The sequence below is a fragment of the Bubalus bubalis genome, chromosome 12 (genome assembly GCF_019923935.1).
Source record: "Bubalus bubalis isolate 160015118507 breed Murrah chromosome 12, NDDB_SH_1, whole genome shotgun sequence".
NCBI classification, from domain to species: Eukaryota; Metazoa; Chordata; class Mammalia; order Artiodactyla; family Bovidae; genus Bubalus; species Bubalus bubalis.
In genome coordinates, this window is record NC_059168.1 from 11399671 (window position 1) to 12553103 (window position 1153433).

General features: G+C 40.3%; 3 protein-coding genes, 1 long non-coding RNA gene, 1 other non-coding gene and 1 pseudogene across 11 annotated transcripts; 4 read left to right on the top strand and 2 right to left on the bottom strand.

The window, feature by feature from the left end:
- Nucleotides 1–64705: 64705 nt before the first annotated feature.
- EXOC6B (exocyst complex component 6B) lies at nt 64706–788039 on the top strand. 6 transcript variants are annotated; one of them, XM_045162200.1, is made up of 24 exons: nt 64845–64975; nt 104172–104315; nt 157195–157360; nt 169951–169998; nt 171663–171753; nt 171864–171909; nt 189362–189566; nt 374089–374181; nt 379735–379911; nt 407415–407483; nt 450166–450249; nt 453129–453175; nt 454498–454618; nt 469944–470015; nt 470692–470789; nt 472258–472363; nt 473412–473521; nt 483272–483383; nt 510038–510172; nt 529835–530014; nt 594864–595005; nt 625515–625588; nt 780412–780524; nt 784653–788039. In XM_045162200.1, the coding sequence occupies exons 3-24, from the start codon at nt 157229–157231 to the stop codon at nt 784777–784779; spliced, it is 2382 nt and encodes a 793-aa protein (XP_045018135.1). In that variant the 5' UTR covers nt 64845–64975; nt 104172–104315; nt 157195–157228; the 3' UTR covers nt 784780–788039. The 6 variants fall into 6 exon arrangements, with proteins under 6 accessions (XP_045018136.1, XP_045018133.1, XP_045018137.1 ...); XM_045162201.1 differs by lacking the exons at nt 64845–64975; nt 104172–104315 and adding an exon at nt 64706–64815; XM_045162198.1 differs by lacking the exon at nt 104172–104315 and having other exon boundaries at nt 64717–64975.
- LOC112578172 (ferritin light chain-like) lies at nt 249897–250304 on the bottom strand. Its single transcript, XM_025262263.2, has one exon. It carries the CDS (start codon nt 250302–250304, stop codon nt 249897–249899), a length of 408 nt encoding a protein of 135 aa, XP_025118048.2.
- On the bottom strand, nt 335557–337469 carry LOC102410895 (annotated as a pseudogene).
- A 28236-nt stretch (nt 788040–816275) lies between the features above and the next one.
- Nucleotides 816276–835681, top strand: LOC102416091 (cytochrome P450 26B1). Of its 2 annotated transcripts, XM_025260834.3 has the most exons (8): nt 816276–816344; nt 816796–816874; nt 817731–818355; nt 821816–822040; nt 830921–831196; nt 831466–831621; nt 832994–833278; nt 833634–835681. In XM_025260834.3, exons 3-8 carry the CDS (start codon nt 818152–818154, stop codon nt 834024–834026), a joined length of 1539 nt encoding a protein of 512 aa, XP_025116619.3. In that variant the 5' UTR covers nt 816276–816344; nt 816796–816874; nt 817731–818151; the 3' UTR covers nt 834027–835681. The 2 variants fall into 2 exon arrangements, with proteins under 2 accessions (XP_025116619.3, XP_045018139.1); XM_045162204.1 differs by lacking the exons at nt 816276–816344; nt 816796–816874 and having other exon boundaries at nt 817074–818355.
- A 124261-nt stretch (nt 835682–959942) lies between these two features.
- Nucleotides 959943–964611, top strand: LOC123328692. Its single transcript, XR_006639851.1, has 5 exons — nt 959943–960096; nt 960678–960792; nt 961093–961537; nt 961807–962394; nt 964062–964611. It is a non-coding gene; the product is annotated as an uncharacterized LOC123328692 (long non-coding RNA).
- A 179335-nt stretch (nt 964612–1143946) lies between these two features.
- On the top strand, nt 1143947–1144053 carry LOC112578298. The gene has a single exon (XR_003102590.1). It is a non-coding gene; the product is annotated as a U6 spliceosomal RNA (small nuclear RNA).
- Nucleotides 1144054–1153433: the final 9380 nt, after the last annotated feature.

The following is a 1153433-nucleotide window of genomic DNA, read 5'->3' on the forward strand; positions in this document are numbered from 1 at the left end:
CCAGGCAAGAATACTGGAGTGGGTTGCCATTTCCTTCTCTGGAGGATCTTCCTAACCCAGGGATCGAACCCAGGTCTCCTGCACTGCAGGCAGATTCTTTTACCGACTGAGCTACATGGGAAACCCAGTTTAAGTGATTACCTCCAGGTTAAGCCATCTTGCTTCTTGCTAGACACCTCTGCACGTGCCAGTGTAGGGACTGGGGTCCCTACTAATGTTATAGCCACGCGTTTGCAGATAGAGGAGTGCAGCTTATTACACCAGCGGGCCCAAGGCCGAGTCTCCTCTTAGCCAAGGACCCCGACCAGCATTTGTGAAAATCTTTTATACCCCATGTGTACGTTTCCGAACCCACCACCCCAATTTCCTTGAGACTTACATATAACAAAGGAAGGGTAAATATAATCACAATAACCCCATTATTCAAGTGTTATCAAGTGTTAGATGTTCAAACAGTTAATAAGCCTGCGGTTACACTCCGATAGATACAGAAGGAACTTACGACCTGTCCGGAGGGAGGGGTGATTAGAGTATGTTTTCTCGTAGGGGATGAGTAACCTGGATGTGATCTTCAAGGTTCCCCTGTCTGGAGGGGGTCTTATCCTTCTATTGTAGTTTCCATAGGCACTAAACACAGAGTTCAGAGTCCGTTGGAGAGGTGGCCGAGCATGATCAGCGTGAACAGGCCTAAGATGGGGTCCAGGCCCTATGAATTCCTTCTTCACTATAGGGGAAACTCGCCACCCCAGAACAACCTTTGGGGGAACAGAGTCTTCTCTGTACTGTGTTCACACAGATTCCCCTTGCCTCTCTGAGATTTCTCACTCCTTCTGTCCCTAAAGTTCTGCGTTTGCTGGGATCCTGCACCCACTCATGCCACACTCTTCCTCGTAGGAAATTCTATCCACTCCCACATTCAGGTTTTCAGAAATGAACAGGCCTGTGGTTCATAAAACCCACATTTCTGGCTTTTTTTCACAGAAAGGTCTCAACTTAAAAAAAATATTCACAACTTATTATAAGTTTTATTTTATTTGGTGGGAATTTTTAGGACTTCAAGCCAAGGATATAGCATTTCAAGAAACCCTGAAAGAACTCCAAGGAAGCAAGGAGAGGTACTAGGTTATATAGAAGTTTTTGCAACAAATGACAGGTCGTCTAAACATCAAAAGATTATTGTTAATTAAAGAAAACCAGATGACCCAAGTCAAGGAAGTTAGCACTTTTCTGTGTATGGGAAGCTGCAAAAGTCTGGGTTCACTGAAATAATTCCTTTGATACATGCCTTAGCTTTCAAGGGCCAGTATCCTGTTTTCACATCCCTAAGTTCCTCAGGGCTCGCCACAGGGAGTGGCTGCAGTCTGATGGCCACTAGATGGCAGGTATTCTTTCCTTAAACCCTACCCCTAACCCTGAGTTCCCTCAGGGCTCACCAGCTCACATCTGTGGTGGCTGCTGGTGACTATGACGTCCTTGTTTACTGATACGGCAGGAAGTATTCCATCTCTTAGAGGCAAAACGGGAAAGTTGGCAGATGGCCCCAGATCTCCTTAAAAAGCAGTCTCCTGAGAGTTTAGCAAGCATGGTAGGCAACCCTCATGGCTCAGCCCAGGTCCACACAGGGCTCTTCCCTGCCCCAGGGACAGACAGCAAAATCGCCTTTCAAGGCTCCTAGAAAAATGCACTTTGCTTCCTTGTTCTTTGGGCTGTCATTGTGAACATCAGAACAATTTGGAAGTTTTTCACTTTCCACTTAGGTGCCTTTACCACAGACTTTTTGTAAAATGTACACCCCAGACTGTAGTACATTACTGTGGACATTATTCTAAGAACAAATGAAACTGGAAAATTTAGTAGATTTATTTGTTTATATAGCATAGCATTATTTTGAAACATGTTAATGTAAAATAGGATAAAGAAAATAAGTATTTATGCTAAGTGATGTTGGGAGTCAAGATTACCAGGTTAGTTAAGGGAATAATCTCTAAATTGAATTTGAATTGGAAGCCAGAAAATGGTAGAATTTACTGCAATTACTTTCACATTTATACAATAACACCAAAAACCTTTTTCCCTTTTGATGTGTTCATTTTCCAATACCTGTTGCAACAGAGAAAAACAAACCTGACTCCATATTGAATCTATTCCTTTAGCTCTAACCTTTGTGCTCTGGTGCCTGTGCTTCTGTCATGCTGGCTCTGTACCTTTTGTAAAAAGTGTTGCCTATAGCCTGAAATTGGAGAAGGCAATGGCACCCCACTCCAGTACTCTTGCCTGGCAAATCCCATGGACGGAGGAGCCTGGTGGGCTGCAGTCCATGGGGTCACTAAGAGTCGGGCATGACTGAGCGACTTCACTTTCACTTTTCACTTTCCTGCATTGGAGAAGGAAATGGCAACCCATTCCGGTGTTCTTGCCTGGAGAATCCCAGGGATGGGGGAGCCTGGTGGGCTGTCGTCTCTAGGGTCCAACAGAGTCGGACATGACTGAAGTGACTTAGCAGCAGCAGCATAGCCTGAAATATGTGGGATTGCGCATTCTCTAGACTCTGACTTTTAAAAGCATAACACTTTTACTCATATAGAAACGAAAAGTTGCAGAACAGAGGATAACATTTGTCTTGTTGGAGGTTTATAGGAACATTTCGACCTTATCTACTGGAGACCTACAAGGACAAAGGATTCTAGCACCAGGAAGTTTGCAACTAGCCATACCTACCTTGCCCCTTTTAGTATAAAAGAAACCTGAATTCTATCTTGGTAAGATGATTCTGTGGAACACTCCTCCACCGTCTTCTCAGTCTGCTGGCTTTCTGAATAGTTACCGTCTCTTGCCCAACATCTCCTCTCTCAATTTACTGGCCTGTTGCACGGTGAGCAGCACAAGCTTGCACTCAGTAACACTATGATGCTCCTTTTTAAGAGTTCTCCCTGCAACAGTGGCAGAGATTAAAGCAGTGCTCAGATAAAGTCTGCACTTGTGTTTTGTTTGGCCAATAGGGCTTTTTTTTTTTTTTTAAATGTGAGGTGACATTTCTAAAGTGGAAGATTTTACATAGTATCAGAATTTCCAGCTTCTTTGGAGTAATGGGAATGCCTGGCAAGCTGGGTTCTGATTGAGGTGAGCCAACAGCACCTCTTGGAAAGAAGACTGTGCTCCAGTTTGCCAAGATTTTCATCACTCACAGGTGTAGGGAAACATTTCTTTCCCACTAATGGCACATAGCTGAATTCTTGGTTAGTGGTGATGGTCAAAACATTAAAAGCCAGGGCTTTGTGCTGGATTGTGGAGAAGTGGATCTCAGGATGAGATGAGGAGGCTTTTGAGGCTTTAACAAGGACAGGACTCTGTATACCTGTATATCATTTGAAGCTTCCCTGTTTTTCACTTATCTATTAAGAATGGAAGATACAGAGGTTAGATTTGATTGCTTCAGAGCTAAACTGTCTTGTACTGGGCCAAAGGCCTACTCTTTAAGTAAATTTTAATAGCTTCCCCCTGCTCTCCTGGCCTCAGAAAACAGGTTGGTGAAAGCACAGTCCCATCCATCCATTCATTCAGCATTTATTGAATTTCTACCATGTGTGAGGCTTTGAAGAAAGGAGGGAACAATAAAGGGATGGCCTAACCTCTTCTAAACTTAGCAGCTTCTAAGAGGAACTATTTGGAAATAGCACCCAAGGAGAGTATGGTTTGCTTGACTGGAAGAGAGCCTGGAAAAATTTTCTTTTCTGAGAAAAATTGTTATCTGCTGTACCTGTCCTCCCACCTGTCTTATTTCAAGTAATATTTCAGTAATTTATGAATAATATTTCATGGGCAACACAGCTCATAGAATTCATTTAATAGTAGCACTGTTGCTGCTGCTAAGTTGCTTCAGTTGTGTCCGACTCTTCGCAACCCCATGGACTGCAGCCCACCAGCCTCCTCCGTCCATGGGATTTGCCAGGCAAGAGTACTGGAGTGGGGTGCCATTGCCTTCTCCTAATAGTAGCACAGTGGTTTCCAAATTTGTTTACACACTGGAGTCACTGGGGAACTTCAGTACACTTATGCCTCTATCCCACAGGCCTCGGTTTGGGAATTTTTTATTCTATTTAAACTAAAGCAAACAAACCCAGTTCACCCATTTCTCCCACCTACACCCCCACCTCTTACTACCACCAATCTGTTCTCTGTACCTCTGTGCTTGGTTTTTGGGTTTTGTTTTTAGATTCCACATATAAGAGATCATATGGTGCTTGTCTGACTAATTTTGCTTAGTGTTAATATAATGTCCTCAAGGTCCATCCATGTGGTTGAAAATGCAAGATTTCACTCTTCTTTTTTTATGGCTGAATGATATTCCACTGTATATATATGCTGCTGTTACTGCTAAGTCGCTTCCGTCATGTCCGGCTCTGTGCGACCCCATAGACGGCAGCCCACCAGGCTCCTCCATCCCTGGGATTCTCCAGGCAAGAATACTGGAGTGGGTTGCTATTTCCTTCTCCAAGGCATGAAAGTTAAAAGTGAAAGTGCAGTCGCTCAGTCGAGTCCAACTCAGCCACCCCATGGACTGTAGCCGACCAGGCTCCTCCATCCATGGGAATTTCCAGGCAAGAGTACTGGAGTGGGCTGCCATTGCCTTCTCCATGTATATATATATATATATATATATATACCACAATTTTTGTATCCATTCATTCATCCTTTGACAGTTAGATTGTTTCCGTATCTTGACTATTGTAAATAATGCTGCAATGAACACAGTCAGTTCAGTTCAATCACTCAGTCGTGTCCAGCTTTTTGCAACCCCATGGGCTGTAGCATGCCAGGCTTCCCTGTCCATCACCAACTCCTGGAGCTTGCTCAAACTCATGTCCATCGAGTCAGTGATGCCATCCAATCATCTCATCCAATGAACGCAGGGGTGCATATATCTTTTCAAATTAGTGTTCTTGTTTCCTTTGGATAAATACCAAGAAGTAGAATTGCTGGATCATATAGGAGTTCTATTTTTATTTTTTTGAGATACCTTTATACTATTTTCTATAGTAGCCGCACCAATTTGCATTCCCACCAACAGTGTACACGGGTTCTCTTTTCTCCACATCATCACCAACACTTGTTTCTTATCTTTTTGATAGCAGCAGTTCTAACAGGTATGAAGTGATATCTCACTGTGGTTTTGAGTGGCATTTCCCTGATGATTAGTAATGTCAAGCATCTTTTCATGTGTCTGTTGCCCATCTGTGTGTCTTCTTTGGTAAAATGTCTATTCAGATCCTCTATCCATTTTTAATTGGATTGTTTGGCTTTCTGCTTCTGAATTGTATGATATTGTTTGTTTTAGTCCCTTATCAGATACATGATTTGCAGTTATTTTCTCTCGTGCAGTGGATTTCCCTTCTTGTTGTGTTGATAGTTTCCTTTACTGTGCAGAAGTTCTTTAGTTTGATACCCTCTCATTTGTTTATTTTTGCTTTTGTTGCTTTGGGTGTCAGATTCAAACAATCATTGCCAAGACCAATATATCAAGGAGCTAACAGCTTATGCTTTCTTCTAGGAATTTAATGGTTTCAGGTCGTATGTTCAAGTCTTTAATCCATGTTTAGCTCAGTTTTTGTGTATCATGTAAGATAGTGGCTCAATTTCATTCTTTTGCAAAAGGCTGTCCAACTTTCCCGGTACCAATTATTGAAGACACTGTCCTTTCCCTGCTTGATATTTTTGGCCCCTTTGTCATTTTTATTTTATTTTTATTTTGTCATAATTATTTAGCCAAATTTGTGGGCTTATTTCTGGACTCTATTCTGTTTCACTGATCTATGGGTCTGTTTTTAATTCCAATACCATACTGTTTCAGTTGCAAAGCTTTGTAATATATTTTGAAATCGGGGAGAATGATGACTCCAGCTTTATTTTTTCTCAAGAATTTTCTCTAGGAATTTTCATCTCGCTCCAGATGATTCTAATGTGCAAACGAGCTTGAGAATCACTGCAGTAGCAATTGGCAGTAACATTATTTTAAGGGTATAAACCCTGAAAGGAAAGTCATATGTTAAAATAGGTTTAAAAGCCTAAACCTGATAAAGGCATTTAAAGGAAAAATTAGTGAAATTTGAATAAGCTCTGTAGGTTAGTTACTGATATTGTATCATTTCCTGATTTTGACTCATTTCTCAGTCAACTGGAGTACCTTGAATTTGTTTTTTTCAGAGAAGATATATAAGTTGTTTCGTTTTTGAGCCCTTAAATATATAAAAGTATCTTCTGTTACATTCTCTTATGAACAAGACAAAGATATGACATAGAATTATTGACTCATTTTTTATTTGATATTCTGAAATGATATTCTATCACCTTTTAATATTCAGTGTTACCTGCTCCCCACCCCCCACATAAGCCTGGTGTTAATGTTTTTTATTTTGTAAGTAACTCATTCTATCCCTGACTGGGTTCATACAGGATTATTTATTTACAAACTTTGAGTCTACTTGGTATGTTTAGGTGTAGGTCTCATTTTTAATCATTTATTAATCTATTGCACAAAGATTTATTGGGCATCTACCATGTTTCCATGGTAGTTTAGTGGGCACTCTTGTTAGGAAGACAACTCTTTCATCAGTTTAGGAACATCTTTCTCTAACTTATCTCATTACAGTCTTTTCAAGTAGAATTCCCAATGTTTGGTTCATTTAATCTGACTTGTACTCCTTTCCCAATTTGAACCAGTCCATTGTTCCATGTCTGGTTCTGTTTACTTCCTGACCTGCATACAGGTTTCTCAGGAAGCAGGTCAGGTGGTCTGGTATTCCCATCTCTTGAAGAATTTTCTCAGTTTGTTGTGATCCACACAGTCAAAGGCTTTAGTATAGTCCATGAAGCAGAAGTAGATGTTTAACTGGAGTTCTCTTGCTTTTTCTATTATCCAATGGATGTTGGCAATTTGATCTCTGGTTCCTCTGCCTTTTCTAAATTTAGCTTGTATATCTGGAAGTTCTCAGTTCACATACTGTTAAAGCCTAGCTTGAAGGATTTTAAGCATTACCTTGGTAGCATGTGAGATGAATGCAATTGTGTGGTAGTTTGAACATTCTTTGGCATTGCCCTTCTTTGGGATTGGAATGAAAACTGCTATTTTCCAGTCCTGTGTCCACTGCTGAGTTTTCCACATTTGCTGGCATATTGAGTGCAGCACTTTCACAGCATCATCTTTTAGGATTTCAAATAGCTCAACTGGAATTCCATAACCTCCACTAGTTTTGTTTGTAGTAATGCTTCCTAAGGCCCACTTGACTTCACACTGCAGGATGTCTGGCTCTAGGCAAGTGACCACACCTTTGTGGATATCTGGGTCATTAAGACCTTTTTTGTACAGTTCTGTGTATTCTTGCTACCTATTCTTAATCTCTTTTGCTTCTGTTAGATCCTTACCATTTCTGTCCTCAAGATTGCCAGGAAAAATGTCAACAGCCTCAGATATGCAGATGATACCACCCTAATGGCAAAAATTGAAGACAAACTAAACAGCCTCTTGATGAATGTGAAAGAGGAGAGTGAAATAACTAGCTCAAAACTCAACATTCAAAAAACTAAGATCATGGCATCTGTTCCCATCACTTCATGACAGATAGATGGGGAAAAAATGGAAACAGTGACAGACCTTATTTCTTGGGCTCCAAAATCACTGCAGACAGTGCCTGCAGCCATGATATTAAAAGACACTTGCTCCTTGGAAGAAACAGGTTTCAAACCTAGACAGCATATTAGAGAAGAAACCTAGGTGATAAACCTAGACAGTGTATTACAAAGCAGAGACATCACTTTGCTGACAAGGTCCATATAGTCAAAGCATGGTTTTTCTAGTAGTCATGTAGGGATGTGAGAGCTGGACCATAAAGAAGGCTGAGCATTGATGCCTTTGAACTGTGGTGCTGGAGAAGATTCTTGAGAGTCCTTTGGACATCAAAGCAAGGAGATCAAAGCAAGGAGATCAAACCAGTCAATCCTAAAGGAAATCAATCCTGAATATTCTTTGGAAGGAATGATGCTAAAGCTGATGCTGGAAAAGATTGAAGGCAGGAGTAGAAGGCAACAACAGAAGATAAGATGGTTGGGTGGCCTCCTCAATGCAATGGACGTGAGTTTGAGCAAAACTCCAGGAGATAGTGGAGGACAGAGAAGCCTGGTGTGCTGCAGTCCATGGGATTGCAAAGAGTTGAACACTACTTAGTGATTGAACAACAACCATCATATTGATGTCTTTTATCACTTTTATGTGAACTAATTAAATATTTCTTAAATCAGCCTTTTAAACCACTGTAGCATCAGTCTGTAAGTCATTGCCTCCTTAAGTTTACCTTGTTGAATACGGGGCTTCAGACTGCTTTAAGGTATAAGGACAGAGCTCTGTGTAGCAGTCAAGCTCAGTGCTTTGCAGAATGGATTATTGTCACCTGCTCCGTGTACAGGAGGGTTATAAGTTATATGTGTGTGTGTGCACCTGTGTGCATGAATGTGTGTATGTCTAGAAGGTGGTCTCTAAGTCTGTTTTTGTTGTCCATGGAGAGAAGATGTTGATTGCTTTCAAAGGCATCTGGCCCAAGCACTCCATAATCCTTTGACTTAATAGCAAAACACACAGATATAATACATGTACAAGGAAGCATTCCGAACCTCTGAACAAAAAGTGGGTTAAGCACACACATTTAACCTTGCTTCCTCCTGAAACAACAACAATAAAGTTGTTATTGTTGCTTTTAATGATACAAACATACTTGGTTTGGGAGATCAGAAAGGAGGTAATTACAAAATTTTGGATGCTAGAAATAACATAGATAACTTAGGAAACTCAAAGACCCCAAATTATTGGTAGCAATGGGGAGAGCTGAGATCCAGCTTAAACTACTGGCAAAATTCTAAAAAGGATCAGAAGTTGGCAACACCAACTATCTCTAAATGAATGATAATGAGGAAGGCTATGATAGCAAGTGAGTAAAAGCCAGTGAGAATCTAAATCCCCTCCTTCGGTCTACACCTGTGGTTGATTAATCCTCTCTCACCTCAGATTATCTGTAGGCTGTTATGGACTAAATATTTACCTCTAAAATTCATATGTTGAAATCCTAGCCCCCAATTCACGGAGAAGGCAATGGCACCCCACTCCAGTACTCTTGCCTGGAAAATCCCATGGACGGAGGAGCCTGGTGGGCCGCAGTCCATGGGGTCGCTAAGAGTAGGACAAGACTCAGCGACTTCACTTTCACTTTTCACTTTCATGCATTGGAGAAGGAAATGGCAACCCACTCCACTGTTCTTGCCAAGAGAATCCCAGGGACAGGAGAGCCTCGTGGGCTGCTGTCTATGGGGTCGCACAGAGTTGGACATGACTGAAGTGACTTAGCAGCAGCAGCAGCAGCCCCTGATTCGAGGTGGGAAGGTAATTAGGTCACGGCAGTGGAGCCCTTATAAGAACGCGAGAGCTTGTCCTTGTTCTCTGCCCTGTGAGACACGATAAAAGAGGGCTGTTTGTAAACCCTCACTGGACATTGGATCTGCTGACACCCTGATCTCGGATTGCCCAGCCTCCTGAACTGTTTGTGGTTTAAGCCACCAGCCTATGGTAATTTGATATAGCAGCCTGAACTGTCAAAGACAAAGACTAAAGGTTTATTTTCCGGAAAGGGAGAAACATAAGATCTCTGGGCTAGAGAATACCAAGTACAGGTGAGGCCATGAACACCCTCATAAATGGAGACGAGGGAATGAGAAGGCAGGGTTAAGTGGACAAATAAGACTGAAGGCTGGGACACCACCCCCCGCCCCTGCCAGGCTTCTTCACCCACTGAGCCCTAAGAATCATGGCAGCAAGATCTTGAACCTTCACACTGCACATTAGAAGAATCTGACCATCCCAAGAGGAAAGACCTAACATCGGGAGTTAACCATCAAATGGTTTAATGAGATCACCTTATAATGAAGTCCAAAGTCAACAAGCTCCATTCACTTACTCAGGGCTTTCAAATAAATTTTTAGTTCCCTCACCTCAAATAGAAACTATCTTATGAATGAAACAAGAAGATACTATGTGAGAACAAAAAAGTTGCTAGAAATTTAAAATAGGATAGCAGAATAGTTATAAAAATTAATAGACTGGTTGCTGTTGCTGCTGCTAAGTCGCTTCAGTTGTGTCTGACTCTGTGAGACCCCATAGACGGAAGCCCACCAGGCTCCCCCGTCCTTGGGATTCTCCAGGCAAGAACACTGGACTGGGTTGCCATTTCCTTCTCCAATGCATGAAAGTGAAAAGTGAAAGTGAAGTCGCTCAATCATGTCCGACTCTTAGCGACCCCATGGACTGTAGCCTACTGGCTCCTCCATCCATGGGATTTTCCAGGCAAGAGTACTGGAGTGGGGTGCCATTGCCTTCTCCTAAAAGACTGGTAGGAAGATAAATTTGAGAACATTTTTCCAGACAGTAGAGCAAAAAATATAAGGCAAAAAGAAAGCTAGAATCCTAGTGGACCAACTCAGGAGATCCAAAATCTGGATGAGAGCAATTTATAAAGAGAGATAGAAAACAAGGAAAAATTAAAAAAAAGTAAATCGATAGTGAAACAATTCTAGAAAAATGTTCAGAATGAAAAGGCATGAATTTCTAACACAAAAAGGACACAAATTTTTACTGTGTACCCAGCACAAGGGATGAAAATTGCCTACACCAAGGCTTATCATTATAAATTTTGAACAATGGAGGTAAAAAAAAATCCTACTAATTTCTAGAGAGAGAGGTAAAAACAAAAAATAGATTATATAGAAACAAAAGATGGTAATTAGAATGTTGTTGGACTTCTGGACAGTCAAACCAGAAATTCTGTAGGAAAATTATTTCTAACCTTGAATTCTATATTCACAAAAACCATTAATTATGCATGAGGGTAGAATCATATGCTTTTCCAGGTACACGTGCCTGCTAAGTCTCTTCAGTCGTATCCCACTCTTTGCGACCCTATGGACCATAGCTCTCCAGGCTCTCTGTCCATGGGATTCTCCAGGCAAGGATACTGGAGTGAGTTGCCATGCCCACCTTTTTTCCAGGTATACAAATCTCAAAATATATCTCTTACATACTCTTGAATATATCAATAAATTAACTGAGGATTATGACACTAAAATAAGACAAACCAATGAAAAAAAGGATTAGGATATAGAAAAGAAGAGCTAAAACACAGGAGAGGAGCAATAGCATCCCATGATAATGGCTGGACTACTTGATGGCAGGTGCAAGTATTTCTCTCTGTCAAAGTAGGTGTGCTCCCCTGGGAAGGTCAATCACTCTGTCTTCCATAAGACTGTTCAGGGGTCCAAATCCTTCTGTCCTATTGGTTTGCCATCAACTAGGATGTTGTCCTTATCTATATGGTCCAGTCTAGCTCACCAACACACCATTTACATTCCAACTTTCAGGACGAAGAGGGCAAGCAGCTTCCACTCATATCCCATTAGCCAGAATTGACTACATGATATATATCCTGGGAAGGGTGGAAACCACGTGCTCCTGAGCTGGGTTATGGAAGTGGATTTTCCTTCCCTACAGCAACATTCCAACTTCATTGCTGTCATTAACAGATAGCTCCTGCCTTTCTTTAGTGGCTTGAGAAAAAAGGGAAAGAAATCAGAGCCAGTCCTCTTGCCCTCATACTTGTCATTACTCCTCAATACTCACCTTTTCTAGACCAATATCATATGATATAACTAATATATGGAATCTAAAAAAATGATATAAATGAGCTATTTACAAAACAGAAACAGACTCACAGACATAGGAAACAAACTTATGGTTACCAAATGGGAAGGGGGAGGATGGATAAATTAGGATTTGGGATTAACATATACACTACTATATAAAAACATATAGTGGACAAGTGCCTGCTATATAGCACAGTGAACTCTCTTCAATATTCTGTAATAACCTAAATGAGAAAAGAATCTGAAAAAGAACAGGTCTATGTATGCATATAACTAAATTGTTTTGCTGTAGACCTGAAACTAACACAACATTGTATTCCAATATAGAATTTAAAAAATTTTTTAACTTACTTTTTCTTTATTGCCTCCTTTGACCTAAGATTCCTCAATAGTTTGTCACCTGGTGACAGTTGCCTTATTTGTATTCTTTGGTTTCTTTCATTCATTTGTACATTCATTCAACAGCTATTTATTGAGTACCTATGAAATACCATGCTTCCAGGATACCATATCCACCCTACATTTAGGCACTGGGGAGACCTCAGTGTAAAAAATAGGTTGAAACTAACATTGTAAATCAACTTTATAGCAACTATACTTCAATTTTTTTAAAAAGGCAAAAATTCTTGTCTTCCCAAAACTTCCTGCAGGCTGGTAGGGAGAAACACACACATTACACGCACACACACACACACACACACACACACTCACACAAAGTAAAACCTGTAGTACGTTGGGGATGGTGATAAACTTCAAAGGAAAATAAAACAAAAATGGTGAATATGGAGTGCTAGGCTGGAGGGTGCTTGCAATTTAATTTAGAGTGGCCAGAGAATGCCACACTGAAAGCACAATACTTGAGAACTGTAGGAGGAGAGAGAGTGATCCATGAAGATAGCCAGAGAAGGAATATTTCAAGCATAAGTATTTCCAAACATAAGTGTTAAGGCTCTGAAGTGGGAGTGTTCTTGGCTTGTAGGAAGAACAGGAAAAAGTCAGGGTAGTTTTATTAATGTTAGAAAGGCAGAGGGAATTTGGAGCAGAGATCAGAGAAATCACGGAAGGCCAGATTTGTATAGGATCTTGTAGGCTTTTCCTCTTATTAAGAGAACTTTGGATAAGCATTTGAGGAATCTGAGCAGAAGGGACCTGCTTAGATTTAGGATCATTGTTGCTTCAGTTTTTAGAATAAACTATCTTCTAGGGAGAAGCAGGAAGACCATTTAGGATATTATTTCTGTAATACAGATGAATGACTGTGGAGTTTTGGGCCAGGGTGATAGCAGGAAGGTCATGAGAGGTGATCCATATGGGGATGTATCTTGAAGAAAAACCCAAAAGTATTTGCTGAGGAAGTAGATTTGGACATATGAAAAAGATAATAATCAATAGTGACCCTAAGGTTTGGGGCCTGAGCAACTGGGAGGATAAAAATTTGCCATTTCCTGGGATGGGGAAGACAGCAGAAGGAACAAGATTCTTCCAGGGGAAATCAAGAGCTTGGTTTTGCATCTAAGTCTAGATGTCTACTAGACATCCAAGAGGTAGAGATCAAGTAGTGGATAATGTTTGGAGTAAAGTAGAGAGGTCTGCATTGGTGATATAAATTTAAGAGTCTTTAGCAGAGAGTTATAAAGCCTTAAGGCAGATTGAGCTCACTTAGAGAGTAAGTATGGATGAACATGGATGGGCTTCCTAGGTGGCACTAGAAGTAAAGAACCTGCCTGCCAATGCAGGAGACATAAGAGACATGGGTTCTATCCCTGGGTCAGGAAGATCCCCTGGAGGAGGGCATGGCAACCCACTCCAGTATTCTTGCCTGGAGAATCCCATCGACAGAGGAGCCTGGCGGGCTACAGTCCATAGGGTCACAAAGAGTTGAACACAACTGAAGGGAATTGGCACATGCATATACTCTAGACCTACTGAGGGTAGAATTCAGCAGGCTAGTTCAACCGATGACTCTTTGACTCTCTAAGGCATTTTGAAGCATGGTATCTGCAATAGGGAACCCCTGCAATAGAGGTGACATCAACCATACCCACTCAGGAAAAAAGTAATAATAAAATTTTTTCATACAATAAAAAAACGAAAGCTTGTAAACTGTAGACAGTCATTTTTCATGTCTTTCTTGGTCAAATAAAATTAGTACCCTAAGTATATATACTCATGGACATCACCAGATGGTCAACACTGAAATCAGATTGATTATATTCTTTGCAGCCAAAGATGGAGAAGCTCTATACAGTCAGCAAAAACAAGACCAGGAGTTGACTGTGGCTCAGATCATGAGCTCCTTATTGCCAAATTCAGACTTAAATTGAAGAAAGTAGGGAAAGCCACTAGACCATTCAGGTATGACCTAAATCAAATCCTTTATGATTATACAGTGGAAGTGAGAAATAGATTTAAGGGCCTAGATCTGATAGATAGAGTGCCTGATGAACTATGGAATGAGGTTCATGACATTGTACAGGAGACAGGGATCAAGACCCTCCCCATGGAAAAGAAATGCAAAAAAGCAAAATGGCTGTTTGGGGAGGCCTTACAAATAGCTGTGAAAAGAAGAAAAGCGAAAAGCAAGGGAGAAAAGGAAAGATATACCCATTTGAATGCAGAGTTCCAAAGAACAGCAAGGAGAGATAAGAAAGCCTCCCTCAGCAATCAATGCAAAGAAATAGAGAAAACAACAGAATGGGGAAAGACTAGAGATCTCTTCAAGAAAATTAGCGATACCAAGGGAACATTTCATACAAAGATGGGCTCAATAAAGGACAGAAATGGTAGGGACCTAACAGAAGCAGAAGCTATTAAGAAGAGATGGCAAGAATATACAGAAGAACTGTACAAAAAAGATCTTCACGACCCAGATAATCACGATGGTGTGATCACTGACCTAGAGCCAGACGTCCTGGAATGTGAAGTCAAGTGGGCCTTAGAAAGCATCACTACGAACAAAGCTAGTGGAGGTGATGGAATTCCAGTGGAGCTATTTCAAATCCTGAAAGATGATTCTGTGAAAGATGATTCTGCACTCAATATGCCAGCTGCTGCTGCTGCAGCTGCTAAGTCGCTTCAGTCGTGTCCGACTCTGTGCGACCCCATAGACGGCAGCCCACCAGGCTCCCCCGTCCCTGGGATTCTCCAGGCAAGAACACTGGAGTGGGTTGCCATTTCCTTCTCCAATTCGTGAAAGTGAAAAGTGAAAGTTAAGTCGCTCAGTCGCAATATGCTAGCAAATGTGGAAAACTCAGCAGTAGCCACAGGACTGGAAAAAGTCAGTTTTCATTCCAATCCCAAAGAAAGGCAATCCCAAAGAATGCTCAAACTACTGCACAATTGCACTCATCTCACATGCTAGTAAAGTAATGCTCAAAATTCTCCAAGCCAGGCTTCAGCAATACATGAACCGTGAACTTCCAGATGTTCAAGCTGGTTTTAGAAAAGGCAGAGGAACCAGAGACCAAATTGCCAACATCCGCTGGATCATGGAAAAAGCAAGAGAGTTCCAGAAAAATATTTATTTCTGCTTTGGTGACTATGCCATAGTCTTTGACTGTAAACTGTGGAAAATTCTGAAAGAGATGGGAATACCAGACCATCTGACCTGCCTCTTGAGAAACTTGTATGCAGTCAGGAAGCAACAGTTAGAACTGGACATAGAACAACCGACTGGTTCCAAATAGGAAAAGGAGTACGTCAAGGCTGTATATTGTCACTGTGCTTATTTAACTTATATGCAGAGTACATCATGAGAAACGCTGGGTTGGAAGAAGCACAAGCTGGAATCAAGATTGCCAGCAGAAATATCAATAACCTCAGATATGCAGATGACACTACCCTTATGGCAGAAAGTGAAGAGGAACTAAAAAGCCTCTTGATGAAAGTGAAAGTGGACAGTGAAAAAGTTGGCTTAAAGCTCAACATTCAGAAAATGAAGATCGTGGCATCCGGTCCCATCACTTAATGGCAAATAGATGGGGAAACAGTGTCAGACTTTATTTTGGGGGGCTCCAAAATCCCTGCAGATGGTGGTTGCAGCCATGAAATTAAAAGATGCTTACTCCTTGGAAGAAAAGTTATGACCAACCTAGACAGCATATTAAAAAGCAGAGACGTTACTTGGCCAACAAAGGTCCATCTAGTCAAGGCTATGGTTTTTCCAGTGATCATGTATGGATGTGAGAGTTGGACTGTAAAGAAAACTGAGCACCGAAGAATTGATGCTTTTGAACTGTGGTGTTGGAGAAGACTCTTGAGAGTCCCTTGGACTGCAAGGAGATCCAACCAGTCCATCCTAAAGGAGATCAGTCCTGGGTGTTCATTGGAGGGACTGATGTTGAAGCTGAGACTCCAATACTTTGGCCACCTCATGCGAAGAGTTGACTCAGTGGAAAAGACCCTGATGCTGGGAGGGATTGGGGACAGGAGGAGAAGGGGATGACAGAGGATGAGATGGTTGGATGGCATCACCGACTTGATGGACATGAGTTTGAGTGAACTCCAGGAGTTGGTGATGGACAGGGAGGCCTGGTGTGCTGCGATTCATAGGGTCGCAAAGAGTCGGACACGATGAGCGACTGAACTGAACTGAACTGAAGTGAAGTATATCTATATCCCATGTATATTATATAATATGTCAGGACAACTAGATATCTTTCTGGGAAAGATAAATTTGGATCCATACCTCACACTATATACATCAATGCTATGCTATGCTATGCTAAGTCACTTCAGTCGTGTCCGACTCTGTGTGACCCCATAGACAGCAGCCCACCAGGCTCCCCCATCCCTGGGATTCTCCAGGCAAGAACACTGTAGTGGGTTGCCATTTCCTTCTCCAATACATTAATACAAACCCCAAATACAGCAAAAATTTACGTGGAAAAATAAAACTATTAAAGGAGTCGAAGAAATATGAGCAATTTCTTTGTAACATTGGAGTGAAAGAGGCCTTTCTGTGATTCAAAGTCCAAAAGCAAATAAGAGGAATTGCTATATTTACCACCGAAAAATCTGATGGCAAGAAACATAGTCAAAGTTGCTGCATGCTCAGTTGTCTCCAACTCTTTTGTGACCCCACGGATTGTAGTCATCCAGACTCCTCTGTCCATGGGATTTTTCATGCAAGAATCTTGGGGTGGGTTGCCATTTCCTCCTCTATGGGATCTTCCTGATCCAGAGATCCAACCCCTGTCTCCGGTGGCTCCTGGATTGGCAGGAGGATTCTTTACCACTGGGTCACCTAGAGTCAGTTACAAGGCAAAGAAATAGGAAATATTTGCAACTCAGAAAACTGACAAAGGGATAATCGCCTCAATATATAAAAAATTTCTTGTTATCAAGACACGAAAGAACACAATATGAAAATAGGCAAAGCATATAAACAGATAATTACCAGAAAAAAGAAATGTAAATGATTTTAAGCACATGAAAGATGCTCAATTTCACTTATAATGTGAGAACTGAAAACTAAAACAAAATTGACCCCCAAATTTGAATTTTAATAACATATTTTTGGCAAGGAACTCTTATGCACTGCTGATTGCAACCCTATGGAAGGCAATTTGAAAATATCTTTCAAAATTACAAATGTTTTTATTCTTTGACCAGTAATCTCACTTACAGAATTTTACCTCAGACTTCCTATGCATTAAATAACTTATGTTAAAGGTCTTGTATTGCTTATAACAACAAAAGGTTAGAGAAGATCTAAATGTTATAAACAGTGGCCTCGTTAGGTATGTTATGGCACCTCTACAAAGTGGAATAGTACACGTGTGTAAAAATGAATGGGACTCTATGTACTGATGTGAGAGGATCTCCAGACTATACTGACTGGAAAGGCAAAGTGAGGATCAGAAAAAAAGTGCATATTATGCTACCTTTTGTGCATTATAAGGGGAGAATAAAAATATACACTTAGATTTTCTTACACTCACGTATTAAATATTAGAAAGATCCCCAATAAATTATAAAATTAGTTAACTATCAAAGAAGAAGAGGAGACTGTGAATATACTCACAGTGTACCTTTTTGTATTATTTTGATTTTTTTAAGCCTTGTAAATATATTCTCTATTCAGAATTAAATTAAATGATTTCAAATGAAAACAAAATGTACTAAAAGAACAAAGAAAGATTATATCAGAATTGTAATCTTTGTAGACTTTCTTGGCATTTTAGCATTCATAACATGAAACAAAATAATCTTTAAGAATTTAATTTTTAGTTATTAAATTTTATTCAGCTTTGAGTCTTTCAAAAAGCTTTGATAACTATTTGGGAATTCTTCACAGCTTGTGAGAATGACTTACAAGGAGAACATCAACTTGGCCATCATAAAAGTTTGTAAGAAGGAAAACTCGAAAATCCTGTAAAGCAATATCTATGCTGAAATAAATCTGACCCAGATAGAACAAAGAATATAGACTATGAATAAAAGGAGAAAATTTCAGAGAAAAATGTGATATCCCACACCCATTCTTCCTTAACTAATTGAATTTCAAAACAACAGACTTTATAAAAACATTTCAAGAAAATAGGTCCTTCTTCTTTTGAGTCTATGCAAAAATTTAAACAGAAAGCTTGAAAAATATTGCTATAGACTACAAACTATTTTTAGTGCTAGAAGATGAAGGAGTTTTGATGTTTGATGAAGAAATAAAATCCTTCTATAAAATGTTACTAAAAACATTTCTTAGAATTAAAGTCTGTGGTGTGTAAAAATGTTAATGATATTATTAAATGTGCTACTTGTGTATCCTGTACATATTCAAAATGAAGAAACTTGAAAACATTTGAAAATGCAGAAATAACTAAAATTCTTTCAAAAATAAGAACTATGGATTTCTGGAAATAAACAGAGTAGACCTTTTCCATACTCTTCTCCAGACAAAGCAAAAATATGATACAGAAGATATTTGGAATTGCTGTTGGACCAAAAGAAAGCCTTGACATTTTCTTTGCAGATAACAACAGCAACACAGCAACAACTCATGGTAGCTTCAAGATAAAGCAGTTAATTTGCTGGACTAGCTGAAATAATCAACTCAGTTGTCTTGTGAAGGCAATATTCCTTTCTCTGTCTGAATTTAACAATAAACATGAGCAGGAAGGAAGGCTAGAATGACCCATGTGATAAAGGATTGGCATTGGAGGTATCAATATGAATTCATATTTAGATTAATATAGACACAGAAGAATAGACAAATAATAATAGATATGTGCTCACACACACACATATATACATATACACATACACACACACACACACACACACATATATATATATATATATATATACAATTTATAAGCTGTCTTTTGAGAGGGTCAGAAGCAAAGATTACCCCAGTGGCAGTGAGTATAGTAAGTGTCCAGATCTTGGCTTGTAAAACCATTCTCTGGTAAAAAGAACCAGGGCTCCTTGGAGGAATGGCTGATTTTAGAACTGGTACAAAAAATGGCTTGGAGCATGTAGTAGTGCCAGAAAGTAAAAAAGTGCTTAAAAAATAAAAGCATCCAAAATGACAGGGGTATGTGAAAGAGATATGGGAGGCAACTGCAAGTGCTCACAGTTGCCAAAATGGAACAAAGTAAGCAATAAAACCAAGTAGACTGGATTGTGACCCAAAGCATGAAATAGTTTCCCATGAATCTACATGCTATAAACAATTAAGTAATAAACAGAAGGAGTTGAATAGACAAACCTCTCATACAAAACAATTCCAAAGAATTCATGTAGATACTATCACCATAAGGAGTGCAGCATGACTCCCCATTTCTTAACTGTGGCTGTGCATAGTGAATTCCTTCAAATTGTATAGTATATAAGGGCCAGGGGTGAGGACATCACAGTGGAGAAATAATGATGTGATGAGAATGTCACTTTACCACTGAGATCTTCCTCCCCCAAACCCATAATCCCAGAATAATCATGAGAAATATATCAGTCAAACCCATATTGAAGGACATTCTACAAAATATTTGACCAAAACTCCTCAAAAATATCAAGACTATCAAGAACAAAGAAAGTCTGAGTAACTATCATTGTCAAAAGAACACTAAGGAGACATAGCAACTAAATGTAATATTTTATACTGGAAGAGATCTTGGAACAGAAAAAGAATATTAGGTAAAAACTAAAGAAATATGAATAAAGTGTTGACTTTTTAGTTAATAATAATGCATCAATATTGGTTCATTAGTTGTAAACAAATGTACCACACTAATCTAGAATATTAGTAGGGGTAAGCTACATCTAGATATATCATCAAAATATTTTTTGTCAATCTAAAATTACTCTTAAAAAAGAGCCACTCAAAAAATTTCTCTTCTTTTAAAAAATTATCAAACTTAGGTAGATATATTTAAAAATTATTTTATTATTCTTATCATTATTTTATTTATTTTTATTTTTTGGCTGTACCATGCAGCATGTAGAGTCTTAGTTTCTTGACCAGGGATTTAACCTGTGCCCCCTGCGTTGGAAGCACAGAGTCTCAACCATTAGACCACCAGGGGAGTCCTGATAGATGTTTTTAAGTCTATAATTTATTACTTCAAATGCATGCAAAATATTGGATGGATTAATGGAAGGATAGAGGGCTAACTAGATAGACAGGCATGTGATTAAATAAAAAAAGACAATAGTGAATTGTTAATAGTAAAATCTAGGTTGTTGACCAGTAATTCCATTTCTAGGTATTTACTCAAGAGAAATGAAAACATAAGTCTCTGTAATAACTTGCATACAAATATTCACAGTAGCATAATGCACAGTTGCCCCAAAGTGGAAACATTTTAAATGTCCATCAACTTGTGAATGGGTAAATAAATAAAATGTGGTATACATATAAACTGGAATATCACTAAGCAACAACACAGGTAAACTTTATGAAAGAAGCCAGACAAAAATAATTACTTATTATATGAAACTTCTAGAAAGAACAAAACAGACAAAAAGCAAACCAATGGTTACCTAAGACTGAGGGTAGAAGCAAGAATTAGCTCCAAATAGGCACAAGGGAACTTTTTGGAGTGATTGATATGTTCTAATCAAAACATCTATTTCTGCTTTATTGACTATGCCAAAGCCTTTGACTGTGTGCATCACAATAAACTGTGGAAAATTCTGGAAGAGATGGGAATACCAGATCATCTGACCTGCCTCTTGAGAAACCTATATGCAGCTCAGGAAGCAACATTTAGAACTGGACATGGAACTACAGACTGGTTCCAAATAGGAACAGGAGTATGTCAAGGCTGTATATTGTCACCCTGCTTATTTAACTTATATGCAGAGTACATCATGAGAAACTCTGGGCTGGAAGAAACACAAGCTGGAATCAAGATTGCTGGGAGAAATATCAATAACCTCAGACATGCAGATGACACCACCATTATGGCAGAAAGTGAAGAGGAACTCAAAAGCCCTTGATGAAAGTGAAAGTGGAGAGTGAAAAAGTTGGCTTAAAGCTCAACATTCAGAAAACGAAGATCATGGCATCTGGTCCCATCACTTCATGGGAAATAGATGGGGAAACAGTGGAAACAGTGTCAGGCTTTATTTTGGGGGGCTCCAAAATCACTGCAGATGGTGATTGCAGCCCTGAAATTAAAAGACGTTTACTCCTTGAAAGAAAAATTATGACCAACCTAGATAGCATATTCAAAAGCAGAGACATTACTTTGCCAAGAAAGGTCCATCTAGTCAAGGCTATGGTTTTTCCTGTGGTCATGTATGGATGTGAGAGTTGGACTGTGAAGACAGCTGAGCACCGAAGAATTGATGCTTTTGAACTGTGGTGTTGGAGAAGACTCCTGAGAGTCCCTTGGACTACAAGGAGATCCAACTAGTCCATTCTGAAGGAGATCAGCCCTAGGTGTTCTTTGGAGGGAATGATGCTAAAGCTGAAACTCCAGTACTTTGGCCACCTCATGTGAAGAGTTGACTCATTGGAAAAGACCCTGATGCTGGGAGGGTTGGGGGCAGGAGAAGGGGACGACAGAGGATGAGATGGCTGGATGGCATCACCGACTAGATGGACATAAGTTTGGGTGAACTCCAGGAGTTGGTGATGGGCAGGGAGGCCTGGTGTGCTGCAATTCATGGGGTCGCAAAGAGTTGGACACGACTGAGTGACTGAACTGAACTGAACACTGGATTGTGATGATATTTGCACAATTGTAAGAGTTCTCTAGTTTTAGTTCTTAAATTTAAGTTTTTGATCCATTTAGAATTGATTTTTTTGTATGGTGTGAGGTGATGGTCCAACTATGGTTTTTTTTTTTGCCTGTAGATATCCTGTTTTCAGGCTTCCCAGGTGGTGCTAGTGGTAAGGAACCAGCCTGCCAGTGCACACACAAGAGACACAGGTTCGATCCCTGAGTTGGGAAGATCCTCTTGAATGGGACATGGGAACCCACTCCAGAATTCTTGCCTGGAGAATCCCATGGACAGAGGAGCCTGGCAGGCTACGGTCCATAGCATTGCAAAGAGTAGGACATGACTGAAGGGATTTAGCACATGTGCACACATATCCTGTATTCACAAAAATACACTGTTGAGAAGACCTAGACCTGTCTCCCACTGAATGGACTTGGTACTCTTGTCAAAAATCAATTGACCATAGATACGAGAATTTGCTTCTGGGCTCTCAGCTCTATTCCACTGCTCTATATGTCTGTCCTTATGCCAGTGCCACACTGTATGACAACTATAGCTTTGTACATTAGGAAACTAGGAAAGTGTGAGTTCTTCAAGATTGCTTTGGCTCTTGAGGGTCTTTTGAAATTCCGTATGAGTTTTAGGATGGGCTTTTCCATTCCTGAAAAAAAGAACAAGAAATGCCATTGGAATTTTGAAAGGAATGACATTGAATCTGTATATCAGCTTTCCAATCTATGAACATGGGGTATTTTCCCATTTATTTAGGTTTTCTTTAATTTCTTTCAGCAACTATTTTGTAAGTCTAACCTGGGTAAGATAGTTCTTTGAGACACTAGTCCACCATCTTCCCAGTCTGCTGGTTTTCTAAATAAAGTTACTATTCTTCGCCCCAATACTTCTTCTCTTGATTTATTGGCCTGTGGTGTGGTAGTACAGCCTTGAACCTGGTAACCTTTTCTTGCCTAATTGCTCTAGCTAGAACTTCCAATGTAGAAAAGAAGTGGCAAAAATCAACATCTTTGGTGTTTTCCTGATGTTGTTCAGTTGCTACGTCATGTCCAGCTATTTGTGACCCCCACGAACTGCAGCATTCCAGGATTCCCTGTCCTTAACTGTCTCCTGGAGTTTGCTCAAACTCATGTCCATTGAATCAGTGATGCCATCCAACCATCTCATCCTCTGTGATTCCCTTCTCCTCCTGCCTTCAATCTTTTCCAACACCAGGGTCTTTTCCAATGAGTTGGCTCTTTGTATCAGGTGGCCAAAGTATTGGAACTTCAGCTTCAGCATCAGGCCTTTCAATCAATACTCAGGGTTGATTTCCTTTAGGATTGATTTGTTTTATCTCCTTGCAGTGCAAGGGACTCCCAAGAGTCTTCTCCAGCACCACAGTTTGAAAGCATCAGTTCTTCAAGGAAAATCTTTCAGTTTTTCACATTAGGTTTTTTTACATGGCCATTATCATGTTGAAGAATTTCCCTCTATTTCTATTCATTGAGTGTTTTTATCTTGAAAGAATATTGGATTTTGTCAAATAAATTTTATGTATCAGTTCAGATATTGATGGTCATTTCCCCCCTCATTCTATTATTGAGATATATAGAATTGATTAATTTTATATGTGAAACCAACCTTCCATTCTTGGGATAAATCCCACTTGGTAATGATTAAATTAATCCTTTTATATTCATAAAGGAATGTTGGTCTGTAGTTTTCTTGTAGTGTTGTTTGCTTTGTTCTTAGGGTAATAGTAAAGGAGATTTGAACAACGCAGTTACAAGTTTGACTTAAAAGATATATACTGTGAACCTGCATGTGTATATATGTGTGTTTGTGTGTATTTCTTTGTGAAGAGAGAGAGAGAATATTTTGTATCCACAACTAAACAACGTTAATCTTTTAATTACCCAAAGAACATAAACATAGAGATTTCTATAAATCCCTCAAAGTCTCTTACCACAATGTATTCACTTGAATTTCTAAAACCATCTTTCCAGATAATTCAGTTCAAAGTAGAAATAAAAATCTGTTCATTAAATAATAACAATGACAGCCCTACTTTGTATACTAGCAAGACCCTTCTCTGAGGAAAATTTACATTACTATGTAGCTTTTATTAGAGAGCAAAAAAGAAAAGAAATGAATGAAATGAGTTCATTGAGTTAAGGATCTTTGTTTGCAAACAACAGAAATCAACTTGGACAAAATAAAACAGAAAAAAATTTGGTTCAATTCAGCACTGAAAGAAAAAGCTAAAAAAACATAGGTCTATAAAGGGCAGAAATCACAGGTGGCTCTGGAGTTGTTTTCTGAACCAGGAAACAGAAAGCAATGAATCAGTACAGGATGAATCAATTACTAGATGAATCAGCTACAGCTGTTCCAAGTCTTATGATTTTGCTTAAGATTTAGTTGCCATGGAGAGAGCATAAAATTAGCCTAGGTCAGGTTTCATGTCTATTTCTTAATCTAGAAAAGTTCAGTGTGTCTTCATTGATGGTTTCACCAAGTAGTATCTAATGGGGACATTACTTCCTCAAGAAAAATTGGAATGGTGCTATCAGAGGAAGGGGCAATGAATATGGTATGACAAAACAGCAAATTGTCCATTATGCACCATTTGATGCTAGATTTTTGCTAGGATGTTCACTACAGCATTTATTTATAGTACCATAAAGTTACTTATCTTTATGGTAAAAAGCATTTATCTCACCATAAAGTTATGAGATCTCAATATTAACTGAACTGATAAATATAGAGTATTTAAGATCATCTATGATACAGCCATTATAACTATGTTTTGGACAAATATGTAAAGAATAGAAAAAACTTACTATGGATAAGTAGAATAAAATCTGCTTGTGAAAGTGAAAGTCACTCAGTCGTGTCCGACTCTTTGTGACTCCACGGACTATGCAGTCCATGGAATTCCCTAGGCCAGGATACTGGAGTGGGTAGCCTTTCCCTTCTCCAGGGGATCTTCCCAACCCAGGGATTGAACCCAGGTCTCCCACATTGCAGGCGGATTCTTTACCAGCTGAGCCACAAGGGAAGCCCAAAATCTGTTTAGAGTCTATGAATTAAATTTAGTTAAAGCATTTTATTTATGCATGTAACTAACTCCTGAGAAAAATATGAAATATGTGTGTGTGTATCCATAAACTAACATCTGAACCTGTAAAGATAACCTTATTTGGGAAAAAGGTCTTTGTAGATGTAACCATAATTAAATGAATGACCTTGAGATCATCTTAGATTTTCCTCATGACTTAGATCTAATGACCAGGGTCCTTAAAAGAGACAGAAGACAAGACACAGACACAAAGAAGACATGGCCCTGTGAAGACAGAGTTTAGAGTAATGCGACCACAGGCAAAAGAATTACTGGAGTCACCAGAAGCTGGAAGAAGCAAGAAACTCTTCTCTTCACTCTTGAAAGGAGTGCAGCCCTGCTATAGACAGAAAAAATACACTGGGATCTTACTCAGGACTGTAGCCCAGGACTGTAGCCTTTCAGATAGCCCTGAGGAATTGTTTCTAAGAGGGAAGGGAGGAACAGGATATTTAGGAGTTTTTACTTAAAAAGAATGTATTTGGATGTCGAAATATTACTGCTAATCACAAAAAAAAATCTTAAAGATTATAGTGCTTTTTATGCAAAAGAAGATGCAAGAGTCTGAGCATATTGAAATTATGCTTTTGATATGCATCTTAAGATGCATATCTTGATAGTTAACTATCAAGGACCAGTATTCTGGTTTTTTCTCCATCCTGGATTTCCCTCAGGGTGTCTGCAGTGGCTGATGACTGGATGACTGACAGCTTGACAGTGGACAACAGTCTCTGTTTACTAAAATGTCAGGCAATGTTTTATGTCCACAACACCTTGTCTTGGTCATAAATTCAACCAAAGATTGGGGAGCGTTTAATGACCAATTTGTCCCATGGTGCTAGAAAGACTCACTCCTAGATCAGCAGAGGAGTCTGTTCCTAATCCACTTAATGTGTTAATTTTTGGATTAGACCCTGTTAATAATCTAAAATTCTCTGGATTACTTGTTCTTCTAGTCTACTATGATCCAGGAAATGTTTTCCTTTATTGCTTCTTCCCATGGCTAAAGTTGCTTAATAATATTATAATTATTCTATGTAGAGTTATATATCTGATCAATTGTCTCAAGATATTTAGACATCATCAATTTTGTCAGAGGCTCAGTTACATACTGGGTAATGCAAGAAACAGCAACCTTAGAAAACAGACAAGATATAAGTAATACAACTAGCAATATTAATAAAGTCATATATAACACACAGAGAGATACAAGGCATGAATAATTGGAAAACAATGAAGGAACAAATTAAAACAAGGGTTAAATAGTTGTAATCTGGTTGCAATAAGCCATCAATTCCACAGGTGAACCAACTGGAGAAACCAAATTCCAGAGGGATCAGATATTGAGAAAAAAGAGAAATGCTTCATCTTTGTTTACAAATGTATGTTTTATCAACTGGTTGTAAGTCATGGTTAGCATAGGTGGAAATGTTTTTTGGAAAACAAACGTTTGTTGTTGTTGTTCAGTCACTTGGTCGTGTCTGACTCTTTGCTGCCCCATGGCCTGAAGCACTGCAGGCTTCCCTGTCCTTCACCATCTCCCAGAGTTTGCTCAAACTTATGTCCATTGAGTCAGTGATGCCATCCAACCATCTTATCCTCTGTCATCCCCTTCTCTTCCTGCCTTTAATCTTTCCTAGCATCAGGGTCTTTTAAACAAACCTTAAATACCAGTATATTTCAGAAACAAGTCATAAAATTATAAATCATCTCTATCAGTTCATTTAGTCCCATGTAGCTAATTTCTGTTGATCAGGGAAGTCATCAGACTTTCCATTAGAGTATTGTAATTTCTTACCCAGCTCAGTGCTGTGCTTAGTTGCTCTGTCATGTCTGACTCTTTGAGACCCCATGGACTAGACCACCAGGCACCTATGTCCATGGGGATTCTCCAGGCAAGAATACTGGAGTGGGCTGCCATTTCCTTCTCCAGGGCATCCTCCTGACCCAGGGATTGAACTGGGGTCTCCTGCATTGCAGACAGATTCTCTACCAACTGAGCTATGAGGGAAGCCCACCCAGTTCAGTGATATGATCTAAAAGTCAGAAACTTGTATTTGTCAAAAAGTCCTTTTTATGAATTTTCTTGAAAGTCTTCATTTTATGAAAGCATCAGAGTAAAACAACGACTGATTAAAAATGACAAAAGACTTAAAATGGCCCAGATAAAGATGTGATTACAAAGCAATTGACAAGAAACTTGCTTATTTCTATGACATAACTTTTTAAGTTGATAACTAGAATTATGAATATGTGTAATTAGTATTACACTAGGACATAACAGATTTTTTAGGAACTCCATGTAAATTTTGGGGTATTTACCCACACAGTATAACCTAAGATGATTTTATCACCACTTCTTTGACAATGTTTCCCATGTAATTTAACGTACCAAATAAGCCTAATTAGTTTAAAATCTCTCTTCAAGGTGTTTCAGAGCCCTTTGGAGCATCCCAAAGTTAGATAGAGAACTTTATTAATAAAGAACTATATTTACAATTTGGCTTGAAGAAATTTTTTAGAGATATCAAAGATTTTAAAACACTTGGTCAAGGGAATTCCCTAGTGGCCCAGTGGTTGGGACTCAGCGCTTTCAGTGTCCAGGGCTCAGGCTCAGTCCCTGGTCAGGAAACAGATCCACAAGCCATGTGGTACAGCCAAAACAAACAAACAGAAAAACCTTTGTCAAAAAAGATCATAGGTCTCTGTGAAACAACACTTGTTCATTTAACCAAAGTGGCAATAAAATAATTTAAAGGCAAATACAGGTCATTTAGAAGGCAAAGAAACGCATAATCTATTATCAAACAAAGAAAACGTTCGCTTAACAGAGAGAGAAAACCAAACTTCTGTCCTGCACAAGCTCACCCTCAATAACAAAATTTATTTACTTAATTAAATTAAATTCAGTTCCAACCTGACCATGCACAAAACTCTTTTCTCAGAGCTCCCTTTCTACAAACTTTCCACAACTTTCTATATCTATATCTAATCTATATCTTTATCTGTATCTATATTAGATATATCTACAAAACTTTTGTCTTTTCCAGCTTTAGGACAAAAATCACTTTTCCGCCATAACAAAATGCACTTACATTGCTCATATCTTCTTTTGTTGAAAATACACATCCTACTTTTTGTTTCATACTGAAATGTTTCCTTTATTATTGCAGTAGCTTTCATGGCATATATTACAATTCTAATCCTTTAAAAAACCTCACTATCTAATGAAAACTGAGAAGCAAGTAATGGTGAACTGCTTGCCAAACTAGCATTTCTTGATTGGAAAACTTAGAAACATTCATAACCTCTAGAAATATTGACCTTCTCAGAGCATAATTCTTTCCTCAATGTGGTACAAGCCATATGTCTAGCAAACCCAAACTTTTTTCCTCTCATGAGAAAAAAGTAGGTAAACTTAGACCTGTTTAGTAATTAATGTTCCAATATTTTATCCTAATTGAAATTATCTGGATATTCAGTGAATTCTCATCATTTAACTTAATATGGCAAAACTTTGTAATTTTAACTTACAAAAAATCTGGAGCAAGTATTTTGGTAGACATACTTACACCAGGCCTCCCTGTCATCACCAACTCCCGGAGTTTACACAAACTCATGTCCATCGAGTCAGTGATGCCATCCAGCCATCTCATCCTCTGTCGTCCCTTTCTCCTCCTGCCCCCAATCCCTCCCAGCATCAGGGTCTTTCCAATTAGTCAGCTCTTTGCATCAGGTGGCCCAAGTATTGGAGTTTCAGCTTCAGCATCAGTCCTTCCAATGAATACCCAGGACTGAACTCCTTTACGATGGACTGGTTGGATCTCCTTGCAGTCCAAGGGACTCTCAAGAGTCTTCTCCAACACCACAGTTCAAAAGCATCAATTCTTTGGTGCTCAGCTTTCTTCACAGTCCAACTCTCACATCTATACATGACCACTGGAAAAACCGTAGCCTTGACTAGACGGACCTTTGTTGGCAAACTAATGTCTCTGCTTTTCAATATGCTATCTAGGTTGGTCACAACTTTCTTGCCAAGGAGTAAGTGTCTTTTAATTTCATGGCTGCAATCACCATCTGCAGTGATTTTGGAGCCCCCCCAAATAAAGTCTGACACTATTCCCCCATCTATTTCCCATGAAGTGTTGGGACCGGATACCATGATCTTCGTTTTCTGAATGTTGAGCTTTAAGCCAACTTTTCCACTCTCCTCTTTCCTTTCATCAAGAGGTTTTTAAATTCCTTTTCACTTTCTGCCATAAGGGTGGTGTCATCTGCATATCTGAGGTTATTGATATTTCTCCTGGCAATCTTGATTCCAGCTTGTGCTTCTTCCAGCCCAGAGTTTCTCATGATGTACTCTGCATATAAGTCAAATAAGTGGGGTGACAATATACAGCCTTGACGTACTCCTTTTCCTATTTGGAACCAGTCTGTAGTTCCATGTCCAGTTCTAACTGTTGCTTCCTGACCTGCATACAGATTTCTCAAGAGGCAGGTCAGGTGGTCTGGTATTCCCATCTCTTCCAGAATTGTCCACAGTTTATTGTGATCCACACAGTCAAAGGCTTTAGCATAGTCAATAAAGCAGAAATAGATGTTTTTCTGGAACTCTTTTGCTTTTTCCATGATCCAGTGGATGTTGGCAATTTGATCTCTGGTTCCTCTGCCTTTTCTAAACCTAGCTTGAACATCTGGAAGTTCACGGTTCACGTATTGCTGAAGCCTGGCTTGGAGAATTTTGAGCATTACTTTACTAGCATGTGAGATGAGTGCAATTGTGCGGTAGTTTGAGCATTCTTTGGCATTGCCTTTCTTTGGGATTGGAATGAAAACTGACCTTTTCCAGTCCTGTGGCCACTGCTGAGTTTTCCACATTTGCTGGCATATTGAGTGCAGCACTTTCACAGCATCACCTTTCAGGATTTGGAATAGCTCCACTGGAATTCCATCACCTCCACTAGCTTTGTTCGTAGTGATGCTTTCTAAGGCCCACTTGACTTCACATTCCAGGATGTCTGCCTGTAGGTCAGTGATCACACCATTGTGATTATCTGGGTCGTGAAGATCTTTTTTGTACAGTTCTTCTGTGTATTCTTGCCACCTCTTCTTAATATCTTCTGCTTCTGGTAGGTCCATACCATTTCTGTCCTTTATCGAGCCCATCTTTGCATGAAATGTCCATTGGTATCTCTAATTTTCTTGAAGAGATCTCTAGTCTTTCCCATTCTGTTGTTTTCCTCTATTTCTTTGCACTGATCGCTGAGGAAGGCTTTCTTATCTCTCCTTGCTATTCTTTGGAACTCTACATTCTGATGCTTTTATCTTTCCTTTTCTCCTTTGCCTTTAGCTTCTCTTCTTTTCACAGCTATTTGTAAGGCCTCCTCAGACAGCCTTTTGCATTTCTTTTTCATGGGGATGGTCTTGATCCCTGTCTCAGCATTTAATTTCTAAGTGCTTATTTTTAAATCAGTTAAATAGAGCCCTTTTATCATTTAGTTTTGATAATACTATTCATATCATATGTATTATGTATACACAGACATATAAACAGATACAACTGGAGATCTCATAACTTCATCTTAAAACTTAGTTTTGAATCTAGTATTACAATATAAACCCACTAGTTTATAAATAACAGAATAAGTGAAATTTATTTGCTCAGATGACTAAAGTTTTACTATCTGTGGAAAAGACTTTTAAAATTTGTGTTGGTCTTGATACATCCTTAAAGGGGCAATGAATTAGCCTTTGGAACAAGGAGTGGCTTGAGTTTTAATGGCGTTTTCCCCTCAGTTCCAGGTTTCCATGGTTGAACCAATGAGGCTCGGTTTCAGGTCAGTCTGTGGCTGCATTTACATTTCTGATTTGGGGAGATTTGCAAGACAAAGATGGCTGCTTTTAATTTTATAAAAAACTCGTCTCCTGCCTAAATAACTTTAAAAGATTGATTTGCCTAACTATATTTTCTTTAATTTGCTTTTTTTTTAATAAAGTAAGAAGATTTCCAACTAAACTAAAAATCAAGAGTTCCATGTTCTACCCCATACATGGTTGGTGGGAATGTAAATTGGTGCATCCAGTGTGGAAAACAGTATGGAGGTTCTTCAAAAAACTAAAAATAGAACTACCATATTATCCAGCAATCCCACTCCTGGTTATATATCCCAACAAAAGTATAATTCAAAAAGATACATGTACCCCTATGTTCATAGCAGCACTATTCGCAATAGCCAAGACATGGAAATAACTTAAATACTCAACAGATGAATGGACAATGAAGATGTGGTACATATATACAATGAAATACTACTCAGACATAAAAAAGAATGCCATTTGTAGCAATATGGTTGGACCTAGAGATCATCATACTAAGTGATTTAAGTCAGAAAAAGAAAGACAAATACCATATGATATCGCCTGTATGTGGAATCTAACATATGACACAAATGAACTTATTTATGAAACAGAAACAATTCACAAATATAGAGAACAGACTTGTGCTTGTTGAGGGGTGAGGTGGGAAGGGAAGAAGTGGGAGTTCGGGATTAGCAGCTGCAAACTATTATACATAGAAGGCATAAACAACAGAGCACACTAGTACAGCACAGGAAAATATATTCAATATTCTGCAATAAACCATAATGGAAAAGAAATGAAAAAGTATGCAAATATGGGCATAACTAAATCACTTTGCTGTACTGCAGAAATTAGCACTTGAGTGTAAATCAACTATGCACGCATACTAAGTCACTTCAGTTGTGTCCGACCCTGTGACCTTGTGGACCATGGTCTGCCAGGCTCCTCTGTCCATGGGATTCTCCAGGCAAGAATCTTGGAGTGGATTGCCATGTCCCCCTTAAAGGGATTTTCCCAACCCAGGGATCAAATCCCTGTCTCTTGTGTCTCCTACCAGCACCACCTGGGAAGCCCCAAATCAACTATACTTCAATATGATAATTTTTTAAAAGAAGAGTTCTATGTCCTAGAACTTTAGCGTTCAATATATCATGCATTGAGAAATTTGCTCCCTTCATTAATCACAGCCTTGTTATGATGAAGGGGCTTAGCTTGTATAATTCAATGAAGCTATGAGCCACACCATGCAGGGCCACCCAAGACAGACAGGTCACAGTGAAGAGTTCTGATAAAACATTGCCCACTGGAGGAGGAAATGAAAACCCACTCCAGTATTCTTGCCTGGAGAGACTCATGGACAGTATGAAAAGGCAAAAAGATATGACACAGGTCGGAAGGTGTCCAATATGCAACTGGGGAAGAGCTGAATATGATTACTAATAGCTCCAGTAAGAATGAAGTGGCTGGACCAAAGCAGAAACAGTGCTAGGCTGTGGATGTGTCTGGCAGTGAAAGTAAAGTCTGATGCTGCAAAGAACAATATTGCATAGGAACCTGGGATGTTAGATCCATGAATCAAGGTATATTGAATGTGGACAAGCAGGAGATAGCAAGATTAAACATCAATATCCTAGGGATCAATGAAGTAAAATGGATAGGAATGGGTGAATTTAATTTAGATGACAATTATATCTGGGCAAGAATGCCTTTTAAGAAATGGAGTAGCCCTTGTCATCAACAAGAGTCTGAAATGCAGTACTTGGGTGTAATCTCAAAAACAACAGAATGATATCAGTTCATTTCCAAGGCAAACCATTCAGCATCACAGTAATCCAAGTCTATGCCCCAATCACTTTGCCAAAAAAGCTGAAGTTGAATGGTTCTATGAGGACTTACAAGACCTTCTAGAATTAACTCCAAAAAAATATGTACTTTCATCATAGGGGATTGGAATGCAAAAGTAGGAAGCTAAGAGATACATGAGGTAACAGGCAAGTTTGGCTTTGGAGTACAAAATGAAGTAAGGCAAAGGCTAACAGAGTTTTGTCATGAGACCATGCTGGTCATAGTAAACACTTTTTTTACAACTGAAGAGATGAATTTACACATGGACATCACCAGATGGTTAGTACTGAAATCAGATTGATTATATTGTTTGCAGCCAAAGATGGAGAAGCTCTATACAGTCAGCACAAACAAGACCAGGAGCTGACTGTGGCTCAGATCATGAACTCTTTATTGCAAAGTTCTGACTTAAATTGAAGAACACAGGGGAAACCATTAGGCCATTCAGATATGATCTATCAAATCCCTTATAATTTATACAGTGGTGATGACAGATTCAAGAGATGAGATCTGAGAGAGAGAGCGAGAGAGAGTGTCTGAAGAACTACGGACAGAGGTTTGTAACATTGTACAGAGGCAGAGTGACTAATACCATCCCAAAGATATGCAAGAAGGCAAAGTGGTTGTCAGAGGAGGCTTTACAAATGGCTGCGGAAAGAAGAAAAGCAAAAGGCAGAAGAGGAAGGGAAAGATACAGCAAACTGAATGCAGAGTTTCCGAGAATAGCAAGGTGATATAGGAAGGCCTTCCTAAATGAACAGTGCAAAGAAATAGAGGAAAACAATAGAATGGGAAAGACAACAGATCTCTTCAAGAAAATTGGAGATACAAAGGGAACATTTTCATGCAAGGATGGGCACCATAAAGGACAGAAGTGGTAAGACCTAATAGAACCAGAAGAAATGAAGAAGAGGTAGCAAGAATACACAGAAGAATTATACAAGAAAAGTCTTAATAACCAGGATAACCACAATGCTGTGGTCACTGTCCTAACGCCAGATATCCTGGATTGTGAAGTCAAGTGGGCCTTAGGAAGCATTACTACAAGCAAAGCTAGTGGAGGTGATAGAATTCCAGCTGTGCTATTTCAAATCCTAAAATATGATACTGTTAAACTGCTGCATTCAATATGTCAGCAAATTTGGAAAACCCAGCAGTGGCCACAGGACTGGAAAAGGTCAGTTTTCATTCCAGTTGCAAAGAAAGGCAATGCCAAAAAATGTTCAGACTACCATAGAATTGGGCTCATTTCACGTGCTAGCAAAGTAATGCTCAAAATCCTTCAGCTAGGTTTCAGCAGTATGTGAATCAAGAACTTCCAGATGTGAAGCTGGGTTTTGAAGAGACAGAGAAACCAGAGCTCAAACTGCAAACATTGGTTGGATCACACAGAAAGCAAGGGAATTCCAGAAAAAGATCTACTTCTGTTTCATTGAGTATGCTAAAACCTTTGTGTGGATCACAACAAACTGTGGAAAATTCTTAAAGAGATGGGAATACAAGATGACCTTACTTGCCTCCTGAGAAACCTGTATGCAGGTCAAGAAACAATGGTTAGAACTGGACATAGAACAGCTGACTGGTTCTGTCAGAAAAGGAGTACAACAAGGCTCTTGTCACCCTGTTTATTTAACTTATATGTAGGGTACATCATGAGAAATCCCGGGCTGGATGATTTACAAGCTGGAAAAACATCAACAACTTCATATATGTAGATGATACCACTTTAATGGCAGAATGTGAAGAGGAACAAAACAGCCTCTTGATGAGGATGAAAGAGGGAGTGAAAAGGCAGCTTAAAACTCAATATTAAAAAAAAACTAACATCATAGCATCTGGTCCCATCACTTCATGGCAAATGGGGAAAAAGTGGAAGCAGTGACAGATTTTATTTTCTTTGGCTCCAAAATCACTGCAGACGGTGACTGCAGCCATGAAATTAGAAGATGCTTGCTATGACAAAACTAGACAATGTATTAAAAAGCAGAGACATCACTTTGCTGACAAAGGTCTGTATAGTCAAAGCTATGTTTTTTTCCCACTAGACATGTATGAATGTGAGAGTTGGACCGTAAAGAAGGCTGAGCGCCCAAGAACTGATGCTTTCAAATTGTGGTGCTAGAGAAGACTCTTGAGAGTCCCTTGGACAACAAGGAGATCAAACCAGTCAATCATATAGGAAATCAACCCTGAATAATCATTGGAAGGACTGATGCTGAAGCTGAAGCTCAAATACTTTGGCCACCTGATGTAAAGAACAAACTCACTGGAAAAGACCTGATGCCGGGAAAGATTGATGGCAGATGAAGAAGGGGTCAACAGAGAATGAGATGTCTGGGTGGTATCGCCAAATCAGTGGAAATGAGTTTCAGCACACTCTGGAAATTAGTGGAGGACAGAAGAGCCTGGCATATTACATACGGTCCATGGAGTCGCAAAGAGTGGGACCTGACTTAGCAACTGAGTAACAACAATAAAAATTTGCACAAGGCATTATTCAACAAAGTTCCTCTTTCCAAGGGTACAAGTTAGATCCACAGGGGGAAAAAATCTCTCTTATTGTTTGTATTAGTCCCTGAATATTAGCTCCCAGTTTTAACATCATTACATGTGGACTGAGGTAACCCTACTGATTTTCTTTAGTACATTTAATAAATATTGTCTAAGAGGCAGTTCTATATGCTCTGTCTTATAATACAAGGCAGAGGAAGCATTCCTCAGTGAGACATAAAGTTTATTCCATAATATATTTAGGCAAAAGAGATGTAATCATCTTATATAAAGCCCATTTTAATAAACCAATTTTTACAAAATTTCATCTCAACTGTATTAGCTTTTATACCTATAACTTTAGTTTCTATTAGGATCCCATCAGTAAGCCTTAGCCTTACAAAACCCTCCAAAAGTCTTTTTTTTTAATCCCTTGGCCATTTTATCTATTTTTATAAAGGCTTTGGGGTCCCCAGTGAGAGGTAGAGCTGAGGGACTCAGGCCTTTTTGTTAATCTCTTAACTTGATTAATTGGTCAGGTATTTCACTGTAATTTCACAAGCAATTTCACAAACAATTTTTGGCAAGATATTTCACTGTAATTTTCTTCCAGCCTTTTAAACATATATAAGTATATTTTCAATATACATATATTGAACAGGGGTAAATAAAGTGGGACTTGTTTGGGGCCTTTTAATGTTGGGATCAATGAAGATCCTTTAAGCCCATCCAATCTCTGGTAGTATTGTATCAAAACCTTTTGTTTTAATTCCATTAGTATCCACTTTATGTTTTCCCATTTCTTAATAAACATCTGAAAATCTCTATCCTATTGGGATGAGTTCCTTTAAAATCTCCATCTTCATGGGAAGAAATCTCTATTTTCCCTCAGCTTCTTCTTATATCCTTGTTAATCAATCTAATTAACACTTAAAATATATATATTTTATTGAAATATAGTTGACTTAACAATGTTTCAGGTGCACAGCAAGGTGATTCAATTATAGATATATAGATATATTATTTTCAGATTATTTTCCATTATAAGGTATTAGAAGATGTTGACTGTAGTTCTCTGTGCTATACAGTAAACCTTTGTTGCTTGATGATTATCTATTTTTTTAAATTGGAAATCTAGCATTCTAGTCACACTAAGCTAAACAAGTGGAATCAAAATGTCGTAAATTCTTACAGTAGGCCAAATTTCATAAGTTTTCTAAAGTATATATATTATACATACTATATACATATACACATATGTATACAAAAGTTTTTCTACAATGCTTGATAAAGGCTTGAGAAAGAACATCAAAGGGAAAAAAAAAGGAAGAGCTGGAGAAATTGGAAAACAAGTGGAATGAAATGGGAGCACTGAATATGAAATAGAAAAGGTGTAACAAACTAGATGAAAGTAAAAGATCAGCATATAGTCCAGTTGTTTTTAAACACTGCTGCTCATTAGAAACACATCAGGAGCTTTGGAGAAAAGAAGCATTAATATTTTTTAAAAAGTTTCAAGATAATTTTGATATACATATGGATTTTAAAAAGTGATTACAGGTTTTTGTATTAAATGGCAGTTTTGGTGATATAAAATTCTATCATTTTCTATTGACCAATCATGATAAAATGGTGTTGAATGAGTAATAGTTACATAATCACAATAGTAAAAGATGTTTATTAATTTTCACAATCAATTGCCAGACAAAAATTAAAAGATAATCATATTTGCAAGGCATAATGGAAGCATAATTAACTTAACAATATAAAATAATTACATACAATTTGGGGGGTTAAGTAGAGTGATGTGGTAAGTGAAGGGCAAACATACACATGTTTTCATCTGCCCAGCAGTCTATGTCTTTTGGTCAGTGCATTTAATCCATTTACATTTAAGGTAATTATCAATATGTGTGATCCTATTGCCATTTTCTTATTTGTTTTGGGTTTATTTTCTATAGGTAAGTCTTTTCCTCCTCTTGTTTCCTGACTAGAGAGAAGTTCCTTTAGGATTTGTAAAGCTGGTTTGGTGGTACTGAATTCTTTTAACTTTTTCTTTGTCTGGAAATCTTTTGATTTCTCCATCAAATCTGAATGAGTCTTGTTGGGTAGAGTATTCTTGATTGTAGGTTCTTCCCTTTCATTACTTTAAATATATCACACCATTCCCTTCTGGCTTGTAGAGTTTCTTTTGAGAAATCAGCTGATAATCTTATGGGAGTTCCCTTGTATGTTATTTGTCTGATTGAAGGGCCTCAGCTTGAGCTGAGAATTGAAGGCTGATCACCTCTGCTTGGCAAAGAACTTGAATTCTGGTTCTGTTCTGGTCTAGTCTGGTTTCTGGTAGGGCCAAGTTCTGGTTCTCCCTTCCCTGGAGGCCCAGAGGAGAGCCCCGTAATGCCTGGGTGTCTGCAGGTGGCAGGAGACCTTATAGATGTCTATGAGGTCTCCTGCTTCCTTCCCCCTCTTCTTTCAACCTGGCCTCCTTCCCTCCCTTTGAAATATTTGAAGACCTGAGATATTTCTGTACTTGGATCTGAAGTTCTGTGTCTCTATAGGAGGTTTTCTGAGAGACTGCAATCTTGTATTTCAGGGATTGTCTGATTAGGATGGCTGGGCATGTGTATGTGTTCTATGTTGTGATTTCTGACGGCCATTTTGCTTTGTGTGGCTGCCATTTTGTTTAGACTTGCAGCCATTTTGGTAGAACTTGATTTTCCTTCCCTGTGCCTTGAGACCAGGGCTCTTGGGATCACTTATCTATGACCATGACTAATTCCTGAGACTGAGGGAAAAACAAGACTTGGATCTGAAGTTCTGTGACTCCATAGGAGGTTTTCTGAGAGATTATAATCTTGTATTTAAGGGAGTGTCTGATTAGGACAACTGAGTCTATATGTGTTTCATACTTTGTGTTCTGGGTTGTGGTTTGTGATGGTTAATTTGCTTTGTGTGGCTGCCATTTTGTTTAGACCTCAGTGAAAGTTGGTTTAGGTACAAAGCTTAAAAATTGGTTCGCAAACTGGTTCTTTTTGCATATACATTTAGTAAAAACAAGCTTGATCAAATGGCTTTTTAGAATTCTGACCCTGACTTCAGGGTCAAAATCAAGTAAAACTTGATTTTCTCTCTCTATGCCTTGAGACCAGGGCTCTCAGGAGCACTAATCTAGACCATCTTTAATTCCTGAGACTGAGGGAAAAATAAGAAGAAGCCTTTAAATTTTTATTTATCCCAATTGTTATTTACAAACTAGTGAATTTTATATTGTGATATCCAATTCATGACTAAGTTGTGATCTCGCATTTACCTGTCTGGGTATGTGTATGTCTTAGTATGTGTCTTTGTTTTTGGATAATATTGCTGAGATTAATTTATAAATAAGCTCTAATCTCATTGGGTTAAAGAAAATTAAGCACTTACAAAGCAAACAATTCTAAATACAAGAGAAATTATCCTAAATGAATTTCAGGATTCATGTAGGATTATCCTAAATGAATTTATCCTAAATGAGCTGTCAAATATTCAGTGTCAAATGAATACCTGGTAGTACAGACATGTCTCTAGAACCATCAGTAAATGTAATACTTCAGTTGTACCTAGGTTTGCTAGAGGTCAAATAAGACCATAGTCTACCTGTTACAAATTTGCCAACAAGAAAAGGAACTTGATGTGGAAAAAAATTAAGGGAGTGTTTTCAGTAAAAGAAGTTGTGAGAAATAAAGTAATGAAAGGAGTGAGTTATGCATGATCAGGATTTTCGAAGGCTGGATTTCATTTAGTTGGGTAAATGGATTTTGTTAGGAATGACACAACCATAGGAAAACTGGTTAGAACCAACTAGGTCCAAGACGGCCAACTTTCACTGGACTTTGAGCCTCTGTATATACACCCACATATCAGCAAGCTAAGTGACATGCTCACCTGCGTTGGCTGAATCTGACTGAGTGTCCTAAACCCTTTTAATTTTTTGGACAAAATTTCCTAAATCGAATTCTGTTGAAGTTCTTTTGACCTCTAGCTAACTTTGGGATGCTTAAAAGGGCCCTTGAAACATCCCAAAGAGAGCTATTAAGCTAACTGTGTTTATTTGGTTGGTTAAATTACATGGGAAGTATTATCAAATGAGTGATACATCCTCTCAGGTTATATTGTATGTTAAATATTACTAACATAGTTATTCTAGAGGTTATGTGGAATTCTTTAAAATCTGATATATCCTGGTAAAATATTATGAGTCATAATTCTTTGAAGGACTGTCTCCAACTGGATGGAGAGACCCTTGTCAGGGCCCCTGCACTGGACTGGCCTATGGAGAGGGTGGCTGACCTCAAAATTACCTTAAAATGACTCTTAAATAGAAAAGAAACTACACAAAGATGATATCAGAGAGAGACAGCTTGCCCAAAATCCTTGATGTGACTCTTATGATCATTTATAATGTTTTCTTGCCTTTTGGACTTGCATATAAATCAAGTGTATTTCTATCATAGGCATGATTTTCACTTTCATGCAATGGAGAAGGAAATGGCAACCCACTCCAGTGTTCTTGCCTGGAGAATCCCAGGGACGGGGGAGCCTGGTGGGCTGCTGTCTGTGGGGTCACACAGAGTCCGACACGACTGAAGCAACTTAGCAGCAGCAGCAGGTGGTGCTAGTGGTAAAGAATCTATCTGCAATGCAGGAGACATAAGAGATATGGGTTCGATTCCTGGGTCAGGAAGATCCCCTGGAGGAGAGCATGGCAACCCACTCCAGTATTCTTGCCTGGAGAATCCCATGGACAGAGGAGCCTGGCAGGCTACTGTCCTTGGAGTTGCAGAATTGCACATGACTGAGCAACTGAGAGCAGCAAGGCTCTAATTAGTTGGCCCGGAGGAAATTTACTTTAAAAGGAAAATTACAGTCATGTTCATGTCACTATTGATATTACTAGATGGGAATCACCTCACTCGGCCAATTAATAATATGGGCTCTGACCCTGACCATAAATATGAGTTTTTCTTCTGTTACTCAAGCTCAATCAAAGCAACAAGCTAAGTTTCAGGCAAGGAATAAAATCTCCCACAATTATGGGATGGATTTATGTAGATAACACCAGGCTATGGTAATTTAAGTTGAAAGTCTCTTCTATGTTGGGAACAATTAGATCATACTAAGGATAATCAGTCTAGTAATACCACCAAACTGGGCTATGTGCCTTATGGACAATGCTATTATATAATTTCTCTGAAAGATAATGATTGGTATGGAATAGTCATCCTGGGCTATTACTGGGCTGCACCTAATGGAAGTTCTTGGCTTGATTCTTACTTATGACTTTAATAATACTACTAGCTATGTTATTTGTGTTTCACCTGTTTCACTAAATTGCTGTTTCTTATATTACCAAATGTGTGACTGAGCCTCTGATAAAATAATACATAGGTCCATATGAGATAAATGTTGATAATGGTGTAACTCTAGATATGGGAAGAAGCAACAAGAGGGAATATTTTCCTGGACCAAGAGGCTAATATAGACAGGTGGTCCAGAGAATTTTGGATACTGTTTTATGGCCTGGTCCATAAAGTGGACATTGAGTGGCCTATCAGCAAGATCTCTGCCAGACCCGAGGATGAGCATTCTCAGCACCGTGGGACGAAATGATCATGAAATGCCCCCTCAAAATCATGGCCAAGTTTGTAACTATGAAGGGGACCTGCCAACAGGAAACAGGCACTTACCATTTACCTCTACAAAGATTAAATCATGGCCACTGCAACTGCTGACCTTCAACACCCGTGAGAGGAATTCAGGGCAGAGATCAGGAATGAAGCACAAAGTAAAAAGGCCATTTAATTCTTGAAAATATCTCCTAGAACGGCAAGACTCAGGCAGCGGATGTGTTAATTTCTTCCTTTCTTCCATCTACAGGAAGACAGGGTTTTCAACAAAGGCACTTTAGCTTAATAGTCAGGCAAGAGGGGCAGGATTATCTGAGGCAGGCCATTATGTATGAATATAATAACAAAAGCAGCAATAAAACAAGGGTTAAAGTCAAAGAAATGGATCTAGCATGGAAGAGTAAAAATGGACTCTTCTCTGTTACATTGGCTCCTGCCATCCCCATTTGTCTGCGAAGCCAGAATCGTATTTACAAGGAGGGGCTCTTTATACCTTTCCAGTGCCCACAGCACGTGTGGAGGGAAGGCAAGGAAACCCCCACAGTAATGCCCTAGCACTACTATATGATTTACAACACAGAGCAATTGGTGAGTGCTTTTTATTCTCTAAATGCCAAGGTGGGGAGTAAAATTTCTTTTTTTGTGGGGTATGGGGGCAGCCAGGCAGTAGGAACACAGGCCACCTTATTTTTAGAAACTGGGAAGTGGAAACATGTCTTCAGTATTCTAGGTGCCCAGTGCCCCAGATCACCCAACAAAAGAAAGTAAAGAAAGTGAAATCACTCAGTTGTCTTCTACTCTTTGTGACCCCATGGACTGTTCTCCAGGCCAGAATACTGGAGTGGCTAGCCTTTCCCTTCTCCAGGGGATCTTCCCAACCCAGGGGTCGATCCCAGGTCTCCTTCATTGCAGGCAGATTCTTTACCAACTGAGCTATCAGGGAAGCCCAAAGAAGGCGCCATCTAACCCAGTGGATTCTAGGAAGGGTGTAGCTCTCAGTGGTGTGACAGGCAGGCGGAGGATCACTTGCAGAATCAGCATCCACCAAGGAGGGGTTTAAGCCCAGCCTGTCACACCGCCACCAGGTGGCACCAAAGTGCAACCACACCTCATGCATTCGGATTTAGCGGCCTCAGACTGGACAGTTAGGAAAGCAGAATCAGATACTGAGGCAGGTCTCTTGAGAAAGGGTCTTTTCTGTCCTCTGCCCCCAATCCTCAGGGTTGAAACTTCCTTTAGGGGATATGAACCTCTCCCACAAGCCCCCAGTTAGGGCTGTGGGATCTCAAAGTGGATATTTTCTGGGGAGAAGAGGGAGGCAGCAAGTCCTGCATAAGTGAGTCCAGGAAGCCTGGCAAGGTACCAGGATCATCAAAGGACTAGAGGGCCTGAGAACGCAAAGGTTTCACAAAAGTGGGTGGGAGAAGACTAGCAGAATAGAAGTGACCTTGAGCCCTGGGCCAAGAAGTGCAGGTACTAAAACTATGAAGTGTGGGAAACAGTCCCACATAGTCCTGCGTAGTCTGTGGCAGGTGACAGGCTGGAAGGGGAAGTTGATTTCCATCTCAAGGGATGCCAAAGTTGGCTGGTGATGACCACAGGACATTCAGATGACTCTCCCTTAATGCTGCAAAGACTCCCCCTGACTTAGATGTAACCTCCTGTAAGAAGATGGGAAAGGGGAAATTATAATTCACTGGGAAAATCCTGAACAGGTAGAAATGGCTTAATTTATCTGGAAGTGACTAATATTCATGTCTGGTTGTGGGTTTTGCTTTTCTTGGCCATTAGGATTAAAAAAATAACTCAAAATAGAGGAAAAATTGTGTAACAGAAAAATAAAGCTACATTTTGTTTTACAAAACCTGAATCTTCAGCCTGTGAAATGTGTATCAGTTACAAATACTCATAAAAATTGAGTGCATATAAAAAACCTTAATACATTCCAAAAGCAGAAATTGTACAGATTACATTCTGTGGCCATGATATAACCAATAAACATGCCAATACAAAACAAGAAAACCCAGTCACTTGGAAATCATAAAAAGGGGAAAATTATCCTAAACAGCACTAGAGTCATAGAGAAATTAAGTTTACAATATAAGACTCTTTAGAGAAAGAATAAGTAAGAAAGCACAACATATTAAGCCTAAGGTATATGGGCAAAGCTGTGTTTTTGTAACATGCTAGATCTGTTTATTTGACTTGAATTATTCTAAGTTGTTGAATCCAGATACTCTCAGCATCCAATCCCAACACAGAAATACATTTTTCACGTGTCCTATCACCACTGATGAACCCATATTTTGGACCAAGGATTTTGATTAATTCTAACTGTGCATCTGAAATTAAAGGAACTACTCTGATTTCCTGGCCACCTATATCAATCATTTGTAACAACTGACACCATATACAAGGACTCAGTGTCAAACAATCATTGTCTCTGTTAACCCCTTAGCATACAAGCCTAAATAAAGTTTGTAAGACTCTAAAGATACTGGAGTTATCATTGTGCTACAAAAAGTATTATAAATATTTTTGTAATAAAAAGTATTTTAAAGTGATTTTCTCCTATGCTTTTAAAAGTGTTTTTTCTCCATTCTTACTGTATGTATATAAAAAATAATATGTATATCTACCTTGGTCTTTTTAAACCTAAAATCAGGACCCTAGCACTAGAGCATGTGACATCATGTTGTGGTCTGACAGCCATAAGGTGGCAGCAGAATCTGAAGCTTTTTCACTGACATGCAGTCCAGGCTTTCTTGCCTTGTCCAGGTACAGTAGCCCTCCTTGTCCTTTAATCCTTTGGTCTCTAGTCTGGTTTTAGAGCTTGCTTTTCATTGTCTTGCTGTGCTGCTTCTCACAAGTGAGCAAACACAGCACTTGTATAGTCACTGAGTCATGTCTGACTTTTTGGGACCCCATATACTGCAGCACGCTGGGCTTCCCTGTCCTTCACTATCTCCCCGAGTTCATTCAAACTCATGTCCATTGAGTCGGTGATGTCATCCAACCATCTCATCCTCTGTCATCTCCTCCTCCTCCTGCCTTCTTTCTTTCCCAGCATCAGGGTCTTTTCCAGTGAGTCAGCTCTTCACATCAGGTAGCCAAAGTACTGAAGCTTCAGCATCAGTCCTTTCAATGAATATTTAGGGTTGATTTCCTTTAGGATTGACTGGTTTGATCTTCTTGCAGTCCAAGAGACTCTCAGGAGTCTTCTCCAACACCACAATTCGAAGCATTGGTTCTTCGGCTCTCAGCCTTCTTTATGGTCCAACTCTCACAACTGTACATGACTACTGGAAAACTAAAGCTTTGGCTATATGGATCTTTGCCAGCAAAGTGATATCTCTGCTTTTTAATGTATTATCCAGGTTTGTCATAGCTTTTCTTCCAAGGAGCAAGTGCCTTTTAATTTTAAGGCTGCAGTCACTGTCTGCAGTGATTTTGGAGTCCAAGAAAATAAAGTCTGTCACTGTTTCCATTGTTTCCTCATCTATTTGCCATGTAGTGATGGGACTGGATGCCATGATCTTTGTTTTTTGAATGTTGATTTTCAAGTCACTTTTTTCACTCTCCTCTTTCACCTTTATCAAGAGTCTATTTAGTTGTCTTTACTTTCTGCCATTGCCAGGAAAAATATCCATAACCTCAGATATGCAGATGACAGCATCCTTATGGCAAAAAGCCAAGAACTAAAGAGCCTCTTGATGAAAGTGAAAGGGGAGAGTGAAAAAGTTGGCTTAAAACTCAACATTCAGAAAACTAAGATCATGGCATCCAGTCCCATCATTTCATGGCAAATAGATGGGAAAGCAATGGAAACAGTGACAGGCTTTATTTTTTTGGGCTCCAAAATCACTGCAGATGGTGACTGCAGCCATGAAATTAAAAGACGCTTTCTCCTTGAGAGAAAAGTTATGACCAACCTAGACAGCATATTAAAAGGTAGAGACATTACTTCACCAAAAAAGGTCCATCTAGTCAAAGCTATGGTTTTTCCAGTAGTCATTTATGGATGTGAAAGTTAGACTATAAAGAAAGCTGAGTGCTGAAGAATTTATGCTTTTGAACTGTGGTGTTGGAGAAGACTCTTGAGAATCCCTTGGACTGCAGGGAGATCCAACCTGTCAATCCTAAAGGAAATTAGTCCTGAATATTCATTGGAAGGACTGATGCTGAAGCTGAAACTCCAATACTTTGACCATCTGATGGGAAGAACTGACTCTTTGGAAAAGACCCTGATGCTGGGAAAGATTGAAGGCAGGAGGAGAAGGAGATGACAGAGGATGAGATGGTTGGATGGCATCACCGATGCGATGGACATGAGTTTGAGTAGGCTCCGGGAGTTGGTGATAGACAGGAAAGCCTGGCATGCTGCAATCCATGGGGTCTGAACTGAACTGAACTTTCTGCCATTAGGGTGGTATCATCTGTGTATTTGAGATTGTTGATATTTCTCCCAGCAATCTTGATTCTAGCTTGTGATTCATTAGGTTTGGCATCATGCATAATGTACTCTGCATATAAGTTAAATAAACAAGGTGACAATATACAGCCTTGTGGTGCTCCTTTCCCAATTTGGAACCAGTCCATTGTTCCATGTTTGGTTCTAACTGTTGCTTCTTGACCTGTATATAGGTTTCACAACCACTGTTTGGTGGTCTGGTATTCCCATCTCTTTAAGAATTTTCCACAGTTTTTGTGATCCACACAGTCAAAGATTTTAGCATAATCAATGACACAGAAGTAGATGTTTTTCTGGAATTCCTTTCCTTTCCCCATGATCCAAAGAATGTTGGCAATTTGATTTCTGGCTCGTCTGCCTTTTCTAAATGCAGCTTGTACATTTGGAAGGTCTTGGTTCACATGCTGTTGAAGCCTATCTTGAAGGATTTGGAGCATTATCCTGCTAGCATGTGAAATGACTGCAATTGTGTGGTAGTTTGAACATTCTTTGGCATTGCTCTTCTTTGTGATTTCAATAAAACTGACCTTTTCCAGTCCTGTGACCACTCCTGAGTTTTCCACATTTGCTGGCATATTGAATGCAGCACTTTAACATCTTTTAGGATTTTAAATAACTCAGCTGGAATTCTATCACCTCCACTAGCTTTGTTTGTAGTAATGCTTTCTAAGGCCCACTTGACTTCACATTCCAGGATGTCTGGCTTTAGATGAACGATCACACCATCATGGTTATCTGGGCCATTAAGATCTTTTTTGTACAGTTATTCTATGTAGTCTTGCCATTTCTTCTTAATCTCTTCAGCTTATGTTAGGTCCTTGCCATTTATGCCCTTTATTTTGACCATCTTTGCATGAAATGTTCCTTTGGTATCTCTAATTTTCTCTAAGAGATCTCTAGTCTTTCCCATTCTATTTTTCCCTCTATTAATTTGCATCGTTCACTTAAGAGGGCTTTCTGGTCTCTCCTTGCTCTTCTTTGGAACTCTGCATTTAGTTGAGTATATCTTTCCATATCTCCTTTGCCTTTCACTTATCTTATCTTCACAGCTATTTGTAAGGCCTTCTCAGACAACCATTTTGCCTTCTTGCATTTCTTTTTCTTTGGCATGGTTTTGGTTACCGCCTCCTGTACAATGTTATAAACCTCCATCCATAGTTCTTCAGGCATTCTGTCTATCAGATTTAATCCCTTGAATCTATTTGTCACTTCTGCTGTATAATCATAAGGTATTTGATTTAGGTCATACCTGAATGGCCTAGTAGTTTTCCCTAAGCCTCAATTTTGCAATAAGGAGCTCATGATCTGAGCCACAGTCAGCTCATGGTCTTGTTTTTGCTCACTGTACAGAGCTTCTCCATCTTTGGCTACAAAGAATTAATCAATCTGATTTCGGTATTGACCATCTGGTGATGTTCATCTATAGAGTCATCTCTTGGGTTGTTGGAAGAGGGTCTTTGCTATGACTAGTGTGCTCTCTTTGTAAACTCTGTTAGCCTTTGCCCTGTTTCATTGTGTACTTCAAGGCCAAACTTGCCTGTTATTCTGGGCATCTCCTGATTTCCTACTTTTGCATTCCAATCCCCTCTTATGAAAAGGACATCTTTCTTTGGTGTTAGTTCTAGAAGGTGTTGTAGGTCTTCATAGAACCACTCAACTTCATCTTCTTTGACATCAATAGTTGGGGCATAGACTTGGATTACTGTGGTGTTGAATGATTTGCCTTGGAAACAAGCCAAGATCATTCTGTGATGTTTGAGATTGCACCCAAATTCTGCATTTCAGACTCTTTTTTTGATGATGAGTGCTACTCCATTTCTTCTAAGGGATTCTTGCCCACTGCTGCTGCTGCTGCTAAGTCGCTTCAGTCGTGTCCAACTCTGTGAGACCCCATAGACGGCAGCCCACCAGGCTCCCCCGTCCCTGGGATTCTCCAGGCAAGAACACTGGAGTGGGTTGCCATTTCCTTCTCCAATGTAGGAAAGTGAAAAGTGAAAGTGAAGTCGCTCAGTCGTGTCTGACTCTTAGCAACCCCATGGACTGCAGCCCACCAGGCTCCTCTGTCCCTGGGATTTTCCAGGCAAGAGTACTGGAGTGGGGTGCCATTGCTTTCTCCATTCTTGCCCACAGTAGTAGATATGATGTTCATCTGAATTAAATTTTCCCCTTCCTGTCCTCGTTGGAGAGTTCTGACAAAACATGGTCCTCTGGAGAATGGAATGGCAAACGACTTAAGTATTCTTGCTTTGGGAACCTATTGAACAGTATGAAAAAACACAGTCCTGGCTTGCGTTACAATACCACTGTTGCTAACACAGAGTGACTTTCGTAACTTATATAAAACCACTATAATGAGTGTTGTTGAAGCTTAATTCTTTCATAATGTGTTTATTTTGATTTGTTAATACTATAAGTTTCCTAATTTACCACTTCATCGCTTTCTTCAAATTTTGGCAGCTGGTCTTAAGTGAAATCCATGGACTCCCTAGTATTAGCTAAATCTAGGATTGGGAGAAGGCAATGGCATCCCACTCCAGTACTCTTGCCTGGAAAACCCCATGGATGGAGGAGCCTAGTGGGCTGAAGTCTATGGGGTCGCACAGAGTCGGACATGACTGAGCGACTTCACTTTCACTTTTCACTTTCCTACATTGGAGAAGGAAATGGCAACCCACTCCAGTGTTCTTGCCTGGAGAATCCCAGGGATGGGGGAGCCTGGTGGGCTGCCGTCTATGGGGTCGCACAGAATCGGACACTACTGAAGCGACTTAGCAGTAGCAGTAGCAGGATTGGGAGAGCATCCCAAGGGTGAGAAGACTAAAATTCCTGGAAGCTGTCTTGGTGTTGCTGAGGTCTTTCCTCTGAGACTTGGCATGAGTTTTCAGTAGTTTGTGCCTTTTCCTTTTGTTGTATGTTTCATAGGCATGTTGTTGTTGTTGTCATTTAGTCATCAAGTTGTGTCTGACACTGTAGTGAGCTACCATTTCCTCCTCCAGGGGATCTTCCCAACCCAGGGATTGAACCCGTCTCCTGCTTGGCAGGTGGATTCTTTGCCTCTGAGCCACCAGGGAAACCCTTGTTATGGGGAAGTTAAAAGAAGCTATATTGAAGACCGCTAGCCAGAATATCCTTATAACACACAATGGGGCTGAACCTTTGACAGTCCTGTGGAACAACCAGATACTGAATTTGAAGGTTCCTGGAGCTGGCACCAGGGGCAATGGAATGCTCCCCCTCCTCCAGCCCTCCTGACTGTACTCACTTCTCACCATCTTCAGGAAGAAAATGAGGTCTGGCTAGATCAAATGTCTGTGGCTCTGGAAGAGCTACACTCTCAGGAGTGTAGCGCCAGGAGGAAAAAAAGCCAGAAGCGTTATCTAGATTTGTTTCTTTTAAAAAAAATCTGTGTAATTCCCTGGCTGTCCAGTGGTTAAGATTCCGTGTTCTCACAGCTGAGGGCCCAGATTCGATCCTTGGTCAGGAAACTAAAGTCCCACAAGCCATGAGGTATGGCCAATAAAACACAATATTTGTTGCTTTCCTGATGTTCAATTAGGGCAGAGGGTGAGTCTCCTTGTGGCCCCTTCTCACTCATGGTGCTCTTACTGACCAGGGCCCCTTTAGGTCTCTGCTCCTGACCACGATGCTTTCACAGCTGGGTGAAGCCAGCACCCTACAAAGGTTCTTACTGTTACTGCAACCATCCTCTCGTGACATCTCAGACAAGTATTTGGGAACTTATGCTCTGCAGTGTGGGCTTGACAGAAGGGGTGACCCCGCTTTGAAGAAGGAGGGTCCCCACTATGGCAGCCCCTTCTACCACCATAATCTCCCCATAGCCAATTGTCCCAGCCCCTGACAAGCCTCTAGGTTTTTTCCTCTCCGAATTTGTTTATATATATATATCCAGTACTCTTGCCTGGAAAATCCCATGGATGGAGGAGCCTGGTAGGCTGCAGTCCATGGGGTCGCACAGAGTCGGACACGACTGAGCGACTTCACTTTCACTTTTCACTTTCCTGCATTGGAGAAGGAAATGGCAACCCACTCCAGTGTTCTTGCCTGGAGAATCCCAGGGATGGGGGAGCCTGGTGGGCTGCCGTCTATGGGGTCACAGAGAGTCGGACACGACTGAAGCAACTTAGCAGCAGCAGCAGTAGGGTGCCATTGCAGCAGCATATATATAATTATTTTAAAAAACTTATTATTTCTGGCTGCACTGGGTTTTCATTGCTGCATGCAGGCTTTTTCTAGTTGTGGCAAGCAGGGCCTACTCTCTAGTTGTGGTATGTGGGCTTCTCTTGCTGCAGAGCGTGGGCTCCAGAGCATGTGTGGGCTTCAGTAATTGTGGCTCTCAGGCTTAGTTGCTGTGTAGCATATGGCATCTTCTGGGACCAGGGATCGAACCCATTTCCCCTGCATTGGCAGGTGCATTCTTAACCACTGGACCACCAGGGAAGTTCTTTCCTCTGAATTTGATGGTCAAGGCAAATGATCCCAAAACATTACATTCATTTAAAAGACCCCTTAGTTGGTCTAACAATGGCACCCCACTCCAGTACTCTTGCCTAGAAAATCGCATGGACGGAGGAGCCTGGTAGGCTGCAGTCCATGGGGTCGCTAGGAGTCAGACACGACTGAGCGACTTCACTTTCACTTTTCACTTTCATGCATTGGAGAAGGAAATGGCAACCCACTCCGATGATCTTGCCTGGAGAATCCCAGGGACGGGGGAGCCTGGTGGGCTGCCGTCTATGGGGTTGCACAGAGTCGGACACGACTGAAGTGACTTAGCGGAGTAGCAGAGTTGGTCTAAAGGATGAAAAGGAGTGAAGAGATAGGTGTTGCAGTGGAGGGAGGAACATCCCACCTTAAGGGGCCAATGTGAGGGACAGCTGAGGTGGCTGGCCCTTGGACAGTGAGGAGTGCCAGAGCAAGATAAGGCAAGGGATTGCTAGGGTTAAACATTTTGATCTTTATCATGATAGTGATGGAGAGCCATTCAATATTTTGAAACAGATTAAGTGATACAACCTGATTTGTGCTTTAAAAAATAATCTGCAAAATAATATGGAGCAAGTCAGAAGGATATAGCTATGGCCCAAGGGAGAGATGATGGTGATGGAGAGAAGACTTATTTAGAATCTGGGGGGAGAGGAATGAAAGATGTTCACAGCACAAAGGTAGGGTTGTTTTCCTGTGGCCATGTCTACCTTTCTCTATACATTCACACCTACATTCATACTTTCACTTCACTTTGGAGAGAAGGTTTTCTCTGTTAATCATCTCTGAGGGAGAACTCGGGGAACTGGGAGCTTTGGGTAAGGAGATAAACATACAGTAGGTGAGATGGGGAGGGTGAGATCCCAAGGTGTGGATCACTCTAGGTCAACAAAGCTGTTCAATTTCATCTAGCCAGACCCTCACTGAGAACCCTGGAGAAAAGCTATCCAGCTGCTTCCCTGTAGACCCAGAAGCTCCCTGGGTCCCAGTCTCTAGAGAAGTTGCACTAGAGTGCCATGGCTACAGTAGTCATGTGACAGATTACCTCCACCCCCATATCCCTAAGGACCTGGTGCACCACACTTGGAAGGAGTTTTGGGAGCAGGACCCCTGGGTTTTCACACAGGGCCTCTTAATTGTCTTGGTGACAGACACAGCTAAGGTGTGGTGTTTTCTGACTTTAGCCCTCCACAAGGGGCTGGTCTAGCCCAGCCAGAGGGAAGAGTTGATGGGGGCGACAGGCCAAAGGTCAGAAAAAACCTGGAGACCTTGGAGGAAGAAGCCAGGCACCAAGAGAGGGAGATTGGCCACTGGCCTCAAGGTAATAGAATCAAAAGCAAGAAAGTGCTCAAAAAAACAAGAGAATGAGAATGTATCAAGAGAACACAGGAGTTGATCTGAAGGAGCTCCCAATGGTCAAAGCTGGAACAATCTGAGCAATAAAATGAATATTTTATTATCCGAAAACATTAAATATATGTACATGCATTCATAGTCAGGAAAATATGTCTGAATAAATAATTAAATGGGGATGGGAGAGAAATCTTGTCTCCAAAAGTTCTTTTAACTTATGTCAATAGTCCCTCATCTAGAAATCGGAGCTTAGTTCCCTTTCCACACCTAAGGGTGGACTTGATACTGTCTGTATTCCAAAGAGAGTTTGGAAAAGGAAAAATAGTAACATTACTATTAGTGGAAGAGTCTGGAAAACACTGCCTTAACCATGTGATCAAAGTAAACATCACAGGTGATGTTGTGTGGGTTTGTTGTTGATTCACTCAGTCGTGTCTGATTCTTTGAGATCACATGGACTGAAGCGCACACCAGTCTTCCCTATCCTTCACTGTTTCCCGGAGCTTGCTCAAAGCCATGTCCATTGAGTCGGTGATGCCATCCAATCATCTTGTCCTCTGTTGTCCCCTTCTGCTCCTGCCTTCAATCTTTCCCAGCATCAGGGTCTTTCACAATGAGTCAGTTCTTCTCATCAGGTAGCCAAAGTATTGGAGCTTCAGCTTCAGCATCAGTCCTTCCAATGAATATTCAGGATTGATTTCCTGGTTTGATCTCCTTGCAGTCCAAGGGACTCTCAAGAGTTTTCTCCAACACCACAGTTCAAAAGCATCAATTCTTTGGTGCTCAGCCTTCTTTATGGTCCAACTCTCACATCCATACATGACTACTGGAAAAACCATAGCTTTGACTATATATATGGATCTTTGTTGGCAAAGCAATGTCTCTGCTTTTTAATATGTTATCTAGGTTTGTCATAGCTTTTTTCCAAGGAGTAAGCGTTTTTTAATTTCATGGCTATAGTCACCATCTGCAGTGATTTTGGAGCCCAAAAAAATAAAGTCTGTCACTGTTTCTGTCGATTCTCTATCTATTTGCCATGAAGTGATGGGACCAGATGCCATGATCTTCGTTTTTTGAGTGTTGAGTTTTAAGTCAGATTTTTCACTCTCCTCTTTCACCTTCATCAAGAGACTCTTTAGTTCTTCTTCACTTTCTGCCATAAGGATGGTGTCATCTGCATATCTGAGGTTATTAATATTTCTCGTGGCAATCTTGACTCCTGCTTGTGCTTCATCCAGCCTGGCATTTCACGTGATATATTCTGCATATAAGTTAAATAAGTAGGGAGAATATACAGCCTTGAAGTACTCCTTTCCCAATTTTGAACTAGTCGTTGTTTCATTTTGGGTTTATGTTCCCCATAATGTGATGCAAAGAGAAATGACTTCGTCTCTGTGGTGTTCTTTCCTGAAACTCACAACTCCAGTCTAGTTATGAGAGGAACATCAGCCAAACCTAAATTGAGTGGTATCCTGTGAGATAACTGACCAGTATTGGGCTTCCCCAATACTGCACTATTTTCACAATTTTTTCTGTAAATCTAAAATTATTCCAAGTTATCATTTTTGACTAATTCAGTGAAATTGCCTTCCTAGTTGTTGTTGTTGTTCAGTCACCCAGTCGGGTCCAACTGTTTGCGACCCCATGGACTGCAGCTCGCCAGGCCTCCCTGTCCCTCACTATCTACTGGAGTTAGCCCAAGTTCATGTTCATTGCATCAGTGATGCTGTCCAGCCATCTCATCAACTGACACCCTCTTCTCCTCAATCTTTCCCAGTATCAGGGACTTTTCCAGTGAGTTATCTATTTGCATCAGATGACCAAAATACTGGAGCTTCAGCTTTAGCATCAGTCCTTTCAGTGAATATTCAGGGTTGATCTCCCTTAAGATAGACTGGTTTGATCTTCTTGCTGTCCAAGGAACTTTTAGGAGTCTTCTCCAATGCCCACATCCGAATCCCTAGAATCTGTGAGTGTTATCTTATGTGACAAAAGGGACTTCGCAAATACTATTAAGGGTCTTAGATAGGAGGCTGTCCAGCATATCGCAGGTGGGCCCAGTGTGAAGTTGAGACTGAGCAGGGTTCTGTGTGGCCTTCCTGGGTACAAAAGACCCTCTGTGTTTCCCTTTCTTGTCTGTAGGAAACAGGCTTTAGTCTCCTGGGTCTTTCCTGAGTTCCAAAGGCTACTCCATTTCTTCTAATTGATTCTTGCCCATAGTAGTAGGTATAATGATCATCTGAATTAAATTCATCCTTTCTCATCCATTTTAATTACTGATTCCTAAGATATCTATGTTTAATCTTGTCATCTCCTGCTTGTCAATGTTAAATTTACCTTGATTCGTGGACCTAACATTCCAGGTTTCTATGCAATATTGTTCTTTTCAGCATCAGACTTTACTTTCACCACCAGACACACCCACAGTTGAGCAATGTTTTCACTTTGGCCCACTTGCTTCATTCTTGCTGGGGCTATTAATAATTGCCTGCCTCTCTCCCCCAGACATCTTATGACCTAGGGATTCATCATATCTTTTTGCCTTTTCATAGTGTCCATGGGGTTCTCTAGGCAAGAATACTGGAGTGGGTTGCCATTTCCTCCTCCTGTGGATCACATTTTTTCAGAACGCTTCACTATGACCCATCTGTCTTGGGTCCTCTAGTTTGTCTTTCATTTTTCTGATTATTTTTTTCTCCCATTCCAAGGGTACCTCTCTGCCTTAGGGCCATTTTCATGTCAAGACAGAAATGAAAGTAGTCAGAGGGAAGGCTAAGGTCCTTGATGGGTTGATGCTGGGATGCAGAAAGAGTAGTAGCAGTAGCAGCAGCAGCTCAGTCGTGTCCAATTCTGCGATCTCATGGCAAGAATTCTCCAGGCAAGAATACTGGAGTAGATTGCCAAGCCCTCCTCCAGGGGATCTTCCCTACCCAGAGATCAAACCTGAATCTCTCGCATTGCAGGCAGATTCTTTACTGTGTGAGCCACCAGGGAAGCCCTTAGAAAGAGAGAGCATACATCTGAAGGGATAAGACTGAAGTGGAGAGGGCAGAGGGGAGGGAAGAGTTCTGTAAGATTAAGACAGTAACTTAGGGGTTCCCAAACATGTGAGAACCCTGTCCCATTGAGTCATCCGGCAGAAGTGGTGAAATGGTAGAAAGCAAGAGCCACACAGTACCCCCAGGCTCCCTGGTTGCCGTCCCCACCATGCTTCCTAGGGGAAGGGTGGTTTGGAGGCTGTGGCGCTACTTCACACATCCCCCAGGGCTGGACCAATTAGCATCTTACTGCTGCTCCTGAAAGACCTCCTGGGCCTTGCTCAAGCCTGGACTGAACTGAATTTTTATTAACTGGATGGCTGAGGATTTGGAAGTAGATTTAATTTGACTGGAGGGAATTAAAGTAATGCACCATTTCTTGCATATCCAGTTTGTGAAGCAAAATTTATAGCTGCTTTGAGTGTGCTAGTCAACTTTCCTAAATAGATGAGACACTCTCTATATGCAGAGCTTACCTTTTATCATTCATTTGGTCAACAAAGATTTATTGGGAACCTCTATGTGGTAGGCACTGATCTAGGTACCAGGTATACATGAAATAATTCAGACACGGTCCTTGATCTCTTGGACTTACAGATTCATCAGGGAGAAAGAAAATAAACAAAAAAACCAAGCAAGTATATAAGTGTAAATTGGGATGAATGCTATGAAGGAAAAGAACCAGCTGTTCATCTTATAGCTGAGGACATAACACAGAAGCTGGCCCTGAAGCCAGCGCTATCAGGGAGGGGAACCTGAGGCATTAATGTAACCCATGCCTCAGCTCCTCTGCTGGAGCATCACCTCACCAAACTCCAAGTCCTTGGGTCTGATGTTGCTTTTTGTAACGGCCGCACTCGCCTGATGCGAAGACTCATTGGAAAAGACCCTGATGCTGGGGAAGATTGAGGGCAGGAGGAGAAGGGGGGGCAACAGAGGCTGAGATAGTTGGATGACATCATCAGATCAATGGACATGAGTTTGAGCAAATTCCGGGAGATAGTGAAGGACAGGGAAGCCTAGTGTGCTGCAGTCCATGGGGTCGCAAAGAGTCAGACACAATTGAGCAACTGAACACCACCACCACCTGCCAGATCTTTTCAATTTGAGTGTTTAATATTCAAATACCATAATCAAATCGTCAGTCACATTCTGTTTGCTAATCTGAGGAGTAACTACTGAATCTGACTCATCATGTGGGTCTCAGACATAAATTGCAAACCCTGAAGTTGTCAAGGTTTCGGTTTTTGAGGGACTGAGAAATGGCTGATGGTGCTGGAGGGAAGAACAGGATATAACAAAACTGGGTGCTAACTTTGGGGAAGGTGCGCCTGGCCATGGTTTAAGTTCAAATTTTGTGCTAACTGCAACGGGAGTCATGTGCGGATTTTAAGTTGACAAGTGTCCGTCTAATTTTTCTTTTAAACCATATCACATAGTGCTAGGTTTTAGGAGAAAGGACCATCTATTTGCTTTTGATTTTTTGATGATTCCTGGCCATACTGAATTAAACTAGGAGTTGGTAGATGCAGGGGGAAAATTACTTTATGGAGATGACTTCCTTATGGTTAGTAAAGACTGGTAAGTGAAAAAGTTCGGTGTTGGAGCCTTTTTAAGTTTCCCAGTCTGTGAGAGTCAGAACCTGGAAAAGCTAAGTTGTCCTCGTTTCCTCTTGCTCAGCTTCTCCCTTTTTCAGTCTGAAAAAAACCACTGAGGAACGTTTTTTTTTTGGATAATTCCCGATGTTTCCTTATTTATATTGGTGTGTCAGAGATTCCAGGCAGTGCATGTGTGTGTGTGTGTGTGTGTGTGTGTGCGCATGTATAGCAAAGTAATGAGTGAGGCTTATGATTTTAGGGGAAAGGCAAGTTTATGGTGAAAAACAAAAAGAAAAGGAAGGGACTTCTGGGCAAAGATTAGGACCTCCAAAATCACGGTTAGAAATTGTTTAGGCAGGGGCATGTAGGTCTGAGTTTCTGTGAAGCTCCATGGAACCAAGGGTGACGTCAGTGTGATGTGGCCTCTGGGGCCTGGCGGAGCGGGAGGCTGACATCACTGCCCAGGGGATCTAATGAGCTCAGACTCCAGGGAGGCCTCCTCACAGCCCCCAAAGATGCTGGAACAGCAAACATGACCCAAACGGACCCTGGGGACTGAGCTGCTTCCATTTGCTATTCAATTATTGTCCTTTCCTTCACAGCTCCACTAGCATAGAAGCTTACCTCAGCACTGGTGAGGGAGAAGGAAGGAGTGTTGATGCTCTGCTCCCAGTAAACTTTAGACCTGTGGGGAGACATATTTTTTCCCTTAAAAGAGAGCCATCAGCTGAGTCAGGCTCCTGCCTGCAAGGAGCTCATGGTATAGATGATGAGACAGAATGAAAACTAATTAAAGCAATAAAGGAAAGCGTATGAGCTCTGAGGTGGGGCCTGGCTTCAAACCTCAGTCTGTCAGTGACTAGCCCTCTGAGTCTGGGCAAGTTATTTAACCATACTGAACTTCAGTTTTTTCCTCAATAGAATGGAGACAACAACTTTTGTCTTACAGCAGGGTAACTGTGACAATGAAATGAGAGAAATAGAATTATGTTCCTGGAACCTAGCAGGTCTTAATAAGCAGAAGCTGATGTTATTGCTACTACTTGAGGTCACATCATGTGACAGGGACAATATCAAGTCATGTAATTAATGCAAGATAGAGGTGTTGATAAAGGATCTACTGTTCAACTGCCTATGTTAGGAAAGAAAGGGTTATCTTCACAGAAGAAGGTCACACAAAGCTGGATCTTGAAGTATAATTTCAGCAAGTGAGGAAGGAGGAGGAAAGGGAAGAGTATTTCATTCAGAAGGAACAGAATAGCATAAGCAAAACCCGAAAAAAGCAACCGGTAGTTCATTTCAGATCAGTTCAGCTCCACTCAAGCTACATGAACTAAGTGCTGTCTATTCTAAGCCATTAAAAAAAAGTTTTTTTTGGAGTATAGTTGACTTACAATGAGTCTGAGTGAATTCTGGGAGTTGGTGATGGACAGGGAGGCCTGGCGTGCTGCAATTCATGGGGTCGCAAAGAGTTGGACACGACTGAGCGACTGAACGGAACTGAATGTCAGGCAGGCCATCTTCACTGGAGTTTTCTACACTAGTCACTCCAAACTCACACTGTTGCTGGTAAAAACTCATGCGAGCTCTCTGGCTGCTGAGTGGGGGCTAGAAATAAAACCTGCTGACAGTAGCAGAAGCTCATTTAATCACTACTGTACATATTTAGTCTACATACCCATCTTCTTCCTGTGATGTATAAAAAGCTTTTTGCTTAGTTAGATGTTAAAATTGATGATTGAAGGGACCAGAGATCTTTAGAAATATGAAAGCCTTCATACTCTTCCTGCCCCTCCTACCTGTGTCGGAAATTGTTTAAGCATGAGTAATGAAACAAGGTGAGACAGCCAGAGATTGCCTAGAAACAGACAGGTTTAGCAACCTTCTCAGTTCCTGGTAAACCAAGACTTGTAACCCATTCTCCTCACTATTGCTTTGTTTATTTATAAAATGTGTTTTTAATTAATAATGACTATTCTTTATTAAAAAAAAGCAGTACATACACAAGGGAAAGAATTCCAAAACTGCATGCATAATAAAAAATATCTTCCTGCTACTTCATGCCCCTTCCTCCCAATATCTGTCCTGGTTGTCACTAATGTTTACAGTTTCTTGGATACCCTTTCAGAAATATTCTGTGAAGTATTTTATACATATATAAGCATATATATGAATTTTTTCTTTGTGACTTTTTATTGAGGTATAACTGACACACAGCGTTACATTAGTAATTTCAGGTATACAACATGATGATTCGATATTTATGTATGTTGTGAAATGATCACCACAAGTCTAGTTAGCATCTGTCACCGTACGTATTTATGGAATTTTTTTTCTTGTGGTGAGAACTTTTAAGACTTAGTCACTTAGCAATTTTCAACTGTGAAATAGAATAAAATTTTTGTTTTTGTCTTTTGTTTTTCATCAAATATTTGTTGTTCAGTTGCTAAGACGTGTCTGACTCTTTGCAAACCATGGACTGCAGCATGCCAGGCTCCTCTGTCCTCCACTATCTCCTGGAGTTTGCTCAAATTCAGGTCCATTGAGTTGGTGATGCTATCTAACCACTTATCCTCTGCTGTCCCCTTCTTTTTTGCCCTCAATCTTTCCTAGCATCAGGGTCTTTCCCAGTGAGCCTGTACTTTGCATCAAGTGGTCAAAGTATTTGAGCTTCAGCTTCAGCACCTTCCAATGAGTCTTCAGGTTTGATTTCCTTTAGGATTGACTGGTTTGATCTCCTTGTAGTCTAAGGGACTCTCAAGAGTCCTCTCCAGCACCACAATGTGAAAGCATCAGTTATTCAGTGTCCAGCCTTCTTTATGGATCAAATCTCACATCCATACATAACTACTGGAAAAACCATAGCTTTGACTATAAAGATCTTTGCCAGCAAAGTTACGTCTCTGCTTTTTATATGCTGTCTATGTTTGTCAGAGCTTTCCTTCCAAGAAGCAAGCATCTTTTAATTTCATGGCTGCAGTCATTGTCCGCAGTGATTGTGGAGACCAAGAAAATAAAATCTGTCACTGCTTTCACTCTTTCCCCTTCCATTTGCCATGAAGTGATGGGACCAGATGCCATGATCTTAGTTTTCTGAATGTTAAGTTTCAAGCCAGCTTTTTCACTTTCCTCTTTCACCTTCATCAAGAGGCTCTTTAGTTTGTCTTCATTTTCTCTATTTGGGTTGTATCATCTGCAATCTGAATCTAAGATTGTTAATATTTCTCCCTGCAATCTTGATTCCAGCTTGGGATTTACCCAGCCCAGCATTTTGCATGATGTACTTTGCATATAAGTTAAATAAGCAGGGTGACAATATACATCCTTGATGTACTCCTTTTCCAACTTTGAACCAGTCAGATGTTCCACGTCTGGTTCTAACTGTTGCTTCTTGACATGCATACGGGTTTCTCAGGATACAGGGAAGGTGTCTGGTATTCCTTTCTCTTTAAGAATTTTTCACAGTTTGTTGTAATCCACACACTCATTGAAACATTCTATCACCTTTTAACACAGATAAATAGAAACATAATATTTAATATAAATAGAATTACACTGAAGTTGAGGTAAAAAAACAAAAACATAACTTTCCTTGGAAAACTATAAATAAGTTGATAATTTCCCATCAGTTTTGCATTAGCCTTCTCTAACTACGTCAAGGTTTATGCTCTTTTAGTATTGTATTTTTTATGCTGATCACATGTGATGTAATTTCTTAGCCAGAAAGAATTCAAAGCAAAAATCAGATTTAGGGTCTCAACCTGTTCTAATTGGTTCTTCAGTTCAGTTCAACTCTTTGAGACCCCATGGACTGCAGCACGCCAGGCTTCTCTGTCCACCACCAACTCCTAGAGTTCACTCAAACTCATTTCCATAGCATTGGTGATGCCATCCAACCATCTCATCCTCTTGTCTCCTTCTCCTCTTGCCTTCAATCTTTCCCAGCATCAGGGTCTTTTCCAATGAGTCAGTTCTTCGCATCAGGTGGTCAAAGAATAGGAGTTTCTTCTTCAGTATGAGTCCTTCCAATGAATATTCAGGACTGATCTCCTTTAGGATGGACTGGTTGGATCTCCTTGCTGTCCAAGGGACTCTCAAAAGTCTTCTCCAACACCACAGTATAAAAATATAAATTCTTCGGTGCTCACTTTTCTTTATAATTCAACTCTCACATCCATACATAACTACTAGAAAAATCATAACTTTGACTAGACAGACCTTTGTTGGCAAAGTAATGTCTCTGCTTTTTAATATGCTGTCTAGGTTGGTCATAATTTTCCTTTCGAGGAGCAAGTGTCTTTTAATTTCATGGCTGCAGTCACCACCTGCAGTGATTTTGGAACTCCCCAAAATAAAGTCTGTCACTGTTTCCATTGCTTCCCCATCTATTTGGCATGAAGTGATGAGACCAGATGTCATGATCTTATTTTTTTTGAATATTAAGCCAACTTTTTCAGTCTCCTCTTTCATGTTCATCAAGAGGCTCTTTAGTTCTCTTTGCTTTCTGCCATAAGGGTGATGTCATCTGTATATCTGAGGTTATTGATATTTCTCCCAGAAATCTTGATTCCAGTTGTGCTTCATCTAGCCCAGTGTTTCTCATGATGTACTCTGCATATAAGTTAAATAAGCAGGGTGACAATATACAGGCTTGATGTACTCCTTTTCCTATTTGGAACCAGTGTGTTGTTCCATGTCCAGTTCTAACTGTTGCTTCCTGAACTGCATACAGATTTCTCAGGAGGCAGGTCAGGTGGTCTGGAATGAATTTGACCTTTTAAATATGATATAATTGTTTATGAAAAGTTGCTTTAATAAGTAATAATTAAAATTCTATTGCCTTTTTAAAACTTGAAATAACTTTTGTTTAAAAAAATACAGCAGTAAAGACCGACACATAAACTTTTCACAAAACATACTTAGTCTTTTTACACTGAAAATGTTTTGCACTGAAAACATATTTTGTATTGTCCAGGGACTTATAACGGCCAGTTTCTTTCTCATTTTCACCTTTGTTCCCAGTAAATGTTCTTTAGGTTCCATATTCTGACTGTAAACACCAAGTTCATATTTACTTTCTTCCTGTGGATGGACGGAACCATGTATGAGAATTTTATATCCAATTTGCAACAGTAAATCTTTTAAAGGGAAAATATCCTAATTGACTTGGGCTTCTCTGGTGGTGCTAGTGGTAAAGAATCTGCCTGCTAACCCAGGAGACACAAGAGACACTGGTTTGACCCTTGGGTTGGGAAGATCCCCTGAAACAGGAAATGGCAACCTGCTCCACTAGTCTTGCCTGGACAATTCCATGGACAGAGGAGCCTGGTGGACTACAGTCCATGGGGTTGCAAAGAGTCAGACAGGATTAAGCACACACAGCCAAAGGCTTTAGCATAGTCAATGAAGCAGAACTAGATGCTTTTATGGAACTCCCTTGTTTTCTCCATGATCCAGTGAATGTTGGCAATTAGATCTCTGGTTTCTCTGCCTTTTCTAAACCCAGGTTATATATCTGGAAGTTCTTGGTTCACATACTGCTGAAGCCTAGCTTGAAGGATTTTGAGCATAACCTTGCTCGCATGTGAAATGAATGCAATTATACTGTAGTTTAAGAGACACTGATGTATAGAACAGTCTTATGGACTCTGTGAGAGAGGGAGAGGGTGGGAAGATTTGGGAGAATGGCATTGAAACATGTAAAATATCATGTATGAAACGAGTTGCCAGTCCAGGTTCGATGCACGATACTGGATGCTTGGGGCTGGTGCACTGGGACGACCCAGAGGGATGGAATGGGAGGGAGGAGGGAGGGGGGTTCGGGATGGGGAACACATGTATACCTGTGGCGGATTCATTTTGATATTTGGAAAAACTAATACAGTTATGTAAAGTTTAAAAATAAAATAAAATTCAAATACAAAAAAAACCCAAAAAACAAAAAACAAACATCCTTTGACATTGCCCTTCTTTGGGATTGGAGAGAAAACTGACGTTTTCCAGTCCTGTGGCCACTGTTGAGTTTTCCAAAGTTGTTGATATATTGACTGCAGAATTTTAACAGTATCATCTTTTAGGATTTGAAATAGCTCAGCTGGAATTCCATTACCTTCACTAGCTTTGTTCATAGTAATGTTTTCCAGGTGGCTCAGTGGTAAAGGATCCACCTTTCAAGCAGGAGATGGAAGAGAATGTGGGCTCGATCCCTAGGTTGGGAAGATCTCCTGGAGAAGGAAATGAAATCCACTCCATAATTGCCTGGAAAATCCCATGGACAGAGAAGCCTGGCAGGCTCCAGGCAGTGGAGCTGCAGAAGAGGGGAATAAGACTTAATGACTAAACAAAAATAAATGCTTTTTAAGGCCAACTTGACTTCACACCACAGGATGTCTGGCTCTAGATGAGTGACCACACCATCAGGGTTATCTGTGTCATTAAGACCTTTCTTGTGTCAGTTCAGTTCGGTTCATTTCAGTCGCTCAGTCTTGTCCGACTCTTCGTGACCCCATGAATTGCAGCACTCCAGGCCTCCCTGTCCATCACCAACTCCTGGAGGTTACTCATACTCATGTGCATCGAGTTGGTGATGCCATCCAGCCATCTCATCCTCTGTCATCCCCTTCTCCTCCTGCCCTCAATCCCTCCCAGCATCAGGGTCTTTTCCAATGAGTCAACTCTTCGCATGAGGTGGCCAAAGTATTGGAGTTTCAGCTTTAGTATCAGTCCTTTCAGTGAACACCCAGGACTGATCTCCTTTAGGATGGACTGGTTGGATCTCCTTGCATTCCAAGGGACTCTCAAGAGTCTTCTCCAACACCACAGTTCAAAAGTATCAATTCTGTGGCGCTCAGCTTTCTTCACAGTCCAACTCTCACATCCATACATGACTACTGGAAAAACCATAGCCTTGACTAGATGGACCTTTATTGGCAAAGTAATGTCTCTGCTTTTTAATATGCTATCTAGGTTGGTCATAACTTTCCTTCCAAGGACTAAGCGTCTTTTAATTTCATGGCTGCAATCACCATCTGCAGTGATTTTGGAGCCCCCCAAAATAAAGCCTGACACTGTTTCCACTGTTTCCCCATCTATTTCCCATGAAGTGATGGGACCAGATGCCATGATCTTCGTTTTCTGAATGTTGAGCTTTAATCCAACTTGTTCACTCTCCACTTTCACTTTCATTAAGAGGCTCTTTAGTTCCTCTTCACTTTCTGCCATAAGGGTGATGTCATCTGCATATCTGAGGTTATTGATATTTCTCCCAGCAATCTTGATTCCAGCTTGTGCTTCTTCCAGCCCAGAGTTTCTCATGATGTACTCTGCATATAAGTTAAACAAGCAGGGTGACAATATACAGCCTTGACGTACTCCTTTTCCTATTTGGAACCAGTCTGTTGTTCCATGTCCAATTCTAACTGTTGCTTCCTGACCTGCATACAGGTTTCTCAATAGGCAGGTTAGGTGGTCTGGTATTCCCATCTCTTTCAGAATTTTCCACAGTTTATTATGATCCACACAGTCAAAGGCTTTGGCATAGTCAATAAAGCAGAAATAGAGATGTTTTTCTGGAACTCTCTTGCTTTTTCGATGATCCAGAGGATGTTGGCAATTTGACCTCTGGTTCCTCTGCCTTTTCTAAAACCAGCTTGAACATCAGGAAGTTCATGGTTCACGCATTGCTGAAGCCTGGCTTGGAGAATATTGAGCATTACTTTACTAGCATGTGAGTTGAGTGCAATTGTGCAGTAATTTGAGCATTCTTTGGCATTGCCCTTCTTTGGGCTTGGAATGAAAACTCACCTTTTCCAGTCCTGTGGCCACTGCTGAGTTTTCCACATTTGTTGGCATATTGAGTGCAGCACTTTCACAGCATCATCTTTCAGGATTTGAAATAGCTCAACTGGAATTCCATCATCTCCACTAGCTTTGTTCATAGTGATGCTTTCTAAGGCCCACTTGACTTCACATTCTTGTATAGTTCTGTGTATTTTTGCTACTTCTTCTTCATCTCTTCTGCTTTTGTTAGGTCCTTACGGTTTCTATCCTTTTCATGCTCATCCTTGCATGAAATGTTCCTTTGATATCGCCAATTTTCTTAAAGAGATCTCTAGTCTTTGATTTGTATGCTTTTGATGCAGGTGGTTGTTAGCCCAGTTGAGCCATTAGAATAAAGTACAAATTTCTGTTCCTGGTATTCCTTTTCCAAGATGCTTTTCTAGCACCATCTCTTGTTGCTAATTCCCTATACATCAGTGCAAATGAAGTTCTTCCTGGTTTTCTAGGTGCTTCTCACATCTTCCTATCACACCTTTTGAAATGTTCGGGCATAGTCTGTCAATGAATTCTTTACTGACAAAAGTGCTTGCCCTGTTTGATTCTCAGAACTTGCTTAGAGGTACATTACACCTTATCTGTTAGTTTTGGGATTTTTAGTTTTGGGCTTTTACCCTTTCATAACTTGTAAGATATCTGTTCAGGGAAACCTAGTTAATCCTTCCTTAATATTCGTGCCTAAAGAGGCTTTTGCACTTTGAGGCAAGGGTCTTCAACAAGAACTGCCTGACAATCGCCATTGCATATGAAGTTCTTAATTGTTCTTGCCTTACAGTAGAACTTTTTTTTCCCCTGAAAAACAAGTTTATTTATTTCGCTGCACCAGGTCATGGTTGCAGCACATGGGATCTAATTCCTTGACCAGGGAGTGAACCCGGGCACCCTGGCTTGGGAGTAGGGAATCTTAGCCACTGGATATAGTGGAGCTTTTAACACAAGTTTGTGGCTTCAATGAATAATATGTGAAATCAGGCTATTTTTCCCAGAGAACTACAAATCCCAGCGGGCATCGCGCGGAACGTCCGCGGACGTGGTGATGCTAGGGGGCGTGCCCAGTCTGAGGGAGGGGTCGTCCTGCGGGTGGCCGGAGGCTTAGGATCCTTGGGAGCCTGGAGTGAGAGAGAGAGATTGAGAGCGAAAGGTGAGCGGAGCTGAGGGAGGGGACGCGCTGCGGGGCTCCCCGAGTCTATGGAGCGGGTTAAGATGGCGGAGGCGGAGAGCCTGGAGACAGCGGCGGAGCACGAACGGATTCTTCGAGAGATCGAGAGCACCGACACGGCCTGCATCGGGCCCACGCTCAGGTACCCTGGGTACCGGGGCCACAGAGGGGTGGGCACGGGCGGGACCCGGGAGCAGGCTCCCTCGGGACTGTGCGCCTGGCCGGCCTCCTGCAGGGCGAGCGCCGGCCCCTCCCTTCGGAGAACCGGGCAAGCGACCTCCACCCTCGGCGAGGCAGGTCCCCCTCCGTAGCCCCGCAGACCCGACGTGGGGTTCCTTCCCGACCGTCGGCGCCGGCAGCCCCGTTACCCTGTAGGCTCCTTCTGCCTCCCTCAGGGCTGGGGCAGCCTTCGTTCTCCCTCCGAGGCTGGCCGGCGCGGGCAGCCGGAGCGCGCCCGACAGATGGTGGCTCTTAGCAGAGGGTCCCCCTGAGGACATCACCCTTCTGCCCCAGACGCAGGTCCTGCTCTTCAGGCAAAACAGAATTCACCCCACGGTCTGTTGCCCGGGGAGCAAACTCTTGCCTCTTTAAAAATCACAATCACTTCTCAGAAACGAGTTCCTGAAAATCCTAGGCCTGGAAGGAAGGAAGTTTCCTTCAGCTCGCGCGCCCCTCTCCTGGGAGCGGGTACTTGCCGAGCCCTGTCAGGAGGACGACCTCCCCAAAGGTCAGATTCCTGGTGCTCTTCGCCAAAAAGAAGTTATCTCCCTCCGTTCCCCGTGACCCTTACTTTGCCCACACACCCCCATTTCACTTGGAGACGTCAAACTAAGCCGCCACCCACTTCAACTTATTTAACAAACTTAGCTACAACTTACTGTGTACAGCGCAAGACATTTATTAAGAGATTTACAAGTATAACTTATTCAAACCGCAAAACAGCCCTATTAGGTAGGTACTGTTATTACCCTCATTTTACAGATGAAGCCCAAAGAGGTTAAGTGACTTGCCCAAGGTCACAGAGAAAAGTAGGGGAGTCGCGATTCCTGCTCAGGCATTCTGGATCCAGAGTATGCATTCTTAACCCCTCTTGTTCTGCGTCAGTTGGGGATCACCATCTATCCGTACTTTCTGCTAATTACTCAACCAAGCGCAAACTACCTTTCTTTTTCCCCTTAGTTTATTAGTGCCCTAGAACCAACGCATCGTCCTTCCTGTGGCACCTTCTGATCTCCATGCAGCCAACAGAGAGAATGATCTTACCCACCTTGTACAGTCTTGGGAAGCTATTCCTCCCTTCATAAAGATTATTACTCACTGCTTGTTTTTTTCATGGGGAGAAGTTGCCTCATGAAAGTCGTTGAAAGAGGGGGCAGGCTGCAGACTTGGCTTCTCATCTCCACCTCCAGAGCTTCCTTCTCCAGGGCACATGGTTCTCCCAGTGCCATCCCTGGACATGGGACATGACCATCCTTAGTAGTTTGCTTTTTGTCCCTGACTGCGCTATGATCATGACTGTCACGATCCTCTTTTTTCATGTTTTCTTGAACTCTTAAAGGTAAATGACCCTTATTTCATTATCTTTACTTTTATAAAAACTAAGACTACTTACTGGTATTCTATGTGCATTACTATTGGTTATTAATATTTGGTTTTTGTAAAACAAAATATTATTAGACTTACAGAGGATGCTGTTTGAGTATTTTACTAAGAAATTTGGCTGCTGAGCTATATAGCTGGCAGCCAAGCAAAGCTCCCGCTGGAATAGTTGGGATTACCAGAGTTTTTAGGAAGGATTTTTCATCAGAATACCATTAATATTGTCTTGAGTTGGTTGTTTTCAGTTGCTGTTGTTCTTGGTTTATATGATAAATGACTTAATTTAGTGTTATCAATTTAGTTTGTTGTGATTTATTATGTTAGCCCTCCACTGAATAATAATGCATATTTGTTCAGCTGAATTTTAGCCTGTAATTTTCCATTATATTGACTGAAGAATATATACATGTTGTTTAAAATGTTATCCATTTTCCCTAAAATTTGCTGCATTATCACTGAATTCATTGGAAAGTGGGGATTTTTTTGGGCTAAATGAAGTAGAGATCTTTTGTCCTAAGGGGACAGGGTAAGAAAAGTTTTGAGAACTGCTGCACTATCCTACTAGTTTAATTTTCTTTTGTTGACTCCCTTTTTTCCTTATCAGGGGCTTTTCATTTTTGGTGTTGTCCTGTCTTTGATGGATAACCCTAAATCTTAACTATCAGACCCAAGATTCAATCATGTGAACATCCTATAATACAAGTAATATCCACTGTCTTTGTCTTCAGTCTAGCTTGTTCCTGCCTGTATTCATAGGAGATGATCTCATCTTTCTTCCTTATCCCATGCAGAGGCAGCAGCATGCATAGACTTGGTGTTTCAGATCTCATGCTTTACCCTGGGTGCGTGTTCATAATCATTATCTCTTGGTTTTCCATCACAGTCAGTAAACAGGTATGATAAAGGCAATAGGCTCTTCTTCCTACCGTTACCCTCAACTGTAAATCTCAGCCTCTATCCCTCTTCATAGTCTTTCCTATTTCTTCTGTCTTTTGAGGCATTTTTAAGGCTCTTGGTTCTTACCTGTCCCTGAGACAGGTGTTCTAACTGAAGAGGAATTAAATAATAATAATTTGTGGTACCAAATTATTCTTCCAATTTTATCCCTTTTTGTTTGAGGAACCCCAATGGCTTGACTTTTTCATTATATAATTATCCTTATTTTAATCTTGAAACAGTACTTGCAATATTAGTTGATTACTGTTTATCATAAGGAGTGACTTTATTTATTTATTGTAATTCTAAAAGTCCCAAGCTTATCCATACATACAGAGGCTGTTGCCTAGAAGATTCTTTTGGGGAAGTGGCCATCTCTTCTCTGTCTTCATCTCAAAAATTATTTTGTTAGCTACAAGTCCTAATTTTGCAGATGAGGAAAGAAGCCCATTAGATGTAAGGGCATGTCTTGTTTTTAAAATAATATTGATTCTTGCTTTGTAGTGCTAATGCATTACAGAAATTGATCACAAGATATTGTGCTGCTAATACACTGCAAAAATTGATCACAGAATATTGGTCACAAATCACTCATGAACAATAGCTCTATATTCTCATTTTTCAAATCATATCTATGTATCACTAGTCTTCTTTCATATCAGTTATTCAAAATAAGTTGTTTCCTCACTTTGCTCTCTGGGTATTAGCAATTAAGATTCAGTCTTAAGTGTTATTTAAGATTTTAAAAGAGACTTTTAAATTTAGCAGTGAAGTACCTTGCCTTTAAAACAATAGCTTTATTGAGATATTCATATACTGTACAGTTCACCAATTGAAACTGTACAATTCAATGTTTTTTTTTTTAGCAAATTCACAGAATTGTGTAACAGTTACCACAATCTAATTTTAGAACATTTTCGTCAGCTCTGAAAGAAACCCCATACCCATTAGCAGTCACTCTTCATTCTGTCCCTTCCCCAGGCAGTCACTACTTTCTGTCTTCATGGGTTTGTGTATTTTGTTCACTTCGTATAAATGGAATCGTAGAACATTTTGAGAAACTGCCAAACTGTGTAACAAAATTTATGCACCATTTTTTAGTCCCACTCCAGTACTGTTGCCTGGAAGATCCCATGGACAGAGGAGCCTAGTGGGCTGCAGTCCATGGGGTCTCGAAGAGTTGGACACGACTGAGCGACTTCACTTTCACTTTTCACTTTCATGCATTGGAGAAGGAAATGGCAACCCACTCCAGCGCTATTGCCTGGAGAATCCCAGGGACGGGGGAGCCTGGTGGGCTGCCGTCTATGGGGTCACACAGAGTTGGACACGACTGAAGCAACTTAGCAGCAGCAGCAGCAGCAGCAGCAGCAATGTATAAGGGTTCTAGTTTCTCCATATCCTTGTCAGCACTTGTTGCTGTCTCTTTATTTTAGCCATCCCAGTGGATATGAAATTGCATCTCACTGTCATTTTGATTTGCATTTCTATAATGGTTAATCTTTTCATGTGCTTATTAGTTATTTGTTTATGTTATATGTTTTTTGTTTTGTGTATTATGTTTTTTGGAGCAGTGCCTTCAGTTCCTTTGCTCAGTTTTTAATTGGATTATTTTTATTGTTGAGTTATAAGTGTTCTTTATATATTCTGGATATATCTTCTACCAGGAATAGGATTTGAAAATACTTTTTTCCATTCTTTTGGGTGGTTTTTTCATTTTTCTTGATGGTATCACCTGCTGCACGAAAGTTTTAAATTTTGATATGAGGCCAGTGTATCTAGTTTTTATTTTTTTGCTTGTGCTTTTGGTGTTGTATCTACGAAACCTCTGCTTAACCCAAGATTATGAAGATTTGCTCCTAAGAGTTGTATTTTATTTCTACATCACGGTCTGTGATCCATTTTGAGTTAATTTTTGTCTATCATATAAGGAAGGGTGTCCAATTTCATTCTTTTGCATGTTGATGTGCAGTTTTTCCAGCATCATTTGTTGAGTGCCATTTTTTTCTTATCCAGGTATATTTCTGGTTGACTTATTTTGTCTTTTTATCATGAAATTTATGTTCTTTATTTGTAGCAGCAGTGTAACCTTCAAGACCTTGTCATTGTATTTATTGGACCTCCCTTGCTGTTTTCACCTGGGAAGAAGTTTGCTCTATTGTCTTCAGCTAACGATTTTCTCTTTTTAGCTTAGTTGCTGCCTTCCATTTCTAAGGGGTCGGTGTTGTAAGAATGATGTGATTGCTATATTTGATCCTGGTAAAGCACTTTACTGTAGGGACTGAACCTTGTCTTACCATATGGAGTGGTTTTGTGCTATACTGCTTAGTTTTAAGATTAACAAAGGGTATTAATGATAGAATCTTATCTATTTGATCTTTATCACTATTAAAACATTAAAAATTCTGTCAACATTATAAAAATTTTGGAAGCTGTATTAAGAATTACTTGTACTATTGTGACATAGCTGCTGTTGTTTTGGTGCATTTCCTTTTAGATGCTTGCTTTATTTATTCTGTTGTTAAAAAGTTGTATTTTTGGTATAGCAACAGTTTTCTCTCTTGCTTATTTGGTGGTGGAGGTGGTTTAGTTGCAAAGTTGTGACCTTCTCTTGTGACCCCATAGACTAACCCACCAGGCTCCTCTGTCCCTGTCCATGGCTCCTGCATTGCAGGCAGATTCTTCACTGCTGAGCCACCAGGGAAGCCCAAACTGTGTATAAAGCTGCCTCTTCCAGAAAACAAATATGGGGAATATTTTCAAAAGCTCTTTTGCTGAATGTCATTTGATAATTAAATATGGCGAACTGACCTCCCCACTTACCGCTTCTCTGCCTTTGGCCACATGGCTTTGTTTTCCATCCTTTGGCCTCCCATTACCTGCTACTGCTAAGTCACTTCAGTCATGTCCAACTCCGTGTGACCCCATAGACAGCAGCCCACCAGGCTCCCGCCCCTGGGATTCTCCAGGCAAGAACACTGGAGTGGGTTGCCGTTTCCTTCTCCAATGCATGAAAGTGAAAGGGAAGTCGCTCAGTCATGTCTGACTCTTTGTGACCCCATGGACTGCAGCCCACCAGGCTCCTCTGTCCATGGGATTTTCCAGGCAAGAGTACTGGAGTGGGGTGCCACTGCCTTCTTCACCATTGCCTAAGTTGTACAAAATCCAGATAATCCTTGGTTGATGACACTTTCTCATTATTGGTCCCTGTATGGACCTCTTTAAGCAGTTAATTATTTTTATAAGCAACTTACCACCTGAGTGGGCAATTTTTTTTTCATCTTTAAATGGGGATACCACCTACATTGCAGGAACAATGTTAAAAAAAAGGAGATAAAGCATTCTTCATGGTACCTGCTGCTGCTGCTAAGTCGCTTCAGTTGTGTCCAACTCTGTGTGACCCCATAGAAGGCAGCCCACCAGGCTCCCCCGTCTCTGGGATTCTCCAGGCAAGAATACTGGAGTGGGTTGCCATTTGTAACTCCGATAGTGTGAGTCATATTCTGCCTTTTACCCTTGAGTTTGTAATGAGGACTTAGGTGTTTCATTGTTGTTGTTTAGTTGCTAAGTCGGGTCTGACTCTTTGTGACTCCACAGACTGTAGCCCGCCAGGCTTCTCTGTCTGCAGAATTTCTCAGGCAAGAGTGGGTTGCCATTTCCTTCTCCAAGGGCTCTTCCCCACCCAGGGACTGAACCTGTGTCTCCTGCTTGTCAGGGGGATTCTTTACCACCAAGCCAGTGTTAATTACAAAACTTTGTGTTTGGAGTGATTCTTGACTTTGTTTTTTTACTTCTACTCATATATCTGAGGGGTAAAATATTCATCAATAATCAGACCCTGGAAGTGGTTATTTTGAGATAGATGGAGAACGGAGGAGGAGATAGGAAACAATTTTATAAAAGCAGTTTAGGTGACTCTGATATTCTCCCTCCTTGACATTCAATGAGGGGAAAGAAATGATCTCCTATTTCTGATTGTTTATTTTTTAGTAGTAACTACCCATTCATGAGAAATAGATGGGGATACAGTGGAAACAATGTCAGACTTTTATTTTTTTGGGCTCCAGAATCACTGCAGATGGTGATTGCAGCCATGAAATTAAAAGATGCTTACTCCTTGGCAGGAAAGTTATGACCAACCTAGATAGCATATTCAAAAGCAGAGACATTACTTTGCCAACTAAGGTCCATCTAGTCAAGGCTATGGTTTTTCCAGTGGTCATGTATGGATGTGAGAGTTGGACTGTGAAGAAAGCTGAGTGTGGAAGAATTGATGCTTTTGAACTGTGGTGTTGGAGAAGACTCTTGAGAGTCCCTTGGACTGCAAGGAGATCCAACCAGTCCATTCTAAAGAGATCAGCCCTGGGTGTTCATTGGAAGGACTGATGCTGAAGCTGAAACTCCAATACTTTGGCCACCTCATGCGAAGAGTTGACTCATTGGAAAAGACCCTGATGCTGGGAGGGATTGGGGGCAGGAGGAGAAGGGGACGACAGAGGTTGAGATAGCTGGATGGCATCACCGACTCGATGGACATGAGTTTGGGTAAACTCCGGGAGTTGGTGATGGACAGGGAGGCCTGGTGTGCTGCAATTCAAGGGGTCGCAAAGAGTCGGACACTACTGAGTGACTGAATTGAACTGAACCTTTTAAAAAAATTTTTTATATTTTAATTTATAACTGTAATGTAGTGACTTTTAAAAAGAAGAAACAGACAACAACAATCTTAATCCTACCACCCTGTCACAACTCTTATTTTTGTATATTTCTTTTAAACTTTTTCCATATTAATTTTATTATATTAGAAGAATAATGTCACGTTATATGTTGCTTTTTCAGGTAACGGTTTTATACATTGCTATATATCATTTTAGTGGCTTCATTCATGAATTAATTTATTTGTTTATTCAACAGATATTTATGAAACAACTTCTGTGTGCCAGGTATTCTTCTGGACTCTGGGGTATAATAGAGAACAAAATAGATATGTCCTTGCCCTTTTGGACCATGCATTCTACTAGAGCACTTACAGAATAAACAAACACATAGGCACATAAAATAATAGTGCTATTTAGTGGTTATGTTACATGTGATGGGGTATTGTTTCTGACTTAGGTGTTTAGAAAAAGTTGTTTGAAGTAGAGAGCCATATATCTCTTCCAGACAGCAGGCACAGTATGAAGACCCACAGGAGAAGCATAGTGGGAGGTGATGGCAGGAAATCAGTGAGGATCCAGATAGCATAGACTAAGAAAGAGACTGTTTTTATTTCTAAGTGTCATGTCAAAGTAGAGAAGAGCATTGAGCAGGGAAGTGACATGCACTAACTTAAGTTAAACAAAGAACATTCTGGCTGCTATATGGAGATTGGAGTAAGAGAAGAAACAGGAAAACCAGTCAAGAAAGTGAAAGAAAAGTGAAGGTCGCTCAGTCGTGTCCAACTCTTTGCGAACCCATGTACTGTCCGTGGAATTTTCTAGGCCAGAATACTGGAGTGGGTAGCCTTTCCGTTCTCCAGGGGATTTTCCCAACCCAGGAATTGAACTCAGATCTCTTGCATTGCAGGTGGATTCTTTACCAGCTGAGTCACAAGAGAAGCCCAAGAATATTGGAGTGGGTAGCCTATCCCTTCTTTAGGAGATCTTCCCGATGGGAAGAACTGGGAAGTCTCCTGCATTGGAATGGAACCGGGGTCTCCTGAATTGCAGGCAGATTCTTTACCATGTAAAGAATGACAGGCATCAGAGGCCAATTACTTTAGGTTATGCTTTCAATGAAGAGAAAAAGAAACTCTAAAATTATATATAATTCCAAAAAATAAAATCTTCTGATATGTCAAGGTTTTCAAGATTTTCAGCAGTTTTATACAGTGAAGCTATCAGGGAAGCTTTAACCAGTCAAGGGATATTTGGAATTATAAGAGATGGTTGTAGCATGCAGTAAGCTATTGGGGAGAAGGTGATGAGAAGTAGTTGGTTATAGAATATTATTTTGAAAACAGAGTCAAACTTTTGGGATTACTTATGGGGGTTAAAGAAAGAGAGGAACCAAGCATGATTCCAAGGCTCTTGGCCTAAGTAAATGGGTGAGTAATGGTGGTGCCATTTGTTGGAGTAGAGAATAAAGGGGAAGGAACTTTATTTTTCTTCATAGCACTTCTGCCTGACATATATTTTTGATTGTCTCCTCTATTGGAATTTGTATTCCAGGAGGGGAGGAATTTTATTCCTTTTGTTTGCTACTGTATCCTGGGAACCTAAGAGAGGGCCTGGCAAACAGTTGGTGCTCAATAAATATTTGTTTAATGAATAGAAGAATAAAATAATTGTACCATGAGCTGTTAATTATCTAGGGGATTAATTAACTGATTTGCAGATTAACTGTCTTTAAAAAAGTATGACTAGGCTTTTGAGCTGGAGAAGGAAATGGAAGCCCACTCCAGTACTCTTGCCTGGAAAATCCCATGGACAGAGGAGCGTAGTAGGCTACAGTCCATGGGGTTGCAAAGAGTCAGACACGACTGAATGACTTCACTTCACTTCAGGCTTTTGAGAAAAAATAAAACTGCTGAAAATCTTGAAAATCTTGACATATCAGAAGATTTTATTTTTTGGAATTACATATAATTTTAGAGTTTCTTTTTCTCTTCATTGAAAGCATAACCTAAAGTAATTGGCCTCTGATGCCTGTCATTCTTCAGTATTTTTGCAGTGTTGTTAAAATTTTTCAAATTTAAGTATAACACTTGAGTAAAATGTTATTTTCTAAGTTAAAATATTTATAGATTTGGGAAAAATGGGATAGAAATAAGTTTCAGTTACACTATGGAATTGTTGTTCAGTCACTAAGTTGAGTCTGACTCTTTGCAACCCCATGAACTGCAGCATGCCAGGCTTCCCTGTCCTTCACTATCTCCCTGGTTTGCTTGAACTCATGTTCATTGAGTCTGTGATGCCATCCAACCATCTTGTCCTCTGTTGCCCCGCTTCTCCTCTTGCTCTCAATTTTTTCCCAGCATCAGGGTCTTTTCCAGTGAGTCAGCTCTTCACATCAGGTGGCCAAAGTATTGGAGCTTCAGCTTCAGCATCAGTTCTTCCAATGAATATTCAGGGTTGATTTCCTTTAGGATTGACTGATTTGATCTCCTTGCAGTCCAAGGGACTCTCAAGAGTCTTCTCCAACACCACAGTTCAAAAGCATCAATTGTTCAGTGCTCGGCCTTCTTTATGGTCCAACTCTCACATCCATACATGACTACTGGTAAAACCATAGCTTTAACTATATGGACCTTTATCAGCAAAGTGATGTCTCTGCTTTTTAATACGTTGTCTAGGTTTGTCGTAACTTTTCCTCCAAGGAGCAAGTGTCTTTTAATTTCATGGCTGCAGTCAGCATATGTGTGATTTTGGAGCCCAAGAAAACGAAATCGGACACTGTTTCCACATTTTCTCCATTTATTTGCCATGAAGTGATGGGACCGGATGCCATGATCTTCAGTTTTTGAATGTTGAGTTTCAAGCCAGCTTTTTCACTCTTTCCTCTTTCACCTTCATCAGAGGCCCTTTAGTTTGTCTTTGCTTTCTGCCATTAAAGAGTATTACCTGCATATCTGAGGTTATTGGTATTTCTCCCTGCAATCTTGATTCCAGCTTGTGCTTCATCCAGCCTGGCATTTCACATGTTGTACTCTGTATATAAGTTAAATCAGCAGGGTGACAATATTCAGCTTTTACATACTCCTTTCCCGATTTGAAACTAGTCCATTTTTCCATTTCCAGTTCTAACTATTGCTTTTTGTCCTGTATTCAGATTTCTCTGGAGGCAGCTAATGTGTCTGGTATTCTCATCTCATTAAGAATATTCTATAGTTTGTTGTGATCCACACAGTCAAAGGGTTTAGCATAGTCAATGAAGCAGAAGTGTATGGTTTTTTGGAATTCCCTTGCTTTTTCTATGATTCAGCATATGTTGGCAATTTGATCTCTGGTTCCACTGCCTTTTCTAAATCCAGCTTGTACATCTGGAAGTTCTTGGTTCACGTACTGCAAAAGCCTAGCTTGAAGGATTTTGAGCATAATCTTACTGGCATGTGAAATGATTGCAATTGTATGGTAATTTGAACATACTTTGGCATTGCCTTTCTTTGGGATTGGAATGAAAACTGACCTTTTCCAGTCCTGTGGCCACTGCTGAGTTTTCCACATTTGCTGGCATGTTGAGTACAGCATTTTCACAGCATCATCTTTTAGGATTTGAAATACTCAACTGGAATTCCATCACTTCCACTAGCTTTGTTCATAGTGATGCTTCCTTAGGCCCACTTGACTTCACACTCCAGGATGTCTGGCTCTAGGTGAGTGCACCATTGTGGTTATCTGGGTCATTAAAAGCTTTCTGTACAGTATGAAGTAGGATAATGAATTTTTTTATAGTTTGATAATGTTAGCTTTTATTTTAATAACTTCATTGAATTGTCAGGCAAATTGGAAAAATGAACAAAGCCGTGTAGCTGGTAAGACAGTGTTGGTTTGGTTCTATCAGCAGTGGGCTCCAACTTTGATTTTATTTGAGCTAAACACAAATTTTCATTGCAGCTTTTCCAGTGGAAGGTTATTCTAGTGTGTTATCTGATCAATTAGATTCAAGCCATAGGAAAATTAGTAGTCACAGAGGGAAATTAAATGGGAGAGTAACATTTGGCAATCATTCCTATATTGAATTTGAAGAGTTTATTAGGTATCATCAGATCAAATATGTGATGCTGGTCAAACTCATGTGGAAGTTTTACCTAGTATAATTCTGCAAATAAAAAAACGAGTAGGTAAATTATTTCTGTGGGTTAGAAATATTTAAAAAGTGAAAATAAAAAGGTATGAACCATAAATCTAGTATGTTTCCTATTCTCTCTGTTTTATTAGTTTGTTGCTTATTCTTCCATTGTATTTTATTACAAATATAGGCATATATGATTTTATTTTCTCCTCCCCTTTTATATAATAAATAATATACTGTATATACAATTATGTAGCTTAGTGTCTTGTACTTTTTGTATTATTTCATCAATATATTTTGGAGATCTGTCCATATCAGTATGTAGAGATTTTCCTTATTCTTTTTTATAGCTGCATAGTGTGCCTGGAAAATCTCATAGGCGGAGGAGCCTGGTAGGTTGCAGTCCATGGGGTCGCTGAGGGTTGGACACGACTGAGCGACTTCACTTTCACTTTTCACTTTCCTGCATTGGAGAAGGAAATGGCAACCCACTCCAGTGTTCTTGCCTGGAGAATCCCAGGGACGGGGGCGCCTGGTGGGCTGCCGTCTATGGGGTCGCACAGAGTTGGACACGACTGAAGCAACTTAGCAGCAGCAACAGTGTGACTATATTATGGTTTATTCATCCAGTCCCCTATTTCTGTATATTTGGGTATTTCCAGTCTTCTGTTGGACAAAATGATGCAACTGTGAATAACCTTAAATATCTGTCATTTCTTATTGTACACATTGTACCGTATCTGTAGGATCTATTTTCAGAAGTGTGATTGCTAGATAAAATGATGAATGTATTAAATATTTCTGTTTTCATAGGTATTACTCTCAATAGAGGTTATATCATTTTGTTCTCCTTCTAGCGGCCTATGAGATTGCTTATTTCTCCATAGCTTTTTAAACAAAGTATGTGTGTTAGACTTGAGATTTTTCCAATGTGATATGTGAAAATGGTATTTCAGTGAAGTTTTTATTTGTGTTGTATTTCTTTCTATGAGTGAGGTTTTAATGTTTCTTCCTATATACAAAGGCTGTGTGTGTATGTGTGTGTTTTCTGTCTGTCCGTGTCCTTTGCTTATTTTTCTATAAGGTTGGCTTTTTTTCTTTTTGATTTGAGCACTAGTGAAGAGCCTTTGGACATGAGTTTGAGTAAACTCTGGGAGTCAGTGATGGACAGGGAGGCGTGGTGTGCTGTAGTCCATGGGGTCACAAAGAGTCGGACACAACTGAACAAACTGAACTGAACTGAAGAGCCTTTGATAGGTATACTTTGCTCAAATGCATTAGGAGTATACAAACGAAAATGGGTTGTGATTACTAAAACAAAGAAACTGTTGTTTTTTTGTGGAATGAAATTTTCAAACTTTCCTTTTTATTGTTTTAATTATAAAGGAACATGAATAAACAGACTGTTTAAAATTACAAAAATCTTATACCTGTAGGCTATGATAATTTGAAATCAGAAGGTTTTGGGGGAATGCAGTAACATTATTAGATAATGCTGCTTCATATACAAATGAAATTCTTAGCAAATCAGAGGATGTCAACATTTTAATAAATTCTTTACTTTAAAATGTTATGGTATATATTAAAATGTTTACATAATTTCCAGCATCTGCATAATTTGTATATGAATTAGTTGCAAAAAATTATTGAGAAGGACAGTTGTGTAGTGTGGACAATTATTTTGAAGGACAGTTATTTAGTATGGCCATTTATTTAGAAGGACAGTTATTTCGGAAGCAGTTTAGAATTTTAGATGACATTTATGATTTTGCTTTAGTTTGAAATATGATATGTGTAGTTTAAAATATGAATATAGTTTGGAATATGAATATTTTTATGTCATTGAGGAAAATAATATTTTTATTCTTTCCATCATTGGATTTGATAGCTTTTAGCATTTGCTAATGATGTTATAATTGATTGAATCACATATAGGGTTTCAGCTTCCTGCTGAAAATAGCCTGAAGAAATTAAATTGGTGAGTAGCTTCCCTATGAAATGTGTGAATCTAGGTTGAGATGCTGAGCATCTATGATATTTAATATTTGCTTGGAGGAAATACCAAAAATAATAAGGGGGGATGAGTTAGTAAAAACTGAGTTAAAAACAGAGCTGGTCTTAAACACTTGTGACCTGTTGTGACTAAGAACTTAGTTTTTAGAGATAACCTGCTAAGGCTATGAGAAAAAAGAGTAAAGCTTTTTTTTTCGTAGTGTTGTAGTACCTGCTGGAGTATGTAATAGAAAACAAAGAAGACAGTTTGCTGACTAACTGATGTTGCACGAACTTTGTTCGAATATTTGAAATAAGCAGAGGTCAGCTAAGAAATAGAAAATGATAATGAAATATTTTAATATTTTGGCTATTTTAAAAAGCAATTTGTGATATAAATTTGTAAGTTATATTTATGTTATATTTTACATTTATAGATATCCTAAGGATGTTAAATGTTTTCTTTCAAATTGCAGGTAACTTAGCATTAATATTTCCTTTACGTTTTGACTGATTTTTTGAAAGGTAATTAATTTTGTTTTAACTTTGTTTTGTGGTTATTCTCAGTCTCCGTCCCCTCTTATTCTGGTTGACAGATGACTGTTCTCCTCTTCCCTCTCTTTTTCTCTGATTTTCCCCTTGCCTTGTTGTAGAGAGGAATTAGATGGTTTCCAAAAATATATGTGATTTACAAAAATACACATAGTAGATACAGTCGATGGTGGTGAGCAAATTAAGGCAAGGGAAAGCAAAGGTAGGAAAGAATATGAAGTCAAGAGAGAGCTGTAAAAAGATTATGTTTGTTAAAGTAGCCATCGGTTTGGCTCTAGGGTTTCCAGCAGCTAGTGCAAAAATGAGATATGCTTCGTTGTTTGAGTTATGGTGTAAAATTAAAAAGTAGTTACTTTGGAGAAGCACAGCTATTCTTGGTTCTGAATAAGACCAGAGAGCTGTTTATACCATGTGTCCTTATAAAGAAGACCCTGTGTAATGTAGCTTTAATATCCGTATAGGAAATGCAGCAATATGTGACAGGCTGCTTCTTGCATTGTCCTCTAGTGAAAACATACGGCATAACCAAAGCACAATTTAGTAAAAGCAGTTCTGCAGGGAGTCAAGGGAATGAAGGTGTCTGCTTGTCTTGCCTTAATCAGGGCATAGATTTGACAGTACCTACAGTGAAACTTGTGCACTTACCTCCTTTTTTTGATTGTTGATCACTTTGAGAATCTTGGAATGCTATACACCCTTTCCTTAGTAAAATGCTTGTGACCAGTCTTCATAATTTCTAATCTAGAAGAGTGTATGCGTTGCATGTACATTAGTTAATTCTTCCTAAGTACTGCTTTTAGTAGTCAAGGTTTTTGACAATGACAATTATCAATGAGTTCAAGATTATATATATATATATATATATATATATATACTTGCCTTTCTTTCTGAGTGTATCACTTGCCTGTGTTCTTAGTTAAGTAAGACCCATGTGTGCTTTAAAAGTAAACCATCTGTGGATTGGAGTATTTTTATGAAAGTTGAAGAACCTGAATAAGCCACTTTATTCCTTCAAAAGAAATACAGTGAGAGAGAGTACTTAAGGATAGGGCCAAAGGTCTTTGGAAGTTATTTGGGTTGTGTTCTAGAATGACATAAATGCTGTTAAAGCCATAATAATTTTATTCCTAATAGTCTTAAATTTGGTGTTAAAAAAGACCAACCCACCTTGGCCATTTAAAAAATTGCCAGCAAATAAAGTAATCGTAGATATTTTGTCTTAAGTTGTGTAATTCAGAATATACTCTCGGGAAAAGGTATGTGCTATTAATTAATGGAGGCTATTTACCTACAATGTCTGGAACCTAACTTACTGTCAGTTCAGTTCAGTTGCTCAGTTGTGTCTGACTCTTTGGGACCCCATGGACTGTAGCAAGCCAGGCCTTCCTGTCCATCACCAACTCCTGGAGCTTACTCAAACTCATGTCCATAGAGTTGGTGATGCCATCCAACCATCTCATCCTCTGTTGTTCCCCTCTCCTCCTGCCTTCAATCTTTGCCAGCATCAGGGTCTTTTTCAGTGAGTCATTTCTTTGTATCAGGTGGCCGAAGTATTGGGAGTTTCAGTTTCAGCATCAGTCATTCCAATGAATATTCAGGACTGATTTCCTTTAGGATGGACTGGTTTGATCTCCTTGCAGCCCAAGGGACTCTCAAGAGTCTTCTCCAACATCACAGTTCAAGAGCATCAATTCTTCAGCCCTCAGCTTTCTTTATAGTCCAGCTCTCACATCCATACATGACTGCTGGAAAAACCATAGCTTTGACTAGATGGACCTTTGTTGGCAAAGTAATATCTCTGCTTTTTACTATGCTGTCTAGGTTGGTCATAACTTTTCTTCCAAGGAGCAAGCGTCTTTTAATTTCATGGCTGCAGTCACCATCTGCAGTGATTTTGGAGCCCTCCCAAAATAAAGTCTGTCACTGTTTCCATTGTTCCTCATCTGTTTGCCATGAAGTGATGGAACTGGATGCTATGATCTTAGTTTTCTGAATGTTGAGTTTTAAGCCAACTTTTTCACTCTCCTCTTTCACTTTCATCAAGAGGCTCTTTACTTCTTCTTTGCTTTCTGCCGTAAGGGTGGTGTCATCTGCATATCTGAGGTATTGATATTTCTCCTGGCAATCTTGATTCCAGCTTGTGCTTCATCCAGCCCAGCATTTTGCATAATGTGCTCTGTGTATAAGTTAAATAAGCAAGGTGACAGTATACAGCCTCGATGTACTCCTTTCCTGATTTGGAACCAGTCTGTTGTTCCATGTCCAGTTTTAACTGTTGCTTCTTGACCTGCATACAGATTTCTTAGGAGGCAGGTAAGGTAGTCTGGTATTCCCATCTCTTGAATTTTCCACAGTTTGTTGTGATCCACACAGTCAAAGGCTTTGGTGTAGAAGTAGATGTTTTTCAGGATCTCTCTTGCTTTTTTGATGATCCAGCAGGTGTTGTCAATTTGATCTCTGGTTCCTCTGCCTTTTTTAAATCCAGCTTGAACATCTGGAAGTTCACGGTTCATGTACTGTTGAACCTATTCTAGATTTATAATTAAAAAGCTGAGATGTATAAGTCTAAGAGCACAGTGATTGATAAAATAAATTTAACCATGTGATATCTATTTGCATAACTGTGGACTGTGACTTAGAACTTTGAAAAACATGTATTGCCCAATTAAACATCTAAGTAAGCAAGAGCTATCACAGTACATCCAGCTAGATTACCTTGATGTGATTTGTGATGATACATATGGACTAGGACTCTGTTAATACATGCCTCCCATTCAGTTTTTTTTTCTTTTTTTAAGATTTTTTTTTTTTGGATAGGCACCATTTCTAAAGTCTTTATTGAATTTGTTATAATGTTGCTTTTGTTGTTTATGTTCTGTTTTTTTGGTTGTGAGGCATGTGGGATCTTAGCTTCCCCACAAGGGAATGAGCCTGCACCCCTGGAATTGGAAAGTGAAATCTTAACCAGTGGACTCTTGAGTCCCCCATTCAGAGAGCTGATGATCATCTCATTGACATGTATCTTGCACTGTAATGAATTTACCTTCAGTTATACGGTAATTTGATAATCAGACTAGATAAAAGCAAAAGCAAAAACAATGACAGTAATAACAGACTTTTAAAAAGAGTAGTTCTATAATTTTTTGAGTTAAATTTAGATGTTTCCTGTGTGGCACCCGCTCCAGTACTCTTGCCTGGAAAATCCCATGGATGGAGGAGCCTGGCAGGCTGCAGTCCATGGGGTTGCTAAGAGTCTGACACAACTGAGCTTCACTTTCACGCATTGGAGAAGGCAGTGGCAACCCACTCCAGTGGTCTTGCCTGGAGAATCCCAGGGACGGGGGAGCCTGGTGGGCTGCCATCTATGGGGTTGCACAGAGTCAGACACGACTGAAGTGACTTAGCAGTGTTTAGGATGCTGGATAAATATTCTTTTGTGTATTAGGTAAGTGATAGGCCATTTGCCAAAAGTGATAATTTGGATTAAAATGAGACTCTTTTGCTGTAGTTGTTTTTGAATAAAAAGCTGTGGAGTAACACAGACTTTCAGTTTTGTTGTTTTTATGCACTTGGAACACGACCGGCTGGGATGAAGCTACATCTCTTGGCACTGTAGTTTTGTTTAGTGAAGCACTGACATCTTATTTCTTGTCCAAGCCTTTGCTCTTATTGTTCTCAGTATCTCTGTATTTTTTTTAATGTTTTTCTCCTTTGCATATTTTGGTTTTGTTTCTTTCCCTATATTTGTGCTTATTTTTTGTATCTCTCTTCTGCTTCCTGTAAACATCAAAGCAAGCAAGAATCATCACAATGCAACTAACTTTCACTTTCTGGGGAAGCTCTGGTGCCAATAAACAATAAAATTTTAAGGGTATTGATATGAAATGTGATCTTGCCAAGAAATATGAATGAATAAGGCCTTCCCTGGTGGCTCAGCAGTAAAGAATCTGCCTACAATGCAGGAGATGCTGGTTCCATCCCTGGGTGGGGAAGATCCCCTGGAGGAGGGCATGGCAACTACTCTAGTATTCTTGCCTGGAGAATCCCATGGTCTGAGGAGCCAAGTGGGCTACAGTCCATAGGGCCGCAAAGAGTTTGACATGATGGAAGCAGCTGAGCACACACGCACGGATGAACAAAAACAGCAGACATTGAGCTTGACTGAATCCATGTTATGAAACATTTTTGGTATGGAGTTTGATTTTTGAGAAAGACGTGTTTGTATAACACATTAAAAAAAAAAGGAAATAAGGGAGCTAGCCAAACATTTTTTTTTGATGAGATAAAAGAATTACTTGACATTTATAAGGGAGAAGTGTACAACAAAGATCTTTTGGCATTGGAGTAGCAAAAGAAAGAGGAAAATGGGATGAGAACAGCCCTGGAAATCTAAAGTAAAATAGGCTATTGGAAGCATTTTAAATGGTAAATGTGGATCTGACTCTATACATTTATTATTTGCATTTTTAAAAAATGTAACTTTTTGTTTTGAGATAACTGGGGATTCAGTTCTAAGAAATTATACAGAGATCCCCTGTACCTTCTACACACTTTCCTCCACTAGTAGCATCTTGAAAAACTGTAGCACAATATATCAGGAGCAAGATACTGGCGTTGTTACAGTCAGAGTACAGCACATTTCCACCATCACAAGCATCCCTATTTTCCTTTTGTCCCTATATGCTCTTTAATCCCTGACAGCCAGTAAACTGTTCTCTATTTCTATAATTCTGTCATCTCAAGAATGTTATATAAATGGAACCATACAGAATGTAACCTTTTGAAATTGGCTTTACTCACTCAGTATAATTTCCTGGAGATTTCATCCAAATTGATGTTTTATATCAAGTTTGTCCCTTTTTATTGCAGAATAGTATTCCATGGTATCGCTGTACCACAGTTGTATAATCATTTACCCATTTAAGGACGTCTGGCTTGTTTACAGTTTTTGGTTATTAAAATGAAACTGCTATAAATAAATCTGTAAAGGTTTTGCATTTTAGTTGAACATACATTTTCACTTCTTTGGGGTATATAACTGGTAGTGGAATTGCTGGGTCATACAGTAACTATGTTTAACCTTTTGAAGAACTACTAAACTTGTTTTCTAAAGTGGTGATAGTATTTTACATCCCTACCAGCAATGTAGGTGGGTTCCATTTTTCCAGATCCTTGCTAGCAATATGAGTGTAAAGCGTCTGTCTACAATGTGGGAGACCTGGGTTCGATCCCTGGGTCGGGAAGATTCTCTGGAGAAGGCAATGGCAACCCACTCCAGTATTCTTGCCTGGAAAATCCCATGGGCAGAGGAGCCTGGTGGGGCTGCAGTCCATGGGGTTGCTAAAAGTCAGACACGACTGAGCGACTTCACTTTCACTTTCACTTTCATACTGCATCGTGGTTTTAATTTGCATTTTTCTAACTGCTAATGATGCTGAATATCTTGTTATGTGCGTATTTGCCATATGTGTATATACTTTGTTGAATTGCCTCTTCATGTGTTTTGCCCAATTTCTAATTAGATTTTTTTTAATTGTTGAGTTTTGAAAACTATATATCCTAGATACTAGTCCTTTATTGTATGTGTGATTTATAGACATTTTCTACCACTCTGTGACTTATCTTTTCACCCTCTTAACAGAGTCTGTTGCAGAAGTTTTTTATTTTGATGAAGTTCAAGTTACCATTTCTTCTTCATATAGAACATATTTTTGGTGTCAATTCTGAGAGCTATTTGCCTAGCCTTAGATCTTGAGGATTTTCCTCTGTGTTATTTTTTAATCCTAAAAGTTTATAGTTTTACTAAAATGTAAAGCGTGTGGTTCACTTTGAGTTGATTTTTTTAATTTTGTAGTTTTTGTATAAGGAGTGACACTTCAAAATTTCTCTCTCTCTCCCTTCTCTCCTCTCCCCCCCCACCCACCATTGATATCCTGTTGTTCCACCTCCTTTTATTGAAAAGGCTCTTTTTCCTCCTAATGAACTACTTTTGTACCTTTGTCAAAAGCCACTTGTGTATTCTGGGGCCTCAGTTTTTCTGTTGATCTATATGTCTATCCCTCTGCCAGCATCATAGTCTTGGTTACCATAACTAAATAGAATAAGTCTTGATAATGGGTAGATTGATTCCTCCCACTTTAATCTTTTTTTAATCAAAATAGTTTTAGTTCATTTATTTCCTTTGCCTTTCCAAATAAATTTTAGAATAATTTTGTCTACATTTATGAAAGTAACATGCTGAGATTTTGATAGGAGTTGCATTAAACCTGTTATCAATTTGTGGAGAGTGGACATCTTTACTTCATGAGTCTTCCAGTCACAGACATGGTATGTCTTTCAATTTGTTTAGCTCTCTTTTCATCACCATTGTGTAATTTTTTGCAAACAAATTCAGCCTATATTTTGTTAGGTTTACACTTCAGTATTTCTTTTTAAAAAAGTGATTGTAAACGGTATTTTTAATTTTAGTGTCATTATGTTCATTGCTAACATGTAGAAATATAATTAATTTTTGGATGTTTACCTTGTATCTTTATAACTTTCTTTATTATTCTAGGACCTTTTTTGTAGATTCCTTGGAATTTTCTATGTGGATAATAATGTCATGTGCAATATGGACAGTTTTATTTTTTCTTTCTAATCTGTACCCTTTTTCTTTTAACTTTTTTTTCACTGTCTAGAACTATGCTGTCAGGACTGTCCAGGACTGGACAGGACTATGCTGAATGAGACCAGCGATTGTGGACATCTTTGTCTTGTTCCTAGTCTTAGAAAGGATCCAGTCTTTCCCCCAAGTATAGTGTTTAAGTTAATACGATTTTTTGCAAATACTCTTTATCATGTTGAGGAAGTTTCCTTATATTCCTGTTTGCTGAGAGTTTTTAATCTTGAAAAATTGTTGAATTTTGTCCAGTGCTTTTATTTCATTGGTTGATATGATCATATGGTTTTTCTTCTTTAGTCTTTTGGATTACATTGATTGATTTTGAATACTGAATGAACCTGCCTTCCTGAAATAAACCTAATTTAGTAATTGTATATATTCCTTTTTATATACCTACTTGTCCATTTTTTCTTAAGAATTTTTATGTTTATATTTATGGGGGATATTGATATGCAGTTTTATTTATTTTTTGTTGTCTTGATTTTGATGATAGGGTAGTTTCAGAAAAATTAGGAGGTGTTTCTTCTTTCGTCTGTTTTCAAGAAGAGGCTTTAGAATTAATTAATTCATAATTAGGTTAATTCTGGTTTAAGCATTTTGTAGAATTCTCCAATTAAACTATCTAGGCCTGGAGACTTATTTTTTGGGAGATCTTATATCAATATTACAAATTCTGGGCTTCCCTGGTAGCTCAGTGGTGAAAAATTCAGTGCAGGAGGTGTGTGTTTGATCCCACGGTCCAGAGAGGCTTTCCTGGTGCCTCAGACAGGAAATGGCAGCCCACTGCAGTATTCTTGCCTGGAAAACCCCATGGACAGAGGAGCCTGGCAAGCTACAATCCACGGGGCACAAAGAATCTGACATGGCTGAGCAGCTGATGCTTTCACTTTATGCAAGAGTGTTGAGAAGATCCTCTGGGAAGGAAATGGCAACCCACTCCAGTATTCTTGTCTTGAAAATCCCAAGGACAGCAGGGCTACAGTCCATGGGGTTGCAAAAAGAGTCAGATATGACTTAGTGACTAAACAACAAGTCGATGGACATGATTTTTTTCTTTTTTTTTTTTTTTTGATGGACATGACTTTGAACAAGCTCTGGGAGCTGGTGATGGACAGGGAGGCCTGGCGTGCTGCAGTCCATGGGGTCACAAAGAGTTGGACATGACTGAGCGACTGAACTGAACTGATTACTAATTGAGTTTCCTTCATAGTTGTAGGGCTAAATTACTGTTTTTTAGTGGGTAAATTGTGATAATTTGTGATTTTTGAAGACTTGGTTTATTTCATCTACATTATCAAATTTATGTCAAAAGAGTTTATAGTTCTCTTTTATTATCCCTTTGATGGCTACAGGGTATGTAGTGATATCTGTGGTTTTATTCCTTACCTTGATAACTTGTTAGATATCTGTTGATTTTGTTGGTGTCTTCAAAGAATCATTTTTCCATTGATTTCATTGTTTTCATTGATTTTCTGTTTTGGTTTTCTGTTTTCTTTTATTTATTTTATTTTTAAACTTTACATAATTGTATTAGTTTTGCCAAATATCAAAATGAATTGTATTGATTTCTGCTTGCATCTTTACTATTTCCTTCCTGCTGTTTGTCTTTTGTTTTTGCTCTGCAGGCTCTTGAGGTATATAGCAGCTTCAAATACAGGTTTGAGATTTTTCCTTTTTTCTAATGATATAAACTGTCTCTCGTGCTGTGTGCGCTCGGTTGTGTCTGACTCTTTGGGACCCATGGACTGTAGCCTGCCAGGTTCCTCTGTCTTTGGAATTTTACAGGCATGAATACTTGAGCGGGTTGCCATTTGCTTTTCCAGGATATCTTCCCAACCCAGGGATTGATCCTGCGTCTCTGGCATCTCCTGCATTGGCAGGCAGAGTCTTTACTGCTAGCACCACCTGGTAAGCCCATCTCTAGTGCTACCTATCTCTATATTTATAATACTATAAATTACCTCTGGTGCTATAAATAGCTCAGCTCTGCTTTACCTGTGGCCCACAAATTTTGATATGTTGTGTTTTCATTTAGTTTAGTGTATTTTTGATTTCCCTTTAGACTTCCTGTTTGACCCATGAATTATTTAGAAGTGTGTTGTTTAGTATCTAAGGATTTGAATATTTCCTGTTATCAATTTCTAGGTTGATTCTATTGTAGTTGGAGAAGATACTGTATTGATTTCAGGTCTTTTGAATTTGTTGAGGTTTGTGTTATGGACTATATGGTCTTTCTTGATATATATTCTACAAACTTTTGAAAAGAATGTGTATTTTGTTGAGTGTGTGTGCTCAGTTATGATCAACTTTTTGCCACCCTATGGACTGTATAGCAAGCCAGGCTCCTCTGTCCATGGAATTTTCCAGGCAAGAATACTGGAGCGGGTTGTTGTTCTGTCACTCAGGCATGCCCAGCTCTTTGTGACCCCATGGACTGCAGCACGCCAGGCTTCCCTGTCCTTTGCTGTCTTCTGGAGTTTGCTCGAACTCATGACCATTGAGTCAGTGATGCCATCCAACCATCTCTCCCTCTGTCATCCCCTTCTCCTCCTGCCTTCAGTCTTTCTCAGAATCAGGGTCTTTTCCCATGAGTTGGCTCTTCACATCAGGTGGCCAAAGTATTTGGAGCTTCAGCTTCAGCATCAGGCCTAAAAGATGATGCTGTTCAAGTGCTATACTCAGTAACTGGAGCAGGTAGCCATTTCCTACTCCAGGGGATCTTCCTTACCCAGGGATTGAACCCATGTCTCTTGCATCTTCTGCATTGGCTTCTTTACCACTGCACCACCTGGGAGGCCCATTCTGTTGGGCAGAGTATTTTATAAATGTTCATTAGATTTCTATTAATTTGTGTTTTTATATATCCATGCTCATATTCTATTTCTCTTAATTGTTGAGAGAGGGGTATTGAAGTCTCTTAATTATAATTGTGGAATTGTCTATTTCTCCTTTCAGACCTGTCCATTTTTGCTTCATATCTTTATCAACTCTTTTGTTTGGTACATATGAATTTAGAATTGTAATGTCTTCTTAATGGACTGAGAATTTCATTGTTTTTTCTCCTGGTAATTTTCTTTGCTGTGAAGTCAGCTTTATCTGATGATAATATTAAATATTAAATTATTAATTAATAGTAAATTAATACTTATTGAAATATTAAATATTAAATCTGATGATAATAGATTACCCATTTTCCTTTTTTACTGTTTACATGATATATAATTTTCCATTCTTTTATCTTTGACCTGCCTCACTGCATTTTAATTTGTGCTGATAGCATGTAGTTGCATTTTTTCACCTGCCCTTTCTGTCAGGTATAATTAGAACATTTACATTTAATGTAATTATTGATATGCTAAATCTTAATTCTGTTGTTTCATTGTTGTTTTCTGATTATCCTCTCTTTTGTTTTTCTGTTTTCTTTTTTATGCTTTTCTTTGAATTACTTGAACATTTTTAGAGAATTTCGTTTTGATTTATCTAATGTTTTTGAGCGTACACTTTTTGGTGGTTTCTCTAGTGTTCATGTTGTTTTTATTTAACTTCCTAACGTTTTACTAGTGTCATCATTTTCTACTTTGAGTGAAGTATGGAAACCTACCCCCCCACACACACCATGTCCCTTTATTTATCACATTTTTGCTTACTGTGTCCTTTCTGATACTCCAAGCTTTCCTTTTTTTTTTTTAAATCATTTCCTTTCTGTTTAGAGAACATCCTATAGCCATTCTTTTAGAGTAGGCAAGCTGGCAACAAATTCTCTTTACATGGGAATGGCTGAGTTTTCCTTCACGTGAGAAATGTTTTGATTTTTCCTTCATTCCTAGAGGATATTTCTCCTGGGTGTAGGATTCTGGTTGAAAAGTACTGTGCCACTTCTTTTTGGCCTCCATGGTTTCTGATGAGAAGTTTGTTGTCATTCAAGTAATTTTTCCCTTAGAGGAAAGATGTCATTTTTCCTCTGATTACTTTCAAGATTTTTTTTTCTGTCTTTAGTTTTCAGGAGTTTAATTTATAATGTGTCTTGGCGTGAATTTCTTTGGGTTTATCCTGTTTGGCATTTGCTGATCTTTTTGAATTGGTAGGTTTGCATCCCTTGCCAAACTTGGGAAGTTTTTAGCCATTATTTCTTCAAGAACTTTCTTGCCGCATCATTTTTCTACTCTCCTTCTGGGACTTTGGTAACATGGATGTTAGATTTTTGGTACAGTCCAACGGCCCCTGAGGCTCTGTTCGTTTTTTCAGTTTATTTTCTCATGTTGTTCTAATAACGTGATTTCTCCTGTTCTTTTATTTCACTGAGTCTTTTCCTCTGTCCCTTTCACTCTATTCTTGAGTGTAGCCACTAAGTTTTTAATTTCAGTTATTGTATTTTTCAGTTCTAAACTCTCAATTTGGTTATCATTTCCTGTATTTCTTTGTTGGGGTTCTCTTTCTGTTTCAGGCATGTACATAATTATTTGTTGAATCATGTTTATCATGGCCACTTTGTAATCTTCACCAGCTAATTCTTTTCTGTTGTCTCGGTTTTGGCACCTAATGATTGCCCTTTTCATTAGTTTGGCAACTTCCTGGTTTTGGTCTGAAGAATGATGTTTAATTGAAATCTGTACATTTTCGTATTGTGTTAAGCAGCTCTGGCTCTCATTTAAACTTGTTCTTTTAGCTGGCTTTCTTTGATACCACTTGGGTAGGAGAATGTGTGGGTCACTGTTTCAGTACTGCTAGGTAGGGTGCCCCTTGGTTTCTGCTGACATCTGAGAGCGGTTTCTCATCACTGCCGGAGATGGCAGTTCTGACCCTTGGTCTCTGCTGACACTGTGGTGTGGGAGAGGGGGTTGTAACCATTTGGTGGGGATGAAAGTTCCAGATCCCTTCTTGGCCTTCTCTGACGCCCTGACTGGGGTGTTGGGTGCTTTGTCATCACTGTGAGGGTAGATTTCTAGGTTTTCTTTCTGACTCTGGTGGTCTGGGTTATGGGTGGGTCACTTTCCCCTCCCTCCCTTCCCCCCAGCCCTGTGGTGTTTATCTTGAATAGAAGGGTGATTGTATAAATGTTTTCTGTCTTGACTGACTGCCTCTTTGGTCATCTTTTGACTAGAGAGAGCAAGCGTTTGTGGGGGCTTTTTAAAATTTGCACCTGGTTGTGTTTCTGGGTTGCCAGTCTCTTTAGTTCCAAGTCTGAGATATGAGGCAAAAAGAAAGCACAGGGGACTCATCATTGTGTCATGCTTTTTGTTTTGAGATCCAAGCCAGTTTGCTGCCTTCTTTCCGCCTTTCATATTTTCTTATTTTGTTTTACATGTAATGTCTAGAGTTTTAATTATACTAATTGGGAGAAATAGAAAATACTATGTCTGCTACATCTTTCCAGAAGTGGAAGTCTTATTATAAGCCTTTTGATTCTCAGTTTTTTTTTCTTTTTGTAAGTATGATGCATGCTTATTAGTAAAAATAAAATTAAGCAGTAGAGAGAGTATAAAGATGATACAAGTATATATCAGGCAGAAATCTATTTATGAGATATAACCATCATTAACTTTAGGTAAACTTTTTACTTAAGGTGAAAAGTTAGTTTCCATATTTTAGGCAAATTGAATTCCATTCAATTTTAGGCACTATTAATTAACTTCCCATTGTGGAAGAAAAGGGAAATTAGTGCTTTTTTTCCCCCCAGTGGCTTTATTGAAAATAGTTCATGTACTATACAATTTACTTATTTAAACTGTACTATAAAGTGGTTTTTAGTATATTCTAGGCTACATAATTTCTCCAGAAAAGAATCCCCTGATATCTTGTTAGGTGTTTGGCTGCTGGGATCTCCATGTATGGGGTACATGTGTATGGGTTTGACTGTTCTGTATTAACTATTTCAATTCATCTGTTTGTTTTCAGTGATTCCGTTATTCATGGCATTCTAAATCCTGACCTTCTCCATGGTTATGGTTGGTACCTAGACTCCCTTTTGGATTTCATTCCATTGGCAAACAGACTCTTTTTTGTACTAATCTGCTTCATCCTTATTGCCTTTTAGCAGCTTTTCTTCCAGAAAATGTTGCTATATCTTGTTAGCTGCAGGTTCTTTCCTAGTTCTTTTTGGAGTAATAGGCTTACCTTTTCCTTTGGTGGAGTCTTAGGAGGGAGGAAGATAAAATGTATGTTGTTGTTTCATTGAATTGAAACAGAAGTCTGAAAGCCAGAGTTAACTCACACTGCTCAAACTGTTACCCTCTAGGCTGACGCCAGTATACATTAAAGAGTGGATATTCACTAGGGTTTTAAAAATGAAGGAAAGCTCTAAAGATTTCTCATGGCTACTAACTGGCTGTCTTGCTCCCCATCCCTCATTTATCAAGGCTGTTTTCATGTGACGTGATGACCCTCTCCCATGTATGGAACTTTTTCACTATCTCCTAATTTTCTTTTCACATATTTTGCGTCTTTTTCTCCTCTTCCCTTGTTTTACACTGCTTGTCTTTTCTCATCCAGTGTACCTTGGTTTTCTCTGTCAAGATTATCCTATAGAAACCTTATTTATATATGTGTTCCAGTGTTTGCATTTCTTCTTTTTCTTTCATATTTTATAAAAAGTGTATTGGTTGAAGTGATTTTCCTTTAAACTTTATTGTTTTCTATTTTATGTAAAATTTTATGTCATATCTGTGATTGTGTGACAGCCCCTAGGCAATTCTTTAAAATTTTTCTTTTGTTAATCGAGTAACCTTTATGTTCCAGGTACTTTATTTTTAAACAGTAATGACTTTTAAATATTTAAAAATTTTATGTTTATTATAAAAAAGAAACAATTTAGAAGTATAAGTAAAATTCCCTCTCTTCCCCACTCTAAAGTTGTCTCTTCAAAGCATTATTAATTTGATGTGTAGTTTTCCAGACTTTTTTCTATGATTATATAAGCATGTGTATATACATTCTTGCATTCGTATGTACATACACAGTCTTATAGTTTTCTTTTTAGCTCGGAATTATCATTTACACTTTGTTACATATCTTTTTTTTCTATTTAGCAATATGTAAATATGTCAGGTATATTTATGAATTGAAACTTCTAATTCTACTTTTGTTCTTTTTAATGACTGCAGAATACTTTGTTGTAGAATTAAATATTCCTCTCTTGATGGACATTTAGATGGCCTCCTTTTTCTCCTTCCCCACATTGTTTTTACAAAAATTTTTGTTATCAATATCTTTTTATATATCAGTACTATAGAATAGATTCTCAAATCTATTTGAGAATAGATGTGGGATTGTTGAATACAAGCTTTGTAAATTTAAAACTTTGATAAGTACAGCCAGTTCTTGTCATATTCTTTTTTCTTTCCAAATGAATTTAATGTGGAAAATTTAAAGGGTACAAAATTGAAAAAAACAGTATAGTAAATTCCTGCGTACCCTTCTCACAGTCTTAACAGTTATGAACACACAGCACATCTTGTTTCTTCTAATTCTCTAACTGCCTACCCCTTCTCCCCATCCCCACCCCTTCTCCCCATCCCAACCTTTGCTAATTTTGAAGTAAGTCCTAGACATCATATCAATTCTTCCATAAACATTTCAGAAACACCTGTATTACTTCTGGAAAATTTTGGTTTGATTGATAAATATTTGCTTTGTATATAGACTCCTAGGAACTTATTTATTGAATGAATCAGGGACTGCCTGTAGTTGGTCTGAAATTATCCTTTCTGGCAATAATTAGGCAGCAAGGCCAGTTGTCTAAGGTCATACCTAAAACTGTATAATCAATATATAAGATGTAGCTTTTGTTTCCATTCTCTGCAGGTAGGCATGGGGAGGGTAGAATGAGGAAGAAAAGCATACATTCAGGTCAACCAAAAGAGTTTAAATCTTTAGGGTATAAGACTAAACAACAATAAAAGAAATCTTTGTTTATCTCACCGAGTTATCATCTGATCTTTCAGAAGAGTTTGCCTATAGTTCCCAGCTCCTGCACCAGATTTTAGGAATTGACTCTAAAGAGTTTGAGTTCATAATTTTTTTTACTGAGAATCTTAAGTAAGGAAGCCTAATGCAGTTGATATTCTTTGTTATGATTCATTGCATTCATTGAGGATGCTGGCATGTAATTATAATGGATTACTTAGTATGTACTAATGGATTATGTAGTAATGTACTACTTTTTTTTTTTGTAAACTGAGGATGAGCAAAAGGTTTTTTAAAATAATGACTCAATAAGAAAAATAAAATAAAAATAAAATGAAATAATGACTCAGGCCCTCCTCTCCAATCAGAAAAGACATTGATGTGGAGGAGGTAAATTGGCAAAGTGATTCTTAAATACTGCTGGAGTGAGGAAATCTTTCTAAGGCTTTGTTTAGTTTGAACTTTTAAATCAGTTGTACAGTATGGGGGCCTGTGATCAGTACTTTAAAGTGGCCTTATTTCAACACACAAAGTTCTGAGAGTTTATAAAGCTGGGAAAATAACCTCCCAAAGGTATACCAGACTTAAAATGTTATCATCTCCTTTGTCACATTTGGACAGCATGACCCAGAATTTGCCCTTGTTAACCAGACTTATTAAAAAAAGAATTTATAATAATTAATTCTTAAAATAATTCCCAGGTCTCATTTTCTTGTGGTTTTATTTCCTATGTTATTACATAAACTTGGTCAAGAGTTTTATTTTTTGCTCTCTCTCAGTCTTTGACAAAGTAGGAGGACAGATTCCACGTCACTTCCAATCAGGTTTCTTTTTTTTGTTTTGGCCGTGCTGTGCAGCCTGCAGGATCTTAGTTCCCTGACCAGGGATTGAACCTGTGCCTCCTTTCTTGGGTGCACAGAGTCTTAATCAGTGATCAAAGAAGCAGGGAGAAATTTCTTAAGATACTTGAAGTAGAGTTGTAAAAGTATATCACTGGATTACAAGTTGCTAGAAAGGCTTTGAAATTCCTTTAATCTTTCTGGTTCTCCTCAGTTTGCTAGTCTGCAAAGGCCAATCATACACGGAGATGGCTCCTTAAATAGCTCTTTTAAGTGTTAAATGAAGGAGAAATTGTCATCTGTCTGGTCCAAGAGTGACGAGGGGCTGCAGAATGCTACAAATTGCTTGTATACCTCAGCAGATTTATTTCTGGTATTACTATTTTGCACCATCCCAAGTTAGTAGGTTGTCAATAAAATGATTAGTTGCTAGTAATCAAACCACTTATTTCACCATGGCCTTGCGTACGTGTGTGCTCAGTTGTGCCCAACTCCTTGTGACCCCATGGACTGTAGCCTGCCAGGGTTCCTTTGTCCATGGGATTTTCCCGGCAAGAATACTGGTGTGGGTTGCCATGCCCTCCTCCAGGGTATCTGTCTGCCTGTATTGCAGGCACATTCTTTACCACTGAACCACCAGGGAAGCCCCTCTTCATGGCCTTAGGATGGGCTGTATCAGACCTTTGTCTATTGTGGTGTTTTTGTTTTAGAGATACAACAGATAAAATAGGAAAGCAGATCTATTAAAAAATAGATAAAAATTAAATTGACTCAGAGTCAAATGAAGGATATTAATCTGCAGCAAAATTCTTAAACTAATTTTGCTTTCCTATGTACTAGATCCATAGTCAAAGCAGCATCATCCTGTTTGCTGGAAAAGCCAAGAGTCAGAGGACAACCTGCTGGTCTTTATGTGCTTGAGGCTGCAAGCACAGAGCTATATAGTTTTATCACTAGTTACTTGGAAAGATGAGGTTATAGGTTATGTATGTAGCAGGGAGACTCCTGTCAGTCTAATGTCTTGTCAGCTTTATGATCAGACCTTTTAAAGATTTCTGATTTACTGGGAGGTTCATGTATGGTCTGCTGCTCTAAGTCACTTCAGTCGTATCCGACTCTGTGTGACCCCATAGATGGCAGCCCACCAGGCTCCCCCATCCCTGGGATTCTCCAGGCAAGAACACTGGAGTGGGTTGCCATTTCCTTCTCCAATGCATGAAAGTGAAAAGTGAAAGTGAAGTCGCTCAGTCGTGTCTGACTCTTAGCGACCCCATGGACTGCAGCCTTCCAGGCTCCTCCATCCATGGGATTTTCCAGGCAAGAGTGCTGGAGTGGGGTGCCATTGCCTTCTCTGATGTATGGTCTAAATTAGGTTAATTCTTAAGTGTGTTTGCTTTGTACGTTTGTGCAGGTTGTATAGTGCATAGCTGGGCCATATCAATGATGATGCCATTCATAGCATATGTAATGTAGGTTTGTACATTGATTAGGACAGTTTTCCAGCAGATGGCAGGCAAGTATCTTGAAGAGGAGAAAGATACCATATGGGCAAATGTTTTTTTTTTTTGAGTGTATAAAAATTTCTTGCAAAACTGTAAATGAGAACTTTTTTTTAAGTTGTATTCATAGATGGAGTAATTTTAAGTGCATTGTTCATGTAGTTAACGCCTCTTTCCTGTATTTATTATGTCTCTCACATTTTCCTTATTTTAATACTATGTATTTTTTTCCACCTCTTCCCCTGGACCCCTGGAGAAATGAACTCAAGTAAATGTGCTATGAAAAACTTTTGGACTTATTTTTGGCATATTTATTTTGTTCATAATTAAGCAACTCTGAGCTTTAACATGGATGCTCTTGACATTTTGAGATGACTTAATGCTTGGATCCTGTTAATAGTTCCATTGTATGTTGTATAAACTGCACATCTTTGCCAGAGGTTTGTTCTGTCAGTATGTGATCAGCTGGGATTCTGTTTGTTACTATCTAGAGTTTTCAGAAGGTTGCCCTGGGTAGCACCAGGCTTTTGATAGGATTCACCATCTGAGCTGTTGTTTGTAATGTTAGGCTTGGCAGTTTTGTTATTTGTTCTCTTTGCATCAAGATTAGTCACAGGTCAGGTGGGATTGCTTCTTCATTAATGATATTTTGAATATTTTTGAGGCCTTTATCCCCTACATTTATCAGAAAGAAGGCTCTCTTAGTGGAGATGTCACCTACATTTGTTTGGATTTATGTGGCGCCAACAATACCAAGAGGCGTTTAAATTGGTCTTTCAGCTCACCAGATTGTGAGTTCATCTTAAACAGTGGTCCTCAAACTGGAGAATGGATCAGAATCAACTGGATACAGGTTGTGGGCTCCACCCTCAGATTTTCTAGTTCAGCAGGTCTGGAGTAGAGCCTAAGATTTGTATTTCTAGCTAGTTTTTGGTGATGCTGATCAGCTGCTGGTCACTTTGAGACCATTGCTCTTAAGATAAAATTATCTTATTCTTCTCTAAATTAACAATACTTAGCATCTGTCATGAAAAGAAATAGGTTCATGTCTTTGATAAGATGATCCAAATCTTAGAATTCTTTGTTTTATAGATGAAAAGGGATTTTTTTCCTCTGCGATTTTAAAAATTATATATATATAGTAAAAAAATCAAACTAAGAGGAAAAGTTTAAAGATAAAAGTGAAAAATACTTAAAATCCCATTATCAATACCCAAGCTAATTTTGGTATACTTCATTCCAGATGTTTTTCAATCCATTTACATACATTTATGATCTTACTTAAAACAATTCAGTTTATACCTGACATTTTGTAACCTATTTCTAAAATTCAAAAATATTCATTGACTCAGAAGTACATCAGATTGGTATTCCATTATATAGATTACACAATTTATTTAATCAATAATAATGATAAACATTTAGATTGTTTCAATTTTCTAGCAATTATAAGTTCTTATATTACATCTTTGTACATATGTCTAATCATCTTATGAATTACAAGAAATGGTATTGCTGGATCAAAGGAAATATACATTTAAAATTTTTATAAATATTGTCAAATTGCCCTCGAGTTAAGGTAGTGAATTAACACTTCCAACAAGCTTTCACAGATTTTTCCTGGGAAGTGAAATGGTTTTAAAGATATTAACTTCCTTTATTCTAAGTTCCAATCTTTGTATGGTAGAAAATGTTTTTTCTAAGATAAGTGTTAGTCGCTCAGTCGTGTCTGACTCTTTGCAACCCCATGGACTGTAGCCTGCCAGGCTCCCCTGTCTATGGGATTCTCCAGGCAAGAATACTGGAGTGGGTTGCCATTCCCTTCTCCAGGGGATCTTCCCAACCCAGGGATCAAACCTGGGTCTCCTACATTGCGGCAGATTCCTTACCGTCTGAGCCACCAGAGAAATAGACTTTCTAAAATGAACAGTGTCTATTCTTGGAGCAAATAAATATTCTAATAGTTCTGGGATTGAGAGTCTTTAGTTCTCTATCCCTTCAAATTTCATCATAGTTCTGATTAGATTATTTAATCTTGGTGAGCGTCAAAACACTGTCCCAGACGTTACCTTTATATTCATGATACTGAAAGGACCTTCTGGGATGACAGATGCATTATTTGTCCTTCATTCAAGTTTTGTTGAAAGTTTCTGAGAAGGACCTTTATTGCAGGGTAGGAACAGTCAACATGGTGTTTTTGGAATTCATCTGGTGACCAGTTAAACAGCTAAAAATATCCTGAAACTTTAGGGTGTAAAAGGAAACCTTTAAAATAAAAGTCAAACCATCTTTATAGTGATGTAATTTTTTTTTGCTAAGTTGTCTATATTTTGACCATGTATTCCTGTCAGTAAACAATGAGCACACTTACCCTCTTTAAAGTATATTTATTTATAAATTATGTGCAAGTACTAAAATATTATATATTTTATAAAACATACATTGGAAAATAGAAATTTAAATGGATGAGATTAAGAGATTGATAGTAAGAATGTAAATGTTTTCTTTCTGTACTTCAGTAGAAACTATTGCTCTGTTCAGGCTTTGTTTCTTAAGCATCATTTTCTACAGAGAATAAGGGGGCTTCCTGATTTGAGGCATCTGTATGAGCTTAATTTTTATATCTATCACAGTCCTACGAAGCCCAAGTACCTATTTTGCTAGTTTGTTCCTGAACCTGATGATGCACTTTATGTTTCTTTAGCAACTTCTGGAAAACTTAAGTTACTTGTAATCCAACTCAAGTTACTCATAATCTCCACCACAGTGGAGAATGAGAAGAAGAGGATTTTATTTGATCCTTTAGGTAGATGGAAAAATTCTTTTTAAAATCATTTATAGAGCATATATTACTGTGACTTTAGATCCAGTTCTATTCAGAATCATAGAATTTATAAAAATTATTGTAGGGACTTCCCTGGTGGTCCAGTGATTAAGACTGCCTTCCAGTGCAGGGTTCATGGGTTCAGTGCCTAGTCGGACAGCTTACAATCCCACACACCTGGGAACCAAAAAATAAATCAGGAGCAATATTATAACAGATTCAATAAAGACTTGAAAATGGTCCACACCAAAAAAATCTTTAAAAAAAGTACTGTAGAAATCATCTCATCTCATTTTTCTTTATTATCTAGGTTTTAGTGTGGTAGTTTAGAATCCAGTCCTAGACCCTGGGGTTAGCCTACTTGGGCCCCATTTCAGGCTCTGTTCCTTATTTACTGTGTGATCTTGGGTGAGTCACTTTACCTTTTTGTGTCTTATTTTCCTCATCTGTAAAATGGGGCTGTAAGAGCATTCATCTTATGAGGGCTATTGTGAGAAACAATGTCTCTCTTGTAGTCAGAGCTTCTACTAAATGTTGGCTATTATTACTACTATTCACTCATTGTTATTAATTTCAAAGAAATATGAAATGGAGTATTTAAATTAAAATTAAAACTGAAAAATTTCACTTGTAAGTCTCCTATCAGCTATTTTGGTATTTTATGACAAAATGAAATATCTTTCTGGAGTTCTACTGCTTGGGTTTGAACTCTGGTTTTATTACTTACTAGCTATGCCGCCTTGGTCAAATCAACTTATATTTGCCTCTGGTTTCTCATCATTTAAATGAGTGATAATAATAGTGCCTATCCTGTAAAGTTATTGTAAGAATTAAATGAATGTGTAGGGGTTAGGAGAATGCTTGGATATAATGAGTGGTTATTTTATCCTTTACAGATAGTTAAAAATATATTTGTAAAGTTTAATTTTTAAAGTGGCGGTGGCGGTTTAGTCGCTAAGTCATGTCTGACTCTTGCAACTCCATGGACTCTAGCCTGAGACTCCTCTGTCTATGAGATTTCCCAGGGAAGAATACTGGAGTGGGTTGTCAGTTCCTTCTCCATGGTATTTTCTGACCCAGGGATTGAGCATGGGTCATAGGAGGGCATGGCAACCCACTCCAATATTCTTTCCTGGGAAATCCATGGACAGAGGAGCCTGGGGGGCTACAGTCCACAAGGTCTCAGAGTTGGACACGACTAAAGTGACTTAGCACTTAGCTCTCCTGCATTGCAGGTAGATTTTTTACCTTTATGACCGACTGACTCATCAGGGCAGCCCTTTATTTTGTTTTAATTTTTAATGTCTCTGATGCTGGTTCAGTCCCTGGGTTGGGAAGATCCTCTCGAGGAGGGCATAGCGACCCACTCCAGTATTCTTGCCTGGAGTAGTGACTGAGCACACACGTGCGAAGGTATTCTTGGTTACCACAGGAAAGAGTTGTTTTTATGTCATTCTCCTATTTAAAAACTTGGTTAAATTATTGCTAACAAAAGAGATTTTTTGGGGGGGGGGGCAGAACCTGAATATGATGAAAGGTATAGTTCCTTTCCCAGTAATAACAACCACGTAGAAATTTTGTAATAGTTTTGGAATGGCCTTTTAGAGGGCTAGCCTGACTTTGAAGACCTTTTCAGTCTAGCCGTAAGCTAGCTGTCCTTTTGTTCTGACCCTGTTTCCTAACCCAATTACTCTGTTTTTTTTTTTTTTTTTTAGTTATTGCTTCTCAAACCTGGCTGTACCTCAGAAATGTACATAAAATTATGTATCCATAATTAACTCCTTCCCTTTCCAGGCAAGGTTGAGAACCACTGATACAGACACATTGGATTGTTATATTCCTGGAGAATTTAATCTCTTCCTTTTCTTTTACTCACCTCCTCTAGATAAATTCCTAGTATTTTTTCAAGGTCTGAGTGAGATGGTACTTATTCTGTTATATTTCCCTGACTCAATTCCTATTAGAACTTTTCTGTTATTTCTTTACACTTAGATTTCACACTTTTTATTATTTCTGTTATAACAGTTAACTCATTATGTTTAGTTGTTCACATTTGTATTCTGAGCAGGTTATGAATTCCTTGTTTCTAGCACCTGCTACACTCACTGAGTCATGTTAGGTCAGTTCAGTTCAGTTCAGTCGCTCAGTCGTGTCCGACTCTTTGTGACCCCACGGACTGCAGCATGCCAGGCTTCCCTGTCCATCACCAACTCCTGGAGCTTACTCAAACTCATGTCCCTTGAGTCGGTGATGCCATCCAACCATCTCATCCTCTGTCGTCCCCTTCTCCTCCTGCCTTCAATCTTTATTAGCATCAGGGTTTTTTCCACTGAGTCGTTTCTTCACGTCAGGTTGCCAAAGTGTTGGAGTTTCACCTTCAGCATCTGATGCTGAAACTGATGCTGAAACTGAAAGCTGAAACAATATTCAGGATCGATTTCTTGTAGGATGGACTGGTTTGATCTCCTTGCAGTCCAAGGGACTCTCAAGAGTCTTCTCCAGCACCACATTTCAAAAGCATAAATTCTTCGGTGCTCAGCTTTCTTTATAGTCCAACTCTCACATCCATACATGAGTACTGGAAAACCATAGCTTTGACTAGATGGACCTTTGTTGGCAAAATAATGTCTCTACTTTTTAACTATGCTCTCTAGGTTTGTCGTAGCTTTTATTCCAAGGAGTATGCGTCTTTTGATTTCATGGCTGCAGTCACCATCTGCAGTGATTTTGGAGCCCCCCAAAATAAACTCTGTCACTGTTTCCATTGTTTCTCCATCTGTTTGCCATGAAGTGGTGGGACTGGATGCCACATGATCTTAGTTTTCTGAATGTTGAGTTTTAAGCCAACTTTTTCACTCTTTTCTTTCACTTTTATCAAGAGGCTCTTTAGTTCTTCTTCACTTTCTGCCATAAGGGTGGTGTCATCCGCATATCTGAGGTTATTGCTGTTTCTCCTGGAAATCTTGATTCTAGCTTGTGCTTCATCCAACCCAGCATTTCGCATGATATACTCTGCATGTAAGTGAAATAAGCAGGGTGACAATATACAACCTTGATGTACTCCTTTCTCGATTTGGAACCAGTCAGTTGTTCTATGTCCAGTTCTAACTGTTGCTTCTTGATCGACATACACATTTCTCAGGAGGCATGTCAGGTGGTCTGGTATTCTCATCTCTTGAAGAATTTTCCACAGTTTGTGGTGATCCACACAGTGAAAGGTTTTGGCATAGTGAATAAAGCAGAAGTAGAGGTTTTTCTGGAACTCTCTTGCTTTTTCGATGATCCAGTGGGTGTTGGCAATTTGACCTCTGGTTCTTCTGCCTTTTCTAAATCCAGCTTGAACATCTGGATGTTCACGGTTCACGTACTGTTGAAGCCTAGCTTGGAGAATTTTGAGCATTACTTTGCTAGCATGTGAGATGAGTGCAATTGTGCAGTAGTTTGTTCTTTGGCATTGCCTTTCTTTGGGATTGGAATGAAACTGAAATTGACCTTTTCCAGTCCTGTGGCCACTGCTGAGTTTCCCACATTTATGGCATATTGGATGCAGCACTTTCACAACATCATCTTTTAGGACTGAAGTTCCATCACCTCCACTAGCTTTGTTCGTTGTGATGTTTCCTAAGGCCCACTTGACTTCGCATTCCAGAGTGTCTGGCTCTAGGTAAATGATCACATGTTAGGTACTCAGTGTTTATTTTGATCATTTGTCAAGTAAACTCACTGAACTCATTCATCTGCTTATGTTTAGACCGTAGCATTTCAGCACCTTCTCTAAGAAGTGAGTAAAGGAAAGATATGTATAAAGTGGTAGGAACTGATTAAAGTGTTTTTGATTATTAGTGTACTTTATATGAGTGAACTTTCTTTTTCTGTTTGTAGCTCTACATCTCATCCAAGTATCTGGGTGATGTTCACCAAATTTCAAGGTACCTTTAGGATTGTTTGACATTGTTTTGGGGGAGCTCTGTAGGGAGGATTACCCCAAAACTACACAGTTATCCTTGCAGAGCAGCTGATAGGGAGTTAGGTTAAGAGTCCCATGTGGCTGCCAGTTTGGAGAGTCATGCCATACATAGTTAAGCTGCCATAGATGGAGAAACAGTAGTTTCAAATGTTGGCTCCAAATCAAAGGTCAAATGATGGGTAATATGTGTGTTTTATCAGAATTGAGCTGCTCCTAACAAGGGCAGCTCTATATTGCATGAAACAGAATTTCTCTGTTTATATAATTATTAACGAGTATACTGAGCAATATGGCAGTGGTTAGTGCGAAGGCAATTAGTTGTTGATAAATCAGTATTCATCTCTCATCCCTAATACCACGGAGCACTTCGCTTTTAAAATGAGGTTTAGAGCAGTTCTTGCTGGCACACCATGGCTCCACTGGAGAGACTGAGGCTCAATTTAGTTTTCTCAGCATTCTTTCTCTTTCATTTTATTAATGTGTCTTACATACTGTCTACCAGCTCTTTGCCCATATCGTATTTGTTGTTCTAGGTACATATTATTCCAGTATCTTGTTTTCTAATATACCTTTTTATTTCTAGTGCATCTTAACCTTCCCAGGGGCAAAAGGGGCTCATCTCCCAGTTGAAGTATTCCCCTTTATTAGTTTTTTCCTGACGCTGTACCTAATGATTTCTTTTTACATCTCATTGACCTGTTTGTAAGGGTTGTCCTTTCAACCATTTTCCACCTCAGAGCCAAACCTACTCTTCAAGGCCCACTTGAGGTGTCTTTCATCTCTTTTCTCCTAACTCCTTCAGGTAGTTAAAGTAGTTCATTTTCTTTGCTTCAAAACAACACTGTTCATATCTCTGTTATGGAATTTATAACATTATTCTTGCCTGTCAATTCCTTCTTTCCCCTCAAGACTGGATATTTTACCCTTCTGTGAATATTTGGGATGGGTGAGGCATAAGCCTTTATCTGTGTTACAAATGCAGCCTGTTCTTAGGCAGATCAGTTTTAGAAAGTAGTATATACAGGAGTTATGGGTCTGAGTTGAATTCTTGAGAAACCATATGCCTATTTACTGTTTGGAAACTCTGTGTATGTTCTTTGTGTACCCTTTGTGTAGATATGTGTCTGTTTGAAGATCACTTCCCTAAAGAAAATCTTTAGCTTATACATCAGATTACATGTCAAGGAAATGGTCACATCACCAATGTACGTAATAGTTAAAACATGGAAATGATTCAGATGTACAAAAACAATAGGATGGATGAATATTATATGTTCAGATTGTAGAACAGTATATAATAATGAAAATGGACGACTCATAGGTAAGGTAGAACCACATGGATTCAGCTCATTATTTATGTAATACTGAAAGAAACAGGGCACAATAGAATGTCTTGTATTCAGTTTGTGTAGTATTCCAGAATGAGCAAAGCTAACCAATCTTGTTTATAGGTGCATATGTATATGGTAAGATATAGAAGAGAACAAGAAAATGATTATCACAAACTCGGGGTAGTGGTTACCTCTGGGGAAGGAAAGTGAGATAGTGATTAGGGAGTGATTCTTGGTAGGGCAAAAGTAAGATTATAAGTGACCCAGTGAGTTTGGGCATATTATCTAACCTTTTAACCTCAGTTTCTTTAATTGGAATAATGTAACTACTTTATGAAGATTGTAAGGATTAAGAGAGATAACCTATATAAAGCAGTTAGCTTAGTGTCTGGCTAATAGTTAAAACTAAATGAATGATAATATTTTCCTTATTATATTGTTTCTCTCACCATGACTTGAAGTAAATGCTATAGACTTTTGGTACGGAGGATAAAGTTCAAAAAAAGTGGATGAAATTGAAATAAGAAGAAAATCTAGAAATAATGAAAAGGACAAGGAAACTACATTTAGGAACTACTGAACTACTGTGTCATATGTCTTGCTAGGTGAGTACATTATTTAATCTTCAAAATAACCCTGAGGCCAGATTCAGTTATATTATAATAGCCAGAGTTAACCCGTATCTTGTGGCTTAGGTGTCACTATTACCATTTCATGTCAGATTGGTTAGGTAACTTTCCCAGGGTTCTACAAACAATAAGTAATAGAGCTGGAATGTTAAGCAAGAAATTTCCCCACTGTGCTGTTTTAATGATTAAGTTTAACTTGTAAGTTGCCAGAAGATAGTCTACATTCGTTGTACCTGTAAATGCTCACAGAATTATTTAATGAAGTTTATCCTGAGAGATTTCTCTTGAAGAACATTAGAGTATATTCATTTCCGGAGAGGGACTCCATTTTTCTATGGCTGTGCAACAGAGTCTGGTTAAACTACTGTAGTTTATTCTGGACTTCCAGGATTAATTCTGATTTAATAGGATCAATTCTGGAATGCTGAAGCTGAGTTTTGAAGAAATTATTTGGAATCTAAATTTCAGTGAATTCAACATTAGAAGGCAGAAACTTACAGGGTTGGTTGCTAAAGAATATCTCATGTTGAATTATTGTGCTCACTGTTTTGGCGTTTACTGCAGTGAAGCCAAGTGTGATAGTGTGATATATATACTCCAAGGATTAAAAAGATGACTTAATCAAGAATTGCTTATCTACTAGGGATATATCCTTTGGTTATTGACTCCTTCCCAGTTGTGTTTGCTCTCTTCATTATTATTTCCTAATAAGCATTTATATAGCCCTTAGTTTTAAATTTATTTTTAATTGGCCTATTTTCAGTTCAGAAAGCATGGTTAGTGTTGCTCTCAGTTTAAGTAGATAAAGTTAAGTGGCTTCCAAAAACCACCCAGAGAGATTGTAGTGATATCAAGATGTATATCCCCAGCTCCAGATTGCTTTTAGTGCCAGTAGTAATCATCTCATCTAATTTTCTAGACTCTTGTTTTCTACTGAGAAGTTTTGAGTTAAAATGGGCCACTTTTTTTTGATTGGAGGATAATTGCTTTACAGTGTCGTGTTGGTTTCTGCCATGCAACAGTGTGAATCAGTCCCAAGTGTACACATGTCCTCTCTCGAGACTTCATAAAATGGACCACTTTTATCTTGTCTCCTACATTACTTAAGAAAGGAGCTATGAACAGTTTGTTCCCTCTTTAGCTTAAAAATTTTTGGAGAACAGAGGAAGCTGAAAGCATAGCTTTGTGTCCCAGAAACTATCCGAGAGACCTTTTAATAAGGTGGGACTTCTCTGTGTCCCAGAAACTATTTGAGAGAAATTTTAATAAGCTAATTATTGAACTTTTTAAAAAAATCCGTTTTCGCATTATTTTTGTTTCCTGTTGAAGAGCATATTGTGGATTAGGTCCCCCCTGAAGTTGTGGCATTGATGGCTACTAAATACACAGTTCTTTTCTTACTTCTTTTTAATTGAAAAAAAAAATCTCTCTTTTGCTACTTAGGTTATAGAAACTCACTGCTTCTATGTAACTGCTTTTTCTTAGGCTTATTTAATTTAACTTAGTATTTTCATTCTTGGATTTAAAAATTAAAAAAGTTAATAAAGGTTTGTAGTGTTTTATTAGGAGAAGGCAATGGCACCCCACTCCAGTACTCTTGCCTGGAAAATCCCATGGATGGAGGAGCCTGGTAGGCTGCAGTCCATGGGGTCGCAAATAGTCGGACATGACTGAGCGGCTTCACTTTCACTTTTCACTTTCATGCATATTGGAGAAGGAAATGGCAACCCACTCCAGTGTTCTTGCCTGGAGAATCCCAGGGACGGGGGAGCCTGGTGGGCTGCCGTGTACGGGGTCGCACAGAGTTGGACACGACTGAAGTGACTTACCAGCAACAGCCGCAGCAGCAGTGCTTTATTGGAGTTTTTGTGGTAGAAGCTGGGAATACACTCAATAGACCAATCCATTTCAGCTGACTGTGTTAGAGAGTAAGGGGATTTTTATGGCTGCCAGGTGGAAATTCCTTTTCCTAGTTAGCCTTGTGCTATTCCTCTGAGTGTGGCCTTCTTAAGGGGGTCTATGAACATTTAGGTAGATTGGTATAAGACAACAACATTTATAAAAATAGAAATCAGAAAGATTTTTGCTTTCTATTAGATGGCATAGTTTTCCTCCCCAACTTCAGGGACTGTTAGTGTATGAGTGTGTTAAGTTCTGCCACTCTGCCCTTTGCTGCCCTTTTTTTAAGCAAAAGACCAACCATGTAGATTTAGTAATTAATTATTAGCATTTGCCATATTAACTCTACACAGTTTCCTCTTTGAGCATCAAATTGGCTTTTTATTATATAGTTGAGAGAAAGTTCAGGTTGGTATCCACTAGGTAGTTAGTAGTTCTGATTTTCACATTCTTCCTGAAATGTAGAACATTTTGACTTCTGAATCAGAAAATAGAGCAATTTTCTTTCTGATGTTAATCATGACATAAACATTAAACATATAATCACACCCACAGTTTAGGAACTTGGGAGGCACAGCTAAAATGAGGAAGTTGGAGATGGATATCATTAATTTACCTTCAGCTCAGAAGATACTGAGTTGTCAAGAACCCTAGTGTCTCCAAGCTGTGCCTCAGCAAGTTAAGCAGGCACACCCATCTTAGTCTCTCCAGACTTTTTCATTGTATACTCCTTGGAGGTTGGGATAAAGTAGGGCGAGGAAGGTTAGAAACTAGCATTTATTGATTGGTGCAAGATGTATTATGTATCTTAAGTCATTTAATAATAACAGCAATGTTCTTATAGATATTAGTATCCCCATTTTATAACTGAGGAGACTGAGGTTCAGATAAGTTAAATAATTTGCCCGAAGTCACATACTCATAGTAAGTAGAGGAGAAGTATTTTTGAATTAAAAAAACAACTATGTTGTTTTTAGGTCACTGTGATGACAGTATAATCAGGTACATTTGAATTAGAGATCTCAGATGAAAAATGGTTCATTTAGCATCTTGTGGGGTTTCCCAGGTGGCTCAGTGGTAAAGAAAATGCCTACCAACGCAGGACGCACTGCAGACTTGGATTTGATCCCTGGGTTGGAAAGATCCCCTGGAGAAGAAAATGACAACCCACTCCGGTATTCTTGCCTGGATAATCCCATGGACAGAGGAGCCTGGCGGGCTACAGTCCATGGGGCCGCAAAGAGTTGGACACGACTGAGCACACATGCATGAGCATCTTGTAGTTGGGTAAATTGTTTGTCTCACATGATTGGCAGTCTGGGTGGGATTTGTTATTACTGCTTCGTAGAAGGTAGTTGACAAAGGTCTTAGTTCTTTTGGGATTTGATAGTGCTAAGTGAAGAACTTGTTGACATGTTTTGTGCGTTTCCTCACCCTGATAAAGAAATGGTGGAAAATTACAAGTTAAACTAGTCTTAAATACAGCTGAATTCCATCACATCAGCATTCTCAGAGGAGATGGCGCCAAACATGGCACCACACCCAGAATCAGCCAGGCACACCCAATTAGAGAGTCTAAATCAAGAATTTAGTGGAGAGGTTGTGACTCATCCCAGGATCTTGGAGAAAAAAGCTGACATTAAGCTCTCAGGAGGAAACTCAGGAAAAGAATGGGATTCTTGCTCATTTGCTGGTGGTAGCATTAGTAATATGGGACAGTCTTGATACTACTGAAGGATATATGTTAAGAATCTGCAGCTTCAGAACACTGCTAAATGTTGATGCAGGGTAGTTTCCTGGGCTCATGCACGGGCTAAATGACTAGCCTTCACGCTTATGTTAATACCGACTCATGTCAATCTGGTTGGTGATGCCATCCAACCATCTCATCCTCTGTTGGCCCCTTCTCCTCCTGCCTTCAGTCTTTCCCAGCATCACGGTCTTTTCCAATGCGTCAGTTCTTTGCATCAGGTGGCCAAAGTATTGGAGTTTCAGCTTCAGCTCCCGTCCTTCCAATGAATATTCAGGACTGATTTCCTTTAAGATCAACTGGTTTGATCTCCTTGCAGTCCAAGGGACTCTCAAGAATCTTCTCCAACACCACAGTTCAAAAGCATCAATTCTTCCACATTATCCACCCCAAATTTCTCTTTCTTTTCCCAGTCACATGTTATGATTACATGCCCTTGGTCCTTGGAAGTTAGATGTGGCCATGTGAGTTGCTTTGACCTGTGATGTGTGAGCTGAAGTCATCTTAGTCTCTGCCACAGTGACCTGCAGCTCTCTGATAAGGCTGTGGGCCAAATATGGTCTGTTGTCTGTATTTTTAAATAAAGTTTTATTGGAACATAGCCATACTTATTTGTTTATGTATTATCTGTGGCCACTTTTTCACTACAATAGCAAAGTTAAATAGTTGTTATAGAGACCATATGTCCTATAAAGCTGAATATATTTACTATATGGCCATTTACAGAAAAGTTTTGTTGACAGCTTCTCTGGATGTTGGCTCCTTCTTAGAATGAGGATTTTGTAGAGCAGAGACTCCTGCTGACCCACAGTGGAGATATGCATATGCCATCAACAAGAAAAAATCTTTATTCTTTTAAGTCACTGACATTTGGGAGTTGTTTGTTACTGTGGTGTAATCCAGCCTATCTGACAGTTGGGCTGTTTATAGGAAAAATGTTTCAGTGGTTCAGAGAGGAGGAACCCTTATGGATAGTAGCAATGTGGAACAAAGATGGATAGCAGTGTTATGGTAATGTTGTAAAACTGTGAGACTGTTAAGCTCAACTGTTTAGATTTTGTTTAGAATCCTCAGTATGGAATCAAGACTTATGATTTTTTTCAATGGACAGAAGAATAGTATGGTGGGAACTTTATGGTAAAAAGCTTAATCTGTGAATAGTTATCAAAAGGTTGGGAGCCTTTGTTGAATCAGGAATTTGATCTCTGTAAAACGAATGTTCCTGCAAACTGGACTGACAGTGGTTTAAATGGAGTTTTTTTTCTTTTTAATTTAACAATTTGCAGTGACGTAGTTTCTTGTCCTGTTTAATGCTTAATAGCAACCTCAGATTTTCTGAAATTTGAGCTGTTACACAAGTGAGGAAGCCTCACTGTAAAGAGAATTGTGATAATTTAGGGCAAGTTTTTTAAAAAAAAATTTCTTCCTTTTTTCTTTCATTTCCTCTTTTTTAGATAAAGCAAAACATCAAATACTGCCATCAACTCAGTGAACTTGGTGTCACTACCTAACTTGGTGTCAGGTAGCCAAAGGTAGTTTAAATGGAAAAACAGTCACTTTAGAGTTAGATCTTACTGCATCTCCTGTAACTTCATCTGCTATATATCTGCTGAAGGAAACCTTTGTCAGTTTGCCATGTTACATGAACACAGCTCAAGGTTGATGAGTCTAGCTAATGGTTTGTCGATTTGGTTTTTCTCAAAGAACCAGCTTTTAGTTTTATTGGTCTTTTCTATTGTCTTCTTCATTTCTTTTTCATTTATTTCTGCTGTGATCATTTGATTTATTTCCTTCTACTGTGGGTTTTTTTTGTTGTTGTTGTTTGTTCTTTTTCTAGTTTCTTTAGGTGTAAGGTTAGGTTGTTTATCTGTCTCTTGTTTCTTGAGGTAGGCTTGTATTGTATAAAACTTCCCTCTGCATTGCTTTTGCTGCATTCCATAGGTTTTGAGTTGTATTTTCATTGTCATTTGTTTCTATGCATATTTTGATTTCCTTTTTGATTTTTTTCAATGATCTGTTGGTTATTCAGAAGCATGTTGTTTAGTCTCCATGTATTTGTTTTTCATAGTTCTTTTTTTTTTTTTTTCGTGTAGTTGGTGTCTAATCTAGGTTAGAGATTATGCGTTGTGGTCAGAGAAGATGCTTGAAATGATTTCACTTTCTAAAGATTTACCAAGGTGTGATTTGTGGCCCAAGATATGATCTATCCTAGAAAATGTTCCATGTGCACTTGAGAAAAAAGTGAAGTCTATTAGTCGTTGGATAAAGTGTGCTGTAGATATCAATTAGGTCCAACAGGTCCAATGTATTATTTAAAACCTGTGTTTCCTTAATAATTTTCTGTCCAGATGATCTGTCTGTTGGTATGAGTGGGATATTAAAGTCCCCCACTATTACTCTGTTACTGTCCAGTTCAGTCACTCAGTTGTGTCTGACTCTTTTTGACCCCATGGACTGCAACACGCCAGGTTTTCCTGTCCATTACCAACTCACAGGCTTGCTGAAACTCATGTCCATGGAGTTGGTGATGCCATCTAACCATTTCATCCTCTGTTGTCCCCTTCTCCTCCTGTCTTCAATCTTTCCCAGCATCAGGGTCTTTCCAATGAGTCAGTTCTTTGCATCAGGGGGCCAAAGTGTTCGAGTTTCAGCTTCAGCATCTGTCATTCCAATGAGTATTCAGGATTGATTTCCTTTAGGATTGACTGGTTTGATATCCTTGCAGCCCAAGGGACTCTCAAGAGTCTTCTCCAACACCACAGTTCAAAAGCATCAATTCTTTGGCACTCAGCTTTCTTTATAGTCCAAGTCTCATATCCATACATGACTACTGGAAAAACCACAGCTTTGACCATATGGACCTTTGTTGGCAAAGTAATGTCTCTGGTTTTTAATATGCTGTCTAGGTTGGTCATAGCTTTTCTTCCAAGGAGCAAGTGTCTTTTAATTTCATGGCTGCAGTCACCATCTGCAGTGATTTTGAAGCCCCCAAAATAAAGCCTGTCACTGTTTCCATTGTTGCCCATCTATTTGCCATGAAATGGTGGGACTGGATGCCATGATCTTAGTTTTCTGAATGTTTAATTTTAAGCCAACTTTTTCACTCTCCTCTTTCACTAAAGAGGCTCTTTATTTCCTCTTTACTTTCTGCCATAAGGGTGGTGTCATCTGCATATCTGAGGTTATTGCTATTTCTCCTGGCAATCTTGATTCCAGCTTGTGCTTCATCCAGCCCAGCATTTCACATGATGTACTTGGCATATAAGTTAAATAAGCAGGGTGACAATATACAGCCTTGATTACTCCTTTCCCGATTTAGAACCAGTCTGTTGTTCCATGTCCAGTTCTGTCGCTTCTTGACCTGCATACAGATTTCTCAGGAGAAGGTCAGGTAGTCTGGTATTCCCATCTCTTTAAGAATTTTCCACATGATCATGATGGATATTTGGGTGTTGTTCATAATCTGCTTTAGTTCAAGGAGTCAGTCATGCCACATGCTGGACCAGGTAGAGCGATAAGCAACAGGGCTGGTCTGGGGAGGAACAAGTGAGAGGGTAACAGATAGGAAGGCTAGGGGCCCCCAAACAGAGGACATAGGCTGCAAGTGTCAGATTTATCTCTCTCTTAAGCAGCAGGAGGAAGCAAACTACAAGTGTCAGATCTTTTTTCCCTTTCATATACAAAATTAAAAGGAGATTTCTTTTAAAATTCTGTGCTGCCATGACGACACTTGGTTCCACCTGAGCTTAACTTTTCTCAAACCTTGAGCTAACCAATGCATTTTTCTTACATAAATATTTTTTAAGCTATGTTAATGAACTATGTATTTACCCTAGACTCTGTCTTTCTTCAAGTCAATTCCACCTAAGACTCAGAACTGATAATGGCTCAACAAACCAATATGTTTTACTGATACAATTGTTCTTCAATGTATTTTAATAAGACTATGTATTTGCTTGGAAACCTGCCCTTCTTCAAGATTCATGTCAATTGTTTTATGGCCTGTGATGACTCACCTTGTGCCAATGTTATCTCAAAATGCATGTTGTGGGTGAGGGGCCTGGTGCCACTCTCTGAGTTTTGAGACATTTCCTTTCTCTAACTAGCAGCCTGCTAGTAGGTATATAGCAGGGCCCCACCCATCAGAAAAAGACCCAGTTTCCCCCACCGTCAATTTCTCCCATCAGGAAGCTTCTATAAGACTCTTATCCTTCTCCATCAGAGGGCAAACAGAATGAAAACCACAATCACAGAAAACTGATCACATGGACTACAGCCTTGTCTAACTCAATGAAACTATGAGTCATGCTGTGTAGGACCACCCAAGACAGATGGGTCATAGTGGAGAGTTCTGACAATAAGTGGTCCACTGGAGAAGGGAATGGCAAACCACTTCAGTATTCCTGCCTTGAGGACCCCATGAACAGTATGAAAAGGCAAAAAGATAGGACACAGAAAGATGAACTCCCCAGGTCAGGAGGTGCCCAATATACTACTAGAGATCAGTGGAGAAATAACTCCAGAAAGAATGAAGAGATGGAGCCAAAACAAAAACAACACCCAGTTGTGGATGTGACTGATGATGAAAGTACAGTGTGATGTTGTAAAGAACAATATTGCATAGGAACCTGGAATGTTAGATCCATGAATCAAGGTTAAGTTGGAAGTGGTCAAACAGGAGATGGCAGGAATGAATATTGACATTTTAGGAATCAGTGAACTAAAATGGACTGGAATGGGCGAATTTAACTCAGATGACCATTATATCTACTACTGTGGGCAAGAATCCCTTAGAAGAAATGGAGTAGCCCTCATGGTCAACCAAAGAGTCCGAAATGCAGTACTTGGATGCAGTCTCAAGAAACAGAATGATCTCTGTTCATTCCCAAGGCAAACCATTCAATATCACATTAATCCATGTCTATGCCCTGACCAGTAATGCTGAAGAAGCTGAAGTTGAACAGTTCTAGGAAGACCTACAAGACTCTATAGAACTAAAACCCAAAAGAGATGTTCTTTTCATTATAGGGGACTGAAATGCAAAAGTAGGAAGTCAAGAGATACCTGGAGTAACAGGCAAATTTGGCCTTGAAGTACATAATGAAGCAGGGCAAAGGCTAACAGAGTTTTACCAAGAGAATGCACTGGTCATAGCAAACACCCTCTTCCAACAACACAAGAGAAGACTCTATACATGAACATCACCAGATGTCCGAACACTGAAATCAGACTGATTATATTCTTTGCAGCCAAAGATGGAGAAGCTCTATACAGTAATCAGAAACAAGACCGGGAACTGACTGTGGCTCAGATCATGAGCTCGTTATTGGCAAATTCAGACTTAAATCGAAGAAAGTAGGGAAAACCACTAGACCATTTAATTATGACCTAAATCAAATCCCTTATGATTATACAGTGGAAGTGACAAATAAATTCAAGGAATTAGATCTGATAGAGTGCCTGAAGAACTAGGGATGGAGGTTCGTGACATTGTACAGGAGGCAGTGATCAAGACCATCCCCAAGAAAAAGAAATGCAAAAAGGTAAAATGGCTCTGAGGAGGCCTTACAAATAGCTGAGAAAAGAAGAGAAGCTAAAAGCAAAGGAGAAAGGAAAGCTATACCCATTTGAATGCAGAGTTCCAAAGAATAGCAAGGAGAGAAAAGAAAGCCTTCCTCAGTGATCAATGCAAAGAAATAGAGGAAAACAATAGAATGGGAAAAACTAGAGATCTCTTCAAGAAAATAAGAAATACTAAGGGAGCATTTCATGCAAAGATGGGTACAATAAAGGACAGAAATGGTATGATCTAACAGAAGCAGAGGATATTAAGAAGAGGTGGCAATAGACAGAAGAACTATACAAAAAAGATCTTCATGATCCAGATAACCACGATGGTGTGATCACTCCCTAAGAGCCAGACATCCTGGCACGTGAAATCAAGTTGGCCTTAGGAAGCATCACTACGAACAAAGCTAGTGGAGGTGATGGAATTCCAGTTGAGCTATTTCAAATCCTAAAAGATGATGCTGTGAAAGTGCTGCACTCATTATGACAGCAAATGTGGAAAACTCAGCAGTGGCCACAGGACTGGAAAGGTCAGTTTTCATTCCAATCCCAAAGAAGTAAGTAAGTAAGTGAAGTCACTCAGTCGTGTCTGACTCTTTGTGACCCCATGGACTGTAGCCTACCAGGCTTCTCCATCCATGGGATTCTCCAGGCAGGAATACTGGAGTGGGTTACCATTTCCTTTTCCAGGGGATCTTCCCAACCTAGGGATCGAACCCGGGTCTCCCGCATTGGAGGCAGACACTTTAACCTCTGAGCCACCAGGGAAGATAATCCCAAAGAAAGGCAATACCAAAGAATGAGCAAAGAATGTTCAAACTACTGCACAATTGCACTCATCTCACATGCTAGCAAAGTAATGCTCAAAATTCTCCAAGTCAGGCTTCAACATTATATGAACCATGAACATCCAGATGTTCAAGCTGGATTTAGAAAAGGCAGAGGAGCCAGAGATCAAATTGCCAACATCCATTGGATCATCAAAAAAGCAAGAGAGTTCCAGAAAAACATTTACTTCTGCTTTATTGACTACACCAAAGCCTTTGTCTGTGTGGATCACAGCAAACTGTGTTACTGTCCATTTTCCCTTTAGTAGCTTTTGGCATTTGCCTTATGTATTGAGGTGCTCCTATTTTGGGTGCATATATGTTTATAATTGTTATATCTTCTTGGATTAATCCCTTGATCATTATGTAATGTTCTTCTTTGTCTCTTGTAATGGTCTTTATTTCAAAGTCTATTTTATCTGATATGAGTATTGCTACTTCAGCTTTCTTTTGATTTACATTCACATGGAATATCTTTTTCTAGCCTCTCACTTTCAGTATATATGTGTCCCTAGGTCTGAGTTGGGTTTCTTGTAGACAACACATATGGGGGTCTTGTTTTTGTATCCATTTAGCCATTATGTATCCTTTGGTTGGAGCATTTAGCCCATTTACATTTAAGGTAATTATTGGTATATGATCTTGTTATCATTTACTCTGTTGTTTTGGGTTTGCTTTTGTAGGCCTGTTCTTTTTGTGTTTCCTGTCGAGAGAAGATCCTTTAGTGTTTGTTGAAGAGCTGGTCTGGTGGTGCTGAATTCTCTTAATTTTGCTTATCTGTAAAGCAAGTTTGATTTCTCCTTTGAATCTAAATGAGATCCTTACTGGATAGTAATCTTGGTTGTAGGTTTTCCCCTTTCATCACTTTAAGTATGTCTTGCCATTCCCTTCTGACCTGTAGAGTTTCTGTTGAAAGATCAGCTGTTAGCTTTATGGGGGATCCCCTCACATGTTATTTGTTGCTTTTCCTTTGTTGCTTTTAATATTTGTTCTTTGTGTTTCATTTTTGTTAATTTAATTAATTTTGTTAATTTCTTTAATATGTATCTTGGTATGTTTCTCCTCCGGTTTATCCTGTATGAGGCTCTCTGGGCTTCCTGGACTTAGGTGGCTATTTCCTTTCCCATTTTAGGGCAGCTTTCAACTATAATATCCTCAAATATTTTCTAATGGCTTTTCTTTTTGCCTTCTTCTTCTGGGACCCCTATGATTTGAATGTTGTTATGCTTAATGTTGTCCCATTTTATTGTTCAGTTGCTCAGTCATGTCTGACTCTTTGCGACCCCATGGACTGCTGCACACTGGGATTCCCTGTCCTTCACCATGAGGTGAGCTCTGTTGTCCATTAGCTCTCCTCATTACTTTTTATTCTTTTTTTTTTATTATGTTCTGTTTTAGTTATTTCAACCATTATATCTTCCAGCTCTCATCCATTCTTCTGCCTCAGATACTCTACTGTTAGTTCCTTCCAGTGTATTTTTAATCTCAGTTATTGCATTGTTCATTGTTTATTGTTTATTCTTTAATTCTTCAAGGTCTTTGTTAAATATTTCTTGCATCTTCTCAATTCATGCCTCTAGTCTATTTATTTGTGCCTCCAATTTATTTTCAAGGTTTTGGATCATATTTGCTATCATTACTCTGAAATCTTTTTCAGGTAGATTGTTTCCTCTTCATTTGTTTGGTCTTGTGGGTTTTTATTAAGGTGTTAATCATTCCTTTTCTCTTGGGTCTAATATTTTAATAATATATTTCACACAGACCATTTCTTTAAAAGAAATTAATAATATAGAAATTCTTTTTTACATATTTATTGATTATGAAAATAATACATACTTAAATTGCTTGGGATTCTGATTGCATGCGATAGAAACCATGTGAATTAACTTTAGCAAAACAGTTCAGTTTATTAGCTTCCTTTTAGTAGGCATCTGAAGACACAGGGTGAAGCTGGTGTTACGTAAGACTGCAACAAGGGACCCTTGTGTTTTTTTACTGACAATGTGTTTTACATTTTTAGGAAATGTCTTCAATGTAGTTGAAAAATACATGTACAAAAATGTACATTTAGAAATTATATATATATATATACATACATGGGCTTCTCTGGTGGCTCAGATGGTAAAGAATCCGCCTGCAGTGTTGGAGACCTGGGTTCAATCCCTGGGTTGGGAAGATCCCCTGGAGGAGGGCATGGCAATCCATTCTAGTATTTTTGCTATGGATGGAGGAGCCTGGTGGGCTACAGTCCATAGGGTCGCAAAGAGTCGGACACGACTGGGCAACTAAGCACAGCACAACATGTACTGTGTGTGTTATGTACATATATATGTACAATATATGTACATAACATATATTCATAATGTTATGTTTATTTTGTCATGGGACCACAAGTTGTAATCTGTACATTTCATGTATGTATATTATATATTCTTTTTTTTTTTAATGGGTGGATAGAGAAATAACTGAGTGTGGGATTCTGTATCAACCCTTATCATGGCTCTGTGACTTGGCAAATAATTTGTCTTATCTGTGAGTCTTTGTATGTAAAAATGAAGATAATAGTATTCTCTATCATGGGGTGGCTTTGAGGTTAACAAGATAATAAAGAGTGTTTAGAAGCATCCTTTATAAGTAGTGAACATGGGCTAAATGTTAGTTATTATAAATGCTGTAATGTTTATATTACACTTTTGTTGTTGTTCAGTCACTAAGTCATGACTGATTCTTTCTGACCCCATGGACTTCAGCATGCCAGGCTTCCCTGTCCTTCACTATCTTCCAGAGTTTGCTCAAATTCATGTTCATTGAGTGAGTGATGCTATTTTATCCTCTTCTCCTTTTGCTTTCAGTCTTTCCCAGCATCAGGTTCTTTTCTGATGAGTTGGCTCTTCACATCACCTATCCAAAGTATTGGAGCTTCAGCTTCAGCATCAGCCCTTCCAGTGAGTATTCAGGACTGATTTCCTTTAGGATTGATTGGTTTGATCTCCTTGTGGTCCAAGGGACTCAAGAGTCTTCTCCAGCACCACAACTTGAAAGCTTCAATTCTTCTGCATCCGGTCTTCTTTATGGACCGACTCTCACATCTGTACATGACTACTGGAAATACCTTAGCTTTGACTATATAGACTTTTGTCTGCAAAGTGATATCTTTGCTTTTTAATATGCTGTCTAGGTTTGTCATAACTTTTCCATGGGTTGGAAAACTCAACAGTGGCCATAGGACTAGAAAGGATCAGTTTTCATTCCAATCTCAAGGAAAGACAATGCTAAACAATGTTCACATTACCATACAGTTGCACTCATTCCATGCACTAGCAAGGTTATGCTGAAAATCCTTCAAGCTAGCCTTCAGCAGTATGTGAACTGAGAACTTGCAGATGTACAAGCTGGGTTTAGAAAAGGCAGAGAAACTAGAGATTAAATTGCTAACATTCATTGGATCATGAAGAAAGCAAGGGAATTCCAGAAAAACATCTACTTTTGCTTTACTGACTTCACTAAAGCCCAAGCAAAGAGAAACTAAAGAACCTCTTGATGTAAGTGAAAGAGGAGAGTGGAAAACCTGGCTTAAAACTCAACATTCAAAAAACAGTCATGGATCCAGTCCCATCACTTCATGGCAAATAGATGGGGAAACAATGGAAAAACAGTGACAGACTTAATTTTCTTGGACTCTAAAATCACTGCAGATGGTGACCGCAGCCATGAAATTAAAAGACGTTTGCTCATTAGAAGAAAAGCTGTGACCTACCTAGACAGCATATTAAAAAGCAGAGACATTATTTTGCCAACAAAGGTCCCTCTAGTCAAAGCTATGGTTTTTCCAGTAGTCATGTATGGATGTGAGAGTTGGACTAAAAAGAAATCTGAGTGCCAAAGAATTGATGCTTTTGAACTGTGGTATTGGAGAAGACTCTTGAGATCACTTGGACTGCAAGGAGATCAAACCAGTCCATCCTAAAGGAAACCAATTCTGAATATTCATTGGAAAAACTGATGCTGAAACTGAAGCTCCAGTACTCTGGGCACCGGATGCGAAGAGTTGACTCATTGGAAAAGACCCTGATGCTGGGAAAGATTGAAGGTAGGAGAAGAAGGGAATGACAGAAGATGAGATCGTTGGATGACATCACCAACTTGATGGACATGAGTTTGAACAAGCTCCGGGAGTTGGACAGGGAAGCCTGACGTTGTGCAACCTATGGGGTCGCAAAGAGTCAGACGTGGCTGAGTGGCTGAACTGAACTTGACTGTATGGATCACAACAAACTGGAAAATTCTTAAAGAATTGGGAGTGCCAGACCACCTTACCTGTCTCCTAAGAAACCTGTATGTGGGTCCAGAAGCAACAGTTAGAACTTTACATGTAACAACTGACTGGTTCCAAATTGGGAAAGGAGTACGGCAAGGCTGTATATTGTCCACCCTGCTTATTTAACTGTTATGCAGAGTACATCATGTGAAATGCTAGGGTGGATGAATTCCACCTGGAATTGAGATTGCTGGGCAAAATATCAACAATCTCAGGTATACGGATGATATCACTCTAATGGCAGAAAGTGAGGAGGAACTAAGGAGCCTTTTGATGAAGGTGAAAGAGGAGAGTAAAAAAGCTGGCTTGAACCTCACTATTCAGGAAACTAAGATCATGACATCCAGCCCCATTATTTCATGGCAAATAGTAATTTGCCATGAAAATTACATCCATACGTCATGTATGGATGTGAGAGTTGTTCCGTAAAGAAGTCTGGGTGCTGAAGAATTGGTGCTTTTGAATTGTGGTGCTCAAGAAAACTATTGTGTCCCTTGGAGTGCAAGGAGATCAAACCAGTCATTTCTAAAGGAAATAAACCCCGGATATTCATTGGAAGGACTGATGCTGAACCTGAAGCTCGAATACTTTGGATAGGTAATGTGAAGAGCCAACTCATCAGAAAAGAACCTGATGCTGGGAAAGATTGAAAGCTAAAGAAGAAAGGGGCGACAGGGGATGAGATGGTTAGATAGCATCACTGACTCAATGGACATGAATTTGAACAAACTCTGGGAGATAGTGTTGTACAAAGGAGCCTGGCACGCTGCAGTGCATGGGGTCTCAAAAAGTGGGACACAGCATACAACTGAATAACAACAATGCGATTGCCTGGTGGCTCAGTGGTAAAGAATTTGCCTGCTAAGCAGGACACCCAGGTTCAATCCCTGGGTTGGAAAGAGGCGCTGGAGGAGGAAATCGCAACCCACTCCAGTATTCTTGCCTATAGAATTCCATGATCAGAGGAGCCTGGTGGGCTATAGTTCATGGGATTGCAAAAGAGTCTGATACTACTGAGCAAGTCAACAACAACGATGGATAGATACATATGGATTTTGTACTGTGCTTTTTTCACTGTTCTGTTTGTTTTCTGTGTTATATTTTTGAACTTTTTTTTTTAATTTAATTTAATTTATATATATTTTTTAATTTTATTTTTAAACTTTACAATATTGTATTGGTTTTGCCAAATATCGCAATGAATCCGCCACAGGTATACATGTGTTCCCCATCCTGAACCCTCCTCCCTCCTCTCTCCCCATACCATCCATCTGGGTCGTCCCAGTACACCAGCCCCAAGCATCCAGTATTGTGCCTCGAACCTGGACTGGCGACTCATTCCATATATGATATTATACATATTTCAATGCCATTCTCCCAAATCATGCTACCCTTTCCCTCTCCCACAGAGTCCAAAAGACTGTTCTATACATCAGTGTCTCTTTTGCTGTCTCGTATACTGGGTTATTGTTACTATCTTTCTAAATTCGATATAATGCGTTAGTATACTGTATTGGTGTTTTTCTTTCTGGCTTACTTCACTCTGTATAATAGGGTCCAGTTTCATCCACCTCATTAGAACTGATTCAAATGTATTCTTTTTAATGGCTGAGTAATACTCCATTGTGTATATGTGCCACAGCTTTCTTATCCATTCATCTGTTGATGGACATCTAGGTTGCTTCCATGTCCTGGCTATTATAAACAGTGCTGCGATGAACATTGGGGTACACGTGTCTCTTTCCCTTCTGGTTTCCTCAGTGTGTATGCCCAGCAGTGGGATTGCTGGATCATAAGGCAGTTCTATTTCCAGTTTTCTAAGGAATCTCCACACTGTTCTCCAGAGTGGCTGTACTAGTTTGCATTCCCACCAACAGTGTAAGAGGGTTCCCTTTTCTCCACACCCTCTCCAGCATTTATTGCTTGTAGACTTTTGGATTGCAGCCATTCTGACTGGCGTGAAATGGTACCTCATAGTGGTTTTGATTTGCATTTCTCTGATAATGAGTGATGTTGAGCATCTTTTCATGTGTTTGTTAGCCATCTGTATGTCTTCTTTGGAGAAATGTCTATTTAGTTCTTTGGCCCATTTTTTGATCGGGTCATTTATTTTTCTGGAATTGAGCTGCAGGAGTTGCTTGTATATTTTTGAGATTAGTTGTTTGTCAGTTGCTTCATTTGCTATTATTTTCTCCCATTCTGAAGGCTGTCTTTTCACCTTGCTAATAGTTTCCTTTGTTGTGCAGAAGCTTTTAAGGTTAATTAGGTCCCATTTGTTTATTTTTGCTTTTATTCCCAATATTCTGGGAGGTGGGTCATAGAGGATCCTGCTGTGATGTATGTCAGAGAGTGTTTTGCCTATGTTCTCCTCTAGGAGTTTTATAGTTTCTGGTCTTACGTTTAGATCTTTAATCCATTTTGAGTTTATTTTTGTGTATGGTGTTAGAAAGCATCCTAGTTTCACTCTTTTACAAATGGTTGGCCAGTTTTCCCAGCACTACTTGTTAAAGAGATTGTCTTTTCTCCATTGTATATTCTTGCCTCCTTTGTCAAAGATAAGGTGTCCATATGTGTGTGGATTTATCTCTGGGCTTTCTATATTGTTCCATTGATTTATATTTCTGTCTTTGTGCCAGTACCATACTGTCTTGATGACTGTGGCTTGTAGTAGAGCCTGAAGTCAGGTAGGTTGATTCCTCCAGTTCCATTCTTCTTTCTCAAGATAGCTTTGGCTATTGGCGGTTTTTTGTATTTCTATACAAATTGTGAAATTATTTGTTCTAGCTCTGTGAAGAATACCATTGGTAGCTTGATAGGGATTGCATTGAATCTGTAAATTGCTTTGGGTAGTATACTCATTTTCACTATATTGATTCTTCCAATCCATGAACATGGTATATTTCTCCATCTGTTAGTGTCCTCTTTGATTTCTTTCACCAGTGTTTTATAGTTTTCTATATATAGGTCTTTAGTTTCTTTAGGTAGATATATTCCTAAGTATTTTATTCTTTCCGTTGCAATGGTGAATGGAATTGTTTCCTTAATTTCTCTTTCTGTTTTCTCATTATTAGTGTATAGGAATGCAAGGGATTTCTGTGTGTTGATTTTATATCCTGCAATTTTACTATAATCATTGATTAGTTCTAGTAATTTTCTGGTGGAGTCTTTAGGGTTTTCTATGTAGAGGATCATGTCATCTGCAAACAGTGAGAGTTTTACTTCTTCTTTTCCAATTTGGATTCCTTTTATTTCTTTTTCTGCTCTGATTGCTGTGGCCAAAACTTCCAAAACTATGTTGAATAGTAATGGTGAAAGTGGGCACCCTTGTCTTGTTCCTGACTTTAGAGGAAATGCTTTCAATTTTTCACCATTGAGGATAATGTTTGCTGTGGGTTTGTCATATAGCTTTTATTATGTTGAGGTATGTTCCTTCTATTCCTGCTTTCTGGAGAGTTTTTTTTTTTTATCATAAATGGATGTTGACTTTTGTCAAAGGCTTTCTCTGCATCTATTGAGATAATCATATGGTTTTTATTTTTCAATTTGTTAATGTGGTATATTACATTGATTGGTTTGCGGATATTGAAGAATCCTTGCATCCCTGGGATAAAGCCCACTTGGTCATGGTGTATGATCTTTTTAATGTGTTTTTAGATTCTGTTTGCTAAAATTTTGTTAAAGATTTTTGCATCTATGTTCATCAGTGATATTGGCTTGTAGTTTTCTTTTTTTGTGGGATCTGTGTCAGGTTTTGGTATTAGGGTGATGGTGGCCTCATAGAATGAGTATTTTTGAACTTTTAACACCTTTTGGAAAACTCATAAGCCTAAACGAGAGAGTATTTGGAGTTCCTTGGTGATCTTAACTTTCCTCTGAAACATGGCATTTTGGGAAAAACTACTTGAGCATGCTAGCCTTTAACCCAGAGGTGTGATGTTTTCAGAAGGAATGGGAGAAGACTAACACCAAATCTTAGTCATGATTTATGGTTGTTGCTTTAATGTGTCAGTTAGCAAGATTAGTATATCCCTTTTGTGAACTGAAAAGATGATTTTTTGATTTAAAGAGTCGAAAGATCAGCCAGGGACTCTTTACCAGCGATTAAAATGACAGTTTTTCGTTAGTAGTATAAACCATATTGTGATTACATTTTAAGTTTCTGTTTATTTTTGTGTTCTGCAGGATAACCAATTTGTTATTTGCACTACTTATGTGGGATTTATTGTTGCTGCCCGTTTGATATTTTCAGATATGTTCTGTTACCCTCCTAAAGATTGCTAGTACTTTTTTAATGGGATTGAATAGTGATATAATGAATGTGATTTTTTGAATTGTAATGAATTATGTCAACATTTGGGAGACCTGCAAAACTTAGAGAAAGAGTATTCTTCAAATGATCAATGTCTGATGTTACATAATCATACATGGGTAAAAGTTTCATTTGGGGTTTAAGATCAATGAATTTTAATCTAAAACTCATCAAGTTTTGAGGTTGTATCATAAATTTGCATATATATATAATATATAAAGTTTCCTGAAAGGCCTTTAAAAATACTTTGTCCTTTTTCCAACTACATTTGTGCAAGGCTGGATTTTCTCTATATACTGTAACCAAAACATGACATTTATTAGATTTAATGTAGAAGTGGTACCGAGTCCAGATGTCTTCTGTTAAACCAGACATTAAAGATATTTGCACAAATGCAGCACATACTCTTCCAACTATTTTTCAGAATATAAAAATATTGTTTTTCCTAAAATGTATTTTTTTTCTTTTTTTTGAAATTTTATTTTATTTTTAAATTTTACATAATTGTATTAGTTTTGCCAAATATCAAAATGTATTTTTTAACATGTAAATATTGTTGGTTGTTAATATTAAATGAATTAATTAGTATTTTCTAATTTTTAGTTTTAATTTCTAATACAGTAAGTATTAATGTATATAAAATTAATGTAAACAGAAATTATTTAGGGTTATTAAGAATTTTTAATAGTCTAAAGGCTCTTGTGTTTAAAATGTGGAGAACTGCTAATTTGGATGAAAGGAAACAGAAACAGAAGATACATGGCAACTGAATGTAATACATGGTCCTGGATTGAATACTCTCCAGGAGGAAATGAAACCACTCTAAAGACCATTATTGGAGGACTTGCCTGGTGATCCAGTGGTTAGAAATCTGCCTTCTAATGCAGGGGATGTGAGTTCAATTCTTGTTTGGGGAACTAAGATCCCACATGCCATGTGGCAACTAAGTGTGCGTGTGTGTTGCACGCCACAAGTAGAGAGAAGCCCATGTACCTGAAGTAATTATTGATGTAGCCAAAAAAAAAAAAAAGTGGGACCAACAGATGGAAATGGTCCCCTGATTAAAAAACAACAAAAAAGATTATTATTGGGACAGTTAACAGGATTGGACTATGGACTATGAATTAATTATAATTTTATCAATGTAAATTTCTTGAATTTGATAATTGTGTTGTAGTTAGGTATGAGAGGAAACAGTAGTCTTAAGAGTTTAATACATGCAACATATTCTCAAATGGTTTAGAAAAATAAATGTACAAATATACAGGTACATATACCGATGTACATATATGTACATATGTGTAGAAAGAGAAAATGATAAATGAGGCAAAAATGTTACAAATTGGTGAATTCTGTATATGGCTAAATAAGAGTTCTCTATTATTTGTACAATTTGAAAGTATTTCAAAATAGAAATTAAAAACTTATGAAGTAATGTAATGAATCTCTTAGAAGCAGATTTTACAGATTAACTGGTGAGAGTTTTATTGTGCTTGTGAATGACTGAGATTTTGAGCAGTTTATCAGTTCAGTTCAGTCGCTCAGTGGTGTCCAACTGTTTGCGACCCCATGGACTGCAGCACGCCAGGCTTCTCTGTCCATCACCAGCTCCCCGAGCTTGCTCAAGCTCATGTCCACTGAGTCAGTGATGCCATCCAATCATCTCATCCTCTGTCGTCCCCTCTCCTCCTGCCTTCAATCTTCCAGCATCAGGATCTTTTCCAGTGAGTCAGTTCTTCACATCAGGCAGCCAAAGTATTGGAGCTTCAGCTTCAGCGTCAGTCCTTCCAATGAATATTCAGGACTGATTTCCTTCAGGATTAACTGGTTTGATCTTGCTGAACAGTTGATAACTGGCTATGGCACCCCACTCCAGTACTCTTGCCTGGAAAATCCCATGGACGGAGGAGCCTGGTGGGCTGCAATCCATGGGGTTGCTAAGAGTCAGACACAACTTCACTTTCACTTTTATGCATTGGAGAAGGAAATGGCAACCCACTCCAGTGTTCTTGCTTGGAGAATCCCAGGGATGGGGGAGCCTGGTGGGCTGCCATCTATGGGGTTGCATAGAGTCGGACACAACTGAAGCGACTTAGCAGCAGCAGCAGCATAAACTCCTTTGGGGTTGTCACGGCTTTTCAGAGGCCACTCCTTGTGTTCTGCTGCCCCCTAGTGACATTTATGTTCATCAGCATTTTATTGTGCAAGTACAGTAAGTTGGGAATTTATAATAAATCACTGTAGTTATCATTTAAAAGAACTTTAGTAATTTTAATTAAGCAAAGTAACTTTTAAGGGGAGGTTGGGGAAGATACTACTGTGAGGCTGAATCTCATGATCTTTTTTTTTTTCTAATATTTTAAAAATTATATTTTTGTTTTTACAGTTCCTTTCTATTGTATCCTTAATCCCTCCTCTCTCCCACCTCTCTTTTTTGAAGATAGTATTGGTTCCTCATCTGACAGAGATATCTCTAGGATATAGTGAAGGACAGGGAAGCCTGGTGTGCTGCAGTCCATTGGGTCGCAAAGAGTCAGATGCGACTTAGCGATTGAATAGCAACATCTGACAGATATAGTAAAACTTCCTGTGTTTTCTTTTCTGTGACCACAGATATTAGTCAATAATATTATCTTAGTGTTTTACTTTATAGCCTTAAAATGTTTAGAATTCTGCTAGCCCGTAATCTCTCATTTGCAATTTGAAAGTACCAAAGATTTTGAAATCATTTGTTATTAAAAGCTATCTGAATTTATTTGGTGAGAAAACTTAATGTGAGTTGATATGAGATAGTCTTTCTTTATATTTACCACTTGTGTGAATATTCCTGCATTTTGCTGCAGAGTTACTGATGTGATTGATTAGGGAATGTTTCTTAAGACTTCACTGGGGATGTTATATATAAAGCACGCACTATAATTATTTTTTAAAATCTGCAAAAATCTGAATTATGGAACATTTCTGCTCCAAGGATTTTAGATTAGGGATTGTAGACTTGTATCTGATTTGCTTAGCTTTGACTCCCAGTCACTATGTATTAAGCATCACCAGTTTATACTACTTTCTTTTTTCTCTTTTTTTAATTAGTTGTATAATTTTTACATGCTATTTAAAAATTTTTATTGGAGTGTAGTTGACTTACAGTGTTGTGTTATCACATACTATTTTTATATACCATATTTTGTCACTCTTAATCTGATCTTTTTGTCTTAGGGTTGCAGTTAAATATGTTCCCTCATTACTTCCAGTCTTTTTTGTTGAAGTTTCTCGTGTCATTTAGTTTGGTTGGAGTTTCTTCTCTACCAGTTCAGAATGATTCAAACAATAATTTTTGGATTATTAGATTTTCAGAATGACTGCTCTGTAGACTGTATATTCAGAGGACAGTTTCATTGATCTTAAAAATTTGACTCATATGTTGTTTCCCTGAGTATTGACTTCTGGTGTTCAGTGTTGTCCAGTGGCTGCTGGGTTTTGTTTACTTGATTACTGACTGTTTATTTTTTCATTTGATGTCTTTTGGTTCTTCTTTTTCTAATCTACTTCTTATATGAAGTACTTTTCTGAGTACTTCATATTAAGTGTTATATGAAGTACTATTCTGAGTACTCCATATAAGTAGAGTTGTGCAGTATTTGTCTTTTTCGCTTAGGATAATGTCTTCAGGTTTCACTCATGTGGTAGTATGTGTTAGAATTTCCTTCTTTTTAAGGCTGAATAATATTCCATTGTATGTGTACCACATTTTGTTTACCCATTCGTCTGTTGATGAGCACTTGAGTTGCTTCCTGCTTTTGACTCTGGTGAATAATGCTGCTATGAACATAGATGTTTAAATATCTCTTTGAGTCCTGGCTTTCACTTTTTTGGAGTATGTACCCAGAAGTAGAATTGCTGGATTATATAGTAAATTATTTTTAATTTTTTGAGGGACCGCTAAAATGTTTTCTGTAGTAGATGTACCATTTTACATTGCCCGCTTTAACTTTCAAGGGACTTTTTTTTTTAAACTGAGTTTTAGGATTTTAAGCTGGCAGTTTATTTTTTGTTTTCAGCACTTTACTGTATCGTTCAGTTGTTGTTTGACATGTATTTCCTGTTAAACAGTTAGCTCTTAATGTTGTTCCTTTTATATTTTTTACCATGTTTTTGGTTTTCTGCAGTTTTACTATGAGGTATTGAGGTATAGTTTTCTTTGTGTTTATCCTGTTGGGGTTTGTAGAGCTTGAAACTGTGGACTGATGTCTTTCATTAGTTTTGGGAAACAGTTGACTATGATGTTTTCAATATTACTACCACCCCATTATAGAAAGAGTAGACCTCTTTCTGCAGAGTCACAAATTCAAAACTATTTCTTAGTAACCACTAAGATATTATTTACTTTTTTTACTCACATTTCTGTTGGAGAATATAGTGAAGTATCCAAGAGGCTATATGATATGTGAGGACTATCATTGTTTTAATGGGTAATGTAATATATGCTTGTATGTAGTTATATTTAAATTCTTATTCAACTTTAATTTTTAATGTGATAAATGTCAATAAAAATAACCACATATACAAAACTTTTTGGGAACCTTCATATTTTTTAAGAACTTGAAAATATCCTTAAGCCAAATAGTTTGAGAACCGCTGGGATACACATTTTAACTCTATCTCATATATTTCGTATAGTCTTACATATTTTATGGACTTCCCAGGTGGTGCAAGCGGTAAAGAATCCACCTTGAATCTCCATCTGGAGATTCAGGAGATGCATCCCAGGGTTGGGAAGAACCTTGGAGTAGGAAATGGCAACCCATTCCCATTTTTCTCGCCTGGAAAACTCTATAGGCAGAGGAGCCTGGTGGGCTACAGTCCATACGGTCACAAAGAGTTGACACGAATGAGCACACACATGTGTATGTGTTGCATTTTACATATTTTTATTTTCTTCTTTATGCCTTAATCTGAATATTTTCTATTAATTTATCTTCACTAATCTTCTCTTGCTGAAAAACCATTCTATTGGAACTCTTAATTTTAAAAATTACAGTTTTCGTTTCTGATTTTTCTCAGTTTTTAAATAACATAGATTTCAATGCTCTGGTGAATTTTCCATCTTTTCATCTGTTTTGTTCATCTTTTTCTTATCATATTACTCATAGACATTTTAAGTCCTTTTCTCATAATTTCCAATATCTAGATCATCTGGTTCTTGATTTTCAGTTTTATGGTCTTCGTTGGCATGCCTGGTAATTTTGGACTGAATGGGAATTAAAAAAGTCATGGAGGTTCTGAATAGCCTTCTCTTGCTTAAGGTTAAACTGTCTTCCCCTTACCGCTTTCTAAGGTGGATAGAATGGCTGCCAAGGTCCAGCCCCGGCTGATCCAGGGTATTTGAAGAAGAGACGGCTAGGCGACCTATTCAAATGTTAATTAGAGATAATAAAGAGTAATAGAATGAGGATAGCTCAGTAGGAAAATTCAGTGGAGAAAAGAAGCTGAGTGGCTTGGTTTACGCGGAAAATCAATATAACCCGTGACACCAGGTTAGCTCTGACCACGGAGGCCGCAGGCGCCCTCTCGAATAGCGGAAGGTGCCCCACCTTAGACACCTTCTCAAGTGGGTCTTAGAAGCCCAGGCAAATAAATGGTCGCAGAGGATATCCGCGCTCCAGATGGACACTCAGCTGGAAGTTAAAGGGAAGAATGACATGGGGAGACCAAGCGTTGGTGAGCAAGGCCCATAGCTTTATTTTCAACAGGGGCTTTTATACCCTAAGTTACACATAGAGGATAATAGGGGATGCAAAATCAGCAGTCTTTGATGCTTATCAAAAACCAGGGTTTCTTTCCTGCAAATTTATCGTATACAAATGGTTTAGGTGATTTACATCATCTTCTGGCCAGAGGCCTATTAACATTTTATGACTCTTGACAAGCACTTATCAACAAAGACTTATTTTCTCTAAGAGTAATTATTTTAAGGTTTGGCGCCATCTTCCGAAGATAAGATTATGTTCCTATAGGGTGGATGTGTAATGGGTTTACAAAGGAAAGAATTTACTACCTTAAGGGTCTAAAGTTACTAACACCAAGGCCACTACTTATTTTTTCTACATACCAACTATATTAATTAATGCACATTCAAGGATACAATTCAGGGGATGTGAAAACTTGGCAACAAACATTGGCTCATCAATGAAATCTTTTACTAGTTTTATTCTGACAGTTTCTAATTCTCTGAGAGGCTCTAAGCTATTTGAATATCTTAAGCTTCCCGTGCCTCTGGAGGCTGGGAGACTGTAAACAATCGTATGCATAGCTGTAGGTGTCCGGGTAAACTTGTCAGGCGAGTTAGAGAGCCATCTGAGGGGTTTGGATTTAAACACTCCTAATTGCCCAGGAACTTTATTAATTGGAGCTGTAAGTTAACTCTTTGACAGAGAGAGCGAGATGGTGGTGGGGGACAGCCCCCAGTAAAGTCAGAGGTGAGAGCACAAAGCAATAAAGTAGGCAGACTCTGGTTATTGGGGGGTAGATGCTCGAGAATATCCGGGGGCACTCCCGAGGCTCGATCCCGCCTTTGCGTATGCCGAGCCCCCTTCCTCATGACCTTTGTCACGAGTGGAATGTCTCTCGCCGGCTCCCGGCAAATGGCAGTGATCTCAATCCAGTCAGGGACAGAACTGTGGCTATCTCTGGTTCAGGACTGCCTTTTGATATAAGTAAGTGTAAGTGAAGTCGCTCAGTCGTGTCCGACTCTTTGCGACCCCATGGACTGTAGCCTACGAGGCTCCTCTGTCCATGGGATTTTCCAGGCAATAGTACTGGAGTGGATTGCCATTTCCTTCTGCAGTGGATCTTCCCGACCCAGGGGTTGAACCTGGGTCTCCCGCATTGTAGACAGACGCTTTACCATCTGAGCCACCAGTCTTTCACATATTCTAAAGAACCTTGAAGTGATGATTAAGTTCCCTTTCCTCAGATGGCGTGAGGTTGAACATTTTTTCTTGTGTTTATTAGCCATCTGTATGTCTTCTTTGGAGAAATGTCTGTTTGGAACTTCACCTCTTAAGTCTCTAATTTATGTCCCTTCAGTGCCACAAAACTGTCATAAGCTAATTTCTCTACCTCTTCTACTTGATTCCTTTAATGGAAACAGCCTCTTGTTTGCAGATTTGGCAAATATCTTGGGAAAAAGTGAATAAAGAATGTTGGTACACCCCTTCCCATTCTTCCCCTGGTCTCCAGCATTTTGTTCCCTTAATTTCTGATTGTCTAGCAGCTCTGTAAGTCAGCCAAGAAAGAACATCACAAATATGGTATGCAGAAAGCCTGAACAGGTGTTAGTTCAGATTGGAGCAGGGGAAATGGGGTCATCAAGACAGAGTTTTCCAGAAAAGGGGGGGGGGGGTTCCAGTATGAAAGGGATGGTAATCTTAGTATACAACCTGGCTTAACAATAAAGAATATTTATATAAACTAATACAAATATTGTTTATTGCCTTTCAAAGACAAAGTATTGGTAAACCATAAAAGCTGCTTTTGATTCTGGTACAGAATATCTATGTTATCAACTCAGTGTATAATTCATTTCATCAATTGGAAGAAGGTGAGGAAAAGAAACCAAAAGAAAGTAATGGAGAGCTAATGCCTCACTTTGCACAGGTAGGGGGTTGAGATAATCTATAGATAATAATGTAAGAATTAAAAGCTTAAGTACATTATTAAGAAATAAAAGCACAATATTAAGCATAGTATATTAATTACAAAAATCTTTAGAAAAACTAACAGTGGTATATGTATATTGAGGAGGGGAGTGTTATGATATGATGAGGTAAATCTGCTCTGATTACAACAGGAAGTAGTCAGTATCTAAGCTGATAAAGGAGCTTCCCGGGTGGCTCAGTGATAAAAGACTCCACCTACCAATGCAGGAGGCTGCAGGAGTCGTGGGTGTGATCCCTGCATTGGGAAGACCTACTGGAGGAGGAAATGGCAACCCACTCCAATATTCTTGCCTGGAAAAGTCCATGGACAGAGGAACCTGGTGGGCTATAGTCCGTGGGGTCACAGAATCAGACATGACTGAGTGACTGAGCACAAACTGATACAAAGAAAGTAGTCTTATCATATTTTTTTTACAGATATGGGTTTACCTCCATAAAATTAAAATCAGAAATTTTAAAAAGCTCAAAGTAATTTCCTCTGGAATATTAGAATGGAAGTCCAAGAAGCCTAAAGATCCTTAAGCAGGATAAACACAGCAACAAAACTATACCAAGACACCATCAAAAGAATCACAATAGCTCAAAAGATGAGAAGAGGAAAATGAAAGTATACTCAGTTAATTACAAAGAAGAAGAGGGAATTATTTATATTAATATAATTACCTATTTGACTAGGTTTAAATTTATTATCTTGCTATTATTCATTGTCCCATCTGTCCCCCTTTTTTCTCTTTTTTTACTCTCCTTAACTAACTTAGATTAACTGAATACATTTTAGGATTCCAATTTTCTCCAGTATTGTCTTATTCAGTATACCTTTTTATTTTATTTATATGTTTTCATTATTCCTTTAGGGTTTATAATATGCATTTTTACTATTTGCTACTGCCTGAATGTTTTGTATCTCTTTAAAATTCATATGTTGTTATCTTAACCTCCCCTTCAATGTGATGATATTAGGAGGGGAGGTGTTTGGGAGTTAATTAATTCATGAGGAAGTGGTGAGAATGAAATTCTCTTGAATGGGATTTGTACCCTTGTAAGAACAGACATGAAAGCTCTCTCTGTTCTCTGTGCAATGTGAGGATACAGTGAGAAGATGGTTGTCTGGTAGACCAGGAACCTGGCTCTCATCAAACATTGGATTTACCAGCACCTTGATCTTAGGTCTCAGTCTCCTAAATTGTGAGAAGTAATCTTTTATTAAGCCATTCAGTCTATGTAATTTGTTATAGTAGCCTGAACTGATTTAGACAACAATCTACTTTCACATGATATCATGGCAGTTCATGTATAACACAAACTTGTAATAGTATACTTTCATTTCCACCATTGGCCTTTGAGTTATAGTTAACATGTAATTTACTTCTACATATCTTACAAATTCCACAATTCATTGCTATAATTTTTGGTTTAAAACCTTCATTTATCTTTTAGGGACTTCTCTGGTCATCCAGTGGCTAAGACTCTGCTTTCCCAATGCAGGGGGCCTCCATTTGATCCCTGGCTAGAGAACTAGGGAGTTCACATGCCACAGCTAAAAGTTTCCATGCCTCAACTAAAAAGATCCCACATGCTGCAATTAAAATCCAGTGTGGCCAAATAAATAAAAGACAAAACCATTCAGTTATCTTTTAAGTAAGTTTAAAAAGTTATAAAAATCTGTATATTTATTGTTACTGTGAGCTTTATTCCTTTGTATGGACCCATATTTTGATGTGATTTTGTTTTCTTTTCACCCGAAGAACTAAACTTTAATGTTTCTTGTAGTGCAGGCATATTGGTTGGAGAAGGCAATGGCACCCCACTCCAGTACTCCTGCCTGGAAAATCCCATGGATGGAGGAGCCTGGTAGGCTGCAGTCCATGGGGTCGCTGAGAGTTGGGCACGACTGAGCGACTTCACTTTCACTTTTCACTTTCCTGCATTGGAGAAGGAAATGGCAACCCACTCCAGTGTTCTTGCCTGGAGAATCCCAGGGATGGGGGAGCCTGGTGGGCTGCCGTCTATGGGGTCGCACAGAGTCGGACACGACTGAAGTGACTTAGCAGCAGCAGCAGCAGGCACATTGGTAACAACATCTCTAAGATTTTGTCTGAAAAAATCTTTATTTTTCCTTAGATTTTGGAGAATATGTTTGCTGGATATAGAATTCTAGGTCTGTAGTTTTTCCTTCAACACTTTAAGGATATCTTTCCATTGTCTTCTTGCTTGCATAATTTGGATGACAAATCTGCAGTCTTTTTTCTGTTCCTTTCTTTGTGTTTTTTTTTTTTCCCCCCTCCTCTGTATCCTTTAAGCTATTTTTTCTTCTCCTTTTTGTTTTTTAAACTGATTTTCACCAACTCCAAGAAACCCTTTTCTGATTAATCCAGTTCCACACCAAACATTATGTTGCTATAATGCTGTACAGATTTAGGTATATAGCCTTAAGAGTACAGATTTAAACATTATATTAATTTCTGTACAGATTTATAGTTTATAATTACCTTCAATTGTATTTCCTTGTGCTTTTCTTTACTAATTAAAGTATGTGCTTCCTCAAAGAATATGTGCTTCTTGTCTCCTTTTTAGTAAATTCTCAATAAATGCTTATTAAATGAGCCTATGATGTAAAATGTCTAAACCACCTGGTAGAGCCAGTTTCTATTTAACTTGCTGTGGTCATTTCATTTTATTATTTTCCTATTTTATTTCTTTGTAGTCAAATTTCTCCTTCCTTTTAAAGTTTATTTCTTCTAGTTTAGTATATCATGAACATTATTAAAAAATTGCTCCCATTTCCCTCATTAAGTAAACAATCAAGTTACTCCTTAGATTGGACAACCAGAGTATTATAGTGATATTCCATAGTTTTTGGAGGGTGACCTAAACATAATCCTATGGAGAAATAGTTTACTGGTAAGCAGCATTTGTTTTTTCAGTGATTTTTGAGGCCATATTAGATTGTCATTTTGTTGACTGCAGAATTGATCTCTGTAGGGTATCTGATTCTTCAAAGAAGTTATATGATCTAGACCAGATTGATTGATAATATATAATTGATAATAGATGAGTAATGAAAATATGCACTAGATCTCAGGTAGATATCTAATGAATTATATAACAAACTTTAATCATAGGATCATTTCTGAAAGAAAGGCAGTTTACTTTTTCCATAGTTGCCCATTGTACATCTCTTAAATTGAACTAATAATGTGACATTAATGACCTCTCTTCAGAAAAATTTCTCTAAACATATTAAATTAGTCCATCTCCAATCTTTATGTAAGTTTCCTTGTTAGTCATTCTGTTAAACTTTATTTTGTATTGGAACCATTTTCCCATGTAAGTCCATATAGATCAAGGTAGTTTCAGATTTTCTTTTAATCTTTCAGGGTATTAAAAAGAACATCATTTTAGTATCATTTATGTAGTTGAACAGCATATTTTATTTCTTGGTCTAGATATAAAGTAAATGTATTCACTAGAGCAGGTACTAAGATGACTCCATGTAGAGATAGTTAATGACTGAAGTAAAATCTTAATCAAAGACCATGACTAGCATATAAACCAACCCTCTCTTGAACATAAAGTATATAGCAAGGCTGACTGTGATATGCCAGGGCAGTGTTTGGGGATTATGATCCAGATCATTGGTTCTGGATGCTAACATTTGAGAATGATTTCTTGATGGAGCATTTGTGACCTTGGAATTATGAGTTGTCTTAGAATTTCTTTTCAAGGGAAGGAAGCATATGAATGGGAGGGTAAGCAAATATTTTGTTAATAATTTGCTATAAAGATGGTTTATTACAGTTTAATATTAAACAGCTCCGGAGGCCTAAAATTTATCTTGCTTGGTTCTAACTGGTGTTTCTTTCTGACACATGTTGTGAATCAACTGTCCTTCCAACTTGAAAGAGCAGAGAGCTTGCTGACGCAACTCTTTTGTTCTGGGGAATTATTTCCACTGTGCCTTCAAAAGCAAGGGACATTAAAAGCTTTGACTCATAGCAAGTTCTCTCCAAGTTGGTCACAGTTGGAGGGTTGAATGCGGGCTAAAGGAAATGGGTTGATGATTTCTTCTATATCCTGGACTTAAAAAAAAAATTGAACATTTACTTTTTTGAGCTCTCTATTTAACCTTATGTGATTAACAATCCTTTCTGCCCTCTTAAAATGGAATCAGAAATGTCACATGTTGGTGTTTTCCAGAGTTCTCCTTTCTTAGATCCTAGAGTTGCTTGGGTTTCTGCCCTTCCCCATAGTTGAATTACTTTTGTGAAAATATTCATATACCTACTTAACTAAGCAAAACATGAAAAGAGAAGATTCAATGACAAAATCGTGTCTCAAAAGATCTCAGACAAGAAAAAGGATAATGATTATAACAGGTAATAAGTAGTAGATTCAGAATATCAACTGAATGACTATAGCAATATGTTAAAACAAAGATTTTATGTGACTTTAAGCTCAGTGTACATCATGATATACCTGCCAGAAACACTCAAGCATTATTTTTAGGCTGTTTTAATAGAGGCTGAGTAACAAGTTAAAGGCACTGAGTTTTATTTTCCTAGTTTGACTATGTTTGATTTGAAAATTGTATTTGAAGTGTGCTTTCTGTGTGTCATGTACTGTTTTGAATGTTTTACTTATGCCATTTAATCTTTACATAACAACTGTATGAAGTGGTTGCTATTTTTATCTGCGTTTTATAGATGTGGAAACTGAAATAAAGGGAAGTTTAATAACTTTCCCAAGGTCACACAATTAATAACCAAGACTTGACTTCAGGAAGTTTGGCTTTGAAGCCTGTGCTCTTGACTGCTGCACTATAAATGCTGTCTGTATTGTTGCCTTTTAAGAATGTTGACTTCTAGAATGTGTCCAGAGGGTGAAAGTCTGAATTGAAAGGCCTTATGTAGAATAGTTGATTCATTTGGATTCTTGAGTTTGGAGAAGGGAAGGGAGTGACCAAGGACTCATTTTTGGTGGTCCTTAGAGTGTAAAAATAAGATAAATGATGAAAATACAGGAAGGCAAATTTTATTTTTTACAGGAACTTTGCAATAGCTATTGAAATGAGATTGGTTACCTTGTAATGAGCTTCCCTTGACTAGAGATGATCCTCTGGAGGACAGTATGGCAACCTACTCCACTGTTCTTGCCTGGAGAATCCCATGGACAGAGGAGCGTGGTGGGCTATTGTCCATAGGGTTGCAGAGAGTTGGACATGACTGAAACAACTTAGCACACATGCATACATGTGATAGAGACATTTAGAAAAAACTGAACTTTTGTCTGTGAATTAAGGCCAGTCATTTCTGAGGTTCTTTTTTTCTGTACATTTCTATGTATCTCTATTAAATAGGGATCTTTCAAATGGGCTAGTGTACGCTGTCCTTAAGCAAATGCTTCTATTAAAAAAAGGCACAATATTGATTCCTGATGGAAACATGGTGTGAGAGCCTGGATATGTTCTCATTTATTTTTGTCTAAAACATGAAGGTTTGTTGCAGATAGTTTTATGATGTTGGTAGGAAGTTCTTTGCGCATCTGTTAGTGGTATAAGAAACAACAGAAAATGGCCTACTTTTCCAGTTCACAGATCAAGTTACTTAAACTGAGTAATAGATCAGAGGTTCCATCATAGTAACCGTTGAGGCTCCCTTCTTCCCCACCATATAAAGGATTATGAAAGAAGGTTAATTGGTGGGGTTCATAGTTGTGATGGAAGGGCTCTGGGAAACTGCTATGTCAATTTGCAAATTAAAAATTTCAGGGTATCAAGTATATCGATTTAAGTGTATTTTGAGGTGATGATCAATAATGAGATGGTTAGAATATAGAAGAGACTAAATTTTAGCAATTCTGGAATTCTGTGGTGGTCCAGTGATTAGGACTCCATGCTCCATTGCAGGGGGCATGGATTCTATCCTTGGTTGGGAAACTAAGATTCCACAAGCTGAGCAGTACAGGCAAAAAAAAGAAAAAAAAAAAAAAAAATCAATCCGAGGTGATTGCTTCTTGGGTTTGTAGGGATAGATTGTGGGAAGAAATTCTTGTTCTTTTTTTTTTACATAATATTTTGAAATAACTGTTAAAAACGAGGCCCCCAGTTACTCTGAAGTGTTTGTCCTTGTTTGTTTTTTATTTCAATTAATATTTTATTGAGCATCTGCTATCAGATCAGATCAGTCGCTCAGTCGTGTCCAACTCTTTGCGACCCCATGAATCGCAGCACGCCAGGCCTCCCTGTCCATCACCAACTCCCGGAGTTCACTGAGACTCACATCCATCGAGTCAGTGATGCCATCCAGCCATCTCATCCTCTGTCGTCCCCTTCTCCTCCACCCCCAATCCCTCCCAGGATCAGAGTCTTTTCCAGTGAGTCAACTCTTCGCATGAGGTGGCCCAAGTACTGGAGTTTCAGCTTTAGCATCAGTCCTTCCAAAGAAATCCCAGGGCTGATCTCCTTCAGAATGGACTGGTTGGATCTCCTTGCAGTCCAAGGGACTCGCAAGAGTCTTCTCCAACACCACAGTTCAAAAGCATCAATTCTTCGGCGCTCAGCCTTCTTCACAGTTCAACTCTCACATCCATACATGACCACAGGAAAAACCATAGGCCTTGACTAGACGAACCTTTGTTGGCAAAGTAATGTCTCCATTTTTGAATACACTATCTAGGTTGGTCATAACTTTCCTTCCAAGGAGCAAGCGTCTTTTAATTTCATGGCTGCAGTCACCATCTGTAGTGATTTTGGAGCCCAGAAAAATAAAGTCTGACACTGTTTCCCCATCTATTTCCCATGAAGTGATGGGACCGGATGCCATGATCTTCGTTTTCTGAATGTTGAGCTTTAAGCCAACTTTTTCACTCCACTTTCACTTTCATCAAGAGGCTTTTGAGTTCCTCTTCACTTTCTGCCATAAGGGTGGTGTCATCTGCATATCTGAGGTTATTGGTATTTCTCCCGGCAATCTTGATTCCAGCTTGTGTTTCTTCCAGTCCAGCGTTTCTCATGATGTACTCTGCATATAAGTTAAATAAACAGGGTGACAATATACAGCCTTGATGAACTCCTTTTCCTATTTGGAACCCGTCTGTTGTTCCATGTCCAGTTCTAACTGTTGCTTCCTGACCTGCATACAAATTTCTCAAGAGGCAGATCAGGTGGTCTGGTATTCCCATCTCTTTCAGAATTTTCCACAGTTGATTGTGATCCACACAGTCAAAGGCTTTGGCGTGGCCAATAAAGTAGAAATAGATGTTTTTCTGGAACTCTCTTGCTTTTTCCATGATCCAGCGGATGTTGGCAATTTGATCTCTGGTTCCTCTGCCTTTTCTAAAACCAGCTTGAACATCAGAAAGTTCACGGTTCACATATTGCTGAAGCCTGGCTTGGAGAATTTTGAGCATTACTTTACTAGCGTGTGAGATGAGTGCAATTGTGCGGTAGTTTGAGCATTCTTTGGCATTGCCTTTCTTTGGGATTGGAATGAAAACTGACCTTTTCCAGTCCTGTGGCCACTGCTGAGTTTTCCAAATTTGCTGGCATATTGAGGGCAGCACTTTCACAGCATCATCTTTCAGGATTTGGAATTGTTCAACTGGAATTCCATCACCTCCACTAGCTTTGTTCATAGTGATGCCTTCTAAGGCCCACTTGACTTCACATTCCAGGATGTCTGGCTCTAGGTCAGTGATCACACCATTGTGATTATCTGGGTCGTGAAGATCTTTTTTGTACAGTTCTTCTGTGTATTCTTGCCATCTCTTCTTAATATCTTCTGCTTCTGTTAGGTCCATACCATTTCTGTCCTTTATTGAGCTCATCTTTGCATGAAATGTTCCTTTGGTATTTCTGATTTTCTTGAAAAGATCCCTAGTCTTTCCCATTCTGTTGTTTTCCTCTATTTCTTTGCATTGATGGCTGAAGAAGGCTTTCTTATCTCTTCTTGCTATTCTTTGGAACTCTGCATTCAGATGTTTATATCTTTCCTTTTCTCCTTTGCTTTTTGCTTCTCTTCTTTTCACAGCTATTTGTAAGGCCTCCCCAGACAGCCATTTTGCTTTTTTGCATTTCTTTTCTATGGGAATGGTCTTGATCCCTGTCCCCTGTACAATGTCATGAACCTCATTCCATAGTTCATCAGGCACTCTATCTATCAGATCTAGGCCCTTAAATCTATTTCTCACTTCCACTGTATAATCGTAAGGGATTTGATTTAGGTCATACCTGAATGATCTAGTGGTTTTCCCTACTTTCTTCAATTTAAGTCTGAATTTGGCAATAAGGAGTTCATGGTCTGAGCCACAGTCAGCTCCTGGTCTTGTTTTTGCTGACTGTATAGAGCTTCTCCATCTGATTTCGGTGTTGACCATCTGGTGATGTCCATGTATAGAGTCTTCTCTTGTGTTGTTGGAGGAGGGTGTTTGTTATGACCAGTGCATTTTCTTGGCAAAACTCTATTAGTCTTTGCCCTGCTTCATTCCCTATTCCAAGGCCAAATTTGCCTGTCACTCCAGGTGTTTCTTGACTTCCTACTTTAGCATTCCAGTCCCCTATAATGAAAAGGACATCTTTTTTGGGTGTTAGTTCTAAAAGGTCTTGTAGGTCTTCATAGAACCGTTCAACTTCAGCTTCTTCAGCGTTACTGGTTGGGGCATAGACTTGGATTACTGTGGTATTGAATGGTTTGCCTTGGAAACGAACAGAGATCATTCTGTCATTTTTGAGATTGCATCCAAGTACTGCATTTCAGACTCTTTTGTTGACCATGATGGCCACTCCATTTCTTCTGGGGGATTCCTGCCTGCAGTAGTAGATATAGTGGTCATCTGAGTTAAATTCACCCATTCCAGTCCATTTCAGTTTGCTGATTCCTAGAATGTCAACATTCACTCTTGCCATCTCTTGTTTGACCACTTCCAATTTGCCTTGATTCACGGACCTGACATTCCAGGTTCCTATGCAATATTGCTCTTTATAGCATCGGACCTTGCTTCTATCACCAGTCACATCCACAGCTGGGTATTCTTTTTGCTTTGGCTCCATCCCTTCATTCTTTCTGGAGTTATTTCTCCACTGATCTCCAGTAGCATATTGGGTACTTACTGACCTGGGGAGTTTCTCTTTCAGTATCCTATCATTTTGCCTTTTCATACTGTTCATGGGGTTCTCAAGGCAAGAATACTGAAGTGGTTTGCCATTCCCTTCTCCAGTGGACCACATTCTGTCAGATCTCTCCACCATGACCCGCCCGTTTTGGGTTGCCCCATGGGCATGGCTTAGTTTCATTGAGTTAGACAAGGCTGTGGTCCTAGTGTGATTAGATTGACTAGTTTTCTGTGAGTATGGTTTCAGTGTGTTTGCCCTCTGATGCCCTCTTGCAACACCTACCATCTACTTGGGTTTCTCTTATCTTGGGCGTGGGGTATCTCTTCACGGCTGCTCCAGCAAAGCGCAGCCATTGCTCCTTATCTTGGACCAGGGGTATCTCCTCACCGCCGCCCTTCCAGGTACTATTGTAGACTTCTAAAAATACACCTCCTTTTTTCAATTATGTAAAAGCAATTATTGTAAAAGTAATGCATGGAGACTTCTCTAGTGGTTCAGTGGTTAAGAATCTGTCTGACAGTGCAGGGGACACAAATTCAATCCCTGGTCCAGGAACTAAGATTCCATATACCCTGGGGCAACTAATCCCGTGAGTCACGACTACTGAAGCCTGTGCGCCTAGAGCCTGTGCTCTGCAACAAGAGAAGTCACTATGCTAAGAAGCCTGCACACCACAACCCAAGTGTAGTTCCTGCTCACTGCAACCGGAGAAGGCCCGTATGGCATCCAAGACCCAGCACAGCCAAAAAAAATTTTTAAAAGCAATACATGTTTTAGAAAATAAAAAATGTAGAAAAGTAGAAAGAAGAAAGTCACATTTGCCTTATTCAGACACTGCCATTTGTATTATTTTGGTGATTTTCTCTTCTCCCCTTTCCATCTTGTCCTCATCTTCCTGTGTCCCCTTTTCCTTTTCTTCCTTCTCATCCTTTTTCTTTTATCTTTTTCTTGATATAGTTGTAGCAGCCTGGGAAAGGGTAAATATTTTTGTTTCCTGGCAATGTCAGAAAGATTGCTTCATGTGTGAAATGATGATAATAACAGTGGGATTATTTTTTTTAAAAGATTTATTTATTTACTTTTGTAACATATAATAATATATGTTACTATAATTTTGAGCTGGATTTATCATTTAATGTTCTGGGTGATATTGGTGTAATAAGATTTCCTAGACTCAATTGCTGGGTGGTTGAATGACTGGCTTCTAGTTTTCTTTATGAGTTGGTACTGTAAGTGACTTTTTTCACTCACATTCTTGAGCCATCATTACAAACTTAGACATATACCTCAGACTTTTTTCACAACCACAATTAGGCATAAATCAATTTAGCTGTTCCATAAGATGTATGGTAGGATTTCTCTTCATACTACTATGATAACCATTTAATCAGACACTTTATCCAGGTCAAAATAGAGTAGTGAAAAATTGCTAAATAGCAGGACGTTTAGTATTGCTCTGTTCAGCTTTCTGTGATTGTACATTATAGTGTCTGTTCTGGGTATGAGACTGATGTTTATCATTATGATACAGAATTCTTGACTACTTTTATGTTCTACCAGATACAAATCTTTAACAGACTCTATCCTCCCCTCCTCCTTCAAAAAAGAAAGACTTTCCCAGCAGATTTTTCTCTCCTTTGAGAGTTAGCTTTGTAATTTGGAGCATATAACCATGATGTTTGGGAGCTATCTAACTATTTCCACTGTTGCAATCTGGTTGTCCATGGTTTAATCATCAGTAGTTAAGAAAGCAAGCAAAAAAAAAAAAGTGGCTCCAGGCTGCAGATTACCGTAAAAAATTTCCACTTGGAAGCAATTGTTTTCTAAAAGCCCTTAGGGACTGCTGTTACCCTCCGCCTCTACTGGCAACTAGGTCTAGAAACACCGGTTCCCTTCAGAGCCAGGTTTTGTTGCAATTTAATCATCTTCCTTCTCCTAGCTTCCAGAGAAAGTTTGAGGAAAGCTAGGGAAATAAATTCAGAGAAGGCGATGGCACCCCACTCCAGTACTTTTGCCTAGAAAATCCCATGGACGGAGGAGCCTGGTGGGCTGCAGTGCATGGGGTTGCGAAGAGTCGGACATGACAGAGCGACTTCACTTTGGCTTTTCACTTTCATGCATTGGAGAAGGAAATGGCAACCCACTCCAGTGTTCTTGCCTGGAGAATCCCAGGGAGGGGGAGCCTGGTGGGCTGCCGTCTGTGGGGTCGCACAGAGTTGGACACGACTGAAGCGACTTACAGCAGCAGCAGCAGGGAAATAAATTATTCCCAGACACTTCTCTTCTATGGTAGATTTTCTTGAACCTTCTAAGTTCCTTCTTTTCTTCCTCTAACTCCTCCTTTTTCTGTTAAGCATTTTAGCTGAAGTATAAATTATTTGCACTGCTAGAACTTGAATTTACTTTTGAAGCAAGAATGTTTATTATTAACTCTAGTGCTTGTCTTTGGAGAAGGTCTAAATATTCAAACATTTTGGGGCATTGCTTTAGGCCCTTTGTCACTTTATAATGTTTTCTCTGTGGGAGGTGGGCATTGTTCCAGGTATAAACCCTCAAGCAACTTGTGGTCCTGTAGGAGAGATAGACATGTAAATAAATCATTACTGTGTAGACTGCATTACCATGTAGACTGCTCAATATAGTGCCTGTTCAAAAATATGAACAAATAAACATTTCAAAACAAAAGCATATCAACTCAGCTTTCCATTGGTGAATGTCATTAGAGGTGGTGCCCATTAATTTCTAGGATAATACTATGCATTTGTTCAAGAAGAAAACAAGATGATAGTACTTCTGGTGAAACTTACCTCAAGCCACACATGGGTTAATAGGATCAAGGACGGTTCACATTGTACAGTGTCAAAATGAGGTGGTAAATGAGGATACTGTGGCTATGAAGGAGCCACTTATATCACTTCCTATCAAGGGTAGGTCTGGGTGTTTCAACAGATATTGTTTCCTCATTTTTAAAATTGAATTTTAAATATATTTCTTAAAAGTAGGCTATTACATGCTATAAAAAGCTTTTAATGTAGTTGAAGTTGGCTTCTTTTTGGGAAAGTAACAGAAAAGTAACCTTCAGTATGAATCTTCAAAGAATGGACTCATAATCCTGTTTGGTGTAAATGTCTTGAGAGTGTACAAGTTTAAATTCTTTCTGGTTTTATAAACAGTTTCTTAGGTTCTGCCTAGTTTGTAAGGAGGGGAGTTTCTATATCGGGTTAGAGTAGTTGTAGTAGGAAAGGAGGTTTTAGAGAGTGTTATGAGCTGAATCTTGAAGGACAAGGGGGAATTTGCCACCTAAAGTGATAGTAAGAAGATTGTGGGCAGAGGGATTATATAGTACACTCAAGGAACTTTAAGCAGAGTTGTAGAGTGGTATGGGGAGTACTCAGAGGTAAATCTGTACATGGAGGTGTCTCATATTCTATGCTAGGGAATTTGGATTTGATCCTGAGGCAGAACTTAATCCTAAATTGTGGTGTGTGTTTTATGATCATAGTTCATTTAAAGGTTACTGCAAAAGAAGTATTAAACATGGATTTTTAGGGAAAGATGAAGAGGGAGGTGAAAACAGTTGCTCAGAAAAGAAATAATGACATGAGGCAAGGCGGTGGCAGGGGAGGATAGGGAGGAAGAGAAGCATAGAAAAGCTATTATGGAATTAAATTAGGAGGCCTTAGGGATTGATTAGTTAGAGGCAGGTGCAAGGTGGAGTGAAGTGTCAAGATTAATTTATGTATTTCTAGTTTGGGTAACTGGTTGGCTGGTGTTTGTTTCAGTTGAGATGGTAAATATAGGAGGGACGTGTAGGTTTGGGAAGAAAAGCTAATGGTTTAGCTTTTGAGATGCACAGTTTGAGATGTATTTGAGGATGAATACTGGTTGAATATTCAGGTTTGTGGGATTTGACAGATATTCCTTGTTACGGATTTGGAAACCCAAGATGTTTAATTAACAGTGAAAGCTAAAGTATTGATAGATATCTCTTAGGGAGTTTGAAGAATGAGAAGAGGTGAAGTCTGAGCAGATATTGAGGGCCAGAAGGAAGAAGAATTATTGAAGACTGAGAAGGGGACTATAATAGAAACTCTGGGAGAAGATATTTCAGAAAGAAGAGTTGGTTAGCAGTGGCACATACAAAGAAGGAATCAAGCAAATGATGAATGGAAGAATGAATATTTGATTTGACAGTTAGTAGGCTTTTAGTGACCTTAGTTAGCAAGAATAGGTTCTTTGTGGTGATGTGGTAAGAAACAGGTATGCTGGGTTGAAGAGCAAATCTAACTTGAGGAAATGGAGGCAATGAATATGGACTGCTCTTTAAAGAATCTTAACTGTGAAAGGAGAAAACAGGAAAGAGAAAGGATACCAGATTAAAGTTACTGGAAAAGAGATTTTAATAATAGTACTTCTTAAAAAAAAAAAGAGCCCAGTTGTTTTATTAAGAGGTGGCATGTTTTGTTAAGAAAAAGAAGTCAGTAGAGCTAAAACATGAAAACTATAGACATTTAAAGATGTTTTGATGGGGTACAGGAGAAAGGAGATTTTTAGAACATAGTATTAAAGTAAGGTAGATCATCTATTTTGTTGAAATCAGTTCAGTTGAGTCACTCAGTTGTGTCTAACTCTTTGAGACCCCATGGACTGCAGCACGCCAGGCTTCCCTGTCCATCACCAACTCCTAGAACTCAAACTCAAACTCCTGTCCATCAAATAGGTGATGCCGTCTCATCATCTCGTCCTCTGTTGTCCCCTTCTCCTCCTGCCTTCAATCCTTCCCAGTATCAGGGTCTTTTCCAATGAGTATCAGTTCTTTGCATCAGGTGGCCAAAGTATTGGAGCTTCAGCTTCAGCATCAGTCCTTCCAATGAATATTCAGGACTGATTTCCTTTAGGATGGACTGGTTTGATCTCCTTGCAGTCCAGGGGACTCTCAAGAGTCTTCTCCAACACCACAGTTCAAAAGCATCAGTTCTCCAGCGCTCAGCTTTCTTTATGGTGCAACTCTCACATCCATACACGACTACTGGAAAAACCATAGCTTTGTCTGGATGGACCTTTGTTGGCAAAGTAATGTCTCTGCTTTTTAATAGCTTTTCTTCCAAGGAGCAAGTGTCTTTTAATTTCATGGCTGCAGTCACCATCTGCCCTGATTTTGGAGCCCAAGAAAATAATCTGTCATTTTTTCCATGGTTTCCCCATCTATTTGCCATGAAATGATAGGACCAGATGACATGATTTTCGTTTTTTGAATGTTGAGTTTTAAGCCAGCTTTTTCACTCTCTTCTTTCAATTAATTGTGATAGGAATGTACAAATGTTAGGGTATATGGAGACAGAGATAGACTTGAAGATTAAGAAGATTCATGCCTAATATGCCTGAATTTTCTTTATGAAATAGATGGCAAAGTCATTTGTTGGGAGAGTAAATTGTGAAAGTGGAAGAATGAGTTGATAAAAGACATACCAAATGTTTGAATGGTGCTCACAGTTTATCTAATTGTATAATTAGCTCCATCAGTGTGAGGTTCTATATATTACTGTAGTTGAGTCCTGAAGAGAATGACAGCCAGTTCTAAATGTTGATTGATAAAGCTCAACAGAGAGGAGTGCCCTTCCTCTGTTGGAAGACTTATTTTGGTGAGGTTTATAGGTTTGTCTTTTTTATTTCTAGAATAATAACTTCTTTGTATCTTTTATCAATATTGGGAAATCTTCAGCTGTTGCTCTGGATATTAATATTACCTGTTTGTTATTTCTTACTAGAGCTCCCATTAAACCCATCCTATTCTCTATGTTCTTAAGCTCTCTTTAATGTTTTCTGCTATAGGTTGAGTGTTTTGTGTCTCCCATCAAAATTCGTATGTTGAAATTCTAACTCTAAAGTGATGGTATTAAGAGATTTAATGTAGTACCTTTAGGGGTGATTATGTCAAGAAAGTGGAGGCTTCATGGACAGGATTAGTTTTTTGAGCCATTATAAAGAGGCCCCAGAGAGCTTGCTTGCCCTTTCAGCTCTGTGAGGATACAAGTTGGCTGCCCAGAAGAGAGAGCCCTTACCTGACCATGCTAACACCCTGATCTCAGACTTCTACCCTCCAGCACTGTGAGAGAGGAATTTATTTGTTGTTTATAAGTTACCCAGTCTGTGATATTTTGTATAGCCACCCAACAGACTAAGACATTTTACATTTTTTGTCTTTGTGCTACATTTTGTGTAGGTTTTACGTATACTTCCTAGTCAAATATTATCCCTTCCCACTTATTAAATTTTAAAATATCAGTAATTATTATAACTTTTATTCCAAAAGTTCTATCTTTTTCAGTATGTCTGTTTTTGTTTTTGTAGTTCCCTCATATTTATTTAAATGTATTACATGTTTAATTTTAACTTATACATATTTATTTTCAAGTCTTTGCAAGTCTAATTCTGTTATTTTTGTTGATTCTTATTTATCATGCTTTGTTTCTTTGTGTGTTTCATTGTTTTTGATACTTGAGTTCAGCTCAAAGGAATGTTATTTGTGACACTAATTAGAACTATGACTTAAGATGTATTCCTCTAGAGAAGTTTTTCCTTTTCTTCAGTCAGTTTTCTGGGGATACTGACCACCAGACTGGGACGACTTTTAAAATAAATTCTCAGTTTGATATATCTTAGACCACACAGGTAATGGTATGAACATAGGCCCTCCCTTTGGGTGAGAAGGGCCAGCTTGTGGCTTCAAATTATCCCAGGAGTCCATCCCCCACTTCCCTAGCCAAAGCAAGTAAGTTTCCTTTCAACCTTCTGTTATGGGGAAGAATTTTTCTACATCTTTAACTAAGGGAGTAGCTGTTGGGTATCTTGGCTTTATTCATTTGGAGGCCTCTTACTGGACTCTCTGTCTCTTATGGGCCCTAGGTTTTGTCTCTTTTTCTCTAGATAGCTATAAAATAGAAGCATTAGGTTATAAGGGATTGGTGGAATCTGGATTCCTCTTCCAGTTTTGTTTTAGCCTCTGGAAATCTTTTCTTTTTTTGCTTAGTCATGCACTAGAAAAGATTTAGAAACTTAATCCAGCAGTTTTAGAAGTTTGATAGTAGGGACGTTTTTCATGGTATATTCAGTCTTGTGTATTGTTTATGGAGTTTTATCCTGTTTTGCCTACTTAGTCTCCATCATTTTTTAGGATGGAAACTATTCTGATACCTTTTATCCATCTTCCTTTCAGGGTCTTCACTGCTTAATGAGTCTTAAATTGTGCTCAGTTTTGGCCATGGTGTACAAAATTGAACCAGGAATTGAATGTTATTTTGCCAAGTCAGGTTCTTTTCTCAGAAAATCAGAAAAATGTGGTGTGTGTGTGTGTGTGTGTGTGTGTAAGACTACACTCATACATATAGCATACACACTATGTAATATACCTATATGTGTATATGATGTATACCTATGTAAGTATAATAAATATTTACAAATGACATACACATTTACAAATGATGTCAGATTTATTAATGTGGGCCTAACAAAATTCACGGAGAAGGCAATGGCATCCCACTCCAGTACTCTTGCCTGGAAAATCCCATGGACGGAGGGGCCTGGTGGGCTGCAGTCCATGGGGTCGCTAGGAGTCGGACACGACTGAGCGACTTCACTTTATTTTTTCGCTTTCATGCATTGGAGAAGGAAATGGCAACCCACTCCAGTGTTCTTGCCTGGAGAATCCCAGGGACTGGGGAGCCTGGTGGGCTGCCGTCTATGGGGTCGCACAGAGTCGGACACGACTGAAGCGACTTAGCAGCAGCAGCAGCAGCAACAGAATTCAACCAACCCGTTTTCCCAGAATCAGTAAATCATGGAATTTTTCAAATTTTCAAAGTTTTCTGGGAAACTTGGTTGGTTGAATTTTGTTGGGCCCACATTAAATCTACATGCATAAGGAGACCAGAACTATTCACTGAAATGTTTCTAATACCCACCCTTCATTGGTTTGCTTTTCTGTATGAATACCTTTATGGTCCTTGTTATTGAAACCATAATTATAATTTTAAGTGTGGAGAAGCTGAATCATTTCTTCAATTAATAGGCAGTCTTTTAAAATATTTTCAGAGCTCTTCAGAATAATTACTTAAATACTTAAATCTTTTGTAAAGGATCTTGAAGAGTTTTACTAATATACCCTAAATCCAGACGATTATGGTAGTGGTAGACAGTAAGTGAGTCAGTAGTTTTATTTAGTTCCAACTTTGCATGTTTAAGTGTTAAATTTGACACTTTGAATTCCAGGCAATGAAACTGGAGCTTATCTACTGATGTTAATTATAACCCTGTATTTACCAACTGTATCACCACTCTACTTTCAGCAGTTTTCCAGTTTAGATTCAGTCTGTATAACCAGGCCATAGTTGGAGTATTTGTTTTATTTGACAGCAGTATCTAAAATCTAACTTTTAGCTGCCAGATTTTATGACTACCACTGAAAACTACAATGGGATAAATCTTATTACACTTAATACAAATTGATACAGAGGTCAAGATGAAGGCACTAACATATCCTGTAGTGCCTTTATGTCTTCAGTTACTTGTGCTGATTACTTGTTCTAACAGTGTGACATTATCTTGGTAGTAGTTAGAGCATTCTTCGTATCTTTACTTTGGAGTTTCCTTGCTTTCGTATCAAGGCTGTATATTGTCACCCTGCTTGTTTAACTTATGTGCAGAGTATATTATGTGAAATGCTGGGCTGGATGAAGCACAAACTGGAATCAAGATTGCAGGGAGAAATATCAATAACCTCAGATATACAGATGACACCACCCTTATGGCAGAAGGTGAAGAAGAACTAAAGAGCCTCTTGATGTAAGTGAAAGAGAGTGAAAAAGTTGGTTTAAAACTCAACATTCAGAAAATCAAGATCATGGCATCTGTTCCCATCACTTCATGGCAAATAGATGGGGAAACAATGGAAACAGTGACAGACTTTATTTTCTTGGACTCCAAAATCACTGCAGATGGTGACTGCAGCCATGAAATTAAAAGATGCTTGCTCCTTGGAAGAGAAGATATGACCAACCTAGACAGCATATTAAAAAGCAGAGACATTACTTTGCCAACAAAGATCCATCCAGACAAAGCTATGGTTTTTCCAGTAGTCGTGTATGGATGTGAGAGTTGGACCATAAAGAAAGCTGAGTGCTGAAGAACTGATGCTTTTGAACTGTGGTGTTGGAGAAGACTCTTGAGAGTCCCCTGGACTGCAGGGAGATCAAACCAGTCAATCCTAAAGGAAATATTCATTGGAAGGACTGATGCTGAAGCTGAAGCTCCAGTACTTTGGCCACCTGATGTGAAGAACTAACTCACTGGAAAAGACCCTGATGCTGGGAGGGATTGGGGGCAGGAGGAGAAGGGGACAACAGAGGACAAGATGGTTGGATGACATCACCCACTCGATGGACACGAGTTTGAACAAGCTTGGGGAGTTGGCGATAGACAGGGAAGCCTGGCGTGCTGCAGTCCTGGAGTTGTAAAGAGTTGGACATGACAGGAACTGAACTGAATTGCTTTCATTAGTTTATTTCCTAACAGTCTGTTGTTGATTTGACTGATGTTTTGTGACAAGGGCCATTTTCCTGTGCTGTTTAACCAGTACCAGGTTTTTAGTAGGCTCTATGGCTAAGTGCCATTTGAAAGTTCTCCACTCTGTTTTTATCCCTTTAAAAGTAGCTTTCATGGAAGTGGGTTTCCCTCCTGCCTTGCGGGAGAGTTCCATCACAACTTCTTTTGGTTGCATGGGCTATCTTGGTGAAGCTAGTCGTATACCTTGGTATCTGTAAGAGTGGGAAAAGGATCTGAATGTATTTGATCTCCTGTGGCTGTACAAAAACATTTGATTGTGGTCTTCAACTTAGACCTCATCTATTAGCATATCCTTCCCCTGTCATTGATGATAATATACAGTGATCTTCTTTCACCTTTTGCAATCAGGGCATTCAAATTACCTTAGTAAGGCCTGAATTAAATTGATAGACAAACTGAAGCAAGGAAGGGAAGGAACTTTAAACTCTTCTTGACCTCCTGCAGTTTCTCTTGCAACATAATGCTCAGATCTGTTTTTCCATTTTATTTTTAACTTTTGGAATAAACAAGAAATTCTAATGATGCTTTTATGGAGCTTAATGAGAAGAAAATGTTTCATGACTAAAACCATGACAGAAGTTAAAAAACATATATATGAAAAAGAAAAGAACAAACCAAACTCTAAATTTTTTTTCTTGGATTAATCAAAAACAAAAGCAAAATGTTTAGTCCTTTGTGTCTTGAAGTTCTCTTTGGTTCTGAAAACATCTCAACAGATAAACTTTGTTTAATATAATACTTGTTTGTATCTATCTTTGAGGCAATCAGAAACCTACATCTTAGTTTCCTACCCTTCCTTCTCTTTCTCTGTTTTTAGCATATATGGAGGGTCTCCTCTATGCCAGTGTCTGTGCTGTTAGCTGGAGATAAAATGGGTAAGACACAGTCTCAGTGGACAAGGAGATTAACCTTTTGGTATGGGGAAATTGACAAGTGAATGGGTAATCAGAAAAGAATTAAACAAGTTCTGAAATGGCACTAATAACAAAAGAGAAACACATAACAGAGTCTATGTTTAGAGAATGTTTCCCAGTAAAAGAAAGGTGCAAGCTGAGATTTGAAGAGTGAATTGGGAGTTAACTCTTAACTAAAAGAAAATGGGGAAGAGCAGTGTAGGTCCTGGAAACAGGATTCCTTAGCCATATTTAGACTTTGGCTGCTTTGGCTGCTGCTTGTTTTCTTTGATTTGCCTGCTACCTTTGAAGAATGAACAGTGGTAAGCATTTAGGATACTTTCCTTTGCAAGTAGCAGACTATTAAGACAAAGTGGAAATAGGAAGTTTTCCTTAAAATAGAACATTTCTTATCACACATAAAATGAAGACTGGAGATAGGACTATTCAAGGTTCATCATTAAGGACCCAGTTATTTTCTCTCCTCGTTGGAATTATCAAGTTATTGGCAATATCTCCTCTCATCTCTGGATGGTTGCTGCATCCCAAAGCATTCATTATACAGAACAATTTCCAAAGTAGAAAAAGCAGTTTCTTTTCCTGCATCCTTCAGGAAAGAAGCCTTTCTTTGGATCCTTACTCCCAAACTTCCTTTTACTTCATCAGTGAGTTGAGTTGTGTCATCTGTTAATTGGTCACTGACTAGGGGAATTAAATTACTGTACTGGTCTAAATTATTAATAGTTTTAGTTTTACCTCTTGCAGTGGGCTTCCCCCGTGGCTCAGTGGGTAAAGAATCTGCCTGTCATGCTGGAGATGCAGGGGACATTGGTTTGATCCCTGGGTTGGGAAATTCCCCTGGAGGAGAGCATGGCAACCCACTCCAGTATTCTTGGCTAGAGAATCCCAGGACAGAGGGGCCTGGCGGGCTGCAGTCCATAGGGTTGCAAAAGAATCGGACATAATTGGAGTGACTAAGCATGTGTGCCTGCACCTCTTGGAGTAGGATAGAAAGGTGAAATACCAGAACAAATTGGGCCTCTTCCAATAGGAAGAAGAATGGGATAGTTGTTGTGTAGGCACAGCTAATAGATAACTGACTCATCTTAAAGCAGAAGTGTGTATGTGTGTCTTTTTAAAAACCATGCTTCATATTGCATTGTCAGGCTTCATATTGCATTAGTTTTTCCTTTTTTGGGGGGGAGGAGTTGGGCCCAGGTGTATTAGTAACAGGCAATGTAATTTTGATTAAGGCGTTTAACTTTTCTTGATTTCAGTTTCCTCCATTGTACAATAAAGGCTTTGTATTCCATTTGCAAGACCTCTTTCAGCTCTAATGTTTTAGGGGTCCATGTGACTTTCTTGCTGTCCTTTGCTGTAAAAGGAGACAGACTGGTGTACTACAGAGAATACTCTCTAGGAGTGTGGACTTGGCAAGTTACTTCATCTTCTTGGATTTTAGGTTCTTCAGAATAGAATAATGTCTAATTTATAAGGTGCCTAGGATTTACATGAGATAACATATGCTCATTACATTGTATTTTTTTTATCTTTTGACAAACCAGTGGGAGTTGATATAGGCTTTCTCAAGGGATATAATCCTCTTATGATTCAGTACTTGGGAATAAATATTTTTGTTGAATAGAATTCCTGAAGTGTTTTATTTATAAGTTAAAAAAATCTCTGTTAATTTAGGTGCAATGTTTAGAAGTATGTGTCAGATATGGACATTACGATGAAACATTTTAGTTTTCACAGAAGCCCGTGGTTTATTTGGGTGTGTTTTTTGGAAATGACTGCACAAGGCAGTATTTATGAAGTTGAATGAAAATTTAGGCTATACGAAGTTGCTAGTTTCCAAGCATATCTTCTTGTTTAACTTTCACTAGGTACCAGAATATTTGTTGAATCATCACAAATAATTAAACCCATGGTGCCGTTTATTTTGTAGTCTTGTTTAACTATGACACACCTGAGGCCCACATGTCAAAAGCATAGAACTTTGTTTTTAAGATTCTACTTTCTATTAGAAATGGACATTTAAACATTAGAGTACTTTATATACAATATCATTTAATAGCAAGTTATAAGACTTAGGCTAGCAAGTATTATAGAATATAGTTTTAGATTTTTAAGCAGTCCTTTGCTTGGCCACATCAAATTTTAAAGAATGTTAGAAATGGGCCATCACTAGATGGCAGTCTTTCTCCAGTTTTAATTCATTTATTGCGGGGAAGGGAAATAACTCTTTGTTCAAGTTCAATGTTGACTACGAGTATTAGATTAATTTCAGGAGATCTATGGCCTTTCCAGAATTTAAGGCTTGTTATTTTTGTTTTTAGCATTTTATATCTGATGGCTGGTTAGCACTAAGTCTGAGATATATGTGAAATGCTGATGTAAGTTGAACTGTTAGGTACTGACTATAATTATAATTGCCTTTTCCTATGTTAGGCAATTTGAAACAAACTTTTAGGTTTTTAACCCTTTGATAACCAGATGAAAACTATTTATATTTCCCTAAAAACTTATATATATGTGCTTCTTCCTATACATACAAAATCCATATAAGATATGGAAATTGTGGTTTTCCAGTTGTGTACTCATGGAACACATGTTAATTAAACACAGTCTAAAACTCCTGTTTTAAGTGTAGGTTTTACATTTTATTCTAACTTCTTAAATTCTCAAGATACTCAGGAGATCCACTATATAAGCCTTTCATATTATTCAACATTATTATAATTAAGAGAGTGTTAGAATCATAAAGGCCCTAAAATAGGAGAAATAGGTGGGGCCTTAGTGATAAGGATGTAGAAAATACATTAACTCTTTACATTGTTCTGAAAAATGTTTGATGTTTACGTTTTTATGACTGGACTTGAAAGTGGAATTGAATTGTAGAAATTTAGAGCTAGGCTGATGCTAAAAAGAATTTATAATTGATTGCTTCCTATTTCCTAAATGAGAAAGCTGAATGTCCTAGAGATTAACCCCTAGTTAATCACATGGCTAAACACCAAGGCCACACAGTCAAGGCAGCTAAAATCCACTTTTCCTTTCTTTCACTTATACTTTTTAAAATAGAAATTTCAGGGAGCTAGGGAGGCACTATTAACATAAATTATGAACTTCTTAACTTTGAGATTTTCTTCTCCTTGAGGTTGTCTTTTGCATATTAATATAGCTCTTTGGAGGGAGAACAATAGAAAGTTTTACATTGTATAAGGAAGTATACTTACTACTTAAAAGTATTGTTGGGTCAAGATATAACTGAATTTGAAACCAAGAGGCTTGTGTCAATATTGAGTAATAATCTTCTTATGCCATTTAGATGGTTGGATTTTCAGTGGTTATTTCTCTTCTTCAAATGGCAAGGAACACTGGTGCCTTTACATGGAAATCTTTTTCTTTCCTTTGGAGGGGGAACAGTTAGGCTTGTTTGAGGTTAGTTACAGATAGCTCATTTAGGCATTTTAATTGTTTTAATTGTCAAAGAAGGGGTTGTTTATAATTTATTTGAAGATCTCTTCCTTTTATTTATTAATAAATAAATGTTCAGAATTTTTACTGTAATCCAAACTTGTATATGTATTATGTTCTATGATTACTGCTGAGTTTTGGGCAATGGAACTTACTTGCTGAATCAGGATGGTAATCTGGTACCTACAAATTACGTGCTGTGTGTGCTCAGCTGCTTCAGTTGTGTCTGACTCTTTGTGACCCTAAGGACCATAGCCTGCCAGGCTCCTCTGTCTGTGGGATTCTCCAGGCATGAATACTGGAGTGGGTTGCCACGCCCTCCTTTAGGGGATCTTCCCAGCCCAGGGATTGAACTTGCATTTCTTGAACTGGCAGGCGGGTTCTCTACCACTAGCACAACCTGGGAAGCCCAAATGGTTATAGAACCAGAAAATGTTGGTAATGAGCAAAAGTATATTTGTTGAATAAATGTCAGAGATCTAAGAGCTCTTAGAGATAATGTTCTTCCTAGGCGGCACTGCTGCTGCTGCTGCTAAGTCGCTTCAGTCGTGTCCGACTCTGTGTGACCCCATAGACAGCAGCCCACCAGGCTCCCCAGTCCCTGGGATTCCCCAGGCAAGAACACTGGAGTGGGCTGCCATTTCCTTCTCCAATGCATGAAAGTGAAAAGTGAAAGTGAAGTCGCTCAGTCGTGTCCGACTCTTTGCGACCCCATGGACTGCAGCCCACCAGGCTTCTCTGTCCATGGGATTTTCCAGGCAAGAGCACTGGAGTGGTGCCATTAGTGGTGAAGAATCTGCCTGCCAATGCAGGACATGCCGGAGACACAGGTTTAGTTCCTGGGTCGACGAGATCTCCTGGAGAAGGAAATGACAATCCACTTCAGTGTTCTTGCCTGGGAAATCCCATGGATGGAGAAGCCTAGTGGGCTACAGTCCATGGGGTTGCAAAGAATTGGACACAACTGAGCGACTAAACAACAACAGAGACAACAGTAGTCATTCATTTAGTCAGTGAGTGTTTACTTACTACCTATTACCTATCTGGCATTGTTGTAGAGATAGAGGTGAATGTGGCAGACAAAGTTGTTGCCCTGGAGCTTACAATCTAATTGGGATGGGTTGGGGGGAAGATAACAAACTGAATGATGAGAAGGAGAAAATTGTTTGAAGATATAGGGAATGAGTGTTATTAGCATATGAACAGCAAAAACAAAATGCTTGAGGCAGGAAGAGACTAAAAAAAATCCTCTGTAGCAGGAGCATAGAGGATGGAGGAAGGCAAGGCTAGAGGTGTGACTTAGGGAGAAACAATGTTAGAGAAATAATCAGAGGCTAGATTATGTGGAATGTTATAGGCCATGATAATAAGGATTTATGACTTTTATTCCTTTTGTAAAGAGAAGGAATCGGAGAGTCCGACTCTTGCAACTCCATGGACTGTAGCCTGCCAGGCTCCTCTCTCTGTGGGATTCTCCAGGTTAGAATACTGGAGTGGGTTGCCATTCCTTTCTCCAGAGGGTCTCCCTGACCCAGGAATCGAATCTACGTCTCCTGCATCGCAGGCACTGAGCTATGAAGGAAGCCCCTTGACTAGCACAAACAAGAGGGTAACATCTGAACTACTGCTTCATAAAGGCCATTTTTACTGCTGTGTGGAGTATCTCCTTTGGAACAAGAAGTAGTGGGAGTGAGGGGTGCCGAATGGAGAGTTTTAGGAGGCTATTGCTTTGGTCCAGTGAGCCAGTGATAGAAGTTTAGACTAGGGTTTTTATTGGAAATGGTGGGATGGTGGTTAATTTTAAGATATGCTTTGGAGGTTAAGTTGTCAGGACTTACTAGCAGATTGGATGAGGTTTGATGGAAAGAGGTACATTGGGAATGATTCCTGGATTTGGATATTTGACTTGGGCAACTGGACACGCCATTAGCTGTGATGGGTAGCTGAGTGGTAGAGAGCTTTTGAGAGGATCAAGTTTGGGATTGGAGATAGTTTGGTGATAGATGATTTTTTTTATGTTAAAATTCAAGATGATTTTTAAAAATCCAATTGGAGTTGTTAAATAGTAGCTAGGCATTTGAGCCTAGTGCTCAGGGAAGTGCTCAGAATTGAAGGTATAGATTAGGAAGTCTACCACTATAGTAGATGGTATATATTATAAAGACATGGGATTAGCTGTCATTTCTTGGTGAGAGAGCACAGGTAGGTAAGAGAAGAGCTCTTTGGAATATTAAGAAAAAGAATAGAGGAGGAAGAGTCCAGGAAGGAGATTAAGAAGGCATGTCAGTAAAATGATGAAAACCACTTAGTGTGGCATGATTGAAGTCTAGAGAAAAGAGTGTTTCCAGAAGGAAGATATATTAAACCATAGAAAATGCTGCCATTAGGTGCAGTAAGATGCTAACTATTCGGAGGTGAGGAGGTAGAAAGAAATTTTGCTGGGAAGAGGAGCAGTGACATAAGATGGTGGCTGGAGGGAAACGAGTAGGTAAAGATGGATTTTATAAAGTCATGTTTATATATTCATGAGAATGATTTAGTAGAGTGGAAGAGATATATAATTCAGGGTAGGAATGAAAGGGGATAATTGCAGGAGTAAAGTTCTTAGAGACAACAAGAATGACTATAGATAAACACTTGAATTTTTATTGTTACAAGAGGGTGGACAGAATAGGAGTTTTAAATGTAAGCAGGTTGGTTGAGAGGAGATGAAATAATACATATATGGTATATATAGATAACATATATATATATATTTCTGTGAAATACAACTGAAAGTGACAGAGAGGGTGGACATTTGAGGAGTGGAGAAAGTAAGGTTTTTACACATTTTAGAGACTACAAAGTGATTTTTTTTGGTGGTGGTATTGGGTGGGATAATTTTAATATTATTATCTAGTGATGTTTGGCTGCCCAATTTAAATTTGTCATCAGATGTAGCTGAACTGAGTTTAGCAGCACAGCTGTGTGATTTGTCTCTAGCAATGTCAGCTTCTTGAGTATAATCTTGGAGTAAACGTATAGTTGGGTTTTTCCAAAATTAAGTTTTTCTAGATTAGTTTAACTGAGAAAGGTACAGAGGAATTATAATTCAGTCTTTGTACGATGAGAATTCTATGATGATTACTGTCAAACACTTAAATATTTTTCAATAAATAAGGAAGTAAAATTTTAGATTTTTCTAAAAAAATTCATCAAGCATTGGGGCAACATTAATACAACTGAATTACTCTGTGGTTTATGTTACTTAAACATCTGATTTCCAAATAAATTTGCTTGTGGGTTTGTAATTTTGTTTCTCTTTCTTAAGTATAAATCTGTGTCTAATCTTCATGGCATTTTTTTTTTTTTTTTTGGTAAAAGGTCTGTCTATGATGGTGAAGAACATGGACGATTCATGGAGAAGCTTGAAACTCGCATCCGCAATCATGACCGAGAAATTGAGAAAATGTGCAACTTTCATTATCAGGGCTTTGTGGACTCTATAACAGAACTGCTGAAAGTGAGAGGAGAAGCCCAGAAACTCAAAGTAAGGAGATTCTGTCTGTCTTGGGGTTTTGGTTAACATTAAAAGAGTAGGGACTGCATTACAGGTTACATATTTGTGGTAAAGATTTTTGAATAGTAAGAAAGAGATTTGTACTGAAACATAGATAATTGAGATTACAGCTTTTAGCTGAAAAGGATACTCTTTTAAGTTAAAATTTATTGGGGATAACTACATGTGGATGAGAGCTAGTAATAAGAATCAGTTTCTTCCAGATAGAAACTTAATTGATCCTTCAAGTCATCTGTCTACTTCCTTGCTAGATAAAACCCATCACCATTGAATGACAGAATTGCAAGCCATGGCTGCAGAAGTCTTTGCGGCATGGCAATCTGCTGCTGCTGCTGCTAAGTCACTTCAGTCGTGTCCAACTCTGTGCGACCCCATAGACGTCAGCCCACCAGGCTCCCCCGTCCCTAGGATTCTCCAGGCAGGAACACTGGAGTGGGTTGCCATTTCCTTCTCCAATGCATGAAAGTGAAAGTGAAGTCGCTCAGTTGTGTCCAACTCTTTGTGACCCCATGGACTGCAGCCTACCAGGCTCCTCCATCCATGGGATTCTCCAGGCAAGAGTATGGGAGTGGGCTGCCATTGCCTTCTCCGATGGCAATCTGAGGCAGAGGAAAAAAAAATTGTGATAGTTGTGGAGGGTCTTCTACCAAAGTATGGAAGTTCGTTCTTGATAGGACTAACTCAAGTTCAAGAGAGAGGATAGCTGTATTGGTTTTGTCCCTGGTATAGCAAATTTCCTTATCTTGGGTAACTGACTTTGCTACAGAAAAACTACTGTGTTTGATTATGGGATGCTGTCGTAGTGCCTTTTGGGGGGGTGTTATGAAATAAACAATACTGGCTCTGTAAAATCACCCAAATTCTGAAGTCCAAATCACAGTGGGTCTGCAAGGTTTCAGATAGGAATTTATGGACGTATATAACAACTATCCAGTCATCATAAGAAATATTAATGTTACAAAGAAAATTAAATATCTCTTTTTTACCCTTCTCAGTGGCTTTCTTCACTCTACCTTTCAAAAATAGCAAATCTTCTTATTTGTTGTTAATGTTCTTTAATGCTTAACTATTATAATTGAAATTAAATTAATTTCCCAGTCAGCTTACCAAATTTAATTTTAGGTGAATTAAAAAGTTAAATGTAAAAAATAAAACCGTAAAGAAACAAGTAGAAAATATAGATGAATATTTATGTGATTTTGGAGAGTGAGGAATGCATTTCTAAACACAATTCCTAAGCTAGAAAGAAAATATTGATACATACAATGATAGTACAGTGAAAGAACTTTCTACATACAAGTTAAAAATGTAAAGGTAAATAATAAAATATTTACAAATACATATGACAAATGATTGATATCCTAACAGAAAAGATCTTTATAAATTAATAGGAAAAATATGAACACTAATAGAAAACAGAAATGCTTGTTAATACAGTTTACATACAAAGAAATAGAAGGGAACTCTACAATTGAGAAATAATTAAACAAATACAAATTTAAAGAATAAAGTGCCACCTAATACAATAACAAAAATGAAACAAATGTTAAGTAAAGTTGGAGATGATACTTATCAACTGGGGAATGCCTGGTTGGAGTGGAGACTGTTACAACTTTTAAGGGGAGCAGTTTTATATATCAATACTGAAAACTTCTCATGGATCACTGCCTTGTCATGGTGAAGGGGCTTGCATAACTCAGTGAAGCTATGAGCCTTGCTGTGCAGGACCACCCAAGATGGACAAGTCATAGTAAAGAGTTCTGACAAAATGTAGTCCACTGGAGGAGAGAATGGCAAACCACTCCGGTACTCCTGCTATGAGAACCCCATGAACTGTATAAAAAGGTAAAAAGATATGAAACCAAAAGATGAGCACCCCAGGTCAGAAGGTGTCCAATATGCTACTGGGGAAGAGCAGAGGGCAATTTCTCATAGCTCCAGAAAGAATGAAGCAGCTGGGCCAAAGCGGAGAGATGCTTACTTGTGGATGTGTCTGGTAATGAAAGTAAAATCCGATGCTATGAAGAACAGTATTGCAGAGAAAGCTGGAGTATTAGGTCCATGAATCAAGGTAAATTGGATGTGCTCAGGCAGGAGATGGCAAGAGTAAACATTGACGTATTAGGAATCAGTGAACTAAAATGGACGAGAATGGGAGAATTTAATTCAGATGACCATTATTATATCTACGACTGTGGGCAAGAATCCCTTAGAAGATATGGAGTAGCCCTCATTGTCAACAGAAGAGACCGAAATGCAGTACTTGGTTGCAACCTCAAAAACAGCAGAATGATCTTGGTTCATTTCTAAAGCAAACCATTCAACATTACCATAATCTTAAGTCTGTGCCCAGCCACCGATGCCAAAGAAGCTGAAGTTGATCAGTTCTATGAAGACCTAGAAGACCTCGTAGAACAAACACCAAAAAAAATGTCCTAGTCATCATAGGGGATTGGAATGCAAAAGTAGGAAGTTAAGAGATACCTGTAGTAAAAGGAAAGTTTGGCATTGGAGTACAAAATGAAGCAGGACAAAGGCTAGCAGAATTTTGCTAAGAGAATACACTGATCATAGCAAACACACTTTTTCAACAACACAAAAGAAGACTTTATGCATGGATATCACCACATGATCAATACCAAAATCAGATTGATTGTGTTCATTGCAGCCAAAGATGGATACGCTCTATACAGTCAGCAAAAACAAGACCTGGAACTGACTGTGGAACAGATCATCAGGTCCTTATAGCAAAATTCAGGCTTAAACTAAGGAAAGTGGGGAAACCACTAAGCCAGTCAGGTATGATCTAAAAATCCCCTATGATTATAGTTAAAGTTAAGTCGCTTAGTCGTGTCTGACTCTTTGTGACCCCATAGACTGTAGCCCACCAGGCTCCTCTGTCCATGGGATTCTCCAGGCAAGAATACTGGAGTGGGTTGCCATTTCCTTCTCCAGGGGATCTTCCTGACTCAGGGATCGAACCCGGGTCTCCCACATTGCAGGCAGATGCTTTAACCTCTGAGCCACCAGGGAAGCCCCCTATGATTATAGGGAGGTTACAAATAGATCTGGTAGATCTGGTAGACAGAGTTCCTGAAGAACTGTGGACAGAGCTTCCTAATATACAAGAGGTACTGCAAGGAGGCAAAGTGGTCATTTGAGGAGGTTTTACAAATAGCTGAGGAAAGAAGAGAGGCTTAAGGCAAGAAAGAAAGGGAAAAGTATAACCAACTGAATGCAGAGTTCCAGAGAATAGCAGGGAGAGACAGGAAGGCCTTATTCAATGAACATTGAAGAGAAATAGAAGAAAACAGAAGGGGAAAGACTAGAGGTCTCTTGAAGAAACTAGAGATATCACAGGAAAATTTCAATGCAAAGATAGGCATTATAAAGGACAGAAATGGTTAAGACCTAGTAGAAGCAGAAGAGATCAAGAAGAGATGGCAGGAATACACAGAAGAACTGTACAAAAAAGGTCTTAATGACCCAGATAACCACGATTGTGTAGTCTCTCACTCAAAGCCAGATATCCTGGAATGTGAAGTCAAGTGGGCCTTAGGAACCACTGCTGCCAATAAAGCTAGTGGAGGTGATGGAATTCCAGTTGAGCTATTTAAAATCCTAAAAGATGATGCTATTAAAGTGCTGTATTCAATATGTCAGCAAATTTGGAAATACCAGCAGTGGCTGCATGACTGGAAAAGGCCAATATTCATCCCAGTTCCCTAGAAGGGCAGTACTAAAGAATGTTCAAATTACTGGACAGTTGCATTCACTTCCCATGCTAGTAAGGTTATGCTCAAAATCTTTCAAGCCAGGCTTCAGCAGTAGTTGAATCAAGAACTCCTAGATGTCCAAGCTGGGTTTAGTAAAGGCAGAGGAACAGGGATCACATTGCCAATTAAATCATAGAGAAAGCAAGGGAATTCCAGAAAAAAACTTCTATTTCTGATTCATCCACTATGCTAAAGCCTTTGATTGTATGAATCATAGCAAACTGGAAAACTCTTAAAGATATGAGAATACCAGACCATCTTACTTGTCTCCTCAGAAACGTATTTGTGGGTCGAGAAGCATCTGTTAGGACCTTATATGGAACAACTGACTGGTTCAGAATTGAGAAAGAGTGAGACAAGTCTGTATATTGTCACCCTGTTATTTAACTTATATTCAGAACACATTATGTGAAATGTTGGGTTGGATGAGTTACAGGCTGGAATCAAAATTGCCAGGAGAAATATCAACAATCTCAGATATGCAGATGATACCACTTTAATGGCAGAAGGTGAAGAGGAACTAAAGAGCCTCTTGATGAAGGTGAAAGAGGAGAGTGAAAAAGCCATCTTAAAACTCAATATTAAAAAAACTAAGATCATGGCATCTGACCCCATCACTTCATGGCAAATAGAAGTGGAAAACATGGAAGCAGTGACAGATTTCCTCTTTTTGGGCCTTAAAATCCCTGCGGAGGGTGACTGCAATCATGAAATTTGAAGACGATTGCTACTTGGAAGGAAACTATGACAGTCCTAGACAGTGTATTAAAAAGCAAAGACATCACTTTGCTGACAAAGGTCCATATAGTCAAGGCTATGGTTTTTCCAGTAGTCATGTACTGATGTGAGAGATGTACCATTAAGAAAGCAGAGCACCAAAGAATTGATGCTTTCAAACTGTGGTGCTGAAGAAGACTCGAGAGTCCCTTGGATCACAAGGAGATCGAACTAGTTAGTCCTAAAGGAAATCAACCCTGAATACTCATTGAAAGGACTGATGTTAATGCTTGGGCCACCTGATGCGAACAGCAGACTCATTGAAAAAGACCTGACGCTGGGAAAGACTAAAGGCAGAAGGAGAAGAGGGCGACAGATGAGATGGTTGAATGGCATCACCGATTCAATGGACATGAACTTGCGCAAACTCCGAGAGATGGTGAGGGACAGGGAGGCCTGGCGTACTGCAGTTCATGGGGTCGCAAATGACGACTGAACAACAACTGAAAACTGCAAACAGCAACAAATGAAAACTATGTTTTCGTTTATTCTAAAGCTACAGGTGCATGTACAGTGATGTGCATGTGATTTTTTTTTTGATGGCTAAAACTTTAAAATGTCCCTAAAAGTCATGTACTAGAGGATTAGTAAAATAAGGCATGGTGTATCCATTTAAAAGAGTAAGAAACTACATTACTGTAGAAGGATATCTGATATGAGAACGTTTGCTTAATGTATAAAAACAGATTAAAAAGTATGACCAATTCGGTTCTATTTAAAAAGTTATACTGAATTTTAGGGGACTGAAAAGCCTCAAGTGGACAGAAGTATCTGAAATACGTGAAAACAAAGATATGGAGCTTCTGCCAGGAGTTGTATGTGCTGTTCGTCCTCACTCAGCTTCCTCATCCCAGCTTCCCATCCACCCTCACCTTGTGCTGTTCTTGATGCCTGTGTTCGAAAACCTCTCTCTCTTCCTCGGGTGCTTTGTCCATGATAGGCAAAAGGGTGCTCTGTCTCTGGTTACTGAAGTAGTCATGTAGTGGAGTACCTGAATGTTACTCATAATGTTCTCAGTTAACACATGGGAGACTGCCCTAGGGGGCATCCTTTCAGCTTGTGTGAGGAGCCTGTGAAAATTCTTGAACTTTAGAAAAAAGTTTAGAAAATGGAAAAGGTTGGCTATTACCTACTGTCAGTATTATTTGAACATAGCAATGAAATTTCTGTGTTCTCTAGGATGCCAGTTATTTTTTTTTGATTCACAGTATGTGTGTGAGTGTGTGTGTAGGTGTGTATAAATATATACACATATCATACATATGTTCTCTGAATCAAGAAGTAGCATTCTAGACAAGCAGTATATAGTAGCCTTTATTGAAATAAACATGGTATGTTTCTCCATTTATTTATATCTTAATTATTTAAAATCCATCAAAGAGGTTTTTTAAAAAATTTTTTAAATTATGAAAGTATGGTAATACTTTTCAGATGACTTGGAAAACACAGAACAAAGTTACATATATTTCCACTATATGTTACAATTATGTTTTAAGTAGATAATTTAAAATTTTTAATTGGAGTTTTAATATCAAACTTTCAGAAATTCATAGCATGAACAAGCAGAAAAGTAGAATACAGTAGACCTGAAAAGCAATATGAACCAATTCAACATAATTAAGATTTATACAGTTTTCACACAATAGCAGGATACAAATTCTATTCAAGTTCCCATAGACTATAAAGCAGGAGACACTAAAACATATCTAGGGACATAAAACGGGGCTTCCTAGGTGGCTCAGTGGTAAAGAATCTGCCAGCTAATGCAAGAGACACAGGAGACTCGGGTTCGATCTCTGTGTTGGGATCAATCCCCTGGAGGAAGAAATGGCAACCTACTCCAGTATTCTTGTCTGGGAAATCCTGTGGACAGAGGATCCTGATGGGCTACAGTCCCTAGGGTCACAGAGAGTTGGACATGACTGAGCACAGACATGCACAAATGCCAAAGAAGGTGCAAAAATTTCGTGGTCTATAGGCATTGGAATCATACAGAATCTGTTCTCTTATCACAGTTGAATTATGTTAGAAATCAATATCAAAAGGTACTCGAAAATATCCCACAAAATATCCCACAATGTGACATTTACCAAGAGAGATCTTGACTTAGCTGTTGAAAGCCTCAATAAAGTTCAGTTCAGTTGCTCAGTTGTGTCCAACTCTTTGTGACCCTATGGATTGCAGCATGCCAGGTTTCTCTGTCCATCAACAACTCCCAGAGCTTACTCAAACTCATGTCCATTGAATCAGTGATGCCATCCAACCATCTCATCCTCTGTCATCCCCTTCTCCTCCTGCCTTCAATCTTTCCCAGCATCAGGGTCTTTTCCAATGAGTCAGTTCTTTGCATCAGGTGGCCAAAGTATTGGATCTTCAGTTTCAGCATCAGTCATTCCAATGAATATTCAGGACTAATTTCCTTTAGGATGGACTGGTTGGATCTCCTTGCAGTCCAAGGGACTCTCAAGAGTCTTCTCCAACACTACAGTTCAAAAGCATCAATTCTTCAGCACTCAGCTTTCTTTATAGTCCAACTCTCACATCCATACATGACTACTGGAAAAACCAAAGGTTTGACTAGATGGACCTTTGTTGGCAAAGTAACGTCTCTACTTTTGAATATGCTATCTACGTTGGTCATAGCTTTTCTTCCAAGGAGCAAGCATCTGTTAGTTTCAATAAAGTTAAAAGACTGAAAAAACACAGAGGGTGACTGTAGAGAAGGAAACATTTAAGTGAGAAATTAATATGAAAATGAGAAATTAATATGAATGATACTTAAAAAAAACACATGTATTTGGAAATTAAATGTGTACATTTAAGTGATGGATGTATCTTAGAAGCCATAAGAAGGAAAATTAGAAAATGTTTATAATAGAATAAAAATGAAAGGAAAATTTATCAGATTTTGTTGCATGCAGGTGAAGCTGCTCTGTGCAACTGAATACAATGTGGAATCTTGAATAAGTTATAAAAAAATGGACACTAGCATAAAATTTTGTGAAATTTGAACAAAATCTGTGCTTTAGTTAATAATACTGTATCATATGTTAATTTTCTGTTTTTTTTTTTCGCATCATAGTATTTCTTTATATTCTCAGAATTGAAATGAAAATGTCACGCCTCATTCAAATTGAAAAAAAACATCACAAAGATAATAAACTTTCTAGACTTTTAGCAGTAATACTAGATGCCAGAGTAAGTGGAACTGTATCAAAGTTTTGAATGAATATAAGTTAGAAATCTAGGATTCCATTCATGCTTAAGCAACTGGAGCCAAAATGTCATAAATTTTTTAGCTAAGCAAAAATTCCTAAGTTTCTAAAATATATATGATACATATTTGACTTTTTCTATGTCATGTTCAGTGCTTCCAGTTTGTTTAAATGCTTTCCAATTTCTCCCTCTTATTTTTTGTTGTTCTTTCTCAAGCCTTTTTTGAGTGCATTTAAATAAAATGGGAGCACTGACTATGAAATAGAAAAAGTGAAACAAACTAGAAAAAAGTAAAAAGTCATACTGTAGTACAGTTATTTTTAAATAGGGCTGTTTATTAGACTCACATCTGAAGCTTTGGAGAAAAAAACAATACCTTGGCATTTGTATTTTATGAAAAATTTCAAGATAATTCTAATGTGCATCTGGATTTTAAAAAGTGATTGCAGGTTTTTCTATTAAATGGTAGTTTCAGTGATATGGAATTTACTATTTTCTGTTGACCAGTCATGATACAATGGTGTTAAAATGAATAACAGTTACATAATCACAGTAGTAAAAAATATTTTATCAGTTTTCATGATCAATAGCCAGATAAAAAATAAAGGATAATTTACAATTTCAAGCTATAATGGCACCATGATTAACCTAACGATATAAAATACTTACCTACAATCTGAGGGGTTAAGTAGAGTGATGTGGTAATTGGAAGTGCATACTTCCAATTGGATGTGCTTAATTCCAAGTGTTTTCATCCACCCAGCCGGTCTATGTTTTTTGGTTGGTGCATTTAATCTATTTACATTTAAGGTAACCGTCGATATATATGATCCTATTGCTGTTGTCTTAACTGTTTTGAGTTTATTTTTTGTAGGTCTTTTCCTTCTCTTGTTTTTTCTCCTTAGAGAAGTTTCTTTTCATTTTATATCCTGCTGTTCCCTTCTGCTTGTTCCTTTTGCATTTTATATCATGCCATTCCCTTCTGATTTCTGTTGAGAAATCAGCTGATAACCTTATGGGAATTCCCTTGTATGTTATTTGTCAGTTTTCCCTTGTTGTTTTTAATGTTTTATCTTTGTATTTAATTTTTGTTATTTTGATTGCTATGTGTCTTAGTGTGTTCCACCTTGGGTTTATCCTGCCTGGGAGTCTCTGTTCTTCTTGGACTAGGTTGAATTTTTCCTTTTCCATGTTAGGAAAATTTTCAGCTGTTATCATTTTAGACATTTTCTCAGGTGCTTCCTCTCTTCTCCTTTTGGGACCCTTATAATGTGAATGTTCGTGTTTTTAATGTTGTCCCAGAGGTCTCTTTGGCTGTGTTCTTTTTTTTTTTTCCTTTTTTCTATATTCTGTTTTGTGGCAGTGAGAGCCACCATTCTGTCTTCTAGACCAATGACCTCTTCTTCTGCCTGTTATTCTGCTATTGATTCCTTCTACTGCATTTTTCATCTCTGTTTGTTCTTTAGTTATACTTGGGCTTTGGTAGACATTTCTTATGCCTTCATTCTTTTTCCAAGATCCTGGATCATTTTCACTGTCATTATTCTGAATTCTTTTTCTGGAATGTGCCTATTTCCCCCCTTTTTAGTTGTCTTCCTGAGATTTTATCTTGTCCCTTCATCTGGGACACAATTGTCTGCATTTTCATTTTGATTAACTTTCTATTATGTGGTTTCTCTTCTGGCGGCTGCAGGATTGCAGTTTTCCTTGCTTCTTCTGTCTGCTCTCTGGTGGATAAGGCTAAGAGGCTTGTGCAAGCTTCCTGATGGGAAGGACTGGTGGTGGGAAAAACTGGATCTTGCTCTGGTGGGCAGGGTTGTGCTTAGTAAAACTAATCTGGGGACTTCCCTGCTGGTCCAGTGGTTAACACTTCGGCTTCCAATGCACAGGGTGCAGGTTTGATCCCTGGTCATGGAGCTAAGATCCCATATGCCCTATGGCCAAGAAACCAGATCATAAAAAGCAGAACAATATTGTAACAAATTTAATGAAGACTTAAATTAAGAAAGAAAAAGTAATCCAGTTGTCTGCTTATAGGTAGGGTATTGCACTCCCTCTTTGTTAGTTGTTTGGCCAGAGGCAACCCAGCCCTGGGGTCTACAGGTTCTATGGTAGGGTTAATGGTGACCTCAAAGAAGGCTCACCAAGGGGCGCCTCCCAGGACTGCTGTTGCCAGTGCCTGTGGCCAGCCACTGTTGACCCACACCTCCATAGGAGACCCTCCAACACTAGGTAGGTCCAGTTCAGTCTCCTGTGGGGGGTCACTGCTCCTTTCCCCTGGGTCCTGGTGTGCTCAAGATCTTGTTTATGCCCCCCAAGTGGGTGTCTCTGTTTCCCACAGTCCTGTGGAAGTCCTGTAATCAAATCCCACTGGCCTTCACAGTCAGATTCTAGGGGGATTTCTAGTCCCTTTGCTGGATCCCCTATCTGGGAAGCTTGATGTGGGGCTTGGAACCTTCACAACAGTGGGAGAAGGTCTTTGGTATTATTGTGCTCCAGTTTGTGGGTCGCCTGCCCGGTGGGTATGGGATTTGATTTTATAATGATTGCATTCCTTCTACTGTCTTGTTGCAGCTTCTCCTTTGTCTTTGGATGTAAGATATCTTTCTTTGGTCGATTCCAGCATCCTCCTGTCAATGATTGTTCAACAGCTAGTTGTGATTTTGATGCTCTCGCAGGAGGAGATGAATACATGTTCTTACACTCAGCCATCTTGAACCCCTAGATAAGCTGTGTAGATGTCCTCTCATTGTTATGTTCAAATAGTATTGAAATAGTAATTATCTTTCTATCAGAAGCTTTGATTAGGCTCCTGTGGCTGTTTTAGAATTCTGGTTTGCGTGAAATTGGTTTAGTGGGCCATGATCAGTATTTTTAATAAAAATTGAAATAGAATGGAAAAGGGAACAATAAAGTGTATTATATGCAGTAAGACAAAATTGTTTCTTGAAAATTTTGTTTCTCTGTGTGTGTGTGTATTTCCTATATTTGCGTATCAGGTTGCAATGTAAAATATATTTCTTACAATGAGTTTGAGGTTAAAAAAAAGTTTCAGAAATATCTTTATAAAGTAAACAAGGTATTCTAGTAGAGAGTGTGATGCTGAAATTAGTAGTATTTATGGAAGGTTGAATTTTATGAGATCTCCTGTTTACATGAAAAAAAAATCTAATCATTCTTAAATAACAATCACTCAGGGGCTGCCCACACCACTTTTATTCACATTGTTTAAAAGCTTTTTCTTATATTGAACTGATATTAATCCCATTTTTGAATAACGTCCATATATTGGTTTGAATAATAAGCTCTTCAGTCTCACTTATTCTAGACCAAGAATCAGCAAAGTATATCTTTTAGGCCAAATCCAGCTTGTCTCCTAATTTTGCAAATGAACGTAGAAACATATTGGAACATAGAAACACCCATTCATTTATATATGTATATGGTTGTGTTTTTGCTTCAGTGACAGTGCATGTAGTAATCTGCTCAGAAAATGATAGTCCAGGTATAGCGTATAGTTTTGGGCAAAATTTTCAAAGGTGTGTTCCTAAAAAACTGGTTTCCTGAGATGATCCTCAGTGAAAGGATTTTACATAAAATAAGTTGGAAAACACTGTGTGATATCTCCTTAGGCATTTATAGTGCTATAGAATATTAAATGCTTCACAAGTTCCCAGTAAATGAACCTTTTTAGTATTATTTCCTATACATATTATGTGTGTGTGTGTCTATGTTTGTGTGTATACAGAGTGCAGAGTATCTTTTAGTATAAAATTTGTTGTCATTCTGAGGGACATAATAGAAAATGCTGGGTTAAGGAAATATCTTAAACATAAGGAGAGATTTAGATTCCACCAATTTAGAATTGGTGGAAGTATAGGAAGCCTCTATTAAAGAAAGCTTTAGAAGTTAATATTGCTCATGTTTTGATAATGTTTAAGAAGGTGGGGAAGTTACTATTCTATAAACTTAATTTTTATATCTACTGATTCTTCAAGAGTGGCTACCAAAATGAGTGGTGCCAATTCATGAATTCTATGTAAATTTAAAGCTTGTTTACCTGATTTTTTACTATCTGATGGATAAATTAGAAAAGAGGGAATATGGAAATGTTAGGAACTATCAAGAATTAGTGATCCAAGAAATTAAGATAAAATGTTTTCTAAAATTAGATTATAAGTAGAAATATTTGACCTGAGTTCAGTTCAGTTTGGTTTAGTCGCTTAGTCCTGTCTGACTCTTTGCGACCCCATGGACTGCAGCATGCCAGGCCTCCCTGTCCATCACCACCTTCCGGAGTTTACTCAGACTCCCTTAGTTAAACAATTCAATTTATGCTCAAGTAAGGTTCTTTGTCCCACTCCAGTGTTCTTGTCTGGAGAATACCAGGAACGGGGGAGCCTGGTGGGCTGCCATCTATGGGGTCACACAAAGTTGGACGTGGCTGAAATGACTTAGCAGCAGCAAGGTTCTTTGTGGGTTATTTTTTCTATTATAGTTTTTCTTTCCATTTCAAATGAAAGTGTGATCTTTAGTTGTGTTATATAGTTTGTACTATTTCAAACTGAACATATTTTTTAGTAATTTTTTTTTATTGTTCAAAAAGTCATATAGATGTTCAGTAGAAAAGTTAATACAGTTTAATCCCAGGAGAATACAACTAAACCAAAAAGTGGTGAAATATGGAAACAATCTGAATACTTACACTAAATATTTTCATTTAAAATCTTCATCTTAATCAAACTATTGTCTAGGTATTTATTCTAAGTTTAAATTGTCTTCTCTCCACAGAATCAAGTGACGGATACTAATAGAAAACTACAACATGAGGGAAAGGAAGTAAGACCAGTTTACCTTTTGAAAAAGTCTTTTCTGTTTCCTGTCATTCTCTTTGATGACTGTGTTCCTGATTTAGTGGCTTGTGAGACCATAAGCTGCACTTTGAAAGGACTTGGACATTATCATTGCTTCTCATGTTTGTCTGCAGTAAATGAATATAATTACTAGAAAGCTTAGTGAGAGTATGTAGCTTTCCTTAGTTGTATTTTTAAATCACTTGAGAAGTCATAATATGGCCAATGCTGTTTCCGCTGCCTAGAATCTTCTTTCTCCAGTGTTTATGCACTTCAGATATTTGCTCATATGTTACTTCCTAATGAGGACTTTACTAACCAACTTATTTAGAATTGCAATCTCACTTTCACCTTTTGTTTTCTTTTTACCTTTCCTGCTTAATTTTTCTCCATTGCACCTATCATGCTCTGATATTATATAGTTTTCCTTATATGTTTGTTTTTTTGGTCTCCTTCCAGTAGAAATTAAGCTCCATGAGGTCAGGATTTTTTTTTTTTTTTTAAATACACTGCCATATCTCCTCTACCTGCCTAAACAGTGACTGGCACAACATGAATGTGCCATAAGTATTTGTTAAAAAAGTGAATCATTGATTCTATTAGTTGATATATTCACCATTTAAATCATAGTTTATAAGATCGCTTGATGTCCATTTTCTCACATAATCCTCATGGCTGACCTATGACAAAATTAGGACTAGTATTTTATTGACTAGGAGAATAAAACAGATGATTTGCAAAAGTTTACATAGTAATTGATATGGCTGCGACTAAAATCCAAGTTTTCTGACTTATAGTCAGTTACTGTTCCCTGTATCATGTACCTTCCTTATTGCCTAATACTTATTTAATGTTTAATAATCTTTAAGATTAGCCTTTGATTGTCTTATCAGTAACTTAATCACAACCACTTCTCTCTTTTTTTTTGGGGTGGGGGGGCATAGTATTTAAGTAGCTAACATTTTTAGGTATGGATATGGGATGAATTCTATAAGACGCCATGTAGCTTATTGCTTTTTAAAAGTTTGTCTCACATATTTTAAGTTTTTGCAAAGAGCACAGTTTCTTCTAGTTTTATTGTCTATCACTTCAGATGGAAGACTTTAAAACTCTATGAGAAGATACTGGATAAGTACTTCACTAAAGTACTTCACTAAACTAGAATTCTTGGAAAAGCCACAACTTCTAAGTGTGTGGTTTATTCTCTATTGAAATAGAGATTTAGTTAAAGATTATTTTCAAGATTCATTTGAAGCTGTATAAGAAGGACTGTTTTTCTAGGCGTCTAGCACTGATGAAAGAAATATAGGATCTTCTTAGATTGATGAAATCATGAATCATGAAAAGTCTGAATAGGGTTTGGAGCAAATCTGCAAGTTTTTCTTTTTTCCTGGATAGCCCCTGAATTTTAAGATTTCATTTCACCTAGCCTTTCCTAGTGTAGTATGTATGCATCTTGGGGAGAAAGGGGGAAACCATGCAGGGATGTTTTACTGGTTGAGAAAGGCAGTTCCTTAGTCCACTTGGCAGGTCGTACTATGAAACTGTCTGGGATGTTCTGATGAATTGAACATAGGGTGGAAAAATGTGACTGAAAGCTTTTTATTTACAGCTGTTGGTATAATTCAGTTTTTTTTCCCTCTTGCCAAGCTGGTGATAGCAATGGAAGAGCTGAAGCAGTGTCGACTACAACAGAGAAATATTTCTGCCACTGTTGATAAATTAATGCTGTGTCTTCCAGGTGAGAAACTGGATATAGAGTAGAATTCTTGATGCAGTTTCTTTAGCTTTAATTAATCTTTCACTTTCTCTAAATTATTCTAATGTGCTCTTTTTCCCTTCTCTTTGAAGTTCTGGAGATGTATAGTAAACTGCGGGAGCAGATGAAAACTAAAAGGTAAGTTTTTTTAATTGAACTTTGTGTTATCTAAAATTTGTTATTTAGAATTTTTTAAAAAGTCCATATTTAGCATAACCTTTCAAAAATAATTGTTGATAAGACATCTTCTCTAGCCTTTTGTATATCTATTGATTCATCCTGAGAGTTACTGTTATTATACATATGCTAGTGGTATGCTGATGTATTTTGTCATGTATTATGTTTAAGAAAAAATACTACACATAGTTTGATTTTTAGAAGACCCAGTTTTTTAGGGGAAAAGCATGTAACTGTTTTAGTGATAGTTAATTTCAGAAATATGCTTTGGTTTAGAAAAAATAGTTAACTGGTTCTGGAGGTTCTCCATTGAAACAGAACCAATAATGTGTATATCTGTGTGTGTGTGGGGGAGGTGGGGGGAGAGAGAGAGAGAGATTGATTTTTTTTTTTTTTTTTAGCAAATTGGTTCACATGATTATGGAGGCTGGCAACTCCAAAATCTGCCTAGTAGATTAGTAGGCTAGTTAGTGTCAGGGAAGAGTGAATACTATTGCCTGAGTCTGAAGACAGTCTGCTGGCCAAATTCCATCTTCCTCTGGGGAGTTTAGTCTTTTTTCTATCAAGGTGTTTAACTGATTTAATGAAGCCCACTCGCATTATGCAGACTGTTCTTCTTTACTCAAAGTCTACTGATTTAAGCACTGATAAACTGAGTGACTTCACTTGCACTTTTCACTTTCATGCATTGGGGAAGGAAATGGCAACCCACTCCAGTGTTCATGCCTGGAAAATCCCAGGGACAGGGGAGCCTGGTGGGCTGCCGTCTATGGGGTCGCACAGTCGGATACAACTGAAGCAACTTAGCAGCAGTAGCAGCAATCTTGTGTCAAAAATACCTTCACAGAAATATCCAGAATAATATTTGATCAGATCTTTGGGTACTATGGCCTAACCAAGTTGACATGTAAAATTAACTATCACAAGGGGCAAAGTCAAGGTTAAGCTCAGAGGATTGCTTTCCTATGTATTATTTTAATCTGGTTTTATTTCAGAGGAAACTTTATAGTGACTCTTTGGCTCTTCTTCCCAAACTAGAGTAAGCATCCCCACTGTCTCTACCCTGGGGTACCCTGCAGTATGATGGGGGTATGTGAAGCTTTAAGATAAACAGGACACATTTTCCTGGAATGTTAATTTTACCTAGTTTCGAGGGAAAAAGTACAGAATTAAAATATGTTAATACTGAAATAAGATTAAAAATATTATGAATAAAATTATAAATCCTCAAGACTTTAAAAGTTAAAACATGAGGCATTAGTATTTTTTTAATTTCTTAGGGCTACTTCCCAGACTGTCTTTTCCCCAGGAGAACATATTCATATAAGCGAACACAGATTGAACAGTATGAGAAATTCTGTTCAGAATGATAGAAAGTAGTATTATTTCCCTGATAACCTTTTTATGAAGTTCTAGAATTATAGAGAATTACAGAGATTTAAAAAAAAAAAACCAAACTTCTGTGTCAACTTCTCTGAATTAACAAATAGTAACAATTCTGGTTTTAATTCATATATATATATAAATATTTATGGCATATATAAACATATGTGATCAGAGAGAGGTAAAGATGTACATTTTAAGAAATTCAGGTAGAGCTCATCCCCTTCCTCAATCCTTTTCCTTTCCTTTCTCCTTTGAGGAAACCAGTATCATAAATCTGGTATTTCCTTCTAGTCCATGTTTTTAATGTCCAAAAATCATATTGTATTTTAAAAAACATTTACATGAATAGTTCTGGTATTTGTTTTTTTGAGATTCATTCATTCATTCAATAAAAATGAATTGAGTACCTACTGTATTGCTAGGCATTGCTTTTAGTGCTGGGGATATAGCTCTGAAAAAAATAGTATCTGCAATCATGGGCTAACATACTAGTGGAGAGCTTATTAAAACTTATGTATTGAGATCTAGTTCACTTATTTTAATTGCTTTATAGTAGTCCATTATATGAACAATCTGCATTTTTCCTCTTAATTCAAGTGATTGTCATAAGTGCTGTTGACCAATATTTCCAGTTCAACCTTTTTCTGTTGCATAGAGTAGGATTATATTTTGGGGGCTCCCTTGAGCTGTATCACCACCACATACTGAGTTGCCCTCCTGTATGGTATCCTCCTTAATCTGTTTGGGCTCTAATACCCAATGTTATGCTTCTGTGCCGCCTGAATGCCCTTCTCATCCCTGTTTGGCCCTGACACAGCTGCCTTCCTATACAGACAGTCTTATTGCACTAGGTCCCTTGTATCCCCTGCTGGTCTATCTTACCCCTTATCCACCAGTATATGAATGCTCTCGTTTATTTGAATCTTCTTTAGCTGTTTTCTGCTTTTTAGTGAACAAGTCTTATATATCTTTTGTCATATTTCCCCCTAATTATTTGGTATTTTTTGATGCTTATTTTCAATGGTATTACTTTTTAAATTTTAATTTTCAGTAATTTATTACTAGTATACTATTAAATTTGTGTATTTATCTTTTATTCTGCAATCTTATTAAATCATTTACTAATTCTAGGAGCTTTTTTGTATATTACATTGAATTTTCTATGTAGCTGATTATCTTATCTGCAAATAAAGACAGGTATATTTTTTTCTTTGCAATTGGGATGCTTTCTTTTTTGGTTTGTTTTTCTTGTCTGGTTGAACTTGTAGAGCCTCTGAAAGTGAAGTGAAAGTGAAAGTTGCTCAGTCATGTCCGACTCTTTACAGCCCCATGGACTACACAGTCCATGGAATTCTCTAGGCCAGGATACTGGAGTGGGTTGCTGTTGCTGTCTCCAGGGGATCTTCCCAGCCCAGAGATAGAACCCAGGTCTCCTGCATTGCAGGCAGATTCTTTACTGTCTGAGCCATAAGGGAAGCTGGTTAGAGCCTCTGGTACAGTGTTACATAGAAATAATGAGGCTAGATATCTTCGTCCTGTTCTTGATCTTAGGGGGAAAGCATTTAGCCATTAAATCATATGTTAGGTGTAATTTTTTGGTACATTCAATTTATAAGGTTGAAGAAGTTTGCTTCTATTTCTAGTTCTTGAAACTTTCTGTTAGGGATGAATATTGGTTTTGTCAAATGCTTTTTCTATATAAGTGAGATGATCATCATGTGTGCTAAGTTGCTTCAATTGTGTCTGACTCTTTGCAACCCTATGGACTATAGCCGACCAGGCTTTTTTGTCCATGAGGATTCTCCAGGCAAGAATACTGGAGTGGGTTGCCATGCCCTCCTCTAAGGGGATCTTCCCAGCCCAAGGATAGAACCTGCATTGGCTCCTGCACTGGCAGGCGGGTTTTTTACCACTAGTGCCAGGTGATCATATGTTTTTTAAAAAATGCTTTTAGTTTCTTAATATGATGATTTATATTGAATGTTAAATGTTAAACTTGCGTTAATGGAATAAATCCCACTTGGCCATGATATACTGTCCTTTTTAATATGATGTGGTATTTGATTTGCTAAAATTTTGTTAAGGATTTTTGTATCTATGTTCATGAGAAATGTTTATTTGTGGTTTCCTTTTTGTGTTATATTTTTTTGGAATCAGATTCATGCTAGCCTTATGAATAACTTGGAAAGTTTTCCATCTTTGATTTTCTGGAAGAATTTGTATAGTGTTAATAATTATTTTCCTTGAACATTAATACTTGGTAGAATCTACCATTGAAACCGCTTGACCCAGGAAATTTGCATCTTTTTGGTAAGAAAGTTGTTAACTACAGATTTGATTTAAAAAATAAATACATGGCTGTTTGCATTTTGTGTTTCTTGAGAAAATTTTATTTGTATCTTTCAAGTAATTTGTCTGTGTTATCAAAATTGTTGAATTCATTAACAAAAATTGTTAATTGTATTACTCTATGCTTTATTGACTATGCCAAAGCCTTTGACTGTGTGGATCACAATAAACTGTGGAAAATTCTGAAAGAGATGGGAATACTAGACCACCTGACCTGCCTCTTGAGAAATTTGTATGCAGGTCAGGAAGCAACAGTTAGAACTGGACATGGAACAACAGACTGGTTCCAAATAGGAAAAGGAGTTCGTCAAGGCTGTGTATTGTCACCCTGTTTATTTAACTTATATGCAGAGTACATCATGAGAAACGCTGGACTGGAAGAAACACAAGCTGGAATCAAGATTGCCGGGAGAAATATCAATAACCTCAGATATGCAGATGACACCACCCTTATGGCAGAAAGTGAAGAGGAACTCAAAAGCCTCTTGATGAAAGTGAAAGTGGAGAGTGAAAAAGTTGGCTTAAAGCTCAACATTCAGAAAAAGAAGATCATGGCATCCGGTCCCACCACTTCATGGGAAATAGATGGGGAAACAGTGGAAACAGTGTCAGACTTTATTTTTCTGGGCTCCAAAATCACTACAGATGATGACTGCAGCCATGAAATTAAAAGACGCTTACTCCTTGAAAGGAAAGTTACGACCAACCTAGATAGCATATTGAAAAGCAGAGACATTACTTTGCCAACAAAGGTTCGTCTAGTCAAGGCTATGGTTTTTCCTGTGGTCATGTATGGATGTGAGAGTTGGACTGTGAAGAAGGCTGAGTGCCGAAGAATTGATGCTTTTGAACTGTGGTGTTGGAGAAGACTCTTGAGAGTCCCTTGGACTGCATGGAGATCCAACCAGTCCATTCTGAAGGAGATCAGCCCTGGGATTTCTTTGGAAGGAATGATGCTAAAGCTGAAACTCCAGTACTTTGGCCACCTCATGTGAAGAGTTGACTCATTGGAAAAGACTCTGATGCTGGGAGGGATTGGAGGCAAGAGGAGAAGGGGACGACAGAGGATGAGATGGCTGGATGGCATCACTGACTCGATGGACGTGAGTCTTAGTGAACTCTAGGAGTTGGTGATGGACAGGGAGGCCTGGCGTTCTGTGATTCATGGGATCGCAAAGAGTCGGACACGACTGAACGACTGATCTGATCTGATTATTTTAACATGTAGAATCTATAGTGATACTTTCTCTTTGATCACTTACGTTGATGATTTGTCTTTTCTGTCTTTGTTTCAGTCTATCTCTCATTATTTTGTCTAGTTTGTCAATTTTATTGATTTTTTGAAAATAGCATCTTTAGGTTTTATTTTTTTTTCCCTTATTGTTCTATTTTACTGATTTTTAATATGAGGAGAAGAGGACAACAGAAGATGAGATGGTTGGATGGCATCACCGACTCAATGGACATGAGTTTGGGTAAACTCCAGGAGTTGGTGATGGATAGGGAGGTCTGGTGTGCTGCAGTCCATGGGGTCACAAAGAGTTGGACATGGCTGAGCGACTAAACTGAACTGAACTGACTATTTCCTTTCTCCTATTTAATTGGGGTCTAATTTGCTCTTTTTTTTGGTTGAAGTATAATTGATTTGCAATGTATTAGTTTTAAGTGCACAGCAAAATGATTCAGTCACACACACACACACACACACACACACATGCCTGACTTGCTGCAGTCCATGGGGTTGCAGAGAGTAGGACATGACTGGGCGACTAAACAGCAACTCTCTCTATATCTATCTGTCTACCTCACATCTTCTTTATCCATTCATCTGTTGATGGACACTTGGGTTGCTTCTTTATCTTGGCTATTGTAAATAATTTGCTCTTTTTTCTAGCTTTTTTAGGTGGAAGCCCAGGGCATTGATTTTGGTTCTATTTTCTAATGTAGCTATTTAAAGCTGTACATTTCTCTTTAACAGTGCTTTAACTAAATCTTACATGTTTTATAATGTTGCAGTTTTTTTTACATTTATTTAAAATATTTTCTAATTTCTGTTGTGATTTTTAAAATTTATTTCACAGACTATTTAGAAGCTCATTGGTTAATTTCTAAATATTAGGAGATTTTCCTGATGTATCAAAATTGATGTATATTTTAGTTCATTGTGTTCATAAATGTAAAATGTATGATTTCAGTCTTTTATATTTTTTGAGACTTGTTTTATGTCCCAGTTTTATGGTCTGTTTTGGTGAAAACTACATATATACTTTAAAACAATATATATTGTTATTGAGAAGAGCATCTTTAACTTTCATTTAGACATACTGGTTGATAGCATTATGCAGCTTTTCTACATCCTAATGATTTTGTATTTGTTATTTGCTGACAGGGGAGTGTTGAAATTGCCTATTGTGATTGGACTTACATATGTGTTCTTTTTATTCTTTCAATTTTTTCAGTGTATATTTTGAAGCTCTCTTATTGGTTGCATACACATTAAGCATTGTTTTATCTTCTTTATGAAAGGACCCATTTATTATTATGGAAAGTTCTTCTTCATCCCTGGTAATATTTTTTCTGAAATATATGTTTTTTGGTATTAATATAGCCAACCACTGCTGCTATCTTTTTGCTTAATTTTTACATTGCCTATTTTTAATATACATTTTTCTAAAATATTTTTAACAGCCTCATTGAGATATAGTTCATATACTTTTCACTTCATTTATTTACAACATACAGTTCAGTGGCTTTTAGTGTACTCAGAGTTGTATGACCATCTTCACAGTCAATTGTAGAATGTTTTTATTCTTCACAAAAGAAACTCTGAGCCCCTTGGCCATCAGTATTCAATTTTTTCCTGTCCCCTGCCTCCCTTGCCAGCTACTGGGAATCACTGATCTGTTTTCTGTTTCTTCATATTTACTTATTCTGGACATTTCATATAAATGGAATCATACAATATAATTGGCTTCTTTCGTTTAACATAATGTTTCTCAGGTTAATCCATGTTGTACCATATATCAGTACTTTATTTCTTTTTGTTGCTGAATATTTCATTGCATGGATGTACCACACTTTTATTTATCCATTCATTAGTGGATGAGCATTTGGGTTGTTTAAGTTTTAGGGTTTTACAAATAATGCTTCTATGCATTTTTGTTTACAATTTGTTGTGTGGAAATATGTTTTCATTTCATTTCTTTTGGCTTTCTTGAAATGAAATTTTGCTGGATCATGGTAATTCTATTTAACTATTCAAGGAACTGTCAGATTGTTCTCCAAAACAGCTGTGCCGTTTTACCTTACCCCCAGCAGCATATGAGGATTTGATTTTCTATACATCCTAGCCCGGACTTAGAATTGTCTTTTGATTATGGCCATCTTGGTGAAATGATATCATATTGTTCACCTTCATTTTTGAAATCTATTTTTGATGGATATATAATTCTAAGTTTATAGATTCATTTGTTCTTGAGATGTCTTTTTATTTTTTTTGTCTTCTGGCTTGTATAATTTCTGAGAAAGAAGTATATGAACAGCTTTTTTTGGTCACTCTCCTTATTGTGTATTTTCTCCAGCTATTTAAAAACTTTTGCCTGTAAAATTTGTTCTCAGCAATTTGATTTTGATGTGCTTTTGTATAAATACGTATGTATGCATTCATGTATGTGTGTATTTTTCCTGCTTGTGGTTTGTTTAGTTTCTTGGTTTTGTGAGTTTATAATTTTCATAAAATCTGAAAGATGTTCAGATACTATTTTTCCAAATATTTTTTTTTTGGTCCCTTTTCCATCCTCATTCTGAGATTTCAGTTAGATGTTGGACAACTTCACAAAATCCCGTAGGTGATTGAGGATCTTCTTTTTTTCCAATCTTTTTTCTCTGTACTTTATATGGGATAGTTTTTATTGCTGTGTTCTTTTTCATTGTCAAATCTTTTAATTTCATCCAGTGAAATTTTCATTTCAGATGATATATTTTTCATCTTTAGGAGTTCCATTTGGTTTTATATTTTTAATTTCATTTGTTATTTTTTATCTTTTAAAAATACATGTTATAGTGCTCTAATTTCTCTGTTTATGTACTTCTTTGCTGGTTCTGTCATTTTTGGTATTTTCAATTTCTCTGAAGATTGTTTTTCCTAATTATAGGTCAATTTTTTGTTCTTTTTGTTTCTTGTAAGTTTTGATTAGATAATGGCCATTATATTATGTTGCGGAGTGTTTGAAGTTTGGGGGACTTTTCTTTCTTACAGGATATTGGTCTTTGTTTTGGCAAATAGTTTAGTTGTTTGCAGATCCATTTGAATCCCAGTCTCATCAGACCCCATTTTTAAGCTTGGCTAACTTTTCCTTTTGGGGCTTCCTTGGCGGCTCAGCTGGTAAAGAATCTGCCTGCAATGCGGGAGAACTGAGTTTGATCCCTGGGTTGGGAAGATCCTCTGGAGAAGGGAAAGGCTATTCACTCCAGTATTCAGGCCTGGAGAATTCCATGGACTGTATAGTCCATGGGATCGCAAAGAGTTGGACATGACTGAGAGACTAAGCACAACTTTTCCTTTATTCCAGGGGTCGCTTGGAGTAGTATTCATCTCCTTTGAAAAACTCTGAAATCCCCAAGAGCTCTGCACTTTGGCTGTTCAGAATTCAAATGTTTTCTCTGTCTTATCTGAGCTCCTTGAAGTATTTTATCTTACATCTCCCTTCTGTCTGTCTCTCCTTCCTTGTTCTTCCTGTCTTTCGTTCCCTTCCTTTTTTTCTCTTCCCTCCCTTCTTTATTCCTGTTCGTGCAGAATTTTGCTTTTCCTATGCTTGGCCTAGTACTCAGCAAAGGCTCAAGGGAACTCTTGTATAAATTTCTGCACTTCTTTCTGCATTGCTTCCCTTTTTTGAGGAAATTTCTGCACAACCTTAAGGTGCATCATTATTCCTGAACTGCACCTCTGATGCTGACTCTGCTAAGTTGTTGGGCTCTGTTTGGGTTTTCTCTGACTGTGTCCATGATCTAGAAGTCACATTCAGGTAACTATTAAATTCACCTTGTTTGTTTTCCTTTTTTCAGAGACCACAGTTTTGTGTTATTTGATGTTCACTGTCTGAAAGCAGTTGCTTTATGAATTTTAGCTAGTTCCCAGGTGGTGTTAGTGGTGAAGAACCCGCCTGCCAGTGCAGGAGGCATAAGAGGCATGAGTTTAATTCTTGGATTGGAAAGATCCCCTGAAGAAGGGCATGGAAGCCCACTTCAGTGTTCTTGCCTACAGAATCCCATGGCAGAGAAGCCTGGTGGGCTACATTCCATAGGATCACAAAGAGTTGGACATGACTGAAGTGACTTAGCACGCACGTAGCCAGTATTTTACTTCTTAAGAGTGGGAGTTCATTCTCTCTTGTTATTCCTTCATGACTGGAAGCTTAGTTACTTTTTTTAAAGCTATAAATACTGATTATAATACTAGGTTTTGTGCTCCCTGAGGAAAGCTATCTGACCATCTTTCTATCATTAGCTCATAGAAGGAATTGAGTATTTTTTATTAATGATCTTTAATTAGGAAAGACACCAGTGTTTTCTGTGGTGAAAGCTTTTATTTCATATTCTTACCATACTCTGAGTTAAAAAAAAATTCTCATGGGTAGTTGTGAACCACTTTAAAAGATCAATTAGAAATTTAACACCTGTCATTGTGAAAGAGTGCCATGTGCTGTGCTCTGCTTAGTTGCTCAGTTGTGTCTGACTCTTTGAGACCCATGGACTGTAGCCCACCAGGCTCCTCTATCCATGGGGATTCTCCAGGCAAGAATACTGCAGTGGGTTGCCATGCCCTCCTCCAGGGGATCTTCCCAACCTAGGGATCGAATCCAGGTCTCCTGCATTGCAGGCAGATTCTTTACTGTCTGAGCCACTATGGAAGCCCCAAAATACTGGAGTGGGTAGCCTATCCCTTCTCCAAGGGATCTTCCCAACTCAGGAGTGGAACCACAGTCTCCTGAATTGCAGGCAGATTCTTTACCAACTGAGCTACCTGGGAAGCCTGAAAGAGTTCCATACCAAGGCAAAAAAGTACCAAAATTTAATTTGCCTATAATCAACATTCCTCTTTTTAGAATAGCATTCAACCATGTCTAAGTTATTCTGAGCTTAGGTTATCCAATTTTTAGGATTATTTTGACTTCATTTCCTGCCTCATTTTCTAAACAATTTTTTGCTTTTATTTTCATTTACGTTCTTTCTGCTCACATCTCTATTAGGGAATCTGCATGAACTGGGGAGAAGGGGAGAACTAGCACACATGCAAATGAAACTTAGGAATTGGCTTTTGATTCCATTTTAATAATGTTTAGAGGTTTTCAAAAGTAATGTCAAAGTTGTGTTCTAGATTTCCATGGCCCCTGGAAATAGAATTTTATTCTTTTGTTGTCTGCTATAGAGGAGTTTATACAGTCCATGGGGTCGCAAAGAGTCAGACACGACTGAGCGACATTTACTATTTACTATTTTATAGAGGAGTTTAATTGGAGGATCATGGGAATTTGAATGAATGCTATTGATCTATTATTGATGAAATATGAATATGTTAGGGAAAGGACAATGGAGAAATAAAGTAACATTCTTTATTGCCAGAAATCACTGGATTTTATACTAATTAGCCTTGAAAAATGTGGCGTTATTTGACAGACCAGATGTTTCCAGTATACAGCCATGTGTCTCATCAGTGAATGTGCCTGTGTCCGCAGGCAACATTGTTAGATTTTTCTCATTCTGTAAACAGTGTTCCAAAATATAACTAGACCCTAAAGTGTGTTTATCTTTTGGCTTAATTTCTGAGTTTATATCCATTCTAAAGTTTCTCTCTAGAGGAAATGCATTTTATTGCACATAGCTCTTCATACCTAATTGTAGTATAAACACTATTATGTTTACACTAAACCATGTAAATTGTACTGTTTTTGAGTCTGTAACATTTTGATAAAAGCAACCGTTTCAGGTTAAACTATATTTGTAGTTTTATTTCTAAATTTAGGGGAAATAAATTTCTTCCCTTCATTTATTTGGATTAAAATTTTGATTTTTGGAACAGAGGAAGGGAAAACATAAACAAAGAAAACAAGTAAATCCAACCTCTAGGCTTTAGTGTTTGTGCTATTAAGTGCATTGGAGTAAAAAGAGTTTAAGTATTTACCATGAAATTCATTCTTAAAACCTAAAGTAGAACTAGAAGTCTTTCACTTAAAGGATCAGAACTGAGTTTTTCCTCAGTTCAGTTCAGTCGCTTAGTCATGTCCAACTCTTTGTGACCTCATGGACTGCAGCACGCCAGACTTCCCAGTCCATTACCAGCTCCTGGAGCTTGCTCAAACTCATATCCATCGAGTTGGTGATGCCATTCAACCATCTCATCCTCTGTCATCCCCTTCTCCTCCTGCCTTCAGTCTTTCCCAGCATCAGGGTCTTTTCCAATGAGTCAGTTCTGTCAGTTCTTCGCATCAGGTGGCCAAAGTATTGGAGCTTCAGCTTCAGCATCAGTCATTCCAATGAATATTCAGGACTGATTTCCTTTAGGATTGACTGGTTTGATCTCCTAGCAGTCCAAGGGTTTTTCCTATACCAGGTATATTATGGGAAATGTGGAAATTAAAAACATGAAGAAGAAATTTATTACCTTTAAGGTTTCTATCCGAAGGAAAGAAAAAATCACAGTTAACATTTTTGTATGTATTTTTCTAGTCATTTTCTATGTACTTGTTTGTGTGGGGGCTTATATTTACTATATGTAGCCATACATCGGAGAAGGCAATGGCACCCACTCCAGTACTCTTGCCTGGAGAATCCCATAGATGGAGGAGCCTGGTGGGCTGCAGTCCATGGGGTTGCGAAGAGTCAGACACGACTGAGCGACTTCACTTTGACTTTTCACTTTCATGCATTGGAGAAGGAGATGGCAGCCCACTCCAGTGTTCTTGCCTGGAGAATCCCAGGGGTGGGAGAGCCTGGTGGGCTGCCGTCTCTGGGGTCGCACAGAGTTGGACACGACTGAAGCGACTTAGCAGCAGCAGCAGCAGCAGCAGCAGTATTTTGTTTTTGCTTAGTCAGCTGTATCAATCTTAGTTTCATTTGTTCTCTTATGCTAATAGAAGCTTTCCTACCTAAGAGGTAAATCTTGTCCCTATAAAATTATTATAAAATGTCCTTCTATGTTTCCAACAATATTTGTTGTATATTAATATAGCCATTCAAACACTTGTATGGTTACATTTGGGGTGTATATTATTGTAGCTTTTACTTTAACCTGTTTGTATATGTGACTCTAAAGTGGGTTTCTTATAGGCAACATATAGTTGGATCATGCTTTTTAAATCTACCTTTTGATTAGCAAGCTTATTAGTCCATTTGCATTTAACATAATTATTCATATGGTTGGGTTTTACTCTCTATTCTTCATGTCTTTTTTGTTCTTATTTATCTTTTACTCCTTTGTTGTATTAAATATTTTGTAGTATACTGTTTTAATTCTTCCATAAGTTTTTGTGAAAAATTATTTATTGTTTATTTACTTAGACTGTGGTGGGTCTTCGTTGCTGTGCACAGCCTTTGCTGAGCACAGTTGGGGCTAGTGGGGGCCACTCTTCATTGTGGTGCATGGACTTCTCGCTGTGGTATCTTCTCTTATGGGGTACAGGCTTAGTAGTTGTGGCACACGAGCTTAGTTGCTCCAGTGCCTGTGGAATCTTCCTGGACCAGGGATAGAACCTGTGTCCCCTGCACTTGGAGGCAGAGTCTTAACCGCTGGACCACCAGGGAAGCACCATAAATTTTTTAACAGTGTATTTTTTGAGTTGCTTGTTTTTTTAGAGGTTACTCTATGGATTATAATCTGCTTCTTCATTTGTCATAGACTATGTGTCATAGTCTATTTTAGGTCATTGCTGATTTACTTTTGGTGTAGTATATAGAAGTAGTTTTGCTTCAACTTAGCTCCATTTCTTCCCTCTTCTTTAGTGCTATTATTGTTATTTATGTTTCATCTATATATTTTATAAAGCCAACAATGCAATATTATAATCATTGTTTTATAAATGTCTTTTACTGTATTAAAAGGAGAAAAGAGAAAAAACGATGTTCAGTTTTTTATATTCAGCAGATATTTATTGTTTCCTGTGTTCTTCTTCTTTCTTTTTTACTGAGAATTCACATTACTACTTGCTGTCATTTCCTTTCTGACTTTCGTTAGTATTTCTTGTAAGGAAGATCTATTAACAAGGAATTATCTCAGTCTTTGTTTTTCCAGGAATATATTTCGTTTTCATTTTTAAGGGTTAGTCATCAGCTAATGATTGGTCCTGGGTGCTCTAAGAAACTTGAGCCAATAAAAGTATCTACCCTTTGTCAGTGGATTTGTTTGTGGATTAGGGACTACATTAAAAATTCAGGCAGTTTTCAACTTTGCTGAGCTTTTATATCCTTCTCCTGGGTGCGAGCCTGAAGCCTACTAGTCAGCCAGTGCTGTGTGTGGTGCTTAGGCCCTTTTAGGTGTTACCTGTGTTTGTGCACAGCCTCTGGGTCAGCTAGGGATATGCAGAGAGCTGTCAGGTTATTTGTATTGCTGAAGCCTGGCTCGGAGAATTTTGAGCATTACTTTACTAGCGTGTGAGATGAGTGCAATTGTGCAGTAGTTTGAGCATTCTTTCGCATTGCCTTTCTTTGGGATTGGAATGAAAACTGACCTTTTCCAGTCCCGTGGCCACTGCTGAGTTTTCCAAATTTGCTGACATATTGAGTGCAGCACTTTCATAGCATCATCTTTCAGGATTTGAAATAGCTCAACTGGAATTCCATCACCTCCACTAGCTTTGTTCATGGTAATGCTTCCTAAGGCCCCCTTGACTTCACATTCCAGGATGTCTGGCACTAGGTGAGTGATCACACCATCGTGATTATCAGGGTCAAAATTCTCCAAGCCAGGCTTCAGCAATATGTGAACTGTGAACTCTAGATATTCAAGCTGGTCTTATAAAAGGCAGAGGAACCAGAGATCAAATTGCCAACATCTGCTGGATCATTGAAAAAGCAATAGAGTTCCAGAAAAACATCTATTTCTGCTTTATTGACTATGCCAAAACCTTTGACTGTGTGGATCACAATAAACTGTGGAAAATTCTTCAAGAGATGGGCATACCAGACCACCTGACCTGCCTCTTGAGAAACCTGTATACAGGTCAGGAAGCAACAGTTAGAACTGGATATGGAACAACAGACCAGTTCCAAATAGGAAAAGGAGTACATCAAGGCTGTATATCGTCACCCTGCTTATTTAACTTATATGCAGAGTACATCATGAGAAATGCTGGGCTGGAAGAAGCACAAGCTGGAATCAAGATTGCTGGGGGAAATATCAATAACCTCAGATATGCAGATGACACCACCCTTATGGCAGAAAGTGAAGAAGAACTAAAGAACCTCTTGATGAAAGTGAAAGAGGAGAGTGAAAATGTTGGCTTACAGCTCAACATTCAGAAAACTAAGACCATGGCATCCAGTCCCATCACTTCATGGGAAATTGCCGGGAGCCGGCATATTGCATATTGAGTGCATATTGCATATTGCATATTGAGTGCAGCACTTTCCACAGCATCATCTTTCAGGATCTGGAATAGCTCAACTGGAATTCTATCACTGCCGGGAGCCAGCGTGAGGAACTCCGCCCATGACAAAGGTCATGAGGAAGGAGGCTCGGCATACGCAAAGGCGGGATCGAGCCTCAGGAGTACCCCTGGAAATTCTCGAGCATCTACCCCCAAACCAGAGTCTGCCTACTTTCTGCTTTGTGCTTTCACCTACACCTCTGACTTTACGGGGGGCTGTCCCCGACTACCTCTCTCTGAAAAAAGAGTTAGCTTACAGCTCCAGTTAATAATTCCTGGGTGTGACAGTGTTTCAACCTACAAACTCCTTTGGAAATCCTCTAGCCTGCCTGAATAGGTTTTTCCGGTCACATGTGATTGTTCAGAGCCTCCCAACTGTGAGAGGCAGGAGATGTTCTAAACTGTCTAAACACAGATTCTTTTGAGTAGTTAAAAGATTGATTAGAAATTGTATTGGTGAAGGGTTTTTCACTTATTGAGCCAATGTTTGCTGTTAAGTCTCCATACTCCTTACCTACTGTGTCCTTGGAGGTGTATTGATTGATATAATGGGTGTATAGAAATGTAAAATGCAGCTTTGTCCAATGCTTTTTTGGAGGCTGGTGCCTGACTTGGGAATAATCACCTTTAGAGAAAAATAAGTTTCTTAAAATGTTAACAGGCCTCCTGGCCAGAAGATGATGTAATTCACCTGAACTTTTGCATATGATAAGTTTGAAAGCCTGGCTTCGATTAGGACCAGGAACTGCTGTCCTTGCATGACTCCACCCCTTCCCCCATTATCCTCTATGCACAACTTAAGGTATAAAAACTACTTTGGAAAATAAAGTGCGGGCCTTGTTCACCGAAACTTGGTCTCCCCATGTCGCTCTCTCTTTCAAATTCTGGCTGAGTCTCCATCTGGAGCGCGGAACCCGCCATGCTTGCTAATTATGCCTGGGCTTCTAAGATCCGACCGGGGAGGCCTCAGTGTCTCCTCTCCTTCGGGAGAACGGAAGGACGTCTGCGGCCCCTGCGGCCTACGTAAGTGGTGCAAACTTCTTGTCTTGAAGTTTTATTGGTCTCCCGCGTAAACCAAGCTACTCAGCTTCTTTTCTGCACTGAATTTTCCTACTGAGCTATCCTTATTCTATTACTCTTTGTATCCTTAATTAAAGTGTAATTAAGCAGTTGTTTCCTGACCCTCGCCTATGCCGTCTCTCCTTCGAATACCCTGGATCAGCTGGGGCTGGACCCCGGCAGGAAATAGATGGGGAAACAGTGGAAACAGTGGCTGACTTTATTTTTTTGGGCTCCAAAATCACTGCAGATGGTGATTGCAGCCATGAAATTAAAAGACGCTTACTCCTTGGAAGGAAAGTTATGACCAACCTAGACAGCATATTAAAAAGCAGAGACATTACTTCATCAACAAAGGTCCGTCTAGTCAAGGCTATGGTTTTTCCTGTGGTCATGTATGGATGTGAGAGTTGGACTATAAAGAAAGCTGAGCGCCAAAGAATTGATGCTTTTGAACTGTGGTGTTGGAGAAGACTCTTGAGAGTCCCTTGGACTGCAAGGAGATCCACCCAGTCCATCCTAAAGGAGATCAGTCCTGGGTTTTCTTTGGAAGGACTGATGTTGAAGCTGAAACTCCAATACTTTGGCTACCTGATGTGAAGAGCTGACTCATTTAAAAAGACCCTGATGCTGGGAAAGACTGAGGGCAGGAGGAGAAGGGGGACAACAGAGGATGAGATGGTTGGAATGCATCACCAACTCAATGGACATGCTGCTTCTGCTAAGTTGCTTCAGTTGTGTCCACCTCTGTGCGACCCCATAGATGGCAGCCCATCAGGCTCCCCCGTCCCTGGGATTCTCCAGGCAAGAACACTGGAGTGGGTTGTCATTTCCTTCTCCAATGCATGAAAGTGAAAAGTGAACGTGAAGTTGCTCAGTCGTGTCCGACTCTTAGCGACCCCATGGACTGTAGCCTACCAGACTCCTCCATCCATGGGATTTTCCAGGCAGTAGTACTGAAGTGGTGTGCCATCACCTTCTCTGCAATGGACATGAGTTTGGGTCAACTCTGGGAGTTGGTGATGGACAGGGAGGCCTGGCGTGCTGCGGTTCATGAGGTCGCAAAGAGTCGGACACGACTGAGCGACTGAACTGAACTGATTAGGTTATTCTGTGGGTCTCTTATTTCTTACTTCCTTGTTAAGTTTTTGATTAGTCCTCTAGTCAGCACTTTGTCCCAACCAAGATGAACATCAGGCCAGTAGATATGGGAGCTCCCACCTCCTTTTTGTAACTGAGTTTGCTACTTTTCCTAACAGCACTAGTCAGTATAGGATTTTCATCCTCTGCTCCAAATCATGTCAACCCCTAATGGCAGAGAAGTTGCTCATTTTCCTGACAAGTTGTAACCAGGGATGTGATGAGGGAAGGTGAAAAGGATGATGGAGGTAGCCCCAGGCAAGAACACCATTAAGTCCCTCTCTGTTTATCAGTTTTCATGAATAAACCCTTCTCAAGCTATTGTTCTACTTTCCAGAGTCCTTTCTAATTTCCAGAGTCCTGAAATGGCTGTTTGCAAAGTTTTATCCAGTTTATATTTGCTTTTTGAGTAAAAGATTTGCTAAGTTCTTCTGTGTGCCACAGTTGAAAGTCTGTCCTTGGGTACTTTATTTTATAGGATGATTTTTATGGCACTGATAGGATCATTTTGTATTTTTCTTTATTTTTGCTCTCTTTTTTTAATCTCCTAGCTGTGGCCTTTATTCTTTATGTAATGAATTTCATTGGTGGATTTTCTATGTTTTCTCTATTCTTGGGATAAAATATTTTTTGATTATAATTTATTAAATCCTATAATACATATATTAGTTTTTAATAATTTGATATTTATTTTTCCATTGATGTTTTTATTGAAACAGTCCTGCATTTGTCTTAATGTAAGTGAAAACTAATTCAGGCTAGAAATTTTCCCTGAGGAATATATCTGTGGCCCTAAAGAAGACTGAATTGAGCTAAAGGTGATGCAATTCCTTTTATAGGCATTATCCTGCACTGAAAACTCTGGAACATCTAGAGCATACCTATCTTCCTCAAGTAAGCCATTATCGATTCTGCAAGGTGATGGTGGACAATATCCCCAAGCTTCGGGAAGAAATTAAGGATGTGTCTATGTCCGATCTGAAAGACTTTCTGGAGAGTATCCGCAAACATTCAGACAAAATTGGAGAGACGGCCATGAAGCAAGTAGGTCTGGGGTTTATGATAGGTTGGCCAGTGACTTTGCAAGTATTCTATTACATAGATTTGTTTTTGCTAAGTGTCTTAATTGTTTCTTGTCATTTTAGGGAAGTCCTTCATCTTTATGGGAACACGTGGTTTTAAAATATTTTTTATTTTCTTAACAGAGCAGTGAATTATTTACTAGTATATTGTTTTGCTCTGTAAATGCTCAGTAAATATTAATTGGCTGTTATGGTTTATACTGTTGTTTTTAAGAGGTTTTTCTATTTTTTGAATACTTTTCTAGACTTTGGGTATGATTCAAAGCCCAGGGTTTCAAAAAGTACTACTTATAGTTAATGAGCTAAATTGTGCTGCATATACTTCTGATTGATTATTTACTGTGCAAGCAAAATGTTATATATGAGTATTTCTGTAATTGTTATTCATGTATCAGGGATATCGATGAAAAAAGGCCTGTTGGAAATGGTGTGATTTATGATCATAGAAAGGAATTCGCTTATAACTCATTAAAAAGTAACAAAGTATTTAGATTTTTTCTTTCAGTATCTTCATCTCTAATTTATGAAAGTCACACAGAACATCCAGAAGTACCTTGTTGTTATGAATAAAGAACAGTAGTAATTTGCAATATTATTTGCTCTTTGAAACTTAAGTCATGCTGATTTTATTAAAATTTCTCAGGATACCTTGATGTAACCTAAAATGATAAGTAGTAGATTCATTTTTTTTATGGGAAGTCTCTTTTGGTTCTATAAACAACTATGTTCTTGAATAAGTCATTTGTAGTTTGCATCATTATGTGAGGAAGAAGGGAGTAGGTCATATTTTGGGTCAGATTTTTGGTCTCAGCTATTCTTTTAGGTATTTGATTCTGTAAAAGAGATCTGCCTGTTGGAAATCCCTTTCCTAAGAGAATACAGATATTCTTTTCTCCTTTCTCCTTTAAAATTTTTTTATTATTATACTTTGCAAAGTGCAAAGTTTAAAACTAGTTGATGATAAACTTTGATGGAAATAATCATATCATGTCTTTTTTTTTTAGTGATGTAGAAAAAATTAATCATTGGAAATATACTTTGGCTTTGCTGTGTATATTTTGAGTACAGGAATGAAAGTATCTTGTAAGGCAAGTCTTTATTGTGGTTGAAAATTTTTTACTAACCTTTCAAAATATTGAAGAGTAGAGTTGCTTTTTCTCGGCCTTTGCTTGAGAAATTACTTCGGTTTTGAAGTAAGAGACAAGATTCCATGAAGAGTATTATTATTTCATTTAATGAGATTTTTTGTCTCTCTCCCTAGTTATTTGAAGAAATTATGGCCTAGGGCAGGGAAGTGATTTGCTCAAGTTCAGTTTATAAAGGTCAGATCCTGTAGTATAGAATTCAGATTAGATTGAGATGAATTTATCTGCTCTGTCATTCAGTCTGTGTAAACTGTTAGCTGTTGACTGTATTTTTGTCATTTAAAGAAATGGTAATGAAATCTTTTGTGAATTCAGGACTTTTTAATTAATTGATAACCCTTTATTCCTCCTGTAATATTTTTCATCTCAAGTATAGCTCTTATTGCATCTATTACTATCTTATGCTTTAAGATCCTTGAGTAAGGATATCTTACACATTTTAAAATCTTCTGTAGTCCCTAAAAAGTAAGGAAAGTGGGAGGGAGAGAAACTACCACATACCCGCATACTTTGTACATATAGATGTTCAATAAATATTTGTTTGAATTCATGGATGTTGGATTAAAAGGGAGAGGTTATGGTTTATTTCTCTCTTATGTCAAGTCCAAAATGATGTTTCTGATTTGTGATGGTTTTCTTTGCAATGGAGATTTAAGAAATGTCACCATTATATGGCTCTGTCGTTTTTAATATGGTTTTGAAGCTTGCTGCAGAAGGGAAAAGACCAAAGAGTACTGGATGTGGTAGGGCTTTTTTTTTTTTTTTTTTTTTAAGAAGCTTGTTTATTTTGTTCTTAGCACACATTTTATTATTTATTTATCTTTTTGTTTGTTTCTTTGGCTGTTCCCTGTGGCATACGGGATCTTAGTTCCCTGACCAGGGATCAAACCCATGTGTTTAAGTTCTGGCAATGAAGTCAGTGTCGTAGTGATGATGTGCCACCTCCATGCCTACAGCCCAAAAACCCGACCACAGGGTCTTCCTGGTGGTCCAGGGGTTACCATTCTGTACTTCCAGTGCAATGGATGAGGGTTTGATCCCTGGTCAGGGAACTAAGATCCCGTATGCCACAGGGAACAGCCAAAGAAACAAACAAAAAGATAAATAAATAATAAAATGTGTGCTAAGAACAAAATAAACAAGCTTCTTAAAAAAAAAAACAAAACAAAACCCTGCTGCTGCTAAGTCGCTTCAGTCGTGTCCGACTCTGTGCGACCCCATAGATGGCAGCCCACCAGGCTTCCCTGTCCCTCGGATTCTCCAGGCAAGAACACTGGAGTGGGTTGCCATTTCCTTCTCCAATGCATGAAAGTGAAAAGTGAAAGTGAAGTCGCTCAGTTGTGTCCGACTCTTTGCAACCCCATGGACTGCAGCCTACCAGGCTCCTTCGCCCATGGGATTTTCCAGGCAAGAGTACTGGAGTGGGGTGCCATTGCCTTCTCCTTGAAGAGGTCTCTAGTCTTTCTCATTCTATTGTTTTCCTCTATTTCTTTGCATTGATCGCTGAGGAAGGCTTTCTTATTTCTCCTTACTATTCTTTGGAACTCTGCATTCAGATGCTTATATCTTTCCTTTTCTCCTTCGCTTTTCACTACTTTTCTTTAATGTTCTGAACAAAGATTTATTTAGTCCAGATTTGTGGGTTTTTGGCATTATAGTTACCTCGAAATTTAGTAGACCTCTTATCTGTTTGTTTCCAGTAGGTTCTGTTTAGATAGTGTACCCAGTGTTCTTTTCTATATATAATTTTCAGGAATGATTTTTTCCTTCTTCCCTGTTTGGAGAGGTAGTGGAATTGGGGGAGAATAACTCTTGCCTCATGTCTTTTTTCTTATTTTAATGGCCCTACTTGGAGGCCATTGGAAATAATGAGTAAGAAAACCATACCTGAATCTAATTTTTGCCTCAGAATTAAGTTCAACAAGTTTTTCTTTAGACTTAATTGCTCAAACTTTTACCTTCTTTTTCTTTTACTGTTTGGAATCTGTATGTGTTCAGCTTTCTGACCCTCTGAGGCCCAAGTTTCTGGGCTCAGAACTATGGCCCAAATATTAGTTTGCAAATTGGGAAATTCTGTGCTCATCTCTTTTGTGTAAAACTTTGCTAAAAGCAGAAAGTAAATGCCAAGATACGCTATAACTCTCTACATTCACTTGTAGAGCTACAGGCCCAGTAGCCACGTGGTATGCCTTTTCATTTATTACTGATTTCCGTTTTACCAGTTTTTTTTTTTTTTTTTTTTTTTCCCCCACAATATCATAGGGCTCTTCAGGCTTTTGACTTGCTTACTAAATATATATATTCTTACTGCCTACTGCCTGACCTCTAAACTGATGCCATTTATTTTAGGCTTTTTTTTATTTTTTGTTATCAACACCATTCTTCCAACTCTAGTGATTGTTTCTTTAGATAATGCTACCTCTTATAATAGTTAAACTCTAAAATCTCACCCTAGAAATTCTATTTTTTTGCTTAGGTGAAGTCTTCAATGGGTATTCCTGGTGGGGTAGCTCTTCTTCAAATGACTATGAAGGGATCTAGGACTTGTGGCTCTATCACTTCAACTTGTGACTTTCAGTGTTATAGCAGTAGGGAAAGGAGTAACAGCATTAGGGACTTTTTTTTTTTTTTTCATTGACCAACTTGTGAGTGATACGTATGACTGCTGCCAACATTACATTGGCTGAAGCTCACACACTGCAAGTGAGGATTGGAAATACAGTTTATCTGTATGACTGAGAGAAAGAAGAAATAGTTTCAGTGAATAGCTAGCTACTCTGCTACAACCTACTATTACATAGCCTAGAAAAATACATATCTCCATGTTTTTTTCCTTTTTTATTCACAGTTTCATCTCTTTAACATTTCTCCCCTGTATGTTTGCCTTATAATTTACTGATCCAGTTTTTAGCATTGTCTGTGCCACTAATCATCATTTTTAGTTCAACAACTGCAGTTTTGGCCTTAAAACTATGTTCTTGTCCTTTAAAGAAAAATTTAAGTGGCCTTCTTTAGAATTATACAAGAAAACAGATTTGAAAGTATCAATTTTGATAGTTGGTCTAGGTGCTTCTAGCAGTTATGTAGTACATTATGCTTTTTCTTGGTGGACATCTCCCTTTTTCTTATTCTACTTACCCTATCCTGAGTTGCTGCATTGATCCATGGTTGAATTTTGTCCTTTGTAAAATGAAATGTTGGAGGCAGTTGGTAGACTGGCTTCTCTTTGGGATATACCATTTAAGCCACCAGAAGGACTCCACCAAATTGGGGTTTAATGAGCAAAGTAGGCTCCAGACTTTTATCTGAGATTATAATCTCAAAGTGTTTGTTCAATTTTGTCAAGATATATGATGCAAAAATTACTATTTGAGGCTGACGAAAAAATGCCATTTGAGGGATATGTAGTTTTATTCATTTTTCTGTATTCCAGGTATTATATTGTTTCTGGATAAAGCTTTATCTGTAGGAAGATCTTTGCTTTGGTTTCAAGTGGTAGGCAAAATTCTGAGATAGTCCGCAGGATTCCTGCCCCCTGGTCTGTACACCCTGTAAAATATTCTCCCTTGAGTGTGTGAGCCTAGTGTATAAGGTGAGCACCTTTAAAAGAAGGTCTAGAAGTACAGTCAAATGTCCATATAGTCAAAGCTGTGGTTTTTCCAGTAGTCATGTGTGGATGTGAGAGTTGGACCATAAAGAAACCTGAGCACCGAAGAATTCATGCTTTTGAACTGTAGTGTTGGACAAGACTCTTGAGCGTCCCTTGAACTGTAAGGAGATCAAACCAGTCAATCCTAAAGGAAATCAGTCCTGTATATCAGAAGGACTGATGCTGATTCTGAAGCTCCAATACTTTGGCTACCTGGTGCAAAGAACTGACTCATTGGAAAAGGCCCTGATGCTGGGAAAGATTGAAGGCAGGAGGAGAAGGGGATGACAGAGGATGAGATGGTTGGATGGCATCATCGACTTGATGGACATGAGTTTGAGCAAGTTCTGGGAGTTAGTGATGGACAGGGAAGCCTGGTGTACTGCAGTCCATGGCGTCACAAAGAGTTGGACACAACTGAGCAGCTGAACTGAACTGACAGGTTAGATACAGAAATTAGATTAACAACTGCATCTGATGCTTAACTGTTGATCTTGAAGAAACAGATTGCCATGTTTTGGAGAGGGCCATGTGGCAGGAAATTGTAGGCCGCCATGAGTTGCTGAGAGCTATCCCCAGCCACCAGCTAGCAAGAAAATGGGGACCTGAGTTCTACGACCACAAGCAACTGAATTCTGGCAACAGTATGAGTAAACGTAGAAGACCCTGAGCTCCAAATGAAACCACAGGCCTGATTGACATCATGATTTCAGTCTGATGAGACCTTAAACAGAAGACTCAGCACAAACATGCTTAACTTCTGATCTGTGGAAACTCAGGTAATATTTTTGTGTACTTTTAAGTCACTAACTTTATGGTAGTATATTACACAGCAATAGAAAGTTAATACACTCTTATTTTGGTCTTGAATAGATTTACTTTTTACTGAATTGTACAGTTTAATTTTGCCTTTGGATCTAGGAAACAATGGTATAGTCAGTCTGGTTTAAAATGTGTTAAGCTAGAAGTCTCTGCAGAGAAGGCAATGGCACCCCACTCCAGTACTCTTGCCTGGAAATTCCCGTGGATGGAGGAGCCTGATGGGCTACAGTCCATGGGGTGGCTAAGAGTTGGACACGACTGAGCAACTTCACTTTCACTTTTCACTTTCATGCATTGGAGGAGGAAATGGCAACCCACTCCAGTGTTCTTGCCTAGAGAATCCAAGGGACGGGGGAGCCTGATGGGCTGCCATCTGTGGGGTCACACAGAGTCGGACGCAACTGAAGTGACTTAGCAGCAGCAGCAGAAGTCTCTGAGTCTTTCGGTTGTCTTCCAATATACCTGGGAAGCTGTAGAAAATCAAGAGAATGTATAAGTATGGATGTGAGAATTGGACTGTGAAGAAAGCTGAGTGCCGAAGAATTGATGCTTTTGAACTGTGGTGTTGGAGAAGACTCTTGAGAGTCCCTTGGACTGCAAGGAGATCCAACCAGTCCATTCTAAAGGAGATCAGTCCTGGGTGTTCTTTGGAAGGACTGATGCTAAAGCTGAAACTCCAGTACTTTGGCCACCTCATGCGAAGAGTTGACTCATTGGAAAAGACTCTGATGCTTGGAGGGATTGGGGGAAGGAGGAGAAGGGGATGACAGAGGATGAGATGGCTGGATGGCATCACCAACTCGATGGATGTGAGTCTCAGTGAACTCCGGGAGTTGATGATGGACAGGGAGGCCTGGCGTGCTGCGATTCATGGGATCGCAAAGTGTCGGACACGACTGAGCAACTGAACTGAACTGATAAGTATGAAGCTGCTAGGGGAAGCACACTGACTAAACTGTCCACCTTGGCCAGGCTCTATAGTAACCATTGGCATGAGTTATTTTACAGTAGGAAGTCCTGGTAAGGAACACGGACTTAATAAGCCACCACCAACTGGAAGAGTTTGGGAAAGGTCAAAAGGAAATGTTAACGTGTCCTACCACCTTCCAGAAATCCTTCTCAGTGGCATCCATCTTGGCACAAGGTGTGCACCACCAGGCAGGACCCTGAGTCAGAGTGACTGGCCAAAGACAACCTGGAAACTAATGTGATCGCCATAAAACCTGAGGCTGCGAACCGTGTGGCAGAGCAGTTCTCTTGGGTTCCCTTACCTTCCTTCTCTCTGCCCAGTTTCCCCTTCCCAATAAAGTCTCTTGCTTTGTTAGCACATGTGTCTCCTCGGACAGTTCACTTCTGAGTATTAGACAAGAGCCCAGTCTTGGGCCCTGGAAGAGTTTCCCCTTCCTGCAATAAAACCTAGAATAGAAGTTCAATCATATACTGGAATCTGAGGAGGAATTTTAAAAGTGTTCATTCTACTGTTTATTGCCATTTTGAATTTTTAGTTAAGTAGTTTTATTAAAAAAGCAAAACAAAAAAACCCACGTTCATCTTCGTGTAAATCTCTTAACATGAATTGGCTTGAAAGCATTTAATGGACCCTCCTGTGAGTTCTGCCACAAGAAGTAGAGCCATCTTTAAAGCAAGTAGAAAAACCTTCCCTTTTGTCCTGTCCCATTTTCTATGTTGATATTCTTACAGTGTGCTTCCAGAATACTGAGTATGTCTTATTTTGGAATAATCAATTTAGCTTGACCTGAGTTTATAAAAAATGTCTAAAGTATTTCTTTGTTAATTGTATACTGTTTTTTAGTTTTCTTTATGAAATTGATTTCTGTAATTCACTTGTTATGGAATTTGTGCAGGAGGGAAGTTCTGTATTTGTTATTTTGATTAGTTTGCCTTAGGCTTTGTGGGACTAAATAACATTTGTAACATAAACATTCTTGGCTAGGTTGATTTCTATGTGAAGTCCTTTAACAAAAGGAAGAATTTATTTACTTTTAAAATTCTAACTTGGCTTTGCCAAATTATATGGGTTATATAGCTGATGCTTAGAAAAGGAACTGGTTGCTCATAAAAGAAATTGAAGGCTCCCAGGCATTCTTCCTTTAGTAATTAGTTTTAAAGAAACTGATCCTTGGGTAAGATTAGTTTTCACCATGGCTCTTTCCATGGTCTTCCGAAGTGGCCCAGTGGTAAAGAATCTGCCTGCAATGCAGGAGGCTTGAGTTCAATCCCTGGGTAGGAAAGATCCCCTGGAGAAGGAAATGGCAACTCACTCCAGTATTCTTGCCTGGGAAATCCCATGAACAGAGGAGCCCGGCAGGCTGCAGTCCATGGGGTCTCTAATTGGACATGACTACGCGACTGAGCACGCTCATTCACACAATTCTTTCAGCCTTTGACTTTCTTTGGTTAAATCTTGGCTACAGCAAAATGAGCTCTTTTATTTATTGTGTAGAACATCTTTTGATTTAGATCAGGCATGGTACTACCAGCTGAGTTCATGTAGGCCACGTAATGCCTGCCAAGTAAAAGCAGTACTGCCATTGAAACCTCTTTTGTGCTGGGTGCTCTGCAAAACTTCCACAGAATATGGCCTTTGGAGTCAAATAAGTTGATGCTCACTTGGTTTGGTGTTCCTGGATTTACTTTTATTCTCTTTTCTTCTTGATTTTGATATTTATGTATTTGTGCAATTTCTTGCTCCTTACTCTTTGATAATACAGATGGCCTTAGGGTAGGGTAGGGGAATATGGATCTATAAAACAGGGATTCTTGAAGTTGGAACCAATCGGAGTAGCTTATGCTAGATCGTACAATGTTAGAATCTGAAGAGGATAGTAGGCATTTAAGTTTATTGTTCAGTAATGATAATTAACAGAATAGACTTTGCAGTTTGGGTTAGATTCCTAGATTTGCCATTTGCTAGCTGGATGACAACCTGCAATTTACTAAACAAAACATTCAGTCTTCACAGCTCTGTAGTTAAAATTTTTAATCTTCTCTGCAAAGATGTGGAAACGTTTAGGGAAATCAAGGACTTAGATTAGTCCTACGCTTATAATATATGTTAAATTAAAAAGAAAGAACCATCCTAGATGAATGGTGAATATAAATAGATTCTAAGAGTATGGAGAAGAAGATAAACTTGATGATTGAAATACTTTTAATTTTATTCCTAAAATTTAGTTTTCTGTCACAATTGTCAGCCTTGAATTAGATCTCAGTTTTAAACATTTTCCTCCTTCCCATAAAAATTATTTCTATTATGTATACTTTAAAATATTTTGCACCTGATTTCAGTTAAAAAGATGAATGTTAAATTTAAAAGGGCAGTGACTCCATTCATGTTGCATGAAAGAACATACAGAATTTATTTCTTAAATCTGAGGACAATATTGAGGCTTGGTTTTGAGTTTTCTTCAGGATAAAAAGGAAACTATGGTGTGTGTGTGTGTAAATATAATAAATGTATTATTTATTTGCCTTGACTAAGCAAAGCATGCTAGCTTATTAGGAGAAATTTTTCTGTTATCAAAGGCAAATTGTCATATGGGTTCTCAATATAATTTGTAAACATGGCCTCATACTGTGCTCATGCTAAATAGACCATTACTTTAGAGAAACAGCAGCTATTGCAATATTTACACAATCTCTCACAAATATGCTACATATATACATATTTATATACACACATATATATGTTTCAGTTATTTTAAGATTGAATTCTTTTGAAAATATTCCTTTTACTGAGCCTTGGCTTATACTGTAGAGCAGTAATACTTAATTTAAAACTGTATGGTATCATAAGAATAAACTGCTGAATAGAATAGAAATACAGAAATTGACCCAAATATATAGTATACAAATTTAATAAGTGATAAAGGTAGTGTTAGAGGCATAGACACAAACAAATTAGCATTATGCCATTAAGTTGTAAAGTAAATTTCCTCAGTAAGCCTTATAGGCAGAAAGGTCAGCACAGTGCACAAAAATACCATCTTCCTGTCATTTTATGAAGGAATCTGATGGGTTCTACTTTGCACTACAAGCAACAGCATACACCTCAGGAGAAGGACTCCGCTCTTGTATTATTGATAGGGAAGCTGAGAGAGGGGGAGGAACATCTAGTCAATATGTTGGATCCTTGTTGGTCAGAGAAATGATTTGGCTAGGGGAATTCTCTTATCAATGCCACTTAGATTAGCTAAAGAGACTTTGTATTCTTCAGATGAACTTACTCAGTCTACTGAACTAGTTCATTGCTAAGCTTTGAGAATGGGAAAGGTAGAGAGTTACTCGGGCCTCCAAGGTAGCATCTCATAGCAAGAAGGAATGCCATCAGTGTAATTGGGGCTTTACTTATCTGTCTTCCCAAACAGCTTATGGTCTCTCTAAGGATAGGGGTAGTTTTTTAGCTTTGTATCTTCAGCACCTTTCTAGCATAGTGCTTGGTCATAGTAGATAGTTAATAAATCAATTAATTACTCTTAATTATGTATTTAATTAAATTTAATGTACCTACACCTTAACATTTTTCAGGAACGCTACCCTTTTTGATATTCTAAGGTATATTCTCTTATTTCAGTTTTATTCTGAACTATATGAAAATACCTAAAGTTGCTCTTTGAATGGATTTTGAAACTATCTGAAAGTTCTCTGGAGGTGCTATAAAGTGATCAAATTAACTTATTAATAAAGATGGTGTGTTGAACACATACATTTCTGTCTTCTGCCTCTCATAAAAACAACAGCTAAGGAAATTTTTTTTAAAAAAGCACAAGCTGTCAAACAAAGAATGTAGAAGAGAAGGTGACAGCACATTTTTTGGAAATTGGAAAGTAAAAGATGTGTGAAAAGTGTCCTAGCATATCCAAGAAAACTCAGTCCTAAATTGGTAGTAGAAGAAAGTGAGAATGATCTAGTTTTAGGGTTTTGCAGAACCTCTATGTTTAAGAAATTGCTGGCCTCAAGGAAAGGGGGGTAAAATTGATGCCCCAAAAGAAAGATTGGTTGAATGTCTATTTAAGAACCAGTTAGACAGAACCATTGATTGAGTGTCTGTTTCAGAATCAATTAGGATTCCTTTCTCAGCTTTTCTTGCCAGTTAACTACCCGATCCCAACTCTAGCAGAAGACCAGAGAACAATAGACACAAACTGAAAACAGCGAGTTTATATCCTAAATATTGAGATTTATCCTAAATCTCACAGCCCTCTTGTCTGATTTAGTTTCCAGAACCAGACTTACACCCTTCAGGTGTGAGACTGGAAGATAATCTGAATACTCTGAATAATATAATTAGCCCAAGAGAAGTATCCTAAAGATATGTCCACTGGGTAGTCACCAAAAAAAAGGGCAAGTCAGATCACTTTGAAGGTCACAGTTGATTAGACTAATGTACAGCCAGAGAAATTGCAGTTAGCTTTTTAGTTTCCCAAATTAAAATTTGAGCAGATGGCTAAGGATCACCAGATACTTGAAAAAAGATTCTAACATGAAAATAGAGTCAGAACAAGTGTGTACAAAGAAGCAGCATGAAGAAGAAAGAGACTATGCAAGAAGAGAAAAACCTAAAAGGCAAAATGAAACAAACTATCATCAGTAGCATTAGAAAGATAAGAGAAAGTAAATTACATGGTAGAAGCAAGATCAGAATGCTACATAAAAGAAGAGCAGAGAACAAGAAGAATGTTTAAAAATTAAAAATATGGCAGCTGAAAACATTTAAAGGAGGGTTTGGAAAATAAAGTTGAAAAAGTCTTTTAGAGAGAAGAGGTAAAAGAATATTAGGGAGTCAGTCCAGGAGATCTAAAATAGCATTTGAATACTAGATATTTTAGAAAAAGGAAGCAAAAAAGAAGGGAAGGAATTCATCATAGAAATAATGCAGGAAATTTCCCCTAATTCTATTAATAAGACACAAACAAGCAGATTAAAGGACCCACCAAGTATCCAACAAAAAGGATGAAAGTAGACTTACATCAAGGCATATTGTAAAATTTCAGAAACCAGAGGACGAAGTGAAAGTTGTAGGTATCTTTAGAGATTATAGGCAGTATCTTACATGGCTGTGAATTGCATTCATACAGTTATAATAATTAAATGCAAATACTAAAAGTTAACATATCTAATTAATCCATTGATTTATCTCTGTTGTAGAGGGATAGGTGAATGGACACTGCCCAGATATGTGGTACTGGTGTGTTAAGAACGTGAAAGAGACCTAAACCCCCTTCTTCCTTGGTGGAAAGTCAATAGATAATGCTTAAAGGTAAACCATAGTAGCCAAGAGGTAGAAACAACCCAACTGTCCATTGACAGATGGATAGATAAGCAAAAAATGGGTGGAATATTATTTCACCTTAAAAAGGGAAATTTTGACACATGCTACAACATGGATGAACCTTGAAGACATTATGCTAAGTGAAATAAGCCAGGCATGAATGCACAAATACTGTTTAGTTCCACTTAGCCAAGGTTCCTGAACTAGTCAAATTCACACAGACAGAAAGTAGAATGATGGTTTCCAGGGCCTAGTAATAAAGGGAATAAGGAGTTAGTATTTAATAGGAACAGAGTTTCAGCTGGGGAAGATGAAGAGTTTCTGAAGATGGTGGTAGTGATGGTTGTACAACAATGTGAATGTACTTAATACCACAGAACTATACAATTAAAAATGGCTAAAATAGAAAATTCTATGTCATTAATCTTACCACAATGAAAAAGAATCTAAAGAAACAGGCAGTAGCACACACAAGCATGGTATATAGAGATAAAGAGTGGTTGCTTCTGGGGAGCAGGATTTGGGGGATAGAGGAGAGGAGAAAGCAGTTGTTTTTCATAATAAGTCTTTGTGTATAATTTATGCATAGATTTGCATATATAACTTAGATAAGATATATTGAAAAAAAAAGAACAGAAACTGAAGTCAGGTTTGGTATATGTGTGTAATAGATAGGATTTGTTGGTGGTCTGGATATGAGATAGAAAGTGTTATGACTGTCAGGTACAAAGGAAGTATTCCCTTATATAAGGGATTATTTATACTTATTTATGGCATTATTGATTTTCCTTTCTGCTTTGTGTGGGTAATTGAGGAGTCTTCAGAATCATAGCTGTAGCAAGATGGAAAAGGAATTATGTGTTAGATGTAAATTAAATGATTCCATTCAATTCTCTGTTGTATTGTGTGCCTTATTAAACAAGTGAACAGATAAGTCTGATATAATGGACAATAAAGCAAGTGTTTTTTTTAATAATATAAAAATCTTAAAAGTGATGATTGTTGTTGAGTTGCTATGTTGTTTCTGACTCTTTGCTTCCCCATGAACTTCAGTGATGATAAAGATGGCAAATTTGTGATCACCAGAATGATCCCTTCCCCTTGCCTTGAATTCTTAAGATAAACATTAACCCTTGTTCAGAAGAGAATATGAGGTCTTCAGCACTCCCCTTTGGTTACAAAATGTTACACTACCATACCCCTGCCACTATTGCAGGCTCACACGCATTTCATACTTGGTTATGTGTTCTGATGAGTGAAGAGTCCCTGTGCTGCTGCAGGAAAAGATGGGGAAAGAGGGAATTAAGAGGGCAGTGAGGGAAAATATTTCTGATAAGTTAGTGTACAAATAATTTGGCTTGGCCTCAGAGTCTTGTGGGAGAGAGCCAGTAGCCTCATTATTATCAATATTTCATTGGGAAACTTAACTTTCTGCTAAATTTAAGATAAAGGAGAATGACCTGCACTGTGAAGTTTTTCTTGGAGGGTTTGTACAGTAACTGAACTTCATTCCATTACAGTGCTTCTAGGATTTCCTACAGCCTCCAAGTATTGTGAATAATTGTGCTGCACTAGTGTGGAAATGAAATTCAGATCATTGAACTCACTTTTGAATTGAGCTTGAGACTAGTCCTTTATATCTAAGTTATGAGGTAGAAACGAATTGATCTCATTGACATAAATAAGATGCTTGCTGTTTGTGTTTTTATTATATAATTTAACCTCTGAAACATGCAAGGATATGAAAAGTTATTTAAAATGATGCATTAATTATAATACAAAAATATACAGCTGTTAAATATTACTATACAGGGGGTCAAGAACAACCACTTTATTATCTTTATTGTCAGATTAAATTTATTTATTGTTATTATTTTTTGAAAAAGCCTTTATTTATTTACTTATTTTTGACTGGACCACGCAGCAGACCCCTGGCAGTGGAAGCACAGAGTCCTAAGCCCTGGACTGCCTGGGAGTGCTCATTACCAGATTAAGTTTAGGTCTGGTCAGACACAGCCTCTGTCTGCCTTTCTAAAAGATGAATGGAAGCAAGATACATTTTTCGTCTCATAGGAATGAACTGTTAAATTTCATGTTTAATAGGCAGTGTTCCCTCATTATAAGACTGAATGAACTAGTATTCTTGTATTATATCTATTTATAAACTTACTCTGCTTATGTATCACTTCAGTTCAGTTCAGTCACTCAGTTGTGTCTTTGCGAACCCATGGACTGCCACACGCTAGACCTCCCTGTCCATCACCTAATCCCGGAGCTTGCTCAAACTCATGTCCATCGAGTCAACGATGCCATCCAACCATTTCATCCTCTGTTATCCCCTTCTCCTCCTGTCTTCAGTCTTTCCCAGCATCAGGGTCTTTTCCAATGAGTCAGTTCTTCACATTAGGTAACCAAAGTGTTGGAGCTTCAGTGTCAGCGTCAGTCGTTCCAATGAATATTCAGGACTGATTGCCTTTAGGATTGACTGGTTTGATTTCCTTGCAGTTCAAGGGACTCTCAAGAGTCTTTTCCAACATCACAGTTCAAAAGCATCACTTCTTTGGTGCTCAGCTTTCTTCATGGTCCACATCTGTACATGACTACTGGAAAAACCATAGCTTTGACTAGATGGACCTTTGTCGGCAAAGTAATGTCTCTGTTTTTTAATATGCTGTCTAGGTTATGTATGGATGGTGTTTTCTCAAGGCAGATATAACAACTGCATGATTGAAGCACAGAATATACATTTTAAAACAAAGACTTTTTGACAGTTAGATGTCTGCCACGTGTGCAGAGTGTGGTAGAACCAAGTTTGAGGTTTGGATTTAGAGCCCTTCCCAAATCCCTGTAGTGTGCCCTTTGACCTGAAGGATCAGTCTTACTGGCCCTGGAGAAATCCAGTTAAGAATTCCTAGGATTGTTATGCTCTCAGTGAGTTCTTTATTCTTGTGTCCTCTGCCAGATGTTCTCTTTACTAAACACGAAAACTCCTTCAAAATAATTATAAGGCAACTGGTATGTGAGGAAATAGAAAGTAATGGCAAGGGAACTGGTATGTGAGGAGACAGGAAGAGAAAGAAATATTCACATTTATATAGGAGGGCCAGAGATGTGGACCTAAGGATGTTCTAGAGCAAGAGGAATCTATTTTGTCACATCCTTCTAAATATCCCTGCTGAAAAGTTTTAGCAAGTAAACTTAAAGCAACTTTACAATTAAAAAAATTACATACAATAAAATCTTTTTTGTTGTCATCCATAAGTTTTTTAACATGCATAGACTGATGTAAGCACCACCACAAACAGAACAATTCCATCATCTTTCCAACTTCCTTTGTGCTCCCTCTTTGTAGTCAAATCTCTCTCTTCCTAATTCCTGGCCATTGATCATGAAGTTTGTCAAAAGTATAGGGTAGGAAGCACATGGAACAGATAATGAGACTACCAGAAACTTTTTAGTTAATTAATTATTGCTAATTTTTATCTCACTGATTGAGAATGTGGCATCTCTTAATTCTTTTTGTTTAAGATCTCAGCACAGAAATGAACCCCAAACTTAAAACACAGAGAAATGAAGTCTTTGTAATTGAAGAGTGACAGGTGACCACCTAAGTTGTTGCTTTTTCTAGGTCTGTGTGATTGTATGCTTTAGAGGCTTTATGACCTTTGACTGTAGTGGGATGGATTCTTTCTGTCTTCATTAGAAAGTGAATGGTTACATGACTGCACCAAGCTGGCTAGGGAATAAACACTAGACTGGGAATATGGAAAGTGGTTAGATCACTAGAGCTGAATTTTTCACTCAGACTCATCTTTGTTCTTTGTAAGTGGCTCCTGAACAAAGCAATGGCAAGAGTTTATACTGTAAGCTCAAAGTTTTCAACTGACTACATTTTATTTGTTTTGAAAGCTTGCAAAAAATTATTTTGTTGAGAGTTCAGGCTACTTTACCTTCTTGACATAACTTTCTAATTGTATATTTATAGCAAATTTAGAAGTTTTCAATGATTACTTCTGTGTATGCATGCAGAGGAGAAAATGCTCGACAGATTAGAGAAGTTGTTTGAGGGGAGAAAGAAAAGACCTTGTCAGGTTGTGGTGCCTGCTTTCACGTGTGTGTTTGCTTAAACTCAGAAGTCAGCCAACCATTGAGGCCTCTAGTGTGGTTAGCTATTAAAACAGAACAGTGATAATGGATCTTTATATAAATGTTTAAGTATTTGGAAATTTTTAAAAATTGAGAAAATTCTGCTTTAGAGAAAATCGGGGTGGGTTGTCAGGGGAGATGATTATACTCTATACCAGTGAGATGTTAATGAGGTTGGGAAGGAAGTAGGGAATTTAAGAGCCCTTATTTTTAAAAAGTCTTACAGTGCCAATGCTTAAGATGTGTTCTGTGGTACACCACCATAAATCACAGGGGACTGACTTGCAGAATACTAGGTAATAAAAGGGATCTGGGGCAGGTGTTTGGAGGAGGGGAACCTAAAGCTAGGATAGAGTCGAGGAAGTGGAACTAAGATGGTAATCATTTACTGGCATTTTCTTGAGAGCATGTGTCTGAATTAGCTTCATTTTTTTGTTCCCATAGAACCTAGCACACTGCATTGTACAGACTTGGCATTCGATGCATTTTTATTATATTAAACATATATACACTTTTTTCCCCTTTGGCAGGGCACTTATGCATTTAAGGACAGATAATTTTCATGGATATTGTAAGCATTTTAATATTTTTCTGGTCTTCTTAGACTCTTAATTTGCTGATGAAACCTTTGACTGTTATGTTCAACTTCGATATCTCAAGATGCAAATTGTCTTGAAGTCCCAGGTGAAGTTTTTCACTTAGGTATAATTTTATTTTGATTCTCCACCAGTGAAAATTTCTCACTTTTGTGCTTTTTTCCTCCTGGAAAAATATGCATAATATAAAATTTACCTTTATAAAATCATTTTTAAATTATATAGTTTTATGATATTAAAAGGTATATTCACATTGTTGTGTAACCATCATCACCATCCATCTTCAGGGCTTTTTCATCTTCTGAAACCGAAACCCTGTAACCAGTGAATCAAAAGCTTACGATTTGTGCTTTAGTACTGACTGAACCAATAAAGTCTTCTATTTATATACTGATCTCTTTGCTGGGAAGAAAAAGAGGCAAAAAGCAAATCTGGAATTCACACAGTAGCTTATTAATTTAATAAGAAGTAGATTATAGTTCCTGAATTTTTATAGATAGATTTTTCTCTTCCTCAGTTTCCTTAAGAAATTTGTTCAGAAGCAACTACTGGGAGTAACTCTTATTCTTCCGAAGTATTTCCAGTCTCCGTGTGTGTATGTGGTGTGTGTGCGTGTGTTTCTGTAGTCTTTGTGTCTAACAAGACACGGAAAGCTATAGTTTTACTTTAGGTTTTGTTTTAGTGTTGTCACTGGCTGGCTTGAACCACAGTTGTCTTCATCTACTTTTGAGGGTTGTGCCCTTGAATATGGTGACTTTACTCTGATGTCAGAGAATTTAAGGATGTGGAGGATCTTATTTTTTGGTACTGTAATCTTATTTTGTTGACTTAGGCTGAAGTCTGTTATTAATTTTTACCTTTCCCTTGCTTTCCATGTAAACAAACAAGCAAATGTCAAAAAATAGTACAGCCTACTTTCCACAGAATGACTTCAGCTCTCTTCAGTTTGTTAAACATAGGCATCTCCTAGCCTCCCTGATGAAGAGGCTATGGTCTAGCTGGCATGCCTTCTGTTTTGTTTTTCTTGGTAGGTCTTTAAGCAGAGTTGGTCTTTTAACATTGGAGAAGAGAGATATCTATAGCAGTGGTTCATAAACATTTTAGAGACAAAAGCTTACCTTTTGAGAATCTATTGAAAGTCATGAACCCTCTTCTCAGAAAAGTTACTGAGTGAACACAAATTTTTCATAAAGTGTCAGAGCATTTGAATACACTGTGAAATATATCCTTGTGGGAGCCATCTGGACTATTAAGATCCAGTATCTGTATCAGATTCAGTAGTATATTCTGAGATACTCCATTTTTATTTTCATCATGGTTTGTGAAGAATACATAGTGGAAAAGCTTGAATAAAATTGTAACAGTCTCACAGTTCAGTTTTATGTCCTTTGTGAAATGGATGCTATTTTTACTATAAAACTTTGACAAGTAGGCTTAAGATGTTGGTATACTTTTCTGAGTTGCCCAGTTTAGACAGTAGATAAGTCTCTGAGAATAAGTTGATCTGTATTGTATACTGTGAAAGTTGGATACGGTTATGTTTTCAAACTTTGGTTTGCCTATAATTTCTCATATGTTTCTGTCACTTTTTTTCTTTCTTACTTCTGTTGTATAAGAAGTACAGAAGAAATACAAAAGGGCAAAATAACAGTGGAAAAAATTATTATTATTTTTTTGTAGGGCATAAGAAATCCTTTTTTTTTTAAAATGGACAAAATTTTTTTTTTCAGTTTTATTTATTTATTTATTTTAATTTACAATATTGTATTTGTTTTGCCATACATTGACATGAATCTGCCATGGGTGTTCATGTGTTCCCCATCGTGAACGCCCTTCCCACCTCCCTCCCCATCCCATCCCTCTGGGTCATCCCAGTGCACCAGCCCCGAGCATCCTGTATCATGCATCAATTTTTGACTTGAAACAGCTAGAGATAGCATAGTATGAGTAAACTTAAAGTTGGTATGTTCAGTATGGCTTAAAATTGGTCATATTCTGTATGACATAAAAAGACATTTTGGTGAAGACTAACCTTTTTTTTCACAGAGCAAATATTCCTTTTTCTGTACAGATGATCTTCTTAACCATTGTCATAGAGAAACTGAGGACTTTTAAGCAGAAACTGTCTGGACTTTCAAGACTTATTTCTTAACTATGTGTCTCCACCATTCTTTATTCCTTCAACTCCAGTTTCAGAGGAAGAGGCTATTCCTCCTGTTAAGACTATTTCTTCCACTTGTGCTCATTCTTATTTCTTTGTTTTGTCAAATGTCTCAACTTTCTCTTCCTTCCTTTTTTCTGTTTTTCTTCAATCTTTCCTTTCCAGACTGCTTTCATTTTACATTTGATGTGCTCAGGTCTTCCTTTCATCGGTCATACCACTGTATTTCCTCTTCCTGTCGCCAAACCAGTCAGTGCTCTTCTTCCGTATTTCCTGTCTCATTGAAAGATATCATTGTTCATCCAAGAAAGAAATTTGCCATGCTAAGGATTTTGATAGCTGGGTGGTGATCTAAGTGTAATCAGTAGTATAGTAAGTAAAATATTGTGGGATGAGGGGAGTATACATATATTGTAAGGTAAAAATGCACTGTATTAGTAAAAGCAGAATATTAGAACTATGGAGATTCTTACTTCCTGGGATAGTTTGGAACTTGTAATGTTGAGAAATAGTGTGGACTAAATAGTGGAGCTCTTTTTCCAACTTTTACTGCATGTAGGAGTGCATGATAACTAACTGAAGGTTTTTCAAAAAAATTTGGTACCATCATCTACAAAAGAAAGAACATTTATATCGAGTAGCTGTATATTTGTAAATATAAATTTTATGTATATATTAATTTCAGTAGTAGTATACATATGGTTCTAAACTTTTTGATTATGATTATATACCTCCAGTAAAACTTTTTGTGTATGTATGCATTATATATGTATATGTTATTTATTTATAAGTGGTATACATATGTACTACTCTTTTTTTTTTTTTTTTAACTTTACAATATTGTATTGGTTTTGCCATACATTGACATGAATACACCACGGGTGTACATGTGTTCCCCATCTTGAACCCCCCTCCCACCTCCCTCCCCATCCCATCCCTCTTGGTCATCCCAGTGTACCAGCCCCGAGCATCCTGTATCATGCATTGAACCTAGACTGGTGATTTGTTTTACATATGATAATATACATGTTTCAATGCCATTCTCCCAAATCATCCCACCCTTGCCCTCTCCCACAGAGTCCAAAAGACTGTTCTATACATCTGTCTTACATACAGGGTTATCCTTACCATATTTTTAAATTCCATATATATGCGTTATTATACTGTATTGGTGTTTTTCGTTCTGGCTTACTTCACTCTGTATAATAGGGTCCAGTTTCATCCACCTCATTAGAACTGAGTCAAATGTATTCTTTTTAATGGCTGAGTAATACTCCATTGTGTATATGTACTATACCTTTCTTATCCATTCGTCTGCTGATGGACATCTAGGTTGCTTCCATGTCCTGGCTATTATAAACAGTGCTGTGATGAACACTGGGGTACACGTGTCTCTTTCAATTCTGGTTTCCTTGGTGTGTATGCCCAGCAGTGGGATTGCTAGGTTGTATGGCAGTTATTTCCAGTTTTTTAAGGAATCGCCACACTGTTCTCCATAGTGGCTGTACTAGTTTGCATTTCCACCAACAGTGTAAGAGGGTTCCCTTTTCTCCACACCCTCTCCAGCATTTATTGCTTGTAGACTTTTGGATTGCAGCCATTCTGACTGGCGTGAAATGGTACCTCATTGTGGTTTTGATTTGCATTTCTCTGATAATGAGTGATGTTGAGCATCTTTTCATGTGTTTGTTAGCCATCTGTATGTCTTCTTTGGAGAAATGTCTGTTTAGTTCTTTGGCCCATTTTTTGGTTGGGTTGTTTATTTTTCTGGAATTGAGCTGCAAGAGTTGCTTGTATATTTTTGAGATTAGTTGTTTGTCAGTTGCTTCATTTACTATTATTTTCTCCCATTCTAAAGGCTGTCTTTTCACCTTGCTTATAGTTTCCTTTGTTGTGCAGAAGCTTGTAATTTTAATTAGGTCCCATTTGTTTATTTTTGCTTTTATTTCCACTAATCTGGGAGGTGGGTCATAGAGGATCCTGCTGTGATTTATGTCGGAGAGTGTTTTGCCTATGTTCTCCTCTAGGAGTTTTATAGTTTCTGGTCTTACATTTAGATCTTTAATCCATTTTGAGTTTATTTTTGTGTATGGTGTTAGAAAGTGTTCTAGTTTCATTCTTTTACAAGTGGTTGACCAGTTTTCCCAGCACCACTTGTTAAAGAGATTGTCTTTTCTCGATTGTATATTCTTGCCTCCTTTGTCAAACATAAGGTGTCCATAGGTGCGTGGATTTATCTCTGGGCTTTCTATTTTGTTCCATTGATTTATATTTCTGTCTTTGTGCCAGTACCATACTGTCTTGATGACTGTGGATTTGTAGTAGAGCCTGAAGTCAGGCAAGTTGATTCCTCCAGTTCCATTCTTCTTTCTCAAGATAGCTTTAGCTATTCGAGGTTTTTTGTATTTCCATACAAACTGTGAAATTATTTGTTCTAGCTCTGTGAAAAATACCGTTGGTAGCTTGATAGGGATTGCATTGAATCTATAGATTGCTTTGGGTAGTATACTCATTTTCACTATATTGATTCTTCTGATCCATGAACATGGTATATTTCTCCATCTGTTAGTGTCCTCTTTGATTTCTTTCACCAGTGTTTTATAGTTTTCTATATATAGGTCTTTAGTTTCTTTAGGTAGATATATTCCTAAGTATTTTATTCTTTTCGTTGCAATGGTGAATGGAATTGTTTCCTTAATTTCTCTATTTTCTCATTATTAGTGTATAGGAATGCAAGGGATTTCTGTGTGTTGATTTTATATCCTGCAACTTTACTATATTCATTGATTAGCTCTAGGAATTCTCCGGTGGCGTCTTTAGGGTTTTCTATGTAGAGGATCATGTCATCTGCAAACAGTGAGAGTTTTACTTCTTCTTTTCCAATTTGGATTCCTTTTATTTCTGTTTCTGCTCTGATTGCTGTGGCCAAAACTTCCAAAACTATGTTGAATAGTAATGGTGAAAGTGGGCACCCTTGTCTTGTTCCTGACTTTAGGGGAAATGCTTTCAGTTTTTCACCATTGAGGATAATGTTTGTTGTGGGTTTGTAATATGTAGCTCTTATTATGTTGAGGTATGTTCCTTCTGTGCCTGCTTTCTGGAGGGTTTTTTTTTTTTTTTATCATAAATGGATGTTGAATTTTGTCAAAGGCTTTCTCTGCATCTATTGAGATAATCATATTGCTTTTATTTTTCAATTTGTCAATGTGGTGTATTACACTGATTGATTTGTGGATATTGAAGAATCCTTGCATCCCTGGGATAAAGCCCATTTGGTCATGATGTATGATCTTTTAAATTTGTTGTTGGATTCTGATTGCTAGAATTTTGTTAAGGATTTTTGCATCTATGTTCATCAGTGATATTGGCCTGTAGTTTTCTTTTTTTGTGGCATCTTTGTCAGGTTTTGGTATTAGGGTGATGGTGGCCTCATAGAATGAGTTTGGAAGTTTACCTTCCTCTGCAATTTTCTGGAAGAGTTTGAGCAGGATAGGTGTTAGCTCTTCTCTAAATTTTTGGTAGAATTCAGCTGTGACGCCGTCTGGTCCTGGGCTTTTGTTTGCTGGAAGATTTCTGATTACAGTTTCAATTTCCGTGCTTGTGATGGGTCTGTTAAGATTTTCTGTTTCTTCCTGGTTCAATTTTGGAAAGTTGTATTTTTCTAAGAATTTGTCCATTTCTTCCATGTAGTTCATTTTATTGGCATATAGCTGCTGATAGTAGTCTCTTATGGTCCTTTGTATTTCTGTGTTGTCTGTTGTGATCTCTCCATTTTCATTTCTAATTTTATTGATTTGATTTTTCTCCCTTGGTTTCTTGATGAGTCTGACTAATGGTTTGTCAATTTTATTTATCCTCTCAAAGAACCAGCTTTTGGCTTTGTTGATTTTTCTATGGTCTCTTTTGTTTCTTTTGCATTTATTTCTGCCCTAATTTTTAAGATTTCTTTCCTTCTACTAACCCTGGGGTTCTTCGTTTCTTCCTTTTCTAGTTGCTTTAAGTGTAGAGTTAGGTTATTTATTTGACTTTTTTCTTGTTTCTTGAGGTATGCCTGTATTGCTATGAACCTTCCCCTTAGCACAGCTTTTACAGTGTCCCACTGGTTTTGGGTTGTTGTGTTTTCATTTTTGTTCATTTATATGCATATTTTGATTTCTTTTTTGATTTCTTCTGTGATTTGTTGGTTATTCAGCAGTGTGTTGTTCAGCCTCCATATGTTGGAATGTTTAATAGTTTTTCTTCTGTAATTGAGATCTAATCTTATTGCATTGTGGTCAGAAAAGATTCTTGGAAAGATTTCAATTTTTTTGAATTTACCAAGGCTAGGTTATGGCCCAGGATGTGATCTATCCTGGAGAAGTTTCTGTGTACACTTGAGAAAAAGGTGAAGTTCATTGTTTTGGGGTGAAATGTCCTATAGATATCAATTAGGTCTCATTGGTCTATTCTATCATTTAAAGTTTGTGTTTCCTTTCTGTTTAGTTGATCTATCCATAGGTGTGAGTGGAGTATTAAAGTCTCCCACTATTATTGTGTTATTGTTAATTTCCCTTTTCATACTTGTTAGCATTTGTCTTACATATTGTGGTGCTCCCGTGTTGGGTGCATATATATTTATAATTGTTATATCTTCTTCTTGGATTGATCCTTTGATCATTATGTAGTGTCCTTCTTTGTCTCTTTTCACAGCCTTTGTTTTAAAGTCTATTTTATCTGATATGAGTATTGCTACTCCTGCTTTCTTTTGGTCTTTATTTGCATGGAATATCTTTTTCCAGCCCTTCACTTTCAGTCTGTATGTGTCCCTTGTTTCGAGGTGGGTCTCATGGAGACAACATATATAGGGGTCTTGTTTTTGTATGCATTCAGCCAGTCTTTTCTTTTGGTTGGGGCATTCAACCCATTTATATTTAAGGTAATTATTGATAAGTATGATCCCATTGCCATTTACTTTATTGTTTTGGATTCGAGTTTATACACCCTTTTTGTGTTTCCTGACTAGAGAAGATCCTTTAGCATTTGTTGGAGAGCTGGTTTGGTGGTGCTGAATTCTCTCAGCTTTTGCTTGTCTGTAAAGCTTTTGATTTCTTCTTCATATTTGAATGAGATCCTTGCTGGGTACAGTAATCTGGGCTGTAGGTTATTTTCTTTCATAACTTTAAGTATGTCCTGCCATTCCCTCCTGGCCTGAAGAGTTTCTATTGAAAGATCAGCTGTTATCCTTATGGGAGTCCCCTTGTGTGTTATTTGTTGCTTTTCCCTTGCTGCTTTTAATATTTATTCTTTGTGTTTGATCTTTGTTAATTTGATTAATATATGTCTTGGGGTGTTTTGCCTTGGGTTTATCCTGTTTGGGACTCTCTGGATTTCTTGGACTTGGGTGATTATTTCCTTCCCCATTTTAGGGAAGTTTTCAACTATTATCTCCTCAAGTATTTTCTCATGGTCTTTCTTTTTGTCTTCTTCTTCTGGGACTCCTATGATTCAAATGTTGGGGTGTTTAACATTGTCCCAGAGGTCTCTGAGATTGTCCTCATTTCTTTTAATTAGTTTTCCTTTTTTCCTCTCTGTTTAATTTATTTCTAACATTCTATCTTCTACCTCACTTAACCTATCTTCTGCCTCCATTATTCTACTGTTGGTTCCCTCCAGAGTGTTTTTGATCTCATTTATTGCATTATTCTGGAGAAGGCAATGGCACCCCACTCCAATACTCTTGCCTGGAAAATCCCATGGATGGAAGAGCCTGGTGGGCTACAGTCCATGGGGTCACTAAGAGTCGGACACGACTGAGCGACTTCACTTTCACTTTTCACTTTCCTGAATTGGAGAAGGAAATGGCAACCCACTCCAGTGTTCTTGCCTGGAGAAACCCAGCGACGGGGGAGCCTGTTGGGCTGCCGTCTATGGGGTCGCACAGAGTTGGACACGACTGAGGCGACTTAGCAGCAGCAGCATTGCATTATTCATTATATATTGACTCTTTTTTATTTCTTCTAGGTCCTTGTTAAACCTTTTTTTTGCATCTTCTCAATCCTTGTCTTCAGGCTATTTATCTTTAACTCCATTTTGTTTTCAAGATTTTGGATCATTTTCACTATCATTATTCGGAATTCTTTATCAGGTAGATTCCGTATCTCTTCCTCTTTTGTTTGGTTTGGTGGGCATTTATCCTGTTCCTTTACCTGCTGGGTATTTCTCTGCCTTTTCATCTTGTTTGTATTGCTGTGTTTGGGGTGGCCTTTCCATATTCTGGCAGTTTGTGGTTCCTCTTTATTGTTGAGGTTCCTCTCTGTGGGTGGGGTTGGACGGATGGCTTGTCAAGGTTTCCTGGTTAGGGAAGCTTGTGTCGGTGTTCTGGTGGGTGGAGCTGGATTTCTTCTCTCTGGAGCGCAATGAAGTGTGCAGTAATGAGTTATGAGATGTCAGTGGGTTTGGTTTGACTTTGGGCAGCCTGTATATTGAAGCTCAGGGCTATGTTCCTATGTTGTTGGAGAATTTGCATGGTATGTCTTGCTCTGGAACTTGTTGGCCCTTGGGTGGTGCTTGGTTTCAGTGTAGGTATGGAGATGTTTGATGAGTCCTATTGATTAATGTTCTCTGGAATCAGGAGTTCTCTGGTGTTCTCAGGATTTGGACTTAAGCCTCCTGCCTCTGGTTTTCAGTCTTATTCTTAAAGTAGCCTCAAGACTTCTCTGTCTATACAGCACCGAAGATAAAACATCTAGGTTAAAGATAAAAAGTTTCTCCACAGTGAGGGACATCCAGAGAGGTTCACAGAGTTACATGGAGAAGAGAAGAGGGAGGAAGGAGACAGAGGTGGCCAGGAGGATAAAGGGGGAATCAAAAGGAGAGAGACAGATCCAGCTAGTAATCCGTTCCCTAAGTGTTCTCCACACCCCAGAACACACAAAGAGATTCAGAGTCGGGTAGAGAAGAGAAGGGGGAGGGAGGAGATAGAGGCGACCTGGTGGAGAAAAAGGAGTGTCCAAAGAGGGAGAGAGCAGTTAAGCGGGTAATCTCGCTCCTAAGTAAAAATGGGTACTGAAGATTGGGTTCTTAAAGGTACAAAATTGATAACAAATACCAAAAAGCAAAGATTAAAAATCTAGAGTATTTGTTGCATTCTCAAAAATACAATATTAAAGAAAAAAAACAAAGTCACAAAAATTAAATATATATATATGTTAAATTTGTTTTAAAAAATAGGGTCTTTTTTCTTTTTTTCAAAGTAATAGTAGGTTATAAAAATGAAAATTAAAGGAGTAATAGAGGACTTAAAAATAAAGTTTTTCTTTAAACTTAAAGAATGATAATAGTAAAAATATATCTAGGACTTTCTCTGGTGTTGTTGTGGACATTGTGGGGTCAGTTCATTTTCAGATTGTTCCTTGATCTGGCTTATACTTCCCAAGATCTATAGGCCCCTTCCTATGTAGTCGGTGTTAACTACAGGGTTTTAATCTATTGCACCTGTCACTTCTGAGGCGGTTCCCTCTGTTTAACTTCTTCTGTTTGCTGGTCTCTTCAGTGTCTAATTTCCGCCCTGACACAAGGGGGCGGTGGTTGACACTTTTTTAGGCTCACTTGTTCAGTCATGCTGTGGGGAGGGAGGAACACTGCAAACAAATAACACTGGCATGTGCTCTCAGTGTCTCTGCCGCACTGGGTTTGCCCCTGCTCATGGTGTGTGTGCTTTCCCTGTCTACACTGCTTAGGCTCTAGGTTGCTCTGCCGAGAACTGTCTGAGGCCGGCCCTGGGTTGTATGCGCTTCCCAGGTCTAAGCCGCTCAGGTTCAGGTACTGGGGTACTGCACAAAGGCACAGACTCGGTTGGGCCTGCGTTTTGTGCCCTTCCCAGGTCCGAGCAGCTCAGGTGACTAGGTGCTTGGCGAGCGCGGTCTCTGCGACTTATCGCCTCCCCCATCCCTGCCGCTTGGTTTTCTGGGTGTACCACTGGTGCGCCTTCTCAGGTGTGCCATATGTCTCTTCTGGGTAGCTGATCTCTGGCTGCAACCCTCCTGGTGGATGTCGACCGTCCAGAATCCCAAGAAGTCTTGGTTAGCAAGGAAGCCTTCTTGCAGTTTGGTAGATGATGCCGCGATTGGGGGCCCGGCTCTGGCTGCCCTCGCCTGCCTGTCAGTGGAGGGGGATGGTCAGCAGCCAGCTAGCTCTGCTCAGTCCTTTGTTCTGTGAGTGGGACTGATGGTGTCTTAGGTTAGGGCTTTTTGCGTAGCTCTAGTCAATCCTTTGTTCTGTGAATGGGCCTGGCGGTGTCTTAGGTTTGGGCTTGGGGGTAGCTATCCCACAGTCTGGTTTGCTATCTCAAGTTAGTTCCCTCAGATTACCCTCGGGGCATTTAGGCAGGGTCCTTACTCTAAGCAATGCAGCCCACGCCTTCCTGCCTAGCCCCCGCTTGCTAGTGGCAGATGAGGGCTTCTGCGCTGCTTCTCTGCTGGGAGTTACCATTGGGCACGTAATCTGTGGGTGTTAATTATTTATTTATTTTTCCTCCTGGTTATGTTGCCCTCTGAAGTTCCAAGACTCGCCACAGACTCACTGGTGAGAGTGTTTCCTGGTGTTTGGAAACTTCTCCTTTTTTTAAGACTCCCTTCCCAGGACGGATCTCCATCCCTGCCTCTTTTGTATCTCCTTTTATCTTTTATATTTTTTCCTACCTCCTTTTGAAGACAATGGGCTGCTTTTCTGGGTGCCTGATGTCCTCTGCCAGCATTCAGAAGTTGTTTTGTGGAATTTACTCAACGTTCAAATGTTCTTTTGGTGGATTTGTGGGGAGGAAGTGATCTCTGCATCCTATTCCTCCACCATCTTAGGACCGCCCCCCTGTACTACTCTTATTAGCTACTATCTTTAGGCAGGATGTATAGTTAGGGAGAGATTCATTGTTAACAATGTGTTTAAATCCCCTTTTTAAATAGTCATTTTATAATTTCAAATTCAGGGTGTTATTTTCTGTCAGATTTACTTTGATCATCTTTATGTTTGCCACAGGGCTTCCCTGATGGCTCAGTGGTAAAGAAGCTGCCTGCTATGCAGGAGACGTGGATTCAATCCGTAGTGTCAACAAGATCCTCTGGAGGAAGAAATGACAACCCACTCCAGTGTTCTTGCTTAGAGAATCCCATAGACAGAAGAGCTTGGCAGGCCACAGTCCGTGGAGTTGCAAGGAGCTGGATGCGACTGAGGCGACTGAGCATGCATGCATGCATATTTGCCACATACTATATTTTATGGGGAGGTCTTACCAGGTGTATCAGTTAATCTATTTCTCTTAACAAACTACCTCAAAATGTAATGACTTAAAAATAATGCTTGCATATTTTTTATTTTTTTAAATGTTAATTGAGTGGCATCATGATAGAGCTGATGCTTAGAATAGAGATTGGTTCATGTTAACTCTTGGCTTTCTTTTTTCTTTTTTCCCTTGGCCGAGCCACGTGGCTTCTGGGATCTTAGTTCCCTTACCAGGAATGGAACCTGTGCCCTTGATAGTGAAAGCATGGAGTCCTGACCACCAGACTACCGTGGAATTCCCTGATGTATTTTTTTCTTATGATTCCGTGCATTAGCACCTCACACTGGGCACAGCAAGAGAATTTATCTGCTGTCTTCACCTGGAATCACTCATGTGGCTGGCTGGCAGTTGGTGCCAGCTGTTGTCTTGGTTCTGTACCTGAACTGCACCCTGTTACTCTCCCACTGCCAAGTAGGCTAAACTGTGCTTCCTCATAGCATGGTGGTCTTCCTAATAGCATTCCGCATAGCATGGGTTCAGACAGAGAAAGAGAGCTGAAGCTGCTAGACCTCTTAAGACCTGGACTCCAGAATTTGGCAATGTCCATCACTTTCTGTTAGCCAAAAGCAAGTCACAAAGCCAGTCCAGATTGAAGAGAGTGGGGAAATGGTCTCTATCTCTTGATAGAAGCAGTGGAATCACATTGCTAAGGGACATGCACACAGGCAGGCTTGATTCACTGGGGACCAGTATTAAATGTGCTTCCCAGGTGGTGCTAGTGGTAAAGAACCCGCCTGCCAGTTCAGAATGTTGCAAGAGACACAGGTTTGATCCCTGGGTGTGGAAGATGTCTGGAGGAAGGCAGGGCAACTCACTCCAGTATTCTTGCCTGGAGGGTCCCATGGACAGAGGAGCCTGTCAGGCTACAGTCCATAGGATCACAAAGAGTCGAACATGACTGGAGTGACTTAGCATGCATAGCATGCAATATTATAATGGTCTTACCACACTAGGATGCAGATAGGTGTTAACCCTGTTTATTAGTATTCTTTCAAATGACTGTGTATATCCAGGAATATGCTAAAACTATTTCTACAAGTTTAACTAAAACTAGGTAATATAACCTAATTTTCATATATAGCATATGTAATCTATATCACAATAAACTGAAAGAAAATCAACAAATGACAGTATTACTATCAACCACTCTGTCCTGTTTTTTCCTTAATATATATATTTTGAATTCCATGGGTGGTATTTGACTATCAGAGGAAGAGGATATCAGTGTCATTTCTTAAATCAAATGTTAGTAACTTAGTTTCTTTCTTTGTTCTTTTAAAACAAATACAAATATAAGTACTAATGTATTGTTTTTGCATAACCTTGGCAGTAGACACCACCCCACCCTGGAGACCATCGGTCTAACTGATGTGGAACAGTTATGTGCCACAAGTCTGTGTCACTTGTTTATGTTCACCCTGATAGAAGTCAGTGATTCAGCATGACAGCCTTGCCACTGCACTAGACTAAACCGCAGAGTCCTTCGCAGTGGACCAAGCCAGCTTTCAAAAATAGATCATAGATGACACATGAGATAAAATGTGTTTGTTATTCTGGTTATAAGAGATTAATTGCACTTGTGGAAGAGGTAATGTGTTTGTATATTTTGCAGTTGGTGTTTGGAAAAGATCTTTTCAATAGTATGTGTGTGTGTTTTTGAGGGTTTGCTTCAGTAAGTTGGGGAGATACTGCCTTCCATCTCTGCTTTAGTAATTTTCTTTTTTGTTCAATCATCAATGGTAACTTTCCTTTGGTTTCCACATTCAAAGAAATTTAATAGCATTTTAATATATTTTAAACTTGTGTGTAGATGGGAATTGGAAACAAGTGTTTATTTCTAAAATATGAGGTTTGTTTTAATCCTTGGTGTCTACAAAACTCAGATCACAGTTGCACTTCCTGATGTTTGAGAGTTTGCTGATGTGAGTTCTTTACCTTTTGATATATGATTGTCATATTGTGCTGCTGGAGTTTTGGGCTTTTACTAAGGAGTTTACTACTTGAAAAGCTTTGTTACAATTCTGGTGTACTCACAGCTACTTCTCTTATAGTGTGGTTTTCTGTGTCCTGGTGAATGCTTCTTCCATGAATGGAGAATGCTTCTTCCATGCAGCCAGCAGGATTAACAAATAGCCAAGCTGAACCTAAAGCATTCAGCCTTCTTTCCTGCTTTGACCCCATAACCTCTCCTCTGGTTGGCAGTGTGCTGGTGTTGACAGTTCTCCTGGTTCAGCCAAAGGTGAAAGATAATTGCTTGTGGAGTAGTGGTTGGGATGGTATGTGTTTTTGCAGCAAGCACCCCCACCCCCGTCCGCAGGCAAAGCTTTGGATCTGGTGCACATTTCAAAGCATGTGTTAAACTTTATGTGATACTGATTAAAATAGAGGGCTCCAGGGTGAATTGGCAGAGCCCCACAACTGCATCTGCCAAATGACATACAAAGAAATGTCTTGCTACAAATGGAAGGCCTGAATTCTGTCTATCTTAGCAATAGGTAAGCCTACAGAAGGAAAGGTGACTCTGGGCATGTATACATATACAGGCTGTGGAGCATCCAGGTTTCTTTAGTAACTCCTTTGTTCCTGTGACATTCTAACAGGGGAAAAAAGTCTTTTTATTTTTGTTCTCCTTTAAACAACAGCAGCAAAACCCATATGGAAATAATAGTTCATATTACCATGTCCTTCAGTTTGCCATTTCCATTGAACATTTATTAAAAACCTAACTTGGACTAAAGACACAGAGATGGAAGAGCTATTTACTTTCTGAAGCTAGATTTGAAGCTAGATTTTTGGAATGAGATCCATGAATGTCATTGTTGAAGGAAGCAAGCTTTTACAAAGCAGAGAAGTTTGTGTCCAGAGGTTTTTAGGTTCAAGGTCTCCTCAGGATTCCTTTCTAAAAAGGAGTATGTATTTTTTTTATCATGTGCACAGATCAACACTTCCCCAGAGGGAACATAAATGACAGTATTGCAGGTCACGTTTCCTTAGACATCTTGCCCTGCTTTTATGACAGAGTTAGGCTAGAGAGACCATCAGTTCTTTAAAGAGATTTAGGCATTTTGTTAGGGACAAAGTAAGGAATTTAGAGGCATAATAAGGTTAAGTGGTAGACCTGCAGGAGGAGTTGAAGAGATTGGTGGAAAGAGGTGGATGAATAAAGAGATCAGCCAGGCTGCCAATCCATGGGTGAATCAGAGGGAACAAATATTAGGGATTATAAAATGAGGAGTCGGTATGAAAAATCAATGAAAAGTAGCCACAATTATATTGATTCATGGATTTAAATAACGCCACTAAACATTGATGTGTTTTATCACTTTCATTCTCTTCTCCGGAAAATGAAGAATTGTTTTATTCTTTGCAGTATCCTTTTGTTTTTCAGAATGGCCCAAAGATGACTTGGGGACTTACTATAGGATTTGTTATCACCTAGGTCATATTTGAGGTGGGGAAGGATAACTTGAACAATTTCACAGGAAAAGAAAAGTACTGTGTACAGCAGATCCTGAATTGGGCAAACAATTACATTTTATTGTTCAGATTGCTTTTACAAATGCTATGTAAAAAACAATCATGAAAAAGCAAACACTGTACATATGGATATATTCCAGTTTTCAAGGTGAGACTCTCAGATCTGTTTTGCTTATAACTGTTTTCTATGATGTATCCCATTTCTTTGTTAAATCAAATTTCATCCTCCCCTCCACCTCTTGCTTCTCCTCTCATTTCTCCTCTTTTGTTTTTATTCTTTTGAAACAAAGGTGGAGAATGTACAGGGAACAGAAAGAGAATATACTGGCTGTTTGCCTACTATTTTGGAGCTTTTATTGAATTTCATACAGTTTGTTTTCCTCTGGTTTTAAAGCTCAGTTTCAGTCATGAAGATACTTATTTCTAGAGTATTTTCAATTAAACTTTTGTGTAAGAGTTGTTTGTGGGGTGGGAGATTGGTAATCTGTTTTTCTCTCTGCTAGAGTTTTGGTAGGGTCAAATAGGATTTGCCCTGAGGATATTAGTATTGACTTCATGTAAAAGAAGTTTGAAACCTAAGAGTACACTTAGTTTCCTCTCCTGGGCTTTTGTAGAATATTTTGCAGAGAGAAAAATGCAACTGGAATGTAGTTAGCCACCAGTCTTAGTAGTGAATGCCACTTCTTTCCAGCTATCATTTTAGAGCTTCAAATGGGTCAGTTACGAAATGAAAGCTTCACTTTATATAAAGTAAAATTGATAAAGAATACTATGAAAACAGAAGAGGAAGGTTTACACAGTTCTTTATGTAGTCAAAGTTGTAAAACAGAAGGTGGAATAATAAAGAAGAAATTTGTAACTTGTCAGTAATCACATAGTATTCTTCTTATGTAACACATTCATTTCACTGTTTTATGTGTCAGAGATTATCCTTGTCTAGAAATATCCCAGAATTTGAATATAGTTTAAAAAAAGTCAAGTTTAATATCTTTATATTTTATACTTCATATATTATTTCCGTCAATACATACGTATTGAGTGTGTATTAAAAACAAGTCAGTTTAATTTGTCAGGTGGTGGTATTTGCTATGGAGACAAATCAAGCATGAAAGGGGAAATGTTTAGCTGTTTATTTAGAGGCTGGGTAAAGAATTCAGTCCTTTAATGTTCTATAGTTACTTAAAAATTAATTTTATATATTTAAAAGATTCATTGACTTCACATCAACCAAATCATCATCTCGTTAGAGGAGGCTACCTTTGGGAGGCAGCACTTAATGCTTCTGGTTCTTCAATAGCCCAGATTCTGACTAAGCAACTATTTTAAAGTAAATGGGCATATAATTTTGAATTTGTCTTTGTTTTTCATAGTATCTTTGGCTAGTACAAAGCCAAATACAACAGCAGATCACCAAATAATAATATCCAATTTTTAGAAAAGTTCTTGAAACTTTAAAGAAGTTTTTATGCATTATAAATTTATATATTAGGTCAAAAATGTATTTGGATTCCTCTTTTTTTCTTTCTTTTTTCTTTTTTAAATTATGAAAATATGATAACACATTTACAGGAGACTTGGAAAATACAGAACAAAGTTACATATGGTTCCACTGTATGTTATGGTTGTTTAAGTTGATAAATTAAGATTAGTTGGAGTTTCACTATAAAACTCTCAGAAATTTATAGAATGAATGTACAGAGAAGTAGAAGAATATAGTAGATCTGAAAAGCATTATCAACCAATTTGACATAATTAAGATTTATACAATTTTCACAAAGTAGTAGGATACAAATTCTATTAAAGTTTCCATAGACTATAAACTGGGAGACACTGGAATATATCCACAGACATAAGACAGAAATTTCATGGTTTAAAATCATACAGAGTCTATTCTCTTATCACTGTGGAATTATGTTAGAAATCAATATCAAAAGATATTTGAAAATAACCCATATATTTTCAAGTGCAGTGTGACAGTACCAAGAGAGATCTTGGACTTAGCTATTGATTGCCTCAATAAAGTTAAAAATCTGAAAAACACAGAGGGGGATTGCAGAGAAGGAAGCATTTAAATAAGAAATTAATATAGAAATGAGAAATTATATAAAAGATACTTTTAAAAATTCCATGTATCTGGAAATTCAATGTCCACTTTTAAATGGAGGGTACATCTAAGAAGCCATAGCAAGGAAAATCAGAAAATATTTGTAATGGAATAAAAATGAAAAGAGAATTTACCAGGATTTGTTGCACATAGCTGAAGCTGCTCAATTCCATTAAATACAATGTGGAGTCTTGAATAAGGTAGAAGACAAATAATGGACACTAGCATAAACTTTTGTGAAATTTGAACAAAATCCACACTTCAGTTAGTGATGCTGTGTCATACGCTAAATTCCTGGTGGTGTTTTTTTTTTTTTTTACAGCATAATATTTTTTTTTTTTTATATTCTCAGAATTGGATTAGGAGTTTCAGACTTCATTCAAAATTTTTCTTAATCACTAAGGTAACAGACTTTCTAGACTTTGAGCAGTAATGCTAGATGCCAAAATACATGGAACTTTATCAAAATTTTGAGTGAATATAAATTAGTAATCTAGCATTCTGTGCATACTAAGTCAAATAAGTGGAATCAAAATGTCATAAATTTTTTAGCTAGGCAAAGATTCATAAGTTTTCTAAAATATATATTATATTATACATACTATTTATACTACATATATAAAACAAAGTTTTTCTACTATCCTTGGTAAAGACTTGAAAAAGAACATTAAAAATAAAGATGGAGAAATTGAAAAACAAACTAAATAAAATAGAAGCACTGAATGTGAAATGGAAAAAGTGAAACAAGCTAGACAAAAGATCATCATATAGTGCAGTTGTTTTTAAAGATGGTTGCTCGTTAGATACACATCTGGAGCTTTGGAACAGAAAAAGCAACACCTGGCCATTTGTGTTTTTAAAAAAATTCCAAGATAATTCTGTTATGCATCTGGACTTTTAAAAGTGATTACAGGTTTTTCTATTAAATGGTAGTTTTAGTGATACAGAATTCTATTATTTTGTGTTGACCAGTCATGATGAAGTGAAGTGAAGTGAAGTCGTTCAGTCATGTCTGACTCTTTGTGACCCCATGGACTATAGCCTACTATGCTCCTCTTCCATGGGATTTTCCAGGCAAGAGTACTGGAGTGGGTTGCCATTTCCTTTAAGCAAAAATCACAATAGTGGAAGACATTTATCAGTTTTTGCAATCGATAGCCAGACAAAAAAATCAAAGATAATTACAGTTGCAAGCCATAATAGAAACATGATTAACCTAACAATATAAAACAATTACATACAATATGGGGGGTTAAGTAGGCTGATGTGGTAAGTGTAAGTGCATGCGTGCACATGTTTTCATCTGCCCAACCAGTCTATATCTTTCAGTTCGTGCATTTAACCCATTTATATTTAAGGTAATTATAGATATATATGATCCTACTACTATTTTCTTAGTTGTTTTGGGTTTCTTTTGTGTAAGTCTTTTCCTTCTCTTGTGTTTCTTGCTTAGAGAAGTTCCTTTAGCATTTGTTGTAAAGCTGGTTTGGTGGTGCTGAATTCTCTTAACTTTTGCTTGTCTGGAAAGCTTTTGATTTCTCTGTCAAATCTGAACTAGAGTTGCTGGGTAAAGTATTCCTGATTGTAAGTTCTTTTCTTTCATCACTTTAAATATATCATGCCATTCCCTTCTGGCTTGTAGAGTTTCTGTTGAGAAATCAGCTTATAACCTGATGGGAGTTCCCTTATATGTTATTTGTCTTTTTTCCCTTGTTGCTTTTCATATTTTATCTCTGTCTTTAATTTTTGTCAGTTTGATCACCATGTGTCTCGGTGTATTCCTCCTTGGGTTTATCCTGGCTGGGTCTCTCTGTGCTTCCTGGACTTGGTTGACTATTTCCTTTCCCATATGAGGGGATTTTTCAGCTATTATCTCTTCAGATATTTTCTCAGATCCTTTCTCTCTTTCTTCTCTTTCTGGGACCCATATAATGGGAATGCTTGTGCATTTAGTGTTGTCCCAAAGGTCTCTTTGGCTGTCTTCTTCTTTTTTTTTTTTATTTCATATTCTGTTCTGTGGCAGTGATTTGCACCATTCTGTCCTCCAGCTCATTTATCCATTCTTCTGCCTCAGTTATTCTGCTATTGATTCCTTCAGGTACATTGTTCATTTCTGTTTGTTGGTTCTTAAATTCTTCTAGGTCTTTGGTAAATGTTTCTTGCATCTTCTCCTGGGATCCTGGATCATCTTCACTATCATTATTCTGAAATCTTTTTCTGGAAGGGTGCCTATCTCCACTTTATTTAATTGTTTTTTTCTGGGGTTTTATCTTGTTCCTTCATCTGGGACATAACTTTCTGCTTTTTCATCCTGATTAACTTTATTTAATGTGGTGTTTGTTCTAGCCACTGTAGGATTATGATTCTTTTTGCTTCTGCCTGCACTCTGATGGAGGAGGCTAAGAGCTTTGTGTAAACTTCTTGGAAGAGTTGGGTCTTGCTCTGGTGGGCAGGGCTGTGCTCAGTAAAGCTTTAATCCAGTTGTCTGCTGATAGGTGGGGTTGTGCTCCCTCCCTGTTAGTTGTTTAGCCTGAGGTGACCCAGCCCAGGGGTCTGTGGGCTCTATGGGAGGGTTAGTGGTGACTTGCCAAGTACTTGCCAAGTGGTCTATGTGTCAGACCAGGTTTAGTCAGAGAAGAAGAACCACTGGGAAAGTCTTACCCAATTCCTACAATTGCGTAAGGCAGCCCGTATGCAGAACTGTTATCTTTGTGTCTGATACTGGAGTTTGAAATCCAAAGGGAAGATAAGAGAAAGAAGAATAAAGTAGGGGAGTAAGACAGAACTCACAGGCATGAGCTAGAACCAAAGAGAATGGACTGAAACTCATTCTTACTGCTTCTGATTTTGATGATGTGTACATACTGCAGGAGAAATGGTGCCCTACCTCTGGGAACTAAACACATACCTGGCCTAGGAGAAGCTGAAGGCAGATGCAGGGGAAAGTGGAGTAATTGGCAGGTTTGGCTGTTGTTCTGTGCCAAAAAGCTTAACTAGCAGGTAAAACGTAGCCTGTGAGCTACAAAATAGCTGCTGCTTCATTTCCTCTCTCTACATTTTGCACTGGAATATCTCATGTGTCTCACCATAACTAGAAACACATAGGGAGGGGAATTGTGGGAAATGTAGTTTGGCCTAGCCAAGTTGACTCATAACTATGTGTCTGTTTCCGAGACAATTAAGAACCATTACTCTATAGCAGGAGTTGGAACTACAGCCTTCGGGTGGACCACCTGTTTTTGTAAATAGAGTTTAATTGAAACATAGCCTTGCTAATTTGTTTACATGTTGTCTAATTATGTGCTGCCAAGGCGAAGTTAAATAGTTGCAATAGCCACTGTATGGCCTGCACAGCCTAAACTATTTATTATTTGGCTCTTTAGGAGCAAGTTTACTGACCCTCATTCTGTGGGAACTAAAGGATTCTTTGGATCCCAGAAGGCTCATATCTATCTAGAAACACTTCTCAAAGGCTCCAGAACATTGTATATATCCCCAGGAAGCCTTGCTAGTTTATATTTTATTTTTGTAAGCATTCCTGTTAAATTTCGTTTATCTTTACCTTTGTATTTTTAAGTTTCCTGAAATGTTAATCAGAAATCAAATACAAATTACTCATGACATATTATTGATTGACATTCTTTTAAGAGCTCTATGAATTAACTGCATATTCATCATGGTTTTTCTATAAGCTTTGTAGCTAAACATTGTTGTGTGTTATTTTTTTTTATTGTGATCCTTCAGTTTATAGTTAAATTTCTTAAGGAAGGTGTACTAGTTTCCTCAGGCTCTTATAAGAAAGTAACACAAATAAGGTAGATTAAAAAAAAACCCAGAAATTCATTCTTTCACAATTCTGGAAGCTAGAAGTCTGAAATCAAGGTGTAGGTAGGGTTGATTCCTTCTTGGATCCTTGGAGAATCTGTTACATGCCTCTCCTGGTTTTTGGTAGTTGACAGAAATCTTTGGCATTCTGTGGCTTGTGGCAGTATAGCTTCAATTTCTGCATCCTTCATCACATGACATTCTCTCTGTGTGTCTGTCCCTTTTTTTTTTCTCATAAGGACACCAGTCATGCTGGATTAAGGCCCAGTCTGATGATCTCATATTAACTTGATTATGTCTGCAATGACAGTTTCCAAATAAGGTCACATTTACAGGTTCTGGGAGTTAGGACTTCAACATGTATTTTGCATGGGACACAATTTGACCCTCAACAGTAGAATTTAAGTTGACTGCGTGCCTGACATGCCCTTCTTAGCAACTTTTTCTCTGTATTGTCATGCCACAAAGAAAGTGTAGAATTGAGCTTTACACACCCTAGAAAATTTTAGCGTAAGAAACTTGTCCTTAGGAAAAACTGATAAAGACTAAATAGGATGTGAAAGTGAAAGTCGCTCAGTCATATCTGACTCTTTGTGACCCCATTTTCCAGGCCAGAATACTGAAGTGGGCAGCTTTTCCCTTCTCCAGGGGATCTTCCCAACCCAGAGATTGAACTCAGGTCTCTCACATTGCAGGCAAATTCTTTACCAGCTGAGCCACAAGGGAAGCCCAAGAATAGTGGAGTGGGAAGCCTATCCCTTCTCCAGCAGATGTTCCCAACCTAGTAATAGAACTGGGGTCTTCTGCATTGCAGGAGGATTCTTTACCAACTGAACTATCAGGGAAGCCCTGATAAGTAGGTATAACAGGTTCTATATTCAGAAACTCAGACTATGTCAGTATATAGAAGATTGGCAAATTGATTAAAAAGACTGATTCATGGTTTGTTACTAGTGTTTGTCAACAAGTCAACAGTGGTTAGTCATTGATATTTTTTATATGACCATTAAGTACAAGGTCTTATGTTAGATGTTGTCAAAACACTCAAAAGAAAGAATCCCTTGAGAACCTTTTCAGGAAATGTGAATTGCTGTGTGATCAACTGATAAAACTATTGAGGCCCCTTGGGAATAAAGGAATGATTAGGTTAGTTTAATTTAGAATATAAGATACTCCTTTATTTCTTGTCCTATGGAAATAAAATTATTGGTATATGCATGGGGATATGAAAAAAGCCATTTGTTAATTTGTCATTAGTTAATTGTAATGTTGCTATCCTTGGCTATCATGTACCCAGAAGATACTCAAAAGATGAAAAGATTGTTGATGATATGAAACATCTGTTTAGAGGTTATATAGTTACTGTTGACGTTTTTGTGAAGTAGGTCAGTGTTTTATCTTCTCTGCCTTATAGACTATGAGGAGAAGCAGTGTCTCTGGGCAGGCTGGCTATAGAAACTTTATGATAAACTGATTTGAAATGAAGGTTTAATTCCTGGGTTTTAATAAACCATCTCTGTCACCCTTTTGTGAAGAGTTCAAACTTGTAGAACAGGTTGTCTTGGCAGAATCAGAGCTAGAATGAAAAGTTAGGGAGTATTCCCTTGAATGTCTTATATGTGTTTTGGTCAGATACTCTCTTTAACTGTACCAGAAATCTCAGGGACACTTAAGCAGCAACTAGCTATGTCCCCTATTTGTCTGGTACCTTATGGACCACCTGGGAAAGACAGTTAACACTGTGCACAGTTGTGCATACTTAAACTGAAATAAGGTGATCAGATTGCAAGGAGAAACAGTGGGAGCCCCTGTGAGAACCAAGCATCTGTATAAGGCTCCTGGCAGAGAGAGCCACACTTTGGCACAGGACCTAGATATTAGAAAGGAGCATTGATCCGACCATTCTAACCCAGTCATCTTCCTAACCTCACTCTAGAGCCAAGCAGTTGTATATCCTAGGATATGAAACTGTGAAATTATATCATTAGGAATCCCAATTCTTCTACCTATGAACGTGAATGTGAACGTGAAGTTGCTCAGTTGTGTCTGACTCTTTGTGACCCCCTGGACTGTAGCCTACCAGGCTCCTCTGTCCATGGGATTTTCCAGGCAGTACTGGAGTGGATTGCCATTTCCTTCTCCAAGGGATCTTCCCAATCCAGGGATTGAACCTGGGTCTCCTGCAAAGTAGACAGACGCTTTACTGTCTGAGCCACCAGGGAAGTTTCACTACCCATGAGATACCCATCTTTAAACAAAGTATTTAGAGAAAGGGCATTTCTGTAAAGAATAGAGAGAGTCCTACAAAGTGGACTGCAAGCCAGAGTATGAGGGGAAACTGCAGATAGATGGGGAAAAAGTGGAAACAGTGGGAAATTTTATTTTCTTGGGATCCAGAATCACTGTGGACAGTGACTGTAGCCATGTAATTAAAAGACACTTTCTCCTTGGAAGAAAAACCATGAGAAACCTAGACAGCATATTAAAAAGCAGAGACATCACTTTGCTGACAAAGGTCCATATAGTCAAGGCTATGATTTTTCCAGTAGTCATGTGTAGATTGTGAGAGTTGGACCATAAAGAAGGTTGAACACTGAAGAACTGATGCTTTCAAACTGTGGTGCTGAAGACTCTTGAGAGTCCCTTGGACAGCAAGGAGATCCAACCAGTCCATCCTAAAGGAAGTCAACCCTGAATATTCATTGGAAGGACTGATGGTGAAGCTGAAGCTCCAATACTTTGGCCACCTGATTCAAAGAGCCGCCTCACTGGAAAAGACCCTGATACTTGGAAAGGTTGAGGGCAGGAGGAGAAGGAGGCAACAGAGGATGAGATGGTTGGATGGCATCACTGAATCAATGGACATGAGTTTGAGCAAACTCTGGGAGATAGTGAAGGACAGGGAAGCCTAGCGTGCTGCAGTCCATGGGGTCATAAAGAGTCAGACACAGCTTAACGACTGAATCACAACAAAAGAAAAGGCAATTCTATAAAGAATAGAGAGAGACTCCCACAAAGTGGACTGCAAGTGAGAGTATGAGGGGGAACTGAGGTCTAGCTGCTTTGGTAAGTTTTTGAGCCAATGGGTGTAAAGACATTGTTAGAATAGGCTACTAGAATACTTAGATTGCTGGGTCTAGAGGACATTCAGGTTGCATTTACCTTTTGGAAATTTAATATTATGGCCAAGTATGTGTTTTAATTATGGTTACCTAATTGTGAATTAAAGTAATGTGCCTTTCTGGCCAGCTGCTCTGGGCTGAAATTCTTAGAGCTGGGAATTGGCATAATAAATGTGAATGTGAAAGTTAGCAGGTGATACATTTGAAAGTTTAAAATGGGCACCATGAGTTTAGCTTTTAATTTTACCTTAATTTACTTTTGGAACTGTGACATTACTTTGTTGATTTTGACTTGTTTTCTCATTGGTGAAATAGGGATGGTTAATGTTAATCTATGATACAGAGTAATAAGGATAATATCATTAACCCAAATAATGTACAGCTTTGACTAGATAATTTTGTAAAAGTGTTTGGTAATTTTGGGACCCTTATCACTTATTACCAAGTTATTAGCTTTCTAAAAGACAGTAGAAAAGGATCAAGACAGAACCTCCAAGAGACAGTGTTTTACATTGAATAAAATAGTGACAAAGTAGCTCAATTATTATAATGAATGTAGCAAATGCCATTGTGTTCTGTTTTATATCCCTTTAGACTTACCCTTTCAGTGTGTGCCTACTGAATCTCCAATTCCAGCACCTGCATTTCTTTGCCTAAAAGTTTTCTTTGGATGTCAGGAATAGGGAATTAATTCCACTCCCCACACACTCAATCAGTAACTGATGGAAATTGATGTAAATACTTCACCTCCCCCTAGGATGGTATAAAATACTTCTGAGGCAGGTATTCTATACTATTTCTGTGTACTCTGTGGAATTGTCTCAGTTGACCTAATTTGCTTGATGATAGACCGTTTATTGGCTTCTTTCTTTTCATTGTCTCACTTATTTCTTCATGTCCCTACCAGCCCTTCCTGGGGTCTTCTCCAAAATGAATTCTTTGGACTGAAAAGCTTGTCTCTGGGGGAACTGAAGACAATAATTAATAGCAATGAAAAGTCTGGACCCTGTTTCTATACCTGTTTAGCAGTAAATGTGAGTTTCTTCTGGTCCAAGACAAAGAATATGTACATAGCCACTTCAACTGCCACTGAAGTTATAACCCTCCTTCTCTTCTCCTACCTGTGCAGTAATCTGGATGGACAATTCCTTTGGGGAGAAACTTCTTTTGTCAGTATCTTTTGGTGATTTTTTTTTTTTTTTCCTGCTGTTCAAATTATTCCATTTAGGAGATTCTAGAATCCTTCTTGCTTGCCAGCATTTTAAGAAGTCTAAGTGGAAGGAAAAGACTGGGAATTCCAGCATTTAGTAAGTAGACTCTAATGCTTAATCCCTCATTTTCAAATGATACTCATATTCCCCAGTTCAGAGACTTTCTATCTTTTTGCTGTGGTGAGGGAAGGATAGGTGGTGCCCAGATGAAGTTAGAAAGGGGAATCTGAGAGTCTAATTGTTTCTTAGACATACTTTCAACTTAACTTATTCAAGCTTCCTTTTCTACTCTCCCTTCCAGAAATACCTAGTACTACCAATGTGGTACAAGTTAGGCTGCCACTTGGTCTTCCCCACTGCTTGCTTTGTCTGCTTACCAACTGGGCCCTCTACTTTGCAACTTCCAACATTTTTTGCTGTTGGTTCTTCTGTACTCCTTGATTTTTGTAGGTTTATGCTTTTAAAGCTCAGTGCACATGCTCAATCCAGTATTCTTACCTGGAAAATTCCATGGACAGAGGGACCTGGTGGGCTGTAGTCCATGGAGTTGCAAAGAGTCAGACACGACTAAGCAGCTATCAGTGTCACTTCACTTCACATGCTCAATCTGCCATCTTTAACTTGAAATCATAGAAGTTAGTTTGCACCAAAGAAAACATAATAAAAGAAGGCTGTATAGCCAGCAGTATTGATTAATATAGTAGATTGTGTATAGTGCTCCCGTAGTTAAACTATTTATTTATTTCTGAGCATCTGAGGAAGAACATTCCATGCAATTATTTCTTTTTGGATTATTCATAAAATGATGTTGAGTAATAAAAACATAGGCAAAAATGAAAGTTGGGGAAAAAACTAAGATCTTATGATTTTAGTGGCATGAGATATATATTCTCTATTTGTGCTGGGTATCATTGTTTGGGATGTAAGTACTATATGTATGTATTGTACAGGTCCTCTTCTTTTATAGTAGGATGAAATAAGACTATAGCAAGAGTACTTACTTCCTATTGCTTCTGGAAGGTAAAGAATCTGCCTGCAATGTAGGAGACCTGGGTTTGATCCCTGGGTCAGGAAGATCCCCAGGAGAAGGGAATGGCTACCTACTACAGTATTCTTGTCTGGAGAATTCCATGGACGGACGAGCCTGGTGAGCTACAGTCCTTGGAGTTGCAAAGAATTAGACGTGACTGAGAGACTTTGGGCTTCCCTGGTGGCTCAGATGGTAAAGAATCTACCTACAAAGCAGGAGACCTGGGGTTGATCCCTTCCATTGGGAAAATCCCCTAGAGAAAGGAATGGTTACCTACTACAGTATGCTTGCCTGGAGAATTCCATGGGTAGAGGAGCCTGGTGGGCTGCAGTCCATGGGGTTGTAAAGAGTTGGACATGACTGAGTGACTAACACTTTCACTTTCCCTATGAGAAGTTCAGTCTTTAAATATAAATAACTTAGAAAATTTGGTTAATTTTAATAAAGAATTAAGAATCTTGCTATGGTTACACAGAAGTCTCCAAACAGAACACTAATCCTTCACTTCTGAAACCTGTACTTCTTCAGGTACTATTCCTTGGCAAAAAATCTGTGCCATATTCAATAGTTTTACAATAGGACTATCAGATCATAATTGTACATTCTAAGATTCCTATTGACTAGTGATTTTTCCCTAAGAGAATGTCTTTCTCCCATCACCCATGGTAGAGTCTATCTTATTGTATCTTAAACTGCATTAACTCAGTTAATTTTGTATGTAGCATATTTGTTAAGTTACAGAATTCTGTGGGTGGTTTTTCTATCATGACTGTTTTGCCTCTTAGACTTAAAAGCCTGAGCCTACCTAAGGAAATTCACTTTTCAAAACTCCAGACTTAACGTATGATGGAACTTAAAAGAAAAACTCTTGGCTGAGTTTGAATGCTGAGAGCCAGCTAAGTGGTTTTCTCTGTCTGGAGAAAATTGGGAAAAGGGAATTATTAAGCCCAGCAAATGTAGTTGCTGATGGAAATGCTGACATGCTGGTCTTGCTTGGTACCACTGTTGTAAGAAGTCCATCAGTATTAGATGCATTGTAAGAGCTGCTGCTTATGTACAAGTTGTGTCTTGTAGACTGTCACACATAAATAAACCCCTTCAAAAGATGTTAAGTGATTTTCATAAAAAACATTTATTTTGTTCTCTGTCGTAAGCCAAATTCTTGTTGTTTATGGCTTCCTGTACCCAACAGTTCCTGATTGTCTCAAAAAGCAAAACATATCCTGCATGGATTAAGCTGCTGAAATGCCTCTCAGGCATTGTTTATGAGTCTGCTCTCTTTATTTTCAGAGAGAAAGCGAATACTTTAATGTCTTCCATATTTCATAAATCTGTCCCATGCTGCAATTCAAAGCTGTGTGTGTTTTTGTTAGAAGGTACTTCTGGTTGTACTTAGGGAAGAAAAGCTGCTTAAGAATGTTAGTGAATATTTGGGTGGTGGTGGCAGACTCCCCTAAAAAGGATTTGTACTGGTTAAAAGGGCTCTTGATTTTTTAGCTCAGGAAAGGAGTCACCAAAGGTGCTGTTAGAGTTAGTAGTAGTATAGTAGCTCTTTGATTGCTTTGCACCAGTCAGTTTCCTGTTTGGCTCATCCTTTGAGACCAGTTTTCCCTCCAGGCAGGCTTGCTGATTTACCACTTTTGACTCCACTACTAAGTAGCATATTGAGTGTGCTTGTCTAGTGTTGTCAGTAGAGGGAAACTGGACTTCACTTCTCCCCAAAACTCTGTCTCTGGAGACTGAGCAAAATGTAATCTGAGCTGGAGGTCAAAATTTGCTTTTTTCTTAACTTTTCTTTTTTATTTGAAAAAATGTCAAACATGCAGAAAAGCTGAAAGAATTGTACAGTTAAAAGTCACACTTACCTACCACCTAGATTCTACAGTTACCATTCTACAATACTTGTTTTGTTATCTAATCTATTATATTATTCCTCAACCCATCACATCTTTTTTAAAAAAATGAATTTCAAGGTAAATCTGAGACATCAGTACACTTCATCTCTAAATACTCCAGCATGTATAACATTAACTAGAGTTCAGTATTCATTTGACTATTTCTTTGAGGTAAAAGGTGGTGCTAGTGGTAAAGAACCCACCTGCCAATGCAGGAGACATAAGAGAAGCCGGTTCAATCTCTGGGTCGGAACGATCCCCTGGAGGTGGGCATGGCAACTCACTCCAGTATTCTTGCTTGGTGAATCCCCAGTGGACAGAGGAGCCTGGCAGGCTACAGTCCGTGGAGTCACAAAGAGTTGGACATGACTGAAGTGACTGCATGCATGCACGCATGCATAATATGTACAAATCTGAAGTGTGTTTTTAGTAAGTATATACAGTGTTTAACCTAACCCCTGTCAAGACATAGGACATTACCATCTCCTTAGGAAGTTCTCTATACTCCTTTCTCCTTGGTCCTCTACTCTTTTCTTCCCAGAGACAACCATTTTTTTCCATTACAGATTAATCTTGCCTGTTGTAGAACATCATATAAGTGGAATCATACAATATGTATTCTTTTATATAAGACTTCTTTCAGTCAGCATAATGATTTAGACATACATTTATATGGTTACATGTTTAAATAGTTCATTCTTTTTCATTGCTGAATTTTATTCTCTTACATGAAATTAACAGTTTGTTTATTCATTTTCCAATGGATGGACACTCAAGATATTTCAGCTTTTGGCTATTATGACTAAAGGTACTCTGAACACTCTTATGTAAGTCCTTTGTGAACATTTATTTCATTTCCCAGGGTAAATATACCTGGAGGTGGAATTCTGGGTCACAATTTTATGAGACTGACAAACCTTTTTGCAAGTGGTTGTCCCATTTTATACCCTATTAATATATGAAAGTTTCAATTGCTTTTCCTCCTTGCTAACATTTGTGTTTTCATTGTGTTCAACATTTATTTTTGTTTTAATATCAGAATGATAAATAAGAGATGGAAGGGACATAAAACCAAGTTGTATCAGCTCAAATAGTGCATTTTCTGCCCTGATGTTGGATGTGGAGTGAGGAATACACAAAGAAAAATAAAACAGAAAGTTGGACTGATAAGACAGATGAAAAAGGACTGGACAGCCACCAGGGCTGAAGACACTTCAGGAATTTGGGAAAAAGTATAGATGTTAGCTTACAGAGTTAAATTTAATTGATTTTTTCCAACATAAAAATATTTTAATTGTTTTGCTATTCATGGGAGGGATTAATATTCATTATTTAAATATTTCATACACTATATAATGGTATAGGTAATGAGGAATGTGGGAATCATTCCAAAATCCCACAGCTCACAGATAACATTTTGGTGAAAAGATTTTATATTTTCTTTATGGATAAACAAGAATCACTTATATATATATATATATATATATATATATATATATATACATGTTAGTATATAGATATTTGCAAAAGTGAACTTAGAAAAATTTTTGTAAACTATATAATCTTTCATTCACATCTTAGACATAGTGCACATAAGTATATCAAATCACTTAAGATGTTTTGTATGGTATTTGTATAATTATATAAATTATTATATATAATGGTATAATATATAATTTTTCCTGTATTTCTGGACATTGGATTGTTTCTAATTTTTTTTCCTTTCTAATATTTTTAAAGTAGCTCTTTTTTACTGTGTAAAACTTTATGCTAGGCACTGGGTGGGCAGGGTTGAGGAAAGCAAAGAATCAAGAATGAAAAAGACATAGTTCTGCCTTCTAGGAACTCACAAGCCAGTGAAACTGAATCAGATGCTAAAAGCTTTCAAAGTATGTGTTTTTCTAACTTTGAGTGTGCAGAGTGTGTGATGGTTTGTGCAAAAGCTCTTTAAGTGAGATTTAATATGACTATTGCTTGTCAGTCCTTTGTCATGTACCTGGGCGAAGAGACTGCCAAATTTTGATAGAGTTTGCTATTCTAAGAAGTATTTTAAACAAGTTGCAGTTTAGTAAAAAAAACTCTGCCTGTGGTTTTTCATGTGTGACTCCACAGAACCTTAGTATTGCATGAGATCTTTATGAGGGTTCATTGAAAGAAAGAATAATTTTAGAGAGTGTGTCTTTACCAGTGTTTACATGTAATCCCACAGTAAGATTTCAGTAGGTTATAAAACAAGACCACAGAACAGCTTCATAGTTTCTGCTTTAACTAATGTGAAATCAAGTTGGATTTCTTTCTTATAGATTTCTTATTAGGTATGTTTATAAAGTCAGAGCAAAATCAGTTTCAGTAGTATTATTTGGTAACTTTGTTACCATTTGACTTAAATGTTTTAAAATTTTTGAATGAGTGAACAGTTGGTTTTCTCCTGTGCTTTCTCCTTATCTCTTATAGTTACCCTGTGGTTTATTTTCGAGCCCATCATTTCTCCTTTCAAAAGTACTCTAAAACATATTTTCTTCCAAGAATCTTCTTACAGAGTTTTCTTACAAAAGGGATAGCAAAGAAGATGGAGAAAATGATAGAAATAGAAAAACAATAAAATATGTCTAGGAGTTTGTGCACTTTTACTGTTACTATTCTCTGAATTTTATCTGGTTTAAATTGTGGTCTTCAACTCCAGGGATCTTGTTTCTTGAATAGAATAAATAATGTCAACCTATCCATTTGTGAAAATGGAATCTTAGGAAGAAAGAGCAGATGGTTGGAACCACTGTGTTTCTTACCCAGCTGGGAAAGATACTATTTTCAAATGTTATTTCCATTGTGTTTAATATGGCTCAAGGGCCTATTTCCAGCACCTTTTTTATTTGGCCATGTGTTTTGCCCAACGCATGGTGCAAAAAGGAACTCTGGTCAAGACTTTGATTATAGGAATTAACCAGGCATTGTGACTAGCAAAATTAAAAGCCTTCACAGACAGATTGTATTAGTTCTTTTTTTTTTAGATACTCTAGTTAGAAATAACTATGAATTTAGGCCATTCTGTTTCATTGCCAGTGGAGAGAAGGGACCTAGAAAGTTGTCATTTTCTATGGTCTATGCCTCTGGCAGCAAAAGCATTTTCAATTGTTAATATTGTTTTTAGCAGATTAAGAGCACAATATTGTTGTGACTGGTGTATATTAGGCAATCAGTGAACATGTGTTTGGAGTAAACGCCCTTTCTTACCAAAAAACAGTGTCATCTACTTTTTCTGAGCTCTGAGGCATGAAGCTGGTTTTTTTAAGATGGAAACTTGCATGGCTAACATTTTACATACTTGGTTAAAAGTATAGATTTCACTTAAACATTAGACCTCTGCTTTGGACAAATGCTTTCACATACTGTTATTATTTAGTAGCTAAATTGTGTCTGAGTCTTTTGTGACCCCATGGACTGTAGCCTGCCACCAACTTTCTCTGTCCAGGAGATTTCCCAGGCAAGATTACTGGAGTGGGTTGCCATTTCCTTTTTCAGGGCTTCTTCTTGACTCAGGGATTGAACCTGCATCTCCTGCATTGGCAGGCAGATTCTTTACCACTGACCTACTGGGGAAGCCCTTTCATATGCTGCTCAATAGATTATCTTGTATCTCATTGAAATTTATGTCAACATTGGAAATTATGTCTATATTGGAATCTCTTGTCAAGATTCTTATCGATTCATTCACTCAGCTCTTATTGAAAGCCTATATCATATCAGGTTTTGTGCTTGAAATTTGAAGACTTAAAATACATAGATCTTGCCCCTAAGCAGCTTAGAACCTAACGAGCATGATAGCCTAGTCAGTGATTACAGTATAATACCATGGTGGAGGTATGCATGTAGGGTTTTGTGCTCTCAGAGAGGCATCTACATCATACTGAGATGTTCTGAGAGTGAAAATGAGATGGCTAGATGAATAAGGGTGAGAGCCTGTTCTAGGCAAAAGAAAATCATCTATGTTAGGGATTGAAGGTAAATAAATCCCTGGTGGCTCAGATGGTGAAGAATCTGCCTGCAGTATAGGAGGCCCACATTCAATCCCTAGCTCAGGAAGATCCCCTGGAGAAGGGAATGGCAACCCACTCCATTATTCTTGCCTGGAGAATTCCATGGACAGAGGAATTCCATGGACAGAGGATTCCAACCAGGTGGGCTACAATCCATGTGGTTGCAAATAGTCGGACACGAGAATTCCATGGACAGAGGATTCCATGGACACGAGAGTTCCATGGACAGAGGATTCCAACCAGGTGGGCTACAATCCATGTGGTTACAAAGAGTCAGACACGACTGAAGTGACTTAGCATAGGGATTGGAGATTTTATTCATAGAACTACATTGAGGCCTGAGTGAAGGGTATATTTGTGGAAGTGTAGAGATGAGAACAAGGAAGTATGCTCTAACTAAATGATGATGGGCTTTATAATAAGTTTAAGAAGTTAGAATCTTATCCTTTTTTTTTTTTTTTAAGCTCAGTCAAATTGGTTTACTGAAAACAAAGAAACAAATTCTTCCCCAGTCAGAATCTCATAGCCACGACTCGGCTGGACCACATCACTTCAAAGATATAGGGTATTATTCTTAAAGCTAATATTGAAAAGTTTAAGGACGATCTCAACAGAGTTGTATGTATAAAGAATTACATGTATAAAATCCCCTTTGACAGCCATCAGAGAATAAGATAAAGAATGACCAGCCTGGAGACAGGGATTAATAACTTTGAAGTTAAAAGATGAAACATCATGACTTTTCCCACTGTTTTTTTTTTTTTTTCTGTAATTAGCTTAGTCTAAGGCAGAGAGTAGTGGGGTGAAATGGGACGGGAGTGAGAATGATGTTTGGAAAGGAGTAATAATAGCAATAATGAGTAAGATTTGAGTGCTTTGTATGTGTCGGATATTATTCTAATAGATGCTTTACATGAATTATCTCATTGTCATTTTATTCTTTACAACAACTTTAGGTAGTGTTATAGTATCCCTATTTTACAAATGAGGAAACAGAAGCAGAGGCAAAGTTAAAAAACTTACTTGTCTAATGTAACAGAGTGACAGAGCCAGAATTTAAACCTAGACAGCCATGCTCAGAGCACATATTTTTAAATACTTTTAAAAATAATATCAGACTGAAAATTTACAGAAGTTGTACAAAGAAGTCTATATACACTTTATCCAGGTTGCTTAAATGTTAGCATTTTACCATATTTGCTTTACCCATCTCTCTCTACATATAGTTAGACATAATATTAGTTTTTTTTCCAAACAGTTACAGACATAATTCCCCCTTTAAAAAATGCATTCTGTTAAAAAATACGGTCTCTTAAAAAATGCATTCTCTTATATATTCTCATATATTATCTATTATATTCACATTTGCAAAGTCAGGGAATTAATATTCATATTGTTATTGTTTAGTTGCTAAGTCGTCTCTCTTTTGCTTCCCATGGACTGTAGCCTGCCAGGCTCCTCTGTTTATGGGATTTCCCAAGCAAGAATACTGGAGTGGGTTGTCATTTCCTTCTCCAGGGGTTCTTCCCGACTCAGGGTTCGAACTCATATCTCCTGCTTGGCAGGTGAATTCCTTACTACTGAGCCACCTGGGAAGCCCCCATATCCGTATTATCCAATCTATGCTATGCTAAGTCACTTCAGTCATGTCCGACTCTGTGCGACCCCATAGACAGCAGCCCACCAGGCTCCCCGGTCCCTGGGATTCTCCAGGCAAGAACACTGGAGTGGGTTGCCATTTCCTTCTCCAATGCATGAAAGTGAAAAGTGAAAGTGAAGTTGCTCAGTCGTGTCCGACTCTTAGTGACCCCATGGATTACAGCCCACCAGGCTCCTCCGTCCATGGGATTTTCCAAGCAAGAGTACTGGAGTGGGGTGCCATTGCCTTCTCCGACTTATCCAATCTATAAACCTTATTTAATTGAAAAAATTTAAAGATCTTATTGGCTTTATTCAGTGATTCATGAATCAGGCAGCATCCAGTCTAACAGGTAGACAAGATCTCTCTAAAATTTTATAAAAGAAAAAAAATTGTCCCCAAATCCAATCCAGGATCACCTGTTCAGAGTTTGTGCTCTTAATCTCTACATTGTATAGCCTTCCCACAGGCTGGTCACCACTGCTAGTATTAAATACTACCAGAATCATTGTCTCTAGCTAAGCACTGACTATGTTCCATGTTTCTTTTGAAATCTTCTGTCACCATTTCTGTCAGCTCAAAGATTTAATAATCATGGATCCTGTTTTTCTCTTTTTCAGAATTTTTTTCTCCAGTTAAAAGTATACACTCTACCTTTTCTGTCACTTTCTCCCAATTCATTTTACAGCTTATATACCATCAGTGAAGTCCCATGACATTACCAATTTTTTAGAATTTTACAGAGTTAGAAATTTCATTTTCTTCTAAACTTCCTTTCTTCTCTCCTTGACAACAAACCTCCAAAACCATAATATTTATTAACAGATTATATCTAAGGGACCCACATGTCCCTTATTTACCTTAAGATGTCTTTTTTTTTTAGAACTGGAATTCTCTCTTGTTTTTAATTGAACTATAGTTATTTGCAGTGTTGTGCCAATCTCTGCTGTACAGCAGATTAACTCAGTTATACACATATATACATTCTTTTGTAATATTCTTTTCCATTATGGTTTATCACAGGACATTGAATATAATTCCCTGAGCTATACATTGGAAACTTATTGTTTATCCATTCTAAATGTAATAATTTGCATCTACCAATCATCTACCAACCCCAAACTCTGAGTCCATTTCTCTCCCCACCCAGCTTGGCAACCTCAGTTTTGTTCTCTATGTCCATAAGTCTGTTTCTATTTTGTAAATAGATTCATATGTGCCATATTTTAGGTCCTGCATATAAGTGATATCGTATTGTATTTGTCTTTCTCTTTCTTAGTTCACTTAGTGTGATAATCTCTGGCTGCATCTATATTGCTGCAAATGGCGTTACTTTTGTTCTTTTTTATGGCTGAGTTGTACTCCAACACCATGTCTTCTTTCTTTCTTTCTTTCTTTATCATTGATCAGCAGTGTAGGAGGGCTCCCTTTTCTCTACACCCTCTCCAGCATTTGTTACTTGTCGACTTTTTAATGATGGTCGTTCTGACTGATGTGAGGTTATGTTTCATTGTAGTTTTGATTTGCACTTCTCTAATAATTAGTGATGTTGAACATCTTTTCATGTGCCTATTGGAATTCTTAACCTGTGGCCCATTAACCTGCAATAAGTTTATGGTTTTGCAGATATTTCTGGAGAGAGTGATCTTATCTTTCAATGGAATCTTAAAGTAATTGATAGCTGAGAATGATTTTTAAGAATTGTCCAGTTAGTTTGTTAATTTCTAGAATGGCAAAACTGTATCTTGAGGGGTTGTGTGTGTGTGTGTGTGTGTATGTGTCTTATGAAATCCTAGTAGACAATAAAACAGTCGGTCCTAGCAAATTTTAATCAAGTGCACTTTTTGAAAATTTATACTGTACACTAATTTGATGTGTGCACGTGCACGTTAGTACATCTTTGTTCCTAATTTAAACAGACTGCTATTGTGTATGTTTTAGCTATTAGCCTGTTTCTGTTCCTTAGTAACAGTCCTATCTACTTCTTATTGCTACCTCTTCCAGGGAACCAGTGCCAATCCAGTCACACTATTTTACTACTGGGCAGTGAATCAGATTGTACGCTAGTGGCAGCAGCATTTACAGGCATTGAAACAGAAATTGGTAATCGTATTACAAATGTTCAGTAAGTCACATTTCATGACCAACTTTACAAGAAAATATTGAAAGTGTGAACAGCTGTTGGTACATTGCATTTGCATTTCTGAAATTTCAAGTGAGGATAAAACATTAGCAGCTGTGATAGACGGATTCCTGCATTTGACCTAGTGCCTCAGGGTATGTAACACACTGATGTCATCAGACTGTCAGGGTCCTGCTGAGAAGTGTGGAGAGAGGGAGAATCTAAGAGATGAAAATAGGTTTGTTATTCTTTTAAGCTTTTACTTTTTTTTTGTTTTAAAATCTAGATAGACCTACTGGAATCTAGCAATTCCCATAGTCAGTGAAAGAGCTTTTGATATAGAAATTCCAATAGTTGATTGTCCTCAGACTGTGTATGCCTTAAAAATATTAAATAGTTATCTCTTGTAGATTGACCGTTTTTAAATTTTGTCTGTTCTAAATTGTGTGCCTTTATGAGCTTTTAATTCTGCTTTGAATTTATTTGCGTTTCCTCTTCTGTCTTCACTTAAGGCATTGTTGAGGAACTCTTTTATGAGATCCAAATGCTTGAGGGCTGAATTAAACTTTATTGATGAAATTACTTTAAGCTCACTTCTCATAATATTTATTAATAAATTATTTTTTCTTTCTCCTCTAGGAGTTATGAAATAAACTGTCAAGGAATATACCACTGTTTGACTTTTGGGTCCACTGAAGCTCAATGTGTAATGCTTTGGAGAGGGTCCAGATAAAACTATTCAGCAGGATTTAAAGTGTGAAGAGTAGGCTTGAAGGTGTTGAGTGCCTAGAGCTGTGAAAGAAAGAATTGGGGAGGAGCTGAAAAGGATCAGTCTCCAGTAAGGATCGATTTCTTATAAATTTGAAAGTAGTTAGTTATTCTTTACTGTTGTGCACTCATTGTCCCCATTTTGTTGAACTATAGAAAGGAAGGTCTAGGGTTTGGTCTCTGATAACTGAGAATTAGGTTATAGATTAGGACTGTGTGGATTCTGAAACACTGAAGTATATTCCAAAAGTTAGCAGGTTTTTGGTCCAGTGATACTAGTAAGAAAGGTAAATTTAATGTTTTGTTTGGAATGGTTTATTTTAGAAGACCATTGAAGATATTTTAGTCTAAGATTTAGATTCTTAAACTACAACTTAGTGGATCTTATGGGAAGAACAGTAAGTCATTTGTATGTGTTTTTTGTTGTTGTTGTTGTTGTTTGTTTGTTTCTGGCTCATTTGGATCCAGAGCATCACTCTGATTTGTCATAATGTGGGTTAACACAGAACTTCTTTGTTTAGGGTCTTTTTTTGTGTGTGTATAATTCCTTCCTTGTTTGAAAACAAAAATAGTTTTTCAGTCATTGGTAGTATCTCCTTCAGCTGTTTAGGAGGCAAAAGATCTTGTGATCTGATTGTTTATCAAGAATATATTTGACATCTGATTAAACAAGGATGCTTTTTCTTGCCTTCTTTTAGTTAGAACTTTTGCCTCTGTTTTGGAAATAGCATTTGGTGGTTCCCCCTCCACTCTCAACCACTAGACTTGTTAATCTTATTGAAGTCTTGAGATTTTTATATGCAGCCTGTGCAGGTAGCCAGATGCCATATGCTGTTAATTTCTGATTCCATGAAGGCCAGATCATACAGCTGGAAATGATTGAAAGGAAAAGCATGTTCTTTTGTTTAACAAGACAAAGCCTATTGTGTACTCTGCTTCTGATACTTAAAAGATGTATTTTTTTTTTTTTCCTTACTGCATAGTATGTAGGGCTAAAAGTTTTGAACTCTTCACTTCAGAAATTACTTTTCCAGACAGAAGAGCATAACAATGTTTGTATAAATTGTTCTCTGGAACATGACTGATAGTGTTTACAACATTTCTATGACATTTTGATCCAGTGGGGAGTACTTGGTGAGGTATTTAAAGTGCTTTTCACTAAATCAGATGCTTTGTACTGTTTGAACCTTTAAAAAAAAATTATTTGAAAGGTTGAGCTGAGAGACAGAAAATGGCCAGGTCCTTCTCTAAAGACTAAGAATGGCTTATCATAAGCAAAACTAATTTTCTTCCCTCAAAAATAGAAAAACAACTTCTTTTTTAACTAGAATGAGATGCATACATATTGGTTCAGAGCTTTTTTATTCATGTCAGCCCTTTCATAGGGGCTGTGTGTAGAGTCTATCTGCCATTCAATGAGAATTCTTTAGAAAAAGCCATTCAGTTGTGTGTGTGTGTGTGTATGTGTGTCTTTAAATTCTACTGCAGAGGAAGTTATAGCTTGATTCAGATATCAGGGACGTATTAGTAGAACATAGAAGAAAGTGCTACATAAGTGTCTCTATTGAGCCAAAGATAGAGTATACATGGAGAAATCTGTGTTTGGAACATTGTTTTTTTCTAATCCTGATGCTTGACATACGAGTTGAAGACATTTAGCTGCTTGAAACTGCCTCAGGGGAGCTTACGAGCTATAAAAACTCCACAACATAAGTATTTAAGTAATTGACTCAGTTTGTATCATCAGTTACTTACAGAGAATCCCAGCTTTTAATGGTGATTTTTTAAAAGGCATTCTGTTTAGACTGCTGCTGCTGCTGCTAAGTCGCTTCAGTTGTGTCTGACTCTGTGCGACCCCATAGACGGCAGCCCACCAGGCTCCCCGGTCCCTGGGATTCTCCAGGCAAGAACACTGGAGTGGGTTGCCATTTCCTTCTCCAATGCATGAAAATGAAAAGTGAAAGTCAAGTCGCTCAGTCGTGTCCGACTCCCAGCGACCTCATGGACTGCAGCCTACCAGGCTCCCCTGTCCATGGGATTCTCCAGGCAAGAGTACTGGAGTGGGGTGCCATTAGTGGAATGTTTTAATGCTGTCTTTAAACTGGGAAGCGATCATTTTCAGTGTCTTATTTTATTTTTATTTTTTAATCAGCTATAGAAATTTTGCATCACAGAATTCCAGATATGAAAGTCAATGCAAAGTTCAAATAACTTAGTGATATGCCCTGATCATATATCATTTATCAGTAACAGACTTTGGGATTGGACTATGCTATGTACATACTTGTATAAATCATCGCAGAGCAAGATATTTTAGTTTTGCCTGTTTTGAGTGGCATATGAAGAAACAGGTCAATCTTATTTTGTAGATGGGCTATATAATGGAGTTGGCTCTTAACCTAAAGATATGAAAGAAATATATTTAAGGAGCATTCCAGCATCATTATTAAGCACATTTATTGTTGTGTATTAGGCAATTTAGACGGAGAAGGCAATGGCACCCCACTCCAGTACTCTTGCCTGGAAAATCCCATGAACGGAGAAGCCTGGTAGGCTGCAGTCAATGGGGTCACTAAGAGTCAGGCACGATTGAGCAACTTCACTTTCACTTTTCACTTTCATGCATTGGAGAAGGAAATGGCAACCCACTCCAGTGTTCTTGCCTGGAGAATCTCAGGGACAGAGGAGCCTGGTGGGCTGCTGTCTATGGGGTCGCACAGAGTCGGACATGACTGAAGCGACTTAGCAGCAGGCAATTTAGATAGTCAAATGGACACTGTCTGCTCTGTAGGCCTTTGTATGCTAAACCAGATAAACATTGTTTGTTTAACATCGGTTTCCAGTCAGATGCACAATCTTTTTAAAGGTACATATATCATTACTACTGGATAGATATAAATGATCAAAATAAATGGACATCTGCAGAAATGCATCTTTGTGTGTACAAGAGTATGAAAAGTAAGTGAAGAACATTGAAAGTTGAGCTAACACTGGTTCCAAGACTATTAATGAAATGCTTTGTATGAGACAAAGTTCCACAACTTTGGATTTGAAAGATTATTAAAGGTAGAGAACTTGATAGTCTATAAAAGACAGGACTTTCCTAATCATAGAGCAAGATCTGAGAAAAATCTCAGAAGAAAGGTGATGTCATTGAAGGGAGATTGGAAATATGCTTGTTTGATAGAGGTACAAAGGACCAAACTAGGGAAACAGGGAATTGGGATAACTGAGACTTCCTAGTGAAACTCACTGAAATGAAGAAATCATAGTTTTGTAAAATCAAAATGGTAAAGGATATAATTTAAGTCATATAATCTAACCTTTCCACCAGTATAAAAGTCTTTCTTCAGTATTACTAATAATCGAAGTGAAGAAAGGAATGTCCCTCAGTCGTGTTCGACTCATTGTGACCCCATGGACTATACAGTCCATGGAATTCTCCAGGCCAGAATACTGGAGTGGGTAGCCTTTCCCTTCTCCAGGGAGTCTTCCCAACCCAGGGATCGAACCCAGATCTGCTGCATTGCATGTGGATTCTTTACCAGCTGAGTCACCAGGGAAGCCCACTAATAATTGAAGGGAAGTTTTAAATGTTTAAAAAACACTTTGGTCAGTCAGTAAATGCTTACTGAATGTCTGCCGTGTGTCACACACTGTACTATTATTAATGTAGATATGAAGGAAATAGATACAGTCTTCTGCTCATGAATTTTACTGTCTAATTGAGAGTTGATGGTGGATGAAGAATAATCTTAAGGGGCTTAAAAACTAAATATATACTTATAACTTTGTGATAAGAATTATTTTCTTTCCAGTTACAGAAACCTAACTCTAATTACCTTCACCAAGAAAAATAGGGGGAACTTGCTGGTATACATAATTGAAAGTTCTAGGAATGGATCTACAGATGGATCTAATGTGCTCATTATATCTACTTTTCTTTGTGATGACTTAAGGAGACTTTTTCTGCCAGGTGGCAAGGATAGCCATGAGCACTTCTAGGCTTACTTAATATTAGACAGTCAATACTTCTCTTAACTTCAGTAAAAGCTCAGAAAAGGACTCAGCTTGAGTCATATGCTTAATCTTAAACTATGATGACCAGACAAATGGGGTACTCTAGCTAGCCAGTGTAACTTGGCAGCAATCCCCAACCTTTTTGGTAACAGGGATGGGTTTCATTATTTTTCCAGGGACAATTTTTCCAGGGATGAGGTAAAGGGTGGGGCTGGTGGGAGGAGAGATGCAGGTGGTACTAAGAGTGATGAGGAGCAGTCCAGGGGTTGGGGACCCCTGTTATATGGGCAACCTTGTGTGGGGAAGACAGAGAATATCACTGACAGTCACATTCATTTATTCCATAAATGCTAATACTCATATGCTCCAGACCATTTGAACCTGAATCAATGAGGATGGGGCCTGGGCGATGGTAAATTTTAAAAGCTTCTCAAGTAATTCTATGTATCCAGTCTAGATTAATGCTGATATAGGCCTTGAGTTAGTATAAAGACTTACTTTTGAGTGAGAAGGAAGCCTTTGGAGGGTTTTGACTAGAAAAGAATTGATCACTTTTTTGACTCTTTGGATACATCCCTCTCACTGCTGTGTGGAATACAGACAAAGAGGGTAGAAATAGAATAAGAAGACCAGGTAGGAGGCAATTTTAATAATGCAGGCATGAGAGGATATAGTTTAGATAAGACTGTACTGCTGGAAAAGGGTTACACTCTGGATTTAGTATATTTTCAGTGTGCAACCAATGGATGGATTAAGTAGGGTTGTAGAATAAAGAGATACCAGGAATGACTCTAAGGCTTTTGGTTTGAATAGCTCAAAGAATAGAATTGCTCTTTACTGAAATGGAGAAGAATGTGGGTGGAGTAGGTTTTGGTGGAGGAGAAGGGACTGGGAGAGGGAGTCAAGAGACAAGGGTTTGATCCTTGTGTCAGGAATATCCCTTAGAGTAGGAAATGGCAACGCACTCTAGTATTCTCGCCTGGGAAATCCCATGGACAGAGGAGCCTGGTGGGCTACAGTGCCAGGGAACACACAGAGTCAGATGCAGCTGAGCACATGCATGCACACATACTACGGCAGAGATGCCTGTAAGACTTGTGAGTACAGTGTTTAGTAGGGTGATGGGATTTATGAGTCTGTGGTTCAGGGGAGCGGCCTCAGGTTGTGATATAATTTTGAGACTCATAGAACTGGAAGGGTTTCCCTTGTGGTGCAACTGGTAAAGAATCCACCTGCAATGTGGGAGACCTGTTCGATTACAGGATCTTTTGGGAAGATCCCCTGGAGAAGGGAAAGGTTACCCACTCCAGTACTCTGGCCTGGAGAATTCCATGGACTATATAGTCCATGGGATCGCAAAGAGTCAGACATGACTGAGTGACTTTCAGATAGAACTGGATGGATCACCTAAAAGGGTAAGCATTGATAAAGAAGACATCTAAGGCCTAAGCTCAGGAACCTCTCCAAAACTGAGAGGATGAGGAAAGGACGTGTAACTAGCAAAACAGATTAAGAATGTGTGTCTGTGTGTGTGTTAGTTGCTCAGTTGTGTCCGACTCTTTGTGACCCCATGGACTGTAGCCCACCAGGCTCCTTTGTCCATGGGATTCTCCAGGCAAGAATACTGGAGTGGGTTGCCATTTCCTAGAAGAGAGTTATTCCAGGTTTTGTTTTGTTTTTATAATGAAGAAAGCTTTTAGTATGAAGGAAAAGAAAGTTTGGAGAAAGAAATATTGTATGACAAATAATAGTACCATATGCTATAGGATCTTGAATGCCATTTTGAAGAATTTGGGCTTCTTCCTTTAGCCCAATAATTTATAAACATCAGGGAGCATGATTAGGTTTGTGTTTTAGGTAGTCTTGCTGGTTAACATTGTGATGGCCAGGTTAAATGAGAAGGGAGAGACTGCAAAATTTCAGGGGAGAGGTGATACAGTTTAATGTACCAGTTCAGCTCTGTCAGACCCAATGCTGCCTTTTTCTAAGAAATATTTAATGCCCCTGTTTACAGTTCTTAGTAAAATAAATAGATAATATAATCTACCTTTGTACATGATTCAGAAACTAACATAGTACCCTAACTCGAGTATAAAGGAGAAATGAAAGTAAGTTGCAATAAAATATTATAACAAAAAAAATTATATATAACTTGACTTGTAAAGTGTTATTACACCCCATCCATGTGTGCATGAGTGAATCTGAAGCAGACACCATTAACACCATATAATTCTTACAGATGTGAATCCAGAAAATAGAGCTGAGCCTGTGTATTAAAAAAAAATGTTTATTAAGCAGCTTATCCAGTGTGGCTCCTACCTGCACTGTAGTATTGTAGTATTAATTGTAGTATTATTGTGGTATTAATTCCTCATATTTTTGAGCTCTGAAGCATATAAAAACAAATAGATAAAAATGGTATCTACCCCCTTTATTGGAGAAGGAAATGGCAACCCACTCCAGTGTTCTTGCCTGGAGAATCCCAGGGACGGGGGAGCCTGGTGGGCTGCCGTCTATGGGGTTGCTTAGAGTCGGACACAACTGAAGCGACTTAGCAGCAGCAGCACCCCCTTTATAAATCAGAATCTTTTTTTTTTTTTTTTACTTTGTTTTTCCCTCTTATTTGAGAAAAAAATAAATGATCTTTGTTAGCTTAGATTGCAATTACATTTTGGGTAAGAGAAACTTCACAGTGAACCTCCCACATTTTCATTGAGTGTTATGAAGATTTTTTGACTACCTTTAGTGGTTGGAACTTTTTTTTTTTTTGCTGCAAAAACCTTTATTGTTTCCATTTGGTCCAAGGCTTGAGAGAGGGCTCCAGGGTGTTAAAAAGTTGCCTAGTGGCTGCAGAGAGGGGCTTCAGGCAGCCCTGATGTTAGGTGGGCTCCTCAAAGGCCACTGGTTTCCAGACTATCCTAGTCGTGCTTGAGGGTGAGCCTTTCGAAGAGATACTCGCCCAACCCAGCCTGGAGACCAGCCAGCCTATGAGGGTTGGTCAGGTGGTCACCCATTTTCTTGATGAGTTTCACTTCCTCATCTAGGAAGTGGTTCTCCAGGAAGTCACAGATGTGGGGGTCTGCGTGGGCAGAACCCAGGTCATGCAGATCCAAAAGGGCCTGATTCAGGTTCTTCTCTACGAGAAGGGCGGCTTCCATAGTGTCCTGGGTTTTACCCCACTCATCTTGAGATGGCTTCTGCATGTCCAGGAAGAGGACATGGCCGGCACGCTGGTTTTGCATTTTCAAGAGAGACTCCATGCCCTCATGCTTCTCATTGGCCAGTTTGTGAAAAAAGTGATCCACACCCACACATTGTATAAACATTGTAATGTAATGTAATACTCTATTATATATATGTACCACAACTTCTTTATCCATTCATCTGTCGATGGACACGCAGGTTGCTTCCATGTTCTAGCTATTGTAAATAGTGCTGCAGTGAACTATGGGATACATGTGTCTTTTTCAATTTTGGTTTCTTCAGGGTGTATGCCTAGGAGTGGCATTGGTCGTATGGTGGTTTTATTCCTAGTTTTTTAAGAAATCTCTATACCATCTTCCATAGTGGCTGTATCAATTTACATTCCCACCAACAGAGCAAGAGCATTCACTTTTCTCCACACCCTCTCCAGCATTTATTTTTTATAGACTTTTTGGTGATGGCCATTCTGACCAGTGTGAGGTGATATCTCATGGTGGTTTTGACTTCTATTTCTCTAATAATGAGTGATGTTGAGCATCTTTTCATGTGTTTTTGAGCCATCTGTATGTCTTCCTTGGAGAAGTGTCTGTTTAGGTCTTTTCCCCACTTTTTGATTGGGTTTTTCTGGTATTGAGTTGTATGAGCTGCTTGTGTATTTTGGAAATTAATCCTTTGTCCATTGTTTCATTTGCTATTATTTTCTCCCATTCTGAGGGCTGTCTTTTTACCTTGCTCATAGTTTCCTTTGCTGTGCAAAAGCTTTTGAGTTAATCAGGTCCCATTTGTTTACTTTTGTTTCTATTTCCCTTACTATAGGAGGAGGGTCACAGAGGATCTTGCTTTGCTTTATGTCGAGTGTTCTGCCTATGTTATCCTCTAAGAGTTTTATAATAATCTGGTCTTACATTTAGGTCTTTAATCCATTTTGAGTTTATCTTTGTGTATGGTGTTAGGAAGTGTTCTAATTTCATTCTTTTACATGTAGCTATCCAGTTTTCCCAGCACCATTTATTGAAGAGGCTATCTTTGCCCCATTTTATATTCTTGCCTCCTTTGTCAAAGATAAGGTACCCATAGGTGCTTGGGTTCATTTCTGGGCTTTCTATCTTGTTGCACTGGTCTGTATTTCTGTTTTTGTGTCAGTACCATACTGTCGCGATGACTGCAGCTTTGTAGTATAACTGAAGTCAGGAAGGTTGATTCCTGCAGCTCTGTTCTTCTTTCTCAAGACTGCTTTGGCTATTCGGGGTCTTTTGTGTTTCCATATGAATTGTGAAATTTTTTGTTCTAGTTCTGTGAAAAATGCCATTGGTAATTTGATAGGGATCGCATTGAATCTGTAGAATGTGTTTGGTAGTATAGTCATTTTCACAATATTGAGTCTTCCTACTCAGGAACATGAAATGTCTCTCCATCTGTTTATGTCATCTTTGCTTTCTTTCATTAGTGTCTTATATAATTTTCTGTATACAATTCTTTTGTCTTCTTAGGTAAGTTTATTCCTAGATATTTAATTCTTTCTGTTGCAGTGGTGAATGGGATTGATTCCTTTTTCTTTCTGATTTTTCATTGTTAGTATGTAGAAATACAAGTGATTTCTGTGTATTGATTTTGTATCCTGCAACTTTGGTAAATTCACTGATTAGCTCTAGTAATTTTCTGATACTGTCTTTAGGGTTTTCTGTGTACAATGTCTTGAGTTTATCTTTGTGTATGGTGTTAGGAAGTGTTCTAATTGCATTCTTTTACATGTAGCTGTCCAGTTTTCCCAGCACCATTTATTGAAGAGGCTGTCTTTGCCCCATTGTGTATTCTTGCCTCCTTTGTCAAAGATAAGGTACCCATAGGACTTCCCTGGTGGGTCAGACGGTAAAGTGTCTGTCTACAATGTGGGAGACCTGGGTTCAATCCCTGGGTTGGGAAGATCCCTGGAGAAAGAAATGGCAATCCACTCCAGTACTATTGCTTGGAAAATCCCATGGACAGAGGAGCCTGGTAGGCTACAGTCCATGGGGTTGCAAAGAGTCAGACACGACTGAGCGACTTCACTTTCACTTTCAGGTACAGTGTCCTGTCATCTGCAAACAGTGAGAGCTTTCTTCTTTTCTGATCTGGATTCCTTTTATTTGCTTTTCTTCTCTGATTGTTGTAGCTAGGACTTCCAGAACTATGTTGAATAATAGCGGTGAAAGTGGACACCCTTGTCTTGTTCCCTGATCTTAGGGGGAATGCTTTCAGTTTTTCACCATTGAGAATAATGTTTTCTGTAGGCTTATCATATATGGTCTTTACTATGTTGAGGTTGGTTCCTTCTATGCCCATTTTTTGAAGAGTTTTAATCATAAATGGGTGCTGATTTTTGTTCAAGGCTTTTTCTGCATCTATTAAGATTATTGCATGGTTTTTATGTTTCAGTTTGTTAATATGGTGTGTATCACACTGATTTCTGTATATAGAAGAATCCTTGCATTCCTCAAATAAACCCAATTTGATCATGGTGTATGAGCTTTTTGATGTGTTGCTGAATTCTGTTTGCTAAAATTTTGTTGAGGATTTTTGCATCTATGTTCATCAGTGATATTGGCATGTAGTTTTCTTTTTTTGTGTGTGTTGTCTTTGGTTTTGGTATCAGGGTGATGGTGGCCTCATAGAATGAGTTTGGAAGTGTTCCTTCCTCTGCAATTTTCTGAAAGGGTTTTTGAAGGATAGGCATTAATTCTTCTCTAAATGTTAGATAGAATTCTCCTTTGAAGCCATCTGGTCCCGGGCTTTTGGTTTCTGGGAGATTTTTGATAACAGCTCCAATTTCAGTGCTTGTAATTGGGTTGTTTATAATTCCTATTTCTTCCTGGTTCAGTCTTGGACAATTGAACTTTTCTAAGAATCTGTCCATTTCTTCTAGGTTATCCATTTTATTGCCATATAGTTATTCATAATATTCTCTAATAACCTTTGTATTTCTACATTGTCTGTTGCAACCTCTCATTTTTCATTTCTAATTTTTGTTGACTTGATTCTTCTCTTTTTTTCTTGATGAGTCTGGCTAAAGGCTTGTCAATTTTGTTTATCTTCTCAAAGAACCAGCTTTTAGTTTTTATTAATCTTTACCATTGTTACTTTCATTTCTTTTTCATTTCTTTCTGCTCAGATATTTATGATTTCTTTCCTTCTACTAATTTTGGAGGTCTTTTTTTGGTTCTTCTCTTTCCAGGTATTTTAGGTGTACTAAAAGGTTGTCCTTTTGATGTTTTTCTTGTTTCCTGAGGTAGGATTGTATTGCTATAAACTTCCCTCTTAGAACAGCTTTTGCTACATCCCTTAGGTTTTGAGTTGTCGTGTTTTCATTGTCATTTGTTTCTAGAAATTTTTTGACTTTGCTTTTGATTTCTTCAGTAACCTGTTGATTATTTAGAAGTGTGTTGTTTAATCTCCATGTGTTTGTGTTTCTTATGGTTTTTTTTCTTGTAATTGATATTGAGTCTCAGTGTTGTTTTCAGAGAAGATGTTTGATATGATTGCAATTTTCTTAAATTTACTGACCAAGATGTGGTCTATCCTGGAGAATGTTCCATCTACACTTGAGAAGAAGGAGTATTCTGCCTTTGGATGGAATGTCCTGAAGATATCAATGAGATCCATCTTATCTAATGTATCATTTAAGACTTGTGTTTCCATATTAGTTTTCTGTTTTCATGATCTGTCCATTAGTGTGAGTGGGGTGTTAAAGTCTACTATTATTGTGTTACTGTCAGTTTCTCATTTTATATCTGTTAGTGTTTGTCTTATGTATTGAGGTGCTCCTGTGTTGGGTGCATAGATATTTACAATTGTTATGTCTTCCTCTTGGGCCCATCCCTTGATCATTATGTAGTGTCCTTCCTTTTTTTTTGTAATCTTCTTTATGTTAAGGTCTATTTTGTCTGATATGAGGATTGCTACTCCAGCTTTCTTATGTTTCCTGTTTGCATGGAATATATTTTTCTATCTTCTCACTTTCAGTCTATATGTGTGTTTAGGTCTGAGGTGAGTTTCTTATAGACAGCATATTTATGGGTCTTGTTTTTGTATCCATTCAGCCAGTCTGTGTCTTTTGGCTGGAGCATTTAATCCATTTCCATTTACATAATTATTGATATATCTGTTCCTATTACCATTTTCTTAATTGTTTGAGATTGATTTTGCAGATCTTTTTCTTCTCTTGTATGTCTTGACTGTATAAGTCCCTTTAACATTTGTTGTAAAGCTGGTTTGGTGGTACTGAATTCTCTTAACTTTTGCTTGTCTGAAAAGCTTTTTATTTATACACCAATTTTGAATGAGATCCTTGCTGGGTACAGTAATCTTGGTTATAGATTTTTCCCTTTCAGTACTTTAAATATATCCTGCTCTTTCCTTCTGGCCTGCAGAGTTTCTGCTGAAAGATCAGCTGTTAAGTGTATGGGGTTTCTGTTGTATGTTACTTGCTGCTTCTCCCTTGCTGCTTTTAATATTCTTTCTTTGTGTTTAGTCTTTGTTAGTTTGATTAGTATGTGTCTTGGCGTGTTTATCCGGTATGGGACTCTTTGTGCATCTTGGACTTGATTGACTATTTCCTTTTCTATGTTGGAGAAATTTTCAACTATAATCTCATCAAAACTTTTCTCATGCCCTTTCTTTTTTTTCTCTTCTTCTTCTGGGACCCCTATAATTTGAAAGTTGGTGGGTTTGATATAGTCCCAGAGGTCTCTGAGACTGTCCTCAGTTCTTTTCATTCTTTTTACTTTATTCTGGTCTTCAGAAATTATTTTCACTGTTTTATCTTCTAGTTCACTGGTTTGTTTTTCTGCTTTAGATATTCTGCTATTGATTCCTTCTGGAGTATTTTTAATTTCAGTAATTGTGTTGTTTGTCTCTGTATGCTTATTCTTTAATTTTTCTAGGTCTTTGTTAATTGATTCTTGAATTTTTTCTATTTTGTTTTCAAGGTTTTTGATCATCTTTACTATCATTATTCTGAATTCTTTTTCAGGTAGTTTACCTATTTCCTCTTCATTTATTTGGACTTTTGTGTTTCTAGTTTGTTCCTTCATTTGTATAGTATTTCTCTGCCTTTTCATTATTATTATTTTTTTTAACTTATTGTGTTTGAGGTGTCCTTTTCCCAGATTTCAAGGTTGAATTCTTTCTTCCTTTTGGTTTCTGCCCTCCTATGGTTGGTCCAGTGATTTGTGTAAGCTTCCTATATGGTGAGATTTGTGTGGAGTTTTTGTTTGTTTGTTTGTTTCCTTTTCCTCTGATGGGCACATCTGAGTGAGGTGGTAATCCTGTCTGCTGATGATTGGGTTTGTTTTTTGTTTTGTTTTGTTTGTTGTTTAGATGATGTGTCCTGCACAGGGTGGTACTTGTGGTTGAGTGATGCCAGGTCTTGTATTCAAGTGGTTTCCTTCCTGTGAGTTCTAACTATTTGATACTCCCTAGGGTTAATTCTGGAGAAGGCAATGACACCCTACTCCAGTACTCTTGCCTGGAAAATCCTGTGGGCAGAAGAGCCTGGTAGGCTGTAGTCCATGAGGTCGCTAAGAGTCGGATACGACTGAGCGACTTGACTTTCGCTTTTCACTTTCATGCATTGGAGAAGGAAATGGCACCCCACTCCAGTGTTCTTGCCTGGAGAATCCCAGGGACGGAGGAGCCTGGTGGGCTGCCGTCTATGGGGTCGCACAGAGTTGGACACGACTGAAGTGACTTAGCAGCAGGGTTAATTCATTTGTGTTTGACTCTGTGACCCCATGAGCTACACAGTTGTTGGAATTCTCCAGGCCAGAATATGGGAGTGTGTACCTATTCCCTTCTCCAGGGGATTTTTTCAGTCCAGGAATTGAACCCAGATTAATTATATTCTTTGCAGCCAAAGATGGAGAAGCTCTATACAGTCACCAAAAAGAAGACTGGGAGCTGACTGTGACTCAGATCTTGAACTCCTTATTGCCAAATTCAGACTTAAATTGAAAAAGTAGGGAAAACCACTAGACCATTCAGGTATGACCTAAATAAAATCCCTTATGATGATCCAGTGGAAGTGAGAAATAGATATAAGGGAATAGATCTGATAGAGTGCCTGATGAACTATGGACAGAGGTTCATGGCATTGTACAAGAGACAGGGATCAAGGCCATCCCATGGGAAAGAAATGCAAAAAGCAAAATGGCTGCCTGAGGAGGCCTTACAAATAGCTGTGAAAAGAAGAGAAGCGAAAAGCAAAGGTGAAAAGGAAAGATATAAGCATCTGAATGTAGAGTTCCAAAGAATAGCAAGGAGAGATAAGAAAGCCTTCCTCAGCAATCAACGCAAAGAAATAGAGGAAAACAACAGAATGGGAAAGACTAGAGATCTCTTCAAGAAAATTAGAGATCCCAAGGGAACATTTCATGTAAAGATGGATTCGATAAAGGACAGAAATGGTACGGACCTAACAGAGGCAGAAGATATTAAGAAGAGGTGGCAAGAATACACAGAAGAACTGTACAAAAAAGATCTTCATGACCCAGATAATCACGATGGTGTGATCACTCACCTAGAGCCAGACATCCTGGAATGTGAAGTCAAGTGGGCCTTAGAAAGCATCACTACAAACAAAGCTAGTGGAGGTGATGGAATTCCAATTGAGCTATTCCAAATCCTGAAAGATGATGCTGTGAAAGTGCTGCACTCGATATGCCAGCAAATGTGGAAAACTCAGCAGTGGCCACAGGACTGGAAAAGGTCAGTTTTCATTCCAATCCCAAAGAAAGGCAATGCCAAAGAATGCTCAAATCACCACACAGTTGCACTCATCTCACATGCTAGTAAAATCATGCTCAAAATTCTCCAAGCCAGGCTTCAGCAATATGTGAACCGTGAACTTCCAGATGTTCAAGCTGGATTTAGAAAAGGCAGAGGAACCAGAGATCAAATTGCCAACATCCTCTGGATCATTGAAAAAGGAAGAGAGTTCCAGAAAAACATCTATTTCTGCTTATTGACTATACCAGAGCCTTTGACTGTGTGGATCACAATAAACTGTGGAAAATTTTGAAAGAGATGGGAATACCAGACCATCTGACCTGCCTCTTGAGAAACCTATATGCAGGTCAGGAAGCAACAGTTAGAACTGGACATGGAACAAGAGACTGGTTCCAAATAGCAAAAGGAGTATGTCAAGGCTGTACATTGTCACCCTGCTTACTTAACTTATATGTAGAGTACATCATGAGAAACGCTGGACTGGGAGAAGCACAAGCTGGAATCAAGATTGCTGGGAGAAATATCAATAACCTCAGATATGCAGATGACACCACCCTTATGGCAGAAAGTGAAGAAGAACTCAAAAGCCTCTTGATGAAAGTGAAAGAGGAGAGTGAAAAAGTTAGCTTAAAGTTCAACATTCAGAAGACTAAAATCATGGGATCTGGTCCCACCACTTCATGGGAAATAGATGGGGAAACAGTGGAAATAGTGTCATACTTTATTTTTGTGTGCTCCAAAATCACTGTAGATGATGATTGCAGCCATGAAATTAAAAGACGCTTACTCCTTGGAAGGAAAGCTATGACCAACCTAGATAGCATATTGAATAGCAGAGATATTACTTTGCCAACAAAGGTCCTTTAGTCAAGGCTATGGTTTTTCCTGTGGTCATGTATGGATGTGAGAGTTGGACTGTGAGGAAGTCTGATTGCTGAAGAATTGATGCTTTTGAACTGTGGTGTTGGAGAAGACTCTTGCGAGTCCCTTGGACTGCAAGGAGATCCAACCAGTCCATCCTAAAGGAGATCAGTCCTGGGTGTTCATTGAAAGGACTGATGCTGAAGCTGAAACTCCAATATTTTCTCCACCTCATGCGAAGAACTGACTCATTGGAAAAGACCCTGCTGCTGGGAGGGATTGGGGGCAGGAGGAGAAGGGGACGACAGAGGATGAGATGGCTGGATGGCATCACCGACTCGATGGACATGAGTTTGGGTAAACTCCGGGAGTTGGTGATGGACAGGGAGGCTTCGCGTGCTGTGATTCATGGGGTTGCAAAGAGTTGGAGACTACCAAGCGACTGAACTGAACTGAGGGTTAATTCTTTGGTAGTCCAGGGTCTTGGAGTCAGTGCTCCCACTCCAAAGGCTGAGGACTTGATCTCTTGTCAGGAAGAAAGATTCTACAGTGCTTTATTATGGCATTGCTGCTGCTGCTACTGCTGCTAACTCGCTTCAGTTGTGTCAGACTCTGTGTGACCCCAGAGATGGCAGACCACCAGGCTCCCCCGTCCCTGGGATTCTCCAGGCAAGAACACTGGAGTGGGTTGCCATTTCCTTCTCCAATGCATGAAAGTGAAAAGTGAAAGTGAAGTCGCTCAGTCGTGTCTGACTCCTAGCGACCCCATGGACTGCAGCCCACCAGGCTCCTCTGTCCATGGGATTTGCCAGCCAAGGGTTCTGAAGTGGGCTGTCATTAAGTAAGATTAAAACAAGCATCCAAAAATGAGAAATCAAAGATAAACCCCAAACAAATAGCAGTTACAAAATCAAGCAAATAATAATTAAAATAATGGAATATACATATATACATATACACCCACGAGGAAAGTCAAAACAGTCCACCAATAATAAAGTACAGTAGATTGACCTGGTGAACAAAGGAAATAAAAAATTATATTTACCAGTTAAGAACAAAATTATCTGAAGGACAAACTGGTAAACAAAACTAAAGCAAGGTGCCAAGTGGGGAATAAAGCAGTGAAAAAATAACTGTCAAATATGTTGAGAGAAAAGGAAAGAAAGAAAAGATATGCAGAGTTTAATAGAGGTAGATGAAGAAGATTTATATACATTAAAGATTAACTGCAAGGGGAAAAGAACAGTAGGAAAGGCAAAGGAATACCTGTAGAAAAAATATAATAGGTTTAAAAAAATTAAAACTTAAACTAATATAAAAGAGAAAAGAAAAAAATGGAAGAAGAAAGAAAAAAGGAAATAAAAAAGAAAACTCCACAGAACTGCAGAAGCCCAATGTAGAGGCAGAGGTTTATAACAACAATAAAAAATGTGACTGAATATACACATATACGTATACACCCACAAGCAAAATCAAAACAGTCCAAGAAAAATAAAGTACAATAGATTGATCCAGCAAACAAAGGAAACCAAAAATTTTATCTACCAGAACAAAACTAACTAAAGCACAAACTGGAAAACAAAACTAAAGCAAGGTGCCAATTGGGGAATAAAGCAATGAAAAGAAAACTAACAAATATGTTGAGAGGAAAGGAAAGAAAAGAAAGAAAGAATAGATATGCAAAGTTAAATAAAGGTAGATCAAGAAGATTTATATACATTAAAGATTAACTGTAAGGGGAAAAGAACAGCAGGAAAAGCAAACAAAGGAATAAATGTAGAAAAAGTAATAATAGGTTTAAAAATTAAAGAGAAATGAAAAAAAATTAAAAAGGAAATCTTCACAGAACTTCAAAAGCCCAGTGTAGAGGCAGAGGTTCATAACAACAATAGAAAATGTGACTGAAGGAAAAAAAAAGTTCAAAAGCTTAATTAGATTTCATAATGCCAATAAAATTGACAACTACAACAGATGGGGAAAAAAAGGCAAAAAAAATAGAAAAAGAATCTACAGAACAAGTCAAAACATAAGAATAATAAATGTTTTTCTTGAGTCACTGCTGTCAGAGTCCTTTCCCTCCCTGGGAGTTACAGTCTACCTCACCTCCCTAGGATGCCCTCCAACACTGTGCTGATCTCTGGACCTGCTGTGGGCACAGCTCAGATTCTAATCTGGTCCTACTCCTGTGCGTTCTTGCCTCCAATGTCCACAGCTATCAGAACTAGTGTGTTTTCTTTTGTGGGAGCTCTCAATGAACTTTTATATATCCCATAGACACAGAGTCTGCCTCGTTGATCGTGTGGATTTAATCTGCCAGCTTTTATAGCTGGGGGGAAGGTTTTGGGTCTTCTTTCTCATCCACACTGCCCCTGGGTTTCAATTGTGATTTTCTTTTCACCTCTATGTGTGGGTTGTTCAGCGGGGTTTGCTCCTGAGGTTGCCCTGGAGGGCTTGGGTTTGCCCCTATGAGGGCCAGGTGTGGAGGTGGTGCAGCTGCTTGGGTCGCAGGGGTTCTGGCAGCACCAGGTACTCAGGGGGTTGGCGGCTAGGGCAGCAGAAAATATAGTGCTCTTGAAGGTTATGGCAACCAGTACTGGCCAATATGCGCCAGTATTCTTGCTTGGAGAACCCCCCTCCCTGACAGGGAAGCCTGGCAGGCCACAGTCTACAGGGCTTCAAAGAGTCCAAACACAACTGAAGTGACCCTGTGTGCATAGATACAAGACTTTTTTTGCCTGTGGTAGCTCTGCCCCTGTGAAGGCTGAGCATGAAGGTGCCACAGCTGCTTGGCTTGTGGGAACCCTGGCGGTACCAAGTGTGCAGGGACATGGACTGCCTCTGCTGTAAGAGTAATGGCCCTGTCAAAGTCTTTTTTTGAGCCTCTTGTAGCTGGCGATCAGAAGACCTCTTTGGCCAGTCTTTCTCCGTAGCTTCCCCTGTTCAGGCCCTTAGAGGGCTCCCTTCTCTGTTGTTTGTCAGGTACACAGAGGGCACCCCCCTGGCTGGGGTCCTGTTCTTTAGATCGGCCATCAGACACTTAAAGAGGCACCCTGGGTGGGGTCCTACTCTGTAGTTCAGTGCGTCAGGCATTTGATGGGCCAGCCTGTCTATTGTTCAGCTGCCGATGCTGATGTGTGGGGAGAGAGAGGCTATGGTGATGCCTCCACCCCCTACATGTGACTCAGCCCTATTGCCTTGCTTCCATGACTGCCTGGCTTTCCTCCATGGGCATTTCCCACCACGCTCTCCTCCCTCACGTCCCCTCAGTCTGTCTCTCCACAGTCATTAGCAGCCCTCGCCCTGGGATTGCTGCACAATCCCTAACCTCTAGCTCCTAGTCGCTGCGCCTTCCAGGGGACCTACCTGTGTCCCTATCAGGGGTGTATATGGCTGCATCAGGGACTGTCTGATTCTCATTCCATTTAGACTGCCACAGATCAGCTGTTTCACTCTCAGCCTTAAATGTTTCTCCTCTGACTCAGACAATTCCCCGACATGGGGACTGGGCCCCTGCTTCAATTCCCCCACTCACTGAGGGCAGGTCCAGTCCTGTTTTTCCCCCGGTTCCTTCATCCTACTGAGTTTTGCATGGCTCTATCTATTCTTTTCCTCTGGTCATGTACTTTGTCCGCTCTCAGCTGATGTTCTGCATGCACTTCTGTGTCTGAAGGTGTTTTCCTGATGTATCCATGGGGAGAGATGTACTCCACCTTCACCTACTCCTCTGCCATCTTGTTCTCTATTTATCTGCTTTTTAATACACTGTCTAGGTTTATCATAACTATCTTCCAAGAAGCAAGTGTCTTACAATTTCATGGCTGTAGTCACTGTCCACATTGATTTTGCAGTCCAAGAAAATGAAATCTGACAGTTTCCACATTTTCCCCATCTATTTGCCATGAAGTGAGGACTGGATGCCATGATCTTTTTTTGAATGTTGAGTTTTAACCCAGCTTAAAACTGAATGAATATTTTCCTCTGTAAAACATTTCATAGTTTTAGGTTTTACAACTAGGACTATGATTCATTTTTAGTTAATTATTATATACAATAAAAAGTTCAAAGCTTTCCCTCCCCCACCCCCACTTTGGGCAGAGGGGAACATATGAATGTCTAGGAGATCTATAATCATTTGATGAAGAGACTTTTTTCCTCCAATGAATTCTTTCTGCACCTTTTTCAGAAGTCAGGTGGCCATATTGATGTGAATCTATTTCTGTCATTTCTCTTCCATTGATGTATGTGTACACCACTTTACCAGTAATATGCTGTCTTGATTGTTGTAACTTTAAGTCTTAAAAATCAGATAGTATAGTTCCTTTCACTTCTTTTTCCAAAATCAAGAAAATATTTCAGTTCCTTTGCCTTTCTACATGAATTTTAAAATCAACTTGTCTAATATCTAGAAAAAGTCCTATTGGGATTCTAATTGCAATTGCATTTAATCTATGGTTCAATTTGGGAAAAATTGATGTCTTTGTAATGTTGAGTCTTCTAATACATGGATATGATATGTGTCATCATTTATGTAGGTCTCATTTGATTTCTGTCATTAGCGTTTTGTAGTTTTCCACATACAGATCCTGTATATATTTTGTTATATTTTTACCAATTCATATTTCATTTAAGGTATTGTAAATGACATTGAGTTTTTGTTTTCCATTTATTTATTGATAGTTTATAGAAGTACAGTTGATGTTTGTATGTTGACCTGTGTTTTCCAAGTTTGACAAACTCACTTTTTTGTTGTAGGACTTTTTTTTTTCTCGAAGGATTTGTTACTGTCTAGGTAGATAGTCATGTCACCTGTGAATAGCAAGTTTCGTTTACTTTCTAATCTGTATGCTTTTAATTTCCCAGTCTTGTTTTATTGTATTGACTAGGTATTTTTCAGTTTCCTGGCTTTTTGAAAAAAATCCTCTAGTTATAAAGCTTGGGCTTTTGTTATTCTGCTTTGCTGTGGGACTTCCCACCTGCCCCCTCATCCTGAGACAAACAGTGGAAAGATATGAAGAAGGCAACCCTGGGTTTGGTCCAACCCTCTAGGAACCACAGCCTTACTATATAGAGGGAAAGGTTATACCCTTAAGAGCTTTAGCTCCTGTGGGCTCCTATTAGTGACCAGTGCCACTGTTGCTTAGAAATTCCTTATAGGCTTTGGTGGGATGGAGAAGGGAAAGAGAAAAAACATGAGATACTTCTGTACTCTCTGAACATTAGGTAGTCCCTTTCCTGTTTCTTGACCCAAAATCAGAGGGCAGGTCCTGAAGCTTCATGGTCTATTTCAAAGTTTTTGGTACATTGAGTTCAGGCTAGGAGACACCAGGAGAAAAAAATGTAAATTTACTGTCAGTTTGGTGGTGCTTCAAATTCGGATCTTCTTCTCCAGTCAAGCTGCTACTGTTTCTTTTTAAAGTCCTCAAGTATTCTCTTCTCTGTATAACTCCATGAACATCTCTGAGTGGTCCAGTTGTGGAGTGCATACAAGGAAGTGACTACTGGCTAGCCCACTCTCTCCACTATTGATTCCACCTCATCTCATTTGGGTCACCTCTAACTCCCTCCTCCCACTTCTCTTCTCCATGTAATGCTGTGAACCTCTCTGAGTGACCCTCACAGTAGAGAAACTTTTCATCTTTAACGTAGATGTTTTATCAATGGTGCTGTATAGAAGGAGAAGTTTTGAAACTACTGTAAAAATAAGACCAATAACTGGAAGTAGGAGGCTTAAGTCCAAACCCTGACTCCAGGGAACTCCTGACTCCAAGGAACATTAATTGACAGGAGCTCATCAAACGCCTCCATACCGACACTGAAACCAAGCACCACACAAGGGTCGACAAGTTCCAGGGCAAGACATACCAAGCAAATTCTCCAGCAACAAAGGAACACAGCCTTGAGCTTCAAGATACAGGCTGCCCAAAGTCACCCCAAAACCATAGACATCTCATAACACATTACTGGACATTTCATTACACTCCAGAGAGAAGAAATACAGCTCCATCCACCAGAACATCGACACAAGCTTCCCTAACCAGGAAACCATGACAAGCCACCTGTACAAACCCACACACAGTGAGGAAACGCCACAATAAAGAGAACTCCACAAACTGCCAGAATACAGAAAGGACACCCCAAACTCAGCAATTTAAACAAGATGAAGAGACAGAGGAATAGCCAGCAGATAAAGGAACAGGATAAATGCCCACCAAACCAAACAAAAGAGGAAGAGATAGGGAATCTACCTGATAAAGAATTCCGAATAATGATAGTGAAATTGATCCAAAATCTTGAAATTAAAATGGAATCACAGATAAATAGCCTGGAGGCAAGGATTGAGAAGATGCAAGAAAGGTTTAACAAGGACTTAGAAGAAATAAAAAAGAGTCAATATATAATGAATAATGCAATAAGTGAAATTAAAAACACTCTGGAGGCAACAAATAGTAGAATAATAGAGGCAGAAGATAGGATTAGTGAATTAGAAGATAGAATGGTAGAAATAAATGAATCAGAGAGGATAAAAGAAAAACGAATTAAAAGAAATGAGGACCATCTCAGAGACCTCCAGGACAATATTAAACGCTACAACATTCGAATCACAGGGGTCCCAGAAGAAGAAGACAAAAAGAAAGACCATGAGAAAATACTTGAGGAGATAATAGTTGAAAACTTCCCTAAAATGGGGAAGGAAATAATCACCCAAGTCCAAGAAACCCAGAGAGTCCCAAACAGGATAAACCCAAGGTGAAACACCCCAAGACACATATTAATCAAATTAACAAAGATCAAACACAAAGAACAAATATTAAAAGCAGCAAGGGAAAAACAACAAACAACACACAAGGGAATACCCATAAGGATAACAGCTGATCTTTCAATAGAAACTCTTCAAGCCAGGAGGGAATGGCAAGACATACTTAAAATGATGAAAGAAAATAACCTACAGCCCAGATTATTGTACCCAGCAAGGATCTCATTCAAGTATGAAGGAGAAATCAAAAGCTTTTCAGACAAGCAAAAGCTGAGAGAATTCTGCACCACCAAACCAGCTCTCCAACAAATACTAAAGGATATTCTCTAGACAGGAAACACAAAAACGGTGTATAAATCCGAACCCAAAACAATAAAGTAAATGGCAACGGGATCATACTTATCAGTAATTACCTTAAACGTAAATGGGTTGAATGCCCCAACCAAAAGACAAAGACTGGCTGAATGGATACAAAAACAAGACCCCTACATATGTTGTCTACAAGAGACCCACCTCAAAACAGGGGACACATACAGACTGAAAGTGAAGGGCTGGAAAAAGATTTTCCATGCAAATAGGGACCAAAAGAAAGCAGGAGTAGCAATACTCATATCAGATAAAATAGACTTTAAAACAAAGACTGTGAAAAGAGACAAAGATGGTCACTACATAATGATCAAAGGATCAATCCAAGAAGAAGATATAACAATTATAAATATATATGCACCCAACACGGGAGCACCGCAGTATGTAAGACAAATGCTAACAAGTATGAAAGGAGAAATTAACAATAACACAATAATAGTGGGAGACTTTAATACCCCACTCACACCTATGGATAGATCAACTAAACAGAAAATTAACAAGGAAACACAAACTTTAAACGATACAATAGACCAGTTAGACCTAATTGATATCTATAGGACATTTCATCCCAAAACAATGAATTTCACCTTTTTCTCAAGTGCACATGGAACCTTCTCCAGGATAGATCACATCCTGGGACATAAAGCTAGCCTTGGTAAATTCAGAAAAATAGAAATCATTCCAAGCATCTTTTCCGACCACAATGCAGTAAGATTAGATCTCAATTACAAGAGAAAAAACTATTAAAAATTCCAACATATGGAGGCTGAACAACACGCTGCTGAATAACCAACAAATCACAGAAGAAATCAAAAATTTGCATAGAAACGAATGAAAATGAAAACACAACAACCCAAAACCTGTGGGACATGGTAAAAGCAGTCCTAAGGGGAAAGTTCATAGCAATACAGGCACACCTCAAGAAACAAGAAAAAAGTCAAATAAATAACCTAGCTCTATGCCTAAAGCAACTAGAAAAGGAAGAAATGAAGAACCCCAGGGTTAGTAGAAGGAAAGAAATCTTAAAACTTAGAGCAGAAATAAATGCAAAAGAAACAAAAGAGATCATAGCAAAAATCAACAAAACCAAAAGCTGGTTTTTTGAAAGGATAAATAAAATTGACAAACCATTAGCCAGACTCATCAAGAAACAAAGGGAGAAAAATCAAATCCATAAAATTAGAAATGAAAATGGAGAGATCACAACAGACAACACAGAAATACAAAGGATCATAAGAGAGTACTATCAACAATTATATGCCAATAAAATGGACAATGTGGAAGAAATGGACAAATTCTTAGAAAAGTACAACTTTCCAAAACTCGATCAGGAAGAAATAGAAAATCTTAACAGACCCATCACAAGCACGGAAATTGAAACTGTAATCAAAAATCTTCCAGCAAACAAAAGCCCAGGTCCAGACGGTTTCATAGCTGAATTCTACCAAAAATTTAGAGAAGAGCTAACACCTATCCTGCTCAAACTCTTCCAGAAAATTGCAGAGGAAGGTAAACTTCCAAACTCATTCTATGAGGCCACCATCACCCTAATACCAAAACCTGACAAAGATCCCACAAAAAAAGAAAACTACAGGCCAATATCACTAATGAACATAGATGCAAAAATCCTTAACAAAATTCTAGCAATCAGAATCCAACAACACATTAAAAAGATCATACACCATGACCAAGTGGGCTTTATCCCAGGGATGCAAGGATTCTTCAATATCCGCAAATCAATCAATGTAATACACCACATTAACAAGTTGAAAAATAAAAACTATATGATTATCTCAATAGATGCAGAGAAAGCCTTGACAAAATTCAACATCCATTTATGATCAAAACTCTCCAGAAAGCAGGAATAGAAGGAACATACCTCAACATAATAAAAGCTATATATGACAAACCCACAGCAAACATTATCCTCAATGGTGAAAAATTGAAAGCATTTCCTCTAAAGTCAGGAACAAGACAAGGGTGCCCACTTTCACCATTACTATTCAACATAGTTTTGGAAGTTTTGGCCACAGCAATCAGAGCAGAAACAGAAATAAAAGGAATCCAAATTGGAAAAGAAGAAGTAAAGCTCTCACTGTTTGCAGATGACATGATCCTCTACATAGAAAACCCTAAAGACTCCACCAGAAAATTACTAGAACTAATCAATGACTATAGTAAAGTTGCAGGATATAAAATCAACACACAGAAATCCCTTGCATTCCTATACACTAATAATGAGAAAACAGAAAGAGAAATTAAGGAAACAATTCCATTCACCATTGCAACAGAAAGAATAAAATACTTAGGAATATATCTACCTAAAGAAACTAAAGACCTATATATAGAAAACTATAAAACACTGGTGAAAGAAATCAAAGAGGACACTAACAGATGGAGAAATATACCATGTTCATGGATTGGAAGAATCAATATAGTGAAAATGAGTATACTACCCAAAGCAATCTATAGATTCAATGCAATCCCTATCAAGCTACCAACAGCATTCTTCACAGAGCTAGAACAAATAATTTCACATTTTGTATGGAAATACAAAAAACGTCGAATAGCCAAAGTGATCTTGAGAAAGAAGAATGGAACTGGAGGAATCAACCTACCTGACTTCAGGCTCTACTACAAAGCCACAGTTATCAAGACAGTATGGTACTGGCACAAAGACAGAAATATAGATCAATGGAACAAAATAGAAAGCCCAGAGATAAATCCACACACATATGGACACCTTATCTTTGACAAAGGAGGCAAGAATATACAGTGGATTAAAGACAATCTCTTTAACAAGTGGTGCTGGGAAATCTGGTCAACCACTTGTAAAAGAATGAAACTAGAACACTTTCTAACACCATACACAAAAATAAACTCAAAATGGATTAAAGATCTAAACATAAGACCAGAAACTATAAAACTCCTAGAGGAGAACATAGGCAAAACACTCTCTGACATATATCACAGCAGGATCCTCTATGACCCACCTCCCAGAATATTGGAAATAAAAGCAAAAATAAACAAATGGGACCTAATTAAACTTAAAACCTTCTGCACATCAAAGGAAACTATTAGCAAGGTGAAAAGACAGCCTTCAGAATGGGAGAAGATAATAGCAAATGAAGCAACTGACAAACAACTAATCTTGAGAATATACAAGCAACTCCTACAGCTCAACTCCAGAAAAATAAATGACCCTACCAAAAAATGGGCCAAAGAACTAAACAGACATTTCTCCAAAGAAGACATACAGATGGCTAACAAACACATGAAAAGATGCTCAACATCACTCATTATCAGAGAAATGCAAATCAAAACCACTATGAGGTACCATTTCACACCAGTCAGAATGGCTGCGATCCAAAAGTCTACAAGTAATAAATGCTGGAGAGGGTGTGGAGAAAAGGGAACCCTCTTACACTGTTGGTGGGAATGCAAACTAGTACAGCCAACATGGAGAACAGTGTGGAGATTCCTTAAAAAACTGGAAATAGAACTGCCTTATGATCCAGCAATCCCACTGCTGGGCATACACACTGAGGAAACCAGAAGGGAAAGAGACACGTGTACCCCAATGTTCATCGCAGCACTGTTTATAATAGCCAGGACATGGAAGCAACCTAGATGTCCATCAGCAGATGAATGGATAAGAAAGCTGTGGTACATATACACAATGGAGTATTACTCAGCCATTAAAAAGAATACATTTGACTCAGTTCTAATGAGGTGGATGACACTGGAGCCTATTATACAGAGTGAAGTAAGCCAGAAAGAAAAACACCAATACGGTATACTAACGCATATATATGGAAGTGTACGAGACAGCAAAAGAGACACTGATATATAGAACAGTCTTATGGACTCTGAGAGAGAGGGAGAGGGTGGGAAGATTTGGGATAATGGCATTGAAACATGTAAAATATCATGTGTGAAATGAGTTGCCAGTCCAGGTTCGATGCACGATACTGGATGCTTGGGGCTGGTGCACTGGGACGACCCAGAGGGATGGAATGGGGAGGGAGGAGGGAGGAGGGTTCAGGATGGGAAACACATGTATACCTGTGGCGGATTCATTTTGATATTTGGCAAAACTAATACAATTATGTAAAGTTTAAAAATAAAATTAAAAAAAATAAAGTCCTCAAGTAGCTGCTCCATGCTTTATGTCCATATTTTATAGTTATATTCAATAGAAGAGATTGGTTTGAGTATGTTTACTCTGTTTTACCTGAAATTTCATTAATGGAATTTTACAGAGATTGAGTCAAGCCATCTCTCTTTTGTATAGACTTTAAGTAATCAAGAATGAATGAGCTCATGATGTTGCTGTAGTTATAACTGAAAATATTCTGTGGTAGATCAATTAATAGGCAAATGCATTGATGGAGACAAAGTTGTTTTTCAGTTCAGTTCAGTCGCTCTGTTGTGTCCAACTCTTTGCAACCCATGGGCTGCAGCATGCCAGGCCTCCCTGTCCATCATCAACCCCCACAGTTTACTCAAACTCACGTCCATTGAGTGGGTGATGCCATCCAACCATCTCATCTTCTGTCGGTCCCTTCTCCTCCCACCTTCAATCTTTCCCAGCATCAGGGTCTTTTCCATCAAATCAGTTCTTCGTGTCAAGTGGCCAAAGTATTGGAGTTTCAGCTTCAGCATCAGTCCTTCCAATGGATATTCAGAACTTGTTTCCTTTAGGATGGACTGGTTGGATCTCCTTGCAGTCCCAGGGACTCTCAAGAGGCTTCTCTAACACCACAGTTCAAAAGCATCACTTCTTCGGCACTTAGCTTTCTTTATAGTCCAACTCTCACATCCATACATGACTACTGGAAAAACCATAGCTTTGACTAGACGGACCTTTGTTGGCAAAGTAATGTCTCTGCTTTTTAATATGCTGCTTAGGTTGGTTATAGCTTTTCTTCCAAGGAGGAAACATCTTTTAATTTCATGGCTGCAGTCACCATCTGCAGTGATTTTGGAGCCCCCCAAAATAAAGTCTGTCACTGTTTTCATTGTTTCCCCATCTATTTGCTGTGAAGTGATGGAACCTGATGCCATGATCTTAGTTTTCTGAATGTTGAGTTTTAAGCCAATTCTTTCACTCTCCTCTTTCACTTTAATCAAGAGGCCCTTTAGTTCTTCACTTTCTGTCATAAATGTGGTGTCATCTGCGTATCTGAGGTTATTGATATTTCTCCCAGCAGTCTTGGTTCCAGCTTGTGCTTCATCCAGTCCAGCATTTCTCATGATGTACTCTGCATCTAAGTTAAATAAGCAGGTGACAAAGTTGTTTTTAGGAGGCATTGAATCATAATAATATTTGTACATTGTTCCTGAAGGGAGTTTCAAGGATACTGTAGATAATTCATCTTTATTATTTATTATTAGAAAGAGATACAGTTCTATAATTTTTTTATTAATCAAAAGAGAATAGGAAGAAACCTAATTATCATAAAGCTGAGAAAGGAGAGCATTTTCTGAATACCAGTCTACAAATGTCTCTGGAAATTTGTGCAGTAAGTATGTATTGTTAACTATATTGAAGATAATTAACTTATTATAGGCTTTTATTTCCCCAGCTTTTTGATTAGACAAGTCAAAGTTTTAAAGAATTAGGATAGTCCTGGCTATCAGCAGACTGAGTTTTAAAAGCTAATCCTTCTCTCTTACTCTAAAAAATGTTTACTTAAAAGAGCGAGAGAGAGACAGTGTAGTAAAGGGAACCATTGTCTCAGATTTATGCTGCGATTTCTCATTTTGGGGTTTGTCCAGACTGATCTACATGGGATAGACCTTTTGCTGTTTTCAGATTGCCCTTAGTAAGCTCAGGCTTTTGAGAGTTTAACATTACAAATACCTTGGGTTCATTGGCATATGCAGAACAAATGTGAATCAAACACAAAAGTGATTTCTTCAGGAATTTTATTTATTGATGTGGTAGCGAAATACTACACCGTTTACAACGGAGAACTAAGTGGGATTTTGGGTATGCTGAGAAGTTGACAGCTGGTGGGTCTTGAACAAAATACTGTCTTTTGTGGGATAAAAGAAGAAAATATTATATTCTTGAAATGATTATTTATAAATTATTTGAAATCTTGTTCTGTTTCCAGCTCAGAAGGTTTTGCCAGCATTGTGGGCACTGCTATAGTGAAATTTTGGATGCAAAAAAATCCTCACAGAATCTGTTTACATTTGAGTAACAAGTTAAAGAACTCTTATGTAGACTCAGGGAAATAAGATATAGATGTGCTCACAATTCTTTCACTTTCTTTTTTATAGTAAAATAATTAGGAATTGGAATTAAAAGTTGAAGGAATTCAGTGAAAAGTGAGTCATGGGTAGGTGGGAAGGATCTTTGCTTGTTATAACGTGGGTAAGAGATTAGCAGTCACTTGATTGAGGAATAGATAGCCTGTGAAGAGATTTTCTTCTTGTGTGACTTTATCTTCATCATGGGATGATAATATTTCATTTTTGGCTGTTTTTTGGAACTTGGGCTATAGTCAAAAGACTGCATTGTTTTCATATTGTATATATTCCAGTTTGCTTATTAATTTATTGTATGTTTCTGTTTACTTAAAAAAAAATTGAGGTATGTTTGGAAAAAGACAGACATACAAATAGTGGACATGGAACAACAGACTGGGTCCAAATAGGGAAAGGTGTACCTTAAGGCTGTATATTGTCACCCTGCTTATTTAACTTATATACAGAGTACATCATGAGAAATGCTGGGCTGGATGAAGTACAAGCTGGAATCAAGATTGCTGGGAGAAATATCAGTAACCTTAGATATGCAGATGACACCACCCTTATGGCAGAAAGTGAAGAAGAGCTAAAGAGCTTTTTTGATAAAAGTGAAAGAGAGTGAAAAAGTTGGCTTAAAGCTCAACATTCAGAAAACTAAGATCATGGCATCTGGTCCCATCACTTCACGGCAAATAGCTGGAAAACAGTGGAAATGATGACAGACTATTTTTTTGGGCTCCAAAAATCACTGCAGATGGTGACTATAGCCCTGAAATTAAAAGATGTTTACTCCTTGGGAGAAAAGTTATGACCATCCTAGATAGCATACTCAAAAGCAGAGACGTTACTTTGCCAACAAAGGTCCATCTAATCAAAGCAATGGTTTTTCCAGTAGTCATGTGTGGATGTGAGAGTTGGACTATAAAGAAATCTGAGCACTGAAGAATTGATGCTTTTGAACTGTGGTGTTGGAGAAGACTCTTGAGAGTCCCTTGGACAGCAAAAGATCCATTTAGTCCATCCTAAAGGAAATGAGTCCTGAATATTCATGGGAAGGACTGATGCTGAAGCTGAAACTCCAATCCTTTGGCCACTGATGCAAAGAACTGACTCCTCTGAAAAGATGCTGATGCTGGGAAAGATTGAAGGCAGGAGGAGAAGGGGACGACAGAGGATGAGATGGCTGGATGGCATCACCGCCTTGATGGACATGAGTTTGAGTAAATTCCGGGAGTTGGTGATGGACAGGGAGGCCTGGTGTGCTGCGATTCATGGGGTCGCAAAGAGTCGGACAAGACTGAGCAACTGAACTGAACTGAACTGAAGAAAAGGGGGAAAGAAAGGGAATAGCTAATCAGTAGAGCAGCCAGAGCACACAGAATTAGTAATTAATTTTCCTGTGTATGATCTCTAGTATCCTATATAGTAGTGTACTACTAAGTCCCTTGGACTGCAAGGAGATCCAACCAGTCCATTCTAAAGGAGATCAGCCCTGGGATTTCTTTGGAAGGAATGATGCTAAAGCTGAAACTCCAGTACTTTGGCCACCTCATGCGAAGAGTTGACTCATTGGAAAAGACTCTGATGCTGAGAGGGATTGGGGGCAGGAGAAGAAGGGGACAACAGAGGATGAGATGGCTGGATGGCATCACCAACTCGATGGACGTGAGTCTGAGTGAACTCTGGGAGTTGGTGATGGACAGGGAGGCCTGGTGTGCTGCAGTTCATGGGGTCGCAAAGAGTCGGACATGACTGAGCGACTGATCTGATCTGATCTGATACTACAGTATACTGTAAGTCTAGTACTTAGAGTAGTAATATGGATCACTGACCACAGATCAGTTTAACAAATATAATAATAATGAAAAAGCTGGAATCACTAAATGTGATACAGAGACACAGAGTGAGCAAATGCTATTAGAAAACTGGCACCTATAACCTCATTTGACACAGGATTTGCCATAAACCTTCAGTTTGTAAAACAGCACATTATCTGCAAAGCACGGTAAAGGCATACCTCAATAAAATGAGGTATTCATGTATGTGGAAGGATGTACATAGGATGCAAATACTACATCATTTTTATATAAGGGAACTGAGCATCCATGGATTGTAGTATATGTAGGGGTTCTTGGAATCAGTTTCTCACTGATACTAAGGGATGAATAAATTTGAATATTTATGTATACAATTGTATTTGTGTGTGTATGTACACACACACATGTATTCAAAAGGTCTGGAAGGACATACACGAAAATGATGGTTGTCGTTATCCCTGGGTTGCAATTTTATGTATTAAAAACATTTAAAAACAGTTCTATGATTAGCATCGTGCAATGAAGATTTCAAATTTCCTCAGTAGTGATTGAATGCAGCTTTTTTTTTTTTTCTGAATGCAGCTTTTTAATCTATACTGTTGGCTGCCTTTTTTTCTTATTGAATTTACAATGTATTAATTTCTGCTGTACAGCAAAGTAACTCAGTTATATGTATATATATACATTCTCTTTTATTTTCTTTTCTATTATGATTTATCCCAGCACATTGAATACAGTTCTTGGTGTAGGACTTTGTCATCCATCCATTTTTTATGTAATAGTTTGCATCTACTAACCCCAAACTCCCAATCCATCCCTCCTCTACCCTCCCTCCCCCTTGGCAACCACAAATGTGTTCTATATGTCTGTGAGTCTGTTTCTGCTAAGTGGATACGTCCATTTGTATCATATTTTAGATTCCACATGTAAGTGATATCATATGATGTTTGTCTTTCTCTTTCTGACTTATTTCAGTTAGTATGATAATCTCTAGTTACATCCATGTGGCTGCAAATGTCAATATTTCATTCTTTTTTATAGCTAAGTAGTATTCTACTGTGTATATGTACCACATCTTCTTTATCCATTCTTCTGTCAATGGTCATTTAGGTTGTTTCTATGTCTTGGCTATTATAAATAATGCTACAATGAATATAGGGGTGCATGTATCTTTTGGAATTAGAAATTTGTCCAGATATATGCCTAGGAGTGGAATTGCTGGATCATTTTAGTTCTATTTTTAGTTTCTTAGGAACCTGCATACTGTTTGCTTTAGTGGTTGCACCAACTTACATTCCCACCGACAGTGTAGAAGGGATCCCTTTTCTCCATACTCTCTCCAGAATTTGTTATTTGTAGAGTTTTTGATGATAGCCATTCAGACTGGTGTGGGATAGCCTCTCACTGTAGTTTTATTTATTTATTTATTTTAATTGAAGGATAATTACAATATGTGAAGAGTTTTGTCGTACATGAACATGAATTGGCCATAGGCATACATGTGTCCCCTCCTTCTTGAGCCTCCTTCCCACCTTCCTCCCTATGCCATCCCTCAAGGTTGTCACAGAGCACCAGCTTTGGTGAGGTTCCCCACATCATATATCAAACTCCCACTGGCTATCTGTTTTATATGTGATAATGTGTATGTTTCAGTGTTATACTCTCAAATCATCCCACCCTCTCCTCCCACTGAGTTCAAAAGTCTGTTCTGTATGTCTGTGTCTCCTTTGCTGCCCTTCATGTAGGATTGTCAGTACTGTCTTTCTAGACTCTCTATATATGGGTTAATATATGATATTTGTCTTTCTCTGTCTGACTTCACTCTGTATAGCTGAGGAATATTCCATTGTGTATGTGTACCACGGCTTCCTTCTCAATTCATCTGCTGTTGGACATCTGTGTTGCTTCCATGTCCTGGTTATTGTAAATAGTGCTGCAGTGAATATTGGGGTACATGTGTCTTTTCAGTATGTTTTCCTTAGGGTATATGTCCAGTAGTGGGATTGCTGGGTCATATGGTAGTTTTATTCCTAGTTTTTAAAGAAATTTCCATATTGTTCTCAATAGTGGTTGTATTAGTTTGCATTCCCACCAACAACGTAAGAGTGCTCCCTTTTCTCCACACCCTCTCCAGCATTTATTGTTTGTAGACTTATTGATGATAGCCATTCTTTCTTGTGTGAGATGATACCTCATTTTGGTTTGATTTGCGTTTCTCTAGTGATGAGTCTTGTTTAGCATCTTTTCATGTGCCTATGACCACCTGTATGTCTTCTTTGGAGAAATGTCTGTTTAGGTCTTCTGCCCATTTTTCGACTGGGTTGTTTTTGTTTTTTTTCAGTAAACTTTTTACTGATATAAAAAGAAAAAAAATGATATCTTACTGTTTTGATATATAATGTTTTGACTATTTTATTTCTTCTTTTGTAAATGCCTTTTCTTGTCCCTTGCATTTATTTATAGACATTTTGTTTTATGTAATCATATTTGATGAGCTTTTCCTTTGTTTTCTAATGTGAAATCTTTCACTATTATAAGATTAAATAGTTATTCTTATGGTATGATTATTTTAGTATGAGATAGAAACATAGCATTGTATTTTTCACCAAAGTTTATTCATTTATGCCATTTATTAAACAATTAATATTTTCCTGACTGATTTGAAATACTACCTTTATAATTTTAGGCTGTTTTTGGACTTTCTAGTCTATTTTTTTCTTCTGCCTAAGGCACACTATTTTTAACTTTAAGTTATATTTCACTTTAAGTTATATATCACTTTAAGTATATTTATCTGATATTTTAGTTTTCCTGTCAGTATTCTTCAATTCAAATTGATTTTGAGCATTTTCATTTATGTTTCTTCATTTCCAACATTATCTTAGAAAACACTGTCATGTTTCACACTAGAACTTTGTTTAAACTTTGAAAAGAATTACCTTATATTTCCAATTTAATTTGTGGGTGAATAGACATTTTACAATAGAGGCATCACATCTAAGAATATGGAATGTATCTTCACTTATTCTGGTCTTTTTTATGTCTATTAAGTTTTGTAGACCAAGATATTATCAGAAAATATGTAATTTTAAACTGGGAACCTTTGCAGAATATCTCAAGGATAGTTAACTAGTTCAGTATTGTTATTCAGTTGATAGTCATGTCTGACTCTTTGTACCCCCATGGACTGCTGCACACCAGGCTCCTCTGTCCTCCAGTATTTCCCAGGGTTTGCTCAAATTCATGTCTATTGAGTTGGTGATGCTATCTAACCATCTCATCCTCTGCCACCTGCTTTTGTTTTCAGTCTTTCCCAGCAATGGGGTCTTTTCCAATGAGTTGCCTCTTTGCATCAGGTGGTCAGAGTATTGGAGCTTCAACTTCAACTAAATTACAAAGGCACTTTCTACATAAAAATTAAATTTATACTTTTGGTCATTGTGCTTTCAATAATTTTTTGGAATCTATTTTATTAAATATTTTGGTGTTTATATTCAGATGTTAAATACTCATTTTGGGGTTCTTATTATGATTAGTTTTTGTTTATATGAGTGCATCTTTGAATACTTTTTCAGTAAGTTTACATGGAGTGGCATTTATGTGGATGAAAATCTTTTGGAACTGTTGTATAGCTGAAGAATTTTTTTTACTCCTTTTTCTTTTTTTTTATTTTTTATTTTTATTTTATTTATTTTTTTTTTAATTTTATTTTATTTTAAACTTTACATAACTGTATTAGATTTGCCAAATATCAAAATGAATCCGCCACAGGTTTACATGTGTTTGTCTCACAATTAACAACTTTCTTAAAAACAGAATTTCTGTGTCATACATTTTTTCCACCCCAGAGGGTATCTATTTTCCTTCATTGTCTTCTTGTATTTATGATAGATGTCTTTATTTATATATGCTTGATTTTCCCTTTTATCTTGTCTCTAAAAAAGCTATGGCTTTAAAGAATTAAGGAAGAAAAAAACCTTGATAGTTTTGAATCAGTTAGCATCGTTATTTGTAATATGTACTTATAAATTTTTTTTGACCTTTATATTCCCCAGCTATTAAGGTGATCATAGTTACAGATATTTCTGCATAAACTTCACTACTCCTAATAGTGCTTTGTGTAGAGTGGTTACTAAATCTCTACATATTTGTTTGAGTTTACTGGTTTTACTGATCCAGTAATTCTGGACTCTGGGTCAGCTAGAAAACCAGATTTGTTTTTCAAAAGATAAATAGAATTGTAAGTAAAAATAATGAATTAATTCTTTATTAGTACTTATATATGTTGTTATTTGTTTTCAAGCAATAGTCCTGTCTGTTTTTTGGGAATTATTTAAGGTAGTGCACGTAGAATAAAACCCAAGAAAACATGTTCAGCCTGTTTTTTGCTTAATTAACATGTAAAAGCATACAGCCAGCTATCTTGCTGAGAGATTTTTGTGGTTGGAGCATTGGGCTATCTGGATATTTGGGTGATAACAGCTGTTGAGTATTATATTTGGGGACTTTGGATTTAAAATAATCCTGCCATAAAGTTGTGTGGTCAAGAAAGGCAAAATGAAAGAAGCAAAGGAAGGATGGAAGGAAGAGAAAGACAGAAAGAGAAAGAAAAACAAATTATTTATCCTTGTGTTCCACATGTAAATATTTCATGTATTCAGAAAGGAAGAAAAGGCACTTAGTTGTTTAATTTACATCTCTAAAGGAGTCAAAGATAGTAAGACACAATCAGAAACTCTACATGGCAGTTTTAAAATCTAATCTCACCCTCAACCCAAATCATTGTTGTTAAAAACTTTGGGTTTTTCTTGGTTAACCCAGGCAATTAAACATGAGAGGAATTAGGAAACTGACTTAAGGACTCGATGTATGAATTCTTTGGGAATAAGATAAGACTTGTTAGAAGACAATTATGAAAGCCTTCTGTGTGGATTGAAAACTGGAAGAAAATCTAATTTAAAAAGTGTGTTTCTAAAAAATTAAAAAGGGTGTTGTGCAGTGGTGTTATCAGAGATAGCCCTGCAATCCCTTGGATGTTATGAATGCATAATATCCTTTTAGATTCATTTCTAGCAATGCTGCCATCATTGCTTATAGAAGTGCTTGGATGATTCCATTGAAGCACATATGTGGGAAGATTTTTATTTGATAAAACCTCTGCTAAATGTTAGGCTCAAATGTTGGATATGAAATCAATAACTTTTCTCAGCCAATTAAAATTATTTCTTCTTTAGAGAGTATTTATAATTCAGTAACTAAAATGGACTAGAATGGGTGAATTTAACTCAGATGACCATTATATCTACTACTGCAGGCAGGAATCCCTCAGAAGAAATGGAGTAGCCATCATGGTCAACAAGAGTCTGAAATGCAGTACTTGGATGCAATCTCAAAAACAACAGAATGATCTCTGTTCATTTCCAAGGCAAACCATTCAATATCACAGTAATCCAATTCTATGCCCCAACCAGAAATGCTGAAGAAGCTGAAGTTGAACAGTTCTATGAAGACCTACAAGACCTTTTAGAACTAACACCCCCAAAAGATGTCCTTTTCATTATAGGGGACTGGAATGCAAAAGTAGGACGTCCATAGGGTTGCAAAGAGTTGGACACGACTGAAGCAACTGAGCATGAGCACACATTGTCTTCTTGCATTTATGGTAGAAGTCTTATGTTTGCTTGGTTTTTGCTTTTAGCTAGAAGTTTAAAGAATATATATAAACTATATGTACATATATATAGCTTATTTTTGTGGAATTTTTTTCATTTAGGTAAGCAATAGAAATTATAATTAGATTGGTGTAGCAACAAGTAAGAAAAAAATTTATCACTATGTCATTGCTGATAGTTGCAATTTCATTTGATTAATCAGGAAAAATCATAGGTAGGAGGAATTCTTTTTCTATCAAAACTGTTACTCTGTGTTACTGGCTAGGAAAAGTGACATTATTTTGGTTAGTGATTTGAGTTATTGTTGAAGCCACTGTGACAGATTTTTAATGTGGTTTGCACTGTGGCAGTAAAATCTGTTGAAAAGTTTGGATTTTTGTGTCTTAGCACAAAAGTTAATCGGCCTTTCCTATCTATAAAGTGGTTATCACTTTTAATTTCCATTAGTTTTCTAACTTTAATATTTTGCAGAACAAGGGGTGGCAAGGAGTTGGTAAGGATTCTGTGGTTGTTGGGTAATTTTGTTACTTAGCTAAATAAATGTAAGTTTGGCATCACATTGAAGAAGCTTGCAGGGCCATTACTGAATAATAGAATTTGAATTTATTATAAAGTCAGAGTAAACTAGAAAGACACATAGATGCAAATTTAATAAGAATAGAGGGAATGGAATGTGTATAGGCTAGGCATAAGGTATAAGGGAGATACAAATTCAGTGATTTGTTAAAAGATGATTTCATTATAACTAAGTAGGGTTTGCAGCAGCAGCAGGGTTTGTTATGGAATATAAATCCTTAATTTTATGAAATAAGACTATCATTATTTCACTATCATTGTCATTTTTTCATTTATCATTATCACTGTTCAACATTTAATAGAAATTGTGTCACTCCAGTAAAAGAATAATAGGAAATGAATTGTGTAAAAAATGAAGAAGGAACAGAATTATTTAACTTGCAATGTAATGCTATTTATTGGAAAGACCCAAGAAAATCAGTTGGAAAATTATTTGAACTAGTAATAGAAAGTAGTAACTAGCTGCACATACATAAAACTTGGTGCTTTACCATATGCAAGAAATAACAGGAAAATAAAATGTGAAGAAAGAGCCCATTTCCAAGAGTACTGACAATAGCTATGTGTACTCAAGTGTATATTTCCTCAGAAAAAGTAAGGCACAGTTAAACAATTAAATTTAACAAAGAAGATATAGAATCTATGTGAAGAAAACAATGAAATATTATTAAGGGACATAAAATAAGACTAATAAATGAAGACACCAAGTTGATAGGTGGGAAATTATAAATTTAACGTAGTTATTATGAAGATTGAAGTGAAATGTGAAATTCTTTTGGATAAAATGAAAAAGTAATTTCAGAATTCACTTGGAGTAACTACTGTTGTTACTATGAATAATGGTGTGCGGCTTCTGTGGAATTTGTGATTTGGTGCTAACATAGGGAAAATATGTGGGCTTCCCTGGTGGCTCAGACAGTAAAGAGTCTGCTTGCAATGCAGGAGACCTGGGTTCGATCCCTGAGTTGGAAAGATCTCTTGGAGAAGGGAATAACAGCCCTCTCCAGTATTCTTGCCTTGTCCAGTATCCCATGGACTGAGGAGCCTGGCAGGCTGCAGTCCTGGGGTTGCAAAGAGTCGGACACGACTGAGCAACGAACACTTTCACTTTTACTAGGAAAATATGTAATTCTATAATATACAATAATATCAGACAGAATGGAAGATTAGAATAAAAAGTATATAAATAAATCCTAGTACATATAAGAAGTTAATATGTGATAGGAAACTTTTAAAATTATTAGTAGGAAGACTGAAGGGGTTTACAGACACTACAAGTGGATTAAAAAGTAAATATAAAATCTGCCAAAGTATTAAACAATATGTTTACTAGTCTTGGGGTCAGGAGGAACTTTTAAACTTGATACCAGTATTTGGGAAAATTTTAGTAAATTTCATTATAACATTAAAAACCTGTGTCTTATTTATTAAAATCAAAAGTAAAAGACAAAACAGACTAAGGGAGAATATTTCATATCTGATGAAGGACTTATATCCAGAATATACGAAGAACTCTTAAAACTCAGCATTTAAACAGAACACTCAATTAAAAAATTCCAGAAGAGCTGAACAGATACCTCACCAAAGATATTTACATAAGAAAATTAGCCTATAAAAAGATTCTCTACATCATATGTCATTATGGAATTGCAAAGTTAGACAACAACGAGGTACCACTACACGCCTACCAGAATGGCCAGAATCCAAAACACTGACAATACCAAATGCTGGTGGTAATGTGAAACAACAGGAGTTCGTATTCATTGCTGGTAGGGATACAGAATGGTTCAGTCACTCTGGAAGACTGTTTGGCAGCTCCTTATAAAGCTACACATACTCTTACTATATGATCCAGCAATCATGCTCCTGGGTATTAACTCAAATGAGTTGAAAACTTGCATTCACACAAAAAAACCTGCATGCAAATTTTATGGCAGCTTTATTCATCCTTGCCAAAAGTTGAAAGCAACCACGTTTTCCTTCAGTTGATGAATGGATAAATAAACTATGGTACATCCAGCCAATGGGAAAATTATTTAGCACCCCCCCATGTCCCAAGAAAAAGCCTGTTAGGTCATGAGAGACATGGATAAACCTTAAATGCATATTGCTAAGGGGATGAAGCCAGTCTGAAAGGCTACATGTTATATGATTCCAACTATATATATTCTAGACAAGGCAAAACTATGGGAGAAGATCAAGGATTGGAGTTGGGGTAGAGGATGAATAGATGGAGCACAGCAGAATTTTAGGATAATTGAACTGTTTCTGCATGATACTGTAATGATGGATGCATGCATGCATGTGTGCTCACCCGTGTCCAACTCTTTGCTACCCCATGGATTGCAGCCTGCCAGGCTCCTCTGTCCATGGGATTTCCCAGGCAAGAATACTGGAGTGAGTTGCTGTTTCGTTCTCCAGTAATGATGGATACATGTTATACTTTGTCCAAACCAACAATTGTACAACACAGAGAGTTGAAGCTTAATGTGATCTTTGGACATAATAATTTATGATTACTGGTTTATCAGTTGTCACAAGTGTACCCCACCAATGCAAAATATTAGTTTTTAAAAAAATATCTAGGAACAAACTCTTTGACATAAATTACAGCAATATCTTTTTGGACTCATCTATTACAGTAACAGGAATAAAAACAAAAATAAACAAATGGGACCTAACTAAACTAAAAAGCCTGTGCATAGCAAAAGAAACCATAAACAAAACAAAAAGACAACCTACAGAATGGCAGAAAATATTTGCAAATAATGTGATCAATAATCACTAAAATATACAAACAGCTCTTACAGTTCAATATCAAAAAAACCTAACAATCCAATAAAAAAATGGGCAGAAAATCTACATAGACAGTCTCCAAAGAAGACATACAGGTGGCCAAAAGGATCATGAAAAGATGCTCAACACTGCTAAAATTGTTATAGAAATATAAATCAAAACTACAGTGAGATATCACCTCACACTGGTCAGAATGCTATCATAAAAAGTCTACACATAATAAATGCTGGAGAGGGTGTGGAGAAAGGGGAACCCTTCTACACTGTTGGTGGGAATGTAAATTGGTACAGCTATTAGAGAGAACAGTATGGTGGTTCCCTAAAAAATTAAAAATATAGTTTCCATATGATCCAGCAATCCCACTCTTGGGCATATACCCAGAGAAAAACGTAATTTGAAAAGATACATATACCCTCATGTTCATTGTAGCACTGTTTACCATAGCAAGGACATGGGAACAACCTAAATGTTCATTGACAGAGGAATGGATAAAGAAGTGGTATATATGGAATACAGCTCACTCATAAAAAAGAATGAAATAATTCCATTTATAGCAACATGGATGGACCTAGAGATTATCATACTAAGTGAAGTAAGCCAGACAGAGAAAGACAAATATCATACGAGTTTGCTTATATGTGGAATCTAAAAAAAATATGAATGAACTTATATGTAAAACAGAAATAGACCCACAGACATAGAAAACAACCCTATGGTTACCAAAGGAGAAAGGTGGACGATGGATAAAGTAGGAGTTTGGGATTAACAGATAGATACTACTATATGTAAAATAGATAACCAATAAGAATCTATTTATAGCAACAGGGAAATATTTTGTAATAACCTATAAAGGAAAAGAATCTTAAAAAATAGATATGTATGCATAACTGAATCACTTTGCTGTACACTTGAAACTAACACAACATTGTAAATCAACTATACTGCAATTTAAAAAAAGCCTAAAGTGAAAGGCAGAGCAACTGGAAAACATTTGTATTGTGGAAAGCAAATAAATAGTTAATACTTTAGTTTTAGAGAATTCTAAAGACAAAGGGCCTCATAAGATGGGCAAAGAACATGAACAAAAGAAGACAAGCTTAGTAAAAAATAATAGATATGTGCATGAAAGCTCTAATATGGGCTTCCCTTGTGGCTCGGTGGTAAAGAATCTGCCTGCCAATGCAGGAGACACAGGTTCCATCCCTGGTTTGGGAGGATCCCACATGCCATGGAGCAACTCAGCCTGTGCACCACAACTGTCGAGCCTATGCTCTGGAGCCAGGAACCGCAACTACTGAGCCTACGTGCTGCAAAACTGAAGCCCATGGGCCCTAGAGCCTGTGCTCCACAACAAGAGAAACCACTGCAATGAGAAGTCCACGTGCTGAAACGAAGAGTAGCCCCCACTTGCCACAACTAGAGAAAAGCCCTCGCAATAACCAAGACCCAGCACAGCTCCCCACCACACACAAAAAAGAAAAACCTCTAATATGATGTTATTTGCCGCCTGGAAATTGGCAGAGATATTCAAAAAGTGATAGTGTACCATGACTAAAACATTGGGAAACAACTTTTTTTTTAAACTTGGAGAACGTATTAGAGAGTGAAAGAAAATTTGAGGATACACATCAAAACTTTAAAGGCTTTACCTAGAATTTGAAGGTTGATTATCCCAGTTAAATGATCAAGGGTGTGTGCAAAGATCTGTTTATAAGAATATACTCTGCCCTAGGTCAATAAAAATTGGAAACTGCTTAGATCGCCGCCATTAAATAAGTCATTGTGTGTTTATACAGTAGAAAACTGTGCTGAAATGGTTTTCTAGACAAGTGAGTTTTCAAACTTAAACGTGCTTCAGAATGACTGGAACCTCATCTTCAGAAATTCTGTTCTGTCAGGTCTGAGGTGGGGCCATGAATTTGCAATTGATCAACATCTGCTCATCTGGGGACCATATTTTGAGGACCACTTTTTAAAGATAAATATTTAAGGAAAGAATACAGATTATCAAAGTGTTTATAATGTGATTCTACACTTGTAAGTGAAAAAAATAACATTTATTTGTAAAAGTGTTGAAATACTATACACCGAAATGTTTGTATGGTTGTTTTTGTATGATGGAGATATGGGTGATTATGTTTTCTGCTTTTTGTTAATGTGTGTTTGTAAAACTTTCATAATGAAGAAATTTTTAAATAACGGAAAAATTGAAACAACTTAAAAAACAAAAAGATGAGGTAGAAGACTTAATTCTTTTCAGGTTGAACATGAGAACTAAAATCTCAAGCTGTAAGTGGTTCCTTTCTCCTCTACCATCTCCCACTTACAATTAGTTGTAAAGATGTATCAATTTTACTTTATAAATGTTTCTTTAATCTTTTCTTATTTTGTCATTCATTCAGCCACTACTTCATTTAGTTTGTTATCATCTCACTAAGAAGAGGTGGCAAGAATACACAGAAGAACTGTACAAAAAAGATCTTCACGACCCAGATAATCATGATGGTGTGATCACTGACCTAGAGCCAGACATCCTGGAATGTGAAGTCAAGTGGGCCTTAGAAAGCATCACTACGAACAAAGCCAGTGGAGGTGATGGAATTCCAGTTGAGCTCTTTCAAATCCTGAAAGATGATGCTGTGAAAGTGCTGCACTCAATATGCCAGCAAATGTGGAAAACTCAGCAGTGGCCACAGGACTGGAAAAGGTCAGTTTTCATTCCAGTCTCAAAGAAAGGCAATGCCAAAGAATGCTCAAACTACCACACAATTGCACTCATCTCACACACTAGTAAAGTAATGCTCAAAATTCTCCAAGTCAGGCTTCAGCAATACGTGAACCCTGAATTTCCAGATGTTCAAGCTGGTTTTAGAAAAGGCAGAGGAACCAGAGATCAAATTGCCAACATCTGCTGGATCATGGAAAAAGCAAGAGAGTTCCAGAAAAACATCTATTTCTGCTTTATTGACTATGCCAAAGCCTTTGACTGTGTGGATGACAATAAACTGTGGAAAATTCTGAAAGAGATGGGCATACCAGACCACCTGACCTGCCTCTTGAGAAACCTAAATGCAGATCAGGAAGCAACAGTTCAACCTGGACATGGAACAGCAGACTGGTTCCAAACAGGAAAAGGAGTATGTCAAGGCTGTATATTGTCACCCTGCTTATTTAACTTATATGCAGAGTACATCATGAGAAACACTGGGCTGAAAGAAGCACAAGCTAGAATCAAGATTGCCGGGAGAAATATCAATAACCTCAGATATGCAGATGACACCACCCTTATGGCAGGAAGTAAAGAGGGACTAAAAAGCCTCTTGATGAAAGTGAAAGAGGAGGGAGGAGGGAGGAGGGTTCAGGATGGGGAACACATGTATACCTGTGGCGGATTCATTTTGATATTTGGCAAAACTTATACAGTTATGTAAAGTTTAAAAATAAAATAAAAAAAAAAAAAAAGAAAGTGAAAGAGGAGAGTGAAAAAGTTGGCTTAAAGCTCAACATTCAGAAAACTAAGATCATGGCATCTGGTCCCATTACTTCATGGGAAATAGATGGGGAAACAGTGGAAGCAGTGTCAGACTTTATTTTTTTGGGCTCCAAAATCACTGCAGATGTTGATTGCAGCCATGAAATTAAAAGATGCTTACTCCTTGGAAGGAAAGTTATGACCAACCTAGATAGCATATTCAAAAGCAGAGACATTACTTTGCCAACAAAGGTCCATCTAGTCAAGGCTATGGTTTTTACAGTGGTCATGTATGGCTGTGAGAGTTGGACTATGAAGACAGCTGAGCACCAAAGATTTGATGCTTTTGAACTGTGGTGTTGGAGAAGACTCTTGCGAGTCCCTTGGACTGCAAGGAGATCCAACCAGTCCATTCTAAAGGAGATTAGTCCTGGGTGTTCATTGGAAGGACTGATGCTGAGGCTGAAACTCCAATACTTTGGCCACCTCATGCGAAGAGTTGACTCATTGGAAAAGACTCTGATGCTGGGAGGGATTGGGGGCAGGAGGAGAAGGGGACGACAGAGGATGAGATGGCTGGATGGCATCACCGACTTGATGGACATGAGTAAACTCCGGGAGTTGGTGATGGACAGGAAGGCCTGGCGTGCTGCGATTCATGGGGTCACAAAGAGTTGGACACAACTGAGCGACTGAACTGAACTGAACTGAACTGAACTGAATCTCACTGGAATAGAATCCTGTTGTGTTTCCCTTACTTCCATTCTTATTCCCTTCCAAATCCATTCTTTACTCAGCAGCCAGAATAATCTTTATAACATTAAAAATTGAAGGATTAAGCATATATTGTGTTTTAGTTGCTTGAGTAAAATCCAGACTCTTACCTTACCTCTCTTGCTTATCTTTCATAATTCTCCACTTCTGCTTTCCAGGGATTTTGAGCTCCTTTTATTTTAGATCATGTAAGATATATTTTAGTTTCACTGTTCAGGTCTGAACACTTTTCCCCCAACTCTTTGTGTGTCTTATCCTTTCACTTCACCCTTGACCAACTAACTCCTACTGATTTCAGCATCAATGTTGTTTCCTTTATTGAGTTTTTTGTAAGGTGTTTCTTCACCATACTACTTCCTCATTCTATTAAGCACCGTTTCTGTGTACTTACATGGCATTCTCATCAGAAGACCTTCCACACTGCATTTTAGTTGCTTCTTGTCTGTATTGCTCATTTGGCTGTAAACCTCAGAGGTAGAGATCAGTGCCTGGTACAGAGAGGGAGCTTAAGAAATAATTAATTGTTCATGACTGAGTGAATGAAGGAAGAATGAAACATGAAAATGATGTGTAGAGATGCACTGATGTATAAATAAGTATAACTCATGTAACCTGCTCTGGCTAGACTGGAATTCTCTTCTTTGTGTTACCAGAAGTTAAACTTCGAAAGAATTTGGAGGAGAATTACCCTAATGATTATGAGCTAGAAAGAAGAACCAATGAAATGAAGTTAAAGGAACTAAGAAAATTATGAGTAGCTTGAAAATTAGCAGTATGATCTAAAGCTGTATATAAATATATGCATGCACAATTAATTTTCTAGAAATATACTGATTAGCTGGCTATTCTCCACCTTTTCATGAGGAAAGATAATTTGATTCTATAGCAGAATTTACATTCAGTAAGAAAACTTAATGGCTGCCAATAAATCCTGAATTTATTTTACAATTTGAAGCAATGGGATGTGCCAGCTTTTGTTTTAATATATAAAAATCCTTGTAAGTTGAGAAGTCTTGTTGAGAAAGATAAAGGTGGTTTCTGATGTTCATTTTGTCAGTAAATAAAGTACATATAATAGTAGTGCCTAAATATTATGGAAATGTAAAACTAAAATTTCTCCTCCAAAAAAGTTTTTCAGAATTGAGTATCGTTGATACGAAATAATTTTCTGACTAATCTTTGGAATACCCTCACCAATTTCCCCTCAAGATTTAAGAAATTTTAGCCTTAAATCTATGGGGAAAAGTCTGTCAAAATCTGAGATGTTAATAATCAATATATGAAGAGCTATTTGGGGAGTAACATGAGCCTAGAAATGTTGACTTGAAGAAGTGAGTGATGTGTATCCTATATAATCAACAGAATGTAAGGTTTAGCTTTCTATGCAGCTGCTGGCGACATATTTAATTAATACTGAAGCAATTATCTTGACAAGTAAATCAAACTCAGTTAGATCTCAATTAGAATATTAACATTTTCTAAAATATTGTATGGTTGCCAGATGGTTACACTTCTTTTTAGCCTCCTACCCCCTTTGTTCTTTTAAAGATTGACTTTCCCACTACTGTGTCTATTAGGTATAATCACTTGGTTTTGTTTACTTATTTTGGGGAGGAAATTTGAAATTTAAGTGTATATCAAAATTCTCTTCCTAGCAGTGTGTAGTTTTGTTTTATTGAAGATTGCAAAAGTAACAGATACTCACTTATAGAATTAACAAAATCTAATTAGAGATTTTAGATTACTTAGGAAGAGGTTTTTAGAAAGTATTTAATTCATACCCTTGCCAGAAGCAGCACAAATTACAACTGAATCTATATATCATTTGTGTCACAGTTATATTTTCTCTCTGAGTAAAATGGAATCATAGTATTTTTAGACTCCGTAAGTGTAGGTATTCCGATGACTAACTGTTATATAATGCCCAATAAATAAGAAATTATAACATCTTCTACTCTTCAGTTAGTTAATCTTAGAACAACTGTGTCTTCAGAGGTGTTCTTTTTTGAAGGTCAACTAAATTTATATATTCAGGTCCAGCTATTTCACCTCAATCTTAAACTTAATTTCTTGCATCCCTACTTGTCTGAGGAGGCCCTACAAATAGCTGTGAAAAGAAGAGAAGCGAAGGAGAAAAGGAAAGATATACCCATTTGAATGCAGAGTTCCAAAGAACAGCAAGGAGAGATAAGAAAACCTTCCTCAGTAATCAGTGCAAAGAAATAGAGGAAAACAATAGAATGGGAAAGACTAGAGATCTCTTCAAGAAAATTAGAGATACCAAGGGAACATTTCATGCAAAGATGGGCTCAATAAAGGACAGAAATGATATGGACCTAACAGAAGCAGAAGATATTAAGAAGAGGTGGCAAGAATACACAGAAGAACCGTACAAAAAAGATCTTCACGACCCAGATAATCACGATGGTGTGATCACTCATCTAGAGCCAGACATCCTGGAATGCAAAGTCAAGTGGGCCTTAGGAAACATCAGTAAGAATAAAGCTACTGGAGGTGATAGAATTCCAGCTGAGCTATTTCAAATCCTGAAAGATGATGCTGTGAAAGTGCTGCACTCAATATGCCAGCAAATGTGGAAAACTCAGCAGTGGCCACAGGACTGGAAAAGGTCAGTTTTCATTCCAATTAAAGAAAGGCAATGCCAAAGAATGCTCAAACTACCACATAATTGCACTCATCTCACACACTAGTAAAGTAATGCTCAAAATTCTCCAAGCCAGGCTTCAGCAGTACGTGAACCGTGAACTTCCTGATGTTCAAGCTGGCTTTAGAAAAGGCAGAGGAACCAGAGATCAAATTGCCAACATCTGCTGGATCATGGAAAAAGCAAGAGAGTTCCAGAAAAACATCTATTTTTGCTTTATTGACTATGCCAAAGCCTTTGACTGTGTGGATCACAATAAACTGTGGAAAATTCTGAAAGAGATGGGCATACCAGACCACCTGACCTGCCTCTTGAGAAATCTGTATGCAGGGCAGGAAGCAACAGTTAGAAATTGACATGGAACAACAGACTGGTTCCAAATAGGAAAAGAAGTACGTCAAGGCTGTATATTGTCACCCTGCTTATTTAACTTATATGCAGAGTACATCATGAGAAACACTGGGCTGAAAGAAGCACAAGCTTGAATCAAGATTGCCGGGAGAAATATCAATAACCTCAGATATGCAGATGACACCACCCTTATGGCAGAAAGTGAAGAGCAACTAAAAAGCCTCTTGATGAAAGTGAAAGAGGAGAGTGAAAAAGTTGGCTTAAAGCTCAACATTCAGAAAAAGAAGATCATGGCATTTGGTCCCACCACTTCATGGGAAATAGATGGGGAAACAGTGTCAGACTTTATTTTTTTGGGCTCCAAAATCACTGCAGATGGTGATTGCAGCCCAGAAATTAAAAGACGTTTACTCCTTGAAAGAAAAATTATGACCAACCTAGATAGCATATTCAAAAGCAGAGACATTACTTTGCCAACAAAGGTTCGTCTAGTCAAGGCTATGGTTTTTCCAGTCGTCATGTATGGATGTGAGAGTTGGACTGTGAAGAAACCTGAGCGCCGAAGAATTGATGCTTTTGAATTGTGGTATTGGAGAAGACTCTTGCGAGTCCCTTGGACTGCAAGGAGATCCAACCAGTCCATTCTAAAAGAGATCAGTCCTGGGTGTTAACTGGGAGGACTGATGCTAAAGCTGAAACTCCAATACTTTGGCCACCTCATGCGAAGAGCTGACTCATTTGAAAAGACCCTGATGCTGGGACAGATTGAAGGCAGGAGGAGGAGGGGACAACAAAGGTTTAGATAGTTGGATGGCATCAACTACTCAATGAACATGAGGTTGAGTGGACACTGGAGCTTGGTGATGGACACAGAGGCTTGGTGTGCTGCAGTCCATGGGGTTGCAGAGTCAGACACATCTTGCTGAACTGAACTTGGGTGGAACAGTGGAATGGAATAGAACTGCAGGTTTGATCAGACTGCCTGAATTTTGAGTCCTGGCTTTTCCACTTCTTAGTAGTGAAGCTTTGGCAAGCAAATTCTGTGATCCACAGTTTAAGGTGATAAACTTAATTTAAGGTATAGTTGAAGGTTGAGTAAAGATTTGGTGTTGTTTTATTATTCTCCATGTACTTAATCATTGTTTTTCCTCATTCACTTTTTCAATGAATACTTGGGTAATACTAGTCTCGGTGCATGAATGCTGTCATTTCACTCATGTCCAGCTCTTTGTGATCCTATGGACCCTCCAGGCTTCTCTGTCCATGGAATTCTCCAGGCAAGAATACTGGAGTGGGTTACCTCGTCCTCCTCCAGGGGATCTTCCCAGCCCAGGGATTGAACCTATGTCTCTTGTGTCTCTTGCATTGGCAGTTGGTTCTTTACCTCTAGTGCCATCTGGGAAGCCAGTACTAGTCTCTAGATCACACTGATTCTTAAATTTAAAGATTTTTGATTTTATTAACTTTGCTTATGTTAGCATATATGTAGGATTTTCAGGAAAGATGAAATAGTCTCAAATTATTTTCTTGTTTCTGTTTTGTCATTTTTCTATCCATTCTCCATATACTCTACATCAGGTGTGGACATATATTTTGTTTCAAGGGCAAGAGGGCAAATACTAAATGTAAATATTTTAGGCTTTGGGAACCACATAGTGTCATTTATGTATGATATATATATATATAAATTTCTTACTCTTGAGATATAGATTTACAGAAAATTGCAAAGATAATCTAAAGAGGCCTCATATACCTTTCACACATTTTCCCCAGCGATTACATCTTACATAATTATATGACACCAGGGAGTTGACATTGGTATATGTGTGTAGAGTTCTGTGGTATTTTTTCACATCTGTGGATTTCTGTACTTACCACCTCAATTTGCAATCAAGATACAGAATTATTGTATCAATTGCAAAGAACCTCATACTTCTCCTACTTATCTCACCATCCCTAACTCCTGGAAATTTGTTTATAGTCTTGTCATTTTGGGAATTTTCTATGAATAGAATGATATAGTGTGTGACTCTTTGGGACTGACTTTTTTTGTTTGTTCTTGAGACAGTGTTTCATGTTATGATGTACCACTTTTTGTTTCTTGTGTGTAGTTTTTGAGGAGTTGGTTCATTTCATCTAAGTTGTGTAGAGTTGTTTGTACAGCAGTATGGCCTACATAATCTGTGGTGATATCCCCTAGTTCATTCCTAATTTATGCCTTTTCTCTTTCATTGTCAGTCTTGTTAGAAATTTTTCAAGTTTGTCAATTTTACTAATATTTTCCAAGAACCATCTTTTTTGTTTTATTGATTTTTCTGTATTATTGCCCTGTTCTCAATTTAGTTGATTTGTGTGTTTGAAATTATTTTCTTCGTTCTGCTTGTTTTGGGTTTATTTTGCTTTTCTCATTTCTTGAACTTAATTGATTTGAGATTTTCCCTCCTTTCTAATGTGTACATTTAGCGCTATGAATTTACCTACTACTTTAGCTGTCTCCCACACATTTTGAAGCACTTTATTTACATTTTCATTCAGCTCAGTGTACTTTTGAATTTCCTTTGAGGCTTTCTCTTTTCTCATGTGTTGTTTAGAAGTGTTTTGCTTAGTTTCCAAGTGTGTGGAGATTTATTATTTTCAGAGATCACACCATCTGATTTCAGTTATTTTAAATTTGTTTACATGTGTTTTATTGCCCAGAATATGGTCAGCCTTAGTCTGTGTTTTGTGAGTACTTGAAAAGAGTGAATATCCTGTTCTTACTGTAAGGAGTATTCTAAGAATGTCAATTAGATCTTATTGGTTGATGGCATTTTGAGTTGTTCTATATCCTTGTTGATTTCTTGTCTGCTTGTTCTATCAGTTGTTGAGGTAGGGGTGTTGAATCTCAACATATAACTGTGAAACGTTTCTCTTTCCATTCTATCATATGGTCTCCATTGACACTGTGCAGGGGGATTCCTTGTGAGTGCCCTGGCTCCCTACTCTGCCTTTTCTGACAGCATCTGTAAATGAGGGAGGAGTTAGAGCACCTCATTAGAGTCTGGAGGGGTGGAAGTCTTGGCTCCTTGGTAGGCTTTTGATGAGGTGGTGGTGAGTGGGGCTGCAGTTTCTTCTGTGGTGTTTGGCTAGAACAGAGTGGTTACTGTGTAAGTTTTCTGTCTTGGTAGAATGCTCCTTTCCTGGTCCTTTGGCTAGAGACAGGGAACTTTTGGGCTTTCTTTTGGTCAGCTTTCATTGACTTTTCCAGGTTGCTGGCTTCCCTAGTATCCAGTATGGTATATAGAAGTCAAAATAAAACCCAGAGAACTTACTGCCATGTTGTTTGTTGGGCCCCTTGATGGTCTACTGCATTCTTTCCTCCTCTAACAATCTCTATGTAATGTCTAGAATAGCTGTAGTTAGCAGCAAGAATAGGAAAAAATACATCTGTCTTTCTGAAAGTAAAAGCCTGTTTTGTTTTACATTAATTTCTTCTAAGATTTTTTTTTGGGGCAGTGTTTGGTTCACAGCAAAACTGAGAGCAGGCTACAGAGATTTCTCATATCTGTGCTATTGCCACATGTGCATAGCCATCACCTCCATCATCAGCCACCTCCGTTACCCTCTACCATTTCAACTGATGGATGTATATCAACACCTCATATCTCTCGAAGTCCATAGTTTACATTATCGTTTGCTACTGTACATTCTGTGGGTTTGGGCAAATGTATAATGATATATATCTACTATTATAGTATCATCCGGAATATTTTCACTGCCTTGGAAATTCTCTGTGCTTTGCCTGTTCTTCACTCACCCCTGCAAGCTTTGGCAAACGACTTATCTTTTTATTAACTTCATCATTTTGCCTTTTCCAGAATAATGTCATATAGTTGTAAAGTATGTAGTCTTTTTAGATTGATTTCTTTTACTTAATAATATGAATTTAAGTTTCCTCCATGATTTTTCATGGCTTGATAGCTCATTTGTTTTTAGTGCTGAATAATGTTCTGCTGCTTGGATTTGTCACAGTATATTTATCTACTGAAGGACATCATGGTGGTTTCAAGTTTGGGCAGTGATAAATAAAGCTGCTGCAAACACTTGTGCAGGTTTTTGTGTGGACATAAGTTTTCAGCTCCATTGGATAGATACTAAGGAGTGCAATTGATGAATTGTATGGCAAGGGTATGTTTAGTCTTGTAAGAAATCTCCGTAATGTTTTCCAAAGTGTCTATACCATTTTGTATTCTTGTGCATGCGTGCTAAGTCACTTCAGTTGTGTCTGACTCATTGTGACCCTATGGACTGTGTAGCCCACTAGGCTCTTCTGTCCATGGGATTCTCCAGGCAAGAACACTGGAGTGGGTTGCCATCCCCTCCTCCAGGGGATCTTCCTGACCCGGGATCGAACCCATGTCTCATGTCTTCTGCATTGGCAGGTGGGTTCTTTACCATTAGCACCACCTGGGAAGCCCTTTGTATTCCTATCAGTAATGAATGAAAGTTCCTATTACTCCACATCTTCCTCAGCATTTTGTGTTGTCATTGTTCAGGATTTTGACCATTCTAATAGGTGGATAGTGGTGTCTCATTGTTTTATCATGTTTTTTGTACAATCCTTAAAAATGTTAAAAAATATTCTTAGCTCTAGGACTGTGTGAAAGACTATGGAGTGAATTTGGGTCATGGGCTGTGGTTTGCCCATGTGATATCTGCCTCTAGTTTTAAAGTCTCATCTTGAGTCTTTCTCGTGATTGCTCAGTATATTGCACTGACTGGATTATTATTATTATTTTAATCTGCCAATTCTTTGCTGTCTTTGGACCTTCAATCATACACTTTTGTTTTTTAAAAACTTATTTATTTTTTAATTGAAGGCTAATTGCTTTACAGATTTTTTTTGTTTTCTCTCAAACATCAACATGAGTCAGCCAAAGGTGAATCATACACTTTCTTGGTGGAGATTGTTCTCATCTTTTGTCCCCTTCCATGTCTCTTGTTTATCCTTTAGACTTTAGCCTAAATATCATCTTTTAAAAACAGTCTTTCTTGACCCTAAGCAATCTAAGTTAGATTCCCTACACTATTTAATAAAACTGTCCACTTTTCTTTTATAGTGTTTATGATGATATCTTACTCTAAATTTTATCAGTGTGACTATTTATTTAAACTTTGTTTTTAGTCTTACAAAATTGTATGTCCTTCACTGGAACAGACCTCCTACACCCTCATCTGTTTTATTCACCAGCTTACACTGCTCTGGAGCAATATTTCAGTGCTTAACCCAGTAGTTGACACTTCAGCAATTTATTAAGGGGAAGTTGAAATTTTCATTTGGGTCAGCTCCAAGATATTGTTCTAGGTGTTTTACCGATGTTTGCTAATTTTCTGTTTATAGAAATGTGTAAGGCAGACATTGTTATTCCTTTTTTATAGGTGAGGATGCTGAAGTTCTAAGAGCTAAAGACATTTAATGCTGGAGAGTTAGAAAGGACCAGAGTCACGTGGTCTGAATCCAGACTTTTTTTGTTTTTAATTACACCAGTGGTTCTCACTGAGGCCTCAGAATCTTAATGGCAATAGGAATGGAGTGATATTAAAATAACACAACAGCAAAATGAAATGATACATGATCCTAATTATTTTCTTCACCAGTTTGGGGGCAGGAAGTCAGGTGGCCAGGAATGTCCTCTGGTGTTTAGAATCCCTGCACTTCCACCTATTGGAGAAGGAAATGGCAACCCACTCCAGTATTCTTGCCTGGAGAATCCCAGGGACAGAGGAGACTAGTGGGCTGCCGTCTATGGGGTCGCACACGACTGAAGTAACTTAGCAGCAGCAGCAGCAGCACCTCCACCTGCTGGCAGACAGAGCACTTTTTGTTAAGGGACTTAATATTTGGTCTGAGAGTCAAATTTTGTATTTTATAATTTGCTATTGAGCTAATAAGTTAATACTGCTACTGCTGCTAAGTTGCTTCAGTCGTGTCCGACTCTGCGACCCCACAGACGGCAGCCCACCAGGCTCCCCCGTCCCTGGGATTCTCCAGGCAAGAACACTGGAGTGGGTGTCCATTTCCTTCTCCAATGCATGAAAGTGAAAAGTGAAAATGAAGTCGCTCAGTTGCATCCGACTCCCAGCGACCCCATGGACTGCAGCCCACCAGGCTCCTCCATCCATGGGATTCTCCAGGCAAGAGCACTGGAGTGGGGTGCCATCGCCTTCTCCAATACGTTAATAAAATGCTCTTAAAAAAAAAAGGACATATCAACGGATATACCAAAGAGAGTACAATTCATTCTCGTTGGACAGTTTAAAGAAGTTTGTTCACGTCCCATTGGGAAGCCGGGGTGTAAATTAATTACAAAGCTTGGGATTTACTTCCAGGGGCCAGTTAGTGTAGACTCTTACCGGATGTAATGTATGGGTACTAAGTAGAGGGTATACTAAGAATGTAAAAGGCTACTATTATTAACTTTTTGCTTGTTTTCCTCAAGAATTTTGTTGTCCATGGCTATGCTTCTATAAACATTCTCAATCATACTATATATGTAGTTGTGTATCTTATTGTATACATTTACTTATAAGTGTTTTCATGTTGTCTATTCCACATCACTTATAATGAGTGTTTTTTATTCATGTAGAAAGTGATTATGCTATATGTTAATTATTTTTACTAAATGATGGATGTTTAGATTGTTTTTAGTTTTTTAGAATTGATTTTTAGTTTTTTTAATATTAAAATATCAACAATGTGCCCATAGCCTTTTCCATATTAAGATCATTTCTTGAAGATGGATTCTGAGTAGTGGAATTATTGAGTTAAACAACATAAATATCGTCAAAAGTGTTGCTCACATTAAAGAATTGTTTTCTAAATTGATTTTTCACACTTTACTGATATTTTCAGAGAGTTTGTTTTTTTGTTTTTTGAAAAATGAATTGTTTTTTCAGCATTTAAAAATTTAATAGGCATTGCTTTACTTTGCATTTCTCTAATTGCTAGTTACAAGTAAATATTTTAACATGTGTTTATCCATTAGTTATATTTCTTTCTTGTGAATGTGTGTTCATTTCCCTTGTTCATGCTTCTGTTCTACTGGGAGATAGTACCTAGGTTTTTTTTTTTTTTTTTTTAATCATTAATTTGTGTTTACTTCACAGTGTATCTTCTATTCTTTTTTCTTTGTGATTTATTCTTGTTTTTATATTTAGATATTTATATTTGATCCAATTTTTTAATAGTTTGAGTGTTTTTATCCCTTAATTTAGCTCTTTAATCCATTTGGAATTTATTTTGTTGTGCACTGTAAAGTAAAAATTGAAATTGCTTTCCAAGTTAGCATCACCATTTATTGGATAATCCTTATATTGTATTATGAATTTGACTCCTGTACACATTTGACTCCTGCCCATGTGTTTGTGCATTAAACATTACAACTGGATACAGTGAGGAGTAAAGCAGTAGAAGTTCTATATAATAATGATGTGTGATTATGGATAATTAATAACCTTTGACTCATTTAAGTTACATTGTTTTATATATATATATATATGCACATACATCTGTAAACACATAATTTTTGCTTTAGAACTATGAAGAAATATTAGCAATGCTATTTTGCTCTTTTACACTGTGATATATTTTCCTTTATAAAAAAAGTTGATTTTTGTAGGATGTTGTGATTAGTGATAGTATTGCAAAGTCATGATGAATGTGCTATTGTGTAGTTTGCTATGTTAGGACATCACTTTGGGATTATTTAGTTTTGTTTAGTGATTTGATATGGTGCCAGCATTTTTCCTTTAGGGTTGATTGGTGTAGCATTGTTACTCATATTGCTCTTTCCTCTTGAGATTTTCACTTGAGAATTAGAATTTTTTTTCCAGGGCAAAAATATAGTTAATATGCTTTAGATTGCCTTTTCTTCTACTGTAATTGTTTAATTAGCTAGCTTGGGAGTTCTTTTCTCTCTTACTTAGCTTGAGAAGTAATCCTGTATGTCCTAAATTCTGAAAGCATTATTTCAAAAATGTAAAAAAAAATTTTTTTCTGCTTGGAAACATATACACACATTTATTATACAATACAGAAGAGTACGTAAGAGTATGTAAGAGTTGATGATCACAGAAGAATATTTCAGAGGTCACAGCGGAGGTTGGAGGACGAGGTAATGGACATGGACAGGACTAGGTTGTCTTGGGACAGATGTCTCATAGTCAGTAAACTCCAGGAATTGAGCAGGTGTGTAAATAAGTGTGGTGAGGATTGTGCAGTTCTAAAGGGATTAGCTTCTGTTAGGTCCATACCGTTTCTGTCCTTTATTGAGCCCATCTTTGCATGAAATGTTCCTTTGGTATCTCTGATTTTCTTGAAGAGATCTCTGGTCTTTCCCATTCTGTTGTTTTCCTCTATTTCTTTGCATTGATCGCTGAAGAATGCTTTCTTATCTCTTTTTGCTATTCTTTGGAACTCTGCATTCAGATGTTTATATCTTTCCTTTTCTCTTTTGCTTTTCGCTTCTCTTATTTTCACAGCTATTTGTAAGGCCTCCCCAGACAGCCATTTTGCTTTTTTGCATTTCTTTTCCATGGGGATGGTCTTGATCCCTGTCTCCTGTACACTGTCACAAACCTCATTCCATAATGGTTCATCAGGCACTGTATCTATCAGATCTAGGCCCTTAAATCTATTTCTGACTTCCACTGTATGATCATAAGGGATTTGATTTAGGTCATACCTGAATGGTCTAGTGATGTTCAAGCTGGTTTTAGAAAAGGCAGAGGAACCAGAGATCAAATTGCCAACATCCGCTGGATCATGGAAAAAGCAAGAGAGTTCCAGAAAAACATCTATTTCTGCTTTTTTGACTATGCAAAGCCTTTGACTGTGTGGATCACAATAAACTGGAAAATTCTGAAAGAGATGGGAATACCAGACCACCTGATCTGCCTCTTGAGAAAACTGTATGCAGGTCAGGAAGCAACAGTTAGAAATCGACATGGAACAACAGACTGGTTCCATATAGGAAAAGGAGTTCGTCAAGGCTGTATATTGTCACCCTGTTTATTTAACTTATATTCAGAGTACGTCATGAGAAATGCTGGACTGGAAGAAACACAAGCTGGAATCAAGATTGCCGGGAGAAATATCAATAACCTCAGATATGCAGATGACACCACCCTTATGGCAGGAAGTAAAGAGGGACTAAAAAGCCTCTTGATGAAAGTGAAAGTGGACAGTGAAAAAGTTGGCTTAAAGCTCAACATTCAGAAAAAGAAGATCATGGCATCCGGTCCCACCACTTCATGGGAAATAGATGGGTAAACAGTGGAAACAGTGTCAGACTCTATTTTTGTGGGCTCCAAAATCACTACAGATGGTGACTGCAGCCATGAAATTAAAAGACGCTTACTCCTTGGAAGGAAAGTTATGACCAACCTAGATAGCATATTCAAAAGCAGAGACATTAGTTTGCCAACAAAGGTTCATCTAGTCAAGGCTATGGTTTTTCCAGTCGTCATGTATGGATGTGAGAGTTGGACTGTGAAGAAGGCTGAGTGCCGAAGAATTGATGCTTTTGAACTGTGGTGTTGGAGAAGACTCTTGAGAGTCCCTTGGACTGCAAGGAGATCCAACTAGTCCATTCTGAAGGAGATCAGCCCTGGGATTTCTTTGGAAGGACTGATGCTAAAGCTGAAACTCCAGTACTTTGGCCACCTCATGCGAAGAGTTGACTCACTGGAAAAGACTCTGATGCTGGGAGGGATTGGGGGCAAGAGGAGAAGGGGACGACAAAGGATGAGGTGGCTGGATGGCATCACGGACTCTATGGACGTGAGTCTGAATGAACTCCAGGAGTTGGTGATGGACAGGGAGGCCTGGCGTGCTGCGATTCATGGGGTCTCAAAGAGTCGGACACGATTGAGTGACTGATCTGATCTGATCTAATCTGAAAGGGATTAGCTACTATTCAGCTGTAGCTGATTATTTCATTGGGGCTCAATGTTACTAGACCTTAATTTTTTTTCCCAAGAGATATTGGAAACATGGATTTTGCGTGAATTCTCTTAATTTCTGAATATTGGCAAGTCATACAATTGTGATCACTTAGGAGATCCCACTATGTGGGAATAGTCATTCCCTTTTCCAGCAGATCTTCTCAACCCAGGGATCGAACCCAGGTCTCCCTCATTGCAGGCGGATTCCTTACCAGCTGAGCTATGTGGGAAGCCCGAGAATACTGAAGTGGGTAGTCTATTCCTTCTCCAGTGGATCTTCCCGACCCAGGAATTGAACTGGGGTCTCCTGCATTGCAGGTGGATTCTTTATCAACTGAACTATCAGGGAAGCCCTGGTTGGCATTTTAGTCACTGTTTATATACAGTGAGGCCTTCCCTGGTGGCTCAGATGGTAAAGAATCTGCCTGCAAAGCAGGAGATCTGGGTTTGATCCTTGGGTTGGGAGGATCCCCTGGAGAAGGAAATGGCTACCCACTCCAGTATTCCTGCCTGGAAAATTCCATGGACAGAGGAGCCTGATGGGCTACAGTCCATGGGGTTGTACAGAGTCAGACACGATAGAGAGACTTAAGCTTTCATACACAGTGAAGAAGTTTTAGTTGAGTATAAAGACCAATAAGTAGAAACTGGTTGAATATAAAGTACAATGGTGAATGAATCTGTACAAACAGAAGATTGCTGCTATTGTATAGTAGGGTTCTTTGTGTTGATTATTGACTTTTTTTTATCAGACTAAAGATATAATGAATAGGATGAATATCAGAAACAAGATTCTGAATACTCTTTATAGGGTGATAAATCTGGCTTCATCCAATAGAATAAATTTTGTCTTGAGTTGAAATTTTATCTTGAGTACGTTGCAGTGCTTTTAAGTCTATAATAATTAACTGTTAAGTACAGTATGAGAAGTTTATAAGCAATGTGTGTGTATGTGTGTGTAGGAATCTGGTCATTTAAAAAAAAGGCTGCATGAATAGTTTATTATTGAATGAGTGTATTCTGTTTGGAATACACGTGGAATGTAATATTTAAAATAGCTTTTAGTGCAGCACTGTAATAGGCGAGCAGTGAAGCAGAGCACCTTCAGGGAGGTGGAAGTAGAGTGACTATTCAACAAACACCTCTGGCTCTGAGGAGTAGTTGAAGAGCTGAAAGACATTTTAAATTTGGAAAACAGAACTTTGGGGGCCATTGGTATGACTTTATATTTTGAAAGGGTTAAACATGGAAAGTTAATTAGAATTGTAGTGTTTTGGCACAGATAATAGCATTAGATAGATAGAAGCTTTAGGGTTGGGGATAGATTAGGATAAAGGGGAAAAGTGCAGGATAGGAACTAACATTTCACACTTTAAATGTATTATATCATATACTCCTATAAACACTGAATACATTAAATATTACTTGAAGAACTTAATTTTATGTATAAACATTTTTATAATATAAAATATTTTTACAAGTTTGCTGATCCCACATTTGCTTAAAACAGCATTTAAAAGCTAATCTAGTAGTTCAGATAACTTCTATATGCCGCATTTACAAAACTAATGAAGAATAACAAATGTATCTACAAAAATACATTTATCACAAAATACCACAATAAAAAATGAGAAACCATGCAACCTGAACCTTCTATACACTACCTCTTTCTGTTTCTTGTGAGCAGATTTTCCTAACTTGGCATTTTCTGATTAAAAGGATGTAAAGTACTGGGGATACACTATATCATTTTCTTTCAAAAATAAAAGAAAAGATAGATTTGCTAGGCCTCTGCAGAGTACATTTGCTTCCTAGGTAGCCAGATTGTGTGTGGCAGTTGAATAACACAAACAGAAACAACCAATACTTTTCATTAACAACTCAAGTAAGAACTTTTATTAGTAACTTCATTGATTTTTTTCTTTGAATATAAAAACATAGTGTATTCTGCTTGTGGCTGTCTCCATCCAAAAGCTTTTCCACCTTAGAAGTGATTTCTGTGGATGGTGTGCTGGTTGTATAAGAGTGTACAGCATAGTCTGTTAAATTACAAAAGTTCTGTTCTGTGAGTGGTAAATTATAATAAAGTTGGGCAGTGATCTCTAATGTGGCACCAGTAAAGGGAATACTGCTGAAATGGAGAGTGTTTTTAATATGTACATTTTAGGGTCTTCAACTCAATTAGAGAAGGAATTGGTTTGTAGTTTGTCCTGACTTTCAGTAACCTGAGAAGCAGGGATGAAGAAAGGAATAATTTTATATGCAGAACAGCATTCAGAGCAGCTAAAGAAAAATAATAGGACTTTGATTTTTCTGTGTGCTTACTAAAAGGCTGTTCATGAATTTTGTCCTCACCCATTGTCTTCATAGTAGCTAAGAGGGCAGTCCTTCCTTGCTGCTGCTGCTAAGTCGCTTCAGTCATGTCCGACTCTGTGCGATCCCGTAGACGGCAGCCCACCAGGCTCCCCCGTCCCTGGGATTCTCCAGGCAAGAACAGTGGAGTGGGTTGCCATTTCCTTCTCCAATGCAGGAAAGTGAAAAGTGAAAGGGAAGTCGCTCAGTCGTGCCCGACTCTTAGCGGCCCTATGGACTGCAGCCTACCAGGCTCCTCCATCCATGGGATTTTCCAGGCAAGAGTACGGGAGTGGGGTGCCATTGCCTTCTCCGAGTCCCTCTTTACTCAACTACAAAATATATGATATTCATCTGATACTGCTTTCTTCCTTAAATCATCAACAGATCCACCCTGTGCAGTAGAATACTGTATAGTGAAAGTGAAAGTGAAGTTGCTCAGTCCTGTTCGACTCTTTGCGACCCCATGGACTGTAGCCTACCAGGCTCCTCCCTCCATGGGATTCTCCAGGCAATAGTACTGGAGAGGGTTGCCATTTCTTTCTCCAGGGGATCTTCCCAACCCAGGGATCGAACCTAGGTCTCCCGCATTCCAGGCAGACACTTTAACCTCTTAGCCAACATAGGTAGTCTCAGAATACTGTATAAGCCACATTAAATAGAAAATTAAAATTGCTTCTGAATACTAATATCTATCCAATAAGGTATATACTTAAATGTGAGAAACCTCTTTTTACTTTTTTTTTTTTTAATATGTTTATTTTAAATATGTGGACTAACATTTGCTCCTTGCTGGGCAATGATCTTGGGATGATTCTGATCTATACCTTATTGGATAGATATTAGTATTCAGATGCAATTTTAATTTTATATTTAATGAGGCTTAGGTACTCTTGCCTGGAAAATCCCATGGATGGAGGAGCCTGGAAGGCTGCAGTCCATGAGGTCGCTGAGGGTCAGACACGACTGAGCGACTTCCCTTTCACTTTTCACTTTCATGCATTGGAGAAGGAAATGGCAACTCACTCCACTGTTCTTGCCTGGAGAATCCCAGGGACGGGGGAGCCTGGTGGGCTGCCGTCTATGGGGTCGCACAGAGTCGGACACGACTGAAGTGACTTAGCAGTAGCAGTAGCAGGTAGTCTCAGAATACTGTATAACCCTCATTAAATAGAAAGTTAAAATTGCTTCTGAATACTAATATCTATCCAATAAGGTATAGATCAGAATCGTCCCAAGATCATTGCCCAGCAAGGAGCAAATGTTAGCCCACATATTTAAAATAAACATATTTTAAAATAATAAAAAAGTAAAAAGAGGTTTCTCACATTTAAGTATATTATGGGGATATCAGGAAAACAAAAAACTCCTCCTTATACTTAGCAATATTTAATAGTATGTGTAAAGTACTGTGCAAGTTCAATGCCAAAAAATTATTAAAAGCTTAAGATATTGCCTTTAATATTATTATAGTCTACGTGGAAAGACAAAGCTATTATGTGTAGAAAGAAACTAAAATGGTAGTATATAAATAGCAAGTAAATATTTTAGGCAATGTGTAGTAAAGGTTTTCAGTACAGGGAGAGATCACTATTGGTGGAATGGTCAAGGAAAGCTAAATTGGAGAATTATCAGAACTTCATAGTTTTTAAGGACCTACAAAAGTCATCTTGTCTAATAATCCATTTAAGAGTTGACTAGTCTACAGTCAAATACCTCTAAAAATTGAAAACGTAACCTCTTTCCAGTTTTGGTCGATGAGGTCGAATCATACAACGGGACTTCCCTTGTGGTTCAGTGGTAAAGAATCTGCCTGCAAATGCAGGAGACCCGAGTTTGATCCCTGAGTTACAAAGATCCCCTGGAGAAGGAAATGGTAGCCCACTCCAGAATTCTTTCCTGGGAAATCCTATGGACAGAGTAACCTGGCGGACCATAGTCCATGGGGTCACAAAAGAGTCGGACACGACTTAGTGACTAAACAAACAGCAACAACAATAAAATCATAAAATATCCCTCAAAATATATTTGGGAGCTATTATGCCATCTATTGATTATCTTAAGAAGAACTACATACTATTAGGAGTCTTTGGTATTCTCTTCTAGATAACCATTTAGTGCTTATTCTCCTCTTGAAGAATCCAGCTAGGTCAGTTGCTGAAAGACCTGATCATTTCTGTAGTTGACTATGAATGAGTTCATCTGTAAGAATGAATTTAGGATATTTTTATATTTCATCATCTTATTTTTTTTAGTGAAAAACATGTTTTTTGGAATTTTAAATGATTTTTTTTCGAGATTTGATGAGGTGTTCTGAGAAACGGGGAAATGCATATCTTTAAGTTACTTGATTTATGCTGTTGTTCTGATATAGGAAAGGAAGGGCTACTGTTTAAATTCTGAATGAAGGTGAATTCAAAAGAGAGGTTTATATAAGCAGAAACTTTGAAGAATAGCCAGAATATCTAAGTTTAGACTCTGAAACCATAGAAAAGTTAAAATAATTTGGTAAAATCCACAATAAATTCAGTGAAACCATTGTTTTCTGTAAATGATGATGAAACATGAGTTGAAGATTAGGGCATTCCTGAAGTTAAATTTGTAATGGATCCGCTGTGGTGGTCCTGTAGCAGTGGAAGGAGAATAGGAATATCCACTGATACTTATATGATTCAGTAAAAGACTTAAGAATCCCAAGAGAATGCATAACATTTAGAATCTGTAACAAGACTGCAGGAATTTGGAGGTAATTGGTATGGCCTGGAGCCTTTCTGGGTATATGTTAGCAAATTTTGGGAAAAAAATGTTCTCTTTCCAGATGTGTTACATGGGAGAGTTTCTGGAATGAGGACAATAGAGGAAACAAGAAACTGATGTTTCCTTGCCTTCCTTTGATGGACAGGAGAGGGGGCCAGTTGTTCCTCATTCAGAGTCTGGAAATAAACTTTTTGTGAGAGATAACTAAAATTAGTGAACCCAGCAGAGCTGTAGTTAAGAGTTTTGGACATATATTTGACTATATGATTACAGGCAAATATGAAAAAACTGTCTCGTTTGAAATTTCATAAGTGAACAAATTTTGAACAGTATTGAGTCTTTTTTTAATGTCTCTTTTTATAGAAAAGAAAAACTGTATGTTCCTGAGCATGGAAAAAGATGTGCAAAGACAGACCACTAGGCTATAATCATTGGTTAGAAGGTAGAAGAGTGTAGTGGTTAATACTACATAATGGACTCTGCAGCCAGACAGTATGTTTCAGACCCTAACTCTGCCACTCTGTGTGTAACATTCCTAACCTCTTGGTGTCTGTTTCTTCAGGTGATGTGAAAATTCAATCAGGTAATACTTTAAAGTACTTAGAATGGTGCCTGGCAGATGGTCAGTACTATATAAATGCTTTTTATAATAAAATAGAGTAAATAAAATTTTCTTACCTTGATCTGTAGGGAGAAAATATAGAGTTACTCTTTACATCTTTGTTTTTCATTTCTACTGAGGTCTGAACACAGTGTATTGTTAAGTGATTTTGTCATTATATTAATGTGCTACAGTTCATGGAACTGTTTTTATACTATTGGATATTTAAATTGTTTCCAACCTAAATCTTAGGGTCTTTCAAAGATCTTATGTATATATTAAAAAGTTGTAAAAAAAATAGAATCTGAATCCAGCTTTAATATTTATATAGATATACTTTTAATTTAAAAATATCTGATGGCTTTCATTGAGACTGAGTAAAAATCAGTTTTCTTAACCTTAAGAATATCTGATTTTACCTTATTTTATCCTATTGAACTTTATTCCCAGAAGTGAATTGTGGTTTTTGAGAGAGCCAATGTAGTGCAAAATTAAAAAAAAAAATTTCATAGTTATCTCCTGTGGAAACTTCATGTTTTTTTGATTGAAAGACTAATGAAGAGGATATATATGAAACTGTAGTTTTGTGCCTCCTTTCTGTACTGTATCCAAATACTTAAGCAGATTATATTTAAATAGCAAATTATCACTGTTTCCACTCCCATAAATGAGACAGTAAGATTAGAACTTTTCCTAAAATTTTAATTTTTGAGTCTAGGTACAATGAAAGTTAAATTGCTACATGAACCTTAGCCAATAAAATTTAGTTTAGCCCATTACCCTGAATAATGTTTCTGTCTTTGTATTAATTAATGTTTATTAAACATCGACAAATAACACCATCTTTATTGATCTCTAGCTTAGACCTTTTTTGCCCTTTGGTTTTTTTAACCATTTAAAAAAAATCACCCTAATTTCTTTTAGTTATCAAAGAACTTTCATTTTATTTCTTTTATCCTTTGAAAATTTTATGGGTTTATAATCAAATGCCCCTTAGATTTAAAAAGCTGAGTCAAAAAACCAAGTACACAGTTGAGAAAATAGTGACAGGCGATGAATTATTGAACTCCTTTAAGCTCAGCTTCAGCAGTTTGTGGAACTGAGAACTTCCAGATATATAAGCTGGGTTTAGAAAAAGCAGAGGAACCAGAGATCAAATTGCTAACATTTGTTGGATCATGGAGAAAGCAAGGGAATTCCAGGAAGACATCTACTTCTGCTTCACTGACTACACTTTGACAGTGTGGATCACAACAAACTGTGGAAAATTCTTAAAGAGATGGGAGTACCAGACCACCATACCTGTCTCCTGAGAAACCTGTAGGTGAGTCAAGAAGCAACAGTTAGAACCACACATAGAACAACAGACTGGTTCCAAATTGGGAAAGGAGTACCTTAAGCTGTATGTTGTCACCCTGCTTATTTAACTTCTATGCAGAGTACATCAGGACAAATGCAGGGCTGGATGAAGCACAAGCTGGAATAGAGTTTGCCTAGAGAAATATCAACAACCTCAGATATGCGGAAGACACCTTAGGCAGAAAGTGAAGAGGAGCTAAAGAGCCTACTAATGAGGGTGAAAGGAGAGTGAAAAAGCTGGCTTAAAACTCAACATTCAAGAAACTAAGATCATGGCATCTGTTCCCAGCACTTCAGGACAAATAGAAGTGGAAAAAGTGGAAGCAGTGACAGATTTTATTTTCTTGGGCTCCAGAACCACTGTGGATGGTGGCTGCAGCCTTGAAATTAAAAGATGCTTGCTCCATGGAAGGAAAGATATGACAAACCTAGATGGTGTATTGGAGAAGGCAATGGTAACCCATTCCAGTACTCTTGCCTGGAGAATCCCAGGGATGGGGGAGCCTGGTTGGCTGCCGTCTATGGGGTTGCAGAGAGTTGGACACGACTGAAGCGACTTAGCAGCAGCAGATTGTGTATTAAAAACCAGAGATGTCACCTTACTGACATAGGTATATGTATCTTGTATATCCTTTAACTATCCATGTAGTCAAAGCTATGGTTTTTTCCAGTAGTCATGTTCGGATGTGAGAATTCATAAAGAATTCTGAGTGCTGAAGAATTGATGCCTTGACTGTGGTGCTGGAGAAGACTCTTAAGAGTTCCTTGGACTGCAAAAAGATCAAACCAGTCAGTTGTAAAGGATTGAATATTTATTGGAAACTTGAATATTTATTGGAAAGACTGATGCTAAAGCTGAAGCTCCAATACTTTGGCTACCTGATGTGAAGAGCTGGCTTTTTGGAAAAGGCCCTGATGCTGGGGAAGATTGAAGGCAACAGGAAAAGGGAGCAGCAGAGGATGAGATGGTTAGATAGCCTTACCGACTCAGTGGACATGAATTTGAGCACACTCTGGGAGATAGTGGAGGACAGAGGAGCCTGGTGTGCTGTAGTCTATGGGGTCACAAAGAGTCAGATGAGACTTAGCTACTGAAAAACAGCAAAATATTTAAAAGTATTTATTGTTTTTTTGATATTTCTTCTTCGAGATTTTCATCATTTGGACATGTATGTAGAAGAAACATGGCTTCCCAGGTGGCACTAGTGGTAAAGAACCCACCTGCCAGTGAGGAGACAGGGATTCAGTCTCTGGGTTGGGAAGATCCCCTGGGAGAGCACATGGCAACCTACTCCAGTATTTTTGCCTGGAGAATCCCATGGACAGAGGAGCCTGGCGGGCTGTGGTTCATAGGGTTGTAAAGAGTTGGACATGACTGAAGTGACTTAGCATACACGCATGCACATAGAAGATACATGGGGAAAAGAAAAGGTTAATGCTACCTGCTTTCCAGGAGTATTACTGCTTTTATGTAACAGGACACTGCTTTATTGTATCATGCTGCTACTGCTGCTGCTAAGTCGCTTCAGTCGTGTCTGACTCTGTGTGACCCCAGACGGCAGCCCACCAGGCTCCCCCGTCCCTGGGATTCTCCAGGCAAGAACACTGGAGTGGGTTGCCATTTCCTTCTCCAATGCATGAAAGTGAAAAGTGAAAGTGAAGTCGCTCAGTCATGTCTGACTCTTCGAGACCCCATGGACTGCAGCCTACCAGGCTCCTCTGCCCATGGGATTTTCTAGGCAAGAGTACTGGAGTGGGGTGCCATTGCCTTCTCCGATTATTATTATTATTAATATTATTATTATTATTATATTATGAGTGTTCTTCAAATTTTCTCAGGTTGGAGTCCTTCCATTTTTCAGTCTTCTGTACTTACTGAAATTTGCCTAAAATTTAATACTCTGATATCTTTTTTAGCCATATCATTTGTATTTCCTATATGAGTGGTATTTTTTCTGAATATAAGTTTTGCCATACTGTTAATGAAACTTTATTCATAAGTGTTTGGACTTATTCCTAAGATTTCCATTGGGTATAGAATAGTTTCATATTACATAGACCAGCCATCAAGGTTGTCCACAGCTTGTCACATCCTATCTTTCTTATCTCATTGTCTTTTTCTCCTTTACTCAGATATTCTTTTCCTGCCTAGATTATGCTGTGAACGTATCAGGACCTCGGTTAGCCTGTACTTGTATGTAAAATCCAGCACTATATTCAGATCCTGGTCATTTACTACCTCCTTTATATAGGTTTCTTGGTATCTTCAGTTAACTTTCTTTAAATTTTTAAATAATTAGAATGACAAAGACTGCAGGGATAGTATGAAGAAGTCCTGTGTACTGTTTACCCATTTTCTCCACTGGTCACATCTTACATAATTATAGTACAGTATTAAAATCAGCAAACTGACATTGGCACAGTGTGTGAGTGTGGACTAGTTATGTGCCATTTTATCATTTGTGTAAATTCTGTATTTTTGCCACAATCAGGATGTAGAACTGTTCCCTCACCACAGACATTTCCTGATATCAGTGTTTTGCCAATTAAAGTGTAGGAATCTTACCTTCTCCATGTCTTTATTATCCCTTGAATAATAATGTAATGGTCTTTAAATTTTTCTCTCTATAAGTTTGAAATCTCTACCAGACAATATTGTATTTTTGCTTTGATCATTGAATATAATTTAGGAAACTCAAGAGTAGCAGGAAAGTCTATTTTACTTATTCAGGCTTTTTCTCTTTCTGTTATTTTTCCTTTTTTCCTGATGTTCTAAGACTCACTCATTTATCATTTCCTTTCTTTTTAAGAACATCCTTTAGGCATTCTTTAGGGTAAGTCTGTGGGTGACAATTCTCTTAGTTTTCCTTCATCTTTAGTGTTTTGAGCTATTCTGATAGCAATATGGAAGACACAAATTCCCCTTTAGTCATTTTTTTTTCTTTTTACTATATATCCATGTTTATGGAGGTATAGTTGATTTACAGTGTAAAGTTTAGGTGTATAACATAGTGATGCACAGGTTTTAAATATTATACTCCATTTATAGTTATTCTAAAATACTGACTATATTCCCTGTGCTGTACAATATATCCTGTACCTTATTTATTTTCTACATAATAGTTTGTACCTCTTAATCCTCTACCCCTATTTTCTTTACATGGTTTTTCTCATCTTCACAGTCTTCTTATGACAGCTGATACTAAAATGATTGTTTTGTGATTTTATCACCTTCCATGACTATGAGAATATAACATACTCCAGGGGATAAAGAGAAGGAAGACCGGAAGATATCAACCTCTGTTTCACCTTTTATCTCTTGAGAATACCTTAGTTTACTAAATTACCTGTTTGTTGACCTTTGTTGATCTTGCATGGAAATGATCAATGCTATATAACATCTGTAGACAGTTAATTACAAATTTGTACAGTATGTTTTTTGCGGTCAAATGTTTTTGCCTTTATAAAAGGCAGCAGCAAATTTTTTTCTATATCTAATTTTTTCTGCATAGAATTTCACTTGTGGGTGGTTAGAATAGTTCGTTACCCACATCTTTTGTTTTTTGATGGGGCTCTTGGCCTGAGAACACTGTGACCATTTCAGTATTTCACTATTTTCTAAAGTACTCCAAAGGCTACAATATTGGAACTTCCCTTATGTAGAACATAAAAGTGTTGTTGTTGTTTTTAAAATTGCAGCCATATTTTTAAATTAAAATCAGTTGCAATTCCAGAGAACAGTAAGTCACAAAATTTTCCAAACACTGGCCTTGAGCTGTTGTTTCTGTTTTTAACTTCATGGAAACTAACTTTTTTTCTTCTTATTATAAAAGTAATATATATTCATTCTAGAAAACTTGGAGAATGTTGAAGTACAATGAAGAAATACACATCAATAATGATGTATCAGCCAAGAAAGAGATTAACATTCTGACAGGTTTTATTTTTTTAAAAGATATTTAAGGACACATTTATTTATCAAAAACATTGACATCATATTTATAGACTGTTGGGCATAGTTTACTATTTGTGTTTTTCATTTGTTATAAAATAGAAAATGTAATAAAATATGTAATATATGAAAATTGTAAAATATAAAAATAAGTATCTTTGTATTACTCTCCAGCTTAAGATAGATATTAGCAACTTAGAAGTCCTCTGAGTAGATCAATTTCATCATATCCCTGCCTTTTCCTCCACAAGAAATACCTAGTGTGCTGTATTTGGAGTATATAATTTACTTCTGTTTTCTGTAGGTATGTCTAACTATATATAATGTATTGTTTACTTTTCTTTGCTTTTGACTGCTGTGAAAAGGGTAACTAACATATCTGAGGCTTGTATTTTACTCTCAACATTATGTTGCTACAAATCATTTATGTCTTTGTGAGTCATTTACTTTCATTGCTCTAGGAAAATATCTTAAGGTATACACTCCACCATTCTTCTGAAGGTGGACATTTAATGATGGCAAGTTTGATGACTTGAAAGTAGTACAGTATGGTTTGGTATGTAAAATTATATATATAAAGGTTATGTGTGTGCATTATACTAAGTGTATTACTATCACTTTTTGTTTTATTTATTAATAGTTTGAAGCTGTGTTCTTAGGCGTTTGAATCTTATTGTAAGATCTTTTATCTGTAGTAATCGTTTGCCTGATATTTTGTGTGATATTAAATGAACTATGCTAGTATGTGTGTATATATGGTTAGTATTTTTATTATTTTCAGGGTTTTTTTGAAAATAAATTTTTAAATGTGTCTCTTGTGAAGAGCATATTGCTGGACATTTAAAACAATCCAGTTGGATCCATTATCAGTGTTATTGTATTTACTAACAGGGGCATTCAGTTTACATATAATTTATTGTTAGTACATTTGAATTTTTGTCTGTCATCTTAATTTGTATTTTCTGTTTTTTGGCTCTTCTTTGTTTCTTTCTCTCCTTTTCTTGCCTGTCTTTGGATTGATTTTTAAAAATCCTTTATCCACTGTCTCTCAATTATTTCTCCCTCTTTGAAAGTTATACACACTTTCTGTTCTTTCAATGCTGACCCTGTAAATTATAACATATATTCTTAAGTTATGAAAGTCTAAAGCTAATTAAACTTCTACTTTCCTGATGGGTAAAGACCTTAGAACACCAAAATTCTGTTTAGCCTCCACATGATTTGTGATATCATTGTTCTATATTTTAATTTTCTTTGTATTCCTGCTAGACCTTATTATAGTTTCACAAAATAAGTGTTAGTTTATATTAGCAGCTTGCATTTCGGCTTTTTATTCCTTCTTTCCTTCGATCTCAGACCTTCCATTTGAGATCACTTACCTTCGGCCTGAAGAATGTCCTTTGTAATTTCCATTGATGAAAGTCTCTCTGCAACTAACATTTTCAGGTTTTGTAAAAAAAATTTCTGTTGTTTGGCTTGAAATTTCTTTATTTCACTCTTATTTTTAAAAGTAGGTATGTAATTCTGAGCTTGCAATTATTTTCCTGTAGTACTTTACACACAGTATTTCACTGTCTTCTAGCTTTGTTTTTTGATGGTTTAAAATTAGCTATACATCTGATTTCCACTTTGAATGTAATTTATCTTTCTTCACTTGTCTGCTTTAAAATTTTCTCCATATCCTAGACTTTCAGCTGCTTCATTGTGAGATGTTGGTGAACAGATTTCTCTTTGTTTATATATTTTGGATTTATTGCATGTTTGAACCAGTGGATTAATGTCTTTCATCAGTTCTGGAAAATTCTCAGCCATTTTTTCTTTAAGTATTTTTCTTGCCTCAATCTTTCTGTTTTATCTTTCAGGAGCTTTAATTAAATGTGTATTAGATTAATTTCACTCTAAACTCCATTTTGTTATTTTCAGCTGTATAGTTTTCATTTTTCTCTGACTTGATTCTGTGTAATTTCTTCCAATTTATTTTCCAGTTAGTTCTTTCTTCTGTTGTGTTTCATTATCAGTAATGTAGACTGAAATTAAAATTCAGTTTTTTCCCCCCTTTTCTAGGATTTCTGTTCTTTCCCCAAATCTGGGTGTACGTGTGTGTGTGTGTGTATCTACATATCTATCTATCTATATATATGTTTTTCATATTCTTTTCCATTGTGGTTTAGTACAGGATATTGAATATAGTTCCCTGTGCTATACACTAGGACCTTGTTGTTTATCCATTTTATATCTACCAGTTTAATAGTTTTCTATTTTTATAAGGTATTTTCAACAATTTTATTTTCTGAAAACAGGTAAAGAATAGTTGTAATATCTTTGCCTATTAATTCTAACAGCTGAAGTCTTGTGGGTGTTTTTCTGCTAGTTCATACTCATAGATCTTTATTTTCTTTTTTGCCTAGTTTTCTTTGACTCTGTCATGGCTATTACTTTTGAAAAAAAATGTGTATTCATGTGTGTGTTTGTGTGTATTCCTTGAAATCTTGAATGAAAGTTTCTTTCTCCAGGGCTGAATTTCGTCTGTTTCTGTCAGATACCTAGTAACACTGCCAATAAAGGACTTTTTAAACCAAACTCATGTAGTCTACCCAGATATGGGCTGCAAATTCTTTTGAGGCTTTGGGTATGAATACAGCTTCTTCAGAATGTTGTTTATTTTAACTCCTCTACTCCCTGATCCAGCCCCCTCACTTTCTTTCTTTCTTTCTTTCTTTTTTTTTTTTTGTAATATTGTATTTTGCTCTGCACCAAGGTAACTTTCATTGGACTCCCCTCTGGATGGTAAGGATTTAGTGATCTATTCCTACTTCTAGAGTGTAGTTATTCTTTGAAACTTCATATGGGAGAGAATCTTGGATTCTTGGATGGATTTGACCCTTAAATTCTGCTTTCTTTGCCCTTTTGGGCTCCCAAGATGAACCTCACATTTTTGGAATTGTAATTGAGAAATATCTTCAGTTCAAAATCAGTTTAGTGCTCTAGTATTCTCCTTATTTCCCTGGGTATCAGGTTTCTTCTAAAACTTGTCCTGGTGTTTTCACAGTAGCTTATTAACACTTTGCTGTTTTTCATGTGATGCTTTAATGTTTTAGCTAACACATATTTTAAGAAGAAATGTTGGTTTGAGTAACTGTATGATTTGTTGTTGTTTTTACTGCTAACTCAGTTTCTTGGGGACTTTATTTATGGGTGCTCTTGTTCTTATGAGAAAACTGTATTAGTAGCTGCACAAGGGGTGGGGAACATTGATTACTTGATATCAGTGTAAACTAAATTTTCACTTTGGTAGTTTTTCTGCCCCTGATCCATATGTAGACTATGTAGTAGCTACAAATGCCCAAGGGAAGTCTTCTTTTTACCTGGTCCCCTGCCCATGAATATTTATTGTGTAAGTAGGCCTGGGTCCATGTTATATGATTTTGTGGGATATATATTTCTCTAGTTTGCTTTTGATTAAGGGTGTATCCCTTTGTTCTTATGCCTTTGTACCACATCTCCAGTTTAATTCCTTGCCCTGTGTGAGCCAGAGGCTTTGTTTCCTGTCCCCCTTGTGTATTCATTAAAAATGAAGCTATTGGCCAAGAGTTGGCAAACTTTTTTTGTGAAGGGCCAGATAGAAAATATTTTAGACTTTTCAGGTCATACAGTCTCTGCTGTTGTGAAATGAACATATCTGTAGACAAGACTTAAATGAATGAGCATAGGTATATTGTAAAGAACTTCATTTATAGACACTGAAATTTGAGTTTCATATAATTTTCATTTGTTAAGATTTCTTCATTTTTATTTTCAACTATTAAAATTTAAAAACTATTCTTAGCTTATGATTATAAGCTGGATTTGGCTTGTGGATTATAGTTTTCGGACTCCTTATTTAGGCCATTAAGATAGCTTTCCTCCTTGCTGCTCTCATTCCTGGCCCTTTTAGGATTTTTCTCACTTCCATGCAAGCTTAGGAAAGCTTAATATTCATTTTAATATGAAGTTACAAAAGCAAATTTTCTATTTTATCCAGCATTTTAGGTTTTTTGCAGTAGGAACATTTCAGAATACACATACACATTGCCAGATTCATGTTTATTTCATCATTTCATATTTAGTAATATATAGTAAAATATGAACAAAAGGCCAAACATTCCATTTTCGATTTTATGACCCTGTCTGATCCTTGTTTTGCATTCTTTGTTTTATATAACTTTAAGAGTGTATGTACATTGTTTTTGTTCTGTGCTTTCAATTAATGTTCTTCTGTATGCATAACAATCTCCATACTTATTTTTTGAGTATATAATATTCTTTGTCTTGTCGTACTACAATTTCCTTAATTTACTTCCTTATTTGGAAATTGTGGGTCCCCCCCCCACTTCAGGTATTTGTTTTTGTTGTTGATTGCAACTGAGTTTCTGCTGACAAGTGCTGAGTAGTGTCTGACTGTCTGTAACCCCATGGGACTTTTCCAGGCATGAATACTGGAGTGGGTTTCCTTTTCTTTCTCCAAGGGATCTTCCCAACCCAGGGATCGAACTGGGTCTCTTGCATCTGCTGCATTGGCATGCAGATTCTTTCCCACTAGCACCACCATAACTGAGTACAATAGCAATTAAAAAAAGTGGAAAATGTTTTTGTTTCCCATCATGATTCATTTCATTAAGACTGTTTAAAACACTTAAAGGAAGATGCTTCCTAAAGAGGGGATCTTATTTTGTTCCTTCTTCACTCCAGATAACCTCTGCACAGCAAATGCCTATTCAGTAAAATGTTTTGTTACATGAAAACTAAGTCATTAAATGAGAGTAAATTGAGAGGTATACCTCTGATTGTATTGTCATTGTTTTAATGATAAAACAATTCAAGCTGTTTCTCCTTAGCTTTCCCCCAAACACGAATGGAACATTTCCTCTTCTACCTGTCCCAGGGAACCAAAGCCAGTAGGTACTGTGGCTTGAAAAATACCAAATACAGCTGAGTTAAATGACTGTCTTAAAAATAGATTTTTGTTCTCTTTTCAAGAGGACAAATAATAAGAAAAATTGGCATATAGCCATCAGTTCTTTACTATGTGGATTGTATACATGTGCTCAAAGAGACAAAAATGGCATTTAAAAAGAGAGGGTTATATTTCTCTTTATCACAAAGTAAGGTGGTAGGCAGTTCAGTGCTGATGCAGTTGGGGCCCAGTCTTCTTCTATATTTCTGCCCAGAAATCCATAACATGTAGCTTTTACCCATATGTGTTTTCTTCTCATAATTTCTCTCTCCAGCGTTATGTCAAGAAGAAGAGTAAGAGGTGAAGGGGGATGCAAACCGAGCTGAACCTTTACTTTTTTAAAGAGCATTCCTAGATGATTTTTGTATACAATTTCAAAATGTAGTTTTTTAATCTAAGCACACTGCTACTTCTAACAAAATCGGAAATCTTTTCTTTTTCTTTTAAACTAATTTATTTTTAATTGAAGGATAATTGCTTTACAGAATTTTGTTGTTTTCTGTCAAAGCTCAACATGAATCAGCCACAAGTTGATTCATACATCCCCTCCCTTTTGAAACTCCCTCCCATCTCCCTCCCCATCCCACCCCTCTAGGTTGATACAGAGCCCCTGTTTGAGTTTCCTGAGCCATACAGAAAATTCCCGTTGGCTGTCTGTTTTACATATGGTAATGTAAGTTTCCATGTTACTCTTTCCATACATCTCACCTTCTTCTCCCCTTTCCCCATGTCCATAAGTCTATTCTCTATGTCTGTTTCTTCATTGCTGCCTTGTAAATAAATCCTTCAGAACCATTTTTCTAGATTCCATACATATGTGTTAGAATATGATATTTATCTTTCTCTTTCTGACTTACTTCACTCTGTATAATAGGTTCTGGGTTTATCCAAACTGACTCAAATGTGTTCCTTTTTATGGCTGAGTAATATTCCATTGTGTGTGTGTGTGTGTGTGTGTGTGTGTGTGTGTGTGTGTACGGCAGTTTCTTTATCCATTCATATGTCGATGGACATCTAGGTTGCTTCCACGTTCTAGCTGTTGTAAACAGTGCTGCAATGAACAATGGATACATGTGTCTTTCTCAATTTTGATTTCCTCAGGGTATATGCCTAGGAGTGGCATTGCTGGGTCGTATGGTGGTTTTATTCCTAGTTTTTAAAGGAATCTCCATACTGTCTTCCACAGTGGCTGTATCAATTTACATTCTCCATACCTTCTCCAGCATTTATTGTTTGTAGACTTTTTGATGAGGGCCATTCTGACCAGTGTGAGGTGATATCTCCTGGTAGTTTTGATTTGTATTTCTCTAATAATGAGTGATGTTGAACATCTTTTCATGTGTTTGTTAGCCATCTGTATGTCTTCCTTGGATAAGTGTCTGTTTAGGTTTTTTCCCCACTTTTTGATTGGGTTGTTTGTTTTTCTGATCGAGTTGTATGAGCTGCCTGTATATTTTGGAAATTAATCCTTTGTCAGTTGTTTCATTTGCTATTATTTTCTCCCATTCTGAGGGTTGTCTTTTCACCTTGCTTATAGTTTCCTTTGCTGTGCAAAAGCTTTTAAGTTTAATCAGGTCTAACTTGTTTACTTTTGTTTGTTTTTTTTTTTTTTCATTTTATTTTTTTAAATTTTATTTTATTTTTAAACTTTACATAATTGCATCAGTTTTGCCAAATATCAAAATGAATCTGCCACAGGTATACATGTGTTCCCCATCCTGAACCCTCCTCCCTCCTCCCTCCCCCCTCCCCACACCATCCCTCTGGGTCGTCCCAGTGCACTAGCCCCAAGCATCCAGTATCTTCTGTTACTGTAGGAGGTGGGTCATAGAGGATCTTGCTTTGATTTACATCATTCAGTGTTCTCCCTATGTTTTCCTCTAAGAGGTTTTTAGTTTCTGGTCTTATATTTAGGTCTTTAATCCATTTTAAGTTTGTCTTTGTGTATGGTGTTAAGAAGTGTTCTAATTTCATTTTTTTACATGTAGTTGTGCAATTTTCCCAGCATCATTTACTGAAGAGGCTGTCTTTGCCCCATTGTATATTCTTGCCTCCTTTGTCAAAAATAAGGTACCCATAGGTGCTTGGGTTTATTTCTGGGCTGTCTATCTTGTTGCATTGGTCTATATTTCTGTTTTTTGGCCAGTACCATACTGTCTTGATGACTGTAGCTTTATAGTATAATCTGAAGTCAGGAAGGTTGATTCCTCCAGCTCCATTCTTCTTTCTCAGGACTGCTTTGGCTATTTGGGGTCTTTTGTGTTTCCATATGAATTGTGAAATTTTTTGTTCTAGTTCTGTGAAAAATGCCATTGGTAATTTAATAGGGATTGCATTGAATCTGTAGATTGCTTTTGGTAGTATAGTCATTTTCACAATATTGATTCTTTCTACCCAGGAACATGGAATATCTCTATATCTGTTTATGTCATCTTTGATTTCTTTCATTAGTGTCTTATATAATTTTCTATGTACAGTTCCTTCATCTCCTTAGGTAAGTTTATTCCAGATATTTAATTCTTTTTGTTGCAATGGTGAGTGGGGTTTATTCCTTAATTTCTCTTTCTGATTTTTCATTGTTAGTATATAGAAATGCAAGTGATTTCTGTGTATTGATTTTGTATCCTGCAACTTTGGTAAATTCACTGATTAGCTCTAGTACTTTTCTGATACTGTCTTTAGGGTTTTCTATGTACAGTGTCGTGTCATCTGCAAACAGTGAGAGCTTTACTTCTTTTCTGATCTGCTGCTGCTGCTGCTAAGTCGCTTCAGCCGTGTCCGACTCTGTGTGACCCCATAGACGTCAGCCCACCAGGCCCTCTGTCCCTGGGATTCTCCAGGCAAGAATACTAGAGTGGGTTGCCATTTTCTTCTCCAATGAATTCATGCATGCTAAGTCGCTTCAGTAGTGTCTGACTCTGTGTGACCCTATGGACAGCAGCCCACCAGGCTCCTCTGTCCACAGGATTCTCCAGGCAAGAATACTGGAGTGGGTTGCCATTTCCTTCTCCTTTCTGATCTGGATTCCTTTTATTTGTTTCTTCTCTGATTGCTGTAGCTAGGATTTGTAGAACTATGTTGAATACTAGTGGTGAAAGTGGACATCCTTGTCTTGTTCCTAATCTTAGGTGGAATTAAGCTTTTCACCATTGAGAATAATGTTTGCTGTAGGTTTATAATATATGGACTTTACTATGTTGAGGCCCATCAAGAAAAAAAGAGAGGTAAATCAAATCAACATAATTAGAAATGAAAAATGAGAGGTTACAACAGACAATGCAGAAATACAAAATATTATAAAAGAGTATTATGAACAACTATATGGCAATAAAATAGATAACCTGGAAGAAATGGACAGATTCTTAGAAAAGTTGAATCTTCCAAGACTGAACCAGGAAGAAGTATAAATTATGAACAGCTCAATTACAAGCACTGAAATTGAAGCTATGATCAAAAATCTCGCAAAAAACAAAAGCCCAGGACCAGATGGCTTCACGGAAGAATTCTATCAAACATTTGGAGAAGAATTAATGCCTACATTTCTGAAACTCTTTCAAAAAATTGCAGAGGAAGGAACACTTCCAAGCTCATTCTACGAGGCCACCATAATCCTGATACCAAAACCAGACAAAAGCAACACAAAAAAAGAAAACTATAGGCTAATATCACTGATTAACCTAGATGCAAGAATCCTCAACAAAATTTTAGGAAATAGAATTCAGCAAGACATCAAAAAGCTCATACACCTTGATCAAGTTGGGTTTATTCCAGGGATGCAAGGATTCTTCAATATATGCAAATCAGTGTGATACACCATATTAACAAATTGAAAGATAAAAACCATATGATCATCTCAATAGATGCAGAAAAAGCCTTTGAGAAAATTGAGCACCAATCTATGATTTTCTTCAAAAAATGAAAATCTTTTAGAATGGAAGGAGATAATTGATCTCAGATAGGCAAATGTCAGCATCTGTCTCATTTAGGATGCTACTTTTGTAGAAACTTCAAAAGAAAGGTCATAGAATTAAAAATTTGACCTCAAGGCATGTGATACTCAACTTTTATGGTGCAACAAGAAGAGAGTTTTTCAAAACTCATGGAGAATTTGTAAAAACTGTCAGAAATGCTTTAATTTACATTGTTCGTTTTTTTATTGCATTACTGCCAGTGTTGTACATTTTACAAGAATTAAATATTATTTAAATAGTTTTTAATATTGATTTTCACATTTAAAACATTATTTATTAAGCTTTTACCACATTGTTAAATTTCCTTTTAAACATTTTTTAAGGTTACATACAGTGTCTCATGATATAGGTATATCATATATAAATATATGATAATTTTTTTACCAGTTCTCTTACTATTAAACATTTACTTATTTAGTCTGATTACGAATGGATGCTTTTGAATTGTGGTGTTGGAGAAGACTCTTGAGAGTCCCTCCTCTGCAAGATCAAACCAGTCCATCCTAAAGGAAATCAGTCCTGAATGTTCATTGGATGGACTGATGCTGAAGCTGAAACTCCAATACTTTGACCACCTGATGCGAAGAATTGACTCATTGGAAAAGATCCTGATGCTGGGAAAGATTGAAGGTGGGAGGACAAGGGGCAACAGAGGATGAGATGGTTGAATGGCATCACCGACTCCATGAACATGAGTTTGAGTAAGCTCCGGGAGTTCATGATGGACAGGGAAGCCTGGCGTACCGCAGTCCATGGGGTCGCGAAGAATCGGACATGACTGAGTAACTGAACTGCACTGAACTTGCCTGTTTAATTATACTTTAGGGGAAATAGTTTTAGATTTACAGATAAATTTCACAGATAATACAGAGTGTTCTTATATTCCCCTTACTCAGGTCCCCCATTGTTAGCATCTTACATTTACACTTGTCAAAACTAAGAATCTAGCATGGATACATCACTGATAACCAAACTCCAGAGTGTCTTTATATTTCACCAGTTTTCCCGTAAATTTCCTCTTTCTGTTCACTGATTCAGTTTAGGATAGCACATTGTTTAGTTTTGTGCTATTGTTTTGTCTCCCCATTTTCCTGTGACCTATGATAATCCCTCACTCTTTCCTTATTTTTCATGACCTTGACAGTCTTGACAAGTTTCGACTAGGTATCTTGTAGAATGTCCCTCAATCTGGGTTTGTCTGATAATTTTTCTTATAATTAGATTGGGATTGTGGGTTTGTGGGAAGAATACCACACAAGTCACCTGTCCTTTTTAGTATCATCATATCAGGGAGTGTGTGGTATCCACATGACAACACTGGTGGTATGACACTTCATCACTTGGGTGAGGTTACGTTTGCCAGGTTTCTTCACTAAGCAGCCACGGTTTTTCCCTTCTTCCTCTTTGGAAGTGAGTCACTAAGTTCAGCTTACACTTAAGGTAGTGTTGTGGGGTGGGATGGGGAGAAGCAGATACTCTTTCACCTTCTGGCAGGAGTATGTATATAAATTACCTGAAATTCTTCTGTAAAGAAGATTTGTGCCTCCCCACCACCATTAATATATTGGTTCAATGATTTATTTATATCAGCATGATCTTATGTATATTTTATACTTTGAATTGTAATCCAAAAGTGTATTTTTTATTTAGATGCTTAGATCATTCTAGTTTTGGGCATTGTGAATTCTTTAAAGGCTGCTTTCTATATACCTTTGATATACTCCCATTAATTTTAAAAAAAAATCAGTTTCTTAACTTTTTATTGAGATGTAGTTGATTTATAATATTATGTAAGTTTCAGTTAAAGTATTGGCTATATTCCCTGCACCATATAACTTTGTAGCTTATTTATTATACATAATAGTGTGTACCTCACCATCCTCTATCCCCTTTTCCCTTTCCCTTTTCTTCTTCCCACTGGTGACTACTAGTTTTCTATATCTGTGAGTCTCATTTTTGTTGTACTCAGTAGTTTGCTTTATTTTTTAGATTCTACATATAAGTGATAACATGCAGTATTTGTCTTTCTCTGCCTGACTTATTTCACTAAATATAATATCCTCCAAGTCCATCATGTTGTTGCAGATGGTACAATTTCATACTTTTATATGACTGAGCAGTATTACATTGTCTATATCTACCACTTCTTTTTTAATTTTTAAAAAACATTTAGTTATTTATTTTAATTGGAGAATAATGACTTTACAATATTGTGGTGGTTTTTGTCATACATCACTATGAATCAGCCATAAGCATACATGTGTCCTCTCCATCCTGAAACCCCCTACCGCATCTTCTTTTTCTGTTCATCTGTTGATGGACTCTTAGGTTATTTCCATATCTTGACCATTGTAAATAATGTTGCTATAAACATTGGGGTGTATGTATCTTTCAAATTAGTGTTTTTGTTTTTTTCAGATATATACTCAGGAGAGGAATTGCTGGGTCATTTGATAATTCTATTTGTAGACTTTTTTTTTGGCTGTGCCACATGTCTTGTGGGATCCCAGTTCCCCGACTAGTGATTGAACTTAGGCCCTTGGCAGTGAAAGTGCAAGGTCCCAACCACTGGATCGCCAGAGAATACCCTCCTGTCTTTTAAGGAGCATTGATACTATTTACCACAGTGATTGCACCAGTTTTCATTCCACCAGCAGTGTATAAGGATTTCCTTTTCTTCACAGCCACATCAACATTTGTTATTTGTTGTCTTTTTGATGATAGCCAATCTGACATCGGAGAAGGCAATTGCACCCCACTCCAGTACTCTTGCCTGGACTCTGTAGGCTGCAGTCCATGGAGTCGCTAAGGGTCGTACACAACTGAGCGACTTCACTTTCACTTTTCACTTTCATGCATTGGAGAAGGAAATGGCAACCCACTCCAGTGTTCTTGCCTGGAGAATCCCAGGGATAGTGGAGCCGGGTGGGCTGCTGTCTATGGGGTCTCACAGAATCGGACACGACTGAAGTGACTTAGCAGCAGGAGCAGCAGCAATCTGACATATGTGAGGTGATACTGAGAATTTGAATTGCATTTCTCTGATGATTAACAGTGTTGGACATCTTTTCATGTGCCTGTTGGCCATTTGTATATCTTCTTTGGAAAAATGTCTATTCAAGTCTCCTGCCCATTTTTTAGTCAAGTTGGATTTTTTTTTTTTTTTTTGTATTGAGTTGTATGAGGTATCCATATATTTTGGATTATTAACTCCATATTAGTCATACCATTTACAAATATTTTTTCTCATTCAGTAGGTTGTCTTTTCCTTCTGTTGATGGTTTCCTTCATTATGTAAAAGCTTTTAATTTAATTAGGCCTTATGTGTTTACTTTTCTTTTTGTATTATTTCCCTTAGGAGAAAGATTGAGAAAATTATTGCTGGGATTTATGTTGAGGAGTGTTCTGCCTATATTTTCTTCTGTGTCTTTTATTGTTTCTGGCCTTACATTTAGGCTTATAATCTATTTCAAGCTAATTTTTGTATATGGGATAAGGAAATGTTTTAATATCATTCTTTTATATGTACATGTCCAGTTTTCCCAGCACCACTTATTAAAGAAACGATTTTTCTCCATGTGTATTCAATGCCTCTTTTGTAATAGATTAGTTGACCACAAGTGTGTGGGCTTATTTCTGGGTTCTCTACTCTGTTCCATTAATCTATGTGTCTGTTTTTACGCTAGTACCATACTATTTTGATTACTGTGGCTTTGTAGTATAGTGTGAAGTCAGGGAGTGTGGTATCTCCAGCTCTGTCCTTTCTCAAGATTGTTTTGGCTTTGGGGTCTTTTGTGTTTTCATACAAATTTTAAAATGATTTATTCTAGTTTTGTGAAAAATACCATTGATATTTTGATAGAGATTGCATTGCGCCTTCAAGCTGCCTTTGATAATATGGTTATTTTAAAAAATATTCTTCCACATCACATTCATGAACATGATCTATCTTTGCATGTGTGTGTGTCCTCTTCAGTTTCTCTCATCAGTGCCTTATAATTTTCTAGTACAAGTCTTTTACTTCCTTAGGAAGTTATTACTAGGTATTTTAATTCTTTTTGATGTGATTGTAAATGGGATCATATCCTTATCTTTCTGATAGTTCATTGTTAGTGCATAAAATGCAGTATATTTCTGTATATTAATTTTGTATCCTGCAGCTTTAACAAATTCATTGGTGAGCTTTAGCAGTCTTTTGGTAATATCTTTAGGATTTTCTAAGTATAGTATATATGTATAGTCTGCAAAGAGTGATGTTTACTTCTTTCTTTCCAATTTAAATTCCATTTACTTCTTTTTATTTTCTGATTGCTGAGGGTAGGACTTTCAAAACTATGGTGAATAAAAGTGGTGAAAGTGGGCATCTTTGTCTTGTTCCTGATGTTAGAGAAAATACTTTCAACTTTGTATCATTGAGTATAATGTTGTTGTTTAGTCCCTAAGTCATGTCCAATTCTTTTTGCAATCCCATGGACTATAGCCCACTAGGTTCCTCTGTCCATGGAATTTCCTGGGCAAGAATACTGGAGCGGGTTGCCATTTCCTTCTCCAGGGAATCTTGCTGACCCAGGAATCAAACCTGCGTCTCCTGCACTGGCAGATGGATTCTTTACTACTGAGCCACTGGGGAGGCCTGAGTATATTGTTAGCGCTGTGCTTATCATAGATAGCCTTTATCATGTTGAGATCACCTCTATACCCAATTTCTGGAGAATTTTTATCACATATGAATGTTGTCAAAATGTTTTATGCATCTGTTGATATGCTTATATGATTTTTCCAAACTGTTAATTTGTAGTATAGTGTGAAGTCAGGGAATGTGTGATATCTGCAATTAACATTGCAGATTAAAAAAATTTTATTGAGGTATAGTTGGTTTATATTATTGTGTTAGTACTTTGCATATATTGGGCCATCCTTGCATCTCTGGGATAAATCCCACTTGATCATGATGTATGATCCTTTTAATGTATTGTTGAATTTAGTTTGCTAATATTTTGTTGAGGATTTTAGAATATATTCAGTTCAGTTCAGTTCAGTCGCTCAGTCGTGTCCGACTCTTTGCGACCCCATGAATCGCAGCACACCAGCCCTCCCTGTCCATCACCAACTCCCGGAGTTCACTCAGACTCACGTCCATCGAGTCAGTGATGCCATCCAGCCATCTCATCCTCTGTCGTCCCCTTCTCCTCCTGCCCCCAATCCTTCCCAGCATCAGGGTCTTTCCCAATGAGTCAACTCTTCTCATGAGGTGGCCAAAGTACTGGAGTTTCAGTTTTAGCATCATTCCTTCTGAAGAACACCCAGGAATGATCTCCTTTAGAATGGACTGGTTGGATCTCCTTGCAGTCCAAGGGACTCTCAAGAGTCTTCTCCAACACCACAGTTCAAAAGCATCAATTCTTCAGCGCTCAGCTTTCTTCACAGTCCAACTCTCACATCCATACATGACCACTGGAAAAACCATAGCCTTGACTAGATGGACCTTTCTTGGCAAAGTAATGTCTCTGCTTTTGAATATGCTATCTAGGTTGGTCATAACTTTCCTTCTAAGGAGTAAGCGTCTTTTAATTAGGTTGGTGCAAATATAGTTACAATTTTGGACTGTGAATTTTAAATCATTATAACTAGGCTCGAACACATCTTTATTAATCAAAACAGAAACCATTATAACAAATACGTTTTTGCCAACAAGAAATGTTTGCTTATTCCTTTAGCATAGAAATCTATGCTTCAGGATTTGACAAACTCTTGGAAAGCATTTTCTGCATCCTGCTGGTTGTGAAAGTGTTTTCCCTGAAAAAAGTCATCGAGATGCTTGAAGAAGTGGTAGTCAGTTGGCGAGAGTTCAGGTGAATATGGGAGATGAGACCAAAGCTTCATAGCCAGATTCATTCAACTTTTGAAGCATTGGTTGTGCCATGTGTGGTTGGGCATTGTTTAGAGAATTGTTGGGCTCATTCTATTGACCAATGCCAGTTGTAGGCATTGCAATTTTCAATGCATCTCTTTGATTTGTTGAGCATACTTCTCAGATGTAATGGTTTCACCTGGATTCAGAAAGCGTTAGTGGATCAGCTGGGCAAGAGACCACCAAATAGTGACCAGGACCTTTTTCTGATGCAAAGTTGACTTTGGGAAGTGCTTTGGAACTTTTTCTCAGTTCAGTCCATCCACTGAGCTGGTCATCACTGGTTGTCTTACACAACCCACTTTTTGCTGCACATCACAATCCAATGGAGAAATGGTCCATTGTTGTTGTGTAGAATAAGAGAAGACGACACTTCAAAATGGTGATTTTTTTGATTTGCAGTCACCTCATGAGGTACCCACTAATTAAGTATTTTCACTCTTTCAGTTTGCTTCAAATACTGAATGACAATAGAATGATTGATGTTGAGTTCTTAGGCAACTTCTCATGTAGTTGAAAGAGGATCAGTTTCAATCATGGCTCTTAGTTTTCATTGTCAGCTTCTGATGGGCCAGGACTGCATTCCTCGTCTTCAAGGCTCTCATCTCCTTTGCAAAACTTCTTGACCCACCATTGCACTGTATGTTTGTTAGCAGTTCCTGGGCCAAATGTGTTGTTGATGTTGTGAGTTGTCTCCATTACTTTATGATCCATTTTGAACTCAAATAAGAAAATTGCTCAAATTTGCTTTTTGTCTAATGTCATTTCCATAGTCTAAAATAAATATAAAATAAACAGCAAGTGATAAGTCATTAGCAAAAAAACATGAAGTGAGAAATGTGCATTAAAATGATGTATAACATAACCACATTTATTTAAAATGTATTCCAACATCAAATGGCAAATTTCAACAATGCAAAACCCATAGTTACTTTTGCACCAACCTAAGATATTCATCAGTGATTCTAGCCTGTAATTTTCTTCTCTGTGATATTGTTGTCTGATTTTGGTAAAAGGGTGATGGTGGTATCATAGAATGAGTTTAGAAGCATTCTCTCCTCTTCAATTTTTTGCGGTAAGTTTGGGTTGGATAGGTGTTAACCTTTTAAATATTTGGAAGATGTCACCTCAGAAGTCCTAGACTTGTGTTTGTTGGAATTTTTGAAAATTTCTGATTCGATTTTGTTGATTGTAATTGGTCTGTTCATATTTTCTACTTCTACCTGTTTCAGTCTTGGGAGACTGTACATTTCTAGGAATTTGCCTGGTTCTGCTAGGTTGTTCATTTTATTGGCATATGTTAATTGTTGTTCATGGTAATCTCTTATGACCCATTATATTTCTATGGTGTCAGTTGTAACTTCTTTTTCATTTCTGGTTTTATTGATTTAGGCTCTCTCTCTTTTTTTCTTGGTGAACTTGGATATGGGTTTATTGATTTTGTTTATATCTTCAGTAAACCAGATCTTAGTTGCATTGATTCTTTTCTCTTTTTGTTTGTTTGTTTGATTTTAGTATCTATTTCATATATTTCTGCTCTGATTCTTTTGGTTTCTTTCCTTCTACTAACTTCAAGTTTTGTTTATTCTTTTTCTAGCTACTTTAGGTGTAATGTTAGGTTGTATATTTGGGATTTTTCTTGTTTGCTGAAGTGAGCTTATATTGCTATGAAGTTCCCTCTTAGAGCTGATTTTGCTGTGTCCTATAGATTTTGAAGCCTTGTGTTTTTGTTTTCATTTGTTTCAAAGTATTTTTTGTTTTTTTCTTTGGTTTTTTGGTTGATCCATTGGTTGTTTAGTAGCAGATTTTTTAGCTACCATGTTTGTGTATTTTGAAACATTTTTTTCTTGTAGTTGGTTTCTGTCTCACAACATTTTGGTCCAAAAAGTTACTTGATATGATTTCAGTGTTCTTAAATTTAAGAAGGCTCCCTTTGTGGCCTAGCATGTGACTTATTATGGAAAATGTTCCATGTGTGTGTTGAAAATAATGTGTATTCTGCTGCTTTGGATGCAGTGTTCCATATATATCATTAAATCTGTCTGATGTAGTGTGTCACCTAAGGGCAGTATTCCCTTATTAATTTTCTGTTTGCCTGATTTGTCCATTGATGTTAGTGAGGTCTTAAAATCTCCTACCAATTTTGTGTTACTGTCAACTTCTTTTTTTTTATGTCTGTTAATACTTGCTTTATTCATTTAAGTGCTTCTATGTAGTGTACATATATATTTGTAATTGTTATATCTTCTACTTAAATCGACCCCTTGATTATTATGTTATGGCCTTCTTTGTCTTGTTCAGTAGTCTTTGTCTTAAGGTCTATTTTGTCTGAAATAAATATTGCTTTCTTTTCGTTTTTGCTTGCATGATAAAACATTTTCCCATACCCTCACTTTCTGTCTGTGTGTCTTTACATTTGCAATAAATCTTGTGTAGGCAGCAATGGGTCTTTTTTTTTTTTTTTTTTGTATCCATTCAGCCACTCTGTGTCTTTTGATTGGTGCATTTAGTTCACTTATATTTAAAGTAATTATTAATATGTACTTTTTCTGCCATTTTGTTAATTGTGTTTGTAGTTCCTTTTAGTTCCTTTCTTCATCTTTTTTGTCTTTTTTTTATTGTGATTTGATGACTATCTTTAGTATTATTTTTGGATTCCATTCCCTTTGTGTGTTTGTATGTATATTTGTTAACAGATTTTTGGTTTTTGATTACTGTGAGAGATATATATGATAGTTTTAAGTTGCTGATCTCTTAATTTAAAATTAATTTTAACAGTCCTGCATTTGTAGTCTCATCCCCTCATGATTACTGTCTTTTGACATTTTATTTTGCATCTAATTGTTTTGCGTATCCCTTAACTCCTTTTTGTGGGTAAGAATGATTTTATTCCTACCTTCCTACTGACTTTGTGTGTGGTTGATTTCCTATCTTACCCTATATTTTCCAGTACTCTTTCATAATTTCATGTTTCTAGTTTTGGCCTTTCCTTTTTTGCTTAGAAAGTCCTTTAAACATTTCTTATAAAATTGGTTTGGTGGTGCTAAATTCTTTTAGCTTTGCTTGTCGGTAAAATTTTGACCTCTCCATGAAATCTAAATGAGACCCTTGCTGGGTACGGTATTCCTGCTTGTAGATTTTTAAATTTCATCAATTTGCATATGTTGTGCCACTGTTCTGATCTGTAGAGTTTCTACTGAGAAGTCAGTTGGCAGCCTAAGGGGAGTTACCTTGTATGCAACTTGTTACTTTTTCCCTTGCTGCTTTTTATATTCTCTCTTTATCTTTCATTTTTGCCATTTTAATTAAAATGTGTCTAGCTATTCTTTCTGGACTTGAATGTCTGTTTCCATTCCCAGATTAGGGAAGTTTCCAGCTATTATGTCTTCAAATATGTTCTCTGTCCCCACCCTTTTTTGTCTTTGCTTTTTGGGACTCCTCTATTGCAAGTGTTATATGCTTGATGTTGTCCTAGAGATCTCTTAAACTTTTCTCATTTGTTTTTATTTTTATTTCCTTCTTTTTGTTCAGGATCAGGATTTCCACTGCTCTGTCTTCCAGCTCACTCATGGGTTTCTCTGTATTGTTTATTCTGCTTTTGATTTCTACTGTGTATTTTTCAATTGTTTTATTCTTCATCTCTGGTTGGTTGCTCTTTATATTTTCCAACTCTCTGTTACAAGCTTCTATCTTCTTGCTCCATGTCCATTCTTCTCTCAAATTCTTTGATTATCTTTACAGTCATTACTCTGAACTCTTTCTCTAATAGTTTGGTTATCTCCACTTCCCTTAATTCTTATGGGCTTTTATCTTATTTGGAACATATTTCACTGTTGACTCATTTTGCCTAACTTGTTTTATTATCTTGTTACTTTATTTCAAACATTTTTATTGTTGACTCATTTTGCTTAACTTGTTGTTTTATTTCTATGTATTTGGTAGATTGGTTATGTTTCCCAAGTTTGGAGATGTGGTCTTTTGTAGGGGACTTCCTGTGTGTACCAGCAGACCACTCTCCATTTGGCCACCAGAGCTATATGCTCTAGGGATGTCCCCTATGTGGGCTGTGTGAGTACTTCTGTTTTGTTGAACTGGCTACTGTGGGTGGTCTGGTAGGCTTGGTTGGTTCCCAGTTTGATTGCTTGCCAGGCCCTGCCTTGTACAAAGGTTTCTGGCACCTCATTGGCAGGGCTGGGTCACACTGCAGCTGGCTGAATAATCCTGTGGGAACCTGGGGCTAGTGCTGACTTACTGGTGGGTAGAGTTGGTTCCACGAGATCCCCAGGCTGGTACCACTGATGGGGGAAGCCAGGCACCAGGGCTAGTGCTGGCCCCCTGGCAGGTAGAGTTGGGTACTGGTGTCTAGCTGCAGAGCCCAGAGGCTCCAGAGCCGGTGTCAGACTGCTGGTGGGTGGGCTGGTTCCTGACACAGTTGTCTGTTTGGTTCATGGTTCCTGAACTTTATGTTGGCCTGCTGGTTGGTTAACTGTGTCCTCAGGCTTTGGGGCTCTAGTTGTCCTATGGCTGGTGTTCTCTTGCTAATGAGTGAGGCTACTCCTGATGCTAGAGACAACTTGCTAGTGACCAGGACCAGAAATTCTAGTTCCTGTCCACCGTTGTGTGTAGGTGGGTCCCGTGGTCCCTGGCAGCAGATTCCCATGGATCCCAGGTTTCGCGTCTGTACAGTGGTATATAGGTTCAGTCTTGGGCCTTTTGGGCAGGGGCAGCTGTGGGCTCAGGGGCCTTAAGGCAGCCTTTGTGGTTGGATGGAGCCGTGTACTTACCTGCGTAGTTAGGTACTTGGCCTGAGGTGTCCCAGTACTGGTGTCTGTAGGCCATTGGGTAGGTACAGGTCTGGATTCTGAGGCTCATAAGCTAGGGGGAGGATTCTAAATTTTTTTTGCCAGCACCAATGTCCATGTGGTAGAACAAGCTCCCTGAACTGTCTGCTGCCACTTTCTCTTTCCCCAGGGTAGGCTCCAGTTGCCTTCTATCTCTCTGGGAAACTCTCAAGATCAGCAGATAGGTGTGACTTGGGCATCTTTCAAATTATTGCTTCTGCCTTGTATCCTGGAGCATATGAGATTTTATGTGCACTTTTTAAGAGTGGAGTCTCGATCTCTAGCCCTCTGGAACTCCCAACAGTAGGCCCTGCTGGCCTTCAAAGTCAAATGTTTAGGTAACTTGTTTTACTGGTACAGGACTTTTGGGCTGGGAAGCCTGCTGTGGGGCTTAGATTCATCACTTTTAGGGGAGAACGTCTGCAGTTGTAATTATTCTTCCATTTATGAGTCACCTATTTGGGGTATGGGCCTTGACTATACTGTGTCTCTGCCCCTCCTGCCCATCTTGTTGTGGTTCCTTCTTTAATATCTTTAATTTGTAGAAGATCTCATCTGATAGGTTCCAGTCATTTTCATCAGTGGCTGTTCTGTAAGTAGTTATAATTTTGGTGTGTCATTAGAGCAGCCGAGCTCAGGATCTTTCAATTCTGCCGTCTTGGCCGATATCTTATGCATTTTTAATGTTAGCCTCTCTGTGTTCTTTAAAGTGTGTCTCTATTACATAGCATAGATTTAGTCTTTCTTTAAAAAAATTTTTTTTGTAAATCCATTTTGACAGTATCTATCTTTTACATGGTATTGTTAGTTTATTTGCATTTATCATAAATCCTCATATGGCTGCATTTAAATTGTATGTTTCTTCTTTATTTGTTGTAGCTGTTCTTTATTCATTTGTTCCTCCTTTCTTTTATGGGGTTCATTCAGCAATTTTTAGAAATCTATTTCATCTTCTCAATGAGCGTTTTGCTTTAGTCTTAATTTTTATATATCAATTTTTTACTGGGCTTCTTTGGTGGCTCAGATGGTAAAGAATCCACCTGCAATCTGGGACACCTGGGTTCGATCCCTGAGTTGGGAAGATCTCCTGGAGAAGGGAATGCCTACCCACTCCAGTATTATGACCTGGAAAATCCCATGGACAGAGGAGCCTGGCAGGATACAGTCCATGGGGTCTTCTTTTAATAGCAGTAATTTTTTTTATTAGACAGTCTAAAATTTTAATATATATGTTTCAATATTTGTAGCATATCCATATAGTGTGTATGTGTGTGTGTGTGTGTGTGTGCTCAGTCACTCAGTCATGTACAACTCTTTGAGACCCCATGGACTGTAGCCTGCCAAGCTCCTCTGTCCATGAGATTTTTCAGGCAAGAACACTGAAGTGGGTTGCCATTTCCTTCTCCAGGGGATCTTCCCGACCCAGGGATTGAACCTGTATCTTTTGAGTCTCCTGCACTGACAGGGAGATTCTTTACCACTGCATCACTTGGGAAGCCTGTCTAGTTCTAGTTAACAATTTTTATACTTTCAGTTCAGTTCAGTCGCTCAGTCATGTCCGACTCTTTGCGACCCCAAGAATTGCAGCACGCCAGGCCTCCCTGTCCATCACCAACTCCTGGAGTTCACCCAAACTCATGTCCACCGAGTCGGTGATGCCATCCAACCGTCTCATCCTCTGTCGTCCCCTTCTCCTCCTGCCCCCAATCCCTCCCAGAAGCAGGGTCTTTTCCAATGAGTTAACTTTTCGCATGAGGTGGCCAAAGTACTGGAGTTTCAGCTTCAGCCCCAGTCCTTCCAAAGAACACATAGGACTGATCTCCTTTAGAATGGACTGGTTGGATCTCCTTGCAGTCCAAGGGACTCTCAAGAGTCTTCTCCAACACCACAGTTCAAAGCATCAATTCTTTGGCGCTTGGCGCTCAGCTTTCTTTACAGTCCAACTCTCACATCCATACATGACCACTGGAAAAACCATAGCCTTGACTAGACGGACCTTTGTTGGCAAAGTAATGTCTCTGCTTTTGAATATGCTATCTAGGTTGGTCATAACTTTCCTTCCAAGGAGTAAGCGTCTTTTAATTTCATGGCTGCAGTCACCATCTGCAGTGATTTTGGAGCCCCCCAAAATAAAGTCTGACACTGTTTCCATTGTTTCCCCATCTATTTCCCATGAAGTGATGGGATCGGATGCCATGATCTTAGTTTTCTGAATAACTTTTTTACTCTCCTCTTTCACTTTCATCAAGAGGCTTTTTAGTTCCTCTTCACTTTCTATACTCCACTTACCTGCATTCTCTTTTTTGTGCTATTGTTATATATTGTATTTTATTCCTGCATATTTTATAAATCCCTTAATATGGTATTACCACATTTTGTTTAAATTCAAAATCCTTTAAATATATTTTGCAAGAAGTCTTTTATATTTATCCACCTATTTAAACTGTTTGGTGCTCCTTTTTTCCTCCTTCATAACTGGGTCTCCATAACAAGGATCATTTTTCTTCAGCCTGAAGAGCTTACTTTTATATTTATTATTGTGCAGGCTTTCTGGCAATAGTTTCAGCTTTTATTTGTCTAAGTGTGCATTTATTGTACCTTCATTTAAAAGGATATTTTTCACTAGATATAAAATTCTACATCTATTTAGTTTTTTGTCTTGCCCATAACTTTAATAATGTTATTTCATTATCTTCTGCTTGTATTGTTTTTGATGAGAAACCAGCTGTGAATATCGTACAATATCACTTATACGTGGAATCTCAAAAATGGTACACAGAAACTTATTTGCAAAGCAGAAATAGAGTCACACATGTAGAAAACAAGCTTATGGTTACGGGTGGTAGGGAGGGAATGGGAAAAACTGGGAGTTAGAGATTGACATATGTATATACTACTATGTGGGGTTGCCAGATGGCTCAGTGTTAAAGAATCTGCCTGCCAGTGCAGGAGTTGCAGGTTTGATCCCTGGGTTGATCTCCTGGAGGAGGAAATGGTAACCCACTCCAGTATTCTTACCGGAAAAATCCTATGGTCAGAGGAGCCCGGTGGGCTACAGTCCATGGGGTCACAAAGAGTTGGACACAATTGAGCATGCGCACACTTACTCATCCTTGCACACATACATACACTACTATGTATATAATAGATAACTAATGAGAACCTACTATGTAACACAGGAAGCTCTACTCCTCTATGGTAACTTAAACAGGAAAGAAATCGAAAAAAGAGTGGATATGTGTATATGCATAACTGATCTGCTTTGCTGAACAGCAGAAACTAACACAACATTGTAAAACATCAGTATTCCAGTAAAAATGAACTGAAAAAATCAGCTGTGTTTCTGTTGCATCCCCTGAATGCAATGTGTATTGTTTTTCTAGTTGCTCTTAATATTTGTTGTTGTTGTTGAGTTTGTGTAGTGTTCAGGAGAGGATTTTGGGGTGCGTGTGTCAGTTTTTTCATTCTTGGGGTTTACTGAGCTTCTTGGACCTTGGTTTGGATTTTTCCTTTATGAATTTTGGGAAGCTCTTATACTTGATCTCTTCAAATATTTTTTCTGCTTCATAATTTGTCTCTTTTCTTTTGGGAATCCAGTTATGCTTTTTTTAAATTTGATCATTTGTCTCTGATACTTTTTTTTCTCCTTTGATAGTTTGATTTCATTAATGCTGTCTTCTCTTTCATCTATCTCCTTTTAAGACCATCCAGTACGTTCCTCATTTCAGATACCTTATGTTTCAACACTGAAATTTCTGTCTGACTCTTTTTAGATTTCTCATTGCTGAATTTCTTCTAGTCTTCTAAATTCTTATATTTAGTACTTATTTTACTGTTTTTGTCTGCTAATTTGGACAATTAGCTCATCTGTGAATCTTCTATTACTGTTAATTTTTTGATATATAAGTTGCTTTTCCCCCCTTTTATTACATGTCTTCTCATAATTTCTGATGCTCTGTTCTTCTAGCAGGGATCTAGTATGTAAGAAATGTGAAGCTCTAGATTTCCCTGTGTTTTCTGGTACCATCCTTGTCTTCCCACATGTTGCTTACTCAGTAAATATAGCTCTGTGAGCAGAGGTGGGGTGAAGTGGTAACTGGGTTGTGAGGATTATGAGCTTTGTGTTTGGAACATTTCTAGATTCTAATCTTTCACATCACCCTAAGTGTTAATATTAAAAATTTGAATATTTTCTCCTTACTGCAAAATGTTGCTCTAGGCTTATTTCTCTTCTCACCTGTGACCCAGACTTGACCACTTTCCCAACTGAGGATAATGGATGCTATTCTTTGCTAATCTGGAGAAGAGCTTGTCTCTTTCTAGTACTTTGTTCATTTAGATGTTTTTCATTTGTATCTCCTGTATGTTTTTAAAGAAAAAAGTATATGTTAACTTTTTGGTATGTATTTTCACTGTTATTATTGATATGGTAAAGGCAGTAGTCTTTTGTGGCCTTCTATAGCACAAGATTGGAGAAGGCAATGGCACCCCACTCCAGTACTCTTGCCTGGAAAATCCCATGGGCGGAGGAGCCTGGTAGGCTGCAGTCCATGGGGTCGCAAAAAGTAGGACACGACTGAGCAACTTCACTTTCACTTTTCACTTTCATGCATTGGAGAAGGAAATGGCAACCCACTGCAGTGTTCTTGCCTGGAGAATTCTAGGGACGGGGGAGCCTGGTGGGCTGCCGTCTATGGGGTCACACAGAGTCAGACACGACTGAGGCGACTTAGCAGCAGCAGCAGCATAGCACAAGATTGAATTGAAACTCCTTTTTCTTCTTTGAATTTAGTTTTTAAAAATTTCTTTCAGATTTTATATCCCTTGCTAAAACATTAATGTGGGGGAGAAGGTAGCCCCAAATCTCATGGTTAATGTGTGAGTGTGTCTGTATATATGTCTCTGTATGTGTGTGTTAGTTGCTCAGTTGTGTCTGACTCTTTGTGACCCCATTCACTGTAGCCCACCAGGCTTCTCTGTCCATGGAATTCTCCAGGCAAGAATACTGGAGTGGGTAGCCATTCCCTTCTCCAGGGATCTTCCTGACACCCAGAGATTGAACCTGGGTCTCCTGCATTGCAGGCAGGTTCTTTACCAACTGAGCCACAAGGGAAGTCCCTGTATGTCTATGTATATATAATAAAAAAAGAAATTGTAAAGATTCTTTGGTTCAATAATGATTTTGAACATAAGTGACTGTTTTGGAGAGAAGAGATAAGGCTGGGTTTCATAAAAAGAACTAAACCATTAAACTAAGTAAATACAAAGGTGTTACTCAGTGATTTCTAATGAATCAAAATTCATTGCTCAAATGAAACTACTCGGTGATCTCTAAGACCAAAGATCTTTTCACTCCTTTTAAGAAGGACTTTCTGGAATTTTTTTTTTTTCCTCCTAGGAACTGATATTTATTATCAAAGTCATATTTGATGTCAACAAGATGCCACAATTCCAAAAACAAAATTGCACACATTGCAATCTCAATGCAGTCAAATGGAGCCCCAGTCATTAAAAAAGTAATTCAGATTACTCCAAAGAGCAACTGAATTTTTTAAACATCTTTATACATCCAGCCAACAAATTAAAATGGTTAATAAGAAAAAATACAAATTCAGAGGTCTGGTATAAATGTTTTAAAAAGGCAACTGCGTAAGCATTTCTATTGATTTGAACATCAGTCTTTCTGCCACTCAGCTTCATCCCATTCATCATCCGGCAGGCTCTCTCACCCACCTCTGGCAACTCAAACTTAACCACACCGCACCCCTTTGGCTTCCCATTCTCCATCTTGAAGTCGGCATACAGCACGTGGCTGCATTCTTTGAACCTGTCTTTTAGCATCTTCCATGTAAAATCAAATGGGAGATTTGTCACAAATATCTGGCACGCCTTCCTGGCCACCCCAGGGGCATGGCCTCCAGTTCCACCAAAGGAGTCTGCAAAACTTCCTCCAAAGTTGCCATGCTCCATCTCGATGGCATGGTCAAAGCTGACACTGCCACCGCCACCCATGGCCAGGCCCATGAGCTCAATGCCAGCATGCAGGGCTGGGCCCATGACAGGACCCATGAGTTCCAGGCTGTTGGTGCCCATGCGCTCCAGGGCCATATGCTGGAGACTGTTGGTGCTCATATGCCCCAGGCCCATGCACTCCAGGCTGGTGGCTGTGTGGTCCATCACAGGGCCCATGCACTCCAGGCCTGTCTCCATGCCTGAGGGCACTGTGTACTTGATGGCAGGGCCCATGCGCTCCACACCAGAGCCCATGCGCTCCACACCAGAGCCCATGTGCTTGATGGTCTGGCCTACGCGGTCAATGGGCGTGGCCAAAGACCATGCTGGCACACATGCGCTCCATGCCAGAGCTGATGCGCTCCATGATCTGGCCCATGTGCTCTAGGCCCAGGGGGTCCATGTGCTCAATGCAAGAGCCCATGTGGTCCATGACCAGGACCATGCACTCAGTCTCAGAGCCCACGTGATCCATGCCGTGGCCTAGGCCTGCGCCCATGCGTTCCATGCTGTCTGCCCCACTCCCAGCCATGCGGTCAATGTTGGGGCCCATCCTCTTGATTCCAGGGACACTGCCTCCACCTCCACCATTTATTCTGCCCATGTTCGTCCCAGATCCAAATCAACCCATGTTTTTCATACCACCACCAATAGGTCTTTCCATGCCTCCCATTTTATTTGTTCCAAATCCTATGCCTTCCATTCCCATTCCTGCAGGTCCCAGGTTGCCCATTCAAATGCCTTTATTCAAATGGTTGGCATCAGTAGGCTGCCCTCCTGGTCCTAACCCCATGCGAATACCACCAAGTCCATGGGGAAGTTGTTGTGGATGCTCAGGAGGGAAAATATCTCCCTTTGGTAAGGCCCTCTTATCCATTTTCCCGTGCATTGGTCTCAAACAGCAGCTGGCCACTAAACATAGATACATAGATATAGCTTGCATGGCTTCAGTAGACTGTTCAAAAGTAACAGTGCCTATTCCGTGACTTTTTCCATCTTTATCCTCAAGAATGTCTGCTCCAACCACCACACCAGCCATACTAAAAACTTCCTTCAGTTTCTACCAGCCAACTTTATAATCCAGATTTGCTACAAATACTGTGCTTCCCAGTCTTCCAGCCTTTTGCACTGCTCTCCTGGCATGTTCACCATCAGGATCTTCTTTGACTTTCAGTGGTCTTCCACTCAGACTATGCTTGTTTAGAACTTCAGCAGTGTTTTTCATGCTCTCTTCCATCTTGAATTCAACAACAGCTCATCCCCTTGACTTTCCTTCAGCGTCCATTAAGAGCTCCACGTATGTTACCTCACCAACTTTTTCTTTAACCAGATCTTTATGTGACTGCCATTTCACATCAAAAGGTATGTTTGTAATGAAGGCTTCGTATCTTTTAGTTGGATTGGCATATGGATCAAAGCGATTGCCTCTCTTTTGATGTTTTTCTCCTTCCTCTTCTCATTGGAGCAGGTTGTTTTCCTTCACCTTTCGGGCCTGGAGTGCCGTTGCCACTTGGCATGCCGGCGCGCCACTCTCCTCCTCCATCTTGGGCTCGGTCGCCGTCACCTTGGCTGGCGTTTAAACACATACTGCCATTTTCTGCATGTCGAGGCTTTTGACTTTCTGGAATTTAATTACCTTTAATATCTAGAAATCTTGAAACTTTATTGTTTGTCTCTTATTCTCTGCTTTTTGCAACTGTTTCCCTTTAATATCTTCTTTGTGATGGTATTGAGTAACTTATTAAGTTCTTAAGGGATTTCAAAGTTCTTTAAAACTCTGGGTTTTTGTGTTAAATCTTAATGCTATTTATTCTCTGAGACCCATAAAACAAGAAATCAGGGAGGTAATTTTTAGGATATTTTATTTTGTGTTTTTTGTTTATTTAGCACTGTTTGGTTCATTTATATGTTATTTTTGATAACGGTCCTTCATATTTATTAAACATATATAAAACTGTAATTTTTTTCCAAATAATATTCCCTTTGTTTTGGCACAGTTTTGGTAATTTACTTGACCATATCCTAGAAAATCTTAAGTATAGTTCTATCTGGTATCTTTGAAAATTGGGTAAATGTTAGAAATGATCTGTCAGCTAGAAGGCTAGCTGTCTAACAGTATTGTAATGATGTTTTCTTAGATTGTCATATTGAATACTATCAAATATTTGCTTTATCATATGTTGGTTCATTTTTTTAAACACATATTTCTCTCTTCACAAATGGACATTTTTCAGCTTTATTGAGGTATAATTGATAAATAGAATTGTAGGATATTTAAAGTGTACAACATGATGACTTGATGTACATATATAGTGAAAGGATTCCTTCCATCAAATTAATGAACACATCCATCACCTCACATATTTACTTCTTTGTTTTCTCCTGCTGCTGCTGCTGCTTCTGCCAAGTTGCTTCAGTCGTGTCCGACTCTGTGCGACCCCATAGACGGCAGCCCACCAGGCTCCCCTGTCCTTGGGATTTTCCAGGCAAGAACACTGGAGTGGGTTGCCATTTCCTTTTCCAATGCATGAAAGTGAAAAGGGAAAGTAAAGTCGCTCAGTCGTGTCTGACTTTTAGCGACCCCATGGACTGCAGCCTTCCAGGCTTCTCCATCCATGGGATTTTCCAGGCAAGAGTACTGGAGTGGGGTGCCATCGCCTTCTCTGTGTTTTCTCCTGAGAGCATTTAAATTCTACTTCCCTAGCAGTTTCAGTTATACAATGCAGTGTTGTCAGCCACAATGATGTTATAAATTAGGTCCTCAGATCTTATTCATCTTATAGCTGAAAGTTTGTACCCTTTCAACAACCCCTTCCTATTTCTCCCACCCCCACCCTGCTAACCACTTTTCAACTCTGGTAACTACTGGTAACCACTTTTCTACTCTGTTTCCATATGTGTGTGTGTGTGTGTGTTTAATTACACATATAAATGATACCAACACATGGGTATTTGACTTACTATGTTTGAAGAATCTTAGAAAAATTAATTTATATGTAAATTTTTATGAAGTTAGAAGAATTTATCATGTTATTAATTATCCAGTTGCTGTGTAAACCTCATTAAAAGGGAAGATTGATTTTTTTTCCATCTGTGGACTAGGGAATGACTGACTGGACTCTAGGATATAGCATACATTTTCAAGTATCCACTTAAAAACAGATTGAGCATTATAATGTATCTGTGAAAATATTATTATGTCTTAGGAAAGAGTTTCTGGGTGATTGGGTATAGTCATTATTTTCAATGGTTATGAGACATAAGACTGTCCTAATTATTTGGGGAAATAACTGGATATTTAGAGTTAGATTTAGTGCATATCTAGCTGTATTTGGGGAATAGGTTTTTTATATTGTAATTTATGTTCACTTTGAATCTGAAAAATATTTAATTCTCGTTTTCTGATTCATTCCACTGATGAGCTGTAGAGGGCATTACATGAATAGTAAATATAGCTTTGTGTTTTCAGTTTTCATCTGAAGTCATTGTACAAGGTGACTAGATTCTGAGTTATTATTCACTTTCTTTGATATGACATAAATATCAATATTATCTTCAGTGATATTGGATTAAGATAAAAATATTTATGAAACTTAATTACCGTGAATTTTTCATTAAAATAATATTTTTCATTAGCTGTGTTTCATTTTTTCTGAGGGCTAAATGAAAAAAAATGTGTTTAAAGGGATTTTGAGAACATATAAATAAAGCTTCTTAAGATATGTTTGCCTAGAATGGATTAGTTAATGAATCAGGCTTTTAATGTATGTGTGCTAGTCTAGCCTTTCCTAAAATGCTACCTGAGTGATCCTTGCTATTTTAGAACAACAACAGGTGAATAAAGGTTGTTTTTTTTTTCCCCCCTTATTGCAGACATTTTGTGAACTTAAATTGTGAAGAGTTTAGTTCTTCTTATCTCTGAGACAAGTTAATATAATTTAATGAGAACTAGTAAAAACTTACAAAATGCTTTTCCTCTGGCCTAAGGGGCCAACTATCTAATCAAAATAAGAATGGGAAGACATTACTAGATGGGACTGGAAGTTGTGAAGCCCACCTTGCTTTCTTTGTAAACTAAGTGACATGCCTTCTTATCTTGGGGTTTTAGTGTTCCTCTCTGTAAGTTGGAGATTCTTCAGTGTAACCTTTATAAGATAGTGTTTTGCTTTCAGATTTTATGAGGTTCTTAAGGACATTAAGAGATGCTTATGTTCTTGTACACACCACTGAATAATCAAATACCTAGTGCTACCATTTTCTTTTTTTATGGTGTCAGTAATTGGGAAACTGAGTAAATGAATGAGTGAGTCTAAAAAAGTAATTTGTGTAAAAGCTTATCTTGACAGTATAGAAAGACTTTTTGCCTAGAATTTTAAAAATAATTTCTCTCATCCTTTGGTATAATACATGCCAGACTTGGAATTGCTGTTCAGTCACTAACTCATGTCCGACTCTTTGTGACCCCAGGGACTGCAGCACGGCAGGCTTCCCTGTCCCTCATCATCTCCTGGAGTCTGCCCAAACTCATGTCCATTGAGTTGGTGATGCCGTCTAACCATCTCATCCTCTGATGTCCTCTTCTCTTTCCTTCAGTCTTTTCCCATCATTAGGGTCTTTTCCAAAGAGTCGGCTCTTCACATCAGGTGGCCAGGACTTGGGATTAAAATACTTTCAATATAAGATAGCCTGATATGATCAGCAACAGGTGATCTATTATTATGCAGATGAGAATATAGTTGTAATGATTATGTGTACAGCCATTATTGTTAGTTTGCCTTCAAATCTTAGTTGTGCTACTCTCTGGAATTTGTAACCTATGGTCACTTAAATAGCCTTTCTAAACTTTAGATTCCTCTTCTCTAAAGTGTGAATAACAAAAGTATCTATTAATACTCTATAGGGTTGTTTGTAGTTTAAATACAATTATCCAGTTTATGTGTTTAGTATTATAATACTTGGTGCATAAAGAGTATACATAAACATTATTATTATTATTATAGAATTCCTTTTTATAATTTTTTAAGGCAAAAAGTGTTGCGATTTTCCTCATTTTAATGGTAAAGTGAAAATATTAAAGTATCTTTGAAGGACCTGAAACCTGAGTTTATTCACAGGTCTTTTTTGTAGTGAATTTAAGACTATGAATAATACTAACTCTCATGGGGAAATCTCCAGACATCTATGAGATCTATTTCAATAACACTGACTTTAGGTTTTGTATTATACTTCCTCCTAAGGTGGTTAGAGTCAATAAATCATTTGGGGAATCTAGACGATTAGTGTGACAGAAACTTACATCAGCTCCAAGTGACCAGGCACTAATAAATCTAAGATTTTTTTTCTGGCACAATTAATAATTCAGAAACTCTTGATGGAACATATAAATGAAAAAAAAAGTTGTTTTTTTTTTTTTTTTTAACATATCAGGAAACCACTCTTGATATTAAGGGGGAAAAAATGTCCAGGACCGTGAAGGGAAAAATGTGAGTGGGGGAAGTCCTTGAAAACTTGTTAACTTGAGTAAGGGAAATACCAGTATCTCTGTGGTCTTTCAGGAACAAAAAACATCTTTTGCAAAGGGCCTTGTGCTTGAGCCAAGTTATGAAGTGACCTTTGTGGCTGGCTGGCTCAGCCTCAGATTTTCCTAGGGAGAGTTGGTCAGCATTGCTTCAGTGCTTGTCAATGGGCAACAGATCACTTATCAGTGGGAAGCAAGGAAATGATGGTTGAAGCAGGGAATGACTGTTATTTCTCACCAGCAGATAGGTACACATCACTTGCTGAAATGATTCAGCAGTTTAAAGTTGAGTTGAGACTTTGTGAGTTACCACATGGGGAACACAGGACCCAGGAGGGTCAGCTGTGTTGGAATACTTCTGGGATTGCTCTGTTCCCTTCTGCTTTGAATCACAATTGTAGGCTTTTTCTTCTTTTTCTCCTCACTCCTAACCCTACCCCCAAAGCTCCCTAATAACAGAGTATTATTCTAGCCAGCAGCAGGTAAAAAATTTTCAGTTGTAGTAGGAGTGTGAGGGGTGGGGGAGGGGGAGAAGGAAGGTGCTTCATGTATTTCATTGGTGTTTAAGATACTTCCATCTTTTAAAACTGACACAGTTCTGTTCTACCCTCACTGCCAGAAAAGAACAGGCCTCTTGTCTGGATCTTTTCCTTTTAATGATTTCCATGAAAAAGCTTTTACCCAGTCTCTGACATGACTGTCAGAACACACATTTAAATAAATGTGAGACTGCTTTAAAGGTTATTGATATTCCCTGGTGGAAAAGAAAGGGCTTGGAAAAAAAAAAAAAAACCCCATCTCTCCATACACAAGTTAACTCAGGCTGTTTATTATTATCTCCATTCTTGCTTTCTCCCTTTCTTCCTCCTTTCCTTCCTGTCTTTCTTTCCATCTCTTTTTCTCCTCCTTGCCTTCCTCTTCTTTTTCCCCTCTTTTTACTCAAAGACTCAGTTTAAAGGCAGGTCATTTGTTTCACAAAATTCTTGTGTTACTGTGTCTTAGAAGCTGTCATTTTTATACATTGGTGTCTCTGATTAATTTAATCCACATTCAAAGATGTTGAATGGCAAGGAAGAATGCTGAATTCTAAGGCTGCTGTTTAGTTTCTGTAGACTATTCCTTTTGCCTATAGGGTTCATTTCTGTTTGTGTGTCTCAGATTTGTTAGCAGAACTCAGTTATCTGTGTGATAAAAAGATGGTATATACAGCAGGAATTTATACATAGTATTTATAATAAAAACACACTGGGCATTAAAAAATATATTGGGCATCAAAAAAGCACATTGGGTATGGATTTACTAAGAATTAGTGGGAATTAAAGTTCCTATCAGATTGCTGTACTACATAAACCAGTCTTTCATAGCAAATGGGTTCTCAAGTAACAACCAGATATTTGGTAAGATTTCAATTATTTGATAGGCATGAGAATATGGAGTTGTTAACATGGTTTGTCTATTCTGTTTTGAGAGAATGTTTTAATTACTATTAACCACTGTGTTCATTGTTCTCTTTTCCTCACATGAAGTACGATGATTTTATAGAAGAAGCAAGAGCTTAAGGTAGTAAATTTCATAAGAAAAAGCATTTATGGCTACTTATAAATACTTAATTATCTCACAAGTCCTGATTAGTTTTTCTGTGGTGATTATTGTAAATTTTTTTTCATGTTACTCAGTACCACAACTTTACCTCTGTTCTATATTTCAGCAGATGATCCTTTATGTAGAAAGTGGACATGATTAGGTAGAGGTATAAAAGACATCTAGGCCATTTAGAATAACTGTCTCAGATTTCTTTTTTTCTGTTTCAAATTCCCTCTGGGTCATCACCTCCCTTTGCTCTTTCACAGAAAGAAGTGCATAACTTCCATAAGGCTAATAGCTACAAGCTTTTTGATCTCGGTTCTTCCTAATTTTTCTAAAACATTGTTTCTATAGTATTATCTGTCTTTTTCTTACATTTTCAGTCCCATAGTTGGCCCTTTTGCCACCAACTTGGTCTTGTAAGTTATAATAATAGAGAAAAAAATTATTCTAGCTATGCTTCCCTCTTGAATGAAACTTTAGCTTTATAGTTCTTTTTTTTAACATTTATATAGTTTTTTGTTTAAACTAAAATTTGTTTACGGTGTTGTGTTGATTTCTGCCATATAACAGTGCAAATCAGCAACAATTACACATACACTGCCTCCCTCCCCAGCTTTCCTCCCTTCCCCTCAGCCCATCCCTCCAGGTCATCACAGAGCACCAAGCTGGGCTTCTTGTGCTACACTTACTCGCCAGCAGCTTCTCACCAGCTATCCATCTTACACTGTGTAGTGTATATATGTTGATGCTACTTCCTCCATTTGTCCCACCCTCTCCCTCCTCTGCTTTGTCAACAAGTCCATTCTCTATGTCTGTGTCTCCAGTTCCTTGCAAATAGGTTCATCAGTACTATTTTTCTAGATTCCATGTATATGTGTTTATATACTATATTTCTTTTTCTAACTTACTTCACTGTGTATAAGAGGCTCTAGGTTCATCTACCTCACTAGAACTGACTCAAATGTGTTCCTTTTTATGGCTGAGCAATATTCCATTGTATATATGTACTACATCTTCTTTATTCATTCGTCTGTCAGTGGACATCTAGATTGCTTCCATGTCTTTGCTATTGTAAATGGTGCTGCTGTGAACATTGGGGTACAAGTGTCTTTTTCAGTTATGATTTTCTCATGGTATATGCCCAGTAGTAATGCTTTAGCAGTGATATTTTTAATGTTTTTCAATGAAATTCAGTATTTACTGAGGACTGCCTACTGTGTGCTCAGCACAAAGATAACCGAGTTTTGGCCTCTGTCTTCTGAAAGTTTATGTATATGTTGGTTTGGTGAAGATGGGTAGATCTAGTTATAATAATAAGTTGTAGGTGCTTTAACAGAGATACGTACTTAGCGCTACAGGAGTTTATTCTGGCATTTCCAGTGTGTCCTCAACTTGGCTTTTCACTTTTCACAACACTCTAAATGTTGAATACTTAATGATTCTCCCAGTGGAGGATAAAAGAATTAATGCCGTTATACTGTGTCCTTTTTCTTTTATTCTCATTTATTCTTATCTTTTCTGTTTTGGAGTTCTTGAGTTCTGGTTATAATTAATTATTTTATGTGATATGAAGTTTTACAACATATTATAATCTCCATGTAATTTAAAGCTTCTACTTTTTATAACAGTTTCATGTAGTCTTATGAATGTGAGGTAAATTATTTAGAGCCAGTTCAATTTTAAAAGAATTGGTGCTTCTACTAATCCTTTCATAGCCAACTTCCTCAGTCACAAGTACTTTATTTTAAATCAAGGCTAGTTGAATTTCTAACTTCAGGTAGAGTTTTCAGGAAGGGTTCATAAAATGTGATATTTTCCCCATGGATTAAAAAAAAATATGAATATATCCCCCTGAAAGTGAAAGTCTCTCAGTTGTGTCCAACTCTTTGTGATCCCATAGACTGTAGCCTGCCAAGCCCTTCAGTCCATGGAATTCTCCAGGCCAGAATAGTGGAGTGGGTAGCTGCTCCCTTCTCCAGGATATCTTCTCAACCTAGGGATTGAACCCAGGTCTTCCTTATTGCAGGTGGATTCTTTACCAGCTGAGCTACCAGGGAAGCCCATATATCCCCCTGATAATATGAGCAAATAGAATGTTCTCATATGCTGATTCTCTCCCTAGTGCAGTTTCCCCTATTATTAATATCTTCCTTTTGTGGGGTATTTGTTACAATTGATGAATCATTATTGATTTTTGAGACATAATTGTGTAAGTTTAAGGTGCATAGTGTGTGGACTTCTTCCTTTTATATATTATAGTATGATTACCACCATAGCTTTAGCTAACACCTCTATCGTGTTCCATAATTATAATTTCTTTTTTTGTTGTACTGATAACATTTAAGATCTAGTCTCTAAGCAGTTTTGAAGTTTATAATGCATTATTGTTGACCATAATCCCTGTGCTCTAGGACTTACTTATCTACTGATTGTAAATTTGTACTCTTAAATAGTATCTCTCCAATTCTTCTACTGCCGGCCCCTGGTAACCACCATTTTATTCTCTGGTGTTAAAAATTTAGCTTTTTTAGATTCCATATATAAGTAGTATCATACAGTATTTGTCTTTTTCTAACTTACCTTGCTTAGCAATAATGTTCTCAAAGTTCATCCATGTCGTTGTTAATAGCAGGGTTTATCCAAAGGAAAGGAACACAAGATATCAAAAAGTGATTGTACTCCCATGTTTATTGCAGCATTTATTCACAGTAGCCAAGATATGAAAGTAACATAAGTGTCTGTCAGTGGATGAATGGATCAAGAAGATATGATGTGTATGTATATGTGTGTGTGTATAAATAAAAAAGGAATATTATTCAGTCACGAGAAAGAAGGAGATCCTACCATTTGTGACAGTATCCACTCCAGTACTCTTCCCTGGAGAATCCCATGGACAGAGGAACCTGGCAGGCTACAGTCCGTAGGGTCGCTAAGAGTCAGACATGACTGAAGCAACTTAACACACACAATACTATATTATTGTTAACTAGGTTTATACTTTAAATTAGGGCTTATGCTTTGTTCTGTACAGTTCTGCAAGTTTGAGTCATGCATAATGTCATGTATCCATCATTGTAATATTGAACCAAATAGTTTCACCATGCTAAAAATTTCCTGTGCTTCACAACTATTTATTCCTTCCTCCAACTCCAAGTCTCTGCAACCACTAATCTTTTTATTGACTCCATGGTCTAGTTTTTCACCTAGACTGTCATATAATTAGAATCATATGATATGTAGCCTTTCAGACTGACTTTTTTCACTTGGCAGTATGCTTTTAAGGTTCCTCTGGGTCTTTTTATGGTATGATAGTTCATTTCTTTTGATTTCAAATTAATATTTCATTTTATGTATGTGCCACAGGTTCTTTATCCTTTTACTTAATGAAAGACATCTTGGGTGCTTCCAAGTTGGGCAGTTATGAATATAGCTGCTATAAACATTTGTACCTATGTAAATTTTAAACTCTTCTGGATGAATACCTAGGAGTGCACTTGGTAAGTGCATATAGAAAAGTATATTTAGCTTTGTAATAAACCACTAAACTGTCTTCCAGAGTGGCTGTGTCATTTTATATTCTCAATAGCAATAAATGAGAGATCTGATTGCTCCACATCCTCACCAGCATTTGGTATAGTTAAGGTTTTTTTCCCCCTTTTTTTGGTCACAACAGGTCTGTAGTGGTATCTTGTTTTATTTAGCGGTTCTCTAATAAGAGATGATGTTGAGCAACCTTTCATATGCTTAGTTGTTATCTATATATTTTCTTCGGTGAGGTGTCTATTCAGAACATTTACTCATTTTTAAATTGAATTGTTTTTTTTTAATTGAGTCTTAAGAGTTCTTTATATATTTTGTATAGCAGTTCTTTTATTAGATATGTGTTCTGCAAAAGTTTTCTCCTAATCTATGAGTTATCTTTTTACTCTCTTAGCAGGGCCTTTCACAGAGAAGATGTTTTTAATTTTAATAAATTCCCGCTGGCTAATTTTGCTGTCATGGCTCATGCTTTTGGTATTGTTATCTAAAAAGTTATCACCAAGCCCAAGGTCACCTGGATTTTTCTCTATCATGTAATAGTTTTACATTTTTTGCATTTTATATTTAGATCTACGACACATTTTTTTTTTTTTTTTTTTTTTGGTGAATGGTACTCAAGTTTATGTCTATATTAATTCTTTGGCATGTGGATATCCAGTAGTTCTAGCATCATTTGTTGAAATGACTATTTCTTTTCTATTGAATTGCCTTTGTTTTATTGTCAAAGATCATTTGACTGTATTTATCTGGGCCTGTTTCTAGAATTTGCATTCTATCCTGTTGATCTGTCTGTTCTTTTGCTCCTACTGCTAAGTTGCTTCAGTCGTGTCCAACTCTGTGTGACCTCATAGACGGCAGCCCACCAGGCTCCGCCATCCCTGGGATTCTCCAGGCAAGAACATGGGAGGGGGTTGCCATTTCCTTCTCCAATGCATGAAAGTGAAAAGTGAAAGTGAAGTCGCTCAGTCGTGTCCGACTCTTCGCCACCCCATGGACTGCAGCTGATCAGGCTCCTCCGTCCATGGGATTTTCCAGGCAAGAGTACTGGAGTGGGTTGCCCTTGCCTTCTCCGTTTGCTCCTACCATCCTGTAATTATTACAGTATCTTTATCCTAAGTCTCAAAGTTGGATACTATGAAACCTCTTACACCTTTCTTTGTCTTCAGTATTATAATGACTACTTTGTATCTTTTGCTTTTCCATAAATTTTAGAACCAGTTTTGTGATATCCACAAAATAACTTGCTGAGATTTTTTATTGGTATTATATTGAATCTGTAGAACAAGTTGTGAAGATATCTTAACATCATTGAATCTTCCTATCAGTGAACATGGAATATATCTCCATTTATTTAGATCTTCTTTGCAGGCAGATTCTTTACCGACTGAGCTATCAGGGAAGCTATCATCTTATATCATAGTCTTGTCATTTCCTCTTATAGGTATTATACAGTGAGATTTATACCCAATATTTCTTTTGGGTGCTAATGTAGGTAGCGTTGTGTTTTAAATTTCTAATCCCAATTGTTCACGTCAAGAATTTAATGAAGCAGTTAACTTTTGTATATTCACCTCTATCATGCAACTTTTTTGTAATCGCTTACTAGTTTTAGGAGGTTCTTTGTTTGTTGTTGTTTGTTGGTTTTTTGGAAATTTTTACATAATCATGTCATCTTCAAACAAAGACAGTTTTATTTCTTCATTCTTAATTTTTATTCACTTTATTTCCTTTTCTTGCCATATTGCATTAGGCAGGACTTCCAATATAATGTTGAATAAGAGAGAACATGCTTGCTTGATTCTTGATCTTAGGAGGAAAGCATGTAGTTTCTCAACATTAACTATAATGTGCTATAGAAGTTTTTAATAGATGTTCTTCTTTAAGTCTAGGAAGTAAGTTATTAAGTAATACCTTCTTTATCCTTGATACTTTCCCTTGTTCTGTAGTCAGCTTTATCTGAACACATATAGTTACTTCATTTTCCTTTGAAATAGTGATAGTGTGCTCTGTCTTTCTCCATTTCTTTACTTTTTCAACTTGTGACTTTATGTTTAAAGTGGATTTCTTGTAGGCAACATATAGTTGGGTCTTGTTTTTTCATCCAGTCTTTTGGTCTTCGTATTTTAGTTGGTATATTTAGATTGACATTTAAAATAGTTATTGACAGATGGCTTAATATCTACCATATTCGTGATTCTTCAATTTATTGCATTTGTTCTTTGTCTCTATCTTAAAAAGCCTCTCTAATTCTGCCTTCTATAGTTTTGAGTATTTTATAATTCCATTTTCTCTCTTCTTTCAGCAAATAATTATATTTTCTCTAAGTATTTTTTGCTGGTTGCTCTAGCATTTGCAATACACATTTGTAGTAAATCCACTTTCAAATAGAACTTCACAGGTTGGGCAGATATCTTAAAAGAGAGTATTCCAGGTCCTCCTTCTATCCCATATATTATCATTGCTCTTGTATATTTCCCTTACCCATAAACTGTGATAACCCAATACACTTAGCTATTATTTTAAATTAAAAAAAAGTTTTAAAAATTGAGGTTAAATTCAGATAACATAGAATTAACCATTTTAAAGTGAATGATTTAGTGGTATTTAGTACATTTACAATGTTGTGCAATCACCATCTCTATTTACTTCCAAAACATTTCTATTATCCCAAAAAGAATCCATACTCATTTTTTCCATGTTTCACTCTTTTTCTAGAAGACATGATGTGTCATATACTAGGAACTAAAGAAAACAGGATTTTAATGTGAGTGTTTATGTGTATCACAGGAGTTGCTGCTGCTGCTAAGTCACTTCAGTCGTGTCCGACTCTGTGCGACCCCACAGACGTCAGCCCACCAGGCTCCTCTGTCCCTGGGATTCTCCAGGCAAGGACACTGGAGTGGGTTGCCATTTCCTTCTCCAATGCATGAAAGTGAAAAGTGAAAGTCAAGTCGCTCAGTCATGTCGGACTCTTAGCGACCCCATGGACTGTAACCCACCAGGCTCCTACATCCATGGGATTTTCCAGGCAAGAGTACTGGAGTGGGGTGCCATTGCCTTCTCCGATCATAGGCTTTATTTAGTGTTTGCTTTACCTCTAGTTGTTAGAGGCTCAAATTTTTTGTTTTGCTTTTGTTTGACCTTTCATCTTTGGGTTTCCCTAGTTGCTCCTTTTAAAATAGAGTCTTTTTCTTGTAACTCTCTCAGCTGTAATTCACTGTAATTATGCTGGAACCCTGTTTATGTGGTGGTAAAGTATTAGGGAATGGAAGTAGTCTATAGTGTTAAGATTATATCTCCATTTTTTGTTTTGTTTTAGATTGGACAAAATCTCAGAGCTGTGACCTTCAAAGTTTCTTAACTTTTCTTTTTTAATCGTCTTCTTTGATAAAGAAGGCTAGAGGGTCCTATTTCAAAACGATTGCTTTTCCTTTTCCCCTGTTGTAAGTATAAGGGAAATTTTCTTGGTTGTTCTCCATGAGTACCTTGTTAAGCTTCTGGAGGTAAAATTCATGGATGTGTAAGGATCCTTCTATCACTGGGTCCTCAGGAGTCTCAATTTTCAGGCTATCTCAGACCCAGCCTCTAGGAATTCAATGTATCATTTAAGTTTTCCTACCAGTTACTGGTTTGGCTTTAGGCACTTCTGTTTCTGATAAGCTGTGATTCTCTGTGTCTGCTTCTTTAATTTTTAGATAGCAGTCTGCCTTTTGATCTCAGTTCTCTAATGGATTTAGAGAAGTCGGTTTGCTTTCTTTTTTTCAGCTTTTTTCTTCTTTTGAGAACAGGAGTGACAACTTCAAGCTCTTTGCTCTTTGGAGCTGCAATTGGAAGTCTATTGCATTTTAACTTTTTATATTATCTTTGGAACAAGTCCTTCCTTCACTTTCTTTCTTAACCCCTCTATATTTTGACATCTTTTGTTATTGAGAAGAAGCCCAAGATCTACTTGACTTTTCTTTTTTTTTCTTTTTAATGATGCAGTGTGCTTCTTTTGACTTGATAATGATGAGATCTTTAGACTTAAGCTTTTGAAATCTTAGACTGTAACTTGATGTTGATTATTTTGGAAGAATATGGTAGTGTTCTTTGATATAGAAATTTAAAACTTTTTTATCCTTCAACATTTTTGAATTCTACTTGTTTTTTCTCTTAGTCTGAAAGCATTTCATTGTTAGTTCTTCATATGTATCATCATTTCACTAATTGTTTCATATCTTTGTCTCTTATCTTATTATGTATATATGTATTTTTTCTTTAATTGATGTCAGCTCTCTGCTTTTTGTGCCTAACTTGTTGTACTGCTGCTGGCTTCTAATATGCTTTCAATTATGTAATGGTTTAATATTTTATTCAGTTTCTTCTACTAACTCTCATCACTCTTAAAAAAAAAAGGCACTTTTTTGACATTTTCCTTTTTTTAGCATGTTGTTTCTTTTCTTTGATCACTTGTTTTATAATACTTATGTTTTCTTAATTTGTTTGCCTTTTGCTACATCAAATTATTTTTTGAAAATTTTTTCTTTTAACAATATTATTTTTATTTTAAAAATTATATTATTAGCCCATCCTTTCATTTTATGTCTTTCCTTTTTTTTTTTTTTCCTCCATGCATGACTTCTCCACTTACTATCTTTGAGTTGAAGTGTTTATTTCTAGAACTGTAATTTTCCAAAAAATATTGTGAATAGATTCTCTCTGACTTCTTTCTTTCTTTAACTATGTACTATTGAAATCATCCTTTTGAACTTGAGCTACAGAACTCAAAACTGTTTTCAATACTACTCTTGTGGTTTAGGGTTCTTATTAAGTAAAATAAAGGTTATTGAACACAAGCACTCTTGATTCCGTAAAACAATCAATATGATAACAGAGATGAGTACTAACTGACTAGTGGGCAGGATACGCTGGACAAAGGGATAATTCATCATGAGCAGAAAGCAGGATAGTGAGAGATTTAATAATGCTACTCAGAATGGCATGCAGTTTAAAACTTATGGATTGTTTATTTCTGGACTTTTACACTTAGTATCTTTAGACCTCGTTTCAGTGCAGATAATGAAACCATTGTTCACTTAGGAAGGCTTTCTAAGTGAAACAGTGAAAAGAAATAAGGAAAACAATAGAATGGAAAAGTTTGGAGATCTCTTCAAGAAAATTACAGATGCCAAGGGAATGCATCATGCAAAGATGGGCACAATAAAGGACAGAAGTGGTATGGACCTAACAGAAGCAGAAGATACTAAGAAGAGGCGGTAAGAATACACAGAAGAGCTATACAAAAAAAGATCTTAATGACCCTGATAATGACAATGGTGTGATCACTCACCTAGAGCCAGCATCCTGGAGTGTGAAGTCAAGTGGGCCTTAGCAAGCTTCACTATGAACAAAGCTAGTGGAGGTGATGGAATTCCAGCTGAACTATTTCAAATTCTAAAAGATGATGCTGTTAAAGTGCTGCATTCATTATGCCAGCAAATTTGGAAAATTCATTAGGCCACAGATGGAAAAGATCAGTTTTCATTCCAATCCCAAAAGAAGGGCAGTGCCAAAGAATGTTCAAACTACTGCACAATTGCACTCATTTCATATGTTAGCAAGGTCATGCTCAAAATCCTCCAAGCTAGGCTTCAATAGTATGTGAACCGTGAACTTCCAGATGTACAAGCTGGATTTAGAAAAGGCAGAGGAACCAGAGATCAAATTGCCAACATCCACTGGATCATAGAAAAAGCAAGAGAATTCAAGAAAAGCATCTACTTCTGCTTCATTGACTATGTTAAAGCCTTTGACTGTGTGGATCACAGCAAACTGTGCAAAATTTTTCAAGAGATGGGAATACCAGACCACCTTACCTGCCTCTTGAGAAATCTGTATGCAGGTCAAGAAGCAACAGTTAGAACCATGTTGAAGTTTGACAGAAAACAACAAAATTCTGTAAAGCAATTATCCTAAAAAAAAAAAAAAAAAAAAAAAGGAACAGTTAGAACTGGACATGGAAAAATGGACTGGTTCCAAATTGGGAAAGGAGTACGTCAAGGCTGTATATTGTCACCCTACTTATTTAACTTATATGCAGAGTACATCATGTAAAATGCCAGACTGGCTGAAGGGAAATCTGGAATCAAGATTGCCCAAAGAAATATCAATAACCTCAGATATGCAGATGATACTACTCTTATGGCAGAAAGTGAAGAGGAACTAAAGAACCTCTTGATGAAGGTGAAAGAGGAGAGTGAAAAAGCTGGCTTAAAACTTAACATTCAATAAATGAAAATCATGGCATCCGGTCCTATTCTTTCATGGCAAATAATGGGGAAACAATGGAAACAGTGACAGACTTTGTTTTCATGGGCTCCAAAATCACTGCAGATGGGGACTGTAGTCATTAAATTAAAGGACAAAAAGCTATGACAAACCTAGACAGCGTATTCAAAAGCAGAGACATAATTTTGTTGACAAAAGTCCATATAGTCAAAGCTTGGTTTTTCCAGTAGTCATGTATGGAATTGATGCTTTTGAAGTGTGGTGCTGAAGAAGACTATTGAGAGTCCCTTGGACTGCATGGAGATCAAACCAGTCAATCGTAAAGGAAATCAACCCTGAATATTCACAGGAAAGACTGATATGAAGCAGAAACTCCAGTACTTTGGTCACCTGCTGGGAAGAGCTGACTTTTTGGAAAAGACCCTGATACAGAGAAAGATAGAATGCAGGAGTAGAAGGGACAACAGAGGTCAAGATGGTTGTATGACATCACTGACTCAATGGACATTAGTTTGAGCAAACTCTAGGAGATGGTGAAGGACAGGGAAGGCTGGCATGGTGCATTCCATGGGGTTGCAAAGAGTTGGGCACAACTGTTCTACTGAACAACAGCTATAAATGAAACCATGGAAAGTGAAATGCAGTTACAGCAGGGACTGTTGGCAACACTTTCCTGAGTTCTGTGAGCCAATCTAGCAAATTTTGGAACCTGAAGATGGAATCATGGGAACTACCGATTTGTGGCCAAATTGGACAGAAGTGTGTGTTTGCTGGGCACCCTGTATTTGTGGCTGGCATCTGAAGTGATGGCAGTTGCATGAGACTGAGACCTTAAACCTGTGAAGTCTGATTACTAATTTCAGGTAGTTAGTGCCAAAATTGAGATGAGTCATAGGACACCCACTCCAACTCCAGAGAATTAGAGAACTAGTTGGTGTGCGGAAAAACCTCATACATTGAACGTCAGACCATTTGTGAGTAAAAACAGATCTTGGCCTCAAATTGCATTCCGAAGAGAAACCCCGTTTGGTTATGACGTATTAGCATCACACACACACACAACACACACACACACACACACACACACACACACACACACACACACACTTCTATTGTTTGATTGAGTTTGCTGTTAGTGTTACATGTTTATATGTCTGTTTTTACAAGGGATGTATAGCTGTAGTTTTCTAGAATGGTTTTTGTTTGGTTTTGGTGTCAGGATAATACTGACCTCTTAAAATTAGTTTGGATATATTCTATTCTCTTCTATTTTCTGGAAGCGTTGTGTGATATCTAGATAGATATAGACAAACATATACAATATAGATGTTTGATTGAATTTAATAGTAAATTTTGCTTTCAGTTTTATTTGTTGGAAGATTTTTTTCTACAAACTCCATTTCTTTACTATTAATAGATATAGGACTATTCAGGCCATTTCTTTCTTCTTGAGTAAGTTTTAGTAGTTTTTGAATTTTTCCATTTTGTCTAAATTGTTGAATATCTGGGCACAGAGTTGTTCACAATATTGCCTAATCTTTTGAATGCCTGTTAGATCTGTAGTGATGTCCTGCTTTTGCATCTTTAAAGTCTGTAGTCTAATGATTATAACTTTTAGAACTTGATTATATTTTCATCTGTTTTTTTGCTCTCTGTTTTTTATTCATGTAGTCTCATCTCCTTATGTGCTTGTTCACTTTTGATTGTGTGCAAGGCATTGAGTTTTTAAATTATTTTAGGAAGTTTAAAATGTAGGATGGTGATATCCTTCCTTGGAGAGGAGTCATGTTTGCTTTTATCAGAAACTTTGTTATTGAGTTGCTCAGTCTTGTCCAACTCTGCAACCCCATGGACTGCAGCATGCCAGGCTTCCCTGTCCTTCACTATCTCGCAGAGTTTGCTCAAACTTATGTCCGTCAAGACAGTGATGTCATCCAGCCATCTCATCCTCTGTCATGCCCTTCTCCTCCTGCCTTCATTCTTTCCCAGCATCAGAGTCTTTTCTAATGAGTCAGTTCTTTGCATCAGGTGACCAAAATATTGGAACTTTAGCTTCAGCATCAGTCCTTCCAATAAATATTCAGGACTGATTTTCTTTAGGATTAACTGGTTTGATCTCCTTGCAGTCCAAGGGACTCTCAAGAGTCTTCTCCAACATCACAGTTCAAAAGTATCAATTCTTCAGTGTTCAACTTTCTTTATAGCCCAACTCTCACATCCATACATGACTATTGGCATAGCTTTGACTAGATAGACCTTTGTTGGCAAAGTAATGTCTCTGCTGTTTAATATGCTGTCTAGGTTTGTTATAGCTTTTCTTTGAAGGAGCAAGCCTCTTTTAATTTCATGGCTGCATTCACTGTCCACAGTGATTTTAGAGCCCAAGAGAATAAAATCTGTCACTGTTTCCATTGTTTCACCATCTATTTGCCATGAAGTGATGGGACCAGATGCCATGATCTTAGTTTTTTTAATGTTGAATTTTAAGCCAGCTTTTACATTCTCATCTTTCTCTCTTTTATCAGACACTAGTAGACAGTATTATTCTAAGTTATTGGTTGACAAGTAGCACTTTAGGATCACTTTAATCCAATTAATTGCTTAATTTGAGTCCCTACAAGAGCCTGTCTAATTCTGGCTTAACCTTTTCAAAGGGCAGCGTTCAACCCGTTAAGAAAGGTATACCCAAGGCCAGTCCTCCCTTGTGGCACTTGACTTTTACTCCAGTTTTCTAATTTTTCAGTATTTCACATAGCTACCCTTTCAGTATTGATAAATGCGCTTAGGAAAAATGGCTACAAATGTTGATGTCCCTTCCTCATGTCAATTCCCTTTCCTGGATTCTGGGCTACTTAATAAGTTTTTCCATCATGTTAACTTTCTGAAGTCTTTAAGCAATTGACTTTTATATTTTGTTCAGTTATTCATATCTAATTATCCAGCTTACCATAGTTTAAGGTGCCTATTCCCATACAGTTGTTTATATCCACAAATGTTTTATAAAATTTTGATCATATTGTCTATATTAATTATATCTCTTACTTTTTATACTTATTATTAAGAATATTTGTCCATATGACTAAATATCCTTTAAAGACATGCCTTTAAAATATTTATTGGATAATATTTCTTTACATTCTTGTTGAATGCATGTGTGCTTAGTCACTTAGTCGTGTCTGACTCTTTGTGACCCTTTGGACTGTAGCTCCTCTGTCCATGGGAATTTTCAGGCAAGAATACTGGAATGGGTTGCTGTGTTCTTCCTCCTCAGGATCTTCCTGACCCAGGGATGGAGCTTGCATCTCCTGTGTCTGCTGCACTGCAGACAAACTCCTTACCCACCAAGCTCTCAGGGAAGCCTCTTTTATGTTGTATAATTTCCCATTAGTTTTTCTGATCCAATTCTCTATTAGTAAACATTTTATATTCCCTCTTTTTATTTGCTACATAGTGCTATTTACAATTCCTCTGCTTTACACATTTTATAAATATAACCTTGGTCATCCTTACTGGAATAGACATGTGATGTGATAACAAAATTGAATTCTTGAGGGAGGATGCATAAGAACCTTTAATATCTTGAGAAACACCTGGTTGTTAAATTAAAACTGGAAACAGAAGCTTGTGTAAATGTATAGTTTTACACCTAGCAATAAGAGAATACATGTCCTTCTGCTCTAAGGATGATTTTATAAGTTTCAAATGGGTCTTTGTGCCTGAGCCCTTCTTGCTGTCATTTTTTGTTAACTTTGTTCTCTTTTTCTTCTTATACAATGCCTTCTTTTTGTAATATTTTTAAAAAATGTAATTCCAATATATTGTAATATTAACATATTAAAATAGTATATCTTTACAGCTATATCTTTAACATATAACAGCTATATCTTTAACATATTAAAATAGTATATCTTAGTCCATTAAAAAGACTCATAAAGCATCATAACTTAATATATGCAGTAAATAGAACCACAGAGTTAATCTTAACTTTCTTCTAGCTATTTCATAGTCAATTACTTGGCAATGATCATCACCAAGGAGCAAAATTTTTTTTTTTTTAAACAAGCGTCACTACTTTCTTTTGTGGATAAGAACGAGACATTTAATATCACATTTCTTTGATGGAGAGTCCAAATTGGAAATTTTAATAATGTCACTGAGATTAAATCTTACAGTTTACTGCTTGATTTTTGCATGGCATTTGTAGTGGCCTGTTAGTTTATTTTCATAAACTAGATTATATTTGTAAAGTTGGGTCTTTCATAGAGTGGCTAAATTGCAGTTATTGCTATTCTTTTTTCTGTGGCACTTAAGAGTAGGTAATAGAAATACATTCTCTTTATTCTGTAACAGTCTACTATGGTTTATCAAAACTCAGTGTTGCGAGAAATTGTGTTCAATTTTTTAATTTGTTTATGAACGAATTTATGGTTTGTGGTTGTTATATTTAGCAGTCTTTTGTAGGTTGACTACATTATAATTATGCTGCTCCTTTTCCTGCTGCACTTCTTAAAGAAGTGGGTAATAGAGATACGCTCTTGCTGTACTGGTATTTTTTTTTTTTCCCAATAAAGATGAAAAACATGAGTTTGAAAATCAGCACTGTGCCCATCCCCCCACCCCTGCAGCTTTCCAGTAGATGAAGCTGTCATGGCATTCATGTGGAAAAGGTTAGCCCATCTAGAAAGGTGGTGCTAATGAACCCATCCACAGGGCAAAAATGGAGATGGACACATGGAGAACAGGCTCCTGGACACAGTAGGAGAGGGAGAAGGTGGGATGATCTGAGAGAGCAGCACTGAAGTATATATACTCCATATGCAAAATACATACCCAGTGGTAATTCACTGTAAGGAAGAGAGAACCCAAAGCCAGTGGTCTTGTGACAACCCAGAGGGATGGGATGGGGAAGGAGGTTGGAAGAAGGTTCAAGAGGGAGGGGACATGTCACCTATGGCTGATTCACGCCGATGCATGGCAAAAACCATCACAATGTTGTAAAGCAATTATCCTTCAATCAAAAAAATAAAATCATCATGTAGAAGAAAAATAAAGAAAAGGTTAACCCAGGAGGCCTACATTGTCCTAATTCTACAGCTTCTAAATCTTCAAGACTGGCTTTTGATCAGTTCTTGGAAGAAAACCTCTGAGCCATTGAAATATGCAGCCTGATAAGCAAGTCTTTGCATGCCTGGGGCCATGTTGGATTGTTGATACTGACAGTGCCATATATGGGGAATGCTTGCTTTTGTTTGCCTGGGGCCCTGGGCCATGCCAAATAAGTTTGACTTCTTGGGGAAAAGGGAGTTGGAGACTGAATAGCTAAGTTCAGTCACATGGTTGCTTCCTGCCTACATGACCCCCAATAAAAACCCTCAATATTAAGTCTCAAAGGAGTTTTGTTGGTTGACCATAGTTCATATGTATTGTCACATACTGTTCCTGGGACCATGATGGGTTGTCTGTTTGATTCCACTTGTAGAGGAACCTGAAAACTCATGCTTGGTTTCTCCTATACTCTGCCTTATACCCTATACACCTTTGATTTTTAAAAAAAATTTTTATTGAGGGATAATTGCTTTACAGAATCTTGCCGTTTTCTATCAAACCTCAACATGAATCAGCCATGGGTATACATAATATCCCCTCCCTTCCAAAACTCCCCCTATACCTCCCTCCCCATCCCACCCCTCAAGGCCGACACAGAGCCCCTGTTTGAGTTTCCTGAGCCACACAGCAAATTCCCACTGGCTATCCACCCTACACATGGTAATGTAAGTTTCCACATCACTCCTTCCATACATCCCACCCTCTCCTCCCCTCTCCCCATGGCCACAAGTCTATCCCCCATGCCCCCACTGTTGCCTGCAAACAAATTCCTTGGCACCATCTTTCCAGATTCCGTACATATGTGTTAGAATATGATGTTTATCTTTCTCTTTCTGACTCACTTCACTCTGTATAATAGGTTTTAGGTTCATCCACCTCATTGGAACTGTCTCAGATGCGTTCCTTTTTATGGCTGAGTAATATTCCATTGTGTGTGTGTGTGTATATACACACACACACACACACACACACATATATATATACATCACAACTTCTTCATCCATTCATCTATCAGTGGACATCTAGGTTGCTACCATGTTCTAGATACTGTAAATAGTGCTGCAATGAACAGTGGGATGCATGTGTCTTTTCAATTTTAGTTTCCTCAGGGTATATGCCTAGGAGTGGGATTGTTGGGTTGTGTGGTGGTTTTATTCCTAGTTTTTTAAGGACTCTCAATACCATCTTCCATAGTGGCTGTATCAATTTACATTCCCACCAACAGTGCAAGAGTGTTCCCTTTTCTGCACACCTTCTCCAGCATTTATTGTTTGTAGACTTTTTGATGAGGGGCATTCTGACCAGTGTGAGGTGATATCTCATGGTAGTTTTGATTTCTTTTTTCTCTAATAATGAGTGATTTTGAGCATCTTTTCATGTGTTTGTTAGCTATCTGTATGTCTTCCTTGGAGAAGAGTCTGTTTAGGTCTCTTTCCCACTTTTTAATTGGGTTGTTTGTTTTCCTGGTATTGAGTTGTATGAGCTGCCTGTATATTTTGGAATTAATCCTTTGTCAGTTGTTTCATTTGCTATTATTTTCTCCCATTCTGAGGGCTGTCTTTTCACTTTGCTTATAGTTTCCTTTGCTGTGCAAAAGCTTTTAAGTTTAACCAGATCCCACTTGTTTACTTTTGTTTTTATTTCCATTACTGTAGGAGGTGGGTCACAGAGGATCTTGCTTTGATTTATGTCATTGAGTGTTCTGCTTTCCTCTAAGAGTTTTTTAGTTTCTGGTCTTACATTTAGGTATTTAATCCATTTTGAGTTTATCTTTATGTATGGTGTTAAGAAGTGTTCTAATTTCATTATTTTACATTTAGCTGTCCAGTTTTCCCAGCACCATTTACTGAAGAGGCTTTCTTTGCCCCATTGTATATTCTTGCTTCCTTTGTCAAAAATAAGGTACCCATAGGTGCATGGGTTTATTTCTGGGCTTTCTGTTTTGTTGCATTGGTTTGTATTTCTTTTTTTGTGTCAGTACCATACTGTCTTGATGACTGTAGCTTTATAGTATAATCTGAAGTCAGGGAGGTTGATTCCTCCAGCTCCATTCTTCTTTCTCAGGACTGCTTTGGCTATTTGGGGTCTTTTGTGTTTCCATGTGAATTGTGAAATTTTTTGTTCTAGTTTTGTGAAAAATGCCATTGGTAATTTGATAGGGATCACATTAAACCTGTAGATTGCATTTGGCAGTATAGTCATTTTCACAATATTGTTTTTTCCTACCCAGGAACATGGAATATCTATCTGTCATCTTTGATTTCTTTCATAGTGTCTTATATTTTCTGTGTACAATTATTTTATCTCCTTAGGTAAGTTTATTCCTGGATATTTAATTCTTTTCATTGCAATGGTGAATGGGATTGATTCCTTAATTTCTCTTTCTTATTTTTCATTGTTAGTATATAGAAATGTGTGATTTCTGTGTATTGATTTTGTATCCTACAACTTTGCTAAATTCACTGATTAGTTCTAGTAATTTTCTGATACTATCTTTAGGGTTTTCTATGTACAGTATCATGTCATCTGCAAACAATGAGCGCTTTACTTCTTTTCTGATCTGGATTCCTTGATTTGTTTTCTTCTCTGGTTGCTGTAGCTAGGACTTCCAGAACTATGTTGAATAATAGTGGTGAAAGTGGACGTCCTTGTCTTGTTCCTGATCATAGTGGGAATGCTTTTAATTTTCACCATTGAGAATAATGTTTGCTGTAGGTTTATCATATATAGCCTTTACTATGTTGAGGTAGGTTCCTTCTAGGAGGATAGGTTCCTTCCTCCTATCTAGACAGATATTCTTAATACCTGTCTAGTGTGGTTCATGAAAAGCATATCTTCTTGTTGATAGAAAGTAATTGATAAAGCAAGGAAACATTATTTTATGGAAGGAAGAGATAAATTGTTATTTTCAAATGTCATTGCTCATTTTACCCTGTGCCAGTTACAGTGCTAGGGACTCTCATGTAAACTGAAGGAAATATTTTGCTTAGAACCTTTGACATTTTAATGAAAAATTGTCAAAGTAGTTGAAGCTTAGTTTTGGAAATGTTAATTTTTGCAGTGTTTTCTTTGTAATTTTCATTGTTTCTGGAGTAAGTGAATCAAGCGCAGAATAGTAGTTTATGGAATTTTGGGGGAAATATTCCTATTCTTCAAAGATTAGCTCTCTTTATAGTTTTGTTTTTTTTAAGCAATCTTTATATTAGAATATGGACTTAAGCTTAGGGTTTTCATAACTTTTCTATTTGTATTATAAACTACAATGTTCTCTGTATTATTTTTCCAGATTGGCTTTATTACCAATAGTTTATACTGTATATGAATTTTACTAGGATCATAACTGAATTTTTCCTTGTATGGAGTTCTTTGGTATGAGCAATTGTCCTATATACATTTGATTCCCCATCTTTGATCTCATTATCACTCTTCTAGCCAGTGAGTTATACCCAGTAACCTTAGTGCAGTCCCAGAATCGTGCCCCAAAATCAAGGTAATTTACAGGATAGGAGAAGCATACCATGTCTTTCCTAGTAAACCACACTAAAAGTATGGGTTTCCTCTGCTAAAAATTGGCTTCCTTCATCATTCTCCCTTCTTTAGAGGGCAGTTTAGAGTATTACCCTTCACTTTGATGTGGTCTTTACATTTCTTTTCTTAATTGTACTTCTTACAGAAATCTTTATTTGAAACGGAATGTTGAAATCTAATTGTGGGTTTGTAACACATAATTTTTTTTTTCATTCAATACTATGCCAAGTAAGTTGAGTTGGATCTGCTAAATCATTTTTTTGATGCAGAGCCATGAAGAGAAAAGCATATGTAGGTAGACATGGGAAGTAGTTCTAGTGACTTAATGCCCGTACTTAGAGCAACTTGTTTTTAGACTCCTTAATTTTGCTAGGGGAATATTAATACTTAGGTAGACAGTATATCTTACTGGATCTATTAGATACAAAGTATACAAATATACCTTAATATTCTACTCCTTTTCAAAATTTAAAACTTTTAACAAAGGAATAATTTTCTTTATCTAGTCTGTGTTCCTGTTTTAAATATTCAATGTATATTGTTGAATATTTTCTATTTGATAATATTTAAGAAATCCAGAGCACTTTGTAATACTTTATAGAAGAAAATGGAAGGGTAAAAATTTGCTATTTACTTAGAACTATGGTTACTATTTTGATTCAAGCTTTTGCATGTTATTATAGCAGTTATTAACTTTGTATCTTCTGTCTTGGTGGAGAGAGTTCTGGTACTTAGAAAAATGGATCCCTTTACTTTTTAGTTTTCAGAGTCTGATAATTATTTCTTCTATCCCCTTTTAAATGAGCTTGTTGTTTCAGGTGTTGAAATAATCAATATATATCTTTAGAGACTCGAAATTTTCATTTTCCTTTCAGCAAACCAAAATCATATAGGGTCATGTAAGCGACTGAGCGATTTCACTTTCACTTTTCACTTTCATGCATTGGAGAAGGAAATGGCAACCCCCTCCAGTGTTCTTGCCTGGAGAATCCCAGGGACGGGGGAGCCTGGTGGGCTGCCGTGTATGGGGTCGTACAGAGTTAGACACGACTGAAGCGACTCAGCAGCAGCAGCAGCAGCAGCAGCAAGTATTGAGTAGCACTTAGAACTACAAGTTAAATCTCATAATTCTGACCAGTATTTTTTCTTTTTAGTCATGCCATTTTGTTTTGTCATAGTAATGCCTTAGTATTAACTTCCTTGTTGAAGAAATCTGTCTTGAAAAAAATTCTGACAGACAGTTCAAAACTGGGGCCTAATTGGATTCCTCTTTTTGTGATAGGTTACTGCTGAGAGAAAACCATAATTGTACATTTGAAGGGAAGTGTTATATTGGATTAGAATCTTCAATATAATGTTGGAATGGGAAGCTTTTGTCCTTTGGGTTCTATTAGTAGTGATATAAAAGTTTTTGTTTTTTAGATTTACCTAACATTATTATCCCTTCTCCTACTCTCTACCCTTCTCAGACCCCTTCTCACTGTCACCTGTACTCAAACAAATAACAAACAATCATGAGAGTTTGGAAGGGATGAAGAAATATGGTAACAATACTTATCTTTGTGTAAATGACTTGTACCTCAGACATTTTGGAAAGATCGGTATCTCCTCTACTTCTGATAGCTGTTGAGACTCTTTTATTACATGAATACATTTTATTAGAAATTCATTGAAGAATTTAAAGGCTTGGGTAAAAGTCACAAAGGAAGGCATAAAGGATAAAGACTGGTAAAGATACATATAGAATTACTATTTTGTTGAAAGGGTAAATCAGTAGAAGAGATAATTTTGAAATAATTCTTCCTGTTCAAGAGTAAATCCCAGGTTCTCTTGATTTTATTTATACTTTCTACCACACTTCTTAATTTTATCCTGTTTTTGTGTTTCTTACCTGGCTTTTGACTATAGGTATTTAAGTAAACCAGAAAAAAGAAGACATTTTCTCTGTAAGCCTAATATAGAAGAAATGAAAGGGACATTGAGAATAATAGCTTGTTGTCTACCTTGGAGATATATTGTGACCTTGTGTTACTTAGTGACACTTTCTTTCATTGAAATATAATTGACATGCAATCTTAGTTTCTGGTGTACAACATAGTAGTTTGACTTGTGTATACATTGCTAGATGAATACCATAGCTTTGGATACAATCTATCAACATACAAAGCTAATACAATATTATTGACGTTATTCTCCATGCTGTACTTTACATCCCCATGACTTATTTATTTTATATCTGTAGGCTGGTACTCCATGATCCTCCAGCCTCATCTCCAGTCATGCCTCCCTTCCCCCACCCTATGGTAACCACCAATGTCTTCTCTGTATCTATGAGTCTGGGTATTGTTTTTTTGCTTGTTTGTTTTGTTTTTAGATTCCACATATAAGTGAATTCATGTGGTATTGTTTTTTCTCTGTTTGACTTATTCCACAGCATAATTCTGTCCTCAAGGTACATCCATATTGTCACAAATGGAAAGATTTCATTCTTTTGTCTGACTGTGTGTGTGTGCCTGTGTGCACAGGACTCAGTTTCTAAGTCTTGTCCTACTCTGTGACCCCATGGACTGTAGCCCGCCAGGCTCCTCTGTCCGTGGGATTATCCCGGCAAGAATACTGAAGTGGGTTGCCATTTCCTCCTCCAGGGGATCTTGCCAACCCAGGGATTAAACCTGTGTCTCCTGTGACTCTTGCATTTGCAGGTGGTTTCTTTACCACTTGAGAAGCCTCATGACTGAGTCCATTACACACACACACACACATGTACTTTATCCATTGATTTGTCATCTATCAGTGGTCAGTTAGGTTGTTTCCAAATCTTGTTTTTTATAAATAATGTTGCAATGAACATAGAAGTTATATATCATTTCAAATTATGTGTTTGTTTTCTTTAGATTGGTATTCAGTTGTGGAATCGCTAGATCATACAGTATGTCTATTTTTCTTATTGATGAAGAACCTTCATACTGTTTTCCATCGTTGCTGCCCCATTTACATTCCCACCAACAGTACATGGGGGGGTCCCTTTTCTGTGCATTCTTGCCAACACTTGTTATTTCTTGTCTTTTTGATAGTAGCCATTCTGACAGTTTTCAGATGATATCTCATTGTGGTTTTGCTTTGCATTTCCCTGATGATTCATGATGCTGAACATTTTCCCGTGTGCCTGTTGACCATCTTTTTATCTTATTTGGAAAAATGTCTATTCAGTTTCTCTCCCCATTTTTTTTACTGGACTGTTTTTTTTGTTGTTGTTGTTGATATATATGTGATCTTTATATATTTTGGATGCTAACCCCTTGTTGGAAATATGATTTACAAATATCTTCTTCATTTTGTTGATTATTTCCTTTCCTATGCTGAAGCCTTTTAATAAATGTTGTCCCATTTATTTATTTCTGCTTTTGTTTCCCTTGCCTTTGGAATCAGGTGCAAAAAACATCTCTAAGACTGGTATCAAGAGGCTTAGTACTTGATATTTGTAGGGGTTTTACAGTTTCAAGTATGTCATTTAAACTTTAATCCATTTTAAGTTATTTTTTGTGTGTGGTATAATATCAGCTTTTGTATGTGGTGTAACTTCAGTTTCATTCTTTTGTGTGTAGTTGTCCAGTTTTTCCAACATCCTTTATTGAAGGCGACTAGAGTTTCCCCGTTGTATATTCTTGCTTCCTTTGTGTAAATTAATTGACCATATATCTATGGGTTTATATCTAAGCTCTCTTTTTGTTCCACTGATCTACGTGTCTGTTTTTATGCAAATACTATGCTCTTTTTATTACTATAGCTATGTAAAGTAGTTTGAAATCAGGGAGCATGATACCTCCAGCTTTGTTCTTAGATCCCAAGATTGCTTTGGCTATTCAGGATTTTTTATGTTTCCGTACAGATTTTGGAATTATTTGTTCTCATTATTTGAAAAATGCCATTGGAGTTTTGATAGGTGTTGCATTAAATATGAATTTTGCTTTGGTGAGTAGGGACCTTTTTTTTAAAAGGAAGTGTGGACATTTTAACAATATTAATTCTTCTAATCCATGACCATGGGATGCTTTTTATGTATTTGTGTTTTCTTCAGTTTTCAGATCTTTTACCTCCTTGGTTAAATTCATTTATAGATACTCTTTTTGATGCAGTTGTATTGCATCACAATTGTTGGCTGATTTCTCTTTCTGATAGTTTTTATTTATGTATAAATATAACAGATTTTTGAATATCAATTTTATATCCTGCAGCTTTAGTGAAGTCATTTATTAGTTCACATAGTCTTTTGGTGGAGTCTAGGTTTTTCTACATATAATATCATGTCATCTGCAAATAATGACAATTTTGTTTCTTCCTTTCCAGTTTGTATGTCTTTTATTTCATTTTCTTTCCTAATTGCTGTTACTAGGAGTTCTAATACTATGCTGAATACAAATGAGGAGAGTGGGCATCTTTTGTCCTGTTTCCGATCTTAGAGAAAAAGCTTTCAGCTTTTCACTGTTGAATATGATGTTACTTGTGGGTTTGTCATATATGGGTTTTATTTTGTGAGGCAAATATTTCAGTAACATGTTTAATTCCATGTTTTAGTGTTTTGTATTTTTTTTTTAGTTTGTTCCTTATAATTAATTTTTATTTTCATTTCATAGTGGTAGGAAAAGATACTTCAATTATTTCAGTCTTCTTAAATTTACTGAAATTTGATTTTACTGAAATGTGATTTATCCTGGAGAATCTTCCATGTGCACTTGAGAAGAATGTGTATTTTGCTGCTTTTGAATGAAGTGTTCTATATAAATCTATTTTGTTTATCTGATCTGATGATATTTTCTTATTGATTTTCTGCCTGGACAATGTATCCATTGCTGTAAGTGTGGCGTTAAAGTCTCCTACCATTATCATATTGCTGTTAATTTTCTCCTTAAGTTCATTAGCATTTGCTTTATATATTTTGGGTCTTCTATGGTGGATGCATACATATTAATAAATGTTATATCTTCTTGTTGGATTAGCCCCCTTATTGTTATGTAGTTTCTCTCTTTGTCTTTTATTACAGTCTTTCCTTTAGAGATTATTTTTTCTCACATGAGTATAGCTATACCAGCTTTCTTATCATTTCCATTTGCACAGAATGTATTTTTCCATCCTTTTTACTTTCAGTCTGTTTGTGTCCTTACTTATGAAGTGAGTCTTTTGTAGGCAACGTATAGATAGATGGGTCTCTAAAAGAAAAATCCATTCAGCCATTCTGTATGTTTTGATTGGAGAATTTAGTCTGTAAAAATAGGTGTCTATATTGATAGTTATAACTGAAACTGTTGGTTCAGTTGAAATAGTGATTGAACCAACAGTTTAAATTATAACTATTTCTGGCCCTTTTCTGTTGAAATATGGGGTGCTCCTTGGAGGAAACCTTGCTTAGATATGACATCTTTTCTGGGAGACAAGGTTAGTAAAACATTAAGCAGCTTGGCAATTATTTTTCTTCCCAGGTTTACTTATATTTTTTATATTTGGGGGTCATTATTATAACCACTTAAAATTGACATTTATAAAAAGATATAAAATTCAAACTGATATGTGATAAAAAAAATTGTGGAGAAAAGTTAATGCTGTTTTCAAAAATAATGTTAAAGATTATCTTGAAATTTAGTTTATCCATTGACCAGCTATCTTAGAATAATGTGTAAATGATACTGAGTGATCATTTAGTGTGTTAGACATGTAGCAAGACTACCATAACATGCCTATCTTCAGGTTGTGTGTGTGTGTGCATGCTTAGTTGCTCGGTCATGTCCGACTCTTTGTGACCCCATGGAATGTACTGTCCAACTCTTTGAGACCCCATGGACTGTAGTCCACCCTGCTCACCGTCCATGGAGTTTTTCAGGCAAGAATATTGAAGTGGGTTGCCATTTCCTACTCCAGGGGATCTTCTTGACCCAGAGTTCAAAACCTATGCCTCTTGCGACTGGCAGTGGCAGGTGGATTCTTTACCACTTCACTACCTGGGAATCCAGGTTATTGGCATTCTGAAAAGAATGTTGTGTTTGAAAATGACTAAAGGTTTCTTGAACTATTATTAACATGTTAGATATTGTCTTTCTAGATATTAGAATATATAATAATGTTTTCAATAGTATAAAATATATGTAGGAATTCAAGATTAAAATGTTGTTCACATGCATATCTATTTTCTTAAGCCTCTATGATTATTAAATAAATAAGTACTAATGTCTGAAATGCAAATGCCACTTTATGAAAGATACTTTCCTTGATCACTCTGTATTAGAAAAGCAGCCTCTCTTTTCTTATGACTGCTAGACTATTTTGCATTTTCAATTCTATTCATTCATTTCTGGGAATCATTTACTGGAATCATTTGCTTTCAGCCTGAAACTTCCTTTAGCACTTTTATAGTACAGATGTGGTGGTCTTAAATTGCCTTTATTTTCTTTTATCTGAATATGTTTTCCTTTTGTTTTCATTCCGATATTAGTTTTCTAGGGCTGCCTTAACAAAATACCCAAAAGTGGATTTTTGTTGTTGTTCAGTCACTCAGTTGTGTCTGACTCTTTGTGACCCCATGGATTGCAGCACATCAGACTTCCCTTTCCTTCACTATCTCCTGGAGTTTGCTGAAACTCATGTCCATTGAGTCGATGGCGCTGTCTAACCATCTGATCCTCTGTCACCGCCTTCTTTTGCCTTCAGTCTTTGCCCCCTATAAGAAATGTTGAAGTCCTAAACATCTCAGAATATGATGTTATTTAGAAATAGGATAACTGCAGATGTATTTAAGATGAAATAATATTGCAGCAGGCTGAGTCTTTAATTCAATATGATTGGTATCCTTTTAAGATGAGAAGAAGACAAAGATAGAAGATATAGAGGAAAACATTAGGTGATAATTGAGTCATTTTAAAGCAATTTAATTGCAAACTAAGGAATGCTAACATTGTTGGCAAAACACGAGAAGAAAGGAAGACACAAGGACACAGGACCCTACTGACACTTTGATTTTGAACTTGTAGCATCCAGACCTGTGAGACGGTATATATTTTTTTATTAAGCCATCCAGCTCTTTGGAAGAGAGTGAAAAAACTGGCTTAAAACTCAACATTCAAAAACAAAAGATCATGTCATCTGGTTCCATCACTTCATAGTGAATAGATGGGGGAAAAATTTTTAAACTTTTCTCTCGATCTTTGATTTTCAGTAGTTTGACTGTGGTGTTCCCTTTGGGATTCATTAAGCTTCTTGACTCTGGTACTTTATGTCTTACATAAAATGTGGGAAATTCTCACCTATTGTTTTTTCAGATTTTTTTCTTCACTATATTGTTTTTCCTTTTTGTTCTAGAACTCTGGCACTACTTAGGTTAGACTTTTTGATAGTGTCTTCCATATTATGCAGGCTTTGTTTTTCATGTTTGTTTGCTTTTTTAACCTTTTATTTATTTTTTCCTAATTTGATAATTTCTATTGATCTATCTTCAAGTTCACTGACTATCTCTTTTTGACTGTTAAGTGCTTTAAATGGTGAAATCTTTATTTCAGGTATTTTATTTTTCAGTCATAGAATTTACTTTGGTTGTTCTACATAGTTTTTATTTTTCTGATGATATTTACTGTCATTTCATTAGTTTATAATGAGAATGAACAGGGCATAATAAATCTTTGGCAGAAACAGAGTTGAGGTACATCTAATGTCAAAGTGTCTACATATGTTAAACAAATTACTAACAGTTCTGAAGGAAGAAATAGACAGCAATACAATAGTAATAGGAGGCTTAAATACCCCACTTGGACAATAGCTCTCCCAGACAGAAAAATCAGTAAGTAACCATTGGACTTGCACTAAACCTAAGACCAAATAGACTTAAAAAAGCATATAAAGTTTATTCCACCTAACAATAGAATGCATATCCTTCTGAAGTGCACACAGAGTGTTCTGCAGGGTAGATTATATGTTAGTTCACAAAACAAGTCTAAGCTAATGTAAGAAGACTGAGATTATACTAAAGGATATTTTTCATACTATTATAAAATTATACTATGTTTCTTATCACAATGGTATGAACTTTGAAGTCAATAACAGATGGAAAACTGGAAAATGTATAAATGTGTGGAAAGTAAACAACACACTGCTGAACAACTTAGCAATAATGAGTCAGGAAGAACAGGAAATTTGAAAGGATCAATTTTGAGTAAGGAGATTGAAACTAATAAAATGCCTCCCAAAATCTAGAGAAGAGTTAACATCAGTTGTTCTAAATTCTTCTAATAAATTGAATAGGGAATACTCTCAAACTTATGTTACGAGGTGTCTTAATAAGTTGAAAGTGAAAGTCACTCAGTGTGTCTGACTCTTTGTGACCCCATGAACTAACTATACAGTCCATGGAATTCTCCAGGCTAGAATACTGGAGTGGGTGGCCTTTCCCTTCTCCAGCATTTGCTTATGGCCATTCTAATCAGTATGAGGTAGTACCTCATTGTACTTTTGTTGCATTCCTCTAATAATTAACAATGTTGAGCATCTTTATATGTGCCTACTGGCCATATATATGTCTTCTTTGGAGAAATTGCTATTGAGGTTTTCTGTCCATTATTTGATTAGGTTGTTTGTCTTTTTGTTATTGAGATGTATGAGCTATTTGTGTATCTTGAAATCTAACCCCTTGTCATTCAAATCACAAACATTTTCTTCTAGTCTGCAGGTTTTTTGGTTTTGTTTATGGTTTCCTCTAGGCCTCCCTGGTGGCTCAGAAGATAAAAAATCCACCTGCAATGAGGGAAACCTGGGTTTGATCCCTGGGTTGGGAAGATCGCCTGGAGGAGGGCATAGCAACCCACTCCAGTATTTTCACCTAGAAAATCCCCATTGCAGAGGAGCTTGACAGGCTAAAGTCCATGGGGTCCAGTGAGTCAGACATGACTGAGCAACTAAGCACATGGTTCCCTTGGCTGTGCAAAAGCCTAAAATTTTGAAAAGGTCCTATTTGTTTATTTTTGCTTTTATTTCTATTGCCTTGGGGGACAACTGAAGAAAACTATTGGTATGATTCCTGGCAAGCTTTGTAATATTTCTATATAATAAACCAAATTTTTAATTTTTAGGATACCAATGAATTTTTCAAACATATTATTTTGTTTTCTACCTTATCTGCTCCATCTAGCTAGTACTTTTTATTGTTGTTATTTGTTTTCTCATATTGGTATTTTGTATCTCTTTCCAGTTGGATATTTTCCTCAAATATCTATTGATCCTTGGCCAGTCACTCATATTTAGTAATAAATTACTTAACAGTTTACAGGAAAGTCTATGGGCATAGAAGACTTGTCAAGTAGCAAACTTCATGGAATTCTATAAAGGAAATCACATCTTTGATTGGGAAATATAAATAGCCAGGACATGGAAGCAACCTAGATGTCCATCAGCAGATGAATGGATAAGAAAGCTATGGTACATATACACAATGGAGTATTACTCAACCATTAAAAGAATACATTTGAATCAGTTCTAATGAGGTGGATGAAACTGGAGCCTATTATACAGAGTGAAGTAAGCCAGAAAGAAAAACACCAATACAGTATACTAACGCATATATATGGAATTTAGATAGATGGTAACAATAACCCTGTGTACGAGACAGCAAAAGAGACACTGATGTATAGAACAGTCTTATGGACTCTGTGGGAGAGGGAGAGGGTGGGAAGATTTGGGAGAATGGCATTGAAACATGTAAAATATCATGTATGAAACGAGTTGCCAGTCCAGGTTCGATGCACGATACTGGATGCTTGGGGCTAGTGTACTGGGACGACCCAGAGGGATGGAATGGGGAGGGAGGAAGGAGGAGGGTTCAGGATGGGGAACACATGTATACCTGTGGGGGATTCATTTTGATATTTGGCAAAACTAATACCATTATGTAAAGTTTAAAAATAAAATAAAAAAAAATAGTACTTTGTGGCAGTTCTTTGTTAATTTCTCTAGAAAAAAATTTTCCAATCTCCCAACTAAGAATATAAGTGCAAACGTTCATTGCAAGCGAGTTGGATGGCTAGATCATATGGCAACTCTACATTTAGTTTTTTAAGAAACCTCCATACTGTTTCCCACAGTGGCTATATTGATTTACATTCCCACCCAGTGAAAGAGATGGGAATACCAGACCACCTGACCTGCCTCCTGAGAAATCTGTATGCAGGTCAGGAAGCAACAGTTAGAACTGGACATGGAAAAATAGACTGGTTCCAAATTGGGAAAGGAGTATGTCAAGGCTGTATATTGTCACCCTGCTTATTTAACTTATGTGCAGAGTACATCATGAGAAACGCTGGGCTGGATGAAGCACAAGCTAGAATCAAGATTGCTGGGAGAAATATCAATAACCTCAGATAAGCAGATGACACCACCCTTAAGATCATGGCATCCCATCACTTCATGGCAAATAGATGGGGAAACACTGGAAACAGTGACAGACTTTATTTTCAGGGGCTTCAAAATCACTGCCGATGGTGACTGCAGCCATGAAATTAAAAGACATTTACTCTTTGAAAGAAAAGTTATGACCAACCTAGACAGCATATTAAAAAGCAGAGACATTACTTTGCCAACAAAGGTCTGTCTAGTCAAGGCTATGGTTTTTCCAGTAGTCATGTATGGATGTGAGAGTTGGACTATAAAGAAAGCTGAGTGGTGAAGAATTGATACTTTTAAGCTGTGGTGTTGGAGAAGACTCTTGAGAGTCCCTTGGACTGCAAGGAGATCCAACCAGTCCATACTAAAGGAAATCAGTCATGAATATTCATTGGAACGACTGATGCTGAAGCTGAAACTCCAATACTTTGGCCACTTGATGTGAAGAACTGACTCATTTGAAAAGACCCTGATGCTGGGCAAGATTGAAAGTGGGAGGAGGAGGGGATGACAGAGGATGAGATGGTTGGATGGCATCACCAACTCAATGGACTGAGTTTGAGTAAACTCTGGGAGTTGGTGATAGACAGGGAGGCCTGGCACGCTGCAGTCCATGGGATTGCAAAAGAGTCAGACACGACTGAGTGACTGAACCGTAACTGTGCAGTGGTATATTTGTAGGGCAGTTTGCTTCCTTCATCCCTGGACTTCTGAGATGCCATATGGAACTCACTGTGGGCGGCACTAAATGGGGAGTGTATCTGGCCGCTCTCTGGTCAAGTTTGCCTCACTTCTGGGTTGAGAATCATGAATGCTAATTAATTGTTGTGGGATTCCACACTGTGATGTCTGCAAAACTTCTGGGTAGGAAGCTGGAAGTGTGGCGTACATGCTATGTTGGTTTCAGTTTAAACTATATGACACTTTGAAGGCTTCCCAGAACTGGTTGCTGATATTATACTTGAAATAAGAGCTGAACATGAGAGGCTGTGAGGTAGAGTACAAGAAGTGTGCAGTACAGATATCTAATAGTTGCAGTATAGTACAAATACAAAATTGAATGGCAGTGTAAAGAAATATGAGATAACATTAATCATTGTGTATCTAAATATTGCTAGATCTTTGATACTTCCAGAGTAGAGAGTGAAACAAGATTCCTATCTCACATTCAGAGGAAGACAGGTGGAACTTAAAATTTTAGTGTTTTTTTTTTTTTCTTTTAAAAAAATGTACAACATAATAAATATAATTAGCTCTGCTCTATGTTATATAAAGTTGATAAGAGTAAATCCCAAGAAGTCTCATCACACAGAGCAAAACATTTTTCTATTTACCTAATTTTTTATCTGTATAAGATAATGAATGTTCACCAACATTATTGAGACAATTATTTCATGATTATGTTAAGTCAAAAACTTTTGCTTAGACGTATCTTTTAATTCAGGATCATTTACGTGGGGCTTTCTTGGTGCCTCAGGGGTAGAGAATGTGATTGCCAACAGGAGACACAAGTTTGATCCCTGATCTGGGAAAATCCCACATGCCACAGAGCAACTAAGCCCATGTGCCACAGACTGTTGAGCCTGTGCTCTAGAGGCTGGGAGCTGCAAGTACTGAGCCTTCGTGCCACAAATACTGAAGTCCGAGCACCTTGGAGTGCAACCTCTGCCACAAGAGAAGCCACTTCAGTGAGAGAGAGGTCCACCCACCACAATTAGAGAGTAGGCCCCGCTGTCTGCAACTAGAGAAAAGCCCCTGCAGCAAGAAGACCCACCGCAGCCAAAAGTGAATAAATAAGTAAAATTATTAAAAAAAAAAAAAATGAGTGAACGATTAGGCATGTAAATTAAGTGTCATTGAGCTTAAAGCCTGTTCCCAAACACAGTACTTCTGCACATTAATTAAAAAAAATTTTTTTTAAGATAATTTGCGTGTATTTTTAATTTAATCCTTGTGGCAGTTTTGAGTAGATGGGATGTTGCATTGAGAAGAACCTATCCATGGTTATATAATTAATATATCACAGAGCTTAGATTTAAACATATCTTACTCAACGAAGGTTTTTTTCTTCTTCATTTTCTTTTCAGATACAGCACCGTGTGATTGAAGTCCGTGTTAGGTCTCAAAGCTATAAGCCTAGGCCTCTCTCCGTTTGTATTTATTCCTTTAGTCCACTAGAGGTCAGTATTGGGCAGATAAAGAAAGGAACCTTTGTTTTTTTGATTCACAGAATTTTGAGTCTTATTGCTAGGTACCCTTGGAAGTTGTATTTGCAATAAAACTTTATTTAATGGCATGTGTAATGACAGCTGTAAAAATTGTAATAGCTACATTTTTAGGTGAATAATTCAAGTTAGGTGATTCTTATGCCCCCCCCCCCCCACCCCTTTATATAAAGAGGAGAATATTCAAATTATGTCTTTTACAGATATCCCTCTCTTTTGTTGGGCCAAATCTCATTCTTACATAGTTTTTTTTTTTTTATTATTTTTTCCTTTATATAGTAAGCATTTATCTGAGTTCTCTGTGTATATGTCATTGTATCTGGACTTGGGGGATTCTAAGAATAGGCAAGTATGTTTTCTATCCTGAAGAAGAGAAGAGTTGAACTCTGAAGTGCTGTACTGTCATTTTTTATCTGAATATCTGACAAGTTTACTTAACTCATCTTCTCTATCCTGCCTTTAACTTACTATTTCCACAGTTCCTATTTTTTGGAATGATCCCATCATCTAGTCTTAAAGACCAGAATATTTGCGGTTATTTTTATTTTCTTTCCCTCTTCCACATACAACATTTAAATCAGTAAACTATATTGCTTCTGCTTTTTCTGTATCTGCTGCTACCTTAATTCAAATTCTCATCATTTTTATTTGGACTCCTTTCAGTTCAGTTCAGTTCAGTTCAGTTGCTCGGTCGTGTCTGACTCTTTGCGACCCCGTGAATCGCAGCACACCAGGCCTCCCTGTCCATCACCAACTCCCAGAGTTCACCTAAACTCACGGCCATCGAGTCATTGATGCCATCCAGCCATCTCATCCTCTGTCGTCCCCTTCTCCTCCTGCCCCCAATCCCTCCCAGCACCAGAGTCTTTTCCAATGAGTCAACTCTTCGCATGAGGTGGCCAAAGTACTGGAGTTTCAGCTTCAGCATCATTCCTTCCAAAGAAATCCCAGGGCTGATCTCCTTCAGAATGGACTGGTTGGATCTCCTTGCAGTCCAAGAGACTCTCAAGAGTCTTCTCCAACACCACAGTTCAAAAGCATCAATTTTTTGGCGCTCAGCTTTCTTCACAGTCCAACTCTGTGATCTGTATTGATTTTCCTGTTTCTAGTCTTTATCTTCTCCCAGTTGACCATTGCTCAGCTCCCAGAGGATGTGCCCGAATTGTAAAGCTGATCGTTTTCTTCCCCTGCTCACATTCTTCTCTTGTTCCTCCATTGCCTACTAGCTGGCCTTGAAACTACTTTGTATGGCATCTTTAACTTTGTCTCTTATTGCTGTTCAGTCGCTAAGTCCTGTCCAACTCTTTGTGACCCCATGGACTTGGGCACACCAGTCTCCTCTATCCTTCACTATCTCCCAGAGTTTGCTCAGATTCATGTCCATTGAGTTGGTGATGCTATTCAACCATCTCGTCTTCTGCCGCCTCCTTCTCCCTTTGCCTTCAGTCTTTTCCAGCATCAAGGTCTTTTCTAATAAGTCCGCTCTTCACCTCAGGTGGCCCAAGTATTGGAGCTTCAGCTTCAGCATCAGTCCTTCCAATGAATATTCAGGGTTGATTTCCTTTAGGATTGACTGATGTGACTATCTCTTGTTAGTCCTTCATAACTTATGTTCTTATACAAAATTATTTATTGCTTGAGTGGATAGTGTTATTTCACATGTCTTTTCTTATGCAGTTTCTTTCTTCTGGAATGGTTACCCTTTCTACCTATTTCCCTTTGTAAAAATCATATTCACTTTTTTAAATTGGAGGATAATTGCTTTCCAATGTTGTGCTAGTTTCTACCGTAAAACATAGTGAATCATCGATAAGTATACGCATATCCCCCTACTTCTTGAGCCTCCCCACTTGCTACCTTTTCCTCCAAGTTCCTGAAATCCTCCTTGCAGATATGATTACTTTCTGCTAATCATCGTACCCATGCTTATTTCTATCATTATACTCATTGCACTGATTTCAGCCACTTGTTTGCTTATCCATTTCTTAAAATGATGGGAGGTTCAAGAGTCAGAAAATCTGTTTTATTTGTATAGTCAACACAATACTGGGCTCAAGTGGTTGTTCAGTACATGTTTGACTGAAAGTAGGGATATAGGGAGAAAGCACTGTGAGTTAAAACAGTGAGAGGAGGCTTTCTCAAGCAAAAAGAATTTTAATTGGGTTTTGGAGGAAAGATTGAGTACAGGTAGGGAGAGGTCATCTAGAAGAGAAATGGCTTAAGCAAAGATATAGTAGTGAAAATATTCTTAGTATATCATGAGGTAGATTCTGTTCCAAGTAGAAATTCATGTTGGAGAGTATTGGAAAATACATTGGGACAATCAGGTTCACCTCCCATTAACTGTAGTGAGAAGGTGATGAGTTCCATTTTAGGTAAGTAGTAAGTGAAGTGATGGTAGCACACACAGTAGTAATATAGAACTAGAGCTACGCTATTGGATTCTGAGAGAGTGGAAAGCGTGGTAGAAGAGTAGGGGTTGAGGAATAAACTTGCTTTATTTCTATATATTAGGAAAACAGAAGAACATATGTGAGGGAGTCTTGAGGAAGAGGTGGTTAAATGTGTAAAGATTATTCACAAAGAGAATGAACAAAGAAGTTAAAAAAGAAGCCTAAATGTTTTCTAAAGTCTGTTTGTTTGCTTGATACCCTGTTACCTGCACTCTAGGCAGCAAAAGTCAGTCAGCTGCTTCTCTGTCTCCAAGGTTGTCCTTGGAGGGACAGAATAAATGGTTCTGGTGAGATGGCTTAGCATGTTAGAAAAGAGCTCTGAAGAACTCTTGTTTGTTGTACGGACTTTAAAGTCACATTTTAATTTTTACATATATTGCATATATTTACATATTTTTATCTCTGTTTACTCTTCTCTACTTCCTGCCAGTCCCATAACATAATTTTGAATAGATGGTGGTTTTCATTTGCTTTCTAATGGGTAATATCTGAGTATGTATTTCATTATTCTACTTGTTTCAATATTTCCAACTTGATTAGTTCTTGCTTGGCAGATCTGCCCTGACTGCTCCTTTATAAATGGAAAAGGCTTGATAATTTTGACAGAGACCCCAAGTGACTATTGAGCCTTGGAATAAAACTTACAGTGCTCTCATTTCTAGTGTAGGGTATGTTGATTTGGCCTAAGCTACTTTGTGCTCCATCAAAGTGATCGGTAAACCAGGCACAAAAAGAACAAATCATAGATGATCTAAAATTACTTCCATAGGGTTTCTTTCAGATTTGTATTATTTGAAGTATAAGTGATACTACTTAGATGTAGCTCCTCTCAATTGCTTTTGGTACATTGATAGTATTTTATTGATTGTGAAAGACAAATATTTAACTTTGGATTCAATAAAATAAGACCAACTTATGAAAGGTTTTAGTTTTGCTGTACTGAGAGAAAGAATAAAGAGACAAGTGATCATTCTCTAGTTGAGGGCTTGCTTTTCTAATATGAAAGCTTTAGCTTTCTAGAGTCCTCAATCTCTTATTGTGTGGTTTACATTGAAAATAAGCGAGGGGGGGAACTTCCTACCTTTGAGAGGAGTAGGAAGAATGTTTTGTCGAATTTGGGATCTCGAATGCTTAAAGGATATATATTCTTGTTTACAAACATAAAGTAAATGTTATTGGGTATCTTCCCTCTCAGTTTGGTTACTGAAGCCATGTATTTTATGTAAGTCAAATCAAAATATCAACAAGTACTATGCAGAGAAACAAGTTAGTCCATTGATTCAAATCTCTGGAATGTAGATTCTTTTCATTTTCTTGGCAGAGTCTAGCTCACATAGTTGAAGTTTTTCTCTGTCCTGTTATAATTGTCTTATTTAACTAGTACCTGGACTAACCCTTATACTTAGTATTTATCTAGAATTCTTAATCTCATTCAAAATATTTGGAGATTCTGGTTTTTCTCTTGAATTAATTTCTACTTGTTGCTGAGTAGAAGCATCATATAGTGATTAAGGAATGTATATTCTGAGAAGTCACATTTCTTAAGCTTTATATCTTTGGATGATACTAAGAATTAATATTATTGTTTTTAAAAAGAAAAGTTCCATTGTGAAACACTTTTGGAACATGCTGGATTAAAGCATGTTAAATAACTATTTTCTTAAAATAGGACTTTTCCCAGTTTTTATTCTGTTAATGTATTATACATCATATGTCTAGAAGAAGGTTTGCATAACATGGAGTGTTTCACATTTATTTGACTGCAGAACTCTTTTTGGGGGGACAGTTTTTGTCATGCTTTATGGGACTGTTGGTGTAGTGGGAAGATGACTCATACGGAATTTAGGAGATCCCACTTTGGGCTTCTGATTTACCACTTACTAACCTTGTGGCCTCATACGATCCTTTGTCTTCCAGTGTATTTCCTGAGTGGTGATTAAGGTCCCTTCCAGCTCTGATACTTGGGTCTAACTTCTGATGTTGACTCTGTATAGTCACACTTTCCACCTCTTTGGATGTATGGAAACCACATTGTTATTTGAGTGTACTTTGTTAAGCTGAGGGAATTACACTTTTCTATAAAAGTTTAGAAAAAGAAATGCTTAAAACTCTGATTTCCTCAGACTAAGGTCATGAAATTCTGTTGGATTCATTAGTTCATATTACTCTATTAAGATATTTCATTCTCCTGATTAAAATTTATTGATCTCATATATCCACATATCTGTTTTTAAGAGTACCCTAAGCTTGAAGACTCCTGTCCCTTTTCTCCAAACCACAGTCGTTCTAGTATAGCACTTATCTTTTAAGAGATAAATATTTAGTCATTTGCACTAATCTCTTCGCTGCTGTGCCATGCTAAGTCACTTCAGTCGTGTCCAACTCAGTGTGACCCTATGGACTGTAGACTGCCTGGCTCCTCTGTCCATGGGATTCTCCAGGCAAGAATACTGGAGTGGGTTGCCATGCCCTCCTCTGGGGAAATCTTCCTGACCCAGTGATCCGGCCCGCATCTCTTAAGTCTCTTGCATTGGAGGGCGGGTTCTTTACCCCTAGTGCCACCTGGAAAGCCCCAATCTCTTGGCATATCAATAGATTTCATTTTTGTGATGACAGTGTGTGTATTTAGAAAATCTTCCCAGGTGGCAGTATTGGTAAAGAACCCTCTTCCAATGCAGAAGACTTAAGAGATGTGGTTCGATTTCTGGGTTGGGAAGACCCCCTGGAGGAGGCCATGGCAACCCACTCTAGTATTCTTGCCTGGAGAATTCCTGGCACAGAGGAGCCTGGTGGGCTGCAGTCCATGAGGTTGCAAAGAGTTGGACACGACTGAAGTGACTTAGCTCTCACTAAGTGATTATCTTTTTTTTTTTTTTTTCCTATGTGCTACATTAATATGTTTGGTTTTATTTTTGGTACTAAAACTTTATGTATTTTAAGGCATTTCTTGTATTTTCTTTTGATACCAATTAATTCAAAATTAAAAGTTCTTTGAATGCTTAAGTTTTGTTTTTTCTTTTGTTTGTTTATTTGTGTGTATTTATTTCTATCCTAGGCACAACAACAAAGAAACCTGGATAACATCATCTTGCAACAACCCAGGATAGGTAGCAAGAGAAAATCTAAGAAAGAAGCTTATACAATTTTTGATACAGAAATAGAAAGTACTAGCCCCAAGTCTGAACAGGATTCAGGAATTCTGGATGTTGAAGATGAGGAAGACGATGAAGAGGTAACTAACATTTGAACCGGGGCAGTGAACTTATTGTTCCTTTAAATATAGTGTGTTTGAGATGTGATGAGGAATTTATCAATGTAACATAGCTTGTGTGATCTTCAGGATATTAAAGATCATTTAAAATACAAATGGTGCCTGATTTAAGGAAACTGAAGATGTATGTACTAAGATATCTTAGGTTCTAAATCTTTATATTTTAAATATACTCATCCATTTTTTGTTTGTTTGTTTGTTTGTTTCAGTGTTTTTGATTGTATACTGAGTACTTCATTAAGGGAAGAATAGAGTTTACGTGACCTAGAGATCTAGATGACCTCTGCTGAAGCTGGAACAAATTACTTGAGACAAATAAAAGATGTTACTTTAAACAGTGGAGTGTAAACAAAGAGCTTTCTTAGCCTTGAGAAATGGTTCAGATTGTAATTACTAAATGGTTTCAGAAAGTTGAGAACATATTTCTAGAAGAAATAAATGCATATATGATTATAGAGTATCTGGGAATTTTGAGACATGTCCATGCTGTCTTAATTCTGTGACACTTTGAGGTAAAGAATAAGATTAAGTGGCTTAACTAGTATATTTTTATATCTTTCTTTGTTGTTAAAAGTATATTTAATGTATTTTTAAAAATAAAACTACTGTGATATTTGAGATTTCCAGTTAAAATACTACTTATTATTTGCATAAACTGGATCATTTTTTGTGTAAGTATAGTGGTTAAGGTGACAATATACAGCCCTGACGTACTCCTTTTCCTATTTGGAACCAGTCTGTTGTTCCATGTCCAGTTCTAACTGTTGCTTCCTAACCTGCATATAGGTTTCTCAAGAGGCAGGTCAGGTGGTCTGGTGTTCCCATCTCTTTCAGAATTTTCTACAGTTTATTGTGATCCACACAGTCAAAGGCTTTGGCATAGTCAATAAAGCAGAAATATATGTTTTTCTGGAACTCTCTTGCTTTTTGGATGATCCAGCAGATGTTGGCAATTTGATCTCTGGTTCCTCTGCCTTTTCTAAAACTAGCTTGAACATTATTTAACTTATATGCAGAGTACATTATGAGAAACGCTGGACTGGATGAAGCACAAGCTGGAATCAAGATTGCAGGGAGAAATATCAATAATCTCAGATATGCAGATGACACCACCCTTATGGCAGAAAGTGAAGAGGAACTAAAAAGCCTCTTGATGAAAGTGAAAGAGTGGAGTGAAAAAGTTGGCTTAAAGCTCAACATTCAGAAAACGAAGATCATGGCATCCAGTCCCATCACTTCATGGGAAATAGATGGGGAAACAGTGGAAACAGTGTCAGACTTTATTTTTGGGGGCTCCAAAATCACTGTAGATGGTGATTGCAGCCATGAAATTAAAAGACGCTTACTCCTTGGGGAAAAAAGCTATGACCAACCTAAATAGCATATTGAAAAGCAGAGAGATTACTTTGCCAACAAAGGTCCGTCTAGTTAAGGCTGTGGTTTTTCCAGTAGTCATGTATGGATGTGAGAGTTGGACTGTGAAGAAAGCTGAGCACCGAAGAATTGATGCTTTTGAATTGTGGTGTTGGAGAAGACTCTTGAGAGTCCCTTGGACTGCAAGGAGATCCAACCAGTCCATTCTAAAGGAGCTCAGCCCTGGGTGTTCTTTGGAAGGAATGATGCTAAAACTGAAACTCCAGTACTTTGGCCACCTCATGCGAAGAGTTGACTCATTGGAAAAGACTCTGATGCTGGGAGGGATTGGGGGCAGGAGGAAAAGGGGACAACAGAGGATGAGATGGCTTTATGGCATCACTGACTTGATGGACGTGAGTCTGAGTGAACTCCGGGAGTTGGTGATGGACAGGGAGGCCTGGCGTGCTGCGATTCATGGGGTCGCAAAGAGTCGGACACGACTGAGTGACTGAACTGACTGACTGATAGTGGTTAGGTACATGAACTTTAAAGGCTTATGGACCATTCAGATATTGATTTTGCTATTTTATTTTACTTAAAAATTATGAGTAATGAGCATATTATTTACTTTTCAAATGCTCACTGAAATGAGCAAGAAACCATTTACTACTGTTCTCAGTAACCTGTTTTATCTTTAATTATTTGTCTCCTTTTTATGTTTCCCCAGATAAAACTAGATTCACTGTTTCTTCCCCATCCTTGTTCTTTGTTATATCCTTACTACGCTTCTTACTGTTCTCTCTCTGCTGAAACTACAGCCCCAAACTTTTCACTAGCTTTGTAATCTTAGATATTGTTTGGAACTTCTTACTATGTCTTCTCACTTAGTCTTCCAAACTAAAGTTTGGAACTTTAGTGTCTTTGGAACAAGTGCCTCTACTATTAAAGGTGGTCAGCAAATTTCAATACTCTTCCTTGCTGATTTCTCTTTCATATCATTATTATCAGAGTGCCTGCCCTTATTATCATTACTCTTTTTGCTTCAGAAATTAAATTGACACTATTTAAATGGGGCTGAAAAACAAATAAATGGATTACTTACTTATTGTCTAAGTCATTAGCATTTAACTGTCATTGCGTATCTGAGAGACTGTCATATACATAAGGTACTACATTCTTTTATATAGTTTTTGTTATTGACGGGATACATTTCTATAATCAAATCAATAATTTTATGTACAGTTTATCAGGTTGTGTTTAGTATGTGAATGGGGTACATCGATATTTCACTGGGCATCCCTGGTGGCTCAGATGGTAAAGAAGCTGCTTGCAGTGTAGGAGACATGGGTTCGATCCCTGAGTTGGGATGATCCCCTGGAGAAGGGAATGGCTACCCACTCCAGTATTCTTGCCTGAAGAATTCCATGGATTGAGGAGCCTGGCGGGCTGTAGTCCATCAGTTTGCAAAGAGCTGGACACGACTAAGCTACTACACAATAGTTAATTAAATTTGAAAGTTTCATTTTAATCCCTAATGTACTTGGATAAAAAGAACTTGTAATAATTCTAAGATATAGAGTTAAGGAAAAACCAGACATTTCCCTGATACCCATGGAAATAGAACGGGGCAGAGAAAAATTGATCCCCTGAGTATTTTTTAGCTTTCTCTCTAGCTTGGAATGACTCGTATGGTTGGATATGGATCCACCCAGGAGACCAGATTGTCAGGGGTTAGACTCATCACAAGTAAGAAGTTTATTAGCAGTAGAATAAAGCATCAAGATCAGGATGAGGTCCAGTTAACATTTTAAATTTACATTTTAGATTCCTATTAAGGAAGTTAAATTCTGTCAGGCACTATGGCTTAAGGAAAGAAGTTAAACATAGTGTATGCCCCTGGATAATACACACCCCAAAGAGAGGGTTATGTGATAAGATGAAAGAATGAAAGATGTACACAGTTCTCATATATTAGTGAGAGCCTGCTGGATATGAGCCATTCTTTATTGTTAGCTCGCTGAAGATGCTGGGCAAGTCCTTTTTAAATTTTTGTTCCGTATTTTTTCATTGTTTTGTCTTCTGACATCCAGAGAAGATGAAGAAAGCCTGACTAGTAAAATATGTTGGGGTTCCTCATAAAGGAAGTATTATAAGAATGTACTTGGAAGTTAGCATTTTAAAATGGTTATGTATCCCAAATCAAACAGAATTTGTATTAGAGATTTGCTGATTGCGCTCTTACAATAAGAATTCAGCACTTTGCTGTCATCTAATGGCATCCTATCTTAAAAAAAAATCCTACCTTATATTTATTTACTTCTCAGTTTGAATCTTCTTCAAGTGCACATTCTTAATCTCAAACCTCATGTAGAGAATTATTTATTTAGATGTCTCCAAACTGGTTTCTTGGCATAGTTCTTGCATGGTGTGAATAAATTCTTCAGATAAGGTCTTCCATGACCCACTGTGACGTTCTGACCTTCATTCTTGTCATTCTTCAACAGACCTCATTGAGAGTAGCATAAATAGTTTTTGAAATATTTTGACTTTAAACTGTGGCATAGAATTGAGTAGTTCTTAATCTATTTGGAGGTCATATTTTCTGTGAGAGTTTAATAAACTATATGGACTTTACCCTTTACTTTACTGCTTTACCCAGTGAAATCTATGTACATTCACTCACAAAAAATTATGTATAAAATTTTAGGGAATTTGTGAAACTAATGTTGCCCCTAGGACGTAAGTTAAGAACCTGTGTTGTAGAGAGAGTGCTTCTTGAACTTAAATTTGCATAGAAATCAACTTGGAATCACATTAAATGCAGATTCTGATTGTGTAGGATGGGGGTGAATCTGAAAGTCAGTGTATTTAACAAACTCCCAGTTAAGAACTGTGCTTCTGGTCCCTGGGCATACTTTGAGTTGCAAGGCTATAGTGGACCATGAGGAAGCATTTTTAGTGCATAAAGCAAACAAATTCATGAATGTTTAGGTGTCTTACTGATTTTTCGTTAATGTGTCCTAACATTTTTCCAGCAAAGAATACAGTACTTGAATCAGTTCAGTTCAGTTCAGTTGCTCAGTCATGTCCAACTCTTTGCGACCCCATGGACTGCAGCACGCCAGGCTTCCCTGTCCATCACCAACTCCCGGAGCTTACTCAAACTCATGTCCATTGAGTCTGTGATGCCGTCCAACCATCTTATCCTCTGTCGTCCTTTCTCCTCCTGCCCCCAATCCCTCCCAGCATCAGGGTCTTTTCCAATGAGTCAGCTCTTCGCATGAGGTGGCCAAAGTATTGGAGTTTCAGCTTCAGCATCAGTCCTTCCAATGAACACTCAGGACTGATCTCCTTTAGGATGGACTGGTTGGATCTCCTTGCAGTCCAAGGGACTCTCAGGAGTCTTCTCCAACACCACAGTTCAAAAGTATCAATTCTTTACCACTCAGCTTTCTTTATAGTCCAACTCTCATATCCATAGATGACTATCGGAAAAACCAAAGCTTTCACTAGATGAACCTTTGTTGACAAAGTAATGTCTCTGCTTTTTAATATGCTGTCTAGATTGGTCATAAATTTTTTTCCAAGGAGCATCTTTTAATTTCATGGCTGCAATCACCAGCTGCAGTGATTTTGGAGCCCCCCAAAATAAAGTCTCTCACTGTTTCCATTGTTTTCCCCATCTATTCACCATGAAGTGATGGGACCAGGTGCCATGATCTTAATTTTCTGAATGTTGAGCTTTAAGCCAACTTGTTCACTCTCCTCTTTCACTTTCATCAAGAGGCTTTTTAGTTCTTCTTCACTTTCTGCCAAAAGTGTGATGTCATCTGCATATCTGAGGTTATTGATATTTCTCTTGGCAGTCTTGATTCCAGCTTGTGCTTCATCCAGTCCAGCATTTCTCATGATGTGCTCTGCACATAAGTTAAATAAGCAGGGTGACAATATACAGCCTTGACATATGCCTTTCCCGATTTGAATCCTGTCTGTTGTTCCAAATCCAGTTCTAATTGTTGCTTCCTAACCTGCATATAGGTTTCTCAAGAGGCAGGTCAGGTGGTCTGGTATGCCCATCTCTTTCAGAATTTTCCACAGTTTGTGGTGATCCACATAGTCAAAGGTTTGATGTAGTCAGTAAAGCAGAAACAGATGTTTTTCTGGAACTCTCTTACTTTTTCGATAATCCAGAGGATATTGGCAATTTGATCTCTGGTTCCTCTGCTTTTTCCAAAACCAGCTTGAACATCTGGAACTTCACAGTTCAAGGACTGTCGAAGCCTGGCTTGGAGAATTTTGAGCATTACTTTGCTAGCGTGTGAGATGAGTGCAATTGTGTGGTATTTTGAGCATTCTTTGGCATTGCCTTTCTTTGGGATTGGAATGAAAACTGACCTTTTCCAGTCCTGTGGCCACTGCTGCATTTTCCAAATTTGCTGGCATATTGAGTGCAGCATTTTCATAGCATCATCTTTTAGGATTTGAAATAGCTATTGAATAGAAAGAACTTGAATAGAAAATCATATTTTGTTTTCTAAAATCTGTTGCTTTCCAGGCCGCACTAGTGTAAAGAACCTGCCTGCCAATGCAGGAGATGTAAGAGTTGCAGGTTCAATCCTTGGGTTTAGAAGATCCCCTGGAGGGGGGCATGGGAACCCACTCTGGTATTCTTGTCTGGGAAATCCATGGACAGAGGATCCTGGCAGGCTATAATCCATGGGGTTTCAAAGAGTCAGACACAACTAAAGCAACTTAGCATGCACACATAATAAATTAGAGCATTATTTTTCATGAAATTTTATAATTCTGATTTCACATACTTCAGTTTAGGTATTTTTTTCAACATCTGAAGAATGTTTTGCCCATTCCTGTGTTTTTAGTGAAAATATACTTACTATGTTTTTTGAGCCAAGTGACATTTGTACCTTATTTACTATGTCTTTAGTTTGATAATAATAGTAGACTATAGAATGAGATGGGTAAGGAAAACTGAACACCTGCAAAATAGGTTTCCACATAGTAAACAGATTGTATATTTTTAAACTGAAGTAAAGTTTCTGTCAGACATGGGAAAAACTTAATAGCCTGGGGATGAAAAACTTAATAGCCTGAAGATGAAGTCGCAGTAGTAAGTTGTCATCTTGGATGAAAAAAATGATTAAATGTTGAACTGACCGCCAGAGTCAGTCTCTTGATTGCTAGTTGCAAGAAAACTATTCCCCTGTAAATTCTCTCCCTATTTGTATTTTATTTTTGTCTATGTTAATGAAAGGGTCACCTTAATTAATGTAAGTTTTTTATTTTAACTTGTCATATATATATAAAGTTTAACTATATAAACTGCTGGTATTTGCCCATTTTTTGACCAATAACTTAGTTTTCAGTGGAAGTATGTATGAATTTTAGAATTAAAAAATATTTATATTTCAATTATATGGCATTATAATTTGAGATCTGTAACATTACAAAGTGATCACTCCCCAAAGGGTCACTTCTGTCACCATACTGCTGACCCCTTGAATGCCTTGAAGCCCTCCTCCAGGCCCCTTCCCCTCTGTTGACTACTGGTCTGTTCCCTGGAACTATGTGTTTGTTTTTGTTTTATTTAGTTTTATATTCCACATATGAATGAATTCATACATTATTTGTCTTTTTATTTCTGATATTTCACTCAGCATAATCCATGGAACCCTCAGTTCCATCCATGTCATCCCAGTTGGCAAGATTTCATTGTTTTTATCTAGTTGATTAGTATCTACCTATATGCCAGATCTTTTTTATCCATTCATCAACCATTAATGGTCATTTTTCCCTATCTTATGGCTATTGTACAAATAGCTATTGTAAATAATCCTCCAGTGAACATAGGGGTACATATATCTTTTTGAATTAGGTTTTCATATTCTTTATATATGTATATATACACCCAGTAGTTGCAATACCTGGATAATATGGTAGTTTTATTCTCAAGTTTTTGAGGAATCTCTGTACTGTTTTTCATAATAGCTGCACCAATTTACAATCCCACTAACCATATTTGAGTGTTCCCTTTTCTCTATATCCTCTCCAGTATTTGTTATTTTTTAACTTTTTGTTAAAGTTAAAGCCATTTGTTAAAGCTTTAACAAAAGCTTTTTCATTCTGATGAATGTAAGATGATATTGTGGCTTTTATTTGCATTTCTGTAGTAAATAGTGATGTTGAACATCTTTTTATGTGATTTTAGCCACCTGTATGTCTTTAGAAAATTGTATATTGAGTTTATTTTCCCATTTTTTAAATTGGACTGTTTATTTTTTGTTGTTGAGTTGCGGGTTCTATATATGTTTTAAATATTAACTCTTTATCAGATATGTGATTTGCAAACATCTTCTTCCATTCAGTAGGTTGTTTTTTGTTTTAATGATGATTTCCTTTGCTGTGCAAAAGCTTCTTAGTTTGATATAGTCCCATTTGTTTACTTTTGCTTTTGTTTCCCTTCCTTTTGGAGTTAGATCCAAAAATCATCACTAAGACAGCAGTCAATGAGATTACCTCTTGTGTTTGTTTTCCAGGAATTTTATGGTTTCAGGTCTTACATTTAAGTCTTTAAACAGTTTTGTGCTAATTTTTGTGTGTACTTTAATATAGTGGTTCGGTTTCATCCCTCTGTCTGTAGCTGTCCAATTTCCCAACACCATTTATTGAAGAGACAGTCCTTTCTCCATTGCATTATATATTCTTTGCTTCTTCATCATAAATTAACTCTTTATTGACCAGGAGAGTTTTGCAGAAACTAATGCCCGTGGCCAGTGATTTGTTATATAAGTGAATATTGAAAAGTCTCTGGTCGATAATGTTTGGGTAACAAAAGATGTTTTCATATGTCTCTGTTCAGTAATGTGATAACTGTCCACATATGTGTAGATAGTTTTTGGGCTCTTAATTATGTTTCATTGGCCTGCATGTCTGCTTTTGGGCCACTGCCATTTTGTTTTGATTACTATAGCTTTGTAGTATAGTTTGAAATCACGATCATGGTCTCTCTGGCTCTGTTGTTTTTCAAGATTGTTTTGACTATTTGGGATCTTTTGTGGTTCCATACAGACTTTAGAATTGTTTTTTCTAGTTCTGTGAAATATTCCATGGGAATTTTGATAGGGATTTATCTGCCTGCAATGAGGGAGACCTGGGTTTGATCCCTGGGTCGGGAAGATCCCCTGGAGAAAGAAAGGGCAGCCCACTCCAGTACCTTTGCCTGGAAAATCCCATGAACAGAGGAGCCTGGTAGGCTACAGTCCATGGGATCACAAAGAGTCAGACATGACTGAATGATTTCACTTTCACTTTTCATTGAATCTGTAGATGGTTTTGGATATTATGAACATTTTAACAGTGTTAAGGCTGTATATTGTCACCCTGCTTATTTAACTTATATGCAGAGTACATCATGAGAAACGCTGGACTGGAAGAAATACAAGCTGGAATCAAGATTGCCAGGAGAAATCTCAATAACCTCAGATATGCAGATGACACCACCCTTATGGCAGAAAGTGAAGAGGGACTAAAAAGCCTCTTGATGAAGGTGAAAGAGGAGAGTGAAAAAGTTGGCTTAAAGCTCAGCATTCAGAAAACGAAGATCATGGCATCCAGTCCCATCACTTCATGGGAAATAGATGGGGAAACAGTGGAAACAGTGTCAGACTTTATTTTTTTGGGCTCCAAAGTCACTGCAGATGGTGACTGTGGCCATGAAATTAAAAGATGCTTACTCCTTGGAAGGAAATTTATGTCCAACCTAGATAGCATATTGAAAAGCAGAAACATTACTTTGCCAACAAAGGTCCGTCTAGTCAAGGCTATGGTTTTTCCTGTGGTCATGTATGGATGTGAGAGTTGGATTGTGAAGAAGGCTGAGCGCCGAAGAATTGATGCTTTTGAACTGTGGTGTTGGAGAAGACTCTTGAGAGTCTCTTGGACTGCAAGGAGATCCAACCAGTCCATTCTGAAGGAGATCAGCCCTGGGATTTCTTTGGAAGGAATGATGCTAAAGCTGAAACTCCAGTACTTTGGCCACCTCATGCGAAGAGTTGACTCATTGGAAAAGACTCTGATGCTGAGAGGGATTGGGGGCAGGAGGAGAAGGGGACAACAGAGGATGAGATGGCTGGATGGATGGCATCACTGACTCGATGGATGTGAGTCTGAGTGAACTCCGGGAGTTGGTGATGGACAGGGAGGCCTGGCGTGCTGCGATTCATGGGGTCGCAAAGAGTCAGACACGACTGAGCGACTGAACTGAACTGAACTGAACTCTTCTATTCCTTGAGCATGGAATGTTTTTTTCACTTACTTGAGTCTTCTTTAATTTCTTTCATCAGTCTTAGAGTTTTCAGTGTACAGGCCTTTTATCTCCTTGGTTAAATTTAATCCTGGATATTTTATTCTTTTTGATGCAGTTGTAAATTGGATTGTTTTCTTAATTTCTTTTCTGATATTTCAATACTGTTGTACAGGCTTTCCTGGTGGCTCAGACGGTAAAGCATTTGCCTGCAATGCAGGAGACCCGGGTTCGCTTCCTGGGTCAGGAAGATCCCCTGGAGAAGGAAATGGCAATCCACTCCAGCACTCTTGCCTGGAAAATCCCATGGACGGAGGAGCCTGATAGGCTACAGGAAATGCCATGGATTTCTGTGTATTGATTTAATATCCTGGAACTTTGCTGAGTTCATTGATTAGTTCTGATTTTTTTTTGGTGGGGTCTTTAGGGGTTTCTAAATATAGTATCATGTCATCTGCAAACCTTGACAGTTTTACTTCTTTGTTTCTAATTTGGATGCTTTTATTTAATTGCCTTGCCTAATTGCTTTAGCTAGGACTTTGAATACTTTTTTGAATAAAAGTGGTGAGAGTGGACATCCTTGTTTTATTTCTGATCTTAGAAGAATAACATTAAGCTTTTCACTGTTGGCTATGGTGTTAGCTGTGGGTCTGTCATATATGGCCTTTAGTATGTTGAAGTATATTCCCTCTATCACTGGACAGAGGAGACTGGCAGGGTATGGTCCCTAGGGTCACAAAGAGTCACATGTGACTGAAGTGACTTAGCACACAGGCATATTCCCTCTACACCCACTTTATCGAGAGTTTTTATGGTATATGAACCTTGAATTTTATTAAAAGCTTTTTCTGCATTGAGATGATCATATGTTTCTCCTTTATTTTGTTAGTGTGATGTATCACATAGATTTTAGATGTAGAACCATCCTTGATCCCTGGAGTAAATCCCACTTGATTGTGGTGTATAATCCTTTTAATGTATTGTCAAATTCAGTTTGTTAATATATTGTTGAAGATTTTTACCTCTATGTTCATCAGGGATATTAGCCTGTATACAGGTTTTCTTTTTGATGTTGTCCTTGTCTGGTTGTGGTGTCAGGGTAATCATGGCATCATAAAAAGTGCTTGGAAGCATTCCTTCCTATTCTTTTTTTTTTTTTGGCAGGGATGGGGGGAAGACTTTGAGAAGCATGCATGTATGCTAAGTCACTTCAGTCATGTCTGACTCTTTGTAACGCTATGGACTATAGCCTGCTGGGGCCTCTCTCCACCAGATTCTCCAGGCAAGAATACTGGAGTGGGTTGCCATGCTCTCCTCCAGAGGATCTTCCTGACTCAAGGATTGAACCCTTGTCTCTTATGTCTGGTGCATTGGTAGGCAGTTCTTTACTGTTAGCACCACCTGGGGTGCCCGAGTTTGAGAAGGATAGGTATTGAATCTTTTTCAAATATTTAGGATGATTCACCAGTGAAGCCATCTGGTCTAGGCCTTTTGTTTATTGGGAGGTTTTTGATTAGTATTCAGTCTCCTTGCTAGTAATCAGTCCATTCAGCTTTTCTGTTTCCTCACTATTCCATCTTGGTAGACTATATGTTTTATCTGTTTCTTCTAGGCTGTCCAATTTGTTGGCATATTATTGTTCATAGTATTCTCTTACCATTCTTTGTGTTTTTGTGGTATTGGTTATAATTTCTCTTTATTCCTGATGTTATTTGACTCCTTTTGCTTTTTTTCTTGCTTTGTCTAAAGGCTTGTCAATTTTATTTTTCTTGTTAAAGAACCACCTCTTAGTTTCATTGATCTTTTCTATTGTCTTTTTGCCTTTACATACTGTTCATGGGGTTCTCAGGGCAAGAATATTGAAGTGGTTTACCATTCCCTTTTCCAGTAGATCATGTTATTTCAGAGAATGAGATAGTTGGATAGTCAGCATCACTGACTCAATGGACATAAGTTTGAGCAAACTCCAGGAGATAGTGAAGGACAGGGAAGCCTGGTGTGCTGCAGCTTATGGGGTCTCAAGGAGTCTGGTATGACTTAGTGACTGAACAGTTGTCTTTTTAATTTCTATTTCATTTATTTCTGCACTGATCTTATTATTTTCTTTTATCTACTAACTTTGGACTTTGATTTGTTCTTCTTTTTCTAGTTCCTTAGCATTAAAATTAGATTTCTATTATTTCTTGAAGTAGTCCTGGACTGCTGTTGACTTCCCTCTGAGAACTACATTTGCTGCATCTTAAAGACTTCAGTATGTAATATTTCCATTTTTCTTTGTCTCTAGGTATTTTTTTTAATTTTACTTTTGATTTCTTCAATGACCCACTGGTTGTTTGGTAGCATATTGTTTAATTCCCACATTTTTCTGGGTTTTTTGGTTCAGTTTTCTTCTTGTAATTGATTTCTGTTTTCATAGCATTGTGACTGTGAAAAATGCTTAATATGATCTCAATCTTCTTAAGTTTATTCATTTAATTTCTTTTTTAATTGGAGGAAAATTGCTTTACAATGTTGTGTTAATTTCTACCATATAACAGCACAAATCAGTCATAATTATATATGTATTGGGTACATTACACAATTCTAAATTTTTACTACCCCCACCACATTTTATGTTTTTGATGTCACATTTTGCATCTTTTTATTTATGTTTCCTTAGAAAATTATTGTATTTTTTTTAGCTAAGTTTACTTCTTTTGTCTCTTAAGCTTTATGGTAGCTTTATAAGTGCTTGATTGGCTACCTTCTTTTTTAAAATTTTTAATTAATTTATTTATTTTAATTGGAGGATAATTGCTTTACAGTGTTGTGATGATTTTTGCCATACATCAGCATGAATTGGCCACAGGTATACATGTGTCCCCCGCATCCTGAGCCTCCCTCTGACCTCCCTCCCCACTCTATCCCTCTGGGTTGTCCCAGACCACTGGCTCTGGCTACCTGCTTCATGTATCAATCTTGCACTGGCCATCTGTTTTACATATAGTAATGTCCAGGTTTTAATGCTATTCTCTCAAGTCATCCCATTCTCCCCTTCTTCCACTGAGTCCAAAAGTCTGTTCTTTACGTCCGTGTCCTGCATGTAGGATCATTGGTACTGTTTTCCTATATTCCATGCTGCTGCTGCTGCTAAGTCGCTTCAGTCGTGTCCAACTCTGTGCGACCCCATAGACGGCAGCCCACCAGGCTCCTCTGTCCCCGGGATTCTCCAGGCAAGAATACTGGAGTGGGTTGCCATTTTCCTCTCCAATTCATGAAAGTGAAAAGTGAAAGTGAAGTCGTTCAGTCGTGCCCGACTCTTAGCGACCCCATGGACTACAGCCTACCAGGCTCCTCCGTCCATGGGATTTTCCAGGCAAGAGTACTGGAGTGGGGTACCATTGCCTTCTCCCCTAAATACCATATATATGTGTAAATATCAGTATTTGTCTTTCTCTTTCTGACTTGCTTCACTCTGTATATTAAGCTCCAGGTTCATCCACCTCATTAGAACTGTCTCAGATGCATTCCTTTTTGTAGCTGAGTAATATTCCACTGTGTGTATGCACCACAACTTCCTTGTCCATTCATCTGCCGATGGACATCTAGGTTGTTTCCATGTTCTAGCTACTGTAAATAGTGCTGGAGTGAACATTAGGGTACATGTATCGCTTTCAGTTCTGGTTTCCTCAGGGTGTATCTTGCTTACGTTTTCCCATGAGATTTTTACTTTCCTGTGTTTTCTTTTTATCAGTTAATGTTGTTTTTTTTTTTTTTCAACTTAGGGAATTCCCTGTAACATTTCTTGTAAGTCCACTTTAGTGGTGATAAACTTCTTTGCCGTGCTGTGCTTAGTTGCTCAGTTGTGTCCGACTCTTTGCGACCCCCGTGGATTGTAGCCCTCCAGGCTCCTCTGTCCTTGGGGATTCTCCAGCCAAGAATACTGGTAGCCATGCCCTCCTCTAGGGAATCTTCCCAACCCAGGGATCAAACCCAGGTCTCCTGTATTGCAGGCAGATTCTTCACAGTATGAGCCACCAAGGAAGCTAACTTCTTGAGCTTTTGCTTATTTGGAAAACCTTTACCTCATCTTTAATTTTGAATGACAAACTTGCCGATTAGAGAAATATTGGTTGGAAAAATTTTCCTTTTAGCAATTTGAATACGCCATGCCACTCACTTATGGCCTGTAGAGTTTCTTCTGATAAATCTGCTGGAAGCTTTATAAGGATTTTTTTTTTTTGTATATAATAAATTTTAAACTGTGGAAAATTCTGAAAGAGATGGGAATACCAAACCACCTGACCTTCCTCTTGAGAAACCTGTATGCAGGTCAGGAAGCAACAGTTGGAACTGGACATGGAACGACAGACTGGTTCCAAATAGGAAAAGGAGTATATCAAGGCTGTATATTGTCACCCTGCTTATTTAACTTCTATGCAGAGTACATCATGAGAAATGCTGGGCTGGAAGAAGCACAAGCTGGAATCAAGATTGCCGGGAGAAATATCAATAACCTCAGATATGCAGATGATACCACCCTTACGGCAGAAAGTGAAGAAGAACTAAAAAGCCTCTTGATGAAAGTGAAAAAGTTGGCTTAAAGCTCAACATTCAGAAAACTAAGATCATGGCATCTGGTCCCATCACTTCATGGGAAATAGATGGGGAAACAGTAGAAACAGTGTCAGACTTTCATTTTTTGGGCTCCAAAATCACTGCAGATGGTTATTGCAGCCGTGAAATTAAAAGACGCTTTGCTCCTTGGAAGGAAAGTTATGACCAACCTAGATAGCATATTCAAAAGCAGAGACATTACCTTGTCAACAATGGTCCGTTTAGTCAAGGCTATGTTTTTTCCAGTAGTCATGTATGGATGTGAGAGTTGGACTATAAAGAAAGCTGAGTGCCGAAGAATTGATGTTTTTGAACTGTGGTGTTGGAGAAGACTTTTGAGAGTCCCTTGGACTGCAAGGAGATTCAACCAGTCCATCCTAAAGGAGGTCTGTCCTGGTTGTTCATTGGAAGGACTGATGTTGAAGCTGAAGCTCCAATACTTTGGCCACCTGATGTGAAGAGCTGACTAATTTGAAAAGACCCTGATGATGGGAAAGATCGAGGGCAGGAGGAGAAGGGGACGACAGAGGATGAGATGGTTGGATGGCATCACTGACTCAATGGACATGAGTTTGAGTGAACTCCGGGAGTTGGTGATGGACAGGGACGCCTGGTGTGCTGCATGCAGTTCATGGGGTCACAAAGAGTCAGACTCGACTGAGCGACTGAAATGAAAGAATGAATGAAGTTGTTTTTCTCTTATTGCTGTTAGAGTTCTCTCTTAGTCCTTACTCTTACCATTTTAATTATAATGTGTCTTGTTGTGCTTCTCCTTGTTGTCATCTTTCTTGGAAGTCTCTTGACTTCTAGACCTGAATGTCTGTTTCCTTCCCCAGCTTGGGCAAGTTTTTCAGCCATTATTTTTTCTGACCCTTTTCTAAGTTTTCCGACCCTTTGTCTTATCTTTCCCTTCTGAAACTTCTATAATGTGAACATAATTCCACTTAATGTTGTCTCAGATAAACCCTTGAGGTATATTCACTTTTTAAGATTCTTTTTTCATTTTTCACCTTTTTCTATGTGATGTCCATGTTTTTCTTCCAGCTCATTGATTCTTTCTTATGTTTTAATCCAATCTGCTGTTGAATCCCCAAAGTGTATTTTTCAGTGAGTTATAACTGCTGTTTAGTACTTTCTTATATTTTCTATCTTTTTGTTGAGGATTTCACTGTATTCATTCATTCTACTCCTGAGTTTGGTGAATATCTTTAAGACTGTTACTTTAAACTCTTTATCAGGTTGGTTGCTTATCTCTGTTTCATCAAGGTCTGTTTCAGGGCATATGTCTCCTTATTTGGTTTTGGAATATGTTCCTTTGTCTCTTCGTTTAGCCGACTCTCTGTTTGTCTAAATGTGTTAGGTGAAACAGCTGTCTCTCTCAGTCTTAAAGGAGTGTGCTTTATAAGATATGATCCATGTGGCCTGGAAGCACAGTCTCCCCTGGCCACCAGAAAACCAGGTGCTCACAGGCTGTCCCTCATGTGGACCATGCATGCCCTCCAGTTGTGATGGGACCTTCGCTGCTTCGTGGGGAGAGTGGAGAGTGGTGCACTTGTCCGGCCTGGTTTTGATGTTAGAAATTTGTTTTGAATCTTTATATCTTACTGTGGTATATTCAGATGTTATTGCTTATTTCTAAATGTCTAGACAGAACTTTAAAAATCCTTAGAAGTAGTGAACAGTTTAGTTTGAGAATGTATTAGAGTCATCAGAAATATTATTTTTGAAATATTGGAAGATAGAGTGCAAAGAACCATTTAAGATGATATATTATTTGTGAGAAAGTGGCCAGTAATACCTACAGAGAGTAGGGTTGTTGTGAGGATTGACTGAAGTAATTTATATAATGTTTTGTCATAGTGCTTGGCACTTACAATCCTACCAGTATATAATAGTTAACATTGTAGCATTCTGACTGTGCTTTTTTTTGCAATAAAGATGAAATATATCTTGATATATTTTTTGATGATGTACCAAAAAATGGTAATGATACCATCTATTGTAAACAAACAAACAAAAATCTATTGAAATAAAGCAATATTGATTGAGTAAGACATAGTTTGAAGAAGCAGGGCCTATGATTTCTGCTTTGTCCTAAGGTTACTTAGAGCTTCTGCATTCTTAGAATACTTCATTGTTGCCACATTTCTGGCACATCTCATATTCCAGTTTGTTTGTTACTTCTTTTAATTTGTTTACGTACTGTTAGTTAGGTAAACTGCAAGGTTGCTACAAAGGATATGGTTTTCCACTAATCCACAACCCCTGTTGTGTCTGCATGTTGGATATTGCTGTTTCTCATCTTATTTGTGCAGGTGCTGAGGGAAATATATTATTGCTTTTAACAAGTGTGTAATAAAAATAGGAAAATGGAAGATATACTGTCAGGACCACATGTTTGGGAAAAAATAATGACAATATAGTTAATTGTAAAAATGAGTAGTAGTCCAGTATATCTGTTAAGAGAATACACTTTAATGTGCTGGCCTGCTTTGCTGATTGCCTGTATCCACTAACCCCTGCTGGCTTTGCATTTTCCATTTCTGTTCTTGATGAAAACTGGTCTGTTAAGGATAAATGTAGTCAAACGAAAAGTAAGTACCTATATTTATAAACAAGTGGCAATAAAGACAGTTGACAGAGTTGAATGAAAGCAGTGTGACATGCTTTATGTATTCTATTTTGCTTTTCTCATTCCTAGTGTTTGATCTTTTAAGTCTATCCATTGGCAAAAATTTATTATGGCTTACATTGATTTAGGATCTTAAAATTTTTTTCATTTTCTGATAGTATAAAAGTTTTGTTTTGAAATTTTTTGCCTTAATTATAAAGGTTTACCTATCTTTTCAGGTTTTCTTGAATATCTACTTTATGTACTTGTTGCTTTTTCAGCCACCACTTTAACTATGTGCGAAGTTGCTATTAACCCCGAATAGGGAATGTACTTTCCCCCATTCCGTCTCTGTAATACCAAATTCTACTTTTCCATGAGGACTAGTTGAATCTCACCTCTTCTGTACTTATTTATCTTTTACTTATTTATAAGAATTTTTAATTAAATATGCTACATGTCAATTAAAGTATAATTGACATACAGTGTGATGTATTGAATACACATACACACACACACACACATACACACACACACACACACATACACACAGACTCTTCACTTAATATTCCATTATTAAATTTAGAGCCTTTTCTCTCAGAAAAATGATTTTGAAAGTCAATTTTATTCTTCATTCTTCCCTACTGTCCCTGTTAAATCTGTCATTTGAAGGAAAGTGGTATATTTTATCCATCATATTTGAACTCTCAGTACATTGACTTGTTTTCTGAGAATGACATCCTTCCACATTATCACAATAAAATAATCACACTCAGGAATTTAATATATAACTTATATACAAATTTCCCCAGTTGTCCCAATATTATAGCAGTTTTTTCTTTCATTTTTTTCCTGCAATCATATGTAGACATGTATCACATGTTGCATTTAATTTTTATGTATATTTATTCTCCTTTAATGTTCTTGTATTTAGGTACATATGGTACACCCCCATGATTAGATTCAGGTTAATAATTTTTGGCAAGAATATTACAAAAGAAGTATTATGTTCTTTTCAGTGCATCATATCAGGAAGTACACAGTTGATTAAGGTGGTGTCTACCAGATTTCTCTACTGTTTTTCACCTATTGGTTTTAGAATTGATTGATGATTCTTTCCTGAATCATGTATTACTATGGGAATTATAAAATAGTGATTTTTCTATCTTTACCATTTGATTCACATTGATTGGTTGGCATTCTTCTAAAAGAAGAAATTTACTTTTCTCCCTTTCCTTTTTTTTTTTTGTCTCCGTGTTGGCACTTATATATTTTAGTATACAGCTGCTTATAGTCCATTCTTGTCTTTCATTTTGATTCTCCATTTGTTCCAAACTTGAGTCTCATTCATTGTGCTCTGCTGTGTCTCTGTCAGTTCTGAGCATCTCATTCATTTTCTCGCACAGGATGGGTTCACTCCAGGTTTTGCCCCAGCCCCAGCATTAGCTGTTTTGTCAAAGAATTCTTGTTCCTTTTACTGGAGAACGGTATTTAGAAACCAAGATACAGGCATTGGGTGTGCTCCTTTTGTGGACAGAATTAAGAAATATACATACTACACTGGCAGAGATATTTTTATAAATTGTAAGTTAAGTCTGATGCTTCTAATTTAAACCTGATATCATAGCTCTTCCTCTTCTGTTGCATATTTGTGTCTGAGAATTCTGGTTCCCAGAGTATTAAAATATTTACTCATTTGCCTAATTATAATGCCCAAAATAGTTTCAGAATTTCTATGCATATATCACTAAAAGCAGTAAACTTACTAAGTTCAAGATTTCTTTGCTGTTCTTTTCATCTTAAATGCAGTGGAGCTATATTGTTCAAAATGTTTTGTTCAGATGTTTGTTGGCTATTTTAGTTTCTTGTGTGTGCTCATTATCCAATTTATATAGTCTTAGGCTCATTGATTTCTTTTTTTGTAATTTTTGGAGGTTCCCTATCCTTATTAGTTTAATTTTTTGACTATATAAAATATGAACATGGTTCAAAAGGCAGAGTTATATAAGACAGTATGTTCACTTGAAATCCTACTCTTCTCTTTATCTCTCCCTCCTGATCTTACCCACCCTTTGTAAGTAATCAATATTGTGAGTTTGTGTTTGTGGCGTGTATACATACTCTTTCTCATACCTTATATAACATTAACAGCATAATGCATATATATATGTTTTGTACTTTGTTTTTTCATTTGAAAATATATCCTGAAAATAATGATTTTTATATCAGTTCCTGGAAATTGTTCTCATTCTATTTTTACTACTAAATTGTACTCCATTTTTGAATGTACCATAGTTTATTCAGCTAATCTCCTGTATGTAGGAATTTAATGATTTCTAATCTTTTCCTGTAAAAGTATAGTGTTTCTGTTATAGAGCTATTTTAATTAGCTCAACAAAATACTAACAATACCAGGTACTGGCAGGGTGCAGGACAGCTGTGCATTTGCTGTAAAAATGCAAAATGGTTCAGTCAGTTTGGAAAAGAGTCTGTTAGTGAATTTATAAAGTTGAACATACACTTATCATGTGACCCAGCAGTCTCACTCCTAGGAATTTACCCATTATGTTTACACAGTAACATCTACCTGAATTTTTATAGCAACTTTATTCATACATTGCAGAAAGTAGAAGCAACCCAAGTGTTCTTCAGTGAGTGAAGAGATAAAAATGAACCATGGTATATCCATAATTAGAGTGTCACTTTGAAGTAAAAAGAAGTAAACTATAGATACATGAAACAACACAAATGAATCTCAAATACTTTATGCTGAATGAAAGAAGCCAGATTCAAAGGTTATATACGGTATGAGTCTCTTTATATGACATTCTTGAAAAGGCAAAACTCTAGGGACAGGAAATGGATCAGTGTTTGGCAAGGGCTGAACATTATGGAGTAATTTGACTACAGAGGGACATGATGGAAATTTTGGGGGTGGTGGAACCTTCTTTTAAAATCTAGATTGTGACAGTGATTATAGGACTAGATGGATTGTTTTAGAACATTAAGTTGTTCTAGAAAGTTGTCACTAGACAGGATGAATTTTCCTCTATGCAAAATACCTTAAAACTTAAAAAAAAGTTTTATAGTAAACCCCCAAACCTGAGAATTGTTTTATATATAGTTGGAGATGTTTCTTCAGGGTAGGTTTCTAGATTGCTGATTCAAGGGATAAATGCATGTGTAGTCTTGTTGGATAATGTGAAATTCTGCTCTATAGAGGTTGAACCATTTTCTGCACCTCCCCACTACCAGCCATGTATGAGATGCTTATTTTCTTACAGCTTCTTTCAGGGAGAATTTTGTTAAGTTTTTTATTTTTTGCCAGTTGCATAAATGAAAGATAGTATCTCTGTATAGTTTTAAATTTGCATTCCTATTACTATGGGTGAAATGTGGTATCTGAGAAGTTTGAGAGGCATTTGTATTTTTTTCCCCAGTAAGCTATCTGTTCGTTTTTTTACCCATTTTTTTCTGATTTTTTTCCCCTTCAATTTTTATGATTTGCTTATATATTAGGGATATTAGTTCTTTACCTATAATAAGATTTTCTTCTACCTACTTTTGATCAGCTTAACTTTTCCTCCCCTTAGAACTTTTATATTTAATACCACATTCATGCTAAATTTCCTTTTTGCCTGATAGTTTAGAGTTTCTTAGCATACAGTCTCTCTCTCTCCCTTCAGTTGCTAAGTCATGTCCGACTCTTGTGACCCCCATGGACTGTAGCCTGCCAGGCTCCTCTGTCCATGGGATTCTCCAGGCAAGAATACTGGAGTGGGTTGCCCTTTCCTTCTCCAGGGGATCTTCCCAATCCAGGAATCGAAGCCAGGTCTGCTAGACCTGGCAGATTCTTTACTGACTGAGCTATGAGGGAAGTCCTAGCATACAGTAGACCATTGTTAAATAAAGATCAGTTCAATCTTTATTTCCTAGTGTTCAGGTTCAAGCAGAGAATTCTTAAAGGACTCTCATTTGATTTGGTCGCAAGGTTTTTTGTAATGCCTCAATAAGGAGAAATGCTGTTATCTTTCCTGATTTTCTTCTGTTTAGTGCAAACATGAATTAATTAAGTGGTAATCTACTTAGGGATTTTTCAGGAAGAAGTTGAGTAATTTGTGAGATGCTCAATAGAAAAAAATGCTATACTTTTAGGGTAGGGCTCTGGTCAGGGTATTCTTGAGTGTTCAAAGGCTTAGAATGTTTTTTATCCTTTTACTCACCCTAGTCACTTAGAGTCCTATCTTCTAGTTTGTTGGTGTGTCTGTGGTGTTAGTCCAGCTCTATTAGAGCTTATGTCCAAGTGAATTTTACCCTTTTTTTTCTCTGAAATTTGTAAGTCAAATAGTTCAGAAATGCACACTGGTAAAAAATGTCTGCCAGGTACTTCTTGGCTTCTGGACATAATATAGGCAGTCACAGTTGATCTTCTGAATTCAAAGGCAGTGCCCCTTTAGCTAATCATTTGTTGTTTTCTCTCTTGAGAAAAATACCTGGTACATTTTAGTAACTTGAGAGTCAAGTAATTTTCAGAAATAGGTACCAAGTCCCTACATTCATTTATCAATACCAAGAAACCAAAGTACCAAAATTCTGTTTTATGTTAAGTGGTAATCAAAAAGTATTTTCAAGATCAAGAATGACCCAAATAATTAGTGAGAAGCATATCTAAATTTTTTACAAACTTCTGTCATACTCTTTTTGGAAGGTCCACCTGCTTTGAAAGAGTTCATGAGAAAAAGATAAATGATGTAAATGATGTGTGTGTGTGTGTGTGTGTGTGTGTGTATGTGTATGTGTGTGTGTATCTCCCGGGCCTACTTAGAGGGAAAGCAGGTAGATTTATCTGAATGTTACCTGCAGATACTCTTTCCCCCTCCTCCGTTCACTAGTGAGTCTTTGAAGCTATGGAGAGAGCTAAATTTTAACTCCTTTTTTTTGAGGGGGAAGGTTGTGTTATAAAACTATTAAGTGAATATATCTGATAAAGCTTGAGTGTCATTATTTTAAAATAAAAATCTCCTTTAAAAAAACTAAATCATTTTCCTTATCATTTATGAGACTAACTTATCCACTAGCCTTTCCATTTTCAGAGATTTCCTTTGACTTGAACTAAGATATATTAGAAAACAAGAAAAACGTATCATAAAACCAAATCCTGATGTTTTGCAAGAATTTTCATAATGAGAAATACTCTTTCTTTTCTTCTTGATATCTAATATTCCCATTTCTCCTCTGAATCTTTATATCTTATCTAATGTATGTTGTGTACAGAGGTTCATAGACTATTTTTTTCTAGGTGCTTTTCATTAATCCTATTTACAGAAAGGTTAGCTTTTCTTTTTTTCAGTATCCTCTGTCTCCAGACTCTTTTTGCCATCTATGTAGTGGCATCATGTGACAGCTGGTGTATTGATGGATATAATGGTATTTAACAACAAATAGTCTATACACAATAATTAGGAATAATTGCTTTGACTAAAGCTGTTAATTTTTATCATAAGTATATAAGGTTGAAACAGTCAAATTAGCCTTATAGATTGGTATCTAATGGCACATATCTCTGGTGGGTATGTGAATGTATAATTGTTGAATGTAGTTGTTGCCTTGATGATATCTCTCTGTGGATGTGGTAGGCCAGTCATCCATAGATTATTTTAACAGCTGATTATTATCTGTTAATTTAAAATATATCCAAGTTTTCTTAATTTCATGGGCTTCCCAAGTGGTGCTAGTGATAAAGAACCTGCCTGCCAATGTAGGAGACTTAAGAGATGCAGGTTCGATCCCTGGGTTGGGAAAATCCCCTGGAGAAGGGAATGGCAATCCACTCCAGGATTCTTGCCTGCAGAATACCATGGACAGAGGAGCCTCGAGTGCTGTGGTCCATAGGATTGCATAGAATTGGACATGATTGAAGTGACTTAGCACTAGCACTCTCTTAATTTATATAATTTATATTGTGCTCTCTGTACCTGCCACCTTACTGGCCTCCTGAGAAACCTGTATGCAGGTCAAGAAGCAACAGTTAGAACCAGACATGGAACAATGGACTGATTCAAAATTGGGAAAGGAGTATGTCAAGGCTGTGTGTTGTCACCCTGTTTATTTAACTTATATGCAGAGTACATCATGTGAGATGCTGGGCTGGATGAAGGAAAGCTGAAATCAAGATTGGTGGGAGAAATATCAGTAACTTCAGATATGCAGATAACACCACCCTTATGGCAGAAAGTGAAGAGGAACTAAAGAACCTCTTGATGGAAGTGAAAAAGAAGAGTGAAAAAACTGGCTAACACTTTTTCAACATTCAGGAAATGAAGATCATGGCATCTGGTCCCATCACTTCATGACAGAAGGATGGAGAAACAGTGGAAACAGTGATAGACTTTATTTTCTTGGGTTCCAAAATCACTGTAGATGGTGACTGCAGCCATGAAATTAAATGATGCTTGCTCCTTGGAAGAAAAGCTATGACAAACCTGGAAAGCTCATTAAAAACCAGAGCCATTACATTGCCAACAAAGGTCCATCGAGTCAAAGCTGTGGTTTTTCCAGTAGTCATGTATGGATGTGAGAGTTGGAGCATAAAGAAGACTGAGTGCTGAAGAATTGATGCTTTTAAACTGTGGTGTTGAAGAAGGCTCTTGAGAGTCCCTTGGGCTTCAAGGAGATCAGACCAGTCAATCCTAAAGAAAATCAGTCTATTCATTGGAAGGACTGATGCTGAAGCTGAAGCTCTAATACTTTGGCCACCTGATGCGAAGAGCTGACTCATTAGAAAAGACCCTGTTGCTGGGAAAGATTGAAGGCAGGAGGAGAAAGGGATGACAGAGGATGAGATGGTTGGATGGCACCACCGACTCTATGAACATGAGTTTGAGCAAGGTCTGGGAGACGGTGGACAGGGAAACCTGGTGTGCTGCAGCCCATGGGGTTGCAAAGAGTCGGACACGACTGAGTGACTGAAAAACAGCAAATAGTGTGCTCTCAGGCATACATTTCTTGGTTGTGTGTGTGTTAAGTCAGTGCAGTGTGTCTGACTCCTTGCGACCCTATGGACTATAGGCCACCAGGCTCCTCTGTCCATGGGATTCTAGGCATGAATACTGGAGTGGATTACCATGCCCTCCTCCAGGGGATCTTCCTGACTCAGGAATTGAACCCATGTCTTTTATGCCTCTTTCATTGGCAAGCGGGTTCTTTACCACTAGCACCACCTGGGAAGCCCGGATTTCTCATTTACATAATCTAAAATTTTACCTACTATTTGCTCCTTCCTGACAATAAAGAGGTTTGAAGGGACTCTCTTCAGAAACTATATAGGGAATTAGGCAGCTGCTGTCCTTGGTGATGAAATTATTTCATGTGAATTCTTAAGGAAAACAACTAGTTAAAAAAGTGGGATAATCTTAAGTGCATTGTTTGTGACTACTGTTGGTATGAAGATAGATCTGTTTGAACTAGAAAAATACAGACTGCAGTATCTTAATGTCTTGAGTTCCTGACTGCCATGCAGAGGAAATGTTTAACTATTTTAATCATGTTTCTGTATCTCAGAAAGAAAGCCCTTATGAAAGGAAATGACAGCGTCCTACCACAAAGTTATCTCTTATCAGTTATAGTCTTAGTCGATAATGATTTGTCAAAGTTGGACATGTGTAAAATGCAAGGGCTGTGTTATTTACTTTGGAAAGGAAAAATTAGATGAAGCTGATAAAGACGGAGTCATGGCTTTTGTTAGGAGACAGAAACCATTAAAGGCAGTCATTGTTAGCTTAGGAAAGTGTCCTTGGACCCCTCCCTCTGTCCCAGCTGAAACCTAAACCTGCTTGAATCATTCTTTGCAACTTGAGGGGAGGGAGGGACAACTGAGGGGAAGAAGAATGAAGACAGCTCCGACAGAGATTTAGCAGTTTAAATGGGGAGCAAAATGTGGACCTTGAGGCAGACTATTTATTTGAGTCAGGAAACACTGCCTTTTGTTCTGGTACTCACTCCCATTTATTTCGGTTTTTGAAAGTTCATTTCTTATCCTTCCAAACATGTAGCATTCCTTCACGTACAGTGTACGTTGCTCTCCTCCTTTCACCTTTCTGTAGATGTGATTCTTTTTCATTAGTGGAAGCAGAGAAAACACATTTAGCTCAAAGCAACATGAGTCAGTGCATGCTTTACATACCTTTCTCCTCACAGCACTCTTCTGGTTTCCTCACAGTGTTCCTAGTGTTCCTCACAGAAGGGAGCATGAAGGAAAAATTATCTCTAAATAGTAGACTATTTGGAGGGTGGAAGTAAAGTTTGTGAACTTAAGCCCCATTCTGCTCCTTTTTATCTTGATTTCTGTGTACCACCTTCAAGGCAGGAAAGCATGTCCTTAGGAGGACTTAACTGGATTATGATTTCAGAGGCTAGGAAATAGCGTTGATGGCCCTTCTGCGTCAGAGTACTTTAAACAGTTAGAAGCTGAATATGATGATGTCAAGACAGCCTCACAGAGAATAGATTTGGTTGTAAATATTTGGTGGAGATGACAGAAAAGGCCTTTGTCTCTTCTCTAATTATATCTATTTTTTAGTTGGTCCAGAAAAACCAGTCTTCCCATGCCATTAGTAAAGGGCCCCATTAGGTTATTTGTCACAGATTTCTTGGGAAATTGTCCCCTAAGGTGGGATGTTCATTCTTTAAGGATGGGTCTGACATGTGAAAGGGCTAAGACTCTGACTGAGCAATGGCTAGAAGCAGTTTCCTTTTGAATGAAAGGCTTTGAGTTCAAAGCAAAACAAAATAAACTGTATGAAGAACATAGAAACAAAGTTGTGATTAAATTTGTTGTTTAAAATTAAGTAGAATGTTCTTAATATTTTTAAAGGTATATACTTCTAAAAATAACTTTATAATCATTAATTCTAAATAAAAGGGAAAAGTTTAATTTTCCACACAGATCAAAGTAATTTTTTTAATGCATTTCTGTTCTTGTCTTTTTCATGTACACATGTAATTTTTAGGTAATTTAAATACTATTGTAAATATAATTTTATGGGAATTTTCTATATTTCTTCTTTTGAAATTGTTTTTCACTTAGCTACAGTTTTCACTAGTAGGCTCTGATTTTCCGGAAAAATAAAATAAATTTCCTTGAAATCTCCACTTCAGAATCAAAGAGGAGCGACTGTAAAGGTGCTTAATGTTGCAGTCATTTTAAAGAAGAGGGCCTGTAATGATCACCTATTGCCCCTTGTTGTGTTAAGATGAAAATGAATGTCCATTTGTATCCTTAAAGTTAGAATTTTTACATGCTTTTTAATCATACTTTTCTTTACCTACATGGTGCCTGTCCATGAAATGTTTTTCTTGGTAATTTGGCAGTGCTCGCTAACTCTTCTAGATTGTTTTTTTTTTTTTTAAGTAAAACTATGCTTTGGCCATGGTGTAGGATCTTGAGCACCTTATCAGTCTTTGGAGCCACAAAAACGTTTGTTTGGAGTGCTTATAGATACATAATATATTGAGTGAGATTCCTAAACATAGAGGTTTAATTTCTGATCTCATGGATGCAAAGCAAATAAACAGAATAGCCAATAAATTTGAACCAATACGTAGAGACATGTGATGGTTTTGAAGGGAAAAGAAAGTGGATATTGTACTATTGAATTGCAGGATGAATAGGTTTCATTAGAAACAGCATCTTGATGAAGAATCAGTTCTCCCAAAGAAGATATGAGGTTTACTTTTATGAAGTAAAGGAAACTGACCTTATAATCATGAATCAGCCCAATCCAATTTAGATGTGCCTGCTGCTCGTATTCAGATAATCACAGTTACTAGTGTTGTACTAAAAACTTTAGTCTTTGTCTTTATTTAGTCTTTAGTTTTTATTTTAGTCTATATTTTGACTGCTGTATATCTTCATGTAATTGTGTCTTTTCTTTTTTGTTCTGTTTTGCTTAATACTTGCTTTCTAGTGTTTCCTTTTATTCTTATTAAATTTATTTAGGTCAACTAATATTTTTCTTTTTCAGATGAGGAAATTGAGGTCAAAGAACATTGTGACTTATTCATCATCACAATTGTAATGCATCAGTTTTAGCACTGTGACTGTATTGCAGTTCTAGTTTTTTGTTTTACTTTCCTTGTTTGATGTCTAGGATTAATCTGTATGCATTTTTCATACTATAATTTGTTGATACTCTAGGTTTGATTTTTCCTTTCATTATCTTATTTTTTAAAATATCATCTCCCCTCTCTTCTTGGAGTATTTCTGTATTTGACTGCATGCAGTCTTAAATATTCACAGATTCTAATGCCCTTTCCTGCTTTTTTTCTGCAGCCTCCAAGTGTATCTCTAAAAGCATATGCAAGACCAGAGACACCTGTTACTCTTCTCTGTTATCTGTTCTTCAGTTCTGTGTCCCAACCTTGGTGATAGCCTCACTGTTTTTTAATCTATGACTGAAATGCTAAAACTAGGTTTCTTGAAGCATACTTTGTTTTGTTTTAACACTTTAGTATTAAAAATGAGTGCTATTGCTCTTTTTAGCTTTGTTTGAATATTTTGTGACAATTTTGGTTGTTTTGCAGGTACCTGGGGCCCAAGATTTGGTTGATTTCTCTCCTGTTTATCGATGTCTACACATATATTCTGTCTTGGTGAGTCTTTGGCTTTGCCTAATAAAACTCTATATTGAATTCAAATCTCTGCTTTCTCATATTTGATAGTTTTTCTTCTTATTGTTAAGGAATAAGAAACTATTATTAAGGAATTGTTATTGTTATTCAGTCACTAAGTCATGTCTGACTCTTGAGACCCCATGGACTGTAGCACACCAGGCTCCTCTGTCCTCCACTATCTCCCAGAGTTTGCTCAAATTCATGTCTGTTGAATCAGTGATTCTGTTTAACCATCTCATCCTCTGCCGCTCCCTTCTCCTTTTTTAAAGGAATATCATTTATTAAAAAATAATCTTTTCATTTCTTCCTGAATCTTTTATTTATCTTTGCCATGTCATATGTGGTAACTAGTAACATTAATTTCTGTCAGTCATCAACAGATTATTAGATTATAGCTAAAAATAGTGACACACAAATTTGAATTTCTACTGTTAATTTAAAAATGTGTTATTCATATAACAATAGCCTATCTTCAAATATTAAAATAAGATTTTTTATTCCTGATGGTAATTACTCCTTTGTCATGTAACACATATGGAAAGAGGAACTTCTCTGAGGAGAAATACTGTGGATATCAATGTCATTCTAAGAAAGGCGCTTTATCCTTCATGGTAATATACCTACGTGCAGACACACAGATACATACAATCAGTAAAAAAATTAAACTCTAAAGTATCATCAAAGACAAATTGATTAGAAAAGTTCATTATCAATACATTTTATAGCAAAATTCAGTGAATCTTCTATCAGGTTTTCAGTCTATTTGAATATGTCTTATTGCCTAGTGTGTTATCCATATTCTTTCCTTATATATTTACCAAAGTATCATTACTCCAGATAGTTTGGGTGGACTTTATAGCCTGAAGTGTTTTTGGTAACCTCCAGTAGCTTGAGAGCTTCCCTGGTGGCTCAGAGGGTAAAGTGTCTGCCTGCAATGCAGGAGACCTGAGTTCCATCCCTGGGTCGGGAAGATCCCTCGAGAAGGAAATGGCACCCCCACTCCAGTACTCTTGCCTGGAAAATCCCATGGGCAGAGGAGCCTGGTAGGCTGCAGTCCATGGGGTCGCAAAGAGGTGGACATGACTGAGCGACTTCACTTTAGTAGCCTGAGAAAAGAACTGAAAGCTTCTTCTCCTCTTCCTCCTCTCACTTGTTGCTGTCTGTTTCCCTCTTCACCTCTCCCTCTTTTCTCACTCTCTATTCCTTTTCTCTGTTCATCATTCTTTTGTATAAAAATGGGGCTTCCCTGGTGGCTCAGCTGGTAAAGAATCCGCCTGCAGTGCCAGAGACCTGGGTTTGATCCCTGGGCTGGGAAGATCCCCTGAAGAAGGGAACGGCTACCTACTCCAGTATTCTGGCCCGGAGAATTCCATGGACTGTATAGTCCATGGGGTCACAGAGAGTCGGGCATGATTGAAGCAAGATATAGATAAAATTGTATCAAAACATCTGAAATAAGTTGACTACTTCTTTTTAATATCATGTGTGTGAAAGTCACTCAGTGTGTCCGACTCTTTACTACCGCATGGACTGTAGCCTTCCAGGCTCCTTCATCCATGGAATTCTGCAGGCAAGAATACTGGAGTTGTTCGCTATTCCCTTCTCCAGGGGATCTTTACAACCCAGGGATCGAACCCAGGTCTCCCTCATTGCAGTCATATGCTTTACCCTCTGAGCCACCAGGAGAATTAAATAAATTATTTACATCTTAGTTTGTGACATGCTTTTTTTGTCATCTCATACAAGGTCCCCTGCTGTATTGCATTTTATCATGGTTTTTCCATTCATCCCCTGTCCATAACTCCACTTGTCTCTCATCCCCAGTTGTACTAACTCTATTATGTTTAACATATGATTGTGGTTATGTTTTTGTTTTTGAAAAGTATATAGTAACTTTGTATTTGATTTTAACTTATTCAAATAGTATTGTCTTATGGACCTAGTTCTATTTCTTATATCTTTTGTTTAGTCCTATTTTTAATATCAGTTCCTCATTATAGTTTGTATATTTGGTTCATTGCCTCCTGCTTATATGTGATATTTAATTGATCCCATTTGTATTTGCTGTGTTTTAATTATCTATTACCTTAGTATGTGTTAGTCATTCAGTTGTGTCCGACTCTTTGTGACCCCTTGGACTGTGGCCCACCAGGCTTCTCTGTCCATGGGATTCTCCAGGCAAGAATGCTGGAATGGATTGCCATTCCCTTCAATCAACTCTTAAACTGCCTAGTATATTCTGTTGTAACAAATAAATGCCCTCCTATGGACTTGTAAGTTTCTATACTTTAGGTATGAAATTCTTGGTTGTAAGGTACATGTATAATATTTAATTTTACCAATTTCTAATTTCTGATAACCTGATGGATATTGATATCATTTTCATTTGCATTTCTCTGAATACTGGTAACATTATACTTCTCTTTTTGAACCTGCTGCTACTGCTGCTGAGTCGCTTCAGTCCTGTCCAACTCTCTGTGACCCCATAGATGGTAGCCCACCAGGCTCCCCGTCCCCAAGATTCTCCAGGCAAGAACACTGGAGTGGGTTGCCATTTCCTTCTCCAATGCATGAAAGTGAAAAGTGAAAGTGAAGTTGCTCAGTCGTGTCTGACTCTTAATGAACCCATGGACTGCAGCCCACCAGGCTCCTCTGTCCATGGGATTTTCCGGGCAAGAGTACTGGAGTGGGGTGCCATTAATCCTTTAAGATTTTTCTTCTCTGAACTGCCTACTTTTAGTCAGTTGAAGTTATAGATAAATTTTGGGAAAAAATGATCACTTTATAATGCTAAGTCATCCCATTTATGGAAGAATAAGGTCTACTTTAAAGTTATTTAATTAAGCTTTATTTTTCTCTGTTAATAGTCTTGGGCACTTTTTGTTTAGTTACTAGCAGAACACTTAGTTTTTGTTGCTATTTTCTGCTTTAATTTCTAAAATTATTGCTGATATTGAGAAACACTACTGGTTTTTACAAGTTAACCTACATCTGGCAACCTGCTCAATTCTTTTGTTAGTTATTATAGTTTGTTTTTTGGTTTATGATAGGTTTTCTGTGTGGTTGATCATAGCATATGCAGATATTTGTTTCTTTTCTTCCTAACCATTTATCTCTGTTCTTTCTATTGTGATGTTGTATTGACCAGGATCATCATTTACTGAACTGTTCAGTAAAGTGATAATGGACATCCTTCTCTGATTTCTAAATTCAAAGAGAGAGTATCTAAAGTTTCTCCATTAACTGATGTTTGCAATAGGATTTTGGTAAATATTCTTTATCTAGTTATTCCTAGACTTATATTTTTTTTTATAAAACCATAAATGAGTATTGAATTTTATTGAATTTGTTTTCCAAATATATTGATAAAATGCTGTGGTTTTTATTCTTTAATTCATGAAGGTGATGGCTTTCATTGGTAGATACTTTTGATAGTAAACAATTCTTTTATTCTTAGATAAATCCAACTTGTTAAGGATGTAAATCACTGCCTTTCTTTAACTCCCTGTGGAATTTGACTTCTTTTTGTCTATTTTATTTTTAATCTTTTTTGTATTTATGTGTATGGCTATGAGTAACACAGGCCTAGTGTTGTTCTTACTCTTCTTCTTTTTTTTTTTTTTTGTATTTTCCTGTGTGGTTTGTAAGTCAGTGTTATTTTAACCTCATTAGAATTGTTGAACATCCTTCCCTTCTTTTGGTCTTACGAAATGATTTATGTAACATAAAAGTTATCTATTTATTGAAAGTTGAGTAGAAATCACATTCAGTAATATGCATTTTTCATTTGCCACATACTTCCTCCTCCTTTTTCCCATATTATCTTACTTCTCTGACCCACTCCAGTATCCTTATCTGGAAAATTCCATGGACAGAGAAGTCTGCTGGGCTATAGTACACAGGGTTGCAAAGAGTCAGACATGACTGAGTGACTAAGAGCGTATGCGTCATGATTTTGTTTACTCTCTTCAATAGAATGTATAGCTAAAGAACCATATTTGCTTATATAAAATTTTAAATTTTATTATAAGCCTCATAATTGTAAATCAAGTGAATATTTCCTCATAAAGTATAGGAAAATGGGTAGTTTGTTTGATGTTATATCCTCAGTACCAACAAGAGTTCTTGGTGTAGGTACTCAATAAATATTAGTTAAATGAATAGATAAATAAGTAGTACGTGAAGATGGATAGGGCTTCCCTGGTGGCCTCAATCAAGGATTTATGCTTTTACAAAATTATAATCTGTCAGGAAATAAGTTACAACATTTGAATGACTATAATATGACAGCACTATATCTTATCACTGTGTGTATATTAGTTCCTCAAGTGAGAAATCTAGTAGTGAGTCATAAGAGTACTAAAGTAATTTGTTTACATAGTAGTGGTGTTAAGCAAGTTACCCAGATCTCAGCTTTCTCATATATAAAATGTGATAATAATGTTCAGTTCCATCTTACTCTTTGGGACCCCATGGTCTGTAGCCTGTCAGGCTCCTCTGTCCATGGAATTCTCTGGGCAAGAATATTGAAGTTGGTAGTCATTCACTTCTCCAGGGGGTTTTCCCAACCCAAGGATTGAACCCAGGTCCTCTGCATTGCAGGCAGATTCTTTACCATCTGAGCCACCAGAGAAGCCCAATAATTACCTACTTAGTGCAGTTATGGTATGGTGTGAACGTTGCCTGGCTTAGTTGGCATTAAATAATTAGTTGGCATTTAATAAATGGTAGTTAATATGTCAAAAAGTATGTGTCTCTGATGCTAGTCATGAGACATGTTATAGGTATTTTTCAAAGTATATGACAAAGTATAGACATGTTGATAGAGGTTGTAGTTTCTGCCATCAACATGCAATCTTTATCAATTATTTAAAATTCACACATTCTTAAATATACAAAGTCTATATAGTCTTAAATTGTAAGAACAAAAAAGAGGGCCTTAAACTGCCCATTTCAAAATACATTCAATAATATTGAAATATTTAGTGTTTGTTAATTTTAATGTGGGGCTTCCCTGGTGGCTCAGATGGTAAAGTGTCTGCCTGCAATGCTGAAGACCCAGGTTTGATCCCTGGGTTGGGAAGATCCCCTGGAGAAGGAAAAGGCAACCCACTCCAGTACTCTTGCCTGGAAAATTCCATGGACAGAGGAGCCTGGTAGGGTACAGTCCATGGGGTTCCAAAGAGTTGGACACGACTGAGCAACTTCACTTTCTTATGGCAGAAACAAGCCTCTTTCCCCATTTGTAATGTTTCTTACAAGTTTTGAAAGGTACAACCTTCAACTAGGGTGGTAAGAAGTCAGCTATGTATTTTTTGGAATACATGTTTAGTTTTTAGATGTTGCTGTGCTCAACCTATACGGACTTTAAATAAGAACCCAGTTATCTCATTTGCTAAAACAAGAGCCAAATCATGTATAACTTCTAGGGTTGAATCTTTTCTCAGGTTTTTGGGGGCCATAATTTATCACTTTTCTGTATTTGTTTCCTTATTCTCAAGTCACTAATTTGTATTATTATGTGATAAAAGGTAGTTCCTCATATTATTAATGACAATGATATTTAAAAATAGATTACTTAATATAAATATTTGTAACATAAATATTTTCTTATTTCCTGATATAGTTCATATTAGCATTTTACTTGTTGTTATTTAGTCTCTAACTCGTGTCTGGCTCTTTGTAACCCCATGAACTGCAGCGTGCCAGGCTTCCCTGTCTTTCACTATCTCCCAGAGTTTGCTCAAACTTATGTCCGTTGAATCGGTGATACTATTCAACCATCTCATCCTCTGTTGCCCCTTTCTCTTCCTGCCTTCAATCTTGCCCAGCATCAAGGTCTTTTCCAGTGAGTTGGTTCTTCATATGAGGTGGACAAAATTTTGGAGTTTTGGCTTCAGCATCAGTCCTTCTAATGAATATTTTGGGTTAATTTCTTTTAGGATTGACTGCTTTGATCTCCTTGCAGTCCAAGGGAATTTCAAGAGTTAGGCTTTAAGAAAAGATTTAGGAATAGAGAAATGAGGAGTGAGGAGAAACTAAACCTTCTCTTTCTCATTCTTTTCCATTTCTATACTTGTCTCGACTTCTTCACTTTTCATTCTTTCATCAACCTAGTGTATTTATCTTCTGTTTATACCACTACCCTGAATCTGTATGTTACTGGACTTTTTAGCAGTTTATGACTTTGATAGTTTACAATCTAAAACTAAGTTAACTGCTGAATCCCTTCCTATTTTAATAACGTATCCAGATCTCAGATCTTCCAAGTGTTACCTCTTAGGTGTCATTTTACTTCACCTTCTCCTTTCCTAAAATGATTGCTCTAGTTTAGATTCTCATCAAGATTACTGAAAACTGTCTCCTAACTGTTCTCCCTACCTTGTGTCTTAACCCCTCACTCACTTCTCACTGTAGTGTGTTAATAATCTATCATATAAATCTGATCAATGATGTCTGTGTAAAATGCTCTAATTGGTCATCTGTGGAGTAAAATGTAGAGGTATAGAAGAAGACCCAGCTTATGAAAGCATAGTAGGTTTTCTATGTCCAGTCTGCTGTTTTTCCTGCTGGTTCCCACCTTCCTTTACTGATACTGAAATGCTTCCGGTTCATTGAATATACCATGCTGTTTCACGCAGCTCATCCTGTCTTCATGCTAGTGCTTCTGCTTGAATTACTCTTCCCATTCTATTTTACAGATTCATATTTATTTGCTACTCAAGTCCTCTAGCAAATTTTCCTGATGTTTCGGGTTAAGCACAGTGGATGCTGTTTCTCTTTGCACTACTATAGAACCTGGTGCATATTTACATTAGTGCTTACTATATTATATCATTGTATTCTCAATAGGCATCCTTTTTCTACAGTAGACTATAACACTTAGTCTTAATACTTATAATACTATAGCACTTAATACTTAGTATTAGTAGAATATAATGCTAAATACAAGTTTTTTATTTTGAAATATAACTACCCTCCTTTTGACCTGCAAATGAATCCAGTATCCTAGTCTCGGTCAGTGTTATACAATATCAGAGCTGGGGCTTATACAAGGGAAAACAGTTCTATTGGTGTCCAACGGAAGGATCATAACAGAAGTAACAAAAAGTTCTAATATTTGTCATTTACAATAGTGTTTATCTGAACTTTTGGCCTGGAGGATAACAAGGCACACTTTGAATAAACATGGCAATATTTATTATTTTTAGTGAAACCGACCTTCCATTCACCCCCCTTTTATGGCTGTGCTGCTTATAAATTCCCAAAGGATTATTTGAAAAATCCTACTTATATCTGCCAGCCTTATCAGTAGGGCAGGAGTTCACGTATTGTAACAGGAGGTCAGATTTCGGTCATGGTCTTATAGATGGGGCCAAGCACCTGTAAATTCTTCCTTTGGTGACTAAAGTGAAGTACAATATCAAACAGGCTGTGAGACTTTTCTAGGAAGTGCTGAACTTTGGCAGGAAGGGCAAACTTTGGCAGGAGGAGGGGAGGGAAGAAAGTGAACAAGGGTCAGATAGTGGTTAATTGAGACTTGGTCCCTGGTGTAGTAATGCAAATGGAAGTGTACAAAGCAGAGGTAGGTATATTTTATAGAATTGTTTTAAAGAGCTTAAAGTGTTTAAATCTTCCTGTACAGTTTAGAAATGGGCAGGTAAGGGATAGGATATAAGACATCTCACAGTCATTAAGGATAATTTTTTAGGAAGGGAGAAAATAGCATAAACTAAAAATTTAACTGGAAGGGAAATGATGAAGAAAATAATCTGAGATTCTTGTACATTGTGTAGTTTTAGTTTAAAAGATGGATAGTTGTCTGATGAAGACAGAAACAAATCTGTCTTGCAGATTTTTTAATAACATTTTATCAATCCAGTGATGTCTGCCATGTTTATGGGCTTCAAGCCTTGAATTCCAATCAACTTGGACAAAGATTTGTACATACTTCAAGCTTCTCTATGTACTATTCCATCTTTCTGACTCTTCTTCAGATTCGTTGCTCACTCACCTTTCTCTCACTTAAAGGGTGTATATATGCCCCATAACAAGGATCTTGGGTATCATTAAGATACTAGGGGAGCAAATCTGTAAATATAACCATAACCCCTAGTTTGTGGGCCTGATTTATAATCTTCTTGTGGTATATTGGTTGTCAGTGATCTATATCATCTGCTCATTAACAATTTAAAAAACTACCAGATTAAAAAATGTTGACAAATGTATACCTTTGATTTATGTACTTTTCTGGATGTGTATTACACAATAATGAAAAAAATTATTTTAAACATTTCTGACATCTCGGGCCCAGGGATAGCAATTATAGCAATATATGGATTTTTTTTGGTAGGCAGTAACCCCTCAGTAGTACCTAAATCATCAAAACCTTAGTTTCATATAATTGTCCTTCAGTCACTAAAGAACAATGTAGTATTTTTAAAAACTCTCTTCAGCAGGAGGCCTCTGAGAATTAGATGAAAGCTGAGAACCCTTTCCCGAGACAAGATGTGCATATGTCCATGTACTTTGTATTCTGCTTAGAATTTCAGAGGCTTCCCTAACTCCTGAATCTCATCCAAAGACCTAAAAAGAATAATTCATCTAAAGGGAGCTACAAGTTGAGTTAGATTTCAGGTATCTACTGACTACAGACCTATGCCCCAGAGTAACTTATCCCAATTCGATTTGAGTATCCCCTTTTATAAACTCCCTAAGGACTCCCTACCACCTTGTCTTTTTCTTAGACTTGCAAACCTTGCCAAAATCTAACTTTAAAAGCATATTTCAAAGTAACCTTATTTCTTTGTCATAAATCTTTATTCCCTGGGAAGCCATTATACATGGCAAGTGAGTGGACCTGTTTTTCTGTTAAGAGTAAAGTTAACATCAGCATCTAAACTAATAGTTTTATTCCCCTGAATTCTTCAGCTTAGAAGGATACAGAGCAGAGATTTAGAAATAATATGAAGACTGTAGTTAGTAGTTTATCTTCCTGAATATAACTGTGGTAAATTTCAGAATATGTTACCTCTTACTTGTATTTAACAGTATCTCTTTTTAAGTATTTGGCCATAATTAGAAGAGGTGAGTCAGCAGCAGAGTTAGAATTTACCCACAATCTCTTTTAAGTCCTTCATTCATGATCATTGTTGACGCAAGAGATGGGGGAAGTTTGGGTGGGCAGAAACATTCCTGGAACATGTTTCTCCCTTTATAATCTGAGGATTTCTGCTGGTATGGTCTGTACTGGCAGCTGGGAGAACTTAGAAAACCCATGGTCATGTAACTACAGATTATACTAATAGTAAGGAAAGGATTTGGAGAGTGGAAAAAGGAAAAGCTATAAGCAGTTGTAAGTGACACAATTTTTCTGAGCTATCAAGGGAATTATTTAATGAAATCAGTTAAAGAACTTTGTGGTAGCAATTGGCTATTATATAGAAGCACTTGAGGAATAAATATTTGAAGAGTCTGAAATTTTCAATTAAAGAAAAATGATTAGTTTTGGCATTCTTAAGGTTAAAGATCCTTTTGAGTAGTGGTCGTTGAAGTGTTGTAGCTTATACCTGTATTTATAATTTTATCATCTTGGATTTTATCTAATACTTCGTTCAGCAGTCTCATAGTGCTATATGCAAATTTAACTACATCAGATAAGTGACTCATTCATATGGTAAGTATGAGGGAAACACCTTATTTCATAAAGACTAAGCTCACTCTGAAATAGTTCTTTTATTGCTACTAGAGGTAAGGTTTTATGTTTCTTATTTCTGTAGTTTTATCAAAAAGTACTTTAACTGCCAAGTGAATTTAGTAGAAGGCTTCCCTGGAGGCTCAGTGGTAAAGAACCCGCCTGCCAATGCAGTAGACACGGGTTTGATCCCTGGGTCGGGAAGAGGCCCTGGAGGAGGAAATGACAACCCCTCCCGTATTCTTGCCTGGGAAATCCCTTGGACAGAGGAGCCTGGCGGGCTACAGTCCATGGGGTTTCAAAGGAGTTGGACATGACTTAGTGACTAAACAACAACAAATTTAGTAGAAACAATTAGATCATAGACTTAAAGGAAATCGGAAGGATGGGGTATATTTTTGATGGTCAGATTTTTTTAAATTGTTATTTTTTAAAATGAAACCCCCTTTAAAAAAAACAAAACATCTCTGCTACACTTTGATTTTAAGATAATTGATTAGCAAATTAAAAAAAAAAGATATTCAGGTATTAACCTCACATAGCTTTTGACAGTGCTTCTCACAGATCATTGACCTGGCAATGTGTGTGTGTTTGCTACGTTGCTTCCGTCGTGTTGGACTCTGTGCAACCCTACTAACTGTAGCCTGCCAGGATCTTCTAGCCATGGGATTCTCCAGGAAAGAATACTGGACTGGGTTGCCATTTCAGTGAATTTGATAAATAAAGCTCTGACTGATTATTTAGTTTTCATTACAATTGATTGTACTTTTACAGTAGCCTAGTTTGTAAAATCTATCCTGATTCTACTTTGAACAGTTGATTTGTATTAATTTATATAACTGTAGAAAAATCCATTATTTAAACTCTTTCAATTTCTTACAAAGAAACTTGAATTTAAATTTTGGTTTGGATATAAATACAAGTGCAGTCATTTATTAATATTACTGCAATGGTAGAAATAAAAACAAATGGATAAGGCCTATATGCAAAATTCTTGGTGCTTAGAGTTAGTGGATAAGGTTGTTTTTGTTTTTCTCCTTGTTTGACATTCGCAAAGATGGTGGTACAGAGAGAGGGAAATATCAGTTGATTTTGCCTGTCACACAGAATTGGAAATTGTGGATATAGAATTTCAGCATTGTCAGAGGCAGATAGGATCTAAGTCTCCTTACAGTTGTTTCTGGAGCTGTCTTTCTGGGGAACCCCAGTTTTATCAGTTGATCTGTTTTGTTTTGTTTTGTTTTTTCTGTTTGAAAAAAAAGGAGGGGAGCCCTATTTCAAATGTCTTTGAAACTCTGTGTACTTCACACTAGTATATTCAAGTATATTCTGAGATCTGAAAATAAAAATGTTATATTTCACTCAAGCAAGCATTTCCTAATTCAGTGGAATATGTATAGATGATCAGGATGTTTCCTGATCATCAAATTTTTGATGATCAAAAAATTTATAATTTGATGAATCTAGAGAAAAGCTCCTTTGTAAGAGACTCTGAAGAGGTCTGTTTTTTTGTTTGTTTGTTTGTAATTCATTATGTTTAGTTGAAATATGTATACTTACTTTGGGAAGTAAGAAAAGAAAGTTGAGTTTTTAATCAAAAAGCCTTCCAGAGAACCATAATTTGAAATGAGTAGGTACTATTTTCAAATCTTTATACTGTTAGAACAGAGCTGAAAGCTTTCCTGATTGCTTCCATGGTGACCTTGAGTACTTCTGGGCAATAAGAATGTATTTTAAGTATTTTCTTTAGAGATATTTTTTAATGTGGAAAGTTTTGCCCTGAAATACTTGGTGACTCCTAGTCCATCTTTGACACTTAACAGATTGTCTCATCACTATCCTGCCATATCTCACTGTCTCCTAGTTTTACTGACCTACCAGTGCCTGGTGAGGGTAGATAGGCATAAGCACTACATAGATCATAGCGAAAAGCTGAGGGTGAGCTACTCTGTGCGCTGCATTGATAAGGGCACAGGAAAAGCCATGTATAGTGATAACTTTACTGTAGTAAGGGCTAATGGGTCCTGGTTTGTAGTAGCTGTAATCTAACTTTTTATAATTGTCATATTGCTCTTTTAACCTGGTGACCTTATTACTCATGGGCATACATATCATTTGGCTTTGAATAAAACAAGAGGAAAAAAAGTGATTAAAAGTGTTTTTTTCTAGACATGCTTGTGTTTGTTTTTCAGAATGCTTACTTTGGGAACATGGAACTTCTCAAGTGTGCTTACATTTTTTAAAACAAGAATATCTCACTTAAACAGCTTTAGATACCACAATAATGTAACTGTTTAAGTCCTGACAAAATGAACAAGAAATAATTCACTTTCTTTATAACACACAGTCATCTTTCTAAACACAGTTTAAATCATATAAAAACTGTGCTTTAAATACTTTAGAGTCTTATTGTTCTCAGAGTAAAGTAAACTACTTAACTTGGTCTGTATAGTTTTCCATATTGTATCCTTGCTTATCTCTCTTACCTCATTCTTAGTGCTCTTTTCCTCCTGCCTGCTCCAGATGTACAGACCCCGGTGTCCTTTCATAATGATGCCTTGGCACAAGCAGTTCTTTCCTGAAACATACTTCATCTTTTCTTTCTTCTTTTGATGTTTCTTCCTATTAATTATGCCAAATTTCTTCATTGCTGTGATCTCGATTTGGCATTTATAGTCTTCTTTCCCTCATCTCATATATCCAGATCTCTTATATCTTTTTCTTCCTTTTCCTTCTTTCTTGGTTGTGACTGCCAGGTATTTTTTTGCTTTTAAATTAAAATTTTTTAGTTTGTTTTGTTTGTTTCTCTAAAATGGCTTCTATACTAGGTACTTAGTTTAATACATTGCCCTAATAGTTGGGGATTCTGGAGGGGGGGCATAAATAATTGTTGCCAGAAACTTGTGATCTAAGTGAGAGGGCATGGAAGGGAGGAATTTCCTTTTGTTTTAAAGGTGAAATTTGGTCATTCATTTATGTAAATTACATGTGCCAAAATGATCTTCGCATCAGAAACAAATACTGGAGCTCATGTTTATCTGTGATTGGTTGTAGCAGGTATAATGAAGAGTTTTTTTTTTCACCTATGAATATTAATGGATTTAGTTTAAATTGTGCGGCCGTGCATACAGGCTCACTCACTCAGTCATGTCTGACTCTTTGCAACTCCATGGACGATAGCCCACCAGGCTCCTCTGTCCATGGGATTTCACAAGAGAAAACTGGAGTGGGTTGCTGTTTCCTTCTCCAGGGGATCTTCCTGACCCAGGGATCAAACCTATGTCTCCTGCATTGCAGGCAGATTCTTTGCTGCTGAGAATTGTGGGGGATTCAAAAAGCTGAGTTAAAATAGAAGTGGATTCTCTTTTTCTGATTCCAAAACTCAGATCACAGTCTTTAGGTAAAGTAGTCTAGGACTTTGACATTGGCGTGGAATTGCGTGTCCACACCCCTGACTTTCTCAGGGAATGTAGGCAGTTTAGTTTCTTTCTTCAGTGTCTTTAACTGGAATTTCTTGAAATCTCAGAATACTGTGTCATTCACACCTCACAGAAGGAGCTTAGCAAATAATTTTAGAATTAATAAATGAACAAATATCATCAAAATATGTCAAGAAAATACAGTAAAAAATAAAAGGACTATGGTGGAAAACTGAAAGCATTCACCCTAAGATCAGGAATAAAATATGCCATAGAGTAAGATTTAGATGTTTTAACTGAAATTAATACAGTTAACCTATTGATTATATACAGTGTTATCATTTAAGATTTGGAATTTTGTCTTGTCCTAAATTGCCAACATCTGCTGGATCATCGAAAAAGCAAGAGAGTTCCAGAAAAACATCTATTTCTGCTTTATTGACTATGCCAAAGCCTTTGACTGTGTGGATTACAATAAACTGTGGAAAATTCTTCAAGAGACGGGAATACCAGACCACCTGACCTGCCTCTTGAGAAATCTGTATGCAGGTCAGGAAGCAACAGTTAGAACTGAACATGGAAAAACAGACTGGTTCCAAATAGGAAAGGAGTACGTCAAGGCTGTATATTGTCACCTTGCTTATTTAACTTCTATGCAGAGTACATCATGAGAAACGCTGGGCTGGAAGAAGCACAAGCTGGAATCAAGATTGCCGGGAGAAATATCAATAACCTCAGATATGCAGATGACACCACCCTTATGGCAGAAAGTGAAGAAGAACTAAAGAGCCTCTTGATGAAAGTGAAAGAGGAGAAAAAAATTTGACTTAAAGCTCAACATTCAGAAAACGAAGATCATGGGATCCAGTCCCATCACTTCATGGGAAATAGATGGGAAAACAGTGGAAACAGTGTCAGACTTTATTTTTGAGGGCTCCAAAATCACTGTAGATGATGACTGCAGCCATGAAATTAAAAGACGCTTACTCCTTGGAAGGAAAGTTATGACCAACCTAGACAGCATATTAAGAAGTAGAGATATTACTTAGTCAACAAAGGTCCGTCTAGTCAAGGCTATGGTTTTTCCAGTAGTCATGTATGGATGTGAGAGTTGGACTATAAAGAAAGCTGAGTGCTGAAGAATTGATGCTTTTGAACTGTGGTGTTGGAGAAGACTCTTGAGAGTCCCTTGGACTGTAAGGAGATCCAACCAGTCCATCCTAAAGGTGATCAGTCCTGGGTGTTCATTGGTAGGACTGATGCTGAAGCTGAAACTTCAATACTTTGACCACCTCATGCAAAGAGCTGACTCATTTGAAAAGATCCTGACGCTGGGAAGGATTGAGGGCAGGAGGAGAAGGGGACGACAGAGTATGAGATGGTTGGATGGCGTCACCAACTCGATGGACATGGGTTTGGGTAGATTCTGGGAGTTAGTGATGAACAGGGAGGCCTGGCGTGCTGCAGTCGCAGAGTCGGACACGACTGAGTGACTAAACTGAACTTGTCCTAAAATGGAGTGTAAGATATGTTAATGTATTTTTTAGATGTGAAAAACTAAGTCATTTATAATGTTTAATGATGATGTTTGTAGCAGTGCAGATTGTATTTGTTAACGTGTTTCTAAAACCCAAGCATAATTGTTTAAATGAATATAGAGTTTGTTTCTTTATATATGATAAAGAAGTCCAGATGTAGGCAATTCTATATTGGTATGGTGACTTACACTGTCATTAAGGCTTAGGTTCTTTTAGTTGTTGCAGTTCTCCTTTAGCATGTAATGTGTCTTCCATTTTGCAAAGTGGATCTTTTTCATATTTCAGAAAGAAAGCAGGTGCGAAGGCCAAAGTGTAAAAGCTGCATCCCATCTGTATCTGTTTCTGTTGTCAAGAAAACAGTAGCTTTAGTCAAAAAATAAAAGGTTCTGCAAAAATGATGAATTATTTTGTAATTTTAAAAACAAAAAATTGGGAACAAATCAGACAATCTTGAATCCATATCTTGATCTACAATGTGTTAGTTAACTTCTTATAGCTTCAGTTTCCCATTAAAAATGCAAATAAGAGTGTTTATCTCACAGTGTTTCTGTGAGAATGAAGTGAAAGAGTATATGTAAAAAAAAAATACCTGGCATACTAGCTCGATCTGAAAAGAAATATTTCTCCTTCTAACTTGTACATGTTCTGCTTACCCCCATCTCCTATCACCAAATTCTTATAAGGATGTGATACAGATGGAGGAAGGGACTAGAAACTAGACTGATGCATGTGTAATACATATGCAGAAGTAAGAAACAATTCAAGAAAACCCATACAGTTCCTCTCACAGCCCATCCCCATTTAATGTCATCATTGTTGTTTACTTGCTAAGTCATATCCAACTCTTTTGCAATGCCATAGACTATAACCCACCAGGCTCCTTTGTCCATGGAATTTTCCAGGCAGGAATACCAGAGTGGGTTGCCATTTCCTCCTCCAGGGGATCTTCCCAACTCAGGGACTGAACCCGCATCTGGCAGGCTGGTTCTTTACCACTGAGCTGCCAGGTAAGCCCCATTTAATGTTACCTTTATAAAAAGTCTAATCTACAGATTAAAAGCCATGCTATATTAAGAGGAGAAAGACCTTTGTATACCTTTTCTTTTAATCATCTTATTTCCCAGAGGGGGGAACCTCGGTCTATGGCAGTTGAATTACTCACCTAAAGTCACCTATTGCTAAATAGCAGAATTGAAACTAAAAACTGGAAATACATCTCTGTCTTGTGTTCTTTCCTCCATCAGTTTTCATTATCATTAAAGCAGTTAAATTTATCATCCTTTGTGTGATGCCCTATTCTAAGCACTTAAAAGTGTTACTCAGTAAATTATATTGTACTCTAATTTGGTAGAGAATAATTATATGAAATTTATAAACCTAATTAACCTATGGTTTTTCTTATTCTACTACAGTTAGGGACTAGACTTGGTTTCCTGTCAGTAATGATTGCAAATAGCGATGCAAAGCCTTTTGTATTTCTTGTCTATCTTAATTTTTTTCTCTTTCAGCATTTTCTTTGCTATATACTTTAACTATTCTGTATTCTCAATTCTTATATGACCATATTTGTCAAAATTCTTACTCTGGTTGACCAGAGCCATGTTACAGGGAAGCCTAATGATCATAGTTGTTGTAGGGAAATGACCATTTTCCTTTCTTAAACAGTAAGATCAGTTACTTTTCTTCTATGAAAATCATCTGTCTCCTTTTTAAAAATTTTTTCCCCTGTCTTGTAACATAAGAAATGCCATTGAAACCAGTATCAATGAGAGATTGAATAGTCCACACTAGACCACAGTTGGCTGCAACTGGTTTGGGGCTAAGCAATCAATAGCAGCTACTTGTGAATTTTTTTAAGCTATTATTCAGGTTTTTAGGAGGGTCCTCAGTCCATTCTGAAGGAGATCAGCCCTGGCATTTCTTTGGAAGGAATGATGCTAAAGCTGAAACTCCAGTACTTTGGCCACCTCATGCGAAGAGTTGACTCATTGGAAAAGACTCTGATGCTGGGAGGGATTGGGGGCAGGAGGAGAAGGGGGCGACAGAGGATGAGATGGCTGGATGGCATCGCTGACTCGATGGACGTGAGTCTGAGTGAACTCTGGGAGTTGGTGATGGATAGGGAGGCCTGGCATGCTGCGATTCATGGGGTCACAAAGAGTCGGACACGACTGAGCAACTGATCTGATCTGAGGACACTTAAATCTTAAGTTTTAGTTGTATTTGGCCTCTTGTCTTTCTGGATTTTCCTAAATTATTCAGAAGTTCACAAACATAATTTCTTCCATCAAATGACACAATAGAGTTGGGCTTTAAAATCTTAATGAAAAATAGAAAAATTTATGAGTATAGGTATTTTCATTGGGGAAAAATCAGAAAACTATGAGTCTATACTGATAATAAACAGGTATATAAATGAATAAACCATTACATATATACATTAAGTACATACACAAATAGAGAAAAGGCTGTGATCTTACTCATAGTAGGATGCTGCATCTTGACTGATGGGAGACAATTATGGGCGTCTTGTATCTTTCTACATCTTGTGAGCACAGGCACTGACTTTGTTCTGGACTAGGTGTTCAGGGATGTTTGTGTAGTCAACAGGTTTCTAGAGGAGGGATAATGTCTCTGCTCAGAGAAAAAAGCAGGTGTGCTTCCAAGTTTGGAAGACTGAGATTTTGTTTTTCTATGGAATAAAAATATTTGGGTTCTCTACACTCAGGGATTCTCTCCTTTAGAACAAACCTAGATTCTTTCCCATTGGTGTGTAGAAATTGGGACTCTGGGAACTGGTGCAAGTATAATTGTTGATACCCTGGCCACCGCTGTTGATACTAGTAATGAAGTCCTTTGTCTCTGATCCAGGGATCCAGCTTTTTTTTTTTCCCGCTTTCTACTGCTGCTGCTGCTGCTAAGTCACTTCAGTTGTGTCCGACTCTGTGCGACCCCATAGACGGCAGCCCACCAGGCTCCCCCGTCCCTGGGATTCTCCAGGCAAGAACACTGGAGTGGGTTGCCATTTCCTTCTCCAATGCATGAAAGTGAAAAGTGAAAGTGAAGTCGCTCAGTCGTGTCGGACTCTTAGCGACCCCATGGACTGCAGTCTACCAGGCTCCTCCATCCATGGGATTTTCCAGGCAAGAGTCCTGGAGTGGGGTGCCATTGCCTTCTCCACCACCTTCTACTAGCATCCATGAAACTGTGGCATGCTAATTTGTTGGCTTATAAGTGAGTAAATCTCAGATTCTTAATGGTTCTTCATTTGCAGACATTATAATAAAAACTTATTCAGGAAGAAATCATCAATAGATACTAAATTTATTGGGATAATTGGTAAAAAAAAAAAAAAAGTTTATTTGTGTGGTCTTAAATTGTCTCCCCAAGATTGTTTATTAATAGCAAGACAAAAATTGTAACTAGACACTACCTTTGCCAGGTGATCAAAATTAGCATGGTAATTGAGGATCATTGAGTGCCTCTGAATGAGAAGCCCTGAGAGGGATGTACTATTTTGACCTGGATGTATATCCTGAATCTAATTTACAAGGAAACATCATAGCAACTTCAAGTGAGGAACATTCTATTATGAAAGAAAGAAAGAGTGAAAGTGAGAGAGAGAAAAATTTTCAAAACTATCAGTCATAAAAGATAAATGCTTAGAAACTATTTTAGACTAAAGGAAGCTAAAGAAAACATGAGAACTAACCAAATGATCTAGATCTGGGATTGGCAAACATTTTCTCAAAAGGACCTGACAATAAGTAATTAAAGCTATGAAGGCCACAAGGTCTCTGTCACAACCACTCAAGTTTATTGTTACAGCTCAAAAACAGTCAGACACAATGTGTAAATGAGTGAGTGTGGCTGTATTCTAATTAAACTTTATTTGCATAACAGATAATGGGATGTATTTGACCCGTGGGCTGTGGTTTACTGATCGCTGTCCCATATTCAATCTTGTGCTTGAGGGAGAACATGCTATAAAGAGCATTTTTGGGTCCATTGACAGAATTAGAACATGGACAGTAGGTTAGGAAAATGTCATATTTTTCTGAAATTGATAAATATTCTGTTATTATGTAAGAAATTATTCTTATTCTCAGAAAATACACAATGAAATATTTAGAAGGAAAGAGATCTGTATATTACATACATTCAAATCGCTAAGGAAAAATATATGCAGAAAGAGCACATGAAAAAGAATATGGGGCAAAATATTAACAGTAGGTGAATCTGGGTTGAGTATATGGGTGTGGTTTTTTTTTTTTTTTAATTTTATTTTATTTTTAAACTTTACATAACTGTATTAGTTTTGCCAAATATCAAAATGAATCCGCCACAGGTATACATGTGTTTTTTGATACTATTCTAACTTTCCTATAAATTGAAATTGCTTCCAAATTAAAAGTTAAATGAGTATATGTGTTTATATATGTAAACTTATAGGTGTGTACATAGCCCATAGGGAGAGAAAAATGTAAAAGATTTGGTAGCTTCTTTACACTCTCTTGATACCTATTAAAAAAAAAAAGGGAGAATTTAACCAACACATGAATTGAAAATGAAAATCTGTGGTTGATCTAACAAGGGGAGCCAGCAGACATCATCTTTGGCCTAATCTGAATGCACTTAGTTACCAAGTGGCTGTAGTCTAGGGGCCAGAGGTTTTTAGTGCGGTCTGAAAACGATGGTGGGAGCCACATTTTCCAGACTATGAAACACAGGGCACCTTGTTTAGTCAGCACAGTTTAGGTCAAATGTGGTTATGAAAAACAGATGAATTCTGGTGATCAAGTTGTACTTTGACAAATATTCCATTGTTTGAACATGCAGTAATTTCTGAAAAATGTGAAGCAGCTTGGACTGCAGAGATTGAGTTCTCTCTTCTCAACTCCCTTGCCTGCTCACAAAGGTCTTGTCATCATGGGGAGTAAAAATAACATGGCAGAAGAAGTATATTAGATACCACTCCCCCCACTTTTTACCCTTTTCTTTGCTTTACTGGTAAATCAAGCAGTTTTGGGCAGGCTGTTTTGTCAGCTGGAGTTCTTACACTTACTCTGGGCTTTGGGTACAGCTTTTGTGCTTCAGTTTTATCGATAGTGGTGTGTTCTAGTGAATTAGATACTTTGAGTTTATCCCATTAATAGGAAAATGGTACTTGAGGTTTAGTGAGACGTTGTTGTATTTCACTGGCTCTTCTGGTCATGACCTAAGAGTCATTATTTCATCTAATGTCTAACCCTAGCTCAAGAGGCTTATCCCTAGAGCTCTGTTCCTATAACTTAAGAATTATAATAATAGTATAACAGGCCAGAGCTACTTGATGCAGAAAATTTCACATAGAATCAAGTCTTTGATGGCTTATTTTTCCATTTTTGTGCTTGTGTTGTATTTTTTGTTGTTGTTGCTTTATGGTGTTTGTCTTACTTTACTCACTTGGTTCATTTATCCATTCAATAAATATTTATTGCATACTTATTGTATACAGAATACATGATCCAGCCTTCTGCCTTTGAGTAGGATTTTCATTTTGGATGATTTGGACTTCTGGTGTTTAATATGGTAACCATCAGCCACATGTGGCTTTTGAGCACTGGAAACGATGGATAGGCTGAATCAAGATATAAGTATGAAATATGCATCAGATTTCAAAGACTTAGCATGAAAAAAGGAGTGAAAATTATTTTATAAGTAATTTTTATATTAATTAGTTCAGTTCATTTCAGTTGCTCAGTTGTGTCTGACTCTTTGTGACTCCATGGACTGCACCACGCCAGGCTTCCCTGTCCATCAGCAACTCCCAGAGCTTGCTCAAACTCATGTCCATCGAGTCGGTGATGCCATCCAACCATCTTATCCTCTGTCATCCCCTACTCCTCCTGCCTTCGGTCTTTCCCAGCTTCAGGGTCTTTTCCAGTGAGTCAGTTCTTCACATCAGGTATCCAGAGTATTGGAACTTCAGCTTCAGTATCAGTCCTTCCAATTAATTACAAATTGAGATGATATTTTAGATATATTAAGTGTATTATTAAAAGTTAATTATATATATTATATTAATACATTATTAAAATTTATATCACTTTTTTACTATTACTTCTAGAAAATTTAAAAATTGAATATGTTGCTTGCAATATATTTCTGTTGAACATTGTTGCTCATCATGTATGAACTCTGAGTATTTTTCTCCTCTCACATGAAGCTATCTTGGTCTTTTCTAGTATTAGTATGTTTAGCATTTTTATATAAAAACTAATCAGCCATAGCTATTATACCTTCAGTTTTTTTCTTTCAGTTTTGATGATGATCAGCACATATAAAATATACCATCAGTTTGTGTCAAATTGGTATATAATTTATGAATAAATTTGTAATCTTAATGAATATTTCTGAGCATCTAGATAAGCTTCAGAGAAGGCAATGGCACCCCACTCCAGTACTCTTGCCTGGAAGATCCCATGGATGGAGGAGCCTGGCAGGCTGCAGTCCATGGGGTCGCTAAGAGTCGGGCAGGACTGAGCGACTTCATTTTCACTTTTCGCTTTCATGCATTGGAGAAGGAAATGGCAACCCACTCCAGTGTTCTTGCCTGGAGAATCCCAGGGACGGGGAAGCCTAGTGGGCTTCCAAATCTATGGGGTCGCACAGAGTTGGACTCGACTGAAGCAACTTAGCAGCAGCAGATAAGCTTAATAACAAGCTGACATTTGTAACAATAATGATTATTGGTCAGAAATCTTGAGTGTAGTGTTCTTATGAATTCTGCTAGAATTTTTATATAAGCTACTGAAATCTTACAGGAAAGTTTCCTTATTTTTTTTTTTTAATTATTCTAGCTACAGGAAGTAAGTCTTGGTAGTTGCGTGAGCTGTAAAATATGAAAGAACTCATCTCTAATCTGAACATTTAATAATTTTTAAAATTCTGAGTAAGTATAAAATGGTGCAGTGCATGTTTAATACTTATTTGTGAAGATTACTTTTTGTTGCTGAAATCTTCAGTGCATTGTGCTTTGAGAATAGACTGAGGAAATTTTTCAGATGACTGTCTGGCTGTATCTTTGAAAATATTGGTTCTTTCATGCCCTGGGAAGTCTGCCAAGATATAAGTATTGCAGTGCCCTACAGATAGCTTTATTTTTTAGAAGCTTGAAGCTAAATCTTCATGGTATATACTGGTGTTGGAGCTCTGCAAGTGTTTGCGGCAGTATTAACGTCTTTTGTCATTGGATCCCCATGGTTTGGATTCCGATTGCCTTTTGTTAGGTAAGTCATATTTGGTGTTAGTGGCATACCTGAATTTGGGAAAGTCTTTAATCTCTTGAAGTCTCAACTGTGGTATAGATACTTTTCAGGGCTGTAGGGACTTCTGTGACTTGAGATGCCATCAGGGAACACACAGTCCTGATGAGGAATGAAGTTGTGGGCAACTTTAAGGGAGGAGAGAAACAAAAAACTCCTGCTATAGAATTGCTTAAGCAGAGGGTGGAAGCATGGATTTTAGCCAGGAAGAATCATATTCATCTGGATAAGGTGAGATCCACAATAGGAAGCCAGAATGGTAATTATCATTCTTTCTCTCTCCTCTTTTTTTTTTGTTACCTTGTACTGATACATCTTTGAAATGAGCTAATTAGGAAAAAGGCCTATCAATCTGAGACTATTGTTTTTACTGTGTCTTATACTTTGAGGAGAGACCAAAAAAATGGGTCATATTCTTATATTCAAGAAAAATTGATATACTGGAACTGCTTTGGTGGTCCAGTGGTTAAAAGTCCCCGCTTCAAACTCAGGGTGGTATGGGTTCGATACCTGTTATGGGAACTAGGATCCCACATGCTGTGCAGTACAGCATAAAGTAGAATAGACTAGAATAAAAGAGTAAGGTCAAATAAAAATAACTTCCTTGAAAAAAAGAAAAAAAAAGGATATAGATAAGACATGAGATGAGTACCAGTATGTATAGAAGTTTTTAAATTTGGTAAGGGGCATCTATGAAAAATCCACAGCAAAGATCAAAATGACTGAACTTTACAATGATTTCCAATAAGTCAAGAAGAAGACAAAGACAAATACTAGGCATGGAAAATACATGCCAGCATCATGATCATTATTCCCAAGGTTCTAGACCAAGAAAAAAAGAGAAAAAGATAGATTTAAAAAAGTATACAACATACCCAATAACAATTCTTTAAATCAATTATACTCATCAAGAAGATACAATTGAAAATAAATAAACCCTTTAAAATAGGTTATATAGAAATTAACCTGAAAAATGTACAAGTCCTTTATGATGAAAGTTTCAAATTTCTATTAAAGGACATGTAGGTGTCAGAAGTACTGAATAAATGAATAGTGAGATACTCTTCCAACAGAATGTCTGAACATTGCAAAATTATCAGTTTCTCCCTTATTTAATTAGTTAAGTCAGTGAAATTCCTATAGTAATCACAATAGAAAGGTTGTGGTAATGTTACAATCCTCTTTTTAATTCATCAGAGTTGCTGTGCTGTAACGTATAGGCAAGTGACTTATTGTCAAGACTTGAGGCTGCCACATTGTAATGGCCTCTATCCCATAAAAAACTCTCCTTTATTCCCACAAGGTTGCATTTATGACGGTTTTATTTTGGCATTGTTGAGAGTGGTAAATAGTGGAGACAATCTAGGTATTCATTACCCAGGAACTAGATGAGTAAAATTCGTACTTATCGATGATTGAATGTAATATGACAAGCATTGTAAATGATGAATAATACTTATATATAAGTACATATATAAGTACAATGCTTGTACATAACAAGCATTGTAAATGATAAATAATACTTATATATAACAGTATGCTATAAAGATTTCAGAAATACAATGCTGAGGATCAAAGTAAGAAACAATACATTTGATAGCTCAGTATCATTTATATAAATTAAAATTAATGCATAAACTAGTACTGTACATACTTACCTCAAAGATGCAGTTTTAGATAAATAACTATGAAAGATTCATATGAATAACAGGTTATATATAGTAAGATAGGTGTTTGTGTTGATAAGGAAAGTGATTTAGGAATGGAGTATAAAAGAGAAAAAAATTTAAATGTGTAATACTGTATACTTCAACAGTTACATTTTGAACTGGGATAGTATTATAATATAAAGTCAGTTCTTTGGAAGTGATACCCTATTACAATACTCTTAAATTGCTTCTACCTGCATGTCACATTATCAGATAAATTCCATTCAGTTGAGTTGCTCAGTCGTGTCAGACTCTTTGCAACCCCATGAATTGCAGCACGCCAGGCCTCTCTGTCCATCACCAACTCCCGGAGTTCACTCAAACTCATGTCCATCGAGTCGGTGATGCTATCCAGCCATCTCATCCTCTGCTGTCCCCTTCTCCTCCTGCCCCCAATCCCTCCCGCCCCCAATCCCTCCCAGCATCAGGGTCTTTTCCAATGAGTCAGCTCTTCGCATGAGGTGGCCAAAGTATTGGAGTTTCAGCTTTAGCATCAGTCCTTCCAGTTAACACCCAGGACTGATCTCTTTTAGAATGGACTGGTTGGATCTCCTTGCAGTCCAAGGGACTCTCAAGAGTCTTCTCCAATACCACAATTCAAAAGCATCAATTCTTCGGCTCTCAGGTTTCTTCACAGTCCAACTCTCACATCCATACATGACCACTGGAAAAACCATAGCCTAGACTAGACGGACCTTTGTTGGCAAAGTAATGTCTCTGCTTTTTAATATGCTGTCTAGGTTGGTCATAACTTTCCTTCCAACAAGTAAGCGTCTTTAAATTTCATGGCTGAAGTCACCATCTGCAGTGATTTTGGAGCCCCCCAAAATAAAGTCTGACACTGTTTCCACTGTTTCCCCATCTATTTGCCATGAAGTCTTGGGACCAGATGCCATGATCTTCGTTTTCTGAATGTTGAGCTTTAAGCCAACTTTTCACTCTCCTCTTTTAACAACTGAGCTATCAGGGAAGCCCATAACTTTTTTTTATAATCCTAAGAAAATATACTTTAAAGAGTTGTTGAGAATAGAAAATGGGACACTAAAATTGTTTTTATAAAGCATATAATAGGTGTAGTGGTTGCTCCCACATGCATGCTAACTTGCTTCAGTCATGTCTGACTCTTTGCGACCCATAAACTGGCTGACCAGGCTCCTCTGTCCATGGGATTCCCAGTCAAGAACACTGGAATGTGTTGCCATGCTCTCCTCTAGGGGATATTCCTGATCCAGGGACTGAACCTGTTTCTCTTACGTCTTCTGCATTGGCAGACAGATTTTTTACCACTAGTACCACCATACTTCATAAAAATAAGCTCCACTTAAGAGTCTTGAGGGCTTCCCTGGTGGCTCAGACAGTAAAACGTCTGCTCACAATGCAGGAGACCCAGGTTCAGTTCCTGGGTCGGGAAGATTCCCCTGGAGAAGGAAATGGCAATCCACTCCAGCACGCTTGCCTGGAAAATCCCATAGACAAAGGAGCCTGATAGACTACAGTCCATGGGGTCACAAAGAGTCGGACACGACTGAGTGACTTCACTTCACTTCACTAAGAGTCTTGAACAGGTAGGAGTTGGATTTAGGATTTGATGAAGTAAAAGAGGCATGCTTAACAAATGCTTTATTATATACCATCTTATACCATGTAATTTTGTTATATGCTTTTTAAAACCTGAAGCATAGATTATTTTCTCTTTTTTCAGAATAATTAAAATTATTTGTTGCTTGTGGTTTCTATGAAATATCCTTTGTGAAAATGGCCAGCATGGAGGATCCAGTTTAACTTTTAGAGCTATATCTATCTTCTCAAATTTCTTACAAATATGAAAATAGAGAAGGATCAAATTTTAGTCCTCATTAGAAGAAAGGATAGTTTTTGTCTTTTTTTCTCCATTTGAAAGTATTACCTATGTGTGTGTTAGTTGCTCAGTTGTGCTTGACTCTTTACGACCCCATGGACTATAGCCTGCCAGACTCCTCTGTACATGGAATTTTCCGGGCAAGAATACTGGAGTGGGTTGCCATTTCCTTCTCCAAATATTACCTATAGCTGTAAGGTGTTCTACAGTCAGTGTCCAAACTGCTACATTTTTTTTAAGTTTAGGATACCAGTCTGACAAAAGCAGGTTTATAGTCAGCATCATATATTGACTTGGTAGTTGAGGGAACTGAAGTTCAGCAAGATTAACTGAACTGCCTAATGGATCATGTACTCTGTATACATCATGTGAAATGCCAGGCTAGATGAAGCACTAGCTGGAATCAAGAATGCTGGGAGAAATATCAATAACCTCAGATATGCAGATGACACCCCCTTTATGACAGAAAGTGATGAGGAACTAAAGAACCTCCTGATGAAGGTGAAAGAGGAGAGTGAAAAAGCTGGCTTAAAACTCAAATTCAGAAAATTAAGATCATGGCCTCTGGTCCCATCATGGCAAATAGATGGGGAAAGAATGGAAACGGTGGCAGACTTTATATTTTCTCGGGCTCCAAAATCACTGCAGATGGTGACTGCAGCCATGAAATTAACAGACTCCTGCTCCTTGGGAGAAAAGCTGTAACAAACCTAGATAGCATATTAAAAAGCAGAGACATTATTTTGCCGACAAAGATTCCTATAGTCAAAGCTATGGTTTTTTCAATAGTCATGTGAGAGTTGGACCAAAAAGAAGGTTGAGAGCCGAAGAATTGATGCTTTTGAACTTTGGTGTTGAAGAAGTCTCTTGAGGGTCCCTGGGACTGCACGGAGATCAAACCAGTCAATTCTAAAGGAAATCAATCTTGAATATTCATTGGAAGGACTGATGTTGAATCTGAAGCTCTAATACTTTGACCACCTGATGCAAAGAGCCAACTCATTAGAAAAGACTCTGATACTGGGAAAGATTGAAGGCAGGAGAAGAAGGTGATGACAGAGGACAAGATGGTTGGATGTCATGACTGACTCAATAGACATGAGTTTGAGCAAGCTCTGGGAGATGGTGATGCTTCTGGACAGGGAAGCCTGGCATGCTGCAGTCTGTGGGGTCGCAGAGTTGGACACAACTGGGCAACTGAACAACCACACTGGATCACAGTGCTAGTGTTTTGCAAAAATAGGAGCTAAGTTTGTTTTTGCATTGTATTTGAAACCTTGTATTACTTTTCTGTATTATTAATGTTTCTGTTGCCGGGGCAAAAGTTATACAGTAAGTAAACAAACTTTTTCTATAACTATACATTCTAAACATACTACTAAAAAAAATAGATTGACATTATTTTGCATTCATATCTGGTATTTGAAATTTGAGGAAAAAGAAAAAATTATAAAATTCTTAAGAAAGCAATGCTCTTGGTAGTTTTGGGAATTTTTTTTTTTTTTAAATAATAGTCATGCCCTTCCAGGCAAAGCCCTGGAAATCAGATATAAGGACATAGAGAAACTCAGTCATATTAAACCACATATGTATTGGCTTAGAAAAATGGCTGCAGTAGAGAGAGAAGGTAAACAAATGTGTTTAATATTTTGCCCTTGGATTAGGAGTATTGGCTTATAAAGTGAAGTCACTCAGTCGTGTCTGACTCTTTGTGACCCTGTGGACTATAGCCCACCAGCCTCCTCCATCCGTGGGATTCTCCAGGCAAGAATACTGGAGTGGGTTGTCATTTCCTTCTCCAGGGAATCTTCCCATCCCAGGGATCGAACCCAGGTCTCCCGCATTGCAGGCAGACGCTTTAACCTCTGAGCCACCAGGGAAGCCTAGGAACTCTAATAATGTGTTAGTGTCGTCATGCAAGGTCTCTTTGAACATGTCAGAGTTTTGCAACTGCCATGTGCAACTGCAGCCTTGCTGGGGTAGTTCTGCACAGTTCATCCTAAGGGTTTATTTTTAATTAGAAATTATCCTGCGCTCACTCTCTGCTCTTCACTCTAAACCTGGCTTGGGAAATTCAGGAGGGGAGAGGCAGGTGATAGTTTTAAAAGGATCACTGCCAGCCCTCAGTTAGGCAAAGCCAAGCTCACTCTGGACTAGTCTTAGGATAGATCATCCTTCCTTGAGTTGCCAAATAGCCCTTCATAATGCCAGGTTATTGTGCAGTTTGTTCCAAGATCAAGCTTCACTTGGACCCTCCCATTCAGAAAAGAGCAAAAATTTTTCTCTTTCCAGGCATAGTTTTTTTTACTCTTTTAAGGGAAATTTTCAAACAGACGTTCTGTTGAAAGTTTCTACAGTGCCAGATATCTTCTGTCTGAAATCTCCCTGTACAGTTATTATAGAGTTGTATACTTGGTTTTTACAGGAAGGAGTCTTCAGATAGGCAGCCACCTTGTCTGTAGGCAGAGTGGTAGATGGCACGGTCCCAAAGTATCAGTTTTATGGTTTTCTTATTGCTACAGGATGGTGAGTTCCTTTCCAGGTGCCAGCTGTTACTCTAACCCTGTCCAACTCTAGACATAGCACAGGAACCACTTTTATTCTCACCTATCAACTTTGAAGAAAGCACTTATTTTTTTTTCTCTTCTTATGTTCTTTATCTCGGGATATGGCAGTTTCTATACTAATCATTCCAGTCTGTCCTAGGCTCTTTCTACCCTGACCTGGTGAGGTCATGGACACTGTGATGCCTTTGATATTTATTTTTCACCTAAATGTCATTGTTCCTTGTTTTAAAAAGTTGAAAAATTTTAAGAAACCAAATTACTTGTAATTTCCCCACAATTTTGGTCTACTTCCATACAGACATTATTCTTTGGACACATTTGATATACTTTTTACATAAATTTAATTATACTGTGTGCATTTCTTTATACTTTGCTTCCCCCTTCCTTTAATATGTACATTATCACAAATATATGTTCATGTCATATGTTGTCATATGATGTTACAGATCAACATTGTTGTTTTTATTTTCACTATATAGGTTTCCTTAATCTAATATTGTAATTAATCATGATAGTCATGAAAAACAGTAATGATGATGGTGATGATGATGATGATGTCAGTGTCTACCATTTATTGAGAGCTTAGTATATGCTAGGCATCATTTTGTATGATTTGCATACTTTGTCTTATTTTATCCTCTTAGCAATCCTGGCAAGTATATATATTAATATTCCTATTTTTCAGGTGAGGCAGTTGAGACTTAGATTAAATAAATTGCTTAAGATCACAGAGTTAGGAATAAGCCAGGGTTCTAACCTATACTGTAAGAATGTGAACCTGAGTTCTTTCAACTGTGCACATTTTAAGCATTTTTTTAAAAAATTACTCAGCTGTTAAAAAGAATACATGTGAATCAGTTCTAATGAGGTGGATGAAACTGGAGCCTATTATACAGAGTGAAGTAAGCCAGAAAGAAAAACACCAATACAGTATACTAATGCATATATATGGAATTTAGAAAGAAAGTAACAATAACCGTGTATACGAGACAGCAAAAGAGACAATCATGTATAGAACAGTCTTTTGGACTCTGTGGGAGAGGGCGAGGGTGGGATGATTTGGGAGAATGGCATTGAAACATGTATAATATCATATATGAAACGAGTTGCCAGTCCAGGTTCGATGCACGATACTGGATGCTTGGGGCTGGTGCACTGGTACGACCCAGAGGGATGGTATGGGGAGGGAGGAGGGAGGAGGGTTCAGGATGGGGAACACAGGTATACCTGTGGCAGATTCATTTTGATATATGGCAAAACCAATACAATATTGTAAAGTTAAAAAATTTAAAAAAAAGAGTTTAAAAATGAAAAAAAAATTACTCATCTAATGCTTACTTTAGGTAAAATGATTAAAGTGAGTTACAGGGCAGACATATTTTTAGCTTCCTGATAATCTCTCAAAAATGTCATGACAATTTGCATTCCTTAAGAAAAGAATTTAGGATTGTGATTTTGCCATATTTTCAATGATACAGAGTATTGTCTTTTTTCTTTTGCTAACTTTGTAACAGGAAAACAAATGGTACAGTGGTGAATTTTATTAGTATTTTAAAAATCACTATTGATTTTGGGCTTTTTTAAACAAAAATTATTCTTTTTCTTATTCTCACATTGTTTTTTTTATTGAAATATATTTGATTTACAAAGTTGCAACAGTTTCAGGTATATAGAAAAGTGACACATACATATACATACATATGTATACACACATATATCCTTTCCTTTTTAGATTATTTTCCATTATAGATTATTACAAGATATTAAGTATAGTTCTCTATGCTATACAGTGGGATTCCCAGGTGGTGCTAGTGGTAAAGAACCCACCTGCCAATGCAGGAGACATAAGAGACACGGGTTTGATCCCTGGGTTGAGAAGATCCCCTGGAGTAGGAAATGGTAACCCACTCCAGTATTCTTGCCTGGAGAATCCAGGACATGGACAGAGGAGCCTGGTAGCTACAGTCCAGAGGGTCGCGTAGAGTCGGACACGACTGAAGCGGCTCAGCACACGTGCTGCACAGTTGGCCTTTTGCTTGTTTATATACAGCACCGTGTGTCTGTTAATTCTACACGCCCAGTCTACCTCCTCTTCTGCTTTGGTAACTCAGTTTGTTTTCTGTGTCTGTGAGTTTATTTTAGTTTTTTAAATATGTTCATTTCTATCATTTTTTAAGACTGCATATAAATGATATCATGCAGTATTTGTCTTTCTCTGACTGACTTTAATTAGTATGATAATCTCCAGATCCATCCATGTTGCCACAAATGGCATTATTTCATTCTTTTTTGTGGATGAGCAATATTCAATTATGTGTGTGTATGTGTATATATACACATGTGTATATAGCACATCTTCTTTTTTCATTCCTCTGTTGGACATGGAAGTTGTTTCTCTGTCTTAACTATTGTAAATAGTGCCACCTTGAACGTCAGAGTGCATATATCTTTTTGAATTAGAGTTTCTCTGGATATATGCCCAGGAGTGGAATTGCTGGATTATATGGTAGCTCTATTTTTAATGTTTTAAGAAACCTCCAGATTGTTCTCCATAGTGGCTGCACAAATTTACATTTCCACTAACAATGCAGGAGGGTTCCTTTTTCTGAGCACCCTTTCCAGGATATTATGTTTAGAGTTTTTGATGGTAGCCATACTGACTGGTGTGAAGTGATACTTCATAGTTTTAATTTGCACATCTCTAATAGTGATGTTGGGAATCTTTTCATGTGCCCATTGCATGTCTTCTTTGGAGAAATGTCTATTTAAATCTTCTGCCAATTTTTTTTGGGGGGCGGGTTTGATATTAAGCTGCATGAGCTATTTGTATATTTTGGAAATAAGCCCTTATTGATCACATCATTTACAATATTTTCTTCCATTCTGTGAGTTGTCTTTTCATTTTGCTTATGGTTTCCTTTGCTGTTCAAAAGCTTTAATTTGGTGAAGAGGGTTAAGAGGTACAAACTTTCAGTAATGACAAAAAATCCTGGGGGTGTAATGTACAGCATATAGACCATAGTCAGTGATATTGTAGAGAATACTTGAAAGTTGCCATGAGAATAAATCCTAAAAATTAAGCTTGTGTGGTGATGGATGGTAACTAGACTTATTGTGGTGATCATTTCACAATGTGTGCTATCTAATCTGAAACCAAATGACGTTATATATAAGACATAGCTCAATGGAAAGCTTTTTTTAAAAAAAGAAAGATGTATGGAATTGACAAAGGGCTACACAGACCAGAGGGACAGAACAGAAAATTTAGAAAGATAAAAATATGGGACGAAGTTGCAGAAGCAGTTCAACAAATGGTGCTAGAATAGTTGCACATTCACACAGCAAAACAGTGAACCTGCAGTTACTTCTCACATTTTGTACAAAAAGTGACTCAAAATGTGTTATGATTTAAACGTAAAATGCAAAACTAGACAACTTTTGAGAAAAATAGAAGACCCTCAGACTCTAGAGGTAGACAGAGTCCTTAGACTTTACTCCAAAAACACTTATCGCAAAAAGAAAATAATTGATAAATTGAACCTCATCAAAATTAAAAGACCCTGATAACAGGATGAAAAGCCAAGTTACAGAGTGGGAGAAAATGTTAGCAAATGGCGTATCCAAAAAGGACTAGTATCTAGAATGTATATAAAGACTTTTCCAAACTCAACCATAAAAAAGCAAACAATCCACTTATGGTATGGACAAAAACCACAATAAACTGTTTACCAGTGCATATGGGCAGATGGAAACTAAGCATTTGGTAACATCTTTTGTTCAGCATCGTTAGTTATTAAAAAGAATTAAAGCCACCATGAGCCATCATTACATTCCTTTACAATAATGACTACACGAAATACCATTACGATTGCTGATGGGCACATATATGGTGCAGGTCACCCTAGAAAACAGTTTGGCGGTTTAAAAAACTCAGCATGAAACTATCATGTAACCCAGCAATTGCATTCATGTTTACTTATCCCAGAGAAAAGAAAGCTTATTTCAGGTATTTTACTTCAGGTACTTTATAGCAGCTTTGTTCATAATAGCACCAAACGGGAAACAACCCTATAATCTTGAAGGAGATGAATAGTTAAACTATGGTCCATTTATACCATAGCATCATGACATATTACTCGGCAATACAAAGGAAAGAACTACTGATATTTGCAGCAACATAGATGAATCTTCAGAGATTTATGCTGAGTGAAATAAGCCAATCTCAAAAGGCCGCACACTGTAAAATTCCATTTACATAAGTCTTAAATGACAAAAATTATAGGAATGGAGAGAACATTCACATCAGATCAGATCAGTCGCTTAGTCATGTCTGACTCTTTGCGACCCCATGAATCTCAGCACGCCAGGCCTCCCTGTCCATCACCAACTCCCAGAGTTCACTCAGACTCACGTCCGTTGAGTCGGTGATGCCATCCAGCCATCTCATCCTCTTTCGTCCCCTTCTCCTCCTGCCCCCAATCCCTCCCAGCATCAGAGTCTTTTCCAATGAGTCAACTCTTCGCATGAGGTGGCCAAAGTACTGGAGTTTCAGCTTTAGCATCATTCCTTCCAAAGAAATCCCAGGGCTGGTCTCCTTCAGAATGGACTGGTTGGATCTCCTTGCAGTCCAAGGGGCTCTCAAGAGTCTTCTCCAACACCACAGTTCAAAAGCATCAATTCTTCGGCACTCAGCCTTCTTCACAGTCCAACTCTCACATCCATACATGACCACAGGAAAAACCATAGCCTTGACTAGATGGACCTTTGTTGGCAAAGTAATGTCTCTGCTGAGAAACGCTGGACTGGAGAGAACATTAGTGCTGACCAAAAGCTCGGTAGAAGGTAGGGATGGAGGGAAGTGGGTATGGCTATAAAAAGGACACTTGTGACATCCTTGTAATTTTGGAATTGTGCATCCTTGACTGATTCTGTCAGTGGCCCAGTTGTGATAGTGAACTGTAGTTTTCTAAGATGCTCACCTTTGGAAAACCTGCTTAAAGGCACATGGAATGTCTCTCTATTAATTTTTTTTATAATTACATGTAAATCTACAGGCCTCTCATAATAAAAAGTTTAATTAAAAATTAGTATTGAAGCAAAGTTTATTTAACTTTTAGTTTCATTTTTTCTCTTAATCTATATTCTTATATTTTTAAGCAAACATCAGCTGAATATATTTATCTTTTTTTGTTTTTAGATATTCTGCCTGTTTTTTTGAATATCTGAAGTTCAGTGTGACAGATTTTTTTTATTCTTATATTCTAAATTTGTCTGTTTCTGTACAGTTTCTGTTAATGGGGGAGAAAAGGCATAGATTTATTTATACAAAATTCCTCCAGTTGTCACTTAACTATATAAAGGGCTGTTTTGGGAGGTGGCTTGGCAAGTTTGATTTTGAAAGGCAGGGAGCAGCCATGTGTCTTTAATAAAACAGCTATTACATACATTTATATATCATAAAAATAATGTGTATAACTCATTCAGTTTATAAACTTCTTAGACTGAGCCTCAGATTTTTTGCTTTTCCTGGTGTTGACTTCCTCTAATATACTTGAGAAGTCACTTGAAAGCTATATGCCTAGTCTTCTTGTATAAAATCTTGTATTGCACCTTCTGTTAAGCCAGCAGTTTCTATTTACTTATTGTTAATAGTGAGAACTATTAATAATATCTCATTGCCTTTCATGTCCATGAAGTGATTGTGTATAACAGCTGTGACATGATGATATAATTTTTATTTACATTTTTAGATGGTACCTTTTTCTGTGTGCTCTTTAGTAATTGTTCAAAGCCCTATTCATTTTGGCAACATGAAAAAAGATTAAGAGATTGGGAAATTTTAAAGTTTTAAATTTTGAAGCACTTCAGCAGTTGAAAAGATTGACAGTTGTGAGTTACAAGAGGCTTCTAACCATCATAATCAAATCACCATACTGGATGTCTTAAACTTGCACAGAGATGTAAGTCAATTATTTCTCAGTAAAACTGGAAAAAGAACATGGGAAAAAAAAGAATTCTCTTGCTAATTGTCTACAAATTGATTAAATTGTATTATAGTATACAATTAGCACATTATTTGTGCATGTAATTGTGCACAGTTATATACAGATTATTCAACTTATGTTTTTTATAACAAAATGGGACACTTACCTTAAAAGTGAAATCCAAGTCTTTTCCTGATCAATTACCTTAATCATAGAGGAAGTCTGGGTTTCTGTTCTATCCAGGTAGGTAGGTTGTAATTTTAAGCAGTTTGGTTTGCTAAGCATGATTAAGACACTGTTCCCTTTGAGGTTTACCCTTTCGCTTCTAAGGTACAACTGTTTATCATCTTGGGTCAAAGGTTATAAAAAGTAGTCATCAATTAAAGCTTTATTGGTTGTAATTGGTAATGCTATGAAAGGAGGCAGCCAAACTGAATCTAATAATAAAAGACTCTTTGTTAAAATATTTAATAAATTAACACTCTCTCATGGAAGAGGGGAAGCTAATTACAAAGCCCAAGATTGTTAATCATAATGTTTACTTTCTTCAAAAGCACAGACCCAACTATCCATAATCATTAGACATTAGATTTCTTTCTTTTTTAAAATTCTGTAGACTTCTGTCATTCCCGGAGGGGATGTTCTTTTCTATGGCTCAGACTTGGTGTATGGGAGAAAGAGGAAATGCCAAGACAAACATAAGTTATAAGGGGCATCTTAAAAATAAACAGGATTCTGTTAGAACATCAGATTACTGTTGCTCTTCAAAAAGGGTCAGAAGTTTATGTAGGTTTACTCTGTAGGCTAAGTGAGTAATAGCAAGAATCGGGGCATTTAGAAAGTAATGGTTTTTTGTTTTTTTTCATGGTTAATTATCTACCAGAGCAATTATCCTTTCCACATCTATGTTGTGAACAGTGTGGTTCTTGAATTTTAGACATTTTTCAAAGCCATAATGTAGGTAAGTGGAGCAGTGACACAGTACTACCTTCACAACTCTTGAATGATCTTGCCATGAGAACTGTGAATGGGCTTTCACATCTGAGAATCAAACGATCAAATGAATGTTTCTAGATTTAAGAAATAGGGGACATCTTGGGTTTGTTCTTTACATGTGTTTCTGTAGTCTGATCTTTAAGTCACTTCTAATGAAAGAAAATCCTGCTTTGGGCCTGCTGTTCAAATTAGCCATATGGTGAAGTGTAATATCCCGCTGAATGTCATTACGGTGCCCTGTGATATGTGCTCCCCTTTTCACATGGAAGCAAATTAAAATAGCCCTTTCAGGTGTTTTTTTTTTTTTTTAAACACTCTGAATAAACCTGTCTTCACTTGGATGTTGGGACAGTTAAAAGGGTGTTCTCCAGCTGCAGTCAGGGCAATGAAATTATAGGCTTTGTCCAAGACCAAATGGAAATATTGCTTCCTGTAGGCAAAGCCGGAAGAACCCTGTATGTGATTCCCTTCTTCCATTTCTCTCTCTTGTTCTCTGCATGCTTGTCCATAGTTGTTTCTCAGTCCAAGGGTTCACTGTGTTTTGTTGTGATGGATGGGAAGGATTCTGTCTACTTTCCAGTGAACCTCATATCAGTCTCTACCATGGAAGAGGCACTAGATGAAAAGCTGTTTAACCAAATCATGGCATAGTAAATATTTAATAAAGAAAATAGAAGGTCTTTTCCTCCTTCTGTTATGTAGACATATTGCCCCTATGAGGAAGTATTGTCCCAGCATAAGCTTTTTTTCCTATGAAACTGGCCATGTTTCCACTAACATTTAGATACCTGGGGATCAGTAATTGTATGAAATGTTCAGGGTGTTTCTGCATATAGGATACATTGTTACCTTTTATGAAGGAAAGAAATTCAGGAAAGGTCATTCATCTGGCCTTCTCTTTTCCCACTAAGAGCAAGGATCACATGATCCTGACTTATTTGATTCCTGGTGTGACCTACTATAGCAACTATAATTTGACTTTGAGCTTTGTTAGCAATGAATTTTATCACTTTTATTTATATACGAAAACAAAAGGCCTTACTCATTTGCCCCCACTGAGTGGCAATACTGTGGTTTTTTTTTTTTTAATGTTTATATTCAGACAAGTCTAGACGTGGGAAATTCAAAATCATCACTTGTGTTTTTATTTTTAAACATTTATTCATAACTCATGTTTGTTCCGGCATTTGTATGGCAGTCTGTAGCATGTGTTTGAAGAAAGGCAGTTGGAACAGTGTTGTGCAGTAAAAGTGGATCATACTGGATTATGATGTTCTGGAAAAGATTTTTGCCTGGAAAAGTCAGTGAAAAGAATATGTATACTATGATACATGATCCTATTTATAAATGTGTTACATGCACATATGTGTGTAGGTAAAATATCTGTTTTTTTTTTTTTTTTTTTTTTTTTTTTTTTTAAATTTTATTTTATTTTTAAACTTTACATAACTGTATTAGATTTGCCAAATATCAAAATGAATCCGCCACAGGTTTACATGTGTTCCCCATCCTGAACCCTCCTCCCTCCTCCCTCCCCATTCCATCCCTCTGGGTCGTCCCAGTGCACCAGCCCCAAGCATTAAAATATCTGTTTAGAATAGCTTCCCTGGTACCTCAGATGGTAAAGAATCTGCCTGTAATGCGGGAGACCTGGGTTCAATCCTGGGGTCTGGAAGTTCCCCTTGAGAAGGGAATGGCTACCCACTTCAGTGTTCTTGCCAGGAGAATTCCATGGACAGAGGAGCCTGGTGGGCTGCAGTCCATGGGGTCGCAGAGTCAGACACAGCTGAGCAACTAAGCACACACACACGCAGTAGTAAGCAGTAGCTGTCTCTAGGAGATGGGGATTATGCATGAGGTTTTTAAAAATTAAAGGTTGATTTATAATATTATCAACATATTAGTTTCATGTATATAATATATAACATAGTGATTAAACATTTTTATAGATTATAGTGCATTTAAAATTGCTGTAAAATATTGCCTATGTTCCCTGTGCTGTACAGTATATCCTCATAGCATGGTTATTTTATATGTGTGTAGTGATTTGTATCACTTAATCCCCACACATGTCTTGTCCCTCCTTCCTTCCCTTTATCTATTGGTAACAATTTGTTCATTCTCAATATCTGCTAGTCTTCTTGTGTTTTGTAATATTCAATTGTTTTATTTTTTTTATATTTCGCATGTAAGTAATAACATGCAGTATTTATCTTCCTTTGTCTAACTTACTTCACTAACCATAATACTCTCTAGGTCCATTCACGTTGTTGCAAATGGCAGAATTTCATTCTTTTTTATGACTGAGTGATATCCAATTGTATATATTTGCCATATCTTCTTTATCCACTCATCTGTTGATGGACATTTATCAGATCAGATCAGTCGCTCAGTCGTGTCCGACTCTTTGAGACCCCATGAATCGCAGCACGCCAGGCCTCCCTGTCCATCACCAATTCCCGGAGTTCACTGAGACTCACGTCCATTGAGTCAATGATGCCATCCAGCCATCTCATCCTCTGTCGTCCCCTTCTCCTCCTGCCCCCAATCCCTCCCAGCATCAGAGTCTTTTCCAGTGAGTCAACTCTTTGCATGAGGTGGCCAAAGTACTGACATTTAGGTTGCTTCCATATGTTGGCAGTTGCAGATAGTGCTGCTGTGAACAATGGGATGCATATATCTTTTTGAATGATTGTTTCTGTTTTCTTCAGATCTGGATATATAAATATATAGGAACACGTATATCAGGCAACTCAAAATTTTTACCACTCTCTGTATGTCTGTGTATGACTATGAAAGTGCCATGTGTTTTGATTTTGAGACTACCCATAAATTTTAGCAGGCAGACAAATTTGCAAATTAGGAATCCATGAATAATAACTGACTGCATTTCCTCCTGATTCCTCTCTTATTAAATGACACCACCAGCCAAACTAGTTACCTAGGTTAGAAATCTCATGTTAGTTTTCTTTCCTTCATATCCTTTACCACATATATCCAATTGGCTTGTGCCTATTTAAGTATATGTCAGAGTTTTGTAGCTAATTTCCCCTTCCTTTATAGTGCTTACTACATTACAGCTTCCAGGTGTCTAAAACTAGAGTTGAAGTCCAAATATCTTATCATGATTCACAAAGTCCCCTGGCCTTGTCTTCTATCATACCTCTCCCTTACACACTGAAGTTCCAATTGTGAAGAACTTTCAGTTCATGGAGTGTGTGATATCTTTTTTCATTGAATCTCTCTGTCTCTACAAGGAACATTTTTCCCCCCTTTCTGTTTACCTGGCTTATTCTTCTGAGTCATTCTTCAATTATGAGTATAGATGTTATTTTTTTCATGAGAATCTTTCTCTAACATTTATCCCTCCCCCATTCATGTGCATGCATACACACACACACACACACATGCACTCGGTTATACATTCCACTCCAATCCATAGGATTTTATTGTTTATTTTAATATAATTGCTTATTTAATTTCTAGTCTTCCACAGTAGACTATAAATTCACTGAGGAGATTCTTAGTGTCTTTCACATGGTAAGCACTTTATATACTTTGTAACTGATTTTTCTGTGCCAGTGTATGTATTAATTAATTATCGTATAGTCTTTGGAGCACTGTCATTCTAAAGACATAAAATGAAAATGAAAACAACTTTTGCCTTGCCTTCCTGTTGTTTTGTATCTTTTTGTTTATACCTTTATTAGCTGTTCAGGTGACTTTTTTTGGTTTGTGTTTTGTTTTTTTTCATTTGAGTGGTTAAAGGAGCTTGAGGCCGAGGTGGCAGGACTCTATAGAGCATTGTCTATTGACCTATTTGTGAATAGGCAGGCACTTCCTCAATTACTCAGCTGTATTGGGCAGACATCTATGTCTCAATTTCTTCCTATAAGCATTGAGTTGACAAAATTGGCAAAAGAAATAGAAAAATCAGAGGTGAATTTCTTGAACATTCACTAGGGAAAATCTAACTCAATTTTGTAAATGGAGAAGCCAGACCTATTAGATAAATTGGTCTTTTCTTATGTTTTAATTTTATTAAAAAACAAAATGTATATAGGTTAGAATTAAGTAGAAGTTCATGATTTGGTTTTTATATAGAATTTCATCTTGTTTATTTTCTATCATTTATGACAAATAATTAAATTAGTATGCTACTGCTAAGTCACTTTAGTCGTGTCCGCCTCTTTGCTATCTTATGGACTGTAGCCTTCCAGGCTCCTCTGCCCGTGGGATTCTCCAGATAAGAATAGTGGAGTGGGTTGCCATTTCCTCCTCCAGGGGATCTTCCTGACCTAGGGATCGAACCCATGTCTCCTACAGCTCCTGCATTGAAGGTGGATTTTTACCACTAGGCCACCTGGGAAGTCTCGGTTAGTCCTGGTTAGTATGCTGTGTCCTAATTAACAAGGCTTTCCCTAAATTCTCAACTAAGTGTATCTTGGCTCAAAAGTATGTTGAAAGTGTAATGTCACACTCACATAATAAAGGGCCTTTTAGGGCTGTTAACCTTAAAATAAAATGTCCTTCACTGTGTACAAAAGGTAATTGACCTTTAATAATACCACGATGCTGGAAAGTGGTGACAAGTAGGGAAGAACTTTAACAAACCAACAGGTAATTTCCACTTCTTATTTCTTAAATATAATTATTTGCTACCTCACTAGCTTATGGACTAAGAAAGTCTTGAAATAGCTGTCTTAAGGTTTGTTTTCATTTTTTAGACAGAAAAATTCAGATGTATACAGTTGTCAAAACCTTAGTGTGTTAAAATATTTGATTTTAAGCTATACCAAGAGTTGTCAAACCATGACTCTTGTGTTAAGTCCATCATATTGCCTGTTTTTGTATGACCTTGTGAACTTTTACATTTTCAAATAATGGGTAAAAAATCATTTTTTATCCATCGAGGACTAATATTTTATGACAGGTGAAAATGGTTTAAAATTCTAATTTCAGTTTCTACAAACAAGGTTTTATTGGAACAGAGTCATACTCATTTATATATTGTTTCTGACTGCTCTTACACAACAGCAGCAGTGTTGAGTAGTTGCATCAAAGACTGCATGGCTCAACAAAGACTATTTACTATTCTACTCATTACAGAAAGCATTTGCCAACCACTGAGCTACACTATCAAGTGTGCATGATTTAGTACCTTAAATAGCTTTTCTAGTTTAAGGATAACAAAGAAGTCATGTTGAATAAGATTCTTCAGACTTTTGGGAAGGTAAAAAAAACTGAAGGTAGATAGTACATGGAAAATCTTCCTTCTGTGCAGGGGACCCGTGTTCAATCCCTGGGTTGGGAGGATCCCCTGGAGAAGAGAATGGCTACCCACTTCAATATTCTTGCCTGGACAGAGGAGCCTGGCGGGCAATGGTCCATAGAGTCTCAAAGAGTCAGACATGACTGAAATGTTCAACACTTTCACAGTAAACTTTATCTTCACATGGGTGGGGCTTTCACTTTCATCACTGATTTCATATTATGTTTTAAATAAGTATTTACATAGTGGTTATTATTTATCTAGACAGTATTCTAAAAGCTTTATAATGCTTCATAATCTTTATAACAAACATAGGAGGTTGGCATCTCTACAAATAAGTAAGCCATAGCATGTCTACTGCTGCTGCTGCTAAGTCGCTTCAGTCGTGTCTGACTCTGTGCGACCCCATAGACGGCAGCCCACCAGGCTCCGCCATTCCTGGGATTCTCCAGGCAAGAACACTGGAGTGGGTTGCCATTTCCTTCTCCAATGTATGAAAGTGAAAAGTGAAAGTGAAGTCGCTCAGTCGTGTCCGACTCTGGCGACCCCATGGACTGCAGCCTACCAGGCTTCTCTGTCCGTGGGATCTTCTAGGCAAGAGTACTGGAGTGGGTTGCCATTGGTAAAGAGTTAAACAGTGGAAGGTAAATTAATGACAGGGAAATTATATAGCTAGTCATATGAGTTATACTGTAGGAGGAAATGGCAACCCACTCCTGTATTCTTGCTGGGATAATCCCATGACAGAGAAGCCTGGCAAGCTACAGTCCATGTGGTTGGAAAGAGTCAAACACAACTGACTGATGGAGCACATGAGTTACACAGTTAGTAAGGGCTAGGCCATGATTGGAGAAGGCAATGGCACCCTACTCCAGTACTCTTACCTGGAATATCCCATGGACGGAGGAGCCTGGTAGGCTGCAGTCCATGGGGTCGCAAATAGTCGGACACGACTGAGCGACTTCACTTTCACTTTTCACTTTCATGCATTGGAGAAGGAAATGGCAACCCACTCCAGTGTTCTTGCCTGGAAAATCCCAAGGACAGCAGAGCCTGGTGGGCTGCCGTCTATGGGGTCGCACAGAGTTGGACACAACTGAAGCGACTTAGCAGCATTAGTAGGCCATGATTGGAATAAATTCATCTGGTTCTAAATTCAATACTGTTAACCGCTGTACAATGCTGTCTCTCCCTTTCTACTTTAGTTTCTTTAGAAAAGTCTTGGGTTGTGAGTGGAGTTTAATAAAAGGGGAGCATCATGTTTTAAAAGTTTTGAGTTCATATCAGTTTCTAGGGTTGTTATAATCAAGTACCACAACTCAGTGGCTTAAAATAAGAGAAATTTCTTCTGTCACTGTTTTGGAGAGTAGAAATCCAAAATTAGGATGTTAGAAGGCTGTCCTTCCTCTGAGATTCTGGGTAGAATCCTTGCCTCTCCGCAGCCTCTGTGGTGGCCAGGAGTCCTTGGTGTTGAGATGTATCAATCCTATCTCTGTTTGTGGCTCCATGTTGAATTCTCCCTGTGCTGTCCTCATATAGCATTCTCCTCTTCTTATGAAAACACCAGTTATGCTAGATTAAGGATCACCCTGTTATAGTATGGCTGCATCTTAATTTAACGAATTACACCTGTAAAGACTATTTCTAAATGGTCATGCTGTGAGGTCCGGGGAAGGACATTAATTTCGAGAGGACACTATTCAACCCCAGTTATAGAGCATATAAATCAGCTCTTGTTTTCTAGAGTACCTTTCAGTTTAAGCCCCAAAACCCTGAATGAAAAGTTACAGGGCTTTGTTTCTTCCTTTTTGGTGTTAATCCTGTGCTAGATAATACTCTGAGAAGACTGACATTATTCTCAATTTCTGCCTTTTTCTTGTCTTCTTTTGGCCTCTTGCTCATGATTGATTTGAGGCTAGATTTTATTCTGGAATTTTCTTCTGGGATGGTCTGTGATTTTTTTTTTTTTAAGGATCATTTTCTCAACTGTTATTATAACCTACAAGAATGTTGGTTTGTTTTTTTCTTGTAAATTTGTGATAATTAGTTCAAAAACCAACTTTGGTGTTTTTGGAGGTTGAGTTCTGACAGTTTCCTCTGAATAATCTTGTGTCCATTTCTGTTGGGATTTGTAAGTTAGGTTCAGTAAGTTCTAATAATTTTTTTTGTTTTTTCAATGGTTATTATTGTTAAAATGACAGATTGTGAGAAATGTGGGACTGCCTTAGCTTCTGACCTGGGAGCTTCTCTTTTCCCATGAAATACTAGAGTGGTTGGCCCAATTGTGTCAACCTATTTCCTTTCATTTGTTTTGCAGGGGGCCCGGGAAACATTTGAGAACTACTACCGAAAACAAAGGCGAAAACAGGCTCGTTTGGTGCTCCAGCCTCCGTCTAACATGGTAGGATAACCACTTTTATTTTTCTCCCTTTTTCATTTTTCTTCTATATCTTTTAATTATTTTCCACTTGTGATTCCCACCCCCCCCCCCCAAATTGTCATTCGGGGACCACTTTTGGTGGCTGTGACTTGCACTAAGAAAGTAGCAACTACATTTCTTGATTGCTATGTTTCAGGCATTCTTCTAAGTACTAGATATGTATTGTCTCATTTCATCCTCACTGTAATCCTATAAAGATAGGTTGTTGTTGAGTCACCCAGTCATGTCCGACTCTTGGCAACCCCATGGACTGTAGCACACCAGGCTTCCCTGGGCTTCACTATCTCCTGAAGTTTGCTCAAGCTCATGTCCATTGAGTTGGTGATGCCATCCTACCATCTTGTCCTCTGTCAACCCCTTCACTTCCTGCCCTCAATCTTTCCCAGCATTAGCGTCTTTTCCAGTGAGTGAGTGCTTTGTGTCAGGTGGCCAATGTATTGGAGCTTCAGCTTCAGCATCGTCCATCCAGTGACTATTCAGGATTGATTTCCTTTAGGATTGCCTGGTTTGATTGCTTTACTGTCCAAGGGAATCTCAAGAGCCTTCTCCAGCATCACAGTTCAAAGGCATCAATTGTTTCACGCTCAGCCTTCTTTATGGTCCACCACTCACATTGGTACATGACTATTGGAAGAACCACAGCTTTGAGTATATGGACTTTTGTCAGCAAAATGATGTCTCTGCTTTTGAATACACTGTCTAGGTTTGTCATAGCTTTTTTTACAAGGAGCAAGTGTCTTTTAATTTCATGGCTGCAGCCCCCATCTGCAGTGATTTTGGAGCCCAAGAAAATATAGTCTGTCACTGTTTCCCCATCTATTTGCCATGAAGTGATGGGACTGGATGCCATGATCTTTGTTTTCTGAATGTTGAGTTTTAAGCCAGCTTTTTCACTCTCCTCTTTACCTTCATCAAGAGGCTCTTTAGTTCCTCTTCACTTTCTGGCATTAGGGTGGTGTCATCTGCACATCTGAGGTTATTGTTATTTCTCTCGACAATCTTGATTCCAGCTTGAGCTTCATCCAGTCCAGTGTTTCACATGATGTACTCTGCATATAAGTTATATAAACAGGGTGACAATATACAGCCTTGATGTACCCCTTTCTCAATTTGGAACCAGCCCATTGTTCCATGTCCAGTTCTAACTGTTGCTTCTTGACCTACATACAGGTTTCTCAGGAGGCAGGTAAAGTGATCTGGTATTCCCATCTCTTGAAGAATTTTCTACAGTTTGTTCTGATCCACACAGTCAAAGATTTTAGCATAGCCAGTGAAGCAGAAGTAGATGTGTTTCTGCAATTAGCTTGATTTTTCTGTGATCCATCTGATGTTGGCAGTTTGATCTCTGGTTCCTCTGCCTTTTCTAAATCCTGCTTGGACATCTGAAAGTTCTTAGTTCATGTACTGTTGAAGCCTCACTTGAAGGATTTTGAGCATTACCTTGCTACCATATAAAATAAATGCAATTGGGGGGCAGTTTGAACATTCTTTGACATTGCCCTTCTTTGGAATTCAAATGAAAACTGACATTTCCAGTCCTATGACTACTGCTGAGTTTTCTAAATTTGCTGATATACTGAGTGCAGCACTTTAACTACATCATCTTTTAGGATTTAAAATAGCTCAGCTGAAATTCTATCACCTCCACTAGCTGTGTTCATAGTGACGCTTTCTTAGTTGCACTTGACTTCCCATTCCAGGATGTCTGGTTCTAGGTGAGTGATCACGCCATCGTGGTTATCTGGGTCATTAAGACCTTTTTTGTATAGTTTTTCTGTGTATTCTTGACACCTCTTCTTAATATCTTCTGCTTTTGTTAGGTCCATACCATTTCTGTCCTTTATTGTGCCCATCTTTGCATGAAATGTTCCTTTGGTAATTTTCTTGAAGAGATCTCTGGTCTTTCCCATTCTGTTGTTTTTCCCTGTTTCTTTGCATTGTTCACTTTAGAAGGAGTTCTTATCTCTCCTTGATATTCTTTGGAACTCTGCATTCAGCTGGGTATGTATGTTTTTTCCTTTCTTCTTTTTACGTTTGCTTCTCTTCTTTTTTCAACTATTTGTAAGGCCTCCTCAGACAACCATTTTGCCTTTTGCATTTTTTTTTTCTTGGGGATGATTTTGATAACTGCCTCCTGTACAATGTTAGGAACCTCTGTCCTTGGTTCTTCAGGCATTCTGTCTGTCAGATCTAATCCCTTGAATCTATTTGTCACTTCTACTGTATAATCATAAGGGATTTGATTTAGGTCATCCTTGAATGGCCTAGTGGTTTTCCCTACTTACTTCAATTTAAGTCTGAATTTTACAATAAGGAGTTCATGATCTGAGCCACAGTCAGTTCTCTATCTTGTTTTTGCTGACTATATAGAGCTTTCCCACCTTCAGCTGCAGAGAATGTAATCAATCTGATTTTGGTACTGACCATCTGGTGATGTCCATGTGTAGAGTTGTCTCTTTCTCTTCTGTTGTTGTAACAGGGTGTTTGCTATGATAAGTGTGTTCTCTGTCGGTGTTTGCCTCACTTCATTTTGTACTCCAAGGCCAAACTTGCCTATTATTTCAGGTATTTCTTGATGTCCTACTTTTGCATTTCAATCCCCTATGATGAAAAGGATATCTTTTTTTGGACACTTTGTTAGTTCTAGAAGGTCTTGTAGGTCTTCATAGAACTGTTCAACTTCGGCTTTTTCAGCATTAGTGGTTGGGGCATAGATTCGTAGGTACTCTTATTGTATTTACTTTATCGTCTTGGGAATTGAGCCTTAAGAAATGAATTAGCTGATTTGTGTCTTTATCAAAACAAAAACAATAACTTCTTTCTTCTTTGCTTTTTTGTAGCATGAAACTTTAGACGGCTACAGGAAGTATTTTAATCAAATTGTCGGGTGGGTATTTATGTGTGTGTCTTAAATTTATACACTTTCAATAGTTTGTACACTTTTCCTGAGACTTGGAAAAGTATAGAAAGTGTTCTTTGGGAATTTATTTTTCTTTTCTTTATTTAAATTCTTAAAACAAGATTTGGTTTTGAATATCTGATAATTTTAAAGGAACATCTATTTGTTTCAACATTATATTGTTGGAGAATACTTTTTATGGAGAAAGGAAGAATAATGTTGAATTATAACCTTATTATATGTGATATTTTGCTTTTCCATTATTGTTAAGAGAGAACCAAACAATCAACAAACGTTGGCACTTTTTTTCTAAAAGAGCCAAATGGTAATGTGTTTTAGGTTCAACAGACCAAACAGTTTCTGTTGCAGCTATTCAGCTTTGTCGCAGTACAAAAACAGCTATAGACGATATGTACATGAGACACAATTGGTGTGTTCCAATAACACAGCATTTATAAAAATAAGCAATGTGCCAAACTTATTCCATGGACTGTGTCGTTTGCCACTCTCATCTTGAGAATACATACTAGTTTGGAATTCCAGTTCCCCAATAAGCTTCCCAAATATAGGCAGCTTATTCTTATTGTAAAATAGTGATTTTGTAGTGAAAAAAAGGAAGTAAGTTGAATTGTTCCATGAAATTTCTTTCTTTTTCAAATTCAGATTGTTATAATGTAATTGATAACTTTATTAAAGTGTTATCATGAGCAATTTTCTAAAGAATTGTTTTAATTAGTATGAATATTTAGGTAAGATAACTAAAGATAATTTCAGATGCATAAAAATTAGGACACCACAGCAGAATGTTAAAAAAATATGTGTGTATTTTTTTACCTTTGTGCTATATCTTTTCAACACTTGGATGAACAAGTTTTGTATAAAGGGAATTGTTTTAATATTTTGTGTGTTGGATTCTTAAAATAATGGGTGTTTTAACTTTTGTTGTTTTTTGTAAAATGTTTTAATGGCCTGGTATTTTTACTGTAGTGAAACTAGTCTCCTTTATCTATAAACATTTTTTTCTTCCCTTTTAAATTCCAGGATAGCATGGTTAACATTTAATGCAAATGTAATTCCAGTTTACAAATGTAATTCCAGTTTATTGAAGTGATTAAAATGATATCATGATCAAAGGTATAATTCCAAGTCTAATAAATCTGATTTTGTTTGTTATACCAAATAACTTTCTTTAAGAAAAACACTAGTATTGCCTTTAAATTTAATGGCAGCTCTTAATGTTTGTGACATGCTGAAAATAGTAATCAAACTATTTTCTGACAGCTGTGCTTTCTTTTTTTCCTCAATCTTAGCTTTTTTGTGGTTGAAGATCACATTTTACATACAACACAGGGCTTAGTAAATAGAGCCTACATTGATGAACTGTGGGAAATGGCACTTTCAAAAACCATCGCAGCACTCCGTACTCACTCGGTATGTAAGACACCCAAGAGAAATTTTTACTTCAAGCTAATTTTCTCTATAGTATTCAGTCTTCTACAGCTTTAAATTCATCCTATGAATACCATTTACTCATGAAAGATGTATGGAAGTAACCACTTCAAACTGCATGTTCTCTAATGCTAAGCCCTCTTTTGTGGATGTTCTTTGCATTAAGAAAACCACAGCTAACATTTACTGATTGTCCTCTATGTCTCAGGCACTGTTATTGTATTGTTACTGTGTAGTGCATATATATTTCATCTTCACTTCATCTTTCTAAGGCAGATACTGTTTTTATATTTGTCATGTAGACTGCAGAACAACCTCAGGGAGGTTAAGTAACTAGCCCAATATCAACCAATAAGTGGTAGAGCTTGGATTCGAACCTTGACAGTATGGCTGCAGACCCTGTGTTCTTAGCCACTACACCACTGTGCCTTTGTAATGCCTATTAATACTGGTTTGGAGTTCACAGGTTTATTCTTACTCCATAACATTTCAATAAGTTGCCCGATTTTCAGTGTCCATGTGCTATTGATCTGTTTTATGATAGCATCAATTTTAAATGGTAATCTACTTTATTACAGGTGGGGAATCCTGGCTCTGAATTATTCATTTGTTCATTCATTCAATATTTCTTGAACAAGGATTACATGTTGATGATAGCAATACAAGAATGAATAAGACTAAGGACTTTGTTCTCAGAGAGCTGTATTATGATTGGGGAGATTCCCAATAAACTAATCAATATCAGACAGTGATAATGCAATGCAATTAAAAGAGAGTGATATATTAGGACAACAAGGTGTCTGATTTTGATAAGACATAGCATTCTGAGATATAAATATCAAGGAGTCAGTATTTGTGCAAAAATCAATTAAAAGATCATACTAGGTATAAGGAACAGTAGTGCGAGGACTTTGTGGCATTATTATGTGTGAAAGTGTTTCAGGAACAATAGTGAGAAGTTAATAATAAAAGATAATTTGGTATTTTAAAAATTTCAAGAAATGGTTCTAGTATGCATATTATTTTGTTAACCAGAAGCTTAAAAGTCATTCATAACCCTACAAGTCTCTATCTATTCATTATCAGGTGTTCCAGAGTAAATATCATGTCTAAAATCTAGAATTGAAGGGAGTGTAGCCACTTTAAAGCATGAACAATGCTCCAAGTGGTTAGAACATAAGACATAGAACCCTAAGAAGGTATGGTAAGAAGTAAGAATTAAAAAAATAGGAAGATTTCACATTATTTAGGGCCTGTTTGACCCTTTAAGCAGTGAGTTAAGTGGAATATGTGTGTTCGGGACAGGAGTAGAGTAAATTGGAGTGAGAAGATCAGATTTCTATTTTTAAAAGATTATTCTAGCTAAATAATGGATGAGGGATGAGAATGGATGTGGGGAGAAGAGTTATTGGTAGGCTGGTCTAGTATTCCAGATAAGAGATGATGATTGCTGGACAAAAGTGATGGTAGATATGGAAAGAGGTGGATGAGTTTGAGAGATATTTAGGAAGTAAGATTTATAATACTTTGTGATGGACTAAATATAAGAGATAAGGTTAAAAGAGGTATCAGGGCCTAGTTTACGGTTTTCTTCCTTGGATGATAGTGTTGGTATTGATGGTTTGGAGTGGGAAAGTCATAAGTTACTTTTGGATATGATTACTTTAGATGCTTTTGTGCAATTAAAGTAGTAGGCTCTGTTGTTGTGGGTCAGTCACTGAGTCATTTCTGACTCTTGTGACCCCATGGACTGCAGCACACCAGGCTTCCCCGTCCATCACCAACTCCCGGAGCTTGCTCAAACTCATGTCCATTAAGTCAGTGAAGCCATTCAACCATCTCATCCTCCATCATCCCTTTCTCCTCCTGCCTTCAGTCTTTCCCAGCATCAGGGTCTTTTATAATGAGTCAGCTCTTCACATCAGGTGGCCAAGGTATTGGAGCTTTAGCTTCAGGATCAGTCATTCCAATGAATGTTCAGGATTGATTTCCTTTAGGATTGACTGGTTTGATCTCCTTGCAGTCCAAGGGACTCTCAAGAGTCTTCTCCAACACCACAGTTCAAAAGCATCAATTCTTTAGCACTCAGGCTTCTTTATGGTCCAACTCTCACATCCATACAAGACTACTGGAAAAACCTTAGCTTTGAGTAGACAGACCTTTATTGGCAAAGTAATGTTTCTGCTTTTTAATACACTATGTGGGTTTGTCATAGCTTTTCTTCCAAGGAGCAAGTGTCCTTTAACTTCATGGCTGCAGTCACTATCTGCAGTGATTTTGGAGCCCAAGAAAATATAAGTAAATTTTCTCAGCAAGAAAATACGCTGTTTTCTTCATCATACAATCATATTTATTATCATTAAGAATAGGACACATTGCAAGTGTGCTGATTAAAGTGTATATCTATGGAAAAAATTAATTTAATTTTCATCTGTGGATCCACTGTATATTCTTTTGAACTGAAGGGAAAATGACACAACTACTTTTAAAAAAATAGTTCAGCATCAGTCTACAGAGGCATAAAGAAATTAGTTGTCTCTTAGGGCTGAAAGTGGGTATGAGGAATAATGAGGTGATAGTACTCTTGTCTGGAAAATCCCATGGATGGAGGAGCCTGGTAGGCTGCAGTCCATGCGGTCGCTAGGAGTTGGACACGACTGAGCGACTTCACTTTCACTTTTCACTTTCATGCATTGGAGAAGGAAATGGCAACCCACTCCAGTATTCTTGCCTGGAGAATCTCAGGGACAGGGGAGCCTGGTGGGCTGCCGTCTATGGGGTCGCACAGGGTCGGACACGACTGAAGCGACTTAGCAGCAGCAGCAGCAGCTTAAGGGGCACAGGGTTTCTCTTTGAGGTGATGAAAATGTTCTAAAATTGATTATGGTTATATTTGTACCTATCTGCAAAGATATTTTTAAAAATGTAAAAAAAACATTGAATTATATACTTTAAATGGGTGAATTGCATGGTATTGGAATTGTATTTCAACATAACCATTAAAATATAACTCAGCATTACATTCATTTACCCACTGAACCATATTTATCCATTATGAGATAGTATAGTTGATGCCACATATACCAGTTCCATTCTATGATACTATTTATTGTATTATATTTTCAGCAAGAAAGACAGATAGACAACCCAAACATCAAAACAAATCTCAAAAGGAAACATTTTATCTGAGTGGTTATTTTTTTATAAGAATTCTATATTCTTCCAACTTTCTGTCACTAATTAAAACTCTTCATATTTTCTAATTGAATTATCAATCTTTGTATAAATTAGAAACATTTTGAAAGGTATATTATTCTCAATGCTGATTTCAAGAAAAATCTTATACAATCCATTTCACATAGATTTCAAATTTAGCAGTACCTAATACATTTTCTCAGCAAGAAAATACACTGTTTTCTTCATCATACAATCATATTTATTATCATTAAGAATAGGACACATTGCAAGTGTGCTAATTAAAGTGTATATCTATGGAAAAAATTAATTTAATTTAATTTTCATATGTGGATCTACTGTATATTCTTTTGAACTGAAATAATATACAGTATTCTTGTTTTAAAATAATAATATGCTAATACAGAGTTCATATAAGAAATGGTTTCATATTAGAAGATCTGTTAATATAATTGCTAGCCTGACTGCTAGTAAAATGATAGGCAGATCATCTGATAATACTGGAAAAATACTTTTTTATAGTTTAAATTATGGAACAATGTAATCTATAGGCAAAAATCCTCATGTTTTATAGCTGTTAAACATTAGACATCTTTTCTTATTATGTGATAGGCAGACAAGAGTGTGTACTGTGATAGTAGTTTGATACACACCCACAGCCATATTCACCCTCTCACACACCCGTTTTTGAATCAGAGGGTATACTGAGAATATGTGTCATTCAGCTCCCCTAACCAAATTGACATTGAAATAAAATGTAAGAAAAACTAAAAGGAAAAACAGTTCAAAGTGTACCTCTATAGGCTAGAAAATTTGAAAAATTTCTCTGAACTTAGAAAATCAGATGGAATCAGAATAATGACTCAGCCTGAGGAAAGAAAATATTGGATTAAGTATGAAGTAGAGGGTTTTGTGGCAACCCACTCCAGTACCCTTGCCTGGCAAATCCCATGGATGGAGGAGCCTAGTAGGCTGCAGTCTGTGGGGTAGCTAGGAGTCGGACATGACCGAGCGACTTCACTTTCACTTTTCACTTTCACGCATTGGAGAAGGAAATGGCAACCCACTCCACTGTTCTTGCCTGGAGAATCCCAGGGACAGGGAAGCCTGGTGGGCTGCCGTCTCTGTGGTCGTACAGAATTGGACACGACTGAAGCAACTTAGCAGCAGCAGCAGCAGCAGCAGCAGAGGGTTTTGTTAAAGCAGGAAATGTTCCAAATGGAATCTACTGCTAAGTCACTTCAGTCGTGTCTGACTCTGTGTGATCCCACAGACGGCAGCCACCAGGCTCCCCCGTCCCTGGGATTCTCCAGGCAAGAACACTGGGGTGGGTTGCCATTTCCTTCTCCAATGCGTGAAAGTGAAGTCGCTCAGTCGTGTCCGACTCTTAGCGACCCCATGGACTGCAGCCTACCAGGCTCCTCCATCCATGGGATTTTCCAGGCAAAGTACAATGGAATCTAGGAACACTCTAAATTCAGTAAACAAATGTCATGAGCAGGAATGAGGCTGGGAGAAATCTTGGTGGAAATAATTTAGAGATCTGCCTTATATGCAGAATACATCCTGCAAAATGCTGAGCTGGATGAATCACAAGCTGGAATCAAGACTGCTTGGAGAAGTAGCAGGAATCTCATATATCCAGATGATACCACTCCAGTGATAGAAAGTGAAGAGGAACTAAAGAGCATCCTGATGAAGGTGAAAGAAAAGAGTGCAAAAGCTGGCTTAAAATTCAACATTCAAAAAACTAAGATCAGGGCATCCGGTCCCATCACTTCATGGCAAATGATGGGGAAACGAAGGAAACAGTGGCAGATTTCATTTTCTTGGGCTCCAAAATCACTGCGGTTGGTGACTGTAGCCATGAAATTAAAAGGTGCTTGTTCCTTGGAAGAAAAGCTATGACAAACCTAGCTGCTGCTGCTGCTACTAAGTCGCTTCAGTTGTGTCCAACTATGTGCGACCCCATAGGGCGCAGCCCACCTGGCTCCCCTGTCCCTGGAATTCTCCAGGCAAGAACACTGGAGTTGGTTGCCATTTCCTTCTCCAATGCGTGAAAGTGAAGTCGGTCAGTCGTGTCTGACTCTTAGTGACCCCATGGACTGCAGCCTACCAGGCTCCTCCATCCATGGAGATTTTCCAGGCATGAGTACTGGAGTGGGGTGCCATTGCCTGCTCCGTGACAAACCTGTATTAAAAAGCAGAGACATTACTTTGCTGACAAAGGTCCATATAGTAAGCGCTATGGTTTTTCCGGTAGTCACACAGGGATGTGAGAGTTGGACCATAAAGAAGGCTGAGCACCAAAGAATTGTTGCTTTTGAAATGTGGTTCTGGAGATAACTCTTGAAAGTCCCTTGGACAGCAAGGAGATCAAACCAGTCAATCCTAAAGGAAATCAACCTTGACTGTTCTTTGGAAGGACTGATGCTGAAGCACCAATGTTTGGGCCACCTGATGTGAAGAGCTGACTCATTTGAAAAGACCCTGATGCTGGGGAAGACTGAGGGCAGGAGGAGAAGGGGGTGATAGAGGATGAGATGGTTGTATCCATCATCGCCTAAATGGACATGAGTTTGAGCAAACTTTGGGAGATAGTGAAGGACAGGGAAGCTTGAAGTGCTGCAGTCCATGGGCTCACAAAGAGTTGGACAAGACTGAGCGAGTGAAAAAAAAAAAAAAAAAAAGACTGAGCGAGTGAACAACAACATTTACATGATATAGAAGACATTAATAATTAAAATGAATAGCTATTCTTTAGCAAAAACAAGTAATTCATGGACTAGGAGAAAAATTTATGAAATAACAATCATTTCTCATTTTAGGAATATAGGAGGCTAGATTATTCATAGCAACTGTTCAGCTTGAAACAACTAAAAGTACTGTAATATGTAATATGCATCATATAAGACATTAAGTCTCAGAGTGCTTAGTAAGGTTATTAAGGAATTAATCAGGCCAAATCCAGGGGAAATTGAGAGTCCAGAAGTTCAGAGTGATACGCTGAAATACGTAAGCTGCCTTTCCCTTGAGGTTGCTTGTTAGTCCAATTTGTACTCAGATTTTATAGTCTCTTGGGCCTACCTGAGATGAAGAGTCTAGTATGGTGCCCTCCCCACATTAAGCTGGAGAAAACTATTCCTTTCAGGTTAAGAATGTATCTGAAGTAAGTGATAAGCAGTCACAGTTCTTCCCTCAAAGAGATCTTCAGGTTTGGGGAGTTTTATCTTCAATTGTTATCTTATATAAATTCTTGGAGAACAGAAAAGGAAGATACTCACTAACTCATCTTATGAGTTATATGACGTGTGAGTAATCTTGATAATGAAGCCAGAGAAGGATAGCATAACTCATAAGCCCATAAATATACAGGCTTATTCATAAATATAGTTGTATTTAGTAAAGATAGAAATATAAATAAAAAATAAACCTTTGAAAGGAAAAAGCAAAATTGTCATTTTTGCTGATGATATATTTTAGTATATTGAAAATCCAAAGAAATTTACAGAAAAATTATTACAATAAATGGAAGAGGTTAGCATATTCTCTGTTGCAAAATTAATTGTCTCTTTATATCCAGGAATAAAATTTGAAAAATTAAAAATTTTAAAAGATAAAAATGGATACAATAACATACATTAAAAGTAGTAGAAATATACCTAACATAATATGTCAAGACCTAAATGGAGAAAATTCAAAAATATTTTTGAGAGATGGAAAGGAATTAAAGAAGACCTAAATAAAACTGAGAGTAATAGCATGTTCAGTGATTGGAAGAGTTTTTGTAGATATCTACTGTCTTAAAATTTATCTATAAATTTAATTCAATGCTAATTAAAATCTCCATAATCTTATTTTTGGAAAGATGAGTACCTTTGCAATTAGATTCATAATATTTTTAAGCCAGTACACAAGCAAAGAATAGCTAAGAGACTCCTTAAGACTGAAGGCAGGTGGTTTTTCTCTACCAAATATGAAGACTCAATTTAAAAATCTTACTAAATCAATACCAGACACTCTGGTACTGTCATTGGATAGATAGAACAGAATATAGTCCTCAAAAAAATATTTGATATTTATCAAAGACTGTTTCTGGTCAGTGGGTAGAGAACAGACTTTTAAATGAATAGTACTAGAACAATTGATTATCAGTATGGGGGAACTGGAGAAGGAAATGGCAACCCACTCCAGTATTCTTGCCTGGAGAATCCCAGGGACAGAGGAGCCTAGTGGGCTGCCATCTATGGGGTCGCACAGAGTCGGACACGACTGAAGTGACTTAGCAGCAGCAGCAGCATGGGGGAAATAATTATACCAAAAAAAGTTTCAGGTTGATAAAATACCAAAATGTGAAATGTAAGACCATAAATTCTCTACAAGATAGTGTAAGATAATATCTTTGTGGTTTAGGATATGGAAGAAATTCCTAACTAAAATACAAAAGAGACACTAACCATAAAGATTCATACATTAAGCTACATTAAAACTAAGAAAAAAACCAAAAAAATTAAAGATAGTAGATAAAATAAGATATGATGAGAAATGATATCTTCAACAGAATATCAGCAAAGAACTAACATAAAATATATAAAAATTTTCACTATACATCATCACAATAGAGACAAACATCTCAGTAGAAATAACAAGCAAAAGATTTACAGTTATTTCATTAAGGAAGAAATTCACTTGGCTGAGAAACATGTGCTCAACTTCAGTGCATCGGTGAAAGACAGATAAAAACAAAATGAAATAGCATGTAAAAATTAGTAATACAAATGTTGATAAAGATATGAATCATTCAGAACTCTTATATACTACTAAGGGAATAAGTTTAAATTGATAAAACCCTTTGAAAAAAATAGCATTATCTTCTAATCAACCATCCACATTAACCACAAATTCTTTTACTAACTATATTCCCTTGAAAAACTTGCCCTAATGCACCATAGTACACATGCAAGAATATTCATTCCAGCATTGTTCAGTTTTCAAAATTAGAAATGACTTAAATGTCCATGGTTGGATGGCATCAGCGACTCAATGGACATGAGTTCAGGTGAGCTCTGGGAGATGGTGAAGGACAGGGAAACCTGGTGTGCTGCAGTCCATGCGGTTGCCAAGAGTCGGACACCACTGAGCATCTGGACAACAAAATGTCCATTGGTAATAAAATGAACAATCTGAGTTAAACTCATAGCATGAAATATTATACAGCATGAAAATGCCCACCCTGCAGCCATATACAGTAGCATAGATGAATTTCACAAGTATAATGTTGAATTAAAAAAGCAGGTCAGAAAATTATACATACAGATTTTTATCCATTTACATAATGTTGAAAAAATATTGAGTAAGGCTAAATATTTAGATGGTTACAAAACAATGAAATTAAGAGAATGAACTGACAAGCCACAGATCAGGAGAAAATCTTTGCAAAACACATACCTGATAAAGGCCTGGTACTGAAAACATATACAGAACTCTTAACACTCAGCAGTAAGAAAACAACCCAATTAAAAAGTGGACAAAAGTTCACCACAGAAAATACTCAAAGATCAAGAAAGCATGTAAAAAGATGCTTAACAACATATGTCATCAGTTCAGTTCAGTTCAGTCGCTCAGTTGTGTCCGACTCTTTGTGACCCCGTGAACCACGGCACACCAGGCCTCCCTGTCCATCACCAACTCCTGGAGTTTACCCAAACTCATGTCCATCGAGTTGGTGATGCCATCCAACCATCTCATTCTCTGTTGTCCCCTTCTCCTCCTGCCCTCCATCTTTCCCAGCATCAGGGTTTTTTCAAATGAGTCAGCTCTTCGCATCAGGTGGCCAAAGTATTGGAGTTTCAGCTTCAACATCAGTCCTTCCAATGAACACCCAGGACTGGTCTCCTTTAGGATGGACAGGTTGGACCTCCTTGCAGTCCAAGGGACTCTCAAGAGTCTTCTGCAACAACACAGTTCAAAAGCATCAATTCTTCTGTGCTCAGCTTCCTTTATAGTCCAACTCTCACATCCATACATGACTACTGGAAAAACCATAGCCTTGACTAGATGGATCTTTGTTGGCAAAGTAATGTCTTTGCTTTTTAATATGCTGTTTTGGTTGGTCATAACTTTCCTTCTAAGGAGTATGCATCTTTTAATTTCATGGCTGCAGTCACCATCTGCAGTGATTTTGGAGCCCTCAAAAATAAAGGCTGACACTGTTTCCACTGTTTCCCCATCTGTTTGCCATGAAGTGATGGGACCGGATCCCATGATCTTCATTTTCTGAATGTTGAGCTTTAAGCCAACTTTTTCACTCTCCTCTTTCACTTTCCTCAAGAGGCTCTTTAGTTCTTCTTCACTTTCTGCCATAAGGGTGGTGTCATCTGCATATCTGAGGTTATTGATATTGCTCCTAGCAATCTTGATTCCAGCTTGTGCTTCCTCCAGCCCAGCGTTTCTCATGATGTACTCTGCATAGAAGTTAAATAAGCAGGGTGACAATATACAGCCTTGACGTACTCCTTTCCTGATTTGGAACCCATCTGTTGTTCCATGTCCAGTTCTAACTGTTGCTTCCTGATGTGCATACAGATTTCTCAGGAGGCAGGTCAGCTGGCCTGGTATTCCCATCTCCTTCAGAATTTTCCACAGTTTATTGTGATCCACACAGTCCAAGGCTTTGGCATAGTCAATAAAGCAGAAATAGATGTTTTTCTGGAACTCTCTTGCTTTTTCGATGATCAGCGAATGTTGGCAATTTGATATCTGGTTCCTCTGCCTTTTCTAAATTCAGCTTGAACATCTGGAAGTTCATGGTTCATGTATCGCTGAAGCCTGGCTTGGAGAATTTTGAGCATTACTTTACTGGTGTGTGAGATGAATGCAATTGTGCAGTAGTTTGAGCATTCTTTGGCATTGCCTTTCTTTGGGATTGGAATGAAAACTGACCTTTTCCAGTTCTGTGGCCACTGCTGAGTTTTCAAAATTTGCTGGCATATTGAGTGCAGCACTTTGACATCATCATCTTTTAGAATTTGAAATAGCTCAACTGGAATTCCATCACCTGTACTAGCTTTGTTCGTAGTGATGCTTTCTAAGGCCCACTTGACTTCACATTCCAGGATGTCTATCTCTAGGTCAGTGATCACACCATTGTGATTATCTGGGTTGTGAATATCTTTTTTGTGCAGTTCTTCTGTGTATTCTTGCCACCTCTTCTTAATATCTTCTGCTTCCGTTAGGTCCATACCATTTCTGTCCTTTATTGAGCCCATCTTTGCATGAAATGTTCCCTTGGTATCTCTAATTTTCTTGAAGAGATCTCTAGTCTTTCCCATTCTATTATTTTCCTCCATTTTCTTTGCACTGATCACTGAGGAAGGCTTTCTTATCTCTCCTTGCTGTTCTTTGGAACTCTGCATTCAAATGGGTATATCTTTCCTTCTCTCCTTTGCTCTTCGCTTTTCTTCTTTTCACAGTAATTTATAAGGCCTGCTCACACAGCCATTCTGCTTTTTTGCATTTCTTTTTCTTGGGAATGGTCTTGATCCCTGTCTCCTGTACAATGTCACAGACCTCTGTCCATAGTTCATCAGGCATTCTGTTACCAGATCTAGTTCCTTAAATGTATTTCTCACTTCCACTGTGTAATCATAAGGGATTTGATTTAGGTCATACCTGAATGGTCTAGTGGTTTTCCCCACTTTCAGTTTAAGTCTGAATTTGTCAATAAGGAGTTCATGATCTGAGCCACAGTCAACCCCTGGTCTTGTTTTCACTGACTGTATAGAGCTTCTCCATCTTTGGCTGCAAAGAATATAATCAATCTGATTTCAGTGTTGGCTATATGGTGATATACATGTGTAAAGTCTTCTCTTATTGTGTTGGAAGAAGGTGTTTGCTATGACCAGTGCATTCTGTTGGCAAAACTCTATTGTCATATGTCATCAGGGAATTACAAATTAAAACAGCAGTTAACTACTGCCACATGCCCAGGAGAATGATTATAATGCTGAAAACACCAAATTCTGGAGAGAATGTGGACAACAGGTACTCTCCTTGCTGATGGGAATGGAAAATGGTACAGCCAGCTTAGAAGAGAATTTGGAAGTTCATACAAAATGCAACATAGATATAAGATGCAGCAAGCAGGTATACACTATAGGTATTTGCCAAATGTGTTGAAAATGTATGTTAACACAAAAATCTGCCCACCAGTGTTTATAACAGCGTATTCAAAATAACCAAAACCTGGAAGTAACCAAGATGTCCTTTAATAGGTGAATGGATGAACTCTAGTACATCCTTATAATTGAATATTACTCAATGGTAAACAAAAGAAGTAATCTGTCAACCCACAAAAAGACATGGAGGAAGCTAGGTGCATATTGCTAAGTGAAAGTACCCAAACTGAGAGGGCTACATATTCATACGATTCCAACTATATGATATTCTTGACAGGGCAAAATTAAGGAGGCAATAAAAAGATAAGGGTTGCTAGGATTTGGGAGAGGGCTTGAGGGATAAATAAGTGGAAGACAGGGAATTTCTAGGGCAGGCAGTGAAACTATTCTGTATGATATTATAATGGTGGAATGCATCATTATGCTCATGTTAAAACCCATGATTATATAACACAGAGAGGAAACTCTAAGTAAGCTATAGAATTTAGTTAATAATAATAATGTGGATAATGTGTCAGTATTGGTTCACCATCTGTACCAAATGTCACCACACTAAGGGAAAATGTTATAATAAGGGAACCTGTGCATGAATGTCTGTATGAAGGGATATATGGGAACTCTGTACTTTCTGTTCAGATTATCTTTAAATGCAAAACTGCTCTAAAAAATAAGATCTATTAAGCTAAAAAATACAAAGAAAAAAGAATGAAAGAAAGATATGTAACGATTATAATAAATGTCATGATAATGTTTTCCTGAGTGGAAAGGAAAGAAGCTGTTTTCGAGCTTCTGATATGCTGGTGCTGTTCGGTTATGTTTGCCTGGTAAAATTACATATATAGGTTTTATTTATGTATACTATATTCACAGTTATACAAAATGTGAGAAGGAGGAAAAGGAAGGAAGGAAGCCACAGCAGAATAGAAATCAAAGATTAATGTTGTTTTCTTGAGATTTATGACTACCATAATAGAGAAATTTAATTCTAAGATTAAATAGATAAAACTGAATGAATATCATTCTGTGATCAAGAAGACAAAGTCAAATACAGAAGCCCAATATAGAGCAGAGACACAAAGAGATGGAAAATATGAATGAAAAGTTAAGAAACATGAATAATTGCTGTAGGTTTTGGTTGTATTTAGTAGAGATTTAGAAATAAAATATAGTCACAAAGGAGGGACCTTAATAATTAAATGAAAGAGGGAAATTTCCCTGCAGTAGAAAACGACTAGATTATTACAGCTGAAAGGGTGCATCTTTTTGTCAGGCAGAGTAAATGAGGCAGACAGTTTTCTCATGTCTGAAATTGTGTATTTTAGTTTGAGTGCAAAAGAAAGACATTTCCAAACACATGAGGATACAAAGTTTATTTTTCACCCATCCTATCTTACTGATGTCTTACCAAAAATAAAAAAGAAATTCAAAATACGAGATGGGGTGAGAATAAATAAAATGTGTGCAAAAAATGAGACTAAAACTCATAGATAAATCTAAATAACTGATCAGTTGTTTGTAAGTGAAAGTCACTCAGTTGTGTCTGACTTTGCAACCCCATGGACTGTACAGCCCATGGAATTCTCCAGGCCAGAATACTGGAGTGGGTAGCCTTTCCCTTCTCCAGGGGATCTTCCCAACCCAGGGATTGAACCCAAGTCTGCCGCATTGCAGGTGGATTCTTTACCAGCTGAACCACAAGGGAAGCCCCCCAAAATACTGGAGTGGGTAGCCTATTCCTTCTCAGGGGATCTTCCCAATCCAGGAATAGAACCAGGGTCTCCTGCATTGCATGCAGATTCTTTACCAACTGAGCTTTCAGGGAAGCCCATTGTTTGTAAAGTTTAATGCTATTAAAAATTCCTACAAGAGGAGTGGCTTAATGTTTAAAACATTTTTAAAATGACACTACAGATTATTTCAAGTAAACAGTGGACAGAAAGTATCAATTCAGTTCAGTTCAGTCGCTCAGTCGTGTCCGACTCTTTGCGACCCCATGAATTGCAGCACACCAGGCCTCCCTGTCCATCACCAACTCCCGTAGTTCACCCACACTCATGTGCATTGAGTCGGTGATGCCATCCAGCCATCTCATCCTCTGACAGAAAGTAAATATGTTATTAATAACCAGTATAAGATAATTTGAAAAAACTAATCCAATGAAAAACATGAAAGGATACAAAAAAGAAAGAATAAATCATTGAAAATAGAAAACTTAAAATAAGATGGCTAGAATAGGTCCAAATATGTCAATATTCATGAGAAACATCACAGGTAGAAAGTATTATAGTTTGGTTACTAAGAGAGATTTCTGCATTAAGATTATATAGAAAGATTAAAAATGAAGAATGGGGAGCAGAAAGGGCAATATTCTTCAAGAACACTGGATTGAAGTTAAAGATTGTTAAACGGGAGAAGAGAGCAACATTTTGTTTTGATAATACTTTTAACCCATCAAAAAGACCGTAGCCCATTTACTGGAAACAAGCAAGCATCAGATCGGATCAGATCAGATCAGTCGCTCAGTCGTGTCCAACTCTTTGCGACCCCATGAATCGCAGCATGCCAGGCCTCCCTGTCCATCACCAACTCCCGGAGTTCACTGAGACTCACGTCCATCAAGTCAGTGATGCCATCCAACCATCTCACCCTCTGTCATCCCCTTCTCCTCCTGCCCCCAGTCCCTCCCAGCATCAGTCTTTTCCAATGAGTCAACTCTTCGCATGAGGTGGCCAAAGTACTGGCGTTTCAGCTTTAGCATCATTCCTTCCAAAGAAATCCCAGGGCTGGTCTCCTTCAGAATGTACTGGTTGGATCTCCTTGCAGTCCAAGGGACTCTCAAGAGTCTTCTCCAACACCACAGTTCAAAAGCATCAATTCTTCGGCGCTCAGTCTTCTTCACAGTCCAACTCTCACATCCATACATGACCACAGGAAAAACCATAGCCTTGACTAGACGAACGTTTGTTGGCAAAGTAATGTCTCTGCTTTTGAATATGCTATCTAGGTTGGTCATAACTTTCCTTCCAAGGAGTAAGTGTCTTTTAATTCAGTATGTATATAAACAAAAACTGATAGTAGGAGGAGGAGAAACAGAGGCCACACCACTTTGGGAGAATTCAACATGCCTTCTTTAGGAATTGAGGAGTTAAGTAGAGAGCAAGTAATCAAATTATACTTAAGAGAATTTGAATATCAAAAGTCACTGAAAAATAGTGACATAATAACATCTTTGTAAAGAAGATGCCTTCCAAGTCATTTCAGTTTTCAAATTTGTTAAGAGATTATACATTAAATTTGTAAATTTTATTTTCTTCTGTATTATATTTATTTTTTGTGTTCCTTGCATTGTTGTTTCTTTTTGTTGTTTAATTGGACTTACCTGTGATTTGTCTCTCTTAATGATTTTATGTTTAACTTGAGTTTTTGGTTTCATTGATCAAATCTTACATGTCTTCTCTGTGTCATTAATGTCTGCTTTTTATTTTATCAATTTTGTTCTCTCATTCATGGTTTATTTTGGCTTTTTTGGCCTGCTTCATGAGTTGAGTTCTTAGTTTATTATAAGTCTTTTATGTTTTCTAATGTTCACATACATTTTTTAAATAGCATTAGCTGTATTCTATAACTTTTGATATGAATTTTTTTGTTTTTTTTACTGTTTGTTTTAAAATAATCTGCAGTATCAGCTTTGATTTCTTCTTTAACCAGACAGTTATTTGGAAGTGTGTTTTTAGATTTCCAAAAGTTAAAAATGTAGGTCATGGATTATTGGAGTCTTTACTCATTCTCCCCTGACTGTATCTGGTGTTAACATTAAACCAGGAAGGCTTTCCAGAGAACCTGCACCAGGTGAAGCATTATGTAACTGAGTAAATCAAAATTTAGTTTTGTTTTTAATAAATATGTTTTTCCTCATTGTCTTTTATTTCCTTTAGTCTTACTGCTCTGATCCAAACCTCGTGTTAGATTTGAAGAACCTCATTGTGCTTTTTGCTGACACACTTCAGGTTTGTGGCTCATATTTATGTAATCTTAACCTAGATGAGTATTTCATCAGCTCTATATCCTTTGATTGTCTATCTAAGCTTGAGTAAGTATCTTAGTTGTGTTTCTTCTTTTCCTAGAGCTAGATAATTTTTCTCTCTTTGTAGCATTTCCTGGTCATCACCTTGTCTATTATAGTCTCAGAATTTGTTCTCATCCCCCCTTTTTTTCCTCAAAGCAAATTGATTAAATGAACTCACTACATTAGTTCTTAAACTATTTTTTTACCTACTATTTTGAATAATGATTATTGATATGAACCACATGTTATATTCAATAGAATAACATTAGAAGTGGGTAAGATTGGTAGTATTCTCATTTTCTGACCCTACTCTTAAAAGTTGCTAAGAGTTACAGAAGGAGTTATAGGGAAAACTTCATTGACAGTTATATCCAATATATATTAATTTTAATGTTCATCTTTTTATTATTTTCTGACTGGCTCAAATATTTTGGTATATATCTTTTAATTATTGAGGATAAACACTAGATATTAGGTGGGAATGGAAGATTCTTGTATCATGGTTTTATTTAAATTGTTGTCCAAAGAACAAAATTATCTTTCAGTGCCTAATCTCTCTCATGTTGTTTAAAAAACATCACCTTATAAAATGAAACTTTTTTCTTATTTTGTTTCAGGTGTATGGTTTTCCTGTAAATCAGCTTTTTGACATGCTATTAGAAATCAGAGACCAGTATAGTGAAACTTTGCTAAAGAAGTGGTCAGGTATTTTCAGGTGAGAGATTATCTATAGTTGTGTGTGTGTGGGCATGTGTGTTTGTACACTCATCTTTATACATACGGGTTTTCAGGTATAATAGGCAACAAGTGTATGTGGCTTATTTTTTTTTAGGTCTGATTCCAATTATGATTGGGAATTCAATTAAATAGTGATGGTATCCCAAATAAAGTTCCCAAGATATTCAAACTCTGGATATTAGTACCTTCTATGTGAGGAGTCCCCAAATCCCCAGATGTGTTTCATTGAATAAATGGCAAATACCTTGGTTCATACCAACCAGATCACCTTGTGTCATCTTAATTTGATTTTTTATTTTCTCTTTGGGGATCATGCCTAATCTATGTCTCACTTGTAGCATAGTGGCTTTTGAACCCTTTTGAATAATTTAGCTTTTTTGGAACTTTTTTGAAGACTCACTCATGTTATTCCTCATCTTCTTTATTCTCCATACCCAAAGAAGAGATCTATTACAATCTAATATTTGAAGCATATTATTTAAATAGTTATTGTAACATGCATACAACAATAAGAAAATTATTGTATTACATCTCCACTTACAAATATTTCCTTGGACATGTTTTCCTCACACATAACTCGTGTCAACTCACTTGCTGCTTCTTTTAAAGTGATCTTTCTGCTTACTGCAGGACCACTTCCCCAGATCAACTTACTTTGTTTTCAAGTTCTTATAGCTTTAAGGTATTACATTGTCCCATTAATCTTACTCTTCACATTTTATAAACATATAGCTAATAATTATGTAGTGTAACTCATTAGTATATTCATGTAAATATTTGTATTTCTAAAAAGTCCTGTTTATTAATGATATAATTTCCTTTAGGGGATATTATCTTTGAAAATTAGTACCATGATATATCCAAGTGCATCTGATCTGAAGCCTTCAGTAAATTTCTTTTTTGATTTTGGTAGTATGGTCTCTGCTCTGGAGAATTCCTAGTCTAGTTAAGGACACAGAACCTTTGGATGAAGAAAAGTCATTCTTAATATAGAGCAGTAGATGAAGTACATGAACATAGTTTGGTAAAATAGAAAATCTAGCCTAGAATGAAAGAAAAGTCTTTATTTTTTTTTTTAAGAAAGCATATAAAACCTCTTTGCCTTTTCCAGAGCTCACATTTTTTTTGTTGTTGTTGCTTCTCATTTGCCTTAAGGCTTCAACATGTTGCCTTGAAATTTTCTGTCTGAGCTATAAATCTCAAATACTATGAGGTCATCTTTATATTTGTGTCTCATTTGTTTTAGAATGCAATTTTCCTTCTGTGTTTTTTTTAAGATGTCCTTACCTAAGACCAAATAGCTGTACTGTAAAAGGAATAGATTAGGGACTAAGAAATGTTTATTCTGAAAGTTATTTGTGATCACTCTACTGATGAACTCACCTGTCTTTCCTTTTTTACTTTATCCCTCCCTCCTTTCCTTTCTTCTTTTATTTTCTTTATAGAAACATACTTGATTCTGACAACTACAGTCCTATCCCAGTAACAAGTGAAGAGATGTATAAAAAGGTGATAGGACAATTCCCATTCCAAGATGCAGAGCTGGAAAAGGTAAGGAACACTAAAGTGAACTTCTCTGATTTGACATCCTCTTAAAGCTTTCTTTGTATCAGTCTCATTAAAGGCATAATTTCTAACTTAATGAATTAGGAATCTAAAACAGTTTCAAAGGATGATTTTTGGGCTTAGAGGAACCGAAGTTCCTGTTTGGGGAATCAATCAGTAAATGGCTTTGGGGTATTGTCACCTCCGAAGTGTTTAGGAGATTTCTGGCAGTGTTTCCTTTTGACTTACACGTTGAAATATTTGCTTTTCTTATACTTTGAGGACATTTTATCCCCAAAATATACAGTAAAATTTACCTTGCTGTATAATTGTATTGGTTTTGACTGTGCTTTGTGGTGTACGTACTACCACAACAATGTTGCAGAACAGTTCCATGATTCCCCCAAATTCCCTCATGCTATACCTTCTTAATCCATTACTCCTCAAGCCCCAGCTTTTGGCAATCACCTATCATTGCTATCCATCTGCTTTTACCTTTTCTAAAAGGCCTTATAAATAGAATTATATAGTGTGTAACCTTTTGAGATTGGCTTCTTTGACTGAAGACAATGCTTTTGAGACTCATCTAAGTTACTCATTCCTTTTTATTGCTGAGTATGTATCAGAATTTGTTTATCAGGTTTTACAGTACGTTAGAATCATTTATTTAATTTAATCTTATTCTTTTTAGTATTAGAAAACTTTCACAAATATGTTTTTAAAATGTAGAGTTGTTAAGAAGGCAGTTCCTGGTGTGCAAGAAAATCTCTTTTGTATTTTAGTTAGTAGGTATTTTCTTTTATTTTTTTTTATTTTTTATTTTTTTAAATTTTATTTTATTTTTAAACTTTACATAACTATATTAGTTTTGCCAAATATCAAAATGAATCCGCCACAGGTATACATGTGTTCCCCATCCTGAACCCTCCTCCCTTCTCCCTCCCCATTCCATCCCTCTGGGTCGTCCCAGTGCACCAGCCCCAAGCATCCAGTATCGTGCATCGAACCTGGTTGTATGCTCATTTGTAACTTTCATTAATTCTTGCCTTTACAGCAACCATTCCCAAAAAAGTTTCCATTTTCTGAATTTGTGCCAAAAGTTTACAACCAAATTAAAGAATTTATCTATGCCTGTCTGAAGTTTTCAGAAGATCTTCATCTAAGGTATAGTATGAAATAATGGAAGTGCAATAGATACTGAGAGTATGGCTCTATATACATAAATATTCTGGAATACTTTTGATGTTCCCTTCAGTTCCAAGTTTGAAAGTCTTAATATTAGCCTTGTATGGTATGCCACTGCCCTATTTATATGGTCAGGTTATAAAAAGGAAGCTGGAAACTCTTGAATAATTTCTTTTCATATTACTTACTTTATTCTCTACTGTTTTCTTTACAGATTTGCATTTCTAGTGAGAATTCACTAGAAAAGAGTAGTATAATATTCTGGTTTTTACATTATATTGATGAAATGTTAAGGCCAGTAGAGGAGTGGCATGTGAAATTCTTGCTGTGATCTCCTTGCTATCCAAGGGAATCTCAAGAGCCTTCTCCAGCTTCACAGCTTGAAAGCATCAATTCTTCGGCACTAAGCCGTCTTTATGATCCAGTTCTCACATCTGTACATGATACTGGAAAAACCATAGCTTTGAGTATGCGGACCTTTATCAGCAAAATGATGTCTCTGCTTTTTTAATATGCTGTCACATGAGGTTTGTCATAGCTTTCCTTCTTGGCTCTTTGATTCCTTCACTTTCTGCCTTTAGAGTGGTATCATCTTCATATCTGAGGTTGTTGATATTTCTCCTGGTATTTTTGATTCCAGTTTGTGATTCATCCACCCTGGCATTTCGTATGATGTACTTTGCATATAAATTAAATAAGCAGGGTTTTTGTTTTTTTTAATGGTGTGGATGGGGAAACAGTGGAAACAGTGGCTGCCTTTATTTTTCTGGGCTCCAAAATCACTGCAGATGGTAATTGCAGCCATTAAATTAAAAGATGCTTACTCCTTGGAAGGCAAGTTAGGACCAACCTAGACAGCATATTAAAAAGCAGAGACATTACTTTGCCAACAGAGGTCCATCTAGTTAAGGCTATGGTTTTTCCGGTGGTCATGTATGGGTGTGAGAGTTGAACTATAAAGAAAGCTGAGCACAGAAGAATTGATGCTTTTGAACTGTGGTGTTGCAGAAGACTCTTGAGAGTCCCTTGGACTGCAAGGAGATCCAACCAGTCCATCCTAAAGGAAATCAGTCCTGAGTGTTCATTGGAAGGACTGATGTTGAAGCTGAAACTCCAATACTTTGGCCACCTGATGCGAAGAGCTGACTCATTTGAAAAGACCCTGATGCTGGGAAAGATTGAGGGCAGGAGGAGAAAGGGACCACAGAGGATGAGATGGTTGGATGGCATCACTGACTCAATGGACATGTGTCTGGGTGGACTCCGGGAGTTGGTGATGGACTTGGAGGCCTGGCATGCTGTGGTTCACGGGGTCACAAAGAGTCGGACATGACTGAGTGACTTACTGAATAGGTCTCTCATGCTTTCTTTACAGTTTTTCTCTGTGTTCCTCTTTCTGTTTTTAAATGGCCTGTTTTCTAATGCCCTGATTCTTTCTTCTGCATTATTTAATCTGCTGTTGATGCTCTAAGAATTTTTCAGTTCTTTTATTGTATACTTCAGCTCCAGAATTTGAGTTGGGTTTTTTTTTATAGTTTCTATATCTTTATTAAACTTCGCATTTTATTTATGCATTGTATTCCAGATTTCATTTTGTTGTCTCTCTGTGTTCTCTTGCATATTATTGAGCTTAATACGATATTTCAAGTTCTTTTTAGGGCAATTTGTATGTCTCAGTTTCTTTGGGATTCATTAGTGGAACTCATATTTGTTTTCTTTGGTGGTGTCAAGTTGTTTGTCTGATTCTTTTTGGTCCATGTAGCTTTGTATTGGTGACTCTGCCTTTGTGCTTCTCTGGGGACATGGAGATTTGTGTCTCCCCCAGGTCCCAGGGTGGCAGGACTATTCCTGTACCATGCCTGAAGGGGCCTGGAGCCAAATCACAGGTCTGCTTCGGGGTTTCACAATTAGAATGACTGATAGATTGTGGCTCTGCAACTGCACTGAGGAATTCATTGCTCATTGGGGCGCTTCTGGGGTTTCCTTCTGGTGGGTTCCTGGAAAAGTAGGGTTTCTCTTAGATCATAGTTGGAAGTGACTGAAGCCAGATTCCAGAGCCACTTCAAGATCCACAGTGAGACTGAGGTCACTGGGCCTATATCTAGGGGTACATATAGCCATGTCTCCTGTTGGATCCCTGGCAGGTACAACTGCCTCCCATCCATGGGTACAGTGGGCTAAAGCCAGGTTGTGCGGGCACATTAACCTCTGCAGTCAAATTTGAGATTGGCGGCCCTTCCTCCAGGTGCATGGAAGGTTATTGCTCCAGCAGGTCTCTGAGTAGGCAGGAGTGTTCCTGGTCTGTGGCTATGAATATATGGGGTAATGTTACAGGGATTTTTTTAGTATTTGCAGTCAGACAAAGGTTGGAGAACTTGCCTAGATTCATGAATGAGCATGCCTCTGCCCAGTCATAGGCAGGCAAGGTGGGCAGCTAATAGGAGCTGGAGTTGGGTCATGGAACAATTCATTGTACAGCTGGAACTGAGGTTGGGGGACCGATTATCCAAAGCATAGGTTGGCATGACCCTTCCCGGGTTGTTTTCCAACTGGTGATGTTGGCAAGGCCGAATAGGCCATGTCCATAGGCTGTCAAGGGTCAGGGTCTGTTCCTGGGTCTGTAGGTAGGACTATGGTTAGCAGGTGTGCCACATGAGTGAGTTTATGCTTGCCTTCTAAAGCAACCCTCCTTGCTCTTGGATGCTACCAGATTTTTACAGTCTTCTTTCTTCAATCCAGAGTTTCACAAAAGTACTTTTGTCTCTGCTTGCCTGCCAAATTATTGTTGCTGAGAAGGAATATGAATGCAGGACTTCCTGTTCTGCTATTTCTAATGTCATTCCTCTATTTTTAATTGGTCTTACAGAAAATTGCTTGTGTATGTGAAAAATAATGATAGTATCTGATAAAGAAATGTAACTATAAAAGTAAATATATGATAGTAATAGGACAAAGAATATGAGAGAGGAATGTGATTTACTATTTAAGGATTTTACATTATGCATGAAGTTGTATGATCTAGAACAACCACTGAAAAAATGGTCAAAAACATGAAAGAAGTAAAAGTAATAAGCCAATAATGAAAATGAAAAGGAATCATGGAATGAATACTCAATCCAGAAACAACCAACTGAAGAGTTAAATAGGCTGTAGAACAGGTGGAACAAATAGAGATCAACTAAGAAAATGGTACATTTAAATCCAGGTACAATAGTGTTCCATGTATATTTGAATAAAATCTGTATCTTTAGTTGTTGAATGTTGTATTCTCTAAATGACAACTGGATTAAATTTGTTAATATTATTGTACAATTTTTTGTATCCTTTCTTTTTTAGGTCTGCTTTTTCTGTCAATTACTGAGGAGTGTTCAACTGTCCAAATATGATTGTAGATTTGTCTGTTTCTCTTTTGAGATCTCTCAAGTTTGCTTCATTTATTTGAATATATCTTTTAAGTTTATGCACAGTTTGAACTATGATATCTTCTTGTTATATTCATCTTTTTAATTTCATGAAATGTCCTTCTTTGTGTTAAAAATTATAATAGTCTTTTTTAATGCACTTATTTATTTATTTTTTAATATAAATTTATTTATTTTAATTGGAGGCTAATTACTTTACGATATTGTATTGGTTTTGCCATAAATCAACATGAATCTGCCACAGGTGTACACGTGTTCCCTATCCTGAACCCCCTCCCACCTCCCTCCCCATCCCATCCCTCTGGGTCATCCCAGTGCATCAGCCCCAAGCATCCTGTGTCATGCATCGAACCTGGACTGGCAATTCATTTCACATATGATATTATACATGTTTTAATGCCATTTTCCCAAATCATCCCCCCACCTCTCCCACAGAGTCCAAAAGACTGTTCTATACATCTGTGTCTCTTTTGCTGTCTCACATACAGGGTTATTGTTACCATCTTTCTAAATTCCATATGTATGTGTTAGTATACTGTATTGGTGTTTTTCTTTCTGGCTTACTTCACTCTATATAATAGGGTCCAGTTTCATCCACCTCATTAGAACTGATTGAAATGTATTCTTTGTAATGGCTGAGTAATACTCCATTGTGTATATGTACCTCAGCTTTCTTATCCATTTGTCTGCTGATGGACATCTAGGTTGCTTCCATGTCCTGGCTATTATAAACAGTGCTGCGATGAACATTGGGGTACACGTATCTCTTTCCCTTCTGGTTTCCTCAGTGTGTATGCCCAGCAGTGGGATTGCTGGGTCGTATGGCAGTTCTATTTCCAGTTTTTTAAGGAATCTCCACACTGTTCTCCATAGTGGCTGTACTAGTTTGCATTCCCACCAACAGTGTAAGAGTTCTAAAAATTCTGTTGTAGAGTCTCTTTGTCCTTAAGATTCTGAAATTCCAAAGCTTCTATCCAGGGGCTTATCTCCGATTTTAACAGGATTTGAGTTGGGCTGGGTTTCAGCTTTGATTGGTTTTTACTCTCCTTTGAATTGAATTGCAATAGAACCTTGGACTCTAAACCCTTTGCAAAATGTGCAACATTTCTCTCTGATTTCTAGCACTTCCCACGCCCACCCGCCATTTCTTATGGAACAGAATTGTTTTAGGGAAGAATTGTTGGGTTAGTATGTTTATTTTTGTTTAGAGGCTCTTCCAAGATTACAGTCCATAATAGCAGCCCACACTATTAAAGGATTGCGTGGTTTTTTCTTGTTGTTGTTGCTTTTTTTTTTTCATTCCACCAAAGTCTCTCAGCATATAACTGTTTCACTCTCTCATCTCTGTGTATCTAGATTAGACAACTGGCCTTAGATATGAAAGTGATGGCTGCTTTTTGCTCATCTTTCAAGAGCTTTATCTCAGTGTGCAGTTTAATTCAGTTATGCATCTTTGTGTATATTATACTTCATTAATATTAAAGGAAAATACAACTTTTAGCTTAGACCTAGCTTTCTTCTGCTTTTGAAGGTAATAACAGTGTTTCTTGATCTTTGACATCATATCTAAGAATAGAATTTCTACCAGATCTTCTTAAAGCATAATAGAAATATGTAATATAAGTAGAGATGCTAGGTGGGTGATTACTATCAGAGTCACCAGATTATTTTGGGCCCCTGTGTTCATCACTTTTATAGCAACCTGTACTTATTCATTACTCATACTGTAATTGATATGATATAACTGTGAGTCTAACATATGAAGGCAGGAACCATGAATATTTCTTTGCCATTGTAAATTCAGTATTCCATCAACACAAGTGTAACTTCAATATCTCTTCACCATTGTAATTTCAATACTCCATCAACACATTTTTGTAATGAAGTATTAAATTCAGTAACATTTTTGGAAAGGGTGGCAATAGGCCAGAGGTTATCATTCAGTAAATATATCCTGTAAGAATATTTTGAAGTATCTTTTTTTCCCCTAACTGAATTTCCTGCCTGGATTCCTTGCAGTCTTATTTATTTTGAATAATTTTCTCTTCTGCATAATAGACAATCTAATTTGTGTACATATTTAATAATTTAAGATTTTTAATTGAACTATATACTAAGGCTCTGATATTCTGTAGAAAGAGAAATCAATAAGATAAAATTTGTGACCTTTGCTCACAAGCAATAAATTATTGAAAAAAACTGCTTACAAGTCTTTCAGATCAGATCAGTCACTCAGTCGTGTCCGACTCTTTGCGACCCCATGAATCGCAGCATGCCAGGCCTCCCTGTCCATCACCAACTCCCGGAGTTCACTGAGACTCGTGTCCATCGAGTCAGTGATGCCATCCAGCCATTTCATCATCTGTCGTCCCCTTCTCTTCCTGCCCCCAATCCCTCCCAGCATCAGAGTCTTTTCCAATGAGTCAACTCTTCGCATGAGATGGCCAAAGTACTGGAGTTTCAGCTTCAGCATCATTCCTTCCAAAGAAATCCCAGGGCCGATCTCCTTCAGAATATACTGGTTGGATCTCCTTGCAGTCCAAGGGACTCTCAAGAGTCTTCTGCAACACCACAGTTCAAAAGCATCAATTCTTCGGCACTCAGCCTTCTTCACAGTCCAACTCTCACATCCATACATGACCACTGGAAAAACCATAGCCTTGACTAGATGAACCTTTGTGGGCAAAGTAATGTCTCTGCTTTTGAATATGCTATCTAGGTTGGTCATAACTTTCTGTCCAAGGAGTAAGAGTCTTTTAATTTCATGGCTGCAGTCACCATCTGTAGTGATTTTGGAGCCCAGAAAAATAAAGTCTGACACTGTTTCCACTGTTTTCCCATCTATTTCCCATGATGTGGTGGGACCGGATGCCATAATCTTCGTTTTCTGAATGTTGAGCTTTAAGCCAACTTTTTCACTCTCCACTTTCACTTTCATCAAGAGGCTTTTGAGTTCCTCTTCACTTTCTGCCATAAGGGTGGTGTCATCTGCATATCTGAGGTTATTGATATTTCTCCCAGCAATCTTGATTCCAGCTTGTGTTTCTTCCAGTCCAGGATTTCTCATGATGTACTCTGAATATAAGTTAAATAAACAGGGTGACAATATACAGCCTTGACGAACTCCTTTTCCTATTTGGAACCGGTCTGTTGTTCCATGTCCAGTTCTAACTGTTGCTTCCTGACCTGCATACAGATTTCTCAAGAGGCAGATCAGGTGGTCTGGTATTCCCATCTCTTTCAGAATTTTCCACACTTTATTGTGATCCACACAGTCAAAGGCTTTGGCATAGTCAATAAAGCAGAAATGTTTTTCTGGAACTCTCTTGCTTTTTCCATGATCCAGCGGATGTTGGCAATTTGATCTCTGGTTCCTCTGCCTTTTCTAAAACCAGCTTGAACATCAGGAAGTTCACGGTTCACATATTGCTGAAGCCTGGCGTGGAGAATTTTGAACATTACTTTACTAGCGTGTGAGATGAGTGCAATTGTGCGGTAGTTTGAGCATTCTTTGGCATTGACTTTCTTTGGGATTGGAATGAAAACTGACCTTTTCCAGTCCTGTGGCCACTGCTGAGTTTTCCACATTTGCTGGCATATTGAGTGCAGCACTTTCACAGCATCATCTTTCAGGATTTGGACTAGCTCAACTGGAATTCCATCACCTCCACTATTTTTGTTCGTAGTGATGCTTTCTAAGGCCCACTTGACTTCACATTCCAGGATGTCTAGTATTATTGCAATACTGACTTTATTTGAAGAAATATTTGTCTCAAAAGGGTATCTTTTATAGAGAGACATCTTGGGTGACACTTTTAGGGGCTTGTGAAAGATACATAGTTCTGGAATTTTGTTTGTTGATTGTAAGATTTATTTTTAGAACTTTGCTTGTAAAGATAGTTTTGGAGTTATTTTCTTTATGTTTAGTTTCCTTTACTGAATAAAAAGTATCATTATTGATCACTTTTGGAATAGTAAGGTTTATAAAACATTTAGGTAGAATTACATTATTGGTTTATTTTCAAAGTCAGGGGAAAAGGGAGTGCCAAGATAGATGTAGGGAATTAAGAAGTACATACTACTGTGATTGGACTAGTAAGCTACAAGGATAAGTTATACAGCACAGGGAATATAGCCAATGTTTTATAACTTTAAGTGGAATATAATCTTTATAAATTTTGATTCATTTTGTTGTCTACCTGAAAGTAATAAAATCTTATAAATCAATAATAAAGGAGAGAAATGGTAGAGACCTAGTAGATGCTGAAGAGATCAAGAAGCGATGGAGAGAATCCACAGAACTGTACAGAAAAGGTCTTAATGTACTGGATTACTACAATGGTGTGCTCAGTCACCCAGAGCCAGACATTCTGGAGTGCAGAGTCAACTGCTGTTAATAAAGCTAGTGGATGTGACAGAATTCCAGTAGAACTATTCAAAACCCTAAAGGATGATGCCTTCAAAGTGTTGCATTCAATATGCCAGCAAATCTGGAAGACCCAGCAGTGGCCACAGGACTGGAAAAGGTCAATCCTCATCCCAATTCCCAGGAAAGTAGTATTAAAGACTGTGCTAACCATCAGACAGTTGCACTCATCTCCCATGAGGTCATGCTTAAAATCTTGCATGTTAGGTTCAGCATTATGTGAACCAAGAGCTTCCAGATGTCCACTCTGGATTTAGAAAAGGAAGAGGAACCAGAGATCAAATTGCCAACATTCTCTGGGTCATAGAGAAGGTTAGGGAATTCCAGAAAAACATCTACCTCTTTTTTATCGACTATGCTAAAGCCTTTGACTGTGTGAATCATAAAAAACTGTGGAAAGCTCTTAAAGAGATGGGAATACCAGACCATCCTACCTATATCCTGAGAAACCTGTTTGCAGCTCAAGAAGCAACAGTTAGAACCCTATATGGAGCAACTGATTGGTTCAAGATTGAGAAAGGAACACGACAGGGCTGTCTGCTGTCTCCGTCTTTGCTTAACCTATACACTGAGCACATCATGAGAAATGCTGGGCTGGATGAGTTGCAGACTGAAATCTAGGTAGACAGGAGAAACATCAACAACCTCAGATATGCAGATGATACCGCTCTAATGGCAGAAAGCGAAGAGGAACCTCTTGGTGAAGGTGAAGGAGAAGAGTGAAAGAGCCTGCTTAAAACTGAGTATTATAAAACTAAGATCATGGCATCCAGCCCTATACTTCATGGCAAATAGAAGGGGAAAATGTGGAAACAGTGACAGAATTCCTCTTCTTGGGCTCTAAAATCACTGTGGATGGTGACTGCAGCCATGAAATCAGATGATTGTTCCTTGGCAGGAAAGCAATGACAAATCTAGACAACATGTGAAAAACAGACATTGCAGTACCGACAAAAGTCTGTAGAGTCACAGCTGTGGGCTTCCCAGCAGTCTCATACAGCTATGAGAGCTGAACTGTAAGAAAGGCAGAGCACCACAGAATTGATGCCTTCGAACTGTGGTGCTGGAGAAGACTCCTGAAAGTCCCTTGGACAGCAAGGAGATCAAGCCGGTCAATCTTAAGGGAAATCAACCCTGAATTCTTGGAAGGACTGATGCTGAATCTCCAGTATTTTGGTCATCTGATGCTAACAGCCAATTCATTGGAAAAGTCCTTGATGCTGGGAAAGATTCAGGGCAGAAGGAAGATAGGGTGTCAGAGGATGAGGTGGCTGGGTGGAATCACCAATGCAATGGACATGAACTTGGGCGAGCTTTGGGAGATAGTGAGGGTCGGGAAGGCCTGGTGTGTTGCAATCCATGGGGTCACAAAGAGTTGGACATGACTGGGCAACTGAACAATGAGAAGACATAATATGAAAGATGATGACATAGGAGCAGAGATATTTTTCTTTTTTTTAGGAGTCTTTATCAGCTAATTGTGCAGGAAGGCTACAGAGAGATCAGCTTGAAAACTTATGAATATTAACTGTGAAGGAATTTGAATGTGTGGGAGAAATAAAGGTTTCAGGACACAGAATCATGTTAGAGGATTCTCTCATGAGAGGTAGCGTAGTATAGTGTTTAAGTGTTGCAGGCTGTAGATCTAGACTGCCTTATTAAAATCTTTTTTTTTTTTTTTTGCTATCTGCTCAATACTAAAATTATTTCACATGGTTATTATGAAGGTTGAATTTTTATACATTAAAGTATTTAGAATGTAATTTCTGAAGTACAATAAATATTTCCTGCAGTTATTATTAGTATTATTAAGTACTACTGGAGCCTTGTTTGCAAAATAATTCTCCTACCTATGACTGACTCTTGATACTTCCTTTTTAGCTCAACTGAAGTTGATGACATGATTCGTAAATCAACAAACCTGTTGCTAACTAGGACTCTAAGCAACTCTCTGCAGAATGTCATTAAAAGGAAGAATATTGGACTTACTGAGGTAACTCTGCTCTTATTGGAGGCAGTCAAGGCAATATGTGACTAGATCTCCTAAGCCCTGGGGCTTGTGTGTTAATTAATTACAATTTTCTGTGTGGTCTGTCATGTTCTTCATGGGATCATGGTGAAAGTGCAAAATAAATTCCTTGTATTTTTCATTTGTTGCCTTGGAGAAATCCAGCATTTTTTGGAAAAGTCACTTTTTTTTCTCTCTCTCATTATCTTCACTAATTTAACTGGTTTTCCTTTCTGAGGTTCTTGGGTTAAATTTCTATTATTTGCCATTGATTATATATTTTAAAAATTGTTGATTGGAGAATAGAGTCAATGTCAGGATCCTGTTTAAAATAATGGCACTTTAGTACAACATACAATATGAAATCACATTTTGCCTACATAAGTCACTGATGCCAGGGATATTAACATTCATAGTCATTGGTTAGTGTTAGATTCAGATTTTGTTTTTGAGATACATTAGGAATATGAATAGTAAATTACTCTTAATTAGCATGTAACTGGGAATTTAGGATTGAGGAAATGTGAGAGAAAGGCAGTTGTCACATTTCTGTGGAAGCTTACACAATCTCACAAAGGATGAAGGGATATTGTACATATGTTGAGAACAGTATCTTTGCAAACTGAATATCTGATGCATTGTCTTAAGTCCTAAAATTTAGAAAGATGTGAAATTGCCTTTTCTTAGAAACCCAGGTTTGTGTAGGAGCCTCAACCTGCCATTTTATGGAAATCATAGTGCCAAAAATGAGAGATGGGAGGAATTTTCTTCACAAGCAAAGGGAAAGGCTGTTGGCCATCTGCTTTACCTATGTAGATGGTGTAGTTTCAAATTCAGTTGGTCTAGAAAATTGGCATTTTTAGGTATATGTTACCAAGGATGAACATCAGAAAGTAATTAACGATACTGACCCATAGGTAAATATAGCTGGAAGCCAGGTGAACATCTATTGTTACTTCTGATTTTGGAGTGATTGTTTCTTTCCCTGTGTTAATATTTTAAAATACTGTATTATAATATATAAATAGTGTATTACAAAATGGGACATTGGCAGTGATTGAATTCTATCTACTTATAACCAACTTATTTTTATAGTTTAAAGTCACATTTGACATTATTAGACAGTCCCTTCACTTTGCAGTGCTTTGTTTCTGTTGCCTGATCTAGAAGTGTTAGTTATTCTCATTATGTGTCTGAGGATAGGCTAACTTCTTTTGTAATCAGGAACGCTACAAAAAACCAAGTTCGACTGAAAATTTGGCAGTCCTTCTATTTTGTAGACTATTCTGTTCTCCTTTTCTGAATCCCAAGTAAGACAAGAAATTTATTTATTTTATGAACTACTTCTGCATTAACGCTCTTGATATAATTCTGCTTCTTGCCATTTGATTTAGCAGTCTCTTAAAAGCCGTTTTATTTAATTATTTAATTTTTATTGAAGTTGATTTATACTACTGTGTTAGTTTCATGTATTAAAAAAAAAAAAGAAATCCATTTTAAACAAGTAGCATAGCAGGAATGTGGTGTGGTAGAAAGAGCTTTGGCCACAGAAGACTCTGGATTTAGTTATGACTATGCCATTGATTTACTGTAGTGTCTTAAAAGAAGACCTAACTCCTTAGCTCTTCAGTTTTTCTAACTCCATTGTTCTTTTCAAGGGTACTGTACAGATCAACTAACAACAGGAAGAAGCAGTAGGAGCTTGTCAAGAAGGACTGTATCACATTTCTTGACATTACTTCACTGAATGCTAAATGTTATTGCTAAGTCATTGGATCGTTTTAGGAAAAAATACTTTTGTTATCAAAATCTTTGCATATGCATGAAGGAACATCCACACATATTTATTTATTTTGGCTATGATGGTTGTGTGTACACACAACTAGTGATTTTTTCCATCACCAAGTAAATCTTTGACTAACTTCACCTTTTATGAAAGGGAGGACATTCTATCTTCCTTTATAGGTAACTGAAGTGATTTTTACATCTGAAATCATCATCATAATAGGCAATGTTTGTGTAACAATTTATATTCTTCAGGGGCTATTCACATATAATCACCTTATCTAAATAAGGTGATTTAGCACAATAACATTTGAAGCAGGTTGGGCATATATTATTACTTCCTTTTTATAGAAGGTATAATTAAAGTTCAAGGAGAATGCCTAAGTGAGCAAAATGATAGAAATGAGGCTTGGTTCAGGTTATTTTTTCCCCATACTTACTAATATTTACTATATTGTATTTTCTCCCATATTGGCTTAATTATTCTATCATAACAAGGATAGAGTTGTTTTTTTTTAATTTTATTTTATTTAACTTTACAATATTGTATTGGTTTAGCGATCCAAAAGTCTACAAGCAATAAATGCTGGAGAGGGTGTGGAGAGAATGATAGAGATTTTTATAGGAGGTCCATGGTAACATGGAAATGGTTCTACTTATAGATGATTTTCCAAGATCAGTTGAGATCAAGTGCGTTCAGTGGCAGAAAGCAAAGAGGAACTAAAAAGCCTTTTGATGAAGGTGAAAGAGGAGAGTGAAAAAGTTGGCTTAAAACTCAACATTTAGAAAACGAAGATCATGGCATCTGGTCCCATCACTTCATGGGAAATAGATGGTGAAACAGTGGAAACAGTTTCAGACTTTATTTTTGGGGGCTCCAAAATCACTGCAGATGGTGACTGCAGCCATGAAATTAAAAGACGCTTACTCCTTGGATGAAACGTTATGACCAACCTAGGCAGCATATTGAAAAGCAGAGACATTACTTTGCCCACAAAGGTCCATCTAGTCAAGGCTATGGTTTTTCCAGTGGTCGTGTATGGATGTGAGAGTTGGACTGTGAAGAAAGCTGAGTGCTGAAGAATTGATGCTTTTGAACTGTGGTGTTGGAGAAGACTCTTGCGAGTCCCTTGGACTGCAAGGAGATCCAACCAGTCCATTCTGAAGGAGACCAGCCCTGGGATTTCTTTGGAGGGAATGATGCTGAAGCTGAAACTCCAGTACTTTGGCCACCTCATGCGAAGAGTTGACTCATTGGAAAAGACTCTGATGCTGGGAGGGATTGGGGGCAGGAGGAGAAGGGGACGACAGAGGATGAGATGGCTGGATGGCATCACTGACTCGATGGACGTGAGTCTGAGTGAACTCCGGGAGTTGGTGATGGACAGGGAAGCCTGGCGTGCTGCGATTCATGGGGTCGCAAAGAGTTGGACACAACTGAGCGACTGAACTGAACCGATAGATGATTTTGTAATATATCCAGTCAAATGATAGAAGTATTGTAAGCACTCAAAACTCACAAGAGTCCTATTTTTGGTTACCAGACAGACAATGCTTTTAGCATTTAAAAGCTCACATAACTTAATGTCTTCCTGCCTATCTTGATTCGCGATTATATTCCATCTCATCTCTTTATTTTTTTCTGTCCATATACTCTATCCTTTTATCTCTTTCTCTCTATAAACTAGCTTTTATACCTTTCACATGACTTCTTTACTTCCCCGCGTTAAGCCAACTCAACATTACCTTTTATTTCTAGCCCCTACTGTAACTTGAATGCCCTAACTCTCAGAACCTAAGTGATGATCTACATACAGTTCAGTCAGCACGTACAGCTGTTTCCTAGGGATTATTCTTCCAGGTCTGTGAGAAGGTCAGCTGAGCAGCAGTCAAGAGTGTATGTTCTAAAGCAGACTGCGTGGGTTCCAGTTCTGGTTTTCTTTAATAAATATGGTCCTGGGTAGATTACTTGGGTTTATTTGGAAAATGGGGACAATAGTAGCATGTATTTCATAAGATTTCTGTGAAGATAAAATGAACAGATAAGTGCTTAGAATAGTTCCTGGTTCACAACAAATACTCAATGCATATTGCCTATTATTAAAAAAGAGGTCTGGAAGATAGGGTAGTGGTTAGGGCTAATACAGAAATGGAGTTTTTCAGTTAAGAAAAGTCAGAAGACTAGAGCAAGATGTCGTATTAAGGTAAATAATTTTTAAAATTAACTTTAGAATTTTATCAATTTCCTACTCTGTGTCAGGCACTGATCTAAGTCTTAAGAATAAATAAGTAAAGAACAATAAGAACAACAACAAAAGAGATTTTTGCTTATATTCTAGTGGCAGAAAACAGATAATAAAGAGTAAATAAGTAAGTAAATCATCTAGTATGATGAAAGGTCGTGAATTCTATAGATGAAGAGAAAGAACCTGGGTTAAGGAAATCAGGAGTCTGGTGGAGGTTCAAGGTTGGTCTTACCAAAAAGAGCAGCATATTGACAGTAAGTTATCATTGAAGGAGAAAGGGTATTCTTGGCAGAAGTTAGAACTAGAGCAAAGGTCTGAAAGTAGTTAAGTTATTGGCAAGTTTAGGGAATAATAAGGAAGCTAAAGTAGTTGGACTGGAGTGATCTAGGGGAAGAGAAAGAGGAGATTAAATCAAAGAGGTACCAGGGATTTGTGCTAGGCCATTAAAATGTGTTTGACTGTTGTTTTGTATGAAAAGGGATGCCATGGCAGGATTTTGATAGTGGCATGATCTGGCATAGTGGCATGATCTGGCATATCCAGAAAGGATCACATTGACTATGGTATTGAGAATTAAATGTATGGTAAAAACAGGGAGACCAGTTAGGAGGCTATTACAGTAATCCTGCAAGGTTTGATGGAAGCTTGGGGATAGAGGTGATGACAAGTGGTCCTATTTGGACTGTATACTCAGTATGGTTTCCTGATGGTTAGATGTAAAGAAAGCAGGAAAATGAGAAATTGATACTTCTCAATATTTTCATATGAGCAACTAGAATGCTGCATATAACATGTGCTTTGATAGGAAAAATTTGAAGTAGAGCTAAATTGGGGGTAGAGGAAGATTGGGAATTTGGTACTGGATATATTATATTGGTAGTGTTATTAAACATAGTTTGAGATACTGAGTTAACAGATGTATATATGAATTTAGTTTGAGAAAGTGATTTGACCTAGAGATAAAAAGGGGAGCATAAAAATTATGTTTATAACCACCTGACTGTATAATATTGCTTTATTTGTAAAGATGCAGAGAAATAGAAGAAAACAATAGAATGGGAAAGACTAGAGATCTCTTGCAGAAACTTAGAGATAACAAGGGAACATATCACACAAAGTGAAAGAAAGTGAAAGTGAAAGTTGCTCAGTCATGTCCAACTCTTTGCAACCCCATGGACTATAGAGTCCATGGAATTCTCCAGGCAACAATACTGGAGTGGGTAGCCTTTCCCTTCTCCAGGGGAACATCCCAATCCAAGGATCAAACCCAGGTCTCCCACATGGAAAGATGGGCACAATAAATGACAGAAACAGTATGGACCTAACAGAAGCAGAAGATATTAAGAAGTGGCAAGAATACACAGAAGAACTATACAAAAAAGGTCTTAATGACCCAGATAACCATGATGGTGTGATCACTCACCTAGAGCCAGACATCTTAGAGTGTGAAGTCAAGTGGGCCTTAGGAAGCATCACTACAAACAAAGCTAGTGGAGGTGATGGAATTCCAGCTAAGCTACTTCAAGTCCAAAAAGATGATGATATTAAAGTGCTGCATTCAGTTTGTCAGCAAGTTTGGAAAACTCAGCAGCGGCCAGAGGACTGGAAAAGGTCAGTTTTCAAAGAAGGGCAGTGGGAAAAAATTCAAATTACCACAAAATTGTACTCATTTCACATACTAGCAAAGTAATACTCAAAAGTTTTCAAGCTAGGCTTCAACAGTATGTGACTGAAGACTCCCAGAAGTTCAAGCTGGATTTAGAAAAAGGCAGAGGAACCAGAGATCAAATTGCCACTCTCCATCGGATCATAGAAAAAATAAGACAATTTTAGAAAAAAATCTACTTCTGCTTTATTGACTACACTGAAGCCTTTGACTGTGTGAATCACAACAAACTGTGGGAGATTCTTCAAGAGATGGGAATATCAGACCACCTTACCTGCCTCCTGTGAAACCTGTATGCAGGTCAAGAAGTAACAGTTAGAACCAGGCATAGAACAATGGGTGGTTCTAAATTGGGAAGGGAAAACATCAGGACTGTATATTGTTATCCTGCTTATTTAACTTATATGCAGAGTACATCATGTGAAATGCTGGGCTGGGTGAAGCACAAGCTGGAATCAAGATTGCCGGGAGAAATATCAATAACCTCAGATATGCAGATGACACTACCCTTTTGGCGGAAAGCAAAGAGAAACTAAAGAGTCTCTTGATGAAAGTGAAAGAGGAGAGTGAAAAACTTAACATTCAAAACTCAACATTCACAAAACAAAGATCATGGCATCTGGTCCCATCACTTCGTGGAAAATGAATGGGGAAACAGTGACAGACTTTATTTTCTTGGGCCCCGAAATCACTGCAGATGGTGACTCTAGCAATGAAATTAAAAGACGCTTACTCCTTGGAAGGAAAGTTATGACCAACCTAGACAGCATATTGAAAAGCAGAGACATTATTTTGCCAACAAAGGTCCATCTAGTTAAAGCTATGGTTTTTCCAGTCTGTATGGATGTGAGAGTTGGACTGTGAAGAAGGCTGAGTGCCGAAGAATTGATGCTTTTGAACTGTGGTGTTGGAGAAGACTCTTGAGAGTCCCTTGGACTGCAAGGAGATCCAACAAGTCCATTCTAAAGGAGATCAGCCCTGGGATTTCTTTGGAAGGAATGATGCTAAAGCTGAAACTCCAGTACTTGGGCCACCTCATGCGAAGGGTTGACTCCTTGGAAAAGACTCTGATGCTGGAAGGGACTGGGGGCAAGAGGAGAAGGGGACGACAGAGGATGAGATGGCTGGATGGCATCACTGACTCAATGGACATGAGTCTGGGTGAACTCCGGGAGTTGGTGATGGACAGGAGGCCTGGTGTGCTGCGATTCATGGGGTCACAAAGAGTCGGACACGACTGAGCGATTGATCTGATCTTATCTGTAGCTCAGCTGGTAAACAATCTGCCTGCAATGTGGAAGACCTGGCTGCAATCCTGGGGTTGGGAAGATCCCCTGGAGAAGGGAAAGGCTACCCACTCCAATATTCTGGCCTGGAGAATTCCTGGACTGTATAGTCCATGGGGTTGCAAAGAATCAGACACAACTGAGTGACTTTCACTTCACTTCACTTCAGATAATAGTAATGTACTGATGTTAGTTCCTTATTTATGGCAAATGTACCATAGTAAAGGTCTTCCCGGTAGGTCAGTGGTTGAATAATTATCTGCAATGCAGGAGATGTGGGTTCGATACCTACATTGGGAAGATCTGGAGAAGGGCAGGGTAACCCACTCCAGTATTCTTTTTTTTTTTTCATTTTTTCATTTTTAAAAAATTAATTTATTTTTTATTGAAGAATAATTGCTTTAGAGAATTTTGCTGTTTTCTGTCAAACCTCAACATGAATCAGCCATAGGTATAAATATATCCCCTCCCTTTTGAAACTCCCTCCCATCTCCGTCCCCATCCCACCCCTCTAGGTTGATACAGAGCCCCTGTTTGAGTTTCCTGAGCCATACAGCAAATTCCCGTTGGCTATCTATTTTACATATGGTAATGTTTATTCCATATTCCTCTTTCCATACATCTCACCATCTTCTCCCCTCTCCCCATGTCCATAAGTCTATTTACTATGTCTGTTTCTCCATTGTTGCCCTGTAAATAAATTCTTCAGTACCATTTTTCTAGATTCTGTATATGTTTGTTAGAATACAGTATTTATCTTTCTCTTTCTGACTCACTTCACTCTGTATAATAGGTTATAGGTTCATCCACCTCATTAGAAATGACTCAGATGCATTCCTTTTTATGGCTGAGTAATATTCCATTGTATACATACATACATATATATATATATATATATATATATATATATATAGCAGAACTTCTTTATCCGTTCATCTGTTGATGGACAAAGAGGTTGCTTCCATGTCCTGGATATTGTAAATAGTGCTGCAATGAACATTGGGATACATGTGTCATTTTCAATTATGGTTTTCTCGGGATATCTGCTCAGTAGTGGGATTGCGGGGTCATATGGTTTTCTTATTCCTAGTTTTTTAAGGAATCTCCATACCGTCTTCCATAGTGGCTGTATCAGTTTACATTCCCACTAACAGTACAAGAGTGTTCCCTTTTCTCCACACCCTTTCCAGCATTTATTGTTTGTAGACTTTTTGATGATGGCCATTCTGACTGGTGTGAGGTGATAATTCATTGTATTTTTGATTTGCATTTCTCTAATTATGAGCGAGGTTGAGCATCTTTTCATGTGTTTGTTAGCCATCTGTATGTCTTCTTTGAAAAAATGTCTGTTTAGGTCTGTTTCCTACCTTTTGTTTGGGTTGTTTGTTTTTCTGGTATTGAGTTGTATGAACCGCTTGTATATTTTTCAAATTAATCTTTTGTCAGTTGTTTCATTTGCTATTATTTTCTCCCATTCTGAGAGTTTTCTTTTCGCCTTGCTCATAGTTTCCTTTGCTGTGCAAAAGCTTTTACGTTTAATCAGGTCCCACTTGTTTACTTTGTTTTAATTTCCGTTACTGTAGGAGGTGGTTTATAGAGGATCTTGCTTTGATTTATGTCATTGAGTGTTCTGCCTATGTTTTCCTCCAAGAGTTTTATAGTTTCTGGTCTTACATTTAGGTTAATCCATTTTGAGTTTATCTTTGTGTATGGTGTTAGGAAATACTCTAATTTCATTCTTTTACATGTAGCTGTCCAGTTTTTCCAGCACCATTTATTGAAGAGGCTGTCTTTGCCCCATTGTATATTCTTGCCTCCATTGTCAAAAATAAGGTACCCATAGGTACCTGGGTTATTTCTGGGCTTTCTATCTTGTTGCAATTGTCTGTATTTCTGTTTTTGTTCCAGTACCATACTGTCTTGATGACTGTAGTTTTGTGGTATAATCTGAAATCAGGAAGCTTGATTCCTCCAGCTCCATTCTTCTTTCTCAAGACTGCCTTGGCTATTTGGGGTCTTTTGTGTTTCCATATGAATTGTGAAATTTTTTGTTCTAGTTTTGTGAAAAATGCCATTGGTAATTTGATAGGGATCACATTTAATCTCCAGATTGCATTTGGTAGTATAGTCATTTTCACAATATTGTTTCTTCCAACCCAGTACATTGGAATGTACTCCATCTGTTTATGTCATCTTTGATTTCTTTCATTGCTGCTGCTGCTAAGTCACTTCAGTCGTGTCCGACTCTGTGTGACCCCATGGACAGCAGCCCACCGGGCTCTGCCATCCCTGGGATTCTCTAGGCAAGAACACTGCAGTGGGTTGCCATTTCCTTCTACAATACATGAAAGTGAAAAGGGAAAGTGAAGTCGCTCAGTTGTGTCCGACTCTTAGCAACCCCATGGACTGCAGCCTACCAGGCTCCTCCATCCATGGGATTTTCCAGGCAAGAGTTTGTGTACAGTTCTTTACTCTCCTTAGGTAAGTTAATTCCTAGATATTTAGTTCTTTTTGTTGTAATGGTGAATGGGATTGATTCCTTAGTTGCTCTTTCTGATTTTTCATTTCAGTATATAGAAATGCAAGTGATTTGTGTATATTGATTTTGTATCTTGCAACTTTTCTAAATTCACAGATTAGTTCTAGTAATTTTCTGATACTATCTTTAGGGTTTTCTATGTACAGTGTCATGTCATTTGCAAACAGTGAGAGCTTTACTTCTTCTTTTCCAATCTGGATTCCTTTTATTTCTTTTACTTCTCTGATTGCTGGAGCTAGGACTTCCAGAACTATGTTGAATAATAGTGGCAAAAGTGGATATCCTCATCTTGTTCCTGATCTTAAGGGGAATGTTTTCAGTTTTCCACCATTGAGAATAATGTTTGCTGTAGTCTTATCATATATGGCCTTTACTTTGTTGAGGTAGGTTCCTTCTATTCCCTTTTTTTGAAGAGTTTTAGTCATAAATAGGTGCTGAATTTTGTCAAAGGCTTTTTCCACATCTATTGAGATGATCATATGGATTTTATCTTTCAATTTGTTGATATGGTGTATCACATTGATTGATTTCTGTATACTGAAGAATCCTTGCATCCCTGGAATAAACCCAACTTGATCATGGTGTATGAGCTTTTTGATGTGTTGGTGAATTCTGTTTGCTAAAATTTTGTTGGGGACTTTTGCATCTATGTTCATCAGTGATATTGGCCTGTAGTTTTCTTTTTTTGTGTTGTCTCTGTCTGGTTTTGGTATCAGGATGATGGTGGCCTCAAAGAATGAATTTGAAAGTGTTCCTTCCTCTGTAATTTTTGGAAAGAGTTTTAGAAGGATAGGCACTAGGTTTTCTCTAAATCTTCGATAGAATTCTCCTATGAAGCCATCTGGTCCTGGGCTTTTGATTTTTGGGAGATTTTAGATCACAGCTTCAATTTCAGTGCTTGTAATTGGTTTGTTCATAATTTCTATTTTTTCGTGATTCAGTCTTGGAAGATTGAACTTTTGTCAGAAGCTGTCCATTTCGTCCAGGTTATCTATTTTATTGCCATATAGTTGTTCATAATAGCCTCTTATGATCCTTTGTATTTCTGCAATATCTGTTGTTACCTCTCCTTTTTCATTTCTGATTTTGTTGATTTGATTCTTCTCTCTTTTTTTCTTGAAGAGTCTGGCAAGGGTTTGTCAATTTTTTATATCTTCTTAAAGAACCAGCTTTTAGTTTTGTTAATCTTTACTATTGTTTCTTTCATTTCTTTTTCATTTATTTCTGCTTGGATGTTTATGATTTCTTTCCTTCTACTAATTTTTTTTTCCTTCTTCTTTTTCCACTTGCTTTAGGTGTAAAGTTAGGGTTGTCTGTTCGATGTTTTTCTTGTTTCTTGATGTAGGATTGTATTGCTATAAACTTCCCTCTTAGAACTGCTTTTGCTGCATCCCTTAAGTTTTGAGTTGTCATGTTTTCATTGTCATTTGTTTCTAGAAATTTTTTGATTTCCCTTTTCATTTCTTCAGTTACCTGTTGGTTATTTAGAAACATGTTGTTTAATCTCCATGTGTTTGTGTTTCTTACAAGATTTTTCTTGTAATTGATATCTAGGTTCATAGTGTTGTGGTTGGAGAAGATGCTTGACATGATTTCAGTTTTCTTAAATTTACTGAGGTTTGATTTGTGACCCAAGATGTGGTCTATCCTGGAGAATTTCCCATGTTCACTTGAGAAGAAGGTGTATTCTTCTGCATTTGGATGAATGTCCTGAAGAAATCAATCAGATCCATTTAATCTAATGTATCATGTAAGACTTGTGTTTCCATATTAATTTTCTGTTTTTATGATCTGTCCATCGGTCTGAGTGGGGTGTTAAAGTCTCCTACTATTCTTGTGTTACTGTCAGTTTCTCGTTTTATGTCTGTTAGTGTTTGTCTTATGCATTGAGGTGCTCCTATGTTGGGTGCATAGATATTTACAATTGTTATGTCTTCCTCTTGGACTGATCCCTTGATTGTTATGTACTGTCCTTCCTTATCTCTAGTAATCTTCTTTATATTAAGGTCTATTTTGTCTGATATGAAGATTGCTACTCCAGCTTTTTTTTGCTTCCTGTTTGCGTGGAATATATTTTTCCATCCTCTCACTTTCAGTCTGTATGTTTCTTAAGGTCTAAGGTGGGTTTTTTGTAAACAGCATGTATGTGGGTCTTGTTTTTATATCCATTTAGCCAGTCTGTGTGTTTTGGTTGGAGCTTTTAATCCATTTCCATTTAAAGTAATTATTGATATATATGTTCCTATTGCCATTTTCTAACTGTTTGGGGTTGATTTTATAGATCTTTTTTCTTCTGTTGTATTTCTTGACTATCAGTTCAGTTCAGTTCAGTCACTCAGTCGTGTCTAACTCTTTGCGACCCCATGAACTGCAGCATGCCAGGCCTGCCTGTATATCACCAACTGCCGAAGTCTGCCCAACCCCATGTCCATTGAGTCAGGGATGCCATCCAACCATCTCATCCTCTGTCATCCCCTTCTCCTCCTGCCCTCTATGAGTCAGCTCTTTGCATCAGGTGGCCAAAGTATTGGAGTTTCAGTTTCAACATCAATCCTTCCAATTAACACCCAGGACTGATGTCCTTCAGAATGGACTGGTTGGATCTCCTTGCAGTCCAAGGGACTCTCAAGAGTCTTCTCCAACACCACAGTTCAAAAGCATCAATCCTTCAGCGCTCAGCTTTCTTTATAGTCCAACTCTCACATCCATACGTGACTACTGGAAAAACCATAGCCTTGACTAGATGGACCTTTGTGGACAAACTAATGTCTCTGTTTTTTAATATGCTGTCTAGTTTGGTCATAACTTTCCTTCCAAGGAGTAAGTGTCTTTTAATTTCATGGCTGCAGTCACCATCTGCAGTGATTTTGGAGCCCAGAAAAATAAAGTCAGCCACTGTTTCCATTGTTTCTTCATCTATTTGTCATGAAGTTATGGGACCAGATGTCATGATCTTCGTTTTCTGAACGTTGAGCTTTAAGCCAACTTTTTCACTCTCCTCTTTCCCTTTCATCAAGAGGCTCTTTAGTTCTTCACTTCCTGCCATAAGGGTGGTGTCGTCTGCATATCTGAGGTTATTGATATTGCTCCTAGCATTCTTGATTCCAGCTTGTGTTTCTTCCAGCCCAGCGTTTCTCATGATGTACTCTGCGTATAAGTTAAATAAGCAGGGTGACAATAAACAGCCCTGACGTACTCCTTTTCCTATTTGGAACCAGTCTGTTGTTCCATGTCCAGTTCTAACTGTTGCTTCCTGATCTGCTACAGGTTTTTCAACAGGCAGGTCACGTGGTCTGGTATTTCCATCTCCTTCAGAATTTTCCACAGTTTATTGTGATCCACACAGTCAGAGGCTTTGGCATAGTCAATAAAGCAGAAGTAGATGTTTTTCTGGAACTCTATTGCTTTTTCCATGATCCAGTGGATGTTGGCAATTTGATCTCTGGTTCCTCTGCCTTTTCTAAAACCAGCTTGAACATCTGGAAGTTCACAGTTCATATATTGCTGAATACAAGTCCCTTTAACAATTTATTATAAAGCTGGTTTGGTGGTACTGAATTCTCTTAACATTTGCTTGTCTGAAAAGCTTTTTATTTCTACATCAATTTTGAATGAGATCCTTGCTGGGTACAGTGATCTTGGTTGTAGATTTTTCCCTTTCAGTACTTTAAATATATCCTGCCATTCTCTTCTGGCCTGCAGAGTTTCTGCTGAAAGAGCAGCTGTTAAGTGTATGGGGTTTCCCTTGTATATTATCACTTCTCCCTTGCTGCTTTTAATATTCTTTCTTTGTGTTTAGTCTTTGTTACTTTGATTTGTATGTGTCCTGGTGTGTTTCTCCTTGGGTTTATCCTGTACGGGACTTTTTGTGCCTCTTGGACTTGATTGGCTCTTTCCTTTTCCATGTTAAGGAAATTTTTATCTATAATCTCTTCAAAAACTTTCTAGTACCCTTTCTTTTTCTCTTGTTCTTCTGGGACCCCTATAATTCTAACATTGGTACCTTTGATATGTTCCCAGAGGTCTCTGAGAGTGTCCTCAGCTCTTTTCATTCATTTTACTTTATTCTGCTCTTCAGAAGTTATTTCCACCATTTTATCTTCCAGCTAGCTCACTGATTCATTCTTTTCCTTCAGATATTCTGCTATTAATTCCTTCTACAGTATTTTTAGTTTCAGTAATTGTGTTGTTTGTCTCTGTGTGCTTATTCTTTAATTCTTCTAGGTGTTTGTTAACTGATTCTTGCATTTTCTCCGTTTTGTTTTCAAGGTTTTTTTTTTTTTTTTTTACCATCTTTACTATCATTATTCTCAATTCTTTTTCAGGTTATTTTCTTAGTTCCTCTTCACTGATTTGGACTTCTGTGTTTCTTGTTTGTTCCTTCATTTGTTCAGTATTTCTCTGCCTTTTCATTTTTTTTTTTAAGTTATTGTGTTTTAGGTCTCCTTTTCCCAGGCCTCAAGGAAAGTTGAATTCTTTACTTGAAGAAGGTTGAATTCTTTCTTCCTTTTGATTTTTGCCCTCCTAACTTTGGTCCAGTGGTTTGTGTGAGCTTCATATAGGGTGAGATTTGTGCTGAGTTTTTGTTTGTTTGTTTGTTTTTCCTCTGATGGGCAAGGGTGAGTGATGTGGTACTCCTGTCTGCTGATGATTGGATTTGTATTTTTGTTTTATTTGTTGTTTAGATGAGGCATCCTGCATGGGGTGCTACTGGTGGTTGGGTAACGCTGGGTCTTGTATTCAAGTGGTTTTCTTTGGGTGAGTTCTCACTACTGGATACTCCCTAGGGTTATTTTCTGGTAGTCTAGAGTCTTCGAATCAGTGCTCCCGCTCCAAATGCTCAGGGTTTGATATCTGGTCAGGAACGAAGTTTCCACAAGTTGTTTGTTATGGAAGAGAAAAACAAATATTTAAAAATGAGAAACCAAAGATGAATCCAAGGCCAATGGCATTTACAAAATCAGGCAAATAATAATTAAAATAATGGAATATACACATATACATATACACCCATGAACAACATGAAAATGATCCAACAAAAATCAAGTACAATTGATTGATCCAGCGAACAAAGGAAATCAAAAGTTATATTTACCAGTTAAGAACAAAACTAACTTAAGCACAAACTAAGAAACAAAACTAAAGCAAGGTGCCAAGCGGGGAATAAAGGAATAAAAACAAAAGTAACAAAGCAAAAGAAATTAAGCAAAGGAAATTAAGAAAAGAAAGAAAGAATAGGTATGCTAAGTTAAATAGAGGTAGATGAAGATTTATATACATTAAAGATTAACTGCAAGGAGAAAAGAACAGTAGGAAAGGCAAATGAAGCAATAAATGTAGAAAAAATATAATAGGTTTTAAAAAATTAAAATTAGAATAAAAGAGAAAATAGAAAACACTTCAGTATTCTTGCCTGGGGAATCCCACGGACAGAGGAGCCTGGTGGGCTACAGTCAGTAGGGTCACAAAGAGTTGAACACGATTCAAACGACTGAGCACGCATACATGTACCATGGTAATGTGAGATGTAAACAATAGGGGGAACTGGGTGCGGAGTATTTGGGAACTCTTTGCAACTGTCTTGTAAATATAAAACGATTCTACATAAAGTGTTTGTTTATATCAATATTTTTAAAGAATGGAAAGAGAGGAATTGGAGACAGTGTGTATAAGACAACTCTTCCAGGAAATTTTGTTACAGAGGTAGGTAAGGAAATGAGGTCATAGCTGTCAGTGGAAGTCGGTTAATTAAAAAAAAATTTTGTAATAGCAGAAGTAACAGCATGTTATTTATGGTGAGAATAATACAATAGAAAGCAAAAAGTTGATGATGTATGAGAAAAGGGGAAATCTCCGGAATGCTGTACTTGAGTAGGTGAGAGACTTTAGAATCCCATGCACAATGAAAGGAATTGGTTTTAAGTAGTATGAAGTTCACCTCTGATAACAGATGAGAATCACAGTTTGTGGATGCAGATGGTGGTGATTGTGTATATGTTATGATGGAATTTTCCAAGTGCTCAGTTTTTCCACTGAAAGAAGTGTCTTTAGCTAAAAGTGGATTTCTAGTACAAATATTGGGTTTAAGTTATCTCTGAAGAAGAGAAGGTATCTCTGGGCACTGGAAAAGAGAATTACTTCATGAACAGTAATGTGGTTATTTCATAGCATTATATGTACACTTTGGCTAGTGGATATGAAGTAAAGTGAGGCTAGCCAGCCTAGTTATATATTTTATTCAGCCATATAAGCCATATTTAGCTGACTCTGTATATAATAAGCAGTAAGTCCATATCAATAATAAAGTTCCCATGAATTTAGTACATTTTATACTTGATACTTTATTATTTATATTGTTGTTGTTATTCAGTTGCTAAGTCTTAGCTGACTCTTTGCAACCCCATGCACTATAGCATGCCCAGCTCCTCTGTCCTCTACTATCTCCTGGAGTTTGCTCAAGTTCATGTCCATTGAGTTAGTGATACTCTCTGACCATCTCATCCTCTGCCACCCTCTTCTCCTTTTTATTTTTAAAATTTATTTTCTCTTCTCCTTTTGCCTTCAAAAAATGAGTTGGTTCTTCACAATAGGCGGCCAGTGTATTGGAACATCAGTTTCAGCAACAGTTCTTCCAGTGAATTTTCAGGGTTGATTTCCTTTATGATCGACTTGTTTGATATCTTTGTTCCCAATTTGGAACCAGCCCATTATTTCATGTCCCGTTGTAACTACTGCTTCTTCACCTGAATACAGATTTTGCCGGAGGCAAGTAAGGTGGTCTAGTATTCCCACTCTCTTGAAGAATTTTCCAGTTTGTTGTGATCCACACAGTCAACGTCTTTAGTGTAATCAATGAAGCAGAAGTAGATGCTTTCTGGATGTGGAGATACCATATTATCCTGCAATCCCATTCTTGGGCTTATATCCAGAGAAAATCATTCTTTGAAAAGATACATGGACCACCCCCCCACCTTGTTCATAGCAGCACTACATATAATTGCCCATGGGAACAACCTAAGTGTCTATCAACAGATGAATGGATAATGAAGATATGGTATAATTGTACAAAATATTACTCAGCCAAGAAAAGAAATAATACCATTTTTAGCCACAATGATGGACCTAGTGATTATCATACTAAGTGAAATAAGTTAGAGCAAGACAAGTAATATATATATCATTTATGCATTGAATCTAAAAAGTGATACAAATGAACTTATTTTCAAAATTGAAACAAATTCCAGACTTAGAAGCTTATGGGTACCAGAGGGGGATGGTGAGCAGAGGGTATCAACTAGAAGGTTGGAATTAACATACATACACTACTATATGTAATATATATAATCAACAGACATCTACTGTATAGCCCAATGAACTTTACTCAATGCTGTGTAATAACTTACATGGGAAAATAATCTGATAAATATTATATATATGTGTGTGTATGACAATCACTTTGATGTATGCTTGAAACTAACACAATGTTGTAAATCAGCTGCATTTCAATTTAAAAAAATTTGAAGTAAGTTTTAAAATAAGGTTTATTTTTTTTCTAAGCCTTTTCTTTTTTACTGCAGAAATTTGAAAACAATGTTGTAAAGAAAAAGGAAATAAACCACAAGTTTGTTAATCTCAGGATATCAGAGAATTAATTAAATTTGAAAGGTTTTAAAATGAATCAAAGGATATTCTTTCTGTATTAAAAATGTACTTATAGGCTTAAGGTATAAATTAGACTTAAAATTATTTATTTATCACATATGGTAACAATATATCTTCAGTTAAGTCCCTACTCAAATATTATTTCCTTAAGGAGATTTCCTTGACCACCTATTCTCAGAATAGCTCAGATCTCCCATCCCCATATACCTCCTTATCCTTCCTTCTATTAATAATATTCCCAGTGCTTATTGCCACCTGTTGTTGTTGTCATTCAGTTGGTAAGTCATGGCCCACTCTTTGCAAGCCCATGGTTTGCTGGTTTCTCGGTCCTCTGCTGTCTCCTAGAGTTTTCTCAAATTCAAGTCCATTGAATTAGTGATACTATCTAACCATTTCATCCTTTACCACTCTCTTCTACTTTTGCATTCAATCTTTTGTAGCATCAGGGTCTTTTCCAATGAATCAACTCTTCACATCAGATGGCCAGAGTATTGGAGCTTCAGCTTCAGCATCAGTCCTTCCAAATGAATATTTAGGGTTGATTTCCATTAGGATTGACTGATTTGATCTCCTTGCAGTCCAGGGGAATCTCAAGAGTCCTCTCCAGCACTACAGTTAGAAAACATCTCTTCAGCACTGATCCTTCTTTATGGTCCTGCTCTCACATCCATACATGACTGCTGAAAAGACCATAGCTTTGACTGTATGGGCCTTTGTTGGCAGTAATATCTCTGCTTTTTAATACACTGTCTAGGTTTGTCATAGCTTTCCTTTCAAGGAGCAGGCATCTTAATTTCATGACTACAGTCACCATCTGCAGGGATTTTGGAGCCCAAGAAAATAAAATCTGTCACTGTTTCTACTTTTTCTTCTTGTATGTGGCATAAAGTGATGTTAGTTTTTGTAATGTTAATTTTCAAACCAACTTTTTCACTCTCCTCTTTTACCCTCATTAAGAGGCTCTTTAGTTCTTCTTCACTTTCTGCCACTAAAATGGTATCATCTGCATATCTGAGGTTGTTGATATTTCTCCTGGCAGTCTTGATTCCAGTTTTTGATTCATCTAGCTCAGCATTGCACATGTTGTACTCTACATATAAGTTAAATAATCAGGGTGATAATTTACAGCCTGATTGTACTCCTTTCACAATTTTGAACCAGTCCATTGTTTCATGTCTGGTTCTGTTACTTCTTGACTCACATACAGGTTTCTCAGGAGACAGATAAGGTGATCTAGTACTCCCATCTCTTGAAGAATTTTCAACAATTTGCTGTTATCCACACAGTCAAGGGCTTTAGCAAAGTCAGTGAAGCAGAAGTAGTTTTCCTGGAATTACTTGGCTTTCTCCAAGATCTAATGAATGTTGCAATTTGATCTCTCTTTCTTCTGCCTCTTCAAAACCCAGCTTATACATCTGAAAGTTCTCAGTTCATGTACTGCTGAAGCCTAGCTTGAAGGATTTTCAACATAACCTTGCTAGCATGTGAGATGAACACAGTTGTAGTTGGGACATTCTTTGGCATTGCTTTTCTTTTGGATTGGAATGAAAACTTGACTCTTTCCAGTCCTGTGGCCACTGCTGAATTTTCCAAATTTGCTGGCATATTGAGTACAGCACTTTAACAGCATCATCTATTAGGATTTTTAAATAGCTTAGCTGTGATTCTGTCACCTCTAGCTTCCTTATAGTAATGCTTCCTAAGGCCCACTTGACTTCACACTACAGGATGTCTGACTCTAGAAGAATGGTCACACCATCATGATTATCTGAAATTCTTCTGTGTTTTCTTGCCACCTCTTCTTAATCTCTTCTGCTTCTGTTACATCCTTATCAATTCTGTCCTTTATCATGCTCATTCTTGCCTGAAATGGTCCCTTGATCTCTTCAGTGTTTTTGAGGAGATGTCTTTGCCCTTCTATTATTTTCCTCTGTTTCTTTGCATTGTTCGTTTAAGGAGGTCTTCTTATCTCTGCTTGCTGTTGCCTGGAACTCTGCATTCAGTTGGCTGTATCTTTCTTTCTCCTTTGCATTTCTCTTCTCTTCTTTCTTCAGCTATTTGTAAAGCCTCCTTGGACAACAACTTTGTTTGGGATAGTTTGGGTCACTGACCCCTGTATAGTGTTACAAACCTCCATGCATTGTTCTTCACACACTCTGTCTACCCAATCTAATCCCTTGAATCTATTTGTCACCTCCATTGAATATAATGTAAGAAATTTGATTTAGGTCATACCTGAATGTCCTGGTGATTTTCCCTACTTTGTTCAATTTAAGCCTGAATTTTGCAATAAAGAGCTCATCATATTAGCAATAGTCAGCTACAGGTCTTATTTTTGCTGACTGTATAGAGCTTCTCCATCTTTGGCCTCAAAGAACATAATCAGTCTGATTTCAGTATTGATCATTTAATGATGTCCATGGGGCTTCCCAGGTGGCTCTAGTGGTAAAGAACCCCTACTGCCAATGTAGGAGATGCAAGTTTGACCGCTGGGTTGGGAAGATCCCTTGGAGGAGGGCATGGCAACAAAGTCCAATATTCTTGCCGGGAGAATTCCATGGACAGAGGGGCCTGGCAGGCTACAGCCCATATGGTCGCAAAGAGTCTTACATGATTGAAGCAACTGAGCAACAGGGCAGTTGTAATGTCCATGTGTAAGGTCATCTCTTGGGTTGTTGGGAAAGGGTATTTGCTATGACCAGTGTGTTCTCTTGTCTAAACTCTGTTAGCCTTGGCCCTGCTCGTATCCCAAACCAAACTTGCCGATGGTTCCAGGTATCTCTTGATTTCCTACTTTTGTATTCCAGTCCCCTGATGAAAAGGACATCATTTTTGGTATTAGTTCTAGAAAGTAGGTCCTCATAGAACTGGTCAACTTCAGCTTCTTTGACATCAGTGGTTGGGGCATAGACTTGGTTTGCTGTGATGTTGAATGGTTTGCCTTGGAAATGAATTGAGATCATTCTTTCTTTTCAGGTTCCACCCAAGTACTGCATTTTGTACTCATTTGTGGACTGTGAGGGCTACTCTTCTTCTTCTAAGGGATTCTTGCAGATAGTAGTAAATGTAATGAATTAAGTTTGCCCATTCATGTCCATTTTAGTTCACTCATTCCTGAGATGTTCTATCTTGCCATCTCCTGCTTGACCATATCCAGTCTACCTTGATTCATGGACTTAACACTACAGGTTCCTATGCAATATTGTTCTTTACAACACTGAATGTACTTTCACCATCAGGTACTACCATAATTGCTCATTGTTTCCACTTTGTCCCAGCTGCTGCATTCTTTCTGGAGCTGTTAGTTATTGCCCTCTGCTCTTCCCCAGTAGCATATTGGACACTTTTCTACTTGGAGGGCTCATCTTCCACTGTCCTATCTTTTTGCCTTTTCATACTGTTCATGGGGTTTTCCAAGCAAAAATACTGGACTGGGTTGCTATTTCCTCTTCCAGTGGACCATGATTTGTCGTAACTTCACTATGACCCATCCATCTTGGGTGGCCCTGTACTGCAAGGCTCATAGCTTCATTGAGTTATACAAGCCTCTTTGCCATGACAAGGCTGTGATCCATGAAGGTTTTACAGTGAATAAAAGGATATTCTGTTTCTTTATGAAAAATGTAACTATAGAAAGGCTTAAAATATAAATTAGACATAAAATAATTTATTTATTACACATGACAGCAATATACCTTCACTTAAATTCCTTCTCAAATATTATTTCCTTAAAGAGGCCTCTTGACCACCCTATCTTCAAGTAGCTCAGATAGATTAATACCCTCCCCTTATACCTCCTTTTTCTCTCTCCTATTCCCAATGCTTACTACCACCTGCTGTTATACTATGTATTTGTATGTTTATGTGTTTACTATAATCTCCATGAAACCAAGGACTGTGTTTTGTGTATAATTATGTACAACCCTATCCCAGTTCCTGGGCATATAGGAATTATTAAGTAATGAAAGAGAGAAGAAGGGGAAAAAAAAAAGAAAGTAGTTAGGTAGGTTTTCAGTGTAAAGTTAAAGAAATTTAGAGGGGCTGGTAGTTATACCATATTGAACACATATTTTTATGATTATAGTCATGCCCCAGGGGATCTGAATAAATGACTGATGCTTTGCAATCTCCTTTTCCTTTTAATATAGTTTAGGTTGATGACCATTCCTATGTTATCTCCCGCATATCATTTGTCTCCATCCCCTGTTGTTAACAGCAACGATATTGCTAATATTATGTTAAAACATTGTATACAGAAGTTTTTCAAATATAATCTTTGTGTTAGTCCTTTGAATTTGAAACCAGTAATTCCAAGTATTTTAATAGTTTAGGTATTTACCATAGAGATGGTATAAAATGGGTAGCTGACACAGCTTTTTATACCCTCTTGCTGAGGTGAAATGGAGATAAAATTCCTTGAAGTCTTCAGTTCAGTTCAGTTCAGTCACTCGGTTGTGTCCGACTCTTTGCGACCCCATGAACCACAGCTCACCAGGCCTCCCTGTCCATCACCAACTCCCGAGTCAACCCAAACCCATGTCCATTGGGTCGGTGATGCCATCCAACCATCTCATCCTCTGTCGTCCCCTTCTCCTCCTGCCCTCAATCTTTCCCAGCATCAGGGTTTTTTCCAATGAGTTAACTCTTCGCATGAGATGGCCAAAGTACTGGAGTTTCAGCTTCAACATCAGTCCTTCCAATGAACACCCAGGACTGATCTCCTTTATGATGGACTGGTCTTAGGGATAGCTTATATTTGTGAATGAGAAATAAGACTGTTATTTAGTTTTTAATCTTTTCTATCAGTAGTTGAGGGGCATTGGTGGGTGGAAAGAGTCATTTTCTTGGCTTGGATTAGTCCATTTGGAGCTTCAGTATACTAAATTATCTGTTTTTGGGGACAAGGTAATGTAATATATCAGAAGTAACTTATAATCAGGAACCGAAACCTCTTCTTGGAATTTAAGGCTTAGTTTTGAAACTGTTAACGATTATGAAGACGTTTTCTTTCCTGGAGTTTGTCAGGAATATGAACACCTATCTGTGATCATAGTTCAGCTTCTGCTGTGGTGTTTGGAGCAAAGTTGAAGAAGTGATGCCTACAATTTACTCTGTGCCTTCTTTATTAGATTCTCTCTGATTTTAGGAAGGAAAGAGCCCCCCCCCCCAAAAAAAAATTCCTGTTTCTTAATGGTTTTTAGTCTAAGTAACTTCTGTCATTTAGTTGTGGAGGTGTTTATTTGCTTTTGGTGTTTTTGTGTGTGTGTGTGTACAGTTTTCATGGAAATCCACTTTATATGAGATATAACCAGTATCTTAATACATTGCTGGTTCCATGTTCTTGAAACAATAGGACAGTTTAGATTGCTGCAGTGATATATTTTTAAAAGAGAGTGGGTCGTATGGGTTAAAAATATCAAAGGAGCTCAAACTCTGATGGAAGTTGATATAAGAAATTGCTTCATTTCACCCTTAAGTTCAAAATAACTCCCAAAGCATCTGGCTTCACATTTGTAAATGCCCTTTTAAGGATTTTGGTTAGCTGTCATTCAGGAGTAGAGATCACTTAGACCTCATTAACAGACAAATATTCCCTTTGAAAATGACATGGTATCTACTGTAATCCTAGAGTGTTTTAATAGTCTCTTCTATGCTCAGCAATGAAACATTTCAAAAGTGACTGACAGCCAATTGATGTAATTCATGGTGATCTTTTGTGTTGACAGATCTTTAAAAAGTCATGGGAAATTACTACTGTACCCAGTGAAGCCGCCTCCTTTTTTTTAAAACTGCCAATATCCTGCAAAACATGACAATTTTCTCTTTGACTGCCACTGTTTTTTATTTCTATAACATGACACGATTCCTCCTTATTATTAGGATTTCTTTTGATAGATAGAATGTGTTCCCTATTGGTAATGCTCATTTTAAAATAGAAAATTTTTGGTTCCCCAAATTAACTCTCTTACTTTTCTAGCTTCCACATCAAGACAACCTTTCCAGTAGCCACATTCCCACTCATGAAGAAGAATGATTTAATGTATAAAATTTAAATTTTTAAAGTGATTTTAGTCCTTCTCTGAAGAAGAAACACATTGAAAGGAAGAGGGTGAGAAATCACTTATTTTTTTGGGTGTTTTTCCCTAAAGCACTCTCAAGTTAAAAAGCTGATATTTTGGGTAATTTTATAGGTGACAGAATTTTTTTTCCAAAATTCAAAGTGTCCAAATTCTAACTATTGAATGAATGGAAAGGACCTGGGTATGTGCTAAGTTGCTTCACTCGTGTCTGATTCTTTGAGACCCCATGGACTGTAGCCCACCAGGCTTCTCTGTCCTTGGGAATTCTCCAGGCAAGAATACTGGAGTGGGTTGTCATTCCATACACCAGGGTATCTTCCTGACACAAGGATTGAACCCGTGTCTCTTATGTCTCCTGCATTGGCAGTCGTGTTCTTTACCACTACCCCTACCTGGGAAGCCCAACCCTGGGATCGAACCCAGGTCTCCCACATTGCAGGCAGATTCTTTACTATTTGAGCCACCAGGGGAGCCCAGAAAGAGCCTAATGATTAATATGATCTTGTCTGATGAATTGTGGGAAATAGTAAAAGACTTAGTCCCATTGTTGCCCTAACTTATCTTTCTTGGAACTGGGTCTTTTACCTTTGCCATTATATTTCAAAAGTAGCTGTTTTTGGCTGATCCTTAGTGGGTAGAAGTTACCTTTTCCCTTACTTGAATCTATTACTAAAGCATTATTATGAGTTGACATGTATTTTTGGAGAATGAATTGTGTATTTGGCCCTGTGCTGTGTGCTGTTTGAGGAGGTTGTTGTTGTTCAGTCGTGAAGTCATGTCCGACTCGTTGAGACTGCTTGGACTGCAACACACCAGGCTTCCTGTCCTTTGCTATCTCCTGGAGTTTGCTCAAATTCGGGTCTGTTGAATCAGTGATGCTATCTAACCATTTCACTCTCTGCCGCCCCCTTCTCTTTTGCCTTCGAGCTTTACCAGCAGCAGGGTCTTTTCCAATGAGCAGGTTTTTCAATCAGGTAGCTATAGTATTGGAGCTTCATCTTCAGCATCAGTCCTTCCAATGAATATTCAGCATTGATTTCCTATAGGACTGATTGGTTTGATCTCCTTGCTGTCCAAAGGACTCTCAAGAATCCTCTCCAGCACCACAAATTGAAAGCATCAATTCTTCAGCCTTCTTTATGGTCCAACTTTCACATCCATATATGACTACTGGAAAAACCATAGCTTTGACTATATGGACCTTTGTCAGCAAAGTGATGTCTCTGCTTTTGAATACACTGTCTAGGTTTATCATCAGTTTCCTTCCAAGGAACAAGTGTTGTTTAATTTCATGGCTGCAATTACTGTCTGCTGTGATTTCGGTGCCCAAGAAAATAAAATCTGTCACTATTTCCACTTTTTCCCCTTCTATTTGCCATGAAGTGATGGGATGGGATGCCATGATCTTAGTTCTTTGAATGTTGAGTTTTAAGCCAGCTTTTTCACTCTCCTCTTTTACCTTCATCAAGAGGCTCTTTAGTTCCTCTTCACTTTCTGCCATTAGAGTGTTATCATTGGCATATCTGAGGTTATCGATATTTCTCTCAGCAATCTTGATTCTAGCTTGTGTTTCATCCAGCTCGGCATTTCTCATGATGTATTCTGCACATAAGTTAAATAAGCAAGGTGACAATACACAGCCTTGATGTACTCCTTCCCCAGTTTTGAACCAGTCTGTTGTTCTGTGTCTGGTTCTAACTGTTGCTTCTTGACCTGCATACAAGTTTCCCAGGAGACAGGTAAGGTGGTCTGAGACGTACTCATATCTCTTTAAGAATTTTCCACAATTTGTTGTGATCCACACAATCAAAGCCTTTAGTATAGTATTTCTGATTATGGTCCTATTAATAATTTAATTTAATATTCCACAGCATAATACAGTCACTTTTACTGAAGTACAGTTCTATCTTTTAAATATTGTTTTCGAATATCATTTGATTTAAAAATGTGTAGTACCTCCCTTCATCTTTAACTCCAGTTTTCCCCTTCTGTCATCTACTCACTTCTCTGGATTATTATCTCACTAGACTAAAAGAAGATACAAGTTCATTCATAGCCTTAAACACCAAAACTCCCCTGCCTACCACAACCCCACCCCTAGACATATTCTTGTGAAAATGAAAAGTTAAAGATGTAGAAAAGAAAGGTAAAAAAAGGTTCCATTTTACTTTCTCTTTGTATTTCTTTTTGGGGAATGTGAATAGTTTGTTTTTTTTTTTTAATATGAATGTATTTATTTTAATTGGAGGTTAGTTACTTTACCATATTGTATTGGTACATAGTAGGTATCAGTCATTAAAATTTTTAACTTAATTTTTTACATAAGGTAGAATCAAAGCATGGAGATGTATGGTTGATGTCAGCCCCTGAATCTGATAGTTCAGCCTAATATACATAAAAATGTAGTACTCCAGGGCTGCCATCTTAAGCTTATGCTAAAAGGCGCTGCCTGAAATCATTAAGATGAGACCGTAATTTGAAGGTTGATGACTTGGATTTGAATCCCAGTTTAATTTCATTTTTTGTTTCTCTTATGGTAGAATGGAAGTAATAAGTATGCCCACTTAACTTATTTCTTCAGGTTGCTAGGAGGGTGATGTAAGAAAATGAACTGTGAAATGGTTTAGAAAGTTTAATTCTACAGACAGCAGTTTTCTTCCTCATCTTGCTCTTGAAGAAATTTAGAGATGGCTTTTTATCTTATCAGTACTGCCTTCTTTAAGGATCTCTTCTGTAAGAAAAGGAAAATAGTATTAACAAAAGAATATTTAGTCTTCATAATAAGTGTGAGTTAGAAATTATTATTAATATTTTACTGGTAAATAAATAGGCTTAGAGAAGTCAAGAAACTTTGTCAGTATCAATAATTTGTAAGTAGTTGCTCCCTGGTTTCTCTGATTCCTGTGCTCATATTTTTTTCTTTCATAGAAACTGATGTAGTTTATTTATATATTGCAACTGTTCCAAAATTCCTATGTTCACTGTGCCTTATTTTGAAACTTACTGTCCTTTACTGTCTTATTCTTTTAATAGGAGTTTATTTTATTCATTTGGCAATTATTTATTTCCAGGTTGTATGCTAAATACTATCAGGTTTTTATCTTAGCCTAGTCTTTATTTTGAACCAAAGATACGAGTTTAAAATAGTGACATTTACTCCTATAGTAGGGGGAAATGCTAGATTCTTTGGGAAGTCAGGGAAGTCTTCATAGAGGGAGTGACACCTAATCCTGTGCTTTCACTTTAACATTTACAGAATACAGATGGCCTCTGCCATTATGCCTTTTGTTTTTCTTGTACCAGTAGATTCATAATGAGCCATGCATCCAAGGTTAAATAGTCAAATGACCCTTACATGTTCTTGTTATTTTCTAGCTTGTCCAGATTATTATCAATACAACACACTTGGAGAAATCCTGTAAGTACTTGGAAGAATTTATCACCAATATCACTAATGTCCTTCCAGAGACAGTCCACACTACCAAGCTGTATGGCACCACGACTTTTAAGGTGAGAAAGTCCTGCAATACTATAGAAGTGCTTCTGGTGTGCTGGGGCTTTATACCTAACCTTGCTTTGTTTCTCCCATAAGTCATACATGGTCTTGAGAATAAGTCCTTATTATTTCCTTAGGAAAACAAATACCAATTCCTATTTTGGGGTGTTTAAACTAAAAAGGGTCTATAGTCGTATTCACTGAATCTTCCTTATATTTCATACGTAAAAATGACTGTTTTCCTCTATTGACTGCCTGGCATTCAAGAAGTCTAAGTTTGGTCTAGAAAATGGTGGTTATAGCTGAAATCAACAGCAATTAAAATTTAAATTTAGCCACCTTCTCTTCTCTGTGTCCTATTTCTAGTCTTTTTTTTTTACCTTACTAGAACATGTATGTTTTAGGATTCTGTTGTTATTATTTGATGATTTCAGTTTTGGAGCAAATATATGTTTTGAAATCCAGAAGTTGATATGAATTAGATACAAAGTTATAGAATTGAAATTTTGTTCTCTATTTCTCTTTATTGGTACCTTCCCTTGAGAATAGATTTAAGAGTACGAATCAAATTTGATTCATGTTGCTCATTATATTTTATGAGATATAAAAATTGTTAGTATGATCTACTTTTTTCTCTTCTAAGAAAAAAGATGTGAAAGAACCTGTCCAAAGCAATCTTGAGAGAGAAGAACAAAGCTAGAAGCGTTACATGATCTGATTTCAAAATGTATTATAAAACTATAGTAATCAGAACGGTATGGTATTGACATAAAAACAGAGATATAGATCAATGGAACAGATTGCAGAGCCCAGAAATAAACATGCATATATGGTCAATTAATTTATGACAAAATGGCCAAGAATGTATAATGAGGAAGGAATGGTCTTTTCAAAAAAGTAAATCAAAACCACAATGTGATAATGCATCACACATGTTAGAATAGCTATCAGTAATAATACAAGAGATGATAAATACTGGTGAGGCTATGGAGTAAAGGGAACACTTGTACACTGTTGGTAGGAATGTAAATTGGTATAGCCATTATGGGAAACAGTATGGAGGTTCCTCAAAAAACTACAAATAGAGCTTGTAATTTCTTGAAGAATCATATGATCTGACAATTCTGCTTCTGGGTGTGTATTCAAAGAAATTGGAAAATTGTATTTCAGAGTTCTATATAGTTCCATGTTCATCGCAGGAATAATCACAATAGCTATGATATGGAAATAGTCTTCAGATAAATGGATAAAGAAATGTTTTATATATATATATACACACACACATATATTCTCCATATATGTATTGATATTGATATGTGTATATATATGAATATTATTCAGTTATGAAAAATAAGAACATCCTACCATTTGTGATAATGTAGATAGACCTAGAGGGCATTATGCTAAGGAAAATAAGCCACACCAAGAAGGACAATTACTGCCTTTATATGAAGAATATTTTTAAAAAATTAGTAGAAAAGTGGTTGCTAGGTACTAGAAGAGTGGGTTAGGCAATAGAGAGAAGTTGGTAAGGAGGAACAGACTTTCAGCTTTAAGAGGAAAAAGAGTTAAGGATCTAATGTAAAGCATGATTCCCGTAGTTGATAGTGCTGTATTGTTGATAAGAAAATAGAACTTAAATGTTCTTATAGAATAAAAGGTAATATGTGAGGTGATGAGTATGTTAAATAACTAGATGATGGAAAAGAAGTACTCTCACAATATATATGCGTGTTAGATCACCACAATGTATGGTTTTAAATATCTTATGATTTTGTTTTCAGTGAAGCTGAAAAAAAGGAAAAAATGGGATGTGTAACAACCGGTGTATTCTTTCTCTATGTTTATCATTACATTGAGTGCTAGATGAATTACACATTTATGATGTGACCTTGGGTTATTTCAAATTATCTATAAAATTACTTACAATAGAATTCATTATACATGATTTATATTTGTAGCTTGTAAACTTTTCAATAATGTCTCATTGTATTAATATTGATTCTCTTTTAGTGATGGATACTGAGCGACTTCACTTTCACTTTTCACTTTCATGCACTGGAGAAGGAAATGGCAACCCACTCCAGTGTTCTTGCCTGGAAAATCCCAGGGACGGGGGAGCCTGGTGGGCTGCTGTCTATGGGGTCGCACAGAGTCAGACACGACTGAAGCAACTTAGCAGCAGCAGCAGCAGACTTATTTTATAAAGAGGCCCCAAGTATTAATATGAAAATATGACAAGAGATTTAAGAGTTTTAGGATGACTTTCCTTAGGTAATTTAATAGGAATTATAAATATTCTTAAATATTATCGTTATTATGGAACATGGGCAATAATTTTATCAAAAAGTATTTCTACATGATTTCTACATGTGGAATCTAAAATTTCTCCTTGAAAGAAAATGAGGTAGGGACTTACAGTTGAGTGTTGAATAGAAAATAAGAGAGAGAATGTGATGTGCATTTATAGTTGTTTCCCCTATGTATGTAATATAATTACATACATATGTATGTACGAATATGTAATATGTACTACTATTCTTCCTCTAATCCATTTCAATTTTCTTATTTCAAGGGCTTTTCAAATTATGGTTAGAAATCCTCCCAGAGGATGACTTGTGTATTTTGTTGTTGTTCCAGCATTAAAATTGCTGAGGGAAAATTAAAGGCAGACAGGAAGGCATAGAGATTGAAGAGCCAGTTAAATACTTAGTAAAGGAGAAGTTCTGGAGACCACTAAAGGTCATGTTGACAGTGCTTATTGGAAACACTGATTGCTTAAAACACATTGAAAGTTTATTTTTACCAGGACTGTTTCAAAGCATCTAACCCAGAACTCAGTATAAACATGGCAATTATAAGAGCTTCATATTGTGTATTTTCCTAAGCTACTGTTTCCAGAAAACTTCCCCTAGCAGATGGAAACCTTAATGCTGAAAATGGGGCAAAAATAATCAGAAGGTCTTCAAGGTATTTTCTTGCAGAGTTCCTTCTTGTTTTTACCATATGTGACCTAATCAAGCTGATATTCTTAGCTTTCCTTGTTTATAAGAATTCCCTCACTCACTGACAATATAAAATGAAGGTATTTTACATCACAAATATTGCCTGTGTACCTACTATTAAATAAGGTAGATTTTTGGGTAGAAGAAGAGAAAATACTTAGTCCTTTAATTTAGAGTTTATAATCTATAGGGAAGACAGTCACTGTAAATTCTGTAAAGAACTGTGCCCCCCAAAAATGCTATAATAATACAATAAATACATTAAACTTCTCCCTTTTCTAAAAGTTTTTATAAAGCATTTGTTACATACCAGGCAATAAACCAGTGTCCTGGCTTGACATAGCTTATATTCTAGTGATGATAGATGGCATACAAACAAAAAATTTAATATAATGTCAGGTAGTGTTAAGAACTAGGAAGACAAAGAAATGATCTGAATGAAATCAGAAATTGAATCACTTGGATTTCTAATAGATAAGCATTCTAGTCGGAGCTAGGGCTTGCTAGGTGGCTCTAGTGGTAAAGAACCAACCTGATAATGCAGGAGATGTGGGTTGGGAAGATCCCCCGGAGGAGAGCGTGGCAACCCACTCTGTTCAATAGTATCCCATGGACAGAGGATCCTGACAGGCTGCAATCCATACTGTCTCAAAGAGCCAGACAAGACTGGAGTGACATAGCATGCACTCATGCGTGCACGTCAGAAGTTACAGTATAGTTCAGTTCAGTTCAGTCGCTCAGTCGTATCCGACTCTTTGCGACCCCATGAATCGCAGCACGCCAGGCCTCCCTGTCCATCACCAACTCCGGAGTTCACTGAGACTCAACGTCCATCGAGTCAGTGATGCCATCCAGCCATCTCATCCTCTGTCGTCCCCTTCTCCTCTTGCCCCCAATCCCTCCCAGCATCAGAGTCTTTTCCAATGAGTCAACTCTTCGCATGAGGTGGCCAAAGTACTGGAGTTTCAGCTTCAGCATCATTCCCTCCAAAGAAATCCCAGGGCTGATCTCCTTCAGAATGGACTGGTTGGATCTCCTTGCAGTCCAAGGGGCTCTCAAGAGTTTTCTCCCACACCACAGTTCAAAAGCATCAATTCTTCAGTGCTCAGCTTCCTTTATAGTCCAACTCTCACATCCATACATGACCACAGGAAAAACCATAGCCTTGACTAGACGGACCTTTGTTGGCAAAGTAATGTCTCTGCTTTTGAATATGCTATCTAGGTTGGACATAACTTTCCTTCCAAGGAGTAAGCATCTTTTAATTTCATGGCTACAGTCACCATCTGCAGTGATTTTGGAGCCCAAAAAAGTAAAGTCTGACACTGTTTCCACTGTTTCCCCATCTATTTGCCATGAAGTGATGGGACCAGATGCCATGATCTTCGTTTTCTGAATGTTGAGCTTTAAGCCAACTTTTTCACTCTCCTCTTTCACTTTCATCAAGAGGCTTTTGAGTTCCTCTTCACTTTCTGCCATAAGGGTGGTGTCATCTGCATATCTGAGGTTATTGATATTTCTCCTGGCAGTCTTAATTCCAGCTTGTGTTTCTTCCAGTCCAGCATTTCTCATGATGTACTCTGCATATAAGTTAAACAAGCAGGGTGACAATATACAACCCTGACGTATTCCTTTTCCTATTTGGAACCAGTCTGTTGTTCCATGTCCAGTTCTAACTGTTGCTTCCTGACCTGCATACAGATTTCTCAAGAGGCAGATCAGGTGGTCTGGTATTCCCATCTCTTTCAGAATTTTCCACAGTTTATTGTGATCCACACAGTCAAAGGCTTTGGCATAGTCAATAAAGCAGAAATAGATGTTTTTCTGGAATTCTCTTGCTTTTTCCTTGATCCAACGGATGTTGGCAATTTGATCTCTGGTTCCTCTGCCTTTGCTAAAACCAGCTTGAACATCAGGAAGTTCACGGTTCACGTATTGCTGAAGCCTGGCTTGGAGAAGTTTGAGCATTACTTTACTAGCATGTGAGATGAGTGCAATTGTGCGGTAGTTTGAGCATTCTTTGGCATTGCCTTTCTTTGGGATTGGAATGAAAACTGACCTTTTCCAGTCCTGTGGCCACTGCTGAGTTTTCCACATTTGCTGGCATATTGAGTGCAGCACTTTCACAGCATCATCTTTCAGCATTTGGAATAGCTCAACTGGAATTCCATCACCTCCACTAGCTTTGTTCGTAGTGATGCTTTCTAAGGCCCACTTGACTTCACATTCCAGGATGCCTGGCTCTAGGTCAGTGATCACACCATCGTGATTATCTGGGTTGTGAAGATCTTTTTTGTACAGTTCTTCTGTGTTCTTGCCACCTCTTCTTAATATCTTCTGCTTCTGTTAGGTCCATACCATTTCTGTCCTTTATCGAGCCCATCTTTGCATGAAATGTTCCCTTGATATCTCTAATTTTCTTGAAGAGATCTTGTCTTTCCCATTCTGTTGTTTTCCTCTATTTCTTTGCATTGATCACTGAAGAAGGCTTTCTTGTCTCTTCTTGCTATTCTTTGGAACTCTGCATTCAGATGCTTATATCTTTCCTTTTCTCCTTTGCTTTTCGCTTCTCTTCTTTTCACAGCTATTTGTAAGGCCTCCCCAGATAGCCATTTTGCCTTTTTGCATTTCTTTTCCATGGGGATGGTCTTGATCCCTGTCTCCTGTACAATGTCACGAACCTCATTCCATAGTTCATCAGGCACTCTATCTATCAGATCTCGGCCCTTAAATCTATTTCTCACTTCCACTGTATAATCAATCAAAAGGGATTTGATATAGGTCATACCTGAATGGTCTAGTGGTTTTCCCTACTCTCTTCAATTTAAGTCTGAATTTGGCAATAAGGAGTTCATGATCTGAGCCACAGTCAGCTCCTGGTCTTGTTTTTGCTGACTGTATAGAGCTTCTCCATCTTTGGCTGCAAAGAATATAATCAGTCTGATTTCAGTGTTGACCATTTGGTGATGTCCATGTGTAGAGTCTTCTCTTGTGTTGTTGGAAGAGGGTGTTTGCTATGACCAGTGCATTTTCTTGGCAAAACTCTATTAGTCTTTGCCCTGCTTCATTCCGTATTCCAAGGCCAAATTTGCCTGTTACTCCAGGTGTTTCTTGACTTCCTACTTTTGCATTCCAGTCCCCTATAATGAAAAGGACATCTTTTTTGGGTGTTAGTTCTAAAAGGTCTTGTAGGTCTTCATAGAACCCTTCAACTTCAGCTTCTTCAGCATTACTGTTTGGGGCATAGACTTGGATTTCTGTGATATTGAATGGTTTGCCTTGGAAATGAACAGAGATCATTCTGTCATTTTGGGGATTGCATCCAAGTACTGCATTTCGGACTCTTGTTGACCATGATGGCTACTCCATTTCTTCTGAGGGATTCCTGCCCGCAGTAGTAGATATAATGGTCATCTGAGTTAAATTCACCCATTCCAGTCCATTTTAGTTCACTGATTCCTAGAATATCTACATTCACTCTTGCCATCTCTTGTGTGACCACTTCCAATTTGCCTTGATTCATGGACCTGACATTCCAGGTTCCTATGCAATATTGCTCTTTACAGCATTGGACCTTGCTTCTATCACCAGTCATATCCACAGCTGGGTATTGTTTTTGCTTTGGCTCCATCCCTTCATTCTTTCTAGAGTTATTTCTCCACCCATCTCCAGTAGCATATTGGGCCCCTATTAACCTGGGGAGTTCCTTTTTCAGTATCCTATCATTTTGCCTTTTCATACTGTTCATGGGGTTCTCAAGGCAAGAATACTGAAGTGATTTGCCATTCCCTTCTCCAGTGGACCACATTCTGTTAGATCTCTCCACCATGACCTGCCTGTCTTGGGTTGCCCATAGTAGAAGGTATTACGTAGTCAAGGTGATCAGTATGCAGAGGGGTCAGTCTGGCAATGCTGTATGTATCATTTGTGGTAGGAATGGTAAGAGACAAGATTTTGAATCGTATGATTTCTGGATTTTAGGCCACAGTAAGGACAAGGCGATGGCACCCCACTCCAGTACTCTTGCCTGGAAAATCCCATGGACGAAGGAGCCTGGTGGGCTGCAGTCCATGGGGTCGCTAAGAGTCGGACACGACTGAGCGACTTCCCTTTCACTTTTCACTTTCATGCATTGGAGGAGGAAATGGCAACCCACTCCAGTGTTCTTGCCTGGAGAATCCCAGGAACGGGGGAGCTGGTGGGCTGCCATCTATGGGGTCACACAGAGTCGGACACGACTGAGGTGACTTAGCAGCAGCAGCAAGTATTTTTTATTTTATTTGAAATGAAATGTGAGGCCATAAGAAGACTGGAAATGGTGGTGATAACCTGATTTTATAATGGGTAACACTGGTTGCGATGTGGAAAATATATGATAGGTCAATAAGAGTGGAAGAAGGCGCCCAATCTGAAGGTCATTACAATAGTCTAGGTAAGAGAGACTGATCATCTGGACTATAGTGGCAGGGACAGAAGTGTAAAGAAATATTTTTGAAGGTAGAGATGGCAAGTTTTACTGCTAGATTGGGTATGAGGTTATAAGAGAAAGCATGGAGTCAAAAATTATTCTAAGATATTTAAGCTAAGCAAACTAGATGAGTAGTGATGCTTTTACCTAAGATAGGGAACAGTGAGAAAATAACAGGTTTGGGGAGTGGCAGTAGAATCAAGATTTGCATTTTTAATATATTATTTTTCAAGTATTTAGTAGTCATTTATCATAGAGATATTAAATTGACAGGATAAAGTCATGCTGCTAAGTCACTTCAGTCGTGTCCGACTCTGTGCGACCCCGTAGACGGCAGCCCACCAGGCTCCCCAGTCCTTGGGATTCTCCAGGCAGGAACACTGGAGTGGGTTGCCATTTCCTTCTCCAATGCATGAAAGTGGAAAGTGAAAGTGAAGTCGCTCAATCATGTCCGACTCTTCGCAACCCCATGGATTGCAGCCTACCAGGCTCCTCCGTCCATGGGATTTTCCAGGCAAGAGTACTGGAGTGGGTTGCCATTTCCTTCATAGTTGTACATAAAACTTTAAAACTTATATATATATATATAAAGATGGTATTTAATATCATGGAGCTGGCTTTCGGCTGGGAATTGAATATAGATAGAGAAAAGCTGAAGAACAGGGAAGCCTGCAGTCCACAGGGTTGCAAAGAGTCAGACTCTTGCTAAGTCAGACTTAGCAACTGAATAGCAACAACCAAAGAAAAGGTATGAGGTTTGAGCTCTAAGTAAAATCAACTTTAACAGGTCTAGAAGAGGTGAATGGTACTTATCCCAGCTATGAAACCTTCAAGGAGGACTTACCAGAAAAGGCTCAGTAGGAGGTGTCCAACACGAGTATCTTTGGACCTGCAGAATGTATCCAGAGAAAGGATGAGGAAAGGATAAGGGACATTTTTAGGTGAGGCAACTTCATGTACAAAAATGAAATAATGAAATAAAATTGTACATGTTCCGTGTCAAATAAGGATAGCAGTGACTTATAGAAGTAGGTAAATGTCAATTTGTGAAGCACTGTGCTTTATAATGATAGATAATTTGGATTTCATCCTAATAAAATCTTTGAGAGACTTTAAGCAAGGGTATGTCACAATTTAAAAAATAATTGTTTATTTTGCTTAATTAGAAGGAAGGAAAAGGACACTTCCCTGGTGGTCCAATTGTTAGGAGTCCTCCTTGCAGTGCAGGGAATGCGAATTCAATCCCTGGTTGGGGAACTAGGGTCCCTATGCCTCGGAGCAACTAAGCTAACTCCATGCACCACAACTAAGACCTGAGTCAGCCAAATAAACAAATAAATGTTAAAAAAAAAAAAAAAGGAAGGAAGGAAAGAAGGAGACAGGAAAGAAGTATTGAAAAAAGGATAAAGAGCAGAAAGGAAAGGAGAAAAAAAGGAAAAAGGAAGGAATAAATAAATCACAATTACTTGAAATTCATAATCAGAAGAAATGAAATATATCTCCAGAATATGTTTTATTACTCTATGCTAATAAATTTGAAGATCTGTTAGAAAATGTGTGATTAATAAATGATACAAGAAAATACAGAAGATTGGCATAACTATCAAAGAAAAGAAAATATTGTTAAGTATTTCTTGAAAAGAGGAAGGAGTCACATGATTTTATAAGGGAATTCATTTATGCTTTCATGAAACAGATAACTTCTGTATAATTTAAAATACTATAGACTATAGAGAAAAAAGAAAAATACCTCAGTTAATTTTTGTGAAGTCAACTTAGCAATGATTCAAAAACTAGAGGAACCACAAAAAGCCCTGAACAATTAAAGACAAGTATTATATGAAAATCACAAATAATAAAATATCAAACAAGATCTGGAAGTGCATAGAAAATAAGGATAAACTAAGATTATGAATGCAATGATGATTAGTACTAGAAAATTATATAAAATTATTCACTACTGTAATAGATCAACTGAGAAAAAAGGCATAGGTATTTAAAAAGGTATTTATTAATATATAAGACAGATTTTATTCTCTTGGGCTCCAGAATCACTGCAGATGGTGACTGCAGCCATGAAATTAAAAGACCCTTGCTCCTTAGAAGGAATGTTAATACAAATCTAGCTAGCATATTAAAAAGCAGAGACATCACTTTGCCAACAAAGATCCATACAGTCAAAGCTATGGTTTTTCCAGCAGTCAAGTACAGATGTGAGAGTTGGATCATAAAGAAGGCTTAGTGCCAAAGAACTGATCCTTTCAAATTATGGTGCCGAAGAAGACTTTTGAGAGTCCCTTGGATTCAAGGAGGTCAAACCTGTCAATCCTAAAAGAAATTAACTCTGAATATTTGTTGGATGGACTGATGCTGAAGCTGAAGCTCCAGAACTTTGGCTGCCTGATGTGAAAAGCCAACTCATTGGAAAAGACTCTGATGCTAAGAAAGAATGAAGGGTAAAGGAGAAGGGGTGACAGAGGATGAGATGGTTAGATTGCAATGACCGACTCAATGGACTTGAATTTGACCAAACACTGAAACATAGTGGAGGACAGAGGAACCTGGCATACTGCAGTCCATGCGGCTGCCAGGAATCAGACACGACTTAGCAACTGAACAATAACACCAGCATATGTAAGACTACATCTCTTCCTGGTAAAGTCTCTTAGTAAACCCCTCTATCAGCAATTGAAAGATTATTAGCAGAAAATTAGTAAGGCTGGAGTTTAACTGAATGGTGTTATCGATCAGCTGGATCAAATTGACATTTATAGAATATTTCATCTAGTAACAACATAATACATATTCTTCTCAAAAGTCATAAGAACATTCACCAACACAGATTATGTTCTGGGTATTAAAACACATCTTAAAAATTTTAAAGAATAAAAATCATATGAAACTTGCTCTCAGGCCAAATGGTATTAAACTTTAGAAATAAATAGTAGAAAGATAGATAGAAAATCCTCAAATATTTGGAGATGAACCTACACACTTCAGAAAAACACGAGTCCAAAAAATTTTTTTTCAAGAGAGATTAAGAAAGACTTCAAATTATATTGTATGACCCCCATGAACTGTAGCCCATCAGGTTCCTCTGTCCAAGCAATTCTCCAGGCAGGTAAACTGGAGTGGGTAGCCATTCCCTTCTCCAGGGGATCTTCCCAACCCAGCAATCGAAACCCAGGTCTCCTACATTGGAGGCGGACTCTTTACCATCTGAGCCAGCAAGGAAGCCCAAAATAAAGTGTAACTTATTAAAATTTGTGGCATCAGAGAAAGCACTGCTGATAGAGAAATTTACAGCATTAATCACATAAATCAGAAAATAAGAAATTTCAAGGTCAATAATCTAAGATTCTGCTTTAGGAAACTAGGGAAGGAAGAACTAATTAAATCTGAAATAGCCAGAAGAAAAGAAAGTTAGAATAGAAATCATTGAAAACAGAAAGGCAGGGGGGAGGAGGGTTCGGGATGGGGAACGCGTGTGTGCCTGTGGCGGATTCATTTTAATGTATGGCAAAACCAATACAATATTGTAAAGTTAAATAATAAAATAAATAAATTAAAAAAAAGAAAACAGAAAGGCAAAGGAGAAAATCAAAGACATCAAATACAGATTTTTAGAAACATCAATAAAATTGATAAACTTTGAGTTAGACTGACTAATAATAAAAGAGAGAAGACAGAAGTTATTAATATCATAAATAAAAAAGGGGCCATCACTAGTGATTCAGTGGATTAAAAGATTAACAAGGGCATATTATGAACAACTCTGTACCCACAAATTGACAGTCTACATAAATTAAACAAATTATTTTAAAGACACAATTTACCAAAACTCAAAAAATGATACTCTAAGTACCCTTATATCTATTGAAGAAATTGAATCAATAATTAATAGCTTTTCAAAATAGAATTAATATGTTACCAATATCCAGACTATCCAAAGTGATCTGCAGATTCAATGCAATCCTATCAAAATGATTATTTTTAATAGTATGATATTTTTATAGAAACTTAAAAATCAATATTAAAATCTGTATGAAGGTTCAACAAACTCTGGAAATTCAAAACAATCATGAGGAAGAACAAAGCTGGAAGAATCACACTTCATGATTTCAAATTATATTATAAAGCTATTGTAATCTAAACAATATGGTATTGGTATAAAAGCAAACATATTTATCAATGAAGCAGATGGGATCTCCAATACATATATCACTTGTATATATCTCCAATACATATATGGGATCTCCCATACATATATGGTCAAGTGATTTATGACAAAAGGGCCAAGAATATACAATGAGGAAAGGATAGTGTCTTTAATAAGTGGTTTTGGTAAAACTGGATAGCCATATGCAGAAAGAATGAAACTGGATCTCTATCTTATATCATAGGCACAGATTGACTCAAAATGGATTATAAACTTGAATGTAAGACTGAATCCATAACACTCCTAGAAGAAAACTTAATGTGTAACTTCTTTGACATTGATCTAGGAAGTGTTTTTTTGGAATTTACAACAAAAGGAAAGGCAATAAAATAAAAAATAAACAAGTGGGACTTCATCAAACTAAAAGCTTTCTGTATGAATTTACAAAACAGGAACCAGAGCCACAAACATTGAAAACAAACTTATGATACCAAAAGGGAAAGGGGATGGGGGAGCTATAAATTAGGAATCTGGGACTAGTAGATACAAACTGCAATATATAAAATAAATAAATAACAAGGTCTTACTGCATAGCACAGGAAACTGTATTCAGTATCTTGTAATAAAACATGTGAAAAGGAATATATATATGTGTGAGTTTGTGTAAACACACACACACATACTTGGCTGAATCACTTTACATAAGAAACTAATATAACACTGTAAATCAACTTTCTTTTTATTAAAGAAAAGAGCATAGATGACAAATGCTGCCAAGGATTTGGAGAAGAGGGAACCCTTGTATACTGTTGGTAGGAATGTAAGCTGATACAGCCACTGTGGAAAACAATATGGAAGTTTCTCAAAAAATTAAAAACAGAGCTACTGTATGATCCAGCAAGTCTACTTCTTGGTATCTTTTCAAAGGAATCAAAATCATTATCTTGAAGAGTTATGTATACTCTCAAGTTCATTATTACATTAATTAAAATAGTCAAGATTGGAAACAACCTAAGTGTCTAATGGATGAATGGCTAAATTACACACACACACACACACGCGCACACACCATACACACAATGGAATATTATTCAGCTATAAAATAGAAGGAAGTACTGCAAAAACATGGATGAACCTGGAAGGTATTATGCTAAGTGAAATAAATCAGATAAGGAGGGACAAAAACTTCATGGTGTCATTTATATGTAGAATCTGAAAATAAGTTGAACTCATAGAAATAGAGAATAGAAAAATTATTGCCAGGACTGTTGGGTGACAGAAGTAGAGATTGATAAAAGAATGTAAACTTTCAATTGTAAGATGGCTAGTTTGAGCACCTAGTGTATAACAATGTGACTGTAGTTGATTGCACTGTATTGTACTAATGGTAATTACTAAGAGAATAGGGGCTTCCCAGATGGTACTGCTGCCACTGCTGCTGCTGCTAAGTCGCTTCAGTCTTGCCCGACTCTGTGCGACCCCATAGACAGAAGCCCACCAGATTCCCCTGTCCCTGGGATTCTCCAGGCAAGAACACTGGAGTGGGTTGCCATTTCCTTCTCCAATGCGTGAAAGTGAAAAGTGAAAGTGAAAAGTGAAAGTGAAGTCGCTCAGTCATGTCCCACTCTTCGCGACCTCATGGACTGCAGCCTACCAGGCTCCTCCATCCATGGGATTTTCCAGGCAAGAGTACTGGAGTGGGGTGCCATTGCCTTCTCCGCCAGATGGTGCTAGTGGTAAAGAACTCGCCTGCCAATGCAAGAGTCATGAGTCAAGAGTTAGATCCTTGGGTGGCGAATATCCCCTAGAGGAGGGCATGGCAACCCACCCCAGTATTCTTTGCCTGGAGAATCCCATGGACAGAGGAGCCTGGCGGGCTATGGTCCATAGGGTCACAAAGAGTCAGACATGACTGAAGTGACTTAGCGTGCACACATGCTATGAGAGTAGAACTAAAATGTTCTTACACAAAAAAAGTAAATATGTGAGGTGATGGATGTGTTAATTAACTTGATGTGGGGAATCTTTTTGCAGTGTGTCCGTATATTTAATCATTATGTAGTGCATTTTAAATATCTTGTAGCCTCTCAATTATATCCTAATTAAGCCAAAAAAATTCTATCTAATATTTAAGGGTAAAATTTCACCCCTTCTCTATAATATTTTCTAGGAAGCATAAGCAGAGGAAATACTACCTAACTCTTTGTAGGCATGCATGTGTGCTCAGTTGCTCAGTCATGTCCCACTTTTTATGACTGTAGCCTGCCAAGCTCCTCTGTCCATGGGATTATTCTGGTAGGAATACTGGAGTAGGTTGCTGTTTCCTTCTCCAGGAGATCTTTCCGACCCAGGGATCAGACCCACATCTCCTGCAGCTCCTGCATTGGCAGGTGGATTCTTTCCCACTGAGGCACCTGGGGAGCCCTAACTCATTGTATGAGTTCAGTATTATCCTAATACCAACCAGACATTGTATGAGAGGAAAACTACAGAACAGTAGTTCTCATGAACATTGATGTAAAATCCTCAACAAAATATTATTAAATTGAGTCCAATAATGTATCAGAATTATACATGACAGCCAAGTGGGATTTATTCTAGTTCTTCAAGGCTTATTCAGCATCAGAAATCAAGTAATGTATTCGTCACATCAATGGGCTGCATACAAAAGAACAATTAGATTAATAGAATCATATCAATAAATGTAGAAAATGTGCTGACAGAATCCAACAGCTATTCATGATAAAACATCTCAGCTAACTTTAATAGGGGCAGGGGAAAATTTCCTCAACTTGACAGAGTACATCTGCATGAGTCCTATAAATAACTTCATACCTGCTGATGAGAAGCTAGAAACTTTCCTGTTAAAATCATGGGAAAAAAGGCAGGGTTGTTCTTTCATGCCACTCTTCTTCAATGCTCAGTAGACCTTGATATCAAAGATTTACAAATTGGGATGTTGCTGTTTAGTCACTGAGTCTGTCCAACTCTGCGACCCCATGGACTGTCACCCACCAGGCTCCTCTGTCTATGGATTTCCCAGGCAAGAATACTGGAATGGGTTGCCATTTCCTCCTCAGGGGATCTTCCCAAACCAGGGATCAAACCTGCGTCTCTTGCACTGGCAGGCAGGTTGTTTACTACTGAGCCACCAGGGAAGCCCCTTAAAGATTGGGAAGATAGAAATAAAGCTGATCTCAGTTACAAATGACATGATTGACAACGTAGAAACTATAAAAGGGTTAACAATAACAAAAAGACTACTGGAAGTAATAAAAGGTTCAGATTATAAAAGTGATATACAAAAGTCATTTGGTCTTTGTATCAGTAATGAATAACGCATTTGTAATTGAAAATGCAATACTATTTAGATTAGCATTGAAGTAGGATAAAAATATGCATAAATCTAACAAAAGAAACAGTATCTATGTGAGGAAATCTTTAAAACTCTGATACAAAGTAGTCAAAAAAGTAAGATCTAAATAAATGGAGATATTTGATTTATAAGTTTTCATGGATAAGTAGATTTAGTATTTTATGAATATATCAGTTGCTTTCAACTTAATCTAAAGATTCAGTCCCAGTCAAAATTCCAGCAAATATAATTTTGTGGATATTGGCAAATTGTATCTGAATTTTATATGGAAATGCAAAACACCTGGTACAGCCAACACAGTATTGACAGAGAAGAACAGTGTTCGAGAACTGACACTCCTTGACTTCAAGATTTACTCTAAAGCTACAGTGACAAGACAATGTGATAATGGTATAAAATAAACAAATAATTCAGTCAAGGGAACAGAATAGGTAGCCCAGAAATAGACTCGCACAAATATAATCAATTGATTGTTGACATGGAATAAACTCAGTTTAATGGAAAAATGAAAAGCTTTTCGATAAATGGTTTTGAAACAACTTGTCATCCACATGCAAAAGAAAAAGAAAGAAATCTAAACACAGATGTTACACTTCAAAATTGAGTTAAATTTTTAAGGATTTTTCTCCTGAAATTTTTAAAAAATTTAATTGCAGGATGATTTCTTTATAAAATGTGTTGTTTTCTGCTGTACAGCAATGTGAATCAGCTCTAAGTATACATATATATCACCTTTCTCTTGAAAAAAAAATTTCAGTTTGAATTAAACTCAAGAAATTTGAGTTAATTGACTTAAAGATTAACACAAAAGGGATCACAGACTTACAGGTAAAACACAACACAATACAACTCCTAGAAGATAATATAAAGGGAAATGTTGCTGACCTTGACTATGAAACTTTTAAGGTTCAGTTCAGTTCAGTCGCTCAGTCGTGTCCGACTCTGTGACCCCATGAATCGCAGGACACGAGGCCTCCCTGTCCATCACCAACTCCGGAGTTCACTCAGACTCACGTCCATCGGTGAGTTGGTGATGCCATCCAGCCATCTCATCCTCTGTCATCCCCTTCTCCTCCTGCCCCCAATCCCTCCCAGCATCAGGGTCTTTTCCAATGAGTCACCTCTTTGCATGAAGTGGCCAAAGTATTGGAGTTTCAGCTTCAGCATCAGTCCTTCCAGTGAACACCCAGGACTGATCTCCTTTAGGATGGACTGGTTAGATCTCCTTGCAGTCCAAGGGACTCTCAAGAGTCTTCTCCAACACAATAGTTCAAAAGCATCAATTCTTCGGCGCTCAGCTTTCTTCACAGTCCAACTCTCACATCCATACATGACCACTGGAAAAACCATAGCCTTGACTAGACGGACCTTTGTTGACAAAGTAATGTCTCTGCTTTTGAATATGCTATCTAGGTTGGTCATAACTTTCCTTCCAAGGAGTAATTGTCTTTTAATTTCATGGCTGCAATCACCATCTGCAGTGATTTTGGAGCCCCAAAAAAATAAAGTCTGAAACTGTTTCCACTGTTTCCCCATCTATTTGCCATGAAGTGATGGGACCAGATGCCATGATCTTAGTTTTCTGAATGTTGAGCTTTAAGCCAACTTTTCATTCTCCACTGAAACTTTTAAGGTGCAACAACCAAAACATGATCCATCAAAGAGAATACTAAGTTGGACTTCATTAAAATGAAAAACTTCTGCTGTAGAAAAGATACTATTAAGAAAATGAAAAGACAATCATAAAATATTTGTAAAAGGCTTATCTAATAAAGGACTTATATCTAAAATATAAAAAAAACTGGTAAAACTCAACAATAACAAAATTTAAAACTGGGTTTAATATGGGTTCACTCTAAAAATGGGCAAAAGATCTGAACAGATATCACACCAAAGCATGGAAAGGGTATTATAAATTAAAACAACAGTTAGATACCATTGTATAGTTCTTAAAATGACTAAAACTCAAAATAGTAACAACAATTGCTAGAGCAATAGCAACTTTCTCATTCATTGTTGGTGGTAATGCAAAGTTCAGTTCAGTTGCTCAGCCGTGTCCGACTCTTTGCAACCCCATGGACTACAGCACGCCAGGCTTCCCTGTCCATCACCAACTCCCAGAGCTTGCTCAGACTCATGTCCATTGAGTTGGTGATGCCATCCAACCATCTCATCCTCTGGTAATGCAAAATGGTAATGTTATTTGGAAGGCAGTTTGTCAGTTTCTTACAAGGCTAAACAGAAATAGTCTTCCTATGCAATTGATCAATCATGTTCCTTGGTAAGGGGTGAATTGAAGTCTTAATCCACACAAAAACTTACACATGAATGGCCACAGCAGCATTGCTAATAATTGCCTGCATTTGAAGACTACCAAGATGTCCTTCAGTAGATGAATGAGTAGACAAACTGTGATGCATCCTGACAATGGAATATTATTCAGTGAAGAAAAGGAGTGAACTATCAAGCCACAGAAGACCTGGAGGAAAATTAACTGCACATTGCTAAGTGAATTAAGGCAATTTGAAAAGCTACATGCATGATTCTCAGTATAAGACACTCAAGAAAGTTAAAATTTTGGAGAAAAGTAAAATGATCAATTATTTCCAAGATTTGGGGGATAAGCAAGGTAGGGATAGTTAGAGCAGAGTAGATTTTTAGGGCAAGAAAACTCTTCCATATGATTCTGACTGTAATGGCGAATACATGGCATTACCCATTTGTAAGTACCCATGGGACTGTACAACATGAATAGTAAAACCTGGTGCAAACTATAGACTTTATTTAATAATAAAATATCGTTATTGGTTCATCTGTCGTAACAAATGTTCCGCACTCACTCACGGGTTTTTTAATTGGGGAAACAGTAGGAGGGAGACAGGGATGCAGCATCTGCGAATGCTCTGTGCTTTCTGCTCAAGTTTTCTTCAAGCCAGATTTTCTAGAAAATAATGCTTATTAAAAGAAAATTTAGTAAAATGGGAATTCAAGGATAACATTAGATTATCATACAAGCAAGTCAATAAGCAAGTAATCAGAGAAATGTTTTTGAAACTGTTCATATAAGTAAACATAGTCAGTGCCTATATTAGAGTATGTAAATACCTTGCAAAATTATGCAGGTATTAAAAAGGTGAAAATGGAGAAGAGGTTATGAGTTAGCATAAAATTTGTAGGTTAGAATTTATAGGACATAGTGACTGACTATGGAGGAATCAATGGAATCTAATATGTTGCTTAGATCTCTGCCTTGAACTGAAATGAACAGATGAAGAGTGGTTCAGTTCAGTCACTCAGTCGTGTCCGATTCTTTGCGACCCCCATGAACCGCAGCACGCCAGGCCTCCTTGTCCATCACCAACTCCCGGAGTCACCCAAACCCATGTCCATCGAGTCGGTGATACCATCCAACCATCTCATCCTCTGTCGTCCCCTTCTCCTCCTGCCCTCTATCTTTCTCAGCATCAGGGTCTTTTCCAATGAGTCAGCTCTTTGCATCATGTGGCCAAAGTACTGGAGTTTCAGCTTCAACATCAGTCCTACCAATGAACACTCAGAACTGATCTCCTTTAAGATGGACTGGTTGGATCTCTTTGCAGTCGGATTATAATTATTCTAGTCCTGAACTTGGAATAATATTTAAAGTTTCTGTTAACCATAATGCAGGAAACAATCAGTTATATGTGTCTTGAACAAGAATGGGTTTGGACAGAGATAGTGAATGAAAGGCATAGGAGGTGATGAAATCACTCAGCAAAAGTGAGAGGATTAGAGGCCAGAAAAGTAAAAGAAAAACTATGTCCTGAAAGCCAAAAAGGAACAGGGTTATAGCAGAGAATGTTTAACAGAGGATGGTCAAGTAAGGTCAGCCTGAAAAATGAATATTAGATATGGTAGCCTGGCGAATTACCCTGGACCAATCCATGTTGATGGATTGTTAGCATTTCAGTTTAGACTGCTTCGTCCTAAACATGTTTTTCTTGGAGCCTTAGTCCCATGACACTTCTTAGCACCTTTTATATGCCACTGTACATCACAACTCTTTAAAATAGAGTTTCTCAAACTTACTTGATTTAGGAACATTTTTTGTTATTGTTTAAGTACTTTTCAGGACTATTGTTAATTAGTCCTGAAATTCTTAATTTTTGTAAATGTGTGCCCATTTTTGAAGAAACTTCATTATAAAGAATCCAGAAAGGTGGGATAGTAACTAGTGGAAACAAAGAGCATTAAATTTGGAACTTCAGGAAACCTACAATAAGGAAAGTGAAGAGACTAGCAATTTTAAGAGAGGTTGGTATTGTCAGGAGGGAGGTTCTTGGAATCCCAGAAGAGAAGAGAACAGGATCCTGAGAATGAGTATGGTTTTGATAGTTTTTATGATAGATAGTTGAGTATAGTTTGATGGATAAGAAAGTAAAAAGGATGCAGATAGCTGAGAGCAGTGAAGGCAGTTTCTTATTTGGTAAATCTAAATAATAGCTTGTTGTGCAGACATAAAATAGAAAAGATTCTACTGATCTTTTGGAAAAAAGAAAAATTAATGGAGACTGTAATATTACTTGATATTCTCAATTATGTTACTTAGTTTGAGATGTTTCCAAGCAGAAATTTCTGGTTTGTTTGTAATGCAATTCTGAATGATTATTAAAATTTCATATTTCATAGGATGCCAGACATGCAGCTGAAGAAGAGATTTATACCAACTTAAACCAGAAGATTGACCAGTTTCTACAGCTGGCTGACTATGACTGGATGACAGGAGATTTGGGCAGCAAAGCTAGTGATTATCTAGTGGACCTCATTGCCTTTCTACGTAGCACCTTTGCTGTATTCACACACCTTCCTGTAAGTGACAATTGCTTTTATTTTCTCCGTCATATAGAAAAAAGATTTCTTAAAATCTAGGTTGGTGAAAGATGTTTGTTTCTGCTGTAACTAGCCAGGAAGCAATGGGTATAAAATCTCACATTATAATTATCCCTTAACAATATTTACAGACTTCTTCCATCTTATTCTAAGACCTCTTTTTTTCATTGACATTTGCATTTTGTTTATTCTGGAAATGATTCCTAATATTTTGTCTGCTTATATATCCCTACTAACTTCAAGGTAATTAGTACAACACATGATGGATGCCTTGGTGGAAGAAAAATAGAAAATTAGGAGTTAGAATTTCCGATATGTATCTTTTCATTCTATAATATTGATTTAATTTTTTTTAATATCCTCAAATTCTCTGGTAAAATTCTCCAAGATTTTTCTAAATTGTCTATCTTTTCTCTATTCGCTTAAGCATATGTATCACAGTCTTTTAAAAATTGAAGTATAATTTATTTGCAGTATTATAGTAGGAACTTCCTTGGTGGTCCAGAGATTAAGATTCCTTGCTCCCAATACAGGGGGCACGAGTTTGATCCCTCACTGAGGAACTAAAGATCCCACATTTCTCACAGCACATCCAGAAGAAAAGTTACATTATATTGGTTTCAAGTTTACAGGATAGTGTTTCAGTGTTTTTACAGATTATACTCTAAGATAATGGCTATAATTCCATGTGCTATATGGTATATCCTTGTTGCTTATCTGTTTGATACACAGTAGTTTGTGTCTCTTAATCCCTTTCTCCTGTCTTGCCCCTCCCTCTTTCCCTCTTGTTTATTGATTCCCTATTGTTTGTTTATCTCTGTTTTATTCATTTTCTCTCTAATCTTTATTATTTCCTTCCTTCTGATGACTTGACTTTGTTCATCTTTTTCTAATTTTTAAAACAGTGGTGGGTTAGGTACTTTATCCGAGGTTTTACTTATTTCTTGAGAAAGGCCTGCCCTGCTGTACACTTCCCTCTTAAGTACTGCCTTCTAAATGCCATAGATTTTTGGAGTTTTGTGTTTCCATTTTCCTTTATCACAACTGGTTTTCTGATTTCCTCTTTGATTTCCTATTCAATTAGTTGGTTTTTTAGTAGGATGTAGTTTAGTCTTCACATTTGTGCTTTTCCCATTTTTCTTCCTGTAATTGATTTCTAACTTTATACAGTTGTAATGGTGGAAGATGCTTGATATAATATCTATCTCCTTAAATTTGTTCAGACTTATTTTGTGGCCTAGCATGTGATCTGACCTGGGGAATGTTTCGTCTGTACTTGAAAGGAATGTGTATTCAGGTACTTTTGGATGAAATGTCCTGTCAATAGCTTTTAACTGTTCAAGTGTGTTAGTTAAGACCACTGTTACATGATAAATTTTCTGTCTAGATGGTGTGTTCACTGATGTAAGTGAGGTGTTGTTGTTGCAGCACTATGGGCTATAGTCTGCCAGGCTCCTCTGTCCGTGAGATTTCCAGGCAAGAATACTAGCGTGGGTTGCCATTTCCTTCTCCAGAGGATCTTCCAGACCCAGGGATCAAACTCATGTCTCCTGCATTTGCAGGCAGATTCTTTGCCACTGAGCCACAAGGGAAGCCCAAGTGAGATGTGAAGTCCTCTTTTGTTATGGTATTATTGTCAATTTCTCCCTTCGTGTCTGTAAATATTTAGGTACCCTTGGGGTGTGCATATTAATGCATATAATATCCTTGTCTTGTATCGATCCCCTTATCATGGAATAATACCCTTCTTGGTGTTTTGTTATAGCCTTTGTTTTAAAGTCTATTTCATCTGAAGCAAGTATTGTTACCTTGGGTTTCTTATTGTTTCTCTTTGCATGAAATACCATTTTCATTTCCTCACATTCTTCCTATATGTGTATTTTACTTTGAAGTGAATCTCTTAAGCAGCATGTAGAAGGGTCTTCTCTTTTCATTTAATCTGTCACCCTATATCTTTTGATTGGAGCATTTGTCCACTGATATTTAAAGCAATTATTGATAGGTATATAGTTACTGCCATTTTGTCGCTTGTTTTCTGATTGTTCTCCTAGTTCTTCTCTGTTCATTTTTTCTTCCCTTTGTATCTTCCCTTGTGGTTTTGTTGATTTTTCTTTAGTAGTATATACCAGAGAACTCTCAGACTGTTTTGAATTTTTACAATTTGCTCTTTTTTTTTTAACTGTTGAGATTGGGCGATTTCCTTTATTTTACCAGATCACTTACATGTTCCTCTGTATCAATTAGTTTGCTATTCATTTTTCCTAGTGTGTTTTTAATTTCAACTATTGAATTCCTCATTTATTATTGGGCCTTTTTAAATAGTTTCTAGTTTTTTCATTAAAATTATCACTGTGTAGATATAGTCTTTCCCCTAATTCAATTAACATTTTTTATAACCAGTGGTTTGAATTCTTTATCAGATGAATTATTTATTTATGTTTTATTATTTTTTCAGGTGTGTTTTCTTGTTCTTTCAATTGATAATGGTTCTTCTGCCATTACATTTTGCTTAACTTATCTGTTTCTATGAGTTTAGGTGAAACAGTTACCTGTTGTGATCTTGAAGGGGTGTTCTATGTGGCAGCAACCCGATGCGTGCCCTGTGCCTTTGGTGTGAGAGCTGCATTTGATGGGAAACAAGTCACAGTGATAGCTTTCCTCAGGTTGTGCTGATAGCATCAGCTTGGTAGAGAGTGGGGCTCCAGAGGGAGGAGCCAGGGTCTGTTCCGGGTGTGAAATGGGACTTGCCCTCTGCTCAGTGGGCATCAACATTCTATGGGGGTGGGGTCTGATTCCAAATTCCTGGAACAGAAGTCCTGAGGACCTGGCCTGGGCCAGCTCTTTCCCTTTAACTGTGTGTTTCCCATTTTTTCCACACTGGGAGCCTTACCTGAGTGGTGGGAACTGCTGAAGTAAGTTGGGTCCTTGGGGGCTCTTGGCTTGTGTTGATTACAGGCAGAGGCTTAAGCCCCTCTTATGTGCTGCCTGTATGGGATCCCACATTTGTTTCCCTTACTCTGCTCTGACTCAGCCACAGGTCCAAGTCCTCTTTGTCTCTCACAGCTGATCACTGCCCTCTGTCCCAGCTCCCCCTCTCTGTTCGGGAACCACATTATAGTGTTGTTGCCTATGTTGACTCTCAGTGTGTGTCAGGAGGTGAACTATGCTTGAGTGCTACCATCAGAGATCTGGGTTGCTTGTGATGTTCTGCTTGAGTAAGCATCAACAATGACCCCATCCCCCCACCCCTCAGGCTCCCCCAAAAGACCAGATTGCTTCTGCCTCCCAAGATCGAGTTTTCTCCCTGGTCATGACCACCCCAGATGTAATACCCTGCTGAGATGTGAATAGCCATGGTGCACTGGCTCAGCTTGGGCTGAGTCACACACTGAGGTGGTTGTGGGAAACCTGGCAGCCTCTCGAGCATACCCCTTTCCACCCTGTCTTGGGGTATGAATGTGTTCCTCATGAATGGAGTGCAGACTTCCCACTGCCCTCCTAGTAGTGCCAGTGGCCCTCAAACCAGCCAAGAAAGCTTATCTCTCCTGCATAGGACCCCAGACTTGGGCATCTAATTTATGGCTCTCACTGCTCACTCCCCTGGGCAGGTGTCCACCCGTATATTCTCCCTTTTACTCTGAGTCACCTCCCAGGAACACATCCTTCCTGATTACTTGTGTATTTTTCTTCCAACCTTTTTCATACTAGATGTCTTCTGTCAGTTTCCAGTTTGTTTTCAGTGAGAATTTTTAGACTTGTTGATGTATTTTTGGTATGTTCATGGGGGGATATGAGCTCCATGTCCTCTTAATCCACTATCTTGATCCTACCCCTCTGCAGTTGTTTTAAACATGTTTATTAATGCCTACATATAATTCACCTACATATTGGTTAGATTTGTTTCTGAGTTTTATTGTTGTTGTTGCTGTTCTCAGTCGTATGGTCCTATCTCTTCCTATCACTTTTTGGTATATGGTAGACATTGTTTTTTTTTGTTTTTTGTTTTTTTCTTTTTTTTTTTTAAATTTTATTTTATTTTTAAACTTTACAAAATTGTATTAGTTTTGCCAAATATCAAAATGAATCTGCCACAGGTATACATGTGTTCCCCATCCTGAACCCTCCTCCCTCCTCCCTCCCCATTCCATCCCTCTGGGTCATCCCAGTGCACCAGCCCCAAGCATCCAGTATTGTGCATCGAACCTGGACTGGCAACTCGTTTCATACATGATATTTTACATGTTTCAATGCCATTCTCCTAAATCTTCCCACCCTCTCCCTCTCTCACAGAGTCCATAAGACTGTTCTATACATCAGTGTCTCTTTTGACATTGTTTTTAAAATATGTTTTAATAGATGTTCCAGATAATATCTTCTGCCACCAGAATTGTTTCGTCCTTTCCCATACTAAGTAGTTAAAATGAGTGGGTGGTTTGTGGTTTGAACCTCATCACCTTAATCCAATTATGAACTGATCTGGGTTGAGCTTGGGTTGCAGTTGTATTGTACCTTTGGTTTACATTTGTTGCTAGGATGTGGTTCTTCAGAGCTTTTAATGAGAGCCTGGCACATTATTGTCTCTTCAGTACCAAGAGGACTGTGGAAATTTCCACTTTTCATATAAACTTAGCTCTTCAGCTTCCTGCTTTTTACAGTCTTAAAATTTGGCTAATATCTTGAGTAGGTGTCTTACCCAGATCAGCAATTGCTAACAGTAAAAACTGTGATTGGAGATTGTCGATATCAATTCATTAATCCCTCAAGAGCTTTCAAGTTGCCACCTGTGATTCTTATGAACACTCCCACTAGTGAGTTGTTTTTTCTGAAACATTGTGAAACTGCAGGAAAGCTTACTTTGCTTTTGAAAGGTTTTGGCTTAGACTGTTATTTTCCTCGGCTGTATAGCTTTAGAATTCAGAAAATGTCTTGAGGAGAAAACTGGCCCTGAGATCTCTAATTTTGGCACTTCAGCCCCATGGAAGCAACAAAAATTCAGTGATTCTTTTTTTTTTTCCACCAGGGCAGTTACTTTCTGCCTGGACCTAACCCAGATTCTCAGTCTGTTACTACTCCTAGGTTTGTCAAATGCCTCCAGGGACAACTTGAGATCCTCAGCTCACCTTTAACAGGTCTGCCCTCTTTGCAATTTTATTCCCTTACGTTTTCATTACTTCCTTGCCTTCTGGTTTTCTCCAATTTTTTAAATTACCTTTCCTAATTTTTGGTGGAAGCACTAACCTATAAAAAACTAGGCCATTTTATCTATTTTATCTTGATACCAAAGTCAGAGAAAGTAGCCCAAAAGACAAAACTATAAATTAATCTCACAATTATAAATAAAAAACTTTAGCAAATCTATTCCAAAATGTTTCAAGAAAATAATTTAGCATTAGTATGTAGGATATACTCTAGAAATGCAGAGATAGTTTGATATTTAAAAATCTAATAATATAATTTATCATAATACTAGGTGAAGGAGATAAAGTATATGATCATCTTTATGTAATTCTAAAAAGATATTGTATAACATCCAGCCTGCTTTTCAAATTTTTTAAAAAGGTTTAAATACAAGAAATATTATATTTCAATAGCATGATAAAGAGCATCTATATGAAATTCAGCAGCCACCAAAGATTTAACAGTGGAACACTAGGAATATTTATTTGCATCAAAATCTGAAGAATAGTGAAGACATCTCACCATTACTTTAGATGTTCTATAAAATAAGGTAAAAGAGAAGTAAATTACAAATATTACAATGATCCATGTATCTTATCATTATCCTTATGTTAGTATTGTGTGGTTGAAAACTCTAGAAAATCAACTGAAAAATAATTAGGACCAATAAAACTTTTGGTTACAGAGTACACTTAGAAAACAGGTCATCTTCTCTTACCTTTGCAAAACCTTCATGGAAAATATTGTCCTAAAAGTATCCTATTTGCCATTGATGCATATTATATAAGGTCTCTGTGAGTATATTTTAACAAGTCATATATAGCATCAGTGTGGAAAACATGTCACAGAATAATTTAAAAGATACTTTATTATGATCAGATATGTGCAGGGTTCTAGGATGAGAAAACAAGGATCGTGGCATCTGGTCTCATCACTTCATGGCAAATAGATGGGGAAGCAATGGAAACAGTGAGACACTTTATTTTCTTGGGCTCCAAAATCACTGCAGACAGTGACTGTAGCCATGAAATTAAAAGACACTTGCTCCATGGAAGAAAAGCTATGATGAACCTAGACAGCATATTAAAAAGCAGAGACATCATTTTGCCAACAAAAGGTCCATATAGTCAAAGCCATGGTTTTTCCAGTAGTCATGTGTGGATATGAGAGTTGGACCATAAAGAAGGCTGAGTGCTGAAGAAGTGATGCTTTCAAACTGTGGTGTTGGAAAAGACTTCTGAGAGTCCCTTGGACTGCGAGGAAATCAAACCTGTCAATCCTAAAGGAAATAAATGCTGAATATTCATTGGAAGGACTGATGCTGAAGCTGAAGCTCCAGTACTTTGGCCACCTATGCGAAGAGCCAACTCATTGAAAAGACCCTGATGCTGGGAAAGATTGAAGGCAGGAGGAGAAGGGGACGACAGAGGACGAGATGGCTGCATGGCATCACTGACTCAATGGACATGAGTTTAAGCAAACTCTTGCAGATGGTGAAGGACAGGGAAACATGGCATGCTGCAGTCCATGGGGTCGCAAAGAGTGGACACGACTGAGTGACAGAACAACAAGGATGAGAACAGTAGTTTTTCCAAAATTAATCTAACTGCAGTGAATCCGAAGTAAATTTGGTGGTGGGTTATCTTAACAAAATAATTCTACAGTTCATTCAGAGACAAAAATGGACAATACTTGGCAAAAAAAAATATGGAAAAGAAAATTAATGAGTGTAGTCCCTTCGAGTATAGAAATGTTATTATCAATGAAAATAATTAATATCCCTCCTACACAGGACTGGACTGATAGAATAAAGGAACAATTAAAGAAAATATCTATAAATATTTCAAAGAATATATGGGCTTCCCTGGAGGCTCAGACAGTAAAGCGTCTGCCTGCAATGCGGGAGACCCGGGTTCGATTCCTGGGTCGGGAAGATCCCCTGGAGAGGGAAATGGCCATCCACTCCAGCACTCTTGCCTGGAGAATCCCATGGATGGAGGAGCCTGATAGGCTGCAGTCCATGGGGTCGCAAAGAGTTGGACATGACTGAGCGACTTCACTTTCTTACTATGTGATAAAAATGGCACTTAGCAATTGCTGTTACCAATGCTGTCTGCTCATTGGGTAAAAAGAATATTAAGTCTATACCTCATATATCAAAATGAATTTTAGATCAAAGGCATGTTCATATTTTTAAAAAGAAAGAAACTATGGGAAAACCAATAAAAATATTAGCAAATATTTCTATAATCTGAAAGTGACTTACTATCATAAGGATGACACCAAAGACTGAAATCATTAAGGAAAAGGTTAATAATTTGACTACAGAAAATTATCTATAATGTTCCTAAAAGGTATTAGTTAGAAAATAGAATGTAAGATTATCAGTAAAAACATTTAAAGTAAATATTCCCAAAGGTTAATATCTATAATGTATAACAATATAACACATTCTTTCAATTTTAATCAGAGGAAGATACAACTTGAAGAAAAATTTGCAAAAGTTGTATTAAGGCAATCAGAAGAGGAGAAAAATCAAAGACTAATAATAACATGAATAAAGCATGTAATTCTAATAATGACATACAGGTATGTATGTGTGTGTATATATATATATATATATATATATATATATAAATAAACATTGTGGGGTATTTTTGCCTATAAATTTGCCAAACATAAATAAGCAATGACAGCCTTCAGTATTTGTGATTAGTATTTCAGGAACTACGTATTCTGATACTTTGGTGGTAGGTGTTTAAATTGGTATAGTCTTCTTAGTACTTAATTTTTCAGTGTCTCTCATAAATGTTTTAAAGTTTGTGTACCTATTATGCTGAAATCCCATTTATAGAAATCTAACTTAATGAACTTAATCTAACTTAATGTTCAAGCTGGTTTTAGAAAAGGCAGAGGAACCAGAGATCAAATTGCCAACATCTGCTAGATCATCGAAAAAGCAAGAGAATTCCAGAAAAACATCTATTTCTGATTTCTTGACTATGCCAAAGCCTTTGACTGCGTGGATCACAATAAACTGTGGAAAATTCTGAAAGAGATGGGAATACCAGAGCACCTGACCTGCCTCTTGAGAAATTTGTATACAGGTCAGAAAGCAACAGTTAGAACTGGACATGGAACAACAGACTGGTTCCAAATAGGAAAAGGAGTACGTCAAGGCTGTATATTGTCACCCTGCTTATTTAACTTATATGCAGAGTACATCATGAGAAACACTGGGCTGGAAGAAACACAAGCTGGAATCAAGATTGCCAGGAGAAATCTCAATAACCTCAGATATGCAGATGACACCACCCTTATGGCAGAAAGTGCAGACAAACTAAAAAGCCTCTTGATGAAAGTGAAAGTGGAGAGTGAAAAAGTTGGCTTAAAGCTCAACATTCAGAAAACGAAGATCATGGCATCTGGTCCCATCACTTCATGGGAAATAGATGGGGAAACAGTGGAAACAGTGCCTCTTGATGAAAGTGAAAGTGGAGAGTGAAAAAGTTGGCTTAAAACTCAACATTCAGAAAACGAAGATCATGGCATCTGGTCCCATCAGTTCATGGGAAATAGATGGGGAAACAGTGGAAACAGTGTAAGGCTTTATTTTGGGGGGCTCCAAAATCACTGCAGATGGTGATTGCAGCCATGAAATTAAAAGACACTTACTCCTTGGAAGAAAGTTATGACCAACCTAGATAGCATATTCAAAAGCAGAGACATTACTTTGCCAGCTAAGGTCCGTCTAGTCAAGGCTTTGATTTTTCCAGTAGTCATGTATGGATGTGAGAGTTGGACCATGAAGAAGGCTGAGCACCGAAGAATTGATGCTTTCGAACTGTGGTGTTGGAGAAGACTCTTGAGAGTCCCTTGGACTGCAAGGAGATCCAACCAGTCCATTCTGAAGATCAGCCCTGGGATTTCTTTGGAAGGAATGATGCTAAAGCTGAAACTCCAGTACTTTGGCCACCTCATGCGAAGAGTTGACTCATTGGAAAAGACTCTGATGCTGGGAGAGATTGGGGGCAAGAGGAGAAGGGGACGACAGAGGATGAGATGGCTGGATGGCATCACTGACTCGATGGACGTGAGTCTGAGTGAACTCTGGGAATTGGTGATGGACAGGGAGGCCTGGCGTGCTGCAATTCATGGGGTCGCAAAGAGTCAGACACGACTGAGCGACTGAACTGAACTGAACTGAACTTAATGAAATTTCCTTCATGACTTATAGCCTTGATGTGATGAAGTGATTTGTGTAACTCAGTGAAGCTATGAACCATGCCATGCAGGACCACCTAAGATGGATGGGTCATAGTGAAGAGTTCTGACAAATCGTGGTCCACTGGAGGAGGAAATAGCAATCCACTCCAGTATTCTTGCCTGGAAAACCCTATGAACAGTATGTAAAGGCAAAAAGATGACACTGGAAGGTGTTGGAAGGTCTCCAGTATGCTACTGGGGAAGAAAGAAAAGTGAAGGAAAGTGTTGGTTGCTCAGTCGTGTCTGACTCTTTGTGATCTCATGAACTGTAGCCCAGCAGGCTCCTCTGACCATGGAATTCTCCAGGCAAGAATACCAGAGTGGGTAGCCATTCCCTTCTCTAGGGTTTCTTCCCAACCAGGGATTGAACCCAGATCTTGTGCATTGCAGGTGGATTCTTTACTATCTAAGCCACCAGGAAATCCCTGGGGAAGAGCTGAGGGCAATTACTAATAGCTCCAGAAAGAATGAGGTGGCTGGGACAAAGCAGAAATGACATTCAGGTGTGGTTGTATCTGGTGGTGAAAGTAAAGTCTGATTCTGTAAGGAAAAATATTGCATAGGAACCTGGAATGTTAGGTCCATGAATCAAGGTAAATGGCACATGGTCAAACAGGAGATGGCAAGATTGAACACTGACATCTTAGGAATCAGTGAATTATTAATCAAATGGACAAGAATGGGCAAATTTAATTCACATGACCATTATATCTACAACTGTGGGCAAGAATGCTTTAGAAGAAATGGAGAAGCCCTCAGTCAACTAAAGAGTCTGAAATGCAGTATTTGGGTGCAACTTCAAAAATTACAGAATGATCTTAGTTCATTTTCAAGGCAAACCAGTCAACATCTCAGTAATCCAAGTCTATGCTCCCACCACTGACACTTAAAAAGCTAATGTTGACCTGTTCTATAAAAACCTACAACACCTTGTAGAACTAACACCAAAAAGATGTCCTTTTTATCATAGGGGGTTGGAATGCAAATAGGAACTCAAGAGATACCTGGAATAACAGGCCAGTTTGGCCTTGGCATGCAAAATGAAGTGGGGCAAAGATTAGCAGAATGTTGTCAAAAGAACACATTGGTCATAGCAAACAGTGTTGTTCAACAGCCCAAAAAATGACTCTACACCTGGACATCACCAGATGGTCAATATTGAAATTAGATTGATTCTTTTCTTTGCAGCCAAATCTGGAGAAGCTCTATGCATGCTTGTGTGCATGCTAAGTTGCTTTAGTCGTGTCAGACTCTGTGCTACCCTATGGACTGTAACCTGTCAGGCTCCTCTGTCTCTGGGATTCCCAGGCAAGAATACTGGAGTGGGTTGCCATGCCCTCCTTAAGGGAATCTTTCAGACCCGAGGATTGAACCCTAGTCTCTTTCATCTCCTGTATTGACAGGCATGTTCTTTACCGCTAGTGACATGTGGGAAGCCCTGGAAAGGCTCTCTACAGTCAGCAAAAACAAGAACTTCAGCTGACTGTTGTTCACATCATGAGCTTCTTGTTGCAAAATTCAGGCTTAAATTGAAGAAAGTAGGGAAAACCACTAACCATTCAGGTATCACCTAAATCAAATCCCTAATGATTGTACAATGGAGGTGATTAATAGGTTCAAGGGATTAGATTTGGTAGGCAGAGTGCCTGAGAAACTATGGATGGAGGTTCATAACATTGTAAAGGAGGCAGTGACCAAAGCTGTCCCACAGAAAAAGAGATGCAAGAAGGCAAAGTGGTTGTCCAAGGAGGCTTTGAAAATACCTAAGGAAAGAAGAGAAGCAAAAGGCAAGAGAGAAAGGGAAAGATATACCCAACTGAATGCAGAGTTCAAGAGAATAACAAGGAGAGATAAGAAGGCCTTCTTAAAGGAACAATGCAAAGGAATAGAGGAAAACAATATAATGGGAAAGACTAGAGATTTCTTCAAGGAAATTGGAGATATCAAGGAAGCTTTTCAGGCAAGAATGAGCATAATAAAGGACTGAAATGGTAAGGACCTAACAGAAACAGAAGAGATTAAGAAGAGATGGCAAGAATACACAAAAGAGCTATATAAAAAAGGTCTTAATGACTGGGATAACCACGATGGTGTGGTCACTCACCTAGAATCAGACATCCTGGAGTGTGAAGTCAACTGGGCCTTAGGAAGCGTTACTATGAACAAAGCTACCTGCAGTGATGGAATTCCAGCTGAGCAATTTAAAATCCTAAAAGATGATGCTGTTAAAGTGCTGCATTCAGTATGCCAGCAAATTTGGAAAATTCTGTGGTGGCCACAGGACTGGAAAAAGTCAGTTTTCATTCCAATCCCAAAGAAGAGCAATACCAAATAAAGTCCAAACTAGCATACAGTTACACTGATTTCACATGCTAGCAAAGTTATGCTGAAAATCCTTCAAGCTAGACTTCAGAAGTACATGAACTGAGAACTTCTGGATGTATAAGCTGTATTGTATAGCTGTATTATATAAAAGGCAGAGGAACCAAAGATCAAATTGCCAACATTTTCTGAATAATGGTAAAAGCAAGGGAATTCCAAGAAAACATCTACTTTTGCTTCATTGACTATGCAAAAGCCTTTGACTGTGTGGATTACAAAGAACTATGGAAAATTCTTAAAGAGATGGGTATACCAGACCACCTTACTTGCTTCCTGAGAACCCTGTATGCAGGTCAAAAAGCAACAGTTTGAACTGGACATGCAACAATGGATTGGTTTCAAAATTGGGAAAGTAGTATGACAAGGCTATATATTGTCAGCCTGCTTATTTAATTTATATACAGAGTACATCATGCAAAATGCCAGGCTGGATGAATCACCAGCTGGAATTGAGATTGCTGGGAGAAATATTAACAACCTGAGATGTATAAGACTCTGATGCTGGGAGGGATTGGGGGCAGGAGGAGAAGGGGATGACAGAGGATGAGATGGCTGGATGGCATCACCGACTCGATGGACGTGAGTTTGAGTGAACTCAGGGAGTTGGTGATGGACAGGGAGGCCTGGCGTGCTGCGATTCATGGGGTTGCAAAGAGTCGGACATGACTGAGCGGCTGGACTGAACTGAACTGAACTGAGATGTATAGATGATACCACTCTAATGGCAGAAATTGAGGAGGAACTAAGGAGCCTCTTGATAAAGGTGAGAGAGGAGAGTTAAAATGCTGGCTTAAAACTCAACATTCAAAAAACTAAGATCATGGTATCCGATCCCATCACTTCATAGCAAATAGAAGGGAAAAAAGTGGAAGCAATAGCAGATTTTATTTTCTTGGGCTCCAGAATCACTGTGGATGATGACAGCAGCCATGAAATTAAAAGACGCTTGCTCCTTGGAAGAAAAGCTATGACAAACCTAGACAGAATATTAAAAAGCAGAGATATCATTTTGCTGACAGAGGTAAGGTTTTTCCAACAAATTATATATAAATGTGAGAATTGGACTCTAAAGAAGGCTGAGTGCCAAAGAATTGATGTTTTCGAATTGTGGTGCTGGAGAAGACTCTTGAGAGTCCCTTGGACTGCAAGGGGAAAGAAATCAAGAATAAATATTCATTGCAAGGACTGATGCTGAAGCTGAAGCTCCAATACTTTGGCCATCTGATAAGATGAGCTGACTCATTGGAAAAGACCCTGATGCTGGGAAAGTTTGATGACAAAAGGAGAAGAGGGCAGCAGATGATGAGATGGTTAGATAGCATAAATGACTCAATGGACCTGAATTTGAGCAAACTCAGGGAGATAGTGGAGGACAGAGGAACCTGCAAGTTGTAGTCCATGGAGTCACAAAGAGTGAAAAACGACTTAGTGACTGAACGACAACAAAAAGAAAGTTAATGAAATCACCATGGATGTATTTTAAAATTAAGATATAAATATGTTCACCATTGCATTACTTCCCTGGTGGCTCAGACGGTAAAGTGTCTGCCTACAATGCAGGAGACCTGGGTTGGGAAGATCTCCTAGAGAAGGAAAGGGCAACCCTCTCCAGTATTCTTGCCTGAAAAATCCCATGGACAGAGGAGCCTGGTGGTTTATAGTCCCTGGGGTCGCAAAGAGTTGGACACGACTGAGTGACTTCACTCACTTTGTATAGTAAAAAGTTGGAAATAAATTAAAAATCTAGTAACAGATGTACTAGCTAAATAAATTATTATATATTCATATAATGTGATATCAGTGATTCACTAAATTAATGTAAATGATATTTACTTATTTAAAAATATGTTATTTGTCTCTTAATTTGAAAATTGAGATTACTTTTCAAACTGGTTGGAGAGAAGGTGAAGTTCAATGATGTTTTTGATTTTAACTCCAGATTACTCTTTTATTCTTAGATAAAGAAGACTATAACCAAAAAAGAAAGGACATCCCTGCAGTCTGGTTGTTAGTACTTGGCACTGTCCTTGCCGGGGCCCAGTTTCAATCTCTATTCAGGGAACTAAGATTTTATTAGCCTTATAGCATGACCAAAAAAACACCCAAAATACAAACAAAAAACTGTAACAATATGACCTCATTTTTATTAATATAATTATAGGGACATTATTCATTATTCATTGATACTAATGTGTTATAAAATACAATGTGTAATAAAAAACTAGAATTAAATTACTCTCTAGTTTAACTGTACTCTGTATAGTCTGTGACTTTTCCCTTTTGTTTATCTGTATTAGAAGTTTTTTTTTTCCCCGTCATGAAATCATGAAATGTTTATAATCCTGGGTTGGTGGAAGGTCATGTTTAGAATCTATTTTATTATTTTATTTTATTTTACTATTTTATTATTATTTATTATTCTCTATATCAAGATTATTTTATGATAATTAATTCATATTAAAATATTTTTATTAATGAAACATTATTTTTAAATATGTTTCACATTTCAATAGGAAAGTGGCCAGCAGTATTTTGGTCATTATGTCTCCCCCAGTATTGTACAATTCTTTGACTAAGATTTTGGAGTATCATAAGGTAAAAATGCAGTATGCCAGGAGAAGGCAGTGGCACCCCACTCCAGTACTCTTGCCTGGAAAAACCCATGGACAGAGGAGCCTGGTAAGCTGCAATCCATGGGGTCGCTAAGAGTCGGACACGACTGAGCAACTTCACTTTCACTTCTCACTTTCATGCATTGGAGAAGGAAATGGCAATCCACCCCAGTGTTCTTGCCTGGACAATCTTAGGGATGGGGGAGCCTGGTGGGCAGCTGTCTGTGGGGTCGCACAGAGCCAGACACTACTGAAGTGACTTAGCAGCAGCAGCAGCAGCAGCAGCATGCTATTCTTAGTGGCCAAGTCATGTCCGACTCTTTGTGACTCCCATGGACTGTAGCCCACCAGGCTCTTCTGTCCATGGGGATTCTCCAGGCAAGAATCCCAAAGTGGGTTGCCATGCCCTCCTCCAGGAGATCTTCTCAACCTAGGGATCAAATGCAGGTCTCCCACATTGCAGGTGGATTCCTTATGGTCTGAGCCACCAGGGAACCCAAAGAATAGTGGAGTAGGTAGCCTATACCTTCTCCAGGGGATCTTCCTGACCCAGGAATCGAACCAGGGCCTCCTGCATTGCAGGCAGATTCTTTACGAACTGAACTACTGGGGAAGCCCCCAAAATACAATACTTCTAGTCAAAACCATTCTGTACAGGTGTTCTCGGTGTTCAAATTTCTTTTTATTTTCTGTTTTTAAAATGTAACAAACAACTTATACCAAGTGTTATTGTTCATACATGCCATATAATACAGTGGTTCTATATATACAGTAACTATCATATGTCAATACCATACTTACTTCAATGTCCAGGCCATTTAGAAGTAGTACTTTGAATTAAATTCATGTTTGTCTGACTACAGGTACACACTTTTTCCACTTGTGGAGTTGTAATCTTTGTTATAGGATTATATTGTAAGTATTTAATTGAGGGTATTTTTTTCATTTTTGTTTATTCTGAGGTGCCATTGCTTTCTAAATATTATACAGTAACCTCTCAGTGTAGATTCAGTTGATCCTACCGTTCATAATCACCTTACCACTTACCACTAATAATTGAACTCAGGTAGTTCAGAGTCCTGAATCGTCAATATCACTTTCATAATTGCCCTATTTTTGTCTTGTCTAATATAGAGATGTCTTTCTGAAGTCATAATTTAAAAACTTAGTCATATTGACCAACTTTGTATTCGATAAAATAAAATTAGTATGACTTTATAAAACTACCCCTTGTTCTAATTTTTCACAGCGATCACTCCACACTTATGTTCATGTTCCCAGCATGCTAGATAACTTCTCCGTGGAACTTTATTTCAGTAAAATGTATTAGCAAAAATAGCTGTGTCTGAGATTCACTGTAGTGCGTTATTAGTGAACAATGAGAGAGGAAGGAGCTAGGTATTTCTGAGAAAGTGCCAGAGTTGTCTGTCTTTTCATAAATGTAAATACTTCTTTTCATTTAAAAAATTCCCTGATAAGAATGACTCTATGTCAAAGAGCGATTGAATGATATGAAATATGGATATGGAAAGAACTGTAAAGAAAAAAAGCAGAGACTATCTTGTTCTTTTACACTTTGAAATCCCCAATTTTTCTTAGTTCTCAAAGATGTTTTATCACCACAATAGCAACAAAGCTAAAGGGTGTGTCAGTGACTGACTGTGTGTGTGGTGGGGAGGGGAGATGATGTCCTGGATTAGATTTATTAGATGGTGAATGATCAGGGGAAAATTATTGAAATTTGCAACGATTTTCTCATTGAAATTTTGATGACCAAGGTAGCTTACCTCTTTTCACATGTATTGTATCGTGTGTGTGCTCAGTCGGGTCTGACTCTTTGTGGCGCCATGGACTCCTCAGCCCATGGAATTTTCCAGGGAGAATACTGGAGTGGGTTGCCTTTTCCTACTCCACGGGATTTTTGTTGACTCAGGGATCAAACCCACCTCTCTTGAGTCCCCTGAATTGGCAGGCGGATTCTTTACCACTGAGCAACCTGGGGATGATTTGTGGGTACCTCCTAACTCTTCATGAGACACCCACAAATCAGTAATAATAAGATTTTCCACAGTTAGACTTCTAAAATGTTGCTGTGTCTTTTTAATTAACAAATGAGGTAAACAGTATTTTTTCAGCCTCCAGTTGTGTAATTTACACTTGCATGCATAGCTACTCATTTTGCATGCTCAGCGTAAGAACATACTTTTGAGAGTTTATCCTTGTTGTTCTGATAATTATCTTTCAGAAATGCTTGAGAGAGAGGAAATACTGTCTCAAGTATCAGACCCAGAGGAGGGAATCTTGAATTAGTTTTCTCTGTCTGCTGTTAATGTTAATTTATATGACCTTGGACAAGATCTCTCTTAACCCACCTTGGTTTGCCTTAGTTTCTTTGTCTGAAAATACAGTGATACCTGTCCTTGGTCATCCTTCCTTGGCAGTTACTTGATGGGTCATCTTTAAGGGGAAGTTATTTTCTATGTGCAAGTTCCTGAAATTCTTCTAAAATCCTTTAAAAACGGACATTCCTCTCAGCACAAATGGATGGACCTAGAAGGCAATGGCATCCCACTCCAGTACTCTTACCTGGAAAATCCCATGGATGGAGGAGCCTGGAAGGCTGCAGTCCATAGGGTCGCTAGGAGTCGGACACAACTGAGCGACTTCACTTTCACTTTTCACTTTCATGCATTGGAGAAGGAAATGGCAACCCACTCCTGTGTTCTTGCCTGGAGAATCCCAGGGACAGTGGAGCCTGGTGGGCTGCCGTCTATGGGGTCGCACAGAGTCGGACACGACTGAAATGACTTAGCAGCAGCAGCAGTGATTATCATACCATGTGAAGTAAGTTGTCAGAGAAGGACAAGTATCATATGATACAGCTTGTACGTGGAATCTAATTTAAAGAAAAGATACAGAAGAACTTATTTCCAAAGCAGAAGCTGACTTGTAGATATCAAAAACAAACTTAGGACTACCAAAGGAGAAACTTTGGGGGAGGAATAAATCAGGAACTTGGGGTGAACACATGCATGCTACTGTATATAATATAGGTAACCAGCAAGGACCTTCTGTATAGCACAAGAAACTCTACCGTATGTACTCTGATAACCTACCTGTATGAGAAAAGAATCTAAAAAGAATAAACATATGTATATATACAACTGAATCACTTTGCTGTATACCAGAAACTAATAATACATTATAAATCAACTATGTATATGTGTGTGTGTGTGTATTAAGTCACTTCAGTCATGTCTGACTCTTTGCGGCCTATGGACAGTAGCTTGCCAGGTTCCTCTGTCCATGGGATTCTCCAGGCAAGAATGCCAGGGTGGATTACCATGCCCTCCTCCAGGGGCTCTTCCTGACCCAGGGGTTGAACCCACGTCTCTTACGTCTTCTGCATTAGCAGGGAGGTTCTTTACCACTAGCGCCACCTGAGAAGCCCAAATAAAATATTAAAAACCTTCATTACTGAATTGAAAAGGAAAAATAAGATAATAATAATAAGTCCAAATACATTAAAGATCACAGTAACTGTGAAACTAGTACAATTTCCTTTTCAACTTAGAGATTGTCAAATTTACTTTATGTCAGAATTTGGCTTTGTGTTGTTTACAAGAACAAACAAATTAGGCAAAATAGAAAAATGCAAAATAAGTGTGAGAAATAGTCTAGGCTAGGAGCAGAAGAGATTAAGAAGAGGTGGCAAGAATACACAGAAGAAATGTACAGTAAAGGTCTTAAAGACCTGGGTAACCACTATGGTGTGGGCACTCACCTAGAGCCAGACATCCTGGAATGTGAAGTCGAGTGAGACTTAGGAAGCATCACTACTACAAACAAAGCTATTGGAGGTGATAGAACTCAAGCTAAACTATTTACAGTCCTAAAAGATGATGCTTTTAAAGTGCTGCAATAAATATGCCAGCAACTATGGAAAACTCAGCAATGTCCATTCCTATGGACATTGAAATGTTCAGTTTTCTTTCCAATCCCAAAGAAAGGCAATGCCAAAGAATGTTCAAGGTACTGTACAATCATGTTTATTTCACGTGCTAGCAAGGTAATACTCAAAAATCCTGCAAGCTAGGCTTCAACAGTATGTGAACTGAAAACTTCCAGATGTACAAGCTGGATTTAGAAAAGGCAAAAGAACCAGATATCAAGTTGCCAACATCCATTGGACCATATAAAAAGCAAGAGAATTCCAGAAAAACATCTAGTTCATTGACTGCACCAAAGCCTTTGACTGTGTGGATCACAACAAACTGTCGAAAATTCTTCAAGAGATGGGAATACCAGAACACCTTACCTCCTCCTGAGAAACCTATATGCAGGTCAAGAGGCAATGGTTACAACCGGATGTGGAACAAAAAAATGGTTCAAAATTGCAAAAACGGTACATCAAGGCTATATATTGTCACCCTGCTTATTTAACTTCTGTGCAGAATACATCATGCAAAATGCTGGGCTGGATGAATCACAATCAGCAATCAAGAGTGCTAGGAGAAATATCAACAACCTCAGATATGCAGATGATATCACCCTAATGGCAAAAAACAAAGAGGAATGAGCCTCTTGATGAAAGGAGACTGAAAAAGCTGGCTTAAAACTCAAAATCACAGATATGTCATCCAAACCCATTACTTCATGGCAAATAGATGGAGAAACAATGGAAATGGTGGCAGACTTGATTTTCTTGGGCTTCAAAATCACTACGAATAGTGACTGCAGCCATGAAATTGCTCCTTGGAAAAAAAGCTATGACAAATTTAGACAGCCTATTAAAAAACAGAGACATAACTTTGCCAACAAAGGTCCATATAGTCAAAGCTATGGTTTTTCCAGTAGCCATGTATGGATGTGAGAGTTGGACTATAAAGAAGGCTGAGCACCGAAGAATTGATGTGTTTGAACTGGGGTGCTGGAGAAGACTCTTGAGTCCCTTAGACAACAAGGAAATCAAACTAGTCCATCCTAAAGGAAATCAACCCTGAATATTCATTGGAAGGACTGATGCTGAAGCTGGGGGTCCAATACTTTGACCACCTGATGTGAAGAGCCAACTCACTGGAAAAGATCCTGATGGTGGGAAAAATTGAGGGCAGGAGGAGAAGGGACTGCAGAAGATGAGATGGTTGGATGGCATCCCCGACTCAATGGACATGAGTTTGAGCAAGCTCCTGGAGATAGTGAAGGACAGGGAATCCTGGTGTGCTGCAGTTCATGGGATCACAAAGAATCAAACACAACTTAGTGACTCAACACCACCACCAAGACAAACCGCATATATAGCATTATTAACATTATATGGTTAGCAGACATTTTTTCCTTTCTGAAATGTTCATAAGAAGTTAGGTTCATGCCAAAAGGTTTTAATATTTGGTCCTATTCAAAATCACTTTTCATGCCCATGGGCATTTTGGATAGGACCAAATTTCAGAGACTTTTGGGCATCAACCAAATGTGTTTTCGACACTTTAGACAATACCAAATGTCCTACAAAGCATTATATACCATAGAAGTTACGTTAGACAACCTCAAAACTAGAAAAAATAGGTATATAGTGTAGTATAAAAAATTGCACTACCAGGCAGATTAAAAGGGAAAAACCGTATATTCATATAGTAATGAAAGGAATAATATTTTAACATGAAATTAACAATTTAACATTGAATATATAGCCATTCCTAATAGAAGCTGAACAAACTAATATTAGACTGAAACTTTTGTCAATTTAATAGCTGCTGTCTATCAGAGACTTGGAAAAAACATCATGTTTAATGGTGAAACACTAGAATCAATCTCGTTATGCCAGACCAAAGAAATAAAAAGACTATTGTCACCACTGCCGTTCAGTGTTTTCAGGGGATCCAAACCAATGCAGTAAGACAAGAAAAATAATAAGCAGTAGGACTGTTGGAAACCAAGTGAGAAAGCTTCAGTATGCAAACAGTGTGATTATGTAAAACAGTCTTAAGATAACAATTGTGGACTGACTAGAATTGACGAGAGTTTAATAAAAATGACTGACTGCAGTATTATAAATCATATTCTTCAGCTTTTGTGTGCCTATAACATATTACGAAATGTAATGAAATTGGTTTGCATTCACAACTGCCAGAAAAATAATAAAACTTATAAATATACATGACAAAAAGTATGTTAGACTTATAGGAGGAAACTTTGAAAGTTTAATGAGGGGATCACTAGAAAACCAGACTAATAACAGGAATACAATGTTTCTGGACAGAAAGGTTTGGGATTTGAAATTACTAGAGTGTAAAGCAGTAATAACTAAAACAGTAATGTGTACTAATAGAAAAGAGAACAATGACCTAGAATGGGAACCAAAATTATTTTAAAGTGCCTCATAAAATTGAAATTTGTGTATGATATAAGATACTGCATAATAAAGATAATTCTAGATAAAGACTGAGGAAATATTTATAATATAACAAAGATTAATAATTAAATCTTACAAATTATTAAGAATAAGCTTAATAGAAAAATGGGAAAAGTATGTGAATTAATATTTTACTAAATGACTGGTAATAAATGAAAAGAGATTCAGTCCTTACTTCAGAAAAATGGAGTTTAAAATCATAGTAATAAATATTTTTCCTATCAGATTAGCTTAAATGATAAAGATTGATAAAATACAAGAAAACCAGCTCTTGCATATATTTTTGATGATAAGCTCTTTTGGAGCACAATGTAACAGTATCTAGCAAAACTTTTAAGTACATACTCAGAGTCAGCAATTCCGTGTTATACTCATAAATGAAGATCAATATATATATATAAATATTCATCATAACAGTGTTGAATGAAAAATTAAAAAGAACCCAATTGTTCATTAATAGGGGGCTTGTAAAGTAAATTCTAGTGAGTACTGTAGTAAACAATTAGACTAATATTTAATCTTTTAATATAAAGCAATGATGCGATAAGTTGCTATTTGAAAATTTAAGTTGCCGAGCAATAGATACATTATGACTTTATGTTTTAAGAAAAGATATATGTGCTTGTGCAAATGTATGAAAATGTATAAAAGCCAGACTGGAAGAATGTATTCCGTGCTGTTAGTGAGTATATGTGAAGAAGGACTTACACATTTTGCTCTATTAAATTCTTAATTATTTTGAGTCTTTTATAGTGACAGTGTAATGAAAAATTAGAAGGAAAATGTTCAAATGACAAAAAATACACAAAGTACAATAAGTAAACTTATTTGCACTCTTAATTATAGAAACACACGTAAAAACAGTGAGATTTTTCATCTATCATATAAGGAAAGGTTGAAAAGAACTCAGTCTTGGGAAGGTTGTGACCAAAATAGGGCCGGATATACCATAGGTTAGAATATAATTTGACTTATCATATTATGAAGTCAGTTGACTTCATCTAATGAAATTCTATTTTTTTATTTAGCAATCTCATTCTTGTATATTACTTTAAAGACACCTCTTCAAAAGGCAACAGTATATCTCTAAAAATTTTTTTAAAGCTTTTTCAGTTATTCGGTTTTTACAATGCTATGGAAATAATCAGCAGGGACTTAAATTTTGACACATTCATATGTCGAAATTTGTCCAAGATACACATTAAGGTTGTTTTTTTTTTTTTTTTTTAAGTTTGATCTCATTTTTCCAAAATGTGTGTGTATTCGCAGGGTATTTTGGTTAGGAAAAAACTTCTAAAGGTAAGCCAGAAAGAAAAACACCAATACAGTATACTAACGCATATATATGCAATTTAGAAAAATGGTAACAATAACCCTGTGTACGAGACAGCAAAAGAGACACTGATGTATAGAACAGTCTTATGGACTCTGTGAGAGAGGGAGAGGGTGGGAAGATTTAGGAGAATGGCATTGAAACATGTAAAATATCATGTATGAAACGAGTTGCCAGTCCAGGTTCGATGCACAATACTGGATGCTTGGGGCTGGTGCACTGGGACGACCCAGAGGGATGGTATGGGGAGGGAGGAGGGAGGAGGGTTCAGGATGGGGAACACATGTATACCTGTGGCGGATTCATTTTGATATTTGGCAAAACTAATACAATTATGTAAAGTTTAAAAATAAAATAAAATTTAAAAAAAAAAAAAAAAAGGTAAGTAAAAGGTTTGAAATCAGTAATCCCTGCAGTGAAGGAAAAGGGACTTGCTCTTTCTTACTTAAAGATTTCCATGATGTTTGATGATTTTTTTTTAGCTACAATTATGCATTGCTTCATCAGGGAACCACAAATATGGCAGTTGAGCTATCGAGAATCTGTCTTCCTATTAAAAAAACGTTCTGTGATTTTTAGGAGTTGAATAAGTAAAAGTCTTTTCTTGTTTTTGTTCACTTTTCATTCCTTTGTTATCAGTAGTAACAAGAATATCTAATGTTTATTCAGTGTGTATTTTGTCAGGCACTGCTCATGACAAATAGCATTTATTTTAATCCTCAAAATCCTTGAATCATTATTATTATTTGTGCTTTATAGTGGCAATTTTCAAACTTTTTGGTTTCAGGATCTATTTGTATGCCTAAAAAGTATCAGGGACCCTAAATAACTTTTGCTTATTTGTGTTATATCTGTATGATATATGCCATATTAGAAATGGTCTTGAGTAAGTCGCTCAGACTATAGCCTACCAGGCTCCTCTGTCCATGGGATTCTCCAGGCAAGAATACTGGAGTGGGTTGCCATTTCCTTCTCCAGGGGATCTTCCCGACCCAGGGATTGAACCCAGGTCTCCTGCATTGCAGGCAGATGCTTTACCCTCTAAGCCACCAGGGAAGTCTAGAAATGGTCTTAGACATCTTCTAAGTATTATTTTATTTCAAAGAGCAATAATAGATCTAATATGTTAATATAAATAACACTTTTATGAAAAATTACTATTTTCTATGCAAAAATTTACTGTTTTGAGTAGCACTATTTTACATTTTTGCAAATCCCTTTACTTTCTGGCTTAATGGAATACAGCTGAATTCTTCTACATTCTGCTGCATTCAATCTGTTGTGATTCATTATTTTAGTAGATTATATTATTTCCAGTTATTCAGTTCCCTTCCCTGTGTCAGGCTTGGCCATGTGACTTGCTTTGGCTACTGAAATGAAAATGTTTCCTGTATTACTTTTCAGAATAAGCTTTAAGAGCCATTTTGTGGTTCTTCATCGCTCTTTTTCCTCTGCTGTGTGCATAGAATGTCATAAAGAGTAGCTGCTTCATTTCTAACTTTGTTCTATGATAAAAATGTCATGAAGCAGAGCAACTGATCCCTAGCCAACAATAACTGAGGGAGGATTAAACCTTAGTTGTAAGAAACTGAAATTTGGCAGTTATTTTGTTATCATATCATAGCTGAGTATAAGGTAACTGATACAGAAATTGATAAAACTCTATGAGATACTGAAGTGATAAACACACGTACAAAAATAGCTAGATTATATGACACTGACTTTGGGGCTAAGCAAAAGTTGATTCCCATGATAAAACTTTTGATGAAGTTGTCTCTTGAGATAACTGGAAATCAGATACTATACCAGACGAGTGTACCAGCAAAGAGTTTGGGAACAGAATATGATCAATATTCTTTGGTTTCTCTTGGTTTCATTTGATTACAAAATAAAGATAAGCTCAGGAACAAATTGACCTGTTTATAATCAGAGGGTAAAGGGAATGGAGAGAATCTAGAAATTTCAAGAATAACAGTCAAACTGTGAAACTTTTTCTCATTTTCTCATTTTTGGTAATATACATAACTAAAAATTATATGAATGGATAGAAGTCTATTTCAGCTATCTGTCAAAGAAAACATGAGGATTAAAGCCAGCATATTTTTGTAAAAAACCTTAGATTCAATTAAAGTAGGTACCCAGTAAATATTTTCATTTGATTGAAATGTCTCAGAAGGCAAAACAATACCAAGTATGTGGTTATACCATAGAAACATGCTCACTTCAAGGAACTTGTAATTAAGTCTAGAGTAAGAGGCGTATCCTGAAAATATTTGTAAATATGGGTACTGGCATAACAAGATGACTGCAATTATTAATAAGTAAATAAAATTTCAAGAGTGTTGTACTGCCAAATGAGCTAGTAGGTTCCACTAAAATAGATTTGTGATTGTTCATAACTTGTGTGCCTTCTACCTTCTGTGAATTAAAAGTAGCCTGAGAAAGCTGCTCAAATCACCAAGGAAGTAGTAGTGAGTCATATTCTGCAATACCTTATCTATAGATCTAATGAGGGTCAAAGAAAATGAACAGCCTCTTACAGGCTGAGCCAGCAGCCTCAAAGAACAGTGAGTTAGGAAGGTACCCCAAGAAAGTAAAACCAGGGCCCAAGGAAGGTATGCTCCCCACTTCAAGGGCAAGCGGCCCGCACAAGTTCTGAATTGATACGGATACGTGCTGTGTGTTTCCCATTCTTCCCCTTTCCAAATTGGAGATTTAATCCAGTTGTGTTTTTCCCCTTCTCCACTTATATGTTGGATATTTGAGGGGCAGCTCACTTGTTTTTTTAGTTTATTGGTCTACAGAGTAAGAGGTGCCACATCTGGGTTTGGTATTGAGTCGATTGCCATGTCCAGAAAGGACTTTGAGGTTATCCCTTCTGGGAAACAGGGTATGTGTAGTTCATGTGCAGAAGGCAAAAGCAAAGCTAACTGACTGGTTATCAGTTAGCAGACTGTGGTGTTATTATTTTATCCAGTTATCTGCTGCCTCTCCCTGTGACAGAATTATGATTCTGCATTCAGTGATTGGAGTGGCTGCCACAGTCACAATCCACACAGTGATTGCCTGTGTCCCGGGTAATGTGAGCAGAAGGGAGGAACGTCACCTCCAAGCAGAATCTTTAGAAACATTACATTGTTCTGCCATGGCTGTCTTTCCTTTGCCATGAAGTTAGCATGTCCATGAAAAGGGGCTGCTTCTGCAGCTGACATGGAACATGGGTAGAAAATAAATCTTTGTAGCTGTAAGCCACAAAGATTTGGGAGGTGTTTGTTATTGCAGCATATAGTGTAAGCTGTCTGACAAATAAGTATTTGGCTGAAGTTTTTTGTGTGTACTGCAAGAATCCTGAAGATGCCAAGACTCCAAAATCTCCCGGAAATCATGTTTTCTCTGCACTTTACTACCAGAAGATATACAGTAAAAAGTATGATTGCTGTTTGGCACTGTTTCGTATGTAGTCTCTGTTGGTGGTAGCAGTGATGTTCAGTCAGTAAGTTGTGTCTAACTCTTTGTGACCCTGTAGACTGTAGCACGCCAGGCCTCCTTGTCCTTTACCTTCTCCTGGAGTTTGCCCAAGTTCATATACTATATATATACAGTTGTTATTTTTTTACAGTTCTAAGCTCCAACTTGTTTTGTCATAAGATCAGAAATTTCATTTTTTGCTACCTGTTTCCCCTTATAAGCAGAGTGAAGCAGTGTCCTGCAACAGTTTTATTCCGTTGGCTTTTACATTGGCATGGTTAATTCTAGAAGCTGTGATCTAAATTGGTTTATCATACTTTGGACACTTAAATACAATGAGTTGTAGCAGCTGTCTGTGATTGAATACAGTCAAAAAAACACATGGAAATGTCTCCACACTTTTCAAACTACAGTGTCAGTACATTTTTAAGAGTTTTCAGGGTCCTTTTCAAACTTAGGTTTTTGTTTTTTGTACCCTGAGAAGACCTTGCTACTTTCCCCCACTGCTTTTTGTTTGCCACAGCTACAACGATTTGGCCTTTGATCAGTGTATTCTTTGGAGGACCCTAGGCTCAGCATCTTTTTCCTTTTTGTTTGCTCTTTGACTTGTAAGCTTTCAGAACTCTGAGCTATATTTGGGAGACTGGGGCAAAAGCTGCAGTCAGGAAATTTGTTTAATTTAGCTGAGTTGTAGAGACTTAAGGTTCATTATCTTTCCTGACTTCAAAATATGAATGCGTACCAGGGTTTTAAGAATCTTTCTGGATTGCTGCAGCCATTGATTGTGTTTAATACGAGAAAGATATATTAAAAACTCCACTTGTTCATATCCTTTACAAAAACATTTTCACCAAGTAAGTGAGAGGGGAATGCTTCTGACCAGGTTAATTCAGCTGAGGCTGTGGGCATAGTCTTAAATTAGGTAAGGGAAAAAAGGACTGCCATAAAATAGACTGTAATCTGCTAAATTGTCTGACTATTGATCCTCTGCTAACCAGATCAACTTGAGGTAAGTACGAGCAGAGCTGAGCAATTTTAATGATCTGGTAAATTTTTATAAACTTGAAAATTGTATTCTTAGGATTTATCTTAAGTCTGTCAAATGGACTTGAATTCAATGTAATGCTCAAGAAGTTGGCACAAAAAATAAGCAAAGCTATGTAAAGGTCATTGATTTCTAAAGTTTAACCAGTTGACACTGAGTGCATCAGATCCTTGCAAGAGTGCTCTTGAACATATTAATATCCTTGCAAAGAGGGCCTCTGGCAGTATTGTGTGAAATTGGTAGGATTCTCTGTCTTCTTGTCACATTAGCTAACTGGAGTCAAGTGCTCAAATTTGAAAGTAATTCTTTTTTTTGTTTGTTTTTGGTAAGTATTTATAGGGAGAAGGCAATGGCACCCCACTCTAGTACTCTTGCCTGGAAAATCCAATGGACGGGGGAGCCTGGTAGGCTGCAGTCCATGGGGTTGCTAGGAGTCGGACACGACTGAGTGCCTTCACTTTCACTTTTCACTTTCATGCACTGGAGAAGGAAATGGCAACCCACTCCAGTGTTCTTGCTTGGAGAATCCCAGGGACGGGGGAGCCTGGTGGGCTGCCGTCTATGGGGTCGCACAGAGTCGGACACGACTGAAGCAACTTAGCAGCAGCAAGTATTTATAAAACTGTCTTTTTGGATGACTCATAATTAGACAAATAAACTATTCATATAGTAGTGAGGGAAGCCTTTAGTTTTCAAGGGTTTTTGGAAAGCATTATATAGTTGATTCATTGTTTTTTAACATCCTTAGAAATTCTGTTAAGAAAATTAAAAAAAATAATTTGTAGAATGCTCAGTCCAGAGCCTTTAAGTTCTCTTAATGTCAGGTAAAGGACACCAAGATACCTTTAAAACTGGCATGCTTTTAAATTAGAGATGACAGAGATCTGGAACTCCTCTTAGCTTAATGAACTAAAACTAAAATATAAGAAATAATACACTCCCTTCATATATGAATATGTTACTAATGGTCTACCTATGTAATGTGCATTTTGTTGATTACCTCAGTAGAGATGGAAAATAAAGAACAGGAATGTTTAGTTGGTTATTCAAATCAATTGTGCTTGTTAAAAAAAGGCTTGAAATCTTGATAAACGCAGAAATATAGATCAATGGAACAAACTAGAAAGCCCAGAGATAAATCCACGCACCTATGGACACCTTATTTTTGACAAAGGAGGCAAGAATATACAATGGATTAAAGACAATCTCTTTAACAAGTGGTGCTGGGAAATCTGGTCAACCACTTGTAAAAGAATGAAACTAGAACACTTTCTAACACCATACACAAAAATAAACTCAAAATGGATTAAAGATCTAAACGTAAGACCAGAAACTATAAAACTCCTAGAGGAGAACATAGGCAAAACACTCTCTGACATATATCACAGCAGGATCCTCTATGAAGGATAGAATATTGGAAATAAAAGCAAAAATAAGCAAATGGGACCTGATTAACCTTAAAAGCTTCTGCACATCAAAGGAAACTATTAGCAAGGTGAAAAGACAGCCTTCAGAATGGGAGAAGATAATAGCAAATGAAGCAACTGACAAACAACTAATCTCGAGAATATACAAGCAACTCCTACAGCTCAATTCCAGAAAAATAAATGACCCAATCAAAAAATGGGCCAAATAACTAAACAGACATTTCTCCAAAGAAGACATACAGATGGCTAACAAACACATGAAAAGATGCTCAACATCACTCATTATCAGAGAAATGCAAATCAAAACCACTATGAGGTACCATTTCACACCAGTCAGAATGGCTGCGATCCAAAAGTCTACAAGTAATAAATGCTGGAGAGGGTGTGGAGAAAAGGGAACCCTCTTACACTGTTGGTGGGAATGCAAACTAGTGCAGCCACTATGGAGAACAGTGTGGAGATTCCTTAAAAAACTGGAAATAGAACTGCCTTATGATCCAGCAATCCCACTGCTGGGCATACACACTGAGGAAACCAGAAGGGAAAGAGACACGTGTACCCCAGTGTTCATCGCAGCACTGTTTATAATAGCCAGGACATGGAAGCAACCTAGATGTCCATCAGCAGATGAATGGATAAGAAAGCTGTGGTACATATACACAATGGAGTATTACTCAGCCATTAAAAAGAATACATTTGAGTCAGTTCTAATGAGGTAGATGAAACTGGAGCCTATTATACAGAGTGAAGTAAGCCAGAAAGAAAAATACCAATACAGTATACTAATGCATATATATGGAATTTAGAAATATGGTAATGCTAACCCTGTATGCAAGACAGCAAAAGAGACACAGATGTATAGAACAGTCTTTTGGACTCTGTGGGAGAGGGAGAGGGTGGGAAGATTTGGGAGAATGGTATTGAAACATGTAAAATATCATGTATGAAACGAGTTGCCAGTCCAGGTTCGATGCACAATACTGGATGCTTGGGGCTGGTGCACTGGGACGACCCAGAGGGATGGTATGGGGAGGGAGGAGGGAGGAGGGTTCAGGATGGGGAACACATGTATACCTGTGGCGGATTCATTTTGATATTTGGCAAAACTAATACAATTATGTAAAGTTTAAAAATAAAGTAAAATTAAAAAAATAAAAATAAAAATACCCTGTGATAAACCATAATGAAAAAGCAAAAAAAAAAAAAAAGAAGAATGGAACTGGAGGAATCAACCTGCCTGACCTCAGGCTCTACTACAAAGCCACAGTCATCAAGACAGTATGGTACTGGCACAAAGACAGAAATATGGATCAATGGAACCAAATAGAAAGTCCAGAGATAAATCCACGCACCTATGGACACCTTATCTTTGACAAAGGAGGCAAGAATATACAATTGAGAAAAGATAATCTCTTTAAACAAGTGGTGCTGGGAAAACTAGTCAACCACTTGTAAAAGAATGAAACTAGAACACTTTCTAACGCCATACACAAAAATAAACTCAAAATGGATTAAAGATCTAAACGTAAGACCAGAAACTATAAAACTCCTAGAGGAGAACATAGGCAAAACACTCTCTGACATACATCACAGCAGGATCCTCTATGACTTACCTCCCAGAATATTGGAAATAAAAGCAAAAATAAACATATGGGACCTAATTAAAATTAAAAGCTTCTGCACAACAAAGGAAACTATAAGCAAGGTGAAAAGACAGCCTTCAGAATGGAGAAAATAATAGCAAATGAAGCAACTGACAAAGAATTAATCTCAAAAATATACAAGCAACTCCTACAGCTCAATTCCAGAAAAATAAACGACCCAATCAAAAAATGGGCCAAAGAACTAACTAGACATTTCTCCAAAGAAGACATACAGATGGCTAACAAACACATGAAAAGATGCTCAACATCACTCATTATCAGAGAAATGCAAATCAAAACCACAATGAGGTACCATTTCATGCCAATCAGAATAGCTGTGATCCAAAAGTCTACAAGCAATAAATGCTGGAGAGGGTGTGGAGAAAAGGGAACCCTCTTACACTGTTGGTGGGAATGCAAACTAGTACAGCCACTATGGAGAACAGTGTGGAGATTCCTTAAAAAACTGGAAATAGAACTGCCGTACAACCCAGCAATCCCACTGCTGGGCATACACACTGAGGAAACCAGAAGGGAAAGAGACACGTGTACCCCAATGTTCATCGCAGCACTGCTTATAATAGCCAGGACATGGAAGCAACCTAGATGTCCATCAGCAGACAAATGGATAAGAAAGCTTAGGTACATATACACAATGGAGTATTACTCAGCCATTAAAAAGAATACATTTGAATCAGTTCTAATGAGGTAGATGAAACTGGAGCCTATTATACAGAGTGAAGTAAGCCAGAAAGAAAAACACCAATACAGTATACTAACGCATATATATGGAATTTAGAAAGATGGTAATGATAACCCTGTATGCGAGACAGCAAAAAAGACACAGATGTATAGCACAGTCTTTTGGACTCTGTGGGAGAGGGAGAGGGTGGAATGATTTGGGAGAATGGCATTGAAACATATATAATATCATGTAAGAAACGAATTGCCAGTCCAGGTTCGATGCAGGATACAGGATGCTTGGGGCTGGTGCACTGGGATGACCCAGAGGGATGGTATGGGGAGGGAGGTGGGAGCAGGGTTCAGGATGGGGAGCACGTGTACACCCGTGGCGGATTCATGTTGATACATGGCAAAACCAATACAATATTGTAAAGTAATTAGCCTCCAATTAAATAAATTTAAATTAAAAAAAAATGAGTTGAGAATTTGAGTTGACTGCAAATTCAGGTTAAGTAAGCACGATCTACTAAACAGCTTAATTGTTCTAATATTTTATTATAGAAGAATAGTATCTAACAGTTTTCAAAATGTGGTACCTGGAACAGCAATGTCATAATTTTGTTAAAAAATGCATGACCTCAGGCCCCTCCCAGACATACTGAATCAGAAACTTGGTTTTTGCCCTAGCGATAGGTATTTTAATACGTCCTCCAGGGAATTCCTGATATATGCTAAAGTTTAAGAACTACTGATCTAGAACAAAATCCTCTTCTACTTGATGCTGACCAGAGCATTTCTAGATCAGTTGTTTTGCTTTTTTTTTGTAGTCTAAAAAGGATGCTGAGCAGTGGAGTCCTCTAAAAGAAAATGCTGTGGTGTAGAAAGGACTAGAAACTAAACCGTATAGGGATATTTGAAGATGCTATTTAGCTTTGAGAAAAGATCACTTAGAGGCTCATGGCGTATACTTATGGCCTTTTGTTAGCTAAAGGGCTCTTTTAGCTCCAGAAGGTGAGGTTTAGCTGAAAAACCTTCTGACCAAAGTTTTATTTGATGTCCTTTTGATTTTGTGATCTTCACTTCTCTGGAGGCATTTGTGTAAGTTGTAGACACCCTCTTAATGGCAGTACTGTAGTGGTCATTTATGTAGTGGTTGGAACTAGATGCCACTAACTAAGGTCTTTTCTATATTTAGTTAGTGGCATCTGATTCTAACCACTAAACTAAACTAAATGAACTAAAATGGACCGGAATGGGTGAGTTTAACTCAGATGACCATTACATCTACTACTGTGAGCAAGAATCCCTTAGAAGAAATGGAGTAGCCCTCATAGTCAACAAAAGAGTCTGAAATGCAGTACTTGGGTTCAGTCTCAAAAACGACAGATTGATGTCTGTTCATTTCCAAGGCAAAACATTCAATATCACAGTAATCCAAGTCTGTGCCCCAACCAGTAATGCCAAAGAAGCTGAACTTGAATGGTTCTATGAAGACTTATAAGACCTTCTAGAAATAACACCAAAGAAAGATGTCTTTTTCATCATAGAAGACTGGAATGAAAAAGTAGGAAGTCAAGAGATACCTGGAATAACAGGCAAATTTGGCCTTGGAGTACAAAATGAAGCAGGGCAAAGACTAACCAAGTTTTGCCAAGAGAAAGCATTGATCATAGCAAACACCCTCTGATCAAATGCCTTCACTGATCTAAGACTAGGTTTTTGTTCATATTTTAGCTTAGGGCTTCCTGTACTACATTTGTATTGTAAATTCTGACAGCATATCAATACTTAGATTTTTATTTCTCATGGGAGGCTATTTTTTTTTCCAGTGCAAAATGTCACTTTAATCTCATTCCTTTTGACTCAAAGTATAGCCTTTTTGAGGTCTCAAAAGTGCCCACGCTATGGACTGAATATTTGTGCCCCAGTGAAATACATATGTTGAAATCTAACTCCATATGATAGTGTTTGGGAGTCTTTGGGAGGTAATTAGGAATGAAGGTGGAGCCCACATGAAAAATTGATTAGTATTAGTGGGCTATAGTCCATAGGGTCTCAAAGAGTCGGACACAACTGAAGCAACTTGATATGCACACGCACGCATGCCTTTATAGGAGACCAGAGAGCTAGCTTGCTCTCTGCTCACCCTTTGAGGATACAAAGAGAAATTGGCAGCCTGCAACCTTGCAGAGGGTTCACACCAGAACTCAGTCATGTGAGCATCCGGATCTTGACCTTCCAGTCTCCAGAACTGTAAGAAATAAATGTCTGATGTTTACACACACTCAGTCTATGGTACTTTGTGGTAGTAGTCTGAAGTGACTAAGTGGGAGTCTATTTTGTATCCCCATTCCTTCTGCAGATCCCAAGGTGTACTGCTCTGTTGATATTAAACTCCTGTACGTAGCTATGATCCCTCAGAAGAAATGGAGTGGCCAACATGGTCAACAAAAGAGTCTGAAATGCAGTATTTGAATGCAGTCTCAAAAACGACAGAATGATCTCTGTTCGTTTCCAAGGCAAACCATTCAGTATCACAGTAATCCAAGTCTATGCCCCAACCAGTAACTCTGAAGAAGCTGAAGTTGAACGGTTCTATGAAGACCTACAAGACCTTTTAGAACTAACACCCAAAAAAGATGTCCTTTTTTTTTTTTTTTATTTTCAGTGTTACAGCTCTATTTTATTTAGAAGATAGCAGGAGAGTGAGAGAGAGAGAGAGAGAGAGAGAGAAAGAAAAGAGTGCACGCACGTGGGAGAGAGAGTCCAAGAGAAAGCGCTTTGGCTCCTCCTTTTATATGTTTTGTCCTCCACCTGGGCCTGCCCTATGCAAATTGGGCTTAGCCAGGAGTGCTGTTTGTTCTGCCTAAAGTCTTCACTCTGGTCCTCGGATCTTCCTTGTCTTAGCCACTGCCATTTTGGACTCCTTTTCCCTATTCTACCTACCTAACATTCCCCCCTCAAGAGATGGGAGGCCCAATTCTTTGGGAATAGGGGCGTCGAGGTCTTTCTGCCTACTTCCTGCTGAACTGGGGCGGTGAGGTGTATTGGGCCTCCCCCTCTTGCTAGTCTCAATCCTCAGAGCCCTTATAGCGGTGTCCAAGGGTGTGTGATATAATCCATGGTTAGCTGTAGTTTTATATCTTTGTTGAACTGGCACTGCATGTTGTAGCTGGTTGACCTGGACAGAGACATTATAGGGGACTGGAATGCAAAAGTAGGAACTCAAGAAACACCTGGAGTAACAGGCAAATTTGGCCTTGGAATAAGGAATGAAGCAGGGCAAAGACTAATAGAGTTTTGCCAAGAAAATGCACTGGTCATAACAAACACCCTCTCCAACAACACAAGAGAAGACTGTATACATGGATATCACCAGATGGTCAACACTGAAATCAGACTGATTATATTCTTTGCAGCCAAAGATGGAGAAGCTCTATACAGTCAGCAAAAACAAGACCAGGAGCTGACTGTGGCTCAGACCATGAACTCCTTATTGCCAAATTCAGACTGAAATTGAAGAAAGTAGGGAAAACCACTAGACCATTCAGGTATGACCTAAATCAAATCCCTTATGATTATACAGTGGAAGTGAGAAATAGATTTAAGGGCCTAGATCTGATAGATAGAGTGCCTGATGAACTATGGAATGAGGTTTGTGACATTGTACAGGAGACAGGGATCAAGACCATCCCCATAGAAAAGAAGTGCAAAAAAGCAAAATGGCTGTCTGAGGAGGCCTTACAAATAGCTGTGAAAAGAAGAGAAGCGAAAAGCAAAGGAGAAAAGGAAAAATATAAACATCTGAATGCAGAGTTCCAAAGAATAGCAAGAAGACATAAGAAAGCCTTCCTCAGTGATCAATGCAAAGAAATAGAGAAAAACAGTAGAATGGGAAAGACTAGGGATCTCTTCAAGAAAATCAGAGATACTAAAGGAACATTTCATGCAAAGATGAGCTCGATAAAGGACAGAAATGGTATGGACCTAACAGAAGCAGAAGATATTAAGAAGAGGTGGCAAGAATACACAGAAGAACTGTACAAAAAAGATCTTCATGACCCAGATAATCACTATGGTGTGATCACTGACCTAGAGCCAGACATCCTGGAATGTGAAGTCAAGTGGGCCTTAGAAAGCATCACTACGAACAAAGCTAGTGGAGGTGATGGAATTCCAGTTGAGCTATTCCAAATGCTGAAAGATGATGCTGTGAAAGTGCTGCACTCAATATGCCAGCAAATGTGGAAAACTCAGCAGTGGCCACAGGACTGGAAAAGGTCAGTTTTCATTCCAATCCCAAAGAAAGGCAATGCCAAAGAATGCTCAAACTACCACACAATTGCACTCATCTCACACGCTAGTAAAGTAATGTTCAAAATTCTCCAAGCCAGGCTTCAGCAATATGTGAACCGTGAACTTCCTGATGTTCAAGCTGGTTTTAGCAAAGGCAGAGGAACCAGAGATCAAATTGCCAACATCCGCTGGATCAAGGAAAAAGCAAGAGAATTCCAGAAAAACATCTATTTCTGCTTTATTGATTATGCCAAAGCCTTTGACTGTGTGGATCACAATAAAGTGTGGAAAATTCTGGAAGAGATGGGAATACCAGGCCACCTGACCTGCCTCTTGAGAAATTTGTATGCAGGTCAGGAAGCAACAGTTAGAACTGGACATGGAACAACAGACTGGTTCTAAATAGGAAAAGGAGTTCATCAAGGCTGTATATTGTCACCCTGTTTATTTAACTTATATGCAGAGTACATCATGAGAAACACTGGACTGGAGGAAACACAAACTGGAATCAAGATTGCTGGGAGAAACATCAATAACCTCAGATATGCAGATGACACCACCCTTATGGCAGAAAGTGAAGAGGAACTCAAAAGCCTCTTGATGAAAGTGAAAGTGGAGAGTGAAAAAGTTGGCTTAAAGCTCAACATTCAGAAAACGAAGATCATGGCATCCAGTCCCACCACTTCATGGGAAATAGATGGGGAAACGAGGAAACAGTGTCAGACTTTATTTTTCTGGGCTCCAAAATCACTACAGATGGTGACTGCAGCCATGAAATTATTATTTTTTTAATTTTATTTTATTTTTAAACTTTACAAAATTGTATTAGTTTTGCCAAATATCAATATGAATCTGCCACAGGTATATATGTGTTCCCCATCCTGAACCCCCCTCCCTCCTCCCTCCCCATACCATCCCTCTGGGTCATCCCAGTGCACTAGCCCCAAGCATCCAGTATCGTGCATTGAACCTGGGCTGGCAACTCATTTCATATATGATATTTTACATGTTTCAATGCCATTCTCCCAAATCTTACCACCCTCTCCCTCTCCCACAGAGTCCATAAGACTGTTCAAAGACGCTTACTCCTTGGAAGGAAAGTTATGACCAACCTAGATAGCATATTCAAAAGCAGAGACATTACTTTGCCAACAAAGGTTCGTCTAGTCAAGGCTATGGTTTTTCCTGTGGTCATGTATGGATATGAAAATTGGACTGTGAGGAAGGCTGAGCGCCAAAGAATTGATGCTTTTGAACTGTGGTGTTGGAGAAGACTCTTGAGAGTCCCTTGGACTGCAAGGAGATCCAACCAGTACATTCTGAAGGAGATCAGCCCTGGGATTTCTTTGGAAGGAATGATGCTAAAGCTGAAACTCCAGTACTTTGGCCACCTCATGCGAAGAGTCGACTCATTGGAAAAGACTCTGATGCTGGGAGGGATTGGGGGCAGGAGGAGAAGGGGACGACAGAGGATGAGATGGCTGGATGGCATCACTGACTCGATGGACGTGAGTCTGAGTGAACTCCGGGAGTTGGTGATGGACAGGGAGGCCTGGCATGCTGCGCTTCATGGGGTCGCAAAGAGTCGGACACGACTGATCGACTGATCTGATCTGATGTAGCTATGAATTAACTCCAGCCTCATGTCCTCCTGGGATCAGGGCAACAAAATACTAGCAAAGTGAATCCAACAGAATATTGAGAGTGTTGTGTCCCTGGACCAGCTGGGATTTTACCTAGGAATGCAATAGTGGTTCACTGTAAGGGGGTCAATAATTATAATGCAGTATATTAATAGAATGAAGCACAAATACCACGTGATCATCTCAGTTCTTGCAGAAAAGTGATTTAACAGAATGCAACACCTTTTTATGGAGAAATGATCAGTAAACTAGAAATAGAAGGGTACCATCTTCAGTATGATGGAGCATTTTTGAAAATTCCACAGCTAACATCTTACTCAGTGGTGAGCGACTAAAAGCTTTCTCCTTAAGAGCAGGATCAAGACAAGCATTCCTGTTTTCACTGTTACTGCCCAACATTATACTGGTAGTTCCAGCCAGGTCTCTAGATGAGAAAAAGAAGCAAAAGCCTTCGAAATTATGACGGAAGAAGTTAAAGTATCTCTAAAGCAGATGATGTGATTCTCTATGTACAAAAATTAAAGAATTCACAGAAAAGTTATTATAGCTAATAAACAAGTTCAGAAAAGTTTCAGGGTACATGATAAACACATGAAATCCTGTTACTCACAATGAACAATACAAAAAAGAAAGCAAGAAATTCGTTTACAATAGTGTCTTTAAATATTTCACTCTCAGTTTATTTCCTATATATTTGTACCTAGTGGTTAATTGAATGATTTTTGGTATATACACTTATTAAGTTAATAAATTTCTTGATATTCCAATGATTATGAATATTTTTCTCACCAGTTACTGAATTCCTCACTTTCTTTTCTTACATTTTTTGAGAAAAGTATGTGATATTTCCCCCTTTATTCTGTTACAAGATAAGTTCCAATCTTGTATTCCTGGAACAAACTGATTGTGATACATTTTTACATGAAACTGGATTTCATTTGCTAATATTTTGTTTAGAATTTTGTTTCTGTATTCATGTGAGAGATCGGCCTATGCTTCTTTGCTATAATGTCTTCATCAGGGTTTGGTATGAGAGTTATTCTGCTTTAGAGAGCAAGTTGGGAAATGTTTTATTATCTGGAAGTATTTGTGTAAGATTGTTATTATTTGTTTCCTTCTTGTTGTTGTTTAGTCACTATGTTGTGTCCAACTCCCATGGACTGTAGCTTGCCAGGTTCCTCTGTCCATGGGATTTCCCAGGCAAGAGTACTGGAGTGGGTACTCCAGGGGATCATCCCAGTCCAGGGATTGAACCCAGGTCTCCTGGATTGCAGGCAGATTCTTTACTACTGTCTGAACCACCAGGGAAGCCCTGTCTGTAAGTATTTATGTAAGATTGGTATTATTTGATTCTTTACTGTTGGAAGATTCAGAGAAGCCCCCTGCGCCTTTGCTTTTAAGGAAAGTTTAACTGGGATAAAATTTTTAATTGCAGTATCAATGTACTTTAGGGCTATCCAGATTTTCTTCTTCTTGTGTCACTTTTGATAAGTTGTGTCGTTTGTTTAATCTACCTTGTTAATTTTATTGATATTTATTTGTTAATAATATATTATTCTTTTTAATGTCAGCATTTATAGTGATGTCCTGTTTTTCAGTCTTCCTGATGCTATTGATTTCTTAAATGCTCTTGTTATTATTTATGTTGACCATCAAAAATTTTTAATCTTTTCTTGTTGTTTGTAATTTGATTTATGCTTTCAAAAGCCAACTTGTGGTTTTATCATTTTCTCTATTGTGTTTTTCCATTTCATTTGTTTTTTCTCTTATTTTTATTATTTACTATTGATATGCTTAAAAATACATTTTCCTACTGTTTGTTTTTTGAGATGAATACTTACATAATCAATGTACGGCCTTTAAAACAATGCATGTTTAAGGCTGTAACCTTAAGCGTATCTTTAGTTACATTGCTCAAATTTTGATGCATTATATTTTTATTGTGGTTCAGCTCAAAGTAGTTTTTAGTTTACATTGTGATTTATTTCTTGGCCAATAGATTATTGTTGCTTGATTTTCAGTTTCTGTTGTTACTTTTGCTGTTGGGAGGGGATTTCTTTTTTAGGTGTCTTTTCTCAAAATCCATTTCTTGCTTACTTCCATTCTGGTCAGAGACCAAAATCTATATTAAATTTTAATACTATCAAATTCATAAGGACTTGCATTATGACTATGACTAAGAGTTATATGAGCTCTTGAAACACATATATATTCTGAAGCTGTTACGTTCTGCATTATTTTATATATATCAATTAGGTTAAACTTTTTCATTGTGACATTTAAATATTCTATATTATTTTGGTTTATTTGAGTTAGTCTTTTTTTAGTTTTCTTGTTTTTGTTTAATATATTTGAAGCTAGTAAGTGCCTATAAACTTAGATTTATTATATCTTTTCATTGGATTAACTTTTTTTATCTATGGGGATATTTTCATACCTTATAATCTTTTTCTGATATTTGCTAAGGTACACAAACTTTGTTTTAATGCTTAGATAGTGTATCTTTTTCCATCTGTGTGTCCTAACTTAAAGGTACATTGCTTTCAAGTAGCGTATGTATATATTCTTATATATTTTAAAAAACTATTTTGACAATTTTTTCTTTAAATTGTACTGTTTATTTGACATACTTCTAATATGATTACTGTAGCATTTCTATTTAAATCTCCCACCTTACTTTTTGCCTTCTCTTGGTCCCATCTGTTTTTTGTTTCTATATTCTTATCTTTGCCTTATTTGAATTTAATCAATTCTTACTATTCTCTTGTTCTATATTAGCTTGTTCTATAACTTTATTATTTTAGTTGTTTCACAAGAGATCACAGCATGCATTTAAAAATTGTTTAAAGGTACTTCAGACAAGGAATTTTGCTAGTGCCTGAATAATGCAAGACCTTTATAATACCACCACCCCCTTGCCTTCCTTCTGCCTTTTGTGCTACCGCTGTCACATATATTAATCTCACATTTATTTCAAAACTTTTAAAACCTTATTATTACTGTTTTTCAGTCTATGCATTAACCTCATTTATAATTTCTTTTTGCATTATCTTACTTCCATCTTGGTATTATTTATGTCCTGGGTAACTCCCTTTAGAACTTTTTGTTTTTGTGAGTCTACTGGCAGAAAATTCTCTTCCTTTTGTGTGTCAAAACTTAAAAAAAGTTTTCTTCAGTTTTGAAGGATTTTTTTTTAATTTTATTTTATTTTTAAACTTTACATAATTGTATTAGTTTTGCCAAATATCAAAATGAATCCGCCACAGGTATACATGTGTTCCCCATCCTGAACCCTCCTCCCTCCTCCCTCCCCATACCATTCCTCTGGGTCGTCCCAGTGCACCAGCCCCAAGCATCCAGTATCGTGCATCTAACCTGGACTGGCAACTCGTTTCATACATGATATTTTACATGTTTCAATGCCATTCTCCAAATCTTCCCACCCTCTCCCTCTCCCACAGAGTCCATAAGACTGTTCTATACATCAGTGTCTCTTTTGCTGTCTCGTACACAGGGTTATTGTTACCATCTTTCTAAATTCCATATATATGCGTTAGTATACTGTAGTGGTGTTTTTCTTTCTGGCTTACTTCACTCTGTATAATAGGCTCCAGTTTCATCCACCTCATTAGAACTGATTCAAATGTATTCTTTTTAATGGCTGAGGATTTTTTAATTTTTATTGGGGTATAGTTGCCTTACAATGTTTTGTTAGTTTCTGCTGTGCAGCAAAGTGAATCAGTTATACATATACATATATCCACCATATAAAAAGATTTCCTTCTAAGTTTCCTTTTAGATTTCCTTTAGATGACCATTAGGTAGTCACAGAGCACTGAGTTGAGTTCCCTGCGCTATGCAATAGGTTCTCATTAGTTATCTATTTTGTACATAGTGGTGTATATGTCAATCCCAATCTCCAAATTCATCCACCTCCCTTTCCTCCTTGGTAGCATAAGTTTGTTCTCTACATCTGTGACTCTAGTTCTGCTTTGCAAATGAGTTCATCTGTACCATTTTTCTAGATTCCACATATAAGTGATATTATCCAATATTTGTTTTTCTCTTTCTGACTTACTTCGCTGTGTATGACAGGCTCCAGGTCTTTCTATGTCCCTACAAATGGCACTATTTTGTTCATTTTCGTGGCAGAGTAATATTCCATTATGTATATGTAACACCACATATTCTTTTAACATTCCTCTGTAGATGGACATTTAGGTTGCTTTCATGTCCTTGCTATTGTAAATAGAGCTACAATAAACTTTGGGGTGCATGCATCCTTTCAAATTCTGGTTTTCTCTGGATATAAGCCTGGGAGAGGCATTGCTAGGTCATATGGTAGTTCTGTTTTTAGTTTTTAAAAGAGTCTCCATACTGTTCTCCATAGTGACTGTGCAATTTTACATCCTCAACAACAGTGTAGGAGGGTTTCCTTTTCCCCAGATCCTCTCCAGAATTTATTGTTTGTAGATTTTTTTGATGGCACCCATTTTCACAGGTGAGAGATGATACCTCATTGTTGTTTTGATTTGTAAGTTTCTAATAATTAGTGGACGGCATCACTGATGCAATGAACATGAACTTGGACCAGCTCCAGGAGATGGTGAGGGACAGGGAGGCCTGGTGTGCTGCAGTCCATGGGGTCGCAAAGAGTTGGACACGACTAGACAGCTGAACAACAACAGCAACAGTTAGTGATGTTGAACATTTCTTTCTGTGTTTGTTAGCCATCTGTATGTCTTCTTTGGAGGAAAAAAATTGGGAAAGAAGAGGTAAAACTGTCTTAGTTTAATTTTTTTCTTGGCTCCCACTTGCAAACATCAGTTGATCTGGTATTAACTTAATCTTCTGTCTTCAAATTGATCATCTCTGTTATGATTTTTAGCTTCATACTAGTTTTCTAAGTTCTGGGAAAATGTTTCATGTTTGTTTTCCAAATAACTTGGGTAATTTTTCATAGCATAAGTCCTAAACTTATGCCCTCTCCTTTGAATCTTAAACTAGTTACTGTGTTTTTGGTTTTTCTTAATAACTCTTCATCTTATTCATGTCCCTTTATATTTCTATTTGATTTTTTTATTTATCATGTTATTATTTCACTTCACATTATTCTCTTCTTATTTTCTTGTGCTTCTCTTTTTTAATGGTATTCTTTGTTTTTATTTTTAATTGGAAGATAATTGCTTTACAATATTTTGTTGGTTTCTGCCATACAACAATGTGAATCAGCTATAAGTATACATACATTCCCTCCCTTGGAGCCTCTCCCCAACCCAACCCGCCCCCGTGTCATCCTTCTCAGTCATCACAGAGCACCAAGCTGAACTCCCACTAGCATTCTCCCACTAGCTATCTATTTCACATGCGGTAATGTATGTAATTCAATTCTATTCTCTCAGTTCATCCCACCCTCTCTTTCTCCCTCTGTGGTTCATAAGTCCATTCTCTACATCTGTGTCTCTCTATTCCTGCCCTGCCCATAGGTTTATCAGTATCATTTTTCTAGATTCCATATATATGTGTTAATATACAATATTTGTTTTTCTCTTTCTGACTGACTTCACTGTGTATAACAGGCTCTAGGTTTGTCTACCTCGGTTCAACTGACACAAATTTGCACCTTTTTATGACTGAGTAACATTCCATTGTATATATGTACTGTAACTTCTTTATCCATTCATCTGTCAGTGGACATCGAGGTTGCTTCCATGTCCTGGATATTGTAATAGTGCTGCAGTGAACATTGGGATACATGTGTCTTTTTCAGTTACGGTTTCCTCAGGATATCTGCTCAGCAATGGGATTGCTGGGTCATATGGTTGTCTTATTCCTAATACCTTTCTCCATACTGGCTCTATCAGTTTATATTACCACCCACAGTGCAAGAGGATTCCTTTTTCTCCACATTCTCTCAAGCATTTATTGTTTGTGATTCTTTGATGGTGGCCATTCTGACTGTTGTGAGGTGATACCCCGCTGTAATTTTGATTTGCATTTCTCTAATAATGAGTGATGTTGAGCATCTTTTTATTTGTTTATTTGCCATCTGTAAGTCTTCTTTGGAGAAGTGTCTATTTAGATCTTCTGCCCATCTCAGGGTTGCTTGCTTTCCTTTTCATGGAAATGGTTTATTTTATACTCTAGCTGATGATGCCATAGAGTTGTTTGAAAAAAAATTTTTTTGATCCTCTAATATATAATTTTATTAAGCTTTATGATTTTCCTAGTCTTTCAGATATTGTATTAGTCAGGATTCTTCAGAGAAATAGAACCAATAAGTTATGTGTATATATATCTAAGAGACTTATGAGGAAGGGGCCCATGCAGCTATGGAGGTTGGGGAGTCCCAAGGTGTGCAGTGGCAAGCCTGAGACTGAGGGATTTGATAGAAGTTCATGGCCGAGAGCCAGCATACTGACGGTCCAATAAGAGCCATAATTCAGTTTGGTTCTGAAAACTGGAAAGACTGATGTGCAAGGTCTAGGCAGTTAGGCAGAAAGAATTCCCTCTCACAAGTGGATAGCCTTTTTATTCTACTCAGGTCTTCAACTGGTTGGATGAGGCCCATTCACAATAAAGAGGGCAATATGTTTTAGTCTACTGATTTAAATATTGTGGTTGTTCAGTTGTGCAGTCATGTCTGACTCTTTGCAACCCTGTGGACTTCAGCACACCAGGCTTCCCTGTCCTTCACTGTCTCTCAGAGTTTGCTCAGATTCATGTCCACTGAGTCGATGATTCTATCTAGCCATCTCATCCTCTGTCACCCCTTTGTCCTCCTGCCTTCAGTCTGTCCCATCATCAGGGTCTTTTCCAGCGAGTCAGCTCTTTGCATCAGGTGGACAAAGTTTTGGAGTTTCAGCTTCAGCACCAGTCCTTCCCATAAATATTCAGTACTGATTTCCTTTAAGATTGACTGATTTGATCTCTTTGCTGTCCAAGGGATTCTCAAGATCCTTCTCCAACACCACAGTTCAAAAACAATTCATTGCTCAGCCTTCTTTATGGTGCAACTCTCACATCTCTACATGGTTACTGAAAAACCATCACTTTGACTAGATGGACCTTTGTCAGCAAAGCAATGTCTCTGCTTTTTAATATGCTACCTAGGTTTGTCATAGCTTTTCTTCCAAGGAACAGGCGTCTTTTAATTTCATAGCTGCAGTCACCGTCTACAGTGATTTTGGAGCCCAAGAAAATAAACTCTGTCATTGTTTCCATTTTTTCCCTATCTATTTGCCATGAAGTGATGGGACTGGAAGCCATGATCTTAGTTCTTTGAATGTTGAGTTGTAAGCCCGTGGCCTGCATGGGGGTCACTGGCACTGGCAGCAGCAGGCCTGGCAGGCACAGGGTGCTGGCACAAGTCCTCTTGGAGGAGGTTGCCCTTACCCCTACCTTAGGGCCTATAGCCTACCACAGAGACTGCAAACTCTAGAGGCCAAACTACAGGGAGGGAGCACAGCCCCGCCTTCAGCAGAAAGTTGGATTAAAGATGTTCTGTAGTTTCTTAATTGTCCACCCTACGGCTCTGTGGTGGGACTAATGGCGACCTCCTCCAAGAGGACTTACACCACACACAGTGCCTCCCAGAACTTCTGTGGCCACTGCTCTTGTCCCCGCGGCAGGCCACTGCTGACCCATGCCTACACAGGAGATAGTCAAGCACACATAGACAGGTCTGGCTCAGTCTCTTGTGGCAGCCACTGCTTCTTTCCTTGGGCCCTGGGGCACACAAGGTTCTGTTTGTGCCCTCCAAGAGTCTCTGGTGGAAATGAGGTTTGATATTAAACACGATTGTGCCTCTCCTATTGTCCTGTTTCAGCTTCCTCTTTGTCCTTGGACATGGGGTATCTTTTTTTTGGTGGGTTCCAACATCCTCCTTTCAATGGTTTAGTTCAGCAGCTAATTGTGGTTTGGATGTTCTTACAGAAGAAGATGAGCTCATGCCCTTCTGCTCCACCATCTTGCTGGTGTATGATTTAAATATTAATTTCATCCAAAAATACTTTTACAGTCACATTCAGCATAATGTTTGACCAAATCTCTGGGCAGCTCATGACCTAGTCAAGTTGACACATGAGATTAACCATCACAGAGTTTGTACCCTGTCCTTTGTTTTATAGTATTTTTCCTTGGATTGTATGTTAGTATTTTTACCTTCCTCCTTACCTGAGGAAGATATAGAAGTCTTTTCACACTGTATACTTGTCCAAAAACAAAGTAAGTAGATAGCCTTTCATCCCTTTCTTCAGACTATCCATGTGTACATCTCTCATCCAATTTCCTAATTCTATTGGCTTGGACTGTAGCCCTCCCAACTCCTGTCCATGACACTTGCCAGGCAAGAATAGTGGAGTAGATTGCCATTCCCTTCTCCAGGGGATCTTTCTGACCCAGGGATCAAACCTGCATCTCCTGCATTGGCAGGAGGATTCTTTACCACTGAGCCAGCAGGGAAACCCAACTGTCTATATAGCCAAGGATTATTTTGTTAAGGTAGAAGAGAGCATGGATAATATATAGGCAGCTAACATATTCTGCAAGTATATTCTTTTTTCAATGCTAGCATATTTTTCCTATCACCAGTGTCTGGTTCTCTGAAAATTATCTGAACTTGTGGAATATAATGTGAATGATTAATATCTAGTATGTTCTGTTGTAGAGTTCCTTCTACAAGGGCAGTTAGGGACACTGCTCAAGGAACTATACCAGTATCTCATCAATATCTGCAGCTTCTGATTAAATATGAAGCTAACCAGGCAGCAGGTAGTAGGTGAGGAACCCACTAGGAATAGGAAGAACCACATTTTAACTTAATGGCTAGGCGTAGCAAAGTATAAAGAGGAGCAGCTTCCCAGTTCTGTGTTATGCAACGCTTAGGGTCTGTGAGAACAAGGGATAGATGGAAGAGCACTTTACAAGAATGTTTGATGTCTCATATTCTGAATTTATAGGAAGACTTTTCTCAAGTCAGCTTCTGCCTTCTACATAGTATAATTTCCTTTGTGGGTTTGTCAATTATGGTTTTAGCATTATTGTGGCTTTTCATGTTTTTCTGGGTCTTTACTATTGTAAATGTTTGTAAAAAGCTATATTGAGGTTGTTAGCCAGGCAACCTGTATTCAGTGGGTACTTATTTTAATAGCCATTTGGTTTCATTACTGTTTAATGAGCTTTTTGATAGTAAGTTTCTTAATTAACAAGGCAGTCTTTCAGATTTCCTCTTTTCTAATTGTTAACATATTTTGGTGCTTTCACATAGATATACTGTGATGAAAAGTTTCCTCTTTTATAGCTCCTGTTGGACCATTCAGAAGGGAAAAAGACAGGGATGGGAAGAATGTACAGCATATTTCCCTGAGATATAAATGGTTTAAGAGCATTTATCCTTTCAAACTGAGACATAGTCTTGCTTTTTGCTCAATTTCCTGCAGCATGATTAAGTCAGTGTGAATTTCTAGCTGTATGGAAGTTGATTAAGTTCAACTCACATTCGAATTTGTATATTGAGTTTTTATATAACCACGTTTCCCTGGGACCCAAATAAATTTTCCCTTTAAATTTTCTTTGATGTATCGGCAGTACTGCTCAAAATGACAGGGATATTTTATAATAAAGTGTCTACCATTCATTGAGCCTCTGCTGTGTGCCAGACACTGTACAGGGCTCTATATTATATGACCTCAGATATTGCATATGTTTTCTGCATAGTTGATATTACTATATTCATTTCTCTGATGAGGAAGTTGATTCTAATGAAGATTAAACTTTCCCAAGAGTCACACAAGTGATAGGGCCAGGATTTGAGCCTACATTAGTAAGAACCAAAGTTATTGCTCTTTGTCTATGTCTTACTTCCACTCTGGTCCTATCTTGTTTTCACTATTACTTACCATAAAATGGATATAATGGTTCATGCACTATTCTCCCAGTAGTGAAATTAATTAGAGCTAATTTAATTCTTGTAAAGAAGATCTTAAATTGTTTCTGTCAGAGAAATCTGAGGTTTTAAATATTCTGAAATGAAGCATATGTTATTGGCAGAAAATAATGAACCAAAGCACCTACAGGATACATTAGCTCAAAAAAGCAAAAAAGAGGCAGGCTAATGAGGTGTTTGGGTGGAGAAACGCTCTTATTTAGAGTATTGACCAGTTAGGGACTGAGTAATAAGTTGTATGTGGAAGTTAAAAGCAACTGGCTGGCAGACATTCAGGCGTCTGTAGCATCGTGTTTTGTAAACTTTCTCCTATGGCTGTGGTGTGTTTTTTCCAGGCCCATTTAATTTTTTATGAGGTTTATAAAGGTCTTGAATAAACAATTGAGATTATAGAGGTTTTCCTGGAAACTTTGGTTAATATTTTAATATGATTTGCTTTGTCACATTATTAAATGGCTTATTGGAAAGTTTGAAAGAAAAAGGTTTATTTTTTACTTTTCCTATTTTTCTTCTTTTCTCTCCCCCAGCCTTTTTTTGTTCTAGTAGTTAAATATCAAAACTGGCTTTAATTTTTAGCTCATTCCCACTCTTCTTTTTATTTTAACTTTATTCCTCTACAGATCACCCTTGGGTTGGGAATTCAGCTTCTGGGAGGCCTCCACTAAAAATGCACTTCCAGTGAATTACAGTTTAGAGGGTATATATCTTGAAACGAAGCCAATGACTGTAAATGTGTGTAGTAAGAGAGGACTGGAGAAAGGGAGAAGGAATTGGATAGGGTCAGAAAACAAGAACTAATGGAACTTTGGAGATTACTTCATCATGACCTTTTGCTTATTAATATTTGAACCTGATTCTTTGGCATCTTGGTTGCAGTCTGGTGAAATGTCAAACATGACAAAGACTGAATACTCTTACAGATATTTCTGTGTTAATGAGATGGCTTGATGAAGTTGAACTTTAACCTGAACAGGAGTTGAGAAAAGGGAAAGGAAAAGTTTTTATTTCTCATTAAGTGAAAAGTAAAAGTGAAAAGTAAAATTGCTCAGTCATATCTGACTCTTTGCGACCTCATGGACTGTAGCCTGCCAGGCTCCTCTATCCATGGAATTCTCTAGATAAGAATACTGAAGTGGGTAGCCATCCCTTCTCCAAGAGATCTTCCAAACCCAGGGATCGAACCCAGGTGTCCTGCATTGCAGGCAGATTCTTTACAGTCTGAGCCACCAAGGAAGTCATTTTGTAGAGGTTTGTCTAAATAGTAATAATTGTTGTTATTTGTAAAATGTTTGCTTCATTTCAAATCGGAAGCCACTTAAATATTTCTATGTTGTTAGGATGAAATGACGGTCACCCAGCAAGTCCTACCACTTTTGTGAAGTCTTCTTTGATTATTTTGGCCTCATAGTCTTTTCTTCTAAAATCATATAGTACTTAGAGTTTATTCTGCTCTATTTAGCACTTAATTGTATGTTATCCTTGATTGCTTCAGAATAGGAAGTATGCTTTCCACTTTTTTGTGTGACAATTTTTGGTTTCGAAGAAAAAAATCATATGACTCTATAAAAGGCATAAGTGATTAGTAAAATATTATGTACTTATAAAATACTTATATTTTAAGTAAGTATACCCATTGTCTTTTTCAACTGTTTTTCATGTTCAGGATCATAGAAATAAAAATTAATCATAATCACAAGACATTTGCTGAATAATTAATATAAGACAGGTACTGCAGTAAATACTACATAGGAATTATTTTTATTTAACCATTATAACAATCATATTGTTCAGGTGATGAAACTGAGAAAAAGATTAAATAAAGTTAATGCTCCAGGACATTGTATTTAATTTGTATGTTGATTTTCATTAAAACACATATCTGTACTTTCTCCATTTACCTTTATATAGTTTTCTTTGTTTTGCTCTGACAATGTTTTGATCTATGGCAGTAGAACATACAAGCTAAGATTTTGGCCTTTGGTGGTTTTGTTGTTTGATGATATGCATGTACTAATTATTGGCTATACCCTTTATCCCTTATTATAAATTTGCGTTCAAAAGAAACATATATGTGTGCATTTGCTTTATAAAGCAAAAATGATGGCTAAGATGATAAAGGAAATCAGGACTAGGGCATATAAAAATATTGACCAGAGAGACATTCTTTATTTTCTATACTATTCTATAATTTGACTACTGTAGTTTTTTCTGGTTGATACAGATTGGTAAATGATTTTGGGGGGATTCTAGTTGTGACGACATAGCGAGTATCAGACTTATCCTCTAGCCATCAACAATTATAAAAACTGGACAAAATATAAATCAGAATATTGTCAAAAGAATGAATCAGATGTTTGGGATTCCATAAGAATTGGTTATTGAGAAACAGAATATTAAAGAAGAAGGAGACATAGAAGAGGGGCCCCCTCAGTGTCTGTATAAAATTCTCCTTCAGTCCTTGGCCAGTTTCTAAGCTGAACATGAATACAGCATACTATGGACTTAAGAAGACATCAGTTGCTAAGTTATTGATAGCTGAACAAATATTCTAGAAGTTACATAGTGGAAACATTGCAGATTGAACCCACACAGTGACTAGGTGAACATAAGGTTCAATTAAGGTCAGTTCATTCGCGTCCAATTCTTTGTGACCCCATGGACTGCAAAACACCAGGCTTCCCTGTCCATCCCCCACTCCCGGAGCCTGCTCAAACTCATGTCCATCGAGGCAGTGATGCCATCCAACTATCTCACCCTCTGTGGTCCCCTTCTCTTCCTGCCTTCGATCTTTCCCAGTGTCAGGGTCTTTTCCAATGAGTCAGTTCTTTGCATTAGGTGGCCATAGTGTTGGAATTTCAGCTTCAGCATCAGTCCTTCCAATGAATATTCAGGACTGATTTCCTTTAGGATGGACTGGTTGGAGCTCCTTGCAGTCCAAGGGACTCTCAAGAGTCTTCTTGAACACCACAGTTCAAAGGTGTCAATTCTTCTGCACTCAGCTTTCTAATAGTCTAACTCTCACATCCATACATGACTAGTGGAAAAACCATAGCTTTGACCAGACTGACCTTTGTCAGTAAAATAATGCCTCTGCTTTTTAATATGCTGTCTAGGTTATTCATAGCTTTTTTTCCAAGGAGCAAGCCTCTTTTAATTTCATGGCTGCAATCACCTTCTGCAGTGATTCTGGAGCCCAAGAAAATAATTCTGTCACTATTTCCATTGTTTCCCCACCTATTTGCCATGAAGTGATGGGACTAGATGCCATGATCTTGGTTTTTTGAGTGATTGAGTTTTAAGCCAACTTTTTCACTCTTTTACTTTCATCAAGAGGCTCTTTAGTTCTTCTTTGCTTTCTGCCATAAGGGTGGTGTCATCTGCATATCTGAGGTTATTGATATTTCTCCCAGCAATCTTGATTCCAGCTTGTGCTTCCTCCAGCCCAGGATTTCTTATGATGTACTCTGCATATAAGTTAAATAAGCAGTGTGACAGTATACAGCCTTGACCTACTCCTTTCCCAATTTGGGACCAGTCTGTTGTTCCATGTCCAGTTTTAACTGTTGCTTCTTGACCTGCATACAGATTTCTCAGGAGGCATGTCAGGTGGTCTGGTATTCCCATTTCTTGAAGAATTTCCCACATTTTGTGGTGATCCACACAGTCAAAGTCGTTGGCATAGTCAATAAAGCAGAAGTAGATGTTTTTCTGGAACTCTTTTGCTTTTTCGATGATCCAGTGGTTGTTGGCGATTTGATCTCTGGTTCCTTTGCCCTTTCTAAATCCAGTTTGAACATCTGGAAGTTCTCAGTTCACATACTGCTGAATCCTGGCTTGGAGAATTTTGAGCATTAGTTTGCTAGCATTGGAGAAGGCAGTGGCAACCCACTCCAGTACTCTTGCCTGGAAAATCCCATGGACAGAGGAGCCTGGTAGGCTGCAGTCCATGGGGTCGCTAAGAGTCAGGCACGACTGAGCGATTTCACTTCACTTCACTTTCACTTTCACTTTGCTAGCATGTGAGATGAGTGCAATTGTGCACTAGTTTGACTACTCTTTGGCATTGCCTTTCTTTGGAATTGGAATAAAAACTGACTTTTTCCAGTCCTGTGGAGTTTAAATATCTGTAAAGTCGTTTGAAGGGGTTACGGACAAGGTCCTAAGTATAAGGGAAAAATCACTGTAATTTTTAAAACAAGCCTGACTATATCAAGATGATCCACTAATAATTTAACTGCCTGCCTAAACAAAACTTAAAATTCTATTTAGGAAGGTAAGATAATCTAGAGCCTCTATAGCATCTTATTTGCCATATGAAACAAAATTTCTTAACAGGATAATAAGCGGAAAAAACTGAACCTTAATCAAAACTTGAAACAGTCAATAGAAGCAGATTATTAGATAATCCAGATATTTATGCTAGAAAACAATGATTTCACAGTAACTATGATTAATATGTTAAAGAGGAACGAATGGACAAAATACCAAGGCAAAGAAAAAAAGATTATACATTCTTTGTACAGATATTAAAAAGCAAGTGTGTATTCTAGTATGCTGTACCATGCTCAGTCATTTCAGTCATATGCAGCTCTTTGCGACCCCAGGGTGGCAACCTGGACTGTAACCTGCCAGGGTATTCTGAGGCAAGAATACTGGAGTGGGTCACCCATGCCCTTCTCCAGGGGACCTTCCTGACACAGGGATCGAACCCCTATATCCTGAATTATAGGTAGATTCTTTACCAATGAGCCCTTGGGAAGCCTGTATTCTAATATATAGCAAAATACAAAATCTGTAATGAAGAACTCATTAGGTGAAGTTTTTACAATGCATTAAATGGGTTTAACAACAGACTCAACAAAGTAGAAGTCAAGATTTGTAAACTCAGAGATCTAATATTAATTTTTTTAAAAAAAGTAAACTTAAACACATATAGAAAAAAATAAATTTTTAAATTTTAAAACTGGTCAGGAGCATAAAAGAGAGATGCAACATAGTTGAAAGGTATAATCTGTATGTCTTTGGAGTGTCAGAAGGAGAGGAGAATGAAAATGGTACAGAAGCACTACTTAAATAATGCTTAAGCATTTTCTGTATCTGAAGAATTGTATCAGTCCACAGATTTTTGGAGATCAATAGGTATTGGAATCCCCAGAGGCTTTGGCTAAATATTAAGTGTTCATGCATAGGGTGAAAAAAATCCATGAGGTTAGGCAAAAACAACTTCTGGGGCACAGAAGCTGAGCACAATTGCCAGAATTCACATAAGGAAGGGAAATGGTCAAGTTCCTACTTGTAAGATGGAAAAGTAGAACTTCCAGAAGAGTATAGACTCTAAAGTTTAACCACAGCTTGTCTTAAGCATTGAAAACCTGAGACCTCATCTCACCATTAGGACCAGAGCAATGTTTGGCAGGGGCTTCCCAGGTGACTCAGTGATAAAGAATCTACCTGCCAGTGCAGGAGACACAGAAGAACACAGGTTCGATCCCTGGGCTGGAAAGATCCCCCGGAGAAGGGAATGGCAACCCACTCCAGTATTCTTGCTTGGAAAATCCATGGACAGAAGAGCCTGGCGGGGCTACAGTTCAGGGGGTCACAAAGAGAAGACAGGACTGAGCACACACTCACAACAAGGTAACTGGAGAAAAGATGATTTCTAATCCCTACATAAGTTTGTATGCCAACAAACCTCCAAATTGCAAAGTGAAAGAAAAAAAATGGAACTGTTTGCTTCAACAAAAGTCAACGCTCTTTAAAGAAATTCATAAAGAAGAGAGACTGTAAAAGGTTAAAGATGCATATTATAAACCCTGAAGTAACACTACATATATAAAACAAGGAGCAGTAGCTAATAAGCCAAAAAAGGAGTTAAATAGATTCATAAAAATATTCAGATAATTCACAACCAAGATAATCACGATGTTGTGATCACTCACCTAGACCCAGACACCCTGGAATGTGAAGTTAAGTTGGCCTTAGAAAGCATCACTATGAACAAAGCTAGTGGAGGTGATGGCATTCCAGTTGAGCTATTTCAAATCCTGAAAGATGATGCTGTGAAAGTGCTGCACTCAATATGCCAGCAAATGTGGAAAACTCAGCAGTGGCCAAAAGGCCTGGAAAAGGTCAGTTTCATTCCAGTCCTAAAAAAAAGGCAATGCCAGAGAATGCTCAAACTACCGCACAATTGCATGCATCTCACACGCTAGTAAAGTAATGGTCAAAATTCTCCAAGCCAGGCTTCAGCAATACATGAACCATGAACACTCCTTCAGTAATTGATAAAACAAGTAAAGATAATATCAGTAAGGATATTGAAGACCTGAACAGCAGTATCAAATAATTTGACTAAATTGGCATTTATAGTTCCAGTAAACAGAGCATTCACTAAGCGAGAGCATATTCTGGACCATAAAACAAGTCTCAATAAATTCAAAAGGAGTAAAATCATATGACTATTTTGCCATCCACAACAGAAATAAATTGGAAATCAGTAACAGACACATTTATATAGCTATAGTGCATCATCTTTTTTTTTTAATATAAAGGCTGGACTTGATTTTTTATTATTATATTAAATTTTGTGTGTCTTTATGTGAGATACTGTTCTATAGTTTTCTGTTTTTGTTTTGTCTTTGCCATTTATTTTTCTGAGTAATGTTGATTTCATAAATAAGTTTATAAATATTTCCCCCCATCTATTTTGTGAAAGATTTTGTTTAGAATTGGTTTAATTTCTTCAACAGAAAGATTTTTAAATACAAATTAAATTTCTTTATTAGAAATAAGCTCATTCAGTGTGTGTGTATGTGTGTGTCTGTGTGTACATGTGATCATCTCAATAGATGCAGAGGAAGCATTTAATTGAATACACTTTCATGAAAAAGAGACTTTCGGTAGACTAATCTAGTCTTTTCTAATCTGAAAAAGGGTATCTATGAAAAACTTACTGCTAATATTTTAGTTAATGGCAAAAGACTGAAAAAAGCAAGATTGGAACAAGGCAGGGTATGTTTGCTCTTACCATTTCAATATAGTATCCTGTTGGAACTAGTAAGTGCAATATGGCAAGTAAAAGAAATAAAAAGCATATTACTTAAAACAGGGGAAAATTAAGCTTTTTTCTTTTTTTAAAAGATCACACTATCTTTTTATTCTTACAATATATTTATTGAAATAATAAGGAAACCACAAGAGAAAGACTCACAAATTGGACTACATAAAAAAGAGACACGTGTACCCCAGTGTTCATCGCAGCACTGTTTATAATAGCCAGGACATGGAAGCAACCTAGATGTCCATCAGCAGATGAATGGATAAGAAAGCTGTGGTACATATACACAATGGAGTATTACTCAGCCATTAAAAAGAATACATTTGAATCAGTTCTAATGAGGTGGATGAAACTGGAGCCTATTATACAGAGTGAAGTAAGCCAGAAAGAAAAACACCAATACAGTATACTAACGCATATATATGGAATTTAGAAAGATGGTAACAATAACCCTGTGTACGAGACAGCAAAAGAGACACTGATGTATAGAACAGTCTTATGGACTCTGTGAGAGAGGGAGAGGGTGGGAAGATTTGGGAGAATGGCATTGAAACATGTAAAATATCATGTATGAAATGAGTTGCCAGTCCAGGTTAGATGCATGATACTGGATGCTTGGGGCTGGTGCACTGGGATGACCCAGAGGGATGGAATGGGGAGGGAGGAAGGAGGAGGGTTCAGGATGGGGAACACATGTATACGTGTGGCAGATTCATTTTGATATTTGGCAAAACTAATACAATTATGTAAAGTTTAAAAATAAAATAAAATTAAAAAAAAATTAAAATTTCTGCATTACCAAATACACAGTACACAAAGTGAAAAAAAATCAAGTCTCAAAATCAAAGATTTGCAGCGCATAAAACCAACAACAACAACAACAAAAAAAATGCCCACTGTTGTCTATATAGAAAATCCTAAGAGATCTACAAAAAAGGATATTAGAACTAATAGTTTAGCAAGATCATAGAGTACAAAGTCACTATGCAAAACAATTCTATTTCTAGGTACTAATAATGAAATAATTAGAATCTAACACTAAAAATCAATATAATTAAATAGCATCAAAAAACTGGAAGTACTTTGTAATAGGCAAAATATGTACAAAACTTATACACTCAAAACTGCAAAACATTATTAGCAAAATTAAAAATCTAACTAAGTGGAAGCATATACTATGTTTATGGATGCAATATTGTTAAAATGTCAGTCCTCCCATTACTAATCTGTGGCAGTTCTTGTCCAGGCTTCTGAGTGAGAATTAAGCCTTAATGCTCTAAGCCATCCATTATATGTAATAAATTAATATTTCTTGCATTCATGTAAAATCATACTAGCTATACCAATCTAGAGGAAATTGAGTATACGTGTTAACAAGCTGATTTCAAGATTTATATGAAAATTAAAAGGACCTAAAATAAAGACTATCATGAAAAAGAAGAATAATGTTTGGAGAACTTTATGCTGCCTGATTTCTATATCTACTCTAAAGTTTGGGCTGTTAAAGACAGTGAAGTATTGGCATAAAGATAGACAAAAAGATCAATGGACCTGAATAGGGAGTCTCAAAATAGACCCACATGTAGTGGTCACTTGATTTTCAACAAAGGTGCCTATGCAGTGGGAGGAAGATGAGTCTTCTCAATAGATGTGTTCAAGCAATCCAGTATTTGAATTGACAAGAAAATTAGTACTGACATCTACCCCACACTATTAATTAAGATGGATTATACAGCTAAATGTGAAAGCTAATATAGTAAATTGTCTAAAAAATGTATGAGACTATCTTCAAGACTTTGACTTAAGCAAAGATTTCTTAGACAAGTCATAAAGGGTATTAGCCATAAAAAGAAAAGTTAATACTTTATCAAAATCTTACATTTCTGATCATCAAAAAAAAAAACACAACACCATTAAGAAAGCAAAATGGCAAGCCAAAGAACATGTGAGAATATTTTCAGTACTTGTAACAAATCAGTCATCCAGAAAATACAAAGACCTTGTACAAATCTCTAAGGAAATGTTAGTTCACACTTTCACCTACCCCCAGTGTGGACAATCAACTTAACTGGTACTTTACAAAAGAGGATATACATTTGCGCAATAGGCCCACGAAAATATGCTTTAATAGACTTACTCACAAGGGACTGAAGATTGAAACTGCAATAAGATGCCACTATATGCTGGTAAAATAGGAATTAAAAAGACTTATAATACCAAGTGTCAAAGAAGATACAGAACAACTCTCAATACATAGCTGGTAGGAGAATGAAATAATACAATCACTCTGAAGAACTTTGACAGTTTCTAATAAAATTAAGCATACTACCAACAAACTCGGAGAAAGCGATAGCACCCCTCTCCAGTACTCTTGCCTGGAAAATCCCATGGACGGAGGATGCTGGTGGGCTGCAGTCCATGGGGTCGCGAAGAGTCGGACACGACTGAGCGACTTCACTTTCACTTTTCACTTTCATGCATTGGAGAAGGAAATGGCAGCCTACTCCAGTGTTCTTGCTTGGAGAATCCCAGGGACGGGGGAGCCTGGTGGGCTGCCGTCTATGGGGTCACACAGAGTCGGACACGACTGAAGTGATTTAGCAACTAACAAACTATGATTCAGCAGCTTCACTCCTAGATAGTTTTCCAAGGAAAACAAATAGTTCCATTTGAAAGACTGTTCACGGGGCTTCCCTGATGGTCCAGTGGTTAAGAATCCACCTGCCAATGTAGGGGGCACAAGTTCGATCCCTACTCGGGGAAGATCCCACATGCCACGGAGCAACTAATCCTGTGTGCCACAAGAACTGAACCGGTGCTCTAAAGCCCACAAGCCACAACTACTAAGCCCTCATTTCACAACTGCTGAAGCCCATGCGCCCTAGAGCCTATGCTCCACAGTAAGAGAAGCCACTGCAGTGAGAAGCCCAAGCACTGCAACAAAGAGTAGCCCCCACAGCTAGAGAAAGCGCATGCATAGCCATGAAGACCAAGTAAGGCCAAGTATAAATAAGTAAATAAATCTTAAAAAAAAAAAAAAGAACACTCCTTGACATAAATCATAGCAATATTTTAAAAGATAATTCATAATAGTGCCTACCTAGAAATAAACCAAATTGGTATCAATAAGAAAAATGAATAAACAAATTGTGATTTATTCATACCTGTAAGGTTTTTCTTTTCTTTTTTTAATGAATGAAGTTCAAGAAACAGGCAAAACATATCTATGGGCTTTAGAAAAGTTATGTCATGGTGTCAGTGGATCTACTGATTTGAAAGGGGGATGAAGAACTTTCACGTTTTGTGGAAATATTTCACATCTTGATCTGAATGTCAGTTTTAGAGGATTTTACATATAAAGGTCATAAATGGAAACAGTGACAGACTTTATTTCCTTGGGCTCCCAAATCACTTAGAAGGTGACTGCAGCCATGAAATTAAAAAGATGTTTGCTCCTTGGAAGGAAAGCTATGACAAACCTAGACGGCATATTCAAAAGCAGAAACATTACTTTGCTGACAAAGTTCCGTATAGTCAGAACTATGATTTTTCCAGTAGTCATGTATGGATGTAAGAATTGTACCATAAAGAAGACTAAGCATCGAAGAATTGATGCTTTGAACTGTGGTGTTGGAGAAGACTCTTGAGAGTCCCTTGGACTGCAAAGAGGTCAAATCAGTCAATCCTAAAGGAAATCAAATTGCCAACATCCTCTGGACCATCAAAAAAGCAAGAAAGTTCCAGGAAAATACCTATTTCTGCTTTATTGACCATGCCAAACCCTTTGACTGTGCAGATCACAATAAACTGTGGAAAATTCTGAAAGAGATGGGGATACCAGACCACCTGATCTGCCTTTTGAGAAACATGTGCAGGTCAGGAAGCAACAGTTAAAACTGGACATGGAACAACAGACTGGTTCCAAATAGGAAAAGGAGTACATCAAGGCTGTTTATTGTCACCCTGCTTATTTAACTTATAGCAAAGTACATCATGAGAAAGGCTGGACTAGAGGAAGCACAAGCTGGAATCAAGATTGCTGGGAGAAATATAAATAACCTCAGACATGCAGATGACAACACCCTTATGGCAGAAAGTGAAGAGGAACTAAAAAGCCTCTTGATGAAAGTGAAAGAGGAGAGTGAAAAAGTTGGCTTAAAGCTCAACATTCAGACAACTAAGATCATGACATCCAGTCCCATCACTTCATGGCAAATAGATGGGGAAACAGTGTCAGACTTTATCTTTTTGGACTCCAAAATCACTGCAGATGGTGACTGCAGCCATGAAATTCAAAGACACTTACTCCTTGGAAGGAAAGTTATGAACCTAGACAGCATATTAAAAAACAGAGACATTACTTTGTCAACAAAGGTCCGTCTAGTCAAGGCTATGGTTTTTCCAGTAGTCATGTATGGATGTGAAAGTTGGACTATAAAGAAAGCTGAGCACCAAAGAATTGATGCTTTTGAACTGTGGTGTTGTAGAAAACTCTTGAGAGTCCCTTGGACTGCAAGGAGATCCAACCAGTCCATCCTAAAGGAGATCAGGCCTGGGTGTTCATTGGAAGGACTGATGTTGAAGCTGAAACTCCAATACTTTGGCCACCTGATGCGAAGAGCTGACTCATTTGAAAAGACCCTGATGCTGGGAAAGATTGAGGGCAGGAGGAGAAGGGAAGGACAGAGGATGAGATGGTTGGATGGCATCACCAACTCGATGGGCATGAGTTTGTGCAAGCTCTGGGAGTTGGGGATGGACAGGGAAGCTTGGTGTGCTGCAGTCAGTGGGGTTGCAAAGAGTCAGACACAACTGAGTGACTGAATAACAAAGGTCATCAAGCTGTATATTCTTAAGATCTCCATATGTACTGTTTGTGATCATACCTCAATAAAACCATGGGTAGCGAAAAGTATTTTTAAACAGTTTCTTGTGTTTCTTAAAAAATGACTGAGAATAAGAGTGAATCAGGTGGATGAGTCTGAGAACCAGGTTTATGGCATCTATTACATCCCTCCTCTGACACCTCCTTCCATCTACATCCTAGTTTTCTTTTGACTCTGCTTTTTCATTTGAACTTATTAATTTTTTTCATGAGAAATTGATTAGGGATTATTTCCCCTTATTTACTTTGTGTTGTGTTTTTCTTATTTTTGATTTACTAGAGGTTCACCATCTCATTGTAGACTCTACTAATGTCATCAAATAACACCACATACCTTGCCTAGGATATTTTAACTATCACCCTTGGGCTTAATTTTCTTTAGTTGTTAGGGAATATTTGTTTATCTAAAATAGGGCTTTGTGAATCTTTTGATGAGTGGATATTTATATAGATTCTCTAATTGAATTTGAGATTGCTCTTTAAATAGGATTATAATCCTTCCTAAGACATGGATACAGTTGTAGGAAAAACTACTTGGACAGGCTATGTGATTTTTAAGATGGTTTAGATATAAAGACTTTGCCATGGGGTTTCTGCAGCACATAGGAAACAAAGTTCAAAACATGGGTCCCAGATAACAGGAACATATGGGATGATCCAGAACTCTGCTCTCTGAATGTGGCTTTTAGAATATCCATTCTAAGTAAATGGGAAGTGTAGTGCTCTGCGAATGAAGCAGCCATACCCGTGTCTATGGGATACTGAGGAAAAGGAAACAAGACAACATGCTTGTTCAGTGAAGAAAGGACAGCCGGAAGAAACTGTCTACAGTCGTGGTCAGGGCAGAAGGTTAAGGAATTAGAGGCACGGGTACACAGAAAGAATGAGCAGTGTATAGGGTGGATTTACTTCTCTCTCAGTAGTTCTTACTTGCCTTGCTAGAACAGTTTCTGTGTCTGAACTTTTCTCTTTCACAGTGAAATAACTCTTTAAATAACTAGAGAAAGATAAAATTTGACACATTATACTGTAAGCAATGGAGTGTTACTCAGAGAGCAGAGAAGAAAGTTGGTGTGAAAAGACAGCTCTTTCATAGAATAGTTCCTCGCCTTCTTTCCTTACTTTGAAACTTAAGATTATCCACAGAGAGAAATTTGGCTTTGACCACTTAAAGTCATATAGTTAAGATTCTTGATGATCCGGAGGTCAGATCTGATCCCAGTAGGTTGACAGAGAGCTGTGGTTGGGATTCGTTCTAAACATCTGTGAATCCAGTGTTCTGTGGATGCTTTCTTAGATGGAGAAGGGAGAAAAAAAAAGTTTTCTTCTTGTCCTCTTCATTCCCTTACCAACAGTCTCAAAACTACAGAAAGACAATATAGTAAGTATCACAAGGACTTTGACTGGGAGGCAGAATCAAATGATAAGAGCCTTTGGAGTTTGACAAGGCTGAATTCACATCTTTGGTCCACAACTCACAAGGTATTTTCATATGGCTTAACTTCTCTACCCTTATCTATAACGAGAGGGTTAAATACCTCATGGGGTTCTGGTGAGAATTACATGAGAAACTATTTTCAAAACACTTGGCACATAGTCAGTGCTCAACATATGGAAGCAGCTGCTCTGGTGATGGTGGTGGGGTTTGTGGTGATACTGTGGGTGATGATGCTTTCTCTAAACTGTTCACCTCTACTCGTTTTTACTACTATGACATAGCACCAAGTATTGTATAATTGAAGTACATAGTAATTGAAAGTTATGAATACTAAGCTTTCTGTATTTATTTGAAATATGTGAGATTCCTATGTATCTTTCTTAGTTGCATTTAGTTATATCTATGTATGAAACAGTGGATGGCATCTCCCTTTTTGTAGAAGAGAATGAGACAGCCCCAAAGCATAGAGTTGGACGGCAGTGTGTACCTACTTTGCAGTCTAGAACTATTGCTTCATTTAGATACACCAAAGTTTTAAATGCCATAGTGTCTTTCCTTGCAAATCACATAAATGTCAAGGAAATGTAGATGCATGAAATGACACTGCAGTAAATCATTTAGTGCAAAGTTTTATGGTACAAGGGAGACTGTAAATAGAGAATAGGAGGTAGATGGAATAATTCAAATTAGATGATGTGAATCTGCATATATTTGTGAAGGAAGTGGGTTGATGTGGTTACTAAAGAGCTCCATGGTGAAAATCAAAAATGTATTATCACAGATCTTAACTTATGCCCAGTGAGGGTCCTCACTATAGTAATAAGCCTGACTTTGAATTTACAATATGAATTTTCACCATGGTACTTTTCTTGGTTTCCCAAAACTTTTTTTTAAAAAAGGTATTTTAAATGAATTGATAAGTAATATGAACTATTTAAGTCCTTTGGTAATTTACTTTCAGTTCATTTAGTTGATATTTATTGACTCTCTTGGAATACGGAAATATTGTAGGTGCATCAAGAGGCAGTATGATGTTGCCTATAGAGCTTTTTATAAGACTGCGTGACTCAAATCTCCCTGAATCCCAGGTTACTCATATATTCAGAATATGATGATAATGCTTAGGTCATTTTTCATCTTCTCTGACATTCTATTTCTATTCATGTGTAGTCTCTGTACACTAAGAGTATCATAGCCTCATAAGATATAACCTAGTTGTGATTATCTAGGTTGTGATTTGAAAGTGTTCCTGGGGGTATCCAAAGGCAGTTTTGGTCAGATTAAGTTTTTTTATGTTCCAGATTCTTATCCTGGTCCTAGAGTTTGGTGGTTCATCCCTAGAAAGAATCTACTTCATAAACAGATTACTTAATGAAGAGGGTGAAAGCACCAATTTTTATTGCTTAATGCTTTGATTATTATTGCCTGAGTTTCTGTTTATCCTTTCTTAGAAAACCTATGGATGCTGTGGTAACCAGAAGTAAAAAGGGAAATGGGAGAATGAATAGTTAGACTGTGAATTAGCAAAGCTCCAAAATGCTTTCTAGAATTAGAAAAATGTTTAACAATGAAAATATACATTTCTGCAATTATCACTATGTTTGGAAATAAAGAATTAGCTTGAGTGGGAGGAAATGGGGTGGAAAGTGATTGGAGGACAGTTAAGTAATTCAGTATGTTAAGGTAGTATATAGCATATGGTCAAGTATAAGTGCCTTTGGCTCTATTGATATAAACTGATAGATTTGTTTCTTATTAATGCTAAAGTTGATAAGCTATTTAATATTTTGAGATAAATAAAAAGTGATGGAGATAAAAATTCAAACCTTGGTCTTTCTGATTGTGAGCTATCTTATTTTAATTTTATTAGGTCAATTTTGCTTCTCCTTGGCAATCTGTTTTGACTGCTCGAAACAAGCTTTTCAAATGTTATCTTCTCAGACTCCAGCTTAATTGGACTTTTAGCTGTTTAATTTTTACAACATCTCCTTGTTCAGTTTGTCAGGACCTTTAAATATCAATCTTGGCCTAGATTATTATTTTGGACTTTAAGTTAAAAAGCATGCCCCAGCAGATACGCAGAATCTGAAGAGTTGGCTCCTGAGCTACTACTGTCCTACCTGTTTGGACTTAGTTTTTATGTCTTGGATAACCTGTCAACCCTGTTATTATCTGAACCTGTTTCTGCCCAACTGTTCCAGTAGAAGACAATGTAAGATTTACTGTTGCTTTTTAGGTAATGATTTACTGGAAAGATACAGATTTAGGATTGGGTAGAAGTAACAAATAGCTGTATGAGTTTGTCTAAATTTCTTAACCTCACAGAGAGGTGAGGTTTATTCATCTATAAGAAAGAATAATGCCAACTTCTTGGGGTGATTGAGAGAATTAAGTGAAATAACATAAGATGTCAGCTGCCTAAGACAGAGTGTCTTTCCCTTTTCTCTGCCTTCAGTGTTATCTCTGGACTTACATTTTAGTCTTTCCTAATTGCTTCACTGCACTCCCACTCTCATTGTTGAAAAGCCATAGGGCTTCTCACAGCTTTGATCTGCTGCCTCTGAGTATTCACATGGGACATAGCCTAACAACTGTGTTGAATTATATGGCTTCTTGGTGGCACCTGTTCTAGGTTTCCAACATGCCATTTAATGTGGATTTCTTTTTGTGACTTTTCTCTTTAGGCTACTTTATGCTTCCATTGCCTCATTCTGACTTGGTCTCTATTCCCTAACTTAAGTATTTCCATTTGTTGTCTAAATCACCTACAGAGTATGGGTCTTCAGAACATACAAACAGAACCATCTAGAGGAGGAACATTTTTAGAATGTGTAATTTCACTGTTTATTAGTTATTTTTTATTCTATAAAATAGTTTTCAATCAAATAAAATTTATAACATTTCTTTTTTTTTTTTACTTTCTCAAAGATAGAAGCCAGACATACAAATCATAAAATATCTCTTATTTAATTGTGGAAAAAATGTTATAGTACTCATGCTGGTGATTATGCAACTAAGTGACACTCAGGAATATCTAGGAACATTGTAAATCAGAACATACCGTAGGCAGAGCTATTTATAGTTAGGTATTTGGAAATCTGGCTTCTATCCGTGTTCCTCTTCATATATACACATGTACATTATGAATCATTCTCATTCTAGTAGATTCAAGAAATAACCTTAAAGGAATTATCTGAAGTATATAAAAAGGCATGCAAATTTAAAACTTCATTCTGGTATTGTTTGTTCTATTTGTTCAATTTAAAGCCTGCTACTTTTGTAAAAGGGCTTCCCTGGTGACTCAGTGGTAAAGAATCTGCCTGCCAATAGAAAGGGGTTCAGTCTCTGGGTTCTGAAGATCCCCTGGAGAAGGAAATGGCAACCCACTCCAGTATTCTTGCTTGGGAAATCCCATGGACAGAGAAGTCTGGAGGGCTGTAGTCCATGAGGTCGCAAAAGAGTCAGACGTAATTTAGCGGCTAGACAACAGCAACAACTTTTGTAGACGGCCCTGGCCCAGAGAAACATGTGGAAAAAAAAAAAAATATATATATATATATATATACACACACATATGAAAACTATAGTCAGAATCTGGCATAATAGGAAAAGGAAAAAAAAAAAAAACAAAACATAAACCATCAACAACAGAAGAATGGACAAATGAATTATGGTATAGTCCTAAAATGGGATACTGTGGAATAATTAAAGGAATAAACTACAACCACATGTATTTCATTAAAAAAAAATTCACATTCATAACACTGAGAGCAAGTTGTAGAAGGATATCCTGTGTAGTAATAGAAAGTTCCAAATACATAAAATAAGATGTTGTTTTTTATCATATACTTGTCATATAGTGTTTTTATAATACAAATGGTATACTTAACACAAGAAATGGTCACCTCTGGGGAGAGGGAAGAAAATGATTTAAGGAGGCCATATAGGGCTGTTGGGAGAAGGCACCAGCACCCCACTCCAGTGCTCTTGCCTGGAAAATCCCATGGATGGAGGAGCCTGGTAGGCTGCAGTCCATGGGGTCGCTAAGAGTCGGACATGACTGAGAGACTTCAATTTCACTTTTCACTTTCATTCATTGGAGAAGGAAATGGCAACCCACTCCAGTGTTCTTGCCTGGAGAATCCCAGGGTCGGGGCAGCCTCGTGGGCTGCTGTCTATGGGATCACACAGAGTCGGACACGACTGAAGCGACTTAGCAGCAGCAGCAGCATAGGGCTGTTGACTATATTTCTAATGTTTAGTGGATATGTGTGCTTGTCATAAAATTATATATATTTTTCTGTATGACTGAAATACTTCATTATTTCAAAAAAGAAGGATCCACTGAGTAATATAAAGAGTCAGACTTTAAAAACTTATCAGGCTTTTCAGACCAGATGATAAATAGCAGAAATAAAATGAATATTCATCTGGGGAAGAAATGGATATGTCCTCCATACTGTATAACTCAGACCTGGGACTAAAATATAATTCACTAGTGTAAAAATGAATCTTTCAAAGAAATAGCAAATTACTGATTTTGATATCAGTGTTTTAAAAATTAGCTTAGAGTGTGTGCTCATAAACTTCAGTGCTTATTTTTTGAGAAAATTTACCCTTTTATTAATTTTTTCAGAAAACTCTTTTGTTTTTAACCATTCTTTTCATTTTATATGTGTTAAATCATAAAGTAGTAAACACTTTGGTTTCTAGATAAGTTAGGAAATTGTTTTCATTTGCTCTTCAAGAACTACAGTAGTTTTGAAGGGATTGCTGAAATTTATTCTCTCTGGAAACATTCCTTCTCAGTTTAATTAAGATTTTGAGTATTGTTTATCTATTGTTTATTTAGGGGAAAAAACATTTTGTGAATGAAGAGCTGGGATTTATGAATTTTAGCTGAGTATTATAGTGACATGACTAATGGTGATGGAACTAATATTTAAGATGTTTGCCATCAGGTGCTATTAATTTCAAAATTATTTGAAAGGAAGGGTTATCATGATGGAGAAAACCTTTAAAGAAATTCCTAATTGAAAAATAAATTATTTTAATTTTTGTTGGAATTTCATTTTAATCCATCAACCTTATGATTTGCTTTCTTGTATTTCAGGGAAAGGTGGCCCAGACAGCATGTATGTCAGCTTGCAAGCATTTAGCCACATCTTTGATGCAACTTTTGCTGGAAGCTGAAGTAAGGCAGCTCACCTTGGGAGCATTACAGCAATTCAACTTGGATGTCAGAGAATGTGAACGTAAGACAGTAAACCATCTCTTTGTTTATTTGTTTTACCTGCCTACTCACTTCTGCAGGAAAAAAGTTTTAGGTCTGTGGGGTTTTGGTCCTAATGGAGTCAAAAAATATCTAAGTGACAGAAATAATTTGTAGGTCTAAAAGTAAGAGTCTGTCAGCAAGCTAATTTGAACACCCAAAAGTGCATAGGCCCACATATAGGAAAAAGACCTCTGGCCGCATGGAAGTCTAGGGGGAATACAAGGCAGACATGCATTTCATACACAGCAAAGGAAACCTGATTAGTTCATAGATTTCAAAAGAATGCAGTTCTCAACCATTTGCTTTTTATCTTGTAATTTAAAATTATTTTTTCATCTTATGTGCAAACTCTTCTTAGTCTAAAGAATAAATGGAGTATACATTTATCAGTCAGAAATGCTTTCTATGACAGGTAGAAACAGAAAACCTTAGACAGAGTAGTTAAGTAGGTTTTGATTTTCTCAGAGACAGTGGGTTGCTGTACTAATTTAGTTGTTCAGTGATGTCATCAAGGACCCAGGGCTCTTTTGTTCCCTCTCCTGTGTCACACTTAGGAATATAGAATTTTCCTCCTCATCTATATTATAGTCAGAAAGGACTCACATTCAATGGACAAAAAAGGTGCCAAGATCACCTAGTCTTTTTTATTTAAAAAATTAAAATCTTTTCAGTAAACCCTTAACAAACTTTCCTGTATGCCTCGTTGATCAAAATATAGTTGTATAATACTGAAGAAGTGAATGAGTCTTATTTTCGTGTGTAATTAGTAGATTTATCACAGTCCAGATTCTAATCTAGTTTCATAAATAAATAAATTATTCATTAAATGCAAAATATATATATATATATATAGTTGTATGATCACCTCCAGCTCTCAGGGAGGCTGGGGGATTGAGTATCTGGCAGAGTGAAAGAGGAGCATCATTCCTGACATAGTTCATTTATCATGAATCATCTACTTGGAATTAAACATGAAATCAGGCTTTGGTTAGCAAAGAAGGAAGGGATGAAAAGTGTTGTAGTGTTCACTGTGCCATCGGTGAGAAATGAAAATGAACTAAAATGATATGACTTCTGGAAACTTCTGTTTCTAGAAAAATTAAAATAGTGAAAAATTACGTAAGTGTACTAATACTTCTGCCTCACCTTTTTATTTTTCTACTGCTTATTGGTTTCCTTTGGTGGACATTTTTTTTTTTTAATGTACCACACAACCACAGGATCTTAGTTCTCCAACCAGGTATTGCACCTGGGTTCCCTGCACTGGAAGTGTGGAGTCCTGACCACTGGACTGCCAGGGAATTTCCACCTCTTGGTTGACTTTTGATGGCTGGAAATTAAGGCTATGCTATTTTTAGTTAATTAAATAAGACTTCCAGTTCCAGCATCATGGTGTAACAGCTATCAAAGTCACCCTTTTGCCATAAACAGCTCTAAAACTGGATTAACTGTATGAAGCAACCTTTTTCATGCATTAGACAGCAGACAGCACATGACTATGATCCTTCAAAGGGGAAGTGCACAAGGTAACCTTGACATTTGCTCTTGTTTTCTGTCTAAGGGCACTATCCAGACACAGCACAGAAAAGTAGAACCCCTATAAAAAGCTGTGTTTTACATAGGAAAATACCCAGAGATTGGCATATAGAACTGTTGAGACACCTTAGCTTAGGTTTATGGACCAAGGTACCATAGAGCAAGGAGTTGTTTAGAGAAATAGCTCTAGAAATATGCATTGGAGATCCCTTGCATCTTTGATCAAAAACTAAGTTGCCATGTGTGGTGTAAAACTCTGAGAGGCTTAGCAGAGAATAGCCACTATGGAGCTATGAGCTGAATAGGAATGCCAGATGTCACAGAATGCTAGGAAGCTCTGGAATTCTGACCAACCAGAATGGAAAGACCACCTTAACATATTGTGCATTCAGTAATACCCTTGAAAGTTAGGCATTAAGAATACTTTTCAAGCTCGGGAGTAAGAGCTAATCTTGATCCACCCTAATAAAGCCTAATAACAAGACTTGACAAGATGAAGGTAATCCGCCAGTAAAATAACTGCCTGCCAAAACATTCAAGAGTCTTTGAAGGAAGAGGAACATGAAAAAGTTTTCAGATTCCCACCATCTAGCATCTACAATTTCACATCAAAAAACTAAAATTTGGGACTTCCCTGGTGGTACAGTGGACAAGAATCCACCTGCCAATGTAGGAAACACAGGTTCAATTCCTAGTCCAGGAAGATTCCACATTCCGCTGAGCAGCTAAAGCCTGTAAACTATGACTGATGAAGCCCATGCGCCCTAGAACCAGCAGGCGGCAACTGCTGAGCCTGTGTGCCTAGAGTCCGTGCACAAGAGGAGCCACTGCGATGAGAAGCCTGCTCACTGCAGCGGGGATGAGCCCCCGCTCTCTGCAAGTAGAGAAAGCCTGTGTGCAGCAGTGAAGACCCAGTGAGACCAAAAAAATAAGATAAACATTAAAAAATTAAAAAAACCCTAAAATATGACAAACAAATATGTAGGGAAATATGACCCATAACAAGAAAAAATGAAAAATAGAAATAGACCCATTGATTATACAAATGTTGAAAATAGTGGACAGGGCCTTTAGAAAACAGAATATAGTCAATAATATAAAGGAAAAGGTGGAATGACTATAGCTGAAATCTTTTTCAGGTTCGATTAAAAAAAGTGTTAACTCACTGATTTAAAAAGCTTAACAAATTTTTAGCAAGATAAACGTATAGCCACACCCAGGCACATTATGGTCACTAAAAATAGCAATAAAAGAGAAAATCTTCAAAGCAGAAGAAAATACACATTACATAATAAATAACGATGATAAGAATTAGAAACAGTGCAATCCAGAAAGCAGTAGAAGGACATCTTTACAATACTGAAAGAAAAAGAAAAAGTCTGTTAATCTTAACTCAAAAATTCTTTTTCTTGTGAAAAATATCCTTCAAAGATAAAGGTAAAATATAGACATTTTCAAATATGGAAGTTGAAAAAAATTGTCACCAGAAGATCACCGCCTTTAAAAGTTGGTTTTTCAAGTTGGAAGGAAATTATACTACCTGTCTGTCACCCCAGCTCTGCAGTGAAGATAACATTGTTCAAAGATGTAAACCACAGTATCTCTTTCCTCACATCTTTTTGTAGAATCTTGACACTACTAAGAATTGACATCTGTTAGAGGAAAGTGCGCAGTATTGTATGCATATTCAAAATTATTTAATTGAAAAAATAATCAACATCTAATTCCCCTTCTCTTGAATATGGGCAAGCTTGTGACTTGATTGTAACCCACAGAATGTGGCAAAAGTGGCTTTTGTGGCTAGATCATAAAAGACAATGCAGCCTCCATGTGCTTAGCTGCTATATAACAAGTCCCTCTACCCTGAGGCGTCCATGCTGTGAGGGAGCCTAAACCAGCTCATGTGGACAGACCACATGGAGGAACTCTGGTATATGACATATAAAACTGTATGCTGTTGCTACTGTGTTTTGTTGTACTCCTTCAAATAGTGCTAGATTTTGTTCTGACCTAGAATTGCATTACTGGTTGGATCCTTTTGAGATTTGTTTTTCATTTATTTTAGGTCTAGAGCAACCTTTTGTCTCAGTCAGATTTAACCCCAAATCTAAAGCAATGCCCTTTGAAATATTCTACCTCATTACCCCAAGTATATGAAGATATTTCAACTCTGGCTGGTGGAAACCCAAAGTATGCCTGGCTATATAAGAACTCCACAAATTATTCCGCCATTTCTTTCTCATAATTCTTTGCCCAGCCTTGGGTAGTTTCTTCTCATCCGTGTACATATAAATCTTCAGCCAGGTATTCAGTGGGACCCTTTTATAGTTTTCCTCTTGTAACTCTCTCCACGTGGTCATTGGCACTGCAAATGCTAGTTGCCTTGGCATCCTGGACTACAGTCTCTGACTTTTGAACTCAGACTAGCATGTTTATTTGGGTTCCCTCCCTTTGCCCACTATGCATCATACCTAGAAACTGCTGCTAGACATGCTCACCTGGATTGTTTTCTGTCAGGGATCCCAGCCCTGCATTGATTGTTATCTAATATCTAAAACCATTCTTTCAGATGCTTTGGCCAGTTTTCCAGGCTTTTGTGTGTATATATGTGCACAGTAAGAAGATGAGTCTTCTTCCTATTACTCTTTCATGAAATCAGGTGAATTCCATCATGACATTAAGTGAATTCTATGGTGGAATTAAGTGAATATCTTTTCAAGGTTTTACTTTTTAATTTATATGTTTTTGGAAGTAATATCTGCTTTTTTTAAATTTCCAGGGTAAAAAAGTACAAAAAATTATCATAATCTCATCATTCAAAAATAAGTACAATTCCAGGGATTGCATCCAGGCATGATAACATCCAGCGGCTAAGTCCGACTCTGTGCGACCCCATAGACAGCAGCCCACCAGGCTCCCCTGTCCCTGGGATTCTCCAGGAACACTGGAGAACTCCAAGAACACTGGAGTGGGTTGCTATTTCCTCCTCCAGTGCACGAAAGTGAAAAGTGAAAGTGAAGTCACTCAGTCGTGTCCAAGTCTTAACGATCCCATGGACTACAGCCTTCCAGGCTCCTCTGTCCGTGGGATTTTCCAGGCAAAAGAGTACTGGAGTGGGGTGCCTTTGCCTTCTCCGATAGCATCCAGCAGCCATAGAATTTTTTCTAGAGTTTGTTCAGCTTTATGTCCATTGAGTCCAATGATGCTATCTAACCATTTCATCCTCTATTACCCTTCTCTCCTTTTGCCTTCACTCTTTCCCAGCATTAGGATCTTTCCCAACAAGTTGGTTCTTTGAATCAGATGGCCAAAGTATTGGAGCTTCAGCTTCACCATCAGTCCTTCAATGAATATTCAGGGTTGCTTTCCTTTAGGATTGACTGGTTTGATCTCCTTGCTGTCCGTGGGACTCTTGAGTCTTCTCCAACACCACAGTTCAAAAGCATCAATTCTTCATGGTCCAATTCTCACAGCCATACATGACAACTGGAAACCCCATAGCTTTGACTATGCAGACTTGTCAGCAAAGTGATGTCTATGCTTTTTAATACACTGTCTAGGTTTGCGATAGCTTTCCCTCCAAGGAGCAAATGTCTTTTAATTTTATGGCTGCAGTCACCATCCACAGTGATTTTGGAGCCCACAGAAATAGAGTCTGTCACTGCTTCCACTTTTTCTTCTACTTGCCATGAAGTGGTAGGACCGGATGCCATGATCTTCGTTTTTTTTAATGTTAAGTTTCAAGCCAGCTTTTTCACTCTCCTTTCACCCTCATCAAGAGACTCTTTAGTTCTTCTTCACTTTCTGCCATTAGAGTGGTATCATGTGCATATCTGAGGTTGTTGATGTTTCTCCCAGCAATCTTTTTGATTCCAGCTTGAGCTTCGTCCAGCCTGGCATTTTGCAGGATGTACTCTGAATATAATTTAAATAAACAACCAGTACCATTGGTTGAATAGGAAAATTGAATGATTGGGAATGACTTGTGACTGCATTTTTGATAGAGCTAAAAGGTAAAGAGGGATGAAGGGTGATAAGCTAAAATATATTAGCCTTGAGGAGGAGGAGCACTGAGAGAATAAGGAAAATGCCCGTCTTATAGCCCAATTCGGAAATTTATTTTATATGGAAGAATGAACAGTTTCTACTTTAGACAATTTATAGGTGAATTGGTATCCTTAGTAGAGAGCCATATTTCAGTTAATATTGAGGAAGAGAGACCATTTAATGAAAAGTTGGAAACTGTGCAAATAGTTTGTTAATTTTGCAAAAGGAGTTCCAGGGGCCAGTGTCTTATCTGAAAAGCCATTCAATATCTGTAATAGCCCTTTGTAATTGGGATCAGCTTGAAGCTAACATTTGTAAAGCGTGACAGTGCCTCTAATAACCCTATTACCACTGAAATTTTTTCTCCGTATATTGAGGAGCCTCTAAGGTTCATTGATTTAGAATTTAATGTTTCATTTCTGATTGGCATTAATTTGTCTGTCAAAAAACTTTTCATGGACACTTATTTTAATTTAAAAGAAAGAATTCTATGTCTTTTGCTATACCATCCCCCTCATTTTCTTCTTTAGATGCTCAGTGGTCTATAAAAAATCTTAAAGAAATGATACATAAGATTCACATAACTATACAGAGGCGTATTAAAGCAACTCCAAATGACAAGATAATTAACACTTACATCTTTCTACCCAGTGGTGTGTACGTGAGGTATTTTTGCTATTGTCTGTGAGTCCTTGGAAGAACTGTGTATAGGTCTTAAATAAAACTTTGGACAAGATAGAATGTGAATGTATCTTTAGTGTTTGACTCTGAGGCCTGGCCTGCCACTTTGTTAGATTCAAATACTTAGACGAATTGTATGCATACAAGCATGAGATAATCAATTAGTATAGTGTAGTCATTAAGAACTCAAATTTTAGAGTCAGCTCAATCAGATGGATTCAAGTCACTACTTCTTTTTAGTGTGATCGTGTATAAATTATTTAACCTCTTACAGCTCCATTTATGAAATAGGTACAATAATAGTACCTAATATTACAGGAATGGGTTCAGAATTAAATGAGATAATGCATGGAAGAGTTTATTTCATTACTGGCAAAATATTAAATATGCAGTAAGGAATAACTTCTCCTATTGTTATCATTGTCAGCAGCCACAGCAGTTAATAAACATCCAGCAACTCTCAGAAGGTCCTTTGCAGACCATGCAGACCTTTGTCTGTAGTTTGTGAATCAGTTAGGTTTGGAGATGCCCTTTTATTTGATTTATGTTGTGCTTTTTTGTAGCTGTCTGTCAAACTTTAATATTTATTTGGAAAGTTATCATCCAGAACTGATAATTTTCCAATTCTTAGCTTATGCTTTTGCAAGAAATCAATTTCAGATGTTTACTAGAGATGGTACCTACTGCTTTGGATACCACCATCTAGGAATATTGTTGATTTCTTACTGACAGACTGTCAAACCAAGTACCTTTAAGGTGACAATTATTAGGACTTAGGAGATATGAAGAAAATATTCCTTTTCCTTTAAAAATTGACAGTAATCTCTTGGTATTTCTTCTCTGTTTGAGTTTCATCTTATATTCTCCATATGTTTGTATGTCTTATATGTAGTTTTGGATATTGGAACACTGGATCCCAACAGAGAAACTGGATTTTGAATACTAGCAGGTCTTGATGACCTAATGCTTACCTCCTTGATAAAACTTGGGCTATTGTAACTTTCGTACTAGGATGCTCAGTCTGTGTCCAACTTTGGAATTTCCAAACCTTTTACTTTGTATATTCTAAAAATATGGAGGTCTAGGTTCATATTCAGGCTCAACTACTTGTTAACAGCACTAATTCAGTAATTTGTTCATTTATTCAACAAATTCATGTGAAGCCCCTACTCCATGCAAAATACCATGCTGGAGGCTTGAAACAAAATGGGAAACCACTGATGTTAAATAGGAGGGTAATGAATCTAAATTCATTAGATATGTGGTTTGAAAAGGAACTCTCCAATTTATCAGGAGCCTCAGAGATCTGTTTTAAGTCTGTTGCAGTAATCCATAATAGAGATGATTTGGAAGCTTTAGCATATTTATGCATCATAATTCAAGCCATTGGAGTGAATGAAGCAACTCATCTAACCTCTCTTGAGTCCATCAGTAAACTGGAAATGCTAATCCCTGTGTATTTTTCTCACAGTATTGTTATGAAGTCAAATGAGATACTATACATAAAATCATTTGTATACAGCCATGGAAAATTTATTTATTATAGCTGTCATTTCTTTATCCATATGCTTTCATATGTTTTTATCTTGTTTTCTTTCCCACTTCCACTGTTATATGATTTATAATGTTAAATATTTTCAGATTTTAATAATCTGTTCACATTGCTAAATTATTTGAAAGATTGGTGTGTTAAAAATATAACAATTAAACCAAATCCAGGGGACATTTGGTTGTGAGGAAATACAGCAGCAATTGCATCTTTTTAAATTTGCCATAATCCATCTTTTCCCAGGGCCCATAAGCCTTTTGCACAGAATAGACCAAGTCCTTGTACAGAAAGGTTAATAGTATGCATCTTGCCAAATTCCCAGTTCTTTGATGGTCAAGTTAACCAGAGCTCGGTTTGCTATTTTGGAAAGGAACAAGGACTCCAAAGCCTTGTATTTCACCCTTCTTACCATAATAGCCCTTGCTTTACAGGTCAAGAAACCAATGTGGAGAATCTGCCTAAACTCAGGACTTAACAAAACAATTTCAGGTTAGATTCATGACTTTACTGAGTGAATTATGGTATAAAATATTGGCAGAACACCATTTGTCACTTAACTCCATAAACCCCACTCTAACTGAAAGATCAGATCACTTTCTACATTCCTAGAGAAGTAGTTTTAGCTCAAAGTCAGGATCAAATAAGCCCACTACTGAAAAGTCTGAATTTTCTATCTCTTAGTATATATTTACTAAAACAAATGGCTGCAAGTTTCCCTTGTGGTATAGCAGGCTCTCCTCTGACTCAGGTGTGAGATGTTTTAGCAAATCTTACTGGGGCAGACCTTAATAGGCTTGCTTATGATTTTGCAAGTGGATCTTCTGAACTAAAGAATCTTTATAAAGTTATCTTTCTGAATTTTAAGCACTAAGCCCAAATAACCTGCCATTTGAGATAACTGTACTCACTTTTTATTTTTTCTGTTACTTGGGTCCAGCTATCCTTGACTGTCCACCTCTGTATAGTTAATCATCCCTATAGACTCCCTACAAGACTCTGAGAACTTTCAGGCATCCCTTTACCAATCTCTTCCTGGTGAGAGGGAGACAGAAGAGAAGTGAGTCCTCAGGACCCTGGTCAGAAGCATCACAGAACCATATGTGACAGCTCTCATATCCATTCTTCTCTTACAACCTTTGAGGTTTACATTTGCAAAAGGAATTTTGATCTTGAATAACTACGCCAGTGTTAAACTCCCTGGTGGCTCAGATGGTAAAGACTCCACCTACAGTACAAGAGACATGGGTTCGATCCTTGGGTCAGAAAGATCCCCTGGAAAAGGGAATGGCTGCCCACTCCAGTATTCTTGCCTGGAGAATTCCATGGACAGAGGAACCTGGCGGAGTACAGTCCATGGTGTTGCAGAGTCGGACATGACTGCACAACTAACACTTTCACTTTTCATATTTTTCAAATCCAAACTGCATCAGCTAACCAAACCGTACACAGTGACTACTAGCTCATATATTAAATCAAGCCTCTCCAGTGAGACGCCTTATAGTAATTAACTTGTCATTCAAAATTATGTTTAGTTGTCCTTGAATAAGTAGTAAAAAATGCATATCCACACCGTTGTTTCCCCCCTCGCCCCCGCCCTAGAGATTCCTTAGAAAACTCTTCCGTTTCTTTCTGAATGTATTCTCTACTCTTATTTAGCATATCACCTTTAAGACCGTGTTGTATTTAGATCCTAGTCATGGGACAATATTCAGTAAGGGGTAGAGCAGAGCAGAGTGCTACTCTTCTATGGCAAGGGAGACACAACGGAAAGCAGTCTGGAGAAGGCTGAGGAATCAAGGTTTCAAAATTTCTCTTAGCACCCTTGCATTTTTCAAGGAAATGTGGTGAAAGTATGAAGACAGATGGTGTATCAGTTCATAACTTGAAAGATCAGTTTGTGCCCCATTTTCATTGCCCAGTGTTAGTAAAAGCTTTTACATGAAAACTTTTCATATTCTTCAGTTTACTTAAATTGAACGATGTCAGGACAACCTGGAGAAGGAAGTGGCAACCCACGCCAGTATTCTTGCTGGAAAATCCCCTGGACAGAGGAGCCTGGTGGGCTATAGTCCATGGCATCTCAAAGAGTCGGACAAGACCAAGCAACTAATTCTAAATTCTAGGACAACCTAGTCCTCCAAAGCTTCACCTTCAATGAGAACTTGTTCCCAGGTGACTAAAGATAATACCTTAATTTTGAGCTTGGCTGCCATATTCCACTGACCATTAACTTCTCATCCTAGGAAATGAAGGGATGTCTTAATGCTCTTTTCCCTGCCATCACCTGTTAATAAATACCAAATATTCTACTTTTTAAATAAAGTCTTTGGATTGCCAACTCAATCTTTAATCATCTGTCTTAATTAAATTATGCTTATTTGCATGAAACAAAAATTTATTCAAAATAGTTCAAAAAAAGAGGAGGGCTTATTTTGAATACATGGATTTCATAGGACCCCAGAAAAAGATAAATAGATCATTTAGGTTAGGGATCATGTCTGCTCACGCCTGTCTCCTTAGTCTCTTACATAGTACCTGACATGTGGTACTTACTTAATATTTATTTATTGAATGAATAAAAATGATTCAGCAACTACCCAAGTTTCTGGATCTTTCTGGTCAGCTCTGACGATGGAAGGGAATAGAAGTAAGAAGTGGCTTGGAATGGATGTCATGTGATGTGAACAGCAAGACAAACAGGGATGTAGTTGGAACCCTAAGGAATATTCTCTTAGGAGAATGGACAATTGGCAACTTGAGTACACATATCCTACCAACTTCTATGGATTATAAAGCCATTCTTGCCAACAACAGTCACTTTTTGATGTATCACCTGTATAATATATAATAATTAAAATCAGAGGTGATGCAAACAGATTGCCTTTGACATCAATCTGTTTCTATCACTTCTGATTTTTATCATTATATATTATATTTAGTAGTTTGGACATATTTTATTCCTCTTCTAAACCTCAGTCTCTCTACTTATAAAATGAATTTACAATTATACTATCTCACAGACTTGTTCAGTTAATTGAGTAATTAATACATAACAAATGCTCAGTAACTGCTAGCTGCTATTATCGTTGTCTATGTCATTATCATTGTCATAGAGTATTAACCTGGAAGGAAAGTTGTATTATGACCTCAGTTTTGCCACTAATTTGCTGTGTGATCTTGGTAATTCATTAAATCTGAATTTGGGCTTCTTGTTTATAATATGAGAACACTTGGCTAGACTAGTTTCTATTTAGTTCTGGCTTCCATGGTGGCTCAGACAGTAAAGAATCCACTTGCAATGTGGGAGACCTGGGTTCAATTACCAGGTTGAGAAGATTCCCCTGGAGAAAAAAATGGCAAACCACTCCAGTATTCTTGCCTGGAGAATTCCATGGATAGAGGAGCCTGGTGGGCTATTTAGTTCTAAGATATTACAGTTCATCATGGGAGGGAAGATTGTGTGGATATGTTTATATGTATGGAAAATTGTTATAATTTATATTGTTATATTAAATGAGATAATGTAATGAAATGCTTTATAAATCCTAATACATACATATTTGTAAGCACCAGTAAATATTAAATATGTTTCTTGTAGTTTTTATTATATTATGTATGATACCGTGTTCATCAGGGAACTTGATAACATGTTCATCAGGGAACAGAGTATATGGAAGTAGAAAGTAGGCTTTGAGTGATTGCCATTAAGGGTTCTTATAAACTTAATGACCATTGGAATAGGGTCAGTGATTTTTTTTCTCAAAGAAACTTTCTGTATGATTAAGACAAGATTGTCCCAGGCTGCTTTGTGCTATTTACTTTGGATAATATTAGTTTAGGAAGAAAGCAAGCTGTCTAGTCAATACCTAAAGCACTATGAAACAGTGAAAGTGTTAGTCACTCAGTTGTGTCCAACTCTTTGCGACCCCGTGAACTATGTAACCCGCCAGGCTCCTCGGTCCATGGGCTTCTCTGGGCAAGAATACTGGAGTGGGTTGCCATTTTCTTCTCCAGGGGATCTTCCTGACCCAGGGATTGAACTGTGGTCTCCTTCATTGCAGGCAGATTCTTTTACCATCTGAGCCACCAGGGTATCCCCTAGAAATGTCAGTGTGGTTTTGGGGAAAACCAGAGTTGCCGTGGTGAAACATGTTAGCAGTCCTGAATTTCAGAAGTCTAAAGAGTATGATTACATTTCTTTTGGGAACTTACTTACTAGAACCTGAGTACTAATATAGTACTGATATGAGAAATAGATTTTTAAAAATTGGCTTTCTATAAGATTTACTTTAATCTTAGAAATGTTAAACTATTGTAGCAAATGGTATCATTACATATTATGAGATTCTTGTGAAAAGTCTTGAATTTACTTCCTTTCCTATTAAAGCATAGGTTTTATGTTTTATCCAGAAGACACTTTTCAAATTGTATCTTAATTATTTTAATTGTACCTCTTCAAGTCTTAAAAAGAAAGCCCTGTTAAGCCCTCTTAAGAATATAAGGCTTGAAAAGAGACAAATGGAGAAAGTTTGAGCCCAATAAAATTTTAAACCTCATCTTCCTAAGTTATATCAAAATAACAGATGCCTCCTTTGTTTGAGGATATATAATGCCTGAAGATGCAAATTTCCTGTTGCAGACTACTGAAGGACATTTTGTGTGTTTCAGTATCATTAATTTCAGATCCCTTAGCTTCTATCCTTGGCCTCATCTTTCTAAATTGCAGTTTTAAAACAAGCTTTCCTGTTCTGCCCTCTTCCATCTGAGAAACATTACAGTGGAAAGATTGATGATAGACTTCGAGTTTGTATGCAGAAAAATAAACTTGCTTCCTATAATTTGCAGTGTTCTGCACATGTGAAAATCTAAGGATAATTAGTTGTTATTGCTTTAATGTGATGGAGACAATAACTTGTTCTATGAGACAAGCTCCATGGCTAATGAATTTTGTCTTTTGGTTGATTGACTGGTTAATGGAATCAGAAAGAAATATTTTATGTTTCTTCTTCAGAAAAATGCTTTCATTATCTGTTGGAAATGTACAGGGATTTGGGTGGCCACTCTTTGTTAGAACACATCTTTCTTTATTCTATCATTTGTATTCCCTTTTTCTCAGTTTTGTTCTATATTCTTGTTTCTCATTCTCATTTTGACTCAATATTTGCAATGAAACTCACATTTGCAAGGGAAAATCATTAAGTTGGCAGTTATATATGCATATGTATTAAATATAGTTATAGTTATCAATATTTCATTCATTCTCTTCATTCCTTGTTTTCTCTGCAAGACCTGGACCACTGTAGATGTTCTATACAAGAAATCAAATTTAAAACTAAAGTGCAGTGGGAATTTGTAGGATGAAAATAGAGGCCATTTTTCTGAGAGGTACTTTCTCAGTCACACAGCTCTCAATCAACCTATGCAAAGGCTTCCCCAGAAACATACAGGTTGTGTGGCTTTGTCTCTCTCCATCTTCCCAGGCCCTTACTAGTTCTTTTTAAAAGTAGGATTGAGCTTGAATTCTTAGATCTAAAATGGTGTGGGAAGAACACAACTGCAGATATCTTCCTTCTGTCAAAAATAGGCAATACAAAACCCTGCTTTGCTTGCTGTTTTCTTCCCACACCGGCAACGTTTGTCATGCTAGGTGCTGTGCTGTTATGACGTGCCTTTCTTAGCCACGGAAAACCCAAACAGAAGGCTTCACTGCTGTTTAAAGGGCCATGTCACTTCTCTTTGACTATGGATGATGGACCCTGTACTCTCTGAAAGGACTTTTCCCAGACATGGATCAGTGAGTAGTGCCCACTCAGCAGTTATTTTGGTTTATGGGCTGAAGTTCCTTGAATTCCAGGAGATGAGACACTCATTGTCTCTGTGAGCCCATTGCCAGATGCCTAGTCGTTTGATAGTATGTGCTGCCAACCTGAGCGCTGAAGGCAGGCAACCTGCTCTTCCTCACCATGGCGAAGATGCCATCCCTGTCAAGAAAATGGAGATGAATCATGCTGCTCTGACCTGGTTATGCATCACTGTCAAACCCTGTTGTTGGCTTCCAGACATTGGCCAACAGAGACAAAATACTTTTTCTGGTAGCAAGTGTGACCTTGGATTGTTTGTGAGCATTTAAGTGATGAGGAAGTACAAAGGACCTGCTATGTGAAGAATCATACTACTCAATTAAGCTTTTTTATTTGTGGCAAACTTAATACTCTAAATTCTGTTTGGCTGTTTGGTAAATGTGGTACTTATCCCAGCTCTAAATAAGGACAGGGACTGATTCCTCTTTGAAATTGTTTAGATTTTTCTTCCCAGCTTTGTTTCAAGGGATATTTGGAGGGAGGAGGATAGAGGTGGTAGGAGGAAATTAACTTAAATCAGCTGGTAGCTTCCAGAAGTCCATTTTTCTGCTGTATGAATTTGAAAAGAAGACCAGATGTTTTTTAAAGTGATATTCCAAACTTGGTGCTCCTTTCTTCTTTTTCTACATTTTATATTTTAGCTGTTTCAGATTTCATTACTTATTTTTTCTCAACTTTGAGACCTTCTGCACTTTGGAAGTTTCAGAGACTGGAAAGATTAAGAAATGCCATTTCAAAGAAGTAGAAATTTAAAAATATATTGTCGTTATTGCTATTTTCCTGTTACTTAACCCTGGTTCCAGACCCAGTAAAACAGATTTTTCTTAAAGTTAAAAGAGTATGTTATAGCAATTTCATAATCTCCAAAGACTTTTTACTATTTCTCTATTAGAAACTTTAAAAACAATTACTTAAAAATTTTCATGAGTCCTCATAATTTGCTTGAAAACACCCAGAAACATTTTCATGGAGAAATGAGCCCACTGAAACAACAGTGTTTCTTAATTATTGCGAACCAGAGACCTCACCTCACCATTAGCACCAGAGCAATGTTTGGCTGAGGTTTCCCAGGTGACTCAGTGGTAAGGAACCTGCCTGCCAATGTAGGAGATGGGGATCAGCAGGTTCAATCCCTCGGTCGGGAAGATCTCTTGGAGGAGAAAATAGCAACCCACTCCAGTATTCTTGCTAGGATAATCCCATGGACAGAGGAGCCTGGTGGGCTACAGTCCATGAGGTTGCCAAGAATTGGACACGAATGAGCCACTGAGCTTGACAATGTATGTACGGCTGGCCATCTCTTTCTTCTATATCAACTATATCAACTACAAACATCACCTCAGGTGAAGAGTTATTTCTTCAGCATCGCTGCCTCATTCCATCAAGGCATTTGCACCTCCCTTTTATTCACATAGGCTAAAATCCTAATATTTGTACTAAACCAGACTCTCCTAAGAACATCTGATGCATTTACTGTTCTTGTCTCCGTGTGATTATGCTGAGACATTGTGTACGTTTTCTATTTTCTTTGGCCCTTACTTCCTGTCTTTGGGGTTGAGGCCAGTAAACTATTTATTTTAATTAGGCCACTTTATAGGGTGTAAACCAGAAAATCATATTAAATACAATGTATATTTAAAAATTATTTTAATTTGTTGAAAATTGACAGACTTGGGCCCACAAAAAATGCCTGTAACATTCTCATCCACCTACTGCCTTTAGGTGGAACAGTACCATATACATCTCAAAAAGTTGATCAAAGTCCTAATTTTTATGAAACATTTAAAAGAAAAAACTTTCTTTTCCATTATCACCTGCTGTAACATTTTAAGAGTTAACAGATTCTGATTTGAGTTCTAATTTGAGTTCTGAGTTGATTTTAATTAAACCATCTATCTGATCTAGTTTTTCTAAAATTTATTACAAATTTTAGAAATTTATCCTTTCTCTCTTCCTCTCTTCTATGTGTGTGTGTATGTATGAGAGAGTGGCACCACACAATTCCCTTAGCATTCCCAATTTCTTTTTTCTAAGATTGGAATTTAGAAAATATGAGTAAAATGTCACTGCCAACACTTCTACTTAGAAAAGCTGAAGTTTTCAGAAACTAGTGAGACAATGAATAGCATTTTTAAAGTCTTACCTATAATGTTCTATAATAGTAGTTGATCTATATTTTGCTTCTATTTTCTACTCCTTTCCTGGGAGGAGAAAGTAGTATATATTAGGGTCATTGGTGGGATAATGTACACCTACCAGTACTTTGGATGGGTGAATTGAGGCCTGTGTCTTTGTCTTTGTTTGATCACTAAGTAGCTGTGAGTTTGGACAGCACACTTAATCTCTTGCAAAACCTTTTTACTCATTTGTTATATGTGAATGATTTGGACTAGGATATTCCATTGGACAGCGTGGCTAGGAATTAGCCATTCAAGTAGGATGAGGTAGATTGGGAAGGGTGTTCTGACAAAGGCAAGTATTTGCATCAATTTTGGGAGGAAATAAAGAATATAGCATATTAGGGAAATAAAACTAGTTCATTTGACTAGAAAATATAGTGAAATGAACTGGGGTATCCAGAAGGAAACATGGAAATATAATTGTTACTATTGGAGCCAAAGCAGATTTTAGAGAGCACACTTTTAGTGGAAGTAGATGATGGACCAGATTGCTAGGAGTTGAGAAATGAATGGAAGACAAAGAAATTGAATCAGTGCTTGTAAAAGACTCTCAGAAATTGACATTGAAAGAGAGGAGAGAAAAGGTTGTTTATTTCATTGCCTCCGTTAAGCCTGATAATTGAGACTGTTTAATTGTAAATAACAGCAAATATTTTGTATAATGTAGCCAAGAATAAAAGAAAAATAACTCTTAAATTATTTTGTCGGAATCAGTAAAATTTCCCTAGTAATCTTTGTCTTCTTTCTCTGCCCTTTTTTCCTGAATGATGTGCCTTTCTGAAATTCAAGCCTCCTCAGTTTTTCACCAAATCCCAGCAGTCAGGCTTAAGGGCCTGCCATTCCCTCTGGCTCACAGAATCTCTTTGTCAGCTGTCTGCCTGTCAATAGATGGAAACAAGGTGTAGCATCAGCTCCTGCCCAGACAATTAACCAGGGAAAAGAATGTGGTTCTGTACTCTCCTGTAGAAAAGCATTTCGAGAGCTTTTAAACATTTTAAAGACAGGAGTGCTTTTAATACTTGAGATGCTCATTTGTCTCCTATACTTCCTATTTGTTAGGATATTCCTTTCAAAGCACCAGTTTATCATGGAAAGAAGTTGCTATGTACCTAAAGAAACACTTACTTCCATTTCCTTTTTTTCCAACTGACTTAAATTCTCTTAAAACACTAATCTCCCCCTTTCTTACCAGTGCCTCCAAGTTAAACGCCTAACACTGCCTCTGGAGTTCCCCGTTGTGTCTGCCTTCAAGTCTTTGGTCTTACAACCACCAGCTTAAGGTTTCAGGTTTCACTGACAGAGATTCTCTTCTTCGCCTTCTTTTGTTTTTGTTTCCTTGGTTGTTTGTTTTAGGGGAAAAAAAGAAAAGGGAAAACACACCTCAAACTGAGCTCTTAGTGGCAATGTTTATATTCTTTAGTAAGATAGATCCTGAGTGTAGATCTTGACCTCTGAAAACAAATTCATTAGTCTGTATAACTGTAATGGCAGACCAGTATTTATGTTCATACTGATCTAATGCAAACATTTAGTGTGGAAGTGGATCATTGTTTTAATACTTAACATTATAATTCCATTTGAGGAGGTGAAATTCCCAACTAATACTTGAACAAGTATGTGAAGTAAAGCTAGAAAGTGTAGAAAATGTTATTGTTCTCTGAGAAAGATATGTGAAACCTTTTATTTTGCCATGTCAAAAATAATCTCTTCTAACGAACACTCACTTTAATGCAATATCTTTAAGTTTTTTGATTTATTGAAAAAGTGGCCATGTAGGCAAAAAAAAAGCATATCATTATTTTATTATATCCGTTTCCAGTTAATTTCATATTTGTTATGCTGGGACATATCTGGCTATAACCTAGATACTAAAATGTACCAAATATCAAGTTGTATTGTGCGTGATCTGAGTTGAAACTTGTGTTCCAACAGCAATTCTTCAACACCAACTGAGTGAGGAGTAAAGTTGCTCAGTTGTGTCTGACTCTGCAACCCCACTGACTATACAGCCCATGGAATTCTCCAGGCCAGAATACTGGAGTGGGTAGCCGTTCCCTTCTCCAGGGGATCTTCCTAACCCAGGTATCAAACCCAGGTCTCTCACATTGCAGGCGGATTCTTTACCAACTGAGCCACCAGGGAATCCCAGCAATAGCTGGGTGTTCTACAATTCAATCCAGTTCTAACAGTAACTACCTGGAGTTAGTAGAGATTCTACAAATTAAGGGTTCAGTCCCACAAGGCTGCCCCTCTACAGATGTCAGCTACAAGCCTCAGGTGTCCTCAAGCCACTCCCACTTCTTTCTAGCTGACTACAGATTTTGGGGGCTTCCGTGATGGCTCAGATGGTAAAGCGTCTGCCAGCAATGCAGGAGGCCTGGGTTCGATCCCTAGGTTGGGAAGATCCCCTGGAGAAGGAAATGGCAGCCCACTCCAGTACTCTTGCCTGGAAAACCTCATGGATGAAGGAGCCTGGTAGGCTACAGTCCATGGGGTCACAAAGAGTCGGACCCGACTGAGCGACTTCACTTTCATTTTTTACTTTCACAGATATTGAGCTCACCACATCCCCTTTCAGTTCAGTTGTTGTTGTTCAGTTGCTAAGTCACGTCTAACTCTACGGGATCCCATGGACTGCAGCATGCCAGCCTTCCCTGTCCTTGACTATCTCCTGGAGTTTGCTCAAATTCGTGTCTGTTGAGTCAGTGATGCTATCTACCCATCTCATCCTCTGCTGTCCTCTTCTCCTTTTGTCTTCAGTCTTTTCCAGCATCAAGGTCTTTTCCAGTGAGTTGACTATTCACATCAGGTGGCCAAAGTATTGGAACTTCAACTTTAGCATCAGTCCTTCCAATGAATATTCAGGGTTGATTTCCTTTAGGATTTACTGGTTTGATCTCCTTCTCCAGCACCACAATTCAAAAGCATCAGTTCTTTGGCCCTCAGCTTTCTTTATGTTCCAACTCTCACATCTGTACATTCAGTTCAGTAATTCACTACAAAAACTCACATAACTCACCAAAAATGCTGTACTTATGATTGCAGTTTTATTATAAAGGCTATAACTCAGGAACAGCCAAATGGAAGAGATATACAGGATAGGACCCTGGGGAGGAGGGTGGCAAAACAGAATTTCCATGTCCTGTCCTTAAGGAATCAGGCATGTCAACCTTCCAGCACATCAGCATGTTCACCAAATCAGGAAGATCCACTGAGTTTCAGTGCACAGAGTTTTTATATGAGGGTTTTATTATGTAGTGAAGTGAGTCGTTCAGTTGTGTCCAGCTCTTTGTGACCCCGTAGACTGTAGCCTGCCAATTAATTAATTAATTAATTAATTCCTGTCCATGGAATTATCCAGGCAAGAATACTTTAGTAGATAGCTGTTCCCTTCTCCAGGGGATCTTCCGAACCCAGGGATGGAACCCAAGTCTCCACATTGCAGATGGATTCTTTACCATCTGAGTCACCAGAGAAGCCTGAAGCATGATTGAATAAATAACTTGCTACATGATTGAAATTGACCACCATCCCTTCCCCTCTCTGGAAATTGGGGGTGGGGCTGGAAGTGTCAACCCTCTGGTCACAGGCTTGGTCATTCTGGTTTGTGCAGCCCCTCCCTTAAAACTACTTAAGGGCCCTCAGGAGTCAACTTCTCAGCATAAACTTAGGTATGATCAAAATGATTCAATTATGAATTGCTCAGGAGCTTTCCTGTTGCTCAGGACCTTTGGAGGATATAAAACTCCTTGTCAGGAGCAAGGACCAAAGACCAGGTATATTCCTTGTTATATAATAGGCCTCAAGAGTATATTTGATTCAGTCCCATAGCTTTAAGCAAGTGAAATATTATTGCCTTCATTTTACAGAGGAGACATCTGGCACTAAAAACTTATATGATAGACCCAAAGTCACATTAGTAAAATCTAGAAATATTGGAATCCCAGTTACCTTAGCTAATGATATATCCATTTTCTGTGAACACGAATCAATGTAGACTGAGACTCAGTTTTCCTAGCAAATTGTGAGACTATCCACAAAACTTATACCAAAGAAACATTATATATTCTAAACAAAGTTTAGAAAGAATTACGACTAACTTAAAAAAAGTCTAGCTCTTTTAACTTAGCAAACATCGTCTGTGAAACCTACCTTAATCATTTCTCCTTGGCGCTTTTGGTACCTTTGTATGGTGCGCCTCTGCCCTGTTCAGGAGCACTGACAGTGTCCTGGTACTTTTCCTTTTAATGAAAGCATTTGTTTTGTGTTGTGGACTTACAAAACATTTTGCAGTTATAAGTCAGGATTGTTATTGTCATCACTTGCTGGGGAACCTGAGAGTCAAAGAGCTTTGTCTGGAAACATATGCTGGTCAACTATCAGTTTTTTAAATATACCTTAATCATTCCAAAATGATTTGAGACTACTTTCAGTAGGATAAGTTGAAAAAATTAGTAAATTAGATATTAAGAAAAGAAAATGAGATGAAGAGAAGAAAGGAAAGAATACTAGCATAAGAATTAATAGAGAGGTACTGTAAAAATTTATTGACAGACATAGTGAAGAATATACAAAGTATATAGCTGTGTCAGAGGGTGGCATATTTTAAAAATATGAGCTGAAGAGAAGCCATTGTGTAGTACCAGGAACATTTGTTTCGATCCTAATTTCATAGTCAATGTAGAAACAATGCATATTGCTATGAATTTGGAGAGTGCTCTTTCCTTGTCATTTCAAAGTCTGAAATCATTCTTTGCACATTTCATTTTAGCTTTCATTCTTTACAGTCAACATCATCTGAAGCTGTGCTGTCCAAAACTGTAGTCACAGCCACAAGTGGCTGTTAGAGCATTTGACACACAGCTCAAATATGCGTTGTACTCTAAGTGAAGAACACATCCTGGATTTAAAAAAAACCCTCATGAATAATTTTTAAATGCTAGTTTTATGTTGAAATTAAAATATTTTAGATATATTAAGTAAAACAATATATGCTATTATTAATTTTTAATTGATTTTTATTTTCTTAAGTGTATCTACTAAAAATTCTAGAATTACACATGTAGCTCTTGTTTCTATTTGGACAGTGCTTTTCTAGAGAATTTTTTACCTTATGTTAAATGCCTACAGAATCCTTCTCAATGTAAAATTTCAGATAAACTTAATTCTTTCTTGTGTCCATACAACAGAATGATCAGTGCTGAACAAACACATGGATAAGATTAAGTCCTTGAAAGCATAGTAAAAATATCAAGGATATAAAGTTACTATTTTAGAACACCAGTTTTTCTCATCTCTCAGGAAACCCACGCCTTTCATTGCAAGTTCTCAGCTTTCTTTAAGATTATGCATAGAAGCACTGCTGTTTGCTAATTGGCAGAGGCATCTTTTCACTATAGTATTAAAAAATCTATTATGAAATTGGCCTTTATTTTGCAAAATTGCAAAACTTCAGAAGAAAATTGTGATTTTACACAGATCTGTTTTTTATGAAGTCATATTTTTATGACTTCATTGTTATTGAAATGAAAAAGATATACACACATATATATGCATATATATGAGGAACATGTAAAGTAAATATTTGCTTTCAGACACTATAGGTCAGGGATGCATATTGAAATAATAGGGGAATTAGGTTTTAACTGGTTCACCAACTTACTCTTTTCTTGGTTTTAATTTTTTCATCTGTAAAAGTCCTCAGCAATTACAAATGCTCCTTTCAGCTTTAGGATTCTTGGTCGTACACTCAAGTCCTAGGACATTTTGTGCTGTGTTTTTGGCAATTATTTATGGAATATTAAGGGAACGTCCAATGCCATGTGGCATGACATTGTTCTGCCACTTGTTATGGGTCTTGGCTTTCCTTAACCTTCTTCCTCTGCAATGCAAAAGGTACTCTGTTTAATTTGGTGAATACATCTAACGTGTTCTTATCCACCATTTAGAATACTATTTCCTCAAACAAAGAACACCACTTTATTTCTATAGAAGCACCCAGTGGCACCTGGAATCCATGACATGGTAGGAATTTATGTCATCTCCTTCTTTTAAATCTTGAATAAAATTATTTTCTAGTTTGCTTTGCTAGAAATCAACCAATTAATTTCATTAAACTGTTTACAGATTCTTCTTCTATGTTAGAGATGTTAGTAGGGCATAAAAATCAACTTCTCCAATTTCCTAGGTTTATTCCACGTAAGACAGCTGTGTCCAGGGGAGTGTGTTCTGTCATTGACACCAGTCTCTGCCAGTATCTGAACCCTCGTTTCCTTTCAGTGGTACGGCATAAGGGACAGACACAGGGAGACTGATTGGCTTATTTACTCAGCGGCATCGTGGAAGTTCCTTCATGCTTGTGGCCATTTTCTCTCTTACAGTGAATTAATCTTTTATTAATTAAAAACCTATATTTATCTGTCCTAGTTTTCAATTGTCTTTTAAAGCAAAAGAAGCTAGGAGAATTAAACTTTGAAAACAATTTATGAGTCTATTTTGAGTGCTGCTTTGGCATTTGCTATCAGACTCTGTTATTATCAGTTTTAATTGTATTTCTCACACAGAAACTCAGAATAGGTTAGATTGAACTTTACTCTGCCCTTCTTAAGGCAGAAGGTCTAGTGAGTTTAAAATATATGAAAACAAAGAAAATTTTATATCACAGGATTATACTCTATGTAATTAAAGGTGACTGTTTTTTATGATCACATGTTCATACAAATGCTTACACAAGTATAGTCAGCTGAATCTTCAAGGAACTTGTCCCTCCCCACTCCCGCCCCCACCCCCGGGCCTCCCTTCCTTTTTCTGTCTCCTTGATAGCTCTCTCATCTGTACTTACTTCCTTATGTTCTGGCCTACCTTTCTCTGACCATCAGGGCCTTGAGTGGAGTCCCTGTGGAGTCCATCAGCTCTTCTTCGTAATTAGCTTAGTGGAACCACTGTGAAGTGATGCAAGAAGGCTTTAACTTCCCCAGAGCTACACTTCATAGTCTAGCACACTCCTTATCTGTTGCCCCAGGGACCCAATACCAGGAAACCGTTATATTAATACAGCAACAGCAGCTCTTATTTGTTTTAATCCCATAAAAACCGCATGTGACCTGACCTGATCTCAAGATATAAACAAGTACTCAATATAGTTTGAGTTCCAGAATACTGATTTTCCTTTCTTACCTGACATTTTGGCCAAAAACAAAACCCTGATCTGTTCAGTGGAGGCTGGTGGTGCTATCTTGTCCACTGTCTAACTTGGAACTTCACTGAAAGCAGTAGTATATTATGCTAACCAGGAATTTCTGGTTAAAAGTTTGCCCACTGCCTTTTCAATTTTCTCTTATTTGAACAAATTAGCTTTTCCTCTAAGAATTGCTATTTTACCTACTTCCCAGATACTGTACTAGTTTTGATTTTTTTAAATAAATTTTGCCTTGCTCATCGTCCTTTGAAAATTATTCTTGTTTTACGGACAATTTGCAAAGATTCAGAGGAATTTCTTTTCTATTCTGTTTCCCACAACTTGCTTTTGTTAAGTTCTCAAATGTCCTGTCTGATTACAGATTACAGACTAAGGCAGCCTTTTTTTGGTGGGGGGAGCTGTTTTATTTGGTGACCTTGTTGTTGTTCAGTCGTTAAGTTGTGTCCGACTCTTTGGAACCCCATGAATAGCAGCACACCAGGCTTCCCTGCCCCTCTCTCTTGGAGTCTGTCCAAACTCATGTCCATTGAGTTGGTGACGCTATCTAACCGTCTCATCCTCTGCCACCTCCTTCTCCTCCTGCCCTCAATCTTTCCCAGCATCAGGGTCTTTTCCAATGAGTCAGCTCTTCGCATCAGGTGGCCAAAGTATTGGAGCTTCAGCTTCAGCATCAGTCCTTCCAAAAATATTCAGGGTTGATTCCTTTAGGAGTGACTGATTTGATCTCCTCGCAGTCCAAGGGACTCTCAAGAAAACTATCTAGCACCACAGTTTGAAAGCATCAATTCTTCCGCGCTCAGCTTTCTTTATGATACAACTCTTACATCCATACATGACCACTGGAAAAACCATAGCTTTGACTACTGAGAACCAAAGCCTGGGAAGCACCTCTCAGATAAAACTGTTCCAAAAAGGTAAGGGAGGAGCCTGAATATATAGGAATTTTTGCTGAAAAAGAAAACATAGAGTCAAACATCAATCAGATCAGATCAGTCGCTCAGTCATGTCTGACTCTTTGCCACCCCATGAATCGCAGCACGCCAAGCCTCCCTGTCCATCACCAACTCCCGGAGTTCACTCAGACTCACATCCATCGAGTCAGTGATGCCATCCAGCCATCTCATCCTCTGTCGTCCCCTTCTCCTCCTGCCCCCAATCCCTTCCAGCATCAGTCTTTTCCAATGAGTCAACTCTTCGCATGAGGTGGCCAAAGTACTGGAGTTTCAGCTTTAGCATCATTCCTTCCAAAGAAATCCCAGGGCTGATCTCCTTTAGAATGGACTGGTTGGATCTCCTTGCAGTCCAAGGGACTCTCAAGAGTCTTCTCCAACATCACAGTTCAAAAGCATCAATTCTTCGGCGCTCAGCCTTCTTCACAGTCCCACTCTCACATCCATACATGACCACAGGAAAAACCATAGCCTTGACTAGACGGACCTTTGTTGGCAAAGTAATGTCTCTGCTTTTGAACATGCTGTCTAGGTTGGTCATAACTTTCCTTCCAAGGAGTAAGCGTCTTTTAAAAATTTCATGGCTGCAGTCACCATCTGCAGTGATTTTGGAGCCCCCAAAAATAAAGTCTGACACTGTTTCCACTGTTTCCCCATCTATTTCCCATGAAGTGATGGGACTGGTTGCCATGATCTTCGTTTTCTGAATGTTGAGCTTTAAGCCAGCTTTTTCACTCTCCTCTTTCACTTTCATCAAGAGGCTTTTGAGTTCCTCTTCACTTTCTGCCATAAGGGTGGTGTCATCTGCATATCTGAGGTTATTGATATTTCTCCTGGCAATCCTGATTCCAGTTTGTGTTTCTTCCAGTCCAGCGTTTCTCATGATGTACTCTGCATATAAGTTAAATAAATAGGGTAACAATATACAGCCTTGACGTACTCCTTTTCCTATTTGGAACCAGTGTGTTGTTCCATGTCCAGTTCTAACTGTTGCTTCCTGACCTGCATACAAATTTCTCAAGAGGCAGATCAGGTGGTCTGGTATTCCCATCTCTTTCAGAATTTTCCACAGTTTATTGTGATCCACACAGTCAAAGGCTTTGGCATAGTCAATAAAGCAGAAATAGATGTTTTTCTGGAACTCTCTTGATTTTTCTATGATCCAGCGGAGGTTGGCAATTTGATCTCAAACATCAATAGATTACAGCTAATCACAGAAGGCAGACATCTCAAATTAATGATTTTGGTTCTTGTCTATAGATGGAAAGATGCAAAAGTCTGACTCATAGAATTTATTCCTTTGATGTGTATCCTAACTATCTTGGGCCAATATCCTGTTTTTCTCCATCCTGAAATCCCTTCAGGGCATACTGTCTAGGGTAGCTGCAATGGTTGATGGCTTGATGGTGGACAACATGTGATTTTTACCAGAATGGCAGGCAACATTTTTGTTTATTGAAATGGCAGGCAACATTTTTTTATCCATATTGATGTTAAAACTTAGAAGTGCTGTATCCTGGGAACCCTTCAAGCAAGAGGAGGGAAAAAAGGAGACATATAAGTCAAGCTTTTCCAGGCCCCCACCAGCCAACTTCACCTATAATCATTTAAGGTTTAACCTTTCTGAGTTTAATTCACTTTCCTTTACTCTCTCAAGGCCTTGAACTCTGAAAAACTATAATTCTCTGGCTATAAGGCAATCATTTTGACTCCTCAAAGCCTCTTCTAACTGTGACTCTCCCATTTTTTCTAATTAGGATTCTATGCTTTTTTTTAAATTAGGGTTCTATGCTCTTTATCAAATGTATATTTTGTTTTCCTCAGCGAAATGTGAATGTACCAAGTAATTTTAAAGTTTATTTAAACATTTTTTTCCTCCCCTCTCTAAGTGCTAGTTCATTTTAAGAAAAGCCTTCAAGAAGTCTAGAAAGCATTTTGAAATTAGTTGAATTCATCTATTTTCTACTTTGGTAATTTTTATTTCAGTAAAATATGAAGGTTATTAGAACTGTAAACCTGTTGGATATTTTTGAGAAATTAATATTGATTTAAAAATATTGTCACACCTCATAAATTTAAGTGTGTATGAGAATGTGAAAAAATGTTGGATATTTGTTAAGTAAAAGTGAGAGGTTTTTTGTGTGTGATTTTCTTTCCCTGTTTATACCTTCACTTAACAGTATGCCACCTTTCCTATAATTTGTATACCTCCCTTTAATTTTTTTAATGAAATATTTATTTCATTAAAATATTTTTTATACTTGCAAATTGGATTTGAGAGTCAGGCTCTGATAGCAGTTTCAACTCTTGAGAAACCATACTGTGATTAAGGGCAGTAAAAAGGAACTGGGGTGAGCCAAGCTCTCAAAAAGATGGCTTGGCCAGAAGCTCCAATAACCTGAACAAGTCTTTTAAGAGGAAGCTTTCTTGCCAGCCCATTGGAACCTTGATTCAGTCCCCAGATAACATAAGATAGTCAAAGGTAGGATTTGGTTCTCTGTGAAGTGGAACAAGCACCTTGATATTCTTGTGAGGCTGGCGCCACTCTGCAGAACTCCAGGCACTGGCTTAAGCCACTTAGAGACTGAAAACCTACTACAGATCTTGGAATGCAGAGACAAGTCCAGAAAGAGGCATCTTCACTGTCCCCCATTCATCCGTTGGTTCTACTTGGCCACTAGTACAGACATGTACTCCTTTTCCTTTGTGATTATAAAGGAAAGCTTCTCTGTGTTCATCGAGTCAATCTGTGTATGTTTCAATGGACTGGGGGCTGCTGCACTCCTCCCGTGTGTGGTTGTTATCGTCTCTGTTAAGCAGCCTCTGAGAATATGGGTGTGCAAATCTATCCCAGTTGCCTGTAATGCTAAATCCTGAACAGGTTATAGCTCTTGTTACTAGAGAAAATAGCACTGAATAATTTGGGGATGTATGTGGTCTTCTATTTCCTATTCTCTGATTATAAAAGTGGTCTGTACTCACTTTTAAAATTTATAAAATGTAAAGGAGAATAAAATCCCGTGTAATCGTTCTCTCTCTAACAGCCTCAGTTAACATTATGAGATGAATGCTTACTGTCATGTGTTTCACTGTTACTGTATTTTACATAGTTGAAGATAAATGCAAATTTTAATTTAAAAATGTTCACACTTTCTTATGCTATTAACATTTTTAATATATGTAAAAAATTGACTCTATAGGAACAGTCCTGTTTTACAGGAAATATTGAATCACAAAATTATAGGAGATCTGCTTAATATATTTATTGATTTTCTAAAATAATACTAGTGAAAATTCCTGTGCTGTGGCTAATACACTAGTAATTAGTCATATCAGCTTCCTTTAAGTGAATCACTTAAATATTTGCCCATAAATTTCAATACCAACTCACTAACTTACAACTGAATGGAAGCTGAATTTTCTTCTAATGTTTTGTCCTGGATATAAAACAGTGTTTCTTTACATTTGTTTGGTCACCCACTCTCTGAGAATTCAGTAAAACATACCCACCTTCTTCACAGGGAAACGCATAGTCCCACAAAAAGCTAATTGTAATGATAATCAATTATGATATGCCAGGCACTCTACTCTGCCAGTTGCTTTACATGTTATTTCATTTAACCCTCATAGCAGCAGTGTAAGGAATACACTGCCACCCTCATTTTTGAGATAAAGATATTGAACCTTTTAGGAGATTAAGTAGTTTGCACATATCCATAGAGCTAGTAAGTAGAACTGAAACTCTGATTTTTAAAACCTCAGAGCCCATCCCCTCAATCATTGTGCACCTAATTTTAGGAAGCTCATATATTCCTAAAGCCTACTTATTGATACTCATGTTAAGGACACCTTACTATTGCAATCCAAAGAGTTTCATTGGCAGTAAAGAATATGTATAATTAATTGATCTTGTTATTTCTGTAAAGTAAAGTATAGGTATTTGTTGGACATCTACTGTTTTGAACACTTTGCTGTGTTCTGTGATATGGTCCTTACCCCTAAGAATTTTACTGTCTACACGAGAGGATAAGAACTACATTCATAAAATAATGAGAAAATATAAATATGAAGTTGAATATATAGTATTTAATATTTCTATATTAAATAATTAATCTCTTAACTTTGTTGCGCCTGATGCAATTGTCATTTTCTGATTTATAAAATTAAAATCAAATCTAAAAGGCCACTGTGTCCTCTGGGAACCTGGAAAATTGAGTGTGTCATAAAATGAGATCTATAAAGTGTGACTTACTAAATATGTATCAGATCCAGATACCTGAGTGGTTTCATCAGCGTCATGTCAGCCCCAGGGAGCATGCCCAATAACGAGATTCAGGAATGTGTAGCCAGCTCTCAAGCATTCAACCCGTGTATCACAGGGCAGTCCTGTTGAACTGAACACGTGTAGGTCAGCAGAACACCTTGGCAGTTGCTGTGTCTTGACTTGTGGGGTTCCTACTGACAGAGGAAACTTCAGTACTTCAAATGATGCAGCATAAGGCGTATGTCATATGGGGGTAACAGTGATAATCTACCAACACTGGATGAAATCGTCAGACATAGGAGGCTTATTTAAGCTGACCGTGTGACCATCAAGGCTGTCAAAACGAGTGACTGTGGCTATGACTCCAAGAGCTGCTTTCCATAGAAGCATAGTATGAGAAAGCTGTGCATGTGATCGAGCAGCTGTTATATACAAGGTTATCACAGACGATTGCTATGAAGGATGGATTATTTAAGCTTTTATTAACATGGCTCTCATCATGTATTTGTACAGTTTTAGAACTTTACCCTTTTAAAACTTTAATTATCTGTGCTATACATATAATGGAATTAATTTATAAATGACATATAAATTTTCTTTCCAAAGTAAATAGAAACTTAGTATGCTGTCATTCTATATAGTTTATCTCCTTCCATTTGAGTTATTTTTATTTGAAATCTCTAAAATAAGACTATTTTGTGAAAACTCCAGGATAAGAATTTTTTTTTATTTCACATTTGTGCTCTATATAATTAGTTTAGTAAATTGGTATAAATTTTATTTCATGTAGTGTTTTTATATTCCCTGCAACTTAACTTGTTAACATTACTTTTTAAAGTAGGGCAAGGAATTTATGAAAACCTATTAGACATTTCCTAGATGGAAAATATTTTTAAAGAACAGGAATATCTGTTGTTCATAAATCATCATTTGAAGCTATCCAGTTACTAGTTGTTTGAAGGAATTTTCCGGACATATATGCAAATATCTTGGTAGATTTTATTTAATTGCAAAAGAAAATATGATACCAACTTCCTGTAATTTCTTAAATTCATTCCTGGAGAAAAATAAAATCAAAAGGAAAACATCCCTTTTCATATTTGTTTTGAGCAGATATTTGAGTTGTTTTTGAAGTAAATAGTAGATTGATGTTAAATGTTTATCTTGCTTTGTTTGACTTCACAGATAGAATTCAAGGGATAGTAACTGTACAACTTTTGAATTTTCTCTGTGTCTATTTTGTCTGTATATAGGGGCTTAAACAAGACCTTTCGATTTCATAATAAGCAGGGCTTAGGGACAATAAAACTTGACATTCTTAACTGTTAACTAGTGTATTTCCCTATAGTCCTGTGCGGTTACCTTCTTCTTAATGATGTAGAAGCCAGAGTCATAAACTAAGCATGTACCCAAGGCACTATGGTAAATTGCAAATAGCATTCATGTGTCTCTTTGACCTAAAACTCAATTGGAGTAGAGGAAGAGAAAAATAATTTTTAAGAGTGAAATAGAAGTCAAAAACAAAGAATACACTAGGAGGATGGACATATACAAAAATTTCCTAAGTTTTTGCAGTGATATTTATTTAGATGGGTCTTTTCATATCTGCAATACTCTTTTACTGAAGAGCCAAGCACTAGATTGGGGCAGCCTCTGCTGCTGGTGTGTGTGTTTGTGTGTCTGTGTGTGGGTTGGCAATAATGCACTCATGAGATAATACAAATAATCAGTGAGGGAATAATTAATGATGTGGCAGGGAATATTTTTTGATAAATGCTTGGGGAATGAGGTGACAGGCGTGAAATTAGAAAATTCCTTCAGCGATCTAAAATATAAATAGCTTTCGGAACTGAAAAGAGTTTCACAGCTGAAGATTTTATTGTGTTGAGAGGAAAAACTTTTTTCTCTCCCCCACTCCCTCCTCCTTTGCAAGTTGTTTGTCCATTCACAAAACAAATACTCTGAAGCCCAGCGCAGCTCATGGGAATAAATTTCAGGTCGAATTAGTACAGTTTCCTTGCTGTCAGGATGCTGGAATTAATGGTGTTTTGATGACACGAATTTTGAAGGGCAAACAAAGAAGCTGAAGGGAGAGAGACATGACTCCTTAGAAGCTTGGTCCTCCTCTCCCCCAGCCTCTCTTGTCTTCCCTGTCATCCGTCTGCCAATCTCCCTGTCCATGGTTAGTTAAAGGCGCTTTTTATCCTCTTTTCTTTCCCACAGAGTTTGCCAGATCCGGCCCGGTGCCTGGGTTCCAGGAGGACACGCTGCAGTTGGCCTTCATCGACTTGAGACAAGTAAGTCTTTGTGTTTTTGTTTTTTGTTTTTCTTTTAAGATGTGTGACTGAAGACCATCAGGTCTTAAGGAAAAGGAGAGGGGAGGGGCGTTGGCATTGGCGATTCACACTGGAGACCTAAGGGCTTTTCCCTGTGTTTGAGGCCACCTCTTTTATTTAGCTATCTGGGATCCTTAGCTATGGTGGAGTTAAAGGTTTTGTGGATGGAAGGAAAGGGAGGAGGTGGAAGGAGGGCCCCAGAATGTAGCGGGACTCAAGTGACCCTCAAGTGATGTGACCCATTGTGCTATAGTTGGCTTTTGCAGACACAGCAGAAAAGATAACTCGGCAAACTGATGCTAAGCAGGTGCACTGATGCAGACTGCCTGCTTAGAGAACTTCTGTTTGCAGATAATGAGGGCAGTAACAGTTAATAAAAATGAAATATTTTACATACTGGATTGTTGGTTTGGTTTGTTGACTTTTTTTTTCTGTTCCCTTAAGTCTTCTCATCCCCACCTTTGTAGAATGTGGTCAGCCATGAGTGACTGAGTGGTCATCGTAGATGACTAGTAAAGGCCCTGAACAGTCATGGTAACCTGACAGGTAACCCTACTGAAGTAGTGTGATGAAAGCAGGTACTTAGGTATACCTGAGGTTTGCAAGGCCATCAGACAGAGTCATTCTGTAGAGCTGTTGCTGGCAGATTGAAAAGGGTGGGTCGGTGGGTCTTGGTGGATTTGGTACAGAGGAGCAGTATGGGTGGGGGCCGACAGAGGGAGAGGGTTAACTGGGCTCTGTCATCTCTTCACTCTGAAGATGGATGGGGTTGGATAGAAAGTGTGAATGAAGTAAGAATCAATGACTGATGCTTCTCTCCTATTAAAACAATCTTTTTTTTTTTTTGTCTGTTTTTAAAAGGGTGCTGGCTTTGTTTCTCCTGCCATAATGATGCAGTGCCTCTTGTTTTCAGAGCTGACAAAGTTTGCATTCTGAGAACTTTTAGATGCCCAGGGTATTTCTTAAAGCTGTAGGACCCCTTGTATTGGTAGTCTCCTTACCACTGTGACTCGATTCATGCTAGCACAGCTTTTAACCCATAATGGATGGCCTGAGCTACCCCTTAATCCTTGTGGATGGGTGGTGTAATCTGTCATCTGACGACAATTCTGGAAAGCCCTGTTAAGCAGAAAACAGAAAATTGTGTCTCTATAGACCCACAAAGTTTGAGGATTCAGGCCGTGTCCCAGAAACGTGTGTCAACTTAATATTTAGGAGATGAGATGGGGGTTCTCTTAAACATAAAGGCTTTCTCAGCATGGTCCCAAATGGAGCTGAGAATCTCTTTCCACCCTTTAGACCTTCCACCTGTGGATTCAGCAACTCAACTGAGGCGTTCAGGTTTTAACCCCTTGACTGATGTTAAGGCTGAAAGGTTGGGATTTTGCTTTGGAGTTTTGTGGTATGGTATCTGTTTGACTATCCCAGCACTGTTCTTTCTCAGAGACTTCTGAGCCAACTGGCTTTTCTTGGAAAGCAGAAATTTAATTTCGTTGGAAAAACACATCCAAGGAAAAAATTTTCTCTTCTCACTGTTCATGAAAAGGAAGTGTGGTAATTCTCTCAAGTTTGTGGTTTTGGTCCCTATGGAAAGTAACTAGTGTTCACAGAAAATGTTAACTAAAGGAGTAAGTTAGAAAGCACAGCCAAAATAAGGTGGATCTGAGCCGGGATGAATGCTGAGTTCTCAGTGAGCACTGTTGTTTATGCTTAAGTTCCTATTTTCTGTTACTTTTTTGTTCTCAGAGTTCCTTGCATGAAGTTTTTAGGAGTAGAAAAGACTCTAAAACTCACTGAATCATGAGAGTATGCCTCTTCCTATTGAATCTATCACTTAATTTCTATTTATGTCTATCTCTATTAAGGCAGCTTAAATTCTTCTTAGATCATATAAAAAACTTCCCTAGCTCATTATTAGCAGGCCTCAGGTAGGTTAAATCAGTGTGACAAAAATGATCTTTCCTCATCCCATGCTGAAAATGCATATCTCTTTGTAGTTCATCTTAGTCATTCTCATAAATTAATTAAAGTGAGCGTTGTTTTTAAAGGGAGCAGTTTATGAACTATAAGAGATTTTCAGATTATAAATAGAAAGCCTGGAAGCATGTTTTCAAATAAGACATGATTAGGTGTCCTTTAATATATGTCCCTTTGCCTGCACTCTTTGGACTCCTAAAATAGAGTTACAGAATTTGGGGGCTACGCTGCTAATCTTAAAAATCATGTAAATGTATCCTGATTTATGGAGCTTCCATCTGCTAGTAATTGAATCTTTTTCACACATAACATCGTTACCCATTCTATATCTAGTTCTTATGTGGTTGATTTTATACACCACAGCTGAAGGTTTCACTCTCTTTGGACAGTGTTTTCCTCTTAAGACATTTTATTAACAAACCAGATTTTAATCATTAAATCATTATTTAATAATTAGTCATTTCATTATTTATTTAGGCTGTCTAAACCTTTAATGTCTTGACTCAGTTATCCACCTTACTACTTGATTTGACTGTTATGTCCCTTATAAGTCAAAGATAACAGTATTGATCAGAAATGGCTGAAGTTAAAGAAAGAAGTTAAAGCATGTTATAGGATACATATATGCACCCATGGAAAAGGGGGATTTGTGCCTGTTCAGTGCAGCAAGGATGTTCTTTTACTGTCATTGAGTTTATTTTGTTCACTGGTTTATGAATATATTCATGCTGATCATGCTTTTCATGTCCTTTTGCTTTAGAGTGTTTCAGACTATCAACTGAATGATAATTTTGAAAATATTCAAAACATAGAATATTTGATGAAATCATCTCTGTACAGACTATAATAGCAGAGTGTCATTTGAAAGCCATAGAATTTTATTAGGAAGCAAATTAGATGTGGATAGCAAAACTATTTATCCTTTCTGAGCCATCCTGTCTACTCTGATTTTTCTACTTCTTTTTTTTTTTTTTTTTTTTTAAGCATTCATCTTTTTTTTTTTCTCGTTTTTTTTTTTTAATTTTATTTTATTTTTAAACTTTACAATATTGTATTGGTTTTGCCAGATTTTTCATGGAAAAGGTGGAGAGTTAAACCGAGAGGAGAATTAAATTGAGAGTAGCTGGATTTAAGTACTGTTTGGAAAAATCTGTGCATGTGTCTGTGTGTTTGTTGTTAACCAGGATCTAACTGTCTTTCTGCCTTTAAGTATTAAGCTCATCTCTTTAAATACCATTTTCTTGATTTCTCTTCTTTATTCTTTGTTTTTACTTTTCAGCTTCTTCTTGGACCTCTTTTTATATGTTCTGTATCTCCTCATCAAATGCTGTTTATTACAAGCTACCCTGAAACATTTCACATTTCTGTTATTCCTTTCATTATGAGAGTCTTAATTTCCCCTGATAATTATTACATTATTTATTTAATTTTTAGCTGTTCACCTTCCATTTCTGACCAATAGGGAAAGGCTTGAATGTGTTCTTTAGCAATGTCACATTATTTTCTGTTCTTTGGCATCAACAGTTATTTACTTCCAATATACTTAAGTTTTATAAAGCTGAATGAATTAGGTTGTGACATTGCATCAGATCTCCTGAATGGAGCTTGTTGGCAACGACTCTTAAACAGCAAAGCCATCCCAAGATATCTGTGGCTTTTTTTAGATTGAGTTGGTGACATTCCCTCTAGGCCAGTTATTCTCCAATTTCTAAACCTTCTGTCTAAAGTAAACACAGTGCATTTCCATTGCAGGCACTTAACATGCCTTAAAAACAACTATAGGACCTAAGTGAAATAATTGTAAATTTCTTTGGAGATATTGAACAAATTCTGGTATTATACCTGTTAGAGATATATAGGCAAAATCAATAAGTTAGCCAACATCAGGTAGGGAAACCTGAGAACCACCCAAGAATCTTACTGTATAGAACTGCCCCTTTTATTTCCCCTCCTATCTTGATCCTGTTCAATAAAATTTTGTCTTTTTATTATATTTACTTTCTGTCTTTTTTGGCCTATCCCCAAGTTTAATGAACAGTATTCCCATTAAGAGGAATATGTTCCCTTTGCTTGACTGCTGTTGGCTCTTATAGAAAAAAATCCTAACTTTGCTTTATAATCACTTATATTTTAGCCTCAGTAGAATATCCATTTATATCAAAAAAGTGCTTTTGTCTAATATCAGATCAGATATAGCATATATAAAATGATACTTAATAGAATTTATTTTATATTATTTCACCCTAACCAGACTAAACAACCCCTAACTAGATGATTAGGAGGCTAGGCTAGGGGGGAGGCATGAAAGGCCTCAAGGATCAGTCTTCATCACTGATCATTTCTTCCAGTATTAAACTGGAAGAAAGCCATCTCCCGCATGTACTTCTTAATAGGGAGGAGTGGTAGCCTGTAGTTTTCCCATGTATTTACTGAGCAGTTGTCAGTAAGTGGTGGTAAAGAAGGGAGGTGTGGGTGTGGATAGATAGGGGAAAGTTTTTATGAAAGGATGTTCTTGGTGGAGGAAAATAGAGACCGTGGTGTATTAACCCTCTAGTATTGAAGTGTGTGGATCAGTAATGTGGTCAGTAGAAATACTCTCCAGGTGCTCAATTGAAATAGTTTGTGGGTATTTAATAATGACCTATAAAACTGGGAGTCATCTGCTGCTGCTGCTGCTGCTAAGTCACTTCAGTCGTGTCCGACTCTGTGTGACCCCATAGTCGGCCTCCCACCAGGCTCCCCCATCCCTGGGATTCTCCAGGCAAGAACACTGGAGTGGGTTGCCATTTCCTTTTCCAATGCATTAAAGTGAAAAGTGAAAGGGAAGTCGCTCAGGCGTGTCCGACTCTTAGCGACCCCACGGACTGCAGCCTACCAGGCTCCTCTGTCCATGGGATTTTCAAGGCAAGAGTACTGGAGTGGGGTGCCATTGCCTTCTCCAGGGAGTCATCTACACCAGAGTTATTAATCAAATAGTTTGATAACCCCTGAAATTGGAAGATGTCATTTCTATAAATGATGTGAATGGTGGGGTTGGAAGGATGGTTTAAGACATTAATTGAATTATCTAGGAAAAGATTATCTGCACAACCAATATGATAGCATATGTAACCTATCCCTTGGACAGTAGGGAGATCAAAGCAGTATATCCTAAATTTAGTAAATCCTAAAGGAAATCAACTCTGAATATTCATTGGAAGGACTGATGCTGAAGCTGAAACTCCAATACTTTGGCCACCAGATGTGAAGAGCTGACTCATTGGAAAAGACCCTGATGCTGGGGAGGATTGAGGGCTGGAGGAGAAGGGGAAAACAGAGGATAAGATGGTTGAATGGCATCATCAATTTAATGGACATGAGTTTGAGCAAACTCAGGGAGATAGTGAAGGACAGGGAAGCCTGGCTGCTGCAGTCCATGGGAGTCACAAAGAGTTGGACACGACTGAGTGACTAAACAACAGTGTAGGTAGATGTCATTTCAGGAATGAAATCTAGGGTTATCATATTCCAAAGGCATTTGCTGATTAGAAAAGGTTGTAGTATTAATAATATATTGGAACACCTTCACAAATCTATGCTGATACAGAGCTACTAAAAGTTCCTGCAGGCTATAGTCCATGTTTTGACATAACCATGGCAAGCACTTGAATGTTAATATGGACCTCCCTAATCAGAAAGTATTTATTCATTCATTCATTCAACACTATGCCTAGCACTGTTATAGTGGGTATAGTGGTATAGGGGGTATAGGATAATGAATAAAATATGATCCCTGCCCTTGTAGAGCTTATATTCTGGTATAGTTTGCCCATGGTTGTAAAATAGGCCTTTTTAACGTTCTGCCCTTCCAGAAATCTCTCTTCATGTGACCCTGGTGCTTTGAGAGAATGCCATTTTGTCTAGATAATCTATATTTTGTATTGATGCTGTATTGGTCAGTTTTAGGGACAGCTGTAGAATTTTCTGTAAAGATCCCCAGGACAAGGTGAAGTCTGCTGCATATTGATAAGCAGGCTTTCACAAAAGATTATTTAGGTATGGTTGGCAGCCTGGCATAAATACATCACAGCAGGATCCTCTATGACCCACCTCCCAGAATATTGGAAATAAAAGCAAAAATAAACATATGGGACCTAATTAAACTTAAAAGCTTCTGCACATCAAAGGAAACTATTAGCAAGGTGAAAAGGCAGCCTTCAGAATGGGAGAATATAATAGCAAATGAAGCAACTGACAAACAACTAATCTCAAAAATATACAAGCAACTCCTACAGCTCAACTCCAGAAAAATAAATGATCCAATCAAAAAATGGGCCAAAGAACTAAATAGACATTTCTCCAAAGAAGACATACAGATGGCTAACAAACACATGAAAAGATGCTCAACATCACTCATTATCAGAGAAATGCAAATCAAAACCACTATGAGGTACCATTTCACACCAGTCAGAATAGCTGCTATCCAAATGTCTACAAGCAATAAATGCTGGAGAGGGTGTGGAGAAAAAGGAACCCTCTTACACGGTTGGTGGGAATGCAAACTAGTACAGCCACTATGGAGAACAGTGTGGAGATTCCTTAAAAAACTGAAAATAGAACTGCCTTATGATCCAGCAATCCCACTGCTGGGCATACATACCGAGGAAACCAGAAGGGAAAGAGACACGTGTACCCCAATGTTCATCGCAGCACTGTTTATAATAGCCAGGACATGGAAGCAACCTAGATGTCCATCAACAGATGAATGGATAAGAAAGCTGAGGTACATATACACAATGGAGTACTACTCAGCCATTAAAAAGAACACATTTGAATCAGTTCTAATGAGATGGATGAAACTGGAGCCTATTATACAGAGTGAAGTAAGCCAGAAAGAAAAACACCAATACAGTATACTAACGCATATATATGGAATTTAGAAAGATGGTAACAATAACCCTGTGTACGAGACAGCAAAAGAGACACTGATGTCTTATGGACTCTGTGGGAGAGGGAGAGGGTGGGAAGATTTGGGAGAATGGCATTGAAACGTGTAATATCATGTATGAAATGAGTCACCAGTCCAGGGTCGATGCACGATACTGGATGCTTGGGGCTGGTGCACTGGGACAACCCAGAGGGATGGTGTGGGGAGGGAGGAGGGAGGAGGGTTCAGGATGGGGAGCATATGTATACCTGTGGCGGATTTGTTTTGATGTTTGGCAAAACTAATACAGTGTTTCAGGTTTAAAAATAAAACTAAATTAAATTAAAATAAAAAATATATATATACTGCTAAAATCTCTATATGTCAACAAAGAAATAAAAGAGGAAATCAAAAAATACCTTAAACCAAATGAAAACACTGTTTTCCAAAATCTATGGAACTCAACAAAAGCAGTTCTAAGAAGGAAGTTTATAGCAACACAGGCATACTTTAAGAAATAAGAAAAATATCAAATAAGCTAATCTATCATCTAAAGAAATTAGAAAAAGAAGAAAAAAGCCCAAAGTCAGCAGAAAGAAATAATAAAGATCAGAGAGGAAGTAAATAAAATAGATCAAAAACATTAATGAGAAAAAGAATTGCATTTTTTGAAAAGATGGACAAAATTGATAAATCTTTAGCAGGCTCATTAAGGAAAAAGAGATATATAAATACACAAAATGGGGGGGGGGAGAAATACTTCAAAAAATAGTCCTTTGGTTTTTGAAGGCAGGTTTTTCAAATTGTATTGACAAAATTCTTTTGCCCAAGCTGTTTTGACAGACGCTCATAACTTTCACAGTGATACCTCTAACCTTAAAGGAGGTTCTGACAGCAAATAATTCCTATTATGAAGTAGGAGAAAGCTAACACTTTTGGGTCTCTAAGTGTAAGTAAGTGAAAGTCACACAGTCATATCCAACTCTTTGCGACCCCATGGACTATACAGTCCATGGAATTCTCCAGGCCAGAATACTGGAATGGGGAGCCATTCCCTTCTCCAGAGAATCTTCCCAACCCATGGATCGAACCCAGGTCTCCCCCATTGCAGGCAGATTCTTTACCAGCTGAGCCACCAGGGAAGCCCTTTTGGGTCTGGTTCTGTAGAAAAAAGAAAGTAAAAATGGAAATATTTCCAAGAATAGACTCTACTGAGCTAGACTTTTGACCTCAGCTAAGTCAATGCTAGATCAGCATACACACAGATGGGGCACAGGTGAAAAAGGTCTTCAGCTACTGCAGTGTGGCTGTAGCTTTTGCAAGCCAGGTATATCTCCTTACCTTCCTCAGGACAGTATTAACTAGAGCTGTCACAGAAGCTTTACAGAAGGAATTGCCAGTAGTATGTCATACATTCTAGGATTTACTGAATGTTTTTGGTTGGTTGGAGAATTTATTCTAGAACTGTTGAGACTTTGTCTCACCTAGACCAGCCTCTTACCTGGGGAGGAGGTGAGCTCAGAAATTCTGTCTTAGGGCTCATTTCTGATTTAACACAGAACCCATTTTTTCTAGACCAGGGTTTTATGAAATAATATCCAAGTAGAGTACAACTCTTTGGTAATAGAAAATCATATAAGGAATCACTTAAGAACTAGGAAAAGACCCAGATATTTAATGGGCCAGATGACATTATAGCGTGTTAGGAAAACCATTTCCTATTTATTAGCCTCTCTCTATGGAGATCATTTTAGCAATTCAGAGGTCTAATTTCTTAAAGTCTCATGGAATCATTTCAGGAGGTCAGGAGTCAGAGGAGAGGGAACAAATATTACTGGTTGATCCTCACTGCATTGAGACCATGGTAGTCTCAGAAGAAGGAGACTCCTCAATGATTTTTTTTTAATTTTATTTTATTTTTAAACTTTACAAAATTGTATTAGTTTTGCCAAATATCAAAATGAATCCACCACAGGTGAAGTGAAGAATAGTTGGTGTCCTTGAAGGGAAGATGGAAGGGTTAATGAGCTCCACTGTGTATTTGCCAGGGGCTTTGCTTTTCCTCTGAGAGGAGGCATATCCACTTAGCAAAAATTTAGGCAACAGAAACTCTCTGCACAGTTGTGCTTGGTGGAGAGGCCTCTTAGCTTCTTTAAGGGCCTCCTCCTGTAGATAGTTTGTGTGTCGGAAATGCTGAATTATTAATAATAGGATATTAATGGCAGATACATGGAAATAAGCAATGGATGAAGAACCTTCAGTTAGAGGGGTTGTGGACAGTCTTTTGGGTAGCAGGAGATAAAACACCAGGCTTTTGATGTGTTTTCCCACAAATAATACATTGGATTTGGCCTTTGACTTACAAGCTGGCCAGGCTAACGTTTTCCATTGTTACTGGCAACTCATATTGATACAGTCCTGGGTTAGATGGCTCATCTAATCTAAAGCTGGTCAACAGAGTTGTCCACTACTTCCTACTTTAAACTGGAGGCAGAGAGATCTGCCAGCTAGAGGTTCTACCCTAGTATAGAATAGCCTTTCCGGAAGAGTGAGTCTATAGTCTGTGACAATCCTCCTATTCCTTTGGTCCAGTAAAATCTCTATAACATTTAATATGGGCATGGTGCCAGCATCACTCCAGATAGCCCCATAGTGAAATATGTCAGTTCAGAGGCTAGTTTCATTCCCTTTCAACTCTTATGTGAAGAGTGAATAAGTGTAGCATAGTAAGCCACATGGTTATTTCTACGTTGGCTCATAGACAACATTTGTGATCCTCATGCTAAATCATGAAAGACCTAGGCAGTCTGTGAGTCTAGCTACTAGGCTGACCTGAGGCACTGCACCACTCTCTACTTCTCAGCAAGCCAAGCCTCAGAAACAGGAGATTTCTCCCTTACCTCCAACACAGTGTGGATATGCATATGCATAAACCTGGAATTTGTGAATTTCTTAGATAATAACATCTTCAAGAGAAAGAACAGGAAAGTCATCACCAATGAATTTCCCTGGGAGTAACAGTGGAGTCAGAGGCTGTTGTTGGTAGTGCTGGCTGAGTTGCAGCCTGGTGAGCTCCCAACACAAAGCTCATCTGCATTAACTACACTGTCTAGGCTACACCTATTAGAGGACACTCACAGGCCAGAGGGCAGTAGAGCCAGTGCGTGCATGCTCAGTTGCTATGTTGTGTCCGACTCTTTGTGACCCCATGGACTGCAGCCCACCAGTCTCCGCTGTCCATGGAGTTTCCCAGGCAAGAATACTGGAGTGGGTTGCCATTTCTTGGAACTAATTTTTAACAGGGCTTCCCTTGTAGTTTAGTCGGTAAAGAATCTGCCTACAGTGCAGGAGATCCAGGTTCAATCCCTGGATCTGGAAGATCCTCTGGAGAATGAAATGGCAACCCACTCCAGTATCCTTGCCTGGAACATCTCATGGACAGAAGAGCCTGGTGGGCTGCAGTCCTTGGGGTCGTAGAGTGTATCCTACTGGTAGCCGCTGGAGGGCAGCAGAGAGTGACAGCAAAGGGCTAGATTTGGGGAATTGGGGCATATTTCATTTTGCCAAGAAAGAAGCCCCCATAGCTGTAAGAGAATTAGCTCTCTGGGAGCCACCATTACAAGCATAGGCTCATGGCGAACAAGGAACAAAAAGAACATCCAGAACCTGATCTGAAGGTTAAAACCCTTTATTAGGCAAGTTCAGAAACCAGGATTTGGTAAAGAAATGAAGTAGAATGAACTATGAAAGGGAAACCAGACATCAGTAAAGATAGGGAACCAAAAGAGTTGTCTAAAGTGTCAAGTTCAATGAAGCAAACAAAGATGGAACAGGAACCAAGTGAAAGAAACAACTACAGTGGGACGCACACCAGAATGAGTGCACTGAGGCAAACGGACAGTCAGGAACGACTGACTCTCAGGCAGCCGTACAGGAAGGAGCCTTTTGTAGGACACCTATCAGCAAGCAGGGAGCTGCAAAGGAATTTCAGACACAATCACACAGCTATATCAATGGGATGCTCACCTCATAAAGTAGTCCCTCCTTGATTAGCCAGGATTATTTCTTGTTTTGGTCTTTGTTGATTTCAGGAGCCAGATAACCCATTGAGAATGTGGAGAGAGAGAAATGATAAGGCATTTTAAGATGTGACCAAGGAATTATTATATATGAAATGTTAAATTTGGGCATGAAGCCCTTCTGAATAGTATTGGTGTCAAAGGACAGCTCACTTTCCTAGTATAGCCTCTGATGTTCCCTTTTGGTATTTTTACACTGTAACATTTGCTGAGAATATCCAGTGGAAAAGAAAACCAGGCTCTTGACTAGTTATATAGGCAAGATCCCAATCAATCCAAGATTTGGGATCTGTTCCCAGTAGGTTAGCAGAGAGCTTTTTGGAGTCTATTCTAATTGCTATGTAAGCAGATTTCCAAACCTCTTAAGTATGGAGAAAGAAAACTCTTTTTTGGCCTGTTAAAATTCTAGTGTCTCCCTTTGTTTCAACTCCTTAAACATCAGGAAAAGGAAATTCTTGTACCTGCAAATTACAGTAACCTTATAGTGGCTGTTAAGACAGCATAATGGTTAAGAAATTTGGAATCAAGAAGACCTGGATTTCTAGCTGTGATATTGGCAAATTATTTGACCTCGCTAAGATGTAGTTTCCAACTATCTTTGATTATACGCTTACCAAATACTGTGATGTAATTACAATATCTTATTTAGTGCTTACTCCAGCATTTTTAATCTTATAAGCTATAAAATCTTCATTTTTATAGACTAAGAAATGTTTCCAGTAGGTTAGTTCATAAATATAACAGGTGAATAAATTATGCTATGCCCTATATTAAAGAAATATCTCTCATCAATAAAAAGAATAAACTACTGATACATCCAATTCTAGAATTTATGTAAAATTCCAGAAAGGGAATTTCATACAGCATATTTGAGAGTCATCCATGGAGTAGACATATCAATAGTTCATTCCTTCCTTATTATTGATGAATGATATTCTTTATATGGATATATTGTACTTTATTTGATTTTTCACTTCTTATGAACATTTTGTTTCCAATTTTGCACTATTGTAAATAAGGCTGATGAACATTCATGTACGAGTACTTGCATAGATACATGTTTTTATTTCCCTTGAGGAATTATTGGAGTATATGTTTGACTTTATTTTTTTAAGGTCAAACTAGTTCCCAAAGTGGTTGTACTATTTTCCATACCTGTCAGCAATGAATGAGAGTTCTGGTTGTTCCACATTCTCTTCAACACTTGGTGTGACAGTCTTTTATTTGTTTGTTGGTTTGTTGAGGCATAATTAACATGTAGTAAAAATTCATCCTTCTTAGATATACAGGTCTATAAATTTTTACAAATTTGTGCAATTGTGTAACTACCACCAAAATCAAGATACAGAATATTGCCATTACTCAAAAAATTCCTTTATACTTCTTTGCAGTGAGTCTCTTCTTTCTACTTTCAGCTTCTGACAGTGATTGTTTTGATCTCTGATGCTACAGTTTTGCCAGTTAAAAGGAATAATACATATAAATGGACCCATAGGTTGCATTTGACATCTTTCACTTAGCATGATGCTTCTGAGATTCATTCATATTGTTACATATATTAGTAGTTTCATTTTTATTACAGACTACTATTCTGTAATGGGGATTATTTATTTACTCATTCACCAGTTGGTAGATATTTGGATTGTTTCCAGTTTGGGGAATATTATGAAAAAAAAAAACAAACCCACAATAAAGATATGTGTAAAAGTTTTTATGTGGACATGTGTTTTCATTTCTCTGGAGTACTTAGGAGTGGGGTTACTGAGTCATGGTAAGTATATGTTTAACTTTATAAGGAACCATCGGACTGTTTTCAAAGTTGCTTTACCATTTTACATTTTCACCAAAAATACTTGAGAGTTACAGTTGCTGTGCACCCTTGCTAACATATGATAGTGTCAATTTTCTTTTCATTTTTAACATTCCAATAGGTATATATAGTGTATCTTGTGGTTTTTATTTGCATTCATGTAATGACTGTTGATGCTGAACATTATTTTGTGTACTTATTTGACATCTGTGTTTCTTCTTCTTTTGTGAAATATTTGTTCAAATCTTTCATCCAGTTTTAAAAATAGTTATTATTGAGTTGTAAAAGATTTTTACATATTCTTTTTTTTTAATTTATTTTTTTTAATTTTATTTTATTTTTAGACTTTACATAACTGTATTAGTTTTGCCAAATATCAAAATGAATAGCAATTCTATTAGATATGTTTGGCAACTTTTTTCCCTAGTCTGTAGCTTTTAATTTTCTTAACAATATTTCTTCAAAAGTTTGAGATTTTTACCTTAATAAAATATAGTTCACAGTGACATCAATTTTTTCTTTTATGGCTCATGCATAATGTAGAACATGAAGCTCTTTGTTAAGAAATTTTTACCTAACCCAAAGATACAAAGATTATCTCCTGTTTTTTCTCTAGGACTGTTATATACAGTTCAGAGTTCTGTTTTGTTTTGTTCGTTTGTTTGTTTACATTTGCATCTCTGTTCATACTTTCTGAGTTAATTTTTCAATATAATGTAAAATATGGTCAAGGTTCATATTTTTATATAGAATGTACGTGTTTTCTAGCCCCATTTGTTAAAAAGACCATACTTTTTTATTGATTTGCCTTGAAACCTTTATCAAAAATCAGTTGACCATAGATGTACTGTTCTATTTCTGGGCTCTATACTTTGTTCTGTTCATCTGTGTGTCTGTTGTTTTACTCTGTCTTGATCTTGCTTTTATATTGTCTTGAAATGAGGCAATATGGTATGTCCTCCTGTATTTTTTCTTTTTCAAAATTGTTTATTTACTCTAGGTCCTTTACATACATATTCTAGAATCATTTTATCGATTCCTACTAAAAAAACTCTTGGTGGAATTTTGACTAGGATTTTACCAAATTCATAGGTTACTTTGGAGAAAATTGACATTCTGACAATATTGAGTCTTCTAATCTATGTACATAGCCTGTCTCTCCATGTATTTATGTCTTTGATTTCTTCTATTAGTGTTTTGTACTTTTTCAGATAATGTGCACATACTTTGCTAGAATAAATCAAAGTACTTCATGTTCATTTTAAAAGCTATTGATTTATATCAATTTTTAATTGTAAATTGCTAGTATATAGAAACCCAACTGGTTTTTGCATGTTGATCTTAAATATCAAAAATTTTAAACTCACTTATTATATCTAATAGTACTTTATGCATCTTTGGGATTTTTTAGGTAGACAGTTATGGCATCTGTGAATAAAGACAGTTTTACTTCTGCCTTTCCAATTGATGCCTTCTGACTTGACTAGTTGCACCAGGACCTCCAGGACAATCTTATGTAGAAGTGCTGAGAGCAGATTCCTTGCTTATTCCTGATCTTAGTGGGAGAATATTTGATCTCACATCATTAAATGTAATGATAGGTGTAAGTTTTTTTATGCTTCTCATCAGTTGAGAAATTTTCTTTTAATTCTTAATTTGCTTAGAGCTTTTATTATGAAAAATATATCAATTTTGTTGTTGTTGTTTAGTCACTAGGTTGTGTCTTACTCTTTATGACCCCATGGACTACAACACGTCAGACTTCCCTGTCCTTCACCATCTCCCAGACTTTGCTTAAACCCATGTCCATTGAGTCAGTGATGCCATCCAACCTCTGTTACCCCCTTCTCCTGCCCTCAGTCTTTCCCAGCATCAGGGTCTTTTCCAGTGAGTCAGCTCTTCCCATCAGGTGGCCAAAGTATTGGAGCTTCAGCTTCAGCATCAGTCCTTCCAATGAATATTCAGGATTGATTTCCTTTAGAATGGACTGGTTTGATCTCCTTGACATCCAAGGGACTCTCAAGAGTCTTCTCCAGCACCACAGTTCAAAAGCATCAGTTCTTTAGCACTCAGCCTTCTTTATGTTCCATCTCTCACATCTGTACGTGACTACTGTAAAAACCTTATTTTTTACTATATGGACCTTGGTTGGCAAAGTGATGTCTTTGCTTTTTAATATACTGTCTAGATCTGTCATAGCTCTTCTTCCAAGGAGCAAGCGTCTTTTAATTTCAGTATCTCATCATTTAATTAGTCACTATTAGTTTCGGAGAAGGCAATGGCACCCCACTCCAGTACTCTTGCCTGGAAAATCCCATGGACGGAGGAGCCTGGTAGGCTCCAGTCCATGGGGTCGCTTAGAGTCAGGCATGACTGAGCGACTTCACTTTCACTTTTCACTTTCATGCATTGGAGAAGGAAATGGCAACCCACTCCAGTATTCTTGCCTGGAGAATCCCAGGGACAGAGGAGCCTAGTGGGCTGCCGTCTATGGGGTCGCACAGAGTCAGACACGACTGAAGCGACTTAGCAGCAGCAGCAGCAGTTTTGGACTTATGTTATTACTAGTGTTTTTTTATATATTTAAATTATAATGTGTTCATACATAAAGCCTTCTTTTAATCTGAATTTTTCCTTAAGGTAATTTCTTTATGCAAGAGTTATAAAAACATTTTTATGGCTTTTAAATATATTGCTGGTTCATATAACAAAGTAACTTAAAGTACACCTAACAGTGTATTCATGCACTAGTTTTTCAGCACCCTCATCAATATTGAGTCTATAAATTATAAATTTTAAGTGTTTGGTTAACACAATAGGTGTAAGAGGGTATTCTTATTTTTTTATTCCATGTCTTTTTTATGTTGCACATTAAAAAAATGAGTAGCCCATGAACATCAGTAAGGGCATGAATTTACCATTGTCTGGTTTTCAGTTCTCATTGCCCTGTCCTGTGATAGGTTTTTGGTAATCTGATTTGATGGATCTCCAATTCAGCTTTTAGCTTATTACAATCTAGTAGGAAAGATAAACCTGATATTTCTAAAAAGTAGCATATCATTGACAAATTAAGTATTGTGCAAGCATTACGGGCATTTGAAAGGGAAATATTGCTGAGCCTTTAGGAGTGATAATTCTTGCCTTTCTGGTTAATGGGTCAGTAGGAGATGATTTTGTTTCTTAATTTTATTTTGTTTACTTGGATTCATTTTTATATTTGGCAAAACTAATACAATTTTGTAAAGTATAAAAAAAAAAAAAGTGTTCTGTGACCAGTGCATTTGAGATTCACTATTTATGGTGTCTCTAAAATTGTGTGTGAAATTTAATTCCATGCTAATAATAAAAAATGTTCAAACTATTGCTTACCTCCAATGTTACTGTAAAAAGATCAAATGAGCCTGCTCTTGACTAGAAAAACTAAGGTGTGACTTTCTCTATTTTCTAGAGTATGCTAAAAAAACAATATGCTCCAGAGATTTTATCTAAAGATTGAGGTGCAGGTATTCACCTAAGTTAAACATCAATCAGAAAAGACCTATCAAATTCTTCCCAGAGTTCTGATGCTTTGGGCCTGGTGAAGACAAGTAGCAGGTTCTCTGTCATAATGTTTTGGCTACTTTGAAAGATACTGCGAGTATAGTTTGTGGTATTCTGTGACTTGGGACCACAAGAGACTTGGAGAGACAATGGGAAAAAGTAGTTCTCAGGATCTACTGGTACACCAAAGCTCTATTTAAGAGAACAATAATGAATTAGCAGCATCACTGAAAGTGAATGTATGTTAAGAGGGAAAGGAAGGTGTATCATTCTTTTTAGAGTGTATATTGCTCACGATTTGTCAATACAACATTTATAGTGTATGTGCTTCCCTGGTCTAAATCCAAGTGTGATTAGAGTTACATTGTTGTTGTTGATCAGTCACCCAGCTGTATCCGACTCTTTGCAACCCCTTGGACTGTGGCACGCCAGGCCTCTTTTTCCCTCACCATCTTCCAAAATTTGCCCAAGTTCATGTCCATAGCATTGGTGATGCCATCCAGCCATCTCATCCTCTGACACCCTCTTCTCCGTCTGCCCTTAATCTTTCCCGGCATCAGGGACTTCTCCAATGAGTCAGCTGTTCACATCAGATGACCAAAATACTGGAGTTCCAGCTTCATCAGTCCTTCCTGCGAGTATTCAGGGTTGATTTCCCTTAAGATTGACTGGTTTGATCTCCTGCTGACCAAGGGATTCCCGGGACTCTTCTCCAGCAACACAGTTAGAAGGCATCAATTCTTCAGCCAAGGTCCGTCTAGTCAAGGCTATGGTTTTTCCAGGGTCATGTATGGATGTGAGAGTTGGACTGTGAAGAAAGCTGAGTGCCGAAGAATTGATGCTTTTGAACTGTGGTTTTGGAGAAGACTCTTGAGAGTCCCTTGGACTGCAAGGAGATCCAACCAGTCCATCCTAAAGGAGATCAGTCCTGGGTGTTCATTGGAAGGACTGATGCTGAAGCTGAAACTCCAGTACTTTGGCCACCTCATGCGAAGAGTTGACTCATTGGAAAAGACCCTGATGCTGGGAGGGATTGGGGGCAGGAGAAGAAGGGGACGACAGAGGATGAGATGGCTGAATGGCATCACTGACTCAATGGGCATGAGTTTGGGTGGACTCCAGGAGTTGGTGATGGACAGGGAGGCCTGGTGTGCTGCAATTCATGGGATCGCAAAGAGTTGGACACGACTGAGCGACTGAACTGAACTGAACTGAACTGAATTCTTCAGGGCTCCACCTTCTTTACAGTCCAACTCTCACAACCCTATGTGACCCCTGGGAAGACCATAGCCTTGAATATATGTACCTTTGTTGACAGAGTAATGTCTCTGCTTTTCAACATACTGTCTAGGCTTGTCATAGCTCCCCTACCAAAAAGCAGCAGTCTTCTAATTTCATGGCTGCAGTCACCATCTGCAGTGATTTTAGAGCCCAAGAATAGGAAATCTGTTGCTACTTCCACCATCTCTCCCTCTATTTGCCATGAATTAATGGGTCCAGATGCCATGATCTTAGATTTTTTAATATTTAGTCTTCAGCCGGCTCTTTGACTCTCCTCCTTCACCTTCATCAAGAAGCTCTTTAGTTCTTTCACTTTTTCCCATTAGAGTGGTATGTCAGATATCTGCATATTTGAGGTTGTTGATGTTTCTCATGCCTATCTTGATTCCAGCTTGTAACTCATTCATCATTTCTCATGATGTGCTCAGTGTATAGACTAAACAAACAGGGTGACATTAGACAGCCCTGTCATACTCCTTTCTCAATCTTGAACCAACCAGTTGTTCCATTCAGGGTTCTAACTGTGGCTTCTTGACCTGCATACAGATTTCTCAGGTAAGATAGTCTGGTATTCCCATCTCTTCAAAAGCTTTCCACAGTTTATTATGATCCACATAGTCAAAGGCTTTGTTTGGTGTAGTTGATGCAACAGAGGTAGATGTTTTTCTGGAATTCCCTAACTTCAACTATGATCCAGTGAATGTTGGCAATTTGATCTCTGGTTCCTCTTCCTTTTCTAAACTCTGCTTGAACAGCTGGAAGTTCTTGGTTCATATAATGCTGAAGCCTAGCATGCAATATTTTAAGCATGACCTTACTAGCATGGGAGATGAGTGCAGTTGTTTGATGGTTAGCACATTCTTTAGTACTACCCTTCTTGGGAATTGGGATGAGGATTGACCTTTTCCAGTCATGTGGCCACTGTGGGGTCTTCCAGATTTGCTGGCATATTGAATGCAACACTTTTAAGGTATCATCCTTTAGGGTTTTGAATAGTTCTACTGGAATTCTGTCACATCTACTAGCCTTATTAATAGCAGTGCTTCCCAAGGCCCACTTGACCAAACCCTCCAGAATGTCTGGCTCTGGGTAACTGACCACACCGTTGTAGTCATCTGGTTCATCTGGATCTTTTTTGAACATAGAGTTCCATATGATGCTGTTAATTTAATTTTTCCTTCCATTATAACCTCTGATAGAAATCATTAAAAGAGAGAAAGTGGTTTTTCTTGTGTTTTCTTGGAAGAACGTAGCAAGTTCTTTCCAACTTCCTATGTCTATCTGTGTGAACCTCTTTTCCTTCACTGTCTGATTGATTAAATGATAGTGAAAGAAGACAGTTTCATTGGAGGAGGTAATGATTGACTTGGAACATAAGTGGATAGTGGTTATGTTCATGATACTTTCTGTTAAGTATGAAACTATTTTATTGTCACTTCTTCTCTTGACCTGTCTTATGCTGCTACCATTAAAAATTTCTTATTTCTTTTTTTTCATTCTGCTACCTACTATTTTTAAAAACTACAGTTATCGTTATGTCATTTGCTTGCTTATAAAGCCTAAGAGCTCTGTTGCCCAGAGAACAAATGAAAAACTCCCAGCAAAGCAAGTCTGGTCCCAGCTTGTCTCTCTAGTCTCCTTTCCCTGTCTTTTCCCCATGTAACCTCTAATGGGACCACTCTTTACACCTCCCTGATCCAAAAACTGGACAAGCTTTAGGCCCCCTCTGCCTGTCACAGACTGCTCTCTTGATAAAGTGACAAACTCCTTCCCTTCCTTCACAGCTTGGCTCAAATGTCATCTCCTTTATAAATTCTTCCCAACCTCCTCAGACAGATTTAATTGTTCCCCCTTTGGGTCCCTGACATTTTGTATGTCCCTTCATTACTAATTCCTTTGTAATTACTTGTTTAATCATCTGCCTTCTCCATTAGATTCTGAGTTCACCAAGGGCAGGATCTCTGTTTTTATTTGTCCTCAAATTTCCCCTGCTCCAGTGGGTAACATAGTTCCTATGAGGTATTATGCTTTCATAACTGCTTTCTGAATGCATTGACTTAATATTGTTTTGTGCCATTTTAGAAGTAAATGGAATTAGATTGAATTTCTGATAATATTTGTACTCAAACTCCCTTAAATAAATAGTATTCATTATTTTCCTCCCACACCATGCTCTTCATTTTCACTTTACTTTAGTTCTGTTAAATGAAGTGCAGAGGTCACAGCCCTGAGGAAGGTAGGACCAAATATAGGGAGAGGGAGCGTCACCGGTAGTCCCTGTGACCCAAAATAGGAAGAGCTTCACTTCCTATAGTGAGAGTCATGAGGGAAGCCGACCTAGAAAGAGAGTAGCTCCTCGTCTGGTAAATTATTCTTATTACTTCAACAAGAGATGACTTCTTAGATGAAACACTTGGTCATATTCCTCCAAACTTAATGAGCACCTGGGTTCAAGTATCAGGTGATGCCTTTGTATTTCTATGCCCAGATGGGTGTCATTTTTTCTCAATGCAAATGTTCTGTTAGAGTCCATCCAGCATTTCATCCTTGCTATATCCCTCTGAGATGCATGTATCCCCTGTAACTGAGCTCCAAAATTAGGCCAGAATGTCAATACAAATTCTGAAACCAATTCACAATGTTGACATCTATTTTTAGAATGACTTCTAGTTTACAAATAATTCCTATTGAGGCAGTGAGGAATTGTGAATCAAAGTGATTATTGCATTGAAAATATAAATATGGCCTTATTCTCCAAGCCAGAAATATACTATCTTCATCTTATATAATAATTTAAAAACTCTTAATATGTTATATCCTAATTTTAAATGTCCTGAAACTAAGTTCCTGATTCCCCCTCACCCTCGCCCCATAAAACCAGGCTTCCCAGGTGTCACTAGTGGTAAAGAACCTACCTGCCAATGCAGGAGAAGTAAGAGATGCAGGTTAGATCCCTGGATCAGGAAGATCTCCTGGAGGAGGGCATGGCGACCCACTCCAGTGTTCTTGCCTGGAGAATCCAACACACAGAGGAGCCTGGTGGGCTATAGTCCATAGGGTCATAAAGAGTTAGCCTTGACTGAAGTGACTTAGCATGGCATCCTCAAAAAAACCTGTTCCTTCTGTAAGGAACATGTTCTTCACCTCAACTAATGGCAATTCTGGTCTTGCTTGTAGGAATAGATATCTTGAAGTCATGTTTGACTCCTTTCTTTTTCTAACCTCCTACATCTAGTCTGTCATGAAACTGTGTTTTCTCTCCCTTCAAAATATATCCAGAAACCAGCCATTTAGAACTATCATTTTTCTCGTGATTCAAGTAATAATTATTTCTCATTGTATTCTTACAGTAACTTCCTAACTAGTCTCCATGATTGTGACTTTGCCCCCTACAGACCATTTTTTGCCCCCTACAGACCAGCATGAAACAGAACAGAAGTCAGATCATATCAGTCCTCTGTCCAAAACCTTATGATGATTTCTCATTTCACTTTAAGTAAATACCTGAATTCTTTTAATGTTAAGTTGCTCCAGTGGTGTTCAATTCTTTGCAACCCTATGGACTGTAGTCTACCACGCTCCTCTGTCAATAGGATTCTCCAGGCAAGAATACTAAAGCAGCTGCCATGCCCTCCTCCAGGGGATCTTCCTGACCCAGGAATGGAATGCTTATGTCTCTTATGTCATAAGAACTCTTATGTCTCTTGTATCTCCTGCATTGGTAGGTGGGTTTTTTACCACTAGCACCACCTGGGAAGCCCTTTTAATGACCTACAAGCTACTGTAGAATTTTCGTGTGCGCACGCACACACACACACACACACACACACACACCCCACTTGACTGTCTGGCCTCACCTCTGCTGCTTTTCCCCTCACCCACTCTGGCTCTGACAGCCTCCTTGTTGTCTCTCCACTGTGTCAGGTACAGGCCCAGCTCAAGGCCTTTGCACCTGACATCAACTCTTCCTAGAAGGCCCTTTACCAGATACTTGTAGCGTTTGCTACTTTCTCTCTTCAGGTCTTTATTCAAGTCATTTAAAATTCACCTTTACGTGGAGGCCTTTTTTATTTAAGATTGTAATGTCACTCTCCTGCTACCCCTGCCTCCCTACCAGCAAATCAAAACCAAATTAAAACTCTATCCTTTTCCTTGTTTTATTTTTGTCTGAAGAATTCATTATCTTCTAGTATGTACCTTACATATCTTGCTTAATGTATTTTCCCTTCACTAGAAAATGATTTCATGAGGGTAGAGATTTGGCCCATTTTGTGAACAACTTTATTCTTAGTTCTAGAACAATTCCTAGTACATGGTAGGCCTTCAGTAAGTATTGTTGAGGGGAAAAGTGTAGCCTCTACATGTTTGCTTTAGTTTTGAGTACTGACAGGTTAATATCGTTTTAGACATGAACTTTTCTACAAAGCAACCTTATACTATTATACTTATATATATAATATAATTATACTATTATAAGCAACCTTATAGGGATTTCAAAAAGCTGTTGATCAGTAGTTTAAAAGTATGTTGTACAACTTTTAAACTACTGATCAACAGCTTTTTGAAATCCCTATAGTATAAGGTTGCTTATAATAGTATAATTATATTATATATATAAGTATAATAGTATAAGGTTTACAGATGACATGATCCTCTACATAGAAAACCCTAAAGACTCCACCAGAAAATTACTAGAGCTAATCAATGAATATAGTAAACTTGCAGGATATAAAATCAACACACAGAAATCCCTTGCATTCTTATACACTAATAATGAGAAAATAGAAAGAGAAATTAAGGAAACAATTCCATTCACCATCACAATGAAAGGAATAAAATACATAGGAATATATCTACCTAAAGAAACTAAAGACCTATATATAGAAAACTATAAAACACTGGTGAAAGAAATCAAAGAGGACACTAATAGATGGAGAAATATACCATGTTCATGGATTGGAAGAATCAATATAGTGAAAATGAGTGTACTACCCAAAGCAATCTATAGATTCAGTGCAATCCCTGTCAAGCTACCAATGGTATTTTTCACAGAGCTAGAACAAATAATTTCATAATTTGTGTGGAAATACAAAAAAACATGAATAGCCAAAGCAGTCTTGAGAAAGAAGAATGGAACTGGAGGAATCAACCTGCCTGACTTCAGGCTGTACTACAAAGTCATCAAGACAGTATGGTACTGGCACAAAGACAGAAATATAGATCAATGGAACAAAATAGAAAGCCCAGAGATAAATCCACGCACCTATGGACACCTTATCTTTGAAAAAGGAGGCAAGAATATACAATGGAGAAAAGACAATGTCTTTAACAAGTGGTGCTGGGAAAACTGGTCAATCACTTGTAAAAGAATGAAACTAGAACACTTTCTGACACCACACACAAAAATAAACTCAAAATGGATTAAAGATCTAAATGTAAGACCAGAAACTATGAAACTCTTAGATGAGAACATAGGCAAAACACTCTTCGACAAAAGATCTAAATGTAAGACCAGAAACTATGAAACTCTTAGATGAGAACATAGGCAAAACACTCTTCGACATACATCACAGCAGGATCCTCTATGACCCACCTCCCAGAATATTGGAAATAAAAGCAAAAATAAACAAATGGGACCTAATTAAAATTAAAAGCTTCTGCACAACAAAGGAAACTATAAGCAAGGTGAAAAGACAGCCTTCAGAATGGGAGAAAATAATAGCAAATGAAGCAACTGACAAACAACTAATCTCAAAAATATACAAGCAACTCCTGCAGCTCAATTCCAGAAAAATAAACGACCCAACCAAAAAATGAGCCAAAGAACTAAATAGACATTTCTCCAAAGAAGACATACAGATGGCTAACAAACACATGAAAAGATGCTCAACATCACTCATTATCAGAGAAATGCAAATCAAAACCACAATGAGGTACCATTTCATGCCAGTCAGAATGGCTGCTATCCAAAAGTCTACAAGCAATAAATGCTGGAGAGGGTGTAGAGAAAAGGGAACCCTCTTACACTGTTGGTGGGAATGCAAACTAGTACAGCCACTATGGAGAACAGTGTGGAGATTCCTTAAAAAACTGGAAATAGAACTGCCTTACGACCTAGCAATCCACTGCTGGGCATACATACCGAGGAAACCAGAATTGAAAGAGACACGTGTACCCCAATGTTCATCGCAGCACTGTTTATAATAGCCAGGACATGGAAGCAACCTAGATGTCCATCAGCAGATGAATGGATAAGAAAGCTGAGGTACATATACACAATGGAGTATTACTCAGCCATTACAAAGAATACATTTCAATCAGTTCTAATGAGGTGGATGAAACTGGAGCCTATTATACAGAGTGAAGTAAGCCAGAAAAAAACAACACCAATACAGTATACTAACACATATATATAGAATTTAGAAAGATGGTAACGATAACCCTGTATGCGAGACAGCAAAAAAGACACACATGTATAGAACAGTCTTTTGGACTCTGTGGGAGAGGGAGAAGGTGGGATGATTTGGGAGAATGGCATTGAAACATGTATAATATTGTATATGAAATGAATCACCAGTCCAGGTTCAATGCAGGATACAGGATGCTTGGGGCTGGTGCACTGGGATGACCCAGAGGGATGGTATGGGAAGGGAGGTGGGCAGGGGGTTCAGGATGGGGAACACATGTACACCCGTGGTGGATTCATGTTGATGTATGGCAAAACCAATACAATATTTTAAAGTAATTAGCCTCCAATTAAAATAAATAAATTTAAAAAAAAGATTAAAAAAGAAACCAAAAAACAAAATACCAAAAAAAAAAGTATGTTGTACATATTGAACATAAACTCTTTCAATGAAGTAGAGAAATGATATTTCCTAAGTGTTCTTGGTTGTGGATTTCTTTGCTTCATAATATAGATTGATAGATACTGGCTGAGAAATCTCTCTCTCCAATAACCTATTCCCAGGATGATGATGATGGTGATGATACTGTCTGGAGAGGTAAACTGTAAGCTAGGAGCCATAATTTCTGATCACAAGGTAGCAATGAAACTTAAGGCAACCCTGCTTATCAAGAAATGCAGAAGTCACTTTACAGTGGCCAAAGTAAGTCAGCAGAACTTGATGAGAAGCAGTGTTTTCGTAAAGGGAAAATTGACTCCTGATTGCAGAAGTGTGTTGTGACTTTTACAGAGGACTTTTAATGTTATATAGGGACATTATACGGAGAAGGCAATGGCACCCCACTCCAGTACTCTTGCTTGGAAAATCCCATGGACGGAGGAGCCTGTTAGGCTGCAGTCCATGGGGTCGCTAAGAGTCGGACACGACTGAGCGACTTCACTTTCACTTTTCACTTTCATGCATTGGAGAAGGAAATGGCAGCCCACTCCAGTGTTCTTGCCTGGAGAATCCCAGGGACGGGGGAGCCTGGTGGGCTGCCGTCTATGGGGTTGCACAGAGTCGGACACGACTGAAGTGACTTAGCATAGGGACATTATATATTCTTTTTCCAGCACAATACAGTGGAGAATAATGAGATATGGAGAGTTTGGGAAATCAAAGGATACCAGGTGAATATGACACCCTGGATAATCAGCATGACTACACCAAGGAGATAGAGAGGCAGAAGTCCTCCCTGCATTGTGATAATCCACATACTCTATTTTGTATAACAGCAACAACAGCAGCAAGAGATATTTAAACTGTGTAATCAATAATTAGAATCTATAAATTCAGTAGCTCATCCTGAGAAGTGGCAGAGAATTCTGAAATTAGATTTCCCTTCATTTTTGTCACCTTTTTTTCCTTCATCTCCTTTCTCAATATGGTTATATGTCAGTGTCCTGGAGGGCGTTAGGCTCATAAAAACCCAGAGAAAGAAGGGTGATCTGTGGAGGATCTAGCCTGCAGAAATCTCCCACTTCTTTTACAAAGGGCAACTGCCACAGTTTACTGTCCTTAAGCAGCACATTGCCTGGACAGGGATCATAGGATTTAATTATTAAATCTGTGACTGGCTAATTGCATAGATGCTAAGGTTGGGTGGCCTAGATAGGCCAACTGACTCCTTAAAATGTGAGATTTTTTTTTTCATTTCCCTGTCTAGAACAGAAGAAAATAGCTGTGGTTTTATGTGAGTTGCATCCTGTAATGTGCTGGGAAGCATGAGTTTCAGAGGTTTCTTTATTGTGGCTCCCACTTTTTATGAGGTAATAGAACTAAAAAAAAAATAAGTCTTGGCAAAAATCAAATGTGGGAGAGGTGAGGTGAAACCATTCACCTTTTTTCCTACTTTCTCTTTCCCATTTTCATTCCCCAGAATCCAGTGGTGGTTTTACATTCACACACACACCTCAAAATCTCTTATGCAGAGCTATTGAGTTTTGAGTTGTGTACTGTCTCTTGGTTTTCTAGATATACTAGCCCCTGGGAGACACCTGGAGTTCACTGGTTTTTAGAAGTCATCCCCTAGAAGAAAAGATGTTATTTAGACTCAAATATCCTAGAAGTGACTTTCTAGTAAATTGAGGCTAGAATTGCTTACAGTGTTAAAGCACTGTGAGTGGCAGTGTTTCACCCACGTTTTGGTCTTCCTCACTGAGGCCCCAGAATAAAGTAACTGAGGAAAAAAATCCATTAAGGAACTGGAAGTAGATCTACCCTCTATGGACAATCCTAGGATGCAGAACATTAAAGGGGAAGTCAGGATAGCTCTGATGTTGCAGCAACTAGGTTATTTTAGAAAAGTCCCTTCCTTGTATTTTAATTTCCCAAATGTAAAATGAAAAGATTAGGTTAAATCTTCATGTTCTCTTTGATCTCTTGTGTCCTGTGATTTTCGATCATACTTACTAGCTTTAAATTTCTCTTCAAGATGGTTTCTTCCTTAACTTCTCATATGTACTTGTTTAGAATTCCTATATTTCAGTTTTAGAATATAGCATGTATTTGATAGGGAGCTTTTTGGCTTTATCAACACTGATAATCGTCAGCTTATAACACATAATCCACCGAATCTTTTAGTTAAATTAATACTTATTAATCCACAAATCTATATCTCATAGAACTTATTGACTCAGTTGCAGGGAGCAGGGTGGGGGTTGGGGGAGGTGGAGAGTAAGTACTGACACCAGGAGATTCCCTACTTGGTCTCTCCTTTTGAAAACCTGAGGTCAGGATCTTGCTTGCCAGCAATGGAATCTGCCATCAAGGTACTGCAGCTTTCCACAGCTACCTTGCTTTAGAGAGTTCTAGCATGATCTATTATTCTATTGCCTGGAGCAAGATGTTCCTGGAAAAGAGGTCTCTGAATGTTCAGCCAATTTAGCAATTCATTGGCTCAGTGTTAGAGATATTTCAGTATACTATGTGCAAAACTGAAATTTGTCTGGTCACTGCCCAAGAATCAGCACCATTAATGATGACTGGATTAGGAGGTAAAAGACTGGGCAAAAGAGCTTTGGGAAAATAGCATGTTAAGTGATGTTTCCAAGTTAAAAAAAAGGAAATCAGTAAGTCAAGAGAAGACAAAACTTCACATAAGAATCTTTAAGATACTTCAGGATCTACCTCTCTGACTGTTTCCCGGGCTCTCTTTTTGCAGGAGGCGGGAGAGGGGTTTTTTCTTCTGCTTATCCTTTAGTATCAGCATCTTACTTCAAGGGCTCAACCAGTCTTCTGTCAGATCTGCCAGTCCTCTGTTCTTCTTACTCTGTATATTTACCTAGCTGAGGTAAAAATATAAGGGTGTGTGTATATGTGTGTGTGTGTGTGTGTGTCAGAATAAATGCCCTGTTCCTCCAAAGATGTCCACGTATTAATCCCTGGGACATGTCCATGCTACCTTTAAGACAAAAGAAATTTCACTGATGTGATGTTAAGGACTTTGAGCAGATTATCCTGAAATTGTCTGGGTGAGTCCAGTCTAATCCCATGAATCTTTAAAAGCAGAAGAGGGAGGCAGAAAAGTGGGTCAAAGAGATGAGATGAAAGAAAAAAGAGAGATTCAAAGTGTGAGAGGGATTTGATAAACCTTGTTGGTTTTGAAGATGGAAGAAAGAGGCCATGAGCAAAAGAGTACAGGTGGCCTCTAGAGCCTAGGACTGGCTAGGAATAGCTGACAGCCAGCAAGGAAATGGGGATCTCAATCCTCTAACAACAAGACACTGAGTTCTGTCAACAATCCAAATGAGCAAGGAGCAGCCTCCAGAAAGGGATGCAGCCCTGCCAACACCCTGATTTTAGTTGGTGGACACCCATGTTGCACTTCTGACCTATATAGAGCTGCTGCTGCTGCTAAGTCACTTCAGTCGTGTCCAACTCTTTGTGACCCCATAGACGGCAGCCCACCAGGCTCCCTCGTCCCTGGGATTCTCCAGGCAAGAACACTGGAGTGGGCTGCCATTTCTTTCTCCAAGTGCATGAAAGTGAAAAGTGAAACTGGAGTCGTTCAGTTGTGCCTGACTCCTAGCGACCCCATGGACTGCAGCCTACCAGGCTCCTCTGTCCATAGCATTTTCCAGGCAAGAGTACTGGAGTGGGGTGCCATTGTATATAGAGCTAGAAGATAATAAATTTGTGTTGCTTAGGCCACTAAATTTATTATGGAAGCAACAGAAAGCATACATTCCCTCTTTTGTTACCAAAATCAAAAACTTTACATTATGCTATATAATAATGAAATGCAGTACAGTAGAGAAAAAAAGAGTGTGGTCTGTACAGTTAGACAAAGCTGGATTTGAATCTTGTCTCTATCATTTCCTACTGAATGACTTTGAGAAAATTCCCTTTTTGAACTTTTTTTTCCTCTAGAAAATGGCCTACTACCAACCAGGTTAGAGAGAGGGAGAATGAGAGTAACAGCAAGAAAGGGGCAGGGGGAAGGAAATGAAAGAGCACACGTGAAATGCCAGCATGTGGTTGCAATTTGATAAATTGTAGTGATTAATATAATAAAAATTAAAGCCAAAATTGACATATTTTAGCTCTCAAAAGAAGCACCACAGTTAAATATGATATCAAAGAAACAAGCAACAAAAGAAACATAAATTAGACTTCATTACGATTGAAACTTTTTGTTTCAAAAGACACTAGGAAGAAAGTAAATGACAACTGATACAATGGGAGATAATATTTGCAAATCATATATCTGATAAGGGGCCAGTATCCAGAATATACCAAAGAATTTACAACTTAACGATAAGAAGAAAATCCAATGTTAGAGTGTACAAAGGATTTAAATAGACATTTCTCCAAAGAAGGTATACAAATGCCCAATAAGCACCCGAGAAAATATTCAGCACCATTAACCATTACAGTTCAATATTACTCTATACCTACAGGGTAACTGTAATCAATAAAATGGAAAATAACAAATGTTGGTGAAGATATAGAGAAATGAGAACCCTTATACATTGCTGATGGGTGTAAGATGATGCTGCCTCTGGAAAATAGTTTGGTGGTTCCTCAAAAAGTTAAAAAGAATTACCATATGACCCAGCAATTTCATTCCTGAGCACATACCCCAAATAATTGAAAACAGATGTTTAAACAAAAACTTGTACTTGATTATTCATAGCAACAATATTCACCATAGCCAAAAGGAGAAACAACCCAAATGTCCATCAACTGATGAATAGATAAATAAAAGGTAGTATATATACAATGGAATTATTATTCAGCCAAAAAAAGGAATGAAGTACTGGTACAACATAGAGGAACTTTGAAAACATTATGCTTAGTGAAAGCAGTCAGATGCAATAGGGTCACAAAGTGTATGATTCCATTTATATGAAATATCCAAAATAGCCAAATTCATACAGAGAAAATGCAGGAACCGAGAATGTAAGGATGAATATTCAGACTAATTTTCAATAACTCCACATTTTAGTGAGGGGTATATTTCAAGAGGTTCACTTGAAAACAAAGTTTCTGAAGAGATTAGAAGAGCATTATTAACTTAGCATCAAATGGTGGGAGCCAAATGAACCCCCTATAGCAGCCAGGTCACTTTCTCCTCATTTTAAAGTTCTCTTTCCTATTTACCTGGGTTTTGTCCCTCTTTTCTTGTAGAAAAAAATTTTAGGTGGCCATTTAGGATCAGTCACAGAAAAAGAGAAAAGTAAAAGCAGAAACACTTCAGGGCAGTTTTATACTGCTGTAGAAAGCAACATCCCCTGTTGGTCAGAGGGAGTCTCAGTATCTTAGGGCTGGCCCAACAAAAATACTACAGACTGGATCTCTTAAACACCAGACATTTATTTTTCACAGTTTTAAAGGCTGCAAAGTCCAATATCAAGGAATTGGCAAATTTGATGTCTGATGACAGCCTGCTTAGTTCATAGATGGGCATCTTCTTGCTGTGTCCTCACATGGCAGAAGGAATAAGGAAACTGTCTGATGTCTCCTTTATAAGGACACTAATCCCATTTAATGGACAGCAAGGAGGTCAAACAAATCAATCCTAAAGGAAATCAACTCTGAATATTCATTGGAAGGACTGATGCTGAAGCTGAGGCTCCAATACTTTGGCCACCTGATGTGAAGAGCTGACTCATTGGAAAAGACTCTGATGCTGGGAAAGATCGAAGTCAAAAAGAGAAGGGGGCAACAGAGGATGAGATAGTTGGAAGGCATCATCAACTCAATGGACATGAATTTGAGCAAGCTCTGGGAGATGGTGAAGGACAGGGACATCTGGTGTGCTGCAGTCCATCAGGTCACAAAGAGTAAGACATGACTTAGCAACTGAATAGCAACCACCATCATCATGACCTAATTGTTTCCCAAAGGCCCCATTTCCATCATTTCATTATCAGGGGACTCAAAACATACAGTGTACAATGTAAGGTTATCTATCCCTTGCTTCTCCATGATTATACTTGAGATAACTTATTTCCTAAGGTTTTTATTACTTTTCTGTCAGATTTGCCATTTTTTTATGTTAGTAGAAATTATTTTTTCTCATGACAATTAAATCATTTTGACTTAAGTACTTCCTTTATTCATTTAGAGTCATCATTTTCATTAAATGACAGAAAATAACTTTGTTTTCCTACTAGTAAAAAATAAAAGTAGACAAAAAATTTTAACTAAAATAGTTTTAGATGTTATGAAGAACTTCCTATTAGGATAGGGAAAGTAACAAAGTTGGGATATTAGAAACTTCCCTAGAAATGTACATGTATAGAGATTGTCATCAGCCATGAGTAAACTGCTGCTGCTAAGTCGCTTCAGTCGTGTCCGACTCTGTGCGACCCCATAGATGGCAGCCCACCAGGCTCCCCCATCCCTGGGATTCTCCAGGCAAGAACACTGGAATGGGTTGCCATTTCCTTTTCCAGTGCATGAAAGTGAAAAGTGAAAGTGAAGTCGCTCACTCGCGTCCAACTCTTCGTGACCCCATGGACTGCAGCCCACCAGGCTCCTCTGTCCATGGGAGTTTCCAGGCAAGACTACTGGAGTGGGTCGCCAGTGCCTTCTAAGATGTCTCTTATTAGCCCAAAATTCTGGCTCAGGTTTTTATTTACTTAAAGTCTTAACTTCCAGCTGCCTAATGAGAAATGAAAAGATAACATAATAGTGCCAGGCACTAAGCATTTTGAGTGATTAACTCATTCATTTCTTACAATACCTCTGTGAGGTGGATACTACTGTTACTCTCACTGCAGATGTGCTCTCAGTAGTATAAGTTGATCAGTTAGAAACATCGCTTTACTTTAGTGTGTTCCTTCTTATCAGCTCCATAGCCGTTTTGTTACTTATTTATTCCATAGCTGTTCCTCTTGCTACCTTTCTTTGATCTCTTTGTTTAGGCTTTCAGTGTATCTACAATAAAAGAGAGTTGATTTTGACAGTTAATAATGCCATAAAACAAGAAAAACCAAGGATGAGATGTTTAAAGTATGATCCACTGTTGTAGAAAGGAGCTAGTGTTTAGGAATGATAGTTCTGCTTGAGCAGATGCCAGTGGACACATGGGCATTTCCTGGAGACTTTAGGATTATTTAATGAAGTAAGTGTAGAAAGCAGAAAATATTTATGTACTGTGATCTTTGCTGAATTTTCCTTCTTTGAAGTTTCTGTAGAGAAGATTTCTTCACTTCAAAGTATGTAAAGGACTCAACTTATTTAATTTTGTAAATCTTTCAAATGAGTCAACTATTTTAGCACAGTGTTTTGATAAATTTTCAACAATGACTCTGGAAGCCCCGATGGCTATGTTTTTGTGATGTATGATTGCCTCTTCTAGTTTATATTCTATTGTATAAACATATTTATAACGTTTTATGGTGAAATATTACAGAGTATTTGCCAGACACAGACTTTACTAAGTTTCTTCTTTGTATTACATCTTGATATGAATCCACTGAACACATAATTGAGTGTAAGATGCTGTGCTAAACCTTGGGTGGAAGAGATATATAAAAACCAGCTCTACTAGCCCAAGTTATTTCCCTCAGATTGCCCTCGTGGCATTCAGGCCCAGTCCTTACTCTAAACAATGTAGCCCGTGCCTCCCTGCCCAGCCTCCTTAACAAGTGGTGCTGGGAAAACTGGTCAACCACTTGTAAAAGAATGAAACTAGAACACTTTCTAACACCATACACACATGAAAAAAACTCAAAATGCATTAAAGATCTAAACATAAGACCAGAAACTATAAAACTCCTAGAGGAGAACATAGGCAAAACACTCTCCGACATAAATAAAAGCAGGATCCTCTATGACCCACCTCCCAGAATATTGGAAATAAAAGCAAAAATAAACAAATGGGACCTAATTAAAATTAAAAGCTTCTGCACAACAAAGGAAACTATAAGCAAGGTGAAAAGACAGCCTTCAGAATGGGAGAAAATAATAGCAAATGAAGCAACTGACAAACAACTAATCTCAAAAATATACAAGCAACTCCTGCAGCTCAATTCCAGAAAAATAAACGACCCAACCAAAAAATGGGCCAAAGAACTAAATAGACATTTCTCCAAAGAAGACATACAGATGGCTAACAAACACATGAAAAGATGCTCAACATCACTCATTATCAGAGAAATGCAAATCAAAACCACAATGAGGTACCATTTCATGCCAGTCAGAATGGCTGCTATCCAAAAGTCTACAAGCAATAAATGCTGGAGAGGGTGTAGAGAAAAGGGAACCCTCTTACACGGTTGGTGGGAATGCAAACTAGTACAGCCACTATGGAGAACAGTGTGGAGATTCCTTAAAAAACTGGAAATAGAACTGCCATATGACCCAGCAATCCACTGCTGGGCATACACACCGAGGAAACCAGAATTGAAAGAGACACGTGTACCCCAATGTTCATCGCAGCACTGTTTATAATAGCCAGGACATGGAAGCAACCTAGATGTCCATCAGCAGATGAATGGATAAGAAAGCTGAGGTACATATACACAATGGAGTATTACTCAGCCATTACAAAGAATACATTTCAATCAGTTCTAATGAGGTGGATGAAACTGGAGCCTATTATACAGAGTGAAGTAAGCCAGAAAAAAAAAACACCAATACAGTATACTAACACATATATATAGAATTTAGAAAGATAGTAATGATAACCCTGTATGTGAGACAGCAAAAGAGACACAGATGTATAGAATAGTCTTTTGGACTCTGTGGGAGAGGGAGCGGGTGGGATGATTTGGGAGAATGGCATTGAAACATGTATAATATCGTATATGAAATGAATCACCAGTCCAGGTTCAATGCAGGATACAGGATGCTTGAGGCTGGTGCACTGGGATGACCCAGAGGGATGGTATGGGGAGGGAGGTGGGAGGGGGTTCAGGATGGGGAACACGTGTACACCCGTGGTGGATTCATGTTGATGTATGGCAAAACCAATACAATATTGTAATTAGCCTCCAATTAAAATAAATAAATTTATATTAAAAAAAAAAACAGTCCTTATCTTTGGTTTACACTCTAGTGGGGAGACAGAATATACAATATCTAGCTCTTAAACGCCTGAGGTAAAGAAGGCTTGCTTACTGCTCACGTGAAAAAAGTCTGCTCTTACAGAGTTTTATACAGTTCATTAGAGAGATCAGATGTTCAGTAAGCAATTTGAATAAGGTGAGCTGATTAGTGAGGAGCTTTAACCTAATGATAGATTTTAGTGACATTTAAGAGTAGCTCAGTAAAATTTAGCTAGGAGAGGGAAGGTCAGTCCCTTGGTGCATGCATTTGAAGTCTTGATCTTAAAATGTGTGCTAAAGTGAAAGTTAGTCACTCAGTCATGCCCGACTCTTTGTGACCCCATGGACTGAAGCCCACCAGACTCCTCTGCCCATGGAATTCCCGGGCAAGAATACTAGAGTTGGTAGCCATTCTTCTCTTCTCCAGGGAATCCTCCCAACCTAGGGATCAAACTCAGGTCTACTGCATTGCAGGCAGATTCTTTACCATCTGAGCCTAAAGTGAATACCTAAAAAAGCAACATGAGAGGAATCTCATTTATAAAAGAGATGTAAATATCTTAAATAAAATAGAATTTAGTTTTAATAGCATTATCTAGAAGCTCATGTGTAGTAATGAGAAACCATTATCACATTTCCCCAGAATTACAGATATTGAGAGCATATGGAAACTCACTACCACTTACAAGAGAAGACTAAGATTTGGGGAGAAGTAGGCTTAGATGTGGAGAAGGCAACGGCAACCCACTCCAGTACTCTTGCCTGGAAAATCCCATGGATGGAGGAGCCTGGTAGGCTGCAATCCATGGGGTCACTAGGAGTCGGGCATGACTGAACGACTTCAGTTTCACTTTTCACTTTCATGCATTGGAGAAGGAAATGGCAACCCACTCCAGTGTTCTTGCCTGGAGAATCCCAGGGATGGCGGAGCCTGGTGGGTTGCCGTCTGTGGGGTCACACAGAGTCGGACACAACTGAAGCAACTTAGCAGCAGCAGCAGCAGCAGGCCTAGATGTAATTGAGTAAATTGCCAGTGTTTTTTGAAGAGAAGTTTAGCAATAAACAATGAAGATCATAAAATGGGCACTATTTTTGACCTAAAACTACTATTTTCATAAAATTACCCAAAGAGGTTAGAAAGAACTACATATTTATAGCTTCACCATCACTATTTTTAATAAAAAGGAGAAAAAGTACAAATATCTAACAGTTGAAAAGTGTTAGACTGTTGTATGTTAATAAAAATTGAATATTGTAATTGAAATCACAGAACTGTTGACTGTGTTAATGCATGTGAGGAGAATAATACATATAAAATGTACAATAAAGTAATGCTTAAAAAAATCAAAAAATGACACACCCATATGATACAATTATATAAAATGTATTTTTAATAGTAAAGATAGGAAACATAATTTATGTTTCTTAGACTCAGTTTTTTTTTTAAGTTATTTTTACTTTTGGCTGCATTGAGTCTTCATTGCTGTATGTGGATTTTTCTCTAGTTGCAGCAAATGGGGGTTACTGTCTGCTTGTGTGCAGGCTTCTCGTTACTTGCAGTGGCTTCTCTTGTGGAGCACAGGCTCTAGGCACCTGTGGACTTCGGTAGTTGTGGCGTGAGGGTTCTAGAGCTGGTGCACGGGCACAGCTGCTCCGTGGCCGGTGGGATCTTCCTGGACCAGGGAGCAAACCCATGACCCCCGCATTGGAAGGTAGACTCCCAACCACTGGACCACCAGGGAAGCCCCCTTAGATTCAGTTTTGTTAACTGTAAAATGAGAATGTTGGATTACAAATGTATACATTTTCTTTTCAATTCTGATCTATGAAATATTTATCCCCTTTTTTGTAAATATATTTAAGTGGGCAATATATATGAGTATATCTTGAGATATGTCTTAAGATGAATCAGCTTATTCAGAGTAGCAAAGTTCCTCCTTTCCTTCAACTGAGCCTGCTCTTCCCAAGAGGAAAAATGTATTCAGAATTTTTAGGTCTCTGGGACCATGCTGCTTGCTCCCCCTTTTGGAATAGAAGAACAAGACAGGAGCCCCAGCCATGTGCTGTGTAAATTAGAACAGATTTCTGAGCCTTAGAATTGTAATCTTTTAATTTTACTAGCTTCTTGAGATCTTTTGAATCTTACCAGCTAGTGTTCAGAGTTTTAACAAACCTAAATTAATTTGAAGTCAGTAGTAGAGATTAGTTTCCTAAATATCTGGAGGATAATAATATATTGAAACTTGCTACTTATTAGAGCAGACAAGGAATTTGGTGGAATACATTAGAGGTGGAAACTTTGTGTAACTATATGCTGGAAGTATCTTCTTATAACTCTTTCATGTTGAACACAGCATCTATTTTAGCAGTGTAATCTACTTTGCAGTCTTAGGTAGATAATTTGACTATATAATTTTAGTATCCACAAGGACACAGTTAACATTCCGTGAAGACAAATATTCTAACCTTTCTTCACAGGGTTCAAAAGGAACAACTAGCTCAGTGTATAATTGATCAAACATCAGAAAGGAACAAAAACAGCATCATATACACACCTATAAGCATGCACTCACACCCTCACTCTTATACCATATATTTTTTTCAACTTAATTGTCTTAGGCATTCCTGTGAAATCATTCCTCCATTAGCCACAGAGCCAAAGCCAACCTGGCTTTACCTACTTACCTACTTACCAACCTACTTTACCTAAACTTAGCAATATAACCCTGGACAAGTTCATAGCCATTCTGTGCCTCAGTTTCTTCACTTGTAAAACACAGGTAATAACAGTAGCTGTTTAGAAGCTACCTCATATGCTTGTTGTCATGATTAAATAAGTGTATCCATTCAGAGTGCTTAACGTACTACTTGTCATATGATAAACATTCAGTAAATGTTTGTGATTTGTACTTGTTCTGATTTACTGTATCATTCAGAAACTCCTTCATCCTTTAGGCATGTTCACATTGGATTTGTTGAAAGAAAAAAATGTATGATGCATGTTCTCCCAGGCTCTCTCCCAGATGCCTCTGAATGCCCACTTTTCTTAAGAAACCTTGTTCTCAGTCTCAGCTGCCTGATAGCAATTCAAATAACCTAACCCCAATCTTACTGAATTTCTTCCTTGTTGTCTAGGGCCCTTGCACCTTAAAGGCGGTCAGGTTCCCAAACATTAGTTTTACATTTGTGGTAACGAGGTCAGTAATAATAGAACTGATATGACCAAAAGTAAGGGTTCTGTTGAATGCAGAGCTGATTAACCTTTTCATATCACAAAAGAGATTTTGTATTAGAGGGATCATCTTCAGGTTGACTCTGCTACATAAAATTCACTCCATCTACTCCAGTCTATTTAGTGTAGCTTAACTTTTGAGAGCCTTACTTACTGACAGTCTAGAAAAAGATGGGTGGTAGGCAACAGACAGATTATCAGCTAACACTGAAAGGTGTGTGTTTGTTTTAATTTTGCTGCATAAAAAAATGAGAAATTACCTGTTTTGTCCTCGTTTGGATCAGCTGGATTTCTCTCTTCAGCATCTCTCTAAAACAGTAGTCTAGAACTCAAGGAGTGCTATTGGCAAATTAGGGAGTGAGATATACACCTCATCCATGATGAAATAAAGCATAACTGTCCTAGAGTTATGCTGGGTATTTTGTTGTTTGCTTTGGTATTTTATTTTAACCTGCTGCTGCTGCTGCTAAGTCGCTTCAGTCGTGTCCGACTCTGTGCGACCCCATGGACGGCAGCCCACCAGGCTCCCCCGTCCCTGGGATTCTCCAGGCAAGAACACTGGAGTGGGTTGCCATTTCCTTCTCCAGTGCATGGAAGTGAAAAGTGAAAGTGAAGTCGCTCAGTCGTGTCCGACTCTTCATGACTCCATGGACTGCAGCCTACCAGGCTCCTCCGTCCGTGGGATTTTCCAGGCAAGAGTACCTAGATACGTTTAATTTGGAGATAAAGGAAGGATCAATTTCTTGGTTACTGAACCTGATATTTCCACTGCACATTTTATCATATATATTTCCCAAAAATTATTGCTCAGAACTGCCCACACCCCCACTCTTCTTTCTTAAAAATAAATAATACAAATATTTATTAGAGAATTATAGAGCTTACTTTCAATATACTAACATTAAAAGAAAAGAGAAATAGAAACAGCAGAGTATACATCACCAAATTGGATTTTGACCAACATCCAGACTTACTCAGCACAGGGAAGACCCGTGTCACAGCACATCTGGAGCCTCAATTGGGAAAAGGTCCCAGGCAGCACGTCCGATCTGTGGGTGAGACTTCAAAGATTGCAGGTCAGGATTCCCATTTATAATCCCAGGATGCCAACTGATTTCATTATCAATCTGTGACCAAATTGCAGCTCTGGTTTCATGTTAATGCTGTAGGTTTTGTCATGTAAAGTTGGAATGCTGCTAAGCCTGGGGCTTGGTTGCCCAGGTCCCCTCCAGGGTCTCAACAATCTTAAAATCCCTCCCCCATCTTATCTATGGCGCTGGAAGTCTTGCACTCCCAGCAGGCAGTTACTCACAGTCAACTCACAGTCAGGGTAGTATCCAGGCAGGTTAGAAGCAAGGTTAGAGGCCTACTCTGATTTGTCTCTGAAGCCTAAGCAAGACTATTTATTTAATTTCCCCAGGATTGTTTAGGCTGAAGAGAACAGGAACAAGGCAAAATAAGATAAGCAGTCTTATTAAATCTACAAGTAACAATGTGGAACATATTGTAGGTTTTAGTGAAAACAGTCTATTCACAGTAATTGATGCAGTGTTCTAATAAACAGCGTTCTCAAATTTGAGACTTTGGTTCATAGCAGTTCTTCCATAGCCGTGTCACAGTCTGTCAGTAAATGGGTGCAGTTGTCAAAGTCTAGATAATTTAACCACCTTTGCAAGAGTCTATGATTTTATGCTTCTTTTGGCCAACTGTAGGGCAGGTGAACTTGTCTTGCCAACCCCACTCTTGCCCAATACTCAGTTTATACCTGAACCACAAAGAAAACTTCCTGGGTGAGGGGGCAGTGACTATCCTTTGCTATTCTCTCCTTAGCAGAAAGAAAGTGCATGAATGACTGGCTTTTGTTGTATTATTGTATATTTTCTTGCTATTTTGCTTTTTTTTCCTCTTTTACTCTTTGGCCTACTATGTTTTCATTGTTTTTTATTTTTGCTGGTAAACAGAAGATTTATGTTACACTTTTATTTCTACTGGTTTTTATTTTCCCATACTTAATTTTGTTTTCTTATTCATGTATGAGACAGAAATTATTTATTCATTCATGCTCCACTCCCATAAGAGTAAATAAGCATTATTTTTCTTCTCTTAATTTTTTCTTTCAACCTTGCTTTTGCTATATTGATACTTGTGTATATATAATGCAGTAGTATACATATGGTAGTATACATATAGTATTATGGAGTTGAGTGCATACCTACTTAGTGATGTTCGACTCTTTGCGACCCCGTGGACTATAGCCCTCCAGGCTGCTCTGTCCATGGGATTTTCCAGGGAAGAATATTGGAATGGGTTGCCATATCCTTCTGCAGAGGATCTTCCTAACCTTCCTAACCCAGGGATCAAACCTGTATCTCTTACATCTCCTGCATTGGTAGGTGGGTTCTGTACCATTAGAGCCACCTGGGAAGCCCTCATATAGTAGTATACTGATATATAAAATATATCTGTATCTATGTTAGCAGTAGGAAGTATGGAGAAGAGGAAAGTTAGGTAAGTGACAGCAGCTGAGTGAGGGGACTGGAAGGCTGAACAGGAGATGACAGTACAGTATGACAAACGCTATAAAAGAAAATCACGGTGCACAAAGTGCACACCTCGCCTGAATTAGGGAAGGGAGTCCACGCAGGGAACAGTGTCGACATTTGTTCCTGTCTTATATTTATTATAACAATTTTTAGATTTAACACGTTTGGCTGATTTCTTTGTTCACTACCAGGACACAGAACACATTGACAACATAATTTTTCCAGAATTCTTGAGTGAGTGAGTGTCTTAGGCTAGTGAGTGTCTTTGGGTAATGTTTTCAGGAGTGATTTGAAGTAGATTTTGTAGGTCTTGATATACTTGAAACTCTCTCTTTTTTTTTTTAGTTTCACATGGCAGTAACAACCTGAAGAATATAAATTTCTCAGGTTATATCCTTTTTATCCTCTTGGACATTGCTTTGTGATCAGTTTGATTTTTGTTACTAAAAATTTACCTCTTTTGTTGCTAATAATTTACCATATATTTGTAAACTTATTTCCTTATCATTGAAGTTTAACAAATTTCCCAGGATATATATTCAGGTATTGATCTCTTTTCCTTAAGTTTTCTAGTTATATGGTGAATCTTTCCAATCTGTATGCTTCAGTCTTTGCGCTGCTCAATCTTTTTTCTGTTGTATTAATTTATTTCCTATGTTCTTTTCTTCCTCATGGATATGAATAATCTATATGTCATAAAAAACTTTATATTCACTATTATGTGCCTCTTTCTGTCCTTTCCTCTATTTTCAGAGGAAGCATCTCCAATCAAAGGATTAAATCTGTTGGGTTTTTAAATTTTCACTTTGTAGGACAGATTGTAGTTTTACTTGCATTTTTATTTCTTTGTCATCTCTTGTGACATCTACCTCATTTTAAAGTTCCATGAAACTAACAGTTTTGTTCAGTATTTTTATCTTTCAACTCTTTCCCCCAGAGAATCTATCGTTCCTTGAAGTCTATTGAAAATATTAAATTTCTGTCCATGCTTAAGTTTACTTCTATAGTTTACTGTCTTTTTATTATAAACTCCTTTCCTCGTCTTCCATGATTCTTCACTTCCTTTTCCTTAAAATTATGTACCTGACTCTGAAAAGAAAGATCTATTTGGATCTACCACTTGCTTGTGAAAAGGTTGTCATGTAATTACCTACATGGGGTCTTTACACCTCTCATCCAGGAATTATTAGAACTGTAGAATCTCATACCCTACTGTGGACTTACTAAATCAGAATCTGCCTTTAAACAAGATACTCAGGTGACTGATATACATATTAAAGTTTAAATAGCACCATTCTACATTAATGCTATTAGAATACATATAATCTCAAGTTAGAGGGGTGATTGATGGAAGCATCATCTATTCCCATTTGATTAATTGTTTGATTATCTTTATATGGGATCACAATCTGCAGTTCTGCTTTAGCCATAAAAATTGGGGGAGGAGCAGGAATCAGTAGCCTACAAGATACACTACTCTTATGAATTTTCCAAGCTCATCTCCTTCTTGTTGACAACTTTTCACTGAGAGATGAAGCTCTATCCCTTTACTATTTCAGTCTCAAGCTATGTTTTATTCCCTGTGTAGAAGAGGAAGTACTTTAATTCTATACCCTGAGGTTCTATTTTAGGGCCTATAAATTAAACTGAAAGAGGATAGACTAACAAGAGAACAGACATATACATTTTAATATATTTTTTTGTTTGTTTTTTCTTGTAATATATTGATTCTTTTTTAATTTATTTTTAATTGGAGGATAATTGCTTTACACTGTTGTGTTGGTTGCTGCCATACATCAACATGAATCAGCCATAGGTATACCTACGTCCGCCCCCTCGTGGCCTCCCTCCCTCCTCCCACACCATCCCACTCCTGTAGGTTGTCACAGAGCACTGGTTTGAGCTCCTTGAGTCATACAGCATTTTTATATACATGGGGGCTTCACAGAAAAGAATTGGAAACCCAAAGAAGGAGCTAGATTCATTGTATTATATATACCATTTTAACAAAGGGTGATAAATTGTGGAGAAGTGTCTAGATAAAGGAAAGGGGATTTGGGATCCTAGGGGTGGTGAATTTGGGGACAGTGGTTGGGAAATGTATGATACAGCAGACTCATCTGGTGCCATATCTGTCTTCTGAGCATAGGAGGGTTTACAAATGGAAATTTATATCATCTTTACAAAAGAAAATTTATGCCCTGTTCTTGGGCCAAAGGTGGAAGAGTAGAGTATTCTTCTGTATAAATTGTTTCTCTTTTGCCTTCAGCTCAAAACAATCCTAAATAATACTAAAGTGGCATATTTTGGAGTAGCATATTCTAACCCCCTTTACAGGGAACCATGGTCCTAAAATGTCCTTTTAGGACATGCTTTTACAGCCTTATCTATGCTTTGAACAATATGAATTCTTCCTGAATCCTGACAAGTAAGTTTCTTAGTTTTCAGTCAGGTTGAAACTTGTCATCACTTGCTGTAGTTTCATGAGAATTTTAATGGGAAGCTGAGGAAGGGCTAACAGGGCATTGTTAACATTCCCATCATTGAACAAGGAGCTCTCACTGTAAAAATGCAGACGCCAGATGGCCACTTTTGAGAATGCTGTATGAAGAATTCCTCCCTGATAGAAGATTGCATGGATGACTTTGAGGTGTTCTCCCACCCAAACAGATCATCATTTAGCAGTCCTTTTGTTGCATGTAGTCCAATTTATATCCCTCTCTTAATATGGAGTAAAGTGAAGGTTTATAAAGGCATACAGCTTACGGAATGTTTAACTATAAATACCATTTTGGGCTTAGTCTTTCTTAAATTATTTAAAATGTTGAATTGTTTCTTGTATTTAGTTTATAATTTACACATACTATGTTAATTTATGTTACGCTTTTGAGTTACATTTTACAGTTGAATTAAAATGTGGCCACAAAGATTAAGCAACTTGTTTAAAATAATTTAGCTGATAGTTGCAGAACCTCAACTACTTACTGGCTGTGTAAACTTCTCAAGTAACTAACCTGTTTGTTTTTCAGTTTCCTCATTATAACAAAGGGATTGCACCTTACTGCAAGTAGTTCTTGTGAAGATTAAACATGTCAGTGTATGTCAAAGCATCTAGTATCAGTTCAGTTCAGTTCAGCTCAGTCGCTCAGTTGTGTCCAACTCTTTGCGACCCCATGAATTGCAGCACGCCAGGCCTCCCTGTCCATCACCAACTCCCGGAGTTCACTCAAACTCACATCCATCGAGTATAGTGTCTGGTAAATCGTAAATGTTCATTAACTGTTTATTTTTTCCCTTTTCTGCAGTTATGGTTTCCCAAGCACACTTTGTGCCTTTCTGATTTCGTATCTCTACTGCCTCTTCTCTTTGCCACTAATCTGTCCATTGAGAAGGCACCCATTTAATTTAGGCTAGAGAAGTAATCACACAACTGGACAAAGTTGTATGTACCAAGAAGTTTGTCACAGTATTGTTTGTAATGGCAAACATTTGGCACCGTTTTGATTTATTTAATCCAAGTTTGGATTAAATTATTGAATCAAAATTTGATTTCTTTAATCTGATTAAATAAATTATGATACATACATACCATATGGTATGGCACATACCTCAGATGTAATGAAGATTGAGTTGATATTTATAAAGCACTTCAAACAGTGCCTAGTACAATCACTATGCTTTTTTAAAATGGTAAATTCAAACCACAGAATGTGATACACTTGCTAGAAATGATTTTTATACCTGTGGCAGATTCATGTTGATGTATGGCAAAACCAATACAATATTGTAAAGTAATTAACCTCTAATTTAAATAAATAAATTTATATGGCAAAAACCAATAAAATATTGTAAATTAAAAAAAGAAAAGAAAAGAAAAAAAATTAAAAATCTACTTTTATTTACATTCAAATTGGCCACAATATATTGTTAAGATAGAAAGTAGCTCATAGTACAATTATCTATAATATATTTTTTCAAGCATATATAAATTTTTTACAGAGTACAGAGCCAGAAATATAGCCTGATTTTTTTCTGCCTGACTTCCTTGGCAGTAAGTCAGGATGGGATTATATATGACCTTGAGAGATTTATTTAATGGTGATAAGTTTTAAGGTCTTTACTTCAGCTCCTCTTAGTCCATGTGGCTGTCCAAGTAGATTCTTATGATGAGATTCTATAGCTCAAACTGATCAGACTTGCTTACTTGGAAATTAAGGAGCTTTGGGGTTAGAGGACAAGTGGCAACTTGCTTAACTCACCTTAGGTGGGGGTGTTTAGATATAACTAACAGATTACAAAGTTCTTTAAAGGGAAAACCATCAGGATGTCCTTTCTGTGAAAATGCTATTTGGGGAGACTAATTTCACTTATCCCTTATGGGGTTGATGTGAGGATTAAATGAATTAATATATTTAAAATATGTAGAAGAATATCAAGCGTACAGTAAGCACTACATATATATTTCTTAATGTTTATGTGTGTATGTTTTTTGAGCCAGTATTTAAATGGAGCAGAAGTTCTAGTGAAGTATCTCACCTGGTGACTGTTTTCACTTAACCAAAAGACAGGGAGGAATAATGTTTCTTTTCTCAGTGTTTTTGACTAGATATAAAAAATATATATATATTAGAAAGGAGGAAATGAAGGTGTCCTTATTAACAGTGTGTATCATCATCAACCTGAACATTTCAAGTGAATTGATTAAAAAACAATATTCTAATAAAAAATGATAAGCAAGTCTGTCAGGCATAAAATTAATATACTAAGACAAATGCTTTCCTGTATAATAGCAAACACCTATAGAGGGGAAAAAATCCCATTTATAATAAGAATAGAATCAGTAGAATAAAATAGTCCATGGAAATTTAACTTATTTATGATTTAGAGACAATTTAAAACTCAGTCAGAAAAATGTTGGTAAATGGTGCTGAGTCAACTCACTGTTTCTTTAGGGAAAACCCTAAGTTAGATCACTCCTTCATAGCGTTGCCCAAAATAAATTCCAAATGTATTAAAGGCCTAAATGTAGAAGATATTTAAGAAAAAAATAGGAGAATGTTTTTATATGCTTAAGGTAGAAAAAGACTTTCTGACTGAAATACAAAATCTAAAGCCATACAATAAAGAGTGATGAGATTTGAGATTTTAACATGGTACAAGTCAGTATAAATAAAGTTCAATCACAATCTGAGAGAATAATGGTAGTATCTATAATGAAACACTGATTAACATTCAGAACATATTTAAAACTTTGTGGACTCAATAAGAAAAATTGCTAACAACCCAGTAAAAAGTGATCAGAGAATAATCAATAGGCAGTTTTAAAAATAAGTGCTCTGTGACAACCTAGAGGGATGGGATGGAGCAGAAGATGGGAGGGAGGTTCAAGATGGAGGGGGTATATGTATACCTGTGACTGATTCATGTTGATGTATGACAGAAACCAACACAATATTGTGAAGCAATTGTCTTCCAATAAAAATTAAAAAAAAAAAAAAAAACAAACTAAAGACTTGCATGGTGGTCCAGTTGTTAAGAATCTGCCAGCCAATGCAGGGGACATGGGTTCAGTCCCCAATCAGGGAAGATTCGACATGCCACAGGGCAGCTAAGCCCATGAGCTGCAACTGCTGAGCCAGCGCCCTAGAGCCTTCAAGCTGCAACCACTGAAGCCCATGCGCCCTGGAGCCCATGCTCTGCAACAAGAAAAGCGTCTGCAGTGAGAAGCCCCTGCACCGTAACTGGAAAGTAGCTCCTGCTTGCTGCAGCTAGAGAAAGCCCCTGTGCAGCAATGAAGACATAGTGCAGCCAAAAATAAATAAGCAACTTTTTAAAACAACTAAAAGTCCCCCTCCCCTACAATGAAGACAATTACCTTCATTATTAATGGAAATTAAAATTATATGAGGTACCAAAAATTGAGGTACCAGTTTTTGATTATCAGATTAGAAAAAAGTTTTAATTTACAGTATCTAGCTTTGCCTGGAAAATCCCATGGACGGAGGAGCCTAGTAGGCTGCAGTCCATGGGGTCGCTGAGAGTCGGACATGACTGAGCGACTTCACTTTCACTTTTCACTTTCATGCATTGGAGAAGGAAATGGCAACCCACTCCAGTGTTCTTGCCTGGAGAATTCCAGGGACGGGGAGCCTGGTGGGCTGCCGTCTATGGGGTCGCACAGAGTCGGACATGACTGAAGTGACTTAGCAGCAGCAGGTTTGCAAAAAGGAGTGAAGAAACTGACACTATTTTGAAGCTGTAAATTACGGTGTGAATTAATGTAGCTTATTTGAGGACAGTTTTGGAAATAACTATCATTATTTTAAATTACACTTTCTACTTGATCTCTAGTAATTTTACTGCTAAGAGTCTATTCGAAAGAGTCATGTTTCCAAGAATATGAGTGTAAAATATTCATTAAAGTATTCTATGCAAGGGTGAGGAATTAGAACAAATATCCATTAGAAGAAGAATGGTTAAATGATGAACCATTTCTAGTTGGGATATTATACATCCCTTGAAAAGGCTGAGGCAGTCATATACATATTGGCATGAAAAGATCTCCCAGACATACCAAGTTTAAAAAGATAAGTCACCAAACAATACTTACAGTAAAATCCTATCTACACCTAAAAATCTGTCTATATTGTGCATATTTATCTATGTTAACAATTAAATTATTCTTTCATCTTGAATATGGGAGAAAAGGGAGAATTTCAACTTTTACTTGATATCTTTCTTTAAAATTTTGAGAATGCTTTCACATATTCTTTGCATACTTTTTCAAAATGCAATTAAGAGGTGGATAAATTTAAAGGTGGAAAATTCTGTAGAATAATATTGTTCATGTCTTTCTTCTTTCTGCAGGTGTATTCTCTATAGAATAGTATAAAAAGATCAGTCTTTCACATGACTGTGCACCATCTGCCCCAGGGAATTTAGTTCACAAGTAGAAATTTAGGAAAACTCAGAAAAGCTTTCTTTTTACCCTGCATTTTCCTTTGCCTAATTTCATCCCATTAACACAGGGTTAAAGTCTCTTTAGATGTTACTTCTGTCTCCTTGATAGTCACATTCATGAAATACTTGGAGAATCATCATAGACTCATGGAAATAGAATGTCTTTTCTATTTCCATTTTAAAAGCATTATTGTACACATATCTTTTATCATGAAATACCTAGAATACTTTTTCGGAGCAGACAAAATAGATAAATAATCATAATAAATCATGATATCTTCATCTATCTGCTCTACTCTCATCTATTATTTAAATGTATACTATACATATAAGAGATCCTGGATAAATACTGAATGAATTATCTTTAAATATTTAAGGGATTCTCTTGAACTCCCCTTCTTCCCTGTCCATGTCTGCTCTAAAGAGAACAGTGGTATTATTAGGAAGGCCAAAGAAATTGACCTTATGGTTTTGGCAACTCAGAAGGCTTTTCCACTGGAAAAATCTGAATGTCCCATGTTTCTTCTCCCCCAAACATATCCAGGTATCATTTCAGCTAACTCAAACTATATTACATTAGAAAGTTCCTGTTTTATATTGGAAACTTCCAGAATGAATATAATCTTACATTCAGCACTTCAGTAGTACATACTCATTTATTCCAAAGCATATCTATTGTTTTTAATATATTTTTATTTAATATCATGTAAAATGGAGACTTAGAGGAAATGGAGTAGCCATCATAGTCAACAAAAGAGTCCGAAATGCAGTACTTGGATGCAATCTCAAAAATGAGAGAATGATCTCTGTTTGTTTCCAAGGTAAACCATTCAGTATCATGGTAATCCAGATCTATGCCCCGACCAGTAATGCTGAAGAAGCTAAATGGTTCTATGAAGACCTACAAGACCTTTTAGAACTAACGCACAAAAAAGATATCCTTTTCATTATAGGGGACTGGAATGCAAAAGTAGGAAGTCAAGAAACACCTTAAGTAACAGGCAAATTTGGCCTTGGAGTACAGAATGAAGCAGGGCAAAGGCTAACAAAGTTTTACCAAGAGAACACACTGATCATAGGAAACACCTTCTTCCAACAACACAAGAGAAGGCTCTACACATGGACATCACCAGATGGTCAACACTGAAATCAGATTGATTATATTCTTTGCAGTGAAAGATGGAGAAGCTCTACACAGTCACCAAAAACAAGACCAGGAGCTGGCTGTGGCTCAGATCATGAACTCCTTATTGCCAAATTCAGACATAAATTGAAGAAAGTAGGGAAAACCAATAGATCATTCAGGTATGACCTAAATCAAATCCCTTATGATTATACAGTGGAAGTGAGAAATAGATTTAAGGGGCTAGATCTTATAGACAGAATGCCTGATGGACTATGGATGGAGGTTCATGACATTGTATAGGAGACAGGGATCAAGAACATCCCCAAGAAAAAGAAATGCAAAAAAGCAAAATGGGTGTCTGAGGAGGCCTTACAAATAGCTGTGAAAAGAAGAGAAGCAGAAAACAAAAGAGAAAAGGAAAGATACACCCATTAGAATGCAGAGTTCCAAAGAATAGCAAGGAGAGATAAGAAAACCTTCCTCAGTGATCAGTGCAAAGAAATAGAGGAAAACAATAGAATGGAAGAGACTAGAGATCTTTTCAAGAAAATTAGAGATACCAAGGGAACATTTCATGCAAAGATGGGCTCAATAAAGGACAGAAATGGTATGGACCTAACAGAAGCAGAAGATATTAAGAAGAGGTGGCAAGAATACACAGAAGAACTGTACCAAAAAAGATCTTCACGACCCAGATAATCACGATGGTGTGATCACTCACCTAGAGCCAGACATCCTGGAATGTGAAGTCAAGTGGGCCTTAAAAGCATCACTACGAACAAAGCTAGTGGAGGTGATGGAATTCCAGTTAAGCTATCTCAAATCCTAAAAGAAAATGCTGTGAAAGTGCTGCACTCAATATGCCAGCAAATTTGGAAAACTCAGCAGTGCCCACAGGACTGGGAATGGTCAGTTTTCATTCCAATCCCAAAGAAAAGCAATGCCAAAGAATGCTCAGACTACCACACAATTGCACTCATCTCACATGCTAGTAAAATAATGCTCAAAATTCTCCAAGCCAGGGAGAGTTTGTGTGAACCACAAACTTCCAGATGTTCAAGCTGGATTTAGAAAAGGCAGAGGAGCAGAGATCAAATTGCCAACACCCGTTGGATCATTGAAAAAGCAAGAGGGTTCAAGAAAAACATCTGCTTTATTGACTACACCAAAGCCTCTGAATGTGTGGATCACAACAAACTGTGGAAAATTCTTCACGAGATGGGCATACCAGACCATCTGATCTGCCTCTTGAGAAACCTGTATGCAGGTCAGGAAGCAACAGTTAGAACTGGATGTGGAACAACAGACTGGTTCCAAAGGCTGTATATTGTCACCCTGCTTATTTAACGTCTATGCAGAGTGCATCATGAGAAACTCTGGGCTGGAAGAAGCACAAGCTGGAATCAAGATTGCCTGGAGAAATATCAATAACCTCTGATATGCAGATGACACCACCCTTATGGAAGAAAGTGAAGAAGAACTAAAGAGTTGGCTTAAAGCTCAACATTCAGAAAACTAAGACCATGGCATCTGGCCCCATCACTTCATGTCAAATAGATGGGGAAACAGTGTCAGACTTTATTTTAATGGGGCTCCAAAATCACTGCAGATGGTGACTGCAGCCATGAAATTAAAAGACGCTTACTCCTTGGAAGGAAAGTTATGACCAACCTAGACAGCATATTAAAAAGCAGAGACATTACTTTGCCAAGAAAGGTCCTTCTAGTCAAGGCTATGTTTTTCCAGTGGTCATGTATGGATGTGAGAATTGGACTATAAAGAAAGCTGAGCACTGAAGAATTGATGCTTTTGAACTGTGGTGTTGGAGAAGACTTTTGAGAGTCCCTTGGACTGCAAGGAGATCCACCCAGTCCATCTTAAAGCAAATCAGTCCTGAATATTCATTGGAAGGACTGATGCTGAAGCTGAAACTCTAATATTTTGGCCACCTGATGCAAAGAACTGAGTCCTTGGAAAAGACCCTGATGCTGGGAAAGATTGAAGGCTGGAAGAGAAGGGGATGACAGAGGATGAGATGGTTGGATGGCATCACCGACTCAATGGACATGAGTTTGGGTAGATTCTGGGAGTTGGTGATGGACAGGGAGGCCTGGCATGCTGCAGTCCATGGGGTTGCAGAGTCAGATATGACTGAGCGACTGAACTGAACTGAACTGAAAAACGGAGAAATAACATGTTCAGGAGTCTGTTACGATTCTCTTTCTGTGTACCCTTGGACAAATCCATAACTGTCCCTGTCCTTCAGTTCTTCATCTTTAAGAGTATATCTGTGTATTTATTTTACAGAGAAATTTTGAAGCAGAGTTCTTATTATAAGAACTCCTTATAAAGATTTAACTTGTTATTCAGTCACAAAGTCATGTCTGACACTTTGTGACCCCATGGATTGTAGCACACCAGGGTCCTCTCTTCTCCATTCTCCTGGAGTTTGCTCAAATTCATGTCTGCTGAGTTAGTGATGCTATCTAACCATTACATCCTCTGCCACCCCCTTCTCCTTTTGCCTTCAATCTTTCCCAGCATCAGGGTCTTCTCCAATGAGTCAACTCTTTTGCATCAGGTGACCGAAGTATTGGAGCTTCAGCTTCAGCCACAGTCCTTCCAATGAATATGCAGGGTTGATTTCCTTTAGGATTGACTGGATTGACCTCCTTGCCATTCAGGGGATTCTCAAGCGTCTTCTCCAACACCACAATTTGAAAGCATCAATTCTTTAGTGCTTAGCCTTCTTTATGTTCCAACTTCTTTATGGTCCTTGTCCTTTATACAGTATCTTTTTCTATGTTAAAAAAAAAATTACATACTGTAAGTCTGCTTTTCTATATTTAATTTGTTTTATGCTCAGTTGTCTTTTACAATAAATATACTGGAAATGGCTTCAGTATATCATCTGGTCTAATAATTGGGATCTCTGACTCAGTTTCCCATAAAGCTGGAGTCATTTCAAAGCTCTCTTGGGAAAGATTTACTTCCTTGCTTACTTAGTAGTTGGTTGTTGGAGGATCCATTTTCTTATTGAACTGAGACCTCAGTTCCTCAGGAGCTCTTAGCCAAGACCTTCTTTAGTTCCTTGACACATGGGTCTCTCCCTAACATATCTCATAACATGGCATATTGCTTCATCAGAGCAAGCAAGTGAATGGGTAACAGAGTATAATAGCAAGACAGAAATCAGTCTTCTGGAACCTAACCAAAGAATCCCCTCACTTGCCCCATATTCTACTTTTTTCCTTCTTGTCTGGGTTTAAGGAAGTACTAATAACTGATCTGACATGTACAGACATGTGACAATAAATATCCAGTTGTTTCCTGTCAAAACAAAAAATTTTACCTGTAGCTGTAGACATTTAAGATCTACACCAATTTTTAGGCAGCTGAATTCACACCTGGGACCAGGATTCAAACTAGGGGTTGATTCAAGAATCACCTGACAAAACCTTGAAACCAAATACTCCTCATATCTTCCGTTTTTTCTCTTGATACCTAAAAGGTTGGATAAAAGATAAACTGAGGCATATGTGTCTTAGAAGTAATACAGAACCTTATATAGATGATGAAACGTCTTCATTCAAACTAGATGAATATATGTTGAAAACTAGATCTGTTTCTCTCCTGCAGAAAGTTATCACCTGTAATGAACCAGGCAGTTAGCATTGGAAGATGTACATATGAAAGAAGAAAGCAAATCACATCAGTTTTGGTAAGGAAAGGGATTCCTGAGAAATAAAGCAGGGGAAACACTTTTTCTCTAGGTCATACTGAAGTTTTACCCAGTTAGGAAATTAAAAAAAAAAAAAAAAAAAAAAAAGTCGCTCAGTCATGTCCGACTCTTTGAGACCCCATAGACTATAGCCTACCAGGCTCCTCTGTCCATAGGATTTTCCAGGCAAGAATACTGGAGTGGGTTGCCATTTCCTTCTCCAGGAGACCTTCCCAGCCCAGGGATTGAACCCAGGTTTCCTGCATTGTCGGTAGATGCTTTACCGTCTGAGCTACCAGAGAAGCCCAAGGAAATTAAGGTGGCAGTTTATTAGGTGGGAGGGAATGGTTTTCACTGTCTTTGAGGATAGATGTTCTACAGTTTCACGATAGCTTTATTACAGTATTTTCAACTCTTCACTTAAAACCTGTTTCTTATTATTCTGGCCTTGATTGAGTTCACAAGTCATTCAAAACCGTTATTGCATTAATTTTAGATCACAATTGGAAATGGACCCACATACCACTGTGTATACATAAACAGGTACCATACAGTTAGGGAATTTTCCTCTCACCCTTTCTTCTCCAGGTTCAAATAGCCCCAGCTTCATTAGCCTCTCCTAGGACCTATGTTCTATCTATTAAACCTTGTGACTTCAGACCTTCTTTGAGTTTTTAATGTAGTTTTTTTTTTCTTTCTCTGTGAATTTGACAGTCTTAATTTCAGGTATTTTACAGATATTTCATACAAAAGTGATTTTTGTTTTTTGTTTGCAAGCCATTTTTATCCAGTCCCTTATTCTAATTTTCCTCTCTTTTTTTGGTTAATAGAGAGAGATTACAAGATTATATTGGTCCTAGCCATCCCCTCAAATATATAAATAATTAGGTAATTATAAATATATAAAGAGAAATATATACATAGAAATAAACACCTAATAAGGATTTTATTCTGGCAAATTTGCAATAAATTTAGGAGAGATGAAAAAAGAGGCAAACCAAGGATGTCTGCTCTCAGAGGTTCACTGGCTTGTCCTGCCTTTTTGTCCTTTTGGCTCTGATCACAGTGATCAGTGGTCCCACTAGATTATGCTGCATCTTTGTCTGGATTTATTAGGAGTCCCAAAGCTCTATTTTCCTGGTAACTGACTCCTTCTCTCTCCTTCTTTCTCCTCCTACCATCTGGAAGACATACGTTTGCTGATATAATTTCAATTCCAATTTCTTCTTACAGTTCCAGTTTAGTGAAAATGAGAGCCCTACCCCCTAGAATCACTGAAAGCTTCATGCGTATCGTTACACTACAAGATGCGTACGGATCTTTCTCTATGCCTTTTCCAGTCAACTTACAGAAGCAAAGATTGAAGTTATTACTCTTCATTCTGTATACCAGCTGGATTTGTCATACTCATAAAAAATCATAGAACCTTTAAGATTCACCCTGAAGTGAATCTTTGTTTTTACATTCAATGGAATAGGACGTGGGACAAATATTTAGGCCTGCTTTTATTTTATAGAAAAACCAAGTTTTCTACTAATAGAATGAGCATGCCAAAAGAAATTAAGCAGCATCTCAGAGATTACATACTTTAAAGAGCGCATGTTTGGTCATTCTGGTTTTAAAATACTCATTGACACTCTAGTTTTATGGTTTTTAAAAATCACAGTAAATAATGACTGCATATCTACTAGATTTACGGTCAAGTCTCTTTTATAAGGGGAATAGGAAAGTGGAGAACCTAGACTGTGCCTCTCACTTCATGTATTGTCATCTAACCTTAGAAAAAGGCTGAATCCAGTCACACTGGCCCCATTCTTTTTCTCTATAGAAACAGTTGGCAATCTGTGGCCCACTGCCTGTTTCTAGAAATAAAGTTTTATGGGAACATAGCTATACTCATTTGCTTACTGTCTGGGGCTGCTTTCACATTACAATGGCAGAATTGAAGACTTAATTCAGAGAATAAATATATGGCCCAGGTATGTAAAGTATTTACTTTCTGGCCCTTTACAGAAAGTTTTCCACCTCCTGCTCAACAGAATTAAATGCAAGAAAGTGAAAATCTTTACAAACTTAAAATAGGATAAAATTCTCTATAATAGTAATCAAGTTGTTCATGTTTTTGATCCATGGAATTTTTTTTTTTAATAAGAGGATGTGATTTTATAAAAGGACTGGTAGGGAAAATTAAGCTATTTTTAAACATGAAGTCTGAGTAAATTTTGAAAGACATTTTTTAAGATACTTTTGAAAAAAAAATAAGATACTTTTGTATGTAAATACTTAAAAATAAGAAACTGGGTCTGAAATCCCTAATAATATCAACCATACTGAGAGATGAGAAGTGTAGGGCTAATAATGCTCTTTTAGTCTTGTCACTGATAATTATGTTTATATTTTAAAAATTGAATTGATACTGTATACATTCTAAATCATTATCAAAAACTAATCAAAGAAAATTTCTGTGTAGCAAAGGAAACAACAAAGAAGAAAACAAAGCAGAAATTGCTGCACAAAAACAAATAATGCAAGGCCAAACATACTCATTACAATAATAAATATAATTAGAGAAAATGTTCTACTAAAAGGCTCAGATTGGCTTTTTAAAAATATCAAAATATGAAAAATAGCTCTGAGATGTTAAAAGACAAATAAAAGGCAAAAATTCAAGCAAATACAATTTAAAGGAAAGTGTAAGTTGTAGTTTGATTATCATGTTAAGAGTTAGTATATTGATTTTTTTAATGGGGCTTCCTAGGTGGCGCTAGCCTGCCAATGAAGGCAATAAAGGAGACTCAGTTTGATCTCTGGGTTGGGAAGATCCCCTGGAGTAGGAAGCGGCACCCTACTCCACTATTCTTGCCTGGAAAATTACATGGGCAGAGGAGCCCTGTGGGCTGCAGTCCCTGGGGCCACAAAGAGTCCCAAATGACTGAGCAACTCAGCACCACCATATTGATTTTTACTTGAAGAAATTACAGTGCAACTGCATTTAATTTCATTGAACATTGTTATTGAGTTAGCAATGAAGCAAGATTATTAAGGTCTATCATTGTAGTAAACATATATGTACTCTCTGGACATTAAAGTATATTGTATTTTGGATTAGTATATAAATGTGTAAAAGAAGAAGAAAATCTGTTTAAGATATATCCAAGTTTCTGAGGAAAGAAAGTCAGACACAGGTGATTATTGCTTATCTTCAACATGTACCTTGCTAATTCTTAATCCCTTGAAATTAGAACCACATTGGTCAAAATCCCAGAGCTAAGCAATTGTTATCAGATTCTCAATGATCTATTTCTATTATGAAGAATCAAACTGAGGACAGGAGAAGAGAATGACTATAATGTTACCTTGTGGAGAGTAAACACTAAATAATTGTTTATTCAGTTCTTAGATCTTGTCTCCCCATACAAATCATTTTCTTTGTTTCTTTTCTTTTTTTTTTTTTTCATTTCAGCACTCATTAAAGTTATTCAAGTTTGTCCTTCATATCTGTTATTTAAGTTACTGAAGTTGTGATCATCATTACCTTCAATATTTATTGAAAATTCTACTATTGCAGGTTTTTTGCATTGTTTCCACTATCTCCCTTAACATAAACTTTCATTCTGGACTTCTGCTTCCTTGCATTGTATTGAGAATGCAAATTAGTTTTTATTTTTTTAATTTCTTTCTGGTTTCTATACTTTAAAAAAAAAATGTGCCTTTTCTCTTAAAGAATCATAGTCCCTTCTGTGATCCTGGAGTATTTTTCCACAGTTTTTTTTTTTTTTTTCCCCCTGATTATCCATCATTGAAGGAATATTTAGATGCATTCTGCATATCAACAGACAGGATATGTCGTTCACTATATATGAACGACATATCCTGTTTCTTGGGTTTGTTTGCCATATAGTATCCCAAGAAATATCAGGAAAGGAAGTTCATGTTCTTGTATCTACATTAGGAGTCAGCACAGTAGCATGTATTATAAGCCGAGAGGAAAAAAAATGTTGGCTTATAGGCTACATTACCATAAGCCATTTTTAGGCCAAAAGCCATTTTTATACCAAACTTTCAGTTTTAAAAACCAGACATCTATTTACCTTATTCTTGAGTGTGATTAGCCTCATCTCAGATCCATAGCTGGAGAGTGCATTGATATACACAATTCCTATCCAAGTACCTCACCATTAGCAGTTATTCATCAAATGCAACGTGATTTATTGTAAGCCTATACCCTCATTGTATCTTTCTCTAATATTAACCAAAGAATGAATGGAAACTCTATTGCCCTAATATGTCCTCTTACTGGGCTCTTTAATTTGTGCCCACATCATGACTCCATAGTATTTTGCATCACTTAAGTCCTGTTGCCTTCTGCCATGTTATAAAGGCATAAGCTAAGCTAAGTCACTTCAGTCATGTCCAACTCTGTGCAACCCCATAGACGGCAGCCTACCGGGCATAAGGGCTCAGAAAAAAGGATATCCAGCTTTGTGTACCTCAGGAAGCATGAGGTAAATGAAATGCTGGTGAGAATGCAGCACAATTGAATCTCTCGTGTATATATTACTGGTGGGGATATAAAATGGTTCTGTCACTCTGGAGAACAGCCTAGCAGTTTCTTATAAAATTAAATATATCCTTGTCATATAAACCAGCAGTCACACTCCTGGGCATTTGTCCTAGAGAAGTGAAACGTTTACCAAAAAAAAGAAAAACCCTGTATGTGAATGTTCATAGCAGCTTTATTTGTAATAACCAAAACTGGAAGTGTACTTCCAATGTACAGTCCAAATGTACCTCAGAGAATGAATGGATAAATAATCTGTGATACATCTGTACAATGGAATAATACTTGACAGTAAAAAGACCGGTCTGTTGATATGCATGCAAAAACTAGGATAGCTCTTGAGGGCATGATGCTAAGTCAAAACTAAAAGTCAAATTTTATATACTGTCTAATTCTACTTATGTGACATTCTCTAAGTTACAAAATTATACTGATGGAGAACAAATCAGTGGTTGTCAGAGGTTAGTGCTGGAGAAGGTTTGACTAGTAAGAAAGAAAATAGAGGAGTTCCTTAATGGTGATAGAACATTTTTGCATTCTTGATACAAATCTACATGTGATAAATTTTTGTGCAGCTGCATGCATACAAGTGTGTGTCTGATGCTGTGCGACCCCATGGACTATACAGTCCATGGAATTCTCTAAGCCAGAATACTGGAGTGGGTAGCCTTTCCCTTCTCCAGGGGATCTTCCCAACTCAGGGATCGAACCCAGGTCTCCCACATTGCAGGCTGATTCTTTACCAGCAGAGCCACAAGGGAAGCCCAAGAATACTGGAGTGAGTAGCCTGTTCCTTCCCCAGGGGATCTTCCTGACCCAGGAATCGAACCGGGTTCTCCTACAGTGCAAGCAGATTCTTTACCAACTGAGCTATCAAGGAAGCCGCATATAAAACACACATATACAAAAATGTGTGTGAAAACTGGTGAAATCCAAATAAGGTCTACACCTGAACTCATAGTATTGTACCAGAGTCAGTTTCCTCATTTTGACAATGTGTTCTGGTTATATAAGATATTATCATTGGAGGAAGCTGGTTGAAAGGTTTATGGAAACCTTTGGTATTATTTTTTGAAGCTTGTCATGAGTATTTCAAAATTTTTTAATTATGTTTTTAAAAAAATAGCAAGTATGCAACAGAGCAGTATCCAGTTTTAGTAATTGCTATAGACCAGTAGTTTTCAAACCTGGGAGATCATCAGATTCATTTAGTGTTTTATAAAAAATATTCACTTACAGACAACTCCCCCTACTCCCCAACTACCCAAACTAGACCTTGAATTAGGATCTCTACAAATGGAGCCAAAGGATCTGTATTGCAGAAAATTGCCCGATGTTGAAAAGTACTGTTGTAGAGCCTAGTTTCTGACCTGGGGGTAGGAGTAGAGAAGACTGGTGAGTCTGTTCTGTATGAGTCCTGAATTGGGATTCTCAATTCTGCTCTCTTCCTGTTCGTTTGAAAATCCTTCTGAATTTTGGGCATAGTTTAACCATTCATTTTAGAGTTTAACATTGTTAAGAGTTTCTACTTTTTTCAGAAGTTTTTATGGCCATTTCAGTGGGAAGTGTCTTGGTGCTGTATCTTTAACTCCTAATCAGTTGCCAGTGTAAACCAGAAGCAGGGCAGCAGTACTTTTGTAGGTGGACCCTGTCTTTGCCTTATCCACATGTGAATGGTGACTTGCTTCCAGCTTTCCCCAGTTAGGCTACAGAGTTCTACTTTACTTGATCAGATTTTCACATTGATGTGGCGTCAGTGTAAATCATGCTTCCCCCAAGACTGGCTAGTAAGTGGAAGACAGCCAAGGCACACCACAGTGAAGACATCAGTTAGGAAAATTACATCCAAAACCTGAAAGCAGCTGTCACTGAAGTTTTTGTTTATGAAAATTGGAAAAACTCTCCTCTCTCAACCACTGACATCCCTGATTTATTGTTTCTCTGCTGAAAATTATCCAAAGATGTTTTCAGACATTAGCTGGTGAAAGCCAAATTTACTGAAGGTGGAGGAAAATATAAAGAACCATTCTATTTGTGAATTTCTCAGTCAGATATGGCAACTTTTAAATAGCTAGAGATGACCAGATTCTTTTTGTGCATGTAAAAAAAAGCCTTGAGGAGCTAATATGACTGATCGTGCTAGAAGGGACAGGTATCTTAGGTGGTGGTGCAAAGAATTCTGGCCCAATAATCAGGACACCTGAATACTTACCCTAACTCTGCTGCTAACTAAAACTGTATTCTTAGTTGAATTGCTTGACTGCTCTGGGTCTTGGTTTCTGTATCTGTGATATTTGGAGGTAGATATTAGATCCAATTCTACTTATATGACCTGTTGTTTGGAATTTTTAATTTTGAATATTGAAAGCTAGTATTTTTGTATTTAATTTCAACTTGTGTTTCTAAATATTATAAGAAAAGGTCTTTCATGCTAGTAAGTGCAAGTAATTCTCAGAAATAAATGTCAACACAACTAATCTTAAATCCTGATAAATATAAAGGCAAATTAAACATATTTCCTCTTTTTAATATTAAGTTTAAAAAGATTAAGACTATGTACATTGTAAGGAGTCTGATCAATTAATGCGATTGCATGTTTGTTTAAGATATTTCAGACTTATTTGCAAAATTGTGATAATTTTATGGCCTTTATGTATTTTTATTTTTTCAGTATTCCTTATGTTTTCTGCCTTTAACAAATGATCTATTATAGATAAAAATTAAGCAATGTATGAGTGTATTAGTCAGAGTTCTCCAGAGAAATAGAACCAATAAGATATATGTGTATGTAAATGTATATATGTATACTTATTTACTTACTTATAATGAATTAGCTCGTGTGATTATGGAAGCTGGCAAATTTCCCTAGATCTGCAGATCCATTAAGCTGCAGACGCAAGTAAAGTTCCGTTTTAAAATGCTAGCAGATTTGAGACCCAAAACTCATGTTTTCATTTCAGTCAAGGCCAGAAAAGACTGATGTTCCAGCTTAAGACAGTTAGACAGGAGGAGTTTCCTCTTACTTGTAGGAGGGTCAGCCTTTTGATTCTGTTTAGTCCTTTACCCAACTGGATGGGGCCCACTCACATGAGGGAGAGCAATCTGCTTTACTAAGTCTATCAATTAAAATGTTGGTATTTATCCAGAAATACTCCCACAGGCACACCCAGAGTAATGTTTGACCTAATTTCTGGCCCAGTCAAGTTGACACATAAAGTTAACCATCACAATGAGAACAAATGAAAACATTTTCAAGTTTTATGGTGGTAAAAATACACACACACACACATTTGTATCACAGAACCTAGCTGTGTCAGCTAGGGGGAAAACCAACCAAGACTCTGGATCTGTGAATACAGTCTTCTAAATTCCTTTTGCTATTCATGACTTACTCTAAACCCACTTAGAGGATCTGAAGCAATACAGATTTAAAGGAGAAAAATTTACAAATGAACTTGTTTACAGAGCAGAAATAGAGTCACAGGAGTAGAAAGCAAAGTTATAGTCACCAGAAGGAAAGCAGAGTGTGTAGGGGAGAAGGGATGAATTGGGAGACTGAGACTGAAAAATACACACACTACTATATATAAAATCAGAGCTTCCCTGATAGCTCAGTTGGTAAAGAATCCACCTGCAATGCAGGAGACCCCAGTTTGATTCCTGGGTAAGAAAGATCCACTGGAGAAGGGATAGGCTACCCACTCCAGTATTCTTGGGCTTCCCTTGTGGCTCAGCTGGTAAAGAATCCACCTGCAATGCGGGAGACCTGGGTTCAATCCCTGGGCTGGGAAGATCCCCTGGAGAAGGGAAAGGCTACGGACTCCAGTATTCTGGCCTGGAGAATTCCATGGACTGTATAGTCCATGGGATCACAAAGAGTCAAACATGATTGAGAAACTTTCACTTTCATATATAAAGTAGATTACTAATAAGGATCTACTGCAGAGCACAGTCTTCTCAATACTCTGTAATGACCTATATGGGAAAAGAATCTAAAAATGTGTGGAGATACACATATATATGTATACTAATCTATAAAACTAATATACATTGCTATACAACAGAAACTAACACAACATTATAAATCAGCTATACTTTAATTAAAAAATGTTTTAAAAGACAGTTCATGTCTACTTTTTAATAAGTTCTACCCATGAAGAAAAAAAAATTGAGGAAAGTTAGAATATTCCTTTTATTGACATTTTAAAGTCAAGGTTATTGTAGAATAGAAAAAGCTGTAAATTATAATTGTGCACCTTGGTTTGTCTTTGTAAAGCGAGTGCACCCATAAAACCCAGATAAAAAATTACTCATTCTTGGGAATGAACATTCTCATTATTCCTGTTCCTAGTCCCTAATTCCTCTCATCCAATAGTAATCACTATACTTATTTCTATCAACACTGAATAGTTTGACCTGTTTATGAGATTCATCTAAACTGTTGCATGAGGTGATAATTTATCCTTTCTCATTGCTGTAAAGCATTCCATTATATAGTTATGCAGATATACAAAAAACTCAGCAGTGGCCATAGGACTGGAAAAGATCAGTTTTCATTCCAGTCCCAAAGAAGGGCAGTGCCAAAGAATGTTCAAACTACTGTGCAATTATGCTCATTTCACATGCTGACAAGGTAATGCTCAAAATCCTTCAAGCTAGGCTTCAGCAGTATGTGAATCGAAAACTTCTAGATGTACAAGCTGGGTTTAGAAAAGGCGGAGGAACCAGAGATCAAATTGCCAACATTCGTTAGATCATAGAAAAAGCAAGGAAATTCCAGAAAAACATCTACTTCTTTTTCATTGACTATTCTAAAGCCTTTCACTGCATGGGTCACAACAAATTGTGGAATTTCTTAAAGAGGTGTGAATACCAGACCACTGTACATGTCTCCTGAGAAATCTGTATGCCAGTCAAGAAGCAACAGTTAAAACTGGACATGGAACAATGGACTGGTTCAAAATTGGGAAAGGAGTATGTCAAGGCTGTATATTGTCACCCTGCTTATTTAACTTTGATGCATAGTGCATCATGTTAAATGCCAGGCTGGATGAATCACAAGCTGGAATCAAGATTGCTGGGAGAAATATCAACAACTTCAGATATGCAGATGATATCACCCAAATGGCAGAAAGCAAAGGAACTAAAAAGCCTCTTGATGAAGGTGAAAGAGGAGCGTGAAAAAGCTGGCTTGAAACTCAACATTCAAAAAACTAAGATCATGACATCTGGCCCCATTACTTCATGACAAATAGAGATGGGAAAAAAGTGGAAACAGTGGCATATTTTATTTTATTGGGCTCCAAAATCACTGCCAATCATGACTGCAGCCATGAAATTAAAGGATGCTTGCTCCTTGGAAGGCAAGTGATGACAAACCTATTAGTGTATTAAAAAGCAGAGACATCACTTTGCTGACAAAGATCTGTCTAGTCAAAGCTGTGGTTTTTCCAGTAGTCATGTACAGATGTGAGAGTTGGACCATAAATAAGGCTGAGTGCCAAAGAATTGATGCTTTCGAATTGTAGTGCTAAAGAGGACTCTTGAGAGTCCACTGGAGATCAAACCAGTCAGTCCTAATGGAAATCAACCCTGAATATTCACTGATGCTGAAGCTGAAACTCCAGTACCTTGTCCATCTGATTCAAAGAGCTGGCTTGTTGGAAAAGACCCTGATGGTGGGAAGGATTGAGGGCAGGAGGAGAAGGGGGCGACAGAGGGTGAGACGTTTAGATAGCATCACCAACTCAATGAACGTGAGTTTGAGCAAACTTCAGGAGACAGTAAAGGACAAAGAAGGTTGGCACACCGCAGTCCATGGGGTCTCTAAGAGTCGGACATGACTTAGGGACTAAACAACAACAACAAATACAGATAAGCCACAGTTTAGTCATTCCTGTTTGATTGTTGATGAACATAAGGGATATTTCTTCACTGGGGTTTTTATAAATAGCACTGCCTTAAACAGTCTTGTATATGCTTTTTGATGTGCCATTTTCTGTTGGATATATACTTAGGGTTGAACTGCTAGTCATTTGTTAGGATATATGCGTCAGCTTTAGTAGATACCACTGGTTTTTCAGTGATTGTAATCAGTTTATACCAACAATGATGGTAGTTCAACTTACTCCACATCTTCAACAATGTGTGGTATTGTATTCTTCCTAATTTTAGCCATTCTGGTGGGTGTACTGCTATTTTTTTGAGTTTATTGTGTAATATAATTATTAGTAATATTTCTCTAATATTTATGATATTAGGCAATCTTTGTATGTTAATTAGCCATTTTGGTATCTTCTTTTGTGAAATGCTAGTTCATCTATTTTTCCCAATTTTCTGTTGGGATTTTCTTTCTTTTAATGGCCTGTGGGGGTTTTGATATCAAGGTTATGCTAGTCTACAAAAAATACTTGGTAAGTTTTCCCTCATTTTCTTTCTTAAGAAGAATTTGTGTAAGATTAGCTTTATTTTTTCCTTTAATATTATGAAGATTTCACCATATGGACCAGGAAATTTCTTTCTGGGAAACTTATTATAGACTCAACTTCTTTAATCCACAAGTGTCCAATCTTCTGTTTATTCTTGTGTCAATTTTGGAAAATTGTGTTTTCCTAGAAATTTGTTTCATCTAAACTTCCTAATATGTTGACATAAAGTTGTTCATAATATTCTCTATATTTTTTAACAACTCTAGGATATGTAGTTATATGCTTCTTTTCATTTTGAATACTGGTAATTTGTGCCTTCTTTCTGTTCTCTTTGATTATTGTTAATGCAACGTTTTGTCATTTTTAGCAGCCTTTTCAACGAGCCATTTTTTCCCTTTATTGATTCCACTTTACATATATATTCTACTTCTCTTATTCTGCTATAAGCAGCAGCAGCAGTTTGCTATTCTTTAACTTCTTGAGATACATGTTTAGATCTATCTTTTTTCTTCTTTAGTTTTTCTTCTCTTTTAAGGTATTCATTTAAGGCAATAAAGTTCCCTAGAGATACCTTCATCACAGAAATCTTTGTACCTCATATTTTCATTAACATCTCCAGATATTTCTGATTTCCATTTTGATTGCTTCTTTGACACATGAGTTATTTAGTAGGGCATTATTTTCCATTTTTTGATTTCCTGGCTGTCTTTGTGTTGTTGATTTCTACCTTGATTCTGCTGTGGTCAGAGAACATAATAGAATGATTTCCAGTCCTATGAAATTTGTTGAGACTTGACATTTGGCTCAGCATATGGTCAGTGTTGGTAAATATTCTGTATGCCCTTTAAAAATGTAAGTTGTGTTTATAATTACTGTCTGCAGTGTTTCTATAAACATCAACTAGATCAAATTTGTTAATTACAATGGGTAAATAGTCTATATCTCTATCAATTCTTTGGTTTTATTCTAATTATTCCATTGGTTGTTGAGAGTTGTATGCACCCCTCCAATTATGACTGTGAATTTATTTCTCTTAGTCCTGTCCATTTTTGCTTCATATATAATATAACCATATATTACTAGGGGCATATAAATTTAGGATTTTTTATCTTCTTGTTAAATTGACTTTTAACATTATATTATTATATATATATAAAATGTTATAATATAATAATGCTCTTTGCCTTAAAGTATACTTTGTCTGATATTAGTATAGCCACATCAGCTTTCTTTTTGGCTAGATTTGCACAGTATATGTTTTTTCATCAGTTTACTTTCAACTTTTCAGGATTGTTATAGTTGAGGTGTGCTTTTATAAGTGGTATGTAGAATGTTTGTTCAAACAAATTTTGCTTTTTATTGGAGTATTTAGTAAATTTTCATTTAAGTTAATTACTGATATGTTGGGATTTATACATAGCATTATACTTGCTTTCTATTTTTGCCCTCTCTTTTGTTTTTGTTTTGTTTTCCTTCTTTCTTACTTTTTAAAAATTAATTAAACTTCACTACTCTACTTGTTTTCTCCATTATCTTGTTTGTTATACAGTCTCGAAGTGATTCCTCTAAACAATACAACCCGCACCTTTTACTTATAAAAGTCTGATATAGCTTAAACCCCACAAAAATGCTAGAAATTAAAGCAACTTTAATTTACTCCATTCCTACTTTTTTTTATTATTGCTAACATTTTCACTTCACAAGTATTTTAAGTCTAAATCAACATTAATATTATTACTGATAACATTTATTTATATGTATCTAATATATTTGTATATGTTTCCTTGCACATTGTTTTTAATATATCTTTTAGTATGGATCTGCTAATAATAAATTATCTTAGCTTTTGTCTTGAATTTTTTTTGCCTTCGTTATTCAAGAATTTTTTTTACTGAGTGATGAATTTTAAGTTGCCAGTTATTTTCTTTTAGCATATCCATGTGTGGTTCCATTGTTTTCTGATTTTCATCATTTTTCTTGATGAAGTAAAGTGTAAGTCTTATAGCTGCTCCTTTGAAAGTTTGTCTGCTTTTGACCATTTTACTCTAATGTGCATAGTGTGGTTTCCTTTGTATTTTTCCTCTATGGAGTGTAAAATTACTGTTAAATCTGTAGATAGGGTTCTTTTGTAAGTTTTAGGAATTTTGCAGCTATTATGTCTTCAAACTGTCCTTCCCCTATTCTCTAGCTTCTGCTTTTGGGGACTCCAGAAAGACATATTTGGCTCTTCTCACTATGTCCCATATGTTCTGTCCTTTTGTTTCAATCTAGCTATTTGCTTCAGTCTAGGTATTTTGTACTCATTCCAATTTATTAATCTTCTCTTCAACTGTGTACAATCTGCTTGTCAACCCACTATTTTATTAATTTTAGTTATATTTTTCAATGCTAGAATTTCTTCTTTTTTAAATATTTCAGCTGTATGGTGCAGTTTTGCATTTTCTTTTGCATTTTATTATTTCTTAGTCATGTAATGTAAGTCACAGTTTTTTTTAAGCCCATTTCTGATTTTGTTCATCTGTAGGACTGTTTCTATTGTCTAGTTTTCTCTTGCTCCTGTTTTTGGCAAATCTAAATTTTTATTGAGTCCCTGTCATTGTGAATGAAAAATGTTGCTGGTTCTAGACGACGACATTTTACTCCAGAGATGCATCTTGTCTTTTGGCAGGTATCAGGAGTGTGGGTGACATCACCACAGTCTGCTCAGAACCTTTGCAGACTTGCGTCTGGGACATGGTTCAGCCTACACTTTGCTCATGCCTACCATTATACGTATTCACCTTTGTGTCCCCGCTGAGCGTCCAGGGCATTTTAGTAAGGCTTCTCCTAGGCGGACCTGAACTCTTCATTTTTATTTCCTCAGCACCAAGAATCTATAGAAAACTCTTCTCTACTTTTTAGCCATTATCTGCTTGGCTTCTCAGGCCCTACGTTCTACAGCTTAGCATCAGCACATACCAGTGGGCTCACTTTTCTGTCCCTCTCCAGCCCTTTGAGTTTTCTAGAAGTTCTCTTAGCTTCTCTGCCTTTCTCCCAACACCAAGAACCTGGTGTACAGAATTCTGGCTTCATCTCAAAGAACTTCTTTTTCTTCCCAATCTTGTCTTCTCAAATCCTGTATTCCTCAGCTGTTAGCTGATTTTTTGCTTCTAATCTTTCTGATTGTTTTTGGCAGAAGTGTTGGTCTGCTACAAGTTACCTCATTATATTCAAAAACCTGTTTATTGATTTAAAATAGAAATTCTTACTGATGCCATTACCACCTTGAACAATTTGAAACCTCAGGAATTCCCAAACACGTCTATGACTACATGATTTCTGAGTGAAAGTGAAAGTCGCTCAGTTGTGTCTGAATCTTTGTGACCCCGTGGAAAATACAGTCCATGGAATTCTCCAGGCCAGAATACTGGAGTAGGTAGCCTTTCCCTCCTCCAGGGGATCTTCCCAACACAGGGATCGAACCCAGGTCTCCCACATTGCAGGCAGATTCTTTAACAGCTGAGCCCCCAGGTATATTTAATTTTAACTTTTTATTTTAAATTAAAATATACTGAATACTTAAGGCATATTTAATTTTAACTTCCAATATTAAATATACTGAATACTTAAGGCATATTTAATTTTAACTTCCAATGATTCTTTCATATAAACATCAAGAACTTTGATACCTATATCAGTGTATGGGAAATGGTCATTTCTTTTTGCTTAATTCTAAAATCTGTTCTCTCAGGTTTCTTTATTTTCAAAAGGGTTATGAGCACAAAAAAAAAAAATGTGGAAAGAGAAAAAAATAGAGTTTCCATGTTTAAAATATATTTGAATTTGTGCACCAGTCATCAGCAATGCAGGCTCCCAGAAAAGAATATGAGATTTAATAGGGAAGTAAAAGTACAGAAGGAAATGCCAGGGTATGATTTTTGAATCTATGTCATAAAAATTACTTTGTTCTAATGCCACTTTTTAAGTACAGAAAAGGAGAAAATAGCCAAATTGAACTAGAATGATAAGAAGAAATTAAAAATGACCAGAGGTTATAATGACTAAGACCCTATGCAGATTGAGTACTTGATACATGGTTGCTATGAGACAAATGAAAGATGTCCTTTTAGAAAGCATTTCTTGGTTCAGTAAAGCAGGATTTTTATTGTTGTTGTCGTCATCGTGGTTGATAATGATGTTCCTCGGCCGTCTGACTGCTTCTCAGTGAACCTTTAGGAAAATTACCTGTTTTGCTAGTGCACTGTTGATCCAAAAGGAAAGGGTAAGTTTAGCTTAACTGAAGTTCCTTTGTCATCACAACTTTTTAGAGGAATAAAAAATGAGTTCCAGCTCACAACTGTATTTTATCACATAAAACAAGAGTTCTTTAGCATTTGAAGCCTTATATAATTTTTATGTGGATCAAGGTCCAAATTTTCTTAACCACCAAGTCCCTTACCCTAGCCATCTTGACTGTCATCTAAAGGTATGGATCATAATATCCCTGAGGGAAATCTAAAATGTGACTTTGTGACTCCCGAAAGTTTGGCAGAGGAATAATTAACTAAAGGTAAAGATCTTAACACTGGTAATAGGCCTATGACTTCTACACTTCTGAGAGTATGTAGTTGTTCTACTTCCAGTTCAGCCCTGACTCGGGTATAAAAGAAGAAAGAAGGAGGACTTCCCTAGAGGTCTGGGAGTAAAGACCCTGTGCTTACACTGCAGGGAGCATGGGTTCAATCGCCGAACTAAGATTCCACATGGCGTAGGGCATGGCCAAAAGGAAAAAGAGGGAAGGAGGAAGAGAATAAGGGATAGTGCTGGGAAAGATGTGGTGATTGAGATGGAAGTCCTTTTCATGTTTTTAATCTTAGTAATATTCTGAAACCAATTCAGTTTGATATATCCTGGGATTTATCTTTTGGCTTCCCTGGTGGCTCAAATGGTAAAGAATCCTCCTGCAAGGCAGGAGATCTGGGTTTCATCCCTGAGTTGGGAAGATCCCCTGGAGGAGGGCATGGCAACCTACTCCAGTATTCTTGCCTGGAGAATTCCATGGACAGAGGAGCCTGGCAGGCTACAGTCCATGGGGTTCCAAAGAGTCAGACACGACTGAGCGACTAAGCACAGCACAACATAGGGGCTTACTTTGGAACAAACCCAGGGCTCTGGATTCCCCCTACCCCACTACACAACTTTAATTCCCTAAAGTTAAACTTGTACCCCTGTACCCCTTGGATACTAAATTACAAGCTGCCTGGGTGTTCACCTAATCGCAGTTGATTTACAAAGTCAAAAATATATTTCTTTCTTATCTCTCTTTTGAACACTTAGCATACTTAGGATCACACACAGGATCCTGAATCAGTTATAAAGCAGGAACAGTGCTTGATAAATCTTATCTTTTATATCTTGAAAATAATCTTGTGAGGTAGCAATTATTATTCTACTTAAAGAGGTAAGGAAATAGAGGCAAGGTGCTCTTAGTATCTTATTGCTATGAAGTAGCAATGTGGCACCCCACTCCAGTACTCTTGCCTGGAAAATCCCATGGACGGAGGAGCCTGGTAGGCTGCAGTCCATGGGGTCACTAAGAGTCGGACACGACTGAGCGACTTCACTTTCACTTTTCACTTTCATGCATTGGAGAAGGAAATGGCAACCCACTCCAGTGTTCTTGCCTGGAGAATCCCAGGGACGGGGGAGCCTGGTGGGCTGCCGTCTATGGGGTCGCACAGAGTCGGACACGACTGAAGTGACTTTGCAGCAGCAGCAGCAGCAATCTTAAATTTGGACTCCAGTGTTCTGACTTCAAGTTCAATGCTCATTTTAGAAACACAGTGTGTTAGTCGCTAGTTTCTCAGTTGTGTCCGACTCTTTGTGACCCCATGAATTGTAACACACCAGGCTCCTCCTTCCGTGGAATTCTCCAGCCAAAAATAATGGAGTGGGTTGCCATTTCCTTCTCTTGGGGTTCTTCCTGACCCAAGGATTGAACTGCATCTCCTGCATTGCAGGCAGATTCTCTGCTGTCTGAGCCACCACATGATCAGGATATCAGTAAATACTTGGTTAATTGGTGACTGAGAAGGAACAATTTTCCTAAAATAGAAGGCAGACTTTAAATGACTTCCTTGGCTTGATTTAACACTCATTATACCTCCTTTTGAATTTCAGGCAAGGGAAATGATTAGTTTGATTATTGCCATTTTTAAGTAGAGACCAGATAAGCTTTATTGAAGCCCTCAACTTTCAATTGTCATTCTGCATTTCTCATTAAGGAAAGTTGAGATGTGTGGAGGTTGTCATCTTGTTTGAAGATACGAGGGAGTGTTTCAGTGGTGACTGCTATGGTGGCTTGTCTCTTGTGATCTCTGTGATGATGTGATGACTGGGATTTCTGAGTGAATACAGAGTGAGGGAGGCGAGAGGTATCATTTCTGCCCCCTTAAAATGTTCTACACAGAAAATAATTTTTTCCAATCTGAGGCAAGGCATTGTAATGCAAGATTTATTAAACATTTAGGATTAGCTAGGTTTTATAGGGAGTATAATATAAACAAGACAAAGCTCTTGTCTTCAAGAGATAGTCTTTTAATAGAAAAAAGTTCTAACATGCTCATTCATATAGTTCTGAGTTAATTAAGTTTGAGGAAATGATTTGCCACTTACAAATACCTATTTCCTAATTACTACCAACACCATGTCTTAGAAGCTTCTAAGCTGTGTTGGGTGGTAGCTAGTGGTTCTATTGAGTTCCCTTGGGTGTGATTCTATACTGTGCTGGTAGAAGTGGGGGAAATTGTGGAGGTAGACAAGCTGAGCTGATAGGTCTTGGGGTGATTTATCCTAAATCTGCCTAAGCAGCTTTCATATTACACATTTCATATTTTGGGCTTCTTCATAAGATTCATTTGGGAGAAGCAAACGGGCTCTGCAACTAAAAAATTTAAATCACTGCGTTATGCAACAGTAACAAAACCTCAGGCTTTATGGTGGGGCACTCATCTAAATGCTTTGTGGTCCTGCAGGAACTAGAAATTACCTCCCTCATTTGAAAAGCACTATTGAAATAATGTGTGGTTAACTTTTGAGAGTGAAAAGGGTTGTCATACCACCCACTTATTTGCCAAGAAAGGATCCTCTGAAGAGGGAATAAGTGAACATTATAGAAATTGTCCTTTCATTTTGTCAAAAAGGATTGACAAGACAGATCAAGCTGTAAGAAAGCAGATGCAGCCCAGCCAAGTGGGATCTAAATGCCAGGGAAGACTGCTCTTAAACAATTTGAGACAAAGTACCATACAACTAATAATTGTTTCAAGGGGAATAAATGGCCAAGAATAAATGGGGTCTCTATTTTTTTATCTCTCCAAAACAGTTTGTAGTATGAACCATAAATACTAAGCAGTTGAACATTTAGATAGTTTGAAAAAATAAAACAAAACAAAACAAACAAAACATGGCTAAGCTCTGTGAAATGGAAAATGAATTTTCCATACAAATGACTGATGAGTTATGCAAAAAGCATTCCTGAGCAAAAGCTTTAGGACCACTTGCTTTTAGTTTGGTTTGGTTTTTAAATGGGAAAATGGGTCAGTTGGTCTTATTAAAAAAGTGAAAGTTGCTCAGTCCTGTCTGACTCTTTGGGACCCCATGGACTGCCAGGCTCTTCTGTGCATGGAATTCTCCAGGCAAGAATACTGGAGTGGGTAGCCGTACCCTTCTCCGGGAGATCCTTCCAACCCAGGAATCTTATGAAACATCCCCACAAACCTTGTCATTCCAACATGTGATACCGTATAGACAGTAGAGATGAGAAAAATCATGTCTGAAATGATTCCTCTCATTAATGTTACCTGGGCTTGTTCAACCTGATTTGTAAGATAAAGAGCCTTTGTCTGTAGAAAACATTTACCCTTCTGAGAACTTCCATTTCTGCTCCTCTGTGTGTGTGTGCTTAGTCGCTCAGTCATGTCCGATTCTGTGACCCCTTGGACTGTAGCCTGCCAGGCTCCCCTGTCCATGGAATTCTCTGGGCAAGAATATTGAAGTGGGTAGCCATTCCCTTCTCCAGGGAATCTTCCCAACCCAGGGGTAGAACCCAGATCTCCTGCATCGCAGGTGGATCCTTTACTGTCTAAGCCACCAGGGAAGCCCTTTTCTGTTTCTGCTCACTGAGAAAGAGAAGGAAATCAGCACTGTCTCAGTTGCCATCAATGCAGAATCAAGCTTCCACTGTTGTGGTCACTTCAGAATGAAAATATAAGGCTGCTTTGGAGCCAGTTTTGTTTCTGGCAGTGATGTAATCAAGTAAACACTAGAAACTCCTGAAAGGCTCCACCTCAAAAGTGTAGAGCGTTCCCCCACAACCCAGAATCAGCCAAGATGGTCATTGGTAGTGAACCTCTCAGAACTGCAGAAGGCAGGAACCATGGCTCTGCTTCCCTCTTCTACCCTCTCCTTTCCTTTTCCCCCACTCTCTCCTTCCTTCAGAGCTACTAAGTGCTCTCTCTGGAATGTTTGAAGATGAGGATTTAGGTCTGGGCAACCTGTTAAAAATATGAATTGTTACCATGAACTCTGAGTGGCCTTTCGGCTTTGCTGACAGAAATTTACTCCATGTAGACACCTCCCTCCAAAAAAAAAATTAAGCAGGTAAGGTCATTTGGAGTTGAAACAAGCATGCAGTCGGTGTGTTTGAAATGAAATTATAATTAACCTACTGATGGCTGTGAGGTGTTACCTTGAACTCTGTGTGGCCTCTTGGCACAGCGGCTGAACTTGCTTTATTGAATACCCAGAGACCTGAACAGGTGAAATCAGGATATGTCCAGGGCCAATTGTACTTTTAGAAAAAAGGTTATTTCTCTTTTAGTGCTGATTATAAGAGAGTTGAGGATTAATTGAGCAACACTAATCAGAAAATAAAAATGAGTTTTGACCATTCATGTCTACATGAAACATAAAATTGGTTAAAACTGCTGAGGAAAATGAGTTTACTTGCCCACCTTGTGAATTGATTCCTGAAGTGATGAGAAATTACTAGGCCTGAATAGTGGCCTAGGAAGATTATTGCAATTTGGAAATCATATATTATCTACATGTTTAGGAAAACATTATAATTACCAGCTGAGAGATATGAAGTGTTGCTCAAAGTCCAAGTGGTCTGTTGACACATGGGCTGGACAACTTTATGGAGCTATTCAAAATGAGGTAGGTAAAATTATACAGCAGTAACTTAGCATTGTTAATGACAAGGAAGGATGGTGAGGTCATTTATGGAGTAGAATGAATGAGTCAGAGATAAACTTTAACTCTCTCTTGTCCATGAAATATTATTTTAATGGAAGTGTGCAACTTACTGCCTTACAGAATCAACAAAATTGAATAATGGGTACTGCAGTTATCAAGTATGTACTAGGTTAAGGGAATAATATAAACAATTTATTGACAGAGTTGGTTATAAGCTATACCTTGTCTTGGCTTTAAGCTGACAAGAAATCCCATTCACCCCTTGTGACACGGAATAAAAAACAACTGCGTTATTCTTTTGCTTCCGTCTTCACATCTCTTCCCTCTCATTATCTAATATCATTGCATGGTAAAGTCACAGTTCATAAAAGCAAAAGTTTGGGGATCCTGCTTGTTTTGGCTGAGAGCACCTATTGTTCGACTAAACAGAGTGTTTGGTTCATTTTGTGCTTTTGACACACTAGCTGGAATGAATGCTCTTGTTGGTTTAATAAACAAAGAATAATAATCCAAAATGGGGTTTGATTACTATGTGGAATTTCTCGTTCACAGAATGATCTAATTGTTCACATCTCTGCGTAGTGTTAAGCAGTAAAGTATAAGTAATATGGAGGTTTTTCTATTTGAAAAGAAGTTTCAGTTAGGACACACGTAAAAACACTCCTGGCCTTCCCAACTCCTTTTTTAGTAGCAGTTGTCATCATATACTCTTCTGTTTCTTACAGAACACTTAAGTGAAGTAGAAAGTTCTCAAAGTACTAACCAGTAATCCAGGTTCATATCAACTTAATGGGATTTCACTTGGTTGATGACTAAGGTTCAATATTGGTAACAGACCAGAGAAATCTATCTTTTTGGAAGTAAATGCTTTGTATTTATTTGCCCAGCATGTTTCATCTCCATCTAATGCACAAACTTAGAAATGGACTAAACCCCCCACAATAGTTATAGGTACGATCATGCAGCTCAGTGTCGACAGTGCTTGACTGCCTAGTCCTGCTTTGGGGTGCCATGTAGATTTTGGTAGACTTCAGTGTAACTTAATATACCTGCCTAAATGTATAAGGCCTTGGATAATTTTATTTCTCTTGTTTTCCCCAATAGTCTGATGTTTTCCAGTTCACAGATGCATCATGGTTCTATCCTGTATTTAGAGGCATCACACTTTATTTGAAATATTTCTGCAATCTGGGATGGTCATCCTATTACAGCTTCAGTTGTATCTGTCTGCCTGCCTTCTCCTTAAAGCCTTTCCTTATCATCCCATTCCAGTCTCTGAACTCTTATTATATTGATTTTCCATAACACTCATAATGGTGGCAGATATATGACAAAATTTAAATAAGTATCCACACTTATATCAGCGCTTTTAAACTTAATCATACTAATTCTACATACTTGTCTCAGAGTCCCCTCTGCTTTTGCATGGTAGCTACTCCCTTCTGATTACTGCCAAAGTGATCTTTCTAAAATATAAATTTGATTGATTATTCTTCTGGGTCTGCCCATCATCTCCAAAAAAGGAAGAGAAAGCCCTTGCATATTGCTGTCTTTTTAAGCCAGCTCCTACCTACCTTTCCAACTGCGTCTTCTACCATTCCTTTGGTATACCCACACTTGGTTGCTATTCACCCAACATGACATAGCAGAGTTTCTTCCTTTTAGCTGGGCACTTATACCCCTGGCAAATATTTACTCAACTTTTAAGACTCAGATGTTTCCTCCCCTTGGTAACTTTCCCTGACTCTTTCAGGCAGGAGCTGGCCTGCCCTCTGCACCTCTTTAACACCATACACAATGCTCTAATACAGTATATCTTATTGTACTATTTTTATTTTCCCATATGTCTCCTCTTCTAACTGTACACTATTTAAGATAGAAACTGTTAAACTGTTACCTTCCTTACATTTATATCCTAGCTCAGTTCCTGCCACATAGCAGCTGCTCAATAAATGTTTGTCAAATGAATGAACAAATGAACTTTTTTAAGAGAAAAAGTTTAAAAGCCAAGTACTCTCCAATGAGAGAGATGCTTTAAAGTATTTTATATCCATAAATATCCTTCCTTTTATGTCAGTATATCAGAGAAGGCAATGGCACCCCACTCCAGTACTCTTGCCTGGAAAATCCCATGGATGGAAGAGCCTGGTAGGCTGCAGTCCATGGGGTCGCAAAGAGTCGGACATGACTGAGCGACTTCACTTTCACTTTTCACTTTCATGCATTGGAGAAGGAAATGGCAACCCACTCCAGTGTTCTTGCCTGGAGAATAGCAGGGACGGCGGAGCCTGGTGGGCTGCCATCTATGGGGTCACACAGAGTCGGACACGACTGAAGCAACTTAGCAGCATGTCAGTATATGAACTACTTGCTAAGGAGCCTGGGTGCATACCCTCTGTTGTCTTTCAGCAGGGAATCCAGTCTGTTAAAATATGTCTTGACCATGAATACTTTGATTGGAGAAAGTCTTCTAGTTTGAGTAGAAGTGATTATTGCTATTGTTGATCACAGCTAGATTCCAAAGTAGATCAGATAGGTGTGAGGACAATTTGACTGTAATAGGGTAGAGTTTTTAGTCTTATCTTTTACCTTCTCTTTACTGCAAAGTGAGCTTCAGAAAATTAATACTATTCCTTAGTGTTGACCTTAACAGGGAAGAATGAATCAATATTCCCGCCTGCTTTGTAACAGTTCACATAAGACCCAAGCAATGGCCAGTTCTATCCAAAATTAACATAAAGGAACAATGCCGCTAATACCCTATTCAGGGACAGCCATAGGGCCTCCCGATCAGCCAACCCTCAGCCCCCGAATCTGGAAGCACAAACTTGAAATTTGATATTCTGTTTCTTTTTCTGTTCCTGAGACCTAGGTGTTCTACTGGCCAGGGCTCTTTAAGCAGGTAATAGAAGCAGTTCAGGAATAAAGAGTAAGAACTGCCATTTTATAGGAGAATACAACAAGGCACACCAAGGTTATCCAGATTGTGAAACGATGTTGGGAAGGTTCGGGTACAGATCAGTGCAGTGCTAAGGAAAGCACCCAGGTATCCTTGACAGGTACCCGGGCTAAATACCCGACTCTTCCACCCTGGGCAGTTTAACTTGTGCCAGCAATCCCATGGATTTTCTGAATGAATTACCATAATTGGATTTAATTCAGGAGGGAGATGTTTCCTGTACACACCAAACAAGCTGCATACTGGATTCTTTTGCCCCTATGACAGGGAGAAGAAACCCAACAGGAAATACATCTTTGCAAATTAAAAAAGTTGATGAGCTAAGTCCTTCAATATTGGGCACTTATCCAAAGTGAACTCCTAGTGACCCCCTGGCACCTTGGCTCACCTCACCACACTTCACAGCCAGAAGCATACCAGGTGGATTCCCGCTCTTCCCTCCCTGATAAGGCAGCAGGACCTTGCCACACCCACACTCACATCCAGTCGCCTTCCCCGCTTCCGCTGACCCCAGGTCTGATGGAAATCCAGGGTGATAATGCTATTGAGGTACAGGCCATAAACCATATCAGTATGTACGTAAGTGGAGGGAGGGGAAATGGGGAGGAAAAAGCAAAAAAGGCCAAATGGAGAGTTCAGCGTCACCTCTGGGTGACCTTGGCAGCATGTAGAGTAGAAGGGAAATTGCCAGGAACTTGCAGTCTTTTGTTGAGCATTGTTTTGACTTGGCTTTGCTACAGAGCAGCTTTGGGGGACTGGGGCAAAAAATAGGTCATTGTGAACTGCAGGTGCAGTTTTGATCTTGAACTATAATCTGAACTGTATATGTGCAAACCCAGAAGTATTTATTGAGATGAAAATGAAGCTTTCCCTCATAGATAATACAGACCACTTTACATTATAATAGCACCAACAACATAACTGGGTTTTTCTTTCCCCAAAATGGAAGGATAGAGTAGCCAGCTCTCCTTCCTTCCCCCTGCCCCTCTCCTTCTCTTTTTTCTCTCTCCCTCCCTTTCTCCCTCAATCTCTCCCTCTACTTCTCTTGTCTTCTCTCACACCCTCCCTCCTTCACTTCCTCCTTTAATAGACTGTGCTTCTCTATTATGAAAAACCTCATTTGACAAACCAACCTTTGAATCTGAAGGTACCCTCCTCAGGAGATACTGATTAATGTAGGCAGATGCACTCAAAGACTCAGTGACAGGCAAGATATTCAAAGGGCTGGGACTTTAACTGTCGCTCCCAAATAGTCAGCACTTACCATGATCTTTGCCTACTTAATTTAAACTCTTGAGAGTATGCAGGCCAGTGTGCAGAAAAAACATATCCCAGCAAATGAAAGAGAGTTTTAAAACCCTTACTCTTGGCCTCAATCATGTCATTTAATCCCTCCCACCATATGTTTGCTCCTTTTCTAAACCTAATAGGAAACATGTCAAAGCACCTGGCTGCTAAAGTGATAGGCACTGTCTTTGGACTAAGAGGAAAATCTGGAGAGTATTGCCTGAGCAATTTTGTTCTTGAGAACTATTAAACACATTGTTGGGGTTGCTGATTTCTTCCCTCCAAAGTACTCTGTACATACAAAGAAGATTAAGAGAGCAGAGGTTTAAATTGCAGCAAGAAATGTTTAGATCAGTCTAGAAATGCCCTGCCACAGATTTGTGTGGGAAAGGTGTCTTTTGTGGTGGTGGTTTAGTTGCTAAGTCGTGTCCAACTGCTTTACAACGCCATGGACTATAGCTAGCCAGGCTTCTCTGTCCATGGGATTTTTCAGGTACTGGAGTGGGTTGCCATTCCCTTCTCCAGGAGATCTTCCCGACCCAGGAATAGAACCTGAGTCTCTTGCAGTGCAGGTGGCACCATTCTTTACTGCTGAGCCACCAACTTAGGTGAGGCCTAATACCAAGAAGGTCAGTTTTATTCATTTTCTGATCATTGTGACTTTTGAAGATTAATAACTTAAAGGAAAATAGATATCTGCTACTGACACTTTTGGGGTAAAGTTGGATTCATTGACTGAAAATGTTGAGAAACATAAGCAGCTAAGAAAAGTGGTTTCATTATGTTTTCAACAAATGACTGGTGATGTAATCTGGATAATGTGGGTGGGAAGGTGGAAAAGGAAGGATAGGTAGTCAGATGGACTCCACTGGAGGTTTCTTCAAACTTTGTGATTTAATATGTTTGAACAGCTCAAAAGTTTTTTGTTCTTTTTTCTGAACCTTTATTGATATTTGGAGGAAAGAGATGTAAACTATTGTCTCCTTTCAGGAGCGAGACAAGATTCGGGTAGACAGATATGTTAGGACACTGTGTTGGCCTTCATTTGGGATTCCTCCCCTGTGATTCAGGGTGGGGTCCCCTAAGACACTAGGCTGCTTAGACAGAGTACGAGCCACCATCACCTTCCAGTGCCCCAGAATTTGGTCCACCCAGGAGACCCAGCTGCTGCCAGCAGGAAGTATCACACTTCTGTGATCTCTGGAATCCAGGTTCCCAGAGGGAGCAGTGATCTGGAGCTGCTACCAGCTACACCTCTGTTATCCTAGAAACCTTAAATTCCCAGACCGGGATACTGCTAAACTATTCATAGAACAGTGACTCTCAGTGATGATGGGAGGGCACTGGGGTTAGAGGCACATCTAGAAGGCTTCCTGACCCCAGTCATCACCTCACAGCCTACTCACCTCTTCATAGTCTTCCACTGTTATGATGGAAACCCCTCATATTCATCATGTATGTGGAATTAATAAAAGAATGGTTAACCTTTAAAAGTCCATGTGTAACAATAAATGCTTCCTCATCCGTTTCATTTTCACTAACCATTCTTTGAATATTTCCTATGTGCTAGACAAAGTTGTATATTTATACATTAGCTCAGGAAATTTTCCAAAAATTATGTGAGATGGGCTTCCCTGGTGGCTTAGATGGTAAAGAATCTGCCTGCAATGCATGAGATCTGGGTTCAATCCCTGGGTGGGGAAGATCCCCTGGAGAAAGGAATGGCAACCTACTCCAATATTGTTGCCTGGAAAGTTCTGTGGACAGAGGAGCATTGCAGGCTGTTACAGTCCATGGGGTCGCAGAGTCATACACAACTGAATGACTAACACTTTCTTTCTTCACTTTCTATGTGAGATAAGAATTATTATTTCCATTTTATACATGAGGAAATGGAAGCTTAAAGAGGGTAAGCAGCATAGCTAAAGTCACACTTAGTGGCTAAATCAGGAGTTAGGCCCAGATCTGTGTGATGTCAAAGCTTCTTAATTGTTACACTATTCTGCTTCCTCTTGCCAATGTCCTTGCCTAGAACCAGTATTGCTGAATGGCTGGCTCATGTCTGTAGTAGCAGTTGTTCACTCAGATAGCCATGAACTCTCTCCTTTAAGTTTCAGAGGAAACACTAAACAGTGCTAAGTCTTTACGTATGTTTGGAATTCCTAACATCCCATACGTGCGTTTTTCCATGCCAGTCAAGTGATTGGCCTCTTTGAGGTCTAATTTTTTTAAGAAATTTAAATAGAACAAATACTATATTCCTACTACCTAGACTTGAAAATTAACATTTTTGTTTGATGTTTCATCTTTTTATTTTAAAACTCATACATTGTCAATAAATAAACAAAGAAAGGAAAAATAGTTAAATGAAAATAAATAAAAGAAGCAAAACATTATAACGTAGATAACATCCTACTTGAGCCCTAGGCAAGCCCATTCCTGCCATGAGTTTGCCATTTATCCTTTCAGTTTTTAAAAATATTTTAAAGCCATTTATGAGTATCTATGTAATGTAATGTATATGTAATGTTGCTTTGTGGGTTTTCTAGGTTTATGTATGTAGATCATGCTGTGTATCATTCTGTTACATTATTTTTCCGGCTCAATAGGTAAAGAATCCGCCTGCAATGTGGGAGACCTGGGTTCAATCCCTGGGTTGGGAAGATCCCCTGGAGAAGTGAAGGGCTACCCACTCCAGTATTCTGGCCTGGAGAATTCCATTTCTTTTTTTTTTTTTTTTTTTTTCCTTTTAAAAATGAGAATTCCATTTCAGTAGTATTTTCAGAATTTCTTCCTCCTTATAGTGAGATCTAATTTGTTCCTTTTATCTGTAACATAGTTCTCCATTGATTACTCTGCCACTTTTTATTTTCCATTCTGCTATTGATGAACATTTCAGTTGTTTCTGTTTTATTATTTTGTTTCCAAATAGCATTTCATGGAACATTCTTAATTGCTTCCTTGTGCATACATATGTGTGTTTCTTGAAAGTTTATTCCTAAAAGCATGCCTACAGGTAAAATGACTGGCTCATTAAGTTGTCTAGCCTTTTTTTAAAGCTTTTTATTTTGTATTGGGATATAGCCAATTAGTAATGTTGTGATAGTTTCAGGTGAAGAGCTAAGGGACTCAGCCATACATATACAAGTATCCATGAGTTGGATATATATGTATTCTTGAGTTGTATTCTTGAGAATATACATGTATTCTTGAGTTGTCTTGTCTTGATGCACATGAGATTTTTATATGTTGAGATAAATCCAAGCGAAACTATCAGTGTGTGTTTACAGGAGGAGAGAAGAAAGGTAGGGATAGCGTCAGTGTAGAGTATAGACATGAGAGACTGGCTCTCATGGCTGTCGGTAGCATTGTTCCGCTTCAACAGACAGAATGTCAGTCTTCAGCTCTACTGGCAGGAGAGATCACTGTGGTTCAGTTGACTATATATGTCATCTTCTCTTTATTGGAATGTTTCCCCTTATTGATACACTCTGGGATAGGCCCATTCCTTAATTCAGAAAAAGGAAATAAAATGTTTTATGCTCAAAATTCAAACATCAGCCAGCTCTGTGGTATTCTAAGGAAACTGCTTTCAGGATCTTCATAATATCCCAACTGTCTGTCAGAATGCTTTACTGTGGTGCCTGCAGCAGAACCTGAAAGAAAGAATTTCTCTTTGCCGGAGTGGCTGAGAACGGCAAGACTGTGCATTGTCTGGATGTTCTGCTGTACTTATTAAGTATTTATTTACTTTATTTAGTGGCAAAAGCTGTGACTCTCTTCTTCTAGCTCATTTTCCAGTGTAACAGGATAAGACCATTCCTGCCATTATGATTTACCATGCAGTAAACAATGAGGGCTTTTGGACTGCATTTTACAGAATTGCTTTATTCGGTTCTCCTTCCAACCCCTTTGGGAAACAATTGACAATTGATATTTCTCTTTTGGATTTCTCGGTGAATTCAGCATTCCTAGATTTGGTTTCTGTTTGTTATTGTCTTGTAAAATCCATCACTTTGGGGATAAGAATGGCCTATGTCCAGCCTAAGAGCTTTTTGCTTACTAGTCTACTTAGTGACAGGAGGGAAAGCGCAACGTGGCTTTCCCTGGCCCTGTCTCAGTTGTGCTTTTCGTATCTACTTCAAACATAGCAGTGCCTGTCTCCCAGACAAACGACAGCTGGGTGTCACCTTTGACCATGGAGCATAGTCCTGTCCCAGGAGTTCATCTTCAGTCATGGAAAGTTCAGGTATCTCAGAGTCAAAATTCTACAGAATTTATCGGCTCATCCTAGTCTCTCTGTCCTCAGTCATGCCCTACTCTGCAACCCCATGGACTGTAGCCCGGGGATCCTTTCTCCATAGAATTCCAGGCAAGAATACTGGAGTGGGTAGCCATTCCCTTCTCCAGGGGATCTTCCCAACCCAGGGATTGAACCCGGGTCCATTGCATTTCAGGAGGATTCTTTACTGTCTGAGCCACAGAAACCCCATCCTAGGGGCCAGTTAATTTCACAGGGCATGTTTATTATGCTGATAGAAGAGGAGTTTCTGGTTCTTTTGTGTTTTGAGGCTTTCATGTAATTTTCAATCTGATGTCAAATGTAAATTGATCCCAATTTTAAATTATCCCCCAACTTTGGATCTGGCTTTCAGAGGAAAAAATTGAGTATAGGTGCGTTTTTATTTTATGCATCCATTTTTTCCTTGTATCAGCATAGCTTCTTTGTTATCTGCATATTTGTCTTTTTAACATTAGTTGCTGAGTTCCTTTAAGGCAGGCCTCATTCTTTTTTATGTGTGTGAATTTCAGTTCTCAATGCCTTTTGTCTTGTTGATTTGCACTAAGTAGATATTGAATTAATTCCATATGTATTTTCAGGGGTGAATTTGTAACTTATGGGGGGTAGGAAAGATACAAAGAAAGCACATAAGCCAAAACCCAACCATTGTGCAACAGAATGCTATTTTGCCCAAAGCTCTCAAACTCAATTTTAACTACTAGCCCAGAAGTAATATATACATCACTCCATTCTGCATCTTTGCTCTATATATTTTATATTCAAAATTCTGATTAAAAGGTGAGTATAGTTTATATGCCAGAGCTTTACCCACTACCACTCAGGCTGATATTTAATTGTCCTAAATTTATAATTTGTCTTTAATGTCAGGGGAGTAAGTATTGGGATTTCAGTTGGGAGGTATAAGAAACCCTTCTGGATTGCACCAAACCTCTTAAACAAAGACCAGGAGGTGCTCACTCATGCTTTGATCCTTTGCAACTACATCCTTTGATACCTGTATCCAGAGAGAATACATTTTTGTTTTCCTTTGTGGACAGGAGTGGAGACCCGAATAAGGGAATTAAACTGGCCTGTAAGAAGGAAGTTCTTCATCCTAAGACTCATTGCTTTCCATTCATTCCTTTTGTAATCACAAAAATTCTGTTATCCGTGTTGAAGAAACATATTTTTCCTATATTACAGATTATTTTCAACGTGATATAGAGAAAGAATTCTGACCTGAGAATACAGAGATCCATTTCTTATTTCTGTCTCTATTTCTTTTTGATTAAATGTGAACAAGTAATCTAACCTTTCTTGTCAATTTTCATTGGAGGCAGTTAGCTATGATAATAAGCTCATACCTAAGGCATTGCGTTTGATTTGGAGTACCACATGTTGAGCAAGACACTGATAAAGTATGTTTAGAAGATAAAATTAATCAGATTATCAAGAGATCTGGAAATCCTGTTTAAAGAACTGTGGATATTTCAACCTAGAAAAGAGAAGGCTTGGGTGATTTATGATACCCAGTTTCAAACATATGAGGACCGCACTTGTTAAGAATTGTGAGTAGACTTACTTCTGTTTTGCTAACTAGAACCCATGGTTGAATGTTAAAAGGAAGCAGATTTCCTCAGTATTAGAGAAAAACTTGTCAACAGTTAGAGAACTCAAACATTTTAACAGACCACATTTCCTATGAGGCATGCAAGCAGAAAACAGATTCATATTTATAAGGGGATATTTTATATTGGGTAGCGAACTCTACTAAATGATTCCCAAGGCCCCTACCAAAGCTAAGTCTATGATTCTGTGAGTAGACACACTCAAATTCCTTCCACCCTTCACTTCTATAATCCTAAAGGATCTATACATTTTAACAAACTTTTCTTAAAATCAAGAGAAAAATAGATAAAGCATGTTATTTCGTTACTTTAGAATCTGGCAGAATTTCGAAGTCTGATATGATCACAAGTTCCCTGGAGGGGGTGCTCCAAGCTTGTTCTTCCTCTGCTGGTTCTCCCTCCCTCCAAGCACATCTGCCACATTTTTTTTTTTTTTTTCTTCTTCTTCTTAGTGATTTTTGTATTTCTTTGAATCTTTACAGGTGGTAGCAATTTTGGCTCATCTGACTTGATGGTATGAAATTCTAAATAGTTGGGGGTCATTTGGAGTGATTACTTTTTTCTTTGTATTCTGGGAGCCTGGGGGAGTGTGTGTGGAGCTGCTTAGTTTATAGTCCTTGTCAACATAAACTCTGTATTCATCTTCCCATCTCTGAAGAGCAGACAGAGGAGGTTCATGATATCACAGATGTCCTGCAGCAGACACATACAGAGTCAACAGAATTACAGTAGTCTCTAAACTGGACAAATTTTGTAACTTACTTTTTTAAGTCAGTACTTCGGGCGGAGGGGGAATCTATAGATTATCACCAGATAGAAAATACGACCTCCGTTTTGATGGACAGTGTCTCTAATAGGAAATTTGTCAGAATATGCTCTTGCATGTGGGAATATCTTCACCTCACCATCCCCCCAAGGATTAAGTTACTGAGAATTGCAGCTATTACAATGAAATTGCCAAGATCTTCTCTGTTCTCTTATCAAATTATCTGGATGACTGGGTTTTTGTGTTTTTGTTTTTTTTTTTTTTCCTTACTTCCCATACTCCTCTTTCTGAATTCTGCTGGAGCCCACATTTTATATGAGATTCTTCTCCATTACGCTTTCCGAGTGTTTCCTGTCTAGATTATTGGCCATGGGGCAGGGAAAGAGAATCTTTGAACTTAATCTGTGTGGCAGCATATTTTAAAACAATCTCTTCCAACTTCACAGAGATTGTGCTTGTGACCCTCTGCTCATAATTGTTTCTTCACATAATCAAAACTGGATATAACTTCTGTTATCCTACAGACTTGTTCCAAAGCAAATTTTCAAAAGTAGATTGCCATTCTTTCATAATGTCCCAGTCAGCCTCAACTAAGCCTGTGATAGTGATGAAAGCCTAACCGTCTCCATGGGCCACAGCATTCCCCTTGGATATGCCCACACAGTTCAGTTTCCCTTCATACATCTAACTTTTCTTTAAGGCCTAATTAAAGATTGTTGTAGTTGTTTAGTTGCTAAGTCATGTCCAACTCTTCTACGACCCCATGGACTATAGCCCTCCAGGCCCCTCTGCCTTTTCCTAGACAAGAGTACTGGAGTGGGTTGCCATTTCCTTCTCCAGGAGATCTTCTCAATCCAGGGACTGATCCCTGTCTCCTGCATTGGCAGGGAGATTCTTTTCCACTGAGCCGCCAGGGGAGCCCTTAATTAAAGATACTGCTTTACTATTATCTATAAACTTTATTAGCTATATACTTAAGGGGGAGCTCAACCACTGCTACTCCTCTAAGACAAAGGAATCCAGAATGCCATGCTGGGATGACACTGCTGCTGCACTAGACACTATAATAAAAATGTAAATTATGAAATTCAGGGGATGAGTATATAGTTGTTTATTGTTTAATTGTTTCAACTTTCCAGAATGTTTGAAAATTTTTATAAAATGTTAGTGAGAATAGTTGAGAAGCATTAATAACCACAATGACAAGAAAAGCCAAGCTTAAAGTTTTCAGTGGAGTAATTACTGTCTCAGTCTGTATGTGTTAGAGCCTTCTAATACTGTTATTGTTATTATTTTTTATTATTGTTATTATTATATTCACTCATACACTTATTCAGCAAGTGTTCGTAGAGTACTCACAAGTTCTGGTCTTAATGCTGGTAACAACAGGATAAAAGAAAGATAAACCCTGCCCTTAAAGAGCTCACAGTCTAATAGGGTAGGGGAGCTAAGAGATACTTCCATGCTGTTCTGGTAGCTCAGACCTAAAGAATCCACCTGCAAGCAGGAGACCCAGATTCGATCCCTGGGTTGGGAAGATTCCCTGGAGAAAGAAATAACTACCCACCCCAGTATTCATGCCTGAAAAATCCCATGGACAGGGGAGCCTGGTGGGCTACAGTCCATGCGGTTGCAAAGAGTCAGACATGACTGAGTGACTAACACTTTCCATGCTTTTCATACTTAACTTCTCAAAAGAAAAACATCTCTGTTTCCTTGCTTCTTTGTCTTAGTAATCTGAGAATTTAAAAATGAATAATTGAAAGACTGTATAAAATCTAAGCAAATATAGGATTTTAGTTATAAAGTACTTAAAGACTCTAAAGGTGAAATCTAGTGAGTGAACCAGCCTCCTCCTGAAAATCCCAGGATAGAAGTTCCCAGAGGGTGTAGGATATAACACAGAACCGTGGGAAGAGTCCCAGTTGCCTGAATGAGATATTTGTGTGCCCCTTTAACTTTAACTCTTCAAAGAGTCTTTAAAGAGACTGGTGGTGTAGAAACTAGAATGCTATCCGGGATGATGTGATTCCTCTCCATCAGCCTCATACTGCCCTGTGACTGTAGATTGTGAAGACTAGCCCAGCCCTGGGAAATGGGGTGGTTGGAACAAACAGAAAAAATAACTCCTGCTTTGATCTTCCTCAAGATAACCAGGGATCTGTGTTTCATTGATCTTTCTAAGTTGTCCAAATTCTGCAAAATCACAAGTCCTGTCTCCATAAGGATCTTCTGCAGCTGACAGACATGTAATTCAGGCTCTATGTGTTGACAAGCCTTGTTAACACATGGTATTCAGCAAATAGTAAACACCAGAAAAATACATTTCCTTCTGTGTTGACTTCATGACCAGAGAGTCATAGTGATTTTTAATTCTGCTAAGATTGTGTTTACTCAGGATCAATGAGTTTTAATGATTACATTTAGGCTCTAATACACATTAAATTTTTCCACACCTACTATTGCAGTTAGACATTAAATTTAGGAGACAAAATATGGTAAACTTGAGAGCCAAGAAGATAACTCAAGCCTAGATTTAAATGCAAACAAAAAAACCGTATATAGTCAAGCTGGGCCTTTTTCTAAGAAGGAGGATGTGTTTTCTTTTCTTAAAGCTGTGTGACTTCTGAAAGATGGAAAAGATTTTGTGAATATTATTCTCAGATGTGACAAATCCATGTTGGCAACACTAGCTTGTATGCAGACACTTTGAATGATACCTGTTTCACTTGGCCTGTGTTGTGTCACATATGTGCTTTCCCTTTGTGGAGAGAAAACACTTTACACAATCATCCTGTTCACAGAACACGATGAGATGCGACAGGAAGGAGTCAGCCAGGGACAGTGACTGGTTATGCAGAACAAAGATATTAAGAGTTATTTTAGGCCCAAATCCCATGCCCCTGGAACCTGGGAATAAATAGGTTCCAGATACTTGCTTTTACATTCATCCTCTTTATGTTCACAGATACACACAGTCCACGCCCCGCATATATTTAAGTGTTGAAAACTATGGGAATAGGTCTCTAATCCAATATAAAACATAGCACCAAATGAGATTTGATAATCATCTCACCTTGTGATTCCCAAACTTGGTGATCTTTAATTAGCTGGGAATTTTTAAAAGATAGATTTCAGAGCTGCAGTGATTCTGAATTAACAGGTTGGACAGGGGTGGTGTGATAAAGGCTGGGAGTCTATAGTAAGTCTATAGGAAGCTTTTTATGTAAGCTTTCCATGTGATTCACATGACTAGCAAGTTTTGAACTCTCTCTCTATATATTAAGATATATATTATATATATTAATATATATATATAATATTTATATATAATACAAATTAAGTATATATATATATATAATACTCATCATCCCCACTCTCACTTTTACAAATGAGGCAGCTAATCCCAGAGAAGTTATGACTTGTCCAGAGTCCCACAGCTAACACCAGAACTAGAGCTCCCACCTCCTCACTTTGATTCCACTGCCTTTTCACCCTACCTTGAAGCAACAGTTGCAAAGACCATCTGTTTCATGCTTTTTCTTTAAACTGAAATCACTTAAGTTCTTTAAACTTTAGTTACCGTAGCTGCAAAATGCTGTCTTAGTTGTATAAGTTTCCTGTGGCTACAGTAACAAGTTACCACAAACTTGGTAGCTTGAAACAGCAGAAATTTATTTTTTAACATTTCTGGAGGCAAGAATTCCAAAATCAAATGTAAGAAGGGTCATGCTGTCTCCAAAGCCTAGCAGAAAGAATCTTTCCTTGCTTCTTCCCCTTCTGGTAGTTCCAGGGAGTCCTTAGCTGTGGTTTGCATAACTCCAGTTTTGGCCTCTGTGTTAAATGACTTCTCTTCTTCTCCCCATGTCTTCTCCTCTTTTGTCTCTCAGAGGATATTTGCCATTAGATTTAAGGCTCATCTGTTTAATCCAGAAATAATGTTTTCTTAAGACCCTTAACCAAGTTACATCTGCAAAGATTCTTTTTCCAATTAAGGTCATATACAGAGACACTTGAGATTAGGACCTGGGCATATCTTTTTGGGAATCATCATTTAACCCACTAACTTTTACTTTTTGGCTTTAAACAAATCAAATCTATCCCACATGAAAAACACATTCACCCTGTTCCAACATCTACAAAAGTTCAACCCATTACAACATTTTCTCTAGATCTGAAATCTCATTTAAATATTATCAGCTCAAGAGTCACAAATTTTATCATCTAAATGATCTGTGTCAGATGTAGGTGAGAATCTAGGTATGATCATTACTCCGGTAAAACTCTTCTCTATTTATGGCTCTATGAACCTAGAAAATAAGTTATCTGTTTCCAAAATTACTGTGATGTTTCAGGCACATGATAGACATTTTCATTCCACAAGGATAAAATGAGAGAATAAAGGGGTTACTAATCCCAGAAACTTTGGAATACAGTAAGTAAAATTCCATTAGATTTCGGGGATTGGGACTTGCTCTGTGGCTCTTAGCACTGCCCTCTGGGCCTCCGACTCCAACCTCCACATCTGTGGCATCTCTATCAGCTTTTGCTTCTGCATCTGAGTCTGTCCTGGAAGTCATTCTTTCCTTTCCTTGAATGGCAGCACATGTTTGCAGTTGGGTAGCTCTATCAGCACATTTCCTGCTTGTAGAATTATGGCAGTGCAACAATCTTTCTTCACTTCCTCCTGTCTTAATCTCCTTCAGTTCAACCTGACAATGCTTCTGCTGATACCCTATTCCTAAATATTGTAGAAAAGATTACTGTGTATGTCACAGGAAGCCTGATTTTTTGACAGTGTAATAATGTGTGGATTGTTCTTGTTGTTCAGTCACTAAGTTGTATCTTACTCTTTGTGGCCCCATGGACTGAAGCACAGCAGTCTTCCCTGTCCTTCACTGTCTCCCGGAGTTTGCTCAAACTCATGTCCATTGAGTTGGTGAAGCCATCCAACCATCTCATCCTCTGTTGCCCCCTTCTCCTCCTGCCCTCAATCTCTACAGTCTTTCCCAGCATCAGGGTCTTTTCCAATGAGTCTGCTGTGCGCATCAGGTGGCCAAAGTTATTGGAGCCTCAGCTTCAGCATCAGTCCTTCCAATGAATATTCAGGGTTGCTTTCCGTTAGGATTGACTGGTTTGATCTCCTCACTGTCCAACTGACTTAAGAGTCTTCTCCAGCACCACAGTTCAAAGCATCATTTCTTCAGTGCTCAGCCTTCTTTATGGTCCAGCTCTCACATCTGTACATGACTACTGGGAAAACCATAGCTTTGACTCTACAGACCTTTGTCTTTCAAGAAGCAAGCATCTTTTAATTTCATGGTTGTAGTCACTGTCTGTAGTGATTTTGAAGCCCAAGAAAATAAAATCTGTCACTGCTTCCACTTTTTCCCATCTATTTTCCTTGAAGTGATGGGACCGGATGCCATGATTTAAGTTTTTTGAATGTTGAATTTAAAGCCAGCTTTTTCACTCTCTTCTTTCACCCTCATCAAGAGGCTCTTTAGTTCCTCTTCACTTTCTGCCATTAGAGTGGTGTCACCTGCATATCTGAGGTTGCTGATACTTCTCCCAACAATCTTGATTCCAGCTTGAGTTTCATCCAGCCCAGCATTTTACATGATGTATCCTGCATATAAGTTAAATAAGGGTGACAATATACAGCCTTGACGTTCTCCTTTCCTGATTTTGAACCAGGTGTTCCATGTCTGGTTCTAACTGTTGCTTCTTGACCTGCATACAGATTTCTCATGAGGCAGGTAAGGTGGTCTGGTATTCCCATGTCCTTAAAAATTTTCCACAGTTTCTTGTGATCCACACAGTCAATAGCTTTAACTGAGTCAATGAAGCAGAAGTAGATGTTTTTTTTTGGAATTCCCTAGCTTTATCTTGGAGAAGGCAGTGGTACCCCACTCCAGTGTTCTTGCCTGGAGAATCCCAGGGACGGGGAAGCCTGGTGGGCTGCCGTCTGTGGGGTCGCACAGAGTTGGACACAACTGAAGCAACTTAGCAGCAGCAGCAGCTTTATCTATGATCCTGTAGATATTGGCAATTTGATCTCTGGTTTCTCTGCCTTTTCTAAATCTAGCTTGTACATCTGGAACTTCTTGGTTCACATACTGTTGAAGCCTAGCTTGAAGGATTATGAGCATTACCTCGCTAGCATGTGAAATGAGTGTGATTGTACAATAGTTTGAACATTCTTTGGCATTGCCTTTCTTTGGGATTGGAATGAAAGCTTACCTTTTCCAGTCCTGTGGCCACTGCTGAATTTTCCAAATTTACTGGCATATTGAGTGCAGCACTTTAACAGCATCACCTTTTAGATTTTGAAATAGCTCAGCTGGAATTCCATCACCTCCACTAGCCTTGTTCGTAGCAGTGCTTCCTAAGGCCAACTTGACTTCACAGTCCAGGTGAGTCTGGCTCTAGCTGAGTGACCCCATCAAAGTGGTTATCCAGGTCATTACGACTATTTTGTAGAGTTCTTCTGTGTGCTGTTGTCACCTCTTAATCTTTTATGCTCTTGCTAAGTGAAGTAACCCCGTTGTGACAACTCTTTGTGACCCCATGGACTGTAGCCTGCCAGGGTCCTCTATCCATGGGATTTTCCAGGCAAGAATACTGGAGTGGGCTGCCATTTCCTTCTCCAGGGTATCTTCCCAACCCAGGGATTGAACCCAGGTCTCCCGCATTGCAGGCAGATTCTTTATTGTCTGAGCCACCAGGGAATCTTAAGCTTCTGTTAGGTGCTTGCCATTTCTGTCCTTTATTGTGCCTGTGCCAAAGAATAAGATATGTGTTTTTTTTTCTGTGCCATTAACATAGTTATTTATTTAAACTCTTGTTTATTTAAACTTAGTTAAATTTTATTTGTTTATATAGCATTATTTGTGTAAACTAGAAATGATTATAAGAAGCAAATAAAACCATTGGCTAATAGTTCACCCATTTACATTTATCTGTATATTCAGCAGGTGTTTATTGAGTACCTTTTCTGTGCTAGGCAGGGATATAATACTGAACCAGACAGAGTAAGTCCCCAGTCTGTTTATAAGCTGATGGAAACAGACAAACAAATGACCATACAAATAAACAATAAATTATCAGGTGGTAGTGATTAGTTTTATGGTGAAAATAAACCCATATGCATTTGACTTTTGATGCTGGTATAAGAGATATCCATTTGGAAAAATTTTACAAATCAGTTATAAAATTAAAGAACCCTATATACTTTTTTGTCCACCATACAAAAAATGTCTCTCCTAGAAATCAGTACCAGGAAAATATTTGACTATTCAGATGAATTCTATTGAAACTAGAAATTTTGTGTGTTTTTCTTTTTGTTTGGCAGCTAAGAAGCCAGTGAAACTGTTTAGCACTCCATTACAGTGATGAATTTACCCAGATTCCCAGTTCATCTTTCTTACTTTCTCTTCTATCTTTTCATTTTCTAAAATCTGACTCTTTTCTATTTATATGTATTTAAATTTTTATTGTATTTTTATTACTTCTGTTATTCTATTATTTAATGCATTTTTACTATATACATATATTCACAATGTTTTACTATTTCTACTATTAATTTTCTTATTTCCACTTTTTCTTATTTTCTGTTACTTTTAAAATCATCGTATTTTTTACTCTTTATATCAATTAATCAATCAATACTTTGACCACCTGATGCGAAGAGCCAACTCACTGGAAAAGATCGTGATGCTGGGAAAGATTGAAGGCAAAAGGAGAATGGGAAGGCAGAGGATGAGATGGTTAAATAGCATCACTGACTCAGTGCACATGAATTTGAGCAAACTCCAAGAGACAGTAGAGGATATAAGAGACTGGGGTGCTGTAGTCAATGGGGTCAGAAAGAGTTGGACACAACTTAGTGACTGAATTACATATGTTTTAATGTTACAGGCAACCTTATGTCATTTTTGGTAGTAAATAAGGTATGAATAATAATTTAACTAACTCTTAAGACACACCACTTTCTCATTTTTTCTACAAATACCCTTATATGAACAAACACTACATATGGCACTGGTATAAATTGGGTGAACTTTAAGCTAAAATGCCTCTGCCTGCAAAGGGCTTAAAATTCAACAAATCCAGATGTAACTGTTATTTCTTAAGTGTCTGTAAGTGCTGTTTACAATAAAATGATGACTTATCACACCTACATCCTACCTTCAAAGATGGTCAGTCTGGTTGGTAAAAAAAAGAACAGAAATCTAAGATTAATGTTAACTGAAAATGTAGTACCTATATCTGTCATGGGATATAGAATTATAATAATAAAAATGTTCTAACCTATTTTTAGATGTTGTCATTGTTTTTGTGTTATCTAAGTAATTCAGAGTCTGGAAGAGAGGGTCGAGTAATGTGGAGATGCCTCCAGAAGGATTAGAGAACAGGCCAGTGTCCCAAGGCCACTGGCAAACATAGGCACCAATAGACTCACTGTCTGATTAGATTGTATATTGTTGTAGAATCTTTAGTGAAAGGCTCTTCAGGACAAATTAGCCCATCTCGCATTCTCTAGGCCTCCTCTCCATATACCATTAAAAAGATAGATAACCACCTTTTTAAATCCCCAAGATTCTTTATTTTTTATTTTATTAAAAAAATTTTTTTTATTATTATTATTTTTTTTACTTTACAATATTGTACCAAGATTCTTAAGAAAGAGATTGAAATTTAGATTCAGAACATTTTAATATGCTTTCCAAACTTTTTTCATAAATTGAGTCAAAACAAATTACTGACCAAAAGTATGAACTTTGAGAAAACTACTAACCATTCTTCCCCTGTCCCCCACAAAAAGAGTCTCATCTATGAGCCAGTCATCATGTTCTGACAAATTCACAAATTTCCCATATTTGCCTTCCAACACAGCTGTAGAAAAGGAGATGGGAGTTTACATGAATAGTTACAGTCATAGACTTCAGTCTGCCAAAAAGTGTCTCAATTTCATAGCAGATCTGAGAGGGAGGACTTTGACATCTGGATGGAGCTGGAAAGGCCAGAGGCCCATCATCAGGTCAGCACAGTATATTATCCTTGGAAAACCCTGGGAGAAGAGCTCGAGGAAGACTAGAAACTTTTAAAAGGCCCTAAGCAAACAAACACTTCTTCCCTGGTGGCTCAGAGGTTCAAGCATCTGCCTGGAATGCAGGAGACCCAGGTTCGATCCCTGGGTCTGCAAGATCCCCTGGAGAAGGAAAATAGCAACCCACTCCAATACTCTTGCCTGGAGAATCCCATGGAGGGAGGAGCCTGGTAAGCTACAGTCCATGGGGTCGCAAAGAGTCGGACATGACTAAACGACTTCACTTCAGGCAAACAAAGGAGTTCCCTGGTGGCTCAAGTGGTAAAGAATCTGCCTGCAACGCATGAGACCTGGGTTCAGTCCCTAGGTTGGGAAGATCCCCTGGAAAAGGGAATGGCTTACCCACCCAGGTATTCTTGCCTGGAGAATCCCCATGGACAGAGGAGCCTGGTGGGCTACAGTCCATGGGGTCACAAAGAGTCAGACCCAACTAAGTGCAGCACATTTTTATTTTTTTATTTTTTATTTTTTTGCATTGAGTTTATGAGCTGTTTGTATGTTTTGGAAATTAAATCCTTGTCAGTCATTTGCAAATATTTTGTCCCATTTTGTAGGTTGCCTTTTCATTTTGTTTATGGTTTCCTTGCTGTGCAAAACCTTTTAGGTTTGATTAAGTCTCATTTGTTTACTTTTGCTTTGGGAGATTGACCTAAGAAAACATTTCTACAATTTCTGTCAGAGAATGCTTTGCCTATGTTCTCTTCTGGGAGTTTTATGGTATCATGTATTATATGTAAGTCTTTAAGCCATTTTGAATTTATTTTTGTGTATGGTGTGAGAGTATCCTAACGTCATTGGTTTACATGCAACTCTCCAGCTTTGCCAACACCGTTTGCTGAAGAGACCATCTTTTCTCCCTTGTATATTCTTGCCTCCTTTACTGAAGGTTAATTGATCATAGCTGTGTGGGTTTATTTCTGGGCACTCTATTCTGTTCCACTGATCTATGTGTCTGTCTTTGTGCCAGTACCACACTGTTTTGATTACCGTAGCTTTGTAGTACTGTCTGAAGTCTGGAAGGGTTATGTCTCCAACTTTGTTTTTTTTCCTCAAGATTGCTTTGGCAGTATTGAGTCTTTTGTGGTTCCATATAAATTTTAGGATTATTTGTTCTTGTTCTGTGAAAAATGCCCTGGGTAATTCGATAAGGATCACATTAAATCTGAAGATTGCTTTGGATGCCCTCATTATTCCTGATAATTTTCCTTGACTCTGAAATCCACATTGTCTGAAATCAATAGGTTTTATTCCAACTCTTTGGTTTTAATCTGTCTGTGTCTTTGTATTTAAAGTGAGTTTCTTATGGGTAACATATAATGGCATCTATTAAATTTATTTACTCTGTTACTGTTCATCTTTTAATTAATATTTAGATCATTCATTTACATTTGAAATGATTGTTGATATAGTTAGAGTAATATCTACCATATCTGTATTCTCTATCATTGCCCTTGTTCTGTGTTTGTTTTTATTTTTATTTTTTTTTTGTTTTTCTCTGTCTTCTATGGTTATAATTGAATGTTTTAAAGATTCTTTTTTCTCCTCTTGTATCATATCAATAATAGTACTTTTTTTAGTGGTTGCTGTAGATTTTGAAATATAAATTTACAATGAATCCAAGTCCATTTTCAAACAGTCTCCCTTCATGGGTAGTGCAAGTACATCATACCAAAGTATTCTCAATTTTGTCCTGCTATTTCTTATAACATTGCTGTCAATTTATTTCATTTACCCATAAGGCATATATAATTCCCTAGTATGATGTTGCTATTATTGTTTTGAACAAACTGTTAGATCAATTAACGTTAAGAAAATGAATTTTATATTACCTTAGTTTATTGCCACCTCATGCGAAGAGTTGACTCATTGGAAAAGACTCTGATGCTGGGAGGGATTGGGGGAAGGAGGAGAAGGGGACGACAGAGGATGAGATGGCTGGATGGCATCACTGACTCAATGGACGTGAGTCTGAGTGAACTCCGGGAGATGGTAATGGACAGGGAGGCCTGGTGTGCTGCGATTCATGGGGTCGCAAAGAGTTGGACACGACTGAGCAACTGAAGTGAACTGAACTGAACCTATTCCTTCTCTAATGCACTTTATTTAGAGTTGATTTTCTGATGTATATAAGTTTCTTCTTTTTAAGAACTTCATTTAAAATATCTTGTAAAGAACTGGGTATAGGATTCTAGGTTAGGGTTTTTTTCTTTCAGTGCTTTAAATATTTCATTTCACTGTCTTCTTGCTTGCATGGTCTTCTGAGAGAAGTTAGAAATATTTCTTGTCCATACTCCTCTATAAATAAAGGCTTTTTTTCTCTTACTTTTTTCAAGATTTTCCCTTTGTCCTTGATTGTTTGCAGTTTCAGTATGATATGCGTTAAGTGTGGTTTTAGATATTTATTCTGCAGGTTTTCTCTGAGCTTCTTGTATCTGTGACTTGAGGTCTGTCTATGATTTTGGAAAGTTCTCAATCACTATTACTTCAAGTATTTCTTTTCTTTCTTCTTTCTTTTCCTTCTGGTGTTCCCATTACACTTATGTTATACCTTTTGTAATTGTCCCGCAGTTCTAAGATAGCAATACTCCCCACTCTCTGAAACTTCACATTACGCCATTTGCTTTTACAAAAAATCTATGTTGATACTTCTTTTCACTAACCAAAATAAATCCAAAGGGAATTTTTTGTTTAACAAATAAAAAATCATTACCATACTAACATTGGTCTTTTATGAAAGTAAAACGGCATGATGTGAACTTTTAGCAAGCATGGGATACTGTCTGCTTTATGCCAGTTTGGCATATAAAAGTTTTCATAGGAATGCTCTGCCTTCAGGTCCTGGGAGAGACCTGTGTTCTATTCTTTTCCTTTCTCTTTACATTTCAATTTTGACAGTTCCTATTGACATTTCTCCAAGCTCACTGATTCTTTCCTCAGCATGTCCAATCTAGGGATGAGCACATCAAAGGCATTCTTCATTTCTCCTCCAGAGGGCTTTTGATTTCTAGCATTTCCTTTAGATTTTTTCTTAGAGTTCTTATCTCTCTACTTACGTTACCCATCTGGTTTTGCATGTTGTCTACATTCCTGACTAGAGCCCTTAGCATCCTAATCATAGTAGTTTTATTCCCAGTCTGGTAATTTCAACACTTCTGTCATATATGAGTCTGTTTCTGGTGCTTGTTCTGGCTTTTCAAACTGTGTGGTTTGCCTTTCAGTATGTCTTGTAATTTTTTTATTGTAAGCCAGACATGATGCAAAAAAACTGAGGCACTAAGATGTCTTTAGTGTAAGGTTTTATGAATATCTGGATAGGAGTCAGGTTGTATTTACTATTTGTTTAGATCTGTCAGAGGCTAAAATTTTCTCTGATGTCCTTGTTTTTGTCTTCCTTGTCTTTGGATTTCCCTAGAAACTTCTTTAAAAAAAAAATAAATAACACCTGAGATATGTTGTTTGTTCAGTTATAGTCCTCTTTTGTTATGCAAGAGCTCTGTTGTTATGGCCATGAGGTGTGGGGAGAGGGGAAGTGTTCTGTAGTCCTAGCGTTTGGTCTCAGTCTTTCAGTGAGCCTTTGCTCTTGAGATATTACCGTCACAAGCACATCTTAGCTCTCCCCACCCACTCTGATGAAATAAGAAGGCTGCAGAGGGCTGGAGTCCAGTATTCTCCTTCCCCCAGGCTGGAAGGAAATACTTGGAACAGTCTGGAGCATTTCCTTTCCCGAGGATTGTTAGGCTCTGATAAAATCCCAGTTAGGTTCTTATAAAATAGTTTTTCTTGAGAGCAGGCCTTGCTGAGAACAGGATGCTCTGGGAGTATTTCAAATTGACTACTGAAAATAGCTACAGGGTTTCTTTTTAGAGTGATGAAAATGTTCTAAAAGTGATTGCAGTGCTTGATGCACAGTTAATGTGAATGTCATAAAGACCATTGAGTTATACACTTTTAAGTGGGTGAATTATATGATATGCGAGTTGTATTTTAGCTAAACTGTTAAAAAAAAATGCTTCCTCAAGTCCAAAAGTGAAAGAAATTTTTGCTTCCTTTTTTCTTTGGCCTTGACTCTCTCCTGTCTCTTCTCCACCCACACTTCAAGTCAGTAGCCTCCAAGGAGCACTCAGTTTACAGCCCCTGCTGCCACAATGTCAAACTCTGTAGAAATATGTTATGCAGAGCAGAAATCAAAAAGTCATAGTATGTGAAGTCCGACAGAAACTGGCAATTGCACAGACACTTAGAGGTCAGGCAGGGGACGAGGGTAAGAAGAAGGACAAGCTGACTCTGGAACATGTTTAAATTCTCTTTGTCCTGTAGCTTGTTTTATATTGTCTGCTAGAGGCTTTACTTCATTTATGTTCAAGTTTCAAGTTTTCTATGTGTTTTGTTCATAATCTACATGTTGATTTCTTTTCATATTTTTATTATGCATATCTGTTGAGTCTTGTGCCCCTGTCATATTGGCCCTCTTTTTCTAGAAGACATGTATGGTTGAAATTTGTATGTGTACATTTTCAGCGTCATGATTGTTTTCTCAGAGAGAGGACTGTATTTGGCTGATGATAAAACTATTGATCAGAAATAAAGGAGACAGCATCTCAGTTATAAGCTGCCTGCCATATAGCACACGTGCTTTCCTAGTTTGGTCTTTGCATTTACTCATCCTAGTGATAGATTTAACTTTGGAAAATAACTTTCCAAAAATTATTCCAGCTGTTAAAGGAATGTAATAGTTTGCATCTCCACTACTTAACATAATGCCTGGTCACTCTTAATGCACTCCATAAATATTTATGAATGAATGAATTCATGAATGAACTACCTTGTAGCCTCTACTTAGTACTGATGCTTCCACTTGCTTCTTTCTCTGGTGCCTTTTTCTTTTCCAAGCCTACCTTTCTACCTTGAAGTCTCAGGAAATACTGACTCTCTTTAGAGTCTATAGCTGTGTCATCTGTCTGTCCTGCAAGTAGAAAATCATTCTGGAAGAAAAGAAAAACTTGATTACTATTTCTCTGTGTCTAAATATGAGACTAGTCATCTGCTGTTGACAGTGATCAGAGACAGCATTGACTTTGCCAAAGAGCAGTGGAATCACCTGAAATTGTCTGGGAGAAATTGAGACCCTTTGTGGTCTCCTTAATTTTGATGTCACTCTTTGCTTACAATTCTATAATATATCTTTTTGCACCAGATCTGGCTAAATGACAGTTAAGGCAAAAATTACCAGGGAAGTAACTGCATCTTTCAAGATTCTCCTGCTGAGTCACAGAAATCTCACCACTTTGCCTATGGAATAGCATCACTGATTGATTGAGTCATCATGGGCCAAACATGTCCAAACAGTTCAAAGACAGGGACAATGCTGGAATGAAGTTTCCAGGGCATTCTGCAGAACCTAAGAATATTTGAATTTATTGGCAGCTGTTTTACAGGAAAGTGTGAGGAAAGTTAGATTGTATTTGAAAACCAAATATTTAGTGATTTGAGAAGTCTAAATTCAAGACAGTACTGACAAGTCAGTGCCAGGATCTGATTTACTTCCCTTTGCCCTTAAAATGGTGTATCCAGAAAGCTATTTTCCAAGCTCAGAAAAAACTAGGATTCTGAATATTTCAAATCACTTCATCTCCTCTTGTGGATGAGTACCCTAGTATTACAGCCCTATTTTCCAACTGCCATGTGCCTGCAAGCATAAAACAATACCAGCTGTGCTGGTAAGCAAGCAGTGGTACTGAAGGGATTAGTTACTTTGATTTGCCAAGAGGTTGCTTGATCTGGTCAGGAGAGAAGCATTCTTAGTTCCCTTTAGGTTCAGTTCAAGAATATGAGGAAAGTAAGTTGGCTCTTGTAGATGTTAATTCGTATATCCATAGAATGTGAGTAGGAATACCTTCTTCACAAGAATTATCAGAATGGTTAGATGTTAGCATTTGTTAGATGTTTTAAGCTCTGTCATCAGCTGATATCTGTATATATGATATCTGTATGTATGTGTGCATTTGTATGGTTGTGTTTACAATCTTCTTGATATGGGTGGCAAAATATACCTGTACAAAGATAAGCCAAAATAAAAGGTAGTGTTCAGTTCAGTCACTCAGTCATGTCCGACTCTTTGCGACCCCATGAATCGCAGCACGCCAGGCCTCCCTGTCCATCACCAACTCCCAGAGTTCACTCAGACTCATGTCCATCGAGTCAGTGATGCCATCCAGCCATCTCATCCTCTGTCGTCCCCTTCTCCTCCTTCCCCCAATCCCTCCCAGCATCAGAGTCTTTTCCAATGAGTCAACTCTTCGCATGAGGTGGCCAAAGTAATGTATGATAAATGCCAAATAAATGGTACAAGCATTGGGAAGAAGAGATGATAGCAGAGGCTGCAGTGATGTAGAAAATCTGCTTGGAGAAACAGAGAGCCTTACTAATGCAGCAAAGGGGAGGACAAGGACTGCACTGTAGAAAGAAGGACAAGGCATCCAAAGAACGTGGCTGGGAAAGAGACTGGAGTAAAGGAAGTTAGAAACTGAAAGACCTGTATACCTGTGTCTTGGTCCCATTTTAGCTTTTATAAGAGTGGGGTTTGTTTAGTAGGGTTTATTTCCCTGAGTATAAAAGTAGTACATGTTTATTATAGAAATTTTGAAAAATATGGGTAAACTATTGGAAATTTATAATAACCTCATGTTTATTGCCCATGTTTCATAGTAACATTATATTCTTATCAGTTATAGCTCTTCATATAGTAGAGTTATTACTTCTTTGTCATATATACCGAAGACATTTTCTGTGGTTTCTTTGCCTTTTGTTTTTTTTATATGTATTCTAAAGCTGTAAATTTGTATGTATTAATAATAATTTGTAATTTCTCCTATTCTTCAAAAGTCTTTACACAATCAGAAATAAGATGAATACTGTCATTTCTTCTTTATTGTTTCATTTTTTAAAAAGTATATTGTAAATGCATCTAGAATTTATTTTGGAGAAAGACCTGAAATTAGGATTTATTTTTGTCTCATGCAGCTAATTTTCCCAGCGCCCTTGTTGATTAATCTATTTCCCCAGATTTGGCAATCTGGTCTTTCACATTTATAGTGCTGTTTACTTAAAGAATGTGTGTGTGATATTTTCATGGAAAATAGGAAGTTGGGAAAGTTGGGAAAATCTTCCACCATGTTAAACCAGAACGAGGTTCTATTTTCAGTGGGAACTTCTAAATCAAATAATCTCAGTGGATTTAATTTTTTCAAATTTTTTCAAATCAAAGCTATTCTTTATTTCCAGCTGTTCTCATTGATGGAAAAAGATTGTAAGTTTTCCTTTTTGATTGTTTTAACCTCTGTTCTCTGACACATACCTGTAAGGCCTGTTCCTTCATTCTTAGGAATGTGCCAGCTTTTTTACTGCTTTAATTCATAGTGCTTTTTGCCTGAAAGGTCCTCTTTCTAGTCATCTTCCAGTAGAACTTCAATACCCAGATCAAATCCTAATTCTTCCAGCTTGTTTTGTTTGGTCCTCTAAACTTCAGTAACATTGATGATCTGTATCTAACATTTGAGCCCTTTCATTCATTTTATCCCCTATGTAAATCTTGTTTTACAAGATATTGTAGGCTTCTTGCAGAGACTATTTATCTTCCTTAATACCTAACACTAAGATTTTCTTTTAATCTCATTTTAATATATGGATCAGGTCAATAACTAAAATATTAGAATGCAGAGAATCACAATAACTAAAATATTAGAATGCAGAGAATCAAGTGTTACATATTTACCATCCTCTCTACCATCATCTCATACAGCTAGTATCAGGGTGTCTGTAAGACCAAGGCAAAATAAATTACTTTCCCTACTTGACACAAGAAAGAATTGTAATGCAAAAAAGTACCATCAGTTATTTAAAGACATCACTCAGAAATAAGAACTCCCAACTTCAATCTCCTTGTCTTTCTACTAGTTCTTCCCTTTCCAAAGCTACTTTGTTACCAAATGATTATTTTAATTTAGTTTATATTTGTCAAAGTATGTTCAATAGAACCATAGTTTCATAGCATGCTAATAAGTGTTTTGCAATGAGAGTTCCATAGTAAATAAATTTGGGACATACTGAGTTAAATTTCAAATGAGATTTTTATAACAGAACTTCTCAAAATCCTATACTTGACATGGTGGGTTTAACTTTTAGACTGCAGAATTCTTTTTTGTTTTTCACAGAGAATCTGTGAACATACTTTGGGAAATAGTGCTACCCTGTTACTTTACCTAGGCATTTACCTCTCTCTTGCCTGCTTTTTATATTCCTTTTTTTGGTTTTTGTCTAGGGTATAGTGTACAGTAAGGTGACCCTGCCTTTAAAAGATACTTTGAGATAGGGATGCCTGTCAGAAAGAATCCCTTGTCTTGATATAATTACATCTAGTAACACAAAAATAGCCAAAGCTTTATCATTTTAAGGAATGTTATTAAGTGGCATGTGGTATCTATTTATTTGAAATAGGCAGCTTTTCTAAAAGAAATGTTTTGAGTTAATGTACCAAAATTTACCAATTTGAATCTTTGTTGGGAATTTAGGTGATTTATCATTTTTGCTATTGCAAGTGACTCTATGATACACATTTTCATGCAGTTTTAACTATAGAAGAATGAAAATGAAACAGATATTTGAATTTGTAAATTGTCTTTCTCCTTTCTTCCCTTTGTGTGATGCTCTGTAGCCTCCATTGGGGGAACTCCCTACCTTGACCTCTCTGATAAATATACTTGATTTCTTCCAGGCCTGGGAAGAGATGTCTTGCTTATCATTATAGGCAGCAATGGTTGGACTAAACCTGTCATGTTGTCATAAAGATTGCAAATGGCAGACTGATTCTGGGTGCTCAGTTTCTGCCAACCTGAATCTGTCTGACCTCTAATCGTCACCTGCTTTCTCTTTGCTTAATTCTGCTTCCTCTACACTCTCCCATCACTGTCAGAGTTAGATCTTCTTCAGGATGTCCCACTAGTACTCCAAATGCAGTGTGTCCTAAATATGATGCTTTATTTTTACTCTTTTACTTTTTTTTTTTCCATTCCTTCACTGCCCAATCCATCATTCAAACTAAAACATCTTTAATTTACCCTTGATTCCTCTTTTTCTCCCACTTAACTATTCATCCTCCTGGATATAGGGCAAATTTTCAAGTAATGTCAACTCAATGTCCTTACAACTGCTGCTGCTGCTAAGTTGCTTCAGTCGTGTCCAACTCTGTGCGACCCCATAGAAGGCCTCCTACCAGGATCCTCTGTCCCTGGGATTCTCCAGGCAAGGACACTGGAGTGGGTTGCCATTTCCTTCTCCAATGCATGAAAGTGAAAAGTGAAAGTAAGTCGCTCAGTCGTGTCCAACTCTTAGCGACCCCATGGACTGCAGCCCACCAGGCTCCTCCGTCCATGGGGTTTTCCAGGCAAGAGTACTGGAGTGGGGTGCCATCGCCTTCTCCGGTCCTTACCACATCTCAGAGCAATTATTTACTCTGTCTCTTCACTGCATCTACCCAACTGAAGCTCTTTGAATTTATCACTCTCTTCATTATGTCTTCAATGTATTCCATCCTCCACAATGGAGTAGAATGATGAACGTTATCAACTCCACACTTCGACACCTTTGATCACTTCCCTTTATCTAAATGGTAAAATCCAAACTTCCTTCTTTGGTATAAAATCCAAACGTGCTGACTCCAGTCTGCTTTCATACCCTCTTTCCTACTTTTTCCCTCTCACCCTATGTACGCTGTAATCATACTTTCAGCCTGAATGTCTTGCTTTTTCACCACTTTACCTTTACAACCTTTGTTCTTCCACCAGCAATACTCTCCTTGTTGGCCTGATGGATTCTATTAATGAGCAACCTTAGTTATGTAATGCTGAAATGAAGGTATCACCTCCTTAGCTTTTGCCCAGCCGAGTTGTTTTTCTAAGTTGAGTAAAATCATTAGCTTCCTGATGAAAGATTGTCTTGTTTAAAAAAAATACATGCAGCTTCAAGTTATTTGTTTATAATTCTATTGCCCTAATACAAAGAATGTGGTATTTTTTGAGATTTGCTTTATAGCATGTTTCTGACCTAGTTTTGTAAACACCCCCTAGGTGCTTGTAAAGAATATGTGTTTTCTCATAAATAAATGCAGGGTTATATAGCCAGTGAATCAAACTTAATAATTGTTCTCAGTCATCTGCATCTTTACTAATTTGTTTAAAACCTGCTTTATCCAATTACCAAAAAAGAGTCTTAAAAACTCCCTCTATTATTGTGGTGTATCAGTTTATTCTTATAATAGTGTCAGTCTTCATTTTGTATATTTTATTATATAGTCTGAGATTATGGTCTGGGTACATAGAAGTTTAGAAGTTTGACGTCATGGTGAATTTTTCTTTTACCAGCGTATTGTGGCCCTCTTTATTCCTGAAGACTGCTTTTTTGTCTCATAGTCTGTGTTGCACTTACCTTCTCTTTAGTTTTTACTATCTGCTCAGTATGTCTTTTGCCATTGCTTGACTTTGCGCTTTCTGTGTCCTCATGGTTATCTTTAAATTTATCTTTTATAAGCAGCATACAGTTGTATTTACTTACTAATGCATGAAAACGTTTACCTTCTGACTGTTTTAATTTAGATCATTGCAATCACATTTTTGTTTCTAACATCTTATTTGTGCTGTATGTACCATGCTTTTTCTTAGTTTCACTTTGTTTTTATTTTTTCCTGCTTTCTATTTCTTATTTTGGTTTTAAAATATTAGCATTACAAATATGAATTTATAGAATGCAGATTTTTTTTTTTTTTACACGATTTTACCCTTGGAATTGCTTTCGGTCTTTGACGCACATATCAAGGATTATATCTTTTGTTTGTTTGTTTGTTTTATATAATGGCTGCTTCCTATTTACCTGACAATTCGACTGCTTCTTATTTACCTGGAAAAATAAACTGACAATTTGCTTCTAATTAAGAAGGCAGAGAACATGCCATCCCTAATTTCAAAGCGTTCATTTTTCCCTTTGCTATTATTTATTTGAATGACAGAGCTATGAAATTTAATATAATCATCACCAGTTGGCTTTTCATGTACTTCGCACACCAGTTCACTGATGAACCAGGGCTCCTGACTTACTGGATGAAATCAGCCCCTGTGCAGTTACTACCAGAACGACCGTGCTCTGGTGATGGTCCTCATCGTGGTGCATGCCTGCGTGCGGTCATGTCTGACTCTTTGTGACCCCATGGACTGTAGCCCACCAGGCTCCTCTGTCCATGGGATTATCCTGGCAAGAATACTGGAGTGGGATGCCACTTCCTCCTCCAGGCGATCCTTGCGATCCAGGGATCAAACCCGCATCTTGTGGCACCTGTATTGCAGGCGGGTGGTTTGCCACGGCGCCACCAGGGAAGCCCTTGGTGATGGTATCAAGAGCTAATCAAAGTGAACAGAAAATCTAAATTCTTATTTTTTTCTTTAAAATGTGAGAACCTAAGTGAACCTCAACCAATATATTTTAAAGAGATATTATACAAAAAGGAATAATAAATTCATACATCCAGAGCTGCACCTTGACTCTCCAGTAACACCAGGCTGCCTCTAGTTCCTTGCATGGATGGTGCTGTTTCCCTCTCTATGTCTTTGTTTACACTACCCTCCTCACCTGCTGGAATGTCCTTCCCCTTTCCCTTGTGTTTTATGTAAAATTTGGGGGAGAATATTTTAGATACACAGAAATGTTACAAAGATTATCAGAGAGTTCCTGTATGCCTTTTAACCAGTTTCTCCTAATGTTAACATCTTTCCTCTTACTGTTGTATATTTGCCATACTAAGAAATCAACATTGGCATACTATTATTGACTAACTACAGACTTTATTCACATTTCATCAGTTTTCCCACTAATGTCCTTTTTCTGTTTCAGGATCCAGTCCAGGTTACTACATTGCGTTTAGTCGTTCTGTCTCCTTAGACCCTCTACCTTCTATTTGACTTAAAAAAATAATATCCTTTCCCTCTTTTTCCCTTTACTGTGATGGTTTTGCATTCCATTTCTGTCCTTGTAGAAGTTACCAACACACCATGTTTCCTGAGATATGGAGGGACCATCACATATAGTCCTGTGGTGGTATAAATTGACACAACTTTTAAGGAAGAAATATAGTGTGTACATCTTTTAATCCAACAGTTCCTCTCCAAGAATATAGTCCTACAGCTTTATATACTTGTGCACATATACTAGGTTATTTACTGCATCATTATTTATAATTGTTTAATAGGACACTAATTAAGAAGTTTTATAGACTGATAGGAAATAATGCCAAACATATTATTGTTAAATGGGGACAGGGGAAGCAAAACTCAGAACAGTGTGTTTAGCGTACTCTGACCAACAGATGCCCTTATCCCTGCTGGATTGGCTTTCTGGTCGCCCTTTTACAAAGTTTCAGCTCTTGAAGAGCCTTGTCTTCACACAGCAGTCTCAGTTCTAACCTGGCTGCATAGACAGGTCCAAGTCATTGTCTCCAGTCCCCATGTGGGCTTGAAAACTCAAGCTTCAGGCACCTCCCTGCCCTCTCGGACAACTAAATGAATTTTTCATTACTACCTGGTTTTGATAATGACTTTTTATATTAATGTAAAAAACTACCACTTAGGAATATGAAAATTAAATAAAGAATAATGTATGCAAAGAATTTAGCTCAATACCTGACCCACGAAGTACTCAATTAACTTTAGCTATTGTTGTTGAGTAGCTTTTCTGGATACTGTCAGACTTGCTACTGATATTAGATTGATATTTATCAAGCTTTCTTTACTCATACCTCTTCTTAGTAAGCCAAAACTATCATATCCTGTTTAATATTGTTTAAAATGATAAGATAAAGCAATTTTATGTCTAAAAGACAATAAAAGCATTGGTAATTTCTAATATCCTTTTCAAACTACATATGTATTTGGTTTCTTTCCTCTTTCCCTCTGATTCTGATATACTTTCTTCCTCCATAAAAGGGTGCTGGTACCATAGTTGATAGCCAGTGATTTAACTTCTTTCCAATTTTGTGTTGTTTGGTTTCCTTTTTCCCCTGAGAATTCTGTTATATACATCTTCATGCATATAACATTTTTAGTCTAGTAGATTATTCCCTTCATATAAATTTCTAGGAGTCGAATCAATTGTGCCAGAGGTAGAAATATTTTTGTGATTCTCAAAACATAAGGTAGTATTTCTTCCTAAATTATTTGCTATATTATAGTGCTTTATTTGCAATGCATGAGTATACTGATTTTACCAAAACCTTGCAAGCATGAAGTTAATATTTAATGCATTTAGCTAATTCTTAGGTGTAAAATGGAAACTTCTCATTGTTTTAATGTCAGTTTTCTTGATTACAAGTGAGTGTAAACTAAATGTCTATACAACATACATTTTTGCTATCTTTTATTCCCTTAATGAGAATCACCAGGCATTAATCTAAAAAATTTCGTATTTAGGCACTCTGAAAAGATTTGTAGCTTAAACAAACTGAAACAAAGGAGAGAAATTAAACTAGAAAGTGGCTGTGTTTATAAACAAGCAGTCTTGAAACACAAGACCATTGTGGTAATTGGAATGGTCTGTATCCCAGAATGTCCTTTTTAGTAGATGCCAAGCTTACCAACTAGCTGGGAAAAAGCAGAGCAGTGTGTTTGCCCCCAAGGTGTTCGGATGAGGCAAATCTGAGTTCCTAAGCTCCACAATTGCTCTCTGCCCAAAAACTTACCATGGCCCCCACCATCTAAGTGTTTACGTTAAGGATTCTGTTTTTCTGACGTGTTACAGGATTCTGGCTCTTTAAAAAAAAAAAAAATCCTAAAATACAAAAAACAGGCATCTACTAGATCTGAGAACATTTTCTTTCTTTATAAATGTATTTAATAATAAAATAGAAACACATGTTCTTTTTCCAAATACCATGTTAATTCAAAAAAGGCCTTTTCATTAGATGATATATACACAGGGCTAAAGATTACAAAGGAAAAAAATTAAATTGTAAACTATACAAGGATGCTTAGGAGAAAACCTTAACAGGGGCCGTAATCAGAGATCCTATCCTTTCTGCTTGCTCTGTTTGCAATCTGACATTCATGGGGAATACTGTCTAGGGAGAGCCCGAAATGGTTTCATAATCTGTAACCACAAAGGGATGACTCAGATCTTTATCTTTTATAAACTGCACCCATAACTTGGTGCTGTACTCACTTTCCCAACATCTAAATGTTTGGTCAAATGATTTAAAACAAGTTGAAGGAATCTTTTTGTTTTGGGTTTTTTCCCCCACTGCATTTCCTGAATAGTGGTTTCTCAGTGGCTATTAGCCATTGAAATCGGTTAACCCTCATAACTTTATCTTCCTATGGGGCTTTTTCTATCTTCTTACCAAGTTAGAGTAGAGCCTAGTGACCAAGGAAAAGACAGTGGTGTTCTTTGTGGACAGAGGTGCAGGGTAGAGGGGATGGAGCTCAGATATGCTGAGCACAGATGATGTTGCCACCATTCATTTTTAGTCCTGGTGACTCACATAGAAAGCAGTCAGTCTCTGAAGAGAGAGAGTGTGCTGCAAGGACTCACGTGAAAGTAAGTGTCTCTTCTTCTTCTCCTGGTATCTTGGCCACCAGCCTCACCTTATTGGTTGAGTTACTAAGAAATGGTAAATACTTGAAGGGACCCCTAGCATTAAAGTCTCTTCTGCCCAATTAGGGTTCAGAGTACCTTGTGATGAGTTATTTGAAGTGTTGTGCATATGTTAAGTGATATATACAACTCATCGTGTAGTCATAGCATTTACCAGGGGAATTGCTCATGTAGCCAGGCAGCCCCATGACCCCTCTCCGACGTAGGCCAGTATCAGATATTTCCTGAGAAAGGTACCAGTGAGCTCAGAAGGACTCAATTACAAAATCCTCCATCACAAGAAGAAAGGCTGTGTGCTCCACGTGCTCTCCCCAGCTGATAATTAGCTCAGCTTCCAGCCTAGGGCTGTTTGTTTTTCAGATCCTATAACTAGGTACAGTGCCACTCAAATATATCATCAAGTTTTTGTATTAAAAACGATTGAGAAGTTTCTTGAATAAATTGTCCTATGCCTTAAAAATATAGTTATTGCAAAGTTTTTATCATGTCTACACAGAGATACTTTCTTCCATGCTTTAAGGCCTACGTTTCCTGTAGAAAGGTTTCTCTGATAAATTGTGAACACAAAGATGGCCTTTGAACTTTTCTCATACATGGTGTTTCTGTACTGCAATAAGTAGGTATTAGTCAGCTTGGTATAGCACTTCCCCTCTTTTCTTAGATCTGATTCTGTCTTCCAAGGGAAATCATAGAATTCCCCGTGTCTTATAGGACTCATTATTCAGGTGCCTAGAACACACCAGGCAGCGAGGTCCAGCCAATAAAAGGATGGATTTCAATAGTGAATCTCCTAGGTTCTGAGAGGCTTTAATGACGTCTCTCGTTATTATGAGACTACTGGCTATTTCTCAGTTATTCTAAAATCTCTGGTTAGTCATATCCCTTGGCTTTGCCCAGCCTCACTTCCCTAGCTTGACCCTTTTACCAGCTAGTTAATTCATAAAGGTTTTCCAAAGCCAAGGAGAAGACAGATGAAAGAAGGCAGTCACAGAGTATTTATGGGTTTCAGATACATATGTCAAATGTGTTTTCAGATATTTTCTGGGCCAAAACTCTGAGTTGATTACAGGAATACACAGAAGAAGGTAGCCTCTGCCCTAAAGTACCTTAAAAGTAAATTATTCCTAGAGGTTCATTCATTCATTCATTTTTTTCAGTAAATATTTGCTGAGCCTCTGCTGTGTGCTGGGCACATGAAATAAATCAGTGAACAAAACAGACTTCTGACTTCATGGAGCTTACAATTTAGGATGGAGAAGTGAGTAAATAAATAAATAAGGAGAATAATCCATCAACTGTGTACTTGTAAGTGGGTAATAAGCTCCATGCAAAGAATAAGAAAGTAGAATAAGGGAAAGGTGGGTGAGAGTGTGGAAGTCTGGGGATACAAGTCACAGTATTAAAAGAGATCAGGTAGGCCTTGTTGAGGGTGAGATTTGAGCAACGCCTTGTGGGAGATGATATAATTAGCCAAGCAGGTACCTGAGAAGAGCAGCCTTACAGGTGATGGGAGAGCCATGATTTATCATTTAAAATTTGCAGGCATTTTTAAATTTGGTAATTTGATGTAGATTGTTTTATTCTTCTTTTTCAAGGGAAGAAACTGGATATACCAGCTGAATATCAGCTCTGGCTTAAAGAGATTGTCAGTTGAGATAGGTTTTAGACAGAGGCCATTGTCTTGGTTTTACAGATGGGAAAAAGTAAGACACAGAAAGGAAAGAGGAACCAAATTCCTTAGAGTCATGAAACTGAGCAACATGGAACAGGCCACAGTCTTTTAGATTAGCACTGCGATAGTATATCATCACAGGGTTTGTCTTCCCTGGAGCTTAGAGATTTCTTTCCTTGTACATTTATTTCAATTATTTTATTTGATGTATTACATTTCATCAGTTTCTCTATGTGATAAGATGTACTTTCATCTGTTGTAAAGCATGTTAAATGAATTTCAGTGAAAGGTGGTGGAGCGGTGGGAAACTCTAATATGAAGACCTTGGACATAGGCCTAGGTCATTCCTAAGCAGCATTGCCACACTGTACATGCTTTGAATGCCCTGGAAATTATTAGGATGTTTTCTTAGAGGTCAGAGTGCCCATCTGGAAGGTCTGTAGGGAATCTGCTTGTGATCATCTCTGCTGCTTCAGGGGGCATGAAGAGCCAGCCCGCCTGCAGTATTTTCTCACCCCTGGCTGGATAGAGAGCAACCATCTGCTTTGGTTCAAGTGAGGAGGGCCAGCACAGTGAGGGCTTGCAAGCAGCAGGGCCGTCACCTAGGAGCAGTTTAGAAAGAGCTGGGCATGTTCTCTAAGCTCAGTCCAGTTGATATACTTTGTAGAACCCTGAAAAGTATAAGCACTTAGAGATAAATTCAGTTCATTTCCATGCATGGGTACCTAATGGAGCCTTAACATACAAAGTTAGTTAAAACATTTATGTAACACTTGAAATCTCCAAAACCCTTTATAGTTATGTACTGGCTGATTAAAATCTGCAGCTTCCCTGGGAAATAAGTTGGTACTTTCATCCCCATTTTAGAGATTAGACACAAGTAGTTTAAGTGGCTTACCTGAGGCTGTAGTGTGAGTTGGGTCCCCAGCATTCCACAGTACATGAGCCACTATTCAACCATGACCCCCCAGCGTAAATCACTTAACCTCTCTGAGCCTTAGATTTTTCATGTATGTATGAGATACTAATGATCTTCGTCCTACCTATTCTGAAGAATAGGTGTAAAAATAAGTCATTGTATCATTCAGCAAACTCAAAGTGCTATAATGCTTGTTATAATTAGGTAATGGATTAAGGCAGAAAGAATCAGCAACTTCATTACTTAGTATTTAGGGAGTGCTATTTGTTTGGGGCCAGAGTGGAAGAAATGGGGAAAGAGACCAGCTATCGCTAACCCTTTAAAAAAAACTGAGTCCTCCTACTTGTTTGACTCAGCCTTGATTAGAGTAGGGAAGAGAAGGAAAACAGAGTAGTGAACTAAAGATTGAAAGAGTGAGTAAATGCTGGGAGGAGAGAAATGAAAGAGCCAAGACTGCAAGTCTTCCCAAGATTAGCAATGAACTGCTGATCTCAGCCTAAGAATCACTGTCTGAACTTGGGCAGTATTGCAGCGTACAGGGAGAGGCTTAACATTCCAGTACAGAGGACACTAGCTGGATTTTGCTGTCTAAACCATTGGTCCATGTCCCAGATCTGGTAATGATCTAAGATCGTGTAGTCCTGCACTCCTTCCCTCCCTACTCCCCACCTCACTCCCTCCTGCCACTGCCTAAGCCAAGCTTCAGAAAATGAGACCATTACTTGGTTGTCAGTATCCGCACACCGGCTGACCACTTGATGATTGCAGCTGGCGTTCCCTTCAGCCCTCTCGAGTCTGGCTTGGAGAATTCCAGACCAGCCCTTTCTTTCCGTATAATCACAGGTGAATGCAGGTGTCCCTTGTTGTATGTATAAAGCAAGGCCCCCAGATACAAGCGACTGAAGGTACAATCAAGTTGCTAAAACTTTAGCCTTCTTTTCATTCTCTATGGTTTTTTTTTTCATTCCTTTTTCTTTTTTAAGTTGGTCCATATAAGAGCAGAACTGAAGGTTTAAGTAAACATAAAAACTGAAGTAAGTCGTGTGGAATAATGCAAAAGAAGAGATCCTGGGAACAAATGAAAACTCAGCAAGGTGATGAACAGTGTTGGAGGACAGTGGACAAATAAATCATAGCTAATCAAGTTGTTTGTTATGGATGTACATGCATACACATGTGTGTGCACTCACACGCACACCATGTTATGATACCTTTGTTAAATGATCTCCTTATTCTAGGTTGAGCCCCTAGAAATTAAGATAGAGTCAAATAATTTATTCATATGCATAAAAGCTAAAGTGTAAAATGTCTTATGCTTAGGATTAAAGCTCCATAGCTACTGGAGCAGGAAGCAACCTGAAAAATTCACCTTACAGAGGAGCTGAACACTAAGTAGCCGCTCTGCAGGCGTTACTGCACATATCCGCAAAAAAACGAACACATTTATGAGATATTTTCTTGATTGACACAAGGCAAGTAATATTTTTCCTCTGAGTACACACTGACTGTTTATGGCAAAGTTTTCTTCCTTCATTGTTCCCAGTAGCGTGCATTTTCCTTTTCCAAAGAGTCCTTCGGTGATTTAGAACAAGTTACTTAACCTCTCTGGCCTCATTCTCTTCAACTATAAAGTGGGCTTATTAATAAACCCTGCCTCATAGGGTTGTTTTGAGGATAATTAAAATGATATATAAAAATGCTTCACACAAGGTCTGGCGTGTCATTTCCATATTAGCACTTATCACTTCCTGAATGCCTATTATGGGCTATGTTCTTTTCAGGGCAGTTGAGGCACAAAGGAGGTAAAGCATAGTCAAGGAGGCTTACAGATGCTCATCCTCTCTTCAATTCCTGGAAATTCCTAACTAAAAATGCCTGATATCAGTTCTTTGAAGCAGACGCAATGTGCCTAAGCACTCAGGCACCCTCACTCACACTGCGATTTTCCGGCCTCTTTTTTCCTGTCTCCCACTCTTCTGTCCAGCCTCTTAAAGGCAGTTCCCTCTATCCCACCTTGACAAGGAATGCCCCTGTGGTGGGAGACTGTGTCTTGGCCACTAGGCCATGATCTCCTCTGTTGGAGCACTTTTCATTCCTCTGCTTCAGGCGCCTGGTGCCTTACACACTGAGCGCTCGGAGTGCATCCACTCCTTTCACACCAGCTCCATTTTGTAGCTGAGGAGTGTGTAGCTCCACATGCATTTGGACCAATACCTTCACTCCATGTCACTGACTTTGGAAGTCCACCTTGGGTATCCATGCTACCCCAACTCAGGAAATCCTATTTCTTGATCCTGCTCTGTTTGTTGTGTGTTGGTTCCTTATCCTAATTCAAGTAAAGGGACAGAAAGTAGCCAAGAGGGAGAGATTGAGAGGCAAAGATTGGTATTATCGATGGTGGACCTGCAGTGGGAAAATATGTTATAATAGTAGGATTCTATGGGAAGCATAGTTCAGTCCCTGGGTTGGGAAGATCACCTGGAGAAGGGAAAGGCTTCCCACTCCAGTATTCTGGCCTGGAGAATTCCATGGACTGTATAGTCCATGGGGTCACAAAGAGTTGGATACAACTGAGTGACTTTCACTTCACTTCATGGAAATCATGCAATGTACACCTTTAACCCCCTAAGTTAGGCCTATAGGAGAAGAGGAAGACACCGCAGTTCAGACCACCTTAATCCCTTAATCACCCCATTTGCTGCAACTTTCCTTCATGGTTTCTGCTCCCAGTCTTACTGTCCACTGGGTGGTGTTCTCCATGTTGCTGTTAGATCTCTCACTGCTCAGAGACCCCATAGCCATAGGTCTCTCCTTTGACGGTTAGTGCTTTCTACCTTGTGTGTAGAACTGTGTGTGAATATCCTGTCTTTGCCAGATTAGAAGGTTACAAGGTCACTGGGCTACAATATCTTTCTCTTCTTTGATTATCAGTCTTCTTTATTTTATGAACCGCCCAGTCTATACTAGGCTATGGAATCAACTGCCTCTGTTTAAATCCTGGCCCTGCCACATGCTAGCTGTCTGATCATGAGTTAACTTTTCAGTGCCTCAGTTTCCACATTTATAAAAAGAGGGTGATAACAGAATCTTTTAGAGCTACTAAAGATCAAATAAGGAGGTACATAAATAATACCTGGCATATAGTTAATAGTTTATAAATGAAGCTGCTGCTGCTCTGCTGCTGGTAGTCAGAGGACAGTGCTTTTCCCCAGGGCTTCTGAGGTTCCGTGCTTGCTTCTAAGGTGACAGCTGTCCCGTAAAGAAGACTCATTCTTGGTCATGGGTGAGAGTGCCTGCTCTCGTACCAGCTCTTTAAAAGCAGGATCTGTCGTTACTTAATTCTTCGTTCTTTAGGGTGCTGTGGAAATAGACGCTGACTTATGTCTTACGGTTTAGTTTTCCAATTTTAAAACTTCTAAATGCTCATTAAATAAACTTAGAGAATGTGACATATAATTCAGAAAGAAAAAATATTACCCATTTTTGTGCAACTCAGAGAGACTCACTGCAAATATTTTGATGTGTCTTCCTTCCTCACTAATATGGAATATGTATGATTGAGCTGATTCTATATATATAGTTTTATATGCTGATTTTTTTATACTGACTATTTTAAGAATATTTTCTCCTATATTTTTATAAACATAGCTAAACTTGTTGTGGCTTTCCTTTATTAACATTCCTTTATTGTTGAATGTTGCTAATTTTAAGCTTAATGAAGAAGTCTGTAATGATCAATTTGGTTAAAGCATGTCAGGGTACTCAGTACTTTGAGCTATCAAGAATAAAATTATAATGTCAAAAAATATAAGTGTCAATATATGAAATGTCAATTTCACTTTTGTTTTCAACATCTGTTTTCTTCGCTTTTGTGAAAGTTGAGACATTTGGTCAACTCTAGGCTTCAGTCATTCTTCTTATTTTTTATATATTATAGTCCTTAATCATTTATATATTTGAAAAATAAAAGGTGAAGAGGCATCTGCAGAGGAGTGGCCTGGCAGGTATGTCAGGGTCTGAGCCGGATGGGAAGGATGTCTGCGTAGAGGGTGGCCTGGTGCAAGGACTCAAGGCCCAGGAAGTGAGGAAAGCATGCCCACAGAGAGGTGGCCGGGGGTGGGCTGTCGGAGCCCACACAGAGTGAGGTCAGAGTGTGTGCTTGGGGGCAGTCTGGTTCCAGGGGTCAGAACCCGTGCAAGTAGAGGAGAGCGCACACTTGGAGGAGTGGCGTGGCCTGGGCCAGCAGAGCACAGGAGTGGCATAAGAAGGGCTTGCACCTGGGAGAGCTGTTCAGAAAAGGGAGTCAGAGCCAAACAGGAAAAGAGGGTATCCACATGTGGGAGAAGGTAGAAACTGAAATAGGAAACTCTTTACATAAAGGAAAATTGATTGAATAAATAAGTGTATATATTAAGGATAATGGAAGCCAGTTTCTGTCAGAGAAGGGGTTTATAGATATAGAAAGGGAAAAAAGTCAAATGAACCCTATAGTGTGAACTCATGGTTTTTTATTATAGACAAATATAGAAGTAAGTAAGTATATGTGTTATGTATGCATTCCCTAAGTTTGTCTGGGAATAGTAATACCCCCATGGAAATGAGTAAGCTTGTCTAGTGCTATATCTTGACCTCTCAGTGTAATTGTCTACTAAAAAGAATCAGTGCGTTTTGGCCAAATGACTAATTCCTGGGTTGTGAGTCTGTTTCTAGGCTCATCATGAGCCTAGAACATCTTCTTGCACCAAAAATGAAGTGCTCAAAGAATATGGAGGTACGTCAAAATGATACCAAAGCTGCCTAAAGGGGCCACCACTGGCTAAACTGGCGACAATTTGAGCACTTAATTAAATAATTAAAAACAAATTGTTATAGTAACAAATTATGTTGAAAAAATAAGAAATCACAAGGCAGTACAAATACAAACAACAAACTGAATACGTTGAAAGTTTGATGAAGAATGGTGTATTTATGTAATTTCAAAGTATGTATCTCCCCACAAAATACTTACTAGTTAAGAGTGAGAAAATGTGCCATTACACCAGAGAAGCCTAGCAGATAGTGCCTTAATCAAGTGATCAAAGTGAACATCATCAGTAACAGGGCAATTTGAAATCAGTTGATAGAATTTGAAGTCTTCTTCCCTAACCAAGAAACCTTGACAAGCCACCTGTACAAACCCACACAGAGTGAGGAAACGCCACAATAAAGAGAACTCCACAAACTGCCAGAATACAGAAAGGACACCCCAAACTCAGCAATTTAAACAAGATGAAGAGACATAGGAATACCCAGCAGATAAAGGAACAGGATAAATGCCCACCAAACCAAACAAAAGAGGAAGAGATAGGGAATCTACCTGATAAAGAATTCCGAATAATGATAGTGAAATTGATCCAAAATCTTGAAATCAAAATGGAATCACAGATAAATAGCCTGGAGACAAAGATTGAGAAGATGCAAGAAAGGTTTAACAAGGACCTAGAAGAAATAAAAGAGAGTCAATATGTAATGAATAATGCAATAAAAGGATGCAATGAGGAAAAAAGCAAGATCACTGATATAATATTATTGACCAAAATGAATCATCTGAATCTAGTCATAGGAGAACATCAGATAAATCCATACTGAGAGACATTCTACACAGTAACTGGTCTGTAATCATCAAAAAATCAAGGAAAATCAAGGAGCTAACAGTTCCAAATCTAAGGAGTCTAAATAAATGACAAATGCATGCAACTCATAATTCTCAACTGAATGCTTCTGGTGTAAAAACACTGAGACAACTAGTGAAACTTGAGTGGGATATAAGGACTAGATGATAGTAACTTACTGTAATTTTCTGACTTTGATAACTGTACTGTGCTTATGTAGAATAATGTCTTTGTTTATAGGAAATATAAACTGAAGTATTTGCTAGAGAGAGGGAATCAGATTGGCATTTTACTCTCAAATGGCTCAGGAAATTAAAAAAATTGTACTGTATTTCCAACTTTTCTGTAAATTTGTGATTATTTATCAAAGTATAAAATATTAATTCAAAAAGGGAAAAAATAAAAGATTCAAAAATTACATGAAACCAAAATAAATTAACCTAATTGTGTATTAAAATGATAATATAAAATGAAAGATTCAAAAATTACATGAAACCAAAATAAATTAACCAAATTGTGTATTAAAATGATAATATAACCATGTGAGACAAATAGTAATTTCAAGTTACTTTTGAAAACAGTTCTATTCTTTCCACAAAAGAACTGCAAAATGTTTTTAAATTTTTGCTCATAGGTTCATTATAGTTGGTAATATTGATGTTATACTTTGAATCAACGTTATGTATATTACAAGTTAACAACTAAAAGATCGATGTTATTAGAAACAAAGATTTTTACCAAAAGAAAAAAACTAATTTAAAATAAGTAAAAGAGGCATGAGGGCTGAACAGTCCTCTGACGTGGTTTTTTACCATATATTTAGTGAATAATCTTATTTAATGTATTCCTTTACAACACTATTTAAATTATATCAGAATTTAAGAAAAACAGAACATCTTCCCAGTTCACTTTTTTTTAGTCTAATCAAATTAGACTAATTACAGAAGTTGCATTTCCAGAAACACACAAATATTTTAAATTAGAACATTTATTTTTTTAATCTGAAGTAAAATACTACTGAGTGAATTCAACAGCATTTTAAAAGAATAATCTGTCTTGACCAATAAGATTTATCTGAGAAACACAAGGATATTTCACATTATCAGTAGATGAAAATAGAAAAATTAATAAGTAAGATAATTAAATTGCTAAATAAGAATGCCCACTGTCACCAGTATCATGGTACTATATTTTCCAGTTAATGAATATGACAAGCAGAAATAAGAGGCAAGGAAAAGAAAAAAATTGTCCTTAATTATAAACAATATAATTGTCTGCTAATAAAACATATGGGAATAAATTGAAAACTAATTGGAGTTTAATGAAAACTTATAAACCAGAGTTAAAATACAAGTAACAGACTAGAAGAAAATATGTTCATATCTGTAATTGGCAGAAGATTAACATTCAGAACATATAAAGAGCTCTTACTAATCAATAGGAAAAAGACTACAGAAAAGTGGACAACAGATGTGAACATGTGTATATATATTGTTGTTGTTTAGTTGCTCAGTCATGTCCAACTCTTTGTGACCACATGGACTGCAGCGTGCCAGGCTTCACCGTCCTTCACTGTAGCCCAGAGTTTGCTCAAACTCATGTCCATTGAATCACTGATGCCAGCCAACCATCTCATCCTCTGTTGCCCCCTTCTCATCCTGCCTTCAATCTTTCCCAGCATCAGTGTCTTTTCCAGTGAATCAGCTCTTCGCATCAGGTAGCCAAAGGATTGGAGTTTCAGCTTCAGCATCAGTCCTTCCAGTGAATATTCAGGGTTGACTTCCTTTAGGATGGACTGCTTTGATCTCCTTGCTGTCCAGGGGACTCTCAAGAGTCTTCTCCAGTACCACAGTTTGAAAGCATCAATTCTTTGGCTCTCAGCCTTCTTTATGGTCCAACTCTCACAACCATACATGACTACTGAAAAAACCATAGCTTTGACTATATGGACCTTTGTCAACAAGGTGATGTCTCTGCTTTTTAATACATTGTCTAGGTTTGTCTTAGCTTTTCTTCCAAGGAGCAAGAGTCTTTTAATTTCATGGCTTCAGTCATATGTGTGTGTGTGTGTGTTTCTGTATGTATATATGTATATATATATATATATGTATATATATATATATATATAGTGCAATACTGCTGCTGCTGCTAAGTCGCTTCAGTCGTGTCCGACTCTGTGCAACCCCATAGACAGTGGCCCACCAGGCTCCCCTGTCCCTGGGATTCTCCAGGCAAGAACACTGGAGTGGGTTGCCATTTCCTTCTCCAATGCATGAAAGGGAAAAGTGAAAGTGAAGTCGCTCAGTCGTGTCTGACTCTTCGCGACCCTATGGTCTGCAGCCTACCAGGCTCCTCCGTCCATGGGATTTTCCAGGCAAGAGTACTGGAGTGGGGTGCCATTGCCTTCTCCAATATAGTATACTAACGCATATATATGGAATTTAGAAAGATGGTAACAACAACCCTGTATGCGAGACAGCAAAAGAGACACAGATGTATAGAACAGTCTTTTGGACTCTGTGGGTGAGGGAGGGGGGATGATTTGGGAGAATGGCATTTAAACATGTATAATAAGAAACGAATATAAGAAACGAATCGCCAGTCCAGGCTCGATACAGGATACAGGAAGCTTGGGGCTGGTGCACTGGGATGACCCAGAGGGATGGTATGGGAAGGGAGGTGGGAGGGGGGTTCAGGATGGGGAACACGTGTACACCCGTGGCGGATGCATGTTGATATATGGCAAAACCAATACAATATTATAAAGTAAAAAAATAATAATAATAATAAATAAATAAAATTTTAAAAATAAATAAAGCATTGGGGACACACACACAAAAATAAGAATTTTGAGAGAAGTGTTTATCCTGTATTATCCAGGTTGGCCCTAAATGCAAACACATGTAGGAATTTTTGAAACATACAGAGAGAGAGGAGGTGGTGGTGTGAACACAGTAGCAGAGATTGCAGTGATGTGTAGGCTAATGATGCTTCCAGAAGCTGGAAGAAGCAACAAACAAATTTTCCTCTAGAACTTTCAGAGGGATATGCCAGCATCTTGATTTTGAGAAGGAATAAATTTCTCTTGTTTTAGGCCACCCAGTTTATCGTAATTTATTACGGTACTCATAGAAAATTAGTATAATGACTATACAGTTCTTCCAGCAGCATTTGTGGAGAAAGCTCTCCTTTCTCTATTGAATTGCCTTTGTACTTTTATCAAAAACCAGTGACCACACATATGTGTTGGGTCTACTTCTGATCTTTCTGTTCTAATTTACTGACCTGTATATCTGTAATTTCACTAATACTACTTGGTCATGATTACTGTAACTTTATAGTAAGTTTTGAAAGTAGGTAATGTGAATCTTCAAATTTTGTTTTGTTTTCAAAACAGTTTTGGCTTTCCTAGTTTCTTTGCTTTTCTGTATAAATTTTAGAATCAGCTTATCAATTTCTGCTAAAAAGTTCCTGCTAGAACTTTCACTGGAAATGTCAGTCGGTTCAGTCGCTCAGTCATGTCTGACTCTTTGCAACCCCATGAACCACAGCACACCAGGCCTCCCTGTCCATCACCAACTCCTGGAATTTACTCAAACTCATGTCCATAGAGTCGGTGATACCATCCATCCATCTCATCCTCTGTCGTCCCCTTCTCCTCCTGCCCCCAATCCCTCCCAGCATCAGGGTCCTTTCCAATGAGTCAACTCTTCACATGAGGTGGCCAAAGTATTGGAGTTTCAGCTTTAGCATCAGTCCTTCCAATGAACATCCAGGACTGATATCCTTTAGGATGAACTGGTTGGATCTCCTTGAAGTCCAAGGGACTCTCAAGAGTCTTCTCCAACACCACAGTTCAAAAGCATCAATTCTTCGGTGCTCAGCTTTCTTCACAGTCCAACTCTCACATCCGTACGTGACCACTGGAAAAACCATAGCCTTGACTAGACGGACCTTTGTTGGCAAAGTAATGTCTCTGCTTTTGAATATGTTATCTAGGTTGGTCATAACTTTCCTTCCAAGGAGTAAGCATCTTTTAATTTCATGGCTGCAAAATCACCATCTGCAGTGATTTTGGAGCCCAAAAAAATAAAGTCTGACACTGTTTCCACTGTTTCTCCATCTATTTCCCATGAAGTGATGGGATCGGATGCCATGATCTTCGTTTTCTGAATGTTGAGCTTTAAGCCAACTTTTTCACTCTCCTCTTTCACTTTCATCAAGAGGCTTTTGAGTTCCTCTTCACTTTCTGCCATAAGGGTGGTGTCATCTGCATATCTGAGGTTATTGATATTTCTCCCAGCAATCTTGATTCCAGCTTGTGTTTCTTCCAGCCCAGTGATTCTCATGATGTACTCTGCATAGAAATTAAATAAGCAGGGTGACGATATACAGCCTTGACATACTCCTTTTCCTATTTGGAACCAGTCTGTTGTTCCATGTCCAGTTCTAACTGTTGCTTCCTGACCTGCATATAGGTTTCTCAAGAGGTAGGTCAAGTGGTCTTGTTTTAAGCCGGCTTCATCTCTTTCAGAATTTTCCACAGTTTATTGTGATCCACATAGTCAAAGGCTTTGGCATAGTCAATAAAGCAGAAATAGATGTTTTTCTGGAATTCTCTTGCTTTTTCGATGATCCATCAGATGTTGGCAATTTGATCTCTGGTTCCTCTGCCTTTTCTAAAATCAGCTTGAACATCTGGAAGTTCACGGTTCACGTATTGCTGAAGCCTGACTTGGAGAATTTTGAGCATTTCCTTACTAGCGTGTTAGATGAGTGCAATTGTGTGGTAGTTTGAGCATTCTTTGGCATTGCCTTTCTTTGGGATTGGAATGAAAACTGACCTTTTCCAGTCGTGCAGCCACTGCTGAGTTTTCCAAATTTGCTGGCATATTGAGTTCAGCACTTTCACAGCATCATCTTTCAGGATTTGAAAGAACTCCACTGGAATTCCATCACTTCCACTAGCTTTGTTCGTAGTGATGCTTTCTAAGGCCCACTTGACTTCACATTCCAGGATGTCTGGCTCTAGGTGAGTAATCACACCTTCGTGGTTATCTGGGTCATGAAGATCTGTTCTGTATAGTTCTTCTGTGTATTCTTGCCACCTCTTCTTAATATCTTCTGCTTCTGTTAGGTCCATACTATTTCTGTCCTTTATCAAGCCCATCTTTGCATGAAATGTTCCCTGGTATCTCTTATTTTCTTGAAGAGATCTCTAGTCTTTCCCATTCTGTTGTTTTCCTCTATTTCTTTGCATTGATCGCTGAAGAAGGCTTTCTTATCTCTCCTTGCTATTCTTTGGAACTCTGCATTCAGATGCTTATATCTTTTCTTTTCTCCTTTGCTTTTCACTTCTCTTCTTTTCACAGCTATTTGTAAGGCCTCCTCAGACAGCCATTTTGCTTTTTTGCATTTCTTTTCCACGGGGATGGTCTTGATCCCTGTCTCCTGTACAATGTCACAAACCTCCATCCATAGTTCATCAGACACTCTATCAGATCTAGTCCCTTAAATCTATTTCTCACTTCCACTGTATAATCATAAGGGGTTTGATTTAGGTCATACCTGAATGGTCTAGTGGTTTTCCCTACTTTCTTCAATTTAAGTCTGAATTTGGCAATGTATTTATCTACAATTTGGGAAATTTTGACCTCTTACTAATCTTGAGTCGTCTAATCCATAAGTTTGGATATTTACATGTTCTTTGATTTCTTTCATCATTTTATAGTTTTCATCATACAGATCTGGTACCTAAGATCATGGGTTTTGGTTTTTTTTAAATAAATGTACTTAAATTTCCAAGTATTTATTTATATAGCATCAGGGTACATCTTTCTATAGAGTGACCCTGTGTGCTGTCATCTTACCGAATTTGGTTACTAGTACTAGTAGCTTTTTTTGTAGACTTGGGGGAGATTTTCTCTGTAGATCATCTTGTCATATATGAGTAGTGCTATTTCTCCCTTTCTTTCATTTTTTCTCCCCTTGCCTTATTGCACTGCCAGAAACCTCCACTGTAGTGTTGAAGAGAACAGGAGTGGCATCCTTGTGTGGGTCTTTGCTTTCTGCTTCATCTCCGACTGTGTCTCCTCAGCAGTCTACCACTGCTGTTGGCTGTTTGTTTCTTGCTGGTTTGGAGGCGAGGAGTCAACGTGTTCACATTTTCTATTCTCAGTGCTCCGGTCCCTCCCTCAGCAGTAAGGGCTGTCTGATGACCTTGGACACCCTCCTTTTTCTGTGTCTCCCCATGGATCCAGGGCATCCATGGGAAGGGTATTCCCTTCCCCCAGCTGCACTGGATCTCGTCCTGTGCCCTAAATTCTGCCCCTTCTTTCCTAAATGGCTCAGGGCTTTCTTTTTTCCAATTGAGAAAGGGTAGAAGTACGGAGGACAGAACTCTGATCCTTTCTTGAAATGGCCACCACACGTCTTCCCAGGCCTCCACAGTGGAGGAAGCCTTTTCTCGTCTCTCCTGTTCCAATCCCAGTCTCTCTTGAGTGGTGACGTCTGTGAGAAAGAGTCTCCTAAATTCCTCTGGTGTATACTGTTCCCAGAAGTTCTGTACTCTGGCTGGTCCATACTCAGCCTTTAGGAATGTGTTAACAATTTTAGCTGACTTCTTACCAGCTTGCCTGGCACCCAGCTTATGCTGCAGGTAAGCATGTGCTTGTCTTCCCTGTCTGCTTGAAGCTGCCTGTCTTTCCTTAGGTTTCAGGCTGGTTAGTTCTGCAATCTCAGCTATCTGATAGATTCAAGAATTGTTCCTTCCTTCGACGTTTTTACTCTGCTTTGATTTTCTTGGGCATTTTTATGTAGTATGATGGTTGCTTTCTTGGATATAAGTTTAGTTAATAAGCATGGTGTTTAGTAGGGAGTGAGATGTGTTGCAGAGGTCATGTGAGGCAGAAGATGCATCTGCTTCGGCCTTCTTGATTCCTGGAGGATGTTAGGGTGGTGAATCAAAGAGGTGTGATGAAACTCGTGCCTGGCCAGGCCAATCCCAGAGTGAAACAAGATTTCTCTCTACATTTTACCTCAATGGAGAGACATGATACTATAAGACCTATTAGCTTGAATGTCCCTGCCTTCGTTCTGTGCCCAAGCAGGCAGGTGGGAAGGAGATGAGATTATGTGGCCCTCTGTCACTACGCCGCCAGCTCATAGTTTGAGCCTCATAAGTAGCTCTTGCTCTCCATTTCCAATGTAAGCCAGACTCCTATGATTAATGTGATGGGGCATTCACCAATGCTTTTAAAAGATGGATCATTGTGAAAAGGCCCAACCCTGTTTGCTGCATTTCCTCCCTAAAAGCAGTCAGTCTTGACAGAAGCTATGCGAGTCATCCTGTCTCCCATTAACAATGACCTCAGCTGTTTGTTTTAAAGAGTTCACAACCCCAAAGCAAAATTTTCACATACAGAAAAACATAGCACGAACCAAACCTTTTGGGAAAGCTTCTCCTGAGCCCTCAGCTTGTGTTTCTGCTCATTAAATAAAAAAAAAACCCTTTATAGTGGGTGGGAATCTCCCACCAGTGGCATACCAATGATCTTAAAGGAACTTGCCAACGGCCACCTCTCTATGTGCCTGCAATCTAACTGCACATCAGCTGATGAGTGGAAATTATGGCAGAAAAGAAATAGAAGAGGTGATTCCACAGAAGCAGGGTTGATTGGCTAGGGATTCCTAGCCAGAAGCAGACTCTGATAAGGGGCTTAGGCTACCACAGTGGTGTGTGGTAACAAATAGTCATCAGGGATGGTACTCATGAAACATCCTGTGCCCTAGGCACCAGTAACAGTTCTCAATAATAGCAAATGACTGGATGAACAGAAATGGTGCATTCTTGACTTAGGTTTTCCACAACAGAAAGAGACTCATTTGAGGGTGTGGTGGACAAAAGAGCATCATCAGAACCCCTTTTTGAGCATGAATGGAGAGTTTCTGTTTCAAGAGCTACCAATCTACAGATAAAGTCAATTTTTCCCTGAAGGTTAGTGCCATCCAGAAATCCTAACAAGACTTACTATCGAGAGTCTAAAGGAATTCATTCCTCCTTTTTCCCCATGTTGAGTGGATTGGTAAAACCAGAAAGGTGAATTTGAGGCTTCAAACTGTCTCTGAGTTCCCAAAACAATGACTATCTAACTTGTTCCTATAATTGATCTAAGAGGGAGATTTCCACCTGTTTTGATTTTCATTTGCTAATGTTAACCATCTTCCCCCAAATGTAGTGACTTCAATCAACAATCATTTTATTTGTTCACCATTCTGGAGGTCACAGATTTGGCCAGGGTGCAGCTGGGCAGTTCTGCTTTACATGGTATTAACTAGTGTCTTTTGTGAGGCTGCAATCAGATGGCATCTGCGGTTGGAGTCCCAGAATGGCTTTACTCATAAGAGTGGCACCTTGGAAGGGCTAACTAGGAGGCTAGGATGTCTCTGCTTCCTCGCATGGATCGCTTGACTTCTTTGCATGACACCTAGATTCCAAGAATGAGTATTCCAAGTAGTGAAGCAGAAGCTATGATCTCTTAAGGCCCAACTACAGAAGGTACATACACAGCATCACTCATGATAATCTTTCGATGAAAACAAGTCCTAGGGCTAACCCATATTCAAAGGGAATGTGGGAAGTGGAAGGGTTACTACGCAAAAGAGCACGTGGCATGGGGGATATCATTGCAATCATCTTTTGAAACGCAGTCTACTACACCACCTAATGCTCTCCTTCCACCGCCTCAGATTCTGCTCTGTAAGAACTGTTTTGTATTTAACCAAGTGTTATGTACTGCAGTTGGCATTCATGCTTTTTGTTTGGAGAATATGGGAGTCATTGCCCCTCCATACATCCCTGAAAGACTGATTATCCAATAGACTTGAACTCTGCTTAAGTAAGATTAGGAGTTGTGAGATATAACTTGGAAAGAAACAAGATGCAGATTCCTGCTTCATTTCCCCCATTGCTATCTACATCAAATGCATTTTTATTATTATTAAGTTAAAGGTGTTTTATTATCCACACAGGGATTTTCAGTTCAGTTAATATGTTTGATACTGACATTTAATTTTTTTTATTACCCTATTCTTTTATCCCTTCTCAGTACCAGCAACTCCAAGTCCTCTTTTATAGGGCTATTATTTTCTAGGGTTATTCTATTCCTACGTGTGTTAGAAATTGGGTTTATTTCTATGAGACATTGGTAATTAAAGCAAATCTCTACAACAAGCCATAAAATAGCCTGCCCTGCCCCAAGAAACTGGAACTATGGAGGGGACTAAAAGTTGAATCAGACAAAGATAAAGAGTTCTGTTGGTAGCTGATCCACCTACCATCACATCCTTTGAAACAGTTTCTGCTCCCTGAGTCTAAACATGCTTCAGGCCCCCTTTCAGGCAAAGATGTCACCTTTCTGCAAAGAGAGGCACCAACCTAGGCCAGACTCTACCTTTGAAACAGCACTCATTTTAACTCAGTATTCTTGGGCCAAGGGGAGAAACACCCTCAGCATATTCCAAAGCAATGGAGCCTTTTTTTTTTTTTTTCCATCTCAACACACCTAAGGGATTCCACACACTCCTATCGGTAGAGACTCATTAGGGCAGTGAAGGGCTTTGTGGTTTGGGAAAAGTCCATTATTGAGAATCACAGAAATAAAACTTTAAATAGCTTAGGGTAACACTGGATGGCAGAGAAAGCCAAACCAAAGAAACAGCCAACCAAACTGATACACAACCTCCTAAATCCTTCACACAGCCTCTGAGGTTAACAAAACAAAGACTACTTTTATCCAGAATCACATTGGTTTCCTAGTAATCCTTGATTATGCTACCTGACCACATAATAAATTCACAATGAGAAGTGGGAACTTGGGTAATTAAAAATCATTCATAACTCTGCTCATCACCTTCTAGTAACCTTGCCAGGCACAGTGCCTCATTAAAATCTTCATAAAACCTGCCCTGTGGTGGGTGTGGTCTAGTGTTTCATCTCAAGCAGTGACCAAGTTTTTGTTTCTGTTACGGCTTCGCACTCTTGGGGCAAGTGGTAGGTCTTCATTATGGGCCTTCATTAATGAGTAGATGAGAAAATGAATGCATGTATGGAAATAACTCTGCCAGCCTTAGTCCTGACCTTGTACCTGACTTTTCTAAAGGCTTTACTTTCCCTGGCAGTACAGCCTTAGTAGAAGAGGAAGGCTCAATTTCCCACCTCAATCTCTCATTGGAGAATATGGCATATGTAAAGATTAAGTTTCAGAGCTCGAAAAGGGCCCTTAGAAATCAATTAGCTCCAAAACTTCATTTTACAGATGGAGAAATTGAGTCCAGAAATATTATGACTTTGCCCAGCATCACCTGTCAGTACATCTGTAACTGAATCTCTGCTAGGGGGCAGGGGGAAGCATATAAACTGGTTCATTGAGGACTGAGTCTTAGAGGGCACAGGTGCCCAAGCATTTGGTGCAGACAGGACCCATTTCAGGTGGAGAGGGAGGAGAATAAAACGGCCCACCCTTTCCTAGATCAGCTCTGGCAAGAGGAAGCAGCGGCTGCCTGGGGAGGGTGAGAGGTGGTGTGTTTGCCTTCTACCGAGACCATCTGACTCAGCCTGCTACTCTTTCGTCATCAGCACTCTCAAATAAGTTCTAAGTGAAAACACTTTGAGAAAAAGCCTTTGTAAACTCGGTTGCTCTCTTGTAACCCAGACATCATCTCAAAGGTTTCGCGGCTGAATGCCCTCTCCCGGTCTGCAAACGGCTGATAGGGGTGCGAGCCACGGGGTTTCTAAAGGGATGTGTGTATGCTTTGCTGAGGAAACAAGCCTCTCCATTGCAGACCACAAAAAAAAAAAAAAAGAAAAAAAATTCTCATTAGTAGTGCCAACCAAGCCCCTGTGGGCTCTGTCCCTGGAGAAGCAGTGCACGCTGACTTGTTACATGAAGCATGTCCCCCTCTGGGACGGCTGCCAGAAAACTGCACAACCTTATGGAAATTGTAATGACTTGGGGGCCCTTTGGGAAAGGTAGATGTCCTGGAAAACACCTGGTCCCTTAGCTTTGAAATAGATGGCAGGGCAGGAGAGGGGGGAATTCAATCTATAAATATTTATTGGGTGTCTATTATGTGTCAGGCACTGTTCTAGGAAATAGGTATCTAGTATGAACCAAACAGTGTTATTGTCCACTGTTCTTCCTTTCTAAACCTTCTGTAGTGATCCATATCTTCGTGTACAATATGCCTATCTTATTTAGCATCAAAAGAAAATTAACAATATGCCATCCATAAAATAGTATTTGTATTGACAAATACATTGGTCAGGATGCCCAATTAAATTGTAGCCTCCTTGAGGGCAGAGGTAATATTGTCTATTTCCTTTGTAGTCCTCACAGCATTTCACATGATGGTGAATGTAGAGAAAATATTCAATAAAGGGTAACTGACTAGATCCCTAAGAAATAATATCTGTAGACAACCAAAAAGAATTAGGGATAGCAAGCAAAAGTTTAGGATCTGAAAGAGAGGGTATCTAGAGAGACCCACCAAAAGAAAGCCTTACTGTTTACAGTAACTTTAGCACCATCATTGGGTCCATCACATTCAATTGTAAAGAGCAGTCATAAAATACATCACTGAAGAACAAAATTAAATACCATTTATTTTAAGAAAGAAGGATTGCCGTGATTATGGCCATTGTATTCAGGTGCTCACAATTATATTTTCAGTGCACTTGGCTTGATTTTAACCCTGAGGACACAGGTTATGGCACTCATTCTCTGATGCAGACATAAGCCTTTACTTCGGCAAATATTGTAATGATCGGAAATGTAACTACAGCCCCATTTCTTAAACGAGCCACTTGTTCTTTTCTTCTATGAGCTTAAGTCTGCTTTGGCTCTTTGAAACACATATAGCTTCTGATCGAGTGGAATTCTTACACTTCCTATTAGCAGGAGAGTATGCTAAGATGGAGACATTTAGAGGTCCCGAAGACATCAGGCTGAACTTTCCTTCTTCAGAAACCTGACAAATGAAGAAAGAAAGGAGTTACTATGGAATAGAGAGAAATCACTGTGATTGTAAGATAAAATCCAAAGGGAAGATGGTTCTGAATCCTCGATTAGTGGCAGTGGAAGACAAGAGAACCTTAGAGAATTCTTCATGATTTGCAACGAAAGGTGTGGGCACCCTGAGTTTATAGCATTGTGAGGTGCAGGGCTGGGTCTAAGATCTAGAAAAGAGTTAAGAGGAGACTAGGCATTCATTTTATTTTGTAACTTAATCATCCTTTGATTGTTCTAGTTGGAGAATATGAGTTTTCATAGCCAATAACTTATTATTGTGGAAAAGTATTGTTTATACTTCAAAATGAGAATATATTTGAACACATTTTACAAATCATAAAGCACTAGATAAATGGAGGTTAGCACACTCCTTCCAGAATATTCCAGGTATTTTCAATGCGTTCTCTGGATTTTCAGTACATATATATGATTTAAACATCAGGGCAAGAAAGCATGGGATCTTATAGTAGATAGAAACCATTGAGGTTCCTAACACTTTCCATTCATCTAGGCTCTATTCAGTTATTTCCATTCAAAAACACTTTGATATATGTTAATGGAGAGTAAGTCGATACGCCATTTTGGAGGACAGTTTATCAGTGGATATCAAAAACTGTGACTGAGAATTCTGCTCCCAGAAATTTATCATCAAATATCATTATCAACATCATTATAGCTAACACTTGTTGTGCATTTACTCTGTGAAAGGCACTGTTCTAAATGCTTTGCGTGAATTTATTCAGTCCTCACAGCATTGCTATGGTGTGTGTTATTATCCCTGTTATATAGATAATGAAAAACTGAATTATAAAGAAGTTAGATAACTTGCCCAAGATCACAAAACTGGTAAGTTGAAGAGCTAATAATCTAAGTTAGGCTGTCCAGATCAAGTCAATGCATTTAACCACTGTACTGTATTAGGACTTGTGTTATTTCCTAAAGAACAATTGAAGAAATGCACAGTGATGTATATTCAATATTTCATCAAGGCATTGAGTAACGTAGGAAAGGATTAGGGGGAACCCAAAATATCTGCCAGCAAGGCATATGTTCAACTTAGTATGGTGTATAGCCATTAAAAACAGATACTGGTGTCTTTCAAATGATTAAGTTCATCAGTATAACTTCTTTTGACTATCAGTAAAAGATGTGCTGTATTAGTGAAAAAATCAACCTTTGAAAGTACATGTAATTTGCTCTGTTTTGGTAAGAACATAGTCTTGAAGGCTAGATACCAAGTCATTATCAGTTATTATCCCTCCGAGATAAGATTATGGATGATAGGTTTTTCCATTGTCTTTTTTTTTTTTTTTTTTTGAGTTAAAGAAGTTTTTCTTGAATTTTTATGGAAAAAATTATACTCAAAAGAAGTAGGTGTCATTCTACTCCCACATACATATCCCTTACAGCCTCCACTCCAGCACAGTCTGCTGGTAAACAACTCTCTTTGTTATAAAGTGTTTCCTCACTTTGTACACTAAGAGATTTTGTTGGTTTCTGGGGGCTTAGTCACAAACGTGTCGAGGCCCCACTGTGTGTGCCTTGCCGTGTCAGGCATTCTGGATCTTAGACTGCAGAGAATTGACTTTCTATTCTGGGAGACTTTATCTCCTTAGGTTTGGGTTTGTCTCTGTATCAACATCTGGTTACTGACATAATCAACTATTTGGTTGCGAGGGACAAGTAGTTGGAAGAATAGAAAAGTATGTGACATGTGACACAATGCTTCCTGTACACGTAAACAATAGGTGCAAATGGAGTTCAGAGAAGGGATAAATCTAAGAAGCCGATAGCACTATTCAAGTTTTCCTAAAGGAGATAAGGACTTAAGCAGGATCTTGAAGGTTGATAGGAAAAGGAGGACATTTTATCCAATCTCACCAACTGAACTTTTGTAGATTTCCTTCCTGGTTCTAAGATTCTGCTCTCATATTTAAAGATGCATTGAATCAAATAAACCTGAGTTCAACTTCTGACTTGTTTCATTAGCAGTGAACTTTTAAGCAGTTGTTTATTTGCTCCGTGCCTCAGTTTTCTTATCTATAAAATGGGCATGGTAATAGTATCTTCCTCTTAGAATAAAATTAGATGAGACAGTGCCAAAAAAGCATTTAATATAATGCTTGGCCCACTTTCAGCTCACAACAAATTTAATTTTATTATGCTTCCCAAACCTTCACCCCCAAGTTGCCACCCAAGGGTATAATTTCTTATTTTCTATCTCTTGGAACATAGTTGCCTTTCTTCCTCCGCGAGTTGACTTTTTCAGTTCCTAACTGACTGTTGAGTCTGTCTCCTTGCCCTTGGCTGGTATCTATGTGTTATGCAACTGTTTGCCTGATTTCAGACTGTCAGCTTCGTTACAGCCTCCTGCTTGCTCACTCTCCTTTCCCGTGATTCTCATATCCCAGCCTCCATATGTCCAGACTCCAGGACTCACCACCAAACACAGAACTTGAACTGAGAGGCAAGAACCTGTTTTCATTCTTCTCCAAGTCCAGGCTAAAACTTTGGATACCAGTTGCCCCCGTGACTAGAAGCTGACTTCAGAATCCCCATGCCAAACTTAAATATCCCCCAGTACTGTCCTGGCTCCATGGCCATTTCACTTCTCCACTCAGCTCTGAGTGTCAAAGGCAGTGCCAAAGCATTTCTGAAGGCCTGATTCTTCCGAGCAGTGAGAGGTCTTGCCTAGAGTGGAAGCTGAGCTAAGCCACCAGCTGCTTTCCTCATGTCATGGACCCTGGGTTTTGCAGCTTTTATGGTCAAGGCCTTGCCAACTGTAGAAACAATGAGTCTCTTTAGCACCCGTGTCTCTGCCGTAGGGTAACCAGAGACAGAATGACTCCTTTCCAAAGGTGACTTTGCTGGCCAGAGCCTATCACCTCAGTCTGGGCTTCCTGACCACATTTTACAATTCTTTTGGATCAAACAGAGTACTCTGTGGCCTTTTCTGGTTATAGAGGTCTCATTGTTTAATGGTCAGTACAGGCCTTTTACAAACGTATCCTGGCTTTGGAATCTTAGAGGATTTAGCAAACTTTACTTCAGTGGAATATCCATTTTTTTCCCTTTAACCATGAAACAGTGAATCATAGAAATAAATGTTCTTGGGTCATCTGGTCAGTCTCCCGGGTACAGCTACAGAGTGTTTCCTTTAGAGTATGGTCTAGTCTTTGTCCAGTCACCATTTAAACGTCCCAGATGTCAGGGCATCCTCATCTCCCATAACAAAATAAGCAGTGTTTTCTTTCAGGCTTCTCTCTCCTGCCTGCTGCCCTTCAGTTTGCCCCGTACTGTACAGCAGACCCAAGGAAGAGCATCTCTCATACAGGCAGAAGTGTTACTCCAGGAATACCCTTTATGACAAGCCAGGAGTCAGGGCAGAACAGGCTCGTGTTCACCTGCGAACTTGCAGATTGCCTGAAAATGGGACCAAGAGCAGCTCAGCTCTTCTGTTGAGTTTGGGGCTTTTGGAGTCTTCTAGAGCTTTAATTTCTCTCACATGGTCAGATTTCTTTCCCCTTCTTTCTGGGATACCTATGCAGTGTTTTCTCTTTTGTTCAGAGCTGTGAAAAGGAACTGTTTGTTTGAGTTTCCCTTTTTATAACTCCCCCCCACCCTAAACCCATAGCTCTCTTCCTCTCCCAAAGAAGAAAGAGGAAAGCAAGCCACAATAATACTTCTGTAAATTTATGGCCACTCTGTAATGTTTAATCACAGCTACGTGACTGGGGGCTTCAGAGCAGGCGTACAAGTTCAGCGCAAGGTGAATCTTGTCTGAGATAATCTGAAAGTTCATTCAGAGGTGAGGGCAGCAGCCTCTTGCAGACGGGTGAGGTTAACAGGAGGTCACCTGCTTTTTTTTTTTTCTTCTGGTCTTCTCCCCTTTAATGTGTAAACAAAGGGAAAATGTAACTTCCAATGAACTTGGCATATGTTGTGCTCACGCTAATCTTGGCCTGGCCAACTGTAAACAGTCCAATATCCTGTGGCTGAGCCTTTCCACCCATTCTCCGCCCTTTGGAGAGCATGGAGAAACATCAGCAGAGAGCACAGACCAGCACCTTGTGGAGGCAGACTCCAGTGCCCCCAGAGAAGCACCAGGAGCCCAGCAGGGAGGCCCTGGCCAAGACTTCAGACTGATGTTTCTGCTGTGATGTATTCAAGGGCCTCCAGCACATGTGATGCTTTCTGACAGCCATCAGTCAGCATGCATTTACTGAGCTTCTTTTCTGCCCCAGTACACAGCGCTAAACTCTAAGAAGTAAACAGGCATGGGCCCTAAGGTGCTTTCAGGTTGAAGGCAAGAATGCCTATGATCTGGCCCTAGAGGTATGAGGATGAGGGAGGGACACTGCTAGTATCCAGAGAAGGCTGACCACAGCTTCTGGATAGAACCCTGTCAGAAGCCCCCTCCATTGTAGGGCTGTGCTTTGGTTTCCATCCCATTTGTGGACAGACATGTCTCAAGGCTAGAGGATTCCAGAAGCTTATGGAGGCAGTATCTGTGGGCTGTATGGGGACCCATAGCCTAAGCATTAGCAGCTTACAGTAGAGCAGGGGTTATTTGATGATTTGTTACCAGCTCTCATTTGCCATAAACCCAATTCCTTGGGCCAATATAGATGTGCTCGGGGAACATACCTCTGCTGTACCTCAGCAGCTCTCTTGGGAATGTGGGAATGTAATTAGTATTCCAATATTGAGAACAGGAATTACCAATTAGTGAATTATTTGTTCAGTTCAGTTCAGTTGCTCAGTCGTGCCCGACTCTTTGTGGCCCCATGGACTGCAGCACGCCAGGCCTCCCTGTCTATCACCAACTCGCGGAGCTTACTCAGACTCATGTCCATCGAGGCAGTGATGCCATCCAACCATCTCATGCTTTGTCGCCCCCTTCTCCTCCCGCCTTCAATCTTTCCCAGCGTCGGGGTCTTTTCCAATGAATCAGTTTTTCACAGCACGTGGCCAAAGTATTGGAGTTTCAGCTTCATCATCAGGCATTCCAATGAATGTTCAAGACTGATTTCCTTTAGGATTGACTGGTTTGATCTTGCAGTCCAAGGGACTCTCAAGAGTCTTCTCCAACACCACAGGTCAAAAGCATCAATTCTTCAGCATTCAGCTTTCTTTATAATCCAGTTCTCACATCCATCATGACCACTGGAAAAACCATAGCTTTGACTAGACAAACCTTTGTTGGCAAAGTAATGGCTCTGCTTTTTAATATGCTGTCTACATTGGTCATAGCTTTTCTTCCAAGGAGCAAGCATCTTTTAATTTCATGCATCTGCAGTGATTTTGGAACCCAAAAAAATAGTCTCTCACTGCTTCCATTGTTTCCCCATCTATTTGCCACAAAGTGATGTTTGACCAGATGCCATGATCTTAGTTTTCTGAATGTTGAGTTTTAGGCCAACTTTTTCACTCTCTTCTTTCACTTCCATCAAGAGGCTCTTGATGAAAGTCAAACATGAATTATCTGTTCAGTTCATTCGCTCAGTTGTGTCCAACTCTTTGCGACCCCATGAAACACAGCATGCCAGGCCTCCCTGTCCATCACCAACTCCCAGAGTCCACCCACACATGTCCATCGAGTCAGTAATGTCATCCAACCATCTCATCCTCTGTCGTCCCCTTCTCCTCCTGCCCTCAATCTTTCCCAGCATCAAGGTCTTTTCCAATGATTCAGCTCTTCGCATCAGGTGGCCAAAATATTGGAGTTTCAGCTTCAACATCAGTCCTTCCAATGAACACCCAGGACTCATATCCTTTAGGATGGACTGGTTGGATCTCCTTGCAGTCCAAGGGACTCTCAAGAGTCTTCTCCAATTGCTGCTGCTGCTGCTAAGTCACTTCAGTCATGTCCGACTCTGTGCAGCCCCATAGACGGCAGCCCACCAGGCTCTGCCATCCCTGGGATTCTCCAGGCAAGAACACTGGAGTGGGTTGCCATTTCCTTCTCCAAGGCATGAAAGTGAAAAGTGAAAGTGAAGTGAACACCACAGTTCAAAAGCATCAATTTTTTGGCGCTCAGCTTTCTTTATAGTCCAACTCTCATATCCATATATAACCACTGGAAAAACCATAGCCTTGACTAGATAGACCTTTGTTGGCAAAGTAATGTCTCTGCTTTTTAATATTCTGTCTAGGTTGGTCATAACTTTCTTTCCAAGGAGTAAGCATCTTTTAATTTCATGGCTGCAATCACAATCTGCAGTGATTTTGGAGCCCAGAAAAATAAAGTCTGACACTGTTTCCACTGTTTCCCCATCTATTTCCCATGAAGTGATGGGACCAGATGCCATGATCTTCGTTTTCTGAATGTTGAGCTTTAAGCCAACTTTTTCACTCTCCTCTTTCAGTTTCATCAAGAGACTCTTTAGTTCTTCACTTTCTGCCATAAGGGTGGTGTCATCTGCATATCTGAGGTTATTGATATTTCTCCCGGCAATCTTGATTCCAGCTTGTGCTTCTTCCAGCCCAGCGTTTCTCATGATGTATTCTGCAGAGAAGTTAAATAAGCAGGGTGACAATATACAGCCTTGACGTACTCCTTTTCCTATTTGGAACCAGTCTGTTGTTCCATGTCCAGTTCTAACTGTTGCTTCCTGACCTGCATATAGGTCTCTCAAGAGGCAGGTCAGGTGGTCTGGTATTCCCATCTCTTTCAGAATTTTCCACAGTTTATTGTGATCCACACAGTCAAAGGCTTTGGCATAGTCAATAAAGCAGAAATAGATGTTTTTCTGGAACTCTCTTGCTTTTTCCATGATCCAGCGGATGTTGGCAATTTGATCTCTGGCAAGCATTAACTCTTAAACCAGCTTCTAGAACCCCTTACTCATTTGAGGAGTATTTAGGGACTGTGGGCTTTCCAAACATTCAGCCAGCATATGACTTTTTGAGTGGTATGAGACAGTAAGAAAAGCTCAGAAATCCTGAGCTGCCAAGAAGACACAGCCTTCAGCTGGGAAATTCCCTGTGTACTGTGCTTGCTACCACCCTGTGACCAGGAAACAGAAACCTCTGTAACTATACTTAATATCAAGTATTTCATAGCTAACATGGGCCCAGGCTTGTGTCGGGTAGAAGCAAAGGGAAAGATCCTGTGCTTAAGGAGCTTATAATCTCCCTGAGGAGGCAAGACAAAAAATATTAATAATATTTAGGAGTTTAAGCTGGGTTTTGACACTATCAGGTGAGCCATTGTACCTGGAGCACCAATAACAATTAGGAGTTTAAGATGGACAATGATACTACCAAATGAACTATTGGGACAAAGACTTGTTAAGGGTCTCTTTAGAAAAGGAAAGGTCTGGATGGGACACAGAGAAAAGGGGAGATATTCCACATGAGAGGACAGCATGAGGGCATTGTGAGGGCAGAGATGAATTGGTCAGCTTCGTTGTCGTTTTCTTCTTTCATCATTGTCATCATCATAACTAATATTTGCTGAGCATTTACTGTGTGCCAGGCACTATGCTAAGTACTTTACCAAGGTAGGCCTTAATATTTCCACTTCCATGAAAGCTCAGGGCCACAGAAGTGAGACACAGTGGAAATTCTGAACTGTAGCTCCTAAGCAGATTGACTTGGATTTGGCTCAACACCACTCCTCTTTATAACTCTGAAGATCTCGTAATCCCCTCCCCTCTGCTCTCAGCCCAGTGCTGTAAAGTGTTTGATCTTGAGATCCATAATGGGGACAGGGGAAGGTGCTGGGAAACTTTAGCTGCTGAAGAGGACACGTTCAGTCAGAAGCGGGGCTAGTCTGTGGAGAGGACTAGTTAAGGGCTGACAAGATGGCGATGATTTGCCAGTGCACTGTGGTAGCTCCTTTGGGGGTATTTTCTTACAGACATGTAAAAGGTCTCAGGTAGAGAACTAGATTGTTTTTCCCACAGCTTACCCACTGTATTTAAAGTGTGGGTGGTCCCCTCCTAAAAGCCACTGCTTATAATCTGGCCCTTGAAGGAACTCTGCTCCGAGGAAACAAGCCACATGGACAAATGCTAATCTGGAGAATGTCCATCTGCCCCTGGCTCACAAATAATATGGATGTGAAAGCCCTTGGGTCAGGGGAAGGGAGTTGTAGCTTGAAAGAAAGCCAGGGACTCCAGCCTATATTACATTGAAGCAAAATTTAGACAGTTTTTGTTGCTTTAAAGTTCATGAAGGGTAATGTTTAGTTGCTTTTTAGAAATATCTTTGAATAGTAATGACGCCCTGTGTTAAGAATGTTATTAACTATAATAACAATGTGAAATTTTCAAGTGGTTTCACTATGTCTCTTTTCATACCTTTATTCAATAAATTGGAGCAGTTTTTTGTTTTTTTTTTTTAACAAATTCACATCACTGATTGATTCAGAAAACCATAATGATTTGTTTGAGACCTTACAACAAGCCATACTATAACCCAGAGATAGTAAACAGGAATATCTTCTGTAGGATAAAGGCCCCCATGCCATCAAGGACCTTATTACTCTGGCCATACAAGAAACCAGAAGGTTGATTTATCTTTGCAAAATAACAGAAGAATTCTTTCCATTCTAGGATCTTGGAGAATGACACTAAATTCTCCCCCAAGGAGGCTTCTTCTAATTTTCTTCTCCTAATTTCTGCTTCCCACCAAGTCAAACAGTAGCTAATGGCATTTAGGTGCTTCAAGTTCGAGACAGAAGAAAATGGCTACTGAAGCAGAGTTTGCCATTCTCTGCCATCCCAGGTCAACCTCATCTTTGAAAATACTGTAGAAACTTCCTGGTCCATTCCCAGAGGCTCAGAAATGAGAATGTAACTTCCTGACTTTACTATTCAGGGAAGAATTAGTTTGTTTATCTTCATTCTAGCCTGAGTGGGTGTGCTGCTTTCTTTATTCCTCTGCGTGTTCTTTCTCAAGGAGAGATGGCGCCCTTCAGTCACTCTTTAAGAGCCTTGGCCTGGACCAGGATTCCTCTGTGCCACTGGCTGTGGTGTCAGAGTCAGGAAGTGTTTAAGTTGGCTCGTTAAGTGACAGGACACTTTGCCATCATTTCAGGTACGTGTGGTGCTAAGGATGAACTGACAGCCCTTTCTCACTATACTCACCTAGAATGCTGTGTATTCCTTGCAGACGCTACAGATTCCCTATCAGCCAGAAACATAGTTGTGCACATTCCCATCAGTTAATGAGTTTGATAAATACAGTGTAGTATATTTAAATATGCTTATACAGTGGAGAATATTCTTTAGCAGTCAAAAATCAGTGAACTAGGTTTACATGGATCAACGTAGGTAGATCTTGAAAGCGTTCTCTTTTTTTTTACTTGGGGTATAGTTTCTTTACAATGTAGTTTCTGCTGTACAACAAAGTGGATCAGCTATATGTGTGCATATATCCCCTCTCTCCCGCCCACCACCACCCCCATCCCATCCATCTGGGTCATCACAGAGCTCCAAGCTGAGCTCCCTGTGCTGTGTAGCATGTTCCCACTAGCTATCTGTGAAAACAAAATACTGAATGAAAAAAATAACTTACAGAGTTTTGTATACAATGTTTTAATATATATATAAGGTAAAACACAAAACATTACCATATATCGTCTCTCTAGTTGTTGTTGTTTAGTCACTAAGTCTTGTCTGAGTCTTTGCGACTCCATGGACTGCAGCACACCAGGCTTCCTTGCCCTTCACTATCTTCCAGAGTTTGCTTAAACTCCTGTCCAGTGAGTTGGTGATGACATCCAACCATCGCATCTTCTGTCACCCTCTCCTCTTCCTGCTCTCAATCTTTCCCAGCATCAGAGTCTTTTCCACTGAGTCAGCTCTTTGCATCAGGGGGCCAAAGTATTGGAGTTTCAGCTTCAGCATCAGTCCTTCTAATGAATATTCAGGGTTGATTTCCTTTAGGATTGATTGGTTTGACCTTGCTGTTCAAGGGACTCTCAAGAGTCTTCTCCAGCACCACAATTCAAAAGCATCAATTCTTCGGCACTCAGCCTTCTTCACAGTCCAGCTCTTACATCCATACATGACTACTGGAAAAACGATAGCTTTGACTACACAGACCTTTGCAAGCAAAGGGATGTCTCCTTTTTAATATACTGTCTAGGTTTGCCATAGCTTTTCTTCCAAGGAGCAAGCATCTTTTAATTTCAGTCACCATCTGCAGTGATTTTGGAGCCCAAGAAAATAAAGTCTGTCACTGTTTCCACTTTTTCCCATCTATTTGCCTTGAAGTGATGGAACAGGATGCCATGATCTTAGTTTTTTGAATGCCAAATTTTAAGCTAGCTTTTTTATTCTCCTCTTTCACCCTCATCAAGAGGTTTTTTAGTTCGTCTTCACTTTTCTGCCATTAGAGAATTATAATCTATATCTGAGGTTGTTGATATTTCTCCCAGCATCTTGATTCCAGCTTGTGTTTCATCCAGCCCAGCATTTTGCATGATGTACTCTGTATATAAGTTAAATAAGCAGGGTGACAATAGACAGCCTTGACGTACTCCTTTCCCAATTTTGAACCAGTCTGTTGTTCCGTGTCCAGCTCTAACTGTTGCTTCTTGACCTATATACAGGTTTCTCAAGAGGAATGTCAGGTGGTCTGGTATTCCCAGCTCTTTTAAGACTTTTCCACAGTTTGTTGTGATCCACACAGTCAAAGGCTGTAGCATAGTCAGTGAAGCAGAAGTAGTAAAAGCGTAAAAGCTTGTGCTGTGTGTATGCTATGTCTCTTCAGTCGTGTCCGACTCTTTGCGACCTTGTGAACTGTAGCCCGCCAGGCTCCTCTGTCCATGGGATTCTCCAGGCAAGAATACTGGAGTAGGTTGCCAGGCCCTCCTCCAGGGGCTCTTTCCCATCCATTGATAGAACCCGCATCTCTTATGTCTCCTGCATTGGCAGGAGTGTTCTTACTGCTAGCGCCACCTGGGAAGCTCTTTAAAAAAAAAATCTAGGAGATTACATAATTAAATCATGATGGTAGTCTCCTCCAAGAAGGCATAAAGGAGGGGGATTTCACCTTTACTTATGTTTTATTTCTTGAAAACGGAGGATCTAAACTAAATTAGACAAATTGTTAACGTTTGTTCACTAGGGCTAAGATGGACTTTATATATTCTTTTTTACTTTATTTTTAATTAAAAAAAAAAAACAAAAACCTCTTTCCTTCTCATTCACCTGATCTAGGCATTTGTTCTCATAGATTTTGGTTCTTCACCTGCTGGTTAAATTGCACCACATAACTGAAAGAAAAGTCGAGTAGAAATCAAGGGCTTATGTTCTAATCCTGCCTGCATTCACGGAAGCTTTGCCTGTGATCGTGAAATCTTTCTTGACCTATTTCCTCCTCTGCAAGACAAAGAAATGGTCATCTTCTCTGCAGTTCCTCACAATTTGCCATTTTAGCAGGCTCATTCCTGCTAAGTGATGAGAATTACTCTCTGTGTCCTATAGTTGTTTACTTCCCAATAAGGAATTCTCTGAGTTTAGAATCTTAGAGCTAGAAGGGACATTAATGTTTCTGGTCATCAGTAAGTGTGATTTTTAGAGGAATCCTACTTAGTAGTAGGACTGTCTGCTATTGGCGGATCCAGGGCTATGATGCTGGGCCCTGATTGATTTTCCTCGAAATTAAACGAAATAAGATGAGTAAGTTGCCTGGCCCAGCGGAATCTATCACATAGTAAGTGTTCAAGAAATGTCTAGTTCATTCTTCCCTTGAACACATCTGAGCTACTCCCCTTTCTGCACTTTGACTTCCACTAGTCTTTTTGTCTGAAATTCACTCTGTCCTCTTCTGTATTTGATGTAAACTGTGCCCATCCTTTTGAAAGACTGAAACTTGAAATCATTTGGGCCTCTCCCATCTTTCCTTGTCCTGAATGCCTTCATTTGGCTCCCAAGGACAAGTGACATGCTTCACAGCACTTTTTATCAAATTTGTTTAATTCCACCTATTTCCAAAATGACCTTGAGGTGGCTCATTAGAATGATACATAAAATATAATTAGGAAAATAGGATTGAAAGGAAGGAAAGAAATTTAATGAAAAAGAACCAGCAAATACCCCAACCCCATGGGGCTGAGTCTCTAGCCTTCCTAGGAACTAGTGTTTACTTCACACAGTCTTTAGGAGGCAGAGAACCCTTTTGTGGTTTGGAGTGGTGATTGAAAACCATTTATCATCTGATACTTCTTTAACTGGTCTATTGATCAGCTCCAAAATTTGGCAGTGGAATCTGAGTTGCAATTTTCCTCGATCTCCAACGCCTCACACACAGAACAAAATAGATTTTAAATGCATACCTTTCTGGGCTAAAGGCCTTCAGAAGCTAGCCTTCTAGTGCTGAGCCTTTTGTCCAGACCCATGCATATTTCCCAGACCACTGAGATTCCAGCTTATTCTAAACTTATCCAGGGTATAAGGATGCTTCCTGCTTAACTACCCTTTTGATGTCAGATATTTTTTCTTAGGCCAATCAGGAAGTTCCTGGACTATAATTTGTAATGACTCATATAAGACAAGAAATAGTGTTCTATAACTAATGTTTCTAATTTATCCACTTACAAAAGAGAACCCAAACCATTTTCATTATGAATTTTGATAGTTTTTCCTGCAGGTTATCTAACCAGTATCTCCAAACTTTTTGATTGGCCACTACTGCTGACAAAGACATCTTGAAGACTCACCCCAAATATATGTATAACAATTTATTAACAAACTGTAATTAGATACTGAATGGCTACAAAAGAATAGTCCCACACACGCCCTTCTCCCCACCTCAGTTTAAAAAACAGAAATCATATTACCTTTGAAAGTCTATGTGTATGCCCATGTGCGTGTACATACTCATGTTACTATCATTAATATTTCAAGGCACAATATGTACTTAGGCTAAGTTAAGTTCATTGTTCACAATAGTGGATATGAATCATGTTTTAAATAGCCTTTTTATAATTTCAGGTTTGGCAAACTGCTTTATCGAAGCTAATTAGTCATCATTGTTTTTACTTTGTAGTGTGGATGATAAAGACCTTGCTCATGATCTGCAGACTTGTGTGCTCTGCCACTTTCTTGATGCTGCTTACACTTTGTGGTTAATATTATCTTCAATTCATGGTGTCTTTACAGGGGTATTTTTAAACCACTTATTTATTTTGACCAGAGAGGGAAGAAGAGTAGTTTAGTTAAAAACTCAACAGTATAGTGCCCAATCCACCTACCTAGCACACTTTAACAGATCACAATATGCTGAAAAGGAACTGGGCCCTGGCTCCCACCTCCTTCTACCACATCTATGGCAGCAGTCCATCCAAACCAACACCTGCCTGCCTCCCCGCTTCCCCATCCCAACAAGGGGCAACTCCGCCCAGGGCAGTCTCCCGTCCTCCCCTTGAACATGTATGTACAGTATGATTATTATCACCCTGCAGCAGGATAGATGCTGTCATGAATGAGAAATGGCCTTACAGTACAGTCTCTGACACAAAGGAATGCTTAGTGTTAAAATGTTTTGAATTTTGGGACTCTTCCCTCAGACACCAATCGATAACAATGGGAGAGCCGCAAGCCTCCCTGTCTTTCCTTTTCTCTTTACTAGGGTAGTCTCAGAGGTGAAAAGTTTAGATAGCAAACCTATAAACCCATATTTATGAGGCAAATAAATATTTCCCAGAGTGACGTTCCCTTCCAGGCAAAGCTGCTGACGTGTAATGGGTTTCTGATAAAGAGCTGAGTGAAACTTCCATCCACCTGGCAGCTGGGCTGGAGGGAAAACAGGGACCTGCATAGCCACGGTTTGCCCCTTGTCTGCTGCACTCATCCGGGGGAGAAAGAGGAAGAAGGCAGAAGTTTCTGGGAGGCCCCAGTGCCAGCCTATAGAGTGACCATTGTTGCAAAACTCAGGTTTAAGCCAGATCCCTTTAACCTATAGAGATCCGGAGAAACTTGGAACCTCTCCCCACCCCAGTTTCATAGCCTGTGAAAAATCCTAAGACCTCTTTCAGATTTCTGTGCATCCCGAGATACCTCCAGTCTTCTTGTTTCCTGGGGTCCCCTTTCCACAGTCTATCTATGCAGCTTTCTAGGTGTGAAACTCAGCCTTAAAAAAAAAAAAAAAAAAAAAGTCATTCACCCAAGCAATTAAGAACAGATCTACTGAATTGTCTTAAGATTGGGATTGAGGATATGGATTTTTAGGGGCGGTTTATATCATACACTACACAGCAAACAGCTTTGAAAAAGCCAGTTAATCAGCCATCCCAGATCTCCAAAGTTGTTTGGGGCCATACTAACAATAACAATAGGAATTCCCTTCTTAGCCCTTCTCGCGCACGTTAGTCGTCTCCTCTCTTTAGATTAGCTCCCTGCCTCTCAGAAACCAGAGCAACAAATTCTGTCCCCTTTCTCCACTGCATGTCTTGGCACCCTGGGGGATCTCACAAAGCAAGGTATTTCCCCCAAACACATTTTTCTATCCTGTGATGCCAGATGTTAAGATAATGAAGTTTTTGCCATTCACGTTATAATCAAAATTGTCTCCCTGAAGCCATTTTGTTTCCTTCTTTTTTTTAATTTAGTGGCTATTAGACATTTTACACCTGAGAAAATTTCAGACCACTCTGTCCTCCCTGGCCTGAATCTAGAGGCAAATTTTCTCTGTAAAGGACTAGGTGGTGAATATTTTCGGTTTTTTAGGCTGTAATGGTCTCTGTCACAACTACTTAATTCAGCTGTTACAGCACATAAACATAGACAATATGTTAAGCAATGAGCATGGCTATGTTCCAATAAAACTTTATTTGCAAAAACAAGTGGTGGCTGTAGTTTTCCATCCCGTGATCTAGAAGAAAGCAGATAGCAGCTTTGATGAAAACAAGTAGAGAAGGCTCCAGGCTAAAATTCAGTCTCCTTAGCTTATTAGCATATGAGGCCATTTATCATTTGCTTCATTGGTCCTACTTATTACTAAGGCAGTCTCCACCTACCTGGCTCAGGCTTAGATGCCCTTCTTCTGAACTTTCTTTGCACCCTGTTAGAGTACATCTCCTAGTGCTCACATCACTCTGCATCTGTTATTTACTAGACTGAGTTTCTCAGAAGTAGGAGTGTCTGCTTCATCCTTTCATGTGCCTAGAAGAGTAGCTGATACTTTGTTGGTACTCGGTTTGTGTTTGTTAAAGTAACTGCTGCTTTCCCTTCCCTGTGTTTGCCCAGATTTCTGTGTCAGGAAGTATGGGAGGCAGACAGGTGGTCTGTGAATGAGAGTGGCCCAGCACCAAGGACAAGGAGTTGGGGGAACCTTGGGCAATAAACACAATGAGTCCGTAGTCAAGTCTGTGCTTTTTGGTGGACTTTCTACAGTTGTTCTCTTCATCTGCCCTCAGCTATTGATAGGAGCTCTTGTGTTTCCATATCCAAATGAGAAAAACAGATTTGGTGACTTACCTGGGGTCACACTGTCAGTTGGGGGACCTCCAGCCTGAGGGTCTTTTATTGTGTTAAACTGCCTTTTAAAAGGCACCTGGGCATTGGATGTTTATGAAAAATACTTTATAGTGATATGATTGGTTTCATCCTATTAGAGGCTAGAAGTCGACCAAAAAAAAAAAAAAAAAAAAACCTGGCTTAGTGTTCTATGTTTGAAAAATGAAACTGAAAGTGTTAGTTGCTAAGTTGTGTCTGACTCTTTGCGACCCTATAGACTGGAGCCTGCCAGACTCCTCTGTCTATGGGATTCTCCAGGCAAGAATACTGGAGTGGGTTGCCATTCCCTTCTCCACGGGATCTTCCTGACCCAGGGATCAAACCTGGGTTTCCCACATTACAGGCAGATTCTTTACCATCTGACTGCACTTTATATGGTAGCCACATTCTGAAGAGGTAGCATATTTAGAATTTTGTCATTTAGACTGTATGTTAAGAGTTCCAGAGGAGCATGTTATTTGAAATCATTTTGTCATCTAACCTGTTTAACATGAAGGTTTCTTCTGGAGTATATATAAAGTGCAAGTTCAGATCTTCATGTATCAAGTTTCCTTCAAGGACGTACTTTGGGAGCACAGCTCTCTACATGACTCAGTGTGCCTTTTCAATAGAAAATGTAAACAGAATCGCTTCTGGGCAAAAGAGGCGTGGCTGTGGTCAGTATGGCTTTGCGTCTGTCTGTGTGTACCTTCAGTGTGTACCTGTGGTCCTTTGCTGCCCGTGTATCTTTAAGAGGAAACTCTCCCTAACATGAGGTAGGCCCTTTGCTGCCTGCTAGAAGCCAGCCCAGTTAACTCGTTGAAGCCAGACATCTGCTGAGTTCCCATCACTAGTCACAGGATCTTCCCCTTCGTGCCCACTCATCTGTCATAGCTCTTATCACTCCCGTTTGATGTTTCCTTCTTCCCCAGACAACCTTGTTTCTAGTGCTGGTCAGAGGGACCCTAGGTTTGGTCTCTTTGTAAAGTTTGTTCTGAAAAACAAATTATAAGTCCGTCCCACCATCCCCAATATTGTTCCTATAAAATGTCAGTTTTACCTAGCTTAATTCTATTTAATGTGCTTTTACTGATTACCTGCTGGTAACCTAGCCCTATGCCGGTCCATGTTCTGGAGTAGTCAGAAGGAGGAAACATGATCTCCATCCTTGTGAAGCTCCCCGTCAACATGGGAGATGAGATTCATATCTCAAGAATTAGCAGTGAAGGTGAGAATATATAGAACCATTCTCCTCACCAAAAGTAAGCATGATGTGAACTGGTTTAGTAAAAAATACTAGTCTAGCAAACTTTGGGAGATAGGACAGGGAAGCCTGGCACGCTGCAGTCCATGGGGTCGCAAAGAGTTGGACTCGACTTGGCCCTAAACAACAGCAGTGGGAACATGCAGGGCATTCTTCACTGATCTTTTCATTTTTACTTTCTGAGTTGGCGGGGGGCGGGGTGGTAATCCTTTCTGCCTGTGAGAACACAGGAGCACCTTCAGGACCATTTGCTCGAATATTAACCTGTAATTCTCCTTTACCCATGAACAACTCATCCATTTGAATCACTTCTGCATGTTCTGTGGGAGAAGTATGTATGTTGATATGCGTGAACAAGTATGTATGTTGATACGCTTATCTTAATACCTCATTTCTACGGTCTTTCCTAGGAGTTTGCATTTGTTCCACTATTATGATGCTATCCACACTCTGCCAGTTAGTTCACTGTCTGGCTTTGAACTAGCTTGCACCTTGACTCATTTGAATTTTGCTAGTCTTTCCTAGCTACCATTGCAAAACAATGAAAGTCTGTTCAGGACTTTGACCTAGCCTTAGGCAAGTGCTTTACCCAGAATCAATGACGATTTTTAAAAATAGACAGCTATGGCGTCTTAGGGAGTAGAAGTCATCGAGCCATGTCTACTACTTGTCTTCTTTGTGACTTTCAGCAATTTACTCATCCTTTCTGGGTCTTTGTCCTCCCCCTCCTGCCCACCCCCTGTCACCCCATGAAATCAGAACTGTAATTTGAGTCCTAGAAAGCCATGAGCATGTTCTGAAACAATGAAAATGTATTAGAGTCAGGTTTAGAATTGCCAAAGCCCTAGTTAGAAGTCATATAGCTTAAATTCATGGAAGAGGGGGAAAAAAAGAAGATATTCCTAGAATTAATAGCTTGTTTAGTATAACCTGATATCTTTCCTTGTCATATCCTTTACCACTTGTACACAGTTTTGTATAATAACCAATAATCATATAATTTATAATTTTTATTAACCTTTTTTCTTTGTAGCTTATAAGATGTCACATCAATTACTACACTAGTTTCTCTGATAAATACCATAAACAAATAACTCTGTGTTAGAGGTCAAAGCATCATTAATGATTGGTTGAGTTTGCTTTTGTTTGAAGAAGCCGTAACATTTATCAGTATGTTCTACTCTGAAAATATCCAATACTCCTGTTCCACCAGTTAAATGATAAAAATGCCCCCCCAAATAATGTCTGATCCATCCCTTGAAAATGGCTTATATAGTTTATAAAAACTGCACTTATATGAATAAATCAAGAATATGATTAATAAGGAATTAGCATCTTTGGTCTGAGTCCTAGGAGTACTGTTAAGTGAAAAAAGCAAAAGTGCAGAAGAGTATCTATAGCATGCTACCCTTCCGGTGAGAAGGAAGAGGATATAAGAACACACACGTATAACTTCTCATTTGTACAAAAAAAGAAGAAGAAGGATAAACCAGAAGCCATATTGGTCACCTGTGAAGAGTCAATAGAAAAGATGTAGTAAGAAATGCAGAGAATAGAGCAGCTTAGTTGGGATGAGGAAAGAATGATACTTCTGAGTGTACTTTTTCTATAGCTCTGATTCATTCACCAAAATAAATGATTTAAACCAACTAGAATGTGAGGGGGTCAAAAATGGAACACAAGCAGTGAAAAATAAATCTTAACTAAATTGTGAGAGAATAGCATAATCATACTGAAAGGAGTGAGGAAGAAAAGTAACCTAAGTAATTTTGAGATGGCTGGATGGCATCACTGACTCAATGGATATGAGTCTGAGCAAATTCAGGGAGATAGTGATGGACAGAGAAGCCCGGCGTGATGCACTTCATGGGGTCACAGAGTCAGACACAACTTAAAGAACTGTATAAAGTACTGAACTACAGGTAGTAAACCCGTTTTTCTCACATGGGTATGGATTAGCAGTTCTGAAACTACTTTAGACTGAACCAGGATGAAACCAGTAAGTAAAATATAATGAGAGCCAGGTTTCTCATTGTCAGAGAAAGAAGTGATAAATAAGGAAAGAGGGAGAGGTAGACTGAATCCTGTGGTGTTGGCCTGGAATATGAACTGACATAAAATATGAACTCGTGATTTTAAAATATATTCACAAAGAGATATAGAAATAAATATGATGTGTTAATAAATATACATGTGTTTCCTAGCTCTGTCCATTAATAGAGCTTAGAAACAATAACACCACAATAGGAATGAGCATGCTAAGGGTCCAGATCTTGGTTTCTAAATCTATTCTACAATACAAGGAACTGGAGCTCCTTGGAGAAGTGACTAGTTCCAAAGCAGGGGCAGGGAATGTGCAAGATGAGCTTGGCACATCTTATAGAGCCAGCAAGTAAGGAATTGTTCAAGAAAGGATCAGTTCAGTTCAGTTCAGTCGCTCAGTCGTGTCCGACTCTTTGCGACCCCATGAATCACAGCACGCCAGGCCCCCTCTCCATCACCAACTCCCAGAATTCACTCAGACTCACGTCCATCGAGTCAGTGATGCCATCCAGCCATCTCATCCTCTGTCGTCCCCTTCTCCTCCTGCCCCCAATCCTTCCCAGCATCAGGGTCTTTTCCGATGAGTCAACTCTTCACATCAGGTGGCCAAATTACTGGGGTTTCATCTTCAGCATCATTCCTTCCAAAGAAATCCCAGGGCTGATCTCCTTCAGAATGGACTGGTTGGATCTCCTTGCAGTCCAAGGGACTCGCAAGAGTCTTCTCCAACACCACAGTTCGAAAGCATCAATTCTTCGGTGCTCAGCTTTCTTCACAGTCCAACTCTCACATCCATACATGACCACTGGAAAAACCATAGCCTTGACTAGATGGACCTTTCTTGGCAAAGTACTGTCTCTGCTTTTCAATATGCTATCTAAGTTGGTCATAACTTTCCTTCCAAGGAGTAAGCATCTTTTAATTTCATGGCTGCAGTCACCATCTGCAGTGATTTTGGAGCCCCCAAAAATAAAGTCTGACACTGTTTCCACCGTTTCCCCATCTATTTCCCATGAAGTGATGGGACCATTATGCCATGATCTTTGTTTTCTGAATGTTGAGCTTTAAGCCAACTTTTTCACTCTCCTCTTTCACTTTCATCAAGAGGCTTTTGAGTTCCTCTTCACTTTCTGCCATAAGGGTGGTGTCATCTGCATATCTGAGGTGATTGATATTTCTCCCGGCAATCTTGATTCCAGCTTGTGCTCCTTCCAGTCCAGTGTTTCTCATGATGTACTCTGCATATATCTTAAATAAGCAGGGTGACAATATACAGCCTTGACGTACTCCTTTTCCTATTTGGAACCAGTCTGTTTTTCCATGTCCAGATAGATAGATGGAAAATACATGGGAGAGCCAGTCTGCAGGCATCCCTGACGACCATAGCTGGAACAGTTCAAACAACAGCATGAATGATGATTATATTAGATTATAATCCACAAAATAAATACCTCTGAGGTCATACTGATATAAATAAATGGACAAATAAATGGAGGAGAAGGGACAACACTTTTCCTCACAGGAGGATTTCATTTAATAACTGTATATATATATATATATATTAGCATTATTAATAATGAATGTTGTTATAGACAAGATCTACCAATGGATGTTAACATTAGTGGACAAAAGTTTGAGGAGAAACAGGATATTTTCTTAGTATCAAAATATATCTCCGACAAAAAAATATTAATTACAAAGGTAAAAATAATAATTTTGCAATAGAGAAACTTAACCACTTAAACTAAGTGACCAAGTGATCATTATTGGTTAATATCACCAATAGTGAAGTATGTGGATATCCTGTACACCTGATATGATACACTAAGAAGGGGACAGTATCACTTCTGTAGTGTTTTTGCAAAACAAAAAGCGCACAACCTCAATCCAGAATTTCTTAACCGTGACACCGCTGCCATTTGGGCTTGGTAATTCTTTGCTGTAGGGGCTGTCCTGAGCACTGTAGGATGCTTACCAGCATTCCTGGCTCCCTCAATACCGGAAACATCACCTCCACGACCACCACCAGCCTTGTTACAACCAAAAATGTCTCCAGACGTATTTCCAGGTGTCCCATGTGAGGCAAAATCCCCCTCACTAGAAAACTACTGCCTCAGTCTAACCAGAAGCAAATATTGAGTGAATGAAGTCGCTCAGTCGTGTCTGACTCTTTGCGACCCCATGGACTGTAGCAGGCTTCTCCGTCCATGGGATTTTCCCAGCAAGCATACTGGAGTGGATTGCCATTTCCTTCTCCAGGAGATCTTCCTGACCCAGGGATTGAACCCGGATCTCCCGCATTGCAGACACTTTACCCTCTGAGCCACCAGAGAAGTCTAAGAAAATATTGGGCAGACTCAAATTAAGGGACCTTCTGCAAAATAAATAACTAAGAGTAATTTATAAGTGTCAAGGTCTTCAAAGATAAAAATGAGAAAATATACTGGAAGAGTCGTAGGAGACATGATGATTAAATGCAGTGGGATACTGAATGGGATCAGAAAAAAGACGTTAGTGGAAAACCTGGTGAAAGTAGAATGAAATAGTTTAATAGCATTGTACCAATGTTGATTTCTTGGTTCTGATCATTGTAATATAATATGTGGACATTAGAGAAGCTGGGTAAATCTGGACGTTAGAGGAATTGTCTAAACTATTTTTACAACTTGTATGTAAGTCTAAAATTATTTCAAAACAAAATTTTTTAATTTTGTTTAACAAAATCTGTGACTGATGGTAATAATAAAATGCAGGCAAATTTCCGTATTTGCCTCAATGACAGAGATATAATCATAACACATTTGTTTTTGCTGATGTGATTCTAATCACCTCAAACATTGTCTGATAATCAAAATAAATTTAAACCCAGTGTGTGTGTGTGTGTGCATTCTGAACCACAGTTTATATATGCTGTTTAAATTTTGTTACAAGTGAAAAACCTTGTAAACTGTTCATGTGATAGTTCAAAAAGAAGAGGAATACATCACTTAATAGCATTAAAATCATTTGGCTTGGATTGCAGTTATTTGTGTTTTTCTTTTATTCTCCTATGTGGGGGGAAACCACATATCTTAATATCACTTGAAAAGCCCATCCCTGTCCTTCCACATATTAGATGCTTCTAAAAACATTTGCTGAACGTTTTTAGAAGACAATGGCTAATGTCTTCATTAAGACAAACTGAGACAAGAAAATATGCTTTATTATTTATGTTTCAAATCCTATGAGTAAATATTAGAAGAAGCCACTCACTTGAAGTTTTAAACTTAAGAAGGTTATAATTTTTATGCAACTCTTAAGAAATATAAATAGAATGAACATGGTGCAGGCCCACAACATGGTTCTGTAAATTCAATGAGAAGGCATCACATGGAAAAATCAAGAATTTTAACAATGTTCTGACACAGAAGTAAGAATTCATCAAAAGTCGATTACATGGAAACCCACTCTCTAATGAGGGTTCCCGGGGATGAGAGAAGTGAACTATTCTTGTGGTTGTGTTAGCCTGTCGCCCCAGCCCTTGTAGCCTCCCAGGTCTTACCAACCAAACCAGACCTTTGGCTGTGGACCCTGCTGACCATCCCAGCACAGAGGGCCCAGGTGTGCTCTGATCCTCTCTCATAATGAGACTAATTCTTGCTGAAAACATCTGTTACAGGTGCTTCCCTGTGCCCATACACCACTTAACACTGGTGCAGGCACGCAGTCATCACTCAACTCCTGGCTAAAGCCACAAACTAATACCAAAACAGAGGGTGAATGGAGGGCTTCCCTCATAGCTCAGTTGGTAAAGAATCTGCCTGCAATGCAGGAGACCCCAGTTCAATTCCTGAGTCGGGAAGATCTACGGGAGAAGGGATAGGCTACCCACTCCAGTATTCTTGGGCTTCCCTGGTGGCTCAGCTGGTAAAGAAGCTGCCTGCAATGCAGGAGATCTGGGTTCAATCCCTAGGTTGGGAAGATCCCCTGGAGAAAGGAACGGCTAGAGAATTCCATGTATAGTTCATGGGGTCGCAAAGAATCGGACACGAGTGAGCAACTTCCACTTTCACAGGTTGGATGGAATAGCAGAGTTACAGAAGGCCATCTGAAGTGGCACTTGAGTTGTTGCTTCAGTCGCTCAGTCACGTCTGAGTCTTTACAACCCCATAAACTGCAGCATGCCAGGCTTCCCTATCCTTCACTATCTCCCAGAGTTTGCCCAAACTCATGTCTGTTGAGTCATGATGCTACCCAACCATCTTATTTTCAGTCTCCCCACTCTCCTCCTGCCCTCAATCTTTCCCAGCATCAAGGTCTTTCCAGTAGGTCGGCTCTTTGCATCAGGTGGCCAAAGTATTGGAGCTTCTGCATCAGTCCTTCCAATGATTATTCAGGGTTGATTTCCTTTATGATAGACTGGTTTGATCTCCTTGCAGTCCAAGAGACCCTCAAGAGTCCTTTCCAGCACCACAATATGAAAGCATGATTCTTTGATGCTCAGTCTTCTTTATGGTCCAACTCTTACATCCATACATGACTACTGGAAAAACCATAGCTTTAACTAGATGGACCTTTGTTGGCAAAGTGATGTCTCTGCTTTTTAATACGCTGTCTAGCGTTGTCATAGCTTTTCTTCCAAGGAGCAAGCGTCTTTTAATTTCATGGCTGCAGTCACCATCCACAGTGATTTTGGAGTCCAAGAGAATAAAGTCTGTCACTGTTTCCACTTTTTCCCCATCTCTTTGCCATAAAGGGATGGGACCTGATGGCATGATCTTCTTTTTTTGAATGTTGAGTTTTAAGCCAACTTTTTCACTCTCCTCCTTCACTCTCATTAAGAAGCTCTTTAATTCCGCCTTTCTTTCTGTCATTAGAGTGGTATCATCTGCATGTCTGAGGTTGTTATTTCTCCCAGCAATCTTGATTCCAGCTTGTTTCCAGCTTGTGATTCATCCACCCCCACATTTTGCATGATGTACTTTGCATATCTAAACTGAGTACAGGGTGAGATAGTACCGAGATGCTCATTAAACACAGAGTCATTGTTGAACGAAAGCTATCCCTTTATAGTCTTTGGGACAACAAAGCAAGTATCTCATTGTTGTGCTGATGTTTGAGTTATCTTCTATTTATGACAAGTTAGAATGGTTTCCCATTTATGATAGTGGTGTAAAGTGTTCTTTTAAATTTTTTAATACCAAAATATGAATCAATGCAAAACTGTTAAATTAATAATTACATTTGTAGCATGAGGATATGGTAAAAATTACGAATTGATACTCAATAAAGTTTGAAGACTAGTTCAGTCTCCTGCCTTTGACATTCTTTTTTCTTCTTCTCCATCCCCCTCCTGCTTATAAATGTGAAGAAATAAAATATCTTAAAGTGCATACATAGTATTCTACCTTCTGTGAAAGAAAGAAGAGGAAATAAGGAAGCAAATGTGTATCTGTTTATCTTTACAAATAGAAACATATTGGAAGGAAAGTTATGACCAACCTAGATGGCATATTCAAAAGCAGAGACATTACTTTGCCAACAAAGGTCTGTCTAGTCAAGGCTATGGTTTTTCCTGTGGTCATGTATGGATGTGAGAGTTGGACTGTGAAGAAGACTGAGCGCCGAAGAATTGATGCTTTTGAACTGTGGTGTTGGAGAAGACTCTTTAGAGTCCCTTGGATTGCAAGAAGATCCAACCAGTCCATTCTGAAGGAGATCAGCCCTGGGATTTCTTTGGCGGGAATGATGCTGAAGCTGAAACTCCAGTACTTTGACCACCTCATGCGAAGAGTTGACTCATTGGAAAAGACTCTGATGCTGGGAGGGATTGGGTGCAGGAGGAGAAGGGGACGACAGAGGATGAGATGGCTGGATGGCATCACTGACTCGATGGACGTAAGTCTGAGTGAACTCCGGGAGTTGGTGATAGCCAGGGAGGCCTGGCATGCTGCTATTCATGGGGTCGCAAAGAGTCAGACACGACTGAGCGACTGAACTGAACTGAACTGAACTAATGAATATAAACTATTAAACAGTGGAAACCCATGAATTTTTATGGGTTGAATTAATAGTGGAGCAGAAGCAAGCACTTGCTTATGGTCAAATGCTGAGTGACAGCTGATAAACTTGGAGGGAAGGATGGAATCAGTTTGAAACTATCGTAGTGAAGACTAAATTGGAGAAACATCTTCAATAGATGCTAAATCTAATAGAAAATTTTAATCAGGAACAGTATGTTCACGTGATCTCCTAAACTGCTTGCTCGTTACAAAAGAAAAAATAATACCTAGACAGTGGAGAAATCAAACGACATCTTACCTTGACTGGGTGATCAAAATTAATGTCATTGTTGAGAGACACGTGAACATTTGCACCTCCAGATGTGATGCCCTGAGGAGGACACAGCATCAACATGTAGGATTCTGGCCAGATATGCATATCTTATATCTTATTATGAGAAAGAGTTAGGAAAGTCAAAACGTAGGATGAAAAAGGAGGCAGGGAACTTTTGAAGAGTTGATATTATTAAAAAATGTCAATATCATATAAGAAAGACTGTGGAAATAGTCCAGATTAAAGGAGACTCAATAGCTAGCTAAATGTAATACCTGATCCTGAACAAAGAAGCTATACAGGACATTATTGGGTCAATTTATAAAATTAGAGTATGAACTGTATCAAAATTAAATTTATTGAAGTTAAAAACCATACTGTGATTATGTTTGAGAAGAATGCTGAAATATTTGGGGATAAAGGGCCATGATCTGTGTAATTACTCTCAAGAGACTCTAATAAGAAATACTGTATATGTGCAAAAAAAGAAAGAACACAAATGATGGAGCATGCTGGGTAAAATGTTGATGATGCATGGATCTGGGAGGAGGGTATATAGTGCTCCTTATACTACGCCTCTTCTTAGAACTTTCTGACAGATTTAAATTATTTCCAAAATGGAAACTTTTAGAGATAAAAAATTAAGATGTGCTCGTGATGACACACGTTCAGTGATGACAGAATGTTCAGCGTCCTCGGGAGAGACTTTATTGAGATCTTACAAGGCAGTTGCACGCAGAGAACTAGGCTTAGAGACCAAATTCACCTCGGAATATCATAGTCTGGAGATCCAAGTGCCGTGATAAAGAGACCTACTGGTTTTCTTACTCTCTTATTCTAAGTCTGATCTAAAGAACCCAGTAGAGCTGCACCCCAGAGCAGGTTAACTTAGCTAAGTCTTACCCAGACTCTAGTCTATGTCCATCTGTCTCAGAGGAGACCATCAGATCTAGGTGCAGGCCACAAAAAGGCCTGTGGGAAGCAGCATAGACCCCGAGTGTGAGCCGCAGGCTCATACTGGTTGAGCTTAGTAGAGCTGTGTGGTTTCCAGGCCCAGCGTGGGATAAACTAGCTAGCTTGTCATCCCAGAGGTCGTAGGCTAAGTACTGGCATTGAGAGAGTTTGGCAAGAATTTAAAAATAGGAAATCTTGGAACTAAGTTATGAACTGCCCTCCACGCCCTATTGGTGATTTACCCAGGTTTCATCATCCAGAAAGACATGGTGTTCTTTGCAGTAAATCAGAAAATGCTGATACCATCAGTTCCATCACTGAAATTAGGATTCTATTAGTAGAGAACAAAAATGAAATTAGTTTTATGAAATGTATATATATATATATATGTCCACATCTGAGAAATAATATCTAAAATAGCTTTAAGAAATCAGGTTTTCAAATTTTTCCAATTAAACTTATTTGTTATTCTTTCATGCTTCTTTTGTTAGGTCCCTAGCATGCAAACAGCAAAAAGCTCCCAACATTTTTTGTTTAGTTTTCTAAGAGAAAAAAAAAACTAATTAATAAAACGCTCTCTTTTCCCATAGTTTCTTTCCTTGGGGTTTGAGGGAAAAGCATAATCTTACTTGTAGAAGACCTTTAGAACAAGGGACACTCCAAATGTCTATCATGTTCCTTAGGAGGAACTGTCTCAAGCAGTCTTTAGGCTGGAAATACCAAGATTAGGATAGGAAGTCAGGGAAATTTTTCTTCTAAAGGAGAGCTCTGTGAGGCCTTGAGGCAGTGAAAGGAAGTGGTAGAAGCCCTTTTACTTGCCAACTAAAACAAGCATGACCTAAAAGAGGCCTGAGAGGGCCGTTTGGGACCTTGCTGACCCAGGCCAACCAACATGTCTGTCTCTCTCCCCGTCTCCTCTCGTATTTAGTATCCCTTTCTTGGCTGAGGGTATAGGGGCTTTTCTCTGTTTTAGTTTTGGGACTTTAGCCAATTTGCATCCTGAGGAAGTTCTTAACATCTATTCTAAGAGAATGGATCGAAGAGGAGACTTGGCCCACACTGCCTGTTTGCCCAGCTGCACAGTGGGGAAGACAGAGGAGGAAGGTATGCCTAAGAGCCCAGACTCCAGCATTGAATTTGATTCTTGGCCTCTCCGCCTTAGTTCTGCACAGAGAGATTGTGGTCTGCTTACCTTCATCAACTGTTATCTCTTGGAAAGGGAGAAGTGGGGAAACGCCCTGAGTCCAGAAGCACTTGTGTGCATCTCATGGCTAGAAAGACTGCTTGAAGGCCCTTCTTCTGTGTGATGATGTGAGTCTGGGGCAGTGACCCCCGGAGGTTTATACAGGGGGCTACCAGCTTCCCTTCCGTCACCCCTACCCCACCTTTGAAAGGCACTGATTTTTTTCTTTTTTAGTTTTATTTAGTTATGAGTTTTCAATATTTGTTAGACTGATACCTGAGGCTAAAGCTGGCTGAGAAGGAAAGCCTTTGACAAAATGTAATTAGTTAGCAGATTTCTATCTGTTCAACCAGTGTCCACATAGGTGTTGTATATTGCCTCATGTAAATAGTATATGGTCCATTTATGTCTTGGTTCAGTGTGTTTCTGTGCTGTCTGTGTGTCCTGTTTGTTTTTGGCATGTGTCTGTATCAACTGAGTAACTTAGCAAAGTCAACACAGCAAGTCATGAAATTCATACTTGAACCCAGACCTTTTAACCTGAAAGCTCATATAGTTGCATATGGGGCACTGGACACACCCACCTTTATTTGTTCATGGTTGAATTCTGAGCTCCTAGAATGGTACTTGGCACATGGAAGACATTTCGTAAGTATTTATTAAGTGAATGAGTGGTTTTTATGATAGTCTGGTGTTCTGATTCAGTCCAGTGCCAGTTTCTTTCCAGGCCTGCCTCTGAGAGCTCTCTCCCGGCATCAGCAGTGCAGTGCTTCCGGCAGAGATGACTCTGCCTTACGGTGATCACCCGTTCGTTTTCTTAGTTTTGTTACTGTAGCCATTCTTTCTCTTGTGTGTGTGCTAGTGGCTGAGTCGTGTCCAGCTCTTTGCGACCCCATGGGCTGCAGCCCGCCAGGCTCCTCTGTCCACGGAGTCTCCAGGCAAGGACACTGGAGTGGGTCACCATCCCCTTCTTTGGGTGCTCTTCCCAACCCAGGGATCAAACCCGGGTCTTCTGCATTGCAGGTGGATTCTTTACCATCTGAGCTCTCAGGGAAGAGTCATACTCTTTCTCGTATTACAATTTTAATTTTATTTTTCAAATCTAGTGGGTAGTGAAGGGTGCTAGGAGTTTTTGAGATCCTGATTTGTCTTATCTGTCTGATTAATCACCGGAGTGGGGGTTTGGATATTTTACAGCTTTTGGATCTCTTCATCCAGTGGGATTGGTCAACCTACCTTGCTGACTACGGTCAGCCCACCTGCAAGTACCTCCGGGTAAACCCTGTGACAGCCCTGGCCCTGCTTGAGAAGTGAGTATCCATCCCGTGGAGATGCGGAGCGGACGCTGATACACAGGAGAATTTTGTCTGTGCCACCACCTTGAAAAGATGGCAAAGAGGCCCCACTCTAAAGCCGCCACAGGTGTTCTCAGCAGTTTCCATTGCTGGGTTTGGCAGTTCAGTCTTCCTTTTGGAGCCTCTTCATCCCTGAGCCCCAGCAAGCTAGGGAAAGTGTGTGTCAGGGGAACTGTGGCATTACCTACAGATGCTTACCTACAGATGACAGGAAGAGAAAGGAAGATGCCTTAGCCTGGGGCTCAGGTCAGCCTGGTGAACAGAGTGAGCCAGACCCAGCCATCTGGGGTGTGATGATGGATGGAGAGCATCACCACAGAACAGATGGCTTCTCTGGTTCCTGGCAAAGAAGCTCCTGAAATTATTTCAGCTGCCCTACCAACCCGTGTCTCCATCAGATTGAGCTTTCTTATGCTGAGTAGCCCAAGAAAGCTGCATTGGAAGTGTCTAACTCTTGCCTTAAGCAGTCACTAGCCAGCAAAGTGGCTGCCATGGGACTTTCGCGTCTCTGAAGCAGAGGTGCTGCCACTGAGGTTGAGTTAGCCAGCTCCAGAACATCTCACTAACCAACATGTCACCCAGATGCTGGAATCTGCACTGCGTTGTAACCTGGGCCTGGCTTTAGCTTACCTAGTTGAGAGCTGGCAGACCAGAGACAAAGACCCATGTAAAAAGGAAGCTTTCTCTTGTCATCAGACTAGATAAAACCCTTGGCTTCTTAGAAGAGCGCCCTGCATATGGACAAGTGTAGCAAGTCTACATATATAGCCATTCAGGCAGGTCTCAACTCCTAAGAAGGCAAGAATCCGAGTCCAGGAGGCCAGAGTGAAGCCTTAAGCAGAAGGAGAGGCTGAGGGGTGCCTTCCTACTGAAGGCTATCATGGGGGAGAGAAGGGGAGGAGGTAGAGAGCAGGCGCGAGCAGAAGGCAGAGGTGTGTGTCTGGAGCCAAGCCACTAAGAGCCCAGAATTGACTTTTTCCAGATCAAGACAGACTCATGTTTCCATTTTAACTCTGTTTCCCATGATTCTCTCTCCCAATGACCTTCTTCCCTAGGATATCTAGAGAGTAAGTATATTATTCACTTGGGCCTTTTCCACTACTTTGAGGCAAGTCCTCCTGGTTTCCTCATTGACACTAATGACTGCATTAAAACCCCACCCTGTGAGTTGCCCCCACCCTGACATACTAATCTGCTAAACCAGCTCGTGCCAGCTGGCTGGCTGCCTCCTCTCTCCTTGGTCCTTCAAGTGACCCTTGGCTTACCAGTTCCCTTGGGGCTGGGAGTGGTGACAGGGATTTTCCCCCATCAGTGCCAGGTAAAAGGTTGCTCCCGCCCACCTTCCTGGCACACTCTCGCTAGTCCAGGGCCTGAAATCCAGCCCTGACACAAGGGAGCTTCCTCAGCAGTCTTCCCGCCCTCCCAGTGGTGAGGCCCTGGCTTCAGGATCTCCCACAGAAGACTCTTTCTTAGAGGCGAGGCCTCACCCACATTCTCAGCACCCTACTGGCTTTTGTGCTGCTGCTCAGGTGTCCTGTTCAGATGGGCTCTGGGATTCCCTTCGGCCAGTTGCCTCTCTCAACAGTTCTTACACCTCTGTTCCTGAGAATCTCACATCCAGGAAGTACTGGCTTATCTACTTCCTGTGGATCAACAACAGGCTAAAATAATCAGCCTCTCAGTAGCATTCTGGAGGCCTAGCCAGTGATAATGCCATGTACTTACCCCGGGTGATCAGCAGGATTTAAAAGCCCCCTTCCAAACACAGTAGGGCCAGAGGCCACCCAGATCACTAAAATCCCCATTTCCCAGCCTCATAGGAATCAGTCCCTCGATTTGACCCTCTCCTGCTCTCCCCACAGCCAGCTCTACCACCAGAGCTCAATACTCTGTCCTTTCCAGCCTGACACTTCTTAGTGGGATGAGACATGGAAAGACACAAGGACATGATGAGGACTTGGAAAGAGAAGAGGCCCCTGTGTCTTTGAGAGGTGTCCAGGGCCAGAAAGATCCAGATCTTGGGCTCACAGAATGTGATAGGGGATGGGGGCTCTCCTTTGGTTTTTGAGCATTGCAGGGTACACACCAGCATGCCACCATCAGCCCTCAGGGCACCTGAGTTTCTCCTTCAAGTAATCCCCACTCCAGGCCTTAATGGCTAAGAAATCCTGGCCTCTGGGGCCCAGAGACTACCCTCTTCTCCTGTTCCCTCCTTCCTTCTTTCTGGACCTCCCCAAAGGGAGTTGAAAGCCATCTCTGTCTTTGGGCTGCTTTGAGGAGTTATGAAACGAGTGACCACATAGGATGTTAAATTAAGTGTCCTATAAAGGTCAGAAGTGCTTTTCTTCCTTTATTATTCTTTTTTTTGTTTGTTTAGTGTTGGTTTTATTTAGATTTATAGTATATCCAGCAAAGGAGGTGCTGTCTGGGATAAATAATCCTAAGTCAAGCCAGTTCCACAAACATCATGGTGCAGTTACTGTTTGAGGGACCAAATACAGTAATCATCATAGCCTTGAGGTCCTTTGCGCTTTCTTTTCAACCTAAACCTCTAAACCTCTGTCATCTCTCCTTCCTCCCTTTCAAGCACAGACCTCCACATGTGTGTGGTTGTACCTTATATGCAGTGTCTCAGTATGCTTGATGAGTAATTCCAGGCTCAAGGCCCTAAAGCTTAGATCAGAGAGAGAAGTCTCAATTCGTTTGTGGCTGTCACCATTAGCCAGAGCCATAAAGCTGGGATGCTCATCAGAACCTCCCTACCATGTGGATATAAACGTCCTTATGGACTCTCTGACCTTCTGGCCTCTCTAGTCCATCCCTCTGCATGGGGCCTCCCCACAGGAAAAAGTGGTCCAGGATTAGCCAAAGGCCCCTGGGAAGTCTTCCTGGGAGTAGTTTACTCCCTGGTGCCAGGTTCCTTCTGTCCCCTCTCCTCGCCCATCTGCATGCAGGGCAGGGGGCTGTGAAGTCAGAGAGCCGGCCAAGCTCCTGAGGGATGGTGGTAAGGAGCCACCTAGGCCGCCCCAGGGACAAATGAGTCTGGGCAGAGTCCTTCTTTCTCTACCATGAGAACTATCTGTGGGCTGGAGATCCTATGTGCAGAGGCTGGGGCCAAAGTTGACAATCACCAACAAATACCAGGGGCTGGGGCGCCTTTCAGGGGAATGAAAGGTTCCTGGGATCTGTCATGATGGCTAAGTCAGGCTTGGGGTTCCTCTGGACCTCGGCGTAGCCTTGCCTTTCTCCATCCATGCTTTCCAGTTAGGTCTCTCTCTCCATCTGCGGAAGTGACGGCCAGAACTGCCCATGGTTTGTGCTCTAGGAATACGCCGTCTTGGGAGCTTTAGCAGCAGCCAGTTAAAAAGCTTTCCAAAGGTCAAGATCTGAAGGTGTCGCAGCCATTGAGAACTCAGGGGCTTCTCTTGCCTAAAGCCCTGGTTTTTCAAGTGAGAGAACGGCTCAGCCTTTTGGCACCTGCTTTCCTCAGCACCGTGCCCTCTGAACCACCTCACTGCCTCTGGGCCCCTATTCTGAGGGAAGGGAAAAGAGATCAGTCAAGCCCTTGGTTTTGTTAGGAGAAGGATAGAGTTACCAGCTAGAGTAATGTTTAGAAATGCATAGTGGCTTTCAGTACTCGTGTTCTTTTGAAATTGCTCGTTAAGAGCATTGTCCTGCTTTCCTTTTCAAATACCAGCTGTAAGGTCACAGCAGGATTTCAGTAGGTTCAGGGGGTAATGAGAAGACCTTAGACATTCTCTGAGGTCCTGTTGTCCATCAGGGCTGCAACAGGTGCCAGACACCTATGCTAGGCTCAAACCTGGGCGTAGAAAGGAAGGAAGTAGGTAGGGTGAGCATGGATAGTAAGGGAGCTGGCCATGGCTGGCTCTCAACTGTTTTCCAGAGGTGACTGAAGTTGGGAGGTATGGAGGTGCCAACAGGGCAACTTTCTGAATAGTAGGTGAGTATGGGCCTGACAGTGGAAACGTTCTGGACTCTCTCAACTCCGGGTGGTCGTTAAGACATACTGGCCACCATTGCCGCCTCGAACACTTTGCTGTCTTTCTTCCCCTCTCTGTTTAGGATGAAGGACACCAGCCGCAAGAACAACATGTTTGCACAGTTTCGGAAAAATGAGCGAGACAAGCAGAAATTGATTGACACCGTGGCCAAGCAACTCCGGGGACTCATCAGCAGCCACCACTCGTGAAGACGGGCCTCGGGCCCACAGAGGCTGCTGGCTGCAGCCCCAGAGTCCGGGACCCAGCGCTGGCTGGCCCTGCATTTGTGCATTCTTCTTCAAAGAGAACAAATGTATTTTTTTATAATAACCTATGTACAGTATTCGCATAACCTTTCCCTATAGTAGAAGAGGCACAAGAGTAAGCAAGTCCAGGAGATGTTGCTAGGCCGGGCTTCAGGGGAAGCCACTCTACACTGTATCTTCCTAGAGATGGTGGTGTCCTCGGTCCAGTGCGAGGAACCCCTTTCACCCGTGGCTCTAGAGCTTAGGTCTGGGGCTCAGAAACTGCACAGACAAAATGGGCACTTGGCACTGGGAGGTAAGGTGATAGGCAGAAGGATAATACAGTACATCCTGTTCACTCCTAGGTGCCCCATTCACTGCGTAGGTGAGGCTGGTTGTTCTTGATGCAAGGAAAGGGCCTGGAAGACACTACTCCTTGGTCTATGAAAGACCAACACACAGCTGTGGAGTTCCAGAGGTTTTTCTCCTCAGTCCAGAGACTTTGCCTGAGCAGACAGCAAGCACGCCACTGTGAGCAGATGACAGCTTCGCTGCAGCGCCCCCCGGGATGGCATCTTGTAGCCTCAATCTGCCCCCAGTGCTTGCAGTCCTGCTTTTTCTGGGGCATGGCAGAGCTGAGTACGCAGTGGGACTAACTAGACTATGACTAGCTGTAGGTTGCCCCCACGCCAGGAGGAGTCTTGAAAGCCAGTGTGAATGGGGTCAGAGCCCAGCGCCTTCCCCATTCCTCTCACTTCCCTCTTTCCGGCTCAGGCGCTTGGTTCGGGGCATAGGTCCGCAGTTACTCCACAGACAGAGAATCTCAGGTGTGGCCCCCGCCAGCGCTGTCACTGGGACACTCAGCTTGCAGAAGCCTGAAAAGTGACCTCTTGCTTTCCACTTAGGTAAAACCTGAAGGTTACTTGCAATCGCTCCTTTGTGTTTTAAAACCAACTTTCTGGCCAGCACCTCTATGGGAGATGCCAGCAGCTCTGCGCTGTGGGGAGCGCTTTCGCTGGACCTGCCTCTGGGATGGACCCGCTGTCGCCGTGAGGTAGGGCAGGGCAGCCCTGACTAATGCTCTGTCACCCCGGCCGTCCCTCACCAAGCCATACCCTGGATAAGAAGCTCCTGCTCAAGCCTAAGCTTCTGTCCCCCTTTGAGGTCCCCAGAGCTATCTTTTGGCTTTGTCTGAGAAAGATTGCCTGTAATCCTATCCTTCAAGCTCTGGAGTTTGCAGAGGAGCCTGAACTGGCTATGTCCTCTGTCGCAAATGGGCTCCTGTGACTTAATGCAAAGGCTTTGCTATGAGGTCAGTCATTGGAACCTGCCCTTTAAGACACTTCAGGAAGACGCTATTAAGGCTACTGGCGAGAGTATAATTGTGCATCACCAAACAATGACAAATAAGCCACACAGGCCTTTCCAGCTAGGATTAGTGGGAGGAAAGACTCATCAAACAGAATTCACTACCTTGGTCAGCTGTTGAGTTGCTTCTAGGGCGGGCAGTGCTTTTCACCACCACCCCCACCCCCTGCCAAATGTTATGTCACAACTTGAAAACCATGGGGAAGAAAATATGCACACAGACACACAGACTTCCTCAAAACTGGAAAGACCAGGCTGCTTGAGGCTCTGCAGAGCTTTCTGACGCTCATCCTCAGGGCTAGTCATCCTGAGGGCTTGGTCCACGGTCTTAGAATGAGGCTCAGAGATGAGTGCTGCCACTCCGAACTGCTATAGCCAAGGGAAGGCAGGGGTCCAAGGGAATGAGACCTAAAATGCCATCTCCCAAATTCTGGACTTTATTAGAAAGGAGCAAGAAATGATCACTCTAATCCTATTGCTTAAGAAGAGCCCCCAAACACCCTGCTTCACTAGACCCGTTACAGCAGGATCCCTTCTGCTTTTTGCATTCCACTCTAACTTTGAAGTGGAATGGAGAGAAGCTTAAGTATGTCGCTTTATTTTTCAAGCATTATCATTGTCGGTCTGGTCTCAGACCTGTACCCTGGAGAAACAGTGTTACAAAGAGAAAATGAACAGGGTAGAGGAACGAGGGTCACCCTGCCCCTTGCACACAGAAGCCCGTCTGTAGAAAACACGTACTCAAGCCCGAGACTCACAGGGCAGATCCTTTGTTAGAGCCCTTCTTTCCTCTTGGTCTGCCTCCAGCCTTCCCTAACAAAACCAACCTGCACCACTGAGTTGTCTGTGGAGACACACTCTTGGTGACCAGGGAAAGGTGGAAAACAGGGACTGGCAATGTCCAGACTGTCTGAATTGGTGAAGTCAGAGTTTTCAGTTTTGTCTATAGGCCTCAAGCTAGGTCAGCCCTTGAGAGGACTTGGACGAAGCATGGGTTGCCTGTGTCCCCCAGAATCCTGAGATCTGGCCTCAGATGCCCAGAGATGTAGATGCACCCCAGAGGCCTGAGGAAAAGGCGAGAAAAAGGGTGCTTAGAGGCTTTCCATCTTCTAGTTGGCTGAGTTCTTGGGAAAACCAGCTCCATATTCCTGAAGGGACAGTCAGGTTTGGGACCCTAGTGGGTTGCAAGTAGTAGCTGGAATAGTTTGAATGTATCACATGGCAAAATCTCTGAGTAGAATAAATGAAGCTGCCAATGGTGGGGAAGAACAGGACGTGAAAATTGGAAGCAGCAGAGAGTTCCTATTGGTAAAGGGCATATATAGCCTCCAGGGAGCAGTGCCCAGCATTTGCGTTGTCTTCCAGGCCTCCAAGTCAGCCTAGCTTCACTGCGCACTTGACAAGTGCTTGCTCAGCAAGTCCCAGACCCAGGCCCTTTATCCCCAAGGTTGGCATTGGCCGTTACTCTGCCCATGAGGCCTCTGAGCACACTCCCCATGGCCTGCTGCAGAAGCCCCTCACCAGAGCCGCGCTTCTCCCAGGACGCTGCACCTGGCTGCTTCTGGCGCCTCTTTTATCTTTTTCCTTTGCCTGAGTTTGCAACTACTTTTTCACTAATGTGTTAGAAATGGCCTTTTTATTTTGCACAAATAGTTGCACATTTATGAGGGAAATTTAGGAAAGTCCATTTTTAACTCTAAAGGGAACTTTTTTCTTTAAAACTCAACCAGTAAAGCTACTGATACAGATGGGCCTCGTGGCTAGTAGAAAACCTCTCACGTGGAAAGAGCATGTCTACTCCTCCTGTATGTTCTCTTTTAATTGCTATTAAATAAGGGAGCCTACGCACCTGCTCACCGTGTTGTCTCATGGTTTTTGTTCTCCCGCCCCTTTCACACCGTGGAGCGTGGTTGGTGATCTGGATACAGACACTGCACCCCTTCAGCCACACTGGGGACTAGAGCAGGCAGAAGCCTGCTGGGGAGGAGAAAGCTGCCTGCTAGGCAAGGCGAGAAATCGAACTGTGGCCTTGGAAACATTCCAAACCACCGGCCTAGGCTTTCCTGCCTGTACCATTAACACTGGCATTGTCGTCATCAAGAGGAATAACCCTTGAGTTGCCTGATTTATGAGGAGTACCTGGCTAGGCAACTAGGGGCTCATGGTGTTCTGAACACTGGCCCTGCCATGGAATGGCTCCTGGTTAAGACGGAGCCAGGAGGGATTATCTAGAGGAAGGAGCGAAATGAGCCTGTGTTAGAGCTTGGTGGGGAGAGGGACAGGCATCACAGACTGCTGTGGGAACGGCTCTCATCAGGGAAGCAGCACAGAGAAAAGTGAAAGTCGCTCAGCCGCGTCCAACTCTTTGCAACCCCGTGGACTATACAGTCCATGGAATTCTCCAGGCCAGAATACTGGAGTGGGTAGCCTTTCCCTTCCCCAGGGGATCTTCCCAACCCAGGGATCGAACCCAGGTCTCCTGCACTGCAGGCAGATTCTTTACCAGCTGAGCTACAAGGGCCCAGAGAAATGGAGATGTTAATTAGCTGGACCTTGAAGGAATTAAATCCAATGTGGGGCAGCCCACGTTAGAGTGAAAAGTTGGCACAAGTCTGGTGTGTGCACAAGTCTGGTAGGCATACCTGAAACCACGGTGAGGAAGGCCTGAAATGTCTGTGAGGCAGCACCAGCCTTCCTGGCCCCAGGCTGGCGTGGAATGGGAATAGGCTGGAGACAATTGCTTCAGTAACAAGTCTGACCACTGCAACTGGGCTTCAATGCCTGAGAAACCTGGGCTTCAGTTCCTGCTGTACCAATACCAGCTGAATGACCTTGAACAGTGAACTCTCTGAATCTCATAATCCTTATCAGTGAAAGCAGAACCATAGTCAGGCCTAATGTACAGGCTTGTTGTGAAGTGTAACTGGGCTACGGATGGTCAAAAGGCCCAGCCATTTCCTAACCACACACACAAGCTCTTCCAGGCCTTTCCCTCCCTTGCCTCCAATTCCACAACAGGCGGTGACACGTCATATAGAATTGTCCAGAGCATCGCTGCCTCCCGGGTTCCCCTCCCCAAGCTCATCACAGGCTTCATGGTCCCTAGGTCCCCTGAGCTCCTGCGTATACACTGAGATACAAGCCTTCACTTCAGACAGCCAGTTACCTGGCTCAGAGTAGAGCCAGTCCTTCAGGTGGGATCTGCCCCTCAATTCCACTTGGAACCTCTTCTGCCAAAACTTACACCTCCTTCTAAAGTTTAGGAGTTCTTGACCAGAATTCCATGAACCTTTGGAGTGTGTATGTGGGGGAATATATGTACAAACACACAGGCTTGTATCCACTCAGTTTTCTGGCTAGAAGGTACATGGCTTTCATCAATGTCTAAGGAAGATTCAGGACTAAAATCCTGAATAATAACCAGATCCCTTTGGAAGTATAGATCTCCCTGTAGGAAAAGCCAGACACTGAGCAGTCACCTCCTCTCCCTGCCTCACAGAGTTCTGGCAGGAGATTTTTCAAGACCTGCAGCCCTGCCTCCGACCCTCCCACCTCTCCCGGGAGCCTCCACATGAACCTCGGTTCACACCTAAAAACCAGTACAACCACCATTCCTAGCTTGACCTCCCTGAACCAGTTTAGGGTACCCAGGGGCACGCAAAGACCCTGTACTTCTGAGAAGAGAGACTTCCAGCTGGTTGAGGGAATCGCAAGCAAGAAGGTCCAGTCTAGAGACTTGGGATGTGGAAGCTGAACCGAACCCAGACTGTTTCCCAGCTTCTGAGTCTGAGCGCTGCTACAAAATCTCACCCACGGCTTTGTCCTGAGAGGGCCCAGCAACCCTTGTGGTACGTATGCACTGCGGGGAACCACACCAAACCAGGGACAGATGGGAAGCTGTCTCTAGCTTGCCCCTTGTCTGATCTGCTCAGCAGGCAGACGAGGGTGGGGAATAGCCAGTGGGAGATAGGGGGAGGGAGGAGAAAGAGTTGCCAGACCCTTTACCCCGGAGGCCTCAGCTTTGATTTAACGGACACTGTTTGCCGGGAATGAGAGAGCCTCCAGGCCCAAGAGACCAGAAGACAAAAGGCTCTCGAGGAAGTGCAGGGAGGGGAGGGGAGTGGTGGGGGCCAGGCATTGTGCTGGAGCACCACCCTTCTATCTGTTTCAATCACTGCTAGGGTTAGGGTTACCCTGCCTTTGGGGCCCCCGCTCCTCTGTGGGGTCTGTGACATCAGCTGTTGTGATGTTAATGGAGCCCCCCTCCCCGCCCCCCACACAGGGGGTACCCCTGCACTGGCCCCCCACACAGGGGGTACCCCTGCACTGGCCAGCCCACATCAGCTCCTGGGGAGGATCCCAGCTCCTATTCCCTCAGGGAGGGGGCAGTCTGTGGGCCCAGAACCCAACCCAAGACAACAGCCCCCCTCCCAGTCTGAACCCACTGCTAAGTGTACCTTCCAAGCCCAAGCTGTGACCTTCCTCTCTCCAAAGCTCCAGAAAAGGAATGAAATCTGAACATTGAGACGCTTTTCTGGCCCTAAACAATCCTTCCATTCTCTAGGCTCAATGATGGGTCTATTCCCTCCTGTAAATGGGTCTCGTAATCTTCAACTTTTACCTTTGCTTCTAAGGGTAATTAATTGCATCTCCCTCTTGTTCTCCCCACACACTCCCCTCTCTGTTACAAGGCTCAGGTTAAGCTGGGTGGATGGCTTTTCTTTCTTTCTATTCCATAGAGTGCTTATTTTTAAAGCTGATGGAGTCACGCCCTGCCCTCTGCAGTGAACCTCTTTTCCGGAGAAGCCTGCCGGGGAAACACCACTTCCCTGGGCACAGGAAAGGGGGCCTCAGACTGTCCAGCTTTTCAGAGAGCCAGCTCTGAGCTACCATTTCACTCCTCCCAAGCCCCAGATATGTTCCCAAGGTTTTAGGAAAGACATTTTCAGGTACCACTCAGGAGCAAAGTGGAGGGTTAAGCAGTGATCTGGGAAGTAAAGATGGGCACGGGAGAAAGCAAGAACAAAGGGTCAGAATCTCTTTTTTTCCAGGATGAGGAGAAACAGTAAGGTTCAAGTGCAGGGCAGCCTGAGGACATCCAGGATGGAGGTGAGGGTAAGACCCATGAAGGCCAGCTGGCAGAGAGACTGCCGTGGTGGAGGCAGGTCGTGCAGGCAGCAGGTTGAACCCCACAGGGACTGCTGGTTTCTGGTGTCGGTGTCCTTGGCTGATGCCTCTGCTCTTCGAAGGTGGGAAAGACATCACAGGCCTGTCTGAGGCCCCCGCAGCACCTCACCCAGCAGATGGCATATGGGCTCTCGTGGCCACATCAGGTCACACTTAGTGATTCGCTACCGAGAGTGGGGACTGTGAGGGCAGCACCCCTTGCTAAGAGGAATTCTCTGTCACTGACATTCTTGAGAAAGCATATGGTGATAATAAAAAGCAAACCAACGTTTAGCCAGGTTTATTACCGTGTAAAATTCTCTGCAGATATGTTCCATTCCACTCTTGGTATGCCACAGAATAAGGAACAGGTTGAAAACAGATTGAGTAAGGTGAGAAATCAAAGTAGCATTTTAGTTCCTGATGGGCGGGATGTGGTCCTGGTGATGATGGTGAACGCGTTCATACATGCCTGCGCACACGTGCACACAGAGACCTGACAGCACTGCTTCAGGGCTCCCCCCTGGGCCCGAAGGCCGTGCCGCACGCTGAACCGCTGCTCGCGGGATGGTGACGTTCTTTCAGATCGTTTTACTACATACATACTGACTTTTTTCACAAAAACATTATGATGTATTAAACTACAGGTTGTTTGTTTGTTTTTTTTCCTACACAGTGTATCTTAAACATTTTTGTGGCAACATACAGGATGTCTTCATCCTTTGTGAAGCTCATAATTATTTCTATTGCATGGATATACCTTGAGTTTGTTTAACCAATTCCCAATTGATGGATATTTGGGATGTTTCCAGTATTTCACAGGCGTTTCACAGTATATCAAGACATCTGTATACGTCTTTGACTTGTTTAGGTATTTCTGCGGCATACAGTTTCAGGAGTGAAATTGATTGGTTAAAGGCTATAAATACCATTAATATTAATAAAAAGTGTGTCTTACTTTCTAGCAAATCACCAACTTATACTGTCTCCAATACTATATTATGAGTTTGCGTGTATTCTCAGCCCTAAGGAATTTCAATATCCTTCATTCATTTTTTTACGAGAGTAAAAAAATCCTTTCCTTTTGTTTTATTTATACTTCCTTATAGTAAGCGTAGCATCACTTATATTGTTTATTGCTCATTGTATTTCCTCTTGTATGAAGTAGCCATCCATTTATTGTGCCTTTAAAAAAATAGGTTGTTTCCTTGTTCATATGATTTGTAAGTCTTTGTCTATATGGGCTTTCAATTATTTGTCTTTTGCATAGCAAATATTTTCCCCAGCTTTTCTTTTGAGTTTGTTCACAGTCCATATCTTTTAGAACTCTTCATTCTACAAGTGAAAAAAGCCAGCTCATAAAAGGAGATCTGTTGATTGAAAGTCCAAAGTTAGTTCAAGGCTGTTTTGTTTCAATGACTGAAAAATATCAAGGTTCTTTCCTTCTCTCTACTATCTTTTCAAGTAGCAAGGCTGTCCTAAATTTCACTATCCTTCTGGTGGCTGACTGTCCTTTTTCCAGGTTTCATGTCTCCACACCACACTGTGTAGAAACTGACTTCCACTGGCCCTCCGAGCTGAGTGAGGAACCTTCTGTCCCATATGCCTCCCCTATTTGGAGACCTAAATTTAATTACATGTCATTCTTTTTGATCAGGACCAATTCATGAGTTTACTGCTTAGGCCAGAGTGACTTGTACCGATCATGGTGGCAAAGGCAACAAGGTTACCTTGGTAGATTAAACCAATCAGTTCTTACCCCTAAAATTTATAGTTAAGAGGTATTAATACTCACCACGAAGCAAACTGCAAGACATCTGCGCAATGGGGAAGAGGCGGAAGGAATGTGGGGAGACAGGCCACAGGACTCGCTGCACCGTGCTTCTTTGTCATATAGAAAGTTTTTTCATTTTTGGAACGTTCATTTATCAGAATTTTCATTTATGATGTTTAGATTTCACATCATACTTAGATTTTCCCCTCTTCAAGTAAAAACATTGACCCACGTTTTCTTCTGGTATTTGTGTTTAATATAGCAACCATTTATCAGTTTGAATTTTACTTAGAGGTGAAGAATGTGGCAGAGATCCAGCTTTTTCTTTTTTTCCAAATGGCTCCCCAGTTGTCCCCCAACATCACTGATTTCTTTTTTTAATGTTATTTTTATCATATATAAAATTCCCACTTATTCTTGGGTCTATTTCTGGACTTTGTATGCTGTCCCATGATCATTCTGTTTCTGAGCCGTTACCATATTGCTTTAGTTACCATTGTCTTTGTAATTTGTTTAAATATCTAGTAACCTACATTGAGGAGGAGGAAATGGCAACCCGCTCCCGTATTCTTGCCTGGAGAATTCCACAGACAGAAGCGCCTGGCGGGCTACAGTCCACGGGGTCACAAAGAGCCAGACACGGACTGAGGCTGCTGAGCACACACGTGTGCATGCAGCCTGCATCATGGTTGTCTTTTTTCAAAATGTTCTTCCATATTTGGATACTTATTCTTCCCAAGTAGTTTTTTTTTTAAATTGAGGTATAATTGCTTTAAAATGCTGTATTCTCCCAGAGTAGTTTTAATCTTTTTTAAAAAATGTTTAAAGGTATATTGTGATTTTGACTGGAATTGCACTGAATTATAAAATAATTTACAGGTAAATGACACCTTTATAATGTAAAGCCTGTCTATGCAATGATGAAAAATGTTTATTTACTCACCACATGTATATTCCTCTGGCAGTTTTTAACATTTTCTTCATTTAGATTCTTTGCATTTCTTATTCAATACAAACAGATGTTTTATGTTGTCATTATTGTTATAAATGGGATCTCTCCTTCCATGTTCTATATTTTCTTCGGCTTTTAATTACAGAAGTAATATATAAACACCTATAAAATTAGCAAAACTCCTGAAGTCTGGTATTACCTAATATTGGTAAGGATATGGAAAAACATTTGTAGGAAGATAAATTAATACAACTACTTTAGAAAGTAGTTTGATGATGCAGATCCAAACCCCTCATCCACAACTCAGAAACCCAAAGAGCTCTGAAAACTGAACTGTTTTTCCTAACTCATCTGGTGGCAAATCCTGACCTGCTATGAAGCTAAGTGTCATCTTTATTTGTCTCACTTAATGTGAATATTCATATTTTTCACCACAGAAGAAGTAATACATTTGATTATAGAATACTTTCCCAAACCCTACTGAAAGTGTTATGTATGCCATATATACTATATTACCTTTCTAAAATCCAAAAAATTCTTATCCTGCAACGTACCTGACCATAAGGGCATTGAGCAATGCATTGTGGGCCTGTATCTAAGAAAGATGCACATACCCTAAGACCCAGCAATGTTACTTCTGAGAATATTCCCTTGGGAAATCAATCCTGTAGGCACGAGGAGACATAAGACGGTTCATTCTAGCCTTGCTTGGAATGATGAAAGACTAGAAATTACCTAAAGGTCCACCAAGCAGTGAGTAGATAAATTGTGATATATTCATCTAATAGAATATATCACAGCAGATAGAATGAACTATAGTTACATAAGTCGATATGAATATATCTTTTAAAAGTTGTTGAGTCAAAAAGCAAGTTGAATAACAGTGCCTTGCCGCTCTGAAAACACGCGGGAGAGCAATCAACATAAGTTCCTTCTGCGGCAGGAGGAACAAAGCAAGGTCCACTGGGGCACACAGGGCTTTTTTACTTTATAAAGTCTAATTTCTTTTTAGAAAATCTGAAATGAACATGGCAAAATGTTGAAATGTTTTTACAAATAAATTTGTAGTCTACATAATGATCCTAACCCTTTTTGTGGCTGCATAGTATTCCATGGTGGGACTACTCCTTAATTTAGCCATTCCCTTACTATTTATTGATATTTAACTTGCTTTTACTTCCTTGTTATAACCCAAACTGCAGAATCAAGCACATTTGATATCATTTTGCATTTATACAAACATCTCTTTAAGATTGCTAGTAATTCCTAGGAGTGATGTTAGTAGGTAAAGGGTGTACATCTTACGGGCTCCCCAGGTGGCACTAGGGGTAAAGAGGCTGCCAGCCAATGCAGGCTACACAAGAGACACGGGTGTGATCTCTGGGGCAAGAAGATCCCCTGGAGAAGGGAATGGCAGCCCATTCCAGTATTCTTGCCTGGAGAATCCCATGGACAGAGGAACCTGGCAAGCTACAGTCAATGGGGTTGAAAAGAGTCGGACATGACTGGAGCAACTTAGCACACATATATTTTATATTTTGTTCAGTTCAGTTCAGTCGCTCAGTCGTGTCCGACTCTTCGTGACCCCATGAATCGCAGCACGCCAGGCCTCCCTGTCCATCACCAACTCCCAGAGTTCACTCAGACTCACATCCATCGAGTTGGTGATGCCATCCAGCCATCTCATCCTCTGTCGTCCCCTTCTCCTCCTGCCCCCAATCCCTCCCAGCATCAGAGTCTTTTCCAAGATGATGCCAATTGTCTTTCCAAAAGGCTGTACTAATTTACTTTCTTACCAGCAATGTAAGATTATCAATTTCCCAACATCATCAGTGAAACTCAAACTGGAGTGAGGAGAAATGGTGTATTAATTTGCAGTTGCCAATTTCTGTTAGGCTGAATCATCTTTTCCTATCTCATTAGTCATTTATAGTATTCTCAAGAAATTGCCAGTTGATACTGTTTTCAATTCAAAGTATGTTCAGCTACAAGTAATGGAAAATGGACAATGACTTTGGTAAAGAATAAGGTAGGGATTTTTTTTGTTCTTCATTTGGTTTCCATGTTTTATTTTGACTAAGAAGAATTCTGGAGGCTTAGCTCAAAAGCAGTACAAGGCTAGAGCAGCAGAGCAGCAGAGACCTAGGCACTTCCTGTCTTCCTGTTCTGTCTCCTTAGTATGCTCACCACTTCATAGGCACAGGCCAGCTGTGTCACCTACAGACAGCATGTCCACCTTCCAGGATGGAGGAAGAAAACAAAAAGAGATAAAGGCCTGTTCAGGTCAAATCTGCCCCTTTCATATGTGCATGCGTGCTCAGTCACGTCTGACTCTTTGTGACCTCATGGACTGTAGCCTCCAGGCTCCTCTGTCCATGGGATTATCCTGCCAAGAATACTAGAGTGGGTTGCCATTTTCTCCTCCAGGGGACTTGCCTGACACAGGAATCCAATCCGTGTCTCCAGCATCTCCTGCACTGGCAGGTGGATTCCTTACCACTCAGTCACGTGAGAAGCCTGTCCCTTTCCTAGAAACCTGTAATTTTCATCTTTCTTTGGGTTTGAATATTACCCTAAAATTATGCATTCTCAGAATTATTTAAATTGCTATTTAACATTATCTCTTCATGTTACCTCCCCTTACATCATATTGGTCAAAATGTGGCCACTAAATCAATCATGACCAAACAGAGTGTGACTATGGTTTAGACCAATGGTGGTTCATTCCCTGTGAGCTCCATCAGAGCAGAGTGTTTTGTTCATAGACTTATCCTTAGTGTCTAGAAGAGTTTTTGCCACATAGACTATGTTCAATAAGTTTTGCTGAATAAACTATATGCATGAATGAAAAGATAAATGGAGCTGGGATGGGGTGGGAGATCAAGGGATCTGTAACAGCATTTGAGCCAATCTGAGTCCTGTCCGCAGGAAGTCATTAGGAATAAATACTCTCAAGAGAGGGGGTCTATCACAATATCCTGGATCCACTGAGCCAACTGATGCTAACTACCGATGTGTTTGGGCAACTATTGTCTCCCAGTCTTTCATTTATTTTTTAAATAAACTTAATTTTCAAATAATTTTAGGTTTACAGAAAAGTTGCAAAGTGGTACAGAGTTTATACCACTCACCCAGATTCCTCTGTTAACATATTATCGTGTATACGTGTGAAAATGTTAAAAACCAAAAGCGTTTCCTAGCTCCTTAGTCTCCTCTGGTCCATGACAGTTTCTCAGTCTTTCCTTGCTTTTCATGCCCTTAACAGTTTTAAGGAGAACTGGTCAAGTATTTTGTAGAATGTCCTTCAAATTTGCGTCTGTCTGGTGTTTTTCTCTTGATTAGCATGGGGTGATGGGTTTTATGAAAGAATACCACAGAGGTGAAATGCACTTCCCATTGCGTATCAGAGCTTACACGATGTCCGTGTGACATCCCTAATGATGCGAACCTTGATCACTTGGGTAAGGCAGCGTCTGCTCTGTTTCTTCACAAGGAAGTCATTATTCATCCCTTCCCATATTCTGTTATTAGAAGCAAGTCACTAATTACAGCCCACACTTAAAAATGGTGACAGGGAGAGGTGGAGTGTTTTTGCCTAAAAGGTACCTAAATAAATTCTTTGGAATTCTTCTATAAGGATTTTTTTCTTTTTATTCTCATTTATTATTTTAAATTATTCATGTATTTCAGTGTGAATGCACACTCATTTTAGGTTTTTTTCTTTTTGTAACTTTTTATTGTGATATAACTCACAAAACGTAAAGTTCCTCATTTCAAAGTAACAATTCAACGGATTTTTGTATACTCTCAATGTTGTGCGGCTATCACCATCTGATTTCAGAATATTCCCATCAACCCAAAGGAAACACTGTATTTATTAGCAATCACTTCTAATTCCCTTTCTCTACCCCAGAATCTACTTTCTGTTCCTGTTCATTCAGTACATTTTCTGTAAGTGGAGTCAAATAATATGTGTCCTTTTGTGTCTGGCTTCTTTCACTTAGCAAAATGCTTTCAAGGTTTATATGTGTTGTAACATGTATCAGAACTTCATTCCTTTTATGACTAAATAATATTCCATTCTATAGATATGACTACCTTTTGCTTATCCGTTCATCTGTTGATAGAATTTGCCCATCAGTGAATAGACAAACAAGTCCAACAGAAGGATAAACAGCGTGTTTCCACTCCGGGGCTCTTGTGGACAATGCCACTGCGACCATTAGTGCGCAGTTTTGTTTGGACATGTTTTTAATTCTCCAGATACACACCTAGAGGATCTGCCGGGCCATATGATAGATCTACGTTTAACTTTTTGAGGAACTGCCAAACTATTTTCCAAAGTGTCTGCATTACTTTATAGTCCTACCAGCAATGCATGAGGGTTCAAATTCCATCATATATTTGCCAGCACTTGGTATTTTCTGGTTTGCTTTTTTTTTTTATAATTGCCATCCTGGTAGGTATGAAGTGATATCTCACTGTAGTTTTAATATTCATTTCCCTAACGACTAATGATGGAGAAGGCAATGGCACCCCACTCCAGTACTCTTGCCTGGAGAGCCCCAGGGACAGAGGAGCCTGGTGGGCTGCAGTCCATGGGGTCGCTAAGAGTCAGACACGACTGAGCGACTTCACTTTCACTTTTCACTTTGATGCATTGGAGAAGGAAATGGCTATCCACTCCAGTGTTCTTGCCTGGAGAATCCCAGGGACGGGGGAGCCTGGTGGGCTGCCGGCTATGGGGTCACACAGAGTCGGACACGACTGAAGCGACTTAGCAGCAGCAATGACTAATGATGTTGAGAATCTTTGCTTGTGCTTATTAGCCATTTGTATATCTTTGGAGACATGTCTGTTCAAATCATTTGTTCCTTTTTAAACTGGGTCATTTGTCTTGTTTTTGAATTGTAAAAGTTTTTCATATATTCTGGATATTAGACCCTTATCATATACATGATTTGAAAATTTTCTCCCATTCTGTGGAACTTTTCTCATTTTGACACTGCCCTTTGATGCAAAAAAAGTTTTAAATGTTGATAAAGTCCAAATTTATCTTTTGTTTTTGTTGTTGCTTGTGCTTTTGGTGTGATAGCTAAGAATCTAAGAAAATGTTGCTTCATCCAAAGTCATGAAGATTATGCCTCTATTCCAAGAATTTTATAATTTTACCTCATGTTTAGGTCTTTAATGATCCAGTTTGATTTGAATTTCTGTATGTGGTGTAAGTTAGGGGTCCAAGTTAATTCTTTTATGTGTGATATCCAGTTGTCCCAGCACAATTCATCGAAAAGACAATTCTTTCCCCATGGAATAGTCTTGGCACCCCTGTTAAAATCAATTGACTATAGATGTATGGGTTTATTTCTAGACTCTCAGTTCTGTTCCATTGATCTATGTATCTACCCTTTGGGCTTACATATTTATTTCACCTTTTAGGTTATAATCAAATACTATGTTATTTATTTCTTTTATTGCTCAGATTATTTCAGGTTGGGAGCTCTTTTGGGTTGTCTCCAGAGTACCTTTGCTAAACCCCTATTCTTTTGTTAAAAACATTTCCTTGCTTTATCAAACTACAAGATGCTACAAGTTTATCTTCTCTTTTCCCTGTTCCAGCCCTAGAATTCACCAGTTTTTCATGGAGCCCTGATTCCTTTTATGAAAGAATGATTTTTAGAAACTAAGATTTGGGTGCGTGGTATGCTCACTGCTATTGAGATGTCATTTTTTATTTTTTGGCTCTCAGCAGACAGAGCTAGATACTTTATTATATATGATATCCATATATACACATGGTATTACTGTTCCTATATCTATACATCTGTGTGTATATATGTAAGGTATGAGGCTTATGTGTTTATTTATACTACGCATCAAACTCTAGTACCAGAGAAATAATTCTAACCTTTCATTATTGCTTATCTCTCTCCAACAGTGAGAACCTGGCTCTCATCATCTACCAGCCGTTAACTTAATTTCAACCCCAGTACACAGTTTCAGAATTGTTAGCTCATACACGCACTTTTATCTATTTTCATTGTTTATACTGGCTTTCCTCATACAGAATTTTGAAATTTGACATAGTTTGTCAATTCTTTCTTTTAAAAAGGAAGCTCCTGAGTTTTGTATCTTGCCTAGAAGAGCTTTCCCACCCACCCCCAGATTATAAAAAATTTTAGTTTTGTTTTACATTTAGATAGTCTTTCTGAATTTTATTTTGGGATTATATAAGATGCAGATCTAATTTTTTTTCCCCCAAAATGGCGATCTGAAGATCCTAAACACATGTTATTATGAGCCAATCCTTCCTTACTGATTTGTAATGCATGGGTCTATTGATAGTCTACTGATCTATTGGTCTATTTCTGTGCCAATAGGAAACATTTTAATTTTTGTAATCTTAAAATACATCTAATATCTAGTAGAGAAAGCCTCCCATCAGCAACCTTCTCTGAAAATGTCTTGGTTCTTCTTGTATGTATATTCTCATAGATGAGCTTTAGAATTATTTTGTAAAGTTTTATTTTTAAAATTCCATGGGAATTTTGATTGGGATTACACTGAATTTATTCAACATTGGAGAAACTGACTCCTAACATTGTGAGTCTCTATCTAGGTCTTCTTTTATGTCCTATGTAAAGTTTTGTGTTTTCTTCCCATAACTACTGAATTCATGAATTCACTTTATTTGCATTAATTACATAAATCCACAAGAGTATTCATATTATTTATTATATATTTTAAATTAAATTTCCAAATTTAATAATGTTAACATACATGAAAGCTATTGATTATATATTTGTCATGTATCTGAACAAGTTACTGCATATTTTATTCAACTGAATAGGTTTTCAGTTGATTCTCTGGGATATTCTATTATAGGCAGTCCTAATATCTGCAGATGACAATTTCACATTTCTTTGTAAATCAAAGAACTGTCTATTGGTGGGAGGAGGAAACACACAAATCACTAAGCAAACCTAAAAAATCATGGAAAAACAATGTAAAAAAGTACAGATTCTACTATCCTTATTTCTAAATAAAACTAAGAAATAGGAAGTGGAAATTACCACTGAAAAGGGTTTAAATAATAATTTAAAATAATAGTTTAACTATAAGTAATGCTGCACTCAATATGCCAGCAAATTTGGGAAACTCAGCAGTGGCCACAGGACTGGAAAAGGTCAGTTTTCATTCCAATCCCAAAGAAAGTCAATGCCAAAGAATGCTCAAACTACCACACAATTGCACTCATTTCACATGCTAGTAAAGTACTGCTCAAAATTCTCTAAGCCAGGCTTCAGCAATACGTGAACCATGAACTTCCTGATGTTCAAGCTGGTTTAGAAAAGGCAGAGGAACCAGAGATCAAATCGCCAACATCCGCTGGATCATGGAAAAAGCAAGAGAGTTCCAGAAAAACATCTATTTCTGCTTTATTGATATGCCAAAGCCTTTGTCTGTGTGGATCACAATAAACTGTGGAAAATTCTGAAAGAGATGGGAATACCAGAGCACCTGACCTGCCTCTTGAGAAACCTGTATGCAGGTCAGGAAGCAACAGTTAGAACTGGACATGGAACAAGAGATTGGTTCCAAATAGGAAAAGGAGTATGTCAAGGCTGTATATTGTCACCCTGCTTATTTAACTTCTATGCAGAGTACATCATGAGAAACGCTGGGCTGGAGGAAGCACAAGCTGGAATCAAGATGGCCGGGAGAAATATAAATAACCTCAGATATGCAGATGACACCACCCTTATGGCAGAAAGTGAAGAGGAACTCAAAAGCCTCTTGATGAAAGTGAAAGTGGAGAGTGGAAAAGTTGGCTTAAAGCTCAACATTCAGAAAACGAAGATCATGGCATCTGGTCCCATCACTTCATGGGAAATAGATGGGGAAACAGTGGAAACAGTGTCAGACTTTATTTTTCTGGGCTCCAAAATCACTGCAGATGGTGATTGCAGCCATAAAATTAAAAGATGCTTACTCCTTGGAAGGAAAGTTATGACCAACCTAGATAGCATATTCAAAAGCAGAGACATTACTTTGCCAACAAAGGTTCGTCTAGTCAAGGCTATGGTTTTTCCTGTGGTCATGTATGGATGTGAGAGTTGGACTGTGAGGAAGACTGAGCGCCGAAGAATTGATGCTTTTGAACTGTGGTGTTGGAGAAGACTCTTGAGAGTCCCTTGGACTGCAAGGAGATCCAACCAGTCCATTCTGTAGGAGATCAGTCCTGGGATTTCTTTGGAGGAAATGATGCTAAAGCTGAAACTCCAGTACTTTGGCCACCTCATGCGAAGAGTTGACTCATTGGAAAAGACTCTGATGCTGGGTGGGATTGGGGGCAGGAGGAGAAGGGGACGACAGAGGATGAGATGACTGGATGGCATCACTGACTCGATGGACGTAAGTCTGAGCGAACTCCGGGAGTTGGTGATGGACAGGGAGGCCTGGCGTGCTGCGATTCATGGGGTGGCAGAGAGTCGGACACGACTGAGCGACTGAACTGAACTGAACTGAATGTTGAGAATAATTTATGTAATTTTGTGCAAATAAATCCATAAACCCAAAGAAAGATGACTGATGCTGCTACAAGAGTGTGTATTACCAAGAGTGACCCAGGAAGGGAGAGAAAACCCCCAAGATCAGTAAACGGGAAAGAAGTTGAAAAAGTTGTCCAAGAGCTATCTCTGGCATTTATGCACTTAAATTTTTTATTTACCCTTGCATTTCTGATTTTTTCTTCATTTAATTAGCTAAGACAACCAGACAGTGTTGCCCATTAGTGGTAATGGTAAGAATTTGTCTCTTTTCTTGCTTTAACCAAAATCCATCTAATGTTTAGTTATTAATTATGAGGTTTGTTGTAGGCTTATAAAGTTAAGGGAGTTTTCTTGTATTCCTGGATATTATAAGAAATCAGTGTTGAACTTTACTAAGTGCTGCTTTTTCCAGCCATTCCCTTCACTCATTAATACAGTTAAGTACTAATGTTTCAACATTTTGGTTCATTTATGGGTTCAACCCCAGTTGGTCGTCATGTCTTACTATTATGAACTTCTGAGTTTTATTTAGCGGCATTTATTTTAGGATTTTTGTATAAATATTTAGAAGTAAGATTTGTCTGTACTAACACTGTGTTTATACCACCTTCAAAAGGTTTGCTCTGGTCCTCAGGAAGATTTTTTGAGAGATCTTATCTTCCTTTTTGCTTTGGTGTATCAAGGGTTACCTGTTCCTTGACATGACTTGTAAAATTAACCCCATCTGTGGCAGGTGGAGGCAGCTAGCGTGCTGGTCATTGAGGTTTGTGGTTCCTATCAGCCACCAGATGAGCGTGGATGGGTAGAAGCAGTTAGTTAGGGTGGGAAGTAAGCTGAGAACATAGGTTACCAGCAGCCTTCATTTGTATATACTGTCTTCTCCATTCTGAAGCTTCCTCTACTCCGAGGACAGTGGAAACGGGAATGGAGATGAGGGGTATATTTGAGAACCAACGTGGAAGGTGACTCAGTTGACTTGGTTAACTAAACAGCCAGGGAGACGGGAGATATCAAGTTAATATCTTCTTGATTCACTGGGAAAAAATAACAGGATTGCTGGAAACAAGAGATTCCAGAGGAGATTTAGTTTTAGGGAAGATGAGAAATTCAGTTTCGGATGTATGTGGAAGATATCTTTCAGAACTTGAGGAAGGAAAGAGATTGGGCACAGAATGTTATCAAATGGTGAGTGTAACTCTCACAACTCATTTACATCTGATGTACAGACTGCTAAACCAGAGGCCTGGAAAGATTGAGTTCTTCAAGTTCTTTTAATTCTAAAAATCATGTTCTCTTCAATGCATCCTTTATGAGATATCAGCTTAGGGTTCATTGGCATCAAGGGAAAGACTTTTCAGGCTAAGAGAGATATTGGTTTGGTCACAGGCAGAGGAAAGAAACATTTAGAAATGAGTAGAATAAAGTTCGGAGAAGGCAATGGCACCCCACTCCAGTACTCTTGCCTGAAAAATCCCATGGACGGAGGAGCCTGGTAGGCCGCAGTCCATGGGGTTGCGAAGAGTTGGACACGACTGAGCAACTTCACTTTCACTTTTCACTTTCATGCATTGGAGAAGGAAATGGCAACCCACTCCAGTGTTCTTGCCTGGAGAATCTCAGGGACGGGGGAGCCTGGTGGGCTGCCGTCTACGGGGTCGCACAGAGTCGGACACGACTAAAGCAACTTAGCAGCAGCAGCAGCAGAATAAAGTTGCTTGAAGTCTGAGTGAGGTCCTGGAGTACATAAGACGGGACTTAGAAAAATACTTATTGAGAGTACAGACAGAAAAAGAATGTGTCGTGATTGCCCGACTTCCCCATTCTCACAGACACAGCCCACCCGCTCCTTCACTCTTCCTCCTCTCTCCAACGGTTCCAAAAGGCAGGAAACTTTTCTGCCTTAGCGGCCAAGGCGGAGGGTGGTGTGTGAGTGAGAAAGAGAGGAAGGACTCTGGTGAGATGGTAAATGCTAGGGTTGTACGTACCGAATGTTCCGGAGCACCAAGGAAAGGTTGACAAACTGGAAAACTCCACACAAGGATATAGTTCTTAAATTCGTTTTAAAAGACAAGTAGACGTTTACTAGTCAGTGAAAGGGGGGTAGTCAAAACAGTGGTAACTGGGATGTGTGAAGGCTTCAGAGACTTCATTCTGATCAAACTGGCAAAATTAGAAATGAGCAGAATGCAAGAGTCATTTACAATGTGAGGAACCAGGCACCTTTGTGCACTGCTGATGGACGTGAGCCAGTGCGGTCTGCCTGGAGTCACACAACAAAACTTCATTTACATCTGCACATTCCCTAGGATGCTCTCATTCCTGGTTAAATGCCCAGAGAAAATACATTCACTGCACAGTGTGTGCAGAAATAGGAAGCTGGAAGAAATCTGGGCATCTGTTACCAAGGTAAAATGTGGTAGATACATATTTTGGAATATTTTACAGCAGTTACAGAGTAACAAACTAGAAATACACAAAGCAACATAAACAGAATTTTTAAATGATGTTAAATTTTTAAATCTGAAATAAGATCTACATTGCAAGATCATTTGTGTTAGTTGAAGACACATACATACAAAAGATAATACTATTTTCAAAGATGCATACACATCGCCAGACATATACCAACATAATGGCAGGTGGGTCTGGGGGTGAAGGTGAGGGTCAAAAGGAGGGCTGGGAATCAGAGGGGGAAAGGAAATGAGCAGAGGCTGTACTGACCAAAATGTCCAGGAACTGGCGCATATGGTGATCAGTTTCCTGTCCTTAAAGTCCAAATAAAGGATCTAGAAGTGTAAAAGTGGATGGCGTGCCTTTGCCACAGAAGAGGCTGGGTAAGTTGGAGGGAACCCCAGAGCTGAGGCTGAGGGAGAGACTGGAGTCAGAGCGCCAGCCTGAGACCCATCCCAAGGGCAACAGGGAGCTGCCGACAGCTTTTAAGGAAAAAAGAACATTTTGTTTTAAAAGATCCCCTCTGGTGATCTAGAGGACAGACTGGAGACAGTGGAGTGTTTAGAAGTCTACTTTAAAATGACAGGAGAGAGACACGGAGATCAGAACGAACGTGGGTAGATGAGGCTGCAGGACTGTGGGTGGTCTGGAGTGAAGGCCATCTCAGGCCCCTGTGGAAACCTGCAGCAGACCACGTCCTCTTTGAATGGAAGCGGTCATTGGCCTTCCTCTTCTCAGGAGAACAGCAGAGAGGCCAGAGTAACGTTGTATCTCCTTGCCTAGTCTCATTCCCTCCTCCATCTCTGGCTGCAGCTGTGCAGAAAGCAGGAGACTCAAGTGCTAAGTCTAGCTCTTTCGGTTCCAGAAGTGACCTTGGACAGGTCACACCTTCTCTCCTGGCCTCACTTCCCCTCGCTTCTTTCCATTCTGCATTTTTTTTAGTTCCATATGATTTCCCTAGTAATAACCCCCAACAAGGAAATCTTGCCCCCCACCCTCTGCAGTCCCCCCCCAGGTGTCTCCGAAGTCCTGACGTCCTCCTTAATCTTCCAGCTCCACTGCCCCACCCTGGTGAGGAGGAGCAACAAATTGGTATCGTAATGGCCCTGCTGATCGCATTATGGGTGTCTAATGCAATATGCCCTCATGAGGACCATCCATCAGAGCAGAGCCCCTCCCCAGGCCCCTGCCACCCCAGTCACGTTAGTCAGGCAGCTCATTCATCACTCCCGCGCACCTCCATGGAGACTGGCCTAGACAGATGAGGGGCCAAATCAGATTTATGGGGAGGAATCCTGGAAAAAATCGGCCCCATCCATCTCCCAGACACTGAGGAGGGAGTCCTGTGTCCCCACTCCCTCCAAGGCTCCTCAGGGAAACGGGTGCTAATGGAGAAGCCGGCCAAGTTGCTTTTGTTTTCCTGAAGGCCCATTCTTGAGCCCCCGGGTTGCCTAGCACAGCCCTAGAACTAGCTTCCCTAGGAGTTCATAATTTTTAGAGCAAAGTCTCTGCCAGGACTAGGACACAGTGCCCAGAATTCCAGGGAATTCATTTAAAGGGGTCCCAGCTGGCTTAACTGCTGTGAGCCAGAATGGGGTGCAGAGGCCCTCAGCCTGGCTCAGGGAGGCAGCCGTCCCGGGGCAACCAGCTCAGGGAAGGTGACGGCGCCGTGGCCTTCCACCTGGAACGAGGCCTTGCCTGGGGCTGGTTTCAGCTCTGCCCACCTGACGGGGGCATTCTCCTGTGCCTGGGAGGCAGTGAGAGACTTGAGGACAGGGTGGAGCGGGAAGGGGAATGGCTACCATCCAGGCCCCAGGATTTATGAAACCCTAAACCTTGGGGACCCTCTTGAAGAAAATAATGCAAAGTATAAATTGCCAGGGCTTCTCAGGAGCCTAGACAAGTGAGAAACCCAAAGCTTCCTGGCCTTCCTGTGGCTCTGTCCCGGCTCTGAGCCCGCCACTGTGCCAAGTGTTTCACATGGAATATCTCTGACATTTTTATCAATGTCATCACTGCCAACTGCCCAGTAAGGCAAGACTTCTTTTCCCCATTCTTATAAGATTGAGCCTGAGGGGTGAAGTGACTTGGCCAGGACTGTACATCCGATAAGCGGCAGGAATGACTCCCTGACCTGTACTCCTGTTGGCTGGTTGGTTCCAGGCCATCCTCAAACTGTAGACGGGGTGTGTCTTCTGCCCTGGGGATCCTGATGAGGGACCAGTCACAGGGACAGGCCAGTAGAAAAAAAATCCTTGTACCACAGAGCCCCAAGGTTCAGTGATGGGTGCTCTGAGCCCCTGCCCTAGAGCAAGTATTCTTTCTTCCTCTAAACCGACTAGGACCCCATGGAGCTGGGTCCCTGTAGAGGGGGCTCTGGGGTCAAGGGACCCGGCAGAGAGCCACAGAGTCCTTCTCATGTCACTGTAGCCGTCTCTGTGTAGCCTGCCCCACGCCCCAGCCTCACCCCTGGCCTTCTCCACTCCACTGAGGCTCTGAGCTGTCCCTCTCTCTGCCGGCCAAGCCTGTCACCGCTCATGTGAGTTCTAAGGTGCCAAGAGGGCTGGGTGGCCCAACCTTCTCCTGCCAGGCCAGAGGTGCCAAGGCCATGAAGCTCCATGCCTGAACCAGCTGTGGGGAGATGGGAGGGGGCTGGGCATGCGAAGCTTCGGGGCGGGGGTGGGGGGCGCCGGAAGAACTCGTGTCTCCGTGAGCAGGCGTGAGTGCCGGAGAGCACCTGTGAGAAAGGAATGTGAGCATCCACCCTAGAGGGGAATCTCTGCTAAAGTTTCCATGAGCGTGTGCTCTCGGCTGGATGGTTGTGCAGGGGAACTTGCCCACAGCTGCCACTTGCCTCTGAGGGCAATGCCTTGTCTCTCCACAGAGGGCAAGCCTAGCCTAGGGCTGTCTGAGCTGGTGCTTTCATAACTAGTGTGGGGAGACCTAGCCTAAGCACCTCCATCCTCCTCTACTTCCCTCACCCTTCTCTCCCGGTTGGCCCAGGCCCCTCCAGGGGAGCTTGGCAGCCCTGCTTGCCTGGCCAGCACATGGACTCTCCCTGATGGGTCAGGAGAGCAGTGGGAAGAGAGTCCGTCTCTCTCTCGCATTGCCTGGCTTTCTTCCCGTGCTTCCGCCGTTCCCCGTTCCCACTTGGTTCCCACATGGCTTTCAGTGTGGCCTCTCCATCTGGTGCGTTCTGGCCCTTCTTTGGACCTCACTGGATCCTCACACTCCCTGCTCCCACAGAGGCCCCCTTCCTGTCTCAGCCCTGAACAAACAACAGAAGGCTACCCAGTCAGGTAGTGTTGTCCGGGGGACCCACAGTCTGCTGCAGCACGCTGTGCAATGGGGAGCTCTGCCCTGACGTGCAGCCTGGGTGGAGTGCAGTCTGTGGCAGGCAAGATCCAGACCCACTAGGAGGTGCCCCTGAAAGTGTTACGGCACTGTACGACACGGTGGAAAGTTCAGTGAAATGGATGGCTTTATACACAAGATGTCAACAGTAACTCAGCAGCTAGATTCAGAATCCCACCAATGACCATAGGTCAGGAAGCTCTATGCGTGTACGTGTGTGTCTCTAAGTTATGCGGGGGTGAAATTACTAACCTGAGTACCTTGATTACCCTGAGCTTCTAAGTGCTAAGTGGAAACAAACACATCGGATCATCAGTCTCGGGTGAGGTTAACACTAGGGCGTGAGTTTGGGGCAAAGAAGAGAGGCCCCTCTTTCCCAGACCCCTTTTTCTCTGCTTGTGCCTTGAATGTTGGTGTCCTTGGGGCTCTATCCTAGGCCCGGTTCTCCTCCCGTGTAGGCTTCTCTACTCCCACGCCTTCCATTATCATCAGAACCCAGATGACGTTTAAATCATTTCTAAGAGCCCACCAGAAAACTCCATTTGAATATCCCCTAGTCACCTTGGGACTTCCAGGGCAAAACCAAACTCATCATCTTGTTCCCTGAGCTTCCAGCTCAGTAGGTAATTCTGCCATGCACCCAGCTACCCTGCCTGAAATCCTAGACACCCACCTTCCTCCCCACCTAATCAGTTGCCAAATATGTCAATTTTTTAATTGGACACTCCTAAAATATGTCCGGATTCCCTGGTGGCTCAGATGGTAAAGAGTCTGCCTGCCATGCAGGAGACCTGGGTTCCATCCCTGGATTGGGAAGATCCCCTGGAGGAGGGCATGGCAACCCACTCCAGTATTCTTTCCTGGAGAATCCCAGGGACAGAGGAATCCACTTTTCTCCATCCTCACTGCAGCCAGCTTGGTTTAGTCCTTAGTATGCTGGATAAGAGCCCTGGCTAATGCACATTCCCTGGGCTTGAATTCTAGAGGAGATTAAATCTAACCCCCAAAGTGCAACAGGATTCATTTGGGTAAGTTGTCAAAACATTTGGTGCCTCAGATTCTTCGTCTGTGAAGTGGGACTATGGTATCTACCTCCTGGGGTTGATGTGAGGATTAAATGAACTAATATATGTGAGGTGCTTTGAAACGCAGCAGGCACAGAGGACTCAGTGGTAGCCTTTGCTGCGGTGTTATTGCTATCACTGCTGTTACTACTGTTATTGCTCCTGGGTTATCACCAGTCTTCTAACAGGACTCCCGCCTCAACCCTCATTCCCTTCTAATCCAGTCACCACATTGGAGACATATCCGAGGCTCAGATGACCAGCGCGCACGGGAATGAGCGGTGGAGCAGGCTCAGCGCCCAGGTCTCATGGATTCCAGAGCCAGTATTCCGAGTTACAGGCCACTCTGCCTATTTGCTGCAAGTATGATGAGTGAATGGATTTGGAAGAGCAGGGCAGGGAGGAAGGAAAGAAACCAGCAGAGGGAAAATTAAAAGAGGGAGGAGCTCCAGGTTTCCCACACAGAAGGGATTTCTCAAGAGGCAATCTAGTTGTGGGATGGGAGACCAGGGGGTTGGTACTGAAGCTTGGTTTGAAGAGGAAGCCTAGAGTTCTGGTGGGCATGCTGATGGAGAGACTGTGTAGGAGCGGCCCAAGTCCTCCCACGAACTTTCTGGTGCCTCCGGGTGGTCAGGAAGGGGAAATCCTGGTGGGAGCACAGGTGCAGGCTAGAACAGCCCCGGACTTCAGGACGGCGGACCCCAGGGCGTCTTGCTGGGAGCGCCTCCTCTCACCAGCGTCTGGGGAAGAATCTGGGGAGAGCCGTGGCATCTGGGACCACTTCAGCTCGGAGCTGGGGTGGACGGTGGGGTACAGGTGTGAGAAGAAAGGGGGGTGGACTTCAGGTGGGCGGCCATACAGCCCCCCTGCTCTGTGTCTCCTCCAGCTCCTCCTCCAAAGAGAGCCCACAGGAGCCACAGCCTCACACAAGAGGAAGGGATTTGGACTCAGGGTTGGGGAGCTCTGCCAGCTAGCTTCTCGGGTGAGCTCTGCTCGCTGAGCTTTCTGAGCAAGGCTGCCAGTCAGCTGGCCGGCCGGCCTGCTGGGAGGCTTCTGGGCCTGAGCCAGCTGGGAATGGGAAGGCTGGTAGGGGTGGACTTGTTCTGGGCACTTTCTCTGGATGAAGGGATATTCTTCCTGGCTCCTTCAGCTGTGTCTGAGGCTGGCGACTGGGTTGCTGCTCTCTCCCTTCCAGCCCCAAAGAATGGAGACCTTTGGGAAAGCAGTCCAGTGACCCCATGTACTTTGCTTCAGGCCCCAAACTGCCTTGACAGTTAATCCAGCTCCCTCTAGCAATCCTCTGAGTTCAGGTGCAGGGTAGAACTTTGGCAAGAAAAAGCCCACCCGATCCTTGTCCCAGCCAGGCCCAGGGAGAGAAGCTGGCTGCACAGGCCCGGACTGGGGGAGGGCAGAGGGCACTGTACCTCTGCGAGTGACTCCTCTGAGCAGGCTTCCCAGCCCTCCCCTGGCATGCGGGGCTGGGAAGGGCAGCCCTGGAGGGAGGAAGCTGTGCTCCAGCTTGCCTGGCTCAGCCCATGTGAAAATGAACAGTGTTCCTTTTAAAAATCAACCATCTTGCAATTTCTAGGATCTCTGGGATTTTTGCAGCTGAGGTGGTCGGTGGGGGGAACAGTTTTTAACACCAACAGCATGAAGGCAAAATCACTTAGAGCCACCCGACCACATCCCAGCCTTTGACATCGGTGTTTTACCCTCCACAAAAGCCTTGGGTTCTCTGTCATGCCTTTCTTTTTTCCTCCTGGATCTCCAATTGTCAAGCCTTCAAGAAAATGCACTTCAGTCCTTTGTCACTGAGTGTAATTTGATAAACTGAGCAGAAACACACTGCTCTCCCCATCCTTTCAAAAACTGTTACTGCCAGAGAAAGAGGATGAGGGAAAGAGATCTGAGGTCTTTGAATGGAAGTTTAAGCACGAGCGCACGCGTGCGCGGACAGACACACACAGACACACTCACACACACACACACACACGACTCTCATGCACATACCAGGACATGGAGTTGCCTGGGATGGGAGGAGGTTGAATCCCAGATTCTTGTGCATGCGGCCTGGCCCTGGGGTCCTGGGGCGCATGCCCTTCCAGCTCCTAGCGACTCCCCTGGTTGCAACCGCCCAGTGGGCGGTGCCAGGGCAGGTTTCAGGCTATAAAGGGCTCCTGGCTCCCAGGGCCTGAGGGAACGCCATCGCTGCAGCACTGTCCCTGCCAGCCACAGCCCGCTTGGGGCACTGCCGGCCGGTGTCCCATCGCCACCGGGCAGGCTACTCTTTTCCAGGCAGTGCCGACTTGGACACTGCCAGCTGCATTCCTCATCCCTACCTCGCTCCTTCCATCGGCAAGTCCCTTTTTTGGTTGCTTTGGTTTGGGTTGGGTATGGGGTAGGAGGAAGGGGACTGGCTGTGGGGGCTTTGACAGAGGAAGATGGGGATATTTCCATTTCTCTGAAAAAATTCCTTCTGGGGCAAGTGTCTGAAGCTGCGATTTCTGAGATGAGGTATGGGGTGAGGCTTGTTCCACATTCAGGCAAAGGAGGAAGCAGCAAAGTTCGCTCCTAAGGGCTGCCTGCCTGCTTCCCAGTGCTGCAAGGGGGTGGGTGAGGGGCTCCCTCCCCCAGCCATGGGTCTCGGAACAGCTGGCAGTGAGGTGCCAGGCTGTGTCTGCATCTGGCCCCTGCCAGGTAGAGACACTTGGGGGGTTATCGATAAAATAAAACAAAAAAAAAGAGTCTAAAGAGCTAATGATGAGAGGGTACTGGGGGTAATGTGGGAGCAAGTCACACTGAGGGACAAGGAAGAAGAGGAAACCTTTAGGAAATAAATAATTAGAATCCAGAATCTAGCTCTGCTTCGGAAGCACCACAGGCAGCAGGATGGTGGCTCCAAAGAGGTGGGGGGCCTGGCTGGGACTCTGGCAGGTAGTGGTTTTGAAGGGGCCCATAAATGTTCTAAACAGTTCAGAGCCTAACTTGGGGGGTGGAGGGGTGGGGAGTAAAGGGGAGCTTAGTCCCTGGGGGCTCTAGGAAGGCAGCATCCATGGCACTCTGGCGATTTCCAAATCGAGCTGGGTTACATCTGCAGCCCCGCCCGGCCCGGCCAGCAAGGGACCCAGCCCCTCGCAGAATCACCAGTGCAGTCTGGGACTGCCCTCTACGCTGTCCTTGAAGACTGGGCACCCGAGAGGCATGGCCGGCCTGGCGATGCCCGATCCAGAGGGAGGATGTGGAGGGGAGAAGTGTTAGCTGTCCTTGGGATGAATGTCCGGGGCCACAGCTGGGGCCCAGGGCCAAAGGGGTGCTGCTAATGTGCTGGGGTGGCACCTTCTGCTCCAGTTCTAGAAAGCAATGGAAGAGAATGACTGAGTACGGCCTGGTGGCCCAAGGCAACCTCTCTTCTTCACCCCTCAGAAACAGAATGTCACTTCCCCTCAGGACTTGAGGTTTCTCAGGCAAGGAGGCCTGCTTCTGCCATGTGTCTACAGAGAGGTCTTAGAATGAAATGGGGACCAGCCTGAAGCCCTGGGGAGGATGAGGAGGAGCAAAGAGCTGACTTCCAAGGGTGCCTTGGTGCCAGCAAGGCAGGAGAGGGCAGCTTTATTTCTCAGGCTAGACTACCGTGGACCCAATGGGAGGCCGGCAAAACCCTGCAGCCTCTCTTTGACCCCTGAACAGTAGCCCTGCTTCCTACCCACAGCCTCCTGGTCTCGACTCTGGACACTGGCCACCTTTTATCATGGGCTTCTTTTTTTTTTTTTTTTTGCCTCTTTCCATTTGGCTCCAGTTGGAGGAAGCAGAGGTAGTTTTAGGGAAAAGAAATTACTGCAATAAATCAGCATCAATTTTAAAAATTCAGGGCCAAAACTATGCAAAATTAGGTGTAAAACTAACAACTCCCTCCGTTGTCAGCTTTAATGGTCAGAAGTATGGATGTTAAACAAAGGGGCAGCTGCCATGTGGGACAGGAGCTCGCGTCTCAGGGGCCTGTGTGCTTGACGGGGGGAGAGGGGCAAGGAGAATACAATGGAGATGGGGAGGGCCACTCTGGGGTTCAGCTTTGTCTTCAGTACAAAAAGTTATATGTAAATCTAATATCTAAAAATAGTGTTTTCTCACAGGGCTGAGTGGAGATGAAATAAATAGTAGCTGTGGAAGAGATGTTGGCCCTACAGGGCCGCACACATGGAAAGGATTTGGAAAGTGCAATGTCGTTATTTCTTTGGGCACAGAAAGGCTGGGATACTCCTGGGGAGCCCTGTGCCTCTGTGAGGAGCTGACTTGCCCCACAGATGGGTGTTTCCTGAGCCTGGGAGGCGGGTGCAGAGCCTGTGCCTTGCCCGACTGGCTACATAGTCCAAGAGTGTCTGATGTCTGCCCTCTGCGTTCTTTCAGCCCCTGTGCCAAGCATTGCAAAGTTCATCCAGGCAAAGCTCCACTTGAACTGGCATGATTGATCCCCCAGTCTGTTCTGATTTCAAGGTGCACAGAAGGCCACAGAGACGTGGGAGGCAAGCTGTGAACCCAGGCTTCAGAGCACTTCAGGCAATAGCTGAAGCCCCATGGAAAAGGGTTGTAAGTGGGGTGGGGGTAGGAGGGAAATATTCTATCTTACAGCCGATCTCACTCCCAGAGCCTCCGGGCTGAGCTGCGTCCCATTGTTGGGGAGTCCACAAGGGGCCAGCCATACTCCTCTCGCCAAATGCAGGGTCGGATGATGCTTGAGAGGATTGGGGTTCAGTCTGGGGTCAGGGACAGGGTCCTGACCTATGACTCCATGACCAGGATAAAGGTCAAGCTGGGATTAAGCTTGGGGATCTGTTTTAGGTCAGGGTTTTGGGTCAGACTGAGGTCTGGATCAGGGCTTGTTCTAGGGTCAGGGTCAGAGGAACATGTGAAGCGGATGAAGGCATGTCCTCAGTTGGAATCTGTTGAAGATGATTGCCAACCTTTCTCTGTCCTAGTCCCACTCTTTCTGAGGCTGCTCCACAGCCCCAGGATTCCTATTCTCCCCAGCACCTCTGGCAACATAGATAATTACAATACTATGGCTTTTCTTTTCTTTCTTTTTTCTTAAGTACTCTGTGATTTGAATAGAGAGATGGTTCCAATTAGGACATCCAGGGACTATTGCTATGTAGTCATGCTGTCCCTATGGGCATTCCCCAGGACCCCACTTGGTGGCTGGACAATAAAGACTCAGAATGACTCCCCCAGGGCCCCTCCCAACTCCCACCAGAACAGGAAGAGAGGATGAAAGTGCTCCAAAGCCAACGGTGAAGCAGGAGAGGGGTAGGGGAAGACAGTAGGTTCCTGGAGACTTCTGAGGCTGTGATCTCTGCAGAGCAGCCACCTCCTATGGTCTCTTGAGGTTGGAGGCAGGTGTTGTGTGAATTTGTTGACAGTGATTCTCTAAGTGTATGTGTCTGTGTCTCTCTCTGTGTGCACACTATTCGCCTGTGCATCTATTTGCTTCTCTGTAAGGCCATGTGTTCCTCCTTTCAGAGGTTGATGTTTCTGGAGGTAGGTTCCCAGGGTGACTGCCCATTCTGCCACCTTCTGGGAGTGCTGGGTCTAGGGGTCAGGCTAGATCCTTAGGGCTCTTCAAAACAGCAGGGCCTCAATAATCCACCCCCCTCCAGTCCTCACCCGAATCCCCTCCCCGCATGGGGAACACTGTGGTTTTGGTCTCACAGCTCCTGTGTTCCCAGTTCAGAGTTGTCCTCCCTGTTGTGAGGATGTGCCCCAGCTCTCTACTTCTGGGGTCGCAACGGTCCCAAGGAGGACTCCGTGTGTCTGGGTCCCAAGCTGCTTGACGTGACAATCTGAGGGTACCGAGGCAGGAGTGGAGCCACTTAGGAGCCTACAAGCAGGCCCTTTAGAGCCAACCTTCCTCTGCGAATGGAGTCAGGAAAGGGGGAGCCGGAATCGCTTCCCCCTGGATCTGTAGTGCTACGACTGTCCACCAGGTGGGGTTCCAGGGCAGAGAGAGAATTGAGATGACCTAGCGCTAGAAGCAAGAGACCGAGCTTTTAAACCTCCGCCCGCCACATCAACCTCGGAAGCGCTCGCACAGGGAGGAATAGCACAGATGCTCGCCCCTTAGACACTCACATACATTCTCTTCCGGTGAACTCTAAAACAGAACCCGTATTCGGTGCAGGGGACGTGTTAAAAGGGGAGTCGAGTTTCACTTACACACATCATCCTAACCGAAGGTTAGGTCTTCTGCTCTGGGAGTGCCAGAGTGAACGACGGAGAAAGGGGGCCGGGGGAACAGGACGCGCGGGAGAGGGCGAGCCAGGCGCGGGCTAGACCGTGTCGGGGTTGGCACGCACAGCTCCATGTATCACAGACAGCAGGAGGAGAGACCAGATGACAGACGGATGCACGATGCACAGACACACATTCAGCACCAGAGAGAACGCACAAACCCGCAGACACGCCACGCAGCTCCACAGACGTCGGGCCGACCCGGGACACACGCGCGCGCACAGATTCGGCCCCGGGCCACACGCACACCTCGCACAGGCGCGCGCGTTGGGCCCTCAGCGGCCGGCTGGGAGAAGGTGGCCGCTCTCACCTGACATGTTTATTTATTAATACTAATTTATCAATGAATGTTTGTATGCTACTCCTCCCGCCGCCGGGTGCCGGGGCCGCCGCATTGGTTCTCTTCGCGGGACATTCACCAGCATCGGGGTTCCTCTGACGCTGCGGGGCGAGGAGGGGGCGGAGGGGACTACAAAATGAGGGAGTCTCGAGGTGTCCGAGGGGAAGGCTGCAGCGTCAGCTGCCCAGGACGCGGACGGGGAGAGGGGCACATCGGGTCCTGTAGGGTAAGAGACGTATAGAAGGCGGGGGGAAGGGACCTTGGCCTCCAAGGTCTGAGGATGTCGGGATGCAAGATGGGGACTCCCCGCTAGAAGGAATTGGGAGTGACAGTTGAGAGGACTGAGGGGTTCCGGGAGACGGGAGCCGGCGGGGTCCCGCGGGATAGGAGCTGGAGATCCCAAGCACAGGTTCAGGGGCTTTTGGCGCCCCTCAGTCGAGAAGCGGTCCGCCCGAGACCTCAGCTGTTGGGGCGACAGCCCACGCGGGACTGCCTGGGGGCGAGAAGGGGGCCGGGGGCCCGGGAGGGGGGAAAGAGGGAGGGAAATAGCCTAGCAGCCAAGCGGGCACCATGCGAGCGCTCACCGTGTTTGTGTGTGTGTGTGTGTGTGTGTGTGTGTGTGTGTGTGTGCGCGCGCGCGCGCGTGTGTGTGTGTGTCTCATCTCGTCCGTCTGTAGGTGCCGGGCTCAGCGAGACGCCGGCGAGAAGGAAGAGGAGGCGAGAGGTGAACTGAGTTTGATCCTGCGGCGGCTACAAGTGGGTCCGCGGCGGGCGGCGGGCTGCGGGCGGCCGGGGCGGGGCAGGAGGCCGGCGGGCGCTCACACGCTCCGGCCGCCGGCCTCTCACCACGCCTCCGGCTTCGAGAGCGCGGCGGGGGGGTGGTGGGGAGGGTTGGGGGGTGGGGGTGGGAGGGGGGGGGCCTGGCGGAGCGCCCACGGCGCAGCCTCCCGCCTCTATATAAACACACGCATCGCCTGGCTCTCAGAGGCACAAATTCACATTGAGGGAAGCTTTTAAAACCATCAGCCCTGAAATCCTGCCTCCGGCTTTTCCCCCCTCTTTCATTCCTTTTGCCTTCCTTTCTTTTTCCCCCCTTTCTTTCCCCAGCAGCAACTCCAGAGCCGAGAGACCGCGTCCCGGGACGGACTGCCTTTTCTTAATTGATACAATAGCCCAGCTCGGGTTTTCACCTCCTCCCCCAACCCCACCCCGCCTCACCCCTCCCGCCCGCCGCCGCCGCCGCCGCCCCAGCGCCCGCCCGGGGCTCTGTCGCCGGCTGCGTCCCGTCCGGGCCGCGGGCCGCCGGCTCCGCACCCGCGTCCGCCTCGCCGCCTCGCCTGCCGCGCCCGCCTCGGGGGTGCAGCGGCGGCTCCGGGGCTCCGGCGCGCCGCCCCGGGCAGCCCAGAGGCGCTGAGCTCGGCCTCTCCACTCGCCTCAGCCGGGGAGCCTTCCCCCTTGCACCCAAAGTTTCTGGGTTCGTTGGAATTTGGGGATTCAGGATTTTTTCCTTTTTTTTTTAAACCTAGGAATTTGAGGGGAAAACTTTTGACAAATCCATTGCACTTTCTCTCCGCTAGTTCTCTGTCCCCCTTCTTCTTTTTTTCCCAAACAGGGGAAGGGGCTTACGAGAGAGAGGCTCCCGCTGGACAAAGTTTTCCCCAAGTTTTCCGAGTGTGATGGTTGCGGGGAGAGCCAACCCACCAGCTTGATTCACGACTTCGTCTCGCCACCCCTCGAGCAACCCCTAAGCCCGCTATAAGGGAACAAACAAACAAACAAACAAACAAAGTTACACTCCGAGTCGCCTCGTGTCTCCTCTCTCTCTTCTTTTAGGCGATTTCCCGCCCCCCTCTGCTCTTCCCTTACAACCTCCACTTCCCTTCCCTCGGCCCCTTGCTCCTTCTCTGTTTCGGCTGGAGGTGCCAGGACCCCCGGCCGAAGCCTCCCCTCCCCCGCCGCTCGCGTCCCTTCTCGTCTGGCCCTCCCCTCCCCCGCCGAGGCCCGCACAGCCAATCCCCCGAGCGGCCGCCAACATGCTCTTTGAAGGCTTGGAGCTGGTGTCGGCGCTGGCCACCCTCGCCGCGTGCCTGGTGTCGGTGACGCTGCTGCTGGCCGTGTCGCAGCAGCTGTGGCAGCTGCGCTGGGCTGCCACCCGCGACAAGAGCTGCAAGCTGCCCATCCCTAAAGGCTCCATGGGCTTCCCGCTCATCGGAGAGACCGGCCATTGGCTGCTACAGGTAAGGGCGCACTCACTCCGTTGCTCTCCAGGTTCCGCTAACGGTGAGCACCGGGCGGATGGAGCCGCGGGCCGGCCAGGGGGCGCCGGGAGCCTGAAGGCACCAGTCCCCGCCCCGCCCCTTCCCTCCTCTCCGCCTGAGCCGCCCGGGCTTCCCCGGCCCGCCTGTGGCGTGGTTCTGAGCCCGCTGGCGCCGGGTGCGCAGGTTCAAGGGGGGTGGTAAGAGAGGTCCCTGGATCCCAGAGGGCTCCCAAGACCGACTTTTTCCAGCCGCGAGCGACTCAGCAGGGGTGCGTCTAGCGTCCCGGGGGCTTCCCGAGCCGCGCGAGTCGGAGGGGGCGTCCCGTCTTGAGCCGCTTTCGCCTCTCCTTAGCGTTCCCGTCCCAGTCGCTGTCGACTTCCCCGTCTTTGTCGGTGTACCTGGGACCCGAAAACCGAGTCAGGGAAAGAAAGAGTGGGCCAGTGGCAGCCGGGATTGCCGCTTTAAGACCCGGGCTCTGTTCCCGCCGCGTCCCGTACTGGCCAAGCCAGGTACTACTGCCCTGGTCCACGGTGCGAGAAAGTGTGTGTGTTTTGTGGTGGGGGAAGAAGGAGGTAACCCATGGAAAATGAGAAGCCTGAGACCCGAGGTTTCTCGACTTTCGGAGAAAAGGGTCTATTTACTTACTGGGTGGGGACAGTTTAGCAGGGGAGAGGAACTTGGGAGAGGTGTGTGAGATCCATAGAGAGCGTTTGTGTTTGTTGTTAGACGCCTTACAAACCACACTGCCGGCGATAATGGGGGTGGGCCTGTCGGGGACCAGACCCAGGTAGGTAATGGGGAAATTAATCTGGAATTAACCTCCTCAAGCGCTAGACAATCGCTTTTGCAATGTGTTAAACAGCAGGTTTTTCTTTGGGATGGGGGTCCTCTGGGTTAACCGCGGGAGGTGTGTTGCGTGCGCGTGTGCACGCGGGTTTGTCTGGCAGATGCTGATGAGAATTAGAAGGATGGCTGTACTGAAACAGACAGTCCAGGTCCAGGAAAGCTGAGGCGGGAGGTGAAGGCAGAGACCTGTGGGTTTAGAAGTGCGAAAGCTTGGCTTGAAATTAACAGACGCGTGCAATCCGCGCGTGCACACACAGACACCCAGCGCAGCCCCGCCCCGCCCGGAGCCAATTGACAGCAGAGCTGGGGTGGGAGGGGTACGCGAGGTTCCTCTCCCCAGTGGTCTTCCCAAGTCCCGAATCAAACTCATCTCTTTGGGGTTCGTGCAGCAAGGTGGGGTTCATTTCAACCAGTGAGACCTACACCCCCACCGCCCCCACCGCCATGAAGAAATCCCCAGGGCCTCTCCCGTGCCAACACACTTAAAGGGTTAACTGCAGCGGTGGTCTAGGCTTTTGGCCGAGAATTTAGGAAATAAAATAATTCACAGGGGCGTCGGCCCCTGCCTTGTTATAGCCAATCTGCCGAATTCGCGGTCTGGCCCCCCCTTTTCTTTACCCCCCTCCCCCGGCCACCAACGTCCCCCTGACCTTTTCTCCGAATCCCACAAGGGCCTCTGGGGCTCCGCGTCTAACTCGCACGTAAGATGGGGAGGGGGAAGCAGGCCTACGCCTCCCCATCCGTCCGCCCCCGGGGGGCCCTTGACCCTCCCGGCTGGCGGGTAATGAGAGATGCGTGTAGAGGAGCAGTGAAGGGGTTAATGGGAACCCTCTGAATCCCAGCTTTATTTTTTCGGAGTCATTTATCAGATTTTACTGGGGGACCTCCAAGGGCTCTCCGTTTCCACCGTGCGCCATCTAAACAGAGCCCAGGGCTAAAAATACAACATTTTTGTATAAATTGGACTCGCGGCCCGAGCGGCCGCCCCTATGAAAGTCCTCTTTGTGAAGACCGTGGAAACGGCGGACAAATAACCCTTTATTAATACCACAAAAAACGCACTTTAATTATAGTTAGGCAGATCAGAGGCGGGGGGGTGGTGCGGCGGGAGAAAGGCGGCGGCGACCTCGGAAAATTCACAACCCAACTTTTGTGTCGAAAGAAAAGAAAAACAGAGGAAACGCAGGAGAGGAGCGAAGGAGAGTCAGACGGAGTGAGAGACCGGTACCTCGGGCAGAGCGAAGGAGCCCCGCTCCACAACCCCCTTTGGTCGCACCTCCACCCTCGCCTTGATTTCTCTTAAAGGGGTAGACGCCGCCTAGAAGTGCCGCTGAGTGGCGGGAGTTCTCCCCCACCCGCCAACCTGGAGGCGCGGGCGCTCCGGGCTCGCTCCCTGTCGCGCGCCTGGGCCGGAGGCACATGTGGAAAAGTGATTAGGGCTCCGGGTTCTGCAGAGTCACTTTTCGGCGGGGCTGGGGTGTGTACACATCTAACTGGCGAATACTTTTCCGCCGAAGAAAGGAAAGTGAGGAGGGGGACCAACCGGGGAAAAGAGGAAGCCGAGGGTCCCTTCGGGGGATGCATGACCCCGCAGGTCTGGAGCCCGCATCCGCACGTCTGCTGGCGGGCGGGCGGGACAGCCTGACAGGTGGCGCCCCTCCCCCTTCACCCGGTTGCAGCCGCGGCCGGAGAAGGGTTAATACGGGGTTGGGTGGCGAGCAACGACGTCAAAGGTGAGCGGGACGCCCCTGCCCCCGCCCCTCGTAGGTCCCCTCGGTTTCCGGTACCCTCGCGGGGCCAGCACCGCCAGCTCCTCCGAGCGCCCGGCCCGGGCCGGGGCCTGGCTCTGCTCGGCTCGCGCCGCCGCCGGGGATCCGGTTACCTGTGACGGCCGCCCAGCCCCGCCCCGCCCCGCCCCGCGGGAAGCGCCTTCCTCTGCGCTCGAGTTCCAAACTCCAAGGCGGCGACGAAAGTCCTGCTCAGTTATTTCGGGGCAAATTGCATTCGAAAATCGCGGCTCCGGGCCCGTGACTCTACCCTGCGGAGCTCTCAGAGGGCCGCCGGGTCCCTTCGAGGCCCACACCCGCGAACGGAGGAAACCCCAACCTCCATCTGTAGTGATTGCCTCGGGGCACCGACCGCTCGCCGCTATAAATAATCTTTGGCCTGCGGCCACCCCGCGGGGTCTCGCCAGCCCGTGGCCGCGAGCCTGGAAATATTTATTCCGAGTCTCCCGAGCGCGAGGCGAGGGAGGGGGGAGGCGGAGGCTCTAGTTTAGGGTCTCGCGGTCCGTGATACCTTTTCCCTCCCGCAAGTCATTACTAAAAAGCCTCCCGCGGGGTGCCCTGGGCCTCTCGCCCCCTTGCATTATTTATTATCCTCTAGGCCCCACTTCCCAGTTCTCGTGCATGCTATGAAAAATAAAACCTACGTGCGTGCGTGCGTATGTGTGTGAGTGGGATAGGGGAGGGCAGGGAACTGGTGCCCGAGGTGGGGTCCTCCGCCCCTCCCCCGCGGGCCCTCGAGGCTGGGCCTCCTGGACGTCCCATCTAGCGCTGTGGGCCCTGAGAAACTTCTTGCGTGGCCCCTGCAGGGTTCTGGCTTCCAGTCGTCGCGGAGGGAGAAGTATGGCAACGTGTTCAAGACGCACTTGCTCGGGCGGCCGCTAATCCGTGTGACGGGCGCAGAGAATGTACGCAAGATCCTCATGGGCGAGCACCACCTCGTGAGCACCGAGTGGCCACGTAGCACACGCATGCTGCTGGGCCCGAACACGGTGTCCAACTCCATCGGCGATATCCACCGGAACAAGCGCAAGGTAAGAGCTCCGCAATCGTGCTCTGATCCTCTTCTCGCGTGCACCCCCTCGGAGTAAGGAGTTCTTGGGGCCCCGGGGACGTCCCCACCAGAATCCGCACCCGTATTCGCACACCATGCGGGAGAATCCCGAAGCTCCCTGCCTAGACAGCTGCGACCCCAGATCCAGGGCCTGCACAGGCCTCCTCCGGGTCTGCCCTTTTGCTGACCCACAGCACCGTGCGCGCTATCAGGCCCAAAGGGAGGGTCATTGGGAGTTGGTTTGGACAACTTGAACATGCGGCGATAGGGGCGTCCAAAGCCTGTCCTCGCCGTGCTCCACAAACCTGGACAAAAAGAGAGGGCGGAGGGTGGCCAGCGCTCCTCCTTATCGCCCCTTGGAATCCCGAGGACTAGAAACGGCTCATTCTAAAATCACACCTAGCCTCCCCTACTGCAGGTTGCTTTAAGGGCACCGCAAGCAGGCGCGGGCGGCTGGGGGCACCTTGTGACAGAGGTTGCTGGGCCTTGCCTGGAAGGGGCGAGGTGAAATTTGGGCCACCGCGCTCGGATCTGGCCGAGGGGGAAGTACGAGGGGTGGGATAACAGCCGAGGAGGCGGCGGGGGATCAAAGCGCACCTACCCCCCTCCCATAAAGAGGAAGAGAAAGTGGGTGTTTATCCTGTGGATTTCCCGAGCGCCTGGAAGAGGCGAGGAGGAGGCGAGCCAGCGCGCACGGAGCAAGCCTCCCCCGCCCCCTCCCAGAGCTGCGCCGCCGCCGCGGCTCCGAGCGCGGGCGGCACGTGCTGTTTGAACTGCAGTAACCCGAAAGCTGAGCCGCCGGCGGGCGGGGCGCCGGCCCGCCGGCTTAAAGCGGCCGCGACAGGGGAAGGCGGCGCTGCACGACCTCCCCTCCCTTCATTTTTTCCACTGGGTCAGAGGACTCACCAGGTTTGAAACCTAGAGGAAAGGGAGAAGCAGCGTGTGATTTCCGGGAAGAGTGGCAGAGCCCGGGAGACAGGAGAGGGCCACGGTGGGCAGCCCCCTCCGCCGGAAGTCTGTGTGTGAACGGAGGAATTCATCTCATAGAATTCGATGTCTTCCGAACGGCCCGCGAAGAGCAGTTCTTCGTAACAGACAAAAGGAGGAAAAATCAGAGGGGACTGGTCTGCACACACCCACCCCCACCCCGCCCCTGAAAAGCACGCATTTCAGGGGCTGGGAAAAGGGCTTCTGAAGTAGTCTCTCCAGCTGCTTCACTGGAGCCGGAAGCAGCTAACAGAGCCCGGGGGCAGATGGGGAGGGTTCTCGGGAGTGGTGGGGAGGGGGCTGCCAAACACTTCTTTTTTTCTTTTGGTGTAACTCCACCAAAAGTTTATTTTAAAGAGTTAGGAGAGAGCCCGAGACTCAGAAACCCAGCTCCAAAGAATGTGGCTTAGAAAGCCATTTTTGTCCTCCGCCCACAGAAGAGGACCCTGAGGCTTAGAGAGGTTGAGGGACTTGAAACAGGTCAGTTCAGTTCAGTTCAGTTCAGTCGCTCAGTCATGTCCGACTCTTTGCGACCCCATGGACTGCATGCAGCAGTCCAGGCTTCCCTGTCCATCACCAACTCCCAGAGGTCGGGAAACAGGTCGGGAAAGAGGAAAAGGCAGGGCAGGGCCTGCAACACTGGCGTCTCTGGGAAGAGCGTTTCTAAGCCATCAAGGAGAGCCTACTCAGCCCTAACCACACGCGGCTGCCAGAAGCTGAGGGTGGAGATGGAGGTTGGGGTGGGGGCGGTGCTGGGAGAAAGAAAGCTTGGTCAGGACCTGAGTGTGAGACCCTGGGGATGTGGAAGGTTTGCGGGGAGGCTCTTGCCTTGCAATTGCATTCACCCTCTGCCTGACTTGGATGTAGGTCTTCAGGTGGGGCAGGGCCCTCCTGGAAAGCCCCCGAGGGTTTGGCTTTCTGTGGTCCGTTTGGAAGAAGGGCAGGGAGGGTGGGGGAGGGGGGACACAAAGAATGCTGCTGGAGGAATACTCAGGGAAGGAAGCCTGAGGGTTAGGTGGTGGGACCTGAGAGTCCAGAAAGCTGGATCACAGAGGAGGCATGGATAGTGTCCTCTGCCTGGCACCCTTGCCCTCTAGCTCCTTGGGGGTCCGGAGCAGCCAAAGACCAGCTCATCCTGACAGAGACTTGGGGACCCTCTGTGTGTACAGGTGGTGGTCTTGTTATGTGGCATGTGTGTGTCTTATGTTAAAAAGACAGATGAAAAGGTCCTTCTCCCCCAGATCATTAATTGGTGTTCCGTCAGCTTAAGTTTACTGAGTTAAATAGCAGGGCTTGGGCCAGAAACAAACACAGAAGGTAGGTAGGTATACAAACTTAAAGGCAAGGTCCTTGCCCTTGAAAAGTGGAATCTAGCTGGAGGGATGAGAAGAGAATACTCAGGGGCACACATGTGGGTCCTGGAGAGAATGGCCTGTTTGCTGGACCCAGTGCCTGGTAGACCCAATTTGGCCAGGGTTGGGGCTGCCCTGTGGCACTCCTGCTGCCTTATCCAGCCTGCACTGCAAGCAGGGATCCTGCCGAGGGTAGCATGTACTCGCAGGCAGTGGGGCCCAGGTGTAGTGAGGCCCTGCTGGTGGGGAACTAGGAGCGTCATTATTTCCATTGGGGCAGGTACCCCACCCCTTCTCTGGGAGGTCTGACCAGATGTGTTGGGAAGGGGTTCCTCACAGTCATTGCTGAAGTCCAGGTGTTTGTCCAGGCTGCCCTGGTGGTCTAGGGCCCAGAAGGGTAGGGCTGCCCGGGAGAACACCTCGCCCAGTCTAACAGAATCCTCTCTGGACTCCAGGCCAGTGTGGTCACAGCCACCACCGGAGATTGCGTCCCCCTCCTCTGTTACGCCTCCCCTCCCTGGGGCCTAGGGAGTCTCTGATTTTGAGGGGAGGGACTGCATCTGTCTATGTATGTGGAGAGGCTGGGTTGCCCTGGAAGAGTGCATGGAGAGAAGTAGAGAAGATCAGGGGAGGGTTACCAGAGACACAGAGGAGGGGGACAGGGAGTTGTCGTGTGTCATCCTGGAAGCATCCAGTGCCGAACCCCACACACCAGGATCAGACATTTCCTCTTTTTCTTTGGAGCTAGGGCCTGACTTCTTTACACCAAAGAGCCAGCATCTTCAGGGCATTTCAGGCAGTGGCCCTGAGATTCTGCCAGAGAACTTGGAGTTCTCTGCATCATAGTGCATCCCAGGGATGAACTTAGCTTTGGAACTCTAGACTGGAGAGACCCTAGGAGTGGTCTTCTTGCCCCTCCTACTCTGACCCCTGGCTCAGGGACTTCTGTGGCCATGACTGAGATAGGGGAACAGCTTCTCAGGTTTTGGGGGTAGGAATTAAGAAACTCTGCCCACCCACCTAGGGCTCCTCACAGACTTAGCCTTTCGGCCCCCTGGGTGGGGATGGAGCTCAAGCTCAGGCTCATTGCACTTCTCTCAGAAATCCTGTGTGTGCTGGGATTTGTGTCAGGATAGAGAGACCAGGAGGTGCTTCGGCAGGAGGGCAGAGCCAAGAGGGCCGCGGTTGCAGGATCCTGAGGGAGGCCAGCTCAGACCGGCTCCAGGTGGTCTTTGAACCAGTGCACAGCCTCTGGCTCCAAAGTCATGTCCATCAGGGTCGGCTCAGGGCAGAAGCTCCTACCTGGGTTGAATGGGAAGGCAGTGAATGGCCAGGCAGCCCTGCTCCTGGGAGCTGACCCGCCTCCCCCACCTCCGGCGTAGGCTCAGAGCCTTTGTTTGGCCAGCGGAGGTCCTTCACCAAAAGTTACTGTAGCATCAGGGGCTTCTGAGGGGGCGGTTGACAGGAGCGGATGTCTCTGAAGGTCAGCGGGGGAGGGTGCCCACGGCTGGCTGCCAGGGCACCTGGGAGTGGTCTCCTCCCTCTGTGTACCCTTGTGTCGGGCAGAGGCAAGTGGTGTGGGGGCTGTCCTCTCCCTTCCCTCTCCCTCCTGCGTCCTCCTCCCAGGGAGGGATGGATCCAAGACTGTGATGCTGAGGTATGTGCTCACTCTCCCAGCCTTGGGAGGCAGTTGTGGCCTTGGCCGGCAGCAGGGAGGCTTGGCCGGGGTCTGCTCCGGCCCTGAGCCCTCTATGCCGGTTGCTGTATCTGTTCCAGGTGCCCCAGGCTGACGGGCAGAGGTTGGGGGTGTCCCCCAGGGGCTGACAAGGTTTGAGAGTAAACCAGAGTAGCCAAAACAGCTGGCCTTACCCTTAGAATAAACTTGGGCCCTTGAGGAGCGTCCTCTTCAGGCTCATAGATACATTGGAGTCCCCAGGACTGGTAGAGCCTGGCTCAGTGGGTTTGGAGTGGTGGGAGACTGGGTATTCAGGGACCCTGGTGAGTGTGGCCAGTCATGCCCGGGACTGTGACCTTGGGAGGCTCTTCCTGCTTTGGGCCTCAGCTTTCCAAGGGGGTTTGTCTCTGGCTGGAGGAGGGATAGAAGGGTCTGAGAAGACCGTCTCAGAGTCTGTGGCCCAGCAGGGATGTACCAAGTGCTGCCCTCCCCTCACGCACTGGGTGCTTTTGTTGTGTGTGGAAGAGTTAGGGGAGACGGTCAGAGCTGTTCTCAAACAGGGGACAGAAACTCTGTTCCCACAGGTGCTGAGGACCCAGAAGGGCATGCACAGACTGGGCAGGGCGGGGGAGCGGGGTGTCTGGCCAGCACCTCCCCATCAGAGGGTCTGAGTGGGGCCTGACTCAGGAGGCAGCCAAGGTGAAGTGGAGGTCCAGTGGAAATGCCAGGCAGCCAAGGGGTGACGTCCTCTCCTGTCCTCCCCCTTCCTTGAGTATAAAGTACACACCTTGGCGTCACCCCTGTGCTGTGCGGACAGCTGCCTCAGCGGCTGCCCGCCCTCTGTTATTCTTTCCACTCCGCAGGCTGCGGCTCCGGTGGCTTGGCGGGGTGGCCTGCCCGGGCCCCCACCCTCCCGGGCAGCCGCTTCCATTCCTCCCAGTCTGAGTCACTGGCCCGGGGAGTGGGTTCCCTCTCCGGCTCTTCCAGCTTCTGAGGCTGCCCATCTTTCTCTGCATCCATCCAGTTGTGAAGGGGCAGTTATCTGGCTGAGTGGGTCAGCACAGGGCTCTGGGGGCCTGGGGATCTACTCTCCTACCAGGGTGAGATGTGGGGACGGGGGCCTTGGGGTGTGAGGGAGACATTTGCAGAAACAATCACAGGGAATTTGAGCCTTGACAAGCCCCCTGGTGGTTACCCCAGCCCCCGCTGTGGAATCCACTTTTATTCCAGGGAGAGGAAGAACCAGGGATGGGGGTTCTTGAGCCAACTGCATTGCTGGGAAAGCCAGTAGAGGTAGGGGGAGGGTTTCCAAGCATATCATCCTTCAAGGCTGGAGCCCATCCTGCTCAGGCGTCTGTGCCTGAAGTTCCCAGGTCTCCTGCGCCCTGCCCTCCCAGCACCAACCCCATGGGGCGTTCCCTACCTGCTGCTCTGGGCTCTGCAGAGCCGGGCTGGTTCCTGGTGACCTTTGTCCAGCATTCTTGGCTCACTTGTGGGAATTCCCAGGGAAGCCCCAGAGGGAAACAAAGCAGTGCTGGCTCCCGCTGCGACTGCGGTCAGGCCATGGGCTCTGGGGCCTCGGGACACCCTTCCCCTCTTCACCCAGAGCTGCTCCGCCGGCGCCTTCCCCAGTGCCCGAGTGCTGACCCTGCCCGCCCCCATGAGCCCCGGCCTTCCTCTGCCCTGGCCAGCACCTCCGCCTCCTCCTGGGCTTTGTGGTGGGCGGTGGTTTCTGGGCTGCCCCAGCTTTGGGAAGCGCCCGCGTTGTTAACCCTGGGCACGGTCCCAGGGATGAGGCCCTGGAGTTTCCCGGCGCCTGGGAGGCCCCGATGCCTGTGGAACAGCTGAGCAGGAGGCAAGAGCATGGTCTTCATGACCACGGAGCAAAGCCCCTTGAGCTTGGAGTGCCCGCAACCTGCCTTTGCTTAGCTTCTCATTTGGGTAGTTTTTCCCCTTCAGGGGCCCTCTAAGGAGAATCATGGGACTGCCAGGAGGAAAGGGATCCCAGAGCATCCACTTAGACTCCTGGATGGGTCAAGATAAGGGCCCTGGTTGGGGCTGCACTTCTTTCAGAAGCCCCACCTCAAAGAGCCTGCAGATTCAGGCATCCTGGGGTCATTTCAGCTTCTGGCCTTGCTCAGGGCCCCTTCCCACTTGGACGTCAGGTGTGGACCCCCTGCTCTGGAATCGCTCTGCTCAGTCCCAGGTCCCTTTGGGTCCCTCCTGTTGTCCATGGCTCCCAAGGCTTGAGTAGGAGCAATTCAGCCAGCCATCGCTAGAGGGCGCAGGGAATGTAACCTTTGGGACAGGGCAGGGCTTGTCCCTGGGTCCTGCCTGGCCACTCCTTGGGGTGCAGTGGGGTCCCTCAGAGCTCCCTTTTTCATAGCCCTGGAGTGACCCCTCCTGAGCCACTGTAGCCCATACAGAGTGTGTGAGTAGGGGCCCAGCAGGCAATTATACCACGTGATTATACCAGATTCTGGGCTTTGAAGGGATAGTGTCTACTTATGGACACATGGATATTGGTGTTTATGTGATTTGTACATTGAAAGGAACCTCAGAGGTCACCTGGTTCAGCCTCACCAGTTTACAGATGAGGAAACTGAGGCCAGGAGGTGATTTGGGCATGATCCTACAGTGAGCTGGTGGATGATCTGGGATTAAAACTCAGGTTTCCGGGTGCCAGGCCTGCCTTTTTCTACCACCCACTGCATGGACAGAGGAGCCTGCCAGGCTGCAGTCCCCAGGACCGCACGAGTCGGGTATGACTTAGCGACTGAACCGCCACCACCGCATCTTAGGAGCCTCAATGGCTTTGACTTTGGCTGATCCTCGTCAGCGTGGGCCTCGGCTTGCTTCCCCCTCCCCCTCCACATGCCCACTTCTGTGGCCAGGTGTTCTGTGTGCTGGGGGCCCTGGCCAGCCACCGCTCCGTTTCCTTCAGGGTAGTGCCCTTGACTCTGCTCTGCACTGGCTGGCTCTGGCCAGGCATGGTGCCCCCACCGTCCCTGCCTGCCCTACCTCCAGCCTCCCCACAGAGGCCTGGCAGCCACAGAATTATCATCCTGTGTCCCTCATGAGCCTGCTTGGCTCCCATGGACCACTTTCTGTGGGCTCTTTGCTATTTTATAAGGGCTGGTAAGTCAGGTCAGCTGGTGCTGGGTTCTGGGGCAGTGCCCTGCTCCTACCCATAAAACTCTTGGACCAGGAGTGGAACCTGGAATCCTAAGAACACCAGGGTTGGAGGGGGGGTGCTGAGGCAGAGAGCACGCTGGAGGGAGGTGGCCCTGGAAATTCCCCGGGCCCCCACAGCTGAGCAAGGTGTGAGTGACCTGGCCAGGCCTGGGCTGCCCCTGCCACCTCCCCTCATCCTGCTACATTTCAGCTGTCCCTTAGTAGCAGGAGCAGCCCCAAACAGTGCTGGTTTTTCTGCCCCTCACCAGCCTCCCTCCCCCCCCCCTCCGCCCGCCCTTTGCCCACCGGGAATTTCGGAATGAAAGTGCTATTGTGAGCGTCTGGCTGGGCCACTGAAGGGCCAGCCCTGTTATTTCTGCAAACCAGCCCTCCCATTAGCCATGCAGGGCCAGGGCCAGGAAAATGTTACCTTTTCCTTCTTGAGCTGACTGCAGGGGAAATTCTCACATTTACAGTTTGTGCGGTGGTTGTGTTTGGGGGCAGGAGGGGAGGGCGGGCGCGTGTGTGTGGTTGCGTGGGGCTGATTGGGGGTGGCTAGAGGGATATTTGTCTCCTTTCTCTGCTCTGCCCCTCCCCTCTCTGCCTTTCCTGATGACCTTTCCCTCGGCATTGGTGGGAGCACCCCTTCTTTCTTTCTCCAGGGGTTGGGGCTACAGGTTGTTGGTTGCCAGTGAGACCCACAGGCCACCAGTAAATAAATTCACATCTCACCCTCTCCTCTACACCTTGGGCAGCAAAGTGAAACCGTGCACAGGGGCATCTGGGTAAGGCGGGGCAGGGGGGCTAAGGACTTCTTTGCTCAGGAATTGTGAGGACAGAAAGCAAGGGAAGTGGAAGCAGAGACTCACTGGCTACTTAAAATGAACTGGGAAGATGCAGGGAATTAAAAGACCTTCTGTTTGGCTTTCTGATCTTTTGAGGTGAAAAGCCTTACCTCCATTCCCCTTCCTCCAGACCCGGTCACAGTGAAGACTTCTGGATGGCACAGTAACAGACTCCCTAGGATCTCCACCCAATAGGTGTTTCGCAGGGAGTGAGAGCAGCCTTGGGTCTCAGGAAGTTCTACTTGCAGTCTAGCCTTAGATTCTCTTGTTCTCCCATCAGTGGAATAAAAGAGCCGCCTCCTGCTTTCCACCTCTTCCTCGTGCAGTCCACTCACCTGTGTTCTCTTCCTGCTGGGCACATCTATGCCATGGCCTAGGCATTCGGGAATGGCCCCTGCAGTGGAGGGGTAGCCTCCCCTCCAGCCCTGCCCAGCCCCCTCTTTTTTGCCCCTCATGCTGGTATGGCCACATGGCCTTGCAGACCTGTTGGCAGCTGGACTGCCGGGTCTCCGGGCTTTGCCATTGTTTGGAGCACATGCTTTCTGGGGCTTCAGTAAGGAAGGACAGCTCAGGTCACCCTGTGAGTGATGTTGAATGTCCCAACTCTGTGAACTGTTTTAATCCCGTCCTTGTCCTGCCTTCCCTTCAAGACTTGGGCAGTGGGAGGGGGGCTCAGAGCGGAGGAGCCAGCAGAGGGACTGTGACTGAAGATTGGAATGCCTGAGGCTAGTCAGGGCAAGGACCTGGAGTTTCCCTAATCGCGGTCATGGGGACTGCGCTTTGGCTGGGCAGGCTCGAGTCCATCTAACCAGTTCACTCCTCTGCAGGTCTTCTCTAAGATCTTCAGCCACGAGGCCCTGGAGAGCTACCTGCCCAAGATCCAGCTGGTGATCCAGGACACGCTGCGTGCCTGGAGCAGCCACCCCGAGGCCATCAACGTGTACCAGGAGGCTCAGAAGCTTACCTTCCGTATGGCCATCCGCGTGCTGCTGGGCTTCAGCATCCCCGAGGAGGACCTGGGGCACCTCTTCGAGGTCTACCAGCAGTTTGTGGAGAACGTCTTCTCTCTGCCCGTTGACTTGCCCTTTAGTGGCTACCGGCGGGTAAGCACCCAGGACCTGGGAAGAGAAGAGATGGGCATCCGTGAGCTCCCCTCAGGGAGGGGCAACTGACCGCTAAGCTGGTCACTGGTCACATTGGCAGAGAGGGGTTTCAGTGGGAGGGCACGGTGGACCCTTCACCTGGGGTCTCTGCTGCTTAGATGGGAAATTCTCAGAGGATTCCCTACCACACCTTGCCAGACCTTGGGAGGAGGCCCTTGGTGACCCTGCCCTTCCCCTTGGGTAACCAGATGGCCTCCTCCCTGCCTCAGGGCATTCAGGCAAGACAGACCCTACAGAAGGGCCTGGAAAAGGCAATCCGGGAGAAGCTGCAATGCACGCAGGGCAAGGACTACTCGGACGCGCTGGACATCCTCATCGAGAGCAGCAAGGAGCACGGGAAGGAGATGACCATGCAGGAGCTGAAGGTGGAGCCCCCCGACCCCCGGCCCAGGCAGCGCAAGTGCCCGAACTCCACCCCAAGACTGCATGTGCACCCATATGGGTGGGGCCGTCCCTTCCCTCCCCATGACTTGCTGTGCACAGAGTCCTGGTGATGAACTGGTCCCCACAGCAGCTGGGCCCCAGGCTCTCCCTCTCACCACAATTCCCTCTACCATGTTGGTAAAGATGCTGGAAATTGGATCCTAGAAATCCCTAACAGTTGTGGCGTCAGGGGCATTGTCGATGCCCTCATCTGCTCCTCACTCCCAGCCCTTCCCTGTCCAGTATTCACTATCGCAGTGCCTTTCATGGTCACTGTAGCCTTAGGAGCTCACCTAGGGAAATGAGGCCCAGCAGGAGAAGCCACTTGTTGGAGGGCGGCCTCAGCCCTTGGGGAGGAGCAACCTTTTCAAGTTGGAGTCATAGCCTGCCTGGCACTGGCCAAATCCAGCTGGGCTGCCAGCCCCGGGACTGTCCTCTCTGGGCTCCAAGAAAGGCTTCCTGCCTACCCTTTCTTGAGGCGGATGTTCATCCTCACTTAGACTCTGCTGCCCACATGCTTCCCAGGTGCCCGTGGACACTGAACTGCCGACTGCTCCATCCCTGTCTCTGCTTCCCCTTTTTTTGGTTGTTTATAAATCTTTGATGAGCCAGAAAGGAGCTCAAAAGACTTCCCCATCTCATAAGAAGTTTTGTGACTTGTAGGTAGTGCCATGGCAAGTAAGGGACATACTCGTTCACTCTGCTCTCTGGGCACAACGTCCACATTTGTAAAATGCAGGGCTTGGAATGAGACGGTTTGGGGAGGCCTTTTCATGGGGCACCATTGCTCCCCAGAGGGCCCTGGAGGGGCTCTAAGTCCTCGGGGGGCCACCTCGCCTCAGCCTTCTCACTGCAGGTCCCATCCCAGGTCCTCCTGCCTCCTTAGCCCCTCAGCTCTCCTGACCACCTGCCACCTCCCTCCGTCTCCTGAGGAGGGAGGAAGAGCTGGGGCTGCCAGTCTGGAGGCCCAGCTGGAGACCCTGCAGCACACTCTACTGGCCCAAACAGTGCCTGCTCCCTGGGATTTGCTCTTTTTCCTGTGAGCTCACTGCACTGATGAGGGCTGATGGCCAGCCCTGGAATCCAGCAGTGAGTGGGAAGCAGCCGTGCCCCAGGGGACTTTTAAGCTAGTGCCTCTGCCCAGCCAGGGGACTGGACCTATGTCCGCCGTGGCCGATGCCCCAGCAATGTGAGGCTCAGAGGAAGCACCAGGGCTCAGATAGATGGCCCCAGGGTCGGGGGGATATGGGTGGAGAGGGGCTGCCGCCAGGCTGAACCCAGGTTGCAAGCGGCGCCTCCTCTCCGCTGCTGCAGGACGGGACCCTGGAGCTCATCTTTGCTGCCTACGCCACCACTGCCAGCGCCAGCACCTCGCTTATCATGCAGCTGCTGAAGCACCCGGCCGTGCTGGAGAAGCTGCGGGAGGAGCTGCGGGCTAAGGGCCTCCTGCACAGCGGCGGCTGCCCCTGCGAGGGCACGCTGCGCCTTGACACGCTCAGTGGGCTGCACTACCTGGACTGCGTCATTAAGGAGGTCATGCGCCTGTTCACACCGGTCTCCGGCGGCTACCGCACCGTGCTGCAGACCTTCGAGCTCGACGTGAGACTCCCATGGGCTGTGGGGCGGGCCGACGGGAAAGACCAGCTACCCGTGGGGTACCTCAGTCTCAGTCTCATGGGGAGATGATGCTGACTTTCAGGGAGCTTTCAGGCTGGTGGGAGGGTCTTTGCCCCAAATGCTGGCTCAGATGCAGCCCCCCTGGGTGTCCTGTGAAGCTGCCTGGAGACATCTATAAATAGGTGGACTGACATGCCCAAAGGAGAGCCTGGCCAGGCCCCTGGGACCCCAGTGGGAGCATCTGGGTGGAGGCTGGCAGGCAGAAGGTCCTGGGTCCTCTGAAACCCCCTCTGGTTCTCACCACCCGCTCCCGTCCCTTCCCCCACCTTGCCTCCAGGGTTTTCAGATCCCCAAAGGCTGGAGTGTCATGTACAGCATCCGGGACACACACGACACGGCGCCCGTGTTCAAGGATGTGAACGTCTTCGACCCGGACCGCTTCGGCCAGGCGCGGAGTGAGGACAAGGACGGCCGCTTCCATTACCTCCCTTTCGGCGGCGGTGTCCGGACCTGCCTAGGCAAGCACCTGGCCAAGCTGTTTCTGAAGGTGCTGGCAGTGGAGCTGGCCAGCACCAGCCGCTTCGAGCTGGCCACCCGGACCTTCCCCCGCATCACCTTAGTCCCCGTCCTGCACCCTGTGGACGGCCTCAGCGTCAAGTTCTTTGGCCTGGACTCTAACCAGAACAAGATCCTGCCAGAGACCGAGGCCATGCTGAGCGCCACGGTCTAAGGCTCCAGGCCTCGGGGTGGGAGCGCTGGAAGGGTATAAACCTGTGTGCGGGTGGGGCTGGAGCCCGGGGAAGGGGTAGGCCCCCAGGCCTTGCCCTCCCCTGTTCCCCTACCTGCAAACCTGCCCCAAGTCAAAAGGGGGCCAGCCTCCGGGGTGGGGCCCTCCCCCGACCCCGCCTCTCTCCAGTCTCTCTGGTTCCCAACAGCTTAGTCCCCCGGGAAAGGGCCCCGGCCCCCGGGGCCCCGCATGCCCGTCACAGTGTTAACCGTCGGCTGTGCTGCAGCCTTTGCTTGTGATGTTCTGAACTGGTCTCTCCCCTCCCTTTTCTTTTGGACTCTTTTAGTTTGAGGTCAGGTGGTTGCCATGGGGAGGGAGAAAAAGAGGTGCCCCCTGTGGCCCTTTCTTCAGCACCCGCCCCCGCCACCCCGGCTCAGACAGACGAGTGCCCCTCCCGGCGTGGCCACCCGTGCCTGCGGGGAACAGCATTGTGGGTAATAGAATGCCAGTCACCCTTGGCAGAGCGGGGATGGGTTGTCACCAGCCTGGAGGCCCACCCCCTGCCATTTGGGACGTTTGAAATTACCTGTTGCTGCTACTTTTTCTCTCTTCTGACCTTGGGGCAGAGGAGCCCCAGGCCCTGTCCTCCCAGCATCCTCCCTGGTGGCCCTGGGCATGCGCACTGACACCCCCACCTTTCCACCAGGCGGCTCAGAGCCCACCCTGCTCCCTGTACACCCACGCCCAAGGCCCTCTGCCCATGGGCTGACCCCCGTACCCCACCCCCCGTATTTATTCACTGGTATAACCGACTCTTGGTGTTACTGGGACTGGAACAAGCATTCCGCCATCCCCTGGCTTCCATCCCAGCTGTCCCAGGCAGGACTTCTGCAAGTGGTCAACCCCCAGCCCCTGCCCCCGCCGGCCGAGGGTCGAGTAGCCCCCCAGGCACCAGACCTTCTGTGGGCTCAGCCTTGGAGCCTCACCCCCGAGGTGAGATCCAGTGGGTGTGCTTGTGTCCCCGGGGGGGATGGCGCACTGCCTCCCTGCCGCTCTGTCAGAAACCGCTAGCACAGGGGCCTGGGGCTGCTGCCGGCTCCCACGTGGTCACTGTCCACTGCGGTGCCCCCCATGCTGGCTGGTGAGTATGGAGAAGGATACGGGTTCTTCTGACGGGGAGCCAGGGCCTCCGTCATCCCTCCCTTGACCCTTCCCTTTGCCCTTGGAAAGGTGTCCCTGAAGTCCCTTCCCACCTCTATGCCACTGTCTGCTTAGCCCAGCTCAGGGGTGTGGGGACCAGATGGAAGCCAGGGGAGGTGAGAGCAGAAGGCAGCCCTCCCTCGGCCGTGGTGGCTTGAGGTGGCTGTGGGGAGCGCTGCAGCGAGAGCTGAGGAGGAGGGTACGTGCGACTTGTCAAGTGATTTGGTGGAAAATGAGCGGTCAGGGGATGGAGGAGGAATAGCTCCTGCCACTGGCATTTTGAGTGTTGGCAATTAGGGATGCCTCCCGGGATGGTTTTGGGCCTCTGGTGAGTCTCTCAGTGATTTTGTCTGTTTCCAAACTTTTCTTTGATTTTCATGTTTCTCTGTTGGCGCTTGATGTTATAAAAGAAATGAATCCTCTTTAGGAGAAAATAAAAAATACACAGAAGAATAACGCGGCTCTCCGCAGCAGTGACTCAGTGGCTTCCCAGAGGCGTTCAGAGGGCAGGTGGCAGACCTCCACTCCTGCCCCCGCTCACACCTACCTTGTGCTGGGCTTTACGGGAGTGGTTTGTGCCCACGGACTGGTCTATGACACCCATTCTCAAGTATTTCATTCGGTTCCTACCTTTTCATCATTTAAAAAGCCAGTGCAGCACAGACATTATTGACAAAACTTGACATTAAAAAAATAGTAAAATTCTCAATTTCCCCCCACCCCATTCTGAAAAACAGGCAAAAAATGCCCCACAAAAAAACGTGTTAAGGACTCATCAAAGCTTGCAAAACAGCTGCATGGTGCACCAAAATTTATCCCCTACACAAAGCCCAGTCTCTGGAAGGTCCTTGCTCCTCTACGCTGACCCATCTTATCCCGAACCAATTGTTTTTTGACTGCTTTTTGATTGCAGTAAGTGCAGATTCACCAGGAAGCCCGCCAGGCCTGGCCCTGGCAAGGAGCAGGGAGCTGGAGGGCTGTGGGAAGCTTCAGTGGTCTTCAGTTTCGGCCACCAGCCTGGGAGGGGCAGAGAAGGCAAGACAGAGGATCCCTGTGAGGGAGGGAAGAAGGATTACTTACCCCACTGGGTCTCAAAGGGGTTAAGAATAGAACTGAAGAAAGCTCTTGACTGGCTGACAGGAGGGTTTCCATGTCGAGGCTCATCCATCTCTCCTCTTTACATCCATCTGTGTCTGTGTGCTTGTCGTAGGTCTTAGAGTGGTAGCATTAGATGGGTGACGTGTCCTCACTTACCATTCCTACTATTGTAACTTGACATTAAAGAGACAGAACCCCACAGAGCTCTTCACGCCATGGGCTTGCGGATTGAAGCACTTTCAATGTTGGGCGCTGGCATCTGTGTTCTGGGCCTCATCTTGACTCTGCCCAGATCGCTCTAATTTTATACACAAAACTTGTTTTTTCATAAATGTTATAATTTTGTGTCTGTCTTTATAAACTATTATAATTACTATTTTTGTTATAATTCAAAATAGATATTTAGTATAAAGTTTTTGCTGTTAAATATTTGTTATTTAGTAAAATATGAATTGTTTCCTCTATTGTAAACATGGTTCAAAATATTAATATGTTTTTATCACAGTTGTTTTAATATTGAAAAAAAGCACTTGTGTGTTTTGTTTTGATATGAACCTGGTGCCGTATGAGTGTTGTTGCCGTCGTGTGGTTTCACTCTGTATATAATATTCCATGTTGCATATTAAAAAAATGTTGTGCATTTTGTGATTTTGGAAATACTCAATGTGGCTCTTTTATAGGCTTCCATAATAAACCATGAAGACTCACCCTCGTTTGGCTCTCTGGCCTCTGCTTTCTCAGCTCCCTGAAAGGGTCCTCCTGGCCACCTACAGTCCCTTCGTCGACACCCAGTCCCACCCACTTCTCAGGGAGGAAGATCTTCCCCTCAGGGTTGGCCCTGAAAGGCCACCCCCCCACCAACTCCCCGTGTGAAGGCACACAGAGGTCTGTGGCTGTGTCCTGGGAGCAGCAGGTCCCCCAGGGAGTGGAGGGTGTACTTGGATGGTCACTGGCCCCAGAAGCCTGATGTGGGATGGAATGACTGGGAGCTGAGTCCTGGCCGCGTGGCTGGGCCAGGTGTCTTGGCAACCAGAGTGCTGCAGAGTCTGGCTTGTTTACACAAGTAAGGACATGGATGTTCACAGCCACATGACAAATAGGAGAGCAGAACTCAGTTCTCCTGACTTCCAGTCTCACACTCCATGAGGCACTTCTCAGGGCTATTTCATGGATGTCTCAGGAACGCATTGATTCTGGGACCAAATCAGTTTGCAAAAGGGCTTAAACAGAGTCAGACACGCTAAGGGCTGGACAGTGAAGAGCTCACAGGCTACCCTTAAGCCCACTTGATGACTAAAACCATGTCCTCTTTGCCCATTCTCACACTCTGTGACTGTCATAGAGCCCAGAGATGACCCTGCAAAAGACACATCGTCCAGTGCCAGACAAGGAACGTCCAGGGCAGTCCCTAGAACAAGGGGCTGGGGGTGGGGAGGGAGAGAGGGCAGTGAGTAGCAAAGCCGTGGCCCCTGGAGCTACACCAGGCACCGGGGGGCCCAGCCCTGGCAAGCACCAAGCCTCACAATGCTCAGGTCCCAGACCCTGTCTGTGCCCAGGCCCTTCCTCAGAGCCTGGGGAGTGAAAGTCCCCACTGAGGAGTGAAAGTCCCCACTGAGCTGGCCTGAAAAAGGCCGTTTTGTGGCTGCAGTGTTTCTTTTTGATACAATCAGTCAGACCCAACCTCAGCCCAGACAGGGCCTCTCACAACCTGGGTCACAGAGCTGGGCCACCCAGAGGGGCATCACCAGCATCTCCTGGGCAGTGCCACTGGTAGGCTGCTTCACCCTTGCTCTGCTTCCCCACCCCGATCTGTACTCCCCAAGCCCTAACCTCCACCCTGGGGAGGGGAGAGCAAGGTGATGCCCCGTTTCCTTAAGCTGAAGCAGAGTCTCAGCATAGCAGGGATGTTCCCAGAGCCATGCAGAAGCAGAGGATGTCCTGTGCCAGAACGGGGGCCACCTGGCCCGAACAGCACAGGCCCCACCCAAGGGCTCTCTCAGACTGAGGCCTCCAGGGTCAGCAAGAAGCAGCAACAGACACCCCCAGCTTCCCTCAGGAAGTGTGCCAGTGGAAGGCAGTAGTTTTTCAGAGTGTAAATTCCATCTCTCCCGGTGGAATGTCCTGTGTGGCAGCAGAGGTGAAGGAAGCCTGGTCCTCGGGCTGCCCTCGGTCTGACCGCCCTGCCACAGGGTGGGAGGGCCCGGCTGGGCGGGGGGCTGGCCTGTCATCACCAAGTCTGTCCTGGCCTCTCCCCCGTGGGCCCAGCGGGCCAGTGACGTCTCCCGCACGGCTGCCTGCCCCTGGGATCTCCTGGCCTGGAAGGAGAACACAGGCCGCTGTGGACAGGCCAACACGGCCGGTGTTTGTCCAGGGGTTGGGGCGCCCGGTTGGAGGGAACTCACAGACCGCACATTCTGCCACCTCCCAGCACTTTTCCAAAACAGCCTGCCTTGGTTGGGCCTGGCTGCCTGGGGTGGCCGGGGGCTGGGCGCCAGGAACAGGGCAGGGGCAAGCAGGGCCTCAGGGCCAGCGAGTGAGGTGGCCAGGTGAGGGCAGAGACAGCACTCTGCCAGAGCCAGTCTGTGGGCTGGGTCTTGGACTGGGGCAGGGGGAGGAGGACTGTGTGTGTCTGTGTTGGGGGCTAAAGGAAAAACAAGCCTGACTAGCCTGAGTACTCAGCTGAGCCAGCCAGGCTCTGTTCCTCACAAAGGCTCTGAAGCCCTGAGCACGGTGTGGAGGTGGTGATGGCGAAGCAGCAAGCTGGGACTCAGGTTCCGCTGCTTATCTCCTGCCCCACTTCCCTTTCACCAGATTGGTCTGCCCCACTGGCCTCATCCACTCCCAGGGACTCTGGCCTCCCAGGAGATCCTTATTCTAGTCCCTGCAACCTTGGCCTTCCCATGATGAGAATGCCTCTCCATAATCCTCCTGAACCCTAGTGCTCTAAGCCTCTGCCCCGCTCCATCAGACCCCCATGCTGCACAGTTAGTGGAGCTTGTGTGAGCTCACAGAGACTTCCACGGGAGTGTGGCGCTAAGACACCAAATTTGGAAGCAGCTGGGTCTGCCCCGGGGGGCTGTCAGAGGCACAGTGGGGGATCCTTGGCTGCTGGCAGCCCTGTGGCCAGGTTGCTGGCCCACGTGAGGGCATCATGCTCCTGTGAGGGAATGTGGGTGGTCTGGGAGGCAGATGTGCCTGGGCAAGGCCCACCTGCTTGGCTATAGTCCTCTCCTTCCTGGCTTGTCTCCACCCAGAGAAGCCCTTTTTGCCTTCCCTCGTGTAGACTTGATTTTTTTTTAGACTTTGACATTTTGGTAAGTCCTTCCTTCCCACAGCTTTTTTCCTCTGGGACTCACCCTTAGATTCCCTCTGAGAGAAATGTTTTGTAGGACACATTGTGAGTAGTGCCCTCAAAGGTATGCAGCAGCGAGAATGCTCCACCCTGAACCCATAGGACAGTTTTCACATAGCAACTCCCTGCGAGGTCTCTGATTGGTCCAATTTGAGTCACATGCTCATCCACTGGGAAAGAGGATGGCTACCTCTGATTGGTTACCTTGCCGTGGGAGCAGCGACATCGCATATGATTGGCAGCCCAAGGTGGAGGTGTGAGGGAATTGTTGGAGGGGACAGATGGAAGTAAAATTTACTCCAGAACACAGTCGAGGAGGGAGAGAAAGGAACAAGCAAGATGGAGGAAGATCCTGGCTGCCGAAGTGATGTGCCAGGACTGTAGAAGGAGGATGTGTGACGAATGATAGTTCAAGAGAAGAGAAGCTCTTAAGTGGCAGACTCGCACACTTCTGGTGAGAATGCATGGCTATGATGTCAACTCCTCGTCCGTCAGAATAAAGTGTGCCATGTTTCCAAGGGCTTTGTGTGACAGTGCATGTTGGTGTTTTATTTTGAAATGATTACAGATGCACAGAAAGTTGCAAAGATAGTACAAGAGAGGTCCCATGCACCCTGCATCCAGTTTCTCCCTATGGCTTCTTACATAATTATAGTACAATATCCAAACCAGGAAACTGACGCTGCACAGTGTTTGTGTGCAGTTTGATGCCATTTTATCAACTATAGATTCATATAGTCATCAGTGATATCAACATACAGAATTATTTCACCACCACAAAGATCTATATAATGCTTTATAGTCACTCGTGGTATACCTCCCCACCAGTCCCTTCTCTCTCTAAGCCCTGGCCACCGCTAATTTCCCATGTCTATAATTCTGTCATTTCAAGAAGGTTAAATAAGCGGAATCATTCAGTGTGTGATCTTTTGAGATTTTTTTCCCCCTGACAAATCATAATGCTCTGAAGAACCATCCAAGTTACTGTATATATCATTAATTTATTTCTTTTTGTTGCTGAGTAGCATTCCATGGTAATGATGTATAACAGTTTGTTTAACCATTCACTTGTTGAAGGATATTTGGGTTGTTTCCAGTTTTTGGCTGTTTCAAATGTTATGTTGAGGTTATTTCCTTCTATTCCTAGTTTGTTGAGTTTTTACAATGAAAAGGTGTAAAATTTTGTTAAATGCTTTTTTAGCATCAGTTGAGGTGATACTGTCATTTCCCCACAATCATTCCATTAATGTGATGTACTACATTGATTGAATTGTCAAACTATCCTTGCATTCAGTGAATAAATCCCACTTGATCATATGGAATTTATTATGATATTGAATTTTGTTTCCTAGTATTTTGTTAGGATTTTACTTCCATATTCATCAGGTATATTGATCTATAGTTTTCTTTTTTTGTAGTGCCTTTGACTATCAGATCAGATCAGTCGCTCAGTCGTGTCCGACTCTTTGCCACCCCATGAATCGCAGCACGCCAGGCCTCCCTGTCCATCACCAACTCCCGGAATTCACTGAGACTCACGTCCATCAAGTCAGTGATGCCATCCAGCCATCTCATCCTCTGGCGTCCCCTTCTCCTCCTGCCCCCAATCCCTCCCAGCATCAGAGTCTTTTCCAATGAGTCAACTCTTCGCATGAGGTGGCCAAAGTACTGGAGTTTCAGCTTTAGCATCATTCCCTCCAAAGAAATCCCAGGGCTGATCTCCTTCAGAATGGACTGGTTGGATCTCCTTGCAGTCCAAGGGACTCGCAAGAGTCTTCTTCAACATCACCATTCAAAAGCATCAATTCTTCCATGCTCAGCTTTCTTCACAGTCCAACTCTTACATCCATACATGACCACAGGAAAAACCATAGCCTTGACTAGACGGACCTTTGTTGGCAAAGTGATGTCTCTGCTTTTGAATATGCTATCTAGGTTGGTCATAACTTTCCTTCCAAGGAGTAAGTGTCTTTTAATTTCATGGCTGCAGTAACCATCTGCAGTGATTTTGGAGCCCAGAAAAATAAAGTCTGACACTGTTTCCACTGTTTCTCCATCTATTTCCCATGAAGTGGTGGGACTGGATGCCATGATCTTCATTTTCTGAATGTTGAGCTTTAAGCCAACTTTTTCACTCTCCACTTTCACTTTCATCAAGAGGCTTTTGAGTTCCTCTTCACTTTCTGCCATAAGAATGGTGTCATCTGCATATCTGAGGTTATTGACTATAGTAACAGGGTAATGCTGGTCTCATAGCATGAGTTTAGAAATGTTTCCATCACTTCAATTTTGGGGAAAGGTTTGAAGAGGATTGTCACTCTGCTTATTTAACTTATATGCAGAGTACATCATGCGAAATGCCAGGCTGGATGAAGCACAATCTGGAATCAAGATTGCCAGGAGAAATATCAACCTCAGATATGCAGATGACACCACCCTTATGGCAGAAAGCAAAGAAGAACTAAAGAGCCTCTTGATGAAAGTGAAAGAGGAGAGTGAAAAAGTTCGCTTAAAACTCAACATTCAAAAACTAAGATCATGGCATCCAGTCTCATCACTTCATGGCAAATAGATGGGAAAACAATGGAAACAGTGACGACTATTTTCTTGGGCTCCAAAATCACTGTGGATGGTGACTGCAGCCATGAAATTAAAAGATGCTTGCTCTTTGGAAGAAAAGCTATGACCAACCTAGACAGCATATTAATAAGTAGAGATATTACTTTGCTACAAAGGTCCCTCTAGTCGAAGCTATGATTTTTCCAGTGGTCATGTATGGATGTGAGAGTTGGACCATAAAGAAAGCTGAGCACCTAAGAATTGATGCTTTTGAATGGTGATGTTGGAAAAGACTCTTGAGAGTCCCTTGGACTGCAAGGAGATCCAACCAGTCAATCCTAAAGGAAATCAATCCTGAATATTCATTGGAAGGACTGATGCTGAAGCTGACTCCAATACTTTGGCCACCTGATGTGACGAAATGACTCATTGGAAAAGACCCTAATGCTGGGAAAGATTGAAAGCAGGAGGAGAAGGGATGACAGAGGATGAGATGGCTGGATGGCATCACCAACTTGATGTACATGAGTTTGAGCAAGCTCTGGGAGTTGGTGATGGACAGGGAAGCCTGGCGTGCTGCAGTCCATGGGGTCACAGAGTTGGACACAACTGAGCGACTGAACTGAACTGAACTCAGGATTTCCTACCCATAGTATCCTGTTACGTTATCTGCAACCAATGACAGTTTTATGTCTTTCTTTCCAATCTGATTTCCTTTTATTTTTTCTATTATCTGACTGCTGTGGCTAGGACATCCAATAATATATTGAATTAAAGTGGCCAGAGTGTGTATCCTTGATTTGTTCCTGATCTTAGAGGAAATAGTTTCAGTTTTCACCATTGAGTATTGAGTTTTAGCTAGGGGTTTAAAACTCAATGAAACTATCAGCCATGTCATGTAGGGCAACCCCAGACATACGGGTCATGGTGGAGAGTTCTGACAAAACGTGGTCCACTGGAGAAGGGAGTGGCTAACTACTTCAGCATTCTTGCCTTGAGAACCCCATAAACAGTATGAAAAGGCGAAAAGATATGACTCTGGAAGATGAACCCCCCAGGTTGGTAGGTGTCCAATATGCTACTGGGAAAGAGTAGAGAAATAGCTGCAAAAATACTGAAGAGGCAGAACCAAAGTGGAACTGACACCCAGTTGTGGATGTGTCTGGGGGTGAAAGTAAAGTCTGATGCTATAAAGAACAATACTGCATAGAAACCTAGAATGTTAGGTCCATGAATCAAGGTAAATTGGATGTTCAAACAGGAGATACCAAGAGTGAACATCAACATCTTAGGAACTAAAATGGAGGGGATGGGCAAATTCGATTTATATGATCATTATATTTACTACTACTGTGGACAAGAATCCCTTAGAAGGAATGGAGTAGCCCTCATAGTCAACAGAAGAGTCCGAAATGCAGTACTTGTGTGCAGTCTCAAAAACGGCAGGATGATCTTTGTTCATTTCCAAAGCAAACCATTCAACATCACACTAATCCAAGTCTATGCCCCAAACACTAATGCCAAAGAAGTTGAACAGTTCTGTGAAGACTTGCAAGATCTTCTAGAACTAACACCCAAAAAAGATGTCATTTTCATCATAGGGGAAATGCAAAAGTAGGAAGTCAAGAGATACCTGGAGTAACAGGCAAGTTTGGCCTTGGAGTATAAAATGAAGCAGGGCAAAGGCTAACAGAGTTTTGCCAAGAGAACTCACTTTTCATAGCAAATACCCTCTTCCAACAACCCAAGAAATGACTCTACATGTAGATGTCACCAGATGGTCAATACCAAAATTAGATTGAAAATATTCTTTGCAGCCAAAGATGGAGAAGCTCTATACAGTCAGCAAAAACAAGACCAGGAACTGACAGTGGCTCAGATCATGAGCTCCTTATTGCCAAATTCAGACTGAAATTGAAGAAAGTAGGGAAAACCACTAAGCCATTATGGTAATATCTAAATCAAGTCCTTTATGACTATATAGTGGAAGTGACAAATAGATTCAAGGAATTAGGTCTGATAAAGTGTCTGGAGAATTATGGACAGAGGTTTGTAACATTGTACAGGAGGTGGTGACCAAAACCATGCTGAAGAAAAAGAAATGCAACAAGGCAAAATGATTGTCTTACAAATAGCAGAGAAAAGAAGAGAAGCAAAAGGCAAAAGAGCAAAAAAACAAAAGGCAAAATAGACCCAACTGAATGCAGAGTTCCAAAGAAAAGCAAGGAGAGGTAAGAAAGCCTTAAGTAAACATCACACAGAAATAGAGGAAAACAATAGAATAGGAAGGGCTAGAGATCTCTTGAAGAAAATTAGAGATACCAAGGGAGCATTTCATGCAAAGAGGGGCACAATATAGGACAAAAATTGTACAGACCTAACAGAATCAGAAGATATTAAAAAGAGGTGGCAAGAATACACAGAAGAACTGTACAAAAAAGGTCTTAATGATTCTGATAACCACAATGGTGTGATCAGTCACCTAGAGCCAGACATCCTGGAGCTTGAAGTCAAGTGAGACTTAGGAAACATTACTACAAACAAAGCTAGTGGAGGTAATGGAATTCCAGCTGAGGTATTTCAAATCCTAAAAGATGATGCTGTTAAAGTGCTACACTCAACATGGCAGCAAATTTGGAAAACTCAGCAGTGGTTACAGGACTGGAAAAGGTCAGTTTTCATTCCAATCCCAAAGAAGGGCAATGCCAAAGTATGTTCAAACAACTGCACAATTACACCAATTTTCCATGCTATCAAGGTTATGCTAAAAATCCTTCAAGCTAGGCTTCAACAGTACATGAACTGAGAACTTCCAGATATACAAGCTGGATTTAGAAAAGGCAGAGGAACCAGAGATCAAATTGCCAACATCCATTGGATCATAGAAAAAATTAAGGGAATTGTAGAAAAACATTTACTTCTGCTTCACTGACTATGCTAAAGCCTTTGACTGTGTGGATCACAACAAACTGGAAAATTCTTCAAGAGATGGGAATACCAGACCACCTTACCTGCTTCCTGAGAAACCTGTATGCTGGTCAAGAAGCAACAGTTAGAACTATATATGGAACAACAGACTGGTTCAAAATTGGGAAAGGAGTATGTCAAAGCTGTATATTGTCATCCTGCTTATTTCACTTATATACAGGATACATCATGCAAAATGCCAGGCTGAATGAAGCACAAGCTGGAATCAAGATTGCTGGGAGAAATATCAATAACCTCAGAAATGCAGATGACACCACTGTAATGGCAGAAAACAAAGAGGAACTAAAGAGTCTCTTGATGAGGGTGAAAGAGAAGAGTGAAAAGCTGGCTTAAAACTCAAGATTCAGAATATGAAGATCATGGCATCTAGTCCCATCACTTCATGGCAAATAGATGGGGAAACAATGGAAACAGTGACAGACTTTATTTTCTTGGGCTCCAAAATCACTGCAGATGGTGACTGCAGCCTCCAAATTAAAAGACACTTGCTCATTGGAAGAAAAGCTATGACAAACCTAGACAGTGTATTAATAAGCAGAGCTATTACTTTGCCAGCAAAAGTCCATATAGTCAAAACTATGGTTTTTCCAGTAGTCTTGTAAGGGTGTGAAATTTGGACCATAAAGAAGGCAGAGTGGTGATAAATTGATGCTTTCAAATTGTGGTGTTGGAGAAGACTCTTGAGAGTCCCTTGGACCGCATGGAGCTTTCCTGGTGGCTCATGTGGTAAAGAACCTACCTGCAATGTGGGAGACTGGAGTTCAATCCCTGGGTTGGGAAAATGCCCTGGAGAAGGCCATGGCACCCCACTCCAGTATTCTGGCCTGCAGAATTCCATGAACTCTATCGTTCATGAGGTTGCAAAGAGCTGGACGCAACAGAGTGACTTTCACTTTCACTGAACTGCAAGATCAAGTCAGTCAGTCGAAAAGGAAATCAACACTGAATATTCATTGGAAGGACTAATGCTCTAATCCTTTGGCCCCTATTACGAAGAGCCAACTCATTGGGAAAAACCCTTGATGCTGAAAGATTGAAGGCAGGAGGAAAGGGGGACGAGAGAGGATGAGATGGTTGGGTGGCATCACAGACTCAATAGACATGAGTTTGAGCAAACTCTGGGAGATGGTGAAGGACAGGGAAGCCTGGTGTGCTGCAGTCCATGGGGTCACAAACAGTCAGACATGACTGAGCGATGGAATAGCAACAATTTATCTTTAATTTTTGCTGTGTTAATTACAGTGTGTCTTGGTGTGGTCTTCTTTGGGTTGATCCTGTTTGGTAATCTCGATACTTCTTGGACATGGATGTCTATTTCCTTTCCCAGTTCAGGGATGTTTTCAACTATTATTTCCTCAAAATGTTCTCTGTTCTTTCTCTCTCTCTTATCCTTCTCCTATAATGTTAATGTTAGTAGGCTTGATGTTGTCCTAGAAGTCTTTTAAATTGTTTTCATTTCTTTTTATTAAATTTTTGTCTGTTCAGTCAGAGATTTCCAGTATTCTGTCTTCCAGCGTGTTGATTTGTTCCTCTGTATCATCTAACCTGCAATTGATGTCTAGTGTATTCTTCACTTCCGTAATTGTATACAACTTCATTTTTGTTTGGTTCTTTTTTATATTATGTAACTCCTTGTTAAAATTTGTAAATTCTCACTGTTATCCAACCTTCTCTCGATATATCTTTAAGTATCTCAATATACGTTTAAATATATCTTTAAGTTCTTTAAATATCTTTTTGATCAGTACCTTGAACTCTATCCTTCACATAGCTTATCTCCACTTAGTTTTTCTTCTCAGGTTTTATCTTTTTTTATTAAAGTATAGTTAATTTATAATGTGTTCATTTCTGGTGTACAGCAAACTGGTAAACGGATTCAGACATATATCTATATATATTCTTTTTAATATTTTTTCTATTATAGTTTGTTATAAGATGTTGAATATATTTCCCTGTGCTATGCAGTAGGATGTGGTTATCATCTGTTTTATATACAGCAGTTTGTGTCTGCTAATCCCAAACTCCTAGTTTGTCTCTCTCCCCATCTTCCCCCTTTGGTAACCATAAGTTTGTTTTCTATGTCTCTGAGCCTGTTTCTGTTTTGTGAATAAGTTCATTTATATCAAATCTTAGATTCACTATATAAGTGACATCATATGATATTTGTCTTTCTCTGTCTGACTGATTTCACTTCATACGATAATCTCTGGGTCCGTTCATGTTACTGCAAATGGCATTATTTTATTCTATTTTTATGGCAAAGTAGTCTGCCACTGTATGTATATATGTGCTATGCCGTGCTGTGCTTAGTCGCTCAGTCGTGTCTGACTCTTTGAGACCCCATGGACTATAGCCCACCAGGCTCCTCTCTCCATGGGGATTCTCCAGGCAAGAATGCTGGAGTGGGTTGCCATGATCTCCTCTAGGGGATCTTCCCAACCCAGGGATTGAACCCAGGTCTCTGACATTGCACCTGTATTCTTTACTGTCTGAGCTTCCAGGGAAGCCATGAATACTGGAGTGGGTAGCCTATCCCTACTCCAGGGGATCTTCCCAACCCAGGAATCAAACCAGGGTCTCCTGCATTGCAGGCAGATTCTTTATCAGCTGAGCTACCAGCAACTCCCTGTATGTATATGTGTGTGTGTATACATATGTATATACACACACCATATTTTCTTTATCCATTCACTTGTCAGTGGTCATTAGGTTGCTTCTATGTCTTTTTTGTTGTTGATAGTGCTGGTATTAACATTGGGGTGCATGTTTCTTTTCAAATTAGAATTTTCTCCAGATGTGTCCACAAGAGTAGGATTGCTGGATCATATGGTAACTATTTTTAGTTTTTAAAGAAACCTTCATATTGTTCTCTATAGTGGGTGCACCAGTTTACATTCCCACCAAGAGTGTAGGAGAACCCCAGTTCTTCTGGGGTTTTATCTTGTTCCTTCGTTTGGAATGTATTCCTCTGTTGCCACATTTTGCCTCGTTTGATGCTTTTATTTCTATGTATTGTTAGGTTGGTTATGTTTTCCAACCTTGGAGTTGTGGCTTTTTATAGGAGACACCCTATGTGTCCCAATAGCACACTCCTATCTGGTCACCAGAGTTATATACTCTAGGGGTGACCCTTACGTGGGCTTCTGTTGTGGGTCCTTCTGTTGTGGTGGGTTGACTGCTGTGGGTAACCTGGGAGATGTGGCCGGCACTCGTCTGGTTGGTTGCCAGGCCCTGCCCTGAGTGGAGGCTGCTGGCTTCTGGTTGGTAGGGCTGTGTCACCAGGCAGGTGACTGCAGAGCCCCAGCAGGTCTTGCGGCTAGTGACAGTAAGCTGATTGGTTGAGCCTGGTTCTGCCCATGGTTGCAGGGTCGGGGATCCTGGGTTTAGTCTTGGCTGGCTGGTGGGTTGGACTGTTTCCTGACCCCACTGGCTGCAGATCCAGGGTGCCCCAAAGCTGGCCTTGCCCCGTTGGAGATTGGGGCTGGATCCTGAGGTGATGGGCTGAGTGGTCCAAGGTGTCTCAGAGCTTGCTGGTGGGTAGGGTTAGAGCCCAGTGTTCCCAGGGCTAGTTCTGGCTCACTGGTGGGCAGCACCTGGTTCTTGAGTCTCTGGCTGCAGGACCGTGGTTGACCTGGTGGCCAGTGCTGTGGCCCAGGTGGTCTCAGGGTTGGAGCTGGCCCACTGATGGGCAGGCTGGGTCCTGATATGGCCACCTGCAGAGCTTGCTTTGGTCCTGGGGCTGGGGCCTGGAGGATTCCCCATGCTGGTGCCTGCCTACTGGTGGGTGAGGCTGGATCCTGCAGCTACTGCTGGCCCATTGGTGGATGAAACTGAATCTATGAATCTATGGTTGAAGGTCCCTGGGGGTCCTGGGGGTGGTGCCTACCTACTGTTAGAGGGAGCCTGATCCCAGGGTGTCTGGCTGTAGGGCCTTAGAGGCCTAGGGACTTGTGCGGAGGCATTGGTGTTTGGAGCTGAGTTCTGGGCCCTGCAGTGGACAAGGCAAGCTCCCGGGGCTAGCCAGTGCCCTTGTGGTTGGTGTGATCCTGGGGCAGCTGGGGACTCAGAAGGTCCTAAGGCAGCCAGCCTGCTGGTGGGTGGAGCTGTGTCTCTGCCTGGCTAATTGCTTGGCCTGGGGTGTCTCAGTACTGGTACCAAAAGGCTGCTGGGAGGAGTCAGGTTCTGGTATTAATAAGCCAGAGAAAGGACTCCAAAATGGTGCTTGCCAACACCAGTGTCCATGCGTTGAACGAGCTCCCTAAAATGTTTGTTGCCAGTGTCTGTGTCCCCAAGGTGAGCTCCAATTGCCTCTTGCCTCTCTGAAAGGCTAAGATCAGCAGGTGGGTCTGACCAAGGCTCTTTTCAAATTACCCTTTCTAACCTGGGTCCTAGAGCTTGTAAGATTTTGTGTGTGCTCCTTAAGAGAGGAGTCTCTATTTCCCACCATACTCTAGCTCTTCTGAAAGTAAACCCTGAAAGTAAGTTGCTTCAGTTGTGTCTGACTCTGTGCAACCCTATGGACTACAACCCATCAGGATCCTCTGTCCAAGAGATTCTCCAGGCAAGATTACTGGAGTAGGTTGCTGTGCTCTCTTCCAGGGGATTGAACCCACGTCTCTTATGTCTCCTGCATTGGCAGGTGGGTTCTTTACCACTAATGCTACCTGGGAAGCTGAAAGTAAGCCCATTGACCTTCAATGCCAATTCTTCTGGGGGTAAGTAGAAGAAATGAGAAAGTGAAAGTCATTCAGTCGTGTCCAACTCTTTGTGACCCCCTGGACTGTACAGTCCATGGAATTCTCCAGGCCAGAATACTGGAGTGGGTAGCCTTTCCCTCCTCTAGGGGATCGAACCCAGTTCTCCTGCATTGCAGGCGGATTCTTTACCAGCCGAGCCACAAGAGAAGCCCAAGAATTCTGGAGTGGTTAGCCTATCCCTTCTCCAGCAAATCTTCCCAACCCAGCAGTCAAACCAGGGTCTCCTGAATTGCAGGCGGATTCTTTACCAACTGAGCTATCAGGGAGAGACCCCAGAGACCTCAGAGAGGTCTCTCATCTCAATTTATCTATAATGTTTTTGACTGTATTTCTTTATGGTTTGCATTTCTTGGTGGTTGCTCTGGGTATTTTAATATATATGTCACCTATAAGGTCTGCTGGTATCAACATTTCAGCAGTTTGAGTGAAGCATCGAGACCTTAAATCTATTTAAGTCCTTTCACCTAGTTCACTTTTAAATATTATTAGCTTGAGTTTTGGGGCTTCCCTGGTGGCTCAGAGGTTAAAGCGTCTGCCTGTATTGCAGGAGACCTGGGCTTGATCCCTGGGTCAGGAAGATCCCCTGGAGAAGGAAATGGCAACCCACTCCAGTATCCTTGCCTGGAGAATCCCATGGACGGAGGAGCCTGGTGGGCTACAGTCCACAGGGTTGCAAAGAGCTGGACACAACTGAGCGAATTCATTCAGATGGTGTTATATGTTTTGTTTCAGTAATAAAATATAGTTTAGAAAGCTTACAAGGAGAGAATAGTTTATTGTATATTCCCATATTTATTTTGTTCTATCGTTTTATTTTCCTTCCTGATGTCCCAAGATTCTTCCTTATATCCTTTCCTTTCAATTTGGAGAATTTCCTTTTCCCATTTTAAGTCATATGAGAAGGCATATATCTCCTTTATGCACGAAAGACAGTTTTACCCAGTGTAGGCTCCACAATGGACAGATGTTTTTGCATTTGAAAAATATTATGCCACCTCCTCCTGGTCTCAGCGGTTTCAGGTGAGAAACTTGTTTTTCAAATTGGTGTTCCTTTACAGTTAATGTACCATTTCTATTTGACAGTTTCAAGATCCTCCCCTTTTCTTTAGTTTTCATAAATTTAATTATGTATCTTGGCCTGGATTTCTTTTGAATTTATCCTTTGGTGTTCATTCAGCTTTTTTGATCTGTGGGCTTATGTCTTTTGCCAAATTTAGGATTTCAGCTTATTTCTTTGAGGACTTTTTCAGCACTTCCCCTCCTCTTTTGCTTCTTGGATGGCAATTATATGAATATTGGGTCTTTTTTTGTCATTTTCACATAGGAGAAGCTCTGTTTATTTATTATATTTTTAGTATTTTCCCTATATGTTGTTTGGACTGGATAAATTCTATTATTATGTCCTCAGGCTCACTGATTCTTTTCTCTCTCAACTCTATTCTACAGTTTAGCCTATCCAGTGAGATTAAAAAAAATTTATTATTTTTCAGTTCTATGATTTCTATTTGCTTCTTTTTTATAGTGTCTATTTGCTGAATTTTTAAATTTTTTTAATTTGTTTCAAGATAATTTATAATTGCTGTTGAAGCAACTAATGCTTCAAAATTCTTGCCAGATAACTTATCTTATTTGGACCTCAGTTGATTGTCTTTCCTCACTCAAATTGTAATTTCCCTGACTCTTGGTATGCTGGGTGGTTTTTTATTCTATCTTGTATGTTTTGGCTATCATGTTAGGAGACTGTGGGTTTTATACAAATTTTCAATTTCAGTACTTAGTTGCTCTGTTTAGTACAAAGGTCTTGGCTTGTTTTTGTGAGTTGTAGCTTCATTGAAAATTTAAATTTCAGAGTTGTTTTGGTCTACTTGGTTTATCTAGGTGTCTCAGAGGTAAAAAGAATCTGCCTACCAAGCAGGAGACCTGGGTTCTATCCCTGGGTCAGGAAAATCCCCTGGAGAAGGAAATGTATTTCCCACTCCAATATTCTTGCCTGGGAAATCCCATGGACAGAGGAGCCTAGTAAGTTACAGTCCATGAGGTCACAAAGAGTCTTTGTAGCTATATAAGTCTTAAACTTGGGTAGAATTATTTCTTCTACATTCTTCTTCTTTTTCCACATTGTTTTAGCTATTCCGATTCTTTTGCCTTTCTATACAAAATGTAGAATAATTTTTTCTATATATCTACAAAAATTCTTTCTGGGATTTTGATAGGTCTTACACTAAATTTGTGTATCAATGTGAGGATAAGTGCATCTTGGCAGTCCAAGGTCAAGATGGGGTGGAATAGGGGAAAGATACAGATGGAAACTAACATTATTCCAGAGGAAGAGGAAGGAGCTAGCAAGACAGTGAGTAGGAAAAAAAAAAAAAGGACAGCATGTGGGCTGGGAGTGGGAAATGACATTTTAAAGGTGGAGAAGCTCTAAGATGAAGCTGTTGCTGCTGCATGTGAAATTATTTGAGTTATTATGATGTCAAATCTTCCTCTTTCAAAATTAAGTCTACCATGTGCCAAGGGCTTTGTGTAATTTTGTGTGTGTGTGTTTAAAACATTAAAGCAGGATTGAGTCTCACATCAGTGTCTCTGAACACAGAGGTGTTAAGTGGCACTAATGGTAAGGAACCTGCCTGCCAGCGCAGGAGACATAAAAGACTCAAGTTTGATTCCTGGGTTGGGAAGATCCCCTGGAGGAGGGCATGGCAACCCACTCCAGTATTCTTGCCTGGAGAATCCCATGGACAGAGGAGCCTGGCTGGTTATAGTCCATGGGGTCACAAAGAGTCGAACACTGAAATGCCTTAGCGTGCAAGATACATAAGAACAGGAGTCCAGGCCCAAGGTTAGAGGGTAGGCAGAATGTATGCCCCTGGGAACCCCAGGGCTTGTCACTTATAACTCCAGTGTGGATGGGAGATACTGAGGGGGTTTTTTTTAAACCTATTTCTCAAGAGCAGAGGAAGCTAGCTGACCTCTTTGATTTGCTCCCATTATTCTCCAAAAACAACCAGAATTGGAAATTCCCCACTAGTCTTCTACTAGTGTGAAAAGTAAATGGGGAAAAAGAGGGTGAAATTCAGTCAGATGTGACCGAATGCTTTCTATTAGGGACAGAAAGAGCCTTTCGGAGCTGGTAGCAGGCCTGAAAAATCATCCTCAAGTCTGAACATCCTTGCCATTTCTGCCCTTTGTGGAGGTTGGAAGATGTATCAACACCCTCCATGAGACCAGCCACCTGGCAACCCTCCCCAAGTTCAGGCCAACAGATGCCAAGCTTGCCCCATGGTCTTGAGACATAACCCATACCTTTTTGCTTGCCATAAGCATCATAACTTATGAATAATTTCATCATTCACATCATAACTCATGAATAACTCACTACCTCAATGCCCCAGTTAGTGAAGGAGTTGGTTCTAAAAAGCATTACAAATTTCTAACTGCAAATGTATACTCTTTAGCCAGTCAAGATGATGTCAGGGCCCATAGGTAGGAACAGTGCTGGCTGAGAAAAGAGCAGGCCCAGAAAACACTGTCCAGAACTCTCCTTTCTGCTTACCTCTCCCCTCTCCTGTCAATATTCAGGGCAGTTCCGAGCAGGTGGCCGGTGGAGGGGCGGCGGGGAGGGGAATGTCCAGAAGCCTGGCCCTGTCCATGGGCACCTGGGCACTCTGATTCAGGCAGGTGGTCCTGGGAAGATTAGCGTAGTGGGGAGAGAGGTCTGAACTAATCTTTCCTAAGTACGGAAAGGCCCAGAAGTGGAGATAAGCAAGCAGGGAGCCCTAAAGCAGAGGTCACCAGCTTAACTGGTTCCTCCTGGCTTCTGGGGACATTTGACACAGGACATACTCTCCTCTGCACTGCTGAGCAATGGCTGAGCAAATCAGTGCCACAGGAGGGGTTGTTCCTGCCACCCTTGGTGGTATAGCTCTCTGGACACACGGAGAAGGCCCAGCCCTCCGGTAGGATCCCCCCAGTCCTCCTGGCTTCTGTGTAGGTAAGCACCCACCCCTATTTGCCCAGGTCAAAAGTCCTGTCTCCTAGGAAATGCTTCAGTCCTGGGCAAACCGGGACAGGTTTTTTTGTTTTTGTTTTTTTACCTGATTTCTGTGAGTGGCTGTGAAAGTCATTTCTAACCCACTTGAGGGGTAGCCCTGAACAGCCTGCCTGGGGCTCACAGTTTGGCTGAATACAATATAGAGGATTCCTCAGTAATGAAGGGTATCCAGCATGATGGAAAGTGCTGCCTTCTAAAGCAGGGGTCAGAGCATCCCCACGTGGGACACATCCCTGGACCCAGTCTGCACCCAGGCTAACCCAACCTCCTGTCTCCTGGAAAGGCAGGCAAATCCTGCCCACCTGTCACTAGGACACCAGGGGCCACCTTCCACAGCTTCACAGCTTTTCCTTGGGAAGCAGCTACTGCTCTCTTCACCTCCCTGCCTCTCCAGCTCCAGGCACTGCTCCTCTTGAACTTCCATGCTGGGGTGTGCTAAGGCCACCCAGGCAGGAGCACTGGCTAAAGTCTGGCAGCTCAGAATGTCTCTCTGATGTCCTCACAAGTAATATGTCAAGGATTCCAAGAGACCTCACAGACCACTGAAGGTGTATATTTCCCCTCCCTTTTGCCTGTGAGGAATCCACCGCCCAGGTCACTCGACAGTACAGAAATTGTCAAATACCCTCCAGGAGGCTTCATCCCTGGCTCTCTGTGCAGTCTCCTTTGTCTCTAATCTGGGCAGATGCACAGGTATCTTTTCTGCATCAGGACCTAGAGCTAAAAACCAAATCTAATGTAACCATTACTGCCCATGCCCTAGAGGTCTGAACTGGAGAGCCTCCCCCAGCCTCTTACTGTGCTGGGCACTAGAAGAGGTGGTCTGATTTATGAATGCTTTTTTATATTTATATATTTCTGTGTGCTATTTTCATTGGTCTGGTATAGTTCACACACAGAAAACTTAACATTCAAAAGAATGTGAGATTGTCCCAGGTAAGAGATCAGTCCTGGGTGTTCATTGGAAGGACTGATGCTAAAGCTGAAACTCCAGTACTTTGGCCACCTCATGCGAAGAGTTGACTCATTGGAAAAGACTCTGATGCTGGGAGGGATTGGGGGCAGGACGAGAAGGGGACGCCAGAGGATGAGATGGCTGGATGGCATCACTGACTCGATGGACGTGAGTTTAAGTGAACTCCGGGAGTTGGTGATGGATAGGGAGGCCTGGCGTGCTGCGATTCATGGGGTTGCAAAGAGTCGGACACGACTGAGCGACTGAACTGAACTGAACTGAACTGAAGAGCTACAAAGGAGCAGGGCGTGGGACCACATCCTTCCGAGGACAGCCACCTTGCTTGGAGGCACGTGGCCAAGATGCTGTGGGGCGGCAGGAGCCTGGTGGGAGAGGCACGCCACACGCCCCACAGGCCAGCCCTTGCTCTGCCAGGAGAGCGGCTGCCATGTCCAGGCCCTGCTTAGAATGGAGAGCAGAGCCCCGTGCACTTCTTTCTGCCTTGCACGCCCCTGCGAGTGTGCTCCCGGATGGGCCAGCTGGAGCACAAGTGCTTTGTTGTGGGCCCAGCATGACCACTAAGGTTGGCCTCAGATAGCCCTGAGCGCCGAGCCCCACCCAGACTGCATCTGTGGAACAGATTTCCAACGCAGGGGCAGTGGAGGGCTGCAGGGGCCCCTCAGCCTGAGCACTGCTTCTGCAATGTTTGTGTGGTTGCCTTCTTAGAGGAGGGAGGTCATAACCTCCAGAGCTTTTCAGGGGGCCCCAGATCTAGAGAGAAGTGAGGGTTGGTGCTCTGCGCTTCTGCCGGCAAGAGTAAAACAAGCAGAGACCATCCTGACTCGGCTCCTTCTGTGTCCCAGGCCCCATTCTCTCTTTTTTCAGAAAAGGAAACTGAGGCTTCGAGTGCTGGGCGCTTTGTTCAGGTTCTCACTGTTGGAAAGTTGGAGTCTTCAGAGGCGGTTTCTCATGGCTTTCTCCTGGAGATGGGGGAGCAGGCTGGGCCCTTGTGCAGCTCGCAGGAGCCTCTCCTGGCTCAGGGCAGACGCCACGTTGGGATGGCTGCCCATGGGCCTGGGGCGCTGCTGCAGAAGCTCCAGGTTGGTGCAAAGCCGTCAGGCATGGCTCCTCCCTTCCCTTCTGTATGGCGGCAGAGAAGGGGCTAAACAAAGGGGCAAGTAGGCCCCTCTGAGGGCTCTGAGATAGCAGGGGGAGGAACAAATCCATGCAGACCCTTCTCTGGCTTTTAAGGGGCTCTGGGAGCTCTGGGGCTGGGGGTGACCCTGGGGGCTCCTCGGAGTGGCAGGCTGGGCTCTGTGCCGGGAGGCTGGGAAGAGCGATGTGAACACAGAGAAGAGTCAGGGCATGTGTGGGCTAACACTGGAGAAACAGCATGAGGTGTGTCCTGAGGGGCCGAACCCGGAGCGTTAATACAGGGTGGGAGAAGCCGGTGAGGCACGCATGCTTAAGAAAACGACCTGGGGGTCAGGGCTGGCCCCACGCTGGCAGTGAGCAGCACTTAGAGAGCTGCTTGCGGGGTGGGGCCCATGGCAGGGTGTGGGCAAGCTGAGAGCCAGGAAGTGATCTTTCCTCAGCCCTCAGCATCAGCCCCACCCTCCCTAGAGTGTCCTGTCTGCTGAAGGGCAGGCTGTTGTCCGGCCTGGAGTTGGGGACCACCAGTCTGTTGCCGGTGTGTGGAAAGGGGGTGCCCTTCTCTGTCCCTCAGGCATCCCTCAAACGCTCAGCCTCTCAGACTGAGGAGGGGTGTGAGGTGAAGGAGTGAGTGAGGAGGGACACGGAGGGCCCCCGGGGCCGGGCCTGGAGGGTGACCTGTGTCAGGAGCCTGCCCTTGGTGCCGCCCTTTCCCGGCACTTTCACTGCCTCTTGTCTGTCGGTCCCCTGTCAGTCAGTCAGCAGGCTGAGTCAGAGGTGCTCCGGGGCTGGGGGCCGCCTGCCAAAGGCCTGACTCACTGAGGATGGCTGACTGATTTCCCCACCTCTGCACCTCCCTGTCATGACACGCTGAGGGGTGAGGGCCGGGGGAGCACAGGGCTTCTCTCTCCCAGGAGGCTCCTCCAGACAGCAAGGAGCACTGGGCTTCCCGGACAGGACCACCCCCTGCCACTGGGACTGCAGATGGCTGGCAAAAAGGCCCTCCTGCCACGTGGGCTTCTCCCCACTCCAGAGCCTGACACGGATCGTGCACGTGCTCGGAACCTGTGTGGTGACTGGATGCATGACGCCCTCTTCACTGAGGGAGGAAAATGACACTCCACCCATTCAGGATCGTGTGGATCCCAGCTTCCTCAATTCCAGACAGTGGGAAACCCGCATTTGTGTGCCATGGTCCAAAAAGACATTTTCCTAGCATTAGTCCCATCATTAGTTCTGATTTCACATTTTATGTAAATGAGAAATAACTCCCAAGCTAGAATGCTAAGGAGACAAATCGAATGAAGGGTTTGGGCAGGGAGTGAGCCTCTGAGTGTACGTGCTCAGGTGCAGCTCTTCAGAGCAGGCTGCATTCCCGAGGTGGGGACCTGGAGCTCCAGGCTGAGACCCGGCAGCCAGGCTCGTGTACAACCCAGCCCCTGGCACTGACGGGCGCCACGTCTGCTCTGAGCTGCAGGGAGGGCCAGTCTAGGACCACGGTCCTCACCATGGGGAAGCCAGGGCTGCAGGGCCACGGGTTCTGCGTGGTGGGTGAGGCCGAGGAGCCAGCGTGTTGCAGTGACAGCTGAGGAGTGAAGGTCCAGGTATGCGGCATCCTGTGTGTTAGAGCTGCGTCAGTCAAAACTCTTTCATTTACAAGCAGCGGGAAATAGGACCCACTGACTCCAAGTCTAGCTCAGGCACACCAGGTCTGGGGTTCAAATAGAATCCCTCATCTGAGTATCTGTGTTTGGCTCCATTCTGAGCAAGTAGAGGGCAGGTGTTTGGCCATGTGCTGTCCGGTCCTTGCAGCCCTGGTGGAAGAAGAGCTCTCTCGCTGTTGATGCAACAGTGCAAGGAAGGTTCTGGCTGGAGGCAGGGACTGAGTTTGTGGTTAGGGTCACATCCGAGCCCCCTTGGGGTGATGGAGGGTGTGGACTGTTGGCTCCACCTGGAATGCCTGAGGAGAGATGACTGAGGGGGCGGCAGGAAGCCTGTCTCTCCTAGCCTATCTGGATGCTGGGCCTGTGCACGTGGTCATTTGCGGCTCTGACCCCTTCTAGCTGTGTGCCTGAGTGAGCTCTGACCTGCTGAGAGGCTAATGGTTCAGGGAGGTAACAGACCTAAGGGGACATACTGGGAGACTGCAGCAGGACTGCTGTCTCCGTAACAAAGAGAATTTCAACCCACTCCTGGGCGGACAGCCTCTCCCAGGGAAACCTTTCCCCTTGTGTCCAGCAAACCTATGTACACTTGCTGGGTCTTCTGGGGGAGATGATTGTGGGGAACCTCCAGCCCCAAGGCCAGCTGGGGTGATTGAATTCTTGTCACTCACCTCACTGGGGGGCAGCAGGGCCAAATGCGGTGTCTGGGAGAGGACCATCCCCACTGGGGAATGCAGCTCTCTGCCTCATCCGTCTTCTTCCGGAACTAACCCTCAGCACTGGGCCCTGCAGGAGGTCAGCTCCCCTCTGAGTGACCAGGCCACGGCATGTTTCTCACCCCCCACTTCCCTCCCTTGGCCCAGGCACAAACCACCAGGTCCTGCATAATCATCTCCCAAACACCCCGCCAGTGCCTGATGGAGTAGGTCAGGTGGCTCGGAGCCTCAGTGTTCTGTCACGGGCTCTATCAGCCACTGCTGCTGCTGCTGCTGAGTCGCTTCAGTCGTGTCCAACTCTGGCGACCCCATAGACGGCAGCCCACCAGGATGCCCTGTCCCTGGGATTCCCCTATGCAGAACACTGGAGTGGGTTGCCATTTCCTTCTCCAATGCATGAAAGTGAAAAGTGAAAGTGAAATCGCTCAGTCATGTCCGACCCTCAGCGACCCCGTGGACTGCAGCCTTCCAGGCTTCTCCATCCATGGGATTTTCCAGGGAAGAGTACTGGAGTGGGGTGCCATTGCCTTCTCCATTATCAGCCACTGAATGGGGTCAAATGCAGCACCTGCCAGAGGCCTGGTATTAGAATATCCTGCAGCTTTCCTGCAGACTGAACACTTGGGGAGTGGCTGAGGGCGACGCTGCATCCTGCAGCCATTAAGAGGGTGTCTCGCTTGAGGAGTGGACACAGCACCCCGTCCCTGAAGCTTCACACACCCCCCACCCCGTGGCTCTACAAGTTTCTGTTCCCTGCTGGCCTGACGCTGCACTCGGCCCGTGGTCTTCCAGACCTGACTCGCGACTCTCCCCCTCCTTGGCTCTGGCCTTCTCAGATCTCTCTGAGCCCCTAGGATACTCGGCTCCTGGGTTGTTCCCCACTCAATGCCCTCCCCAGTGGCTGGTCTCGGCGCCCGTCTGCATTTGTGCTGGGGACTCTGCCCTTGAGTCGGCCTCTGCTTGTAGTGCTCTTGGCCTGCTGTGTGTGGTCCTGTCTCCTCAAGGAGAACACAACCTCTGTAGTGATCCTGCTCACTAAAGTCACTTGGCCACTTATCAGTGACACTTGTACCAAGTGGGGACCATGGTTACCAAGTGGGGACCATGGTTACCAAGTGGGGACCATGAGGTTAAAATGGGTATGAACTTCACTTGGTCCAAACCTCCCACTTGACAGATGAAGTAACTGAGGACTGGGCAGGAAAAGCAACTTGCCTGTAACCAGCCAGCAGCTGAGGCTGGGACAGGCTGTGAGACCTGACTGTCCTGGGTCTCAGGCCAGTGTCTGCCCACCTGCCCCTGCTGCCCGGGGAACTGATTCAGTGAATGAGTCCCCTCAGAACCAGCCACATGAAGGATCAAATAAAAATTCTCAGACCTTCCGGTACATGTCACAAAGGGCCATTTTGAGAAAGGCTTAATAAGCAAACACTTGTGTATTAGTCAGGGTTCTTTTAGTTACAAATCACAAAATACCCACTCAAAACAGTTTATGCACAAGAGGGACCCTATTGCCTCCTGTTCAAGGCAGTCCAGGGAGGTGCTGACCAAGAGGTGTCAGGCTGGTGCCAATCTGGATGGATGGAGGTGCTGCTTGAGACTGAGGACCCGATCTTCTAATGCAGCTTCTTCTAGGGAGAGGGGTGGGGGTTCTTGGCAGGGGGAGGGGCGCTGCTGTGTGACTTGAAGAGGGAGGCATGAAAAGGGGAGCAAATGCCAGTTGCTGAGTCTGGAAGGGGCCCTCGGTGTAAAGTCCTGAGGCATGAAGTTGTGAGAATCTTTTCGATTTATAACATTGTGAAGCACTGATATTTCTTACGTATTAAAGAGCATTAAAGAATAACAATAAAGCAAACACTGTGGAACCACCACTGGGGATGGGAAAATGAACTCTGCCAGGTCTGGTACCAACCCAGTGAAACTCACCCCAACTGCACACAATTACCTTCCAATCCTTCTCAATTTTGAGTTTATTACTCTGTTTCCTACTTGGGAGTGTAGCCTTGAGCAAGACAGTATTTAGCGTTGCTGACCATTTTGTAAATGGAATCCTTGTTCTACCTGTTTCTTTTGCTCCATGTTATGAATTTTGAGATTCCACAAAATTATGTTGATATGTGGAGTTGTGATTAATTTTTTCACTACTTTATGATATCCTATTATATATGAAAATACACCTCGATCTATCTATCCATTCTACAGTGGATTATCTCCCGTGTTTTTCTACCGTAAGCATGCTGCTGTGAATATTCCGGTGGCCCGAGGAACAAATTCCAGAGTTTCTTTAGAAGTAGGTTGTAGGATACATGGGTGGGAGTGTTCAGCTTTACAAGATGATGCCAAGACGGTTTCCCAAAGTATGTTCTTCCTGTGTGGTTGTTCCTTCCTGATACTGTCCTCATGCTTCCATTGAGACCCTAGCTTAACACTATGGTTGGATGAGTTAATTTGGTGGAGATTAATGGGGGAGGCATTTGGCTCTTGAATGCCCTGGAATGTGAACATGTTGGGGCCTGTAGTAGCCCCTCATAGATTCAATATAGGTTCTGGGGAGATCTATACCAAGCAAGAAAGAAGACCATTACTATGACCCTGTGGCTGGCCAAGATGATAAAAAGGATGTCTGGGGAGCTTGTTGGCTCTAATATCTGGGAGCTGGGAGAGGTCCTTGCTACCACCAACACTCCAGTATGGCCATACAGAAAGCCCTTCCGCACAGTGAGGAGACACCTGGCACCAGGCTCACCAAGCCGTAGAAACTTCTGTATTCATCAGTGACAAATAGACCTCTTGACTGGAAAAGTAAAGCCACAGAATAGCTCAGCCTTTCTCTTCTCCTTCCTCTAGGAGGAAAGAGTTGAACAGAGACCCACATGCTTTTAGCACCACCTATCTCAAGCCCCAGTACTGGAAAAGTAACATTTATTGAAATGACCAATCAGTTCAAAAGAAGGGGGCTCTATCAGTTATCTATGGCTACCTAACCAATTATCCCAAAACTCAGTGGTGTAAAACAATAATAAACACTTATAATCTCTGAAATTTCTGTGAGTTAGCAGTTTGGGAGACCCATGGAGGGGTGGTTCTGGCCTGGGGACTGTCATGAGGGTGGTCCTCCAACATGTTGATCGGCTGCTATCATCAGAAGACTCGATGGGTTGGGATGATCTTCTTCCAAGGTAGCTCATTCACACAGCTAACAAGTTGGCACTGGCTGCTGTTGGCAGGACTCCTTTTTTCCTTTCCAGGTGGACCTCTCCCCAGGGTTGCTTGAGCATCCTCATGACATGATGGTGGGCTTCCTCCAGAGGGAGAGATCCCAGAGGACCAGGAGGAGATCACAATGCCTTTATAACCTAGCCTCAAAAGTCAGGCACAGTAATGTCTGCACTGTGGTGAGACACCACTGGTCTCACAGGTTGCCCTGGTTCACTGTGTTGGGGGAACACAGAAGGGCAGGAAGAGCAGGAGGGAGATATCTCTTTGGGAGATATTTTGGAGGCTGGTTAGAAAGAGGAGGCTTCCCTTATGGCTCAGCTGGTAAAGAATCTACTTGCAATGCAGGAGACCTGGGTTCAATCCCTGGGTCAGGAAGATCCCCTGTAGAAGGAAATGACAAGCCACTCCAGTATTCTTGCCTAGGAAATCCCACAGACAGAGGAGCCTAACAAGTTACAGTCCATGGGGTTGCAAAGAGTCTTTATTATTGTAGCTATTGATTGTTCAGTTGAAAAAGAATCTGCCTGCAATGCAGGAGATCCCGGTTCATTTCCTGGGTCAGGAAGATCTGCTGGAGAAGGGATAGGTACCCACTCCAGTATTCTTGAGCTTCCCTTGTGGCTCAGCTAGTAGTAAGGAATCCACCTGCAATGTGGGAGACTTGATTCAATCCCTGGGTTGGGAAGATCCTCTGGAGAAGGGAAAGGCTACCCACTCAAGTGTTCTGGCCTGGAGAATTCCATGGACTGTATAGTCCATAGGGTCACAAAGAGTCAGACAAGACTGAGCGACTTTCACTTTCACTTAGAAAAAAGGAAACTGAACAAATATTCCCCTGTGGAGCAGAACTACTGCAAGAAACAAGAGAAAATAAAATGGAATGAAATAAAATACTATATCTCTCTTTATAGCTTTTACAAATTTCATTGCACCTGTGAGAAAAGAGTAATTACAATTACAAAAATTTATTTTATATGAAAAATTGCTATTATAAAAGTATGAGAAGTGGATAGCATAATAACAAATATTATTAGAAAGCTAGCTTGAAAATTTCTATTAAATACCAGAGGAGAAGGCTAAAGGGATGAAGGAAATACAGGTGATGGAGCATTTGTATAATTGGGAGATGAAGGGAGCAAAGAAGGAGGAGAAAAAGAAGATTCATTCATTCATCCATTTGTCATTCATTTAACGTATATTTATTGAGTCTATCATGAGTCAACAACTAGCGGAGACTTTTTCTGTTCACTTAAAATTTCTAGTCAAGACAGAGAAAGACAAATACTATATAATCTCACTTATATGAGGAATTAAAAAAAAAAAAAGCCAAATTCATAGAAGATGATCTGGTTACCAGAGGTGGGGCTCGTGAGTGAGGGGACTGGAAGGAGCGTCAAAGGTACAAAATTTCTGTTATAAGAAAAAGAATCTCTGGCGATGTAACGTAGAACATGATGACTATAGTTAACACTGCTGTATGGTATATTTGAAAACTGCAAAGAGAGTAGATCTTAAACATTCTCATCACAAGGAAAAACATTTTCTCTTTCTCTCTTTTTCTGGCAATGATGTGAAATGATGGATGTTCAGTAAACTTATCGTGGTAATTATCATACAATATACGCGAATTGGGTCATTATAATGTACATTTTAAACTTTTCCAGGGCTGTATGGTGGCAGTGTTAGTGGCTCAGTCATGTCCTACTCTTTTTGGGACCCCATGGACTGTAGCCTGCCAGGATCCTCTGTCCACGGGATCTACCAGCCAAGAATACTGAAGTGCGGTGCCTTTTCCCTCTCCAGGGGATCTTCCCAACTCAATGATTCAACCTGGGTCTCCTGCATTGTCGGCAGATTTTTTGCCATCTGAACCACCAGGTTCAATATATGTAAATCAGGTCATTATAATGTATACTTTAAACTTACAGAGTACTGTATGTTAATTATATCTCAATAAAGTTGAACAGAAAAAAATTTTTTTTAAGTTCTAAAAATGTTCTGTAATTTACTATTTCTATAATCAAAGAATTAATAGAAAACTTCTCTGATGTGGAGGGTGTAAGCCATCAGATTTAATGGCTGAAATTAATGTAAAGGGACCCATGCGTATTTGTGTCTTTATAAAATCTCAAGTTTCAAAGATAAAGGAAAAATGTTTTCATGTTTTTAGGAAAAACAGTTTACTCACATAGAAAAGAATGGACTTGTCCTAGACTTTATTAGGTAACTCTCAATTCTAGAAGACAATGAAGCAATATCTGCTGAATTTTTAGAAGCAACAAATGTGAAGAATTCTTTAAGTAGCCATGATGTCATTCATACATGGGTCAAGAGAAAGACATTCTTAGACATGTAAGGACTCACATTATCTGCCTGAAAAATAATGCTGTCAAAGGTCCACCAATTAACCGAGAAATGAGTCAAAAAAAAGAACCCAGGAATGGAAGAGGTGGTACAAAAGAAACAACCATGAGTAATTAAGCCAGTAAAGAATAGTTAATGTCTAAATCATTGTTAGGAACATGGTTATGAAACCAAATGCAAATGTCAGAAATAATCTTTAAGGGAATTATTCTGACAAAAATTTAAGATGAGGGAAAAGTAAAGAAGGAACTGCCCTCAATTTCTCATCCAATTTGAATACAGTTGTAGATATTGTTTAATTCTTGAAATGGGTAGAATTTTTTTTTAAACATTTTGTCTTATTCTATAAGAATACACAGAAGAACTATACAAAAAAGATCTTCATGACCCAGATAATCACAATGGTGTGATCACTCACCTAGAGCCAGACATCTTGGAGTGTGAAGTCAAATGGGCCTTAGGAAGCATCATACGAACAAAGCTAGTGGAGGTTATGGAATTCCAGTTGAGCTATTTCAAATCCTAAAAGGTGATGCTGTGAAAGTGCTGCACTCAATATGCCAGCACATTTGGAAAACTCAGCAGTGGCCACAGGACTGGAAAAGGTCAGTTTTCATTCCAATCCCAAAGAAAGGCAATGCCAAAGAATGCTCAAACTACCGCATAATTGCACTCATCTCACACACTAGTAAAGTACTGCTCAAAATTCTCCAAGCCAGGCTTCAGCAATACATGAACCATGAACTTCCTGATGTTCAAGGTGGTTTAGAAAAGGCAGAGGAACCAGAGATCAAATTGCTAACATCCACTGGACCATCAAAAAAGCAAGAGAGTTCCCAGAGGACCAGGAGGAGATTCCCAGGGGATCCAGGAGATGTGGAAAATTCTGAAAGAGATGGGAATACCAGACACCTGACCTGCCTCTTGAGAAACCTATATGCAGGTCAGGAAGCAACAGTTAGAACTGGACATGGAACAACAGACCAGTTCCAAAGGCTGTATATTGTCACCCTGCTTATTTAACTTCTATGCAGAGTACATCATGAGAAACGCTGGCTGAAAGAAGCACAAGCTGGAATCAAGATTGCCGGGAGAAATTATCAATAACCTCCGATATGCAGACGACACCACCATTATGGCAGAAAGTGAAGAAGAACTAAAGAGCCTCTTGATGAAAGTGAAAGAGGAGAGTGAAAAAGTTGGCTTAAAGCTCAACATTCAGAAAACTAAGATCATGGCATCCAGTCCTGTCACATCATGGGAAATAGAGGGGAAACAGTGGAAACAGTGTCAGACTTTATTTTTTTGGGCTCCCAAATCACTGCAGATGGTGACTGCAGCCATGAAATTAAAAGACGCTTACTCCTTGGAAGGAAAGTTATGACCAACCTAGACAGCATATTCAAAAGCAGAGACATTACTTTGTCAACAAAGGTCAGTCTAGTCAAGGCTATGGTTTTTCCAGTGGTCATGTATGGATGTGAGAGATGGACTTTAAAGAAAGCTGAGTGTCGAAGAATAGGTGCTTTTGAACTATGGTGTTGGAGAAGACTCTTGAGAGTCCCTTGGACTGGAAGGAGATCCAACCAATCCATCCTAGAGGAGATCAGTCCTGGGTGTTCATTGGAAGGACTGATGTTGAAGCTGAAACTCCAATACTTTGGCCACCTCATGCGAAGAGCTGACTCATTAGAAAAGACCCTGATGTTGGGAAAGATTGAGGGCAGGAGGAGAAGGGGTCGACAGAGGATGAGATGGTTGGATGGCATCACCGACTCAACGGACATGAGTTTGGGTTGACTCTGGCAATTGGTGATGTACAGGGAGGCCCGATGTGCTGCAGTTCATGGGGTCACAGAGAATCAGACACGACTGAGCAACTGAACTGATAGGTATATAACTTTCAAATTATTACAGAAAAGCAAGCCAATAAAAATTGATCAACTAACCAAAATTCAGAAAAAGAAATGGCAAAGGAAAAAAAGCAAGTGCAAAATAATGTTACAAAAATAATACCAAACATAAACGTTTCATTTAAATATGAGAGCATGAATTCTACTATTAATAGTTGAAAACTTTTAGATTGTATTGAAAATTAAGGTATTTTGTTCTTCAGAAACATAAGATGTTATGCAAAAGTGAAAAATACATGAATATAAAAGTATTATACTCAGGAAATGCAAACAAAAACAGCAGAAGTAGTGATATTGAAAGTATATGGGGTAAAATTCAAGAGAAAATACCAATAAGAGAGTGTTAATAGTAATCAAAGTGGGTCTCCCCCCGGTTCAGTGGTAAAGAATTTTCCGCCGATGCAGGAGATATGGGTTTGATCCCTGATCCTGGAAGATTTCACATGCCACGGAGTCACAGAGCTCCTGCTCCACAACTATTGAGCCTGTGCTCTGGAGCCCAGGAGCCACTCTCAAGCCTGCGCTCCTACAGCCAGCATGCCACGACAGCAGCCACCCCAGTGAGAGGCCCACGCCCCAAAACTAGAGATAGCTCCCCCTTGCCACAACTGGGGAAAGCATGTACAGCAATGAAGACCCATCACAGCCAAAAGTAAACAAATAAATATCACCCCAAAAAATGATGATCAAAGTGTCAATCTACATTGAAGATACATGGTAAACTTTTATGAGCCGAGTCACGTCTCATTAAAAAAACAGAAGACAAAAGCTATTACAGACAAAAGAAGAAATTCACAAACCCATCATATTAGTGGGGATTTAAAACATATGATCTTTGTATTTGACAGAGTGAGGAAACTTTTAGAGCTATAGAGAAATTGAATACTATGAATATAACAGTAAAGGGGGTAAGTGGAGACTCCTGAGGTTTCATTTGAATAAGGAAGAATCACCTTTTAAGGTTGCACTGCTCCCTTCAGCGTTTGTTGGGTGAGAAAGGAACACCAATACTTCATCCTCAACCTAGCCCGAGACTTTGTTGTGGGATTAAATCATACTCTCACCTTAGTGCCTTTACTCCAGCTTTCCCTTAGTTTGGAAAAACCTGACCTCTGCCTGACCCGTATTTACTTGACTCATCCTCACTGCATTTTCTTGAAAGCTCAAAAGCCACCTGCTCAAAGAGGCCTTCTACTTCTCCTCATGATAGGATTCTCCCTGTTGGCTCTAGGCCATCATTATTTCTTATTGTGCTTTCTTTGTTTATTTTCTGCACATACAATTATCACTATTTGACATTATATTATTATATAAACATTTGGTTTGCTCACCTGTATATCCCCAGTTCTAGAACTCGGTTTAGCGCTGGCTCATTAATATAATTTGTAAATGAATGAAGTTACAAGTGTAAAAAATTTTAAACTTCTTCAAGTTCTTTGTGTTGCTATAAATCAATGGTTCTTGACTAAAGGTGATTCTGCACCCTCCCCCCTTCTCAGAACATTTGGTAACTTCTAGGGAAATTTTTGGTAGTCATAACTTGGTAAGGGTATTTCTACCTGCCAGCAGCTAGTAGGTAAAAACTGGGGATGTTGCTAATATCCTACGCTCCCACCACAAAGGAAACTCAGCTTGTTGTGTAATCGCTAAGTCAGCTATAGAGCCCTTATCGCCTTTCTTTGGGACGATACCTTCTTAGGATTTAACAAATTATGAACATGTAACAAGATTAAGAAAAGAATGGCAAACCACTTCAGTATTCTTGCCTTGAGGGCCCCATGAACAGTATGAAAATTCAAAAAGATATGACACTGAAAGATGAACTCCCCAGGTCGGTAGATGCCCAATATGCTCCTGGAGAAAAGTGGAGAAATAACTCCAGAAAGAATGAAGAGACGGAGCCAAAGGAAAAAACAGTGCCCAGTTGTGGATGTGACGTGATGGAACGAAAGTCCAATGCTGTCAAGAACAATATTGCGTAGGAAACCGGAGTGTTAGGTCCATCAATCAAGGTAAATTGGATGTGGTCAAACAGGAGATAGCAAGAGTGAACATACACATTTTAGGAATCAATGAACTAAAATGGATTGGAATGGGAGAATTTAATTCAGATGACTATTATGTCTACAACTGTGGGTAAGAATCCTTTAGAAGAAATGGAGTAGACCTCATAGTCAACAAGAGCCTGAAATTCAGTACTTGGGTGCAATCTCAAAAATGACAGAATGATCTCTGTTCGTTTCCAAGGTAAACCATTCAATATCACAGTAATCCAAGTCTATGCCCCAATCACTAACGCCGAAGAAGCTGAAGTTGAATGGTTCTATGATGACCTACAAGACCTTCTAGGACTAACACCCAAAAAAGATGTCATTTTCATCATTGGGGACTGGAATGCAAAAGTAGGAAGTCAAGAAACACCTGGAGTAACAGGCAAGTTTGGCCTTGGAGTACAAAATGAAGCAGGGCAAAGGCTAACAGAGTTTTGCCAAAAGAATGCACTGGTCATAGCAAACACCCTCTTCCAACAGCACAAGAGAAGACTCTACATATGGACATCACCAGATGGTCAATATTGAAATGAAATTGATTATATCCTTTGTAGCCAAAGATGGAGAAGCTCTATACAGTCAGCAAAAACAAGACCAGGAGCTGACTGTGGCTCAGATCATGAACTCCTTATTGCCAAATTCAGACTGAAATTGAAGAAAGTAGGGAAAACCACTAGACCATTCAGGTATGAACTAAATCAAATCCCTTATGACTACACAGTGGAAGTGAGAAATAGAATTAAGGGACTAGATCTGATAGACAGAGTGCCTGATGAACTATGGATAGAGGTTTGTGACATTGTACAGGAGGCAGTGATGAAGATCATCCCAAGAAAAAGAAATGCAAAAAGGCAAAATGGTTGTCTGAGGAGGTCTTACAAATAGCTGAGAAAAGAAGAGAAGCTAAAGGCAAAGGAGAAGAGGAAAGACATACTCATCTGAATGCAGAGTTTCAAAGAATAGCAAGTAAAGATAAGAAAGCCTTCCTCAGTGATCAGTGCAAAAAAATAGAGGAAAACAATAGAAGGGAAAAGACTAGAGATCTCTTCAAGAAAATTAGAGATACCAAGGGAACATTTCATGCAAAGATGGGAACAATAAAGGACAGAAAATTTATGGACCTAAGAGAAGCAGAAGATAAGAAGAGGTGGCAAGAATACAGAGAAGAACTATACAAAAAAGATCTTAATGACCCAGATAACCATGATGGTGTGATCACTCACCTAGAGCCAGACATCCTGGAATTCAAAGTCAAGTGGGCCTTAGGAAACATCACTACAACCAAAGCTAGTGGAGGTGATGGGATTCCAGCTGAGCTATTTCAAATCCTAAAAGATGATACTATGAAAGTACTGCACTCAATATGCCAGCACATTTGGAAAACTCAGCAGTGGCCACAGGACTGGAAAAGGTCAGTTTTCATTACAATCCCAAAGAAGGGCAGTGCCAAAGAATGTTCAAACTACTATACAATTGCATTCATCTCACACGCTAGCAAAGCAGTGCTCAAAATTCTCCAAGTGAGGCTTCAACAGTATGTGAACTGAGAACTTCCAGATGTTCAAGCTGGATTTGGAAAAGGCAGAGGAACCAGAGATTAAATTGCCAACATGTATTGGCTAATCAAAAAAGCAAGAGAGTTCTAAAAAAATATCTACTTTTGCTTTATTGACAAAGCCAAAGGCTTTGACTGTGTGGATCACAGCAAACTGTGACCATTCTTAAAGAGATGGGAATACCAGACCACCTTACCTGCCTCCTGAGAAATCTGTATGCAGGTCAAGAAGCAACAGTTAGAACCAGACTTGGAACAATGGACTGGTTCCAAATAGGAAAAGGAGTACGTCAAGGCTGTATATTGTCACCCTACTTATTTAACTTATATGCAGAGTACATCATGAGAAATGCTGGACTGAATGAAGCACAAGCTGGAATCAAGATTGCCAGGAGAAATATCAATAACCCCAGATATGCAGATGACATTACCCTTACACCAGAAAGTGAAGAAGAACTAAAGAGCCTCTTGATGAAAGTGAAAGAGGAGAGTGAAAAAGCTGGCTTAAAGCTCAACATTCAAAAAACTAAGATCATGGCATCCAGTCCCATCACTTCATGGCAAATAGATAGGGAAACAATGGAAACAGTGACAGTCTTTAGTTTGGGGGGCTCCAAAATCACTGCAGATGGTGATTGCAGGCATGAAATTAAAAGATGCTTGCCACTGGAAGAAAAGTTATGACCAACCTAGACAGCATATTAAAAAATAGAGACATTACTTTGCCTACAAAGGTCCATCTACTCAAAGCTTTGGTTTTTCCAGTAGTCATGTACAGATGTGAGAGTTGGACCATAAAGAAAGCTGAGTGCCAAAGAATTGATGCTTTTGAACTGTGGTGTTGGAGAAGACTCTTGAGAGTCCCTTGGACTACAAGGAGATCCAACCAGTCAATCCTAAAGGAAACCAGTCCTAAATATTCATTGGAAGGACTGATGCTGAAGCTGAAGCTCCAATACTATGGTCACCTGATGTGAAGAGCTGACTCATTGGAAAATACCCTGACGCTGGGAAAGATTGAAGGCAGGAAGAGAAGGGGACGACAGAGGGTGAGATGGTTGGACAGCATCACTGACTCAATGGACATGAGTTTGAGCAAGCTCCAGGAGTTGGTGATGGACAGGGAAGCCTGGCGTGCTTCAGTCCATGAGATCACAAAGAGTCAGACACGACTGAGTGAATGAATTGAACTGTTGCTGCTGCTAAGTCATGTCAGTCGTGTCCAACTCTGTGCGACCCCATGGACAGCAGCCCACCAGGCTCCCCTGTCCACCGGATTCTCCAGGCAAGAATACTGGAATGGGTTGCCATTTCCTTTTCCAGACCTGAACTGAATAAGATTAAAAATCAGTTTTAAATGGTTGCAAGAGATTAGGAGGTAGAGAGGGATGAATAGGCTGAGTGCAGAGGACTTTTAGGGAGCAAAACTACTTTTATGATAGTTGTGAATATTAGTCATTATCCTTCTGTCAAAACTGTACAACAAGAGTGAGCGCTACTGTAGATTATGGACTTTGGGTGATTACAATGTGTCAGCATAGATTCACCGTTTGTGTGGGATGTTGATAATGACAAGCTGTGCCTGTGTGGGGGCAGGAAGTATATGAGAAAATACTGTGCTTTCTACCCAGTTTTGCTGTGAATGTAAAACTGCTCTAAAAATATAAAGCCTATAAAAAAAAAAGCAGAGTTTTACCAAAACACATTAATATTCTAGCTCCTTGATGCTCAAATCATGGTCTTCAGACCAGATATGTTACATCATTTGGGAGTGAGCTTGTTAGAAATGCAGACTCTGGACCCCAGGCTTACTATTTAATGGCGTCCTGGGCCCATCACAAGCACATGAGTTTGAGAAGCACTGGGCCAGGACACTGTTCTCATTCTTGGCTGTTCATTGGAACCACCTGGAGAGTTTTAAAAAAACCTCAATGGCCAGGCCACATCCCAAGCCAATTAAATGAAAATCTGGAGGCGGGGGTGTAGGTATTACTATTTTTACAAACACTTCGGGTGATTTCAGTGTGGACCCAAGTAGTGTAGCATTGCAGGGATCATATGCAGAAGTGACTAAAGACAGTTAAAAAATTGGTTTTGTGACTTGGGCCCTTTACAAAAACACTGGTGAGGGCCAGGTGGTGAGGGTTGGAGGGGATTTGAGAGGGAGGGTCTCCTTGGAGAATGTGGGCATGTGTGAGCCTCCGGCTCCCCTCACCTCTGGGCCTGGGAGACTTGGCTGTGCAGCCTGGGTGTGGGCATGCAGCGGACTGGGTTCTGACTTCTGCCTGAGAAGAGGCAGAGTGAGGCCGGCCACAAGGAGACTGAGCTTGCTTCCACCCAGGACTGATCTAGGGGCGCCATTTCTCATGAAATCAGAGTGAACCTCGGGGTGAGAACTCACCAACTGGCTTAAGGGAAAATGTCTCCCGCATCCTCTTCCCACTTTCACTGTGACTGGAAAGGCTGTGGGAGAAAATGCATCTCCCTTCAAAGCAAGTGCAGCAGGGGATTCCCATGGAGGTGCAGGCTCAGAAAGTCACCTTTAAATCACAGTGTAAAGCATTCTTGCAACAGTACCTGTCAGGTGGGTACTCTGCTCTCGCTCGTATCCTTACTCCTCCTTCCTCTCCTTCCTCTCAAGACCCCCAGTCCTGGAAGGACAGATGCCACAGCTACTGGCCAAGGAGGTAGAGGAGCACCAGATAATGAAAGAGAGAACAAGTCATATGCCTAATGCCCACCCCAAGTTGCCCCCTATGCACAGCACCCGCTTCCTACATGGGAGTGAAAATAAAAATCAGGTTTGAGGATTTTATTCTCAGTTGGGGGCCTGGACACTTCCAACTGAGTCAGTATTTGGAACTTCAAGTGATTTTTATTATTTGAAAGTGAGATACAGAAAAAAAAATAATGCTCCAATGTTTAACCCAAGGCTTTGGGATTAAATAACATTGCTCACTGAATAGATCATGAAGGGCTGATGATGGGAGATGGGAGTAATGGAAACTACTGAATTCGCTGTGTAATTCCAGCCCAGTGGGCGGGCTACAGGAGGGCTCAGTCTGGAAGCAGGGGTGGAATTTCACCAAAGAAGGCTACATCTTTCCATGTAATCGAGTGTAACAGAGCACAGAAGGAGGGGTCTTGGGGTGAGGGTCTGAGAGAGAGCGCTGGGAGAAGGGACTCAAGTGCAAGGCAAGGGCACAGGCTAGTTCCTGAGAGACGCAGGCCAGGGGCCCTGCATGCTGGGCGCGCCCCAGTGCGCCGCTCTGAGAGTCACACAGGCCACGCACATGCGTGTTTGGATGCTAGAACTGTGTCACTGTACTTTGGCTTTTTCTAAGCAAGACAAAGCAGTTGAACCAAGGATATTAAGGTTCTCTCTTTCTTTGAGTTCCCTGGCACTTTGGACTTCCCTGGTGGCTCAGACGGTAAAGCGTCTGCCTACAGTGTGAGAGACCCAGGTTCGATCCCTGGATCAGGAAGATCCTCTGGAGAAGGAATTGGCAACCTACTCCAGTCCTCTTGCCTGGAAAATCCCATGGATGGAGGAGGGTGGTAGGTTACAGTCCATGGAGTTGCAAAGAGTCGGACACGACTGAGGGACTTCACTTTCACTCACTGTCTTTGAGTTCGTGTCAGGATTAAATGACCCCTCTCTTCCCTGAACCCCCCACTACCCACTGTCACACTTAAGGGAGAGAGGCCAGTGAGGAGCAGACCTCTTCTCAGCAAGTCTGGCTGCTTCCTTGAGGGTCCACTTGGCCTCTCAGTCTTTCCCTGTTCAATAAGCAGGCAAAATCGGGCCCCCAAGGCGCAAAACAATGCTCTTTGAGGGGCTCCTGCATGTCCACTCACTGTCTGCCCTGGGTGTCTCTAGTAAGAACTTCCAGGCCCCTGGAAGTTGGGATGGTTTTGGACAGCTTGGGAAGGTTTCCCAGCTCCTCCTGTGCCTTTGCCATCCACAGACTCCCACCCTTGGTCTCTTTCTAGTGTTAAAAAAGCTGGTTTGACTGTCCTGGTGGGGATTGAAAGTCATGGTTTCTCTATCCTTCAAGCTTGCTCAGGGGTCATCTGAGAGAATCCTACAAGCAGGGATATACACTCTCTTCAAACTGTCGAGAACATTTTTGGAAATTATTTTTATTCCAGGTCACAAACACGTTATCAATAACCTCTAAAATGTACAAACTGCATAGGTTACATTCTCTGATTAGAATTTAAGAAAACTAGGAATTAAAATTTGTGTGATAAATAATCAACAAAATTACTGAACCACTTGGGAAATTAAATATCACTTTTCGAAGTCACTCTTGGGTCTGGGGGGAATACAGACAGACATCCCTAACGAGAAGTATAGAACCAGTGATCATGATGACAACATAGAGAAGTAAATGAGCCAAACATTTATTTCCAGATGCCAAAAAGAGATGAAAGCAAACTACCACCACCGCAACCCAAAGAAACAAGACGGTGAAGCTAATAGCAAAAGCCCCAGAAATTAATGAATTAGAAAATGGGAAACACAAACTGACAAATGCATTCCGAATCTGGCTCTTTAAAAAGGCCGATGACTTAGAGAAGCCATTGGCAAGGCTAATCAAGAAAAGGAAAACGTGATTGGGCAGAAATGAGAAATGGTATGCCATTAAAGAAAAATACAGAGGAGTAGGTTTTACAACTTTATATTAATAAGCTTGAAAATCTCAACGAAGATGATAGTTTTCTGGGAAAATAAAAATTATCGAATTTGACTGAAGAAGTGGTAGAAAAGATGCATAGATGAAAAATCCTAGAAGAAGCTGAGAAAGTTGTCCAAAAATGTATTACCCAGACCATTTCACCAGAAGTGAATCAACAAACTGATCATCTCCATGCTGTTTAAATAGGGTTGCTAAGTCACTTCAGTCATGTCTGACTCTGTGCGACCCCATAGACAGCAGCCCACCAGGTTCCCCCGTCCCTGGGATTCTCCAGGGAAGAACACTGGAGTGGGTTGCCATTTCCTTCTCCAATGCATGAAAGTGAAAAGTGAAAGGGAAGTCGCTCAGTCGTGTCCGACTCTTAGCGACCCCATGGACTGCAGCCTACCAGGCTCCTCCATCCATGGGATTTTCCAGGCAAGAGTACTGGAGTGGGGTGCCATTGCCTTGTGCGAAAAGAGGGATGGCCCAAGTCATTTTAGTAAGCCAGCATTGCACACCGCTACCCCACCCCCCAACAAAAGCGAACCTGTCAGATGGACAAAAGAAGAACTGCAGCTGAGTTTCACAGTATAGACACAAAATAATAGAAAATTGAATGCAACCAAATGTGTAAAATAACAATACACTATTGTACAAGCAGGACTAATGTCAGCAAAACAAATGTTATTGTATCGCTGATCCTGTTCGTGATGCCAAGTCGCTAAACTCAGGGTACGCAAGGCGCAAGTGGGAAGCTGGAACAAAATTCAAGGAAGCGCAGGAACTGCAGACATGTTTATTCTCTCCTGGCTGGCACGGCAGCTGCAGCAGCAGACATGCTATATTCTCCCCTCTTGTGCTTGACCCAGTGGACACAGCCGTGATGCAGCAGTAACGCCACCACTTTTTAGGTGGAGCTCACACATCAGTACCACACAACCCCTGACAAAGGGAGTAACTCGTGATGTGCATGCACAGTGCTATAAGCGCACTCAACTGTTACATAGTCTTACTTACAGAATGTGGGGCAAGAGCAAGGCCATGGGGTGAGAGAGCCTGACCACGCCATCTTGGCTAATTTGCTTTTCCCTACAGTTGTACAGTATCAGGAAATCTCTTAATGTGATCAATTACGTTAGTAGATCAAGGAGAACAACCACATTATTGCTGTCTTAGGTTAGGTTTTGAAATCAGAAAGTCTGAGTACAAATTCTGTCCTTTTTCAATTCCTAACTGTGAATCTTGTACCCTTTCCCTATCTTCAAGTTTGGAAAATATTGTCTGAAGTCAAGGTCGTATACAGATTAAATTAAATAATGAATATAACTCTTGGCACAGTGCTGAATGCATAAGCAGAGCTTAGTAAATGAGAATTTTAGAAAAATTCCAAGATATTGCCATCCATTCCTGGTGATGTTTTGTAAATAAAACAAGAATTGAAGAACAGTCCTTTAGTATTACAAAGATAGTCTCTCTCAAACCAAAGTAATAATTAACTGTGGAAAAATTAGTGACATCCTAGTTAAACTCAGGAACAAGATAAGGATGCCTTTGTCTCCCCACTACCACTTATTAATGTTCCAGAAATTCTAATAAATGATCTAACAAGAGAATAAAATAAGAGTCACAAATATTCCCAAGGAAGAAATATTATCATCATAATTTTCAGGAGATATGGGGTGTTTTTTGTAATTTGAACCTCTCAAAAAAATGGAAAAAGCCAAAGAGTTAACAAGTGAGTTTAGTAGGGTAGCAGTCACAAAATATAGAATTAGAGATGTAAAAACAAATACTTTTTTTTAATGATAATAAGCAAGCTGTTAGGAACATATCATGGATCTATATCACATTTACAGCAGCAACAAAATTCACGGGAATTAACTCAACAAGAAATGGACAAGATTTACACAAAGAAAACAGAAAGACCTTTACAAAGAAATTTAGGATGAAACTTAAAAGGAGATACAAACACTCTTTTTTAAAAAGAGTCAACAATGTAAGCTTTCAGCTGTTCCAATGAATCTACAAATGAACAAATTCCAATCTAAGTCTCAATGAGGTTTGTTTTTTTTTTTCCTTAGGGAAATCTTGACAAAATTATTGTAAATTTACTTGGAAGACTAAAAGTGTGAAGAGGAAAATGGTGCGGGAGAGCAAGGTGGATAGACTGGCCCTACCAGGTATTAAATATAATTAAAGACTCCAACAATTAAAACCGATTCACTGGTACATAAAAACAGACAGGATTCATGGGACAGATGAGGAAGGGAGGAGCAAATCCAAATGTGCATGAAAATTTATCATTTCATAGACCAGTCAATAAGCAAATCTCAGCTTCTACTTATGTATGTTTTTATTTTTGATCTTTTGTTTTGAAAACATTTCAAGATTTTTTTTTTTAAAGGTGCAAGAAGAGTACAATAAATTTCATTATCCCTCATGAGATGATTCACCAGTTGTTAATATTTTACAATTGTTTATAACTTTAAGCTAATAAACTTATAAATCTTATGAATTCAAATCCTGGCTTTTTTCCACTTCCTGACTGTGCCATGCACACACACACACACACACAGACACAAAGGAACACATTTTTTTCTGTAACAATTGAGAGTAAGTTTCAGACCACATGTACTCTTTATCCTAGAGTGAAATTCTCCAAAGAACAAGGGTATTCTTTTGTGTAACCATAACACAATGATCAAATTCAGAATATTTAACATTAAGACAATACTCCAAGGTGGCTCAATGGTAAAGAATCTGCCTGCCAAGCAGGAGACATGGGTTTGGTCCTTGCGTCAGGAAGATCCCCTGGAGAAGGTAACAACAACCTACTTCAGTATTCTTGCCTAGGAAGTTCTACGGACAGAAGAGCCAGTCCATGGGGTCGCAAGGTGTTGACACAACTTAGCAACTAAACAATAATAACAACAAAATGTTTAGTGCATATTCAAATTTTGCTGTTTCCCATTAATATCCATTTTGGATACCCCCTTCCTCTATCCAGGGCTGGAATCTGGGGTCACTCGTTATATCTAGTTGTCACGTCTTTCGTTTCCTTTGATCTGGAGTAATTCCTCAGCCTTTCTTTGTCTTTCATGCTGCTGATATTTTTTGAAATATACAGAGCAGTAGTTTGGAGGAATCTCTCTCCATTTGTGTATATCCAGCACTTCTTCATAACTAGAATCAAGGCCTGCATTTGTGTGGGGACACTGCACAAGGTATGTTATGTCCTTCTCGATGCTGCACTCTGGGAGGCACGTGATGTAGGTTTTCCATTATTGGTGCTGTCAACTTTGATTGATCACTTGGTGAAATAGTGGTTAATGGATTTCTCCACTGTGCAGTTATTCTATCTTCTTTTGTGATAAATACACAATCTGTGACATAATACTTGGAAGCTATTTAAATATTTGTTACTCATTTTGGCTAAATTAGTTGCTGCTAGGGTTGCTGTAAGGTGGTGATTTTCCAATTCTGTTATTCTTTCTGTATTTATTAGTTGGCCCTTATTGTACAGAAGAGCTTTCTCTCCCTGTTTTCCTCTCTCCCTCTCTTCTCTCTTCCTTCCTTTCTTTCTCCTCTGTCAGTGTGGACTCGTGGATTCTTATGTTATTCAATGGGCCATCATCCATTATCATCATAATTCATTTTGATGCTGAAATTGTCCCCTGTTTGGCAGCGGGTCTTTTGCCCCTGGGACCCGTTCCCATCATTTTTAAAGCTCTCCTTTGCTTTCTGGCACAACAAGATGTTCCAGGCTTATTTTATACTTTCTCTGTCCCAGACTTGGAGTCAGCCATTTCTCTAGGGAACTTTGGTTCTTTTTATTGGGAAATGGTATTGAAAAATAAAGATCAGGGCATAATTAAATATAAAAGTTAAATCATGAAAGAACCAGAGATGAAGAGTTATATAACCTTTGGGTGAGAAAGAACTTTAAAATATACTATCAAAGCCAAAACTCATAGATTTATCTATATATAAATTTAGGGCCTTCTCTAGGAAGTCATCATAAACAAATATTAAAAGGTCCAAGCTCGTTCCTTGGATTTCTTCTCTTCTCTTTCCATACTCCTTTCCTTGGTGATTATGTGATGTTATGGCTTTAAGGATTAGTATATTCTGATACGTAACAAATTTGCATCTCTAGCCTGGATCTTGCTCCTGGATCTCACCCTTGTGTGCTCAACTGCACATTCAGGATCTTCACTTAGATGTCCACTATGAATCGAAAACGTCTCTACCCCACCCTCGCTTACTCATATCGCATCACCCCTCCATCAGAATCCCCATTGCCCCTTGGCTCTCACACCACTTGGAAGAGAAATCCAAGTCCTTATAACAGCCTCCATGCCTCAGTGTCACTGGTTCTTAACTATGGCTACACATTAGAATCATCTGGAAATTTTAAAAGAAGTAGAGATGCTTGGAATAGGGCCAATTAAATGAGAGTCTCTGAGAGTGGGTCATCAGCATTGGGAGTGTAGGAAAGCCCTTTGGGGTCCTAATGAGTAGATGGAGTGGAGAAGCCCTGCCCTTCACCTTCTACTGTTGCCTCTCTGGCTTCATCTTCTATAATTTCTCGTTTCTCACTTGCTTACTCCGTTCCAACTGAACTGGCTTTACACTGATCTTGAGCACACCAGGCAAGCTCCTGCCTCAAGGCCTTTGCACAGGCTGTTTCCTCCTGCTTGGAACCTATTCCCTCAGACATTGGAGTGGTTTGGCTGCCTCATTTTCTTCAAGTCTTGCCCTGACTTGAAGACATGCCCTTACTCAGTGAGATCTCCCTTGTTTAGAGTTGCAGTCCCTGTCTCCCTGCCAGTACACTTTGTCCCTCTTCCCTGCTTTATGTTTTTTTTTTCTCTAGCACCTCAATAATTTGACAGTTTATATATGTACATTTTTATGTACTCATTGTATGTCTCACTCCTCTAGAGAAGAGGTTAGCAAGCCACAGCACATAGGTCAAATTCAGCTGCAGCCTGTGTTTTTATGGGTCAGCTCAGTAAGCTAAGAAGACCTCAGAGCACCTCCTGCACCCATTTCCCCCTTAGCCTCCAGGGACTGCCTCCCTTGTCCCACCTCCCAGGCCCCCAAGATCCTCTGGTTGACATCTCTGTGCTCTTGGCAACAACCAGGCACTGAGTGGCGGAAGGAATATCAGTCTGGGAGAGAGTGACTCAGCCAGCAACGCCCCCCCCGACGCCCCCCCCCCCACCAACCACTGCTCTGGTTGAGATGGCAGATTTTCTTGGAAAAGCAAACTGTTTTGAGGTTTGGTTGTCACTGGAGCAGAGGGTGAAACGCTTCATTGCGGCTGCACCCACTCTTGTCTGACATCCCCTCCTTGAGATGGTCACTCTTCTTCCCAAGAATGTCTGCAGTGGATGTCCACCAGCGCCAATTGGGCCCATCACCCTGGCAACTGGGGTAGGGTGGGGAGGAGAGGGAACTTTATCATTATATAAGTACCTACTTCAAACTTGTCTACTAATCTAAAGTATTTAGTATTATCTAGTCCTTTTCACGGAGAAGGCAATGGCACCCCACTCCAGTACTCTTGCCTGGAAAAATCCCATGGATGGAGGAGCCTGGAAGGCTGCAGTCCATGGGGTCGCTGAGGGTCGGACACGACTGAGCGACTTCACTTTCACTTTCCACTTTCATGCATTGGAGAAGGAAATGGCACCCCACTCCAGTACTCTTGCCTAGAAAAATCCCATGGACGGAGGAGCCTGGAAGGCTGCAGTCCATGGGGTCGCTGAAGGTCGGACACGACTGAGCGACTTCACTTTCACTTTTCACTTTCATGCATTGGAGGAGGAAATGGCAACCCACTCCAGTGTTCTTGCCTGGAGAATCCCAGGGACGGGGGAGCCTGGTGGGCTGCCGTCTATGGGGTCGCAGAGAGTTGGACATGACTGAAGCGACTTAGCAGCAGCAGCAGCAGCAGTCCTTTTCAAAAAAAGTTTAGGACGTTTGCCCAAGTTTCATGAGGTCATGTCTTTTTAATCTTATTTTGTTCACTAATGATATTTCTGCATCTATTAGAGTGTCTGGCACATAATAGGTACTTAGCAAATATTTATAGATGAACACAAACCAAATAATAAACTAGATGATAAATGATAAAGCAAATGATAAGTATATTAAATATCACATTATCACATGTAATGAAAAGCCTTAAAATATAAAGAGCCAGCATGTACCATTAAGAAAAACTTGAACATACTATGAAAAAAAATCAAGTAAAGACAAGCAGATAAAGATTCACAAAGTAGAAATACAATGACCAGTAAACATGAAAACTTTAATAGCAATCAAATAAATCCAAAATAGGAAAAGATTTACTTCTCAGGTTGGCAAAGACTAAAATGATGAAATAGCTGGTTTTAGGAAGGCTGTTTGAACTGCTTAGTGTATTAATTTCTGGGTAATGAGATTATGAATGTGTTTTTTTTCCTCTTTATCTTATAAGAATTTTTGAAAGTTTTATACTGAGCACATATTACTTAAGTAATGATCTAGAAACTTATTAAAGAACAAGAGGAGTTGCTGGGACAGCTGAATATCTATTAGGAAAAAATAAATCTGCACATTTACCGCTTTTTAGGATAAAAGTTAATCCTAAATGAGTCATAGACCTAAAATAATAAAGTTTCTAGAAAAAAACACAGGAGAAAATATTTGTGACATTGGCTTAGGTAAAGATTTCTGAAACAGAACATGACAAACACGAATCGTAAAAGAAAAATGTTACAATGAATTTTATCAAAATTAAAAAAATTTGCTTTTCTAAAGACATCATTAAGAAAATGAAAAGGCAAATCACACAATGAGAGGATATATTTACTAAACATGTCTGGCCCAGGACTTGTATACAGAATATTCAAAGAACTCGTACCATTTAGTAATAATACAAATTACCCAATTTAAAAGTGAGCAAACAATTGAAGAGACACTTCACTAAAGAACGCATATGACTGATCAGTGTGTGTCCTTAATTGCTCAGTGTGTCCAACTCTTTGTGATTCCATGGACTGTGGCCCAACAGGTTCCTTTGTCCATGGGATTCTCTAGACAAGAATACTTGAGTGGGTTGCCATTTCCTCCTCCAAGGGATCTTCCCAACCCAGGAATCAAATCAGTGTCTCCTGTACCTCCTGCATTGCAGATGGATTCTTTACTACTGAGCCACTAGAGAAGCCTGACTGATGGATAAGCGCATGAAAAGATGTTTGACATCACTAGTCTTCAGTGAAATGCAAATTAAATCCACAGTGAGTGACCACTATCTGCCTCCTAGACTTAAATTTGAAAGATTGACCATAGCAAACATTGTTGAGGACAATCAACTAACAATCAGATTCATTACCTGGGAATGTAAGGTAACGCACCCACTTTGGTAAACGGGATGGTTCACCTTATCACAGAACCAATCGTGTCTGACTCTTTTCGACTCCATTGTCTGCAGCCTGCAAGGCTCTCCTGTTCATGGAATTTTCCAGGCAAGAATACTGGAGTGGGTTGCCATTTCCTACCCCAGGGGATCTTCTCCCCCCAGGGATCAAACCCGCATCTCCCACCAGCAGGTGGATGCTTTAGCACTGCGCCACCTATCCAGTAATCCCACTCCTAGATAGTTACCCGAGAGAAAGAACATTTGTCCACTAACATACTTGTAAGAGAATGTTCACAGCACCTTTTTTTCATACATGTCCCAAACCAGAAACAGCCTAAATGCTCATCAGCTGGCAAATGGGTAAACAAATTGTGGAATTTCTGTGAGGTAAACTTAGCAATAAAAAGAACAAAATATTGATACATAAAATAGCATGAATTAATCTCAAGAGAATTATGCTAAATAAGAGAAGTAAAGTGTAAAAGACCAGGTCCTATGTGATTCCTTTATGTGAAGTTCTACAAAATGCAAGATTATAGTGACAGAAAGTAGATGAGTGACTCTGAGCCTGTGGGGCTGGGGGAGGGGATTGATACAAAGAAACACCAAGAAAATTCTAGGTGGATGAAAACACTTTTTATCTTGATTGTAGCAGTGGTTATATGACTGCATATAATTTCCCCAATTGATGAAGCTTTACACTTAAAATGAATATTAATGTGTATAAATTATACTCTAATAAGGCTGGTTTAAAAATCATGTGGGAAAAATAGAAAAATAATAAGAAGGACATTCAAAAAAGAAGGACTGCAAGGAGACCTCTTGCTCATCCTTAGAGTGGCAGGGGATCACTGGAACCCGAGTGATATTGTGTCCTGAGACAGAGAGCACAGTGATTTTGGTAAGAAAGTGGTCTTAGAGTAATGCCTAAATTAAAGCTGTCAGCTGTGGCCATACCGCACCAATATAATTCTCAAGAAAAATGCTGGCCTAGACAGAATTTTCTCCATTCGAAGGGGAAATAGTAAACAGAAAGGAATCATCAAGAAAATTGGTACAACAGAGAAGGGAGAAAAGACACATGAAAGTAAAAAGTTGATGACAAATGCATATCAGAAAAAGAATTACTCCTGGAAATAGAGGAACATTTCAGTAAAATACTCTGTCCACGATCTCAAAGAAATTAATGAGAACATGAACACTTAGGAGGGAAATGGAAGACAGAGAAGAGATAAAAGATTGAACAAGCAACATTAAGATAGTGGAGAGAGAAAAAAAGTGAGCCAATGAAGATTAAAAAATAGAAATATAAGATAATAATGTGTTAGAAAGTCAAAAATCTCATCTACAACACACAAAAACTGAGCATACTTTTGAAAGCAAAGTAAGTATAGTGTCTACTATCTCATACATAGTAGATAAGTATGAGAAAATTTACAAAATGAAATGAGAAGAGCAAATATAAAAAATAGATTAAATGCTCAAGATAGATCAAAGGACTGCAGCATGTATGCAATTGTTGTTCCATTAAAAGTGATACAGTAAAAGGAATAAGAAAAATTCAAAAGTAAATGAAAACTGTCCAATTAAGGAAGACCTGAATGTGCAGTTTGAACAGGCACGTTTATGTTCCTGAAAGAACACATCCTGGTGAAGTAATTAGGTATTAAAGATAAAGAATCACTTGGGCAACCAGGAAGAAAAAGCAACTCACTCAAAGGAGAAAATAATATTAGCTGGCCTGAGGCTTATCTTCAGTGACATTCAGTAGCAAAAGAGAGTGGAGTTCTGTCTCGAGTTCTGAGGGAAGTGTGACCCAACAAATTTTCACTCAGCCAAATTGTCACTCAAGTCTACAGGCAATAGTCATTCACAAACCTGAAAATACGCCAGGACTATTACATCCTGTATTTCTTGATAAACTGCCTGGGGTTGGAATCCAGTTAATTAATGGAGGAGTCTAAATAAAGAACCCAGTGGAATTGAGAAACCATTATATTAGGTGGTGGGTGATGAATATTTAATAATACATTTATGTATAGAATTATTATGCTTATATTTAATGTTTTAAGTAATGTTGCAAATGTAAAAACTTGTTGCAAGCACCACTGAAATTTTGGGATTTCTTGTTGCTGCAAGGTAAACTAGCACAAGCTAATTGATACACCAGTATTGGTCTACTAAACCAGAATTTATTTGAATGAGAGACTGAGGGGATTTGGGGGAAAGAATATGCCCTAATATTATAAAGGTCTTGGTTGGTCTTAAAGAGGCTAAGGGAGTATAATACAGGGTGATGTGTATTACTTAAATATGTTCTTGGCCACACCCCATGAAGTTGCATCTTATCCCTGGGGGAAAGAGAACTGCAGTACAAGTAAAAGCAAAATGTTTCACTAAAAATCTAAAAGGTATTGTGACCAGAGCAATGAGCTTTGAGATTTTCTCCCAGAGGGCAGCACGATGGCAGAAGAAAGAGTCTGTCTCTCCACCCTGATCCTCTGATGACTTTGCATCTTGAGGGTACCAGAACACTGGTGTCTGTGCCCACTGGGAAGTGCTGTGGATAGGAGTCATGTTCAGGGGTGGAGATTAGAGTCCAGTGGGAAAAAGCATAGTCCAGTGCTTGTGTAGGGTGTGTTAGATGCTGGATGTGTGCTATACAGAAAATGAAATGCAAGTAGCTCAGTCATGTCTGACTCCTTGCATCCCCATGGACTGTAGTCCATGGAATTCTCCAGGCCAGAATACTGGAGTGGGTAGCCTTTCCCTTCTCCAGGGGATCTTCCCAACTCAGGGATTGAACCCAGGTCTCCCACATTGCAGGCAGATTCTTTACCAGCTGAGCCACACAGGAACTCAAGAATACTGGAGTGGGTAGCCTATTCCTTCTCCAGAGCATCTTCCTGACCCAGGAGTCACACTGGGGTCTCTTGCATTGCAGATAGATTCGTTACCAACTGAGCTATCAGGGAAGTCAGAAGACATAGCAATGATGCAAGTAGCAGGATTGTTAACACTGAAAACAATAAAGGATATTGATAGACAGTATATGTAGATGTCCAGCAATGCAGTGAGATAAATCAAGTCACTTGGGACTTTATTTCTTTTCATCTCTCTGTTTTGGATGAGATTAGCTTCCTCCTTCAAATGCATCCTCTTGAGTTTGCAAGTTGGCTAGGCTACCTCCAGTTCCTTAGTTGACACACATAAGTAGGTGAGAAAACGAGATCACTGAACATAGCTCTGCTACTGCTAAGTCACTTCAGTCGTGTCTGACTCTGTGCAACCCCATAGATGGCAGCCCACCAGGCTCCTCCATCCCTGGGATTCTCCAGGCAGAACGTATCTCTAGAGCTTCATTCTAATTGGACCATTTACCCAAGCTAATAATGTGAGAATGAGAGAAAAGAATAACATTATGCAATTGGCTTAAACCAGCAGTTTTCAACCAAGGGCAATTTTGCCCCACAGAGGAAATTTGGCAGTCTGAAGGCATATCACAAGTGGTGTATGTGTATGTGACTGGCATCTAGTGGATAAAGGCCAGAGATGCTGCCAAACACACTACAATGCACAGGCCAGCCCCACTCCAAACGAAGAACTATCTGGCCCCAAATGTCAATAGTGCTGAGGTTGAGAAACCCTGGCTTGGATCAATCAGGATCCTCTTTAGAGTTGAGGTGGGGTCAGGACCTTCCAATTACCTGCCTGTTGCATGCAGGAAGGATGAAATTGATGTTGAGAAGGCAGCATGATTATCCACCCCCCACAACAAGTGTAGATGGACCACTAGAGGGAAACTGGACTTGTGTGTAGCCATGGTCGATTCATGGGGCCTCCCAGAAATACTTGGAATGGAGATTGTAAGATGCCAAATTCTTGCATGACATGGACCAGAGAAATCAAGGTTATTATCAATAGGGTGACTTCATTTGTTCCCAGAGGCTAGTGAGGCCTTGGCCAGCCCAGGTTACACAATTGTAGGATTTTAGAGTAGGAGCTGGAGGCTTGGGTACAATTACCTGCTTAAGTTGGGGAGAGTAGTCTAGGGATGAGGTCTGGGGCAAAGGAGGAGCTGTAGAGGTGGGCAGCTTCAGAATATGAGGGTTGGAGGCCTGGCCAGGGACGGCCATCTTTTCCTAAAGATGATAAGGATCCCTTGTGAAAGTGAAAGTCACTCAGTCATGTCCGACTCTTTGTGACCCCATGGACTATACAGTCCATGGAATTCTCCAGGCCAGAATACTGGAGTGGGTAGCCTTTCTCTTCTCCAGGGGATCTTCCCAACCTAGGGATTGAACCCAGATCTCCCACATTGCAGGTGGATTCTTTACTAGCTGAGCCACAAGGGAAGCCCAAAAATACTGGAGTGAGTAGCCCATCCCTTAATCCGGAGGATCTTCCTGACCCAGAGTGGAATCAAAGTCTCCTGCATTGCAGGATGATTCTTTACCAGCTGAGCTACCCGGAAAGCCTCAAGGATTCCTTAAGAGATGTTCAAAAGGGGAATGACAGGGACTTTCCTGGTGGCTCAATGGTGAAGAATCCGCCTGCCAATGCAGGAGACACAGGTTCAATCCCTGATCAGGGAAGGTCTCACATGTGGAGGAACAACTAAGCCCATGTGCCATAACTATTGAGCCTGAATTACTGAGCTCTGAAGCCTGAGAGCGGCATGTACTGAGCTAATGCTCTGCAACTCCTGAAGCCTGTGTAGCCTAGAGCTGGGCTCCACAACACGAGAAACCACTACAGTGAGAAGCCCTCATGTCGCACACAACTAGAGAGTGGCCCATGCTCTACACAATTAGAGAAAAGCCCATGCAGCAACAAAGGCTCACTCAGCACAGCCAGTTCAGTTCAGTTCAGTCACTCTGTCATGTCCAACTCTTTGCGACCCCATGAATCGAAGCACGCCAAGCCTTCCTGTCCATCACCAACTCCTGGAGTCCACCCAAACCCATGTCCATCGAGTTGGTGATGCCATCCAAAGATCTCATCCTCTGTCATCCCCTTCTCCTCCTGCCCTCAATCTTTCCCAGCATCAGGGTCTTTTCAAATGAATAGTTCTTCTCATCAGGTGGCCAAAGTATTAGAGTTTCAGCTTCAAAATCAGTCCTCAATGAACACCCAGGACTGATTTCCTTTAGGCCAGAGTGGTTGGATCTCCTTGAAGTCCAAGGGACTCTCAAGAGCCTTCTCCAACACCACAGTTCAAAAGCATCAATTCTTCGGTGCTCAGCTTTCTTTATAGTCCAACTCTCACATCCATACATGACCACTGGAAAAACCATAACCTTGACTAGACGAAGGCTTATTGACAAAGTAATGTCTCTGCTTTTGATATGCTATCTAGGTTGGTCATAACTTTCCTTCCAAGGAGTAAGCATCTTTTAATTTCATGACTGCAGTCACCATCTGCAGTGACTTTGGAGCCCAGAAAAATAAAGTCAGCCACTGTTTTCACTGTTTCCCCATCCATTTGCCATGAAGTGTTGGGACCGGATGCCATGATCTTCATTTTCTGAATGTTGAGCTTTAAGCCAACTTTTCCACTCTCCTCTTTCACTTTCATCCAGAGGCTTTTTAGTTCCTCTTCACTTTCCACCATAAGGGTGGTGTCATCTGCTTATCTGAGGTTATTGATATTTCTCCCAGCAATTTTGATTCCAGCTTGTGCTTCCTCCAGCCCAGCATTTCTCATGATGTACTCTGCTGCTGCTGCTGCCACTGGTAAGTCACTTCAGTCATGTCTGACTCTGTGTGACCCCATAGATGGCAGCCCACCAGGCTCCACTGTCCCTGGGATTCTCCAGGCAAGAACACTGGAGTGGGTTGCCATTTCCTTCTCCAATGCATGAAAGTGAAAAGTGAAATTGAAGTCGCTCAGTCGTGTCCAACTCTTAGCGACCCCACGGACCGCAGCCTACCAGGCTCCTCCATCCATGGAATTTTCCAGGCAAGAGTACTGGAGTGGGTTGCCATTGCCTTCTCCGCATGTACTCTGCATATAAGTTAAATAAGCAGGGTGACAATATACAGCCTTGATGTACTCTTTTTCCTATTTGGAACCAGTCTGTTATTCCATGTCCAGTTCTAACTGTTGCTTCCTGACCTGCATATAGGTTTCTCAAGAGGCATGTCAGATGGTCTGGTATTCCCATCTCTTTCAGAATTTTCCACAGTTTCTTGTGATCCACACAGTCAAAGGCTTTGGCATAGTCAATAAAGCAGAAATAGATGTTTTTCTGCAACTCTCTTGCTTTTTCGATGATCCAGCAGATGTTGGCAATTTGATCTCTGGTTCCTCTGCCTTTTCTAAAACCAGCTTGAATATCTGGAAGTTCACGGTCCACGTATTGCTGAAGCCTGGCTTGGAGAATTTTGAGCATTACTTTACTAGCATGTGAGATGAGTGCAATTGTGCGGTAGTTTGAGTATTCTTTGGCATTGCCTCTCTTTGGGATTGGAATGAAAACTGACCTTTTCCAGTCCTGTGGCCACTGCTGAGTTTTCCAAATGTGCTGGCATATTGAGTGCAGCACTTTCACAGCATCATCTTTCAGGATTTGAAACAGCTCAACTGGAATTCCATCACCTCCACTAGAATAATAATAAGTAAATAACATTATTGAAAAGGGGAATGACATCATCAGTTTGCCTTTGTAAACATCACACCTTGTGTTGAAGAAGAATTAGGTGGAGGACACAAGGTGGACAGGATGGTCTCCAGCTAGAAGGCTACAGCAGCAGCCTGGGCGGGGCCAGATGGCGCCTGGGATCAAGGAGGTGGATGGGTTTGAGAGCTCCTAGGTGGAGGCAGTTATAGGATTTGGATATGGGTTGAATGCGGGATGTAAGAGAAGAGTCAAGAATATCTCCCACACTTCTAACCAAAACTGCTTGTTGGGTGATGGAACCAACCGACAGAGACGGAGTACAGAGGAAGCACTGGCTTGTTGATATGGGGAGGAGACGGTAGGTTGGGTTTTGAATCTGTTGGGTTTGAGGGCCTTTTAGGATTTGGGTCTGGAGCTCAGGAGTGTCATCCTCTAATCAATGGAACTGAATTGGTGGGAGGGGAATTGCGTGTAAAGGGAAAAGAAAGCAACTCAGGAGAGAAAGTTGGGGAAGCCGAACTTCTAAGGACAGGCTAAAGAGAGCCTGAAAGAGGGCTAGGAGGAAAATCAGAGAAGGAAAGACACTTGGGAGAAGCAGGTAGTTGCCAAGAATCAGACACTACCAGGAAATCATGTACAATAAGGCTTGAAAGCAGCTGTTGAATTTAGCACCAGGAGGCCGCTGGCGACCTTGGAAACCAGTTTTCTTGAAGCGATAGAGTGGAAGTCAGGTTGCAAAGCGCTGGGGAGAGGATGGGAGGTGAGGAGATAGAGAGGGTGAATCCAAACCCCTCTAAGGAAAAGCTTGACTGGGAAGAGAGCCAAAGGAGATGATGGCAGGAGGAAGGGAAAGTCAGATAAACAGAAAATTCAGAAAAACCTGAAAGCTGCTTCCATTAAATCTAAAAACCAAATAATTTTAAGAACGTTAATGGTGAACTAAATTGCATTGATAAATGACTTCCTTTGAAGGAAAAAAGTGAGTGTTAATACAGACTTTAAAAAAATCAATGCTTGTAAGCCAATAATTTTAGCTTTTGTTATGTAATCTAATATTTTCTTATTGTTAATATAAAAGTAGTACCGAGAGTAGTTCTCCTGGGTTCCCTATCTTGCTGCTCTCCACTTGAGCTCCCCTTTCCAATAAAGTCTCTTGCTTTGTCAGTAAAGAAAAAAGAAAGCAATATGTGTTACTTAAAACTTTAATTTATATAATTTATATTAAGAATAATTTATGGATATATTACATACTTATAGATTTAGTATATATTGAATTATTTTATACTTTATATAATTGTTTCTCTCTTGGTTATTTTCATTTATTTAGATGATCAGAACTTTGATGCTAAGGGAAAGAGTTAGTGGAGGGGAAGAGAAAATGAAGTGCCCTGTTCCAAGTTCATGATCCCCCTAGGAGACTGAAACCTCCTCTTGCCAGCTCAGGAACCCCTTTAATTTCTCACACATTTTGAGGAAGCGATAACTAAGGTCAAAGGATGAGCAAGCTCTTGCCAGTGGAAGTCACCATCCTTCTCCAGTGCCCAAGGCTTCCCACCTTCCGAGTGAGATCATTTTCCGGAAATTTACTGCATTTGCTTTACATCCATGTTTCCAAATGTGCATTGTCAATACACTGAAAGCCCATAGAGCCCAGTCATTTCCTCACACGAGGCGGAGGAGTCTGGACTTGATCTTACAATATGAGTGAGAAGTTGGCTCCTATGCTAACCGCCCCCTGGTGTAAGCAGGCCTTCTCCTGCTGCCTCTGGACTGAATCTTCCCTCCTCCTGGGTGAACCATCCAGAACAAATGCAAATGTTCAATTCCATCACTGCCTTTTTGAACTGATGACTCAGATGATACCCAAACATCACCGCAGGATAATCAATCAATGTGCTGATATCCTGTAAGAGGCAGCCAGGACTGCAGACCCAGAGACAGCCGTGGGATTGCACAACTCTAAGTCATCATGGAAGCTGAGAGGGGATCAGGAAGCCTGGCCCAATGCCATCCTGAACTTAAAAACTGGAGAGAAGATGGGTTATGGCAGAAGGTATTGTGGATGGGTGAAAAAAGAAAGTGGACAGTGCCAGGAACTGCTTTGGCTCTGCTCAAAAACATCCGTGAAATTCCTTCATGTTCATTTTTGAAGGATTATGAATTAAAAGGAAGGGGCAGGCATGCCCATTTTACCTGGAGTTTTTCAGGTCACCCCCGTAGGGTCAAATGGTGGCCCAGGAGCTGGGATGACCTATCCCTTCTCTGACCAGCCTCTTTCCTTCTCTTACAGCTGAAGCCAGATGGATGGATGTCCAGCTATATTTATATTTATTTAGGAATAATTCCCTGGGAAATGTAATGAGCTCAGTATGGATTTGGTTAAGTCAGCACAATTACCTCTTGTTTTCAACATGTTCTGATTGAAAGACTCAGATTCAGAGATTAGGGACATCCTTGAACTCAATCTAATATAAGGTCTCTCTTGTCCCTGAGACCTTTCAGGAACTCTGGTCCACCCACATGTTGGGTCTGTGGGTCTGTGTCTGGTCCTTACCAGTCTGCTGCATCCCCTCTTTCCAGAGAAATGTACACAGTCTGTCCACCAGGACTGCCAACGTCTGTGGCTTGGTCCTCTCTTGGGCCCTCTTCTTGCCAGGCCTCTCCAAGGCTGGCCCAGCCTTGGCAGTATCTACAGCCAGTCTACTCTCTTTCCGCTGGCCCAAGCGCACTTCCTGCCCCCATGGCAGCTGGTGTGTCCCAAGCAAACGGCTGTTCCAAAGTCATGTCTGGTTTCTGATCCCAGCGTTTCTACAGCCTGCTCCTGTTCTCACAGGTTGGAGACAGAAGCACTAGTCTGGGGGACTCCAAGTGCCTGCCATTCCCACTGCCTCCTTATGAGGAGAGTGGCCTTGGGCAGCTGCTTGCAAGTGAATACTGGCTGTTATAGTCTGGGACCTTGCTCCTCTATGGCCACGTGAATTGGCCCAGGAATTAGGACTTGAGCCCAAGGAGCCATTTATTGGCTGGGCATGGGGAGACTAGCATCCCGTGAACCAGCCTGGAGGTTAAGATTTTGCTTTCAGGACAGTTGCATATTAGACAGTGACCAGCAGGCTCCATCAGATCTCTCTTGGGAATTTCGATCATATAAGTCAGGCAGTGAAAAGGAGAAACAAAGGCAAAGGAAGTGCAAGAGAGCTGCTTACTTCCGAGGTGGGGAAGATGCCTTCTGCAGCCATGTTGAGCCTTCCTGGGTACCAGATAGCAGTCTGTTCCTCCACCTGGGAGCCAGACATGACTGAGACCCTGTTGGGGCAGGTTTTCCTCTCTTTTCCATCTCCCAAGGTTACACTGAGCCAAGCTTTATTCCCAGCCTCTTCAGGAGTGAATGGCCACACCCAGAGGGTAATTGAGGAAATGACTGTGGTTAGATGGAGGCAGTTTTCAGCAGAATGTCCTGGCTTGTTATTGATTCTAGTAGCTAAAGAGATGAGATGCAGATGACATGTTTAGCGAATGAAGGTGTGACCCAGGACTGAGCAGGACAGTGACTGGGTATCAGGGTCAAAGGTCAAAGAGGCTTCATGTCAGGCTGGAGAGATGGGCCAAATGCAATGAGATGACGCTCCAAGGACAAATAGGAACGTCTTCCCCCACCCACACGGTAGCAGTACAGCTCTTTAAAAATACTTGGCGTGTCTCATTGGCTGCGGGAAAAATAGCCCACAGAGTGAAGGAGTTGCTCCAAAGCCAGACCAAAATGTTTGAATCCTATAATAATGAGAGTATGGTCTCTGGTTCAACCTCCACCTGGAACAAAATGCCATGAGGCCCTATGGGCTATTCTAGTAGTGAGTGGAGCTTTCCATCAGAGGGATAAAGGGGCTGATGGTGCCCAGGGCATCATCCTAATCTTTCCTTCCTAATCCTTCCTTCCTTCTTTTCTTCTTAAGCCTTACTTTCTAAACCTTCTTCCTTCCCTTCCTTTCTTCATCCCTTCCTTCCTTCTCTCCTTCCTTTCTTCCTTTATCAAACACTGAGTGAACACCTCAGATCTGGCACTATGATAGGTATTTGGTCTCACAGGAGAACAAAGAGGTCGAAGAAGTTGTACAGAGAAGTTTGTGTCTGGAGAAATGAGTAGGAGTTTCATTTAGTCAAGCAGATTTAGGAGGAGGTGGGGAGCAGGGGAAGGTCATCCCAGTTGAACGGTGAGAAGTTTAAACTGGCTGGAGTTTTGGGAATGGAGAAAGAGAAGTTACGATCCCACAGTGAAAGACATTACATATAGTGTGCCAAGGACTGTGGTCTTTATCCTGAGGTTGATTATTAAGAGTTTTTGAACAGGGACAACACAACCAAATCTGAGATTAAAGAGATCTCTCTGGTGGCAGGACAGAGGATGGTCCAGAGAGGACACAGATTAAGAGCAGTGAGATCCAGTTAGCTAGCATGGCAGTCTTCCTCCTCTTGCAGGCAGAAACCACTCCCTGGTAAAGGACTAAAAAGTCAGACACTGGCTTTCTCCACCTCCTTTGCAGCTAGACATGAACATATGACCTGGATTGGCCAATGGGACCAGGGAATCCTCCTGGGGACAGAGTTTCTGGGGGAAAACTTTTTTCCCTGATAAAAAGAGAAAAATGAGGTGAAAAATGTCTTCTTTGCCTTTAGACTTTGCCTTGTGCAAATGTGATGTCAGAATCTGTGGCCATTGTCTCACACACTCAGGGGAAAGCCACGGGAATCAAGGGGCATCTGATCCCAATCCCTAATATCTGGCTGGCTGAGTTAGCCAGTCCTTCTTGCCTGCCTCTCGGCTACCTCTTGCGGAATAAGGGAGGCTAAAATTTTTTGAGTGCTAGCTCAAAAAATATGCATGTATTGATTCTTTAATTCCTGATAACCTCATAGGGAAATTTATATATATGTGTGTGTATTATCATCTATATATTTAACACGTGTAGGTTATTATGTATACCTTACAGATGAAGAATTGGATACAAAAGACCAAAGTGACTTGGACACAGAGAATGCAACAACGAATAATGAAAGAACCAGAATTCAACATTTCACTTGGTTAAGCCCCTGATGGCTAGGCATTTTGTAATTGACAAACAGAGGCATGCTGTGGTCCAGGGAAGACAGGGTCAGGTGAGGCAGGACACTGGCCCTAGCATAGTAAGAGAAGACGGATGAGAGAGAGATTTGAGGGGTAGATGATCAACCTTGGTGCCCTACTGGGTGTGGGAAGTAAGGGAGAGGAAGGAGTAAAGAAACTTCCTGACTGCCTGGTGAGGTTTTAGGGAGTGACAGGCAAGGAGGGGGGTTCTCTGGAGGCAGAGGAATTTGGTTTGAAACAGTTGAGTGGGGTGTCCCTCTGGAGTTGTCAGGTAGCACTGGGGGTCCAGAAGGCCCTTGAAAATTCTCCTGTAGGAGGAGGGATGGAGCTCTATGCTGCAAGCTGTTGACACAGACAGGGAGCTATGCTAGGCGGCTTGAAGTTATGCAGAATTGAAGGTTTGGAGGTGGGGTGGTTCCTCGAGATGAACCTTCTTCTCACCTTCTCCCCCACTGTGCACTCTCTCCCCTCTCCTTCTCCTGCCCCTGTCCGTGAGGGCTGCCAGGGCTTGAGGGAGCCATCAGACCAAAGTGGTGCTGGGAATGTAGCCTGGGCAAAGGGCAACTTCCTCCAGGCAGCCTGCCCAGGTCAATGGGGAGCTGGTGGGCTCCCGCACAGCTTCAGCTTGCCCAGTGGCCTCACTGCCCAGTACTTGGCCTGACTACTTCATGTCATTACTTTCAGGGATCCTCGCTCTTCCCTTGGCATTTCTGAAGCAGATAGATGTCTGTCTGTGAAGATGGGTTTCTCTCCCAAGACTGGATCTTCCTTTCTCCTCAAGGCACATTCTGGGAGGGAAGTGGACTTGGAGGATGGCTGTCTGGGCAACCTCACAGGGGTTTACTGGGACTCCGGGGCAGAGTTCTCATTAGGAGGTATCAGGGAGACTGAAGGGAGGTGAGATGTACTTCCAGGGCTATGGAGGTCCTGAGTCCCACCTTCTGCCTCCGAAGCCTGGGACTTGGCTGAGTTCCACGGCTCCACAGCTATCCTGGCTTGGGGGAGCCCTTGATGCTCCAGCCCCACCAGGTACCTGTCTGGAGGAGGTCATCACGGGGTCAGCCCTGCTGGGTGGGGCACAACATATCACCCCGCTCTGGGGCTGTCAGCCCTTCCTGCCTCTCAGTCCACATCCACTGAACAAGGGAGAACAAGGTCCTGCCCACACTTTCCTCTGTGGGCAGCAGTACTTAGTGCAGAATAAATCCTGGTCCCCGATGGGCTCGGAGTCAGACCACTTGGGTTCCCAAGTTTAAATCCTAGCAGTGCAGGTGCCAACAGAGCAACTTAAACCTCTCTGAGCTTCAGTTTCCATTTGTAAAATGGGGTTAATATTGTACCCAATCTACAATGTTAATGTAAGGATTTAAGTGAGATGATCCACAAGCCAGGTGCTGTGGTGTTCTGTCCCTTGGTGCCCTTGTTGGGACAGCCCTGACCCTGCATGTTTAGGGCACCCCCATCCTGGGGAACAGACAGACAGGAGACAGCTCCGTCTGAGGAGGACTGTGCGTGTGTCCAAGAAGAGCTGATCCGTGAAGCGGAGCCTGGAATTCCCTACACTCATCTGCTGGATCCCAAATGGAAACAAATCCAAAACCTCTCTATAAACAAAGACGGCATCTTAAAAAGAGAACAAACCAATGAGCCAGTCTGAACTGGAACTGAACCTCTGGGTTTTCTATCTAAATAGAAAACTCCTCTCCCCGCAGTGCCCTGTCCTGACTGTCCTCCAGGCCTGGATGCCGGTGGCTGGAGCGCCTCCTCCCACAGTCCAGCCACGTGCCGGGAACTCGCCGGCTGTGGGAAATTCTTCCAGCAGCTTCTCTTCCAGGCCCAGCCGGCTCGGAAGGGAGATGATGTGGTCCTTGCCCCTTGAGGGACTGAGGTTAGTGGACGCGTTCCCCGACTAAGGCGTCCCTCCCAGGTCAGTTCTCCACTCTGCTGTCTCCCTTCCCCATATAGCTCTGATTGCGTTCCTGTCCCTGTGTGGCTCCACATCTTCAAGAGAAGAAAGTCAGGGTCCTTAGCTAGTGTTCAAGACTCTTTACAGTCTTTCTAATTTTCACTTAAGGCTCCTGCTCCCCCACATGCTGCCCACCAGGCATCCTCCTCTGGACCGTCAAACACTCTGAACACTCTCAAGGGGCAGCAGGCCTGTACAGCCACTGCTCCCAAATCTGGCTGTCTTATGTCCAGGCTCATTATGTCTTATGTCCAGGCCTCAGCTCATTGTTCTCCAAGTGCAGTCTTCTCTCATACACCCAGCCCCAGCCCCCGACATGGGACTCTCCTGGAAGACATGAAACCAAGGCAGACTGCAGGGTCCCTGGGCCCCATACACTCAGAGCCTCTGGAGTCACCTCTTAAGCCAGCTGTCCTGGTGGTGTTTCTGGTTCTTGCAGACCTTTGAAGAGCCCTGTGGACATTGACGGAGACTGAAGGCTGGCGAGGGGCTGTTTCTCTTGGCTCTAGCTCTCAAAGCCCAGCGCAAACTCAAGGAAAATCTCAAAATCAAGAAGTCAAGGAAAATCATGTCCCACAGGAGACCTGAGCTTCCAGGGGTTGGGTCTGCCTGCGGGTGGGAACACGCATGTCAGCAGTGACTGAGGAGGGCCTTAAATAGCAGGGACCCTCAAAACACCAGTTTCCTTTAATGGAAGGGAGAGGATGGACAAGAGGTCTTCCAGGCCAGGATCCATGCAGGAAGCCACCACCTATTGATGTCCCCAACCCAAAGGGTAAAGGACACAGTCCTCATCTTGGGGGTGCAAACTGGAGAACACACCCATGAATCAGTTTTTCTGAGAAGGTGACACATGTGGGGTCTCGGGAGGGAGGGACCAGCTATCAGCGGTTCCGGAGTGGCTCCTGATGGTGGCTGATTCCTCCTCCAAGCCAACTGTGATTACCTGTGAACAGGTGTAATTGCACACGCCCACTGCAACCCCCACTGCTAGAGGGAGGCTGCAACCAGGTAGGTGCAAGGTGGGCTCCTAATGCCCTGGGCCTGAGGTGGTGCTGGCCTTCTGCCCTCCAACCAGTTTCTGCCATCCAGTAGCCCAGGCTCCATGGGCCGTCACTCCCCACAATCCCTCTCCCCTGAGGCCTGGCCCACTCTAATCGTTGTCAGCACTCCATCAGGGCCAGAACCACCGTGGTTACCGGCAGCACTCAGAGCAGCAGAAACAGAACAATGCATGACTCAGAGTTCCACACTTCTGTTGTGGGTTCTAATTTTAGGCCATTGTTCCATTCCTCCCTTTGCCTTTCCCAGAATTCTAGCGGGTGGGGGCAGACTGGCTTGCCAAGATGGAGACCACGGCTGGGATGGGGTGCAGGCCTGAGGTGGGACTGAGGCATTGCTCTGGGGGCTGGGCGGAGAGCAGACGGTGAAGAAAGGTGACCCTTGGGGAAAAGGGACTCCGCCATCCTCCAGAGAGCAGCTCGAGGGTGGGGAGGCTGGTGGCTCTGATCCTTGTAACCTCTCTGTGATTACTCAGCAATGCCATTTGAGCTACAGGGAGGGAGATCTGGAAACCTCATAGCTCTGAGTCACTTGGGTTCACAGGCCAGTGAAAAGCCCCACAAATCTCAGAACGACAGCAGGCTCGTGCACTAGTGGGTGAGCACGGGTGTGCCTGTGGTTCATGAGCTCTGTGGCTGCAGGGCAGCTGAAGAACAGCTCCATGGCCCCTCATTTTCCTCATCCCAACCACAGAGGGACCAGCAACAGCCCTGCTCGCCAGTGGTCCAGGCATGAGGTGGATACTGGGGGTGGGTCTGCACTGCCAGGAAGCCATCTGGGCACTGCTTCCTTCCTGGGCTCTGAGCATCAGTGTTCATGATGAAGGGAGGCAGAGAGCTGGTTTGGAGTCTGACTGTCTGGTGCTCCTGTGTTTTTGGAAAGTTTTTCAGAGCCTGCATTCCCCTGAGCAGAATGTGGTATGTGATTCATAGCTCCTTGCAGTCCGATACGTGTGTGTGTGTGTGAGCGTGCATGTGTGTCCGAGTGCGTGCACATGCATGCCAGCACAGTAAGCTCCCTCCCTGAATTGTGAATAATCATGGTCCTTCCTGGAAATCATCTTTGAGCTGGGATGTGAACCTCCTCATCTGAACTCACCTCTCCTTTCTACCCTTCACTTCCTTTGAAGTGATTACTTAGGTGTAACCTGGTAGAAAGAATAGGGCTGGGTATCCAAGAAGCCTTGCATCCAGCTCCACCCATGGACTGGGTGTGTGGCCTTGGGCAGTTTCTTGTTCACCCCGCACTGGTTCTCCTGGAATCAGGAAACTTGTGTGCCCTTCTTTCCTCCTCAGAGAGCTTGGAAGGGTGGAAGGGCTCTGAGGAGAGCTGGGCGCCCCACTATGTGCTCTGGGAGGGTTTCCCTGGCAAATGAGGGTGGTCCTTCTCTTCCCTTGCTGACTCAGGCAGGGGACAGAGCAGACTGGATGCCTAGAACCCCACAAGGGCTCAGGATGCTGGTGCTCCTCTCTGCCTTCTTTCTGCTTTCTTCCCCTGAGCTCTCTGCCCCTTTACCCCTGCTTCAGGGAGGCTCTTCTGGCCCACATGCATTCTGGACTCCTTCACCAGCTATGCCCCCTCAACCCTTTTCATCAACTTCAAGGCTCATTTTCTCCCAATTCAGTGCCCTTACCTTTAGCCTGCTTTCCTCCCCTCAATATCAGAAACATTTCACTCCGTCTCTTCCTCTGTAAATCCCCTGTGCCCCCCAATGTCAATACAAACCATGTCTCCATTCACTCCAGTCCACAAATATGTTTTGCTCTTATCCTCTTCCTGAGTGGCCTACCTCAGCTATCTACTGCTGTGTAACAAACAACAAAAGCAACCATTGTTTTGTTATACATCACAATTGTGTGGGTCAGGAATTTTTGGATGGGGCTCAATTGGACGATCCTTTCAATGTTTCCCATGATGTTGATTAAAATCTCTTAACAGTCCTTAGCTGATGAGATGGGCGGTCTGGAGGGTCTAAAATGCTTCATTCAGACATCTGGTACTCTCAGCTGACTTGTCCCAGAGTGAGTGTTCCAAGAGACTTGGATGGAAGCTGCCAGGCTAAGATCAGCTGGGGTTGTCACCTGGAACACTTACAGGTGATCTCTCTAGCCTGGTGGTCTCAAGAGTGACAGCCTCAGCTGAGCCAGCCCATAGTCGAGAGGAGGGATTAGATTCCACTCTCACTGCAGGGACTAGCAGAGACTTTCAAGTCACCTTTCATTGACCAGCACATCTTTCAGGTCTTGCTCTGAAGCCTCTCATTTTGCCCTTGCAGATGAGGCGTTGCTCTGTGACTCTTTCCTAGGTCCTTGATAGTCTTGGTTTTCCCAGCTGGGCTGTACACTCTTCCAGGCAGGGAGGAAGGGGAGGTGCTGGCCAGGTGCTGCAGGCAGAGGCTATGCCCAGCAGATGCTTAACAAAGACAGCAGGAGAGGCTCTCAGGAGCTGGAAGATGAGTTGTATAGGTTAAGCATCAGGTCAATGACACGTATTATCCATAAGCTGTCCTCCAAACACCAGCAACAATCATGGGACCAAGAAATCCTAGCTCAGCGGCCTTGTTAGGGAGCAGGTATTTGGGCCCCCAGGCGGATGAGACAACAACCACCTGGTCAAAGTGAGCAGGGTGAGGGCTGTTTTGACGATGGCCGTTCTCATCCACAGGCTCTTGGCTCCTGCAGATTTGAAGTTGGCTGACTGAAGGAGGATAGAAGCTTGTGAATTTCACCTGCTTCAGCATCAGGGAGCTGTACAGAATGAAGCATCAGCGCACGGGTGCTGGAACAACAGTGCTACACAACAGCCTGATTAACCTATCATTGGTCTCTCTCAACAATTTGTTTGAGCTTCAGCTTTACAGAACCTATTGTCAGTTACCGTTTGGTTATCCACTTTCACCTTTCAATGTTTTGTGACTGTTTACTCTTCTATTTGTCTTTGTGGGTTTATACCTAAAACATTCACTTTTGTATTAGTGAGACTTCCAGTTCAGTTCAGTTCACTTCAGTTGCTCAGTCGTGTCCGACTCTTTGAGACCCCATGGACTGCAGCACACCAGGCTTCCCTGTCCATCGCCAACTCCTGGAGCTTACTCAAACTCATGTCCATTGAGTCAGTAATGCCATCCAACCGTCATCCTCTGTCACCCACTTCTCCTCTTGCCTTCAATCTTTCTCAATGTCAGGGTCTTTTCCAATGAGTCAGCTCTTCGCATCAGGCAGCCATAGTATTGGAGTTTCAGCTTCAGCATCAGTCCTTCCAATGAATATTCAGGACTGATCTCCTTTAGGATGGACTGGTTAGATCTCCTTGCTGTCCAAGGGACTCTCAAGAGTCTTCTCCAACACCATAGTTTAAAATCATCAATCCTTCTGCACTCAGCTTTCTTTATAGTCCAGCTCTCACATCCATACATGACTACTGGAAGAACCATAGCTTTGACTAGATGAACATTTGTTGTCAAAGTAATATCTCTGCTTTTGAATATGCTATCTAGATTGGTCATAACTTTTCTCCCAAGGAGTAAGCATCTTTTAATTTCATGGCTGCAATCACAATCTGCAGTGATTTTGGAGCCCCCAAAAATAAAGTCTGTCACTGTTTCCACTGTTTCCCCATCTATTTCCCATGAAGTGATGGGACCAGATGCCATGATCTTAGTTTTCTGAATGTTGAGTTTTAAGCCAGCTTTTTCACTCTCCTCTTTCACTTTCATCAAGAGGCTCTTTAGTTCTTCTTCTCTTTCTGCCATGAGTGTGGTGTCATCTGTGTATCTGAGGTTATTGATATTTCTCCCAGCAATCTTGATTCCAGCTTGTGCTTATCCAGCCCAGCATTTCTCATGATGTACTCTGCATATAAGTTAAATAAGCAGAGTGACAATATACAGCCTTGACGTACTCCTTTTCCTATTTGGAACCAGTCGGTTGTTCCATGTCCAGATCTAACTATTGCTTCCTGACCTGCATACAGATTTCTCAAGAGGCAGGTCAGGTGGTCTGGTATTCCCATCTCTTTCAGAATTGTCCACAATTTATTGTGATCCACATAGTCAAAGGCTTTGGCATAGTCAATAAAGCAGAAATAGATGATTTTCTGGAACTCTCTAGCTTTTTCCATGATCCATCAGATGTTGGCAATTTGATCTCTGGTTCCTCTGCCTTTTCTAAATGCAGCTTGAACATCTGGAAGTTCATGGTTCATGTACTGTTGAAGCCTGGCTTGGAGAATTTTGAGCATTACTTTACTAGCATGTGAGATGAGTGGAATTGTGCAACAGTTTGAGCATTCTTTGGCATTGCCTTTCTTTGGGATTGGAATGAAAACTGACCTTTTCTAGTTTTGTGGCCACTGCTGAGTTTTTCAAATTTGCTGGCATATTGAGTGCAGCACTTTCACAGCATCATCTTTTAGATGAGACTTCCAGAGAGAGTGGCTAAGTCTGCCATGTTTAACTGGAAGTTCCAGGGTGCATTATTTAGTCATTTTATATGGTGCTAGTGGTAAAGAACCTGCCTGCCAATGCAGAAAATGTAAGAGCTGTAGGTTTTATCTCTGGGTTGGGAAGCTCCCCTGGAGGAGGGCATGGTAACTCACACCAGTATTCTTGCCTGGAGAATCCCAAGGACAAAGGAGACCGACAGGCTCCAGTCCCTCGGGTAACAGAGAGTTGGACATGACTAAGCAACTTAGCATGCAGGCATAATGAAGAAACTTAAGCTCACAAAGGATGTGAGTTGTGTAAAGACCACAAAAACAGTGAAAGAACTTGAACCCAGATCTGGTTCTAAGTCTGGTGCTGTTTCTTGACCTACCCTTTGGTCATTCCTCTAATGATCATCTCTCATAAGACAGTTTTGTGCAACACGTTTTGCTAAAGGTTCAAGAGGGTAATAACGGAAGGAGAGCTACATCACAGGGTATACAGCTCAACACTGAGCATTAGGTATTTTAATAGTCAGTTCTTCCCACAACTGAGAATTTATTTCTAACTACTTTTTCTCCTTTGGCTCCCTAACTGCTGTCTTCTTTCTTCTATTTCTTTCTATATTTCAGGTGGCCTCATTATCCCTTTCTCAAGCTACCCATGAAAACTCAAAATTTCTCTCCCAGTTTTCTGCACAATTGAACTACTTCTTCTGTATTCTCTCCGTGCCATGGAAGTAGTAGGAAGATAGGGAATGGGGAAGAATTAATTTTGACTAACCAAAAATCTCATTGTATTAGTTAAGGTAAAAGGGTAAACTTCTGGAAAAAAAGGAATCCAGTTTATAGGACTGAAAACAATTTATTTCTCTTGTGTAAGGGTATTTGGTGGAGGTCTGTGCACACCCCGTCCAATCCTTCAGGGAACCAGGCTGACGGCAGCTCCGCCACCTTGAGTACTGACTTCCAGGGTGCTCTGGTACTTGACATCTCAGTAAGCTGAAGGACTGTGCAGAAATGAATGAGCAGGGCTCTCACCTACCCCACTCTCCTGGGCAACTGGAAGCCACTCTTAACAAAAATCTAGCAGAATAAAAGCAAAGAAAATGACCTTTTTGACCAGGATGAAACAATTTGGATAGGATCCAATACCTAAATTATTGCTTATTATTACAAGTCCTAGTCCTGAACAAATATGTACATCCTCTCTATAGGCAAACAAAAATCACCAGATACATTAACAAATTCAGCAGCTCCCAGCAAGGGATTCATTGAAAAAAATAACACAATCTGAAACCTATTTAATCCTTTAAACCCTAACTTTAAAAAGAAATAATCTATATTTATATTTCCAGGGAGAAGTAGTCTGAAATTAGTTTCCAACAGTAACTGAATCTCTCTTTACCTTTTATTTTTTTTCTCTATCTTTACTTGGTAGTCAATATGTTTTCTTTTTTGGCAGGATCCATGTGCTCCTGATTGCATCTTCTGTCATTGTTCAGCTCTGCAGTTACTTTGGAATGGCTTCTTTCTCAGGTAGCCTGTTTGCATGGTGGCCCAAAAGGCTATCAGCAGCTCTGAGACTTTGCTTTTATAATATTAGCTTGATGCAAAAGTAATTGTGGTTTTTGCACTGTTGAAACTTGCCATTTGATATTGGAACACATTCTGAATAAATGTGGTTATATTATACATCATTTTAATGCTCATTTCTCACTTTATTTTGTTTTTGCTAATGACTTATTACTTGCTGTGTATATTATATTTTGAACTGTGGTGTTGGAGAAGACCCTTGAGAGTCCCTTGGACTACAAGGAGATCCAACTAGTCCATCCTAAAGGAGATCTGTCCTGGATGTTCATTGGAAGGACTGATGTTGAAGCTGAAACTCCAATACTTTGACAACCTGATGCGAAGAGCTGACTCATTGGAAAAGACCCTGATACTGGGAAAGATTGAAGGCAGGAGGAGAAGGGGATGACAGAGGATGAGATGGTTGGATGGCATCACCGACTCAATGGACATGAGTTTGGGTAGGCTCCGGGAGTTGGTGGTGGACAGGGAGGCCTGGCGTGCTGCAGTCCATGGGGTTGCAAAGAGTCAGACATGACTGAGGGACTGAACTGAACTGAACTGATATTATATTTATTTTAGACTATGGACATAATGTTAGACAAAAAACAAATTCAAGCAATTTTCTTATTTGAGTTCAAAATGGGTCATAAAGTGGCAGAGAAAATTCACAACATTAACAATACATTTGGCCCAGGAACTGCTAATGAATGTACAGTTCAGTGGTGGTTCAAGGAGTTTTACAAAGGAGACAAGAACCTTGAAGATGAGCAGTGTAGTGGCCAGCCATCAGAAGTTGACATTGACAATTGGCAGCTATCATAGAAGCAGATCAGTCCTCTTACAACCACGTGAGAAGTTGCCCAAGAACTCACTGTTTACCATTCTATGGTCCTTCGGCCTTTGAAACCAATTGGAAAGGTGAAAAAGCTCAGTAAGTGGGTGCCCCATGAGCTAACTACAAATCAAAAAATCATTTTGAAGTGTCATCTTCTCTTAATTCTATGTAACAACGAACCATTTCTCCATCAGATTGTGACATTCGATAAAAAGTGGATTGTTTACAACACCTGTCGATGACCAACTCAGTTGTTGGACCAAAAAGAAGCTCCAAAGCACTTCCCAAAGCCAAACTCAGCACCAAAAAGAAAAAGGTCATGGTCACTGGTGGTCTGCTGCTGGTCTGATCCACTACAGCTTTCTGAATCTTGGCAAAACCATTACATCTGAGAAGTATGCTCAGCAGATTGATGAGACGCACCAGAAACCGCAATTGCCTGCAGCTGGCATTGGTCAACAGCATCGGTTCAATTCTTCTCCACAACAACACCCAAACACATGTCGCACAACCAAAGCTTCAAAAGTTGAACAAATTGGGCTATGAAGTTTTTGCCTCATCTGCCACATTCACCTGACCTCTTACCAACTGATTACAACTTCTTCAAGAACCACTTTGCAGGGAAAGCACTCCCAGAGCCAGCAGGAGGCAGAAAATGCTTTCCAAGAGTTCGTCGAATCCCGAAGCATGGATTTTTATGCTACAGGAATAACAAACTTATTTCTCATTGGCAAAAATGTGTTGATGGTAATTGTTCCTAATTTGATTAATAAAGATGTGTTTGAGCCTAGTTATAATGATTTAAAACTGCCAATTACACTGAAACTGCAATTACATTTGCACCCACCTAATAGTTCCAGCAAAATCAATCTCATTGTCCTGGCATCAGTCAATGCCTACTACATTACCTATAAGGTGTACCTACTACATTACCTATAAGGTGGCCGAAGAATTGCCATGCTGTTATTGTTATATATCTGTTCACCCATAGGATCTGGGGATAGAGTCTCATTCACTCAGCCCACATGAATGCAGAAGGAGGAAGAGGTATTTCCTTAAAGGAAGAGATGGGTGCTGGACCAGCAGAAACAACTTTTCACTTACTCAACCTAATTACTGTTCATGTGGAAGACAACACAGAGACATTCTTAGATACACTGGGATTCAGAAAGTAAGCTATCTATTGTTGTAATTCACTAAGTCATGTCCGACTCTTTGCCACCTCATGGACAGCAGGATGAGAAGGACACCTGTCCTTCACTGTCTCCAGGAGTTTGCTCAAAGTCATATCCATTGAATCAATGATGCCATCCAACCATCTCATCCTCTGCCATCCCCTTCTCCTCCTGTCTTCAATCTTCCCCAGCATCAGGGTCTTTTCTAATGAGCCAGCTCTTCTCATCAGGTGGCCCTAGTGACTGGGAAGAGCCAATTCTGACTGCATGTTGGATCTGTTTCTTTTACTTGCATTTTGTTGCTTTTGCTCTTATGAGAGTGTTAGTCACTTAGTTGTGTCCGAATCTTAGTGACCCCACGGACTATAACCTACCAGGCTCCTTGGTCCATGGGATTCTCCAGGCAAGAACACTGGAGTGGGTTGCCATTTCCTTCTCCAGGGGATCTTCCTGACCCAGGGATAGAACCTGGGTCTCCCACACAGCAGGCAGATTCTTTATCTTCTGAGCCACCAGGGAAGCTCTTTGTTCTTGTAATCGTACATAATGGCTTGCCTCAGGGAACCCTGCCCCTCTGTGCATGCTCAGTCACTTGAGTCCTGTCCAACTCTTTGTGATCCTATCCAGACTCTCTGCCCATGGGATTCTCCAGGCAAGAATAACTGGAGTGGGTTGCCATGCCCTTCTCCAGGGGATCTTCCTGACCCAGGGATTGAACCCTTGTATCTTATGCCTCTTGCATTGGCTGCTAGGTTCTTTACCACTAGTGCCACCAGGGAAGCCCCTCTGCCTGAGGGAGTAAACTCAAGTGGCTTTGTTCAGTTTACAGAGGGACAATCTGACCCTTCCTATCTGTGAAAGGATGTAGAAAAGAAGAAATTAACATACATCCCTTCCTGTTTTGCAAGATAAATGGCCTTTTTTTACTTTAATTCCTCAACACCTCTCCCCTTCTGTTTTATTAAAAAAACAGATCCTGATAAGAAATTGGTAGTAATAACTGACACCCAAACGACTTTGGATCTAGATCCTGATAAGATGGTTTTTTGGCGACACTAATCTACCATCTTTTCAGTCTACAGGCTTTCCAAATAAGGTCATTATTCCTTGCCTCATCGCCTCATTTCCCAATTCATTGGCCTGTTGTGCAGCAAGCAGAGTCTGGACTAGGTAACACTCGAACAAATTGCAACAAATATGATGCCTTGAGACAACATACATTTATTCTCTGGCAGTTCTAGAAGACAGATGTCCAAACAGCTCACTGGAATAAAATCAAAGTATAAACATGGCCATAATAATTTTGGAGGCTCAAGGGGAGAACCCATTTCTTGCTTCTTCCAGCTTCTAAAGGTTACTGGAATTCCTTGACTTGTGGCTGCATCACTCCAGCATCTTCTCCCTGCTTAGTCTGCACGTCTCCTTCTCTGCTGTGTGTGTCAAATCTTCCTCTATCTCACTCTTATAAAGATAATAATAAATGGGATTGCATTTAAGGCCCACCATAATAATCTAGGATAATCTTCCCACCACAAGATCCTTAATTTAATCACATCTGCAAAGATGTTTTTGTAACTTTTACAGGTTCTAGGGATTAGTATCTGAATATCTTTTAGAGGGCTTTTTTTTTTTTTTTCCAGCCATAATCTCAAATTGGAAATAATCCAAATTTTTATGAACTGATGAGTGCATTTTGGTGTATCCATATGATAGAATACTATTCACTTTTTAAAAAAGAAACAAACTCCTGATATTTACATGTGTGAATCTCAAAAACATGTTGAGAAAATGAAATCAAATATAAAGCACAAATTTTATCTGATTCCATCTCTGAAAAATTCTAGGAGAAGCACAGTTACAGTGATAGAAATCAAATCAGTGGTTGCATGGGGCACAGGTTGGAAGAGGATATTGATTGTAAAGGGGCCACAGGGAACTTTTTTGCATGATGGAAATGCTCTATATTTTTGGTGGCGGTTACAAGAATGCATTTATTTGTTAAAATCCATTAAACAGAACACTTAAAATGGGTGAGTTTAAAAGTGTAAATTGTACTTAAAGCTAATATTTAAAAAGAAAGACTAAAGGGCCAAGAAATTTGAAAATCTAGATGAATTGGTTGAGTTTTAAGGAAAATATAACTAAAATAGAGTCAAGAAGAAAAATAAAGTTTGAACAGAGCAATCAACATGGAATAAATCAAGAAGTTTGTGAAGAACTTTGGTCCGTTTCCCAATATCCTCGAAACTGCGTCATAGGAACAGGGAGTAAATCTGCTTGTTTGTGATTTATTTCACACCTGAGAGAATTCCTATGCAATTAAATTGCTCTAGTGAATAAATAAAGAAGGAAAAGCTTACCATTTTTAAAATAAAATTTATTTAACCTTAATACAATACCTGTAAAACTTCACAAAGCAGAAAGCTACTGAATTATATGTACTTGAATAAAACATTAGCAAATTAAGTACATTCCTGTGTAAGAAGAATAACACCACTAAATTAGAGTTCATTCCAGACATGCAGCATAAGTTTGAGGAACTAAGAAAAATAGGTAGAGATTAACTTTGGACTTTTGCTTCCAACCTCACCCTCTCCAAAGGTGCAAGACAGATGGTCTCTATTGGGTGGGTGGGAAGTGGGGAGCTGTTTCTAGGGTACAACAGGTGAATGAAGCCCAGCCCCAAAGAGCTGTTTTGTGGTGTGGGTAGTGATTGAGATAGATTTCTCCTTAGTGCATTTCTTCTTCACCCAGATGTCTTTTATCCTCTCAGCTCACTGGGACTCACATAGATAGGGATCTGGCTTTGTACTGACTCAGAGACCACAACATCCTCAGCAGTACATAAGCTGAGGTCCAAATATTACAGTTTAGAATCACAGTCATTCCAAACAAAAAATAACATATAATTGGAGTACAGGTTCCTTCAGAAGGAGAAGTATTAGAACAGACAGACAAATAATTTAGAATTAGACTAAAAGTGATAAGGGAAGATATTAGCAGTATCTAACATCTTAGGATAAAAATAAGAATAAACTAAATATATAAGAAACTAAATATACTAAGCTAAATAAACTAAATATATAAGAATATAAGAATAAACTAAAAGTGATAAGGGAAGATATTAGCAATATCTAACATCTTAGGATAAGAATAGGAAGATAAAGACCAAGCAGAAATACTAGTATGAAAAATGTGGCAGTTGAAATAAATGATAGAGCAGCTTAGATAAATAGCAGACAGGATCTATGTGGAGGGGATACATTAATGATGTAGAAGGCTAAACTGAGCTCATCCTCCCTTAAGGAAGAGGGAAATGACAAACAAAAATTATGAAATGAAAAGCCAAGACGTATGGAAAAATAAAGTTGAAGTGCTAACATTCAGCAAATAGAAGTACCAGAAAGAAAGAAAAAATGGAGAGGAAGACATATTTGAAGAAATAATAATGATACAATTTCCAAAGTAGAGGGAAAAGAAGAGGAGGATAAGAAGAAGGAAGAGAAAGAGGAAGGGGAAGGGGAAGGGGAGCAGACGAGAAGGTGGAAAAGAAAGTCTTTGGATTGAAAGAAACTGCAGAGAATAGATAGGCAAGATGGGATGAAAGTGAGAGTGAGAGTCATTCAGTCTTGTCCGACGCTTCGCAATCCCATGGACTAGACAATCCATGGAGTGAATGTGATTTTAAGAATAGCAAAGTTGACCAGAAAATTCTAAAATTTTCCAGAGAGAAAGAATAGTTCACACACAAAAAAAACAAGAGTTAGATTGATCTTGAGAGATTTTTCAATTAAGCACTGGGTACAGGAAATCAGAAGATTATCATTTAAAAAATATTAGAAGGAAAGAACTTAGACTCTAGAATTTTATATTTAGCTAAGACATTTACATATGAGGGCATGATAAAAATATTCTTAGTCCCAGAAAGCTTCAGAAGATTTGTCACAAAAAGATCCACACTGAAAGCTGTTTTGGATGAAGCATATAAAGAGGAAATACAAACCCAGATTTGGCTACCATATTGAACAGCACAAGTATAGCTTCTTGCTTTTCAAAGTGTCGTGTTTTGAACCAGCATCAGCATCACCAGGGAGCTTGTTAGAAAAACTCACATCCCACATCAAAACATGCAGAATCATAACGTACCTTTTAACAAGAATTATAGATGCTCTGAGACTTTAAGAAGCACAAGTCTAGATATATCATTATGATTGGAGTTAGGTTGGAGGGAAAACTAAGGGAATATAAAAATGTGCTAAAATGCTTGTCAAATTAGAGGGCAAAGGATTGAAAAGAAACATTGTCAGACAACTGAAAAATTAAGATGGTAGAAACTAATCCAAATATATAAAAATAAATGTGAGTGGACTTAACTCACAAGTAAAAAGCAAATGTTGATAGATGGAATTTAAAAATTCAGATGTTATGTTATTTACAACACAAACTTAAAAAGCTAAATGCAAGCCCAAGTTAATAATAAAAGGGAGAAAAAATGATATATCAGCAAATATTAACCTAAATACAATAGTTATAGCTATATTGGTATCCAAATATCTATATCTATCTATATTATATACATACATATAAAATATAGATATATTCATATACAAAGAAATAAAATTGACTTTAAGGCAAAGGGCATGATTAGGGATGGATAGAGCACTACCTAATGTAATGATAAAGTGTTCTTTTTTGCCAAAGAGATATAGCAATTTTAATGATGCGTCTAACAAAATAACCTCAAATAGCTATAGAAAGCAAAAACCAATAAATAAAGAGCTCATAAATCTACCACCATACTGAGAGATCTCAACTTTCTCAATTATATCAACAAAGATATAAAAATATGAATAACACAAAAGATTATCTAATGGGCATTTATGACGTTCTGAATAAAAAATTGGAAAGTACACATTTTTCTCAAGCACACCAGAAATACTTACAGTTTCAAATAACAGATAAAACTCAGAACATGATCTCTAACCACAGGATATGTAATTCTGGAGTAACCAAAAGATAAACAAGAAACCTTACATATTTGAAAACTTAAAAAATACACTGCTAATTAATTCATAGATCAAGAGAAAGTCATAATAGAAGTGTAAAAATATTTAGATCTTAAGTTCGGTTCAGTTCAGTCTCTCAGTCGTGTCTGCCTCTGCGACCCCATGGACAGCAGCATGCCAGGCTGTCCATCACCCGGTTGTCCATCACCAACTCCCAGAGCCTACTCATGTGCATCCCGTCTGTGGTGCCATCTAACCATCTTATCCTCTGTCATCCCCTTCTCCTCCCGCCTTCAATCTTGCCCAGCATCAGGATCTTTTCCAATGAGTTGGTTCTTTGCATCAGATGGCCAAAGTATTGGAGCTTCAGCTTCAGCATCAGTCCTTCCAAAGAATATTCAGGACTGATTTCCTTTAGATCTTAAAAATTGTGAAGATACTAAATATCAGATCTTTGGAACTTAAAAAAAAAAAGTGTAGCTTTAGCTATGTATATAGGAAAACAAGACAGCCTCAAAGTTAGTGAGCTGTATGTCTAACTTAAAAAGGTAGGAAAAAAACAACAGAATAAAACAAAAGGAAGGGGAAACAGATACTATGAATGAAAAGGGAGGAGTAACTTCACATAGAAATTTAAAGATAAGAATATACTATCAGCAATTATATGCCAACAATTTTGAATCTGGAGTCAAAATAGACAAATTCTTGGAAAATTGAAAGTGCTGCCTAAAAAGTAAAAACAAAGCATCAGTCCCAGATGGTTTTACAGATGAGTCCATCTTATATAACTTTCATGTAGTAGAAAAAGAAGGAATATAACTTATTCTATGAGGACTGCACCACCCTGATACCAGAGCCAAAGACATACTGAGGAAGGGAAAAAGGGAAATCTAATCTGAAAAAGCTATAAACAATATGGTTCCAATTCTGTGATATTCTTGAAAAGGCAAAACTATCAAAACAGTAAAAAGATCAGTGGTTGCTAGAGGTTAGATTAGGAGGGGTGATGAGCAGGCAAAATCCAGAGGATTTTTGGAGCACTGAAAGTAGTCTGTATGACAGCATAGTGATAGATACTCATCTTTATACATTTATCAAAACCCATAGAACATGTAATAACAAGAGTAAACACTAGTGTATATTGTGGATTTTGGATGATTGTGATATGTCAATGTAGGTTCATTGATTGTAACAAATGTCCCACTCCAATAGGGGATGCTAATAATGGTGGAGGCTATGCATGTGTGAAGGGAGCATGTGGGAAATCTCTGTACCTCCCCTCAATTTCACTGTGAATCAAAAACTGCTGTTAAAAAAAAGTCTTAGAAAAAGAGAGAGAAATTAAAACAATATGGAAAAAAAATTAATTAAGAATTTTAGTTCTATAAAAGATTTTTAAAATAAAAGAGAAAGTCAATCTAGAAACTGAGAGATGATCTTTGCAATATCTGCTGATGGTAATGAGTTTGTATCAAGAATATATAAAGCACTCATACAAAATAATAAGAAAAGCACGTGTAACCCAATAGAAAATTACCCAAAGATATGAAGAGACATTTCACGGAAGAGGAAACACATATCACTCACAGATAGATGAGGAAATGGTCAGCATCATTAGTGACAAGAAAATGCCAATTAGCACTACAATGAGAAGCATTTAATACTCATCCAACTGGCAAAAATGAAAAAAAATCTGACAATACAGAAAGTTGGAGTGGATATGATTCCAGAGGATCTCTTTCTTAAACATTGCCAGTAGGAATTTAAATTGATATAACCATGTGGTTTATGGGGTCGTGAGGAGTCAGACATGACTGAGCGACTGAACTGAACTGAACTGAACCATGGTAGAACACAGTTCAGGACGAACTCCTAAAGTTTATCATCTCTTTTGAGCCAACAATTCTACTCCTAGCTATATCAGAAATTCTCATATGTACAACATGAGAAATTCACATATGTACAACAGGAAGTATCCACAAGAGTGTTCATAGCAATACTGTTCACAATAGCAAAAATCAGTGAATGATTAAATGGAGATACTTGGATGAAAAAGAAGCACATGACCTACAAAATAAATGAACTAACGTGATACACAACCATATGGATGAATCTTAATAGTATACTATTAAGTGAAAATTGTAAGGCCCCAAAGATTTGGGGCCTCAGATATGCAGATGACACCACCCTTATGGAAGAAAGTGAAGAGGAACTAAAAAGCCTCTTGATGAAAGTGAAAGTGTAGAGTGAAAAAGTTGGCTAAAAGCTCAACATTCAGAAAACAAAGATCATGGCATCTGGTCCCATCACTTCATGGAAAATAGATGGGGAAACAATAGAAACAGTGTCAGACTTTATTTTTTTTGGGCTCCAAAATCACTGCTAATGGTGACTGCAGCCATGAAATTAAAAGACGCTTACTCCTTGGAAGGAGGGTTATGACCAACCTAGATAGCATATTCAAAAGCAGAGACATTACTTTGTCAACAAAGGTCCATCTAGTCAAGGCTATGGTTTTTCCAGTGGTCATGTATGGATGTGAGAGTTGGACTGTGAAGAAAGCTGAGCACCAAAGAATTGATGCTTTTGAACAGTGGTGTTGGAGAAGACTCTTGAGTGTCCCTTGGACAGCAAGGAGATCCAACCAGTCCATTCTAAAGGAGATTAGTCCTGGGTGTTCATTGGAGGGACTAATGTTGAAGCTGAAACTCCAGTACTTTGGCCACCTCATGCGAAGAGTTGACTCATTGGAAAAGACTCTGATGCTGGGAGGGATTGGGGGAAGGAGGAGAAGGGGATGACAGAGGATGAGATGGCTGGATGGCATCACCGATTCGATGGATGTGAGTTTGGGTTAACTCCGGGAGTTGGTGATGGACAGGGAGGCCTGGCGTGCTGCGATTCATGGGGTCGCAAAGAGTTGGACACGACTGAGCGACTGAACTGAACTGAACTGAACTGAAAGATTACACTTTTTTAACAAAAATAAAATATGTTCAATTTTAACAAATATATATGCAATCAAACTATACAGAAAGAAAGTTTAAAGAGTGATGAATACCAGCTTATGAATGATGGTTAACTTGAGTTGGAACAGGAAGGGGAACAGAATACAGAGAGATCATGCAATTTTGTTGTTGTTCAGTCACTAAGTTGTATCCCACTCCTTGCCACCCCATGGACTGTAGCATGCTAGGCTCCTCTGTCCTCCACTATCTTCTGGAGTTTTCTCATGTTCATTAAGTAGGACATGCTATCTAAACATCTCATCTTCTGTTGCCCCCTTCTCCTTTTGCCTTCAATCTTCTCAGCATCAGGGTCTTTTCCAATGACTTGGCTCATCGAATCAGTTGGTCAAACTATTGGAGCTTCAGCATCAATACTTGCAATGAATATTCAGGGTTGATTTCCCCTAGAATTGACTACTTTAATCTCATCGCAGTCCAAAGGACTCTCAAAAGTCTTCTCCAGCACCACAATTTTAAAGCATCAATTTTTCACCCCTCAGCCTTCTTTATGGTCCAACTCTCACATCCATACATGACTACTGGAAAAACCACAGCTTTAATTATATGGACTTTTGTTGCCAAAGTGATGTCTCTGATTTTTAATACACTGTTGAGGTTTGTCGTAGCTATCCTTTCAAGGAGCAAGTGTCTTTTATTTTCAAGGCTGCAGTCATGGTACAGTGATTTTGGAGCCCAGGAAAATAAAATCTGTCACTGCTTCTACTTTTTCCCCTTCTATTTGTCATGAAGTGGTGGGACCAGATGCCATGACCTTAGTTTTTTGAATGTTGAGTTTCAAGCCAGCGTTTTCACTCTCCTCTTTCACGCTCATCAAGAAGCTCTTTATTTCCTCTTCTGTGTAGTTAAATGCAGGTTATTTTCAAGGCCCAAGCTCTTGTTTTGGATGTTGTGTTCACAGATGCTTGTGTAATTATCAGAACTAAATAACCAACTAAGTAATTTACTATCCATTTCAGTTATTTATTATTGCCTAGCAAGTCACTCCAAGGTAAATGGCTCAACAGAACAGTTGTTATTATCACACCTCGTGCTTCTCTGGGTTGGGAATTTAGACAGTGCACAGAGGGGCTTGTTTTTGTTCCACAATGGCTCGGGTCCCTTGAGATGAGTTCAAGTAGCAGGGGGTGGGAACAGAGAAGGGCTGGCCAGGAATTTCTCTCTTTATCTCCATGGGGCTAGGTGTCCTCACAGTATGGCAGCCCCAGAGTAGCTGGACTTCTTCTGCAGTGGCTGAGGACTCTAGAGTGACCAGGTAGAAGTTACAAGGCTTCTTTTGATGTTGCCTCATAAATCAAGGAAAAGGCAGGAACAGACTCCATCTCCCTCCACCTCTGGAGAGGCAGGAAGGATGAGGAAGAGAGACATTGATGGCAACCATCTTCACATACAAGCCTGCAGGAAGACTGTATCATAAATAGATCTATTCTCCCCTAATTAACCTATTACTTTGATATGTTTCTCAGCAGAACTCAAAGATCTAAAATTTATACAAAGGTTCAGTAAGATAGAATAGTCAAGAATATTATAAAAAAGAGAAGTGATGAGAAGATACTTTTTCATCCAGGTATATAATGTATGTTCTTGGGGAGAGGGAAGGGAGAGGGGTAACATAAAGACAGGGGATTAACAGGTGCAAACTATCCTGGATAAAATAAGCTACAAGGATATATTGTAAAACACATATATTTTATTTTAACTAAATATTTTATTATAACTAAAATTGGGGTAGGCTTCAACAATATGTGAACTGAGAACTTCCCAAAGTACAACATGGACTTACAATATGGCAGAAGAACCAGAGATCAAATTCTCAACATCCTTGTACCGTAGAAAAAGCAAAGGAATTCCAGAAAAACATCTATTTCTGCTTCATTGGCTATGTGAAATCCTTTAACTATGTGGATCACAACAAACTGTGGAACATTCTTAGAGATGGAATACGAGACCACCTTATGTGCCTCTTGAGAAACCTGAATGCATATCAAGAAGCAACAGTTAAAACCCGACATGAAACAATGAACTGGTTCCAAATTAGGAAAGGAGCAATGGCTGTATATTGTCAAAGCTGTATATACAGTCAAGGCTGTATATTGTCACCCTGCTTATTTAACTTATATGCAGAGTACATCATGTGAAATGCTGGGCTGGATGAATCACAAGCTGGAATTAAGATTTCAAGGAAAAATATCAACAACTTCAGATATGCAGATGATATCACCCAAATGGAACAAAGCAAAGAGGAACTAAAGGGCCTCTTGAAGGTGAAAGAGGAGCGTGAAAAAGCTGGCTTGAAACTCAGCATTGAAGAACTAAGATCATGGCATCCAGTCCCATCATTTCATGGCAAATAGACATGGGAAAAGTGGAAACAGTGCCAGATTTTATTTTCTTGGGCTCCAAAATTGCTGACGACAGTGACAGTAGCCATGAAATTAAGACACTTGCTCCTTGGACGAAAAGCTATGACAAACCTCAACAGTGTATTAAAGAGCACAGACATCACTTTGCCGACAAACGTCCATATAGTCAAAGCTATGACTTTTTCAGTAGAAAAAGTGATCTCAGTTCTTTCCAAGGCAAAGCATTCAAAATCACAGTAATCCAAGTCTATGCCCCAACCGCTGATGCAGAAGAAGCTCAAGTTGAATGGTTCTACGAAGACCTACAAGATCTTCTAGAACTAACAACAATAAAAGATGTCCTTTTCCTCATAGGGGTTTGGAGTGCAAAAGTAGGAAGTCAGAGACACTTAGAGTAACAGGCAAGTTTGGCCTAGGAGGACAAAATGAAGTAGGGCAAATCCTAACAGAGCTTTGTCAAGAGAATTCACTGGTCATAGCAAATACCCTTTTTCAACAATACAAGAGATGACTCTACACATGGGCATCACCAAATAGTCAATATCCAAATCAGACAAAAATTATATTCTTTGCAGCCAATGATGGAAAAACTCTATACAGTCAGCAGAAACAAGACCTGGAACTGACTGTGGCTCAGATCATGAACTCCTTATTGCAAAATTCAGGCTTAAATTGAAGAAAGTAGGGAAAACCACTAGGCCATTCAGGCATGACTTCAATCAAATCCCTTATGATTATACAGTGCAGGTGATGAATAGATTCAAGGGATTAGATCTGGTAGACAGAGTGCCTAAAGAACTATAGACAGAGGTTCGTAACGATGTATAGGAGGAAATGACCAAAGCCATCTTAAAGAAAAAGAAATGCAAGAAGACAAAGTGTTTGTCTGAGGAGGCTTTATAAATAGCTGAGGAAAGAAGAGACGTGAAAGGCAAAGGAGAAAGGGAAATATACGCACAACTGTATGCAGAGTTCCAGAGAAAAGCAAGGAGAAATAAGAAAATCTTCTTAAAAGAACAATGCAAAGAAGTAGAGGAAAACAATAGAATGGGAAAGACTGGACATATCTTTAAGAAAATCAGAGATATCAAGGGAACATTTCATACAATGATTTGCACAATAAATGACAGAAATGGTAAGGACCAGAAGCAGAAGATTTTAAGAAGAGGTGGCAAGAATACACAGAAGAACTGTACAAAAAAGATTTTAATGACCCAGATAACCACGAAGGTGTGATCACTCACCTAGAGCCAGACATCCTGGAATGAGAAGTCAAGTGGGCCTTAGGAAACATTACTATGAACAAAGCTAGTGGAGGTGATGGAATTCCAGTTGAGCTATTTCAAATCCTAAAGATGATGCTGTTGAAATGCTGCACTCAATGTGTCAGTAACTTTGGAAAATTCAGCAGTGGCCATCAGAATGGATAAAATCAGGTTTCATTCCAATCCCAAAGTAGGGCAGTGCCAAAGAATGTTCAAATTACCATTCAAATGTGCTCAGTTTTACATGCTAGCTTCCCTTGTAGCTCAGCTGGTAAAGAATCCACCTGCAATATGGAAGACCTGGGTTCGATCCCTGGGTTGGGAAGATCCCCTGGAGAAGGGAAAGGTTACCCACTCCAGTATTCTGGCCTGGAGAATTCCATGGACTGTATAGTCCATGGGGTCACAAAGAGTCAGACACGACTGAGCGACTTTCACGTTCACGTTCAAAGTTATGCTCAAAATTCTTCAAGCTAGGCTTCAGCAGCTCCTGAACTGAAAACTTCCAGATGTACAAGCTGGGCTTAGAAAAGGCAGAGGAACCAGGGATCTAATTGCCAACATTCACTGGATCCTAGAGAAAGCAACGGAATTTCAGAAAAACTACTTCTGCTTCATTGACTATGTGAAAACTTTTGACTGCGTGGAAAATTCTTAAAGATATGGGAAAGCCAGACCACCTTACCTGTCTCCTGAGAAACCTCTATGCAGATCAAGAAGCAACAATTAGAACTGGACATGGAACAACTGACTGGTTCCAAATTGAGAAAGGAGTACGTCCAGGCTGTCTATTGTCACCCTGCTTCTTTAACTTATATGTACAGTACAGGGTGTTAAAAAGCAGAGAAATCACTTTGCCAACAAATCTTCCAATAGTCAAAACTATGGTTTTTCCAGTAGTTATATATGGCTATGAGAGTTGATCCATAAAGAAGCCTGAGGGCCGAAGAATTGATGCTTTCAAATTATAGTGCTGGAGAGGGCTCTTCAGAGCCCTTTGGACAGCAAGGAGATCAAAGGAGTCAATTCTAAAGGAAATCAACTCTGAATATTCATTGGAAGGACTGGTGCTGAAGCTGAAGCTCCAATACTTTGGCCACCTGATGGGAAGAGCCAACTCATTGGAAAAATGATGCTGGGAAAGATTGAGGGCAGGAGAGAAAGGGGAGACAGAGGATGAGTGGTTAGATAGCATCACCAATTCAACGGATTAAATCTGAAGAAACTCCAGGAGATAGTGAAGGACGGGGAAGCCTGGTGTGCTGCAGTCTGTGGGGTCACAAAGATTCAGACATGACTTAGAGACTGGATGACGGCAACATATTGTGCTCATGTAACTTATATAATACTGGACATCAACTATATTTCAATTAAAAGAAATTAAAGCAAAAAAGTGGAGTAAATAGAAAGTTCAGACCCAAACAGATCTTTATAATGATTTAGCATAAGATAAAGATGAGGTTTCTTTCAATAAGGAAAGGACAGGCTATTGGCATAATTGACTTCTTTTTTAAGAAAAAATATGGTTGGATTCGCTTCCTTTTTACTTACTTTAAAATAAACCTCAAAATTAATACATATTTAAATAAAACAATTAAAAGAGAATGTAGAATATTATTTTCACTGTTTCAGAATGGGGAGGACTTTTTACTCTTGATGGTGAAAGCAATGAAACAAGATACTGACAAATTTGTCTACATAGAAAGTACAAATTTGTGCTCTAAAATTATCATTCTGAAACAATTAAAAGATATCAAAGTAGAAAATTTTTTGCAATAAAAGTACATAAAGAGTTAATATTCTCTATATACAGCACTCTTAAAAATCAGGAAGAAAATGAATAGTATAACTGTAAAAATATTGACAAATTACACAAGCAATTTACCAAAGAGGCAACGCATGCATGCATGCTAAGTCGCTTCAGTTGTATCCGACTCTGTGCAACCCCATAGACAGCAGCTCACCAGGCTCCTCTGTCCAAGGAATTCTCTAGGCAAGAGTACTGGAGTGGGTTGCCATTTCCTTCTCCAAAAGGGGCAATAAATATGCTAAAAAAGTTAATATTCACTTAAAAATGCAAAATGAGATATCTTCTCCCCTAACAGATTGACAAAGGTTAAAAGGAGTAAAACTGCACAGTGCTTATCAGAGTATAAAGAAATGGTCACATTCATACCCCGTTGGGGAACTTAAAAAATGGAGGGCATTTAGACCATCTCTACCAAAAGTCTTAAAATGCAAGCAAGCCCTTTGACAAAGTAATTCCACTCTGGGGAAGGAATTTATCTTAATAAGGAGATAATTGGAGAACTTCAAGTTAAACATGGTGGGTTTAAAAAAAAAATGGGTTTATCCCTGCCCCTCTCCTGAAACCACACTAGACTGATACAAAGTTAAAAGAGAAGTGTAAAGTAACAAGGAGATGACCTGTCAACATAGCTTTGGAAGTTGAGAATGGATGAATGAACAGAGAATGGCAAACTGAACACATGCATTTAATTTTGTTCTCTTCCAAATATCCCATGAAATCTACAGTAAAAGGATTGTTTAAAAGGACTTGAACCCAGAAGGGTGGGGAGAATAGGAGAAGAGAAAGGAGGAACACAATTTTGTAAGCTAGAAAGTCAATGAATGAGTCATAATTTACTTGATGAATCTGAGAAAGCTGAGAACTCACCTGGTTTATCCCACAGAATCTTCAAAGGACACAAGAATTGGAGGCCCCAGTTGCTCTGGAAGGAAGTGAGGGAAAGAATGTGTGTGACTAACATAGGGAGGATTGTTTGAAAGCCACTTAAGAGGCAATTAGATCCCCATGCCCCCTCTTCAACTCTGTGTCACTGAGTTCCTGCCTCTCCCCTATGCCAGCAGATGACTGGAGGTTTATTCTGCCTGGAGAAGGCTGTTTGGACTTGTGGCTATATTATGCCAGTCTCTGCTGCCGCGGTCACACTGCCTCTTCCTCTTCTGTGCCAGTCTTCCTCTGCATTAGCATACTTATGATAGCATTTAAGTGAAAGTGTTAGTGGCTCAGCTGTGTCCAATCCTTTGTGACCCCATAGACTGTAGTCAGCCAGGCTTCTCTGTCCATGGAGTCCTCCAGACAAGAATACTGATGTGGGTTACCATTCCCTTCTCCAGGGAATCTTCCCCACCCAGGAATCGAACCCAGATCTCCTGTATTGCAGGCATATTCTTTACTGTGTGAGCCACCAGGGAAGCCCATGATAGCATTTAGGACTCACTTAAATAACCGAGGATTATCTTTTCATCTCAGAATCCTTGACTTGATCTCACCTGAAAAGATTCCCAAATCATGTAACATTTATAGATTTCAGGAATTAGGATGTGAGTATCTTTTAGGGGACAATTTTTCATCCTGCCAAATATGCTAAATTAAATTGATTAATTTGCAAATGTTAAACTAATTTTCCATTTTTAGAATAAACCCTATTTTGATTGTACTGTATTACCCTTTCTGAAAATACATTGTTGGATTCAATTTACTAAAAATGTTAATGGATGTTTTCTAGGCCAATTATGACTATCACAAAGGACATTTGTCTAAAACTTTCTTTACTCTCTGTTAGGTTTAGATATCATGGTTGTGATGTCAGTTTTCATTTCATGTACTGTGAATAACCAGTTTTTGGTTTCATTGATTTTTCTTCATTGTTTTTTTACTTCCTTCTAAAAATTTATTTCTGTTCCTTATTATCTCCTTCTCCCTTTTAACTTGGGTTTAATTTGACTTTTGTTTGTTTGATTATTTTAGTTTCTTAAACTTAAGCCATTAGTTTCCAACCATTTCCCACCTTGTCCCCTCATATAAAATCATTTAATGCTACAAATTTCCCTCAAAAGAATGTTTTACTTGTAACTTAATTATTTTGATTGACTGTATTTTCACTTTTATTTAATTCAAAATATACTTTTATTTTGCTTGTGAATTCTTTGAAAGATAGGTTATTTATAACTGTGCTATTTAATGTCCAAATATTTGGAAATCTCCCAGTGTTTTTCTGTCGCTGATTTATAGTTTAATTCTGGGTGGTAAGATGTATTAAATTTATTGAGATTTCATTTTATGGTCCAGAATATAGTCTATCTTCCAGGACTCCATATGCCTTTGAAAAGATTTGTATTTTGCTATATTAGATGGTGTGACCTATAAATGTAAATTAAATCAGAGTAGTTGACTTAAGTCAAATCTTCCATATTATTAATTTTCTACTTGTCTTATTTAGTTACTGAATGAGGGCTGTTGGAAAATTATAGTTATCTCTTCTTTCAGTTATATACTTTTATTTCATCTGGTTTGAAGATTTTTATGTTCTGTTGACAAATCTGTCCTTTTATTCTATCTTTATCTCTGGTAATATTCCTGCTCTGAAGTCTACTATATATGATATTAAGAGAGCGACTCCAGCTTTCTTATGAATAGTGTTTGCAAGATACATCTTTTTCATAATTTTGCTTTTAACCTGTGTTTTTGTATTTACAGTGGGTTTCTTAAAGAGGATATATTATCGGGTCTTGCTTTAAAAGAAAAATCAAATCTGATAGTCTTTTCTTTTTAACTTGTATGCATAGATCATTTATAATAAATGTACATTTCAATATTTTTCAGCTTAAATTTACCAACTTCCTCCTTGTTTTCTTCTAACTCCAACTGCTATTTATTTCTTTTTTTCCCCTCTTTTCTTCCTTCTCTGGTTTAAATTTTTAAAATTGTATTCCCACTTGGCTTTTTGCTCTATCTCTTTGCTTTATTTTTTAGCTATTGCTCTATGGTTTGCTATAAATGTCTTTTACTTATGCTTAATATATTATAGTATAATTAAAAGTAATACATAACCTCACATGTATTTGTAGGAAACTAGAAATAGTATATTTTCATTACCCTCTCCATCCTTTATACTATTTCCCATAATTTTCCTTATACGTATTTGTAAATGGAATAATACTCCAGTATTCTTGCCTGGGAAATCTCATGGGCAGAGGAACTTGGCAGGCTACAGTCCATGAGATCACAAGAATTGGTCATGACTTAGTGATCACCACCACTCATCCTAAAATTTATGTGAAATTGCAAGGGACTCTGAGTAGTAAACAATTTTGAAAAAGAAGAGCAAAGTTGGAGGTCTCACATTTTGTGATTATAAAACTTACAACAAAGCTACAGTAGTCAAAACAGTGTGGTACTTCAGACATATTTAACAATGGAATAGAATAGACAGCCCAGAAACAAACCTTTGTATGTATGGCCAAAAGGTTTTCAGCAGGGCACCAAAACCATGGGGAAATGTCAGCGGTTTCAACATGTAGTGCTGGGAAAACTGACATCCACACGCAAAAGAATGAAGCTGGGCCTGTACCTTACACAGTATATGCAAATTAATAAACATGGATTAAAGACCTAAATATAAGAGCTGAAACTGTAAAACTCTTAGAAGAAAATATAGAGTAAAAGCTACATGACTTGATTTGATTATGATTTTTTGAATATGACACTAAAAGCACAGGCAATAGAAGAAAAATTAGGTAAACTGGACCTAATAAAAATTAAAAATGTTTACACATCAAAGGACATTATGATCTTAGTGAAAAGACAACCAATGGAATCGGAGGAAATATTTGCAAATTGTATACCTGATAAAGGATTAATATCCAAATTATATAAAGAATTTCTATAATTGACAAATTAAAAGCAGACAATTTTACTAAAAAACAGAACACTTTAATAAACAGTTCTTCAAAGAAGGTATATAAACTGCCTATAAGCACATAAGATGATGCTCAATACCAGGAATCATCAGAGAAATGCAAAACAAAATCTCAATGAGATATCATTTATACCCATTAGCATGACCTCTATATGACAACAAGAATCCAGAAAATAATGAGCATTGGTAATGATGTGAAGAAATTGAAATCCTTGTGCATTCTTGGTGGGATATAAAATGGCACAGTTCAATGGAAAACAATGTGGTTCCTCAAAAAAGAGGGCACTCTATTAGCTATGACCTAACAATTTCACTCTAGGGTTATACTCCAAAGAACTGAAAGTAGAAACTCAAACAGATACTTGTACCTCTACATTCATAGCATCATCATTCACGGTTGCCAAAAGGTGGTAGTGGTTTAGTTGCTAAGTCATGTCCAACTCTAGCGACCCCCATGAACCCCCTGCCAGGCCCCTCTGTCCAAGGGGTACTCCAGGCAAGAGTACTAGAGTGGGTTATCATTTCCTTCTCCAGGGGATCTTCCCAACCCAGGAATCAAACCCAGGTCTCCTGCCTTGCAGGCAAATTCTTTACTGACTGAGCTATGAGGGAAGCCCTGCCAAAAGGTGAAAATAATTCAAATGTCCATCAACAGATAAATGGGGAAGCAAAATTTTATACACACAATGGAATATTTTAAAAATTCATATTTTCAATTCAATATTAAAAATTAATATTAAAATTATTTTGATATTAAAATACTTTAAAATTAATGGAATATTAAAAAAATTCTGACACAGGTCATGATATCAGTGAAACTTGAAAACATTATACTGATTTTTTTTATGAAAAAAAAAAGCCAATTACAAAAGGATAAGCACTATATGATTTCACTTATATGAGGTACACAGTGGAATAAAATTTTTAGAAATAGAAAGTAGAATGGTAGTGGACAGGGGTTGTTTCACTTTGGGGAGATGAAAAGAGTTCTGGAGGTGGATGATGGTTATGACTGTATGAGTGTGAATATTCTTATAGCCACTGAATTGTACAGTTAAGGATGCTTAAATGGTAAATCTTATGTCATGCATATTTTACCACAGTAAAAAAAAAAAAAAAGTACATTTTGCACTGGACCAGGGGAAATTTCTTACTAAAAAATCTATGCCCATCCTCATTGAAGACCAATTAAATCAGGTTCTGGAGTATCAAAATATATGTTTTAAATCTCTGCCAGTGATACTAATGTAAATCCAGTATTGAAGACATCTAACTTGCCTTATAGATCTCAATGATGGGAGAATTGTTTCCTGACTTTATTTTTATTTCCTTATGCTTTTGAGTTTGGATATAAAATATAAATTGTGTTTATAGTAATTTTTCTAGGATCTGGCTGTATTTTAGTAGGAGGCAACTTTAAAATATAAATTTAGAATTTTATATCCAGAGAAACTATTCATCAATCTTGAGGGTAGAATAAAAGTAATTCAGACACATACTTTTTCAAAATTTTTATCTGCTATTTTTCCTGAAGAAACCACAGGACATTGTGTTCCAACAAAATAAGAGACTAAACTAAGAAAATAAAAATAAGGGAACTAGGAACCAGGCTAGCCAACATAAGAGAGAAGCAAAGTGGTCACAAGATAATGAAAGAAATACTAAAAAAGAAATGTATTAGATGCTGTAGAAGTACATACAGTGGTATGAAGTGCTCAAGAGCCAGATCAGACGAGAAGAGTAGGGTAAATAACTATTTGAGGTGTTGGTCTTATTTAGAAAATTTTCATGGTTTTGTCAGAGAACTTGAGAAGAATTAGCAATAAATATTGAGAAAGTGAAGTAAATTTTAAAAATGAGGCAATTATTAACTCTGGGAAGAATTGAAACTTTTACAGGAAAAGAAATGTAATCCTAGTATATTACAAGGCTCAGATTTAAGAATGTTGTAATTTAACCCTACTGGAAGATTGAGGAGCAGGGAAATGTTTGTGTGTGGCAGTACAAAAGCACTCCTTGCCCACCTCCCACAGTAGGAACTAAATAGACAATGTTTAAACTTGATTAATTAAAGAAAGTAGAATATTAAAAATTTATATGTATACAGTTAAATACCAGGAAAACCACTAAAAGAACTGTGAATGTCTTGGTGGAGGGGGAGAAATGAGACAGAACATTGCTGGTTTTCATTATGAGATTTTTTGACTTTTAAAATTATGTTAGGGTATTCCTTTGGTTGGAGAGAAGTTCTTCAAGTATATAAATGCATAAAGATTTATTTATAAGGATATTCGTCTCAGCCTTGTTTATGACAGTGGAAAAATTACGTCTATTTGTGGAGATAATTCGAGTATATACCTTACATGCAATCATTCTGCCAAGGAAAATAACTGTGGAAGAAGACAATAGAAGAAATGTTTATGATTAATGGCCAGCTTGATTGTTAAGTTACATGGTTGCAGGATTCCACAAGAGAGAAAGAGCCTTCTGGCTGTGTTTGGTTTGGGAAAGTAGATGATGTCTGTGTTTGGCTCAGGGGCCTCTGAAGTTGGGACAGGGGGTATCAAAGGCCCAGAAGAAGACCAGGAACCCGGGGTCAGGGAAGAATGGGCACACTTGCTTAGCAGGTTGGGGGAGGGGGGATGGTGAAGAGAAGAGACCCATTCATGTAGGATGTTAGGGCTACACTGAAGAACAAAGTCTGTGGATGACTGGCAGCATGGACCCACGTGCAGCCAAGTGTCATTCCCACCAGGCCCTGCAGCAGGGTTCTCAGCGGTGTTTCTCTGGAAACACCTACATGCTCTTTTCCTCTACCTTTGAGATCAAACATGCAGTTCTGAAGTGGCCAGTGGCCAAGATTAGGCTCAGTGAAGCTGAAGGAGTTGGGATTAGGGTAAGTCTGAGGACAGATTTAGCGGTGAGTCTTGGCCAGGGTTAAAGTTCAGTTTGAGGCCAGGTCTAGGGTTCAGCCTGCGATCATTGTTAGGGTTTGTCAGCAGATGCTGGTTTCTGATTGGATCTCATTTTTCACCCTGTCCATAAATGTTGCTTAAGTTCACGGATGAATTGCAAATTCTGGCCAGCTATCCTTCTCAACGCTTTTCATACTGCCCCTTCTTTTGGCTTTCTGTCTCTCTCTTACCACACCACACATACAGGCATCTCTCCCAACCCTCCCCAGGTCCAAGCTGCCCTAGTCTCAACCCACCACCTCTCCCCGTCCTCATTAGCTAGGGTCCAAGCCCTCAGGTGCCTGGCCTGTGTTGTAAGGAAGAGTCTGCATGGTGAGAGGTGGTGGCGGGGCTCTGGTTCTCCTGCTAGAGGAGGCTGGCCTGCCCACCTCACCCCAACCAGTGGCTGGTGGCTCTTCCCCCCTCATCGTTCTAGTTGCCGGCCTTACTCAGTGCTCAGGAATCCTGGCTCACGCAATGCCCGGTGCTTTCGAGGCAGGTTACTGAAACTTTAATCCCAGCTTTCCTTTCATTCCTGATCCCCCTGCCCCAAGTGCCATGGTCTGTCAGGTCCCTCCCTTTCCCTGTCCCCAGCAGACACTCAAGGCCGACCTTGGAGGAGGACTCCTCATCCAGCCCAGTTCTGCCCTCTGGGTGAGGGACTGTCCCTTGGCTAGGTTGGGGTGGAGTGGAGGTGTGATGGTGGGTGCCACGGGGCAGGGCAGTTTCTCCTTGACCCAACGCCACCTCTCTGGGTGCATGCGTCCCTGGCATTCTGGTCCTCGGCTGCCTTCCAGTTTGGCTGCTTTCCTTCTGCCTTCGTGCTTCAACATGCAGGAGTTTCAGGAGTGGCTTTGAGGATGCAGAGCCCAGCCTGGCACTGAGGCAGCCAAGGAGGGAGGGGCCCACGCTCTGGCTACCCTTCTGCCTCTCTCGGCTTCGCTTGGCCTTCCTCTCCGTTGCCTTTGTTTGCGCTCTCTGGATCCCTGCCGCACCCAGGCCCTGGCCTCTTCCTGTCTCTGCTTGCCCCTCTCCTCTTTCCCTGACCCTACGTCTGTCTATTCCTGTCACTGCCTTGCTCCTGTTCCGTTTCTCTGCCTCCATCCCTCAATGGGCTCTAGCCCCTATCTTGTTGCTCTTTGTGTTTTCTGTCTGCACCTCTTGCTTGCAGATTTTTCACTCCATCGTCAGATTGGAGGGGCAAGTCTCATCCTCAGTTACTTGGCAACAGAGACGTATGACAAATATCTGTTGGTGATGATCATAATTTGAGGGACCCTTCCCGTAACCTCACCCCACCCAATGATCCCCATATAGGAAACCTCGTCACCCACTCACTTCTTGGAGCTAAGGAATTCAAAACCACAGACTGTTCTCCACCAGGCAGGTAACAGCACTCTACTGGGGGTTGGAATATATTAGTAAGACAGACCTCCAGCCTCTAAGAGTTTGCAACAGAGGAGAGGTGGTGGTGAAGAACACAAATGCTGATGAGAGAAATAGCAATCTACGATGAAAGTGACTGTTGGAGGCAATAATGAGACTTCTAGTGGAATGTGCAGGTCCATCTCCCCTACTGTTTTGAGGAGTAAGGAGTCATCATGGGCTGAGGGAGCTTGTGGGAGCTGGGTGGAATTCATAGATGATGTGATTACACCTGGGGAGTGAGGTGGCCATTCCAGGGTGAGAAACGTGAGCAATGCCGCAGAAGTAGAAATGTGCTTGGAGCCTGAGCCCTAGGAGGTTAGCTTGCTGAGACCTTGATGTTGGTGTTTGTGGACAAATGGGGAAAAACTGACAGGCCACTTGAGCTCAGATAGTGGACTCAGACTGGACCCACTGGGCATTAGGAAGGCAAGGCAGCTGCTCGAACACAGGGCTGATAAGCCTCAAGTGACCACCAGCAAGCAACTCCAGACTGCCGTGTGCATCCTGCTTCTTCCCTCGACAGACAGGCTTGGACCCGGGTCCATGTGGACCATGGCCACAAAAGCAGCTGTGTAGGTCCTGGTCTCCACTGAGACCAAACAAGGCCACAGTGTCTGTCTCCAGTGGGAAGTCTGCAGGTGTGAGGACCACTGGGCCTAGGCCCAGGTAGGTCAGGAAATGTGGTGGCCATGTCTCCTGTGTTTATGCCCTTCAGTGGCTTCTCCTGGGCCTGGAATAAAGCTTAGAATCTGTGCCGAGGTCACAGGCCCTACCTGCCTGGAGTTCGGTCCTGTTGTGCCTCCCCCATATGTTTAGACTGTCTCCCTGGGGACTCTCAGCCCACTCCTTCCCACCAAGGGCTTCTGCAGTGAGACCTACCCTACCCATTGCAGGTGACCTTGGTCCTGCCCCTGCATCACACTTCGAGAGTCCTGGTTCCTCTGCAGGCCCCATCGGGTGGGGCATCTGGTGGCTAACTGGTGCTTGTAAAGCACTTGAAAACATAAAGGATAACACCAGCGAGGAATGCAGCTTCTAATCCCAGTGTCTCTTGAGTCAGAGGACAAACTGGGCAGGGGACAGTCCCAAGAAGCTTCTGGACTGGTTTCTTTTCCATCTTCGGGAGACATGCCCCTTCAAGGTCTACACCTATGTGGAGGGTCCCAGGAGACCCTCTTCCCAGGAAGCACCCCTGAGCACTGCCCTGGTCCTGGTTGCTTCTGAGGTGGAGAGAGGACCTAGTGCAGGGTCAGGAGACCCAGGCTCTGACTTCTAGAACGTCTGTGAGTTCATTAAAAGATGCCTCTTGTATTTGAACCACCATGGCGACAAGTAACTGAAGGCCTGCCTCAAAGCAGCCTCAACAAGAGGGCTTGTCTTCTCACACATCAGGGAGTCTCTGACATATATATCTGATATACAGGGTGACCCCAGGCCAACTGACCTAGCAGGGCAACTGTCCCTCAACCCTCAGGGATCTGGTACCTCTCATATTTTCTTTGCCTAAAAGCAGCCATTGGCAGTGCTTCCCTCAGGGTGGTAAGTAGCAAAGTGGTGTCTTGCTTTTCATTATGAGAGAATTTCCCCTTACACCCCTCCTCCCAGGTCCTATTGACCAAGATTGGATGACAGGGGAGTGAGACCCCGCCCCGCTGGCTCTCAGAAGCAGAGCGTGGTGCAGGGTGGTTGTCTTGGTGATGTGGATGCTCTGGCATTTGGAGGTGGGGGGCTGGGGATGGCCTGCAATGCAGGGGATGGTTTGCATCCCCTGTGACTTTTGACTGTCTCACAAGTCATTCGTGAAGGTGAAAAACCTTACTTTTACTGTTCAAGCCTAGGCCCTAACTCCATGTTATAAGAAGTGTTCTTGCCCAAGATTTACCACATATATTGAAGGAAAATTCTCCATGGCTTAGAGTCATCCACCACTTTGGAAGATCCCAAAACTCAAGTGTGGCTGATGGGCACAAGTGACCACCGCCCCTCTGGCCCCTGCCTTTGCCGCTATCCCAGTACATCCTCTTGGGTGATGCTGCTTGACCACGTAATGTATCAAAACACAATTATCTTATTGGAAATTGCTTTTCATGTGTTCCTCCTTTATGTTAGGTATGGTGCTGTGTTGATTTTTTTTCTTCAAAATTGTATTATCTATGGATTTCATTTCAGGGATAGAAAAGAGCCTGGCTCAAAGTGTCTGCTCTCCAAAGAGGGTGTAAGGTTTGAGAGGGTTGTGAGCAGCTGCCTTACGCTAATAAAGTTTGTCCCTGAGGCAGAGAGCGGGCATCCTCCTTGGGCACCTGAGATGATAAACTTCAGGACAAAATTGGGAGTTCCGAGCAACACACCTTCTCTGGGGTGGGGTGGGAAGTCAGGTGGGAAGCTGTACTTATCCCATGGGGCCTCAATTTGCTCATCTGTGGAACAGGTTGATACTTTCAACTCTGTTCACCTCCTCCTTGTGAAACTAATGGGGGGAACCGTGAACGTTTCTGGAGAAGAGTAAAGTGCTGAAGACTAGGAGGGCCCCCTGTGTCTTATGGATCACTGTTCCTTCCCTCAGGAGCCCATATCTTCACAATCCCATATTTTAGACCCAGAATCATTAGTGCCATTAATGTCAAACAGAAAGGCTGTTACCCGACATAGAGCACAAACTTGTGGTTACTAAGAGGGACGGGTATGGGGAAGGGATGGAGTGGGAGTTTGGGATTAGTAGATGCAAACCAGTATATATAGAAGAATAAGCAACAAGGTTTTCCTGTGTAGCACAGGGAATTATTTTAAATAGTCTATGATTGGAGCTTCCCTAGTACCTCAGTGGTACAGAATATGCCTGTCAATGCAGGAGACACAGGTTCAATCCCTGGTTGGGGAAGATCCCACATTCTGCAGAACATCGAAGCCCAGGTGCCACAACTACTGAGCCCGTGCTCTAGAGCCTGGGAGCCATAACTGAAGCCCACACATCTAGAGCCCGTGCTCTAGAGCCTGGGAGCTATAACTACCAGAGCCCACACATCTAGAGCCCGTGCTCCACAGCAAGAGGAGCCACCACAGTGGGAAGTCCATGCACAATGGAGAGTAGCCTGCACTCTCTGGAGCTAGAGAAAAGCCCACGCAGCAGTGAAGACCCAGCACAGCCAAAAATAAATAAATAATAGATAAAATTATTTTTAAATTTATGATAAGCCATAAGGGAAAAGAATATGAAAAAGAATGTATATGTATATATGTATGTATATATGTATATGTATGTATAACTGAAATTAATACAACATTGTAAATCAATAAAAAATAGATAACAAGTCCTACTATGTGGCACAGGGAACTATATTTAATATCCTTTGATAAACCATAATGAAAAAGAATATATATGTAAATATATATATATATATATATATATATATATATATATAAATATATAAAACTGATCCAGGGTCGAGGATGGCATGGCAACCTGGAGGAGGGCATGGCAACCCACTCCAGTATTCTTGCCCTGAGAATTCCCGTGGACAGAGGAGCCTGGCGGGGTACAGTCCATGGGGCTGCAAAGAGTCAATCACGACTTAGGGACTAAGCCCGCACACAGCATATATAACTGAATAATCACTCTTCTATACACCAGAAACTATTATAAAACAACATTGTAAATCAAGTATACTTCCATTTTAAAAATTAATTAATTAATTTGAAAAAAAAAACATAAAAAAGATAACAAGTGAAAGACAAAGGAAAGGAAAAGCTGTTATAACAGCATCCTCCAGTCCATGGTGTTTCTCGACCTGGCTCCTCAGGAGGCTGGCACACTCTACTGGACTGCCCCTCCCAGAGCAGAAGTGCGCCGCGGACCCTGTGCTCCATAGAAAAGAAAAAAAATGAAGATGGTGAAATTCCAGGTACCAGAAAGTGCGGAGATGGTGCCATTGCTGCTGGCTGGCATCCACCTCTCTCCCCTGGGCTTCACTCCTGGAGACTTAGACACTGGCTCTCAGTTTCTTCCAGGAGGCAGGGGTTGGGGGGATGATGGGGACCATGGAGTGGGGCAGGGGGTGGTGGGGTGGGGACAGCTTTGGCAAAGTCGCAGCTTGCTCAAGTGGGGATGGGGTGGGGTCAGTCTCAGCCTTATGGGCATATGGTAATTAAGAACAAGGCCAACCACTTGGATTTAAAACTAATGCCTGGATTGAAATGCAGGAGCCACATTGTGCCTCAGTTTCCTCATCTATAAATGGTATAATAACCTATATTGGAGTAAAAGAAACAATGTGTAAAAAGCCTTAGAACTCTGCCTGTGCAGTATGACTTCACCATGAGCTGACTTGCTGCTGACGCATGAAGTTCTAGGGTTGAGAGGAACGTGCTGCTGGGGTACCCTCATCCTTTGCTGGGCCCAGGAGCTGTAGGGATTATGACTCACAGGCACTCTGGGGGAGTCACCTCGGAACCTCTGCTTCCCCTCCCAGGCCTGGGGTGGCTGGGCCCAGGGAATGACCTCAGCCTGGAGGAATGAAGAATCTAAAGGGCTGCTTCCCCCTAGGGCCTTCTCGACTCCGCCTGGTGCCTGCTCCCTAGCAGGTGACCCACAGGCTGTAGATTCCAGGGGTCACCCCAACGACTCACTGAGGCCTCTCCATCCACACCCAGTGCATGGGACCTCCCTCAGCCCCTCCCTTCTGCAGCCAACTCCAGTCTCAGATACATTATTGACTTTGACTTCTAGCTGACATCTCAATTCTGCTCTGAATGATGTGTGACCCTGACCTTTGACTGACCTCTGACTCTGGGCACAGACTGACTCCTGGGCTCAGGCAGTTCCAGTTCTAGTCTTTGGCTGAGTTCTGGACCTGGCTTGGGCCTGAACCATCTTCCAGGCATGGAAGATGGTTAGGAGGCTCCTGGGATGAAGTCCCTCTCCTGGCACCACTTGCCTCTCCCTTCTGATCCCTGGGCTCTGGGCAGGCATGCTCCATCTGCCTGGTAGTCTGACTCCCTGAAGGTGAGGAGTGCATGTCTGGCCCCCCTTGCTGGGAGTGGTCACACAGAGAAGGGACCTCGCCCTGGGAGGAGTCCACTTCTCAGTGATACCCGCCGGGGAACATCCTTCCGCCTTCTGACTACAGCTCCCAGATGGAAGGGAACCACCCTCCCCATACCACACCCCCGTTAGCTCAGGAGCTCCCAACTGGACCAGGTTTCATAAGGAAGAACGGTGTCTCTTCCCTCAGACTGGGGCATCCTTCAAAGCTGGAGTTCTGTCTCAGTCTAGAGATCGAGGGGTGTCTTCAAGAAGGGGATTAGAGCGACTTCGGTGCTGGAGTTGTACAAACTTGGATTCCAATCTTGACACTGTTCATTAGCCTGTGTTCTTGAACCAGTCCTTCAACCTCTCTCAGCTCAGTTTCTTCACCAGCAAAATGAGGCCAGTGGTATTACTTACCTCGTAGGGTTGTGAGGATTAAATGAGATGAGTTTCAGGAAGTGTCTGCAATTTGTAAGTGCTCAGGAGACATCAGAAGTCACGGACATTGTATCATGTTAGGGGTTGTGCAAGTGCTGGTAGGCTCAGTGAAGCTGAGATCTTTGCCTCCACCTCTCAAACCAGGTTTTTGTCACTGGCGGGGGATCAGATGGCAGTGTCTGGGCTGGCCTCCCCTGCCTCCCTCAGGGACTCTGGGCCTATAGAGCTTGGTCCAGCCTCTCTGCAAATCTCCTCTCTGCCCTTTGCTGTAAGAAGGCTTCTCCTTGGCTTCACTCCTCTGCATCTACTCATTCTTCTTGGGTTGCTGGCCCAGCCCAACCTCTTTAGCAAGCCTCTTGAAGTTGACACCTGCCAGGGCCTAGATCTCTCAGGCTAAGTCACAGAAGCCAGGGCTGATCCTCCACTGCCGATGGCCTTGCTGTGATCCCTGGCTGCCTGTTTCCAGAGACAGTGAGGATCTGGGGCCAAGCCCACCCTTCCCATCATGGACTCTAGGGCAGGTCTGGGGTAGAGGCGGGGTAAGTCGTCTGAACATGAGACACTGTGCGGCGGACATCTCTAGCACTGGTAACCCAAACAAGTGCCCAAACTGTCCTTGAGAGGGTTTGGTTTTTCCTCTCTTTTTAATTCAGCAAATCAATTAAGTCATTTTGAATCATTCCAGTTAGCCACTTGGGGCTCTCTCTTTAGTGAAGCCTGATTCATTAGGGTAACAGGACAGGTGCCAAGGTCAGCCATGACTTCATGAGCCCAGGGCATACTTCCGGTGGGCAGGCTAGGGGGTCCTGCCCACAGACCATTACTCAGGAGAGAGAAGAGCAAGGCATGCCCCATGCATGCCCCAGGACTGACCTCTGGAGGAAAACAAGGATGTGATGCCCAATGGGATCATTTGGCCAAAGCAAGGTATGAACTCAGACCACCCCAGAGACTGGGGAATCCAATTTTTCAATCAGCCGCAAGCATTGCTTTGACAGTCTTCTAGATGCAGGTTTGGCGGAAGGTGAAAAAGAAAATGGCTCTATGACTCCTAAAGACTCCCTTTTTACCTTGGCGGTTGGAGAGCTCAGATATTAATTTAATCCTTAATCACAGAGATCTAGGTCAGCCTCTGTGTCTGACATATTTGTATCTTTTTCCTCTCGAATTTTGATTTTGATTTACTAGTATTATTTATTAGTAGAAGCATAGTATTATGCATGTATTTTATTGTAAGTTACCTCATGTCCTCTCTGGAAGTAAGTCGAGTATAAATGGAAAATCAGGGTGGCTCCAGTGGAGCTCAGACTATTCAGGGAGACTTGTGGGATCCTGTATCTTTAATTCTTGGTGGAAGGTGACCTCAAGCTAAAGCGTTGGATAAAGTCAATTTTCTGTGGCCCAAGGATCTGTAAACAAATTTCCAGGGAGGGCCTTGGCTCTCTGTAGAGGGAAAATGGTCTGGGTTCAGGGCCACAAGCCCTGACTTTTGGCTCCAGCTTCACTCTTCTGTAGCAGTGGGACCTGGGACAGCTCCCAGTGGGAGCTCCAGTGGGCCTCTGTTTATCTGGGTGTCAAATAGGTATGATGGAGGCTGATGGACTTTGGCTTTCATGATGCTCTTCCATGGCTCCCCTGAGCCAATGGGCAATTTGAACAATTTTTCTGATCAGGACTGGTTTATACACTGCCCTTGCTGCTCAGAGAAGGAACAAGAAGGGTTTTCTCAGACTTCAGGGCTAGAAAGGCCCCCTACTCCCAGCTCCTAGAGGAGGAATACATGTGTTATAAGAATAATTGCTTCTGGCACCAGAAAGACCCACTCCTCACCTGAGGCCTAGTCCCCTCTGCCCACTGCCTCCCCAGGGATACTGGCCTTTAGCCCTCTATGTCACATTCCCAGAATCTGATGGTGATCCAGTGTCTGTGCCATAGCTGCCCAAATTCCTTGGAGCCGCAGCTGGCTTCTCAGCCTGGGGTGCCCTCCTGGGACTCTGAACAAGAGGACTTTGCTGAGCAAATTGACAAGAGCTTCCACGAGGATCTCTAACCTGGAAATGGTCCAAGTGGACTCTGACCCTCCTGCCTCCCAATGATTCTGAGCAGATGATATCACGGGCACAGTCAACATTTACTGAGCCCACATCATATGCCATCTGCTGAGCTGAATACCTTATTTAATCCACACAACATACCTATGAGTCAGGTATCATTATTAGCTCCATGTTACAAATGGACAAACCAAGGCACAGCAAGGTCACACAGTTAGGAAATGGTGAATTACCCAAGTTCTCTTAACCATTACAATCTACAGACTCTCATTCATTTCACAAGGGTTTATTACATGTTTGTCACGTGCCAGGAGGTAATGATCCATTAATGTGTGAACCAAGCTGGGAGTCCTGCCCACCTGGAACTAACATTCCAGAGTGGGGAGAAAGACAATAAATAATAGAATACAGTAGACAAGTAAATTGTATAATACGCTAGAGGGTAGTAAGTGGTATGGAGAAAATAAGGAAGAGTAAAGTGAATGAAGGATGCTGTGAGGGTGGGGGGAGTGTTGCAATTTAAGGAAGGCCTCACTTTTGGGAAGACTTGAAGGAGGTAAGGGAAGGAACCCTGGGAGGAAGACGCACACGAGCCTGGGGGGGACCCTGGAGCGTGCCTGTGTATAAGGACAGCAGGGGGTCAGGTGTGACTGCAGGGAGGCTGAGGGGCCTGAGGACAGAGAGGGACTGGGGGACAGGGACCCTGTGTGCAGGCGTCTGATGGCCATTGTAAGGCCTTTTGTGTTTTTTTTTTAAACCAAGTTGGTTTTATTACACAAATAGGAGGATGCCTGCATTGTCAGGGCTTTGGTTCTACTCGGAGAGTAACGGGTAGCCTTGGCAGAGTTCTCAGCCCAGAGGAACCTGCTCAGACCTCCTATTTACAAAGGCCCCCTCTGACTACAATGAGGGGTGGAGCTGAAGGCAGGGGTTCAAGGGCTGGGCTCCTGCAGACCCTGGGGCCTGGTCTGGTAAGGAAGGGGAGGTGCATTGAGGAACAGTGGGATTCTGGGTCTATTTTGAAGGTGAAGCCAAAGGATTTGCCCCTGAGTTGGATGTGGATGGGAGGGAACGACGGGAGTCAAAAATGTGTGGCCTGAACAACTGGTAGGATGGGTTGCCATTTACTGAGATATGGGGTGGAGAATTTCTTTTTTGGGGTTTGCGGGATGATCCAGAGTTCAGTCTTGGGCATGTTGAGTTTGAGCTGCTTTTCATTGCAGCCCAGGCCGAGCTACTGAACTGGCAGCTGGACTTAGGGGTCTGGAGTCCAGGGAGAGGCCAGGCTGAGGCCTCGTCCCCAGGTGTCCTAGCGTCAGAGCTTAGGGACTGCTGAGGACCAGGAGCGGTGGGATGTCAAGCCCTGCAGTAGGCAGATAGCGGGGCTGGGACTGTCACCCTGTGCTGTCCCCAGGAAAAGGGCCACCTTCATTCACTGCCTCTTAGTGACAGCCAGGTCAGGGAAGATTTGTGGCTACTGAGCCCACCATGCCCTGTGACACAGAAGGGCACTCAGGCCCACATAACTCGCCTGGGCTGGCAAGGGCAGGCGGCAGAGCTGGACCCTAGGCCTCCCTGACACAGGATTCAGAGATCTGTGCGTGACAAGATAGCACTCGTGGAAGCACCCTAACAGGTCTGGAATGTGGGAGTGAGTGCGGTGGTGATTATTATTTGCCCCATTGGCTTGCCAGGGGCGCATTTCAGCAGGATTGCCCTCTCACCCAGAGAGCTCTAAGGACCGGCTCATGCGCTTCCTGCTGGGAGAGGCCCGATCCCCTGGGTGGGGGCCCAACACTCAGTACCTGCCTCCCTGATTCATTCCAACTCTCCTGGCAGCCTGAGTCACGTTCCGGGCGAGAGTGGCTGCCTGTTGGCCAAATCCCTGAATCCTGGAGGGAGCAATGGCAACGAGAGCCCAGGGTTAGTCCTGTGTGAGGCAGGCAGCCACCCACACCTGCCCTGGATGCCTGTCTCAGCCTGGAATTCACTCACTTGTCTCACTAGCCAGCCAGCAAATGCTGAGTGACCATCTCTATTCAAATGCTCAGTATTGTGCAGGTTACAAACCACTTTCAAATTGTCCTATTTTGCAGATGAGAAGACCAAGGCTCAGAGAGAGGAAAATGCTGGTTCAAGAGTGCCCGGCTAGTTAACAGAAGAGCCAGGGTCCAGCCCTACCTTTTCCGACTCCAAAAGCTCTTCTGTTTACATCCACTACTGCCCCCAAGCCTGGCTGCCATTTTCCAAATCTTGGCCCCGATTCTCTGCTCTGGGAGGCAAACCATGACCTTGGGGAAATCTGTGGATTCGCCTTGTACTTTGGGTAGACAGTCTCTTGGATGACTGTGCAGCTGGAGCTGGACAGAGGCTCTGGGAGAAGTCTCTGGCAGAAGTCTTGGTGGGTGGGTACTTAGGAGCAGCTCCATGGAAGCAGTCAGAACATCAGAGAAAAAGTCAGCTTGTAGAAGGCACTCTAGGGAGGGAAATAACCAGAGGAATATACAGAAATGTATTCAGGAGCCAGGATCATAGGGTCTGTGTGTGGGTGAGGGAAGGTCAACTTGCAGAAGTTCCGGAATGCCTATGGAATGCTCTGGGCAGTACTGGTGAGGGGCTAAAGCGCCGCTTCTCCCAGGAAGGCATCCTGTGTAAACTCTGCCGGCTCCTCTGGCCAGTCAGCTCTCCTTCCTTCCCTGGCATAGCCTGTGCTTCAGAAGGAAAGCATGAAATTTCCTGGGTCATGCTGTCTCTCCCAGAGAACAGGGCATGGGGCAGCTCCCAGGGTACTCGTGTGACTGATAGAAACCAGAGACTTCCCCAAGAAGGAGCGAAGCTCAGAAGGAGGACAAGCCGCAGGACAGGTGCGTTGTGTTTTACTTGAGGTATATTCAGACGTCTCTCCAAAGAGCTCCAACCAAACATTATGTGCCTGGAATGCGAGATGTGGAGACTATTTTGGATGAAAGCACATCCCTTATCCTAGGCAGATACCCAGGAGAAGGGTGTTATTGTTCCCATCTCTATGAATGCCACAGTTTAACACTTTCCTCCCTGGTTGGGTGGTGAGGGTGGGATGGGGGAGCAGAGAAGAAGAGGGTGACCTGAGACCCCCCATAGGAAGGCTGGGTGGCAGAGGCACCTCTGGCCACTTCAGACCTGTGGCGTGGGTCTGGGTCTGTTGGGAGGCTTCACAATAATCCATTCCCATGTTCCACTGATACCCCGGCAAGTACATCAACTTCTGCCGTCCTTCAATAAGACTCTTGGTGGATCCTGGTCTTCCTTGTTATAGGGCTGTATAGTGGCTGATTTAAGGGGACCAAGATGAGGGGTCTTGGAATCCAGTGCCCCTTAGCAGGCAGAGCCTAATTCAGGGAAAGCAAACCTGGGCACCTGTCAATCTGTAGAGGGTACAAAAGAGTTAAATTGTAAAATGATGCCCTCTCAGGTTTCCAACTGTGACCCCATCCATAACTGCTCAATGCAAATTAGCTCTACTCCTACTGAAATGGACAGTGCCCTTGAGCAGAATTAAGAAAAAAAATACCAACCTATCGTGATATGTATTTCTGCAATAAGTATGCACATACTGCATTTGCATGTCACACCTCTCACCCAAAAGTCAAAGCTGCAATTTTGCAAAATCTTGCAACCAAGCAATGTATGGTGGATACAGCACGACTTCTAGGGAAGGAGGGATTTGTTTTCTTATATAAAGTTAAACCTTTTGATATGACTCTCAAAAGCAAGTCTGGTTTAGAAAAAAGCAGTCTGAAAACTTGAGGAATGTGGCCAGTGGATGACCACAAGCCAGAATAAAAAAAAAGTTTAAATATGTTGTGAATAAGGCTTAGTAATGATAAGTATATAAGGTATTGCGTGTGTGCTAAGTCACTTCAGTCATGTCCAAGTCTGTATGACCCTACTGTAGTCTGTAGTCTGTAGTCTGTAGACTGTAGTCTGCCAGGCTCCTCTGTCCATGGGATTCTCCAGACAAGAATACTGGAGCTCTAGTTGCTCCCTCTGCCTGTCATGCTCCTTGCTCAGCTCTTGCTCAGACATGACTTTTGCCAGGAACCTCTGCTGCTCTCTGCAATGCCCCTGTTCTGTGTTGGCTGATCTGCTTAGTCTAGATTATGATAACGTGATTTTATCTCTCACATGGAGCATGGATGGAGGTCCTTTGATGTGACGAGGGAGGCACCGGGAGCATCCTGCCATCTGGGACTGAGCAACATTGAGGGAACCCTGGCTCGAGGCTTGTACTAATTTCAGGAGCTAATGGAGCACTGGGAACCCAGGACCTTAGACCTGCAAGGAAGAGGGGAGGAAGGTGCCCACGTAAAGCTCCCCCTGTGTGGGCTCTCTTTACACCATGATCTTTAATCTAAAGCCCCTGATGCAGTTGCAATTTCACTTTTCTTTGATGGAGATCATTTCCACACCCAGACTGAAAGTTCTGAGGAGGCCCAGATGGTGTCCGTGCCTGGCCCCTCGCCTGAGCCTGGCACACAGCAGAGTTCAGCAGTTGATAGACGTGAGACTTCTCTCTGCCCAGCTGGCAGGCAGGAAGAGCCGTGCCTGCTCACAGCTTCCCCAACTTCTTCAGAATCTGCACCTCTCAGCTGGGCTTACGTGGATATTTCCCCACTAGCCTGCAAGGTCATGGCTTACTCGTTTTGCAGGAGGTTACCAGTGACTCACACCTGGTGTGGCTGGGCCTGGCTCCGAGGGAGCTCCCCGGAGACTGAGTAGCTGCTCAGGAGACATGTGCCGAGTTGAGTGTCAGCCAAGCTTGGAGGCAGACGGTGGGACAGGATGGCCTGGTTGGAGGAGCATGGGCCCTCAGAGGAGAGGACAGACAGGACAGGTGCCTGAGGTCAGGGTTCAATTCAGGGTCAGGTGGCGGGGCCCAGACTCAGATGCTGGGGAGTCTGGGGAGTTCCACGTCCCATGATCTGGGCTAGGTGCTCCAGATAGGATTCTGGCACACCCCCAGCGACCTGCCCCCACCTGCTCCTGGGGCGGGGGTAGCAGGTGGGGCCCACTTATCGCCAACCAGGCCAGCAGGCGGAGCTGGCCCGGCTCCGGGGAGATGACAATCACCCGGCACTCCTCAGTGGAAAATCACCTCACTGCACAGCCCCTTCCTGGGAATGGGGACAGAAAGAACCTGGGAGACATGGGGGGCAGAGGGCCCCATCAGGCGTAGGGTCTGCAGAAGACACTCAGACTCCTCTTGACCTGGAGGCAGGTGGGCTCCTCTCTGTGGGACACATAGGTGGGCAGTGCTCAGACTCTCCTCGGGTCTTGGGAAGCAATTGTAGCCTCCTTCTAGGCCCCTGGGGGGTCTCTAAGATCACCTCTAACCAGTAGGCCTGGACCAATTTCAGTCATGGCCTCCTGAGGTCTCCTTAGATGTGACAGCTCCCTTGTCCAGGGCCAGCTTGAGAGCTGAGTGCTTCAGATACTGTTTAGGGGGCCGAGGTTGCTGGTCTCCTTACATTCAGGGTTGGCAGGCTGAAGAATGTCCACATAACTTACTAACTGGCTTAAAGACAAAGACTTTTACATAAAACATGTGAATGTACTGAGAGCATCCACTGGTATGTGCTTCCTCACACACGTCCACAAAGGAAGACATGCTCTAGAGTGACCACAGACACAATCAGGCTCCTGTGCACCAATGCAGGGTCTTCATGCAGCGGTGCATGCATGTACCAGTCTCCACTAGCCCAGTCCTGTTCAGGAAGGTGAGCAGTCATGCAGATCTTCCGGCCTCTTTTCTCTACACTTAAAAAACATATGTGCAGTTGAACTGTTTGCATGATTTTGTAGCTCATGTCATGAAACACTTTTTAAAAATGTCATTTTAAATTATTGCATAATCTACTGTCACATACCTGGAGAAGGAAATGGCAACCCACTCCAGTATTCTTGCCTGGAGAATCCCATGGACAGAGGAACCAGTGGGGCTTAAGTCCATGGGGTTGCAAAGAGTCGGACATGACTGAAGCAACTTAGCACACTGTCGGCAGACCATAATTTATTAAAACCAATTCTGTGTTATTGAACACATTGCATTTCACAATCATTTTCAGCTATTCACAGGACAGTGCATAAATCTCTATCCACCTAACAGACGATTTCCTTGGGCTGAATTTCCACAATTCACAATACTGTCAGAGGGTAAGATTTTCCCCCTCAATTTTATTGAGATACAATTGATATATAAAATGGTATGATTTTTGTAAAGGCTTTTGACAAATATTGACAGATTTACTTAAATAATCAATTTACATGTCCTCCAGCAGTGCTCATGTCCACCAGCAACTGCTCACTCCCTTGCCAAGCCTAGAAACTCTTATTTAAAAAACTATTAACTTCATGTGCAAAATTGTTTTTTGTCATTCTTGTAGTTTACCTTTGTAAATTATTAATGATTACAAACCTTTTTCTGTGTTCTTAAGCCATTTATACTTCTACTTTTTTTTCTATTTAAGTCCTTTACCATTTATGTATTTTGATCCTAGCTTTTTAAAAATATTGATTTATAAGAACTCTTTGTATATGAAGGACACAACTCTCCCTTTAGTGGCCATAGTTATATCAAAGATTGTTTCTGTGTTCCTTCTTGGTTTTATATTTTGCTTATTTTTTGACATAGAGAAGACATGCAATCTAAGCTATCAAACTTAACATGTTTTTCTTCAGTTTAAGAATGCTCTTGCCCAATTCTAAATAGATGTTGATTATTAATTCTGTTTTCCTGTTGTGTTTGTGTGGCTTCATTTTACATACAGTTCTGTAATCATTCGGGAAGCAAGGAGGAGATGACATTATCCCTTCCCGAAAAGGAGCTTGAGGGGACAGAGGAGAGGGAGTACCAGCCTGTGTTATCTCTGTTTTCGTATGTACCAGTGACAGGATGCAGATAGGGGTTCAGTGAAAGGAGAAGGAAGCTGAATGGAAGACACTTTATGGAGTCCTCAGAGTTGCACTGGGCTGAGAGAGGCTCTATTTATTTTTCAGACACATACCTAGAATTATTATGTGACAGGCATTGCTTTAGTGCTTTATGAATTTTAACTGATTCAATTCTTGTAACAATTTAGAATGATTATCTTACTATTACTATCCCCATTTTACAGAGTAGAAAACTGAGGCCCAAAGAGTATAAATTACCTACCCAAGATACTATACAAGGGCTAGGATTGGAACTCATGAAGTCTGGTCAGATTGGAGGGAAACAGGGCTATTTAAGACTAAGGGACCTGAATGTTCAAAGGAAGAATTTAGACCAGTGTTTGGCCAGAAGTTGTCAAAATTTTCCTGTAAGGAGCCAGATATTTTAGACTTCTCAGGCCAAGCTAAAAAATTGAGGATATCATAGGTACTTAAATAATTCGAGAGAAAACAATTTCCCACAAAAGTTTTGATGTAATTTAATAATAATAATAATAATAGCCTATAATTTAAAAAATAATACAGTTCCACTGATGTGAAGAATGGAATTATTTTGGAGGGAGCAGAAGATATTAAGAAGAGGTGGCAAGAATACATGGGAGAACTATGCAAAAAAGATCTTCATGACCCAGATAACCACGATGGTGTGATCACTCACCTAGAGCCAGACATCCTAGAATGCGAAGTTAAGTGGGCCTTAGGAAGCATCACTATGAACAAAGCTAGTGGAGATGATGGAATTTCAGTTGAGCTATTTCAAATCTTGAAAGATGATGGTGTGAAAGTGCTGCACTCAATATGCCAGCAAATTGGGAAAACTCAGCAGTGGCCATGGGACTGGAAAAGGTCAGTTTTCATTCCAATCCCAATGAAAGGCAATGACAAAGAATGTTCAAACTACCGGACAATTGCAATCATCTCACACGCTAGTAAATTAATGCTCAAAATTCTCCAAGTCAGGCTTCAACAGGAAGTTCATGGAATTAAAAGATGCTTGCTCCTTGAAAGAAAAGTTATAACCAACCTAGACAGCATATTAAAAAGTAGAGACATTACTTTGCTACAGAGATCCATCTAGTCAAAGCTATGGTTTTTCCAGTAGTCGTGTATGGATGTGAGTTGGACTATAAAGAAAGCTGAGCACCAAAGAATTGATGCTTTTGAACAGTGGTGTTGGAGAAGACTCTCGAGAGTCCCTTGGACTGCAAGGAGATCCAACCAGTCAATCCTAAAGGAAATCAGTCCTGAATATTCATTAGAAGGACTGATGCTGAAGCTGAAACTCCAATACTTTGGCCACCTGATCTGAAGAATGGATCTCATTGGAAAAGACCCTGATGTTGGGAAAGATTGAAGGCAGGAGGAGAAGCAGATGACAGAGGATGATATGGTTGGATGGCATCACCACCTCAAAGGACATGAGTTTGAGTAAGCTCTGGGAGTTGGTGATGGACAGGGAAGCCTGGTGTGTTGCAGTCCATAGGGTCACAAAGAGTCAGACATAACTGAGTGACTAACTGAACTGAACTGAACATTTTCCTTAATTGGGATTTAAATTTAGTGGTCCCAATCATCTAACTGTAAGCTGTTGTTGTTCAGTCACTCAGTTGTGTCCAACTCTTTGCAACCCCATGGACTGCAGTACTCCAGGCTTCCCTGTCCTTCACCATTTCCCAGAGCTTGCTCAAACTCATGTCCATTGAGTCAGTGGTGCCATCCAAATATCTCATCTTCTGTCATCCCTTTCTGCTCCTGCCTTCAGTCTTTCCCAGCTTCAGGGTCTTTTCTAATGAGTCAGCTCTTCGCTTCAGGTGGGCAAAGTATTGGAGCTTCAGCCCAGCATCAGTCCTTCCAATGAACATTCAGGATTGATTTCCTTTAGGATTGACTGGTTTGATCTCCTTGCAGTCCACAGGAATCTCAAGAGTCTTCTCCAACACCACCGTTCAAAAGCATAAATTCTTCGGTGCTCAGCCTTCTTTATGGCCCAACTCTCACATCCATACATGACTACTGGAAAAACCATAGCTTTGACTCCATGGACCTTGATTGGCAAAGTGATGTCTCTGCTTTTTAATATGCTGTCTAGGTTTGTCATTGCTTTTCTTCCAAGGAGCAAGCGTCTTTTAATTTCATGGCTGCAGTCACCATTTGTAGTGATTTTGGAGTCCAAAAAAATAAAGTCTGTCACTGTTTCTATTGTTTTCCCATCTATTTGCATGAAGTGATAGGACCAGATCCCATCTGTAAAATCCACTCTCAGCTTGTGGGACCTTAGGAACACAGACTTGGCCTTGCACGTTTTCTGCTGACCTCGGCATGGACCTTGGTGTGGACCTATTGTTGCAGGGCTGATCTGCATGGAGAAATGATGGGTGGCCTTGAAGAGCTGTGCACTAGCTACTTCAAGGGCCCAGGGGTCCACCTGGGGCTAGGGCAGTGTAGGTGGGGAGGCAGGACAGATTCACTCTTTTGTTGCAGGGAAAAGCCAATTCTGAATCCTTGTTGGATCTGTTTCTTTGACTTTAACTTTTGCTTTTCATTGCTTTTGTTATTATAATCATGTATAATAGCCTGCCTCAAGGAACCCTGCCCCTCTACCTGACTGATAAAGTGCCTTGTTAGAGATAGTCTGACGCAGTCCATCTGTGAATGGCTGTGGTAAAGAAGAAATTAACCCCATTTCTACTTCCTCACCTCTTCTCTCTCTGTTCTCTAAAGAAAACTGGCATCCAGAAGCTGAAAAGAAGGTTATTTGGGGACATTAGTCTGCCATCTTCTCAGTCAGCTGGCTTTCTGAATAAACTTGTATTCCTTGCCTCAACAACCTCATCTCTGATTTTATTGGCCAGTCATGCAGTGAATAGAGTAAGATTGGACTCGGTAACAACCTTTCTGAGGCTCCCAAGTGACTAGGGGTGGGGAGAGGGCCCCACAGATAATGTGGGGTGCTGGGTATGATCCAGCACAGGGAAGCACAGTCCTGCCCACCAAGTCAGAAGTACCCCGGCACTTACCTTCTCTCAGATGGCTCAGGGGAGTCCATCTGGAAGCCTAGGCACAGGGCCAAGACACCAAAGAAGACAAGAAGGCCATTCCTGCTCTGGTGGGGTCATGCTGCTGCCGAGCACCAGGAGGACCCCGCTCCAGGAATAGTCTCCACATCTGCTGGTCACAAGGCCAGTGATCTCATTGCAGAGAGACCTCTCTTGGGCTTCAGTGCTGCCCCTTCAGAATCCTTTCACAGAGTGTTGGGGCATCCAGTCCTTCCCTTTCAGAGAGAGGTGAGGTTAGGGGCTGTATGGTGGATAGGAGAGTGTTGCTGAAATGGGGGGGAGGAACAGAGAAAGGGGATGCAAGGCAGTCTGAGAAAATGTCCCCTCAATGGTCATGGTTTTGACTGAGGCAGGTCCCACTATTGGGAAATGTTCCATGATTTCTCTCCTCGATACCTCCTTGGGAAGCACAAGCCTGCCCCCACCTGTGCTCCGTGTGGGGGCGGAAGGTGGCCACTTACTGCGGCTGGGCTCTGTAATTAATTCTGTAGCAATGGGCGAGGGATCGGACAGATCTCATCCCAAAGTTCTTGCCATCAATGGGCTTAAATGCCGACAGGTGCTTGCGAAACGCTCCTGAGAAATCACTGCGGGTGAGCCCAAGCTGTACCAGATGCAAACAAGCCTGAGGGACAAACACAAGGCACCTCTGCTGTGGGTGCAGTCAGTCTTCCTGTCCTTAGGTCCGGGGGGACTGCGGAGAGCAGAGTTAGAAGGCTGAGGTCTGGGTTAGGGAGGGAGTGGTTCCTGCCCACGGGCAGTCAGCACTGTGCTGAGAGAGTCACTGTTCACGTGCAGGGCAGTCCCTTAACCCTGACTTCAGAGTAACCCTGTTCTAGCCTGACTAACCCTTGACCATGGCCTCAGCCAGAAATGTAATCTTCTTTCCTCTCCAGACTGACCTTTGAACCCTATTCATCTTAAAAACAAAACTTCTTTATGCTGAGATTGGGCCCAGCAGTGTGGCCTCCCCATGTGCATCCAGAGGGACCCAGGCCACAGCCTGAGTCTTAATGCCTGGAGGGTGGGTTGTGGATGGCCTGGAAGGTCACTGGACTGAGAATAGGGCTCAGCCTTCTCCCCTGGCTCCCACTCAACTCGATGACTCTTGGTAACTGTCCAGCGGGTATATGGATACCACAGGGCACGAGGAGAAGGGGACAACAGAGGATGAGATGGTTGGATGGCATCACTGACTCAATGCACATGGGTTTGGGTGAACTCCGGGAGTTGGTGATGGACAGGGAGGCCTGGAGTGCTGCGGTTCACGGGGTCGCAAAGAATCGGACACAACTGAGCGACTGAACTGAACTGAACTTGCCATCTCCTGAAGTAGGTGTGAATGTTCAATGTGGAGATGTGGAAGTGATTTGAAAACCATGGAATGAACTTGATTGTATCATAGCCAGCTATGATACAAATCTGAAGTATTAAAATGAGAAAGATTGCTTGCATGGACTGCCTGTCATCAGTCTGTGCTTCCCAGCCCTGTTGCATATGATAACTTGGTTATACATTCCTTTTCTTTAAAATTTTCTGTTTTCTCCATTCTTTTTCCTTTTAGTATTCATTGAGAAATGTTCCAAATATAATGTACTCAAAAGTAAATGTTTAATGAACTCTTTACATGGTAGTCAAGGGAGCATGCTTAACAGACCTCTTAGTGCAGGGGCCGTAACTGATCTGGGGTTCAACTCCTGGGATCTGGTGGTGCAGAGGCTGTACCTCCCCAGGGCTGGACCCTGCCAGCATGGCAGATACATTAAGGCCACTGCATCTTGAGACATGCGGGCTCCTCTACTAGCAATTTTCAATCAGGTGCTCCCCTGTGGCTTTGTGCAACTGTCCTCAGGCTCCATGTCAGCCCCGAGGTGTCAGATGCACCTCCCCAACCTCTCCTCCCTGCTTCATTCAGGGGCAGACCTGCGTGTAGAATAACAGCTCTCCCAGCCTGTCTGCCCTTTCTCTGTTCTCTTTCTCACCGGCATTTCCTCTAATAAAATAAAAACCTTTAATCCCATCTTGGTGTCTGCTCCTTGGAGGACCTGGACGAACAGAAATGAGATCTCATATGTCCATCCTCCAAGGTCGACAGTTATCAGTATTTTCCTGTATTTGCTTCATCTTGTCTTTCCTCATCTTCCCCCCGCCCCCAATGAAGTGATTTACAATAAATCCTAGACAATATGCCATTTCACTCTTAGAACACTTATTGCTCATTCTTCATGAATTCTGAATTTGCAAGTTCACTGACAGCCAAATTTTATTTGTAAGGCCAAAATCAATACTGCTGTGCTTTCATGGTCATTCATGAATGTGCCCAAGAGTGGCAAAAAACCTGAGTTGCCAGCTGTCCTCAGCTGAGGCCAAACCAGCCAATGTCCTGGCTTTTTGCTTTCTGTTTTTTCCCCAGCTTTATTGAGATATAATTGACATATGACATTGTGTAAGTTTAAGGTGTACAAGGTGTTGATCTGATATACTTACATATTGCAAAATGATTACAGCCTTAGAATTAGCTAATACCTCCATCACATCATATAATTACCCTCATTTTGTGGGAAGAACACTTAAGATCTACTCTTTTAACAATTTGTTCTGCCTTTTTGTTTTGGCTCTCATACCTTAGCAAGTGGCCTTTTCACAGTCTTTCTGGTTGCACAGTTTTTGCATTTTTGTGCTTTTTTTTGGTGATTTTTCTGTTTAAAATGGTCCCCGAGCATAGTACTAAAGCACTGTCTCAGTACTTTTGAATTAAAGAAGGCTTTGGTGTGCCTTAGGGAGAAAATGTATGTTAGATGAACTTTATTTGGGCTTATGAATTATTCACTTTCATGAATTATACAGTTATTGGTCAAATTTAATGTAAATAAATAAATATATTAAATAAGATGTCTTTGAACAGAAACACACTTAAAACAATACTATGTATTGATCAGTTGATGAAAACATGGCCAGAAGCTCACAGGAACTTATCTTGTATACACCCTAGGAACAATGGTTTAGTATTCAGTTGTTCAGTGTTTTGGTGACTTTATATAACATAACTTCCAAAGATAAAGAAAATCAACAGTTCATGTAGAATGAACATTTTTTCACAGGACCAGAATGTCATAATCACACCTAACAAAATTAATACAGTTTCCTTGATAACACTTACGACTCAGCCTCTTATCAAACTGCTTCAATTGTCTCAAAAATGCTTTTTTATGATTGGTTTATTCAAATTTGGCAAGATCCAAGCATCTCATATTTGGTGGTTATTATTTTTAAGTTTTTGAATACAGAGCACTTCTGCCTCCCCTTTTAATTTTTCTTCCATGCCACTGACTTGTTGAAGAAACAAGCCAGTTGTCCTATGAAATGTCTCACCTTCTGTGTTCTGTCTCTTTGCCTCCTTCTGGTATCATTTATCATTGAATGTTGTGGAATTTATCTCTAGAGGATTCTATTAGTGGTGGGGTACTGGTAGCTCAGCTGGTAGAGAATCTGCCTGCAATGCAGGAGATCCTGGTTTGACCCTTGACTCAGGAAGATTCCCTGGAGAAGGGATAGGCTACCCACTCCAGTATTCTTGGGCTTCTCTGGTGGCTCAGACGGTAAAGTACCCACCTGCAATGCAGGGGACCTGGGTTTGATCCCTAGGTTGGGAAGACTCCTTGGGGGAGGGCACGGCAACCCACTTCAGTATTCTCGTCTGGAGGATCCCCATGGACAGAGGAGCCTGGCAGGCTTCAGTCCATGGGATCACAAAGAGTTGGACGTGACTGAATGACTAAGCACAATGCAGGATATAAAGGGTGAATGGTGACAATTGGGGTTGGAAGATGGGGTTTTATTGAACAGGGTGACATTAGGGTTGGGTTGGGTTGAAGTTTGAATTCAGGGCAGAGCTACCTCTGGCAGGACGATCCAGTGGTTAGCAGACTCAGGACTTCTGGGTACAAATTGTGCTCTGTCACTTAATAGCTATTGACTCTGAACAAGTTATGTAACTTCTCTGTGTCTTAGTTTCCTCATCTATAAAATGAGGATAACAAGAATCCTTACGTCATAGGGTTGTTGTGGAGTTTAAATTAGTTAATATATGAAAGCACTGGGTTGGTGCCTGGCACATGGTGATTGCTACATTAGGGTTAGTTACTCTGTTGTTATTGGGGTTAGACTAGGGGTTGGGGATGGCTCAGTTGTATGGTAAGAGTGATTTCTAATTCATGATTCCACCCAGTACTGGAAGCTCCACCTCATACTTAGGAGGGGTTTGGAGGTGGTGAGTGCTGAGACCACCCCTCTTTGGATGGCCTTCCCTCATTCCCTCTCTAGAAACCCGTTTGGGATTGAAGGGGGAGCAGTGTGGCTCCATCTTTCCCTTGGAAGCTTTCCCATTTCATAACCAGTTTTGACCCTGATCCTTCTTCCTTGCCCATATGCCAACAGGACTGTGGATGTTCTTTGATATAACCACAATCCTGAATGGGAAGTTAGAAGGGTGGGAGGAAGTAGGCCTGGCCCTTTCACTCATTTCTGAGAAGGACATTTTGTAGGTTGGGGACACTCATGTGGACATTTGAATCAGTTACATAGGGGTACAATGAAGTGAAGTGAAGTGAAGGGAAAGTCACTCAATCGTGTCCGACTCTTTGCGGCCCCATGGACTATACAGTCCATGGAATTCTCTAGGCCAGAATACTGGAGTGGGTAGCCTTTTCCTTTCCAACTTAAGAGTAAAACAGATTGTACAGTGGCCACTAGAGGTGTTGGTGGACATGCATGGAGTATTCATCTATCCATCTATGTTGCATGCATCCGTCCATTTATTCATCTGTTCATCTATCCATCAGTACAGTAAACGCCAGGCACTCACTCAGTCAGGAACATCCTCCTGGCACTCAGGCAGCTCATTGTCTAGTGACGAGCACCATGTGTAATGACTACATGCTGTGCAAGTAGAGTGATGTACAATATGTGAAGAGATTTTTGGAGAGGGTGGAACCATCCATGGCTGGGACCAGGGGCTAGAAGGGAGGCCCCCTCCTTTCTTCTTTGCATCTGGTTCTTCTGCCCTGGTGACAATTCCTGTCCCAGGGCTGGGTTCAGTGGCAGGCTAATTCTTCAGTTTCCTTGTTCTATATCACCAGGCACAACTGGAGAAGAGAACTGTTCCTTCTGGGAAGGAATTTTGGAGTTCAACCAGTCTACCACACCTGGCCAGGCACCCTGAGGCTGTAGTCCACATCTTTAGAGACAGGCTCTCTTCCTCATGAAGACTCCCTGGGAAGATGTGGACGCAGTGTCCACACCACTTTCACCCACTAGACTGGCTGGATACGGTAGTGCTGTTCCCAGTTTGGAACTGCTTCCTTACTTAGGGCAGTGGAGACTGGACCGGAAGTCCATCTTGTGTCCTTCTTCTCTGCTGCCTTGATCCCAGCCTAATGCTTGGCCTTTGGCTTGGGTCTCTTATTAATGACTCCTCTCAATCTTGAGTATCCTGATTGGGGCTATTTTGCCTCTAAGTAATGGCAGGGTCCAGAATCAGATATAAGGAAATGTGATTCCCCCAGAGGAGACCAGGTTCCCCATGGCTGCAGCATGGTGCAGCCAATCTTTTTGCCATTGGCCTGGGGGTCAAATGGCAGGGGCTGTGTCTACTCCATCAGCCTAGCGCAGGGAAGAGGCCTCACCCTTCACGTCTTCCCAGCTCCAGAGAAGCAGCAAGCCCACAGAGCCTCACAGAGTGGCCTGTTTTGGGGGAAAACCTGCCAGGGCCCAAGACAGTTTCAGCACACTCTCCCTCCCTCTGTCTGTCTGACTAATGTTCCCATAAGCAAGCCCCAGGTGAGAGACGGCTGTGTCTCCTGCGGCTGCCCCAGGGAGAGGTTGTGTTTGTGGTGTAACTGCCTGATGGTATCACAGAGGGTGGCTTGGGTGAGGTGTCTCTTGGGAATATCTGCCTGTTGTTTGCCTGAGCCCCCCACCTGGCCCCCACCCCAGCCCCTGCCTGAGCTCACTGCATTATTCATAGAACTCTGGGCCCAGCGCCTCTGCCCCTAGCACTGTGAGACCCCTCCCTGGTTGATGCTGGTGTTCGTGTGTGTTTCAGGGGAGAAAAGTCCTCTCTGCACGTCCTCCTGAACTAGCCCCAGGATTTCTCTTCTGACAAGTCCCTCACTAGAGGATCTGAAGACATTGCTGCTGCCAGAGTGTCTCTGGGGATGAGAGGCCTCATTTCCATCTTCCGCATTATAGACATCCCAGCAATGACTGCTGAGGTCTGACTCCCCAATCCTGAATGGCCCCTAAACACTCTTTTCTGCACTAGTGGGTTCCCAGATCCTTATTCTGGGAGATTTTTCTCGGCTCCCACCAGTGGAAGAGGGCCTCTTCCTGGCCCCAAGTCTCTTCCCAGTAAGAGAAGATAGGGGACAATGCCATTAACAGAACTCGGTTCCCAGCCCGGCTCGACCCCTGCGACCAGCTGTGTGAACCACAACCACCAACCCACCCCTCCCACTGTACCAGTTTCCCAAGCTGTAAAATGGAAATAATAGAAGAAGAGTCCCTTTGGGGTTAAAAGAGATCATGTATGCAAAATGATGGACGCAGGAGTCCAGTGTCTTAACATTCTTCCTCTTCCTGACTGTCCTGGCAGTCCTATATTCCCTAAGGACTGTCTCCTGGGCTGTAATCGTGCCCAGAGTATATTCAGAGAAGAAACAGAAACACAAGTAATAGAAGGAGAAGAACCCCACCCTACGAGATCCTCTGAGCTCATGGGAGAGATAACTTTCTGGCAGGGAGCTGTGTGTGTGTATATGTACACACGGTGGAGGCGTTGTCTAAGCAGAGGAAGGGAGCCCAGATACATGTATCTAGGTTAAACCAGTGACTGTAGTGTCTTTTTAGTAAGCAAGACCAATCAGCAGATTCATTAAGTTCCTGTTTACCATCAATCGTCAAAGCTAATAATTTAACTAAGCTGATTATCTTCATTAAAAACCATTAGTTCCCTACGTAAATGTTCCCGTGCTTGCATTTTCATAATTGTGTTGACATTTCACAACTTGCATTTCAAAGGAGTCCTGTGCTCAAAGTCCTCTTCCACGCCAGCCTGCCTGGCTCTCTGTGTTTATCTCAGCCCAGGAGCCATGTTAGGTGTTGGGGAACAGTGGGGAACAAGACAGGCCTGGTCATCCTTTGCCTGCAGCCCAACTTTGCTGTCTCTGGTGTTCTGGATGAGCCATGCCCTTCTGTCTGTGAACAGGACCAAGACCAGCCTGACATGCAGTTTTAAGAACCTCCTGGTGCCTGGTTGCCTAACTGAGTCCCTTAGAAGTGGGACAGCCCTCAACACAGCCTTTCAGTGTCACCATTCATTGACACACCCACCATTAACTCGGGGAAGGAAGGCCCTCGGTACCGCTTCAGGGAAGAGGAAGGAACCAGTGTTTGTTGAGCACCCACAGCTGCCAGGTGCTGACACTGTGGTTCCCTCTTTAATACCTCCAGTAACATAGCAGCATCTCCATTCTACAGGTGATGAAACTGGGACTGGGGGAGGTTGAGTAACCCAAGTTCACACACCAGGAAGAGCTTCGGTTCTGGATCTGTACCCCAAGCCTGTGCCGTTTCCACCCCGTCACATCTTCCTTCCCAAGAGAAAGGTAAACATGGCCCCAGGCACTCTTCGTTCCAGATTCCCTAAGGTCCATGTGCTGGCTTCCCCAGCAACACCTGGGTCTACACTGCACTCCATGAGCGTGGGACTCAAGGACCCTGGCCTTCCTCCACTGTGATTTTCCCTGTACCACAGGTCCTGGCCTGGCCCCAGGAGGCACCTGACTGCGAAAAGAATCTTGTGCATTCTGGGTCCTGGGCGAGAGTGCCTTCCCTCCCTTCTCCCCTGTGGCCTGAGTTCCCGAAGCCCACAGGCAGACTACGCACAGGGCAGCAGGAGCCCAGCATCTGTCCTCCTACCTCTCTGACAGGTGCCCTGGTGGGTTTTCCTAGATTCCCACTGCCCTGGAGCAAGGGCCAGGGTCTGGGCTGGGGAAGCATGGAGGTGGCACTCGCTTGGAGGACGAGGGCTCCAGATAGCAGAGGAGTCCGGCGTTGTAACAACAGCAACCAGGGACGATATCCACAGAGCACCAGCATGCACCTAGGCCCTGTGCTAAGAACTTCACCAGCAACGGGCAGGAAGATGCGGCTCTTGGACCCTTGGCATCCCTGTCTCCATGCTCCCACACAAGGAAGTGTGTCCTGTGGGAGCAGAGAGCTCTGGGCTTGGATTTCTTGGTGCTGTGGACACAGCCTTCCTTGGTCCTGGACTGGGATGGAAGGGAACCTGTGTCTGTCAGGGTCTCCCTTGCAGGTCCTGGGAGTGGGGGCGAGTCTGAGCCTGGAGGAAGGAAGGGCTCTTTCCCAAGGGCCGTGTGAGGGCCCAGCTGCGTTTGGCATCGCCTGCTTGGCCCTCTTCCCTCCCTCCCATGCTCTGCTTCCTTTTGCTGTGTCCTGGCTTCTTGTGGGGGGCACCTCTCCTCTACCCTATCTCTCCTCACCCCTTCTCTAACCTGCTTTTCCCAGGCCTCACTTGGGAGTGCTGTTCCCAAGGACACCCCCCTGCCCCAGGGTGCCAGAAACCAGCTCCACAGCCCCTCCTACAGCACGATCCCTCCCTGGGACCTTGGGGCCCTCCTTTCCCTTGCCTCTTGCCTTCCCATCCCACCACTGCTGCCCCTTCTCTTTCCTCCTTCCCTCTTCCTGCCTTCCCAGCTCCGCAAGCCACCTTCCTGACTGTGAACGCCTCCTGCCCCATCTGTGCTGTCTCCTGCTACCCACCCTCCTTGACCTTTGCTCTATTCTGGATCTCCCCACTGCCCCGCCCCCCACCCCCAGCCCAGAGCCACCTCTACACTTGCAGGAGACCGAAGCTTCTAGATGCCACACGGGAGGAAGCCCAGGGCCTGGACTGAGGAGTCAGCAGTCTTGGACTTTTGGAGGAGCCAGGGGAGCCCAGCAGAGGAGACAAGTGTTGCTCAGAGACCCGAGGGAGCCTGTGGCACTTTCTTTGGTGTGTCTTCCTATCGTAAATCTCCTGCCCCCCTTTGAGGACAGCAATGACTTTTTTAAAAAATGTAAATTTATTGTGACGCAGATGGTGAGTGAGGTGAGTTAGAGAAGGCAGTCTGGGGCAGGAACCTGGGTGTGGCCATAAAGGAAGACCGCTTTCGTGTGCCATGTCAGATCAGATCTGCTCTCCAGGGGTGGTCCAGAGCCACAGCCAGCCTCCCTGTCCTCCAGAGCTCACGTCCATGAGACAGGTTACCTGAGGGCTGCGAGAGTGCTTCTGCGTATGAGAGAGAACAACTCGGTTCCTAGTAGGGAGAAGACAGATTGCAATGTGCAAAGCCTTAAAAGCTTCTGCTGCTGGAACATGAAGGGCTGGGAGCCTTGGTGCCAGGGAAGCAGGCGTAAGGCCCACTGGATTTGTGTTCCAGCATCACCATTTTCTACTGTAACATGGGCATGTAACCCTGAACATGTGACTCTCTGGAGCTTAGTTTTCCCACCTTTAAAATGGGAACAATATTCAGACTCATCTCACAGTGTTCTTGTGAGGCTCAGCAACTGAAAGTGTTCAACATATTTTTGCTTTAAAGAAGGACATTTCTAAAGTGTCCCAGCTCAAGAACATTTCTGAGTGAAGCACAAGCAACCTCCCAAGCAACTGCACTTCCAGCCATCCTCTGGAGCGCCCGAACAGAGAAGCTGGACTCTTCTTTGTCTCTGCCTCCCGCCTGCTATGCAAAATGAAGAGGCTGTAAAAGATATTTCTCAGGTTCCTGCAGGTTGACATTATTTCCTTAAGAATCCAGTGTTTTTGTCACTGGCCCCGTGGCAGTGGGAACAATCAAATGGGGGCTGGGGTGAGGTGAATGAGAAGAAGGCCCCCTTCCAAGAGCCTGGATCCAGGAAAAACAGACCAGATAGGAGAACTCTGGTCTTGTCAACTTCTAGAAGGAATTAGGGTCCATGCATGCCCTAGGGCCCCAAATCCAAATATTTGGAGGCTTCCACACTTGGGGTGTGATGGGGTGAGTCACCCAGTAGGGAAAAAAACAGGGAAAAATTCCTCTTGTCCCTTCCCTTCCCTCTCCTGGGCTCATGAGCAGGGAGGCTGAGCAGGATCAAAGCCACACACACCTCCAAGGGACAGATGTTGGCATATCTGTCACCCAGGCCCAGAGGTGGGGGGCAGGGAGGATTGGGAGATGGGGAGGCCTTCCGTGTCGCAGGATGTAGCAATGAGAGTGTGCACACACTCCCTCCCCACCACCTGGCACCAGCTTTATTGAGCAAAGCTACAGCCCTTTAAGCAGCTCACGTCCATCCACGTCCGAAAGAAAGCACTATTAATAAGTCGCCCTGGGCAGCCAGTGATGATTGTCAGTGGTGGTGAGCCAGGGTACACGAGGGCACTGCAACTTGAAAGGGAGAATTTCCCAAAGGGAGGTGATAGGTCCTGATAATTGTTCTAATAACAGCTCAGCGGCCCTGCGTTGGTTCCTTTCATCCTGTGAGGTCATAAATGGCTTTCTCTACCAGGGAAAGGACAGGGCCTCCACCCACCACAAACACGCTCTTGCCCACACTCACCCAGCTGGGGATCTGCCCAGCTGTTATTTCTGAGCTGGGAAAATGTCGGGATTGTTAACACAAGGTGAGCTAATCAGGCCTGTGTGCGCCCTTCTCCCCAGATGGGAGTGGAAATTCCACTTGGCACGTAGGTTCTCGAGCCCTCTGCCAGGAAGCCTGGCCCATTATACTGGCTCTGTTGTCTCACGCACACACCTGGACTGTGCTGAGTAGTCCCCGCTTCACGTGCCGCCCGAGTGACCACAAAATGCATGGCGGGTTAACTCTCCTCTTCTCCTTAGGTGTGCTTACACTTGAGGAGTTGAACGTTGTCTGCTGAGGATGGGAGGATTAACACAACTCTGACTTGTATCTTTGTTGGGCTCAAGGCATCTCTTTAGGACTCTACCAATGAGCACCTCACAGTTCCAGCAGGCAAAGGGTGGGATGGCAATCAGAGTGCCAATAACTTGCTTGTAGATGTTGTCCAGACCGGGTATTTATTTAAAGCTGTTGGTCCTCTATGTGTTTTATGATGGTTTGAGACAGCGAGATGACAAGAGCATGGGCCAGTGTGTGCCAACCTGAGACCACGGTACCCTGGGCCCCCCCTCACCCTGCTAATTCCCCTCTGGAGGAGGCAGCCGTATTCAAGGTCACTTGGTTAAAGAAGATGGTGATGGGAAGTGGGACTTGGAAAGATCAGAGTTCAGCTCCTCCACTTTCACAACCATAAAAATAATAATGATTACTACTGTAGCTGATACTCCACGGTCCAGACACTATTCTACATGTTCTTCCTACACTAACTGATTTTATCTCCTCATAATCCTGTGACGTACATCTCTTATTCCCATTGTACAACGGAAGAAACTAAAGAGCAAAGGCAAATAACTTGCTCAAATGGGAGCATCAGAATCTGAACCCACGTTCCTAAGCTCTCAAAGTAGTCACCTCCACTTTGCCTCTGCCCTGGTTCAAAGCTGCCTGCCCTCTGTGTGATGTCTTCCCAGCCCTCAGGGGTCTTCGGCTCCTAGATACTGGCTTTGCTGAACAACCATAACCTGCCCTGAGAGCCTATTAGAAACACACATCCCGAACTTTCCTGTGAATCTTGACTCAGTGTTCAACCCTTTGTCAGGCACTGGGCCATGTTTAGAATTTGGGAAATGGTCCCTTGATCTTCCACACCAAACTGTGTCACATATGTAGATGCCGTGTGGCGCTACGGGCATTCATGAAGCATGTAGACTTGATTTTTTTCACATTAAGTTCTGTTCTCTTGTCTGACTACACAGACCTGGGCACAGAAAGGGCTTCTGGAAACTGCTGCTGAGATTGGAGAATATTTGAAGATGTGCAGGTATGTAGAGAGTTTAGGAACATGAGTTCAATTTCTGATCCTCCCATTTGGCAAGTTATTTGCCTTTGCTCCTTAGTTTCTTCAACTATACAATGGGAATAAGACACATAACGTCATAGGATAACGAGGAGATAAAATCAGTTAGTGTAGGAAGAACATTTAGAACAGGGCCTGGGCCGTGGACTGTCAGCTGCGGTAGTAATCATTATTATTTTTATCATTGTGAAAGTGGAGGAACTGAACTCTTAGCTTTCCAAATCCCACATCCCACAACCGGGGCCTGCATGATTCACAGGTGTGGCATGAGCTACCTGCAACCAGCAGACAAGGATCTTGTTAAAGCCTCTGGGACCATCCTTAACTCATATAAGTTTCAGCCTTCCCCTGTCAGGAATTCCCCTTAGATCAGACTTCTAACCTGCATGCTGCTGCCAAACCACACCTCTGTACCTCCCTCATGCTTCACGTAGAGGAGGAGGAAGGCCCTTCCTCATAGCCAGTCTCCCAGGCTATGAGGTATCATGTGGCTATGAGTTGCCCAGTGACTAGAGTCTAAAAGATGGGGATAATACCAGGGTAGTCCCTGGGCATGCCAGCCTGATAGCCCAACATCTATGGCCTTTGTATTCAGCCCTTAGAACAGGAGCAGCCACTCCAACACCTAGACAGAAGGCCCATAAGGGCTTTGTGTACAAATCTTCACTGTTTATCCACCTCTCACCCCAGAGCAGCCTCTGATTGCAAGGGCCACATAGATGTTCCTTCACTGTGACTTTCCCTACTTCACCTATGGCTCAAGGAAGGTATGTTCTCCTAAACAGCAGTTCTCCATCCATATAGGTGCCACTGCAAAGAGTGTTTTCTTTGCTCTGTGCTGACTCCCTCTCTTGAATTCCTCTGGCCCTTGGAATTAATATGGGATAGGCCAAAGGTTTATCAGGCTCTGTGCCACCCTCCCACCTCATGCCTCCATGATGGCTGAAGTCTGGCCAGGATGAAGTGACAGAGCACCATACAATCTCTTCAGAAGCCAAGGAACAGACCTGCATCCCTGCCCTTGGGGAGGTGGATCTTCCCTGCACAAGGGTGTGATGGAGCCCTGGCCACATCTGCTTCTGGGTGGAGGGGGAGAGTCACTGGACCTCACTGTGAACTTGCATTGGAATGCTTACAGGATTCAAAGTTAAGGGCCAGGATAGGGGTGCACAAGTTGGCTTACCCCTGCATTAGGTTTGAAGATCAAGTGCCAGGAGAACGCTTCTGAGAAGCACCAGTGTCTGGTGAAGACTGCTTTGTGCCGGAGTGCTTTTGATTTCCCCTTGCCCCTGCTGCTGTGTCTCAAGTCTTTGTGCCACTGGTCCTCCGCCATCTCTTAGGGCAAGCTCACAAAGGTGCCTCACACGTCCACCAGAGGAGTGTGTGGACCCAGCCTTGGCACAAAGAGCCTTCTGCTCCCCTCTGATCCTGCCCCCAGATCCCAGTCTAAGATTGAGTCTGCACACCGCCAGAGCAGAGACTGGCCAGCTGGCCCCCAGTATCCATTTTCCAGGTAGATACAAGCAAAGTCTTAAGCCTGAAACGCCAACCTGCCAAGGCTCCCCCACACTCTGGATCATGCTGAAGTGAAATACCCCCTTGCTCACCACACTCTGGATCATGCTGAAGTGAAGTCCCCCCTTGCTCAGAGGTTACTTTTCTTTTTAGTCTCAGACCATCTACATCTTCAAATGGAAAAGAGAGAAAATAATTGCCTTCCAGGAGAGGAAAACCAGGGAGTGCAAGACAGGAAATGACCAAAGGACTGTGACCCAGTGTCAGCCTCTGGGGTGGCCAAGCTGTGACCTCTGCCTTTCCTGCCGAGGCTCTGACTTGGCAGCCTCAGGGAGCGAAGGAACCACCTTAGGTAACCATAACCAGGCAGGGAGCTGGGATGGTGGATAGAAAGGGGTGACACAGAAGTCAAAGGTTAGGAGAGGTGCATGCAGAATGAGACCGCCACCCTGAGGCAGGAATCCTTTCCCAGATCCAGGCATCTCCCTTTGCTTCCTGGCTGGACACACCTTGTCTCTCTCCGGGGATCTCCTTCCCCTCAGGAGTTTTCACACACAATGGTTGGCAGATTCTGACATTTGTTTTCATCACCATTTTTCAGGTGAATGACATTTGTCACATCCCTTCCTTGATGGCTTTGATGTGGGGATTTTCCCACTCTCTAATGACAGGTGAGGAGCTGACACCCGGCCCCTCTGGGCGGCTTGCCATCTCCGCCAGACCCGGTTCCCACAGCAGTTGCCTCTGTTCCCGGGCTCTTAATTAAGATCCTCTCTAATGATGGCGGGGGACTTCTCCTGCGATTATCTCCTTGTTTTTCCAGCTCCCGTAGGCTCTGTCTCTCCCTCCTTCTCCTGGGTCTCACGGGCTCTGCTCCTCCTCACCCTGATGTGAGGAGCTGAGGACACAGTTTTCCGGAGGATCTTGGGGGTTCACACGAGGGTTTTGGGAATGTTTAGACATTCCAGCGATGCTTGAGTGCAACATAATAATAACATGCAAGATAGTTTTAATGCCTGTGCCCTAGAGAAACTGTAAACCTGCAGTATAGCCCAGAGCCTGGTGCACAAACGGAACTTATTACATGTGGGTTTCTTCAGTGAAATGAATGAAAAGATTAGCGTGTGGGTGAGTTTAGTACTGAACACAAATATGGACATTTGGGGCAGAACGCCTCTGATTTTCTGACCAGAAATAAGTCTTGGAGTCTGAGTCTCTCTCCATGAAGCTAAGTGTTGGTATCCGTCAAGTATGGGACATGGAGATCCGGTCATGATGGGGGTGTGTTGGGGCCAAGCCACACAGTGGGGGCAGCACTGATGCCCTGCCATCCTTGCCTCTCTCCCAGGTCCACCCTGACTTCACTTTTCTGCCTCCATTTTCTTGGCTGCAAATTTTCTCAACCCCAGTCACACAGGTAGATTGTGAAGCAGTGACCAGAACCGGCCTGTAAACAATGTCTGGCAAGAGCCATTTCAGGATGGTTCAAGTTAAAGGTGGGCCTTGACTTCTCGGCCTCACCGAGTCCCACGCGGCCCACGGCCTGCGCTCAGCCTCCTCCTTGGCCCAGCGCTCCTGCTCCTCTTCCCCTCAGGGTCCCGTCTCTCCGCCCTCCTCAAGGGAGCCTCCCACCTCAACCCACCCTTTTCCTTCTGACAGCCATGGAGGGGCAAGCAGCCTCATCACTTATCTCCAAGGAGATATCGAAGGGAATTCTGGAGTCATATGAGGAACCGAGGACCCAAAGACTAGGATTCATTCAGATCAACTCCTTCATGGTAAAGGCTGAGCATAGGCTCTCAAAGGTGAAAGGGCGGGAGTTGGTCATCCAGTTGGTCAGGTCTCAGGGCTGGAAAGAACTGAGGCCCCACCTTATGTTCTTTCCAGAAGCTAGTGGCCAGGACTCATACAGGGCAGCATAGACATGTGGGAGTGGCAGGGCAGGTGTGTGCGTGGCTGTGCGAGGCTGAAGGGAAATCCCATCATGCCCCGCGTCTAACTGGGTCCTGCAGTTTGCTCATGGCGCGGGCGCTCTGGGTAGAAACACCCAGTTGCTTCCCACCCTCTCTGCCACCCTCAGTGTGTCCGCATCTGTAAAGTGCAGGGTTACAATAAGAAAACTCTTGTGTTGCCTCTGGCTGGGTCACTCCCTGGCACCATTCAGTGAAGCAGGAAATGTGGTAATTTTGTGTCCCAGAGAACCCCTTCACCCACCCTCTTGCCTCACCTCCCTTACACACACCTGTCCACTGTGTGCTCCAGTTGCCCTTCGGGAGGCTGATCGGTCCTGAAAAGTGGCTGGCTTTGGCTGGGGGTGGTGAGTTGCAGGCTGAGAGTCTGGAGTTTTGAGCTCTGTTGTTCATCTGGAAACTCACTTGTAGCAAAGCTGTGAGAAAACCAGGGGATGATTTTTGAGCCTAATTCTTTATTTGCAAAATTGAGACAACAGTTAGCCTTCAACCACCCACACCCTAGTGGCTGTGGGGCAGATCTAAAGAGTACCAGTGAGGTGGTTATTATGATGAACGCCTAAGGGCCAGTGAGAGGGTGAGAAGGTGGAGAGAGTGCAGTCGGGTCAAGCCCAGAGAACAGAGCGGGCGGAGAAATGGTCGAGAGGGGCCAGGCTGAGCCTCTGTAGAGGCTGCTTCTGCACAAGATTGTGGACGTGGAGCCGCAGCTCAGGCAGAGCCGGGAAGCTGCATGGTGGCCTTGGGTGAGCCCGGGGCTTCTCAGGCTCCAGGTATGTCAGACTTAGGCCAGTGAGTGTGCTCAATATTTGTGGATTTGATAGCATGTTTTCATCTGTGTCAAGAAAGCTTCAGTGAAGGTTCTAGAAGGCCCACCAACCCATTTCTTTGACCTGGTCCCAGAGCTGAGAACTCTGTTTCAGGAGCTGGGGCTTGAGAGGTGTAGAGGGCCTGGCAGCCTGGAGACTGCCTTGCCATTCAGGTCTGCCTAGAGGTCTTCACCCAGGGCTTGGTTTTTATTTGCCTAGTGCCTTCCTTCCCAGGAACTCAGAGGAGGGGCACTTTGTTATCTTGGAGACTTTCAACATCCAGGGGAGGCAGGGAGGTGACTGGGATCCTTATCAGGGGTGGGGCCCAGGCCTGCGGAGGGGCCACCCCATCTCTGTTCAAACTTCCGGCAGCCCAGAGCTTAGATATTCTGGGGCAGCTTGATTTCAGCATCTGGGCCCAGGAGACAGCTAGCCTGCTCTCTAATTGTTGCCAGAAAGGAAGACCTCAGATCAAATGCTTTATTAGCAAAACCATCATTTTTGTTTCTGTCCCTCAGCTTTTAATGCCAGATCATCCCACACAGGTCTCCTCCAAGTTACCTTGGGTTGCACTTTGCAAACAGTTTATCTTGGAAGTTTAGTAGGAAGGAGACTGCTCAAAACTATGCATCCAGGAGACTTCACTGACTCTTAAAAAAGGTGGGTTGATGTTTGACTGATTTTGCTCTAAAATGTTCCCAGGCTCAGGTCACTTGAAGCATGTTTCATTGAGTCCGTCATTATTTTCAAGGAAGAATCTTGGTCCTTGTTAGGCCTCTTTGATTTTCACAAGAGGATGTCCAAACTTTCCCCAGTTTGACATCTGGTGGGTCACTGGGTCTCATGCAAAATTTTATCACTTAGAAGGGCTTCAGTAAAGAGAACTTCTAGTCCCCATTGTCTGCCTGAATCTGGCCCAGAGACTTTCTCCTTCAAAAACATTATTTTGGGGATCTGTAGACAACACCCTCCATTGTTTGCATCGACGTCTACCCCGGGACGAAGTCAGATCATCTGGAACACGTGTAGCTGTACCAAACCTCACATCCCCAGCCTCACAACTAACTGCATTTCCCATTAGGCGCACTCTGCTGTGCCCCACGATGAACGTAAGAAACAAAGCTCACAGCTGCGCCTGCTGCAGAGACGCCTCTGAGTGCTTTGCCCGTTGCCTTATCCCTTGTCCTCTTTGTGTGTGCGTGTGTTGGGGGAGAAGCTAAGGAGACATTTCTTTCTGTTCTCTGGGACATCAGGAATGCTGGTGTTTCTCCTAGGCAAGTAGCTTGCTTTAATCTCAAGGATCCTGGCAGTTGTGCAGCTGATCGTGTTTCATCTTGGCACTGGCTGTTAGAGGTTTTAGAGCCAAATTTGTGGCCCACCCCTAGCAAATGGATCAAAGTTTATGGTATGTTTACTTTGTATTAGTCCCATCCTTGGCTCCATTTTATGGCTTTACCCTTGCTTTTTCATTTTTTTTTTCTTTCTCACCTGCTTCTAATTTATGTCATCTTGCTGAATTTTATGCATCTTTGGAAACTGACTTAAATCCTTCTGTGAAACAAAGAGGTATGTATATACACAAACAGACAAACAAATGAATATTCTCCATCACTGGACAATGTATAACTTTTTTGGTTTGGGAAATCGGGTCCATAACGTTCCTGCTTTCCCCAGGGTCATCATTATTCCACAAGGCCAGCCAAACAGATCAACTGTGAATGAAGCTCAGCATGAATTCCCCAAAGGATGGAGAGACAAAAAAGAAAAAAATAAGGACACAAAGTCAGGTGATGCTAAGGGCTGTGATGAAGATAAAGCAGGGCAGGGGGACTAGGGTGCTGATATAGCTTGGCCAGAGGTGATCTGACTGCGAGGGGATTTTTGAGTTGAGCTCAAGGAAAAGAAAGAGGTAATCTGGTATCCATGGTAGAGGAGCATCCCAAGCCAAGCACCTGGCTAGTGCAAAGCTTTGTGGCAAGTTGAAGGTATTGGAGGGACTCAAGTGAGCTGATGTGCCCAGAGCTGAGCAGTGAGGAGAGTGTCAGGAAACTGAAAGCAGGGCCTTGACCTGGAGCCATGGTAAAGACTTGATAATCTTCTGAGAGGCGAAGACCGGTGGGTCTGGGCAGAAGTGTGACATGATCTGATTTAAGTTGCAGCACAATCAGCGCGATGATCAGGTCAAGGCTGAAGCAGGGTGAGGAGCTAGGAGGTCTGTAGGAGAGCTGTGAACATTGAACTACAATAGCAGTGAGAGAAGAGGTAAGTGGTCTGATTCTGGATCTTTCTCCACACTGTATCACCAAACTCAAAATCCATTCTCATCTACTTTTGTTGTCTACATGTTCTCGACTGTTTCGTTCTTGAACAGTGTGAGCCAGCCGCTGCCCCCGGCCCCTCACAGTTCGTCAACAACTCCTCTGCATGATGGGTGCTCTGGGGTCCTCCCTTCTTTTGTTTCTGCAGCCTACCTCTCCTTCGTCTCCTCCCCCTGGCACAGGGGCTTCTCTTGTACCACCCACCCCTTTCAGCTCAGTACTTCAGAATATTTTGTCTTTGTCCCTCTTACCTGCAAAAACTGCTACATAATTATGGGGAGAGAGGTAACTAGCCAAGATGGCGTGTTCAGGCTCTCTCATCCCGTTTTGTAAATAATGACTACGTAACAGCTGAAATCATTTATAGCACTGTGGATGCACGTCATGAGGTACTCGCTTGGTCACGGGTTACTTTGTGCTCTACGGATGTGTGAGCTCCGCCTAGAAAGCAGCAGCATTTTGCTGCTGCATCACTGCTATGTCTGTTGGGTCAGCCATGAGAGGAGAGAATGATGGTTCTGCTGCTGCGTCAGCCAGGAGAGAATACTGCTATGGCTGCCGTGCCAGCCAGGAGAGACTAAATGTGTCTGCAGTTCCTATGACTCTTTGAGTCTTCTTCTAGCCTCTTAGCTCATGCCTTGCCTTCCCTGGGTTCAATGAACAGTGTGCATGTGAGATACAGTGAGACAATTCATGTCACAAGCAAGATCCGCAAGACAATAATTTACAGGGCCCAGTGCAAAATGGAAATGTGGGGCACCTACTTTAAAACTTAAGAAATCCAAGATTGCAACAGCAGAGCATTAAACCAAACATGAGGCCCTTCTGAGCACAGGGTCCTGTGTGGTCACACAGCTATGAAGCCAGCTTTGCTCACTCTGTGTGTTCCCAGGACAATCTCATCCATGTTGCCATTAACTACCACACGTGCTAATGACTCCCTGATACATCTTCTTTCTTGAGTCGCAGACCCAACTGCTGCCTCAACCTATTGTCACTTTACAGGCAACTTAAAAGCATTGAGTTCAAGGATGAACTCATTAACATCCCCCCAAACCTGCTTCTCCTCCTGTATTCTCTATCTTGATGAATAGAAACATAATCCCCTGAGTTGCCCAAACCAGAAATCTCTGAGTCATCTCTGACTCTACCCTCTGCTTTACCCCTCATATCCAGTAGGTCTCCAGGTTTGAGTGATTTTAGTTCCCTGTTATCTCTGGAACCCATCTGGTGCTGTCAATGTCCCAGGCCACTGCCCTAGTTCAGGTGCTCAGCAGCTCCCACTTCCTCTGGTGCAGTGGTTTCCTCCCCGCCTCCGCTCCTTAGCATTCCATCCAACCTCCTCCACACTGTCATCACAATGATGTTTTTAAAGCACAAAACCCAATGACCTCACTGCCATTTCTACAACTTCCAGAGTCTATGGAACAATGCTCAGACTCTTTGGCATCTTATGCCAGCTCTTCAAGATCTGGCCTCTACCAACCAGCATCTCCCAAACTAGGCCACACCCTTTCAACCAATGATACTGATGGTCCAGCTGTTCCTGTCTCCTCTTGACAGGCTATGCACGTTCATATGGCTTACCTTTGCATATCTTGGTCTCCCTAGCTGCCTGAGTGCCGTACTCCTGCTGGACCATCATGATGCAGCTCCAGGATGGCACTTCTCACCTCCAAAAGATGCACTGAAATGACCAATGAGAACAAGAGTTAGGAAAAGTCCATAAAAACACTGATAATCAGAGGAGGCTGCTATGAAAAGAGAAGGCATTTATAGAGATTTCTGGAAGAAATGAAGCAGATAATTCCATCTAAAAATTAACAACAAAGAAAACAGTATATCAGGACTTATGAGGTGAAGCCAAATCTGTACTCAGAGTAAAATTCATTGTCTTAATTATTTTATTAAAAATAAAAGATTGGAAGGGACAGTCCGAGAGTTTTGTTTCAAAAAGTAGAAAAGAAACAATAAAACATCAAAAAATAAAAGTAGGAGAAAGAAATTGGTGCATTAGAAAGAAAAAAAAAAAGAAAAGAATTGACATAAAAAGGCAAAACACAACTCTATTGATTTACCTTGTCAGTAATATTTTTTGCCTGCCAAACTTGCGCCAGGTACCGCACAAAGCCCATGCGGATCCTGAGATGAACAGAGCAGATGTGATTGCTATTCTTGTGGACTTTTTTTGAGAAGTTTTATAATACAGAAAAAAATCTCTTTCAAGACTGGCAAGAAAACAAGAAAGGAAAAGAGTGAAAAAGAATACAAACACAATTTTTTAAATAAGAAAGTAGATATAATTACATATATGGAGGAAAAGTTTTTTAAAATCAGTGTTATGTATAGATTTGTGTCTATAAAATTGAAATTCTAGATGAAGTGGGCACTTTCCATGCAAATGTAAATAGCAAAATTGGTTCAAGAGAGAACAGAAGACTGAAAAGCTCAAAAAGCACTGAAGAAAGTATAAATATAATAAAATATGTAACCTCAGGCCAGATAGTTTTACAAATGAATTGTATCTATCAGATCTCCCAAAGGCAAATATTTCTTATCTATATTTAGAGATAAAGCCCTTCCAGATTAGTTTTATAAGACTCATTTAACCCTAATAATAAAAATCGGACAAAGATAGGACTAAAACATGAACAAATTTATGGACATGTAAAAATCTTAAATAAATCATTGAAAATTTCAATATAGCCACATAAGTTTTTTTTATTAATTTATTTTAATTGGAGGATAATTACTTTACAATATTGTGGTGATTTTTGCCATACATTGACATGAATCAGCCATGGGTAGACAGGTGTCCCCCATCCTGAACCCCCCTCCCTACTCCCTCCCCATCCCATCCCTCAGGGTTGTCCCAGTGCACCTGCTTTGAGTGCCCTGTTTCATGCATCAAACTTGGACTGGTGATCCATTTCACATATGGTAATATACATGTTTCAATGCTATTCTCTCAAATCATCCCACCCTCGCCTTCTCCCACAGAGTCCAAAAGTTTGTTCTTTATATCTGTGTCTCTTTTGCTGTCTTGCATATAGGGTCATTGTTACCATCTTTCTAAATTCCGTATATATGTGTTAGTATGTTGTATTGGTGTTTTTCTTTCTGACTTACTTCACTCTGTATAATAGGCTCCAATTTCACCCACCTCATTAAAACTGATTCAAATGCATACTTTTTAATAGCTGAGTAATATTCCACTGTGTATATGTACCACAGCTTTCTTATCCATTCGTATGCTGATGGACATCTAGGTTGCTTCCATGTCCTAGCTATGTAAACAGTGCTGCAATGAACATTGGGGTACACATGTCTCTTTCAATTCTGGTTTCCTCGGTGTGTATGCCCAGCAGTGGGATTGCTGGGTTGTATGCCATCCCCTTCTCCACAGATCTTTCCAGCTCAGGGATCGAACTCTGGTCTCTTGTATTGCAGGCAGATTATTTACTGTCTGAGCTCCCAGGGAAGCCTGTCAATTCTTTCTAAAGCAGAGATCAAATCATATTGATCCCCCAATTTATTAGTCACTACCTCATGGCTTTTGGGATTAAACAGAAGCTTAAAAAGGCATTTAGGGACTTCCCTTGTGGTCCAGCAGTTAAAAATCCACCTTGCAATGCAGGGGACACAGATTTGATCACTAGTCTGATTGGGGAACTAGGATTCCCACGCCTTGGAACAGCTAAGGTCATGCACAGCAGCTAAAGAGTCCATGTGCTGCAATTAGGAAGCCCTCATGATGCATGATGCAACCAGAGAAGGCAATGGCACCCCACTCCAGTACTCTTGCCTGGAAAATCCCATGGACGGAGGAGCCTGGTAGGCTGCAGTCCATGGGGTCGCTAAGAGTTGGACACGACTGAGCGACTTCACTTTCACTTTTCACTTTCATGCATTGGAGAAGGAAATGGCAACCCACTCCAGTGTTCTTCCCTGGAGAATCCCAGGGACATGGGAGCCTGGTGGGCTGCCGTCTATGGGGTCGCACAGAGTTGGACACAACTGAAGCGACTTAGCAGCAGCAGCAGCAGCAGCATGGCAGTTCTAGTTTCAGTTTTTTAAGGAATCTGCACACTGTTCTCCATAGTGGCTGTACTAGTTTGCATTTCCACCAACAGTGTAAGAGGGTTTCCTTTTCTACGCACCCTCTCCAGCATTTATTGTCTGTAGACTTTTTGATAGCAGCCATTCTGCAAGTGTGAGATGGTACCTCATTGTGGTTTTGATTTGCATTTCTCTGATAATGAGTGATGTTGAGCATCTTTTCATGTGTTTGTTAGCCATCTGTATGTCTTCTTTGGAGAAATGGCTGTTTAGTTCTTTGGCACATTTTTTGATTGGGTCATTTATTTTTCTGATATTGAGCTTCATGAGCTGATCGTATATTTTTGAGATTAATTCTTTATCAGTTGCTTCATTTGATATTATTTTCTCCCATTCTGAAGGCTGTCTTTTCACCTTGCTTATAGTTTCCTTTGTTGTGCAAAAGTTTTTGAGTTTAATTAGGTCCCATTTGTTTATTTTTGCTTTTATTTTCATTACTCTGGGAGGTGGGTCATAGAGGATCCTGCTGTGATTTATGTCAGAGAGTGTTCTGCTTATGTTTTTCTCTGAGAGTTTTATAGTTTCTTGTCTTACATTTAGATCTTTAATCCATTTGAGTTTATTTTTGTGTAGGGTGTTAGAAAGTGTTCTAGTTTCATTCTTTTACACATGGTTGACCAGTGTTCCCAGCACCACTTGTTAAAGAGATTGTCTTTCTCCATTGTAAATTCTTGCCTCCCTTGTCAAAGATAAGATGTCTGTAGGTGAGTGGATTTATCTTTGGGCTTTCTATTTTGTTCCATTGATCTGTATTTCTGTCTTTGTGCCAGTACCATACTGTCTTGATGACTGTACCTTTGTAGTATAGTCTGAAGTCAGGCAGGTTGATTCCTCCAGTTCCATTCTTCTTTCTCAAGATTGCTTTGGCTATTCAAGGTTTTTTTTGTATTTTCATACTAATTATCAAATTATTTATTCTAGTTCTGTGAAAAATACAGTTGGTAGCTTGATAGGGATTGCATTGAATTTATAGATTGCTTTGTGTAGTATGCTCATTTTCACTATATTGATTCTTCCAATCCATGAACATGGAATGTTTCTCCATCTATTAGCGTCATCTTTGGTTTCTTTCATCAATGTGTTATTGTTTTCTATATATAGGTCTTTTGTTTCTTTAGGTAGATTTATTCCTAAGTATTTTATTCTTTTTGTCACAATGGTGAATGGAATTGTTTCCTTAATTTCTCTTTCTGCTTTCTCATTGTTCATGTATAGGAATGCAAGGGATTTCTGTGTATTAATTTTATATTCTTCAACTTTACTATATTCATTGATTAGCTCTAGTAATTTTCTGGTGATGTCTTTAGGGTTTTCCATGTAGAGAAGCATGTCCTCTGCAAACAGTGAGAGTTTTATTTCTTCTTTTCCAATCTGGATTTCTTTTATTTCTTTTTCTTCCCTGATTGCTATGGCTAAAACTTTCAAAACTACATTGAATAGTAATGGTGAGAGTGGACACTCTTGTCTTGTTCCTGACTGTAAGGGAAATACTTTCAATTTTTCACCATTGAGGATAATGTTTGCTGTGGGTTTATTATATATGGTTTTTATTATGTTGAGGCATGTTCCTTCTGTGCCTGCTTTCTGGAATTTTTTTTTTTAATCATAAATGGATGTTGAATTTTGTCAAAGGCTTTCTCTGCATCTATTGAGGTAATCATATGGTTTTTATCTTTCAATTTTTTAATGTGGTGTATCACATTGATTGATTTGAGAATATTGAAGAATTCTTGCATCCCTGGGATAAAACCCACTTGATCATGATGTATGATCTTTCAAATATGTTGTTGGATTCTGTTTGCTAGAATTTTGTTGAGGATATTTGCATCTATGTTCATCAGTGATATTGGCCTGCAGTTTTTGTGTGTGTGTGTGTGGCATCTTTGTCTTGTTTTGGTGTTCAGGTAATGGTGGCCTCATAAAATGAGTTTGGCAGTTTACCTTTCTCTGCAATTTTCTGGAAGAGTTTGAGTAGGATAGGTGTTAGCTCTTCTCTAAATTTTTGGTAGAATTCACCTGTGAAGTCATCTGATCCTGGGCTTTTGTTTGTTGGAAGATTTTTGATTACAGTTTTGATTTCCATGCCTGTGATGGATCTGTTAAGATTTTCTATTTCTTCCTATTTCAGTTTTGGAAGGTTATACTTTTCTAAGAATTCATCCATTTCTTCCACATTGTCCATTTTATTGTCATATAGTTGTTGATGGACATGACTGAAGCAACTTAGCAGCAGCAGCAGCAGTAGTCTCTTAAGATCCTTTGCATTTCTGTGTTGTCTATTGTGATTTCTCCATTTTAAATTCACTCCTTTTCTTGATTTGATTCTCCTCCCTCTTTTTCTTGATGAGTCTGTTTTATTTGTCTATTTTATTTATCTTCTCAAAGAACCAGCTTTTAGTTTTGTTTTAAAAGAGAAAAATAGGGGGCAAGGAAGGATGGGATGAACTGGAGGATTGGGATTGACATATATACATTACTATGTATAAAATAGATAACTAATGAGAATCTACTGTATAGCATAGGGAACTCTACTCAATGTTCTGTGGTCACATAAATGGGAAGGAAATCCAAAAAAGAGGGGATACTTATGTATACATGTAGCTGATTCACTTTGCTGAACAGCAGAGACTAACCCAACATTGTAAAGCAACTACACAACAATAAAAATTAATTACAAAAAAAACATTGAATTTAATCCCCTTATCATCCTGTGGTCAATGTCTAACCTTTTCCTCTAATGTTAATTCTTGCTAATTTACTTATTTTGAGGTGAGGACAGAGGGCTTCTGGCTTCATTATTTACTAATTACATGACTTTGGACAAGTTAGTTATTTTTTGAATCTCAGATTTTTTACCTACATTATGGAGACAGTAATACTTACATCATAGAACTTCTGTGGAGATGGAAAAAAGATAATAAGTCTAAGGTATATAACACAGAGGTGTGCACACAGTGGATGAATGAATACTACCTATTACTATTATATTACTACTACTACTAACAATAATGGCTAGCTTCCCTCATAGCTCAGTTGGTAAAGAATCTGCCTGCAATGCAGGAGACCTGGATTAGATTCCTGGGTCGGGAAGCCCCTGGAGAAGGAACTGGAAACCCACTCCAGTATTCTTGCCTAGAGAATCCCCATGGACAGAGAAGGCTGGCAGGCTACAGTCCACTGGGTCGCAAGAGTCGGACACGACTTAGCGACTAAACCACCACCACCACTAACAATAATAAAAACTGCTAAAATTTATTAAAATGTTTCTTTGTGCTATAAACTTTCTAAGTGCTTAGTAAATATTAACTGATTAAAAAGAGAGAGAAATATCAAGTTTAAACATTCCAAAATCCTTACGCATGCTCAAAATCCTTCAGGCTAGGCTTCAACTGAAAACTTTCAGATGTACAAGCTGGCTTTAGAAAAGGAAGAGGAACCAGAGGTCAAATTGCCAACATTTGTTGGATCACAGAGAAAGCAAGAGAATTCCAGAAAAATATCTGTTTATGCTTTATTGACTAAGCTAAAGCTTTTGACTGCATGGATCACAACAAACTCTGGAAAATTGTTAAAGAGATGGGAACACCAGTGCACTTTAACTGCCTCCTGAGAAACCTGTCACTTCATGGCAAATAGATGGCGAAACAATGGAAACAGTGAGAGACTTTATTTTGGGGGGCTCCAAAATCATGGCAGATGGTGACTTCAGCCATGAAATTGAAAGACATTTATTTCTTGGAGGAAAAACTATGACCAACCTAGACAGCATATTAAAAAGCAGAGACATTACTTTACCAACAAAGGTCTGTCTAGTCAAAGCTATGGTTTTTCTAGTAGTCATGTATGAATGTGAGAGATGGACTATAAAGAAAGCTGAGTGCTAAAGAATTGATGCTTTTGAACTGTGGTGTTGGAGAAGACTCTTGAGAGTCCCTTGGACTACAAGGAGATCCATCAGTCCATCCTATAGGAAATCAATCCTGAATAGTCATTGGAAGGACTGATGTTGAAGCTGAAACTCCAATACTTTGGCTACCTGATGCGAAGAACCGACTCATTGGAAAAGACCTTGATGCTGAGAAAGATTGAGGGTGGGAGGAGAAGGGGATGACAGAGGATGAGATGGTTGGATGGCATCACTGACACAATGGACATGAATTTGAGTAAGCTCTGGGAGTTGGTGATGGACAAGGAAGCCTGATGTGCTGCAGACCATGTGGTCGCAAAGAGTCAGAAATGACTGAGTGACTGAACTGAACTGAACTGAGAAACCTATATGCAGGTCAAAAAGTAACAGTTATAACTGAACATGGAACAATGCATTGGTTCAAAATTGGGGAAGGAGTACATCAAGACTGTATATTGTCACCCTGCTTATTTTACTTACCTGCAGAGTACTTCATGCAAAATGCCAGGCTGGATGAATCACAAGCTGGAATCAAGTTTGCTGGGAGAAATATCAACAACCTCAGATATGTGGATGGTACCATCCTAAAGGCAGAAAGCAAAGAGGAACTAAAGAGCCTCTTGATGAAAGAGGAGAGTGAAAAAGGTGGCTTGAAACTCAACATTCAAAAAACTAAGATTATGTCATCCAGTCCCCATCACTTCATGGCAAATGGATGGTGAAAAAGTGGAAATAGTGATAGATTTTATTTTATTGGGCTCCAAAATCACTGCAAATGGTGACTGAAGCCATGAAATTAAAAGATGATTTCTCCTTGGAAGAAAAGCTATGAAAAACCTAGACAGTGCATTAAAAAGCAAAAACATCACTTTGCCTACAAAGGTCTGTAAAGACAAAGCTGTAATTTTACCAGTAGTCGTGTATAGATGTGAAATTTAGACCATAAAGAAGGCTGTGCACTGAAGAATTGATGCTTTCAAATTGTCATGGTGAAGAAGACTCTTGAGACTCCAGTGGACTGCAAGGAGATCAAATCAGTCAAGCCTAAAGAAAATCAACCCTGAATATTCACTGGAAGGACTGATGCTGAAGCTGAAGCTCCAATACTTTGAGCACCTGAGGCAAAGAGCCGATAGAGTGGAAAAGACTCTGATGCTGGGAAAGATTGAGAGCAGGAGGAAAAGGAGATGACAGAGGATGAGATGGTTGGATAGCACCATCAACTCAATGGACATGAATTTGAGCAAACTCTGGGAGAGAGTGAAAGACAGGAAATCCTGGCATGCCACAGTCCATGGGGTTGCAAAGAGCTGGATAATACAACTTAGTAACTGGACAGTAACAAAGCGTTCCAGACACTCAAGGGTGATTCAGTATTAGATAATTCAATCATTTATGTTAATAGATTAAAGAAAAATTATGATCTCAATAGATGGCAGAGTATTATGTGACAAAAATTAAATTCTGAGCTTGATGAAATTCCTCATAATTCAGGTGGGTTTCCTAAATATCAACAATAATCTGTTAGAAAATAAAAGTTTAAAAAAAGTCATTCAAAGAGTATGCTTAACTAGTAACAAGTTTAATAAGAAATGTATATGATGTATATGAAACAAATTATATACTTTTTAAAGGAGTATAGAAATTTGAATTAATAAATGGAGAAACAATAAGTTTTTGGATGGGTAGATTTAAAAATTGTATGACAGATATACAGAAAAAGTTGATTTATCAAAGACAGTAGAGAGTATAAATATAGGTGGATGTACATACACATATAAAATAAGTGTGAAAAGGTTGAAATCATATTAGTAGGGGAAGAATCTTTTAAATAAATGATGCTTAAATATGTAGCTATCCATTCACTTTTAGTGATGTGGATGAACCTAGAATCTGTTATACAGAGTGAAGTAAGTCAGAAAGATATAAGCAGCTATTGTTATTAATACATATATAATGGAAACTAGAAATCTGGTACAGATGAATCATTTATACAACATGAATAGAGACACATAGGTGGAGAACAGACTTGCAGACACAGGGAGGGAAGAAAAGGGTAAGACAAACTGAGAGAGTAGCTGTTGACACTATTCCCATTACTGACATAGTGGGAAGCTAATGAATAGCACAGGGAGCTCAGCTCAGTGCTCTGTGATGACCTAGATGGCTGGGTTGGGGGCCGTGGGGGGAGGGAGACTCACGAAGGAAGGGATATATATACCTACAGATGTTTCACATTGTTGTACAGAAGAAACAAACGCAACATTGTAAAGCAATTATGCTCCAATTAAGAAAAAGTAATAATAATAAAAGGAAAAAATAGTGTCTAAGAGGAGAGTGAAAAAGCTGACTTAAAGCTCGACATTCAAAAAAATGAAGATGATGGCATCCAGTCCTATCCCTTCATGGTAAATAGATGGGAGAAAAGTGGAAACAGTGTCAGATTTCATTTTCTTGGGCTCCAAAATCAATGCGGACATGCTGCTATGAAATTAAAAGGTGCTTGCTCCTTGGAAGAAAAGCTATGAAAAACCTAGATAGCATTTTAAAAAGCAGGGACATGCTTTCCCGACAAAGGTCTGGAGAGTCAAAGTTATGGTTTTTCCAGTAGTCATGTATGGATGTGAAATTTGTACCATAAAGAAAGCTGAGTGCTGAAGAATTGATGCTTTTGAACTGTGGTGCTAGATAAGACTCTTGAGTGTCCTTTGGATGGCAAGGAGATCCAACCAGTCAATCCTAAAGGAGATCAGTCCTGAATATTCATTGGAAGGACTGATGCTGAAGCTGAAGCTCCAATACTTTGAGCACCTGAGGCAAAGAGCCGATAGAGTGGAAAAGACTCTGATGCTGGGAAAGATTGAGGGCAAGAGGAGAAGGGGTGACAGAGGATGAGATGGTTGGATGTCATCACCCACTCAATGGACATGAGTTTGAGCAAGCTCTGAGAGATAGTGAAGGACAGGGAAGCCTGGTGTGCTACAGTCCATGGGGTTGCAAGCAGTAGGATGTAACTTACTGACTGAACAACAACAACATAGCTATTTGACACCATATACAAAAATAAATTTTATTAAGTAATTAAATATAAAGCATCTTGGAGAATACTTGCATAATCTTTTAATTTGAAATACTTCTCTAAGTATAACTTAAAATCTAAAAGTTATAAAATGAAACAATGTCAGATTTTATTAAACATTTCTGTCCAGTGAAAGACCTAAATAGACTTTAAAAGATAAATGCAAAACTGTAAATAACATTTGTAATACATATACCAGAAAAATCATTAATACTCATATATATTAATATTAATATATCAGAATATATAAATAAGTTTTACAAAATATTGATAACTCATAAAGGGAAAGATTATGAAAAGTAATTCAGTAAATGTAAGAAAAGATGCACAAGTGTACTAATAATCAAAGTAATTCAAATTAAAATGTAAATCTATTAGTTTGATAGAAAAGATTAAGAATACTGAAGTGAATTGTTAAGGAGACTAAATTTGTAGCGTCTGTCCCTTATACTCAGCAATTCCATTTCTGAAAACTTAACCTATAAAAATGGGCTTCCTAGGTGGCTCAGTGGTAAAGAATCTGCCTGCCAATGCAGGAGATGCAAGAGATATGTGTTTGATCCCTGGGTCAGGAAGGTCCCCTGGAACAGAAAATGGCTACTGGTCCAGTATTCTTGCCTGGAAAATTCCATGGACAGAGGAGCCTGGCAGGCTACAGTCCATGTGGTTGCAAATAGTCGGACACGACTGAGTGACTGAGTACACACACATACAACCTATACAAATATTTACATAAGTGCCTACTAGTTATATATATGGATGTTTATATGTATGGTTTGAAATAGTAAAAATTGAAAATAACCTGAAGTTTTGTCAATTGGGGACTGATTAATTAAGGTCAATTCAAGTGCCAAATTATGCAAATGTGTACAAGGCAGTTTAGGAATGGGAAGGAAAATCTGACAGGAAATAGTTCTATGTTTGAACATCATACTCTTGATTCTGCAACCCAGAGACCATACTCCACTTGGATACTAAGAAAGAACTTGGAGATGTAGATAAAACGCTTTTGTTTTTCAAGATGAGGAATTTGATCCTGATAAATATTTGAAGACCTTAATTGGACACCCTGGTAGAAAATCTTTCTTAGGTAAAGCAAATCTGACTCTCTGAAACCTGTTTGTCATCAGAGAGCAGCTGAGGAGACTGGAAAGATGGATGGGAGTCAAAGGAGACAGAGTTCAGTGTAATGAAGAAAATCTTTAGGATTGACTGAAGGGGCCCTAGTGGGGTGACTCCTGGGAGACACTGTAGAAGGAATGTAGACGTTATTTGTGGAAGTTGGTTAATTGACCATTGAGCCTTGATATCTCATGATTCTATGATTCCACTCATTGGATTCAGTTTTGTCCTTTGAAGAAATACAGATTTAACCTGATATACGTCTGTTTACACCCTTTGGTTAACTGTAGAGGACTCTCCAGTTCACTTCTCGTGTTTTCTTCCTTAGGCTCTACATTTCCAGTTCCTTTTTTTTTTTTTTTTTTTTTTAGTATATTTTGACTTACCTCATCGGCTGTTCTTCCTCCTGCACAATTTTCTTTGGTCTTTTTTAAAATCTTGAACCATGAAACCTAGAATTTAGCCATGAATTCCAGCCATGGTCTAATACAGAATAGAGTGAGATTTTTCATTTTCCTTACTTGGGACATACAGGTCCTGTTTTGAAGTCCTAAACTACTTCTTTGACTGCCATTTTACAGAACTGGATCCTACCAGACTCACACAAGGGGTGCTCTAATACATTGCGAGTTTACATATTGCACAACTCTAGGGGGCTCTGTTTACAACAGATTGTAGATTTACATATTTGTTATAATAATTTCCAGCAGATGGCAGTAAAGTGTCTGAGGAAGGGGGTGCCTTTTCTATTTCATATAGAGACCTTCTATGGACTAGCAATGACCCTGGATTATGATCAATCATTATTAGTCAAGAAAAGCAATAGATATTTTTAATATGAGTTCACAGTCTTTATAGCAGACTCCTCAAGATTCATCTCGTTCCCTCTTCCTTTCTAACAAACCCAGTTTTGCTCACATATCCACCCCCTACCCTCCACCCCCATGAAATTGGGAAGGCAATCCTTTAATTCCCTTAGGTCTTGTTGTTAAGTCTCTCAGTCATGTCCAACTCTGGGATTTTTCTGGGCAAGAGTACTGGAGCGGGTTGCCATCTCCTCCTCCAGGGGATCTTCCCAACCCAGGGACTGAATTCGAGTCTCCTGTGTCTCTTCCATTACAGGCGGATTATTTACTGCTCTGCCACTGGGGAAACCCCCAGGTGTAGATTACTCTAAATCTGAGTTTCTTAGCCCTATTGACATTTGTGCTAGATAATTCTTTGTTGTGGAAGCTGTCCTATACTTTGTAGGATTGTTTACACCCTTGGACTCTCTCTCCCCATTAAATACCAGTAGCACCCCCCCCCCCGCCCCCACCAACAACCCCCTATTGTGACAACCAAAAATATCTCCAGACATTGCTAAATATTCTCTGGGGGAAACTATGCCCACCCCTCCCCCATTGGCTGAGAATTATTTTACTTTCAGGGAAGTACAACTTTCATACTTCACACTTTCATACTTTCCCTCTATTTCTTTGTTATAGGAAATGATAACTTGCCTTATCTGTCGTGAACATGTGTTTTCATTACATGCAGCCCAAAGCATGCCCATCTAAAATGAGGAATTACTACTAACTCATGTCAACTCTTACTGTGCTTATATTAATGCTGTCTTGTTACCTAAATGAAGAACTTTTCATTACTTCCATTCATTTTGTCAGTGAATTTTAGTTCATGTTCAGTCTATCAAGAGACTTCAGAATCCCAATTTTGTCATCTAAATTATTAGTTATCCCTCCCATTTGTCATTCTTTGCAAATCTGATAGGCATGTCATAGTCTTGTCTGAGTTGTCCTTTAGGGATAGTTATTTAGTCAGTTACATGTTACTTAATGGATCAGTAACCAACTCACATTTATTTATCTCATATACTAAAATTTCCAGAGATACTTTGGCAAATGCCTGACTAAAGCCAGGAGAAGCCTTGCCCATAGTGGTCTCTAACTCATAAATCAAATAATCAAGTGGAAATAGACTTTCCAAGTGTCACTAGTGGTAAACAGCCCACCTGCCAATGCAGGAGACATAAGAGACATGGGTTCCAATCAAAAAATGGGCCAAAGAACTAAACAGCCATTTCTCCAAAGAAGACATACAGACGGCTAACAAACACATGAAAAGATGCTCAACATCACTCATTATCAGAGAAATGCAAATCAAAAGCACAATGAGGTACCCTCTCACACCGGTCAGAACAGCTGTTATCAAAAAGTCTACAAACAATAAATGCTGGAGAGGGTGTGGAGAAAAGGGAACCCTCTTACACTGTTGGTGGGAATGCAAACTAGTACAGCCACTATGGAGAACAGTGTGCAGATTCCTTAAAAAACTGGAACTAGAACTGCCATACGACCCAGCAATCCCACTGCTGGGCATACACGCCGAGGAAACCAGAATTGAAAGAGACACGTGTACCCCAGTGTTCATTGCAGCACTGTTTACAATAGCTAGGACATGGAAGCAACCTAGATGTCCATTGGCAGATGAATGGATAAGAAAGCTGTGGTACTTACACACAGTGGAATATTACTCAGCTATTAAAAAGTACACATTTGAATCAGTTTTAATGAGGTGGGTGAAATTGAAGCCTATTATACAGAGTGAAGTAAGTCAGAAAGAAAAACACCAATACAATATATTAATGCATATATATGGAGTTTAGAAAGATGGTAACAGTGACCCTATATGTGAGACAGCAAAAGAGACACAGATATAAAGAACAAACTTTTGGACTCTGTGGGAGAAGGCGAGGATGGGATGATTTGAGAGAATAGCATTGAAACATATATATTTATATGTGAACTAAATTACCAGTCCAGGTTCAATGTATGAGACAGGGCACTCAGGGCCAGTGCACTGGGACGACCCTGAGGAATGGGATGGGGGGGAGGTGGGAGGGGGGTTCAGGATGGGGAACACAGGTACACCCATGGCTGATTGATGTCAATGTATAGCAAAAACCACCACAATATTGTAAAGTAATTAGCCTCCAATTAAAATAATTAATTAATTAAAAAGAGAGAGAGAGATGTGGGTTCAATCCTTGGATAGGGAAGATCTCCTGGAGAAGAGCATGGCAACCCACTTGAGTATTCTTGTCTGGAGAATCCCATTGCCAGAGAAGCCTGACAGGCTACAGTTCATAGGGTCACAAAGAGTTGGACATGACTGAAGTGACTTAGCATGCATGCATTTGGTGTGAGCTATTCATTCCTCGGGAACCCATGTTTATGCATAGTAATTTAGTGTGAAGAATCTGTTTATTAGTTCATTCTGGTGTTTTGCTGGTAACAGGTGTCACAATTATCAGTCTGCAATTCCCACATACCATCTATCTTTCCTACATGAAAAATATTCAACATCTGTTGGTCTCCTGCTTTGTGCCCATCTCTCGTTTTCTAAGAATTCTCAAACATTATCGACCATAGCTTAATAATCACATTTGCAATGGTATTTTGTGTGCTGAGATTTAATTCATCTATGACATGAATTCATTCAAAATCACCTCTTGTGTAAAAGATATTAAGTAAAGGGGCACTTACTTGGGCTTCCCTGGTGGCTCAGATGGCAATGAATCTGCCTGCAATGTGGGAGACCTGGGTTGGATCGCTGGGTTGGGAAGATCTTCTGGAGGAGGGCATGACAACCCAGTCCAGTATTCTTGCCTGGAGAATCCCCATGGACAGAGGAGCCTGGCAGGCTACAGTCCTGGGGTCGCAAAGAGTGAGACACAACGGAGCGACTAAGCACACCAATACCAAGATGAAAGGAGTGTCTACTAAATACAGTGTTGATGGGCCTGATTAATAAATACCATGAAGAGCTGACAGACTCCACCTCGGTATCCAAAACAAATAGTCAGGATGTTTGGTAAACTAAGAGGAAAAGAGAACCCTTGGAGAGCTCCATGGGAATGAGAAAAGACTATTGAGAAAGCAAAATAGAAATGAATCAAGCTGGCAACTTCTATGGAATTGAATTGAATTCCTTTCTCCCCTTCCTGCTTAACAATCCCTTCCCTCAACTTACTCCTGCAGGCTCCAGAGAGACGCTGTTGACCGGAAACTGCAGTGATGTCAGGACCAACTTAGCTGTCAGGAGTGAGCATCTGCAGCCTTGGGGGATGAGCCAGACCCAGAAGAAATAACAATGTTGAGAAGTGGACCAAAGGGACCACACTTAGTGATTCCCCTTGAGAGTGGGGAAATGGAAGACTCATCACAGAGCTATCTCTAAGAACCATGGAGGGACTTGGACTTCTCAGTCTGCATCAGGAGAATGTCATGGTATCCATAGTCAACTGTGGAGCAAGAGTGAATCTTCAGTGACTTTCCTCCCCAGTCTGGGTTCTCACTCCCCACCTGTAGGCTGCAGTTAAGGGGGCTGGAGCCAGACTGACTGGGTTCATCTACTGCATATCCAAGTTATCAGCTATGGGATCTTGGGAAAACCACTTAACCTCTCTGAGTTTCACTCTCTTTGTTGAAAAACAAGAGAGTATGTGTGGTATGGTGCCTGGCACCTAGAATGCAGGGATGTGAGCAACCATCACTTTGTGGCCATCTGCTTTGGAAATGCCCTCCTTTCAGAGATTTCCTCTCTTGAGGGAAGAGAAGGCCAAGACATTCTAAGCTTGATCCTCAAACTGAGAATTGGTCCTGGAGTTTACATTGTCTTGGTAAAAAGGATCAAAGCTGGAACACAACTGTGGTTGTGTTTCTAAGGTTCACCCGTGATTTTCTTTGTCGCTAGAGGTAGGTTCTTAGATTAATTATTGGGCAATAGCCTTGTGATTAAGTAAAGCAAAAGGAATAGATTTCCAAAGAGCTAAGTCTCTGCATAACAATGTTAACAGGCTATCCTGGACAAGAATGATGGAGGTGGCGAGGGTGGACAGAGTTACACCTCTGCTGAAACACTTCCTTTAAAGAAATACCTCTTTCACAACTGCTGGATTAGGTTGTCTTTCTTGGTATAATATCCCTTGTTCTCAGGAGGCATTTCTTGGAGGAGACCCTGAAAATGACAGAAAGCCTGTGCAAGTCTGGTCAACACGTTGCTGGAGAAGAGGAGAAAGGAATGGTTTGGTTTGGATTTTTGATAGTTCACAGATGGTATTTTTTTTTTTTAACACTAAATAAGTTAGAATTTGGGGAAGATCTTGATTTCTAACTTGGGTTCAGATACCTTTAAAGGTCAAAGGGCAAGATCATATCCTTGTGGGTTGGGTTGGGCTTTTCTCAAAGGAAGCTAATTTCTCATTGTCACTCATGCTTGCAAAAGGTTAATCACAGGGTTAAAAAATAAGACCTTGGAAGGTGGGTCCTAGAATTGAGTGAGGGAAAACTGCCTCCTGGCTGCAGGTCTCAGGATATGGCTTAATTGGATCTTGGGTTGGGCCATCATGCTCAAGGATACTTCCTTTGGGGTAGATCTACTAACAGGTGGCAGATGGGGGCAAGGCAGAGAGGCTGGCTTCTGGGCCAGTATCAAGAGAAAGAGCAGGGCAGTAGTGGGTCTCTGTGAAGGGGTCTGGGCTTGTGGCCTTAGGGGAGCCATCACTTACATTGGGTATAAAATGTTTGTGCAGAAATGCCACCTGTCACAGCCTATATTTCAATCAACAGAGGAAAGACAGGAAGGCTCTTTCCACACTTGGGGAAAAGTAGGTTCCTGGAGAAGGGAAGCATCTTGAGGGAAGCTGATCCTGAGTCTATAAAGACAACATTCAGAAGAGTAAGGAGTGTTCCAGGGGCACATGACACCTAGAGGTGGGAAGAACTCAGGAGGCATTTGGTGAGCACAGCAGTGTTCCCCAGGAAGTCCAGACAGAGCTGGGGAGGGACAGTAGCTTAGAGTTCTATGAATCAGGGATTAAAGGGAAGCATAGCAGGTGTGGCTTCCTGAATCTGTAAAGCCTGGGATGTCAGGGAATGCAGCTATATGACCTTCTGGCTTCATAGCTTCATGTGAGTTGCTTATCCTTCCAAGTCTGTTTCTTCATCTGGGAAATGGGGGTAATAACCTTGACTACCTCACAGGATTCTTGTGAAAATCAAATGACCTACAGTAATTACTCAATTCACAGTAATTATTGATACTAACCCCGAGAGTGCTGGGAAAGCGTGATTAGTGCACTAAGCAAAGCCATTACCACTAATTGTCAGGATTCATGTAAGGTGTACAGATAGAACTTTTACATAGGGAAGAGGAGTTCTCAGCTCATCACTGACTCAGAGATGAGAAGACAGCCCTGACCCAGGGATCTGATGTACCAATGGCCCTCAGAAGCTCTCTTCAGATGAAAACCACCAGAACTGGGTCCTGTATCAGCATCTCACCCTCCCGGAGAAAAATTCTCCTTGCTGGGACCCAAATATAATTTAAAAGAGAGTGCTAACTCAGAAAACTCTGCTGGAAACGGGTGTTGAGGACCTAGTACCATGTTGCCCTGACCCATTCTTCTCAAGCTCAACTTTGGTAGAGGCAGCAGAACAAGAGATCTACGGAAATTCTACCTGGACCCCTCAGTGGACAGTCAGCTGTGTCTATGCTGAAGCGACTTGATACTGAGCTTCATGCTGAAACCATTTCTGGGTCATCCTTGTCAGACTTCCTCTCCAGCTGCTTCCAGCCGAGCTCCCTGTGATATTCCCTTCAGCACCCTGACTCCAGTCATGGAACCCTGCTCACTACGCCCAGAGCTGTTCCCTCCCAGCCTTGACATCTTCCCTCATGGGATACTGCTTTCTGGAAGTTTCCACACACCTGTACTTCGTAATATACTGAATTAGGAATGACGTGCCCCTCCACGGCACTCCATTCATCTATCATGCTTAGCACTGTCATATTGCTGTGACTTTACCTCTTCTCCAGTTGGAATGTTTGCTACTTTGGGAGAATGGGTTATGTCTTCTTTCCTTCTTTGTTCCTATTTCTACCTCAGTGTGTATTCCTGTTTCTAGCATAGTAAACACTTTTTAAACATGTGCTAGATAAATTCTTGAGCAAATGAACTCAAGTATAGAGAAGTCAAACTAGAAAAGGTATTCATTAAATTAAATTCACTCAAGCATTGATTGAGCACCTACTGTTTGCCAGACACCCCTCCAGACACCGGAGACACAGTGGTAAACACGAGACCCGAGCTCTGCCTTAGCGCCCACAAATTCTAGTCAGTGTGCAGAGCTGGAGCTAAGTGAGCAGACGGTTGAGCTCCCAGTTGGCAACATGTGCTGTGTTTTCAAATAATGCAAGGAAAAGTGGGGCAAACCATGAGCATCACATCGAACATTTTAAAGACAAACAATTTAAGTAAAAATGTTTTAGATATTAAATAAAAATAAAATGAAGATAAATAGCTCAATCATATTTAGAAGCAAGTATTGGAGTCACAACCCCGGATTAAATTTTTTAATGTTTAAAATGATTAGAAACACTTTAGACATTTAAACCTTTCATATTTTTCTCTATGTGGTCATTTACATATGCATGCACATACACACATTATATACATAATAAAAGGTTTTGTTTCCCTGTCATTTTTTAATAAAAATGTAAAGAGGAAATATATTTATCCTTTTCTACCTCTTGCTCAACACAACCTCATGTAAGGCTCTCTAGGGCAAAATGTGTATTTCTAATACTGTTTTTAAAAAACAGCTGCAAAACTTAAACGCTTTTGCACAATGAAGGAAACTATAAGCAAGGTGAAAAGACAGCCTTCAGAATGGGAGAACATAATAGCAAATGAAACAACTGACAAGGAATTAATCTCAAAAATATACAAGCAACTCCTGCAGCTCAATTCCAGAAAAATAAGCAACCTAATAAAAAAATGGGCCAGAGAACTAAACAGACATTTCTCCAAAGAAGACATACAGATGGCTAACAAACACATGAAAAGATGCTCAACATCACTCATTATCAGGGAGATGCAAATCAAAGCCATAATGAGGTACCATCTCATGCCGGTCAGAATGGCTGTGATCCAAAAGTCTACAAACAATAAATGATGGAGAGGGTGTGGAGAAAAAGGAACCCTTTTACACTGTTGGTGGGAATGCAAACTAGTACAGCCACTATGGAGAACAGTGTGGAGATTCCTTCAAAAACAAACTAGAACTGCCATACGACCCAGCAATCCCACTACTGGGCATACACACCGAGGAAACCAGAATTGAAAGAGACATGTGTACCCCAATGTTCATTGCAGCACCGTTTACAATAGCCGGGACGTGGAAGCAACCTAGATGTCCTTCGGCAGATGAATGGATAACATAGCATATGGTGGTACATATACACAATGGAATATTACTCAGCTATTAAAAAGAATGCATTTGAATCAGCTCTAATGAGGTGAATGAAACTGGAGCCTATTATACTGAGTGAAGTAAGTAAAAAAGAGAAACACCAATACAGTATACTAATGCATATGTATGGAATTTAGAAAGATGGTAATGATGACCCTATATGTGAGACAGCAAAAGAGACACAGATGTAAAGAACAGACTTTTGGACTCCATGGGAGAAGGTGAGGGTGGGATGATTTGAGAGAATAGCATTGAAACATGTATATTATCATATGTGAAATAGGTCTCTAGTCCAGGTTCGAGGCATGAGACAGGGTGCTCAGAGCTGGTGCACTGGGATGACCCTGAGGGATGGGATGGGGAGGGAGGTGGGAGGGAGGGTCAGGATGGGGGACACATGTACACCCATGGCTGATTCATGTGAATGTATGGCAAAAACCACCACAATATTGTAAAGTAATTAGCCTCCAATTAAAATAAATTTTTTTTTAAAAAGCTGCAGAATATTCCGTGATATGGCCAAATCATACTTTCTCAGTTATTCCCCTATTTATAGGCATTAATTTTGTTTCCAGTTTTTCTTCCACAATAACAATGATGCTATAAATACCTTTGAATATATGTCCTTAGATACACTTAATGTTATCTAAGATTCCCAGCAGTGAGAGTACGAGGTTATACGTGTGTATATATATATAGATATATATATAGTTTAATTTCATAGGTTGCTTTTCATACTAGCTATAAATTTTCATATTGTTATCAGCAATATGTTAGAGTTTCTTTTCCTCCACATGTCCTCTAGGAATAGATGTTCAATGAAGTGACATTTCATTATTACTTTAATCTGTATTTCTCTGTCTACAGGTGATTTAGATTTTTTATTTGGGTTTTAGTAATTCAATGAATATCATTTTAAGTAAACTTTTTATAGAAACACAACAAATATGCAGATAAGTACATAAACCCTTGTGTGCAGTTCAGTGAACAAATCCTTAAAATCAGCATCCAGATCAAGAAATAGAATATTACCAGCCCCCCAGCAGTCCCTTCATGACCCCTACTAGTGACTAGCCCCTGTGCCTCCAAGGGGAATCATTATTCTGACTGCTATCATCATAGATTAGTTTATTTTTGAAACATATATTTTTGAAATCCCATAGTCTATACTCTGGCCCAATAATATTTTATGAGATCTCTACTGTTGCATGAAGCAGTAAATCTTTTACTCTCTTTGCTATAAAGATTTACATTATGTAAATATACCATTATATATCTGTTCAATTGTTGATGAACATTTGGGTTGTTTCCAACTTAAACTATTATGCATGTTGCCGCCATGAGTATTTTGGTATGTCATGATATCCTATTGATACATATCTAGCAATGGAATTGCTGGACCATAGATGTATCCATGTGTTCACTTTTAGCAAATACTGGCAAAGATCTACTGCTAAGGACCACTGCCAAAAATAATTCTTACAAATTCACACTACCCCAGCAGTGTCTGAGAGTTCTAGTTGCTCTGTATCTTTGCAAAATTTTTTATTTTTAGCCTGTTGGGTGTGTTTTTGATTTGCATTTTCCTTATGACCAATGATACAGCATACCTTACCATGTTTATTGTTCATTTAGACCACCTTTTTTACGATATGCCTATTTAAGCCTTTTGCCCATTTCTCTGGTTCCATGATTTACAAGAGTTCTGTATATATTCTGGAAAAATATTCTTTGTCTTCTTTATCAGATATTTATATTTTAATGTCTCCTCCCATTCTGTTGCTTGTCTTTTCTTTCTCTTAATGGGGTTTTTTGATGAATGAAATGAAAATGAAATGAAAGTCACTCAGCCATGTCCGACTCTTTGCGACCCTACGGACAGTATAGTCCATGGAATTCTCCAGGCCAGAATACTGGAGTGGGTAGCCTTTCCCTTCTCCAGGGGATCTTCCCAACCCAGGGATTGAACCCAGGTCTCCCACACTGTAGGCAGATTCTTTACCGGCTGAGCCGCAAGGGAAGTCCATGAAGTGAAAGTGAAAGTGAAGTTGCTCAGTCGTGTCCAGTTCTTTGCGACCCCATCCTATCAGGCTCCTCCATTCATGGAGTTTTCCAGGCAAGAGTACTGGAGTGGGCTGCCATTTCCTTTTCCAGAGGATCTTCCCAACCCAGGGATTGAACCCAGGTCTACTGCATTGCAGGTAGACGCTTTACTGTCTGAGCCACCAGGGAAGCCCTTTGATGAATAGAACTTCTGAATGTAGGCTGATTTATCTTTTTTTTTCCTACCGGATTTAGTGCTTTTTGTATTTGTTTAGGAAATCTTTGCCTACCTCAAAATCATGAAGACATTCTCCTGTGCTTTTCTCTAGAACAATGTTTCTCAACTTTTTTTCCCATCACTTGTGATGAGTAGACTGCAAGGTGTCCCCATAATTCCCACCTCCCAGTATTCATGCCCTTGTAAAATCTCCTCCCCATGAGTGTGGGAGGGACCTGTGATTTACTTCTAGCCAATAGGAAACAGAAAAGGGGACAGGCTGTCACTTCTGCCATTATGTTACCAAAGATTGCTAGGGAACTTACCTTTGATGGTTTTGGACAAGCAAGCTTCCATATTGTAAGCTTCCCAGGAACAGAGAGTACTCGCTAGATGATAGCCAGGAAGAAATTGAAGTTTTCAGGCCCAAAGCCTGCAGATAACTGAGTTCCACCAACAACCTTGTGAGCGTCAACATTGATCCTTCCCCTACACAAATTTTCAGATGAACCAGTCTGGTTAGTGGTTTAATTGCAGACTTTAGGGGACTGTCTAAGCCATCCCTGACTCCTGGCCCATAAAAACTGTGACGGATGCATGGCTTTAAGTCACTGAGTTTGTGTTAATATTGTCTTGTAGCAATTTGTTATTGTTCAGTTGCTCAGTTGTATCCGACACTTTGCGACCCCGTGGACTGAAGCATGACAGGCTCCCCTGTCCTCACCATCTCCTGGAACTCGCTCAAACTCAGGTCCATGGAGTCCGTGACGCCATCCAACCATCTCATCCCCTTCTGACATCCCCTTCTCCTGCCTTCTATCTTTCCCTGCATCAGGGTCTTTTCCAATGTGTTGGCTCTTTGCATCACGTGGTCAAAGTATTGGAGCTTCAGCTTCAGCATCAGTCCTTCCAATGAATATTCAGGACTGATTTCTTTTAGGACCAACTGGTTTGATCTCCTGTCCAAGGGACTCTCAAGAATCTTCTTCAACACTACAGTTTGAAGGCATCAGTCCTTCGGCCCTCAGCCTTTTTTATTGTCCAGCTCTCATATCCATACATGACTACTGGAAAAACCATAGCTTTGACTACATGGACCTTTGTAGGCAAAGTGACATCTCTTCTTTTTAACATGCTGCCTAGGTTTGTCAGAGCTTTTCTTCCATGGAGCAATCATCTTTTAATTTCATGGCTTCAGTCACCATCTGCAGTAATTTTGGAGCCCAAGAAAATAAAGTCCATCACTGTTTCTGTTGTTTCCCCATCTATTTGCCATAAAGTGATGGGACTGGATGCCATGATCTTTGTTTTTGAATATGGAGTTTTAAGCCAGCCTTTTCACTCTCCTTTTTCACCTTCTTCAAGAGGCTGTTTAATTCCTTTTTGTTTTCTGGCATAAGGGTGTTGTCATGAGCATATCTGAGGTTATTGATATTTCTCCTGCTAATCCTGATTCCAGCTTGTGCTTCATCCAGCCTGGCATTTTGCATGATGTACTCTGCATATAAGTTAAATAAGCAGGGTGACAATATACAGCCTTGATGTACTCCACTCCCAATTTGGAACAAGTCCATTGTTCCATGTCTGGTTCTAACTGTTGCTTCTTGAACTGCATACAGGTTTTGCAGGAGGCAGGTAAGGTGGTCAAGTATTCCCATCTCTTTAAGAATTTTCCACAGTTTGTTGTGATCTACAAAGTCAAAGGCTTTAGAGTAGTCAATGAAGCAGAAGTAGATGTTTTCCTGGAATTCTCTAGCTTTTTCTGTGATCCAACGGATGTTGGCAATTTGATCTCTGGTCCCTCTGCCTTTTCTAAATCCAGCTTGTACATCTGGAAGTTCTCAGTTCACATACTATTGAAGCCTAGCTTGAAGGAATTGGAGCATTAGTTTGCTAGCATGTGAAATCAGTGAGATTGGGCAGTAGTTTGAACATTTTTTGGCATTGCCTTTCTTTGGGATTGGAATGAAAACTGACCTTTTCCAGTCCTGTGGCCACTGCTGAGTTTTCCACACTTGCTGGCATATTGATTGCAGCACTTTTACAGCATCATCTTTTAGGAATTGAATTAGTTTAGCTGCAATTCCATCACCTCTACTAGCTTTGTTTGTAGTGATGTTTCCTAAGGCCCACTTGACTTCACATTCCAGGATGTCTGGCTCTAAGTGAGTGATCACTTAGATCACCATCATGATTATCCAGGTCATTAAAATCTTTATTGTGTAGTTCTCTGTATTCTTGCCACCTCTTCTTAGTAGCTTCTGCTTCTGCTTGAATAGATAACTAAAATATCACACCCCCAAAGGAGACCACTTTGACTTTTTTTTTCATAATCACTACAGCCCCTCCACTGTGCAACTTTAATACTTGTTGTTACTGGCTAAGTTGTGTCTGACTCCTTGTCCCCATGGACTGCGGTATGCGGGCTTCTCTGTCCTCTGCTCTTTCCCAGAGTCTGCTCAGTTTCATGTCCATTGATTCAATGATGCTATCTAACCATCTCCTCCTCTGCCATCCCTTCTCCTTTTGCCTTCAATCTTTCCCAGCATGAGGGTCTTTTCCAATGAATCAGCTCTTCACATCAGGTGGCCAAAGTATTGGAGTTTCAGCTTCAGTCCTTCAAATTAATATTTAGGGTTGATTTCCTTTAATATTGACTGGTTTGATCTCCTTGCTGTCCAAGGGACTAACAAGTCTTCTTTAGCACCACAATTTGAAAGCATCAATTCTTCAGCCCTCAGCCTGGTTTATGGTCCAACTCTCACATCCATATACGATTAATGGAATAATCATAGCTTTGACTATAAGGACCTTTGTCAGCAAAGTGATGTCTCTGCTTTTTAATATGTTGTCTAGGTTTGTCATAGCTTTCCTTCCAACGTGCAAGCGTCTTTTAATTTCATGGCTGCAGTCACCATCCCTGTGATTTTGGAAACCAAGAAAATAAAATCTTTCACTGCTTCCACTTTTTCCCTTCTATTTGCCATGATGTGATGGGACCATGATCTTAGTTTTTTGAATGTTGAATTTTAAGCTACCTTTTCACTCTCCTTTCACCCTCATCAAGAGGCTCTTTAATTCCTCTTCACTTTCTACCATTAAAGTTTATCATCTGCGTTTATGAGGTTGTTGATATTTCTCTGCACATTCTTGATTCCAGCCAGTGATTCATCCAACCCAGCATTTTGCATAATGTATTCTGCATAGACGTTAAATAAGCAAGGTGACAATATGGAGCCTTGTACTCCTTCCCGAACTTGGAGTCAGTCAGTTGTCCCACATCTGGTTCTAACTGCTGCTTCTTGACTCTCATACAGGTTTCTCAGGAGTCAGGTAAGGTGGTCTGGTACTCTCATCTCTTTAAGATATTTCCACAGTTTGTTGTGATCCACACAGTCAAAGGTTTTAGTGTAGTCAATGAAGCAGATGTTTTTCTGGAATTCCCTTGCTTTCTCCATAAGCTGATGAATGTTGGCAATTTGATCTCTGGTTCTCTTGCCTTTTCTAAATCCATCTTGTACATTTGGAAGTTCTCGGTTCGCATACCCCTGAAGCCCAGCTTGAAGGATTTTGAGCATTACTTTGCTAGCATGTGAAATGAGCATAGTTGTATGGTAGTTGAAACATTCTTTGGCATTACCCTTCTTTGGGATTGGAATGAAAACTGACCTTATCCATTCCTGTGACCAGGAATGGATTTCTGAGTTTTCTAAATTTGCCCACATATTTAGCATAGCCTATCTTTCAGGATTTGAAATAGCTCAGCTGGAATTCCATCACCTCCACTAGCTTTGCTTATAGTAATGCTTCCTAAGGCCCACTGGACTTAACACTCTAGGATGTCTGGCACCAGGTGAGTGACCACACCATCATGGTTATCCAGGTCATTAAGACTTTTTTGTGTAGTTCTTCTGTGTATTCTTGCCACCTGTTCTTAATCTCTTCTGCTTCTGTTAGTTCCTTAACATATCTGTCCTTTATCATGCCCATCCTTGCATTATATGTTCCCTTGATATATCCAATTGTCCTGAAAAGATTTCTAGTCTTTCCCATTCTATTGTTTCCCTCTATTTCTTTGCTTTGTTCATTTAAGAAGATTTTCTTATCTCTCCTTGCTATTTTCTAGAACTCTGCATTCAGTTGGCTATATCTTTCCCTTTCTCCCTTGCCTTTTGCTTCTTTTCTTTCCTCAGCTATCTGTATAGCCTCCTCAGAGAACAACTTTGCCTTCTTGCATTTCTTTTTCTTTAGGATGGCTTTGGTCATTGCCTCTTGTAAAATGTTATGAACTTCTGTCTATTGTTTCAGAAACTCTGTCTATGAGATCTGATCCCTTGAATCTATTAATCACCAGCACAGTATAATTATATGGGGTTTGATATAGATCATATCTGAATGACATAGTGGTTTTCCTTACTTTATTTGATTTCAGCCTGAATTTTGCAATAAGGAGCTGATGATCTGAGTCACAGGCAGCTCCACGTCTTGGTTTTGGTGACTCTATGAAGTTTCTCCATCTTTGGCTGCAATGAACATAATCAATCTGATTTTGATATTCACCATCTGGTGATGTCTATGTGTAGAGTCATCTCTTGGGTTGTTCAAATTCTTATACATCTGTTATGTACTATCATTTCAGTTCAGTAACTCAGTAGTGTCCAACACTTTGTGACCCCATGGACTGCAGCACGCCAGGCCTCCCTGTCCATCACCAGCTCCCAGAGTTCACCCAAACTCATGCCCATTGAGTTGGTGATGCCATCCAACCATCTCATCCTCTGTTGTTCCCTTCTCCTCCTGCCCTCAATCTTTCCCAGCATCAGGGTCTTTTCAAATAAGTCAGCTCTTTGCATCAGGTGGCCAAAGTATTGGAGTTTCAGCTTCAACATCAGTCCTTCCAATGAACACCTAGGACTGATCTCCTTTAGGAATGACTGGTTGGATCTCCTTGCTGTACAAGAGACTCTCAAGAGTCTTCTCCAACACCACAGTTCAAAAGCATCAATTCTTCGGTGCTCAGTTTTCTTCACGGTCCAACTCTCACATCCATACGTGACCACAGGAAAAACCACAACCCTGACTAGATGGACCTTTGTTGGAACAGTAATGTCTCTGCTTTTTAAGATGCTGTCTAGGTTTGTCATAACTTTCCTTTCAAGGAGTAAGTATCTTTTAATTTCATAGCTGCAGTCACCATCTGCAGTGATTTTGGAGCCCCCAAAATAAAGTCAGCCACTGTTTCCCCATCTATCTGCCATGAAGTGATGGAACCAAATGCCATGATCTTCGTTTTCTAAATGTTGAGCTTTAAACCAACTTTTTCACTCTCCTCTTTCACTTTCATCAAGAGGCTCTTTAGTTCTTCTTCACTTTCTGCCATCAGAGTGGTGTCATCTGCATATTTGAGGTTACTGATATTTCTCCCGGCAATCTTGATTCCAGCTTTTGCTTCATCCAGCCCAGTGTTTCTCATGATGTACTCTGCCTTGACGTACTCCTTTTCCTATTTGGAACCAGTCTCTTGTTCCATGTCCAGTTCTAACTATTGCTTCCTGACCTGCATATAGGTTTCTCAAGAGGTAGGTCAGGTGCTCTGGTATTCCCATCTCTTTCAGAATTTTCCACAGTTTGTTGTGATCCACACAGTCAAAGGCTTTGGCATAGTCAATAAAGCAGAACTAGATGTTTTTCTGGAACTCTCTTGCTTTTTCGATAACCCAGCAGATGTTGGCAATTTGATCTCTGGTTCCTCTGCCTTTTCTAAAACCAGCTTGAACATCTGGAAGTTCATGGTTCATGTATTGCTGAAGCCTGGCTTGGAGAATTTTGAGCATTACTTTTCTAGCATGTGAAATGAGTGCAATTGTGTGGTAGTTTGAACATTCTTTGGCATTGCCTTTCTTTGGGATTGGAATGAAAACTGCCCTTTTCCAGTCCTGTGGCCATTGCTGAGTTTTCCAAATTTGCTGGCCTATTGAGTGCAGCACTTTCACAGCATCATTATTTAGGATTTGAAATAGTTTAGCTGCAATTCCATTACCTCCAATAGCTTTGTTTGTACTGATGCTTCCTAAGGCCAACTTGACTTTGCATTCCAGGATGTCTGGCTCTAGGTGAGTGATCATACCATTGTGATTATCTGAGTTGTGAAGATCTTTTTTGTGCAATTCTTTTGTGTATTCTTGCCACCTCTTCTTAATATCTTCTGCTTCTGTTAGGTCCATACCATTTCTGTCCTTTATTGAGCTCGTTTTTGCATGAAACATTCCCTTGGTATCTCTAATTTTCTTGAAGAGATCTCTAGTCTTTCCTATTCTATTATGTACTATATGTGTTCTTATTCTTTTAATGCTTTTTTCTTTACTCCTAGAGAACTATTTTCAACCCTCTGAGGGAAATATTGCTTTTGTTGACAATGCCTAAGTTGGCAATGGCAAATTAAAACTTACCACCAGTTTGGAAAAAAGTTTTATTGAACACAGCCATCCATGTACCTTAATATATTGACTATGCCTGGCTGATTTTGTACTGCAATAGGAGAGTTGAGTAGTTGCAACAAAGACCATATAGCCTGCAAAACATTTAGTATTTACCATTTAACTATAGAAAATATTTGCCAGTCACTGTTCTAGAAGTTCACAGTCCCCCTGAAATTTAATCTTTGCCAATGATATTAGGTAAAGGTCAAGATTCTTTGTTTTCCATGTGGATTCCCAGCTTACTCAGCATTATTTACTGAAAAACCATCGTGTCCCCACTGCAAGGTAGTGTCACCTTTATCTTAATCAATGACTGTGTATATGTGGGTCTCTGATGAGTACATGATTTGCAGATAATTGATATCTTTATAATATTGAGTTTTCTAAAAGTTGACATGATATATACTTCCATTTATTTAAATCTTTTAATTTTTTCTCAGTGGTATTTTTACTTTTCTTGTAGAGGTCATATATCTATTATATTAGATTAAGTCCTTGATATTTGATTTATTTGAGCAATCATCAGGTCAGTTCAGTTCAGTTGCTCAGTCGTGTCTGACTCTGTGACCCCATGAATCGCAGCACACCAGGCCTCCCTGTCCATCACCAACTCCCAGAGTTCACTCAGACTCACGTCCATCGAGTCAGTGATGCCATCCAGCCATCTCATCCTCTGTCGTCCCCTTCTCCTCCTGCCCCCAATCCCTCCCAGCATCAGAGTCTTTTCCAATGAGTCAACTCTTTGCATGAGGTGGCCAAAGTACTGGAGTTTCAGCTTTAGCATCATTCCTTCCAAAGAAATCCCAGGGCTGATCTCCTTCAGAATGGACTGGTTGGATCTCCTTGCAGTCCAAGGGACTCTCAAGAGTCTTCTCCAACACCACAGTTCAAAAGCATCAGTTCTTCGGCGCTCAGCCTTCTTCACAGTCCAACTCTCACATCCATACATGACCACTGGAAAAACCATAGCCTTGACTAGACGGACCTTTGCTGGCAAAGTAATGTCTCTGCTTTTGAATATGCTGTCTAGGTTGGTCATAACTTTTCTTCCAAGGAGTAAGTTTTTAATTTCATGGCTGCAGTCACCATCTGCAGTGATTTTGGAGCCCAAAAAAATAAAGTATAGTCATTTCTATTCTTTAATGGTATGCTGCTAGTGTATGGAGGTACAGTTGATTTTCTTATATTAATTTTGCTTTTAATGTCTTTGGTAAGTCCATTACTAATTGTAATAATTTACCTGAAAATTATTTATGATTGTTTATGAGCACAATCATGTCATTTTTAAATGACATCTTTATTTCTCCTTTTCTAATTTTCAAATCTTTGAATTTACTTTTATTTTCTTACCTTAACTCATCAACTAAAATTATCAAAACATTAAATAGAAGTGATAGCAGATATCTTTGTCTTATTCTGGATCTCAGTTGGGAAAGCTTTTAATATTTCATCATTAAGTATGATGTTTGGTAAAAGTCTTTCATTGAAACTAATTATCAGATTAAGGAAATTCTGCCCTACTCTTAGTTTCTAACAATTTTTATTTTATTTTATCATGAATATGCATATTAACCTTTATAATTTTTCTATATCTATGATATAATCACTTGATTCTTCCTATATATTGTAATTAATGTAGTAAATTACATTGCTTGAGTTTAACATCCAGTTAAACTAACCTTTCACCTTGACTTCTTGGACTAAATCCACCTTGGTTTTTTATACACATCATTGGATTCACTTTTACATAATTGGCTTATTTTTTACATCTATCTTCATAAAACAACTTGGTAAGTACTTACTCTTTTTTTTCATTCTTTGAAACAGTTTCTAAAACATTGGTGTTAACCATATTAACAAAAAGATAAAAACTGTATGATTATCTCAATAGATGCAGAGAAAGCCTTTGACAAAATTCAACACCCATTTATGATAAAAACTCTCCAGAAAGCAGACATAGAAGGAACATACCTCAACATAATAAAAGCCATATATGACAAACCCACAGAATACATTATCATCAATGGTGAAAAATTGAAAGCATTTCCTTTAAAACCAGGAACAAGACAAGGGTTTCCACTCTCACTACTACTATTCAGCATAGTTTTGGAAGTCCTAGCCACAGCAATCAGAGAAGAAAAAGAAATAAAAGGAATCCAGACTGGAAAAGAAGGAAAACTCTAGCTGTTTGCAGATGACATGATCCTCTACATAGAAAACCCTAAAGATACCACCCCAAAATTACTAGAGCTAATCAATGAATATAGTAAAGTTACAGGATTTAAAATTAATATACAGCAATATCTTGTATTCCTATACACTAACAATGAAAAAACAGATATTAAGGAAACAATACCATTTACCATTGCAATGAAAAGAATAAAATACTTAGGAATACATTTACCTAAAGAAAGAAAAGAACTATATATAGAAAACTATAAAACACTGATGAAAGAAATCAAAGATGACACAAATAGATGGAAAAATATATGATGTCTGTGGATTGGAAGAATCAATATAGTGAAAATTAGTATACTACCCAAAGTAATCTACAGATTCAACGTAATCCCTATCAAACTATCAACAGTATTTTTCACAGAACTAGAACAAATAATTTTGCAATTTGTATGGAAACAAAAAAGCTTCAAATAGCCAAAGAAATCTTGAGAAAGAAGAATGGGCCTGGAGCAATCAACCTTCCTGACTTCAGACTATGCTAATAAAGCTACAGTCATCAAGACAGTATGGCACTGGCACAAAGACAGAAATACAGATCAATGGAACAAAACAGAAAGTCCAGAGATAAATCTACACACCTATGGACATCTTAAAGAGCCAAAAATATAAAATGGAGACAAGACAGTCTTTTTAACAAGTGGTGATGGGAAAACTGGTCAACCGCATGTAAAAGAATGAAACTAGAACACCTTCTAACACCATACACAAAAATAAACTCAAAATAGATTAAAGATCTAAATGTAAGACCAGAAACTATAAAACTCTTAGAGGAAAACATAGACAGGACACTCTCTAACATAAATCACAGCAGGATCCTCTATGACCCACCTCCCAGAGTAATGGAAATAAAAGCAAAAATAAACAAATGGGACCTAATTAAACGAAAATTTTTGCACAACGAAGAAAATTATAAGCAAGGTGAAAAGACAGCCTTCAGAATGGGAGAAAATAATAGCAAATGAAACAATTGACAAAGAATTAATCTCAAAAATACACAAGCAGCTCCTGCAGCTCAATTCCAGAAAAATAAACAACCCAATCAAAAAGTGGGCAAAAGAACTAAACAGACATTTCTCCAAAGAAGACATACAGATGGCTAACAAACACACGAAAAGATGCTCAACATCACTCATTATCAGAGAAATGCAAATCAAAACTGCAATGAGGTATCATCTCACACTGGTCAGAAGGGCTATCATCAGAAAGTCTACCAACAATAAATGCTGGAGAGGGTGTGGAGAAAAGAGAACCCTCTTACATTATCGGTGGGAAAGCAAACTAGTACAACCACTATGGAGAACAGTTGAAGATTCCTTAAAAACTGGGAATAGAACTACCATCAGTTCAGTTTAGTTCAGTCACTCAGTCGTGTTCGACTCTTTGTAACCCTATGAATTGCAGCACGCCAGGCCTCCCTGTCCATCACCAACTCCCGGAGTTCACTCAAACTCACATCCATAGAGTCGGTGATGCCATCCAGCCATCTCATCCTCTGTTGTCCCCTTCTCCTCCTGCCCCCAATCCCTCCCAGCATCAGAGTCTTTTCCAATGAGTCAACTCTTTGCATGAGGTGGCCAAAGTACTGGAGTTTCAGCTTTAGCATCATTCCTTCCAAAGAAATCCCAGGGCTGATCTTCAGAATGGACTGGCTGGATCTCCTTGCAGTCCAAGGGACTCTCAAGAGTCTTCTCCAACACCACGGTTCAAAAGCATCAATTCTTCAGCGCTCAGCTTTCTTCACAGTCTGACTCTCACATCCATACATGACCACTGGAAAAACCATAGCCTTGACTGGATGGACCTTTGTTGGCAAAGTAATGTCTCTGCTTTTGAATATGCCATCTAGGTTGGTCATAACTTTCTTTCCAAGGAGTAAGCATCTTTAAATTTCATGGCTGCAATCACCATCTGCAGTGATTTAGAAGATAATAACTAAAAAATAGGGATTTCATTTTGATGTTATGAAAATGTTCTAAAACTGACTGTGGCGATGGCTGTCCCTATATGTGAAAATACTAAGACCATTGGATTGGACCCTTGAAATGGATGAATTTAAGTGATAAGGAAATTATAGCTCAATAAAGCTGTTAAAAATGTATGCGAAAACAAAAGAACCAGAGAATAGCCAGAACAAATTTGAAAAAGAAGAATAAAGTTGGAGGAACCACACTTCCTACTTTTAGGATTTACTACAAAATTTTTAAATTTACTGAAGCTACAGTAATCAATAGTGTGAAATGAAGGAAGAGGTAGATTTAAAAATCAATGACACAATGAAGAGTTCAGAAATCATCCACCACAAATGTGGCCAATTGCTATTCTCGTGTGTGGTAAAATATGCATAACATAAAATTACCATTTAAATCATTTAAAAGGCACCATTTATGGGCAATTAATACTTTCACAGTGTTATGCAATCATCATTAGTATCTAATTCAAGACCAATTTAATCACCTCAAGAAGAAATGCTGTTCCTGTTAAACGTTCTTCATTACCTTCTGGCCCCAGACCCTGTCACCACTAATCTGATTTCTGTCTCTGTGGATTTGCCTATTCTGGATATTTATCTAAATGAAATCATACAATATATAGCTTTTTCTGTATGACTTCTCTTACTTAACACAATGTTTTCAAGGTTTATCCATGTTGGAGCATGTATCAGTACTTCACTCCTTTGGATGACGAAGTAATGTATCATTGTATGGATAGGCCACATTTGTTTGTTCATTCATCCGTTAATGGACATTTCCACCTTTCGGTTGTTGTGAGCAGTGCTGCTATGAACCTGAGTGCACAAATTGTGTTTGAACATCTGCTTTCAAGTCTTTTGATTATATACCTAGAAATGGAATTGCTGGGTCACATGGTTACTATATGTTTAATCTATTGAGGAACTGATAAACTGTTTTACATAGCTGCTATATCTTTGTATATCCCACCAGCAGTCAATGAGGGTTCTAATTTCTGTACATCCTCACCAATAAATATGATTTTTTAGTTTTGCTTCATTTTTTTTTTTTATGGGCACCCTAGTCTGAGACTGAAGTAGAATCTTATTGTGGTTTTGATTAGCTTTCCCATGAGACTAGTGATATTGAGCATCTTTCCATGTGTTTATAGGCCATTAATATATCTTCCTTAGAGAAATGTCTGTTCAGATGCTTAGCCCATTTTTAAATTCGGTTGTCTTTTTATTATCGAGTTATGAGAATTTTTTTTAATGTATTCTGGATTCTAGACCCATATCAGATATATGATTTATAAATACTTCTCTCCTATTCTGTGGGTTGCCTTTTCACTTTCTTGATAGTGTTCTTTGATGCACAGAAGTTTTTAATTTTCTTGCAGTCCAATTTAGTTTTTGTTCTATTGGTTCTGTTTTGTTGTCATATCTATGAACCAAGGTTATAAAGACTTACAGTCATCTTCTTCTAAGAATTCTGTAGTTTCAACTCTTAAATTTATATAGATTTAGGTATTTGGCCCATTTCAAGTTAGTTTTTATATAAGGTGTGAGGTTGGTTAATTGATTTTTGACAAAGGTGCAAAAGCACTTCTATGAAGAAAGGATCATATCAGATCAGATCAGTCGCTCAGTCGTGTCCAACTCTTTGCGACCCCATGAACCGCAGCACACCAGGCCTCCCTGTTCATCACCAACTCCCGGAGTTCACTCAGACTCACGTCCATCGAGTCAGTGATGCCATCCAGCCATCTCATCCTCTGTCGTCCCCTTCTCCTCCTGCCCCCAATCCCTCCCAGCATCAGAGTCTTTTCCAATGAGTCAACTCTTTGCATGAGGTGGCCAAAGTACTGGAGTTTCAGCTTTAGCATCATTCCTTCCAAAAAAATCCCAGGGTTGATCTCCTTCAGAATGGACTGGTTGGATCTCCTTGCAGTCCAAGGGACACTCAAGAGTCTTCTCCAACACCATAGGTCAAAAGCATCACTTCTTCGGCGCTCAGCCTTCTTCACAGTCCAACTCTCACATCCATACATGACCACAGGAAAAACCATAGCCTTGACTAGACTTGGCAAAGTAATGTCTCTGCTTTTCAATATGCTATCTAGGTTGGTCATAACTTTCCTTCCAAGGAGTAAGTGTCTTTTAATTTCATGGCTGAAGTCACCATCTGCAATGATTTTGGAGCCCAGAAAAATAAAGTCTGACACTGTTTCCACTGTTTCCCCATCTATTTCCCATGAAGTGATGGGACCGGATGCCATGATCTTCGTTTTCTGAATGTTGAGCTTTAAGCCAACTTTTTCACTCTCCACTTTCACTTTCATCAAGAGGCTTTTTAGTTCCTCTTCATTTTCTGCCATACGGGTGGTGTCATCTGCATATCGAGATTATTGATATTTATCCCGGCAATCTTGATTCCAGTTTGTGTTTCTTCCAGTCCAGTGTTTCTCATGATGTACTCTACATATAAGTTAAATAAACAGGGTGACAATACACAGCCTTGACGTACTCCTTTTCCTATTTGGAACCAGTCTGTTGTTCCATGTCCAGTTCTAACCGAAGAAAGGATAGTCTTTTCAATTAATGGTTTGTAAAAAATGGGTATTCAAATTCAAAACATTAACCTCAACCTATACCTGTACCTTAAGAGAGAGAAGTCCATAAATTTGCTCAAAGAGAAACTTAAGAGAAAACACCAGCATCCAAAGTTGTTTGGGGGTCAAGTGGCAATCAATGGAGAAGGAAGTTATTCTCTTCTTTTTTACATAAAACTCAGCAAAGCTTTGTTACCCTAAGGACTGGAGACTTCAGCAGTGCGTGGAATATGCACCTTGGCATGGGGCTTATTCTGGACAACAGCAGTGACAATTTTACTGTTTTGGGGGATGGGATAATTTCATAGTGCACCATTCAAAGTGCTGGTCCAAAGCAGACCTCTGAAAGTAAGCCCAGGAAAGCACCAATTGGAGCCTTCATTAAGTGATAATGACAAAACCAATGATATCCAAGAACTGGATGCATTTACTAATCCAATCCATTTTCTTCAATCCTTGAAAAGCATCAAAACAGTCCAAAGTTTCTACAGTTCTTTTCTCCTGTTGCTCACCAATGGTATGCAGAGAGAAATAGGAATCCCACTGGGGAATGTCAGTTCCTTTGAATCAAGGGAGTTGTAAAGAGGGTGTCTGGCAATGGCATGTGAGTCATAAATATTTGACTATGTGCATGATGTACCTTAGTCTTCCAAGGCCTATTTCTTTGACAGCAAGAAGCTGAAGTTCTTACATTTCCTATTACTCATAAATCCCCAAAGCCAAGAGCTCCTGGCCATTCCTCAGAACCACAGAATGAAGTCCAGTTGTAAACAGCAGTTGCTGTGATGACAAGATGTTATGGTTTATTTATTTGTTTCCCAAAGGCACACAGGTTCTAGAGAATATGAGGTGATTAAGGTCTTTACATAAGCTTACCCTTGGCCCAGTTGGGAGTCTCTTTTCTGTTCACTCATCTTCAGGAGATTGCCATGAAGGGAACCTGGGTTTTGGAGTCAGATAGATACACCCTGTTTCAAACCTCAGTCTAGTCAGGGTTTTAGCTGTGTGACTCTGAACAAACTTCTTAAGCTAACTGAACCTCAGTCTCCTCTTGAGTAACAGTGTGGATAATAGCACCCATTTTGCAGAACTGTTGAGAGGATTAAATGCAGTAATACAGGTGGAAAGTTAGAGAAGTCGCTCAGAAAATGTTAATTTCTATTTGTTTTTCCTCTTTAAATGAATGATGGGAATTCTGTTCTTTGATATCTGCAATAGTTTGAAACTAGCTTTGGGGTAAGACTCCAAATACAGTAGCTTAAATTTAAGAGAGAAGCTTATGTCATTTCTATTGATGAAAGCTAAAACAAATAGGGATTTATTAACAGTGTGGAGTCTTTGTGCTGGACGCCTATGTTCCCCTCTGGATCCACTCTTCATTTCCTTGCTGAGCTGAGGCCCAGGAGACTGACCTGTAGGGGCCACACTGACAGTTTCCTTGCCCTTATTGCACTTAGGTTTGGCCAATAGAAAGCTCAGCAGGAGATTGAAAGGTTGTAGGAGGCTGAGACTGGGCATTTAGTTGCCCAGAAGCCTTCCTGCAAGGGTGTCACAGATAGTCTCTGTCCCTCCCCTGAGCCTGCCTTTTCCATATGGGAGCTCATTCCATATGATTGCTCCCTATTTCCAGGTTCCCTTACAGGTTGTCACCCTTGCCCCTTTCAGCCTAAGGAAGATAATGGTCCCCTGCTGTTTCTAGCCCTAGGCTGCTGTACTACCACTGTGGTTTTTCTACAGTGGGACCACACCTTGCATATAGTTTATTAAATCTTCTTCAAATTACCCAGTTAGAGTGGGCCATCTGTTCCCTTTAAGAACCCAGATGATGCCTAATGCCCCAAACACTACAATGTCAAAAGACACAAGAAAAATCTGTCAGAATTATAGAACAAGGTTTATAAAAGCAGACTTTTTTGAGATATTTTTAACCAACCATTATCCATCTAAACAATTTAAGGAGTAATGTAAAATTTGCATCTTAGATGAAAAGAATATGTACTATTTTCAAAAGCCCAATTTAGATCATTGAACAATATGTTCAATAAATATGGATAATGTTCTTAAATCACAGAGAACTTGGAAACAAAGTTACAAAAGGTTAATAAGCACATTAAAAATTTTTTAATATGACTGGTAATCAAAATATGCAAATTAAATCATAAAGTATCTTCTTTAACCTATCAAATTAACAAAGACTGAAAAAAATAGTGCTTGCAAGAGTGTGATATGACACTGTTACAGCTGGTGAGAGTATGAACTGATAAAAATTTTCTGGAAAGAAATCTGTCCTCTATGTATCAAGGGCCTTATAAATATTTATAGTCTTTCAAACCAGCAATTCCACATCTAGAAATTTATTATAAAGAAATAATAAATAGTACAGAAGTGTTTATGGAGGTTTAGCACACATATTTATAAGAGAAAAATGGGAATAGTCTATATAATTGACAATAGTTGATGGTTACATTGTTACGTCCATGGAGAAATAAGGGCTTTCCAGGTAGCTTGATGGTAAAGAGTGCGCCTGCCAATGCAGGAGATGTGGGTTCGATCCACTCCAGTATTCTTGCCTAGGAAATCCTATGGACAGAGGAGCCTGGCAGACTATAGTCTATGAGGTCACAAAAACAGTCGGACACAACTTAGCAACTGAGCAACAACATGGAAAAACACAGAGACATTAAACTAGGGTTTTATAAAAAGTTAAATGCAACAGGACAGTAATCCCCAAATAATATTAACTTATCATAGTGAGACATAAAACTGTAGAAACAGTTTAATTCTTAAGTTTAAAATATGCATACAAATATTAACAGTGTTCATACAAGTAGTGAATTACAGATAATTTTTACATCTCTCTCCCTTTTTCTGCATGTTCCAATTGCTCTACACTGAGTATTACTTTCATCACACTATGTAATTTTTCACGAAAAATAGTGAAAGGTCCAAGCTATCTAAAAAGTATGTCATTTCCACAAAACTATGATGTCCCAGGAGCCAAGTGATTCTGATGTACAACATACCCTTTCCACCTTTGTCACTCCACACACACTGCACTCTCTTGGGAAAACACGTTCTTCTCACCCGGGAAGAGATTTTGAGCTGTCTCAGTCCAGTTGATGTTGAGCATGTTAGTTGCCGGGGTGAGTGAGTGGTCAGGAAAAAGGAAGGGGAAGGAGGACAAGGGAAGAAGGACAGGAGGGTGTGGCTCAGAGAACTAGGGGGTCACTTAAACAGCATGGCTGGGTGTGGGCCAGGTGAAGCTGTGAAGGTAATGTAGGCCAAGAGCAGGTGTTGTTTAGAGCAACCCAGGTGAGCAGAGGTCAGCAGCCTGAGCAGATTCACAGGAACATATATGATACCCATGGGTGGGTCTTAGGAATGCCTGACAGGTGGGGCTGCTGCTGCAAAGACTGGGACTTTATATATTGTAGTTACTATTCTTTTACTACTTTTCTTTAGAAATCAGTCTCTTGTCTAAATTCTTTTTTATATGCAAACATCTTTTTTTTTTCCCCAATTGACATGTTTTCATTATTTTAGCTCTAAAGAAATCCTTTAAAATTTAGTTTTAATGCCTGCTAATACAAATTCATCCTATAGAACAAAGACATACCCAAAGATATATTCAGACAGAAATATGTAATCCTAAATATTTTCATTGATAACCAAGAAAAACTAAAAGTGAAAAATTTAAAGCTAAACATTCAAGAAGGTAAGTGTTTTAAGATTTATTAAACAGTAACAGAAAAAAGACAGTATCATATTAGCATAATGGTAGACATACAGATCAATGAAACAGAATAAAGAATTTAGTCAAAGACCCACACATATATGACCAACTGAGTTGAAACAAAGAGGACAAGCTAATTACTACGGGGAAGGATAGTCTTTTCAACAAATGGCACTGGATCAGATATTCATGCAGGAAAAATATTAACCTCAACCCTTACCTCACACCATACTAAAACATTCCTCAAAATGGGTCAGAAATCTAAAATATAAAAGTGAAAGTGATAAAACTTTTCAAAGAAATCATAGAAGACTTTTGGGTAAGCAAAAAGCATGAATGAACCATAGGAAAAAAATTGAAAATTTAATCATCAAAATGAAAAATCACTGCTTTTAAAAGGATAGGGAACACATGTATACCTGTGGCAGATTCATTTTGATATATGGCAAAACCAATACAATATTGTAAAGTTAAATAAAATTAAATTAAAAAAATAAAATAAAAGCAATAGGATGAAAAAAAAAAGGAAAATGAAAAGAAAAGCCACAGACTGGGGAAAAATATTTGCATATCTGACAAAGTATTTATGTCAAGAATAAACAAAGAACTCTTAGGATCTAATTGTTAGAAGGAAAATAACCCAATGAAAACCTACAAAATATTATATTTTTCCTTTATTCTTTATCTGGCTCCCAAATATTTGAACAGAGTACTTTATAGTACATTCCCAATACTAGACAAATATATTATTTTTAACATTAATGGCAGAAAAGGAATATTGCTAGCAAAAAAAAAAACAACAAAGAGTCAGACCACTTATTTACCACCAATGGGGTGCAAAGTGGTACAACCTTTCTGAAAGACAGTTTTGGTTTTTAGAGATTTTTCTAAGAAGCTATATTTCTAGGAATTTGTTGTAAGATAAGGATTATGTGCATAAAGATTTAGCTATACAAAAATTATAAGAAGTTAGATGTTGCCTAAATGGCCCCAGGAGAGAATGTTAAATAAATGATAATACATACATACAATAGAATTATATGTCAATAAAAAATATTGCCATAGAAATATAAGCATTGACATGAAAAGATGTTTACATTGTTGTTAAGTGAAAGGCAAGTTATAAAAGAGTAGGTAAAATAAGAATAAATTTTTGCAAAAAATATAATTTTTTAAAAAGTAATGTGAAATTTAATAGTATCACCTCTAGCAACTGTGATAACAGTTTATTTTTCTTTTTGCACCTCAATGTTTTCTTTATTTTCCTTATCTATTAAGCTAGTAACTCTATCAAAGAATGAGCCATGTTTCTCTGGCCCTTAAGGATGAACACTTATTTCCTAAAGAAGCTAGTCTAGATCTCTCTACCAGCTCCTCCCCTCAGTTCACCTAGCTCATCTGACCAATCGTGGTTCCCTTTCTATGCCTTCCTGTCCTTGAGGAAAGAATGCTTTCTGGCTCTTCTGCGGGCAGAGAGTCTGGATTTAGTGTGACCTCATTTTCAAGACACAACTTGGCAACTGAACAACAACAACAATTTCAAGTGGGGCTTGACACACTAATTATCTATTTTCTCTTCTCTTTTATCCTGCTCTGGGTTTCCCTGGTAACTCAGATGGTAAAGAATCCACCTGCAATGCAGGAGACCTGGGTTCAATCCCTGGGTTGTCCCTGCATTGGGAAGATCCCCTGGAGAAGGGAACGGCTATCCACCCCAATAAAGCCACAGGATTGGAAGAGGTCAGTTTTCATTCCAATCCCAAAGAAGGCAATGCCAAAGAATGCTCAAACTACCGCACAATTGCACTCATCTCACACGCTAGTAAAGTAATGCTCAAAATTCTCTAAGCCAGGCTTCAGCAATACGTGAACCATGAACTTTCAGATGATCAAGCTGGTTTTAGAAAAGGCAGAGGAACCAGAGATCAAATTGCCAACATCTGCTGGATCATGGAAAAAGCAAGAGATTTCCAGAAAAACATCTATTTCTGCTTTATTGACTATGCCAAAGCCTTTGACTGTGTGGATCACAATAAACTGTGGAAAATTCTGAAGGAGATGGGAAGACCAGACCACCTGACCTGCCTCTTAAGAAATTTATATGCAGGTCAGGAAGCAACAGTTAGAACTGGACATGGAACAACAGACTGGTTCCAAATAGGAAAAGGAATACGTCAAGGCTGTATGTTGTCACCCTGCTTATTTAACTTATATGCAGAGTACGTCATGAGAAACGCTGGACTGGAAGAAACTCAAGCTGGAATAAAGATTGCCGGGAAAAATATCAATAACCTCAGATATGCAGATGACACTGCCCTTATAGCAGAAAGTGAAGAGGAAGTAAAAAGCCTCTTGATGAAAGTGAAAGTGGAGAGTGAAAAAGTTGGCTTAAAGCTCAACATTCAGAAAACGAAGATCATGGCATCCGGTCCCATCACTTCATGGGAAATAGATGGGGAAACAGTGTCAGACTTTATTTTTCTGGGCTCCAAAATCACTGCAGATGGTGACTTCAGCCATGAAATTAAAAGACGCTTACTCCTTGGAAGATAAGTTATGACCAACCTAGACAGCATATTCAAAAGCAGAGACATTACTTTGCCAACAAAGTTTCCTCTAGTCAAGGCTATGGTTTTTCCTGTGGTCATGTATGGATGGGAGAGTTGGACTGTGAAGAAGGCTGAGTGCCGAAGAACTGATGCTTTTGACCTGTGGTGTTGGAGAAGACTCTTGAGAGTCCCTTGGACTGCAAGGAGATCCAATCAGTCCATTCTGAAGGAGATCAGCCCTGGGATTTCTTTGGAAGGAATGATGCTAAAGCTGAAATTCCAGTACTTTGGCCACCTCGTGGGAAGAGTTGACTCATTGGAAAAGACTCTGATGCTGGGAGGGATTGGGGGCAGGAGGAGAAGGGGACGACAGAGGATGAGATGGCTGGATGGCATCACTGACTCGATGGACCTGAGTCTCAGTGAACTCCAGGAGTTGGTGTTGGACAGAGAGGCCTGGCGTGCTGCAATTCATGGGGTCGCAAAGAGTCGGACACGACTGCGCAACTGATCTGATCTGATCTGATCCACCCCAATATTCTTGCCTGGAGAATCTCGTGAATGGAGGAGCTTGATGGGCTGCAGTCCATGGGGTCGAGAAGAATTGGACACAACTGAGATACTAAGCTCACCTAATCATTTCCTATTTTTCCCTCCCTCGTATGTTATTCTTCGCAGACATCTTCTGTGGTTCCCCAGACTCTCAACCTATAAATCACATGGTTTGTGCCCTGAGCCTTCCCTCCTTCATCCTTCTCATGTTGCTTATCCTGGATGCTCAGGCTTTCTGGTCTGTGTTCAAAGCTTTTTTTGAGAGTATCAGAGGAGCTCTTGATTCTTTCTCCCCAGCATCGCTCACCCACTCCCTACTTCCAAATTTCCTGTGATGTCACAGTCATGCAATGCCATGTAGCCCATAGTGTTTTGGTTAGGCAATGAAATGTGATGCAAGTCGATCAATCAAAGCCTCTTTCTGAGAACGCCCTTTTCCTTCATGGGCGAAAGCTACAAGGAGGAGTCTGGAGTTTGCCTGTGGCCAGGTAGCCCATCCTGTGTGAAAATCAGGCTGAGAGAACCTAGTTCATACACAGAGAAGAGACACATGAAAGAAACAGTCCAGATGGTATTTGGTCCCTCAGCCCAGTTCTCCCTGAAAGCCAGTTCCATTCCCAACCTCACTATGAGTTGGTTACACGAATTTCCCCTTTAACATTTTGAATCAGTTTGAAATGAACTTCTGACACTATCAACCCAGTGTTCTAATGTAACTATTCCAGAGCTCTCAGAGTCCCCATGATTTAACATTGCAATAGTCCTTTGCATACCTCCCACTGGAAGCTGTCTTATTGGTCTTCATATTCTCAGCACCCATCCCTCTGCAGGTACAGAAGTTCTGGACTCAGAATGGAGACCAGAATTCTACCACTGTCAGATAGAAAGAGCTAGCAAAAGCTGTGTGAGCTTGAGGATAGCCTTGAAGTGTGTGTGGGTCTCTATCCCCTCATCGATAAAAGAAGACTTGAATTAGATGAAACCTAAAATTCTTTCCAGCTCTACCATTTTTAAATTTTATGATTCCGAATTCTCTCTCTCTAGGCTGATTTAGTCAAAGCTCTGGTCCAAAACTGGCCTGTATAGTGTTTGCAGTTTTACCTCCCAACATGATTCCAGGCTCAAAAACTCTGAAACCAGTCATCATTTGTCCCCAACAACGTGCTATTTTTTGTTTCTGCCAATGTGAAGTGATCACCAATTAATACTATTTCTTCCTTTAAAAATTCTTGTAGTCATCCTGTGTTGGGTTCTTTGTGCTATTTGTTAAGATCAATCTAGGTGTATCTATCTCAGTCTCTATCTCTGTTTCTCATAGATAATTACATTGATATTTGTGTCTGTATTTATGTCTACATCCACATCTACATTTATATCATCTGTATCCCCAGTCTCTGCCTTAAGTTTCAGGCCCATATCTTCAAATATGTATTGAAATGTCTCCCTGGCTATCGCTCAGGTGTCTCAAACTCATTATCCTCTTCTCAGATATCTACTTCTTTCGTGTTACATGTCTTGCAAGGAGTTGTCATCATGCACTGGATTTCCCAAGCTATAACCTTGGACATAACCTTAATTACCTCTCTAATTCCATGAGTTTTATCTCAGAAATGGCTCTCAAACCTTTCGCTAGTCTCTTGAACCTACACCCCCTTCAAATTACCATAGGTCAGACTTCTGTTATCTCTCACTGAAATACTGCAACAGCCTCTTAACAAAACCCCTGCCAAAGTTCTCAGCCTATCCTATTCTCCACATTGATGTCAGAGAGTACTTTTCAGGGCATTAAATCCACCAAGTTTATCTACTGCTTGGCAACTTTCAAAGCTCACCCTTTTCCTATAGGATTAAATCCAAATGTCTTAACATAGCCTGAAATGACAAAATGATAAGAACAGGGTGTTCTAAGATGGGTAGGAGGTGTTCAGAAATTATTTTGAATGGTCAAGCTCCCAAAGGAATTCTTTCATGAACAGAGATAAAATAAGACATGAACAAAGATGGAGACTGGTGCAGCCAAGGAAAACCAGATTTCAGGAAGGACTCGGGCTTGAAGAAATGTGCAGAACACTAACTTAACTATTGATCTTTAGTGGAAGGACCAGGCTTTTATCTGATTTTTTTCCCTCCTGTAATGAGGATCGGAGAAGGCAATGGCACCCCACTCCAGTACTCTTGCCTGGAAAATCCCATGGATGGAGGAGCCTGGTAGGCTGCAGTCCATGGGGTTGCGAAGAGTCGGACACGACTGAGCAACTTCACTTTCACTTTTCACTTTCATGCATTGGAGAAGGAAATGGCAACCCACTCCAGTGTTCTTGCCTGGAGAATCCCAGGGACGGGGGAGCCTGATGGGCTGCCGTCTATGGGGTTGCACAGAGTCGAACACGACTGAAGTGACTTAGCAGCATAATGAGGATACTCAAGGTTTAAGACTGCTCCACAGGGCCAGAGGCATGGTCTGCTTTCTCTCCTGAATTCAACGGTGACTTAACTTTCACGGGAATGGCAAGTTGGGTAGATCTGGTGATGCTCCTACTGCCAGGGTGGGCCTCCGGATCACTGCTGATCTGGGTTCTAGGGCCAACATCTTCTTTACTGCACACCCTCCTCTTCTTCCCTGGCCAGAAACGCTCAGAATTGCCCTTCCGCACATGGCAACAGCTCCAGGATCTGAGACGGGGCTCACCTGGAGAGAAGGTCCCAGGGTAGCCAAGGGACACCTGGCTCTGCCCTGCGCTGGGGTCTGGGGCAAAGTCCCTACTAGAAACAAAGGGGTCCTATGCCTAATTTTGTCTTCTTTGTGCTTATTTTCCCTTTTGGAGAGTCTGGGGAAGGCATATTGTTGAAAGCCAGACTAGGGAAGCCATACATAGGCCACTTATGTCTCCATGAGCTTCTCAGTATGTCATTCTGATACAGTTCAAAACTTTCATGATTACTTTGTGTCAGACAAAGCAAGAGGAATAAGGAAGGGATAGGAACATGTTTTCTGGCAGATGGTATCTGGGAACAGATGACAAAGAGAAGACAGGTCAGTCAACTCCTACTGAAAGGAAAAAATTGGCTTTCTGTACCCAAGACAGAGATCTTCATTCTTGGAAGTGTAGAACAAATGTGGTCAGAAAGGAATGTGGATGTAAAAATAGAAGCAGGTGGTAAGAGAGCAATTTATTGCTTTTGAAAAATATTTAATGGTAAAGTTTTTTTTTTTTTAACTTTAAAGAGCAGTTTGAAATTGAAATGTAGAAAGAAGGAAAGTCACTGCTAGCCCCACCAGCCATGAAATTTATTAACAATTATTATCAAATGCCTCCCATACTCCACTTATTTTAACTGTACATATATTTTTACTCTTTTTATTTTTCAAATTGCAGTCTTAATAGACACAAAATTTTGTATTCTGCTTTTTTACTGGAATATTATAGAATAGTCATATTTATGTTCCATTGCACAGCATATACTCATCAAACACCTACAATGCCCAGGTATGGGCCAGTCACAATGAGGCCTCTTCCCTCATGGCATTAACAGTCTAGTGAAGCACTGAGGCATGAGGACATGAAGCCTGCAGGTGCCCATGTAAGACCAGGGCCAGGGAGGGGGTACAGGCTCTGGGGGAGCATGTACCAAGGGCGCAGATGTCTGTGGGACGACTGTCACAGAAGCTTCTTGGAGGAGGCGGTGGCTAAGCTGAGTCCTGCAGGGTGAGTAAGACTTGGCCAGGAAAAGAAGGTGAAGGAAAAAAAGGGTGTCCGGGGGTCTGGGAGAGAGCGAGAGCAAGCGCAAGTGGAGGAAGTTTGCTCTATGGAGCATATGGAGAGCCGGGGGTGTGAGCACAAAGGGGGGTGGTCTTCATAAGAGGGAGGAGCAAGAGGGGGCCCGGTGTGGGAGAGAGGCACGACAGTCCCTGCCAGCCTTGCCCAGGAGTCTGCTCACTGTCTGGAAGGCAGTGGGGAGCAGGAAGTGCTTTAAGAAAGGGAGTGACAGGTTAGGGCTGCGTTGCGGAAAGATTGCCTAGGCTGTGCTGTAACGGGCACACCAGGGTGGGGTGAGAATAGTCAGGGAGAAGGCCCAGGACCCCCGGAAGTACTCCGGTGAAAGCTGGTGCATTTCTGACCTGTCTCCTCCCCTTCCAGCTCAGCTCCCCACCATGTGTAGAAGAAGCAGCCTTCCACAGGCTTCTCCACAGACTTTCCTTGGGGCCCTCTCCTGGCTGGGCACACCTGAGTCTGGGGACTGTTTGGTGACTTTCTTCTGATCTTCCAATTCCCCCTTTAGGATTGCTGCCCCCTAGATCCCCCCACACCGCTGTAGTGTCTTATTCCTATAGCGAACCCCCATTTCTTAATGCTCACAGCCCCTCTGCTTCCTGATTCATCTTCACGAATGCAGCCCCCAGTCATGCTGGCCCATGACTCTGTTGGCTCTTATCCTGCATGGAGTGGTCTTGTCTCCCCATACCGAGTGTGTCTCTGCCACACCGTGAAGCCCCCAAGTGCAGGGGCTTGATCTGTTTTGTTCCTGGTTCATGGTAGGTATACAGTCTGTTTGAGTGAGTGAGTGAGTGCATGAAGGAGTGAGTGTGTAGCTCAGGAGAGAGCTCTGGGCTGTAGATTAAGGTTCTAGTCACTTAGGCCATGGAAGTGAGTGAGATCACCCTTTGGAGAGTGTGGAGTGAAAAGGGAAAAGGAGGAGGGTCAAATCCAGAATTCTGAAAAGGGCGCACGATGGAGGCACAGCCAGAGGCAAGAGCCAAATCGAGGGCTGTGCCAGAAAGATAGGGGTAGGAGCACTGGAGCTGGAGAGGCTGGGGTCGTGTGCTGCTGAAATCGGATCCAGCAGCAAGAAAGCCTTTGACTTCGGAGAGAGAGGTTTTGGGAAAGTGGTGGGGACAGAAGCCACACTACTATGGACCGAGGAGAAAGTAAAAGTCACGGGAGGAAAGCCAGCAAGTGTGTGTGCTTCCAGGAAGTCCGCTGTAACAGGGAGAAAGCAGGGAGGGTGGCAGGTGGCACTGTGCTGCTTTAACATGGCAGATGCTTTAACATCATAAATGCTGATAGGAGGGGCAAATAGTTGTGCCGTGCTTAATCACTCAGTCGTGTCTGATTCTCTGTGACCCCATGGACTCTAGCCCACCAGGCTCCTCTGTCCATGGGGATTCTCCAGGCAAGAATACTGGAGTGGGTTGCCATGCCCTCCTCCAGGGGATCTTCCCAACCCAGGGATCCAACCTAGGTCTCCTGCAATGCATGTGGATTCTTTACCATCTGAGCCACCAGGAAAGCCCAAGAGAGCAGAGATTAAATCATGCAGGGGGACTGGGGTGCTAATTGCAAGAGGGATGGCTCCCAGGAGGCAGAGAGGACACCTGTATGACTCTCAGTGGGGATGTAGCCCTGAGGGAGCAGAGGCTTGGGGCAGACAGCTCCCCCATGTTAACTTGAGTGGAAGACCAAGGTCGTGATAGGCTGGGTGCAGGGAGCCCTGTGTGTCTGGGGACAGGAGCTCCGGGGAATTAACATTCCTCTGCTTCCCCTCCCCGGGAGGTGGGAGCCAAGGCCATCTGCTCCGAGAGCTGGGCAGTGGTGGGATAAATGTTTTTGGCTCCTGTCCCATTAGTGTACTGAATTCTTCCTAAGGACGGCATCTCCTGTGGCCAGAATGTCGCTGGTCCCTCAACTAGACCTTGAAAGTGTTCATTCCCATCCAGAGTCTAGCCAAGAGCAGTTTCCCCATTTTTAGGAAAAGACCATTTCTGAAGCTCTTCTGAGCCTCTCCCCACGCTTCCTCAGGGGATAGCTGAGGGCCTGGCCCACCCTCCCACCGGGGGCAGTCCCCAGAGAAGACGTTCTCACAGGTGGGCCCTGCTGTGAGGAGCCCCCTTGTGAGATGACTCTGGCTCTCTAAACTGGGGCCAATAAAAGAATTTGCCAAGAGGTCTTTGAAGTAATGACCTCCCTAGTTAGTGCCTTGAAACATATTTTTACTTCTTGAGGAGAGATTATGAGCTGGGGGGCCCAAGAGCCGTGGGAGGGTGAAAGACCCCTGAGGGTGGCAGAGCTTGGCTCCTGTCCAGCAGCCCCACCGGGCGAGCCACGGCTGCTGCTCCTAGAGGGCCCCGCGGCCTAGGGAAGTCAGCTTCACAGAAGTCTACGTGTCTAAGCCCCAGCTCCTGTGCAAAGCGAGGTTTGTCTGCATGAGATCTGTTTATTCTCCACAAGCCCAGCCCAGGTGGGCTCCGTGTGGGGCCCAGGCCAGCTGAAGCTGTGTGGAGCAGCCCCTTTCCCTGTATCCCATGAGGATGAGCAAGGTGTGGGCAGGAGTGTGGAGGCGATGTGGGGAGATGGGCCCAGAGGGATGCTGACCCACGTGGCAGTAAGGATCTTTCACACGATCTAAAAAATTGTCTCATTTTCCCATTCATTCAGTCCCCAAATCTTTATTGAGCACCTACATATGGCATGCTCTTTGCAGAGTAAAATGGGTCTGGTCCTGGGCCCACAGAGCTGACATTCCGTGGGAAAGACGCATCATAAACAAACAGGTGTGCCAGTGTGTAAGGAGGACTCTGAAAGAGCTACAGAGAGGAACAGCTGTGGACCAGGAGAGCCTATAACCAGGACCCTGCAGCGTGGACAGGGCAGTGGCTGGGGCTCTGGGGAGCTGGGACATGATGCCTAGGTGACATTCACCAGGGTTGTGTGTGTGTAGGATTTGAAGCTGAGGGAACAGCACGTGGAAAGGTCCTCGGGGGCCAGAAGTGGGCTGTTCCAGGAAGCAGAGGGCCACCAGGACAGCGGGACACAGAGATGGAGCGGGCTGGAGGAGGAGGAGACGAGGGAGGCTGCAGGGGCCAGATCACACAGGGCCTTGTGGGCGGCAGTGAAAGGTCTGGATTTTATTCTGGGCGCAAATAGGAAGCTCTTGGCTGCCATGCCGTAGACGGCAGAGGTTTGCGTGTGGAGGCCTCCTCCTGGCAATGACAAGGTGACCCATCTTGTCAGAAAGTAGAAACAGAAGTCCGCCCCACCACTCCCAGCCTCCCTTTCCATTTGATTTCTCTCCACCCAGGAATGCCTTCCAGGGAACAGCTGGAAACAGGAGGACCCCGGGTTTCCCCCTGCTCTGGGCTCTCAGGCTCCCCTGCAGGATTGCAGCATTGCCTGCAGGCAGATGCCAGGTGCGGTGAAGGGCTGGCCTCCTGTGGGTTTAGGGATGTACAGACTGACGTGGGAGGCAGGCGAGAGCTCTCAGCTCCCACGGGGTATTCGAGGTGCCAGAAATGCTTCACCCAGAGGCCTCAAGGGCCTCCCACCTGCATCTTTGGTGAATCTTTACTGTGAGCAAAATGCTGTAGGAGGAAATAAAGCAGACAAGATGTGTGTGTGTGTGTGTGTGTGTGTGTGTGTGTAAAGAGGCTCAGAAATGTAATGCTATTTCTTTGGAGAGTCTCGAAGTCCTCTCAGCAAACAGACCCACATCAATATGTTCTGGAATGCAGGATGAACTGGCAGGGTGGAGAGGTAGGAGGCAGGGCCAGTAGTGCTAAGGCTGCTGCGGTCTAGGAGGGAAACAGTTAAGTGTGATTATGGTGGAGGCAGGGAGGTTCGGGAGGAGTAGAGGCTGGGGCACTGCTGGCAGAGGCCCCAGTGAAACTTGTTGAGAGATGAGTGGTGTGTGTGTGTGTGTGTGTGTGTGTGTGCGCGCGCGCTGGTGCTTGTGTGAATCTTAAAGGATGCCAAGGCCCCGGACACTCTTAGATGATTGTGGAGTTTGGTCCAGGTGTGGGTGAGAGGTGTGGCTGACTTTGACCAGGCTCAGGTGCTAATAGATTCAGCTCAGGGAGCCAAGTGGAGAATTGGTAAATTAAGCCTGGAACTCAAAAGGGAGGCGCTCTGGGGTTAACTAGCTTCCGGTATGAATTCATCACCAATTAACTTATTATCCTACAAGCAAAATGCCTCCTCTGTGAATTCCCACACTTCCCAGTCAAACCCTGCCACCCCAGTTACTGAATTTTGACTTGTCATTCCTAAGGTCAACCCCACCCTTGACTATCAGTAAGAACATTAGTTCATCCTTCATTCTCTACACCTCTACCTTCTCTTCCAACTCTGGGTGGAAACATACAGGGAAACTCACCTCTTAAATCCCATCTGATTTATCTCCTGAGCTTCCCTAAGGTTCCATTGCAACCCCAGGGAAACCCACGTGGCCCAGTCCTTTACGTTCTCACCAACATTTTTGTTCATGTGTTTGGCCCATCATGGTGCTTCTTCTGGGATGTCCGCCCTTCTCCTGGCTTATCTCAGCTTTCCCAGGTGGGCAGTCCTTGTAGGTTGAAAACCACAAGGCTATGTGAACCCTACCCATTTTCCAAGGCCAATCCCTAGTTTCCCCTCTTCCAGGGGCTCTCCCATGATTATGCTTTAGCCAGCTCCCCTTGCAAGACCAGGAGGGTGCCCAACTCTGTATCACATGGATTGCTTGGGTTGCATATGGCATTTGCCCAGCAAGCTAGAACTTGGTCTTATTCAGCCTGATTTTGCTGCTCCCTGCTCATTTCGTGCAGATGGGCTGTGCTAGTCTGACTAGCCTGGAAGGTCAGACTCTAGGGGAGGAAAACCTTCACCCTGAAATCTCAGTAGCATCACATAATGCAAGTTTATTTCTTGCTGATGCTCAATGTCCCCTGTGGGCTGCTGCGAGGTTCTGCTCCCTTTTCACTTGAGGACCTGGGCTGATAGTGACTGAAATCTTGGAGCTTCACCACCTGGGATGGTGTTTTCCAGTAGAACTTTCTGCGAGGATGGAGATGTCCTGGATGTGCTGTGCGATGCCATCTCTGCACCTCGGCTTGCCACTGTAACTATCAAGAACTTGAAATGGGGCTAGTGTGACTAAGACACAGAATTTGAAATTCCATTTAATTATAAGTAATTTAAATTGCCACACATGGCTACCACATTTGGCAGTGCAGAGCTGTGCTATGAGGTCTCCGTGTTTACCTTCAGGAGGAGAGAGCATGTGGAGGATTGTGCCTGCCTGTCTGTGCTCAGCCAAGGAGTCATCATGGGTCAGAACTGGACACCAGGCCCAACCTAACTGCAAGGCTTCTAGAATAGGTGTGGGACCCCATGAACATTCAGAGAGCAAAAAATAGCTTCGCCACAGAACTCTTCTAAGTGCAGTCAAAACTTTCTGAGGCTAAGATGCATGCAACTTTGCAGGGAGTGCAGACTGAGATACTCTGGGTGGCGAGGAAGGGTGGGGGTGGACTGAGATAGTGCAAAGGGATTATAGCTTAGAGATGCAGAGACAGGCCCAGAGAGGGCAAGGAGTACACACAGCCAGGCTGGAGTCTCGAAGTGCTGGCTCAGGGAAGAGGGAAGGGGAAGGTGGATGCTGTATATGCCCTTGGGGAACAACAGCCCTGGCTGGGACACATCTAGTCTTCCATTCTGCATCCCTGGGAAGGGAAGAGTTCAGAGCTGCCAAAGGTCTGTTCTTGAAGCCCTTGGATGGAAAGGGCCCCACAGGGCTTCAGTGTTCAAATGGCCTTGGCTCTCTCCCCCTGAGGTGAGTCACCGAGCTGCCTGCCGAGAGAAGAACAGATGAACGGCTGAGCAAGAGCCCAGCATGAGGTCATCTGGGCCACACTTCCCTCCTGACCCTGGCCCTGGGGCCAAGTTCAGGGAGTTTCCAAGGCCAGCAAGGAAGGGGGTCATGCCCTGACTATTGTAGTGCTCCAGCCACTGCAAAGTGGGTGGAGGTGGGTGGGATATGTGCTGTTAGGGTCAGGGCCCAAGAGCTGTGGAATGGATCTCAGCTGAGGTGGGGAACTGAGACCCAGAGAGAGTCCCCAAGACACACTGGGGGTTGCAGTGGAAGGCCCTTTGCACCCCACATGCAGAACCTCTGAGGCAGTCTTGCCCAGATTTCATCTTCACCGTTTCCAGGTTGGTGCTTGCTCCAGCTGTTTCTATTTTTCCTAGAGACCCACATAACTTAGGCTCTGTCCACTTCTGATTTAAATCTTTGCTGCTGTTGGAAACCATTTCTCTCCCTCTCACCACCGCACCCCGCCCCCGCCCCCCGCCACCACAGGACAGACGGCAAAGCTCCAGATGGAAGAGAAAAACCCATGTGAACAAAGAAACTGGAGCCAGGGAAGGTAGCCTCTGGTTCCCCTGACCAGGCGGACACAAATCTGTATTTAAAAAAAAAAACTACAGCTGGAGAAATTCTTCACTTCACAAGCTACTCTTCACTTTAGAGCAGACTTTACCATAGGAGTCCATTAAAGCAAGGAGTTCCTGGTGTATTTCATATGGAATTTGATTCACAAACCGTCTAATTTCATCAGCAAAATTCTATTAACAATTACCATCTGTAAGACACCAGAGTTTTTAAAAAATGTGGCATCTCATTAAAGCCAGGCCTGTCTGTGGGTTCTTCAAGCTTCAGGGAACCCCAAATCAATTTGGACTATGCTGGCCTCCAATCTGCCCAAATTGGGAGAATATAGCCCCCATTTCATAAAGCAAAAACTGATGTTGGAGTCAAGAATTAGAGCCAAGACCAGGCTCTACTGTGCAGGGAAGGGTGTGCTGGGAATCTGGTCCAGGCAAAGCTTCTTGCCTGAATCCTCTCATCTAGTCCCATGAGTCCTGTGGGCTGGGGCTCCCATTGTGTCAGAGACCAGAGTGCATTCCAGAAACAAATTCTCTTGCCCTCTTTCTAAACACTGCTCAGAAAGCCCAAACCACAGTCCAATTTGACCTGCCCTCTGCTGGTATCTGTGGCAGATGGTATTTTTCAGAGACTTCCAAATATCTCTGATGCACCTGTCCTACTTGGGGACCATGCCACACCCGCATGGACGTGGAATCTAATTCCTTTTCCCTTGTTTCTTATTTCCTCCCCTTCCCTTGATTGCTTGAACAATAGAGCACAGTGAAAGTGATGCTTCTGAGGCTGGGTCAGAGAAGGTGATGCAACTTCTGCCTATTTCCTATAACTTAGGGGCTCGTGGAAGAAATCCAGACACCTTGAGGCTAGCCGCCAGGCTAGGAGGAAGCCAAGCCACGTGGCGAGGCCCCATGCAGGTGTTCTGGCCAATGGTCATGGCCCAGGTGCCAGACAAGTGACTGAGAGCCATCAGATGAGTCTAGTCCCAAGCCATAGAGCCACTCCCTGCCTTGGGATCTACCCAGCTGAACCCCAGACAGCGCAGGGCGGAGACTAGCCATCCCCTCCAGGCCTTTCCAATTCCCAGCCCACAGAGTCTGTGAGCATAACAAATGGTTGTCTGAAGCTACAAAGTTATGGGATCATTTGCTCCATGGCCACAATAACTGAACGAGACCTCGTTCTCTTCCATAGCACGAGGTGCAATGGTAATTAATGACCCCACTATCAGGCGATTTCTTCTTAACTGTCTGTCCCATTTGACTCTGAGTTCCAGGAAGACAAGGGATGCTGTCAGACTCATCACTGCACTCCTCGGGAGTCAGCCAGGGAGACACTCAGTGACTGTTTAATGGATGACTGATCTTAACACTGTCCCCGGATTGACCCCTAAACTTGACCTCGGAATGACTCTGGCCCTGAATTCAGACTGACTTTAACCTTGGCCGCAGACCAACCCCTGATTCTGGCATCGAAGACCTAACCCTGGCCACAGCCCCAGCACAGCCTCTTGCTCTGGTGCCTGCTCACTAAGCCCAGCCTTAGACTGACCCTTAAACTTGACCTCAGAATGACCCCTGGCCTAGCCATAGCCCAGATGGACTGGCCCCAGCCTGCCTCTCCTGGCTCGCCTCTCCTCTTGTACCCCCCTCCACCCCATGTTCCTGCCTCATGAGCCTTCTTTCAGTCGCTTCAAGGAATAAAGCTCCTCCAGGAGTCGGAATAAAGCTCCTCCAGGAGTCAGAATGAACCCCAGCATATACTTGCCCCTGCCAGGAACACTTTCCCTGCTAACTCTGCTCTTTCTTTCAATCTTTCCTTCAGGATCAGCTCATTTCAGTTAGACCCCTGTACCTAGAATTAAGTAGACTGCATGTGGCTCAATGGCCAGGGGTAGAGATGTGTGTGGTATTTGTTCCATCTATTAAATATTTATACATGAAAAAATAAAAAATAATGAGACCCCTTTATAAATGCTGTTAGCATTTTCACACTTTATAACTATATATGTGTTTGCTATTTGCTTGATGTCCCTCTTCCTAGAGACTGGACTCCTTCCATGAGTACAGGAACCACATCTGCTTTGCTCACCACTCCATACACAGTATACCCAGCACAGGGTCTGGCACCTATACCGGGGCTCCTAATTAACCGTGGGATGACCAAAGGAACAAATGACTGGTTTACATCTTCCAGGAGGCCATCTGTGTGACTTCTCCTGGCCCTGGTCGAGCTCCTGTTCTTCCCTGTTTCCCTTCTCTGGGCCCCACAAACAACCCAGTGGGAGCGCTCAACCGGGAGCTGGGTGATTTTCATGCCTTCCTGTCTCTCCCGCCAGTGTGTGGCCTCCTCCAGTCCTGAGCCCGGCCTCTCCCCTCAGCAGCTCCAGCACGCACAGGCCCGGGCAGCTCAATAAATGTTGATTGAACTGTTGAACTAAACCAATTCCTTCTCTCCAGCCTCCTTTCTGGCCTCGGCTCTCGACTGGTTCATGTAAGGGGCCATCAGCAGCAGCGCTTCAAACAGAGCAGGAACAAACGAAACAGCTGAGAAATCGGCAGGAGGAGACAGGCGGGGACATTCATCTCCTCCTGCCCTCTGTCCTCGCCATCCCCTCGAGGGTTGCAGGCAGTCAAAAGTTCAGGCTCCACATTTTCTGGAAGAGGGAGGGAAATCTGTGTGTGGGGGATAAAAAAAAGTCCCCAAACTCAAATCACGCACACAGAACAACAAGCCATAAAACAGAACACCATTGGGAGAAGATGGGGTCACATGGTGGGAATCTGGATTGCAACGGGGTGGGGGGGCGGGGTGGGGGCAGCACTTGAGAAAACGCAGCCTGCTCAATGGGAACCAGATGGGCTGCGTGTTCTTAAATAGAATCCCAGACTCGCAGCGCGGGCGGGAGCCGGGCTGGGGGCTCTCCCCTTGGCTCCTTCATGGGCACAGGGTATGTGGAGACGGAGGGAGATGGTGGCAGGCCCCAGGCTGGGACAGGGTGGCATCTAGGCTTGGTCTCCTGGCTCTGGGTCAGCGCTCCACTCACCCTGCCACGCTGTCTCCCAGCCTTTTGCCAGGATCTCCAAATTAGAAGCATATCGAGAAGCAATACTGTCATTTCCCCCCTTTTTCCATCCTTTCTTTGAATTCTTTCTCTTTGCCGTATAATTTTAGAGGTGCCAGGAAGTCCTCCTCTTCCAATATCCCTACCCTGCACCCACCCCATCCACAGAACACACAACAAGACCTGAGATGGGCACTGAGGGGTGGAGGTGGGGGGCTCTACAGCTCTTGAAGTCCTCCCAGCACCTGTGGGGGGTGGGTGTTGGTCTATTAGTTCACCATCTTGCAGGATGGGAGGGAGGATGGGGTCAGATATTGCCTTTTTGCCTTTTATTGACCACTTAAGATTTAGTATCTTAACCAGAGATTTTTATAACAACAACAACAAAAAAAAAACATAAAATAAAACTGTCCCTGCAGAAACCACTGTGTGAAGACATGAAAGTGGCCATGCATTCTCTTTCTTCCCTGCCCTCTCCTCCCAGGATAAAGGCATCATTGGTCTCTTTCCCAGCTCCCCGAAACAGACTCTAGCAATAAGCTCCGCGGGCTGCTACAAATGGCCCTGTATGCCCAGCAGCCCCAGGGGCAGCATTCAGTGATGTGAGTGACACCCCCGGCCCCTCACAGAGACTTCCTGCTGCCTGCACAGGCAGTAGGCGGGACCTCGTCCTCCTTAGGGCACGGTGAGGAAGCCCTGCTCATCTAGGGACTCAGACGAGTCTGGGTCTCCTGACAGGAGGGGTAAAAAATTAGGCATCCACTTATATTTGAAATCTTTGTCCTCTGGGTTTCCCTGGGGCTGGAAATCCTTCATTTTTAATCCCCCCAGGGGTGAGAGTATCTCTCACAACCAGCCACTCAGTCATCCAAACAGTGGTGGCCAGCACCTTGCAGTGTGTTCCTGAGTTGTGGGTGAACAGGCTACCAGATACAGAGCCTCAGGGTGGGTGTCCTGACAGAGGAAGGGTCAGAGCAGAAAGGCCAGGGGCGAAAGGGCTGGACTGCACGGGGGTGAATGTGGCTATGGCACAGGGAGCAGAAAGGGCGGCAGTAGGGGAACAGGGAGGTGTGAGGTTGGAGCAGGCACCGGCCCAGGAAGGGTCTGGAAGGCTGTGGCCAGGAGTCTGGACTCAATTTGAAGAGTGGTGGGGACACTTTGAAAGGCTCTAAGCTGGAAAGTGACGTGACTGACATTTTTGCAGCATCCCTCTGGCTGGAGTGGGTTAGGAGAAACAGAAGTGGAGCAGAGCATCATGAGAGAAGACTATTTCAGGGCTCCAGGTGGGTGGAGAAGGTGGCTTGGACAAGGGCACTGCAGAAAGAAGTGGATGGATTTGAGGACATGTTGGAGAAAGACGCCTGAACTTCCTGTGGGATTGGATGTGGGTGTGAGGGATGAGGAGGGTCCTAAGTTTGGGGCCTGGATAAGCAGGGTAGCTGGAGGGGCCCTTCCTTGGGACAGGAAGGTCACCTCCTTCCCTAACTCCCATCTCTGCTGCAACCCGTGACTCCAGCAAGTGAGTAACACATGCTGTGGCCTCTCTCTGCTCCCTTCCTTGCAAAACAGATGGCGAGAGAAGGAAGAAGGCCAAGCCTCTGCTGCTGTGATTGTACTTTCCACTTTTAGCTCAGCAGTTGGGAGCCCGTGGCCTTGCCATTCCTTGCCTCCCACTCCTGGTTCTCCCAGATCTACCCTAAATCAAACTCGCCTCAGAATTGTTTACCAAGCACCTGCTCTGGCTCAGCCACATGAAGGCACTCTAGGCTAAACAGGAGAAGAAGTATGGGGTCCAGCCATTATGGCCTGAGGACAGCTAGGGGCATGGGGCAGAGAAGGACTGAGCAGCCAGGGAGTCCTTCCTGGAGGAGGCAGGTATTTGGGTTGGCATGAGAGATGGGTGTGAGCTGAGCAGCAGAGGGACCAGGAGGGGAATCCCCATGAAATTACTTCCATGGAAGAGAAAGAGAGTCCTAGAAAGCTGTGGACACTTATTTGAGGTCAAACAGTGGGAACTGGAGGAAGAGTCAGCAGTTCGGATGAGCCCCTGAGGCAGGGAAAAGCTAGTGCCAGTTCCATTACATGCGCCCTCTCTCTTTCTCTCTCTCACTCCACACACACACACACACACACACATATGCATGCACCCACATGCATGCACAAGCATGCATACTTCCAGGAGGCCACCCCTGATTTCTCATCTCAGCCATATGCCTCCCTGTTCCCCAGTGGGGTGGGAAGAAGGAAGGAGATGGACAGGTCAGTTGTCCACTTGTCTGCCTCACCATCCCAGACCACCTCCAGAGGGTCAGCTAAAAGATCTTTGAAGACAGCCGTTTGCTGACCTTCTGTTCTGAGCTTCCCCACATGGCAGGTCAGCTTGTCCATACCCTCTAGAAAGCTCCAGCAATTCTCAAGGTGTGGACCCAGATCAGTAGCATCAGCATCAACCTGTGAACTTGTTAGAAACAAACATTCTCGGACCCCACCCCAGACCTGCTGAATCAGCAACTCTGGGGCCTTAGAATCTGTGTTTTCATACACTGCCCCATGCCCCTGGGGGTGGGGAGCAGGGGTCCTGAGACAAAACTTCCCCAGAAAGGGGGGATGTTTCTCTTCTGCTGCCGCCCCCGAGGGGAAACTCCCACGTGGCCCTCCAGGGCCTAACCCTGCTCCTCCCCAGAAGTCATTTCCGCCCAAACGGACTCTTTAACTCTTCAAGTTTATTGCCCACTCCCACCCCAGCCGGGGCTGTGGGAGAGAAAGCCAGGTGGCTGCATCTGCTGCCTTCTCCCCCAACCCAGCCTGTTCTGCCACATCCATGCAGGGCCCGCAGAGAAGCCAGCTTTGTCCATGGAGAACATTCCAGGCAGTAGAATAAATGAGATGGCTTGTGAAAAAGGAAGTTGGGTACCCCGATGGCCCCTTTCCAGTTCAGTTTATCCAGTTCCCCCTTCTTCCCCAGAACCCTGCTCCTCACCATGGAGAGGGGCAACACCAAGCCATTGGCATGGTGCTGGGCTCCTGTAGATTAGAGATGACAGGCTGGTGTGCACCACAGACAAAATCAGTTGTCTGCTGGCTGCTTCCTGGGATGGGACAGTTTCATTGCCCCAGGCAGCTCGTATGACAATGTTAACTCCAACTAGGGGCCCTGTTTTCTTTAAAACCACAAGCAGTAGTTGCCCACCGAAGGGTTACTCCTTCCTGGAGCCCCTGTTTGGTGGGATTCTTGGCTGAGCCCTACGGGAGGCACTGGGTGGCGATGGGGGGTTTGGTGCTATACTGGGCAGAGCTGAGCAGACAGAGAAGGCTGTGTGTGCGAGCAAATATGTGTCCAACCAGCCCCTGTTGGCAGAAGAAGAAACCAGGGATTATAGCCCACGCTCCATTGCCAATAGACTGAGTGGCTCTGGGAGAGTCAGCCTCTTTGGGTCTCAGTTTACTTGACAGACAAATGGGAACAATACTAGCTCTGTCTCCCCCTCAGGATTATCATGACATCCAAATGAGCTCATGTCTAGAATGGCCTTGAAAATACTGATGGCTACATAAAATAAGACAATGCATTCACAACAAGGTCATTGCCTCTTCCTTGCAGGCAAAGACTGGTTTTCCCGTGTTTTCTGTTCCCCAGGGCGCCTGGTACCACCCTAGCAGGTGGTCAATCAGTGCTTGTTGAATGGATGAAATAGAAGACATGGTCCCTGTCTCCATGGAATTTAATATCTGGCTGGTAGACGGCGGTGGGGATGAGAAACACATAAGGGAAGGAACTTAAGAAGAGTATAGAGGCTCTTGTTCACTCAGACACCTCTAATTTAGAACTTGTGATGCTTTCTCAGGGCCAGAGAGGAATTGGACCCTGCTGATTGGAACACGCGGGCACAGGAGGGCTTAGAGGAGCTATCCCATGTTGAAGGTCAGGAAGGGCAGTGGTGAGGAGATACCCCTCATCCAAGGTAAGGAGCAGCGGCTGCGCTTTGCTGGAGCAGCCGTGAAGAGATACCCCACACCCAAGGTAAGAAAAACCCAATTAGATGGTAGGTGTTTCAAGAGGGCATCAGAGGGCAGACACACTGAAACCATACTCACAGAAAACTAGTCAATCTAATCACACTAGGACCACAGCCTTGTCTAAATCAATGAAACTAAGCCATGCCCGTGGGGCAACCCAAGATGGGAGGGTCATGGTGGAGAGATCTGACAGAATGTGGTCCACTGGAGAATGGAATGGCAAACCACTTCAGTATTCTTGCCTTGAGAACCCCATGAACAGTATGAAAAGGCAAAATGATAGGATACTGAAAGAGAAACTCCCCAGGTCAGTAGGTGCCCAATATGCTACTGGAGATCAGTGGAGAAATAACTCCAGAAAGAATGAAGGGATGGAGCCAAAGCAAAAAGAATACCCAGCTGTGGATGAGATTGGTGATAGAAGCAAGGTCCGATGCTGTAAAGAGCAATATTGCATAGGAACCTGGAATGTCAGGTCCATGAATCAAGGCAAATTGGAAGTGGTCAAACAAGAGATGGCAAGAGTGAATGTCGACATTCTAGGAATCAGTGAACTCAAATGGACTGGAATGGGTGAATTTAACTCAGATGACCATTATATCTACTACTGCGGGCAGGAATCCCCCAGAAGAAATGGAGTGGCCATCATGGTCAACAAAAGAGTCCGAAATGCAGTACTTGGATGCAATCTCAAAAACGACAGAATGATCTCTGTTCGTTTCCAAGGCAAACCATTCAATATCACAGTAATCCAAGTCTATGCCTCAACCAGTAATGCTGATGAAGCTGAAATTGAATGGTTCTATGAAGACCTACAAGACCGTTTAGAACTAACACCCAAAAAGGATGTCCTTTTCATTATAGGGGACTGGAATGCAAAAGTAGGAAGTCAAGAAACACATGGAGTAACAGGCAAATTTGGCCTTAGAATATGGAATGAAGCAGGGCAAAGACTAATAGGGTTTTGCCAAGAAAATGCACTGGTCATAATCAACACCCTCTTCCAACAACACAAGAGAAGACTCTATACATGGATCACCAGATGGTCAACACCGAAATCAGTTTGATTATATTCTTTGCAGCCAAAGATGGAGAAGCTCTATACAGTCAGCAAAAACAAGACCAGGAGCTCACTGTGGCTCAGATCATGAACTCCTTATTGCCAAATACAGACTTAAATTGAAGAAAGTAGGGAAAACCACTAGACCATTCAGGTATGACCTAAATCAAATCCCTTATGATTATACAGTGGAAGTGAGACATAGATTTAAGGGCCTAGATCTGATAGATAGAGTGCCTGATGAACTATGGAATGAGGTTCGTGACATTGTACAGGAGACAGGGATCAAGACCATCCCCATGGAAAAGAAATGCAAAAAAGCAAAATGGCTGTCTTACAAATTACAAAATGGAGGCCTTACAAATAGCTGTGAAAAGAAGAGAAGCGAAAAGCAAAGGAGAAAAGGAAAGATATAAGCATCTGAATGCAGAATTCCAAAGAATAGCAAGGAGGTATAAGAAAGCCTTGCTCAGTGATCAATGCAAAGAAATAGAGGAAAACAACAGAATAGGAAAGACTAGAGATCTCTTCAAGAAAATTAGAGATACCGAGGGAACATTTCATGCAAAGATGGGCTCGATAAAGGACAGAAATAGTATGGACCTAACAGAAGCAGAAGATATTAAGAAGAGATGGCAAGAATACACAGAAGAACTGTACAAAAAAGATCTTCACGACCAAGATAATCACGATGGTGTGATCATTGACCTAGAGCCAGACATCCTGGAATGTGAAGTCAAGTGGGCCTTAGAAAGCATCACTATGAACAAAGCTAGTGGAGGTGATGGAATTGCAGCTAAACTATTTCAAATCCTGAAAGATGATGCTGTGAAAGTGCTGCCCTCAATATGCCAGCAAATTTGGAAAACTCAGCAGTGGCCACAGGACTGGAAAAGGTCAGTTTTCATTCCAATCCCAAAAAAGGCAATGCTAAAGAATGCTCAAACTATTGCACAATTGCACTCATTTCACACTCTAGTAAAGTAACGCTCAAAATTCTCCAAGCCAGGCTTCAGCAATACATGAACCATGAACTTCCAGATGATCAAGCTGGTTTTAGAAAAGGCAGAGGAACCAGAGATCAAATTGCCAACATCCGCTGGATCATGGAAAAAGCAAGAGAGTTCCATAAAAACATCTATTTCTGCTTTATTGACTATGCCAAAGCCTTTGACTGTGCGGATCACAATAAACTGTGGAAAATTCTGAAAGAGATGGGAATACCAGACCACCTGATCTGCCTCTTGAGAAGTGTGTATGCAGGTCAGGAAGCAACAGTTAGAACTGGACATGGAACAACAGACTGGTTCCAAATAGGAAAAGGATTACATCAAGGCTGTATATTGTCACCCTGCTTATTTAACTTCTATGCAGAGTACATCATGAGAAACACTGGGCTGGAAGAAACACAAGCTGGAATCAAAATTGCCGGGAGAAATATCAATAACCTCAGATATGCAGATGACACCACCCTTATGGCAGAAAGTGAAGAGGAACTAAAATGCCTCTTGATGAAAGTGAAAGAGGAGAGTGAAAAAGTTGGTTTAAAGCTCAACATTCAGAAAACGAAGATCATGGCATCTGGTCCCATCACTTCAGGGGAAATAGATGGTGAAACAATGGAAACAGTGTCAGACTTTATTTTTCTGGGCTCCAAAATCACTGCAGATGGTGACTGCAGCCATGAAATTAAAAGGCACTTACTCTTGGGAGAAAAGCTATGACCAACCTAGACAGCATATTCAGAAGCAGAGACATGACTTTGCCAACAAAGATTCGTCTAGTCAAGGCTATGGTTTTTCCTGTGGTCATATATGGATGTGAGAGTTGGACTGTGAAGAAGGCTGAGCACCAAAGAACTGATGCTTTTGAACTGTGGTGTTGGAGAAGACTCTTGAGAGTCCCTTGGACTGCAAGGAGATCCAACCAGTCCATTCTGAAGGAGATCAGCCCTGGGATTTCTTTAGAAGGAATGATGCTAAAGCTGAAACTCCAGTACTTTGGCCACCTCATGCAAAGAGTTGACTCATTGGAAAAGACTCTGATGCTGGGAGAGATTGGGGGCAGGAGGAGAAGGGGATGACAGAGGATGAGATGGCTGGATGGCATCACTGACTCGATGGACGTGAGTCTGGGTGAACTCCAGGAGTTGGTGATGGACAGGGAGGCCTGGTGTGCTGCAATTCATGGGGTCGCAAAGAGTCGGACACGACTGAGTGACTGAACTGAACTGAACTGATTGGAACATGCACTGAACAAACTCCTAGTGGGAACGAGATAACGACAACAGGAGCCCCCAGCCTCCGAGCTCAGGTTGTGTTCCAGATGGCAGAGAGAGGGCCGTGCCCTTCGGCAACACCTGATTGCAAGGAAACAGTTAGCATGCCAATCACTAGTGAACTCTGACCTCATCTCTGAAGCAGCCAGCACCTTTCCTTGACCATGTTTTGTTAATGGCCGTTTAGGGTGACTTCATGTATTTAAGGAACATAAAACTTTATTTTGCTAAGACTAGACCATGCTGGCCTCCCTCTGCCTCCTCCTAAGCATCTCAGATCCATTCGCAATTTTCAAATAGATTTGGTGACAGGGAGCCTGAAATCCATTATATCTTATCTTCCCTGGAGGAGCAGACATGGGTTCCCTCAGCAGCAACTGGAGGGTTTGTGGGCCTGGCAGAGAGCGCTTGTCTTCTGGGACTTGAGCCAGCCACTGGCCCTTCTGGGCTACAGTTGCCCCAATAAAAAGAGGAGGTTGGGTCAGATGAACCTCAAGGTAGGTGCCCGCCACATTGGACCCCCCTGTCCAGTGTTAGAGGATGACATTCCCTCTGCCAGCTGCTGCCTTCTTCTGCCCTGTTCTCTGGCCGGGAGGCGAGGCCCTGCAGGCTAGAGACAGATGGCTCAGGTAGTTTGTCTGTCCTTCCTGGTCCCAATGCTTGGGCCAGGCTCCCAGTGATCTGGGCTCAGGTGGAAGGAGTGCCCAGTTAAGCCATGCCAACAGGAGTGTTGGAGAGCATGGGTAAACGCATGAGCATTGGCATGGCAGTGGGAAGGCGAGAGCTCAAGTCCCTGCTGGAGAGAGCGGGTGGTGGGCAGCGTGGAGATATAGTAATGGGATGGGATGTGAGAGTTCCAGCTTCAGGGACAGGGGCTCAGTCTTAACTGGTAAGAGGGAGTCATTGCCTGTTGTGAGCAAGGAGGGCCTGTGATCAAGGTTTGGCGCGATGGTCTGCAGCCGCTTCAGTGAGTCAAGCTGGAGCCCGAGGCTCTGGGTGTGAGACCTCGGGGGCTGACTGGCTGCAGAGGTTCAGCCGCACTGCAGGGCAGATAGTAGATGTGCAGAGCTGGAAATCCTTCTAAGCTCAGAATTGCTAACTAGTTAGTGGCAGCTAGAGGGGCCCTGGGGAGACTCCTCTGCCCAGAAATATCTCACACAACTGAGAGTCAGTAACCCCCAAGCCCACAGGCATCTACATCTCATTTCCCTATTGAATCCTCCCACAGCCCAGCAACACACCATCATTATCACCATCTCGCGAGTGAAAACACCCAGACTGGAAGAACTAGCAACATAACTGGAGGTCATAGGCTGGGAAGGGTCTGAGGCAGGTTTTGAACCCCTGCCTGTCTGACTCTAGAGCCCCTGCTCTTTCCATCACACTCCCCATGACCATGCCTGGAACAGCCCCCAGGCCCAGAGCTGGCATGGGGATTGGACTTCTAGGGAGGGTCTGGCACCCGCTGGGCAGAGGGTCTTGTCCCACACCCCAGCCCTGGAGGCAAGCTGGACCCTATCAGAGGAGAAGCTGGGTCTAGTCCTGATGGACACCACTGTGGAGTCTCCAGGTCTGAGTGCAGACAAGAGTCAAGTCACGCCCTGTACTAAACACACCCTGTGCTTTCTACTCTTCATGCCCTTACTCAATGCTTTCTTCTGCCAGTTCTGCCTCTTTCTGACTGAGCTTCCACACAAGTGTCCTCACATATCGTCACCCCTCTGTTTTCTCATCAATAAACGAGGGCTAATAATAGTGTATCATGAGAGAATCAGTGGAGTAATATACGCTGAAGTTCATATTGTAAGTGGACCGGCTTTGTACAGGGAGCCTTATCTGCAGGCTTCTCCCCATTTCCCCTTGTCCACCTGTTGCACATTCCACTCATCTTTTAAAGCCCAGTGTAAATGCCTCTCATCCCTCTTGGCAGAATCTGTTTCCCTGATTTCTGTCCTGCTAGAAGCTTGGTAACAGCTTTATTGCATGATTTATCTAGGTCTGGGTGTAATCAGTTGAGGATATGTCTGTCCTTCCAGACAGCACGCCCCGGGGACAGGGCCTCTACTCACCTTGTTTGCTTTCGCCTCCTTGGCTCAGGAGGCAACAGCTGTCGGGACAGCTCCCAGCAGTCCCCAGACACATGCCCTTTGGCCATGCCCACCCGGGATCCCTCCTTCTTTCAAAGCAAAGGCCTCTAGTCTCAACCCTCTGCTTCCTTAAGGCCTCCTCAGCCCCCCAACAGCCTGCTCCCTGCCTCTCCAGCCACCTGTGACCCTCATAGCTATTCTTTATTTGGCTCACTCTTTCAATGCCTGATAATGCAGACCACTCCCTATTTCTAGAAATAAATGTTTCCTTTTGTCTGTGTCACTATCTTCCTAGATTTTTCCTTGCTCTGGCCACTCCTTTTTTCCATCCTCCATAACAGAGATGGAAATTCATAGCACTTCAAGGTGATTCCAGCTCAAGGCAGCTCTGAGAAAGGTGCCCCTTCGCGGACCTCCCATGTGGCTGCCCGTCCACCACGCCCGCACGTTCTGCTTTCCTGCCATCACATAGTTACACCAACTGTGCTGAGCCGTCAACACAGAGTGAAAGACAGTCAGCGTGTGTATATTCAGAATGGCAGAGATGGTGATATGTTCTCCAGGCCTCACTCCCTCTGCCTCCTGGACCAGGCATCTCCCACCTCCTCGTAGGGACTAAATTCTGACCGATGTGATATGAGCAGACATGATGGAGGGCACTCCAGGCCTGGCCCTGAGAACCTCCCTGACAATATTCCATCCTGGCTGGATATGGAGAGTCCAGCAGAGAACTCTGGAACTACGGAGTTGGCAGATTCCAGGTCCCTGAATCACAATAGAAGGAGAGTCACCCAATCAGCAATGCTTGCATTGGATTGGATTGGATTGTTATAGTAGTGAGAAAGAAACTCTAATTTCTGTTAAACCATTTTCAGTAAGGTGATCCCTACGCTGATTACTACAACCCTAAGAGTACTTACACAGCACACACACACACACACACATGCGTACATATGTGTGCTTCCATCCTGGAATCACCTGGGCTTCCCAGGTGGTGCTGGTCGTAAAGAACCTGCCTGCCAATGCAGGAGATGTAAGAGAGGCTACTTCAATCCCTGGGTCAGGAAGAACCCCTAGAGGAGGGCACAGCAACCCACTCCAGTATTCTTTCCTGGGGAATCTCCACAGAGGAGAGGAACCTGGCAGGTTACAGTCCATAGAGTTGCACAGAGTTGTACATGACTAAAGTGATTTTTAGCATGCATGTATGCATGCCAAGGATAGAGATATAAGCACTTAAGGACTTCCCTGGTGGCTTAGGCGGTAAAGTGTCTGTCTACAACAAGGGAGACCTGGGTTCAATCCCTGGGTCGGGAAGATTCCCCTGGAGAAGGAAATGGCAATCCACTCCAGTAGTATTGCCTGGAAAATCCCATGGACAGAGGAGCCTGGTAGGCTACAGTCCATGGGGTCGCAAAGAGTCGGACACGACTGAGCGACTAGAGAATAGAGAAAGGAAATCAAGATGGGGGCAAAATAGACTAGGGAGATAAGATGATGTAAAGAGTAAAAGAAAGGCAACAAGTCTTGCTAATCTTACAGAAAAAGAATAATATTCCAATAGAATAATGAGACAAAGGCTCTGAGCAGATAGCTTCCAAGTGAGTTAGCTCTAAGGCCAGTGCATACATGAAAAAGATGCCCCTGAGTAATTAGAGAAATGCAGTTTAAATAAAGAATGCGATAACCACTCCTTCAAGGAAATGCCAAACTATTAATCTTGGCAAAAACTAGACATTGTGATGATACCCAGTGTTGGTGAAAAGAGGGAGGAATAGGAATCTGGGTCTCTTGATGGGAGGCTTAATAGCTTCAACCTCCTTGGACAACAATTTGACAATATCTGGAAAAACTGAAGATGAGCCCCCAGCTGTTCTATAGGAACTCTCACACATGCACAGCTGATACAGAAGGGATGCTAATCTGGCTCTGAGCTTCCTACATGCCAACGCAAACAGGAGCTGATGATTAATTACAAGATTCTCAATGCCCATGTAATAATAAAAGGCTCCGGCTTTTGGCCATGAGGTTGGAGAAAATGTTCTCTGAATTGCTCCTGGGAGCAGTGTGCACTTTCATAGAAAAGATCTTATGCAACCTTCCCATAATAAATAGTAAATTGGATACCACTAGGTTTCAAAGCACATGTGCAGTCATATGAAACTTACTATCAATTATAGGAATGAAATTCAAGCAGAGGCTCAAAAGGCAATTCTGTATCAGCAATTATGAGAGAGAGTTCAAAGCCATGAGGTCCGTGTATGAGCTCTCCGGTGGCTTAAGATATCCTGGCTTAATTCAGGAATAAGATTTTAGTATTACCAGGAACCTCACTCCCTGCCCCCATGATGACTATTTCTTCAAAGCAAGCTTCTGAATAGAGCTAAATAGCAGAGAGTTCAGGTTATAATATCAGGCAAGCAAACAGAGTGAAGATATCCTCTACTATTGATTTAAGGCATTAACCATGAGCTGTGTAAATGACATAAGCAAGAAAATGGCTGTCTTTTCATGAAAATGAAGAAGTCCTCAGGGGGAACAGTGTCTAGAAAGCTAGCCCCAGATTCAAAGGTGTGTGTTGTTGCTGTTCAGTCGCCCAGTCGTGTCCAACTCTTTGCAACCCCATGGACAGCAGCTCAGCAGGCTTCCCTGTCCCTCGTTATCTCCTGGAGCTTGCCCAAGTTCCTGTTCATTGCATTGGTGATGCCGTCCAGCCACTCATTCTCTGATGACCTCTTCTGTTTCCACCCTCAATCTTTCCCAGCACAAGGGACTTTCCCAATGTGTTATCTGTTCACATAAGATGAGCAAAATATTGGAGCTTCAGCTACAGCATCAGTCCTTCCAGTGAATATTCAGGGTTGATCTCCCTTAAGATTGACTGGTTTAATCTCCTTGCTGTCCAAGGGCCTCTCCAGCACCACAGTTCGAAGGCATTGGTTCTTTGGCGTTCTGCCTTCTTTACAGTCCAGCTCTCACAACCATACATGACCACTGGGAAGACCATAGCCTTGACTGTATAAACCTTTGTCATCAGAATAATGTCTCTGTTTTTCACATGTTGTCTAGATTTGTAATTGCTTTCCTACCAAGAAGCAATCGTCTTCTGATTGCATGGCTGCAGTCACCACCTGCAGTGATTTTAGAGCCCAAGAAGAGGAAATTAGTCACTACTTCCACCTTTTCCCCTTCTATTTGCCATGCAGTAATGGGGTCAGATGCAATAATCTTAGTTTTTTAATATTCAGTTTTAAGCCAGCTCTTTCACTCTCCCCCTTCACCTTCATCAAGAGGCTCTTTAGTTCCTCTTCGCTTCCTGCCATTAGAGTGGCATCATCCACATATCTGAGGTTGTTGATGTTTCTCCCACCTTTCTTGATTCCAGCTTGTATCCAGCCTGGCATTTCTCATGATGCACTCAGTGTATAGGTTAAGCAAACAGGGAAACAGCAGACAGCACTGTCGTACTCCTTTCTTGACATGACCCAATCAGTTGTTCCATACAGGGTTCTAACTGTTGCTTCTGACCCGCATACGGGCTTCTCAGGAGACAGGTAAGATGGTCTGGTGTTCCCAGCTCTCTAAGAGCTTTCCATAGTTTGTCATGATCCACATAGTCAGAGGCTTTAGCGTAGTTGATGAAACAGATAGATGTTTTTCTGAAATTCCCTTGCTTTCTCTATAATCCAGTGAATGTTGACAATTTGATCTCTAGCTCCTCTTCCTTTTCTAAATCCAGCTTGGATACAAGTAAGTTGTGGTTCGCATAATGCTGAAGCCTAGCATGCAAGATTTTAAGCATGACCTTACTAGCATGTGAGAGGAGGGCAATTGTCTGATGGTTAGCACGTTCTTTGGTACTACCCTTCTTGGGAACTGGGATGAGGACTGACCTTTTCCAGTTCTGTGGCCACTGCTGGGTCTTCCAGATTTGCTGACATAATGAATGTGGCACTTTGATGGCATCATCTTTGGGGATTTGAATAGTTCTGCTGGAATTTCATCACATCCACTAGTTATATTAACAGCAGTGCTTCTTAAGGCCCACTTGACTTCACACTCCAGAATATCTGGCTCTGGGTGACTAACCACACCATCGTAGTAATCCAGTTCATTAAGATCTTGTTTATACTGTTCTTCCATATATTCTTTCCATCTCTTCTTGATCTCTTCAGCATCTACTGGGTCATTACCATTTTTATCCTTTATTGTGCCCAACTTTGGGCGGAATGCTCCCTTGGTATTTCCAATTTTCTTGAAGAGATCTCTAGTCTTTCCTGTTTTTATTGTTTTATTCTATTATTAAGCACTGCTCATTGAAGAAGGCCTTCTTGTCTCTTCTAGCTATTTTTGAAACTCTGTGTTTAATTGAATGTACCTTTCTCTCTCTCCGTTGCTTTTCACTTCTCTTCATTCTTCCGCTATTTGTAAAGCCTCCTCAGATAACCACTTCACCTTCTTGTTTTTCTTTGGGATGGTTTTGTTTGCCACCTCCTGTACAATATTACAGACCACTGTCCAAAGGTCTTCAGGCACACTGTTAACCAGGTCTAACCCCTTGAATCTACTGTTATCACTACTGCGAATTCATACGGGATTTAAGTCGTACTTGGCTGGCCTATTGTTTTTCCTAGTTTTCTTTAGTTTAAGCCTGAATTTTGCTATGTATAAAAGGCCAAAATAAAAGGCCAGAAGTGTGTAGAGGGGATATAAGTAAATAAGGGAAAGCCATATCAGGAAATCACAGAACTGCAAGCTATGGCTGGTTCCTAATCACAAACTCCCTTACAGCCTAAGGGAAAATGGACAGTGACCACACACAGTGCTGTCTTACGTTACTTCTCCACAGGCGCTCACTGACATTTGTTCTGAAAGATCTAGGTCATGGTCCAAGTGCCCATAGTTCGTGAGCAAGGCTAGGAGCCCCTAGAGGAATGAGTACTTGCCTTGTTCTTTTAGCTCAGTCTTTTTAATGGTCAAGACAAAAGCTGTAACCAAATACTTGGTTCAGGGCAAGGAGGTGCCTCGAAATCAGTCTTCCTTTATCGCATTTCAAAAAGGGACACTGTCTGTCAGATGGTTACTCCTAGGACTCCCAGTGTGGTAGGATGGTCAGAGAGGTTATCAGGGCATACCCAAGCCATACTAAAACCACCTAACTGGCCCCAACGTGGTTCTGCCTAGGAGTTAAAGAAAAAGACAGTGGGACCCAGACTAGGAAGAGGATGCCCTGTTTTTAGCTGTTGCCCATGTTGGGTAGAAGAGGGTGATGGGCATCAGCGAGAGGGTATTGCCATCCCAGATTTGGAGCTTACAGAAGAGGACTGTCCACCTCCTGCTAAGCTTGAAAGCAGCTCGAAAGCTTGAAAGATCTGTTAGGTCTGATACATAGAGAAGAGCTGTCCCTTCCTTTGGTGATATGAGACCCTGCTTTTGGCTCAGCCTTTGTTACTTACCCAGGATGCAGAATAGACAGTTTGCAGGAATTTGGCTCCACAATTTAGGGCAGAAGTTCAAAAGCTCTGAAAGCACAGAGGTCCTTCAGTGGCATTCCTCAGCTCCAGGAAGCAATCTTTAATCAATGACATCACCAGGTGAGAAGGATGATTTGGGGCTCCACCCAATGCCCTTTGCCAGTTCTTTGTGCCCGTCTCATAGCTCTCGTGAACTTCATTCTAAGAGTTGGCACCTTTGAAGGCTACCATTGGATCAACTAGAGCCACATCACCAGGACTCCTAGAGATCTGGAAATGCTGAGTTTCTATTTCCCCTGGGGCAGACTGAAGCTACTGCCTAACTGCTTGAGGAATATGGCAGCCTGGTTTCCTTATCTCTGTGAGGAAAAACTCTGTGATGTAATTTATGCCCCAGAGCTCCCTGCAGGATCAGGCAGAGGCTGGGACTTAACCTGAAATTACACCGTTATTGAACTTCTCTCTGACCTTCATGAATCACTTGTACATGACTCTCCATCTCAGCAGGTCCACGAAGGGGCCTTTCTGGGGCCTGACACAGAATGAAGAAGGAGACCTAGGCTTGCACTGACTTGTCCCCCCGCACTTCATTCCTCTCACTCTGCCTGGGTCAAGGGCAGCAGGGTCCTGGGGTGTCCATAAATTGCCAGTCTTTCATGATGCAGCCAAGGACCTCCTCTAAGACCTGTGACAACTGGCTGGGTGTCGGGGCTTTTGAGAAATGCATTGCTCATCAAGTGACTGAGATGCAGTGCATTCTGGCCTCTTCCACTGTGTTCCTCTGGGGCTGCCCTGGTAGGCTTGCCAGGGGACTTCTGGATTCCCAGAGAACCTCGTAAAACAAGAATTTTATAGCCAGAGTATGCTGCCCAGATCAGGGAAGTCAGACAGACAATCAAGCAGCCCCACTGGTGCCGTGTGGCCACAGGGAAAGCACCACGGCGAGGCCCAGCAGTGACCACACATCGACCCCTCAGATGCTGGGTGGTCCCAACCTCCCCAGGGTCTTCATGACCGCCTCACTGGGCCTGTCCAGGTCACCCAGAATTGATCCAAGTCCACCCATGTGCAGAGGGATTTTGTGAGAAGATGGGCTTCTTTTTTGGAACCCTCTAGAATGCCCATGTCAGAGATATGGCAATTGCACCATCAAAGACACCAGCCCTTTGGCTGACCTGCGAGCCCATTTCCCATCAACGTGTGTGATGGGCTGTGTTGAGCAATAATGTGTCAGTTGGATCAGACGGCCCCCTTCAGTCACGATGACTTTCTCAGAGGTGTGGCCCATAGGGAGACAGTCTTCGCAGGCAGCTTGCCCAAAGATGGGGTTCAACCTGGGCCTTTGAGCCAGTATTCCTGGCACCCAGGTCACTTTCAATTAGCATAGCAATCAGGAGGGAGCTGGATGGGGAAACTGGGACCCTGCACCCAAGGAGCCTCCCTTGAATGGCAACAAAGGAACACAGACTCTGAAACTGGTCTTTTCCGGCTCAATCAGGTGCCTGATGTCCTCCAGGGGCAGGGCAGCGGCTGGCCAGCTGGTCACCTTGTCAGCCACTGGCCGGCAAAAGCAGAAAATTCAGGGTTCTTACAAAGAGCATCAGCTTGGAAAGAAGGGCCTGGGACTCCCCACACATTCTAACCCCACCCACTCCCTGCCCTTCCACCAGTTGGGCACAGCCCTCCTCCTCAGGTTCAGAAGCACCTTCCTTCCCATTTCAGAGGAAAAATTGTCTAGCGTGTTCTCCAAGGCTGCAGGGGCCTTCTGCTCTGAGAACCAGCCTTCTGGGGGCTTCTCTGAGACCTTGTCCCAGCACGTGGTTTTGTGATCCAAGTCAGCAATGTTGTTCCGCCTGTGATGTCAATCTCATTCCCAGAGTGACACACAGGACCAGTCTGTCCCCCGCCACTGAGGTCTGGCCTCTGCTCTGTTCACTCTCCCCACAAAGGCCATTTGTGCCCTCTGCCACCGGGGGTGGAGGCGTCTCAGTCGTCAGTGCCTAGTCCTCTCTCAGTCTTGGTCACTGTTGGACACGTCCCCCTTCTTGACACCACCTTCTCTGTCCCCACCACCTCCTGACTGTGCCTTCTCATCTTTTGCAGGCCCTTTGTCCCCTGCTCTTGGCCTGGGCTCCTCTTGCCTCACTGTTCTCACTCTCCCTGAACATGAATGACTGGGCTCTGACCTGACACCAGTCACCTTCTCTGTGAATGCAGCTCCCTGTGCTTACTCCTGACAGCGTCCCTACCGGACATGCCCCTGGAAATCTGGCAAAGTCTTGGCCAGCTCACCTGCCCTAAACGAAACCCATCTAATCCCCACTTTCCCCCAAACCCACTCTTCCTCATTAAGCCCATTATATTTTGTACACACCTAGCTCCTTCTCCCCCAGCATCCCCATTCACAGCTAACAGCATCACTGACTGTACAGGTGTTCACAGCAAAAACCAGGACACTGCCCCCATCCCTTGCCCTTTCACTCCTTGGCCCTGCACAGAACCCTGTTGGGTTTCCCTACACATGACTTGTCACTTCTGTCCTTAGTCTCTGTGGCCAGGGGCCTGGGCTCTACGCAGGCCCCATCTTCCCCTTCCAACCCCTCTCAGAGAGCTTTTGCCTCTGAGTGCCCAGAGCAGGGTGCCTGCTCCTTCAGAGAGATCAAGGGCAGGGCTAGGAGTGGGCCACAAGCCTAGCTCCTTGCTAATGGCACCCAAAGAAATACTGCTGGACCCAGGTTAAGATCCCACAGTCTCTCCAGAGTGATGTGAGCCTTCCTGTGTTGACTGTATGTGTGCAGAAGCCTTGCACCCAGGCAGACTCAATCCTGGGGGTGTCTTCACTCCATGGCCATGCAAGGGACTTGGCTGGTGGGTGGAGGAGCGGGGTGGGGTTCCCGGCTGTGACCTCATATGGATGCACACTGCCTACACTGAGCTCGTGCCTTTCCACAGCATGGATAGTTCTGCTCTGCCCATGCCAGCACACCAGCCCCTCAGCGACACAGGCCCCACCCCAGATCATTGTCCCCTAGCCCAGCCACTCCCGAGTCTCCAAATTGATTGTTTTAAAAATCCTGAGCCACCCCTGGCCCAACCACCAAATGTCCAACTTCTTGGAAAAAGAAGCCTCTTCTGCACCTTCACTCCCGAATGAACAACGCTGGGGCCTCGGGAGCATCATGAGACCCCTGGTCCTTCAGAGGAGTTCCCTGTGGTGGTTTATCTTGGGGAAGCTATCTTGCTCCCCTCCAAACCCTCTGATGAGGCACAGCACTTCTAGGAATTCTTCATTTCTCTGGGGCAAATGCCCTTGCGGGACAAGTCCCATAGGTTTGTCAACAGCCATGACTGACCCTGCAGAGAAAATGGACTGTGGCCCAAAAGGTGTGCGTGTGTGTGTGTCAAGAGGAGGCGTGGAAAGGCAGGGAGCACCCCGGAGACCTGTGGGCTGAGGGGGTGCTGTGTGGACACGTCGGGGCCACTGGGAAGTTGGGGAGCTGAGACAATCCCTGGGCCAGGCCGGCTTTGGGAACCCGGCGCGGGGACCTGGGGGAGGGGGAGGAGGAGGAGGCCGGTGGGAGAGAGGCTTTCAGACTTTCAGGGAACGTAAATTTTACCCCCGGCTACTTTCTCTGGGATTTATTTCTCGGTGAACTTGAGACTTTGCCTAATTACGTTTGGGTCTCTTTCAAAGCACATAAATTGCATCCAGTTCTTCTGCCTCCTTCTTAGGAATAAATTGTCCCTGTGTAAGGAGGGGTCTGGGGGAGAGAGTGAGACTTTATTAATTCGACACAGAACTCTGTTCCCCTGCCCTCCCCTCTGCCCCCTGTTGAATAATAAAATAATGAAGATTTGACTTGGACCAGGATGTGTGGATAAATATATTGGTGACATGAATGGAAATGGATTTATTACATAAACAGGAGACTTCATCAATTTAAACCTGGCCTCCTTTCAATGGGCATAAATTACATTTTCTTTTCCTACCAGTTGCTGTTTTTTTTTTTGTTGTTTTTTTTTTTAAGAAACTGGATTTATCGGAATTGAGATTTCACTAATTTATTTCATGGAGCCTCATGCTTCCTCTTTCTGCCCAACTCGTTAAAGACAGGTTTTCTTCCAGCCATCCTACTCGGGTCTCCTCCACCTCAGCCCCAGAGCAGCTCTATGGCCTGCTGGGATGCCGGGGTCATGCCTTTACTCACTCTGGAACTATTCAGTCCACCTTAGGAAGGATGCTGGAACAAGGTGGCCAGCCCAGAAGCAGAAGAAGGTCCCTTTCCAGGCCCCGTGGAGAGCCAAGGATGAGCTTGGCTGGTCCCAGGATGGGTCAGCAGGCAGTGGCAAAGAGGTTCTGCCAACAGGATTGCAGGAAGAGCTTTGGTGTGCTTGGCCAGGAGACCCAGGTGAGGTGGGGTGGGAGGAGTGCAGAGAGTACTAGAAGGTTCCATCAAAGACTGACGGCAGAATGCTCACGCACAGAAGTTGATTTCGTACAAGTTCCAGGTCCAGTTTATATAGACTCCCTTCATTCCCCTCCTCCCCCTTCTCCTGCTGCTTTCCCTTAGCAAAATGAAGATTCAGAGCGGCATCAGCGAAAATGTTTGTTTGGAGCAGGGAATATAACTTGAAACTGCCTTATAGTAGACAATGTGGCCTTTGGCAGCTGACTTGGTTTTTCTGTATCTTTGCTGGCATGTCAAGGTTATACTGACATGGGAATTCCACGTATGGAGCCTCCCACCTTCCTCACCCCAGATACCTCCATTCCAACTTACTGTCGCAAGTCTTGAATATTCTCATCGACTTAGAGTGGTAAGAAGCTCACTATGTTGACACTTCTGGGAAATATGGATGATAAAGAAGTGTGGCTGCCATCCAACTTAGAGAACCCAAAGAGGGCAATGACGAACTCAGGGGGTGACTTCTGGTGGCGGGCAGGGCTGGCCACCACAAGAGAGATTCCTGTTCACTGAGCCTTCCTGACACCCGAGTCCCACGTGACAACAGGAAGGGTGCTGCCTTGGCAACGCTGGCCCTGTGGGGGCTTAGGGAGGAGGGGAGAGAGATGGAAGACACGACCCCCACCCAAGCCCTTACCCCCATCTCCCGTACCACCCTTTTCACCAGCCCCAGGATGGGTGTGGGGGGCAGCGGCAGCTCTGCAGGCTGTCATTCACCAGGCCCGCCGTCTGGCGCAGGTGTTTCTAATAAGGGCTCCTTCAGGCTTGCTTCATCCAGGAGGATGTTTACAAGAAGGTCTGATGAGAAATTGTCTCCAAATGCTGTCTTGTAAGCAAGACGTTAAGAAGCGGGTGGGGGTAGTGCCTCAGGCTGTAAGCAGGCAGGGCTCCTGGAATGGGGCCTGGCCAGTGCGCCCTCCACCCCCAGTCCTCTTGGCCAGGCCTGGCAGGCTGGGGCCTGGGCAGGTCTGGGCCCACTGCCAAGGGTGCTGAATGCCATGGGGGTTGGGTTTCAATAAACAAAAGCAATAACGTTGGAAGAGCCTTTACACTAAACAGAGACTGGGGCATCCCAATATTGCTAACCCAAACCCTGAGGCTTTTTCTCTGACCCTGTGATCTTTCTTCAGCCCCTCCTCCACAGGTTGGGGGCAGGCAATCACAGGTTTTATTATCAGCATAATGAACCATCCACACATTATTAAGGAGCATCTTTTTGAGAAGCGCAGAACAGGAGGGGAGGTCTCCTGCATTCACACACAGACTTCTCCAGTGTGGTTAGACCTTCTGGGAGGAAGGTGGAGGATGTGTATCAGAGGTGGCACACTTTTTCTGCAAGGGCAGATAGTAAATCTTTTTGACTTTGAGCCCCATATTGTTTCTGTTGCCACAACTCAAGTCTGCAGCTGGTGGGGGAAGGCAGCCATAACCAACAGGTAACTGAGAGGGAGGGCATGGCTGGGTCTGCTCCAACTGTAGTAGTCTGCTGACCTCTGAAGTACAGGAGGGCTTTCCTGGTGGCTCAGACAGTAAAGAATCTGCCCGCAATGTGAGCGACCCGGGTTCAATCCCTGGGTCGGGAAGATCCCCTGGAGAAGGGACTGACATCAAGTGAGTTCCAGGGAGGTGAAGTGATCAGCTGAGATCACACAGCCTGTGGGCAAGTGAGCAGAACAGTTGTCCAGGTTCCTGACCCCTCACCCAGGGGTGGCCGTGACCCAACTCAGTGTAATGCCTGAGATGGCTCCCTGGAGACATGGACTCGACATCAGGAAATTGTAGCCCATAGAAGAGGTCAGGATGCTCAAAGCTGGAGAGAAATTTGAGACTTGGTCTCATTGGAATTAGAAATAGGAGGAGGAATGTAGCCGGCAGCCTCAGTGTTGCTGAGTAAGAACTTCTGGTGCCTTCCCTGGGTCACGGAGCTGGGCCATAGGAAGAACATCAGACCCTCGGTCTAGGCGTCGCTGCCCACAGGAGTCTGAGAGAAGCCCTCTCTGCACATCATCCCTGTGTGTCCTGGACTGCGTGGGGTCACAGGACCCATGGGACAAGGTTGTGTTGGAAAATAGGGTACAGTTGAACCTGGGTGGTCTCTGTGAAGATGGATCTCAGGTCCCTTCAGGCACGCGTGAGGTTGAAGGGCGCAGAGTGAGGCTGGGCTGGCAGTGTTTTGTGGAGGGTTGGTGTGTGGATGGGATTTGAAGGCCCCACGTAGCTGGGGGACCCAGTGAACAGTGTGTGAACTTACAGTGGTATCAGAGTGCCCTTTCTCTCTGGAGGGGCAGTGAGGTTTGGAATGGGGTGTTCAGCTTGCAGTGAGGTTAGGGGTTCAGTTTAGTTCAGTTGCTCAGTCATGTCCAACTCTTCGTGACCCCATGGACTGCAGCATGCCAGGCCTCCCTGTCCATCACCAACTCCTGGAATTTACTCAAACTCATGTCCATTGAGTCAGTGATGCCTCCAACCATCTCATCTTCTGTTGTCCCCTTCTCCTCCCACCTTCAATCTTTCCCAGCATCAGGGTCTTTTCAAATGAGTCAGTTCTTTGCATCATGTGGCCAAAGTATTGGAGTTTCAGCTTCAGCATCAGTCCAGATTGGGGGTTAGGGTGGTGTTTGGCTCTGGGGTCAGCATGTCTTTGCTGGCTTGGGCTGGGGTTAAGAGCATAGAGGGAGGGTGGGGGTCAGTGTATGCTTGGGACATGGTCACTTTGAAGTTAAGTTTGGTGGATCACACTTTGTTGGGGCTGAGAGGGAGATGAAGTTCTGCAGTTGAAGACAAGGCCTGGTTTGGGGTTCGGAATGGCTGGTTTGAGGTAGCTAGGATTGAGGTCTTTGTTTGGTTGATGTTCCTGGCTGGAATTCAAGTCATTGGTTGAAGGTCATGAGCTCAATGAATATTCAGGTTGGGGTGTCTATGCCAGTGGCTCTAACTGGGTGGTGGGCATCCATGTGGGGCTTGAGATAGGAGTGACAGGCAGTGATTGGGATGGGGGTCAGCTTGTGGTTGGAAAGCTGGCAGTCGGCACTCTTTGGGCTTTAGTGGATCAGTGTCATGTTGCATTGAGAGGGTTAGTGTATGTGCTGTTTGAAAGTGAAAGGGAAAATGTCTTAGTCATGTCTGACTCTTTGCCACCCCATGGACTACACAGTCCATGGAATTCACCAGAATACTGGAGTGGGTAGGCTTTCCCTTCTTCAGAGGATCTTCCCAACCCAGGGATCAAGCCCAGGTCTCCCATATTGCAGGTGGATTCTTTACCAGTTGAGTCACCAGGGAAGCCAGAGAATGCTGGAGTGGGTAGCCTGTCTCTTCTCCAGTAGATCTTCCTGACCCAGGAATCGAACCAGGGTCTCCTGCATTACAGGTGGATTCTTTACCAACTGAGCTCTCAGGGAAGCCGTGTGCTGTTTGGTACTGGTAAACTGATGTGTCTTGATGATCCTGCCAACTACACCAACTGTCTTGCTGTATCTCACTGTTCGTTGAACGCAGGGTAGGCAAGGCGCAAGCAGGGAAGCTGGAAGAAAACGCGAGGAGCTGTAAGAACTGCAGACACGTTTATTCTCTCCTGACTGGCACAGCAGCTGTAGCAGCAGCCATGCTGTATTCTCTCATGGTTGAGCAAGTGGACGCAGCACAACGCAGACACACACAGCCATAACGCAGACACGCACAGCCATAACGCAGACACACACAGCCATAACGCAGACACGCACAACCATAACGCAGACACACACAGCCATAACGCAGACACACACAGCCATAACGCAGACACACACAGCCATAACGCAGACACACACAGCCATAACGCAGACACGCACAGCCATAACGCAGACACACACAGCCATAACGCAGACACACACAGCCATAACGCAGACACACACAGCCATAACGCAGACACACACAGCCATAATGCAGACAAAACACAGCCATAACGCAGACAAAACACAGCCATAACGCAGACACGCACAGCCATAACGCAGACAAAACACAGCCATAACGCAGACACGCACAGCCATAACGCAGACACGCACAGCCATAACGCAGACAAAACACAGCCATAACGCAGACACGCACAGCCATAACGCAGACACACACAGCCATAATGCAGACAAAACACAGCCATAACGCAGACACGCACAGCCATAACGCAGACACGCACAGCCATAACGCAGACAAAACACAGCCATAACGCAGACACGCACAGCCATAACGCAGACACGCACAGCCATAACGCAGACAAAACACAGCCATAACGCAGACACGCACAGCCATAACGCAGACACACACAGCCATAATGCAGACAAAACACAGCCATAACGCAGACACACACAGCCATAACACAGATACAATACAGCCATAACACAGACACACACAGCCATAACGCAGACACACACAGCCATAACGCAGACAAAACACAGCCATAACGCAGACACACACAGCCATAACGCAGACACACACAGCCATAACGCAGACACGCACAGCCATAATGCAGACACGCACAGCCATAACGCAGACAAAACACAGCCATAACGCAGACACACACAGCCATAACGCAGACACACACAGCCATAACGCAGACAAAACACAGCCATAACGCAGACACACACAGCCATAACGCAGACACACACAGCCATAACGCAGACACGCACAGCCATAATGCAGACACGCACAGCCATAACGCAGACAAAACACAGCCATAATGCAGACACACACAGCCATAACGCAGACACACACAGCCATAACGCAGACAAAACACAGACATAACACAGACACAACACAGCCATAACGCAGACACAACACAGCCATAATGTGGACACAAGGGCTTTGCAGGTGGTGATTATATAGGACCACACCATGATGTGCGTGCGCAGTGCCACAGATGATCTCAGCTGTTACATAATCATTATCTACCAAACGTGAGGCCAAAGCGAGAGGCCATGGGGCGAGAGAGCCTGACCACTGCCATCTTGGCTAATTTGCTCTTTCCCTACAGTGTGTATCAGGGGTTGGGGTACCACGTGTGTGACTGCGTTCAGAGATAAATGTGTGGCTGGGCTATGTATTGCAGCGGGGTTGTGTCTGTGGGTCAGTGTAGCCAGGGATGGCACTGAGGCATTCATGTGTGGTTGGTGTTGGGGGAATCAGTGTGGTTTCGGGTCATTCATGGTTGAGAATTCAACATATAGTGGGTCTTGCAGTGTGTGGGTCTTTGCAAGTTGTGTTATTAGGTTGGAAGAACAAGGTGCAGGCAGGTCTGAGTGGTCATTGTGGGCTGGGGATCAGTTGGTCATTTTGAGTTCCTGTGGGAGCAGTTAGGATGTGGAAGAAATTGGGATGGGGATGGATGAATGGTCTCCCCGGAAGGTTCCCAGAGGAAGGGAGCACTGTAAGCAGAGATTCCAAGGCTGTGCCGGCATCAGTTTGTGATTTTGACAGTAGGTTCCACACGCAGTGAGGTTTACAGGTCAGCTGGTCAGCATGTGACTACGAGGGCAAGAAAGGGTCCTAGGAGTTGGTAGAAAGAGTGTATTTGGAGAGTCAGTGCCTTGTCTGGGGTGGAGAGTTCTGGGTGTGATCTTTTCAAACTGAGCTTAGAGTGTGCAGAAACCAGGGAATATATAGAAGTCAAGTTTACTTGAATATTTGGGTAAAAATACTGTAATAAATTATACCATTGCCCTGCCCATACCCTCTGGTATTCACCATTCCTTATACACTGATGGCTTTTGCACCTGCAGCTCTGCCTGGGCGTGTGGTCTAGCTGTGGGAGCAGGTTCCTTTCTCACCAGGCAGGTGCCCTCAGTGACAGCCCAACACTCATGACGGGCAGGAATTGAGAGAGAGATACCCCTGCTTCGGGTCCTCAGCAGGACTGAGCCCCTTTCCTAAGGAGCCCCTTGCTCGTGAGGCACCCTGTGTGGGCTTCCTCCCCTGTCCTGGCTCACATCTCAAGTCCCCACTCTCCTATTGTTCTTCCCAGGATCACATGAACAACTTGCCCTCAAATCCTTGTCCTGGGTTTGCTTCTGGGGAACCCAACAGAAGAAGAAACATTTTTTTATAATAAAGCTAACAAAGGTACATAATGAAGCATGAATTTCACACGACTTTTCAAGTTAAAGCAAAAACTAGGATAGAGTTGTGCATGCTCCTGGCGGCTCACCAAAGTGAAAAGTGTTATTCACTCAGTGGTATCCAACTCTTTTTGCAACCCCGTGAACTGTAGCCCACAGATTCCTCAGTCCATGGGATTCTCCAGGCAAGAACACTGGAGTGGGTAGCCATTCGCTTCTCCAGGGGATCTTCCAGACCCAGGGATCGAACCTGGGTCTCCTCCTGCATTGCAGGCAGACCCTTTATCATCTGAGCAAACAGGGAAGCCCTCACCTCACCAAAAGGAACTCTAATTTAGGAATCTGGTTGTAAGTCAGAGGGCAAAGCGGGCCATAATGCAGTCCCTAGAGGTCAGCTTCCTGAGCACAGAAAGCACAGAGAAGGATGGGGCAGGAATCTGGCAGCAGGGGGTGGGGGATTGGAAAATTCTGAGCACTGCTGTGCACTTGGGTCTGCAGGTCAGCATGTGGCTGGGGTACAGTGAGTGTGACAGTGAGATTTCCTCTTCCATTTCTTCTATTGTAGAGTCAGTTGGGGACTGAGGTGGCTCGGCTTAGAGAGCAGTTACATTTGGGGTGGTCTGTGTCCTGATGACCTTGTAGGAATCGATATGCAATTGCTATGGGATGACCAGATTCGGTCATTATGTGGTGAGTGGACAATCAAGGACTGAGGGGATCAGCAAGTTTCTGATGTTAGGACTTGATGATTGTCATGAATTTTGCTGGTGGAAGGGCTGTGAAATTTGGGAGTACAGTGAGTCAATGGATTTGGGAGTCAGTATCTGAAGCAGTTAAGGTAGAGATCTGGATTTGCCCAAGGGATCTGTGAGCATGGCTGCCAATCACACAGCACCTTTGTGTGGGTTCTGGAAATGCCCCGCTCTGGGCAGATGTCACCCTGCCCAAGGGGACAGGTGCAGTGAACAGAACGTGGGTGGACTTCAGCCCTCACTTCTGTTTGTGTGGGTACCTTCAGGCAGTGACCAGAGTGTATGTCAGCTCTGGGGTCTCTGAGCTGGGGATCCCCACTGACCCAGCATCCTCCACCCCTCCCCCTACCATCCTGACCTTCCAGAGGAGGCTGGGTAGGTTTCTGCAGCGTGAGCCCCTGCACCCTGTGAGGCTTGGGAGCTGGCTTCCTGGAGTGAGGGTCAGGGTCAGAGTTCGAGTCCTGGCCACGTCGTATATGTGTCAGAATGAGCAATGCCTTTTTAGGTCACATATACTTTGGACTTCAACACTGCTTTATGTAGGCCGTAAAATTAATAGGTGGGAACGGGATTTATGGGCCCCACTGGGCTGTTCTTTGCTTGTTAGGTTAAACACACTGATTTCCTGGTACAAAAGTGCTTGTTAAAATAATCTCCCCCAGCATGTTCAGAGGGGACATATCTGTCTTGTTTGGGGGGTGGGGAGAAGACCAAGGCGCCCCATCCCCACCTCCCTGGCTGGCCCACCTGTCATGGCCTCCCCCAGCCCCAGCTGTGTGTGTGATGGAATGAATAATGATGTTTCTGGGTGGGGGCGGGCCAGAGAAGGAATGTGCCTCTGTGCAGATAACGCTAGAGCCAGACGTGCACTCCCGTCACCCCCGCCCACCCTGAAGAGCCGCTCGTCTTTGTTCTGGCCATATCTTGAGAAGGAAGGCTAGAAGCACGGGGCATATGTGGGGGAGTCATGTTGGAGCAGATGGGAGGATGTCCGCTTCTAAATATTCGCAAGTCAGAAATGGAAGCAGAGAGAAGGAGTGGCAGGGCCTGCTGCCTGAGCGCCTCTCTACATCTTCCAGCTCAGGTGGCACCATGTTCGCAGGTACATAGGGCTTGACCCTGCCTCTGTGTCCACTGTCCCTCACCTCCCACAGTGCTCAGGGGCGGGCATCCTCTGAATGACTCAGCCACCCCAGGGAGTGGAGACTGTCTTGTCATCTCCTGCCCTGGTGGATACCCCTCTCCTCCTGCAGGTGTGATGGTGGAGTGGATTGTGCAGAGCATGTAGAGAACTTCTGAGAGGTCCAGGTTACTCACAGATGTGAGGGGCAGAGATGGGAGATGGGCCTGGATGGGGCCCCTGTGGGCCTGATACAAGTGATGGCAAGACGGTGCTGTGGACGTCTGCTAGGACAATCTATAATACACAAGAAAGACCCGGCTGAGCCAACACAAGACTGGTGTCTGGTCTTTAGGAGGCCCACAGAATGCTTGTTAAACCATGGGCTGCTGGCTGGGGCGCTCCGAGTCCTCCACCTCCTTGTTAGAGTCTGGCTTGCTATGAGACCCTCTGAAGATCACATTCCCCAGCCTGGCTTCATGGGACAGAAGGGCACCCCTGGGATCCTCACCCTCCTGCCAATAACCTGCACCTGGGAAACTCGTCTCATGGCCCCTGCTGTGGACACTCTTTGCCTTTCGTGTTTGATTATTTGTGGTCATTTCAGTAAAGCACACAGCCTACTCCATGCCTGATGCTTCTGCCACTTGACCCTGTGAGGTGTATATTATACCTAATTATAGACAGATTAAAAAACTGAAGGCCTGAGACATCTGTCAATTACCAAGGCCACCACCCCACAGTGAGCAGAGGAGCCAGACTTGAACCAGGTCTGAGGACCCAGTGTCCGGCCCCTTAGCTGCTGCCTACCTCCACCATCCCAGAGAATCAGAGTCTGAGTGGGATGCTGTCTAGACCACTTTGGGGTGTCTAACCCCCAGCACAACACTTAATCCATGATGAAAATTCAGCATATGCTGTGGACTGAGGCATGATGTTACATCTGTATAGAGTTTAGGTCTGGATCTGGAGTTGGCTGCCTGGGTAAGAATCTGAGTTCCAGTACTTCCTGGCTCTGTGGCTTTGAACAAATTACTAAACCCTTCTCGTGTAAAATGAGGCTAATAATAGTACGTACATCACTGAATTGTTGTGAAGGTTCAGTGAGACGCTCTGTATGAAACATTTGTGACGATGCCTGGCACATAGTACGAGCTCAGTAACTCCTCTTTCTGCCACGGTCCCAAGTTGTCACCTTCTTGTTCTGAAATACTGCCACCTGCTGGTAGGTTTCTGGTGCAACCACCCTGTACCGTCAGTGTCCAGAGCCTCTGAGCGCCCTACTCCTACTGGCAGGGTCCTTGACGCATCCGTTTGGACCATCCTGCTCCCCTCCACAGTAAGCCCTCCTCCTCTTCTTCTTTCAGGGCCTGCATGGCAGCAGCTCCTTCTGGGAGCTTCCTTGTTCATCAACCCTGCACAACAGGAGCCCAGAGCCACCTCTAGCTTCCCCGCTCTATCTACCCATCCTGTTTCTTTGGTTGCGTGGATTTTAGAGCCAGAAAGATGCGGATTTTGACCCTGGTGTCAAAACCTAGTAGCTGGTGACACCGAACCTTTCTGAGCTTCCTGATTAAAGGACCTCCCCGTAAAATGTCACGAGTGGCATTTATCTTCTGCCCCCTTGTCCCATTCAGTCCCTGATGTCCCCCCTCAGGTCCCCACAGGGCACTACTCGCTTCCTGCCAGTGCCAAAGGGGAAAGGGAGCAGCATGCACACAAAGAAGGGGGTTATTGTCCCAGTTACAACGTATGTCATCGTGGTGGTGACCCAGAAGGACTTGGTTCCCACTCTCTTGCTTCCATTCTCGCCCCCATGTGTTTCATTGTAGGCGTTGCTTGGAAGGAGCCAAGCCTTCCTGGTGTCTTCTGACCACACCCTGTGCTCTTCCAAAGTGGCAAGCTAGTGGAGCAAGGAGCTTGGCTTACTGAAAATCCTTCTGGAGGAGGATCTCACGGGAATTGATCTATAAACATGCGGGCTGAACCTCAAAGCTCTCAGAGGTCTTTCCTAGCTCTGACATGCTTTGCGTCTGAGACAACCATTTTTGGCTGAATGACTCCCAAGTGTCTGCTTGGGAGAACTTGCCTTTGTACACATAGTTGACACTGAGCACCACCCACATTGACTCAAGAAAACCTTCTGGGCCTGGTGGTGATGAGTAGGTGCTTCCTGATGAAAGACAGTCTCTTCATTCAAATCCAGTGCAAGCTGTCTTCTCAGCCAAATCCATGAGGCTGAGAAGTGATGGGAGAGACAGATGTGGGCAACAAGGCACCCTGCTTCTTCCTCTCATCACTTCTTCTGAGATGGGTGCAGGTCCACTGTGATGGACCCCCCACACAGGGCACTTGGCCCCCAAATGTGCTTTCTCTGCCTGGAATCTCACTGTTCATGTCTTTCTTTCGAGTTTTCCTCTACAAGCTCATCTCAAACCCAGCCTTACCCCAGGGAGGATGGCACATTTGAGGCCCCTCCCCATACCATGTGAGTTTCCCAGACCCTCACAGGCAGCCTGAGTTCCCAAGGAAATGGAAGATAGTGGGGAAGGGCTCCAAGGGGGCCAGGCCAGGGAGTGTGGTTCAGACAGCTCTCGTCATGGGCCAGAGCCTGAGTGCAGGCCTGGTGGATTAGAAGGGGTGTTTGGTGAGCCCACAACCAGCCCGCAGCAGTGGGAGCTCTGCTCAGGCTTTGTAGACCATCCAATGGTCTCTTTCAAAACAGGGTTTTGATGAGTTAAGTGTAAATGAATCAGAAACACATGGGTTGGATTTCCCTCCAAATGCAATGGGGTTTGAACACAGCTCTGGGAGGGTAGGGTGGGGGAAAGAAGGGGAGCTTGGGGGAAGAAAGACATGTCTTTCTTCCTTTCTTCTTTCATGTCTAATCAAACAGGTCTTTTCTTTTTCAGTTAACATTTGCCACCAGTGCCCCAGGGCTCCCTGTCCTCCACCATCTCCCCCACCTCAGCTCCAGGGGTGGGAGGCTGGGGTCTACGCTGTCCATGCTCAGCAGTGGACCTGGGGCCAGCCCTGCCGGCGTCAGGCTCAGAAAGAGATGGATGCTCCCAGCCTCCCTCCAGGCAGCCGTCCAGGATGACTGGCAGAAGCAGCTGGAAGGCTTTTCTCTGGAGACTGTGTTTCTCAGCTCATCCTAGACTTCTGAGGTGGGTGACCCCAGGTAGGAGGGCAGAGCCAGGGAGTGTGCAAGGCCCTTATAGGCTAGCCCCCAGGGACACACAGGGACTAGACCCCCTCTTAGAATGTCGTGTCTCATGAGGAGGCAATTTTTCCAGGTAAGACCGGGTCTTCACCTATTTAAATCTCATGTATTAATTTACTTCTTTTTATAAACACTTTTTTCTTTTGGTATAAATCTTAAAAGCATAGAAAAGTAAAATAAAATTCTCTGTAACCCCACCAAAATGTGAGTGTGTTAACATTTTGGTGCAGCTGCTTCCAGGCCCATATTGTATGTATGCGAGACAGCAAAAGAGACACAGATGTATAGAACAGTCTTTTGGACTCTGTGGGAGAGGGAGGGGAGGATGATTTGGGAGAATGGCATTAAAAAATGTATAATATCATATAAGAAACGAATCGCCAGTCCAGGTTCGATGCAGGATACAGGAAGCTTGGGGCTCATGCACTGGGATGACCCAGAGGGATGGTATGGGGAGGGAGGAGGGAGGGGGGTTCAGGATGGGGAACACGTGTACACCCTTGGTGGATGCATGTTGATGTGTGGCAAAACCAATACAATATTGTAAAGTAAAAAAAATAATAATAATAATAAAAATAAATAAATAAAAATGCAGATTCAGAGTCATGCAGGATGCAGACAATAAAGCATACTGGTTATAATTGGGGTCCAGGACGAGACAACCTTGGTTCAGATCCAAGCTCCACTATTTGCTGCATGTTAGATCACTTTTCCTAAACTTCAGGTCCTGGATCTCAAGCTAATAACAACAACAATGACAATAATAATATGCTAGTTGCCAGAACTGAATGGGATAGCATTTATAGACCACTCAGAGGAGTCCCAGCATATAGTAACCACACGACAGTTGTTAGCTTTTAGTGTTTCTGTTGTGTATCCTGTCTTTTCCTCCTATATGTATGACATCAACATTTCCATATGTCATTAGTATTCTCTATAACATGATTGAATGGCTGTATTCTTTTCATACATTATTTGACCAACTTTTTCCCTTAAGCATTTATTATAAAGAGGGCAATGATGAACATCCTTCTGCATTCTAAAAGGGCAAAAACTTGAGTTTAATTTGTTGTCACACAAGTTTATTTTTGTATAAGTTAATTTGCCTGAAGAAAATTTAACTTGGAGAATATTTATGCTTATGAACTGGGAGGATATATTGGAGATTTCTAATCCCTACAGTTCTGCCTTTCCTAGAATGTCAAATAAATGGAATCATATTGTACACATTGTTTTGTGTCCGGCTTCTTTCACTTTGCATAATATTTTTAAGATTCACTCATATCATATCAATACTGCATTTCTTTCTATTGCCATGTAGTATTTCATTATATGGATGTAACATAATTCGCTTATCCATTTACTAGTTGATAAACCTTTGTATTATTTCCAATTTGGGCCTATTATTTTTTAAATTTTGTTGAGATATAGTATACAACATTGTGTTAATTTCTTCTGTACAGCAAAATGACTCAGTCATGCACACGCACCTTCTCCTTCATATTCTTTTCTATTATGCTTTATCACAGGATATTGAGTGTAGTTCTCTGTGCTGTGAAATGAGACCGTGTTGTTTATCTACCCTATTATAATAAATTACATCTGCTAATCCCAAGGAGACGGCAATGGCACCCCACTCCAGTACTCTTGCCTGGAAAATCCCATGGATGGAGGAGCCTGGTGGGCTGCAGTCCATGGGGTCGCTGAGTCAGACACGACTGAGCGACTTCACTTTCACTTTCCACTTTCATGCATTGGAGAAGGAAATGGCAACCCACTCCAGTGTTCTTGCCTGGAGAATCCCAGGGACGGGGGAGCCTGGTGGGCTGCCGTCTATGGGGTCGCACAGAGTCAGACACGACTGAAGCGACTTGGCAGGCAGCAGCAGCTAATCCCAAACTCCCACCCACCCTCCTTGGCAACCATAAGTGTGCTCTCTGTATCTGTGAGCCTGTTTCTGTTTTGTAGGTATGTTGATTGGTGTAGTGTTTTAGATTCCACATGTCAGTGATTATCATACGGTATTTGTCTTTTTCTGATTTACTTTGCTTAGTATGATAATCTCTAGGTCCATCCGTGCTGCTGCAAATGGCATTTTATTTCATTCTTTTTGATGGTTGAGTAATATTCCATTACTTACTTTTACACACACACACACACACACACACACACACAACATCTTCTTTATCCATTCAGATGGGCATTTAGGTTGCTTACATGTCTTGGCTATTGTACATAACATTGCTATGAACATAGGGGTGTATGTATCTTCTCAAATTATGGTTTTTTTCTGTGTATATGCCCAGGAGTCGGATTGCTGGATCATATGGCAACTGTATTTTTAGTTTTCTGAGCAACCACCATACTGTTTTCCATAGTGGCTGCAGCAATTTATATTCCCACAAACAGTGTAAGACGGTTCCAATTTGGGCCTATTATAAATAAAGCTCCTAAAAATTTACATTCCAGTCATTGGGTAGACATATGTTTTCATTCTTCTTGAGTAAATTCCTAGGAATAGAATTTCTGAGTCACATATAAGAGTAAATGTATCTTTTAACTTTATAAGAAACTGCCAAACATTTTCCTCAGAGGCTGTATTATTTTGCATTTCCACCAAAAAATGTTTCAGACTTCTGATTAATCATATTCTTCAGCAGCACTTGGTATTATCAGTTTTTAAAACTTTAGCCATTCTAATAGAAATGGTAGTGGTACCATATTGTGTTTTTAATTTACTTTTTCCTAACCATTAATGATGTTGAGCCTCTGTTTACGTGCTTATTTGCTATCCATACATGTTCTTTGGTTACGTGCTTAAATCATTTGTACATTTTTTGATTGGGTTAATTATTTTCCTATTATTAAGTTATAATTATTCCTTATATATTCTAGACACAAATTCTTTATTGTATATGCATTTTGCAAGTATTTCTTTACAATCTGTGTCCTGGCTTTTCATTTTCTAAACTGTGCCTTTTGAAGAGCAGAATATTTTAATTAGATAAAGTTTAATTTATTGATTTTTTCTTTTATGAATTGTGCTTTTTAGGTTATAGCTATAAAATCTTACTCAGTCCAAAGTCACAAATATTTCCTCTAATTTTTTTTCTAGAAGTTTTATAGTTTTAGAATTTATATTTAGGTTTATAATACATTTTGAGTTAATTTCTATATGGAGTGAAGTAAATTATTTTGCATATAGATGCCTAATTATTTCAGCACCGTTTGTTGAAAAAGCTATCCTTTATCTAATGAATCATTTTTAATCCTTCACCAAAAATCAATTAACCGTATTTGTGAGGCTGTATCTTTATTCTGTTCTGTTGATCATAGTTTCTGTCTTTTCACCAACATCACTATCTTGATTACTATAGGTGTATATGAATCTTGAAATCAGATAGTGGGAGTCTTTCAACTTTCTTTTTCAAAATTATTTTGGCTATTTTAGTTCCTTTGCTTTTCCATATATAGGCATACCTCAGATATATTGTAGGCTTGGTTCCAGATCACCACAATAAAGCGAATATCTCAGCAAAGCAAGTCACATGAATTTTTTGGTTTCTCAGTGCACATAAAGTTGTATTTACACTATACTATAGTCTAAGTTATGTGTGTGCAATTCTTGCATTGGTAAGAAGAAACTCCCCATCCATGAAAAGCTTTATTATGAAATTACAGAAGTTCAGCCACAACGTCAGTCTCCACTTCTAATTCTACTTTGCTTGCTATTTCCATCACATGTACAGTTGCTTCCTTCATGGGAGTCTTGAGTCCCTCAAAATCACCTGTGAGGGTTGGCATCAACTTCTTCCAAACTCCTGTTAATGTCAATATTTTTACATCTTTCCATGAATCACAGATGTTCTTAATGACATCTAGAATGGTGAAGCATTTCCAGAAGACTTAAAATTTGCTCAGATCCATCCAAGGGATCACTATCTATGGCAGCTAGAGTCTTATGAAATGTATTTCTTAAATAATAAAACTTGAAAGTTAAAATTACTCCTTGATCCATGAACTGCAAAATGGATGCTGTGGTAGCTGGAATAAAAAGATTAATCTATTGTATATTCAATCAGATCTCTTGGGTGGCCAGGTACATTATCAGTGAACAATGCCATTTTGAAAGGGATACTTTTTTCTGACCAGTAGGTCTCAGCAGTGGGCTTCAAATATCCAATAAACCATATTGTAAACAGATTTGCTATCACTCAGGCTTTGTTGTTCTATTTCTAGAGCACAGACAGAGTAGATGAGCAAAATTCTTAAGGGTCCTGGGATTTTCCATTTGGTAAGTGAGCATTGGCTTCAACTTAAAGTCACCAGCTTCATTAACCCCCAACAAGAGTGTCAGCCTGTCCTTTGAAACTTCAAAGACAGGCATTCACATCTCTGTAGCTATGAAAGTCCTACATGGTTGCAAGGATGTTTCATCTACATTGAAAATCTGTTATTTAGTGGACCACCTTTGTTAGTTGTATTAGCAGGATTTTCTGGAAAACTTGTTGCACCTTCTGCATCAGTACTTGTAGCTTCCTCTTGCAATTTTATGTTATTAATATGGTTTCTTTTCTTAAATTTCAGGAACCTCTGCTAGCTTCAAACTTTTCTTCTGCAGCCTCCTCGCCTGTCTTCACAGTATTGAGGAGAGTTAGAGCCTTACTCAGGATTAAACTGTAGCTCAGGGGAATGTTGTGACTGGTTTGATCTTCTATAAAGGCCACTAAAACTTTATCCATATCAGAAATAAAACTGTCTCACTTTCTTATTATTCATGTGTTCACTGCAGTGGCACTTTTAGCTGCCCTCAAGAACTTCTTCTTTGCATTCACAAGTTAACTTGATTAACTTGTGCAAGAGGCCTAGCTTTTGGCCTCTCTCAACCCTTGACATGCCTTCCTCACTAAGCTTAATCATTTCTTGCTTTCGATTTAAGGTGAGAGACACAAAACACTTGAATGTGAAATCAAGTGGGCCTTAGAAAGCATCACTACGAACAAAGCTAGTGGAGATGATGGAATTCCAGTTGAGCTATTTCAAATCCTGAAAGATGATGCTGTGAAAGTGCTGCACTCAATATGCCAGCAAATTTGGAAAACTCAGCAGTGGCCACAGGACTGGAAAAGGTCAGTTTTCATTCCAATCCCAAAGATAGGCAATGCCAAAGAATGTTCAAACCATCGCACAATTGCACTCATCTCACATGCTAGTAAAGTAATGCTCAAAATTCTCCAAGCCAGGCTTCAGCAATACGTGAACCGTGAACTTCCAAATATTCAAGCAGGTTTTAGAAAAGGCAGAGGAACCAGAGAGCAAGTTGCCAACATCTGCTGGATCATGGAAAAAGCAAGAGAGTTCCAGAAAAACATCTATTTCTGCTTTATTGACTATGCCAAAGCCTTTGACTGTGTGGATCACAATAAACTGTGGAAAATTCTGAAAGAGATGGGAATACCAGACCACCTGACCTGCCTCTTGAGAAACCTGTGTGCAGGTCAGGAAGAAACAGTTAGAACTGGACATGGAACAACAGACTGGCTCCAAATAGGAAAAGGAGTATGTCAAGGCTGTATATCATCACCCTGCTTATTTAACTTCTATTCAGAGTACATCATGAGAAATGCTGGGCTGGAAGAAGCACAAGCTGGAATCAAGATTGTCAGGAGAAATATCAATAACCTCAGATATGCAGATGACACCACCCTTATGGCAGAAAGTGAAGAGGAACTAAAAAGCCTCTTGATGAAAGTGAAAGAGGAGAGTGAAAAAGTTGGCTAAAAGCTCAACATTCAGAAAACGAAGATCATGGCATCTGGTCCCATCACTTCATGGGAAATAGGGAAACAGTGGAAACAGTGTCAGACTTTATTTTGGGGGGCTCCAAAATCACTGCAGATGGTGATTGCAGCCATGAAATTAAAAGATGCTTACTCCTTGGAAGAAAAGTTATGACCAGCCGAGATAGCATATTGAAAAGCAGAGACATTACTTTGCCAACAAAGTCCGTCTAGTCAAGGCTATGGTTTTCCAGTGGTCATGTATGGATGTGAGAGTTGGACTGTGAAGAAAGCTGAGCACCAAAGAATTGATGCTTTTGAACTGTGGTGTTGGAGAAGACTCTTGAGAGTCCCTTGGACTGTAAGGAGATCCAACCAATCCATTCTTAAGGAGATCAGCCCTGGGATTTCTTTGGAAGGAATGATGCTAAAGCTGAAGCTCCAGTACTTTGGCCACCTCATGCCAAGAGTTGACTCATTGGAAAAGACTCTGATGCTGGGAGGGATTGGGGGCAGGAGGAGAAGGGGACGACAGAGGATGAGATGGCTGGATGGCATCACTGACTCGATGGACGTGAATCTGAGTGAACTCCGGGAGTTGGTGATGGACAGGGAGGCCTGGGGTGCTGCTATTCATGGGGTCGCAAAGAGTCAGACACGACTGAGTGACTGAAGTGAACACACAATTCTTCCTTTCACTGGAACAGTTAGACGCCACTATAGGAGTATCAGTTGATCAAATCTCAATATTGTTGTGTCTCGGGGGATAAGGGAAGCTCAAGAAGACGGAGAGAGATGGAGGAACAGCCAGTTGATGCAGCAGTAAGAACTCATGCAACATATATCAATTAAGTGTACTGTCTTAAATGGGCATGGATCATGGTGCCCAAAACACTTCTAATAGTGGCATCAAAAATCACCGATTACAGATCACCATCACAAATACAATCATAATGAAAATATTTGAAATATTGCAAGAATTACCAAAATGTAACAGAGACATGAAGTGAGCAAATGTTGGAAAAATGGCACTCTTACGCCTGCTCAGTGCAGGGTTGCCACAAGCCTTCAATTTGTTTAAAAAAAAACATACAATATCTGCAAGGCACAATAAAGAAAAGCACAACTGAACATGGTATGCCAGTACATTTTAGGGCTATCTTGCCAATTTCTGCCAAAAACTTACTGGGATTTCTGTTGGGATTTCTTTTTAATATTTTTTCTCCAAGTTTCTTGACTCTATGGTTTGTTGTCCTTCAATACTTTGGAAAAGTTCTCTGCCACTACCTCTTCAAATATTTCTTCTTGTAAGTTCTTTCTCTCTTCTTTTGTAACTCAATTTGATACTATCCTAAGGCTTTAGAGTATTGTTTATGTTCTCTCTGCACCTCAGTTTGGAAAGCAGCTGTTGACCTACCTTTAAGTTCAGTGATTCTTTTCTATATCTAGTCTACCGATAAACCTATCAAAGAAATTCTTCTGTATCTCTGATGAATAATGTCCTCCCCACCCCAATATTTCTACCTGATTTTTGAAATAGTTTTCATCTCTATGTTTAAACTCCCCATCTATTTAAACATGCTTTTCCCACTAGATCCTTTAATGAATTAATCAGTTATTTTAAGGTGATCATTCCAACATCTGGGTCATCTCTTGGTCTGGTCCTATGGATTGCCTTATCTCTTGACAATTTTTTATAGCTTTTAAAAATGCACCTTGTAATTTTTTGTTGAATGTTGGACATGGTGTGAAGAAAGCCACAAAGACCGAGACAAATAGTTCTTCTGCCTGAGATGGACATGACTTTTTCTGTGAGACCATTAGTATGTGTGTGTGTGTGTGTGTGTGTGTGTGTGGAAGCTGTTGAGTTAATCTAATTTCTGTTTGAACTGGGTTTGAGTATTTCTTGCTGTAGTTGTCTTCACAATATCACATCTTGCAAATCCCTCTAGCGGTGGACCACTGCTACTCGTGCAACCGCCCCTTTCTTCTGCCCTCTGCCAAAAGGAAATCGTTTGCATATTCCATTTCTCCTCAAATGGGCTTTTCACTCTTTGATATCTAGTTCATGTTGTCACCTGTGACATCAGTTCACCAATGGGTCAGGTAGACTGATAATCTTATAGTTTATCTGGCTTTTCTTAAACCATTTTTTATGAGGGGAAGCAGTGTTCCCTTGTCATTTTCTGCATCCCAAGAGAAAGCATATTTTTCTTGCCTTTTCATATCTATCATAGGATTTTCTCCTTTTGCCTAAGGATGCAGTAAATTTTATTAATGTATTGTTTGTGTGTCAGCTGCTCAGGCATATCTGATTTTGCATGTGACCCCATGGACTGTAGCCCACCAGGCTCCTCTGTCCATGGAGTTCTTAAGGCAAGAATACTGGAGTGGATAGCCACTTCCTTCTCTAGGGGATCTTCCCGACTCAGGGATTGAACCGAGGTCTCCTGCACTGCAGGCAGATTCATTACCATCTGAGCCACCAGGAAAGTCCATATTAATGTATTATTTCCTATTAAATCATATTTACTCATTTGAGTAATGCCCATTGGCACATATTATTCCTTTACTGTAGTATACTGGATTTCATTTTATAGTGCTATTAAGTAATTTAGGTTTGTTACTTTATTTATTGTGTTTTTGTATAATAGTTATCTACATTGATAGAATAAACTGTGATCTTTTGTACCTTTTTCTTTTTCTCTCAAAGTTTATGTGGCACGTAAATCCTCCGTTCAATGAACTGGTGAAGCTTTCAGGTCATTGCACCATTCCTGGAAGTTGTTCTACATCAATCTTCTCCATTTGTTCCTTAATTATTGGTCTTTTAAGGCCTTATATTGCTTTAATTCCTGGTGGCAATATGCATTTCCCAAGAAAATAATTTGTCTTGTTGACAAATAAGACAAGAAAATTGGAAAATTGGAAAAATTGGAAAATTATTTTTCCCAAGGAAATAATTGTCTTAATTTGTAGACTTGACTGAGTTTGTAACCCTCAGCTCAGCATGAGAAGGAAAGAGAGCTGAGACAGAGGCTCTAGGAGCATCAGTATTTAAGAGCAGAGGAGGAAGAAGTATTAGAAAGGACTGTGAAAAGGAACATCCTGAGAAATATGGAAAATCAGGAGGTCTGGGACCAAAGGAAGAAGAATTTCTCAATACTGACGGTAATCAAGCTGGGCTCATATTTCTTTGCCATGTTAGAAAGCAGAAGAAACTAGAAGTAACCTATCCAGAATTTTTAAAGCAAAGTTGAGATTCAAGAATTCCATATGAAAGGTAAGATGCCATTGTGTATGAAGGCAGTCGAAATAAATTCTCAGTTACACACGTTTTCAGGAAAAATACCACATCTATGTTTTATGGAAAAGTACTTATTTAAAAATATAAACCAGCTAACAAGGAGATAAAACAAGAGTTCACAAATGGGGAAGTCATGATATAAAAGAAACCGTAGTGATTGTTGAAGTAATGTGGACACAGAACAGTCTAAATTATTGTCATTATTGTTTTGAAGTGAACTCCTTACTTAGTTGATTTTGAAAAGATAACAATGTAAAAACAATAATGACTTGACAATGATAAAACTGAGGCAAAATTACCAAATCCTTTTGACAAATATTGAGAAGAGGAATTTAGGGGAAATCTGAAGTAAATGTGTACCAGTTCTTTATCTTTCGTAGGGATATCTTAATAGATATTATTTTTAAAGATACATTTCTTTGGGGTATAATTTATTATGATAAAACACACATTTTAAGTATATGGACCAATGAGTTTTGTCAAATGTATAAAGCAATATGACTACCACCACAGACAAGATATAGGGCATTTTACTTGCCCTAGGAAGTTTCCTTGTGGCCTTTCCCAGTTAATCACTACCTTCTACCCCTCCCTGACCTCAGGAAACCATTAGTTTGTTCTCTCTCTAGTTTTCCTGGAGTTTAATATAAATGGAAGCATGTAGTATACACTCTTTTGCACCTGGCTTCTTTTCTTCACTATAAGTAAGATTCGACATCAAGTATTACAAGTTCTCCAACTGTGTTCTTTTTTTTTTTAGCAAAATCATTTTATCTATCCTAGTTCCTTTATTTATTTATGTAACTTTTAGAATCAACTTGTCAATTCTATTTTTAAAACCTACTAGAATTTTGGTCGAATTTCCTGTTGAATCTATAAATTGATTTAGGCAGAAAATGCATCTTAACATCCTGAGTCTTCCAATACATGAATATGACCTCTTTTTTATCCACTTAGTTAAATTTTCTTTAATTTTTCTCAGCAGTGTTCTACATGTTTTAATTTTGTGTCTAAATATTTCATATTTTAAGGGTGATAGAAATGATATTTTTAAAAGTTTAATTCCTAGTAATCCACTGCTAATATATGAAAATACAATGTATACTTGTTTATTGACATTTTATTCTGAAACATTTCTAATTTGCTTATTCATTTCAGTAGGATTTTTGTAGATTGACTCCTTATTTTATGAACCTAACTATGTCATCCATAAACAGAGCTTAACTATGCTTACCAAAACTATATCCCTTTTGTTTCTTTTTATTGCCTTATTGTATTTGCTAGGAGAAGAGGGCAACAGAGGATGAGATGGTTGGATGGCATCACTGATTCAATGGACATGAATTTGGGCAAACTCTGGGAGATGGTGAGGACAGGGAAGCCCAGCATGCCGCAGTCCATAGGGTTGTGAAGAATCAGATATGACTTGGTGACTGAACAACAACAAACTTACTCGGATTTCTAACCAAGTGCTAAATATAAGAGGTGAAAGGGAATATCATTGCATTGTTTCCCATGTTAGGGGGTAAGAATCATCATTGTTATTAATAAGCATTATTTAAGGTATAGGTTTTTTTAAATTTTATTTTATTTAACTTTACAATATTGTATTGGTTTTGCCATATATCAAAATGAATCTGCCACAGGTATACATGTGTTCCCCATCCTGAACCCTCCTCCCTCCTCCCTTCCCATACCATCCCTCTGGGTCGTCCCAGTGCACCAGCCCCAAGCACCCAGTATCGTGCATCGAACCTGGACTGGCAACTCGTTTCATACATGATATTTTACATGTTTCAATGCCATTCTCCCAAATCTTCCCACCCTCTCCTCTCCCTCAGAGTCCAAAAGACTGTTCTATACATCAGTGTCTCTTTTGCTGTCTCGTATACAGGGTTATTGTTACCATCTTTCTTTTTTTTTTTATTTTATTTTTAAACTTTACATAATTGTATTAGTTTTGCCAAATATCAAAATGAATCTGCCACAGGTATACATGTGTTCCCCATCCTGAACCCTCCTCCCTCCTCCCTCCCCATTCCATCCCTCTGGGTCGTCCCAGTGCACCAGCCCCAAGCATCCAGTATCGTGCATCGAACCTGGACTGGCAACTCGTTTCATACATGATATTTTACATGTTTCAATGCCATTCTCCCAAATCTTCCCACCCTCTCCCTCTCTCTCAGAGTCCATAAGACTGTTCTATATATCAGTGTCTCTTTTGCTGTCTCGTACACAGGGTTATTGTTACCATCTTTCTAAATTCCATATATATGCGTTAGTATACTTTATTGGTGTTTTTCTTTCTGGCTTACTTCACTCTGTATAATAGGCTCCAGTTTCATCCACCTCATTAGAACTGATTCAAATGTGTTCTTTTAATGGCTGAGTAATACTCCATTGTGTATATGTACCACAGCTTTCTTATCCATTCATCTGCTGATGGACATCTAGGTTGCTTCCATGTCCTGGCTATTATAAACAGTGCTGCGATGAACATTGGGGTACATGTGTCTCTTTCCCTTCTGGTTTCCTCAGTGTGTGTGCCCAGCAGTGGGATTACTGGATCATAAGGCAGTTCTATTTCCAGGTTTTTAAGGAATCTCCACACTGTTCTCCATAGTGGCTGTACTAGTTTGCATTCCCACCAACAGTGTAAGAGGGTTCCCTTTTCTCCACACCCTCTCCAGCATTTATTACTTGTAGACTTTTGGATTGCGGCCATTCTGACTGGTGTGAAATGGTACCCCATAATGGTTTTGATTTACATTTCTCTGATAATGAGTGATGTTGAGCATATTTTCATGTGTTTGTTAGCCATCTGGATGTCTTCTTTGGAGAAATGTCTATTTAGTTCTTTGGCCCATTTTTTGATTGGGTCATTTATTTTTCTGGAGTTGAGCTGTAGGAGTTGCTTGTATATTCTCGAGATTAGTTGTTTGTCAGTTGCTTCATTTGCTATTATCTTCTCCCATTCTGAAGGCTGTCTTTTCACCTTGCTAATAGTTTCCTTTGATGTGCAGAAGCTTTTAAGGTTAATTAGGTCCCATTTGTTTATTTTTGCTTTTATTTCCAATATTCTGGGAGGTGGGTCATAGAGGATCCTGCTGTGATGTATGTCAGAGAGTGTTTTGCCTATGTTCTCCTCTAGGAGTTTTATAGTTTCTGGTCTTACGTTTAGATCTTTAATCCATTTTGAGTTTATTTTTGTGTATGGTGTTAGAAAGTGTTCTAGTTTCATTCTTTTACAAGTGGTTGACCAGATTTCCCAGCACCACTTGTTAAAGAGATTGTCTTTAATCCATTGTATATTCTTGCCTCCTTTGTCAAAGATAAGGTGTCCATATGTGCGTGGATTTATCTCTGGGCTTTCTATTTTGTTCCATTGATCTATATTTCTGTCTTTGTGCCAGTACCATACTGTCTTGATAACTGTGGCTTTGTAGTAGAGCCTGAAGTCAGGTAGGTTGATTCCTCCAGTTCCATTCTTCTTTCTCAAGATCGCTTTGGCTATTCGAGGTTTTTTGTATTTCCATACAAATTGTGAAATAATTTGTTCTAGCTCTGTGAAGAATGCTGTTGGTAGCTTGATAGGGATTGCATTGAATCTATAGATTGCTTTGGGTAGTATACTCATTTTCACTATATTGATTCTTCCAATCCATGAACATGGTATATTTCTCCATCTGTTAGTGTCCTCTTTGATTTCTTTCACCAGTGTTTTATAGTTTTCTATATATAGGTCTTTAGTTTCTTTAGGTAGATTGTTACCATCTTTCTAAATTCCATATATATGTGTTAGTATAGGTTTTTTTGGATTCATGTTCACAGCAAAATTAAGAGAAGCATGAAGAAATGTCCTATACTGACTACCTCTCTCACATGCAAGTTGCTCCCTCACCATCTTCTACCAGAATGCTACGTTTGTTACAACTGATGAACTTACATTGACACATAATGACCTCAAATCCATAGTTTACAGTAGGATTCACTCTTGGCTTTTTATAGCTACATGCTTGAATATTCATCATTGTACTATCATTCAGAATATTTTCATTGCCCTAAAATTCCTCTATGCTATACCTCTTCATCTCCCATAGCAATCATTGCTAGCAATCCATAGCAATCACTGATTCTTTTTAACTGTCTCCATAGTTTTGCTTTTTCTATGATATTATATAGTTGGAATCATACACTCTGTTGCCTTTTCAGATTAGCTTCTTTCATTTAGTAGTATGCATTTAAGGTTTCTCCAGGTCTTTTCTTGGCTTGATAGCTTATTTATTTAGTTCTGTATATTATTCCATTGCCTAGATGTTCCACATGTTTATCCATTCACCTACTGAAAGACATATTGGTTACCTCCAACTTTTGGCAATTATTAATAATATTTTTATAAACATTTATGTGTAGGTTTTTGTGTGGCCACAAGGTTTCAACTAACTGGGGTAAAGGCCACAGAGTCCAATTAGTGGGCTCTATAGAACTGGACATGGAACAACAGATTGGTTCCAAACAGGAAAAGGAGTATGTCAAGGCTGTATTGTCATCCTGATTATATAACTTATATACAGAGTACAATATGAGAAACACTGGGCTGGAAGAAGCACAAGCTGGAATCAAGATTGTCAGGAGAAATATCAGTAACCTCAGATATGCAGATGACACCACCCTTATGGCAGAAAGTGAAGAGGAACTAAAATGCTTCTTGATGAAAGTGAAAGAGGAGAGTGAAAAAGTTGGCTTAAAGCTCAACATTCAGAAAACGAAGATCATGGCATCTGGTCCCATCACTTCATGGGAAATAGATGGGGAAACAGTGGAAACAGTGTCAGACTTTATTTTAGGGGGCTCCAAAATCACTGCAGATGGTGACTGCAGCCATGAAGTTAAAAGACGCTTACTCCTTGAAAGGAAAGTTATGACCAACCTAGATAGCATATTCAAAAGCAGAGATGTTACTTTGCCAACAAAGGTCCGTCTAGTCAAGGCTATGGTTTTTCCTGTGGTCACTTATGGATGTGAGAGTTGGACTGTGAAGAGAGCTGAGCGCCGAAGAATTGTTGCTTTTGAACTGTGGTGTGGGAGAAGACTTTTGAGAGTCCCATGGACTGCAAGGAGATCCAACCAGTCCATTCTTAAGGAGATCAGCCCTGGGATTTCTTTGGAAGGAATGATGCTAAAGCTGAAACTCCAGTACTTTGGCCACCTCATGCGAGAAGTTGACTCATTGAAAAAGACTCTGATGCTGTGGGGGATTGGGGCCAAGAGGAAAAGGGGACGACAGAGGATGAGATGGCTGGATGGCATCACCAACTCGATGGATGTGAGTTTGAGTAAACTCCGGGAGTTGGTGATGGACAGGGAGGCCTGGCGTGCTGCAATTCATGGGGTCTCAGAGTCAGACACGACTGAGCGACTGAACTGAACTGAACTGAACTGAATGACATGTGATATGGAGCATTTTGTCATATGCTTATTTTCTATCTGTGTATCTTCTTTGGTGAGATGTTAAGGTATTTGGCACATTTTAAAATCAGGTTGTTTCTTTTCTTATTGTTTTACAAATTCTTCATGCATTTTAGATAATAGTTCTTTATTAGATGCATCTTTTACAAGTAATTTTTCTCAGTCTGTGGCTTGTCTTTTTATTCTCTTGACAGTGATTTTTCACAAAGCAGACATTTTTAATTTTAACAAAGCCCAGTTTATCAATTATTTATTTTGTGAGTTTTGCCTTTGATGTTACGTATAAAGAGTAAGTGCCATACCTGATGTCATCTAGGTTTTCTCTCTTGTTATTTTATAGTTTTGTTTTATGCTTATGTTTATGATCCATTTTGAGTCAATTTTTGTGAAGGATTTAAGGTCCGTGTCTAGATTAGTTTTTTCATGTGAATGTCCAGTTGCATATACCAGCACCATTTGTTGAAAAGACTATCTTTAACTCATTGCATTGCCTTTTCTTCTGTGTCAAAGAGCAACTCATATTGTCAACAGGGTTCTATTCCTGGACTCTATTCTGTTTCATTTGTCTGTTCTTCTGCCAATACCACATGTCTTGATTATTGTAGCTTTATAATAAGTCTTCTTGCAGTAGCATCTGTCTTCCAGTTTTGTTCTTCAATACTGTGTTGGGTGTTCTGGGTCTTCCATCTCTCCATATAAACTTTAGAATTAGCCTGTTCATATCCACAAAATAACTTGCTGTGATTTTTATTGGGATTGCATTGAATATATAGATCAAGCTGGAAAGAACTAACGCCTTGACAATATTGAGTTTTCCTATCCATGGACATTGAATATCTTTCTATTTAGTTTTAAAATTTTCTTCTTCAGAGTTTTGCAGTTTTCCTCATACAAATTTTATACATATTTGCTAGATTATATACAAGCATTTAAGTTTTGGGGGTCCTAATGTAAATGGCATTATGTTTTTAATTTCAAGTTTGGCTTGTTTATTGCTGGTATATAGGAAAGCAATGGACTTTTGTATTGATATATTAATCTTCTATCTTACAGCCGTGCTATAATCATTGACAAATTCCAGGATTTTTTGTTGTTGATTCCTTCAGATTATCTACATAGACTATCATGTCATCCGTGAACATTTATAATTTTTCCTTCTCAATCTGTATGCTCTTCCCCACTCTTTTCTCATCTTTAGCTAGTACTTTCAGTATGATGTTGAAAAGGAGAGGGGAGTGGGACTTGCCTTATTCTTGATCCTAATGGGAAAGCTTCTATTTTCTTACCATTAAGTGTGACATTAACTGTACGGTTTTTGGGTAGATATTCTTTGTCAAATTGAGGGATTTCCCCTATATTCCTAGTTTACTGAGAGTTTTTATGAAGAATGGGTACTGAATTTTGTCAAATGCTTATTCTGCATCTATTAACATGAGCATGTGATTTTTCTTTTTTAATCCATTGATGTGATGGATAATTGATACATAATTGTATGTATCAATATGCATTGATATATAACTGTATGTATCAATATGTATCACAATTATGTGATACATAATTGATTTTTGAATGTTGAACTAGCCTTGCATATCTAGATAAATTCCAGTTGATCAAGGTGTACAATTCTCTTTATACATTGTTGAATTTTATTTGCTAAGCTATTGTTGAGAATTTTTACACTATGCTCTTGAGATATACTGGCATGTAATTTTCTTTCTTTTTTGTAATGTTTTTGTCTGGGTTTTGGTGATATGGAATTCTATTATTTTTCTGTTGATCTATCATATGATGGTGTTAACTGAGTAATAGTTACATAATCACAATAGTAGATGCTTATCAATTTTCACAATCAATAGCCTGACAAAAAATAAAAGAGAATCACAATTGCAAGTCATACTGGGAACATGATTAACCTAAAATATAAAATAATTACACACAATTTGGAGGGCCAAGCAGACTGATGTGCTAAGCAGACATGCATGCATGCACATGCTTTCATCTGCCCAGCCAGCCTATGTCTTTTGGTTGGTGCATTTAATCTATTTACTTTTAAGGTGATTATCGACAGGTATGATGTTATTACCATTTTCTTAATTGTTTTGGGCTTATTTTCTGTAGGTCTTTTCCTTCTCTTATGTTTCCTGCCTAGAGAAGTTCCCTTAACATTTGTTGTAAAGCTGGTTTGGTGGTGCTGAATTCCCTTAACCTTTGCTTGTCTGGAAAGCTTTTAATTTCTCCATCAAATCTGAATGAGTCTTGCTGGCTAGAGTATTCTTGGTTATAGGTTCTTCTCTTTCATCACTTTAAATATATCATGCCATTCCCTTCTGGCTTGTAGAGTTTCTGTTGAGAAATCAGCTGATAACCTGATGGGGGTTCCCTTGTATGTTATTTGTCATTTCTCACTTGTTGCTTTTAATATTTTATCTTTGTCTTTAATTTTTGTTAGTTTGATTAGTGTGAGTCTTTGGCTGTTCCTCCTTGGTTTATCCTGCCTGGGTCTCTCTGCACTTTCTGGGCTTGGTTGACTATATCCTTTCCCATGTTATGGATATATTCAGCAATTATCTCTTCAGATATTTTCCCAGGTTCTTTATCTGTCTCTTCTCCTTCTAGGACCTGTATAATGTGAATGTTGGTGCGTTTAATGTTGTCTCAGAGGTCTCTTAGGCTATCTTGATTTTTTTTTCATTCTTTTTTCTATATTCTACTTTGTCAAGTGATTTCTACCATTCTGTCCTCGAAGTCACTTATCCCTTCTTCTGTCTCAGTCATTCTGCTATTGATTCCTTCTAGTGTGTTGTTCATCTCTGTCTGCTTGTTCTTTAGTTGTTCTAGGTTTTTGGTAAACATTTCTTGCATCTTGTCCATTCTGTTTCCGAGATCCTGGATCATCTTCACTATCATTATTCTGAATTCTTTTCTGAAAGACTCCACTTCATTTAGTTGTTTTCCTGGGATTTTGTCTTGCTCTTTATCTAGAACATAACTCTATTTTTTCATCCTGATTAACTTTCTGTAATGTGGTTTTTGTTCTAGCCACTGTGGTATTGTGGTTTCTCTGGTTTCTTCTGCGTACCCTTTGGTAGATGAGGCTAAGAAGCTTGTGTAAGCTTCTTCTTTTTTTTTTTCACAGTCTGGATGTATTATTTATTTTTTTTTATTTTATTTTTAAACTTTACAAAATTGTATTAGTTTTGCCAAATATCAAAATGAATCTGCCACAGGTATACATGTGTTCCCCATCCTGAACCCTTCTCCCTCCTCCCTCCCCATACCATCCCTCTGGGTCATCCCAGTGCACTAGCCCCAAGCATCCAGTATCGTGCATTGAACCTGGACTGGCAACTCGTTTCATACATGATATTTTACATGTTTCAATGCCATTCTCCCAAATCTTCCCACCCTTTCCCTCTCCCACAGAGTCCATAAGACTGTTCTATACATCAGTGTCTCTTTGTGTAAGCTTCTTGATGGGAGGGACAGGATGGGAAAATCTAAATCTTGCTCTGGTAGGCAGGGCCTTGCCCAGTAAAGCTTTTAATCCAATTATCTGCTGATGGGTGAGATTGTCTCTCTCTGTTAGTTGTTCTGCCTGAGGTGACCCAGCCCTGGAGTCTACAGGCTCTATGGTACTGTTAATGGTGACCTCCAAGAGGGTTTACACCAAAGGGGATCTTCCAGGAGTGCTGCTACCAGTGCCTCTGTCCCTGAGATGAGCCCCTGCCAACACATGCCTCCATAGGAGACCCTCCAACACTAGCAGGAGACCAACCAACACAGCAGTTTTGGTTCAGTCTTCTATGGGGTCACTGCTCCTTTCCTCCGGGTATTGGTGACCACAAAATTTTCTTTGTACCCTCTAAGACTGGAGTCTCTGTTTCCTCCAGTCCTGTGGAAGTCCTGTATTCAAATTCCATTGGCCTTCAAGGCCAGATTCCCTGGGATTCCCAGTCCATTTTTGGATCCCCAGGCTAGGAAGCCTAACATGGGGCTCAAAACCTTTACAACAGTGGGAGAGTTTCTTTGGTAATACTGTTCCCCAGTTTGTGGGTCATCCACCCGATGGGTATGGGATTTGATTTTTTCCAGCAGACTCCTGTCAATGGTTGTTCAACAGCTAGTCGTGATTTTGGTGCTCTTGCAAGAGGAGATGAGCACACATCCTTCTGCTCCACCATCTTGAACCTGAAGACTTTTTCTGCTTGCTTTTGATTTAGTTTGTTCTTCTTTCTTCTATTTTGCTAAGGTGGAAACTTATATGATCTATTTTAGATCTTTCTTCTTTCCTAATATATATTTAATGCTATAAGTATCCTTCTAAGTACTGCTTTCATTGTATTCCACAAAATTTGATAACTAGCATTTTCATTGTCATTTAGTTTAAAATATTTTTAAATTTCACTTGAGATTTCTTCTTTGACCCATGTGTTATTTAGAAGTATGTCATTTAATCTCCATGTATTTTGGGGTTATCTAATTGTCTTTCTTTTATTAATTGCAAATAGATGTGAAAAGAAGAGAATCGAAAAGCAAAGGAGGAAAGGAAAGATATAAGCATCTGAATGCAGAGTTCCAAAGAATAGCAAGGAGAGATAAGAAAGCCCTCTTCAGTGATCAATGCAAAGAAATAGAGGAAAACAACAGAATGGGAAAGACTAGAGATCTCTTCAAGAAAATTAGAGATACCAAGGGAACATTTCATGCAAAGATGGGCTCGATAAAGGACAGAAATGGTATGGACCTAACAGAAGCAGAAGATATTAAGAAGAGGTGGCAAGAATACACAGAAGAACTGTACAAAAAAGATCTTCACAACCCAGATAATCACGATGGTGTGATCACTGACCTAGAGCCAGACATCCTGGAATGTGAAGTCAAGTCGGCCTTAGAAAGCATCACTACGAACAAAGCTAGTGGAGGTGATGGAATTCCAGTGGAGCTATTTCAAATCCTGAAAGATGATTTTGTGAAAGTGCTGCACTCAACATGCCAGAAAATTTGGAAAACTCAGCAGTGGCCACAGGACTGGAAAAGGTCAGTTTTCATTCCAATCCCAAAGAAAGGCAATGCCAAAGAATGCTCAAACTACCACACAATTCCACTCATCTCACACACTAGTAAAGTAATGCTCAAAATTCTCCAAGCCAGGCTTCAGCAATACATGAACCATGAACTTCCAGATGATCAAGCTGGTTTTGGAAAAGGCAGAGGAACCAGAGATCAAATTGCCAACATCTGCTGGATCATGGAAAAAGCAAGAAAGTTCCAGAAAAACATCTATTTCTGCTTTATTGACTATTCCAAAGCCTTTGACTGTGTGGATCACAATCAACTGTGGAAAATTCTGAAAGAGATGGGAATACCAGACCACCTGACCTGCCTCTTGAGAAACCTGTATGCAGGTCAGGAAGCAACAGTTAGAACTGGACATGGAACAACAGACTGGTTCCAAATAGGAAAAGGAGTACGTCAAGGCTGTATATTGTCACCCTGCTTATTTAACTTCTATTCAGAGTACATCATGAGAAACACTGGGCTGGAAGAAGCACAAGCTGGAATCAAGATTGTCAGGAGAAATACCAATAACTTCAGATATGCAGATGACACCACCCTTATGGCAGAAAGTGAAGAGGAACTAAAAAGCCACTTGATGAAAATGAAAGTGGAGAGTGAAAAAGTTGGCTTAAAGCTCAACATTCAGAAAACTAAGATCATGGCATCTGGTCCCATCACTTCATGGGAAATAGATGGGGAAACAGTGGAAACAGTGTCAGACTTTATTTTGGGGGGCTCCAAAATCACTGCAGATGGTGACTGCAGCCCTGAAATTAAAAGACGCTTACTCCTTGGAAGGAAAGTTATGACCAACCTAGATAGCATATTGAAAAGCAGAGACGTTACTTTGCTAACAAAGGTCTGTCTAGTCAAGGCTATGGTTTTTCCAGTGGTCACATATAGATGTGAGAGTTGGACTGTGAAGAGAGCTGAGCACTGAAGAATTGATGCTTTTGAACTGTGGTGTTGGAGAAGACTCTTGAAAGTCCCATGGACTGCAGGGAGATCCAACCAGTCCACTCTGAAGGAGATCAGCCCTGGGATTTCTTTGGAAGGACTGATGCTAAAGCTGAAACTCCAGTACTTTGGCCACCTCATGCGAAGGGCTGATTCATTGGAAAAGACTGATGCTGGGAGGGTTTGGGGGCAGGTGGAGAAGGGGACGACAGAGGATGAGATGGCTGGATGGCATCACCGACTCAATGGACGTGAGTCTGGGTGAACTCTGGGAGTTGGTGATGGACAGGGAGGCCTGGAGTGCTGGGATTCATGGGGTGGTATAGAGTCGGACATGACTGAGCGACTGAACTGAACTGACTGAATTGTCTTTCTTTTATTAATTGCTAGTTTAATGTCACTGTCATCCAAGAGTGTACATTGTATAATTTTTATTCTTTTATATATGTTAAGGTGTGTCTTATGGCCAAGAATATGGCCTTTCTTGGTTAATGTTCCATAAACTCTTAAAAAGAATGCTTATTCTGCATTGATGTATGTTTCACTATAATGTCAATTAGGTCATGTTGCTCAGTAGTGTTATTCAGCTTTTCTATATACTTTCTGACTTCCTGCCTACTTGGTTTTTTTAAACTGAGGAGAAATTGACAAGAATAATTTTATGTATTTAAAGTGTATGATGTGATGATTTGATACACACATGCATTGTGAAATGTTACTAGTATCAAATTAGTTAACACTACATCATCTCACATAGTTAACTACTTTTGTTTATGTAATGAAAATAATTAAGATCTACTCTCAGCAACTTTCAAGTATACAGTATTGTATTAACTATAGTCACTGTGATATACATGAGATATCTAGAACTTATTCTTCTTATAATTAAAAATGTGTGCCCTTTAATTTACCCACTTTATTTCCCCCTACCTCAGATTCTGGCAACAACCTTTCTATTCTGTTTCTATAAAATTGACTTTAAAAATACCACGTATAAGTGATGCCATACAAGATTTGCTTTTTTTTTTGGTCTGATTATTTCACTTGACATAACGCCCTCCACATTAATCCACGTTGTTACAAATGACAGGATTACCCTTCTTTTTTTATGGGTGAATTATATATTGCTTCCATATCTTTACTATAGTATATAATGCTGCGGTGAACATGGGTGTGTAGATATCTCTTTGAGATGCTAGTCTCAATTCCTTTGGATATATATACCTAGGAGTAGGATTGCTGGGCCATATAGTAGTCAGTTTTCCTTGAGGAACTGCCATACTGTTTTCCATAATCATTATACCAATTTACATTCCCACCAACAGTGTGTAAATGTTGTCTTTTCTCCAATTCTTGCCAACATTTATTATTTCTTCTCTTTTAGAAAATAGTCATTTTAACAGGTGTAAGATGATATCTCATTGTGATTTTAATTTTTGCATTTCTTTCATGATTAGTTGAGGAGGGCATGGCAAGCCACTGAAGTATTCTTGCCTGGAGAATCCCATGGACAGGGGAGCCTGGTGGGCTATTATTCATGGGGTCACAAAGAGTCAGATGTGACTGAAGTGAGTTAGCACACACACATGCATAACTCATTATGTTGAGCAGACTTTCACATATCTATTGGCCATTCATATGTCTTCTTTGGAAAAATATCTATTTAGCTTATTTTCCCATTTTTAAATTGGATTGCTTGCTTTTTTGCTATTGTGTTGTATGTCATTGATCAGTCGTAAAGATATGTCCAACAATTTGTGACCCCATGGACTGCAGCACAGCAAGCTCCCCTGTCCGTCACTATCACCCAGAGTTTGCTCAAATTCACGTCCATTGAGTCAGTGATGCTATCTAACCATCTCATCCTCTGCTGCCCTCTTCTCCTTTTGCCTTCAATCTTTCCCAGCATCAGGGTCTTTTCCAATGAGTTGACTCTGCATTAAGTGACCAAACTATTGGAGCTTCAACTTTAGCATCAGTCCTTCCATTGAATATTCAGTATTGATTTTCTTTAGGATTGACTGGTTTGATTTCCTTGCAGTCCAAGGGACTCTCAAGAGTCCTCTCCCACACCACAATTCGAAAGCATCAATTCTTCAGTGCTCAGCCTTGTTTATGGTCCAACTCTCACATTCATACATGACTGCTGGAAAAGCCATAGTTTTGACTATGCAGACTTTTGTTGGCAAAATTATGTCTCTGCTTTTTAATATGCTGTCTAGTTTTGTCATAGCTTTCCTTCCAAGGAGCAAGTGCCTTTTAATTTCATGGCTGCAGTCACTGTCTGCAGTGATTTTGGAGCCCAAGAAAATGAAATCTGTCACTGCATCCACTTTTCCCCTTTCTATTTGCCTTGAAGCAATGGAACCATATGCCATAATCTTAGCTTTTATTAATGTTGAGTTTTAAGCCAGCCTTTTCTCTCTCTTGTTTCTCCACTCTCTTTTCTGTGTTGTGTGAGTTCTTTATATATTTTAGATATTAACCACTTACAGATATGTGGTTTGGGATATTTTCTCTCAATCTAGTTTGTATTTTCAATTTATAGATTGTTTCCTTTGCTGTGCAGAAGCTCTGTAGTTTGATGTAGTTCCACTTGTTTGTTCTAGTTTATGTTGCTTGCGTTTATAGTGTTTTATGAAAAAATCATTACTAAATCTACTGTCAAGTATATTTGCCCCTATGATTTCTTCTCAGGGATTTACGGTTTCAGGCCTTACATTGGAGTCTTCTATTCAAGTTAATTTTTTTGAGTGGTGTAAGATAGGTGTCTGTTTATAATTTCTTGCATTTGGATAGCCAACTTTCTCAGCACCGTTTATTGAAGACACTTCATTTTCCTGCATGTGTGCTTAACGCTCTTGCCAAAAATTGAGTGTACATAAGTGGACTTATAACTGGCTTCTCTATTCTGTTCCATTGGTCTATGTGCCAACTTTTATGCAAGTACCATACTGTTTTGATAACTAGCTTTGCAATATAGTTTGAAATCAGGAAGTATGATACTTCCAGCTTTGTTGTCCTTTCTCAGAATTGCCACAGATATATGGGGTCTTCTGTAGTTCCATGCCAATTTTAGGATAGTTTTTACCTATTTTGTGAAAAAAATGTCATTGAAATCTTGATAGATATTGCATTGAATCTGTGTCTTGCTTTTGGTAGTATGGACATTTTCAGTGTTCATTATTCCACCCCAAGAACACAGGATACTGTTCCATTTTTTTGTGCTGTTTTCAGTCTCTTTAATCAATGTTGTATAGTTTTCAGTGTACTTCTTGATTAAATTTATTCTTAAGTGTTTTATTGTCTTTGATGCTATTGTAAGTGATATTGCTTTATTAATTTCTCTTTCAAATAGTTTGTTTTTGGTGTATAGAAACACAGCTGATTCCTATATGTTGAGTTGTATCCTGCAAATTTGCCAATTTTATTTATTGAATATATTAGATCTAACAGTTTTTGGTAGTGTATTTAGGATTTTCAGTATATAAGGACATGTCACCTGAGTAAAACAGAGATGATTTTACTTATTCCTTTCCAATTTGGATGCCTATTATTCTTTATTCTTGCCTAAGTGCTCTGGCTAGAACTTCTAGCACTGTTGACCAGAAATCAGAGTGGATATTCTTGAATGGTACTTAATCTTAGAGAAGTGACTTTTACTCTTTCACTGTTGAGTATGATGTTAGCTGTGGCCTTGATGTGGCCTTTATTATGTTGAGGAACATCCCTTATATACCTAATTTGTTGAGAGTTTTTTTCATGAAAAGATGTTGAATTTTGTCAAGTGCATTTCCTGCATCTATTGAAATGATTACCCTATTTTAATTTTTCATTTGTTAATGTGATGTATCATACTTATTGGCTTGCATTAAGTTAAACCATTCTTGCATATCAGGGATGACTCCCACTTGATCATAGTGTATGATCCTTTCACTATGCTCTTGAATTTGGTTTGCTAACATTTTGTTGAGAATTTTGCATCTCATTTCATCGGAGATATTGGTCTGTAATTTTATTTTCTTGTATTATTCTTCTGGCTTTAGTATCAGGGTAGTGCTGACCTCACAAAATGAATTTGCAAGTATTCCTTTCTCTTCAGTTTTTTTGGAAGAGTTTGAGAAGGATTGGTATTAATTATTCTTTAAATATTTTTAAAATTTTAAAGTATTTAAATACTTTAAACAGAACTCACCTGTGACATTGTCTCATCCTGAGCTTTCATTTGCTGGGAGATTTTTCATTATAAGTTCAATCTCATTGCACATTATTGATCTGGTCAGTTTTCTGTTACCTCAAGCTTCTATCTTGGTAAACTGTGTTTTTCTAGAAATGTATTCATTTTTTCTAAGTTTTCTAATTTGTTGGCATATAATTGTTCTTACTAGTTTCTTATGGTTCTTTGTATTTCTGTGGTGTCAGTTGTAATGTCTCTTCTTTCATTTATAATGTTATTAACTTGAATCATCCTTTTTTTCTTAGTCTGGCTAAAGGTTTGTTAATTTTGTTTTTCTTTTCAAAAAACACAGCTCTTGGTTTTTGTTGGTTTTTTCCATTGTGATTCTAGTCTCTAATTTGTTAATTTCTGCTCTAATCTTTACTCTGCTAACTTTGGGTTTAGCTTTTTCTTCCCTTTTTAGTTTCTTGGGATGTAAGTTTAGTTTTTCTACTTAAGATCTTACTTTTTCTTAATTAAATATTTGTTGTTGCAAACTTCCCACTTGGGACTACTGCTGCTGCATCCCCAAAGTTTATTGTGTTGTGTTTCCATTTTTGTTTTTCCTCGAGATATTTTTGAATTTTTCTTTTGATTTCTTTTTTGACCCATTATTTATCCATTTAATTTCCTCATATTTGTGAATTTTCCAGCTTTCCTGCTGCCATTGATTTCTGGTTTTATACCATTGTGTTCAGAAAAGATACTTGATATGATTTCAATATATTAAAATTTATTGAATCTTGTTTTGTGATTTACACGGGATATGTTTCAGGTGGGTTTGAAAAGAGTATATTCGCCTGCTGTTGATTGGAATGCTCTGTATATGTCCATTTGGTATAAAGTTTAGTTTCAGTTCAGTTCAGGTCAGTTGCTCAGTCGTGTCCGACTCTTTGCGACCCTATGAATCGCAGCATGCCAGACCTCCCTGTCCATCACCAACTCCAGGAGTTCACTCAAACTCACGTCCATCGAGTCAGTGATGCCATCCAGCCATCTCATCCTCTGTCGTCCCCTTCTCCTCCTGCCCCCAATCCCTCCCAGCATCAGTCTTTTCCAATGAGTCAGCCCTTCGCATGAGGTGGCCAAAGTACTGGAGTTTCAGCTTTAGCATCAGTCCTTCCAAAGAACACCCAGGACTGATCTCCTTTAGAATGGACTGGCTGGATCTCCTTGCAATCCAAGGGACCCTCGAGAGTCTTCTCCAACACCACAGTTCAAAAGCATCAATTCTTCAGCACTCAGATTTCTTCACAGTCCAACTCTCACATCCATACATGACCACTGGAAAAACCGTGACCTTGACTAGATGGACTTTGTTGGCAAAGTAACGTCTCTGCTTTTCAATATGCTATCAAGGTTGGTCATAACTTTCCTTCGAAGGAGTAAGCATCTTTTAATTTCATGGCTGCAGTCACCATCTGCAATGATTTTGGAGCCCAGAAAAATAAAGTCTGACACTATTTCCACTGTTTCCCCATCTATTTCCCATGAAGTGATGGGACCAGATACCACGATCTTTGTTTTCTGAATGTTGAGCTTTAAGCCAACTTTTTCACTCTCTTCTTTCACTTTCATCAAGGGGCTTTTTAGTTCCTCTTCACTTTCTGCCATAAGGGTGGTGTCATCTGCATATCTGAGGTTATTGATATTTCTCCTGGCAATCTTGATTCCAGCTTGTGCTTCTTCCAGCCCAGCATTTCTCATGATGTACTCTGCATAGAAGTTAAATAAGCAGGGTGACAATATATAGCCTTGACGTACTCCTTTTCCTATTTGGAACCAGTCTGTTGTTCCATGTCCAGTTCTAACTGTTGCTTCCTGACCTGCATATAGGTTTCTCAAGAGGCAGGTCAGGTGGTCTGGTATTCCCATCTCTTTCAGAATTTTCCACAGTTTATTGTGATCCACACAGTCAAAGGCTTTGGCAAAGTCAATAAAGCAGAAATAGATGTTTTTCTGGAACTCTCTTCCTTTTTCCATGATCCAGTGGATGTTGGCAATTTGGTCTCTGGTTCCTCTGCTTTTTCTAAAACCAGCTTGAACATCTGGAAGTTCATGGTTCACATATTGCTGAAGCGTGGCTTGGACAATTTTGAGCATTACTTTACTAGCGTGTGAGATGAGTGCAATTGTGCAATAGTTTGAGCATTCTTTGGCATTGCCTTTCTTTGGGATTGGAATGAAAACTGACCTTTTCCAGTTCTGTGGCCACTGCTGAGTTTTCCAAATTTGCTGGCATGTTGAGTGCAGCACTTTCACAGCATCATCTTTCAGGATTTGAAATAGCTCCACTGGAATTCCGTCACCTCCACTAGCTTTGTTCATAGTGATGCTTTCTAAGGCCCACTTGACTTCACATTCCAAGATATCTGGCTATAGGTGAGTGATCACACCATCGTGATTATCTTGGTCGTGAAGATCTTTTTTATACAGTTCTTCTGTGTATTCTTGCCACCTCTTCTTAATATCTTCTGCTTCTATTAGGTCCATACCATCTCTGTCCTTTATCGAGTCCATCCCTGCATGAAATATTCCCTTGGTATCTCTGATTTCCTTGAAGAGATCTCTAGTCTTTCCCCTTCTGTTGTTTTTCTCTATTTCTTTGCATTGATTGCTGAGGAAGACTTTCTTATCTCTCCTTGCTATTCTTTGGAACTCTGCATTCAGATGCTTATATCTTTCCTTTTCTCCTTTGCTTTTCGCTTCTCTTATTTTCACAGCTATTTGTAAGGCCTCCCCAGTAAATACTTTATTTTCGTATTGATTTTCTGTCTGGAAGATCTATTTGTTGTTGAAAGTGCAGTACTGAAGTCCCCTACTATTATTTCACTGCTGTCTACTTTTGTCTTCAGATCTGTTATTAATTTTTTAATAATTTTCTGGGAGACTCTTTTCTTCTCTTTCATTTCTGAAGGACAGCTTTGCTGAGTAAAGTATACTTGGTTGACAGATTTTTTTCTTTGTCTCTTTGAGTATCCCATTCTCTCCTGAACTGCAAGGCTTCTGCTTAGAAATTTGCTGATAGCCTTTTTGGGATTTCCTTGTTTGTGATGGGTCTTTTTCCTTTTTCTGCTTTCAAAATTATCTTTGTCTTTGATTTTGAGACCTTGATTCATTGTGTCCCAATGAAGATCTCTTTCAGTGAAACTCTGAGTTTTGAGCTTCATGTCTCCAGTTGGCCACATCTCTTCCCATATTTACAAAGTTTTTAGCCATTATTTTTTTTTTAATTTTCTGTCTCTTTCTCTCTTATCCTTCTGAGACTCTCATAAGCATATATTGTTTTGTTTGACGGTGCCTCATAATTTATGTAAATTTTCTTTACTCGTTTTAATTCTAAATTCTTTTCTCTCTGACTAGATAGTAGCAACAGAACTGTCTTCAAGTTTACAAATTCTTTCTTTTGCCTGATTGAGCTTGTTGTTGAAGCTCTCTATTGCTTTCTTCATTTTGTTAATTGCATTTTTCAGCATCAGAATTTGTTTGATTCTTTTCATGATTTCTATCTCATTGTTGAACTTCTCATTTTATTCATGCTCAGAGCAGCAGTGACTGGGGTAGTAATAGTGGAACAATGCATGGGGGGAGGGGCACTGAGCAAAAGCTGCTTCATTTGCATATATGGTGAGGTGTTATAGCATCCTGATCCTGGAGAGGCAGGCATAGAGGCAACTGGGCCCCTGAGGGCAGGTATCACTTCAGCAACAGTTCCAGTCCCTGGGAAGAGATGCAGTGGCAGGAACTTTGCACAGCATCAACAACTAGTATCAGTGTTGGTAAAGAATGTAGAGTGCTCCGATACTGGATGCTTGGGGCTGGTGCACTGGGGCAACCCAGAGGGATGGAATGGGGAGGGAGGAGGGAGGAGGGTTCAGGATGGGGAACACATGTATACCTGTGGCGGATTCATTTTGATATTTGGCAAAACTAATACGATTATGTAAAGTTTAAAAATAAAAAAAAAAAAAAAAAAAAAAAGAATGTAGAGTGCTCAGAATCAAAGGCTGCAAATGTCCACAAGGTGAGATTTGCTGGGATTTCCCTCTCTTCTTCATCTCATGGGGTAAAATGCCTCTAAGGGGATCCCTGTTGGCTATGAGATACTCTGAAATAGGAGAGGTGGTAATGCAGGTATAATGAGTGCTATACTTTTCTATGTGTCTATCCTCAATTTTTGAGCTCTGCACGATTTTTGTTGATGGTTATGTAGTCCTGAGGTATTTTCATAAGTTTGAAGTTGTTTCTTTATTGGTTTCATGAGAGAAGATGAGCATTGGAACCTTTTTACTCTCCAACTTGGTAATGTCACCCTCCTTGTTCTTTCAGTTACTGAGAAACATGTGTTCAAAATTCTAATTAGTAATGGATTTCTCTATTTTTCCATTCATTTCTGTTAGTTTTGGCCTCATTTATTTTGATGCTGTGTTGGTGGGCATCAGAACATTTAGGATTGTCATAACTTTTTTATGCATTACCTTTTCATCATTATGAAATGCCCTTCTTTATGTCTGATAATGTTATTTCTTATTAAGTTAAACTTGTTACTCAAATAGCTAACCCAGCATTCTTGTGATTCGTGTTTACATGGCATATATCTTTTCATGCATATATGGCATATATCTTTTCATTATTTTGCAACTGGTGTGTTAGTCGCTCAGTCATAACCAACTCTTTTCAACCCCATGGACTATATAGCCTGTCCATGGAATTCTCCAGGCAAGAATACCAAAGTGGGTTGCCATTTCCTCCTCCAGGGAATTTTCCTGACCCATAGATCGAACCTGGACTCCTGCATTGCAGGCAGATTCTTTAGCATCTGAGCCACCAGGGAAGCCCTCTGGAATTTGTATTTTAAATGGTTAGAGCATAATGTTGGAATTTGATTTTTCTTCGAGACTGAACTTTTCTGTCTTTTGTTGGAACTGTTTAAATTAGAAGTCAGCAAACTATATCCTGACAATTGTGATCATTCATTTTCATATTGTCTATCACTACTTTTATGCATTGACCACCTGTGACATTGACTGTATGACCCACAAAAGCCTAAAATATTTACTGTCTGGCCCTTTAAATAAAGTGTTTACACACTCTGGTTTTGACAATTTACACTGAATGTGATTATCAATACAGTTGTATATAAATCTACCATCTTAACATTTGTTTTCTTTTTGTCCCATTTATACTTTTTTGTCTTCCTGTAAGTTAATTATTTTTTAAAATTCTACTTTGCCTCCACTATGGTTCACTAGCTATGCTTCTTTGCTTTTACTAATCACAGCTTGCCTTCAGATACCATGTGTGCTCAGTTGCTCAGTTGTGTCCAACCCTTGGCGACTCTATGGACTGTGTAGCCTGCCAGACTTCTTTGTCAATGGAATTCTCCAGGCAAAAACACTGGAGTGGGTTGCCATTTCCTCCTCCAGGGGATTTTCCCATCCCAGGGATCAAACCCATATCTTCTCTATTTCCTGCATTGGCAGGGAGATTGTTTACCACTGAGCCACCTGGGAAGCCCTAAGATACCATTACACTGTTTAATGTATTACATAAAACCCTACAAAATACTTCCTATTTCCCTATTCATTGTGTTGTTGTTGGTATGCCTTTTACCACCTTGTTGTTGTTCAGTAGCTCAGCCGTGTCCAACTTTTTGCGACCACGTGGACCACAGAATGCCGGGCTTCCCTGTTCTTCATTATTTCCCAGAGTTTGCTTAAACTCATGTCCATTGAGTCAGTGATGCTACCTAATGAGTTATAAACCCCACATTACATTCTCATTGTTTTCAACCAATCAATTATATTTTAAAGAAATTTAGTTTTTCCTTCCAGTTTTATTGAGATATAATTGATATACAGTACTGTATACACTTGGGCTTCCTGGGTGGTTCTAGTGGTAAAGAACCCTCCTACCAATGTAAGAGATGTAAGACTCAAGTTTGATCCCTGGATTGGGAAGATCCCCTGGAGGAGGACAGGGCAACCCACTCCAGTGTTCTTGCTTGAAGAATCCCATAGACAGAGGAGCCTGGCAGGCTAGTCTGTAGTGTCACAAAGAGTTGGACATACCTGAAGTGATCTAGCATGCATGTACTGTACACAATTAAGGTGTATAGCATGATAAGTTGACTTACATACATCAAGAAATGATTATCACAAGTTTGGTGAGCATTCATAATCTTATACAGATACAAAATTAAAGAAATAGAAACAAGATTTTCTTATGATAAGAACTGTTACGATGTACTTTCTTAACAACACTCATATGTAATGTACAACAGTGTTAATTATATTTATCATGTTGTACATTGCATCCCTAGAACCAATTTATCTTATAGCTGGAAGTTTGTAACTTTTGAATGCTTTCATCCACCCCCTCTCACACACACCCACCTCTGGTAATCACAAATTGATCTTTTTTTTTTTTTTTTTTGTCAATTTGTTCACTTGTTTTTGAAGAATAAATGATCTACAACACTACGTTGTTTCTAATTACACAACATAGTGATTCAATATTTCTATACATTTCAAAACAATGATCACAATGAGTAGTTATGATATGCCTCCATTCAAAGATATTACAGTTGCTGACGATATTACCCACACTGTACATTTCATCCATGACTCATTTGTTTTTCAGCTGGAGTTTCACCTGGACCCCTTAATCTAATCTACCTCACCTATTTCTTTCCTCCCCCACTCACTGCACCTCTGGCAACCATCTGTTTGTTCTCTGTACCTGTAATGATGTTTCTGTTTTTCTATATTTGTTCATTTGTTTTGTTTTTTAGAGCCCACATATAAGTAAAATCATACAGTATTTATCTTTTTCCATCTGACATTTCATGTATCCTCTAGGTCCATGTATCCTCTAGGTCCATGAATGTTGTCACAAATGGCAAGATTTCATTCCTTTTTAAGGCTAATATTCACATATATGTATATATATATGTATGTATAATGCATATAACACACACATATATATATGTATATATGTGTGTGTGTGTGTGTATATATATATATATATATATATATATATATTTAGGTTGCTTCCATATCTTGGTTATTATAAATAATGCTATAATGAACATAGGGATTCACATATCTTTTCTAATTAGTATTTTTGTTTTGTTTGGATAAATATTCAAGAGTGAATTGCTGGATTATATGGTGCTTTCATTTGTAATTTTTGAGGACTCTCCATAACCTATGCTACATACCTTTACATTTCTACCAACAGTGCATGAGGTCTTCCTTTTCTCCATATCCTCGCCAACACCTGTTATTTGTTGTCTCTGATAATAGTCATTCTAACAGGTGTGAGGTGATATCTCATTGTGATTTTGATTTTCATTTCCCTGCTGATTAGTGATGTTGAGCATCTTTTCATGTTCCTCTTGACCATCTGTGTGTCTTTTTTGGAAAACATGTATTCAGAGACTTCCCACTTTATTTTTTAATTTCTTTTTATTGGAATATAGTTGCTTACCCTGTTGTGTTAGTTTCTGCTCTACAACAAAACAAATCAGCCATAAATATACATCTATCCCCTCTTTTTAGGATTTCCTTCCTATTTAAATCACCATGGAGCACTGAGTGGAATTCCCTGTGCTATATAGTAGGTTCTCATTAATTATCTATTTTATACATGGTAGTATATATATGGGACTTCCTTGTATGAGCCATGGGACTTCCCTGTAGTTCAGATAGTAAAGATTCTGCCTGCAATGCAGGAGACCTGGATTCGATCCCTTGGTCAGAAGGATCCCCTGGAGAAGGAAATGTCTACCCACTCCAGTATTCGTGCCTGGAGAATTACATGGACAGAGGAGCCTGATGGGCTAGAGTCCATGGGGTCGCAAAGAATCAGACATGACTGAGCAACTAACACTCACATTCTAGCTCTAGTGTATACATGTGAATCCCAATCTCCTGATTTATCTCCCCTTGATATATGTGTATTTGTTCTCTCTATATATTTGTTCTCTAGGTCTATATATCTATTTCTTCTTTGCAGATAAATTTATCTATACTATTTTTTTAGATTCCACATATATGTGTTAATATACAATGTTTGTTTTCCTCTTTCTGACTCACTTCACTCTGTATGACAGTCTCTAGGTCCATCCACATCTCTGCAAATGACACAACTTCATTCTTGTTTATGGCTGAGTTATAGCCCGTTGTGTATATGCATCACATCCTCTTTATCTGTTTATCTATTAATGAGCATTTAGGTTGCATCCATATCTTGCTTATTATAAATAATGATACAATGAACATGGGCTTCCCTGATAGTGCAGAAGACCCTGGTTCAATTCCTGGGTCAGGAAGATCTGCTGGAGAAGGGATAGGCTACCCACACTAGTATTCTTGGGCTTCCCTTGTAGCTCAGCTGGTAAAGAACCCGCCCACAATGTGGGAGACCTGGGTTTGATCTCTCGGTTAGAAAGATCCCCTGGAGAAGGGAAAAGCTACCCACTCCAGTATTCTGGCCTGGAGAATTCCATGGACTGTATAGTACATGGGTTCGCAAAGAATCAGACACGACTGAGGGACTTTCACTTCACTTCACTTACAATGAACATAAGGGTGCATATATCTTTTCATAATTAATTATCTTTGCTTTCTCCTTGGATAAATATTCAAGAGTAGAATTGCTGGATTATGTGGTACTTCTATTTTTAATTTTTGAGGATACTCCATAGTAGCTGTACCAATTTACATTCCCACCAACAGTGCATGAGGCTTTCTTTTTCTCCACATCCTCACCAACACTTGCTATTTGTTATCTTTTTGAGAGTAGTCATTCTGACAGGAGTGAGGTGATATCTCATTCTGATTTTGATTTGCATTTCCCTGATGATTAGTGATGTTGAGCATCTTTTCATGAGCCTGTTGGCCATCTGTGTGTCTTCTTGGAAAAATGTCTATTGAGAGCCTCTGCCCATTTTAAAGTCAGATTATTTGTTTTTTGCTATGACCAGCGTGCCCTCTCAGTAAAACTCTGTTAGCCTTTGCCCTGCTTCATTTTGTACTCCAAGGCCAAATTTGCCTGTTACTCCAGGTATCTCTTGACTTCCTACTTTTTCATTCCAATCTCCTATGGTGAGAAAGACATCTACTTCTATTTTGTTGACTACACTAAAGCCTTTGACTGTGTAGATCACAACAAACTTCAGAAAATTCTTAAAGAGATGGGAATACCAGACTTTACCTGCCTCCTGAGAAAAATGTATGCAGTTCAAGAAGCAACAGCTGAATAGGACATGGAACAATGGACTGGTTTCAAATTGGGAAAGGAGTACATCAAGGCTGTATATTGTCACCCTGCTTATTTAACTTATATGCAGAGTACATCATGCAAAGTGCTGGATGAATCACAAGCTGGAATCAAGGTTGCTGGGAGAAATATCAACAACCTCAGATATTCAGGTAATACCACTCTAATGGCAGAAAGCAAAGGAGCTTCTTGATGAAGGTGAAAAAAGAAAGTAAAAAAAGCTGGTTTAAAACTCAACATTAAAAAAAACTAAGACCATGGCAGCTGGTCCCATCACTTCACAGCAAACATATGGGGAAACAGTGAAAGACTTTATTTTCTTGAGCTCCAAAATCACTGCAGAGAGTGACTGAAGTCATGAAATTAAAAGATGCTTGCTCCTTGGAAGAAAAGCTATAACAAACCTAGACAGTATATTAAAAAGCAGAGACACCACTTTGCTGACAAAGGTCTGTACAGTCAAAGCTATAGTTTTTCCAGTAGTCATGTATGGATTTGAGAGTTGGACCATAAAGAAGGTTGAACACAGAAGAATTGATGTTTTTGAATTGTGGTGCTGGAGAACATTCTTGAGAGTCCCTTGGACTGACTGCAAGAAGATCAAACCAGTCAATCCTAAAGGAAACCAACCATGAATACTCATTGGAAGGACTGATGCTAAAGTTCCAATACTTTGGCCACCTGATGCGAAGAGTCAACTCATTGGAAAATATCCCAATGTGGGAAAGATCAAGGGCAGGAGAAGGGGATGATAGAGGATAAGATGATTGCATGGCATCACCGACTCAATGGACATGAGTTTGAGCAAACTTCAGGAGATAGTGAAGGACGTGCTGCTGTCCACGGGATCTCAAAGAGTCAGACATGACTTAGCAACTGAGCAACAAGAAGTTTGTTTCTAATGTTGAGTTGTGTGAATTTTTTGTATAGTTTGGGTATTAACACTTTAACAGATGAATCATTTGCAAATATCTTCTCCCATTTACTAGGCTACTTTTTGTTTTGTTTCCCTCACTGTGAAAAAGCTTTTTAGTTTGAGATAGTCCCATTTTTTTATTTTGTTTTTCTTCCCTGAGGAGACATATTTTAAAAATGTTATTACGACCTATGTCAAAGAGAGTACTGTTGTTCTTGAAGTTTTATGGTTTCAGGTCTTACATTTAAGTCTTTAATCTGTTTGTAATTTAGTTTTGTGCATGCTGTGAGACAGTAGACCAGTTTGATTATTTTGCATGTAACTGTCCATTTTTCCCAACACTATTTCTTGAAGAGATACCTTTTGTAATTGTATGTTCTTGCCTCCTTTATCACAGAGTAATTGCCCATAAAAGTGTGAGTTCCCATCTGATTCTCTCAGAATAGTCTCATTAATCTGTGTGTCTATTTCTGTACCAGTACTATATCGCTTTGATGACTGCAGCTTTGTAGTAAAGCTTGAAATCAGGGGGCATGATACCTCCAGCTTTGTTCTTTCTCAAGAAAGTTTTGGCTAATCAGAATCATTTATATTTCAAAACAAATTTTAGAATTATTTGTTCTAGTTCTGTGAAAAATGCGATTGGCATTTTGACAGGGATAACTTTTAATCTGTAGGTTGCCTTGGGTAATATGGTCATTTTAGCAATATTAATTCTTTCAATCCATGAACACAGTATATCTTTCAAAGAAACAGCTTTTGCTTTCATTGACCTTCCCTATTTAAAAAAAAAACCTTTATTTTTCTTCTGTTCTGATCTTTATGATTTCTTTCCTTCTGATAACTTTGGGTTTGTTTGTTCTTTTTCTTTTCAAAGAAACAGCTTTTGCTTTCATGGATCTTTTCTATTTTTAAAAAGTCTCTAATTTTCTTCTGCTCTGATCTTTATTATTTCTTTCCTTCTACTAACTTTGGGTATCATTTGTTCTTTTTCTGGTTCCTTTAGGTGTAAAGATAGATTGTTTATTTGAGATTTGTGCTTCTAAACTACCCTCTTAAAACTTCTTTTGTTGCAGCCCATAGATTTTTGGATTTTTGGATTTCTTTTTTATTTTTTTGGTGTGCCTCCAACTATTTCTTTAATTAATCTTGGATTTCATCACTGACCCACTTGTTTAGTAGCATATTCTATAGCTTCTGCATATTTGTAGGATTTGCAGGGGTTTTTTTCCTCAAAGTTAATTTCTATTCTCGTAGTGTTGTGGTCAGAAAAGATGCTTGATATGATTTTAGTTTTCTTAAATTTATTGATATTTCATATACATATATATATATATATATGTCTATGGTTTAATACACCATTTAAGGCCAGTGTCTCCTTGTTGATTTTCTGTCTGGATGGCCTGTACATTCATGTAAATGGTGTTAAAGTGCCCTACTATTATTGCATTACTATCAATTTATCCCTTTATGACTGTTAATGTTTGCTTTAGGTATTTAGGTGCTCCTATGTTGAGTGCATTGGAGAAAGTAATGGCACCCCACTCCAGTACTTTTGCCTGGAAAATCCCATGGATGGAGGAGCCTGGTAGGCTGCAATCTGTGGGGTCGCTAAGAGTCGGACATGACTGAGCGACTTCGCTTTCACTTTTCACTTTCATGCATTGGAGAAGGAAATGGCAACCCACTCCAGTGTTCTTGCCTGGAGAATCCCAGGGATGGGGGAGCCTGGTGGCTGCCGTCTATGGGGTCACACAGAGTCGGACACGACTGAAGTGACTTAGCATAGCATGTTGAGTGCATATATATTTACAACTGTTACATCTTCTTGTTGAATTGATCATTATGTAATGTCCTTCTTTATCCCTTGTCTTTGTTTTAAGGTCTGTTTTGTCTGATGTAAGTATTTCTACTCCATCTTTCTTTTGATTTCCATTTGCATGGACAGCTTTTTCCATCCCTGTTCTTTTAGTTGGTGTGTATGTTTAGATCTGAAGTGAGTCTCCTGTAGGCAGCATACATATAGATCTTGTTTTTTATATCCATTCACCCACTGTAGTCTTTTGAATGAAGCATTTAGCCATTTATATTTAAAGTAACTATTGGTAGGTATGCACTTATTGTCCCTTCATGTATCACAATTTTGCCATGGAGAAGGGGCTTGTGTCACTCAGTGAAGCTACGAGCCATGCTGTGCAGGGCCACACAAAACAGACAGATCATAATGAAGAGCTTGACAGAACGTGGTCCACTGGAGAAGGAAATGGCAAGCCATTCCAGTATTCTTGCCTGGAGAACCCCATGCACAGTATGAAAAGGCAAAAAGATATGACACTGGAAGATGAACACCCCAGGTCAGAAGATGTCCAATATGCTCCTGGGGAACACCGAAGGACAATTACAAATAACTCCAGAAAGAATGAAGTGGCTGTGCCGAAATGGAACACTGTTCAGTTGTGGGCGTATCTGGTGGGGAAAGTAACGTCTACTGCTATAAAGAACAATATTGCATAGGAACCTGGAGTGTTAGTTCCATGAATCAAGGTAAATTGGATGTGGTCAAGCAGGAGATGGCAAGATGGAACATTTGCATCTTAGGAACCAGTGAACTAAAATGGACAGAAAAGGTGAATTTAATTCAGATAACCACTATATCTACCACTGTGGGCAAGAATCCCTTAGAATAAATGGAGTAGACTTCATGGTCAAAAAAAGAGTCCAAAATGTAGTAGTTGGGTGCAATTGCAAAAGTGACAGAATAATCTTATTTCTTTTCAAGGCAAACCATACAACATCACAGTAATCCAAATGTATGACCCAACCACTGATGCTGAAGAAACTAAAATTGACTGGTCCTGTGAAGACCTACAACACCTTCTAGAACTGACCCCCCCCCTCAAAAAAAAAAGTCCCTTTCATCATAAGGGATTAGAATGCAAAAGTAGGAAGTCAAGAGATACCCAGAATAACAGGCAAGTTTGACCTTGAAGTACAAGATGAAGCAGGGCAAAGTCTAACAGAGTTTTGTTCAGAGAACACACAGGTCGTAGCAAATATCCTTATCCAACAACACAAGAGATGACTCTATACATTGACATCACTAGATGGTCAACACTAAAATCAGATTGATTATGTTTCTTGCAGCCAAACATGAAGAAGCTCTATACAGTCAGTAAAAACAAGACCTGGAGCTGACTGTGGCTCAGATAATAAGATGCTTATTGCAATTTTCAGGCTTAAATTAAAGAAAGTAGGGGAAACCACTAGGTAATTCAGGTATGACCTAAATCAAATTCTTTATGATTACACAGTGGAGGTGATGATTTAGATTCAAGAGATTAGATCTCATAGACAGAGTTCCTGAAGAATCATGGACAGAGGTCCATAGCATTGTATAGGAGGCAGTGACCAACATCATACCAAAGAGAAAGAGATTGTCTGAGGAGGCTTTACAAATAGCTGAGGGAAGAAGAAAAGTGATAGGCAAGGGGGAAAGGGAAAGATGTAGCCAACTGAATGCAGAGTTCCAGAGAATAGCAAGGAGAGATAAGAAGGCCATCTTAAATAAACAGTGTAAGAAATAGAGAAAAACACTAGAATGGGAAAGACTAGAGATCTCTTCAAGAAAATTGGCAGTATCAAGGGAACATTTCATGCAAGGATGGGCATGAAAAAGGACAGAAATTGTAAGGAACTAACAGAAGCAGAAGAGATTAAGAAGAGGTGGCAAGAGTACACAGGAAAACTCTACAGAAAAGGGCTTAATGACCCAGATAACCACGAAGGTGTGGTCACTCATCTAGAGCTGGATGTCCTGGAGTGTGAGGCCAAGTGGGTCTTTGGAAGCATTATTATGAACAAAGCTAGTGGAGGTGATAGAAATCCAGCTGAGCTATTTCAAATCCTAAAAGATAATGCTGTTAAAGTGCTGCACTCAGTATGTGAGCAAATTAGGAAAACTCAGCAGTGGCCACGGTACTGGAAAAGGTCAGTTTTCATTCCAGTCCCAAAGAAGGGCAATGCCAAAGAATGGTCAAACTACCGCACAATTGCACTCATCTCACATGCTAGGTCTCAGGCCTTCTAGTGGATAGTGCTAGGTCCCAGGGCTTCTATTCGCTCAGGCATCTTAAGCATTCAGTCTGCCTGTGAGTAGGGCTGTGTCCCTGCCTGGCTAGCTGCTTGATCTGAGGCATCCCAGTCCTGGTGAGTGGGACTAGGTCCAGACACTAATAAGCTAGAGGGAGATTCCAAAATGGTGTTTGGAAACGATCTCAAAATGATCTCGGCCAGCACCAATGTCCTCATGGTAGAATGAGCTCACAAAAGTGACTGCCTCCAGTGCCTGTGTCCCCAGGCTGGGCTCAAGTTTCCTCCTGCCTCTCCTCCTCCCTCTGCTTCCACCTGACCCAGGTCCTTTCAAATTATTGTCTCTGCCCTGGGTCCCAGAGTGTGTTGGATTTTGTATGTGCCCTTTAAAAGTGTAGTCTCTATAGATTCCCACAGCTCTCTGGCTCTCCCAAAAGTTAGACCCACTGGCTTCCAAAGCCAAACTTTCTAAAGGCTCATCTTTCCAGGGCAGGACATCTCCCAGCTTAGAGAGCCCGATGGAAGGTTCAGCCTCCTCACTCCTTGGGGAGAACCTCCACATTTGTAATTATCTTTCTATTTATGTGTCACCTGCCTAGGAGAATGAGGCTTCACTGTATCATGCCTCTGACCCTCCTACAAGCCCCACTGTTGACCCTTCTTTACATCTTTAGTTGTAGAAGGTCTTTTCTGCTAGTCTTCTGGTTTTCCCCATCAATAGTTGTTCTGTAAATAGTTGTAGCAGGGGACGACAGAGGACGAGATGGTTGGATGGCAGTACCGACTCGATGGACACAAGTTTGAGCAAGCTCTGGGAGTTGGTGAAGGACAGAGAAGCCTGGCGTGCTGCAGACCATGGGGTCACAAGGGGTTGGACATGACTGAGAGGCTGAACAACAAAAGCAGTTGTAATTTTGGTATGCCCATCAGATCAGATCAGATCAGATCAGTTGCTCAGTCATGTCCGACTCTTTGCGACCCCATGAATCTCAGCATGCCAGGTATGCCCATGGTAGGAGGTAAACTTGGGGTTTTCCTACTCTGAAATCTTGGCCACTCCCCCTAAAGAAATTTAAAATAAGAAAAATAATTTATGTTTATACCTTTTTCAGTGTTCTTCATTCTTTTGTATAGATTACAATTTCCATCTGGTATCATTTTCCTTCCACTTGAACTACTTCCTTTAACACTTCCTGTAGTGAAGTATATAAATAATGAATTATCTCAGCTTTTGTCTAAAAAGATTTAGCTGTGCTTACAATTTTAAACTAAATATTCACTGAATTTAGAATTCTAGTTTTACACTTTGTCTTAGCACTTTAAAAAATCTCATTTCATTGTTTTCTGGCTTGAAAAGTCTTTGATGAGAGATCTGTGATTATATGCTTATCTTTGTCTGTATATAATGTATCTTTTTTCACTTGATATATTTAAGATTTTCTCTTTAACATCACTTTTTAGAAATTTTATAATGGTTTTTCCTTTGTATTAATCTTTTGTGAAGTCTGTTAAATTGTGGGGAAGGACTGTGGGTTTATAGTTTCCATCAAATTTTTGACATTTTAAAATTATAATATCATCAAATACTTTTCCACCCCCTCCTTTTTCTTTGAGATTCTATTAGCATATGAGTATGTTATGCTCTTGATCCCTTGATATTACCTCACACAGCACTAAGGCTCTATACCCTGTCCCCTGTTTTCTCTCTCTGCTTCATTTGTAGCTTCCAATCTTCAAGTTTGCTAATTTTTCTTTTGCTGTTTCTAACACACTATTAATCTCATTCAGGAAAATTTTCATGTCAAATATTCCATTTGATAGAAATATATTATCTATTTATTCCATTTTATTTAAATTCTCGAACATATTAATAATATCTCCTTAAGCATCCATCATCTATACCATCTGAATCTCTTTCTATTGAGTGTTTGGTTTTTTTTGCCCCCCGGCATGGATCATATTTTTTACTGGAGGCTGGATGTTTGTCTTCCTTTAAAGAGCACTGCGCTTTGTTGCAGTAACATGAGAAATCCCTAGTGTCTTAGCTCATCCTCTCAAGATTTATTTTTAAGCATTTTTCTACTGAGCCTTTAATCTAGGTTTAGTCCTACTATTAATGTGTGAGTCTTCTTAGGTTGTCTGCTAAATGTTCTACATGCTCAACAAGGACTTTTCCTGTCCTGTATGATATCTTAAAACTGTTCAGTGTATGACTTCCTGATTATTCTTTTCCCACTCTCATGGAACTTTACACATAACCATCTTCAGTTTAGTTCAGTTCAGTCACTCAGTCATGTCCGACTCTTTGTGACCCCATGAATCGCAGCACGCCAGGCCTCCCTGTCCATCACCAATCCCTGGAGTTCACTCAGACTCACATCCATCGAGTCAGTGATGCCACCCAGCCATCTCTTCCTCTGTCGTCCCCTTCTCCTCCTGCCCCCAATCCCTCCCAGCATCAGTCTTTTCTAATGAGTCAACTCTTCGCATGAGGTGGCCAAAGTACTGGAGTTTCAGCTTTAGCATCATTCCCTCCAAAGAAATCCTAGGGCTGGTCTCCTTCAGAATGGAGTGGTTGGATCTCCTTGCAGTCCAAGGGACTCTCAAGAGTCTTCTCCAACACCACAGTTCGAAAGTATCAATTCTGCAGCGCTCAGTTTTCTTCACAGTCCAACTCTCACATCCATACATGACCACTGGAAAAACCATAGCCTTGACTAGATGGACCTTTGTTGGCAAAGTAATGTCTCTGTTTTTCAATATGCTATCTAGGTTGGTCATAACCCTCCTTCCAAGGAGTAAGCATCTTTTAATTTCATGGTGGCAATCACCATCTGCCATGATTTTGGAGCCCCCCAAAATAAAGTCTGACACTGTTTCCACTGTTTCCCCATCTATTTCCCATGAAGTGATGGGACCAGATGCCACGATCTTCGTTTTCTGAATGTTGAGCTTTAAGCCAACTTTTTCACTCTCCACTTTCACTTTCATCAAGAGGCTTTTTAGTTCCTCTTCACTTTCTGCCATAAGGGTGGTGTCATCTGCATATCTGAGGTTATTGATATTTCTCCTGGCAATCTTGATTCCAGCTTGTGCTTCTTCCAGCCCAGCGTTTCTCATGATGTACTCTGCATATAAGTTAAACAAGCAGGGTGACAATACACAGCCTTGATATACTCCTTTTCCTATTTGGAACCAGTCTGTTGTTCTGTGTCCAGTTCTAATTGTTGCTTCCTGACCTGCATAACCATCTTAGTATTCATCAAAAACACAGAGGACCCTACATATGCAAATTTCTCAAGCTCTTTTCTAGATCGCTTACTCCATCTGGGAATTCTTCTCAGTACTCCGCTACCTCAGACTCCCTTAGCTCAAATCTCTGTTTTCTGTTCCTAGTGAGACTGCCATACACAGCTTGGGACGCCCCTCCCTCTTCTGTGGTCCAGAAGCACCTCCAAGCAGAGGCCAGTGCAATCTTACAGGTCTCCTTATTTGTTCCCCGCCTCCCTGGGGCCACAGTCTTGAGCTGCCTGTTGTTCAAAATCTGAGAGTGGTTGTGTCATATATTTTTCTAGTTTCTAGTTGTTTAAGGTAGGAGGGTAAGCCCTATCCCTGTTAATCCATCATCACTGAAAGTGGAAGAGTAGATATTCTTTTCCTTCTTGACTTGGATAATCATGGAACTATAGAGTTAAATAAGTTGCAGAAATTGTCTGTTGATTTCTTGTGATATTTACTATAAATATTACCAAAATACAGAAGTTATTACAAACATAATAACCACTGTTAATATTTTGATGTGTTTCTTCACAACTATTTTCTGTATTTGGTGACACTCATAGATATGGCTTTAGAACTTTAACTTTGTAGTATAGTGTACAAGCCTTAGTAATTAAACAAAAGAAAAATAAGTAGTATAAATCTTGGAATGGGGCTGGAAATGTTATCATTATGTACAGACAATATGATTGATTTCCTATTTAGAAAACTCAAGAAAATAAAAATGATTGGAGATGGTATGATTTTGCAAAAAGAAGATTTCTATATGTCAATGTTAACTAATTAGAAAATATAATGTGATAAATATCTTGATTATAATAGTAACAAATATATGTAATAACACATATATATATGTAAAACTCAAAGTTCATTTGAATGTTTAATTAATGAGGGAGAACATTATGTTCTAATTTGGGAACATTTAGTAGTGGAAAGTTGTCTATTTCCCATGAATTAAGCTATAAATTATTTGAAATCCTCACCAAAATCCATATGGGATTTTTTTTTAGAAAAAGACAAAATGATTCTAAAAACCACTGAGAAAATAGTTTGAGAAGATCCAGAGGGGATTTGAAGGAGAGTTAATGATATGGGAGTTTCCCTACCAGATATTAAAATGTATAATAATAAAGTTGTAATAATCACAATCATATGAATCCAGTGCAGGAATATAAAACAGATCATTGGAGCAAACGACAAAGACCTGAAAAAGTCCAAAAATATTCAAGAAAGTATTGCAAGTTAAAAGTAGCATTTTAAGTCAGTGGAGAAAGGATGAATTTATTTAACAAACAAATTTGAATTTACTATCTAAAGTATTTTGGGACAGGGAATATGTAAGGAGTTAATGCATAATTTATGTCAGAATAAATTCAGGTAGATTAAAGGCTTAAATGTAAAATATTAAGCTTAAAGGGGGTGGAAAACAGGCACTCTCATATATTTTTGGTGAAGAGCAATTTGTATAACTCTTTGGAGGACAATTTGGCAATACCCAACAATTCCTCTTCTGTTAATTCATCTGGTACTTTCTATAGATATACTGGTCCATATACACAAATAAATATCCTCAGGCAAGACTACTAGTAACAGCATTATTTATGATAGTGTAACATAATATTAGAACAGAACTCTTCTTGGCTCAGAATACCAAAGTGAATGTGCCATAAACTCTGCCCTCTCCATAAATTGGCAAAGAAATTTGGCCAAGAATCTGTTCAATGGTTCTTCAACTGCTCAGCCACATCAAGGATGAAAACAAGCTCTGAGACTACAAGGGTGGGGCATTTCAGGAGGACAATTTGTAGAGAGAAATGTTGCCTTTTGGGGTCCTCATTGACATTTGGGGCACCAGTGAGGAAGGCTACTGTCAAGACTAGGAAGGGGATTTAAGGAACCTCTTGGAGAGCTTCCAGAGGCTGTACCAGCAGTGGGAGACACAAAGGACTGATGTCTGGCCCAGGATTGGGGATGCTAACGTGGCCTGGGGCCAGGGGCTGACTTTCCCAAGAAATTCAGAAGTCAAGGAAGGCCTTCCTTATGGGAGCAAAGCCCTACAATTACCACTGTGTTGGGATCAGAGATTTTCAGGACAAGGGATACATGAATGATTCAAGGCCAGTTATGGGTCATGTGCCAAAGAGAGGGCCAACATGGGGTTCCCTGGGTCTGGTTTAGTAAAGCTGCCCAGAAGGCCAAGGTAGAACAAGGGTGGCAATACCTCCATATGCTCACACCAAGGAACGAGTCCCAAGGGACCATTAGGCACAGGTCAGGAAAACTTCAGGGAAGAGGGGCTTTCTAGGGGGCCGCCAATGATGCCCCCAAAGCTCCCGAAGAGAAAGAGGTAATATGAGCCATCTGCTAGGGGCACAGAACTCAAAATCACCCCCACCAAATGATAACAACCATCTCATTCCTTTACTTTTCCTTGTTCATTTTCCCCCTACTTTCATTTTGACTCTTTTGGGGAATAAAGCAGCAACTAGTGGGGCGATGATGAAAAGAAGCAGATGGACCAAAGCCCCTTCTCCACTGCAGGCTTCCTTTTGGAAGCTGGCCAGTGTCTGGGGGAGGGAAGAAGATATAATATTAAGTCAAGTTCAGAGGGTTGGTTTATAATGTGGGAATGGATACTATAATTTCTGAATTGAGGCCGTGTTTGACCAAAAAATGAAAACCTACAAGAACTTCCAGTGTTTTCAAGTATACACAGGAAATATTAATCTAAAGAAATACTTTTAAAGGGATGATGGAAGAAAAAATAAAATTTTATTTTTATTATGTCATGAGGAATGCTTGTTCAACATACCCGTTACAGCCGTAAAACACTGGGAAAACTTAAAAGTCCACCAAAAAGGACTGGATAAATACACTTATGTGTCCATATAGTAAGATATTATGCTATTGTTAAAAATAATGAGGAAGATTTTTTATGCTCTGATAAGGAATGATCTCCAAATAAAACACTCAGTGGGGACAAAAGCAAAGAATAGAACACTTTATGGAGTGAGCTACCATAAGTAGGGAAAAAAGGGTTGAGGAAACATTAAGTATATATTTGGTTCATGCTGGAATATCTCTGGAAAGTTACCTAAGAAACTGGTCACACAATTTGCTTCTGAAGAATACAAATTGGATACTGGGGAGCAGGTATGAAAGAGAAATCTACTTTCTACCATGTGCATTTATAAATAAATTGTGGAATTACAAAAGTACTAGAAAAAATAGATGATTATTTATCCAAATAAACCTGGGTAGTTTCATAGTTCAATCTTAACACAGAATAAGAGTTAAATAGAACCTTTGTAGAAAATAGAATTAAAAAGAATTTAGATCTTTCTCTTGGGTAAATACCAGCGGGCTGTGGTGATAGTGTGAGCCTGGGTGAAAGAAGCACATTTTTAATGAGCCACAAAACATTTGAAAAATTCTGTCCCATCTCTGCCATTTTCTATGTTCTTCACATGTACAATAGCTGGTATCTACAAAATTTAGTATTTGTTCCACTCAATCAAAATTCATTTTGAAACTAAGAATGCATGGCTCAATTCTTCTACTCCTTCTTTTCTGTGGATATACATTTTTCTTTTGCTAGAATTCTCTTTCCTAGGTAAACATCTCGAACCCCTCTTCTACATCTTTCTGATTCTGCAGCTGTTTCTATGAAGCATTTGTAAACACACACACACACGATAAAAAAATCAGGAATATAAACAGACAGAATAGTTTTTGGTGTGGATGAAAGTAAGGAAGCTATCAAATATTTAAACATTATCCCTCTGACATTTTTGTGATCTTGGTGTGGGGCACACTTTCACAAATATACATATGTACCCCAATGTTCATTACAACCCTGTTTATAATAGCCAGGACATGGAAGCAACCTAGATGTCCATCAGCAGATGAATGGATAAGAAAGCTGTGGTACATATGCACAATGGACTATTACTCAGCCATTAAAAAGAATACATATGAATAAGTTCTAATGAGGTGGTTGAAACTGGAGCCTATTATATAGAGTGAAGTAAGCCAGAAAGAAAAACACCGATACAGTATACTAACGCATATATATGGAATTTAGAAAGATGGTAATGATAACCATGAATGCGAGACAGCAAAAGAGACACACAGGTGTATAGAACAGTCTTTTGGACTCTGTGGAAGAGGGAGAGGGTGGGATGATTTGGGAGAATGGCATTAAAACATGTATAATATCATATATGAAATGAATTGCCAGTCCAGGTTCGATGTATGATACAGGATGCTTGGGGCTGGTGCACTGGGATGACTCAGAGGGATGGTACGGGGAGGGAGGTGGGAGGGGGATTCAGGATGGGGAACACGTGTATACCTATGGCAGATTCATGTTGATGTATGGCAAAACCAATACAATATTGTAAAGTAATTAACCTCTAATTTAAATAAATTTATATATTTTTTTAAAAAGACTAAATGTAAGGGGGAAAATATTATACTTAACTTTACTTCAAAACAACTTTGGAAAAAAACTGATACAGGGACTCCTTTGACCATGTATAAAGATATTATAAAGGTACAATTAATATAATGTGTTGGTAGTTGAAGGATTGACAAGGAGACCAATGCAATATAACAGCACAGAAACAGACTCAGTCATATACAGAAAGTTAATATGACAAAAGGGCAATAACAAACCAGTGGCAAAATGAATGATTTAACAAATGCTGCTGGAATACTAAGTTATCCATATAAAAAAAAAAGTATTAGATCCCTATGTCACACCATAGTTAAAAAAAAAAAAAACTCAAAACTCCAGGTAGATCAAACATAAAAAACAAAGCTTTTAACTTTTAGAAGACAATATAAGACACTAGATTTATGATCTTTGGAAAGGGAAAGCCAAAATTAAAACATACACACAGCCCACACCCTGAAGAGGAAGACTGATAGTAAGATTACATTAAAGTTGATTTTTCTCAGCAAACACACTATACAAATTTACTAAGCCAACCACCAACTATAAAACAATCTGCAACAGGGAAAGGAATACTACAATTGAACTAGAAAAATAAATAGAAGAATGGGCAAAATACATGAGGATTTACAGCAAAGGGAAGCTTAATGTCCAAAAAATGTGCGCAAGGATAAACAAATTGACTCGGGATTAGGCAAATATAGAAATAAACAGTGAGGTAACATTTTTGCCCATAATATTAGCAAGAACAAAAAGTCTGATAATACTGTGAGCTGGAGCAGGAAAACAATATGGAGGAGGGGATACGATGGCTACAGTGCTTGGGGAGCTGTTTGGCACCATCCAGGGAACCTGAGGCCTTCCACGGCCGCTCAGGGGTAGAGAATCCGCCTGCAATGCAGGAGACCCTGGTTCGATTCCTGGGTCTCCAGTATTCTTGAGCTTCCCTGGTGTCTCAGATGGTAAAGAATCCTTCCATAATGAGGGAGACGTGGATTCGATCCCTGGGTTGGGAAGATCCCCTGAAGTAGGTCATGGCAGCCCGCTCCAGTATTCTTGCCTGGAGAATCCCATGGACAGAGAAGCCTGGAGGGCTACAGTCCATGGGGTCACAAAGAATCAGACACCACTGAGTGACGAAGCATAAACACAGGGAATCTGAAATGGTTTCTCTGGTGGCTCAGCAGTAAAGAATCTACCTGTAAAGCAGGAGACCTGGGTTCAAGCCCTGGGTTGGGAAAATCCCCTGGAGGAGGACATGGCAACCCACTCCAGTATTCTCACCTGGAGAATCCCATGGGCAGAGGAGCCTGGAAGGCTACAGTCCATGGGGTCGCAAAGAGTTGGACAAGACTGAAGCGACAGCATGCACACATGCACGCAGGGAATTTGTAACGTGCACACCAGCTACCGAGACAGTCCACCTCTTGGCATGTACGCGGAAAAGTACACGCAAGCCCACATCTTGCACATGCACATAAGAGCCACATGCAATAATATTCAATGAAGTGTTGTTCTTATGAAAATTTAGAAGGAAAAACCCTAAGAGCCCAGCAATAAAATAAGTTGTGATGTATTTATAAAATAGAACAGTATGCCTCCATTAAAATGAATGAAATACAGCTGTATATTTCAATACAAATATATTTCTAAAACACAATGTTGACCAAAAGCAAATTATAGGACACCTAAATTTCAACTTTGTTCATGTAAAGTTTCAAAACATTAAATGTGCAAAACGATGTCACATTTATCATTTATGGGCACACACTGTAGCATTGCTATTAAAACATACGTGACAACTGGCAAAGGATTAATCTCCAAATTATGCAAACAGCTCACGCGGCTCAATACCAGAAAAAGAACCCAATCAAAAAGTGGGCAGAAGACTGAAACTGGAATATTCAGTTCAGTTCAGTTCAGTGTTCAGTCATGTCTGACTCTTTGCAACCCCATGAATCACAGCACACCAGGCCTCCCTGTCCATCACCAACTCCCAGAGTCCACCCAAACCCATGTCCACTGAGTCAGTGATGCCATCCAACCATCTCATCCTCTGTCAACCCCTTCTCCTCCTGCCCTCAATCTTTCCCAGCATCAGGGTCTCTTCCAATGAGTCAACTCTTCGCATCAGGTGGCCAAAGTATTGGAGTTTCAGCTTCAACATCAGTCCTTCCAATGAACACCCAGGACTGATATCCTTTAGGGTGAATTGGTTGGATCTCCTAACAGTCCAAGGGACTTTCAAGAGTCTTCTCCAACACCACATTTCAAAAGCGTCAATTCTTCTGCGCTCAGCTTTCTTTATAGTCCAACTCTCACATCCATACATGACCATGGGAAAAACCATAGCCTTGACTAGATGGACCCTTCATTGGCAAAGTAATGTCTCTGCTTTTCAATATGCTATCTAGGTTGGTCATAACCCTCTTTCCAAGAGTAAGCATCTTTTAATTTCATGGTGGCAATCACCATCTGCCATGATTTTGGAGCCCCCCAAAATAAAGTCTGACACTGTTTCCACTGTTTCCCCATCTATTTCCCATGAAGTGATGGGACCAGATGCCACGATCTTCATTTTCTGAATGTTGAGCTTTAAGCCAACTTTTTCACTCTCCACTTTCACTTTCATCAAGAGGCTTTTTAGTTCCTCTTCACTTTCTGCCATAAGGGTGGTGTCATCTGCATATCTGAGGTTGTTGATATTTCTTCCTGCAATCTTGATTCCAGCTTGTATTTCTTCCAGCCCAGCGTTTCTCATGGTATACTCTGCATATAAGTTAAATAAGCAGAGTGCCAATATACAGCCTTGATGGACTCCTTTTCCTATTTGGAACCAGTCTGTTGTTCCATGTCCAGTTCTAACTGTTGCTTCCTGACCTGCATACAAATTTCTCAAGAGGCAGGTCAGGTGGTCTGGTATTCCCATCTCTTTCAGAATTTTCCACAGTTTATTGTGATCCACACAGTCAAAGGCTTTGGCATAGTCAATAAAGCAGAAATAGATGTTTTTCTGGAGCTCTCTTGCTTTTTCAATAACCCATCGGATGTTGGCAACTTGATCTCTGGCTCCTCTGCCTTTTATAAAACCAGCTTGAACATCAGGAAGTTCACGGTTCACGTATTGCTGAAGCCTGGCTTGGAGAATTTTGAGCATTACTTTACTAGCATGTGAGATGAGTGCAATTGTGTGGTAGTTTGAGCATTCTTTGGCATTGCCTTTCTTTGGGATTGAAATGAAAACTGACGTTTTCCAGTCCTGTGACCACTGCTGAGTTTTCCCAATTTGCTGGCATATTGAGTGCAGCACTTTCACAGCATCATCTTTCAGGATTTGAAATCACTCAACTCGAATTCTTACTCAGCCGCAAAAAGGAATGTATTTGAACCAGTTCTAATGAGATGGTTGAACCTAGAGGTTCAACCTGGAGTCTGCAGAAACCAGTAGAAAATGGGGCATCGAGGGCTAAACCTGCCTTGTGAGGTCCTGTTCAAGTGAGCATCTCTTCCCATGAGTTGTTGCTCAGTCTCTTACCATCTACATGATCTTGGGTGAGTCACTTTCCTCTCTGTGCTTCAGTTTCTACATTAGACAAATGTGGAGATAATAGTAATACCTATCTCATAGAGTTATTGTGAGAATGCAATGGTTTATTAATATGACACACTTAAAACGGTTCCTGGCACATACTGTGTCCAAAAATGATAATTAATATTTGAAATATAATTAAATAGAATTAAATTTTATTTCTATTTTATTTAAAATAGAATTTGAAATTCTATTTTATGCTTCACTCACTTAAAAGCTATTTCTGAAAAAGACACAAAGCACAATCCTGTCCCCAGCTGTCCTCCTCCCAGAGCTCAGCTGTCTATCGAGAAGTTGAACCATGTTTAGCCATCCTGGGCCTCCCTCCTGCTACTCTTTTTCCTCAAAGAAGAGGCCAATTTAATCTGAAACACTCCAGCTGTGTTTTAGTCAGTGATGGTTTGGCCTGGGGTGCTGATGGAGCCTCTGTGTGTGGGGCCCAGGGACCTTCCACATCCATAGGATGTGCTCCATGGGCAGGAATGTGGGGAGAGGAAGACGGCTGCCCTAGAGCCAGGGGCGCTCCACAAGATCTAGTCTTCAGCGCTCTCCTTGTTAGGTCTTTCCCCAGACACAGCTCTCTGGAGCAGGATGAGGTATTTCAACCCCTTCATTTTACAGAAAAGAGATCTGAGGCCCAGAGAGGCAAGGTCAGCACAAGACCACAGGACAGAGACATGACCAGAACCTAGGTCTGGGGTGGCCTGGCCAGAGTGCCCTCTCCTGGAGGCCCTGGGTTCATTTTCTCACTGTCTTGCCCTCCATCCTTGCACCCCAAGCAGGCACTAGCTTTCATCAACACTCCCTGAGCTTGTGCAGGGGAGGGGGTTCTAGAACACAGATGGGGCGGGGGCAGGAGGGATGGTGGTGCAAGGAGTCATTCATCAGGAAGTTAAGGCCAGTCCCTGAGGCTGGTGCCAGGACAGGGAGGTGGGCCTCAGCCAGTCTCAAACCCTCAAAGTAGGTCTCCAAGATACTTACATGATTAGAGTTCAGCCATCCTGGCTGGCCAGAAAAGTCTGACGTTTGGGTGCAGGGCCAAGGAAAGGGTGGTATGGGGCCATGGGACCCCTGCCCAGGCCCAGGACACACCTGGCTGTGCTCCTTCTGCCAGGCCTGGCTGCTTCTGCACTCTGACCCCAGCAAGGGCCTGAAAGACAGACATGGCATCTGAACTGGGAATTCAGGGCTCATCTAGATATTCAAAACAATCAGTTCCAATCTTTCTTGGAATCCATTCTATCTTCTCTATTCTCTCCCTCTTCTTTTGCTAATCCTTCCAAGGTCTGATCCCGATAAAGGGTGTAAGTAGTCTATTTGTCAGCCCATCAGAGCGTCTGAAATGCCACCCTTGTACTTCCTTCCCTTGGAGCCACCGTTCCTCCAGTTGGTGCTGGGTGTCTCTGCGCTCCTCTCTAGATTCAAACTCCATCAGGCCCTCAATACAACCAAGTCCTGCTTCATCAAAGAAGTCACCTTCAAATGCTTCCCTGATCTTGCCCCACCCTGAAAGCATATTAAACTCATTGCCCCATGCTGGAACCAGGTTTCAGTGGCTAACTTGGCTCCCTATGTGTGCACCAGGGCAAAAGGGCACCCTGGGTGTAGCAGCCTCATCTCCTCCCTCTCTTCCTTCATGCTGCTACTGAACATGAGGCTCAGAGACAAGAGGGGTGGGACCTGGGGGCTGGTTAAAAACTCAGAATCCCATTCAATTCTGGTTTCCTCGATGTGTATGCCCAGCAGTGGGATTGCTGTATCATAAGGCAGTTCTATTCCCAGTTTTTTAAGGAATCTCCACACTGTTTTCCATAGTGGCTGTACTAGTTTGCATTCCCACCAACAGTGTAAGAGGGTTCCCTTTTCTCCACACCCTCTCCAGCATTTATTGCTTGTAGACTTTTGGATCGCAGCCATTCTGACTGGCGTGAAATGGTACCTCATTGTGGTTTTGATTTGTATGGGGAGGGAGGTGGGAGGAGGGTTCAGGATGGGGAACACATGTATACTTGTGGAGGATTCATTTTGATATAAGGCAAAACCAATACAATATTGTAAAGTTAAAAAATAAAATAAAATTAAAAAAAAAAAAACAACAACTCAGAATCCCAGGCCCTACTCTGGACTTACTGGGCAGGGTGCCAGGGAATCCTCTAGGACAAGCGCCTTGGGTGACAGCCACAGCTGTTTAGGCCTTAGAACCTGTGAGGGAGTCACAGGGAACCCCACTCCTTACCTCATACGTCACATGAGACAGAAGCACTGACAGAATCCTTATTCTGGGCGGGGTAGGAGGAGGGGTTGGGGAAGGCTGTGGAAGAAGCAAAGGGAGATGGAGGTGAAGACAGACGTGCCCCTCAGACGCGTCCAAGGCCCCAGGGCCTGTGGGGTCTCCAGGGGGAACAGCTTGCCCTGTGAGGCTGCCGAAGCCCAGTGAGATGGGATGGTGGCTGCTTCCTGCTTTGGGGTAGCCCTTTGCTTCTCCCCTGGGAGGAGACAGAGGCTCTCAGACACCAATGGAGTCCTTTGGGTGTCTCCTGGCTGAGCAGGCTGGCCACGGAAACAGGGATTCGGGAAGGAGCTAGAATAAAAAGGTACTGAGTTGGGGGCAGATCTGGGAGGAGGACGACATTGCTCCCCACCTCTGTGGAGACCTAAGGAGTCAGAAAAGAGAATGTTTTCAAATGTAAAGTGGGTAAAGGGCAAAGAGCTTGGCTATTGTCAAGGAGAGATGGGCCGGCTCCCATCAGTCCTGCGTGGATGAATTTTGCACTTGGGAGGCAGGGAGTGGGGAGCTTTTTAAAGCCCCTCCAAGCACAAGCCCAGAGAGGTCCCGTCCAGGTGAACAGAGAAAAGATGAGCTGCAGACCTGGAGTGCTTGCTGGCCAGCCTGGCTGGCTCAGCTGACATGTGGTTCAGCTGGTTCATGCTGACAAGTGATTCCAGACATGCACCCCCAGCTGGGCTGGCAGCAGGTGACCTCTTGTTCCTCCCTGGAGCATGCTGTGGAGAAGATAAGAGACGACAGGGAGGCCCAGACTCAGCCGCGGGAACCATCAGAGCACAGCACCAGAGCATGGAGGGGTACCTGCTCCAGGCCCCGTGTCCACACTCAGCCTGGTCACCACACTTATTTATGGGCACTTAGGATAGGAGCAGGAAGAGGAAGAGGATAGGAGAGGAAGGGGCTGTGTGCTGAGACGGTCAGGGAAGGCTTTCTGGAGCAGGGAACCAACAGGGCCTTGAAATACCAGCCAACTGTGATGGATGGATAGAGGGAACCGCTTTTTCTCTCCAGATTCCTTTAAAGCAAGCCTTTGAAAACCACTCTCATCTTGTCACTGTGTTATTTTTTAAAAATTATAAAATCTAGTAGATCTCTTTTAATGCAGCTTTTTGTGCCTTATGCAGAAATGCCCTTTATTATTTTTTAATTAATTTATTTAATTGAAGGATAATCACTTTACTGAATTTTGTTGTTTTCTGTCAAACCTCAAAATGAATCAGCCATAGGTATACGTATGTCTGCTCCCTTTAGACCTCTCTCCCCATCCCACCCTGTAGGTTGATACAGAGCCCTGATTGAGTTTCCTGAGTCATATAGCAAATTCCCGTTGGCTGTCTATTTTACATATGGTAATGTAAGTTTCCATGTTACTCTTTCCATACATCTCACCATCTTCTCGCCTTTCCCCATGTCCATAAGTCTGTTCTCTGTTTCTCCATTGTTGCCCTGTAAATAAATTCTTCAGTACCATTTTTCTAGATTCCGTATATATGCATTAGAATACGATATTTATCTTTCTCCTTCTGACTTACTTCACTCTGTATAATAGGTTCTAGGTTCACTCACCTCATTAGAACTGAACGCATAAAGATGCATTCCTTTTTACGTCTTAGTAATACTCCATTGTGTATATGTACCACAACCTCTTTATCCATTCATCTCTCAATGGACATCTAGGTTGCTTCCACGTTCTAGCTATTGTAAATAGTGCTGCAATGAACGATGGGATACATGTGTCTTTTTCAGTTTTGATTTCTTCAGGGTATATGCCTAGGAGTGGGATTGCTGGGTTGTATGGTGGTTTTATTCCTAATTTTTTAAGGAGTCTCCATACCATCTTCCGTGGTGGCTGTTTCAATTTACATTCCCACCAACAGTGCAAGAGCGTTCCCTTTTCTCCACACCTTCTCCAACATTTATCATTTGCAGACTTTTTGATGATGGCCATTCTGACCAGTGTGAGGTGATATCTCATTGTAGTTTTGATTTGCATTTCTCTAATTATGAGAAGGTTGAGCATTTTTTCATGTGTTTGTTAGCCATCTGTATCTCTTCTTTGGAGAAATGTCTGTTTAGGTATTTTTCCCCACTTTTTGATTGGATTGTTTGTTTTTCTGGTATTGAGTTGTATGAGCTGCTTATATATTTTGGTAATTAATCTTGTGTCAGTTGTTTCATTTGCTATTATTTTCTCCCTTCTGAGGGTTGTCTTTTCACCTTGATTATAGTTTCCTTTGCTGTGCAAAAGCTTTTAAGTTTAATCAGGTCCCACTTGTTTACTTTTGTTTTTATTTCCCTTACTATAGGAGGTGGGTCACAGAGGCTCTTGGAGGTGGGTCACAGAGGCTCTTGCTTTGATTTATGTCATCGAGTGTTCTGCCTATGCTTTCCTCTAAGAGTTTTTTAGTTTTTGGCCTTACATTTAGGTCTTTAATCCATTTTGAGTTTATCTTTGTGTATGGAAGAGTTCTAAATTCATTCTTTTACATGTAGCTATCCAGTTTTCCCAGCGCCATTTATTGAAGAGACTGTCTTTGCCCCATTGTATATTCTTGCCTCCTTTGTCAGAAATAAAGTACCCATAGGTGCATGGGTTTATTTCTGGGCTTTCTATCTTGTTCTATTGGTCTATATTTCTGTTTTTGTACCAGTACCATACTGTCTTGATGACTGTATCTTTGTAGTATAATCTGAAGTCAGGAAGGTTGATTCCTCCAGCTCCATTCTTCTTTCTCAAGACTGCTTTGGCTATTCGAGGTCTTTTGTGTTTCCATATGAATTGTGAAATTTTTTGTTCTAGTTCTGTGAAAAATGTCTTTGGTAATTTGATAGGGGTCGCATTGAATCTGTAGATTGTGTTTTGGTAGTATAGTCATTCTCACAATATTGATTCTTCCTACCCAAGAACGTGGAATATCTCTTTATCTATTTGTATTGTCTTTGATTTCTTTCATTAGTGTCTTATAATTTTCTGTGTACAGTTCTTTTGTCTCCTTAGGTAAGTTTATTTCTACATATTTAATTCTTTTTGTTGCAATGGTGAATGGGATTGATTCCTTAATTTCTCTTTCTGATTTTTCATTGTTAGTATATAGAAATGCTAGTGATTTCTGTGTATTGATTTTGTACCCTGCAACTTTGCTAAATTCACTGATTAGCTCTAGTAATTTTCTGATACTATCTTTAGGGTTTTCTATATACAGTATCATGTCATCTGCATACACTGAGAGCTTTACTTCTTTTCTGATCTGGATTCCTTTTATTTCTTTTTCTTCTCTGATTGCTGTAGTTAGGACTTCCAGAACTATGTTGAATAATAGTGGCAAAACTGGACACCCTTGTCTTGACTTTGATCTTCGGGGGAATACTTTCAGTTTTCCACTATTGAGAATAATGTTTGCTGTAGGCTTATTATATATGGCCTTTACTATGTTGATAAAGGTTCCTTCTATGCCCATTTTTTGAAGAGTTTTAAAGCTCAACATTCAGAAAACTAGGATCATGGCATCCGGTCCCATCACTTCATGGGAAATAGATGGGGAAACAGTGGAAACAGTGTCAGACTTTATTTTTTTGGGCTCCAAAATCACTGCAGATGGTGACTGCAGCCATGAAATTAAAAGACGCTTACTCCTTGGAAGGAAAGTTATGACCAACCTTGATAGCATATTCAAAAGCAGAGACATTACTTTGCCAACAAAGGTCCGTCTAGTCAAGGCTATGGTTTTTCCAGTGGTCATGTATGGATGTGAGAGTTGGATTGTGAAGAAGGCTGAGCGCTGAAGAATTGATGCTTTTGTACTGTGGTGTTGGAGAAGACTCTTGAGAGTCCGTTGGACTGTAAGGAGATCCAACCAGTCCATTCTGAAGGAGATCAGCCCTGGGATTTCTTTGGAAGGAATGATGCTGAAGCTGAAACTCCAGTACTTTGGCCACCTCATGCTAAGAGTTGACTCATAGGAAAAGACTCTGATGCTGGGAGGGATTGGGGGCAGGAGGAGAAGGGGACGACAGAGGATGAGATGGCTGGATGGCATCACTGACTCGATGGACGTGAGTCTGGGTTAACTCCAGGAGTTGATGATGGACAGGGAGGCCTGACGTGCTGTGATTCATGGGGTCACAAAGAGTCGGACACGACTGAGCAACTGATCTGAATCTGAATCATAAATGGGTGCTGAATTTTATCAAAGGCTTTTTCTGCATCTATTGAGATTATCATATATTTTTTATCTTTCAATTTGTTAATATGGTGTTTCACATTGATTGATTTGTGTATATTGAAGAATCCTTGCATCCCTGGAATAAACCCAACTTGATCATGGTGCACGAGCTTTTTGATGTGTTGCTGAATCCTGTTTGCTAAAGTTCTGTTGAGCGTTTTTGCACCTATGTTCATCAGTGGTATTGACCTGTGGCTTTCTTTTTGTGTGTTGTCTTTGTCTGGTTTTGGTATCAGGGTAATGGTGGCCTGGTAGAATGAGTTTGAAAGTGTTCCTTCCTCTGCAATTTTTGAAAGAGTTTTAGAAGGATAGGTATTAGCTCTTCTCTAAATGCTTGATCAAATTCTCCTGGTCCTGGGCTTTTGTTTTTTGGGAGATTTTTGATCACAGCTTCAATTTCAGTGGTTGTAATTGGGTTGTTCATAATTTCTATTTTTTCCTGGTTCATTCTTGGAAGATTGAACTTTTCTAAGAATTTGTCCATTTCTTCCAGGTTATCTATTTTATTGCCATATAGTTGTTCATAATAGTCTCATAATCCTTTGAGTTTCTGCACTGTCTATTGTAACCTCTTCTTTTTCATTTCTAATTTTGTTGCTTTGATTCTTCTCTCTCTTTTTCTTGATGAGTCTGGCTAAAGCATTGTCAATTTTGTTTATCTTCTCAGAAAACCAGCTTTTAGTTTTATTAATCTTTACTATTGTTTCTTTCATTTCTTTTTCATTTATTTCTGCTCAGATCTTTATGATTTCTTTTCTTCTACTAATTTGGGTTTTTTGTTGTTGTTGTTGTTGTTTTTCCAGTTGTTTTAGGTGTAAAGTTAGGTTGTCTATTCGTGTTTTTCTTGCTTCTTGAGGTAGGATTGTATTGCTATAAACTGCCCTCTTAGAACTGCTTTTGCTGTATCCCATAGGTTTTGAGTTGTCGTGTTTTCTTTCTAGAAATTTTTTGATCTCCCTTTTGATTTCTTCAGTAACCTGTTGGTTATTTAGAAATGTGTTGTTTAATCTCCATGTGTTTGTGTTTCTTACAGTTTTTTCTCGTAATTGATATCTGGTCTCACAGCATTGTGGTCGGAGAATATGCTTGACATGATTTCAATTTTCTTAAATTTACTGAGGTTTGATTTGTGACTGAAGATGTGGTCTATCCTAGAAAATGTTCCATGTGCATTTGAGAAGAAGGTGTATTCTTCTGTGTTTGGATGGAATGTCCCAAAGAAATCAATGAGATCCATCTCATTTAATGTATCATTTAAGACTTGTTTTTCCTTATTAAATTTTCTGTTTTGATGATCTGTCCGTTGGTGTGAATGGGATGTTAAATTCTCCTACTATTATTGTGTTACTGCCAATTTCTCTTTTTATATCTGTTAGTGTTTGTCTTGTGTATTGAGGTGCTCTTTGTTGGGTGCACAGATATTTACAATTGTTATGTCTTCCTCTGGGATTGATCCCTTGATCATTATGTAGTGTCCTTCCTTATCTCTTGTACTCTTCTTTATTTTAAGGTCTATTTCTTCTGATATGAGGATTGCTACTCCAGCTTTCTTTTGCTTCCTATTTGCATGGAATATATTTTTCCATCCTCTCATTTTCAATCTATATGTGTCTTGAGGTCTGAAGTGGGTTTCTTGTAGACAGCATATATATGGATCTGGTTTTTGTAGCCATTCAGCCAGTCTGTGTCTTTTGCTTGTAGCATTTAATCCATTTACATTTAAAGTAATTATTTATATATATATGTTTCTATTGCCATTTTATTAATTGTTTGTGGTTGATTTTGTAGATCTTTCTTCTTCTCTTGTATTTCTTGACTATATAAGTCCCTTTAACATTTGTGATAAAGCTGGTTTGGTGGTACTGAATTCTCTTAACTTTTGCTTGTCTGAAAAGCTTTTTATTTCTCCACCAATTTTGAATGAGATCCTTGGGTACAGTAATATTGGTTGTAGATTTTTCCCTTTCAGTACTTTAAACATATCCTGCCATTCTCTTCTGGCCTGCAGAGTTTCTGCTGAAAGATCAGCTGTTAAGCATATGGGGTTTCCCTTGTATGTTACCTGTTGCTTCTCCCTTGCTGCTTTTAATATTCTTTCTTTGTGTTTAGTCTTTGTTAGTTTGATTAGTATGTGTTTTGGCATGTTTCTCCTTGGGTTTATCCTGTATGGGACTCTTTGTGCCTCTTGGACTTGATTGACTATTTCCTTTTCCATGTTGGGGAAATTTTCAATTATTATCTCTTCAAAAATTTTCTCATACCCTTTCTTTTTCTCTTCTTCTGGGACCCCTATAATTCGAATGTTGGTGTGTTTGATATGGTCTCAGAGGTTTCTGAGACTATCCTCAGTTCTTTCATCCTTTTTACTTTATTCTGCTCTTCATAAGTTATTTCCACCATTTTATCTTCCAGCTCACTGATTCATTTTTCTGCTTCAGATATTCTGCTATTGATTCCTTCTAGAGTATTTTGAATTTCAGTAATTGTGCTGTTTGTCTCTGTATGTTTATTCTTTAATTCTTCTTTGTTAACTGATTCTTGCATTTTCTCCATTTTGTTTTCAAGGTTTTTGATCATCTTTACTATCATTATTCTGAATTCTTTTTCAGGTAGTTTGCCTATTTCCTCTTCATTTATTTGAACTTTTGTGTTTCTAGTTTGTTCCTTCATTTGTGTAGTATTTCTCTGCCTTTTCATTTTTTTTTTTAACTTACTGTGTTTGAGGTCTCCTTTTCCCAAGCTTCAAGGAAAGTTGAATTCTTTTCTTGAAGATAGTTGAATTCTTTCTTTCTTTTGGTTTCTGCCCTTCTAAGGTTGGTGTAGTGGTTTGTATAAGCTTTGTGTAGGGTGAGATTTGTGCTGAGTTTTTGTTTGTTTGTTTGTTTTTCCTCTGATGGGCAAGGCTGAGTGAGGTGGCAATCCTGTCTACTGATGATTGGGTTTATATTTTTGTTTTGTTTGTTGTTTAGATGAGGTGTCCTGCAGAGGGTGCTACTGGTGGTTGGGTGATCCTGGGTCTTGTATTCAAATGTTTCATTTGTGAGTTCTCACTATTTAATACTCCCTAGACAGTAAAGCGTCTGCTTGCAATGCAGGAGACCTGGATTTGATCCCTGGGTTCGGAAGATCCCCTGGAGAAGGAAATGGCAACCCACTTGAGTACTCTTGCCTGGAAAATTCCATGGATGGAGGAGCCTGGTAGGCTACAGTCCATGGGATTGCAAAGAGTCAGACACGACTGAGCAACTTCACTGAGGATTAGTTCTCTGGTAGTCTAGGATCTTGGACTCAGTCCTCCCACTCCAAAGGATCAGGGCTTGATCTCTGGTCGGGAATGAAGATTCCACAAGTGGTTTTCTTATGTCATTAAGTGAGATTAAAACAAATATCCAAAAATGAGAAACCAGAGATGAACTCCAGACAAATGGCATTTACAAAATCAGGCAAATAATAATTAAAATAATGGAATATACACATATACATATACACCCATGAGCAAAGTCAAAACAGTCCAACAAAAATAAAGTACAGTAGATTGACCCAGAGAACAAAGGAAATCAAAAATTATATTTACCAGTTAAGGACAAGACTAACTAAAGAACAAATTGGAAAACAAAACTAAAGCAAAGTGCCAAATGGTGAATAAAGCAATGAAAATAAGACTAACAAATATGTTGACAGGAAAGCAGAGAAAGAAAAGAAAGAAAAATAGATATGCAAATTTAAATAGAGGTAGACAAAGAAGATTTATATATGTTAAAGATTAACTGCAAGGGGAAAATAACAGTAGGAAAAGCAAACAAAGGAATAAATGTATGAAAAAATAGGTTTAAAAATTTTAAATTAAAAAAAAGAAAAGAAAAAGGAAAACTCTACAGAACTGCAAAAGCCCAACGTAGAGGCAGAGGTTTCTAACAACAATAAAAAATGTGAATGAGGAAAAAAAAAAAAAAAAAAGCCCAAAGCTTAATTAGATTTCATTCAGTTCAGTTCAGTCCTTCAGTAGTGTCTGACTCATTGTGACCCCGTGGACAGCAGCATGGCCTCCCTGTCCATCAGCAATTCCTGGAGTTTATCCAAACTCATGTCCATTGAGTCGGTGACACCATCCAACCATCTCATCCTCTGTCGTCCCTTTCTCCTCCCACCTTCAATCTTTCCCAGCATCAGGGTCTTTTCAAATAAGTCAATTCTTTGCATCAGGTGGCCAAAGAATTGGAGTTTCAGCTTCAACATCAGTCCTTCCAATGAACACTCAGGATTGATCTCATCCAACCAGGATGGATTGGTTGGATTTCCTTGCAGTCCAAGGGACTCACAAGAGTCTTCTCCAACACCACAGTTCAAAAGCATTAATTCTTCGGTGTTCAGCTTTCTTTATAGTCCAACTCTCACATCCATACATGACTACTGGAAAAACCATAGGCTTGACTAGATGGATCTTTGTTAGCAAAATAATGTCTCTGCTTTTTAATATGCTGTCTAGGTTGGTCATAAATTTCCTTCCAAGCAGTAAGCGTCTTTTATTTTCATGGCTGCATCACCATCTACAGTGATTTTGGAGCCCCCCAAAATAAAGCCAGCCACTGTTTCCATTGTTTCCCCATCTATTTGCCATGAAATGATGGAACCAGATGTCATGATCTTAGTTTTCTGAATGTTGAGCTTTAAACCAACTTTTTCACTCTCCTCTTTCACTTTCATCAAGTGGCTCGTTAGTTCTTCATTTTTTGCCGTAAGGGTGCTGTTATCTGCATATCTGAGGTTATTAATATTTCTCCCAGAAATCTTGATTCCAGCTTGTGCTTCTTCCAGCCCAGCGTTTCTCATGATGTACTCTGCATAGAAGTTAAATAAGCAGGGTGACAACATACAGCCTTGACGTACTCCTTTTCCTATTTGGAACCAGTCTGTTGTTCCATGTCCAGTTCTAACTGTTGCTTTCTGACCTGCATACAGGTTTCTCAAGAGGCAGATCAGGTGGTCTGGTATTCCCATCTCTTGAAGAATTTTCCACAGTTTATTGTGATCCACACAGTCAAAGGCTTTGGCATAGTCAATAAAGCAGAAATAGATGTTTTTATGGAACTCTCTTGCTTTTTCCATGATCCAGCGGATGTTGGCAATTTGATCTCTGGTTCCTCTGCCTTTCCTAAAAGCAGCTTGAACATCTGGATGTTCACAGTTCACATATTGCTGAATCCTGGCTTGGAGAATTTTGAGCATTACTTTACTAGTGTGTGAGATGAGTGCAATTGTGCAATAGTTTGAGCATTCTTTGACATTGCCTTTCTTTGGGATTGGAATGAAAACTGACCTTTTCCAGTCCTATGGCCACTGCTGAGTTTTCCAAATTCGCTGGCAGATACTCAGAAGTGAAGCACTTTCACAACATCACCTTTCAGGATTTGAAATAGCTCAACTGGAATTCCATCACCTCCACTAGCTTTATTTGTAGTGATGCTTCCTAAGGCCCACTTGACTTTACATTCCAGGATGCCTGGCTCTAGGTGAGTGATCACACCATCGTGATTATCTGGGTAGTGATAGTGCCAATAAAATTGACAACTATAACGGCGGGGTGGGGGGGGGGGGTGGTGGGGGGGGCGCAGGAAGCAAAAAAAAATTTTTTTTTCAAAGGAATCCACAGAACAAATCAAAATATAAGAATAATAAATGTTTTTCTTGAGTGACTGCTGTCAGAGTCCTTTCCCTCCCTGGGAGTCACAGTCTACCTCACCACTCTAGGATGCCCTCCAACACTGTGCTTATATCTGGACCTGCCTGTGGGCACAGCACAGATTCTAATCTGGTCCTACTCCTGCATGTTCTTGCCTCCAATGTCCACAGCTATCAGAACTAGTGCGTTTTCCTTTGTGGGAGCTCTCAATGACCTTTTATATATTCCATAGACACAGAGTCTGCCTAGTTGATCCTGTGGATTTAATCTGCAGCTTGTACAGCTGGTGGGAAGGTTTTGGATCTTCTTCCTTAGCCACATTGCCCCTGGGTTTCAATTGTGGTTTTATTTCCACCTCTGTATGTGGGTCATCCACTGGGGTTAGCTCCCGAGGCTTCCCTGGAGGACTTGGGTTTGCCCCTGTGAGGGCCAGGTGTGGAGCTGGTGCAACTGCTTAGGTCGCAGGGGTTTTGGTGGCACCGGGTACTCAGGAGTTGATGGCTAGGGCAGCAGGAAATACAGTGCTCTAGAAGAGTATGGCAACCAGTATTGGCCAATATGCTCCAGTATTCTTGCCTGAAGAAACCCCCTCCCTGACAGAGAAGCCTGGCAGGCCACAGTCTACAGGGTTGCAAAGAGTCGGACATGACCAAAATGACCCTGTGCACATAGAAAAGACTTTTCTGGCCTGTGGCAGCTCCACCCCAGTGAGAGTTGAGAGTGAAGGTGACACGGCTGCTTGGCTTGCAGGGACCCTGGTGGCACCAAGTGTGCAGAGACACGGACTGCCTCCACGACAGGAGTTATGGCCCAGAGTCTTTTTCCGAGCTTCTTGTAGCTGGCGATCAGAAGGCCTCTTTGGCCAGTCTTTCTCCATAGCTCCGCCCATTCAGGCACTTGGAGGGTTCCCTTGCCTGGGGTCCTTCTCTGTGGTTCCGCGCGTCAGGCACATAGAGGGGGCCCCCCTGGCTGGGGTCCTACTCTGTAGATCAGCGCCTCAGGCCCTTTGATGGGTCAGCCTCTCTATTGTTCAGCTGCCAATGCTGGTGTGTGGGGAGAAAGAGGCTATGGCGATGGCTCCACCTCTACGTGTGACTCAGCTGTATCGCCTTGCTTCCATGGCTGCCTGGCTTTCCTCCACTGGCATTTCTCACCACAGTCTCCTCCTTCAGATCCCCTCAATCCATCTCTCTGCAGTCAACAGCAGCCCTCACCCCGGGATTGCTCCACAATCCCTGAACTCCAGCTCCCAGCTACTGCGCCTTCCAGGGGACCAGTTTTCCTGTCCGGGGTATGTATGGCTGCAGCAAGGACTGTCTGATTCTCATTCCATTTAGGCTGCCGCAGATCACCTGTTTCACTCTCAGCCTTAAATGTTTCTTCTCTGTCTCAAGACAGTTGCCCCAATGTGGGGATCAGACCCCTGCTTCAGTTTCCCCACCTGCTGAGGGCAGTTTCTGTCCTACTAACACTCCTGTTTTTCCCCCTAGTTCCTTCATTCTACCGAGTTTTGCGTGGTTCTGTATATTCTTTTCCAGTGGTCAGGTACTCCTGTCCGCTCTCAGCTGGTGTTCTGATGCACTTCTGTGTCTGAAGGTGTATTCCAGATGTATCCATGAAGAGAGAGGTATTCCACGTCCATCTACTCCTCCGCCATCTTGATCTCTGTCTCTGTGTTCTTGTTCCTCGTGGGCCTTTCTGCGGTGCCCAGAAGTCCTGGCTATGCTTGGGTAAAGGGATGTTAGAGGATGCTGTGCTGTTTGGCCCCAGTCTTGTGCTTGGCACCATGGACATAACGGACTGGGAAAGGACTTCTGGAGCCTCTGGGGAAGCCAAGAGGACAAGGAGGGACATTTTTAGAACAGGATATGGCTCTCTTCCCCTTCGCCCCAAGAGGGCTTCCTCCTGACAGGTGGTTGGCAGGTACTCACTTTGGTGGGGCCCTCTGTTCTTGTCCTGTGGTCCTGGGCAGGGAGCATGACAATAGGGCTGCCCACCCACTGTATGCCAGGGCTTGGCCTGCCCTTGATGGTGCCTGGTGTTTGTCGCCATGTGGAGCTGGGCATGAGGATGACTCTGTGGTAGAGCAGCAGGGAGGAGGCCAGGCTGAGGCAGGAGACCTCTCTCTCCCCCTATGCCACAGGGCAGTGCTAGGGCAAGGTCCCCTCAGAATGGCACACCCTCTTTCTCCTGAGGAGATTTGTGGGGCACCAGTGGCTTGATGAGAACATGTGGAGCATGTTTCAGAAGTTGCCAACCCTCACACAGTGGAACCACGGCCACATCCTATCCTGAATTCAGACCCTAACTGATCCCAACTGACCCTGACTCTGTCTTCAGACTTGTGCCTGTGGCCAGGGACAGGGACTGGCTTGGCATAACCAGTGCTCATATTACATATCCCTTCCTCCATGCTGGGCACTATTCTAAACAGGTTCTATGGATTAATCTATTTAAATCCACACAACCCCTCATCAAGGCCAAGTTCCGCTCTCTGGGAGGCTCTGTCTCTTCCACAGTGAAACAGGCAGTGGGGTGGGTTTGAGCTCACATGGTCTGGCACCTGAGGCTGCTCCCCACCCACCGTGCTGAGGAGGAAGAGAAAGGCGGCCCTTCTGCTGGCCTGGCAGGTGGTCAAGGGCCTCATATTCCTTGCTAGATGACAGCACACTCATGCTCTTACCCCAGAGCTGACGGAAGAGGGGCAGATCAAAGTTGGAAATGATCTGGCCCCCATCCTGGTCTCTGGGCCTCATGTGACTCCCTGCCCTCCCTGGAAGCACTGGCGACAGCAGCAGCTGGTGATTCATTCTAGATCCATGGGTTTCTGTGCCAACTTCCTGCCCACCCGAGCCTTGCCTTCAACATCTATCCATTCATTCACTAAGCATTACTGTGTGCTCAGCTCTGTGCTAGGAATGGGAGTGGCACGGATGGATGAGGTTCCAATTGTGCCATCACAGTCTGCTGGGGCAACATTTGAATCAATCTAGCTAGCTAGCTATCATCTGTATCTTTATATATCTGTCATCGGTGCATCTATGTTTCTGTCTATCTATCATCTAAATATGACGTATCATCTATATAGCTATCGATATATCTATGTATGTAGCACCTATATATGTATCCATACATCTATGTATATAGCATCTGTATATGTTTCTATCTATCAGACACAGTGAACACAGCAAAGTATCCGGGAAGGGGGAGCTGCTTGGGGAAAGCTTCCTGAGAGGAAGGGGTACCTTAGCTCAGTCTTGAAGGAGGTGACGGAGTTAGCCTGGTGCAGGCCTGGGGCCATGGGCCATCCCAGGGGGTGAGGGTTCCAGGGACAGAAACTTCGGGTGAGGCAGCAGGGCAGGGGCAATTTGAGAGTCACCATTTGGACAGCAGGGTGTGAGGGAGGTGGATGGAGACATGCTGCGGAGCTAAGTGTGGCTCGCCACTGGGAGGGCCTCAGAAGACAACCTGGAACATACTCCCCCAGGCTGAGACCACACCCTCTCCAGTGTGGTTGGAAAATCTCCCAGACTCCTGGCCAGGGCCTTCCTTAGCGGCCTGCTGGCTTCTGAGAATGGTTGTCCGGCCGAGGAGCCTGTGGTTCCTCCTCTTCAGAAGTTCCTTGGGTGTTCTAAGTGGTTTTCCCAGGAAGGCTGCTCTGAGGCGGAGCTCTGAGGGTGCTGAGCATCTTGGTAAGAAGGTGCTGGGGTGCTGGGTCACCCGCTTATCTGGCTGAAAAACTACCTTTCAACTAAACCTCAGGTTGCAGCCTGTTCAACACTGGCTGAGACTTCAGACTCACAGTGGCCCATCACTCAGCCTAGAGTGAGGAGACTATCCATGTGTGGAGGAGCCAGGAGCAGTATTTTGGGGCCATTTTTAGTTTTTCTGCTATAAGGAAGTGTCCGCTTCAGCAGAGCGTGTTGTCCTTAGGAACAGAGGGAGACAAAAGCAACCAGCCCTTTGTGCTGCATTCACTACCCTCAAAGAGGGGTGTCCAAATGTTTAGAATCAGTATCTTTATGAATGGATAAAGAAGATGTGGTATATGGGAATTCCCTGGAAGTCCACTGGTTAGGCTTTTTGATCTCACTGCCAAGAGCCCAGGTTCAATCCCTGGTCCAGGAGCTAAGATGCCTCAAGCCTCATTTATGACATGGTCATAAGAAGAAAAAAAAAGATGTGGAATACTTCTTAGTCACAAAAAATAATGAAATAATGCTATTTGCAGCAGCATGGATGGACATAGAGATTATCATACTAAGTGAAGTAAGTCAAAAAGAGGAAGACAAATACTATATATCACATCATTTCAGTTCAGTTCAGTCACTCAGTTGTGCCCTACTCTTTGTGACCCCATGGACTGCAACAAACCAGGCTTCCCTGTCCATCACCAAATCCCAGAGTTTACTCAAACTCATGTCCTTTGAGTCAGTGATGCCATCCAATCATCTCATCCTCTGTCATCCCCTCCTCCTCCCGCCTTCAATCTTTCCCAGAATCAGAGTCTTTTCAAATGAGTCAGCTCTTCACATCAGGTGGCCAAAGTATTGGAGTTTCAGCTTCAATATCAGTCCTTCCAATGAATATTCAGGGCTGATTTCCTTTAAGATGGACCTCTTTGCAGTCCAAGGGACACTCAAGAGTCTTCTCCAACACCACAGTTCAAAAGCATCAATTCTTTGGCGCTCAGCCTTCTTCACAGTCCAACTCTCACATCCATACATGACTACTGGAAAAACCATAGCCTTGACTAGACATACCTTGTTGGCAAAGTAATGTCTCTGCTTTTCAATATGCTATCTAGGTTGGTCATAACTTTCCTTCCAAGGAGTAGGTGTCTTTTAATTTCATGGCTGCAGTCACCATCTCCAATGATTTTGGAGCCCCCAAAAATAAAGTCTGACACTGTTTCCACTGTTTCTCCATCTATTTCCCATGAAGTGATGGGATCAGATGCTGTGATTTTTGTTTTCTGAATGTTGAGTTTTAAACCAACTTTTTCTACTCTCCTCTTTCACTTTCATCAAGAGGCTTTTTAGTTCTTCTTCACTTTCTGCCATAAGGATGGTGTCATCTGCATATCTGAGGTTATTGATATTTCTCCCAGCAATCTTGATTCCAGCCTGTGCTTCCTCCAGCCCAGCATTTCTCATGATGTACTCTGCATAGAAGTTAAATAAGCAGGCTGACAACATACAGCCTTGATGTAATCCTTTTCCTATTTGGAACCAGTCTGTTGTTCCATGTCCAGTTCTAACTGTTGCTTTCTGACCTGCATACAGATTTCTCAAGAGGTAGGTTAGGTGGTCTGGTATTCCCATCTCTTTCAGAATTTTCCACAGTTGATTGTGATCCACACAGTCAAAGGCTTTGGCATAGTCAATAAGGCAGAAATAGATGTTTTTTCTGGAACTCTCTTGCTTTTTCAATGATCCAGCAGACGTTGGCAATTTGATCTTTGGTTCCTCTGCCTTTTCTAAAACCAGCTTGAACATCTGGAAGTTCACGGTTCACGTATTGCTAAAGCCTGGCTTGGACAATTTTAAGCATTACTTTACTAGCGTGAGATGAGTGCAATTGTGCGGTAGTTTGAGCATTCTTTGGCATTGCCTTTTTTTGGGATTGGAATGAAAACTGACCTTTTCCAGTCCTGTGGCCACTGCTGAGTTTTCCCAATTTGCTGGCATATTGAGTGCAGCACTTTCACAGCATCATCTTTTAGGATTTGAAATAGATCAACTGGAATACCATCACCTCCACTGGCTTTGTTCGTAGTGATGCTTTCTAAGGCCCACTTGACTTCACATTCCAGGATGTCTGGCTCTAGGTGAGTGATCAAACCATTGTGATTATCTGGGTTGTGAAAATCTTTTTTGTACAGTTCTTCTGTGTATTCTTGCCACCTCCTCTTAATATCTCTGCTTCTGTTAGGTCCAAATCTAAAAAATGATTCCAATGAGCTTATTTACAGAACAAAAACAGACTCACAGACATAGAAAACAAACTTATGGTTACTGAAGGGAGAAGAGGATGGGTGATGGATAAATTGGGCATTTAAGATTAGCAAATACACATTGCTATGTATAAAACAGACAAATAGCAAGGCCCTACTGTACAGCACAGGGAACTTTATTCAATATCCTGTAATAGGCCATATTGGAAAAGAAAAAACAGAATCAGTATCTTCATAAAATTTTTATGCAGGAGATTATGTTGATACTTCCTTCAAGCTGCAGAGAAGAAGGCATCTGAGAAGAGGGATAAGGAGGAGAGAAGAGGGAGAGAAAGAAAGGAGGGGCAGGGCCTTCATCGGTACCAGACAGTCTTATTTTTGTAGGTCCCACCCCAGAGTGTATAAAAGAATTAAAATGCACCCGCATCCCACATTAAATAGAATTATTTTGCTATAAAATACTTGGAAAGAATTTTTATAATTTTGCTTTTGAAATGATTTGGCTGAAGTTTACTCATTTAGTTTATGATCTGCTCTGACTTCCCAGCCCTCCTCACGCATACTCAGGAATCTGTAAGGCGAGGGAATCGAAGGTACAAATTGTTTTCAAATGGAGGGAGATTTTCATGATACCTAATTGGACAATTAATAATGTTTGAATGTATTCATTAAAAATTTACTATTTCCAATTTTGCTCTTTTGTATTTTGGAGCAACTTCATTTTTCCCAGCTCACAACAGTTTGATGGGTAGAGTTTATGGGTCCCAAATACTTGACTTTTTAGGGTTTGCTTTGCCATGAAATATTTACAGTAAAGCCATGCAGGGAAGCGGGGGAAGAGGGGAGGGGAGACTGAGTTTTCTAGAGGGAGGGGCTGGGGTAGGCTCTCTGGCCGGTCCTTCCTCCAGCTGCCCTGCCTGCTAGGCCAGAGCTTTGCCACTGGACCAAGGGCTCGAGCTGGGGGAAAAGGCCCCAGTCTGGAGTCTGGGAGAGGTGTCTCGGGAAACCCTGGGTCAGCCTGGGTCAACCTGTCACACCCAATTCCGGACCTGGGGTTATGAGAACCTCATCTCAGGCAGGGGGAACGTCTGAGGTCCCCTGGGGCCGGGCCGTGGGGCGCCTGTACTTTGTAACTTGGATTCCTGGTAACTAGCCCTGGGCAGACAGAGGAGGAGAACAGAAAGTCACCTGATGGCCTCCTGCTTTCAGTCACGACAGAGGTTTTATGATCTGAGAGGTGAACTGGGGAGCAGGCACAGACGATTTAATCTTTATCCTAACATACTGAACGAAAACACAGACAAAAGGGTTTGCATTTAAAAAAAATCTTTTTTTAACAAAAAAGAAATAAAACTCCCAGCTCACTTCAGATAATGGTGCTGGAGTTCTGCAGCCTTCCAGGTGGACATGGGACTGTCCCTGGCTCCAGGCAGCTGCCTGGGGGAAACCTTGCAGTTCAGCTGTGGTGACCTGGCCAGAGACAGACATGCAGGGGGTCCTATGCCCAAGGCCCATAACTCGGGCTCAGAAGCCCTGGTGTGGGTCTGCGAGGTGCAGGCTGCTGTCCCCGACTTCCACTCACTGCAGGACAGCGTGTCTCCCTCCCTGGTGGAGTGCGACTGAGAGAAATCACATTAGCACATGAGGTGTTGTGATTGATGGGGTCTCTTCTGGACGTCAGGATGATGAATGGGCTGCAGGAGTGGGCCTGACCACAGGATAGGGGCCGTGCGGGGACCACACCCAGCAAGCCTGGCGCACTGGGACTCTGTGCTAACACAGGGAAGGGACACAGGGCATTTTGAATGAATGGTCCATTGATGGAAACTTCGATACGGTCAGCGCTGTGTGGAGGCAGTGAGTGGAGGGCTGGATGTTGTCAACTTTTTCTGAGGCACTAGAATCTGATGGATGAGTGACTCCCTGATCTCATAGTCCCTCACATTGCTCTGAAGGGCTCTTCCACAGGCATCCTTCCCCAACTGCCTCCCACATTGGCCATGGGTTTGGTCAAGGTGATGCTACATGCCTTCATAAATTAACCCCTAAATTTCAGTGGCCTCAGGGTGCTTTGTGACTGAGAGCACCCTTTCAGGGTAGTTTGTGGCCCACTTACGTGACAGCCCAACATGGGTGTTCTTGGCAGGCCTGTGACTCTCTTCCAGGTGGTGACTCAGGGATATGGCTCTTTTCATCTGTGGCCTCATCCTCCCTCGGGGCCTTGAGACCTCTCCATATGTACAGCGAATGAGCAGAATGTGCAGAATGCATTTCGAAATGCCTTAGCTGGGAAATGATCATTTCTCTACCATTGGTGAGAATTAGTCACGCAGCAGATAGTATGTCTGGATGAAAGGAGGGCTGGGGCCCATCCTCCCTGGGAAGTTGATAGCCAGAAAAAAAAAAAAAAAAAACCAACTCTGTTCTACAGAGAGGAACAATGGAGAATAAGCCATCTCACTATTCACTCCCCAGAGGCCTTCATCCTTGCCATCCTCCTCCTCACTACCCAAATAGCTAACACACACACACACACACACACACTCACGTGCACGCGCACACACACACACACACGTTATGTTCTGGTTGCTGTTCTCCGTGATTTGCATATTTTAAATCATGTAACTCTCACAATGACCCAAATGAGCAATTACTACTCTGTTTCACCAGTTCCAAGATGCACAATTTCTTTTCACACACTAGCTCCTCTGAAATCAGAACATAGTCAATGGCATCTTTTGATCACTGTCAGTTAGGCAGCAGTCACGGTGTCTGTGTGTGGAAAACTTTCCCCTGACATTGACACTTTCTAAAAAGATCCAGAGAGTTTCAGCATCTACAGATTTCGAAACTGGTGCCCAGAGAGGTTTAGTAACTTGCCCAAAGTCACACAGTCAATGAGTGATGTTCTGGGGAACCAGCCACGTTTAACAACTGTCCTCTCCCAGACCTCTCCTTAGAAGAAGCATTTCTCCACATCCAAGATCAGGGTCCTCGAAACTTACAGAAGCCCAATCCTTGCCAGAGTGATGGGACTACAAGGATGTCTGCTGAAGCCAGGATGCTTGCTACATTCTTGCCTGACTAATAATTTAATCTCTCAAAAAGAAACAAGCAGAACTGGCAGGATACACCAAATTCTAATCAACTAAGAGGCATGCAGTGGTGAAACGAAAGTGATAGAAGCCTGGGAAGAAAAGGACTTTATCACCCTAGCATTGACAATGTCACAGGAAGGGAGTGGTGAGCGAAACCTCATAACCCACCAGTTATGTAGGGTGGACCTTGAGAAAGTAGATAGTTTCCAAACAAAGAAAATATAGTGGCCCTGAAAAGATGACTCAAAAATCAATGTGGCCCCTTGAGAAACTCAAAATAGAAAAGAAAAGCAAAGATTGTGATTGATAGCAACAAACAAGGAAAAAGATGGTGGGAGAAGGGGCAGTTCAGTATATTAACAGAACAAAACCAGACAACACACCCTCCACTCAGATCAGATGGTAGAGTGTATGTCAGGAACACCCCAGCCAGAAAGCGTCAAAGCCGAAAAGGACCTTTGATGAGAGAGATGGCTGAACGTTTGCCTTCTAAAATCATTCAGGTCTTCCTTAGACAGTCAACAGCCCTGGGAACTGTCTGAACATGGGAGTAGCACCCTGATGCCCAGAGTGGTGGAAGGTACATGGGCCCAGATGAGCTGACTTTCAGTTCTGGGAAAAATTGCTGCTGAAACCCCATGATAAGAGGAGAGCTGAAGATGAGAGATGGATGAAGATTCTCGTGATCTTCCAGACAAAACTTGGAAGGTGGAGACAGTGAAGCAAGTACCGCAATAGACAGGAGCAGGTTGTGATTATAAACAGTTGACGGAGCTGGTCAGACCTGCCCTGTGCAGCCCCCTGGGCTCTCTTGAGTCTCACCCAGCTCTGCCCCCAGGCCAGCTGCAGGGTTGGTGCTGCCCTGCCTGCCACACTCACATGGGCACCACCTGGTGTCCTAACCCTAACCTCCCACACCCCACAGAGTGCTCTGGGGCACACTTGCTGCAGGAGGAGCACCCCCAGGCTCCTTCTGGGTGCCCTCCCATGTGGAACCAGGAGTGCAGGAGTGTGAACTCCCAGGGTGAAGCTGGAGCTGATGGGAGTTTCTGCTTCCCCTGACAGGCAAGCAGCCCTGAAGTACATTTTGTACAGCTCCTGGGGCAGCCCTGTGGAGCCCAGAAACAGGCAGTGATGGAGGCCAGCTCCCTTTTGCCCACTTCATTCCCTGTCCCACCCTCCTGCTCTTGGGAACAGTCCTCAATAAAATGCCTTCAGCTAATGTTTGTCTCAGAATCTGCTTTCTGCAGAGTGATGGAAAGTTTGGAAAACAGAGAGCCTAAGGCTTCCCTGGTGGCTCAGTTGGTAATGAATCCATAAGCAATTTAGGAGACCTGAACTCGATCCCTGGGTCAGGAAGATCCCCTGCAGAAGGAAATGGCAACCCACTCCAGTATTCTTGTCTGGGAAATCCCATGGACAGAGGAGCATGGCGGGCTACAGTCCATGGGGTTGCAAAGAGTCGGACATGACTTGGTGACTAAACAAACAAACAAGTCACCCATTCCTATCTCCCTGACTCTACTTCTACAATATTGAGAAATTCCTCATGTGTACACATTGTTTTATATATTTACTCTCATGACCCTATGGACTGTAGCCCACCAGGCTCCTCTGTATATGGACTTCTTTAGGCAAGAATACTGGAGTGGGTTGCCATTTCCTTCTAGAGGAGATCTTCCTGACCCAGGGATTGAAGCCAGGTCTCCCACATTGTAGGCAGACTCTTTACCAACTGAGCCACCAGGGAAGATGCTTACTTTCATGAGTTTCACATAATTTTGTAGATTTCTTTTTCTGAGTTCACATTATATCTACATTTTCCCCCTGTGTTGTTACCATGTATGTTTAAAAAATATAGTATTGCTTTAATGGTGCCAATGCTTTTCCATGGAGAGGATGTATCACAATCGACTTTGCCATTTCCTAACTCTTGGGCTCTTAGGTCGCAGCTGTTGGCATTATGGTGGGGTTATCAGGTCTACGAATTTGAATGACTTCATGGTTCTCAATACATAGCAATAAAATGAATGACTTTGACAGCCTATAAGAGAAAGTGAAGATGCCTAGGAACCAGCATCACTTTGCAAAGAGCAAAGGAAAGCTGGCAGACTCCATTCTCTCTTCTGGCACAGGCACCAGAGGCAAGGGGATTCTGTATATGTCATTGTTTCAGCTTGCACACACTCCGATCATACTTTATGGACAAAATGGATAAGAATACGGATAGGATCAGAGATGGCTAAATTATCATTCATCGGTTCTACTGATTAAAAAGTTGATGTCCATAAGCCAGGAGATCTTTGGTAGCCTGACTTGTTCAGCATTTTTGTCATTGAACATGGATGAATAAGCAGATTGCTCTTGTGTCCCAATTAGAGGGATGAACAACATGTTGAGTCAAAAGACAAGACTGGAATAGATCTTGAGAAGTTAGAAGAACGGACTATCGCTCAGCAGGATGAAATGTTACATAAGGCATTTAGTTAAAAAAATCAACTGCATATGGACAGGATGGGGAAGCCCTGCCTTACTTAATAGCTGTTCATGCGAAACAGACCCAGAGACTACAGTTGACCTCAAGCTCAATATGAATCATCTGTGCTGTGTGCCTGCCAAGGAGACTAATATAATGTTGGGCCACGTTAAGAGAAGTATAATATTAAGACCAGGGGAGGAGGCGTTCCCTCCAGGCTCTGATTAATCAGACCACAGTGGGAACATCGAGTCAAGTTCTCTAAGTCAGTTTTTCAGTGAAACATGGCCAAACTCACTTTTTCATAAAGCATTTATTGAATGCCTACTACATGCCCAACATTGTGCTAGCTGGAGGACGCACAGATAAATGAGACAAGTTCCTGGCATACACAGGGGTCGCAGCCTAGGGATATCAACAGTGTTCAGATCTCATATAACATTTAATAATTTAGAAAGCAAAACTTAGAAAGCTAAAATATATTCTGTCAGCTGTGCTTAGGAGCCTTTAAATGTTCTCAGGAAACACAAGGACATCACACACACACTCAAACACACACACTGTGTGTCTTCATTGATACTGTGGTGGTCTTCATTTGAGGTGGAAAGTTAATACAGATTTCCTCTCTCACCTTCTCTTGCTCCTTGGAAGAAAGGCTATGACAAACCTAAACACCAATATTAAAAAGCAGAGACATCACCTTGCTAACAAAAGTTGATATAGTCAAAACTATTTTTTTTTATGGGTTTTTCCCATAGTCATGTACGGATGTGAGAATTGGACCATAAAGAAGGCTGAGCACCAAAGAACTGATGTTCTTGAACTGTGGTGTTGGAAAAGACTCTTGAGAGTCCCTTGGACTGCAAGGAGATCAAACTGGGCAATCCTAAAGGAAATCAACCCTGAATAGTCACAAAAAGGACTGATCTGAAGCTGAAGCTCCAATACTTTGGCCACCTGAAATGAAGCACTGACTCATTGGAAAAGACCTTGATGCTGGGAAAGATTGAGGGCAGGAGGAGAAGGGGACAACAGAGGATGAGATGATTAGATAGCATTACCAACTCAGTGGACATGAGTTTGAGCAAACTCTGGGAGCTAATGAAAGACAGGGAAGCCTGGCTTGCTGTAGTCCATGGGGTCACAGAGTTGGACCTGACTTAGTGACTGAAGAACAACACCTGCCCTCCCGAGCCCATCTAATGTGATTTTGCTCCTCAGTTACCTTCACCCAGCATGTCCCAATGTCCAGTGTCGCCAGTAAGGATGACCTACACTCTGGTCACTACATGCAGGTCAGGAAGCAACAGTTAGAACTGGACATGGAACAACAGACCAGTTCCAAATAGGAAAAGGAGTACGTCAAGGCTGTATGTTGTCACCCTGCTTATTTAACTTCTATGCAAAGTACATCATGAGAAACATTGGGCTGGATGAAGCACAAGCTGGAATCAAGATTGCTGGTAGAAATTTCAATAACCTCAGATATGCAGATGACACCACACTTATGGCAGAAAGTAAAGAAGAACTAAAGAGCCTCTTGATGAAATTGAAAGAGGAGAGTAGAAAAAGTTGGTTTAAAACTCAATGTTCAGAAAACTAAGATCATGGCATCTGGTCCCATCACTTCACGGGAAATAGATGGGAAAACAATGGAAACAGTGGCAAACTTTATTTTGGGGGGCTCCAAAATCACTGCAGATGGTGACTAGCCATGAAATTAAAAGACTCTTGCTCCTTGAAAGAAAAGTTATGACCAACCTAGACAGCATATTAAAAAGCAGAGACATTACTTTGCCAACAAAGGTCTGTCTAGTCAAAGCTATGGTTTTTCCAGTGGTCATGTATGGCTGTGAGAGTTGGACCCTAAAGGAAGCTGAGTGCTGAAGAATTAATGCTTTTGAACTGTGGTGTTGGAGAAGACTCTTGAGAGTCCCTTGGACAGCTAGAGATCCAACCAGTCCATTCTAAAGGAAATCAGTCCTGAATATTCATTGGAAGGACTGATGTTGAAGCTGAAACTCCAATACTTTGGCCACCTGATGCAAAAAAGTGACTCATTGGAAAAGACCCTGATGTTGGGAAAGAGTGAAGGCAGGAGGAGAAGGGGATGACAGAGGATGAGATGGTTGGATGGCATCACCAACTCAATGGACATGAGTTTGAGTAAACTCCACGAGTTGATGATGGACAGGGAGGCCTGGTGTGCTGCAGTCCATGGTGTCGCAAAGAGTCGGGCACAACTGAGCGACTGAACTGGTCACCACATCACAGGATTGACTGAGGAGCTGACCACTGCTTTCACCACGTGGGGACCCAGATTGATAAAGCTACCAGAATGTGGAGAATGTGGGTCACTGTGGCAAGAGAAACAAAGAATACAGAAAATTACACCATAGCACTTAAAGCTTCCACTAGGAGATGACACATAAATCACAGAGTCTCGTGATCACTTAACTCTGGGGGCAGAGAAAGCTCATCCTACCATGTGACTGGGGGAGAAGTGGAGCAGTCTGGTGAAACCCGAATGAGCAGCACACTAGTCATCAGCTTCTGGAATACTGCAGGGCAGTTGTGGAGTGGCTGGGGCGCTTCCTCGGTCCCAATTGCTCAGCAGCCTCCAGCTTCCTGGCCGCCCTGGTCTTGGCAGACGAGGAGACCCCTGGCCACATCCAGGAAGGATTTCTCAGAAAGTTGGCCTTGATCCTGCTCCCCTGGCAGGATCAGGTAATCAGGTGATTACCTAATCACCTGATTACCTGTGTTTGATCCCTTCCACTTAATGTCGCTTTGGTATCATCTATTTCCTACTGATCCTTGATGGACACAAGCTGCCTGCCTATGTGCTCTGCCCTAGCCTCCAAGACTGCCACCCTCAGCACCACCCTCCTTTAACCCTGAGCACAGTCCTTCTAGGTTGCTGGGGAGGCCTCCTCAGCTCCTTGTTTACTGAAAGAAAAAGCAAGACCCATGGAATTTGAATAATTCATCCAGGGTCGTAGAATCAGACAGTGGCAGAGCTGGGTCGCAAACCCAGCTTCTTGCAGTTTTGCACTGTCCACTGAACCACGTCTAAACCACATTGTGCAGAGAAGCACACCACAAAGAGAGGATCCTAGAGGGCTGGACACATAGTCTCACAAGGAAGACTAAAGACAACTTACCAGGAGCGGTAGCCAAAATACGATTAATGCACTTATGTGAAATCTAGAAAAATGATGCAGATGAACCCATTTCCAAAGCAGGAATAGAGATCCAGATGTAGAGAACAAAAGTGTGGACACAGCAGGGGAAGAGGAGGGAGCAGCAGATTGGGAAATTGGGATTTACATATATGCACTACCATTTGTAAAATAGACAGCTAGTGGGAAGATGCTGTAAAGCACAGGGAACTCAGCTCAGTGCTCTCTGATGACCTGGGGCGAGGGGATGGCGGTGGGAGAGATACATGCATATGGCTTATTTACTTCATTGTACAGAAGAAACTAACAAAACACTGTAAAGCAATTCTATTACAATTTTTAAAAATACTTTAAGGGTACTGAAGCAGACTGCATTTTCCAAAAAATGGTCACAGCAATATTTCCGGTCCCACATGCTCCTCCCTGAAAACAGAGAGAGACACTCAGCAGACTGAAATGAGAGTTGAGGAGAACCAGCAGGCCATGGTCACCATGGTCCTGGCAGGGGCAACCTACCAAAGAGACTTTGGAAAGAAAGACGAGGTGGTTACTGGAACTTCTCGCAAAAGAAACCATCATCTGCTGAGATGAGAAACTTGAGAGGAAGAGTGATTTGGGAAGGAGTTGATGAGCTTATTAATGGATTTATTGATTTTGAGGTGTTAAAATGATTTCAGCTACAAGGAACAGAATACCTAACTGGAAGTGATTTAGAATAAAGATGTGTGTTTACTCATGTAGCAATAAGCCCAGAGATCCCAGGATTAGTTCATCTGTCCAATCAAATAATCAATGATGCAACATACTTTGCATATAGAAGTTGTTCCCTCATGGTCACAAAGGCTGCTGAAAGTCTAGACACTACCTCTGGATGCAAACTTCTGGCCAGAGAAGAGCAGAGTTTCCATTCATGAGCCTGTTTTAGTGGAGAGGAGAATTTTTCCTATGTCCTTTGATCAGGATGGAGTCATATGTCCATGTCTTAGCTGCAAGGGAGGCTGGAGAACAACCAGGTGACTTTTACAGCCCCTCTGTGGGAGGTAGACTAGAGTCTGATCTAGTGAAATTCAGGAAGCATAAAAATGGAAGCTCTGAGTCTGGTGGTTCTTGAGAGAACAGTTCAACCCCAGACACACGAAGAGACCTGGAACCCAGATGCAAAGAACTGTGCTTCCCCAGGGCGTTGGGGCACCAGAGAAATAGCTACAGTGCTTGGTCAAGGGAGAAAGCTGAGACTGAACCAAGGAGACAATTGTGAGAGAGAGTTCCCCTCTTGCTGAGGACAAGCTGACTTGAGGCCGGGGGGCGGATTTCTCATTCCCCTGAGGCCTCTCTGTGGATTGCCGATGCCCATGGTGGGGAAACCTGCCGACCAGGCTATAGCAGGGAAGGGAAAAGAGGAGACAGAGAAGGAAAGAGCTTTCACCTCATGCTGGGGAAGCGATCCCAGTAGGTGGTTACCTGGAGAAGCAGCCTCTAAGGAAGCAGGACTTTTAAATGGACTTGGGCGAGATGGGTTCATATCATGGGTTCTTCTAGGTTCTCCTGAGGCTGAGCCCTAAGCTCAAACCAGCTGAAGGAGCCCAGTCTTGTTGGAGCCTATTGCAGAACCCTACTGTAGAACATTCATGCTGAGAGCACGTCCCGGGGGCTCAGGAACTGGGTAGGATCCAGCACTGACGGCTGAAGTCCAGCTTGGATCACGGTGTCTGTGTGGAGGCGGTGGTGGTCACCAGCAATCACCCCACAACTGTCCTCACCCCCTTGAAGGGAAGAAGGGCCCTGGGGCTAGTTCTGAACAGTGAACTATCTCATCCCCACCTTGTGAATGTCTGCTGATGAGATGACAGAGCCCCAGCTCAAAGCAACAAGAGTGGATGATAGCTACTCTGAAGAGTCCAGCTGAAGTTTGAGTGACAGAATAAGACTTTGCTTATAGTAAAAATTCTGGGGCTGTTTGTCACTGCAGTATAACATCACATATTTTTACCAGTACACAGTATGTGCTTGATACCCATCCATTTAAATTATAGCTGCTGCTGCTGCTGCTGCTAAGTCGCTTCAGTCGTGTCCGACTCTGTGCAACCCCATAGACTGCAGCCCACCAGGCTCCCCCGTCCCTGGGATTCTCCAGGCAAGAACACTGGAGTGGGTTGCCATTTCCTTCTCCAATGCATCAAAGTGAAAAGTGAAAGTGAAGTCGCTCAGTCGTGTCCGACTCTTAGCGACCCCATGGACTGCAGCCCACCAGGCTCCTCCGCCCATGGGATTTTCCAGGCAAGAGTATTGGAGTGGGGTGCCATTGCCTTCTCTGAAATTATAGCTACTGACTGGTTATTTGACCCTGGGCCAGTTCTTTTCTCTCTAGGCCTCAGTGTCTCCATCTAAAAACTGGGAGTGTTTACACTTGCTTTATTTATAGGATTGTTGCAAGGACTGAATATGGCAATACTTGGCTTGGTATGAGACACAAACAAATCCTGTTCATGTCACTTCCATTTCCATGAATAAGACATAAAGAGGTAGGCAGCAAGGACCCTGACCTGGAGAGTGTCCAGTTTCATTCGTGGCACAAAGTGAGCTGGGTTCTGTGACATCCCTGAGGGTGGGAAATGGCATTGCCTAAGGACTGGCTGAATGTATGGCTGGAGTGTCCCAGTTTTTTGGCTGGCGGGTCTTAAAAGTGGAGAGAAGAGAAGGTCTGCCCTTCCCAGTTTGGCAGGGCTTCCCAAGCCTCTTCTTCCTCATCTCAAAAATGGGTGTAACTCAAGAAGTCTTCCTAAGTGGTGCCCACTTTTCTCCTTTGCCCTCCCATCCTCCAAGTTTCCTCCAGGAGGGAAGTCAGTGGTTCATGACTGCCCCAGCTGCTCATGTCATTCTGGGCATCCATCTCAAGAGGTGGGGGAGAGTTCCAGAAGAACTCTGCCAGCTCTGGGTCCTCTTCCTTGCTTGGGCTCAGAACTCTTGGTTCTGAGGTTGCTGCTGTTTCCATGTGTCTGGCTGTGGGCAAGGAGACTTAGGAGCTGCAAGTGATAGCTTGGTCAGTCTCTGGGGGGAGATGGGGACTGAGGGGGTGGGCTGTGAGCTGGGTGGAGGGAAGCCATCCCGAGGCTAGGCTGAGGAGGGAGAGCCTGTCAGGCCCATAGCCCACTCCAGCTGCCCAGTGGCATCTGAGTGATTCTGGAAACAAGACTCTGGGGCTCAAGTTCTTGACTGTGTAGCCCTGGACAAATCACTTATGACTCCTCTGTTTCCATCTCTGGAAAATGAAGCACACGCCTGTCTCACAGGCCACATGGTGAAGGACTGAGCAGTGGTGTACGTTCAGCAGTAGGTAAAGCCTGCAGTCTGCTGGGGCAGCCCACTGGGAAAGGCAGCGGAGCAGGGGATGAGGACTGGGGAACGGCTGACGGATGACCCTGCTGAGGACAGAGGGGCTGGATTCCAGGGCAGCGGGGAAGCAGGGGGCAGGAGCCGGGGACTGCTGGCTGCATTGGCAGCAGGCATCCGCTCCTCGCGTCTCACTTGGCCTTGGAGAGCAGCAGAGCTGGCCTCCCTCCCCAGCTGTTCTTCGTGCTCCAGATAAATTGTTTCCGCCTGAGCCTTCTCCTCCTCCCCCAGCCCTCTTCCTGTTGCAACACCTCGGCCGGCCGGGCAATAAACACCGGCCCTATCTCTCTCCACCAGTCTCTGGCTTCCTGCCGGCACAGGCTAACCCTCCTCCAGCCCAGCCCGGCCAGATGTGCCAGTGGCTTTCCCAGCTGTTCCCTTGACCCCTGAGTCAAAGCGCTCTATGTCTAGGGATTGCCCTTGGCCCTCCCCACCCTCTCCTTTCTCCTCCGCCATCCTATGAGGATGGGAACTGAGAGGGTTCCAGGCTGCCTTTTCATTGTGGTTTTCTCTCACCTCCAGCTCCTTAGCAGCCTCTATAGACTCCAGCAGTGATGCCCACCGTGTCTTCATTGTGCCCCCAGCACCTGCTTCCCAGATTCTCCAGTCTGGTTTCCCCCCGACCTCCCTACAGGTACCCAGGCCCTCCAAGTGTTCCAGAATCCTCTTGACTGGGATAAGACAAGCCCACCCAGATGAGGTGCTCCAGACCCATCTTCTCCTCCCTCCCAAGAGACACGTTCCTTCCAGGGTCTCTACCATGGCCTCACCTTCCCAAGGGAGGGTTATCTCCATTTGTCCTACCTTGGCCCTGGCCCTGGCCCTGAACCCCATCCACAGCCATTCTTCCAGGGCAAAGGGGGCTTTTCTTCTTTCCTGGTCTCCAGAGGTGCTGAGGCGGGGGGGAGGTGCAGTCCTGCTGTTAGCTAGGAAAGGAACAGGGCCCTTTACGGGCCTGAATAGGATTCTGGAGATTGTGGCCCAACCTTCCAGGCCTCCATGTCCTGACCTGATCACCAGGACACAGCTCCATGGCTGCCCCACTTCCCTGATAGACGACAAAGACGCCCATATCTGTCTGTTCAGATGACCCAACAGGACATTGGTGGATAGTCCCAGACCTCTCTCTGTCACACACACACACACACACATGCACACACAAATGCCCATGCACACGCACACACATCTCAGAAAGCCAGGAAGAAAGGCGGGGGAGCAACACGCCTAACCAACTCCTCTAGCAGCACACGTTTGATGCAACTGTGGTTAAGAGCATGATGAAAAGACCACCTGGATAAACTCTGAGAAGACGCTTCTGCTGGAATTCAGGGGAAACCTGAGTGCCAGCTAAGGAGGAGACTTCCTCCCAGAGGTCAGGGCCACCTGGGCTCCTGCCCCTGAGGGTCAGGGCGTGCTGAGCGTCTCTCCACCCAGCCTCTCCGGAGCTCACCCTTGGTCCTCTGTCACCTCCCTGTCCCTCCTCTACAGCTCTGGAGATCTTTCCACACCCCATGGCTTCCTCATTCCTCACAAGTCATGGTACCTGAACTGATGGCACAGGTTGGGTAAGCTGATTAGAGAAAAGGATGACTAGAGAAAGGGAAGTAGAAATCATTCTCGCCACCTCTCTTTTTGTATAGGGATGTAATTGAGTCCCAGAGGTAGTAGCTGGCAGTGACAGTACAAGGATCTACTGAATATTTGCTGTGGACTGAGCATTTCACATCTATTACCTTATTTAATCCATAGGGTCACAAAGAGTCAGACGTGATTGAGTGGCTGAACTGAACTGAATCCACACAACAATCCCCTGAGAAAAGTACTGTCATTCTTCCCATTCTACAGACCTGAAAACAGAGTCTTGGTAAGGTTAAATGTCTTGCCCCAGGATACCCGGCTATTAAGTGTTATAACAGAGATTCTGACCCAAGCTAGCTCCGTGCCTTAAACCCAAGCTGTGCTGCCTCTAGTAGAAAAGGGCTTTGGGAATCAATTGGTCCCAAGTTACACAATAAATTTGGAGAGCAGCTGGGCCCCCCACCCAGGATGGGCCATAACTTGCTGCCCATCCTTAGGAGTCAGGTCCTTAGTGGGCAATTGCTGATGATGAGGACAGGGCCAGACTTGGCCTGAAGGCTTCCTGCTGGCCCTCTCAGATCCCAGCTCAGCTGAGCTCTGGGGGAATGTCAGAGCTGGGAGCTGTGGGAGTTGAACTCACACAGAGACCTGGTCAAGGTCACAGGTGAGCCGGAGGCAGAATCTAACACCCTAACCAGCCCCTCCCAACTCTGGTTCCAACCCTGCCAGAGTGGGCCAGGCCTTCCTAAGGTGACATCAGCTCCAAGAGTATTTTGGCGGTCAAGTCTCGATGGCAAGTCCCAACAAGTCCTCTTTGAGGGGTTAAGATTAGCACAGGGACCTCAGCTATGACTCATGGAGGTGACTGGGGTCAGGTCAGCCTGGCTCCCATTACCACTCTCCTCTGATTCACCAGTGGAAAAAAATGGTCCAAGATGTTTTCCTGGCTACCAGCTTCCTCTCTCTGCTTCCTAACCAACTGGGCAAAGCAGAGCAGGGGCGGGGCCCTCCATTTCTCAGGCTCAGAGCCTGGGCTACCAACAGTGACTGGGGATTCCCTTCTTTGGGGTCCACTCTGATGTACCCCAAACCTTCTCTCATTTTATTAATATCCATCCTCCCCATCTAAATAGCTTAAGCCCAGCTTTCTGCTTCATGGGGAAACCCCAGGTCAGGTGGTGGCCTGGTACAGCCAGCTCTGCCCATGCCTTGCTGTGGCTGCTCAGATTTCTCTGAACATTTGGAGTTATGATATGGCTTCAATCCAAGAATAAGGGATGAACCATTTGTATGTTTCATGTCACTTTCACAGTCTTAAATCCACAAAGGGCTCAGTGACCAGGAATTACCTGTGTGTGTGGAGAGAGAGCTTGGGAAGTACAGATCTAGATATCTCATAGGGATTCAGGGCCCTGCCTTCAGAAATCTCAGATCAGGGCTGGCAGAACTCAACTTCCCCATCTGTAAGATAGGCATTTGTACTTGACAGCCTGTTAGTGTCTCAGCCTCAGGCTGGCTTTCCCAGTTCCAGCTACTCAAGTGCACTTGCCTTTTAAGACACAGCCTTAGCTTGTCTGAGAGTCCCTTGGATACCAAGGAGATCAAACCAGTCAATCCTAAAGAAAATTAGTCCTGAATATTCAATGGAAGGACTGATGCTGAAGCTGAAGCTCCAATACTTTGGCCACCTGATGTGAAAGACTTACTCATTGGAAAAGACCCTGATGCTGGGAATGATTGAAGATAGGAGGAGAAGGGGACAACAGAAGATGAGATGGTTGGATGGTATTACCAACTCAATGGACATGAGTTTGAGGAAATTCTGGAAGTCGGTAATGGATAGGGAAGCCTGGCGTGCTGCAGTCCATGGGGGTCACAAAGAGCCAGACATGATTTAGCAGCTGAACTGAACTGAAGCTTCCTTCCCAGTCTGCATCCTGGAGGCATCTGTAGAGGGGAGCAAAGGCCATTCAGCATCTCTGGTGAGCACTGCCCTCTATAGAGGGCAGGAAAGAAGAAGCAGGAGGAAGGGAGAGGTTAATTTCTTGTGAAACCATGTGATTTCTGCCAACAGCCATCAGAGATGGTCCCAGGCCCCCAACCCAGCTGCCCTCAGGCTTTGGTTCTGGTTGGCACTGTCCCCAAAGGCTTCAGAGTCCCTGGCATAGGGGATGTGGTGGTAACCACAACACTCCCTCTTCCTTCTCTCCTCTTCTTCCCTGAGACTGCATGGAGACATGGGCCCTGAGGAGCTGTGAACCATGAATGGAATAGTCTGCAGGGCCTGGGGCTTGGAATATATGAGTTTATGGGCACCCCTGGAACCACCATGGAAAAGGACTGACCCAGTTCCTCCCCAGGACTGGGTGAAGTGAACAAGGGCCATTGGGGAGCAGGCCTTCGGAAAGCTCTCCTCCAGGGAGGCAGGGAGCAGGGGGGCACTGGGGGTAGGCCTGGGCAGGGAGGGTGGGTACTGCTTCCACCCCTTGCCTCACGCTGGGCAAATCTGGCAGAGGCCAGAGAGGGCTGAGCGCCATCTCTGCAGCTGCAGCATCCCTGGGACAGCCTGCTCTCCCTGAAGCCCAAAGGCAGTCCAGGAGAAAACAGCAAGACAGAATGGCTTTCAAATGCTCCAGCCCTTAGTGGGCACAGCTGGTGGCAGTTCTACAAATCCACAAAGTGTGTGAACAGATACTCCTGTCAGTCAGGGGCTCATCACACAGAGGGCAGCTGGTAGCCATTGCTTGGGCTTGAGCTGGGAGGTGACGAGAAGCCATGGGGTGGAAGTAGGGTGGGCAGAAGAGGGCTTTAGGTAGTGTCAGGGACAAGAGGGAGAGCTATATAGAAGAAAGGGTGATCAGGAACCATGGATCCAGAGGGAAGAGTGAGGGGCTATGAATGTCAAGACAAATCCACTCCACTGGGCTCTCCTCACCCGTAGACAAGCGGTCTCTGCAGCCCCCAGTCACAGGCTGCTGGGGAAAATCGGTCCTCAGGATGGGTGGCAGGGTCCAGCCTTGCTGGGTGGCTGCTCCTTACAAAGACCAGGCTGAGCCAGGGTGCAAGGCAGGCTGTGTCCTGGGGAAGGGAGGCCACACATGGGGTGGGCTCGAGCCAGGGCAAGAGGTTACCTTGCTGGCTCACCCCAGGCCTCGGGGCAGGTCTGGCTGTGCTGCCCAAGGCCACCCCTTGTGTGGGGAGCACAGCTGGCCTGCCTGGAAAAGCCCAGCACAGTCTGCATTCTTCTCACTTCATTCCTGTTGCCCCCAGGGACCGGCAGGGCCAGCCCAGGTCATTCCCGCTGACAGCCCTCAGAAAAGGGCGCCCCTCCACCTCACCCCTACACAGCCCTATCTTGTTTACACTGCTGTTCCAGGTCTGAACATGGCAGGATGCAGGGGAAGGATTTGAGGGGGGCCTCATAGCACGATCCAGGAGGAAATCTACTGCTCAGGACCGTCCCCAGAGTCACAGACCCTCTCTCCTCCATTGAGGGATAGCAGGTAAGAATTGGGAGTGGCAGGGGGAGGTTGTCTCTACAAAAGCATACATCCTTATCCCTGCTTTTGATAAGCTGGTCCCAGGATGGGCACATGAGTAGCGGACCCAAGCACCTCAGTTGAAGTGGCAGAGGTCTGTCTGACGTCTGAAGGAAACCTCTGGGGCACCACTGCCGATCTCCATACCCGTTTCATGGTAGGAGCTCCCCATGGCTTTGCAGACATGACCAACTCATCCATCCATCTGTCCATCCATCCATCCATCCTCCCATCCATTAATAAACTCATCTGACCTCCTGCTCCTCCCTTTTCCTACCCCGACTCCCTTCACCCTGAACTTCCTTAGTACCTTTTGTTCTGTGAGGCTTCCAGACCTTGACACAAGCTGTGTCCTACAACCAAGCCTTCTTGACCCCAGAAGCCCCTACTTGCCCATCCAGCCTCAGCTCAGGCATGACCTTTCCCAGGAAGCCTTCCTGGGCCATGTGCTGCTTCTCTGGGCTCCCACAGTCCCCTGGGCTTCTCGCACTGTAGCATGTCTCATGCTGAGTTGTCATTGCCAAGATGAGCAATGTTCTCTTCATTGTGTGCCTGTTGCATGGTGAGCCCTCTGCAGAATGCTGGGGACAGGCGTGATGAAGCACCAACCCCTGCCCATCCCCACAGTTTATAGGGAGAGGCTGGTACCTGAATTACTACAGAAAGTGGTGACCTTGTTCACGCCTGAGGCTGACTGTCTGCAACTTTCGAGTCAGCTTGGTCACCATCACCATGATCACCACTACCATCTCTTTTTCCAAACAGCTTTATTGAGGTATTCGTTTTTGTTGTTGTTTTCACTAAGTCTTGTCCAATTCCTCACGACTCCATGGACTATAGCCCTTCAGGCTCCTCTGTCCATGAGATTTCCCAGGCAAGAATACTGAATTGCCATTTCCTTCTCCAGGGGATCTTCCTGACCCAGGGATGGAACCCACATCTCTTTCATTGGCAGGCGGATTCTTTACTGCTGAGCCACCAGGGAAGTCTTTGTTGAAGTATAACAAATGCATAGTAAACAGACCTATTTAAGGTGACGGTTGGACCATTTCTGATATCTACATACCGTCACCACAGTCAAAATAATCAACACCTCTGTCCTCCTCAAAAGATAATGAACACCTTCATCCTCCTAAAAAGTTTCCTCCTGCCCTTTGTCATCCCTCCTCCCACGCCTCCCCGTCCCTTCCCTGTCCCCAGACAACCTCTGCTCTGCCCTCTGTCACTACAGATTAGTTGGCATTTTCTAGAGTTTTATATAAGTGGAATCATACAGCATGTGCCCTTTTTTGGCCTGGCTTCTTTCACTCAGCATAATTATCTTGAGATCTGTCCAAGCTGTGGCATGAATCAGTCGTTTGTTCCTTTTTATTGCTGACTAGTGTTCCACTGGATGGGTTTACCAGGAGCTGTTTATCCACGCACCTGTCGATGGGTGTTTGGGCTGTTTCCATCTTGAGGCTACTCCAGATAAAGCTGCCCAACACCTGTGTGTGTCTCTGCAGAAGCCCTTGTGTGGATGGGTGCTTTCCTGTCTCTCATCACCATCCTTGACACGGATTCGCCCTCCAGCGTGGAGGCTAGGGGCCTGGCCAGGAGGATCTCCTGAGAAGGCAGGAGGCATGGAGCAAGGAAGAACAAACACAAGCAGGACTGCCTAAGGCCTTGTCAGGTCCCCAGGGGCAGTGAGAGGACGGTCTGGCTGCCTGGGAGGTGCCAGATCTCACACAACCCTCAGGCCCATCAGGGCTCCTGACGTCTTTACCAGGGTTGCTACCTCCACACACAGCTGATTACAAAAAAAAACATTTTAGAGTCCTCCTCACTCACACCCTGTTTAGAACAGACAAGCGTCTACCAGCACATTCTTCTCCCCCTGGGGTAAGGAAATGTCCTTCTCTCCCTACAACTGATTCCTTTCTTTCTTAAATTTACATACATACACACACACACATACACACACACACACACTCCTCTGTAACCCACGGAGAAACAGACAGGTTTGGAGCTGCAGGGCTGAGGGCTGCGAAGGCAAGAGGACCCTCAGAGATGGGCTTCCTGGCAGAGACAGTGGGTTTTGCCCTAAAGGCTCATGTTCCTGCCCTGGAGCAGTTTCTCTGGCCAGACTTCAGGTGACGGTGGGGCCACTGAGAGAGCAGCTGATACGGAGGACTTTGAAAAACCCCATCAGTATCTGAGCTGCTTTAAACCTGCAGCCTAATCCCCTCCCTCTGGACCTTGGACCCAGCATTTCTCTGCACCCAAACCTCCCACTCTGACCCTCCCTGCCTTCTCCCTGCAGTTGGGGTCACCACTTGGACACGCCAATCTTCAGACCCACTCTCTCCCCAGCTCACTCTGCCACAGGCCACCCCCTCTTCACCTCGGGCCTCCCCATCCTCAAAGTGAGCTGTCCACTCCCAAGGCCTCTCTCACTCTGTCCTCCGTTTGTCTTTTGATCAAGTCCCTCCCTCAACCTGAACTGCCAACCTTAGCTCTTTTTCACGAGAGCTGTGACCTGAAGTCACCCCCTTGCAGAGCCTCAGAAGGAGAGAATAGGATTGTCAGCATCTCAGAGACTGCCTCAGTCTCCCCATCTGCCTGCAGTCAGAACAGTGTTGAGCCCCGCAGCTTTCAGTTACTGCAGGGATCAGGCTGCAGTGTTAGAACAAGGGACACGGAGTCACCGGGCTTGAGGAAGTGAGAAGAGGCAAGAACAAGCTACTGCTGTGTCTTTTCCTTTGGAGTGAGTCCCCAGGAGCCAGGAAGGGGCAGAGTGGGGCTAGAACTCAAGAGCCCTCCCTTCCCATTGGGTGCTTGTCCCACCCTTGCATCAAAACATCACATCTCAATAAATGCTCCCCACAGTTAACTTGGGGCCCTGGTGCCTGAAGGTCAGAAAAGACAGTCAGATGGGGGATGGGGAAAAAACCGTCAGGACCAGTCAAATATGAGAACTGGATGTGTCTAATCTCAAATACAGAGAACACGCTCTGGGCGCCCAGTCGAAGAGAAGCACCCTGCAGTCCCTGGGGCCTGGAGGGCTTCTTGGATGAGCCCAGATGGGAGCTAGCCTGGAAGAGCAGGCGAGTGGTAGGAGCACAAAGCACAGCTCCCTCAAAGGGCCGGTGGACTGGGCCCGGACCACCCTGTCCAGCTACCTCGGCATCACTGCCGCCTTAGCCTCCTCTTCCTTCAGCTTTCATCCTCTGGCGGCTCCTTGCATCCTTCCCCCAACCTCCAGCCCCCGCCCCCAGGTCTCCTCTCTGGGAAATCCAGGGGGTCGGCATGCAGACGCGTCTGGGCACCCACACTTTGCCTTTCCTGTTTGAGGCTGGCATCAGGTCTTTATCGGGAAATGACCATCCTGGGCCTGGCTGCAGCCCTGCTCCCCGCCTCTTGCCCTCTCATACCAGGCAGTCACCTGGGGCTCCAAGGCCCTTTGGGTGGGGCAGGTGAGAATGTGATGATATGGAGATATTATTGCCTTCAGCTATAAATACCCCGGCCACAGAGGTGGGGGTTGCTGAATATAGTATCTGGTCACCGGTCCTGACGTGTGTGTGTTTGTATCAACATCACCTTAGGAGCTTCTTAAAAATACGTGTGCCCAGGCCGCACCCTGGAAACTGAGTCAGAACACCCAGGACATGTTATGAGGAGGCATGTTTATATTTTTAACATTCACCAGCTGATTCTGACGTCCTTCACACGGCCCTACCTTCCCCTGAGTGGAAAACAAAAGAGGTTGAAGGACAAGAGAACTTTGCCACCTGGCCTCAGGACTTCCCCAAAGTCAGCTCTGGGCAGCCCCAGGCACTTCGGCCTCCTCTGGACCTTCCGGAGGCATGGAGGCCTCCTCGCCCTCCTCATCTTTGGCTTCAGGGTCATCGCCCTGCAAAGTCTCCATCAAAGCGGCCCTTCTCCCCTCTCGGGTCCACAGTCTCGGTCCTGTGGGCTTTTCTGCTGCTCATTCTCACTCACGTCTTGTAAAACCCACAGCCTTGGGGTCCGTAACTGGTGTTCTTGTTTCAGGTCAAATTTGAACCACTTCCATTCAAAAGTGCTTTTTTGCCCTTTTTTTTTTTACAAAAGAAAACAAAAAACAAGTTATGTTTTAGATCCTCTCCCAGCTATTCTAGATCATCCTTCTTCTTCCCAGCTCTCCACTCCCCTTGCTCCAGGAGCCTTCCCTCTGGGGATAATGGTGGTGGTGTGAAGCCTCTGCCCCGTCCACCATCCCTGCTCCTCGTCCCGTGGTCACCCCCACTGCAACAACTGCCATCAATGCTTAATCCCTGTTTCCATGACTCCCACTATCTCTGCTCCCTCAGTTACCAACATCATAAGAACTACTATGCCTGCCCTCATCTTCTTTATAACATCTACCTGGGCATAGACTGACATCCTGCCCTGACCTTCACTTGAGCCTGACTTGGCTTTGTGGTTGATGCCTCCGTCTTGCTACGACTGCTCTTGTCCAGGAACCTGCAGGGGCTATCCAGTCTGCTGGAGGCGATGACATCCCCACGGACCCCAGACTACTGGAGAGACCTACTCTCAAGGGCTGCACAGTGGAGAAGATCCTTCACTGATTACCCACGTTGATAGAGACCTGAAGGAGATATCATCTTAAGGAACCTCTAGACTGATGGACAGAGAAGGCAATGGCACCCCACTCCAATACTCTTGCCTGGAAAATCCCATGGGTGGAGGAGCTTGGTAGGCTGCAGTCCATGGGGTCGCTAAGAGTCAGACATAACTGAGCGACTTCACTTTCACTTTTCACTTTGATGCATTGGAGAAGGAAATGGCAACCCACTCCAGTGTTCTTGCCTGGAGAATCCCAGGGATGGTGGAGCCTGGTGGGCTGCCGTCTATGGGGTCGCACAGAGTCAGACACGACTGAAGCGACTTAGCAGCAGCAGCAGCAGACTGATGGAAGAAGTGTCTCCATACAGAGGTGGAGGCATTTCCTTAGGAATCTCCCTTCCCATGTCAACAGGAGGGCCTTCCCAGAGAGCCATCTTCTGACAGGTGGACTCTCTTTAGGGAGGCCTTTGACTAATGGATAAAGACCATAACCTCAGGGAGGTCAGAGACTGCTAACAGGTGCAGAAAGAATGCAACTGCTAAGGAACAGACGTGCCTTACCGAGGCTCTCATTTGAGAAAACAGAGCTAAGATGTGTACTGAAAGCTGTAGTGAAAAGTGCCACGGAGCAGTGGAATGGCCCTTGGCCTGCTGCAGCTGCCACATCGGGGTGGCCACCTGGTAAGGCCTCCTGGAGAAGGTGGCTCTGGGCTGAGTGAGCCCCTTGCAGCTCCCGCCCCAGGGCTCTGGCTCCCTCAGTGACAACCCTGCCCATCGCCAGCCTGGGAGTGGCTGGAGGGTACGTGCTGGACTCACATTGTTTCCATGGCCACTCCCTGTTTCCAGGTTGTGTCACCCCTGCCCGACGCCAGCCCCTGCCCGACGCCAGCCCCTGCCCTGGCAGCCCTGAGTGCAGACTCAGAGACCAGGAGTACTTGGAGCTAGGAATGTGTGGAGAAGTGCCCCCTGGCAAGCCAGTAGAGAGTCTGCTTTTCCCAAAGGTGAGAGAAGATGACTTGGGAGTCCAGGTGTCTGTCAATGAGCTGGACCCTGACCAGGAGACACCATCATTTGGGGACTTTTCCTACCATTACATTCAACTGTGTTCAGCCCCTCTCTTGTCCCTCAGGGTTTCAAGTTTCTTCTTCAAAATCTCACTAGAAACGTATTCTCTCCAGGAAATCATCCCTGGTTTTTTCCCTTAGAGAGCAGAGTTCAAAGTGTCATGGGGGCACTTATTTGTCTTATAGTCATTCTATTCCCAGTTACAGAATAACTCCAACTCCCACCTCAATCAGAGCCTGGCCTCACACTGATCCTAACACTGACTGTGGACTGAATCGAACTGTAGCCAAGGGTAGATTCTAATCCTGGACTGTAACTCAACACCCAACTCTACCTGCGGTTTAAAAAATATATATATATTTTTTTTAATATATATTTTTAATTGGAGGAAAATTGCTTTACAATATTGTGTTGGTTTCTGTCATACATCAACAAGAGTCAGCCATAGGCATATACAGGTCCCCTCCCTCTGGAACCTCCCTCCCACCTCCCAACCCCGTCCCAGCCCTCCAGGTTGTCACAGAGCACTGGGTTTGAGCTCCCCGCATGGTACTATCTGCTGGCTTTTAGAGAAAGTCATTGGTTGCTAAGGGAAACCAACGAAGAAGCTATGGAGGCCAGACTCAGCCTCTCTGAGGCGGTTATCATTTTCACACACAACAACTGCTTCCACAAAGATGTGTGTGCGTATGTGTGTCCTTTATTCTATTTAGGATTCCTTTCATCACAATTCTGTCCCAACTTCTCCAGGGAACTGAGGAAATTAGGAAATGGCTCTAGGGTTACCAGGAGAGGAAGTCTGTGCTGGAGCGCAAGGGAGGCCCGCGGCCACCTAGTGGGGCCCGGATGTCACGGCACGAGCTGCCGCTCGGGCGCTCAGGGCAGAGCTGGCAGTTTGAGTGGTGCTGAGTAGGAGGCAGCCACTAGGACGTGCCCTTCGGAGCTTCTGTTTGTCACCTCAGGCAGTGACCAGCATGAATGACACCCTCCTCAATTCATCTCTCCCCCCACTCCCACCAGTCCAGACCCTCACTCCCCAGCCACACCATCCTTGGGTGGCTCTCCTCGGTCCCTCTCTCTTTCCACATCATTTCATTCTCTCTCCATCTCTCTCCCTCTCATTCTCCTTCTCTCATTTTCTTACTTCCAATCTCTCTACTTTTTCACATCATCTCTTTTTTTTCTCATCCAGTTTCTCTGTGTCCCTCTTTTGGTGCCTTCCTCTTCCTTTTCTCAACAAAATATTAAACCTGCCATATTTGTTAGCAAAGTTTAGTTTCACCTGATGTTAAAAGGCTCCACAAACCCATGCAAGCACAAGTCTGGCCTCTTTAACCAGAAATATGAGCTGAACTTTCTCTTGTCTTTTCTACAGCAGAGTCTGGCTCATTGCAAAATCCAAAAATACCAGATGGAGAGAAGCTTTGGAGATTCAACCTTCTTGTTTAACAATGGAGTAAATTTGAGATCCCATAAAAAGAAGGATATTTCCTTGGGCAGTCTTGCCTATTAATGGTGAAGTTAGAAGCCTGACCACTACCCTATCCCCATTAAGACTGTGCCTTTTCCTCTCTAAGGAAATGTCTCTGGTCCATCCATACCTTTTGGTTTTAACTGAATTTGACTTATTTTTTAGGTCAATGATCTAAGACTAGAACATCTGATAATCTTTAAAAACATAAAGACAAGTCTAGAACTATGGGGGCAGTTTCCCAACGTGGGAAAGGGAGGATGAGACCATGTGAGCTGAATCAGAAGGAAATAGCAAAATGATGAGACTTGGTCCAAATTTATGGAGATCTGAACTTGATGACAGTTAACTAGATGGATGAGTAGATGGACAAACCAACTGAGATCTGAATAAGACAATAATATGAGTACCGATGTCTCATCTCTGCTCACTTTACCCAAGATTGCCATTGATGTGATCAAAATATTAGAAATGTGGAAATAGGAAATGCGCAGGATCACTGATAATATGGAAGAGCACCCCTCACATCCGGAAAGTTAAGGGTGGGGATTGCGTGAATGCAAATTGAATCACAGCAGCAAAACAAATCTTCAGTGGCCCCATCTGAGAAGCAGTACACTTCCTTACAAGGAAGTGAGGAGAAAAGAGCCTGCAGACACTACCACTGCACCCTGATCTGAGGGATGAGGGTTATTAGAGAAGGAGGTCTGAGAGCAGAGGAGGCAAACCCCATGTGTCTTCCCTCCATATTTCAGAGCAGCAGCCTGTGTAAGAAGCGCTGGGGGGCTCCTGGTTTTGAGTGGCAGCATCCTCCCACAGAAAGCCTGCAAGGGAGTTTGCCTCTGGTAAAGCAGGCAATGACCCACGGAAGGAGGGTGGTTTACATCTGGTGTGAAGGCCAGATCTAACAGGAAAACAGAAGTAGAAAATAGCTTCCCCAGACCCTGAACTAGGGTCCAAGACACACAATTCCTGCTAGGACAGCTCACAGCTCTGCCTCTCTTCCACTCGGAATTGATTGTGTAAATTATTGCCAGCCACCTCTCCAGCTTAAGATCTGTCAAAAGGATTTATACAGCAACCCAAAGAAGTGATAGGAACTAAGAACAATACACCCAGTGGTTGTAGTAGCTGGCCAAACACCAGATTTTATTTTTCTGTGTCCTCAGGAGGAAGCTAAAAAGGCACCATGGACCAAAGAGATTCTGTAAAATAAAGCTCCACAATCAAGATGCAGATGATACATATGCTTGGGTCAAATATTTAGTAAGGAACTGAAAGAACTGTTAGGGAATAGTTACTTTGTTTTCTCATATAATTTTTTAAAAGATGAACTCTATGAAAAAAGAGGTAACAGATGAGATAATAAAATATTACTCTGAAATGAAAAGGGTAAGACTAAGAGTTTAAAGAGAAATGGAGTCTGATGATGGGGAAAGAGAGTAAGGAAACTAGATATGCCACAAAGAATTGAAATCATTAGAAATGGAAAGGAGTATTTTACATAGAAGAAAATAGAATTAATAATGTGAAGGATATTTTAGAAATGTTCTAATAATGCCAAGGAGAAGAATATGATGATAGAATGGTCAAAAGAGAACATGGATTTTTGTGTCTAGGAAGACTCAATATTGTTAAGAGGTCAGTTCTTTCCAACTTGACCTATATTCCAATCAAAGTCCAAGCAAGTTGCTTTGTGGATATTGAAAAACTGATTGTAAAAGGTTGATATGGAAAGGCAAAAAGACCCAGAAGAGCCAACACAATATCGAAGAAGAACAAAGTTTTTGGATTGACAGTACCTGATAACAAGACTTACTATAGTGCTCGCTTTGGCAGCACATATACTAAAATTGGAACGATACAGAGAAGATTAGCATGGCCCCTGCGCAAGGATGACATGCAAATTCGTGAAGCGTTCCATATTTTTAGAACTAGACATTTCTCCAAAGAAGACATACAGATGGCTAACAAACACATGAAAAGATGCTCAACATCACTCATTATCAGAGAAATGCAAATCAAAACCACAGTAAGGTACCATTTTACGCCAGTCAGAATGGCTGCGATCCAAAAGTCTACAAGCAATAAATGCTGGAGAGGATGTGGAGAAAAGGGAACCCTCTTACACTGTTGGTGGGAATGCAAACTAGTACAGCCACTATGGAGAACAGTGTGGAGATTCCTTAAAAAACTGGAAATAGAACTGCCATATGACCCAGCAATCCCACTGCTGGGCATACACACCGAGGAAACCAGAATTGAAAGAGACACATGTACCCCAATGTTCATCGCAGCACTGTTTATAATAGCCAGGACATGGAAGCAACCTAGATGTCCATCAGCAGATGAATGGATAAGAAAGCTGAGGTACATATACACAATGGAGTATTACTCAGCCGTTAAAAAGAATACATTTGAATCAGTTCTAATGAGGTGGATGAAACTGGAGCCTATTATACAGAGTGAAGTAAGCCAGAAATAAAAACACCAATACAGTATACTAATGCATATATATTGAATTTAGAAAGATGGTAACGACAACCCTGTATGCGAGACAGCAAAAGAGACACACAGGTGTATAGAACAGTCTTTTGGACTCTGTGGGAGAGGTAGGGGGGATGATTTGGGAAAATGGCATTAAAACATGTATAAAATCATATAAGAAATGAATCGCCAGTCCAGGTTCGATGCAGGATACAGGAAGCTTGGGGCTGGTGCACTGGGATGACCCAGAGGGATGGTACGGGGAGGGAGGTGGGAGGGGGGTTCAGTATGGGGAACACGTGTACACCTGTGGCGGATTCATGTTGATGTATGGCAAAATCAATACAATATTGTAAGGTAATAAATAAATAATAATTAAAAAAAGACTTACTATAGACTTCCCTGGTGGCTCAGTGGTAAAGAACCCACCTGCCAATGCAATAGACAAGAGTTTGATCCCTGGTCCAGGAAGATCCCCTATGCCAGGGAGCAACTGTGCTTGTGCACCACAGCAACTGAGCTTGTGCTTTAGAGCCCAGGAATCTCAACTACCGAAGCCCATGTGCCCCAGAGCCCATGCTCTGCAACAAGAAAAGTCAGCACAGTGAGAAGCCCCTGCACGTCAACTAGAGAAAAGCCACTGCAGTGAAGACCTAGGATAGCCAAATTAAAAATAAATAAATAAATAAAGCTGTTTAAAGAAAAAGTCTTGCTATAAAGCTACAGTAATCAAGTCAGTGTGGTACTGATGAAAGAGTAGACAGTTCACTGGAACAGGTTAGAGAACCAAGAAACAGACCTCCATCAATATACTTACCTGATATATTATAAAGGAGCAAAGGCAATACAATGGAACAAAGACAGTCTTTTCAACAAATAGTGCTGAATAACTGGATATCCACAAGCTAAAAATGAATCAGACACAGATCTTCAGCTTTCACAAATATGAGCTCAACACTGATCATAGACCTTATGTAAAACTGCAAAACTACAAAACCCCTAGAAGATAGTAGAAGAGAAAAACCAGATGACTAGAATTTGACAATGAGTTTTTTTAGCTACAACACTAAAGTCACAATCCATGAAGAAAAAAATTGATAAGCTCAGCTTCCCTGAAATCAAAAACTTCTGCTTGGGAAAGATACTGTTAAGAAAATGAAAAGACAAACCACAGGCTAGGAGAAAATATTTGCAAAAGACACTTCTGATAAAGAACTGTTATTCAAAACACACAAGGTTTTCTTAAAACTCAAAACTAAGAAAATTAACAAAAGACCTGAATAGAAACCTTAACACTGCAGATAGCAAATAAGTATATTAGATAATGCTCCAAATCATATGTCATCAGTTCAGTTCAGTCACTCAGTCATGTCTGACTCTTTGCAACCCCATGAACCACAGCATGCCAGGCCTCCCTGTCCATCGCCAAATCCCAGAGTCCACCCAAACCCATGTCCATTGAGTCGGTGATGCCATCCAACCATCTCATCCTCTGTCGTCCCCTTCTCCTCCTGCCCTCAATCTTTCCCAGCATCAGGGTCTTTTCAAATGAGTCAGCTCTTTGCATCAGGTGGCCAAAGTATTGGAGTTTCAGCTTCAACATCAGTCCTTCCAGTGTACATCCAGGACTGATCTCTTTTAGGATGGACTGGTTCAATCTCCTTGCAGTCCAAGAGACTCTCAAGAGTCTTCTCCAACACCACCATTCAAAAGCATCAATTCTTTGGTGCTCAGCTTTCTTTATAGTCCAACTGTCACATCCATACATGACCACTGGAAAAACCATAACCTTGACTATATGGACCTTTGTTGACAAAGTAATGTCTCTGCTTTTTAATATGCTGTCTAGGTTGATCATAACTTTCCTTCCAAGGAGTAAGCATCTTTTAATTTCATGGCTGCAATCACCATCTGCAGTGATTTTGGAGCCCCCAAAAATAAAGTCAGCCACTGTTTCCACTGTTTACCCATCCATTTGCCACGAAATGATGGGACCAGAGGCCATGATCTTCGTTTTCTGAATGTTGAGCTTTAAGCCAACTTTTTCACTCTCCTCTTTCACTTTCATCAAGAGGCTCTGTAGTTCTTCTTCACCTTCTGCTATAAGGGTGGTGTCATCTGCATATCTGAGGTTATTGATATTTCTCCCAGCAATCTTGATTCCAGCTTGTGCTTCTTCCAGCCCAGCGTTTCTCATGATGTACTCTGCACATGAGGTAAATAAGCAGGGTGACAATATACAGCCTTGACGTACTCCTTTTCCTATTTGGAACCAGTCTGTTGTTTCATGTCCAGTTCTAACTGTTGCTTCCTGACCTGCATACAGATTTCTCAAGAGGCAGGTCAGGTGGTCTGGTATTCCCATCTCTTTCAGAATTTTCCACAGTTTATTGTGATCCAACAGTCAAAGGCTTTGGCATAGTCAATAAAGCAGAAGTAGATGTTTTTCTGGAACTCTCTTGCTTTTTTGATGATCCAGTGGATGTTAGCAATATGTCATCAAGGAAGCTCAAATTAAAAGGATGAAACATCACTACATACCTAATAGAATGGCCAAAATTCAAAACACTTGCAGCACCAACATGCTGGTGAGAATGTGAAGCAACGGGAACTCTCTTTCTTTATTGGTGAGAATGAAAAGTGGAACAGTCATTTTGGAAGACAGCTTAACAGTTTCTTAGAAAACTAAAAATGCTCTCAGCATATAACCAGCAATTGTGCTCTGTGGCATTGGCCCAAATAAGTTTAAAAATTATGTCCACACAAAAACTTGCAGAGGAATGCTTAGAGCAACTTTATTCGTTATTGCTACAACTTGGAAGCAACCAAGATGTCCTTCAGTAGGTAAATGGATGAAACTGTGATATATCCAGACTATGAACTATTATACAGTGCTTAACAAATAAGCTACCAAGCCATGAAAAGACATGGATAAACCTTAAATATATATTACTAAGTGAAAGAAGCAAATCTGAAAAGATAATAGAATGTATGAGTCCAACCATATGACGTTCGAGGAATGGCAAAACTATGGAGAGAGTAGAAAGACTAGTGGCTGCTGGGATTATCCTGGAGGGAGGGCTGATTAGGAGCACAGAGGATTTTTAGGACAGTGAAACTTCTGTGATTCTGTATAGTAGTATGAAACTACAATGATGGATAGATGTTATCATACATTTTTCAAAACTCATAGAATGTGCAATACCCAGAATGCACCCTAATGTGAACTATAGACTTTGAGTGATATTGAGGTGTTAAAGAATATTTATCTATTGTCACAAAAATACCACTTCGGTATGGATGTTGATACTGCTGGGGGAGGGGGTTCTCTGTACTTTCTGATCACTTTTCCTTTGAAACTATAACTGCTATGAAAAATAAAGTCTTTTTAAAAAGGAGAGGCAAAAAAGAGAACAGGGCATGTGGAAGGAAAGAACAGGATCCAATGTGCATGAAATTAATTGATAATCCTGAAATCAATTTCACCAGAACCAAAGAAATCCATTACAACAACAACAGAAGCAAGACTTTCCTGGGTTAAAGAAAGATCTGAAAAGGAATCAACACATTGGATATACTCCCAATGAAATTTTTAAAATTGAAAGATGAAGAACATCATGATGAAAAAGAAAATAGGTTACTTACAAAAGAAGAAAAATCAACTTCATACTTCTTTTCTGTTTAATGCAAAAAAATAAGGGAGTGAGGTGTTATGAATCTTTAGGAGAAAAAGTCTATGATTGGAAACACAAACCAGCCAAGTTGTCATTTATGTGTAGAGGCCATTGTCAGATATGAAAGTGTTCAGAGTATTGCATCCATGTACCCTACCTAGAAGAATGTAAATATATATACATATATGATATTTATATATTTATTTCAAGTATATATAAAATATAATTCATCTGAACATATAATTCAACCAATAAAGAACTCAAGAAAGGATAGTGAGCACTATTAAATTCAGACTTGGATCTAAATAATCATGGTAAATATGGTTTTTCCCCCTCTCTAAAACTGGAGTGAACTTCTGGGACCTAGGTGGCCATTTCTATGTACAGATTCTATTCTAGATTCATTAATTCTTTGACCAGGAAGAATTCCCTGAGCCATTAATGTGCTACCTTGATACAAGTAGTGTTTACATAGGTATATCCAAAAGTAAAAATTAAGATTAAAATTTAGTACTTAAGATTTAATCACATATAAACTATACCTCCATTAAAAATACATAAAGTGAAAAGACAAAAAAATCCATTGATATTGAAAGCACTGGCATTCCCACCACCAGGAAGAAATGCCATTAAATGGGTGTCTTTGGGGGTGCTGTCCACGTGACATCTTTGTGCAAGGTAGAAAGGGACATCTCGAGAGCCTTTACTTCCATCTCTTAAAAACTCTAGCAATAAATATACTGTCTTTGATGACTATGATGAAATAATGTCCCCTTAGCTCTGCTGCTGCACTTGTGCAGGGCACAACCCGCCCAGTGTTATGGGTTAGACTTCGCTGTCCTGCCTCCCTCCACCCTTCCTCCATAGCCTCTGCCTCTGCCTAGAGTCACAGCCAACTGCTGCTGGGATATTTTCTTGCCTGGTTTGCAGAGTTCATTGACCCTGGCCCATTCTTTATTACCAAGCCTAGTTTCTAAAGAAATATGGTGGATTTCTCTGCAAGGGAAAAGGGAATCCCTTTCCTCGTCAAGGCAAGGGAATTTTGCCATAGGATTTGCCATAAGTTTGGCAAAAGACTCCTGTTTACAATTGCCAGAAATGAGTGGATAACTTCCACTTCTTACCACTGCTCAGAAATCCCTTGCCTTTTCCTACATTGACCCCCACAGATGCTAGGGCCTGCCGGTGAGTAGGGGATGAGTCTGTGGTTAGCCATCCCTCTCCTGTTTGTGACCTGGTACCCTAACATAGGAAGGAAACTAATGGGCTGAGTCTGCCCAGGACCCCTGGACTCGTTAGGAAGCCTGCTGACCAGAACAGTCACTCCCACACCCCACAGTTCCCCAGGGCTGCCCGAGGCCCACCTGCCCCCACCATACTCTTCTGTCTTCTAAGGGCAGCCAATGACACCACCATCTCTCTCTCTTTCTGAATTAATTACACTAATGACAAGAATTTAGCGCATTTTTGTTCTCACGAGCTGTAGAATTTCGTAGGGTTTACTTGCCCTGACAGCTAAAGCCCCATAGAACTTATTTATATACTTATCTCAAGAATAAATGAGATTAACAAACTTTAACAGCCTTCTACTGTAAAGAGGTCAGTGGCACTAGAATTCGTGTGCACCTTTCCCTAAAGATGAATTTTACAAAGAGAAATTACTCTGTCCCAAACTGTGTCCGTTTGTTAGATGTGGCTGCTACGGAGCACAGGGAGACTTGTTCATTGCCCTCAAATGACATGATAGAGTTGCACTTGATGCTCACCATGGCCAGTAATTCCAGCCCCCAGAGAAGCTGTAAAAAGAGTCAGAGCATTTCCCCACTTTGAAGCAAATGGCCAGTGTGTGTAAAATCGTCTGTGTCCATCTGGTCCCATAAAAGTTCAGGGTTGAAGAGATCTCCTTAGACCTTACTTGGAAGAGGGAAGGGAGGAAGGTCAAGAGGGAGGCTGGCACGCGATAGGTGTCTGTGCTAACAGCTAGGTGTAAGGAACTCTGGGGTAACCAAAGACAGAGGTGTGCTTTGTTGCCACAACTTAGGAAGGGGGGTTGCTACTGACATCTAGTGACATCTAGACATGCTGACATGCTACTGACGTCTGTATATTTCAGGCTATATGCAACATTCTTGTAGCAAAAGCAATGGAATATGAAGATTAAAAGAAACAGCTCTAATATGTGATCAGATGTGTTCTTCCTTATTACACTGCACTTAGGATTCAAAACCCTCAACAAATCTCCCAAGTGTGTCCCAGATATGAGCCGTCTTACCCAGATATCATCTCTTTTCTTTTCTTCCCGTAAAAACTTGAAGCCAACTAGGGGTAGGGGAAAGCAAGGACATATAGGGCATATAGCAAATGAAAGCTAAAACAACGTGGAACAGAGCCCTAAGAGGAATTATAAACAACATGAATGAAGTATGGCTATCTATGATAACAAAAATATGACAATAAATTCAATTTTATGCCAGTCACAAAAGACACACCTATACTAAAGTGATACAGAAGATTTGGAAGTAACTGAGTGAGTTGGGACTTCCCTGGTGGCCCACTGGTTAATGTCCCACACCCCCAATGCAGGGGGCCTGGGTTCAATCCTTGGTCAGAGAAACTAAATCTCAGGTGTCTCAACTAAAGATCCCACATGCCGTAACAGATCTCACATGCAGCAATGAACATCTCATGTGCTGCAACTAAGATATGCAACCAAATAAATAAACAGACATTTTTAAAACAAGCATTAATAGAGTGAATAAAAGGATGCCAAACAAGTGAGGAAACAGCAAAAAAAAGCAAAAGCCACAGGACTACGAAGCAAAGCAATTGGATTGGACAAAGCTTCACTTGATAAATGCTAAAGGTTACATCTGCTTCAATATTCATAAAACTTTATGCACAATTAACACACTGTTGAACTTGATAGAGCAATATCTGCTAAATAAGGAAGGAGAGATTGATAGGAATGGGGCCAAAGGGGAGATTTAATATGTCCATGTCATCATCACACTAATAAAATAATTACAAAAGCAAGAGCATCTGAATGACCCAGCTAATAAAGTCAGATTAATATGCTTATAAGCCTCACATCTTACAGACAGAATACACTTCCCATTAAAACATTCATAAAACATTAAAAAATGATCATATTTATTGGCCACAAAGAATGCTTCCAAATAAAATCCTCAAAGCAGAAACTGCACAGACCACATTCTCTAACAACATTGCAATAAAATTGGATATTAATAACAAAAAGTGCAACTACTTAGGAATTTGCATGTAGTCTCCTAAATAACTCTTGGGATAAAGAGGAAATAAATTCTGCAATGATAGATTTTAAAGAAATAATGACAATGAAAAAATCAATATATCCAACTTGATAAATACCACATGGTCACTATCATACAAAAAAGTCATGGCAAAAGGATAGAAATAAAATCCATCAAAGTGTTAACAATATTTGCCTTTGTGCAAAATTGAAGTAGTGGTAGGAGCTGGGAAACACATGCTGTTCCCTGGCTTTTATTCCTAACACCTATGAGATTAGAATTAATGCCCACTTTCACAGATGAGAAAAGCAAGGTTCACAGCGCGTGATGCTGTGGAAAGCATCACATATTTGATGAAGGATTAAGAGCAGATCTGACACTACACACCCAGGTACTCTTCCTTCTACCACACTTCCCTGCCCTGGGGCCTAATTTTCCCCAGAGTAAATCTAAGAGGCCAAAGATGGTTTGTGAGAGACCCTTCCAGCTCAGCCCTGGGCTCGAAGAAACAAAAGAAGAGACAACATAGCCCTGTTTTATTTCCATTATGGCTGAGAAGATAAGGTTTGCAACCTGGGCGAACTCACTTGGAGGGGAACATGAATCATACAGGAGGGAATACAAAAGCCTCTATCTAATCTTATCAGAGAAACATTTGTTAGACATCCCTGTATGTGTTGGTGTTGGGCATGTGATAGGTGGGCATCAGGGACATGAAGAACAAATGGCCATCTGCCTTCTGAGAGCTCTTAGAGAGGAGCTGGCACCTCTTCCAAGTCATACGAGAGCCATGATGAACCTCAGAGGGCTGGAGAAAACAGGGCCAGAGCCGGCCTTGGCATGTGGATGGGAACAAAGAGGGGATGGAGCTGCAGCCGGACCAGTGATGTGGTCAAAGTCTTGGGAAGTGAAATAAGCACAGCCCTGTATAGAGTTAAGGTTGATTGTTGGTGATGGACAGGGAAGCCTAGCGTGCTGCAGTCCATGGGGTCACAAAGAGTCAGACATGACTGAGCAACTAAACTCAACTGAACTGAACTGTGCTTTCGCTTCACTGGAAAGGCAGACATTCCGATTCTCTTGTTGTGGGTAAGGCCGTGCTCTCACTATCACAGGGATCTTGGCTTACCTCCTGTCCACCTTCTTGAAGACGTCTGCAAAGAACATGATGTATCTAAATTCCCTACACTCTCCTCTTCTTTCAAACATCTTCTCTGCATTTCACATCCCATGATATTTTAGATAGTGCTTATGTTTGAGGCACATTTTCAAAAAATGAAAGTTTTGGTGACATATTTGATGGGATTGAAGGATTTGAAACATCCTGTGACCATTTTGGTGGCTGAGAGTGGAGCTGTGTGGGTGCCTGCAGCCCAGAGTCCAGTCCTTAGGGCCACTGTGTGGCCCGGGCCTCACAATTCCAAGGTGGGACCTCCCCTGCCCTTAGATCTTCTTGACTGTTTTTGAGGGACCCAGAAAATGTCTGATGCCTTCTCCATGAGATGGTGATGCCCCAGGGCAGGGACTATGACGCCACCATCTGGGACCCCGAAGGAGGCCTGAGGTCTGTGTTCTCCCGCACTCTTTGGTCCGCTTCACCCCCCAGCCCCACTCCCTGACATTCTGGAGAAAATGACTTGGTATTGCAGCTCCCCTACCAGGAAGGCAGGGACATCAGCTTGACGGAATGTTAGCGAGCCTCTCGCCCAGCATTTCCCAACCACCAGTCCATGCCAGGCACAGGGCCAGGGCAGATTTTCCTCCCCTGCATTCCTTTCATCCTAAACCTTACAAACAGAAGCACATCTGAGTGGCTCCAGCCGCTACAGATATAGCAGGGAGTCTGGCGAGGGCTCCCAGGGGCTGGGGCACTTGTGAGC

What these genes read in the sequence shown, in the direction of transcription:
- EXOC6B (XM_045162198.1), top strand. Translation starts at nt 64,863, where the DNA reads ATGGAGCGGGTTAAGATGGCGGAGGCGGAGAGCCTGGAGACAGCGGCG. An exon ending in TCCAGCCTCCGTCTAACATG is followed by an intron (nt 450,250 to 453,128) that starts GTAGGATAACCA and finishes GCTTTTTTGTAG; the next exon opens with CATGAAACTTTAGACGGCTA. An exon ending in CAGCACTCCGTACTCACTCG is followed by an intron (nt 454,619 to 469,943) that starts GTATGTAAGACA and finishes TATTTCCTTTAG; the next exon opens with TCTTACTGCTCTGATCCAAA.
- LOC112578172 (XM_025262263.2), bottom strand. Translation starts at nt 250,304, where the DNA reads ATGTTTATACAATGTGTGGGTGTGGATCACTTTTTTCACAAACTGGCC.
- LOC102416091 (XM_025260834.3), top strand. Translation starts at nt 818,152, where the DNA reads ATGCTCTTTGAAGGCTTGGAGCTGGTGTCGGCGCTGGCCACCCTCGCC. An exon ending in CCTTTAGTGGCTACCGGCGG is followed by an intron (nt 831,197 to 831,465) that starts GTAAGCACCCAG and finishes TCCCTGCCTCAG; the next exon opens with GGCATTCAGGCAAGACAGAC. An exon ending in TGACCATGCAGGAGCTGAAG is followed by an intron (nt 831,622 to 832,993) that starts GTGGAGCCCCCC and finishes CCGCTGCTGCAG; the next exon opens with GACGGGACCCTGGAGCTCAT.